Source organism: Diabrotica virgifera, chromosome 6, assembly GCF_917563875.1.
Source record: "Diabrotica virgifera virgifera chromosome 6, PGI_DIABVI_V3a".
In the NCBI taxonomy this organism is placed as follows: domain Eukaryota; kingdom Metazoa; phylum Arthropoda; class Insecta; order Coleoptera; family Chrysomelidae; genus Diabrotica; species Diabrotica virgifera.
In genome coordinates, this window is record NC_065448.1 from 126,732,753 (window position 1) to 127,883,765 (window position 1,151,013).

General features: G+C 32.5%; 2 protein-coding genes and 1 long non-coding RNA gene across 3 annotated transcripts; 2 read left to right on the plus strand and 1 right to left on the minus strand.

The window, feature by feature from the left end:
• The first annotated feature begins 331,873 nt into the window (after positions 1–331,873).
• Positions 331,874–946,580, plus strand: LOC114335767 (5-hydroxytryptamine receptor-like). Its single transcript, XM_050653048.1, has 6 exons — positions 331,874–331,880; positions 332,582–332,825; positions 515,836–516,212; positions 688,686–688,724; positions 866,651–867,212; positions 941,562–946,580. Exons 1-5 carry the CDS (start codon positions 331,874–331,876, stop codon positions 867,157–867,159), a joined length of 1,176 nt encoding a protein of 391 aa, XP_050509005.1. The 3' UTR covers positions 867,160–867,212; positions 941,562–946,580.
• Positions 471,295–474,036, plus strand: LOC126886003 (uncharacterized). Its single transcript, XR_007698537.1, has 2 exons — positions 471,295–472,558; positions 473,073–474,036. It is a non-coding gene; the product is annotated as an uncharacterized LOC126886003 (long non-coding RNA).
• Positions 946,581–976,627: 30,047 nt separating the features above from the next.
• Positions 976,628–1,105,973, minus strand: LOC114334969 (uncharacterized). Its single transcript, XM_050652838.1, has 9 exons — positions 1,105,788–1,105,973; positions 1,094,395–1,094,544; positions 1,070,839–1,071,003; positions 1,051,958–1,052,260; positions 1,030,942–1,031,361; positions 1,027,676–1,027,924; positions 1,020,997–1,021,041; positions 995,033–995,280; positions 976,628–976,717 (listed from the first exon to the last, which is right to left on the minus strand). Exons 1-8 carry the CDS (start codon positions 1,105,879–1,105,881, stop codon positions 995,033–995,035), a joined length of 1,674 nt encoding a protein of 557 aa, XP_050508795.1. The 5' UTR covers positions 1,105,882–1,105,973; the 3' UTR covers positions 976,628–976,717.
• Positions 1,105,974–1,151,013: the final 45,040 nt, after the last annotated feature.

Sequence of the window (1,151,013 nt, forward strand, 5' to 3'; positions counted from 1 at the left end):
GGTTTAATTTTGAATTTTATAGATGGTAATGAAGTAAACAGACTGAAATATTTTCGAGGGAAAATTAATGAATATAATTGAAAAAGAAGAAGAACAGCTAGAGCAAGAAATGCAAGGGGACCTGAAAGGGGACACTGGGATTTTCCCATTGATTTTGTTTTATCAAATTATTATAAGGGCTTATGTAACACAAGTGATAAATATATTGTTTGTAAAGCGTAACATGATTAACCATTTAAGATGATTATGGAAACGAATTAATATTTGATAACAACAATGTCAGCGTTGGAGAAAAAAGGAAAATGATTAACCATTTAAGATCTAATAATTTTAGAAGATAACAAACGTCAGATATACAAATCCCTAGTGATAGCAATCCTTATATGGATCAGAAGAAACGTGAATATTGTCAAAAAGTGAAGGAAAACTAATAGCTATATTTGAAAGCAAAATATACCCTCAGAGGAGGGAAAGAAAATAATGTAAGGCATATGCGCCATATTTATATAACCTGACACCGTAACATTTATAAAGATTGGTCATTTATCTTAGATGGGTGAAGTTGAACGGATGCAGGAGGATGAAATACCAAAGAAAATAATATGACAGACACCCGTGTCAAGAACTACAAAGGGTTGTCGAGCTAATGATGATAATGAACATATTGTTTGAGAAAGCTCATGTTCTGTATCCCTCCCGGGTTTTCGTGATTATGTTCCATGATTTAAATGGCCACCGTTGTGTAATAAAACTTTTGTAAAAAAAGTTGTACTATTCTAGTTTTAAGATTTTATAGAAAACGATCGAGTAGTCTGAGCCATTTTTAAAATTTCTAACTCTTGAAAAGTTTATAGACTGACTTCTGTCAAAATATAACATCACTATCGTTTTTCATAATACAGACCTCGATCCCACGTACCAAAAAAAGTTTATTAATAGCAAGCCGAAATTTTGTTAATAGCTTAACGGTATCTAGTCGGACAAACTTTGATGTATGGTAACACTGGAACAGGGGAAGTTTTAATTGTGGAACAGGTTAAAAATTTGGAACGTCAGACTACGAAAACGTTCTATGTATTTTGTCGAACAGAACTTCCAATTCATTTGTTACCATTTCATTATAATACTCTTATACAAAAATCAGACTGGTGTTTATCTCCAACAGGGCATATTGATGAGTGGAACACGAAGAACATGGCAAATGACAGGAATTATATTGGTAATTAATAGCAGTCTGATTTTTGCATGGCAGTTTTATGAAACGGTAACAAATCAATTGGGATTCTGTCCGACAAAATACATGGGGCGTTTTCGTAATCTGGCGTTTCAAATTTTTAAATTGTTCCACAATTAAAACTTTCCCTGTTCCAGTGTTCCTGTACATAATTATAATATAGAGTAAATGTTTTAATAAGTACATACATCTGTTATGGAAATCACTTAAACAGGTCCGTTTATTTATACAGTTTCTAATATTTTTATAGGCTACTTAAGAGGAAAATTAAGTTATGTGAGTTTTGCATTCATTTGTTCCAACACATTTTTTGATTTTTGAAATTTTCATGAATTTGATTTTTATAGTGGGGGCAATTTTTTTTATTGCTACAAGGTGAATGTCACTACTGCAAAATAGGATACGAGTCCGTGTTTAGTTCAAATTTTAAATAGCATTCAACGGTGTTCATAACTTCCAAGTTAGGGACTATATTTGAGAAAAAAATATTTTTGATGAGTATACGTACAGTTTTGTTTATCTACCGTCTTTTTAATAATTTTAAAATATAAGTTTGGTTTTTGTTTTGCTTTTAAAATCTACTTATTCTACTATACAGTGATGAGCACGCTAATAACCGGCAATATATCGGAAAAGATGGAAAACATAATAAACTGCGAAATAAAACGAGATGAAACTTGCAGAGGAGCGAAATTTAGCGGCAGAAACATATAAATTGACATTATATTGATAGTTTCTCACCTTTCGCCGTATCGGAGAAGTATGTCGACTGCCACTGTCACAGTGGTAGTTGACAAACTCGTCCGATACGTCTAAAGGTGGGAAACTATCAAATTAATGTCAGTTTATAGGTTTTTATTACAACATTTTCCACCTCTACTAGTTACATCCCGTTTTCATTCACAGTCTATTATATTTTCCATATTTTGCGTTATTTTGCCGGTTATTAGCACGCACATCACTGTATAAGTACTCTTCTATTGTTGTGTTATACAGTACGTAAATCGTTCTGCTGGACATAGGGAATATACATTGAGATCATTGTGGCAACTGCGCTATAACCTGTGTTAGTTGAAACTTCTGTTCGAGTACGAGTTTCTGGTGCAATAGAGCTGTTAGAATGAATAGAATGAGTGATTTTGAGTGCAAGGCAGTCCATAAATAAATCAAAAACAGAAATTATGACTGATGAATTAATAATTTTGGTTTAATTTTCAAAATATCTTTTATTTAAAAATTAATTTTCAAATTAAACAGACACAGTTTTCTCATTAGATCAAAAATACTTTACTACAATGTCATGTTTTGACGTTTATTTGTGTCACCCGAAATTAATTGTCAATTTTAAGGTTAATGCCCCTTAATGCTAACAACTATATTGTCTGTCTGCCCAGAGCAAGACAAGAGTATTTCCCTGGTGTAAGCTGGGCGAATTATCCCGAGGGATATAACCCAATAAAGGAAGAAGAAGAAGAAGAACTATATTGTCATTGAGAGAGCGAAGTTGCCACAATTATCTTAATATAATACAATGTATATATTTATGTATCTAAATATATAAAATGTATGTTCCCTATATCCAGCTGAACGATTTACACACTGTGTATGTAGTATTATATGACTAGAATATCTCTGTATAATCTGCTCCAAAATTAGTAGGTACTTTTCTATATTTCGGTATCTCCTTTTTTATACAGCGAATTTTCCTGCTGTTATTATTATATGGGTACTCTTCTTAAATTCTTTCCAGTTACTTGTATCGTTTATTTTTCATGTTTCCTGTGCACAATTCTTATGTTTTTTACAATATTTTTTTCAGAATGTACACACAATATGGCATTTTGTCCATTTTGAACTGCAGATTCTCGACCAAATATTCAAGCCTAGCTTTGATCGTGACTTTTTATACATACATTAATCATTCATAACTATTAAAGTCACATTCATTGACGATTTTATGTCCCTAACAATATTTTTTCTACGTGCAGATAACTTCATCATCACTCTTAACGATATTCTGAAAGTACACGCTGGCCGATATTTCTGGATTTAAACAAATGATCATATTTTCCTTATTATCTTCTTCTTCTTAAGGTTATATCTTCTATCGAAGGTTGGATATCAACATGGTAATTCTCATTTTACTTATACTAACTCTAAATACATACTTGGTAAGAGCTCAGACTAAACTATTCTTTTAGATTTCGGAACCAGTAGGTTCTTCTTCTTCCTGCATCTCTTTTATCTTTTATTTTGCCCTCTATAACCAAATGCAGAAGACTATAACGAGGACCTCTTACTGTATGACCGAAATTTTCTGTGTAATTTCTTCCCCCTTATAATACTAGCAAGGAGTTCAATATTGCCAATTTTGTCTATCATAGAAATTCGTTGCATTCTTAGATAACACCAACGGTCAAAAGCTTCTCCTTTCTTAATCTCTAATTACTTAAAGATCCAGGGCTCAAATCCGTACAGCAAAGTTGTAAAAACGAAGTAGCGCAAAACCTTATCCTTAGATCCATTAACCGTCTATACTAAATATAGATTTTTCATTTTCACAAATTTTGCCCTTGCTACGGTATGCGGCAAAATAAACAGTGGTTTCATCAGGATAAGATAAGCTGTCACCATTGATATAAAAATCCCCAGGATAGAACCTATGAGCAAAATTCTGGTGTAAAAAGTAGCTAATAAAAATTAGCTGATAACTTGACATACCAATGGCCGACTCTTGGTTTCCGGAATAATTTCTTGATTTACCAAGAGGAACGCATTAAATTATTGACTTAATACTCGCTTAATACATAATGTCAGCTGTCTTACAATGCATTTTACATTAAAATATGTCACTAAATAAAATATTTATTATTTATTAACCACATCCACATCTGTCAACGCCAACTTCACATCAGAAATTTTAAACAGTACAGCAAAGTTGTAAAAACGAAGTAGCGCAAAACCTTATCCTTAGATCCATTAACCGTCTATACTAAATATAGATTTTTCATTTTCACAAATTTTGCCCTTGCTACGGTATGCGGCAAAATAAACAGTGGTTTCATCAGGATAAGATAAGCTGTCACCATTGATATAAAAATCCCCAGGATAGAACCTATGAGCAAAATTCTGGTGTAAAAAGTAGCTAATAAAAATTAGCTGATAACTTGACATACCAATGGCCGACTCTTGGTTTCCGGAATAATTTCTTGATTTACCAAGAGGAACGCATTAAATTATTGACTTAATACTCGCTTAATACATAATGTCACCTGTCTTACAATGCATTTTACATTAAAATATGTCACTAAATAAAATATTTATTATTTATTAACCACATCCACATCTGTCAACGCCAACTTCACATCAGAAATTTTAAACAGTATGTGACGTCAGCCTCGTCCCAGATCAGATGTACGTAAAAGTATACACAGTTAGACCGCTTGGCTGTCACACTAACAGAGAGTCTCTTCGAATACTGTGTGATCATTTTTGGAGCTTCCACTCACCAGAACTAACGCCACCAGATGGGTACACATGGGGAATACTGAAGGAGCCACCTATGGTGGCTCCTGGCTTCTGAGCCACCTTAGATAATTAGGGGTTGGTTACCCCCGACCATAAGGGTTGATGTAGTAAATAACTCTCACAGTTAATACATTTATTTATACGTGGAGTATTTAACGGTAAGTAGCTGGTGGTATATTATGTGCTTAATGTGATGTTACTCGCTGGAATCTCAACTACTAAATGATTTATCTGCTCCCCGTGAAAGTATAATTAAAGGTCAATTGTTTTGTTTTATGTTTTGGTAAGCAAAAGTAAGAGTGATTCAAAACTGCTGACTGCTAACAAACACACATTGATTATTATTGCAACTTGACCTTGTATCAAATACTAGCATGTATCTATGTGGTAATCTAGGTTAATCGTATTTATTAAAAACAAACATATTTGTTTTTACCACGGGCATTTAATTATTAAAGAGTTTGTCTTAAGAAGATGTTTACTGAGATGCTATGTATCCCAACACATCTTCCTTTCCTTCCGAAAATTTTCTGACTACGGAAAAGGAAGAAAATTTTTCTATTAGTACCACCACCTGCTTACTGCGTTTTAATAAATACAATATATACATTTTTTATTTCCTATAAATAATAATTAAATACAAAAAATAAAAGTGAAAATGTTCGTTATCAACATTGTTCCCGTTCCACTTGTCACTCACTGTGTTTTTGGATTGTAAGCATATAATCTATTCTTATGTATTTCCCTGATTTTATTGTTTTCCAATCTGATCTTACAATTAACATTATTTAGAGTTGGTGCAAAACCTCGTGAACCTTAAAAATGCGTATGTATAACCGAAATAAAATGAAGCCTAAAAACATACGACTATTTTATTTGCTGCGAATTGCGCGACAGGGTCCCATCTACACCCTGATATTTTCAGTAATGTCGGATTCAATCGTTTCGTTCGTATATTGACGTCACCAAATGAATGAATTAGGTTCACGAGATTTTGTAACAGCAATACCTCTGTTATTGTGAAGGGGCCTACATAAAGACTATCAAACTTACCATTCTCTTCCTTTTTTACCAGGACTAGGTCTCCTATTTTAAAGTGTTGTGGTGTTGCTTTGCGCTTGTTATTTTCTTGTCGCTCTTTTTTGTGCTTTAGTAAGAAGGTTCTGGCTCTCTTATGTGCGCTTTGTAGTTTGTAGCCTAACTCATTGTAGTAAGCGTCTATATTGTAACATGGTTGAATCTCCTGTGTAAGGTCTTCTGGTAGGTTAACCTTCCTGCCATATAACAGTTCAAACGGTGTGTAACCATGATACGCGTTAGGGGTTGTATTGTAGCAGTATGTGAACATCCTGCAACACACATCCCAATTTTCCCTGTCTTCGTCTATGAATGCTCTTACGTACTCGTTTAATGTTCTGTGTAGTTTTTCGCAACTTCCAATAGACTGTGGATGGTATGCCGTTGAGAAGTTGTGCTCTATTTTTAGTAGCTTTGTTAGTTCGTGCATTACTTCATTTTTATATTCTGTGCCTTGGTCTGTTCTTATTTGCTTCATGAGTCCGTATGTTGGTATGAAATGATCAAAAATTCCTCGGGCTATTGTCTCTGCTTCTTTATTGCACACGGGTATACTGACCGCGTATTTCGTAAGCTCACATAACATTGTTATACAGTATCTATTACCTTCGTTACTTTTAGTGAATGGACCTATCGTATCTATGTATACTATGTCCCATGGTTTGGAAGAAGTGTCCGATATCACGAATTCCTCGACATGTGTTCTTTTTGGTTTGTTAATTTGACATTTATGACATTGTTTAACGTATTTTCTTACGTCTTTTTCCAAATTTTTCCATCTAAATCTTGCTTTTAGCTTCTTTATGAGTCTGTTATTTCCTACGTGTCCTCCAAACATCGGATGATTATGATATTCTTCTATTAACCTGTGTTTTTCTTTCTCATCTTCTATTGTTTCTGGTACTTCACATATGTATATTTCTACATTCTTCAATATTTCGTTTCCTTGTTTAATAAATTCCTCAATTGTGCACACTTTAAAAATAATATCGTTTACGTATATTTTTACTTTACGTACTGCATTCTCTACCCCCAGCTTATCAAGCTGTGCCAACATTTGGTTTAAATCAAAATGATTGAATCCTGTGGCTATGCTCTTGCTGCACTTTATTTTGTTTTTGACCCTAATGCTCAGTCTTGGTGAGATTAGTTCTGCTCCAAAAGACAAAATTGGTAGTCTATGCGCCTCTAAATTATTTAGTACCTTTCTTACTGACTGTTTGTGGGCTTCTGGCTGTAGTGCGAGTTCACTTTCTGCCTTCGTTTGCCTTGCTTCCTTCTTCTTTTCTCTTGCTTGAGCTCGTGTTATAGCTAATATATGGGTATTGTCTATGTATAGGTTCTTTAGTTGATGTAATGTTATTCTTGAAAGACAGCCTGCGTAGTTATTTTTCCCTGTTATATACTCTATTTCGAAATCGTATTCCTCTAAATCTAATCTGATTCTTGTAAGTTTCGAAGTTGGTTCTTTCATTGCGAATAAATGTGTTAGTGGTTTATGATCCGTTTTGACTAAAAATGTTGGTGCTCCATATAAATAACATTTGAAATGATTAATTCCCCAATGAATCGCTAGTAATTCCTTAACGATTATAGGTTTATTACATTCTCCTTTATTGAAACTTCTTGATGCGTATGCTATTGGTAGGTCTATTCCGTTATAATCTTGACTTAAAATTGCTGAACAACTCTCGTTGGATGCGTCTGTTGTTAGTATGAATTGTTTATTGAAATCCGGATATTTTAGGATCGGTGGCTTCATCAGAGATGATTTAAGCTTATTGAATGCTTTTTCACATTCTTCTGACCAAAAAAATTCTACTCCTTTTCTTGATAATCTGTTGAGTGGTCTGCATATTTCAGCAAAATTTTGAATAAAACGTCTATAATAGTTACAAAATGCTACGAATCCTTTTGTTTTTTCCGCTGTCTTAGGTGTCGGGTATTGTTCAATCGTTGCATATTTCGCTTTGTCTGGTGATACTCCTTCCTGAGAAAGATCATGTCCTAAATATGTTACTTCTCTTCTAAAAAATTGACATTTTCCTGGGTTAAGTTTCAAACTGAATTTTCGACATGTCTCGAATGTCTTTTTCAGGTTGTCTAGGTGATGTTTTTCGGATATTCCTATCACTACTATATCGTCCATGTAAAGAAATGCTTTGTCTGGTGTTAATCCCGAAAATGCTATTGACATCATCCTTGAAAAGCTATTTGGGCTTACATTTAATCCAAAAGGTAATCTGGTAAATTGAAATGCTCCATTTTCTGTGCTAAACTATGTGTATTTTCTCGATGATTTTTCTAATGGTATCTGGTGAAAACCTGACATTAATTCTATAACTGAAAACCATTTTGCTCTTCCTAGTCGATCTAGTATCGAGTCTATCCTTGGTAAAAGAAATTTGTCTGTGACTATTTTCTTGTTCAGTTGTCTAAAATCTATGCATAATCTCCATGCTTTATTTCCATCTATCGCCTTTTTCGGTACCAGCACTACTGGGCTGTTGTATTCTGATGTAGACGGTACTATTATTCCTTGGTCTCTCAGTTTTTGTACTTGTCGGTTTAATTCCTCTGTTTGTGCATGAGGTGTCCCATAGTTTTTAATGTATACCGGAGTTTGGTCTTTGGCTCTCAGTTTCTGCTCGTAGAAGTTATTACATGTTAGCATGTCATGCCTTAGGGCGAATATATCTGAATAATCTTCACATAAAGATACTAACTTATTGCGTGTGTATTCTGGAATGTCTAACTTCAATGATCCCCGTAATTCCTTTTTCCTATCCTTGCTGTCGTTGATCAGTCTATATATGTTGAATAATTTAATGTCTAATGTTTTGATTGCGTTTGTCTCTACTTTTACTGTTTCGTAGGTTGTGTTCAAAATTTTGATGTACGGATTATTACTTGAGATAATTGCTCCCGCTATGAATATTCCTGGTTGTATTTCCTGTTGTTCCACTATCCTGTCATTCTTCAGCGTTTGAAAAATTTTAACGACTCTGTAAATTTCACATCTAGGCGGTATTACTATCGTGACATTACCTATATTATCCAAAATGTTTGTACTAATGTAACAATCGTTGTCATCTTTAATGTGCATTTTAAGGTTAGCGTAGTCTAGTATGCATTGAAAGTTTGAAATAAAGTCTCTCCCAATGATTCCGTCGGTTGGATTAGGAAAGCTATGTTCCACTAACTGAAAGATATGCTCAAATCGAGATCCTTTTACTTCTAGCGTTGTTTCAACTTCCCCCATTGTTTGTAATTCTCCTTTAGTTACTCCTTTTATTTTCGCTTTTGTGTTTGGTTTCACATGTTCCTTCATAAAATCTTGTAAACATTTCATTATTGAAATATCAGCTCCTGTGTCTATGATAAAGGTATTTGTGTTTTCTAGGATTCCTGTTTTCATTCGTACAAAATTCTTTAGGTTTAAATCGAAGTTGTAAATATTATATTCCACTTCTGACTGTGTACTTTCCTTGTTTCGTTCATTGAAAACCCCAACTGCTGATTTTCTGGTTCCTCTTGGCTGTCTTCTAACTCAAGTAGCCTTACGTTTCTGTTACGTCCTCCTCTCTGGTTCCCTCTGTACGTTTGGTTGTTGAATTGTCTATATCCTCTGTTGGAATAATTCCGTTGGTTTCCTGTTTCTTCTCCTTCGTTCCGTTGTCCGAAGTTATTTCTTCTTCCTCTGTCGTATTTGTTATGGTATCCTCTTCGGTATTGCTGTTGTCCTCTCCTATTTTCTTAATTCGTCCTATAATTGAACACTCTTCCCTGTGTGTTCTCCTCTGTCGTATCAATCGAAAAAAATTTAGATACTACTTCCTGCGGTGTTGTGAAATTACCTGCCTCCAGTATTAACTTAGCTCTATCCGTATTAACATTTCGTTTCATTGTTGCTACTACTGTTTCCGTTGTGTATTTTTTCGCTAGCTCCAATGGCATTCCTTCCGCTATGTATGCTACCTTCAACTGTTCTGCTAGTTCCTCTACTTCGGATGCGTACACTGCTGCATCTTTGTTTCCTTGCCTTTTCTTTGCTAACTTGTCTATTATCGTTTTTGGATTGTCGCCTCTTAATTCCTTCTTCAGTGCCGCTGCTATAAGTGGGATCGTATCCTCTGTGGTTATCAGGTTTCTAGCCTTATTAGTCAATCTTTTTTTTATTAATGTTATCGCTGTTTCTTCATGCACTTCTGCTATTTTTCCAAGTAACTCTAATGCGTCTAAAAATGGTTGTAATTTCCCTGCGCTTCCATCAAACTCGTTGGGCAATACCTTGCTTGCAATATTCAAAAATTCATTGATTTTCAGAGCCATGTTTAATATTTTTATCTCTTGTTTTATGTCGCTTTTTCCCTCTCTTATTTCCTCGTCAATTTTTTCCTCTATCTCCTCGTCACTTTTTTCCTCTTCTACTTCTTCGTCGCTTTGTTCTTCCTCTATTTCCTTGTCGATTGGTTGGTGTATTGAACTTGGAACTACTCTCCTTAAGTTTACAGCTTGAAATGAGCGTATAACTTTGTCTCTTATTTTTCCGAAATATTTGTTGCACGCTTCTATTTGTTTGTCCGATAGCGCTTCCCAATTTTTCTTCGTTAAATGGGTGAATTTGTTATACAATTTAATTAGCTGTGTCGTTACTTCTTCTTGTATATCCTTAGATTTAGGTACTTTCTTCTTCAAGACCCTTCTACTTTGTCTTGTTACTTCATGCGTAATCTCCTTAACTATTTTGATTAAGTCTTCCCAAGTAACTTTGTTGCTACTCATTTATTCATAATTTTCCTTATTCCTGTACCCGTAACGAACGCATAAATTTGACAGTCTTACGAGGTATAGTAAATATATATGTATGTAAAATAATATGTCAAAAATAGTAAAGATATAGTAAATTTCCATAAAAATCATTATATCAATCAATATAAATCACCATTAAAAATCAGTAGACCAATAGAAATGTAATAAAAATCAGTAGGTAAAATAATAAATGGATAAAAAGTCAGTAAAGATAAAAATATATGCTAGTAAATATATAAAAATCAAATCAAAATCAATATCAAATAAAAATGTATCATTACGTCCTATAAATAACCATAATATTTGTAAAAAAAAATTCCCTATAATACCAATAAGGTAATTAAAATATAATAGGTCGATAAAAATAGGTAAACCTTAAAAGATTATGTGCATCTTAAATTACGATTATATTACTTTATTATATAATTATATTATACGAATCAGGACTAATATCGTGGAAATACCATAAGAATAAATAATAATAGACTTACTACTTTTAAACCGTCTGTGTTCGTATCACCCAAAAGTCCTCGCTGCATGTTCCATAGCATTGTCCATTGTCCCACGATGTTCCATCTACATACCAAGTTCCATTTTCCATACCATTCCATTTTCCATACCATACTCAGCTCCGTCTCGGGCCTGACGTCTCCATCCTTTTTCTATATACCACACTGTTCTAGGGTGGTCGAGGTGCCAGAACATTGACGTGTTTCTCCATACTCGTCCCGTTTACCAGTCCTGTGTTCTTCCCTGGTCTTGGATCGCCATATGGTGGCTCCTGGCTTCTGAGCCACCTTAGATAATTAGGGGTTGGTTACCCCCGACCATAAGGGTTGATGTAGTAAATAACTCTCACAGTTAATACATTTATTTATACGTGGAGTATTTAACGGTAAGTAGCTGGTGGTATATTATTTGCTTAATGTGATGTTACTCGCTGGAATCTCAACTACTAAATGATTTATCTGTTCCCCGTGAAAGTATAATTAAAGGTCGATTGTTTTATTTTATGTTTGGTAAGCAAAAGTGAGAGTGATTCAAAACTGCTGACTGCTAACAAACACACATTGATTATTATTGCAACTTGACCTTGTATCAAATACTAGCATGTATCTATGTGGTAATCTAGGTTAATCGTATTTATTAAAAACAAACATATTTGTTTTTACCACGGGCATTTAATTATTAAAGAGTTTGTCTTAAGAAGATGTTTACTGAGATGCTGTGTATCCCAACACACACCGTTTGCCATTTCGCAAATGAAGATTAAAGATTAAAGATTAAAACTAAAATTTTTATTTTGAAATGTCATGTCATGTTTAATTGTCATTTGGTCTTTTCTCGAAATTGTGCTGTATAAATTAATAAATAACTTTTGGATATTAAATCTTCTTTTATCGATACATCGGCTTCAAAATTATAAGAACATTTTTGCATCTCATTATAATGACATCATTTTGAAATATCCTCAATAAGTTGCAAGTATATATTATTTTACACGTGTTTTTCATATTGTCTTACATTTATATAATATTGTAGCACCCTGATGATGGTTTTAATCAAAACCGAAAGCTTGGAATAAAAACTTAAAAGAGTACACCTTTCAATTGCTGCAGAACCCAATATCCATAAAAGTCTGTCTATATACTGTCAGCAAAGACTCCTTGTCTTATATATATATATATATATATATATATATATATATATATATATACATAAATTTTTTTAGACTTTTCGGTTATATTGCTGTTTGTGATATTTTATATTGATTGAATAAAAAAATCTGATTTTTGATATCATGGCGAATATGATGAAGGATCGTATAAAAACTTTACAATAAAAAATAAAAAAATGGATTATTTAAAATATACGGAAATAATTAGCTTTTTATCGTGCCTTATTAAGTCGGCTTGATGTTCGCGATTAACACAAGACTCTCTCTCAGCCGTAAGCTATTATGAACAGTTGTTCGATGAAATTAATTATCAAAATTTATAAAATTAATAACAGTATCTTATGTTATGTACTTGAATCTCAAATAGACTTCATACTTATTTCAAGATAACTTATTTACTTTTTTATCAAAAATTGATAAACCTATATTCATTTCATTTTCTCTTTATATATTTCTTTTTTAAAGTTACTCATATTAATGATATAATATACCCAAAATCATTCTACCTGTTCTTTTTTACTTAAAAATACAAAAATATAAAAGTTTAATTCCTTCTGGCTATTATCTTCAACGTACTATTCAGTATGATGTGTTTACTTTTCATACGAAATTAGTTAAACTTTCCATCGTATTAAATGTTTAGTGTTACCTGTTTGGCTCCTATTATATAATTTTTTTTTATTTCGATTTTGTCGTTCCCGATTTCTGTTAAACTTTTTTTTGCTCCCTAAATTTTACCTAATTAACTTTTACTTTCGTTTATTTACTAAACTTTTCCTTTTTTATTTATTAAATAATTAATTTCTACTTAACTGCACCCCTAACTATTTACAATGACTACTTAACATAGCCCGCAGGAACACTATGTAATATTGGTGAATATACGATCGCTATGAGATTTTAGGCCTGGATCCCGCGTACCAAAGAAAGTTTATTAATAGCAAGTTGAAAATTTGTTAATAGCTTAACGGTATGTAATCGGATAAACTTTGAGCCTAACTAGACACCGTTAGGCTACTTTTTTTTGGTACGCGGGATCCAGGCCTATTTTACATGGTAGGTAAGATCGCCGTGTAAGGTTTACGGAGGCAAGTTCTTTTTAATATTTAAAGACAGTCATACATATATACGGTCAGGCCATGGACTTCGGGGGGTACGAGGTTTGCAGCGCAATATGTCGTGCCCCCAGTTGTACATGCTATGGCATGCTGGACGAGCCATACACAGTCTGTAGTCACTACCCCGATGTATGAGCGGGAACACAATATGCATAAATACTCATACGTTCATGAATCGCACCTGGCGAGTCATGAGGGCCTTCACATTTCACTCTTCTTCAACTGGTCTTAAGTGAAATGTTCTTTGATCTATCCTATCAGCCTCCCTTGGCTAACTCTTGTTTTCTTCCGACCCCGAATGGCTATTAGGTTTACGAGGGTAGACGGGTCACTATTTTATTCACACTATCTATTCTTTCCTCTTAAACTCGCCAACACGCATGGCAAGCGCGGCGTTTTAAATTGCCATTTTCCCTCGAAAAATGAAATGTCAGATAATAAAGGAAGATTACCCCAGGTGAGTAGGGTTCAAAACCCAGAGTCTCACACTGATCTATCAGTCTGTCCCACGGATTCTGCGGGAGACAAAGTTCTGACACAACCTGAGAAAAACACAAAGCGATTTACGATGAAAGTTGCAACGCTTAACGTTAGATCCCTGATGTCGGAACACAGATTACTGGAATTAGAAAACGAACTACAGAATATTAAATGGGACGTAGTCGGACTCAGTGAGGTAAGAAGACGAGGAAAGTCTCTCGAAACACTAAACTCTGGTCACCTATTTATTATATGGGAAGTGAACACATTTCTGTAGGAGGAGTAGGCATCATAATACACAAGAAACTCTCCAAAAATGTGGTGTTAGTAAAAGCAATATCTGAAAGAGTAATTTATATAAATATAGAGTTAAATAAAAAATGTACTGCTAAGTTCATACAAGTTTATGCACCAACATCAACCCATCGTGACGAAGAGATAGAACAATTTTACGAAGATATATTAGAGGCCATAAGAGAGAATAATGCCCACTACACTGTCATGGGTGGTGATTTCAACGCAAAAATGGGAACACAGTTAGATGCATCTGAACTATCTCTGGGAAATTTCGGAAGTCCGGGTAGAAATGAGAGAGGTGGAATGCTTTTGTCATTTCTACTAGAGAATAATATTTATCAAATGAATAGCTTTTTCTACAAAAAGCTACACAGACGCTGGACACGGAGGAGCCCAGACGGCAATACCCGCAACAAAATAGATAACTGTATTACAGATAAAAAATATATATTTAAAGATGTGGCCGTTCTTAATATATTCTCGACAAACACTGACCATAGGATGGTTAGAGCTACCATTGAGGTACCAACTCATTTAGATAGAAGCCATATATTAAAAAAGAAATACTTTCACTGGACACGCCCACAAGACGAAACAGCATTTGGAGACTACATTAATAACACTCTTGATCACACCATAATATCAAACGATGTCGATGAGTTGAACAAACAAATAGTTGATACACTTAAACTGGCACAAGCACGTTTTTGCCCAAAGACCAAACGAGATGAAAAGATCATTTTAGAAACACAACACAAAATAACAGAAAGAAGACAGTTAAAAAGTGAAAGGGACATTGATCCACAAACCATTAGGGCACTCAATAAAGACATATCGAAAGCTGTGGGAAGAGATATTAGGAAATTTAAACATGAAAAAAATAGTACAGACTATAGAGCAAAACCGGAGCATGAAGGTAATGAGACGAAAAATAACGACAAGTAGAAAAGAAATTTTCCAGCTTAGGGATAAAAATGGTGAGATAACAACAGACAGACAGAAAATACTAGGAATAGTCGAAGAGTTCTACACTATATTATACACAAACCAAGTTAACAATGTCATAAATCCAGAAAATAGACACAAGGTACAAAACCAGGGATCTGAAGATATTCCAGAAATTACTCAAGATGAGATACAATATGCACTCCAAAAAATGAAAAACAACAAGGCTCCGGGAGATCATGGAATAGTTACAGAAGCTATACAACTTGGCGGAACTTCTCTTCTGAAAAAAATACAAGACCTCTTCGATATCTGCTTGTATAGTCAAAAAATTCCTATAGCTTGGAATAACTCAATTACAATTCTTATGCATGAAAAGGGTGACAACATGAACCTAGAGAATTACAGCCCAATTTCTCTACTCAACCATTTATACAAACTGTACACCAGAATAATAACCAGTCGATTGGAAGCAAAATTTGAGCTATACCAACCAAAAGAACAGGCTGGTTTTCGCCCCACCTACGGTACAAATGACCACCTACAGTGCATCAAAGTCTTGATTGAAAAATCAATTGAATACAATAGACCTCTAGTTCTAACGTTTATAGACATCCATAAAGCGTTTGATACTATAGAATTACCCGCACTACTTAAGGCATTGGAAGAGTGTCTAATTGATCATAGGTACACCAATATTATAGAAAATATATACAGAAATGCTACAACAACTATAAATCTGCACGGTCCTACCAATAAGATATATATCAGGAGAGGTATTCGACAGGGAGATACTATGTCGCCTAAGTTGTTCATTACTGTACTTGAACATGATTTGAAATTACTGGAATGGGAAAATAAAGGAATAAATATCGATGGTGAGATGCTCAGTAATCTACGATTCGCAGATGATATTGTTCTGATTTCAGATGACCTAAAAACTGCCAATGATATGTTGAATGAACTCCGCGATGCAGCACGTAAAGTAGGTCTAAATATTAATTACCAAAAGACCAAAATGATGACGAATTTAGCTCTGAGCCATCCTTTAAAGGTAGAAGACGTCGAAATTGAAGTTGTTGACAGCTACATATACCTTGGACATACAGTAAAAATTAGCAGAGACAATCAAACTGCTGAGCTGCTAAGAAGAATAACTCTGGGATGGGCAGCATATGGAAGACTACGTGATATTTTTAAAGGTGATATACCTATTAGCTTAAAAAGAAGGCCTTTAATCAATGTGTCCTGCCTGTTCTTACATATGGCGCAGAGACACTTACCCTAACAAGGACATCTGCACGAAAACTACAAGTGACGCAACGTAGAATGGAAAGATCATTGTTGGGCATAACGTTAAGAGATAGGGTAAGAAACGAAGAAATTCGTAGAAGAAGTGGTGTAGAAGACATAATAAAACACATAGCCAAAATTAAATGGAAGTGGCAGGACACGTCGGTAGAATGAGAGATGATAGGTGGACCAAAAAAATCTTGAAATGGAGACCGAGAGCGGATAGACGAAACCCGGGAAGACCACCCACAAGATGGACTGACGACATAAAGAGGATTTGTACCAACTGGATTGCAGCAGCGCAGGATAGATCTGAATGGAAATTTTTCGAGGAGGCCTATGTTCAGCAGTGGACGACTATTGGCTGATGATGATGATACAATATGCATCATTTCGTAAACTTCGTAAAGACAATGAAGTCGACTTTACAAGTAATAAGACATTTATACTCAAGACACACACACGACACATTACTTCCTTGAGTTAGTGATAAGCTATAACCTGATTGTGACTGGCTGAATGATGAATGTCGACGCCATTAAAATAATATAAATCATAAATTAAGTAGTTTTTCATAAATATTTGAATGTGGGTACATACATTATATTCTTAGTCTACATCATAATTATTCTGCTAGGTTAACGTTAGGTAGATAATTGTTGGTATATAATATATGAAACACAACGCTTTCAAAAAATATGTAACTTTAAAAATTAGGTTGATTTTATTTACCAAACCTAGTAACAAAAATTATTTTATCGGCCAAAAATGTTAAAGTTTTTATGTATTTCAGAAAATAATTTTTATTATAATCTAATTTACTTATTTTTTACAGGTAAGTGATTCCATTTATACGTATTGAAATAATCTGGTAAGTAATAATATTTTTAAATAAGTAACCTTATAAAATTGTTACTCAGCTTTAAAATCGATTTATTCAACACCAACAATATTACAATAGTAGGGGAGCCTTGGATGCTAAAACCAATAAAAAGTTAAGTTTTACATTTTAGTGGGGGAGGGGGCACCCCACCTCCGTGGGAGTTCGCTGTCATTCGATAGATTTTTGAAAACTATTGAACTCGTATTTTTCAGATTTTCGATTTCGCGAAATGTTCGGTTTTTTTGTGAAACTTAGTGGCTTGACCTTTCCTTACACCCCGGTCAAATCGTCTTATTTTTGAAATATACACTATTCTATATAATGTAGTTAACTTTTCTTGTCTTAATCTGACGTTTTCGAGTTTTTCTAAAGATTCATTTTTTACGGCGCATAATTTTTGATCGCTCGAGCATCGCGCAAAGTCCCCGCTGAGGCTCCTCTACCACAATACTTATAACTTTTAACACACTGACAACTGTAATCTTTAAATACAACTTTTCCATGAATGTCGACTACCTATGTTAATGTAAATTTTGTAAAGTTCAAGATTTTACTCGATATTTCTGGATATCTTCATTTTTTTTCGTCAAGGGATTTTCCTTGTAAGATCAAGGAACTTTCAAATCTTACGGAACTGTCGTAACAATATTTTATTGAAGTGGCAATAGACTTTTAAAAAAATATACGAGGTGTACTTCCTTTTAGATAGTTTTCACAAAAAATAATTAGTACAACTTTCGTCTCTCAAATCTCGCTTTTAAATCTCCACACAATCTCAGGACACCCATATTTTCCACCCTCACTTATGCTGCAGAGTCACGAGCGGTAAAATCAGCAGACAGCAAACTAACCGATATTTTCGAAATGTTCACTTAAGAGGAAACAGTAGCGATCAACAGGTAGCGAAAGCGCGTTCCAAGATCGCGGCTGTAATTTTGAATATTTCTTAGAGATATTTGGCACACGTATTCGTAATATAATAAAGAATGGCGGTACAGAGCCCAATTTAAAAAATATATTAATATGTGAAAATTACTCTGTAATTAAATACAATATTAAAAAAACGAGCCTGTACCGCCATTAAGAAGAACAAAAAAATTCACTTTCTTCAAATAAACTTTTTTATCCGATGCCTAGATTTTGTGTCATTTTGGAACTACTAATGAAATAAAAAATTTTAGTAGTTCCGAAATGACACAAAATCTAGGCATCGGATAAAAAAGTTTATTTGAAGAAAGTGTATTGTTTTGTTCTTCTTAATGGCGGTACAGGCTCGTTTTTTTTAATATTGTATTTAATTACAGAGTAATTTCACACATTTTAATATATTTTTCAAATTGGGCTCTGTACCGCCATTCTCTATTATATTACGAATACGTGTGCGAAATATCTCAAAAAAATATTCAAAATTACAGCCGCAATCTTGGAACGTGTTTTTGCTACCTGTTGATCGCTATTGTATCACCTTAAAGGCATATACTAGGGAGACCTTGGTCCCAGAAACAAACCAACCTTTCAATCCTCGTTGAACTAAACATCACGTAAAATCTAAGCAAACCTATTAGTAGGGGAGCCCAAGCGAGGATTTTTTCAGTTACTCGAGCGCGTCAGATTAGCATATAGGGAGAAACCTGGTACCCTGTAGATGTGCCTCTACCATATATTGGCCCTTAATACAGGGGAGTTCGTTAAGGGGGGCCCGAAAAATAAATCATTCCTTAACCAACCTGAAATTATCAGATTAAGGTAAGGTAAGTTAAGTACTACATGCATAAGAGTGTAATATATTTCAAAAATCTGACCATTTGAGCCGGGCGTAAGAAAATGGGTGAGTCTCAAAATTTAACAAGAAAAAAGCGAATATTTCGCGAAATAAATGACAGATCGAAAAATATGTGCTCAATATTTTTTAAAAATCTATCGAATGATACCAAACACGACTTCCCACGGAGAGGGGTGGGGGTAAATTTAATATTTTAATTACGAATCCCGCGATATCTCGCGAAATGAACATCAGATCGAAAAACTGTAAAATACACTTATTCAATATTTTGAAAAATATATCGAATGGCACCAAACACGACTCCCACCGGAGGTGGGGTGGGGGGTTACTTTAAAATCATAAATAGTAGCCCCCATTTTTTATTGCGGATTTGGATTCCTTAAGTAAAAATAAGTAACTTTTATTCGAAACATTTTTTCTAATTATGGATAGATGGCGTTATAATCGGAAAAACGATTGTTGGAAATGGAAAATTAGATTAAAAAATGGCAAGCGCCCACTAAAATGGAAAACTTTACTTAACTTTTTTTGGTTTTAGGACCTACTCTTCACAACCCAATAGGTCCCCATAACGCTTGAGTGACTGCACATTTAGCATACTTTGCTCCCTACTATATTAAATAAACATTAAAAAATATTTTGGTAATAATGGGGAAATAATAGCAATTCGTGTGTACACTGTAGTAGGCGAAAAAATTTAAGGAAAACGACCCAGAGATCCAGGGAAAGATCACCCACACATTTAAATATTATAACTGGCAAGCACATCTACAGGGTGAGTTTTTAGTGTGGGATCGGTCGATAATTCCATTATGTTATAGAATATCTAAAAAAGCTATTTAGAAAAAATGTAGGCAATGATATTCTCCACGCTTGGAAAATATGTCCATTTCTACATGGTGATCAATAACAGCGTTGCATATCAAACATATCATTTTTTAAATGGGACACCCTATATATTTTTTCATATTTATATTCCCCTCATAATTCTTGTTCATATAATATAGGGTTTTGCATTACTATACAGAGTATTTAACAAGTTATGACCATTTTTATTTCGAAATCCCTATGAGATTAACACCCTGTATATAAAGAACTAATTCATAGACCACAATTTGTTTTATGTAGTAAGATAAACAATATACTGTAGTTTTTAAATTAAGTCCAATTGATATCGTCGACGAATGTTTGTATACAGGATGAACTACAAAACCCAATTACGATTTTCTCTATTTTTTTAAATGGATCACCCTATATTTTATTTTTCAGAAATATTGTATTTATTATACTCTTTCAACTTTATATAGCGTTCCCTATACCTAAACTTATTACTTTCGGAGATATTTTTAGTTTTCTTCGACTTTCGGGAATACATTCAATTTTTCTAGTAGAAATAAGTTGGTATTAAATGATAATTAAACAAAATTATTTTTATTCAATAAATAACTAACACAAAATAAAAACCACAGCAATATGCAATAAATGTATCAATAAATGTGACATTAACGAATTATCATATTTCCCTATATACAAGAATCATACAATCCCTACAAAAAAAAAATATAGGTATCTTGTGTATAATAAAATTACAAGATTATTTTTATTTAATAAACAACTCACACAAAACATAAATCAGAACAATATACAACTAATTTAATAGTTTTTAGATTATTATATCAACAGCATTCTAAGCCAAGAAGTTTTTAGTAACACATTCCTAATTGCAGATTGTGACCCGCAGTTATTAATAATATAATTTTCATATTAAATTTCATTAATATGCATAAAGAAATCCCTACTTTGATAATACTCAAACTACTTAGATGATCTATAAATGTTTAAGGTGATATAGTTAGAGATTATGTGATTGGTCCACATTTTTTGACGGTTGAGGTTTTTATACGACGGTGCTCCAGTTCTTCCAAAATTGATTTTTTTCAAGTGGGGCTGTATAAAAAACCTTGTATACCAGAAGCATCCAACAACGCTTGACGATATGAAAAATAGAATAAAAGAAGCTTTTAATAATATTGACTTACAAAGAAATGTGGCTCGGTCATTTGAATATCGGTTACAAAATTGCATAGACGTCGAAAGTGGTCATTTTCAACATTTACTTTAGACTTATATCCTTAACATCACATTAATTGATACATTCATTAAATTTTGTTATGGTTTATTATTTTTTTGTTAGTTATTTATTGAATGAAAATATTTGTTAAATTATTACATAATACTTATTTGTTAAGTTATTTATATTTATAAGAATTGAATGTATTCCCGGCAAATGAAGAAAACTAAAAATATCTCAGAAACTAATAAGTTTAGGTATAGGAGATGCTATATAAAAATGAAAGAGTATCATAAATACAATATTTAAAAAAAAAAATAAAATATAGGGTGATCTATTAAAAAAAATTGAGAAAATCTTAATTTTGTTTTGTAGTTTAAAAGTGCTTATAAAAATGAATGTTCTACTAAAAAATTCTTGGCTTAGAATGCTGTTGATATACCAATCTAAAAACTGTTACATCAGTTGTATATTGCTTTGATTTATGTTTCATGTAAGTTACTTATTGAAAAAAATTATCTTGTTATATTATTATATACAACAAAATTTTTTTTTTTTAGGAATTTTACGATTCTTGTATATTAGGGAAATATGATAATTTCTTAATATCACATTTATTGGTATATTTACTACATATTGCTATGGTTTATAGTTTGTGTTAGTTATTTATCTAATAAAAATAATTTTGTTTAATTATCACTCAATACTAACTTATTTCTACTAGAAAAATTGAATGTATTCCCGAAAGTTGAGGGAAACTAAAAATATCTCGGAAAGTAATCAGTTTAGATATAGGGAATGTTATATAAAAATAAAAGAGTATAGTAAATACAATAATTTTAAAAAATAAAACATAGGGTGACCCATTTAAAAAAGTACAGAAAATAGTAATTTGGTTTTGTAGTTCACCCTGTATACAAATATTCGTCAATGATGTGAATTGGACTTAATTTAAAAACTACAGTATATTTTTTATCTTATTACATAAAAGAAATTATTGTCTACGAATTACTTCTTTATATACAGGGTGTTAATCTCATAGTGATTTCGAAATAAAAATGGTCATAACTTGTTAAATACTCTGTATAGTAATGCAAAACCATATATTATATGAACAAGAATTATGAGGGGAATATAAATATGAAAAAATATATAGGGTGTCCCATTTAAAAAATTATATGTTTGATATACCACGCAGTTACTGATCACCCTGTAGAAATGGACATATTTTCCAAGCGTGGAAAATATCATTGTCTACATTTTTTTTAATAACTTTTCTCGATATTTTATACCATAATGGAGTTATCGACCGATCTCGCACTAAAAACTCACCCTGTATATACGATTGCATTCGCATGGCTGAAAGTAAAGGTTAATGGAGGCAAAGAATCGTTCACATATAAATAAATACCTACATCACATGCCACAATGTTCGTACGTGGGTAAACGACTAGGAAGAAGAAGGAGATGGATAAAGTCGATTTAAATTTGTAAAAATCAGGAAGTTGCTTTATTGTATTGTGAAATATTATGTGCTCTGTTCTAAAATTCTTATTTGTTTTTGTCGGTTAGGTATCACCATGATAAAACTAGTGGAATTGAATGTAATATTGTTTTTAACTTTGAATTAAACATTTTATAGTAGGATAAAAATCAAGTCTACATTCCACGGATGAGTTGGAAGATATTTCTCTGTAGTTAAGAAAGAATTGATTAGGTTAGATTAGAAAGACTGCTTAGTAGTTTTGAATTAAGGGAATTTAAGAACACTATATCAATTAACAACTCAAACTTATATATGTACTGGAAAATTTTTTGCAAAAATATAAACTATTATGACCACGAATATGTTACTATTATTACTAGAGGTAATTTGCAACAAATCTGTAAAGTAGCAGACAATTGGACTGCGTAAGTCCTAAATTTTCTCCCAACGTGACCGAAATTAGAACTGGAACTCAATATCTGAACTCTTCGTGTAAATATGCGTATATTGATATATATTTTCACCAATTTAAAGTCATGTTTGCCAAACTTCCGGTAATAACTTTTTGACCGGAAAAGATATCAAAACCCAAACAAAATATGTAGATTGAATTTTCAATACGCGTTGATTGATACCTATGTCATATGTACCTATAGTATGGTATAGTTAGACCCAAACCCAGACATCCAAAGTGAAAGTTATCCTCCAACACCAAATTGTTCTTTCTATATGGTTCACATAATGTTCAGAATAAAGTCACAATATTTTGAGCGTCGGGTTTGGGGGGGGGGAGAGGGGGGAGAAATATGTAAATTCGTAGTTTTTTAGGTTTCTCGTCAATATTTCTATAACTATGCGATTTAACATGAACAACCCTCTATATAAAATTGTTCTACATTAAATTTGAAATAAAAAAAGACCCTATGCATAATCCTACTAAAATGAATGGTTCCAAGGTTACGGAGGTAGTACAGTATAATTGGTCCAAAAAAAAGCCAAACAGCCATTTTACACGATGCAACTAATTGCGCAATTAATTGCCCAATTTCTTTCAGCAATAGAAATTGCATCGTGTCATACGAAAATTGCACATAAAAGCTGCAACTTTTTGCAGCAATTTCTTGCTGCAAGAAGTTGCAGCTAAATAGAACTTGTCCTATTTTTCATGAAATTTTTTCTGCAATTTGGTTATATTTTTAGGGCCTTTTAAGGCTACACTCTTTGTTTTTACTACATTGACATTCTGTCATCCTAAATTGCAAACTAAGCAATTTTTTAACAAAACTATAGGAACTTATTACCAATTTCACGCTGCACAGCTAACATTGTTCTGGTGGATAACTTTAATTATGCAACATAGGGATTAAAAAAACTATTTTCTATTTATATTTCTTTCAACTTGTTTCCTTTTGTTAATGAATAATTTATTATAGGTAAAGTTGCATTAGGTATTAATTGATTTTGTTATAATACATATTATTATAATTTTCTCAAACTATAATCTTACTTTTAATATATAAATCAACATAACCTAAAATTAATGCTATTTTGTCCGTCCGTAAGATTCTCTCTACTCTATTTCATGTCAGTTTATGCAACTGTTTGCACCGTGTAATCACTTTATTGCAGAAAGTTAGTTGCAACTTATTGCACAAGTTCTTGCGCAAGAAATCGTGCAATTAATTGCGCAATTACTTGCATCGTGTAACGTGGCTATAACCCAGACATCCAAAGTAAAAGTTTTCCTTCAACACCAAATTGTTCTATATGGTCCACATATTGTTCAGTAAAAATTTACACCATTTTGAGCGTCCGGTTTGGGGGGGAGATGGGGGAGAATTCGGTAAATTAGTAGTTTTTTTACGTTTTTCGTCAATATTTCTAAAACTATGCTTTAGCGTAAACAATGTTCTATACAAAAATTTTCTACATGAAATTTAAAATAAAAAAACATCCGATACATAATTGTTATAAAATCAACGGTTCCAGAGCTACGGGCGGTGAAAAGTGGAGGTTTTCGATACTTTTTATATTTTTTGGGCAATTGATGATGATTTTGGGTGGTAAGGTTGACGTTTATTCAAGGGCTTATCACTAACATACCATCGGCCACTGAAATAGCAATTTTTTTTACAAAACACAAGAAAAGAAAATTTCTTGTTAAAAAATTTTTTTTTTCATCAGTAATAATACTATAAATTGCCCAAAAAATATAAACAGTATCGAAAACCTCCACTTTCACCTTCCGTAACTCTGGAAACGTTGATTTTATAACAATTATGTATACGACTTTTTTTGTTTTAAATTTTATGTAGAACATTTTTTTATAGAACATTGTTTACACTAAAGCATAGAAATATTGACGAAAAACGTAAAAAACTACTAATTTACCGACTTCTCCACCATCACCCCCCCCCCCAAACCGGACGCTCAAAATGGTCTAACTTTTTACTGAATAATATGTGGACCATATTAGAATAATTTGGTGTTGGAGGAAAACTGTTACTTTGGATGTTTGGGTTAGCCCTTTTTTTGTACCAACTATACTATAATACCTCCATAACTTTGGAACCGTTCATTTTATAAGGAATATGAATAGGACCTTTTTTATTTCAAATTTACTGCTGAACATTTTTGTATAAAAGGTTGTTCATGCTAAACCGCATAGTTTTAGAAATATTGACGAAAAACCTAAAAACTACGAATATACCAATTTCTCCCCCTCTCCCCCCAAACCGGACGCTCAAAATGGTGTGACTTTTTTCTGAACATTATGTGGACCATATAGAACAATTTGGTGTTGGAGGATAACTTTCACTTTGGATGTCTGGGTTTTTGGTATAGTTATACCATACATTGCCCAAAAAATATAAAAAGTATCGAAAACCTCCACTTTTCACGCTCTGTAACTCTGGACCTATTGATTTTATAATTATGTATACAACATTTCTTGCTTTAAATTTCATGTAGAACATTTTTGTATACAACATTGTTTACGCTAAAGCATAGTTTTAGAAATATTGACGAAAAACGTAAAAAACTACTAATTTACCGACTCTCGTTAGACTTTTTTTAGACCAGTTATAATATACTACCTCCGTAACTTTGGAGCCATTCATTTTAGAAGGATTATGCGTAGGACCTTTTTTATTTCAAATTTAATGTAGAACAATTTTGTATAGAAGTTTGTTCATGCTAAACCGCATAGTTATAAAAATATTGACGAAAAACCTAAAAAACTACGAATTTACAGATTCCTCCACCCTCTCCCCCCAAACCCGACGTTCAAGATGGTGTGACTTTTTTCTGGACATTTTGTGGATCATATAGAACAATTTGGTGTTGAAGGATAACTTTCACTTTGGATGTCTGGGTTATGCCATCTTTTGGATCAATTGTACTATACTACTACTTTATTTTAACTATTTAGAATGGGAAATAAGCCACAATATTATTAAAAAATGATTTTTATTAACGTTTCGACGCCCAAATCGGGTGCCGTTGTCAAAATACAAAATACTATTAATATAAACAAAAATGTTGTTGCTTAGTAAAAAAATTCTTCTAATAATTTATTTAATTTGACTCATTTATATCGGCAATTCAGATACATATGATACATTTTAAAGTAGAAGACTTTAAAATGATATTGCCAATATTTATGAGTTGCGTTCCTGGGACGACTTTACTGAAAGATAGTTCATTAGATTACATGAAATCAACCCCAACTCAAGAATATCCGTCACAAAAAATCATAGCATGTGATCTGTCTTTAAAAAGACAACCACATGCAACGGTGACATTAAAATTCTCGCGTTAGAGATCTCATAGTAAATCACGAGGGAAAACCAGGAAAAACCTCGTGATACTATCCCGACATCGTAAGTATTTGGTCTTACATTTAATTTACTCTCAAAATTAATACCAAATTCTGACTTTACTATAATTTTGTTTAAATTATAAATAATATCAATAATACATGGGTATATAAGTAATACTAAAATATAAAATATGTACTAACTCGACTATTGACTTACTAATTGTGGTATTTTCTTTCTATTGACTTCCTCTTTCAGTATGGGTATCCACATCCTACTGCATTCCACCGAGGAATTTGCGACACAATTGGTTTCGTTTAGCATAATTAGAGCCGCTTCTTTGATTTTTCTCTTTTTACTGTCTGTTTCTTTCAGGACTATACTTGAATCTCTCCACTGAACTCTATGTTCATTATCCCATGCGTGTTGACATATTTGAGATCTATCAAATTCTGATATCACTTTTTTTTATATCATTTTATAATAATTTATATATATAATTATAATTATAATTTAATAATTTGATATCATTTCTGATATCAAATTCTGATATCAAATTCTGATATCAAATTCTGATATAAATGTCGGGATAGTATCACGAGGTTTTCCTGGTTTTCCCTCGTGATTTTCTATGAGATCTCTAACGCGAGAATTTTAATGTCACCGTTGCATGTGGTTGTCTTTTTAAAGACAGATCACATGCTATGATTTTTTGTGACGGATATTCTTGAGTTGGGGTTGATTTCATGTAATCGAATGAACTATCTTTCAGTAAAGTCGTCCCAGGAACGCAACTCATAAATATTGGCAATATCATTTTAAAGTCTTCTACTTTAAAATGTATCATATGTATCTGAATTGCCGATATAAATGAGTCAAATTAAATAAATTATTAGAAGAATTTTTTTACTAAGCAACAACATTTTTGTTTATATTAATAGTATTTTGTATTTTGACAACGGCACCCGATTTGGGCGTCGAAACGTTAATAAAAATCATTTTTTAATAATATTGTGGCTTATTTCCCATTCTAAATAGTTAAAATTGTAAAAATGCCACAAGAAAATAGCTTCAGAACAATACTACTACTATTTCTGCAACTATAATGTGACACATCCAGTTACACGTTTTTACACAAAAGTGATATAAAATCCGAAGGTATATAATAAATATTATTTATTCTTGCCTTGTTAACTCGCCAATGGTCGCTATATGAGATTTTCTCTTACGGTTTCAGAAAATTGAGCACAACTTTTTTTCTGGGAAATTATACGCTTTGTAGTTCCTTCTAGTCTCCTAACTATCATCCCTCGACAATCTAATAGACTCCTCATAGTATTGAGTCAGTGCGCTTCATGTGAGAGATTCTCTCATCAAGCGACCACCGGCTTCACCAACTGTGTATAGAAATTAATTTTATTGTTCGACTTAAAACCTAAAATAATATCCTGTTATGATGTAATAAAAGGCGCCATGGGTGTGGTCGATGATATGAAAATCCTATATTCTGTTTCACGGGTTAGTTGTATATGGTCACTTAATATATTTTTCAATGTTAAATATTGGCGGCATCAATAGTCACATTTTATATAAAGATAATAATAATAAAACAGAAAATCGTCGTGTCTTTTTAAATCAAATGGCTTTATCGTTGATGAAACTTCATCTTTTTTGTAATATTTTGTAAAGGATGGCAAAAGTTGGATATGTGAGAGAAAATCTCACGCGCGACCACTCGCGTAACAACCGACCTAGCGACCAATGCCGGGTTAAGGCGCGTCGAGTAATACATTACTTAAACTATATCGGGGACTTTAATACAGTAATTTAGTTGCAACTCTGGAACCGGAAGTCCGAGGTCAAATTTCTACCCTCTGATACCATTTTTGGTATTTTACAGTTAAATTTTAAACAGGTTAAAACCATAAAACCGGAAATCCAAGGTAAAAGGTCTCACATTTAATACCATTCTTGGGTTAAAAGATTTCATTCGACACCTCATTTATCGTTCTATCTGGTATAATGAAGCAAGAAGTGAGTTTAAAAACTCCTTGGTATCGAAGGACGTGGAAAAATCAACGTTATCACATGTTTTTAAGATGGGTGAAACAAAAAAAATTATATTTATAAATAACGCATTAAAGGAATAGGTCCAAATCTCGGACCAATGCCTTTTAAATGTATTTTTTTTTCTTGAATCCTGAGAAACTAATTAGTATTTTTGAAAAATGTATACGCAGAATGAAAGACTACATTATTGTCGAGAGCCTGAAGTCCCTGAAAACTTCTATATTGTTTATTTTAATAAGATACAGGGGTTAAAAAAGAAGAGAAAATTAAGTTTGATTTTTTAATCTTAAATATCTCATTCAAAAGAAACTTTTTCTTTATTCTAAGGGATATTCAACCCTCGGTAATAAAATCACACTAAGTGAACACATAGAATCACACCAACCAGAAATAAACAAACCAAGACACTTTAATGTTACGATGAGCACAGCCAAATCATGACTTACATTATATATACTTTGTAAATCATGATTTGGGACTTATACAATGTATATACATTGTAAATCATGATTTGGGACTGCTCCTTGTAACATGTGACGTCTTTTGGTTTGTTTATTTTTATTGCATCTTGATTGTGAATTTAGTATAATTTTCTCAGGATTAGAAAAAAAATTAATGCATTTAAAATGTATTTTACCGAGATTTTGTGACCAGGCTCTTAATAAAAAAATTACGCAACTATTTTATAATGCAACGATAACGAATGGGAGTTTTTGAATAGTAACTAACTAAAACTCAAACTTTTTATTATACGGATTCCAACCGTAATAAATCTTCCTTCATTCTTAATTTCTTTACTTATAATCTACAGTCGTAAAGTTTACCAGAAATTGGATATAGAGATTGAATTTTAATGAAAAATCTGCTTCTTTCCATTATATAAACCCTGATTGTCAGCGAAAAATTAGTTGTTTTCAAAGAATAAAGAAGCTAAATTTAATTTGAGTATAAATCGTAGTCGATTGAAAATTAGTAAAAAAATTTTAATCTAACTTTTTCTGCATTCTGTGTTTATTTTTTTTCACGTGCTTTGAAGAAATGTGAAATCGTTGAATTATCTCCGTTCGTCTGTCCGTCCGTAAACACCTCTCCGTTATTATAGAAGATACGAGTAGAATGACAATTTAGCTGTTAAATGAAAGCTAATAACCCATGGATCTTACTAAAGGTGCGAAATTTAGCCTCGGTGTTCCGGTTTCGGGGTTTTAACCGGAAGTACTGTTTTAAAGTCGCCGAGATAGTACAAGCGATATATTACTTGACGCACCTTAGCAAGACGAGAGTAAACATACACTTCCGGCTTTTCGTATCACTTCCAGTTAAAAAGGTGTTATTAGGAAGTGCTACGTTATAGTCGCACAAATACACATAGTTTGAAAAGTTATGCATCACCTAAAATTATGCACATTTCCATTGTTGAATTTTTCGTGAACGGATAAACGGATCCCGCTAAATTTTATTTATTATTTTAAAGTTTTCTTTGGTATGTACACAGTTAAGCAAAGGTTTGTTCAAACTACTTTGTTGAACATATACCGGGTGGAAGAGAAGAAATGTATTTCTCAATGTTAAGTTTAAGACACCCTGTAGGGAAGATACGGTGTAAGCTTGGGTGTACATCAAAATCGTATTGCAGTATTGTAGTCTTATGTTTTCTGAACATTTTGTTTTCTGAATGTCCCTGAGATCTTTATAAAAAAAGAAAATAGACAGTTTTATTCTTTAGCGTGGCTGTTTTATCTGAGTCAATTAACAGTAAAACATAACAGTTAACAAGCCTTTAAACAGCCCGTTAAACATAACGTTAATAATTCTTGCCGACACATTAAGAGAGCTATTTGTCGATTAAGTGAGCGGTATGCAAAGTGCAACAGATATGAGAAGAGATTGTTTAATAGAGGCATGTAATGATTGAGATGAATTGGGAGTAAGTACGGATTTGGTATTTTGCACAAATTAAATTTTTCATATTTAACTTGATACATTCTACACGTAAAAAAATGTAGCCTTTCAGTGGTAGTGGACTTGTTTCTTTTTGCACAGAGCTAGACATTGGTAAAACGATGAATATCACATGATAAAAAAATCCGAAAAAGACTTGTTAACTTTTGCACTGAGGCCGTCCAATTATGTTACTTACTTCTGCTTTATTGTATTGGAAATCCACTTTTCTCTTTGTATTAATTTGTGTTTAGAAGTTGGAAACAAATGGAACATAAATTGACAATTTGTTTTGTATTTTTACGCTTTAAAACACAGCATTTGCGAAATCCCATTTTCTTCAATGACAATAGGTATGGATTATATCAATATGACAATTTCAATTGACAATATGAATTGTTTAAGAAATATGCGAAGAAAGTTACAAGATTTCTCCGCTACTTGCGCACGATGATTTCTCTTATCCCCTCCAAGTACTTGACACAGCGAATTGCATATTGTCAGTTAAAACACACACTAAAGAGTAAAACCGTCTAGTTTGTACTAGATGTGAGACTACAACCTTTGTACCTTTTCCGCCCTACATGAGGTCGCAAAAGCAATAAAGAAAACTTAGCGGAGACTGTTAAACTGTTCGTGAAAATATCAACTATGAAAATGAGCATAATTTTAGGTGATTCATAATTTTTGAAACTATGTTTAGTACATGACATATTATATTATTGATCATCGCGTAGGTATTGAAAATTAGATGTATCCGAGATGAAAATAATAAAATACTAATTCACGAAAAAACTGTCAAAAAGAGATAGAGAAAGTATTTTGACAATTTATTAAATTAAGAATTTGACAGACAGCCTGTGGAGTTAACGGAGACCGAAACAGAAACGGTTACCAGAATAACAAACGCGGAAGTGGGTCAAGCGCTTCAAAAAATAAAGGAAGGAAAAGCAGTCAGACCAGATGACATTCCTGAGGAAGTATGGAGAGCATTGGGAGAGACCGGAATAAGTTGGCTAGCAGCTCTATTTAATAGAATTATGGAAGTTGGACAAATGCCAGACGAATGGAGAAGCAGTATATTAGTACCTTTCTACAAAAACAAGGGAGACATACAACAATGTACAAACTACAGGGCTATAAAACTACTTAGCCACACCATGAAAATATGGGAGATAGTAATTGATAGACGAATACGTGAAGAAACCGAACTACCCGATAATCAATTTGGCTTTATGCAGAGCAGATCAACAACAGATGCAATTTTCATCATAAGGCAACTGATGAAAAAATACAGAAATAAAGAGACCAACGCTCATATGGTATTCATTGATCTTGAGAAAGCATATGATACAGTTCTTCGAGAGATTCTGTGGTGGACATTCAATAAGAAAGGAGTCCCTGGCAAATATGTAAAGATTGTGAGAGATATGTATAAGGGAGTAACGACTAGTGTTAGGACAAGTATGGGAGAGACTGATAAATTTCAGGTGAAAGTAGGATTGTGCCAAGGATCGGTGCTTAGTCTTTATTTATTCTCATAATTTTGCAACAGATAACAGCAAAACTACAGGATAGCATTCCATGGTGCCTAATGAATGCAATGGTGCACTGTTAATAGGAAACAGTAAAAGAGATTTAGAACAAAAACTGGAACAGTATAGACAAGCTCTGGAGGAAAAATTTTAAAACTTTGTAGGACAAAAACAGAGAATTTGGAATGTTCATTTAAAGATGGAGTTACTACAAATAAAATGGTACCTTTGGATGGTGAAATGATTGTGAAAAGCAATAATTTTAAGTACTTAGGATCGGTATTACAGGGTAATGAAGAAATAGATGGATATGCATGCAGTAGAATTAGGGCTGGATGGATGAAGTGGAAAGAAGCGAGTGGTGTGTTGTGTGACAGAAAAATCCAATGAAGCTGAAGGGAAAATTCTATAAAACAGCCATAAGACCGGCTATGATGTACGGAACTGAATGTTGAGCAGTGAAAAAGAAAGATGAACAACGAATGCATGTGGTGGAAATGAGAATGCTTAGATGGATGAGTGGAGTGACAAAGAAGGATAAAATTAGAAATGAGTATATTAGGGGAAGTCTAGGTGTGGCACCAATTGATCCCAAAATGAAAGAGCATAGGTTAAGATGGTTTGGTCATGTTCAACTTCGAGACGTTAATCACCCAATACGAAGAATAGCTGAAGTGCAGATTCCTGGAAGGAGTAGGAGAGGAAGACCAAAGAAGACCTGGGGGGAAACGATAAGGCAGAACATGTTGGTAAAGAGGATTAACATTGATATTACCCAAGATAGAATTGTGTGGAGAAATGCAATTAGGGAAGCCGACCCCGCATAAAGATAAGGCAAAGAGACTAATGATGATAGGTATTGAAAATCGAGTTTGAATATTTGGTTCCGGTTTTGATATCATTTCCGGTTAAAAAGTTATGACTGGAAGTGTCACAAAATCATAAATCGACGCTAAGTTATACAAAACGATCAAATATCGCTTCTGGTATTACCTCCGGTCACGTTGGATGAAACCCTATGATTTACGAAGTCCAATTGCTGGTTTTAAATGATTAATTTTATAGAAACAAAAATTAATGAACAATACCTTCAAATATCATGACTCCATGCACCGAAGGTTATAGTAACTCATAACAAGTTACATTTGACTTACGTTCATGATATTATTATCTTTTTCGAACATTCTTTGATATAAAAATATGATAATATCGCCAGTCCGGAATAAGAATGGCATAACTGTAAAAAGCCAAATTTCTCGGGAGAGCAAAAAAACGATTTTTAAATATTCAAAATAGGGATTAAATGAGAAGTAATCGTTCAGGAGCATCGGTATGGAGTTTATACTTACAATGATGGCTTTTAACTTCATCCCTCTTATTTAAAATTTCAATATTTTAATTTCATCCCCCCATTTTTAATTATATCTACGGTTACGTCATTCTTGATCTTAAAACTTTCCTGTGCAAAAAAAACTATTTTTAAATATTTAGTAGGCCCTTTATTATCACAGCGATACCTTTTCTTTTCATCCCTATCGATCCGAATCTCATTATCTTAATTTAGCCCCCCAAATTTTTAAACCTATTTACAATTCCGTCATTATTCATCTGAAACAAGGTCTAAAATGGTGCGTATTTCAATAACGATGAAACTACCCTGTAGTGGCTCAGCACATAGTTACAGCTCTGTCTCTTTTGTATCATCTGTACACAGCATTTTAGAAGTTAATTACGCAATAAACAGGAATTAACAAAATCTGTAGTTACGTCATTCTTAACCCGGACCGGCAAGTATGGAATATGTACTTAGAGAAGAGGCTTCAACGTTGCAATATTGCATCAAGTGTTCTTAGAATACATAAAATAGAGAAATGTTGTAGATATAGATACCTGAAATCAGTAAAGGAATATTATTAAGAGGCAACAGTAGCAGGCGGAAAACGCGTTCCAAGATTGCGGTTTAATTTTGAATATTTGGTCAAGGTATTTGGCACACATATTAGTAATACAATAAAGAATGGCGGTGCAAAGCCTAATTTGAGAAATATGTTAGTATTGGGAAATTACTCTACAAACTAAATAAAATATTGCAAAAACGAGCCTGTACTGTCATTAAGAAGAATAAAAAAATAAACGTTCTTCAAATAAACTTTTTTATCCCATGCCTACATTTTGTGTCACATAAATCGATTTTTTATATCAAGAAATCGAACGTGACTGACTTGGCAACATTTAGCGTGACTATGAACTAGGACTATAATAATTATTGTTTTGGATAGTATAATTTCACTGTCTCACTCTTGAAAGTTCGCAGAACTTTTGCATTTTTCACACCAAACAAGGACCAATGCAGTCTCTGTGTATACCATCTATTAAAAAGTCCAGAAGATTAAATTAACATAAACTTTAGGTTTGGCACTTTTCCAATAAAAACGCAGCCACATTTTTAAACGATGCAGAAAAGGTGACATCTATCTTCAATGATAAGTTAGTTTATGCTGCTTATTTAGATTTATATAAAGTGCACTTTTACTCAAAGCTGATGTGAGCAACTTTCATTACAACAGCAATGAACTCGCTACATATTATAATTTCACAGTTACTGATATCGGAAATCCAAAGGCTACTGTTACGTGTGGCACAAAGTAATTGCAAAAAGGAGACCAAACAAAATATTGGGTATTGAAAAATTTTTTAGTTAAAGAAAATAATAATATATTTTGTTTAATTTTTTTTTATTAACTCCATTGAGTACAGCAAACTGCCCATTGGGCATTAAGCCTATGTTATGTTAAAAAAATACAGACATGTAGAGAGTTACTCCAGTGAGTAACCTCTTTACAACTCTAAAACTAAAATTTTATCAGTCTGAATACACTTGAATACATTCAGTTAGTCAAATCGGACGGCAGTTGCCGTTTTAGTCTACGCATTTCAAAGACGTCCCTCACATTTAGTTGTCTGGCAAACGCATTAGGATGCACTAGCACTCATTCACAGTTTTTAACACTAAAACCTTGTATGGCTTCTTTCACGGATTCTAGGGGGATGTTTAAATCACCTCGTTGGATACATAGTATGGCGCATTGACTATGGCAAGCAGCACCTTCTTTTGAAATCTCCGTAAGATGTTTGTATTGGAGACGCTAGCAGTGCCCAATAGCTGAACCCCATAAGTCCATATGGACGTGAGGATGGACTTGTAGAGTAAAATTTTGTTATCCAAAGATAGTTTGGAATTGCGTCCAATGAGCCAATACATATTTCTCAATTTAAGTCCAAGCTGTTTTCGTTTGGCAAAAATATGTTTTTTCCAAGTTAGACGGCGGTCCAAGTGCATGTCAAGATATTTAGCTTCCTCGGACTGAGGAATTAGACAATTATCAATATATACAGGGGGCATGTTTTTCTACGTAGCGTGAATGTTACATGTAGTGATTTAGTTCCATTAGATTTGATGCGCCATACTTTCATCCATTGCTGAATTCTATTTAGGTTTGATTGAAGATTCCTTGATGGTGTTGTTGGATATGTGTGGGATGCCAGGATAGCAGTGTCATTTGCATACGTTGCAACTGTAATTGTACTAGATGTTGGAATGTCCGCTCTGTATAAAAGATATAGAATTGGGCCGAGAACGCTGCCTTGTGGGATGCCTGAGTGAATAGGATATATCTTAGTGTGTCCGGTGTCGTGCTTCACAAGGGAGTGTCTATTTTCTATGTAGGATTTTAAGAGCTAGAAGTGAGGATAGGGTAGGAGCTTCTTTAATTTTATTTGTAGCCCTATGTGTCGTACCTTGTCAAACGCCTAAGATATGTCAAGGAAAGAAGCAGAACAGTATCTTCTGGCATTAAAATCTTTGTTTTCTCGGTTGACTAGCCTATGCACTTGTTTTATGGTTCCCTGTTTGTCTCGGAAACCGAATTGATGTTCTGGAATTATTTTGTGTTCGTCTATTATCGTTTTCAACCTTTTTACGTACATTTTTTTTAAGACTTTGCTACTCAAAGGCAAAAGGCTTATAGACCGGTATTAAGATGCATTTTACGGTCTTTTTCTGGGTTTAATGATCATTAGGATTTGTGCCACTTCCATGAACTAGGGAAGTAATTTAGGCGCAGAATTACATTAAATATAAAGGTGATTAATTTTATGCACTTATCCGAGACTTCTTTTAGAATCTTGCCAGAGATAAGGTCAAATCCAGGGGCTTTTTTGATGTTGATTTCATCTATAATTGTTTGTTTTACTTGGTTGACTCTAAATTTCGTGTGGGGCAGACTTATTTGAAACGATGCTGTTAGGAAACTGGTTAGTTCTGTTTCTTCCCCTGTAAATACTGTAGAAGGGTATGGCGTGAATACTTTTTGAAGGTGCTTGCCAAAAAGATCAGCTTTTTCTTTGTAGTTCCTAGCCCAGGTGTTTGCCTCATCTTTGATTGGTGGGTTATGCTGTTGGGGCCGTTTGAGTTTTTTCGTTGCTTTCCAGAGTGAATAATCTGTAGCTTCAGTTGGTGTTAAATCTAAATAGTCTTGTATTCCATGGTTTTCTTCTTCGTTGATTAATTCCTTTAATTCCTTTGTTGCTTTGTTGAGTTTTCTCTTATTTTGTGCCGTTCTTGACTGTTGCCAATTTTTACGTAAAAATAAATAATGAAATTAACCCGTTAAAAAAAGTCAAGTACTCTCCAAAAAACATATTTTTACTTAAAAAATTAGGAAAAACACCACTTCTGGTAAACCGATTCTTCCAGTTCAAGAATTAGATCTTATGCATTAAAAATAGAACCTATATACCAAATTTGGTGGAAATCGGACTTTTAGTTCAAAAGTTATCGTGCTATTCGTCACATCTGTATAGTCGGCATTTTGAATGCCCACCATTTTTTTTAAAGGCAAAATCTCAGATGGCCTCATATCTAAGTTTGAACCTTTGTATGTGTAGTATATGTGGTCCAAATTATATGCTGCCATCATTAAATGCACAATAATTCTTATAATATTTGCACGAATCTGCCGCACTAATTAAGATTTTTATAAGATTATAGAGTAGCAAACTTACACATTTTGTGTAGAAAATTCGGCCTTGTTTTTTAATTAATAACAATTAAGTGCGTATGTAAAAACCTTCAGAATGGCGTATGATAATCTTTTTAACCAATTCTCCACAGACCAGTTGCTCCACAATAGCTGATAACTTTTGTAAAAACTAAGTTACACGTTTCTTACTGCTCTCAAGAGGGGTCTTATAGTGCTTAACAAACCCTTAAAGTTTCAGCTGGATCCATAAGTTAGTTTCAAAATTATTTAAATTGTGTCGGAATTTACTAAAAGTAAACCTCTTCACCTTTAATATGGTACTAGTAAAATTAGCATATCCTCATAATCTTATGTCTTAGATATTACAAAGTTGTTCTATGAGCTATGGGATAAACCATTTAAATAACTTTCAAAAAATATTCATAGAGCAAGCTGCCGTGAGTTTATCACTATATCTATGTCAAAAAATATAGATTGATTTTACAAAAGTTAGAAACCATTTTAACGGTTCTGGTTTCTTGTGCTGATTTTGGAGCAACAAATTAATTTGAAAATTTTCTTAATTCTTGCTTAAAAAATAATATTGATGTTTACCTAACAATATATTATGTTTATAGGTAGTTTTAAACGATACGCGAAAATTCGAAATAAATCACAGCTTTCGTACTAAATTGTCAATAATTAATAAATCACACCGATAGTGTCTAGCCGGTTAAAATAGTGCAAAATTCCCCCAGCGATATACCAAAAATAAAAATACCATGCTGTTCTACATCAAATATATTTGACCAAAACCATTTTTAGAATCCTACCCTCGCCCATAACCCCCCAAAATTGAAAACTTATTTTTTGGTTTTTTGACGATATCCTTGTTTCTAATCATCTCAGAAACTTCATTTTCTTTTAGTTTGTAGGATATTTTATTAACTATAGCATATTATTTTTTCCAACATTTTTGGCGCGAAATTCAGTTTTTTTTTGCTTTTGAAATTTTGAAACATTGTTCCAAAAAAGTAGGCTGAATAAAAGTCGAAAAAAATATACTATTTAATGGGTATCAAATTATCTCCACGATTTTTTTCATCATGGCCAAAATGACTAAGAATCACTTTTCGGTATTTTTTAAACGTTTTGACTCCTGATTCAATTTTAAAATCATTCTCCGCCTTATTTTTCTTCAAGTGCATCCCAAAATAGATAAAACAAATTTTTAGAGCTCTGTACCTAACCATAATCTCAAAAAAAATCGAAACGTATCTCTTGGTTTTTTGATGATATCTTCGGTAATAATCGTCGCAGAAACTTCTTTTTTCTTTTAATTTGTAGCTTTTTTAATTACCTACAACATAACATTTTTGGAGCCAAACTCAATTTTTTTAATCCTTTGGAAATTTTAATACATTTTGGTGTTTCTAAATAAGTGTGAGAAACAAAGTCTAATTCTGCGTAACTAAGTTACGCAGATATACTGTATAAATATTTTTTTTAAATATCGATGTTTATTTATTTTCACAAATTAATAATTTGTGAAAATATCAAATATCATCGTATTCATGAGTTTTCAAAATAATATTTTATTTATTTGATTTCTTCTTCTTCTTATTGCGTTGTCTCCTTTTTGGAGACTTCCTTTTCGGCGATCCAAATGGCAACTGTAGCTTTGGAAATTGCTTCACGAAGTTCTGCGGATGAAGGGTCAAACCATCTTCTCAGGTCCTTAACCGACGAGTTCTGGCGTTTTCCTACTGATTTTTGCCCTGCACTTTACCTTCCAATTTAATTTGAAGTAATTCATATTTTTCCCCTCTCAACATATAACCCAAGTATGGTATTTTTTTTCTTGGATTATTGTTAGTAATTCTATTTGTTTGTTCATGCGCCGAAGTATCTCATTGTAGAGTAGAAACCTTTTGCACCCATGAAATTCTCAGCATCCTTCTGAATGCATACATCTCAAAGGCATCTCTTCTCTTTTCTGTTTCAGAGTCCATTGTCCAACTTTTACAGCCATATAGCTATAGAGAAAGCATAAGAAAGAGATAACATCTGATCATTCGAATTCTAATCTTCAGACTAAGGTCCATATCTTGTTGTATTTACCTATTTGTATTCAAAGAAGAAGAAAAATACAAAATTAGAGTATAACATAAAGATTACGTAGCCCTCTGAGTCGTCTAATTAGCCGTAAGCTTAGTCTTGGCGGTGATGCCGATGACATTGACTTTGAACAATTTTTTTTCTAATACATTTTAGTATTTAATATTTTAGAAAATCATTTGTTTATCTTTTTTTGCCCATGCTCCAGAAGACAAAACCAAATACAACAAAGTAACCCGTAAATTAAAAAAGGTCCTGCAGGAATACAGAAGAAGAAATAAACTTAGGAAATCTGTCAAGCTCTGAAGAAAAGATTTATTCAGTATAGAAATTGTCCAAAAAATTTAAAACACAACCACAAACCAAAACACCGATAAAAAAAATAATGGCACGTGTTCTCTAAGTGACGAAGAGAGAGCTAATATGTTTACTGAGCATCTTTAGACAGTTTTCCAATTGCACAAGAGAGAAGTTCCATAGAACGACGCGAAATTGATTACAGATATAGCAGATCAAGAAACAATAACGCTACTAATGTACATTATTAACATATAGTCGAGGAAATGAAGCTGACAATATGACAAAACCTCGAAATTTTTTCGTCCAGCATCGATTTGTACAAAAATTTGGAATTAGGCCCATTACACCCTCTAGTTCATTTTCTATATTGAGCCGTTGTACGCTTTTGGTTTTTTAAGAGTGAAAACTACCCCTAATTTTAAAAAATTATAAAATAACATTTTAAACTTTAATATTGTTAACATTTGTTTCTTATTAGTTACATAACGATTGTTTTATGCTTTAAGATATACAGTTAAACCTGTCAGTAACGGCCACTAAAAATGAAAGAACTATTGGCCGATATAGAAAGGTGGCCGTTATTGCCAGTTTATGTAGTCTACATATAATTGGTTTGCGAAATTTTTAAACTGGCCGTTAGGACAGGTGGCCGATGTTGGCAGGTGGCCGTTAACACAGGTTTTACTGTACTATCATAATATTTCAACCCTTAAAACCACCCTGGTTGGAGCTATATATAAAAATTTACTTATCCTAAAAGAATAATTTCGGCTTGCATCGATTTACATAAAAATTTGGGATTAGGATCATCTCACCCTGTACTTCATATTCTATATCATGCTTAAGGGAATTGATTATTTTTAGGGGTGTAAACTACCCCTTATTGTCAAAAATTATATAAAAATATTGTAAACTATAATATGGGTAAAATTTAGTTTTGATTGTTTAAATAATAATTGTTTTATACTTTAGGATATAATATTATAATATTTCAACACTTAAAAACCACGCTTAATAACATTACAGTTTTTATAAGTAGATATTTTAATAGATCTATACAGAAAAAAAAAAGTAGAATTAAAGAATTACAAAAACATTTATTTACACAAAAATACGAATTTGCAAATATGTACAAATACAAATACAAATAGTTTTTTAGTCATCTTCTAGTATACAAACCGGTTCTGTGGTACTATAAATACATTGAAAATTATCCATAAGCGTACTATTCGAAGTTTTAGAAAAAAAAAATTCGTTTTATAAGCATAGCTCCTTCATTTTTGGCGATAAAATTTTTTTTCAAAAATGACTTTATAGGATTTTTAAAGAGTTAACTAAAATCCGTAGTTAACTGTGTAAACTAAATTCCGTAAGATCCCTTAGTTTTTAATTAGGGTGGGTTTAAAAAGCTTGAATAAGGGGGTGTTTGCTCGTAAATAGAGGTTTTAAACAGCTATATCTCGCTAACTGTTCACTGTAATGAAAATCTATGCACAAGGGAATTTTAGTTATTAAAAAAGCTACAATTTAGCAGTCCATCATTTTTTTCCGTATCTCCAGTATTTTCGGATATATTTTTAAGTAAAGGTGAAAAATGGGACATTGCAAAAAAATATATTTTTCCTTAAACTCCAATTTTTCTAAAATTAGGCCTTTTAAATAGGTCAAACTTCTTGGGTGTATTGATAGTACAAATATAAAAGGAATTATAGAAAGCTGAAGACCAATTTTTAATTAGGAGGGTAGTTAGGGGTTGTTTTCACTGATTTTTTCATAGAGAAAAGCAGGTACCGACCTTTTTTTGATCATATGTCGCTTAATTTTCAGGCTAGAAACTTTTTGCTATGTTTTTTTGAAAGGACTAACTGTATACTTGAAGAAATATTATTTAAATTTTCCTCGAAAAATGCAAAGTTTTTCCGTTATTTGCCTTTGAATATTTCAAATTATGCATTTGACGAAAAAAGCTAACGTGTAAAATGCTGTATCTCGGTTTGTATTGGTCTTAAAAATATTACAGAAAAATAATTTGGTTTGTGTTACTAAAAGATACAATTTACATATCTACGAGGTATTCTCAAAAGACCCTCTAAAAAAGTCAATTTTTTCGTCAAAAAACTATTACTTTCGAGCGCGAATAACTCGAAAAGTATTAGTTTTATGAAGTAAATATAAAAAACATTTTTTTCTTAGAATTACATTTTACATCGATTTACATGGTTAAAATGTAATAAAAAGTCCCACCCCCGAGATGGGGTGGCAACCACCCTCAAGGTTTTAGCGTACAGCGGCATGATATAGAAAATGATCCTTGGACTATTCCCTACCTCCTGTGAAAATTTCAAGTAAATCCATGCTGGACGAAAAAATTGCGAGCCAAAATGCTTCATTGCCTCGACTAATAGTGCTACTTCCCTTTCCAATCGAAGGTAGCTAAAATCATCCTAATCCATAGATCCAACAAAATCTCCACCCAACTTTCATCATATAGCCCTATTAGTCTACTGTCTTTATCCACCAATATGTTTGAAAGAGTCTTAAGGTGTCTTAAAAAGAATAGACATTGTTATTACTGAAAAAATCTATACCACATTAACAATTCAGTTTTTTATAAAAACACGGCACACTAGAACAGGTTCATAGGGTAGTAAGAACAGCAAGGTGCTCTCGAGAACAATAAATATTGTATGAAAATACAGATGTTTTCCTTGGATGTCAAAAAAAAAACCTTTTTTTAAGAATATTATTCGATATTTTTGTATCGGATTAGAGCTTTTTGTTCCTTTCAAAAATCCGCAATTTAAATTTAAAATTTCGATATCTAATTCAGATTGACCAACCTCTTAAAAATAAAAATATAATATTTTTTTTAGAAAAAAAAAATTTTTTATGATGAAGTACAGCAGCTTTTAATGTTTAAATAATCAAGAAACAATTAGCGGCTAATTCCGTGAGTAGAATTTTTGACCTTAAAAATGTTTAGAAATTAAAAAACAGGTCCTAGAAATACAAAAGATTGTTTGTTTTTTCCGAAAGTATGCATGGTTTCTATCTACATTGACAGAACAAAACAGGTTTTTCAAAGTATTGAAAAACAAATGAAAGCTTTCCTAAATTATAAATATTTCGATATATTTTCAATAGCAGAAACAGCGTAGGTATTGTACAAATATTTCATTATTGTTCATAGTTCTAATTATTTCTGCAACACGCAAAAAAATATTATATGACTGTTACACAGAAATAACGAGGTAAAATGTACGTGTATTGAGTGTAATTAGAACAACAAAGCTAATCAACGCGAACAATTTTACCGCCAGCCAAATAATTGAATCCATGTTTGGATTTTAAATGCGTGCTTATAAGTAATATCACAAAACATGCCAAACATCAATATTGTTAAAAAATTAGAAATCAGTATTCTACAAAATATTTTATTATTATTATTATAAATTTGCTGCCTGAACAGTTATGGTAGTATCATGGAGCAGTAGACATACATTAATTATTTACTTTTTAAATTTTGCTATAAATTAATGTCTTTGAGAAATTAATATGTATATAATATTAATAATAACCATATTGAACCAAAAAGGTGTTATTTCAGATCTAAAAAACTATAGGTCTATTAGTTTGCTCTCCCATACATACACACTATTAATGAAGATAATAAAAATAACAAAACAACTTGTCAACAAACTGGATAGGTAGTTACCTACCTTGCGAAGAGGATGGGTTCCGGCTTCAGACAGGGAACAAATGATCATCTAAAAGTTATTAAAGCGCAATATAAAAGTGCACAGATACACACTGTACTACAAGCCTATCTTCGGGGACTATGAAAAGGCGTTTGATACCATCTTTTTCTTTGTGTGCCGTGCCTGTTTTCAAGCGTTAGCTATCGTCGTATTAACAAGCTGATATTTCTCGGCCGGAAGCTATATGAAACAATTCCTCGAAAATTAAATCTGTCCACTGTCTCCTGTTACGCAGCCAGGGCAGTTGTTTTGTTCCGACCCAGCTATTTCCTTCAATTTTGCCCTGAATGGTCAACCGGAGTACGCTGGTCAAGACACGTTAAATGCTACTAGGAGCACTCCCGAATCATAATTTACAATATACTTTGACAAAATGTACAAATATACAATGACTCAGACAAGGTGACTCATTAAGCCCACTGCTCTTTAATATAATAATGGACGAAATAATAGAAGCAGTACGTAAAGGTCATGGTTACAGAATGGGGAACAAAGAAATCCAAATATTATGTTATGCAGACGACGCCGACGCCACAATAGAGAGACGCCGCGCCGAGACAGAAGACGATCTCCAAAGATTAACACACATCTTCAATACAACAGCCAAGAAATAAAATATGATAATATCAGCAGAAAAAACAAATGTATTACTACATCTAAATACCCACTACGATGTAAAATCGAATGTGATGGGAAAATTATAAAGCAGGAAGCAAGCTTTAGATATCTTGGAATAGATATAACCAGTTACGCAGATGTTGAAGAGGAAGTACGACAATAAAGCTTAAAAGCAAGTAAAGCGGCAAGATCCCTTAATGACACAATCTGGAAAAACAAACACCCAAGGTAAGACACAAAAGCAAGAATCTATAAAGCAGCAATTAGACCTATATTGACATACACGGCGGAGACGTGACACATTTAAAACGAGACGACTACTAGAAACAACAGAGGTGAAAATACTCCGTCGAATATCAGGGAAAAGTCTGTTGGATGGGAAGAGAGTCGAGAACATAAGAAGATCATGCAATGTAGAAGACATAAATGGATGGGTGACAAAATTGAAACAGGAGTTGATTGAACACATTAGTAGAATGGCAGAGGATAGGATAGTACGAATAGCACGAAATAAGTCACCAAATGAACGAAGAAGTGTTGGCAGACCAAGAAGAGATGGTGCGATAACTTAAATAATTTAGGAGGCTAATATTAAAGAAGAAACAGGCTTTAAAGCCTACATACAAGAAGAAAGAAGAAGAAGACTTTGTAAGTCTCAAATCATGATTTTCAAAGTTTGTACATTGCAGATTATGATACGGTAATGCTCCTATTAGCATTTAACGTATCTTGGTTTGTTTACCTCTACTGCATCTTGAATGTATATTTAGTCTAGGTCCTCATAAAATATAGCATAGGTCCTCATAAAAAGTTTTGATACTATAGATCATCGTTCAATGCTTTGAGCATTGGCAGATTACCGCATTGACTACCGATATATTATTATCTTAAGAGTACTTACGAAACTGGTACAGATTGTGTAGGACTTCATGAAGATATCAAAATGTTCTGAATAGAACGTGGAATTAGACAGAATGATATTATCTCCCCGAAATTGTTTACATCTATACTTGAATATATGTACAAACGAATGGAACGAGAGACTAATGTGAAAAATTAATATATGGAAAGGTTCTGATCTATCTAAGATTTGCCAATGATATCATTGTAATATCTGATAGAGTTGATAAAGCTAAAAAAATTGGAAACGCTCTATGAAGAGTCAAAATCAATTGGTCTTAAAATTAACACGTCAAAGACAAAATATATAACCAACCTTGTAGTCAGCGATAAAAATCAGCCTGCAAGCCATAGCATCGACCAGCTTAAAAATTAATATATAAAGTATGAGATTCGCTTAGGCAGAGATAATCAGATCAGACAACTGAAATACAAAGACCGGAAGTTGCTTATAACGGCGATTCTTTAAATGCGACACCCTGTATGTTTTTAAATTTCTCGATTCTTCTCGATTTCTGCTTTCTTTAGAAGTTTTGAGGGTAGTTTAAAAGATAATTACGTTTTTTATTAATTTTGTAGAAATTTTCACACCCTGTAGAATTGTAGCAGTTTGACACCAAAAACTATGTTTATGTTCAAATGATTTTTAATTAGTCTACTATTGTTAAAAATTATTAGTATACCTAAATGTTTAATTTTAGTATACAAAGTTGGTCGAAACTCGGAATGAGTATTTTCTCAGTTTTCTTAAATGAAACACCCTGTATTTTAGTATTGTAACGAAATTATATTTTATGGTACTTTTTTGCTACTAACTGCATTAATTTATGCTTAATTGTTAATCGCATCAACAGTCTTAACTACGCAGGTATTTTGATAGATCAACCATTATTGGTAATTTTGAGGATTAGTCTAATAGGTCTGGATCCCGCGTAAGAAAAAAAAGTTGATTAATAGCAAGCTGAGAATTTGTTAATAGCTTAAGGATGTCTAGTTGGACAAACTTTGATATATGGGAACACTGGAACAGGAGAAGTTTTAATTGTGGAACAGGTTAAAAATTTGGAACGGTCAGACCACGAAAACGGCACATGTATTTTGTCCGACAGAACAGACTTAAACTCTCCGAACAGAGATTCTACTCTCATGCAAAAATCATACTCTTATTTATCACTAAATGGGCGTTTTAATGAGTGGAACATGTAGAATATGTCAAATGACAGGAATTATGACAGGTGATAAATAGCAGTCTGATTTTTGCATGAGAGTTTAATCTCTGTTCGGAGAGTTTAAGCCTATTCTGTCGGACAAAAAATAAATGTGCCGTTTTCGTGGTCTGATTGTTCCAAATTTTTAACCTGTTCCACAATTAAAACTGCCCCTGTTCCAGTGTTCCCATATATCAAAGTTTATCCGACTAGACACCCTTAAGCTATTAACAAATTTTTAGCTTGCTATTAATCAACTTTTTTTTCACACGCGGGATCCAGACCTATAAATTAATATGTATTTATTTCCGAAATTATTTGTGATTGAATGTTTTCCCAGCCACCCTAATAAAATTTCACGTATTTTTTGTTGGTTGCAATAATGCTTGGTTTGAATCACCAATAACTCATAAATTAAACCAGTTAGATATGGGGAATGGCTAAAAAATAAAAGGGTAGCATAAAATATCATTTCATTATAATACTAAAATACCATTCCATTAAAGAAAATTCAGAAAATAATAATTCCGAGTTTCGACCAACTCTGTATAGTAAAATAAAAAATTTATCTATACTAATCATTCTTAATAATGATAGATTATACTAAATTTGAAACATTTGAACTAAAATAGAGTTTTTGATGTGAAATTACTACAATTCTACAGGGTGTAAGTATTGCTGTGAAATTAATAAAAAAAAACGTAATTATCTTTTAACCTACCCTGTGTTACATGACAAAACCTCATATTTTAAGAAAGCAGACATCGAGGAGAATCCGAGAATGTAAAACTATACAGGGTATCATATCAAAAAAAATGAAGTTGTAAGCAACTTCCGGTGTAACTGGAATTAGCAAATATACGAAAATATTTTCAATAAATAAACCACTCTTCAAAACACCTTAATTTCAATTTTCATGATTCTGTTGCCTTTAGTTCTCGAGATATTTCTAATAGGCCGTTTATCTGCCTCACCCTGTTTATTGTGCAGAAATACTAACACTAACAAAAGGATCAATAAGTAAAATAAGAATTACACAACACTTTATGACAAGTTAAATGCTAGGTATTACCACCAGAAATAAAGTACCAAACCTAGAAATGAAGAGTAAACAACATTATAAATTTATTTCATTTTTATTTTTTGAGAATTTTTTCGGTTTCGTCCTGACAGGACTTCACCCGAAAATTTTACCCGTCTAATTTTATTTCGCCCGTCCGCTGGTGGGTTAATATATAAAAGTTACATCGACTATAATTATTTAGTCCAAGTAATGAAGCCTAAAATAGTAGAAAACCTCGCAATTTTTACAGAATGGATCGATTTGCTTGAAAATTTGAGAATAAGTAGTGGATAGTCCAAGGATGAAAATATATATGATGCCGAAAGGCGCTTTTACCATGGAGGTGGTTTTTTACCATTTTGACCACAACAGTTGGTAAAAAAAAATATTTTTTTTTATTAAAAAAACGTACCATACATTTTTTTTGAAAAAATTAATAGTTTTCGATTTATTCGCTATCGAAAGTGTTAGTTTTATATCGAAAAAATCAATCTTTTTAATAAATTTTCTGCTAGTAACTCCAAAAGTTTTAGTTTTATCAAATCAACTTTACTTAACAAAAATGTACCTTTTGAAAAAATAAACAAAACCGTTTATTAATTTTCTTCAAGACCAATAGTAATCGAACTATACTTTATTATATGTTAGCTCTTCTTCGTCAAATGCTAAATATTGTAGTTTCAAAGTCAAAAGACGGGAAAACTATGCATTTTTCGGGGATAACTTGTTGAAACTAATTTAAAGTATTTAAAAATATTTTTTTCCATAAACAAAAAAAAAGTATCTAGCTCAAAAATTAAGTGACTTATAATGAAAAGAATGTCAGTCCCTATTTTCTTCAGAGGAAAAGTGATGGGAAGCAACCCTCTAATCACCATCCTAATTAAAATTATTCATTGACCTTAGTTGGTCTTCTTTATTTACGTATTGTTAATACGTTCTAGAAGTTTAACCGGCTTAAAGTGATTAGTTTAAAAAAAATGTAGGTAAAGGCGAATACCGAATTTTTGTAGTTTGGAAAAAATGGCTTTTTCTTCAGAATAGAAAGATTAGCGTTAGCGATACGAAAAAATGTTTAAATATGAAATTGTAGCTTATTTAATTTCCAAGAACTTAGTTTGCAAAAAATTTCTCAACGGTAAGAATTGAGTGAGCTATTGACAATTAAATTTGTAATAACATGCAAAAACCACCTTTACCAACTCTTTCATAATCACCTCTTTTCGCGACTAAGGGTTTTAAAGAGAGTTAATATTAATAGACCAATAGACCTTGTAAAAACCTACAAAATTCTTTTTACCAAACTTTCTAAGATAAAAATAAAAGTTACGGTTCAAAAATCAATTTATTTTTTGTAAAAAAATAGAGCAATCCAATTGGAAGCATAATAATGTAAGTTAGCGGTGTTTTTAGTCATGGGCCTTATTCATTCTTCTTTATTTATGTATTAGTAATAGATTCTAGAAGTTTGACTGGCGTAGAATGATTAGTTTAAAAAAAAACCGGAGTTAAAAGCGAATAAGGAATTTTTGTAGTTTGGTAAAAAATGCCATTTTTTTTTCAGAATAGAAAGATTAGCATCAGAGATACAAAAAAAAAAGAATGTGTGTGTACTTTGTACGCACGTAAGAAGATATTCTTCTATTATATAATAGGTAATTTAAACGAAGTAAATATATTTAAAAGGGTTTTTGTACTTATTTTATTTAAAAATGAAACTAACTTTCTTATCTACCACTTTCAAAAAAGAAGAATATCTTCAAAAATTATATAATAATATACTTACAATCATACAATCTATAAAAAAAAAATAAAAAAATAATAACTTGCTTGGGGCTTGAACCCACTTCACGTCTACCGCGCCGTACGAAAGTTGACGCCATTTCAAACTGCACCAAACTCTCGTGTACGTCATGTGGGAATATACACAAACTAAACGTTTACACCATAAATTTATATGAATTTAATAAAATTATTAGTTTGATTTTTGTCGAAATAAAATACAACAAAATATAGAGTAAGAAAACGATATAATATGAGATGAAGATTTGTAGAAAGTTTTTTCGTAATCAGATTATGTAAATTAAAGCATTGCCTACTAATAGGTAACTACATTATTTTGTTTACATTTTCCAAATAGATAGGTATTGAAACTATGTATTAGGTATTTCCAACTGAAACATTCAGAATTACGTACCTGTGGCTTTTTAAAGTCACTATAAACTATTTAGAAAGTCACTATAATTATAAATTTGATTTTATTTCTGTCCACACATCAATAAAAACTAATATTATACAATATTTTTGTTTACTGATAACCTCCATATTGAACAATTATTGACAGATCATTTCAAAATTTCAACACCCAATCAGAGCCCGTATAACAACTAATACCGTACTGTCGGTGTGCGCATGCGCGCGGAACAATCAAATTTTACCCTCAATCGATTCGCCGCTAAAGAAGGATATCTTCAAAAATGTTTAAATATGAAATTGTAGGTTATTCCCAAGAAACTGGTTTGAAAAATTTTTTTCTACGGCAAAAACTGAGTGAATCGTAAATGAGTACCTGTCATATCGAAAAACATTGATTTTTTTATATAAAACTAACACTTTCGATAGCGAATAAATCGAGAGCTGTTAATTTTATCAAACAAATGTATAGAACATTTTTGCCTAGAATGAATGTTTTTATCAACTTTTGTGGTCAAAATATAACAAAAAATGTCCACCCCCGAGATGGGGTGGCAACCACCCCCATGGTAAAAGGGCCTTTCGGCATCATATAGATTTTGATCCTTGGAGTATCCACTACTCATTCACAATTTTTCAAGCAAATCGATCCATTCTGTAAAAATTGCGAGGTGAAAAAGATTCCTGGACTAATTTGGGTTTTCCCGTATTTTATAATACATATTATATTTCCTTACTTTTAGATTCAAAAATCTAGAAAAGTATTAAAAGACGACAATAATATGAACATGTAGAATAGTATCGTAACAATTCTTAACAACGATTTTAAAATAACTGTAACTTGACTGGCTTAATTTGTAACAAAACTCTAAACGTTTATCTTCATAAAGGGCACTAGTTTATATTTTCTTAAACGGATGCCAATATGAAGTTTCTTTTTTCTAAAATAAGACTATGTTAATTTCACTGAAACTTATCTTCCTAAACATTGTAGGATAAAACTTTTCAAATGCTATTAGCTATTTAAGTTACACTGTTTTCAACTTCTTAAACTAAGGAAAGCTTTTACGCTCAGTGACAAAGTGCTTTAGTTGACAAAAGCCTTGTTTCTTGGTTGAAAGTTCCAAGTTCCATGTAAATCAATAGATAGGAATACTTTGTTTAAATTAAATCTGATTGGAACAAGATGGTACTTAAATTTAGTTACGTTAATAAAAGGGACGCCATAGCAACAAACAAACTATTTATAATATTAAGATAACGTACTGATAGATCAATATAATGATATTTAAGACATTGATGATGAAAATAGAAATCCGCTATAGATATCTTTAGCGGGAAACAAAATTAAGTGACGCCTCTCCTATATAGTATGTATTTAAATATTTTAGTGCTTTGAACAGCCTTTTCTTATTTATTAATCCATTATGAACACTTTATTTATTAGGTTTTTATTTAAATTTAATTACCTTTATTTTCCTTTATCCTTTACACTAAAAATATAACAAAATAAAAAAGTATGAAAAAAATTTTTTTAAGAAACGCTTTTCTTTATTTGCGAGTGACTAAAATTAAAAATATTATAAAAAAAATCAACTAAAAAGCAAAAAATAAAAAAAAAATGAAAATATCTAACATTCGTCAAAGAAAAACGTGGCGCGTCTTCATCGAATAAACGGTTTTCGCCCCACGCTTTTCTTTAACGAATGTGTTAGATTTTTAAAACAATTAAACAGTAAATAAACATAAAATTTGCTTTTAATTTTTATAAATGTTGCTTAATTGTATATTTTTTGAAAATGGGCTTGCCCCGTTTATTAACAATAAATAAATAAATAAATAAATAAATAAAAAAAATTATTGTCTATTCGTGTATTATGTATTTCTGAGAATGCATATGTCTCCAAATTTTTAGTCATTTGCATTGAAGAAAAGGCTGTCCAATTAACGTAAAACGATTTGACCCAAACGATTGAACTAAAGAGAAGCATTTAAATAATACGCCAAAACGAATTCTAATGTTAATTTTAGCACAAAACGTCTCTACCGGTGGTTTTTATAAGACTGCGATAAAAACACGAATTTTTTATATTTCGAGTTTTGTTTTGTTTCGTATTGTTTCGAGTTTTGTTTTGTTTCGTATTGTATTGAAATTTGACACGAATAAGCGCCGATTTTTATATAAACAGATATTAGCTTTCAAAATTTGAAACTTCATTGTTTATATATGAAGCATAACGTAAACAATTAACGTAAAAAGTGAAATTATGTATAGTTCATACCACTAGCTACAATCCGTAAATGTTTCAAGTTTCTACATTGTAAAAAAACAAGATAATTTAAGCATTTTCCATTAAAATCGTTTTTTTTTATTTATAATTATGTGTGTGTAGTTTTATTTTATGACTAGGGACATAATCCATTAGCCTATTCTGTTTTGATAAATAATTCAAGTTTTTTTTTAACAACTGTTATAGAGAGAACCCGTAACAACAATATAGATCTAATCTTATCTTGACTTATACATATATTTTTTATCTAGTACATAGCTACATATATTTATTTTTTTTATTTATCATATTCTATTTATTATTTTTTTTATTTATTTTTTTTTATTTTTTTTATTTTTTTTTCTTTTTTTTCTATTTTTTTTAATTATCTTTTTTTTTCACGGGAAAGAAAAGGATAGCATAAGGTTGGGTTATTACATACGCCTAGGGGTCCATCAAGGCGACTTGCACAAAACAAAATTAGACCACGGATAGAAAGGGTAACAACTGGGTTAAAACAAAGGACTTATATCACTAACGTTTTACAATTTAAATAAGTTTTTCCATTTACAAACTCAATTTCATTTCACGTATGTGGCGAAAAATTATTTCATATATATGCAAGTTGTTGGATTTTATTAAATTTAATAAATTAAAAGGTAGCATAATAGGAATATTTTCACTATTGATATACTCATATATTTTTTTTACAAATTGGTTTATGCAACGTGTATTTAATGAGCAACTTAAGACTAAATGCTCAATTGAGCCTTCTTCGCCACATTCGCAAAGTGGAGTTTCAGCTAAATTAATTTTAAATTTATGTAACGAAGACAGAGCATGGTTGAATCTTATTCTAGATAGTATCCTAATCATGTCTTTATTGAAATTTGAGTTTTTAAACCACGTAGAGGACTTTATTCTTGGTTTCACGCCTTTATAGTATAATCCCTTGTTGGACAAATTGTACATTGTTTGCCATGAATTGATCATTTTTTTCCTTAAATGAGAAATTAGATCCTCAATTACACATTTATATTCTGATTCTTTAGATGGTTCATTATATTTGGCAATTTTGTCTACTATTTCATTGTTTATTAATCCACAATGAGCTTTTATCCAACAAAAAATTATATTAGATCCTCTTAATTTTAGTGTACCCACCAGATTTATAATTTCAGACAAAACATAGTTAAATCCAATATTATTACAGTAAGAGCTATTTTGAATTTTTTGTATTGAACTTTTACTATCAGAAAATATGACGTAATTAGCTTTAGTTCTTGTCAAATTACTAATATATTTAAGTGCTTCTAATATTGCTATTAATTCAGCGGTGTATATCGAGGTGTTAATATTTAGATCTACTACTGTACTAAATTTCCGATCTGGATCGTAAAAGGCCGAAGTAACCTTTAGATCCGATTTAGATGCATCCGAATAAATATATGAATAATTAGGAAACATAGATTTTATGTCAGCTTGGAACATGCTATTCCGGATATATTGTGGAAATTCTGAGTAGTCTCTAAGATAACCTACTTTTATGTTGTCTAAGAGTTCTAATTTTATTTTAAAACATGGTAATTCTCTCGAACTGCAAATGTCCTTACTATGTTGTATGCTTACGTATTTGTATGATTCGATAATAGGTATTGTAGGCTTTTTTTTCCAATATTCCTTAACTAGATCACAAATACTGAGGTCAAAGCATTTTTGTACTATAGGACTTTTTTTTGCAAACATTTTTAATAAAAACTTCTCAGTTAAGTATTCTCTTCTGAAATTTAGTGGAGGTTCATTACATTCTACATTTAAATTTGAAATGGGTGTACTCTTAAGTGCACCTATACTGATTCTTAACTTTATTCTTAACTGATTCTTAACTGATTCTGACTTTATTTACTAGCCTATCTAATTTATGCAGGTGAGTCTTCGCTGCTTGACTATAAAAAATTGACCCATAGTCTATTATTGATCGAATATAGGCTTTATAAAAGGTAAGCGTAACATTAGGATCAGCACCCCAACTTGTATGACACACTGATCTTATTGCATTTAGTCCTTTTTCTGTTTTTTTTAGTAAGCGGTCTATGTGTTCTTTCCATAATAACTTCATATCTATTACCATACCCAAATAATTAATGGATGATTGAACCTCAAAATTAACATTATTGAACACTATAAATTGTGGTAGTCTCTTTTTTGGAGAATATACATGCTTGAGTTTTCTTTGTAGAGATGTTTAGTCCTCTGTTAAAGTAATAATCTTCTATTGTCGAAAACATTTCACTCATTATATTGATACCTTGATCGATTTCAACTTTAGATACATACATACACACATCGTCAGCAAACTGTAGAACGTTTTCTCTTTTATTAAATTGTTTATGTAAGTCTGAGGTATAAATGAGATATAGTAGAGGACTAAGGATGCTTCCTTGCGGTAATCCAACATTAGAAACTCTTGGATCCAATAACTCATTGTTGATTTGAAATTGTAGATTCCTATTTGAGTATAATTGTATTATTTTTTTACCAAATTCACTGGGTATTCCTATTCTCTCCATTTGTTGGTAAAGGATATTTAATTTGATATTATCATATGCAGCTTCTACATCTATGAATACCGATGCCAGGGATTTACGTTCAGAAAAGGATATATTAATATCTAGAATAAGGTTAGCTATATTTTCTGATGTTGATCTTAGTTTGCGAAACCCGTATTGTGTATCACTAATTCTGTTATTTTTCTCTAACCAGAATTCGAGTCTTCTCTTTACCATCCGTTCGAATGTTTTTAAAATACACGATCCTAACGAAATTCCTCTATATGAATCCGCAGAGTCTATATCTCTATTTGGTTTTAAAATAGGTATAATTACATAATCTTTCCACGGATCCGGAAATTCAGATTTTATCCATATTAAATTAATTATATTTAACAATCTCATATTCTGACACCTTGGTAAATAGTACAACATAATATAATGAACATTGTCTAAGCCAGGAGCAGTATTCTTATGACACTTTAAACTATATTCTAATTCTTTTAGAGGAAATTATTTAACAAACTTGAATTATTATTGTTAACATTTTTAACAGGATTTACATTATTTATATTTTGTGGAACCCAGGGCGGAGCTAACTTGTTTAAAAATTCTTCAGTCCAATTATCTTTTTTTACTTGATTCTTTGGAAGATTATAAGTATTTTTTATTTTTTTAATTTCTTTCCAAATTTCTTGGACTGGAGTATTTTTATTTAATTTACTACAAAATTCTCGCCAAGAAGCTTTTTTACTTTTCAATATTGTTTTTTTCTTAATTGCCTCTGCTTTCTGATATTTTATATAATTTTCATATGTACTATTTCGTTTAAATTCTAAAAAAGCTTCTTGTTGAAGTTTTATAGCTTGTGCACATTCTGGGTTCCACCATTTTTTATTAAATTTACTATTGATCGTCATTTTTTTCTTAGGTACTGATAATTCACAAGCATCATTCATTATATTAATAAATGTGTTATATATGCAATTAATATTATCATCCGTATTTATATCTTTAATTTCAGTAGTTTCAAGAATAGAAGAAAATAACGACCAATCTGCTCTGTTCACGTTCCATCGGGTTCTCTCATTAACTATTGTTATATTATCAAGATCGCTTTCAATTATTATAGGAAAATGGTCAGAACCTAGAGATCCATTTTTTACGTTCCAATCAAAACAAGAAGAATATGCCGCTGGAACATATAGTTATGTCCACAACTGATTTATTTCTAGTTTGTAAACCAGATATTATAGTTTCGGCTCCATTATTTAAAAAACATAACTCACAGTCTTCTATTGCTGTTAAGAGATTGAGCCCAGCCCTATCATTCTGATCACAACCCCATGCATTATAATGACAATTAAAGTCTCCTGCCACCAAAAATGGTGCGCTTAAACTCTTAAAAAAATTTTCCATTCGCTCTCTGATACATTTAAATTGGGTTTTGCATACACTGAATAATATATTAATCACTTTATTTGATTTTAATTTGACTGTTATTGACATACTCATAACCTCATTGATTTTATGATGATTGGGATGACCTGTAAACTGAATATAATTTTTTGTCAAAATAGCTAAGCCTCCAAAACCGTCCCCGCGGTCTCTCCGAAATATATTATAACCACTGAAATTAATATTATTTTTTTCTTTTAACCACGTCTCACTAATTAACGCTATATCAATATTGTTATCAAAAATAAATTTCTCAAAATGACCTTTATTGTGTATAATGGACCTAGCGTTCCACTGTACAATTTTGAACTTATTTATTGTCTGCGAGAATACGACTTAAATTATTTTTAAAATCGTCAAACATTTTTATATTGTCCAAAATAATTGAGTTATTCCTTAAGAGAGTTTTAAAAGTGCTTATAATCATATCACAAACAGAGTTTATTTTAGAGTTATTTGAACTTAAGCTAATTGTTGGTTGGGAATAGTTGGGAATATTTCTATAATTTTGATATACCGGTTGACTACTAGTTGACGGAGATGAAAGAATTTCCTTATGCTCGTCAGAATATCCTGAACGGGGATAATTAGGATAACCTTCTAGATTTCGTCTACGTTTAACCGGTACTGAGTAATGAGTGCTTTTGTTTACATTCTTTGTCACCGTTGCGTAACTGTGATCAAATTTTTTATTAGCCTCACTATAGGATAAATTTTCTGTGGCCATATATGTTTTGATTTGTTTCTGACGATGAAATTCTTCACAATTTTTCCTATCCGTTGCTTCATGATTTCCTTTGCATAAAATGCATGATATCAGCTGCGAATTACAAGAATTTGTTTCGTGCTCATTGCCGCATTTCCCGCAGCGAATTTTACCCCAACAGTTAAAATTTACGTGGCCGTACCTCATGCACTGTCTGCATTGAATTACCCTTGGAACATATATGTCTACATCGTAAATAATTTTTTCTATTACTACCTGTTTAGGAATCATCTGTCCCTTAAAAGTAACAATAACTGCCGTTGTAGGTTGTAACTCGCCATTTATCTTCCGTTTTATTCTTCTTACTTCATACATTTTAAGGTTATTTCCATATTTAGGTTTAATTATGTTAAATAAATCATCGTCTTTGATATCTCTGTCAATACTTTTTATTACACCTTTTTTGTATGTAAATAAAATTGGTATATAAGCCTCGTAATTTTTTTCCTCAAATTATTTAGATTAGACTAATTTATTGGCACTACAATATGAATTTAATTCGACTTTAACCTTATTTTTACCAGTTACAGAAATATTTAGAATGTTATCCTTAATATCCGGTTCTGCCTGTAAAATCACCCTAGCTGTAGAAATTTTGTGATACTTACCAATGTTCATATCTCGACTTTGCACAAACACAAAATATGGACCTTGATCTGTTAAACTATATTTATTTTTTTGTTTTATTATTTTTTCAATACCACCTGTTTTGTCGCTTTTTCCATTTCCGCTACATTCCATATCCACTTCACTTATGACCATAGTTTTTCCCCTATCAGGGGGGTAACATTTCCCATCCGAATCACCATTCATCGCAATCGAAAAAACTATAAACAAAACTTAATTACCGTTCTCGCACTGATAAGACCTACACTCGATCGATGCTTAAAACGGACTGTGTATTTATAATTAATAAACATAAAAATAGTTATTTCCACCTACCTCTACCGAAAGTATACTTTTCCGGACCTGATTGTAGGGAGCAAAGTTGTACTTTTCCTCCCTAGGGAGGAAAATATTTTTCCTCCCTAGGGAGGAAAAGTAAAAGTGACGTCATGGTATTTCATTCAAGAAATGTAACTTATTGACGCCCTGTACAATATCTATTTTCTATTACGTAAGTTTCTATACATTTTAACGTTTATTTATAAAACACTCTGTATTGTGCAGAATGGTAAAAAACAGTAAATTGTTATTTTGATTTAACAATGTTTACATTATTAATTTGACTTATATTTGACAGTTGACAGTTATATTGTACGTACTTGTTAGTTTTAGTTCTAATAAATTTTGTTGGTTAGTTACATAAATAAATTAAGTAAAAATGAAAAAATGACTTGTTATTTGAGGAAGGTGGAAAAACCATATGTATAACATGGGAGTAAAGTGCCTTTTCCTCCCTTGAATGATTACTGCCCTCCGCTACGCGTCGGGCAGTAAACTTCATTCTCGGGAGGAAAAGTAGCACTTTCCTCCCTTGTTATACAAATAGCTATTTTCCTAACTAGTGCGGAAAGTGATACTTTCACGCACGAGACTGCCGTTGACCCGAACGACGTGATAGCGGAGTTCGAGCAAGCTGTCGAGTGCGGGGAAGACACTTTCCGCATGAGTTAGGAACAATTTTTTTTCTAGGGCCGTACGTTTGGAAAAAAGCCACAAAAAATAGAGTTATGTCAATTTTTATTTGTAAGTGAAAATACACAAATTAATTCTTTGACAAGCTCGTCAAAACCAAACTTTCAATATAATGGTTTACCACGACGACGATATTGGTTTCCATGACGACGATTCAAAACCATTGTAATTGTCTACTGATCTGACTTTTAAATATGATGTCAAAATAATTTTTTCTACAACCACTATTCAAAGTGCACTTTTCTGCACGGTTTTATGTTAGCAAACTTGATATTTTCTCACAGTATAAGATATTTGACATTAGTGTGCAGAAAAGTGACGTTTCTGTGCCGCAAAGTTCTTTTCTGCACAGTTGACTACCTCATTCTGAGTAACGTTATATTCTGTTTACATCCGTGGACTACCGCATTCTGAGTAACGTTATATTCTGTTTACATCCGTGGTTAAACTTTAGACAAATATATAACCTATAAGACAATTATTATATTTAACTATAGCATATAAACTAAATTATGGATGTGACAACTGTTTTATTTTACAATTTTATTCTTATTAAACATTTTATAATTATCAAATAACCAATAAGGATTTAGCAACCTGTGCAAGAGACGTCGAATGAAGTAGGTTTTGTGTAAATCCGTGACTGCATAAATATAATGTCAATAATGTGTAATAATTGTTTAAATTTAAACAAATTAAGGAAGTGCATTAATTTTGTAACTGATTTCTGTGCAATTTATTTAGGTATAAGGAATTTAAATTGATTAGTAGGTACTAATTAAGTACAGTTTAAAATTTATCACATAGGTACCTATTATAATTAATCGTCGTTTGGAAATTGTGATTTTTATTTTTAGGAAAAACTGTGCTTGTAGAAAAAGTATAGTGTGAAACACGTGCAGAAAGGTAATTTCTCACTCGTTTGAATTGCGGCACTCGCTTGCGCTCGTACCGCAACTTTTCAAAATCGTGAGAAATTAGTACCTTTCTGCACTTGTTGCACAATATACTATTATTTCATCGAATTATCGCGCTAATTTCATTAAAACATGAACACAATAAGATAAATTTGAAATAAATTAGTAAATAATATATAATTATTAGTTTATTGCATGAATTATAATATATTATAATGCCATATTACAAGGTATTTTACTTTCCCGCACGCCGTGCGGGAAAGTGCAACTTTCGGAAACGAAATGCGTGCGTAAAAGTGGCTCTTTTAGCACGGCCGTAGAAAAAAAAATTGACTATTCGTGTATTGTTCCCGCGAATGCATATATTATGTCTGAAAATTTTCATTCGTTTGCATTGAAGAAAAGGCACTCAAATTAACGTCTAAAGATTTGACGCGAACTATTGAACTACATAAAAGCGTTTAGTAAAAAGCGTTTAATAATAAAAAATCGAAATAATTGATTTACAAAGGAAATGAAAATATAGTATATCAAAGTGTGTAAATAATTTATTTCTTTAGCTGAGCGCTTTCCACATAAACGTCATCATCGGATCTAATGGTCAAATAGTAAAAAAGTACCGCTATATTGAGGTATAAGCATCAGCATTTGAAGAACATAAATATGAAATTTCATTAAAAATGTATAAGTACTTTGCCCTCCGTACAACGCCAAAAATGAAAAAACAGATAAAACGGCCACATACACGTTACACAAACACATAAAAAAATTTTTATCATGATATCAGCCATCCATTTTTGGCCTAGAAGAGACAGCGGACTGACAGTCTCTACTAGGCCAGAAATGGATGGGTGATACCTACACCTATACCATAATTAAAAAAGTTTTATGTGTTAGTGTAACGCGTATGTGGCCGTTTTTTTTTGTTTTCTGCTGTTTGGGGTTGTACAGAGGACAAAGTACTCAAGCAGTTTTTTTACTATTTGACCATTAGCTCCGATGATGACGTTTATGTCGAAAGCGCTCAGCTAAAGAAATAAATTATTTAGGTACACACTTTGACATACTTTAACTATATTTTCATTTCCTTTTATTCATTCAAATGTGTACAAACTTATCAGTCTTTCAACTAATGATTAATAGACAAATGGCTATACCGATATGCGATAGTACCAAAATACCGAACATCTCACATGTCTCAGTCCCAAAGTTGATCTTATTATCAATTTTTTTTGGTATACTTTCCACATTGTTAAATCCTAATAAGTTCATAGATAAATTAAGTAGATAAATATATAACTTGATATTTGTGAAAATTAATATTATATTAGAAAGGTCAAACCAAAAGTCAGTAGTTCAAAGATTTTCCGAAAAATCATTAATTTCTTATGGTTCTAAACCATGAATAATCGTTATTAATATAATTAAATATTTAATACTTATTAGTTATTAAATGTAATTATTGAAAATTTAAAAATATAAAAACCAACAGACAGTGACCGGTGTAAAGGTATTGGAATCTGGAGTAGACACTACTCATTATTATTTAAATATTTACGTAAAATTACTACAAATAACAAATTGATTGAATTATTTAATTTCCAATCGATGAACTGGTCTAAGATGGTAGAGTGTGAAACAGAACCGGTTTAAGTCTGATTTTAAACCTCTTTTTAACAACATCATGCCAGCTTCAAGTCAACCACCAAAAAATATTATTTCATATACAAAAGCAGTCCGTCAAAAATGGAATCTTGTAATTCCAAACAGAGACCAAACTATTTTATTTAATACTTTAGATTAGAACATTCTATATTTAATGATTACCTATATCGAATGATTGAGTCAACTACCTATAGATCCGAAAAATATGATCTTTGCATCCCATATAAAAAACTGTAGAATATGCATATTATCTATCGTCTAAAGATTTGGTAGGTAAAATCGTTGTGGAAACAAGAAATATAAATATAAGTTGAAATGATATATAAAAGCAAGAAGATTAATAAATCCGCCAGTCCTCGTAATTCTGGCTAATGTATATCCAATTATAACGTCCAACATAAATAAAGAGGAATTAATAAAATTAGGTCTAAAACCTGTTTTAAAAATATCCTACTTACGAGTAGGAGTCTCTTTATTTCAGTCACATACCCAGTTTCCGAAGACAAATTTTTATATCATTTTTGCCAAAAATTCTTCTAACACCGGAATTTTTTCCTATCGAGTTCGAGTAAACATCGTTCCGAATATTCATAGCCCAAAATGACATTATGTTTTAAATTAAAATTAACCGTACACCAGGCAGCTAATTATACAAATAGTGTTCATATTCTATCGCCCACAATACTTTAGCGTAAACATTGATAACACAAAATATACCTTTAGCTACAATTTCAAATACCATTTCTTCCACACCTACTACTTCTCCTCATATTACATCCCAAACAGCAGCAGTTCAATATTTACCAGCAAATCCAATTTGACAAATTTAACCACAAAATACACGTATACCAAGACCACCTCTTCAGTTAACACCACAACCATAACACCTAAGCCGTTTGACTCATACTCTATGACTCAAAAAACAAAATTCAACGTAACCTAAAACAAGTTAAACATTATTTTCAAATAAAAGTACAATCACTATGGATACTTCTTTAAACATCTTGACTGAAAGAACCGAAAATAGAACCTTAAAAGGTGTAATCACGCCACCTACAATTTTGACAAAACTAACCATCAGTCATTTGAACAAACAAGTTAATGTCAAAATATTAATAGAACCAGTAAGAACATATCTATGAAATCAAGCACAATAATTATTATTAAGCTTTGATAATTATTATTATTAGACGTAACAAAATTGTACTCAGAAGACTCTCTTGTACACTTCTGAAGCATTTAAAGAGACTAGGACCATATTACGCTAATAGTCCAGAGAAATAAGGATTTTCCCAGGACACTCAAATATCCAGGCAGCTGACTAATTTTTAGTTATTGTAGACCTGTAGGTAAAAAACCTACCTGCTTCGTGCCTTGAGTTCGCGTCCTTTTATTAATTATTAAAAATTTAGTGCAAAAAACGCGATTTTTTAGATTTGTTGCACCCCATTCAAAAGCTAAATAGTTTACATAAAATTAAAAAAAAATGATTTTTTAGATTATTGGAAAAGCTTCAAAATACCGACAAATTTCAAAATAAATGAAAATTGATATTCCTTAATAACTTTTAGTAGATTTAACGTAGAATTTTAGGGTTTTAACCAAAGTTGGGTATTTTGGTAATTAAAAAACCCTCAAAATTTGAGAGGGATCCATTGATTAATTTAAAACTGATTCTATTTTTTTTATCCCAGAGACCTTTATTTTGCAATAGTATAAGACAGAAAATATCGAATATTGGATGTTCAATGGATTTTGGTCTTTCTTTTTTTATTTGTGTGTAATTTTGACGTACATTACAAATTCATATGCAATTTGTTTATAAAGGACCCCGCAACACTCCCGGTCCCGGTCAAATTTAACGAAAGTTTGGTCAATGGTACTTCTCGATGTGTAGATTAAAAACTCCATGGGACCTGGGTCTGAATAATTACTATTTTCGAGCTACAGTCTTCTCAAATTTGAATTGGATTCGACTGCTCGGTTTACGTTAACTGAACTGGTTCACGGTCAAGTGAACGAAAATATTTATTATTGGAAGAAGAAAGACTTATTTTATTGATGCATACTTGCGTATTTTATATGAATTCGTAGTCAAAAATAGATGCGTCGTATTTTAGTCTTCAGAAAACCTCCGCAAAGTCCTCAAAAAACTAAATAATTGCGATATAAAATGTGCTACTAGAGCGATATAAGAATTATCAGGTTTTCATGAATGCTTCACAGTTATGCAATACCAGCAAAGCTGCAGTTCCGCCTTATCTTTGGAATACTACTGAACAGGGGCGGATCTAGGGGGAATGGGGTAATTCCACCCGTAATATATTCTTCAAGATTAAAGGAAAAATTATTCTTCATTTAACGAGAATGAAAGAGATGGAGCCGTTAAAACACATTTATAATCAAAGACCGGATGGTGTGAAGAAAATACGTAGGCCCAGAGTACGATTTAAAGACCAGGTGGAAGACGAGTTACGGGTATTAAGAGTACGAAATTGGAAAACCAAGCCGAAGGATAGGAAGGAATGAAACTGATTATTGAACAGGCCGAGGTCCACCAGGGGTTCTACAGCCAGTGATGATGAACTTTTTAATACAAAATATTGTACAATGGAAGGTGCTACAGCTGAAGATCCTCAACAATGATTACAGAGGTTATTAATTCCCAATGTTGTACAAGCTAGAGTTGAGACTGATAATATGATTAGAAAAAATGATCAATGGGAAAGACTTCATAATCATGATTTTTCGAATTTTCGACTTAGAATACCTAAAAAACCTTACGATTGAGATATATCAAACCAGGATTCATAAGAGTTCGAATATTTTCTACGTTTCGGCAAGATACAAACCACCATATAATTATTTCCTACACGGTTGATGAAGATGAGCCTGCAGAAGAACCGATTATCGGGTAGCACTGTACCTGTCAATTTGGTGCGAGAACTGTGGGTACATGTGCTCATAAAACCAGTGTGTTATGGTTTTTAGGCTTTGCAAAACATCAACCCAATATTAAATATCCTGATAGGTCGTTAGTTAATACGACATAATATGATGCATCTAATCGAAATCAGCAAAATCTTAACGTAAATATAGTCAAAGATGACTTAAGCCCGATTTTTCCATACACAATTGTAAATAATATTTAATGTTTACTACCTTGCGTAAACCCCCACCCTTCAAGCTACTTGCAAGCAGAAGGGGGGACATAGAGGTATGTCCGGCTAGCTGAACCTTGTCAGGCAGCGGAGTGGGTCGGAGTTCTTTATAGACCTAAATCTGATGTAATAATGGGCGCCAGTCCATTCCAACGGACTACCCCCGGCTATGAATGTTTTATTTTAGGAACAGACAAGAAATAAAACGAGCCTTAAAGTAAACCAAATATGTATTGACTCTTCTAATACGTAAAACAAATGAATGAATGTAAGGAATAACGGAATCGGTAAGTCCTAACAAACAAAATAATAAATAAATACCAATCGAACAAATGCACCTCTTTTTCAAAAAAAAAACAATAAAAAAAAAGAAACTTTAATAAAATTTATCAATAACATGTACCTAAGTTCCTCATTTTAAAAATATAAATTAAACAACCTGTAAACCATAACATATTTTCAGCATAATTAAAATATAAATAAAACAACCTGTAAAACATAAGTCAGTTTTGTAATAATAAATATTATATAACATTATTCTCCGCTGTAACAATAAAATTAAATAAGAGGTGTAGATGTACGCAATAGCAAGCCCTGCGTATCTGATCAGATATGGGACCGTCAAGATAAATATTTGATGTCATATGTAGGGTTAAATATACTATCAATTACACAAATTACAATTAATTAATTTAAAATAGTTGTCAATACCTGGCCTAATATTAAATAATAATAGTAGATATTGTTTGAAACCAGGTAAGTAAATAAAAAAGTTTTACAAGAACTTACCGTCCGACCATACAACTAAACTTATCTGAATTTAATAACATAACATTTCTTCCTCCGCCGTCGATATGGCCTTTACAGAAAGCCGGTAGGATTTCCCCATATCCACGTAGGATATGTTCAGTAGGAAATATCAACGTACACGAAATCAAAAGTCTATTTATAGAGAGGAAAAGTCCCTATACCATGAAAGACAATTCTGCTTACAAGTCCCTCTATGGTATTATAATATCACCCTGTACAAAAGATGTTTAAAACTCATTCAAAGTCATTAATCCATGTAGTATCTGTTCTTGGATTCAATAACCGCAAGTAACATTGAATTGTCATGTTTTGTTATTATTTTATTCATGATTATTCGTGAATAAACAACGGCCTCAAAGCAAGGGATTGAGGTTGTGATATTTTTAGAAGAATTTGAACCGCATAAAATACCTATTTCGTGTTTTGAGTTAACTATACCACCTCCATGGTGCGTACAGATCAGGGCGAAAATTCGGGTTAATATTGGCGGAGAACTAAGACATCCGAGTGAAACTTCTTTTATTAAGGTAAAACGAAGGTATCGGAGCTAGTATATGAAGTGATGATTATGATATATGAAATGATATATGAGATAAATGATATACACTGTAGAAGTGCTATTATATGAAGAAAAATTAATTATATGAGTTGTAGTACCAGACAAGAAGAAAAGAAAGAAAAAAGAGAATTTTTAGTAAAATATGTGAGAAAAATGAAAGAAGACATATAAAAATTGCAAGAAAAGAAGCAAAATTAAGAAGATACTAAGCAAATAAGTAGCTAATCATTGAAATATGTCTAAGAATTAAAGCTCTAAATTTTTTTTTCTCTAAAGTAACGTAAATTATAAATAACTTATTTTTAAATGTAGATAATGAATTCAGGTTAAATTTTCGCGGAAAATGGAAGTGTTTGAATTAAGGATAGACAATATCTTACAATAGTGTTAGTAGATAGTAAGCAAAGGGACACAGAAAGTGAAATTTTTAGACATTCAGCAACATAGATTAAATCTTAGGTATGATAGGTACAAGAGAGTTATTGGAAGTTTTATAGAGACATATTAGAAGTTTTAAAGAGATTACATTTTTATTATAGGTACATTATTTCAAAGTTAGTAAGACATATATAAATAAATCAAAAGAAGACTGAAATAGGAATTATTAATAGAGTAAAGGATACATTTTTTTACTTATTCGAGTAATATTAGCTTAGCTTAGGACTTTAAGTTAGATACGAGATTTTTAGTTAGGTAGATTAGATTATTCCCCTGCTTATAGGAGATGCATATAGGCACTAAAAGACTATATTAAAAATCCCGATAGGTTTAGTCACTGTTTTTATGTGGACACTGTTTTGTGAATGGAGAAAAGACTAAAAAGCAAGACGGAACAGAAAGTGAATTAGTGATAATAATAAACAATTTTTAGGATTAAAAAAAACGTACCATGTTACAGTTAGTTAGGATAGTTAGGAAATCTAATTTCTGAAAATAGTATTAGGTAACCATAAGCATTTTTGTAAAAGGGAAAGAGGAGCATCACATTTTAAAAATATGTAATTTTAACAAAACGGGGAGGTATGGTATTATAATATCACCCTGTACAAAAGATGTTTAAAACTCATTCAAAGTCATTAATCCATGTAGTATCTGTTCTTGGATTCAATAACCGCAAGTAACATTGAATTGTCATGTTTTGTTATTATTTAAATGTGTATATAAACATTAACTCGGTCAAGAAAGATTATTATGATTATTGATGTAGTTGGAAGGTATTCACGTATAGGATAGGTCAAGTTAATATTGTAAACAACTTATGTAGTGAATCATCGACTTCGAATTAAATATAATGTTATCGGAAAACCTGAGTTTTAATTAATTGGGACCAGAAGGCAGTAACCACACAATTATTTACGACACCTCTACCAGGAAAAATAGGTAGAAATGTTCTGCATACCAGGAAATAGAAATAATTCTTTATACCAGGAAATAAAAATGATTCTTCATACCCAACACAAAAATAATTCTTAAAACCCGGATAAAAAAAACCCTAAAACAACACGGAGAAATCAGGATCATGTTTATTATTTCATAAAATATAAGCTTCCCCCAATTAAACTTTTTACAAAATTGTAATAACTATGAATTCATTGAAACTAAAAAGTTTAGACCCAAAAACCATTATTTAATTTTCTATTATTTAAATAGCGTTCAAGAAGAAAGCTAAACCAAAAAAATGACAAAAAATAGAATGACGACAACCAAAAAAATTAATATAAAAAATATACATAACTTACCCAGCAAATTACACCAATGATTGAACTGGGGTTTTTAAACAATTCACAATAACTTCGAAAACTTCCAAATTCCCATACAGTCCAGGAGTCCAATATAGTCAACGGGACATCAGTCCGACAGGAGACGACAAATAAATTTATCCCTTAAGGATAGGCTGACCTAGGAACACTCAACACAATAGGTAGCCCTTATAGAGGGGTGTGCAATAATATCCCTCAGCACGAGGTAGGATTTATCCAGAATATTTGCTATCACGCCCTTTTCAAACTTTGCCTTCCACCATGTCTCACTAACACATTCCAAAATGTCCCCTCGGACCTTTTCTACGGAAGGAAATTCTTCGGCTTCCACAACAGTGCCGCCAATACTTCAATCAATTAGGCCCTAATATAAGCGGTTCATTTAAATATCTAATTAATAAATATATAAAACAATATATGTTGCCTACAGGTAGGGCCCAAATACACATAAATAATTAGTTACTAATTACTATTTAATACCACCAGAAATGTATTTGGCAATACTGACACAATTATACCTTTACGGCCAATCACACAAAAGATGATAGGCCAGTACAGTAAACATTTAATTTATATTTATGGCAAATTAGATTTGTGCTGTTGCACAAAATTCAAACGTAACAACTACCAGGTACATACTTTGTTTTTTCGTATTGAGATCAAGTCTATATTCTCTACTTTTCTTATATCTGATAGGTGGAAAAAGTTTCATGTCAGCTAATGTATTTTTTATGATTCTACAACTTTTTCTTTGGTCCTGGACAATGTTACGGAAGGAATTCCCCCATTCCGCCACTAAATACGCCACTGTTCAGTAGTATTCTAAAGATAAGGCGGAACTGCAGTTTTGCTGGTATTGAATATCTGTAAAGCATTCATGAAAACATGAAAATTCTTATATCGCTCTAGTACCACATTTTATGTCGCGCTTCTTTAGTTTTCTGGGGAATTTTCGGAGGATTTCTGAAGACTAAAATACAATGCATTTATTTTTGACCACGAATTCATATACAAGACGCAAGTATGCATGAAGAAAATGAGTCTTTCTTCTTCCAATAATAAACATTTTCGTTCACCTGACCGTGAATTAGTGCACTTAACGTAAACCGAGCACTAGAATCCAATAACTTCAGAAGGCTGTAGCTCGAGAATAGTATTTACTTAGACCCAGCTTCCATGGAGTTTTTTCTTCTAACACATCGAGAAGTATCATTGACCAAACTTTCGGTAAATTTGACCGGGGCCACTTTTCCATAAGGAGTGTTGCGGGGTCTTTTCTTAATTAATAAACAGTCCTTAGACTCCCATTAGATTTTATGTACCTGTAATTACTGAAACGTAGATTATAATAATTATATTATTAATTATAATAATTATGTTTAATGTGTGTTTTTAAACTATTGATGTTTTTTTTATAATACTACTACTATCGCTTTACAGCGTTCTCCGACGCCTTCCGACTCCTAACCGCCATTTTTCTCTGTTTAACCATAGACCTGAAGGGATTTCTCTCCTGGAGGGATGTTTTTTAAATATGTTCGTAAAATACGTTTTATCTACTCTATGTCGTATTATGTATCAGTTTTTAGTTTGTGAAAGTTTGTGAAAACTGTGATAGATAGCAGTGCGTGAAGGATTTAAACTGTGCGCGAAGTAACAATGTATGTATTTTAAATGCGATTTATTTTTTGCACTGTTTTCACCTTCGCGTTGTCATGGTGACAATCCTTAACTTTCGCGTTGTCATGGTGATGACTAGTGTTGCCCAAATGCAAGACCAAGACGAGACTTACACAGTCTTGGTCTTGGTCTTGCGCCAATACACCTGGTCTTGGTCTTGGTCTTGGTATTGCGCTCTCGGTCTTGGTCTTGGTCTTGCAGCAAAAGTCTTGCAAGTCTCGCAGTTGCACATTAGCCTATTGCTATTCTTTAAGCGTTACTTTAGATCTTAGAACAACGTAGGTACAGTGCACAGATTCTAAAGGTGCCGGTGGGGGACGCCGTCTATTCGCAGTATTATAGTCGGTCTATGAGAGAGAAAGTATTCAAAATCATGAAATAACAAATTTTATACTATTTGTTATTTCATTATTTCGAATACGTTCTCTCTTTACACCGACTATAATACTGCGCATAGACGCCATCACCCACCGGCACCTTTAGAATATGTAAACTGTAACAGAGTAGGTACATTTTAATCTCTTGAATTATCATAGCCATGGTAATGACCAACAAAATTAATAAATGTCTAAACTGACATTGGGTAAGTAACGAACTCACGATCTAAGCGATCCGTGCCTATACTCTAATTAACAACTATGGGCCATTCCACGAACATACGCCTGTTTTGGATTACTTCGACAACGAATATTTTACTGTACAATATAAGAAGTACGAAAGTAAATGGCGCTAATAATTATTCCAATAAACAACAATGTAATTTGCAATTTACTTTCGTTCTTCTTATTTTGCACAGTAAAATATTCGTTGTCGAAGTAATCCAAAACAGGCGTATGTTCGTGGAATAGGGTATATATACCATGGCCCACGGGAGACAGTCTGTTTCTTAATAAACGTTTGCATTTAATAAGCTTACATGTGCTAAAACATGGGTAAAATACAAAAAACCAAATTAATGACAATGACATAAAGTTGACTGTATTTCAAAGAACATTATCTGTCTAGAAAACGATTGATCGAACCTCACCTTATATGAAATGGAATAAAAGAGTTATACAATTTGCGATTTATTTAAATAAAAAGTAAAATTAAATACAAATTAAATTACAAAACAGTACGCAATTGCTTTGACTTTACTTTATCTTTATATTAATTTTTTTGGCCCAGAATTAATACAAAGATCCTTTTATACTCCTTAATATCCAATACCCTAAGTAGGATATTGTTGTGTGTGTAGAATGATGAGTTTAAATTTCTTTATGAAAGATATTTATACATACATATCGAAATGGTAACATAATAAGGTTAACAACGCGACATATTATGTGTCGGTGTCATAAACAATGTCAAAGAAACTTATTGTTCATTATGTTCAATATAATAGAAATATACTGTTATTAAAATTGATACTTAGCCGCGCTTTTTCAGCAAATTTTGGTTTGTTTAATAGGTCTGGATTCCGCGTATGAAAAAATAGTTGATTAATAGCAAGTGAAAATTTGTTAATAGTTTAAGGGTGTCTAGTCGGACAAACTTTGATATATAGGAACGCTGGGACAGGGGAAGTTTTAATTGTGGAACAGGTTAAAAATTTGGAACGGTCAGACCACGAAAACGTCACATGTATTTTGTCCGACAGAATTTCAATTGATTTTTTACCCTTTCAATAAACTCTCATACAAAAATCAGGCTGCTATTTATTACCAAATGGGAATTATAATGAGTCCCACATAACAATGTCATGTTCTTAGTAGATTCATAGAACATACTTTTCAGAAAAAGTATATGCTGAGAATATGCGTAATTACCATTACGAATGTGCAGAGCAGATGCTGAGTATATACTACATTACAGTACTTAAACGTTCTATGTATATACTTAGAATGTACTACTGCACTTTTTTTCAGTATATACCAAGAATATACTTTTTACAACATTCCAAGGGAGTGCTATAAACCTTCTATTTATATAGTTAGAACGTACTACCGCACCTATTTTTAGTTTATACCAGGAACGTACTTTTTAGAATATTCCAAAGAAGTGCTATAAACCTTCTATTTATATGTATACTTAGAATATACTACTGCACGTCTTTTTAGTATGTGGGAAGAATATACATGTAAGATTATTCCAAGCAAATGCTATATTGCTCAGAAGTATGTTTTCAGCATCACCTAATCTCATCCTAGGTTCTACCAACTATCATATTTACATATTCAAATTGCATACGAGAATGTAATTAGTACATTTTACAATATTACTTAAAAAGTAAGTAGGTACATATAAATTTTAGTTACTTACATCAATATTATATAGGTAAGTATATAATATATATTAATGCAGGGATGCAGTTCAATGAGGAACAAGAAATGGAGGAGCAGTAAAAAAATCAAACAAGGAATAAACAAAGCAGCAGAGAAAGTGGTTGGAAAAATGCAAAAAGAAAGAAGAAACAATTGGTTTGACGAAGAGTGCAAACTAGCAGTGAACGAAAAGAATAAAACAAGACTGAAATGGCTAAGCACAGGCAAAGAAGAGGAACGAGAAAAATACCAAGATCAAAGAAAAAAGACAAAGAAATTGTTTAAATCAAAATTGTTTAAATCAAAGAAAAATAAGAAAGTAGACGAAATTATGAACGAGATCGAAACAGAAAATAAGAGACACAATTCAAAACCACTGTACCAATACTTAAAGCTCGGTAGTAGAAAACGGACAGCTGATGTAGCCATAGAAGCAGAAACATGGCAGAAGTATTTGGCAGAAATGTATCAAGAAACGGATATTGAAGAAGAAAGAGAAACAATAATGAACCCGGAACAAGGCGAAGAAGAAAAATTGACCTATACAGAAGTAAAAGATAAAATATGCAAACTGAAAAACGGGAAAACAGCGGGAGACGACGGAATATGTGGAGAACTTATAAAATACGGGGGTGAGGCACTATACAGAAAGATTTATGAACTAATACAGAATATCTGGAATAAGGAAACAATGCCCGAAGAATGGAAGAAAGGAATTATTGTGACGATCCCAAAACAAGGAGACCACAAGATATGTAAAAACTACCGAGCAATTAATTTACTGAATGTAACATATAAGGTAATGACGGGTATAATTAGAGACAGACTAACAACATACACAGAACAGAGCATAGGAGACTACCAGTACGGTTTCAAAAAAGGAAGATCCACGATAGATGCTATCCATACACTAAAACAAGCGATAGAGGAAACATACGAGTACGATGGAGAAGCACATATACTTTTCCTAGACTTTAAACATGCTTTTGACAAACTAAGTAGAAGAAAAATAATCCACGACTTACAAGAGAGCAAAATACCAAAAAAAATAATAAGAATGATAGAAATGACAATGCGAGATTCCCAAGCAACAATAGACACCGGAAGAGAGAGAACAGAAATAATAATAATAAATCATTAGACAAGATAATAAAAAACTTGTCAAACGCAGCAACTATAAATAAAAATACAGTACAAGTAATTAGATATGCGGACGATATAACCATAGTAGCAACAGATAAAACGTTCCAAGTTCCGGGCATTAAAAAAAACGTTCCAAGAAATAGAAAACGAATCCAAACTGAGAGGACTGGAAATAAATGAAAATAAAACAAAATACATGAATGTAAGTAAAAAAAAAGAAGACGCAACTGACAGAAATGACCATAGACGCACACAGCTTCGAAGAGGTTGAAACGTTTAAATATTTCGGAGTATTAGTCAACAGAAGACATGAAAGTGTAGATATGAAAAGAAGAATTCAAGCAGGAAACAAAGCATTCTACAGAAATAAAAAAATTTTCAAAATCTACAAAACGACCATAAGACCAATAGTGCTATATGCTTTGGAGACATTCACATTAACAGCAAGAGAAGAAGAGCAGCTGAAAATTTTTGAGAGAAAAATTATGAGAAAAATTCTGGGACCAAAGAGGGAAAACGAAGAGGATACAAGGCTATGGATGAACCACGAAATACAAGAATGGATGGGTCAAGAGAACATAGTTAGAGCAATAAAAGCACAGAGAATTAGATGGTATGGACACATAATGAGAAGACAGCAGAACAATCCGTTAAGAGTTATAACCGAATGGATACCACCAGGTACAAGAACCAGAGGCAGGCCTAAACTCAGATGGAGACAACAAGTGGAAGAAGACTTAAGAAGTATGGAAATTAGAAATATAGGAAGGAAAATCAAAGAGAGAGAAGAATGGAGAAAGTTAGTGGAAACAGCAAAGTCACACCAGCAACTGTAAAACCAAGCTCAGAATGGGATGATCCCCCACAAAAATATCTTCAAGTGAAAACAGCTTCAGCTTCCTCGGGAGCGTATAGCTTGTATATATGTTACGGTTCAAGTTGATTCTCAGTTAGAGTTGACTCCAACTGAAACGAGCAGTAAAAGTTGATTTTAAAAATTTAAATCAACTTTTACTAGTTGGAGTTGACTCTTCCTGGATCGATTCAGTAAATGTTGATTATACGAGAATCTCAGTACATTTTTGATGAGTGTGCGTTTCTTTGTTTTGACCGTTTCAACTACTTATTAGTATAGTCTGTAACGTCGCCCCCGTTAGGTAAATTATTCTGATTCGATTTTTTGCACAAACTTACTCAAAGAAATACATCCGTATAACAATCCTTATAACAAATACACAGGGTGTCACGCGGTACCGCGGTCGAAAAATTGTTTAACCAATTTCAGTAAAGTCAGTCAGTAAAGTGACTCTTTATCGAATGAGTCTGATATTACGAGCAGAGGAACCGACGCGTTCGATAAAGAGTATTGAGGTGATGCGTACAAAATTTTATCGTTAATCATAAAAAACATTAACACTTACTTACAACTTTAAGGAAATTTTTTTAATTTTAGACGAAATAAAAAATTCGTATGACAGTAATGACAGTAATGAAAGATGACTTTTGCATGATGGCCGGTTTTGATGTTTAATCGATAGTTATCAATATTGTATACCTACCTAATTACTAAATCTGTAAAGTTTTGATTTATTTTGTATAAATATAATTGCGAAACACTACAGAATTTTACTTTTTGACATAAATTTTATTAATAATAAGATAAATTTTGTACAATATTTTTAATAATTAAAGTAAATAAATTTTAATTTCACTCAAATAAATAATCGATTGCTGCCATTGACCACTTACATTCAATCTCGGTTAATTTGATTAATTATCGCGGCAGGTAAAGTAACATTCTTCTTTCAATACAACAAAGTGTTACTTTACTGCCGAAAATGAGGGCAAATGAGTACAATAATGAATGATTTTAGTGAAGTTTGGCGATAAACAATGATTTTAAACACATTCGCAAAAATACATAGTTTTTTCAATTCGTACAATTTTTTTTAGATCCGTTGGGCCTTTTTTCTCTAAAATTGACTGTTGTCGAGTTATTAGCGACTTATAATTTAAAAAACGCCAAAATAACCATTTTCAAGGTTTAATAACTCGGTTAAAAATAATTATTGTGAAAGTCGAGCGAGCGGCCGTGGAGTAACGGCATAATCGCTGGCCTCATACGCCAGTGTACGTGGGTTCGAGCCCTGCTAAAGACAAACCATTTTCATTTTCAATAATGACACGAGCCGTCTCACCGTGCCTCGGAGAGCACGTTAAGCAGTCGGTCCCCCTGGGCTAGTGTACATCGACACTAGTTACTTGAAACAGGGTTAAAGATGTAATTGGCGCCGGAACTGTCCGAAAGGCAAAAACGCCATACGATATTATATATTATGAAAGTCAGAAACTAAAAAAATTAAAGATTAAAGTTACCTCTATAAGATCCTGAAGAAATTTTTGTCATTATTTCATTAATAAGATATTATTTTTAATTATCCACAATAAGCGCTAATCGTGTATTGAGGCGCCGTCAATGTGAGTGCGAGTGAGATTCACCATTGGATGGCTGGAACGGTGCATCTGTCTAGCACTCACCATTGACGGCCGCCTAATACGCACTTAGCGCCCATTGTTAATAATTAAAGATAAAGCTTAGTAATAAAATAGTGATAAAAATTTCTGCTGGATCTTGTAGAGGGGGCTATAAACTTTGATTTGGTCACTTTCTGACTTTCATAATAATGGATTTTAACCGAGTTATTAAGCCTTGAAAATGGCTATTTTCGCATTTTTCAAATTTTAAATCGCGTATAACTCGACAACAATAAATTTTAGAGAAAAATCACAAAATACCTTTTTTTGCTCAGAATAACCCAAATGATCTAAAAAAAATGTTCGAAGTGAAAAAATTATTTTTGTGAATTTGTCTAAAAAAATTGTTTAAAAAACAATTTATCGATCAAGGTACTGCCTGGCACCCAGTAGATTTGATATAAGGACCTCTTTTTGAGTAAGTTTGTGCAGAAAATTCGAATCGGAGTAATTTACCTAACGGGGGCGACGATAAAGCCTAGACTAATTTGAACATATTCAGTAACATTTAATTTCTAGAATCGGCTGTTTTTTACTAAATGGCATTGGGAAGAGTATACTTTTCCTAGTTGGAGTCTACTTTTACTAGTAAATATTGAATATAAATCTTCATTTTATATTTATAATCAACTTTTACTGAAACCAGCCGTTAGAGTTGACTCCAACTGGATAATCAACTTGAACTGTAACATATATATATATATATATATATATATATATATATATATATATATATATATATATATATATATATATATATATTTACTCCCAGCGTATGAAGTGAGCCACATATCAAAAGAAACTGCGGTTGAAGTGAGGTCCTGTACAAAGTGAGGTCCAGTATACGGACCTCACTTAGTCAATCAATGTAAGACTTTTTCGTAGACATGTACTGATAGCAAACACTGTTTTTTTACAAAAAAAAGTGGGACCTCACTTTGTATGGTCCACATCAATTTTTAGTTCAGAGATTTTCCGCATAGAGGCGCTGACTTTGGCGTATATTTTCTAACCATGTATATTCTATGCCCTGTTGAATAACTTACGATACACATAGTGAGGACCATACAACTGGCAACATCTGTTCAACCAATCTTTAAAACAGTGGATCGTCAATCGTCGCATAAATTCAAACAGTACAAAAATGTTTAATACTTTAATCCTTTTTGAGAGCGTAGGCGCAAAATTTCGGTCGAGTTCTTTTTAAACGCATTTATTTTTTTCGAATCCTGAGATAACTAATAGATATTTTTAAAATATTTAAACGCAAAATAGAAGACTACATTATTCCCGAGGGCAGAAAGTCCCTTATAATGAACAAAAAGTTTCTTTTGTAATATATATTTAAAATTAAAAATCAGACTATTTTTTTTCACCCCTGTGACTTATTAAAATAAATATTATAGAAGTTCTCAAGGACTTTCGACCATGGATAATACAGTAATATTTCTTTCTGCGTTTAAATTTTTTAAAAATACTTAAGGTTTTCTCAGTATTCGAAAAAAATGAACGCATTTAAAAATAATTCGAGCGAAATTTTTGCGCATATGCTCTCAGAAAGGCTTAAAATACTATAAATTTTTGTAATCAGTATTTCAATAGCTATTTATGATATAAGTGTTAAAAGTACACGTTTAAGGCACGTATGTGAAAGTTTGCAGAATGAGCGACAGCGAGTTCTGCAATTCACATGAGTGCCTTAAAAATGCACTTTTTAACACGCATATCATGCAATATTTTTTCTACAAACGTAATTACAGGACAATATCTACAAAAACTTTTACTTGAACTTGACTGACATTCCATTTTTATATTTTTTTGACATTACATCAAAATTGCCTATACGATCAATACGAATTGCAGTGCCATAAAAATTTTAAAGCACTAGTGCCTTAAAGCAGCGCCGGATAAAGGGGCGGGCGAGCCGGGCGACCGCCCGGGGCGCCAGAATTTGGGGGCGCCAAATTTTGAGAGACGCTGATATATAAATATAATATTTACCCCCCTCCGTGGCTCAGTGGTAAGAGCGCCTGCCTTTGGATCGAAAAAATCCGAAAGGTTGTGGGTTCGAATCTCACCAGGGTCGGAAATTTTTCATTTATTATAAATTAATAAATGAATATAGTTTCTGTCCTCGTGGGATCGGTTCTCACCGGAGGGACCGCAGACGTTCGGATACAATTAGCGTCTCTTTGCAAAGACAATGACGTCGACATTGCAAAGTAACAAGCCACTTACTCAACACCCACACTACTTACACATGACACTAGGTACCTAACTGTTCAAAATTACCGTACCTACCATGCCAATGGCCATTAGTTGTCGAGGCATTAGCTAAACAAAAAAAAAAATATAATATTTTTTACATTCACTATTTTTTTGGACTTTATAGATTATCTTTGGGCTAAGATTACTCCTAAGACAATTAATATTAAATAATTGTAACAATAAGAAAACTATTTCTAGCTCACAAAAATTCTCTAATAAAAATAATGCAACCTAAAAACTGTTATGGCTTTTAAAGGTCATTTTTGTCAGGTAATACCTATCACTTTTATGGTATTACAATGTTATACATACATACTTAAAATACACGAAGATCAGATTTACGAAGTATCAACAAATTTATGAATAGTCAGTGATATTATTATACTGCTACTTGTCATTATAGCCTCAATGGTTAGATAGTTTTGTCTTCCTGTTCTGTAAACTTTGCTTTATCAACATTGTCGTGTGTCCGTGGGTGTGTAATTTGAAATAAAAAAAAAACAAACCAGGTATATCTATATGAATTAGAATTGACAAGTTCTTTTTCATAATATGAATATATAGAAATTTATTTCGAATACTTTGTACGCGTTAAGATGTTTCACTTTTTGCATAAAAACGGCACGAACGACGTATGAAAAAAAGGAATAATAGATTTTTGTATATATCATAAATTGAACGAGTAATTCCAAAATGATTTGTTATTTGAAATATCTCAGTGGCGTACTATGTTTTTCTTTAAAAAAATTCATACCATTTCAACAGTAGATATAAAATTATTAATTTTATGTCAAAAAATGCGCAATAATTACCTCTTAAAACACATCAAATTTCATTTGCATATCTGAACCGGTTTTAGAACAATAAAGAAATCGTCAGTTTGTAAGAAAAATGTCAACACCCCATATCTCGGAAACGAAGTATTTGCTGACATACGCTTATAGAGCAAACTGTCATTATTTTTTCATATAGAATTACCCTTTAAAGTTTGTTGCATTTATTTAGAAACATCCTGTTTTTTCTTGACCACCCTGGATTTCCATAGTTTTTCCTGTATTATTTCACTTGACCGTTATTTTCAGTTCTTTCTGTTTTTCCAGTCCTGCAGGTTTCTTTTCTAATATTGCTTCGTCCATTTTATCTCTAAAAGATTTTCGGGGTCTGTCTCTCTTCCTTCTTCCTATCGGGCTCCAATCTGTTATTCTGTTTATCAACGATTTTGGTCTGCTCTTCTGCCATGTCCGTACCAGGTTAATCTCTTTTGTTCTATGTTGTCTATTATCCCTTGAATTCATTACCATTATTTTCTTAATCTCTATGTTATTTATTCTATCCCTTCTACAGCTTCTACTTAGGTATTCGATCTCTGTTGCTCTTATTTTGCATTTGGTTTTCGTATTTTTTATTCAATTTTCACACCCATTATTCAGAATACTTTTTGTCATGGTGTTATATTATATTCTTCTTTTTGTTTTTTATACTGATGTTCTTATCCCACAGTACCGGGTTTAATTTTAGTATGCAGCATATTGTTTGTCCTAGTAACTCGATACCTAAAACCATAGCTTGGTTCTATAGGTATCGAGTCATAGAGATAATAAAAAGCTCATGAGATAATAAAAAAAAATAATGAATGATTTTATTTGAATTTGCATAGATGATTGTAAGGCCAAGGATATCACTACGGCTCTAAAAGGAAGAGAAAAAATAAAGATGTGCAAGCTCGCGTTTGCAAAGAATATCCGCATGTTATTTTATGCTAAGTGGATGCCACTCTCTCAATTTAGTTATTGGGGATGCAGCTATATCTTGCGCACAATCAACATGTTTTTTGGTCTTGTAGAAGATTTATACACACTAAATGATATAAATGAGTCAGATTAAATAAATTATTAGACGAATTTTTTACTAAGCAACAACATTTTTGTTTAATTTAGTAGTATTTTGACAACGACACCCAATTTTGGGCGTCGAAACGATAATAAAATTATTTTTTTCAATTTAATTGTGGCTTATTTTCCATCTAAATAGTTATTTATACACATTTTTTACTGGTTGTTGATAATGTGCATTTATCTTTTACCTCGCTTCTTCGTCGCTTGAACTTAAAATGTGCTCGCTATGCTATGCCCTATGTTGGATAAGTTGTAAGTAATAACTATCCTACTATTTTTTAAATAAATATATTTTTACATAGTTCTTTATGGTAAAATTTTGATTTTTTCCTATTTTTTTTATATTTGCAGTAAATTTGTATATTCTTATATGAAGGGGCGCCAAATTTTATTTTGCCAGGGGCGCTCAGAACCCTAAAACCGGCCCTGCCTTAAAGTAGCATTTTTAACGCACGTATGGAGTTCTAAAAATTGCATTTTTAACACGGTTGTAGAAAAAAGCCTTTAAATGAGGTGTCACATGATGTACTTACTTTCCTATTTAAAAAAATCAAAGTTGTGCCTGTCACCTGAAGAAGAGGGATCGCGTAAAGTTCGAAACATTTACGCTATAATATACTATGATTATTTTAAAAATCGACCTATCCGAGCGTTTTTCTTATGTGCTAAAAATAAATAAGTTAATAAGGGGGGTAAAACTTATTCCAGCGAACTGTATTTGTAACAACCAAGGTAGGGATGGCGGTTGTTGAACAAAAAACCGGTTTTCGGTTATACCGGTTTTTTACTTACGGTTTAACCTGGCGGTTATAACTGGTCAAAAAAAGCGGTTGTTCCAAAAACCATTTTTCGGTTTTTTTAATCAGAAGCAAATACTCGATAGGTTATAATGTTAATATAATGTTATGTGTTACATAATATTGTGTTTTCAATTTTATCAATCAAAGGCAAAATAAAAATTAAATTAATTTTTTTTTAATAACGCGGGCACATAAATTTGATACACCCTGTATATTGATCTGTAAATATTTATTAGAATTTAGTTTGGATGTAAGTGGATTTCTTTTTTTAATGAGCTTTCCGATGAACCATTAAAGACTTTTGTGAATAATTAAAGTGAAAATAACGATGTATTTTGATTTAAAATGGAAAAAGATTGTTTAGGGTAGAGGTAATTATCAATTTCTAGAAAAGTGGTTTTAGGAGAAAGTTTGGAATTTTAGTATCTTTGTTTCAACACGAGTAAATGTTGTATAGTTCTCAGAAGGTAATTAGGATGGTCGGAATGGTTTTGAGGGTGACTGTTTTGTTTGTCGAATGGAAAAGTCGATGTTTCAGATTCTTGGCAACGTGGAAGGGGAAAAGTAGTTTGAATGATTAAGAGAGTTTGAAGGGGAAGTCATTATGTTTTTGGCATCGCTGAGGACCGGTTCGACGTTTTAGTGGATAGATAGTTAGCAGATACCAGTGGCTGTTTGATAGTGGAGAATAGTGTTGAAAAGTGGAACGAGAGACAGATCAAATTGAGACGAAATACCTCTTTGATTCTGTATTATTGTGAGAAGGAGAGCAGAGAATTTTTGGAGTTTTGTTTGAATCGAGTACGTGTCAAAAGAGGCCCGGCTTGTTGGAGAATTGGTGCTGGTATGCTGATAGTTTTGAAGCTGGAGAACGGAGAGGGCTTTGATGAGTAGCCTTTAACATAGTCAACGAGGGAGAACTGTTTTGGGTCACGAGAAGACATCAGAGTGAGTGAAGCAAAAGGTCAGTCAACTTATGTGAAAGATATTTTTATGTTCGGAAACTAAAATTTTGAGTAAAAGGCATATGAATTAAAATTCCAATATTTCTAAAAGTAAATAGGAAGTATAGCTAATCTTGCGAATACATAAATTTGTTTTGTTTAGTTTGTTTTACCAAAGTCATCGGGAACAAACCGATAAATTGTTTTTTTTAACTCTAATAAATTTAAGTGGTAAAAATTTCATTCGGACATCTGTGTCCACAGGTTTTTAGATTCGATAGATTTTAGAGTATTGATTTTGATAAATAAAAGACAATTTTGTATGTTTATTTTAATATTTTGCTTTATTTCTTTTCCCTATTTTATCCCGATTAGGATCAACTAAGAGATACTGAACCCACGAGAGAAGATAAGTATAACGTGAGATAATTTAGATTTTTTTTATAGTATACAAAGGCACCCTGAGATTTTTTATTCATTTTTATGTATGATTTGCGACAATTAAATAATTAATCAGATAAATAATAATTAATATATAATTAATAAAAAGCAGATCATAACAATACATTTATATTGCAATTCAGTTTGCTCAATTTTCCTCCCGAAAAATTCCCCAACCAATTCAACCTATAAAAATTTTCCCATGTGCTTTCAAATTACCCTAAAAATGGGCGAAAGTACCCCAATCTGGCATCTCTGATTCGTCGCTCGTTGTAGACGGCGTCGGTGTATATTGCGTTGTCAATTGGGATATTCCCAAAACTCCCAAAAGTGATGATCCTACCGATCTACCGACATGTCCCTAGGATCTATCGAGTTTAAAAAAATATCCAAATGACATATTTTACTTAAGAGGAAACAGTAGCGATCAACAGGTAGCGAAAACGCGTTCCAAGATTGCGGCTGTAATTTTGAATATTTTTTCGAGATATGTGGCACACGTATTCGTAATATAATAAAGAATGGCGGTACAGAGCCCAATTTAAAAAATATATTAATATGTGGAAATTACTCTGTAATTAAATACAATATTAAAAAAACGAGCCTGTACCGCCACTAAGAAGAACAAAAAAATACATTTTCTTCAAATAAACTTTTTTATCCGATGGAACTACTAAAATTTTTTATTTCATTAGTAATTCCAAAATGACACAAAATCTAGGCATCTGATAAAAAAGTTTATTTGAAGAAAGTGTATTTTTTTGTTCTTCTTAATGGCGGTACAGACTCGTTTTTTTAATATTGTATTTATTTACAGAGTAATTTCCACATATTAATATATTTTTCAAATTGGGCTCTGTACCGCCATTCTTTATTATATTACAAATACGTGTGCCAAATATCTCGAAAAAATATTCAAAATTACAGCCTCAATCTTGGAACGCGTTTTGGCTACCTGTTGATCGCTACTGTATCACCTTATTCGATAAACCAATTCATCATTTATTGCCATCAAAAAATTTCAGTAGGTAGTATTTTTTAACACATTTGTATAATACCTTTCATTTCCTAAGAATTATGTATTATTTAAAAATTACATAATGGAGATTCCTAATCGTATTTCGGTATTCACATTTCATACAAGAGTCTCAAAGTACTCAAGTATAAACAATTTTTAGATGATTTTGGGAATATCGATTTCAAGCAGATCACTTACCTTTTTATGTAAATATTCATGTGTTTCATAAAAGCTGATGTGACAATTTCGTCCAGTTCTTTATTAGTAAATAAAAGTTGAATTATGGTTGTTTGGATTAATAATTACTTCGCATATTATTTATAATACATATATAGTAGGGGAGCAAAGTATGCTAAATGTGCAGTCACTCGAGCGCTTTGGGGACCTATTGGGTTGTGATTATTAGGTTCTAAAACCAAAAAAGTTAAGTAAAATTTTCCATTTTAGTGGGGACTTTCCATATTTTAATTTAATTTTCCATTTCCAACACCCGTTTTCTCCGATTATAGCGCCACCTATCCGTAATTAGAAAAAACGTTTCGAATAAAAGTTGCTTATTTTTACGCAAAGAATCCAAATCTGAAATAAAAAAAAGGAGTTCCTATTTAAGATTTTAAAGTAACCCCCCCCCCCCACCTCCGTGGGGTCGTGTTTGGTACCATTCGATAGATTTCAGAAAAAATATTCAGAAATTGTAGTGTATTACCTATAAGAAGTTACCGTTAAGCCGGGTCCAGACTATGTAACAAAACATGTTAAATAACAAAGTTTTGTAACTTGTTACAAAATTTTAAATAAACAAGTTTTAAAACACAGTGTTGTATAACATTTTTCTGGTTATATAGCATGTTTTATGTTATCCAACAGATGTCGGTAAACATCAAAGAAAGTTATAAAACCGCACCGCGACTGATCTACACCTAAAAACATGTTATTGAAACATTTCTCTGGCATAGTACCTACGCGAGCAGCAACCGTTGGAGTCATATCGCCTTGTTCATTCTGGAGTGATTGTGCTAGATTTTTCTTTGCTCTGTTCACGTAGGGTTATTTACGCGATGAAATTGTCGAAAGAACTGACTACTCATTTAATTGAGCTATTTCGTAAGTAACGAGTATTATGGGATTGCTATGGGATGAGCTACATTTATTGATTTAAGAAACAAATAAAAAACACGATGAATAGACTGAAATAGAAGTGAAAATAGATACAGAAACTGTAGTTAAAACTAATGCAATGCACGTACGCCTATAACTCAAGCCAACAAAAGAAAAGCAGTACGCGGAACCTTAACAGCAAATCGGTGCAAATCAACTCTAAATTTGACATAAATACTATTCTCTACAGAGCAGAGTGTTCAGACATAAAACCTGTAGCATTCACTTCATTCGCTACACAGATGCAGACTGCTTCATCAGCTACTCAAACAGGCACTCAATCATACAATATATCTGAGCCTTTCTATTCCGTCCACTACACCTACATCCGCTACTTCTCCAGCTACACCAATTCAAACAGACAGTGACACTCAATCATGAACAGGTGAAGACGATAATACTGAGGAATTAAATTCTACAGAAATGTTATACTTCCTCTCTGAAACAATGAGTAAAAAGTTTAAAAAATATGAGGCGTTCTTTGCAAAAACCCCATATGTCACTTTTTACAACATCGGAGATATTTAAAAAAAAGTTATTTAATTGAACCCTATTAAGTTTACGGAAATTCTCAAATTAGTGATTTATTATTTTGATGATTACACACAGTTTACAATATAAATAACATTATTTTTTCCTTTTGTTTATTTATGAAGGACATTTATTCATTTGACATATGGGGTTTTTGCAGGAATTTTTCATTAATTTATAGGAAAAACGATATTTACAAACCAAAATAAAAAATGAACGAAAAATGGTGTTTACTTATAATATCACGCAACACAACTATTCGAAGGATATTTAACCTATAAAAACCTACTGACAGCCCACGGTTCTGACAGCCAAGCGATAAAGTTTCCCGCAAAAACACCAATAACAACTATGGTTTTGAAGGGAATTGCGCTTGACATATGGGGTTTAGGCGGAATCGCCTATATTTTTGTCGCTTATATTTTGAACTACTGTAATTTTAATGCAAGTTTCTTACGCAAGGAACGTAGGTAATTAGTCCTTCAATCCATAGAAGCCATAAGTCCATTTCCGAAAAAAAAGGACAACTGGGGTTTTTGCAAAGAACGCCTCATATACTTTGCTAATAATATAACTGTTAATCTTTCTCTTACTGAAATTGCATCTCGAAATGTCTTTCCTGCCTATTTTATGGCCGATTTCATTTATAAGAAATTCAAAATCAGAACTTTCTATTCTTAAGAAGTTTTTAAAACTGCCATCACATTTAATGTCTCCTGTCGATGGGTCTATGTTATCTCTTTCCAGATCAGCTAAAAGAGCTGTACCACTACCTATATTTTGCTCGAGCTGTTAATGAAGGACACATCCAAAATATTAATTTAACACGCCGGTGTCGCCTCCACAATATTACACAAGCTGCTGTTGCTATGAAGAGATCCTGCATACTTATATGACGCAATTTTATATACTACCTAACCCACCAGCTATCCATCTAAAATGCTGCAAACTTTATGCTCATGTTGTTGTTTTGTTTTTTGTTATATAGTCTGGATACTCATGCTATTAACAAGTTACATAACAAAGTTGTACAACAAATTTGTTGTACAACTTTGTTATTAGCATGTTTTGTTACATAGTCTAGACCCGGCTTTAAAAGTTCCCCGTTTCAGGAAAAAATATTGTCTAAGAGCGATAGCCTAGTGACCTAGTGGGTAGACCTCGGATCTCGGATTCGTAAAGCAGAGGTTTCGATTTCAAATCCGGGGTGTGGATCTCCGATTTTTTTATTTATTGTTACTGCATTCATGTCTGTAGACAATGTTGCAATCTATTATGAGCACAATAAAAAAATATAGTAATAAAATAATAAATAAATATTTCAAAAAAAAAAACAAGAAAAAAAATACAATCACTGGAAGCGAAACTAAACAATACGGAAGAAATATAACCACTGGATTCGGAACTGGATATGGAACTGGATAATATTAGAAAACTGATATTATAATATGTAAGCACTACGAGCCTAGTAGGCCCATGGCTTGATGTACTATTCTTTTCCACTCCCTTTTGTCAGTCGCTTTTGTTTCCCAGTTCCTTAAGTTAATTCTTCTCATATCTTCTCTAACTCCATTACTCCATCGTGACCTCGGTCTTCCTCTTCGTCTTTTCCCTGCCAATGCACTAGATAGTACCATTCTGGGAATTCTAGATGGAATCATCCTCTGCACATGGCCCAACCATCTAAGTTTTTGCGCCTTAATTACTGCTAGTATGTTAGGATCTTGATAGAGCTCAGTTAGTTCCTTATTTGTTCTTCTTACCCATTGTCCATTTAAGTTTTCCCACCGAAGATTTTGCGCAGCATTTTCCTCTCCCAAACTAATAACAACTCTTGATGTTTTTTGTTGTGACCCATGTTTCAGAAGCATACGTTACTATCGGCCTTATTACGGTCTTGTAAGTTCTTAGTTTTGCTCTTCGTGATATATGTTTACTTCTTAACAACCCATTAAAAGCAAATATAGCGCGGTTGTCCGACATAATTCTCTTTTGTATTTTTTCTTCACAGTTAGGATCTCTTGTGAAGACAGTTCTTAAGTACTCAAATCTCTCAACTTCTTCGAATTTATACTGTGTTCCCTTCGCTGTTGTCATTGTTATGTATTGCCCCCGAACGAATTGCTTATTTGTCCATTCCATATACTTTGTTTTTGCTTCATTTATATACAATCCTTTGGTTGCTGCCCTCTCCTCGAGTTTCATGAGTGTTTCTATAAGTTCTATTTTGCTCCTAGCCAAGATTACCAAATCGTCTGCGAATGCCAAGCACTGATGTTTTTTGTGGTAGATCAGACCTGTTCTATTAATGTTTGATTCCTGTATAACCTTTTCTAGTAATATGCTAAACATTATAGGCGATAATGGATCACCCTGTCGCAGTCCTTGTTTGACCTCAAAGCTTTCTGTTATAGTATTGTTTATCTTGACTTTATCATACTGATATATCATACTGATATTGTTTAAAAACACTAATAATATATATATAAAATGTTAATCAATTTTATTTATTGTTATAAGAATCAAAGGTAAATATGATTAGGCGAATGAAGCCTTAGGTTTCGCAGTCAATATCCCAACCACGCACACATGTTGCAATCTATTTCAATACGGTTTATAGTACAAAATATACATTTAATATCAAAATAGTGGGATATATTTTTTTAGTTGAGGACACTTGGTCACATTGCATTGTTTCAGGATAAGGTGAAATATCTTCAATAAATGGAAAAAAGCATGTATGTCATATATTATAATACTTTCTATACTCTTAATATGTAGTCTCGTATAAATTTGTAGTGACATGATTTTAAGTAGGTATAAGAACAAGAAGCTTGCAACAATTTTCAGAGAAAATAGAAAACTAAAACTATTTTAAAATGATTATTCGAAATAAAACATATGCAAATATTCACTGTATTTGCCATCTAGTGGAATAACTGTAAAATTAAGTCAGTAAAAAAGGTACATTAAGTTTAATTAAATTAAGTAAATCATCTTGTATACTAAAATTAAGGTTCTAAAATTTTCATTTCAAAATGAAAATCGACAGGGGCAACAGTACCTATACTAAAATACACTCTGTATAGATAATTATGTCAATGTTAATAATACTGGATAGAGAATTGAATATCCTTTCAAATGAGCTAGCACACGCCCCTCTTCCCTATTTAAAAATAAGGGGTGGGGGAAATGGAAGGGAGGGGGTTGACAAATGACAGATATGTATGTACCGTAAAAACTGTGTTTCCCTTGGATCAAAAGTCGGGCTTTTATATTTATATGTTAAGTTCAATATAAATTTCACATAACTGAACTATCACTGTGTCCTCCATTTTGATTATTATTGTTCTCAACTAACGCTATTTTCAAAATTCTTGCTTTCCTATCCATCTTTAACGTAAATTATTAAAAAATATAAAACTATTTCTTTATTAACGCTAGTCTCCGATAAGGCTACCGTGATTTAATGCTGAGGTACTAAAATGTTATAAAATTAACAAACAGTACGAGCAAGACCAAAGAGTCCACATCTTCTTATAACTACAAGTGACTGAAACATCGAAACAATAATAATTCTTACTGTGTTATACAGAAAAAGGCAGTAGAAACGATTAATCTCATATTTATCGACAACACTGTATGGTCCTCACTTGATGAGCTGTAAGGAAATATACACGTAAAGTTGTCCTCACTTTGTGCGCATAACGAAAAAGTATATACAGTCTCACTTTAATAGCTGCGTATAATGGCCTCACTTGGGTGGCAATATACTTGAACAATACGGGGCACATATACGTAATTTTTTTTGTGTATACTCGTCATTTTTTAATTGCTATTTACTTGTCAAGGTCACTATGAAGAGTTGAAACGATTATGTCTACGTTTTCTACCGGTCCTCACTAAGTGCGCGTAATGTCAGGACCTCACTTTGATATCTGTGCATAACATTTATGCACAGATATCAAAGTGAGGTCCTGACATTACGCGCACTTAGTGAGGACCGGCAGAAAACGTAGACATAATCGTTTCAACTCTTCATAGTGACCTTGACAAGTAAATAGCAATTAAAAAATGACCAGTATACACAAAAAAAATTTCGTATATATGTCCCGTATTGTTCAAGTATATTGCCACCCAAGTGAGGCCATTATACGTAGCTATTAAAGTGAGACTGTATATGCTTTTTCGTTATGCGCACAAAGTGAGGACAACTTTACGTGTATATTTTCTTACAGCTCATCAAGTGAGGACCATACAGTGTTGTCGATAAATATGAGATTAGTCGTTTCTACCGCCTTTTTCTGTATAACACAGTAAGAATTATTATTGTTTCTATGTTTCAGTCACTTGTAGTTATAAGAAGGATGTGGACTCTTTATTCTTGATCGTACTGTTTGTTAATTTTATAACATTTTAGTACCTAAGCATTAAATCACGGTAGCCTTATCGGAGACTAGCGTTAATAAAGAAATAGTTTTATATTTTTCAATAATTTACAATAAAGATGGATAGAAAATCAAGAATTTTGAAAATGGCGTTAGTTGAGAACAATAATAATTAAAATGGAGGGTACAGTGATAGTTCAGTTATGTGAAATTTATATTGAACTTAACATATAAATATAAAAGCCCGACTTTTGATCTAAGAGGAACACATTTTTAGGGTACATACATATCTGTCATTTGTCAACCCCTCCCTTCCATTTCCCGCACCCCTTATTTTTAAATAGGGAATAGGGGCGTGTGCTAGCTCATTTGAAAGGATATTCAATTCTCTATCCAGTAATATTAACATTGACATAATTATCTATACAGAGTGTATTTTAGTATAGGTACTGTTGCCCCTGTCGATTTTCATTTTGAAACGACAATTTTCCAACCTTAATTTTAGTATACAAGATGATTTACTTAATTTAATTAAACTTAATGCACCTTTTTTACTGACTTAATTTTACAGTTATTCCAATAGATGGCAAATACAGTGAATATGTGCATATGTTTTATTTCGAATAATCATTTTAAAATAGTTTTAGTTTTCTATTTTCTCTGAAAATTGTTGCAAGCTCCTTGTTCTTATACTTAAAATCATATCACTACAAATTTATACGAGACTACATATTAAGAGTATAGAAAGTATTATAATATAATATGAAATATGACTTACATGCTTTTTTCCATTTATTGAAGATATTTTCACCTTATCCTGAAACAATGCAACGTGACCAAGTGTCCTCAACTAAAAAAATATATCCCACTATTTTGATATTAAATGTATAGTTTGTACTATAAACCGTATTGAAATAGATTGCAACATGTGTGTGTGTGTGTGATTGGGATATTGACTGCGAAACCCTAGGCTTCATTCGCCTAATCATATTTATCTTTGATTCTTATAACAATAAATAAAATTTATTAACATTTTATATCAATATTATTAATGTTTTTAAACAATATCAGTATGATAAAAAAATTTCTACATTCTACAATTGGCACACTTGCAAATCACATAATATTATTAATGTTCGTGCACAGTTTTCTAATATTATTCAGTTCCATATCCAGTTCCGAATCCAGTGGTTATATTTCTCCCGTATTGTTGAGTTTCGCTTCCAGTGATTGTATTTTTTTTTCTTGTTTTTTTTAATATTTATTTATTATTTTATTACTGTATTTTTGTATTGTGCTAATAATAGATTGCAACATTGTCTATAGACATGAATGCAGTAACAATAAATAAAAAAAAATCGGAGATCCACACCCCGGATTTGAAATCGAAACCTGGGCTTTACGAATCCGAGGTCTACCCACTAGGTCACTAGGCTATCGCTCTTAGACAATATTTTTTCCTGAAACGGGGAACTTTTAAAGCCGGGTCTAGACTATTTAACAAAACATGCTAATAACAAAGTTGTACAACAAATTTGTTGGACAACTTTGTTATGTAACTTGTGATAATATAGCATGAGTATCCAGACTATATAACAAAAAACAAAACAACAACATACGCATAAATTTTGCAGCATTTTAGATGGATAGCTGGTAGGTTAGGTAGTATATAAAATTGCGTCATATAAGTATGGAGGATCTCTTCATAGCAGCAGCAGCTTGTGTAATATTGTGGAGGCGACACCGGCGTGTTAAATTAATATTTTGGGTGTGTCCTTTATTAGCAGCTCGAGCAAAATATAGGTAGTGGTACAGCTCTTTTAGCTGATCTGGAAAGAGATAACATATACCCATCGACAGGAGACATTAAATGTGATGGCAGTTTTAAACTTCTTAAGAATAGAAAGTTCTGATTTTGAATTTCTTATAAATGAAATCGGCCATAAAATAGTCAGGAAAGACATTTCGAGATGCAATTCCAGTAAGAGAAAGATTAGCAGTTATATTATTAGCAAAGTATATTTTTTAAACTTTTTACTCATTGTCTCAGAAAGGAAGTATAACATTTCTGTAAAATTTAATTCCTCACTATTATCTTCTGCACCTGTTCATGATTGAGTGTCACTGTCTGTTTGAATTGGTGTAGCTGGAGAAGTAGCGGATGTAGGTGTAGTGGACGGAATAGAAAGGCTCAGATGTATTGTATGATTGAGTGCCTGTTTGAGTACCTGATGAAGCAGTCTGCATCTGTGTAGCGAATGAAGTGAATGTTACAGGTTTTATGTCTGAACACTCTGCTCTGTAGAGATTATTATTTATGTCAAATTTGGAGTTGATTTGCACCGATTTGCTGTTAAGGTTCCGCGTACTACTTTTCTTCTGTTGGCTTGAGTTATAGACGCATGTGCATTAGTTTTAGCTACAGTTTATGTATCTATTTTCACTTCTACGGCTATTTCAGTCAATTCATCGTGTTTTTGATTTGTTTTTTAAATCAATAAATGTAGCTCATCCCATAGCAATCCCATAATACTCGTTACTTACGTAATAGCTCAATTAAATGAGTAGTTAGTTCTTTCGACAATTTCATCGCGTAAATAACCCTACGTGAACAGAGCAAAGAAAAATCTAGCAAAATCACTTAAGAATGAACAAGGTGATATGACTCCAACGGTTGCTGCTCGCGTACTATGCCAGAGAAATGCTTCAATAACATGTTTTTAGGTGTAGATCAGTCGTGGTGCGGTTTTACAAAAATGTTTTATAACTTTCTTTGATGTTTACCGACATTTGTTGGATAACATAAAACATGCTATATAACCAGAAAAATGTTATACAACACTGTGTTTGAAAACTTTTTTATTTAAAATTTTGTAACAAGTTACAACACTTTGTTATTTAACATGTTTTGTTACATAGTCTGGACCCGACTTACCGGTAACTTCTTATAGGTAATACACTAGTTTCTGAATATTTTTAATTTGCTTTACTTTACACCAATCTAGTATTTAGAACTCAAACTACAATAATATCATATTTAAAATATATTTTAGACAATACAATGTAGTTTACTGTAAACTTATGCAATATTAATTTTGACAATGTCAAGACGTAATTTACATTGGAGTCCACGAATCTTTACCCGTGCGTCATCATTTCAAGCATACGAAATAAGTCGATGATTAGTCGGAAATTTAAATTTACTAAACGCAACAGCAAGTGACAGTAAGTGACTTGCTGTTGCGTTTAATAAATTTCAATTTCCGACTTAACATCGACTTATTTCGTATGCTTTAAATGATGACGCACGGGTAAAGATTCCCGGACTCAACTGTAGGTAAGTAGGTACCTAATAAATGTCAAAATCATAGCTACGGTTGTAGAAAATCATAGCTACGGTACGCACGATTGTAGAAAATAGTATATTGTACAACAAGTGAGTAAAAAGACATATTTCTCACGAGCACAAAGTTTATTGTCACGAGCTGACGAACGAGGCGAGGGCCGCAAACCAAGCGAGGGAGAAATATGTCATTTTCTCATGTGTTGTACACTGTACTATTTCTATGGATGCGGTTTTGTCAAGAGTTCAAAATTAAATAATTTAGGTGCTTTTACGCATATTATATACATAAATACAATAAATAAAATACAATAATACCCCCCCCCTCCACTTCACTGAGAGGGGTGGGGGGTAAATTTAAAATTTTAAATACAAATCCCGTGATATTTCGCAAAATAAGTATCAGATCGATAAACTGCAAAATACACTTATTCAATATTTTCGAAAAATCTATCGAATGGTACCAAATACGACCCCCCACGGAGGTGGGGTGGGGGTTACTTTAAAATCTTAAATAGGAACACCTATTTTTTATTGCAGATTTGGAATCTTTGCGTAAAAATAAGCAACTTTTATTCGAAACATTTTTTCTAATTATGGATAGGTGGCGCTATAATCGGAGAAAAGGGGTGTTGGAAATGGAAAATTAAATTAAAAAATGGAAAGTCCCCACTAAAAAAGAAAATTTTACTTAAATTTTTTGGTTTTAGAACCTAATAATCACAACCCAATAGGTCCCCAAAGCGCTCGAGTGACTGCACATTTAGCATACTTTGCTGCTCTACTATATGTATTATAAATAATATGCGAAGTAATTAATAACCCAAACAACCATAATTCAACTTTTATTTACTAATAAAGAACTGGACGAAAGTGTCACATCAGCTTTTATGAAACAATAAAATTTATAAAACAAATTTTATTAGTTTGGGATGATATAAGATTTACATAAAAAGGTAAGTGATCTGCTTGAAATCGATATTCCAAAATCATCTAAAAATTGTTTATACTTGAGTACTTTGAGACTCTTGTTATGAAATGTGTATACCTACCGAAATACGATTAGGAATCTCCATTATGTAATTTTTAAATATGTAATACATAATTCTTAGGAAGTGAAAGGTATTATACAAACGTGTTAAAAAATACTACCTACTTAAATTTTTTGATGGCAATAAATGATGAATTGGTTTATCGAATTTATTTTTAAGTAAAATATGTCATTTGGATATTTTTTTAAACTCGATAGATCCTAGGGACATTTCTTTAGATCGGTAAGATCATCACTTTTGGGCAGTGGTGCTCAGACTTATACTACGTGGGATCTACCGCATAAACTACAAGCGTCCAGCGATCGACTGCGAGTGAAAAAAAAAAACAATTATGGAAATAAAACTTTATTGCACATTTCTATGTGAACAAAAGTTGTAACTATAGAGAGTTGGAATTAAAGTCATATTTTTCATGTTAATTTTATTTGGATGTTGATGCATGGCACTGCAATCATCCACAAATTTTTCATATGATGGTACGTAATTACCGAGGGCCATACGCAAGCATGATGAGAGATGTTCGTCAGTTAGACGATTACGATACTTTGATTTCACTACCTTCATTTGGGAAAATACAGACTCACACAAGTACGTTGATCCAAAGAATGCTGTGAGCTGCAGAGCTACGCGCCTCAAAGATGGATATTTCTCAGACGATATGAAAGACCAAAATTTCGTATCAGTCGCTCTGGATTTAAGGTGTATATCCGAAATTATTTTTAGTACCTCATTTTGGACGGAAACGATTTCCATATTGAAAGTAACGGATATTTCAGTTGCAATTTTTTCCACATCTTCGCAAGAAAATGGATTAGACATAAATGGTCCAATATCTGTCAGTTTTTTAAAATCAGCGAAGCGTCTTTCAAACTCACTATGAAGTGAGTACTCACTTGCAGCTCCGTCTCGTAATAGACATAATTCAAATGAGCGGTTACCCTTTTTCAGCAATGGCAAGTTGTTTAAATCCTTTCTGTTAATTTGTTTAATCAATAATTTCAATTTGTTGACAAAAAAATGCACTGCGCTCATCATATCGATAATTGTTTTATTTTTACCTTGTAGTTCCAAATTAAGGACGTTCAAATGATTTGTTAAATCTGATAAGAAAGCTAGGTCACTGAGCCATTTTTCGTTCTGAAGTAGATGAGTGTCGTCCCCTGGTTCCTCTAGAAAAGGAATTATTTCGGGAAGTAACTCCTGGAACCTATCTAAAAATTTTCCACGGCTCAACCACCTCACATCTGTATGCAGAAGTAAAGCAGTGTGTTCCGCAGAGTCGCTAGCTTCCAATTAAGCTTTAAAAAATCGTCGTTGCAAGCTTCGCGCTCTTATTGAATTCAAAATTTTTGTTGTAATCTTCATAATGTCGTCCATATTTAAAATTTTGGAACACAAAACTTGCTGGTGAATAATGCAATGAAATGAAAAAAAAAGTCCTCGTTAGCTCGACATAATGCAACAAATCCATTGTTAACGCCTGTCATGGATGGTGCACCATCTGTTATAATACACACTAGTTTGTAAATCAGTAACTCGTATTGCTCCACAAAATTTATAAAAAAGTTGAATATATCTTCTCCGCGAGTTTTCTCTTTCAGAGGCAGCATTGTTAACAAATCTTCTTTACATGACATATCAGAAAATACCATTCGAATGAAAATACACAACTGGGCAGTATCAGTAATATCGGTTGACTCGTCAAATTGCAAAGAAAAGTATACACACTTCATAATATCACTTTTCACTTGGCTTTCCAAATCTTTGCACATGATTTCGATACGTCTGGTGACCGTTGGGCGTGACAACTGGACTTCTTTGTTAGCAGACATTAATATCTGTTTTATTTTTGAAGTCTTCAAATTTCTTTGAATTGGTTAAAATCTTACTTAGATAATAGGAAACAACTGATTAGAGCAAATGATACTGATTCTAGTCTCAAAAACATTGTATATTGAGTACCACAAGGTTCAGTATTGGGTCCTCTACTTTTCCTTATCTTTATAAATGACATCACTAATTTAAAAATCGATGGAAAATTTTTTCTTTTTGCTGATGATACCAGTATCACTTGGAGCAACTCAACTATTGCAACTCTTCATGCAACTATAACTTCTGATCTTCTTACGATAAAAACCTGGTCTGACTCTAATTTACTCTCCTTTAACGTGGATAAAACGGTAGCATTATCATATAAAGGTGCTCTTCAACCCCTGCTTGTGAATAGCAGCCAGATCTCTACCGTTGATTCTGTAAAATTTCTTGGTGTTCTTGTAGACAGCAACCTCAAATGGTCCCTTCATATCGATTTGTTAAGTAAGAAACTCGCCTCAGCCTGCTATGCCATAAGATCTGTTTCGAAGGAACTCAATTTAACATCTTCTAAAATAACATATTTTTCTTTATTCGAGTCTCATCTTCGATATGGTCCTCCTTTTTGGGGGTCTAGTACAGCTGCCCAATTTTATGTTATTTTCAAATTACAAAAAAGAGCAATAAGATATCTGTTTGGCCTCAGAAGAACAACCCATTGCAGAAGTGACTTTAAAGATCACGAAATTTTAACCCTTTCATCTTTGTATATTTTAGAAACTGTTTGCTTAATTCGTAAACACATCATGACTTTCCAGCAAGGCCTCATCATGACTACTCCACCAGAAATTCAACTTTTGATGTCTATTTACCGATCCCGTCTTCTGAGTTAGTAAAGAAATCTATACTATATTCCGCAAAAAAACTACACAACCATCTCCCTTTGCAACTCAAATCTGCAACATCCTTTCTCAAGTTCCGTAAAATGACAAAATCTCATTTATCTAAAAGACCATATTATTCAGTAGAAGAGTTTCTTAATGACTAACTAAGAAGTCACAGTAATGTACAAGTAACTAAAGTGTATTTATCTATATTTGCGTGTCACATACAGCAGCTTAAACTTATTAGTTCCTTTGTTTGTGTTTTATTATATTATGTTGTATGTTCAATTTCGCAATTTATAGTAATTTTGCAATATATTGGTTTTTGTTTTTTTACTTCACTTTTTTAACTTGTTTATATTTTTTTTATTAACGATTTATCAAATTTTATAAAATTGTATTTGTTATTGTTATGTATATCTTTTTTGTGACTCTATGTTAAGCTTTGTCCATAAAATTGTATAATTTTCAGTGACAATAAAGCATATTTCTATTCTATTCTATTCTATTCAAATAATACACTCGCTGCTTCAATGAATGCTTCTTCCACTACCTCTCCATCTTCAAACGGTTTTTTATGTTGTGCCAGTCGCCAGTATATAAGAAATTTTGAATGACGGAATCGTTGCAGCTACTGATTGTTTAACAGGCCTAGTGAACATTGATTGTTCCGTCTTCAAACGACTTTTCAAGTCTTGCACTTTCCGTTTTCTAAACAAACTGTTTTGCGGAATAGTTATTTTCCTTTTCCCTAACAAGTGCAGAAAGTCATACTTTTCCGCACGCGATTGCAGTTTGCCGAACGAAGCGAAGCGGAGTTCGGCAAGCAGTCGAGTGCGGAAAAGAGACTTTCTGCAAGAGTTAGGAACAATATTTTTTCTACGAGCATTTAAAAAATGACCAAGTCATCAATTATATTAATTGAATTAATATAAAAATACATACACAAATTAAATCTTTGACAAGGTTGTCAAAATCACACTGTCTATATAATTGGTAGGCATGACGACGATCTAATAAAACCGAATTAAAGTCAATGCGGTGCCTAAATACCTGTTATGTACAGGTTTTAATATTTTAAAATCATAGCAACGATGTCAAACAAAGCAACTATTGTCAAAAAGCACGACACACACTTTAAAATGTATCTTTATTTACGAATTAAAAAATAATTCAGTGATTTAGATAGCATCAAGTGACGAAGAACTACCCCTATCTATTCTCGACGTTGTCAATAATCTTAATTTGTTACCGGAAAAATCAGCAAACAGGTACAAGAAAGAATACAATATTTTATGAGTTGATGTAAAGAAAAAAGTGTAAATAGCTTAAAAGAAGAAGTATTTTTGGCTTATTTTATTAGTCTATCCAAAATCTCCAAACCAAATACTTTGTGGTCACGTTATTCCATGCTCAAGTCATATTTGTTAACAGCATATTTGAAGAAAAAAAGCGTAGGATTCAGTTGTACGTTCAATATAAACATTGTAAATAATAAATAGATATAATTAATATTACATATTTTGTATTTGATAATAATAAAATTGTTAAAAAGTTTACTTAATTCTTTGACAAGGTTGTCAAAACCAAACTTTCAATATAATTAGTTAGCATGACGACGATCTTGGTCTCCATGACGCAGGGCCGGACTGGCTCCTAAAAAAGGCGCCAACCCAAATCCTAAAAAAGGCGCCAACCTAATCTCTAAACAAAGGCGCTAGACCCCCTTCCTTACATAAAACTTTTTTCAAATCCTAGCGCATGCAAAGTAAATAAGTAAATATTACTTGTGATTTTTTTTTAAATTTAATTTTAATTTAAATCCATAAAATCCTATTTTTGTTGGGAATAGTAAATTATATTAAGATACCCTAAAAATATAGCTTCAGTTTCCCAGTATCCCTTTAACTCCGTTGCATTTATTGGTGCTCTCTGGAGACTCCAAACAAATTTTTGAAAAGTTTGAGTAATTTTTCAACCGCTTCTACAGAGGAATTTACTGGTTCAAAAACATTTAACAAAAATCATGATTGGTGTTCAATAGAAGTCACTTTTTGAAATTTTTCAAATTTTTAGAGCGCTATGAAACTCTATATAATAGAAGAGTAAACCTCGATAAAAAATCTGCAACCACATGGTGTCAGACGATCCGTGCCTGAGTGGTGAATGACCTAGGTCAGACGGCAGCAAACGGAGCCCTCGGAGAACTGACGAAACCTTTTGAAATTCAAGCCTTAGCGTGGGCAAGGGCGCACTGCCTCGCCGGACAATATAATTCTCCCCTACTCGTGGGAACTATATGGATAAGTATTTAATCACGTAGGAAAAAATAAAACAAAACGAAGGGACAATTGAGCGAGTCTCCAGTGGTGATGCAGCTGGAACAAGCTATGAAGGAGATGATAATATGGTGTTCATAAGTAGTGAAGGGGACAAAGGGTAAGTACTCAGCGAAGAAGAAAAGAGGAAGGAGCAGACTTCGGAAAAAGGGGATATGTTGAAATAATTCCGGTCAGGGACCTGAAAAAGACGGATCATTCAGCGGAGGCAACCTTGCAAAGGAGCTGAAAGGATCATTAGTGAAACTAATGTTCGACCATACAAATGCGAAAGTCAAAATCAAGAATGAGGTAAAAACCTTAAAAGAGTCACCGAAGACATAGAGGGCACTTTCAGAGAAGTCGCCTCACACAGAGGAGAAGTCGCCTGTGTGTCCACACAGAAGAAGAGTTCTTCCCCCAATAACTTGTGAAAGAAAGAGACAAATGATCGCAACGGTCCTGAACTCAGGGGAAAGAGGCTTTGAAAAAATTAAAACACTATAAAGTCGAGTTGGAAGATGATCACTTTACTCTACGGCCGCCAAACCGGGAAGAGGAAATAAACCTGCAGGCGACTTAGTAGTGGTCTTGGAACCTGGACTTTTAGGTGAGGGGGAAAGTCCCACGACCTGATCAGGATAAACCGAAATTGGTTGTATGTACAGGAGATACATACAGACCAGGAGAGATACCTCCAACTTAATTATATGATCACAATTACAAGGTAGAGTCAGAAAAAAGAGAACCGCGGAAATCGTCAGAATATTTTTATGGTCCCTGTAGAGAAAGGGGTGACGGAAATGGAAAGGGGCAAGACACTACTGGCAATTATTTTAAATTGAAGGAAGACATGGAGACACTGGAGACTAGAGAGGCGTCCCTAAGAGTATAGAGGAGGCTACAGAGGTAGGAACCTCGGGAAGCTCCTGGAAGTCGTCTTTATGGGTATGGACCTTCACCTCACGCTGGAGGAGTATGAACGTAGTGACGCAGAAGGTGATATGAAGGGAAGTGGAAAATCCTGCGCAGAGTAATCGTCAAGCTAAACTAAAGTAGTGCAGACACAAGGAAGAGTCCAATTGGCGTCAAAAGCGCTAAGAAGACCAGGAACGGGACCTAAACCTCGAAGTGGCATGGAAAGAACAGGCCGAGCGTCTAAAGAAGACAATCGTGGCCCGCACGGAGGGAAACGTAATAGAGAACGTCCGAGACTGTCAGGACCAGGGGGACATATTTGATATAGACAGGGATATCACAAAGGAAGAAATCCTGTGACAGGTTCGAAGGTATACCGGCAGCAGAAAATCTCACACATCAAACCTAAGTTCGGAGAGAAGTAATAGTGAATCCTTTCTTTACATCTCGCTGGTTTCAACGTCACTTCTAAATACGGTCATAATGTGGACTGTTTTTGAAGAAGAATCGCTCAGTTTGCATAAGTATGTGAGTTTTGAACTAACGAACACAAGGAAGAAACGGGAAGATAGGGATATTGATCTAAAGAGGTTTTTAAATGAGGAAGTTTTTTAGAAGGATGCTTTCGGCTTAATTGGTCAGAGATGCGAGAATGTGAGTAACATAAACCGTGCTATTTTCGAGCTATGTGTGTTAAATTCTCTTGTATAGTCGGCTCTGAAATTCGCTAGAAAATTTAAACCGAATATAACAAAATTCAGTTTGGCAACATTGTGTGAATACCAAGTCCTCTGATATCAACAAAACCGTAATTTAGTCCAGACAAATTAATATATTTTTTTACCAACAAATATGAGATATTTTAACCAAGTAGCGTTTCAAAAATGATGTGTATAATAATTTTGAATTCGGTTTCGCTAATGAAATTGGGAAATGAAATTTTTGTCCTTATAGAAAAAAAGTTAAATTTCTCTTGCTTAATAATTTACTCTTTAATAATTTTAACTGTACTAATATGCAAGTTGACTACTAATGATTAATGTGATGTTACAATATCGGCAAGCTCTTATTTTTAAAGGCGGCGTATCGAATTTCTTAAACATTTATACCAAACATTGAAATGGCCACTTTTTGCACATTCTGACAAAGTTGCGTTTCTACTATGCCCACTGGCTTCATTGTGTAGGATTGTAGGGCGCACCAATCCTATATGTATAATGTAGTTTATGGAGCGTAGAAGACTGCACTCAGATTTTAGGCCAATTGTGAGATGTAACACTCTTATATTGTAATAGAATGAGCGGATATTGATACCTACGAAAGGCGCCTGAATCGTAAAATTGGTCTTCGAGGGCGCCGCGCGTCGCATCTAAGCTATTTGATTATGTATTATCTAATACCTGATACAAGGTTACAAGTTGTATTTTGTTGTACCCACTGGCTTCATTACTTAGGATTCTGGGGCACAACAATCCTATATGTATAATGTGCACATATCTATTATAGGCCAATTGTGGGATTAACACTGTTTGTATCAAGTATCAGATAATCAAATGGCTTAGATTCGACGCGCAGCTCCCTCGAAGATCATTTTTATAAGTAGGTAATATAAACAGCGGAAATTGATATCTACGAAAGGCGCCCATCACGTAAAAATTATCTTCGAGGGCGCTGCGCGTCGTATCTAAGTTATTTATTATAACAGAAACAGCGGAAATTACGAAAGACGTCCAAATCATAGGAATGGTCTTCGAGGGCGCCTATGTATTATAATAAAAACAGCGCATATTGATACATACGAAATGCGCCCGAATCGTTAAAATGGTCTTCGAGGGCGCCTCGCGTCGTATCTGTGCTATTTGATTATCTGATACCTGATACAAGTTATATTTTGTTGTACCCACTGGCTTTATTATATAGGTTTCTGTAGCAGTTTCTGTTTCTTCATTAAGTAAAAACAGTTTTTAGGGGAATTTTGCCGCCTAATCTTTGTGTAAAGATTAAAAAAAAATTTCAGCGTTTAATTTTTTTAATGGATAGATACTAAGGAGGCAAAAGGCGCACCGGCCCGCGGGCCGGTGGGCCGGCGGCCCAGTCCGGGCCTGCATGACGATGGATACGCGTGCTGAAAAGTAAAAACCGCGTGCGGAAAAGTAAAACGCGTGCGGAAAAGTAAGACGCGTGCGGAAAAGTAAAACTTTCTAAACTAAAATGCGTGCGCGAAAGTAAACATTTTTGCACGCTCGTAGAAAAAATCATTTTCTTAGTTTTTGTGCAAAGTTTTATAATGCCGTTCTAAATTTCCGCATTTGGGAAGAGCAACAAAAGACCGACAAACAGGACAAACACCTTTCACCATGGTAAACAGGAATTCTTCTTCCCAGGCATTATTAAAATGGGTCAAAACGGCAATAACGGCATAAAGTCATAACGGCATAACTTTCACTTTAGAAACAGAGTCTAACAATTCTATTAATTTTCTAGAATTAACATTGACTAGAATAGAGAACAAATTAAGTTTTTCAGTCTTTAGAAAACCAACTCAGACTGACCATACTATCCCTAGATCTTCGAATCATCCTTTTCAACAGAAGATGTCTTCTTTTTATTGCTATATCCATCGTTTACTTAGCTTACCATTATCAGATACAAATTTTACTTCTGAATTGGATATTATTAAACAACTTGCTCATAGTAACGGTTACTCCCCTACTTTGGTTGATAACATTCTCAACAAATTAAGGAATAAAAGAAACAGATCTCTAGCTTATATTGCAACCCCGGACAACTCCAACTCAGCAGTTATGTATAGATCTATATCATACATAGGTTATCCTTCAGACAATATAGCCAAAATCTTAAATAACATTCCTAACTTAAAACTTTCATTTAAATGCAAAGATAACATCAAGTCAATTTTTTCTTATACTAAAGACAGAATTAAAAAAACTTCAAAAAGTGGCATTTATAAATTGTCATGTGGTGAATGCCCTGTGACTTACGTGGGTAGAACGATGCGACCTTTGGATACTCGTATCAAAGAGCATCTGTCAAAGATCGATAAATCTAGCTTTGGTCATCATTTACATGTATCGAAACATAGCTTTAGTCCACAAAGAGATAGTAGGATCTTACACAGCATATCTAATTATAACTATACTAAAATGAAATGAAAGGTATTATACAAACGTGTTAAAAAATACTACCTACTGAAATTTTTTGATGGCAATAAATGATGAATTGGTTTATCGAATTTATTTTTAAGTAAAATATGTCATGTGGATATTTTTTTAAACTCGATAGATCCTAGGGACATTTCGGTAGATCGGTAAGATCATCAATTTTGGGCAGTGGTGCTCAGACTTAGCGAGGCCGCAGACTGCAGACTTTTTAGTCGGCCGATAGTTTAGTTGGGTTCTTCATCAGTACAGAGAGGTATGCAGGTGCGCACATTACACCGATTCAGTCTCGGCCGACAACTAACGCTAGGAGATAGGAACAGCCCAACCCGACTAAACTATCGGCCGACTAAAAAGTCTGCAGTCTGCGGCCTCGCTTATACTACGTGGAATCTACCGCATATAAACTACAAGCGTCCAGCGATCGACTGCTAGTGAAAAAAAAAACAATTATGGAAATAAAACTTTATTGCACATTTCTATGTGATAAAAAGTTGTAACTATAGAGAGTTGGAATTAAAGTCATATTTTTCATCTTACTTTTATTTGGATGTTGATGCGTGGCACTGCATATCATCCACAAATTTTTCATATGATGGTACGTAATTACCGAGGGCCATACGCAAGCATGATGAGAGATGTTCGTCAGTTAGACGATTACGATACTTTGATTTCACTACCTTCATTTGGGAAAATGCAGACTCACACAAGTACGTTGATCCAAAGAATGCTGTGGACTGCAGAGCTACGTGCCTCAAAGATGGATATTTCCCAGACGATATGAAAGACCAAAATTTCGTCTCAGTCGCTCTGGATTTAAGGTGTATATACGAAATCTTAAATAACATTCCTAACTTAAAACTTTAATTTAAATGCAAAGATAACATCAAGTCAATTTTTTCTTATAATAAAGACAGAATTAAAAAAACTTCAAAAAGTGGCATTTATAAATTGTCATGTGGTGAATGCCCTGTGACCTACGTGGGTAGAACGATGCGACCTTTGGATACTCGTATCAAAGAGCATCTGTCAAAGATCGATAAATCTAGCTTTGGTCATCATTTACATGAATCGAAACATAGCTTTAGTCCACAAAGAGATAGTAGGATCTTACACAGCATATCTAATAATAACTATACCAAAATGAATCTACTAGAAGATCTAGAAATAAGTAGGGAAATGAAAAGAAACCCTTAAAACTGTCTTAACACCCAGATTCAATTAAATTGTAAATTTGATCCTATTTTTAAGAAATTTCTTTAGTAATTTTGGTTTAGTATACAGTATACCCAACAATTTATGAAAGTTTTTGAACATTACTTTTAGGTATTCTTGTGTTTTCGTTCATTGTTTACATATTTGTAAACAAGTAAATATTTGTTATTTGTCTGAATTAATCAATAAGATTTTTAATTTTTAAATAACAGCTTTCGAACTCTGAGCTTGTCAAATGATATTTCTCCTAGGTATGATTTCATCTAACTTCTTCTACACTTGGTCAAACTATAACAGTTTTGTTTTTGGAAGAATTTTGATAACTTTTAATATACATGTTAACATTTCACTTCAATAGTAATAATAGTAATTTTTTGAAAATTTAATTTTAAAATTTAGTATCTTAACTTTAAGTTCATTTAACCTATACATGGCTTTTTAGTCATTTTCAATTTTTAATTAATATTTATGAACATAGAGGTCGCATAAGATTGTAGTTCCTTCTTTATCATTTTAATAAATGACAGTCTTCCTCAGTTGATCTGCTGTTCACGTGGGCTCAAAATGTTATTATACCCTATATCTGTGGCTTTTGTCCAGTATCCATGTTTTTTATTGTGTCGTTTAGCAATTGCTCTTCTATGAAGGTTTTATAAGAGGACGTAAGTTTTTCACTCATTTTTTATATAAAAAAATTTTATCTTAAATATGTCCTTTTAGATGGCCATCTCTGATGATGGCACGTTATGTGTTGAAATTACTTAGCTGATAATAAAATATTTTTTACACACTGTCAAAAGTTTTTTAACGTTGTTCTGAAGCTATTTTCTTGTGGCATTTTTACAATTTTAACTATTTATTATGGGAAATAAGCCACAAGTTATTAAAAAATGATTTTTATTAACGTTTCGACGACCAAATCGGGTGCCGTTGTCAAAATACAAAATACTACTTAGATAAACAAAAATGATGTTGCTTAGTAAAAAAAATCTTCTAATAATTTATTTAATCTGACTCATTTATATCGGAAATTCAGATACATATGATACATTTTAAAGTAGAAGACATTAAAATGATATTGCCAATATTTATGAGTTGCTTTCCTGGGACGACTTTACTGAAAGATAGTTCATTCGATTACATGAAATCAACCCCAACTCAAGAATATCCGTCACAAAAAAATTATAGCATGTGATCTGTCTTTAAAAAGACAACCACATTCAACGGTGACATTAAAATTCTCGCGTTAGAGATCTCATATTAAATCACGAGGGAAAACCAGGAAAAACCTCGTTTTGTAAGGCTAGTTTGGAGAGTAAATTAAATGTAAGACCAAATACTTACGATGTCGGGATAGTATCACGAGGTTTTTCCTGGTTTTCCCTCGTGATTTACTATGAGATCTCTAACACGAGAATTTTAATGTCACCGTTGCATGTGGTTGTCTTTTTAAAGACAGATCACATGCTATAATTTTTTCTGTGACGGATATTCTTGAGTTGGGGTTGATTTCATGTAATCGAATGAACTATCTTTCAGTAAAGTCGTCCCAGGAACGCAACTCATAAATATTGGCAATATCATTTTAAAGTCTTCTACTTTAAAATGTATCATATGTATCTGAATTGCCGATATAAATGAGTCAGATTAAATAAATTATTAGAAGAATTTTTTTACTAAGCAACAACATTTTTGTTCATCTAAGTAGTATTTTGTATTTTGACAACGGCACTCGATTTGGGCGTCGAAACGTTAATAAAAATCATTTTTTAATAAATTGTGGCTTATTTCCCATAATAAATAGTTAAAATCAAAAGTTTTTTGAAAACATACACCTGTTTGCCGTTTTGACCTATTTAGAAGTTTGTACAAGTCTTACAGTCTTTTCCAATTTCCAATTATTAAAATGATATGTCTTACTCTTTTTCGCCGCACTCATATTGAGTTTCAAATATTAACGTATAATAAAATCTTTGACTGGTTTTTAAAAATACTTTGGTAATGAATGACTAATGATTGACTTACAGCCATACAATGTCGATACAGCACACTACCAGTTTAAGTTATCTGTGAATGCTGATATGACGAATAGACGAATCGGCATTATCGCAACTTTTGGGTGAGGAGATCGCATATTTTATTTCGCTCTTACACGTGTGGTGAGTCAGCGCATTCCCCGTCTTTTCCATTTGTATTAAATGGAAAAATACATACAATAAAAATAAATTAAATTTTTTCCGTGAATCGCGATCGACTTCAAAAACTTTGGCAATCGACCAGTCGATCGCGATCGACTCTTTGAGCACCGCTGCTTTTGGGAATATCCCAATCGACAACGCAATATACATACTCCGACGCCATCTACAACGAGCGACGAATCAGAGATGCCAGATTGGGGTACTTTCGCCCATTTTTAGGGTAATTTGAAAGCGCCTGAGAAATTTTTATAGGTTTAATTAGTTGGGGCATTTTTCGGGAGGAAAATTGAGCAAACTAAATTGAAAGATAAATATATGTAACATTATAACCTATTGAGTACTTGCTTTTGATTAAAAAAACCGAAAACAGGTTAAACCGTAGGTAAAGAAACCGGTATAAACGAAAACCGGTTTTTTGTTCAACAACCGCCATCCTTACCTTGGTTGTTGCAAATACAGTGCGTTGGAATAAGTGTTACCCCCTTATTAACTTATTTATTTTTAGCACATAAGAAAAACGCTCGAACAGGTCGATTTTTAAAATAATCATAGTATATTATAGCGTCAATGTTTCAAACTTTACGCGATCCCTCTTCAGGTGACAGGCATAACTTTGATTTTTTTAAATAGGAAAGTAGGTACATCATGTAACTCTTCGTTTAAAAGCTTCTGAAGTACTGATTACAAAAATGTATATTATTTTAAGCCTTTCTGAGAGCATAGGCGCAAAATTTCGCTCGACTTATTTTTAAATGCGTTAATTTTTTTTGAATTTTGAGAAAACATTAATTATTTTTGAAAAATTTAAGCGCAGAAAGAAATATTACTGTATTATCCATGGTCGAAAGTCCCCGAGAACTTCTATAATATTTATTTTAATAAGTCACAGGGATGAAAAAAAAAGTTAGTCTAATTTTTAATTTTAAATATATCATTCAAAAGAAACTTTTTGTTTATTATAAGGGACTTTCTGCCCTCGGCAATAATGTATTCTTTTATTCTGCGTTTAAATGTTTTAAAAATGCCTATTAGTTATCTCAGGATTCGAAAAAAATAGATTCGTTTAAAAATAACTCCACCGAAATTTTGCGCCTACGCTCTCAAAAAGAATTAAAGTATTATACATTTTTGTACTGTTTGAATTTATGCGACGATCCAATGATTTAAAGATTGGTTGAACAGATGTTGCCAGTTGTATGGTCCTCACTATGTGTATCGTAAGTTATTCAACAGGGCATAGAATATACATGGTTAGAAAATATACGCCAAAGTCAGCGCCTCCATGCGGAAAATCTCTGAACTAAAAATTGATGTGGACCATACAAAATGAGGTCCCACTTTTTTTTGTAAAAAAACAGTGTTTGCTATTAGTACATGTCTACGAAAAAGTCTTACACTGATTGACTAAGTGAGGTCCGTATACTGGACCTCACTTTGTATAGGACCTCACTTCAACCGCAGTTTCTTTTGATATGTGGCTCACTTCATACGCTGGGAGTAAATATATATATATATATATATATATATATATATATATATATATATATATATATATATACTTACTTAAATTATATTTAGGTATTATGTGCATATCAAAATTAACATGCTGAATTCATAAATATAATACCTAAATATAAATATTATATAATATTTAGTGAGATTCACCAGTGTATTATATAATATTCATAAATATAATACCTAAATATAAATAATATATAATATTTAGTGAAACTAAACTATAACTAAAATTTATAATATATTTTGTACTTACCTACTATTTAAGTAATATTGAGTTACCAAAATGAATTTAATATTTTCAAGCACCACAAACAAAATAAAGAGATTATGTATGTTCCTAGTCCTAGTTCCTAATATACTTTGTCGTTCGTCTTCCTCCTTACAGCATCAAGCATAGATTGGTATTGGATACAAATATAAATAATGCCTGTGCCCTGTGCCTGTTTAATGTTTGTGTTTTCATTTTCATAAAACCTTTGTTAATTCCTACGCAGGTAAAATGAGAAGAGTCATTTCTGTTTGCATTATTCCGATTATTTACGATCTGGTTATGGTGTATTTTTTCGAAACCTTAAATTCCAACGATGTAAAAATACTCATAGTAAAATCAAAATGAAAACGAATTTTTTTTTCTTTAATACAAATTAATTTTTAAACTTTTTTACCATACCTACAATTAAACCAATTTTGAGAAATAAATTTGTCTGGGATACCTATGTACATACATAAATTTTATTAATTATTATAAAAATAATAAGTTGATAATCTATAAGGCTAACATTATTCTTCCTATACATACAAATTTTTTTAAGAAATTTTAAAAGTGCATACGTACAAGTATGTGTTAGGCACATACTTTTAAAGTATATTCGATGAAGATTCCAAGAACGTACTTTTACGAATATTCTGAGATACTACGTACACGAATGTGCTCAGTATATTCGGTACGAGAATATTCTTTAAAGTATATGCAAAGAACATTAAATTTAGAATGTTTTTTATGGTACATGCTACGCTTGTACTATGCATGTACTAAAAAGAATATACTCTATCGAATGTTGGTAGTATATGCTTTGAACATGATGCGAACATCTTTGTTATATGGGGTGGAACACGTAGACTATGTTAAATGACAGGAATTATGACAGGTGATAAATAGCAATCTGATTTTTGCATGAGAGTTTATTGAAAGGGTAACAATTCAATTGGAAGTTCTGTCGGACAAAATACATGTGACGTTTTCGTGGTCTGACAGTTCCAAATTTTTAACCTGTTCCACAATTAAAACTTACCCTGTTCCAGTGTTCCCATATATCAAAGTTTGTCCGACTAGATACCCTTAAACTATTAACAAATTTTCAGCTTGCTATTAATCAACTTTTTTTTCATATGCGGGATCCAGACCTATAACCGATATCGCACACTCAGCACAAACGATGTTAAGTCCTAATAATTTGGGCCGACAAGATTTATTATATTATTATATTTTTTAACAGCGTAGCTAAGATGACATATTTCTAAACCAATAGACGGCGGCTATTGTGGCGCCTATTATCAAAATCTGGACAATTAATTTCAGAGCGAAAAAAAATCGTCTGATTAGTCCAGAAAGCCACTGCGCATCCACTAGGAAAAATATTCGGAGTCGGATTGTTTGAACAATCTCACTCAAAAAGGACTCCTTTTAACAAATTATCATGTTGCCAGGACCAAAAGGTGGTCAAAAATTTTTTAAACGTTTTTTTTTTTTGTTTTTTCCTAAAATTATTTTTTTTTGCATGGAAAAAAGTTTTTGTTGATTTTTTTGATCATTCCAAACAGAAAAGGCCTTTAGTGACTTTTTTCTAAAAATGATAGTTTTTGACATATAAGCTATTAAAAATAAAAAATTGCGAAATCGGCCATTTTTAACCCTCCAAAACTATGTGACAAACTGAAAATTTGAATGTTGCCAAGGTAAGTAGATATTCTTTAAACATTGATTGATGAAATCCCGAAGAGTTTTTTGCAATGCAATATTCAAAACTCCTTTGTTTTTTAATCGCTACTCAAGCGTGCGCGACACTATTTTCCACCGACAGTATGGTGCAAATGAAAGGAATAAATTCGTTATTTCATAAACCGGCGACTTTAAAGAAAAATCCCGAAACAGGTCGATTTTTATTTTGAAGTTATGATATTGTGGCATATGTGTTATACTAGTGACGTCATCCGTCTGGGCGTGATGACGTAATCGATGATTTTTTTAAATGAGAATAGGGGTCGTGTGGTAGCTCATTTGAAATGTTCTTCAATTCTCTATTCAGTAATGTAAACATTTACATAATTATTTATACAGCGTGTCCTTCTACTTCATTTTTTTCAGATAATTTAATTTAATAAAAATTTTTTGGACACCCTGTATAAATAATTATGTAAATGTTTACAATACTGAATAGAGAATTTAAAGAACCTTTCAAATGAGCTAGCACACGACCCCTATTCTCATTTAAAAAAATCATCGATTACGTCATCATGCCCTGACGGATGACGTCACTAGTATACCATATATGCCACAATATCATAACTTAAAAATAAAAATCGACCTATTTCGGGATTTTTGTTTAAAGTCGCCGGTTTACGAAATAACGAATTTATTCCTTTCATTTGCACCATACAGTCGCCGACATGTCGGTGGAAAATAGTGTCGCGGACGCTTGAGGAACAATTAAAAAACAAAGGAGTTTTGAATATTGTATTGCAAAAAATTCTTCGGAATTTCATCAATGGATGTTTAAAGAATATCTACCTACCTTGGCAACATTCAAATTTTCAGTTTTTCACATAGTTTTTAAGGGGTTAAAAATGGCCAATTTCGCAATTTTTCAATTTTTAATCGCTTATAATAATATGTCAAAAATTATCATTTTTAGGGAAAAGTCACTGAAGACCTTTTCTGTTTGGAATGATCCAAAAAACCCAAAAAAAAACTTTTTTCCATACAAAAAAAATAATTTTAGGAAAAAAACAAAAAAAAAACGTTTAAAAATTTTTGACCACCTTTTGGTCCTGGCAACATGCAAATTTGTTAAAAGGAGTCCTTTTTGAGTAAGATGGTGCAAAATATCCGAATCAGAATATTTTTCCTAGCGGATGCGCAGTTGCTATCTGGACTAGATGGGAAAGGATGTTTAAAATATTTTATTTTTACATTGTAGTTTTATGACCTCTGAGTACGTATCAAATGTGCTAAGTTTTCTTTTAATGGATATTTTGATTGGCTATGTATGCTTATGGTATTGTTCGTAATGCGCGTAAGTCCAATTGTACAAATTTTTGTTACATATTTTTTTGCGTCTCATAGAGCCTCTATGCATCTAAGCATATACCCAAACTACTATACTCCCTAAAACGACATTCGGTCCTAACTGCAAGACGCAAGAGTCTCGCAGGATTAGTCTTGTTCTTGATCAAATCTTGCAGGGTCAGTCTTGGTCTTGCTAAAATTAGGCGCTGTTGGTCTTGGTCTTGCAAAAATGCAAGAACAAGACCAAGACTGCAAGACCAAGGCCGATTTTGGGCAACATTAGTGATGACAATATGAGCAATGAACTACAACAAAAGTTTTGACAGTTTTGTGGTTTGAAAGAAGTTAGAATTTTTAAATGCCAAAGTTCTAAAAATTGTAGAATAGAAATGAATTGCAATGACGAAGAGTTACAGCTGTTTTTATTTGTTTATCGTAGATAAAATATTGTATGAAACTGTACTTGAAGTACTTTTTGCGAACTTACGCGATTTATAGCACTCGCTCCGTTGTCGCTCGTGCTCTAAAAATCGCGTGCGTTCGCAAAAAGCATACTTCAGGAACTGTTTCATAAATAACTATTTGTAAATTGTTATTATTTATATCTCAGATAATTTTATCAGAAATGTATCGCAAAGGAATTTCATCACTGGATGGATTTCTCCTATGTTAATGTGATAAACCTATTGGTTATTGTTTTTAATTGTAGAAACAGATTGCAATAAATAAAGGAAGTTAAAAAAATAAACAGTCGAATTTGTTTAAACAATTTTTGAAAAAATAATTTTTTTCCAAAAATCTATTTTTTAAATCATAGTATCATTAACCCTGAAACTCCCAAGGGTGAGTAAAAAATGTCCACCTAATGCGTATTCCCTTGTACCATATTTATTACGTGTTTCAAAATGTTTCAAAAATTATTTATTGTTAAAAAGACAGCCCTTTATCGAATGTTTATTTGGTTTTACCGATATTTTTAAAAATAAAAGTAATGTCAATAAATTAAATATGGGTAAAATTTTCTATATAAATTTTAAACGGCAGGTATATAGTATAATCCATATAATTATCAAGGTATAATTACATAATCGACATAATTATCCGCCACACTAAGTAGGCTGAAAGGGAGAATGTGGAGAAAATCGACTAAATCTAAATTACTGGCTTTTACTAGTATTTTAATTTTGATGTACAGGGTTATTCACTATATTTTGAACCCCCTGTAAACTGCTTTATTTACAGAATTAGAAAAAAATGTAAAATACAACAGTTATTCGATTTTTAAATTATGATCTTCGACATATATGTCATACTAGTGACGTCATCCATCTGGGCGTGATGACGTAATCGATAATTTTTTTAAATGGGAATAGGGGTCATGTGATAGCTCATTTGAAAGGGTATTCAATTCTATATTCACTAATATGAACATTAACATATTTATTTATACAGGGTGTCCAAAAATAATCTTTTAATTAAATTAATTGACACAAAAAGAAGAATGTATGTAATTTATTTAATTCAAAATACATTATACTCCTGTCAGAAAACAGAAATAAATATTTATTGAACAAATAAACATTACTTTTCACTTAAATTCAATGTTCAAGCTGCCTTCCATCAGCTGAATTTAAGCAAAAATCAATGTTTATTTGTGCAATAAACTTTTATTTCTGTTTTCTAACAGCAGTAAAATGTATTTTAAATTAAATAAATTACATACATTCTTCTTTTTGTGTCAATTAATTTAATTAAAAACAATTATTTTTGGACACCCTGTATAAATATTTATCCTAATGTTTATATTATTGAATAGAGAATTGAATTACTTTTCAAATGAGCTAGCACGCGACCCCTATTCTAATTAAAAAAAAATATTCGATTACGTCATCACGCCCAGATGAATGACGTCACTAGTATGTTATATATGTCAAAAGATCATATTTTAAAAATCGAATAATTTTTGTATTTACCATTTTTTTTTCTAATTCTGTAAATAAAGCAGTTTACAGGGGGGTCAAAATATAGTGAATAACCCTGTACATCGTAATTTTGTTGTACGGTTTGTACATCGTTTATATTAATATATAGTTTAGAAGATGCTGTGTTTACTAAGCATAATATTCTTATGTCTAATCCATTTCTAACATTTGTAACAACTCTCAATAATGTACTTACCCCCCTTCATATGTACAGTTTGGGTCTCACAGAGTCACCTAACTGTGAGTGTGGAAAATAAGGTGATCTACTACATATTCTCCTCGAATGTTCACATCAATCAGTAAATATAAACAAATTTTATGATAATCTTAATATATTAAAAATTCCACTTCCCGTCTACCTGAACAATTTGATATTTTCTGAAGATATTAATATATTAAAAACAATTTACGAACAAATCAAAAAATGTAAATATAGATTGTAGCAATAAAATTTACCCTGTATTTAAGAAATTTTGTTAAAACAAAGCAGGCATGTTTGTTAAAACAAAACAGACATGTTTGTTTTGTTGTTATGTTGTTTTAAACCCTGTAGATTTAAGTAATTATTGTATATTATAATTGAAACAAGAAAAGAACAAAAAATAGAAAAGAAAAGAAAAAAAAAAAAGAAAAAATAAAAAAAGCAACAAAAAAAAAAAAGAAAAAAAAAACTAAGAAGATGCAAACCTCCGCGAGGCTGAATCGGGTTTACGTCTTAGCGTAGTAAAAAAAACAATTTATAAAAAATAACAATAAAAAAATAATAAAAAAAACAAATTAACAATATAAAAAAAATGCAACAAAAAATACAAAAAAAATAAAAATTTACAAAAAAAAATAAACAACCAAAACAGAGTATTATTTAGATAATAATTGTAGATAATAATGTTAGTTTGTTATGTATTTAGAGTTAGAAATACAGAAAAAATTCCTCTGATTAAAAAATCAAATTTGTTTGTTTTTAAAATAACAAAATGTCTGGCTAATTGGCTCGGCCAAGGCCATCAAATTCAATCAAAAAAAAAACTCTCAATAAATTATATTAGCCATTTTCAAGGTGGACATTTTTTACCCACTCTTGGGCATACGTGGAAGCTAGATAAGGTTGGGCGTTTAAGAGTTAATGATCATAGAAAAAGTTGAAGGACACTTCCATACATAAATTATTTTATCTACTCTACGTCATATTATGTATAAATTTTTAGTTTGTGAAAACTGTCATTATAGATAGCAGTGCGTGAAGTAACAATGTATTTTAAATGGGATTTACTTTTTCGCACTGTTTTTAACACACTTTCATATAATCAAATATCCTTAACTTTTGCGTTGTCATGGTGATGACATGTGAGCAATAAATTACTATCAAAAGTTTTGACAGTTTTGTGGTTTGAAAGACGTTAGAATTTTTAAATGTCAAAGTTCTAAAAATTGTAAAATAGAATGAATTCCAGTGACGAAGAGTTACAGTTTTTTATTTGTTTACCGTAAATAAAATGTTGTATGAAACTGTGCGTGAAGTACTTTTTGCGAACTTACGCGATATATAGCACTCGCTCCGCTGTCGCTCGTGCTCTAAACATCGCGTGCGTTCGCAAAAAGCATACTTCACGAACTGTTTCACAAATAACTATTTATTATATAATTATTTATTAAAGATAATTTATTTATTAAAGTATAGGTACCTGAACTTTTTCAATGATTATTAATCACAGTATAATTCAAAACACAGATTTTTGTGAAAAAATTATTTTTGATAATACCTACTGTTACAAATTGGACTGTTTATTAATTAATAAATGTCTACACAAATTGCATATTTGTAATGTCCACAAAAATTATATACAAATTAAAAAAATTAAAGATTAAAATGCATTGAGTAGATCCCTAGATATAGAAAATGATAGTAGTTTTAAGTTGCCTTTTTAGTTTTTGAACACATGCATTTGTCGGCTCACAGCTCCTCCTACACTTAGTACAACTAGTCACCATTTGATCTATATTTTTAAAAATTCGTGTAACGTACCAGCTTATCGAATATGTAAAATTATTTTTTGTACGGACAATATTTTTAAAGTTATTCTTAATGTTTATAAATTTAGCATTATGATTTTTGACTATATGTATTAGATAATTTTTTTTTAATATATTTTGATAGTACATATCACTTTTTTACTTCCATTTAGAATACGCAAAATTGTCCTATCTTTATTATTTTCTGCCTTATGTTATTGCAAAATAATGGTCTCTGCAATAAACAAATAGCATAAATTTTAAACTAATTAATGGATCGGTCTCAAATTTTGCGGGTTTGTTAATTATCCCAATACCCAACTTTGGATGAAACAATAAAGTTCCAAGTTAGTAGTTTTAGTAAAAGTTATTAACAAATAACGAGTTTCATTTCTTTTGTAGTTTGCGATGCAACAAATTAAAAATCGGCATTTTAAAGGTATTTCAATGATCTAAAAAATTACATTTTGTACTTTTACGTCAACTATTTAGCTTTTGAATGGGCTGCAAAAATCGAAACAATCGCGTTATTTGCACTAAATTGTTAATAATTAAAAATGGACAATAACTCTAGGCAGGAAACAGGTAGGTTTTCTTCCTATAGGTCTACAATAACTAAAAAAGTAGTCAGCTACCTGGATACCTCAGTGTTCCGAACATGTCTATTTCTAGCTTATTTTCCTGGAGTATAATAAAATTTTGAAAAACGAAAGCACCAAATAAATTAAAACCTGAAATTTCCAATAACTTATATACACACAGTAGCCAGAACTGCATGGTTAGAAGAAGATTCCAACTTTCCAACTTATCTGACAATTATTTTTTTAAATATTGGTCAGATAAGTCGAAATATTTAAAATAATAATTGGGTTCTAAACCCATTTTTAAAAACTAAAGCATATTATTGCTGAGACAAACCTACAGCAAAGCAAACAAATTTCACAAATTCAAGGCATGTACAATATGTACATAATATTATCATGTACATATTTCATAACTGCATATTATTCATGTAATACGAATAACCTCATATATCATGAAGACCTCTTTACGAAAACTGTGTAACCAATGTGCGAAAACAACCCTTTCCCTGAAACATAATATATTATCTTAGTGTTGAGGGTTTCATATGAATCTAGAGGGTTTATACATATAAAGTTATTGTAATATTAATCGTATTATTTATGTCGCTAAGAATCACTGTATTTGCAGTCAAAAAAAAAAAATATATATATACATTAGGCCGGGCCGAAAAAGGACAAAAAGTTTTATTTTGGGAAATATTAAACGGGCTAGTAAAAATAAGTTGTGTATGGTAGTCCTAATACTATGTACCAAACATAGGCCGAATTAAATTATTTTTGACCGGGCCCCCGGGCGCCTCAAAAATACTATTTTTTGTGCTTTATTTTTGGGGCGAGCTAGTGTCTAAAATATTAATATCGATGCTACTATCTCGTTAAAACATTTTCATTATGATATAAAAAATTTAACCGGCTCCCAGGACTAGAAATATAAAAGAGGGGTAAACAATGCATATTTATTTACTATTTTTGGCTTGTGAAATATATTTATTTACTTTAAAATATCGGCTAAATTTTTCTGGCATCAAGTTTAGATCGGATGTAGCCGTCTCTAGATTCTTCACCACACACTTTTATTAACGCATCAGTAATTACCTTCACACACCTCTCCACCGCTTGAGTATGGCAAGGAAAATTGTCAAATTTTGGAACTTGTTTCTCCATGTCCCACAATTCCTCGTCGGTAAAATTCTGCATTATAGGAGGACTTGTTACAGTACTATTCATCCAGTCTATGAGGTATATGTAATCTTCTGCATCGAAATTGATTTAGGAATTTGGGATACTATGAAAACGCAATTTTTATACCAACCTTCCTACATTTTAAAATTCTTCTGACAGCAACCTCTCTAATACGTTGACGTGAATCTGTTAATATACAAATTTGAATGATTTCCGGGCGCGCAAATTAAGCATTGTCTTGAATAACTTTATTGATAATTGATGAGACATTATTCAGAAAATATCTCGAAGCCTGCATTAATTTCCATAGATACCTGGCACCATATTCCAATCTTGGCTGTATTTATATCTCAAACCTCATACGAGAATATACTTGTATTACAAACTCAACTAAAATATTTAAGCTTTTACAAGGATCAGTTGTAGCTACATAAACTCTAAGAATGCGGTTAGCTGTCGTGAACTAACGTGTTTGTGCCATCTTCCCCGGACTTTGAGAAAATATTCTATCTTCAATTATTGCTTTTAACAAATACTGTTGATCTGAACTTAGATCATTTTCATTTGCAAGACACAGGACAGCTTGTATGGGTATAAATTTAATAACAGGCATTTTTTCGCAATTGGGAAGAAGGGATCAAATCGGCTCAGAATATGAATAGGGACCTTTTGCGTGGTCATCTAGTTTTGCAGAAAATTCATTAGCGTGCAATGGGCATACACTCCACTGTAATGGTTTATTTACTCTCCTTTCTATAATTCGAATCATTCCACATTCCAGCCCGTATTGATATTTGTACCATCACATCCCATAATACTTAATTTGCTTAGATCTCTATTATGGCTTTGTCAGTAGTCTAATATTCCTTCGACAATATCTATGACACGAGACTGGCTAAGATCTAAGTACCCAAAATATAAACTACCGGGTCCTACAATTAAAGCTATATGGTTTTCAGTTTTCATAATTCGTCTCGCGTTTTCGAAGACCATGTTAATCTTTTCTTTCATCAAAGTATAGCCCTTCAAATGACTCGAATAAATTTTTATTCTCATGCTGGAGTTGCCGTCTGTTTTCCTTAACTTCTCTCCGAATTTATTTTTGACGATGACCAGGGCTGTATTATCTTTAAAAATGTAGTTTAGATCTTTTAAAACTTCATTTAACAGCTTAAGCATTTTTTCCTGTCGACTGTATTATCTTTCTTTCGCTTAACAATAGAATATGACAACAAAACCTTTTTTAGTAGCCCCAAATATTTTTTCAACAAAATAAAAATTCTTTAAGTGCCGGGGGGTCCGGTTAATTACTTTTTAAAAGGCCCAAATTTGGTATAGGATTATATAAATACTAGTTCCAACTTTTAGCAACTAGCCTTGTACAAGAATTAAAAAAAAAATTGACCAAAAAAAAATTATAAGTGCCAGGGAGCCCGGTTAATTATTTTTTAAATCGGCCAAAATTTGGTATAGGATTATATAAATACTAGTTCCAACTTTTGGCAACTAGCCGTGTCGAAAAATTAAAAGAAAGTTTTTTCGGCCCGGCCTAATATACATATTGTATTATTTTAGCTTGACACTTTTTTGTTAATATACCAACAAACTAAGGGTACTTTGTGTAGCAATCTGATCAATGATGAGAAATGAGCAGTTCTTCTTCTTCTTTACGTGCCATCTCCGCGACTAAGGTTGGCAATCATCATTGCTATTATCACTTTTGACACTACAGCCCAAAAGTTTTCACTTGAGCTGCATCCAAACCATTCTCTGAGATTTCTCAGCCAGGATATTTTTCTCCTACTTTTGCTGCTCCTTACTTGAATCTTTCCCTGCATAATTAATTTTAGGAGTTCATATCTGTCACCACGTGTTATATGACCCAAGGATTGAAGTTTTCTTATTTTAATAGAATCTAGTATCTCGCTGCTGTTCTGTATTCTCCTTAGTACTTACCCATTGGTTATTCTTTCTGTCCAGGAGATTTTCAGCATTTCTCGATACGTCCACATCTCAAATGCTTCCAATCTATTGAGGCATTGTTTATTGAGAGTCCATGTCTCCACACCATACAAAAGAACAGAAAATACATAACATTTTAGTACTCGCTTTCTAAGATTTATGCTGAGGTCCTTACTACATAATATTTGTTTCATATTAGTGAATGCACTTCTAGCCTTTTCTATTCTAATTCGGATTTCTTTGGTATAATCGTTTGTTTCACTAATATTTGTCCCTAAACAGTTACAATTCTGAACTCGTTCTATCGTTTTATTATTTACGTGTGGATTGATATTTCCAATATTTTTCTTTGATATAACCATGAATTTTGTTTTCTGTATGTTTAGTGACAGACCAAATTCCTCACTCGTTGCAACAACCTTATCTAAAATTCTTTGTAGATCTGTAATAGTTTCTAGATCTGTAGCAGTTCTATTCTAGCCTAAATCGTTAAAGTTCACTTTAACCCGGCATTTGTCGCTAGGTAGATTATTACGCGAGTGGTCGCGCGTAAGATTTTCTCTCACATATCCAAATTTTTAAAACAGATTTTAAACTTTTTTTATTAACTAATAATAAAAATATATGAATATAACATAATATAGATAATAATATGATAAGATACAAAAAAATAATCGGAATTAAACCAATATTAATCAATCTCCGTATCTTCACAATTTACGGCACAGCACACAAGTATAACAAGAACCCTCTGGACAAATTGGTTAATGACAATAATTACAATTTTTTTACATTTATTCAGGTATTAAGTGAGAAAACAAAAATTTATTTTTATACAGAGTTGGTGGCGCCGGTGGTCGCTCGATGAGAGAATATCTCACATGAAGCGCATTGACTCAGCAACCTGGTGATACTACGTCAACTGAGTCACTATCTGAGCGGATGAGTCTATTAGATTGTCGAGAAAGGATAGATAGGAGACTAGAATGAACCTCAGCGGGTAGAATTTCCCAGAAAAAAAGTTGTGCGCAATTTTCTGAAACCGTGAGAGAAAATCTCATATAGCGACCACTGCTCGGATAAAACCTATAGTTCTTTTCAGTCATGTTTCTAAGTAGGTATTAACTTACTTATTTTACATAGGTAAATTAGACTTGCACACTCTGCTTCTGCACTAACTTGTTTCCTCTTTTCTCACTTTTTCACTTCACTAGCTCGAAGGGTTTTGTCCTCGTGATACTTCTTTCTATATTAGCGGTATCGAGAAGTTGGATGGCCTCGATATTCACATGTTGAAGTTTGAAGTAGACGTTGTTTATGTCTGCTGGCACATTTGGTTATTATTTCTCCTACTGTTTCCATCTTCAGATCTCCATCGACGCTGCTCATTAGGACCCCATTTTGAAAGTTTTGTATGACTTAAATGTCGTTTTTACTGGCGCATCCCCAGAGCGAGCTGTTCGCCATATGTCCATATTGGCGCTAATATTGGCTTCTCCCTCTCTCTCCTGTCGTTTCCCCATTACTGAGGATCGTGATATCGTGATTTCGTCCAATATTCCTAACAATGTTTTTCCATTGGTCTCTATCTTCAGCTGCTCTAAGAGCTTCGCAGAATGAGTTTCCAGCTGAATGATTTATTTGTCAGACCATCTAGTTGGTGAACGTCCTCTTGATCTTCTCCCCGGAACGTTTCCCGAAACAATTAATCTCTCCAAACTGTCGTCACCTCTGCGAACCATGTGACCAAAGAATTGCAGTATTCGTTGCAGACATATTGTGGACAGCCTTTTTGAAGTGAAAACTTCTTTAGGGACGTTGTGCGATTTTTGGATAGGGGAAAAAGCATTGAATTCACGACCGTCATCGCGACCGTCATTGCGACCGTCATCGCTTATGCTATATATTATGTGTATGTATATATAAATTGTATAGAGGCATTTAAATTTAAAATAAATGTAAAACCTATTTTAGGATGGGGAAAAAGGATTGATTTCGCGACCATCATCGCGACCGTCATCGCGTCGGCGAAATAAATTTTGTACATATATAGGTATATTATGTGTATATATATATATATAAATTGTATAGAAGTATTTAAATTTAAAATAAATGAAAAACCTATTTTAGGATGGGGAAAAATTATTTATTTCGCGACCGTCATCGCGACCGTCATCTCTTCGGCGAAATAAATTTTGTACGTATCTATATTATGAGTATGTATACATAAATTGTATAAAAGTATTTAAATTTAAAATAAATGTAAAATCTATGTTGGGATGCGGAAAAAGATTGATTTCACGACCGTCATCGCTTCGACGAAATAAATTTTGTACGTATATTATTATAATGTACGTACAATAATACTAATCTTATTCAAGTGAAAACTTCTTTAGGGACGTTGTGCACTTTTTAGATGGTGAAAAAGTATTGAATTAGCGACCGTCACCGCCTTGGCGAAATAAATTTTTGAAGTGAAAACTTTTTAGGGACGTTGTGCACTTTTTAGATGGGGAAAAACTGTTAGCGACCGCCATTGCTTCTGCGAAATAAATTTTTGAATTAAAAACTTCTTTAGCGACGTTGTGCACTTTTTAGATAGGCAAAATATTGAATTAGCGACCGTCATCGCGACCGTCATTGCTTCGATGAAATAATGTTGTGAAGTGAAAACTTCTTTAGGGACGGTTTGGTCTTTTTAGATGGGGAAAAGTATTGAATTAGCGACCGTCATTGCTTCGACGAAATACATTTTTGAAGTGAACACTTCTTTAACGACGTTGTGCACTTTTGAAATATGGAAAAAGTGTTGAATTAGCGACCGCCATCGCTTCGGCGAAATAAATGTTTGAAGTGAAAACTTCTTTAGGGACGTTTTGCACTTTTTCGATGGGAAAAAAGTAATAAATTAGCGACCGTCATTGCTTCGACGAAATAAATTTTTGAAGTGAAATCTTCTTTATGGACGTTGTGACCTTTTTAGATGGAGAAAAATATTGAATTATCGACCGCCATCGCGACCGTCATTGTTTCGATGAAATAAATTTTTGAAGCGAAACCTGTTTTAGGGACGTTATACACTTTTTACATGGAGAAAAAGTGTTGAATTAGCGACCGTCTTCGCTTCGGGGAAAAAATGTTTTCAAATGAAAACTTCCTAAGGGACGTTGTGCACTTTTTGGATGGGAAAGAGGTATTGAATTAGCGACCGTTATTGCTTCGACGAAATAAATTTTTGAAGTGAACACTTCTTTAACGACGTTGTGCACTTTTAAGGTGGGACGTTTTGCACTTTTTCGATGGGAAAAAGTATTAAATTAGCGACCGTCATTGCTTCGACGAAATAAATTTTTGAAGTGAAATCTTCTTTAGGTACGTTGTGCCCTTTTTAGATGGAGAAAAAGTATTGAATTATATCGACCGTCATTGCTTCGACGAAATAAATTTTTTAAGCAAAAACTTTTTTAGGGACGTTATACACTTTTTAGACGGGGAATAACTGTTGCATTAGCGACCGTCATCGCTTGGGTGAAATAAATTTTTCAAATGAAAACTTCTTAGGGACGTTGTGCACTTTTTAGATGGGGGAAACGTATTAAATTAGCGACCGTCATTGTTGGACGAAATAAATTTTTAAAGTGAAAACTTCTGTAGGGACTTTGTGCACTTTTTAAATAGGAAAAAAGTATAGAGTTTGCGACCGTCATCGCTTTGCCGAAATAAATTTCGTACGTACATAATATATATTATGTGTATGTATACATAAACAGCATAGAACGTACGCTTCGCTTATATAATATAGGTATAGCACTTCTTTTTGGATGTGAAAAAGCATTGAGGTTACAATTTATATACTATAAGAAGTTTTCACTTCTGTCGGCACTCCCATGAGTGCTTTAAATTTTTTTTTAAATATTGAGTTGGTTTAGAATGGAAACGTTTGTCCTATGAGCTGTCCAAAGTATGCGCAGCATTCTTCTCCAGCGCCACATCTCAAAGGCATCAATTTTTTGGCGCTCGCATGCGCGAAGAGTCCAAGTCTCTGCTCCAATATTGGCTTACAAATCAGTAGTTTGTTATCAATGGATAGTTTCTTCTATTCAATCAATTTCTTCTAAGCATCCAGTACATATTTCTAAATATTAAATTGAGTTCATCTCTCTTCTTTTGAATAAGGACTTTCCAACGTAGTCTCTTATCCAAATGTAACCCTAGGTATTTTGCAGAACGTGCAACAAGGAACTGGATGTTATCTATTCTAATGGTTGGTGTCGCTTTCTTTTATAGGTGAAATTGACATGCACTGATTCTTTATCATTCAGATAAATTCTCCATTTTTTGTCGAACAATTGATTTTATTCACTGTTATCTCGAGCTTCTCAGGTTTCTTGCAGTTTTTCATGATGTTCACTAACGGAAAGGATAGCCTGATCGTCGGCGAAGGTGCCTATCATATCTTCTTTTAGGCCTGAAATATCATTGGTGTGTAATAGGTGAGTACCTGCCGGTCCTAGTACACTGCCTTTCGGTACACCTGTTTAATTTTTTTTAGACCAGATTGGGCCTCCTTCTTCTTGACTCTAAATATCTCTTTAGGATATAAGATTTCAATAAGTGAGTGAATTGTTTTGGTAGAACTTTTTTTAGTTTGTGAATAATGCAGTTAGGCCATACTCTATCAAACGCTTGAGCAACATCCAGAAAAACGACTGAAAACTTTCTTTCGTTCCGGTGCTCTTTCTATTAAGTTAGTTGTTCTATGTATTTGATCCAGGGTCTCACAACTTTTCCTAAAGCCAAACTGATAAGGTGGTATGAGATTCCTTTCTTCTGTTAGTGGTTTGAATCTTTTTAGCAATATTTTTTACATAGTTTAGATAGTACAGGCAACAGAGATATAGATCTTTATGTCGAAACTTGATTTTGTTGTTTACCTGGCTTTGCCATCTTATTAATATCTTGCAATCTTATTCTAATTTGCTTGGCCATTTCTAACTTTAAGCATCCTGGCTGCGTTATTCGAGATTTTTTATTCTTGCATCCAGCACATTTAGTTTTTCCAGTATAAGATTAAGCATCCCTTCTGTAGATTTGTTGTAATTTTGATTAACAGTATTATTTTCATTAACCTTCCGATGACCAACATTTTTTTCTTACACGGATAACCAACAGGGGTAAAAAATGACCCCAGTCAAAAATGACAATTAACAAAAAAATTAAGTTGTTTGGAGGGACGCCGGTGTTCAACATTCCTCCATGGAGAGTTTGGAGTAGTTCCAATGTCTCTTTCCAGCGTTTTGTACTTGCAGTAAGTTCAATGTGCCGCTAAGCCTTCGATAGCTAAGTGGAGAACTTTTAATGAACCGTAAGATGCTGTAATTCTGGTCTGTTGAATTGGTTATGTAAATAAAACACTTTCTATTTTGCTATGACTGTAATGAAGTTGAAAAGGGCGAGAAATAGAATTTTATATGTGAACATTTGAGTTAACAACTATTTTTACCGTGAAAGCGCGCCGCAACACAAATTATTTACACTCTATCGGCTTTATGCAAAATTGCCAACAAGCATGCAATATTAAACCAAAAATTCAACCCTGAATAGTTCTTTAAATAGTGTTTAACTTTATTAGAGTATCATTTCGGAAGAGATCTTTAAAAATTAACTTTTTGAATTTACATATATAGAAAAGTTTATTTTGTACGTCACCCCTGGGCTCTTGGTACTTGAATGTGGGCTGCTTTTCCTGGAATCAGCTAGTCCTTGAACACCACTTCTTGAACTAAACTATTATCACTGTTTTTGTTCACAGAATGTTTATTTGTCCGTAGAATAAATAACGCAATCACTTTGTCTCTTGGAATTATTGTCTATTCGACGAGAATATCCGAAAAACGCGACACTTACAATGTCTTTTAGAAAGAGTTGGCATTAGCCAGAAATGTTTTTTAACAAAATAATAGAATCAGATAGAAACTTGAATTGAGTGTTTTTAGGCCAGGAAAGTTCGGTCGATGGATCAAATGTGGCTCTAAGGGCCAAATTTCGGCTCGTAGGAACAAAATCCGGGCTCGAAGGAACAAAATGGAGGGACGCCGGTGTTCAACATTCCTCCATGGAGAGTTTGGAGTAGTTCCAATGTCTCTTTCCAGCGTTTTGTATTTGCAGTAAGTTCAATGTGCCGCTAAGCCTTCGATAGCTAAGTGGAGAAGTTTTAATGAACCGTAAGATGCTGTAATTCTGGCCTGTTGAATTGGTTATGTAAATAAAACACTTTCTATTTTGCTATGACTGTAATGAAGTTGAAAAGGGCGAGAAATAGAATTTTATATGTGAACATTTGAGTTAACAACTATTTTTACCGTGAAAGCGCGCCGCAATACACCTTATTTACACTCTATTGGCTTTATGCAAAATTTCCATGTGAAGAATACTCTTCGAACAAGCGTAATGAACAAGAAAAATGTTTTTGCGTGCGTTCTTAAGGAATGTTGATAGTTGACTGCTGTTTTCCCTTGCATCCCGTTAACAAATTTTTCGTTGGGGTGCTTGGGTAAAAGGAGGCGGAGATTAACATTCTTGGAAGATTTCTTCAGGCATTGCGTAATAAAATTACTTATGACTTTTTCAGAGGCGTCGTGGTATGAATATTATTTATGAAATAGAATTTATTTGGGTGGAGAATACAGTTCTCCAACATTCCCCCCGGCGTTAGAGCCTTGTGGTCTAACCTACTCTTCTTTACCTTGATTAGGGAGAACTGAAATTTTAGAGATTGCCCTTGTGAATTGACCATCGATAGTCTTCAACTTGACCACTCTGACTTTGCCATCTTGCCCGGGCATTGTATCAACTACCCGTGCTAAAGGCCATTTTAGAGGAGGTACATTATCCTCTCTCAGAAGAACTAAGTCATTGACTTTTATGTTTTCCCTTGGTCGGGACCATTATGGAGAATTTTGTAACCGGTTCAAGTAATCAACAGACCACTTTTTCCAGAAACTTTGTTGTATTTTTGCAATTTGCTGAAACATGGATAGTTTATTTTCCGGAATTTTTTGTAAGTTTTGCTCAGGATGCGCTGACAGGCTGGAACCAATTATAAAATGCCCAGGACTGAGAAAGGTGTAATCTGAAGGGTCGCTGGACATGGAACAGATAGGCCTTGAATTCATTATAGCTTCAATTTGAACCATGACAGTGTAAAACTGTTCGAAAGTTAAAGAAGAACAGCCTATTAGCCTACGCATATGATATTTTGCGCTTTTTACTGAAGCTTCCCAGAGCCCAGCCCAATGAGGAGATCTAGGGGGGATAAACTTCCATCAGGTTTGATTTTCAGAAAGGTATTCCATAATGGTTTGAGAATTAGACTTATTTTGAAAAAAAATTTATAAGTCATAGAGTTTGTTTCTTGCACCAGAAAAACATGTGGCATTGTCACTGTAAATGACAGTTGGGTTACCACATCGGGAAATGAACCTCTTAAGTGTTAATAGAAAGGAAGAAGTTGTTAGATCAGAAACAACCTCAATGTGCACAGCTTTGGTCACCATGCACACGAAAATGGCTATGTATGCCTTGATTTTTGGCGCTTTTTGGAGTGAAGAAGATTTTAACAGAAATGGTCCACCATAATCTACACCCACTTTTTGAAAGGGTCTTGTTGTAATGGACAACCTATCTTCAGGTCAATTACCCATAAGCTGTTGTGCAGGAGTGCATGAAAATCGGAAACGTGTGGTGCAGTTGCGAATAATTCGTTTTTCTTCATTTAGACCATTGAGAGGCCAGAATTTCAAACGAAGGTTTGAGAGAACTGTTTCCGCACCAGCATGCCCCAATCTGAGATGTTCATTTTTGATGATAAGATTTACGATAGGATTATTGGATGGAAGCAGTATCGGATGTTTTTGCAAATAGTCTATGTCGAGACAGTTCGTAAGTCTGCCTCCAACTCTGAGAAAATTAGAAGAATCTAAAAATGGTTTTAGTGAAATGATGTTTTTATTTGAAATAAATTTGTTATATTCAAGCGCCGAAATTTCTTTTGAAAATGCATCACCCTGTATTTGCTTGATGATGAAATCCATTGCATAATTTAACTCCGCAACAGAAAGAGGTTCAGAAATTTTTTGTTTTTTACAATTACAAATAAAACGAAATACGTACGCTACTGTACGTTTTAAGCGTGAAATATTTGAGAAACGTGAGAAAATTTTTATCCAGAAATTTTCCACATTAGAATTTACCACAAGGCTTATTTTTCTTTCCTCGGGCAGGTTTTCGAGAACTTTGTCATTTACTAGATTGAAACATTGAAATTTTTATCTCGGAAGCATATGGGACCTTTCCACCAGAAGTCGCTATTGAGAATTTCAGAACCAGACATTCCTCGAGAAAGAAGGTCTGCGGCATTTTGCGCAGACTTTATGTGAAACAATGTAAAGTTTTGAGTCAACTCTTGGACAAGAGCTACCCGGTGAGCCACGAAAACCGACCACCGACTTGGATGACTTTTACACCACGACAGAGCTACTTGGGAGTCTGACCAGAGGCTGACTGAATGAAATTTTATAGGTTGATTTTCAAAGATAGAAATTATTTTTGCAACAAGTTTTGAAGGGAAGTGTTACCGTCTTTAACGGAGTTATCCTTGATTTGGAAGAAACTAATGCACAAGAGATGGTCTCATCTGAATAGAAAGTTCTTAGGTATACGCATACGCCATAAGCTGCCATGCTACTGTCTGCAAATCCATGAAGCTCAACCTTCAGAATTATTTTTTTAGAAAAATAGAAACGAGGAATTTTTAATTGTTTTAATTGTGACAAGTCCTGTAGAAAGTTGTTCCAATCGTTTAGAATAGTTTTTTCCGAAATTTCTGTGTCCCAGTGAATTTTTTGCAGATAAAGTTTCTGCATAAGCATTTTGCCTTTAACAATAAACGGATTTATGAGTCCCAGAGGGTCGAAACATCTGCTATCTGCTAATGCAGATAGGATTTTTCTTTTTGTTACTGGTGGGCAGAAATTATTTTCGGGGACGGAAATAGTTATTTGGTCTTCCGCAGGGTCCCATTTTAGGCCTAGAACCTTACTGGAAGTAGAATCGAAATTTAGGTCATATTCCTGAGTAGTATTTTTTGAATGTTCTGGGTTGATTTTTTGTAGGAATATGGATGTATTTGAGTGGAATTTATGTAAAGTAAACCCATGGCGGTTTAGAACAGAATTTAATTGCTGAAGTATTTCGAGCAATTCTTGAATATTATTTGACCCACATAAACCATCATCTACGTAGAATTGGTTTTCAAGAAAGTGTGAGGCCAATGGGAATTGAATTTTATTTTTATTTGTAATTTCTTGCATGAAATGGGGCACTATTGGTCCCGTATGTAATAGTATTTAATTGAATACATTTTATAGAATCGTGGGTATCGTCCCTCCACAGAATATTTTGTAGAAAGCGTTGATCTTTGTTGATCCACGTCTGTCGAAACATTTTTTGAATGTCACAGGAAAATATGAATTTGTATTGCCTGAAACGAACCAGGATGTCGAATAAATCGGGTTGAACCTGATACTCTTTTAATGAAATGTCGTTCAGACTTTTTCCTGTAGAGCTTTTACAACTAGCGTCCATGACGACACGCAAAGTTGTACTTTTATTTTGTTCGTTGATGACACATAAATGTGGAATAAAATATTTTTTGTCCGAATTTTCATTTACGAACGAAAGAGGTACGTATTCAGCATGCCCTAAAGAAATATATGTGTCAATGAAATTTTTGTACTCGAAAAATAATTTTTTATCTTTTTGGAATTTATTTTCGAGCGACAGAAAACGCCGTTTGGCTATAGAAAATGAATCACCCAGTAATTGGTGTTCTTGTGCACTTTTTAATGGAATATCCACTTCAAAGCGTCCATTTTCAAGGATCTTTGTTGTAGTTTGAAATATTTGTTCGGCCAGCTCGTCAGCTTCCGACAGAATAGGTTTTTGAGAAAGTTCTTCCATGTTCCAGAATTTCGTGAGCAGCTCGTCCGTGCTACAAGTAGAAAGTAGAGCAACATCTCCAGAAGCATTGTTTGCTGCTGTAGGTGCCGTCAAGTGAGGAGCAATCACGCCGGCAATTAGGTACCCCAGATGCGAAGCCTGCAAAATTGGAAGCCTAGGGCCCAGAGGAATTATGTCAGGAAGAATTAGGTCGTAGCACAAATCAGCCCCAACCAAGATGTCTACCTGACTAGGTTTGTGATAGGAATCGTCGGCGAGAAAAACGTCCCCTGGAATTGGTAATTTTTTTGTAAGAATGCGGAACTGTGGAAGATTGCAAGTAATAATTTTTAAGATGGCACATGAAATTTTGAAAGACTTGTTATTATAGTTAGAATAATGCATTTTTATGTTCACCATCTTCTTTGAAACCTAATTACTTTGGCCTATGCCAGAAATATTTAGAGATATGTCATATGGCTTGTAGCCCAGCCTATCAGCGAGACACTGGGTACAAAAGCTATTTTGACTTCCCGTATCGAGTAACAATCGGGCCGTTAAAGGTTTCCCGTTTTTTTCGAAAATTGTGACTTTGGCCGTAGCTAGAAATATGTTTAAATTTTTTACGGACAAAGCAGAAAAGGAATTTGTAAAAGGTTCTTGCCCTTGAAACGAAGGACCTTGAAAGTTTGAATTTGACGAATGTTCGCGTTCGTAATTGTTTGAATTTGTAGAAATAACGGACTTTCATTTTTATGGGTCGTAGAAAAAGTATTATGTTTACCCGAATTATTATTTGGTGCCAGAATGTGAAGAATTGTGTTATGGCGCCTTTTACAGACGGTACATGCATGTTTTGATGAACAATTTTTAGAATTATGCCTACCTAGGCAGTTTACGCAGAGACCTTTTGAATTCACGAATTTTATTTTGTCATCATGCTGAATGTTTTTGAAAAAGTGACATTTGTAAATTTTAGTAACTTGTTTTTTGCAGAAAATGCAATAAAAGTCAGAAACTAAATTATTTGACGTATTATTTTTATCTGAATCCTCTGATGTGTTATTACTGGATGCATGATGTGAAACTTTTACGTTTTTGGCTTGCCTAGGATTTGTATTTTCCAGGCTTTCCAGAACAATGCACCTTTTTTCAAGAAATTTAAGAAAAACATCTAATTTTGGTACATCTGAATGATTTCGCTCCGTTTCAAAAAGTCTCCTTGTTGAAAAATCTAATTTGCTTTCTAGCAGGAAAACTAAAATTATATCAATGAGCTCTGCACTTGAAAATTGTAAATTTTTTAACAATTGCATATTTTTGTTACGGTGGTTAGAAAATTTCTGAGGGCTTGCGGTGAGCTGTTTCTTAGTGTAGGAATGTCTATGATTTCTGTTAAATAAGAATTTATGATTGTGACCTTATTCTGATAGCGGTTCTTTAGAATATCTAAAGCAATCGAAAAATTTTCATTTGTGACTTTCAAAGAATCCACTAACTTAAGAGAATCATCCTGTAGGTAGCTTTTCAAATAAAGAAACCTTTGGATGTCAGAAAGGGACTGATTTTGTATTATCAGTGTGTCAAAGAGCTCATTAAAACTTTCGAAGTCGCCTATTTTCCCGGAAAATTTACAGATACTGATTTCGGGTAATTTTACGGCCACTTGCTTAGCGGCAGCGACGCTCCCTGTATTGGTAATATCCAATGATCTAATCGAATTTTGTATTTTTGACAGAACCGAAAAATAATTTTCTTCAAATATGGCACGATCACATTTTTGAGAATCGTCCAGGAATTCAATGTCATCCTGTACGTTATTGTAGTCAGAGAAAATTTCTTTTAATCTACCTTCTCTTGTTTTCAATGAGAAAACATCTTTTTCCGAGTCGTGGTTTGCTTCTAGCCACGTTTGAATTCTATTAACAGAATCTAGAATGAAATGCTTTTTGTTTAATAATTTATTTAAACCTTTTTTGCTCATTGTAATAACTTTAATTTGTTTATTTTTGAATGAAATTATTATTTATTTTTGAATTTTGACAAGCATGCAATATTAAACCAAAAATTCAACCCTGAATAGTTCTTTAAATAGTGTTTAACTTTATTAGAGTATCATTTCGGAAGAGATCTTTGAAAATTAACTTTTTGAATTTACATATATAGAAAAGTTTATTTTGTACGTCACCCCTGGGCTCTTGGTACTTGAATGTACCACTTCTTGAACTAAACTATTATCACTGTTTTTGTTCACAGAATGTTTATTTGTCCGTAGAATAAATAACGCAATCACTTTGTCTCTTGGAATTATTGTCTATTCGACGAGAATATCCGAAAAACGCGACACTTACAATGTCTTTTAGAAAGAGTTGGCATTAGCCAGAAATGTTTTTTAACAAAATAATAGAATCAGATAGAAACTTGAATTGAGTGTTTTTAGGCCAGGAAAGTTCGGTCGATGGATCAAATGTGGCTCTAAGGGCCAAATTTCGGCTCGTAGGAACAAAATCCGGGCTCGAAGGAACAAAATGGAGGGACGCCGGTGTTCAACATTCCTCCATGGAGAGTTTGGAGTAGTTCCAATGTCTCTTTCCAGCGTTTTGTACTTGCAGTAAGTTCAATGTGCCGCTAAGCCTTCGATAGCTAAGTGGAGAAGTTTTAATGAACCGTAAGATGCTGTAATTCTGGCCTGTTGAATTGGTTATGTAAATAAAACACTTTCTATTTTGCTATGACTGTAATGAAGTTGAAAAGGGCGAGAAATAGAATTTTATATGTGAACATTTGAGTTAACAACTATTTTTACCGTGAAAGCGCGCCGCAATACACATTATTTACACTCTATTGACTTTATGCAAAATTGCCACGTGAAGAATACTCTTCGAACAAGCGTAATGAACAAGAAAAATGTTTTTGCGTGCGTTCTTAAGGAATGTTGATAGTTGACTGCTGTTTGCCCTTGCATCCCGTTAACAAATTTTTCCGTTGGGGTGTTTGGGTAAAAGGAGGCGGAGATTAACATTCTTGGAAGATTTCTTCAGGCACTGCGTAATAAAATTACTTATGACTTTTTCAGAGGCGTCGTGGTATGAATATTATTTATGAAATAGAATTTATTTGGGTGGAGAATACAGTTCTCCAACATTGTTTTTAAGAAATAAAATAATATATTCGTAATTTTAATGTTAGTATTGTATCAATAAATGATTAATAAACATTATTAAAACATATTTTTAATTACAACTGAACAAAAACAGGAATCATCATTCTGAACTTAGAACTAAAGAAATTTTAAAGTGTACAGTAATTCACGTCGCGTCGCCACAGGTATATCAAAATTTTTTTTTTCAGTAGTGAAATGTTCCTTACAGACACAATGTTTACATTTATCGCATTTCGATGTGAATTTTCTGTCGGATGATCGACTGTAAATTTTACATCTGCCACGTTTCCTACGATTTTCTGTTGGCTCCGCATCTTCAGAATCTTCTGAGAATTTTGTTAGTACCATATCTGGGCTGTTTGAATGATGTAAACCTTCACGCGGTCGGGATTATATAAAGGGCGTAACTCAGCATTTCTCATCCTTTTACCCTTTGCGACCCAATCTTTCATAATTATTTTCACCGCGCCCCCCCTCGTTCAAAAATTTTGACAAAAAACAGTAAAATCTTACTTTTTAGTATTGAGTGCTATTTATGATTATAACTCCTATTCAGTGTTCATGTGTATTTTATTTTTTATTTTGTCAGAATTTTGTTTTGCTTTGATTTTAGTAAATTAGTTAATGATGGTGTATTTTTTATATACTCACGCCCCCCATTACTAAAAGCGCGCCCCCATAGGGGGCGCGCCCCACAGGTTAAGAATCGCTGGCGTAACTAGCTCAAGGGCCAAATCTTGAAGCAAGAGCCTCATTCGAAAAGATGTTCCATTTTCGTAGTCTTCATATTTATCTATGTACAGGGCAAATGCAACAGGCACAGTCTAAAATAGATTTTGATAATTCGCAGTGCAAAATTACTCGGAATTCCACACAATAGACGATTTTTACTTCATATAAAATTGAAATCCAAATTCAGAAAATATGTTTTATTCGTAAAATATAGGGAATTTTTTTTATTACAAAATATGAGGGTATCTAGAATGATATTAAAGTCAAATAAAAAAATAACTAGTTAAAAATTGAAAATATTTCTGAATTTATTAAAGAAAAACATATACTGGGGTCAAAATTTACCCCTCTTGGCCATCCGAAGGTTAATATAGGTACTGACTACTTCATTATAATATATGGTCTAGTTGCTTGTTTGTTGTTTACATTGGCTTTCTCTGCAGTTGGTTCTAGATTTGAAGTTCTCTGTTCTGCTATTTGGGACTGTTTCGGCTACTCGAGTTTTTCTTCATCATTTGTTTATTTTTTATTTATTGGAGTCCTTAGCCACCATACACCCACGATACTTAGCTGGATAGCTTTGTCCACAATATACACACTTAACCCAGGAGCAGTCGCGCCGTGCAAAAAAATCTCACATTTTATCCTTTTCCGTGATAACTTGATGAACAATTTTGTAACATTGCTTTCCACTCGTAAGTGCCTCGAGGAGGATCGTAGTAATGCGTGAATTTTTTTTTTATTTTTTTTTATTTTATTTTCTTTTTATTTTTTTTTGTGGAATTTATGGGTATGGTGAGAACCAATTAGGTTTAAAATTGTTAGAAATAGATATTTTTAACAAAACAAGTAAATAAAAATATTATAGAATAGAAATTTGTTTTAAATTCGTATTTAAATTTATATTGTGAGATTTTTTCTCTACGCGCGACTAACGACGTAACTGAAGAAAGCGCCACTGCTCCCGGGTTAAAAATATCGTTTATACTTCAGGTTGATTGGTTTAATTTTCTAACCTGTGTTTTTTGTTGAATTGCTTTCAATTGCATTTCTAGTTCAGCCATTCTTATTTTAATTTCTTTGATTTCATTTATTACTAGTTGCCACCGTGTATATAAAACCTGCTTATTGTGAGACCTTGCTTATTTTTTTTTTGAATAAAGCCATGAGCTTGATTTTTGACTCTTCGCTTCGTTATCGATCATTCGCTATCTGTACACTAAACTGATACGAAGCGAATACGTTCGATAACGAAGCGAAGGTTCAAAAATCGAGGTCTTGGAAAATTGTTATCGATCGTATTCGCTTCGTATCTGTTTAGTGTACAGATAGCGAATAATCGATAACGAAGCGAAGGGTCAAAAATCGAGGTCCTGGTTCGATTGCATAAGCATATTTTTTGTTGTGATCAGCTTGTGTCAGCGGATGATCCTGTTCTGATTGTACGCCATTTGTATAGCTTGACATTTGAAGCAGTGACTGTATCTTCTAGAATAATATATTAGAATCCAATATTAAACGACAAAAAAGTTGTAAAATATGTATTTCATTTCATAGGCGTCCCTTTTTAATCCATTAAACTACAGTGGAGTTGAGAAAGGGAAGGCTTGGAGACCCTTCGAAACAACTAGAAAAATCGAGAAAAAAATATTTTCGCTAGTTGGGTTTTATTGGCCACGCCCTGCTAACACATATTATAAATTTACTTTTTACTTTTATATTATTATTTGTTTTTTTACCTTGGATACGGTTACCATAAACACAGTTGTTATATCTTAGGGCATAATAAGCGGGCATTATGGGCTATAACGCCATGTTGTATAAGAAAAAAAGCAAATGTTATAGAACAAAGTTTGTTTTTGTTATTTTAAACAATTTTTAAAGGAGTAAATATTATAGAGCTAAAACTTTTTAACTTTCACAATCTTTGAAAAATATTGAAAATTAACTACTATCCTCTGAATCTACTGAGTCCAATAAACTATTCCTAAAAAGTAGTTCCAAACACACTAAGAATTATTTTCTTTAAATTCTACCTTGTCACGTATAATATCAAGTCTGATGGTCATTATTTATAGTCCAGAGAAATAAGGATATTCTCAGGACAGTCAAATATCCAGGTATCTGAATACTTTTTTAGTTATTGTAGACCTATAGGAAGAAAACCTACCTGTTTCCTGCCTAGAGTTCGCGCCTGTTTTCTTGTTATCAACAATTTAGTGCAAAAAAAGCGTTTTTGTCGATTTTTTGCACTCTATTAAAACGTATAAATAGTTGACATAAAATTACAAAATTTGATTTTTTAGAACATTGAGCAAGCTTCAAAGCGCCAATTTTTAAATGTTAAAAGTCAATTTGTTGCTTCGCAAATTGCAAAATAGATGAAAATATGTATTTGTTAATAGCTTGTACTAAATTAAACTTAGTTTTAAGTTGTTCTTTTAGTTTTTGAACTCGTGCATTTATCGGCTCCCAGCTCCCCCTTCACTTACCACGACTAGTCATAATTTGAAATACATTTTTAAAAATTCGTGTAAATTACCAGTTTTTCAAATATTAAAAAAGATTTTTTAAAGTTATTCTAAAGGTTTTTCAAAAATTTGGCATTAATATTTTATATTATATTAGATAATTTTTTATCTTTTTTTATACATTTTGATAGTAACACTTTTCTAATTTCATTTAGCGTAAGCAAAATTGCCGTATCTTCTTTATTTTCTGTCTTATGTTATTGTAAAATAATGGTCTTTGGGATAAACAAATAGCATAACTTTTAAACTAGTTAATGTATAGATATCAAATTGAGGGTTTGTTAAGTACTTCAATATCCAACTTTGGGTGAAACTCCAAAGTTAAATTTATTAAAAGTTATTAACAAATAACGATGTCAACTTATTTTGCAGTTTACGAAGGAACAAATTAACTTTTTAACTTTTAGAAATCGGCATTTCGAAGGTTTTGTCAATGTTCTAAAAAATTACATTTTGTGATTTTATGTCAACTAGGTACATATTCAGTTTTTTACTGGTGTGCAGAAATCGAAAAAATCGCGTTTTTTGCACCAAATTGTTAATAATTACAAAACGGGCGCGAACTCTAGGCAGCAAACAGGTATATTTTCTTCCTATAGGTCTACAATAACAAAAAAGTAGTCAGATACCTGGATATTTGAGTGTCCCGAACATGGTCTATTTCTTGCTTATTTCCCTGGATTATTATAGGTAAGTTAAATAAAATAAATTATGAGACGGAAAAATTTGTTTTGATTTTCAACGTAACAAAGCACAATGGTTAATTCAATATTCAAATTGTGGAATATTTTCAGATACACAGTCAACAATGAAAAATGTAAAAAACTAAAAATTCTATTAGCTTTACATAATAAACTGCATACAATGCTATTACCTTTTGATTAAAAAATGTTTTATTCAACATTATTTATATTTTTAGATAAAACTTTTGACGAATGTCGAAAATTGCGAATATTGACGTATTATGTGTTATAGCCAGGGAGGTAGTGTCAAATTTGACCGGAGCATTTTAGCATGGCTGGTTTCTTTTTATTTAGGTAGGTGTTCCAAAGCTTATTAACAAATGATGTGTCAGCTGGCCAAAAACCGGGGATTTTAGTCAAGAAAAGGTAAAACATGAAAGTTGATGGACCAACGCTACAGCTTAAATGTCAAATATTTATATATGTTACTCAGAACATTTAATGGACTTGCTTACTTGGCTCCTACGTTTCACTCAGGAGATCGGGGTTCAAATCCTGGCGCGGAAAATTCTTTTTGTTTTTTAAATTGACATTTTATTTTGAAAAATATTTATTTTTATAATACCACGTTTTTATTATTTATACGAGACAATGTAAAAGAATCTGTATGTCTTTTATAGAATCGCAAACTATGCATTTTTGGTCATAATATTATGATTGATCTTAATAAGCAAATTTGTTGTACATGAACCCCTGAAGGTTCCTTAGTGGGTAAGACCAACAATCTAAGTGAAAAGGGAGATATTATTTGTTATTTTTTTGGACAAACTGTTTTTTCTTAATTTTATATGTTGTAGAACCGAAAGATACAACCCTAAATTTTCACTTCTATCATTAACTCCCATGTTTTAATAGAAATCTAAATATTTCCCTATTCTCTATAATATATAAAAATGAATGTTTGTCTGTACCTATGTCCCTTATAGAATCGTAAACTATGCATTTGGGAGAAAAAAGTATAGGTACGCAATATTTTTTAGTATTTTTTGGCTTTCTGGTAATTTTAGGTATTAAACATTCAAACATTATTTAGTTTTAAGTCGGTACGGAGTTTGCCGGGTCAGCTAGTTAATAATAAAAAAGTATTAACTCTTTTAACTCTATTAATTATTAAGTATATTAAGTATATATATTATTAAGTATTAACTCCTTCCTGGGTTCATGTAAGTACAAAAACTTTGCTGAGGTCATCATATGATTAAATGCATAGTTTACGATTCTATAAGGGACATACAGACAAAAATTCATTTTTATATGTTATAGAGAACAGGGAAATAATTAGATTGCTATTGAAAAAATGGGGGTTGGTGATAGAAAAGTGAAAAATTAGGGTTGTATGTATCTTTTGGTTTTACATCACATAAAATTATGCAAAAAACAGTTTGTCTAAAAAGATAAAAAAAAATGTCGGGAGAGGGGTGGGGAGGCCAACCCCCTTTTTCACTTAGATTGGTCGTACTAACTCAGGAAGCTTCAGGGGTTCATGTACAACAATTTTGCTTATTAAGGTCAATCATAATATTTATGATCAAATGTATATATGCTATTTCATAAGTTCTATGCCTAATTCTATAAAAGACATATAGATTTTTTTATATTGTCTCGTATAAATAGTAAAAACGTGGTATTATAAAAATAAATATTTTTCAAAATAAAATGTCAATTTAAAAAAACAAAAAGAATTTTCCGCGCCAGGATTTGAACCCGGATCTCCTGAGTGAAAGGTAGGTGCCAAGTAAGCAAGTCCATTAAATGTTCTGAGTAACGTATATAAATATTTGACATTTAAGCTCTAGCGTTGGTCCATCAACTTTCATGTTTCACCTTTTCTTGACTAAAATCCCCGGTTTTGGACCAGCTGACACATCATTTGTTAATAAGCTTTGGAACACCTACCTAAATAAAAAGAAACCAGCCATGCTAAAATGCTCCGGTCAAATTTGACACTACCTCCCTGGCTATTATGTATTTTTCCTATAACCAGGATACTCGAACAATTGAATTATGGATATCAAAATTGAACAATGCGGTTAAACACGAATCTAACTAATATAAAAAGTCAATTTTGCAATAGATTCTTCTTCCATTTTCTATTTAAAATTATTTTGTATATTTTTCTCATTAACTTGTGCAAAATAAAGAACTTTTCTGTGGAAGTTGGTTTGCTCACGATAACTAAATAATGACGATATGTTAAGAGAATGGAACATACAGTTGAGTTCAGGATTATTTACCCGTGCGTTATTAATACCTGACGAGACAAAATACATACTTTTTATCTAGCATCATTCTCTTCCACAAATGAAACTAAAGACAAACCAGCTACCGCCTGTTATTAAATAAAGACACAATGTGTCATGTTATTTTTATAAACGCTCTAGACTCAGTACATCGAAACGAGATAGGTACAAAAAAACTTTTGGAACGTTTTCAGCTTTTAAGTACAATTTGTGTTTGTGACATTTCTGGTTTGTTTACTTGTCACTGTCAGTTTGTTGGATTTTTTGCTGTTTTACTTTATCGTACTATATACCTAGTATAGTATAATAGATAAAGTTATAGGATCGTGCAAAAAAAATGTTTCAGATTTCACTTTTTTTCGACGTTTTAAGTCCCCCTGAGTCTAAAAAGCAAATAAAAAACCTGTCGGAAGTATGTACGTACGTACGTACGTACACTTCGCGTCATATAAAACTGGTACACTTTTTTTCCCCAATGTAAACCTGATTTCAGATTGACAATTACTGTTCGTGAATCACTTCGTTGTTGCCATCACAGATAACGGAATTGCACTAAATCTAAATACAACAAAAAATAACGTTTAAAATGTATATTTCGAATTGTAATACATATATTTAAATTCCACACTTGTTATTGTAAAAATTATTTATTTTGTATTAATTTCAAATCAAATTTTTAATTTTTCCAGTGTGTTTTATTTATTCTACACAACGTAATGCAGATTTGTCCTACAATTTACGAGAAACCAATCACACCTCTCGATTTGACATTAAACACAATAATTTAAAGTCATGTCAAGATTTATTATCTATCATTATTTTTGAACTGAAATATTTTCATAAATTATACTAAAACACGAATCAATGTATGGATACTTAATTGAGATGACGGAAAATTACAATTGTTTTAGTTTTTAGTATATTAAAAAATGCGGTCTGTCGCACAGCCCGGTTTTTACCTAGTTTGATATAATATTTTCGTTGAACTGGCAACGTTGCCCTAGAAATTAGAATGACACTTGTGACAAGATCAACTTACACAACTTGAAAAACACGATTTTCGGTTATAAGAGTTGTACCAGTTTTTTTTTGACGCGAAGTGTACGTACGTATGTACGTATGTACGTACGTACGTATGTCGCCACCGCCCAGCAAAAACTACCGACCGATTTTAATGAAATTCGGTATGAGTAAGTTTAAGAGAATTTTGTCGAGAAACTAAGCTTTAAAAAAACCTCTCAAAGGGGGGCCGAAATAGGGGGGTTATTTAGGGCCCATTTTCGCAAATTTTGACCGAAATGAATGAAATTCAACTCAAAGTAAGCTCATCAATAGGTAAATAAAAATACGGAATTTGACATTTCCAAATTCAAAATGGCGGCAAGCATGGCCGACTGCCCACCCGACACATTTCCCTACTTATCTAAAAACTTGTTTAAGATAAGCTTAATTTGAAAAAGTCGTTGTATAGCCTAAAGATGGAGCTATAAGAAGGATGTTATCGTTTTTCAGAAAAAGTTACAGGTTGCCTATATTTAAGGGGTCAAAATTTGACATAAATTTGAACTAGATTTTCTCAAAAATGGCTTCAAGGATTTTTTTTATTTTCTGATATACTTTGATGTCTTATCAGCAAATTGAATGACATTAGTCAGATTTCTTAACTCCCCATAGGAGGGGAGTTACGAATTTTTTATAAAAAAATATTCGTGTGCCCGTAACTTCTTTCTTAATAGAAACTAAAATTTGAAATCTTGCAGACGTGTATGGTACTTAAGTATCTATTATTACAATAAATTTTCCCAAAAATAAGGCTTCCCGTTGAACCGGAAATGAATAAAAAATCTTAATTTTTTAGATATGCCCTATATATTTTTACACATTTTGAAAGAATGCAAAATTATCTTTCCAATGACATAAAATTCATTGCTGTATCTCAAAAACTCAAAAAGTTACGGTAAATAGAAATTTTGCTATAATCTCTCACGCGATCATAGCAGAGCATTATTGTAGGGCAGTCAATGAGGGTGTTTGGCTCCGAATTCCATCCTACTACACTAATGTAATTGATATTTTCACAGTAAGTAGGGAATAGCTCAAGAAATACAATCTACCCTATATACTATGGCGCGTTTATCTTGGGGCTTCTTCAAGGGGGTGGAAAATTTGTTGGTCAAAATAAGCACGAAAGTGGCTAAAGAACCTATTTCTAAGCAAAAACTGTTCCATACTTTTTTTTGAGAACTCAATACTTTTTTAGTTATGCGTAGTTAAAAATTGGCCATTTTCATTGAAAAATGACACCTTTTCGGACGGATTTTTGTGAATACCTTAAAAACGATGCATCGAACTAAAAACACTATATAAAACATTTTTTAGATTATAAATAATAAAGAGATCCGTTCCTTCGTAAATGTTCTATTTATAATACAAAAAGAGATATGGTAGGTGAAAATAGTTTGTTTTTTGGTGCATGCTCAAATTGGTGTATTTAACTCGAAATAACAGAGGAACGGTAGGTTTTAGGTGTATAATGCTACCAACACCTTTTGTAGTGTTTGAAAAGGCTTTTAAAACGAGCACCGTTAAATGCCGGTTACATACGAACTAAGCGAGATATGGTGCAAAAAAATATATGACTAATGTACTTTAAAAAATGAATAGTATATACATTTAACTCCCCATCCACCATAATTTAAATGCATTGTTTTTCTTTTGCAATACCTTTTAATATAGTGTTATTTCTACTTTCAAAAAGTTGAACGGGTTAAAATGAATGGTTTTTGTAAAACATGTGATCAAATTATAGAATGAATTTTTAAATTTCCTTAAAAATCTCCCTTTTTCTCCATGTAATTCGAAAATAAAAATATTTCACCCCTGAGAAGTGGTGGGAACCTCCCCCATGATAAAAGCGCCATAGTATATAGGATATACTTTGAATTAGGAGATTAGGGTACTCCCAAAATTTCATTAAAATCCATGCAGTAGGATAGAATTCAGAGAAAATATCTTGTTCTTAATCTCGCGCATTGACTGGCTAATCGAAATAGAATGAAATGCAAATATTGTAAACTATTAATTTCTCAGAAAAATGAAATAATTTGAAAAGAAAGTATGACTATAATATTCTGTTGATTTATGCAATAATCTATACATCTATAGTGTGTCCCCGAAATATGGCATCGAACATTTTCTCAAATGCAGGAATTAATGATGCGTAGAACCATAAAATACTTTCAAGTACAGAATGTGTTTCTAAAATATCAAAATAACGAGTAATTTTGTTATTTTTATAGAATGCCAGTATCTAGTACCATAACAATAATATATCGGTACGATAAAGTTCTCGGGCGGCCCTTCCGTCCAGCGTTTTTGTTCTGTTTTTGCATTTAGAAGTTATCTATATTACCTAAACAGTTGTTTTCACAAGTCAATTTATATTTGAGATTGAAATTTAATGGTAAGTGATTTGGTCTATTTTACCATTCATTTCATACAAAGTTAACCTCGTTCAAAGTGAAGGAATGGTTTTCTTTTAAATTTCCGTAAAAGTGAAATAAATAACAAAGGAAAATATTTAATTGTCAAATATTTATATCATAACAAATATTTAATTACAATAATTATATTAAAATAATTTATTAAGCTACATTAAATGTAGCTGTAATACTGCACCAAAATTTTAAAGCAAAACTAACATTTTACATTTTATTTATTTGATAACGTCAAATTTTGATTATAATTCGTGATCGGAGCAGCAGCCACTTTCTGTCACTTACTGTTGCGTGGAATAGATTTTCGACTTATTTCGTATGCTTTAAATGATGACGCACAGGTAAAGAATCACGGACTCAACTGTGTGTGTGTTTTCATTAATCAATATGCTTCTTTTCATGAGCATTTTTCAGTGCGTCACAAATGATTGAAAAAAAGGTCCGTGATAATATACATTTTAGTGACATGACATTTTAGTTAAATCTAACATTTGTCACATTTTATTTGCAATTTGGCATAAAATCAAATCAATTATGTTTATTGCATTTATAAAATGGTATTTTCTTTGATTTGTATAGTCTTATAAATTGTTCAAATTATATTCGTAGATATATTATATAATTCCCAAATTATTTTATTTTCGATTATGTCGCCATCTATTGACAACTAGAATAAATGTTATAAATGTCACCGACGAAATGTAATCACCGACGTGCGTTTTTTTCTGTCACATACAATTTAATGCGTTAGAAACAAATCGAAAAACTGTGACGCTCTGAAAGATCCTCATGAGAAAAAGCATACCTAGTATCCAGTGAAAGAGTTGTATTGTCAAAAGTCACAAAAGACATATTACATAAAAAACAACATATTGTAGCGTAATAACGGTTAAAATAATACTCTCGGTTCGTTTATACGAATTTATTTATAAAAGTTACAGACGAATTTATTTTTGCAGACTAACTACTCCTAAAAAAATCTGTCCTTATTTATATTGAATACAAAAATACAAGTGAGGTTCTGGAACGTTCCAGAAAAACGGAACCGCCCAACTTTAGTAATGCGTAGGCGATCATTCTCGAGAAATCTTTTCCTCGCTCGTCTGATGATTCATCCTTCCAGATGTCTGCCTACTTGACGCGCTGTCGAGACAGAACCTGTTATTTACGGTCGGTAATTCGTCACACTGCCCCCTTCTTAAGATCAAAGCGTCGCGGTCAGCAACTCCAGATGAAGGCCCAGGATGGCGGAGTCTAGAGAATTCTCTAGCTCTGCATACACCCCTCAAGAAGAAGTAACAGTCTACTGTCTGTGAAGGGTACGACATCTTTGGGTTAATGCAACACATACTAATTCGTACGCCGGTTTCTCTGAAGATCACTTCAAGCATGCTTCTCAAAATATTCCAATCCAGATCTTCTACTGCATGGCCTATTTTTGATAAAGCCAAATTTTTGATGTCATAATTACACACGACTCTCTTAAAATTAGTTAGAGCACGCCATATATTCTCGTAGCTTTCGTGTCCGTATAAGACTTCCTGGTCACCATATACAGCAAAGATCGAGGACCATTTTCCAATCGCAGTACTCTTCCAATTTAAGGCTGCTGATTTCTTAAATCCTCCAGGCGGCCGAACTTTCTATTGAATACGAACGAGATTCCTTTAGTCGTCTCAAGGTCTTGGGCAGCACAGTGGGCTGAGAGACGTCTTCTGGAACACTAAGCAGATCTTGCTGAACTTCTGTTGTCACGTCGAATCTAGCACTCTTTCTCTCTGCGTAATTTCACATAATTTCCTTAAAACTTGGCTGTGATGAATCTTTCATCTCCTGTTGAAGGACTCGGGCTTCTTCTGTTTCATTTGTGCCAGCATATGGTGCAAGAAGAATTATGTGAATAACTTTTGGCTTAACCTTTGGTAACTTCTTAATTCTGTATATTACGCCATTTATTTTCTTCTTAGCTTCATACGGACCTTTCCATTGTCTTTGCAGTTTAGAACACAAGCCTCGACGACGTTGTGGATTATAAAGCTAGACAAGATCACCTACTTCGAATTGCATCGAGAACCATATTGATTTTTCATTCTGTCACTGGCTATCTGGATATGTTGTCGGACAAGTTCATGAATGTTGTTCATTCGTAACGTCAGGCGGTCGACTTATTCTTCGCCTGCAAGATGTCCCTCGGAAAATCTGCAGCCAACCTCTAGGTCGCAGGGCAAACGAACTTTACAAACCAATATCAGGCAGGTTGGTGTCTGACCTGTAGTTTCATTCACGGCCAAGCAGTAGGCCATCAGGAATAAATGAATGTGCTGGTCCCAATCTCGCTGATGTTCAGATACAACTTTGGATAAGTGTTTACGCATCGTTCGGTTCATCCTCTCGACCATTCCATCTGATTAAGGATGCAGGGGTGTCGTTCTGGTCTTATTGACACCATTCAATTTACAAACGTTTTGGAAAAGGGCCGACTCAAAGTTTCGCCCTTGGTCGGAGTGGATCTCTAAGGTAACACCAAATCGTCTGAAGAATTCTTTAACAAGTACCTCTGCAACGGTAGCAGCTTCTTGATTTGGTAATGCATAGGCCTCAGTCCATTTCGCAAAATAATCCAAGGCTAATAGGATATATTTATTTCCAGCATCGGATTCTGGAAATAGAAATGCAATGTCGATTGCTACTCTTTTCAATGTCCATTGCTACCCTTGCCAACGTTGTACTGTCTCATGGGTTCTATTTTTTTACCGACTGGACCATTACTGGATGCATACAGTTAACATTTCCGGCACCATCTTCTTACATCATCTTTACAGTTCGCCCAATAGGACCGTTCTCGAACCTTTTGCAGAGTCTTCGTAATACCATAGTGTCCATCTGACGCACCGTCATGCAACTGATGCAATATTTCTGACGCTTTACTTTTAGGTACAATCAACTGAAGCTTAGATTCTGTACCATCATCGTTCTGAAAGGTTCTGTACAGAATATCTTTTAGTACCAGGACCATCTTTTAGAACCAATTTCATTGGTTCCAGTAGGCCTTGACTTCCGGACTACATGCACTTATGTCTTGCCATCTAGGTCTCCAGCCTTGTCGCATCCGATCCAATACTCTTTTTATACAAGGATCATCTTCTTGGGCGTCTTGTAACTGTTGGGGCTGCCATTATCATATTCTTGTAATCGTTCTAACCATCTTGCCATCTGGCCCTCTGGATTACGGAATTCTATAAGCCATTTTAGAGCAGCGTGATCTGTTCGAAGAAGGAGCTTTCTGCCATACAAGTATTTATGGAAATGTTCGCAAGCCTTCACTACACCCAGCTGTTTTCTTCTGGTAACGCAATAGTTTCTTTCTGGTTGCGACAGGACTTTACTGAAATAAGCGATGATATTTCCTGTCCATCCTGGATTTGTTAGAGAACAGCTCATATGGCACTTTTGCTAGTATCGGTATCCAAAACAAATTTTCCTGCCTATCCCGGGTAGCTTAATATCGGTGCCTGATCAGAGCGATTTGTAGTTGTTCGAAAGTTTTTTGGCACTCTTCACTCCATGTACATTCTTTGCCCTCCTCCATTAACTTTGTTAGGGGCTTGGAGATATTGGCAAATCCTTTGACAAATCGTCGGTAATATGTACATAGGCCAAGGAAACTTCTAATTTCATCTTTATCTTTTGGTACTGGCCAATCTTTAATTACTTCAATCTTTTCAGGATCATCTGTTACACCATTACCCGACACAATATGTCCCAAATACTTAACTTCTCGTCGAAACATGTGACATTTCTTTGGACTTAACTACAAGTTCGCTGCCCTCAATCGTTGAAAGACTTCTATTAGATTATTGGCATGTTCATTAAAGGACCTTCCAACCACAATTACATCATCCAAGTAAACCAGACATGTTTTCCATGTTAGATCTCTTAAAACTGCCTCCATTAACCTTTCAAATGTAGCAGAAGCATTACACAAACCAAACGACATAGCCGTAAACGGCCAAAGCCCTGATCCTACCGAAAATGCGGTTTTCTCCCGATCGGCTGGCTCCATGTCTACTTGCCAATATCCACTTTTTAAATCGAGTGTGCAGAACCAACGAGAACCAGAGAGAGTATACAATGTATCGTCTATTCTAGGCAAAGGATAACTATCTTTTTTTGTTACCGCATTGAGCTGGCGCACTGGGCTGGCGGTAGTCGATAAAAAACGAGTTGAACCATCTTTCTTCTTTACCAGAATTACTGGTGATGTCCATGGACTGTTCGATGGTTCAATTACCCCTTGTTTGTACATATCCTTGATAATCTCTTCGGCTTCATCTCTTTTCGCAAATGGATGTCGTCTAGGCCGTTGTCTGATTTGCTGAGCGTCTCCGGTATTTATTTTATGCGTTACTATGCTCGTTTTGTTCTTATCCTTCTTATCAATAATAAAAACATCTTGATACTCTATCAGCATAGACCTCATTTTTTCCGTTCCTTCATGATCAAGATCTTGGCATTTTTCACTGATTATCTCGAAAAGGTCCTTTGGATACTTCGACTTCAATGATTTCTTATTGGTATTCATAGAGCAAATTGAAGCAACGGGAACACACTGTCCAATCAAAGCCCTCTGCTCAACTTGATAGCAGTTTCCCTTAAATTCATAAGTCTTACAGGGATGACATCTTGAACTCTCACCAAAGTTTTCGCCTTTAGGAACTCGACATTGTCCACATCTTCGACCATCCTTAAACTTCCCTCTCGGCAGTGTCCATCAAGAATGGTCATCAGAATTGTCTCACTATTACCGGGTATGGTTAGATCGCATGTAGTCAGTAAGCGGACGACATTTTCTCTGTCGTCATGAAAGGGCAACTCTTCACCATTGATTTTGAGGACTCCATTTTGAACATCCAAGCTGCTCTAAGCTTGTTTAAACAATTTTTCGACCACGGCACTGCCCGGCACCCTGTGGATATGTTATAAGGACCTCGTTTTGAAGAAGTTTCTGCAAGAAAATGAAATCGGAATAAACTCACTAATGGGGGCGACGATACATCCGGGAATATAGCGCTAATTGTTAATAATTAAAAATAATAGCTGTGTAATAAAATAATTACAAAAATCTCTTCAGAACCTTGAAGAAGGGGTTTGAAACTTTATTTGGTCGCTTTTTTAGTCTTATAATAATAATGTTTAATCGATTTATTAAGCCTTGAATGGCCATTTTCGCATTTTTCAAATTTTTAATCGCATATAACTTGACAACAATCAATTTCAGAAAAAAATGACAAAGGACCTTTTTGCTCAGAATAAGCCAAATTATCTAAAAAAAAAATTTTTGAAATAAAAAAATTATATTTGTGAATTTGTTAAAAAATATATTTAAACAATGGTTCGACCACGGCACCGCCCGGCACCCTGTGTATATGTTATAAGGACTTCTTTTTGAGTAAGTTTGTGCAAAAAAATCGAATCGGAATAATTTTGCTAGCGGGGGCGGCGATACTTCCCAGTCTACATATTATTTAAGCGAAAGGCAATGTTAATTTGTTAAATAAACACTTTTTTTATTTCTGACAGTAGTAAAATGTATTTTGAATTATATGGATTACAAAAATTCGTCTTTTTTTTTCATATAAATTAATTTACAGAAAATTTTGGGCACCCTCCATAAGTAATACTGAATTATGTAAATGTTTATAATACTGAATAGAGATTTGAATCATCTTTCAAACGAGGTAGCACACAACCCCTATTCTCGTTTAAAAAATCGTACATTACGTCATTACGCCCAGATGGATAACGTCGCGAGTGCGATATATGCTAAAATATCATAATTTAAAAAAAATCGGCCTGTTTCGGCATTTTTCCTTAAAGTGGCCAGTTCACGAAATATGGAATTTATTCCTTTCATTTGGTATATCCTGCAAATCAAAGGAATAAATTCCATATTTCGTAAAACACTTTAACGAAAAATCCCGAAACAGGCCGATTGTTATTTTTAAATTTTGATATTTTAGCATAATAATATATCGTACTAACGACGTTATCCATCTGGGCGTGATGACGTAATATATGATTTTTTAAACGAGAATAGGGATTGTCTGCTAACTCGTTTGAAAGATGATTCAAATCTCTATTCAGTATTATAAACATTTACATAATTATTATTTATGGAGGGTGTCCAAAATTTTCTACAAATTAAATTATTTGACAGAAAACGAAGAATTTATGTAATCTATATAATTCAAAATAAATTTTACTACTGTCAGAAATAAAAAAGTGTTTATTTAATTAATAAACATATTTATTTCATAAATATACACTTTTTTCTGTTTTATTACAGCATTAAACCATTACATACATTCTTCTTTTTTGTCGAATAATCTAATTAAACAGTTTTTTGGACATGCTATAGAAACAGTTATGTAAAAAAAATATATTAAAGACGTATTAGATCATTCTCAAACCCTTCATGTATTTGAAGATAATGTTAATGTAAGTATTTAATATCTATTTTCTTCTTAATAATTTTTTTTATAAACAAAGGGAATTTTGAATGAAAATTAAATATATATTTTGGTATTGGTAGACGTTCATTACCGATTAAATGGTACCTATACAATATGTTTCTTAAACTGTTTTTACTATAAAATTAAAATAAACTCTTATAATAATAAAGATTTATGTTTATGAACATGTTCATCGGGTAAATTATCATACTGCCTAGAAAAACCCTCTTCGGTAATTTACAAAAAAATGTGTTAACAAAAAAACTCAAATATTACGAAATATACAGCTCACAGCAACTATCCAAAAATTTATAAAACTGAGATACACCATAAACTGACTACAATAAGTAAACGAATATCAAACGTTGCGTTGTGAATTAATGGCGAGGAACTTTAACATTTTTAACTTTATGATGTCACGATCAATGATGCCCGTGTTAGATTGCTGCTATAATTTGAATTTTCTCACGATTTTAAACGTTTTTAGGGGCCAAACTAAAGACAGAAACAACTTTTATTGCAATATGTATTTTGAATTACGTTCTGTTGTGATGTATAGCATTCTTTTTTTCGAATTTGTAACAAATCTTAATTAACCTAAATTTTTTATGTGCATAAGCTTTATGTATCGTATAAAATGTTGATGTTGAACAGTCGTTACCGGTTCCCATCGAATTAAGTGTTTCGAATGAGCAGGTTATAGATAAAACGGACAGCACAGAATATTGGCCATTGTTTGCACTCGGTGATATCCGTTAGAATTTTTAACTAAAATGTAAAGCAAATGAAATGGAACATTCGCGAATCAATAGCGGCTGGAATTCTATATAGTTTATTCCTATGTTACCACCCCATTTATAACAGGCATTTTATAAAATTTGGTTAGTCAACAAAATATTATTTTATCGGTCATAAAGGGGTAAATTTAATATAGTTCGAATTTTTTTTCTGAATTGGGTTTTAAAATTTGGCTGGAAACACATTACAAATTGTAAAATATTTTATTGTTGTGGTGTACACATATTCTAGTTTGTCAGTGTTTTAATGTCTTGCGATAGGAAATTTACTCCCACATATTATAACTAGCATATTATTAAAAATGAATAGTATATTATCATTATCACATAGTTGGTAACATAAGAAAGCCTCTTAAATAGAAAACAAATGTGATCTGAATGTTAGGTAGGTATCTTTCTCCTTTTCTTCTAACCGCACCAACATTAATGGCATTATTGCATTTTATATGTTTTAGCTCTATAATGTCTTATTTTATTTCTCTGTGAGATAGTGATTGCAATTTACAATGCACTGCATGGGCATCTCAAAAGAGCATCAGTATTTGGTAATACAAGGGTTAATACTATTCCAGCCCTGTGTTTGATCTCGGAATTATATTCCGGTAATAATTATAACGAATATTCCTTCTTAATTACGAAATAATATGAGCCATTTTAGAACAGCGTGAACCGTTCAAAGAAGGGACTTTCCGCCATAGATTTATTAATCGAAATATTCTCAATCTTGCACTATGCTTAGCTTTTCTATGCTGGTAACGAAGTAGTTTCTGTTCACTGAGACAAGAATTTGCTTAAATAAGCGATGACTTTTTCCTGTCCATCCTAAATTTAGCAGTAATGTATACATAGATCAAGGAAACTTCTAATTTCTTGTTTATCTTTTGATACCAGACAATCCTTATTTGTTGCAATTTGTCAGCTGTTACAACATTACTCGATACAATATGTCCCATATACTTAACTTCTCGTCAAAACATGTGAAACTTGCTGCCCTCAATCATTAAAAGATTTCAGTCAGAGCCTTATCATCAAGGAATCTTCTAAGCACAATTACACCATCCAAATAAACCAGACGTATTTTCCATATTAGATCTCTTAAAATTATCTCCATTAATCTTTCAAATGCATAGGACCATTACATAGACCAAAAGGTATAACTGTAACCTGTGGAAGCCCCAAATGCGGTGTTCTTTCGATCAGCTGTGTCATCAGTGTCCAATGTATCGTCTATTTTGAGCAAACGATAACAATATGTTTAAGTTACTGTATTGAGCTGGCGGTACTCAATAGAAAAACGCGTTTAACCATCATTATTCTTTCTTAGAGCTGATGATGATGCCCGTGGACTATTTGATGGTTCATATGCTCCCCTGTTTGTTCATATATTTGATAAACTTTTAGGCTTTATTATTTTTCCCAAAGAAAAGTAGTCTATGCGTTTTCTGACGGGCTGAGCGTCTCAGGTATTTAGTTTATCCATTACTATGTTTGGTTTGCCCTTCTACCTATCTTCTATTCGCCTTATAAGTATGAAAAATCTATTGAAATTCTATAAGCATATACTTCAGCATAGGCACAATTTTTCCATGTCACTATACATGTAGAAACATAAACTTAATCAATTTATACAGATATAGTGAATATTTCTGGTTTTTCAGGTGCTCTCTGCTAGCCAGGTTAATTCTTCAAATACATTTAACCGCAGTTAGCTCAGGCAAATTTTTATTTATCTTGGGCTTTTTTCATCGGTAATTGTAAGTCCAACCCAATCAGTTCTTTACTGTCTCTTAGTAACGTCATTTTTTGTCTACTAGAACCTCGCCTGATTTTCAATATTCACTTACATTATAAGTTGTAAGTCATGCCCAACATAACTTGTTTCACACTTTTTCACTATGTCTGGCAATTGTCAAACTGTATGTTTATCCATCTTAAAACTTGTTTCTTTCTCATATGATCTATCTAAGTAATCGTCACCGTGTGTCTAGTCTAGTATTTAAGTAGATATAAATAATACATTATATATTTAAAAACAGTATTCTGTTAGTTCAGCTAAATAAAGTATAGTCATTTGAAATGTGATATTACAGACGGATGTTTAGAATAGCATGGACATAAAAAAGAATGAACACTGAAGTATTGCGAGAAATGGGAAAAGAATACGAAATCATGAACACAATAATAATAAGCAAATTGCAATATCTGTAGGGGTCGCCAAGTTCTTGAAAATTTCAAGATCTTGTCTTGATCTTTCTTATCTTGATTTCAAGACAAGATCAAGACAAGAAGTAATTTTAGATTTCAAGACAAGACAATAATTTTTTTGTCAATACCAAGATTTCGTATCAAGAAATCAAGAAATCTTGAAATATCTTGACTAGGTATTAATTTGTGAAAAAGATAACATATTTTAACATAAAATAACGTATTTTAATGTATTGAACACTTTTTTGCTAAAACGATTTACAAAATCTAAATCATGTAAATGTAGCATAAATTTTTAAATCGGAATTAATAAGCCATGCATTCAGGTAGAATACTTCTTATGCTGGGGCCACAGTAACGGCATTAGACGTTACTGTGGCTCCAGCATTATGGAGTCAACGTCTAGCCGTTTTCTTTACTTTGTTATTGTTAAAGCCGCTATTGAAAATAGCCTTTCCGCAGGTAAATATGTTGCTGGCGTTCTGAGAAAATCCTTGGCCATTTTCGATAATAACGGGTAGACATTCTCGTGTCTTCCCTACCAATCAAGTAGATTCTCAGTATCTTCTGACCTGGGCTCATTTAAGAATTTTTTGACTTTGGTATTAGATTCTGTAGTTCATTCTGGCATTTAGTAGGCCGTGTCAGCACGCATCGCAATAAAAAGGTCGCCGGGGAATCACCGGACCAGGTAATCAAGAAATTTCAAGATCTTAAAATTTCTTGAGTCAAGACAAGATATAACATGTCAAGAAAACGTCAAGACAAGATTTTTTTAATTTTTTGATTTTTTCTCAAGACAAGACAAGAACTTGTTATCAACACAAGAATTTTTGTCTTGTCGACCCCTAAATATCTGTGGCAGTAATAAAAGGAGAGCGATATCAAATGCTAAAACTGATAATACAGAGAAAATGAAAGGAAGAAGGAGTATAGAAAGTAGGAGAGTGTATAATTAAACAATTTAAGGGACTGGCTTAAATGCAGTTCAATGTAACTCTTCAGAGCAGCGGTAGATAGAGCAAAAATAGTGATGATCATATGCAACCTCCGACTGGGAGACGGTACTCAAAGAAGGAGGAGTTCTGTTAGTAGGTAACTAAAAGGAAAAGAAAGTATTTTGTGGATATATCAAAGTGTCTAACATAAGCACATTATTTAAATATATTATTAAATATAATTTGCACTTTAGTGGGAGAATTCCAATAGAGAATGCTAAGAAATAAAATTTTCCCATTAAGACGACGTTCCGTATATTATAGCTACTCAAACAAGTACAAAAGCTCGAACCAAAAAACTGATATTTTTGTATTTTGGTATAAACAAAATTTTATCTAGTTAGTCTATAATTATTATTGAATACTCTGGGCTAATTAGCAAAATTTATGGAAAAGTTATTTACGAGCAATTTTATTGCTGGAATCGAATTATAATACCCTATATATTAATACTATCGGTATGCAAAGTCCGCCGATAGTGTGCTACTTTTTTATAAACAAAATGGCGCCGACAAATCGTATTTTTTTCAATTATTGCTCTATAACTCCGAAGATTTTAACTCTACAACAAAAACACCCAAATAAAAATTTACCGCAATTAAATTCTACATAGAGATATGTTTTTGCAGATTTGTTCCGACGAAAATTTTCCTCGGAAAATGCGGGTTTTCCCAACAAAATCTCTAATTTTCAAATAAAGTTATAGGTAAGTAATTATTAATCAATAATTAAATAACTTAATGACATCAAAGCTTTCTTGGTGTAGATTGTAATTCCAGAAGCCGGTGAAAATTAAACGAATATTTTAGCAACAATTCAATTGTTAATTAACAATTTACGATCGCAATAATAACCAAAATTATCATGATCCATTGATCAAACTTATAAAGATTATAAAGTTGATATGCTTATTTAATATTTTATCGACAAAATATAAATTTTTCGTTTTTTTGCATAATCTTTAAATTTTGAAAAAAAATAGTTATAATACGCAGATCTAATTAGTAAAGTACAAAGAAAGGTTATTTACCAGCAATTTAATTGCTGGAGTCGAATCTTATGATCCTATATATTAATAATATGGGTATGCAAAGTGCGTAGATAGTGTACTACTTTTTTTATTAACAAAATGGCGCCCCCACATCGTGTTTTTTTTATTATTGGTCTATAACTCCGAAGATTTTAACTTTACACCAAAAACACTCAACTAAAAATTCACTCCTATTTAATTCTACATAGAGGAATGTTTTTCCCGATTTCCTCCTACGAAAATTTTCCTCGGAAAATGTGTGTTTTCCCAACAAAATATCGAATTTTCAAATAAATTTTTTGGGCAAGTAATTATTTACCAATAATTAAATAACTTGACGAAATAAAAGTTTTTTGGTATAGATTATAACTGCAGAAGCCGGTGAAAATTAAACGAATATTTTAGCAACAATTCAATTGTTAATTAAAAATTTACAGTCGAAAAAACAACCAAAATAATCGTGAGACATTGATCAAACTTAGAAAGAATATAAAGATGTGATGCCTATATAATATTTTGTCGACAAAATAAAAATTTTTCATTTTTTTGCATAATCTTTAAATGTTTAAAAAATAGTTATAAACAAATTAACATTCCTCAGAAGTTGTTTATTATATTATAATTTTAGAAAATACTTAAAATTCGTATTTCAAAGTTCTTGAAAATGAATGCACTAAAATTTTTTTCCAACCATTTGCAAAAAAGTTATGAAGCAGCAAAATAAACATACGATTATTCCGTTGTTTATAATTTGTTTCAATTTTTTTAAGGCTTAAAAGTGAGTTTATGGTACACACTAATAACTCTCAAAAAATGTCAAACATTAGTTCAATGGTTATGTTTTAATCAAAGATTATCAATGTTTTTTTTTGTAATTTTTAGCGCGAAAGTAGGCTTGATACAGATCCGGAGACGGGTTATAATACATAATTTTATTTTTCTACAACCGTGTTAAAAATGCAATCTTTAGCACTCCACACGAGCGTTAAAAATGCTACTTTAAGGCACTAGTGCTTTAAAAAAAATTTAAGGCACTAGTGCTTTAAAAAAATTTTAAGGCACTAGTACTTTAAAAAATTTTTAAAGCACTGCAGTTTGTATTGACCGCATAGGCAATTTTGATGTAATGTCAAAAAAATATAAAAATGGAATGTCAGTCAAGTTCAAGTAAAAGTTTTTGTAGATATTGTCCTGTAATTACGTTTGTAGAAAAAATATTGTATGATATGCGTGTTAAAAAGTACATTTTTAAGGCACTCATGTGAATTGCAGAACTCGCTATCGCTCATTCTGCAAACTTTCACATGCATGCCTTAAACGTGTACTTTTAACACTTATATCATAAATAACTATTATTAACTACTGTACGTCAATTACAAAAAAAATATTTATAATCTTTAATTAAAATATAACCCTTAAACCAATAATCGATATTTTTGTAAGTAATTAGCTTGTACTTTAAACTCACTTTTACGCTTTGAAAGAATTAAAAAAATAGAAACAACGTTATAATCGTATGTTACCTTTGCTGTTTCATAACTTTTTTGCAAATGGTGGCAAAAAAGTTTTAAAACATTCATTCTCAAGATCATTGAAATACGCATTTTACCTTTTTTTTTAATTAGAATATAATAAAGACTTTCTGAGAAACTGTAATTTGTTTATAACTATTTTTTTTTAACATTTAAAGATTATTCAAAAAAATTAAAAATTTATATTTTGTCGAAATATATTAAAAAAAATATTAAATAGGCATCTCAGCTTTATAAGATTTTAAAGTTTGATCAGTGTATCATAATTATTTTGGTTATTATTGCGACCGTAAATTATTAATTAACAATTGAATTGTTGCTAAAATATTCGCTTAATTTTCACCGGCTTCTGGAACTATAATCTAATCCAAGAAAGCTTTTATGTCACTGAGTTATTTAAGTATTGGTAGATAATTACTTATCTAAAACTTTATTTAAAATTTAAAGACTTTGTTGAGAAAACCCGCATTTTCCGAGGAAAATTTTCGTCAGGGCAGATCGGGAAAAACATGTCTTTATGCAGAATTTAATTTCGGTGAATTTTTATTAGGGTGTTTTTGGTGTAAAGTTAAAATGTTTTGGGGGCGCCCCAAAACATGATTTGGGGGCGCCATTTTGTTAATAAAAAAGTAGCACACTATCTGCGGACTTTGCATATCTATATTATTAATACAGTATGTCCCTGTAAGTTGTATCCATATGGAAAACTTTTTTGTTATTAATTTTACGAAAAAAATTTATTCTTCATAAAAAGCTCTGCATGGTCCAAAACCTAAAATTCAACCATCAGATATAAAATTTTATGAATATTATACGAGGTATGCCAAAAAGTTTGAATTTCACTCAGGAGTAAAGTAGCTTTATTTTTCACAATATTGAAAATTGCTATTATGAAAAGTTGTTTGGAATTAAAAACTATATTCTAATATGCAATTACATCCTTCTAATTGAAATTTTTTTTTTTTTTGAAAAATTATGGATAACTAACCTTATTTTCAGTTATTTCAATTCTGATAACTCTTTTATTATTAATTTTACACAAAAAAGTTGTTCTTAATAAAAAGTTCTGCATGGTCTGAAACCTAAAATGCAACTATCTTATGTCAAATTTTATCAATTTTATACAAGGTATGTCAAAAAATATGAATATGGCTCTAGAGTAAAATACCTTTATTTTTCACAATATCGAAAATTGTTATTATGAAAAGTTATTAAACATTAAAAACCAAGTTTTAGTATGTAATTACATCCTTCTAATTGAAATATTTTGAACTATAAAGGTACTTTACTTGTGATCTAAATTTATCTTTTTTGACATACCTCTTATAAAATTGACATAAGATGGTTGTATTTTAGGTTTTCTGCAGTAGGAGTATTCTGGACAATGCAGAACTTTTTATCAGGAATCACTTTTTTTCGTAAAATTAATAATAAAAGAGATATTAGAATTAAAATTACTGAAAATAATGTTAATTATCCATAATTTTTCAAAAAAAAAAAAAGTATTTCAATTAGAAGGATGTAATTGCATATTAGAATATAGTTTCTAATTCCAAACAACTTTTCATAATAGCAATTTTCAATATTGTGAAAAATAAAGCTACTTTACTCTTGAGTGAAATTGAAGCTTTTTGACATACCTCGTATAATATTCATAAAATTTGATATCCGATGGTTGAATCTTAGGTTTTGGGACCATGCAGAGCTTTTTATGAAGAATACTTTTTTTCGTAAAATTAATAATAAAAAAGTTTTCCATATGGATACAACTTACAGGGACATACTGTATATATATAATGATAAGCTTCGATTCCAGCAATAAAATTGCTGGTAAATAACTTTTCCCAAAAATGGCCTATTCTCCGATATAATCACTAGAATAATTTAAACTACAGTCATAAATATTGTTGATATATTTTAGCTGTTTTTAATATATGTTCAATATTAGACATCGCCAATACGAAGAGTTTAATTGTTTCCTTGGTATAGTAGGAAACAAGAAATTGTTACAGGAAACTGTTTTGTTTACCAACGGAACTTTCCTAAACGGAGCTTTTAAGGAGAAAAAAATAATCGCATTACCACTTGAAGATAAATTGTATAAAATTATGGTTAATATTCGTTTGAACTTCTTTTTAAAAATATACTTTTATGACAGTTTTCCTTTACATTTATCAAATAATTTTTTTAGCTATATATCTCAGGTTTCGCTCTTAGAATGCGAACCTGTATAAACCATTATGAAAACCTAATTAAATTATTGTTTTAAGTACCTACTCTTCATAACAAACAATGAGGTCTTATGAAAAAGAATTTAATATCGCAAAATTCGGTTTTTAAACCTATTGTGATTCTGAAAAATCTGGTGTATTTTACAATTTGAAAACAACACAAAGACCCTCCAGTTGTAAGTACTATTATTTATGAGCAGCGTAATACGTTGAATACAGCTATTCTTTACTTTTAAATTGATTATCGTTTTAAAAATATAATTGCCTTCATTGATAAAATAAATACTTAAACATTCAAATAAATTTGGTAAAATACAAAGATTCATTAAAAATAATTTTAGAAAATATTGTAAATTATATACAGGTTGCGCCAAACTATGAAATACATATTATATACATATACATATATGTGCTACTATAGTATGCGATCTAGTTGTCCCTATCTATTATTATTATAGTGTGCAAAAATAAGTCAATTTTTTGGTTTATTTCCAATTTAAATAGTAAATTGATATGACAAATTATTTATTTGTAAAATTAAAATAATAATTATTCTGATTTATGTGTTTTATTTACTTTGTAAAGATTTTTTTGCTGGCACTGTTAACCTATTTGGACCTCGATTTTTGACCCTTCGCTTCGTTATCGATCATTCGCTATCTGTACACTAAACAGATACGAAGCGAATACGTTCGGTAACGAAGGGTGTGTGCACAATAAGGAGACTTATTACAAAATGAATAAAACGCATAAATCACAAGAATTACTATTTTAATTATACAAATTAATACTTTGACATATCAATTTATTATTTTAGTTGGGAATAAGCCACAAAATTGATTTATTCTCAACTAAACTAGTAAACAGAGATATAACAAAGGATTATTTGTAAAACTAAAAGAATAGTTCTTCTTATTTATCCGTATATAAACGCGACGGTAGACCGCATACTATAGTTGCAACCAAAAATATCTATAACAAAACTGATGCGTATCAAAGACCTCTGTAATTTAAAGTTATTTTTGATTGTATTTGTGACTGATTTTTTTTTGTGAAAATTAGCTTTAAAACTGTTAGAAATAGATAATTTTAACATAACAAGTAAATAAAATATGAAATAGTTTGCTTAAAATTCGTATTTAAATACGTATTGTGAGATTTTTTTTCTACGCGCGACTGCTTACGTAATACAAGAGAGCGCGACTGCTCCCGGGTTAATACGTGCCTATTGGTAGTATAAATCTTCAACATTCATGTAGCAACCGCAGAATTGCCATATCTTCATTATTTACAGTCTCATGGTAATGTAAAAGAGAAGAACTCTGTGATAAACAGACATAATCACTTTTAACCTGTAACTACACGCGCTGACGTATTTTGTACCACAGATATAAGAATTCTACTGCAAATATATTTAAAAATTTAATTTTTGACCTTGTTTATCTCTCTAACCTATCACTGGAATGTGCTTTACAATTTGGTTTTAGTTTCGTTATAATCGGCGTTCTGGGAAGATCGTAACTTACAGTTTATTATTTGTTGTTTCCGGTGGTGAACAATATACGCCACGATTATATTAATATAAGTCGTAATATAAGTACATATTTCAATTGTTTCTTAGTCGTAAGGGCACAAAAAACAGTACTTTTTCTCCTGTAAAAAATCACATTTCAAAAAATTTTTATTATTAATTTTATTTATCATGGAATCCAGTTATTCACTGATTCCAGTTATATCCAAGTATTCACTGAGACCGAATAAGGTTTATAACAAACAACTAAGTGTATTTTTTCAAAAAAAAAAATAAACAAATCCGCTGTTTTTAAGTGTATTTTCTTGTGGCGTATAAAGTACGCTACGCGTGTAGTTATGTTATAACTTAATGCGCGGGTAGTTAAAGGTTAAACTAATTAATGGATCGGCCTCAAATTTTAAGGGTTTGTTAGGTACCACAGTACCCAAGTTTGGTTGGGATACTGAAGTTCTAGCTTAATTTTAATAATAATTATTAACAAATACCAATTTTGCCTTATTTTTCAGTTTGCGAAGCAACAAATTGACTTTTTACCCTTTGCTATTATGAAGCTTTTTCAATATTCTAATAAATCAAATTTTTTAATTTTATGTCAATTATTTAGCTTTTTCTTCTTCTTCTTTACGTGCCATCTCCGCGACGAAGGTTGGCAATCATCATTGCTATTCTCACTTTCGACACTACAGCCCGAAAGAGTTCAGTTGAGCTGCATCCAAACCATTCTCTCAGATTTCTCAGCCAGGACATTTTTCTCCTACCTATGCTGCGCCTTCCTTGAATCTTTCCCTGCATAATTAATTTTAGGAATTCATATCTGTCACCACGTGTTATATGACCCAAGTATTGAAACTTTCTTATTTTGATGGAATCCAGTATCTCCCTGCTGTTCTGTATCCTCCTTAGTACTTCCTCATTGGTTATTCTGTCTGTCCAGGAGATTCTCAGCATTCTTCGATACGTCCACATCTCAAATGCTTCCAATCTATTGAGGTATTGTTTATTGAGAGTCCTTGTCTCCACACCCTACAAAAGAACAGAAAATACATAACATTTTATTACTCGCTTTCTAAGATCTAGGCTGAAGTCTCTACTACACAATATTTGTTTCATATTAGTGAATGCACTTCTAGCCTTTTCTATCATAATTCGGATTTCTTTGGTATAATCGTTTGTTTTACTAATGTTCGTCCCTAAATAGTTATAATTCTGAACTCGTTCTATCGTCTTATTATTTACGTGTAGATTGATGTTTCTAATATTTTTCTTTGATATAACCATGAATTTCGTTTTCTTTATATTTAGTGACAGACCAAATTCTTCACTTGTTGCAACAACCTTATTTAAAATTCTTTGTAGATCTGTAATAGTTTCTGCTATTAGTATTGTGTCATCGGCGTATCTAATTTTACATATGGGTAGGCCATTTATTTTTATGCCTGAAACTTCATCTTCTGATGCTTTTCTGAATATTTCTTCTGAGTATGCAATAAACAGTGACGGCGACAAGACACAGTCCTGTCTAACGCCTCTTTTAATTTTTATTTTATTGGTGTTTAAATTATTTATTCTTATGACAGCTTCCTGTTCATAATACAGATTATGTATTATTCTTATATCTCGTGTGTCGATGTTTTTTGTTCTCAGTAGTTTTATTAACGGATTATGTTTCACCGTATCTAATGCCTTGTTATAATCTAGGAAGCAGACATAGATGTCCTGGTTTACATCTAAACATCTCTGTATTAGCACATTTACTGCAAATAATGCTTCTCTGGTTCCTTGAGCATTTCTAAATCCGAACTGAGTTTGTCCAATGTATTGTTCTAACCTTTTGTATATTCTACGATGAATAATCTTTAGAAATACTTTGAGTATGTGGCACATTAATTAGACTGATGTTACGGTGTCCGCAACATTGTCTGGCGTTTCTCTTTTTCGGTATAGTCACGAATGTTGATAGAAGCCATTCTTTAGGTAATATACCTGTTTTGTATATGATATTAAATAATTCGACAATTACATGTATATCGCAGTCGACTATAAGTTGCAATATTTCTGTCGGTATTTCGTACAGGTTTCCCAGTTTTCAGTTCTTTAATGGTGTGTTTTACTTCACTTTCTGTTATTTCTGGTCCAGTTTCTTCAACGAAATATTCGTTATCTATTGCGCTTCGGTTGTCGTTAAACAGCTGTTCTATATAGTTTGTCCATACCAACAATTTGTTTTCTGTATCCATTACTATGTCTCCCTTTTTATCAACTAGTATATTTTGTTTGTATTCTGGATTTCTTGTTAATTCTTTTATTTTCCTGTGTACATTAAAGCTGTCATGTTTATGTTGTAGCGTTTCTATTTCGTCACATTTTTTTTAACCAATTTTCTTTTGCTATGCGAATTTCTCGCCGTATTTCGTTTTGTGTTTGTGGTATAACGATTTATTTTTGTCCTTATATGCTCTTTTTATTAATTAAATTTAGTATTTTGTCTGTCATCCAATCTTTTTTCTTTTCTTTGGGTTTTCGTAGATACTTTTTTGAAGGTTCTATTAAGTCAGCCTTTATTTTTCCCAGTTTTTGTTGATATTTTCTTCACTGTATTCCCCTCAATCTGTACGGTGTTTAGACGTTCGTTTATTCTTTCTTTGATATTTTCTCTGATTTCTGGATTTCTTAGTGCACTTATATCAGTTCTTTCTTCTTTTGCTGTTTCCTCTATTCTTTTCATTTTAATTTTCATGTGAGCTACTAAGAGATTATGATTAGATGATATATCTGCTCCAGGTTGTGTTTTGACTGCTGTAATACTATTCCGATATCTTTCTTTGATCATGATATAATCTATTTGATTTCTCATTATCTGATGTTCATTATCTCTTGGCGATTTCCACGTGTATAAACGTCTATTAGGTAATTCAAAGAACGTGTTTGTAACAATCATATTATTATCTTGGCAAAATGGTATCAACCTATCTCCTCTTTGATTTCTATCACCTAATCCAAAATTTCCCACTACGTTACTTGTGCTAGGTACCCTTTCCAATTTTGGCGTTTAGATCACCCATTATTACTGTGACGTCACATGCTTTGGTAGTCCTCAATGCCTCTTGAATTTGTTCATAGAACGATTCCACCTCTTCGTCATCTTTTTCGGCTGTTGGGGCATAGACTTGAATTAGGTTTATGTTTCTGTCTGTCGTTTTTAGTTGTAGTAGCATAACTCTTTCGGAAAAAGGTAGAAAATTCTGGACGTGTTGTGAGACTTCATTGTTCAGTATTATTGCTACGCCATGTCGATGTTGTTAGTCATTATTACCAGAATGGTATATCGTATGGTCTCTAACTTGACATTTTCCATTTCCTATCCATCGGGTTTCACTTATTCCTAAAATATTGATGTCAACTCTTTTCATTTCTTGGATTACATTGTGTGTTTTTCCGGATTCGAACATGCTGGTTACATTCCACGTTCCAATTTTAAATTTACGGTCTGCTTTTTTCTTTTTCTGGCAAGGATTTCGCTGGTTGACGACATGAAAAATTCCTTTGCTGCCGGATCTTGGTCTCCGATACCCATGTTCAGTACCCGTCTGCTTACTCTGTCTTCTCATTTCATGATGATTCGACTAGGGATATCTTACGACCTTTAATACAGTGGTCTTCCGTTGCCTTCTGTATTCTTATGCCGTTGGCTAATATCTTAGCTCATGCCGTTGGCTAATATATTTAGCTTTTTAACGGGATGCAATAGATCGAGAAAATAGCGTTTTTGCACTAGATTGTTAATACTTAAAAAACGGCTCCGAACTCTTCTTCTTCTTTGAGTGCCTCTCCTATCGGAGATTGGATATCATTAGGGCGATTCTAATTTTATTTACTGCTGTTTTGAACAATTCGTTAGTGGTACAGCCAAACCACTCTCTCAAATTTCTCATCCAGGACATTCTTCTACGGCCTGGATTTCTTCGTCCTTGGATTTTTCCTTGCATTATATTTTGTAGGAATGTGTACTTTTGTCCTCTCATCAGGTGGCCTAAGTATTCAAGTTTTATCTTTTTTATACTCCGTAGAACTTCTGGCTCGTTATTTATTCTGCGTATTACTTCTTCATTTGTAATTTTATCCACCCAACTTATTCGTAGTATACGGCGGTAGCACCACATCTCAAAGCTTTCAAGATTTTTAATATTCCTCTGTTTAAGAGTCCATGACTCCATACCGTAGAGCAAAGTACTGAATACATAGCATTTTAACATTCTAGTTCGTAGATGAATACTAATATCACGATTACAAAATAATTTTTTCATTTTTATAAAAGTAGACCTGGCAATTTCAATACGTCTTTTTATCTCGTGATTTTGGTCACCTGTTTCATTGATAAGGGTTCCCAAGTATTTGTATTCGTTTACTTTTTCAAGTTGGGTACCGTTTATTGTGATACTAGTGTCATTTATTGGATTCTTACTGAAGGTCATATATTTGGTTTTTTTGACGTTCATCCTTATGCCGTAGTTATTACATATCTCATTCATAGTTTCAACTAAATGTTGTAGATCTTCCGCTGTTCTTGCCATTATCACAGTATCGTCAGCATATCGAATGTTATTGATAACTTCTCCATTGACTATTATCCCTTCGTTTGCATATGAGAGAGCTTCTTGGCATATTTGTTCGCTGTAGATATTAAATAAGAGCGGTGACAATATACAACCCTGTCGTACTCCTCTACGTATTTCTATTTCGTCCGATGTTTGTTCTTCTATTTTTATATTAGCTCGCTGATTCCAGTACAGATTTAATATTATTTGTATGTCTCTGGTGTCAATGTTCTTACTCTCCAGGATTTCTTTGAGTTTACTGTGGCGTACTTTGTCAAAGGCCTTTTCAAAGTCTACAAAGCAGGCGTGTACCTCTTGGTTAACATCTAGGCATCTCTGTGTTAGAACGTTCAAGGCAAAGAGAGCATCCCTTGTACCTAATCCTTTTCTGAATCCCATCTGTGTATCGTTAATATCTATCCTCTCCGAACTCTAAGCAGGACACAAATATTTTTTTATTTATATAGGTCTACAATATGGATTATTCAAAGTTCTGAGAAAATTCTTACTTCCCAGGACTGATATGGTTTTCTTATGTTAGAGTAGTAGTAGTAATTTTTCTGAAATATAGAAGAAACGAATTTTAGGCCCATATCTTTTAATTCCCGGATTAGTACATCATGTGGGATTGTTGGATAGACGTTGGATAACACTAAGCTTCTGCTGGAGTTTAAAAGTCTTCTAGCTCGTAGGATTTTTTCTTGTACTTCAATAGAACCATGTATCTCCATAATTCGTCTGTGATGAGTTTACTGTTTAGATAAATTTATATTCTGTTATTGGATAAACGACAAGAAAATAAAATATATTTTGGATGTATAAAAGTGCCTGACGAGATCAAAAAATGATAATCCTGAAAAAATCCAGTAGGTACTGAAAATGATCGCTTGATCTTTAGTAGAAAACTTCTTCTGTGATGCTGCTAGGGAATAGGATCTGCTCTTTGAGGGGACATTCTGTAGTGGCATCGGACGTCATACCAATTAATTATTTTTACTGAGTAGCAGAAAAATACGATTTTAAGTTTAACTAATAACTAATATGCAAACTCACAGTTAAGGCGATGTTCCTTTTTCTTAAAGTACCCTCTCCCCAATGGAGGTTGGCTACTAAAATTGCAAATTCTTTGTCTATCTTCAGCGGTTTTTATTAGCTTTTTAAAATTTAGCCCTGTCCATTTTTGGATGTTTCTTAGCCACGATAGTCTTTTCCTTCATATTCCCCTCTTTCCCTCGATCTTTCTTTTCACTATTCGTGGAGCGTATTGGTACTTATTTTTTCTCAGTATGTAGTATGGGTATGATATTTTTTAACTTTCACTTTGTTGAAAAGTTCTCGTTATTTGCCTATTCTATGCAAACAAGGTTCATACGCTTTAACTGCAATTTATGGCCTTCAATATTCTCAACTAAACATCTTCTTCTTCTTTCTCGAAACTCCTTATGCCCCTCAGGGGCGTCGGAGATTTTATTCATCCTATATCCATATCTTCCATTTCTTGCGGTCCTTTGCTAACTCTTTCATTTGTTGAATTGTTTTTCCTTTTTCCTGTCCAATTTCTATAATCTGATCGATCCATCTCTTCATTGGCCTCCCTTTCCTTTTTTTACCATATCTTTTTGATTCCATCACCTGCTTTGCTAGTCTTCCTTGGTCCATTCTGTTAATGTGTCCATACCATTTTAATTTTCTTTTTTGGATCTTGGTTATTATCGATTCCTGTTTCAGTCTTTGTCTAATATCTTCATTTCTTATTCTGTCCAATTTCGTTTTTCCTGCTATTTTTCTCAGCTGCTTCATCTCCGCTGCGTTTATTGTACTGTCTATTTTTGCATTGTTTACCCATGTCTCACTTGCATATATTAAAGTTGGTACATATATTGCATTATATACCTTATGTTTTATTTCTTTATCTATTTTAGTACTTACGCTTACTATCTATTGCGGGATTTGCAGGTCTTCCATTACTGACCATATTACTTCTCTATTTATAGAATCAAAAGCAGCTTTAATATCAGATATTAGATTCTATAAATAGATTCTATAAACGTAATATATAAATCTTCTCCTATTTCGTTTTTCCTTCCGAGTATATTTCTCAGTATATATATATATATATATATATATATATATATATATATATATATTATCTGTTGTTCTTCTTTCCTTCCTAAAAACAGCTTGTTCTTCTTCTAATTATCCCTCTAGTTCTTTCCTGAGCTTCCGCTCTATTATTCCGGTGTAGACTTTATATGACACTGATGATAAGCATATAGTCCTATAGTTATCCCATTCCGCTTCATCTCCTTTCTTGTGTATTGGTATCAATAAATTTTCTTCCCAATCTTTCGGTATCTTTTCTGTTCCCCATGCTTCCCTCATTATTTCCAGTAGCCAAAAGTTGCCTCGTTCTCCCACGTACTTCATCATCTCCGGATCTATGTCGTCTGCACCTCTCGCTTTTCCAATCTTTATTCTTGCCAATCCTTCTTCAATATCTTTGATATGAATTTCGTCTACTCGATTGTCCCTATCCTCTTCTCTTTCCCGCTGTACTCTCTCCTCATTTTGTTGGTTGCTTGCCTCGAATATTTCTTTATAGTGCTTATTCCAAATGGTTAGTATGTCCTGTATGTTTGTTTTCAATTCATTTCGCTCATTTCTAATTCCTCTTATTTGTTTCCTTTTTTGTTCCTTTCATGCTTCTTATTTTAATCCCAAACAGCTTATTGTTTTTCCCAAAACCTTCGTTCAATTCTGCACCGAATTCCTTCCAGCTCTTCTTCTTCGCATCTTTTACTAGTTCTTTCACTATATTTCTCTGTCTTCTGTATTCGTCTCTGTCTTGATCTTCATTTGTGTTTATGTATCGCTTCCACATTTCTTTTTCTTTTTTACTGCTTGCTTTATTTCCTTATTCCACCATCCAGTTCTTTTATTATTCTTCTCATTCTTTCTTATTCCACATACTTGTTTTGCCGTGTTCCATAACGTGTCTCTCAATTTTTTCCATCTCTCTTCCATATTCCATATTTCTTCATTGTTTTCATGCTGTTCCAGTATTTTATCTGTCTGTCTTTGATAAAACGTCCTCACTTCCATATTTCAACTAAACATAAAATAGTAAAAGCCGAAACAAACGTCAATAAAGATTTCTATTTCAATTACTTTTGTAAATTATCTAACTTAATCTCCCTCAAGCGTCGTTATAAGATAACAAATGGCGTAAGAAATAAATGACCGTCGTATAGTAATTTTCTCTTCCGCCATCAGCATCAAGGAATTGGAGAACGCCTTTCTTGTTTAAGGTTTATATCTCATATATCAAGTAGATCATAAGTAATTAATCTCTAGTTGAAGCCAAGAGCGCTCGTGTCATCGCTCTGCCGGGGTTAACTCGATTATCTATTTACACATGCGAGATAAACTGGACGAAGGAACTGAACTCCCAAACTGGATTAATTAAGCTATCAATTTGGGAATTTATTGAATTTATCGAGAAGGACCAGCTGGTTCCTGGTAGTCGTAATATTATTTTTGATTTTTTCACTTCGCGACTTTTAATTATACTTAAAAGGAAACAGTAGCGATCAACAGGTAGCGAAAACGCGTTCCAAGATTGCGGCTGTAATTTTGAATATTTTTTCGGGATATTTTGCACAAGTATTCATAATATAATAAAGAATAGCGGTAGGGAGCCCAATTTGAAAAATATATTAATATGTGGAAATTACTCTGCAATCAAATACAATGTTAAAAAAACGAGCCTGTACCGCCATTAACAAGAACAAAAAATACACTTTCTTCAAATAAACTTTTTTATCCGATGCCTAGATTTTGTGTCATTTTGGAACTACTAAAATTTTTTATTTCATTAGTAGTTCCAAAATGTCACAAAATCTAGGCATCGGATAAAAAAGTTTATTTGAAGAAAGTGTATTTTTTTGTTCTTCTTAATGGCGGTACAGGCTCGTTTTTTTAATATTGTATTTAATTACAGAGTAATTTCCACATATTAATATATTTTTCAAATTGGGCTCTGTACCGCCATTCTTTGTTATATTACGAATATGTGTGCCAAATATCTCAAAAAAAATATTCAAAATTACAGCCGCAATCTTGGAACGCGTTTTGGCTACCTGTTGATCGCTACTGTATCACCTTAATAAATTATTATTGTTAAGCTTTAGCAAAAGCATTAAAAGCAAACGCGTTAATTTTTTTCGAAGCTTAAAAAAACTAATAAGTATCTTTTTTATTTAAACGAAGAATGAAAGGTCTCATTACTACCGAGGTCCAAATTTCACAGAAAACTTCCGTAATGTCTATTTTATTTATTAAGTTACAAGGGATAAAAAATAAAATTAAATGTGATTTTTAATTTCAAATATCTCGTTCAAAAGAAACTTTTTTTATTCTAAGGGACTTTCGCCCTTCGGTAATAATGTAATCTTTCATTCTGCGTTTTAATTTTTCAAAAATATTTATGAGTTTTTCGGTATTCGACAGAAATGAATGCATTTAAAAAGCATTGACCCGAAATTTTGCCCCTAGGCTCTTAACCAAACATTATTATATGTTAGTATAGCTATTATTTATTCATTATGAATAATTATTATTTGTGCCCTCCCTAACATTTACATATCGCACCTCCGCTCAAACAGTGTCATAAGTCAAAAAAGGAAAGTATCGGGAAAACGACGTTTAAAATTTGTACTATAGTCCAAGTAATGAAGCTTAAAATAGGACAAAACCTCGCAATTTTTACAGAATGGATCGATTTGCTTGAAAATTTGAGACTAAGTAGTGGATAGTCCAAAGATCAAAATCTATATGATGCCGAAAGGCGCTTTTACCATGGGGGTGGTTGCCACCCCATGGCGGGGGTGGAAATTTTTTATTATATTGTGACCACAAAAGTTGGTAAAAACATCTATTCTAAGCGAAAAACGTTCTATACATTTTTTTCATAAAATTAATAGTTTTCGATTTATTCGCTATCGAAAGTGTTAGTTTTATATCGAAAAAATCAATGTTTGTAATCAGTTTTCTGCAAATAACTCAAAAACTTTTCGTTTTATCAAAACAACCTTGCTTAACAAAAATGTAGCTTGTGAAAAAATCAACAAAACCGCTTTTTAGAATTTTCTTTCAAACCAATAGTAATAGAGCTATACTTTATTATATGTTAGCTCTTCTTCGTCAAATGCTAAATATTGTAGTATCAAAGTCAAAAGACGGGAAAACTATGCATTTTTCGAGGATAAAATGTTTTAAATAATTTGAAGGATTTAAAAATATCTATCTCTGGAAATAAAAACAAGTCTTTAGTTCAAAAATTAAGTGGTTAATAATGAAAAGAATGTCAGTCTCTCTTTTTTTTCAGCGAAAAAGTGATCGGAAGCAAACTCCTAATCACCACCCTAATTAAAATTAGTCATTGACCTTATTTTTTCTTCTTTATTTATGTATTATTAATAGGTTTTAGAAGTTTAACCGGCTTGGAATAATTCGTTTTTAAAAAAATGAAGTCAAAAGCAAATATCGAATTTTTGGAGTTTGGCATTTTTCTTCAGAATAGAAAGATTAGCATCGGAGATACGAAAAAATGTTTAAATATGAAGTTGTAGCTTATTTCATTTCCAAGAACCTGGTGTGCAAAAATTTTTTTACGGTGAAAATTGAGTGAGCTATTGACAATTAAATCTGGTAATAACATGCAAAAATCACCTTTACCAACCCATTCAAAGTCACCACATTTTACGACTGAGGATTTTAGAACGATTTAATATTAACAGCCTTATAGACCTTATAAAAACCTACAAAATTCTTTTTCATCAAACTTTCAAAGATAAAAATTTAAAAAAGGTTACGGGTAAAAAATCAATATATTTTTGAAAAAAAAAGGAGAAATCCAATTGGAAGCATAATAATGTAATTTAGCGGTGTTTTTAGTCATTGGCCTTGTTCATTCTTCTTTATTTATATATTCTTAATATATTCTAGAAGTTTGACTGGCTTAGAACAATTAGTTTAAAAAAAATTAGAGTTAAAAGCGAATAACCACTTCTTGTAGTTTGGTGAAAAATGCCATTTCCGTCAGAATAAAAAGATTAGCATCAGATATACGAAAAAATGTTTTAATATGATACTGTAGGTTATTTAGCTCCCAAGACTTAGTTTCAAAACAATTTTTCTATAGCAAAAATTGAGTGAATGGTAAATGAGTATATGTCGAAAAACATTGATTTTTTAGATATATAACTAACACTTTCGATAGCGAATAAATCGAAAAGTATTAATTTTATCAAAAAAATGTATAGAACATTTTTTGCTTAGAATGAATATTTTTATCAACTGTTGTAGTCAAAATATAATAAAAAATTTCCACCCCCGAGATGGGGTGGCAACCACCCCAATGGTAAAAGCGCCTTTCGGCATCATATAGATTTTGATCCTTGGACTATCCACTACGTATTCTCAAATTTTCAAGCAAATCGATCCATTCTGTAAAAATTGCGAGGTGAAAAGCTTCGGTTCCTGGACTACTAGAATTTTTCCGGGTATAATTCAAAATCTGTTAAGTTAGTATAATAACTATTTGAAGCTCTACAAAATAGTATATTAAACGGCTTATACTTTTTAATGATAAATGTAACTTTGAATACAATTAGCAATATTAAACAAAAAATACTGCAAAAAAAAGATAAATAAGTGAAAAATGGGTCACTATTCTTGAGCAAACACGCAGATTGTTTTGAATAAAATAATCACATACTGTCTTAACTCGACAAACGACGCTTTATAAACATCTTAGATGTACAAATGCCTTGCACAAGTCGATATGTGACACTGATTATGTTCGGGTGCACCGTTGATTTTGGTTAATCATATTATAATGACTCTAGTGTTATCTACCGACAAATACTTGAACTATAAACGTAACACTTTTTGAGATAAGATTTTTGTAGGTTTATTAAACTGTTGGTGCAATAAAACAGTTTTTATGTTTTTTTGAGTTGTGACACAATTTGAGCGAAGGTGCGATATATAGAGAGGTAAAAAATTATTAAACAAAAAATTTTTCGAGAATAAAGCACTTTGGAGAAAAATCCCGGACAGGTCTATTTTTTATTTTTAACACATTCACGGACACGACTGCATATGCAGACACTTATAAAGGGACATTACTGTGTGAAGATAAAGATATGTCCGTGAATGTATTTTAAATTATGATTTTTTGGCACATATTTCGTACAAGTGACGTTATCCATCTAAGCGTGATGACGTAATCGATTATTTTTTTAATTAGAATAGGAGTAGTGTGCTAGCTCATTTGAATTGTTTGTTACTTATTTGTTCAGTAATATAAACCTTAACCTAATTATTTATACAGGGCGTCCAAAATAATTTGTTTTAAATTAAATTAATTGATACAAAAGGGAGAATATAACTTATTTAATACAAAACAGATTTTATCGCTGTAAGAAAACAGAAAAAAATGTTTATTTTACAAATAAACATTAATTTTCGCTTATATTCCATCTTCATGCGGCCACCCCCTGCCTCTTGGCAGTTTAAACATTTAATTTAACCGAAAAGCAATGTTTATTTGTGAAATAAACATTTTTTTTGACATTAGTAAAATGTATTTTGAATTAGATAAATTAAATAAAATCTTTTTTGGTGTCAATTATTTTTTTGGTGTCAATTACTAAAATAGAGTATAGAGTATTGGACAGGGCCCCCGCAAGGCTGATTAACGTCCGCGTGCGGGACATATTTTGGCGCCCTTTAAATATACTGTACATGGTGAGTGGGGAGGAACACACCAAATTTTAAGACTGTATAATATACGTAAAAACAATCAAAAATAGCTCATATGTTGTTATTCGATTTTCGTTTGTTTCCGAGATACGGGGTGTTAAATTTTTTTTACAAACTGACGATTTACTTATTGCTCTAAAACCGGTTGAAGTGTGCAAATAAAATTTGGTGGATTTTAACACATAGTTGGTGCACATGTTTTGACACATAATTAAGAATTTTATATTCACCATTGGCGCGCGTACGGGTAATAGTCTAAAATTTTTGAAACAAAAAAAATAGTACGCCACTGAGATATTTCAAATTAAAAATTATTTTTGAATTCCCTGTTCAATTTCTGACAAACAATATAGCTTTATGTTTGTTCATATGACGCTTCGTTTTCTTAACATATTCTAAAAAATAAAATATCTTAACCCTTACAGAGTATTCGAAATAAGTTTCTACACATTCATATACAGGGTGTCCAGAAACTCTACCGACAAACGAAGACAGAAGATTCCTTAGCTAATTTTAAGACAATTTAATCCAGTTCACCTAGTCCGAAAGTGCTTCCTAAGGGAGCTAGAGCTCTTTGAAGATGGCGCCATGTAATTAGTTTTTCTTAAATACCTCCAGAACGCTTCTATTTAGAAAAACGAAAATTGGTATGCTTATTTACTTTCCAGAAATGAATCGATTCCATCCATTTCGAATTTCTAGTACCGGTCATAGGCGTCCGTTTTGGGTAGGGCAACGGTTATTTTATCGCATATCTTTTTTGTCTTCAACTTTTAATCATTTTTGATACTGGATTATTAAATTGTAAGGTATTCTAGTACTAAAAGGTACTCTTACTTTAAGTCGGTTGAACACACCGTTTTCTAGAAAAATTGATTTGAAAGTTTTTCGTTTTGAGAATTTGAAAAAAAAAATTGAAAAAAATTTAAAAAAAGCGATGTATTTTACCAACTTAAAGCAAGAGTAACCTTTAGTACTCGAATATCTCATAATTGAATAATCTAGTGTCAAAAATACTTAAAAATTAAAGACAATAAAGTTATGCTATAAAATAACTGTTGATCTACCCAAAACGGACGCCTATGACCGGTACTAGAAATTCGCCATTAATGAAATCGATTATTCTCTGGAATATAAATAAATGTACCAGTTTTCATATTTCTAAATAGTTTTTTTTTAATATTTTTTTTTTTTGAAATTCAAGGAACGAAAAATTTTCAAATCGATTTTTATAGAAAACGGTGTATCCTATCGACTTAAAGTAAGAGTACCTTTTAGTACTAGGATACATCACAATTTACTAATTCAGAGTCAAAAATGCTTAAAAATTAAAGACAAAAAGTTAGGAGATAAAATAACCGTTGCCCTACCCAAAACGGACGCCTATGACCGGTACTAGAAATTCGCAATGGACGGAATCGATTCAATTCTGGAAAGTAAATACGCATACCAATTTTCGTTTTTATAAATAGAAGCGTTCTGGAGGTATTTAAGAAAAACTAATTACATGACGCCATTTTCAAAGAGCTCTAGCTCCCTTAGGAAGCATTTTCAGACCAAGTGAGTTGGGTTAAATTGTCCTAAAATTATTTGAGGAATCTTCTGTCTTCGTTTGTCGGTAGAGTTTCTGGACACCCTGTATAGAAACTTCGTCGAAAACTTTGTAAGCTTTAAGATGTTTTATTTTTTGCATGAAAACGAAGCGTCGCATGAAAAAAAAGGGAAAAAAATTTTTTTGTTACAAATTGAACGAGGAATTTAAGAAAGATTTTTAATTTGAAATATTTCGGTGGCGTACCATTTTTATCTTTAAATTTCAGACTATTACCCGTACGCGCTCCAATGGTGAATATAAATTTCTTAATTGTATGTCAAAATATGCGCAATAACTATCACTTAAAACCCAGCAAAATTTCATTTGCACACCTCAACCGGTTTTAGAGCAATAAATAAATGGTCAGTTTGTAAGAAAAATTTTAACATCCCGTATCTCGGAAAAAAACGAAAATCGAATAACAACATTTTATGAGTTATTTTTGATTATTTTTACGTATATTATACAGTCTTAAAGTTTGGTGCGTTTCTCCCCACTCACCCTGTATAAAACTAATAAATATTTTTGAAAAATTTAAACCCAGAATGAAAGACTACACTATTACTGAGGCCAAAAGTCCCTGAACACTTCAATAAGGTTTATTTTAACAAGTTACAGGGGTGAAAATAAATAGAAAACTTAGTGTGATTTTTAATAATTGCATTATTTAATTCAAAAGAAAGTTTTTATTTATTTTAAGGGACTGTCGGCCCTCGGCAATAACGTTATCTTTCATTCTGCGTTTAAATTTTTAAAAAATACTTACTAGTTTTCTCAGGATTCGAAAAAAATTAATACATTTAACACACATTTAAAATTTTGACAGGCGACATTTTGTGCCTTTCCCCTTAAATTTTTTGCAATATTAGATAATGAAGCACGAAGCACCCTGCATATTAAATTAAAAATATACATTTAAGTAAATAAACAATAATATTTTGTAAGTTCAAAGTTTTCAAACAAATTTTACACAGGGTGTCTACATAACAAGGAACCATATGGGAGACTCTTTTATTATTAATTTTACGAGAAAAAGTTATTCTTTATAAAAAGTTCTGCATTGTCTGGAACTCGGAATGCAACCATCAAATATCAAATTTTATGAATCTTATACGAAGTATGTAAAAAAATATGAATTTCGGTCAAGAGCAAAATACGTTTAGTTTTCGCAATATTGAACAGTTATTATCAAAAGTTCTCAGCATTAAAAACTATGTTTCTATATAGTATGGTATAACTAGACCCAAACCCAGACATCCAAAGTGATAGTTATCCTCCAACACCAAGTTGTTCTATATGGTTCACATAATGTTCGGAAAAAAGTCACGCCATTTTGACCGTCGGGTTTGGGGGGGGGAGAGGTGGGAGAAGTCGGTAAATTCGTAGTTTTTTACGTTTTTCGTCAATATTTCTAAAACTATGCGGTTTATCATGAGCAACCTTTTATATAAAAATGTTCTACATTAAATTTGAAATAAAAAAGGCACTATGCATAATCCTTCTAAAATGAACGGTTTCAAATTTACGGAGATAGTATTGTATAATTGGTCCAAAAAAAGGCCTAACCTAAACATCCAAAGTAAAAGTTTTCCTTCAACACCAAATTGTTCTATATGGTCCACATATGATTCGGTATAAAGTTACACCATTTTGAACGTTCGGTTTGGGGGGAGGGGAGAGATGGGGGAGAAATCGGTAAATTAGTAGTTTTTTTTTTAATTTTCGTCAATATTTCTAAAACTATGCTTTAGCATAAACAATTTTGTATAAAAAAATGTTATACATAAAATTTAAAACAAAAAAGATCCTATACATAATTGTTATAAAATCAACGGTTCCAGAGTTACGTAGGGTGAAATGTGGAGGTTTTCGATACTTTTTATATTTTTTGGGCAATTTCCTACTGATTTTCTTTAACAGGATTGGGTTTTATAAATCAAATTTGCTATTTCAGTGGCCGATGGTATGTTAGTGATAAGCCGTTGAAAAAACGTCAACCTCACCACCCAAAATCATCATCAATTGCCCAAAAAATATAAAAAGTATCTAAAATCTCCACTTTTCACCCTCCGGAACTCCGGAACCGTTGATTTTATAACAATTATGTATAGGTCCTTTTTGGTTTTAAATTTTATGTAGAACATTTTTCTATAGAATTTTGTTTATGCTAGAACAAAGTTTTAGAAATATTGACGGAAAACGTAAAAAAACTACTAATTTACCGATTTCTCCCACATCTCCCCCCCAAACCGGACGCTCAAAATGGTGTAACTTTATACTGAACCATATGTGGAGTATATAGAACAATTTGGTGTTGTAGGAAAACTTTTATTTTTGATATCTGGGTTAGGCATTTTTTGGACCAATTATACTATATTACCTCTGTAACTTTGGAACCGTTCATTTCAGAAGGATTATGCAGTAGACCTTTTTTATTTCAAATTTAATGTAGAACATTTCTATATAGAAGGTTGTTCATGCTAAACCGCATAGTTTTAGAAATATTGACGAAAAACGTAAAAAACCACGAATTTACCGATTTCTCTCCCCTCTCCCCCCACCCAAACCCGATGCTCAAAACGGTGTGACTTTTTTCTGAACATTATGTGGACCATATAGAACAATTTGGTGTTGGAGGAAAACTTTCACTTTGGATGTCTGGGCTATGCCATCTTTTGGATCAATCTTATCATACTAATATGCAATATGCAATTACATCCTTCTAATCGAAATATAGGTATTGTGATCTAGAAAGGCACTTTACTTTTGCTCCAAACTCATTTTTTTACATATATCTCATATAAAATTGAAAAATTTTTATAGGATTGATGGTTGCATCTTAGATGTTACATCATGCAAAACTTTTTAGAAAGAACTTTTTATCGTAGGAACTTTAATTGTACTTTTCAATAACGCCCTTTTCATTTATTAGAATAATGTGATAAGTAAAGTCTTTTATCATTAATAATTAGCCCTTTTCAGTTATTACAAATAATGTGATAACTCTTTTATTATTAATTAATTAATTAATAATAGCAATAAAAGAGTTATCGCATTATTCGTGATAAATATAAAAGGGGTTGGGTATCTGTAATTTGAGAAAAAAAATTTCAATTAAAAGGATGTAATTGCATATTGAAACATAGTTTTCAATTAATTCCAAACAACTTTTCATAATAATAATTTTCGATATTGTGAAATATAAGGTAGTCTTGATCGAAATTCATATTTTTGATACTCATAAGATTGACACAATTTTTATATTTTGTTGCATTTTAGTTTTTAGACTATGCAAAGCACTTTATGAGGAATACGTTTTTTCCGCAAAACTAATAATAAAAAAGTTTCCCATATGGTTCCAAGTTAAGCAGATGTAATGTCTTAATTATTTTCTTTTTTTTTTCAAAATAAATTGTAAATTGTGGATTTTGTTAGAGGAAACCAGATTATAACTATTTAAAATGAATTACTATTATTCTATGCAATGATTATGATACTTACCATTTTCACAATTAATTTAATTTCCACTTCACTTAAAATAAAAACAAATAAAAAAGATTGTCCAATATTTTTTACTTGAAAACAAAAATGTTTAAAATCAGGGCAGAACAAACCCAACGGATATTGCAAAATAGTCGTAGGTAATTATTAACACCAATATACATTAAATAAAATTTTAAACCTTTCACTGCAGGAGACCACGCGTTCACCAGTAACAGTAAAAATAAGGTTTGTGCCTAATAAACGCATAGATGAGAAGGAAAAAGATACTCAAGCCAAATACATAATTATAATTATTCATAGAGTATTTGTTTACTTAAGGGTAATTATCATAAATTCGAGTAAAATAGTCACTTTATACGAGTAAAATTGCTTGATCCAGCAAGTTGTGTTTTTGTTTTAGTAAAACTGCTACATAAGTTGCGTTTTATGGATATTAATTTGTTTCTACTTGTCAAGGAGTGTGATTTGATGTTTATTCTACCTACTTCAATCTACTTCAAAGAAAAAAATTAGGAAGGAACAACAAAACGTAATATATTTTTGACCGAGTAAGTTCAACATTTCAGGACGGGAATAATTATTTTTTCAATAATAATATTCACAATATTTGATTTTTAAGATTACTCTAGCTGTTCATGAAATAATTAAAAATTGTGTATAAAAAAAATGATTATCTCAAAAGTAAATATTTCTTGTTTACCAAACCTTCGGTTTGGCGCCCTTTTGGGGTTACGCCCGCGTGCGCCGCACGCGTTACGGGGGCCCTGGTATTGGATAACCTTTCAACTAAGCTAGCACACTACCCCTATTATTATTTAAAAAAAGAATCGATTACGTCATCACGCCCAGATGGATGACGTCACTAGTATGTTATATATGCCAAAAAATCATAATTTAAAAATAAAAATCGACCTGCCTTAGGATTTTTCTCCCGAATCTTTTATAAAATGAATTTATTCCATAATTTTGAACCTCTCTGTATAAATGGACATTGTGATGGTTCGCATAATCTATTTGTGTCCTTAGAAATTTTCCATATTTTTAATCATTGAAGTCCACATAAATATTTCTCCTCATAATGGATCAGTTTAACTTGACATGGATATTACTAATGAATGAAATTACAACAAAATATATTATTTTCTTCTTCTTTGATTAGGCGTTAGGCATCATTTTTCTGATCTTTACGCTGTAGTCATACTTTTGATGTTGGCTGAGGATTACATTTATAATAATAATAAGAATAAATTGCCTTTATTTGGTTTGTAAAAATTTACAAACACGAGATACATGAGGCGAAGTCTAGCTAGAGCTAGGTCCTCTTAACCTGAAGTTTACAAAGTTAGTTTGAAATAATTTGAAATAAAGTGATTTATAATTTGACATAAATAATAGTATAATATTGAAAGGATAGAAATACTCATGTGGCTACTGGAAAAATAATATAAAGAGAATGATTTGTGATGCTATGTGATAAATGATATGAACGATAAAAGAAAACAAAAATAACGGTAACAATAACGACAACAATATATTATATAATAATAATAACGTTACTGCGATTGTAGTAAAAATTTCTTATAATGCCGCTTCATGAAATCAAGAGATATAGCTCTTAAATTTATTGTTAAATTATTAAACACTAAAACAGCATTGTAAGTAAACGATCGCTGGAAAATAGCTAGTCTATATCTTGGCAGCATAAGACTATGATGAGGATATATCAGATCCAGATTATGAGCATCTCCACGAAATACTAATTTGTTCCTTAAAAAAATAGGATTTGACGACAAAATAATTCGATATGTTAAAGAGGCGAGGTGATATTTGTATAAATTATCTATGGTTAATCATTGAAGTTCTTTTATTTTGCATGATACACGATCATATTTTTTCTTATGCCAAAGACAAATCTGTAACAATTATTTTGAATTTTTTGCAACCTTAGTTTCGTAACTTGATCTAATCAAGGATAAAATACCAAGGGCCTATAACGCAATTTAAAGTTTAAAATGCCTTTACTTCTATACAGTTTACGCATAATAGCACTAAAATGCCATTTCTAGTGTTTTGGTGACTATATCTCTTTCTATTCGGGCTAGACTCTCAGTACACAATAATTTAAAATTTTAGTTCTATTCCAGTCTTGTGTGTCTCTTCCATTGTAAAATATTCTATATTTTAACAAGATCTCTAATTTGGTTCGTTGGTACTCTCTCTGAAGATTTTACTAGCAATAATTAACATTCATGCTCTCATTTCTGACGCTCTAGTGATCTTTCTGACTCTCCTTCTGGTGCATCTGCTCCTATTTCTATGACATAATAATTCATTATTGGTCTTGCACATGATTTATATAGACAAACTTTCCCAACCAATATCATATCTTTATTCTTCCAGATAACATCCCTTACATATCTTGAATATATAAATTGCTTTATTTTCTTGTTTTAGTATTTTCTATTTATATTACGATTTTCATAGCAAGACATTTCTATATCCAGATATCGAGATTTATTTGATTGTTTCGTCATTAATCTCTATTTTTCATATTTTATATTCTCTTTCCAATACTGAATCTTCTTCTTTAAGCGCCATGACGGAGGTCTCCGAAAGACTGTACAACCGTACAGTGTACACTGTACACATCTAACATTACAACATCCTCCGTGTAAGAAATAATATATTTATTATCAACACTTTTTCAATGTCTAGACCCAAACTGTAATTGTAAAAATTATTATAAATTGCTTAAAATAACTTGAAATAGCAGAATACAATACTACAAAAACCTCTCATGACTTATATAGAGTATGGTGAAAATTAAAGAAACTAATTCGTTATTTCTTAAGCCCAGAAAGGAAGAATCCTGAAACAGGTCGATTTTTATTTTTAAATTATGATTTTTGGACATATATGTATATATTATACTAGTGACGTCATCCATCTGGGCAAGATGACGTAATGTATGATTATTTTAAATGAGAATAAGAGTCGTATTATAGTTTATTTGAAACATCACTGAATCCTCTATCTACTGATGTAAAGATTAATATAATTATTTATACGTGGTGTCCAAAAAACAGTTTTTTTAATTAAATTATTTGACACAAAAAGAAGAACGTATGTAATATACTTAATTCAAAATACATTTTACTGCTGTCACAAAACAGAAAAAACTTTATTTGACTAATAAACTTTTCGCTTAAATTCAATGTTCAAACAACTAAGAGGCAGGTTGGTGGCAGCTTGAACATTGAATTTAAGCCAAAAGCAATGATTATTTGTAAAAAAAACATGTTTTTCTGTTTACTGAGAGCAATAAAATGTATTCTGAACTAAATAAATTACTTCTTTTTGTGTGAATTAATTTAATTCAAAAACGATTTTTTTGAAAACCGTGTATAAATAATTGTTAATATTTATATTACTGCATCTTCTTCTTCATGTACCATGTCCTTTCAGAACGTTGGTTACCATCATAGCTATCCTAATTTTATTCACTGCCACCCTAAATAGCATGCTTGTATCAACACCATACCAATCTCGCAAGTTCTTCAACCATGAGGTTCTTCTTCGTCCTGGACCACGCTTGCCTGCTATTTTTCCTTGCATAATATTTTGTAGCAATCTATATTTGGGACCTCTCATTACATGTCCGAAGTACTCCAGCTTTCTCTGCTTGATGCTTAGATCATTAGATGCTTAGATGCTTAGATGATATTACTGCATAGAGAAATAAAAAGCCTTTGAAATATGCTATAACACGACCCCCATTCTCATTTAAAAAAATCATCGGTTACGTCATCATGCCCAGATAGATGACGTCACTAGTATATTATATAAATATATTAATATGCCAAAAAATCATACTTTAAAAATAAAAATAGACTTAGCATTTGAATAGCATTTGAATAATGCAAGACTATCAACATTTCAACTTTTAAAAATAGATTTGTTTGAGGACTGTTTTTAGGAAAATAATGAATTTATTCCTTTCATCTGCACCATACTGTATAACAAAGAATTATTGTTATTTACAATTATTATTATCGTCTTTAATTTATAAAATCCGATTGTTGGAACCCAAAGAATTGTAACTCGATGTATTTAGACTCATTCTATACAGGGTGAGGCAGATAAAAGTCCTATTAGAAATATCTCGAGAACTAAAGGAAACAGAATCATGAAAATTGGTATGAAGGGGTTTTGAAGAGTGATCTCTTTAATGAAAATATTTTCATCGATTTGCTACTTCCGGTTATACCGGAAGTGGCTTATAACTTCGTTTTTTTAAATGGAACATCCTATATATTTTTACATTTTTGGATTCTCCTGGATGTCTGCTTTCTTAAAATATGAGGTTTTGTAATGTTATACAGGGTAGTTTAAAAGATAATTACGTTTTTTTTCTTAATTTTCTAGCAAAATTCACACCCTGTAGAATTGTAGTAGGTTAACATCAAAAACTCTATTTATGTTCAAATGATTTCCAATATAGTCTACTATTGTTAAAAATTGTTAGTATAGCTAAATGTTGAATTGTACTATACAGGGTTGGTCGAAACTCGGAAAGAGTATTTTCTGAGTTTTTTTAAATGGAACACCCTATATTTTATTATTCTAATGAAATGATATTTTATGCTCCTTTTTTATTTCTTAAGCATTCCCTATAACTGCTTTAATTTGTGAGTTATTGGTGATTCAAACCAAACATTAATTTCAACAAAAAATACGTGAAATCTTATTAGGTTGGCCGTGAAAATATTCAATCACAAATAATTTTTCGGAAATAGATACATAATAATCTAGACTGATATTTAAAATTGATAATTATGGTTGAGCTATCAAAATACCTACGTAGTTAAAATTTTTGGCGCGATTAACAATTAAGCACAAATTAAAGCATTTAGGTATAGGGAATGCTTAAGAAATAAAAAAGTACCATAAAATGGCTTTTCATTGCAATAATAAAATACAGGGCGTTACATTTAAGAAAATTCAGAAAATCCTCATTCCGGATTTCGACCAACCCTGTATACTAAAATTGAACATTTAGCTATACTAATAATTTTTAATAATAGTAGACTATATTAAAAATCATTTTAACATAAACAGAGTTTTTGATGTCCAACTACTACAATTCTACAAGGTGTGAAAGTTGCTACGAAAATATTAAAAAAGCGTAATTAGCTTTTAAACTACCCTGTATAACATTACAAAACCGTATATTTTAAGCAAGAAGACATCGAGTAGAATCTAAAAATGTAAAAATATACAGGGTGTCCCATTTGAAAAAACGAAATTTTTAGCAACTTCCGGTATAACCGGAAGTGGCAAATTGATGAAAATATTTTCATTAAATAGATCACCCTTCAAAACCCCTTCACTCCAATTTTTATGATTCTGTTGCCTTTAGTTCTCTAAATATTTCTAATAGGCCAGTTATCTGCCTCACCCTATATACACATTGTTTTTGTATTCGCTAGTATACGAATAAAATATTCATGTTAATTTTTCTTGATTTGAAATTTCAGTTTTATTATTTTACGTTGAATTTTATTGCTACGCTTCATCTCTTTGCTGAATTCTATTTCGTCGGTGAAGTGAATAATAAATGAAATGAATTTTTTACGTCATAGGAATATATGGTTTTGTGCAAGCAGCGCTTCCATTCCAGAAAAATATAAAGTACCTAACCATTTCAGTAGTCAACTCATACATGCTACATTGAGTTAATGCATTTTATATATTCGAAATATTGCAAATATTCAAGTTCATCATTTATAAAAGAAAATGTACAAAATATAACTTTAAAAACAAAAGACGGGAAACAAGGAAGAGACACCAGTGGCGGCTCGTACCACTTTAAGAAGGTAGTGCCACAACTCGGGCAGCCGCCAAAATTTTTAGTGACGGATTCACGATATTGTCAAAAAAAGGTATACTGACAACAAAAACTAAAAAAAAATATGCGCGGATACTTTTACCTTATGTACATATCTTAAGTTTATTGATCTGAGGTGCCAAGCAATTGTCCAACATTGATCAAAACAGTTCCGTAAATTAATTAATAATAAAAACCTCTTAACCTACCACCAGCATTTACTGCTGATAGTGCTTGAAAATTGTTATTACGATTTAGTCTCTATTTATCAATTTATAAAAATAATACTATTTCATTATTCACACACATGCACAAATTTTTGTAATGTCACTTTTAAAGTTTACGATATATGAAGTTCATTCTTCTATCTTTTGGTTGCAAAGTTTTCAATGACTTTATAATTAAAATTATCAATACAGTTTACAAAATTCTTTTCTGCAGATAGCATACCTAAAGCACTAGGTTTCGATGTAAACATCGAAAAACAGCGTTCTGCTTCAGATGTTGATATAGGAATGGTAACTAAAATACTTAAAAGTTTAATAGTTTCTTCAAATGTGCTTTTTAAACCTTCCCTCTACAATAAAACCGATAGCGAACAGCCCCAGAGGTAGTACTTAATTCGTCTCGCTAATACAGTACCTACTTCTAATTCAGTTTTAAACCGAGTTTTGCTTAAAAATTTAAATTGTCTCCATGTTTCATTAAGAAATGATTCGGAGAACTGATGCTTATAAGCAGAAAACTTCTCCGACATAAATAAATTAGAAGCAACTAAATTTCCGGAGAAGGTAGACCTTTGAAAGATCTGGTACTTTGAATAATATGAACCTTTAAGTCGTTGTCTAATTCGGCGCTAAAATTGACCAGCTCCTTAAATATGCCTTTATTTTCTGAATTTTCTTTTTCGTCGTGACCTCCTAAAGCTAACTCGAAAGCTCCACAACACCTTATAACATTTGTAGTTTTTTTTTCTAGCGAAAAACCACCAAAAAATTTTTTAAAATACTAATCTTTATTGTCAAGTAATAAATTAAACTTAAGAAATAATAAAAATATTATCAAAATACCCACGATCATGATGCACTAAAAGTTTAATTATAAATACAAAAACTTTTTAACAGAAAATATACATAATAAAAGCGACAAACCAGCACGTAAAGAAACTCAAAATAAATTGACCTGGCTTCATACCCTCGTGCCTGGCACAGAGATTCTAATGTTAAGGTATACTAATAGTCCAATATAGCTCTTTCTCTGTCACTTACATAGAATGCTCGTAAAATCTTTCTCTCTTTACTCGTGCCAGTACTGACTTCGGCGCGAAGGAGATTCTCCTGTCGAATACTCTCCGCTGTCGGCACAGTCGGCAGGGATTGTATTGCGCCCATAGTTGCCATATTTTATATAATTTATGAAGATCAAAAGAAATACACACAAAAAAATTAACAAGAATTAAAAAGTTTTGAAGATAAAAAATATGTTTATGGATAGTTAGCAAGGTAGTGCCATGGCTCTATGGCACTACCTCACGGGCCGCCACTGAGAGACACTGAATCGGAAAATATACATTATGTATATTTTCAAACTGTACTACGCACTAGCTCCAGTTCTGAGGAAAAAAGAATTGTCCCACGAAACAAAAATTGAAATATATAATACGATTGTGATGCCGACGATACTGTATAGGAGCGAAAATTGGACTTTACAGAAAAAGCATAATAGTAGGATAAATGCAATTGAGATGAGATATCTACGAGCTATAGCCGGAAAGACCAAATGGGATAGAATAAGAAATGAGGCAATAAGAGGGATAACTAAACAGGAACCAATAATGAATAAAATAGAAAAGAGACAATTAAACTGGTATGGACATCTGATGAGAATGAAATCTAGTAGACTAACAAGGAAAATTCACGAAACAGGGAATATTGCAAGAAAAAAAAAGGCAGACCGAGGAAAAAATGGATACAGCAAATAGAGGAAGCAGGAAAGTTAAACGGAAAACGCTAGAAGAAATGAAACTAATAGCACAAGACAGAAAAGAATGGAAGAGATGGATAAATATGTAGCTAAACTAAACCCAAATCCTACACCTGAAATGGTATAAGGAAGGGGAGAAAGAAAAAAACACTATGTAATTGTGGAAAATTTAGGTATCTGTGATGTGGAACCATCTTTACTAATAAAACATAAATTGCTAAAATTAACACTTATAGTCTATATGTGGTAACAAAAATACAAAACGCGAAAACGATTTTTTTACAACGAAAAGTTGACGTTTACTGAGTACCGTCACTTTATCGCTCTAGCGCGTAAAGTTTGATTTTACGCGCGTTGTCCGTAGCAACTGTACAACCATAAAATACAAACACATTGAACATTCAAACTGAAAGATATAACAGTTAATGTTATGACATGACATTACAATGCCAGATATAAAATAGTTACAATAAAGTTAATAATTTAAAAATAGTTTCATTTTATTGAGTGATTGTAGAAAAAGTGTATGTATTACAAGCGCAAAGTGACATTATTGCTTTCTAGTAATTACCGCTCTTCGCTACGCGTCGCGCGGTAACTCTTACTCTCAAGCAATAATGTATCACTTTTCGCTCTTAATACATAAATAACTATTATATTGGACAAAAGTAAAAGTTTTTAAAAATCAACAGGAAATTCCGAGTGTTTGGCTGTTTACCATCGTTTAAACAAACTTCCAATGAAGTAAAAAACTTCTTATGTATAATGGCACATTTTTTATTAAGAAAATTTAAAAAAATCATTCAAATCATACAAGAGTAAAATTTTGACTATTAAGCTTAGCATTTGGTAAATACTTACATCTTGATATTAGTTTAATAGTAGCCACATTTTTGGTTCTAAAAACCTTTATTATATGAGGAATGTAATAACATACAAAATTATCTCATATAGAAGTAAAAACTTCAAGTTGTATACTGGTATAAAATCGTTTATCAAAAAAACTTCATAAAATGTCGTGCAAAACGTTTTCGTTCTAATTCAGAACATCTTCAGTGCCTAGAATGAAGTATTTCCACGTTAGATTAAGGCAAAAAAGGTTAAAATTATGACTGTTAATAAGAAAAACATGTGAAGAATACTTACATTCTTCTAAGTAATTGTAACTAGCACACTATTCAAAGTGGTAACTTCATAATATATGGTTTACATGTTAAATTTTATGAAAATATGGTGACTACCAGTCGATGTTATAAGATTAAATTAAGTACATGCTTAAAGGGCAACATGCTTCCCTGCTCAAAAAAACTAGGTACTTGCTAGTTCAATGGGCACAGACCAACTGATAAAATAGGAAACGGACTTTCAATATGACAAAGAGTGACATGACAAGACAAGAGAAAGTCAATTTATTTTTGGTTAAGAACTTCAAAAACTGTAGTTTTAATTTTGGATTTTAATTAAAATGTAATGGTGGTTAATAACTGTTTGAAAATGTGATTAAAATTGTTTAAAAATTAGAATCTATTGAAAACTCTAAATTAGCAACTCTCTATTCCAGAAAAAACTTTTGGATTGTTGGATTTAAGGTGGGTATATTTCATGGTTAAAAGTGTGACGTCATCGATTGTAAAATGATAAGATGAAAGTATAATTTAGTTTGATAAAATGAGATATATACTACATAGTAAACAGTTAATAACCTGACGTGGAAGGATTGGAAGCTAAATAAAGCAAAAATTCTAATTTTAAATGTTTTAAAGAAATGTACTGTTGGTTGCCTAACATTATGGGAAATGTTTAGATTTAGCTGCACACTATTGTAATGATTAATTCTGTCTGTTAAAAATGGGAGAGGAATTGAGGAAAATTATGACTACAATGATTATAAAATTAGGAGGATACGAGGTCGATGTTAAAGGACTTACTTTAGAGGAACATACATGTACGTGCTCGAAAACTGGGCAGTTCGTCCAATGATTACTACCAGACAACTGATTAGATCAGAAAGTGAAACTCATTGTCGTGTCACTTTTAATTAATTCCACTTCCTGATCTACTCAGCTGGTTGGTCGTATGAATTGTCCATTTTTCGAGAAAGTACATAATATCTTACATAAGATATATCAACATAACATAATAATATATTATATTTTCTTCCTTTTAAGTGAATCCTTTAAAATCGACCTCTTGTCATCATAATTTTATATTTCATTAAAATTATCACGTAATTTAAAGGTTTTTCCTTGGTTTTTTCCTAACCATGGTTTCATTGATGATGGTTTGATCTGATCGAAAACGGTTTGAAGATTTATAATCCATTTGTACCGTTTTTTGAATTCTTTTTTAAAAAATAATTTTTAAATAAATAAAATGATTAAAAATAAATTAAATAAAATATTTAAAAATAAATTAAATAAAATAATTAAAAAATAATTACTTTTATAAAACTTCCAATTGAACTTTCAAAAGTCATTTGCATTATTGGGTATTTATTTCATATTTTTAGGCAATTATTTCATGTCGTTTAAATTTTTCTAAAATTTAAATAGAATTCGTCTTTATATATATATATCTGCATTTTTAATGCTAAGTGCTTCATATTCGTTTGAGCTTAAGTTTCTGGCACAGCAGATAATTTCCCAAATTGAAATCTCTGCAGCTTTTTCTGAATTATGGTAATAATGTTTTGTTTTATTGTTCATTGTAGATTTACCTTTTGGTCACAGAACTTATCTTACTGTCAATGGTTACTGCCTTTGAACATTTGCTTCATTTTAATATTGCCATATCTGCTCTGAAATTAATTAAAATAATATTTTTTACTACAATCAGTTAACGCGGGCTACTCAGGTTCATTCTCTTGTTCATATACTAGGGTTATTTTTAAAATAGGGTTCCAAATGCCGATGAGAAAGAGTGCGACTTGCTGGGAGAAATCTGGCAACACTGTCTTATACATCAACTCTCCCTCTCCCTTCCACACCAGTTTCTTCTCACTGCATTGCTCAGTGTCGGCCTAGGAGCCTTCAAAGTTGGAGGTCCCGGTCGCTGTTACCGCCAATGTGAAAGTCATGCTGTGATCCTTTGTTTAAATGCAAAATGGATTTAACTTATTGGCATTCATCGTCAGTTAATCGCAATTTATGGGTTAAACTGTATTTCTGTTCCACGTATTCGAAGCTGATGCAGATAATTCAGCGAAAGTCGAACGGAAATTCACGATGAATTTGAAGACCTTCTGCTCCGATTTTCACTGAATTTTATACACCAGTTGCGGAAATTCACTATGAATCTGAAGGCCTTCCGCTCCGATTTTCACTGAATCCTATACACCAGTTGCGAACAAGTTGAACATATATGCACCTTTACCCATAAACATACAGAGTGATTGATTAGTGGGGTAAAGCTCAATAGATCCGCTATAGTAGTACATAGCAATAAAAGTTAATAACAAAAATTTTAGCCACCTTTGAGCTTCACATTACAAAATTATTTAGAATGTTACAGGTTGTCCGATAACACAGTGGCAGACCAAACTTATGTTTTTTTTTTTAAATGGGACTCCCTATATTTTATTTTATATTCGAAATCCTGTTAACCTCTCCATCACAAAAATATCAAGGTTTGTTATGTTATACAGGGTATTTACAAAGTTATAACCAATTTTGTATGAAAATCGTAACAAGTTCAACTCCCTGTATAAATAAAAATAAGTACAACAGCAATGGTTTATTAATGCCATATTTTTTTATTTATTGTCAAAATTTTCAAGAATGATTGACATTGATAAATTTCTTTATAACAAATACAGGGTGAGTCAAAACGCAAGTACATTATTTTCTCAGTAATGTTAAATGAAACACCCTGTATTTTATATCATTATTAAAAAGTAACATTACCGTACTTTAATTTCTATATAACATTCCCTATGTCAAAATTTATTAGTTTTCGAGATATTTCCATTTTTCCGAGCAAATTATTTTAGGTGTCTAAATTTATCTAAATTTTAAGTAAGCCATGACTGAATTGACAATTGACGATTAGTGATTATCAATCCGGTAATCAAAGTAACAATAAATTATGATAATGAATTAAAAATAATTTATTAGTAATACATTTTACAAAAAAAAAACACAACCAAAACATGCAACATTTTTGAAACGATTAACATCTACTTTTTTATGTAAATGTAACAAATAAAGACAGAAAATTAGTAATAAATTTTAGAAAAAAACACACAAACTTAAAACACAACATTTTGTGAAGACAATTAAATACTACTTTTATTCAAATACTACTTTTGTATGTAAATGTAACAATGTAACAAATAAAGAACGAAAAATAATTTATTAGTAATACATTTTGCAAAAAAAAACATGTTTGAAAAAATTAGAAGGTACTTTTAATAAAATATTTTTAATATTTAATTGCATAAGGTGTTTAAAATTACCTCCTAACACATTTATGCACGCCTAAAAACGATCATTAATAAGCTACTTATTCTACGAGGCATTTGTAAATTAACACATCAAAATACACTTTGTATTCTATTTTTCATCTCATCCCTTGTTGTTGAAGGTATTTTATAAACTTAATTATTAACCTAATCCCAAAAAAATCAGTCAGTCCAGTTTATTAAATTCTAGTGATTTGGGTGGCCACGCTACTTGTCAATTGAAAAATGAAAATATCTTGAAAACTAATAAATTTAGCCATAGGAAATGTTATGTAAAAATTAAAGTACGGTAATGGTGCTTTTCAATAGTAATATAAAATACAGGGTGTTCCGTTTAAAATTACTGAGAAAATAATGTACTTGCGTTTTGACTCACCCTGTATTTTATATAAAGAAAATTAGCAATATCAATCCTTCTTGAAAATTTTTACAATACGTGAAAAAATATGGCATTAATAAACCCTTGCTGTTTTGCTTATTTTTATTTATACAGGGAGTTGAACTTAATACGATTTTCATATAAAATTGGTTATAACTTTGTAAATACCCTGTATAACATAACAAACCTTTATATGTTTGTCATGGAGAAGTGAACAGGATTTCGAATTTAAAATGAAATATAGGGTGTTCCATTTAAAAAAACATAAATTTGGTCTGCCACTGTGTTATCGAACATCCTGTAACATTCTAACTAATTTTGTAATGTGAAGCTCAAAGGTGGCTAAAATTTTTGTTATCAACTTTTATTGCTATCTATTACTATAGCGGATCTATTGAGCTTTATTCTACTAATCAATCACCCTGTAGATTAACTGACGATAAATGTCAATAGGTGAAATCCATTTTGCATTTAAAAAAGGATCACAGCATGAATTTTGCATTGGGGCATTTCCCTAACAGCGACCGGTACCTCCATATTCAAAGGGTGCTAGTCCGACACCGAGCAAAGCAGCGATGCGAAACTGGTGGAGTAAGATAGAGGGAAAATTGCTGTGTAAGGCACTCTTTCTCAGCGGCATAGTGAATCTTATTTTACGTATGACTCTCGTGTATGCATACTATTCTTGCTTATTCTAGTAAAAGTAGCACCATCGAGAAACTGGGGTCTCTGTTTTATATCATCTCTATATCAGATATAAAATCGATTTGAAGTTATGTTTACAAATTCAACTTATTTCCATTGAAAATATAAATACAAAAGTTACATTGTCGATTAGAAAACGCGTTCATTTATTCTAGTTTATCATCTATAAAATTCAAATCTGTTTCTTTAATGCTCCTTGATAAAATAGTTTTTCTTCCTCAGTCATAATAAAAATGTTTCAAAATGCAATACGTTTAAAGTTTTATCAGCTTCTTCAGATCTAACAGTTAGATCTGAAGAAGCTGATAAAACTTCAAACGTATTGCATTTTGAAACATTTTTATTATGACTGTGGAAGAAAAACTGTTTTATCAGGGAGCATTAAACAAACAGATTTGCATTTTATAGATGATAAACTAGAATAAATGAACGCGTTTTCTAATCGACAATGTACTTTTTGTATTTATATTTTCAATGGAAATAAGTTATTCCATAATTTATAAATAAGAATCAGTTACTGATCTCATTGAGCGCCACTGAGGTTTTTAAGTTATTTAAATTACTTTTTAGGTTTACAGTGATAATTCTTTAAAACAGAATGTGAACGGTAGGCCGGTATACGTGTTTCGTACCGACATTTATTTTATCTCCTTCCGATAAATAAAAACTCCTGTAATATCTTAAATGGGAATCTTTAGTCGAAAAATCTTTTATATTTTACATGATTGTTGAATTCTAAGAAAATATCTCAGAATATTCTTGGAGCTTAGGAAACTTCTTTCAGATTGTCCAAATACGAGGTCCAGCGGAATACCGCTTTGGTATTATTGCAAAAATTAGATGTACTTCGTTTAATGTGTTATTATTGACATAGAAATAAAGCACTGCGTAATAGTATATTATTCAACGAGCATGTAATGATGGCTATTACTCACGATGATGAAGTTTGCGACACGAGCCGTAGGCGAGTGTCGTAATTCATCAGAGTGAGTAATAGCCATTACATGCGAGTAGAATACTATACTTTTTCTACGACCTTTTTTTATTTTAATTAGTAAAAAATTTAATTATCAACTACTCGAGATTTAAATTATAATAATTTACAAGAATACCTAAATGCTATTTACCCCTAGTACGTGGCTGAATAATTGGTTGCCTACTATTACCAAATTATTATTAATTTATTGTAAAAATACAACTAGAAATAGTCAATATAAGTTCTATTCGTTTCCGAAAAATTATAAGCTTAAATTTGTACCTACTATCAATTATTAATCTAATAAATAGGAAATTGCTCTTGTCGGTGGACGTATTTCAATAGTTATAATGTTTATTTACATTTAACTATATATAATATAATAATATAACTATACATAATATGTTATAACATATTTAACACAATATAACTTGAAAAATAAACACAATATTAGTTATAAATTCCAATTAACATAAACAAAATGCCCTCTTGTCACTGTCACTAAATTAAATGATAAACGTCAAAATTTTTAGTTAACAAAATATAAACGTAAAAAACAGTTAAAATTCCTTTAAAAATTTTTCGAAGTTAATTATTGGTATAAATTACAATAATTACTGTATTACATAAACAAGTTTAAGTAATTTTATTTGCAGTTTATATACGATTAATATTAAAAGTGGCATGCGCTACTTGAATCTAAGTTCAGCCCGTGAGTAATGACCCGTGAGTAACTTCAGCCCGTGAGTAATGAATTATTACTCACGGGTACAGTAATGGGTGTTATTATCTATGAAAAAATAGCGAATAATGAGCATGTTATTAAACGGTCGTAGAAAAATAGATTTTTTTTACCTGGCCAGGACTTGGAACATCGTTCTAAAATATGTCGCTCGTCCGGAAGAAAAGTGACATAACTCAAAAAATGCATAAATCGAGTTATCTTGTTAAATTGACTCCAAATATCCGATACTTTTATCAGGAAAAATGCCACATAGATATTTACTTCCAGCTTCGAAAGATGGCGGTAGTGTCATTATTCTTTTGATGGTAATTTTTTTTCTGATTCTGGCCTTGGTTTATAACCTTTAGCCACGTAAAAATGGTAAAATTAATACTTTTATTTCGGAACAATGACAATTTTTCAGTTAGGCTCTGACATTCGACGTGAATTTATCGTTATTTAACACAAAAACCGTTGTATTTCGAGAAATGTCCTAGGTATTTTTCGGTAATTTTAATAAAAGTGGCCAATATTTTAAAAGAAAAGTGAAATAACTCAAAATTCTGATCCTTTTTCTTTGTTAAATCAGATATCATAGTTTTTTTGGTCTTACCTCTTACACAATTAGAAACATTTACTTCTACACATTCTTCGTTTTTAATTTATAAATTTTAGCAGTTGCCATCTAAAATTTATAGATAAATTAAGATCTAAAAAATCTATTTTTGTCTACCCCTGAAATACGTGTTTTTTGAGTTGGGACACTGTTTTTCCGGATGAGCGATGTGGTCTTTTAGTCGGGTCATTGTACTGCTTGTTATTCATGTGCCTTGTCCACACCAAAGGTTGGCAATTAACATGGATATTCTGACTTTGTTTACGGAAGATAAGAATAATTCGGCATATGACAATCCGAACAATCCCACAGTGGTTCCAAATGCTGAAAACGTCGTTGGTCAGTTGGTCAGTGGTTCGTCATAAGGTAAAATAAAAGTCCCTGTTTAGGGATTTTCATGTTAACACGTGTTTTCTCATACTATCGTAGAGTCGTAGTACGCAGGTATAAGGATCAGACCGGATCTATTCTTATTCATAACACCGGGAAAAGTGAGCCATATACGACCTTATTTTGGCCGGCAGTGAAAGTCAAAAAGAACGCGTATATTAAAAACGCTGTAAAACGTTTTGTAGTTTATCAATTTTATTGTTGTAAAGGAGATTCTCATTGTTCAAGTATGTATTAATGTAAGATAAAAGTTGACCAACGATTTGCTGATAATAAATTCATAATATTTGTTAATAAATAAAGAGTAAAAATATTGTTGAAATAATCAAAATATCGTAAAAATACATTCAAAAAGTACATAACTCTACGATTAATGTTTATTAATCCCAAAACGTACAGTCAGAAGATACAGACTCAAATTTGTTTAGCTGCCTTTAACTGCCTATGCATTTCTGGCAGGTGTTTGAATACAAAAGGTTGAAATGACGCATATTACATCATGATTCTGGCGATAATTTCGTATGTATGGGCAGTTGTACCTAAATAATAGGTTCTAAATATTGTCTAACAATAAAACACTGAAAACGTTTGTTTTCTATACTTCCACAAAATTTATTATAACTTAGTGACTACAGCTGTTTCGGCAGAGTGCCTTTCTCAAGTGATATAGTTTACAATGTGTTTGCCTTTTTAAGTCTTCAACTGAAGAGGTTGAGGAGTGGGGAGTTGTTTGTCCCGAGTTGGTCATTCAGAATTATATTTGTATTTTTCAGTTTATTAATTTCCATAGATTCTAAAAAAGATAGCTTAAGGCCTTTATTTTGAATATGCAGAATTTGAAACTCTTCATTGAAAGAATGATTATGATCTAGAAGGTGAAGTGCGTATGTAGAAGTGTCTGTTTTTCTATTGATGAATGCCCTTTTGTGTTCTGCTATCCGTTTGTCAAAAGTTCTGCCAGTTTGACCGATGTACGTTTTGGGACAGCCACCACAAGTTAGTTTGTACACACCACTCTGTAGTTGCTTTCTCTTTCGGCTGTTATTGTTCTTAATATATTTGCTTAAGTTGTTGCTAGTTCTGAAAGCTGGTGTTATTCCTTTCTTTTTTATGTATCTGGCTATTTTTGTTGTTATCTTGCCAGTGTATGTGAGAGAGCAGAAGGTACTGAGTTCTTTCTGTGGCGGTGGATACACTAATTTCAGGGCTTTCTTATGGAGTTTTTGGTTTAACATTTTGTTAACTGTTTGTTCGTTATTCTTCTTCTTCTTATGGTGCCTATCGGTTACGGATGTTGGACACTAACATGGCTATTCTGACTTTGTTGACTGCTGCCCTGAAAAGTCCGGTAGTGGTTAAGTTAAACCATTTTCGCAGGTTATGCAGCCAGGATATTCTTCTTCGTCCTGGACCTCTTTTCCCATGCACTTTACCTTGAAGTATGGTCCGAAGTAGGTCATATCGTTCTTCATTGCGCATTACATGGCCCAGGTATTCCAGTTTGTGACGTTTTATGGTTACGACTAGTTCGCGCTCTTTACCCATTCTATGTAGAACTTCTTCGTTGGTAACTCTGTCTATCCAGGAAATCCTCAAAATGCGTCTATAGCACCACATCTCAAATGCTTCGAGTCTCTTCAGTGATGCTTCAGTTAAGGTCCATGACACCACGCCATATAAAAGAACGGAGAATACGTAGCACTTTAGTAAACGAATTTTTATTTCCAATTTTATATCGTGACTCTTAAAGATTTTTTTCATTTTGACGAAGGCTGACCTTGCTTTCTTGATCCTTATCTTAATTTCCGTCGATTGGTCCCACTGTTCATTTAAGTTTGCACCCAAATAACAAAAGTTGGTGATTTGTGTTATAGGTTGTTGGTTAACTAGTAATTGACCAGGTGGTATCCTATTTTTGCTTATAACCATGTATTTGGTTTTTTTGATGTTATAATCAAGCCCAAACCTGCTACTTACTTCTGCCACCCTGGAGACAAGTGTCTGCAGACCTTCAAGACTGTCTGCAAAAATGACAGTATCATCAGCGTATCTTATGTTGTTCAATCGTTCTCCGTTTATAAGTATTCCCTCGTCTATGTCCGTTAGCGCTAGGTTCATAATGTGTTCTGAATATGTATTGAACAATAATGGGGACAATATACATCCCTGTCGCACACCTCTTTTTATCTTTATGTCGTCTGTTAACTGATCCCCTACTCTAACAGCTGCAGTTTGTTCGTAATAGATATTGTTTATTATACGGCGATCTCTGCTGTCTAGACCAATTGAATTTAATATTTTTTTATCAGTTCGTCATGTTTTATTCTATCGAACGCTTTCTGGTAATCAACAAAACACACATATATATCACCGTTCGTTATTATATATATCGTTATAGTTGTTCGTTATAGCCGTTGTTTACTGCTATTTGTTTAATGATGTTTAGTTCTATCTCGAAGTTATTTTTTGTCATGGGAATTTCTGTCAGTCTATGTATCATGCTATGGTAGGCTGCTAATTTGTGTTGTGTAGGATGGGATGATGAATTGTGTATAGTTGTGTCAGTATGGGTAGGTTTATGATATACTATATGTTGTGTCAGTATGGGTAGGTTAGGTTTATGATAAACCTACCCATACTGACACAACTATACACAATTCATCATCCCATCCTACGCAACACAAATTAGCAGCCTACCATAGCATGATACATAGACTGACAGAAATTCCTATGACAAAAAGTAACTTCGAGACAGAACTAAATATCATTAGACAAATAGCAGTAAACAATGGCTATAACGAACAAACAGTTAACAACATTTTAAACCAAAAACTCTATAAGAAAGCCTTGAAATTAGTGTATCCACCACCACAGAAAGAACCCAGTACCTTCTGCTCTCTCACATATACTGGCAAAATAACAACAAAAATAGCCAGATACATAAAAAAGAAAGGAATAACACCAGCTTTCAGAACTAACAACAACTTAAGCAAATATATTAAGAACAATAACATCCGAAAGAGAAAGCAACTACAGACTGGTGTGTACAAACTAACTTGTGGTGACTGTCCGAAAACGTACATCGGTCAAACTGGCAGAACTTTTGACAAACGGATAGCAGAACACAAAAGGACATTCAACAATAGAAAAACAGACACTTCTACATACGCACTTCACCTCCTAGATCATAATCATTCTTTCAATGAAGAGTTTCAAATTCTGCATATTCAAATAAAGGCCTTAAGCTATCTTTTTTAGAATGTATGGAAATTAATAAACTGAAAAATACAGATATAATTCTGAATGACCAACTCGAGACAAACAGCTCCCCACTCCTCAACCTCTTCAGTTGAAGACTTAAAAAGGCAAACACATTGTAAACTATATCACTTGAGAAAGGCACTCTGCCGAAACAGCTGTAGTCACTTAGTTATAATAAATTTTGTGGAAGTATAGGAAACAAACGTTTTCAGTGTTTTATTGTTAGATAAAATGAACTTCCATGAAGTAACGGTCGAATCCATCAATTATGTAAATATTGTACTTCAAAAAGAAAATGTATTGGTAATAAGCAATTTCAAAAGTCACCTATTATATAAAATTATAAAAAAATATGCGTTTAACCCGGGGCACGGGTTTTACTTCTGTCACGTAAGTAGTCGCGCGTAGAGAAAAAACCTCACAATACGAATTTAAATACGAATTTAAAAACAATTTCTATTTTATAATATTTTTATTTATTTGTTATGTTAATAATATCTATTTCTAACAATTTTAAAGCTAATTGGTTCTCACCGAAGCCATACATTCGAAAAAAAAAATAAAAAAAAAGAAATTAAAAAAAGTTTAAAAAAATTTACACGTCTTACAACAATGTTCCTCGAGGCACTGACGAGTGGTAAGTGATGATAATAAATTCATAACATTTGTTAATGAATAAAGAGTAAAAATATTGTTGAAATAATCAAAATATCATAAAAATACATTCAAAAAGTACATAATTATACGATTAATGTTTATTAATCCCAAAACTTACAGTCAGAAGATACAGACTCAAATTTGTTTAGCTGCCTTTAACTGCATATGCATTTCTGGCAGGTGAAATGAATGCAAAAATGTGTGAATACAAAAGGGTGAAATGACGCATATTACATTATGATTCTGGCGATAATTTCGTATGTATGGGCAGTTCTACCTAAATAATAGATTCTAAATATTATACTTCAAAAAGAAAATGTATTGGTAATCAGCAATTTCAAAAGTCACCTAAAAATATGCGTTTACCCCGGGGCACGGGTTTTACTTCTGTCACGTAAGTAGTCGCGCGTAGAGAAAAAAATCTCACAATACGAATTTAAATACGAATTTAAAACAAATTTCTATTTTGTAATATTTTTATTTACTTGTTATGTTAAAAATATCTATTTCTAACAATTTTAAAGCTAATTGGTTCTCATCAAAGCCATATATTAAAAAAAAAAATTAAAAAAAATAAAAAAAAGAAATTAAAAAAAAAGGTTAAAAAAAAGTTTCACGTCTTACAACAATCTTCCTCGAGGCAGTTACGACTGGAAAGTTATGTTGCAAAATCATTTTTTATCGCGTTATCACGAAAAAGGAAAAAATGTGAGATTTTTTGTAACGGCGCGACTGCTCCTGGGTTAAAATAAAATTTTCGAATTTATTTCGGCCATATTGGATCTACCATTATGTTTAAAAAAAATACTGTTAGACTTGTAATCAGCGACCTTAGGCTACCAAATTTGACAAAAAATGTTGCGTTTTGATTGATATTTTCCATTTTTTTCCACCATGTTTGATCCTTCATTTTGTTAAAAAAAAAATGGTAGATTGGTAATCAGCAATGCCAAAAACCCTTGAATATGAAAGTAATTCCTTAGTGTATGACTAATATACGCTTTTAAAGGTTCATGACCACATTTTCGGCATTTGGAACCACAGTGCATCGCCGAAACTTTTGGAGCCACGATTGTCTCCTTCTTCCTGAGCCCTTTCTGCTGTCAATTTTCTCTTAGATATTTGGCTAAAGTACTTTATATTTATTGTGCCTTATAACGTTACCCAAGTATTTCCACTTTCTTTTCTTTATAATTATTCCTACCTCTCTCACCTTACCTATCCGGCGTAGTACCTCCGTTGGTAACGTGCTAGGTCCAGCCAGAGTATACGTATACTCTGGGCTAATTAGCAAAATACAAGGAAAAGTTATTTACCAGAAATTTTATTGCTGGAATCGAATCTTGTGATTGTACATATTAATAATATAGGTATGCAAAATCAGCATACACTGTGCTACTTTTTTTATAAAAAAATGGGGCTAGAAAATCGTGTTTTTTTCAATTTTTCCTCAATAACTCCAAAGATTTTAACTTTACACAAAAAACACTCAAATAAAAATTCACCGTATTTAAATTCTGCATAGAGACTTGTTTCTCCCGATTTACTTTGACGAAAATTTTCCCCGAAAAATGCGGGTTTTTCCAACTAAATCTTTAATTTTCAACTAAAATTTTAGATAAGTAATTGTTTATCAATAATTAAATAACTTCGTAGTGTATAAGCTGTTTTCGTATAGATTATAAATCCAGAAGTTGATGAAAATTGAATGAACAGTTTAGCAACAATTTAATTGTCAATTAAAAATTTACGGTCGGTATAATCACCACAATAATTATGACACTTAAGAATAGCTATGATTTTTGTATAAAAAGACACTGTACCTATCTAATGTACTTTACAGAATTGAAATTGAACTATTAAGGTGGCCTCAGGAATATTTTAAATTTATAAACAATTTTTTGTCTTATAAACAAATAGAATATCTCTGGAAATATTAAATTAAGTTAAATTATGAAAACGCTACTGGAAAAAAAGCGGCAGGAGGCTTCTTTTAAACGAAAAAACGTTTAACTGTGATGAGTGGTTCCTGAGATAAAACCAGTTAAATTTGACCTAGATTTACGGCAAAGATATAAACAATAGGATCATAATTTTGAAACCATCATCTTTTTATTTTTATTCTCTTTCTTGACATAAATTTTCATATCTTTAAAATAATCATGACATATACTATTATAATAAAAACTATTGATATTACGAGTGAAAATTGCCAAAAATAGCAAAATTCCAATCAAAAATCAGGTTGGAGAAAATGTAATCTTAATGTTCAAAATCGGTGTACGTTAAAAAAGTGCATTTTCTCGGCTTTCTATGGAGCAATTTTCTTCATTCTTTTTTTGTTTCCTAGTAACTCGAGTAGAGCCATCTAACTAACGCATTACTGAATGTCAAACTTGCTTTTGTTTTGTTATAATAGCTTAATTTATTTATAAGAAAAGAAAACACCATATTTTTTCCAGTTGTAGACTTTTTTTAGATAAACTTACTACAAGTGTACAATTTAACGTTAAAAACACAAATATTCTCATTTGAACGCTGTATAATTATTTAAACAATCTTTATTTAAACAAATTAAAAATTTGGTTATAATAATTAAATTAATTTATTATAACAAAACAAAAGCAACTTTTACATTTAATAATGCGTTAGTTAGATGGCTCTACTCGAGTTACTTGGGAACAAAAAAAGAATGAAGAAAATTGCTCCATGGGAAGCCGAGAAAATGCATTTTTTTAACGTATACCGATTTTGAACTTTGAGATTACTTTTTCTCCAACCTGATTTTTGATTGGAATTTTGCTATTTTTGGCAATTTTCACTCGTAATAGGGATAGTTTTTATTATAATAATATATGTTCTGATTATTTTAAAGATATGAAAATTGGTGTGAAGAAATAGGATAAAAATAAAAAGGTGATGGTTTGAAAATTATGATCGTATTGTTTATATCTTTGCCGTAAATACCGGTCAATTTTAACCGGTTGTATCTCAGGAACCACTCATCACAATTAAACTTTTTTTCTCTTAAAAGAAGCATCCTTCCCCTTTCTTTCCAATACCGTTTTCATGATTTAACTTAATTTAATTTTTCCTGAGATATTCTATTTGTTTATAAGCCAAAAAATTGTTCATAAGTTTAAAATATTTCTGAGGCCGCTTAAATAGCCCAATTTAAATTCTTTAAAGTACATTAGATAGGTACAGTATCTTTTTATAAAAAAATCATAGCTATTCCTAACTATCATAATTATTGTGGTTATAATAGCGACCGTAAATTTTTAATTAACAATTCAATTGTGGCTAAACTGCTCATTCAGTTTCCATTGGCTTCTGGAATTATAATCTACACGAAAAAAGCTTTTAGTCTGTTAAGTTATTTAATTATCGATGAACAATTACTTATCTAATATTTTGGTTGAAAATTAAAGATTTTGTTGGAAAAACCGGCATTTTCCAAGGAAAATTTTCGTCAAAGTAAATTGGGAAAAACAAGTCTCTATGCAGAATTTAAATACGGTGAATTTTTATTTGAGTATTTTTGGTGTCAAGTTAAAATCTTTGGAGTTATAGAACAAAAAATGAAAAAAACACGATTTTCGGGCTCCATTTTGTTTATAAAAAAAGTAGCACACTATCTGCGGACTTTGCATACATATATTATTAATTACACACATAAGATTCGATACCAGCAATAAAATTGCTGGTAAATAACTTTTCCCAAAAATGGCCTAATTTCCGATAGTCTGCCCAGACTAAGTAATAGTAATATAATATGTCGGTAAGCTCACATTTCGAAGGTCTCTACTTTCTTCATTAATGTTGCGGTCATTATCCACGCCTCCATTCCCTATAACAAAACCAAAAATACATAATATTTGAGAAGTCGGATTTTGAGAGGTAGGGTGAGGCTGTTAGAAGTGAAACTTTGCTTCACTCTACTGAACGAAGCTTTTGCTTTTTCTATTCCTTTATTTTGTTTTAATTATCTTTATAAATAAATGTAGTAGAACAAACTTTATTTGACTTCTTACCAATTTGATTGCTCGTCAAAGTTTTCTGTATTTTATTTGTTTCAATCAGTACGAAAGTTTGGTTTTTCAGACACACTTGCTACAAATATTGCCAGAAATACTCAATTTTGGTAGTCGTTGATTTTGTAGCATATAAAACATGTTTTTACGACTCTTTCTGGTTTATGTTGTATTAAAAATAATAAAACTTCTGTGCGGTTAACTTGTGCAATTTTCAGTGGCGTAACCATAGCATCAGAGACCCGTTGCAGATTCATTGGATAAGCCCCAAAAAAAATCGTAACATTCGAATTTTTTAACTTTAATGAATCACTGAGATACTTATAGTCCAAGTAATGAAGCTTAAAATAGGACAAAACCTCGCAATTTTTACAGAATGGATCGATTTGCTTGAAAATTTGAGAATGAGAATAAGTAGTGGATAGTCCAAGGATCAAAATCTATATCATATCGAAAGGCGCTTTTATCATGGGGGTGGTTAGCACCCCATCTCAGGCGTGGAAATTTTTTATTATATTTTAATCGCAAAAGTTGGTAAAAACGTTCATGCTAAGCAAAAACCTAAGCTAAGCTAGTTTTCGTTTTATTCGCTATCGAAAAAGATAGTTTTATATCGAAAAAATCAATGTTTTTATTTAACTCCAAAAGTTTTCGTTTTATCAAAACAACTTTACTTAACAAAAATGTGCCTTTTGAAAAAATAAACAAAAACTTTTTTTTAATTTTCTTTAACACCAATAATAATCGAGCTATAGTTTATTATATGTTGGCTCGTCTTCGTCAAATGCTAAATATTGTAGTTTCACAGTCAAATGACGGGAAAACTATGCATTTTTCGAGAACAACTTGTTTAAACTAATTTAAAGTACCGACTTAAAAATATCTATCTCCAGAAATAAGAAAAAAGTCTATAGCTCAAAAATTAAGTGACTTATAATGAAAAGAATGCCAGTCTCTATTTTTTTTCAGCGAAAAAGTGATCGCAGGCAACCCCTAATCACCACCCTAATTAAAATTATTCATTGACCTTATCTGGTCTTTTTTATTTATGTATTATTAATAGATTTTAGAAGTTTGACCGGATTAGAATGATTAGTTTTTAAAAAATGGAGTTAAAAGCGAATAACGAATTTTTGTAGTTTGGAAAAAATGGCTTTTTCTTCAGAATAGCAAGATTAGCATCAGAGATACGAAAAAATATTTAAATATGAAATTGAAGCTTATTTAATTCCCAAGAAAGTGGTTTATAAAAGTTTTTTCTACGTCAAAAACTGAGTGAGCTATTGACAATTAAAACTTGTAATAACATGCAAAAGTCAAAAATTGAGTGAGCTATTGACAATTAAAACTTGTAATAACATGTAAAAGCCATCTTTACCAACCCTTTCAAAGTCAACTCTTTTTGCGATTGAGGATTTTAAAACGATTTAGTATAGATGAGCCTATAGATCGTGTAAAAACCTACAAAATTGTTATTTACCAAACTTTCTAAGATAAAAATTAAAAAAGTGACGGTTAAAAAATCAAAATTTTTTTTTTTTTAAAAAGAACAAATCCAATTGAAAGCATAATAATATAAGTTAGCAGTGTTTTTAGTGATTGTCCTTATTCACTCTTATTTATTTACGTATTATTAATAGATCCTATAGAAGTTTGACTGGCTTATAATGATCAGTTTGTAAAAAAACTGGAGTTAAAAACGGATAACGAATTTTTGTAGTTTGGTAAAAAATGCCATTTTCTTCAGAATAGAAAGATTAGCATCAGAGATACGAAAACATGTTTTATTATAAAATTGTAGGTTATTTAATTCCAAAGAACCTGGTTTGAAAAAAGTTTTTCTACGGCAAAAATTGAGTAATCGTAAATGAGTATATCGAAAAACTTTGATTTTTTCTATACAAAACTAACACTTTCGATAGCGAGTAAATCGAAAACTATTAATTTTATCAAAAAAAATGTATAGAACATTTTTTGCTTAAAATGAATGTTTTTATTAACTTTTGCGGTCAAAATATAATAAAATATTTCCACCCCCAGGGTGGGGTGGTAACCACCCCTATGGTAAAAGCGCCTTTCAGAATCATATATATTTGGATCCTTAAACTATCCACTACTTATTAACAAATTTTCAAGCAAATCGATCCATTCTGTAAATTCTTCTAAAATTCTAAAGCTTCGGTTCCTGGCCTATTAACCAATAGTAATATTTTAGTTAAAATATGTAATTTTTAAAATCATAGGTATTACCGAGATATTTATTAATAAAATTTCATTTCTCTAAGCTCTCTCTTCCGCAAAAATATGAATAACGTTATCAAAGTTTAAAGAACTGGCCATAGAATTTTCAATAGACATAATAGTTAAGTTACGTAACCTGTGTTGAATTTTAGTTTACAAAATGATCTTTTAAATACCACCGGCTCTAGTCACAGTTATTATAACAAATATCATTAATGCAGAAGACACTTCAGAAAAGCTGCATGACATAAAATAATTCTTTATTATTGATAAATCAGCTTCTTTAATAGGTAAATGTTGACTTTTTTATTTTATCTGAAAGTGGACCGAAAACTCAGAATTTTTCTGACAAAAGATTCAGACATATCTTGCTTATATATTTCAACAAAGTCTGTTACTTTACTTAACGCTTGTCCAAGCAACACATTTTACTTACTTAACCGGGCAACTCGGGTCCGTTGGGCCCACCACTGTTCTTGAATATACTATTCATATTTACCCATATATTTCTAATATTCTTTTTTGATTTTTTTATTAAGGTTAAATTTAAATTGTCTAGATTAAGTATGCTACTATAGTATGCGGTTTACCTTGAGGGCGCGATCTACCTGACGGATTTGCAAAAAATAATGAAATGCAAGAAATCTTTTGTAGAAAAAATATTTATTCAGAAGTAATAAACATTTGGAAGGTTATGTTTTTTCCTGATTTATGAAATATTATTTCTGAAAGTTTTTGTTGACTGGATTCCACACATCGCGTATTGCTGCTAATTTGTCGTTCCTTCTTCGTTCAGACCTCGTGTCCTTATCATCAAATCGAACAAATCTTAGAAAATCCTTGAATCGTTTTAACCTCATGGTAGCTTTAAATATAGTAGGTCCATAAAATTTACTCCAAAGTATATCTACTTTATGGATGTTGGCACTCAGGTGCCCTGCACTTAGTAGTAGTCCAATAAAGGCATATAGTTCTGTAGAGTCGCAATATTTCTAGTTCTGTATCCCCAGGACTTTTTCGACTTCTTTATTTGTGCACTTTACTATTTCGTTCGTTTATTTCGTCAATTTTTTCGTCCACAAACAAACAAAAGGAATCAACAGGATCATCTACGCTTTGACCAGGGGCTAAACTTACTTTGTGCACTTTGCTTTTTATTATGTCGCAGGATTGCATACGTCCCGTCAGTTGTGGTTGACTATTCCAGTTAATTCCAACCTTAGTTTCAAAAAATACATACTCTGAAATCTGGGAACTTGTAGCTACACATTCTTCTTCATCATCACTCAATACTACTTGCTAATCATCCTCTTCACTTGCTTCCGAAAGATGATCTTCAATTTCAGAGTTACCTTCAATGCCACCTGCTTTAGGAGATCCTTCATCATCGGAATACCATACATTATTAGCAATATCTTGCAGTTCTACATTTTATTCGCACTATCTACTTTCACTGTAATTCAATATAATTTTAGGAGCTTAGTTCTCGACACTAACATCTATATCAAACTACTGATAGCAGATGCATTATTTATTTCAAAATATGTATAGACAGATACCTACCTAACAATATTATTGCATTCCAACAATGATTATTTAGTTTTTAAAATTCATTTAGAATAGATATAACACCTATTGTAAGCATCTCTTTGATGTTCACATCAAAGAGATTTTACATTGTTTGTGACATGTTTAGACTTTATTATTGGATTTCCGGAATCATAAAAGTCGTTTAGATAATCCACAAAAACATTACCTTACTGCCAGATTAAGTTCTGTAACAAAAATTTAGACTTTAGGTGTAAATAAAAATAGGGTCCGGCGGGCCCGTGGTGCCCCTTTACGTCACAAAATTCTTTCGACGCAATAATTTCAAAAATTATAATGAATATTTTGAATAGCTCATGACTACGTTGAACGAAGCATACTTCTAAACAAATTCAGTGATCCATAGAATTCAATAAAATTTTTTTTATCAGTTTATGATAAAAGAATTGGCGTCTCGGGCCCGTTGGGCCCACCTTGCCCGGATAAGCGTTAATAGATCTTCTTCTTCTTTAAGTGCCATCTCCGCGGCGGAGGTCGGCAATCATCATAGCTATTCGTATTTTAGAGATGGCTGCTCTGAAAAGTTCATTTGATGTACATCCGTACCACTCTCTCAGGTTGCGCAGCCACGATATTCTGCGTCGCCCTATGCTTCTCTTTCCTTGAATCTTTCCCTGCATAATCAATTGGAGCAAGCTGTATCTCTCTCCACGTGAAATATGTCCGAGATATTCCAATTTCCTTGTTTTGACGGTATTTAGGATTTCCATTTCTTTATTCATCCTTCTCAGAACCTCTTTGTTTTTAACGTGTTCTGTCCACGATGTTTTCAGAATTCTTCTGTACACCCACAGCTCGAATGATTCTAGTTTTTTCATTGATGCAGCATTCAAGGTCCAAGCTTCCATTCCATAAAACAGAGTCGAGAAAACGTAGCACCTAGCCAACCTAACTCTTAGCTCCAACTTCAAATCTCTTGTGCAGAGCACTTTCCTCATTTTGTTAAAATTTGCTCTAGCCTTTTCTATCCTGATTAATAGATCAGTATCATTTAAATTTTAGAAACTGGTAAGTTGCAAAACACTGTGATTGGACACACTTTCATTCTATGAAAGGAAACCCGATTTTATTTAAGGGGATAAGCGCAAACTTTTGATGTTTATAAATGTTTATTTTAATACACGGGTGTTTATTTTAATATAAGTTACACAAGTGAAAAAAAGAGAAAATTTAGTGTGATTTTTAATTTCAAATATCTCATTCAAAAGAAACTTTTTATTTATTCTAAGGAACTTTCAGCACGCGGTAAATAGTCTTTCATTTTGAGTTTAAATTTTTCAAAATATTTATTAGTTCTTTCAGGATTCAAAAAAATGAACACCATGTCCGTGGTGATATTTTCCAAATCGAACGTTTACTGTCTTTGTCATACAACGCACTCAGTCGAACAGAATGTACTAACAAGACAGTGACAATTTTAAATATTTGACACGGCTTAAGAAATATTTTGAGTTGTTTATTAAATAATATTGATAGTTTATTTGATAGGTAATTGATTTAAGATGTGAAATTAAGCAAAAGATATTTATTGTTTATTATTTATGGAAGATCTAAGCAGTAGTCCAAGTAATGAAGCTTAAAATATGACAAAACCTCGCAATTTTTACAGAATGGATCGATTTGTTAGAAAATTTGAGAATAAGTAGTGGATAGTCCAAGGATCAAAATATATATCATGTCGAAAAGCGCTTTTACCATGGGGGTGGTTGCCACCCCATCTCGGGGGTGCAAATTTTTTATTTTATTTTAATCGCAAAAGTTGGTAAAAACGTTCATTCTAAGCAAAAAACTGTCTATATATTTTTTTGATAAAATTGATAGTTTTCGATTTATTCGCTATCGAAAAAGTTAGTTTTATATCGAAAAAATCAATGTTTTTAATAGGTTTTCTGCTAATAACTCCAAAAGTTTTCGTTTTATCAAAACAACTCTACTTAATAAAAATGTACCTTTTGAAAAAATAAACAAAAACTTTTTTTTTAATTTTCTTTAAGACCAATAATAATCGAGCTATACTTTATTATATGTTGGCTCGTCTTCGTCAAATGCTAAATATTATAGTTTCAAAGTCACAAGACGGGAAAACTATGCATTTTTTGAGGAAAATTAGTTCAAACTAATTTAAAGTACTTAAAAATATCTATCTCCAGAAATAAGAAAAAAGTCTATAGCTCAAAAATTAAGTGACTTATAATGAAAAGAATGTCAGTCCCTATTATTTTTCAGCCAAAAAGTGATCGTAGGCAACCCCCTAATCACCACCCTAATTAAAATTAGTCATTGACCTTATTTGGTCTTTTTTATTTATGTATTATTAATAGGTTCTAGAAGTTTGACCGGCTTAGAATGATTAGTTTTTAAAAAAATGGAGTTAAAAGGGAACAGCGAATTTTTGTAGTTTGGAAAAAATTGCCTTTTCTTCAGAATAGCAAGATTAGCATCAGAGATACGAAAAAATGTTTAAATATGGAATTGTAGCTTATTTAATTCCCAAGGACCTGGTTTACAAAAATTTTTTCTACGCCAAAAATTGAGTGAGCTATTGACAATTAAAACTTGTAATAACATGCAAAAACCACCTTTACCAACCCTTTCAAAGTCACCTCTTTTTGCGATTGAGGATTTTAAAAAGATTTAATATAAACAAGCATATAGATCGTGTAAAAACCTACAAAATTATTTTTTAACAAACTTTCTAAGATAAAAAATAAAAAAGTGACGATTACAAAATCAATATATTTCTTTGAAAAAAAAAGGAGAAATCCAATTGTAAGCATAATAATGTAAGTTAGCAGTGTTTTTAGTGACTTACCTTATTCATTCTTATTTATTTATGTATTATTAATACATTCTGGAAGTTTGACTGGCTTAGAATGATCACTATTTAAAAAACTGGAGTTAAAAGCGAATAACGATTTTTTGTAGTTTGGTAAAAAATGCCATTTTCTTCAGAATAGAAAGATTAGCATCAGAGATACGACAAACATTTCAATTAAAAAAATCGTAGGTTATTTAATTCCCAAGAACCTGGTTTGAAAAAATTTTTCTACGGCAAAAATTGAGTGAATCGTAAATGAGTATATCGAAAAACATTGATTTTTTCTATACAAAACCAACACTTTCGATAGCGAATAAATCGAAAACTATTAATTTTACCAAAAAAATATATAGAACATTTTTTGTTTAGAATGAATGTTTTTATTAACCTTTCCGGTCAAAATATAATAAAACATTTCCACCCCCGGAATGGGGTGGCAACTACCCCCATGGTAAAAGCGCCTTTCAGAATCATATAGATTTTGATCCTTGGACTATCCACTACTTATTCTCAAATTTTCAAGCAAATCGATTCATTCTGTAAAAATTGCGAGGTGAAAAGCTTCGATTCCTGGCCTACAGAGAGTACAGCAGGATATATTCTGTGATTTAAGTATTATGTTGTTAGAGATGTTCACAATTTATCCAACCGTTCCATAGTAACAATATATTATAAAAAAATCACTGTATCGCTCTACTCTTTTCTCGATTAAGTATTAGTTTTTACTGTATAGTATACAGTGCGTCCATAAAGTAACGCATAAATTCAATACTAGTTAAATAAACAGCAGTATTAGCAATTCCTCAAACCGGTCGATTTTTATTTTTAAATTACGATTTTTTGGCATATTTATCTTACTAGTCACGTCATCCATCTGGGGGTGATGACGTATTAGATGATTTTTTAAATGAGACTAGGCGTTAAGTTATAGCTCATTTAAAAGGGTAATCAATTATCTATTCAGTAATATAAACAATAACATAATTATTTATATAGTGTGTCCAAAAAAATTTATATTACATTAATTGACACAAAAAGAAAAACGTATGAAATTTATTTATTTCTAAATACATTTTACTGCTGTGAGAAAAGAGAAAAAAATATTATTTGAAAAAGAGACACTGATTTTCGCTTAAATGAAATGTCTAAACTGCCATGAGGCAGGTGGGCGACAGCTGTAACATTAAATTTAAGTGAAATTTAAGTATTTGTCAAATAAACATTTTTTCCTGTTTTTTGGAAACATGAAAAAGGATTTTGAATTAAATAAATTACATAAATAAATTCTTCCTTTGTCTCAATTAATTTCATTTAAAATATATTTTTTGGACACCCTGTATCAATAATTATGCTAAAGTTTACATTGCTGAATAAAGAATTAAATAACCTCTTAAATAAACAACTATCACATGATCCCTATTCTTATTAAAAAAAAAACATCAATTACGCCACCACGCCCAGGTGGATGACGTCACTAGTATGATATATACGCCAAACAATTTTAATTTAAAAATAAAAATCGACATGTTCGGTAAATTTCTAATAATGTTATATATTTAGCTATTAATTAGTTTATGCGTTACTTTATGGACGCACGGTATATAAATTATTATAAACACTAAATACATAGTTTCTGATAATTTTAGTACACGTAATTTGCCGTGTTAAAGAAGAAAAAGTAGAAATAGCCGTAAATATTTGCTCCTATCCTCTTAATAATGATCTTCAATACTCGTTAAAATTTGTTCACTTGGAACAATTTTGCGGATATTAAAACGTTTATTTTTGCAAATCTGGTTATGGCGTATCAATCACTCTGACCAGTTTAAGAAAACTCAGAGTTAATGGACCACTTTTCTGCTATACTATTTGCCCCCTTCTTTTAAGTTTTCAGATCTATGTCGATACCTTTCCAATTCTTCCAAACAAATAGTGCAGCCGATATGTGAAGCAATTGTGCATTTAATGACAGAAGTATAATTTGGACCGCATATACTACACATATAAAGCTTCAAATTTAGATATGAGGCCATCTCTGATTTTGCCTTTTGCAAAAATGGCGGGCATTCAAAATGGCGACTATACATATGTGACTAATCGCACGATAACTTTTGAACGAGACGTCATATTTCAGCCAAATTTGGTATATAGGTTCTTTTTTGATGTATTAGATCGAGGTTTTAAACCGGAAGAATCAGTCTACCAGAAGTTGTGTTTTTCCTGGTTTTTATGTAAAAATATGTGGTTTTTTTTTTCAATTCTATCACCCGGTATGTATTAATTTTTCAAAAAGTTAATACCGCCATTGAAAAGAGCGTAAAAATATTTTTTAGGAAATATTTAGAACTTTTTAGTTATGTGAATTTCCATTTAATAAATGCATAACGTATCTTCACATGTACCTAGGTGAGGCAGATTCGTGCAAATATTATAAGAATTATTGTGCATTTAATGGTAGAACCATATAACTTGGGCCACATATACTACACATATAAAGGTTCACATTTAGATATGAGGTTATCTCAGTTTTTGTTCCTTTTACACAAATGGCGGGAATTCAAAATGGCGACGTACATATGTGACTAATAGCACGATAACTTTTGAACGAGACCTCAGATTTCAACGAAATTTGGTATATAGGTTCTTTTTTTCATGAGTAAAACCGAGGTCTTGAACCCGAAGAATCGGTTTACCAAAGTTGTGTTTTTACTGTTTTTTATATAAAAATATGTTGTTTCTTTTTCAATTCTTTCACCCTGTATATATAAATTTTTCAAAAAGGTAATACCGCATTGAAAAGGGTGTAAGATTTTTTTTAGGAAATATTTTGAACTTTTTAGTTATGTAAATTACCACTTAATAAATGTATAACCTATGTTCACATCTGGAACTCGGAGATAAACTACACTATGTCGACATGGCGTTGTTTTGTTTTTATTCTTTTAACTCACTCAGCTCTCCAAGAGCTTTCTAGAGGTATACAACACTTGGTACTAATGACCACGAAAACGAAATTACCAAAAAAATAGAACACTATGTTCAAATAATTTTAGAGATAAAAAGCGCCATGTAACCTTGCGTGTTTTTACCTCACAGTTACTAACTGAGTGTTGATCGCAAACAACATTATGTTGACTTAGTGCACTGAGCACTTAGCGGCAAACGGGTCATAGGTAACTATTCTTCTGAACAGAAGTAAATCTCTTTGCTTTCGTCTATTCTTTTTCTATAGCTACCTAGTTATTTTTATAAAAATCATGGTTATTAATACATTGTAATAAAGAAGCAACAAATATTGTGTACCTTCTCTTAAAAATTGGTGTTTCTATTTCGAATGGTATTATTCTAATTATACATATAGTTTCAAAAGTTATGCATCACTTAAAATTATGCTAAATTAAAAAAAAATATATAAAAGAAACAGAAATAACAACAGGTATTATTAAATATTATTATTTTCTTGAGCCACAATATGTCAGCAACAAATTGCCAACATTGTTGTTATTTCTGTTTTCTTTCAAGAGCCAATAAATACATATTGGTTCATTAATAATAATGTTCTATTTGTGAAAAAATATATAAAATTAAATGGACAACCAAACAATATACCTTGGGTGTGGTACATACATAAAACCTATTTAGCATTACAATGGTATTACCTCATAATAACCATTATTTTTAATCTTTTATTGTGCATCTAATAATTTGGCCAGAGGCTGTATACTACGTAAAAAAGAGAATCTGTTCAGACTGTTATCAAATGTTAGCGTTTAGTGAAGCGTTTTAAAGAATTCTTCAACTTACTTTTATTTTTTTATAATACAGCTTTATAATTTTAAAACACTATATTTTTCGGCAAACTTTTGTCAATTTAAACCAGACTTTTCACTTTCTCAGCTATTATAATATTTTTATTATGTTTCTTAGCGACAAAGGTTTCTTATTTTACGACATCCTTTTTTTGTGTTCGCCGACACCAACCCTTATGCAGGTTATTTTTAATCTCATTTTAGATAAATACGAAGTAATAAAATAGTATTGAATGGGTTGCATATTTGAGTCCATATTAAATGTAGTAATGGAACACAGACTTACTCACAATCATTTAATTATACTTTGACGACCGGTTTCGATCTCTACATTATACAGATCATCTTCAGGTCGGCGTTACAAGTAGTTAAATGCTACAATAAAAGAAAACCAGAATTAGAACATTATCTGGTTGCACAAATATTAATAGAAAGCCAAATTCGAAAAATTTTTTGAAATAAAGGTTTGCACCTGTTGACATTTCAGAATTCTGAATGTTGCAAACCTTTATTTCAAAAAATTTTTCGAATTTGGCTTTCTATTAATATTTGTGCAACCAGATAATGTTCTAATTCTGGTTTTCTTTTATTGTAGCATTTAACTACTTGTAACGCCGACCTGAAGATGATCTGTATAATGTAGAGATCGAAACCGGTCGTCAAAGTATAATTAAATGATTGTGAGTAAGTCTGTGTTTCATTACTACATTTAATAAAATAGTATTGGGTATTTCGCTATACTGGGTATTATCAACAAGTACCCATACAAAAATATTTTGGCCGATAGTAACTGGTAAATTTCTATAAAATGGGTTTTAAAAATAATGAGATTATTTGGCCGCGTCCGTATTATATAAATGGCCGTTAGTACAGGTTGCTGATTTTGACAGGTGGCCGTTAACACTGGTTTTAATATAATTACATTTAACTAAAATAAAAATTTGTTTCATGAGAAGTACCTAGCTATTTTTTTGCGCTTAAATACCTTTAAATTCAATAAATATTTTATAAGTTTAGATCAAACCTATTAGAGGTAAACTGCACTATGTCACTGTAAATTACCATTAATTACAGTAATTAGGGCAAATTTTAACGTTTCATTAGTTGGATTTTACAAACTAGTTATATGTTATGATTAAAACACGATCGCATTGCCTTTCAGAGCTAAAGATACCTAATTATGGGATATAAAAGATTTTTAAAACATTCAGAGGTAAACTGCACTATGTCACTGTAAATTACCATTAATTACAGTAATTAGGGCAAATTTTACCGTTTACTTAGTTGGATTGTATAAACTAGTTAAATGTTATAATTAAAACATGATTACATTGTCTTTCAGAGCGAAAGATACCTAATTATGGGAAATATAAGATTTTTAAAATATTCAAACGGCCCTACTGAAAAGTTGCTTAAAATGACATGGTGTAGTTTACCTCCGAGGTCCAGACATGTACCTATGGGCGGCAGATTAATTTTGAATGCTCGCCATTTTTGTAAAAGAAGAAATCTGAGATAGTCTCATATCTAAATTTAAATCTTTGTATGTGTAGTACGTGTGGTCCAAATTATATGCTTCTCCATTAAATGCACAATATTTCTTATATTAATATTTGCGCGAATCCGCCGCACATAGATACCTAAATGTGAAGATAGGTTATGCATTTATTAAAGGGTAATTAATATAACTAAAGGGTTCAAAATATTTCATAAAAAATATTTTTACGCTTTTTTCCACGCCGGTATTACCATTTTGAAAAATTAATAAATACAGGGTAGAAGAATTGAAAAAATAAACAACATATTTTTATATAAAAAAAGAAAAAACGCAACTTCAGAAAAATCTACTCTTTCGGTGTAAGAGCTTGATCTATATACCAAATTTGGTTGAAATCGGACTTTTCGTTCAAAAGTTATCGTGCTATTAGTCACACATGTGTAGACGCCATTTTGAATGCCCGCCTTTTTTGTAAAAGGAAAAATCTGAGATGGCCTCGTATCTAAATTTGAACCTTTGTATGTGTAGTATATGTGGTCCAAATTATATGCTTCTACCGTTAAATGCACAATAATTATTATAATATTTGCACGAATCTGCCGCATATAGGTACATGTGAAGATAAGTTATACATTTATTACATGGTAATGATGGTAATTAAAATAACTAAAGAGTTCAAAATATTTCCTAAAAAATATTTTTACACTCTTTTCAATGCCGGTATTGCCTTTTTGAAAAATTAATATATACAGGGTAAAAGAATTAAAAAAAAACAATATATTTTTACATAAAAAATCAGGAAAAACTCAACTTCTGGTAAACCGATTCTTCCGGTTCAGGAGCTCGATCTTATAAATCAAAAAGAGAACCCATATACCAAATTTGGTTGAAGTCGGACTTTTTGTTTAAAAGTTATCGTGCTATTAGTCACATATGTATCGTCGCCATTTTGAATGCCCGCCATTTTTGCAAAAGGTAAAATTGGAGATGGCCTCCTATCTAATTTTAAACCTTTATATGTGTAGTGTATGTGGCCCAAATTATATGCTTCTATCAATAAATGCACAATTCTTATAATATTTGCACGAATCTGCCGCACTAATGTTCACAAAATTTAAGGCATTCGAGAAATCGGTGGCTTTCGTCTGAAGTGCTATAGAGATTTAAGCCACACTTTGTAGAATTTTGCAGTGACAAACCAATAACATAACAAGCTGAAAATTCGAGCATTATCATAACGAAAACTTTGTTTATTTACGTATCTTAATTCATAATATGGAAAATTGCTATTATGAAAAGTAGTTCAGAATTAATAATTATGTTTTAATGTGCAATTTTATGAACTATAAAGGCAGTTTACTCTTGATCGAAATTCATATTTTTTATATACCTCGTATAAAATTAATAAAATTTTACATATGATGGTTGCATCATAAATCTTAGAACATGAAGATCTTTTTATGAAGAATACCTTTTCTTCGTCAAATTAAAAATAAAAGAGTTAAAAAATAAAAAATAAATGAAAATGTTGCTGGTATCCAGAATTTGAGAAAAATCTTCAAATATTTTTTTCATTAGTAAGATGTAATTGCACATATATCAGACCATAATTGTTTATACCAAATAATATTCTTTCATATACTGTCGGTTCGCTAAACTGAGACACAACTGGTTAGTGATTTTAGTCAATAATTTTGCCAATTTGCCAAAAAAAAAATACTAATTAGTTAATAAACCAATACAGAAGTAAAAACTACGAGATGTATTCTGGTATAAAATCGTTTATTTAAAACTATAAAATGTCATGGATTGCACAACGTTTTCGTTCTAAACAGAACATCTTCAGTGCATCCTGCCGACTATTTTGAAACTAGCACACTGTAAATAGTGTTAACATCATCGTATATGGTTTACATAATGTAATGTATTAAAATGTTATGACTACAAGTCGATGTTAATAGATAAAGTGGAACACATGCTAAAAGGGTGCCATGGTTCCCTGCTCGAAGATGCTAGGTACTTGCCAATTCAATGGGCACACACCAAAAAAAAAAAAAAATTTGCCCATTGAATTGGCAAGTACCTAGCATCTTCGAGCAGGGAACCATGGCACCCTTTTAGCATGTGTTCCACTTTATCTATTAACATCGACTTGTAGTCATAACATTTTAATATACTACATTATGTAAACCATATACGATGATGTTAACACTATTTACAGTGTGCTAGTTTCAAAATACTCGGCAGGATGCACTGAAGATGTTCTGTTTAGAACGAAAACGTTGTGCAATCCATGACATTTTATAGTTTTAAATAAACGATTTTATACCAGAATACATCTCGAAGTTTTTACTTCTGTATTGGTTTTTTAACCTATGGTAAGCCAACTATTGGGATTTTCCCATTGATTTTTTTTTAATTAGTTAATAATTACTAAATAATTAGTAATTTTGTCAATTTTGGCAAAATTCGCAAAAACAAAAAAATTACCTACTAAAATCACTAGCCAGTTGTGTCGAGTTTAGCGAACCGACTATACATATTTTAGTTTCATAGCAAATGGAACAGTCCATTTATCATAAAGGGGAGGCCGCATACTCGTATAAACCTTTTTGAAGCTGTTAATAAATTATTGCTTTTAAAATATACACAAATTGTATTTTTGAACATCTTATTTATTTTATATAATAATTAAATTCACTATCAAATGTCATTGATGTTTTATTAATACTTAATTTAAAATTTAGTTTGACATTCACGAAGTGTCAAACTCAAATGTATATAACCTATTATGCTTTGCTTAACAAATCGAGATTAAAAAACTAGCCTACTTAATAGCAACGATTTCAGCTGGACGTGTAGTGTGTCGGCATAAAATAACCCGCTTGTGACGTCACATTTTAGATTTTGGGGTCGATTATCTCGAAGACAGTTAGAGATATCTAAATGCCGTTTTCAGATTTAGATTCAGAAGAAAAAACTACATAAGAATCCATCGATAAATCTGATCTGAGCGTTGCAGGAGCGGCAACGCAATGACACACAGACTTTTGCGAATTTATAAACGAAATGTTTTCGTTGATAACATTGTTTGTAGTTCTCAATAATCTTAAAAACGTTTTTTAATGACGAGCACGTTTGGAATTCCGTTTTCATTTTTCTCGATTACACAATTACCTAATTATAGACTCACATTTGATGTTTTTGAAATATTTTGAGTCGTATCGAAAGTAAGATGAAAAGAGTATAAGAGAAATGAACTTATTCTGTATTTTATCTGGCTCTTTGGTTTACTTAACAATTCTTGTAAAATCGGATCGTATTTCTCGAATATCTCAACAGTACTCAAAATGTTTCCTCGAGAACTTGAATCATTGCTATAGTTGTTCCATTATATCTTTGCACAAACATCATTGTACACTTGCAATCAAGTTAAATCAAAACATTAAGTGAAACGTACGTCGATATGTAATATCATTGATATGTACTGTCAATATTATAATTAGAAAATAGCTATTATCGGTGGACGTATTTTATAAAATTATATTGTAAATTTTTAACTAATATAAAAATCTTATATACAAAAATCAATTGCTCTTCGTATGTCTCGCTAAAACTCGTGAATGGCTGCACCGATTTGGCTAATTTTGATGTTGAATTATTTGTAGAAGTTCAGGGAAAGTTTATACGGATTTATATAGTCATTTTAGTGGACAAATTTTTACATCTATATGTATAAAATGCTATTTTCACAGTATTTGTTGACATACTCCTCCGAAACGGTTTTGACCGATTTTTATGAAATTTTACACGTGTATTCGGCAGGTCTAAGAATAGGTTGTTATCTATTTTTCATACCCGTACGTCACAAAGGGGGTTGCTGATGACGCCATAACTCTCATAATAATGACGTAAAAAATACGATATTAAGTAGGTGGACTCCTTGCTATTCCGAGCAGAACCGTACTAAAATTTTTTCTCTAGCGCAATCGGTGTCCGAAATACAATATCTCAAGCCGTATAAATATTCTGAGGACAGAAGAAGAACAAGCGACAAATTTCATAGAAGAGAAGCTGAACAGTTTAACTTTGGGACTCAAATTGGGCAAAATATGAATTTTTTAACTTTGCGAAATTTTCAAAAAATATCTCTAAACGGTTCTGACGAACCGTAAGCAGGAGAAAAATTCTGAGCACACGAAATGAACAAGCAGCAAATTATAAAATTTTATTTAATTTTAAATAATTTTGTTTAATTTTATTTAATTTTATTTAATTTAAGTATTTTATTTATTTTAGTTTCTTTTATTTTATTTCATTTTTTAATTCCATTTATTTTTTTTTTATTTTATTTCATTTTATTTAATTTTATTATTATTTTTTTAATTTATTTATTATTTTTATTTAATTCTTTTTAGCTTTATTTAATTGTATTTAAATTAATATTATTGTATTTATTTGTATTTAATTTTATTTAATTTTATCCAGTTTTATTTATTTTTATTTACTTTTATTCAATTTAATTCAACTTGAATTTACCTCATTTACTTTTTTATTTAATTCTGTTAAGTTTTATTTAATTTTATGAAATTCTATTTAATTTTATTTAATTTTATTTCATTTTATTTAATGTTATTTAATTTTAATTTAATTTAATTTTATTTTATTTTATTTAATCAACAACTATAGAGTTGGAACCACCCCGAATTAAATCATAAATACAGGGTTGTTTTGAATGTAAATAAAATAAAGCTGTTATATTCATTATAATATAAACAAATTTTAGATTGTAACTATTGCACTTCAAAGTTTATTTTGTTACTTCTATCTAAACTTTATTACTATCTTATCTACTTTAAACATCATGTGTAATTAATTAAAAATAATAATAAAACCTCATTCACATCGAGCATTTTTTGTTTATTAATTACGAATTCCTTTTGTTTATTTTAGGTTTATTGTATACAAAAGTTGGTTTTTATCTATTGAGGCAGTACGAAGTCTGCCGGATCAGCTAGTATGATATAAAAACATGCCGCGCCTTATTGTTCATCCTTGTATAACTTATTGTGGTTTCTATGGACAAGCGGTATAATTTTGCGATACTAGTTTCTCTGAGTAAAAATGAGACTTAGTATAAAAAGAAATTCGTGAATAATTTCATGCATGTGCATAGTGGAAGAACTATGTCTGCCTATTGTGTGTGGCCATGAAAGGCTAAATTACACGTTGAAAGTGTTAGAGTGACATCAATGAGTCTAGAGTGTACTCTTGTTCTTCATCTAGTGTTCCAAGGCTCCAGGTGAATTTTCGATGTCTTATGTCCTTCTTTGGTATCTACAGTGTGCTTTCAGTCATCATAGCCTTCAATGTAAATATGTTGTATTTGTTTAGGTACCCGATTTACGAGGAACCCATATGCTTCACAATATAATACGCCTTCTGAAGTTTAAAGAATATGTAGGATAGTCATGTACGTTCTGGTTCCACATGCGACTCATATATAATCTAGTAATGTCTTTGTAGGAAATACCTATTATCACTGTCCTTTAAGAAAGGTTCCTTAAGTTTACAATATCCGGTTTCGATCACGAAACATTTCACTTGATCATTTAGTTCTTTAAAATTGCGTACTCAGTAATATATATGATGAAGACACAATATTGTTCAAACTAAAATATGGTTCACTTTGATTTTTAGTAGTACTTTTTGGTCCGTGTGTTTTGGTTATACACTGGCGTCACGCATCGGATGCTGCATCTAGCATACTGTTACGTTTTTCAAATGCCTTGAAAAGGTGGCACAAAAGAGAGACTGGTCTAAAACTCTTTGTATCCGCCGGATCCTTCCCTGGTTTTAAGAGGGCTACCACTCTAGCTTTCCTCCAGATTTTGGGGATTTGTAATGTAAAGATACAGCAATTCATTATTTTTACGAGCAACTCTACGGTTTTTAGTCCAAAGTTCTTTATTTGTTCTGTTCGTATATCGCCCAGGCCAGCCGCTTTTTTATCTTTCATTTGGTGGATCGCGCCTTTTATCTACTCTAGATAAAAAGAGGTACCCAGAACATATCTTTCTTTGTCGATATTCCGTTGAGCTCTCACCTTGTTCTTTCTTGATGTCATCTTACCGTTCATTAGAAGACGATGAGCTATCTGATCGGGTGTGACTTCTGTCATGTTGACTGTCGGAGCAGCGGGATCGTTGCCAAGATTCCGAATCAGCTTCCAGGCACATCTGCTGTTTTGTTTCATGTCCAGACTCGTGCACCAACTTTCCGTTCTGTTGTCGGATATCGCATGTAACACTTCCTCCCCAGCCTGTATTGTTGCTTCCGAGAAAGGGTCTTCTTCATATAGCTGTTCATATATTTTAAGTAGGGCTTTAGATTCTTCATTGAGCCCCGCTACGCACTCAGTTCGACAACCTCTAGGGATAAATTTCCGTGATACTTGCTTTACGATTTCTACAAATTTATTGTATGAATCGGGGCAAAGTTCTAGCTGGGAAACTTCTTGATCCAAAGCTTCAGAGAATTTTTCCCATTTTGCTTTAAGTAAAGTTGAACCTTCTCTTGAAAGGAACAATTTCGTATCTGATTTTCGCGCTGGAAAGACAAATTATTGGTCTATGCTCTATCTTTGGGAGGGCGCTTCCAACGATTTTTGTCACCTGGTCTCCAATTCTGTCGCTGACAAATATATTGTCTGGGTTGTAACCTCTGCGCCATCTTCCGCTGTTGAACGACGCAGGCTGATTTGGATCGTGAATAAGTTTTAGGTTCATGCTTTTAGCCCATTTTTCTAGTTCCTTGTCATTGGAATCTGTTTCTTTATAACCCCACGCGACACTGTGACAGTTGAAGTCACCCAGTACGAATTTGATCTGCTGTGATTGAAAGTTACTCGGTTCCTCAAAATCAAAGTCAGCGTTTGGTGGTTTGTAGATTGACGATAATGTACAGGAGTTTATCTCCACTGTGAGGATCTCGATGTCATTTTGATCTGGTAGAGATGTGGAAGCTACATCGATATCTGGTCTGACGAATACTGCGCTACCATATTGGTCGTGTGGTCTCTTCAGTATAAGCTTCATACCTCGAAACTTTGGTCTGCGGCTTGAAGTATTTCTATGGGTTTCTTGAACTAGTAGAACATCGACACCATGTTCTCTGCACATATTAGACAATAGGTCTTCTTTATCTGCTGATAATCCTTCAATATTAATTGAAGTCGTCATCAGAAATGGCCTTGATAAAGACCGTTTTGATTCTGATTGCATCTGTGTTGTTGGTGCATCGGTGTTGAAAAGACTTAGCCGACATTACTCGTTTCCAGGGGACGCCCGATTGTATTCACAATTAATGACAATCTACGTGGAGGCTCCTTTCATGTCCCCCTATTTCAGATTAAACACACCGAGAGAAAACAATTCTTGACATAAAGAAACTTTATTTATATTTAAGAAAGATCGACTTGGCATATTGCCTAAGAAATATATAATATTCTGAAATATTTCAAATAAATTTTAATATACCTAAAACAATATTCAAAATATAACTTATTCACAGTTTTTGACAATGAAATTTCTTAACCATTAAAATATTTCTTTTAGGCTATCTAATTCCTTCATTACAAATAAATGAACAGAAAACATCATCAGCATAGCACACGCCATGTTTAATATAGCGTTGAAATGTATATTGTATACAGAAGACGATACCTTCAAGGAACCTATTATAGTTTATAGATAAGTATATACCTTTTTATAAAGGTCCTTACGTGTATAAAGTTCTACCATTTATGGAAGCCCCCATTTGGTTAATAGTTTTTTTCAATATTGTTCTGAAGGTATTATATTATATTATTCTTTCCGAGGTGGAAGTCTAAACGTCAATAAAATCATTTTTTAATTTAAATTGTGACTTATTTCCCAGTTAGAATAAGATCCAGTTTTTCAGAGTTGTCCATCATTATAGATACCTAAAATGCATATAAAGATACTATTATGTTTCTTTTATAACTACTCGGATATGCAACAATATTATTATTACATCTTAAATTACTTTTATTTAATACCTATGTACACTTCGCGTCAAATAAAACTGGTACAATTGTTTTTCCAGTGTAAACCTGTGTTCTGACGTGACACAATAGTTCGTGAATCACTTAGTTGTTGCCATCACAGATAACGGAATTGTATTAAATCTAAATAAAACAAGCTGAAAATGCGAGCATTATCGTAACGAAAACATTGTTTATTTACGTATTTTAATTCATAACATGGAAAATTGTTATTATGAAAAGTTGTTTAGAATTAAAAATTATGTTTTAATATGCAATTATATCATTCTAATTTAAATGTTATGAATTATAAAGGTACTTTACTCTTGATCGAAATTCGTATTTTTTATATACCTCGTATAAAATTAATAAAATTTTATATATGATTGTTGCATCATAAATCTTAGACCATGAAGAGCTTTTTAGGAATAATAACTTTTCTTCGTCAAATTAGAAATAAAAGAGTTATAAATGAAAACGTTGTTGGTATCCATAATTTGAGAAAAATCTTCATATATTTTTTTCCATTAGAAGGATGTAATTGCACATATCAGACCATAATTTTTTATTCCAAACAATATTTCATATAGTCGGTTCGCTAAACTCAGACACAACTTGATAGTGATTTTAGCCAGTAATTTTGCCAATTTGGCGAAAAAATATAATTACTAAATAGTTAATAATTACTAAACATTTAGTAATTTTTAGTAACTAAAAAACAAAAAAAAATACCTACCTACTAAAATCACTAGCCAGTTGTATGTGAGTTTAGCGAACCGACTATAATAACAATTTTTATTTCATAACAAATGGAACAGTCTATTCATGATTAGGTACTCCCATTAAAGGGGAGGTCGTATACACGTATAAACCTTTTTAAAGTTAATAATAAATTATTGCTTTTAAAGTATACTCAAATTGTATTTTTGAAGATCTTATTTATTTTATATAATAAATAAATTCACTATCAAATATCATTGATATTTTATTAATACTTAATTTAAAATTTAGTTTGACATTCACGAAGTGTCAAACTCAAATTTAAATATGTTTTGCTTAACAAATTCAGATTAAAAAAGTAGCCCACTTACTAGGAACGATCTCTTCTGACGTTTAGTGTGTCGGCAGAAAATAAAAGGATTGTGACGTCACATTTTAGACTTTGAGGTCGATTATCTCGAAGACGGTTAGAGATATCGAAATTCTGTTTCAGATTTGGATGCAGAAGATAAAACTACATAACAATCCATCTGCTCTAAGTATTGCAGGAGCGGCAAAGCAATAACACACAGATTTTGAGAATTTATAAACGAAAAGATTTCGTTGAAAATAACGTTCAAAAAAGTTTTTAGATAGGTATTATTTTTATCATTAATTCATTAACAACAAAAAACCGTATCTAATAAATTTAAAAATAACCGAATCTAATAGGAAGGGGTTGAGTTAATATCCAAAGGTTTTGAAGCATTTTTAAATAAGTCAATACAGTTTTGTGCTACACTTTACGAGAAACTGATCACACCTCCCGATAAATTATAATAGAATACGAATCAATGTAACGGGTACTTAATTGAAATGATGGAAAATTACAAAATGAATAGCAGAATTTTTTAAGATGCATGTTTAAATAAATGTGACTGACTTACAATTAGCGTCTCTTTGCAAAGGTAATGACGTCGGCTTTGCAAAGTAACAAGACACTTACTCAACACACACACACTACACATGACACTAGGTAGCTAACTGAAAAAATTCACCGTACCTACCATGCCAATGACCATTAGTTGCCGTGGGATTAGCAAAAAAAAAATTTGACTGTCACTTGCGGTCTAGTCTCGCAGCCCTGTTTTTAATTGGTTTGATATAATATTTTTTCGTTGAATTTTCAACGCTGCCCTACAAATTAGAATAACACATTTGACAAGATCATCTTACACAACTTGAAAAACACGATTTTCGGTTATAAGAGTTGTACTAGTTTTTTATGACGCGAAGTGTACCTACCTTCGAAATATCCGTTAGATTTTAAAGAAAACCAACAAATCCAAAGTCCATCTACGAATGTGAAGTAATGCCATGCCATCTTGCCAAACACGATTGACGATTAAATCACAAATACTTAGTGAATAATGGTTACTGCGCAATTCTTTGTGGAAGAAAATCTCTTGCAAGTAACATTTCAGCGTTAATGATAAAGTTTTTATTTTTTAACCACAGTTATTGTAGAGGGTATTTCTGAAGAAATATTTCTTGCGGTTTAAAATATTTATTTGACTGCAAGAAAATTTCTTGTCCACAAAATATTAATATAGATTAACTGAACATATATATATTTCTTATCCCAGGCAACCAAGTGACGTCAGTAACGTCGAGGAAACGTTAGTTCTTGGTTGAATATATACAGGTGTTTGAACATTACGTCATAGAGACGTCTTTTGTAGGTGTATTAAATACGTAATATTAATGACGTTAACATACGTTCAAAAAACGTTTTCATTTCATGCTTTACCTTCTGACGACACAAAATTGGGAGGAGCTTAAAGCTTATATCACCTATATCGACTTTCGTTTATAACGTTTAATGACCATTAGAAAATTTTCATTTATTGTTTACGTGCTTTGTGAGGTAAAATAAGACTTTTTTCTACGGCCGTGCTAAAAGAGCCACTTTCACTCACGTATTTCGTTTCCGAAAGTTGCACTTTCCCGCACGGCGTGCGTAAAAGTTAATTTTCATTCATAGGAGATTCTGACCAATAGAAAGCTACAGAAATAAAAATTAAACTGATAATTTTTGATAATCTCCCGTTGTCAAGTATATTACGTCAGATGCCCTTCGTTGCTACGAAAAAATACATTCAGTGACATTAATGACAATTAATATTTTAAAAATTATAAAAGTGATTACTTTCAACCGTCAAATATTTATAACAACTGTGTGTTTAATTGTACTAATTTGTACTTACATAAATAAATTACAATAGAATTTTGGTTTTGAACAGTTTTATTCATGAAATAATCGCAACAAATTGCACTCGATCTCTAAAATTAATATAGATTTTTTGCCCTCGTGACACTTTGACATAATTACAACTGTCAAAGTGTCACTCGGGAAAAATTCAATAATTTTAGAGCTCTGGTGCAATTAGTACTGATAATTTGATGAAATAAAATTATTTTGACATAATATTTAAAAGTCAGATCAGTAGACAATTACAATGGTTTTGAATCATCGTCAGGGAAACCAATATCGTCGTCGTGGTAACCCATTATATTGAAAGTTTGGTTTTGACAACCTTGTCAAAGAATAATTAATTTGTGTATTTTCACTTCTAAATAAAAATTGATATAACTCCATTTTTGTTCCTTTTTTCCAAACATACGGCCATAGAAAAAACATTGATCCTAACTCATGCGAAAAGTGGCTTCCCCGCACTCGACTGCTTGACCGAAATCCGCTATCGCGTCGTTCGGGTCAACTGCAGTCTCGTGCGTGAAAGTATCACTTTCCGCACTAGTTAGGAAAATAACTATTCCAACTAGATATTTAGTTGAAGAAACGTTTAAGTTAAGAGTATTTTATTCGTTTTTGCTCGGGTGAATTAGTTTAATAATATAGTAATTCTTCTTGAAAACGTTTTAAGGTTATGTTTTTTTTTGTTATTAATTTTCTGTTAATGAACTAATTATGAGTTATCGAGTTTAATTAAATTAACTTTTAACTTTCTAAGATTGCTTCAGAGCAGTCTACAAGATTTAGCTATGCCAGCTGGTGAAGAAAAAGGAAACTCATATACTACTGTAGGTACCCATGCAGGCACTCCCGACAATGAGTTTTTCATAATTTTTTGATTTAATGGATAGCGATATACAGGGTGTTTCTTTGGGAAAGTAACCTACGTTAACTGTAGAAATAGGACACTTATGCGGTCTTAAAAATACCATACTTAATGGGTCTTACTTCATTAATAACAAAGATACTGGGTGTTTTATCTATTTTGCCATTTTTTTATTTGGTTCATAACTTTTTAACCACACTGTATATTTATTTTATATTTGGCCCGCAAATATTATTTAAGGTGTAGAATCAACTAATTTATTTAAAATTGTAAAAAATCCAGGTCCGGATTAAAAAATATTGGAAAAATATTCCGACCCAAAAACAACACCCTGTACATTGAACTTTTTAAAATAGATTTTGCATTTGAAAAGAGGATGAAAAACTAAATTTAGTGGTATACTTTGAATTTTCGGCAAAATGATTTTTCTGGTAAAATTTTGAATTTGAATTCTGAAATTATGTGAATTGCGAAAGCTCGAAGTAGAAAAAAAATTGAAATACGACTTACAACTTGCTAACCATACTTTATTTTGTTTTTATATTTATCACTGAATATTCCTTAAGGAGTCCAATCATTTAATTTATTTACAATTATAAAAAAAAAACAGGGCTGGATTAAAGAATATTGCAAAAATTTTCCAACCCAAAGACAACACCTTGAACATTGAATTTTTTTTAAATAGATTCTTCATTTGAAAAGAGGATGAAAACTAAATTTTAAAGTTAATTAAATATTTTTTATTTATAGAAATAAAAAATTAAAAAATTTAAATGTGAGTTAATTTTAATTAATACCATTATTTAATGTAAATTGTTAAAATGTTAATATTTTAGTATTTTTTTTATTACGGCGACAAATAATTCATAACAAATATTCACCTTTAATTAATGAATAAATAATACAGAGTCCACAAAAAATACATAATATTAATCAACGAACTATTTTAAACATTAAAAAAAAGAAAAATATTGCTGAAAAATAACTTTTGGATATCTAAAATCCAAAGTTTATAACGAGGAAATAAATAGTATAGAAGAACTTCTTGAGCGGATTCGAGACGCCTTCCAATAAATGAAGAATAACGCTGACGATATTAGGAAGTTAGTCAGACAAATAACAAAAAGGGCAAGGTTTTGTCTTCGACAAGGTGGTGGTCATTTTGAACAATTACTATAGTTTTGACAAGTTATTTGTTGGAAAAAATTTTGTTTTTTTTAATTTGTAAGATAGTTCGTTGATTGAAGTTATGTATTTTTTGTGGACTCTTTATTATTTATTCATTAATTAAAGGTGAATATTTGTTATGAATTATTTGTCGCCATAATAAAGAAAACACTAAAATGTTAACATTTAACCAATTTAGATTAAATAATGGTATTATGTAATTAAAATTAAGTCACAGTTTAATTTTTTTAATTCGAGCTCTCGCAATTCACGTAATTTCAGAGTTCAAATTCAAAATTTTACCAGAAAAATCATTTTGCGGAACATTCGAAGTATACCACTAAATTTAGTTTTTCGTCCTCTTTTTAAGTGCAAAATCCATTTAAAAAAAATTAATGTACAGGGTGTTTTTTTGGGTCGGAACATTTTTCCAATATTTTTTAATCCGGCCCTGGATTTTTTATTATTGTAAATAAATTAATTGATTGGGCACCTTAAATAATATTATGTCTTAAATATAAAATAAATATACAGTGTCTTTAACAAGTTTTAAGTCTTATTTCAATTTTTTTTCTACTTCGAGCTCTCGCAATTCGCATAATTTCAGAATTCAAATTAAAAATTTTACCAGAAAAATAATTTTGCCAAAAATTCAAAGTATACCAGTAAATTTAGTTTTTCATCCCCTTTTCAAATACAAAATTTATTTTAAAAAAATTTAATGTACAGGGTGTTGTTTTTGTGTCGGAAATTTTTCCAATATTTTTTAATCCGGACCTGGATTTTTTACAATTTTAAATAAATTAATTGATTGTACACCTTAAATAATAATTCCGTGCCAAATACAAAATGGATATACAGTGTGGTTAAAAAGTTATGAACCAAATAAGAAAATGGAAAAATAGATAAAACACCCAGTATTTTTGTTATTAATGAAGTAAGACCCATTAAGTATGGTATTTTTGAAATCGCCTAAGTGCCCTCTTTCTACAGTTAACGTATGTTACTTTCCCAATGAAACACCCTGTATTAAGATATTATGCTGGATAATTTGTTAATAATTTATTTATTAGTTTATATGTTGTTTCAGTTTTGATACAGTAAGTACATATCGTTGATTGGGAAGAATAGTATGATAAGTCAAAAATGGTTCATTTTTAGTTTATATCAACAAACTACTCAGAATGAATGGATCTATTATGGAGAAAAGTATTGTAAGTGCAGTTTAAACGAAAAGCACTAGAGAGCTCTGTGACCAAGTATGGCATCTCCCACTTCCACACAACCGGTGTGGAGAAGACTCGGGTAACTCAGTTGTCTACAGTTCGTGCTAAGCTTAGGTCATTTTTATTTAATCAATACTATTATAAGTCAAAATATTAACACTGCTTGCATCTTATTAGTGAATATTTTTGGAGCAAGAGAATTACATTTCAAAATATCATACTCTTCTTTAACAGGTAAGCATTTATTTTTATTATAATTTTGGTCAGTATGATGATTACAAATAATATGATACTCTTGAATAAAATAAGTACACCTGTGGGCATTTTATTTTTATTTCATTTTGAGTTAACATAGTTTTGAATATAATTTTGCGCTAAGTATAACGTGATATTTTTAGTTAACATTGTCTTCAACATAATTTCACTCAAATCCAAGAAATAATTTCGTTTTATCATTCTATTCCTTAAAATATTTTTTTCTTACTAGATACTTAATAACGCATTTTTTTTCACATACGGAGGAGAAAAAATTCGTGTTTGCAAATTCTTCTTTATGGCAACTCTTTGCATTAACTCTCAAGTAATTGAGACCATTTTACGCAAACAAAATAATGAAGTAAATGGAATAATACAGGCAGATAATCGAGGTAGACATGAAAAACATAGTGTTCCTGAGGAGTTGAAATAAGAAGTGCGTAGTCATATTCGATCTATTCCTTGAATGGGGAGCCACTACTGCCGATCTCAATCAAAGAAAGAATACATTGAAGGAGGAAAAACTATTGCCGACCTGCACAGAGATTATGAGCAGCGTTGTAAAGAACTCGGGAAACCTAACGTAAACTACTTATGTACTCCAATATATTCAAAGAAGAGTTTAATTTATCTTTTTTTATTCCAAAAAAAAAGATAAGTGTGATTTTCGCCAGGGTTTTATTAATGCCTCCGAGGTAGAAAAACAAGAACTTCAGGAATAGTACAATAACCATATTGAAGACCAAGAACTGGCAAGAAAAGAGAAGGACATGGATAAAAATTCTCCGGATAAAATTGACGCTGTTTATGATATGCAGGCAGCATTGCCATGTCCACAAGGGGACTCGTCTTCTTTTTATTATGATTATGTTTCAAAATTAAGTGTGTATAATTTAACATTGTACGAGCTTAAAAGTACGGACGAAATGTGCTTTATGTGGCACGAAGGTCTTGCTCACAGAGGTGCAAATGAAGTGGGTTCGTGCGTTTGGAATTATTTGAAGTCTGTGAACGACAAAAATAGTGAAATGATAGATGTTGTATTTTATACTGACAACTGCTTCGGACAAAATAAGAACCGCTTCGTATTTGCTTTATACATCTATGGAGTTTCTAATTAGGTCCATCACCCATAAATTTTTAATTAGTGGTCGTACTCAGAACGAGGGAGACCACGTTCATTCTGTTATTAGAACGTTCAATTTATAGAACATATAGTGTTATAGAACGTTTACGTACCAGATAAATATGTAACATTGGTTAGACAAGCAAAGAAGCATGGAAATCCATTCAACGTACATGAAATGGGTCATCAAATTTTTTTTTATCTAAAACAACTATCAAGTGATATGGGCATAAAGGATTCTTTTAAGACGGAAGAGGATGGGTCAGTCCCTCTCTCAGGAATATGCATTTTAAAAGTTACCAAAGAAAATCCTAGTCACATGCTATATAAAATGTCGTACAAAGAACAGGAATTTAAAACCATAAAGGTTCTTCAAAGCAAACGACGACTTCCATCAGCACGTGACGTTACTCTAAAACAAGCTTACAAGAAGAAAGTGAATAAGTGAAAAAAAGAAAGCTGGCCTGCTCTCTCTTTTTGAAAAGAAAAAAGAATGTAGCGGTTATGCCACAATGCTATAGGGATTTTTACGCTTGTAGAAACGGAAACTTGTAGAAACTTTCATTTTTTTTTAATGGGAGCCCAAATTTTTTGTTTTTTTATATTGGTATTGTACTATAACTGCGATTTTTTCATTAATTGTTGTTTAAACTCTAATAAAACATCTAAACTGTTCCGTTTTATTGTCCCTAATAACCTTATAATTGTGAAATAGTACAAAATTTTTATAAAGAAAAGTATTATAACTCAAAATGGGGATGAAAAATATGAGTTGGGGGTGGTATATGGATTGGATGTAAAACCCATATTGTCAGTTATTACTGTAAGTTTTAATTATTCTGATGAAAAGGATATTTAATATTGTATTGCTTAAGTAATCCGATCTCGTAACCCATCTCAATCTTTAATTGTCTTTTCTGTAAACTTAATGTTTTTGAAATATCATACTATTCTTCCCAATCAACGATATATATATATATATATGTATATATATATATATATATATATATATATATATATATATATATATATATAAAGTGAAAATTCTATATACAGGGTGCTTGATTAGTGGGGTAAAGTTCAATAGATCAGCTATAGAAATAGATAGCAATAAAAGCTAATAACAAAAATTGTAGCAACCTTTGAGCTTCAATTGAGCTTGAGCGAGCTTTGAGCTTTGAGCTTGAATTTAAAATTAGTTAGAATGTTACAGGGTGTTTTATAACACAGTGGCAGACCAAACTTAGGTTTTTTTAAATAGAACACTCTATATTTGATTTTATATTCGAAATCCTGTTAACTTTTTCATTACAAAAATATAAAACTTTGTTATGTTATACAAAGTATTTACAAAGTTATAACCAATTTTATATGAAAATCGTAACAAGTTCAAATGCCTGTATAAATCAAAAGAAGCACAATACTAATGGTTTAATAATGCCATATTTTTTTGGGTATTGTCAAAATTTTCAAAGATTATTGATATTGCTAGTTTTATTTATATCAAATACAGGGTGAGTCAAAACGCAAGTACAATATTTTCTCAGTTATTTTAAATAGTACCCTGTATTTTATATCACTATTAAAAAGTATTATTAAAGTACTTTAATTTTTAGATAACATTCCCTATGTCTAAATTTATTAGTTTTCGAAGTATTTTCATTTTTCAATGGACCAGTAGTGGCCACCCAGATCACCAGAATTTAGTAAACTGGACTGATTTTTTTGGGGTTGCGTTAATAATGAAGTTTATAAAACACCTCGAACAACATGGGATGAGATGAAAAATAGAATACAGAGTGTATTTCAATGTGTTAATTTACAAATGCTTCGTAGTGTAAGTAGCTCATTCAATGATCGTTTTAGACGTACATAAATGTGTTTGGAGATAATTTTTAACACCTCATGTAACGAAATATTAAAAATACTTTATTAGAAGTAGCCTTTTATTTTTCAGACATGTTTTTTTTTGCAAAATGTATTATTGCTAAATTATTGTTCCTTGTTTATTTAATACATTGTTACATTTACATACAAAATTAGTTAGGTCTGGATCCCGCGTATGAAAAAAAGTTGATTAATAGCAAGCTGAAAATTTGTTAATAGCTTAAGGGTGTCTAGTCGGAAAAACTTTGATATATGAGAACACTGGGACAGGGACAGTTTTAATTGTGGAACAGGTTAAAAATTTGGAACGGTCACACCACGAAAACGGCACATTTATTTTGTCCGACAGAATAGACTTAAACTCTCCGAACAGAGATTAAACTCTCATGCAAAAATCAGACTGCTCTTTATCACCTGTCACAATTCCTGTCATTTGACATATTCTACATGTTCCACTCATTAAAGCGCCCATTTGGTGATAAATAGCAGTCTGATTTTTGCATGAGAGTTTAATCTCTGCTCGGAGAGTTTAAGTCTATTCTGTCGGACAAAATAAATGTGCCGTTTCCGTGGTCTGACCGTTCCAAATTTTTAACCTGTTCCACAGTTAAAACTGCCCCTGTTCCAGTGTTCCCATATATCAAAATTTTTCCGACTAGACACCCTTAAGCTATTAACAAATTTTCAGCTTGCTATTAATCAACTTTTTTTTCATACGCGGGATCCAGACCTAAGTGTTTAATTGTCTTCACAAAATGTTATATTTTGTGTTTGTGTATTTTTTTTGTAAAATTTGTTACTAATACATTATTTTTCTTTCTTTATTTGTTACATTTACATACAAAAGTAGTTTTTAATGGTTTCAAAAATATAGCATGTTTTGTTGTGTTTTTTTTGTAAAATGTATTACTAACAAATTATTTTTCTTTCTTTATTTGCTACATTGTTATGTACATTGATTACTGGACTGATAATCAGTAATCGTCAATTAATTGTTAATTTAGTCATGGCTTACTTGAAATTTTAAAAAAGTTACACTAAAATAATTTCCTTTGCAAAATGCAAATATCTCGAAAACTAATAAATTTGGACATTGGAAATGTTATACAAAAATTAAAGTACGGTAATGGTACTTTTCAATAGTGATATAAAATACAGGATGTTCCATTTAAAATTACTGAGAAAATAATGTAGTTGCGTTTTGACTCACCCTGTATTTGATATAATGAAAATTAGCAATGGCAATTTTGAAAATTTTGACAATAAATAAAAAAATATGACATTAATAAACCATTGCTCTTGTGCTTATTTTAATTTATACAGGGAGTTGAACTTGTTATGATTTTCATATAAAATTGGTTATAGCTTTGTAACTTTGTAAAAACATTTATAGAAATTTTGACTTTGTTACTTTTATGTTTCAAAAAGGACAAACATTACTTAAGGGATTAACAAATCTTAGGTTACAAAGTATTTTATAAATATTTTATCTTATTTTCTAACCGATATCTTTTAAGCATTCATGTAATTTAAAATCTTACACCACACCCTATACAAGTATTGTTCGGAAAACTTATCTGGTAAATTATTTAACAGAAAATACATCTCTAACCTTGCTATTCTACGGTTCAGACTACGGTTTATGTAATGTATTACTGCTTATTTAGTCTCAGTGCTTTTAAGTACGTAATATTCTAGTGCCATGCCCTTTTGAGTCACGAAATCTCATAATTTTAAAAGTAAGGTGGTAGTATATCATTTATTTATTGACTGAAATGGAGCTGAACAAATACAAATTAGCTGTCCATTAGCTTTTCTTATAAATTAATGACTATAGTTAAGTAGTGTACTTTTATCTGAATTATTATTCCTAGAACAGTGACGTATAGAATTTTGTAAAGTTATTTATTACTATTACGAAGTTGTTTTGCTATTCTTCAGTTTTTATCATTTTGTTGCTGTAGTAATTAAACTTGCATGAGAAATAATCATCTACTTTGAATATTGACAAGTCTTTATAACGATGTAGGTACCTAATTGGAAAATATAGTTTCGGTGTTTTGTTTTTTTTTGACTATTTTGTGTTTATTTTTCCCCCTTCAGTTATTCTTTCGTCCAGGTTAAGTCTCTCAAAACAGGTATAATTTGGTGCCTTATAATCTTCTGACATTGTTACTGTTCACACTAAAATTTATGTTCTCCTTTTAACACTAATTAATGCTCTGAATGATAACAATGATTAAATATAAATTAATTTTATTTACATCAGGTCATTTATGCACCCAGTTAGCTTTGAAAAAAGCCAAATATCAACAAGATTATACGGGTTGGAAATAAACTCATTTGTTCTGAAACTGCTTTGTTAGTGGCAAGTCTAATTTAAGTATGTATTATGTTTATATGGGGTGCAATGAAAATTTTATTTTTAATTAACTAATGTTTGACGTTTTGAGTTTCCACTACGAAAATCGTTCTCAAAAAGATTATTCTAAATTTTGTGGGAAGATTATATTACGTAATTTCATTAGATTATGTATGCCTGTTTAAAAATTGAAATACTTGGCCTGAATTTTATAGACCACAGCAAGTTTGTGATTGAAAAAAAATACTTGAGGGTTATTAGCCTAGGAATATTAAATTCTTAAGTTTTTTAAGTTTTGTACATAGATATGTGTTCGTGTTTTATGTATTGCATATGTATTGCGCATGACTTTGTCGACGATTTGTTCTTAGACCTCCGCTACTGTTTGTATGTTACTGTTGTTAACTTGTGCTTTCATAGTCTAGGCACCAAATAGAGGTCACCGTGTCCTTTTCAATTCTGATGGACAAACACAACGGTTTCTTATAGATTTTTGGCTGATGATTACGAATTTCGAGGGTGGATTTCGATCCGAGTAGTCAAAATATTGTTATAAACAATTTAATTGTTTATAAATTGTTTATAAGGCTCTGGCTGATAAACTAAAAGAGGTAAAAAAAATGTTTGAAAGAAAATTTGTTCCTTAATAAAAAACAAAGAAAAAACGTTTACTAAACTTAAATCCAACAATTAGAACTTAAGATATTGTAAAATTAGTGCACAATGCAAATTGAAATTTACAAAATAAGTATTTTTCGAAGCTTTATCTGTAGGCATTCAAAATCTGATCTTGAAGGCATTAAAATTAAAACTTTTAGGGGTTTCAGAATGTCTTTATCTATATGATATCCATATACAAGTGGATGAAGTTCTTTTTCAGTATCTTCGGGACATGTTAATTGTGTGTACACCACATAAAATGCTCGTTTTATATGCAATTGGATTGGGTTTGGTGGCATATCTTGCAAACTTTTTTTGGAAGTCTATTAATTCAGCTTTTAAATGAGACAACGAAAAGCTCACTTCAATGCGTAGAAGCCGAGTTACGATCGATAAAGCGTCGAAAAATACTTACTTGACTGTGAGCCGATCTTGAGCCTCATAGCGCGCCATTAAACTATCGACATCTTAGCCAAAAATAAACTTACGAATTTTGAGTTCTTCTATCATTATTGTTAATTAAAGTATAAATGTTTATGGCTCAAATTTGCTTGAAATACTTATAAATAAATTAATGTACAATTTTTTTAAGAAAATTATAACTTCAAACGGGTATAACTTTAAAACAAATGAAGATAAAGTAATCTGATGAACTCTGTTTGAAAGCCTATTAATAAAGCTTTAAGATTAGATCTTCTAGGACTCATTTGCATGCGTAGTAGGCGAGTTTACGATCGATAAAGGTTTCGAAAAATACTTATTTTTCAATTTGCAATTTGCATTGTGCACCAATATCTTGAGTTCTAATGATTGGATTTAAGTTTAGTAAATGGTTTTTCTTCGTTTTTTATTAAGGAACAAATTTTATTTGAAACTTTTTTTATATCTTTTAGTTTATGAGCCAGAGCCTTATAAACAATATATAAACAATTAAATTGTTTATAACAATTTTTTGACCACTCGGATCGAAATCCACCCTGGAAGTTTGTAATCATCAGCCAAAAATCCATCAGAAACCGTTGAGTTTGTTCATCAGAATTGAAAAGGACACGATGACCCCTCTGGCGCCTAGACTATCAGTATTGGCAACCAAAGTCAGCATTCTGATAATGGGTTTGCTACACATTTTTCTTCGTAGCAGGATGAGGGCTGCTTCTTTGACTCTTCTCTGTTTTATGTCTGTTTTTATCATGTTTATTGATGCATCTTTCCATTGTACTCTGTGCTCGTTGTCCCGGCGCATGCTTGCATATCTGGAATTTCTTGCATCCTTTGTTCTTGATGTATGTTTCATGCTCAGTTACTCTGACATCTAGTGGTCATGCACTTTCTCTTATGTGGAAATTGTTACATTCACAGGTTATTTTATAGATGCAGATTTTGGATCTTTCTTGTGTGTGGCTGGGTTTCGTGTTGGACAGGATAGATCTCATTTCGCGAAATATAGCAGGGTTCGTATTTAAAATTTTTAATTTACCCCCCACCCCTCTCCGTGGGGTGTCACGAGCCTCCACGGAGGTGGGGTGGGGGATTTAATTTAAAATCTTAAATAGGAGCCCCCCATTTGTATTTCAGATTTGGATTCTTTACGTAAAAATAAGCAACTTTTATTCGACACATTTTTTCGAATTATGGATAGATAGCGCTATAGTCGGAGAAAAATGATTGTTTCTAATGTAAAATTAAATTAAAAAATGAGAAGTCCCCCACTTATGGAAAACTTCACTTAACTTTTTTCTGATTTTAGCACATACTCTTCACAATCCAATAGGTTCCAATAACGCTCGAGTTACTGCAAATTTAGTATACTTTCCTCCCCTACTATGAGGATTTATTGATGAAAAACTTGGATAGTTGTTAACGCACATAACTTTTTAATTCTCTCACATAAGTAAATCAATCAAAAAGAAAAATGTTAAGAAAGCCTCGGTCTACAACCGACTATTAATTTTGATATTCTGAATATGCTAAAATATTCCACAGGGTGTTCCAAACTTTAAGAAAAAAACACAGTATGATTGGTACACCCGGTGTAAAATGGTATTTACCTGTCTAGCAACAACTAGCATGCAGCAAGTAAATACACAGTAAACCTAAATATTTTAAATTGCATGAAAATAATCAGAAAACCAAGATATATACATTTTTAATTTAAAATGCTTTAAATAACCCACGATCTAAAAATTATTTAGTTTACTGGAGGATTTTTTGCAGATTCCATGCGAAAAAAAAATCCAAATAGTCCAGCATTGCAAAACTGCTTTACACACCGGTAAAAAAAATAAATTAGAATCGGGAGAGAAAAAGCAAGATTCGATATCTATGTGCTTAAAATCAACTAATCGGAAATCAAGTGAGCAAGTGACATTTAACCATGATTTGCTTGAAGCATTGTTAAGCTAAAATATATCTTTGTCCAAATTATCAAACGAAAATTTGCGAATATTTCTTGGAAAATACTGCAAATGGAATATTCCAAGTGAAAGAAGCTTAAGAAGAAACAAGGTCGATTATGTAGGTATATTCTGCGGTACTGAGTAAAATAAACTTAGAGAAAATAGGAGACAAATATTTTTATGTTTGTGTGGATGAAACAATTGATTCTTCTGGACGTTACTTCGCAAATTGATTAATGTGATCTCTTAAAAATGGGCAAGCTTGTAAATCGCATTTAATTGCTTCCAAGAAGTTAAATAAAACCAACGCACTAGGTAACAGTTTTAAGGTTTTTGCAAGACAGATTAGCAATTTATTTTCTTCCTTTAGCTGTTCCCAACAAAAAATTTTTATTTTTTTTTTCAGATGCTGCACCTTACATGGTTAAAGCAGGAAGCAATTTGAAAATGGTTTATCCTCGTTTATTACATACAACTTGCCTAGCACATGGTTTAAATAGGGGCGCAGAAGAAATTAGAAATCAATTTCCTCTTGTTAATAATTTTATTTCAAATATGCACAAAATATTTCTTAAGACACGTATAAGATATCAGATGTATAAAGAACATTTGCCGAATGTTCCTCTTCCATCAAAACCTATTGTTACTGGATGAGAACTTGATTAGAGGCTGCAATGTTTTATGTAGAAATTTTTGCTGAATAGACGGCCGAAGTGTGACGTCACAGCCAACTGCGGCTATATTCAGTGTTATAATCACTTTCTAAACAAAGATTGTAAAAAAGTTGAAAAGATAGGGTTTACCGAATCTCAAGGCCTTTTTAATTAGTATAAAGTTAAAATTTTGCTTCCTGTGCCATTTTTTATGTTTAATTATAGTGTTTTTTAATTTTACTATCTTTATTCGGTCTCCTAAACCTTACTTCACCCATACATATATTTTATTGCTATTTATATAAAACATCATGTTTTATTATTTACACAACCTTGTAAAATTGTTGTAGTAACTATAACAATACTTACATATTGCATATAACGGAAATATTCTCTGTAAAAACAATAAAAAATACAAATTTGCCACACTAAACAACGTTTGTTTAGAAAGGTTTGGAAAAATCTGACATATACGTCAATAAAAATTGACACTTCTACGTCATCACTCCGGCCGTATATTGAAGCCAGTAGATTCTTCCGAACCACTTACACTTTTCAAACAATTGGTGAAAAATAAAATAGTACCACAGCAACTTTCATACTTAAAATATTATGTACATACATGCATATTTGACACAAACAATACATGCATATACATGCATGTTTGACATAAATAAATGCATATACAATATACTTGCATATTTGACACAAATAATATGCATATATATGCGCATATAACTTCCTTTTCAGCCTGCATATTTGCCTGAGTTTGATCATAAATCAATCTATGTATCTCATTGCTATACCATACAATTGTTTAGTTAATCTATAACGATCTCATTTATTGTATTGTTTCCCGTAGGTATTTTACTTGTTTTCTATATTCCATTCTCTCTGAACCAATTTTATTTCTATTAATTAATGCAATGTTGAGTAATTTTTTTCATACACGAATAATTAAAGACCTAAGTGGAAGAAGGAGGTATGTAACATTTTCTAAAATTTTGAGTTTCTTAGTGAATTAAGGTGGTATGTAACTTCACTATCATAGGACACTTACACTGTGCCTCTAAAAATATTAATAAAAGATATTCTAGTGGATGAAGGAGGTATGTAACATGTAAACTACGATTCTTGAATGGAAGAAGGAGGTATGAAACATTTTTCGTTATTTTCATATTTAAATTATTTATAACTCGAAAACTATTAACTTTGGAGAAATGTTACAAAGGACCTTCTTGTTTCCAATGATCAAAAGAACCTAAAATAATATACCCGGGTTAAAAAATTGATTTTTTAAATTTGTTTAATTTTTTTTAAATAAATGTAGCCAAATAACTTCGAAATTATGGCACTTTCGAAAAATAATCAGCATTTCCTAAGGACTTTAAAACGCAAAAATGTTGAGGGTGTTCCATTTGAAATAAGAAAATTCATTAGATTTCCAGAAAACGGAAGTTCTGACAACAATGTAATTGCCACTATTATATCGGCCGTATTAGAAAACCCTTTGTCACCAAAATATATAAAAAATCGTTTCCGAGATAATTGAGGCTTTCCATACATTAAACTCACTCTGTATAATATACTCCATTTAATAATACAAGGCAAGGTAGACGGAAGAAGAAAGGCCAGGTCGAAGAAAAAGCCAGGCCGAAGAAGACCGTCATGACTTAGACACCTGTGAGAATGGTTTAACAGATCCTCTGCATACCTTTACCGAGATGCCATAAAAAAATAACTATAGTTAATTTGATAGCCAACGTTCAATAATCGAGCTCGGCACATGAAGAAGAAGATTATTTTTTGTTCAATTACATAAATTTCTGTAAAACTGATTATAGAGTATTATTTCATGCCACATACCCCCTTCATCCATTCAGATAAAGGATAGTTATACAAACTAAAATTAAGGAACAAGACGGTATATTGTAGGAAAAATACTAAAAATAAAATAGAGGTGCAAAAAAGACGCTTATATCAACATTATATTTAAAGGAATGCTTATAGCAATATAGATAAAACCAAATAACACACACAACATTTTCCTGATAAAAGTAGATAAATAAAAAGTTTAACTGCCCATATCTCAAAAGGTAGGCTTTGTAACATACCTTCTCCTTCCACTTAGGTCTTCAATTGGTTTCCACCTACAATGTTACTTATGGCTGTTGTTGTCTCTTCCTAGAATCTTACGTATGGTATTAGCGTTATGATTTATTACGTAAACTTTTATTCTAGCTACCAGTTAAAAATCTTCAATTTCTATGCTTATTCATATCCTTTGAAGTTGTTTATTTTTTATCAGATTGTGGTTTTACTTTTGTGAGTTTATAATTTAATGTTTTATATTTCTCATTCAGCTATTGTCTGGAATTATCAAGAACATTTTTTCTACAAAACTCCATGATTTTAGATTCAGTATAATATGTACCTACAAATTAGGAAAACTTTAAGGAAAGTTGTAAATTATTAAAACATTTATAAAACTTTATAATTTAATATCATTCTACAAATTTTATAATACCTATTTCTAACGAAACTTTATTTTTAAGGTCTAAAATATCTATTAAAAAGATCGTAAAATTTTAACAAAAGTTTAAAACTTTCGTCCCTTCTCCTGACGAAGTATAAAGCAGTGATCGATTCAACCACCCAACGAAACTTCCAAATAACATCCCTGAATAATTCATTATTTACGAATACTTACTCAAAAAAGTTTTAAAATACCACACGCAGTTTTGTAAAGTATAAAGTGTAGTGGAAAGGTTGTTTTCCAAACAGATGTGTTAATATTTACAAGTTAGATAGAGCCAACTTTCTCATTCGGTTTGGCAGTATAAATATTTTGTAGATAGTATGTAATAAAACGGATTCTAGAACAATATAGGAAACTTTGTGTGTTAGATCTGTTTTAGATTAAAAATAATTTAAGCAAACATTATAAAATACTTGTTTTGCAAATAAATATAAATTAAAACAAGCATAACTAACATCAGTTCACTAGAACTTTGGTTTTTGTTTTTTTTATGAATTCTAAACAGTAAGGACTATTTGGTTGGAAATTTGTATTTTGTTTTCTAGGACTTTGAAATGGATATATAGTTTAATACCGGTCTACTAGAGAGCGATAATTAATATGGATATGAATGAACCAAGTCAGTTAATTTTAATTTAACTGAAACAAAAAGTACTTGATATTTTTGTGTGTTGTTTAAATAACGTGAATAATAAATATTTGTTTAAGATAAATCCAAATCAACTAAATTAAATCCAAATTATAATTGGTGTGATGTATAAGTAACTCTCTTAAAGGATGGGAAAAAGGCATCTTAAAAAATGGCCTAAAAATAAACAACCTACTTTTTGCAAATAACACAGCTCCTCTTGCAAATAGTCAATTAGCGTTAACAGATCTCATACGACAGGTTGAAAATGAAACTCAAATATTTAGTCTGCAGGTAATGATATCAAAGAAAAAGATAATAATAGTAGTCCAGGGCGCATTTGTTTTGAGATAGACGTTGAGAGGTGACTCAAATTTTTTTGCAGAAATTGTTTGAAAATAACTCAAATAATAATATTTGAGCTATCCTCCCAATCAAAATGGTCCGGAACATTGTTTAAATAATCAAAATGTCAAAATATCAAGGAAAAATTCGATTTTTATATTGGTTTTTTGATTATAACTTTAAAACTATTCATTTTTGAGAAAAGTTGTGCCAACATAAAAGTTGCGTAATTAAATTTCCTATAATACAAATTTGGTTAAAAATTTTAAAAATAGTCACCCTTGTTGCAAATTAGCCATAATTGCGAAAAACACCATACAAAAACAAGTATTCGCATTTTACGTTTTTCAACCATTTATGCTAAACTTAGGACCTTCATATTTTACCCAGATAAACTTTATGATATAGTAAAATAACACTGTAAATTTCATTAAGATCGGTTTAATAAATTTTGCAAAATAAATTTTGCAATCCAGCTTTCGCAAGAAAAATTCATTTTTTTAAATGTTGCAGGACGGAAAATAAAGCAGATAGCAAGTTGAATTTTTTTGCTTATAGCAGTGTACTGTACCTTTCATTTGCAATTTGCAAAATTAAAATCGATTAATTACCACGGCGTCAGGAAATTTTTTAAACAAACATTAATTTTTGGTGCTACGTGCAGGACAGCGGTGTTCGATTAACACAAGTTGATTTCCACCAAAATTTCTTCCAATCTTTATCTAATATATTATTTTCTTACTCTATATTTTGTTGTATTTTAATATTTTAATTCCACAAAAATCAAACTCATTTTTTTATTGTTTGTGAAATATTGTTTAAACAATTGCGTATGTTTAAAAATAATAAACTTTTATTCTCAAGTTAAAATATATGAACAAAGAAAGTTTTTGCTAAAAAAGTGTTATTTCAAAGGATAGAGTATGTGTTTTTATTTTTCAAAAAACAAATTTATTTACTTATATCCAAATGTAATAAAAATTAAAATGTATCAATCATTATCAAAGGTCATTGTTTAAAGGTCAATAATTAATGTTTATTTAAAGAAATTCCTGACGCCGTGGTAGTTAATCGATTTTAGTTTTGCAATTTGAAAATGAAAGATGCAGTACACTTCTATATGCAAAAAAATCAACTTGCTATCTGCTTTATTTTCAGTCCTGTAACATTTTGAAAAAATGAATTTTTTTGCGAAAGCTGGATTGCAAAATTTATTTTGCAAAAACTATTAAACCGATTTTAATGAAATTTACAGTAGTGTTTTACTGTATCAGAAAGTTTTTCTGGGTGAAATATGAAGGTCCTACGTGTAGCATAAATGGTTGAAAAACATAAAATGCGAATACTTGTTTTTGTATGTTTTTTTCGCAATTATTGCTTTTTTGCAACAAGGGTGACTATTTTTGAAATTTGTAACCAATTTTATATTGTAGGAAACTTAATTTTGCAACTATGTCATTACAACATTTCTCACAAATGAATACTTTTAAAGTTATTATGCAACTATGTCAGAACAACATTTCTCGCAAATGAATACTTTTAAAGTTATAATCAAAAAACGAAGAAAAAAATCGAATTTTTCCTTTATTTTTTGACATTTTGATTATTTAAACAATGTTCCGGACCTTTTTGAGAGGGAGGATAACCCAAATATTATTATTTCAGTCATTTTCAAGCAATTTCTGCAAAAAAATTTGAGGCACCTCTCAACGTCCAAATGTACTAATATTTTTACAGATGCTCCCTGGTCTATAGTGAATATACTAAGAATTATCCACATATTAGCAAGTTTGATATTGCCAGCTCATATTTTTTATATCTATCACAAACACGGAGTCACGACAGGAACAAATAAAACATAAATGTAATCTGGCAAAAGTCATCGTAGGGAATATGGCCAAAATATGGAAGGAGAGTCAAATTTCACGAACTTTGAAGTTGATGAACTGCTTAGTACTTTTTGTACTGATATACGGATGTAAATCTTAGAGCATAAGATAAGCAAAAAGAAGAAAGATATATGCCAGTGAAATATTCTCTTCGAAAGAATGTTACTACTTTCGTGGACCGACCACAGAACAAATAATTAAATTTGATCCGGAGCTAAAGATCAACAAAAGGCTCTCCAGCAAAGTACATCTCCAAGAATAAAATACTTTAGACATGTTATGAGAGTGGACACAGAAAACATGAAAAGATTTATTATCCAAGTAAAGGTAGAGGGCTGAATATCATGAGAACTATCCCCAACAAGACGGATCGAACAAATTGTACAAATAAGCAAAAATCCTATGCATGAGTTGAAAGAAATGACTAGCGACAGATAGTCCATTCTTTCACGGTTTTTGCTCTAAATTTTAAAGAACCGCTTGGATTGACATGAAATTTGACACACGCATAGCTTACATGTCAAAGAAAAAAGCGATATTGTGCCGATGTGTGCTTTTGCCCTGGGGGTGACTTTCACCCCCTCTTGGGGTTGAAAAAATATAAGTCTAAAATAAGTCCGGAAATGGATAAACTGACTAATTTTAAGTAACTTTTGTTCTATAGAGCTTTTTCGCCAAGTCAACACTTTTCGAGTTATTTGCGAGTGAATATGTTTATTTTTCAACAAAATAACTACATTTTTAGACAGTTTTTCGCAAATAACTCAAAAAGTAAGTATTGTCGAAAAAAACTTTCTTAGCAAAAATATAGCCTGTAAAAAGTAAAAAAAATGGTGTACGCGTTAGGTCTCTGGACCTCGTAAAACCAGAGTTATAGCCAATAAAAAAATAGATTCATATTCACCAAATTTCAAATAGAATATTTCGAAGTGAAATATCCAAAAAATTAAGCACTTTTTGGGGAAAACTCATTATAACTTTTTTAAAATGTTTAAAAAAGCTTTATTTTTGTTTTTATCAAAAGTTTCTAGCATTAAATTTAAGCAAGTTATGCTAAAAATAAAGTTGGTCGCTTTTGTTTTGGCAAAAGAAATCGGGAAGACCACCCCCTAATTAGCAACTTAAATGAAATTAATCGTTACCGCTACACAAATTATTTTGCTTATGTTGTGTTTATATGATCTGTAAGTTTCATCGATTCAAAGTGCTTATTTTGGAAAAAATTTGGTTTTAAAATAAAATTTTTAAAAATTTTAATTTTGAAAAATATGTTTTTTTCAAAATAACTTAAAAATTGTTAGAGATACCAAAAACCTCGAAAAACAAAAAAAGTCAGCATTTATTTTCTGAATATCATGTATTTTTTTGCTTTTCTGTTAGACAAAAATTTATTGAGATTTGGTGTTTCTAAATTTGCATACATTCGTGATAAGTGACTCGTTGAACCCCTTTTAACTACAGCCCTTTCCATAATAAGGACTTTGAACCGATGAAACTTACAGATCATATAAACAGTACATACACGGGTCAAGAAAATTGTGAAGTCGTAACGATTAAGTTCATTTGAGATACTAATTAGGGGGTGATTTTCCCGATTTTTTTACCAAAAAAAAGGGACTAACTTGATTTTGAGCGTAACTTGTTTACTTTTAATGCTAGAAATTTTTTTTATAAAACAAAAATGAAGCTTTTTTTACACACTTTAAACAAGTTGTAATGAGTTTTCCCCGAAATGTGCTTCATTTTGGTTATTTCACGTTAAAGTATTCCATTTGGAATTTGACGAATATAAACCTATTTTTAATTAGCTATAACTCTGCTTCTACTAGGTATAGAAACGTGATATATACACCATTTTTTAAAATCTTTTACAGGCTATATTTTTGCTATGAATGTTTTATCGATAAAATACGTAGTATTTGAGTTATTTGCAAAAAACCGTCTAAAAGTGTGGTTATTTTCTTGAAAAAATGAACATATTCACTGGCAAATATCTCGAAAAGTATTGACTTAGTGAAAAAACTGTATAGAACAAAAGTTATTTAAAATTAGTCAGTTTATCAATTACCGGACTTACTTTGGACGAATACTTTTTCACCCCCAAGATGGGGTGAGAAGCACCCCCGGAGCAAAAGCACATATCGGCACAATATCACTTTTTTTCTTTGACTTGTTAGCCATGTGTATGTCAAATTTCATGTCAATCCAAGCGGTTCTTTAAAATTTAGAGCAAAAACCGTGAAAGAATGGACTATCTGTCGCTAGTCATTTCTTTCAACTCATGCATAGGATTTTTGCTTATTTGTACAATTTGTTCGATCCGTCTTGTTGGGGATAGTCCTCATGATATTCAGCCTTCTACCTTTACTTGGATAATAAATCTTTTCATGTTTTCTGTGTCCACTCTCATAACATGTCTAAAGTATTTTATTCTTGGAGATGTACTTTGCTGGAGAGCCTTTTGTTGATCTTTAGCTCCGGATCAAATTTAATTATTTGTTCTGTGGTCGGTCCACGAAAGTAGTAACATTCTTCCGAAGAGAATATTTCACTGGCATATATCTTTCTTCTTTTTGCTTATCTTATGGTCTAAGATTTACATCCGTATATCAGTACAAAAAGTATTAAGCAGTTCATCAACTTCAAAGTTCGTGAAATTTGACTCTCCTTCCATATTTTGGCCATATTCCCTACGATGACGTTTGCCAGATTACATTTATGTTTTATTTGTTTCTGTCGTGACCCCGTGTTTGTGATAGATATAAGAAATATGAGCTGGCAATATCAAACTTGCTAATATGTGGATAATTCTTAGTATATTCACTATAGACCAGGGAGTATCTGTAAAAATATTAGTACATTTGGACGTTGAGAGGTGCCTCAAATTTTTTTGCAGAAATTGCTTGAAAATAACTGTAATAATAATATTTGGGGTATCCTTTAACCTTTTGGTTAAAATTTAGAGGTTTGCAATATTTTACCCTTAAAGAACGGACTAAGAGGTTTCTGTGGACCGACAATAAACGACATCACAATGACCACTATACACGCTCCGGGGGGTCAAACCTTAAAATAGAGTTAGTAAACCTAAAAGTAGCAATGTAATTATCAAAAATGACAAAAGTAAGGGTGTCATATTTGGCACAACAATTTCAAATGGGCTCTTCGCCAAGTGATATTTAATCTAAAAACTTAAATGATGTCCTTCTTAACGTTAACTACATGATAATTTTTTTTTGAAGTTTTAGGTTTCAAACCCGCAATCGTATTCTTGTCATGCTTCTTCCTATAGCACCATCTCTATTAAAGCTTGGCAAAAATCTGAAGCATGCTGTCTATTTTTTGCAGCATTACGATTACTGCCTGTGTATGACAGGGAAAACACTGAAAATCCACACACTGCACCTGACAACTAGGGTCTATTGCTTCACTTATATACTTTAAGTCCTCGTCATTTATATGTTTAATCATAGGAGGTTCAGTAATTTCTTCTTCCGTCCAGTTAATTATATCAATGTAGTCATTGGCATTAATGTTAAGCTTCGGGACAACAAAGTTCCTTAAACACTTTGACTTTTATATACGTCAATTACAGTCATATAAAAAACAGCTCCCGAAAATTACTATTTAAATAGTGAAATAATATATTTTGGGCTTGTAAAACTCGATCTATTACATCCTTAATAGTTTTTTATTCCCCGTGACCAAGAAAAACCTAGAAGTTAATTGTATTTGAATTTATTTTACTCCATTTGGGGTTTCCGTTTGGAGACGTCAATAATTGGAAGTGACAAAGTGTTCAGTTATTAAAAACTTTAAAATTTAATATGGACTATGCAGGGAGACCTCCAGATAAACCTCCAGATATTAACAGGATGGATCAATATGATAATATAGAGAAAAGTAACATCAATACAAATAACACATGGGACGGTAAATCAAAAAATAAAGGAGAAACTGTAAGTAATGAATCTGATATTTCTACAGACAATATAAGAGAACATTTCCTATATCAGAGCAGTGACGTAGGTCGTTTCCGTTTATATATAGAAAACAATACTCCGAACTTTAAAGGTCACCTTAATGCTATCAAAATTGGCGACATTATACTCTCTAATTTTTCGAATTTAGATAACAAAATTACTAGTATTGATTCAATAGGCAAGAATAGAATTAGAATTAAATTTAAAGATTATCAATCAGCCAATTTTTTAATCAATCAAAAAACTTGCATATTGTTTACAAACAACAATTTAGATGTTTACGTTCCGAAGTTTATACTCCATAGACAGAGTATAATTAGGGACATAGATATAGAATTTTCAGAAGAATATATCAAAAATAAAATTAAACAATACGATATGCACTGTAAGTTCGAAGTAGTTTCGGTTAGAAGAATAAATAGAAAGGTAGAGAAACATATCGAAGATAAAACAATAATAGACAAAGTTCCAACAAAATCATGTATTGTTAATTTTAAAGCACAAACTCTTCCTAAATATATCACAATTAATACAGTGATCAAAGACGTTGAACCCTATGTTCACAAAAGTTCTATTATGTTTCTCTTGTCTACGTTTTGGACACCTTGGATTTAATTGTGAAGCACGTCCCAGGTGCAACAAATGTCATGATTTCCATAATACAAAAGATTGTACAGTAAATGAATGTACTCCAACTTGTTTCAGCTGTCAAGGTAATCATTTGACTACACACCTAAGTTTATGTCCTGAATTTTCTAGACAGAAACAAATTAAGAATACGATGTCATCATTAAATCTAAATTTCTTTGATGCATGTAAACAAATTCCGAAAGTTTCATATGCCAATATTGCTGCCAGAAATAGTAGTTCTTCCTTGCCAACCAATTCTAATCAGAATGAGCAATCTTATCCAGTAATTCCAAATCAATCAACTTCATCCGCAAAGAAATTCTCCTCACAAATGTTCTTCAGCAGTAATAACCCAGAAAAAATAAATTTTAAGCGACACCGGCCAAGTTCTCCCAATACTTTGGAATCAGTTAGAAAAGAAATACTTTCTCAAAAAAATATTCCTAGACAAAAAGGTGGTATTTATAATACGTCTAAATATACAGAGCATACACATACAACAAACTTGAAAACACAAGGAGTACCATCACAATTAAATAATGTAATTTTAGAATTGGTTCTTAATATAATTAGTTCATTACAACTCACTAAAAATTTAGACAACCCAAAAACAGAGATTATACAACAAATTAATAGATACTTAAGTACGGCAGCGATCTCAAAAGAAGACTTACTATCTCAAACATCATGTCAGACACAACTAACCCTTTAAACTTTTTACAATGGAACTGTCGCTCAGCTGTTTCTAATAAATCAAATTTAGAAGCCTTACATTAAAAAAAATGTATATGAGGCCATGTTATCAGAAACATGGTTTAAACCAGAAAAATTTTATAACTTCTCATATAATTGCTTTAGATCTGATCGCCCTGATGGGTACGGAGGCACAGCAATTTTAATTAAAAATAAAATAATTACAGAAGAGATAAATTTATTGGATAATTATAATTTTACTTATACTTGCATGGCTGTTAAAATTTCGTGTATCAAGAAACCAATACATATAATATCCGTATATAAAGAACCAGGCATTGGAGTAACGGTTGAAGAATGGGTAAATTTTTTTCAAAACATTTCTTCTCCATTCATCATTGGAGGGGACTTCAACGCTCACAACATGGCATGGGGTTGCGAAAATAATGATACTCACGGTAAAGTTTTATTAGAGGCGATAAACAATGTAATCTATTATACTTAAATGATGGTTCTCCAACTCTTGCACTAACTTCCAGCCCATCAGCAATCGATATAACAATATGTACCCAGGACATTGTATCTAAATTGACTTGGTCTGTTATTCAAGATCCACATGGTTCTGATCATCTTCCATTGATCATAGCCTTGGAAAACTCGGAACAAGCAATACGCCCTGGTGGAAATACACAGAAAAGATGGAATTTACATAAAGCAGATTGGAATTTGTATTCATCGAACTTTTATTCGGGAAAACAACCACAAACGTATGAATAATTAGTTACCGAAATAAACCGATGCGCAACCATTTCAATTCCAAAATCATACAACAATAACAAATATCCTACAAACAAGATACCAAAACCATGGTGGGATAATAACTGCGAATCAGCTGCAAATAACCGCAAAACAGCATATAGACATTATAAAACAAATCCTAATCTTCACAATCTAATTGAATACAAAAAATTAGATGCCTTAGCAAAGAAAACTTTTAAAATTAGAAAAAAACAAACTTGGGTAAATTACTGCGAAAGCTTAAACTCCAACACTCCAATCAGCGACGTCTGGAAGAAATTAAATCGCTACAAAAACCGAAAGCAGTCCAATCAACTTCCGATAAACACCGAAGCTGCATGGATAGAAGAGTTCCATTTCAAGATTTCACCTCCTTGGGTTCCAAGTCAGATAAATGAAACTACAGTTACCGTACCGAGAGAAAACTTCAATCTAGAGAAACCATTTGAATTATGGGAATTAAATCATGGACTCAAGCAAAATAATAGTTCATCTCCAGGGATGGATTGTATATCATATTCTATGCTATATTTTCTACCTACAGAATATAAACTATTATTACTACAAATTTTTAACACTATATGGCAAAACAAAAATTTAATTCCCAAAGCATGGAAGGACTATATTGTATTACCTATAAAAAAGCCAGGAAAGCCTGATAACAAAGTTGAATCTTACAGACCTATATCTTTAAGTTCCTGTATACTAAAAACTCTAGAGAGATTAATCAAAAATCGGCTTGAATACTGGCTTGAGTCCGAAGATATCCTTCCCAAATCTCAGTACGGCTTCCGAAAATCCAGGTCTACACAAGATGCTCTCACTTCCCTAGTCTCTTCTTTACAGGTCAATTTTATAATAAATTTAGATATTCTTTATAAAAAATTAGTAGATCTTGGAATGCCACTTAAAATTTCAAATTTCATTGTATCCTTGTAAAAGAATAGATGGACTTACTTAAAAATAAACGAGAACCTTTTACCACAAAGGTTAACGAGTATAGGTATACCACAGGGTAGTATTTTAAGTCCACTTCTCTTTTCATTGTACAATATAGATTTAGAACATATAGTACCTCCACACTCTAATATTTTACAATTTGCAGATGATGTTGTGTTGTACACCTCCCATTCTTCCCTAGACATTTGTAGACGTCAAATTGAATTTACATTAGATTGTGTAAAAAATGATTACCATTCTCTAGGCTTATCCATATCAACCACAAAGACAGAAATTTGTTTTTTTTTTCAAAAAACGCCAAATTCCTCAAGGCACCTTCAAATTAGGTAGAATAGAATTTCCGATAAAAAATTGTGTTAAATATCTTGGGACGTATTTGGATCGTAAACTGTTATGGAAGGATCAAATTCATTCTATTATAAAGAAATCAGAAAATTCTATGAATATCCTTAGAGCTTTTTGTAGAACCGGTTGGGGAGCTGACCCGAATATTGCATTGCTATTCTATCGCTCAATGATTCGACCAATTTTCGACTATAGTTGCCATTTATATGAGTCTGCGTCAACAGAATATCTTAATAAAGTTGAAATCGGTTACTGTCTCGGTTACTTAAAATCTACTTCTATTACTATTATTGAGATTGAAGCTAAGGAACCACCACTTACTCTACGTAGACAGTTTTGTACAGATAAGTTTGTAGCTAGAGCTATCTCAAAAAACGTCAGCTACTTAAGGACTATTCGTAACTTGAATATATTAGATTTAAGCCATAAATATTGGTGTACTAAAAAAACCCCCATATACGTTGAAAGCTACAGGAAGTTGACAATGAATGAAAACCAAATGTACAAAAATAAAATACCTTTAATTTACACTAAACCTCTTGAAACTCTCTTTTCCAAGGTAATACAAACAAACTACATGGATTCAAACCTTCCAGGCAATATTATCAACAAAATAATTAAAAAAAGGTGGCCTATGTTTCAATATATTTTTACTGACGGCTCCAAAATTCAAAATAAAACCGGATGTGCAATATATCACTGGAATTCTGAATACAAATAATCATGCCGATTGCCTAATGAAGCTTCAATATATACTGCCGAATTATCAGCTTTATTACTTGCGTAAAAATATATAGCCTCTGTTGGTATGGACAATTATATCATTTTCACCGATTGTAGAAGTATTGTGGACAAACTCACTTCTATCCAATCGACAAAAAATCTAAACCACATTGAGATAGAAATTAAGAGTCTATATTATGATTTTACTTCCTCGGGCAGTTCAATTACTATTTGTTGGGTGAAAGGACATTCTGGAATATTAGGAAATGAAGAAGTCGACAAATTAGCTAAATCTGCAGCTTTAACCAAACAAAACATAAGCAACATACTTCTACCAGTAACCGATATAGATAATATCAGTAAAAACCATTGCAAACAAAATTGGCAACTTGTATATAACCAAAGTACAACGGGAATAAATTTTAGAAATTGCCAGCCACTAATTCCCAATGAGAGATGGTTTAAACAAGAATCAAATAGGTTATTTATAAAAACAATAAACAGAATGAGGTCAAATCACGCATTAACCCCAGCATACAAACACAGCATAGGTATCAGTGATAACCCATATTGCGCCTGTGGTGGAATGGGAGATCTACAGCACCTCATATTGGAGTGTGGACTGTACAGACAAAATATTCAAGTAATGTGTGAAAAGTTAATTGATCTAAATTGTCCTTTACCTGTCAATTTAAACGAAATTCTTTTTCCAAAAAATAAGCAGACGTTACAATGTCTTTACGAATATGTAACGTCCTGTAAATTTAAATTTTAAATAGGCTGAGATAATAAAATTGTAAAAATATCACACAAAATTGAAAAATGTATCCATTGATATAGTATAACACTCTGTAAATTTAGATAATAAGTAGGCTTAGGTATTAACTTAAAATTGTTATTGTAATACCATACAAAAAACACAAGTAGTCTGGCTAATTGGCTCTGTCAAAGCCATTAATAAAAAAAAAAGTTCCTTAAACCATTTACGAGTTCCGATCTTGCCTTCAAAAGTCGCCTTAGACCTAGCTCCCTAATGTGTTTTCTCTTATCACATAACATGGAGAGAAGCATATTTTCTAGGTGAGAGAATTAATTATTCCTTTGAATTACTGGATCAGTTATTTAGAGATGTTCCTCGCAAAGATAAAGTGAAGATTTGATGAGTAGATATACCATAGATGTTTTGATCCATTTACACAAGATTGTTTTAGTTTGATATGAGACAAGACTGGGGCATACACCTTCATCACAAACACAGTTAAAGCTTTCAAATTATCTTAAGGATTCTGTGTAGCAACATATAACCGAAGAATGTGATTGGCCAACGTATGCCATCGTGAATAAGCTGCTTTCCCAGGGGTTTTTAAAGAAACATCAGAAAGACATACTCCACTGGAGATTGCTTTGCACATTTCAAGTAAATATTTTTGATCTGTGCTTAGATCATCCTTAATCTCTAGAATAGGGAAGTTGTTTTGGATTAAAACCAAAATAACCACAGGAAGCTGCTAACAGATTTCAAGTTCTTTGCTAAAAATCCTCTTCAAATTCATTAAGGTTTTTAGTTTTTCCATCCAATGTACAAAGCAAATGACGCAAAGGTAGTTCATTGGTATGGAATAAACAAATCAGCCACTGCAGCGGCTTATTTAGGTTTTTTTCTTTTAAAGCAATTAGACCATTGTTAACACCGGTGATAGTGGCAGTTCCATCACATCCGACAGCTGTTATATTGAAAATGTTGCTACTAAATGTTGTCCACTATGCTATCTTCTATAGCTTCACCTGTTTCGGAAGCAGGAGCTATATGCCCTAGGAAGGTTGATCCAGATTCCTCTACTATTGAAATGTGCTCTTCTAGTATAGTCTTTTTGTAAAATTTGTGTCCTCGTTTTTCTTGATTAATTTTTTTGTTTTTTCTTCCATCAAAGAATAACCCCGCGTTTTTTCCAATTTGAGTGAAGCTAATTTCTGTGGCTTTTGTACGATTTTCCAACCGTGGTCGACGTATTTTCATCCTCTCAATTACATTACTATTATTTTCTTCCATAATAATGCCAACATCCTGTACAGCACTGGTGATTGCTGCTGCTATTCTGTCTAAGACACTAATCCTGTCACAGATAGAAGCTACTGTTGGCAGTTCTACTCGCATTTGTTTAGTTATACGTAAAGAACTTGAGGGCTTTTTGGAATTATAAATAAATTCTTGCTGGTAACTTTGATCAGCATGTAACACATGTAATATTTACAGCTATGTTACCATCAGCTACTGATTATTGTCTGTAATTTAAATGCTGCTGTACTAGTTTTGCCCCCTTTCCTCCCTCGTTGTCAGAACCTTTGATACTATCTTGTCAACTCTAACAATACACATTTTCCTCACGTCTTGGCTTTCATCTGCCATCTGCCACTAAGAATGTTAAATTATATTAAGGAATGTAATGAATATTTACTAATAAATATTCCTTGTACACCGTAGGCCCAGATCTAGCAGACTGCCCTGCTATAATCCCAAAGCCGCGTCAGCGGTGTAAAACGAGAGACTATTATTATTAGAAGTGAACGAAATGAAAGCATAAAATTATCTTGACTAACTAGTTACACAATACTAACTATTAATTTAATTTTAGAGAAAATTTATTTGTTTGAAAGGTAGATAATAATCTGAAGAATTGAAGAAAAAATGCCCTAAGCACTTCGAAATTTACTTTTATTATAATTTTTGTTCGATTTCTTAAAAACAAAAAATGTGGCGTTTACAACGTTATTCGGCGTACCTACTCAATTAATAAACTTACTATTCAAATGACAATAAGAATTATTCATATAGGAATACCTAGCAACAATAATCTGTGTGTTAAATACAATCGAAAAGGTTGTCAAGTGTAGAGATCTTGAGATAAAAACAAGGAGGCAATACAAAATACAAAGTACATAAACTAGTAACTATATTGCAAGTTTTAAAATTCCCTCTAGTCTTCTTCGCTTCATCATCCATCTGGCTTGCAATTTTTGCCGGTTATTAGCGCGCTCATCACTGTATAATAATAAGTGTTATATCTCATAAGTAATTTTTAGGGAGAATGTGACTTACACCGTTTGAATCTGAGGCATCCATATGTTAAAAACGAAATAAGTCGTTTGCATTTCATTGAATGTGTATCATTTCACCGTACGGTTTCATTATGACTTTTTTTTTGTTTCTTTGGAGGATGTGGAGATGTTATAGTCTGTTTAGCATGTAGGTTTTAACTTTATGTAACATATCAGAAATTATTCAATACCTAACACGATGTTATTATTTACTGAACCCCTCACAAAATAATTTGCTGGGGACCGAATTTTCATATGCAGTGTCAGGTAGAAACAAAGCTTGGGATCCAATTTACTCGTTATTTTGGGCGTAACCTTGGGACCGAATTTACGTATTCCCCCTAACTGGGTATCGAAAACTAATATTTGTTGGAGTTTTACCGTGCTGGGCAGGCGGGAAGTGAGATGCAACTTAATAGATATCCTTCTTAGCTCCGACAATTCGTTGGCTTGCAAATTTTAGAAGCCACGAATGGTGTAACCAGAAGATTAGTTCTAATAAAGTTTCGCTTCTAATATTGTTAATATTAAAAGTGGAACTTTCGTTCGTCTTTAGCAGATGCCGCTACGGCATCCTGTTATTTCGTTTGTAAGCCAAGGCCGGCGACCTGAATTTTGGGGGTTCAGAGAGAATCAAATATGCGCTCTCTGAAGAAACCCTAAGAAGGGTTGAAACTAGTTAGAGTACTTTTGGCTCTCTCTGAAATAACCAAAATAAAACGGCTCCTGTTTCGTTTCACAACGACATGATTATTTATTATTTTTTAGTTCTACTCCTAACTGAGTATTAGGAACTAATATTTGTTGGAATTTTACCGTGCTGGATAGGCGGGAAATGCGATGCAACTTGATAGATCTGCCTCGGCCTTCTTAGCTCCGGCAATTTGCTGGATTGCAAATTTTAGAAGCCACGAATGTTTTGACCAGAATATGAGTTCTAACAAAGTTTTGCTTTTAATATTGTTAATATTACAAGTTGAAATTTCGTTCGTCTTTAGCAGATGCCGCTACGGCATCCATGCCATCATGTTATTTCGTCTGTGAGCCGAGGCCGGCGGCCCAGATATTAGTGGTTCAGACAGAGTCACATATGCGCTCTTTGAAGAAACCCTAAGAAGAGTTGAAACTAGTTAGAGTGCTTTTGGAGCTCTCTGAACTAACTAAAATAAGACGGCTCTTGTTTCGTTTCACAACTATTGTCCTTTTCATGATCATTTTTCAGTGCGTAACAAATGATAGGAAAAAGGGTAAGTCCGTGATAATACATATTTATGACATTTATTCTAACATGACATTTTAGTTAAATCTGACAGTTGTCACATTTTATTTTCAATTTGGAATAAAAACAAATCAAATGTGTTTCTTGCATTTATAAAATGGTATTTTCTTTGATTTGTATAGTCTTATAAATTATACAGATTATATTTGTAATATTATTATCTAATTAAAAAAAAATTATTTTTTTATTATGGCCCCATCTATCGACAACTAGAATAACTAGAATAAATGTTATAAAAATGTCGCCGACGAAATGTAATCACCGACGTGCCTTTTTTTCTGTCACATACAATTTAATGCGTTAGAAAGAAATCGAAAAACTGTGACGCACTGAAAGGTGATCATGAGAAATACTGTACATGATTTATTTTTGTTTGAATTTGATGGCCTTGGTCGAGCCAATTAGCCAGACATTTTGTTATTTTAAAAACAAACAAATTTGTTTTTTCAATCAGAGGAATTTTTTCTGTATTTCTAACTTTAAATACATAACAAACTAACATAACACAATTATTACTATCTAAGTAATACACTGTTTTGGTTGTAAATATTTTTTTTGTGCATATTTATTTTTTTTGTAGTTTTTTATATCTTTAATTTGTTTTTTTTATTATTTTTTATTATTCGTTTTTATTAATTGTTTTTTTACTACTCTAAGACATAAACCCGATTCAACATCTCAGAGGTTTACATCTTCTTAGTTTTTTGTTTGTTTTTTTTGCTTTTTTTTGCTTTTTCTCTCTTATTTTTGCTTTTTCTTTTCTCTTTTTTTTTTTCTTGTTCTTTTCTTTTTTCAATTATATATACAATAATTACTTAAATCTACAGGGTTTAAAACAACAAAACAAACATACTCTGGGCTAATTAGCAAAATACAAGTAAAAGTTATTTACCAGCAATTTTATTGCTGGAATCGAATCTTATTATTGTATGTATTAATAATATGGGTATGCAAAGTCCGCAGATAGTGTACTACTTTTTTTATAAACAAAATGGCACCCGAAGATCGTGTTTTTTTCAATTTTTGCTCTATAACTCCAAAGATTTTAACTTTACACCAAAAACACCCAAATAAAAATTCACCGCAATTAAATTCTGCATAGAGACGTGTTTTTCCCGATTCACTTCGACGAAAACTTTCGCCGGAAAAAGCGGGTTTTTCCAACAAAATCTTTAATTTTCAACTAAAATTTTAGATAAGTAATTGTTAATCAATAATTAAATAACTTGTAAAAGCCCTTTTCGTATGTAGTTATTATAATTCCAGAAGCCGATGGAAATTGAATGAACAGTTTAGCAACAATTAAATTGTTAATTAAAAATTTACGATCGCTGTAATAACGACAATAATTACGATGCATAAGAATAACTATGATTTTTTCATAAAAAGACATTATACCTATCTAATGTACTTTACAGAATTGAAATTGGACTATTTAAGCGACCTCAGGAATATTTTAAAATTATAAACAATTTTTTGGCTTATAAACAAATAGAGTATCTCGAAAAATATTAAACTAATTTAAATCGTGAAAACGGTATTCCAAAAAAAGCGGCAGGATGCTTCTTATAAAAGAAAAAACGAAAGTTGGCCGGAATTTGCGGCAAAGATATTAAAAATAGGATCATAATTTTTAAACCATCACCTTTTTATTTTTGTCCTCTTTCGCCACACCAATTTCCGTATCTTTAAAATACTCATAACATATATTATTATAATAAAAACTCTCGATAATACGTGTGAAAATTGCCAAAAATAGCAAAATTCCAATCAAAAATTAGGTTGGAGAAAATGTAACCCTCAAAGTACAAAATCGGTATACGTTAAAGAAATGCATTTTCTCGGCTTCCCATGGAGCAATTTCCTTCATTCTTTTTTTGTTCCCTAATAACTCGAGTAGAGCCATGGAACTAATGAATTATTAAATGTCAAACTTGTTTTTGTTTTGTTATAATATAATACATTCATTTATCTATAAGAACAGAAAACTACATAGTTTTTCCAGTTGTAGGCTTTTTTTAGATAAACTTACTACATGTGTACCTTTTCAAGTCAAAAACATAAATATTCTCATTTGAAAGCTGTATAATTATTTAACAACATTAATTAACAACATTAACAACATTATCAACAACATTAATTAACAAAATCATAAAACACGGTAAAATACCGGAAGAATGGAGAACGAGCGAACTAATCCTACTATTCAAAAAAGGAGATAAAAAGCAGCCAGAGAACTACAGAGGTATGAACTTGTTAAATACTACCCTAAAACTTACAACTAAAATCTTACAAGACGTAATGAATCAGAGGATAAGTTTAGCAGATGAACAACAGAGTTTTCGTACTGGAAGATCGTGTACAGATGCAATATTCGTCATAAAGCAAATTACTGAGAAATCACTAGAGTATAATAGACCAGCATTTCTATGTCTGATTGACTTAAAGAAAGCATTTGACAGAGTAAGACTCAGGGATGTAATCCACCTTCTGTATAATAGAGAAATCTCTCTAGATATCATAAAAACTATTGAGAACATCTACCAAAATAACAAGATGGAAGTCAGAATAGATGGACAACTTACAGAACCTGTAGATATAGGCAGCGGAATAAGACAGGGAGACTCATTGAGTCCTCTGCTTTTCAATTTAATCATGGATGAAATCATCAAAAACGTCAACAAAGGAAGAGGATATAGAATGGGAAACAAAGAAGTAAAAATACTCTGCTACGCAGACGACGCAATATTGATAGCCCAAGATGAAGATAGTCTGCAAAGATTAGTCCACAGATTTAACATAAGAGCAAAAGAATTCAATATGACAATTTCATCTCAAAAAACTAAAACTTTAGTAATCAGTAAAGAACCAATCAGATGCAAAATAGAAATTGATGGTATCAGTATTGAACAAGTAATGGAAGTAAAATACCTTGGAATTACATTGTCAAGTTACGGAGACCTAGACAAAGAAGTGAGAAATCAAGTACAAAAAGCAAATAGATTGGCAGGATGCCTTAATAACACTATATGGCGAAACCGACATATTAACACTGAGATGAATCAAGAATTTATAAAGCCAGTGTAAGACCAATAATGACATATGCATCAGAAACAAGACCCGATACAGCCACAACACAAAGACTACTGGAAACGGCAGAGATGAGAGTACTGAGAAGAATTACAGGAAATACACTGAGAGATCGAAAGAGGAACGAAGATATTAGAAGACAATGTAACGTACAGTGTATAAACGAATGGACACTAAATAGAAAAAAAGAATGGAACAACCATATAACCAGAATGGGGGAGACACGTGTGGTCAAAATAGCACGAGATAAATCACCAATCGGCAGAAGAAGTATCGGCCGACCGCGCAAAAGATGGAGCGACAACCTTCCATAGAGGTATCAATCCGCCAATGAACAAGCAGAATTGCTTATAAAGAGGAAGAAGAAGAAGAAGAAGATAATTATTTAAAAAAATTTTATTTAAACAAATTAAAATTTTGTGTTATAATAAATAAATTAATTTATTATAACAAAACAAAAGCATGTCTGACAATAATGCTTTAGTTCGATGTCTCTACTCGAGTTACTTGGGAACAAAAAAAGAAGGAAGGAAATTGCTCCACGGGAAGCCGAGAAAATGCATTTTTTTAACGTATACCGATTTTGAACTTTGAGGGTTACATTTTCTCCAACCTAATTTTTGATTGGAATTTTGCTATTTTTGTAAATTTTCACACGTATTATCGATAGTTTTTATTATAATAATATATGTTATGAGTATTTTAAGAATATGAAAATTGGTGTACAGAAAGAGGACAAAAATAAAAAGGTGATGGCTTGAAAATTATGATCCCATTGTTTATATGTTTGCCCTAAATTCCGATCAATTTTGACCGGTTGTATCTCAGGAAATACTTATCCTAGTTAAACGTTTTTTCTTTTAGAAGCTGCAGCTGCTTTTAGAATACCGTTTTTAAAATTTAATTTAGTTTAATATTTCCTGAGATATTCTATTTGTTTATAAGCCAAAAAATTCTTTATAATTTTAAAATATTTCTGAGGCCGCTTAAACAGTCCAATTTCAATTCTGTACAGTACATTAGATAGGTATAGTATCTCTTTATGAAAAAATCATAGTTATTCTTATGCATCGTAATTATTGTCGTTATTATAGTGACCGTAAATTTTTAACTAATAATTCAATTGTTGATAAACTGTTCATTCAATTTCCATCGGCTTCTGGAACTATAATATACACGAGAAGGGCTTTTATATTACCCAGTTATTTAATTATTGATTAACAATTACTTATCTAAAACTTTAGTTGAAAATTAAAGATTTTGTTAGAAAAACCCGCTTTTTCCGGGGAAACTTTTCGTCGAAGTGAATCGGGAAAGACAAGTTTCTATGCAGAATTTAATTGCGGTGAATTTTTGTGTTTTTGGTGTAAAGTTAAAATCTTTGGAGTTATAGAGCAAAAATTGGAAAAAACACGATTTTCTGGCGCCATTTTGTTTATAAAAAAAGTAGCACACTATCTGCGGACTTTGCATACCTATATTGTTAATATATACAATCATAAGATTCGATTCCAGCAATAAAATTGCTGGTAAATAACTTTTCCCAAAAATGGCCTATTCTCCGATAATTAGCCCAGACTAACATGTTTGTTTTGTTTTAACAAACATGCCTGCTTTGTTTTAACAAAATTACTTAAATAAAGGGTAAATTTTATTGCTACAATATATATTTAGAGTTTTTGATATGTTCGTAAATTGTTTTTAATGTATTAATATCTTCAGAATATATCAAATTGTTCAGATAAACGGGAAGTGGAATTGTGAATATATTAAGATTATCATAAAATGTGTCTATATTTACTGATTGAGATGAACATTCGAGGAGAATATATGTAGAACGACATGATTATTTATTATTTTTATAGTTCTACTCCTAACTGAGTATTGAGAACTAATATTTGTTGGAATTTTACCGTGCTCGACAGGCGGGAAGTGAAATGCAACTGGATAGATCTGCCTCGACCTTCTTAGCTCCGGCAATTTTCTGGCTTGCAAATTTTAGAAGCCACGAATGGTGTAACCAGAATATTAGTTCAAATAAAGTTTTGCTTTTCTTTTTCTTAAAGTGCCGTCTCCTCAATGGAGGTTGGCTACTACAATTGCAAACTCTTCTCTGTCTTCAGCTGTTCTTATTAGCTGTTCAAAATTTAGCCCTGCCCATTGTCGGATATTTCTGAGCCACGATAGTCTTTTCCTTCCTAGTCCGCTCCTTCCCTCGATCTTTCCTTTCACTATAAGTTGAGCATATTGGTACTTATTATTTCTCAGTATGTGGCCCAGGTATGATGTTTTTCTAACTTTCACTGCGTTGAAAAGTTCTCTTGCCTTGCCTATTCTATGCAGCACTTCTTCGTTTGAGGTATGCTAAGTCCACGAAATTTTGAGAATTCAAAAATTTTGAGTTTTGCTTTTAATATTGTTAATAATACAATTGGAAATTTCGTACGCATTTAGCAGATGTCGCTTCAACATCCATGCCGTCATGTTATTTCGTTTGTGAGCCGAGGCCGGCGGCCCGAATTTTAATGGTTCCGAGACAATCAAATATACGCTATCTGAAGAAATCCTAAGAAGAGTTGAAACTAGTTACTAGTTAGAGTGCTTTTGGAGCTCTCTGAACTAATTAAAATAAAACGTCTCTTGTCTCGGTTCACAACGAAATTATTATGTATTATTTTGCGGTTAAGTTTATATTTTGCTAGATGACGTAGTAGAATATCGGTATTCTGTTATATTAACTCTGAGCTGTATTAAAAAATAAACCAAATTAAGTAAAGTACATAATTATACTTTGGTTTGGGGAATGTCGGTTCCCTGAAACTCATTTTAGACACATTTATAGTTACGACTATTTTTTCATTTCGATACAATTTTTAACTAATAAAACGTCATAGCAACGCCACGTTTCCTACTGATAAAACTCCTTCCTACTCGTGATTTCTCAGCGACAAAATTATGACAGATCCGTCACGAAGGTATCTGGTAATTTTATTGTTGTCAGTTTGACAAACGTCATTGAGACGTAATCAATCCCTGCCGAAAAATCAAGATTTGGATGCTAGTCAGGTGAAGAGATCAAAAAATTGGTTTCGGAAAATGTCCCATTGAACACGCAGAGGTTTAGAAGCTCTATTTGGACCCAATTTTCTGAGTTCTTACGGGTGAGAAATTTTACATTTGAAAGATGTACTACCATAACGGAACTAGTAAAAATTCTCGGGGGTTATGCCTTTAAGGTCATGGGTACATAATTAGCAAATATTTTACGGCTATCCCTACCTTTTCTGTCTTTACATGGCAAATTACGTGTAGTAAAATTCACACTGGTATGGATATGTAAATATTACTAGAATGTCATTCTACTTGACAATGTCATAATTAACTTAAAGAGATGGCTTTTGAATGTTCTTGGATAATTGTTATTTAGTGATTCTGTCTTATAACTATATATTTAGTGATTGTAATAATTTATATGTACAAAAAAAACTAATACTCAATCGAGAAAATAGGAAAAGTGTTTAAGTGATTTTCAATCATATATTGTTACTATGGAACGCTTACAATTTTGAACATCTTTAACAACAAAATACTTAGATAACAGAATACTTATATTATCATCCTGATGTATTCTTTGCTTGGATCTTCCCCACAAATAATACACAATAAATAACTTTTTATTCAGTTCACATCTTAAATCAATTATTTATCAAATACACTATATATCAATGTTATTTAATCAACAACTCAAAATATTTCCGATTCATGTCAAATATTTAAAATTGTCACTGATTGTCACAGTCTGACTGACAATATGCTGACAATATTCTATTCGACTGAGTGCGTTGTATGACAAAGATAGATTTGGAAAATATTACCACGGACATTGGATTAATTTTTTTCGAATCCTGAAAAAACGAATAAATATTTTTGAAAAATTTAAACGCAGAATGAAAGACTTTATTATTACCGAGGGCCGAAAGTCCCTTTCCCGAAAGAATAAATAAAAAGTATATTTTGTATGAGATATTTGAAATTAAAAATCACACTAAATTTTCTCTTAGCTTTTCACTCCTGTAACATATTAAAATAAACATTATAGAAGTTCTCAGGGACTTTCGGCCCTCGCTAATAACGTAATCTTTCATTCTGCGTTTAAATTTTAAAAAAATACTTATTAGTTTTCTCAGGATTCGAAAAAAATTAATCCCCATTTGAATAGCATTGCAGCCGAAAATACGTACCCATCCTCTTAACATAATAGCATATAAGCTGGACCTTTGACTTCCCAAATGCCACAGGCCAATAATACACAAAATCATGCTTTCGTAGAAAGGAATAAGCAAACTACTATTTATAGCTTATAATAATTGTACATTTAATATTGTCAATAAATGTAGAAAGGAATAAGCAAACTACTATTTATAGCTTATAATAATTGTACATTTAATATTGTCAATAAATAAATAAAGATTATGTTTCGTTGATATGGTGCATTAATTGCCCCGTGAAATAATCTTCTCGAATATCATTCGAGAGAAAATTATTTATCGGCAAAATTTTATTCTGGTTTTATTCAAGTTTGTTACCTTTTGGCAATTTTCGCTTATGAAATTTTGACAAAATCACTCGACTGTCGACATTAACTGTCAAAGTTTAATTCGCGAAAATCGCCAGGCAACAAACTTTAATACCAGTCGAAAATATTGCCGGCAAAATTTTCTCTCTCATAATATTATAAATATATGAAAAAACTAATTATTTTAACTTATGTATTTTTTTTTTCGTGAAATTGTAATAATAACCGACAATGCATTTATTAATAAATAAGAACAGCTAGGCAGTAAAATTACTAATTAAATTGGATTAATCTATCCAAACTCTGCAGTTTACTGTCAATTAATTCTGAAAGCCGCAATGAATATCCGATTTCATGTAGGGAAAATATCAGCGATAATAATTATTTGCTAACAATAACAATGAAATACAATTTGTGTTGTTTGAACAGTTTTGCAGAACTGTTTGTTTCTAATTTCAAATATACCACTGAAATTAGTAATACATTATGATAAAATAAAATCAAAACAAAAGTTTATCGTCAGCTATTGTTACTAGAAAAATATCCTTTCAACATCATTTCTGTTTACTTTTTACCAACTAGTTGTCAAATCATTAAAGACAAATAATTATTTGATGTATCCTATTATTTTGATAATTACCACGCCTGTTCTTTTTTATGGGAAGGAGGTGGTGAATCTTAAGACCGTACCAGACCGTGTCCCGTTAAGAATGACCTCGCGTGTGTTGAATTCAGAGTGGAAGTGTCCATCCGCATCCGCACGCAGTCCTTCCAGAGGACTGGCCCATGGCTCCGTGTCTGCCAACCAAAGTACACCCCTTGTCCAAACTATTTTGTGGTAGGGCCTCTCTATCCCTCTATCTCTATATCTCTCTCCCTCTCTCTCTCTCTCTCTCTCTCTCTCTCTCTCTCTCTCTCTTTCTCTTTCTCTGTCGTTTACCCACTCTTACCTCAGATCTATACAGATTCCTCTCTAATATTTCCTACTTTCTGACAATTTGAGTTTCTGCTTCTAGTATTGCCTTGTATTTCGTCTTGCCCCTCATTGTACGAGAGGATGAGGAGTACGTATGAGAACGACATATTCGACAATTCCACGCAATGTCTCCGATGAGCTGCGTCTAATAAAGGAGCTGTAGCAGGTATAAAGATGATAAATTTTGTTCTCTTAATGTTCAACATACGGTGTCAGCTACAATGAACATTTGCCAGTCTCCTAGTTAAAGCTGTAGCAGGAACTGTTAGTTCTCGAAGCACTTGCGGTCTTGGACTTCCTTGTAAGGGTCTTCTTGAGTAAGAACCAATTTCTCGAAATCTTTTTAAAACATCGGATATTGTACTTCTCGGAATGCGCAACATATCTTTGATATATTGAATGGAACGCCCATCATTACGTCGAAACACAGCTTGGCTCTGGCCTCAATGCAAATTACTCGTTGTTATTAAAAACAAAGCTTTTCGTGTTATTAATAACACAGTTTTTCGTTCCCGAAAAAGCAGCCTCTATAAGTCAAAAAGAAACAATCAATTTGACAAGCATTATTTTAGGTAAATATTCTATTTATCGAAGGCACTTTAATAAAAACTTGCTTCTCAGTCACAGAAAATGACATTTTAATCTGTTTATAGGGTGCGAAACCTCTTTTTCCCTTTCCTACCCTTGATTGTTTGATTGGATTCGTAATGGTCTTGGTGTGTGGTAGGTTAGGTTAGTCGTTGATTTTAAGAAGTGTTGCTGGATAGATGGGCGCAGTTCCCAAAGGCCATAAAAGAAGACAAAAATCTGTTTAAAATAACAAACGAATGAATAAAAACCAGTAATATTATGATACCTAGGTATTTTTAATTACTATACGGGGCAATTCAACAAAATTAAAAAGAGAAAACTGTGAAATTTCACGTGCCCGGTACTTTTGCGGGTCAGTGTATACATAATGCTGAAAGTTTATCTTTCTACTAACATTTGGTTTCATACAATTAGTTTATACAGTGCGTCCATAAAGTAACGCATAAATTCATTATTTCGTAAACCGGCGACTTTAAAGAAAAATCCCGAAACAGGTCGATTTTTATTTTTAATTTCCGATTTTTTGGCATATACACCATACTAGTGACGTCATCCATCTGGGCGTGATGACGTAATAGTTGATTTTTTTAAATGAGAATAGGGGTAATGTGATAGCTCATTTGAAAGGGTATTCAATTCTCTATTCCCTAATATAAACATTAACATAATTATTTATACAAGGTGTTCAAAAAAACATTTTTTTAATTAAAATAATTGAGAAAAAAGAAGAATGTATGTAATTTATCTAATTAAAAATACGTTTTAATGTTGTCAGAAAACAGGAAAAAATGTTTATTTGACAAATAAATATTGTTTTTCGCTTAAATGCAATGTTAAAGCTGCCACCCACCTGCCTCTTGCCCGTTTGAACATTTCGTTCAAGCGAAAATCAGTGTTTATTTGTCAAATAATTTTTTTTCCTGTTTACTGACAGTAGGAAAAAGCATTTTGAATTAAATAAATTACATACATTCTTCTTTTTGTCTCAATTATTTTAATTAAAAAAATATTTTTTGAACACCCTGTATAAATAATTATGTTATTGTTTACATTACTGAATAGAGAATTGAATACCCTATCAAATGAGCTATCACATGACCCCTATTCTTATTTAAAAAAATCATCGATTACGTCATCACGGCCAGATGGATGACGTCACTACTATAATATATATGCCAAAAAATCGGAAATTAAAAATAAAAATCGACCTGTTTTGGGATTTTTCTTTAAAGTCACCGGTTTACGAAATAATGAATTTATGCGTTACTTTATAGACGCACTGCACTGTATACATAAAGGCGGAAATACATATCCGCGCCGCGAACTCCGCGCCGTGTGTGCGCCGCGCGTTCGTGGCGCGGTTATTGTTCGTTAAAATTTTTCATTTTGACGATCCAGAGGAAACTTACGAACGTTTAGTAATTGTAGATAATCATGTCTCTGTCCTGTACTTCTACTACATCTTATTTTGGTATTGTTCTGAAACTATTTTCGTGTGTCATCTTATGCAATTTACTACTTTATGTGGAATAAGCCACAGTTTGGGAACATTTCGGGAACTACCTTTTTCGCTTCCTGGTAACACAAATATAATGGTAGGGGAGCCCAAGCGGGGATTTTTGCAGTTACTCGAGCGCGTCAGATTATCATATGGGGAGAAACGTGGTACCCTGCAGATGTACCTCCACCATATATTGGCTCTTAACACAGGGGAGTTCGTTCAGGGGGGCCCGAAAAAAAATCTATCCTTAAAATATTCGAAATTGTCCGATTAAGATAAGGTAAGTTAAGTACATGCAAAAGAGTCTATATTTCAAAAATATGACGATTTGAGCGGGGCGTACGGAAATGGGTGAGTCAAAAAGTTTCACAAAAAAAAGCGAATATTTCGCGAAATGAACGTCAGATTGAAAAACTAAAAACTACGTGTTCAATATTTTTCAAAAATCTATCGAAAAATACCAAACTTGATCCCCCACGGATAGGGGTGGGGGGTAAATTTAAAATTTTAAATACAAATCCCGCGATCTTTCGCAAAATAAACATCATATCGAAAAACTGCAAAATACACTTTATCAATGTTTTTGAAAAATCTATCGAATGGTTCCAAGCACGACCCCCCACGGAGGTGAGGTGGGGGGTTACTTTAAAATCTTAAATGGTAGACCCCGTTTCTTATTGCAGATTTGGATTGTTTGTATAAAAATAAACAACTTTTATTCGAAACATTTTTTTGAATTATGGATAGATGGCGCTATAATCGGAAAAAAGATTGTTGGAAATGGAAAATTAAATTAAAAAATGGGAAGTCCCCACTAAAATGGAAAATTTTATTTAACTTTTTTGGTTTTAGTACCTAATAATCACAACCCAATAGGTCCCCAAAGCGCTCGAGTGACTGAACATTTAGCATACTTTGCTCCCCTACCATAATATATCTGCTTGTTCCTACAACCAGAAACAAAATTAGAGAACTATAGGTACTTCCAAGTCATGCGATACCTTTTTCGTTTTCCGGTGACACAATTGTAATGTATCTGCTTGTTTCAACTGCGTAGCTTCACTAGAAACGAAATTAGAGAACTATAGGTTCTTCCAAGCCCTGTGTTAACTTTTTCGCTTTCCGGTGACCCAATTATAATATATCTGCTTGTTCCAACTCAGTTGCTTCACCAGAAGCGAAGTTAGGAAACTATAGGCTCTTCCAAGATGTGCGTTACCTTTTTCGCTTTCCGACGACACAATTATAACATATCTACTTGTTCCAACTCCGTTGCTTCACCAGAAGCGAAGTTAGGAAACTATAGGCTCTTCCAAGTTGTGCGTTACCTTTTTCGTTTTCCGGTGACCCAATTATAATATATATGCTTGTTCCCACTACGTTGCTTCACCAGAAGCGAAGTTAGAAAACTATTGGGTCTTCCAAGTTGTGCGTTACCTTTTTGGCTTTCCGGTGACCCAATTATAATATATCTGCTTGTTCCAACTCCGTTGCTTCACCAGAAGCGAAGTTAGAAAACTACTGGGTCTTCCAAGTTGTGCGTTACCGTTTTGGCTTTCCGGTGACCCAATTATAATATATCTGCTTGTTCCAACTCCGTTGCTTCACCAGAAGCGAAGTTAGAAAACTATTGGGTCTTCCAAGTTGTGCGTTACCTTTTTGGCTTTCCGGTGACCCAATTATAATATATCTGCTTGTTCCAACTCCGTTGCTTCACCAGAAGCGAAGTTAGAAAACTACTGGGTCTTCCAAGTTGTGCGTTACCGTTTTGGCTTTCCGGTGACCCAATTATAATATATCTGCTTGTTCCAACTCCGTTGCTTCACCAGAAGCGAAGTTAGAAAACTATTGGGTCTTCCAAGTTGTGCGTTACCTTTTTGGCTTTCCGGTGACCCAATTATAATATATCTGCTTGTTCCAACTCTGTTGCTTCACCAGAAGCGAAGTTAGAAAACTATTGGGTCTTCCAAGTTGTGCCTTACCTTTTTCGCTTTCCGGTGACACAATTATAATATATCCGCTTGTTTCAACTGCGTTGCTTCACCAGACACGAAGTTAGAAAACTATAGGTTCTCCAAGTCGTGCGTTACCTATTTCGCTTTCCGGTGACACATAATATATATCTGCTTATGAATGTTTTTTTGATATTGATAACTATTTCCTAAATGAACTATTTCCAGCCAGAGGCTGCCCACAGGGGGGAGTCTTATCTCCTCTATTGTGGAATCTGGTCATGGATGGCCTGATAGCTAGACTCGACAACGATAAGCATCACGTCCTGGGCTATGCGGATGACCTAGTCATCTTAGCCCACGGAAAATTTAATGGTACAGTCAGAGATCGAATGCAACAGGCTCTGACAGTAGTTACAGAATGGACTTCAAATGTAGGGCTTAACATCAGTCCTCTAAAGTCCAAAATCATGAAATTTACTAAGAGAAGGAATTCAGAGGAATTGGGTCCTCTAAGTCTAAATGGTATACATTTAAATCTGGTGAGTGAAGTAAAGTATCTCGGGATAATATTAGACTCAAGACTTACTTGGAATCAGCAGATAGAAAGAATAACGAAGAGAGCGGTATCTACGTTAATGGTAGCCAGACGTACTCATGGAAAAATGTGGGGTTTGAGACCAGACATGGTCTATTGGACTTATAACATGGTAGTAAAACCCACAATTACATATGCATCAGTGGTATGGTGGCCAAAAGTGCAGCAAAAAAGTGCCATCATCAAATTAAGCAAGGTGCAAAGACTTGCTTGTCTCGGGATCACGGGGGCTATGAGGGGCACACCTACGGCAGCTATGGAGGCACTACTGGATCTCCCTCCTCTACATATAACAATAAGAGGTGAGGCGAGAATGGGCTATTATAGACTGCGAGAAAACCTGAGCAACGTACCAGTTAAATCAGGACATAGTAAAATAACGAATGAAATTAACGATGCCGAATGGATGATGATTTCTGACCATATGACATCAAGACATATGCCTGAAGTACCTTTTCAAGTGGACATTTGCCCACGAGACGAATGGGACAGAGGAAACTCTCGACCCAGACTGCAGGGTTGCACCTGGTATACGGACGGGTCTAAAACTGCAGACGGTTCGGGCGCAGGAATATTCTATAGTGGTGGAAATTTCAACATTTCTATTCCACTGGGAGAATGTACCTCCGTATTTCAGACAGAGATTTTTGCAATCTTGCAGTGTGCAAGAGAAAACAACCTGAGGGCATTCGAACTGCAGCGGGTTAACATATGCACAGATAGCCAAGCAGCCATTGGGGCTCTTATAAGCCCTAAGGTGAACTCTAGGCTGGTGTGGGAATGTCGACAAGAACTTGATAGACTGGCACAACATAACAGTGTTATATTGGTATGGGTTCCAGGTCATCGGGGCATATACGGCAATGAAAGAGCTGATGCACTTGCCAAGAGAGCATCAGCTACAAAATACCTGGGTCCAGAGCCGGCCGTGGGAGTGCCAAAAAGCACCGTCCGCGAACGAAAAAAAGCCTGGATCCGAAGCCAACACAACTCACACTGGGAGAGTGTACCCGGTCAAACACATGGCAAGATGTATATCGGACGGACATGTGCTAGTAGAGCTGAGTTACTGCTGAAAAGAAGCAGGAATCAGCTCAGAGTCATAACAGGTTTCATCACTGGACATGCGCCAGTTAAGGGTCACCTGCATACAATGGGGCTGTTTCATGGAGACTTGAGCTGCAGACTCTGTAACAGAGAACCTGAAACAGTCAACCATATTTTGCATGACTGTGAGGCATTGGATCGGAGGCGGCAAACACTTTTCGGAGACATCGAAATGACTCCAAAATTATATGGCACCCACCCACTAGACCTGTACAAGCTGGTACAGGGTTCCAGAATTCTGGAATGGGTTTCATAAACAATGGAAGATGTACAATAAGCCAAGTGGCTGCAGTACAACCGGTTCACAACAGACGGCTTCCAGGAAAAAAAAAAAATTTCCGAAGTGAAAGTCGAAAGGTCAAGTAAACTTGATTTCAAACTCGAATTGTGGCTTATGCCCAAATAAAATAATAAATCTTATTTTTAATACATGTTATTTTTAGTACAACAATGAACTAACATTTTTTAAAAAGGTCCGCATGTACATTTTTTTATTTCAGCTTCTATTTCCGTTCAGATCGGATTTAAGTTGTTTCTTTAAATTAAATGGTTCTTTATTGAGAATTCCACAATAATGATTTTCCACGGTAAGCATCAATTTCCTTCCGACAGTTCCGACCATTCCATTACTAACAAATATGCAACTCATGCGCGCCAAAACCAACAAACCACTCGCAAACCCGTCCAAATACGTATTGCGAACCATCAAAGCGTTTGTTGAAAAACCGACAGAATTTAGATCGTGGTGCGCCGTGTGCGTGCCGTTTGTGCGTCACTTGAAAACACGTACTAATCTGAAGAATACGCTGCGCGCGAGCGGCTCGCACACCGAGCAGAGCGCATATGTATCTCCGCCTTAATAGATAATGCCTGACGACTAACGATTGTGTTTGATTTTAGTTTATCGTTTATTAATGCTAACTTCAAATATTATATAATATTTGCAACTAGAATGCCGTTGTGCAAAACCGTTTAAACACAAATTATATTCCATTTTTATTGTTTTACCAAATGTTTATTTGCGATTATTGTCGCAGATAACTGGCGTTACGTGTATTCAGATATTCATTACGGCTTTCAGAATTAATTGACAGTAAACTGCATAGATTATCGAGATATGCTCCAATTTAATTAGTAATTTAACTGCATGATTGTTATTACTTATTGATACATACTTTGTATATTAAAATAATGATGATAACTGATGTAATCTGCATTATAAATAACAAATATTTTCAAAATAAAATTAGTTTTCTTCTTCTTCTTCTTTCTACTTTATAAATAGGCTTAATGCCTGTTTTACTTCGGTTTTTAACCTCAATTGACATTGTCTGACCATCTTTTCCTCGGTCGTCCCAATGATCTTCTTCCATTTGGCGTTTTGTCTCTTGCTACCCATATAATTCTATTTTCTATCGTTCTTTCTATTTGTTGATTCCATTCTATTTTTCTTCTTTTGGTCCACATGTTTATTTCTTCTATACCACATCTCGCTCGTATTTCCTCACTTCTTACTTTTTCTCTTAGAGTTTGTTATTTTTCGTAAAACTTTTATTTCTTCTATTTCCAGCAGTCTTTGTGTTTTCGCCGTATCTGCTCTTGTTTCCGCTGTGTACGCAATTATCGGTCTTGTTGTTGATTTATATGTCCTGGTTTTCTTTTCCATAGTGCTATGTAAATTTAAAAATAATTTTGGTATTACAAAAATATTAGTTTTTTATGCCAGTTCAAGAATATACGATTTCAATAAAAATATCTAAATGTATTTATAGTCTTTATAGTGTTTAACCGAAATATGTAATGTAGGTATGACTAGATTGCAATGGAAAACTCATTCTATAGTACACCCACCGGCACAAAATTCCGCCACCCAAAATTTTTGATTAAGTTTAACAATCTATATCTTTATTACAGTATGCGGTAAAATAAGCAATACTGAAATGAATATTTAAAACCACGAGGAAAAATTTCCTGTAGTTGGCTGTATACCATTACAAAAACATAAAATACTTTATAAAAGGTATATTTGTTAAAATCCCTATACAGGGCTACATCAAAGACAGAACTAGTTTTCGATCGGTTGACCGATCATCATCAGTGCAATCTTAGAATCTACATGCAAGCCACCAAAGTAAAAATAACAGGGTAAAAACCCTTTACAATTGATCCGTCATCGGAACATATGACAAAGATGTGAATTATAACATGGATGATTAAGATATCCAATGTTTTTCGCCCGAGGTACCAATGAGCTCTATCTGACAAGTTCACATCATGACTGTACGGAAGCAAGTGATTTTGATAACCAGTGCGGCAAATTCATTTTGAATGCCCGCCATTTTTGTAAAAGAAAAAATCTGAGATGGCCTCATATCTAAATTTGAATCTTTGTATGTGTAGTGTGTGTGGTCCATATTATATGCTTTTACCATTAAGTGCACAATAATTCTTATATTATTTGCACGAATCTGCCGCACATAGGTTCATAGGTACATATGAAGATACGTTATGCATTTATTAATTGGTAATTAACATAACTAAAGAGTTCAAAATATTTCCTAAAAAATACTTTTACACTCTTTTCAACGCCGGTATTAACTTTTTGAAAAATTGAAGAGTTAATTGGAAGAAGGCAAATATGTAACTTGAACCCTTCTTCGGTAAATCATTCCAATATGTACAGTTTTTTATATAGTTGCATTGTATCTGACTTTCATTGCTCTACGACTAAAATTAAGGAAAATATCAAGTGCAAGAAGGACACAAGTTGCTAGGTTTACACGTTTTCAGTTGTAAAACAGGGTCTTTAATTTTTGAATCTTCTAAAAGTCAAGTTTAAGGAGGTTATTTTTCAACTATCTGGTGGAAAAAGAATTCATGTCAGTTTGAAATCTTCATACACAAATAAAGAAAAAAATATTAATGAAATAATTTAAACATAAAAGAACTCAAACATGTTAGTAGCCTTCTTCACTTTAAAAATGCCTAAAAGCTGGTCATTGTTTTTCATGGATGAAGGATTCAATATGTTTTATGCCCATTTTTCTGCATTGTTAATATAATTTTTATTTATAGAATGTCGTTTGATGAAAGACACTTACGATATTAACCCATTCCTACAACAAATTTGTTACCCTAAAAGAAATGACCTTCATTCAAAAGGAGTCTTTTTGATTTTTAAACGCAGGTAGTCACAATTTCTCTCTCACTCTGTTCGTGCATTCTGGCGTAAAACGTTGTAGATTTGTGGTTATGTTTTGATGCTAATCGTGTTGTTGATACAAAAGGTGCAGTTTTTGTATTAGAAAGTGGTTTTTTTTCATTCTTCAGCGAAAATGAGTAAAACTAGAGCAAAAAAAATTCTTGAATTAGTGACTAGAGCAGAATCCAACAGGAATAATGACACTGAATTATTTGAGCAAAAAATTACTAGTTCTGCAGCCAATGATGAATATGGTTAGTATTTTTTTGTTTGTTATTGTAAAAGGTACGGTAATAATACAATACAATGATAGTATATATGTTTAAAGTTAATCTCTCATAAAAATAATCTTTTTCATGTCATGTAAAAAGCTGCTTTTGCTTTTGCAATAATATTCTTCAAAACAAAGTTACCTATCATTGTTATAATATTCGGAATGTACAGGGTGTTACTAAGTTTTTCGTTGGCAAAGTTTTATTTTTTAAATGTAATACCTATCCATAGTAATATCCATAGTAAAATATCTTTATATTTCTCTCAAAAAAAAATAGTTTTTATATTGCGACTTACATACTTCTCAATAAGTTCAAACAAAATTTGATCTACTGTATCAAGTACCGATTTATCTAGTTCTCAATCTCACATAAATACAGACAAACATAAATTTGATGATACTTAACGTAGGGTCAAAGTCATACTTATGTAGAACCACATTTTGTAAAGCTATGAGAACAGGAACCATGTACCAAATATTTTCCTTTCCTATTCAGATAGTACTTCTTCATCGACAAGTGAACCATTTTCTGCAGGTTCGTCAGATAATTACATCCCAGACAGTAGTGATGACAGTGATAAAAGTTTAATGAATGAAGGAAATGAGCTGCAGACTTTGAGCTCTGTTCAGAACAAAGACTATCCATCAGAAGAAGTATATGCTACTGCTAGTAATATTAATCAACAATTATTATTTAATTCCGATCTGGTTCAAGAATTGGCAATACCAGGTAACATGACAAGTTTGGACCATATTAGCGATGAAAATAATATTAAATATGAATCCGAAATACCTACCAATATCAATCAACAGTCAACTCAACCAACATTAATAGAACCACTGGATACAACACGAAAACGTAAACACGACTATCCTGCTAAAGAAAAATTAACAAGAAAACGACAGTGCCATCCAGAAACGTGGAAACGAAAGATCAATTACATAAATAGAGAAAAAGGTCTTGAGTATAAAAATTACAAAGGACAGTTAGTTCCCGCAAAAAAAAATGTGCGAAACTCCTATATGTTCCTGTAAAAAGAAATGTAACGAAAATTTCACAATAGAAGACAAGATACGTATTATGAATACTTACTACACACTTGATGTAAATAAAAAAAATATATACTTGTTTCAAAGTATAAAACGCCAACCATGCAAGTTTGGTAAGAGAAACCCGAAAATAAAGAGAGATTACACATATACCTATTTCATCCAATCAGAATCTGGTACTGTACAAATTTGTAAGAAGGCATTTATGAACCTTCATCAAATTAGTGCCAAGAAACTAAATGTAATTCAAAAAAAATTGTGCGAAGGATTCAGTGCCCCTACTCCTGATAGAGGAAACTCCTGATACTCCAGAGGAAAACATAGCAATAGGCCTCATAGAACTAAAGAAGAAGTACTTGAATATATACGTCAAGATATAGGATCCATTCCAGCAGAGGAATCTCATTATTCGAGAACAAAAAATCCCCACAAAAAGTTTCTATCACCGACTTTATCCCTTCGTAAGATGTATGAGTTGTATAAAAAAACATGTAAAGAGGAATCTAAAGACAACTCATTTTTAATAAAAGAAACTCAATATAGAAAAATATTCTGTACAGAATTCAATTTTTCTTTTGGTCTTCCAAGGAGCGACACTTGTTCAAAATGTGATTTAGTCAATGAAGATACTGAGTTAATAACTCACAAAGAGAACGCTGCTCTCGGTTACAGCCTTATCAAGTCTGATCGGCAAAAATGTGAAGAGAATGAACAAATGTGCTTTCTTACCATGGATCTTCAACAGCTAATGCCCCTGCCAAAACTTTCAGTTTCTCTATCATTCTATCTCAGACAAATTTGGTTTTTTAATTTTGGTATACATTTTGTAACAAAGAATGGAGATGAAGTTAATCACAGCACAGTTATGCTTAACTGGACTGAAGACTTTGGTACTAAAGGGAGTAACGAGATTATGAGTTGTCTTTATTATTTTACAATTATGTGTGAAAATATGATTGCAGGTAAAGATCACCTCATAGTATGGTCTGATTCATGCGGAGGGCAGAATAAAAACAGTAACCTTATACTGCTGTATCAGTACCTTATACTAAAATCAAAGTTTAAAATAATAGATCATAAATTCCCAGAAGTGGGTCACACTTATTTGGATTCAGATCGTGACTTTGGTAGAGTGGAAAAGGTCTTAAGAAAGCACCAAAATATTTATAGTCCTGATGAATATAGGAAAATAATACAAGGAAGCATTAAAAAATCCCAAATAATAGATATGCAGCAACATTTCTACGATTTCGATCAATTGAAAACTGACATGAATTTGGTAATAAGGACTGAAAATACATTGAAACAAAAGGTAAACTACAGGGATGAAGTAAGGTGGATAAGGACTGTTGAATTCGGTAGTTATCTATACAAGTCTTCTTTTGACTGCTATACACCTTTTCTAATGGTTGACCTCAAAAGAAAAACTGGTTGGTCTCCACAAGAAAATATTTTCATTAAGAGAAGAAACCAGGAAAATAAAATTTCAGTAGAAAAGATTGCTGATTTGCGGAAGCAAATAGAGTATATTCCCGAGCAACACAAGTGGTTTTACGAAAATATTCTCCAGAAAACTAACGTCTAAAGATTGGGTTGTAAGGCCATTTTTTGTAATGTGCATTTTGTAATGATAAGCTGTTTTATTTTGATTTGTATTTTGAATAATTTTTAACAAATTACGAATTTTTTTACTACTTGTATCTAAAATTGAAATTTTTCTAATACAATGAAACAAGTGATTCAAGAATTTCATTTCAAATGCCTTACGAATATCCCTAGGTATATTTTTTTCAATGGAAAATAAAAAAAAGTAATTAATTTGGCAGGCAAGAAGGGTACATGTACTCTTTAACGCCATTTAATATACAGAAAGTAACACTAACAAATGTACTTGGTGTATGGAAGAAGGGCACAAATATAATTTTTTAATAAAAAACTGTATTTGATATCATCAAAAATCCGAATAGTTATATTTCATATATAATGACTTTAATGCCTACTACTTACCACCAAAATACATTTAAGAAGTAATGTAACTCAAAAGTTATATGCCACCTCAATTGTGAAACTTTAACTGCGATTATCTCAAAACTAAGATTTTTAACTTGTACCCTTCTTCCAATTAACTCTTCAATTAATACATACAGGGTGAAAGAATTAGTAAAAAAACAACATGTTTTTACATAAAAATCAGGAAAAACACAACTTCTTGTAAATCGATTCTTCTGGTTCAAGGTTTTGGTCTTACACATCAAAAAAGAACCTATTTACCAAATTTGGTTGACGTTGGACTTTTCGTTCAAAAGTTATCGTGCTATTAGTCACATATGTACAGTCGCCATTTTGACTGCCCACCATTTTTGTAAAAGGTAAAATCTAAATTTGAACCTTGATGGGTGTAGTATACGTGGTCCAAATTATGTGCTTCTACCATTAAATGCACAATAATTCTTATAATATTTGCACGAATCTGCCACACATAGGTACATGTGAAGATACGTTATGCATTTATTAAATGGTAATTAACATAACTAAAAAGTTCAAAATATTTTTTACAAAATATTTTTACGCTCTTTTCAATTGCAGTATTACCATTTTGAAAAAGTAATATACACAGAGGGAAAAAATTGAAAAAAAAACATATCAACGCATGAAAGGCAATCCTTCCTAACCGACATCTATACAAATGTGCAGGAGAGCTGATCAAAAATTTTTTTTATTGAAAAATTCTTATAAAATATTTACTTTCCATTATAGATAAATACTTGTTAGAGTTTATGCATTATAATATTGTGGGCTTTTATCTAAGAAGTAATATTTTTACTTAACACTTCAAGTTTACCATTTAGAGTTGGTTAGTAAAAGATTACCCCAAAAAAATAACAGGTACAACTATCTATGCGCCTGAGCCTACAAAAAAACTTTCAAGTATATTCAGTTACATACTTAAGCTATTGTATATGCAAATAGGTAAAAATGTATTAATAACGAAAAAATATCTTTGAAAAATAGGAAAAAAAAACTAAATAATTAAATTTTAGTCAGGTCTTTCAAGAAAAATAATCTAATTACTTATTATAAAGTAATATTTGCAACTCTATCCGACATTTTTGAAGGGAGTGAGTTTAACAAATAAAACGATTTTTGTTTTTAATCAATATTTTTATTGTATTGCAGTATTTTTTTGAATTAAAAATGAAGAACTTAAACAAAATTTGGTTTTTATAATAAACACAGGGTACGAATAAAAAAAATCTTCTAAATAATTGTTAAATAACATAAGTAAGTAACATCAACAATTTGCTTAAACAAGAAAGAGATCTCAACATATTATTATTAATTACTGTTACTCCAAATAAGGCACAGTGCACAGTTTAACATCACAAGACTCGTCAGAGTTAAAAAAGTTTCTTTAAAATCTCATACATAATATTATGTTCGTGTGTACTCTTTCATTAACACTTAACTATGGTTAAGATCCAAAACTCTAACTATTGGAAAAATAATTGGTAAAAAACACATTAAATGCAAAATTAACCAAGTGTACTTAGAGTAATATCCTATGTAAGACAATTTGTAAGGAATTCTATAATTCAATCTCAAACATATAACAAATGATAGCAAACAAACAAAACAAATAATAGTTAAAAAATCAACTTTAAATCGTATTTGGTCAAGACTGTAATACTGGAACCTCAAATAATTAAACTTATAAAAAAATATGCTATTTAGGGGGGCTTGCGTAACGCTTCCTAAATCAATTTATGCCTAAACGCATTTAATAATGTCATTGCATCTTTTTATAATCCAAACAGATGACGGAGAAACAATAATTGCATTTTAATGCATTTACCCATAAATTTATTTAGGAAATGTTACACAAGCCGACCGTATACTTGTTGTTAACCAGCCTTATTAACACTTTGACTTCTTATACCTTATAACATCAAAATGAAAGCAACCACAAATTATAATATACTCGTAATACTAATATTAATAACATAATATCAAAACAAAACTGCAGCAAAAATAAATGAAAAATCGTAATCAGGATCTTCTACGTTTGATTCTGGTAACACACCTTTCATATTCGCATCCCGTGGAATGTTCAAATATTCATGATGAAAACAAGCTGGAATGACTTGGTGAGCACAAAATTTCTGAAGATCGTGATATTTCTTTTTGGAAATGGGCAGTAGTGATCTATAGCAGGACATAAGTGGGACCCTAGTCTTAGGCTGGACTTCAACATCGAATAATTTGACAACAGAATTCATAGATGTTTTTATAGAAACAATAAGTGCGTTCGCGGGTGCCAATTAGCAGCAAAACGCATGCGCACTTTAAAATGATATAAATAAAATCGTTAATAGATAAATATACAAGGTATATTTACCTAGTATAATTTTATAATTAGTTATTAATATTAATTAAATGTAAGTATACCTCGTATATTTACCTATTAACGGTATTATTTATATTACGTGAGGTTTGTCACCTAATGTGTTTGTCTTTCTTAAAAGTTGCAATCCGAACTTTACTTATTTTGCCAGTAAGATTTCCTTTGAAATATTTGTCTCCAATGTTATCCCATTTTTTAAATTGATCATAAGATATTCGGCCAACATTAAATGGCGATGGATTCTTTCTAGCAGTTGAGAAAATGGTGAACCATTGGGAAGGTGCATAAACAGTTGTATGTTTAAGGTTATTTTCAATGATGGCGTGAGACGTATCTACTGGCATATAAGTGTGCCCAGTTAGTAGGAAATTCAACTGAATTGTTTGAAGATTATTACATTCCTGCAAAGTTTGGTGAATCATACCCATAACAGTGCGGTTCCGGTTTTGCCCTGGACAACAATCGAAGTATAACAGCAATCGTTTAACATTTCCGCTGGCATCAACAGATTTAATGTATTTATGCAAAATTGTTGCTACTTCATTTGCACCTCGTTTACCATTAGATTCGTCCCAATAATAACAGAATACTTTACGAGTCCCGTTCTCGTAGAAACATAGGTTATAAACAGCCAGTTTTCTACTATAGTATAATAGAATTAAAGGTGAATATGGCGTATTCAAGACCTTTTGAAGATCAAAGCTGACGCATAATGTAAAAGAATCATCTTTGTGGATCTTTTTGTGACTTTTGAAACGGGCGTAACTTTCTTCTTTTTCTTTCTCATGCTGTTCTTTTTCTTTCAGTTTGTCAGGATCAGTGGTTTTTTCAAACACAAGGCATTTCTTGCACTTATCTTTCTTTGGTACATGAAAGCCGACGTTAAACTGCTCATGAAATATTTTGCGAAAAATTCTCTCACTCACAATATCCATACCTTGATTAATGACATTATTTTTATAAATTCCGTAAAGAGTTAATATGGTCTTGAATTCTTCTGGTAAATAAACTTTACTGGAATCTTGGCGGCCATAGTGCGATGGTAAAGCAGGCAAACTTTTTATAAAGTTTATAACGGCATCCAGAGTAGTTTGTTTGGTTTTATTTGACGGCTCCATCTTTCCTCTCATGTTTTCCTTGGCACATCCCCACTCTGCATTTTTAACAATACTATAAATAGTTTTATCTGAAACATTCATAGTGGCTGCTAAGAACTGTAAGCATACATTTCTCTTACCTTCTCCTTCATTTATAAAATATTTTATAGTACAGTTGCGTTTTTCAGACTCACTGCGCTTGCGCTTCACACCTACTCTTTGCGCCAATGATACCAACCAATTTCGTCGTCGAGTTGTATCCAGTTTCCAGAAATGGTTAAATATGCTTTCTCTTCTTTCTTCTGGGATAGATCCACAGTTATTGCCACATTTTTTTCCTTTACATGGATTCGGGAGAAATTTCTTGGCTGGTACTGTCACTCCCTTCTTAATTGTATATTCTTCCCCAGCTCTCTTCTTCTTAGATCTTTCTTTTCTTTCATTATTTTTTCTTTCCGTGAATCCAGCGTCACCTATAGTTTCTTCTTCTATGCCCGATCCATTCGTTGTTGGTTTTATTCTTCTGAAATTCTTTTTCTTTTTTCTTGTTTTACCCGTTGACTCTGCATCATTTGTTTCCTCGTCGCTTGCACTTTGTACTGGCAACCAGTCGTATGAATCCTCATTGTCGCCGTAAAAAGTTGAAAAATCTTCTTGATCAGACATGTAATCGATGTATTTCATGTCTCTTTTGCATTTACGAGCAGTTTTTTTTCTTTTCAACAATATTTGTATTATTTGATTGTTCTTTATTCATCTCTGTTACTTTTAGGACTATATCAATGTGTGGTGTATTTAAATCCATGCTATTTGAGGGCTGTGCCAAATTTTCACCTTCATCAGGACTGTTTCTCGATATAAGTTTATGATTGTAAGTTAGTCCTCTTACTAGTATAATACGAAAGCAGTATGCAGTATGTTATGATTAACCGACATTCAAAACATGGTTGCGCCTCCTAAGCGCTTATTATTCGTTTTGAAATTCAAATAAAATTATCTAAGCGACACGTTTGGCACAACATTAAGGCAAGTAAAACTATTTAAGCGACATTCGGTTCCAAACTAATTAGTCAGGTAAAATTATCTAAGCGACATCAAGTCGGTATCGTTTTTTTATGTAAAATTATCTAAGCTCTTTTTTATACCTATTTCGCAACAAGCAAAAATGTCTAAGCACAAATGATGTCAAATACATTTTTAGGAACAAATGTATAAGGACACGTTTGGATGATATTTCTGTTTGTATAAAAATCGGTAAGCGACTATGATAGCAAAATCTAGAACAGGAAAAAATACCGTACTGCTTGGTGCATATGATTTTACTTTCAATAAATTTATCTAAGTTAACGGTTAATATAATTTTAAGACAGGAACAAATTACTATTCGTTTTTTCTTATAACTCAAACTGTCCAACCAACCGATATATAGAAAATTAGGACTTTTTTGTTGCTTAGTCAGTTGAAAACGTGAGAATACTTAAGATTCACGTACTTCCTAAGCGACAACAAATCTCAACGCAGCACTACGAGACCCAGACCAATCGACGCGGATTTTTATGGCGAGTCGAATGATATATATATATGTCGTTTTACCAAATCTTGTCGGTTAGGAATGATTGCCTTTCATGCGTTGATATTTTTACATAAACAACCAGTAAAAACACAACTTGTGGTAAGTTAGTCGGACTTTTCGTTCAAAAGTTATGGTACTATTAAACACATATGTATAGGGGCCATTTTGAATGCCCACCATTTTGGTAAAAGGCAAAATCTGAGATGGCCTCATATCTTAATTTGAACCTTTATATGTGTAGTATATGTGGTCCAAATTATATGCTTGTATCATTAAATGTGCAATTGTTTGACATATCGGCCGCACTAATAACCCATAATATACAAATATGTGGTGGATTCGACAAATATTCAAAATATCACGATAAACACTGACTTATCGAACAAGTATTAAGAGGCAAAAAAGTTTTAGAAACATTGTGTTTAACTAATGGTGGCACAATAAAAATTCAATTGGAACCTACCCAAAAGTTTGGGGGGGGGGGGTTAAGGGAACAAAACCCCATAAAATTTGTATGTGGTGCACAAATTTCACTTTAATTTTTTTTAAGATGTTGCTGCCATAAAAATGCCACATGTCTATTTTCAATAAAAAATCTCTGATAGTTTTCGATATAAGAAAAAAATCGATTTTCATCTGGTAATTTCAAAGGGCTGTAACTTTTTTGTGTGCACTATTGTATATAGGTAAGTGAGGTTCAATCAATCTATTTTTGACCCCAGAATCTGTGGTATAATTTATGACCAATCTTTTCGGGACACCCTGTATATCTAGTATACATGATACAGCCTTGCAAACATTATTCACGACGACGCACGTTCCCGACAAAACAGATATTAAAGATGCCCTCTGGCCAGTGGCGGATCTATAGGGAGGGAAAATTAGGAAATTTCTCTCCCTAACAAGGCCCAAAATTTAAAAAAAAATGTTCAAACATAAAAATATATTAGCTGACATGAAACCGAAATCTCAGAAAAACAAATTCCGTTACGCTCAGTTACGTTAAACAAATACGCTAGTTAGGAAAATTAAGAAAACTTAATCTTATGGTTTATATAATTAATAATATAAAACGCACTAAAATAAAACAAAACAAAATTAACAACAAAACAAAACAATTCAATAGCGGGTGTGTCCACCTCTTGCATCAACGACTGCTTGCAATCTGTTTGGCATCGAATACCGATGTGTTATCCTTGCCTGGAGAATAGCCCGATATTCCTCTACCAGGGCCATAACTGTACCAAGTTTTCTGGAGGCCAAGGATGACGGCGAATAGCTTATTCTAATTCATACCATAAATGCTTAAAAGGATTGAAATCTGGGCTGCATGCGGGCCATTCTAATCTTATAAATCCAACCTCTATTTTATGAGTCAATCAGTGTTTTTATTTACAAAAAATGGTACAGCTCTTACAAGAAAAGAGATATTCGGATAATTCAAAAAGTAAAATTTTAGTGATGCCTCCAGAATAATCTGACAGGACTATAAAACAAAATCTGCTCTTTCATTTTCCACACAATTGTTTAAAGTTAGGAGAAAATACCACGCTTCCATTCACTCCTGTATAATGCTATGGAACTAAAATTTTTGTGTTAACGGAATAATACCAAACGATTCCATACATGTACCTACAAATTGGTGCAAGAATCTTAAAAATCTGAGCACAAATAATAAAGTTACAATTTGTCAAAATTAATCAAAAATTTTGGTTGGCGGAATTTTGTACCGGTGAGTGTATATGTGTACTCAAACTCAAACTCAAACTCAAACTCAAACTCAACGCAAGAAAAACAAAGTTTATGGTTATTAGTAAACAGGCAGCCGTAAATAATAATAACTATAACGTAACAATCGGTAATAACTCAATTGAACGAGTAAGTAATCTTGTATATCTGGGTTCTCATATTAATGAAAGCTGGAACCCTAGTACAGAAATAAAAAGTAGAATTGCCAAAGCAAGAACAAGTTTTATGAAATTTAAGAAAATCCTGTGCAGTCATGATCTAAATTTGGAACTTCGCATAAGAATGGTCCGATGTTATATATTCCCAGTACTACTTTACGGGGTTGAAGCATGGACACTGACAGAATCGCTTTTAAAAAACCTAGAAGCATTTGAAATGTGGGTCTACCGCCGTATTCTGAAGATCAGTTGGGTAGAAAGAGTCACAAACGAAAGGGTTTTGCAACGTTTGAATAAAAGTTGCGAAGTAGTGAACACGGTTAAAAGGCGCAAATTGGAATACTTTGGTCATATAATGCGTCACCCAGAAAAATATGACATACTTCACCTTGTCATGCAAGGTAAAATAATGGGAAAAAGAAGTGTGGGTCGCCGTACAACTTCTTGGCTTAAAAACCTACGCCAATGGTTTGGGAAAACTAGCACTGAACTATTTCGTGCGGCTGTAAATAAGACAATGATTGTTAATATGCTGCACAACATGAGAGCCAACGATCGACAAGCGGTCTCGGCACCTTAAGAAGAAGAAGAGTGTATATAAAAAGAGCAGGCAAAACTGCGTAGTGAATTATTTTATTTATCTAAATTTAAAAAAATTTAGAATAGACGAAAATAATTATTATAATAAATTTTGTGGAGGTATAGAAAACAAACGTTTTCAGTGTTTTATTATTAGATAAAATGAACTTCCATCAAGTAACGGTCGAATCCATCAAATAATTATTAGTTGATTATTTTTATTGGTTGTAATGTTAATAATGGGTAAAATAGAGTGAAAAATATTCAAACAAACTACTTTAAACTTTAATATTTTGGGTTTAAAACACTTTTCACTTTGAACAAAATCTCTAACTTTTAGTTTTGTCCGTATATAAAGATTTATTGCCAGCAGTTAAATTTAAATTATCTGACAATGTTTTACAATATATATGTACAAGCTGAAAGTTCAGAGGTTGCAAACTTCGGGAGAAGAGCTTAGCTAGATGTGCCATTACGGTGGTATCTGTCTAGACCAACTTTATGGTTTATATTTAGCATAGGGATAAAGTGGATTTAGAGCAGTGGACATTTATACGCAATTCGGTGTACGTGGCTGTGAAGCACCACAAACTTGATATTGTGTCAATTATACAAATTACATATTATCCTGGATATTACATGAATGCATTTACGTATTTACATGAATGTATCGACAAGTATTGTTATTTATTTATTTATTTATATAAAGTACCTCGAAAACTATAGTCCTTGGTATAACACTAACGCCGGCGCGGAAAAAAATGACGTAACTGCAAAATCTAAATTCCTTAGGATGGCAAAAAAACCTATTTTTATAAATATATTTAAAATTGGGATTCTAAAATCAGTAGTAATCATCTAGGATCATCGGTATGGCGTTTATTGTTACATAGTCCAGGATAATAAGGTTTTTTCCATGACACTTGAACAGCCAGGGTACTGAAGCATTTTTTCGACAGGTAATACCTATAAGAGCAAATTGTAACTATTTCCTGCGTAGGATCTGGCGGCCATTTTTATTTATAAACAATTAAGTGTCAAGAAATGGCATTTTTTACTTTTTTTTTCAAATAAATGGAAAACAGGAAACTTATGGTTTTTTTAGTACAATATCTTCGATAATATGGTAAAAGCTTTAAATGACGTATTACAAAGTTTGTTATACTTATTTATTGTTAATATAATTGCAAAAAAGTCGGAAATGCAAAAAAAATATATTTTTGCAATAACTGTTGTAAAATTGGTATACAGCTTTAAAATTTTTGTCAAATAAGGGTTCTTTGGTGCTTAATATATGGTAAAAATTTCAAAGAGATTCATTCAATTGTTTAAATTTTATTCAAATTATTTATCCCAGAGAGCATTTTTTTGCAATAACATAGAAGAAAATGACGTTAGTACCATTCCACAGGTGTTAAATGAAAGAGCATGAGCTATATTTTTAACATGGTTTAAAAAATGTGAATAAAAAATACATTTATTAGTAATAAATAATTATGCAAAAGTATCGTAAATCTTTCCTTAAACTTTTTATTTTGTTATATAAGAAAGTATACATATTTATTACAAATTTTTATCAATTATGATATAGATAACATTACTTGGCAGTTGTGCACTTAAAACAGGGTAAAAAAGTTAACTTTTTTGGAAAAGTTATTCAAAAAGTTTATAAAGAAAAATTGATGATACTTTTGCATAATTCTTTATTAATAATAAATGCATTTTTTTATTCACTCTTTTAAACCATGTCGAAAACCTAGCTCATGCTCTTTCATTGGGTCTAGGACGTTTCATCGCCGCCAGTTCATCGCCGCCATTTTGATGCCGCCAGTTCATCGCCGCCATTTTGATGCCGCCAGTTCATCGCCGGCCGATTCATCGCCGGCCGTTTCGATGCCGCCGGTTCATCGCCAGTCAGTTAATCGCTAACTGATATATTTCCGAATTTTCGACCAATTTTCGACAGTTACATTTATTATTTATTTTTGGTATTAATTAGGAATTCTAGGAAATGCGAGATATGACCACTTCCGTTGCCATACTTAATCTTTTAATAGACTTTTAAACTTTTATAATATAAAATATAATTTAACACTACAAAAATACTGTTTAGTATCAAATTTAGGGGAAGTAGAAATAGAACAGTAAATTAATATAATAATATTTTTTATCTATTTATTTGTCATAAGTTTTGAACTGAATTTAACGTCGTGTGTGTCATCTCCCATAATACAAGATCAACTGACTAACTGGCGATGAAACGGCCGGCGATGAAACGGCCGGCGATGAAACGACCGGCGATGAAATGGACTGGCGATGAACCGGCGGCGATGAAACGTCCCATTCCGCTTTCATTTGACACCTGTGGAATGGTTCTAAGGTAATTTTTTTCTGACTTATGTTATTGCAAAAAAAATGCTCTCTGGGATAAACAATTTGTATAAAATTTAAACAATTATTAAATAAATATCTTTGAATTTTTTATCACATATTAAGCACCAAAGAACCCTCATTTGACAAAAATTTCAAAGCTGTACACTACTTTTTACAACAGTTATTGAGAAAATATATTTTTTTCGCAATTCCGACCTTTTTTCGCAATTATATTAACAATAAATGAGTATATCAAACTTTGTAATACGTCATTTTAAAGCTTTTCCATAATCTAGACGATATTTGTACTAAAAAAATCATAAGTTTCACTGTTTTCCGTTGCTTTGAAAAAATTTGAAAATGCCATTTTTTGACAGTTAATTGTGTATAAATAAAAATGGCCGCCAGATCCTACGCAGGAAATAAACACACTGGCATAATTAGCCGAATACCTTAAAAATGGGACATGTTTAATGTCTCGAATTTCCTAAACCATTGGTCCGATTTTAGTGATTCTTTTCGTATGTTAGAGCCTTACTATTTAAGAATATCGTTGTGATAATATTGTTGCTAGACAGGTAAATATCATTTTATAACGGGTGTACCAATCATACTGCGTTTTTTTTTTCTTAAAGTTTGGAACAACCTGTGGAATATTCTAGCATATGTAAAATATTAAAATTAAAACTTTATTGTAGAGTTAGAATTTCTTAACATTTTTCTTTTAGATTCATTTACTTATGTGGGATAATAAAAAAGTTATGTGCGTTAACATCTATCCACGTTTTTCATCAATAAATCCTCATAGTAGGGGAGGAAAGTATGCTAAATTTTCAGTTACTCGAGCGTTCTGGGGACCTATTGTATTGTGAAGAGTACATGCTAAAAACATAAAAATGTTAAGTTAAGTTTTTTGCGATTATAGCCCGATCTATCCATAATTCGAAAAAATGTGTCAAATAAAAGTTGCTTATTTTAACGTAAAAAAATCCAAATCTACCATAAAAATGGGGCTCCTTTTTAAGATTTTAAATTAAATCCCCCACCCCCAGTTTCGTGGAAGGTCGTGTTTGGTGCCGTTCGATAGATATTTCAAAAATATTGAATACGTGTATTTTGCAGTTTTTTGATCTGATGTTCATTTTTCGTCGATGTTGTGTATAAAATGTGTAAAAAAACCTGCAAAAATAAATAATGAATATTAAAATGCATGTGCGCTCAGCGTTTGATATTAAAACCCCCTCGAAGCTAGTTCAGCTGAAATCCACGGGAGGTCGTCATTTTGACATCGCTTACATCGCCTATTAATTTATTTATTTAATACATCTATTGAATCATTTTAGGCTTGTTTATTAAACTAAGCAGATAATGATGGTATTGGAGCCCAAGCGGGCATTTCTGCAGTTACTCGAGCGCGTCAGATTATCACATGGGGAGAAACCTTGTACCCTGTAAATGTACCTATACCATATATTGGTTCTTAACACCGGGGAATTCATTAAGGGGGGACCGAAAAAAATCTTTTCTTACAAAAGCTCGAAATCGTCAGATTACGATAAGGTAAGTTAAACAGTGTCACAACTAAAAAGAATATTAAAATCCATTTTATTGCACCAACAGTTTAAGTAGATGCAAAACAGTGTACCTATATTTTAAAAATCTGACGATTTGAGCGGGGCAGTTACAAAGTTTCACAAAAAAGCGAATATTTCGCGAAATAAACGTCATATCGAAAAACTAGAAAATACGTGGGGGTTTCAAAATTTTTCAAAAATCTATCGAATAATACTAAACACGTCACTCCACGGAGAGGGGTGGGGGGTAAATTAAAAATTTTAAATACGATATTTCGCGAAATGAACATCAGATCGTAAAACAGCAAAATACACGTATTCAATATTTTTCAAAAATCTATCGAATGGCACCAAACATGTCCCCTCACGGAGGTGGGGTGGGGGGGTTACTTTAAAATCTTAAATAGGAGCCCCCAATTTTTATTGCAGATTTGGATTCTTGACGTAAAGATAAGCAACTTTTATTTGCAACATATTTTCCAATTATGGATAGATGGCGCTATAATCAGAAAAAATGATTGATGGAAATGGAAAATTAAATTAAAAAATGGAGTCCCACACTTTATGGAAAACTTAACTCAACTTTTTTTGGTTTTAGCATCCACTCTTCACAATCCAGTAGGTCCCCATAACGATCGAGTAACAGCAAGTTTAGCATACTTTCCTCCCCTACTATGAGGATTTATTGATGAAAAACTTGGATAGTTGTTAACGCACATAATTTTTTTATTATCCCACATAAGTAAATAGATCAAAAAAGAAAGTGCTAAGAAAGCCTAAGGCTATAATCGAGTTTTAATTTCAATATTTTATATATACTAGAATATTCCACAGGGTGTTCCAAACTTTACGAAACAAACACAGCATGATAATTACACCCGGTATAAGATGATATTTACCTGTATAGCAACAATATTATTACACCGATATTACTAAAGAATAAGGCTATAACATACTAAAAGAATCACTCAAATCGGACAACAGGTTTAGGAAATTCGAGACATCAAACATGTCCCATTTTTAAAAGGTGTTCGGCTAATTTTGCCAGTGTGTGTAGTTATAGGAATTTGTTCCTATAGGTATTACCTATCGAAAAAACGCTTTAGTACCCTGGCTGCTGAAGTGTCACAGTGAACAGGGTATATTTTTGTCTTATTACCCTGGTCTAACATTATTGCTTTTATTTTTATCCCAATTGGTTCAAATTACATGATCTTAATTTAGTCAACCCTTAGTTTACCTTAAGGTAAACCCTAGTCAACCCTTAATTTAGTAATTTTCAACCCTATCTACAGTTGCGTCATTCTTCATCTTAAAATTTTTCTGTACAAAACAACGATTTTTAAATATTTACTATGCCGTTTATTTTTACAGCGATAGCTTTTATTTTCATCCCTATTGGTCCGAATTTTTTGTTATCCTAATTATTTTAATCCCCCATTTTCAACCCTATTTACAGTTGCGTCATTATTCATCTGAAACAATGACTAAAATGGTGCGTATTTCAATAAGGACGCAACTACCATGTAGTGGCTCAGCACATAGTTACAGTTCTGTCGCTTTTGTATCATCTGTACACATTATTTTAGAAGTTAATTAAGCAATATACAGGAATTAAAAAAATTTCAGTTACGTAATTCTTCTTCCTGACCGGTGACTAACATTACGAATAGATATACAGATAGGTTCTAAATTATGCAATAAATTAATTTTTTTCAAGAACGGGCCAATTAGGAGAAAAATCCCGAGACAGGTTGAATTGTATTTTTAAATTCTGATTTTTTGACAAAATATATGCCATAATAGTAACGTCATCCATTTGGGCGGGATGTCGTAATCGATGGTTTTTTTAAATAGGAATAGGGGTCGTGTGATAACTCATTTGAAAGGTTATTTAATTGTCTACTCCGTAATATAAACATTGACATCATTATTTTTACAGGGTAGCCAAAAAAATAATTTTTGAATTAAACTAATTGCCGCAAAAAGAAGAATGTATGTAATTTATTTAACTTAAAATATATTTTACTGCTGTCAGAAACCAAAAAAAATGTTTATTTGACAAATAAACATTATTTTTCGCTTAAAAAAAATGTTCAGACTGATAAGAGGCAGGTGGGTGGCAGTTTTTTAATATTGAATTTAAGAGAAAAACAATATTTATCTATCAAATAAACATGTTTTCCTGTTTTCGGAAAAGAGTAAAATGTATTTCGAATTAAATAAATTATATATATACTTACATTTTTATTTTTGTCTCAATTAATTTAATTCACAATTTTTTTTGGGCACCCTGTATAAATAATTATGTTAATGCCTATATTAGTAAATAGAGCATTGGATAACCTTTCGAATGAGCTATCACAGGACCGCTATTCTTACTTAAAAAATCATCGATTACTTCATCACGCCCAGATGGACGACTTCATTAAACTTACTAGACATAACAGTAATTCACTACCTACTGAAACCATCACTTCACCAGTACCACAAAACTCTACTGACACAATCACGATTAATGAAATCCCGAAGAGTTTTTTGCAATACAATATCGAAAATACCTTTGTTTTTTAGTTGTTAATCAAGCAGGCGCGACAATGTAGTATAAGTGAGGACGGTTGAGTTTGCATAAATTTATTATCTCGAGAATTGGCAAATTTAAAGAGAAATCCTCAGACAGGTTGATTTTTATTTTTAAATTAGAACTTTTTGGCATGTACATATATAATACTAGTGACGTCATCCATCTGGGCGTGATGACGTAATCGATGATTTTTTTAAATGAGAGTAGGGGTTGTGTGATAGCCCATTTGAGAGGTTATTTAATTCTCTAACAGTAATATACATACTAAAATAATTATTTATACAGGTTGTACAAAAAAATTTTTTTTATTGAATTAATTTACACAAAAAGAAGAAACAGTTTTTGCACACCCTGTATAAATAATTATGTTAACGTTTATATTCCTGAATAGAGAATTAAATAGCCTTTCAAATGAGCTATAAAATCATTGATTACGTCATTACGGCCAGATGGATGACGTCACTAGTATATATATATATATATATATATATATATATATATATATATATATATATATATATATATATATATATGCCAAAAAGTCCTAATTTAAAAATAAAAATCTACCTGTCTATGCAAACTCAAACGTCCTCAGTTATACTACAGTATCGCGCCCGCTTGATTAGCAATTAAAAAACAAAGGGGTTTTCGATATTGTATTGAAAAAAAATTCTTCATTCATCTTTGATGTTCAAAGAATATCTAGCTACCTTGGCAACATTGTAATTTCCAGCTAAATGTCCGATTCAGGGATAAAAATGGCCGATTTCGTAATTTTTAAATTTTCAACCGCTTATATGTCAAAAACTATTAACCTAAGAGAATTAGCTATTTTTTTCTGTTTGGATCAGATAACAAAAGAAAATAATTTTAGGAAAAACCAGTAATCTTTCCCCTCGTCTGGCAAGCCGCCTTTCATTGTACACATTTCTTCTAAATGACTTACTCAAACACATACTTAAATTTAAAATTTACAGGAGAAAGTTTATTTTGCCCCCTAAGCTATGCACTCCTCGATTCATCTCGTAGATACAAGTGCAGAGCTGATGCCTACCAGGTCATAGTTTTTAGCCTTGGTGTGCTACGAATTATCACTATACAAATTTCTAGCCTTACATAAAGACCGTTACTCGGAGTGTTCACTAGCCCTTAGACTATAATAGATTTATTTGAAAACTTTCATGGACATTCAGATCCGCTTAGTATTGCTAAAATATACACAGAAGATATCGAAGGGTTAATAGATCTCTTAAAAAGCCTTCATTCAGTGGTATCACATAGATACTTGCAATCACGATGAACAAGACTAAGGAAGAAGCTTAGCCAACTACAGGATGACTATTCTTCTACAGATTGTAGCGACGCGCCCACTAATTAAAACATTCAACTCCATAGTTCAGTGGAATCTGAACGGGTTTTATATCCATCTAGACGAATTGAAATTACCAAGGTCCAAATTAGTAATTTGGGAATAAAGTGCCCTTTCCTCCCTTGAATGATTACGCCGCTACGCGTCGGGCAGTAAACTTCATTCTCCGGAGGAAAAGTAGCACTTTCCTCCCTTGTTCTACAAATAGCTAATCCCAAGGATATAGTAAAGTTTTCTTATATAGGGGAATGCAATTAGAACGAAAACGTGCATTGTTTCGGAAAAATTCAAACAAGCTTATATTTTTCTCAAACTTTTTTTGTTAGTCTATATACATGTTAAAGTAAAAAGTTCTACTCGCGGATTTGGCCGCTAATTGTTTATTAATTGTTTAAACAATAACAAATATTTGGTATTATTAATTTTAAAAATATCGTTAAATTCATCATTTTACTTTGATCAAATATGTTTCTATTTTGTTTTGATTATACTGAATCCGAATATGGCATTACAATTTGAAAATTCTTATACAGAAGCTCTTATACAGTATGGCTGCGTAACTAAGAACCACATAGAAAATTTTTATCAATTTTACGAAAAAAAGCTGTTCTTCATAAAATGCTCTGGATAGTCAAAAATCTAAAACTCAACTATTAGATATCAAATTTTATCAATTTTCTATGAGTTATGTCAAAAATATGAATTTCGTTAAAGAGTAAAGTACCTTTATATTTCATACTATCAAAAAACGCTATTATGAAAAGTTGTTTGTTTAAATGTTTAAATATACAATTACATTATTCTAATCGAAAAAAGTTTTTTAATTTTTTATCAAATTACTGATACTCATCATCATTTCATTACAATTAAGATTATATTATCACTTTTACGAAAAATTCTCCCTGGTCTAAAATCTAAGATACAACCATTAGATATTAAACTTTTTTAATTTTATACGAGGTATGTAAAAAATATGATTTTTTCTTAAGAGTTAAGTGCCTTTATTATTCATAATATTTGAATTAGAAGGATGTAATTGAACACTAAAACAAATTTTTTAATTCCAAACAACTTTTCTTAATAACAATTTTCGATATTGTGAAATTTAACGATACTTTACTCTTGAGTGAAATTCATATTTTTTGACATGCCTCGTATAAAATTTATTAAATTTGATATTTGATGACTGCATCTTAGATTATATACGATGCAGATTATTCTATAAAGAATAACTTTTTTTCGTAAAACTGATAATAAAAAAGTTATCAATAGGTTCCAAGTTACGCAGACATACTGTATGAGCTTAAAAAAATTTTTTTGCTGAACATTTGTTATTGTTGAAGTTAATTATTAAATGTATTTTAGGTAAGTTTTACAGAAAAAAGGTTTGATCACTTGATATAAACATTTTTTTAGCTGGTAATTTTCGGATTTTGTATTACATTTTTGTTATCTTTCGTAATTTTCTCAAAAAGAAATAGTCTATTTCATCTCTAAAGAAAAATAACTTAGTACATATTAAAGATTACATCCTATCCTTTACAAAAGCACTTATAAAACTGTAATAGATCTGTTTAGACTTGAGTAATACCGTCTTAAACTAGTGGTAATTCTATATAACTACGTAGATTTCAAAAATTACATTTTTTAAGACGTCATGTCAGTTGAATTAAATTTTTGAGACTTTTTTTTGAATGAAACATCATTTAGTACGATGATTGAAAGTTAAGTTGTTAAAAATTAAGGGTTTTATAAGAATAATAATTGTATTAGTTACCCATTTTTAAATAATTTTTAAACAAGATTCATGTAAGGCTCATTTTCCGCCCCCACCGTACTTATGCCCATACATTTTATTTATTTTTATTATAACCATAGGATAGCTTAATTATTCTTCTTTTAGGATCAATTTGTAAAAACTCATTTAATCCATTAGTTAAAGAATTACATTAAAATAACTCAACCGTGCACTTCGCCGTACGCTAGTTTACAGTGCGCCAGTGTTTGTGAGAAGGGTGACTTTAGCGTTTTAAATAAAAAATTATAGAAGATACAGATTTAATTTTAGAAAATTCTTTATATAAGGTTTTTTTTGTAAAATTTTCTGAATTTTACAATGGTTAAGTCAGTTTTGTTTTAAAATTTATATTTTCGGAGTTATTTAAAAACATCAAACTTCGTAGTTCATTTGTTTAATAAAAAATGAAGCACCCACTTCTCGAGTAGAAGTTTTTGATAATAATATGTTGTTTATTAAACATTTCTTAATAAAATTACAAAAAGTTCTATCTTGTTTGATTTTTTCCTAAGTGAAAATCTATATCACTGCCCTAATATACAATTTATGTTATTAAACTTGTATTATTAATTTATTTTTGCCTAAAATCAATACTAAACGCTTAGATAGAGCGCTTTGGTGGAGGCGCAATGGTAAGAGCGTCAACTTACTGAGCGTAAAAAGAATACTTACAATTATTCGTATATAGCAGGGACGAGAATATAATAAAAATTGAGGATATAAGGCTGTGGTCTCCAATAAATGCTGTAAGTTACGTACAGCGTCAAGTCAGACGTTGTATACAGCCTTTTTCAGTCACCGGGAACTTCACGTAGTCAATAAAAAAACATAGGCCATAATTATCAGTAAACACCGTAGGTCGCGTCTAGAGTCGGCTGTGGTCACCAACAAATTAATGCTGTAAGTTAGGTACAGCGTTTGTCGATTGCCAGCAACAACATTCTGATAGTTATCAGTCAAATGCGATATTTCAACTTGTTGATAAGTAACTCGTCGTGTTTCTTTTTACTACTCATTTTACTCATTTCGATAGGTTAAAACCGGTACCAGCCGTACGTTGAAATGCTTAAAAATGACTAAAGATGCTGCTTCCAACATTTGAAACCGCTCATAGCAGATAGATACTGCGTTCGACATCCAATAGACACCGTATTCATTATTTATTGTGCAAAACATACATACGCAGCTTACTGCGTGACAGTTGTGACAGTCTACAGCCCTGTCTAGGGTAAAAACAGAACAAGTGGGTCGCTGTGGAGGTGGAGGTGGAGGTCGCGAAATAATTAGATCCTCCTTCATATTTTAAAAATTTACTGAATTTAATAATTTTAGAAATTCAAAAATAAACTGAATACCAAAAAGGGATTATATAAAAAGTATCAACTCAGATAGCGCAGGTAATGACAACTTGTCTTCGAACGGACCAATCACAGGGAAGCATCCTTGTAGGCCGCGCAGTAGACATCCATGTAAAACAAACTCATTTTATTTTCAAAATCATCTATATAGACCGGGCAGTATCGTCGCCCCCGCTAGCGCAATTATTCCGATTCGATTTTTTTGCACAAACTTACTCAAAAAGAGGTCCTTATAACATATCCACAGGGTGCCGGGTCATTTCTCTGTCACATTTCTCTTGTCATTTTTCCCGAAAATTGACTGTTGTCGAGTTATACGTGATTAAAAATTTGAAAAATGCGAAAATGGCCATTTTCAAGGCTTCATAACTCGATCAAAAATGATTATTATGAAATTCAAAAAGTGACAAAATCAAGATTCAAATACCTTCTTCATCGTTCTGAAGAGATTTTTGTCATTAAGTTATTACAAAGCTGTTATTTTTAGTTATTAACAATTAGCGCTATAGTATAACTGTATCGTCGCCCCCGTTAGCGGAACAATTTCGATCAGATTTTTTTGCACAAACTTACTCAAAAAGGGGTCCTCATAACACATCCAAAGGGTGCCTTGTGGTGCCGTGGTCGAAAAAATTTTTAAACATTTTTTTTTAAACAAATTCACAAAAAAAATTTTTTCATTTCCAACATTTTTTTTAGATAACTTGGGTCATTCTGAGCAAAAAAGGTCTCTTGTAATTTTTCTCTAAAATTGATTGTTGTCGAGTTATATGCGATTAAAAATTTGAAAAATGCGAAAATGGCCATTTTAAGGCTTCATAACTCCATTAAAAATGATTATTATGCAATTCAAAAAGTGACAAAATCAAGATTGAAATACCTTCTTCAGCATCCTGAAGAGATTTTTGTCATTATTTTATTACAAAGCTGTTATTTTTAGTTATTAACAATTAGCGGTATAGTCCAACTGTATCGTCGCCCCCGTTAGCGGAACTATTTCGATTAGATTTTTTTGCATAAACTTACTCAAAAATAGGTCCTTATAACATATCCACAGAGTGCCGGCCGGTGGTCGAAAAATTGTTTAAACAATTTTTAGACCACGGCACCGGCCGGCACCCTGTGGATATGTTATAAGGACCTCTTTTTGAGTAAGTTTGTGCAAAAAAATCTAATCGAAATAGTTCCGCTAACGGGGGTGACGGTACAGTTGGATTATAGCGCTAATTGTTAATAACTAAAAGTAACAGCTTTGTAATAAAATAATGCCAAAAATCTCTTCAAGACGTTGAAGAAGATATTTGTATCTTGATTTTGTCACTTTTTGAATTTCATAATAATAATTTTTAATCGAGTTATGAAGCCTTGAAATTAGCCATTTTCGCATTTTTCAAATTTTTAATCGCGTATAACTCGACAACAGTCAAGTTTGCAGAAAAATGAACAAATACCTTTTTTACTCACAATGACCCAAATTATCTAAAAAAAAATTGTCGGAAATGAAAAAATTATTTTTGTGAATTTGTTTAAAAAAAATTGTTTAAAACATTTTTCGACCACGGCACCGCCCGGCACCCTGTGGATATGTTATAAAGACCTCTTTTTGAGTAAGTTTGTGCAAAAAAATCGAATCGAAATAGTTCCGCTAACGGGGACGACGATACAGTTGGACTATATCGCTAATTGTTAATAACTAAAAATAACAGCTTTGTAATAAAATAGTGACAAAAATCTCTTCAGGACGTTGAAGAAGGTATTTGAGTCTTGATTTTGTCACTTTTTGAATTTCATAATAATCATTTTTAATCGGGTTATGAAGCCTTAAAAATGGCCATTTTCGCATGTTTCAAATTTTTAATCGCATATAATTCGACAACAGTCAATTTTAGAGAAAAATGACAGGAAACCTTTTTTAGTCAAAATGACCCAAATTATCTAAAAAAAATTGTTGGAAATAAAAAAATTATTTTTGTGAATTTGTTTAAAAAAAATTGTTTAAAAAATTTTTCGACCACGGCACCGCCCGGCACCCTGTGGATATGTTATAAGGACTTCTTTTTGAGTAAGTTTGTGTAAAAAAATCGAATCGGAATAATATCGCTAGCGGGGGCGACGATACTGCTCGGTCTAATATAAACCTCCTGGATGGCATCGCGCTAAACCTCCACCGCGACTTACCTGTTCTGTTCTCTTCCATTCACTACAATATGTTTGTTTTACATGGATACCGACATCGACCGCGACCTCCACCTCCACCTCCACAGCGACCCACTTGTTCTGTTCTTACCCTAGACAGGGCTGTAGACTGTCACAACTGCTATTTAATATATACAGCGAAGCCGTCTTCCAAGAATATTTGGGAGAATGTAAGGATAGGATGATCATAAATGGTGAAATCCTTAGTAATATAAGATATTCCGATGATACTGTCATATTCTTTTCATCTCTACAAAGTCTAACACATATACTGGAACGGCAAAATCAACATTATATATATATATTATGCTATTAAAATGAACTTAAAAAAACAAATGCCATGGTCATCACAAAACATCCAAAATACAACGAAATATTCCATATTATTAATATTCAGATAGAAAGAGTAGATACATATTAATATCTAAGAAATTGGTTAGGCAAAACACAGTACAAATACAGGAGATTAATAGCCGTTTACGAGTAGAGATAGAAAGTGCAAAATTTGTAAAAATGAATCATCATCTATTATGTAGTCTAGACCTAAGAACGGATCTAAGAATAAGGTTCACTGTTACATTTTTACAACTTTGCTCTACGAATCTGAGGCTTGAACAGTGAAACAATTAAAAATTCAGATATTGGACGTTTTTTGAGCGTTACTGTTATCGAAGAATGCTACGAATATCATGGGTGACAAAATTAACAATATTGAAGAGTTTGATAGGGTAAATCACCTAATAAGTTGTAATATAATATAATTATTAGTGATAGTCGTTTTAAATATTTGATTTAATAAAATATCTTTCCTATATAATTTCTATTTGGTGTATAGGGCGTTCCTTTAAAAAAAAGTCGATGATGCATAACTTCGACAAAAACTAGATGCAAATAATGGCTTTTGTTAAGGCTAGTGGTCGAGAATTTTATAATTTGCAAATTTAGTGATCATTTTTGTAGTCAAAACCTTTAATTGCACTAGTGTCAGAATTCTAGATGGTAATAGTAATGGTATATTCGAATTGTGCTCTTTTACTTACTGAAACTTCCAACTATTCATAAATAATAATGAACTGCTCGTATATAAGTCCAAGTAATGAAGCTTGGAATAGGACAAAACCTCGCAATTTTTACAGAACGGATAGATTTCCTTGAAAATTTGAGAATAAAACCCCCCTCCCATCTGGGGGGTGGACCTTTTTTATTATATTTTGACCGCAAAAGTTGGTAAAAATATTCATTCTAAGCAAAAACGTTCAATACATTTTTTTGATAAAATTAATAGTTTTAGATTTATTCGCTATCGAAAATGTTAGTTTTATATCGAAAATATCTATGTTTCTAATCAGTTTTCTGCTATTAACTCAAAAAGTTTTCGTTTTATCAAAATAAGTTTGCTTAACAAAAATGTACATTTTGAAAAATAAACAAAACCGTTTTTTCTAATTTTCTTTAAGCCCCATAGTAATCGAGCTATACTTTATTATATGGTAGCCCTTCTTCGTCAAATTCTAAATATTGTAGTATCAAAGCCAAAAAACGGGAAAACTATGCATTTTCCAGGATAACTTGTTCAAACTAATTTAAAGTATTTAAAAATATATATTTCCAGTAAAAAAAGTCTCTAGCTTAAAAATTAATAAATAACCTATAATGAAAAGAATGTCAGTCTCTATTTTTTCAGCGAAAAAGTGATCCGACACAACTCCCTATCTTCTTCTTCTTCTTCCTTCTTTTATGTAGGCTTTAAAGCCTGTTTATTCTTCAATATTAGCCTCCTAAATTATTTAAGTTATCGCACCATCTTTTTCTTGGTCTGCCGATACTTCTTCGTCTATTTGATGACTTATCTCGTGCTATTCGTACTGTCATATCCTCTGCCATTCTACTAATGTGTTCGTTCCACTCCTGTTTCCGTTTTTTCACCCATCCATTTATGTCTTCTACATTGCATGATCTTCTTATATTTTCGCTTCTCTCCCTATCCAACTGACTTTTCCCTGACATTCGTCGGAGTAATTTCATCTCTGACCCTCTAACCACCACACTAATTTAAAATAGTCATTAACCTTATTTGGTCTTCTTTATTTCTTTAATAGGTTTTAGAAGTTTGACTGGCTTATAATAGTAATTAGTTTTAAAGAAATGTATTTAAAAGCGAATAACGAATCTTTGTAGTTTGGTAAAAAATGCCTTTTTCTTCAGAATAAAAAGATTAGCATGAGAGATACAAAAAAAGTTTACAAAAAAATTGTACATTATTTAACTCACAAGAAGTTGGTTTGCAAAAATTTTTTCTACGGTAAAAATTGAGTGAGCTATTGACAATTAAAACTTGTAATAACATGCAAAAACCACCTTTACCAACCCTTTCACAGTCACCTATTTTTGCGACTAAGGATTCTAAAACGATTTAACCCAGCCTTGGTCGCTAGGTAGGTTGTTACGCGAGTGGTCGCGCGTGAGATTTTCTCTCACATATCCAACTTTTGTCTTTCTTTACAAAAGTTTACAAAAAAGATGAGGTTTCATCAACGATAAAGTCATTTGCTTTATAAAGACACGACGTTTTTCTGTTTTATTATTATTCTCTTTATATAAAATGTGACTATTGATGCTGCCAATATTTAACATTAAAAAATATAGGGTAAGTGACCATCTACAACTAACCCGTGAAACGTAATATAGGATTTTCATATCATCGACCACTTCCACGGCGCCTTTTAATACCTTATAAAAGGATATTATTTTAGGTTTTAAGGGGAAAAATAAAATTAATTTTTATACACAGTTGGTGACGCCGGTGGTCGCTTGATGAGAGAATCTCTTATATGAAGCGCACTGACTCAACAATATGGTGATACTACGTAAACTGAGTCACTACCTGAGCGGACGAGTATATTAGATTGTCGAAGTAGGATAGTTAGGAGACTAGAAGAAGATACAGCGCGTATAATTTCCCAGAAAAAAAGTTGTGCGCAATTTTCTGAAACCGCGAGAGAAAATCTCATATAGCGACCACTGGCGGGTTATATAAATTTCCTTATAGATCTTGTAAAATACTACACAGTTATATTTTACCAAACTTTTTAGGATCAAAAATAAAAAACATACGGTTAAAAAATCAATATATTTTTTTGAAAAAAAAAACGGAGAAATCCAATTGGAAGTATAATAATGTAAGTTAGCGGTATTTTTAGTCATTAGACTTATTCATTGTTCTTTATTTATGTATTAGTTTTTAAAAAACTGGACTTAAAAGCAAATACGGAATTTTTGTTGTTTGATAAAAAATGCCATTTCCTTCAGACTAGAAAGATTAGCATGAGATATACGAAAAAATGTTTCAATATGAAATTTTAGGTTATTTAATTCCCAAGAAATTGGTTTGAAAAATTTTTTTCTACGGCAAAAATTGAGTGAATCGTAAATGAATATAATATCAAAAAGCATTGATTTTTTCGATATAAAACTAACACTTTCGATAGCGAATAAATCGAAAACTGTTAATTTTATCAAAAAAACGTATCGAACATTTTTTTCTTAGAATTAATGTTTTTATCAACTTTTGTGGTCAAAATATAATAAAAAATTTCCACCTTCGAGATGGGGTGGTAACCACCCCCATGGTAAAAGCGCCTTTCGGCATCATATAGATTTTGATCCTTGGACTAGCCACTACTTATTCTCAAATTTTCAAGCAAATAGATCCATTCTTTAAAAATTGCGAGGTGAAAAGCTTCGGTTCCTGTACAATATTATCTAAAATTAGAGAATAACAGTTATTTTGTTGGAATTAATGATCTACCGCCGGACTGATGATGTGCTGGGTAGTAAATAGTGGGAGTGGAGATTTATAACAATTTATTACTATGGCGAGTAAAGGTGACACCATACGAAGCATCAATGTGTCCTTTGTGGGATTATCTGGACTTGCAGGATAAGAAGGGTACAGGACATACAGGCCTCAGCAAATCCTGTCATGCGACCCCAAGCCATATAATCTGTTCGCTGACGGTATAATATTGACATGAAATTTGGGATAAACATAGGTAACATGTCAAAGAAGAAAAGTGATATTATGCCGATGTGTGTTTTTACCATGGGGATGAGTGTCACTCCTTCTCGGGAGGGTTATACGATTCGATTAGTCCGGAAATGGATAAACTGACTAATTCTTAAAAACTTTTGTTCTACAGCATTTTTAGACTCAGTTAATACGTTTGGAGTAATTTGCGAGTAAATATGTTTAGTTTAAAACAAAAATAAAACACATTTTTAGGTGGTTCTTGGCAAATAACTTATAAAGTAAGTATTTTATCGAAAAAAATATTCTTAGCAAAAATATAGCCCATAAAAATGAAAAAATTATATATGTAAGAGATCCTTAGACCTAGTAAAAGAAAAGTTGTAACTAATGAAAAATGCGGTCATACTCGCCAAATTCCAAATAGAATATGTCAACGTGAAATAACCAAAAAAATATTTTAAGAACTTACACATATTTATTAGAAGCACTTTTTGGAGAAAACTTTTAATTAGAGTAAAGAGAGCTTAATTTTTTTGTTTAAAAAAATTTGTAGTATTTAAAGTAAGAAATTTGCGCTGAAAATAAAGTTGGTGCCTCTTTTTTTGATAAAAAAATTTGTGAGAATCACCACCTAATTAGCATCCCAAATGAAAGTAATCGTTGCTTTTCTTGTGTATGTATTATTCATATGATATGTAAGTTTCACCGGTTCAAAGTGCTTATTTCTGAAGGGACTGTAGTTGAAGGGGTTTGAACTAGTTACTAATAAATAGAAAATAATTAGAAAGTATTCAAAAAGGCAAGACTTACATTTTTTTACTCTTTGTGATTTTTGGTATCACTAATAAATTTTAAGGTATTTTGAAGAAAAAAGCATTTTTGAATATTACGAATTAAATTTTATTTTAAAATAATTTTTTTTCAAAAATAAGCCCTTTGAACCAGTGAAACTTACAGATCATATAAATAATATTTACATATTATGTAAGTAAAGTAACTTGTGAAGGGGTAACAATTAATTTTATTTAAGATGCTAATTGGGGGGTGATTTTGCTGAGTTTTTTTGACAAAAATTAAGGACCACTTTTATTTTAGAGTACCTTGCTTACTTTTGATGTTAAAAGCTTTTTTAAAAAACAAAAATCAAGATGATTTTTAATCACTTTTAAACACTAAAGCTATAATGAGTTTTCCCCAAAAATTGCCTCATTTTTTGGTTGTTTCACGTTGAAATATTAGCTTTGAAACTTGACGAATATCAACCTCTTTTTCATTAGCTACAAATTTTCTTCTACTGGGTCTAGAGAGTTCGTGAACACTACACCGTGTTTTCACTTATTTATCAGTTATACATATTTTTGCTAAGAACATTGTTTTCAATAAAAGACTTACTCGTTATTTGCAAAAAAAACCGTCTAAAGCGTATTTGTTTTATTGAAGAATGAATATATTTAATCGCTAATAACTCGAAAACTATTAACTTCGTAAAAAATTCTATAGAACAAAAGTTGCTTAGAATTAGTCAGTTTATCCATTTCCGGACTTATTTTGAACGTATATTTTTTTACCTGCGAGAAGGGGTGAAACTCACTCCCAGGACAAAGATACACGTCGGCACAATATTACTTTTCTTCTTTGACATGTTACGTATGTGTATGCCAAATGTCAATCCAACCAGTTCTTTAAAATTTGGAGCAAAAACGTGATTCAATGGACTAATTGACTACAACGTCGATCACACTTCTTAACAAAAAGAAATTAAAAGATAAAGTTTTTCAATCCTAATAGCAACATTAATAATATTGAAAAATATTAAAAATATTACTAACAGATTTTTAAATTGAAAACTTATTGGTACAGTTCCCTGGTGACACATCCAAGGCTTCTACAATTTGCAAACCAATTGGATGCTGCAGTGAAGACAAAATTCTACACTTTGCAATTCACAATCCCCGTCTGCAGCTTGGTAAAGTTCCAACGGTAAATGCACCTAGCTACTCCACGGATTAATACTACTATAAAATAAAAATGTATACCATTTTTATTCAGTTGCAATGCGAGGCCAAATATGTCTTAATTTTTACTTAGATTAGAGAGCGCAACCAGCACTCTTATCGACGATTTCACCTCATGTTTGAGGCTCTTCAGAGAATGCATAGGTTGCTTTTCTCTAATCCAGTAAATTTTTCGACATATCGCACACCTAGTTCAATAGCGCCACAAGTGCAAAACACAATATTCTCGAGAAATGAACAAAACGTTCTGTAGTAAACGCGTTTTGCCCTGTAAATAATTTATTTTGAGGATGACTGGCTTCAAAATTACAATTTAGGTAGCAAATTATACACTTATTGGCTGAATCTTATTACAATTTATTAAAAATAAAACGTTATTACTATTTTGATAGTTATGACGATATTGCATTGTGAAGAAAGTCATTTATAAAACGATACCTAGGAGATACGGTGGCAATATAATGAAAAAATCAATTGATTTTTGTAGTTGTGGCCGTATTGAATTATATCGGTTGTATTGTGGCAGTGTATATTACCGCCACATCTCTCTTGATTTTTGCAGTTGTGGCCATATTGAACGTATTGAATTACATCGGTTGTATTGTGGCAGTGTATATTATCGCCACATCTCCCAGTTGTGGCCATATTGCATTTTAAAAACCTCCAAAAACCCTACAGTGAAATACCGAAGTAATTTACTTTATACTTATCCAAAACAATATTTTAGTTCAGGCTGTATTGCATTAGATGGGCCATTATATAAGCAATATTTTACAGCCTTAACCCAAAATTCGAATTTTTTTGCAGTTGTGGCACAATTGAACTAGGTGTGCGATATATTAGTCCACACTGCAACTGAGGTGAATGGATTAGGTGACTAGCGTCATTTGGCAATTGAAAGATAAAGTTTTTCAATCCTAATAGCAGCATTAATAATATTGAAAAATATTAAAAATATTACTATAATATTTTTAAAATGAAAACTTATTGGTACATTTCCATGGTGACACCTCCAAGGCTTCTACAATTTGCAAGCCAAATGGATGCTGCAGTGAAGACAAAAGGGAAGGAATTCTACACTATGCAATTCACAACCCCCGTCTGCAGCTTGGTAAAGTTCCAACGAAAAATACACCTAGTTACTCCACGGAGTAATACTACTATAAAATAAAAATGTGTACCATTTTTATTCAGTTGCAATGCGAGGCTAAAAATGTCTTAATTTTTACTTAGATTAGAGAGCGCAACCAGCACTCTTATCGACGATTTCACCTCTGGTTAGAGGCTCTTCAGAGAATGCATAGGTTGCTTTTCTCTAATCCAGTAAATTTCTCGACATATATTAGTCCCACACTGCAACTCAGGCGAATGGATTAGGTGATTAGCGCCATCTGGCAATTGAAAGATAAAGTTTTTCAATCCTAATAGCAACATTAATAATATTGAAAAATATTAAAAATATTACAAAAGATTTTTAAATTGTAAACTTATTGGTACATTTCCCTGGTGACACCTCTAAGGCTTCTACAATTTGCAAGCCAAATGGATGCTGCTGTGAAGACAAAAGGGAAGGAATTCTACACTATGCAATTCACAACCCCCGTCTGCAGCTTGGTAAAGTTCCAACGGAAAATGCACCTAGTTACTTCACGGAGTAATACTACTATAAAATCAAATAAAATAAAATAAAAATGGTATACATTTTTATTTTATAGTAGTATTACTCCGTGGAGTAACTAGGTGAATTTTCCGTTGGAACTTTACCAAGCTGCAGAAGGGGGTTGTGAATTGCATAGTGTAGAATTCCTTCCCTTTTGTCTTCACTGCAGAATCCATTTGGCTTGCAAATTGTAGAAGCCTTGGAGGTGTCACCAGGGAAATATACCAATAAGTTTTCAATTTAAAAATATTTTAGTAATATTTTTAATATTTTTCAATATTATTAATGTTGCTATTAGGATTGCAAAAAATTTATCTTTCAATTGCCAGATGACGCTAGCCACCTAATCCATTCACCTCAGTTGCAGTGTGGGACTAATATATGTCGAAAAATTTACTGGATTAGAGAAAAGCAACCTATGCATTCTCTGAATAGCCTCTAAAAAGAGTGAAATCGTCGATAAGAGTGCTGGTTGCGCTATCTAATCTAAGTGAAAATTAAGACATTTTTGGCCTCGCATTGCAACTGAATAAAAATGGTATACATTTTTATTTTATAGTAGTATTACTCCGTCGAGTAACTAGGTGCATTTTCTGTTGGAACTTTACCAAGCTGCAGACGGGGCTTGTGAATTGCATAGTGTAGAATTCCTTCCCTTTTGTCTTCACTGCAGCATCCATTTGGCTTGCAAATTGTAGAAGCCTTTGAGTTGTCACCAGGGAAATGTGCCAATAAGTTTTTCATTTAAAAATCTTTTAGTAATATTTTTAATATTTTTAAATGATATTAATGTTGCTATTAGGATTGAAAAACTTTATCTTTCTAAGTGAAAATTAAGACATTTTTGGCCTCGCATTGCAACTAAATAAAAATGGTATACATTTTTACTTAAAAAAAGAAAATTACTTAAAAATAAAAATCAGTCTTTCCTGTCTTACCCAAACTCTATTACAAACACAATTTATGAATTTTTGGGAGTTAGTTTTGGGACGCACTGTATACAGGGTGATCAACTTCTGTGACAAAGTCCAATATATCTGTTATTATACAATATATGAAAAAAAGTTGTTAATAAAAGCTATAGACACCTTTAATGTACACATTTTAAAATTAGTGAGAAATATACAGGGTCCTCCATAACATTGTGCCAAACCAAAGTTATGTTTTTTTAAATGGAACACCCTGTATTTTATTCAAAATCTGGTTTCTCTACATTTTTTTGATTCTAGAGATATAACACTTGTCTAGGGTTATACTGAGTGTTTCAAAGTTACGAGCACTTTTATTAAAAAATCATACTGATTTGATGGCCCTGTATGTTTCTAACGGTGTAATATAAACTTATTTTTTTAATACTTTTGACTGTCAATATTAAAGTAGTTTTGCAACAATGTACAATTTTTTATAACTAGACAAATTGCATACAGGGTAAGTCAAAATGTAAATACAAGATTTTCTTCATAATTTTAAATAGAACACCCTGTATTTTATATTATTATCGAAAAGTTCTATCACTATACTTACATATCTTTTAAATATTCCCTATACCTAAAGTTATTAGTTTTCGAGATATTTTAGTTTTATTGTTGATAACAACATGTATTACTTAGTTATTAATAACAATACTTTAATTTATTAAAATGTATTAAAAAAAACTAAATGAAATAAAAAAATGTTCAAGGTACTTCTTATGTCATAAAAGGTGTTCAAGATGAACTTCCATAACGTCTACACAAGACTGGAAACGAGTTTCGAAAGACCTACTGATGTTTGTAAGCATTTTTTGTTGTGTGACACTTTGAAAGGCGTTTTGAATCCCTGTTTTCATATCGTCAACTATTGTTGGAGGTGTCCTATACACTACGTCTTTAATATAACCCTAAAAAAAGAAGTCAACTTCGTTTAATTCTGGTGATCTGGGTGGCCAGTGAACTGATCCATCTCTTCCTGTCCATCTTTCAGAAAATAGTTCATCGAGTTCACCGTTGACAAGTGCGTTGTGGTGAGCAGGGGCTCCATCGTGAAGGTACCACATATGTTGGCGGATGTTTAATGGTACATTTTCAAATAGAATAGGTAAATGATTCACTAGAAAATTTAAATAAACCTCACCATTTACCGATTCCTCAAAGAAAAAAGGACCTATAACGTAATTGCCTATGATTGCACCCCATTGCACCCCAAACATTGAAGGACCATCTCGTTTGACTATGTGTCTGAGCACAGTACGGATTGGTTGTGGAATAATAATGAAAATTGTGTGCTTACACTATAATTTTTGTGTAATGTTGCCTCGTCTCAAAAAATAAAAGAACAAACTCAAAAAAATCTCTCTGTATAACTATTTGTTGTTGTGACCATTGACAAAATTGTAATCTTCGTTCGCAATCATCCAAAACAAGTTTCTGATGTAATTGTGTATGATATGGATGCATGTTGTTTTTCTTGAGTATGTTTTGGATAGATCCATAACTTATATCTTGCTCTCTTGTAATATTTTGAATACTTGTATGAGGATTTTCTGTAACAGGCAGTAAAACATTTAATTTATTTTAATCCGTAATAATGATTTTTGTTTTTCCTTTGCTTCACAAACAGAACAAGTACGATTAAACCTGTCTAATAAGTTGTCAAATGCTCTCTTTATTTGGTTGTTGACGCTATGGACAGCGTTCATTATAAATTCTTGTGGTAACTAATGAGTTTTTGAAACATTCTCCTAAAATCCATATCATGTCTGTCATTTCCTCACGACTAAAATTCATTGTTAGGTAACAATTATAACAATATGGCAAACAATTATAATCAATAACAAAAAATAAAAACGTACAGATAATTAAAATCTTACACCTGACAGTTCTTGTGTCAATTATTTGAAAGCCGCCTTAAACAAGAACTTGCATTCCCATTTCTTCGCGGAAACTTAATATCATTTTGTTAGTAAATATAAAATTGTCGTTATTGTATAGAATTTACCATAAACTTAGAGAAAAAAAGAAATGCAGTATAATTTTAATTATCATTAACAAACTCATTGGAGGTTTCTAATATTAAGGGTAATTAATTTACTGTAATAAACGTATCTGTGAGTTATCAAAAATAAAACTAAAATATCTCGAAAACTAATAACTTTAGGTATAGAGAATATATAAAAGATATGCAAGTATAATGAAAGAACTTTTCGATGGCAATATAAAATACAGGGTGTTCCATTTAAAAATATGAAGAAAATCTTTAATTTGCATTTTGACTTACCCTGTATACAATTTGTGAAGTGATAAAAAATTGTACGTTGCTGCAAAACTACTTTAATATTGACAGTCAACAGCAGTAAAAAAATAAGTTTATATTATACTGATAGACTCATACAGGGCGATCAAATCAGTATGATTTTTTGATAAAAGTGCTCATAACTTTGAAACACTCAGTATAACCCTAGACAAGTGTTATATCTTTTTAATCAGAAAAATGTAGAGAAACCAGATTTTGAATAAAATACAGGGTCTTCCATTTAAAAAAACATAACTTTGGTTTGGCACCGTGTTATGGAGGACCCTGTATATTAGGGTGGTGCGAAAAAACTCAAGTTGATAATTCCGTATCGCTATAGTGAGGAAAAGTTTTGATTGGTAATTACAAGAAAAACAAAAAAAGAGTTATTCAAATCGGACTTTATCTTCCGATCCCGCAACGGACCTAAAGATTAAGAAAAAAATGAAATTTACCTTTTTTTCAAAAATTTTTATTTATCCTTCGAGTACGTTTTATTTATCGCTATAGTAAAATTTATTTACACTTTGCATGGTTGAGTACTAAAAAAATTGTTTTACGCATTTAACGGATATTTTCCGATCCTGCAAGGTCAATCAAAATCTATAAAAAATTGAAATTTTTGATGATTTTGAAAAATTAAAAAACATTATCTCAAAACATTGTGAAGCTCTTCGCTTGTTTAGATATTGTATGACAATATTTAAACAACCCAGATCTCAAAACGAGGGGGTGGTTGCACTTCTAGCTCCACACGCACCCTTATCTCCAACCAACCAATGAGTGTGTATTTTTTACATTTTTTACATATGTACATTTTTTTTTCATCTGTTTGTGTCCAGCTCTTAAACACCAACTTAGCATTGTGATTTCTTGATAAAATCTGGCAGCATGGACCTTGATTTAAGTGTTGTCCTGATGCATCCATCTCATGATTGAGGCCCACATACATTAGCATTAGACGATGCTTCTGTGGCCAACTTTAGACACCGCTCATCAGCTGGCTTGTGACAGGGATAATTTTGTACATACATTCCAGTCTTACATGTCGCCCGATATAATACAGGGAGTTATATCTTCCTTTGAGACTCTTCGAGGAAGTGGTGGAGAAGATGGTTTTGGATCATTCCAGTCTATTATTTAGCTTAGTCCTGTGCTTCAAAATTTCAAGTAGTAGGGAGAAAGGAAACACATTATAAGGCCAAGAAGAGTGTTAAAAGCCGGACAGACTAGAGCCAAGGACAAAAGTATTAGAAATTTTATCCCCCCTACTTTAAATTTTCAAGCACAGGACTTCACTGAAACAATAGACTGGAATGTTACAAAACTGTCTTCTCCACCAGTTCTTCGAAGAATTTTAAATGAAGATATAACTTCTTGCATTACATCGCGCGACATGCCAGACTGGAATGTACAAAACTATCCCTGCCACATGCAAGCTGGCGAGCGCTGTCTAAAGTTGCCCACGGAAGCATCGTCTAATGCTAATGTATGTGGGCCCCAATCAACAGATGGATTCATTAGGAAAACATTTAAATCAAGGTTCATGCTACCAGATTTTACCAAGAAATCACAATACAAAGTTGATGTTTAAGAACTCGACACAAACAGATAAAAAAGAAATGTACTTATGTAAATAATGTAAAAAACACACACTCATTGGTTGGTTGGATAGAGGATGCGTGTGGAGCTAGAACTGCAATCACCCCCTCGTTTTGAGTCCTGGGTTGTTTATATATTGTCATACAATATCTAAACAAGCGAAGAGCTTTACAATGTAACAGAAAAATGAGATAACTAAATGTTTTTAATTTATCAAAATCATCAAAAATTTCATTTTTTATAGATGTTTATTGAGCTTTTGCGTGATCGGAAAATATTCGTTAAATGCGTAAATCAATTTTTTCTACTACTCTACCATGCAAACTGAAAATAAATTTTACTATAGCGATAAACAAAACGTACACGAAGAATAAATAAAAATTTTTGGAAAAAAGGTAAAATTTCATTTTTTTTTCATAATCTTTAGGCCTGTTGCGGGATCGGAAGATAAAGTCCGATTTGAATAATTCTTTTTTTGTTTTTCTTGTAATAACCAATCGCAACTTTTCCGCACTATAGCGACACGGAATTATCAACTTGAGTTGTTTCGCACCACCCTACTCTATATTTCGCACTAATTTTAAAATGTGTACATTAAAGATATCTATAGCTTTTATTAACAACTTCTTTACATATACTTTATAATAACAGATATATTGGACTTTGTCACAGAAGTTGATTGAGAAGTATTGGTATTTTCAATAATTTTTTAAATTAAAATTTCATGATTAAGAACACCGAAAACGATTCTGAATTATGTCGACTAAAATCCTCGTCGCTTCCAATTTTGTATACGGAAATGAAACACTACAAGTATCAGTATTTCTATGGTTCCTACAAACAAAGGTCTGACATTTGTTCTGATCTGTCGTTATACGAAAATGTGAAAGGGACGAAACAAAGGGAACAAAATTTAAAATTTATGTCAACAGTGTACCGTTCAGTCCGTTTTATTGAAAGTGGATATTTTAATAACTTATTTGACTGTATCTTTTTTTTTGTAATATATCAAAACGAACAAAACAAAAATAAAAATGGCGTAAAGTGTTCCGGAAATATTAGACTTGTTATGTATAAAACCCAATTATTATCTCACAAATCTGATTTATGAAGAAATAGTTGTACGCCAGGGAAATAAGGCAAAAATATACCATGTTCGGGATACTTGAGCAGCCAGGTTGCAAATGGGTTTTTGTGATAGGTACTAAATACCTACTACTATTAAAAACAATACAAAAATTCTCGTCACAGTTAAGACGAGAATTTTAGTTATTAACAAATAAGGGTCAAAAATGGCAGTTTTTTCGTTTAAATCGCTTCAGGTAAAAAAAGGGTAATTATTAAATATCTTATTTATAGTATTCTTCTTTAAACACAGGAGCAAAGGTTTAAAATGACCTTTTTAATTTTGGTCCGATCATTTGTTGCTTCGGAAATTGCAAAATAAAACTAAAATATCGAAAATACAAAAATTTGCTATAACTTTTGCGAAAATGACCTTAAGACTACTTTCATGTTGTTCTGAAGCTATTTTCTTGTGGCATTTTTACAATTTTAACTATTTAGAATGGGAAATAAGCCACAATATTATTAAAAAATGATTTTTATTAACGTTTCGACGCCCAAATCGGGTGCCGTTGTCAAAATACAAAATACTATTAATATAAACAAAAATGTTGTTGCTTAGTAAAAAAATTCTTCTAATAATTTATATTTGACTCATTTATATCGGCAATTCAGATACATATGATACATTTTAAAGTAGAAGACTTTAAAATGATATTGCCAATATTTATGAGTTGCGTTCCTGGGACGACTTTACTGAAAGATAGTTCATTCGATTACATGAAATCAACCCCAACTCAAGAATATCCGTCACAAAAAAATCATAGCATGTGATCTGTCTTTAAAAAGACAATCACATGCAACGGTGACATTAAAATTCTCGCGTTAGAGATCTCATAGTAAATCACGAGGGAAAACCAGGAAAAACCTCGTGATACTATCCCGACATCGTAAGTATTTGGTCTTACATTTAATTTACTCTCAAAATTAATATCAAAATAAACGAAACCAATTGTGTCGCAAATTCCTCGGTGGAATGCAGTAGGATGTGGATACCCATACTGAAAGAGGAAGTCAATAGAAAGAAAATACCACAATTAGTAAGTCAATAGTCGAGTTAGTACATATTTTATATTTTAGTATTACTTATGTACCCATGTATTATTGATATTATTTATAATTTAAACAAAATTATAGTAAAGTCAGAATTTGGTATTAATTTTGAGAGTAAATTAAATGTAAGACCAAATACTTACGATGTCGGGATAGTATCACGAGGTTTTTCCTGGTTTTCCCTCGTGATTTACTATGAGATCTCTAACGCGAGAATTTTAATGTCACCGTTGCATGTGGTTGTCTTTTTAAAGACAGATCACATGCTATGATTTTTTTGTGACGGATATTCTTGAGTTGGGGTTGATTTCATGTAATCGAATGAACTATCTTTCAGTAAAGTCGTCCCAGGAACGCAACTCATAAATATTGGCAATATCATTTTAAAGTCTTCTACTTTAAAATGTATCATCTGTATCTGAATTGCCGATATAAATGAGTCAAATATAAATTATTAGAAGAATTTTTTTACTAAGCAACAACATTTTTGTTTATATTAATAGTATTTTGTATTTTGACAACGGCACCCGATTTGGGCGTCGAAACGTTAATAAAAATCATTTTTTAATAATATTGTGGCTTATTTCCCATTCTAAATAGTTAAGACTACTTTCATATTGCATGAAAATCTGAATCAAATAGTCTATATAATCACAAAAAATTTTAAGACGATTGGTTAATTAGTTTAAATTTTATTCAATTTGTTTTTCCCAAACAGCTTTTTTGCAATGTCATTGTTCAGAAAATGATAACGATATATCAATTCTGTGGAAACTGCATGAAATAAGAATAGTTAAATGTTCAATGTGTTGAAAAAAAATCATCAAAAGTTATTTTAATCATACCGAAAACATTTTAATATTGTAGTCATTTTTAGCTTATAAACAATTTGAATAACTTTGTTAATATTGACTTTGGACTAAAACTATTTTAAGATCTGAAAAGCTGGTATTTTAACACGAATTTTCAAATGAAAACTTTTCGCCTAGATTAATTGTTGACAAAGTTAGCCACTTTTCTTTATTTAATTCACAGCTACTTTGTTTATAACAATTAAGCAACCGTTAAGACGTAATTTTGAAGTTCGAGGTATGTAGTATATGTGTAACAGTTTGCGTAAACTTTGAACTTCAACAAAGTGGTTAATAAAGCTTTAAACATGACGTCCTAACGAAATCGATTCGTGGTCTGTGGAGGAGAAATATTAAAGTCTGTGCACTCAAAAAATGAAATTTATTCTTCAAACATATGCTGCGATTAATATCTCCATATCTTGTTGATGGATTTTGATCATTACTTTTAAATTTGTATGTACTCGCAGTCTTGTAGAGTACGTTATGTATACATATCCCCACCTAACATTACAAAATGTTAGAAGGAACCCCCCTTATCACTCAGGGATATGAAAAATAGAATACGACCGATTCTAAGACCTAACAAATATGCATATTATATAAATTCATTAAAATCGGCCAAGCAGTCTCGGAGGAGTATGGCAACTAACACTGTGACAGGAGAATTTTATAGATGTAAATAGTAATATATAGATGGCTATTAAAATTAGGGGTTGGGGATAGAATTGTGAAAATTAAGAGTTGTATGTATTTTTTGATCCTACATCATATAAAATTAAGGTAGAAATTGTTGTCCAAAAAAATAAAAACAATGTCAGGGGGCAACCCCCTTACAACTTATGGGTATGAAAAATAAGTTCAGACCTATTCTCTTTCCTACAGGATATACGTGTAAAATCTCATAAAAATCAGTCAAGCCGTTTCGGAGGAGTATGGTCACTAACACTGTTACAGGAGAATTTTATAATATATATAGAAGTAACTGTGAATTAAATATTAAAAGTGGCTAACTTTGTCCGTAATTAACCTAGGCGAAAAGATTTTTATTTGAAAATTCGTGTAAAAATACTAGCTTTTGAAGTCTTAAAGTAGATCTACTCTACAGTCAATATTAACAGAGCTATTCAAATTGTGCATAAGCAAAAATGACTCTACTTTGGTAAAATGTTTTCGGAATGATAAAAATAACCTTTTATCGATGTTTTTAAACATTTTGAAAACATATGTATTTTTCTTTCATGTGGTTTTCACAGATTTGCTGTATCATTATTATTTTCTGAACAATAACATTGCAAAAAAAAGCTCTTTGTACTCTACTGTAAAATTTATACTTACTGAAATGGACGGTTGTAGGTGACTTGATAATATCTTCTATATTATGAAAGTAAACTTGAATTAAGGATTTGATTATAAATTGAACTATACAGGGTGACTGGTAAAGAATGGGCCATAGCTTAACCTTAGATTCCTTAAGTTAAAATAGATAGATTTAAGCTAACTTGCCTTAGTAAAAAAGTTGATAATAACCGAAATACAGGGTGTCAATGTTAAACTTTTATTTTATTTATTTTTGAATATTTCCTGACATGGATCAAGAACGTTAGTTACATGACGATAATTCGTAGACAAATTTTAAAAAGTGTAATAAAATATTATTAAGACCGATCTGATATAAATCTTTCTACCCCAATATGCGATATTGCGCACTAGGTAGCTCAGTGTTCTTCTTTGATGTTGAATAATTTTAGTTCTGTTTTACTACAACATTAAAAAGTGTTACCGAGATCGACTCTTTGACGTCCCTGACAAACCACGAACTCGTAACCTATTTAGTACAACTCGTTTACATTTAATCATTTTGAGTCGACGTTTAACTAGTTTCCGTGTATCTGCATACAAAACACAGATATAATTAGTCCAGGTTAATAAGGATTTTCTCGGGACACTCAAAGATCCAGGTAGCTGACTACTTTTTTAGTTATTGTAGACCTATAGGAAGAAAACCTACCTGTTTCCTGCCTAGAGTTCGCGTCCGTTTTTAATTATTAACAATTTAGTGCAAAAACTGAAATTTTTTCGATTTTTTGCACTCTATTCAAAAACTAAATAGTTGACATAAAATTACAAAATTCAGTTTTTTAGAACATTGAAGAACCTTAAAAATGCCGATTTTTGAAAGTTAAAAAGTTAATTTGTTGCTACGCAAACTGCAAAATAAGTGAAAATCGTTATTTGTTAATAACTTTTACAAAAACTACCTTAGAACTTTAGTGTTTCACCCAAAGTTGGATATTGGGGTACTTAACAAACCCTCAAAATTTGAGACTGATCCATTAATTAGTTTAAGAGTTATTCTATTACCTGTCTTATCTAATAAGATAAGACAGAAAATAATGAAGATAGAACAATTCTGAGTATGCCAAATGAAAGTAGAAGAGTGATAGTATCAAAATGTATTAAAAAAAGATAAAAATGATTAACATAGTCAAACATCCTGATGCCAAATTTTTAAAATTTTGTAGTTTATAAACATTTAGGATAACTTTAAAAATGTTGTCCGTAGAAACAATATTTTTTATATATTCGAAAAGATAGTATTTTAACACGAATTTTCAAATAAAAAAGTTTGTTTAAACAATTCTTGAAAAAATATTTTTTTTACAAAAATCTATTTTTTTAATCATAGTATCATTAATGATCACAGAAAAAGTTAAAGTACAGTTTAATAAATAAATGATTTTTATTAGATAATTATTTATTGAAGATAATTTATTTATTAAGGTATACCTTAACTTTTTCTATGATTAATAGGGAGTGTATGATTAAAATCATGGATTTTTGGGAAAAAATTATTTTTTCAAAAATTGTTTAAACAAATTAGACTGTTTATTAATTAATAAATGTCTAGAAAAATTACATATTTGTAATGTACAGAAAAATTACATACAAAGTAAAAAAAGAACGATCAAAATATATTCAGTAGATCCCGAGATATAGAAAATGATAGTGGTTTTAAGTTGCTTTTTTTAGTTTTTGAACTCGTGCATTTGTCGGCTCCCAGCTCCCCTTTCACTTACCACGACTAGTCACCAGTTAAACAACATTTTTTTAAATTCGTGTAAAATACCAGCTTTTGTAATATGTAAAATGACTTTTTCTACAGACAATATTTTTAAAGTTATTCTAAATGTCTTAAACTACAAAATTTCACAAATTTGGCATTAGGATTTTTGACTATATTAGATAATATTTTTATCGTTTCTTAGTACATTTTGATAGTATTAGTTTTCTACTTTCATTTGGCATGCTCAGAATTGCCCTATCTTCATTATTTTCTGTCTTATGTTATTGCAAATTAAAGGTCTCTGGGATAAACAATTAGAATAACTCTTAAACTAAGTATTGGATCGGTCTCAAATATTGAGGGTTTGTTAAGTACCCCAATACCCAACTTTGGGTGAAACACTAAAGTTCTAAGGTAGTTTTAGTAAAAGTTATTAACAAGTCTCTGGGATAAACAATTAGAATAACTCTTAAACTAATTAATGGATCGGTCTCAAATTTTGAGGGTTTGTTAAGTACCCCAATGCCCAAGTTTGGGTGAAACACTAAAGTTCTAAGGTAGTTTTAGTAAAAGTTATTAACAAATAACGATTTTCACTTATTTTGCGGTTTGCGTAGCAACAAATTAACTTTTTAACTTTCAACAATCGGCAGTTTTAACATTTTTTAATGTTCTAAAAAATTAAATTTTGTAATTTTATGTCAACTATTTAGCTCTTGAAAGGGGTGCAAAAAATCGAAAAAATCGCGATTTTTGCACTAACTTTTTAATAATTAAAAACGGACGCGAACTCTAGGCAGGAAACAGGTAGGTTTTCTTCCTATAGGTCTATAATAACTAAAAAAGTAGTCAGCTACCTGGATCTTTGAGTGTGCCGAACATGGTCTATTTCTAGCTTATTACCCTGGTCTAAATAGCAGAGGATCTGCCAACGCTCAAAATTGGTTGTGGTGCATTAAGAAGAAGAAACAGTCATGCAATATTAAACAGAAAATGTTTTTTTCCCATTTTCAAATTATTTAAAACGGTATTTTAGGCTCGGCAAATATCGTTAAAAATAATTATTAAAATTCACTGGACCAAGAGATAAATTTTTTGATTATACTAAGTGAGAATAATGTGGGTATCTTTTTACGAATTTCCTACTCACTTTATATTCATTCCAACAGACTGTTTGCCATCCTTTGTATAAACAAGTCTGAAAAGTTGAATTTATTATTCTAATTTAAAAGCAGCGTACAACACGAAGTAGATATATATCCGCGTTTTGTTGAATTTTTATAAATTGTCCACAGCACCTTAATAAACTAGAAACCTTTTAATATTGCTATACTATATTTAGCAATTGAAGCTCTATTATATGAGGAAAGACATAGTATGATTAATTTAATGAAACTAACTAAAATAATATAATGTAAACTATGACCACCTAGGTCTAACAGAAAGCGATAAAACACCGTAACGTAACAAACTTAACAAAATAGAAAATCAGTAAAATAATTTGGGGATTGTCACTTGTAATTACACAAGAACTCTAAAGTTTCCTAATTAATAAAAATTACATAATTAAAAATAATTAGATTAAGTAAAATAACTTAATCTAATTAAGATTATTTTTTAATACTTATCTACATAAAAAAATTCAAGTCTATGTACCTAAATAAACATTCAGTGACATTTTAACTTGCCAAAGTGAACAGCACAGTTTAGCAAATATTCAGACGAAGATATCAATAAAATATTAGTTAAAATTATTTATAAAAATACAGCTTTATTCATGAAACAATCTTACCGAAATAAACTCGAGCGCATAAAATTGCCGATACGTATTGTCCTCGTGATAATCTGACGTTAGATGCAGAACTAAATAGTTATTTATGTATTAAGAGCGAAAAGTGATACATTATTACTTGATGGTAAGATTTACCGCTCGACGCGTAGCTGAGAATGCAATAATGTCACTCTGTTAGGTAATTACTTAAAAGCAATAATGTCACTTTACGCTTGTAATACATGCAACATTTTTTCTACAATCACATAATAAAATGAAACTATTTTTAAAGCATTAACTTTAATGTAACTATTTTATATCTGTCATTATAAGGTCATAACATTACCTTTTATATCTTTCAGTTTGAATGTTCAATGTGTTTGTATTGTATGATTGTACGGTTGCTACGGACGACGAGCGTAAAATCAAACTTTACGCGCTAAAGCGATAAAGTGACGGTACTCAGTAAACGTCAACTTTTCGTTGCCATTGAAAAGCCAAAAAGTCTTCTTTATCAAGTGATTGTAGAAAAAGTACAGTTGAGTCCGGGAGTCTCTACCCGTGCGTCATAATTTAAAGCATACGAAATAAGTCGATGATAAGTTGGAAATTGAAATTTACTAAACGCAACTGCAAGTGACAGTAAATGACTTGCTGTTGCGTTTAGTTAATTTCAATTTCCGACTTATAATCGACTTATTTCTTATACTTTAAATGATGACGCACGGGTAAAGATTCCCGGACTCAACTGTATATTATGGTTCCTTTTCTTAAATGTGACAGTTGTCAAAACTATAAAACTCGTAATTAAACAGTAACAAAATACCTTAAAATTATTCCCATTATAATAATATAGGTAGAATATTCCAGGTGTACTAATAATCTGACTGGACAGAATTTAACACGTGATGAAAAATCTTACTACGCGATTGGGCATTAAAGTCATTAAAAAATAATCGTTGAAATTTTTATTTTTATAGGTTTCTATTAGTCAAAATATCTAAGAATGAAATAATTATTATTATTACTAGCGAGTTATCGATCACAATACGCAATGTGTCTAGGTACACGCTAACGTGTATGCAAATAAAAAAGTTAGGTACACGCGAATTAAACTTCATCAAGCCAGTGACGTCATTATTTAGCGTGCGCAGTGACTGTATATTTTGGTACAAGCTATTTTGATATGTTTAGTGTTTGTTTGATAGAAAAATATTTTTGAAGGGAAGGGAACTTAATTGTAATAAATCAATGTATATATAAAAGTATATATTTAGGTTAGCAAAATAAATATATGTATTTAGTTGACATGGCACGTATAAAATATTGTTAAAATAATTTTTATACGTAAGTTAATTATTATAATCAACTATTCTAAATGGGAAATAAGCCACAATTTAACTAAAAAAAATTATTTTATTAACGTTTCGACGTCCAAATCGCATGTCATTGTCAAAACACAAAAATTAGTCAGATTAAATAAATTATTAGAAAAATTTTTTACTAAGCAACAACATTTTTGTTTAATTTAATAATATTTTGTATTTTGACAACGACGTCCGATTTAGACGTCGAAACGTTAATAAAATCATTTTTTTAGTTAAATTGTGGCTTAGTTCTCATTTAGAATAGTTGATTACAAAAATGCCACAAGGAAATAGCTTCAGAACAAGTTAGTTATTATTGTGAAAGCTTTAGGTCTTCCTTTTATTTTAATTTTGGACGGTAATACTATTTCACTTATAACTAAAAAAATATATATTAATTTATAGTCTCTTAACTTTTTCATACTGTTTTAAAATGTTGTTAAACTCATTAAAACAACTAAATAATTTTCCACACTGCATAGTTAACTTAAAAACAAACACTAAACAAATAAAAAATAAGAAATCTCTTTACCAATCAATATTAAAATTAAAGTGTAAACACAACGCGATTAAACAAATTCCATCACTCTGACACTCTAACTTTTTTATTTGCGTACACGTTAGCGTGTACCTAGACACAGCGTTATATTTAGGTATATTCTTCTTATCCTTCTTTAGTTTATTGGCCTCCACCTACTTGGGTATTTGGCCAGCTCGTCGTCGGGGAAGAAAGGAAAAATATTTATATTCTAAAGACATTTATCGTATGTCGTTGTAATAATATATATTAGTTTGTTGAGATTGGAGTTTGATACAGTTTTTGAAGAAAAGGAAAGAAGGTTTACTATTGAAAATATAACCATTTTGTAAAAGTACAAATTTTCTATGAATATTTCAAACGATGAAAACACTTTTAACGTCACCTAACTGTATTTTTTACTGACGTTTATAATGTATAATTTAAAATTATATATACAATTGGTGTAGAATGTAAACATACAACGGCGTGACGTCATGACGTGTTTTGCGGTGTCTGGTATAAGTTGAATTTTTAGTCGTTTTTAGGGGCCAAACGAAAGACAAACAACACTTTTTTATCTTTAATACAGGTTCTAAATTATGTTCTGCTGTGATTTATGAAATTTTTTTCTAATTTAAAATTTTATGCAAGTTCCCTATTGTATTTCGGCGAATGAGAAAACAAAAAAAAAATAAGACTAACTAAAGAGAGGAAAATACAATACTTATGTCGTGTGGTGAGTGGTGAATGATTTGAATTACTTCAAATCATACTGCAAGGTAAAGTGCAGGACAAAATATCATTAGGAAGACGCCAGAACTCTAGGCTCAAAGACCTGAGAAAATAGTTTGACCGCTCATCCGCAGAAATATTTTATGCAGCTGTTTACAAAGCTACAATAATTTACATTTGGATCGACAATCTTCGAAAGGAGATTGCGCAATAAGAAGAACAAGAACTTTTAGGAACAAAAATAACTGCAATATGGTAGGGGAGCAAAGGTATGCTAAATGTGCAGTCACTCGAGCGATTTGGTGACCTATTGGGTTGCGAAGAGTAGGTCCTAAAACCAAAAAAAATTAAGTAAAGTTTTCCATTTTAGTGGGGACTTGTCCACTTTTAATTTATTTTCCATTTCCAACAATCGTCTTTTAAATTATAGCGCCATCTATATATAATTCGAAAAAATGTCTCAAATAAAAGTTACTTATTTTTACGTAAGGAATCAAAATCTGCAATAAAAAAATGGGGGCTACCATTTAGGGTTTTAAAGTAACACCCCACCCCACCTCCGTGGGGTGTCGGGTTTGGTGCTATTCGATAGATTTTTCAAAAATATTGAGAATAAGAGTATTTTTCAGTTTTTCGATATTACATTTACCCCCACCCCTCTCCATCCGAAGTAGTGTTTCGTATCATTCGATAGATTTTTGAAAAATATTGAGTACGTATTTTTTTGTTTTTCCTTACGCTCCGCTCAAATCGCCAGATTTTTGAAATATACACTCTTTTACATGTACCTAACTTAACTTACCTTATCTTAATCTGACGATTTCGAGTTTTTCTAAGGATAGATTTTCTTTCGGCCCCCCTTAACGAACTCCCCTGCATTAAGAGCCAATATATGGTAGCGGTACATTTTCAGGGTACAAGATTTCTCCCCATGTAATAATCTGACGCGCTCGAGTAACTGAAAAAATCCCCGCTTGGGCTTCCCTACCATTAATATTTACGCAATTATGTATTGAAAATTAAAAACTTAACGTAATAAAATTAATATATTCTATTATTGTTAGAGTCTATACAAGTTAGCTGCTCATGATTTGGCACATTCATAAATGTTCAAAATTCCAATGATTTAGTGACATTTTTTATTAACAGAAAAAAATTCGTTTTATAAACCATTTATGATAGATTGAAATCAAAAATCTCGGATGTTTGTTTTAACGAGGTTTCATATAATATGCTAACAACACTGAAATCACTATTTTTAATTAATATTGTCATTAACAAATAATACGAAAAGGTTTATGTAAAATGAATAACTGAAAAAAGAATGACGAAAAAATGACCATAACGGCTTTGTGTGGTGATGAAATAAATGTACAAAGTTTCCAAATTTAAAGAAAAAATTCATTACTGATGGCCACGGTCTGCGCTATTTTGAATAATAATTTTTTCGTTATTCTCTAATATTCTAGTACTACTTATACTAGTAATAATATATTTTACTCATTTGGTGATACTTCAACTTTTTTAATATATCTTTTTATACATATAACCATATAACATCTTTATATATTAAAAAAATCTAAATATCATTGGACACTTTATTTCTGGATCTAGATTCTAGAATGTTACAACCAATGAATTCACACTAGTTTCTTTGCATGATTTCTCAAATGAATATATTAACCCAGTTATTCAAGTATAAACACAATTTAGTTTTTCTTTAATTTCATTATTATAATCAATATTTTTAAATATAATAAAGTAATAATTTTTATAAGAGGTTAAGGGATATATGTTGGACAATTCGATTGTAATATAAGTTTCGAATTGTTTTAATTGTTTTCTAATGCCCTGTGTCCATTTCTTCTCGATAGACGATGATAATGATAGATAAACGTTGAAATCGTGGAGTAAAAATAGTACATTGTTTACCGGGTAGGAAAAGCTTAACATTCCTGGACGACTGTGAAGATTGCTAAGTCGAGGCGCAAGCCGAGACTTAGCAACACAGAGTCCAGGAATGTGGCTTTTCCTACGAGGTAAACATACTATTTTTCCGCAAATCGTTTAAAATTCGACAGATATTGATTGATTTAAAAAAAACGCGATAATTTTATTCCCAAATAAATGGTGCTTTGAAATTCCTAATAAAATTACTTGGGTTACTATGGAAACGTATTGAGGTTGAATTGTCAAACTTGACGCTTATAAATTTAATTGCTGGTGTTCTCGAAAGTAAAATGATAAGTGATGATGAAATTTCCATTCCTGGGACTCCTCCAGAGCTGGTTGAGGCAGTGAATACTGCTTCATTAGAATTATTGCCAAAGAAATCAAGAGAAAAGTACGAAAATGCATACAGACGTTTTATGGATTATTAATAATTTTCTATCATTTATGTAGAACACTAACAACTGTACGGAAATATCATTTCCTTACAGTAAGGAAATGACATTTCCTTACAGTAAGGAAGTCCTGACTTTTTCTTCAAGAAATTTTGACAGGAATGTCAAAATTTCCTGGCGATTTGCGGAAAAATGGTTTTATTGACAACTACTACTGAATTATTACACTACAGTTGTTGGTTAAGTAAAATTTTATAATAGACTTCTCTAAATTTACAGCTACTGCTAATTACTTCTTTCTGTCGACGTAACTTCAAACAATGACTTACGCACTATAGTTGTTAATGCGGTAACGATTCTAACTAGACTGCGACTCAAAATAGTCCGGACTGGTAATTTATAACCTCACAAAAAAAATACAAATCATCAAATCATCAATAAGTTTATTGCCTGTTTTTGCATAGTAATACAACCCTTTGAACTATATGAATACTTTGAAAGCTTACAACTACAATTCAATCGAGGAAGCGATTGCAACACTAGTGGTAGGGGAGCCCAAGCGGGGATTTTTGCAGTCACCCGAGCGCGTCAGCTTATCATATGGGGAGAAACCTGGTACCCTGCAGATGTACCTCTACCATATATTAGCTCTTAACACAGGGGAGTTCGTTAAGGGGGCCCGAAAAAACAAATCTCTCCTTAAAAATACTCGAAATTGTCAAATTAAGATAAGGTAAGTTAAGGTCATGCAAAACAGTGTATATTTCAAAAGTCTGGCGATTTGAGCGGGGCGTAAAGAAATGGGTGAGTTAAGAAGTTTCACAAAAAAACGAATAATTCACGAAATGAGCGTTTGATCGAAAAACCAAAAAAATAGGTCTTCAATATTTTTCAAAAATCTATCGAATGATACCAAACATGACCCCCCAAGGAGAGGGGTGGAGGTAAATTTAAAATTTTAAATACAAATCCCGCGATATTTCGCAAAATAAACATTAGATCGAAAAACTGCAAAATATACTTAATCAATACTTTTGAAAAATCTATCCAATGGTACCAAAACACGACCCCTCACGGAGGTGGGTGGAGGTTACTTTAAAATCGTAAATGGGGGCCCCAAATTTTTATTCCACATTTGGATTCCTTACGTAAAAATAAGCAACATTTATTCGAAACATTTTTTTGAATTATGGATAGATGGCGCTAAAATCTAAAAAAACGATTGTTGGAAATGGAAAATTACATTAAAAATGGAAAGTCCCACTAAAATGGAAAACTTTACTTAACTTTTTTTTTGGTTTAAAAACCTGCTCTTTACAACCCAATAGGTCCCCAAAGCGCTCGAGTGACTGCACATTTAGCATACTTCGCTCCCCTACTATAGGAAGTACAATTAGAAATAACACTATTTGGCAATTTATCCAGTTTGCAGGAAGTTGAATAAAATCTAATTAAACTATTAATCGATATGTTTCGCAATTATTATACACGATGAAAATATAACAATTTTAATAAGTTAAGATTAATGTGAGATTACAAATTAATGGACTAATTTAGTGATTGAACAATGTATATTTAAAAATACTTTAAATATTATTAACAATCAATCGTTTAAGCTTTATTATCAAATCTTATTTCCCCTTTTATTACCCTGACGTGGTAACAGAACCTTATCAACTTTACCCATTTTTTTAAATACATGTATGTAGATTAACAGTTTTGAACAATTCTGATACGACTGTCTTATCCAATACGCCAAACTCGATCGCTCAGTTTCAATTACTGCACCATGTTTAAGCTTTTTAGACGAGGCAACGAAGCATTAAACCTAAGAATTTTGTGCAGTAAGATGAATCGTCATGCAACTTTTTGCATTCGATTCGTGAGAGCGTCAGGCAATTTTGTGAACTAAACTGATCTCCGGCAAAAAATTTTGTGCATGAGAAAATGCATCTTTAAAGTGCATCTCGAAGAGATTAAAAAAAACTATGACTCAGGAAATATTGACGGAAATAAGTTCAATTTTTATACTTGGGGGTTTTGGGAGGTCACTTAACACGAATTTCATGACAGCGATGGTCCCCGAGGTGCCTGGTGCCCAGGGTGGAACTTGTTGCCTGGGACGATCGAATAATTCGCAAAATGAAGATTGAAGATATTTTTGAAAAATATATCGAATGACACTAAACACGACCCCCAGTCCCCCCTGGAGGTGAAGGGGTAACTTTAAAATCTTAAATAGAAACCCCATTTGTTATTGCAGATTTGGATTGCTTACGTAAACGTAAGCAACTCTTATTCGAGACATTTTTTAGAATTGTGGATAGATGGCGCTATAATCGGAAAAAACGATTTTTTCGTTATGCCATTGGCACATTATAGAATCGGTCTAAAATCTCGAGAAATACACTTCCAAATAAAAAAACCAAAAAATACATGATGTTTAATATTTTTCAAGAACCTATCGAATAACATAAAACACGACCCTCCACTCCACCCCCTGGAGGTGGGGTGGGGGTAACTTTAAAATCTTAAATAAGAGCCCCCATTTTTATTGCAGATTTGGATTCATTACGTAAAAATAAGTAACTTTTATTCGAGACATTTTTTCGAATAATGGATAGATGACGCTATAATCGTAAAAACACTATTTGTTAGCGTCATCTATCAACAATTCCAAAAAAATGTTTCGAATAAATGTTACTTATTTTTTCATGAGGAATCCAATTCTGCAATAAAATATGAGGATTCCTATTTAATCTTTTAAAGATTACTTTACTTGGAAAAAACAGCATAATAAAATCTGTCTATTTAGCTAAGATTACTATATCTAAGGCATTTCAAAACAAGCTCAATGTAATTTACGGCAAAGTTCTGTCAATAGTCCATCTAGAAATTTAATTCTAAAAAAATTAAGCAAACTAAGAATCGTTTTTAATAGGTTTTTCTTTATTAAGCATCTCCTTTACAATATAAATTTTAGAATATCTACCAACGCCCTTATAATATATTTTAACCGATTTTCCAAGATTCTCGTTTAAGTTCATTTTTATGCAGAATAGTCCTGCTTGAATATAATATTATGTATTAATTATTATCGTCTAATGCAAAACTAAACGATTTTGGGAATATCTTGTCTCTCTTTGTAACTTCTACGTGTATTTGGATAGTTTCAGTGTCGATTGTAAATTCTAAGAGTATTCTATATCTGAAATCAATCATTGCGTTAATCATTATTTCCAGTACGGCTTAGAGTTCTACGGAATTGAATGTCTTATTGAAAATAAATGCCAAACGAAGAGATTGTATTACTGTTTGTAATTATTTTGGTAAACAGTTTATACGTATATGGCAACGGGCTTATTGGTCTGTAATTTTCGAGTTCAGTCATGTTCGGTCTCTTATAAAAATTTGCAGGTTAAGATCATTCATAATTTTCAATTCACAGTTTTTTTAATTTCTCGGTTTTTTGGAAATCGTAACGTCAAACAAATGTAACATGTAAGGGAAAGTGGGGGAATGGTGCGCACTTAAGCAGCAATCGCTGCTGCTGTAAATTCTTTAAATCTATCATAACGGCCAGGACGTTTAAGTAAGCTCTAATTATTCTACTTTGAAAACGTAAAATTAGTTTTAGAGAAATACAAAGTGCAAAAGCATAATATTATTAAAAAGAAAAGAAATGCCCTTGCGCACGATTGCCCGTCCATGATGGTAATTATGCGCACGGATTGGGAAATGGTGCGCACTAAATTAATATTGGAAAAACCTTTCTTGTTGCTTTCTGTTCCTCCTTTCTCTTGAGGTTCTCGTCCCTTAACCGTCCTTTTTCCTGAGCTTCCTCAAATTTTGTCTTCAATGGTGTGCTTGTAGGGATTTCCGATTGTTACTTGTTACGAGATTTTCTTTTAATTTCTGGTTTAACTGTTTTTGTTATTATTGGAGCAAAAGCGAAAAATGAATTTTCCTTAGAACTAGGTTCCTAAGGCTGAACATTTGTAATATCTAACATTAACTCATTAGTAAATGCATTCTGTTTAGACGTTGTAGAAGCCCCTGGTAGAAAAGCTGGATTGGCAGGAGCAAAATCATCCTCATTAAATTTATCGGGATCTAACGGACATATTCTAGATGCACTAAATCCTGACACTGTCTTCTCCATAATGGCTACTTTCATAAATGCTTTATTTAACAGCTCAGCGACGTCATTTTCGGTCATTTTTTGACGGCCTGTTAAACTGATAAAGATCATATTCTCTATAATGGATATTTTTTAAAGGACTAAAGAAAGTTATGTCCGAAGATGATGATCCTGAAGATGATCTGAGGTGTGTGGTGAAAGTGATATCGTATGAATGTTTTTTAGCAAAAATTATATGCATCAATAGACATATGGCTGGAGTGGTTATCCAGCACTAAAATGATGGGATCATTTGCTTTGCAAGTCTTACAAAATAACACAGTCACTCATAAAAAAGTTCTGTATGCATCCATCCATTTTGGGGATATTTGTATAAAGCATCAAGAAATCCATATTTCACAAGTGTTAGAGACATTTTTTACGAGGATAGATAATAATAGATAATTTCCTGCAGCACTCCTGCAGAAAACGGCTAAATGTCTAAAAATGATAATGTTAATATTTACCATTTCGTTGTTTGTGGTGGAATCGTGCGCACTCCTGCGCACTATTACCCTTTATGACTGAAACAGCAAACATCACCACAAACAGAAAACTGATGAACCATATAAACCAACAGATGCATAAAAATGTACTGAAAACAACATGATTTAAATCAATAATAAGTTCGAACCGACTGAATAAAGCATACGAACTTAACGTCTTAATTTTTGAAACAGAAAAATTAAAATAATTCTTGCAATTTTCAATAATTAGATCTCGCTTAGTCCACGTGCATCGATCGACTGAAGATAATGGTGTCAACTGTTCAACAGATCGGCCGAAAGGTGTAGGAATGGTTGGATCCATAAAATCTTCCACGGAATTTGAAATATAATGCAGCGCACGATTACCCGCCGTGCACCATTCCCCCTCTTTCCCTTAGTTCTAATAATTAAAGTTCGTTTTCTTTTCATCACCAATAAATAACTATTTATTATATAAGGCTCAAAAATAACAGATTTTAGCGCGATATATGAAAGTTACGTCTAATCACGAGAGCGCTAAAATCTGCGTTTTGCCCGTGTACAATATTTTTTGCTATAACTTGCCAGAAGCACCAGAAGTTTCAACATTTTTGCCATAAAAAATAAAAATAAGCATAATATCAAGAAACAATCAGAAAATTAGGATACGTTGCCTAGGTAACTACTAAAATAAAAAAAATTTGGTCAAAGTTTAACAAAATCTAGCAAAATCTGAGCGAAATGGACAGTGATTACTCATTTTTATGCAAGCTGCCAGAATTAGTAGAGGCTGAAAAAAGGCTTCGTTAAAAATATTGCTCGCAATATCTAAGAGGTTATATGAGAGAGCTTATACAAAACTCATTGATTGGCACTCCACGAAGAAATGTAATTCGATCTCAGAAAATGTTTGCATGGCGTATTTTCCGGAAGTATCGCACGAAATAATAATAATTTTCCATATCAGGAAAGTAATAAACAAACTGACTGTTATTAATTTGTTAATTGTTCATTCAACAATAATTGTAATTCTTGTTCAATTAAAAAAAATATAAATAATTTATATTTATATAAAATATATATCATCAACTATTTTCAATGGGAAATAAGCCACAATTTTACCAAAATAATGATTTTATTAACGTATTTTATTGAGTATTATTTTTTATTTTGACGACACCCGACTTGGGCGTCGAAACGTTAATAAAATCATTTTTTTTAGTAAAATTGTGGCTTATTTCCCATTGGAAATTACAATTTCCCATTGATTATAAAATTGCCACACGGAAATGGCTTCAGAACAACATTAAAATATATATTATTAAATAAAAAATATTAGGGTAAAACGAGTAACTGATTATAATAAAAAATATAATAATTATAATTATAATAATTTATAAAAATTTGACATCTGCTAGCCAGATTTTTTGTAATAGAAAAAATAATACCTATTGTAGATATATCACTTTAAAACAAGTTAATAACTTCGGATCGTGTCGCAAACTTCATCATCGTGAATAATAGCCATCATTATAATATGCTCGTTAAATAATATACTATTTTCTTGAAGTTCTGTCGGAAGTTGTGGAAATAAGAGTTTTCTATTTTTACATAATATTTTGAGATTCAGCTCCATCGTGAAAATTCGAATATCTTAAATCTTTGCTGACGTAAAACCCTTAATTTTGATGTGATGCAGTATTTTCAAATAAAAAAGTAATAACCCATTAATAATTCTATATTACGAGTTTTGTACGGTTAAGAGAAATACTAAAAAAAAAACAGTAAATCCTGTATAAAAGGTATATTTAAAAAACCCTCAAAAGGGTCACATCAAATTCACGTAACTAGTTTTCGACTGGTTTACCATTCATCATCAATGCTTACCTAAAATGAATATAACTTGATAAAAAAGGCAAAGATGTTGAAATTTTGACTAGGGTTAAAAAATATTAGGTTATACTCACGTGCAATGTACATGCTAACCACCAAGATATTATTATACAAAAATATGTGGGTCAAAGCCCAGTAAAAGTAGTCCGTCAAGAAACATAGGTATAAAATGCTACCTTAAGCCTGGATGTTTAACATATTATCTAATTGGCCCTAGGTAACATCTGAGACCTAGATATGACTTATTCACATGTTGGAAGTGAGACGGCAATTAAAAATGAAATGGTTGGGAACCTCGGAACGATGACAAGACAAACGACAGTTCCACAGGTAGTAAAAAATAACCTGTCGTATTTAAGAGCAAGGTATGCAGATTGTTAAAATAAGAAATGATGTAACAACACACCCAATGTGAAAATTATCATTTAAAATTCATTAAACTAGTTGTTATAGTAAAATGTATTTACGTAAACTGTAAGTGGAACTAGTTAGGCAAACCACATTACACAGGAGTTTAGTGTTCGACAACTAAATTACGTAATAAAATCTTACTATCAAGAGATCGAAGATTTAAGTAAGCAATTTTGTGATGATTTGAAGTTATCGAATTTATTTAACTTATTAGTAGCTGTTGGAATTTGTGTAAGTATGTAAGAAATCACAATGGGGGTGTCTGAGGTGTAAAAATGTCTTAAATAATGTAGGGGATGTATCATTAAGAAAGCACAGACTCAGACTGAGGCGACTATTTCTTAAAGGCCGTAATATGATGATGACAGTGGGGGGGGGGGGTATGAGGTGTCTGTGAAGAAATTAGTGAAAGGAACAAGAACGAGACCCAGAAAGAAAAAATTAAACTGTTAATTTGGTTTTGCTAGAGATGAGTATTATATTATGTTGGTGATGACAGATGGAGTAGGTATGGTGAAAATAGTCATATGTAGAAATATAGTAGTGGGTTGTATGCAGATAAAAATTTGTTTAAAATGGATGTTTGCAGATGATGATATCAGTAATTTATATGTATATTATGAATAGATAACATTGGTGAGATGGTTGAAGATGACAAAAGGATTATTGTGACTAGTAACAGATGAAATATTAAAAGTGTGGCTGAGAATGAAGCAGTTGAAGTGAGGTGAAAAGAAATATTGTAAATGTATTAAGAAAAAAGTTGTCGATGGAGTGGTTGGAAGTCCCGATTGAACGAAACATGGCGGTTGACACAATTCGGACTTTTTTGTTTTTCTTTGATTATTTCTAGGTTCTCGTACAAGTCTAATTTTAAGAAGTCTTTCTGTGGGATGTTGTGAAGTAGAGCAACATCATCTGGGATATTCAACGTATGGTTTTTTTGTTTAAGATGTTGTGAAAAGGTAGAGGTGTTCTCTTTTTTGGTGTGTTCAAGACAGCGAGGAGCAAGTGATTTTCAAGTTCTTCCTATGTAAGTAGCATCACAGTCAGAACATTGTAGTCTATAAACACCACTATGATTCATGTAATTGATGCTATCTTTGGAATTAGATAGAGATTGTCCTAAGTTGTTGGATATTTTAAAGAAATCTTCGATGTTGTCTACTGATCTTTTGATAATGTTCGAAATATCCCAGGTAGCCTATCTTGGTGAAAGGGTATGGAAGCATAAGTAGGTTTGGTTATCGAATCCCTAGGGAACGCAGCATGTCGTAAGATTTTAAGCTGTCTTTTATGAATGAGTTTGTCTATGATGTGTGGATCGTAACCGTTATTAGAAGCTATTTGACGAAGTATGTTTAATTCTTTATTGTAATTAGATTGTAACACGGGAATGGTTTCAAGGCGGTGTATGTAACTGTAAAAGGCGGCAAGTTTGTGTGACATAGGGTGGTTAGAAAATAGAGGTATGACATGGTCAGTCTGTGTCGGCTTCCTAAAGATACTGAAATCGAAGTGGTCATTTAATCTAGTAATAGTGAGGTCAAGAAAGTTAATTGATTGGGATGACTCAAATTCAATGGTGAATTTAATATTGGGATGGATTTGATTAATTTTAGAAACTAATAAGTCAGCTGTATTTGAGTTACCTGAGATGATCAATAAACAATCATCAAATAACGATACCAATGTAGAATTTCAGGATTTTTCATGATATGTATGGATTCTAAATTATCCATAAAAATATCAGCTAAAAGAGGAGATAGGCAACTACCCTTGTCTAAACCATCAGGTTGTCTGTCTCCTCTTTTAGCTGATATTTTTATGGATCATTTAGAATCCATACATATCATGAAAAATCCTGAAATTCTACATTGGTATCGTTATTTTTAAACATTTAGATTCGTACTAAGAGGATTATACCATGGCTCGGACCATAATGATTTAAAAGCAAATCTGTTAGAACTCGGCCATGAAGTCGTAAATATTCACAACATACAATATCGAACTACAAAATTACCATTGCCGATGTTCTATATAGACATTACATCCAAAGAAAATAACAAACAAATATATAATATAGAAAAACTTGGCAACACCATCATAAAATGTGAACCCCCATATACCAAAAGGATAATAACGCAATGCACAAGATGCCAGGCATTTGGACATACTAAAGCCTACTGCCGAAAATCGTTTAGATGCGTAAAATGTGAAGATTTCCATGCCACGAAGGAATGCACTCGCAAGGTACGTGATGGAAATGTTAAATGTGTTAATTGCGGAGGTGATCATCCGGCAAATTATAGAGGATGTCTAGTGCACAAGCAACTACAACAAAAGCTATATCCAGCACTAAGAGAAAGAAGCAACCCACAAACGAAAGTACATCCAACAGCAACACAGCAAATACAAGCAGGCGTGTCCTTTGCTCAAATAGTAAGTAATACCCAGGCTCCAAGTAGTAGTACACATAATAATAATAATGTGACCGAAACGTTAACAGCTAATAATCAAGCAGAAATAAATATGACCAAACTCGAAGACATGCTTCGTAAACTTATGGAGCAGATGAGCACAATATTGAACCTCCTCACCACTGTCATCAACAAAATAGCTTAATGGCGGAATATCAAAAATTTAAAATAGCAATTTGGAATGCCAACGGGCTGCAACAACATACCCGAGAGCTTAAAATATTCCTACAAGATCAAAATATTGACATCATGCTGATCTCCGAAATGCATTTTACTGACAAAAATTATCTTCGAATCCCAAAATACAAACTGTACTACACTAAACATCCAGATGAAAAAGCATATGGAGGTACTGCAATAATCGTACGAGACAGCATAAAACACTACGAACGAGAAAAATTCTCCAAAGATTATCTACAAGCAACAAGCGTGACCATTGAGGAAAATAATAGAACACTAACGATATCTGCCATTTATTGTCCTCCAAAACACAATAATAAGAAGGAAGATTACGACAGGTTTTTCTACACACTCGGAAACAGATTTCTGGCTGGTGGCGATTATAATGCCAAACATCCAGAATGGGGTTCCAGACTAACAACTACAAAAGGGCGAGCATTGATCTCAGCAATGAAGGCGAATAATCTACAGCAAATATCTACTGGAGAACCAACATACTGGCCATCTGACAGGAACAAGATTCCCGATGCTATTGACTTTTGCGTCACAAAAGGTGTTGATACTAAAAAATGCATAGCGAAATCCTGCCATGAGTTATCATCGGATCATTCTCCAGTGATAATATCAATATATTCAAAAATATTGGATCAGTCAAAACGACCATCCCTATATAATAATAAAACCGATTGGGGAGTATTCAGGGAAAAATTAGATCATTTAATCACCTTAAATCAGCCATTAAAAAATGAAATTTACATAGAAGTAGAGGCAGAAAAGTTGACCAATATTATACAGGAGGCGGTCTGGCTTGCTACCCCACAATATGAAACGCGTCAAGGAAAATATGAAATATCTCCTTCAGTCAGAGAAAAAATTGCCGCAAAAAGACACTTGAGGAAACAATGGCAACAAGCTAGGACCACAGAAAACAAGAAAAAATTGAACAAAGCCACCAAAGAATTGAAAGAGCTAATCATAGCAGAACAAAATCAGGGAATCCAGTGTTACCTGGAAAGCCTTACACCTACAGAAGCCACAGATTATTCGCTGTGGAAAGCATCGAAAAGACTAAAAAGGTCTTACTTGCCTAATCCACCAATCAGAAATGATAACACCTGGGCCAGAAATGATAAAGAAAAAGCTGAAGCTTTTAGCAAATATCTGAAAAAAGTCTTCATGCCCTTTCCTTCAGAATTATCTGCTGAAGAAGAACACGAAATCACCGACTATTTAAATGTACCCTTCCAAATGGACCTGCCTCATAACAAGTTCACTATTAGAGAAGTCAAACAAACAATTCTGGGAGAAATTAACATAACAAAAGGTCCTGGTTTCGATTTGGTATCTGGAAAAATTCTTCAAGAACTATCCGAAAAGTGCTGTAGACTTATTACTTACATTTTTAATTCTATACTACGACTAAATTATTTTCCTAGCATCTGGAAAGTTGCCCAGATCGTTATGATAGCCAAGCCCGGAAAGAAAACAGAGGAGTTGTCTTCCTACAGACCGATAAGTCTACTGCCAATTCTTTCCAAGGTTTTTGAGAAGCTATATGTTAAAAGGCTAAAAACGATAATAGACGAAAAGAAGATAATTCCGGATCACCAATTCGGATTCCGCAATAAACACGGGACAGTAGAACAAGTTCATAGAGTCGTAAATCAAATCAATAAGGATCTGAATAGTAAAAGATATTGTTCAGCAGCTTTCCTCGATATATTTTAGGCTTTCGACAAGGTGTGGCATGAAGGATTGCAGGTTAAACTAAAGAAGCTACTTCCCCATCCCCACTTTCAACTTCTAAAATCATACCTGACAGATAGGCACTTCCAAATAAAACATGGAAGTGAATATACAGAGCTGCATCCAATAAATTCAGGAGTTCCACAAGGTAGCGTACTTGTACCGATTCTGTAACTATTGTATACTGCAGACGTGCCATCAACACGACTTACCACTGTTGCGAGATTTGCCGATGATACAGCCATTTTGGCGTCCCACACTGACTCAACATCAGCCTCTAGGAACCTGCAAACTAGTCTAAACAAGATCCAAAACTGGCTAAAAAGATGGCGTATTAAAGCAAATGGATTGAAATCAACACATGTGACGTTTACCCTTCGCAGAGAAACGTGCCCACTTGTTCAATTTATTGATTGTCAACATCCACAATCTGATAGCGCCAAATACCTCGGAATGCACCTGGATCGACGACTGACTTGGACAAAACACATATTCACTAAGCGCAAGCAACTTGGCCTCAAATTAAGAAACATGTATTGGCTCATCGGTCGCAGATCAAAACTCTCCATAGACAATAAAATATTATTATATAAGACAATCTAAACCTCTGTGGACCTACGGCATCCAGCTGTGGGGAACTGCTAGCAACTCCAACATATCCATCTTGCAGAGGTTCCAAAATAAAGTACTACGAAATATTGATGATGCTCCCTACTACGTCAGTAACGAAATCATTCAGCATAATATCCCTTTAGAATCCATCAAAGATGCCATACATCGTTTTAGTGTCAACTATAGTGAAAAAGTGTCAGTGCACCCGAATCGGTTAGTGGCCCAACTAAACGTGCGCGATGCCAATGAAATCCGTAGGCTGAAACGTCTAATGCCATCCGATCTATCTATATCACACAGACTTTAGTTTGGTTTTTTTTTTAGGCAAATTATTGTAAATTCATACTAACAATGTTTAACTTAGGTTTAGATGTATTTAAAAGAGATTATTCATTGGAATAATACTCTACATGTCATCAGCTTCATTGTCAGAAAAAACGCTTATTGCCTAATGGGCAGATTGCAGATCTCTCAAGGAGTTAATAAAAAAAAACAACGAGTTTAATGAATTTTAAATGATAATTTTCACATTGGGTGTGTTGTTATATCATTTCTAATTTTAAAAATCTGCATACCTTACTCTTAAACATGACAGGTAATTTTTAACTACCTGTGGAACTGTCGTTTGTCTTGTCATCATTCCGAGGTTCCCAACCATTTCATTTTCACTTGCCGTCTCACTTCCAACATGTGAACAAGTCATATCTAGGTCTCAGATGTTACCTAGGGCAAATTAGATAATATTTTAAACATCCAGGCTTAAGGTAGCATTTTATACCTATGTTTCTTGACGGACTACTTTTACTGGGCTTTGACTCACATATTTTTGTATAATAATATCTTGGGGGTTAGCATGTACATTGCACGTGAGTATAACCTAATATATTTTTTTTAACCCTAGTCAAAATTTCAACATCTTTGCCTTTTTTATCAGGTTGTATTCATTTTAGGCAAGCACTGATGATGACTGGTAAACCAGTCGAAAACTAGTTATGTGAATTTGATGTGGCCCTTTTGAGGGTTTTTTAAATATACCTTTTATACAGGATTTACTGTTTTTTGTATCACATGGTATACAGCCAACTACAGGAAAACTTTTTCCTTGTGGATTTTTAAATACTAAAAACTTTCGCAAACATTTACATTTTACCTTTTCCATTTAACGTATATACTACTTACTATTAAATCTCTGTTGGTACAACATCGGAAGAAAATTCCCTAGGTTCGGATATATGTTCTTGTAAACAAGCTCTTTTTACTATTTTATTTTGTTTCAAACTTTCTTTTTATTTTCAGGAAACGTATTTGTAATAGCGGCCATCCTGTTGGAACGGAATCTACAAAACGTCGCAAACTATCTAATCCTTTCCTTGGCCGTCGCCGATCTTCTAGTGGCCTGTCTTGTTATGCCGTTGGGAGCTGTCTACGAGGTCAGTCAGGAATGGACATTGGGACCAGAATTGTGTGATATGTGGACCTCTAGTGATGTCTTATGTTGTACGGCATCGATCTTACATCTAGTAGCCATTGCATTGGACAGGTAAGATTTACTGTAGATTTGTAGGAATAAAGAATTTTATATACGTCATGTTTTTTAACTTTACAAATATTTTAAAAACATCTCTTAAAAATATGTACACACAGATAGAAAGTATTGATTTTTAGACATTTTCATAGCATTTCAATTAATTTATGGAGGGTATTACAAGTATACATTTTTTTTTTAATTTTCACCCAATAGTTACTCAATAACTTTAAATAAACTATAAATAAATTATCAAACTATAGTACGACCCCCATTATCCGGGGCTCTATTAACCGGGGTTCCAATTAACCGGGGTGACAAAAAGCAAAGTTTTTATGGTATTTTTTATTTATGTATTTATTTTTTTAAGTGTTTTATACAATATACATACATATCATAATTTAACAAGAATAAAAAAACCGCTAAACGACGTAAAATGAGTGGCGCATACAATATTCCAGCTACAAATGATCTGATATGAATATTACGTGGCGCGAAAATGTATTTTCATTTTGATGCAAAACAAAATTCTAGTTTTATTTTAAAAGATTTTTCCATAATATTTGTTTAATTGAAGTAAAACGCGCCACAAAAGAGTAACTTTGGTGCAGTTTGAATTTTGAAACTCTTTTGTGGCGCGTTTACTTCAAATTTAGCAAATATTATGAAAAAATCTTTTAAAATAAAACTAGAATTTTGTTTTGCATCAAAATTAAAATACAATGTCGCGCCAGTTAATATTCATATCAGATCTTTTGTAGCTAGAATATTGTATGCGCCACTCATTTTTACGACGTTTAGCGGTTTTTATTCTTGTATCAGGAGTTTTTCAGAGTTATTTATAAACTAAATGTATAAAGTTGAATGCAATGTTTCCCGATTACACGTTAAGCTTTATAAATGGTCGCCTTTGTCGCATTACCTCCCAAATGATCTAGTGTCCATCGAATGTACACTAGATTTTTTTTTCTATTCGAAATAGATTGAAAAAAAAATATTGGGATGTCCGGTAAATAAACTCGGATTGATGGTTGCCAGATCAAATTTAGCATCGTAACATATTTTCGTTTAACACCGTTTAACTTATTTTTCTTTGTTCGAGTCACATCTTCGTTATGGTCTTCCTTTTTGGGGTTCTGGTACAGCTGCCCAATTCGATGTTATTTTCAAATTACAAAAAAGAGCAATAAGATATCTGTTTGGCCTTAGAAGAACAACACATTGCAGAAGTTATTTCAAAGATCACGGAATTTTAACCCTTCCATCTTTATATATTTTAGAAACTGTTTGCTTAATTCGTAAACATCTACATGTCTTTCCACCAAGACCTAATCATGACTACTTCACGAGAAATTCTACGTTTGACGTCTATTTGCCGACCCCGTCCTCGGAGTTAGTAAAGAAATCGATATTATATTCCGCAAAAAAAATGTACAATCATCTCCCCCTACAACTAAAATCGGCACTATCTTTCCACAAATTCCGTAAACTGACAAAAGCCTACCTGTCTGAAAGACCATATTATTCAGTAGAAGATTTTTTTAATCAATAACTAAGAAATTACAGTACCCTTAGCACAAGTATTATTTTTATTATTTTTTTATCTATATTTGGGTGTCATATGTAGCAGCTTAACTTTTTAACTTTTAAACCTTTTTTATTAATTATTAGGTACACTATGAATTTGCAATTTATTTAAATTTTTGCAATTGATTATTTCTGTTTTAACTTCATTATTATTATTATTATTTTAATATATTGACGATTTTTGTAATTTTAGTAAATTGGATTGTTACTGTTTTGTTTTTTTGACTATTTATAAGCTTTGTCGATAAAATTGTAAAATTTTTCATGGCAATAAAGCATATTTCTATTCTATTCTATTCTATAACCACTACAAATACATAAACCATTTCGGGAATAATCGTTAATTGAATTATACTATTCCGGCTTAATAACTTACACACGGCTTAACCGATTTTGATCACTAAACATGAGTTTGAAACGTATTGACAAGTAGTATCCGATGCATCTAACGTCAAGTATGATAACTAAAGCTACTACAGGAATTATTCAGCTTGAAAAACCGTTTTTTACATAGATAATAGATTTGATCATATTTATGAAGCATATAACTTAAAAATTCGAATTTTCCCGAATATGAGGTATACACCGTTAAATTTATCTAGAGTCCTTGTACAAACGTTCAGTTATTGGCGCAATTCGTAGGTTGAGATTTTGAGTAATTCTCGAAAAACCAAAATTTTCAAAGTTTAGTTTTTTAGTTTTTCGGCTATACTGAGCCGTGTGTATGTATGATCTTGACGGATTACACACCATTTGAAAGCCTAACTCAACACTATTGGTTTGGTTTATTTGCGGTTCTTCTCTCTCTTTTTCATCCGAAGATATATACTCCCAAAAAATATGCCGCTTTGTACCTACCAAGTCCTATAGCTGGCTTATGGGCGGTCAAAAGTCACAAATTACACCGGTTCTGAATCGGCCCCGACCCCCTCTTCAAACACAGAAAAAAAGATTCAGATCGATTTAACTTTTTCGCACACATGGTACATACATACATACCATAATATCCACAAACATTTTCCCTTTTTTAAATAGAAATTTTAGTCATACTTCTGAGCTCGGTAACTTTTGAATGGTATAACCGATTTTCAAAACTAGACATGCGTTGGAAAGGTAATGATCAGTACTATTAGACGCCGTAAGGTTCGGACTTAAACTTTCGAAGCTTTTGGGAGTTTTGGGGACGAGAACGAAAAACAGACCCTAAATAGGAAGGGCCGTAAAATCCATACCCTTAGACCAAAATGGATGTTTGATATATGAATGGGTGAATTTTTTCCTGAACTTTAGGATGGGAGTGGGCCCAATTTTCAATTCAGTCAGATTTAGAAAATCAAAAATTTCGTGTATATATAGTGTCGCGTGTAGGGGGGTGTGGGTGTGCGCCACTGGCGAGAACTGCCGTTCTCTGGTAATATACACATGTAGGTACCGGGTGTCCCAATAAGAATGGCTCTCGGCCATATCTCAGGGACCGTTTATAGTACAGCTTTGAGAAAAACATATTTATAACAAAAGTTGCTTCGGGAAAAGCCTGGAAATTATTTTCATCATTGTGGGTCCGCTAGAGAGCGTAATTGAATATGAAAAATTAAAAAATCTAAATTTTACAAAATTTACCTATTGAAAGGGCACTGGAAATTCAATCATCGTATTCTTCATAAAATTCTGCGCTTATGATTTCACAAGTTTAAGTCTACCTTTGCAAATAAGAGGTGGGGGTGAATGGGAAACTTCTTATGCAAAAATGGCTGTAAGTCCGCTTCTGCTAAATCGCATTTTGCATGCTTGGTCTTGTTTAAAACAGCTCTTTTTCGTCAATGTAAGTGTCTTATTTTCGAAATAGCCTAATAAGTAATGCAAGATAGGAGGCGTTATTTAATTATTTTCATAAATCAAGTTTTCTTTGAAGAATATTAAATACAATTATGCATTTTTAATCATGTATTACAAAATTAGACCAAATTGGCAACATAATACCGAAAACCCATGTCGATACCTTTTTCTGTCTCGAGATATCTTAAGAAACGTGTAAATTTTAAACAACTGCTAATGTCACCGGTAAACAAAGTTAAGGACAAGTAGTTTGCGATGGAAAAAACAAAGAAATATAAACGTATATAAATGTAAACGTATATAATTAATTAAAACAACAATAAGACAAACAATACTAGAAAATATAACACAGAAATAAAAGCAACTCTATAAGTTTTGCCTTTCTTTACAAAATTTTACAAAAAAGATGAGGTTTCATCAACGGCGACAAAGCAATATGCTTTGAAAAGACACGACGTTTTTCTATTTTATTATTAACATCTTTATATAAAATGTGACTATTGACGCCGCCAATATTTATCATTGAAAAATATATGATAAGTGACCATCTACAACTAACCCGTGAAACAGAATATGGGATTTTCATATAATCGACCACATCCACTGCGCCTTTTATTATATCATAAAAGGATATTTATTATTTTAGGTTTTAAGGGGAAAAATAAAATTAATTTTTATACACAGTTGGTGACGCCGGTGGTCGCTTGATGAGAGAATCTCTCACATGAAGCGCACTGACTCAACAATATGGTGATACTAAGTAAACTGAGCCACTATCTGAGTGGACGAGTCTATTAGATTGTCGAGGGAGGATAGTTAGGAGACTAGAAGGAACTACAGCGCGTATAATTTCCCAGAAAAAAAGTTGTGCGCAATTTTCTGAAACCGTGAGAGAAAATCTCATATAGCGACCACTGGCGGGTTTACGTTGAGTGTTTTTCTTCTTTACGTACCATATCAGAATTCTCCTACGTTTGCGATCAACATTGCGAAGGCTTCTCGATCTTCCGCAACATGGAATAATTGTCTTGCAGTTGATAACTTATTCCATTCACAAATGTTGTTTAAGCCAGAAACTAGTTTTCTTTCTCCACTTTAAGAGCCTACTATTTTTCATTTACGGATCAGTTGAAGTATTCTATATCGATTTTCCCTCACTATTATATCCCAGATAAGACATTTGCAGGTGTGTAACAGTCTTAACCGTTCTCTATCTTTGTTGACACTCCTTAGTACTTTCCCATTAATTTTTCTGGCTATTCAAGGTATATTGCTGTCTGTAAATCCGTATGGTCAATGCTTCAATTCCGTTCGTGATCGATACTTATTGTATCCATAAAAGGTCGTAGAAGTGTGCGACATTTATACGCCATACAAAGTACAGACCTAACATAGCACTTTCCATTCTTTATCTTAGTTCTAAACTGAGATGATTAGTGCAAAGGAATGACTTCACGTTCATAAAATAGGGGAGTGCAAATAGATTTTCACTTTGGAAAAATCAAACAAGACAGAACTTTTTATAATTTTATTAAGAAATGTTTAATAAACAACATATCAAAAAGTTCTACTCGAGAAGTGGGTGCTTCATTTTTTATTAAACAATTGTACTACGAAATAAGAAGTTTTTTAAATAACTCCGAAAATGTAAATTTTAGAAAAAAACTAACTTGACCATTCAAAAATTCAGAAAATTTTACAAAAAAAACCTTATATATAGAATTTTCTAAAATTAAATCTGTATCTTCTATAATTGTTTATTTACAACGCTAAAGTCACCCTTCTCACAAACATTGGCGCACTGTAAACTAGCGTACGGCAAAGTGCATGGTTGAGTTATTTTAATGTAATTCTTTAACTTATAGATCAAATGAAATTTTAGAAATTGAACATGAAAGAAGAATAATTAAGCTATCATATGGTTATAATAGAAAGAAATAAAATGTATGATCACAAATACGGTGTGGGCGGAAAATGAGCCTTACATGAATTTTGTTTAAAAATGATTTAAAAATGTGTAACTAATACAATTTTTCTTAAAAAACTCTCAATTTTGCACAACTTACCTTTCAAGCACCTGGCTAAATGATGTTTTATTCAAAAACAATCTCAAAAATTTAATTCAAATGATATGACGTCTTAAAAATGTAATTTTTGAAATCTTCGTAGTTTTATAGACTAACCACCACTTTAAGACGGTAATACTCAAGTATGAACAGATCTATTACAGTTTTATAAGTACCTTTTAAAGCTTAGGATGTAATCTTTAAAATGCACTAAATTATTTTACTTTAGATATGAAATAAACTATTTCTTTTTGAGAAAATTAAGAAAGATAACAAAAATGTAATACAAAAACCGAAAATTACCAGCTAAAAAAATGTTTATTCAAAGTGATCAAAACTTTTTTTTGTAAAACTTACCTAAAATACATTTAATAATAATAAGCTTCAAAAATAAATAAATGTTCAGTAAAAAAATTTTTTTAGCTCTTATGCAGTATGTCTGCGTAACTTGGAACCTATTGATAACTTTTTTATTATCAGTTTACGAAAAAAAGTTATTCTTTATAAAATACTCTGCATCGTATATGATCTAAGGTGCAATAATCAAATATCAAATTTAATTAATGTTATACAAGTTATGTCAAAAAATATGAATTTCACTCAAGAGTAAAGTACCTTTACATTTCACAATATCGAAAAGTGTTTTAAGAAAATTTGTTTGGAATTAAAAAATTTATTTTAGTGTGCAATTACATCCTTCTAATTAAAATATTGTGAATAATAAAGGCACTTAACTCTAAAAAAAAATTCATATTTTTTACATACCTCGTATAAAATTAAAAAAGTTTGATATCTGATGGTTTTATCATAGATTTTAGACCAGGGTGAGCATTTTATGAAGAATAACTTTTTCGTAAAGTCATAATAAAATAGTTATCATAATTGTAATAAAATGATGATAAGTATCCGTAATTTGAGAAAAAATTTAATTTTTTTTTCAATTAGAATGATGTAATAATTGTATATTTAAACATAGTGTTTAATTTCAAACTATATAATAATTTCAAACTACTATAATAAAGGTACTTTACTCTTTAACGTAATTCATATATTTGACATAACTCATATAAAATTGGTAAAATTTGATATCTGATGGTTTTGACTTATAAATGTTTTAGATTTTTGACTATCCAGAGCATTTTATGAAGAATAATTTTTTTCGTAAAATCAATAATAAAAAAGTTTTCCATGTGGTCCCTAGCTACGCATACATGCTGTATAAGAGCTTCTGTATAAGAATTTTCAAATTGCAATTTCATATTCGGATTCAGCATATTCAAAAACAAAATAGAAACATATTTGATCAAAGTAAAATGATAAATTTAACGATATTTTTAAAATTATTTATACAAAACAATTGTTATTGTTTAAACAATTAATAAACAATTAGCGGCCAAATCTGCGAGTTGAACTTTTTACTTTAACAAGTATATAAACAAGTATACAGAGAGAGTTTGTAATTTGGAATAAATTGAATATCTCAAATACTAATGGTTTTTTTGAACAATGCGCGTCGATTAGTATTTCCAATTGTCCTTTTTGACATACAATAATAATGTATACAGGGTGTCCCAATTTAGAGATATGACGTCATCGTTGATTTTCTTAAATAGCAACACTGTCATTTTAATAGCTATTTTGATAGGGTGTATAAAGTTATACATAACTGCAAAATATCAACTTTTTATTATCTACCATTTACAAGATAATAAAAAATAACAAAGTTATGTCTGTAATTTGGAATAAATTAAATAATTCAAATACTAATTGAATTTTTGAAAAATGCTCAGACCCGTCGATTAGTATTTCAAATTGTCATTTTTGACATACGATAATAATGTATACAGGCAGTCCCAATTTAGATATTTGACGTCATCGATGATTTTCTTAAATGGCAACACTGTCATTTTGATAGCTATTTTAATAGGGTGTGTAAAGTTATACATAACTGTAAAATTTCAAATTTTTATTCCCTACCATCTACAAGATAATAGAAAATAACAAAGTTATCAAAAACAAGTAGTCGAATAATAATTGAATTTAATTATTTCAATTAAGCAAATGCTCATAATGTTGCCCATTGACTATTTGACAATAATTAAGGGCAACATTATGAGCATTTGCTTAATTGAAATGATTAAATATTTCAATTATTATTTTATTACTTGTTTTTATAACTGTTATTTTGTATTATCTTGTAAATGGTAGGGAATAAAAATTTGAAATTTTGCAGTTATGTAAACTTTACACACCCTATCAAAATAGCTATCAAAATGAGAGTGTTGCCATTTAAGAAAATCAATAATGACGTCATATCTCTAAATTGGGACACCCTGTATACATTATTATTGTATGTCAAAAATGACAATTTAAAATACTAATCGGCGGGTCTGAGCATTTTTCAAAAAAACAATTATTATTTTAATTATTGAATTTCTTCCAAATTACAGACATAACTTTGTTATTTTTTATTATCTTGTAAATGGTACAAAATAAAAATTGTATATTTAGTAATTATGTATAACTTTACATACCCTATCAAAATAGCTATCAAAATGACATTGTTGCCATTTAAGAAAATCAACGATGACGTCATATCTCTATATTGGGACACCCTGTATACATTATTATTGTACGTTGAAGAGGACAATTTGAAATACTAATCGACGGGTCTGAGCATTTTTTTAAAAAATAATTAGTATTTGAGATATTGAATTTATTCCAAATTACAGACTCTCACTGTATAAACTAGTTTTAGAAAAATGTAAGCTTGTTTGAATTTTTCGGAAACAATGCATGTTTTCGTTCTAATTGCACTCCCCTAAAAGTAATTATAGTCATTGCTAATTCTGCATTTTATTTCTATTTATGGATCTAGTTGGTGCGTTATGACAGTTTCCAAATAAGTAATTTTGTGAACTTTTTCTACCTCTTTTTTACTTTTCCGAATTGAAGATTAAACAGGATTCATGCATCTGGATGAGGGTTACGACTATAAACTAAAACTTTAGTTTTGTTTGAGTTTATTTTAATCTACAATAACTTAGAATAGAATAGAATAGAAATATGCTTTATTGCCATGAAAAATTGTACAATTTTATCGACAAAGCTTACAAAAAGTCAAGAAAACAAAACGATAACAATTCAATTTAATAACATTACATAAATCGTCAGTCGAAATTAAAAAAATAATATTAATAATGAAGTTAAACACTTAATCAATTGCAAAATTTAAATAAATTGCAAAGTGCATAGTCTACCTAGTAATTAAGTTTAAAAGTTAAGCTGCTGCATATGACACCCAAATATAGATGAAAAATAATACATAATAAAAATACTACTTGTGCAAAGGGTACTGTAATTTCTTAGTAATTAATTAAGAAAATCTTCTTCTGCATAATATGGTCTTTCGGATAGGTAGGCTTTTGCCAGTTTACGGAATTTGGGGAAAGATGCTGCAGATTTAAGTTGTAGAGGGAGATGGTTTTAAAGTTTTTTTGCGGAGTATAATATAGATTTATTTACTAACTCAGATGACGGGGTCGGTAAATAGACGTCAAAGGTAGAATTTCTCGTGAAGTAGTCATGATTAGGTCTTGGTGGAAAGACATGTAGATGTTTACGAATTAAGCAAACAGTCTCTAAAATATATAAAGATGGAAGGGTTAAAATTCTGTGATCCTTGAAGTAACTTCTACAATGTGTTGTTCAGTTGTTCTTCTGATGCCAAACAGATATCTTATTGCTCTTTTTTGTAATTTAAAAATAACATCGAATTGGGCAGCTGTACCAGAACCACAAAAAGGAAGACCATAACGAAGATGTGACTCGAACAAAGAAAAATATGTTATTTTGGAAGATGCTAAATTCAGTTCATTCGAAACAGATCTTATAGCATAGCAAGCTGAAGATAGTTTCTTCCGTAACAAATCGATATGGAGGGACCATTTAAGATTGCTGTCTAAAAAAATACCAAGAAATTTTACAGAATCAACGGTACTGATCTGGCTGTTATTAAGAGGTAAGGGTTGAAGAGCTCCTTTATAAGATAATGCTACTGTTTTATCTACGTTAAACTAGAGTAAATTAGAGTCAGACCAGGTTTTTATTGTAAGTAGATGAGAAGTTATAGTAGCATGAAGAGTTGCAATAATAATAATAATAATAATAATAATAATATTTATTCATCCTTTAAGACATATAATGTATAGGACATGTCATTAGTTTTACAAACAAACAAACAATAAAATTAATATATTTATAAATTTTATAAACATTTCAAGGTTTTGATAACATTTAATAACATTTAGGTAATATTTCTCTCCGAAACAAACTCTTCCACAGTATAATAACATTTGGTAAGCAATAAGCTTTTAATGGATTTCTTAAAGAAATATTTATTCACTGTTCTATATTTTTTTGGTAAAACGTTAAACAATCTAATGCTCATATACTTTACTGACATTTCAAATTTACTCGATCTATGACCAGGTACACTCAGCTCAGCAGGTCGCCACCTCGCGTCGAATAATTGTGGAAACTAGAATTTCTGTCATACCTATGAATATTATCAAGAGCATATAGTAACATTCTGAAAATATAAATACATGGAAAACTTAAAATATTATTCTTAATAAATATGGGCTTACAGCTCTCAAGAGGTCTAATTCCAAACATTTTTCGTATTATACGTTTTTGTGTTATAAATATTCTGTCACTGTTGACTGCATTCCCCCATTAAACTATGTTGTAACAAAGTCTACTATAAACAAGGCTATAGTATACATTTAACAGCGCAGAGATGGGCATAATATTTTTAATACGGGATAATGCGTATGGGCCATTCCACGAACATACGCCTGTTTTGGATTACTTCGACAACGAATATTTTACTGTGCAACATAAGAAGTACGAAAATAAATGGCGCTAATAATTATTCCAATAAACAACAATGTAATTTGCAATTTACTTTCGTTCATCTTATTTTGCACAGTAAAATATTCGTTGTCGAAGTAATCCAAAACAGGCGTATGTTCGTGGAATAGGGTATAGTACGACTTATTAAGGGACTTACTGAGCATGTCTATGTGAACTGACAATTTTAATTTTGAGTCGAGGTGGATACCTAAAAATTTTGTATGATTTGAGGAATCCAGCAGTACATTGTTAAAACTTAGGGTAGTACAGGATTTACAGAATTTAAGTTATTAAAATATATTACTTTTGTTTTGTCTACATTTAAAATTAGGTTATTAAATCGACACCAGTCATTAAATCGAGGTAAAAAGCTATTGCAAGTAGATGCCAATTTCTCATAGGTCTGTGCTGAGACCACAAGAGAAGTACCATCTGCAAATAACGTAAGGTCCAAAACATCAAACTGGTTAGATGCATCGTTAATAAACAGCAAAAAAATCAGGGGTCCTAATACAGAGCCCTGTGGAACTCCCAGATTAATAACACGTTCCTCCGAAACAGCTTCATTGATTTTAACACAAATTATCCTATCTGATAGATAATTAACCAATCTAAAAATATGCCTGTACAACTAATATTATACAGTTTATTGGTAACAAAATGGCTATCAAGACAATCAAAGGCACGGGTTAGATCAAAAAAGAGACCTGCCACATATTCACCTGCATCCAAAGATCTGTAGACCCTTTTACAAAATCTGCAGGCAGCAGACTGAGTGGATCTACCTGTACGGAATCCATGTTGACAATCGCTTACAATTCTAAATCTACCCAAAAACTCAGACATACGGTTATACACAATTTTCTCAAATAATTTAGAAAGTACACAAAATAAGGAAATAGGTCTATAATTTGAAATATCTTCCGGATCGTCTTTTTTGTAAATAGGAATAACGATTGCTTTTTTTAGAATACTTGGAAAGACTCCTTTACCTATTGATAAATTTATCAAATATGCAATGTGGTTTATTATGCAAGATGACATAGCCTTTATACTCTTATCGAGATAGAATCAAGTCCAGTGTTTTTTTTATTTTTTAAATTATTGATCACATTCATTACCTCATTACCAACAACAGGTCTAAAGAAAAAACTGTTTTTAAGAATAGCAGAAGATGTGCATCTATTAGATCGAGAAATTCCAAAATGATTTGACAGTTTCTCTTCGGTTACTGTAGCAAAATAATTACAAAAAACTTCAGACAACTGCTTAGAATCAGTACAACTTTCACCATCTATATTTAATGCTATGTTTTTTGGATAGACTCCCTGCCAGTTTCCTTGTTAACAAGATTCCATACAGTTTTATTTTTGTTACTTGAATTATTTATCAATTGATCATGAAATTTTAATTTAAATTTTTGTAATATTTCCGCGTGGTCTTTCTTAATTTTGTTATAATTCGCAAGAGAATTGGCATCTTTTAGTTCCTTATTAAGCCAGTAAGCATTTTTTAAATGAACACAAGACTGCTTAACTTCCGGAGTAATCCATTTTTTATTGCAAGTCTGCTTACTAATATTATACCGTTTTACTGGGCAGCAATAATCTAACACATATAATAAACTACTTATAAAATTTTCAAACATTTATCAACATTATCGATTAAATAAATGTCGTCAAAGTCAGTTACAGATAGCACAGAAGAAATTTGTTTAAGGTTGTTGTCAGACAAGTCTCTAAAATATTTATAATTAGGCTGGTCATTGGATTTAGTACAGCTACTATTAATGTCTACTACATATTCCGAACTAATTGCTCTATGGTCACTTAAATGCGCTTCAAAAACATTAGAATTGCATTGAAGTATATTAGCTGTATTGGTCGTAATATATTCAATCTTACTGATAGAAGTTTGGTTCAAACAATTTGTCGCTACCTTTGTGGGAACCATAGAGGTTATGCTAAGATTGTAGCTCATTAGAACATCGTTAAAAAGAATTTTAAATAAACTATTTTCCAAATAATCAATGCTTAAGTCACCACAAATAAAAATATCGTCAACATACCTATTACAGAGTTCAATCGTATAGGAAAACTGCTTCAAAAACAAATAAAAGTCTCCACTGGGAGGCCTGTAGATATTGATGACTGCAACTTTTCTTTCACAAAACATTATTTTCACCGCACTGCACTCATAATGCATTTCCACTGCGAACTGGCACACGTTGATGATCTGAGATTCATACCCACATTTCACATACAGAACCAATCCGCCATGCTCATGGATAGGTCGACAATAAGAGATTACAAGATCGTAACCCGGAGTTACCATTAGAGATATTTCATCCTGCTTACACCAGTGCTCCGTAATACTGACGACAATGGGATTTTCTTGGTCAAGCAGAATGCCAACCTTTCAAGTTTGTTTCTAATGGACGCTGTATTCAACTGTATAATTTTAAAAATTGCCGTATGTTTTGTTTCATTGTCAATAGATACTTCTACTCGATTTGCTCTTTCTTTTTCCTCAATTGAAAAAAATTTCGTATACAGGCTTTGTTTGGCCAAATCGAGGCATCCAACGCCCTATTGTAGTTTGCTTTCGAGATTTCCACTTTGAAAGAAGAATATAATATATCAGGACGACGAGATGGAAGAGCTGAGCAGCTGGCTTCTGGCAGGTTTTTTGATAAAAATGATTGAAGGTCTTCTGCAGATGTTTGCGGTTTCAGATTAAATACGTGTAGGGCAACTGTTTGATCCACTCCTTCTACATTAGAATTTCCAGAATAGTTACCCACTAATAAGTTTTTTTTTGGGTGTTATTTTTTTGTAAGTCACTTTCTGCTAATCCGTAGGAATGTTACTGCTTATTTGCATGTTGGCTGTTGGCATCTCCAGTCTTTTCGGTTCGACTAGATGCAGGTATTATATTTTGTGCTCGATTTATGGCTTCGCTGACATATTTAGCAGTAATTGAATTGCTTTCCTTACATTTCTCCTGGCCTGTTGTTGACTCTGGTGAATTGAAGACTTGTTTATTGTTATCAGCTATGTGCTTAGATTTTTTAAATAAAGAATAGTCAGTTTTTTCCGGAATTTGTTTTATTTCTAATTGTTTCAATGAGTCAATTTGTGTATTTAATAGGAATATTTTTTCCTTTAGTTCTGATATTAAGAGATCTTTTTGTTTGATAGTATATTTAAAGATGTGTATATCTACCTTATTTTCTGTCGACGCAGCTAAGTTTTCGATGGCATCGAAGAATTTGTCATCACAGTCGCCGTTTGCTTTATCTTCGGTTTTTCACAACATTTAGTAAAAACTTTGTCAAAAATTTGTAGCTCCAGATTTTGGCACAACTGGGATGATAACAGCTGTCACATATTATACACTTTACCGGTGAAACAACTTTAGATTTACATTTTCTACAAACTATATTACTACTGATATCGGCAGTGTTATTTGAACGTGCTTCTCCTGCCATGGCTACTGACTGACTGAATATTTGAGTTGCTCCAAATGATACTGGTATCATGAGCAAAAAGAAAGATTTTTCCATCGATTTTTAAACTAGTGATGTCAATAATAAAGATAAGGAAAAGTAGAGGACCCAATACTGATCCTTGAGGTACCCCACATACAATGTTTTTGAGACTAGAGTCTGTATCATTTGCTCCAACCAGTTGTTTCCTATCATCCAAGTAAGATTGGAACCAATTCAAAGAAATATCTTGAGTTCTGTAGAAATTTAGCTTTTTTATCAAAATGTTGTGATTTACACAATCAAAAGCTTTGGCGTCGTCACAAAAAACGGTGGCAGTGTGAAGATTATTGTTCAGTGCTTGATAAATATCATGTAGTACAGGAAACATGGCATCAGTGGTGCATTTATTATTTAAATAGCTGAATTGATTTTGTGATAAAATGTTGTTTTCAACGAGAAATGACATAAGTCGGGCTTTTATGAGTCTGTCAATAATTTTGGAGAATACCGGTAGTAGTGCAATAGGTCTATAATTGCAGGTATTAGATATTTCACCACCCTTATGAAGAGTAATAATGATGGCAGTTTTTAGGCACTCTGGAAATTTGCCTTTCTCAAAAGAATCATAAATCAGTGAGATGAGGACTTCCAACACATTTTCTGGGAGATTAGAAAAAAATTTTGTCGATAGACCATCAGTACTACAGGAAGATTTGCTTTTGATACTATTGATTGTTTGGATCAGTTCAGATTTATCGACTGGTTTTATAAAGAATGAATTCGAGACCTTTCTTAAACTAGGGAGATAGGAAATGGTTTTTTTTTGTGGCAAAATAGTTGGTGTAATATTTTTACTCACATAAACAAAGTATTCATTTAGAGTTGCAGGGTCTGGAAGGGAAAATGTTTGAGTTGAGCAGTGTGGGATTTATTTCGAAGATCGTTTATTATGGACCAAGTTTCTTTGCAACACTTTTAGAGCTTCCCAGACGGTTTTGGTAGTAGACTCTTTTAGCTGATTTTATAAGTTTAAGATAGGTTGTCCTGAACTTGGTGATATATTCAGTGATAGAGACGTTGGTAGTAAATTTCTTGATGTAGAGTAGAGAACGCATATTCTTGGAAGATATTCGGATACCTTTAGTAGTCCAGGCTTTGCGATGTTTTGGCTTAATTGGAATTAAAGGAAATACTTTAGGAATTAAATGAAAGATACAGACAAGCTTATCTAAAAAATCACTGAAATTATTATCCACGTCCATAGCAGGAAAGCGCCACTCAGGGGTTAAGCATAAATTTTGGAAATTACGAAAGTTCCGGGTAGAAAAAATCCTGCCTAAACGTCGGGTTTTCGAGCAGGGTTTGCTTAAGATATTAAACTTCATATAAACTGCTTCATGGTCAGATAGTCCAGCATTAATAATTGTAGAGTGGACATCAAGGGGTGAAAAATCTGCGACAGTATAATCAATTATGGTAGATGAAATTTTTGTAATCCTTGTAGGAGAATCAACGTGCATTGTTAGACGATACGATTCAAATATGTTGATCAAGGATATTTCTGTAGCACAAGTAGCAGCATAATCAATGTTAAAGTCCCCGCATAAAATTTTTCTACTTTTATGGGGTAGGTCATCTAACAAATTTAGCAGGTTCTGAAAAAATAGTTCCACGGAAGGGTCAGGTGATCTATAAATGCAAATAATATAAAGATTGAGATTCTTATTGTAAACTAAGGAAAACTCAGAGAAGGCTTCACTTAACAGAAAGTCATATTTTGTTACCAAAGAAAAATCATTGCTCGTAGAAAGAATCAGGGTGCCTCCATGAGCTGAGCTTGGACGATCATACCTAGCAATTGTGGTGTATTTTTCTACAAAAAAAGGCTCGTTGACTTCAAGCCTGTGTTCGGTAACCGCAATTACCGGGGGAAATCCTAATTCCTCTAGGAACAAAAGCAATTCATCAGTTTTGTATCTTATAGAACGAATATTAATCAGAACCATGCTAAAGCTGCTATTACTAAAACAATTTGAGAATTCTAGTCCCTGAGAACACGTCGTGATATTTAAAAATTTTGTTTTGGAGAGACAGCGGAATAGTAATTTCGGTTAATTCCCTGACTTCGTGAATACGATCAAGCAGAATTTGGAGACCTTCAATATCTGACACAATTGTTGTATCGTACGCGTATCTAATTACATTTAATAGTTCCCCGTTGATTCTTATTATATATGGCTGTCTCTCAAATGACTTTCTAAATAACTGACGTTGATGGTTAGGTTCATTTATTTTTAAAATTATTATAAACCAAGGTTGCCATGAGAAAAACCATTAATTTGCAAACTTTTCAACGTTCATTGCCGTTAGCCTTTTTATTTATATTATCCTTTACTTATTTGGGTCAGGATCAATGCTTTATTAATTGTTTTATTCATCCCAAGATAAACAGCATTGGTTACAACAAAAATACCGCGCTATTAGTTGAATAGGATAAATTTGTTACATCCTTATACAACTAACACATTTTCCAAGTAATTCAGATATTTTGTCGATAACAATATTTAAATGAAACAGGAATTCCAAAATGAAGGTATCTTTCTTGTTCTTGTAATAAAACAAAAATATGGCATTTCTGTCATCTACCTTCTTGTCACGTTGATGTTCAGCTATCATACCAAAGTTATAGGGTCCTACCAACTGAAGGTGTTTCTGCTTTTTGTGTTTTGATCTATTTTGAAATTGAACCTGGATCCATCTCTCTTCCAACTCATCGTAAACGTCCTTCACTTCCAGTTCTCTTATAGTGCCCTCGCTATGTGTCCTATGATTTAATGTGGATATCTCTATTGTTCTTAAAATTATCATCTCTATGCTTATTCCTTTTGGTTTCAAATGTTTTGACTCTATACTCAGCAGCGTAAGTCAGTATAGGCTAGACGAAAATATCAGGGTATTCCGTAAGTACCTTGATATTTTTGCGGGTTTTTTATCTAATTTTCCTCTCAATTTATTATATTCCTGCAACTCGGTAGTACTACCACTAAGTAATTGAAATTTATAACTTGATTTATAAAGTAGGTCTCTAATTAGCCTTCTTCGGTCCATCTTTGGACATAGGCCTCCCCAATCCTTTTCCATTCTTCTCTGTATGTCGCTACAGTTATCCACCTAGAGCTCACGTGCTTCTTGACATCATCTGCCCATCTCATTTGTGGTCTTCCTCTGCTTCGTTTATATTGCCACGGTCTCCAATTTATGAGAATTTTGTTCCATCGGTCTTCCTTTTGTCTTATAGTGTGTCCGGCAAATCTCCATTTCAACTTTGCAACTTCTTGTCTAACATCCCTAACTTTGGTTTTCTCTCTTATCCACTCGTTTCTCTTTTTATCCAATAGTTTTATGTGCAACATTTGCCTTTCCATTACTCTTTGCGTCTTTATGATCTTGTCCATGTTTGCTTTTGTAAACGTCCACGTTTGGGAACCGTAAGTGAGAACAGGGAGTACGCATTGATTGTATACCTTGGTCTTAAGATGTTGTGGATATCTTTTGTTTTTAAGGATGTAGCTTAGTTTTCCAAATGCCGCCCATGCCAGTCTAACTCGTCTTTTGATCTCTGCTGTTTGGTTTTCCTTGTTAAGTTTTATAATTTGACCCCGATATATATAATCATGAACTTGTTCTATTTCATCTTGTCCGATCCTCATTGTGATGTCCTCATCTGTATTTGTTATGATTTTGGTCTTGCTGTAATTCATATTAAGGCCTATCTTTCCGGCTTCTATGTCCAGTTCTTTCATCATTTCAAACAATTCTTCTTTTTTATCGGTTATCAATACGATGTCATCGGCGTACCTTAGATGGTTCAAGCGTTGTCCACAAATTTTTATACCTTTTTCTTCCCATTCTAATCTTTTAAAGATATCTTTCAGAACCTGATTGAAAACTTTCGGTGATATTGTGTACCCTGTCTTACGCCTCTATTTATTTGAATTGATTGTGTTCCTTCGTATACTTTAATTGTTGTTGTGGCATCTTTATATATATTGGCTATTAGGTCTGTATATCTGTGGTCAATTCTGCTGTTAATCAAAGAACTTTTCACTGCCCAATGTTCGACACTGTCAAAAGCCTTTTCGAAATCTATGAACGCTACATATAGAGGGATGTTGTATTCATTTGTTCGTTCTATAAGGATTTTCATACTTAATAAATGATCACTTGTGCTAAATCCCTTTCTAAAACCAGCTTGTTCTTTCGATTGGTATCCGTCGAATTTTGTCGTCAATCTGTTGGTTAAAATTTTTGTTAGGAGTTTATACATTACATTGAGGAGTGTTATAGGACGGTAGTTTTTTATATCTGCTTTGTCCCCTTTCTTGTGTAAGATAATGGTTACGGATTCCTTCCAGTTGTTTGGGATTCTTTTTTCTTTTAATATTTTGTTAAAAAGGGAATAGAGAGTATTAATTACCACTTTTCCACCATATTTCAGCATCTCTGTAGTTATTCCATCTTTTCCAGGCGATTTGTTGTTTTTCATTTCTTTCAATGCCTTCTTTATTTCTGATTTGCTTATTTCTGGCTGTAATTCTGAATTGACATTTTTTATTTTCGAGTTAAGTTGGGTTTTTATTTCTTCTGATGGTTCCTTTTTTGTTTTATATAACTCTGAGTAGAAATGTTGGATTATATTTATGATGTCGTCTTTAATGTTTGTTTCTACTCCGTTTACGTCTTTTATTTTGTTTATTTCAAATCTGCCGAGTTTCGGTCTTAAGCATTTCATATTCTTGTTGTTCTGTATTACTTCTTCTATTTTTATTTCTTGTTCTTTTCTCTTAGTTTCTTTTATCATTTTGCTTATTGTCTTATTGATTTCTACATATTCTATAGATTTCCTTTTGCTTCTTCGACAAGCTTTCTTCTTTTATCCATAAGCTTCTTTGTTTCTTCTGATACATAGTTGTCCTTGTTAACATCCTTTTTTGCTATTTCTTTTCCTGATGTAACCATCGTTGCTGTAAGTATGTTGTTTATTTCGTCTATATCTTTATCATCACTGTCTAATTTTTCGGTGAATTGTTCTTTTAACAGGTCTTTGTATTTCTCTTTATATTGCCCTAGTTTGTTTCTATCTACTATATCCGAGTTTCTTATTATTTTTCTTTTCATCTCATAGTTAGTAGGTACTATTTGAGTACTATTAAACTGAGTTAGTAGGTAGTATAGTATAGTTAGTAGGTATAGTATATAGTATAGTATAGTTAGTAGGTATTATTTGATTACTATATAAAGTAGGTACTATTTGGATATTACCATTGATGGTGTTTTTTGTACTTCCATATTTAGTCTGTGTGCCGCTAGACTAAAGCCTAGATATGTATTGAGGTGGCTTTGTAGATCTTTTTTAGTTTTAGCCATCAGTGTAGTATCATTTGCATAGCCGAGTATTCTTGGGCAACGATTATTTATCTTAAATCCTGCATTACCTTGGATTGCACTTTCAATTATTTGGTCTAATATTATGTTATGTTAAACACAACATTACAATTAACAACCAAAGGGAAAACAAACAAATTGAATGAAATTATACCATTAGCAGAACAACAACAAAGTTTTAGGTCGGGAACGTCATGCACTGACGCTATATTTTTAATGAGGCCAGTTGAAGAGAAAATCATTGGAATACAACAAGCCGGCATATTTAGGTTTTGTGGACCTTAAGAAAGCATTTGACAGGGTAAAATTAAACGACGTTATCCATTTGTTATACTCGAGAGAGGTACCTCTAGGAATAATTAAAACGATCGAAAACATCTACAAGAACAACACAATAAAACTAAAAGTGGAAGATGAACTAACTGACCTAATTGAAGCCGGCAATGGGATAATACAGGGGGATTCCTTGAGTCCTTTATTGTTCAACCTAATCATTGATGAAATAATAAAAAAAAGTAAGAACTAAAAAAGGATACCAAATGGGAGAAAAACAACTGCTATGAAGACGATGCAATATTAATCTCTCCAAATGAAGATGATTTACAACGTACGCTGCAACAATTTAACATAACCGCTAGAAAATTTAACATGTTAATTTCACCAAAAAAGACAAAATGCATGGTTATATTAGCAGATCCTATAAGATGTAAATTGGAGCTGGAAGGTCAGATAATAGAAAAAGTGATGGAGTTTAAATACCTAGGCACCACACTATCTAGCTATGAAAAACTCGAAACAGAAGTGGATGATCAAGTGAATAAAGCAAGCAGAGCCGCAGGTTGCCTGAATTACACAATACGGAGAAATAAAAATATCGGAAAACCGACACAGAGAGGACAAAAAATTGCTCGAAACAGCGGAGATGAAAACCCTTCGAAAAATCCATGGTAGGACTCTATGGGAGAGAGCTAGAAGTACAGATATATCATGGAGATGCAAGGTGGACAACATTAATAACTGGGTAAGAAACAGAAGAACAGAATGGAATGACCACATAAGCCGAGTGATAACAAATAGAGTAGTGAGGACAGCGAGAGACGGTTCCCCAATAAGAAGACGATCAGTGAGAAGACCACTTGAAGAAATAAGAATCATCATGGAATACATCACATCAAACAGAGCGGCATCAGCACAAACAAAAATCCGTTTCAAAGAACTAAATACCGAATTCACGGAATACTTATACAGAAGATACTTGTACTAGAGGTGACTGCACCAAAATATTTGATCTGGCTCTGTTAACATAAAACGTTTGTGAAGTACGAGAAGCAACACGTGGTACGTGGAGATTAAGAAGTTGCAATAACTCAGGAGTATTTACTTGATTATTAATAATTTTAAATAAAGAGCATAAAGATTGAGTTATTCTACGACGCTGAAGACTTTGCATCTTAAATTTATCGAGAAGTAGCTCTTCAGAAAATCCCCTAGCAGGATAAATGCCAGAGGATTTAAAGTGCATACTTTTTAAAAACCGCCTCTGTACTGATTCCAAAACAGTTGTGTGATTTTGATAAATTGGAGACCAAACTATCGATGCATAATCGAGTTTGGGGAGAACAAGAGATGAATATAAAAATTTGCAAGTGTCAATATCGGTAAGTTCTTTCGCATTTCGTAAAATGAAACCTAGAGTACTAAACGCACCCGCAACGATATTAGTGATGTGTGGAACAAATGATAGTCTGCAGTCAAATATGACCCCCAGGTCCTTAACAGAGCTGGGGCGACAAATGGAAGTATTATGTATATGATAATCGTAGTGTGTTGGAGAAGGGCTTCTAGAAAAAGACATAACATTACATTTAGACGCATTTAACTGCAAACAATTAGTGTCACACCATATACTGATTTTATTTAAATTTTCTTGAAGTCTAATGCAATCGGAGGGTGACTTAATTTCAAAAAATAATTTTAAATCGTCCGCATAAATTAGTGAATGAACATCTAGGTCATCAACAATATCATTAACGAATATCACAAACAGTAGCAGCCCTACAATTGAACCTTGAGGTACTCCGGATAACTGAGGAAAAGGGGTTGATTTAAAACCTCTAATTTGTGTATATTGCCATCGATCTGTAAAATAAGAGTTAAATAATTGTAACAGCGTAGGTGTGATTGAAATAGAACTGAGCTTATTCAGTAGAATTTTATGACTTAAGCGGTCAAAAGCTTTGGAAAAGTCAGTGTATATGACGTCGACTTGAGCATTTCTGTCTAATGCTTCACACAGGAATTGAGTGATATTAACAAGATTTGTTAAAGTAGATTTACCACTGATAAATCCGTGCTGTTGGGGAACTATGAATGGTGAAATGTGGGTGTAAAGGTGTTTATTTATACATATCTCGAAAATTTTACTAAAGTTGGATATGATAGCAATAGGCCTATAGTTTTGGATAGAAGTTCGATTTTCTTTCTTAAACACAGGGACAATTTTAGAAACTTTCCATTGTGTGGGAAAGACCGAACTGGATAATATGCAGTTAAATAAAGTACACAGAGGAGTTGAAAATACGTGGGCACAATCTTTTATGAGAAATGCAGGAATATTATCTGGTCCCATCGTCATGTTCGGCTTAATCTTCCTTATGGCCTGTTTAATTTCAGATTTTGTAAAAGCGGGAATGTGCAATTGTTCGGCAATATATGTATTTAATTTGGGAGTGATATGGTCGGGAGGAGAAATATCGGTGTATGACTTTGAGAAGAAATCGGCAAATGATGAGGCAATATCCTGTGAAGTATTTAGCTTTATATTATTATACGACATAGTTTCAGGAATAGAACAATTTGTTTTCTTGGAGTTTATGAACGACCAATAGCTACGAGGATCTTGTTTAAGATTGAGTTCTAGTTGAGACACATAACGCTTGTATATTATTTGATTAAAGTATTTGAATTCTGAACGAATTCTCTTGAATTCAGTGTAATTTTGAATATTACGAGATTTTTTGTACGCGTTCCAAGCTCTATTTTTAGTATTCAGAAGATTAATCAGATCACCATTGAACCAAAACGGATAACGTTTAGTTTGCTTCTTTTTAAGAGGAATATGTTTAGAGAAGATGCTGTGAATATACTGATAAAAGGCATTTAGGTTGCTGTTGATATCAAGATCAGTGGAAAGAAAAGACCAGTCAAATAAATAGAGTTCATTATAAAGTTCTATAAAGTTGGCTCTCTTAAAGTTAAAATTCTGCTTACTGTCGATTTTGATTTCATTAAATTCTTTTTTAATACTAAAATCAATGATGAGCGGTGAATGATGGTTATCCATTGGAACAACATAGTCAATTGCCTGATATACGTTACAAAATATATTAGAAAATACCAAATCTAGGATTCGTTCATTATGATTAACTACATGATTATATTGCGATAGATTAAACAAATTTGCAACATTCCATTGCCATAATTATATGGATTATCTTCCTACCAACGAGAAATTATATAGAAACCTTTAGTACCAAGTTTTGCCAAGGGTGTACTTTTTATGCCCATCCATATTTAACTCAAGATGCTGCTTTTATTTTCAAAAATATTGGTAGAACCAAATTAACATTCGATAATGGGCTGTCTTTTTAACAATAAATAATTTAAAAAAAAATTAAACACGTAATAAATATGTTACAAGAGAATACGCATTAGGTGGACATTTTTTACCCACTCTTGGGCGTTTAAGGGTAAATTAATCTTATTTGAAAACCAAAAGAGAGAAAAACACATAATATTGATCTTTTTTAATCTTTTAAAAAATACAAGTGTCCCACTAGATACATGAATTATATTTTTAACCCGCAAAAAAACACTAATACTTTTTTTAATCAAATTTATATAACTTTAAATCACACAGTTAAACCCTACTAACGCCCCTGATACTGTAATATTTTATCACCGTGCTACTTTATACGAAATTCGTTTTACAAAATCTATATTTAGAACGGATAAAATTGCCAACCGCTAGGCTTTCGTTGATAATAGTATTTAGAGGTTACCTGTCATTTATGTGTTAAGCTAAATTATAAACTTTTAATAATGGTTTATTTCTTTCGTTTCACAGCATTTACAATTTAAATTATCTTCCTTATATTCAACCAGTGTACCAAATGTGTATCTACCTTTTCAACAGACCGGCATTAAGACCGGAAAAATTTAATTAACGTGGATACAAAGGGAAGTAGATAACGTAAAATTTTAAAAGAAAGCAACAGGGATGGATCGTTCTTAATTTGGTTTCTGTTTAATACAAATATGGATTGATATTACTTTTTTTTATTTAGAAAATACACGCATTAACCACGAAGGTCATTAGCGGGGCAACGAAAATACAATAGATAGGTGTACAAAGTATGAAATTAGGTAGGTACCTACATAATATATTATTTGCTAGGTTGTTACATTTGTTAAGTAATTGGAAAATAGGTTAACAGTCGGTCTGAACGTTATAGTTATTAAGGTACCAAGGGTATTATAAGGATAATATTGGTTGAGGTTAATGGTGTATATACCGACAGCCTTTGGCCCGAGGTATATACTTTGACCGAAAGCGTTATCTATAATACTCGTGGTGCCTTCAACGTTTAATGTCCGACTAAATATTCTTTATATGCAAAAAATTTGAATGAATTTTGAATTAATTAGTTTTCAAATAAGTACATTTACCAGCAATAGTCATAACGTAATTGTGGTAACCATAGCTTTACTTAGGTTGTTATTTGTCAACTTGACAGTATTTAACTAGTTATTTCAATTTAATGTCCTAGGTCGTTATTTTTCAAAATACCGCCTTAGGGTATTAAATCATACTTAACTGAATTCGAAATCATGTCATTATTATTTGTCAAATAATATACCAGTCGTACAACTAGTTAAATGGAGACCAAGAGCCGATAAACGTAGCAGAGGAAGACCACCAATACGATGGCAAGACGGCTTACGAAAGACAACAAAAAACTGGATACAGAAAGCACAAGATAGAACACTTTGGAGACAAACAGGGGAGGCCTATGTCCAGCAGTGGATTGAGAGAGGCTGATGATGATACCAGTCGTACATTATATAGGCGAGCGGCAGGCAACCCGAAAATGACCAGGTACAGACCACGGAGAGGTGAATGGCCAATTTTAGTCATACCGTATATTTTTGATCGTGATGAAAACAAAAACGAGGTTTAATTTGAATTTTATGTGGGAGAACATTGTCAAAATCGCAATTTTACCCTAAAAATAAAAAAATGGAATCACGTTTTTTTGCGTTTACCTAGCTACAATTCTGTTCCATTTTAATATTCGGTTTTAAAATTTTTACAGTATATAGCTCTATCATTTCTAAAGACAACAGTTTCGCTTCAGGCTTTCACTCTTATTATGGTAAAGGTTATGAATTTTTTAAAGTAAAAGGTGCAGATTTGTGCATTACAAAGTTTAATCGCAAAAGTTGAGTAACGAAATTTAAAATTTAGCTTTTTAATCAAGTTTATGTTAAAATTTAAGGTACAAAGAAGTTTTCTGGAAAGTTGCAAAAAATAGTGCAACTTTATATATCGATATTCAAAATCTCCAAATAACGCTTATTTTTCGAGATACTGACCATGGGTCATGGGTTATATAGTGTACTATATGTTACATTATTCCTATGTCAGTGCATATAATACTAACTATAAACATTAAAAAGGTATAAACATTTTCAATTTGGTAACTTAATCTTTTAAATTAACTATAAGATTTTGCTATGTCGTTTTTTATAAACACAACCAAACTTACATGGAATCATCTGATATTTCTTATTATTTCGTGCGAATTTAAAAAAAAAAGAACACACGAAGTCAAACAATATTTATTTTAAAGCAATTTAATAACAAATACATAACAATTAACTGAAACAATAAATTATTTAAAAAACAAATTGAAACTAATCGTTTTAAAGTCAATAGAATAAAAAATTACAATGTAAAATCAAGAATGTTTAAATTGATTTTATTACTTTTTTTTGGTAGTCAGTGTTATTACCTTTAGTCCTTATGCAAGCTTAAGTTTGCATGGGCAGGCTTCCAATGAAATTATCAACATTGTGTTGCGGTAGGTTGCTCCATTCTCCAAGAGCAGCTTGTACTAGCCGTGCGATGTTCTGTGGATTATCCCGGCCAGCTCTAATTTTTCTTTTAAGCATATCCCACAAATACTCTATAGCGTTAAGCTCGAGTGAGCAAGCAGGCCACTCCAAACAAGGAATACGTTCTGCTTCAATGATGTCTCTAGTCACTCTAATGGTATGTGGAGGTCCATTATCATGCATGGAAATTAAATTTTATCCTGTTGCAACTCTCCAGAGCCTAACTACAGGTTATCAACATACCTGTGAGCAGTTAAAGTTGAATGGATGAAAATTAAAGGAGTTTTCCGCATATCGCCAGGAAATTTTGACATTATACCTATATAAACAAATAAAACCTATGACCCGTAAAAGGTAGAACTGGTTGTCTACACTCGAGGGGAATGTCTAAAAATTCCTAGCGAAAATATTATACCGTTACATAAACTTGTTTTTATCTACAAATGTGTTAAAAATGCAATAATATAGTTTTCCGCAAATCGCCAGGAAATTTTGACATTCCTGTCAAAATTTCTTGAAGAAAAAGTCAGGATTTCCTTACTGTAAGGAAATGTCATTTCCTTACTGTAAGGAAATGATATTTCCGTACAGTTGTTAGTGTTAAATTTATAAGCGTCAAGTTTGACAATTCAACCTCAATACGTTTCCATAGTAACCCAAGCAATTTTATTAGGAATTTCAAAGCACCATTTATTTGGGAATAAAATTATCGCGTTTTTTTTAAATCAATCAATATCTGTCGAATTTTAAACGATTTGCGGAAAAATAGTATGTTTACCTCGTAGGAAAAGCCACATTCCTGGACTCTGTGTTGCTAAGTCTCGGCTTGCGCCTCGACTTAGCAATCTTCACAGTCGTCCAGGAATGTTAAGCTTTTCCTACCCGGTAAACAATGTACTATTTGTTACGGATTATAATTCCTCTCCAGAACATTACACTTCCCCTTTTATATTCGTGAACAGATCTGAGAGTTTTCGTTCTTATTGGTCTTTCTCGACCTCTAAGTACACGAATTCGTGGGTCATCTAATTTTACAAAAATCCCGACTTTTTCTGAAAATAGCGCATTTGGTCAATTCTCAATGTTCCAGTTTTGGTGGTGAAGACACCAATTTATGCGATCAATATTGTGCTGCCTGGATAACTCTCCAACACATAACGGTCTCCTGCTGTATAATTCTTAGCACGAACTCTTCTTCTTATCGTTTCCACAGTTACACCTGTAGGTTCCAAAAGCTGCCTTTGGAGCTGCATGTGAGAAATGGTTGGGTGTCTTCCAGCTGATTGGACAATTAAACGATAGTGGCGAACCTTTATTACTTTTTGGCGACTTTCCCTTGCTTTATTTTTGAGCTTTCCTATTCCTATTACCTAGCATAGGTTTTGTTAATGTTGTTCTGAAGCTATTTCCTTGTGGCATTTTTATAACTTGTAACTTTGCAACTTGTAACTTTTATAACTTTCGAAAACTAAAGTTTCGAAGCCCAAATCGGGTTTCTTTGTCAAAATACAAAATATTACTAAAATAAACAAAAATGTTGTTGCTAAGTAAAAAAATTCTTCTAATAATTTATTTAATCTGACTCATTTATATTGGCAATTCAGACGTATATTATACATTTTAAAGTAGAAGACTTTAAAATTATATCGCCAATATTTATGAGTTGCGCTCCTGGGACAACTTTACTAAAAGATAGTTCATTCGATTACATGAAATCAATCCCAACTCAAGATATTCGTCACAAAAAAATCATAGCATGTGATCTGTCTTTAAAAAAAACCAAATGCAACGATGGCAGTAAAATTCTCGCGTTAGAGATTCCATAGAAAATCACGAGGGAAAACCAGGAAAAAATTTTGATCGAATTATTTTTAGTGTACAAATAATTTATCAAAATTCATATCAAAAACAAAGAAATATACATTTAAATTAATTTAGTATTCTTTTAGAACAAAATAGTATATAAGCTTTTGATAACCTAAATAGAAATAATGCATACTAACGACAGTTGTCAACCTATCAAATAGAAATTTAAATGCAACGGAAAATTTAATATTGTCAAAAGGTTTAAACTATGCTGTTACTCATCCATCTATTCCAAAATTAGACATAATTAGCTCAGTGGAAAAAATATCCCAGTGTTTACCAAATCATGAAAAAAACAATATAGGGTACTGTGTAAACTTGAATTGGAAAAATCTAATAAAATTGAACAGAACATTAGCAAAGAGGAAATGAAAGCTTTAAAAACTTTAAAAAATGATGACTCCATAACAATCCTACCAGCAGATAAAGGAAATGCAACTGTAATAATGGATAAAATACAATATGCGGACAAAATTACAGATCTAATTACAAATGGACCTTATACCAAGTTAACGAAGGATCCAGCGAAGACACTGGAAAACAAAATTTATAGAACTTTATTCAAATTTAAAAATGATCTAACGTACTATCAAAGAAAATTAATGACACCTCATTACAGTAAGACACCACATTTTTATGAAGTACCGAAAATTCAAAAAGCGAATATTCCACTTAGACCCATTTGTAGTACCATCAATTCTCCTTGTAGTGAACTATCAAAATTTTTATTAAATATTATAAAACCATTTGCTAATAAAAATGACACATTTATAAAAAATACACAACATTTCTAAACAAATTATCAAATATTAAATTTAATCCAAATAATATTTTAGTAAGTTTTGACATAAACAGTTTATTTACAAATGTGCAATTAGATAAAACTTTAAACATAATTAAAACGAAATTAGAAAATGATAATATATTGACAACTAGGACAAGACTAAATGTCTCAGCTATTATAATGGAGTTATGGATATTATGTACTAATAATACCTATTTTCAACTAAATAATGAATTCTCTCAACAAAATTTTTGTCTGGCAATGGGCTCTTCTTTATCTCCATTATTGGCTAATATATTTACGGAGGATTTCGAAACTAATATCATTTCTAAACAAAATTTAAAACCCACAGAATGGTGTAGATATGTAGATGATGTGTTTTCAATATGGCCTCATAGATCAGAATTGTTGGATACATTCCTGAATATTATAAACGATCAAGAAGAGACAATAAAATTTACAATGGAAAAGGAATACAATAACACTTTGCCTTTCTTCGATGTTTTAGTCTCAAAAAGGATACTGGATATCAGACTCAAGTGTATAGAAAACCAACAAACCCCAACAGATATATCTCAATTACAAATCAAATCACAACATCAACGTTAAAAAGGGAATCATTAAATCCTTATATGATAGAGCCAAAATTACTTGTTCTAACGAAAATTCATTTTTAGAAGAAAAACAATTGTTAACATCTGTTTTATTAAATAATTGGATCGAATGGAACAGAACAACTTAGAACGGGATCCTACAACATTCACAAGAAATAATACGAGCAAAATATCAATACCACATATAAAAGGACTATCCGACAAACTTAAAAAAATAGGAAATAAATTCAACATTTCAACAACATTCAAAACAACAAACACATTGAGATATATTCTATCTAAAACTAAACCTAACAATGAACAAGAAAGAACAAAGAATTGCATTTATAAAAACCTTGTGAATGCGAACAATTTTATTTAGGTGAAACATCAAGACCATTGAACATTATAATAAGTGAACATCAGTCTTATATTAAAAATAGAGAATTTGATAGATCTCAAATATGTCAACATGCATGTGATAATAAACATAGAGTTCAGTGGAGAGATTCAAGTATAGTCCTGAAAGAATCAGATAGTAAAAAGAGAAAAATCAAAGAAGCGGCTCTAATTATGCTAAATGAAACCAATTGTGTCGCAAATTCCTCGCTAGAATGCAGTAGGATGTGGTTACCCATACTGAAAGAGGAAGTCAATAGAAAGAAAATACCACGATTAGTAAGTCAATAACATATCGAGTTAGTACAAATTTTATATTTTAGTATTACTTATTGTATATCTATATGTTATAGTCAAAGCCCGAATTTCAGGCACCCCTAGGTTTGACTAGGCAATCCTCAGGTCTGACTGACGGTCTTAGTCAAAGCCCGAAATAAATTACAGTTTCGGCCTTTGACTAGTCAAACCTAGGAGAGACTAAGTTGGTCAGGCAAAGGTCGAAATTTAATTTTATGAAATCGGGGTTTGACTAGTCAAACCCCGATCAGCTAATAAAATGTCGTAATTTGTTAGATTAGGTTTAATAAAAAATTTCAATTTTAATGTTTATTATTTTTAGATTGTCGTAATTAAAATAAAAAAAATTAGTGTGTATTCTCACATGTTGAGGCATCATGGCATTTTGAGTTGCACAGTACGTTAGACCTTTTACACTTATATAATTTTGAAGAGCATTTCTTACTACTGTAGCATTGTATAAAGCCTTGTCCTCCAAATTTAGAATCTTTTGTACTAATTTCTCTTAGAGACAGCTTAACGTCTGGAACATCTTCGAAACTAAAAAAATTCTCTTTGCATTCTCTTATTTGATTTCTTGAAAAAAGTGTGTTTATTGTTTCGTATTTCATACGAACTCTATATAAATCGTCAATTGTTTTATCTTGTGTGATACCCAAAATATTTCGATCATCTCCTTTGGCTCTATCAAAGCATTCAAAGCTGGGGATAGGTATTGTTACACAGACAGAAAAGATTAAAATAAATAAAGGAAATGCGCTTAAGGACTTCATGCCCAGGCTAATGTTATGAAACAATTAAGTGAAAAAAAATTTCCTCCAATTTCGATCGGAAAAACTGTAACAATACCTATACCCAGCTTTGATAGAGCCAAAGCGGTTGCTCGAAATATTTTGGGTAGCATACAAGATAAAACAATTGACGGTTTTTACAGAGTTGGTACAAAATAAGGAACAATAAACATACTTTTTTCAGAATAAAAGAATCCTAACAGAATTTTCTTGATTTCGAAGATTTTCCAGGCGTTAAGCTGTCTCTAAGAGAAATTAGTACAAAAGATTCTATATTTGGAGGAAAAGGCTTTATAAAATGCTACTGCAATAAGAAATTCTCTTCAAAATTATGTACGTGTAAAAGATCTACCGTATTGTGCAACTCTAAATGCCATAATGCCTCAACATGCGAGAATAAACAATATTTTTTAAATTTAATTACGGCAATATAATAGTTATTTATGATATAAGTGTTAAAATTACAATTTTAATGCACGCATGTGAAAGTTTGCAGAATGAGCGAAGCAAATTCTGCAATTCTCATGAGTGCCTTAAAAATGTACTTTCTATCACGTATATCATACAATATATCATATATCAATATCAATATATTATTATAAAATACAATATTTTTGTTAATTGCTGAAACAATAAAACCTATGACCCGTAAAAGGTAAAACTGGTTGTTTACACTCGAGGGGAATGTCTAAAAATTCCTAGCGAAAATATTATACCGTTACATAAACTTGTTTTTTTCTACAAATGTGTTAAAAATGCAATAATATAGTTTAAATTAAATTTTAAAAAACCTTTTATACCACCTTTTTCAAATTGCGCAAGTTGTACTATTAATATTAATGTTATTAAATGAAATATAAATATTTTGACGTTTCACATTTTGACAATTCACTTTTAACTGCAGTGCCTTAAAATTTTTAAATCACTAGTGCCTTAAAGTAGCATTTTTAACGCTGCTATGGAGTGCTAAAAATTGCATTATTAACACGGTTGTAGAAAAAAATAATTAACATTAAAATTAAAAAATGTTGTTAAACCTAATCTAACAAACTACGATATTTTAATAGCTGATCGGGGTTTGACTGGTCAAACCCCGATTTCATAAAATTAAATTTCGACCTTTGCCTGACCAACTTAGTCTATCCTAGGTTTGACTAGTCAAAGACCGAAACTGTAATTGATTTCGGGCTTTGACTAAGACCGTCAGTCAGACCTGAGGATTGCCTAGTCAAACCTAGGAGTGCCCGAAAATCGGGCTTTGACTATAACATATATATTATTAATATTATTTATAATTTAAACATATTTAAGTCAGAATTTGGTATTAGTTTTTTTCTTAAGTAAATTGAATGTAAGACCAAATACTTACGATGTCGGGATAGTATCACGAGGTTTATTTCCTGGTTTTCCCTCGTGATTTACTATAGAATCTCTAACGCGAGAATTTTACTGTCATCGTTGCATTTTTTTGTCTTTTGAAAGACAGATCATATACTATGATTTTTTCGTGACGGATATTCTTGAGTTGGGATTGATTTCATGTAATCGAATGAACTATCTTTTAGTAAAGTCGTCCCAGGAACGCAACTCATAAATATTGACGATATCATTTTAAAGTCTTCTAATTTAAAATATATAATATACGTCTGACTTGCCAATATAAATGAGTCAGATTAAATAAATTATTAGAAGAATTTTTTTACTTAGCAACAACAATTTTGTTTATTTTAGTAGTATTTTGTATTTTGACAACGAAACCCGATTTGGGCTCCGAAACGTTAATAAAATAATTTTTTGGTAAAATTGTGGCTTATTTCCCATTAAAAATAGTTTAGCATAGATTTTGAACAGAACTCCCGGTGTTACGCCTAGCTCTGCAACTATGTCCCTCTGAGAAAATTACTTGCTACACAAGACCAATAATATTTCCCCGTTGTAAGTTCTACAACCCTACATGACGCATATTTTCGTTTTTGTATGCAAAAGTTAGTTTATTTTGGTTCAATTTCAAACTCAAGCAAATAACCTATACCTTACCGGGCTGTACTATCTGATTATCTTATCGATTTATTTATTTTCAATAAAAACCTTAATTTTTCGCCACAATAACAAGTTCTTTCAAAAGAAATAAGTATTGCTTTGAAATACATGGTGATTCCCTATAAGTTTGGTTGTGTGTATTTTTAATATGAAATGCAATGTTAATAGCCCATTTGTTTTAAAAATGGCAATTGCTCTGAGCTTTACCTTATCTTGACTGTGTTATTCTTGTCTCTTTTACGAATTTTTCTAGAATCTGTCTAACTACTCCTCCATAAGTAAGAAAAAAATAAAACAAAATAAATAAAAATAAATAAATAAATAAATAAAATAAATAAAAATAAAAAAAATAATAAAAAATAAAGAACTAAAACGAACCTAACAAAATAAGTAACGAAAAAATAAATTAAAATGAACGTAAAAAAAAACTTAAATTTTTCTAAAAGCATCTTATCTTTATTAACATTAATGTCGGGATCTTTTTAAAATATAAAGTATACAAATTGTTATTTAAAAGAGGTGTGATCTTAACGGTTTATCTCTCGGTTTAGCCCTGTTCTGCTTAAATTCCAAGAAAAGGGTTTCTTTTTAATTGGAATGAACAGAAACTTAAAGGTAATGACTTTTGTAAATATTTGATAATGACGCGACGGTTGGAAAAATCCCTCGGGTGTAATGAACGCTGCCTCAGAATGTTTCTTAGTAATCTAAATATAAATAGACACCCCAAAGCATGTTCCTTAGGTTTGTTAGCTTTAAGGACAACAATAATTTTAGTTTAGTGAAATTTAAATAAAAATTCAATTTGCTGTGTTTTATACTAAAGACAAGAATAAAAAACCGCTAAACGCCGTAAAAAATGAGTGGCGCATACAATATTCCAGCTACAAAAGATCTGATATGAATATTACGTGCCGCGAAAATGTATTTTCATGTTGATGCAAAACAAAATTCTAGTTTTATTTTAAAAGATTTTTCCATAACATTTGCTAAATTTGAAGTAAACGCGCCACAAAAGAGTTTCAAAATTCAAACTGTATCAAAGTTACTCTTTTGTGGCGCGTTTACTTCAAAAGCATATATTATGGAAAAATATTTCAGAATAAAATTAGAATTTTGTTTGCATCAACATGAATATATATTTTCGCGCAACGTAATATTCATATCGGATCTTTTGTAGCTGGAATATTGTATGCGCCACTCATTTTTACGGCGTCTAGCGGTTTTTTATTCTTGTATCAGGAGTTATTCAAAGTTATTTATAGATTAAATGTATGAAGTTAAAGAATGCAATGTTTCTCTATACACGTTACGATTTATAAATGGTAGCCTTTGTCGCATTATCTCCCAAACGATCTAGTGTCCATCGAATGTACACTAGATTTTTTTTTCATTCGAAATAGATTGAAAAAAAAATATTGGGCCGGTAAATGAACTCGGATTGCCCGTTGCCAGATCAAAATTTGCGTCGTAACCACTACACCTACATAAACCATTTCGGGAATAACCGTTAATTTAATTTTATACTTTTGCAGCTTAATTACTTCTAAACGGCTTAACCGATTTTGATCACTAAACATGAGTTGGAAACGTATTGACACTCTAATGGCATATAAAACAACATAATGCTATTCTACATCCCACCAGACTGAAAACAATGGGAACCTTCTCTGGTTACACCTCCAAGGCTTCTACAATTTGCAAGCTATACGGATGGTGAGACTAAGGAAGATGAAGGAATTTTACAATTTATAATTTACATCCCATCTGCTCAGCGCGGTAAAGTTCCAACGAGAATGGTTCCCTTGGTACTCCAATCAGAGTAAACATATAAATAAAAAATGAATAACCATTTTAAATTTCCTTTCAAAACGAAAATACAGCCGCAACATAGTCTAGTCCAATCAGAGTTTGCAGCAAGCAAGGAATTATTGAGCTTGAAAAACCGTTTTTCCCATAGGAAATAGATTTGATCATACTTATGAATCCTATAACTTAAGAATTCGAATTTTCCCGGATATGGGGTATACACCGTTAGATTTATCTAGAGTCCTTCTACAAGCGCTCAGTTATTGGCGCAATTCTTAGGTTGACATTTTGAGTAATTGTCGAAAAACCAAAACTTTCAAAGTTTAGTTTTTCAGTTTTTTGGCTATACTGAGCCGTGTGTATGTTTGATCCTGACGGCTGAGACAACATTTGAAAGCTTATCTCAACACTATTGATTTGGTGTATTTGTGTGTCTCCTGTCTCTTCTTGAACCGAAGATACATACCCAAAAAAATATGCCGTTTTGTACCTACTAAGTCCTATAGCTGGCTTATGGGTGGTCAGAAGTCACAAACTACACCGGTTCTGAATCGGCCCTGACCCCCTCTTCAAACACAGAAAAAAAAATTCAGATCGGTTTAACTTTTCCACACACATACATACATACATAAATAGGTACATATCCACAAACATTTTCCCTTTTTTCAGAAATTGAGTCATATTTCTGAGCTCGCTAACTTTTGAATGGTATCACCGATTTTCAAAATTAGACATGCGTTGGAATGTAACGATCAGTACTATTCGAAGCCAGAAAGGTCGGTCTTAGATTTCCGAAGTTTTTGGGAGTTTGGGGACGAGAAATAAAAACAGATCATAAATAGGAAGGGCGCAAAATCCATACTCTTGGACCAAAATTGATGGTTGATATATGAATGGGTAAGTCTTGTCCTGAACTTTAAGATGGAAGTTGACCCAATTTTCAATTCAGTCAGATTTAGAAAATCGAAAATAGTGTCCCATGTAGAGGGGTTGTGCGCCACTGGCGAAAACTGCCATTCTCTGGGGTCGCCTTTGTCGCATTCTCTCCGAAATGATCTAGTTCTTACCACAGTTGTGATAAGACAATCCGAGTTCATATCCCAGCCGTCCTAATAATTATGACCGGCAAATGAACTCGGATTGTCCAATCAAACTTACCGTCGCGTCGTAACCACTACAACTACATAAACCATTTCGGCGATAATGGCTAAATGGATTATACATTTGGAGCTCAATAAGTTCTGAATGGCTTAACCGATTTTGATCATTAAACATGAGTTTGAAACATATTGAAAAGTAGTATTTGATGCATCCAAGGTCAAGTATGATAACTGAACGTATTACAGGAATTCTTGAGCTTGAAAAACCGTTTTTCCCATAAGAAATAGATTTGATCATAATTTTAAAGCTTATAACTTAAAAATTAGAATTTTTCCGGATATAAGGTATACACCGTTAGATTTGTCTAAAGTCCTCCTACAAACGCTCAGCTATGGGCACAATTCGTAGGTTGAAATTTTGAGTAGTTGTCGAAAAACCAAAATTTTCAAAGTTTATTTTTCCGTTTTTCGGCTATACTGAGCGGTGTGTATGTCTGATCCTGACGGCCTAGACACCAATTGAAAGCTTGACTCAACACTATTGAATTGGTGTATTTATGGTTCTCCTTTCTCTTCTTGAACCGAAGATATACTTATGCCTCCAAAAAATATGCCGTTTTGTACCTACCAAGTCCTATAGCTGGCTTATGGGTAGTCAAACGTCACAAACTACACCGGTTCGGAATCGGTCCTGACCCCCTCTTCAAACACAGAAAAAAAATTCAGATCGGTTTAACTTTTCCACACATATACATACACACAAACATTTTCCCCTTTTAAAATAAAAATTGAGTCATAATTCCGAGCTCGGTAACTTTTGAATGGTCTAACCGATTTTCAAAATTAGACATGAGTTGGAAAGGTACTGATTAGTACTATTAGAAGATGTAAAGATCGGAGCTAAATTTTTGAAATTTTTGGGAGTTTTGGGGACGATAACGAAAAACAGACCCTAAATGGGAAGGGCCATAAAATCCACACCGTTGGACCAAAATGGCCAGTTGACATATGGATAGGTGAGTCTTGTCTTACATTTTAAGATGGGATTTGGTGAAATTTTCAATTCACTCAGGTTTAGAAAATCGAAAATTTCGTGTATAAATAGTGTCGCATGTAGGGGTATGTAGGGGTATGTATGTGCGCCACTGGCGAGAACTGCCGTTCTCTGGTAATATCAAAACAGTGCATGCAGTGCATGCTTTTATTTACTAACCGTATCAACCACTGAGTGTTATTAGCGGGGGGAACAAATACAATAATTAAAATATGTATAAAATTACAAAGTATAGTGGTTCCCAAAGCCTTTCTTCAGTGGGTCTTTAATTTTTGCGTCATATAGAATTTTAAGAATGTCGCAAATTATTACATGTGGCATTTTAGTAAAATCTGACAGTTGTCAGAATATTTATATTTAGGTATATAAACATAAATATTTATACAAATATTTCTCAGAACATTATTATGTAAATTATTTTAATGTAAAAAAAATAAATAATATACCAATGACATAAAATATTTATAAGTACATATTTGCGCCCCTGAACAATACTAACCTAGAAATTACAATTACAATTACAATTACAATTACAATTACAATTGTCATTTCACCATATCGTCCCAGCCATTTCCAACTATCGAATGTGAAAAGTGGTACTTTTCAGGAGAGCAAAATAAATCTTTTTTAGAGACTCCTAAATCAGCGCATTGACAAATTGCAATTTTTTTATAATTTTTGTATGTAACGTTTAATCCTTGTTAGATTGATAACAAATTGACTGCTTATCATTTTTTTCTTTCCAAAAAATTACATTCGTTACTTTGCTTTTTGTATTAATCAAAGGTTTATTGCGATCCGATGATTCAAAGTAGAGAATGTATATGGGCCATTCCACGAACATACGCCTGTTTTGGATTACTTCGACAACGAATATTTTACTGTGCAACATAAGAAGTACGAAAGTAAATGGCGCTAATAATTATTCCAATAAACAACAATGTAATTTGCAATTTACTTTCGTTCTTCTTATTTTGCACGGTAAAATATTCGTTGTGGAAGTAATCCAAAACAGGCGTATGTTCGTGGAATAGGGTATAACAGCGAATAACTGTATAATCAAATAATGAAAATCCGTTAAAATTAAATCATAAACTGCCTCACAAGAATTTCTTGGAAGCGATACTGAAACAAAATTCACACAAATTGTAAACACGTGCATTTTATTCTGGTCAGTAGTTAGCATTTTCGACAGTTTACAAATTATAATTTTGAATAACTGTTATAAATCACACCACAAACTAACGAATGTAACTTATTCAACATTTAGCGTTGTACAAATATACATTTAATTATATTTATACAAAACAAAAGTATCGAATATAACCATTTTCTTAAGTTTGCAGGCAACCAAATGAAAAAATCGTCGGTATACTACGAAATCCAGGTAAATGTCGAAATACTGAAATCGAGAAAAAACGTTTTTAAAGTTTAATGCTTTATTTTGAATTAAGCGGACCAGTTGTGTTTGATATTCGATATGCTAGTGAAAGATGCATATATCAGAAATAATATTCTATCATTAGTTTGAAAAAGTTTAGAAACCTAGCTGATTAAACCTAAATTTAAGATCCAGGTGGAATCACTTACCTGGTTTTACCTGTAAATCAAAATAAATCACACTGTATTAAAGACACTTATCACCTTTTTCCTGAATATGGTAGATATGCAGCAGTAGAAATATATTGTTGTCCGGCAAATATAAATGTGCGCTTAGTTGGTTTTACATGCAACAGAACTTTGATTTTTTGGAAGTAAGTAGCGATATATTGTTTTATTTGAAAATGAAAAGTTGGTTAGGTGTAACTTATTTGTTTATTACACAAATTATCTGCTAAATGGTAAGTCGTATCATTTATTGAGTTTTACCTGTATGTAGAGCGTAAAAAGCTGAGAATTTTGGTATACTTAAATCAATATTTTAAAATTTGACATTTATCTAGTTTTCGCAGTATACCGACGAAATGTTCATATTCGATGGTTTAAACAGCATATTTCCCGTGCTCCTAATTCCTAAAGAGAATTTGCCACTAGATGTATCACGTATAATGCGAGGGCAAGGTAACGAATCTGAGAAACCCGATTTTTCACATTCGATAGTTGGAAATGGTAGGGACGAATATGATCGATTATTTTTGTGTCAAATTATCTTTACTCGCCTCATTGATTGGTTATCTATTTAAAGTATTGTAATCGACGACCAATTATAAATCTATAAGTATAAATCCGTTTTAATATGCAAATACTGTCAAGGAATACATAATTTTCTAAGTTCTATGTATAATAATCACAGAGGTACGTTTTTTTTCTGACACTTCCAACTGTAATGCGTTAGAGATAATTCGATAAGCTGTGATGCACTGAAAAAAAAAAGGGTTTGGGACGATCTATAACTACAATTTCAGTTGATATGTTTATTAAAATTTAAAGTTTTATAAAATTATGATATTATATGAAACATCAAAATACTTTTTAATTTGTTATCGATATTAATATCTTTAGATAGCTACATACGTTTTTAAGACTACAATTAGGTCCTAAAACTTTGTGATCAGTCGCGGATTAAAAATCTTGAGGCACCTAGACAACCCAAGATATGACTTATAAGACGACACCTAAGAAACTTCTGCCTTCTCCCTCCAAAACCTCGGATAACCTCACCATCTTCGAGTGGAATTCCTATACAGTGCGTCCATAAAGTACTGCATAAATTCGTTATTTCGTAAACCGGCGACTTTAAGGAAAAATCCCGAAACAGGTCGATTTTTATTTTTAAATTACGATTTTTTGGCATATATATCATGCTAGTGACGTCATTCATCTGGGCGTGATGACGTAATTGATGATTTTTTTAAATAGGAACCGGGGTCATGTGATAGCTCATTTGAAAGGGTATTCAATTCTCTATCCAATAATATAAACAATAACATAATTATTTATACACGGTGTTCAAAAAACATTTTTTAAATTAAAATAAGTGAGACAAAAAGAAGAATATATGTAATTTATTTTAATTCAAAATGCATTTTGCTACTGTCAGTAAAGAGAAAAAATTTTATTTGACAAATAAACATTGATTTTCGTTTAAACGAAATGTTCAAACTGCCAAGAGACGGGTGGGTGGTAGCTTTAACATTGAATTTAAGCGAAAAACAATATTTATTTGTCAAATAAACATTTATTTCCTGTTTTCTGACAACAGTAAAACCTATTTTGAATTAAATAAATTACATGCATTCTTCTTTTTGTCTCAATTATTTTAATTAAAAAAATGTTTTTTTGAACACCTTGTATAAATAAATATGTTATTGTTTATATTAGTGAATAGAGAATTGAATACCCTTTCAAATGAGCTATCACATGACTCCTATTCTCATTGAATAAAAAACATCGATTACGTCATCATGCCCAGATGGATGACGTCACTAGTATGATATATATGCCAAAAAATCGGAATTTAAAAATAAAAATCGACCTGTTTCGGGATTTTTCCTTAATATTGCCAGTTTACGAAATAATGAATTTATGCGTTACTTTATGGACGCACTGTATATTGTGGACTTTTTGTAGATCTAAACTTAAATTTTTGTTTCATTTTGTAGAACGCGTTGCTTGAAGAAATAAAACGAAGCAATACTCAAAAAACTGTTTGATTGATATATTACACTGTGCGTCAGAGAAAACGGGCACCATAAGGAATGGGTTCTTTTTGATGTCTCCTATCTCCTAAACCTCTTGTCCGATTTAAGCAATTTTTTTAATATGTTATAGCCTTATTCTTTAAACATATCGTTGTAGTATTGTTGCTAAACAGGTAAATTTCCTTTGTATACCGGGTGTACGAATCAAACTGTGTTTTTTTCTCAAAGTTCTCAACACTCTCTGGAATATTATAGCATTTATAAAATACTGAAATTAAAACCCAACTCAAGCCTCAGGTTTTCTTAACATTCTGTTTATTGATTGATTCGCTTATGTGGGATAATACAAAAGGTAGGTACAGGGTTATTCACTATATTTTGACCCCCTGTAAACTGCTTTATTTACAGAATTAGAAAAAAATGTAAAATGTAAAAGTTATTCAATTTTTAAATTATGATTTTTTGACATATATATGGTACTAGTGACGTCATCCATTTGGGCGTGATGACGTAATCGACTATTTTTTTTAAACAGGAATATGGGTCGAGTGCTAGCTCATTTGAAGGGTTATTCAATTACCTATTCGGTAATATAAATATTAACATGATTAATTATACAGGGTGTTCAAAAAAAATTTTTAAATTAAAATGATTGACACAAAAAGAAGAATGTATGTAATTTATTTAATTTAAAATACATTTTACTGCTGTTACAAAACATAAATAAAAGTTTATTGCACAAATAGACATTGATTTTTGCTTAAATGCAATGTTCAAACTGCCAAGAGGCAGATGGGTGGCAGCTTGAACATTGAATTTAAGTGAAAAGTAATGTTTATTTGTTCAATAAACATTTATTTTTGTTTTCTGACAGCAGCAGAATGTATTTTGAATTAAATAAATTATATACATTCTTCTTTTTGTGTCAATTAATTAAATAAAACCAAAATTTTTTAGGACACACTGTATAATAAATCATATTAATGTTTATATTACTGAATAGGTAATTAAATAACCTTTCAAATGAGCTAGCACTCGAACCCTATTCCCATTTAAAAAAAATAGTCAATTACGTCATCAGGCCCAAATGGATGATGTCACTAGTACGATATATATATATATATATATATATATATATATATATATATATCAGAAAATCATAATTTAAAAATCAAATAACTTTTGTATTTTACATTTTTTCTAATTCTGTAAATAAAGCAGTTGTTTACAGGGGGGTCAAAATCTAGTGAATAACCCTGTACTTTAACAACTAGCCATGTTCTTCATCAGTACAGGGTGTTTCTAAATAAGTGCGACAAATTTTAAGGTGTAATTCTGCATGGAAAAATAATGATCGTTTGCTTTATAAACATATTATGTCCGCCAATTCTTCGTTTCCGAGATACGGGATGTTGAATTTTTTTCTTACAAACTGACGATTTACTTATTGCCTTAAAACCGTTTAAGATATGCAAATGAGATTTGATAGGTTTTAAGGGATAGTTATTGCGCATTTTTTTACATGAAATTAAAAATTCTATATTCCCCATTGGCGCGTATACGGGTAATATGACCGATTATATTACCCGTATGCACGCCAATGGTGAATATAAAATTCTTAATTGTATGTCAAAAAATTTGCAATAAATACTTGTTAAAACCCACCAAATTTCATTTGCATATCTCAACCGGTTTTAAAGCAGTAAATAAATCATATAAAACTGTAATTATTTTTAATGCAGAATTACGCCTTAAAGTTTGTCGCACTTATTTATAAACACCCTGTACTAATAAACAACTTGGCTAGTTGTTAAAGTACCTAACTTTTGTATTATCCGACATAAGCCAATAAATCAAAAACCAGAATGTTAAGAAAACCTGATGCTATAGTTGGGTTTTAATTCATGTATTTTATAAATGCTAGAATATTCCACAGGGTGTTGCGAACTTTGAGAAAAAAACACAGTTGTACAACCGATATACAAAGGAAGTTTACCTGTTTAGCAACAATATCATTACAGCGATATTGCTAAAGCACGGGGCTATAACATACGAGAAAAATCACTTAAATCGGACAATATGTTTAGGAGATAGGATACATAAAATATGACCCATTTTTTGTGCATAAGTGTATTTTATATTGCTTAAATTAAAACAGAAAATATTCCAAGATATTTTAAATTAAGTACAACTGAATTTAGAGTCAAATAAATAAAATAAAGTCTAGAAAACTTAAAAATGCATTGTGTGAATTTTAAACTTTGATTTTAATTAGAAAATATAAAAGCTAATTATGGTAGGGGAGCCCAAGCGGGGATTTTTGCAGTTACTCGAGCGCGTCAGACTATCATATGGGAGAAACCTGGTACCCTGCAGATGTACCTCTACCATATATTGGCTCTTAACACAGGGAGGTTCGTTAAGGGGGGCCCGAAAAAAAATATCTATGGTTAAAATACTCGAAACTGTCAGATTAAGATAAGGTAAGTTAAGTACATGCAAGAGAGTGTATATTTCAAAAATCTGACGATTTGAGCGGGGCGTAAGGAAATGGGTGAGTCAAAAAGTTTCACAAAAGAAAAGCGAATATTTCGCGAAATGAACGTCAGATCGAAAAAGTAAAAAATACGTCTTCAATATTTTTCAAAAATGTATCGAGTGGTACTAAACATGACCCCCCATGGAGAGGGGCGGGGGGTAAATTTAAAATTTTAAATACAAACCCCGCGATATTTCGCAAAATAACTTCAGATCGAAAATCTGCAAAATACACTTTCAAAATATTTTTGAAAAATCTATCGAATGGTACCAAACACGACCCCCCACGGGGACGGGGTGGGGAATTACTTTAAAATCTTAAATGGGAACCCCAAATTTTTATTGCAGATTTGGATTCTTTACGTAAAAATAAGCAACTTTTATTCAAGACATTTTTTCGAATTATGGATAGATGGCGCTATAATCGGAAAAAACGATTGTTGGAAATGGAAAATTAAATTAAAAAATGACAAGCGCCCGCTAAAATGGAAAATTTTACTTAACTTTTTTTGATTTTAGGACCTAATAATCCCAACCCAATTGGCCCCCATAACGCTCGAGAGACTGCAAATTTAGCATACTTTACTCCCCTACTATTATGACAAAAATGTTAGGGCAAAATAAAATATTTAACATTACTTATTAGATAATAATTATCATCATCATCATCATCATCATCATTGGCTCGACAGCCCTTTCTGGGTCTTGGCCTGTTCCAGGATTCTTCTCCACTCTGATCTGTTTCGTGCTTTTTTTCTCCAGTTTTTTATTTTTAAGGTTTTCTCGCACAGTCGTCGTCGTTTGATCAGTCCGGCTTTTCTTCCTTTCACATTCATAACTCGTAGTTTTTCTAGGAGGAGGTAGTTAACCTTCAGCCCAACCCCCTATTCATCGGAGGACCAGGACTCCCTTCTTCGTCAGCCTTGACCCCACCTTCCACTGGGGTTGGTTACCCAATCTCCAGTGGGGTTGCTCAGGTTACCGGTGTGTACCAGCTTGGAGGTGAAGATAGGAATTGAGTAGGAGAGGCTAAGTGATGCCAACAGGATACGACATCATGTATTGCGCTTCACTACCCCTTTACACACCAGATAATAATTATGTAAAGTGCAAATTGCAGTAAATTGAATTTGAGTTATCGAAGACACAGCACAGACCAATAATTTGTCTTTCCAACGCGGCAATCAGACACGAAATTGTTCCTTTCAAGAGGAGGTTCAACTTTACTAAAGCAAAATGGGAAACATTCTCTGAAACATTGGATCAAGAATTTTCCCAGCTAGAAGCTTGCCCTGATTCACACGATAAATTTGTAGAAATCGTAAAGCAAGTATCATGGTAATTTATCCCTAGAGGTTGTCGAACTGAGTACATAGCGGGGCTCAATGAAGAATCTAAACCCCTACTTAAAAGATACGAACAGCTATATGAAGAAGACCCTTTCTTGGAAGCGACAATACAGGCTGGGGAGGAAATGTTACATGCGATATCCGCCAACAGAACGGAAAGATGGTGCAAGCTGGTCACAAGTCTGGACATGAAACAAAATAGCAGACGTACCTGGAAGCTGATTCGGAATCTTGGCAACGATCCCGCTGCTCCGGCAGTCAACGGAGTCACACCCGATCAGATAGCCCATCATCTTCTAATTAACGGTAAAAGACGACATCAAGAAAGAACAAGGTGAGAGCTCAACGGAATATCGACGAAGAAAGAGATGTTCTAGGTACCTGTTTTTGTCTAGAGGAGATGAGAGGCGCGATCCACCAAATGAAAGATAATAAAGCGGCTGGCCTGGACGACATACGAAAAGACCAAATAAAGAACTTTGGACTAAAAACCATAGAGTGGCTCGTAAAAATGATGAATTGCTGCATCCGTACATTACAAATCCCCAAAATCTGGAGGAAAGCTAGAGTGGTAGCCCTATTAAAACCAGGGAAGGATCCGGCAGATACAAAGAGTTTTAGACCTGTATCTCTCTTGTGCCACCTTTTCAAGGCCTTTGAAAGAATGATACTGAACCGGATCGCAGAATATTTGGAGACTAAAATTATTCCAGAACAAGCAGCATTCAGGCCCGGAAAGTGCTGCTGCAGTCAAATTCTTAATCTCACCCAACATATTGAATATGGTTTTGAACGGAAGGAAATAACAGGAGTAGCGTTCATAGACCTAACTGCCGCCTATGATACAGTTAACCATCAACGGCTACTCGCAAAACTCTACGAAACTAAAAAGGATTTCCGACTAACAAGGTTAGTGAAATGTCTCCTCCAGAATAGGCGCTTCTACGTAACGCTCCAGTAAAAAGAACAGTCGGTGGAGGGACCAAAAAAATGGGCTACCACAGGGAAGTGTCCTCGCGCCGATTTTATACAACATATACACCAACGACCAACCCATAAACCAACAAACAAGGCAATTTATTTACGCTGATGATACAGCTGTGGCAGCTCAGGGAAGAACCTTCAATGAAGTCGAAGTGAAACTGACAGATACCCTGGGAGATTTTGATCTATACTACGATAAAACCATATGAAACCCAATCCCACAAAAACCCAGGTATGTGATTTCCACCTGAGAAACAAGCATTCCCGAAGGCCGCTGGAGGTGGAATGGCGCGGTCAGATGCTGGAACACAACAAGACGCCAAAATACCTTAACGTCCGTCTGGATAGAACTCTGTCTTACCGATACCACTGTCAAGATGTCAAGAAGAAAGTAAGTGCCAGAAATAATATCATCCGCAAGCTAACTAATACAAAATGGGGAGCACAACCACACACTCTCCGCACTTCTGCCTTGGCATTATGTTTTTCGGCCGCGGAGTTATAATATCGGGTTGCCTGAAACCGACACCTATCGAAGAGGTATACCCCATAGCTGGAATTGCTCCACGACCTATCAGGAGGAAGCTCACGTCAGAGGTAGAACGAAAAAAGCAGGAGACGGACCGAAGACACCTTTTATATGACCACCAAACTCAGCCAAGCAGACTAAGATCTCGGAAAAGCTTCCTGAAAACATCAAGATCCATCCCCGAAACGCCAGAGACGCGCCGAATACACCTGTGGCAAGCGTCAGCTACCTCAGAGGAAATTTACCTTTCCCTCAGAGGAAATGGCTGCTGGACACAATTTACCGTATCCGACTTGGAAAGCGCTAAACAGACTAAGAACCGCCGTTTCACGTTGTGATAATAACCTTAAAAAAATGGGGTTACCAGGAGGACGATACCTGCGACTGTGGCGCGGTTCAGACCAGCCGGCATCTACTATCATGCACAGAGATGAGAGTGACCTGCACAGAAGACGACTTAATTATAGCAAATGACAGGGCCATCTATGTGGCCAACCAATGGAAATACAGAATTTAAAGTTGTTGATGTTCCGGACACGGAAAGTAAGTAAGTATCGAAGCCTTATAATTATAAAGCAACTTTTCATAGACACAAAACTACTAAAAATTTCCTTAAATTCCAAATTTTTTAGAACACCGTTCTCAATAGCTATAATTGAGAGAAATGCTAGTCTATTTTGTGCCATAGACGAAAAGATAAGAAAATACAAACGTATTCTGTGATAGATAAGAATGTACAAACACATTTTGAAATAAAAATTTACCACAGCTATTTCTCAGTCGGAATTATTATTTTTAATTAGTTGGTTAGATTTAGAGAGCATGAGACATGACAGTTCAAATAAAACACTAGATAACTATAGAGAATATAATGTCAACATAAATTTAAATCCCTTCTTTACATTCAAATATTAATTTTGATTTCAACAGTTTATAAGAACAAAATTAGGTAATTAATTTAACAAAAAAATAAACCAGAACCAGCTGTTTCCTTCACATAAATATAAAATCTTTTTATTTTAGTCCCCTTTTTAAACCCATTTAATCCAACCTAAATTGTCCCTTGTTTATTCTTGTCTTCTCCCATAAAATAAAATAAAATCTGTTACCGTCCTTTTTTCCTTCAATAACAAATCATTTGCCTGGATAAACACACTGCAATCTTCCTTAAATTTTGTCACAATGTCAAACGGTTAATCTACTAAATAAATGTACTTCTATCGCCACTTCTTCAAAGCCCCAGGATCGAAAAACACATACATTTACTGTACTACCGGAACATCCTAGCAAAAGAAAAAAACAATAAAAATAACTGAACTAACTTCTTAAAACTGAGAACCAATAAACTGAGCAAAAATGACTTCAGCTTACCTTTAACATGCAAAAGGGTACATTAAACAACTCTCAGCCTGATGTCTATTAAGCCAGATCATCCATTTCATAAGTCCATATTTGGAATAGTTTCATATTTTTTTGCTAATTTTTTGCTAATTTATTACCACAAAAACAAATTTTTTGCTCCACCCCTAACCGAGAAACAATGGTTGATGTAGCTTAATATTATGTCACATCATCGATAGCCATATCTCGCGAACCTAAAGAGCTAGAAAATCGTACGACGCGGCATATTTTTTTGCTAATTTATTTCTGTCGATCTGCATATTCAACATACCCCAAAACCACCCCTGCTTCCCTTACAGTTAAACAACACCCCCAAAAAACAACGAAAAATCTTGAAAAATGATTTTTGTGATATAGTTGACGGTTGATATTTAATTGCGAATTTTTTGCTGTCATTAGCCGTAAAAAACAATTTTTTTGCTCCACCCCTAACCGAGAAACAATGGTTGATGTAGCTTAATATTATGTCACATCATCGATAGCCATATCTCGCGAACCTAAAGAGCTAGAAAATCGTACGACGCGGCATATTTTTTTGCTAATTTATTGCTGTCGATCTGCATATTCAACATACCCCAAAACCACCCCTGCTTCCCTTACAGCTAAACAACACCCCCAAAAAACAACGAAAAATCTTGAAAAATGATTTTTGTGATATAGTTGACGGTTGATATTTAATTGCTAATTTTTTGCTGTCATTAGCCGTAAAAAACAAATTTTTTGCTCCGCCCCTAACCGAGAAACAATGGTTGATGTAGCTTAATATTATGTCACATCATCGATAGCCATATCTCGCGAACCTAAAGAGCTAGAAAATCGTACGACGCGGCATATTTTTTTGCTAATTTATTGCTGTCGATCTGCATATGCAACATATCCCAAAACCACCCCTGCTTCCCTTACAGCTAAACAACACCCCCAAAAAACAACGAAAAATCTTGAAAAATGATTTTTGTGATATAGTTGACGGTTGATATTTAATTGCTAATTTTTTGCTGTCATTAGCCGTAAAAAACAAATTTTTTGCTCCACCCCTAACCGAGAAACAATGGTTGATGTAGCTTAATATTATGTCACATCATCGATAGCCATATCTCGCGAACCTAAAGAGCTAGAAAATCGTACGATGCGGCATATTTTTTTGCTAATTTATTGCGGTCGATCTGCATATGCAACATACCCCAAAACCACCCCTGCTTCCCTTACAGCTAAACAACACCCCCAAAAACAACGAAAAATCCTAAAAAATGATTCTCATGATATGGTTGACAGTTGATGTTCAATAACAAATTTTTTTCTATGATAAGTTCTATCGATCCAAAGCTTATTTTAAATGTTTTTTAATGATACTTATGCACGTATTATAAAAATTGAGTTATCCATCGCATTTTTTCGGTATGTCAAAAAAAAAGTGTTTCATTTTTTGTTTATTACATTTTATGTTATATCTCGAAAACTGCTCGATGGATTTTAATGATCCTCATCTCTTTTTATTTTGTTAAACGTGCAAAAATATGAATTTTTCATTTTACCATATCAATGTATATCGAACCATATCTCCGAGATTTATCGATCGATTTTTGACTATTATTAAATATAAGTCACTTCGATACCGCTCCGGCTACACTCATAAAAAAAGTAGTTACCGATCTTAGAAAAAGCGTTCTTGAACGAAGAAAGGCTGTTTTCTACAGCAAAGAGTAAAATAAACTATAGCCAAGAACTTATTCTTCATAAGAATGTATTGAAAAAAAATTCTTGGTTGTAATTTATTTTACTCTTGGCTCTAGAAAACAGCCTTTCTTCGTTCAAGAACGCTTTTTCTAAGATCGGTAACTACTTTTTTTATGAGTGTAGCCGGAGTGGTATCGAAGTGACTTATATTTAATAATAGTCAAAAATCGATCGATAAATCTCGGAGATATGGTTCGATATACATTGATATGGTAAAATGAAAAATTCATATTTTTGCACGTTTAACAAAATAAAAAGAGATGAGGATCATTAAAATCTATCGAGCAGTTTTCGAGATACATATAACAGAAAATGTAATAGACAAAAAATGAAATACTTTTTTTTTAACATACCGAAAAAATGCGATGGATAACTCAATTTTTATAATACGTGCATAAGTATCATTAAAAAACATTTAAAATAAGCTTTGGATCGATAGAACTTATCATAGAAAAAAATTTGTTATTGAACATCAACTGTCAACCATATTATGAGAATCATTTTTTAGGATTTTTCGTTGTTTTTTGGGGATGTTGTTTAGCTGTAAGGGAAGCAGGGGTGGTTTTAGGGTATGTTGCATATGCAGATCGACAGCAATAAATTAGCAAAAAAATATGCCGCGTCGTACGATTTTCTAGCTCTTTAGGTTCGCGAGATATTTCTATCGATGATGTGACATAATATTAAGCTACATCAACCATTGTTTCTCGGTTAGGGGTGGAGCAAAAAATTTGTTTTTTACGGCTAATGACAGCAAAAAATTAGAAATTAAATATCAACCGTCAACTATACCACAAAAATCATTTTTCAAGATTTTTCGTTGTTTTTTGGGGGTGCTGTTTAGCTGTAAGGGAAGCAGGGGTGGTTTTGGGGTATGTTGCATATGCAGATCGACAGCAATAAATTAGCAAAAAAATATGCCGCGTCGTACGATTTTCTAGCTCTTTAGATTCGCGAGATATGGCTATCGATGATGTGACATAATATTAAGCTACATCAACCATTGTTTCTCGGTTAGGGGTGGAGCAAAAAATTTGTTTTTTACGGCTAATGACAGCAAAAAATTAGCAATTAAATATCAACCGTCAACTATATCACAAACATCATTTTTCAAGATTTTTCGTTGTTTTTTGGGGGTGTTGTTTAGCTGTAAGGGAAGCAGGGGTGGTTTTGGGGTATGTTACATATGCAGATCGACAGCAATAAATTAGCAAAAAAATATGCCGCGTCGTACGATTTTCTAGCTCTTTAGGTTCGCGAGATATGGCTATCGATGATGTGACATAATATTAAGCTACATCAACCATTGTTTCTCGGTTAGGGTGGAGCAAAAAATTTGTTTTTTACGGCTAATGACAGCAAAAAATTAGCAATTAAATATCAACCGTCAACTATATCACAAAAATCATTTTTCAAGATTTTTCGTTGTTTTTTGGGGGTGTTGTTTAGCTGTAAGGGAAGCAGGGGTGGTTTTTGGGGTATGTTGCATATGCAGATCGACAGCAATAAATTAGCAAAAAAATATGCCGCGTCGTACGATTTTCTAGCTCTTTAGGTTCGCGAGATATGTCTATCGATGATGTGACATAATATTAAGCTACATCAACCATTGTTTCTCGGTTAGGGGTGGAGCAAAAAATTTGTTTTTGTGGTAATAAATTAGCAAAAAATTAGCAAAAAAATATGAAACTATTCCAAATATGGACTTATGAAATGGATGATCTGGCTTAATAGACATCTCAGCCTGGCCATCAATACATTAAATTAATATTTGACGGTTTTCCCAAAAATTCTTATCGTGCCCCAAATTTCCAGCACACAAACGGAAACCTCAACAGAAAATTCTCAGCACATCCCATCAAAGGATCGAAAAACTACCATTTTCGATTAAAAACTGAGAAATCTAATCGCCGGCCAGGCTTCAGGTCCTTTCTCAAAATTTCTTTATTGAAAAAGAAAGAACGTTGTTGATTTGCTAACAAGGCGTTCAAAAAGAAAAAACTCTACAACAAAAATCTTCTCTCACTGACTCACACAAAAAGCATATATGTACATCCAAACATATAAATTATACATCCTATAAGGACAAAATAATCGGTTATAAACAACCAAAACTCAACAAACATTACTACTAAATTTTCAACCGTAATAGATGTATTTCAGTTAAATAATAATAATTATTAATTCCTGGTTGCACCAACAAATATTAAGTTCCAGCTTAACACAGCTCAGCTTATAGATAGCCCCGCTTTAAGTCTCGCTTACGTTGCACCATAATTTTCGATTCTTATCTCACGTTGACACGTGGCAATGCATCGTGGAAAGCTGAAAATTGATCTAAGTCTTAATGGTGCAACGCATGATTTTAGTAAATTGAAAGTCAATGAATAGCCATTTTTGATTTACATGTTTATTCTGATAGGAGTACGAATAGAACCATTCTCGTTGGAACTTTACCGCGCTGAGCAGATGTGACGTGAATTATAAATTGTACAATTCCCTCATCTTCTTTAGTCTCAGCATCCGTTATGACTTGCAAATTTTAGAATCCTCGGAGGTGTAACCAGAGAAGATTCCCATTGTTTTCAATCTTGTGGGATGTGGAGTAATATTTTTAGTATTATTTTATGTGCTATTGGATTGAAAACTTGGTCTTTTGTTATTGTTTTATTTTCATGACTTTTCATAAATTTTGTCGATAAAATTGTATAATTTTCCATGAAAATAAAGCATATTTCTATTCTATTCTAACGTGAACGTTTCGTAAGCTGATGGCACGTCTTAAGCTTAGGATATTTTGGTATAACCAGGCATAAATCTTCTTCAAGCAAGTACGAAAAGTGAGTATATTTTTGACTAAACCTAGCACAAAAATTTAAATTGGCCTATAGTATATTAAAATGTTACATTTAGGTTGCATTTCTTAGAGGAGTCAATTTTATTTTTTTAATGTGTAGGGGGGTTCAGTAGAAGCTTACGTTTAAGTTTTTGGGGTCGCCACCCTTGTCCCCCGACCGCCATATTGGAAAAAATGTGCAAAGGGTTTTCGCGCTGTATCTTCTAAACGAGCAATCCTACAGAAAATTTAATAACACATAAAATGTAGCAAATTAAATTTTCTAAAATTTTAAGTCTATTACTTTTTATCGTCAAGTGACCAACAAAAAAGTTATAAATAAAAATATGAGAAAATTTTGTTAGAAGTTTCTTTTTGGAGGTTATAGCTTTTTTCCGTTCATTTCACAATAAAATAACATCATAGCGATTTTGTAGAGGATTTTTCAATGAACAATTTTCGCTATAAAGTTGTTTAATTTTATTTATTATCTAGGTTTTACAGCGCTCCAATCTTGACCAGATTCTCGAATTCTCATAGGAATACAATAAAAAAAATACTTTTCTATATTAGTCGAGCGGCAGCAATCTTTATGCCGACCACGAAAATCAAATTTAAGGTGAATGACCAATTTTGATCTATTTTTATGTTTTCGAGGTCGGTGAATCCGAATATGAAGTTTATTTTTATCTAGATTTGGTGGAACATGTTCAAAAATAAAATTTTATACAAAAATGCCGAAAATCAATTTTGATGATTTTTCAAATTTACCTCGCTGTATCTTTGGTCGTTGTAAATATTTCCTTTTGAAAATTTTACTGTTTAATCTCTGAAGCATGTAGATAACAATGGGATTTGTCCTAAATATTTAGACACATTAAAAAAGAGTTGTTAGTTTTTAAACATTTTGTCATCATATTTCGTTAGTTTCATGTTTACTTAAAAAAGTTGAGTGACAAACTTTTTAGTTTATAATTTTAACAAACACAACAATAAAATATAATTCATGAAGAAGATTTCTATAAAATTTTAAGTCAAAATATACAATAGGAAAAAGTCATGTTACTTCATAAACAAGCGGCACACCCCAAAAAACGCTTATATCTCGAGATCCTCACCACTGTGTGGTGAATGGCTAATTTTGATCATACTATATGATTTTGATAACACAAATTAATTTTTTGCTCTTCTTAAGAATTTTGCAATATGCGGTTGCGTCATTCTTCTTCTGAACCGGCGAATTTTTCCTCAAACATCTTCTTGGGCCGTTTCTATATATGCTTCGGGTTATAAGTTTTATAGTGGAGAGAAAGGTCAAAAACAGATTAATAATAGCATACTAATGTTAAAATCATAATAAATTGTGTGATTAAAAAATATGTATAGATAGAAAAGTAAGCCTAACTTTTGTTTTTATTTTATCCCTATGAGCATTCGAGAATCTGGTCAAGTTTGGAGCGCTGTAACACCAATATAAATAAATAGAATTAAACAAATTTATAGTGGAAATTGTTCGCTGAAAAACCCTCTACAAAATTGCTAAAATGTTATTTTATTTTAAAATGAACTGAAAAAAAGTTATAACCTCCAAAAGGAATCTTGTTAAAAATTTTTTACATATTTTTGTTTATATCTTTTTTGTTGGTCACTTGACGATAAAAATTAATAGAAATAAAATTGTAGATAATTTAATTTGCTACATTATCTGTTTAATTAGATTTCCATAGGGTTAATAGTTTAAGAGATATAGCGCGAAATCACTTTGCGCACCATTTCGAAGATGGAGGCCGGGGGAAAAGGGTGGCGACCCCAAAAACTTAAACTTAAGCTTCTACTGATCCCCCTACATATTAAAGAAATAAAATTGACTCCTCTAACAAATGCAAGGTACGGCTTAAAAATGTAAAATTTTAATGGAGTACTAAAACTTCAGAGATTTTATGAATAATTTGCACTATCGTAGTTGTGCCAAGACAGCGTTGATAGAACAACCAACAGCGCTTTCATTTGAAGTATATAAATGGATTATTTTACCATTTGGAACTGTAGAACAATAAAAATACAATTAATATTTCTCGACTTTGGTTGCGACCTTATTCAGAACAAACGAAGTTTTTCCTTATTTCCTGTTATACAAAAATCGAGATTTAACTTTGGAAAGGAACTTTAAATCAAATTTATGTCGCAACTGCCAATGCTACCATAAAATAAATTACGTTTTATATGTTAGAAAATATATAAATCAACAATATTTTATACAGGGTGATCAACGATTTTGACTAGTGACAGACCATTATACAGTGCTAGTCAAAAGTCCGTACCCACCTCGTAACTTTTGAACGGTTACACTTATAATAGTGAAATTTGTAGGGAGGAAATAAACAGACGTAGGCTTCTTAACTAGTCATGAGAGGTGACGTAATAGTGACAGGTGACGTAACAGAGCCACTGTGACCAATAATTTTAAATGAGACCTTATGGCAACTGATAACTCGTTTGAAAGATATTCAAAATACCTATTCAGTCATACTAATTTTATTTGAGTTTAAGCTTATTTTGATGAATAAATGAAATAAATATGATTGTCGTTTCGCATTAAATTGATAACTAATTACACTTTTATAAAAAAGAACTTTTTATAATAAAACGTTTTTATTATTTATAGGACCCAATATAAAATTATTTTGTTGTTTCAACTTCTATGTCATAAAAGACATTTGTAATCGACTTTAAACTCATATAAATCAAAGAAAACCTTATAAAATTAAAGCTCAAAGCACCCATATTTAACGCTCTGTTCAAATACATTTCTGCTGGTGATTTTCATCTGGGAGGTTCTTGAGATTGCAGTTGATCAATAATTACTTCTGGTTCGTTTACAAAGGTTACGTTCTTTTAGGTACCATGGTTTTACGAATTTGGTCAATGTGACGTTTTAGACAATATCCATCGTCAAGTTGGACTTGGTAATGTAACAATCCAAACTTTTTAACAATTGTGCCAAAGTTACTGGTTTCCTTGGTAAATCCTTACTTGTACTCTCTCCCCCACATTTAACTGTCTTGCACCAGGAGGTTGATTTTCTGATCTGGTAAGTTTTGGTGGACGTAGTGCGTCGAGTTTGATTCTTAGTCCAGACCAGCGGTTCTCAACCTTTTTTACTCAGCGACGCACGAACGTACTCCTTACAGATTCGCGACACCCTTATATGTACAAATTTTTGCTAGTGGTAGGTAAGTACAGATGAATATATTAGAAAGCATTTACAGATTGGCATTTTATTGATTGATATAACGTGGTATATACCTAATAGTTAAAAAAAATGGTTGAATGCATGATTAGTATATTATAACAAGTAAAAAAATATAAATAAAAATATCGTATTTGTAAATCTCGCGACACACCTGATAGGTTCTTCCGGCACACCAGTGTGTCGCGACACGGTGGTTGAGAACCGCTGGTCCAGACTATAATACTAAAAATTACACTAGTATAAAAAAGTACTTTTTATAATACCACGGTTGTTTAAAATAGCATATAATATAATAATTAACTTATAAAATATGAATTTTAAGTATATCAATTTTTAATTATGACAATCATTGTAATACATTGTATTAAAAAAATTAAAAAAAAGGTAAGCGACACATGTTTCCAACTCAGACCTCTCGATCTCCGGTCTGACGCTCTACCACTGAGCTACCATCTATCGATGTCTTAACTTACGTTAAAATGGAATTTAAATGCCACAGCATTAGTTACATTTTTAAAATATTTTTAAATTTAAAATAAATGGCATATTATATAATAATTAACTTATAAAATATTAATTTTAAGTATATTAACTTTTAATTATGTATTACAAAAATTAAAAATGGTAAGCAACACAGGTTTCGAAATCCGAACCTCTCGATCTCCGGTCTAACGCTCTACCACTGAGCTACCATCTATCGATATCTTAACTTACGTTAAAATGGAATTCAAATGTCATACCATTAGTCACGTTTTTAAAATAGTTTGAAATTAAAAAAAATCGATTTATCCATATAATAGCAGCTAAATATTGCATTGTTAGCCATCTCTGAGCTATGCTGAAAATTTCAGGTACCTAGGTAGCCTAGAACTATTTTTAAAATGAATTACAAAATTTGCGGAGTCCGTGACCCCAACCAAGCCAAAATAAACATCAACTTAAACCCAAAAACAATAGTATGACTGGATAGGTATTTTGAATACCTTTCAAATAAGGTATCCCTTGCCATATGGTCCCATTTAAAATTATTGATCACAGTGGCTCTGTAACGTCATCTACTACTCTCACGTCACCTGTCATGACTAGTTAAGAAGCCTACGTCCGTTTATTTCCTCCCTCCAAAATTCAATATTATAAGTGTAACCGTTCAAAAGTTACTTGGGGGGTACGGACTTTTGAGTAGCACTGTATAAGATGTGGTATTATATGATAGACCGAAAATAGTTCTTTACAAAAATAAGACGTATCTGTAAGCTTCATATTTTAAAATTAGTTACAAACATACATTGTCTTATAATCCCACTGTACCGCACCAGAGATATTATGTTTTCTTAAATGAAATACACTGTATTTTAAATTTAAGATCCTCTTTCACTCCCTCGTTACAAGAATTTAAATTTGTTTTGTGTTATACGTTTTTAATTAAAAAGTTATGAACAAATTTCAATTAAAATTGTAACAAGTTTAACTCCTTATATAATGAAAAGGGGTACAAAAGCAACGACTTGTTGAAGCCATAACTTCAAAATGATTGTCAAAATTCATAAAAATTATTTACTTATTTTGCTAATACTCTTCAAATTCACTAAAGAATAAGTCAAAACACAAACTCATTTTCTTCTCAATATTTTTAAATACATCACTTTCTATTTTATATTACCATTATAGTAGGGGAGGAAAGTATGCTTTTGCAGTTCTCGAGCGTTATGGGGACCTATTGGGTTGTAAAGAGTAGGTCCTAACACCAAAAAAATTTGAGTTAAGTTTTTCATAAAGTGGAGGACTTTCCATTTTTTAATTCAATTTTCCATTTCCAACAATCGTTTTTTCCGATTATAGCGCCATCTATTCATGATTCGAAAAAATGTCTCGAATAAAAGTAACTTATTTTTACGTAAAGAATCTAAATCTGCAATAAAAATTTAAAAAATGGGGCTCCTATTTAAGGTTTTAAGGTAACCCCCACCCCACCTCCGTGGGGGTGGTGTTTGGCGCCATATGTAGATTTTTCAAAAATATTGAATACGTGTATTTTGCAGTATTTCGATCTGATGTTCATTTCGCGAAATATCGCGGGGTTCGTATGTAAAATTTTAAATTTACCCCCACCCCTCTCCGTGTGGGATCGTGTTTGGTATAATTCGGTAGATTTTTGAAAAATATTGAAAACGTATTTTTTAGGTTTTCGATCTGACGTTCATTTCGCGAAATATTCGCTTTTTTTTTGTGAAACTTTGTGACTCTCCCATTTCCATACGACCCGCTCAAATCGTCAGATTTTTTAAATATACACTCTTGCATGTATTCAACTTACCTTATCTTAATCTGACGATTTCTAGTTGTTCTAAGGATAGATTTTTTTTCGGGTCCCCCTTAACAGACCCCTCTGTATTAAGAGGCAATATATGATAGAGGTACATTTAAAGGGTACAGAGTTTTCCATAAAGTGGAGGACTTTCCATTTTTTAATTTAATGTTCCATTTTCAACAATCGTTTTCTGCGATTATAGTGCCATCTATCCATGATTCGAAAAAATGTCTCGAATAAAAATAACTTATTTTTACGTAAGGAATCTAAATCAGCACTAAAAATTTAAAAATTTGGGGCTCTTATTTAAGGTTTTAAGGAAACCCCCACCCCACCTCCGTGGGGGTTTTGTTTGGCGCCATACGATACATTTTTCAAAAATATTGAATATGTGTATTTTGCAGTTTTTCGATCTGATGTTCATTTCGCGAAATATTCGCTTTTTTTTTGTGAAACTTTGTGACACCCATTTCCATACGCCCTGCTCAAATCGTCAGATTTTTGAAATATACACTGTTTTGCATATACTTAACTTACCTTATCTTAATTTGACGTTTTAGAGTTTTTCTAAGGATAGATTTTTTCGGAGCTCCCTTAACGAAGTCCACTGTATTCAGCGCCAATATATGGTAGAGGTATATTTACAGGGTACAAGGTTTCCACCCATGCGATAAATCTGACGTACCCGAGTAACTGCAAAATTCCCCGCTTGGGCTCCCCTACCATTACGGATTTCTCATGAAGATAAAATAATTTTCCGTGCTAACTTTTTACTTATACTTTGAATAAATGAGGCGCTCGTCGGATAAAAATTGTTTTAACTTTTTGATCATTTAATTTGGAAATCTGAAACTTTTTACAAAACTTCTTTAAATGTTAAATTTTAATGTAGAATTGGTTGAAAAGGGAGATTCACCAATTTGTAATAGAAATAAGAAGAAAGACATATTTTGTATGATAATTGTTTGAATTGTTAATTATTATTAGAGCAATATATTTTTATTTTGTTATTTCAGTTTGACTTTTACAAATTCTTAAAATAGAAAAACCCTTGTATAATAAAGTTGTTTTTGAATATTAATTGAATTATTTTGCATAATGCGGTTATAGCGACACGCTTCATTTATTATTTTGTTAATTGCTAATTTTAAATATTAACTTTCTTTTCTAAACGAAAATAATACGGGTGATTTAAAATTCACAATTCTTTCTATACGAAACCAGATGGTAATGGCCTGTTCAGTCTCAGTTTGAAAATTCCCCATTAAATACATAGTTACCTTATCAGACCTTTTGTCAATGAATCACTTTTTGAATGCATTCGAGGACGCTTCAAGGACCAGCCTCTTTATGACGATAAATTAGTCTTCAACGTAAAACCACAGACATGTGTTTTTTCAGTATAGTCACAACAGGCACCCGGCACGGACACACCACCACACTCGCCAAGAATAACAAACGAATAACAAACCCTCTTTCGAGAAATATCCACGCTATTTTACCGACACAAATAAATATATTATTGACAAGTTGTTGTTTTTACACTTATTTTAATTTAAGTTAATTGATTCCGTTAACCACCAACGAAACACGGTATACGGCAAAACAGTATGCGGTAACAGTAAACAGTATGCGGCAGTACTGAAATGAGTATGTCTCAAATTTGCATGTGTCATGAGCTGAAATGATTAATTATTTATATGGGAAATAAGCCACAATTAAAATGATTTACTATGAAGTCTCTAACGCGAGAATTTTACTGTCGTTGCATTTGGTTGTCTTTTTAAAGACATATCACATGCTATAATTTTTTATGACGGATATTCTTGAGTTGGGGTTAATTTCATGTAATCGAATGAACTATCTTTCAGTAAGTCATCCCAGGAACGCAACTCATAAATATTGGCAATATCATTTTAAAGTCTTCTACTTTAAAATGTATAATATATGTCTGAATTGCCAATATAAATGAGTGAGATTAAATAAATTATTAGAATAATTTTTTTTGCTTAGCAACAACACTTTAGTTTATTTTAGTAATATTTTGTATTTTGACAACGGCACCCGATTTGGGCGTCGAAACGTTAATAAAAATTATTTTTTTCATTTTAATTGTGGCTTATTTCCCATATAAATAATTAATCATAAAAATGCCACAAGGAAATAGCTTCAGAACAACATGAGCTGAAATGTACTGAGCGGTTTCCGAACGTTGTTTTAACTTATGTGAATGTCATGTTAATGTTAGGTGTTTCAGGATGATTCTCAGTTTCGCAGAAAAAAAATTATCGTAGAGCCGTACAGAAAAGATGGCGAAGACGTTTCAAACTTAAAATCAACAATGGTTTCAGTAGGATGAGGCAACCTGTCACAAGGCCAGGGAGTCTCAGAATACTGCGTTTCCATACCTGTAGCACTCACCAGATGCGCCACCTGATGCGTATATATGGGGAATACTGAAGGAGTCAGCCCGATCCACCTCCTGACATTCCGGAATTGCAGACTAGAATTAAAGATTTTTTCGTGCCAGAGGATATATTTCTGTGATATATGGCATCTGTTCTATCGTGAATAATGTTTGCAAGGCCATATCACGTATACTAAATAAAGAGTACAGGGGAAAACAAGGAATGGACCTTTTTATACATATTGAGATAAACACAAATAAAGGATTAATTCTTTTGATATCTTAAAACTACTTAGGAGATTCTTAACATAATTTTAGCAATTCTTATTCTATAATGTTAATGTAATATTAATGTAATATTAATTTATTAATTTAATTGTGCAACAAAAACACTGCTTATTTTTGTTCAGTGGCGTGCGGACAATCCTGGTTCTTCGCCTGGATACAAATTCTTAAAATATTTATATAGACTGATCTTTCTGGTTATTGTCCTGAATCGATAGGCTGGTCGATAGTACTCAGTTTTTGCTACCACATGGCGAGAAAAACCAAAATTCATGAAAAAGTGGCAGTCCTTGTTTTTCCCCCGTACTCTTCAAATACATATATAAATAATCATAAACATTTCAATATTTATTTCAGTACTGTCTATTTTGCCGCATACTGTAGGTATACAAAGACCTCTCAATTTTGTAATTAATGTTTCTATCTATCTCGAAACGTGTGCAATGGCTTAGGTAATTGAAATTACTGACTTGTTTTAGTGGATGATCGTTAAACCTTTTTTTTTTTTGTCTTATGGGATATTTACTTTCAAACGCCAAAACGGTAGTTTAGTTGTCGCTTTTTTATGGTGAATTACTTATACACTAGATATAGTTTGTAGAAAATACTTCTTTGTAGCTCAGTTTCAGAATGTTGCTTCTCAGTTGATCACCGCCAAAAATATTGTTATTATTTGTGAAGGTGATTTATTTCCATACCTTTTTTTTATTGACATCCCAATTTATTACAATCTGCCGTTTTTTACAAAGTAATAAGCATTAAGTAATATTTATGTCGGCTAAACTATTGACATGTGGCGAACATACCCATTAATAAGCCGCTCTTAATGTTAGTCTACTAAACTATTATTGGTTCTGGGAAAACATAAATAAACACTACACTTGTTTTTAGCTCACACTAAATCACTAGTCACTTTACGTTTTAACCTGCGCACTGCACACATCTGCATCGAGTTCCTTGCTAGGTGGTTTTGGAGTTCCCGCAATCGGTCCTTCTATTTTTTTATTCGATATGTAATTTCTTCCTTCACATAAGTTACCTCTGCATCTCGATGTACAGCGTTGTTGGTGATATACCACGGTATATTTAAAATCATCCTTAGTATTTTGGATTGGAACCTTTGTATAATTTCTATATTAGAATTTGCGGCTCTTCCCCACAGTTCTATCCCATAGGTCCAAATTGGCTTCAACACCGCTTTGTATAGGAGTAATTTATTTTGTGTTGATAACTGGGATTGTTTTCCTATTAGCCAGTATATGTCTCTCACTTTATGGCCCAATTGTTTTCGCTTGGAAAATATGTGTTTTTCCAGGTGAGTTTTCTATCCAGGTGAATCAAAAGGTACTTTACATCATCTTTATGTGGTATTTGTTTGCGGTTAATACATACAGGTGGACAGATTCCTCTACGGGTTGTAAATGTTACATGGATCGACTTTTGCTCATTTGGTTTAATTCTCCATTTTTGTAACCATTTTTCGACTTCAGTTATGTTATTTTGTAGTAGTTCTGATGCAATGTTTGGATTCTTGTTGGAGCATAAGATCGCAGTATTATCTGCAAATGTAGCTGTTGTTGTGGCAGGTGATGTTGGAAGGTCGGCAGTATAGAGTAGGTACAGGACAGGACAGGACCCAGTACACTTCCCTGGGGACACCCGCTGTTATGGGTTGGAGTTCTGATCATTGTCGTATTTGACTCTAAAGCGTCTATTTGTAAGGTATGACTTTAATAGTGTGTAATAATTTAGAGGCAAACAACTCCTCAGCTTATAGAGCAACCCCTGCGCTTGCCCTATGTCTATGAGCAGGGCGGAGCAGTATCTGGATGCTTCGAGGTCTTTATGGATTCTGTTTACTATTCGATGTACTTGTTGAATGGTAGAATGTTTCTGCCTGAATCCAAATTGGCGAGTTGGAATCATTCCCTTGTCTTCTAGGAGAGGCGTTAGTCTTGTTAATAAAAGTTTTTCGAACACTTTGAAAAGCACTGGTAGTAGACTGATGGGCCAGTATGATTCTACCCTTTCACGTGGTTTGCCTCGTTTTAAAATGGGTGTTATTTCGGCTACTTTCCATTGTGGCGGGAAATAGCTGATTTTCATTATTGAATTGAATAATTGTGTTAGATATGTATATCCTATTTCCGGCAGTTCTTGTAATATTTGTCCTGTGATTTGGTCGTACCCTGGAGCTTTTTAGGGTTGGTATTGAATCTTATTGTGGCCTTAATTTCACTTTTTTTGAATCTTTTTTATGGTAATTATAGCTGGTATGGTTCTTCAAGTGCTTGGTTTATTGTTTCCTCTTGGTTGGGGTCAGTTGTTTCATTGGGAATGAACACAGTTCCTAGGTGGTTTACAAATGTCTCTGCTTTTCCTTTGGTGCTTTTAACCATCCGCCCTGCTCTTTTTTTAATGGTGGTATATTGTATTGGGGTCTTTTTAATTTTCTAGTAGCCTTCCATAGAGAGTAGTTTGTTTGTTCAGTTGTATCTAGTTGTTTTAGGTGTTCACTGAATTGTAGATTCTTTTCTGTTGCTATCATTTCTTTTAGCTCCTTAACAGCATTGTTTAACTGCGTTTTTGTTTGTGGCGCTCTAGTTGCTTGCCACTGTTTTTTGAGTTTTCTTTTCTGGGCTATTTTCTGTCTTATTGATATTGAAGTGTATTCACTATTAATTTCATTGTTTCTGGGTGTTGTTGAGTCCCAGGCAGCTTGTTGTATAACTAAGTTTAGGTGTTCTACTGCATATTCGATCTCCTTATTGGTCTTTAGGGAAATGTTTAGTTGAAGTTGCTCCTCGACCATTTGCTTAAAGATGTTCCAGTTTGTTTTTCTGTTGTGCAATACACATGGTTTTTCCCTGTGGAGAATTTTTTTATTTAGTGTTATAACAACTGGCGAACGATCGGAAGAAAGTTCATAACATGACTCCGCATGCATATAGTTCCTGTTAATTTGTTTAGTTATGCTCAAGTCCAGAAGATCGGGTGTTTTATTTAAGTCGGTTGGCCAGTACGTTGGTTCCCGTGTTGTTACTACTTCTAGATTATTGTTGTTTATTGCTTTGTATAGCTCTCTTCCTCGGGTCTAGAACCCCAACTCTGATGCTTGGCATTATAGTCACCGCCACAAATGAATCAGTTGCCTAGTTCGTTGAAGAACTCTTTAAAGTCTTCTTTTGTTATTTTGTGTTTTGGAGGGCAATAAACCGCAGAGAAAGTAATGGGGCCTGTCCAGTCTTCTACAAGTATGTTTGTGGCTTGTATGTATTCTTTTGCAAGACAAGTTGCGAGATGATGTTTGATTGTGCTTTTAATAATGATTGCAGTGCCACCGTGGGCGGTTCTATCAGGATGCATGGTATGGTAAACTGTATAGTATGGAATTTTTAAGACATTCTTTTTTGTGAAGTGCGTTTCTGATATTAATATTAGATCAATTTTATGACTTGTCCAGTATAAACTAAGTTCATGTTTGTGTTGGGCTAATCCATTCGCATTCCAGATCACAAATTTCAGTTTGTCTGCCATCACTTCATCTTTGCTACGACGGTGGTAAGAAGGTTGAGCATGGTGCTCATGAGACCCTTCATCATTTGTTTTAGCTCTTGTACATCAGATGGTTGTGTAGTAATTTGATTCAGTTGTTGATTATTATTTGCGACTTGGCTGTATGTAACACCTGGTACTATGTAATTTTGGTATGCTCTTCTTGCACTTTCTATTATTTGCGACTTGCCTGTATGTAACACCTGGTACTATGTAATTTTGGTATGCTCTTCTTGCACTTTCTTCGGACTCCTTCTTCCTCAGCGGGGGGTATCTTTCTTTCTGCAATTGCTTGTATACAGTGCACCCTCTGTAGTTGGCAGGGTGGTTACCATTACATAAGACACATATGACATTTTCTGTTCGATGTTTCTGTGTGCATTCTTTTGTTGGGTGGTTTAACGCACCTTTTACACATCTGGATTGCCTGACACAGAAGTTCTTCGTATGCCCATATCTTTGACATCTTTGGCATTGTGCTAGATCCCTTACAGGCCTTGGTGGTTCAAATTTTACTTGTATTTTGTAGTGAGTCTATATCATATATATCTTTGTTGTTAGAGCTTGATTTAAGATTTACAAAAAATAACGGAAGTGGGTTTTTTGATATTCTATGTCGTATGTTAGTGATTTGGTTCACAATATGCCTTTGGCTCTCCAGTTCCGCCTTTACCTCTTCTAGGTTGGTTGTTGGATGTAGATGTCTTAGAACGACTCTGAATGATCTATCTCCTTTTTTTGTATGTGTGGTATTCAGTTTTCTTTTCATCTAATGCTTTTATAATATTATATATTTCAATTGTTTTGGCTTGAACTTTTACTTGGTCATCGTTTAGAACCTTGATTGTGTGGTTTTCTTTTGCTATGCTATTTAGTAGGAGGTTTAGTGGTTTTATATCTTTGACACCTGCAATAAATATTGGAGAAGGTTTTGGTATTGTAACATTTTCTTGTGTCTCTTCATCTTAGGTAATTGAAATTACTGACTTGTTTTAGTGGATGATCGTTAAACCTTTTTTTTTTGTCTTATGGGATATTTACTTTCAAACGCCAAAACGGTAGTTTAGTTGTCGCTTTTTGATGGTGAATTTCTTATACACTAGATATAGTTTGTAGAAGATACTTCTTTGTAGCTCAGTTTCAGAATGTTGTTTCTCAGTTAATCACCGCCAAAAATTTTTTTTATTATTTTTGAAAGTGATTTATTTCCATACCTGCTCGCCTGTTACCGAGAACGATTTTTCAAGTACAAATCCGCACGTCAAATATAACGATTTCCAATAAAAATTACGATATTCAATTTGTAAATATCGACGCTTATCTAACAACACCGCCCAAGTTGATATTTGGCGGTTTTTAATTTAGCATGTTGTTGGGTAAGTTTTACCATTCTCGCGTAAAACTGCATTACAATTTTTGTGTTTCTCCACCATATTTATAAAATATTAATTTTTAAGTTTCATTGTTAAATTTTGAAATTATAGAATTAGGTACAATTATGTAATTAATTCCATGTTATTGTTCTGAAACTATTTCTTTGTGGTATTTGTGTAATTTACTATTCTAATTCGGAAATAAGCACAATTTAACTTCAATAAAGATTTTATTAGCGTTTCGACTTTCACTTCGGAGGTCGTTATCTAAATAAAAAAAATTAATGAACTAAACAAATTTTGCTGCTTTATACAAAATTCTTCTAATAATTTAATTTAATCTGGCTCATTCATATACAGTGTGAGTCAAAGAAAACAGTCCACCTCGATGTTTGCCAGAAGTTATTAGATTTTAAGGAAATACCGAATCAGGTCGATTTTTATTTCTATCTTGCAATTTTTTGGCATATATTTCATACTAGTTATATCATCTATCTGAGCGTGATGACGTAATCGATTATTTTTTTAAATGAAAGTAGGGGTCGTATAGTAGCTCATTTGAAAGGGTGTTCGTGTTCAGTTCTATATTCAGTAATATAAACATTAATATTATTAAAAGACAATAGACTAAGTTTTTCAACCTAATAAAAATATTTGTAAATTAAATATTTTTAAAAGATTTTTAATTGAAAAACTTTATTGGCCCATTTCCTGGTGACAACCTCCAAGGCTTCTACAATATGCAAGCCAAATGGATGCTGCAGTGAAGACTAAAGGGAAGGAATTCTACACTATGCAATTCACAACCCCCGTCTGCAGCGTGGTAAAGCTCCAACGGAAAATGGACCTAGTTACTCTATAGGAGTAATACTAATATAAAAATAAAAATAAAAATGTATAATATATATGATAAAAATGTAAAATGGTATACATTTTTATTTTTTTTATTATTAATATTATTATTTATACAGGGTGACCAAAAAATAATTTTTGACTTAAATTAATTGACGCAAAAAGTCAAACTTCTATAATGTTTATTTTAATAAGTTACAGGGGTGAAAAACTAAGAGAAAATTTAGTGTGATTTTTAATTTCAAATATATTATTCAAAATAAACTTTTTATTTATTCTAAGGGACTTTCGGCCCTCGGTAATAATTTAGTCTTTTATTCTGCGTTTAAATTTTTCAAAAATATTTATTGGTTTTTTCAGGATTCGAAAAAAATAAACACAATGCCGTGGTAATCTTTTCCAAATCTATCTTTGTCTTACAACTGACAATCAGTGACAATTTTAAATATTTGACATTGCCTCGGGAATATGTTGAGTTATTGATTAAATATTATTGAAATATAGTGTATTTGATAAATAATTGATTTAAGACGTGAACCTAATAAAAAGTTATTTATTGTGTATTATTTGTGGAAAATCCAAGCAGAGAACACATCAGGATAATAATTATATTCTGTGACCCAAGTATTTTATTGTTAAAGATGTTCAAAATTGTAATCGTTCCATAACAATATATTATTAAAAAATCACTTTAACACTTTTCTTCTTTTCTCGATTGAGTATTAGTATTTGTTGTACAAATAAATTATTACAATCACTGAATACATAGTTATTGAAAAAATTATCACATTTATTAACTGAATTAATAATTTCCAATTATAAAAATAACAGTTATCCAAGAACATTCAAAACCCATCTCTTTAAATTAATGATGACATTTTCAAGTAGAATGACATTCTAGTAATGTTTACATATCAATACCAGTGTGAATTTTACTACACGTAATTTGCCGTGTAAAGACAGAAAAAGTAGGGATACACGTAAAATATTTGCGAGTTATGTACCCATAGCCTTAACTCAAAATACATTGCACTGTTGTCAGAAAATATAAAAAATAATTTATTTCACAAATAAACGTTTCTTTTCACTTAAATCATTCCCAAACAGCCTCCCACCTACCTCTGGACAAATTGAACATTTAATTTAAGCGAAAACAATGTTTATTTGCTATTTTTTCTATTATTTGCTAAACAAACATTTTTTTTTCTATTTTCTGGCAGCAATAGAATGTATTTTGAGTTAAATAAATTTCACACATTCTTCTTTTTGCGTCAATTAATTTAATTCAGAAATTATTTTTTTGGCCACCCTTTATAAATACTGACATTAATGTTTATATTACTGAATAGAGAATTGAACCACCTTTCAAATGAGCTATCACACGACCCCTATTCTCATTTAAATTCTCAATCAAAAAATTGTAATTTAAACATAAAAATCGACCTCTTCCGGCATTTCGTTAAAATCTAATAACTGCTGCCAAATATCGAGTTGAACTGTTTTCTTTGGCCCACCCTGCATATTTTTTAGTAGTACATGTTAATTAATTTTTTTAATCAACAAGTATGAATATTACCATTGATTATTACTTTTAATCTATTAAACCCATCTTTAAATAAAACTAATTTAGGCTATTAATTATGTATTTTAGAAAGGAACTACAACGTTAACAGGGTTTTATTGTTTCGTATAGTCAACGGACCTTTAAATTTGAAAACACCGCGGAGTGCTACCATTTAAATGGGTGCGTTTTTGGATTATTTTCTATTTATTGTACTTATTTGAACCGTGAAAGAGTATACCAACAAATAAAAGAATAAAACCAGTGTTATACGTACGTTATTTATACGTACGTTTTATGTTATTTTATTGGTTGTCTTTTTTATAGTGCCCCTATACTGCGTTGGGGAAATAACTTAAGACCGGACGTATATCCTTTGTGGCATTACAGAGCTCACCAGTGTTATTTTGCAATTCGAGTTGTTTATAATCCGCAGCAACATTTTTTGCTACCTACTCCCATGTTGCCTCTGTTGAGGAATTACATATCTTTTCGCTCTAAGGATTTGGTCCAGTTACTGATCCAGTTTTTCGTATCTTGTTCAAGTTTATTGCCTGTGTTAAAATATAGGTTCAAATAAATATGTCCATAAAGGTTCCTTTTCATTTAACTACAGGTTTTTTTAAGAAATGTAATTGTGAATACTATAGTAAAACAACTACTTATAATAAATTTTCCCGACAGCTATTAAACCAGTAATAATTATAAAGGAGGCTTTTAATGAAAATCCATTCTTATATTCTGGATAGATTAATTTCTATTAGTCTATTTGGCATTTTTATTAAACCCTGCGTAATATAAAACATCTAATAAAATAGCCAGGTTGTAAATACCACTAGATCTAGGTGTTATAGTGATATACGAGGGTTTTCCACTGTCCCTTTTCAAATGAATTTACTATTTAACGGCAGATCCCGTCTAATTAAAAATAAATGATTACAGTAGGTTATTTTAGACAGATCTTTGTATTCAACCAAAAGTATTTTAATGAGAATTTCATTCATGTGAAATAAATCTATTAGAAATATTTTTCTCAAAATACGTGTATATTATATAAATTGCACACCTAGTTCAATAGTGCCACAAGTGCAAAACACAATATTCTCGAGAATTGAGCAAAACGTTATGTAGTAAACGCGTTTTGCACTGTAAATAATTTATTTTGAGAATGACTGGCTTCAAAATTACAATTTAGGTAGCAAATTATACACTTATTGGCTGGATCTTATTACAATTTATTAAAAATAAAACGTTATTATTATTTTGATAGTTATGGCGATATTGCATTGTGAAGAAAGTCATTTATAAAACGATACCTAGGAGATACGGCGGCAATATAATGAAAAAATCAATTGATTTTTGCAGTTATGGCCGTATTGAATTATACCGGTTGTATTGTGGCAGTGTATATTATCGCCACATCTCCTAGTTATGGCCATATTGCATTTTCAAAACCTCCAAAAACCCTACAGTGAAATACCGAAGTAACTTACTTTATACTTATCCAAAACAATATTTTAGTTCAGGCTGTATTGCATTAGATGGGCCATTATATAGGCAATATTTTACAGCCTTAACCCAAAATTCGAATTTTTTGCAGTTGTGGCACAATTGAACTAGGTGTGCGAAATATAGAGAAGTTTAAAATTATGATATAATTTTTTCGAGATTAGCCCATTTTGGATAAAAATCCCGAGACAGGGATATTTTTAATTTTAAATTATGATTTTTTTTCATATATATCATACTAGTGACGTCATCCATCTAGGCGTAATGACTTAGGTACTCGATAATTTTTTAAATGAGAATATGGTAATGAGAATGCCCAAGGGTTGGTAAAAAATTTTCACCTCGAAAATAGCTAATATATTTATTGAGAGTTGTTACAAATGTTAGGACTGGATTAAACTTTAGAATCTTATGCTTACTAAACACAGCATTTTCTAAAATATTAATATAAACAATTTACAGGCCTTCAAAAAAATTACGATGTACATCAAAGTTTACCAGTAAAAGTCAGTAATTGAAATTTGTCGATTTTCTCCACATCCTTCCTTTCAGCCTCCTCATTAGTGTGGCGGATATTTATGTCGATTATGTAATTATACGTCAATAATTATGTGGATTATATTTCTGGCGACGAGAAATTATATAAAAACCTTTGGTAACAAGTTTTACCAAGGGTAGAAATTTTGTACCCATCCATATTACACTCAAAATATTACTTTTATTTTCAAAAATATCGGTAGAACCAAATTAACATTCGATAAAGGCCGTCTTTTTTCCAATGAATGATTTTTTAAAAATTTTGGAAGACCTAATAAATATGGTACAGGGGAATACGCATCAGGTGGACATTTTCTACCCGCCCTTGGGCGTTTAAGGGTTAAATGTTATTTAACTCTCTATTAAGCATTAACTTAATTATTTATACAGGGTGTCCAAAACAATTTGTCTTGAATTAAATTATTCACACAAATTGACACAAAAAGAGGAATGTATCTGATTTATTTAATTCAAAATATATTTTACAGCTGTCAGAAATCAGAAAAAATGTTTATTTGGCAAAAATAAACATTACTTTTCGCTTAAATTCAATATTTAAGCTGCCACCCACCTGCCCCTTGGCAGGTTGAATATTTAATTTAAGCAAAAAGCCAAAACTATTTGTCAAAGTTTTTTTTGTTTCTGATAACAATAAAATATATTTTGAACCAAATAAATTAAATAGATTCTTCTTTTTGTGACAATTATTTTAATTTAAAAATATTCTTTGGACACCCTGTATAGATAATGATATTAATAAACCATACAGAAGTAAAAACTTCTTTTGTATATTGGTATAAAAAGTTTTATTAAAAAACATAAAAGTCCTCCAAAAGGATTTGCAAAACGTTTTCAATCTGAATCAGATCATCCTCAGTGCGTTCTGCTTCGTAAAAGAAACTAGCAACTTTTTGAAAAAGGTTACATCGATATTAATGGTTTACATAATAATTAAGTGATATTTGTAGCGACTCCAAGTCGATGTTACAAGATGAAATGTGCTAGGAGTGCTCAAAGGGCAACATGGTTCCCTGCTCGTTAAGAACTTGTGGTTCTTGCCAGTTCAATGGACACAGACCAACCATTGAACTTGCAAGAACCACAAGTTCTTAACAAGCAAGGAACCATGTTGCCCTTTGAGCACTCCTAGCACATTTCATCTTGTAACATCCACTTGGAGTCGCTACAAATATCACTTAATTATTATGTAAACCATTAATATCGATGTAACCTTTTTCAAAAAGTTGCTAGTTTCTTTTACGAAGCAGAACGCACTGAGGATGATCTGATTATAAACTATAAACTAAACAAGGAGCTACACCAGAACATGTATGACTACATCTCATAAAGGCAGGCATTCCTCAAGGCAGCGTTCTTGGGCAGATCCTTTACCTACTATTTACCTCCGATTTGCCAACTGACAATAAAGTACATACAGCCACGTTTTCAGAGATACCGCAATAATGGCCGTACATTCAGATCCCGTTTTTGAAGGGAACAACTCCTCCAAGAAAATTTAAATTAAGTCCAGAAATGAACTTAAAATTGGAAGATAAAACTTAGAATCTAAATGAAGCCACATAGTATTCACTAAATGTCATAGTGATTCACCTCAAATATTGCTCAACAATGCTCCCCTTCCAACAATAATAGATACCTACTGTAAATTACGTAGGCTTATATATGAACAAGAAACTCACCTGAAAAACACCTGGAAAAAAGAAAATATATTGGTACGACATATAGAAAATATAATTGGTTACTCGGAATAAAGTCCCAGTTGTCGTTGACAAGTAAACTACTAGCGTACAATGCCATACTCAAGCTAATTCGGACGTACGGAATACAGTTGTGGGGCACTGCTTAAAAATTCAAACTAACAATGATGGACCGATTTTAAAATAAGGTGGTACGAGCAATTCTTCTTCTTCTTCTTCAGCCTGTGTTCGTCCACTGCTGGACATAGGCCTCTTCCATTTGCTTCCATCGATTTCTACTCTTGGCATTTCTCATCCACTGTTTGCCCGCGACTTGTTTGATATCATCTGCCCACCTCTTCTGTGGTCTACCTACTCCTCGCCTGTTCTCTCTTGGTCTCCAGTTTGTTAGTCTCTGTGTCCATTTTTCGGGATTATCTCGGGCAACATGTCCGACCCATTGCCACTTGAGCCTTGCTATACGTTCTGCGACGTCAGTAATCTTTGTTCTTTCACGAATGTCGATATTTCGAATTTTGTCTCTCAAACTAATCCATCCTCTGGGCCTCTACATCGATCTTTGAGTTGTACTGAGCTGCTCTAAGGTTTTCTTTGTAAAGACCATGGTCTCCAGTCCATATGTAGTTACAGGCAAAATACATTTTTCATAAACTCTACGTTTTAGACACATTGGTATATCTCTATTCTTCAAGATAAAGCTTAACTTGCCGAAAGCTACCTAAGACAATTGTATGCGCCTTTTTATTTCGGCTATTTAGTTTTCTTTGCCGATTTTAAGGGTATGTCCAAGATATATATTGTGGTCTACATTTTCAAGACTGACGTTGTCAATAACAAGATTAGTTTGTACATTACTCATTATTTTTGTTTTCTGAAGATTCATTTTGAGACCTATTTTATTTGACTACTGGTTTAGTTCCTTCATCATTTGCTCCAGTTCCTTGATCTCTGTACTGAATAATACTATGTCGTCCGCAAACCTCAAATGACTCAAACGTACACCATCAATGTTGAGACCTTTTTCCTCCCAGTCGAGCTGTTTGAATACATTTTCCATTGCTAAGGTAAAAAGTTTTGGTGAAATAGCATCACATTGTCTAATACCTTTACCAAGGCGTATTTTTTCGGTTTTTTGGTCTTCATTGATTTTGATGTGGAATGTGGCCCGCTCGTAAATGTTTTTAATGGGTGTAGTGTACCGTGAATCTATTCGAGCATCCCTTAGGGCTGACAAAAACGACCAGGTTTCAATACTATCGAAAGCCTTGTGAAAGTCAATAAATGCCATATGTATGGGTACATTATATTCTGTGGCTTTTTCTACCAGTGTTCTGATGGTTTGTAAGTGATCGTAAGTACCAAACCCTTTTCGAAATCCCGCCTGTTCAACCGGTTGGTATAAATCAAGTTCTTGTGTTATGCGGTTAGTTATTATTCTTGTTAGCAATTTGTATAAAAATGTGACAACAAACTTATAGGCCTGTAGTTTTCAATATTAGTAGTGTAAAAGTATTATTTCTGCGTTTTCCCACACATTGGGTATTCTTTTCTCTATTAGACACCTATTCAGCAAGACTTCAACAACCTCTACAACGGTGTTGCCACCCATTTTTAACATTTCAGACGTTATATGATCCTCGCCAGGAGCTTTTTTATTCTTCATTTTCTGTAAGGCATGTCTAATTTCCGAAGAAGTTATTTTAGGGAGAGTTTCCAAGCCGACGTTTAGAATTGTTCTATGGTCTGTTCCGGGGTTCTGTATAGTGGATGTATAAAGATTCTTGTAGAACGTTTGTATTTCCTTGATTATTTGAGTTTTTTTCCGTCACCGTATTCCCCTGTTGGTTTTTGATTTTAGTTATCTTCGATTTTCCTTTAGTAAAATTTGATTTCAATACTCTCATATTTCTATTGTTTTCGATGGTTTGCAATATTTGTTTTGTTTTATAAGCCCGCAAGTCTGACCTTATGCTCTTTTTAACTTTATTGTTGATAGCGTTATATTCTGGTAATTCTTTAGATGTTCTTCTTCTTTCTTCCATTAAACCCAGTGTTGTTTAAGTTCCGTTTTTCTCGGATTTTTATTTTTACCACAGATCTTTTTTGTAGTTGATGTTATGTCATTCGTTAATTTTTGTGTTAATTCATTTATATCTTTCATGATGAATACTGGTAAAGGTCCTAGTTTCTTTTTTAATTCACTTTGATATTCCTCTTGATTGATTTCGAGTGCTTCTATGTTTGGTAATTTATCCTGTGTTAATAATTTTCTTCTATCGAATTTCGTATTTACTTCTATTAGCACCATAACTAATCGATGGTCACTACCAGTGTCGACAGAATTTAGTACAGTAACATCTTTAGCAATGTTTTTGAAGTTAAAGAGTATAAAGTCAATTTAATTTTTTACTTTGTCATCTGGGCTGTGCTACGTCCATTTTCTCTGCATCTTTTTATTTTAAAATGTGTTTATGCAGAATAGGTTTTCTTTGCTGAGGAAATTTGCGAGCATATCTCCCCTGTGATTTCTACTTCCCAGTCCAAAATTTCCAATATATTCGTTGTCGTTGTTATTTTCGTTCGTTCCTATTTTAGCGTTGAAATCTCCCGTAATTATTACGTAATATGTTTTCTCTAGGTTTCTGGCTCTTGTAATGTCTTCATAAAGTTGTTCTACCTCTTCATCATCTGCAGAAGAAGTTGGCGCATAACAATGGATTATTTGAATGATGTATCTACAATTTAGTTTTATTACCAGATAGATAACTCTATTAGAAATCGCTTGGGATTTAGTTACCAAGTTTTCAATTCTTTTAAGAAACGCTGATTGTCATCGTAATTGTAATATTCATGTAGAGTAAATATTTATTGAAATATTTCTCTTCGCGCAAATAACGTAAAGTCAACAAATGTGTTTATATTTCTATTTTGACTGATTGCAGTAAACGAACAATAAAAAAAAATGAGCTAGCACACGATCCCTATTCTCATTTAAAAAAATCATCGATTAAGTCACCACGCCCAGATGGATGACGTCAATAGTATGATATCTATGTCAAAAAATCATAATTTAAAAATCGACCTGTCTCGGGATTTTTCTCCAAAGTGACCTATTTCCATAATTTCTAATTAAAGTCCAAGAATCAATGGAAATATGGTACTTCTACTCTAACTTTTCCCATGCATGAAATTATTTACGAATTACTTATTATACTAGGTCCCTTTTTTACTCACAGAAACTAGAATCGCAAAGTTAAGCCGCTTTTTCATAGAAATCATATTAAGTTTAACCAAGGATAAACAATAGGGCTTTTCATTGATTGCCTTTTTGTTTCGAGCTTCTGTCATATGTTGTATAATCTGTGTATAATATTAATATACACGGATTATACGACATTTGATAGAAGCTCGAAACAAATGACTGTGAATGAAAAGCCCTATACAGAATGTCTGATAGCTTATGTTTTTTGACGTTTATAATTTTCAATGACAGTGACAGTTTATTGGTTTATTTGCATTTATTGTTTATTTGGTTCTTTAAATCCATAAAGTTTTATTTATTTATCAGTAAAGTTTATTTGGTTTTATATTTGTAAAAATTAAATATAATAGTTCAGTTAAAGGAAGAGTTGCAATACGGACTTTTGGGTCTCCAGACAAAGACGGGTATTAATAATATAGTATGTAGTGTTGATAACTCAATTTGTGAAAAATTTGCACTTGTATCACTGTTTCCCCAAAAGGTACGATATATTAAAAATATTAATAATTTATTTATGTAATTCACTCGAAAATTTTGTATTTCTCAACTTTAGCTAAAACAATATTAACTTTTTTGTTGTCACTGTTTTTTAATTTATTTACTACCGTTTTATATTTAGCTTTATACGTCTTATCTTTATGTTTAATGTTGAGTTCATCAATATCATCAAGAGCGGAAAAAGATTAAACACTTCAACAAAATATCTTTATAAAATACGTTCACGGGATAATAGCCATTTCCTAATTATTACCAGTTATCATCACATCAATGTATAAATATTAGTATAACCACATTTCGCATCCTCAGTGCAAGACTGCAGTAAGTCAAAATAAGTAAGTTTCGAGATAAAGACGATTTTTATCATAAATAGAAATTTAAATCAAATAATATTAATGCAAAAAAAAATTAGGAATTTCAAAGTTACAACACTTTTGCACGGAAAAAATTTTTAATCACTACACATTTAGTATTAGAATTTCAAAGTTACAACAGTTTTGCACGGAGAAAATTGTAAAAAGTGTAGACACATTTACTTTTACAGTAAAACCTGTGTTACCGGCCACCTGCCAACATCGGCCACCTGTACTAACAGCCAGTTAAAAAATTCCCCAAACCAATTATGTATATCTAGGCTACAAAAATTTGGCAATACCGGCCACCTTTCTATATCGGCCAATAGTTCTTTCATTTTTAGTGGCCGTGCTGACAGGTTTTACTGTAGTTGTTGTCCTCTTCTCGTACATCATCTTGTGCCAAAATATTTTTATAAAAACTATGGTGGGCTTCTGGTATCATACCCGAATGGCATAAGTATACCAAATCTTTCTTTTTGGCCATTTGAATTTTTGGCTGTTCTTTGGCAAGTTTTCTGAGAATAGATATTTTTGGCCTCTCAGTATTGTCAATACACAAGTTTTAAGGTAACCGTTTTTCCTTTCATGAGAAAAAATACATTTTGGTCGTAAATAATTAGTCTTAATTTATGTGGTTTTAATCCAATCTAACAAATAAATGGTCAAACAATATCGCACATATCTTATGGAAAATAAATATAATATCACACAAAGGACATAAAATTTACATGAATAGATTGGTCTCGAAAATCTTTGTTTATTGTCTCGGCCGTTAATGGATTACGTAGACGCGCTGTATATTAAAATTAAACACCACAGATATAGATATTAAAATAACAAATATCTTACTTTTTTCGTTGCTTGTTATTGAATCCGTTGCAATGTTCCGTGTAAAACTGTTGTAACTCTGTTACATTAGAGTTACAACAGTTTTGCACGGAACTTATGTTCAAAAACGCAAAATAGTTAAACTGTTGTTGTTGTAATATTTAGCCCATTAAGCATTTGAAAGTTACTAAACTTTTACAGGGGATAGATATGCATGTTTACAATCAAATTCCATGATTACTTCATTTTCATAAAATTTTGAGTTACTGCAGTCTTGCACTGAGGGTGCTATTTAATAAATACAATATAGGAAAAGTCAAATAATAAGGAATGCACGTAGTTTTCCCTTGGTTGCCATATTGCCTGGGTTCCCAAATATTCTAAATTTGAAAAAATATATAGGAAATAATCAGTTTTTTAATGCCTGACATACCACGAGCCACACCAATACAATACAAGCATGCATACGGGTCATATTACCCGCATGCACACCAATGGTGAATAAAATTTCATAATTATATGTCAAAATGTGCGCAATAACTTCCTCTTAAAACCTATCAAATCCCATTTGCCTGTCTCTACCGATTTTGGAGTAGGTAATAAATAAATCGTAAGTTGGTAAGAAAAAATTCAACATCCCGTATCTCGAAACGGAGCATTTGAGAACATGTCTTTATAAAGCAAACTAAACCAGGGCGGATCTGTTTTGAGGTGGATGTGAGAGGTGGCATTCTAGTGCAGTCACTGAAGGTGGATATGAGCTATTACCTCCGATTTCGTTGAACCTCTATCGATTTGCATGAAAATTGGTGAGTAGTTAGAGGATATCTCAAGGAACAAAGGTGACATGGTGCCAACTTGCGCTTTTACTCTGGGGGTGGATGCCACCCCTCCTTGTGGGTGAAAATTATTTTATTAAAAATAACCCCACAATTCGATAGAAGGACAAATTATAAGCAAAATTTGTTATATAAAGTTATTATAATAAATCAAAACTTTTTGAGTTATTAAAGATCAAAGATTTTAATTTTTCGTGAGAAAAAATGCATGTTTTTAACCGATTTTTCATAAATAACTCCAAAACTATAAGTTTTTACAAAAAAGTTACTATTATCAAAATTGAGGCTAATAAAAAATGAAATAAATTCCTTACTAGAAGTACCTTTCAGTGTTAACTAAAAGTGAATTATAGGTAATTGAATGTATATTTCTTTCGTCGAGTACCCAAATCTAAGTGTTCAAGCTTAAATACCGGGGAAATGATGCATTTTATAACATAAACTTATTAAACACTTGTCAAAGCTCATAGAAATATCTATCAAATAAGCGCTCGAACAAGTTGATAGCATTAATCTTTATGCACCAAAAATGTTTCAAAATGTATTTTTTTAAATATTTTCTAAAAAATGTTATGGTTTTTTGTAAACACCTCCGTTAATTTTTAAGATAGCAGGTTCATCTAAAAACTAATTAAAAGTTGATTCAAAGAGCTATTAAAAACCGTCAAAATAGTCTTTTAAACCTCTTACTTTTTTAAAAATAAAAGGATAAATATCCCCGGTTACATGGTTCTCGCAGCAAAATTTAAATTTTAAACGTTTCTATCTCGGTTATTTTTTACTCTACGGAATTACTAAAAGAAAATTAAAAGTACGATAAGTTTAAAAATTCTGCCTTTTTTTTTAAATATGCAATCTAAACCGGTCAAAATTGTTGAAATCATGTTAACCTAAAGAAATTCTTGTGAGGATTACTACAAATTTTAATTTTTGTGGAAATGGCGTATGTTTTATTTTTCACTTTTTCCTAAAAAAATCGAAAGGGTTCTCTTATTTTCATCATAACTTGCTTAACTTTGATGCTATAACTTCTACTGGAGCTCATTTGATAGGTATTCCGAAGTACTTTGACAAGTGCTTAACAAGTATATTCTATAAAATGCATCGTTTTCCCGTTATGTAAGCTTGAATACTTAGATTTGAGTACTCGTCGAAAAAAATATACATTCAATTACCCATAACTCACTTTGAAATAACATTAGTTTAGCTCTTGAAGTGGGGAGTGTATTAAATTTTTTATTATCTTTAATTTTGGTAATAATAGCTTTTTTACAAAAGCTTATAGTTTTTGAGTAATACGTGAAAAATAGCTTTAAACATGCATTATTTTAAGAAAAAATTAAATCTTTGATATTTAATAATTCAAAAAGTATTGATTTATGTTAATAACTTTATATAACAAATTTAGTTGCCCCTACATCGTTTCTGGTATTATTTTTAATAAAAAAAATTTCACCCACGAGAAGGGGTGGCATCCACCCCCAGGGTAAAAGAGCAAGTTGGCATCATATCACCTTTGTCCCTTGAAGTAACTTCTAACTACTCACCAATTTTCATGAAAATCTATGAAGGTTCAACGAAATCGGAGGTGAAAACCTTCAGTGACTCCACTATTCGGATTTTTGCAGATAAAGTTAGCTGACAACTTCAATAATTATAATTGATTTATGCTCCTTCTCAAATATGCCCGGAACATTAATCAAAAAATTTAAATATTTAAAAATCTCGAAAAATATCGATTTTGTTCTACTTTCATTGTTTATAACATTAAAACGATTCCTTTTGGAACAAAGTCGTAGGGAAAGAAAATAAAGCTAATTGAATTTTGAGTAATATACAGCTGGTTTAAAATGCCTTAAATTATTGACCTTTCTGCAAAATAGCAATAAATAGAAAATAAGGGGGCAAAAAAGACTGTTTTTATTCAATGTTTTTCAACCACTTTGGTTGCATTTAGAATCTTCATAATTCGGTTAGAAAATTCTTACAATATACTTAAACCGTTCACCACATTTTATTAAAATCGACCTAATAAATTTCGCATAATAATTTTGCAATCTAAATTTTTTTAAAAAAGTTCAAATTTTTTAAAAGCTTTCTGAAGAAAAAGTAGACCATTTAGAAGTTTGCTAATTTTTATACATATATAGAGCTTCTCTACCTATCAAATACACTTTACAGAATTAAAATCGGATTATCTAAGTGGCCTCAGCACTGTTTTAAAGTTATAAACAATGTTTTGGCTTAAAAACAAATACAGTGAGGACGTTTGAGTTGGAATAAATTCATTTTCTTGAGAACACGAGACTCTAGAGATAAATCCCGAAACAGATCGGTTTTTATTTTTAAATTATATTTTTGGCATAAATATCATACTAGTGACGTCATCCATCTGGGTGTGATGACGTAAATATTGGAATATTATAATTAATTTAATTCAATTTTTTTTTAATTCAAACTTTTATAAATAATTATGTTAATATTTATATTAGCGAATACAAAATTGAATAGCCTTTAGATTGAGCTCTCACACGGCACCTACTTTGATTTAAAAAAATCATTGATTAGGTCGTCAGGCCCAAATGGATGAAGTCACAGTGGTATGATATACATACCAAAAAATTAGAACTTAATATTAAAAATCGACCTGTTTCGGGATTTACCTCCAGAGACGTCTATTCTCGAGAAAATGAATTTATGTCAACTCAAACGTTCTCACTGTATTTGTTTGTAAGCCAAAAAATTGTTTATAACTTTAAAACAGTGCTGAGGCCGCTTAAATAATCCGATTTTAATTCTGTAAAGTGTGTTAGACAGGCAGACAACCTTTTTATATGAAACAAAGTTAGCAAACTTCTAAATTGTCTACTTTTTCTTCAGAAAGATTTTAAAAAATTTGAACTTTTTTAAAAAAATTTAGATTGCCAAATTATTCTGCAAAATCTATTAGGTCGATTTTAATGAAATTTTATGAATGATTTAAGTATGCTGTAAGAATTTTTTAAGCGAATTACGAAAGTCCTAAGTTCAACCAAAGTGGTTGAAAAACATTGAATAAAAACAGGCTTATTTTGCCCCCTTATTTTGTATTTACTGCTATTTTGCAGAAAGGGTAATAATTTAAAACATTTTGAGCCAGTCGTTTGTCACACAAAATTCAATTTTCTTTATTTTATTTTTGTACGACTTTGATCCAAAATTAATCGTTTTAAAGTTCTAAGCAAAGAAAGTAGAAAAAAATCGATGTTTTTCGAAAGTTTTAAATATTTTAATTTTTTTTGTTAATGTTTCGGTCATATTTGAGAAGGAGCATAAATCAATTATTATTGTTGAAGTTGTCCCCTAACTTTATCTGCAACAATCCAAATGCCACCTCGCACCTCCAAAAATATACGTTTTTTCACAGATCCGCCATAGTCTAAACGGTAATTATTTGTTCATCCAGAATTATCCCTTGGAGTCTGTGGCACTTAGAAACACCCTGTATTGATGAAGAACATGGCCAGTTGTGAAAGTATTATCACAGCGATATTGCTAAAGAATAAGGCTATAAAATAATAACAAAAATCACTTAAATCCAACAACTCGTTTAGGAAATTTGATACATCAAAAATGACCCATTTTGTGGGTGCCCGTTTTCTTTGATGCGCAGTGTATATTGAATAATAAAATCAAATTTTATCAAAAAAAATGTCTTAGCCTACTTTTCAGCCCAACGATTATCGTGTCGTGTTTTGTTTGTTATATTTCGATCTCTCTGAATTGGTTTTTAGAATATTATTTAAGTGTCCTCATAAAAGGTTGATAACCTTTATTACACGATCTTTATTTTGTCTACCGCTGCTAGGGATAGGAATCTGGTACTAAATCCGTACCATTGACGCAGTTCCTTTGAGTCTCTGATTTGTATCTTATTTTTCTGGTAAATTTCCATTATAGTTAATATTTCCAATAAGACAGATAGATAGATAGATAGATAGATAGATAGATAGATATGTTTATTGTTTCTAATGGAAAATCATATAACAAGAGGTTGAGTACAAATTATTACACATAAATAGTCGACGCTTAATGGAGATTTAGTTACAATTATTCATTTAATATAAATGAACGCAATCTGAGTGCATTAATAAAAAATGTACACAGTTCCTTAATCTCAGTGGGAGAATGGGTTGTATTTAAAAACAGAAAAAAGCTCTCGGTATTCTCTACAAATGATCGAATAAGGGGTGATCTAAAACACGAGTATAATGGACATTCCAACAAAATGTGGGAAAGAGTCTCTAATTTGTGTAAATTACATATTGAACAATTTTCAGTTTGGTCGATGTGATACGAAATCCCTTTATAATAAAATTTTATGTAAAGTTTAGAGCAAAGTCTGATTTGTGAATAAAGTCTTGTAATATATATGGGAGTTTTTATTTGTAAATAGCTTTGCGGTTGCCTATTGTGTGAGAAATGTTTATAGTACAAAGAATAGCGAGAACTTGTTAATGCTGATAAGTCATCTTGGAAGAGTTTTTCTTTCATTTTTAATAACAAACCGTTTCTTTGATGCCTCAGTAACCCCCATGATAAATTTTCCCAAGTTTCTTTTGCATCAATTTCAGAAAAATAATTTTTTAGCTGAACTACCCAGTTATAATCCTCATTATTGTCATTATTGTTACATAGCTGACGAAGACGGTTATAACAAATTCTTGGATACCTAGAGGAGTCCATAAGTAAGATTCTCTCAAGCCAATTAAGTGATATTTTAAAAATTAAGTATTTTAAGTGAACTTGGCCAAGTTCTAGCCTAACATAAGTATTGGGGGTATTTTTTGGTAGATGCGGCAGTCTCTTAAAGAAATTAGTTTGAATTTGTTCTAGAGTATTTGAGTAGCGCAGACCCCAGACAGATATACACTGAGAAAGACAGTTTAAAATAATGGAATTATATAATGAAATTCTCGTCTCCCATGAATTTACTATTGCATTAGACAAGAGGTTCATTACTGCTCCTATAGACTGCTTGGCTCTAGCAATCGTAGTAACGGCCATCTCTCGAAATAACGAGGAACCACTAAACGTTACACCCAGATAATTAAATTTATTAACGCTTTCAAGTTTTTGACCGTTTAGTAGGAATCCTCGCTCTTTGGAGAAATGGCCACCCCTCGAGAAGACTAAGATTTTGCTTTTGGAAGTGTTTATAGTCAGTTTATTCTGTGAGGTGTAGGTTTCCAATATTCGTAATTTGCGGGTCATGTCAACTTCTGATTCTCCTAATATTATCAAATCGTCGGCATAGAGTAATAGAAGGATATCAGTATTACCATTAATATTAATTCCCTTTGCCCCTGCCTCCCTAAAAAAGGCCTCCACATCTGAAAGAAAAATTGAGAACAAAGTCGGGCTTAAGCATTCTCCTTGAAGGACACCTTCCGTTATTTTATATTGTCGTGACAATTGTGAATTTGAGCGAACCTGGAAGGTAGCCGATGCGTACAGGAATCTAATTAATCTAATAAATTTAGCGCTAATGCCACACTGAAAAAGTTTGTTCCATAACAAGATATGTTCGACTGAGTCAAATGCTCTTTGGAGGTCTATAAAAGCAGCGAAGACTTTTCTTTTCTTAAGTCGCAGTTGTAGCTGAACAGCTGAAGTGAGGGTAAATATATTATCTAGACATCCCCTGCCTTGACGAAACCCATTTTGACATTCTGGAATAACGGAAGTATTGTCCAGCCATATCGTTAATCGATTAGATAATATCTGCGTGAATAGTTTAGTTAAACAGTTTACTAGAGCAATTCTTCTGTAATTCTCTGGATCTTCACGGGAACCTTTCTTGTGCAACATTGTTAATATAATATTAGACCAGGCTGAAGGCATAGTTTCGGTATCTAGAATACGATAGTACAAGCAATTTAAATATAACAGCCAATTATTTGGGAGGTGTTTCAAGAACTCAAATGTAATATTATCTAGTCCGGGGGCTTTGCCATTTTTGCATTGTTTTAGAGTATTGCTATTTCCTTTAAGAGATATAGGGGCGTCCAAAATAGGACAACGAACGTCAAAAAAAAGAGTATTATCGACAATTTTCTCTTGCGAAATATTATTTAAAAATAATTCCCACGTGTGAATATCTAGATTAATTTTAACTGTATTTCCCTTAAAATACTGGATCGTTTTCCAAAAGTTTTTTTGATCGCGAACGTTACTTAAAGCCTGCGTAAAATTGTTTGTATAAGATTTTTTCTTGTTATCAATCATTGTCTTATACTGCTTTTTACTAACCAAATAAGCATTTTTATAATTTGGTAGAAAGTTGTTGATTTTTGCTATTTTCAAATTTTGCTGAACAAATTTTTTTGAGTTGTAACATTCCTGATCAAACCAAGGTTTATTATTTTTTCTGGAGTTTTTTGGAGTATTAAATAATTTTTTCGATAAGCCAAGAAGCAAAGAGGTGTTAGTAATTGTTTCAACAAGCTTTTGGTATGAGTTTTCCAAGTCTGGCTCAAGCATACAGTTTAGTGAGTTTTTTAAAGTATGATAAAATGCTAATGCGTAGTTTTCATTCCAAGATGGAATTAATGTGTATTCTGGATTGTTGGACTGCTGTGTACATTTTTTTATTTATAGCTGACGGTAAATTTAATATCAGCCTTAAAGGGAAGTGACTTCCAGAGGAGGCAAAATATTCCAAAACCTGGAGACTTTCTACTGAAGAAATTTGAATATTTTGCATCCATAGCAAGTCGACAACACTATTACCTGCAGAAGCACAGTAAGTAAATTGACCCGGTATGTCACCTTTAGTTCTCCCATTCAAGAGAGTGAATGAATTTTCGTCCATAAAGTTGAGAAGAATTTCACCTTTGCGATTAAAAATACCGTCACTACTTATTCTATTAGCGAAAATATTACTGTAAGAAATTAGTTCTAGTGGTACTTCACGTTTGGATACGCATTGTCTACTTCTTGCAAAGAAAAATTGAAAAGTTCTAAAATGCTATCAATGTCTAAGTTAGGCTTAAAGTAAACATTGCTTATAATTATCTCCCAACTGTTACAGGATATTAAACAAGTTAACCAGTACAGTGACTTGTCTAAAACACACACATTTAAAGGTTTTTTCACAAAAGTTGTTAAACCTCCACTGGCTGTGCCGCGAGATTTATCACGAACGGCGTTAGAAAAACAAACATTGTAATTGTCCAAAAATATGGATGATGGCTGATACAACAACCATGTTTCAGATATGCAAAATACCGAGATGTCCCTAGAAAAATTAGAATTCACGAAATCTTCAATATGGGAAAAGCCAGTAGAATTCCAAAGAGCAATTTGTAATGATTGCTATTTTTCCTGTGAAGTTGTGGTATTTTTTTATGATTTTGATCCTCGGTCTCTTGGTGGTGATATTTCTTCATCCCTGCTTCTTTTGGAGCTGTTAACGTTTTCATTGGCTGCGACAATTTTTGGAACATTGTTGATGTAGCGTATGGTAACAGATTTTCCATCTCGCTTGAGAGAATCCAGTTCTTTTCTTAAATTGTTCAGTTCCTGCATTTGTAAAGGTGTTTGGTCTGCTTTAATAGATATATTTGGGTATGTTTTACGACAGAGGTTATTTTTATTGCGTAGTATGTCCCTAACAATATATTTTTTACTCATTTCGGCTCGAATTGGTCGATTTTTACCATGCACTGGTTTTCCAATTCTACTAACTGATGAAATTTGCACTTCTTTGCCGATATTTAACAAATTTAAAATTTCTAGAGTGTTAGCCATATCTGAATGTAAAGTTGAATTAAGCTCTGGTAGTCCGAAAACTATTATGTTGTTTTCTCGCTTAATCCTTTCACAAGTTTCAGCATAAATTTCAGGCAGAGAAAACCCCTCGGGAGAACCACTATTGGCTATTTTTTCAACTTTTGTAGCTAGATGATCGTGTTCGATTTTTAATTCAGATATATTATTGATACATAAAGCAATTTGGCTGGCATGTGTTACAATTTGTTCATTTAGATTCATTTAGAATACTTCCAATAAGCATTTTAAATAGAAAACTCACGGATAAAATAAATATCTGGAACTCAAATAAATTGGGTAGGTACCTATATGTTCATAGTTTCAACAATTAGATGAGAATTTGGTAATCAAATAATTGCTAAAGACATATAAAGTCCCTAGACGGAAGTTTAGAAAGCCCAATTGGTCACATAATATTTCAATGCAGGCACTTAGAAAAAAATAACTAATGTCAGAAGGTATCGAAGAACTAAGTACGTAAGGTCAAAAAGAACCTAAAATGTAATTTTTATTGAAACCAACTGTGGTTTAATTCAATCTAAATATAATATCTAACAATAAAACACTGAAAATGTTTGTTTTCTATACTTCCACAAAATTTGTTATAACTATGTGACTACAGCTGTTTCGGCAGAGTTCCTTTCTCAAGTGATTAAGTTTACTATGTGTTTGCCTTTTTAAAGTCTAACTGAAAAAGTTGAGGAGTGGGGAGCTGTTTGTCTCGAGTTGGTCATTCAGAATTATATCTGTATTTTTTATTTTCTAATTTTGTACAGGAACAAACAGGCAACTTGACCAATTTCTATCATATATTATTAATTTCACTTCATAGTAATATTGAGTTTACAATAGAAACAAAACAGAATAAGTCCGTAGACATTCTAGATGTAAAAATTACCAGACTACACAGCAAACATGAGATCTCCGTATATCATAAACCTACCCATACTGACACAACTATGCACAATTCATCATCTCATCCTACACAACACAAATTAGCAGCTTACCATAGCATGATACATAGACTGACAGAAATTCCCATGTCAAAAAATTACTTCGAAATATAACTAAACATCATTAAACAAATAACAGTAAACAATGGCTATAACGAACAAACAATTAATACAATTTTAAACCAAAAACTCCAAAAGAAAGCACTGAAATTAGTCTATCCACCACCACAGAAAGAACCCAATACCTTCTACTCTATCACATATATTGGCAAGATAACAACAAAAATAGCCAGATACATAAAAAAGAAAGGAATAACACCAGCTTTCAGAACTAACAACAACTTAAGCACATATGTTAAGAACAATAAGAGCCGAAAGAGAAAACAACTACAGAGAGGTGTCTACAAACTAACTTGTGGTGACTGTCCGAAAACTTATATCGGTTAAACTGGCACAACCTTTAACAAACGGATAGCAGAATACCAAAGGGCTTTCAACAATAGAAAAACAGACACTTCTACATACGCACTTCACCTTCTAGATTATAATCATTCTTTTAATGAAGAGTTTCAAATTCTGCATATTCAAAATAAGGGCCTTAAGTTATTTTTATTAGAATCTATGGAAATTAATTAAATAAAAAATACAGATATAATTTATTCTGAATGACCAACTCGCGACAAACAGCTCCCCGCTCCTCAACCTCTTCAGTTAAAGACTTTGAAAAGGCAAACACATAGTAAACTAAATCACTTGAGAAAGGCACTCTGCTGAAACAGCTGTAGTCACAAAGTTATAATAAATTTTGTAGAAGTATTAAAAACAAACGTTTTCAGTGTTTTATTGTTAGATAAAATGAACTTTCATCAAGTAACAGTCGAATCCATCAATTATCTATACTAAATATAATAGTTACTTAAAAATGGTACAAGACAACAGTTTCAGAGTCTCTTTGTCACATTTAAATTTTGTATGTACTCAAATACTACTGTATTATAATGTATTACGTACACATTATAGTCAAGAAAATATGGCCCGAAAAGAAGATATTAAAATTCTGATAATGAAAAAGTAATTAAGTTAGTAAGTGACTAAATTGCAAAAAGCACAAGAAAATCTTGTTAACTAGTTAAAGTACCTAGCTCTTAGAATTTGTCGGTGGTGAGATACTGCTCGTCTTATATAGATCTTTAGTTATTGTTCCAAGATGGATTACGGATGTGCAGCACATGCATATGTCATGCAAAACAACGTTAAAGCCTTTGTATACGTTACATATCACCTACCTAATAATTATACTTGGAGCGTACAAAACAACTCCGAAAAAAAGGATACAAGCTAAAACCCACGCTAAAGCTTCGTAGCAGCTGTTAAGTCTTAATTACGCTTCTAATATAATTGCAAATTTCAGTCTTCTAAAATTTAAGCTTCTTACATAGGTAATTAAAGTTCAATCATTATATTCCCGCAGAATACATCATGCAATGAAACTACTTAACTGGAAGCAATTTCCATCCTTATTATACATATTACAAATTAAAGAAATAGCACCAAACCTAAGCTTATCTTACAACAACTAACAATGGAGGCAGATTAGCAATAACTAATAATGCAGAGATTCTCAAACGTATAATTCTAGATACTGCAACTATGTATATTAACAGGAGAACTTTCTCTAATATACCAAGCGATTCTGCACACAAATGCAAATAAGACGAACAAAATATTAATCGTAAGAGAATCTATGTCATCACTACCCATAATCGGGGAAATTTACACGCAGCATCCATTAACATAACTAATAAAGGAAGAACTAGATAGATGAGATACTAAAGATATAAGCATCATGTTTCTCTAAGTCTCATCACATGTCTGAATAGCAGGTAATGAAGCAGCAGAGGGAAATAATACAGAAGGTATAAATTATAACAGTATCCCCATGTCACCCCAATCTGTACGTTATGAAGAGATGCTTCATAAATCACCTGTTCAAGAACTAGAATAATGAACACTACATGGAAATGAACATCGCCAGAGCTTTAGTACAAGTACCTATGTACATGTAATACATGTCATCAGCGGCGAGCATTATAACTTATTGCAATTAATAATACAAGGAAGAATACAGGGTAGAAGGAGTCGTGGAAGAAGACGCATCTCGTGGTTAAACAATTTGAAAGATTTGTTCAACTGCACTTCTGCTGATCTCTTTAGAGCAGCGGTATCGAAACTGCGAATTGCCATGATGGTTGCCGACATTCCTAGAGGAGATGGCACATGAAGAAGAAAAAAGAAGAAGAAGAAGAAGAAGAAGAAGAAGAAGAGCTTAAGTAGATATAAAATAAGTTTGAACAGTGGCAACCACTTGAGGTATCCAGAAGAAGGCAAATAATTATTCCCGTTTACAACTTGGGCATACCCAGATTTCTCATAAACATTTAAACGGTCATGATTATGGTCGTTAACGGTCGTTAAAGTTATGGTTAATGGACCTCTAAATATGAAAAAACCGAAGAGTGCTACCATTTAAAGGGGTGCATTTATGAGAAAGGGGTGAATTAGGGTGAGTTCTATGCACTTTTGGTATTACAAATACGTCTAAAGAAAAATTGTTCCAGGTTAAATTTATTATCTAAATATCACCCTTTAACCTTTAACTACACGCGCAGGCGTACTTTGTACGCCAGATATAAGAATTCTACTGGAAATATATTTAAAAATTTAATTTTTGACCTTGCTTATTTTTTCTAACCTATCACTGGAATCTGCTTTACAATTTGGTTTTAGTTTCGTTATAATCGGCGTTCTGGAAAGATCGTAATTTACATTTTATTATTTGTTGTTTCCGGTGGTGGACAATATACCCCAGGATTATATTACTATAAGTCGTAATATAAGTACATATTTTAATTGTTTTTTAGTCATTATGGTAAAAAATATATTTTTCTTTGTAAACAATACTTTTTCTCCTGTAAAAAATCACATTTAAAAAAAAATTTTATTAGTAATTTTATTTATCATGGAATCCAGTTATTCCATGATTCCAGTTATAAATCCCAATTGGCTTACTGAAAAGGAAATCGAGGTATTCACTGATGCCGAATAAGGTTTATAACAAACAACTAAGTGTATTTTTTCAAAAAAAAAATTAAACAAATCCGCTGTTATTAAGTGTATTTTCGAATAAGGTTTATAACAAACAACTAAGTGTATTTTTTCAAAAAAAAAAAATTAAACAAATCCGCTGTTATTAAGTGTATTTTCTTGTGGCGTACAAAGTACGCCACGCGTGTAGTTATGTTATAACTTGATGCGCGGGTAGTTAAAGGTTAAAGTAAAAAATATTTTTTTTACAAAAATATATTCAAAAAAAGGAAAAAAACGAAAGAACGCAATGTTGTTTTTTGCCCCAAAACATTTTTCCACTGGGATATAGGTATAGAAAAAACTTCTATTCTTCCTCTTTAAAATGATGTTTGGTAGAAGTGTTTAGGAAATAATTTTTGAAATATGATTTTTCAAAGTTTGCCACTCACAGCATTTTTGGGTCATTTTCCCTTTTATTTCGCAAACATTGTTCTCTAACTTTTTTCTACGCAGTTTTAGGTATATGCAATGGTACATGGTACATTTAGTAGGAACAGAAGTCAATTGCCTTTAAAATGGTATAGTATAAAAGGTTGTATGATTATTTTTATTCAAAATATGGTTTTTAAAATAATTTATACTTTTGACGATTTTTGATATGAGTTACGATTATTTGTATACTTCTCATTATAAATTTGTTTCTTCTACATTTAGGTATATACATTGCTGAACACAAAAAAGCTTATTTACTTTATTTTAAAATGGTGTATTGTAAAAAATATATGTCTATTTTTAAACAAGATAAATGCTTTTTCAAAGTGTGACATATTATACACAATACACATGCAATATATCCCACTAAGTTGGAATCACATGGAAAACTTTTTTAATATTAATTTTATGAAAAAAATATTCTTCATTAAATCCTCTGCATACCCTAATATCTAAGATGCAATAATCAGATATCAAATTTTACCAATAATATACGAGGTATGTTAAAAATATGAATTTCGCTCAAGAGTAAAGTACCTTTATATTTCACAATGTGGAAAAGTGTTATTAAGAAAAATTATTTTTTATTAAAAATTATGTTCCAATATGCAACTATATTCTTCTAATTAAAAAAAAAATCAAAATTATTCTCAAATTACCGATACCCTTGGATATCCTACGCATATCTTGTTTAAAAATAGTGCTAGAATTTTTTACAATATCTACACCATTTTAAAGTAAAGAAAATAAGCTTTCTTTTTTACTCCACAATGTATATACCTAAGTGTACAAGAAAAAATTATAATGAGAAATTTAAAAATTAATCGTAAAAAAAATCTATATCTCTTATGGATATCTCTAATATTTTGAAGTTATGTTAGAACCCCGCAAATGCGAACGTTCGGCAAATCCGAACCAATGAAAAGTGAAAAAAATTAAAAAATTCAAGACAAAACCTAAGAACATATGTTTAGTATACAGGGTAAAATCAGAAAATTAAACAATCTAGGAGTAATCTAGGATGAATCGGCGCCAATTCGGCGCCGATGTTTATATAAACAAATATATGAACTTTCAAAATTTGAAATTTTATTGTTTATTTATTGAGCATGACGTAAGCAATTAACGTAAACAGTGAAATTATGTATAGTTCATATCATTAGCTACAATCTGTAAAAGTTTCAAGTTTCTACATTGTAACAAACGACAGAATTTAAGTATTTTCCAATAAAATCGTTTTTTTGTATTTAAACAATTAATAAAAATAAAAAAAATTATTGGCTATTCGTGTATTGATCCCGCGAATGCAAATGTCTGCACATTTTCATTCATTTGCATTGAAGAAAAGGCAGCCAAATTAACGTTTAAAGATTTGGGACAAACTATTGAACTAAAGAAAAGCGTTGAAAAAGTATTAGAATGGCTGGGATATGAACTTGCATTGTCCTATCACAAGTTTAGTGTCGTAACCATTAGGTGGGTGACCAAAAGGCGACCATTTATAACGCGTAAGGTGCAATCAAGAAACATTACATTCAACTTCATACATTTAATCTATAAAAACTTTGAAAAGCTCCTGATAGAATAATAAAAAACCGCTAATAGTCCAAGTAATGAAGCTTAAAATAGGACAAAACCTCGAAATTTTTACAGAATGGATAGATTTGCTTGAAAATTTGGGTATAAGTAGTGGATAGTCTAAGAATCAAAATCTATATGATGCCGAAGGGCGCTTTTACCATGGGGGTGGTTGCCACCCCACTTCGTGGGTGGAAATTTTTTATTATATTTTGACAACAAAAGTTGGTAAAAAGATTCATTCTAAACAAAAAACGTTTTATACATTTTTTTTGATAAAATTAATAATTTCCGACTTATTCGCTATCGAAAGTGTTAATTTTAAATCGAAAAAATCAATGTTTTTAATCAGTTTTCTGCTAATAACTCAAAAAGTTTTCGTTTTATCAAAACAACTTTGCTTGATAAAAATGTACCTTTTCAAAAACTAAACAAAACCGTTTTTTTAATTTTCTTTAAGACCAATAGTAATCGAGCTATACTTTATTTTATGTTAGCTCTTCTTCGTCAAATGCTAAAAATTGTAGTTTCAAATTCAAAAGACGGGAAAACTATGCATTTTAGAAGGATATCTTGTTGAATCTAATTTAAAGTATTTACAAATATCTATCTCCAGAAATAAAAAAAGTCTCTAGCTCAAAAATTAAGTGACTTATAATGAAAAGAATGTCAGTCTCTATTTTTGTCAGTGAAAAAGTGATTGGAAGCATCCCCCTAATCACCACCCTAATTAATATTAGTCATTGAGCTTATTTGGTCTTCTTTATTTATGTATTATTAATAGGTTTTAGACGTTTGACCGGCTTATAATGATTAGTTTTTAAAAAATGGAGTTAAAAGCGAATAACGAATTTTTGTAGTTTGGTAGAAAATGCTCATTTCTTCAGAATAGAAAGATTAGTATCAGAGATACGAAAAAATGTTTAAATATGAAATTGTAGCTTATTTAATTTCTAAGAACTTGGTTTGCAACCATTTTTTCTACGGCAAAAATTGAGTGAGCTATTGCAATTAAAACTTGTAATAACATGCAAAAACTACCTTTACCAACCCTTTCAAAGTCACCAATTTTTGCGACTGAGAATTTAAAAAGGATTTAATATTAATAGCGTTATAGACCTTGTAAGCGCCTATAAAATTCCTTTTTAATAAACTTTCTAAGATAAAAAATAAAAAAAGTTACGGTTAAAAAATCAATATATTTTTTGAAAAAAAAAAAGGAGAAATCAAATTAGAAGCATAATAATGTAAGTTAGCGGTGTTTTTAGTCATTGGCCTGATTCAGTCTTCTTTATTTGTGTATTAGTAATAGATTCTAGAAGTTTGACTGGCTTAGAATGATCAGTTTTTAAAAAACTGGAGTCAAAAGCGAATAACGAATTTTTGTAGTTTGGTAAAAGATGCTATTTTCTTCAGAATAGAAAGATTAGGATCAGATATACTAAAAAATATTTAAATAAGAAATTCTAGGTTATTTAATTCCCAAGAACTTCGCGTTAAAAAAATTTTTCTATGGTAAAAATTGAGTGACTAGTAAATGAGGATATATCGAAAAACGTTGATTTTTTCGATATAAAACTAACACATTCGATAGCGATTAAATCTAAAACTATTAATTTTATCAAAAAAATGTATAGAAGATTTTCTGCTTGGAATGAATGCTTTTATCAAGTTTTGCGGTCAAAGTATAATAAAAAATTTCCACCCCGAGATGGGGTGACAACCACCCCCATGGTAAAAGCGCCTTTCAGCATCATATAGATTTGGATCCTTGGACTACCCACTACTCATTCTCAAATTTTCAAGCAAATCGATCCATTCTGTAAAAATTGCGAGGTGAAAAGCTTCGGTTCCTGGACTATAAACGACGACGTACAAATGAGTGGCGCGTACAATATTCCAGCTACATGATATGAATATTACGTGGCGCGAAAATGTATGTTCATTTTGATGAAAAATAAAATTCTAGTTTTATTTTGAAAGATTTTTCCAAATTATTTGCTAAATTTAAAGTAAAACTCTCCACCAAAGGGCTTCAAGATGCAAACTGTATCAAAGTTATTCTTTTGTGGCGCGTTTTACTTCAAATTTAGGAAATATTATGAAAATCTTTAAAAAAAATAGAATTTTATTTTTCATTAAAATGAAAATACATTTTCGCGCCACGTAATATTCATATCATATCTTTTGTAGCTGGAATATCGTATGCGCCACTCATTTTTACGGCATTTAGCGGTTTTTTATTCTTGCACATATTTCGCTGTATGCCTGTTTTATATTTTGAAGTTGTGTAAAAATGGCTTTAAGGTACAAAATATTCAAAACATGATCCCAAGAAATATGACCTTAATGTTTGTGACCTCAAATAAAAATTTATCGTGCTAATTGATGATATATTTAAAATACTAGGAATGTTTAATATATACGGTGTAAATCCTATATGAGTATTAATTCCATAACTATAATTCTAGTTTCATCAATTTTTCATTTTGTTTCTTACTTGAGTTATTGTTTAACAAACTTTGGAAAAAAATAGCACTAAAATTCGACTATTAACGGTGATGTTTGCCCGTTTGGATTTAGCAAGCGTTTATACATAATAGACTAATTTCTCCCCTTGTTACAGCGATATAAATCGACATTATCACTCATTCTGGGGCGTTATACGACCAATATAAACGAAATGTAAACGTGGGATACAAATAATTAAATCTAAGAATATAATATTTATACAGGGTGTTTGGTAAAGAATGGGCCGTAGCTTAACCTTAGATTACTGAGCATAAAATAGGTCGATTTAAGCTGACTTACCTTAGTACGAAAGTTGATAACCGAAATACAGGGTGTCAATAAACTTTTATTTTATTTATTCTTTAATGTTTCCTGACAGGCGTGGGATAACAACACGAAATTTGGTAAGCGGGGATTTTTTGGGATGTGAAATCTGAATTCGCCACCAAAACTGATGTATTACCCAGAGGGCGCCACATACGTCTTTCAGCGCTCATTTAATACGTTCAATTTTTTTATCCCCAGTCTACATACTTTTTGAATCAAAACTTTATTCTCTTAATATTTTTACTTACAAAAGGTATACTAAAGCATCTCGCTAGACTCAACTGTTTTCGAGATAAAGGAATTTTAAATCTCCGATACAACATAATTTTTTGTATATCAATTTACCCGAAAAATCAACTTGAAGCCGTAATAATCATATTTATGTCATTGCATCGCAAATTCCATTTGAAGAAATTTGCTATGCATTTTGGAAAATTTTTATGGTTTTAAGATATTTTTTGGGTGTAACTACAATGATATAAGGCAAAAAATTATGTTGTCTCGTAGATTTAAAATGCGTTTATCTCGAAAAAGATTGAGTTAGCGAGACGAATGTAGTATACATTTTTTAAGTAAAAATATTAAGAGAATAAACGTTTTAATTTTAAAAGTACGTAGAGTGGGTAATAAAAAAAATTAAACCTATTAAATGAGCGCTGAAAGGCGTATGTGGCGCCCTCTGTGTAATACATCATTTTTGATGACGAATTTAGATTTCTGGTCCCAAAAAACCTTGCTTACAAATTTCATGTTACTGTCCCATGCCTGTTAGGAAATATTTAAGAATAAATAAAATAAAAGCTTAACTTGGACACCCTGTATTTCGGTTATTACCAACTTTCGTACTAAGATAAGTTAGCTTAAATCGACCTATTTTAACCTCATGAATCTAAGGTTAAGCTATGGCCCATTCTTTATCAAACAACCTGTATAGTGACTGACTTTACAATAAGATCCACTGTATACAAAAGGTCAAATTTTGCAAAAAGGGTTTTACAGTATAACTGTAATAGGTAGTAACAGTAAAAATTAAATAAATCTTCATCATATTATCTTCTTCTTCTTAAGTTCCATCTTCTATCGAAGGTTCGAAATCATAATGGCAATGCGGACCCTGTTGACTGTCGCTCTAAATAGCTCTGACTACTGCATTCAAACCATTCCCTTAAGTTCTTCAGCCAGGATGTTTTTCGTCTTCTTACATTCCGCTTTCCTCGGATTTTGCCTGGCATAATAAGTTGTAATTATGAGTATTTTTGCCCTCTCATCACATGTCCCAAGTATTCAAGTTTTCGTTTTTTGATAGTCATCATATCATATCTACTCATAATACGGTAAAGAGCCGTAGCGCAGCGACATGATACTGGCCTCATAAACCAGAGCTCACGGGTTCGAGCCCCGGCATAATCTAATAATAATAGACAATGCATAATACATATTATATCTACTCATACTATATCTCATAATACGGTGAACATCCGTAGAGCAGCGGCATGATACTGGCCTCATAAGCCAGAGCGCATGGGTTCGAGCCCCGGCACATTTCTAAAAATGATACGATTCTGATACGAACTTTTAACATGCCGTATCTCGATTTGTATTGGTGCTAAAGATATTATTGGAAAAGAATTTGGTTTGTGTTAGTAAAAGATACAATTTTGATATCTACAGTTTCTTTGATTAAATGCATATTTTTCGAGGTATTATCAAAAAACCCTGTAAAAAAGTCGATTTTTTCGTCGAAATACTGTTATTTTCAAGCGGGAATAACTCGAAAAATATTAGTTTTACAAAGAAAATGTAATTAACATTTTTTTCTTAGAATTACTTTTTTCATCGAATTGCATGGTTAAAATGTAATACAAAATGCCCACCCTTGAGATGGGGTGGAAACCACCCCCAAAGTTTTAGCGTATGATAGCGGCATGATATAGAAAATGATCCTTGGACTATTGCCTACCTTCTGTAAAAATTTAAAGTAAATCCATGCTGAAGGGAAACATTGCGTGCCAAAATTCTTCATTTCCTGAATCGACTATTGGGGCCGCCCGACCGGCTCTGTCCCGTTATACAGCTGACCGACTATATTAACTTTTATTTATATTTAATTTAGAATGTGTGTACTGATTTTCAGCCTTAGTACATACATAATCGGTTGCCTCTTTTACCATATTAGGTGTCGAGGATTCCTCCTTTATATAATACTCTCTGCAAATTTACGCCACTTCTTCCTATCTGCTGCTAAAACTTTTGCTTCTTGCCACGATGTTCCTCTTTTCTTGAGTATTTCGTTTACACTAGTGTTCCAGCTTTTCCTTGGTCTGCCCCTCCTGCTTTTACCCACTGCTTTGGCCTCCCATGTCATTTTCACTTGTCTCTCACCACTCATTCTTATCATATGTCCAGCCCATTTTAACTTCTTTTCTTCAACTTTTTCGTTGAGCGATTTTACCTGTAATTCATGTCTTATATCTTCGTTTCTTCTTTTGTCTAATCTTCTTGCTCCCACCACTTTTCTTAAGTATCTCATTTCTGTAGCTTGTAATCTTTTTCTTTGTCTGTCATTAAGAACCCAGTTTTCTGCCCCATATATTGTAATTGGCATATATACAGTTTTATATACCGTCATTTTGGTTTTCCTCGATATTTCTTTTTTGTTTAGGAAATTTTTATACAGTGAATAATAAGTTCTCGTAGCCAATTTTATTCTGTTTCCAATTTCATCTTCTTGTATACCTTTGTTGTTTAACATTATTCCCAAATACTTAAAGAGGTCTACTTGCTCGATTTTTTGCCCTTCGATTTCAATATTTACAGTTGCTTCTTTGTTGGCTATTGTCATTACTTTAGTTTTCTCCATATTTATTATTAAGTTGTAGTTTTTTAGTTCTTCAGCCCAGATTCTAATGTTATCTGCGAGAGCCTTTTCAGTTCTTGCAACTAATACAATGTCATCAGCAAATGCACAGGCTTCAATTTTTATTTGTTGCAAATTTCTATACCCTATAGCGCATTTTTTAGTTTTTTTCCAACACTTTTTAATAACTTCATCCATAACGGAAATAAATAACAGTGGGCTCAACACTCCACCTTGTCTAACCCCGTCGTTATTAGAAAATTAGCCGGAGATTAAGTTACTTGTCCTGACCTGGTTTTTTGTGTTGACATACAAACTCTTTATTACACTTACAAGTTCTTCATCTACTTCCTTGTTTTTCAGGCTTTGCCATATTCCTTCTCTATTGACCATGTCAAACGCCTTTTTCATATCTAAAAACGCCAGGTACAGTGTATCGTTTTTTAACAGTGTTTTTTCAGTAATTTGCTGTAGTGTGAATATATGATCTTGTACGCTGTGTGATGGTCTAAATCCACTTTGTATATCCGCCAGTCGAGGCTCAACTATTTCTCGTAGTTTCTTTTCTAGGATAATTTCGTAGATTTTCAACGCTGAGCAGAGAAGTGATATACCCCTATAATTACTGCACTCTTTCGTGTCTCCCTTTTTGTGTATAGGCAGTATTATTGAAATGTTCCAATCCTCTGGGATTTTTTTGTTTGTCCATGCTAAATTTAGTAGGTCATGTAATTCTTGTTTACCCTGTTGTCCAAGATATTTCAATAATTCAGCATCTATTCCGTCGATCCCTGCTGCTTTACCAACTTTTAGTTTTTCTAGTGCATCTTCAACTTCTTCCATCTTTATTTTAGTTTCATAAACGTCTTCTTGCCCTCCTTCAGGTGTTTCGTCTGTTATCTCTGTGCGATTCTCTGCTGTTGTATTTTCATTGTTTAAAAGTTCCTTGAAATATTCTCTCCACCTTTCTATAATGGGCTCATCCTCAGTTATTATATTTCCGTTTCTATCTTTTATCTGCTGTAGTTTAATTTCCGTTTTACTTCTCATATTCTTTAATACTCTATAAAATAATTTTGTATTTTGGGTACTATTTTCTTCCATAGTTCTTCCAAATTCTTCCCAGGCGTTCTGCTTTTCTTGTTTTATCCTTACTTTAACTTTGTTGCGCTGTTCCTTGTATTTATCGTATGCCTCTTGATTTCTTTTTTGTATGTACATTTTCCATAGCCTTTTCTTTTCTCTGACTTCTTTTTTAATATCGTTGTTCCACCAGCTTGTCTGCTTTTTATGATTATTTCTACTGGTATACCCGCAAACTTGTCCTGCTGTTTCTAATAGTATTGCCTTAAATCTAATCCACTTTTCTTCCACATTTCTACTTTGTCTTCTCTTTTCAATCCTTGCAAACTGTTTTTCTGTTTTTTCTATATACTCATTTCTTGTTTGCAAGTTTCTCAGCTTATAGGTTCTTATTCGTCCGCTATAGTTTTTGTTTTGTATCTGTTTTCGGTCCTCGACTTTGTTGTTATTCTTGAATACTCCTTCTAGTAGATAATGGTCACTACCTATATCATAGCTTCTTTTCACTCTGACATCTTTAACTTTACTCCTTTTTTCTCGAGGAACAATTATGAAGTCTATTATTGATTTTTCATTTCGCTGGGGCATTGCTCTTGTTATCTTGTGTATTTCCTTGTGTTCAAAGAAAGTGTTGGCTATAACTAAATCATTATCTATACAAAACTCTAGCAATCTTTTCCCGTTTTTATTAATTGTGTGTTCTCCGTGCCTACCTATAGCTCCTTGCCATTTCATGTTTTCGTTTCCCACTCTAGCGTTGAAGTCTCCCAATATTATGAGTGTTCCCTCATAATCTTCTACTGTCTGCTGTAGTTGTTCCCAAAATTGATTTTTGTCGTTTGCTTTGTCACTTTCTCCAGGTGCGTATATTACAATCAAAGTTATAATATCGCTTTTACTACAATTCATTGATACTTTCAATAGTCTGTCATTGATGAACTCCCAATTTCTTATACTTTTTACTTTATCTTTGGGTATCAAACAGGCTACTCCTGCTCTGGCCCATTCAGTTTCCTTTACACCACTGTATATTAATAGATTTCCATCTCCTATTATTTGTGTCCCAGCTCCCTTTTTTTTTGTCTCAGTGATGGCTATTGCAGCATAGTTTGTGTTGCTAAGGGTCTCTACTAATTCTAACTCTTTTCCACTTATTCCTCTAACATTCCATGTCGCTGTTCTTCATACCTCTCCTTTCTTATCTATAACTTTCAGTTCCATTTCTTTTTCCGTTTTCATTGCCGAATTTGTCATCGTTTTGTCCGCCTCTGCTTTTATTAGTTTTTTGGATTAGCTCTGTTGCTCTCTTTTTCAATTGTGCCAGTTTCCATATTCCATTTTCATATTTCATCATTTATAATGATCTTCTGGTATTTAACTTTTACAACATTACCTTTTTGCCTCTGTTCATTTGCATATTCTCTTAGTTGTTTTTGAATCTTTCTTTCTTGGATCGTATAGTCATCATTAATAAAAAGTTTTCTTCCTTTAATATGTCTTAACTTGTTCTTATTTTTCATTATGTCTGCTTTATCACCATATGTACTCAATTCTAACTTGCACATTCTCTTATTCAGTTTCGTTATCTCTTTTATCTCACACTTTGTTCCAAGCAAAGTTTGCAACTGATTCTCTATATCTTCTTTTAGCTCTATAGTATCTCCTGCAGTTTCAAATCCGGTGATAATAATGTTATTTCGACGTTCTTTCTTTTCCATAGCTTCAAGTTTATATTCTAGCACCCTGATTTTAGTTTTCATTACTTCATTTTCTCTTCTAATCTCTTTTACTTCTTCCAAACTCTGCTTCCATTCACTTGTTAAATCTTTGACAATTTTTATTAATTCTTTACGCTCAGTTCTCATTTCTTTCATTTCATTTGCTATCTCTCTCATTCCGTTTGTTACTTCTTTAACCATCCCGCTCATTTCATCCATTCCGTATTCCTCTGATACGCCTATGGAATGTGTAATCTGTGTTGCCTATCTGCTAGCGCCAACGATCATCTAGAATTCAACCTTGCGGATAGATAAATCGCTACCAACAGATAAGACGCCACGTTATTTTGATTTCAGCCTACCTCGAATATTATTAGTCCTATTGTGTCACTAACACTCTCAGCACTTTGTTGTAGTATATTATTTGCTCACAGTTCACTCTTACAATTTCTAATTCTCGATATTTCCGAAATTCGGATGAAATATCAGAGCACTCAAAATTGCGTTGTTTATCAACACAGTGGCGTACCTCCATCTCCAGCCTTAGTAAATGGATTTAATTACCTTCGTAGGAAAGAAACTTTGATACCCTCTCAGTAACCCCTGTTCTACGTTCCGCTTGACCGACCGCAGTATGTTTCTCTACACACTCACAGTAATCAACTGTGAAAAATCTAGCTTTAGTCAATTCAAAGAAATTTTTCAGCGCTGCCTCTTGGTCTATTACCAAAAATCTGTTAAAAAACTGGAAACAACGCAAGGTGCAAGGCAACGAAATATCGCTGAGTGACAAGATTAGAACCACTAGACTAGGGCGTTTAGCACAAACTAAATCGATTTTTAAATACATATCGCTGGTCCAGAATAAGAATGATGTAACTGCAAATTTTGTCAATTACGTTTAATTGCGTAATTAACTTCTAAAATACTGTATACAAATGATACAAAAGCGACAGAACTGTAACTATGTGCTAAGCCACTATAGGGTAGTTGCATCGTTATTGGAATAAGCACCATTTTAAAACCTCTTTCAGATGAATAATGACGCAACTCTAAATAGGATTGAAAATGGGGGGACTAAATTAAGATAATGCAATTTAGACCAATAGGGATGAAAATAAAAGCCATCGCTGAAATAATACACGGCATACTAAACATTTAAAAATAGTTTTTTTGTACAGAAAAATTTTCAGATCAAGAATGACGCAACTATAGATAGGGTTGGAAATGGGTGGATTAAATTAAGATAATGAAATTCGAACCAATAGGGATGAAACTAAAAACTATCATTGTAAGAATAAAATGCTCCGGACGGTTACTCTTTATTTAATCACTATTTTAAATATTTAAAAAATTTTAGATGGAGAATGACGCAACTGTAAAAATGATTGAAAATGGGGTGGTTAAATTAAGTTATTGAAATTCTAACCAACAGGAATAAATCAAATCCACCACTGTAAGAAATTACGCCATACAGATGCTCCTGGACGATTACTTCTCATTTAATCCATATTTTAAATAAAACATTTAAAAATCGTCTCCTTTTTGCAGGCACGTCATTTTTATTCCGGACTGGAGATATATAAACTTAAAACTTTTTGCATTATGTTCAGGATGATGTCAAGAAAAAGGTCTGCCACAGAAAAGTGGGTGGAAATGGAAAGTTACATTTTAAAGTGCATAAAATGCATCCAAAAGTAGGTACATAACCATGTTAAAATATGTATTAAGGGCCAGATTTCGTTACCCGCGGGTTTTTGGAGTCGCTGAAGACGAATACGCTCTCAGAACCGACCACCAGAGCAGATGGTGCACAGGTTTACTGCGAAGGCACGTCAAGAGATAGGCAGATAACATACCAGCAATGGTAGGCAAACAGTGAATTAGATGGGCGCAAGATAGAGAAAGATGAAAGTAATTGGGAGAGACCTACATTCAGGAGTGAACGTAGAATGGTTTATGATAAAGCAGAAGTTAGACAGGAAACGTGTTAGTAAACTTTAGACCTTGTCTACGGTAGAAGATGATAAAAACCTCGTTACAAACAAATGCCACGTTAAAAAGGATCTTTTGATTCTGCTGCTTTAATGCTTCTGCTTTAATTTTGAAACGATCAATCGACTGGTAGTTAAGTATACCTCTATATCGACATGAAATTGCAGATAAATGCAAAAAAATAGTTCAAAAAGTTCTAAAAATTATAAAATAATAGAAGACCAAAAATTGTGTACATTAGAGAACAAAGAGCTGCTAGTTCAGAGCTTAAACAAACTACTCTTGAAAGCAGCAATAGATTCATAACAAAATTGCATTAGAATTAAACACAGGTTAGCATAAAATAGTCATGACATGACATAACACATTGTGTTAAGAGGCTACAGTAGCGATCAACAGGTAGCAACAAACGCTTTCCAAGGTTGCGGCTGTAATTTTGAATATTTTTTCGAAATATTTGGCACACATATTCGTAATATAATAAAAAATAGCGCTACAGACCCAAATTGAGAAATATATTAGTATGTGGAAATTACTCTGTAATTAAATACAATATTAAAAAAACGAGCCTGTACCGCCATTAAGAACAAAAAAATAAACTTTCTTTAAATAAATTTTTTTATCCCATGGCTAGATTTTGTATAATCTTGGAACTACTAATATTTTTTATTTCTAACAAGAAATCGAACATATTATAACTAATAACTAATTAGGCAACATAGAGAAATTATCACTGTCATTTTGACAAACCTCCTCCAGATTTTCAGGTTCAGTGCAGTAGTGTGTTAATTTAAGAATTCGTTATTGTTGTTTCATAGGAAAGTAGTGTTTATTGATAGTTAATTTATTATATTTTTGTTGTTGTTGTTGTATAAGTTGTTGGCCTCTTTGAAAGAATAGATTTTTTTTAATTGTGAGTTTTAGTTGTATGTAGGTAGGTAAGTATATCTTACGTAAAAATATTCGGGATTCTAATGCGAGTATATAAAGTTAGAGTGGCTTTGGCGCTCTATGAACTAAATAAAATAAGACGGCTCTTGTTTCGTTTCATAACGAAATGATTATTTATTATTATTTCGGGCAAATACCTATGAACATAAAATTTTCACCCATTTTGGTTTATTTTTATAAATATTTTATTTACTAATAACAAAATTGTTTTCTATTACTTTCATTTAGCGCGCCTATGAGTAAATTGTCAAAATATTAATCTTAGATAATGTCAAAGGTTACCACTGTTGCCGAAGTTTCGCAGACCTTACGAAAAAAGGTATGATATTATCTCCCGAAGTTGCTACCTGTTGATCGCTACTGTTTGCTCTTAACACAAGGTAACAAGATAGTTTTACGAACTATTATATTTTTTCTTTTAATGGAGAGTCAGAAATATTAAATGAAAACAGTTATTTTGACCTGCCGGTCGTTTGAAAAATGCTGTCGGAAAATGTATGCTGACGCTTACATGTGGTTTATAGACAAGGACGGTTCTGTTTTGAGGTGGATGTGAGAGGTGGCATTCGGATTTTTGCAGATAAAGTTAGGTGACAACTTCAATAATTATAATTGACTTCTGCTCTTTCTCAAATATGACCGGAACATTAATAAAAAAAATTTAAATATTTAAAAATTTCGAAAAACATCGATTTTTTCCTACTTTCATTGCTTATAACTTTAAAATGATTCATTTTGGGACAAAGTAGTCGTAGGGAAATAAAATAAAGATAATTGAATGTTGTATGAGGCACGACTGGTTTAAAATGTCTTAAATTATTATCCTTTCTGTAAAATAGCAATAAATACAAAATAAGGGGTCAAAAAGCCTGTTTTTATTCAATATTTTTCAACCACGTTGGTTGCACTTAGAACCTTTGTTTTTCGTTTAGAAAATTCTTTCTTCATACTTAAATCGTTCACGAAATTTCATTAAAATCGACATAATTGATTTTGAATAATAATTTTGCAATCTAAATTGTTTTAAAAAAGTTCAAATATTTTAAAAAACTTTCTGAACAAGAAGTGGACCCTTTAGAAGTTTGCTAATTTTTTAGCTCATAAAGAGGCGCTCTACCGATCTAATACACTTTACATAATTAAAATTGGATTATTTAAGCGGCCTCCGCACTGTTTTAAAGTTATAAGCAATTTTTTGGACTATAGACAAATGCAGTGAGGACGTTTGAGTTGGCATAAATTCATTTTCTCAAGAATGGACGATTTTGGAGATAAATCCCGAAACAGGTCGATTTTTATTTTTAAATTATAATTTTTGGCATATGTATCATACTAATGACGTCATCCATCTGGATTCGATGACGTAATCGATGATTTTTTTAAACGAGAATAGGGGTCGTGTGATAGCTCATTCAAAAAGTTATTCAATTCTCTATTCACTAATATAAACACTAACATAATTATTTATACAGTTGATATACAGTTATACAGTAAAATACATTTTACTGTTGTCCTAAAACAGAAAGGTAAAAAGTAGCTTGGGTAAGTAAAAAGAACCTTGGGTAAGTCCATCTAAATAGAGGAGGTCGTTGTACCCCCCTGGCAACAGGACTAATTTGTTTATAAGCCAAAAAATTGTTTATAATTTTAGAACAGTGCTGAGGCCGCTTAAATAATCCGATTTTAATTCTGTAAAGTTTATTAGATACGTAGAGAGCCTCTTTATATGTAAAAAGGTTACCAAATTTCTAAATTGTCTGCTTTTTGTTCAGAAAGTTTTTAAAAAATTTGAACTTTTCTAAAAAATTTCGATTGTAAAATTATTATGCAAAATCTATCAGGTCGATTTTAATGAAATTTGGTGGACGATTTATGTATGTTATAATAATTTTCTAAGCCAATTACGAAGGTTCGAACTACAACCAAAGTGGTTAAAAACATTGAATAAAAACAGGCTTATTTTGCCCCCCTATTTTTTACTTATTGCTATTTTGCAGAAAGGGTAATAATTTAAGCCATTTTTAACCAGTCGTGTATCGTACAAAATTAAATTATCTTTATTTTATTTGTCTACGACTTTTTTCCAAAGTGAATCGTTTTAAAGTTGTAAGCAAAGAAAATAAAAAAAAATTGATTCTTTTCGAAATTTTTAAGTATTTTAATTTTTTTATTAATGTTTCGGGCATATTTGAGAAGGAGCATAAGTCAATTCTTATAATTGAAGTTGTCACCTAACTTTATCTGCAAAAATCCGAATGTCACCTAGCACATCCAAAAATAGACGTTTTTTCACAAATCCGCCCTGGTGTTTTGGTCTATTATTACTTATTTGGAAATGAGCAACAATGTTGCCTCCTTTAGAATTGAGTTTATTCAACGTTTCGATTTCCACTTCAGAAACGTTCCAAAATACATGTCGATTGCCGCAGTGGAAATCGAAAAGTCAAATAAACTTAATTTTAAACTATAGTAATTCTGACTTACTTACAACAAAAATTATAAATTTCATTAAAATTCAAAACGAAAATAACTTCTGAACAATATACTTGTGGTTCGATCCATTTTGGAACGGAAGAACTGTGTTAATTTAAAGAAGCTGTGCTTGTTACCACCATAGGCTATGCCACCATCCACAAATTAATAAGTAATATTACTTTAATAAGTTGACAAAACTTAACACGCTGACAAAGCGGACAATTTATTTTGACATAATTATAGTCTCTGACGAAACATGAAAACAAAAATCCTAAAAAATAATTGTGTAAATAGAAAATAAAAGAAAATAGAGGAGTTGGACAAATTTACATATTATCTGGCATCAACTATAGAAATATATTGAATGCAAGAAGGATAAACAGACGAGAATAGCAAAGCTCAACATGCTTATAACGCATTAGGTGTAGGTTTTGATTCAAAAAATGGCGCCCAACAAAAATTTCAGTACATGGACAAAGATATCCAATAATAATTTTCTGCTCAATACTAATTAATTTTTTTTTAATTTAAAAATATACACTTATACTCTGGGGTAATTAGCAAAATACAAGGAAAAGTTATTTACCAGTAATTTTGTTGCTGGAATCGAATCTTATGATTGTATATATTAATAATATATGTTTTTTCTCATGAGGAATTTTCAGTGCGTCACAGTTTTTCGATTTCTTTCTAACGCATTAAATTGTATGTGACAGAAAAAAACGCACGTCGATGATTACATTTCGTCGGTGACATTTATAACATTTATTCTAGTTGTCAATAGATGGCGCCATAATCGAAAATAAAATAATTTGCGAATTATAAAATAATTTGCGAATTATATAATATATCTACGAATATAATCTGAACAATTTATATATAAGACTATACAAATCAAAGAAAATACCATTTTATAAATGCAATAAACACAATTGATTTGATTTTATGCCAAATTGCAAATAAAATGTGACAACTGTCAGATTTAACTAAAATGTCATGTCACTAAAATGTATATTATCACGGACTTACCTTTCTTCTATCATTTGTGACGCACTGAAAAATGCTCATGAAAAGAAGCATAGGTATGCAAAGTTCGCAGATAATGTCCTACTTTCTTTATAAACAAAATGGCGCTCGACCATCGTGTTTTTTTCAATTTTTGCTCTATAACTTCCAAGATTTTAACTTTACACCAAATAAAAATTCACCGTAATTAAATTCTGCATAGAGACGTGTTTTTCCAGATTTACTTCGACGAAATTTTTCACCGGAAAATGCGGGTTTTTCCAACAAAATCTTTGTTTTGAACTAAAATTTTACATAAGTAATTGTTTATCAATAATTAAATAACTTGTTGGTAAAAAAATCTTTTTGCATATATTATAATTCCGGAAGCCGATGGAAATTTAATGGACATTTTAGCAACAATTCAATTGTTAATTAAACATTTACGGTCGCTATAATAACCACAGTAATTACGATACATAAGAATAACTATGATTTTTGTATAAAAAGGTACTATACCTATCTAATGTATTTTACAGAATTAAAATTGGGGTATTTAAGCGGCCTCAGGAATATTTTAAAATTATAAACAATTTTTTGGCTTAAAAACAAATCGAATATCTCGAAAAATATTAAATTAAATTAAATCGTGAAAAAGGTATTGGAAAAAAGTGATTAGATGCTTCGTTTATTTAGAAGAAAAAACGTTTAATTATGATGAGTGGTTCCTGAGATACAACCGGTCAAAGTTGACCTGCATTTACGGCAAAGATATCAACAAGCAGATCATAGTTTTTGAACCGTCACCCTTTTATTTTTGTCCTCTTTCTCCACACCAATTTTCCTATCTTTAAAATACTCATAACATATATTATTACAATAAAAACTATCGATATTATGAGTGAAAATTGCCAAAAATAGCAAAATTCCAATAAAAAATTAGGTTGAGGAAAATGTAACATCAACGTTCAAAATCTATATAGGTTAAAAAAATGCATTTTCTCGGCTTCCCATGGAGCAATTTTCTTCATTATTTTTTTTGTTGGGTTGAGTGCCGACCGCAGACGTGAACACATGTATGTTGTTAAGTATAGTGCGTAAAGTCAAGAAATTTAACAGTTCTGTATTTAAAAGTGAAAAAAGGCCACTCAGTGTGCTGCACTACAAACTGTAAGTTACACTTTTCTTACTACAAGTGAAAACCATTCGAATACCAAAAAGGAAACCTGGATTTAATTTAGCTAAATCAAAATTGTTGACATTTTATACTGATATCAATCATTCATTGCCATTATTCTCAATTCACGGTCAACCACAATGCCTCCCACTTGTTCTGTTTGCTCGAACTCGATTCTAACAGGCCCCGATGAAGTCTCATGTTCAGTATGTAAAAGCGTCGCCCACAGAAAGTGTACATCGCTTAGCGAAAATCCGTCAAATAAACTCGTACAGGAGCATATTTGCAATCATTGTAAAGTTGATTGTACACAATCACTCAATATATCCCATTTTAATGCACTTATGGGGAGACTTGATGATCTAAAAAATGGAATTTCGGAATGTAAACAAAATATTAGTGCTTGCCAACAATCTATCTCGAATCTAAATGAACAAATTGCAACACATGCCAGCCAAATTGCTTTATGTATCAATAATATATCTGAATTAAAAATCGAACACGATTATCTAGCTACAAAAGTTGAAAAAATAGCCAATAGTGGTTCTCCCGAGGGGTTTTCTCTGCCTGAAATGTATGCTGAAACTTGTGAAAGGATTAAGCGAGAAAACAACATAATAGTTTTCGGACTACCAGAGCTTAATGCAACTTCACATTCAGATATGGCTAACACTCTAGAAATTTTAAATTTGTTAAATATCGGCAAAGAAGTACAAATTTCATCAGTTAGTAGAATTGGAAAACCAGTGCATGGTAAAAATCGACCAATTCGAGCCGAAATGAGTAAAAAATATATTGTTAGGGACATACTACGCAATAAAAATAACCTCTGTCGTAAAACATACCCAAATATATCTATTAAAGCAGACCAAACACCTTTACAAATGCAGGAACTGAACAATTTAAGAAAAGAACTGGATTCTCTCAAGCGAGATAGAAAATCTGTTACCATACGCTACATTAACAATGTTCCAAAAATTGTCGCAGCCAATGAAAACGTTAACAGCTCCAAAAGAAGCAGGGATGAAGAAATATCACCACCAAGAGACCGAGGATCAAAATCATCAAAAAATACCACAACTTCACAGGAAAAATAGCAATCATTACAAATTGCTTTTTGGAATTCTACTGGCTTTTCCCATATTGAAGATTTCGTGAATTCTAATTTTTCTAGGGACATCTCGGTTTTTTGCATATCTGAAACATGGTTGTTGTATCAGCTATCATCCATATTTTTGGACAATTACAATGTTTGTTTTTCTAACGCCGTTCGTGATAAATCTCGCGGCAGGGCCAGTGGAGGTTTAATAACTTTTGTGAAAATACCTTTAAATGTGTGTGTTTTAGATAAGTCACTGTACTGGTTAACTTGTTTAATATCCTGTACCAGTTGGGAGATAATTATAAGCAATGTTTACTTTAAGCCTAACTTAGACATTGATAGCATTTTAGAACTTTTCAATTTTTCTTTGCAAGAAGTAAACAATGCGTATCCAAACACTCCTGTTTTGGTAGGTGGAGACTTTAATTGACGAATGGGGTCTTCTGGTGAAGTACCACTAGAACTAATTTCTTACAGTAATATTTTCGCTAATAGAATAAGTAGTGACGGTATTTTTAATCGCAAAAGTGAAATTCTTCTCAACTTTATGGACGAAAATTCATTCACTCTCTTGAATGGGAGAACTAAAGGTGACATACCGGGTCAATTTACTTACTGTGCTTCTGCAGGTAATAGTGTTGTCGACTTGCTATGGATGCAAAATATTCAAATTTCTTCAGTAGAAAGTCTCCAGGTTTTGGAATATTTTGCCTCCTCTGGAAGTCACTTCCCTTTAAGGCTGATATTAAATTTACCGTCAGCTATAAATAAAAAATGTGTAGAAGCAGTCCAACAATTCAGAATACACATTAATTACATCTTGGAATGAAAACTACTTATCATACTTTAAAAAACTCACTAAACTGTATACTTGAGCCAGACTTGGGAAACTCATACCAAAAGCTTGTTGAAACAATTACTAACACCTCTTTGCTTCTTGGCTTATCGCAAAAATTATTTAATACTCCAAAAAACTCCAGAAAAAATAATAAACCTTGGTTTGATCAGGAATGTTACAACTCAAAAAAATTTGTTCAGCAAAATTTGAAAATAGCAAAAATCAACAACTTTCTACCAAATTATAAAAATGCTTATTTGGTTAGTAAAAAGCAGTATAAGACAATGATTGATTACAAGAAAAAATCTTATACAAACAATTTTACGCAGGCTTTAAGTAACGTTCGCGATCAAAAAAAACTTTTGGAAAACGATCCAGTATTTTAAGGGAAATACAGTTAAAACTAATCTAGATATTCACACGTGGGAATTATTTTTAAATAATATTTCGCAAGAGAAAATTGTCGATAATACTCTTTTTTTTGACGTTCGTTGTCCTATTTTGGACGCCCCTATATCTCTTAAAGAAATTAGCAATACTCTAAAACAATGCAAAAATGGCAAAGCCCCCGGACTAGATAATATTACATTTGAGTTCTTGAAAAACCTCCCAAATAATTGGCTATTATATTTAAATTGCTTGTAGTACAATCGTATTCTAGATACCGAAACTATGCCTTCAGCCTGGTCTAATATTATATTAACAATGTTGCACAAGAAAGGTTCCCGTGAAGATCCAGAGAATTACAGAAGAATTGCTCTAGTAAACTGTTTAACTAAACTATTCACGCAGATATTATCTAATCGATTAACGATATGGCTGGACAATACTTCCGTTATTCCAGAATGTCAAAATGGGTTTCGTCAAGGCAGGGGATGTCTAGATAATATATTTACCCTCACTTCAGCTGTTCAGCTACAACTGCGACTTAAGAAAAGAAAAGTCTTCGCTGCTTTTATAGACCTCCAAAGAGCATTTGACTCAGTCGAACATATCTTGTTATGGAACAAACTTTTTCAGTGTGGCATTAGCGCTAAATTTATTAGATTAATTAGATTCCTGTACGCATCGGCTACCTTCCAGGTTCGCTCAAATTCACAATTGTCACGACAATATAAAATAACGGTAGGTGTTCTTCAAGGAGAATGCTTAAGCCCGACTTTGTTCTCAATTTTTCTTTCAGATGTGGAGGCCTTTTTTAGGGAGGCAGGGGCAAAGGGAATTAATATTAATGGTAATACTGATATCCTTCTATTACTCTATGCCGACGATTTGATAATATTAGGAGAATCAGAAGTTGACATGACCTGCAAATTACGAATATTGGAGACCTACACCTCACAGAATAAACTGACTATAAACACTTCCAAAAGCAAAATCTTAGTCTTCTCGAGGGGTGGCCATTTCTCCAAAGAGCGAGGATTCCTACTAAATGGTCAAAAACTTGAAAGCGTTAATAAATTTAATTATCTGGGTGTAACGTTTAGTAGTTCCTCGTTATTTCGAGAGATGGCCGTTACTACGATTGCTAGAGCCAAGGAGTCTATAGGAGCAGTAATGAACCTCTTGTCTAATGCAATAGTAAATTCATGGGAGACGAGAATTACATTATATAATTCCATTATTTTAAACTGTCTTTCTCAGTGTATATCTGTCTGGGGTCTGCGCTACTCAAATACTCTAGAACAAATTCAAACTAATTTCTTTAAGAGACTGCTGCATCTACCAAAAAATACCCCCAATACTTATGTTAGGCTAGAAGTTGGCCAAGTTCACTTAAAATACTTAATTTTTAAAATATCACTTAATTGGCTTGAGAGAATTTTACTTATGGACTCCTCTAGGTATCCAAGAATTTGTTATAACCGTCTTCGTCAGCTATGTAACAATAATGACAATAATGATAATTATAACTGGGTAGTTCAGCTAAAAAATTATTTTTCTGAAATTGATACAAAAGAAACTTGGGAAAATTTATCATGGGGGTTACTGAGGCATCAAAGAAAGGGTTTGTTATTAAAAATGAAAGAAAAACTCTTCCAAGATGACTTATCAGCATTAACAAGTTCTCGCTATTCTTTGTACTATAAACATTTCTCACACAATAGGTAACCGCAAAGCTATTTACAAATAAAAACTCCCATATATATTACAAGACTTTATTCACAAATCAGACTTTGCTCTAAACTTTACATAAAATTTTATTATAAAGGGATTTCGTATCACATCGACCAAACTGAAAATTGTTCAATATGTAATTTACACAAATTAGAGACTCTTTCCCACATTTTGTTGGAATGTCCATTATACTCGTGTTTTAGATCACCCCTTATTCGATCATTTGCAGAGAATACCGAGAGCTTTTTTCTGTTTTTAAATACAACCCATTCTCCCACTGAGATTAAGGAACTGTGTACATTTTTTATTAATGCACTCAGATTGCGTTCATTTATATTAAATGAATAATTGTAACTAAATCTCCATTAAGCGTCGACTATTTATGTGTAATAATTTGTACTCAACCTCTTGTTATATGATTTTTCATTAGAAACAATAAACATATCTATCTATCTATCTATCTATCTATCTATCTATCTATCTATCTATCTATCATTATTTTTTTTGTTCCCAAGTAACTCGAGTAGTGCCATCTAACTAACGCATTATTTAATGTCAAACTGGCCTTTGTTTTGTAAGCCAAAACATTATTTATAATTTTAAAATATTCCTGAGGTCGCTTAAATAGTCCAACAGTCCTAAATTCGATAAAGTACATTAGATAGGTACAGTGTCTTTTTATACAAAAATCATAGTTATTCCTATTATCACAATTATTGTGGTTATTTTAGCGACCGTAAAGTTTTAGTTAACAATTAAGTTGTTGCTACAATGTCCATTAAATTTCCATAGGCTTCTGGAATTATAATATATAAAAGAAGAGCTTTTATATTACCAAGTTATTTAATTATCGATAAACAATTACTTATCTAAAATTTTAGTTGAAAATTAAAGATTTTGTTGGAAAACCCCGCATTTTCCGGGGAAAATTTTCGTCGAACTAAATCGGGAAAAAACACGTCTCTATGCAGAATTTAATTGCGGTGAATTTTTATTTGTTTGTTTTGGGTGTAAAGTTAAAATCTTTGGAGTTATAGAGCAAAAATTGAAAAAAACACGATTTTCGTTGGTAAATAACTTTTCCCAAAAATTGCCTATTCTCCGATAATCTTCCAGACTATTAACCCCAAAATTTTTCATCACCAAAAATTATGCTCATATTGATAGTTTATTGTCTCGTGATCGGACTGTAATTATAAGTGAATATTATTGTAAAGACAGAAAGGCCGAATTTGGTTGGTAACAAGGCACATACTTAATACACATACCACACAGTCACAATTTACGATACGCCAACTGGATGTAGTACGATAAAACAACAGAGCCTTTGGGTATACCTTTGGCGCATGCCTTTTGTGTATTAAGAATCAAAACTTTGATGATAATAATAAGCCTTAGCTGTGATATAGCAGCTCTTCGCCATGGCAGTCTTTCAGACACCATTGGACAGAGACCAAATATATGTCCCAAAGAAAAGAGCATACAAACACTTGAAGGTCAAATACTCAATTAATTCAGAATAATTCATACTCAATTAATATAGAGTATCACACGGATACAGTATTTCTCATGATCATCTTTCAGTGCGTCACAGTTTTTCGATTTCTTTCTAACGCATTAAATTGTATGTGACAGAAAAAAAGGCACGTCGGTGATTATATTTCGTCGGTGACATTTTTATAACATTTATTCTAGTTATTCTAGTTGTCGATAGATGGCGCCATAATAAAATAATAATTTTTTTTAATTAGATAATAATATTACAAATATAATCTGTATAATTTATAAGACTATACAAATCAAAGAAAATACCATTTTTTAAATGCAAAAAACACATTTGATTTGTTTTTATTCCAAATTGAAAATAAAATGTGACAACTGTCAGATTTAACTAAAATGTCATGTTAGAATAAATGTCATAAATGTGTATTATCACGGACTTACCCTTTTTCCTATCATTTGTTACGCACTGAAAAATGATCATGAAAAAGACAATACCTACGTGTTCTTTTTATTTTCCTTAAAGTATAATATTTTTTTAAGTAAAACTGGTCTTACTTATTTAATTTCTTTGTGTACAAATGTTTTCATCCTTTTTGTACTTTTATACGTTTCAAACAGTAGAAACTAACAAATGCGCAACAAAGTATAAGGACCATATTACAAGAACTACACCGCTTTTATTAAGAAATAAATTAGGTCTTAAGGTAAATATGGTTTCAATTACCAAGTTAATGTACATTCCCTTGTACCCTGCTGTTTATATTTCCAAGTGAATTTGAGATCCATGCACGACTGCAACAGCACACTCCGCGTTATTATATAAAAGCAGAGTTATACGGAAGTAAAAGTAAAAGGTAGGTACGCGAACTAATGACGTTACTCGAATGTAGTCGTTAGTTTCAAACTTGAAAATAAAAGTACATATTAAAATAGTTCTAAAAGGTAGGTATATTACATAAGGATGTTTTGAACAATTTTAAAAAAGCTTTTGAAAAAAAAGAACTTAAAATATACTAAATTAAAAAGTTACTTCAAGTTTATCACATTATATATTAGACAAGGGCGGAAACGTTTTGAGGTGGATGTGAAAGGTGGCATTCTAATTTTTACGGAGAAAGTTATGCGATTACTTCAGTAATCATACTGGACTTATCCTTCCTCTCAAATAAGTCGGGAATATAAAAAAGTTAAAATATTTAAAATAATTTTAAAAACATAGTTTTTTAATGGCCTTGCTTATAATTTTAAAATGTGTCATTTTGGACCAAAGTCGCAAAAAATAAAATTATTACACTTCATTTTTCTATAACATACTACTGGTTAATTTTTCTTAGATTTATTACCATTGCTGCTCTACAGGGTGATTAATTAGTGGAATAAAGCTCAATAAATCGGCTATAGTAATAGATAACAAAACAAAAATCGTAGACAACTTTGAGATTCATATTACAAAATTAGTTAGAAAGTTACAGGGTGTTCGATAATCTAGTGGCAGAACAAACTTGTTTTTTTTTAATGGAACACCCTGTATTTAATTTTATATTCGAAATATTCTTAACTTCTCAATTACTTACTTACTTTCGGTGTCCGGAACACCAACAACTTTAAATTCTGTATTTCCCATGGTTGGCCACATAGATCGCCCTGTCAATTGCTATAATTAAGTCTTCTTCTGTGCAGGTCTCTCATCACTGTGCATGATAGTAGATGCCGGCTGCTCTGAACCGCGCCACAGTCACAGGTATCGTTCTCCTGGTATCCCCATTTTTTCAGGTTACTAGCACAACGTGAAACGCCAGTTCTTAGTCTGTTTAGCACTTTCCAAGTCTGATGCGGTAAATTGTGTCCAGCAGCCATTTCCTCTGAGGGAGTAAAATGTGTGGCGGTAGCTGACGCTTGCCATAGGTGTATTCGGCGCATCTCTGGCGCTTCGGGGATGGATCTTAATGTTTTCAGGAAGCTTTTCCGAGATCTTAGTCTGCTTGCCTGAGTTTGGTGGTCATATAAGGGGTGTTTTCGGTCCGTCTCCTGCTTTTTTTGTTCTACCTCTGACGTGACCTTCCTCCTGATAGGTGGTGGAGCAATCCCAGCTATGGGGTATACCTCTTCGATAGGTGTCGGGTTCAGGCAACCCGATATTATACGAACCGTTTCATTTAGAGCCACGTCGACGTTCTTTTCGTGAGCAGAGTTTGCCCATACTGGTGCTCCAAACTCCGCTGCCGAAAAACATAATGCTAAGGCAGAAGTGCGGAGAGTGTGTGGTTGTGCTCCCCATTTTGTATTAGTTAGCTTGCGGATGATATTATTTCTGGCACTTACTTTTTCTTGACATCTTGACAGTGGTATCGGTATGACAGAGTTCTATCCAAAAGGACGCCAAGGTATTTTGGCGCTCGTTGTGTTCCAGCATCTGATTACGCCATTCCACCTCCAGCGGCGTTCGGGCATGCTTGTTTCTAAGGTGTAAAGCACATACCTGGGTTTTTGTGGGATTGGGTTTCAGATCGTTTTTATCGTAGTATAAAGCTAAGTCTCCCAGGGCATCTGTCAGTTTCACTTCGACTTCATTGAAGGTTCTTCCCTGAGTTGCAACAGCTGTATCATCAGCGTAAATAAATTGCTTGTTTGTTGGTGTATGGGTTGGTCGTTGGTGTAAATGTTGTATAGAATGGGCGCGAGGACATTTCCCTGTGGTAGTCCATTTTTTTGGTCCCTCTATCGACTGTTTTTGGACTAAAACGTTACGTAGAAACATCTATTCTGGAGGAGACATTTCATTAACCTTGTTAGTCGAAAATCCTTTGTAGTTTCGTAGAGTTTTGCGAGTAGCCGTTGATGGTTAACTGTGTCATAGCCGGCAGTTAGGTCTATGAACACTACTCGTGTTATTTCTTTCCGTTCAAAACCATCTTCAATATGTTGGGTGAGATTAAGAGTTTGACTGCAGCAGCACTTTCCGGGTCTGAATCCTGCTTGATCTGGAATAATTTCAGTCTCCACATATTCAGCGATCCGGTTCAGTATCATTATTTCAAATGCCTTGAAAAGGTGGCACAAAAGAGAGACAGGTCTAAAATTCTTTGTATCCGCCGGATCCTTCCCTGGTTTTAAAAGGGCTACCTCTAGCTTTCCTCCAGATTTTGGGGATTTGTAATGTACGGATGCAGCGATTCATCATTTTTACGAGCCACTCTACGGTTCTTAGTCCAAAGTTCTTTATTGGTTCTGTTCGTATGCCGTCTAGGCCAGCCGCTTTATTATCTTTCATTTGGTGGATCGCGCCTCTCATCTCCTCTACACAAAAAGAGGTACCTAGAACATCTCTTTCTTCGTCGATATTTCATTGAGCTCTCACCTTGTTCTTTCTTGATGTCATCTTACCGCTCATTAGAAGACAATGGGCTATCTGATCGCGTGTGACTTGTGTCATTGTGACCAGCTTGCACCACCTTTCCGTTCTGTTGGCGGATATCGCATGTAGCATTTCCTCCCCAGCCTGTATTGTTGCTTCCGAGAAAGGGTCTTCTTCATATAGCTCTTCATATCTTTTAAGCAGGAGTTTAGATTCTTCATTGAGCCCTGCTATGTACTCGGTTCGACAATCTCTAGGGATAAATTTCCGTGATACTTGCTTCACGATTTCTAAAAATTTATCGTATGAATTAGGGCAAGGTTCTAGCTGGGAAACTTGTTGATCCAATGCTTCAGAGAATTTTTCCCATTTTGCTTTAGTAAAGTTGAACCTTCTCTTGAAAGGAATAATTTCATATCTGATTGCTGCGCTGGAAAGAGAAATTATTGGTCTGTGCTGTGTCTTTGGGAGGGCGCTTCCAACGATTTTTGTCACCTTGTCTCCAATTCTGTCGCTGACAAATATATTGTCTGGGTTGTAACCTCTGCGCCATCTTCCGCTGTTGAACGAAGCAGGCTGCTTTCGATCGTGACTAAGTTTTAGGTTCATGCTTTCAGCCCATTTTTACAGTTCTTCGCCATTGGAATGTTTCGTTATAACCCCACGCGACACTGTGACAGTTGAAGTCACCCAGTACGAATTTGATTTGCTGTGATTGAAAGTTACTAGGTTCCTCAAAAGCAAAGTCAGCGTTTGGTGGTTTGTAGATTGACGTTACTGTACAGGAGTTTATCTCCACTTTGAGGATCTCGATGTCATTTTGATCTGTTAGAGATGTGGAAGCTACGTCGATATCTGGTCTAACGAAGACTGCGCTACCATATTGGTCGTGTGGTCTCTCCAGTATAATAAGCTTCATACCCCGAATCCTTGATCTGCTGCTTGCAGTACCTCTATGGGTTTATCGAAGCAGTAGAACATCGACACCATATTCTCTGCACATATTAGACAATAGGTCTTCTTTATCTGCTGATAATCCTTCAATATTAATTGAGGTCGTCATCAAAAATGGCCTTGATAAAGACCGATTTGATTCTGATTGCATCTGTGTTGTTGGTGCACCGGTGTTGAAAGGATTAGCCGACATTAGTCGTTTCCAGGGGACGCCCCATTGTATTCACAAGTGGCCACAATCTACGTGGAGGCTCCTTTCATGTCCCCCAACTTGTCAATTACAAAATTATAAAGGTTTGTTATGTTATACAGAGTACTTACAAAATTATAACCAATTTTATATGAAAATCGTAACAAGTTCAACTTACTGTATAAATAAAAATGAACACAACAGCAATGGATAATTGATGCCATATTTTTTATTTATTGTCAAAATTTTCAAAAATGATTGATATTGCTAATTTTCTTTATATCGAATACAGGGTGAGTCAAAACGCAAGTACATTATTTTCTCAGTAATTTTAAGTGGAACACACTATATTTTATATCACCGTCAAAAAGTACCAGTAACGTACTTTAATTCTAATATAACATTCCCTATGTCTAAATTTATTAGTTTTCGAGATATTTTAATTTTTCAGAGCAAATTATTAATTAGGTGTTTGAACTGTCTAAAATGAAAAATTACGATTACTGATTATCAATCTGGTAATTAATGTGTACAATGTAGCAAATAAATAAAAGAAAAATAATTTTTTAGTAATAAATTTTACAAAAAAAAACACAACCACAACATACAGCATGTTTGAAACAATTAAAAACTACTTTTGTATGTAAATGTCACAAATAAAGAAAGAAAAATAACTTATTAGCCATAAATTTTACAAAAAAAAACACAAACACAAAATACAACATTTTGTGAAAACAATAAAAACTGCTTTTGTATGTAAATGTAACAATGTAACAAATAAAGTACGAAAAATAATTTATCAGTTAAACATTTTACAAAAAAAAAAACGTTAACACAAAATACAACATTTTTGAAAAAATTGAAAGCTACTTTTAATAAAATAGTTTTAATATTTAATTACATAAGCTGTTCAAAATGACCTCCTAACATACTTATGCATGTCTAAAAACGGTTATTAAATGAGTTAGTTACACTACGAAGCATTTGTAAATTAACACTTCGAAATACACTTTGTATTCTATTTTTCATCTCATCACTTGTTGTTAGAGGTATTTTGTAATGTTCATTCTTAACGTAACCCCAAAAAAATCTGTCCAGTTTATTAAAATCTTCTGATCTGGGTGGCCTTGCTACTGGTTTATTGAAAAATGAAAATATCTCGAAAACTAAATTTAGACATAGGGAATGTTGTAAACAAATTAAAGTACGGTAATGGTACTTTTTGATAGTGATATACAGGGTGTCCCGAAAAGATTGGTCATAAATTATACCACAGATTCTAGGGTCAAAAATAGATTGACTGAACCTCACTTACCCATATACCATAGTGCACACAAAAAAGTTACAGCTGTTTGAAATTACAAAATGAAAATCGATTTTTTTTCATATATCCAAAACTCTTAGAGAGTGTTTATTGAAAATGGACACGTGGCATTATTATGGGAGCAACATCTTAAAAAAAAATTAAAGTGAAATTTGTGCACCCCATAAAAATTTTACGGGGGTTTTGTTCCCTTCAACCCTCCCAAACTTCTGTGTAGGTTCCAATTAAATTATTATTGTGGCACCATTAGTTAAACACAGTGTTTTTAAAACTTTTTTGTCTCCTAGTACTTTTTCGATAAGCCAGTGTTTATTGAAATATTTTGAATATTTGTCGAATACTGAAATGTTTTGAATATTGAACACAGTGTTTTTAAAACTTTTTTGTCTCCTAGTACTTTTTCGATAAGCCAGTGTTTATTGAAATATTTTGAATATTTGTCGAATCCATCACATATTTTGTATATGGTTAAGTACGATTATAGACCTGTTAATAATCTGAAAATTTATTTATAATTTACATTTTTAGGCATATTTTGAAAAAGAAGCCGCCTCTCGATAAAAGGTGATTTAAAAAAAATGCTAAGAGGCAAAAAAGTTTCAAAAACACTGTGTTTAACTAACGGTACCACAATAATAGTTTAATTGGAACGTACAAAAAAATTTGGGGGGTTTAAAGAACAAAATCCCCGTAAAATTTCTATGTAAATATATTAAAAAAGAAGCCGCATCTCGATAAAAAGTGACTTATCGAAAAAATACTAAGAGACAAGAAAGGTGTAAAAACATTGTGTTTAACTAATGGTACCACAATAATGAATTAATTGGAACGTACACAAAAGTTTGGGGGGGTTTAAAGGAACAAACCCCCCATAAAATCTTTATGTGGTGGACAAATTTCACTATAATTATTTTTAAGATGTTCCTGCCTTAGGAATGATACATGTCCATTTCCAATAAAAAATATCTAATAGTTTTCGATATATTGAAAAAAATCGATTTTCATTTTGTAATTTCAAAGGGCTGTAACTCTTTTTATGAGCACATTTGTACTAAGGTAAGTTAGGTTGAATCGGACTATTTTTGACCCTAGAGTGTGTGGTATAATTTATGACCAATATTTTCGGGACACCCTGTATAGTGTGTTCCATTCAAAATTACTGAGGAAATGATGTACTTGCGTTTTGACTCACCGTGTATTTGATATAAAGAAAATTAGCAATATCAATCATTTTTAAAAATTCTAACAATAAATAAAAAAATATGGCAACAATAAACCATTTCTGTTGTGCTTATTTTTATGTATACAGGAAGTTGAACTTATTACGATTTTCATATAAAATTTATTACAACTTTGTAAATAATAACATACAAAACCTTTATATTTTTGTGATGGAGAAGTTAACAGGATTTCGAATGTAAAATAAAATACAGGGTGTTCCATTTAAAAAAAACATAAGTTTGGTCTGCCACTATGTTATGGGGCACCCTGTAACATTCTAACTAATTTTGTAATATGAATCTCAAAGTTGTCCACAATTTTTGTTAGTAACTTGTATTGCTATCTATTACTATAACGGATCTATTATTGAGCTTTACCCCACTAATCAATCACCCTGTATATGAAATTATTAATACAATTTTAGAGTTGTGTGGACTGAATGTTTTTAGATTGCTGGTTTAAGGTAGATTAGAACGGATATACAAACAATATCTAATTAAATGTATAAAAACTCTTACCCAAAGACACCATTTACTCGCTATAACGTCACATGTTGTTCTGAAGCTATTTTCTTGTGGCATTTTTACAATTTTAACTATTTAGAATGGGAAATAAATTAACTATTTAGAATCAATAGTATTTTGTATTTTGACAACGGCACCCGATTTGGGCGTCGAAACGTTAATAAAAATCATTTTTTAATAATATTGTGGCTTATTTCCCATTCTAAATAGTTAAAATAACGTCACATATACCGGTTTCACACGCGGTTGCTTTTTGTACGAGGCTTAATGATGGTTTTTACGGGTTTGCGGTTTTTATATATTGTTTTATCGTCTTGTACTATTGCAGAGAGAGAGAAAGTGTTTGTTCAGCGATAATGGAACCCAGAGAAAGGTTCGCGTACTTGGAGACATGTGTTGCCAATTAAAGCTAACACAAGAGAGGTGTTTACCCGTTCGGCGGGTAGCAAAAGAGAGTTATATGCACTTTTGTTGCCTTTGCAGGTCAACAGAGAAGATAGTGTCGTTTGCAGTTCACAAAATGTCTTAGCAAATTGTCTGTGTTGGGCAGGGATGAATCTAGGTAGGAATGAATCTAGGTAGGGATGAAAACTAGGTACTATGTGTTAATCAGGGTTGGCTTGAGAATTATTTAAAACTAAGGATTGTAATTATGGGTCAGGTAAAAAATTAAAAAATTAAAAAAGTTTAATTATTTTATTATTATTTATAATTATTTTATAATTATTTAATTAAAAATTAAAAAAAATTAAAAAAGTAAAAAATTAAAAAAAAATTAAGGTAAAAAATATAACAATATTGTAAAAAATTTAATATACTGGAAACAGAGAAAGGTTATGCCACTAAGGCAGGTAAAGAATCACTAAAATAAAAGTTAAATGATATAAATTAGAGACATTGTCGTAACAACAAAATATCTTGAATTGAATGAATTCTTAAAATCTAGGGAAACTAAAACCTAAACAAGTTGCACATTTGGCAGAAAGCGCCACTATTGGTTAAAAAGTAACCTAGCTATTTTCTTTATTGAACTAATATGATATGTCTTGCAGATATTCCTGAATAGCATAGATATCATGAAAAGCACCAGAGAAACAACTCAGTGTAATTATTGTAAATGATTAAAATGTATTCAGTATTGATTTCAAATCATAGATAATTGATTATAAATCATCCAGCATCTTACTGTCTCAATATAATGGCAATGGCCAGAGAAGTAAGAAATGTTTGGAGTTTTCTTTAATAGATGGCAGTGAAACTAAGGGATCATACATGCTGCATGACCAAATTTGAGTACCAATATATTATCTGCATATAATTTTTGTTAAACATTGTTTTTTTTTTAATTATTATAATGTTATTTTTTCTTTAAAATGAAATATTTACTTTTGGCTTACCCTTTCTTATTTTGTTCTAAACTAAAAATTAAAGCAAAATGCGAAAACTGTTGAGAATTTTCATATGCTTTCATATTTCTAACAAAACTTGAATATTGCAATTATATTGAAACATTAAACGCTGCTATTATAGAAATTTATAATGGAGAAAAATGGTTTATCAAAATTTATTTCATTTTTATCTTTTTTTTCTAAATTTGCCATTTTGGTCCTCACATGCCTCAACCGTGTGTCCTTGTAATTTTATTTCGCCCGTGCGCTGGAGGGTTAAAATCACTACATACCTATATATTTTGTTTGCTGGTCCCTGTTACCAGTTTCCAAATACAAATTGGAAATTACTTGAAAAGGGATACATTTTTAAATCACTTATCGTTTAATTGTTATATTGTTTGGAAATAAAAGAATGTGGACAGTCGAGATATACGGGTTATTGTCAATCTATACTGGAATCAAAAATCAAAGGTTAATTGAAAATGTCGAAGCAGAAACTATAGAAATCAAAGAGGTGTTAGATAGGGTTGCGTGTTTTTCCCATTATTATTCAATTTGTACAGCGAAACTATGTTTAAGGAATATTAGAGGAAGAACCTGTCTCATAATATCTAGAAGCACTGCAAAGATTAGTAAATCTTCTTCTTCTTTATGTGCCGTGCCCAAATTTTAGGCGTGGGTAGCTTCCATGACAATTTGTCGATATCGTTCTCGATCTTGCGCGGCATGTAATAATTCATCTGCTGATAAACTTGTCCATTGACGAAGGTTTCGGAGCAATGAATATTTCTTCCGACCAATTTCTCTTTTTCCATCGGTCTTTCCGTTGAGTATTAACTGCAGTATCCTGTATCTGCTACATCTCATTATATGCCCCAGATATTCAAGTTTTTTTATCATCTTCATTAAGTCACCTTCGCCTTGACCTACTCTGTCTAAGGTTAGGATTAGTAAATAGATTACATCAAGTTAGTATAAAGTATAGACTACAAATGAACGTTAAGAAAATGAATTTCACGATTAAGCAATGATAAAACAATGGGTAAATGAAAACTGGAATTGAAGATAAGAGCCTTGATATGCTACTTGTACTCGAATTTGTTGTATGGAATAGAAAGCTGGACACTAAACGTAGATAATATGTATAAGGTATACCGTGGATCCAATTAGTTACAAATGCAGAAGTATTAACCCAGCATCCGACAGGTGAACTTTTTTGCCACTAACAGACAGGTGGGGTGTGACAAACCCCAGCAATTGAAAGAGTTAAAGATTCTCAAAAATATCTTTTCGTTTAGTTGCCTATAATGCCTGGAACGTCAACATCTTACAGCTGGTCAGGATAGTAACTATTTACACTAACATTGTCTATTTCTATTTCTTCACTTACTTCTGAATTACTCTTGTCATACATTCGTCACTGTCTGATTCATCCCATAAGACTTAAAGACGTGTTTATTCTCGATAGTAATTCATTTTAGATTAGACTAATAAAAAAAGATGTTAATATCTGTAATAAGTATTATTCACTTATCTATACTTACTTATTTATAGGAGTAAAACAAAATAAAAACAATTCTGCAGAAAGTACAAAATCAGAAACGTGGGGCGTGACCACTTTCAATCCAAATATAGTTGCTGAAACTAGATAGATGACTAAAAACTATGTGTCATCGCATAGATGAATATACAACAGAAAGCTATCTAGCCGCTGTGGTCATTACATGCAAAAAATTTCCTTATGTTTTAGGCGCTTCAGCATTGTTGGGGCGTACCACACCCCACCTGTCGGATGCCGGGTTAAGAAGACTACAAAAGGCTTGCGAGTTCATAAAGAATATCCAAACAAGCAAGCTGGAATATTTAGGTCACATTACCAGAGTTACGAAGTATTAGATATTATGGCTTATAATGCAAAGTAAAATTAAGGGTAAAAGATCTATTACAGGGTGTCCCAGACTAATTTAGCTACGCTATATCTCTTAGGGCCAATTTCTCATATCGAGTTCAACTCCAGTTTAACCTGAACTTCTAGTAAACGTCAGTTTAAAGTCAAAATCGTCTTTCTCAATTCGCACGTTCAACCGATGGCAGTTTAAACTTCAACGATGCTTGAACGGTGGAATTCGGCCGTTCAAAGATTTCAGAACTCAGTTCAGATGATTTCATGGACTACGCATGCGTTGTATTTACACGAAACGCTGTCATAATATAAATATATCCTATTTTATTATATTAAGCCTAACGATAAACGATAACATTATTTTTGTTTTTATAATATTTATTTATAATTATTAAAATGACTATTTGACTATAAGTACTTAAATTTAACTTTATTCAAAAACAGCATAAAAAAGGTAGTTCAAAATGGCGACAGTTTTTTACCTTTTGCGATCTATTGGCATTTCTCGAAAGCTGTAGAACGAGCGCTGACATGAACGTGCAATGAGAAATGCATTCCCAACAAAACCGTAGATCACCGGTGAACCTGGTTCAACTGAACCATAGATTACCGCAGGTATGAGAAATCGACCCTTAAACGAATAGAGATTTTCGAATGGGACAAAAAGTGCTAGATCCTACTTCTAATACACTTTAATATGGCGTACAAAAAAATCATCCACTAAATATTCATCCCTTAGTTACAACCCTTAACTTTAATTTTTTTAATAGCACCCTGTTTTTTTATAGTTTTGGATGTGGTATTTTATTGTCTATTCAACACCTTTTTTGAAAATAAAATCTGTCAGTAAATAACCAAGAAACTATCAATGTATTTTTGTTAATTGTTTGTACAAGACTAATTTATCCAGGCTATATTTCTTAAACGAATGGAGATTTTCGAATGGGACAAAAACTGATCTATTCCATTTGTAATACACTTTCATATGGCGTAGAAAAAATATTCATCCCTAACTTACAGGGTGCTATTTAAAAAAAAAATAAAGTTAGGGGTTGTAACTAAGGGATGAATATTTAGGGGATAATTTTTTTCTACGCCATGGTAAAGTGTATTACAAATATAATAGATCAGTTTTTGTCCTATTCGAAAATCTCTATTCTTTTAAGAAATATAGCCTGGATAATTTAGTCTGAGACACATAATTAACAAAACTACACTGATACTTTCTTGGTTATTTACAAATCGATTTTATTTTCAAAAAATGTGTTGAATAGATGATAGAAGACCGCATCCAAAACTATAAAAAATATACAGGGTGCTATTAAAAAAATTAAGTTTCGTGGTTGTAACTAAGGGATGAATATTTAGGGGATGATTTTTTTACGCCATATTAAAGTGTACTGCAAGTAGAAGAGACCACTTTTTGTCCCATTCGAAAATCTTTATTCGTTTAAGAGATATAGCGTGGCTAAATTAGTCTCTGGGACATCCTTTTTTTTTATTGAGGTGGAACGCTCTTAGCAGACTAGGGAAGGAGTCCCTAGTACTGTTGGACTCGGACAGGAGAGGAGAACACGCTAGGGCCCACAGACCAGAGTATGATCCATGCGTCCTGCATGATCCCCATAACCAGCCGCCTACCAACTAAAACCACCCCCTCTTCCGACCCGGAATATCCCTGGACGTGTTCTTTAGAGAACGATACATGGGGACATTCCGCGCTGTCTAGGATATAAGTTAGAGACATGTGTGTCCTATTTATCTGCCTAATAACGGCAGGAATAGGCGGATATTATTTTCCTGAAGTGGAAAGTGGGCTAAGCACCAATTGGGAAGTGATAGGACTTAGATGTATTAAGGATCAAGATTAGGTCTCTACATATGATCGAAAGTGCTTTTGTTATTATTATTAACATTATTATTATTTTTTTATTTTATTTTTTACTTATTATTTTTTTTATTTATTTATTTATTTTTTTATTTATATGAGGATGGTGAGGAAACCCCCTTATCCGTTTTGCTCTGCGCGCTCGAGTATCACCCTTTCTTTAATTATATTAGTTACGACGTCAATTATATATTCGTAGCTGTTTCTATTTTCTAACGCGAGGTTTAATATGTTGTCCGGACCTATATCCCCGAATCGGTTTCTGAGCCTGGCCTGCCCGCGAGCGTAGACGCTGCACCGAAAAACGCAGTGCTCCGCGTCCTCCCTCACGCGGCAGGTCAGGCAGAGGTCATCGTTAGCCTTCCCGATGCGGTGTGTAAACGCTCGGAACGAACCATGTCCCGTTAGAAATTGTGTAAAATAAAAGTTGGTCCTCTTGAACTTGCAAGCGGACCACGACTTCACATTCGGGATTAATCTCTTCGTCCACTGGGCCTTATTGTGTTCCGCCTCCCATTCCGCCTGCCAGTCCGCCAGAAGCCGTTCTCTGACGACCGCTCTTGCTTCCGGCAATTGACCGTCCGGTGTTTTGTAGAGAGACGTACGTTCCCTGGCTAGCAGGTGGATAGGAGGGGCGCCCGCGATTACTTGCAGGGCCGTGGTTGATACCGTCCGGTATGCACTGCATACGTTCAGCAGAGGCTTCCTCTGCGCCTTGTTTAACATATCTTTATATTTTTGGTACCTTAGAGCCTCGATCCAGACCGGTGCTCCGTAGAGAAGGGTCGACTTTACAATATTGAGGTACAGTCTCCTCTTGGCACTACCAGGCCCTCCGATGTTTGGTGTTATTCTCCGGAGGGCTGCAGTTTGTGCCTCGGCCTTCCCTACCACCCTTGTGAGGTGCTTGGAGAACCTAAGTCCTCGCTCGAGGTCTATTCCCAGATATTTGGCGCAAGAGGAAGGTTTGACCCCGTTGTTTCCGAAGCGAAACAACAGGTCGGGTCCGCCTCTCGGTGACTTATGGACCACCACCTCTGTCTTAGCGCTTGCAAGCTCAAGATCGTTTTCAGTCATCCAAGCGCTCACACGACCGAAACATCGCCCCGCTACCTCTACTAACTCCCGATAATCGTCGTGAGTTATAAGGATTGCCAAGTCGTCCGCGTACGCGACCGCCTCGCAAGACCGCCCGTAACGCAACCTAAGAACTCCGTCGTAAAGAATATTCCAGAGTGTCGGTCCGAGGACCGACCCCTGGGGGACGCCGGCCGAAAGCTTAATGTTATCGTTGTTATCGATTTTTAGGAGCCTGTTGGACATATAGCTCTTTATTATATTAATAAGATAGGTGGGCAGATTGAGGGCTTCCATCTTGCTGATGATATGCCCCCAGTTCGCCGAGTTGAACGCGTTTTTTACGTCGAACATTATTAGTACGGCCCATCTCCTCTTAGTATTTCTCACGTTTTCCGTGATGTGCCTGACAGCGTCTACCGCCGATCTCGCCTTCCTAAAGCCATATTGCCTATTTGAGATGCCATTCGTGGCATCTAACTCCGCTTGTAGGCGGTTCTTGACTATTCTCATATAGTTTACCTAGGCAGTCTAGGAGACAGATCGGTGGATAGGCGCTGGCCTCTTGCGGATCTTTACCGGGTTTCGGTATAAGGGTGAGGCGCGCCCGTTTCAGTTCATCAGGAAAAACCTGAGACACGAGGAGCTGGGACAGTGACGATCTAACTAGCTCAGGCTACGCCGCTACCGCAGTCTTGATGGCCTCCGGCGGCACACGATCAGGTCCCGGCGACCTCCCCGCCTTTATAGCTTCTACCGCCCTGGAGAGTTCCAGAGAGGTGACGGCTTCCGGGCTCTCACATATGACAGGCACGAACAACAGCTCAGGCTTCCTGGGGAAGAGAATGTTGGCAATGTCTCGCTTCGTTACCTCAGTAATTCTATAACGGGCTTCGACTCTCAAGGTTCTGGTGACTATCTTATACGCCCCACCCCATACGTCTTCCTCAAGCGCATCGCACAGATTCGTCCAAGAAGTGCGCTTGGACCTCCTAATGACTTTATTGAGGTCCTTTTTGGCACTCTTGTACACTTCTCTAGCTATCGGTGTTCTATCCCTCTGTGCGATTCGCCTCAGTCTGAAACATTGCGTGCGTAGGTTTTGAACATCCTCGTTCCACCAATACGGTACCGTATACGATACCTGGCTGCTGCTCGTGCTCGCCTTATGCGCGCGTATTATAGCACTTCTCAGGCTGGAGAAGTCGGTAACCCTCTCTCGAAAGTCACCGATCCTCTCGTTAAAAGTTGCCCTGTCGAAGGCCATGACCTTTCTGCCGCCACCGGTGCTCCCCTTGGTGCCGACCTCGTAGGAGATGTATTTGTGAAATGTGAAGAGACTGTCATCCAACACATCCCACTTTGAGACCTTACTGGCATACTTGTCTGACACCAGCGTGACGTCGATATGGGTGCGTGAGTCCCCCCTCTCGAAGGTGTGTTTGCCGTTATTCACGACCATCACGTCAACAGAGGAGATCCACTCATTCCATATCTCCCCTCTACTATTGTTCCTAGGGGAGCCCCATCGGACGGATTTAGCGTTAATGTCTCCGGCGATAATGAAATTTTTCTCTACCAAGGCCATTCCCGTGACGCCATCCATCTTATCAAGGTAGGTTGCCATGTTAACATTTGGAGATCCTGTCTATGGAGGATGTCCTGTGGAGAGTCTGGGATATCCTGTATAGGAAGATGAATAATTTCCTGGCTGAGAAACTTAAGAGAGTGGTATAGTTGCAGATCAGTAGATCTTTTCAGAGCGGACAATAAGGTACAGATAGCTGTGATGATAGCCAAAATGGAACCACAATGATAGGAGACGGAACCACAATAATAAGAAGAAGATGTTAGTTTTTTCATTCCTGCATACCATTTCAAAGTATGTTTCTGAAATAATGCTTAGACCACGAGTTTCGCCTTAGCTTTAAGTGCTTTAAATATGATTTTATTTGCAGGTGTGTTATGTCTCTTATTATTAACTGTTCATAAATGCACTTTTACGTGCTCGAGTAGTAGAATAACATTCTATCTTTTTTGTTTTCCCAACAAATCCTTTATAACTTCTCTTAATAATTTTATTTGAGTTATTTTAAAGATTCATCGATGTTTTCAGTCATTTTAGAATTCAGCATTCAGTTGTCGCTACAACGAAAATTTACAGATTTAAACCGATCTGTAAATTATATAATTTGAAAACCATGGGATTGACGGAGAAGCCTTGTATAACAAGAGAGTTATGTTTACAAGTGGTACTTCCAATTAACATCCTTAATCGAAACGGGTTGATTGTATAACACCGATCCGGTCTTCCCTTAATTGGATATTTTAATTAATGTGGTCAAAAGTAAATGCAGTTATTTAGAACGGAAACCAAAATGAAAATGCCAACTAATTAATAGTAAATAACGGAACAGCGGCAATATTTAACTTTAATCTTCGGAACACTATTTATTGTAATTTAAGTTGTAGCTGATATTATGTATTATGTATTTTTAAATGATTCAAATTTCATCTTGATTTGTTAATGATACTTTAGATTGAATGTAATGTATACATTACCATAAATAATAAATTTAAACTTAGATTCAACGATAACCTCGGCAGCTAAATCTTCTTCTTCTTTGTGTATAGACATGTCTCTTTCTGTTTTTTCCATGTGCCTTCAGTAAGTTGTCGTTCCATCGTTTTCTTGATCTTCCCACTATTGTCTGCTCATTCGGGAAGTGTTTTCCGCCGCGTTTACTTCTCTATTTATTGTTATTCGACTTATACGTTCCATTGTACTATAATCTTCTTCTATGGATGCTATACAATGTGCAATTTCTCTCACTACTTACATTCAAAACGAACAATTTCTCACGCGGTCAGAAAAGTCGGCCATTGCAGAGAGAAATATTTTTTTCATGGGTTCTCCATACATATGATCGCCATTTCCATGGTAACATTGGTAACATTGCACAATACATACACAATTATTTTTGTCAAACAAGATGTGTTGAAGCAAAACTTACCAGGAATTACCTTTCAAAACTGTTCATATATAACTGTTCATTATAATTTTAAATAAATAGAGCATCTATATAAATTTTAACCCTTATCCGGGCAAGGTGGGTCCAACGGGCCTGAGACGCCAATTCTTTTATCACAAACTGATAAAAAATTTTTATTGAATTTTATGCATCACTGAATTTGTTTAGAAGTATGTTTCCTTCAACATAGTCATGAGCAATTCAAAATATTAATTATATCATTAAAATTAATGCGTCGAAATGATTTTGTCACGTAAAGGGGCAACACGGACCCGTCGGACCCTATTTGTTTTTATACCTAAAATCTAAATATTTGTTACAGAAGTTAATCTGGCAGTAAGGTAATGTTTTTGTGGATTATCTGAACGACTTTTATGATTCCGGAAATCCCATAATAGAGTCTAAACGTGTAACAAACAATGTAAACATCTCTTTGATGTGAACATCAAAGAGATGTTTACAATCAGTGTTATGTCTATTCTAAATGAATTTTATAATCATTGTTGGAATGCAATAATACTGTTAGGTAGCTACCTGTACATATTTTTAAATCAATAATGCATCTGCTATCAGTCGTTTGATATCAACTAATATATGACTAATAAAATATATGAGTAATAGAAAAATAAATGGCTAATCTATGTTTTTTTTTGTTTTTATTGTTTTTTTTACCCTAATACTTAATAATAATTTAATTTGTCATATCAATTTGCCATTCTAGTTAAGAATAAGCTAATCTTGTGGCTTAGTCCCAACTAAAATAGTAAATTGATATGACAAAGTATTAATTTATAAAAGAGAAATAATATTATTCTTCTGACTTTGCGTTTTATTCATTTTGTAAAGATTGTTTTTGTCGGTACTTTATACATGAGTTGCTAAGTACCATAATCTCGTCTCAGAAGGGTTTTCACACAATATTGAAAGCCAACAACACCGTAATCTTTTTCCAGGTTATGCGTAAACATCAACCCCTCTTTTCAAATAAAATGGCATGGTAGATTTACAGAAGTTTTTATTTATTTATTAATTAAGTCTTTATTTGGCTCCAAATGTTTATTACTTTTGAATAAATATTTTTTCTACAAAAGTTTTCTTGCATTTCATTATTTTGTGCAAATCCTTCAGGTAGATCGCACCCTCGAGGTAGACCGCATACTATAGTAGCACCTTTTTTTTTAATCTCGACAATTTAAATTTAACTTAAATAAAAAATCAAAAAGGAATATTACAAATATATGAGTAAATATGAATAGTACATTCAAGAACAGTGGTGGGCGTAACGGGCTCGAGTTGCCCATTACGTAAGTAAACTGTGTTGCCCGGATAAGGGTTAAGAATATTAAATATCTGCATGTACCTATATATATTTTATTTCAATTTATGCATATAATATACCTAAAACACCTAAATTATTTAATTTTGAAGTTTGAACTCTTGACAAAACCACACCCATAGAAAAAGTATAGTGTACAACACTTGAGAAAGTGACATATTTCTTCCTCGCTTGATTTGCGGCACTCGCCTCGTGCCAAAAAAATTCTGCGCTAGTGAGAAATATGTATTTTTTCTCACTTGTACAATATACTATTCTTACCCAGCCGTTGGTGTTCTCTACTTTGCATATCCATCGTATATTTGTTTTTATAGCTCTATACTCTATACCATAGTGTCTTTCAAAAGATTTTTCATCTCCACTTTTCTAGCATTTTGTTATTGGTTCTCTCTGTGATGGGTCGTGTTCCTGCAGCATTTTGGCATTAGGGTTCTAGTGACATTTTTTTAATTCTGCCTTTCATTATTTTACCGATAGTGGTTTGTTCTTCGTATTTCTCGCATTTCTCCATATTGTTTCATTCACATCTTGCGGCTTTGTTTGCTGAATATTTTTATCTTTCACTTCTGTTTCGATCTTTCCATAGCTAGATAGTGTAATGCCTAGATATTTAAACACACAATCGTTCTATTGACGCTCCAGTTTCAATTTACATCTTAGTACCTACATGTGCTCTTATAACTCTGCATTTTGACTTCTTTAAGGTACTAGTACACATCATAGACCAAAAATAATCATTTTATTCAAGAATTTTTTTCTCAGAACCTTTATTAAAAATGAACATAAAACTATTTACATATTAATATCTAACTCTTTGAGAGTACAAAAATTATACCTTTTTTCTTTTATGCATGTACACTAATATTATAGAGGACGCAAAAGTCGAGGCCTCGAAAACTGATGTCAAACAGTTTATCTCAGGATTGGGATCTCTGAAACAAAAAAATTGCATGGCATTTGAAAAAGGAAAGTTTCTTACGTGACAATTTACCACAATTTGACCAAAAAATAAAAAATAAATAAACTGACAAAATGAAAGAAAACAGGCGACTTTTTCACAAATTTTTTTTCAAATTTCCGTAAAATCTTTGTTTTTTGAAATTTTTTACCAACGGTAGTAAACTGTCACGTAAGAAACTTTCCTTTTTCAAATGCCGTAAAATTCTTTTGTTTCAGAGATCCCAATCCTGAGATTAACGAAAATATAGCCGAAAAATAGTAGCTCCGATGGCGGGCAGTTACTGTCTGCTATAAAGTCACTTTATAGTCAAAGTTGGCCTAAGATGGTTGATTGAGGTTTTGGTAGGGTTTCACCATGTTCCCATAGGCAATATCCTGTAACATCGGCGTTTAGCCTGTTGAATATTATTTTTAAATAATGTAAATCGAATTTTAAATTCAACCATTGTTTGGTTCTGGGGCTATTTAGCAAGTATGCACATTCACTGATGATGGACCGATAGGTCTGAAAACGTTCTGAATTGGACATATTTTATTCAATCCATTGGGATTTTTAAGTTTTAATAAATATACCAATTTACATAGAAGTGGTTTTACTTCTTGTTAGAGTTTATTAAAAATATGTTTTACTAATGTTTATTTATAATTTATTGATACAATAGTAAAATTAAAATTAGGAACACATTATTACATTTCTTAAAACAACTTCCTTTTTTTGACAATTGTCTTTTTTGACTTGGGGTCATTTTTTTACCCCCGTTGGTCATCCGTGTAACAAAAAAAAGGTTGGTCATCGGAAGGTTAAGGAAATTAAGGTACGTTAAGGCATGTCCAATTTTTTGGTGGTTAAGGTACTCCGTGCGTTCTTGGCGCCGACAGAAGTTGGATCGTGTGCGCACCGTTTGTGTGCCATTTGAAAACACGTACTAACGCGTACTAATCTAACGAACCCGCCACGAACGCATACCGCACACACGGCGCTAAGTGTTCGGCGCGCATATCTATAGATACCTTTATATTAAATTGGAGCAGCATACGTTGCAAATTATATTCCCTTTTATAGATTAAAAAACTTTAATATGAAATAAAAACCACTTCTATGTAATAGGTATATTTACTAAACATTTTAAAAATCCCTATGGATTGAATCAAATATGTCCAATTCAGAACGTTTTCGGACCCATTAGTCCATCATCAGTGAATTCAAATACCTGCTAAATAGCCCCAGAACCAAACAATGGTTGTAATTATAATTCAATCTACATTATTTTGAAGTAAAATTGAAAAGGCTAAACGCCGATGTTGAAAGATAAAACCTCCGGGAATATGGTGAAACCCTATCATGAAACTGAAATCAGTTTCCTGATACCTGAAAACAGGGTGAAACCCTATCAGTTTCGTGATAGGGTTTCACCATGTTCCCGGAGGTTTTATCTTTCAACATCGGCGTTTAGCCTTTTCAATTTTACTTCAAAATAATGTAGGTTAAACTATAATTACAACCATTGTTTGGTTCTGGGGCTATTTAGCAAGTATTTGAATTCACTGATGATGGACTGATAGGTCCGAAAACAATCTGAATTGGACATATTTTATTCAATCCATTAGAATTCTTAAAATTTTTAGTAAATATACCTATTACAGAGAAGTGGTTTTTATTCATGTTAGAGTTGTTAACTATATGGTATACAGCCAACCTAGAGAACTACCCCCTTTTTAGTTTTTATAGATTAGTTTGGCGACGTCTGCATAGCAAATTATTTTAGGTTATTTTTCTCTCATTTGGTCTCCGGCTTTCATTTTTACTCTGTTTATTATTTTATCTATAATTAAATTGAATAATAAAGGGCTCAGGGAATCTTCCTATATTATTTCATTGTCAGTTTCAATTAGGTTCGTTACTTTTTCTTCTACTTTTAGTTTTATTATGTTGTTCTGGTAAAGACTGTAGATTGTATTGACTATTAGCAGTATTTATCTTGCACAATAAGTGGATAACGTCCTTTAATTTGACCCTGTCCAATGCCTTCTATAAAGTTCCATGAAAACGAACTACGCCGGTTTTTTGTATGATAGCGATTTATTTTGTACTTGCCTCAATATTAATATAACGTCAGTGTATGATCTTCTCTACCTAAAATCTTGTTGTTTTTTCACTAGTCTAAAGCCGGACTCAAACGACTCGTGTACTTGTCGAATAATCGTCACCTGCGTATACTTGCCATGTCGTTTGAGTGGGTCACTCGTACAATTATTTGTCCTTCGTTACCGCTCGTTGGTGTTCCAATTTTTGTCGATAAAAATGACCCGAGTCAAAAGGATTACTATGATTTGTACACTTCCCACGTACATGCTTGTCTGTTCTTGCAAAGTCGCTTAAACTAAATGTATAAATAACATAACAAGAATAAAAAAACCGCTAAACGCCGTAAAAATGAGTGGCGCATACAATATTCTAGCTACAAAAGAGCTGATATGAATATTACGTGGCGCGAAAATGTATTTTCATTTTAAGAGCAACTTTGATGCAGTTTGCATTTTGAAGCTCTTTTGTGGCGCGATTTACTTCAAATTAAGCAAATATTATGGAAAATATTTTAAAATAAAATTAGAAATTTATTTTTCATCAAAATGAAAATATATTTTCGCGCCACGTAATATTCGTATCAGCTCTTTTGTAGCTTGATTGTATGCGCCACTCATTCTTACGGCGTTTTGCGGTTTTTTATTCTTGTATTAGGAGTTTTTCAAAGTTATTTATTAACTAAATGTATGAAGTTCAATGCAATGTTTCTTCATTATTCTACACGATAAGCGTTATATATAGTCGCCTTTCTTGCATTATCTCCCAAATGATCTGGTGTCCATCGAAAAGTACTTTCTATTCGAAATAGATTGAAAAAAAAATATTGGGACGGCCGGTAAATGAACTAGGATTACCCGATCAAATTTAGCGGCTTAACCACTACAGAACTACATAAACCATTTCGGCGATAATGGATAAATGGATTATACTTCTGGAGCTCGATAATTTCAAAATTTCTTAACGGATTTTGAACACTAAACATGAGTTTGAAACGTATTGACAAGTAGTATCTGATGCAACCAAGCTCAAGTATGATAACTGAAGGTATTACATGAATGATTGAGCTTGAAAAACCGTTTTTCCCTTATGATATAGATTTGATCACATTTATGAAGCCCATAACTTAAAAATTCGTATTTTTCTAGATATAAGGTATACACCGTTAGATGCATTCAGAGTCCTCCTACAAACGCTCAGTTATTGGCGCAATTCGTAGGTTGAAATTTTGAGTAATTGTCGAGAAACCAAAAATTTTCAATGCTTAGTTTTTCCGTTTTTCAGCTATACTGAACCTGACCGTTTAGGCACGACTTGAAAGCTTAACTAAATGTTATTGATTTGGTGTATTTGCGGTTTTCCTGTCTCTCCTGGTACCTAAGATACGTTCCCCCAAAAAATATGCCGTTTTGTACCTACCCAGTCCCATAGCTGGCTTCTGGGTGGCCGAAAGTCACAATCTACATTGGTTCTGAATAGGCCCTGACCTCCTCTTAAAACACAGAGAAAAATTCAGATCGGTGTAACCTGTCCACACACATACACAAATACATACCTACATACTTACAAACATATTCCCCCTTTTAAATAGAAGTTGAGTCATATTTCTGAGCTCGGTAACTTTTGAAAGGTATAACCGATTTTCAAAACTAAAAATACGTTGGAAAGATAATAATCGGTACTATCAGAAGCCGCAAAGGTAGAACTTAAATTTTCGAAATCTTTAGGAGTTTTGGGGACTAGCACGAAAAACGGACCCTAAATGGGAAGGGCCGTAAAATGCACACCCTTGGACCAAAATGAATGGTTGACATATGGATAGGCGAGGTTTTTCCTAAACTTTAAGATGGGGTTCGGCCCAATTTTCAATTCAGTCAGATTTAGAAAATCGAAAATTTCGTGTACCTATATAAATATGTATAGTGTCGCATGTACGGGGGTTGTGCACCACTGTCGAGAACTGCCTTTCTCTGGGATTTGCATTTACTGCGATTATTCATTTATCTTCATCTTCTTCACGTGCCATCTCCGCGACGGAGGTTGGCAATCATTATGGCTATTCTGATCTTAGATGCTGCTGCTCTGAATAGTTCGGTTGATGTGCATCCGTACCATTCCCTCAAGTTACGCAACCACGAGATACGTCTCCTTCCTACACTTCACTTGCCCTGGATTTTCCCCTGTATAATCAACTGAAGTATGTTGTATCTCTCATTACGCATAACATGCCCCAGGTACTGCAACTTTCGTGTCTTGATTCATTTATACTTGGGCATTTAGCACTAAAATCACCGGAATAAATTGATTTTCAAATACAACACCTAGTGACTTGCTAGTTTCTGCATTGTGTTTAGGATGATGTCAGACAAAAAGTGTACAATAGAAAAATGGGTGGAAATGTATAATTAATAATTGCATCTTTTTTTTTATTAATGGCTTTGACAGAGCCAATTAGCCAGACTATTTGTATTTTTTTGTATGGTATTACAATAACAATTTTAAGTTAATATCTATGCCTACTTATTATCTAAATTTACAGAGTGTTATAATATATTAATGGATACATTTTTCAATTTTGTGTGATATTTTTACAATTTTATAATTCAGGTAAAGGACAATTTAGATCAATTAACTTTTCAAACATTACTTTAATATTTTGTCTGTACAGTCCACACTCCAATATGAGGTGCTGTAGATCTCCCATTCCACCACAGGCGCAATATGGGTTATCACTGATACCTATGCTGTGTTTGTATGCTGGGGTTAGTGCGTGATTTGACCTCATTCTGTTTATTGTTTTTATAGATTATTGATATATGTTTGATAGATGTGATATGTTTGAGAGATAGAGATGTGATATGTTTGATATGATTGATAGATGTTTATTGTTTTTATAAATAGCCTATTTGATTCTTGTTTAAACCATCTCTCATTGGGAATTAGTGGCTGGCAATTTCTAAAATTTATTCCCGTTGTACTTTGGTTATATACACGTTGCCAATTTTGTTTGCAATGGTTTTTACTGATATTATCTATATCGGTTACTGGTAGAAGTATGTTGCTGATGTTTAGTTTGGTTAAAGTTGCAGATTTAGCTAATTTGTCGACTTCTTCATTTCCTAATATTCCAGAATGTCCTTTCACCCAACAAATAATAATTGAACTGCCCAAGGATGTAATATCATAATATAGACTCTTAATTTCTATCTCAATGTGGTTTAGATTTTTTGTCGATTGGATAGAAGTGAGTTTGTCCACAATACTTCTACAATCGATGAAAATGATATAATTGCATCTTAAAGCGCATAACACTCATACAAAATTACATAAATATGACAAAATAAGCAACAAATTATTACGGGCCAAATTATATTACTTGGGGGGTTTTTGGGGTCGATGAACATGACTATGCCGTCAGAGCCTACCTATCACCGGAGCATCTGGTGTCCATGGTCACACATCTGGTGTCCATGCTAAGGCACATCATCTGAAGGTTCGAGAGCTATCGGCGCTAAATAGTAGTTTGTACAGTCGCTAAACATGAATACGCCATCAGAACCGACCCCCGGAGCACCTGGTGCCCAGAGTCAGTTTCATACCACGTCATCTTCTAAAATTTCAAGGATTTTCGACCTTAAATCGATGCAAACAGATTATTCAGGACTTTTTGAGGTTGCTGAAAACAAATATGCCACCAGAACCAACATCCGGAACATCTGATCTCTAGGCTCACATCATCTTCTGAAGTTTCGAGAGCTTTTGGCACTAAATTAATGCAAACACATTACACGGAAGTTTTTGGTATTGCTGAATACAAATACTACATCAGAACCGACCCCCAGAGCACTTTGCGCCCGCGGTAATTTATAAGGCACATCATCTTCTGGAGTTTCGAAGGTTTTCGGCACTGAATACATGCAAATAAATTCCTAGGCGGTTTTTGGGTCGCTGAATATGAATACGCCATCAGAACGAGCCCTTCGAGCACCTGGTACACTTTTATACCAGAGTTTTCAGGGTTTTTGGTCACCAGGTGCACCGGAGGGTTGGTTTTTATGGCGTATTCATATGCTACGACCCCAAAAACCCCCGAGTAATCTGTTTTCATCAATTTGGTGCCGAAATCCCTCGAAACACGTGTCTTAGCAGTGAACCTGGACACTAGGTGCTCCGAGACACCAGGTGTTCTGATGGCGTATTCGTCCTCAGTGACCCCAAAACGCCCGAGTAATGAAATCTGGCCTTAATACACTTATTTTGACATGTTTAGTTTATGCACTTTAGGATGCATATTATGCATTTTAAAATACAACTATGCATTTCCACCCATTTTTCCATTGTAGACATTTTTCCTGGCATCATCCTGAACACAATGAAATAAGTTGTAATTTTCTAGGTGCTGTATTTAAAAATCGAATTATTTTTTCCTAAATGTCCTTTCTATTTATTAATAATTACACCACTGTTCATTTGTCAAGGTCGATAAGCCAAATTAATGTTTACGCTTGCATGCTTGCAAATTGTACACGTAGTGTGAGCGCCCTGCTTCCCATCGCAAACCCAAACTCGTATACTTTCCATAGGTGAATAATGCTGTACTTGCAAAGTACATGAGTCCTTTGATACCGGCTTTATAACAATATGACTACCCATCAGAAAGTTAAGCGCCAAAGTGTAACCATAAAACTCCTACTAACGTTGAGTTTCGGCTTCGACTAGATCTAGTCTTCTTCGAAAAAATGAATGTATTTAAAAAGTATTGGTCCGAAATTTTGTGCATACGCACTTAATTTCAACAAATCAAATCCTGCCTAAAGCTTTAAAATGCAAATGATACCTATGGCTTAATGTAATTGACTGGATAATAAGTCGATGCTGCTGCTGGTTCTATGGATTGTAGCTGAATGAGTAGATTGTAAGTTGGTGAAGATGCCGAGGAACGAACCAGTTGAGATTTAAGGCAGCTATTGAGTTTTTGCATAGTAGTTGCTATGCTGCTGCAGTCTTTGTCCCATAATTGGTGCAACACGAAGCTCAAGGAAGTCACGCGCAACGAAGGGAACAAGAAAAATATAATAAGGCCAAAAAACTAATACGAAAAACGTTGTATTCGCCAGAGTACAATTTTTAAACATTTTTCCTTGTGATGTTTTACTACTAAACTATTTTTAATGGGAAATAAGCTACATAGTCCAGAGAAATAAGGTTTTTTGAGCAGCCAGGTTGCAAATGGATTTTTTGGGTACTGGGTCAATACCTGTTGTGCATACCCTCTACCACGAGTAGATGCGGGCTTGCCAGTATCTTTACCTTTTAGCATACCCTATACCATGAGTATAGTGGGCTTGCTAGTATCTTTACCTATATTGTGTCTTCCTATCACTGCCCAAGAGAGTAGAGGTTAAGGATTATCTTTTACCTTGCTTTTTAGTTGTTGTTGATATCCGGAACCATATCATATAGGTTTAGCTTTGTAGCAATGTAGTTTCAACTAGTCCTGATGAATTAGTCCCTCATTGAACTCTCGGGTGATTAATAGAATTTGTTCGCTCTAGTGTCAATGTTGGGTAGAGTTAATAGGATTTGTTTTAGTTTGATTGTTGTGAATGGTTCTGGTAATATTGTGTTAGGGGTTGTTAATAAACGCCTGTAATTTAGTTTTAATGATGGTTTATTAACACATGAGAATGTAGATAGTAAGTAGTGTTAAGAGTTAACTTACTCTATAAGGTTGTATAATTATATTTAGAATGTAAGCGATTAACACGTGATTGTTTGTTTTTTTTTTTTTTCAATCTTTGGTTTTACTAAATTAAAATTATCGCGTTGAATAACTTATGTCGGTCAGTTACCTATGTCGGTTAGTTACACATCTTTTCTATGTTTTATACTTTCTGCAAATATGATTAAATATGTCTCGCGTGGCCTTTATACTGTCTGTATGACTTCGTTCCTGATTTTTGTTCCGCCTCCTCAGCAAATAGTATGGCTGTTGAGGCTACCATAATTATGGTTTTATACCACCACGTTTCTCCTTTACTGTGTCCATCCTCGGGTTCGCCCTAGCGTTAGTTCGCTCAGGAAAACTTAAAAAAAAAAAGGAATCCTTTGGGAGTTTTCCTTTTTTTTTGCTGGAGATGAGGGAGAATGTAGCAGTTACGCTACTAACTAAATAAATCCAAATAAAATTTCATCAAATACCCCTAAATAAATCCCGTGTGCGACGCCGTCGATCGACTTAAGAACGATATCTCTCTGCTCACGCGCGAAAACCTCGGCGTTCGATTTTGTCGATCCGAATCGGAACGGCAGTTTTGGTCAGGCTCAGAGCGAACACGCTGTGTTTTTTTTTCCTAAGTGGCGGATTTGGACGAGATTTTGGATAAAATGGAGCAGATATATCACTAAAATGAAGGAACATTAAGACCATCTTTTTTGGAATAGCGATAATATCAAAACTCAATTTATCTTTGGTTTTTTTTTACATAAAAGAAGTTTAAGGCCAGCGTGTTTCGTCTGTCCAAGTAAGTAAACTGTTGATATATTTCTCATTATTTTTCGTGGTAATGCATCATTGTAGTTAAGTTCATATATAATCCATATTATAATAATGATATTCATTTCCATTTACAAAGGAACAATCAATCAAGGCCACAGGGTTTTAGTGTTAAATTTAAATTCCAAATTGTAGATCATATTATCCTTTAAATATTTGAAAAGAACATTAAAGGTCAAGTTTTTCTAGTGTCCAAACCTAAATTCTAATATCTTTTATACCTTATCGTGACGTTTTTACTTAAGTTTTTTATCTGTGATTTATAAAAAGTTTTAACGAGTATCTATACAGTCTATCTGTCACGCCCATCTAATGCGCACGTCCCTGTCATGTCTGAATTGAAGTAAACTTCAGAAATTTTGACATGACATATGGATACCTAACCTACCTAATATTTGATGTTTTTGTTTGGGCCTGTTCAATATGTACTGCTACTGTTATTGTAATACATAAATAACTAAATTTAATAAACTTTATTGTAGATTCCGCCACTTAGACACTTAGTGACTTAGTCACTTAGTTACGTCGTAACTTAGTCACTTTGCATTCCTTTGCATAATTTATGTCACTTGAAGTATGTACCAGTAACTGTTAGCAACTTTGCCATGGTTTACCCATAGAGCTCGCTGTTTCGTTGGAGAAAACCAGTACCTGACTTCACAACATTTAGGATTTTTCAGTAGGACTTGCCCACCACAGCATCCAACCAGTTTATCGTGCCAAAAGGACTCTCCTATGGACTTCATCTTGAATTCTTAAATAGGAACTGTGGTGAAAGATAAGTTTGTTTACTTTTATTATTTATATATTTTGGGTACTCTATAGTTGCTTGCACTGTAAACTGTTTGTATGCATACAATCGAGTGGAACTAGGTACATATTTTCGTGACAGATAGGGTTTTCAGGTCTTTGTTTTGTTCCATATTATAAATAGTAGTTTTTTCTAATTAAGTAAGTCTTGTTTAATAATAATCATAAATAATTGTAGCTTAAAATTTGATAGGGAATCGGGGGTAAAATTTTGTCGAGCTTTTAAAATAGGGAATATGTCTAGTGGGTTTTTACATTGTATATTAAGAGTCTGACCAGCTCATTTATATAAGTCAATTGTATAATAATTAGTATTTTTGCTAGATGAGATACTTAATTTTTGGTAACCGTAGCGTTCTTGTCGTGTACGTATCTCATTAGACGAGTTCAATTTAGGAAATATTACTAACTTTTAGTTGTAAGAACTTTGTGCTATTCACACGGACTTTTGCTTTTGGATTTTCTACTAATACATTTACTTAGCGCAGTGTGTAGTGGTTAATTGTAAGTTAGTGGCTGTTTGGTCCTGTTTGACCGTTTCACCACCCACTACCACTGTTATTGTGTTTTGATTTATATATTACATTGTCAATATATGTATAATAGAGTTATTGTTAATATATTTGTTATTAGAAAGGTTGATGTTTTATTTCAGTCTGTATTACCAGTATATAATATAGCAAGACACGGTTAGTATTTAGTATTTTGTATTTCAGGTGGTTGTAACCAGTGTCATAGAGTTCCTGTTGTTCGTTACTTCAAAAATCTCGAACCTGTCCAACTTCTTGGTTCTGAGAGCTGAGTTGTTCGTTCGAGTTGGCGCCCTTTGTTCTTCTTCTTTCTTTGTTGTATCTCGATATTATTTTATCTCTAGCATTCTGATCTATTTTTCTTCCATTTTTGTGTTTGCAGGTCTCATTTTCTTTCTAGTTACTATCATTTCATTATCAATTTTTTTTTTCTCATATCTCCAAAGCCAATATTCGGTGTATAGAAGCTAGCCCAAATACCCACTTGAGATTTAGTGTCTCTCTGCCCATTTAATTTGTCCTTCTGAGCTAAGCCCCTCTTCTTGTCGTCTTAAATCTCTTATCATTTCTTTTACCCATCTTTATTCAGTTCTTCTTCTCTTCAAAAATCTCTATACCCAGAGTATAGAGGTTTCAATATATCTAATACATTATAAATACAAAATTATCCGTCACAGTTCGGACGAGAAACTTAGTTATTAACAAATAAGATTCAAAAATTGCAGTTCTTTAATTTAAATCGCTACAGGTAAAAATAGGGTAATTAAATATCTTATCTATAATATTATTCTTTTTATAGAGGAGCCAAGGTTTAACATGGCACTTTTTGAATTTTAGTCCGATCCTCTTGTGTTTCGGAAAGTGCAAAAGAAGACTAAAATTTCAAAAATAAAAAATGTGCTATAACTTTTGCGAAAATGGCCTAAGACTTTCATAGTGCAGGAATAGTTAAGTCAAACATTCTGTATAATGCACACAAAATTTTAAGACGATTCGTCAATTAGTTTAAATTTTATTCAATTTGTTTATCGCAAAGAGCTTTTTTTCGCAATGTTATTGTTCAGAAAATAATAACGACATAGCAATTCTGTGGAAACCACATGCAAGAATAATAGTTATGTTTTTATAGTGTTGAAAAAAATCATTAAAAAGCCTTTTTTATCGCTCCGAAAAAAGTTTAGTAAAATAGAGTCATTTTTGGCTTCTAAACAATTTGAATAACTTTGGTAATATTGATTATAGAGTAAATATACTTTAGGATTTCCAAAGAAGGTATTTTTATACGAATTTTCAAAAAAAAATTTGCCTAGGTTAATTAGGTTCAAAGTTAGCCACTTTTTTTATTTAATTCGCAGTTACTTCTATATACATCAAATTCTCCTGCAACAGTGTTAGTTACCATACTACTCCAAAACGGCTTGGCCGATTTTCATAAAAAATTTACACGTTTATCCTGTAGGACGTTGAAGAGGTTTTAATCTATTTTTTATACCCATAAGTTATAAGGGGGTTTTCCCCCTGAAATATTTTTTATTTTTTTGGACAAAATTATCTACCTTAATTTTATATGATGTAGAATTAAAAAATACATACAACCCTTAATTTTCACTCTTATATCACCAACCCCTATTTGTTAATAACCATCTATATATTTACATCTATAAAATTCTCCTGTCACAGTGTTAGTTTCCATACTCCTCCGAGACCGCTTGACCGATTTTTACGAAATTATATATCTATATTCGGTAGGTCTTAGAATCGGTCGTAATCTACTTTTCATATCCCTGAGTGATAAGGGGAGTTCCCCCTAACATTTTGTAATGTTAGGTGGGGTTGTGTGTACATAACGTACTCTATAAGACTACGAGTACATACAAATTAAAATAATTATGATCAAAATCCATCAACAAGTTCCAGCGATATTAATCGCAGCATATGTTTCAGCAATCAATGATTCGTGGGACAATACTCAAGAGATTAAATCGCATCGGAAAAGCAAAGAGTGCATTCTTGACTATGAGCTCTGTGTTCAAGAGCCATGACATCACTCTAAAAACAAAAATAAGGCTCCTTAAATGTTACGTGTACTCAGTGCTTCTATACGGAGTAGAAACGTGGACATTGAAGGCGGAAACTCTATCGAAACTTCAAGCTTTTGAGCTATGGTTGTACAGAAGGGTCCTGAAGATACCATGGACAGACAAAGTCACCAATGAAGAAGTACTACGGAGGATGAACATAACCGCAGATTTAGTCAACATCGTGAAGGGCCGTAAGCTGCAGTACTTGGGGCATATAATGAGAAATCAAGGCAGAAATCAAGGGCTGCTCCAGTGCATTTTAAAAGGTAAAATTGAAGAAAAAAGGGCTCCAGGACGAAGAAGAGTATCCTGGCTTGCTAACCTGAGAGCATGGTACAGAGAGACCTCAACACAACTATTCCGTATAGCATCTAACAGAGTCATCATAGCCAGAATGATCGCCAACGTTCGGAGCGGACAGGCACCCTAAGAAGAAGAAGATGTTTGCAGAATCAGTTTCATTTTTTGAGTGCACGTATTTTAGAAATTCCCCTCCACCGACCACGAATTAATTTCGTTCGGACGCCATTTTTAAAGATTTATTAACCACTTTGTTGAGGTTCAAAGTTTACTCAAACTTTGACACATAACCTATATATCTTTAACTTCAAAATGGCTCTAGTTAGGTTGCTTAATTGTTATAAACAAGTAGCCGTCAATTAAATAAAAAAAGTGGCTAACTTTGACCGTAATTAACCTAGGCGAAAAGTTATTCTTCGAAAATTTGTATAAAAATACCAGTTTTTCAAATACAATTGTAGTCTTAGCCTACAGTAAATATTAACAAAGTTATTCAAATTGTTTATAAGCCAAAAATGACTCTATGTTTGTAAAGTGTTTTCTGAGTGATTAAAATGACTTTTTAATGATTTTTTTAAACGCTTTGAAAACATGACTATTCTTCTTTCAAATTGTTTTCACAGAATTGCTGTATCATTATTATTTTCTGATCAATAATATTGCGAAAAAAAGCTCTTTGAAATAAACAAATTGAATACAATTTAAACTAATTGATACATCGTCTTAAAAATTTTTGTGCGTTGTGTGGACTGTGTGACACAACTTTTTGTGCAATATGAAATTCCTAAATTCATTTTCGCAAAAGTTATAGCAAATTTGTTATTTTCAAAATTTTAGTTTTATTTTGCAATATCCGAAGCAACAAATAATACTAAAATTGAAAAAACGCTCTTTTAAACCTTGGCTCATCGACTAAAAGAAAAATATTATAAATAAGACATTTAATTACCCTATTTTTATCTGTAGCCATTTAAACGAAAAAATTCTCATTTTTAACCCTTATTTGTTAATAACTAAATTTCTCGTCCAAACTGTGACGGGCATTTTTGTATTTATGTTATAGTCAAAGCCCGAATTTCAGGCACTCCTAGGTTTGACTAGGCAATCCTCAGGTCTGACTGATGGTCTTAGTCAAAGCCCGAAATAAATTACAATTTCGGCCTTTGACTAGTCAAACCTAGGATAGACTAAGTTGTTCAGGCAAAGGTCGAAATTTAATTTTATGAAATCGGGGTTTGGCTAGTCAAACCCCGATTAGCTATTAAAATGTCGTAATTTGTTAGATTAGGTTTAATAAAACGTCATTTTTTAATTTCAATGTTTATTATTTTTATATTATTATTAAAATAAAAAAAAAGTGTTGATTCTCACATGTTGAGGTATTATGGCATTTAAAGTTGCACGATACGTTAGACCTTTTACACTTACTTACATAATTTTGAAGAGCATTATTTCTTATTGCAGTAGCATTTTGCTTGGTCTTCCAAATTTAGAATCTTTTGTACTAATTTCTCTTAGAGACAACTGAACATCTGGAACATCCTCTAAATTAAAAAAATTCTCTTCTGTACTAATTTCTCTTAGAGACAACTGAACATCTGGAACATCCTCTAAATTAAAAAAATTCTCTTTGCATTCTCGTATTTGATTTCTTGAAAAAAATGTGGTTTTATCTTGTATGGTACCCAAAATATTTCGAGCATCTCCTTTGGCTCTATCAAAGCTAGGGATATATAGGTATTGTTACAGTTTTTCCGATCGAAATTGCAGGAAATTTTTTTCACTTAATTGTTTCATAGCATTAGCCTGGGCATGAAGACCTTCAATCGCCTTTCCTTTATTTATTTTAATCTTTTCTATCTGTGCACAACGCATGCATGTAACTTTTCTTTGGTTTGGGTTTGACCATATACTTGGTCAAACCAAATTGTCCAAATTACGTGTAAATAATAATCAAACTCCGTTCGCTCAACTCAGACACATTTTGACAGATTCAGAGTAGGAAACGTACAACACAAAATTTCCTACCTCACAATATTAACAGCTCAAATAGAGTTGGTTTCATTAAAAGAAGAAGGATTATTGGAAATGTTGGGAGTGTATACTAAACTCATACAATTCTGTGGAATCTATTTCCTCAAAATAATTTATTCTTTGTAAAAAATTTAATAATTTTAAATATTTAATGTTAAATAATTTTCTCATTTTTTATGGTGTAAATAAATTCTAATTATTTAAAAACTTATAACAATACCTATCCCCAGCTTTGATAGAGCCAAAGGAGATGCTCGAAATATTTTGGGTAACATACAAGGTAAAACAACAGACGGTTTACATAGAGTTGGTACGAAATACGGAACAATAAACACACTTTTTTCAAGAAATCAAATAAGAGAATGCAAAGAGAATTTCCTTAATTTCGAAGATGTCCCAGACGTTAAGCTGTCTCTAAGAGAAGTTGCTACAAAATATTCTAAATTTGGAGGAAAAGGCTTTATAAAATGCTCTATAAAGTGAAATGAGAAATGCTGTTCAAAATTATGTAAGTGTAAAACGTCTAACGCATTGTGCAACTCTAAATGCCATAATGCCTCGATATGTGAGAATACACACAATTTTTTTATTTTCATTCCGACAATATAAAAATAATAAACATTAAAATTAAAAAATGACGTTTTATTAAACCTAATCTAACAAATTACGACATTTTAATAGCTGATCGGGGTTTGACTAGTCAATCCCCGATTTCATATAATTAAATTTCGACCTTTGCCTGAACAACTTAGCCTCTCCTAGGTTTGACTAGTCAAAGGCCGAAACTCTAATTTATTTCGGGCTTTGACTAAGACCGTCAGTCAGACCTGAGGATTGCCTAGTCAAACCTAGGAGTGCCTGGAATTCGGGCTTTGACTATAACATTTATAATGTATTAGGTATATAGTACCCAAAAAACCCATTTGCAACGTGGCTGCTCAAGTGTCCCGAACATGGTATATTTTTGTCTTATTTCCCTGGTGTAACAATTTTACCAAAAAATGATTTTATTAACGTTTCGAAGCCCAAATCGGGTTTCGTTGTCAAAATACAAACTACTAAAATTTTTATATTTTAGTAGTATTTTGTATTTTGACAACGAAACACGATTTGGCCTTCGAAACGTTAATAAAATCATTTTTTGGTAAAATTTTGGCTTATTTCCCATTAAAAATAGTTTATTATAAAAATGCCACAAGGAAATATCTTCAGAACAACTTGTTTTCCTAAAATTACAACAAATTACAATTTTAAGAAAATACTAAATAGGAAATAACTAGAGCTCGGGAAATATGCAAAATGCATATTAAGTGCATATTTGCATATTTTGGATAAATTGTGCATATGCATTTATAAAAATTGCAAATTTTCAGACTTTTTTTACCTTAAACGATCCCCAACAAAAAAATTAAAGAGAAATGAAAAGCCTCAGATCTAAACAATAAATTTGAATTTCTCATAGAACCATTTTCTGGTAATATTCAATCTCTGCCTTTCAACAATTTATAAGGCAAGGAGAAAAACAATAAAGGAAACGAAGGGAACTCTACGATATGCAGTCACATTTTGTTAGTGAAAATATTTTATTATTGTTAAGTGATGCTGCGCTGTATGACCAAAGGTGGACAACATTTAAAAGTATTTTTTTCTACGGCCGTGCTAAAAGAGCCACTTTCACGCACGCATTTCGTTTAAGAAAATTGCACTTTCCCGCACGGCGTACGTGAAAATAAATTTTTCCGCACGGCGTGCGGGAAAATAAAATACCTTGTAATGTGGCATTATAATATATTTTCTCTACGACCGTTTAATAATATACTTATTATTCGATATTTTTGAATACATAATAACACCCATTACTTTGCCCGTGAGTAATAATTCATTACTCACGGGCTGAAGTTACTCGCGGGTCATTACTCACGGGTTGAAGTTAGACTCAAGTGGTGCATGGCACTTTTAATATACCTATTAGCAAACAAAATTACTTAAACTTGTTTATTTAATAAAATATTAATTGTAATTTATATGAACAATTAAATTTGAAAAATGTTTAATAGTATATTATGCAACGAGCATTTAATGATCGTCATTATGAAGCGAGTATGAGGGTTACGAAACGAGCCGTATGCGGCGTGTTTCGTACAGAGTACGAGCTTCATAATGATAATTAAATGCAAGTTGTATACACTATTTTTTCTATTATCATTCACAACAAAAAATATATTCAAATTTATTAATTTTGTAACACAAACAAATTAAGTAGTTTGTCAGTTTGACAGTTTGTTTACATATTGAGAACTGTCAAAGCGTATGTATTTGACTCGCCATTGGTCACTGCGCGTTTACCACCTTTATCGCGAATGCCATATCGCGATTCTATTGGTTAAAAATCTGTATCTTAATTAAAATCTGTATCATAATGAAGTTAACTATGATACAGGTAGTGACATCATAATTGATATATTATAGTATGAGAATAGAAAAACTAATATTTAGATATTATTTACCAATTTATTTCAAATTTATCTTGTTGTGTTCATGTTTTAATGAAATTAGCGCGATAATTCGATGAAATAAAATTATTTTGACATAATATTTAAAAGTCAGATCAGTAAACAATTACAATGGTTTTGAATCGTCGTCATGGAAACCAATATCGTCGTCGTGGGAACCCATTATATTGAAAGTTTGGTTTTAACAACCTTGTCAAATAATTAATTTGTGTATTTTCACTTCTAAATAAAAATTGATTTAACTCTATTTTTTGTGGCTTTTTTCCAACCGTACGGCCCCAGAAAAAATATTGTTCCTAACTCATGCGGAAAGTGTCTTTCCGCACTAGTTAGGCCCCTATTAGGAGGCTATTTTCAAATTTGTAACTTGTTTAGCGCACGCTTTAAATAGAGTAGCAGAAACTAGAGACAAAATTTCCAATGGTCAATACCCTTATATCAAATATAAAAAATATTTTTAAAAGCCCTTCTGCCGGTATAGATGTATAAAGATCGTTTACCAAATGTGCGTTTATCACCTGAACCTGTGATAACTAGATGGAGAACATGGCTAAATTTTGTTAATTTCATAACCGATAATTTTGAGGGAATTAGAGACGTCATTTTGTAGTTTCGACATAAATAACTCAGGTGCTATAAAAAAATGTGTGGATGTTTTAAAAACAGTTATTAAAAAGTAATTTGACACACATACAAACCAATTTTATAAATATTGCTGAACCTATTACTAAATTATAAAAGCGAAAAATTTCATTAGACCCTAGTATTGAAATTACACAGCCCAACAAAAAAATTTTTTTGTCTTGCTGCCGAAAAATAATCAACTGACTTTAGTTAATTCATCTGTGCTTATTCCAAAAATACAAAACTTTTCTTTGTATCAGCTCTAGTTCTCGAGATATATACTCATCAAATACTTAAATATTCTTACATTTCTGTATATTCCACCACTATAATTGCAGTATGTTTATAAACAACCTTAACAATTTCTAAGACAAATGGGCAAATGGACAAAAGGGCATATCAAGCCTATTTTGGTGTTCATTTAGGAGATCAAGATAAATCCTGGGCTCCACATGTAGTGTGCAAAACTTGTCTTGAAAACTTGCGACAGTGGACGAAAGGACAACGAAAATGTTTAAAGTTTGGTGTTCCAATGGTTTGGAGAGAACCAAAAAATTTAATGATTCAGCAAAGACCATCCTAACCTGGATTCAGCAATAAGACCAATTCCATGTCAGCTTGAGCAGATACCCATTCCAATATTTAGCAGTCTACTTACGTTACCAGAGGATAATGTCGAAATGTTATCTGACGAACTACAGACTAATAGATTTGGGAAGACGACAGTGATTTTGAAGGGGATTCAACACTTTTTGAGCGCTTTATTCAGGAAGAGCTAAGCGATCTTATCAGAGCTTTGAACCTTCCAAAGGATTCTTCTGAGTTGCTTGCCTCCAGACTAAAACAAAGGAATGTTCTTCACCCAGACACCAAAATTACATACTACCGTAATAGAGAAAAAGATATTTTGCCTTTTTTTCTCAGCAAGATGATATGGTTTTTTGTAACAATATTAAAGGACTGTTAGAAGACCTTTGAGCATGGGATCGTACATGTTCATTAACTCGGCCCATGGAGAGTTAGAGCCATCTTCTCTAACACTCACATGGGTAATTCCTACCTGACGCGTCCATGTCGCGGGGGTGGGCACCTCTCACTTCAGTAGGCCGGAGTGAACAGGTGGCGAAGTTCAGGTAGGGACCCAGTTCTGTGGGGTATAACGCGGACCCCTGCCCAGGGATACGGGTGAAGACCACAACGGCGGAGACGGCGTAGAAGAGGATCTTCGGTTCGGCGTCAATGGCAGAAGTGGCAGGCCTGTTTTTTCGGCATACCACTGCAGAATCGGATCTAAAATGGGCGGTTGTGGATTCTGGTTGACGAAGAAACATCGACGGCGAAAGAAAAGGAGCAGATTGGGCTCTTTAGTCCTGTAAGACAACCAATCTAAAGGAAGAAAACCTTGATTACAAATTACCCGGTCCTCCAGGTAGGGGGTTAAGACGTCAGGCCGGTTCCCTGTCACTTGTAAAAATTAGAAAAATACCAAAAAGCCTAAAGATTGCCTCGGAATCTCAGACGGATTAAATAATAAACGACTTCGGCGACGGAAAAGGATTATGAACGTTGGCACCTGGAATGTGCAGAGTATCAGCGGAAAGATGGAAGAAATAACTGAAGAAATTAAAAAACTAGATATGGATATAGTTGTCTTAACCGAAACAAAGAAGAAAGGAATAGGTATAGAAAAAGTAAACAATTATGTACATATATTCAGCGGAGTTTCAAAACACGAGAGAGCGAGAAGAGGAGTATCCGTTCTAATACACAAAAAACATAAACATAAAATCACTGACTTTGAAGCAATAGACGAAAATATAATAAGAGTAAACATAACGATAAAAGAAACACCTATTACAATACTTGGGATTTATGCAATCAGTGATGATGAACCTTACACAAACAAAGATGAGTTCTTTGCTAAAGTTAACGACGAAATTACGAAAATTGGAAATAGAAGAGAATTGATAGTTATGGGAGACCTGAACAGTAGAGTAGGTCGTAAAGTAGATAATAAGGTGGTAGGTCCCTACGGAGAAATAAACCAGAATGATAATGGTGAGAGGCTAATTGAAATATGTGAAAACCATCAATTAAAAATAACCAATGGATTTTTTAAACATAGAGATGTACACAAGTACACCTGGACCCAAACTACAAGAAATTTAAAATCAATTATAGACTATGTCATCATAAAACAAAATACTAATATGCAAGTACAGGACACAAGAGCATACAGAGGAATAACATGTGGTTCAGATCATTATGTCGTAAAATCAAAAGTAACCTGTCCATTTAGATATAAAATAACACATAATCAAACAAATTGTCAACCCCAACAAGAAGAAACTTTGGAAAAAAGAAGTTATAATTTGGATAGTTTGACCCAAGAGAGTACAAGAATACTATATCAACAAAGACTGGATGGCAAACTAATGAATATAACAGAAACATCAACAGTAGAGGAGGTATATAGAAACGTAGTCGTTAGCGTTAAAAAAGCTGCAGAAGAAGCACTCGGCTTTAACACTCAAAGACAAAGTGAAAAACTATGGTGGAACAAAGAAATAGAAGCACTCGTAGAAGAGAAAAAGCAAGCGTATATCAGATGGCTGAGCAGTAAACAACAAAAAGATAGAGATGAATACCTGGAACTCAAAAGAATAACAAGAGGAACAACAGTAAAAGCAAAAAGAGAAATGTGGGATAAGAAGTGCCAGGAAATTAATACCTACCTGGGAGGCAGAAAATGTACAGAAACATGGAAGTTCCTCAATAAAATAAGAACTAACGAAAGGAAGAGCACAAACATTCAATTAATATCCACACAAAAATGGGAAAAGTACTATGGGGAACTACTGACAGAAAATAGGGACGAATACTTAACTCAATCACCAACAGAGGTTAACATTGAAGGAGAAGATATAACAATACAAGTGACAGAAATTAGAAAAGCTATAAAAGAAATGAAAAACGGTAGGTCTCCAGGACCAGGGGATATCCCAGCCGAACTAATAAAATGTGGATCACAAAAATTGTTTGAAACCGTCACTTGGTGCATAAATCAATTTATAAATGGTTCTCCCTTACCCGACGAGTGGAAAATTGCTTATATTTCGTCGATCCATAAGAAAGGAGATAAGCTTAAATGTGAAAACTATAGAGGGATATCAGTGACTAGTACATTCAGCCGTTTGTATGGACGAATAATTAGAGACCGCATTGAGAAGGAGTACAAAGACCAAGAGGAAGAAGAACAATCCGGTTTTCGAACAGGAAGAAGCTGTACTGATAATATCTTCTGCCTCAAACAACTAATAGAAAAAAAATTAAGCACAAATCAAGAAACCCACCTCATGTTTATTGACTTGCAGAAGGCGTACGATACAGTTCCTGTAAACAAACTCTGGAACGTGTTACGACAGACGAATATTAGTGTCACCTTAATAAAAGCCTTAAGAAATTTGTATGAAGGGTCAACATCACAAATAAAAACTGGAAACAGATTATCGCAAAGCTTCCTGGTTAATAAAGGTCTACGTCAGGGGTGTTGTGTATCACCGACCTTATTTAAAATATATGTTGCAAAAGCATTGAAAGAGTGGAAACGAAAATGCAGAGGCATGGGCGTAGACCTTGGAGAGATTTGCTTATATACATTGCAGTTTGCTGATGACCAGGTTGTTATAGCAAACGATAAAGATGATTTAGAGTACATGGCAAGGAAATTACAAGAAGAATATAGAAAGTGGGGACTAGAAATTAATACAGAAAAAACAAAATACCTGCCAATAGGTACCGAACTATCGAACATCACATTAGAAAATAATGAAATCATCATGCCCCGCGACCATTACACATATCTAGGAATCGTTTTTGACACAACGGGGAAAGATGATGAAGAAATAAAGAGAAGAATAACACAATCCAGAAAAACAATAGGTTGTCTAAACAGCGTACTGTGGAATCATGAAATAGGAAAAAGAAGAAAACACAATATCTACGAATCTCTTATTAAAAGCAGTCTATTGTACGGAGCAGAAACTTGGAGGATAACCGAAAACAACAGAAGAAAACTGGAGGCAGTAGAAATGGACGCTTTTAGAAGATCAGTAGGAGTGTCACGCAGAGAGAGAATACGTAATGATGACATAAGACAGCGAATGGGGGTTGACGGCTCTCTAACAACAGACATAGAAAGAAAACAGCTGATATGGTACGGACACGTCCAGAGGATGGATAACTCAAGACTCCCTAAAATAATTATGCAATGGGTACCACCAAACCGCAGAAAGAGAGGAAGACCCAAGAAATCTTGGAGATAGGGAGTAACGAAGGCGATGAGCGCAAGAGATCTTAGAGAGGGCCAATGGGATGATAGAGTGTCATGGAAATTAGGCATCGGACAACGTCGCAAGACGTTTTAAAACCGATTGATATATATATATATATATATATATATATATATATATATATATATATATATATATATATATATATATATATATATAGAAGAAATGGGTGTATCGGAGTATACACCAGATCACTGATATCTTTTTATCGACAATTCCAAACGAAGTTTAAAGTGTGTCCTTCTACATAATGGCAACAAATATTGAAGTATACCAATTGGGTATTAGAGTGGAAGAAATGCTCAACAACTTTAACAAACACGGTTGTCATATGAGAATTAAAATACCTCTACAGCCATTTAGACCGTTTCCCAGAAAATCTTGGTGACCTTAGTGAGGAACAAGGGGAACGCTTCCACCAAGATATCAAAACGATGGAAGAGAGGTATCAGGGGAGATGGAACAATCACATGATGGCAGATTACTGCTGGCGTCTTTAAAGGGAGCGTCCTTTTAAAGCCTTTGCAAGAAAATCACATAAAAGGAAGTTTTTAGGTGATGCCGAATAATGGCATTTTTTGCTGCGACGCTGGTAAAGTTAGATGGAAAGTTAAGTTTTTTTGGCAGATATGTGTCATGATTTTTGTAAGTATATTGTTGTACAAAAAATATCTTACTTTTATCCGTGTTTTGTTTATTTCATGGGTAGCATCACTACATATATGTAGGTAGTGCTGCGTTAAATTACCCTATATGTTAGAAATGTAATCTGTTGTCGTATTTTCTGAAAGCGATCTGATGGAGCAAATCTGGTGGCATTTTTGGATTCAGCAGACCCAAATTACCTAGAAACAGTAAAAAAATTTCCGGCAGCAAACTGTGTGTTTACCAGTGTTATCAATTCATTAAATGAAAAAATTAAACACCTTGGGGAAACCAACAAAGTGCATCAAAATTTATGCACGGTGTTAAAGAAAAATGAGGGACATCAAAAAATATCTCAAGTAAATAATAATATTATTAATATGGGGAAGTGTGAAGATAAGTTAATTTTATAGGTAGAATCCTCAATTATACAATATTTTAAGTTTGTTCCTTTAACTTTATGTGAAGTGGAAGGAAATTTTTCCGTATATAAACAATTATTATTATCAGATAGACGGCTGTTTTTCTGTAAAAAAATTTAGAAAAACATTGAATAATGTATAATTTTAATTGTAATAATAAATAATAAAGAATGATGATGATAAACATAACGAATAAATGAATATAATGATGTATTGTAGGTAATAGAAATTTCTATAAATATTTTTTGTGACAATAAAAACATAAAATAAATATTTGCTTATTTAGCTTAAATGCCTCGACAGCTAAGGCCATTTTCATAAAATAAATAATTAGATACTTTCAAAACAAGGAATACGTTTTTTATTTATATAAAAGCATATTTTAGTGGATATTTGAACTGTTTTTTGTGCATATTTGCATGCATATTTTAGGGTTTTTTAAGGGCATATTTCCGAAGCTCTAGAAATAACAAATGCATGAATAAAATTAATATTAAAATTAATTACCTACAATAATTTAAATAAAGATTCTACATATTATACAGTAATGAGCACGTTAATAACTGGCAAAATAACGCAAAAGATGTATAACATAATGCGTTGTGAATCAAAAAGAGCTAAAAATAGTAGAAGTGGTAAATTATCAGGATTAACCTATAAAAAATTACCACTTACAATAGTCTCCCACCTTTAGACATTAGCTAAAAGCTAGTTGATTTTAGTCATACTTATGACGTTAACATGATATTAAAATTTTTTAATTTTAAATAATTTTGACGGAGCTGTTTTTTTTTCTTCTTTTAGGGCCTTTGGGAACTGCGCCTATTTAGCCAGCAACATTTCTTAAAATCAACGCCTAACCAAACCTACCATACACCAAGGCCATTACGAATTCAATCGAACAATCAACGGTAGGGAACAGACTAGAGGGGCAGACTAAGTAGGGATACGGAGTATTATTACCTGGGAGATAAGGCAAAGGTAGCAAAGCTAGACCTAATCTAAAGTTTTAATTTACACGACTTAACACAATCTAGAAGAATTCTAAAAATTGTCTGATTTTTCACTAGTAAGTTCATCAGATTATATGGTGGATAAACGCGTTCTTGCAATAGCTGCATATTCAATAGATTTCTTTGTGTCACATATTTGTCACATGCAAAAATATATGATCTAAGTCACTTATTTTATTGCAATTTTCACACAAATCCGACTGTATTCAATTGATTTTATATAGATTATGCGGGATAACAGGCATGGCCAAATTTTAGTCGAGAGAGACGGAGCTGTTAGAACGAATAAAATGAATGAGTTTGGAAGCAAGGCTGTCCATAAATAAATCAAAAACAAATACCCGTTATGCTTATTGAGTTAATAATTTTATTTTAGTTTTTAAAATATTTTTATTTAAAAACTAATTTAAAAATTAAACAGACACAGTTGTCCTATTCCATCAGGCAAAATTATTCAGGTGCTACCTTGTCATATTTTGAAGATTATTTGTGTCGGTAAAAACGAAAAAACGCCAATGTCATACATATGACTAAAGTCAGCTAGCTCTTAGTTAACGTCTAAAGGTGGGAAACTATATATTTTAAGTGGTCATGTTTTATACCAATAATTTCCCACCTCTAAGTACTATTTTCATCTCTTTTTATTTCGCAACGCTTATGTTGTCCATCATTTGCGTTGTTTTGCCTTTAATTAGCGCGCTCATCGCTGTATACATATTTAACAGTTAGAAAAGAATATGACTTGATAAGGTGATGAGATTATATGTCAAAAAAAAAAGAATATAAGAAATTATGTTATCAAAAAGGACACTGAAGAAGAGTTAATCTCTTTATATAATTATGTTATCTAGAAGAGTTTAAAAATTTATTTAACCAGCTAATGCAACAAAACAGTATGGTGCTCAACATGATTTCCATGCTAGTAAATAAAGTAAATAACAATGTCTAAGTTCATAAGAATTGCACAATGGAATGTCAATGGTCTTCCTAATCATAAAGAAGATATAAAACTATTTCTGGAACAAAATTTCATAGACATACTACTAGTAAGTGAAACCCATTTTAGAGACAGAACCTACTTCAAGATTCCTAAGTATAAATTATATTACACAAATCACCCAGAAGGTACAGCCCACGGAGGTGCAGCCATATTGATAAGAGAAACTATAAAACATTATGAAATGCTAAAATACGAAACAAATCACATTCAAGCAACATCGATAAAAATACAAACTCTTCCATATGATATAACTGTCACAGGAATTTATTGTCCGCCCAGGCATAGACTTACAAAAGAATATCTTCTACCTTTTTTTGAAACTCCAGGGCCAAAATTTATAGCAGGTGGAGATTACAACTGTAAACATACGCTATGGGGTTCACGCCTAACAACCACTAAAGGCAGAGAGCTAGCAAAAGTTATCCAGGATAAAAGCTACTCATTCCTATCGACGGGATCACCGACATATTGACCAACCGATCCAAATAAAACACCAGACCTATTGGATTTCTTTATTACAAACGGAATATCTCAATCATATACAGATGTAGTACCAAGTTTTGATTTATCATCAGATCATAGTCCCATAATTGCCAAAATTAGCACAACGGTGATAATCAAAAAACCAACACCTCGACTGCATAGCTTCAAAACAAACTGGGACACATACCGGCTAATCATAGAACAGGAAGTAAATCTACTAGTGAGATTGCAAACTCCCGAACAAATAAAACAGAAACTAGTAATCTAATCAACTTACTTCAAAATGCTGTCAAACAGTCTACCCCTCAACCTGGAAAAAAAATTTCAACCAACATTCCTCTTGAAATAAAAAGACTAGTAGCAGAATAACGAAAAGCCAGATCAATTTGGCAAAGAATTCACAGACCAGACGACAGGACAATTTATAATAACAAAACTAGAAACTTAAAAACAGTTCTAGAACAGATGAGAAACAACTCATTTGAAAACTATATATCAAACCTTTCGCGTCAAGATAACTCTATATGGAAACCAATCAAAAACAAAAATAAACCAATAAATACTTCACCTCCAATTCGGCAAAACTCAATACCACCAGGACCATGAGCAAAAAGCAACAAAGAAAAAGCTGATTTATTTGCTGAACATCTAACTGAAGTCTTCAAGCCACACGACAATGGCCAAGTACAAGAAGTAGAGCAGGAACTAGCCTTACCAATTAATCAACGAGAGCGACTAACTTTAATTACACCGAAGGAGATCAAAGCTGAAATTAATCATTTGAATGAAAAGAAGGCACCAGTCACTGATCTCATAACAGCAACAATGCTAAAACAACTTCCTAAAAAAGGTATAATGAAGTTATTGTACATGTACATATTAAATGCAATCTTAAGACTTAATTATTGGCCTATATCACTAAAAATTGCCCAAGTAATTATGATACCGAAACCTGGTAAAGCTTTAACGGATGTTTCATCATACCGCCCAATAAGTCTCCTGCCAATAATGTCAAAACTTCTTGAAAAGTTGTTCCTTAAAAGAATTATGAGCGACCTAGAATTCCAAAACTGGATCCCAGAACACCAATTTGGATTCCGGCAAGGTCATTCTACAGTGCAACAATGCCATCGTATATCAAATGTAATTAATAGAGCTTTGGACAATAAACAGTATTACACAGCAGCCTTTCTGGACATCAGCCAAGCATTTGATAAGGTATGGCACCCAGGATTACTTTATAAAATCAAAAAATCCCTACTCAACAAACACTTTGACTTATTAAAATCATATCTAAATCACAGAGAATTTGAATCTAAAGTGGAGGATGAACTATCAAACCGTAACAAAATTCAATCAGGAGTCCCACAAGGTAGTATATTGGGTCCACTTCTTTATGTACTGTACACATCCGATTTACCAACCTCTCCACAAACCACCATTGGAACTTTCGCTGATGACACAGCAATATTTGCAACTGAAGAGGATCCAAGAGCTGCAGTATTAAAACTTCAAGAACACCTAGACCAAATTGGACAGTGGTTAAAGAAATGGAAGATAAAAGCTAATGAAACTAAGTCAACACATATAACTTTCACACTAAGGAAAGATCAATGCCCAAATATTAGCTTTAATCAAGTCAACATACCACAACAGAATATCGTCAAATACCTGGGGCTTCATCTTGATTCTAAATTAAACTGGAAACAACACATTTTAAATAAGAAGAAACAAACTGAGTTGAGAGTGAAAGAAATTAATTGGCTTATAGGTAGAAAATCTCGACTCTCAATTGAGAACAATTTGCTGATTTATAAAACGTCATCAAACCTATATGGACGTACGGTATAGAACTATGGAGTTGTGCCAGCAAATCAAACACAAAAATTATCCGAAGAACTTAATCAAAAATTCTACGCACCATCGCAAATGCCCCGTGGTACATTTCCAACCAAACCCTTCATACAGACCTAAACATCCCGTTAGTCATCACAGTAATTCAAGAAAGAGCCAACAGACACCACGAGAAATTGGAAGGCCACCCCAACCAATTAATATTACCATTACTGAAGCCACTAAACAACAGAAGATTGCGAAGATTATGGCCCATAGATCTTCGCTGAAACTGAGGTGAAACCGCTGGATGATGTACCTCATAACGCCATTTTAGTGTACAATACTACATTGATATAAGTTATTGTACTTGTTATCAAATTAACTCATAGAATATGTAATTCTGATTGTTAATAAATGCTTACAAAAAAAAAGGACACTGAATATTGGTGGAATATTAAATATAAAGAAATCAACTTACACCAATGGAAAACAAAATAAAATATAAATTATTAATTTACGAACAGAAACTCCACTCCTAAATTCAGGAGAGACACATAAAAAATGATTCCCCTTGCATTCTGAAGATAGCTGACATGACAGAAGTCAAGAGTTGCCAAGTGACATGTTAATGGAATAGATACGTGCAATCTAATTTGCCGTTATAGTAACATAACATGCCTGAATATGCTAACAGCTACCTTTATTCGAAGCAACAAGAAGTGTGGAGACTTCTCCTTAATACCGAATTAGATGCACCGCAAATCCACGCTGTTAGCATACTCAGCTATGTTATGTTACTATTAACGGCAAAATAGATTGAGTTTCATTTGGGTTTGCGCTACCAAAACTGTTCCTGATGGGAGTTGAATATCTCGAAACACGTGTAAAATAATGGTGGAGCTCGATTTGCACAGAAATTTAAATTGTAAATGTAAATTGTAGGGGAGTGCATTTAGATTTTCACTTCGGAAAAAATCAAACAAGATAAAACTTTCTGTAATTTCATTAAGAAATGTTTAATAAACAACATATCAAAAAGTTCTACTCGAGAAGTGGGTGCTTCATTTTTTATTAAACAAATGAACAGCGAAGTTAGATATTTTTTTAAATAACTCCGAAAATATAATTTTTAGAAAAAAACTGACATGACCATTGAAAAATTCAGAAAATTTTACAAAAAAAACCTTATATGAAGATTTTTCTAAAATTAAATCTCTAGCTTCTGTAATTTTTTATTTATAACGCTAAAGTCACCCTTCTCACACACATTGGCGCACTATAAACTAGCGTTGGAAGAAGTGCACGGTTGAGTTTTTTTAATGTAATTCTTTAACTAATGGATCAAAAGAAAATTTACAAATTGGACATGAAAGAAGATCAAATAAGCTATCTTATGGTTGTAATAAAAAGAAATAAAATGTATGGACATAAGTACGGTGTGGGCGGAAAGTGAGCCTTACATGAACTTTGTTTAAAAATGCTTTAAAAATGTGTAACTAATAAAATTTTACTTATAAAACTCTCAAATTTGCACAACTTACCTCTCAATAATCTTACTAAACGATGTTTTGTTCAAAAAAAATCTCAAAAATTTAATTCAAATGATACAATATCTCAAAAAATGTAATTTTTGAAAACTTCGTAGTTTTACAGAATTCCCACCACTTTAAGACGGTATTACTCAAGTTTGAATAAAGCTAATACAATTTTTTTGATATTTTTTTAAAGCTTAGGATATAATCTTAAAAAACACTGAATTATTTTAGTTTAAAAATGAAATAAACAATTTCTTTTTGAGAAAACTAAGAAAGATAACAAAAATGTAATACAAAAACCGAAAATTACCAGATGAAAAAATGTATATACAGAGCGATCAAAACTTTTTTGTGTAAAACTTACTTAAAATACATTTAATAATAAGCTTCAACAATAATAAATGTTTATCAAAAAAATTTTTTTTTAGCTCTTATACAGTATGTCTGCGTAACTTGGAACCTATTGATAACTTTTTTAATATCAGTTTTACGAAAAAAAGTTATTCTTTATAAAATACTCTGCATGCAACCATCAAATATCAAATTTTGTTAATTTTGTACGAGGTATGTCAAAAAATATGAATTTCACTCAAGAGTAAAGTACCTTTATATTTCACAATATCAAAAATTTTTATAATGAAAAGTTGTTTGGAATTAAAAATTATGTTCCAAGATGTAATTATATCCTTCTAATCGAAAATTTGTTTTTTTTAATATTGTTTCAAATTAATTATACCCAACATCATTAAATTTTCACTTATTATTTATGATAACTGTTTTATTATTAATTTTATGAAGAAAGTTATTCGTCATAAATAGCTGTGCATGGTCTAACACTTAATATGCAAATATAAAATATTATATTTTATCAATAATATACGAGGTATGTAAAAAAATTATATTTCGCGCAATAAATATGTACCTTTATAGTTCACAATATTTCGATTAGAAGAGTGTAATTGCATATTGACACATCGTTTTTAATTCTGAACAACTTTCCATAATAACAATTTTCAGTATTATGAAAAATATAGGTATTTTACTCATAACTGAAATTTGTTTGATTGGATTCTACTTCTTTTTCATTTGAATATCCGCCATTTTGGATCCGCCTTTTTGAAATTTAAATTTTTAATCTTTAATTCAGATTCAACAACCTGTTAAAAATAAAGACAATAAATGTTTTAGAAAAATGTTCTTTTTTATGTTCTTTTTAGAAAATCCGCATTTTGGATCCGCCATTTTATAGTTTATAATGTTAACATTTAAGTTAGGTTTATCAAAGCTCTCAAAAATAAATATACATATGTAGAAATAAATACATTTTGTAAAGAAATTATTATTTTACAACTATTTTTTAAGTTATCCGCCATTTTGGATCTGCCATTTTATAATTTTAATTATCAAAATTTGATTCAGGTTCAGCAACCTCTCAAAAATATCCACATATATGTAAATAAACACGTTTTATAAAAAAAATTCGGATTTTACAACTACTTTTTAAGGATTTTTAGGAAAAAATCCGCCATTTTGAATCCGCCATTTTGAATTTGCAAATTGTAATGTCAGATTCGGGTTCAGCATAATGAAAACTAAAATAAAAACATTTTTTATCAAAATAAAATGTTGATTTCACCCATATTCTTAACATTATTTATAAAAAACAATTGTTATTGTTTAAACAATTAATAAACACTTAGCGGCGAAATTTGTGAGTAGAACTTTTTACTTTAACATATTTATAAACTAACAAAAAAAGTTTTAGAAAAATATAACCTTGTTTGATTTTTTCCGAAACATTGTATCTTTTCATTCTAATTGCACTCCCCTATTGAACAAAAATGTAAATTCCAATTTAAAATTTAATTTTGATATTATTGGTTTGTATTTTTAAATGTACTTTTAAATCGATCAGGAAATGCATTATGTTATACTGGATTCATCATCATCAGCCCGCATAGTAGTCCAATGCTGAATATAGGCCTTCTCGAAAAACGTATATTCACATCTATCTTGCGCTGCTCCAATCCAGTTGGTACAAATCCTCTTTATGTCGTTAGTCCATTTTGTGGATGGTCTTCCCTGGTTTCGTCTATCCGCTCTCGGTCTCCACTCCAAGATTTTTTGGTCCACCTATCATCTTTCATTCTAGCGACGTGCCCTGCCCACATCCCTTTAATTGAATTATACCGGATTGCTTTGGTTTAATTAGACTGCTGTTGTATAGGCGATACTTCTTCTTCTTCTGGCTGTTTGCATCCATTCCAGGACAAAGGCCTCCCCACGAGTTTTGTGCTATTTGGTGCCAGTTTCTCCAAATTTTTGCTTTTATGTCGTCTAGCCATCCCTTATGTGGTTTTCCTCTACTACAACTGTGCTCGCGTGGTCCCCAATGTACAATGTTTCTCGTCCACCTTTCAATGTTTTGCCGTGCCACGTGTCCTATCCAGTTCCATTTCATTTGCCCGGTTCTTACAATTACATCTTCCACCTTCGTCCTGCTTCTCACGTCCTCATTTCATATATGTTTCCTCAGAGATACTCGTAACATAGCTCGTTGGATTGTTCTCTGTGTCATTATCAATCTATTGGCTGACACCTCTGTAAGTGTCATGGTCTCCATTCCATGGGTCATAACTGGTAGAATACAACTATTGAATAACCTTTTCTTTATAGTTATTGGTATATTTTTGTTCTTCAGCACATCACTAAGTCTTCTTACTACTGCCCAAGTCATTCGGATTCTTCTAGTTATCTCTGCCTTCCAATTCTGTTTGTCTAGTTCGATCGTGTGACCTAGGTATATATACTATTCGACCCTTTCGATCTCACTTCCATCTAAGTCGATTTTGATATTTTGATTTGTCATCACTTTTGTTTTATTTAAATTAATTTTTGAACCGATTTTCTCAGATTTTTGTTTAAGCCCCTTTAGCATGCAGATTAGTTCATCTGTATTGCTGCTTATTAATACTACGTCATCGGCAAATCTTAGATGACTTAAAAATTTGCCATCAATTTTAATTCCACGTTATTCCCAATTTAACTTCTTGACCATATCTTCTAATGCAAAAGTAAATAAGGTTGGATAGATAGTGTTTTCCTCTCTAACTACTCTCTCCGTCCTTATATTTTGTTTGCTGTTAGACCTTCTGATACATTTATTTGCATAGTTGCATTGTCATATTTTAGGAGCATTGTCATTTATTATTCTATATATCTGGAATCAATCCTTGTGGTAGGGGAGCCCAAGCGGGGATTTTTACAGTTACTCGAGCGCGTCATATTATCATATGGGGAGAAACCTGGTACCCTGCAGATGTGCGTCTACCATATATTGGCTCTTAACACAGGGGAGTTCGTTAAGGGGGGCCCGAAAAAAAATATATATCCTTAAAAAAACTCCAAATTGTCAGATTAAGATAAGGTAAGTTAAATACATGCAAAAGAGTGTATATTTCAAAAATCTGACAATTTGAGCCGGGCGTAAGGAAATGGGCGAGTCCCAAAGTTTCACAAGAAAAAAGCGAATATTTCGCGAAATAAATGACAGATCGAAAAACTAAAAAATTTGTACTCAATATTTTTTAAAAATCTATCGAATGATACTATACACGACTTCCCACGGAGAGAAGTGGGGGGTAAATTAAATATTTGAAATACGAATCCCGCGATATTTCGCGAAATGAACATCAGATCGAAAAACTTTAAAATACACTTATTCAATATTTTTAAAAAATCTATAGAATGGCACCACACACGACCTCCCATGAAGGTGGGGTGGGGGGTTACTTTAAAATCCTAAATAGGAGCCCCCATTTTTTATTGCAGATTTGGATTCCTTACGTAAAAATAAGTAACTTTTATGCGAAACATGTTTTCGAATTATGAATAGATGACGTTATATTCGGAAAAAACGATTGTTGGAAATGGAAAATTAAATTAAAAAATGGCAAGCGCCCACTAAAATGGAAAACTTTACTTAACTTTTTTTGGTTTTGGGACCTACTCTTCACAACCCCATAGGTCCCCAAAGCGCTCGAGTGACTGCACATTTAGCATACTTTGCTCCCCTACCATTGCGTTATTCATTCTTTCTAATATGACCCAGAGTTATAGGAATCGAATGCCTTATTGTAATCCACAAATGCCAAATGAAAAGGCTTTTCGATAAGTGTCCTTATTGTGTGTATGTCTTCTATGGTACTATAGTCTTTGTGGAATTCCGCTTGCTCATTAGGCTGATAACTGTCTAATGTATTTGAGGGTCTGCTGGTAATTATTTTGGTAAGCAGTTTGTACAGGTGTGGTAAAAGGTAAAAGGCTTATTGGTCTGCAATTTTCGTGTTTGTGTTTGTTTCCTTTCTTGTGTAGTAAAAGTACCTGCGCATTTTGCCGAGAGGTTGGAATAGCACACCCAAAGGGACACTTATTCATTAAGATTTTAACTGCCCCCAAAATAGTTTGACCTCCAGCCGTAATCATCTCCTTTGACATTCCGTCGTCTGTCTCCAGGAGTTTTTCCATTTTTCATCTGTTTTAAGGCAGTTATAACTTCCTTGTTAGTAATTTATGGTACGGTTTCAGAACCTACATTTAGTAGTCTCCAGGAGTTTTTCCATTTTTCATCTGTTAAAAGGCAGAACTTCCTCGTTAGTAATTTATGGTAGAGTTTCAGATACTACATTTATTATTTTTCGTTACATATCGTGGGTTTTGGGTTGTGCTCCACAGGACGAGTATAATTCTGTATAGTAATTTTCAACAATGCTTACTATCTGGTTTTTGTCCTTTATAATGATTCCATTTTTATCTTTTATCTGATTTACTTGTTGTCGGCCTTTGCTAAAGTTTTTATTACTATTATACTCTTGTTTTTCTCTATAATATTTTAAATTTTTTCGTTATTGTTATCTCTGATGTCATCTTATTCTTGTTCTTATTTCCTTAGTTCCATATTTATATTCTAGTGAATTTCGATCCAGGCGAGACTAAGATGTTCTCTTCTGTATAATAATAAGAGTTTCCCAGTTTAGTTTTGCAGTAGAGGCTTTTCATCTGATGAAGAATTTGTAAATGAGTATTAGACTTGATTAATCAGCAACCCAGTTTCTAAAAGCATTGTGACCGTAGTATATTTATTCCAGGTCGACAAGACCTCTTGAAAATTGAAATACTGAATGTGTTTTCCATTTTATCTTTTTTTAAAAAATTATACCGAGTAATCTAATTTTATCTGCTTAGTCAATTTTTGTTTGTTTTTTTGTATATGTTTTTAGTTTCCAGCTGGCTTCATTTGGAGAAACATATTTCATTTGCTCTTGAAGCGTTCCAATTTTTCAAAATTATTTAATTTAGATATAATATGATGTTTTGACACCAATAAATTGCAAATCCACATATTCTATCATCAAGATATATTACTAAATTTACTGGTAGTAAATATTAATGATAGAGATGCAATGTGTGATTATTACCATATTAATTCACCCTTAAGAGGAAACAGTAGCGATCAACAGGTAGCAAAAACGCGTTTCAAGATTGCGGCTGTAATTTTGAATATTTTTTCGAGATATTTGGCACACGTATTCGTAATATAATAAAGAATGGCGGTACTGAGCCCAATTTGAAAAATATATTAATATGTGGAAATTACTCTGTAATTAAATATAATATTAAAAAACGCTGGACGGAAGGGCCGCCCGAGAACTTTATCGTACCGATCTATTATCGTTATCGTACTAGATACTGGCATTCTATAAAAATAACAAAGTTACTCGTTATTTTGATATTTTAGAAACACCTTGTATACTTGAAAATATTTTATGGTTCTACGCATCATTAATTCCCGCATTTGAGAAAATGTTCGGGGACACACTATAGATTATTGCATAAATGAATAGAATATTAGTCATACTTTAATTTCAAATTAGTCCATTTTTCTGAGAAATTAATAGTTTACAATATTTGCATTTTACTGCATGGATTGTAATGAAATTTTGGGAGTAGCCCAAAGCCCAATCTCCTAATTCAAAGTCTATCCTATATACTATGGCGCTTTTATCATGGGGGCGGTTCTCACCACTTCTCGGGGATAGAACATTTTTATTTTCGAATTGCATGGAGCAAAAGGAAGAATTTTAAGAAAATTTACAAATGCGCTCTATAATTTGATCTTATTTTTTTCACCCGTCGAATTTTTTGAAAGTAGAAAGAGCACTATATTAAGAGGTATTGCAAAAGAAAAACAATGCATTTAAATTCTGGTGAATGAGGGGTTAAATGTATGTACTTCTCATTTTTCCTTTTCCTTAAAGTACATTAGTCATATATTTTTTTGCACCATATCTCGCTTAGTTTGAATGTAACCGACATTTAACGGTGCTCGTTTTAAAGGCCTTTTCAAACACTACAAAAGCATGAGCACTTTGAGCATGCACCAAAAAACAAACTCTTTTTACCTACCATATCTCTTTTTGTATTATAAATAGAAAATGTACGAAGGAACGAATCTCTTTGTTATTTATAATTAAAAAAGATTTTATATAGTGTTTTTAGTTTGATGCATAGTTTTTAAGGTATTCACAAAAAACCGTCCGAAAACGTGTCATTTTTAAATGAAAATGGCCAATTTTCAACTACGCATAACTCAAAAAGTATTGAGTTCTCAACAAAAGTATAGATCAGTTTTTGCTTAAAAATAGGTTCTCTAGCCACTTCCATGCTTATTTTGACCAATAAATTTTCCACCCCCTTGAAGGGGTGGGAATTGCCCCAAGATAAAAGCGCCATAGTATATAGGGTAGATTTTGTTTCTTGAGCTATTCCCTACTTACTGTGAAAATATCAAGTACATCGATGTTGTAGGATGGAATTCGGAGCCAAATACCCTCATTGACTGCCCTATAATAATGCTCTGCTTTGATCGCGTGATAGGGGACACACACAAGATTCTAGCAAAATTTCAATTTTCTGTAACTTTTCGACTTTTTGAGTTGCAGCAACGAGTTTTATGTCATTGGAAAGATAATTTTACATTCTTTCAAAATATGTAAAAATATACAGGGCGTATGTAAAAAATTAAGATTTTTTTTCATTTCCGGTTAAACCAGAAGCCATATTGTAGGTAAAATTTATTGTGCTAGTAGATAACAAAGTACTATATACGCCTGCCAAATTTCAAATTTTAGTGTCTATTACAGAGGTAGTTACGGGCATTCGAATATTTTTTTATAAACAATTCATAACTCCCCTCCTATGAGGAGTTAAGAAATCTGACCAATGTTATTCAATTTATCGATAGGACATCAAGAATATATCAAAAAATAAACAAATTCCTTGGAGTCATTTTTGAGAAAATTTAGTTCAAATTTATGTCAAATTTTGACCCCTTAAATATAGGCAACCCATAACTTTTTCTGAAAAACTATAATATTTTTAAAAATGAATAACCACTTTCAATTTCGTTGCAAAACGAAAATACAGCCGAACCATATTCCAGTCCAATCAGAGAGTGCTGCAAGCACCTCTACCGGTTTCGAAACTTATTAGTCTCTCATCAGGAGGCACATATGCTGCTCTCCCGATCCAACTAAAACAAACCCCAGCGTGCAGTCTCGAATTGCAACGAACGAAATGGCATAGATGCCCTAGCGGCAACTGCTAGCAAAAGACTAAGTTTTCACTCTAATGGCATATAGCATATCCCACCAGAATGAAAACAATGGGAACCTTCTCTGGTTACACCTCCGAGGCTTCTACAATTTGCAAGCCATACGGATGCTGAGACTAAGAAAGATGAGGGAATTCTACAATTTACAATTCACGTCCCATCTGCTCAGCGCGGTAAAGTTCCAACGAGACTGGTTCCCTTCATACTCCACACAGAGTAAATGTAAATCAAAAATGAATAACCACTTTCAATTTCGTTGCAAAACGAAAATACAGCCGAACCATATTCCTGTCCAATCAGAGAGTGCTGCAAGCACCTCTACCGGTTTCGAAACTTATTAGTCTCTCATCAGGAGGCACATATGCTGCTCTCCCCGATCCAACCAAAACAAACCCCAGCGTGCAGTCCCGAATTGCAACGAACGAAATGGCATAGATGCCCTAGCGGCAACTGCTAGCAAAAGACTAAGTTTTCACTCTAATGGCACATAGCATATCCTACCAGAATGAAAACAATGGGAACCTTCTCTGGTTACACCTCCGAGGCTTCTACAATTTGCAAGCCATACGGATGCTGAGACTAAGAAAGATGAGGGAATTCTAAAATTTACAATTCACGTCCCATCTGCTCAGCGCGGTAAAGTTCCAACGAGACTGGTTCCGCGCTGAGCAGATGGGACGTGAATTGTAAATTGTAGAATTCCCTCATCTTCCTTAGTCTCAGCATCCGTATGGCTTGCAAATTGTAGAAGCCTCGGAGGTGTAACCAGAGAAGGTTCCCATTGTTTTCATTCTGGTGGGATTTGCTATATGCCATTAGAGTGAAAACTTAGTCTTTTTTATAATATTTTTGTTATAGCCCCATCTTTAGGCTATATAAATGTTTTTTCAAATTAAATTTATCTTAAACAAGTTTTTAGATTGGTAGGGAAATGTATCGGGTGGGCGGTCGGCCATGCTGGCCGCCATTTTGGATTTGAAAATGTCAAATTCCGTATTTCTATTTATCTATCGATGAGCTAACTTTAAGTTACATTTCATTCGTTTCGGTCAAAATTTGCAAAAATGGGTCCCAAATAACCCCCTATTTCGGCCCCCCTTTGAGAGGTTTTTTTCAAAAGCTTAGTTTCTCGACAAAATTCTCTTAAACTGACTCATACCGAATTTCATCGAAATCGGTTCAGTAGTTTTTGCTGGGCGGTGGCGACATACGTACGTACATACGTACATACTTCCGACTTGTTTTTTTTTATTTGCTTTTTAGACTCAGGGCGACTCAAAACGTCGAAAAAAAGTGAAATCTGAAAAAAAAAATTTTTGCAGGATCCTATAACTTTATCTATTATACTCATACTGCGTATGTAGTACGATAAAGTAATATCTATTATACTCATACTGCGTATGTAGTACGATAAAGTAAAAACGAACCTGTCCGCCATTAAGAAGAACAAAAAAATACACTTTCTTCAAATAAATTTTTTATCCGATGCCTAGATTTTGTGTCATTTTGGAACTACTAAAATTTTTTATTTCATTAGTAGTTCCAAAATGACACAACATCTAGGCATCGGATTAAAAAGTTTATTTGAAGAAAGTGTATTTTTTTGTTCTTCTTAATGGCGCTACAGGTTCATTTTTTTAATATTGTATTTAATTACAGAGTAATTTCCACATATTAATATATTTTTCAAATTGGGCTCTGTACCGCCATTCTTTATTATATTACGAATACGTGTGCCAAATATCTCGAAAAAATATTCAAAATTACAGCCGCAATCTTGGAACGCGTTTTCGCTACCTGTTGATCGCTACTGTTTCCTCTTAACCCATTTTTGCGATTCTAACATTGTAAGAAAATAATACTTATTACTTATTTTTACTTTACTGTAATATTATAACTTCACAATGTAAATGAACGTCCATCTCTGAGTAACTACACGGTAAATGTTTTCAAAAACAGCAGCAGCACTTCATTTGATCTAGACAACATTGTTCTTTTTACAATTTTCGATTACATGTCGATGACATTGATAAAAATCCGATTTGATGGTTGGATGTAAAACTTTATGAGTGGTATCCACGGTCACGCCAAACTTTGTGCAGTTGATATCTAATAAATTTTGACGTTCATCCTACTACAAAGTAACCATTACCAGTCCGGCGGCCGCATGTGATGAGGGTAAATATTCATCAACTTTTTGGTTATCCCAAATAGGGACAAATATTGAACAAAAGGGAATATTACTGCCGTGAAAATTTATTAGCGGTCTGGCTTGACGTTTGAAATATTCGTAGATGGTTTTTGCGAGGCAAATATTTCTTGTAATTTTACGTGATATGGAGTCGTAAAAAAAATTATTGCATTAACTTTGCAGCTTTAATTTTAGCACCGAGACGAAAAATGCGATATAGGGATAAAATTATTTTGAAATACTGGTTATTATTTTTATAAAGTTTAATAGTACACATGCTGTACTGATATTTATAGAGAAAGCAAATGAAAAGTTAGGAGGGAATGAAATACACCCATAGCTCGCTATAACATTCGGCCGCTTTCGATATGGAATTTCGCAGAACGGTCCTTTTCAATAATTAAGGCCTAATATTTAATATGTTTCGCAATAACGGCAAAAATTCGGTTTTTTTTTCGAAGTCTATATATCTAAATTATGCAAAATTATTTTAATTCGACTCTGAAAAAATGGAAAAAAACTATTGATTTTATGGTTTGAACCCAATAGCAATAGATTAGAGAGAATTCGATTGACTCAAATAATGGCTATCCAGGAAAAAGCTTTTGGGTATTTTCAAAAATTTGGAGAATAGTGATTTCAATGAATCTGCTGAATCTGTCACATTTTAAGTAAGCCGAGGATGTTTTTAAGAATAATTTAAAAGTAGATTTAATTTTTTTTTTATTTTATAAGAGAATGATGAACATACAGTCCATATAATTTACTTACCGTTGCACGTCAGTATCTACGCCAGAGATCTTAGTTGACATATTTGCCAAGGTATAAAAAAAATCAGAATCCATTTTAAATCAAATATATCACATAATTATTGTAAACGTGGATTATACAACAAAACAAATTAATATTCACTGTAAGTAAGTAAAAACTTAAGAAATAGAGAACAAGAATTAAGTTACAATCTTTTAAGATTTGCAGTGCAATCGTTATTGCACTGCATTGTTAATAATTAAAAAACGCTGGACGGAAGGGTCGCCCGAGAACTTTATCGTACCGATCTATTATCGTTATGGTTAGTGTGACCAACTAGCCCGAAAAATCCGGGACATGGCCCGAATTAGGAAGTTGTGTCCCAGCGTCCCGGACAAGGCTTCCGGGCCATCCGAATTTTCAACGTTTTGGTAAAATTCTATTTTGAAATTTTGAATACCCTATTCTTCTAAGAATTCACATGAAACTGAATTGGTGGGACGAAAAAATTCATGGTGGGTCACCGTCATTGTTATAAAGCAAATTTCATTGCAAGACAAATTGTATATTTTAAGAAACAAGCAATGTAAACAATGAATATATTTTCTTCGTTGGGGTCAATTTAAAATACTAATGGATTGATTTTTAAAGGTTTTCTTCTCATTTTTAAGTAAATTCAATAATTCAACAAATATGATAGTAATATGATAGCATAATGATGTTCTGAAGCTGTTTTCTTGTGGCATGTTTGACAGTTATATTTTTGATGGGATTAAGCCACAATTGGTTGTAATGATAATTACATTTCTATATTCACCTAAATTTATATTTACATAGAAATCCAACATCAGCTGATTTTCTAATTTTCTTTTTTTGAGAACGATTTCCCGATTGGAAATTTAAACATCAAAAACTAACAAAAATATAATAATGATCATTACAACCAATTGTGGCTTAATCCCATAAAAACATCATTGTCAACATAAAAATGTTAAATAATCAATAAAACGATTATATAAAGTTTCTACATACATATTAAAAAATGGCCCGATTTTCATTGAAAAGTCCCGGATTTCAGGTATTTTTTTAAGCCTTGTCCCGGATTGGACTGAATTGGAGTTGGTCACACTAGTTATGGTACTAGATACTGGCATTCTATAAAAATAACAAAGTTACTCGTTATTTTGATATTTTAGAATTTAAAATTAGTTCATTTTTCTGAGAAATTAATAGCTTATATTATTTACATTTCATTCTATTTCGATTATGCCAGTCAAGATATTATCTCCGAATTCTATCCTACTGCATGGATTTTAAGGAAATTTTGGGAGTAGTCCAATCTCCTAATTCAAAGTCAATCCTATATACTATGGCGCTTTTATCATGGGGGCGGTTCCCACCAATTCTCAGGGGTGAAATATTTTTATTTTCGAATTACATGTAGAAAAAGGTAGATTTTTAAGAAAATTTAAAAATTCATTCTATAATTTGATCACATTTTCTACAAAAACCATTCATTTTAAACTCGTTCAACTTTTTGAAAGTAGAAGTAACACTATATTAAAAGGTATTGCAAAAGAAAAACAATACATTTAAATTATGTTGGATGGGGAGTTAAATGTATATACTTTTCATTTTTCCTTAAAGTACATTAGTCATATATTTTTTTACACCATATCTCGCTTAATTTGTATGTAACCGACATTTAACGGTGCTCTTTTTAAAGGCCTTTTCAAACACTACAAAAGGTGTTGGTAGCATTATACACCTAAAACCTACCGTTCCAGTTGAAGGTTGAAGTTGAATACACCAATTTGAGCATGCACCGAAAAACAAACTATTTTCACCTACCATATCTATTTTTGTATTATAAGTACAACATTTACGAATGAACGAATCTCTTTATTATTTATAATCTAAATAATGTTTTATATAGTGTTTTTAGTTCGATGCATAGTTTTTAAGGTATTCACAAAAAATCAGTCCGAAAAGGTGTCATTTTTCAATGAAAATGGCCAATTTTCAACTCCGCATAACTCAAAAAGTATTGAGTTCTCAAAAAAAAGTATAGACCAGTTTTTGCTTAGACATAGGTTCTTTAGCCACTTCCGTGCTTATTTTGACCAACAAATTTTCCACCCCCTTGAAGAAGTGGGAACCGCCCAAATAGATTTTGTTTCTTGAGCTATTCCCTACTTACTGTGAAAATATCAAGTACATCAATGTAATAGGATAGAATTCGGAGCCAAATACTCTCATTGAGTGCCCTACAATAATGCTCTGCTATGATCGCGTGAGAGAGGACACACTTAAGATTATAGCAAAATTTCTATTTACCGTAACTTTTCGAGTTTTTGAGGTACACCAACGAATTTTATGTCATTGGAAAGCTAATTTTGCATTCTTTCAAAATATGTAAAAATATACAGGGCGCATCTAAAAAGATTAAGATTTTTTATTCATTTCCGGTTCAAACGGAAGCCATATTTTTGGTAAAATTTATTGTGATAATAGATAATAAAGTACCATATATCTCTGCAAAATTTAAAATTTAAGTTTCTATTATGAAGGAAGTTACGGGCACTCAAACATTTTTTTATAAAAAATACATAACTCGCCTCCTATAGGGAGTTAAGAAATCTGACTAATGTCATTCAATTTAGCGATAGAATATCAAAAACATATCAAAAAATAAAAAAATTCCTTGGAGCCATTTTTGAGAAAATCTAGTTCAAATTTATGTCAAATTTTGACCCCTTAAATATAGGCAACCCGTAACTTTCTCTGAAAAACGATAATATTCTTCTTATAGCCCCATCTTTAAGATATATAACGACGTTTTCAAATTAAACTTATCTTAAATAAGTTTTTAGATAGATAGCGAAATGTGTCGGGTGGGCGGTCGGCCATGTTGGCCGCCATTTTGAATTTGGAAATGTCAAATTCCGTATTTTTATTTACCTATAGATGAGCTTACTTTGAGTTGAATTTCATTCATTTCGGTAAAAATTTGCAAAAATGGGCCCTAAATAACCCCCCTATTTCGGCCCCCCTTTGAGAGGTTTTTTTTAAAAGCTTAGTTTCTCGACAAAATTCTCTTAAACTTACTCATACCGAATTTCATCAAAATCGGTCCGGTAGTTTTTGCTAGGCGGTTGCGACATACGTACGTACGTACATACTTCCGACATGTTTTTTTTTATTTGCTTTTTAGACTCAGCGGGACTCAAAACGTCGAAAAAAAGTGAAATCTGAAAAAAATTTTTTTGCACGATCCTATAACTTTATCTATTATACTATACTACGTATATAGTACGATAAAGTAAAACGGCTCCAAACTCTTGGCATGAAGCCGGTAGGTTTCTTTGTATATTATGTCTACAATAAAAACTAAAATAGTTGTCTCGATTATTCCAAGTCGTGATAAAATTAGTTGAAATTTATATTTTTATAGTAGAGGATCTTTATATAGTAAAGTTAATAATAAAAACAGTAAATATAATAAAACAGATATCTACTTATAGTACTTATATTAAAGAATATAAACAAATATGAAGTGTCATCACTGCAACTGTCAAATAAATGTTACCAATTTATTCTAAAATGTCACCTTCGTTCGATTACAGTTACAGTGTGTTCCCAACAAATCTGCTTCATAAAAACGTTTTATAATCCATTTATACAAATTAAATGAAACATATGTATTATTATGTATTTCTTGGCTGTAATGCCAGTGTACTAGGTAAAATGATTCTAAAAAAGAACACATCTACTGCCTAAATATTTCGTGTTGGTACGATGTGACGTCACAGGCTATGACGCGGATGACGTGCAACGGTTAGTAAATTAGACGAAGTATAGATAAACAAAACTAAAGTAGGAGTACCTATATAACAGCATAGTTAATCCGATAATGACATATGGGGCGGAAACTTAGATTGTGCAAAATAAACATTAATCAGTGATAAACGCGACCGAGATGAAATACATAAGAAGAATAGCTGGAGTTACGAAATTTGAAAGATTTAGGAATGAAGATATAAGGAGAGAGCTGGATCAAGAACCGATAATGAGGAAGATCAAAAACAAACAATTGAACTGGTTTGGCCATATAGAGCGAATGGAACAAACAAGACTAACAAAGAAGTACATAAAGTCAAAATGGGAAACGAAAGAGGAATGGAAGACCGAGGAAGACATATATGAACCAAGTCCATGATGTAGGTGAAAAGAGAGACATGACTATAAGAGACATGAAGAATCTGGCCACACCGACAGAAGTGCATGGAAAAAATGGATAAGAGGCGGAACCCTACATCCGATGTCCTGAAGGGCACTAAGGATTATCAGAAATAAGAAGAAGAAGAAGTAATATGTATTTTAAAAAATTTGAAATGAGGTGTCAAATAATGTACTTTCCCATTTAAAAAAAATCAAAGTTATGACTGTCGCCTGAAGAGGAATCGTATAATGTTCGAAACATTGATGCTGATGATTAATTTTAAAGTCGACCTGCCGAGCGTTTTGCTTAGAAGCTAAAAATAAATAAGTGAATAGGGGGGGGGATAACACTTATTCCAGCGCACTGTATGTATATAACTTACTTCAAGTGATTATGCATGGAAAATTTTAAGGAAAGAGAAGCATAGGAAGAAGTAAAATGTCATGGCTGTTCAAACTGAGAGAATGGTATGAATTTACACATCAAATAAATTTTTCAGGGTAGAAGCTTTAAATTCCGAAAAGCTACGATGATTGCCGACCTCCGTCACTGAGATGGCGCTTGAAAAAAAGAAAAAGACTTAAACGATGTAATTAAAATTCATAGAAATGAGTATTTTTCGTGTGAATTAATTTTATATTTTTTTTTATTGAGGAATCCTTTATTGAAGACGTTTAGTACTTATAGAAATCCGTAAAAATCCTCTAAAATAGAAAAAAAAACACTATCTCTCATCTGATCAATCTCTTTTTTATTCTGTTATTTGAAATTAAATTTATTTCCTAGTATCTACTGAAAAAACAATTCTTTATTGTGAAAAACATTTCTGAGTTGAAAGTCCAAACGACGAAAATAAAATATTATTTCTAAATATTGTAGTTAATTCTCAACTAATAAATGAGACATACGGACACATTCATGTATGTACATTATGTACTTTGTAAGGCAAGATAAATAACCTAGATAAAACATTAGCTTTTGGTGAGTAATATAGTAAGCTTATGGATACGAATGAAAGGCCATCATTTATTAAAGTATTATCAGAGTGCGAGTATATATCATTTATAATGCTAATTTCAGTAAACTATGTACATATGTGTCGTGCGAAAGTTATGAGCTAGGTCCTAAAATGAATTTAATGTTTGCCAATTGGATTGATGAATTTAAATGTATTCGACAGTTTATGTCTAAAGGGCGTCATTTGTAAGAAAACCAATATTGAATATGTCGTGACGGATTACTTTGTGTTTTCTATACAGTGTGTCAAAGCCAAATGGAACAAATTAATTATTTTTTTGTGAATGAGCGTTTACGTAAATCCCGAAACAGGTCGATTTTTATTTTTATTAAAATTTTTTGGCATATATATCATACTAGTGACCTCATCGGTCTGGGCGTGATGACGTAATAGCTGATTTTTTCAAATGAGAATAGGGGTCCTGTGCTTGCTCATTTGAAAGATAATTCAAGTCTCTATTCAGTAATATAAACGTTGACATCATTATTTTCTAGGGTGTCCAAAAAAAGTTTATTTTTTTTTATTTGAGACAAAAAGAAGAATGTGCTTAATTTATTTAATTCAAAATACATTGTGCGGCTGTCAGAAAACAAAAATAAAATGTATATTTGATAAATAAACAGTGCTTTTCGCTTAACTTAAACGTTCATAATGCCAAGAGGCAGGTGGGTGGCAGCTTGAACATTGATTTGAAGTGAAAAGTATTGTTTATTTGTTAAATAAATATTTTATTTTGTCTAGTATGATATTGAATAGGGCCGTTGACAGACTATATGCTTGACTTACTACGCCAGGTTTTATATTAATGTTGTTTGTATCCCCGGTTTTATTAACGCTTACTCTGATGAGTCTTTCATTTTCATTCTAGTCAGTCTTATTCATTTGCTGGTATTTCAATCCTTATTATTTCTTTTAAAAGTTCTTATGTGTATGTATATGCTCTCGAAGTCGATGAACAATATGAGTAGCCCCGAAGTACTCCGCAGTGAAGGTCAGCAGTAAGCGATGCACGGGACAAAGAGAAGCAACGATAGAGCTGATCCTTAATGGACACTAACGGTAATGGGGAATAGTGGATGTAGCTTTTCCTGAGCTACAAGCTTTTCCAATCATTTGACAAATTTTGTGACGTTGGTGTAAATATGTTTCACCCAGGACACTTAGGCTCCAGGAACGCTGTGTGGTCTGACCATGAGCATGCCAGATAAGGTTATGCGGCACGTGCTAGAAGACCTTTTCTAGATCGAGAAAAAACTAGGTGCACTGTTTTGTTTCTTCCCTCGTTGCCTCTCCAAGAGCTACTTAGATGCATTACATACATCGTGCATCTTCCATTTAATAAATCCACACTGATTGGAATCGACGCGAATGATTTTTTTAAGTCGAGCTTTTATAACCCTTTCGAATATTTTTATTACGTGATATAAAAGGTGGATTGAGCGGTAGTTGGAGAATTCTGCAACGCCTTCTTTAACCTTTCAACCTCTAGTATATATTTGGGAGCTTCGTCTTAGGTGATTATATTGTTAAAGAGTTCGACGGGGATAATAGCACTATAGTAGCCAGTAACTTCCAGACTTCTGCTGGAATGTCGCCGGATACCATTGACCTACCGTTCTTTATCTTCTTTATAGCGGCACTCATCTCGACTTCACTACTATGATGGTGGTCATTTTGAAGATCTGTTATAATAATTTACTTACTTATTTACTTCGTGGCGCTACAACCCTTCGTAGGTTTTAGCCGACTCGACAGCATGCCTCCACTGTTCTCTGTGTTGAGCAACCTCTACTCAAATCTCCCCGCCCATAGTTTTCCAGGTCTCCTGCTATATTATCTCGCCTCTGGAGTCGAGGGCGTCCACGTGGTCTTCTTACAGTTGGGACTTGCTCCCACTCCGGCCTTACTGTTCTTTGGTCAAAATGTCTTCTGAGGTGTCTCTCCCATTGTAGTCTTCTGGACTTTATTTCTTTTATAATGTTGGCGTCTGGGTACAGTTCTTCTAGCTCTTTGTTATTTCTTATCCTATATTGTCCTGATTCTTCATCCAGCACAGGCCCAAAGATCTTCCTTGGGATTTTTCTTTCCCAAACACGTAGCCTCTCTTCGTTTGCCTTTATTATTGTCCAAGTTTCGCTTCAATACATCACAACGGGTCGTACGATTGTTTTATACACTTGTATCTTCGTACGTTTTGTTAGTCTTTTCGATTACATAAAATTTTGGAGGGCAAAAACATCTGTTGCCGGTCTGTATCTTATTGTTTATTTCTTGTAATCCGTTGTTGTCTTCAGTTCTGGTTGTTCCAAAATACTTAAATTCTCTAACACCCTCAAAGTTGAAGTCATCAATGGTGATGTTCTGACCGATTCTGTCTCTGCTTTCGCTATTGCGGCACGTATACATATATTTCGTCTAATTTTGCTGATTAGGAGCCCCATCTTCTCTGCTTCCTTCTCTAACCTCACGAAAGCCTCCTTCATCTTTAATCGGGTGTTCCCTATTAAATCGATATCGTCTGCAAATGCCAGTAGTAAGTATGGTCGTTCTCTATGAAATACTGTCGTCGGTTTTTCGATTCTTGCACTTCTAATTATGTGTTCCAGAGCTAAGTTGAAGAGTTGTAGTGAAAGTGCATCTCCCTGTTTTAGTCAATTGTTTATTTCGAATTTCTCTAAGTAGTGTTGTCCAACTCTCACCTTACATCGTAACCATTCCATACACATCCGTATCAACCTGACTAGCTTTTTTGGAAAGCCAAATTCCTGCATCGCTGTCCACAGTCTAGCCGTGCATACTCTATAAAATGCTTGTTTAAAATCTATGAACATCTGATGAAGTTCACGATCGAATTCCAAACATGTTTCCGTTATCTGTTTTATTATGAGATCTGGTCAATAGTAGAGCGGCCCGGTCTAAATCTGCATTGATATTCCCCAACTGTTTCTTCTTTGTATGTTTTGATTATTTCCAGCAGGATGTTTTCAAGGATTTTGTAGGTGGTGTTTAGGAGTGTTATTACCTGGTAGTTAGTACAGTGCTTTTTGTTTATTTTTTGTAGACTGCAATAATAATTCCTTCTTTTCATCCATCTGGCATTGATTCTTCTCGCCAAATATCTTAAATTAGCTTGTACGCCTCTCCTCCATATTTTAAGCACTTGGAGGGGATACCATCGCTACCTGGTGCCTCATTATTTTTTAAGTTTTTTAATTGCGTGTGTTACTTCTTAGTATGTCGGGTATTGGTCTTCTATTTCAGCTTTATATACTCCTATGTTTAATGTATTTCTGTTAGATGGGCCGTTTAATAGTGGATAGAAGCATTCCTTGCAGGTTTTTAGGACTTTCTTGTCAAAATATATTTTGTTGGTATAACACTGTCTTGTCTGTAATATCTTTTGCCGTTTTTCTCTTAGCTTTTGTAAAATATTTCCTCAAGGATTTCATAACGTAATTACAGATTGGTAGCTAAACTTTATACCATTAAGTTTTTCCCTTAACGTACTGTTTATTTCTTTAATTAAATGTTCTATTACAAAAAGAGTTGATTACATCACGGAAAAATCGTAATTTTTGCGTTGTCCTACGTATTTCATCCTGTACACAAAAATTTGTCAAGGATTTTTGCTAAACTTAATTTGAAAACTAGAACATAACTATTAACCTAATGTACAACGAATACTTATTTATTTTTTATAGTGTGTTTATTTAACCTTCCGATGACCAAGCGGGGAAATTTTGACCCCAGGGTATGTTTTTCTTTAATAAATTCAAAAGTATTTTCAATTTTAGACGTTTAGTAAAATACTGTCTATTATGTGTAATTCCAAGTAGTTTTACGCTAATGACGTCGACTTTGCAAAGTAACAAGACACTTACTCAACATACAGACTACACATGACACTAATACTCATGTTGTGAGTGGCTGAATGACATAAAGTCCATGCAAAAAAAAAGAAAACTTCATTTTTTTTTGTTAATTGTCATTTTTAACATTTTTGACCTAGGGTCATTTTTCCCCCCTTGGTCATCCGTGTAACAAAAAAAGGTTGGTCATCGGAAGGTTAAGGCCACTTACAAACGAACCACTTTTTCGTCTTTCACTTCGACTTAAAAAAGTGGTTCGTTTGTAACCGGCCTAATAGTTATCTCGAAATAAAAATAAGCATAACTTGTTAAATACTTTGTAGAATTCGGCATTTTATCCAATTCTGGAGGTTGAATATACATATGGTCTATATATTTTCTGAATAACTTTGTTGAACATACCTACTGTACCATAATGGAATTGAGGCGCTCAGAGCAACAGTGGCCTAACCCCAAAAACGAAGTTTCGAGATAAATGCAATCATTGCATTCGTATTTCCGTTGTGCTTATAGGATGGCGCTACAAATTATGTAGCGCCATTTAGCCAAATATAGTGGTGGGTTGTATAATGTGTAGGCCCTTGTTAATCCGAAGAATTAATGTTGCTGCTTTTATTGATATATAAACCTAAAAATTCTCAATTTGTGGCTTAGGCCATTGTTGCTCTGAGCGCTTGAATCATCGACTAATTTCGTACTAAAAACTCACCCTGTATATATTGATGTGATCTTGATTATTGATATGAGATAATATTCTTATATGTCATTTAATTTAATCAATGCATTAATCATAATATAATTAATTTACCAGATCACATATCAATATGTTTTCAATCTCAGGGCGAATTATAAAATTAATTACTTACTCTCGTGGCTTCTAAGTATTTCTCAATGGTTCCTAATCGGGATAGGAAAGAAAAGAGTAAAGTAATACACACATATGGGTTACAATTATAATCAAAATATTGTTTATTTTATTTAAATGGCAATCACTGCTTAATATTTGCTAGATCTTATTATTCTTAAACATAACATTTACAAATGGGAATCTTATTTCCTTTTGGTTTCCAATTTAAAGTTTTATTAACATTTAACTATTAGGATTTATTAGCAACAATTCTATTTAAGTTTGATGAAGCTTTTCTGATATTATTTATTATGTTCTTCAATTTATAATGTGGTATTTAATACGAAAAACCCATACATTCATGTCCAAACAAATGAGACTGACCTTTTTCTGGTGAACTGAGAATGTCTTCACACAAGACCCGTTTCCTGCTATCCTTGGCTGCGATCAAAACCTCGTCCTGGCTTTCAGTAATGTTCTCCTTTGAAAACTAGCTCGTATAGCTCTCGTTCCTGCTTCTGTCGTGATGCTGTATTCTACCTTTTTCGAAACTGCAATCAGCTACCGGGACACTCTTGGCTCAAGGAGGTTCTTTTACTCTCAACCTGGCCTACCTCTCGTTCCACGATAGATACTCCACACTCACGGAACTACACCGGCTTTCTCACTCTCCGTACACTACCGTCTACTACTGGACTTCACTTCTCGACAGCTCAAAACATTCTGATCTATCTTTTCCATTCATTCCCCTACTTTCTAAATATCCCTTCCAGATTCACAAATCAACCTTCCACCACCAACTCTCATTCGCAGTATTCCTCAAAACCAATTTTTAATCTTTCTAAATATGCTTAATGGATTTCCAAAAAAAATAGTTAATTCCCATTCTAAAATTACTTTCTACTATTTACAAAATTTAATGACCTATTATCTACTTCAAATGAGTCTTATTTAGCATAGGCTAATGATCGAACCTTCCACGAACAACGATAATGACCTATTATCGATTTCACTTGAGTTTTATTTAGCATAGGCTAATGATCGAACCTTCCGCGAACAACGATAATGGTACGCGCCATTCACTTTGTTTATTCTAAGCGCATTGCCACGAGTTTCGTTTAATCACTTCTTAAAATTAAATATAACAATTTGTTGTATACAGGTTGTTCTAAATTTATATGCCCGTGGTTGAGAAAATTGAAAATATTTTATATTAAATTGAATTCTGCTTATAATTATCAAAATTTAATTTTCAGATCAAATAGAAATATAACAATATATTCACCCTACATAGATACTTCGATAATATTATAAATATTATAATATTATAAATATTGTAAATATTATATATAGTGTCCCAAAAGTAGTGGAACGGTCGAATATATCACAAAACAAACATCGGATCGAAAAATCTGAAAAATACGTTTTCAGTAATTTTCAAAAATCTATTGAATGACAGCAAACACTACCCCCCAGGTGGGGGGTAACTTTAAAATCTTAAATGAAAACCCCCAGTTTTTGTTATAGATTTGCATTCCCTATGCAAAAGTAAGCAACTTTTATTCGAGATATTTTTTCGAATTGTGAACAGATGGCGCTATAATCGGAAAAAACGATGTGTCGTGATACCATTGGTAAATTATAGAAACGGTCCAATATCTCGAGTAATACATTTCGAAATGAAAAACCAAAAAATACGTGTTTAATATTTGTCAAAAAACTATCGAATAACATTAAACATGATCCTCCACCCCATCCCCTGGAGGTGGGGTAGGGGGTAACTTTAAAATATTAAATGGGTGCCCCCATTTTTTATTGCAGGTTTGAATTCCCCATGAAAAAATAAGTAACATCTGTTCGAAACATTTTTTATAATTGTTGATAGATGGCGCTATAATCGGAAAAGTACGATTTATTAGCGCCATCTATCAACAATTCTAAAAAATGTTTCGAATAAATGTTACTTAATCTTTCATGTGGAATCCAAAACTGCAATAAAAATGCCGGTTTCTATTTACGATTTTAGAGTTACCCCCACCCCACCTCCAGGGCGGGGAGTGGGTAATCTTGTTTGGTGTCGTTCGATAAGATTTTGAAAAATATTAAACACGTGTTTTTTGGTTTTTCATTTCGAAGTGCATTTCTCAAGATATTAGACCGTTTCTATAATTTACCTATGTTATCATGTTAAATCTGTTTTTCCGATTATAGTGCCATCTATCCACAATTCGAAAAAATATTTTAAATAAAAGTTGCTTACTTTTATGTTAGCAATCCAAATCTGCAATAAAGCTGGGCATTCCCATTTAAGATTTTAAAGTTACTCCCACCCCACATTTAGGGGTTGGAGTGGAGGGTCGTGTTTGCTGTCATTTGATAGATTCTTGAAATTTATTGAAAACATATTTTTCAGTTTTTCGATACGGTGTTTATTTCGTGAAATATTCGACCGTTCTGCTACTTTTGGGACACCCTATATATGTTTGTCATTGTTTCAGATACTGGGCAGTCACAAACATCGACTATATTCATCAAAGAACATCAAAACGTATTGGCATCATGATCTTCATTATTTGGCTAGTGTCGTTCTTCGTTTGCATAGCACCTTTATTGGGTTGGAAAGATCCCAACTGGGAGGTTCGCCTTAGGGATAAGAAATGTATAGTCAGCCAAGATATTTATTACCAGATATTTGCTACTGCTTCATCTTTCTATCTTCCTTTGATGGTCATCCTAATATTATACTGGAGGATATTTCAAACAGCAAGAAAACGGATCAGGAGAAGACAAGTTCTAAGTAAAAATAATGAAGAAGGAGCTAAGAATCCAGCCGCTGGAGGGATTGCTGGTGGACTTGCTGCGGCTAGTGGTACAGGTATTTTCCTTAATTTTTTATGTAGTGTTATTTTTAATACATAATATTATCAAAACTGAATAAAATTTTACGTTCTGAAGCCGTAGAGAAATCTAGGCGAGTGATTTACTCCTAAAAGGAGAGCTGAAAACGGATTATACCGATTTTTTTTTGCCACACCAAACCATTTTTATTTGATTTTATAATATTTTTAAAAGTTCAAATGTGTTGTCTGCTTTCAATTTGCCCAAAGAGGCCGACAATTGTAATTAAGAGCGTATGCGCAAAATTTCAGACTAATGCTTTTTAAATGCATTAATTTTTTTCAAACCCTGAGAAAACTAATAAATAGTTCTGGAAAATTTTAACGCAGAATGAAAAATTACATTATTACCGAGGGCCGAAAGTCCCTTAAAATAAACAAAAAGTTTCTTTTGAATGAGATATTCGAAATTAAAAATCACACTAAATTTTCTCTTATTTTTCACCCCTGTAACTTATTAAAATAAACATTATAGAAGTTTGCAGGGACGTTTCGCCCTCGGTAATACTGTATGCTTTCATTCTGCGTTTATATTTTTTAAAAATGCTTATTAGTTTTCTCGTGATTCGAAAAACATGAATGTATTTAAAAATCTTTGGCCAGAAATTTTGCGCTTACGCTCCTAAGAGTAGATACATAGTAGAGTAGTAGAGTTTTGTCACAGTAAATTATCAGCCACAAAAGTTTTAGTTATCTTTATATTTACTAAAATTTGACGACTCTTACTTTTACCAATATTTACTTGTATTTAATTGAAAAATGCATCGAGTACAACATACCACTGGTTCTTGCATTTGTAAATTACGAGAAGGCTTTTGATTCTGTAGAGTTTGAAACAGTACTGGAAGCCCTTAATCAAAGCCGAATGGCCTACAGGTACACGTCACCAATCAAAAACCTCTATGAGAACGCTACATCAGTTATACGACTACATGAAGACATAGAAAAGTTCAGCTTAGGTCGAGGAGTAAGACAAGGAGACAATATTTCACCTAAACTGTTCACGGCACCTCGAGAATGAATATTTAAGAACACTCAATGGCAAGATATAAGAGAGATTAAATCATCTGAGGTTTGCGGATGATGTATTAATCGCAAATAGCTTACAGGATAGAGTTTCTATGATACATTCGCTTAAAACTCTGTCTGAGAGAGTAAGATTAAAAATAAACTTTGAGGATACCAAACTTATAACAAATCTCGTAATCATTCATCATCATTCTCTTTGCCTTATCCCTATGCGGGGTCGGCTTCCCTAATTGCATTTCTCCACACAGTTCTATCTTGGGTCATATCAATATTAATCCCATTTACCAACATGTCCTGCCTAATCGTCTCCCTCCAGGTCTTCTTTGGTCTTCCTCTCCTCTCCTTCCAGGAATCTGCACTTCAGCTATTCTTCGTATTGGGTGATTAACGTCTCGACGTTGAACATGACCAAACCATCTTAACATATGCTCTCTCATTTTGGCATCAATTGTTGCCACACCTAGACTTCCCCTAATATACTTATTTCTAATTTTATCCTTCTTTGTCACTCCACTCATCCATCTAAGCTTTCTCATTTCCGCCACATGCATTCCTTGTTCCTCTTCTTTCTTTTTCACTGCCCAACATTCAGTTCCGTACATCATAGCCGGTTTTATGGCTTTTTTATAGAATTTTCCCTTCAACTTCATTGGAATTTTCCTGCCACACAGCACACCACTCACTTCTTTCCACTTCATCCATCCAGCCCTAATTCTACTGCATGCATCTTCATCTATTTCTCCATTACTCCGTAATACCGAACGCACAGTGGTTCCAAATGCCGAAAAGGTGGTCATGAGGTAAAATAAAAAGTCCCTATTTAGGGATTTTCATGTTTCCAGTTGATTTCTCATACTATCGTAGATTCGTAATAAGCAGGTATAAGAATCAGACTGGATATATTTTGGTTCATAGCTTAGGAACAAGTGAACCATGTCCGAGGTTATTTTGGCCGGCAGAGAATGTGAAAAAGAACGCGTAAATTGAAAATGCTGTAAAACGTTTTGTGGTTTATCAATTTTATCGCTGTAAAGCACATTCTTCTTTTTTAAGTATGTAGTAATGTCAGATGTAAGATAACTTAAGATTTAGTAACAATAAATGCTTTAAATTTGTTAATGCATAAATAGTGAAAATATACTTGAAATAATTAAAATTTTGTAAAGATACATTCAAAAAGTACAAAATTCTGCATAATTCTGCGACTAATGTTTATTAATCTTAAAATATATAGTAAGAAGATATAGACTCACTTTGGTTTAGCTGCCTATAACTGCCTATGCATTGCTTGCAGTTGTTTGAATACAAAAGTGGGAAATGACGCATACTACATGATTCAGGCGATTGTTGAGTATGTATGGGTGATTGTACATAAGTATTAAGTTTTGAATATTGTACTTCATAAAGAAAATGTATTGGTAATAAGCAATTTCAAAGGTCCCTTATAAAATAAAATTTTAAACAAATATGCGTTTAAAATAAAACTTTGGAATTTCTTTTGGGCATAATGGATTCGCCATTTGGTTTAAAAAAAATAATATTAGATTTGTAATCAGCGACCTGAAACTACGAAATTTGACAAAAACATTTGCGTTTTGATTGATATTTTCAATTTGTTTCCGCCATTTTGGAGCCGCCATTTTGTTTTTCAGAAAAAATAATGTCAGATTGGTAATCAGCGATGCGAAAAACCCTTAAGTACGAAAGTAATTCCGAAGTGTATAAACAATATGTATATGCTTTTAAAGGTTCAATCATGACCACCTTTTCAGCATTTGGAACCACTGTGCGAACCTATGTACTTAAAACTATTGCTTTTCACAATCATTTCACCATTCAAAGATACCATTTTATTTGTAGTAACTCATATGTAAATGAACATTCCAAATACTCTGTTTTTGTTCAACAAGTTTTAAACCTTTTACCTCCAGAGCTTGTCTCCACTGTTCCAGTTTTTGTTATAAGTCTCTTTCACTATTTCCTATTAACACTACATCATCAGCATACATTAGGCACCATGAAATACTACCCTGCAGTTTCGCTTTTATCTGGTCCAAAACTAATGAGAATAAATAAGGACTAAGCACCGAGCCTTGGTGAAATCCTACTTTAACCCTTAACTGGTCCGGCGTCGTCTGACAGACGATTCAATAATTTTGATTATTTTTTATTGGAAATTGGCACCGCCCACAGGCAAGTCGTTCTATCTAATCCTTAAACTATTGGAGCTTGACAAGTGGGTGTATTTGAGACAAGTTTCTCTCAGTTCCTAAAAAGTTATCGCAACAGTTAGGTTGAGAGTAGTTTCTCAGACGACGCCGGACCGTTGGTGTCACTTTTTTGTGTTCATACTTGGAGTTCAAGAAGAACAAGAGGATGTTCTTATTTTAGAAAAACGCAAGATTTGTAGTTTATGTCCTTGTAGAAAGCGCAGGATGACAAAATACCTGTGCTTGCGTTGCAAAAAGCCTGTTTGTTTGGGATGTACAAAACCACTACCTATGTAAAAATTGCATATAAAATAGGTAAACTTTGACTGATGCTGGAAACAAACATTTTTGATCGATTTTTATTTTACCTAGTTTTTTGTTTAGTGTGCAGTTTGAGCATCTATCCCAGCAATACATTTTGTTTTTCATGTTGTTTTTTATATTATTTTTATTTACTTTACAAAACTATGTACTTTTTCACAAATATTTGTGCGAATTTCAGTTTTATTTTAATATTTTTTTCTTAACCCAAATAACGCCCAAATTTAATACGTTCACTTTTATATAAACATATCAAGGTATGTTTGTAACATTTATTTATATAAAAAAATTATTTTTGAGTGTTGTTTGGCTTTCTTAAAGACAGTAGTTTCGCAGACGACGCCGGACCAGTTACGCTACTGCTACAGTACCGGACCAGTTAAGGGTTAACCTGAAATGTATCAGTCTCTCCCACACCTGTCTTAACACTAGTCGTTACTCTATAAAATTAAAAAAGACAAATTTCGTAATGAGTGGAAATATAACTATTGACAATATACCATACAACAAACAGAAACTTACAAATATCTGGGAAACGAGATCAAAATAAGCAGAGACAATCACACACATGAAATACAGAGGCAAGTAGGCCTTACATGGACAGCATTTGGCAAACTAAGCCATATTCTAAAAAGTTCAATTCCCATGAGTCTCAAGCGAAAGGTTTATAACCAATGTATTTTGCCTGTACAAACTTATGGAACAGAGACTTTAACACTGATGCAAAAATCCGCAAATATACTCAGAGTTACACAACGAGTCATGGAACGTGCAATGCTGAACGTGAGCCTTCGACACCACATAACAGTCCAACAAATCAGACAAAGATAAGGAGTTCAAGACGTTATCGAAAGAGGTAAAACGCTTAAGTTGAACTGGGCAGGGAACTTAGCTAGAACACAAGATGGACGGTGGATACGACGAATCATGGAATTGGGGCCCAGAAACTATAAAAGAAGACGAGGACGACCACCGACTACAGGGACCGACGACATAAAAAAAAAGCGGGAAACTGGTTACAAGCGGCCCAATGTAGAGAACACTGGAAAGAACTGAGGAAGGCATATGTCCAGCAGTGGACGCGATTGGCTGAATTATGATGATGTTGACTTTTATTTAATAATTAACGTTATGCATATCTACGACATTTTAAATCGTCTTCTTCTTTTTCCTTCTTCTTAGCTTTCTATCGTCCACGTTTGGACATAGGCCTCTCCCAACTCCTTCCATCACTCTATCTCGAGCAACATATTTCCAATTTGTTCCGGCTACTCTTTTAATATCATCAACTCACCTCATCTGTGATCTTCCTCTCGGTCGTTTACTTTTAGCCCGATCAAAGAACAATCTGACCCCAAAAAAAATAAAGGAAGGATGAAAATTTTAGAATAGGTAGTTGAAATTGTCTATTATTATATAAGAAAAAGTTTACAATTCTACATGCTCTCCATTTTACAAAAATGGAGGGGACTACCCCGTCTCGAAAACGAAAAAAATACATTCAAAATAAGACCGAAATTGGATAAAATGACTAATTCTAAACAACTTTTCTTCTATAGAGTTTTTTCGCTAAGTCAAAACTTTTGGAGTCATTTGCGAGTGCATTATGTTCATGTTTAATAAAATAAAACATGTTTTTGGACGGTTTTTCGGAGATAACTCAAAAAGTAAATATTTGAGCGAAAAAATATTCTTAGCAAAAATATAGCCCATAAAAAATTGAAAAAAAAATGGTGTATACATGAGGTCTGTAGACCCAATAGAAGCAGAGTTGCAGCTAATGAAAAGTAGGTTCTTCTTCGTCAAATTCCAAATCGAGTATTTCAATGTGAAATAACCCAAAAACGGAGCACTTTTAGGGGGAAATTGATTTTAACTTTTTTAAAGTGTTTAGAAAAAGGTTCATTTTTGTTTTTTAAAAAAACTTGTAATATTAAAAGTAAGTGAATTACGCTCAAAATATTGTTGGTCCCTTTTATTTTTTGGTAAAAAAATCGCGAAAATCACCCCCTAATTAGCATCACATATAAATTTTAACATTACCACTTCACAAGTTATTTTGTCTGTGTATTATTTATATGATATGTAAGTTTCATCGGTTCAAAGTGCTTCGTTTTGAAAAATCTGTAGTTAAAATGGCTTGAACGAGTAACTAATCACGAGTTTAGGCAAACTTTAAATAGCCATAGCATAACCAATTTTTGTCTAACAAGAAAACAAAAAATCAAATATATTCAGAAAAGCAAAACGTACATTATATTACTCTTTGAGATTTTTGCTATTTCTAATTGTTCTTAAGTTAATTCCATAAAAAAATATGATTTTTTTTCAAAATTAAAAAAAAAAGTTTTATTTTAAACCCAATTTTTCTCAAAACTGTGCACTTTGAACCAATGAAACTTATAGATAATATAAACAATACATAAGTAAAGTAACTTGTAATGCGGTAACGATTAATTTTATTTGGGAAGCTAATTAAGGGGTGATTTTCGCCATTTTTTACCAAAAAATAAAAGGGAACAACAATATTTTGAGCATAACTCACTTACTTTTAATGTTAGAAGTTTTTTTAAAAAATAAAAAAACCTTTTTTTAAATACTTTAAAAAAGTTGTAATGAATTTTCCCCGAAAAGTGCTCCGTTTTTTGGTTATTTCACATTGAAATATTCGATTTGGAATTTGACGAAGAAGAACCTGCATTTCATTGGCTGCAACTCTGCTTTTACTGGGTCTGCAGACCTCACGCATACACCATTTTTTTTTAATTTGTTATAAGCTATATTTTTACTAAGAATATTTTTTTCGCTAAAATACTTACTTTTTGAGTTATCTCCTAAAAACCGTCCAAAAACATTTTTTTTGGTTAAAAATTAACACATGTTCACTCGCAAATAACACGAAAAGTATTGACTTAGTAAAAAACTCTATAGAACAAAAGTTACTTAGAATGAGTCATTTGATCCAATTATTTTGAACGTATATTTTTTCACCCCCGAGAAAAAATTTTTCACCCCGTATTTTCCAATTTTTGTAAAATGGAGGGGATGTAGAATTGTAAACTTTTTCTTATATAATAATAGACAATTTCAACTGCCAATTCCCAAATTTTCTTCCTTCCTTTATTTTTTGGAGGTTTTCGTAAAATTTTGCGTTCCCTGATCGGGCTATTTGGTAAGGTCTCCAATGTTGTATTGCTGCATTCCAACGTTGGTCTTTTTGTCTAGCAGTGTGGATTGCGAAGCTCCATTTAAGTTTGGCAACTTTTGTTGTTATGTCCTCGACTTTTGTTTTTGATCTTAGCCAGTCGTTCCTCTTTTATCTGGCAGTCGTGTACCTAACATTACTCTTTCTGTTGTGGCTAGTTTATTCAGGTTTTGCTTGGTTAGGGTCCAGGTTTGACATCCGTATGTCGTGATGCACTGGTTGAACAATTTGCTCCTCAAGTATTGGGGTATTTTGCGGTTCTTAAGTATCCAACTAAGTTTTACAAATCCTGCCCATGCTAGTCTTGCTCTCCTAGTAATTTCTCCACTTTGGTTCTCTTTGTCAAGTTTCGGGATTTGTCCTAGGTAGATATATTCCTTGCATCGTGTTATAATATAAAAATCTTAATTACAATTATGTTAAAAATTATTGAAATGCAGTTGTCGCTTTGCTAATTTGTTTAGCATTGTGATTTTTAACGTCCATGCATCACATCCATACAATAGGACAAAGCACACATATCATTCCAGGGCCTTCTTGCGAATATGCATCGACAGGTTTCTATTATATAAAACTATTTCCAGGTCATAAAATCCTTACGTTATATTTAGAATCTGGTTATTATCTCTTCATCACAGTTATAACTTATATTCGTCCAGCTGCCAAGGTGTTTAAAATTGATTACACGTACTATCTCCCCTCCGATAAGAGAAAGCAGACCTTGATCTATATTTATTTTCGAACTGCCATCCCCTTTGTCTTTGAAATGTTGATTTTAAGGCCTCTCCAAAAATTTGCTTTACTGACTTGATTTACTATTGTCTCGAGATCTTTTAAATTGTCTGCAAGATCGGCTGTATCCTCAGCGTACCTGATACTGTTGATTATTTCTCCCTTTTGTCGTGTCATCCAAAGCAACCCTAAAGATTTCTTTAGCGTGTAGATTAAAAAGAGAGGGGCTACTTGATTATACCTAATATAAGTATTTTAGCAGTCTCATATCGTATTGGTCAAGTTCTGCTGCCTGAGGGCAATAGAAAAGTGTGTGGTGTTGTATTCGATATAAATAAATTATAATCTTATATCTTAAACAAATCGCCCTATATATGAATAAACAACTATGGTGTATCTGTAGCGCACATTGTGATATATGGTCCTAATATACCGTGATAGTCGTGACGTCAAATCAATGTTGGTTACTCTGGAAAGGTTTCCAAACAAAGCAAAAATTCACACGTGGTGTTTGTTTTCGTTTCTATAATTGAAGTATATTGCTTGTAGGATATTTAATTTTTACAAAATGGTAATGTGTTGGGTACCCGTGATTGTAATCAATGCTCATAGTATATTTCACACCATATTACCAAATAGGACTGGTTAAGAACCTGAAGAAACGCAGTAAGTATAATGTAGTGTGTAAATCCTTGATTTTGTGTAAGGACATTTATAAAATTAAAAGCAATATGATTGAGATGACTAAGAAGCACACAATGTCTTTAGAAATAATGTACAGATGATTGTTAAAACAAAATAAAATTAAAAATGATTACAAATCACGTGTATAATCAATTGACAGAAGTCAAACTTTTGCTTTGTTTGGAAACCTTTTTGACGTTTTGAGGTCACACTATCACGGTACATTACAATAGCGAAAGACACAATATCTTTCTTGGCTTTTCAATACCTTAGTTTTAGGACACCATTGCAATTTTTAAAACTTACGTAACTATCTAAAGGACATAAACACTCCTAACAAATTATAAATAAATTTTAAGTTTCATAGATCTTATTATAAATTTTTATTTTTCATTAAAATGCCAACTGAAATTGTAATTTACTATTGAACGTAATTTTATATTGAAATCATTGTCTTTTGTCCTCTGTCTAATAACTCTCAATAGTGGATACGGTTAATAAGTAAAAAATCAATTGTAATATATGTAGTACATGGAAACTAATGACATTAAATATTGAGAGAATTGATTATTTGTAACTCTCCCAGAATGTATCGTTTTACTATTTAAAATGTCTAAAGTTATAGAAAAAAATCAATCTAAATGAAGGATATATTGAACTGTTACAATAGCTTTAGTGAAAATAGTGGTAAGTAATTACTAGATAAAGCAACTAGATATAGCAAATATATCGATCTTTTTGGGACAATGTGGGTTTGCGTAAAAGCATTTTAATTAAAAGCATTGGCAAATTAAAACATAGAAATCCAGTTTACACCTAATCGATACAGAAAATATATTAACAAAAACCAACCACTACAATGCCATAGCCATAAGCCGCTTTAGATCCAAAATACCACCTTCAATATTTTTGTATTTGTTATATTCTAATGATGTACTAACTTATTTATATAAATACATGGATGATTAAACCTGGATATTCGGTAATTAGCGTATCTTAATAATAAAATAATAAATCAGATATTAAACAAATACCAAATGTGTACTGATTTTAACACAGATGCATCAAAAGATTCTTGTGGCATAGGTGCGGCTTATATTGTTCCTCTGCAAGTACAACGCATATTTAAATTGAGTAAAAAACATATTATTACAGCAGGAACTTTGCCATTACAAAAGCAATAGAATTTACAATAGAGAGTAATACTACATACTCCATAATTTTTTCTGATTCCCGTTCAGTTTTAAGAATAATCTAAAATCACATTTGTAAACAATTCCGCATAGCTTACATAGCCAAAATATAAACGTTGCTCTCTCAAATACAAGAAAGTAGAAAACTAATTTTTGTTTGGGTAAAAGCTCACTCAGGCATCAAATACCCGGTTGGGAGAACATGTTACGCCCTTATTAGTATGATAGAATTGATTCAAAAAATGACATAACCCAGACATCCAAAGTGAAAGTTATCCTTCGACACCAAATTGTTCTATATGGTCCTTATAATGTTCAGAAGAAAGTCACACCTTTTTGAGCGTCGGGTTTGGGGGGGGGGAGAGGGGGGAGAAGTCGGTAAATTCGTAGTTTCTTACGTTTTTCATCAATATTTCTAAAACTATAAGGTTTAGCATGAACAACCTTCTATACAAAAATGTTCTACATTAAATTTGAAATAAAAAAGGTCCTATACATAATCCTTCTAAAATGAACGGTTCCAAAGTTACGGAGGTAGTATAGTATAATTGGTCCAAAAATAGACCTTACCCAGACATCCAAAGTAAAAGTTTTCCTCCAACACCAAATTGTTCTATATGGTCCACATATTGTTCAGTAAAAAGTTACACCATTTTGAGCGCCCGGTTTTGGGGGGAGATGGGGGAGAAGTCGGTAAATTAGTAGTTTTTTAAGTTTTTCGTCAATATTTCTAAAACTATGTTTAACCGTAAACAATGTTCTATAAAAAAATGTTCTACATAAAATTTAAAACAAAAATGGTCCTATCCATAATTGTTATAAAATCAACGGTTCCAGAGTTACGGAGGGTGAAATGGGGAGGTTTTCGATACTTTTCATATTTTTTGGGCAATTGATGATGATTTTGGGTAGTGAGGTTGACGTTTCTTCAAGGGCTTATCACTAATATATACCATCGGCCACTGAAATAGCAAATCCTGTTAAAGAAAATTTCTTTCAATCAGTAAAATTATTATAAATTGCCGAAAAAATATAAAAAGTATCTAAAACCTCCACGATTCACCCTCCGTAACTCTGGAATCGTTGACTTAACAATTATGTATAGGACCTTTTTTGTTTTAAATTTTATGTATAACATTTTTGTATAGAACATTGTTTACGCTAAAGCATATTTTAGAAATATTGACGAAAAACATAAAAAAAACTACTAATTTACCGATTTCTCCCCCATCTCCCCCCAAACCGGACGCTCAAACTGGTGTAACTTTTTACTGAACAATAGCTAGACCATATAGAACAATTTGGTGTTGGAGGAAAACTTTTACTTTTAATGTCTGGGTTAGGCCTTTTTTGGACCAATTATACTATACTACCTCCGTAACTTTGGAACCGTTCATTTTAGAAGGGTTATGCATAGGACCTTTTTTGTTTCAAATTTAATGTAGAACATTTTTGTATAGAAGGTTGTTCATGCAAAACCGCATGGTTTTAGAAATATTGACGAAAAACTTGAAAAACTATAAATTTACCGATTTCTCCCCCATTCCCCCCAAACCCGACGCTTAAAATGGTGTGACTTTTTTCTGAACATTATGTGGACCATATAGAACAATTTGGTGTTGGAGGATAACTTTCACTTTGGATGTCTGGGTTTGGATCTAGTTATACCATACTATATTAACATTGGACGAGATAACAAATATAGCCAAGGATAATTTATATCAAGAATGCTCTAAAAAATAGATACAGGTATTTCTATTTGACAAAATGCACAAGATAAGCATTGTTAGAACCCGACATATCCAGAACAACGATATACCAGATGAAGTTTGGACACGCTTGCCATCCGGCCTTTTTATACTAAATAAATATAGTTGATAACAATATTTGCAAAAATAGTGTAGATGTGGATAAAATATTTTTTAATTATAGCAAGTATACACAATTACGGTCCCTACAATGCTATGAACCTTTTAGCACTGAAACTTTTTTTTTATCTTTCAGTCTAAAGTTATGTTGTAGAATAACTACTAGATTAGGCTTGTAAAATTAAATGTCTCTTCGTTTGTTTATATACCTACCTTACCGTTGTCTACGCAGTGTTTGTTTTAAAATAATGGTTAGAACTATCCTTGGGCGAGAAAAGTGTGTCCCTTGCCTAATCCAATAATTCTTAGTATGAAAAATCCTCAAAAGGAAAAAATTACTTTAAAAAAATTGTTTGTTATAATCACAACAAATTGGTCGGTCAGCCTAAGATAACCTTACACTACTTGGACAAAAAATTTATGCGATAAAATCGACACCCCCATCGAACAAGATTGTAACTCAAGTTAAATCTTTTTTCAGATTTCAACACAGGCGAATTCAGCAAAAAATTGCGCACATGTCAATATAAAAGACATAGTTTAATTATCAATAGTTTGGCTAACAAAAAGTTGTATTTTAAGTTACGTATGCCATTTTAATACATTTTAGCGTGAAGAATGCAGTATCACAGGATACTCCCTATGTAAAATATTTACTTTCTTGATACTTGACCGTTAACAAGGTTTTTAAATGATTTTCAACTTTGTTGCACGTATGTTTAATTTATAATGTATTCAAACATATGGTGCATTTCATAAGTCAAGTTATCGAAATAAAAGTAAAAACGAATTTACGGAGTTTTTTTCCTTTTTGGTAGTTGCTGTGGACAAAATAAGTTTCGAATAGTGTTTGCTAAGTACTTATGTGTAGTGAAAAAGTTTAATATTAACATTACACATGTATTTTTTAGAAATAGAACATTCACAAAACGAGGGTGATTCAATGCATGCCCTTATAGAAAAACGGAAAAAACATTCAGTCGTATATGCTTCACACCAATGGATAACCATGATACGATATGCCAAATCATCAGGCAAGCCTAAATCCGTAAATTAATGAAATAAATCAGAAGCAACTTATAAATTTTAACCCATTTAAGGACACACATGTTAATTTTGAAGTAGATATTATTAGTAAAAGAGTAAAGTAATAAAGTAAAATAGTTTAAAATTAAATATTTACAGATACGCAATAAAAACGCGAAAAATTTGAGATATTTTATAGCATGGTTTTTCCATAGTGATAGAATATTATTGTTATTGTAAAATTTAATATTTCAAATTAAAATTGTGTAAACTGTGAGTTAATATTTTGTTTAAATATACCATAAAAACTCATTTCCTCCTAGCTATATTGCAAATAACCCAAAACATACAACCTTTTAATAGTTAAACGGGAAAAATAATTAACACTGAGAGTGTAAAATGGTTGTTAGTCGAGTTACAACCTTTTTCTACGAACACTCATGTTTAATCTCAAGGTTGTATCTCAATCAATCTCAAGATTCTCAATAGCTAATAAAATTAAAAAGCATACATCTCACAGTAATCCCTTATTATGTTATAAATATCATATCACATTAGTGTAAAAGGGTCTAATCTTGTCGCTACAAATTTTTAAAAATTCTTGTTTTAGTTTTTTGCCTCTCCTGTAAAATCGCTAAAAATGAGTTACAACCTTGTTCGATGGGAGTGTCGTAATAACCGTTGACCTACCCAAAACAGGACGCATATGGCCGGTACTAGAAATTCGCAATTGATGAAATCGATTAATCTCTGGAAGGTAAATAAACATCAACTTAAATTACAAAACGTCATCTTTAAATAGCTCTAGAACTCTTAGGAATCTCCGGTCTTTGTTTGTCGGAGAATTTCTAGACAACCTGTATAGTCGTAAAAATAGAGAACGAAATAATAATACTAGATCAGTTTTTTATTGGATTGTTTGTAGTTAACTGAAATATTAGGCGTTTTCTTTTGGCAATTTTTTTTAGCCGATATTAAAATTGGCAATTTATATTGCAGGCATTATCTTTCTTAGTCAACTATTTCCAACACATCGATTTTCTATACTAAAAGTAAAAAAACTGTCTTCCTGCTTTTTTTACGACACACCTACAGCAAAAAACATTTATTATCTTGAATTTGTACAACCACTTTTAAAGATGAGTGACAATCGTGTGATTGGAGAGAATAAAAGCAATTAAAATTTGCACTTCCATTGCACCTTAATTTTCAGGGAATCAGTGTAAATTAAATTGTGACTATTGCGTCAAAGCTTAAGCTTTATAGGGACATCGAAGAAACAAATGAGGCCACGGAATTGTTTATTTCTACGTGTTGGTAGTAATATAGTCACTGTGTTGGGTAAGGTGACATTTTAAGTTTAACGTGTTAATGTAAAGTTTAGTTACGATATTCTTTTAAACAAGTATTTTTAACAAAATTATGTGAGAAATGCTGTTTAGTACGTTCCTTGACGGTAAAATATTGCAAAACCTATATGTTTTAAAGAACCGCTCATATTGACATGAAATTTGGCATACACTTAGGTAGCATGTCAAAGAAGGAAAGTGATATTGTATTGATGTTTTCTTTTGCCATGGGGAGGAGTTTAACGCCTTCTCGGGGGTGAAGAAATATACGTTCAAAATAAGTCCATAAACTAACTAATTCTAAGCAACTTTTGTTCTCTAGCATTTTTTCACTTAGTCATTTTCGAGCTAACATATTCATTTTTCAACAAACAATCACATTTTTAAAAGCTTTTTGCAAATAACTCAAAAAGTTAGCATTTTATTGAAAAAAGCAAACATTAGCAAAAATAAAGCCCCTAAAAAGTTTTAAAAATGGTGTATGTATAAGATTCCTAGACCCAGTCAAATAAGGGTTGTAAATAATAAAAAATAGGTTTATATTTGCAAAATATTCCAAATCGAATATTTCAACGTGAAATAACCAAAAAATTAAGCACTTTTTGGCGAAAACTCATTCAAACTTTATTTTTGTTTCTAATATAGGTTTCGCTAAGGAGTTTCGAGAAAGAAGAAGAAAAAAGTTTCTAGCAAAGATTTCTTTTCTTTGCTAAAAAAATCGTGAAAATCACCCTCGAATTAGCATCACTAATGAAATTATTCATTACCACTTCATAAGTTGCTTTACTCGTGTATAGTATTTTTACTACAAATGCGATATTACGTAGCTCAAAATTTTTGACATAAGAGTATAAACATGGCAATAATGAAAAGTCACATTCTAATGTTTTGACAATTCTCTTACGTCAAGAATTTTGACCTACGTAATATCGCTTTTGTAGTAAAATACTATATATGCATTGTTTATATGATCTATTTGCATGATAAGTTTCATCGGTTCAAAGTGCTTATTTTTGAAGGGGCTGTAGTTGAAACGACTTGAACTAGTCAATAATCACGAGTGTATGCAAGTTTTAAACAGCCATGTCTTAACCAATTTTTGTCTTAGAGAAAAACAAAAAATCCGAAATATTAAGAAAAGCAATGTTTTAACATCTTCATTTGTGGTAATTTCTGGTGGCTCCGGTTCTAGCGCCATTTGTTCTGCCTCTGCATAGAGCTTTTTTAGGTAGTCAATCTATGTATCCTTTTTATGTGTTTTGGTTCTATTAGCTCCTTTATCTCCGTTTTTTGACCTCATATAAAACGCCATAAATTCCTTTTGCAGACCATAAAACTCATGTTCCAGTTCTTCCGAAAACGGTCCCTGTGATAATTTTTTATTCTTCTCACGAATGAATGTGTAAATAACTCAAAAAGTTAGCATTTTATTGAAAAAACAAACATTAGCAAAAATAAAGCCCATAAAAAGTTTTAAAAATGGTGTATGTATGAGATTCCTAGACCTAGTCAAATAAGGGTTGTAAATAATAAAAAATAGGTTCATATTTGTAAAATATTCCAAATCGAATATTTAAACGTGAAATAACCAAAAAATTAAGCACTTTTTGGCGAAAACTCATTCAAACTTTATTTTTGTTTTTTAATATAGGTTTCGCTAAGGAGTTTCGAGAAAGAAGAAGAAGAAGAAGAAAAAAGTTTCTAGCAAAGATATTTCTTTTTTTTGCTAAAAAATCGTGAAAATCAACCTCGAATTAGCATTACTAATGAAATTATTCATTACCACTTCATAAGTTGCTTTACTCGTGTACAGTATTTTTATTACAAAAGCGATATTACGTAGGTCAAAATTAACTAAAATTAAATTAAGTCAAAATAAGTAGGTTAAAATAATAAACATGGCAATAATGAAAAGTCACATTCTAATGTTTTGACAGTTCTCTTACGTCAAAAATTTTGACCTACGTAATATCGCTTTTGTAGTAAAATACTATATATGCATTGTTTATATGATCTGTTTGCATGATAAGTTTCGTCGGTTCAAAGTGCTTATTTTTGAAGGGGCTGTAGTTGAAACGACTTGAAATAGTCAACAATCACGAGTGTATGCAAGTTTTGAACAGCCATGTCTTAACCAATTTTTGTCTTAGAGAAAAACAAAAAATCCGAAATATTAAGAAAAGCAATGTTTTAACATCTTCATTTGTGGTAATTTCTGGTGTCTCCGGTTCTAGCGCCATTTGTTCTGCCTCTGCATAGAGCTTTTTTAGGTAGTCAATCTATGTATCCTTTTTATGTGTTTTGGTTCTATTAGCTCCTTTATCTCCGTTTTTTGACCTCATATAAAACGCCATAAATTCCTTTTGCAGACCATAAAACTCATGTTCCAGTTCTTCCGAAAACGTTCCCTGTGATAACTTTTTATTCTTCTCACGAATGAATGTGTATCATTTCCTATTCTCTTATTAACTTATTTATTTTTAGCACGTAAGCAAAACGCTCGGACAGGTCGATTTTTAAAATAATCATAGTATATTATAGCATCAATATTTCGAACTTTACGCGATCCCTTTTCAGGCGACAGGCATAAATTTGATTTTTTTAAATGAGAAAGTACATCATCTGATAACTCATTTAAAAGTTTTGAAATACTGATTACAAAAATGTATAATACTTTAATCCTGTTTGAGGGCGTAGGTGAAAAATTTTGGTCGAACTCTTTTTGAACGCATTAATTTTTCTCGAATCCTGAAAACGAAAGAGTATTTTTGAAAAATTTAAACGTAGAATGAAATACTACGTTATTATGGAAGGCCGAAAGTCCCTTAGAATAAATAAAAAATTTCTTTGAATGAGATACTTATTTGAAATTAAAAATTACACTCAATGTTCTCTTTTATTTTCACCCCAGTAACTTAATAAAATAAACACAGAAGTTTTCAGGAACTTTCGACCCTTAGTAATAATATAATCTTTCATTCTGCGTTTAAATTTTCCAAAAATACTAATTAGTTTTCTCACGATTCGAAAAAATTAATTCATTTGAAACATTGAATATTTTGATAGGCGTCATTTTGCGCCTGTGCCCTTAATAATTTTAATTTATTTTTTGGTTTTCTTTGCCAATCACTTCATTTTGAACAACCAGCACTTATTTAACATTTTCTACATATTTTTAATTTCCTGACATATTACTTTTATTTTGTAGCATCGTACCTGTAATGGATCCATCATTTGCTGCACTTAATGTTTCATTATTATCCTTTGTCTCTACTTATTTGCCAGTATTGATCTGGCTTGTTTATATCCTTTCGTAGGATATGAGTACCGCGATAAAACAGCTAACCCCAACTCCTCGGGGGTAAGACTCCCCAGTGTACATAAACACCGAGATTTATGACTTAACCTAAAATTACGTAAAGTTATACTATATTTATAGTATGGAGCTCTTTTCATATATTAAATTGATACTGATCTGTAATAAAACAAGGTCGGAAAAACAAGAATTTTAAAAAAGGTGTTTCTGTTATATATGTATATTAATTTATGATGACAAAAAGAAGTAGCTTTAAAACTATATAATAAAAAACTCAAGAACAATAGACGATACCATTAAAAATGTTTTCCCATAAACGGCTGCCGGATGATGAAAGCTCTAAGTTTTGAAAGTTCTTCAACATTGCGATTGATAATAAGACACCGTGAAAGAATGTAGAGGACTAGAACTTGAACTTTGGTATCTAAGCTGAATGTTTTAAGATGTATGATAAAAGCCCCTCGATTATTTTCAAATATTTGTGAATGAAGGTACATTTAATTTACTACATTATGCAAGAAACCAATCTATACCTCCATCAGAAGTTGAATATAGGTGGTCACGACTCAAAATCTAGAATTCATAAATGAGTGGTTACAAATACCGAAAAAATAAAGACTTTTTGGCCGTTCGTGTGTCGATGGGATTACAAAGATTGCCAAAGTTGTGTTTGTATTAGTAAAAAAATTCATTATACAAAACCAAAGTAAAGTGTCTTATGCTGCGTAATGGTCTTGAATTATTACTTGCCCATTTACATTGTATTGATAATAAAAAAGTGACAAAGTAATTGTCACGCATAGCAGTATAAGACGTTATCCCTGTTAGAGAAGCTGGTATCAAATTTTTAAAAAAGAAATGGTAGTGGTCGAGGAAGAACTATGCATTGATAAATCCGTAGTTATGTTTAGGGACAAACTTTCGTTTAGGTTTCTTCTTCCTGTTAGGTAGCTTGTTCGTTCTGAACCTTTGCGATCATTCTGGCTAGGATTAGGGGAGTGCATATAGATTTTCACTTCGGAAAAAATCAAACAAGATAGAACTTTTTATAATTTCATTAAGAAATGTTTAATAAACAACATAAAAAAAGTTCTACTCGAGAAGTCGGTGCTTCATTTTTTATTAAACAAATGAACTGCGAAAACAGATGTTTTTTAAATAACTCCGAAGATATAAATTTTTGAACAAAAATAACTTGGCCATTGAAAAATTCAGAAAATTTTACAAAAAAACCTTATATAAAGATTTTTCTAAAATTAAATCTGTAGCTTCTATAATTTTTTATTTATATCGCTAAAGTCACCCTTCTCACAAACATTGGCGCACTGTAAACTAGCGTACGGCGAAGTGCACGGTTGAGTTATTTTAATGTAATTCTTTAACTAATCAATCAAATGAAATTTTACAAGTTGAACATGAAAGAAAGTAGATGTATATTGTACTAGCAAATCCTCCGATTTGATCGGTGGAGCGTTTCAATAAACGAGGGTGAATATTAATTAGGTGACGCCAACACTACTTGACTGGAATATTAATTAGGTGAACATCCGCTAGCGAGGGTGCATATTAATTAGGTAAGAGGGTGAATATTAATTAGTTTAATTAACGCCATTTGAGTAAAGTAAAAAAAGGGGAGGGGAATATATGATATTGTACTAGCAAAATGAGCAGGGTCAACGACCTGGTCATCTGGTAGTCTACTGGCATCCTAAAAATAGGGAGGGGGAATATATGAGATTTTTGTATGCAAAATGAGCAGGTCATCAACCTGGCGCATCTGGTGTGTCTAGACAACATCGAGAAGTAGAGGTAGTGGAAAGAGTAGGGGAGGGTTATTGTGTATAAGAACCCGAGACGTGCAGACATGGATCATAATTCCAAAATGAGTGCTACATATCGAAACGTATTCCTGGGTGAACGCCGGTTTTACCTGAACCCATCGAACTCAAAATTTGTTTCTGTTTGCCTAGCACATGAATTAAATTTTGAACCGGTAGTTGTTATCAGTGGTAACAAACAAGATCGCGTTTTGTTTAGTGAACCCGAGTGGTTAAACTTTTTATCACATAAAAGTGTAATTGACAGTTTTATGGCAGGGAATCCACAACAATCGATTAATGATGGTAAAGTACAACTAGAGTTCATGCATCTGCCCCACATGTCAGTTGTGAAAGTTACCAATGGTGAGTCACAGATAATTTTGGGTGCCAATTCCATTGTATCGCTGTGGACAACACTTCCAATAGTTAACTACCTTTTGGAAACTTTGAAAAAGGAAAACTTTATCAGCTCGTTAAAAATACTAAAGACGGGAGTTAATTCAAATAATCCTATTGAATCTGGGATGCAAATAATGGAACCAATAAAGAATATAAATAAAACAACTTATGGTATGGCGCTAGAGTTAATTCATAGATACCCAGAGCTACTCTATGATCAAATTTAATGAAAATGTTCGTATTCACTACATTGAATCAACTTGTTCCTGCAGAACAAGGTACTGGGAGTTTGTGGCTGCTGACAGAGTAAGATTTCAAAGTAGAATAAAAGAACTTGCTAAAATTATTAATCCTGTATTAGATGTAAGCCATAGAAATAAATATTTATATAAAAATTGAATATATTAATTTACCACACCCCTTCCACTACAGAAATAAATTATTTTATATGTAGGAGCACATCTTTTAAAAACTAATAGTCACCATGTGTCTAGAAGACGAGTCAGACAAACTGAATAGTTTTTATGGAAGGTTATCCACATTTAAAAACTGGAGGGGGTTGGTTCCTTCGATTGAGTTAGCAGCATATGGATTTTACTATCTACAAAAAGAAGATATTGTAAGGTGCTTTTGGTGTCATGTAGAAATTTATCATTGGTTGTCTACTGATGATGTGTATAAAGAACACATCAAATTTAGTCCAAACTGTAGTTTTGCACAAATAATTCACTCCAAATTTCCGAAATACCAGATCACTAAAGAAATCCAAACCGAAAACAATCAACCAAATGGAAAAATTAATTTATATGTAAATGTGCTTTTTATTGTGGTACATTTTGTGTTTTTGCTATTAAGTATCTACGTAAGTAGAAAAATATGATCCAATATGTAGATATAAACAAAAACTGTGTGTATGTTGAATTATTTACGCAAGTGAAATAAAAATATTTTTTTTGTAAAAAAGTTTTTTATTTTAATATTATAATACATTATTTTTATTAATCCATGAATTATGAGTAGAATCCATCCCTAACCATTTCACAAACACCTTGTTACCCTTTCTTTTCAATTCCTTCTCGACTAAGTAGACATCAGGATGCTGGGTTTTCATTAATTCTTCGCTGTAAAACGCCCCTTGAATTTCTTCTTTGCGTGAATCTTCTAGTAAGTAAGTCACTGGATTTGTCTGCTTGACTTTTCTTATTTTAAAAATCTCATTTGTCCAGTTGGGTAAATAACCCTTAGTAAACAAATTTCTATATCTCGAAATTCGGACGTAATCACCAACTTTGTATTTATTTTTTCGAGGGTCAATGATTTTAAGGTAAGTATATGCTGTTATATTCCTGGCATTCTTTTCATTAACTTTGCTAGGAATGGCACCTGTGGTTGAATGTTTAGTATTATTGTACTTTTTAACTATATCAGGAAGATTATTCACCCATTTGTAATTACCTTGCAAGCTAAACTGCCTCCACAACATTGATTTTATTGTTCTGATGACTCTCTCAGCAATAAAGGCTTTTAAAGTCGAGAATGTGCTGTAGTGGTTAATACCACGTGACTTCAAGAGCTCATGAAACTGAGAATTGTAAAACTCTTTACCCAAATCTGTTTGAAGGTTTTTTGGTGTCTTCTTCATTTGATTTAAAATTTTTTCCATGGCTTTAGTAATTTCAGTCCCTGTTTTTCTTTTAACCGGTTCCGCCCATACAAATTTACTAAACGCATTAATTACAACGAGAATATATTGGTATCCACTATTTACTTTGGCATAAGGAATCATTATAGCTAAATCTGCTTGAATCAGATCGTTTAATCCTGTGATGATTACATGTCTCCGTCTAAAATTTTTTTTTGCCGGTTTATGCAGTTCGTGTACGACTTGTGATTTAATGTTTGACATCTTTTTCTAAAGGACAACGAAGAGTAATATAAACTACAAAAGTAGAATCTTTATCTAGTTTAAAAGAAATTGTATCACCTTTAAAAATTTTTACTCCTGGTAATTGCTCATATTTATACTCTGTATTAACTGATTTAGAGGTTATCATTACATTTCCACTTGAAACATTAATTTGCACTTGATCAACAATGCCACTTAGTGTAAATTGGTATGAAAATAAACCACTTTCCAACATATAATATTGTTTGTTCAAATTTGTTTCTTTCGTTCCTTTAAAAGTTAACACACATTTACTATAGAAAGAAGAAGGATCACACACAAAATATAATGGTGATGGAGATAAATCAGGAGTTTGACAACTTTTTAAAAAATGACTTCCAAATCTATTCATAGGCATTACTGTATTATACCACCTTCCCGAAGTTCCTCAATTATAGATATAATTTCATTCACCACTCCGTCGTTTCCTGCAGCCAGTGATGCTAGGAGCAGTTGTAATCTTTCTATTAGTTCATTAAAATCATCAAAGTATTTATACTCTAATTGTTTGCCACTATATTTTTTGTAAAGTGCACCGCCTTTTTTATTCAATAATTCTTTAGCTAGGTTTCGTGTTATTATTGCTGATATATTTCCAGGAAGCGAATTTAAACGAGTTCTAGGTGGTTGAGGTCTAGTCTCCAAAGCTGGTTTAATAATAAAATTATATTTATCCTTTATTTTTGATGGAATACTTTTTGTAGGTAATGCAGGATTATTGTTTCTATGTATCGCATTTGTTCTACGTAATATATCAATATACTCATTAACATCTTCTTTTTTAAACGATACGGGATTAGCTTTAAATAAAAGCTCGTATAAACCAGGTGTTCCGCGATATGTAACGTCGTTGATAGTTAAGTCAGGTCCTTCAAAAGTAATTTGAGAATCTCCAATAGAAAATTTTTCAGTTTCAAGGTCGTGGTAAATTCCCAGGTCGTGGTCGAAATTACCTTCAGTGTCTTCAATGTTAGCTTTAATATAATTCTTTGGCAAGGGGGAAGTATAATTATCATAAAGATCTTTCATTACAACTGGATTATTGATCATCTCATTAAATTCTCTAAGTGTATCCTCAAAATACCGATTAATATCCTCATCCGTGGTATTTGCTTGTCCTTCCGACACAAAAGTTTCTTCTGGTTGTATTGTTACTTCCCTCGGAATAATAGATTCATTTCCAAAATTAGTAGGTGTTTTCGATTGTTCATAAGTTACACTCTTATTTGGAGATGAATTTTCAAAAAATACACTCTTATTTGGAGATGAAAATGCTAAACGATAATTAGATTTTCGTATTTTATAGTCCTTTGGTGTGAGTGGTTCGTATTTAATATTTGGTTCTTGTTTAATAGATGGAACAGTATCGAGTTTGTGTAAAAGTTCATTAAGTGGTTGAGTAATTGGCTTATAGTTTTTTTCTAATGTAGACTGAGTTTGAGCTATATCCCTTTTTAAACTGCGATACTTTTTCTTTAATGCTTGTCGCGATAACAGCAGTTTTCGTGCAACTTTGGGATCCATTATGTATTCTAAACCACTTCTTTACAGCCTTATATACTTATCGAACCCACACCGATATCGCCCATTAGATTTGGGGGAGTCTTTATCAATGACAAGAAATCCATGTTTATCTTTCCAGCAGAATGAGCACAAATCCTTAAATTGTTGAAAAGTCATATCAATATTTACATGATCATCAAAGATATGTTTTAAATTCGTAAAGTCTTGGTGAAAAACTACAAGTAAATTAGAATTATCTCTAATTAATTGTTTTGGAATTGCACTGTAAGTTTGACACAGATAAAAACAATCCAAGTGTTTATGTCTTCCGTAACAATAATAATTTTGTATAATTTTTTGATCACATGATGGAATATCGTCAAAAATAACTACTGAATTTTCTTTAATATCATCAGGAGGTGGTACATTAATGGAATCATTATATTCTTTATACCCAATTTCGTGTATAGGCTCAATCAAGTTTCGCAAGTATATATACTTTGGTTGGTACAAAGATTTGGAATATAAATAAATATTTTCAAATCTAAGACCATTTGGATGTTCAATTAAAGACAATAATACGTTAGTCTTGCCACACCCACTTGGTCCAACAATTAGAACCCTTTTGAGCCCATTGAACAGATAACTATGTTCTAGTTGAAGCTCTTTGGTAATATCATCGTGGTTTGTAATGGGAAGAGAGAGTTGTTGTGGTTCAATCTTCATTGCGAAAATGAGTTTAAAACTTTGGGTATATATAGCCCAACACCTATATATATAAGAGGCAGACCATGAAAAAAAAGTTTCAACGAACTACTAAAGAAAAGGACGTGGGTTATTAAACTCACTCATTAACAAGCTCCCTCTAGAACTACATCTTCCCGGATATTCATATTGTGGACCAGGAACTCGTTTACAACAGAGATTAGAACGGGGGGATAAGGGAATCAATAAACTAGACGAGGCTTGTAAACAACACGATGTTGAATACTCTAAACATAGTGATTTATCAACCAGACACGAAGCGGATAAAATCTTAGAAAACAAAGCGTGGAATATTGTGAAATCAAAAGACACCCCGTTTGGACAAAAAGCAGCCGCCTGGTTTATAACAACAGCTATGAAAGGAAAACGTAAGTTGGGAATGGGTCTTAAACGCAAAAAAGGCGGTTCTCTTCGGAAAAGGATAAATAAAAAAAAAACGAATAATTAAAGCACCTAAAAAGGGAGGATTTCTACCATTACTTTTACCTTTATTAAGCGCACTCGGAGCCGTTGGAGGAATGGGTGCAGGAATTTACAAGGCCATCGGTGATGCGAAAGCTAATCGAATGAATCTTGAAGAACAAAAACGCCATAATTTAGCCATGGAACAAAAAGGCAAAGGATTGTATTTAAGACCGTATAAAGGGTATGGATTACACTTAAAACCGTATTCAAAAAACTAAACCTTCCTCATCACGCTTTAACAAATACAGATATAATGAAGTATGGTAAAACATTGCCATATTTTAGAGGTGTATTTATGAGAGACATGCTACCTAAAAATATTCATAAAAACGAGTGTGGTGTTATAAATTTAGATTCAAAACGTGGTGAGGGTACACACTGGGTAGCCTATGCAAAATCGAAATCCCATATAATTTACTTTGATTCGTATGGGGATTTGCCTCCACCACAAAATGTAATCAAATATTTTTTAAGTAATGGTGATGTACAAATATATTACAACTATGATAAAATCCAAAACGATTTATACAAGTGCGGTCATTACTCATTAGATTTTCTATTCAACTACTATAAATAGCAAATAATGTTAATTGCCTGCGTAAAATGTCTTTAAACTTTACGCTTACTGGAAGCTCTTCAAATCTGAGCTATAATTTTAATCCTCCAATTTACCTCGACGATGAGTTTGATTATGAAATTGGTCTAACCAGTTTCTATAGTTTTAATACTATTCCAAATGTTGATGAAAGCAATAACCTTTTTCTCTGGCATTTTAAAAATTTTACCCATAGCTACAAGTTACCTGAGGGGGCCTATGAGTTGGATGATATTACGAAGCTTATTCAAGAAAACATGAAAAAGATTGATAATGATGCGACTTTAGAAATTACTCCACAATTATCAACTTCAGAAGTTGTTATTAAGAGTAACCGAGAAATTTCTTTTCTCCCCGTAAATTCCATTGGACTATTATTTGGTTTTAAATCACGACAACTAGCTCCAAACCAAACACATGTTTCAGATAAACCCGTAGAAATATGGGGGGCAAACACCCTGTGTGTTGATTGTAACATTGCTTCGGGATGCTATTTAAATGGGAATCCAGTTCACATCATCCATCAGTTCTTTCCGACAGTACCGATTGGGTATAAAATAGTGGATTCTCCTCAAAATATTTTGTATTATCCAGTTGGTATCAAGACAATCACCAACCTTACAGTAAAGATTATTAACCAAGCAGGTAAACTTATTAACTTTGGGGGAGAAGAGGTAACAGTAAATTTACATCTTAGAAAACGTATATAAATAATGGTTTTAGTTTTTTCCCACATACCAAAAACATATATAAAGAAATCACCTTCTAAAATAGTAACACCATCTATAAAAAAAAACATATAAACGGAGATCACCTTCTAAAAAACCATCTATACCAAAAACATATAAAAGGAGATTACCTTCCAAAACAATAACATCATCAAATCGCCACTTTCTGCAATCGTTGGGACTTAAAGTCTTAATATAATGGAAATTCTACATGTTACTGGTCAACCTTTCAATGACAACACTATTGAAGAGTATCAATTTCACACATATCAACCATACATCCCTGGAAAGTTAGGTTATAATGATGAAATACGTATTCCAATTCAAGATTTAGATGCATACACATATCCGGCAAATAGTTATCTCTATATCGAAGGTCAACTTCTTACCCACGATAATAAAGTCCCAACAAAACTAAAATTTATTAATAATGCTATAGCTTACTTGTTTCGTGAAATACGTTTTGAATTAAATGGGGTAGTAATTGATTCAGTACGTGATGTAGGCTTAGTATCAAGTATTAAAAACTACCTTAGTCTTAACGAAAACCAAAGCCTGCAATTGGAAAACTCGGGATGGTTTCCAAAAAGAGGTAGACTGGAAACTAATAATGAAGTCCCCAAAGACAGTGTGTTGGTGGATTCAAATGGAAACTTTAACGTATGTATACCTCTACGACTGCTATCAGGTTTCTTCGAAGATTTTACGAGAATCATAATGAATTTAAAAATGGAATTAATACTTATTAGATCAAATGATGATATTGATGCTGTAGTAAGCGAAGATGAAAGCGAACGACCGAAGATTGATATTAATAAATTATATTGGGAGGTTCCACATGTAACACCAAGTATACAAGAACAGTTACGGCTTAATAAGATTTCACATACAAATCAAGAACTTCCTATTAAATTTCGCTCATGGCAAATGATTGAATATCCTGCTCTAAACAACTCTACCCGCCATACGTGGTCTGTGCGCACTAGTACGAAAATAGAAACACCTCGTCACATCATTGTTGCTTTCCAAAATAACAGAAAATCGAAATTAACAAAAGATATGAGCAAATTTGATCATTGCAATTTAAAAAATATTAAAGTGTTTTTAAATTCTGAAAGATATCCTTATAATGACTTACAAATAGATTTCAAAACAAATAGATTTGCGAAACTTTATGAAATGTTTGCTAATTTTCAAGAAAGTTATTATCACATGGTGCTGAATCAACCTATATTTAATCCACATGACTTTAAAATGATTGCCCCGCTTATACATATTGACTGCTCTCGTCAAAAAGAAATCATTCAATCGGGGTCTGTTGTGTTACGTATAGAATTTGAGACAGATGACCCAACAACCTCTGATATCTCTGCTTATTGTCTGATATTACACGAAAAAGAATTTACGTATAATCCCTTAACTAAAATAGTAAAACAATTATAAAACTAAATATTTATATTATGCTGGACAAGTTAAGGTATATGTACATAATGAAGTCATGAGGCTATGACATTATATGGGGAACCCTCTCATGCGCATGAGTCAAATTAGGTTTATAAATATAGGTTAGACACCATACAAAGACAGACTTTAACATGCACCTAATAATAGATGTACAAGGTTTTAATACCGAGAAAAATAAATTTATCGCAAAAGAGTTGGCCACTTATGATGGTCAAAAAATTAGTCATCATTTCTTCAAACCACCATATCCAATGAGGTTGCTGAATCCAGAGTTTCATAAACAAGCTGTATGGTTAATGAATAATTATCATGGTCTTAACTGGGATCATGGATTTACCCCTGTACATCAAGTTCATAATATTATCCAATGCTTGACAAGTAATGTCGATATCGTCTATGTTAAAGGAAGAGAAAAGTCTCAGTATATAAAAAAGTATAGTTTAGCTCCAGTTGTGGAATTTGATGAACAACCAGGTTTGGAAAAAATGGAGTCTAAATGTCCTTACCATTTAAATAATAATAGTGTATGTGCGTTATCTCACGTATTTTATTTGTATGATACTTTTATGATGCAATAAAGATTTTTTTTTTTACATTTTTGTTTTATTAATAAAAAAACCTTAATAAAAAATAGTACTTTATTTAACCGATATAATTGTTATATAAATTTTCCAGTGCAAATCTGCATAAACGACAACTGGATTGAGCAGGAGCAGTACCTTCCTCTGTTCTCCATTCGGGACGATTGAAATGAACAAAACACGGAAGTCGAGTTCGAATTTCAAAATCTTGCACAAATTTCTGGGGTAGGAGATGCCAAGACTGAAGTAGTTCATATGGATCTACAGATTTTCTAATGTATGGTATGGTAAAGTTTTGTAGTTCTGCTTCTGTAAACAGGTATAAAGGTTTTTGCGGGTGTTGATTCATCACAATTCTTTTCTGGCAACATTCCATTATTGTTAAAACGATTAATGTTTTTAAACACTAAATCTATCCACTTTTGCTCCTCGATTGCAGAAACAAAAAATAGTCTATTTTCTTCTTCAGGAGGATAAACTCTTCCATTACGCAAACGCATCACTTATACTAAGTCGTGAAAAGTTTTTAAACATATATTCCTTATCTTTATATTTTCTAATTAACTGGTTAATACTCTTCTCTAACTGTTTAATATTTCTTGTTTTTTCATAAACTAAAATATCACGTTTTATTCCGTTAATACCTTTACTAAATTGTTCAACACGTTCACGAAGCCTTCTTGAGCACATACTGTTTACATTATCGATGTTTCTGTACTCTTATATCCTCCCTTCTCTCATTGACACCAGTTGCAAATGTGTGGGTCACTATCCCCCACTCCTAGATTTTACCAGACACGCGAGACGTGATCAGCTTGCGTGACTCATTTCCTTTGAAACTTGTTAAGCTACATCATAAACCAGATCGTTGTAAGCCACGTGAAACCACGCGTTGTGTTCAAATATGTCACACAAATATGCGGATAATTTTGACGATCTATTTAACTATAATGGTGACGAGTGGGAAACGAGACTCCCCTTTTATTGTGTACGACAAAAGCTTTGTCTTATTTGTCGTAAAATGTGTGGAACTAAACTTATTCCAAGAAGCTTAATATTTAAAGGGTGGAAATTGGTGTTTGAATTTTGTGTATTCTGTAGTGAGACTAGACCTATGGGGTTTTTAATACCGAGAAAAATAAATTTATCGCAAAAGAGTTGGCCACTTATGATGGTCAAAAAATTAGTCATCATTTCTTCAAACCACCATATCCAATGAGGTTGCTGAATCCAGAGTTTCATAAACAAGCTGTATGGTTAATGAATAATTATCATGGTCTTAACTGGGATCATGGATTTACCCCGGTACATCAAGTTCATAATATTATCCAATGATTGACAAGTAATGTCGATATCGTCTATGTTAAAGGAAGAGAAAAGTCTCAGTATATAAAAAAGTATAGTTTAGCTCCAGTTGTGGAATTTGATGAACAACCAGGTTTGGAAAAAATGGAGCCTAAATGTCCTTACCATATCAATAATAATAGTGTATGTGCGTTATCTAACGTATTTTATTTGTATGATACTTTTATGATGCAATAAAGATTTTTTTTTACATTTTTGTTTTATTAATAAAAAAACCTTAATAAAAAATAGTACTTTATTTAACCGATATAATTGTTATATAAATTTTCAAGTGCAAATCTGCATAAACGGCAACTGGATTGAGCAGGAGCAGTACCTTCCTCTGTTCTCCATTCGGGACGATTGAAATGAACAAAACACGGAAGTCGAGTTCGAATTTCAAAATCTTGCACAAATTTCTGGGGTAGGAGATGCCAAGACTGAAGTAGTTCATATGGATCTACAGATTTTCTAATGTATGGTATGGTAAAGTTTTGTAGTTCTGCTTCTGTAAACAGGTATAAAGGTTTTTGCGGGTGTTGATTCATCACAATTCTTTTCTGGCAACATTCCATTATTGTTAAAACGATTAATGTTTTTAAAAACCAAATCTATCCACTTTTGCTCCTCGATTGCAGAAACAAAAAATAGTCTATTTTCTTCTTCAGGAGGATAAACTCTTCCACTACGCAAACGCATCACTTATACTAAGTCGTGAAAAGTTTTTAAACATATATTCCTTATCTTTATATTTTCTTATTAACTGGTTAATACTCTTCTCTAACTGTTTAATATTTCTTGTTTTTTCATAAACTAAAATATCACGTTTTATTCTGTTAATACCTTTACTAAATTGTTTAACACGTTCACGAAGCCTTCTTGAGCACATACTGTTTATATTATCGATGTTTCTGTACTCTTATATCCTCCCTTCTCTCATTGACACCAGTTGCAAATGTGTGGGTCACTATCCCCCACTCCTAGATTTTACCAGACACGCGAGACGTGATCAGCTTGCGTGACTCATTCCCTTTGAAACCTGTTAAGCTACATCATAAACCAGATCGTTGTAAGCCACGTGAAACCACGCGTTGTGTTCAAATATGTCACACAAATATGCGGATAATTTTGACGATCTATTTAACTATAATGGTGACGAGTGGGAAACGAGACTCCCCTTTTATTGTGTACGACAAAAGCTTTGTCTTATTTGTCGTAAAATGTGTGGAACTAAACTTATTCCAAGAAGCTTAATATTTAAAGGGTGGAAATTGGTGTTTGAATTTTGTGTATTCTGTAGTGAGACTAGGCCTATGGGGTTATCTCATCGAAACGTAGGTTATCGTGATGGGTTAATGGAATCTCCACCATATACATGTGACTCCCCACGCCCAAAGTTAGATTTACTATAAATAGATGCTAAAATCTTGGTAGAGATTATTAAGATGGTATCATTAGACTTTATTGTTTTACAAGCAATTCTGCGAAATCTGCTTTTAATTCAGCAACCCATCAATGTTAGAGAAGTTTTTGTGTGCTTTGACAGTAATGGTACTCTAAATGAAACATGGCCTGAGACATGGTCAAGAATGAAATCATATCCGGGAAACAATTTTTTACCAACTTTACAAGCTGAAATACCATTAAATAGCACTAAATATAAATTGCGTTTTAGACATATGAGTGGTAGAAGCAGTGACTCCAAATGGCTAGAACTTTATAATGAAAGACCTAGAAAGGATACAGTCATATCTCCAATATTTTATTATATAGCTTTATGTTCGACTTTTTCAATAATTATGGTAATAATAGAATTGTGTAAGGTTTTAAATAAAAAAATATGTTGATATACATGTGTTTTATTAATACATAAAAATATACAATTTACAAATTTTACAAGTATGAATCATATTGAAAAGAATCGACTTGAAACAATTCTTCAAGAGGAATCTTTTCTAAATCTACCAATTCCGGGGTGTGTAGCAGCTCACTCCCAAACCTAATCAGATCATCTATAGTACCATTATGTGGACTAATTAAAAAATGCCCCCACGCAAGAGTTTTTACGTCACCGTTTATTACACAGCGTTTGTCATCCTTAGAAGATAATGCCACTTTATTCCTAAGTTCAGTATATATGGTATGTAAATTAGACACGAATACATACATTTTTCTAAAGATTACACCACCTTTTTTCACTAATAGTACATAATCACTCTTTTGCAACTGTGTTTTGGTTACGTGTTTTGAAATTCCTTTTGCTTTTTTTATTATTGTATTTGCTTCTATACAATAAGCTTTAGCACCTGTACCATAGAAACATTTAATGGGTACAGATGCAAATTCATCTTTCATTTTTCCTAGTATTGATGGTGTTTTCGGTATCCTGTGAATATTATCAGTTGGATAGTTGGAGGTGTCGAAATGTTCTAAATTTCTCTTCATATCCTCATAGAAATTGGGGGTAAATATCTCCATAATCAGGGAGTCTGTGTCTGTGTATAACAAGTTTGCGGCTTCACCATATTTCTTTTTGATATGTCCATAATAAAAATCATATATCACTGTTTTTGATAAATCTAAAATTGTGAAACCAACATAGAGAGGCTTGTCATAAACTATTTTGGTTTTACCCAAATGTATTGCCACCAAATTCTCATTAAACACGGAACAAGACTTGAATTCTGGTTTAGAGATAAGTACCCTGGCTCCCAACGAATTTGTTTTTGTTTCCCAGCGGGTGCACAGGCGGATATCTCTTCTTTTTTCAACGTTCTCTAGGGTTTTACCGAATATCGCATTAACCAGAAGCTTAAAAAGATCCCGTTCAAACTCGTTTTTGGCCTTGTTTCTAAGTGATGTGTTTAGGTCAATATATTTTTTTAACCATGGTGATTGCGAAAACTCTAGTATACGATGAATCCTTTTTAGTACCAGACCATACCTAAGACACTGCTTAAGATTGCGATAATGGATAATGTATTTAGTTTTACTGTTGAAATTTGGGATAAGTTTAGGATATTTGCTTCCTGGAGGTACCATGCTCTCGGGACAGAATGGTAAATCATTATGTAAAGAATGTAAATGAGCTGGATATTCCAAATCCACTTTCAACACATACCCTTTATCCGCATCATCCTCCACCGAAAAACAGTTGAAATTTTCAACATCGGTTACCCATTTAAAATTTCCATATGGAAGATATTGACACATGGCTGCACCATATAAATTTGTGACATCTAGATACATTATGTAAGACTCGGGTTGTTGTGGATCATAGTTGGACACATATTGATTATTTGCCACGGCTTCTCGTTTGCTACATTGTGCCACACCTCCTCTTACTCCTTTCTTTAAAAAGTGTACCATGTCCACATCTGTAAGAAGCTCCAGTTCAATTTCGGTGTATCTTAACATAGCATCCCAACTTAATGCAGGAGCAGTTATGTAGTGACAAGGATCCAAATTGTATTCTTTGTAACATATTTTTCTAAAATTTTCAAACACATCAGCCAATAATAAGACATCTGATACTAAGTACACCATGGCATAGTCACTCATAGATTTACAATCAAATGTGTTCCATACATCAATTGCTCTTGCATAATCTTCATCAGAAATGTGTCTGTTAGTTAGATTATTGTAGAAATTTTCTTTAGGTGGTAGTGTTTTTTCTTTAAGTCTATCAAATCCATCCATATATGAATAAGGAAACACACCCTTACGCCTCACAAGTTCAAAGTGTTTAGTATCTGGGAAATACTTTCTAATTTCTGTACACTGCTCCGAATTTAAGGTTGTGCTCAGAATATCCAAAGATTTTGCCAAAAATCTGTATGAATCAACAAATGTCACAGTTATGTATTTATTTAGACCATTTTCCGACTCTTCCACCAGAATTCTTTTAGAAATTGCGATATATTTTTCTTTCGTCTGTGCAATTACTGAAACTTTTTCACCAGTTGTTGAAAGCTCTTTAATAAAAAGATGACAATCATAATTACTCATGTTGTGAAAGAACACGGGTATTGTATTTGAGAGTTTGTTATTTATATTACAGGAGTTATGGCTTGGTCCAAGATATAATGAATTGAGATGGTGATGATCTTTCACCTTACGATTGAAAGGATTAAATGGCTTTCCACACAAGTAACACTCGGTAGAATTCTCATGTTTTTCAATTTCTTCTTTTGTTAACGGTGTCATTGGTTTAATATGTTTAAGGTGATTGTTATATAGTTCATGAACTAATTCATCCAATTTCTGTATAAACACTTTGGGAGCATCCTGTCCTTCATATTTTATTAGTTTTGAAAGTGAATCATCATAGTTGCATTTAAGGTAAAATGCAAACGAATATGCTTGGTGTTCAGCAGTTTTAACGGAATATGAATTTCCATTACAAGGTTCAGCATGGTCTATGGGTTTTAGCAGACTTTCAAAATCAGCATAGATCACAAATGGCACAGGTAACATTTTTTGGATATTTATAAATTTTAATATATTTTCTGGCACCATTTCACCAAACTTATTGATTTTAGGTTTCGTTGTGGGAAGTTCTGTGTAAATGTGAGAACAGTCGTTATTTTGGTGATTATGGAGCTTTTCTTCGCAAACAAAGAATTGTAGACATCCATCACATCAGTATTCTTTGCGATGGTTATTTGTTTTTTGACTTTTTACAAGTCTCAGCATGTCTAGAATCAGACAATAATGACTTTGTTTATCATTTGTTATAAGCAAAAGGTTCACGTGAGTGGCATGGCGATTACTTGTAAAATGCAATGGTCCAACTATTTCATATTGCCTTTTATTATTTACGAAGTTGGATTCTAGCCCATAAACATTTACTGAAATATTATTGAGGGTCTCAAACTTTTTAATGTCTTTTAGTTTCATCGGAAAGTCAATTCCTTCAAAATTCAACAAAGTATCGTATGGTGAATATGATTCTGGTTTGGTTGGGTTGCCACTAGCAGGAAAAATAGCTGCAATAATACTCCATGCAAAACACTTATTATCTTTGTTTTCGATATTTAAAATGGCGTGTTTTCGTACTATGGGTATTGGGAGACGAATATATGTTGATGCAGAAATACTACTATATTTGTTTATGTTAACATCTAAAAACATTATTTCCTGCAGTACCCAATTTGAATCTTTCTCTTGAAATTCAGATGCTTGTGTCATCAGTTCTTCCTTAAAATGATCAAATACTTCATCCAATTCAGTGCTGATAGTTATAATTTTATTGCATGTGTTCATGGACTTGATATCTGATAAGTTAGTGTCAGGTTTTAGATAAATACCAAATATTTCAAAATTTACCTTTATAATATTGTGCTGATGTAAATATTCACTCAAAATGTTCAAAACTTTGGGTTTAACATCGTTTAAAAATCCGTGATAATCCAGTTTTTTACCACTATTAAAACGATAAGATGCGATTCTGTTTTTAAACGCGTGTGACAATTTCGAAACAGTTCCATCAATCACTTCCACTCCAAGTGGTCTTAATCTTTTTTTGGGAATATAATAATCCCCATTCTTATCACTATCCACATTTCCGTATTTGCATTTTTTTAAATGTCGCGATAGGTTATCCGAACGCGAATACGATTTGTCACACCTGCTGCACGTATTCATGATTCGCGATAAACTACTGAGGAGCTCCACTAATTTGCCTTAAATAGGATGTTACAAGACCACTGCCCTCACACCATGTTACTTTTAGAGCCCCTCCTCTTCATTATACCGGATATTCTCCAGACAAACCGGATACTCTGTTTGTTGACGCGTGAACTACGGGTACCCTGATTGTTGATGCTTGAAGACCACTGCCCTCACACCATGTTACTTTTAGAGCCCAAGTTCATTATTATACCGGATATTCTCCAGACAAACCGGATACCCTGCTTGTTGATGCGTGAACTACGGGCGCTCTGATTGTTGATGTTTGAACTATTTTTAGATGTGAAAAGCAGATGGTTATAACCCCATCCACTGATACATGTCAGACCCCCTCTATCCCTTCTACTTGAAAATACTATGCCAGACCCCCTCTATCTATACTACTTGATAAATATAAATTAATTTTTGTTTGCATTTATTTAGTTATAATTTTTGTAGTAACAGCAACAAAACCTTGAAATTCCAATGGACGACGTGTTAGTAAATCCCTTAGATATCATAGCACCGAGTAACGATGAAAACCTCGAAATTCCCATGGGTGAAGAAAGTGATAGTGACACTAACGACAGTTTTGTTTTTTCGCTATCTACCGAAACTGTATCAGACCTCGAAGACTGTGAAATCCTAGATATGGATTCTCAAGAAGTCGATACCAAAATATTACAAATGAATGATGTCAACAACAGGCGATTTTTGTCTTACGAATGCAGACAGACAGTATGTATGACCCAATGTTATTATGCTGTAGACAATCACACTTTGTGCCCATCGTGCTTTTTTGAGACTCTTCGTGGAATACCACCATACGTTCCTTCTGTCCATGTTACTGAACATTCAACTGGGAATTTGAGTGACATTAGTGCACATATTTGTGCGTGTTGTAATAATAATTTGTTCATTTATTGTTTAACTACATATTGTATTGTTTGCAATAATAAAAATCTACAATAATAAATAGGTTTTTATTTTACCCCTCCTTTTCAATATATATAGCATATGCTTTTTAATGATCAATTTAGAAATAATTTTTATAATAAACCAAGATTTTAAGAAATCTTTTCATAAATGACGTGGAAAATTAATTTTATTCATGTGTTAGTAAAAAACTACCCCTTTGTATTGATATATAACAATATTATATTGTTTTATGATAAAATTCTTTGTAAGGTAGCCCTGTTTCCAATAGTCAAATAATAAAAATAATAATAGTTTTAGAAAGGTATTTCTTTTTAAAACTTTAAGACAAAAAATCTTTTCTTAATTTTCATAAATGACTTGGAAAATTAATTTTATTCATGTGTTAGTAAGAAACTACCCCTTTGTATTAAAATTAAAAATGAGCTATATATATTTTTGAATTGTTCATTTTTTTCCCTTTTCATTGATATATAACAATATTATATTGTTTTATGATAAAATTCTTTGTAAGGTAGCCCTGTTTCCAATAGTCAAATAATAAAAATAATATTAGTTTTAGAAAGATATTTCTTTTTAAAACTTTAAGACAAAAAATCTTTTCTTAATTTTCATAAATGACTTGGAAAATTAATTTTATTCATGTGTTAGTAAAAAAACTACCCCTTTGTATTGAAATTAAAAATGAGCTATATATATTTTTGAATTGTTCATTTTTTTCCCTTTTCATTGATATATAACAATATTATATTGTTTTATGATAAAATTCCCTGTAAGGGTGACCTACCCTGTTTCCAATAGTCAAATAATAAAAATAATATTAGTTTTAGAAAGATATTTCTTTTTAAAACTTTAAGACAAAAAATCTTTTCTTAATTTTCATAAATGACTTGGAAAATTAATTTTATTCATGTGTTAGTAAAAAAACTACCCCTTTGTATTGAATTTAAAAATGAGCTATATATATTTTTGAATTGTTCATTTTTTTCCCTTTTCATTGATATATAACAATATTATATTGTTTTATGATAAAATTCCCTGTAAGGTAGCCCTGTTTCCAATAGTCAAATAATAAAAATAATATTAGTTTTAGAAAGATATTTCTTTTTAAAACTTTAAGACAAAAAATCTTTTCTTAATTTTCATAAATGACTTGGAAAATTAATTTTATTCATGTGTTAGTAAAAAAACTACCCCTTTGTATTGAATTTAAAAATGAGCTATATATATTTTTGAATTGTTCATTTTTTTCCCTTTTCATTGATATATAATAATATTATATTGTTTTATGATAAAATTCCCTGTAAGGTAGCCCTGTTTCCAATAGTCAAATAATAAAAATAATATTAGTTTTAGAAAGATATTTCTTTTTAAAACATTAATTCAAAAAATCTTTTCTTAATTTTCATAAATGACTTGGAAAATTAATATTTAAATCATAAGATACTTTGACTAAAAATTTTATTAAGTACGCTCATGGCATTTATATTCACTATCGAGAATCGGTTTTCGCTCAACTATGCTGGGTTTTTACGTTAGCGGGTCGAATGTATCTTCTCCGCATAATGCAAAAAATTTACAGCTGTGGTGAGTAAAAGCCGATCGGTATATGGTAGCTACATTTTTACGTTTAATTGTGGTCATGAATATTTATTCAGAGGTATATGATTAATATTTTATCAAGAGGTTATTATTTTGCAAAAAGTCACTCTTTGCTTTAAAGAAATCTTTGGTCTACTCATTTTTGGGTTAAAAAATACCTGAAAAATTATTTCCTTTCGGGAAATTTTTGGTTTTGAAAGTCAGGTGTGAGTTAGTTTTCCTAAATGCAAGTAAAATTGTTTATATATGTTTGTAATATATGTATATTGTAATATATGTTTGTTTAAATATTTAAATTAATAATAAAATTTTATTAATTCAAATAGTTAAAAAACAACACAGAAAGCTCGGGTGTGGGTTAAGAAAATAACTGAAATATTATCTACACTTTTTATTTTGTTAAGATTACCATATAGTTTTTGGACATATATCCCAAAGGAAAAATTTTCATTTTAGAATATATGTGTGTTTACCTATTTAAACCAATAACACAATGTTATTAATTTAGATAGTTCCAACAAAGAAAAGTCAGGTGTGGGTTAAGAAAAGAACTGAAATATTATTTAAACTTTTTATTTTATTAAGATTACCTTGTTGATTTTTGCATATTTCAAAATGAATGTTAGACTTTTTCACTTGAGTTTTTTTTCATTTTCGTATCCAAGCCGACGGCGCATTTTGTTGTCACGTTTTGATGTTTACATCCACTTGTTAGGCACCCCGTACACATATTCTTTTTCACTTGATTTTTTTCATTTTCGTATCCAAGCCGACGGCGCATTTTGTTGTCACGTTTTGATGTTTACATCCACTTGTTAGGCACCCCGTACACATATATTTCTTTTTCACTTGAGTTTTTTTTCATTTTCGTATCCAAGCCGACGACGAACACTCCACAACTACGGTTTAAGCTGTTTTCTATGTCCACTAGTCCACATCAGGTGACATTTTTTGAAGATGATATTAGTAAAACTACTTGGATAGTACCTACGGTTTTATAGCTTAATGGAATGGGTATGGAATTTTAAAATCCCTGCTTTGATCATGAGCAGGTGGCCAGCCAATGAAATGTATGCCGCACCCCACCTAGTGTGTTTTAAAGTACCAATCTTTACAAATGCATGTGATATCCAACTAAATCTTAAATCATGGTTGGGTACTTTTAATTTATACAATTATACAATACATTGTAGTGAAACACGCGTATTTTTTAATTATTACTGTTCGAATGCATGAAGTTTTATTCAGTAGAGTGGAAACCAAAACTTGCATCCCCTTCAAGACATTCACTTCTCACTAAGTATCTGCATATGTAACTATGTCGATTAAGAAGGAAATATTTCTTAATTTATTCACCCACGTCTTTTACCAACCGTTCAGCGGGCATTAACAAGGCACAATACTTTATGGAATTCCGGTAGCTGCTTTTTGCATGTTACAAAAATCATGGTTACTAATAAAGAAGCATTCACCTGTTACTTCAGATCTTGAGATATGTACACAGTCAAGAATATAAGACACACATTACTTTGTATACAGGAGAAGATTAAGAGCGTCATGGTCACTGATTTTCGTTAATGCGAATTCCTTTGCTAATCATATAGTGTTGGCGTTACCTAATTAGTATTCACCCTCGTTTATTGACACGCTCCACCGATCAAATCGGAGGATTTGCTAGTACAATATACATCTACTAAAGAAGAATAATAATTAAGCTATTTTAGAGTTATAATAAAAAGAAACAAAATGTATGGGCATAAGTACGGTGTGGGCTGAAAGTGAGACTTATATGAATTTTGTTTAAAAATGATTTAAAAATGTGTACTTAACTAATACAATTTTTCTTATAAAACTCTCAATTTTGCACAACTTTCCTTTGAATCATCTAACTATAGTGCGGCAGATCCGTGCAAATATTATAAGAATTGTGCAGTTAATGATAGAAGCATATAATTTGGACCACGTATACTACACATTTAAAGGTTCAAATTTAGATCGGAGGCCATCTCAGATTTTGCCTTTTACAAAAATGGCGGGGATTCAAAATGCCGACTATACATATGTGACTAATAGCACGATAACTTTTGAACGAGACTTCAGATTTCAACCAAATTTGGTATATAGGTTTATAGGTTCTTTTTTTTTATGTATAAGATCGAGGTCTTGAACCGGAAGAATCGATTTACCAGACGTTGTGTTTTTCCTGGTATTTATGTAGAAATATGTTGTTCTTTTTTCAATTATTTCATTTTGTATGTATTAATTTTTCAAATAGTTAATACGGCCATTAAAAAGAGCGTAAAAATATTTTTTTAGGAATTATTTTTAACGTTTTAGTTATGTTAATTACCATTTATTAAGTGCAAAACGTATCTTCACATGTACCTATATTCGTGCAAATATTATAAGAATTATTGTGCATTTAATGGTAGAAGCATATAGTCTCAGTTTTCGTTCCTTTTACAAAAATGGCGGGCATTCAAAATGGCGACTACACATATGTGACTAATAGCACGATAACTTTTGAACGAGATGTCAGATTACAACCAAAAATTGGTATATAGGTTCTTTTTTGATGAATAATATCGAGACCTTGAACCGGAAGAATCGTTTTACCAGAATTTGTGTTTTTACTGTTTTTTTTTATGTAAAAATATGTTGTTTTTTTTTCAATTCTTTCACCCCGTATACTCTAAGTTTTTAAAAAGGTGATACCGGCGTTGAAAAGGGCGTAAAAATATTTTTTAGGAAATATTTTGAACTATTTAATTATATTAACTCCCATTTTATTACATGCATAACGTATCTTCACATATGCTAGGTACCTATATGCGACAGATTCGTGCAAATAATAATATATGAATTATTGTGCATTTAATGGTAGAAGTATATAATTTGGACCAGACAAACTACACATAAAAAGATTCAAATTTAGATATGAGGTCATCTCAGATTTAGTCGTTTACAAAAATGGCGGGCATTCAAAATGAATCTGTCGCCCATAGGTACATGTGAACATACTTTATGTATTTATTCAGGGTAATTAAAACAACTGAAAAGATAAAAATATTTTCTAAATAATGTATTTACACTCTTCTCAATGGCGTTATTACCTTTTTGAAAAATTTATATATACAGGGTGAAAGAATTGAAAAAGAAACAACATATTATTACATAAAAAAAAACAGTAGAAACACAAATTCTGGAAAACCGATCCTTCCGGTTCAAGATCTCAAAAAAAATTCATCAAAAAAACCTAAATACCAAATTTGGTTGAAATCTGATGTTTCGTTCAAAAGTTTTCGTGTTATTAGTCGCATATGTATGAGGAGGCCTGAGATGGCCTCGTATCTACATTTGAACCTTTATATGTGTAGTATATGTGGTCCAAGTTATATGCTTCTACCATTAAATGCACAATAATTCTTATAATATTTGCACGAAGCTGCCGCATATAGGTACATGTGAAGATACGTTTTGCACTTAATAAATGGTAATTAATATAACTAAAAAGTTAAAAATATTTCCTAACAAATATTTTTACGCTCTTTTCAATGGCGGTATTATCTTTTTGAAAAATTAATACATACAGAGTGAAAGAATTGAAAAAAAAAACAGCATATTTTTACATAAAAACCAGGAAAACGGAACTTATGGTAAACCGATTGTTTTGGTTCAAGACCTCGATCGTACACATCAGAAAAAAACCTATATACCAAATTTGGTTGAAATCTGAAGTCTCGTTCAAAAGTTATCTTCCTATTAGTCACAATGTATAGTCGCCATGTTGAATCCCAGCCATTTTTGTAAAAGGCAAAATCTGAGATGGCCTCATATCTAAATTTGAACCTTTATGTGTGCTGTATATGTGGTCCAGATTATATACTTATATCATTAAATGCACAATTGTTTCACATGTCGGCTGCACAACTAAACAATGTCTCATTCAAAAAAAATCTAAAAAATTTAATTCAAATGATACGACACGTCTCAAAATATATAATTTTTGAAAACTTTATAGTTTTATAGAATTAACACCACTTTAAGACGGTATTACTCAATTTTCAACAGATCTATTATTAAAGTTTTATAGGTGCTTTTTTAAAGCTCAGGATGTAGTCTTTAAAATGTACTAAATTATTTTACTTTAGTAATGAAATAAACTATTTATTTTTGAGAAAATTAAGAAAGATAACAAACATGTAATACAAAAACCGAAAATTACCAGCTAAAAAAATGTTTATACAAAGTGATCAAAACTTTTTTCTGTAAAACTTATACATTTAATAATAAGTGTCAACAATAATAAATGTAAAAAAAAAATTTTTTTTAGCTCTTAAACAGTATGTCTGCGTAACTTGGAACCTATTGATAACTTTTTTTTATTATCAGTCTTACGAAAAAAGTTATTCTATATAAAATACTTTGCATCGTATACAATCTAAGATGCAAATATCAAATATAAAATTTTATTAATTTTATACGAGGTACCTATGTCAAAAAATATGAATTTCACTCAAGAGTAATGTACCTTTATATTTCACAATGTCGAAAATTGTTATAAAGAAAAGTTACTTGGAATTAAAAAATATGTTTCAGTGTTCAACTACATCTTTCTAATTAAAATATTGTGAATAATAAAGGCACTTGACCCTTAAGAAAAATTAATATTTTTTACATACCTCGTATAAAACTAAAAAAGTTTGATATCTGATACTTGTATCATAGATTTTAGACCAGGTAGAGTATTTTATGAAGAATAACTTTTTTTCGTAAAATTGATAATAAAATAGTTTCAATAATTGCATTAAAATGATGATGGGTATCCGTAATTTGAGAAAAAATTGAAATTTTTTTTCGATTAGAATAATATTATTGTATATTAAAACATAGTTTTTAATTTCAAACAACTTTTCGTATCATCATTTTTTGATATTCTGGAATAAAAAGGTAGTTTACTCTTTAAAGAAATTCATATTTTTGACATAACTCGTACAAAATTGATAAAATTTGATATCTGGTGGTTGAGTATTAGACTTTTGACTATGCAAAGTATTTTATGAAGAATAACTTTTTTTGGTAAAATTGATAATAAAAAAGTTTTCCATGTGGTTCCTAGCTACGCAAATATACTGTATAAAAGCTTATGTATAAGAATTTTCAAATTGTAATGCCATATGAGGATTCAGCATAATCAAAACAAAATAGAATCATATTTGATCAAAGTAAAATGATGAATTCAACGATATTTTAAAAATTATTTATACAAAACAATTGTTATTGTTTAAACAATTAATAAACAATTAGCGGCCAAATCTGCGAGCAGAACTGTTTACTTTAACATGTATATAAATTAACAAAAAAGTTTTAGAAAAATATAAGCTTGTTTGAATTATTCTGAAACAATGCATGTTTTCGTTCTAATTGCACTCCCCTAGATGATTTTGTTGGTTGCTATACGGAGTAGTTGTGTTGAGGTCTTTCTATACCATTCTCTCAGATTAGCAAGCCAGGATATTCTTCGGTGTACTAGGGCCCTAGTTCACTTTCAATTTTACCTTGCAAAAGGCATTGGAGTAGCTCGTATCTGCCTTGATTTCTCATTATATGTCCCAAGTACTGCAGCTTACGGCCCTTCACGATATTGACCAAATCTGCGGTTGTGTTCATCTTCCTAGTAGTTTTTCATTGGTGATTTTTTCTATCCATGGTATCTGCAGGATCCTTCTGTATAACCATAGCTCAAAAGCCTGAAGTTTCGATAGAGTTTCCTGCTTCAATGTCCACGTTTCTGCTCCGTATAGAAGCACTGAGTACACGTAACGTTTAAGAGGCCTTATTTTATTTCATGGGTGAGGTCATGGCTCTTGAGCACAGAGCTTATAGTCGAGAATACACTTTTTGCCTTTCCGATGCGACATATAATCTCTTGGGCATTGCCTCACGACTCATTGATTATAGGATAGGTCCCAAGTAGTTTGCTCCAGTTATGTTTTCCTTGCTGATGATCATTAGCTTAGTTTTTCTGGTGTTTAACAGTCCATACTTGTTTCCGTTATTTTGTATAAGTTTTGCAGTCCTTCTATGATATTGGAAAACACTATTGTATTTTCTGCATACCGTAGGTAGGTTATTAATCTTGACACCATTTGTTGAGATGCCTTCATCTATGTATATCAGTGCCGGTTTAAGCTTACTTCGGGCCCTGGGCGCTGAAGGTTTAGGGGCCCCATTCATTGCTATTCGTTGTCAGTTTTTTAACAAGAAAACACATGCATTAACTATAAAGGTTTATTGTAAAATACATCAAATAATTTTAAACTTTAAACAAGCAAGAATAATAGTAAACGTAAAAAATAATCCCGAGCCGGCGTAGCTCAGGCGGTAGTATGCTTGACTCGCGTGCTGGTAGGCCAGGGTTCAAATCCCAGCGTGGGCAAGAACAACTAGACATTTTTAAAATGTCTATAGGTCCCAGGTCGACTCAACCAGAATAAAATTAGTACCTTGGGTAAAACCAGGGGTAATAATAGGCAGTTGAAGTGTAGCACTGGCCCTGTTACCCTCCTTGTATACCGTAGGCCCTAGATATAGCAGACTACCCTGCTATAATCCCAAAGCCGCGTCAGCGGTATATAACGGGAGACTAGTATTATAAAAAATAATCAAAAAAATTGATTTAACCCTTTCAGTACCTCTTTTTTTTCAGCGAACGAAAAAATATTTTTTGGTTAAAATGTACTTAAAACAGTTCATATAACACTTTTTGGGCATTAATAAAAATATGTCACCCCCACGCTTCAAGTTACTTACAAGTAGAAGGGGGGACATAGGGGTATGTCCGGCTAGCTGAACCCTGTCAGGCAGCGGAGTGGGTCGGAGTTCTTTATAGACCTAAATCTGATGTAATAATGGGCGCCAGTCCGTGCCAACGGACTACCCCCCCCCCCGTCTATGTTTTATTTTAGGAACAGACAAGAAATAAAACTAGCCTTAAAGTAAACCAAACATGTATTGACTCTTCTAATACGTAAAACAAATGAATGAATGAAAGGAATAACGGAATCGGTAAGACCTAACAAACAAAATAAGAAATAAATACCAATCGAACAAATGCACCTCTTTTAAAAAAAAAAATAATAAAAAAGAAACTTTAATAAAATTTAACAATAACATGTACCTAAGTCCTTCATTTTAAAAATATAAATTAAACAACCTGTAAAACATAACATATTTTCAGCATAATTAAAATATAAATTAAACAACCTGTAAGCGTAAGTCAGTTTTGCAATAATAAATATTATATAACATTATTCTCCGCTGTAACAATAAAATTAAGAAGAGGTGTAGATGTACGCAATACCAAGCCCTGCGTATCTGATCAGCTATGGGACCGTCAAGATAAATATTTGATGTCATATATGTAGGGTTAAATATGCTATCAATTACACAAATTACAATTAATTAATTTAAATTAGTTGTCAATACCTGGCCTAATATTAAATAATAATAGTAGATATGGTTTGAAACCAGGCAAGTAAATAAAAAGTTTTACAAGAACTTACCGTCCGACCATACAACTAAACTTATCTGAATTTAATAACATAGCATTTCTTCGTACGCCGTCGATATGGCCTTTACAGGAAGCCGGTAGGAGAAATATCAACGTACACGAAATCAAAAGTCCATTTATAGAGAGGAAAAGTCCCTATACCATGAAAGACAGTTCTGCTTACAGATCCCTCTACCAGGAAAAATAGGTAGAAATATTCTGCATACCAGGAAATAGAAATAAATCCTTATACCAGAAAATAGAAATGATTCTTCATACCTAACACAAAAATAATTCTTCAAACCCGGATCAAAAAAAAACCCTAAAACAACACGGAGAAATCAGGATCATATCTTTTTTATTTCATAAAGTATAAGCTTCCTCCAATTAAACTTTTTTCCAGGAGTCCAATATAGTCAACGGGACATCAGACCGACAGGAGATGACAAATAACTTTATCCCTTGAGGATAGGCTGACCTAGGAACACTCAACACAATAGGTAGCACTTATAGAGGGGTGTGCAATAATATCCCTCAGCACGAGGTAGGATTCATCCAGAATATTGGCTATCACGCCCTTTTCAAACTTTGCGTTCCACCATGTCTCACTAACACATTCCAAAAATGTCCCCTCGGACCTCCTCTACGGAAGGAAATTCTTCGGCTTCCACAACAGTGTCGCCAATGCTTAGATCAATTAGCCCTAATGTATAAGCGGCTCATTTAAAAATCTAATAAATAAATATATAAAACAATGTGTGTTGCCTACAGGTAGGGCCCAAATACACATAACTCATTAGTTACTAATTACTATTTAATACCACCAGAAACGTATTTGGCAATACTGATACAATTATACCTTTACGACCAATAACACAAAAGATGTTAGGCCAGTACAGTAAATATTTCATTTATATTTATGACAAATTATATTTGTGCTTTTGCACAAAATTTAAACGTAACAATTCCCCCTTAACTTCGGAGAAATTTTCGTAGAAAATTTCTTGCCAGCCTAGTACTTCCTCAATTCGCTCAAAATTAGTCTTACCCCTCTCAGCTAGGCCTCAGCGCGAAAGTATCCCAGATCACCTCTCTTGCTGCCTCTGTGCTTCTAGGGTCAATGCACCTCAAGGAATCCATGGCTAACAAGAAGAACCACCATTTTATAATTACTCTAATTCCGGACCTGGTTTCAGGTCTTTTACATGCCAAACCCCCTTATAGAGACCACGTTCATCACACAACTCATATGTCCAAGGAGACAACTTCTTCTTTATAGAAAACGGACCTAGAAACTTAGGTGCCAGCTTGTGTGAGAAATTCCTAGTGGCATCCGAGAGGGCATAATTTTTCCGCCACACCAGTTGGTGGGAAAAAAATTCTACATGACGACGTCGCAAATTATACCTATCACAAGCCTTCTTTCCTGCAATTTCCAGACGAGATCGAACATCAGTGAACATCTGTTTAAAAGACGAATTACGACTAGCATTAACTGTTTGAGTACCATCTTCAGGAACCGAAACATTAGAATAGTATTGTCCAGATAACTTCATATCTCTTCCGAAATTAATGAAATATGGAGTCAATTTAGTGGTTTCGTGCACAGAAGTCCTAAGGGCACAAGCAATTTTGTGAAGATTTACATCCCACGTTTGATGATTATCAGAGACATACATGGCCAACATTGTCTTCATAGTGCGGTTCATCCTCTCAGTGGGGTTAGCCCTAGGATGATAATTTGCACTAAACTTGATCTTACAACCATAAGCATCGGCAAGCTTTTTAAATTGTGTACAACGGAATTGTGGCCCGTTGTCGCTTATTATTACCTTAGGAACACCAAACAACAAAAATACGTCATTCTCCAATTTCTTAACAACTGCATCACCAGTGGCTTTTCGAAGAGGGAACAAAAGAACAAATTTACTCAAATAATCGGTTACATTCAAAATGAAAGTATGACCTTGCTTTGACCTCGGTAAAGGTCCTACTAAATCTATAGAGATTAACTCCCACGGACGATCTACCTTGGGATGAGAAACCATTTTGTCCGTAGGGCGTTCTTGAGAAACTTTATACTCAGCACAAATATTACAACGACGAACGAAATTAGCGACGTCACTACTCATCTTTGGCCAATAAAAACGTTCTGCAATCTTCGAGTATGTTTTGAACACTCCAACGTGTCCTGCAGTGGGTGGATCATGAAAATTTGAAATAATACGAGGCCTATCCTTTTTAGGTACGACCAGCTTCCAACAATCCGAAGATAGAGACAAAGAAGGATATGGCGAAGCTACATATTTCCAGAGCTTGCCATCTGACTCCCTCCAACTACAAAAATGTAAGGGCTTATCTCGAACCCTCAACAACATTTTCTGATACCACTTATCAGAATCCAAACCGACAAAATCCGAAACATCTTCAGCTTCCAAAGCATCAACAACAGGAACAGACCTAGATAACATGTCAGGAACGACATTGTCCTTACCCTTACGATGGATAATCTTAAAATTAAACTGTTGAAGACGAACAGCCCAACGTGCCAAACGACCATTTAAATCCTTCAAATTCTGAAGCCACAATAAATTGTAATGATCAGTTATGACACTAAATGCCACACCTTCAAGATAAGGGCGAAGTTTTTCAACGGCCCCTAAAACTGCGAGACATTCACGCTCAGTTGTAGAATAATTACGTTCCTGACGAGTTAAAGAACGACTCAAGTAAGCTATCACACAATCACCCTCTTCATGTGCCTGAGTAAGAACAGCACCAATTCCGTATCCAGAAGCATCTGTTTGAACTACAAACGACTTTGTGTAATCGGGACATCGCAAAACAGGGGCAGCAATCAGACATTCTTTCAAACGTTTAAAGGATCTATCACACTCATCTGTCCATTCAAATTTAACTTTTTTCTTATGTAAAGCAGTAATCGGAGCAATAATAGAAGAGAAATCATGCACAAATCTTCTGTACCAAGAAAAGGTTCCAACAACACGTCTAACTTCAGTCACGTTAGTAGGAGCAGAAATCTCTAACATTGCCTTTACCTTATCAGGATCAACATGTAAACCATTACGATCTACAACATAACCTAAATATTTCAATTCGGGACGACAAAATTGACATTTATCCATGCTAACAGTAATGTTAGCATCCCTAAGGCGTCGAAAAACTTCTTCTAAGGTAGCTAAATGCTGTTCAAAACTCTGACTTACAATGACGATATCATCCAAATATACAAAAACGTAAGGTTCCAAATCATGACCTATAACATTGTCGATTAGCCTTTGCCAGGTTGCAGGAGCATTATGAAGTCCAAAGGGCATCCGCTTGAACTGAAAGAGTCCACGGTTGGGAACGGTGAAAGCTGTATACTGTCTGGAAGATTCGGCCACCGGTACTTGCCAATAAGCAGATTTAACATCAAGACTAGACAAAAACCTTGCATCACGAAGCTTATCGAGAGTGTCGGACACCTGGGGTAAAGGATAGCTATCTCTAACAGTGACAGAATTCAACCTCCTAAAATCCACACAAAATCTATAAGTCCCATCTTTCTTTTTAACAAGCAGGATTGGGGAAGCCCAAGCACTATTAGAAGACTCTATCACACCTAGACTAAGCATCTCATCAAGTTCCTTATCAATTTGAGCTTGGACTACTGGATTAACCCTATAATATCGTTGTTTAATCGGTGGGCTATTTGTAACAATAACATGTTCTGTTTAGTCCGTACAACCCAAGGTAGTACCCATTAATTTCACATTACGATCAATAACAGCTTGTAACCTATCTTTCTCTAAAGATGTCAACTTAGTTCTACCGAGCATCTGTTCAACAGTATTTATTAATACTGGTTCATCAGAAAAATGCCACTCATTTCTTCGAAGATCGGGCACAACACCCATACTACGCCAAAAATCGGTACCTAAAATTAATAAATGTGGTAATTCTGGGATCACCAATACGTCAATTAACCGAAAGTTACCCCTCAATACTACAGGTAACTCAACGGTTCCAACACTGCTTACTCGTTGTCCATTGGCAACTGTACAAGTGACAGTACGGCTTGCATTCATATGGAGTCCTACCTCCTGAATAAAGGCTAGTCCCTTCGTACCCATAATAGTTCTGGAAGCACCAGAATCCATCAATCCTAGTATCTTCTTACCCAAAACTTCAATACTTACATAGGGTCTTTCATCCCCTACTACATTTTCTAATACATAATCCAATATCACCTTAAATTTATCGATCGAATTACTCACATCATCACGCCCTATCCGATCATTCAGGTGTGATGGTTCTAGTTTTCCTTCTTATTGCAGACAGGACAGGTTTTCACTGTAAACCCTTCCTTTTTACATCTACAACAAAACATTTTACCCTTCGGTTCAGAACAACCAGCAGCCCTATGGCCAGGTTGATTACATCTAAAACAAATAATGGGTTTTGGAGTAGACAGAATATTCGAACGTCTACTACTAGATGTTGTGTGACTAGTATCCCCGCTACTTGTTGAGCATACTTCAACATAGGCGAGGTCGGGCTCCATAAAATTCATAGAGGCGTTTCTTCTTCCAACAGGAGAACTGAAACTTTCCATTGCCTCTTTTTTAACCTCTAACTTTCTACCATACTCCCGCAGTTCAGCTAAGGAGTTTATTTCCACCAAGGCCAGCGGGTCTTGATAGAAAGGGGCTATGTTTCTTAAAATGATCTTTAATTTCGTATCCTCAGAGACTGGGCAAGTAAGCCTATTAAAAAACCCAGACATCACTGCCAAATAAATTCCCATTGATTCGTCAGGACCCTGGGTCCTTCGGCGAATCTCATCAAACAAATACTCATTATAGTTAGGGGAGAGAAATTCTTCCCTTAACAACACCAGAAAATCATCCCAACTGTTCACTAGACTCCTATATGCTAAATAAAACTGGTAAGCTCGTCCACTAAACAAATCAATACCACATTCCAGTAAGGTTTCTTTCGAAACATGCCTAGCCACTCTCAGCTCTTCAACTCGAGAGATAAAAGCACTCAACGACATACCCTTCTTATCGCCAGAAAACTTAAGATTCCATTTACTAGGAGGAACAGGCTTAATAAAAGAAGAAGTAGCAGAAGTTTGAGGAGCAGTGGGGGTAACAGGACTCGAAGTTTGAGCTATAGCTGTCGCAAACTGTTGCGTTTGATTAGGACCCAGGAAGTCAACTTGGGTAGGCACTGAAGCCAACCTTTCGTCTCCTTCTGCTTGACGATGCAAAGAGTCCAGCAGGCGAAAAGCCGTAGCCAAAAATTCAGGCCTTTCTTCTTGAGTCTCAGGAATGTTCTCGATTCTACTCAAGGTATGAGACAATTTTGACTGATATTTCAAATAATCGTTGCTAGTTTTAGAGCCACGAAACACTTCTACCAAAGGTCCCAAAACTTGTAACTTATCACGAACAGCCTTAACATCTTCTTCAGGTTTAAAAGGATAAGCAGGATATTTTATACTATCACCACTACTTTCAAGTCGAAGGGCAGTGGATAGCTCACTACGCATACTATCCACCATACCAGTGGCAATTCCACGAATTTTGAGTTCATAAGTCAGCTCACCCTGACTCAATCGCTTAACTTGGAGCTTTCTTGACATTACTAAGAAAATGGGCTACAAGAAATCAATAAGAAAACTTGGACAAACAAGTAAAAATGTATGTCTATAAGATCTAACAAATCATTTAGCACTTAAATCTATCCACAACACACAAATCACACAAAAATATTGGCACAATGGATTACTCAAGTGAAGTATCAAAACTACATTCGAGTACTGTAATGAATATTATAATTATACATAGAAGAGTCAAGATAACTAACAACGACATGCGACAAGCTGTATGGCCCCACGTTGGGCGCCAAAAATGTCACCCCCACCCTTCAAGTTACTTACAAGTAGAAGGGGGGACATAGGGGTATGAACTGCTGAACCCAGTCAGGCAGCGGAGTGGGTCGGAGTTCTTTATAGACCTAAATCTGATGTAATAATGGGCGCCAGTCCGTTCCAACGGACTACCCCCCAGCTATGAATGTTTTATTTTAGGAACAGACAAGAAATAAAACGAGCCTTAAAGTAAACCAAACATGTATTGACTCTTCTAATACGTAAAACAAATGAATGAATGAAAGGAATAACGGAATCGGTAAGTCCTAACAAACAAAATAATAAATAAATTCCAATCGAACAAATGCACCTCTTTTTCAAAAAAAAAAAAATAATAAAAAAGAAACTTTAATAAAATTTAACAATAACATGTACCTAAGTCCTTCATTTTAAAAATATAAATTAAACAACCTGTAAAACATAACATATTTTCAGCATAATTAAAATATAAATTAAACAACCTGTAAGCATAAGTCAGTTTTGCAATAATAAATATTATATAACATTATTCTCCGCTGTAACAATAAAATTAAGAAGAGGTGTAGATGTACGCAATACCAAGCCCTGCGTATCTGATCAGATATGGGACCGTCAAGATAAATATTTGATGTCATATATGTAGGGTTAAATATACTATCAATTACACAAATTACAATTAATTAATTTAAATTAGTTGTCAATACCTGGCCTAATATTAAATAATAATAGTAGATATGGTTTGAAACCAGGTAAGTAAATAAAAAGTTTTACAAGAACTTACGGTCCGACCATACAACTAAACTTATCTGAATTTAATAACATAGCATTTCTTCCTACGCCGTCGATATGGCCTTTACAGGAAGCCGGTAGGAGAAATATCAACGTACACGAAATCAAAAGTCCATTTATAGTGAGGAAAAGTACCTATACCATGAAAGACAGTTCTGCTTACAGGTCCCTCTACCAGGAAAAATAGGTAGAAATGTTTTGCATACCAGGAAATAGAAATAAATCCTTATACCAGAAAATAGAAATGATTCTTCATACCCAACACAAAAATAATTCTTCAAACCCGGATCAAAAAAAAACCCTAAAACAACACGGAGAAATCAGGATCATATCTTTTTTATTTCATAAAGTATAAGCTTCCTCCAATTAAACTTTTTTTTACAAAATTGTAGTAACTAAGAATTCATTGAAACTGGAAAGTTTAGATCCAAAAACCATTCTTTAATTATCCATTATTTAAATAACGTTCAAGAAGAAAGCTAAACCAAAAAAATGACATAAAAATAGAATGATGACAACCAAAAAAATTAATACAAAAAATATACATAACTTACCCAGAAAATTACACCAATGATTGAACTGGGGTTTTTATACAATTCACAATATCTTCGAAAACTTCCAAATTCCCATATAGTCCAGGAGTCCAATATAGTCAACGGGACATCAGACCGACAGGAGATGACAAATAACTTTATCCCTTGAGGATAGGCTGACCTAGGAACACTCAACACAATAGGTAGCACTTATAGAGGGGTGTGCAATAATATCCCTCAGCACGAGGTAGGATTCATCCAGAATATTGGCTATCACGCCCTTTTCAAACTTTGCGTTCCACCATGTCTCACTAACACATTCCAAAAATGTCCCCTCGGACCTCCTCTACGGAAGGAAATTCTTCGGCTTCCACAACAGTGTCGCCAATGCTTAGATCAATTAGCCCTAATGTATAAGCGGCTCATTTAAAAATCTAATAAATAAATATATAAAACAATGTGTGTTGCCTACAGGTAGGGCCCAAATACACATAACTTATTAGTTACTAATTACTATTTTATACCACCAGAAACGTATTTGGCAATACTGATACAATTATACCTTTACGACCAATAACACAAAAGATGTTAGGCCAGTACAGTAAATATTTAATTTATATTTATGACAAATTATATTTGTGCTTTTGCACAAAATTTAAACGTAACAAATATAGCATGTATATATAAAAAAATTATTATGGGTTCATTTGTACCCAAAAGTACTTAACAAATCTAAAAAACTAGCGCATATAAAACATAAAAAAGCAATTTCTTTCCTTTTGAAGGCACAAGTGGACATTGCACTTCTGACATTTCCATCTTGATTTTCCTATACAACCAGGGTTTTACATCTTAAAGGTAAAGGTAGCTGTGGGTGCTCTGGAAAATGTCCAATATTATCTAATTAATTACCTCGGTAAGAGGTCTAATTTCAATGTTTTTTGGCGTTTTGCAGCTACTACTGGACTAGATGTACCGCTTGAAGGTCTTCCCCGTTTTCGGTTATTGAAAGAGTTGACTTTTATGAGGGCTTCACCAACTTTCATCCTAAAGTGTAGAAGGTCCATGATACCTTTTTGTGGAATTCCTAAAGTATTCATATCTCGTTTATATTATAATCATGAATTTATTAGGGCCATGTCAACTGTATGGAAGATTAGTCAAACAGTCCACTTTCTGCAACGGTTTTTTATTCTGTAAAACACAATAAGAGCATCTGTTTTATCTATGCCACCCATGGACTCATTATACTTTTGTATAACTTCGGGTCGACTTACGTCAATGAAACATTTTGTTTGTTTATTGCAACGTTTTACAACATCTTCTGTACCAACCCCAACGAAGTTGGATACCATTATCACTGGCTTGTTATCTAACAATTTGGTTACTACAATTCCATCAGAAGAGATCATTTGTTCCGTTGATCCTCTCTGGTTTTTTGAAAAATCTTTTACTATATCAGTTAAAGGTTGTTTATAAAATCTATTGATCCTCGAACTGCCAGCAACAAGCATTGATTTTTCGTTGAGAATTTGTAAAAGATTATGGCTCGTAAAATAATTGTCATAGTACAATGCATGCTTATTAGGTTCAAGTCCTTTTGATAATTGCAATACGATAGCTGCACCTTGTCCATATTTCAAATTGGAAGGTTCTATTTCTGTGATTATCACTACCGTGATAGATTAGAAAATTGTAAATTAATCTAATTTCACCACCTAATAAATACAGTTTCACTCCCCATGGATTAGGCTTATTTTTGATGAATTGTTTTATAGACAATCTCCCTTTGAAAGGCATGATTTGTCCGTCTATGCGTATCTGCAGTTCTCTACATCTCTTTAGGACTGATTCAAAAACTGGTCGAACTTTCCACAGTTTGTCGTAGCTCTGTCTGGGTTCCAGATTGTCCACACAATGTATGTGGGTGCGAAGTTTGAAATAACGATTCAATGTCATTGTGTCTGTAAAAATATCAATTTTTAAAGATTTGTCCCAATACATTCGCAGTCTTGGAAATTTTAGACACCCTGTTAGAATACTAAGGCCAAAAAATGATTTTATTTCTTGTAGATTACACGGTACAAATTTCTCGATTCCAATTTGCAAAGCATACATGTTCGTATATTTAACGAAATTTTCGAAATAACTTTCGGGAAAATATAAATATAAATTTAAATATAAATATAAATATAAATATAAATATAAATATAAATATAAATATAAATATAAATATAAATATAAATATAAATATAAATATAAATATAAATATAAATATAAATATAAATATAAATATAAATATAAATATAAATATAAATATAAATATAAATATAAATATAAATATAAATATAAATATAAATATAAATATAAATATAAATATAAATATAAATATAAATATAAATATAAATATAAATATAAATATAAATATAAATATAAATATAAATATAAATATAAATATAAATATCAACGCATGAAAGGCAAAGCTCCCTAACCGACAAGATTTGGTAAAACGACATATATATATATATATATATATATATATATATATATATATATATATATATATATATATATATATATATATATATATATATATATATATATATATATATATATATATATATATATATATATATATCATTCGACTCGCCATAAAAATCCGCGTCGATTGGTCTGGGTCTCGTAGCGCTGCGTTGAGATTTGTTGTCGCTTAGGAAGTACGTGAATCTTAAGTATTCTCACGTTTTCAACTGACTAAGCAACAAAAAAGTCCTAATTTTCTATATATCGGTTGGTTGGACAGTTTGAGTTATAAAAAAAAACGAATAGTAATTTGTTCCTGTCTTAAAATTATATTAACCGTTAACTTAGATAAATTTACTGAAAGTAAAATCATATGCACCAAGCAGTACGGTATTTTTTCCTGTTCTAGATTTTGCTATCATAGTCGCTTACCGATTTTTATACAAACAGAAATATCATCCAAACGTGTCCTTATACATTTGTTCCTAAAAATGTATTTGACATCATTTGTGCTTAGACATTTTTGCTTGTTGCGAAATAGGTATAAAAAAGAGCTTAGATAATTTTACATAAAAAAACGATACCGACTTGATGTCGCTTAGATAATTTTACCTGACTAATTAGTTTGGAACCGAATGTCGCTTAAATAGTTTTACTTGCCTTAATGTTGTGCCAAACGTGTCGCTTAGATAATTTTATTTGAATTTCAAAACGAATAATAGGCGCTTAGGAGGCGCAACCATGTTTTGAATGTCGGTTATGCATAACATACTGCATACTGCTTTCGTATTATACTAGTAAGAGGACTAACTCACAATCATAAACTTATATCGAGAAACAATCCTGATGAAGGTGAAAATTTGGCACAGCCCTCAAATAGCATGGATTTAAATACACCACACATTGATATAGTCCTAAAAGTAACTGAGATGAATAAAGAACAATCAAATAATACAAATATTGTTGAAAAGAAAAAAAAATGTTCGTAAATGCAAAAGAGACATGAAATACATCGATTACATGTCTGATCAAGAAGATTTTTCAACTTTTTGCGGCGATAATGAGGATTCATACGACTGGTTGCCAGTACAAAATGCAAGCGACGAGGAAACAAATGATGCAGAGTCAACGGGTAAAACAAGAAAAAAGAAAAAGAATTTCAGAAGAATAAAACCAACAACGAATAGATCGGGCATAGAAGAAGAAACTGTAGGTGACGCTGGATTCACGGAAAGAAAAAATAATGAAAGAAAAGAAAGATCTAAGAAGAAGAGAGCTGGGGAAGAATATACAATTAAGAAGGGAGTGACAGTACCAGCCAAGAAATTTCTCCCGAATCCATGTCAAGGAAAAAAATGTGGCAATAACTGTGGATCTATCCCAGAAGAAAGAAGAGAAAGCATACTTAACCATTTCTGGAAACTGGATACAACTCGACGACGAAATTGGTTGGTATCATTGGCGCAAAGAGTAGGTGTGAAGCGCAAGCGCAGTGAGTCTGAAAAACGCAACTGTACTATAAAATATTTTATAAATGAAGGAGAAGGTAAGAGAAATGTATGCTTACAGTTCTTAGCAGCCACTATGAATGTTTCAGATAAAACTATTTATAGTATTGTTAAAAATGCAGAGTGGGGATGTGCCAAGGAAAACATGAGAGGAAAGATGGAGCCGTCAAATAGAACCAAACAAACTACTCTGGTTGCCGTTATAAACTTTATAAAAAGTTTGCCTGCTTTACCATCGCACTATGGCCGCCAAGATTCCAGTAAAGTTTATTTACCAGAAGAATTCAAGACCATACCAACTCTTTACGGAATTTATAAAAATAATGTCATCAATCTAGGTATGGATATTGTGAGTGAGAGAATTTTTCGCAAAATATTTCATGAGCAGTTTAACGTCGGCTTTCATGTACCAAAGAAAGATAAGTGCAAGAAATGCCTTGTGTTTGAAAAAACCACTGATCCTGACAAACTGAAAGAAAAAGAACAGCATGAGAAAGAAAAAGAAGAAGGTTACGCCCGTTTCAAAAGTCACAAAAAGATCCACAAAGATGATTCTTTTACATTATGCGTCAGCTTTGATCTTCAAAAGGTCTTGAATACGCCATATTCACCTTTAATTCTATTATACTATAGTAGAAAACTGGCTGTTTATAACCTGTTTCTACGAGAATGGCACTCGTAAAGTATTCTGTTATTATTGGGACGAATCTAATGGTAAACGAGGTGCAAATGAAGTAGCAACAATTTTGCATAAATACATTAAATCTGTTGATGCCAGAGGAAATGTTAAACGATTGCTGTTATACTGCGATTGTTGTCCAGGGCAAAACCGGAACCGCACTGTTATGGGTATGATTCACCAAACTTTGCAGGAATGTAATAATCTTGAAACAATTCAGTTGAATTTCCTACTAACTGGGCACACTTATATGCCAGTAGATACGTCTCACGCATCATTGAAAATAACCTTAAACATACAACTATTTATGCACCTTCCCAATGGTTTACCATTTTCTCAACTGCTAGAAAGAATCCATCGCCATTTAATGTTGACGGAATATCTTATGATCAATTTAAAAAATGGGATAACATTGGAGACAAATATTTCAAAGGAAATCTTACTGGCAAAATAAGTAAAGTTCGGATTGCAACTTTTAAGAAAGACAAACACATTAGGTGACAAACCTCACGTAATATAAATAATACCGTTAATAGGTAAATATACAAGGTATACTTACATTTAGTTAATATTAATAACTAATTATAAAATTATACTAGGTAAATATACCTTGTATATTTATCTATTAACGATTTTATTTATATCATTTTAAAGTGCGCATGCGTTTGCTGCTAATTGGCACCCGCGAACGCACTTATTGTTTCTATAAAAACATCTATGAATTCTGTTGTCAAATTATTCGATGTTGAAGTCCAGCCTAAGACTAGGGTCCCACTTATGTCCTGCTATAGATCACTACTGCCCATTTCCAAAAAGAAATATCACGATCTTCAGAAACTTTGTACTCACCAAGTCATTCCAGCTTGTTTTCATCATGAATATTTGAACATTCCACGGAATGCGAATATGAAAGATGTGTTACCAGAATCAGACGTAGAAGATCCTGATTACGATTTTTCATTTATTTTTGCTGCAGTTTTGGTTTGATATTATGTTATTAATATTAGTATTACGAGTATATTATAATTTGTGGTTGCTTTCATTTTGATGTTATAAGGTATAAGAAGTCAAAGTGTTAATAAGGCTGGTTAATAACAAGTATACGGTCGGCTTGTGTAACATTTCCTAAATAAATTTATGGGTAAATGCATTAAAATGCAATTATTGTTTCTCCGTCATCTGTTTGGATTAGAAAAAGATGCAATGACATTATTCAATGCGTTTAGGCATAAATTGATTTAGGAAGCGTTACACAAGCCCCCCTAAGTAGCATATTTTTTTATAAGTTTAATTATTTGAGGTTCCAGTATTACAGTCTTGACCAAATACGATTTAAAGTTGATTTTTTAACTATTATTTGTTTTGTTTGTTTGCTATCATTTGTTATATGTTTGAGATTGAATTATAGAATTCCTTACAAATTGTCTTACATAGGATATTACTTTAAGTACACTTGGTTAATTTTTCATTTAATGTGTTCTTTACCAATTATTTTTCCAATAGTTAGAGTTTTGGATCTTAACCATAGTTAAGTGTTAATGAAACAATACACACGAACATAATATTATGTATGAGTTTTTAAAGAAACTTTTTTAACTCTGATGAGTCTTGTGATGTTAAACTATGCACTGTGCCTTATTTGGAGTAATAATAATTAATAATAATATGTTGAGATCTCTTTCTTGTTTAAGCAAATTCTTGATGTTACTTACTTATGTAATTTAACAATTATTTAGAAGATTTTTTTTATTCGTACCCAGTGTTTATTATAAAAACCAAATTTGTTTAAGTTCTTCATTTTTAATTCAAAAAAATACTGCAATACAATAAAAATATTGAATAAAAACAAAAATCGTTTTATTTGTTAAACTCACTCCCTTAAAAAATGTCGGATAGAGTTGCAAATATTACTTTATAATAAGTAATTAGATTATTTTTCTTGAAAGACCTGACTAAAACTTAATTATTTAGTTTTTTTTTCCTATTTTTCAAAGATATTTTTTCGTTATTAATACATTTTTACCTATTTGCATATACAATAGCTTAAGTATGTAACTGAATATACTTGAAAGTTTTTTTGTAGGCTCAGGCGCATAGATAGTTGTACCTGTTATTTTTTTAGGTTAATCTTTTACTAACCAACTCTAAATGGTAAACTTGAAGTGTTAAGTAAAAATATTACTTCTTAGATAAAAGCCCACAATATTATAATGCATAAACTGTAACAAGTATTTATCTATGATGAAAAGTAAATATTTTATAAGAATTTTTCAATAAAAAAATTTTTTGATCAGCTCTCCTGCACATTTTTATAGATGTCGGTTAGGAAGGATTGCCTTTCATGCGTTGATATAAATATAAATATAAATATAAATATAAATATAAATATAAATATAAATATAAATATAAATATAAATATAAATATAAATATAAATATAAATATAAATATAAATATAAATATAAATATAAATATAAATATAAATATAAATATAAATATAAATATAAATATAAATATAAATATAAATATAAATATAAATATAAATATAAATATAAATATAAATATAAATATAAATATAAATATAAATATAAATATAAATATAAATATAAATATAAATATAAATATAAATATAAATATAAATATAAATATAAATATAAATTTAAATAAATCCGTGTTATTTTATCAGGTAATTGTCGTGTTACATATTGAACATGTGGGATCGGTACTCACCGGAGGAACCGCAGACGTTCGGATACAATTAACGTCTCTTTGCAAAGAAAATGACGTCGACTTTGCAAAGTAACAAGACACTTACTCAACACACGCACTACACATTACACCTGACTTAGTGATAAGTTATACAATTACGTGGCTAAAGGTTCTAGTTAACCAAGGCCAGAATCAGAGAAAAAAAAACATATTGAACATTTTGTAACCATTTTACATTTTTTTCAGAGTAATGAAGTTATTATAGTTACCATCGTTTTCGCCCTGTTCATCACCATCCTCATTTTCTTCCTCATTATCCTCTGCCTTGTCCTCCCCTTCGTTTTGATTTTCTCAGATATCATCTGTCCAATTATCTGTCTTACTTGTATTTCTTCTTCGCAGTCACTGTCATCACTAACACATCCTTCTATGTCGGACAGTTTTTACAGCTCTTCCAGGAGTTCCTTCTCAGTTAAATACTTTTTTGGAGGCATTTTACTCTAGCACAAAAAATAACACTTAGTCATTTTGGCTACAATTGTGCCCATCGAATTTGAGGTAAATTTATATACAGTAAAACCTGTGTTAACGGCCACCTGCCAACATCGGCCACGTGTCCTAATGGCCAGTTTAAAAATTTCCCAAACCAATTATATGTAGACTACAAAAACTAGCAATAGCGGCCACCTTTCTATATCGGCCAATAGTTCTTTCATTTTTAGTGGCCTTTATTGACAGGTTTTACTGTATTTGAAAAAAATCTAATTTCAATAAAATATATTCACAACTAGTAAGAAGTAACACTACTTTCAACATTACACTGAAATATAAAATGAGATTGACTTTTATTCAAACTGATATTTGAAGAAACAAGTACACTTGCCTCTTATGAACAATGCAATTGCCGCCATATTGCTTTTGACATTAATTTTCTTTTAGAATAAAACCATCCATGCGCCATGTAGGTACAAAACGCAGAAGTAGAGTACTTATAGAATATAAATTTCGTTAAACTTGCTTAAGTTACAGATTCCTGTAGAATTATATATGCATTCAAATTAATGGGTACAATTATACCCAGCATGACTGAAAGGGTTAAAAACATAAATCAAAAATAGAAAGTTTCACAAAAAACACATGACAAACAAAAAACATATTCTAACAAATATATAAAGACAAAAATTAGATCAATTTTTTTCTTGACTTGGCATTCGAAAACTGCCATATAATATTAAAACAATTCAGTTTCTCCAGTTCTTCATTCTCTATATACAATTGTAATAATGCGTCTAGGTTTTCTTGACCCAAATTTGACCTTAAATATGTTTTTATTCTTTTTAAAGCCGAAAAAGACCGCTCGCCTGACGCATTAGAAATTAGTATCGTCAAATAAATTTGCAGTTAAAATATTGGGAAAAGTTGCCTTTACATCCTGGATGACATTAAATTTTTCATAAAATAGGTATGTTTATTTAAATTTTGGAATAACGTTACAAAATGGGTAATTTCATTATGCAAGTTCTCTTTGGTTTCAGCAACATCTTTTTTATATTTCTCGCATAAAGTATTAATTATTGACGTCTTGACTTCTTTATCTAACGCAAAAGAACATCTAAAAGCTGATGTTACATCCTTGTAGCATTCAATTATCTTTAAAAGATCTTGAGTAATATTGTCGCATATAACATTAAATACTTCAATTCTGAAAATTTCTTGCCCCTTTAAAATGATTTGACTTTTACCTGCTTCTTCGGAAAATGTTTTTATTTTCTTTATTTTTTGAAGGTCAGTTGTATAGTAGATGTTTGAGATATCCTCGCCTCCGCAAAGGAAAGTGTTCGCTTCTTGTTCAATTTCGCTAAACGTATTTCTTACGTCTCCAACAAAGCTCAAAAGAGATGCCATTAATTTTACCCCAATTGACACGTTCTACATTTAAATCCACAGTTTCTAACGTTTTGCTTGTTGCATTCATTCGTTCCAAAATTCTTACCCAAATCAGTGTCAATAGAGCTGTCTCAAAGGTATCCATTTTATTGTACAGTGCCTTGGCTTCACTTATATCTGCTGATTTTTCATTTCTATTATTGCTTAACTGGAAAAAATATGTTTGATGGATCAGTAGTTTTTAAATAATGCATTTACAGCGTCAAATCGGGCGGACCATCTAGTTTCAACTAATCTTTTTACACAACATTTGCCGCTTTCTTTCAGTAAATTCCACCTTTCAGGAGAAGCTGAAATAAACGTGTAGATACTTTGAACAGTTCTGAAATAACTAGTTGCTTCCATGCTGGATTCACATGCAAAATTCACTACAATTGGAGACATCTTTCTGACAACTTTCTGTAGTTTTTGGAACAGAGCCCCGCCACAAACAGTGACACGGGGCACCTGTGGGGCTAGGCTACACCACTGTGTATAGGCGTGAAGAGATGTAACAATAGAACATAGGCGTTTGCAGCGTATTGGCGTATCTGCGTATGAGATTATTTTTGGAAAATATAAATATTATTTAGCGACTTTACTTTTTTTATAATTAAAAGGAACGGGCAATCTCGGGCCCCTCCGGGGCCCGGCCCCTGGGCGTCCGCCCCATGCGCCCAGTGGATAAACCGGCACTGATCTATATCTTTTAGAGCCTCTTCAAAAATGTCCTCTGAGTTCAGATTGAATATCAGCGGTGAAATTATGCACCGCTGTCTCACTCCCCTTAAGATTTTGACCTGATCTGGATATTCTCCATATATTCGGAGCACTGCTGATTGATTTCAATACAGGTTAGCTATTATTTGTAACTTTTTTCCGTCAATCCCTGTCCTATTCAGCACTTCCATCAATTATACGTCAATCAGCCATGCAAAAACATCACATCTGACATCTCTATATCTCTGAAACAACACCTGCACGCTAAATAAAGCCTCCCTCGTACCAACGGCGTTCACAAATCCAAACTGACTGGGAACAATTTTTTCTTCGCATTTTCGGTAAATTCTTTTGTGGATGACTTTTAAAAACAGATTCAATATGGCTCATTAGGCTTATGGTCCTATAGTCTTCACAAACTTTTGCTCCTGGTGTTTTCGGCAATGGTACGAACTCATATTTGAGCCACTCTGCTGGTATTTTTCTGCCTCGTATAATATGTCATTAACTATTTTAGTTATTATTTTTATTTATTCTGCATCTAATAGCTTCAGCAGTTCTGCAGAAATTTGGTCAAGTCCCGGTTCCTTTCCATCATTTATTTGTCTGATGGCTGCCGTTACTCCTTCTGGTTAGGGTTTCGGGACCTGAATTCTCTTCAGTGGTAGGTTCTTGTCCTGTTCTAAGGTCCTGGAAAAGTTTCCCCAAGTATTCTTCCCATACTTTCTTTTTATCTTCTTCTTCTTCGGTTATGGCAAGATTACCTTAAACACTTATTTAACACCCTGTATTGATGAAAGGCAAGGCTAGTTGTTAAAGTAGTTAACTTTTTTATTATCCAACATAAGCGAATAAATCAAAAAACAGAATGGTAAAAAAATAGATGAGGCTATAGTTGGGATTTAAGTTAACTATTTTATAGATGCTAAAATATTCCATAGGGCCACGCTAACTTTGAGAAAATCCTAGTTCGATTGGTACACCCGGTATGCAATTACAATTTACCTGTATAGCAACAATATTATTACAGCAATATTGTTAAACAATAAGGCTATACCGTTTTAAAAAATATCACTTAAATCGGTCAACAGGCTTAGGAAATTCGCGACATCAAAAATGACCCATTTCTGAGATGGTACGCCAAGTTATTGGAGAATTGTATGTAGATTCGATAGCAATATCAGCTTAAATAAATTCAATGCATGTGTTCAAAGCAGATCGTAGCATCTATATACTTAAGGCTATACTACTATTAATATTCAACATGATCAACGTGTAGGTACGATTCAAAACACAACCGTATGTCTTTTCGTATGCACGGTCCTATATTTTAATTAACTTGCGCTCTATATATACTCATGGTCAAAAATATTGCATATTTTGAAATTAACGTGTAAAACAAAATTTTGTGGGCTGCCCCGGGTGTCCTAGGAATAGCATTGGTTTTCGGAATGTGATGTTTTAAAGTATCATATACACACACCCAGGAAGTATCTAATATCTCTTACTATCTCGTGCGAATTTAAAAAAACGAACACATGAAGTCAAACAATATTTATTTTAAAGAAATTTAGTAACAAATACATAACAGTTAAATAAAACAATAAGATATTTAACAAACAAATTGAAAGTAGTTGTTAGTGGTTTTAAAGTCAATAGCATACAAAATTTCAATGTAAAACGAATAATGTTTAAATTGTTTTTATTTTTTTTTTTGTATTTTGTGATAGTCAGCATAATCACCAGTCCTTATGCAAGATTCAGTTTGCGTGGGCATGCTCCTAATCAAATTATCAACGTTTTGCTGTGGATTATCCCGTCGAGCTCTAATTTTTCTTTTAAGCATATCCCACAAATACTCTATAGGATTAAGGTCGGTGAGAAAGCAGGCCACTCCAAACAAGGGATAACTTCTGCTTCAATGATCTCTGTAGTCACTCTAATGGTATGTAGAGGTCCATTATCGTACAATAAAATAAAATTTTCTCCTGTTGCACCTCTCCAGAGCCTAACTACAGGTTATCAACATACCTGTGAGCAGTTAAAGTTGATTGGATGTAAATTAAAGGAGTTTCATTACGGATCATAATTTGTCTCCAGAGCATTACACTATACCCCATTCCACGAATATTCGACCCTCTTGGATTAACGCGACCAATATGAAGAACGAAAGTAAATTGCAAATTATATTGTTATTTATTAGAGTAATTATTAGAGCAAAATACTTTCGTACTTCTTATGTTGCACACTAAAATATTCGTTGCGCGATAATCCAAACAGTCATATATATTCGTGGAATACACCATACCCCTTGTATATTTGTGAACAGATCTGACAGTTTTCGTTCTTGCTTGTCTTCCTCGACCTCTAAGTACATTATTTCGTGGGTCATCTGATTTTACACAAATCCTGACTCTTTCTGAAAATAGCATATTTTGTTAATTCTCAATGTTCCAGTTTTGGTGGTGAAGACACCAGCTTAGGCGATCAATCTTGTGCTGCCTGAATAACTCGGGAACGCGTAACTGTCTCCTGCTGTTTACTTCTTGGTACTAACTCTTCTTCTTATCATTTCAACTGAAAGAGTTACAACTGTAGCTTCCAAAAGCTGCCTTTGGAGCTGCAGGTGAGAAATGGTTGGGTGTCTTCCAGCTGATTGGACAATTAGACGATCGTCCAGAGCCGTTATTACTTTTGACGACTTTTCTTTGCTTTATTTTTGAGCTTTCCTAATTCCTGTTACCTAGCATAGGTTTTGGACAGAACGCCCTGTATTACGCCTAGCTCTACAGCTATTTCCCTCTGAGAACATTACTTTCTCCACAGGGCCAATAATATTTCCTCGTTATATGTTCTATAACCCCACATGAGGCATATTCTCGTTTTTGGACGAAAAAGTTAGTGTATTTATTTTCGTTCAATTTCCAACTGAAGCAAATAACCTATACCGTACCGAGCTGTACTATCTGATTATCTTATATATTTGTTAATTTTTAATAAAAACCTTTATTCTGCGCAACAATAATAAGTTTTTTCAAAAGAAATAAATAATATTACTTTGAAATATATGGTGATTCCATATAAGTTTGGGTGTGTTTAAATGGTATAATCGGATTTAAATTTAATAATTGTGCTATGTGATGGCCAATAATATTTTTAGGTTGAATCTCATCAAGGTAAGTATTCACTATTCAACCGAGATGAAGACCTCCGTCATGGTGCATTAACACGAATTTGTTATCCAATAATGCTGGCAAATGGCAAAATATGATCTTCTAAAATGTTTGTAATGTATATTGTTATGATCTACTTTTTATTACTTTTATATCAATTAGTCTTTATTTGATTACTCCAATTAATTATTTAATCAATTATCCAATTGTCGCAAATCATGCAAAAAAAATTAAGAAAAACCTCAGGGTGCCTTTTTATAAAAAAAAAATATCTAAATTATCTTATGTTATACTTACCTTCTCTCGTGGTTTCAGTATCTCTTAGTTGGTTCTTATCGGGAGAAAAATAGGAAAGGGAAATAAATAGAAATATAAAATAAGCATACAGAAATATCTTTTATTATCAAATCAATACTCTAAAAATCGATCAATTAAAAACTGTGGACATAGCTGTCCGAATGAAATTTTTACCACTTAAATTTATTCTAGTTCAAATAAAAATTTATCGGTTTGTTCCCGATGACTTTGATAAAACAAGCTAAACAAACAAATTTAGGTATTCGCAAAATTACTTATACTTCCTATTTAATTTTTGAAATATTGGAATCTTAATTCATATGCTTTTACTCAAAATTTTAGTTTTCGAACATAAAAATACCTTTCACATAAATTGACTGACCTTTTGCTTCACTCACAATGATATCTCCTCTTGACCCAAACAGCTTCCCTTGTTAACTATGTTAGGCTACCCATCAAAGCCCTCTCCGTTCTCAAGCTTCAATCCAGCAGCATACCAGCACTAATTCTCCAAAAAACAAAATTCTCTCCTCTCCTTCTCACAATAATAAAGAATCAAAGAGGTATTTCTTCTCAATTTGACCTGTCTCTAGTTCCACTTTTCAGCTCCACTCTCCACTATCAAACAACCACTGGTACTTGCTTTTTAACTATCCACGAAAACGTTGACTACTCTTCCGGGTTGCCGCTCACATAATCATTTCTCTTTCCAAAACTATCTGAAAATTCAACCTTCTCTCCTTCCCATTCCAAATTGCCAAACCAATCAGAGACATTTCTTCTTCCCCATTCTTTTTTCAGTCGAAAAAACCCACGCATTCTTTCAAAAATATTCCTACCATCATAATAATTACTTTCGGGAAATTCTACAGAATTTACTCGGGGTTAAACAAAAAGAGATTAAAATTCCAAATTTTCATTTACATTATTTTCTAAAGATATCATTACCTGTGGCTTTTGGCCTCGTGCATAACAAAGCACCGTTATAATCTCCAAATACCCTGAACAATTATTGTCTATTCATATCACTTTCTTTCCTAATGTTTTTTTATTTTTCAGGGAAAAAAACTCATTAACGATAACCCACTTCTTAAAAACTACTTATAATAAATAGTTACAAATTAATATACAGGGTGTATCAAATTTATGTGCCCGCGTTATATTAAAATTAATAAAGTTTTTATTCTATCTTTGATTGATAAATTGATACACAATGATATATTATTCAACCAATCAACTTCACAAGTTCGGTAAAACTAGAAATACATCTCCATAGCACTCTGCCGCCACCACCAAAATTAACACTCTGTATGAGGTTACTTCTGCATAGCGTTCATCAAACGGAAGCAAGATTTACAAAACTTCGTCTACAGAAGAGTTGGCGAACAGTATGTCAGTTGTAACCTCATACAGAGTGTTAATTTTAGTGATGGCGACATAGTACTACGGAGCGGTATTGCTTTGAAAGGACGCACCGAACACATGGAGGTGATTAGGCGAATGCTAACTGATATGTATGTACATTAAAAATATTTAAGGAGAACATGATTTGCCATTTGGATATTCATGTCGCTAGCATAGCGAAGATTTACTTTACATATTCATGTCGCACTGTGGTTCCAAATGCCGAAAACGTGGTCATGAATTTTGAAATGCGTATTTATATTGTTTATAAACTTATACGAACGAAATTACTTCCGTTCTTAACCCTCTCAGGACCAACCTTTTAGTAGAAACAGCGAAGACCAAGGAGGGTCAATAAATGTCCACACAAAAATTAATCAAAAAGGTGCTTCTTTATTTAAACTAATTTGAAACTAACACTTTTATATATTATTCCTAGACGTTAATGGAACAGTTAAAAGATACGAATTTATAATTTACCCGGAGTCTTCGGCTTCAGTGGAATTGGAATCATCGTAGGATACAGAAACATTTTTGACTTCTTGCTGTGCTTCCTGCTTACATACTTGCATTTTAAACAAACTATGGTTGTTTTTGCCCACTTATTAGCCTTTTTCCTTTTAGATTTTGCTAATTTGACACATGAATGATATCGTCCCATTCCATTTTGGGATAATGTTGGAGGTATTCAAGAGGATTATTTATAGTCCAGTGTTAAGTACACAGGGCTGTGTCTTGTCGCCATCACTGTTTAATGCATACTCAAAACAAATATTCAAAAAAGCATTAGAAGATGAAGTAGCAGGCATAAAAATAAATGGCCTACCCATATGTGAAATTAGATACGCCGATGACACAATACTAATAGCAGAAACTATTACAGATCTACAAAGAATTTTAGATAAGGTTGTTGCAACGAGTGAAGAATTTGGTCTGTCACTAAATATAAAGACAACGAAATTCATGGTTATATCAAAGAAAAATATTAGAAACATCAATCTACACGTAAATAATAGGACGATAGAACGAATTCAGAATTATAACTATTTAGGGACGAACATTAGTGAAACAAACGATTATACCAAAGAAATCCTAGTTAGAATATAAAAGGCTAGAAGTGCATTCACTAATATGAAGCAAATATTATGTAGTAGAGACCTCAGCCTAAATCTGAGAAAGCTAGTACTAAAATGTTATGTATTTTCTGTTATTTTTTATGGTGTGAAGACATGGACTCTCAATAAACAATGCCTTAATAGATTGGAAGCATTTGGGATGTGGACGTATCGAAGAATGCTGAGAATCTCCTGGACAGACATAATAACCAATGAGGAAGTACTAAGGAGAATACAGAACAGCAGGGAGATACTGGATTCCATCAAAATAAAAAAACTTCAATACTTGGGTCATATAACACGTAGTGACAGATATGAATGAACTCCTAAAATTAATTATGCAGGGAAAGATTCAAGGAAGGCGCAGCATAGGTAGGAGAAAAATGTCCTGGCTGAGAAATCTCAGAGAATGGTTTGGATGCAGCTCAACTGAACTCTTTCGGGCTGTAGTGTCGAAAGTGAGAATAGCAATGATGATTGCCAATCTTCGTCGTGGAGATGGCACGTAAAGAAGAAGAAGAAGTTAAGTTTTTATAAAAGTATGAAGAAACTAATTAAATTGTAGAAATGCTAATTATGCCATCTAATATGGCAGTAGTACGCCCACAACTACTAATTATTTGAGATGTTTAGGACCAAAGGTATTTAGAAAATCGGATGTAATGCAATGTTGTGAATACTTTTTAACCCTCCTTGGTCCTTCTAGCGTTAAGGGTTTTTGGAATTGCTGATTACGAATCTGATATTATTTTTTCTGAATAACAAAATGGCGGATCAAACATGGCGGAAAGAAATTGAAAATATCATTCAAAAGGCAAATCTTTTTGTCAAATTTGGTAGTTTAGGTCGCTGATTACAAATCTAACATTATTTATTTTTAAAACAAAAAGGCGGATCCAATATGACCGAAAAAAATTCGAAAAATTTTTTTAAACCCATATTTGTTTAGAATTTTATATTATAAGAGATCTTTGAAATTTCTGATTACCAATAAATTTTCTTCATGAAGTACAATATTCAGAACCTACTACTTATGTACAACCGCCCATAAATATTCAACAATCGCCAGAATCATGCATTATGCGACAGTTCCCACTTTTGTATTCAAACAACTGCCAGCAATGCATAGGCAGTTGTAGACAGCTAAACCAAAGTGATTATGTGTCTTCTCACAATATGTTTTAAGATTAGTAAACATCAGCCGCAGAATTATGCAGAATTTTGTACTTTTTGAATGAATCTTTACAAAATTTTCATTTTTTCAAAAATATTTTCACTATTTATGCATTACCAAATTTAAGGCACTTATTGTTACCTAGTCCTAAATTAACTTACATTTTACATTACTACATAATGCTTAAAAAAGAATAATATGCTTTACACCGATAAATTTGATATACTACAAAACGTTTTACAGCGTTTTCAATATACGCGTTCTATTTCACTTTCTCTGACAGCTAAAATAAACTTGGACATGGCTCACTTGTTCCAGAGTTATGAACCAGAATATATCCAATCTGATCCTTATACCTGCGTAGTACGACTCTACGATAGTATAAGGAAACAACTGTATACATGAAAATCCCTAGATAGGGACTCTTTTTTTCGCCTCAGGCTCAGGACCACGTTTTCAGCATTTGGAACCACCATGTGTCGCCAGCATAAAGCTCAGATCAGATTTAAATCCGATTATAGCATTTATAAGATACTGTAAAACGTCGCATTCTGAAAAGAAATCCTATTCGTATGGTACAAGGGCGCTAAGGATAACAGCACAAAAAATTTCATTCCACATGCATATGCAATATTTTTTCCGTGAATATATTAAAAACCGTAATTTTATTCCAAGTAAAAAAAATGTGAAACAGGAAGCTGTCATTATTAAAAGGTAAAATGTAAAAAAAGCGGGTAATTTTACGTACAATTTCATGATTAAAAACGTAAATATTTACAATTTATACGTTTGGGAAGTTTATGCTAACTTTAATTACTGCCTGCCTAATTTCAATTCCAGGAGTTCCCGAAGTAGAACAGTGTCGGAATAAAATTTTAATGAAAATAGTCATTTGAACTCAAAGTTTTACAGCAAACATAATTTAGTATTATAGTTGTGAAAATTTTATTATTCTCTCGTTAGCTCCAGATAAAGGTCCAAGGTGTTAATTGTATGCACTTTATTTTATTAACATCAGAAAAATTATTCTATTTTAAAGAAAAATAAAAGTAGAACTTGTGTAAATTAATATACATTTTAAAATAAATAGAATTATTTCGGTAAATATACATACACGCATAATCGTTCTTTTTCTACCGTTAGGTGTGGAGGGTTCACCTCCAGGAAAGAGAAGAGTTTTATATTCAGTTATACAAGAAATGAATTTAAGCCATCTCTCTACATTCTACATGTCAACTCACATACTGGTCAAGTGATCCAAATAGGGTACCAGATCTACTCGACTTTTTCATTGTTAAAGGTGTATCAGACGAGCACTTAAATATAGTATCCAGCGATGATTTAAATTCTGACCACACTCCAATTACTGCATTCATATCAACCATACCTCAAGAAAAAAAGGTGACACCGCATTTGATCTCCAAAAAAACTGACTGGGAATATTTTAAATCAATACTAGATAAAAAATATAAATATATAAATATCACTGAAAACACCAACAATTTGGTTCAACAAGCAGCATGGGAAGCTACGCCCCATGAGACTAAAAACAAAAGACACCAAATACAATGACCACAAATCATTAGAACTGAAATACTAGAAAAGCGGAGGCTTAGAAAAATGTGGCAAATAACGAGACACCCATATGACAAAACTAACTATAATCGAAAACGGAGACAACTAAAAGAAATAATAAAAAATTTTAAAAATGAATATTTTTAAAGTTATGCCGATATATTATATCCTTAATATGCAGAATTTAAAACCAACTGCGGATTCCGACTATTCTCTCTGGAATACCACAAAAAATTTGAAAAATCCAAAACAACAAATCTCGCCTATCAGACATGAACAGATGGTTACGAACAAACCAGGAAAAGGCAAATGAATTTGCAAACTATTTCGAAAAAGTATTTCAGCGTGAACCTGCAAATGAGAATAATATCGATTAAAGAATACATGAATTTTTAGGTAGTATATATCAAATGTCTCCACTTCCGAAACTAACAACACCTAAAGAAATAGGAATTATTAAATACGAAATTCGGACAAAAAACCACCTGGACACGATCTCTTTACTGGTGAGATAATCAAACAACTACCAAAAAAGGGATTACAATGGTAACACAACTAATAAGTGCGACTATAAAGCTAGGATATCTTCCAGCACAATGGAAGATATCAGACCTTATTCTAATACAAAAACCAGGAAAACCTGCTAAAGAGATAAAATCATACAGACCAACAAGCTTATTACCAGCTATGTCTAAAATTGCAGAGAAAATTATAAAAGAACGATTATTAATAGAAATAGATTAGAAATAGATAACATAAACTAGTTCCATCGCATCAATTTGGATTTTGCCTTAAACACTCGACCATTGAACAAGTGCACAGAGTCGTTGATATGATACAAACTACATTTAAGGAAAAGAGCTACTGGAATGCTGTATTCCTGGATATAAGTCAAGCTTTCGACAAGGTTTGGCACCCCGGATTGCTTTATAAACTAAAAAAAGCTATCTCATCCACTCTACATCCTCCTCAAATCTTATCTTGAATAAAGGCACTTCCAAATAAGATATGATGCCTTTATAACAGACATTCATCCTACAAAAGCTGGTGTAGCCTAAGGAAGTATACTTGGTCCCATACTTTATACTTTGTTTACAATTGACTTCCCAACCGATGACCATCACCTAACAGCTACACTTTCAGATGACACTGCAATTATGGTGAAAGACAAAAATCCCGAAATTGCAACCTGCAGATTACAACATACAAACAAGATTAAACAAAACATATAAATGGGCTTGTAGATGGATAATAAAAATAAACGACAGAAAATAAGCCAATGTAACTTTCACAAAATGTCAAGATGCAATATATTACAACAACCACCTAATACCAACAAAAATTTGGTGCCAAGTACTTGGGATTGCATCTAGACAGAAGACTAACTTGGAAAACACATATCTGGAATAAACGTAAACAACTAGGAATTGTACTTAAGAGGAAACAGTAGCGATCAACAGGTAGAGAAAACGCGTTCCAAGATTGCGGCTGTAATTTTTAATATTTTTTCGAGATATTTGGCACAAGTATTCGTAATATAATAAAGAATTGCGGTACAGAGCCCAATTATAAAAATATATTAATATGTGGAAATTATTCTGTAATTAAATACAATATTAAAAAAAAACGAGCCTGTACCGCCATTAAGAAGAACAAAAAATACACTTTCTTCAAATAAACTTTTTATCCGATGCCTAGATTTTGTGTCATTTTGGAACTACTAATGAAATAAAAATTTTAGTAGTTCCAAAATGACACAAAATCTAGGCATCGGATAAAAAAGTTTATTTGAGGAAAGTGTATTTTTTTGTTCTTTTTAATGGCGGTAAAGCTCGTTCTTTTTAATATTTTATTTAATTACAGAGTAATTTCCACATATTAATATATTTTTCAAATTGGGCTCTGTACCGCCATTTTTTATTATATTACGAATACGTGTGCCAAATATCTCGAAAAAATATTCAAAATTACAGCTGCAATCTTGGAACGCGTTTTTGCCACCTGTTGATCGCTACTGTTTCCTCTTAAAAAACCCTACTGGCTACTTGGAAGTAACTCACCACTATCGCTAAAAATAAACTCCTGGTCTACAGTTCCATCATAAAGCCTATTTGGACATATATTCCAGAAAGCCACTGCGCATCCGCTAGGAAAAATATTCTGATTCGGATTTTTTGCACAATCTTACTCAAAAAGGACTCCTTTTAACAAATTTGCATGTTGCCAGGACCAAAAGGTGGTCAAAAATTTTTTAAAACGTTTTTTTTTTTGTTTTTTTCCTAAAATTATTTTTTTGCATGGAAAAAAGCTTTTTTAGGTTTTTTGGATCATGCCAAGCAGAAAAAGTCTTTAGTGACTTTTGTCTAAAAATGATAGTTTTTGACAAATAAGCGATTAAAAATTCAAAAATTGCGAAATCAGCCATTTTTAACCCTCAAAAACTATGTGAAAAACTGAAAATTGAATATTGCCAAGGTAGGTAGATATTCTTTAAACATCAACTGATGAAATTTTGAAGAGTTTTTTGCAATACAATATTCAAAACTCCTTTGTTTTTTAATTGCTAATCAAGCGTGCGCGACACTATTTTCCACCGACGTTATGGTGCAAGTGAAAGGAATAAATTCGTTATTTCGTAAACCGGCGAATTTAAGGAAAAATCCCGAAACAGGTTAATTTTTATTTTTAAGTTATGGTATTGTGGCATATATGGTATACTAGTGACGTCATCCGTCTGGGCGTGATGACGTAATCGATGATTTTTTTAATGAGAATAGGGGTCGTGTAGTAGCTGATTTGAAAGGTTCTTCAATTCTCTATTCAGTAATGTAAACATTTACATAATTATTTATACAGGGTGTCCTTCTACTTCTTTTTTTGTCAAATAATTTAATTTAATAAAAATTTATTAGACACCCTGTATAAATAATTATGTAAATGTTTATATTACTGAATAGAGAATTGAAGAACCTTTCAAATGAGCTAGCACACGACCCCTATTCTCATTTAAAAAAATCATCGATTGCGTCATCACGTCCAGATGGATGACGTCACTAGTATACCATATATGCCACAATATCATAACTTAAAAAATTCGTCTAAAAACGTGATTTTTATTGTTTAAAAATGAACACATATTTACTTGCAAATGACTCTAAAAGTATTGACAGTGAAAATATCCTATTGGACCGTGCAAGTTCGGAAAAGCGACACCTGATTTCTTCGCTCTGCCCTTTTATTCGCACTTTTAATTATATTGGCCAATCATATGGTCCTGGTTGCTAGATAATTGTCAAGGCCATAGTCCAAAAAAAAAATAATAAGAAGAAAAATTAAGATTTAGGTTATGTTATTTAAACGTAAACAATTGTATGTAGTAAATAAAATTAGTTATTAAAATGCAGTACTGCAAGCAAAATACAATTAATTAAATTTACCTTTATATAATAATTGCATATCATATCAATATTGTGAAGCAATATATAATTTTTCTTCTTAAATGACAATAGGTATGAAATGTACGTCAATTTGAAAATTTTAATTGACAATATATGAATTATTTAAGAAAGTTGCAATATTTCTCCGCTATTCGCGCACGATCGTTTCGCGTATCCCTTCCGAGTACTTGCACACCGCGAATAGAACAAAAGTTTCTTGGAATTAGTCAGTTTATCCACTTCCTGACTTATTTTGAAGGTACCTTTTATCACCTTGACAAGGGGTGGTACTCAAACGGTTTATTAAAATTTGGAGGATTTTCAATATTTTACTGTGAGTGAATGGACTATCTCCGATATACAAAAATTCACAGAGCATAAGTATATAGAAATAGTTTTCTAGGTCTGGATCCCGCGTATGAAAAAAAAGTTGATTAATAGCAAGCTGAAAATTTGTTAATAGCTTAAGGGTGTCTAGTCGAATAAACTTTGATATATGGAAACACTGGAACAGGGGCAGTTTTAATTGTGGAACAGGTTAAAAATTTGGAACGGTCATACCACGAAAACGGCACATTTATTTTGTCCGACAGAAATGACTTATACTCTCCGAACAGAGATTAAACTCTCATGCAAAAATCAGACTGCTATTTATCACCTGTCATAATTCCTGTTATTTGATATATTCTACATGTTCCACTCATTAAAACGCCCATTTGGTGATAAATAGCAGTCTGATTTTTGCATGAGAGTTTAATCTCTGCTCGGAGAGTTTATGTCTGTTCTGTCGGACAAAATACATGTGCCGTTTTCGTGGTCTGACCGTTCCAAATTTTTAACCTGTTCCACAATTAAAACTTCCCCTGTTCCAGTGTTCCCATATATCAAAGTTTGTCCAACTAGACACCCTTAAGCTATTAACAAATTTTCAGCTTGCTAATAATCAACTTTTTTTTCATACGCGGGATCCAGACCTATTCGTAATTCACTTAAAATATTTAGTTAGATACGCATCAGTTAAATAAATTTAAAATCAAACCGCAAAGATTCAGTTAAAATAATAGCTGACTATAAGAGGAATGGAATTCAGCTATACAAGACTAGTTTTCTAGTTTTGTTAGAAAGACGATAATTACTTTTTTAAATTACTTATTTGAATTTAAAAAGCTTCGGGAAAGCTCTTTTTCCGAATTTGTGTATTGTGGTCAATATTTATACAGGGTGGGCCAATGAAAACACTCCACCTCGATATTTTTCAGTATTTATTAGATTTTAAGGAAATGAATAAACAGGTCGTTTTTAGATCTAAGTGGGACACATTTTTACGGAACATACATCAGTCATCAAAAATGGCTGCAAACAAATGACCCAGATGATAGACGAACGTATGCAAGATCAAACAGAGAAGTAAAAAATCTAGTAACGAAAGCAAAAATATTTCCTGGGAAAGTAAATGCGAAGAGCTCAACAAATATACAGGGTCAACAAGATCAAGAGAAGCATAGAAAACGATAAAAAATCTGAGAACAAACAGAAAAGAAACTAGTAGAATAGATTTAATAGAAGATAGATCTTGGATCGAACATTACTCGCAACTTTTGACTGAAACAAGACCGCAATTCACGAACATCAGTACAACAACATATGAAGTAGAATACGATGAAGACGATGAAATAACAGTACAGGAAGTCGAGAATGCAATACGAACTCTAAAAAATCGAAAGTCATGCGGACCACAAGGAATACCGAACATAGCCCTATTCTATAAAGGTCATTATTTACCACCTGAGTGGACAAAAGCACATATTAACAATATATACAAAAAAGGAGATAGAAAAAATTGTTCAAACTACAGGGGGCTTAGTATCATAAACTCACTCTCAAGACCCTATGGAAAAATAATAAAAAATAAAATTGAAAAAGAGATGACAGATGTAGAAGAACAAAATGGCTTTCCTGCAGGCAGATCCTGTATGGACAGTATATTTACTCTAAAGCAGGTTATTGAGAAAAGATTAGCCCACAACCTTTCCACCCATATAGTTTTTATTGATCTGACAAGGGCATACGATAGTGTACCACTTTCAATGTTCTGGATAGCAATGGAAAAGCAAGGAATAAGCAAAAAATATATATAAGCAGTACAACAGCTTTACAAAAATATGACGGTAAACATTATAACTGGAAACAAATTAACGAGAGAAATTCCTATTAGTAAGGGCCTAAAGCAAGGCTGCTGAATAGCATTCTACACTCTTTAAAATATATTTAAATGAGGCACTCTCACTGTGGAGAAGAAAGTGCTGCAATATGGGCATCCCCATCGATGACGATAGATTGTACACAATACACTTCGCTGACGACCAAGCCATTCTAGCTGAAGACGAGAGTGATATAGACTATATGCTCAAAAAACTGGTAGAGGAGTACACTAAGTGGGTCCTTACAATTAATATACAAAAAACCGAGTACTTAGTTGTAGGAGAAACACCAGAACGCCTACAAATTGAAATGGGAACTATAAACCCAACAGAAGTCTTCAAATACTTAGGAGTCCAAATAACTTCAAAAGCAGGGAGTAACGACGAAATACATTCCAGGATTGGCCAAGCAAGATCAGCCACCAGACAGCTACACGGACTATTGTGGAGTAATAAAATAACAAAAGAAAATAAAAGAAGAATGTATAAAACAATAATAGAAAGTATTGGGTTATACGGCGCTGAACTCTGGGAAATCAACCAAAGAAACAAGTCAAAAATTCAGGCGATGGAAATGAACTATTGGTGACGATGTTGCCGACTCACTAGACTTGATAGAGTGAGAAACGAAGATATTAGGAGACAAATGGAAATTGATCTAGATATAATAGACACAATCGAAGCCAAAAGACTTCACTGGTACGGACACCTTCAGAGAATGCCTGAAAATAGATGGCCGAAAAAAATAGAAAAATGGGCTCCAGTCACTAGAAGAAAACAAGGTAGACCAAGACGATCCTGGAGAGAAGATGTCGAAGATGCAATGACCGCCATAGACCTAAAAACTGAAGATTGCTTCGACAGAAAACGCTGGAAATTAGGATGAGAGAAGCGGCGACAGCTGTAGAAGACTCGCTTATAATATATTATATATACATCAGTCATTTGTCAACCAACTTCGTTCCACTTCGCTCACCCTTATTTTTATTTTTAAATAGGGAATAGGGGTTGTGTGCTAGCTCATTTGAAAGGTTATTCAGCAATATTAACATTTGACATAACTATTTATGCAGGGTGTCCAAGAAAAATTATTTTGAATTAAATTAATTATTTTGAATCAAATTAATTGACACAAAAAGAAGAGTGTATGTAATTTATTTAACTCAAAATACATTCTACTGTTGACAGAAAACAGAAAAAAATGTTTTCTTTGATAAATAAACATTTTTGCTTAAATTAAATATTCAACCTACTAAGAGGCAGATGGGTGGCAGCTTGAACATTGAGATTAAGCGAAAATCAATGTTTATTTATCAAAAAACATTTTTTTCTGTTTTGTGACAGCAGTAGAATGTATTATGAATTAAATACATTACATACATTATTCTTGTTGCGTCAATTAATTTAATTATTTTTTTTTTTGGACACCTTGTATAAATTATTATGTTAATGTTTATGTTGCTAGAAAATTAAATTAAATATTAATAATTATATTACAGACAATTGAATAACCTTTTAAGTGAGCTAGTACACGACCCCTATGCCCTATTTAAAACTAAGGAGTGGGGAAAGTGGAAAAGAGGGGGTTGGCAAATGACAGATACATGAACCGTAAAAATGTGTCCCGCTTAGATCAAAAATCGACCTGTTTCGCTATTTCCTTAAAATTTAATAAATACTGCCAAATATCGAGCTAGACTATTTTCATTGGCCCACCCTGTATTGTGCTCTAGTTTGAAAGTTTTATTAAGTTTAATTTCAGCAAACAAATATTTTATTAATTTGTTCTTTAATCACAGTAGCGTAAGGTTTACAAAAAGGTAATAAAAATTCCTACCGTAGCATCTTTTCCTAATCGTCTACTTTCCGCTCAGTTAAATTTGTCGGCAAACTGACGACAATGGTTTAAAATGGAACAGGCAGTGTAAGCAATTTGAAACAATTCAACCTGTTAGTGGTCGTAAATAACCCGGGAGCATGCTACATTTCCACAAATTAAATGCCACAAGGAAATAACATGGGAGAAATTAAAAGAAGAACAACAAAAATACTAAGTATTTTTAAGCATCCCAAATTGTAAGATATTAAGAAAAAGAAAACCATAATATATTAAGGTATTTAGAGGTCTGCTTAATGAAAACTCTTAATAATCATTACCACAATAAACCAAAAGTCGAAGACGAAACGAGAGATCATAATAACAAATTAATAAAAAATGGAATATACAGTGATTAGCGCGATAATAACCGGCAAAATAGCTCAAAAGATGGAAAACAATACATTGCGAAATAAAAAGAGATGAAACTAATGGAGGTGGAAATTATCGGTACAAACGTCTAAAATAACATTACATTACATAGTTTCCCACCTTTAGACGGATCAGAAGATTATGCTAACTGCCACTCTGACTGTAGAATTTAAAAAAATACTCCTGTCACAGACGTCTAAAGGTGGGAAACTATGTAATGTAATGTTAATTAATACGTTTATAACGATAATTTCCACCTCCACTAGTTTCATCTCTTTTTGTTTCGTAATGTATTATGTTTTCCATCTTTCGATTTATTTTGCCGGTTATTAGCGTGCTCATCACTGTATAAACCAAATTTCATTATTAAAAAAGGACTTAAAAAGAACAGTCTTATTAAAAACCCCCCAAGAAAAGGGATCGTGCTAGTAACAAGAATATTCAATGCAGTGGTACGACTGGGATACTTACCGGTCCATTGAAAAGTTGCCGAGCTTATACTTACTCCGAAAACTGGAAAACCTTGAAATGAAGTGACTTCATACAGATCCATCAGCCTGCTGCCAGTCCTTGATAAACTCGTAGAAAAGCGACTCATAACCAGACTGATCCCGTAATAGAAGACATCATCATCATCATCAAATAGCGCTACAACTTTTCGTGAGTCTTTGCCGCGTTTACTATTGCCTTCCATGTTTGTCGGTCCTGTACCACTAATTCCCATTGTCGCACTCCCATTTTCTCTAGCTCTTCTTTGACTGCATCTTTCCACCTTTTTCTAGGCCGCCCTACAGACCTTCTTCCATCTGGACTTTCTTAGAACACATTGTTTATAAGGCGATTGTCGTTACTGCGTATCACATGCCCTGCCCATCTGAGTCTATTAGTCTTTATATATCTGACTAGATTTTCTTTTCCGCATAGAGATTCTAGCTTGTTATTGTATCTGCGAATCCAATCGTTTGTAACGCTGTCTCTGCAAGGGCCATATATCATTCGAAGGATTTTACGTTCCCACACCAGCAATTTATTTACTTCTCTTTTTGTTAGCGTCCATGTTTCGCTTCCATACGCGACTGCTGGTCGTATTATGGTCTTATATATCTGGATTTTTGCACCTCGTGAAAGAAGTTTTGAATTCATTAGATGTTTCATTGCAAAGAATTTTGCAATGTTTGCTGCCATTATTCGCGTTTCAACTTCTCGCTCTAATTTGTTGTCATTTGTGATTGTGGCTCCTAGATATTTAAATTCTTTAACCACTTCGAAGTTATGATCGTTTATAGTAATATTTTGCCTTATTCGCCGTCGTTCTTGTTTTGAGACGACCATGTATTTTGTTTTGTCTTCATTTATTTTTAGACCGATGTTTAATGCAGCTTTTTCAAAGCTCGAGAAAATATCCTTAATTCCTAACGTTGATTGTGCTACTGCGTCTACGTCATGGGCAAAGGCGAGTATGATTTTTGCTCCCCTAGGAGTTATGTCTGGTTTGAGTTTTGGATACATTTTTCGCATGACATATTCTAAGGCCAGGTTAAACAACAATTAGGACAACGGATCTCCCTGTCTTAGTCCAGAATTTACGCAGAAAGCATTTGATATTTTCCCCTCGATTCTAACTTGTGCAAAGGAGTTACTTACACACATTTGTATTACCGCAGCTAGTTTCTTTGCTACGCCGAGCTCGATCATTGCCTTCCATAATGTTGCACGATTAATTGAAACATAAGCCTGTTTGAAGTCTATACAGATCTGATGAACGTCCTGATTATATTCCCAATACTTCTCAAGCATGTGTCTTATTGTAAATATTTGATAAAACTAAAGCTGTAAACAAAGTCAGGGTAGCCTTGATGATTTCCAATCTCCGATAGGAGTGGCACAAGAAGAAGAAGAAATATTTTATCAACAGTCGATCTGCCCGGCCTGAAACCACACTGGTAGTCACCAACTATTTCTTCGGCGTATGGTACTAATCTTTTTAATAATATCGAAGCCAATATTTTATACGTAGTGTTGATTAGTGAGATTCCTCTGTAATTCATGCATGATTCCTTTTTTCCATTCTTGTGTATTGGTACAATAATACTACCACACCATTCTTTTGGCATAATTTCTTGTTGCCAGGCTTTTTCTATTAATTGATGGATTTTACTTATGAGTTCATGACCGCCTGTTTTGATTAGCTCGGCATCAATATTGTCCAGACCAGGAGATTTATCGTTTTTAAGCGTTTTTATGGCATGCGTAATTTCTTCCATGCTTGGTGGGGTATTTCTAATTCGGCCGTTTGATACTCATGTTCTCCGTTGTTTCCACCATTTTCATTATTTTCATCAGTGAACATTTGGATATTCAGGAGCTCTTCAAAATATTCAGCCCATCTTTCTATTATTTTGTTTTCGGCAGCCAGCATTTCTCCATTTTTATCTCTCATGAAGTTGGTTGTCTTTATATACGAGCCTCTCTTATGTTGTCTTACCTCTCTGTAGAAATTTTTACTTTGGTTGCGTCTGTGTTCTCCTTATACTTTTTTAATTTGTTTTTGTAGATATTGTCTCTTTTTTGCCTAAGTGTTCTTCTAGCTACGGCTCTCTCTCTCTCTCTCTCTCTCTCTCTCTCTCTCTCTCTCTCTCTCTCTCTCTCTCTCTCTCTCTCTCTCTGTGGAATCGTGTACGTTTTTCTTCTGATGGGTTCGACAGATAATCAATTCTTCTTTTGTTTGTTTCTGTTAGTGCTCTTTCCCATTCCTCGTCGAACCATTTTTTCTTTTTTGTTTTTTTCGTTCTTCCGATAGATTTCTCTGCTGCTTCTGTAATAGTTGTTTTTATGGAGTTCCATCGCTGATCTACATCTTCCGTTTCATTTTCACTTATTTCCAAAACCTGAAACCTATTTCTTAATTCTACTTGGTACTGTCTTTGGTTATTTTCTTCTTTCAACTTCGCCACATTACATCTTTCGATCTTTGTGTGTTTATATTTTGTAATAGAAGACAAACCACCTGATTCCTGAACACCAATTCGGATTCAGAAAGGACCATAGCACAATTGAACAGATACACTGAGTAGTGGGGGAAATAAATGAAACATTTAAGCAAAAAAGTTACTGCACGACTGCTTCCACTGCTTTCTAGATGTAGGTCAAGCCTTTGATAAGGTTTGGCTCTGCTGTTTAAATTATAAAAATCACTCCACCACACACTGTAAATTATTATAGAATCCTACCTAAAAGAAAGATATTTTACTGTGCTGTACGGACATACAACATCAGAAATCATATTGATAAAGACAGGGGTTCAGGGCGGCGTTCTTGGTCCACTTCTCTATTTTATGTACACACCTGACCTTCCAGTAAGCGACCAAATAATAATAGATTCGTTTGCAGATAATAAAGCGGTACTGGTCAAACACAAAAATCCAGTCATAGCTGCAAGGATTTTCCGACAATATCTAGTGAAAATTCTGGATTTGACAAGAAACTGTAAAGTCAACTAAGTAAAATCAGTGCAGGTTACATTTACCAAATGCAGAGATACAGTGCCATTTGTTACACTAAATGGACAAAATCTGCCTCAATCTGACAGCGTAAAGTATTTAGGGATGCACTTGGACAAAGGACTGATCTGGAGAAAACACATTTTCAACAAAAGAAAACAACTTGACTTTGACATTGGCTGTTGGGAAGACGGTCAAAACGTAACTTACCTTTTTCAGTCAAAACCTTTTTCTTGATTTAAGTCGCCTGGTTCCTAGCGGTTCCTCAAACCCGTACAATTGGTGCCTTTTATATAAAGTTTTGCTGAGCTTCTCCACAGATTGTGAGGTCATCTGTTGATGCGAATCCAGCTGCTCTGTACATTAGTGTTAGAAGGGTAGGCTTCATATTATAACCGGTAATTATTCTACATGTTTCATTTAACGCGGTGGTGACTTGTTGGGCGTGTCTAGATCTAACCCAGGCGGGACAAGCATATTCCCCTTTTGAGAAACATAAGGCCTCAGTTGTTGACATTAAGACCTGGGGGTTTGCACCCCAATTGCTCCCTACAAGTTTCGGGAGAAGGTTTTTTCTCGCAGAAACATTTTTGTTTTTGCTCTGACAGTGTAATTTATACGTTAGTGGCCTGTCTAGCATCACAAGATATTTCGGCCTATCAGTATGTTCCAAGCGTTGTCTATCGCAAGAAAGATTCAGTTTTACAGGAGCCAGATGGATGTTGAGATGGAATGTATATACTTGGGTTTTAGTAAGATTTGGCTTTAATTAGTCTTGTTTGTAGTAAGTTGTCATCATGTTTAAAGCATCTTTCATTGGCGACTCTACTTGAGTGAGTGTTTTCCCCTTTACGGCAATACCAAAGTCATCGTGCCAATTGCATGTAGTGCATAAACTTCAATAAAAAAAAATAACTTCAATAAAACTTCAATTTAAAAAATACTGATTTCGGGTCTAGAAATATTGACAATATTACAGGTAAGAGTATGTATGTATGACTTTGATGAAGGCGCTTAACCTTCGGATGACCAAGCGGGGGAAATTGTGACCCCAGCGTATGTCTTTCTTTAATAAATTCAAAAGTATTTTTAATTTTTAACTCATTATTTTTTTATTTGACTTTAATATCATTCTAGATATCCTCATATTTTGAAATAAAAAAAATTCCCTATATTTTACGAATAAAAAATATATTCTGAAGTTGATGTTTAGTAAAATAGCCTCTATTATGTGTAATTCCAAATAGTTTTACGCTAATGATGTCGACTTTGCAAAGTAACAAGACATTTACTCAACATACACACTACACATGACACTAATACTCATGTTGTCACTGGCTGAATGACATAGAGTACATGCCAAAAAAAAATTAAAAATTAAAAAAAAAAAAACTTTATTTTTTTGTTAATTGTCATTTTTGACATTTTTGACCTGGGGTCATTTTCCCCCCTTGGTCATCCGTGTAACAAAAAAAGGTTGGTCATCGGAAGGTTAAAGGAATCAGCTTACAAATTGTTTGTAAAATACAAAACATGATGTAGAAAGGCCAAAAGGATAAATATCTAGGAAGGATACAAATTATAGTATGAAAGTATAACTAGAAATGGAGTTGGTAATTAAAGACCTAAGTGGAAGATGGGGATTGTTAATAAAGAAATGAAAATACCGTAGTAGAAGGAAGCTGTAAGAACAAGTGATAATAATTTTATTGAAATTTTTACTTGATAAAGAATTGTTGAAAGTTTTGTCTTTTTGATTTTAAAGTTGATCTGGGTAAGAACGAAAGAAAATAATTTTACGATCAATAATTAATACGTAAAAATATTGTATCAGAGGAGAGAGTCATAATATAAGGTTATTTTAATGAACATATTGGTCCATCCAAAAAGGATTGATAATGTAATAATAAAGGACTAAGGATTTAAACTAGAAATAATACCAGGGGCGGCTCGTGATAGTATAAGGTGGTGAGGCACACTACACCTGAGGAATTTTATTATTATGGTTAGCTTCTCTTTAATGGCCAGAAGGTGGATTTTGTGACGTCATAAAGCTAGGACGAATCTAGAAACAATAATCCCGGACAAAAAACCCTCACAAATTATCCCTGGACAAGAAATTCCCAGACAAATAATCCCCGAACAAAAAATTCCCACAAAAATTCCCGGACAAATAATCTCCGGACAAAAAGACTCGACAAAAAATCCCGGACAAATAATCTACAAACATTTTTTATTCAAAATATCCCCACAAAGAATTCCGGACAAACAATCCTATTTGCTGTCGATTAGTTCTCTAAAACTTTTCCAGTGAATGCGATCGACTCAATTGCTTTCAGCCTCAGTGCATAGAGTTATTTTGAATTCCAATTCCATATTGAAAATTTCAAATTTTACATAACAAAAGAGTGTGCGTTTTTTCAAAAATCGTGGAAGATATGGGGAATGAGCTAAGGCTGTGGGAATCATGTTGCAATATTATTCGCTTAAATCTTTTGCTCACTCTGATTTAAATAAGTATGTCCAAAAAAATTTTACAAAAAAAAGCACAACCACAACATACAACATTTTTGAAACATTTAAAAACTACTTTTGTATGTAATTGTAACAAACAAATAAAGAAAAATAATTTATTATATAGTTATATGTATATTTTACAAAAAAAAAACACAAACACAAAATACAACATTTTTGAAACACTTAAAAACTACTTTTGTATGTAAACGTCCGATGTGGAAGTGGAAACGTTAATAAAATCATTTTCTAAGTTAAATTGTATAATCTTATTTCTCATTTAGAATAATAAATTACATAAATGCCACAAAGAAACAGCTTCAGAAAAATATATTAGGTGATGATGAACAATGATTTAAAATGAACAATGTTTTAAACATATAAACTTCTAAAATATAATAACTAATCCATTCGTATATACCGCGTGTACATAGAAAGCTATGATCTGCAATCGACTGGTGCTTGTAGTCGGTTCAGTTCGGTTATTCCCATCCCGTTCCGCGGAACCTGAGGCCATTCTGCTATTTTTATTCCGTTCCGCGGAGCGTGAGGCTGGCTTCTAGGATGTTGCATTTTGTTCCTATAATTGGTGGCACATTTTTAAAATTTTGCCGGTTTGTGGTCTTTGTTCTCTGATTTTACTGTTGGCCTTGTCCCATACTGTTGCAGATGGTGTGCGGCTTGCTTCAACTGTAATGATTTGAGAAAGTTATAATGGCACGTGAAAGACGGTATATAAGAAGATAAAGAGTCAGGGCCGTACGGATTTTAATTTTTTTCATAAAAATAAAGGTATTTGGGAAATTTCAAAAAGCTAAATTATATTTAAAAAATTGATTATAAAACAACGAAATAACGTAAATAGTCGATTGATATACTGGTGAGGCAATGCCTCACCTGCCTCATAGGACAAGCCGCCACTGAATAATACTGGAAATTGAATTAGCAATATTAGAAGTAGTGATTTTTAACACATATTTTAAAAGAGAGAAAGTCAACTTATCACCTACAATAGTTAATACAGGGTGTCCAGAAACTCTACCGACAAACGAAGACAGGAGATTCCTCAGACATTTTCAAGACAATTTAACCCAATTCACCTAGTCCGAAAATGCTTCCTAGAGCTCTTTGAAGATGGCGCCATGTAATTAGTTTTTCTTAAATACCTCCAGAACGCTTCTATTTAGAAAAACAAAAATTTGTATACATATTTACTTTCCTGAAATGAATCAATTCCATCTATTGCGAATTTCTAGTACCGGTCATAGGTGTCCGTTTTGGGTAGGGCAACGGTTATTTTATCGCATAACTTTTTTGTCTTCAACTTTTAAGCATTTTTGATACTAGATTATTAAATTGTAGTCGGAGAGATAGAAGCGGATTTTGTGCGTGATAAGTAATATGGAAAAACTAAACGGGGATATGTTGAATTAGTCGTGTACATGACTTTCACCAACAGCCGGAAACCAGAGTGGGGGCCGAGGGTAGTTATATGGGGTCAAATTCGCGGTTTTTTTATTTTTTTTTGTGACGCTCATGATCGAGATAGTGCACCAAAATTTGGGAATAAGTAGGTCATGACGTAACTAAGTAAAATTTCTAGGGGCCGAACGCTGCGTGACCGACAAAGGGGTGGGGGTAGGGGTGAATATAAAAAATATAAAGGGTTTTTTTGCGACGTTCGTGATTGAGATAGTGGACCAAAATTTGGGAATAAGTAGACCATGACATTACTAAGTAAAATCCCTAGAGCTGAAAACCAGAGTGGGGGACGAGGGTAGTTATAACAGGTCAAAGTCGCCGTTTTTATTATTTTTTTTGTGACGCTCATGATCGAGATAGTGCACCAAAATTTGGGAATAATTAGCTCATGAGGTAACTAAGTATAATCTCCAGGGGTGGAACGCTGCGTGGCCGATAAAGGGGTGGGGGTAGGTGTGAATATAAAAAATGTAAGGGGTTTTCTGCGACGTTCTAGATTGAGATAGTGCACCAAAATTTGGGAATAAGTAGACCATGACTTAGCTAAGTAAAATCCCCAGAGCTGGAAACCAGAGTTGGGAATGAGGGAAGTTTTAAGGGGTCAAAGTCGCAGTGTATATTATTTTTTGTGACCTGGCACAACATTTGTTCCCCACGCAGCGTTCCGCTCCTAGAGATTTTACTTAGTAACGTCATGATCTACTTATTCCCAAATTTTGGTGCACTATCTCGATCACGAACAGCAAAAAATCTCCCATATATATTTATACTCACCCCTGCCTACCACCCCTTTTTACGCCAAGCAGCGTTCCGCCTCTGGAGATTTTAGTTAGTTACGTCATGACCTACTTACTTCCAAATTTTGGTGCAGCAAACCGCGAATATTACCCCTTATAACTACCCTCGTCCGCCACTCTGGTTTCAGCCTCTGGGGATATTACTTAGTTATGCCATGTCTACTTATTTCCAAATTTTGGTGCACTATCTCAATCACGAACGTCGCAAAAACCCCTTATATTTTTTTATGTTCACCCCTTCCTCACCCCTTTGTCGGCCACGCAGCGTTCCACTCCTGGAGATTTTACTTAGTTACGTCATGACCTACTTATTCCCAAATTTTGGTGCACTATCTCGATCATGACCGTCACAAAAAAATAATAAAAAACGGGATTTTGACCCCTTATAACTACCTTACTCCCCCACTCTGGTTTCCGGCTCTGGGGATTTTACTTACTTATGTCATGGTCTACTTATACCCAAATTTTGGTGCACTATCTCTATCACGAACGTCGCAAAAAGCGCCTTATATTTTTTATATTCACCCCTACCCCCACCCCTTTGTCGGCCTAGCAGTGTTGCGCCCCTAAAAATTTTACTTACGTACGCCATGACCTACTTATTCCCAAATTTTGGTGCACTATCTCGATCATGAGCTTCATAAAAAAATAATAATAACCGCGACTTTGGCCGCTTATAACTACCCTCGGCCCCCACTCTGGTTTCCGGCCGTTGGTGAAAGTCATGTACACAACTAATTCAACATATCCACGTATAGTTTTTCCATATTACTTATCACGCACAAAATCCGCTCCCAGCTCTTAGACTATTGTGAAGTGTTCTAGTACTAAAAGATACTCTTACTTTAAGTCGGTAGGATACACCGTTTTCTAGAAAAATCGATTTGAAAGTTTTTAGTTTTGCGAATTTAAAAAAAAGTTAAAATTTAAAAAAACGATGTATTTTACCAACTTAAAGCAAGAGTAACTTTTAGTACTCGAATATCTCAAAATTCAATAATCTAGTGTCAAAAATACTTAAAAATTAAAGACAATAAAGTTATGCTATAAAATAACTGTTGACCTTTTTTTTTGGAGGTCGTCTGACATATGTCTCCGATGGCACTGCAGCCTTATGGGCTTATTGTGCCAACCATCCTACCTTTTATGTCACCCAATCCACAAGCTTGGTTCCACGTACCAAAATGTACATCCCCAGCATGGGTTGGGTGGCATATTCTGCTGGACTTAATTTTGGTTGTCCATAAATAGCCTGCCTCTTGTGATCCAAAGCCTCACACTCGTACAGTACATGATATGCTGTTTAAGTTTCCCTATTGCACAGTCTGCAGTTAAGGTTCCCTTCGTACAGCCCAATTCTATTCAGGTGTCCTTTCAGGTCACAGTGACCCGTGAGAAGACCTGTCATTATGCGGAGCTGACTCCTATGTAATTTTATTAGTTTCTCAGCTCTCCGTTTTGAGGGTTCCCTTATTAAGGGCCTCCCGTGTCGCTGACCAGGTACGTTCCCCCAGTATTCTTTGTGTTTGTTTTTGACCCATTTCCTGGCGTGTCCCCTAATTATTGTTTTAGGTACTCCTAGAGCAGGTTCTGGGCCAAAATATAAAGTTGATGATCCGTTCCTTGCCAGCTCATCTGCTTTCTCATTACCGTCTATCCCGGTGTGTCCTGGCACCCAGAATAGAGTTACACTATTTCTTTCAGCCAGTTCTTCCAGTTCTTGCCGGCATTCCCATACCAGCCTTGACGTCACTTTCGGGCTCATTAGTGCCTTCAGTGATGCTTGGCTGTCTGTGAGTATATTGATCCGTCTATTTTTATAGGCCCTCAAGTTGTTCATTGTGACACACTGCAGAATTGCGTTCATTTCCGCTTGAAACACAGTTGTGTATGTTCCTAGTGAGAAACTGAGTCCTACATTCTCTGTTTCACTAAAAATACCAGCTCCAGTGCCTTCATCGGTTTTTGATCTGTCCGTATACCAGATCGTTCCCCTGATTTTGCTACTGATGCTGTTCCACTCCCTTCGGCCATTGATTTGTATTCTGAAGTTCCTATTAAATATGTATTTTGGTACCATGTGTTCAGTGTATGTATCAGATATACTTACCCCACCTTGGTTCCAAATCTGATTATGCCCAAGGTTCTCGTATTTATCCCTTGGTTTTCCTTGCAGCCTGTATGCTCCCATCCTCGCTTCCCCTTTGATGAATATATCAAGAGGGGGTAGGTCTAACAGGGTTTCCAGTGCCGCCGTCGGTGTTGTTTTTATTGCTCCCGTTATTCCCAAGCATGCAAGTTTTTGTATCCTGCTTATCTTGTTTATAGCGGTTATTTGCTGCATCTTTGTCTACCATACCAAGGATGCATATGTTATCATGGGTCTCACTATCGTTGTATATTTCCAGTACGCCATTTTCGGACAGAGTCCCCATGTTTTTCCAAGTGTGCGTCTGGTCAGCATTAATGTCGCCCCCGCTCTTTTAATTACTCTTTCCAGCTGTCGGTTCCAGGTAAGTTCTGGGTCCAGTATAACCCCTAGATACTTTACCTCTTTAGACAGCTCCAATTGTTCACTATTAAGGATCAGAGGCCTTAAGTCCTCCAGCTTCCTTCTTCTGGTGAACGCAATTGTGACTGTTTTGGAAGGACTGACTCTCAGCCTTTCTTCCTCAGTCCATTTGGTGACAATATTAAGGGCCTGCTGCATGCGTTCCCTTACTATGTTTTGGAATTTTCCCTGAACAAGGACTACCAAGTCGTCTGCATAGCCCAGGGTTTCATGGCCGTTCAATTCCAGGGACTCAAGCAAATCGTCCATGACAAGGTTCCATATTAGCGGGGACAGAACACCTCCCTGCGGACACCCTCGTCGGACCTGGGCGATAATGCTCTCCCCTAGAATGGACGTATATACGAGTCTCTGTTGTAGCATGTGGTCTATCCACTTGCAACAAATTTCATCGATCCCTTTTCTCCTCGATGCTCTTGAGATTGTTTCTAAGGATATGTTATTGAACGCTCCTTCTATGTCCAAAAAGGTCGCTAATAGTACCTCTTTGTGCTTAAGAGCATATTCAGCTTTTTCTACAAGCTGATGTAATGCTGCCTCTGTTGACATTCCTGCCTATATGCATACTGGTTCTTATGTATCGGTCTGTTTTCCAATACGCCATCCCGTATATGCCTATCTAGCAGTTTTTCTATCGTCTTAAGCAGAACAGACATAAGACTTATTAGTCTCAAAGACTTTGCCCCATCCTGTCCAGTTTTTCCAGGTTTTGGTATAAAAGTTACTCTGATCATTCTCCATGCCTTGGAATATATCCTAGGGCCAAACTGCTCCGAAGCACTGTACATATTCTATTTGCCAGAAGGTCGGATCCCTTCTGCAATAGTACTGGATAAATCCCATCTAATCCTGGCGATTTATAAGGTTCGAATGAGTGTAATGCACATTTTACTTTTTCCCCAGTTACTACTTTCTTTGCTGCCTGCCATTTCTCCTTGGATGCCCACAAAGGGGTATCTAGTTCTGATTTCTGGCAGTTCTCCAAAGTTAAGTCTGTAACTTGGGAACCGGGGAAGTGGACTTTCAGCAGTTCTCTGATAGTTCCTTCCCCTGTTTCTGTGTACTCTCCGTTTTCTGTTTGGAGAGTATATATCGAACTCTGAGGTCCTTTTGAGAGAATCTTATGCAGTCTGGCGTATTCTGGAGTTCTTTCTATATCCTCACAGTACCTTCTCCATGATTCTCTTTTCTGCCTCCTCAGAGTTTTATTGTACTCAGTTATGGCCTTTCTGTATTCATCCCAACTGATATTTTTGTTCATTGCGTTGTTGAATTTTTTACGAACTTTCCTTCTTAATTCTTTAAGTTCCTCATTCCACCAGGGCACTTTCCTGTTGGATTCCTTATTGATTGAAGAACAGTTGTCATTATACGCCGAGATGATTGTGTTTTGCAGCTGCTCCACAACCATTTCGAGGTCTGTTGTATTTCTTATCGTATCCTTAGTCTGTTTTAAACTATATTCCAGGTCTGCTTTATACGCCTCCCAGTTAGTTTTCCTAGGGTTACGATTGGTTTCTAGGGTACATGTTTTTCCCCTACTTCAAATTGTATGTGTCTGTGATCCGAGCAACTCGCATCATCAGACACACGCCAATTTGTTAATTTTATTGCTAACGTAGTTGGTGGCTATCGTTATGTCTATGACCTCCTTTCGAGCACTAGTCACAAAAGTCGGTTTATTACCTGAATTTATTATGTTCAGCTCGTTTTCCATAACAAATTCGAGTATAAATTCACCTCTTACATTCGTGCTCGTACTTCCCCACGTTGTATGATGTGCATTAGCATCACAGCTGATGATCAGCTGGGTTCTGGATCCCCTGCAGTCTCTTACCAGCTGCTCCACTTCCTTAGTTGGAGGAGAACCAGGTGCATCATATGGAAGGTACGCCGATGCGAGCGTAATCGCTCTTGACACCCTTCCCTTCCCTGCCCTTATCTTGACTGCCGTCAAGTATCTAAAACAAAAATTTGTTAACGGCAGTATGTTAAATTTCTTTTTGATAATAATGCAGGTTCGAGGTACCTCGGAGGTTCTGTCATATATGAGTTCCCCTCCAACTCTCCCTAACCCCATAATATTTCCTCTGTTCACCCAGGGTTCCTGAATAAGGGCCACATCGAATTCCCTTTTTGCAGCCCTAAGGGCAGCCGAAGCAGCCTTACTGTGTTGCAAAGCTTAACTGTTGACCTACCCAAAACGGACGCTTATGACCGGTACTAGAAATTCGCCATTAATGAAATCGGTTAATCTCTGGAATATAAATAAATGTACCCGTTTTCATCTTTCTAAATAGTTTTTTTAATCTTTTTTTTTTAATTCAAAGAACGAAAAATTTTCAAATCGATTTTTCTAGAAAACGGTGTATCCTATCGACTTAAACTAGGAGTACCTTTTAGTACTAGAATAACTCACAATTTAATAATTCAGAGTCAAAAATGCTTAAAAAGCAAAGACAAAAAAGTTAGACGATAAAATAACCGTTACCCTACCCAAAACGGACGCCTATGACCTGTACTAGAAATTAGAAATGGATGGAATCGATTCATTTCTGGAAAGTAAATATGTATACCAATTTTCGTTTTTCTAAATAGAAGCGTTCTGGAGGTATTTAAAAAAAAAACTAATTACATGACGCCATCTTCAAAGAGCTCTAGCTCCCTTAGGAAGCATTTTCGGACTAGGTGAATTGGGTTGAATTGTCTTAAAATTATCTGAGGAATCTCCTGTCTTCGTTTAGCGGTAGAGTTTCTGGACACCCTGACCGATTAGGTATAGGTATGTCATTTATTTTCTAGTGTAGGAAACAAAGGTTGAACTTTGCAAAATGGACACAAGTCCGGTTTTATTTTTTCTGGTATATCAAGGGGTGCTTATTATAAAACTAACTTTTTCTGAAAAAATTTCGCCCCGGAACCCCCCTTTTCACCCCTTTAAAGGGGTAATTTGTGGTTTTTGCGGAACGTAGCCCTTCCTGTACCTTTTACAAAAAATTTCTTTTATAGAAATATGAAGACGACAATATTTTCTACGATTTATTTCCCGACAGCATCTGTCTATCATTCACCGCTTAGCGGGGGTGGCGCCCCAAAGTTGGCAAGTTTTTAAAAAAGATGTTTTAAAAAAAATGTATTTTTTCCTAACTGTAACGGAAATTAAGAAGAAACCCTACGGCAATTATTCACAAATAATTGATTGATTTTTTGGTATAGGTTTCACTTAAGGATAATTGTCCTTTTTTTAATTACAGGGTGTTACATTTTAAAAAACCCCTTTTTATACCATCTGAACTGTTTATGCTAGAGTAAAAAGACTTTCATCGATTACCCATGTATTGGTGCTATTTACAAATTTGTATAATGCACCCCCATTTTTTCCCCGGAACTACCCCAAAAAAGGAAGAATTAATAAAAAAAGTGATTTTCTTGGAATCCTTCACATACAATGCCCTTTATTAATATGCTTCATATAAAATTTTGTGCACGTTATTATTAGCCATGCATGGACACCAAAAGCGATTTCCTAGTGCAACTCCTGTAGCCAAAAAAAATAAAATGGAGGGTTGAAATTTTTTTTTGTTTTTTGCTTTTTGGTCCATATGGGGCATATGCTTCATCAATAATGCCTTTCAAAAATATATATGGTTATTGCAACATCCCTGCGGAAACCACCCCTATCTTTGAAAATATACTGCAGAAACTACCCCTATCCCTTGGCGAGGATGTTTTTACGATTTTCTCATTACCTATGCATTCTTTTTAAACAAAACTTATACAAGTTTAAAGACCACTCGTTACTCTAAAAATTAGGTCCTATTCATTTATTTCGTATAAGCAACCGTTACGGCACAGTGGCGCCGTAAACCTCATATATGCTTTGGCGGGCTCCAGTTTTTGTTTTTTTTTTCGTCATCTGTTTGTTTTATTGATAAAGTAGTTATGTAAAATAAAACAACACAGTGTAACCTACAAATTATGACTTATGCACATTTTAGAATAATTGCGCCCCAAAGCCACAGTGGTGGCCCAAAATCAATTTTTGCATATTTTCGCCACCTACACGCATTTTATTGCATTAATGCTACCTTAATAGCACAATATTAACCTTAAGTGGTCGCTAAGCAGTGGCGGATCCAGGAAGGGGTGATGGGGTGATCACCTCCCCCCTCTCAAACCAAGTGATATTGTATTCAAAGATTATAAAGGTATTCTTTTATTTTTATAGAAATTTAGCCAACTGGCACCCCCCTCTTAACGATGCTGGATCCTCCACTATCGCTAAAGCATAAAAAGTACGCCATTCTTATAAAAATAATAATATAAGTATTTCTATAAAAATAAATAAATATTTTTATAATCTTTGAATATAATATCACTTGGTTTGAGAGGGGGGGAGGTGATCACCCCCATCACCCCTCCCTGGATCCGACACTGCTTAGCGACCACTTAAGGGTAAATATTGTGCTATTAAGGTAGCATTATTGCAATAAAATGCGTGTAGGTGGCGAAAATATGCAAAAATTGATTGTGGGCCACCACCGTGGCTTTGGGGCGCAAAGATTGTAAAATGTCCATAGGTCATAATTTGTAGGTTACACTGTGTTGTTTTATTTTGCATAAGTACTTTATCAATAAAACGAACAAATGACGAAAAAAAAAACAAAAACTGGAGCCTGCCAAAGCATATATGAGGTTTACGGCGCCACTGTGCCGTAACGGTTGCTTATACGAAAAAAATGAATAGGACCTAATTTTTAGAGTAAATAGTAAATAATAGAGCTTGTGTAAGTTTTGTTTAAAAAGAATGCATAGGTAATGAGAAAATCGTAAAAACATCCTCGCCAAGGGATAGGGGTAGTCTCTGCAGTATATTTTCAAGGATAGGGGTGGTTTCCGCAGGGATGGTGCAATAAGCATATATATTATTGAAAAGCACTTTTGATGAAGCATATGCCCATATGAATCAAAAAGCAAAAAACTAAAAAAAAATTCAACCCCCCATTTTATTTATTTTTTTTTTTTTTTGGCTACAGTGGTTGCACTAGGAAATCGCTTTTGGTGTCCATACATGGATAATAATAACGTGCACAAAATGATATATAAAGCATATTAATAAAGGGCATTGTGTGTCAAGGATTCCAAGAAAATCCCTTTATTTATTAATTCTTCTTTTTTGGGGTGGTTCCGGGGAAAAAATGGGAGTGCATTATACAAATTTGTAAATAGCACCAGTACGTGGGTAATAGCTGAAAGTCCTTTTGCTCTAGCATTAAACGGTTCAGATGGTATAAAAAGGGGTTTTTTAAAATGTAACACCCTGTAATTAAAAATAGGTAATTACCCTTAAGTGAAACTTATACCAAAAAATCAGTCACTTACTTGTGAATAATCGCCGCAGGATTTCTTCTTAATTTCCGTTACAGTTAGGGAAAAATATATTTTTTTAAAACATCTTTTTTAAAAACTTGTCAACTTTGGGGCGCCACCCTTGCTAAACGGTGGATGATAGACATATGCTGTCGGGAAATAAATCGTAGAAAATATAGTCCTCTTCATATTTCTAAATAAAAATTTTTTTGTAAAAGGTACAGGAAGGGCTACGTTCCGCAAAAACCACAAATTACCCCCTTTAAAGGGGTGAAAAGGGGGATCCAGGTCGAAATTTTTTCAGAAAAAGTTAGTCTTATAATAAGCACCCCTTGATATAACAGAAAAAAAAATAAAACCGTCCATTTTGCATTGTTCAACCTCTGTTTCCTACACTATTCATATTTTCATATATTATTTCATTTCACAAAGAAAAATATATAGACGTTAGTTTAACGGTTTAAGTTAAGTGAAATGAAAAATAGATAAAGTATGTATAAATAAAAGACAAAAAAAGTGTAGTTTCATGCATAATTAATTAACCTTAGTACATGACATATCTCTGAAGCGTTGAGTTGGGTTTGCCTCTGGCGCCATTAGTTGGAAATTCTCGCATATGGATTGTATGTTTTTAATAAATTAATATATGCATAAAATAAAAAGTCATAAGAATTCATATATTATTAGATAATGACTTAAAAATATTCATTTTAATAAATAGGTAATATTTAATAAGTAGGTAGTATCAAAATATCAATAAAATCCATAAAAAGGATATTAAGGAAAACAGCTACATACTAGCAAAGGCCAACAGCTTTGTTTTTATGAAGGTAGAAACAAACTACAGGGTCAGAGTAAGTAATAATTTCCACGACTAGGAATTTAATTATAAATTAAATAGATACGTTTTAACACAAATTATGACGGGTAGCTCTATAATAAATAGACACCAGACTTACTAAGACGCAAGTTTATTGTAGGTAAATAAAAATATATATTATTGGTAAAAATATATATATATATATAATATTGGTGGAACTCTGAGATTAAAGAACTGGTTAGAGAAAAGAAGGAGCTATATCTAAAATGGCTAAACACAAAACAAGATGAAGATCTCAGAAAATACAAAGAAAAGAAAAAGACACAAGGCGAAAGATCATGCAAGGAAAAAGAGAAATATGGGATATAAAGTACAAAGAAATTTATACTTATATCGGAGGTAGACAATGCAGTGAAGCATGGAAATTCATTAACAATGTAAAAGTCGATAAAAAATCCTACAACCCAATACAGCTAATACCAACAAAAAAATGGATAGATCATTATAAGAATCTACTTACCGAAGAAATAACAGAATACAAAGATCAAGCTCAAAATGAAATAAATATAGAAGGCTAACAAGTACTAATTGATGTATCAGTAGTGACTAAAGCAGTAAAACAGCTTAAAAATGGAAAATCCCCCGGTCCCGGCAGAATATCAGCAGAATTGATAAAAAACGGAACGCAGAAATTGTTTAGATCTCTTGCATACATATTCACAAAGTACGTCAATGGAGAAAGCATCCCAGAAGAATGGAAAACAGCTTTCATAACAAGGATATATAAAAAAAGGTAACAAATTAGACTGAAATAACTGCCGAGGGCTATCAGTAACGAGTACGGTAAGTAGGATCTATGGAGGAATAATCAGAGATATGATCGAAGACGAATACAAAAACCTAGAGGAAGAGGAGCAGAGCGGGTTTGGAGCTGGTAGATCTTGCACAGACAACATGTTCTGCTTGAAACAAATTATAGAGAAGAAACTAGCACGGAATAGATCAACACACCTTACATTCATAGATTTAGAAAAAGCATATGATAACATACCTATCTCGAAACTATGGCAGGTACTCCAGGAAACTTCAATCAATCATACACTCATAAAGGCTCTTCAGAATATATAACAACATTGAAGCCCAGATAAAATTAGGCAACAGAATATCGGAACCATTCAGAGTCAATAAAGGCCTACGACAGGGGTGCTGCATATCACTGACACTTTTTAAAATCTACATTGGTAAAGCTCTCCACCAGTGGAAATCGAAATACAAAGGAATGGGCATACAGGTGGACGATGATACTTGTTTGTATACCCTCCAATTTGCCGATGATCAAGTAATATGTGCAAATGACAAAGAGGATCTCGAGTACATGACACGAAAATTGAATGAGGAATTTGAAAAATGGGGTTTGATAATGAACATGGAAAAGACCGTGTACCTGTGCGTAGGAGAGGAAACTACTGACCTACAACTGGAAAACAATAAAACAATAAAACGATGTGCAGACTGTAAATACCTGGGAATAAATTTTAACAAAGAAGGAACGGATGATGCAGAGATAAACAGTAGAATAAATAAAGCTAGAAAATTAATTAAATCTCTTAATGGAATATTATGGAGTACTGAAATAGGAAAACAAAAAAAATTGAGAATATATGACACAATGATATAAAGTACACTGCTGTACGGATCTGAAACGTGGCGTCTGAAAGAACATCACATAAGGAAAATAGAAGCCACAGAAATGGATGCACTAAGAAGAGCAGCTAGAAAAACGAAACTTGATAGAGTTCGAAACAATACAATTAAGGAAGAAATGGGTCTAAAAGAAACTGTGACCGACTGCATAGATAGAAAACAGCTTATATGGTATGGGCATGTTCAAAGAATGCCAGAAGAAAGACTACCAAAGAAAGTAGCAAAATGGATACCACCGGAAAACAGGAAATGAGGACGACCAAAGAAATCGTGGATGGAAGGAGTGCGGAGATCAATGAGCGAACGAGGATTGACAGATGACGGTTGTAATGATAGGACGCGATGGCAACTGGGCATCGGACAACGTCGCAGGACGTTATAACCCTAATCTATATATAAATAAAAATAAATAAGCAAAATCATTGGCTAATACTCGTAAAGTGAATGTGAATTTAGTTGGAAATATATAAAATGATGAAGGGTCATCATTCCATACATTTCTGTGCAACTATATACACCGGTGTTTCGGCCTATTTGGGCTTCGTCAGTATAGTGTAGCAAGTTAAAAAAGTTGTTTGTTAACTTGTAAAAGGATTACTACAGGAGCAAGGTTACCATTTTTGTCAGATTGTTAGAAGACCCGCAGTCGCAAGGCTACAACTAAGATTGCCAAGGAGGTAAGGCTACCCAAATAGGCCGAAACACCGGTGTATATAGTAGAAATGTATGGAATGATGACCCTTCATCATTTTATATATTTCCAACTAAATTCACATTCACTTTACGAGTATTAGCTAATGATTTTGCTTATTTATTTTTATGATTAATTATTTATATGGGAAATAAGCCACAATTAAAATGAAAAAAATAATTTTATTAACGTTTCGACGCCCAAATCGGGTGCCGTTGTCAAAATACAAAATATTTATTTTATTTTTTTCATTTTAATTGTGGCTTATTTCCCATATAAATAATTAGTCATAAAATGCCACAAGGAAATAGCTTCAGAACAACATTTATTTTTATATTTGTACTCGATTATCCAACATCATTTTATTTAATAATGTTATGGCTTTTCATTTCCTCAGGTAGCCTTACCTCCTTGGCAATGTTAGTTGTAGCCTTGCGACTGCGGGTCTTCTAACAATCTGACCAAAAATGGTAACCTTGCTCCTGTAGTAATCCTTTTACAAGTTAACAAACAACTTTTTTAACTTGCTACACTATACTGACGAAGCCCAAATAGGCCGAAACACCGGTGTATATAGTTGGACAGAAATGTATGGAATGATGACCCTTCATCATTTTATATATTTCCAACTAAATTCACATTCACTTTACGAGTATTAGCCAATGATTTTGCTTATTTATTTTTATATTTGTACTCGATTATCCAACATCATTTTATATAAATAAAAATATATTTAAATAAATTATACAATCAAATTAACTTCTATGTACAATAAAATCCAAATACGAATTATAGAATATAAATAAAACCGCACTTAAGTGTGCTGTTGATACCTGTGAAAAATAAATGTTGACAATATTAGAATGGATGAGGCAAATGACGGTATTTTGGTCAATAGCCAAAAAAAACTGGGAAGACTAATCAATACTTAGTCTAGGTAGAGGTGGCTGATCAATCACTTCTGATCAATGAATACTCAATTGCAGACGAAAATAACGATTGTTTTTGGTCATTTCTCAACGACACAGGGTGGAAGCTCTTACCAGATCAGTATTCCAAGATGAACTTCACTCGTTGTCGGTATAAAACGGCGTTTAATATCTCTGTCGGTGTTATATCTTCAGAGCGCATCTATGGTAGTGGTATGCGTTGGTGGAAGTGTGAGAATACAGGGAGGAAAATGGGAAAGGTGAGGAAAATACGGTCTTCACAAAAAGGAAAAAGATATACAGACACCAACGAAAAAAAAACGACGAAAATATGGACCTAATATTAGACAAGGCTAAAACGGCGGGTTCGTTGGGAAAAATATTCCAATGAGATTTTTTTGCATAATTATATTCGTGAGACATCCCAGAATAAGGTTCAAGAAGTCGCCCACGTGAAAAGTGAGCCAAAATTTTTTTTTTTTAATTTTTTAATCAAATAATCAAATTGCAAAAAATCAATATTTTTGGCCCGGACAGTTTTTTTGTAGGTTTTTTGGACCATTCTGGATAAAAAAGGTCTCTCATAATTTTTCTCTAAAGATCAACTTTAGAGAAAAATTGTAGGCCCGACCGCACATCAAAGAAACATGAAACGTAAATTACGTTTCATGGAAATAAACCACTGCTAAACAAATATACGTCCGGTCATTTATGAAACTCTCCGAAAATAAAAATGTGTCATGAGCATGAATCACACTGGTTTCATTGGTAGGCGGACTTTGAGATTTGTTTAGCAGTGTTTTAGTTTCATGAAACATGTTTTTCGTTTCATGTTTCATGTTTTTCGTTTCATGTTTCTTTGGTGTGCGGCTTGGCTATGAGACCTTTTTTATCCATAATGGTCCAAAAAACCTACAAAAAAATTGTCCGGGCCAAAAATATTGATTTTTGCAATTTGAATAAAAAAATTTTTTTTTTTTAAATTTGGCCCACTTTTCACGTGGGCGACTTCTTGAATCTTATTCTGGGATGTCTCACGAATGTAATTATGCAAAAAAATCTCATGGGAATATTTTTTCCAAACAAACCCGCCGTTATCGCCTTGTCTATATGAGAATTATTAAAAGAAAAATGAAAACTAAAATGTATGAGATGAGATTCGAGATAAACGGGATGCAAGAAGAATAGGAAGAATAGAATATTCTTAAGTTAAAATTGATTTCATGTCATTAAAATATCATCCCATAATAAATTCGTCCCAGAAACTCATCGATATTGGCAATATAATTAAGTCATATACTGTAAAATGTACAGAGTGTTTCAAAAAAAGGTTACACCGTCTTTAGCATAAATAAAAAACTGAAAAATAATTGGACTATGTTTAGTAAAAGATTTTTGTAACGCCATCCGTTTTCAGGATACAGGGCGTTAAAGGAAAAAAAATCACATACTTTTTACGATTTTGTCGAATTTACTGGCGACATAATAATGCAATTTGGTGGATTTTAAGAATTAGTTATTGTGTATTTTTTGACATAAAATTCAGAATTTTATATTCATCATTGGCGCGCATACTCGTAACGGTCTAAATTTTTTGAAAAAAAAAATGGAAATCATTTTGAATTCCTCGTTCAATTTTTGACAAAAAAAACTATGCTCCCTTTTTTCATACGACGCGCCGTTTTCATGCAAAAGATAAAAGAATTTTATCGCTTTCAAAGTATCCTAATTAAATTTCTATATGAATGTATATTCGTAAAATCGTAAAAAATTAGTAATTTTTTTCTTCAACTCCCTCTATATTGGACACGGTTGCCGTTATAAATTTTTTCTACAAATCAAACCTCAATTACTACTTCAATTACCTTTTTTGAAACACCCCGTGTAATATAGGTACATCTAAATTATCAATATGAAAAAGTCATCTAAAATTAAATAATAGAAGAAATTTTGATCAAGCAACACAAAAAAAGTTGTTTAATTTATTAATCTTTTATACAGGGTGTCCAGAAACTCTACCGGCAAACGAAGATAGGAGATTCCTCAGATAATTTTAAGACGATTTAACCCAATTCACCTAGTCCGAAAATGCTTTCTAAGGGAGCTAGAGCTCTTTGAAGATGGCGCCATGTAATTAGTTTTTCTTAAATACCCCCAGAACGCTTCTATCTAGAATCACGAAAATTTGTATACATATTTATTTTCCAGAAATGAATCGATTCCATCCATTGCGAATTTCTAGTACCGGTCATAGGCGTCCGTTTTGTGTAGGGCAACGGTTATTTTATCGCATACCTTTTTTGTCTTCAAGTTTTAAGCATTTTTGATACTGGATTATTAAATTGTGAGGTATTCTAGTACTAAAAGGTACTCTTACTTTAAGTCGGTAGGACACACCGTTTTCTAGAAAAATTGATTTGAAAGTTTTTTAGTTTTGGCAATTTGAAAAAAAAATTGAAAAAATAAAAAAAAAAACGATGTATTTTACCAACTTACCTACTAAAGCAAGAGCAACTTTTATTACTCGAATATCTCATAATTGAATAATCTAGTGTCAAAAATACTTAAAAATTAAAGACAATATAGTTATGCTATAAAATAACTGTTGACCTAACCAAAACGGACGCCTATGACCGTTACTAGAAATTAGCCATTAATGAAATCGATTAATCTCTGGAATATAAATAAATATACCAGTTTTTATCTTTCTAAATAGTTTTTTTTAATCTTTTTTTTTTGAAATTCAAAGAACGAAAAATTTTCAAATCGATTTTTCTAGAAAACGGTGTATCCTATCGACTTGAAGTAAGAGTACCTTTTAGTACTAGAATACCTCACAATTTAATAATTCAGAGTCAAAAATGCTTAAAAATTAAATACAAAATAGTTAGGCGATAAAATAACCATTGCCCTACCCAAAACGGACGCCTATGACCGGTACTAGAAATTTGCAATGGATTGAATCGATTTATTTCTGGAATGTAAAGACACATACCAATTTTAATTTTTCTAAATAGAAGCGTTCTGGAGGTATTTAAGAAAAACTAATTACATGACGCCATCTTCAAAGAGCTCTAGCTCCCTTAGGAAGCATTTTCGGACTAGGTGAATTGGGTTTAGTTGTCTTAAAATTATCTGAGGAATCTCCTGTCTTCGTTTGTTGGTAGAGTTTCTGGACACCCTGTATTTTGAAACCGATTTCCGAAGTGGAAATCGAAACGTTAAATAAACTTAATTTTAAGTCAAATTATGGTTTATTCCAAAAATATTTAATTGCATTTAGCAAAAAACATCGAAATATTTTTATACTAACATAAAGCAACTTCTTAAAGGCCACTGAAACAAATCGTTCTTCCTTCCAAATAAGAGTGCAAACCATTGTTTTCTTAATTATTTCAAATATATTATTTACTTGTGACACTATGTTTCAGTTGTTTCGACCTCAAGATACCCTTATCAAATGAAGTATTTCAACTTGGATATAGTCCAAGTAATGAAGCTTAAAATAGGGCAAAACCTCGCAATTTTTACAGAATGGATCGATTTGCTTGAAAAGTTGAGAATAAATAGTGGATAGTCTAAGGATCAAAATTTATATCATGCCGACAGGCGCTTTTACCATGGGGGTAGTTGCCACCCCATCTCGGGGGTGGACATTTTTCAATATATTTTACTCGCAAAAGTTGGTAAAAACGTTCATTCTAAGCAAAAAACGTTTTATACATTTTTTTGATAAAATTGATAGTTTTCGATTTATTCGCTATGAAACGTGTTAGTTTTATATCGAAAAAATCAATGTTTTTAATACGTTTTCTGCTAATAACTCCAAAAGTTTTCGTTTTAATAAAACAACTTTACTTAACAAAAATGTACCTAAATTTTCTTTAAGACTAATAGTAATCGAGTTATACTTTATGGTAACTCTTCTTCGTCAAATGCTAAATATTGTAGTTTCAAAGTCAAAATACAGTAAAACTATGCATTTTTCGAGGACAACTTGTTCAAACTAATTTAACGTACTTAAAAAGTCTCTAGCTCAAAAATTATGTGGCTTACAATGAAAAGAATGTCAGTCCCTATTTTTTTTCAGCGAAAAAGTGATCGCAAGCAACTCCCTAATCACCACCCTAATTAAAATTAGTCATTGGCCTTATTTGGTTTTTTTTATTTATGTATTATTAATAGGTTCTAGAAGTTTTATCGGCTTAGAATGATTAGTTTTTGAAAAAATGGAGTTAAAAGTGAATAACGAATTTTTGTAGTTTGGAAAAAAATGGCCTTTTCTTCAGAATAGCAAGATTAGCATCAGAGATGCGAAAAAATGTTTAGGTATGAAATTGTAGCATATTTAATTCTCAAGAACACGATTTGCAAACATTTTTTCTACAGCAGAAATTGAGTGAGCTATTGACAATTAAAACTTGTAATAATATGCTACAACCACCTTTACCAACCCTTTCAAAGTCACCTGTTTTTGCGACTGAGGATTTTAAAAATATTTAATATTAATTTGCTTATAGATCTTATCAAATTCTACAAAATTATTTTTTACAAAACTTTCAAAGATAAAAAATAAAAAAGTTACGGTTAAAAAATCAATAAATTTTTTTTGAAAAAAAAAGGAGAAATCCAAATGAAAACATAATAATGTAAGTTAGCCGTGTTTTTAGTCAATGAGCTTATTCATTTCTATTTATTTGTGTATTATTAATAGATTGTAGAAGTTTGACACATAGTAGAATGATTAGTTTTAAAAAAACTGGAGTTAAAAGCGAATAACGAACTTTGGTATATATATAGTGGCTAAACACCCCTTTAGGGGTTACGCCGCTTACGCTCTCTAGATCTATGGTTTGAGGTAGATCAGTCCTCATGTTCGTTATTTAATTTTCTCGGTTATTTTTCTCCACTCTTTCCTGTCTCTGGTTTTTTCTTTCCAATGTCGTATGCCCGCCTTGTTGAGATCACTTACTACTTCTTGTAACCATGTAGATCTTGGTCTTCCACGTCTCCTCTTGCCAGCTGGTGGCCATTCTAATATTGAGAATATCGTCGTAGTTGATCCGGATCTCCATATGTGTCCTAGCCATTTTGCTCTTTGCTGTTTTATTTTACACACTATATCTTCCTTAATTTCATCCAGTAGCTCAAGGTTCGTTCTTTGTCTAAATTCATTGTCACTTATTTTTATTGGTCCTAGTATTGCTCTTAGTATTTTTCTTTCTTGTATTCTAAGGTTTTCCTCTTGTTTTTTTGTCATGCTAAGAGTTTCTGCTGCATACATCATCGTCGGTCGAATTATTGTTTTGTATACTTTCATTTTTGATTTCTTACTCAATAACTTATTTTTAAGTAATTTTTTATTTGCATGGAAGCTCTTATTTGCTGTAATAATCCTTTCTTTGATTTCGGTTTCTCTTTCTCCATTGTTTGTTATTAATATTCCTAAGTATTTAAAATTTTCGACTTCTTCAAAAGTGTATTCTCCTACTCTAACCTTTCTCTTTTCAAAGTTTTTGTCAAATCTCATTATTTTAGTTTTTTCTTGGTTTATTTTTAATCCTATTACTTTTCCTTCTGTTACCAATTCGTTTAACATTCGTTCCATTGTTTTCCTATTTTTTGTTATTAGAACAATATCATCAGCGTATGCTATTATTTGTCCTTCTCTCGTTCGGAGGGTGCCTTTGTTGATCTTCCTGACGATGTATTCTAGGGCAAGATTAAACAGAGTTGCTGATAATGAATCTCCTTATCTCACTCCTTTATTGATGACAAATTCTTCTGTGTCGCCTACTTGAGTTTTTATGCTAACTACAGTTCTACTCATTGTCATTTGTATTAATCTTCTTAATTTATTTTGTATTCCCGTTTCTTTCAGAGCTACCATTAATTTTGATCTTTTTATTGTATCAAATGCTTGCTGAAAATCTATAAAAAGCAGTTCAATTTCTATTTTATATCCATGTGCTTTTTCCATAATTTGTTTAATCGTATGTATGGCATCTGTTGTAGACTTTCCCTTAACAAATCCGCATTGATAGTGTCCTATGATATTCGTGGTAGCTTCGGTCAGTCTTCGTTGTATTAAAGCGGACATGATTTTATATGCTGTGTTTAATAGCGTCAGTCCTCTGTAGTTATTGCACATCTGTTGATCTCCTTTTTTATGAATCGTGATAATTTGTTCTTTGTACCATTCTTCCGGCATTTTTTCTTCGTTCCATATGTCTTTTATTAAATTGTATAATTTATCTTTTAATTCTTCACCACCATATTTTATAAGCTCCATATTGATACAGTCCGATCCTAAGGCTTTACCATTACGGCTACTATTAATAATTTCCTCAACTTCCTCTTTTGTTGGTATTTCTAGCTGGTTTCCTAACATCATCATCTCTTCTTCTATGTTTTCATTTAGGTCTTGATCTTCTTGTTCTGTTAATAATTCTTTAAAATAGTTAGTCCAAATTTCTTTATACTCTTCATCGTTTTCTGATACTTTTCCATTTTTATCTTTTATGCCTTTTATCTTTCCTTTAAAAGTTTTGTTCTGCTCACTAATTTTCTTATAGAATTCTTTTGTGTTTCTGTTCTTACTTTCTTTTTCTATTTCTCTTATCTTATCATCCAACCAGTCATGTCTAATTTTCCTTATTTTTTTTGCATTCATGTCTTATTCTATTGTATTCTTCCCTATAATCCTGTCTATTTGTTCTTATCCATATTTGTCTCATTTCTACCTTCTTTTTTAGCATGTTATGGCATTCTTCGTTATACCATTCTTGTCTTTTTTTGTTACTTTTTATCCCGATGTGTACATCCGCTGTTTCATTTATACATTTTTTTATATTTCTCCAATCTGTTTATATATCCTTTGTAGGTTTAGATTGTTCCTTCAGTTTTTTGTTCATGTCGTCAGCATACTTAATTCTTATGTCTGGAGCATTCAGTTTTTCTACGTGCCATTTATTTTTTGTTGTCGTGTTTTTTAGAGTTCTTTTGACTTTTTGTCTTACCTTTGCAGTCACCATAAAGTGGTCTGTGTCTGCATGTGCACCTCTGTAGGTTCTCACGTCTGTTACCGATGTTTGCTTCCTTCTTGTAATCAGTATATGGTCTATTTGTGACAATGTTTTTTGGTCTGGGGAAATCCACGTTACTTTATGATATTTAGGATGTTCGAATTTTGTACTAACGATAATCATATGGGTACTAGCTGCTAGGTTACATAATCGTTGCCCATTGTCATTAGTTTTTTCGTGTATTGTGTGCTTAGCTGCTACTTTGTTAATGTAGTCATCCTTACCTATTTGGGAGTTAAAATCTCCCATTACCAGTATTGTGTCTTCTCTGGGTAAATTCTCTATTTCTTGTTCGAGTTCCTCATACAATTTCTCTTTTTCCTCCGCAGCACTACTTTCAGTTGGGGCATATACGTTTATGATTGATATATTAAATGGTTTGGCGTTAATTCTCAGGTGAGCCATGCGTTCATTTATTGGTTTAAATTGCATAATGTTATTTTTTATTTTTCCCATAATTATGAAAGCAACTCCATATTGACCTTGTTTTTCATGTCCCGAGTACTGTAGTGTGTAGTTTTTTTTATTTATTTCTCCTTGACCTGCCCATCTAATTTCTTGAATCACTGCAATATCAATTTGGTATCTTTCTAGTTCTGAGACGATCTCCTGCATTTTTCCTGGTTCAAGCATTGTTCTTATGTTCCACGTACTTATTTTTATTTGATCACATTTTTTCGTTTTTTTATTATATTTTTTTCTGTTCGTGTGTTTTATTTCATCTAATCTGTTCAGATCCTTTACCTTTGCCATTTTCGTGTCCGTTTTTTGTGTTGTATCCGATATTTGTTGTTTTATCAGTTTTTTGGCGTGTCTTGGTTTGCCTTTTCCAGTTCATTCTTCTCTTTGTTCCATTTTCATATAGTCCCGTCAATACTTAGTTTTTGATAACCTACTCTAGTGTTCTTACCGTTTTCTTTTTGAAATTTTGCAATTTTCCGTATTTCTTGTTGTATTTTTATCTCTTCTTGCGTTAGATCGTTATTGATGTATATTTCCGGCTTTGATTTCCTTAGTTTGTTTTTATTCTTCATAATTTTTATTTTTTCATTTTTGTTTTTTAGTTTTACAAGATATGTTTTGTCCCCTATTTTATAAGCTTCTTCTATTTCTACTTTAATACCTAATTCTCTTTCCACGAAATTTGCCATAACCTCGTTGACTACATTTGGGTTATTTGTATCCATCAGTAGAACCTGGACAATAACATTGTTAGCTTTTCTCTCCTTCTCAAACTGTTCTACCTTCATTTTCACTATCTTTAGTTCCTGTTTCATTTCATCATTTTCTTTTTTTAGTTGTTGGTTACTTTGTTTAAATTCATTTATTTCTTTTTTTAAATTCTTTTAGGTCATTTATATATTCTCGTTGTTCTTCTTTTATTCCTTTTACCTCCGTTGTTAGTTGTTGTGTTTCATCTGTTAAATATTGCATCATTTTTAAAAGCTGATCTATTTTGTTTTCATCGCTGTTCACGATTTTTATTTCATTTTATGTATTTTTACTCTCTATTATAGCAAGCTGTAAGCTCTAGTTCCCCAGTCGACCCGGCGGAGGCTCTAGAACTTCTCAAGCAATAATTGAGTATGATTTTAAATATATTAAAATTCTGTTTTCTTCGAAATTTTGTTTATTTAGTTTATTATTAATTGATTGATTTCCTTTCTTTGATTTTTAAAACTTTTTGGAAAACCGGCAACGTCGCTTTTAACGAACTTTGGTAGTTTGGTAAAAAATGTCATTTTCTTCAGAATAGAAAGATTAGCATCAAAAATACAAAAAAATGTTTCAATATAAAATTGTAGGTTATGTAATTGCCAAGAACTTGGTTTGAAAAAAATTTTTCTATGGCAAAAATTGAGTGAATTGTAAATGAGTATATCGAAAAACATTAATTTTTTCTATGCAAAACTAACACTTTCGACAGCGAATAAATTAAAAACTATTAATTTTATCAAAAAAATGTATAGAATATTTTTTGCTTAGAATGAATGTTTTTATCAACTTTTGCAGTCAAAATATAATAAAAATTTCCACCCCCGAGATGGGGTGGCAACCACCCCCATGGCAAAAGCGCCTTTCGGAATCATATAGATTTTGATCCTTTGACTATCCACTACTTATTCTGAAATTTTGAAGCCAATCGATCCATTCTGTAAAAATTGCGAGCAAAGCTTTGGTTCCTGGCCTAATACAATTATTATTTATAGAAAAGGTGGCGAATGTAATCTAACCTAAATCAAACAATGCAGAATGGTTTGTTTTTAGTTGGTTATTAAAAAATAATCTCTTTGTTTTTTAGGTCATCGATTTTTATTGGTTTTATCAAAATTAGTAGCCTGAAGCTTTTATTTTAAATATTAATAATTGTAAAGCCAGATTTATCTTACGACGGGGCGTGCACGACACGAGCTGTGGAATAGACGGCGCACGTCCCTCCACTCTCCGTCCCGTTGTATTATAATCTAGCCAATGTCTTTCATATCACACGATCCTTCAACGGGCCCCGCCAGGCAGCCATGCCGTCCATGTCCCGTGAACGTCCCGTCCTAATTCAGCCTTAATAGACCAGGAGCTAGTGCACTCTCTGAGTAACGATACGTATGTAAGGCTAAAAATTTTAATACTGGTGAGTCATACCATGCTAAGTACGGTAACCATTTCCTGACACGCCTTAGCCCTGCACATCATCATCCCCAATATATTTTTGAAAGTGTTGGAAAATTTTGAAAAGAAAAAACTTGTTGCTTGAAGCTTTAAACTTTGATCCAATTTTTTCAATCATTGTGAAATTAAAAAAAAATAAATGTGTTTTCGATGAGCACAAGTACCCAACAAGTGAACCGAAAGATATACCGTATACAGATTGTCAATAAATATGTCCAACAAATTTTAGGTGGTGATTCCGTATAGAAAGTAATGACAGTTTACTATATAAATTAATGTATGCCTGCAAATTCTTCGTTTTCGGTATGCGGGCTTTATTATACAAACTGACGATTTATTTATTGCTCTGACATCTGTTCATAAATGAAAATAAAACTTGATGGGTTTTAAGAGGTAGTTATTGGCACATACGGGTATTGGTCTGAATGTTTTTAAGATAAAGTAGTATGCCACTGAGATATTTCAAATAAAAAATTTATTTTTGAATGCATCGAAAGAAAACCTGAAAAAATATCTGAAAAGATCTGAAAATGAAAAAAATCGCCTTTTGCTTATTTCTTATATGCAACGCCATTTTTATGCAAAAAAAACATCTTAACGTTTATTTTTCATTTGTTTAATATACTATCAATAACTATCTAATACGGAGTACGGTGGTACTGACAGTGGTAATATATATCACGTTGTAAACCGCTGCGAAATTTATCAGTTTTTAAATGATAAAAACACAGTTTAAAATTATTTTGTTATTCCATCCACATAGTTATAGTGGACACACCATGTAAACCTTGCAAACCTGACGTGAGTACCAAAAACCACATTATGTTATAATTATATTAATAATAATGTAACCTATAAAATATCCAAGAAATATAAATACGACCAGTTTTGGGCCAAAATCCACACCGGTTTTTGAACCGGCGACAGGGCCGGCCTTGCAACGTCTCCGAAATTAATCAATCATGACTTCGAATGACACCATGAACACTACCCACACTTCATCTCACATCTCATATTCCAGTATTGTTAACACGTTTAAACAACCAACAAAAAACGAAGCCATAGTTCTTTCTAGTATTGAAGGAACCAAAGTTCAAGAGTACATCATAGCCGTAGGTTCAATAGTGGGTCCACGTAACGTATCTTTCGCTTCCAGAATCGCAAACAATAGAATATGTATATATCTTTCTTCTAAAAATATGGTTGATTTATTGCTGCACTCCCATAAATATGTCAATATAAAAGAAACTCAAGTAGAAATAACAAGACTTATCACTCCAGCTCAAAGACTGATAATATCAAACGCTGGTCCTACTGTTCCACCCACATTAATTGAAGAAGAACTACGTAAAATGGGTATAAATGCCGTCTCTAAAATGACTTTTCTTGGGGTAGGAATGCCTGAAAGCGAATACAGTCCTATCTTGAGTTTTAGAAGGCAAACTGTTATCACACCTTTAGAAAATATGTCCATTCCCGATTCTTTCATGATCTCTTATGATAATACCACTTGCAGTTTATACCTATCTATAGAAGGATTCAACTGTTCAAAATTCAAGACTATTGGTCACCAGGAAACAGAATGCTCTGAAAATGCTAATACAACCACTTCTAATCCAACCACTTCTAATAAAACCAATACTGACCCAACCAATTCTAATCCAACCACTTCTAATACAACCAATCCTGACCCACCCAATTCTAATCCAACCACTTCTAATGCACTTGCAGAAACCTCTCAAAACACACAATCTACAACAAATATATCTTATAACCAAACAGAACAAAAATATTCTGACAAAGCCTTAGTATCCACCTCTAACGAACACCCAGCAACTTCCCAAAACATATTAACTACAGTACAGGTCTCTAATAACCAATTAGAACCTACCATGGAAACTGACGACATGTCAAGATCTATACGTAATACAAATGAAACAAACACTTTAAAAATCCCAACATCATTAACTTCTAACAATATCAGTAATCCTGCTCCATTAGAAATGACACAACCTCCAATTATTCCAAACGTCACCAAACAACTAAAAAAGCTCATCTCATCTTCTCCAGAAATTAACGAAAGTACCACACAGACCGATTCACGGATCTTCACTTCTCCTGTAGCAAGGAAGTCAAAGAAAAAGACAAAAACGTCAAAAAGAAATTCTCGCGAAGAACTTTTGCTTTCTCTAGAGACAATTAAAGACAAAATTGCAAATAGATCACCACCATTTATCCTTAACTACGACGAAATATGGGACTTTCTGGAAAACACACTAAACGCGAAACATCCTGAAATAACTTCAAAAGATTATTCGAACGAACCAGCCAAACTCATTCAGATCCTTAATTTTGTTCACGCTTATACCCACAATTCAAAGTTAAAAAATAATATAACTCGATTAAGAAATAAACTGAGCCCCAATAATTTCTCTTCCACAGAAGAGACCGATGAAGCACATTCTCAGGCAGAACTCGAAAATGTCTAAGCCCTTTATATTACAGTGGAATATTAATGGGTTCTATACCCATTTAGAACAATTAAAACTTCTAATAAATGAAACATGCCCTAAGATCTTATGTCTTCAAGAAACTCATTTTAAGCAATCCAATATTAATCTTCGAAACTACCAATGTTTTCCAAAAAACAGAATAGCACAACAGCAAGTGGCGGAGTAGCCATCTTTGTAAGAACAGACCTAGAAGCTAAGCCAATCACATTAAGTACTAATCTCGAAGCTGTAGCAGTTACTATTACATACCTAAAACATATTAACATATGCAACATTTATTTACCACACCCTAGTGAATTAGATCTACAAGAATTAAATAACTTTCTTAAACAAATTCCACATCCAAAAATAATTCTAGGGGATATGAACTGTCATCATCCTGCAAGGGGAAGCTCTAAAATAGACAAATACGGTAATTTAATGAAACATCTCATCGACTCTTCTGATCTGCTATTACTTAATACAGGAAACTCTACAAGATTTAACTCTTATAACGGCTCATTTTCCGCCATAGATTTATCACTATGCAGTCAATCCTTATCAACGTTTCTCATCTGGAATACTTTAAAATCTTTATATGACAGTGATCACTTTCCTATCTGTATCTCATCAAATGAAATTCAATCGCCTAATTTTCAAATCTATCAATCCTGGAAATTAAAGACTGCAAATTGGTCGTCTTATCAAGTTGACATTCAAAAGAAAATTAAAAACTACCATATAAGTAATGACATAAACTCTAATATTTCGTCCTTATACCACATAATTACAGAAGCAGCTCTAAAAAATATAGGTAAAACGAAGCTCTGCAAAAGACCACCTGTACCTTGGTGGAACAATGAAGTAGCACAAGCTCTACCTTCTAGTAAACATGCTTTTAATACATTTAGAAAACACAAAACTAATGAAAATTTACTCAATTTCCAAAATCTCAGAGCAAGAGCAAAATATCTTATAAAAAAAAGCAAAAGAGATACCTGGAGCGAATACGTACGTTCCATCAATCCTTCAACGCCCTCCGAAGTTATTTGGGCAACATTCGCAAACTAAAAGGCTCAAATTCTTTTAGACATATAAACACATTACACACAATAATAAATTAATTAGCTGCAAAAATACAATTGCAGAAGTTTTAGCTGATGTCTATCAACAAAATTCTAGCGATAAAATTATTTCTTACGAATCTCTAACATACAAAAAAAAACATAGAAGCTTCTACAATCCCTATAAATAACTCCTCCGACAGCCCCTTAAATGCCCCTATAACTCTTCAAGAGTTAGAATTTGCCCTATTAAATCTAAAAAGCACATCTGCAGGACCAGATATTATTCTACCAGTCTTTATAGAAAACTTACCCCTCGAAGCCAAATTAATTCTGTTAGATTTATTTAATACCTCTTTCGTAAAGCACGAATTCCCAAATCTCTGGTCTCAAGCAATAACCATTCCTATTATTAAGCCTGACAAACCAAAAGACAACCCTACCTCTTACCGACCTATCTCTCTTACATGTTGCATGTGCAAGATCCTTGAAAAAATATTAAACCTCCGCCTCATTTGGTACTTAGAAAAGAACAATGTCCTTACTCCTTTCCAAAGCAGTTTTCGAAGTGATAGATCCACAACAGACAACCACGTTGCATTACAGACTTCAATCAATGAAGCTTTTGCAAACAGTCAAAAACTAATAGCAAAATTTTTCGATATAACCCAAGCTTTCGATAGAGCATGGAGACACTATATTCTACAAACATTGAAAGAGAATGGAATTGATGGACTCTATTCTTAATCGCTTTCAATAGTATTATGAATGTAATTAAAGCACCCGTTAAAGCCAGTATTTATGCAGATGACAGTGTTCTTTACACCAAATCAAATAACGTAATGACAGCCACAAAAATTATACAAAGTTTCCTAAACCGGCTTCAAAACTGGACGATGAAAACGGGATTTACTTTCTCTAGTGAAAAAACACGGTACATTATTTTTAATAAAAATAAAACCCATCTAACGACTAATCTAATATTAAATAATTCACTTTTAGGTCAGTCAAAAGAAACAAACTTTCTAGGTCTAACTTTCGAGAGAACTTTAAATTGGAATTCGCATATAAATAAACTACAGCTTTCCTGTCAAAAGAGATTAAATATCCTCAAAATATTATCCAATAAAATTTGGGGAGCTGATTATAAAATATTAATTAGTTTTTACAAATCTCTCATCAGAAGTAAAATCGATTATGGTTGTATATGTTATGATGCTGCATGCAAAACCACCTTAAAAAACTAAACACTATTCAAACTACAGCTTTGAGATTGGGACTAGGTGCAATTAAAACCAGTCCGGGTAGTAGTATGCAAGCTCTAACGGGAGAACCACCATTACATATAAGACGACAGCAACTATCCTTGAACTGCATTGCAAAAATATCATCCCAGAAACAGCATCCTGTTTTCTCTCACATATGCAACCCTGGTCTTCCTCCTAACACAAAAACAAAAAACTATACACCCCTCATAGACAGAATCAAGTTTACAAATTTCGATAGGAGTCAACTCAATGTATCGCTAAATATAAATGCAAACTTTCCCCCATGGACAAACCACCCACTAACTATTGACTTAACACTAACAAAGTATCCCAAATTAACTACAAATCCCACAATAATTAAAAATCTATTTATGGAAATTCTAGACCACTATCCTAAGTATTTGCAAATCTTTACCGACGCCTCTAAAACTCCAAATGGTCACGCTGCTGCCTACTACTCTAATGAAAATTTTTACAGCATATCAATACCTACAAACTGTAGTATTCTTACAGGCGAGACTACAGCTATTTTGGAAGCCCTAATCTTTTTCAAGAAGAGTAAAACGATGCAATGCATTATCATAACAGACTCATTAAATGCATTATTAGGGCTGAAACAAATGTATACCAAAAACCCTATTTTACAAAGAATAAAAAATGAACCAGAAACACATCGAGCATTAGGAAAAGAAGTGGTTTTTATCTGGGTACCTTCACATGCAGGTATATATAGAAATGAAAAAGCAGATGAATTGGCAAACAAAAGTCGAATGAGCGCAAATCATACAGCAAAGTTGAAAACATATCCTTATACCGACCTGAAGAACCTGGTTAAAGTCCACTGTACTAATACATGGCCAAATCATTGGGAAAAAATATGTAGCAAATTAACTGAAATCTACCCAAAATAGACGTTGTCCTGGATAATCTCTTCAACAGAAGAAACCAAGTTATTATTAACCGTCTAAGAATTGGCCATACTGCCTTAACACACAAATACTTAATAACAAAAGAACCACCACCAATCTGCTCCAACTGCTTCGATCCGCTGACTGTCAAACATATCCTGCTTGAGTGTCCGCAATTCCAGGAAGAAACAAGATCCCACAGAATCACAGATGATGACCTCAAGACAATCCTCACCAAAAAAATTTCATGTGTTAACATATTTAAAAGACATCAAATTGTATAACTCTATTTAATGTAATATTTTTGTATTGTTATATCCACTAATAACCCTGCGCGGTTGATGTGGTTTTGTGTTAAAAAAATATCTAATATAATAACATTAAGTCAGACTAATAACAAAAAGTAAAACTAATAAAAGATTTTCAATTTTTATCTACACTTTCAAAAAACTATAGGGGCTGATGACGTGCAGGGCTGATGCGTGTCGGGTGATAGTTATGTGTATAGTCGGATCAACTTATATTTTGGAACAGCTTTAAAGGCCGCGAAATTTGATCCCATTTTTGTCTATTCTTGTCTACAATTGACCGATATCGTTTTATCAAAACATAATTTTTACAAAACGGTGACTCAGTGTCACTGGTCATTCGATATTGGTCAATAAAGTGTACCAAGTGCAGTTTATGTGGTTTACAAGACCTAAAAACCGACTTAAACCGCTTGAGAATCTTCTGAGTGCTCCTCTTCATCCTTTTCTTATTAACCGCGCCATTGAGTACAGTTAGCCAACTGTAGTGTCAACTACGGAACGCGTGTTACTTTTTAGTAATTATTTTTTTGCATGTCAGATAACAGAAATATAATTTATAGGTAACCGGCTTTAAAATCTAGATGGACTGATTTATAGTAAGACAACCGTATTAGTTGGGAAGTGGGTCGTTAATAGAGTGTAGATTAGAGTATTATTTTGCATTCAGATTATAACATTTTGTTCAACATGATGTCATGAAAATAGAAGAATTCCTGGGCATCATTAAGTTCTGGGGCTCGAGAAGTTAGCTACAGATAATATAAGGAAATGAAGACATGACAGTGTTGCTATGTGTTCTTAGAATAAATCGGGAAAGAGCATGTGATATATTTTTATTAATTTATTTATTAACATGGAAAACATTAACTATGTAGATAAAATAACGCGAAAAATGTTTAATGTTCTCTAACTATGTCGAAATGCAAAGATTTTAGTATCAATAATAAAGTTAAAAACAGTAAAATAAGTAAAATTATAAAAGTAAAATCCTAAAGTAAATCACTCTTCCCGCTTTTGCGCTACGTTCAAAAGTCTTTCACGTGGTACAATAGTTGTAGGCACTGTAATATTTTAAAAAGGCACACAATAAACACAAAAATAACGTACTGACGAAGTGAACACTTTTCAGTAACTATATAGCAGCATATCAGTATTCAGGTACATTCATTTCAAATAATAAAAAGAAATAGTCGAAAAATTTATATCTGCGGAACATCTGTGCAATCTCTCAAACGCAAATTTAAACGTTCTGACTCTATTGCCAAATCTATCCAGTAATCGATCAGGGCAATTGCCAAAAAAATGTCTAATAATTAACTGCAATTAATACCAAAACAAACAACAAATATTTATTCAAAAATGAAGTAGCATGGGCATTGGTATGCTATTTCGCTACTTTTATGTATGTTATTCAACATTGGCTTGATCATATGGATCTTTAGCATCTTTTACAACCAGACAATGTCCTAATTCTGGTTTTTATTTGTAGCATTTTGTAACTTGTTACCTTTGACCTGAAGATGCTCTACAAATTTTAAAGAGCGAAACCGGTCGTCGGAAGTTATAATAAAGATTGAGAGTAAGTCTGACTTTTACTTCATTTAAAATGAACTCTCACATGCAACCCATTCAAGATTTAAATATTTATTCGTTCGTGTTTTACATAAATTAAAAAATAGGAAAATCCATAAAATAATGTAAAAGGGTAGTTTTCAAAGCTTTCTCTGTATATTTGAAGCGTACAACATATTATACATTATATACATTATAATCATTATCACATGCCAACACCGTCAAACTTAAATTTAACGTTCTGTGAAAATCTAATGCGGCTAACTTCTCAGACACTGCAACTTAATGTTGAAAATGTAAATAAAAATGGTCAACATTAATTTAGCACACAGGATATGTCCTGCGTTAACGGTAGATATATACCTAAGTAAAAAATAAATATTTTTAATTACATAATATATTTAATTACCATTTCAATTTCCAAAATATCCTTAAGTAAATACCTACGTCTTTATAAAGAATGAAATTAGATAATGTATTATGAAATCTTATGTTGAAAAATTAAAAATATTCGTTTTATGTATAAGAACGAAGTACCTATATGCACTAAAACATGATTTTATGCAAAACATGCAATTTACATAAAATTGCATAAAATCACAACTTTAACGATACACCTTTACGGTAAAAATATATCAAGATTTAATAATTTAGAGAACATTGCCATAAAGATAGTAGGTATATTTACTGTTTTCTCTTGTATTTTTACTGTATCAAGAATGAGCAAATTTAACATACATAAAGGTTCTAAAAGCAAACACATTCAACATAACAGCTTGTTAGATGAAAGTCGTTAGAATTAATTACGGTTATAAAGATTGTTGGCAGACACAGTAGATTAATCGTTAGAATTAGATTTTTATACCACAACTTGTCATGATAGGAACGTATTTCACGGTGTTCCAGTTTTCATCTTTTAATTCTTCTTCTTCTTCACGTGCCATCTCCGCGACGGAGGTTGGCAATCATCATGGCTATTCTGATCTTAGATGCTGCTGCTGCTCTGAATAGTTCTGTTGATGTGCATCCGTACCATTCCCTCAAGTTACGCAACCACGAGATTCGTCTCCTTCCTACACTTCTCTTGCCCTGGATTTTCCCCTCTATAATCAACTGAAGTATGTTGTATCTCTCATTACGCATAACATGCCCCAGGTACTGCAGCTTTCGTGTCTTGATGGTTTCCAATATTTCCAGTCTTTTGTTGACTCTTCTCATGACTTCGTTGTTTGTTATATGCTCGGTCCATGATATCTTCAGGATTCTTCTATACACCCACAGTTCAAATGCTTAGAACTTTTTAGTAGTCGATGCGTTAAGTGTCCATGCTTCTATCTCGTAAAGCAGAGTCGAGAAAATATAACACCTTGCCAGCCAAACTCTCAAGTCTAATTTCAGTTCTCTTGCACAAAGTACCTTTCTCATTTTATTGAAGTTTGTTCTTGCTTTCTCTATTCGAAGTTTGATTTCTTTGGAGTAATCGTTTGTGTGATTAATTATTATGCAAAGATAGTTGTAGTTTTCTACGTGTTCTAAAGTTTTACCTTTAGAAAGAAATCCTTTGTAAAAGGTATAAAAATTTTTTTATTAAAAATCCCTTAAAAGGGCTACATCACAACAAAACGGTTTCGATTTTTTAAAAAATCATCATCAGTGTTCGATCTAAAAATAAGTATAACCGATTTAATGGATATAAAGTTATTATTTAAATTTTGACAAAGGTTAGAGCAAGTTGGTTATACTTACAAACTGGATGCTAGCTGAGCCACAAAAGAAAAATATCTGGGTAAAAACCCTTTACATATAATATAGATGCCTTAAAAGTGCATACTTCGATAAAAAGGCCTGTGATGGTCACATGGCAAACAGGATAATGCCCTAAGGTAAGGTATACAGGTTTCCCAACACGTAGGATCAAAATTGAGTTGATCACATTTCAATGACTTAATGGCAACTGATTGCAAAATGAGTGATGTTTCTGAAAGGTGTCAAAAGACAGATAGACAACGTGACGTGGAATTTACCCTGTATTACGACAGCCAACTAATTGTTAGTAAAATATTTAATGAAAATTTACATAGCAATAACAAACATCAACAAAGTTATGGCTATAATTACATTTAAGTAAGTACCTTGCATATGTAAGATGAACGTGAAGTATGAAATGATTGTTATAATGAGAAATAGCCAGAATCTATGCAGCCATCTATACATGTTCCTATTCTAATTGAAGTAAGTAATTAGAGAGTCTGTAGTAAATGGAAGTCTGATATTAAAGTAGTGTTGAAATTAAGATAAGTTGTATGAGTCACAGGAGGAAACTGATATGATATAATGATATGTGAATTAATTGGTTAAGGTACCTGAGTGTTGATATTGGAAGTGAAGAAGAATATCAATTGAACTAATAACCTGGCAAAAGTATGAGGTCCTTTTATGTAACATAAGCATCTAGGACTAAACATGTTTATGAAATAGGGATTTTTTTTTCCTATTTTTTTTTATTTTTTATACCAAGTTATCGAGTTGAATTGAAAAGGTTTTAAACTGGATGGATGTATGAAGGTGTATTGGAAAACAAGCAATATGTGTAAAATTAGATGGTAGTGAATAATTTGTGATTTGATATCAGAATTGTTTGCTGTAATGAGGTGTGATGAAAAAGGCTGGGCGCCCCAGAAACCAGACCCCACATCTATGGATAAGAGAGTGAAAGAATTAGTATAAAAACCTTTTATAAATATTTTTCTGAAGTTTAGTTGGACCTATAACGAAAACCTGATCAAATGGCGATAAGTTATGAAATTGGGTGGAAAAGAACAAATAGTGTTAGAGTTGTGACTGGTCGATTTAATAAAAACTGTGGAAAAAGTTAAAGTAGATTATTTTGGAAGAAACTACCAAATTTCACTACCATCTAATTTTACACATATTGCTTGTTTTCCAATAAACCTTCATACATCCATCCAGTTTTAAACCTTTTCAATTCAACTCGATAACTTGGTATAAAAAATAAAAAAAAATAGGAAAAAAAAATCCCTATTTCATAAACATGTTTAGTCCTAGATGCTTATGTTACATAAAAGGACCTCATACTTTTGCCAGGTTATTAGTTCAATTGATATTCTTCTTCACTTCCAATATCAACACTCAGGTACCTTAACCAATTAATTCACATATCATTATATCATATCAGTTTCCTCCTGTGACTCATACAACTTATCTTAATTTCAACACTACTTTAATATCAGACTTCCATTTACTACAGACTCTCTAATTACTTACTTCAATTAGAATAGGAACATGTATAGATGGCTGCATAGATTCTGGCTATTTCTCATTATAACAATCATTTCATACTTCACGTTCATCTTACATATTCAAGGTACTTACTTAAATGTAATTATAGCCATAACTTTGTTGATGTTTGTTATTGCTATGTAAATTTTCATTAAATATTTTACTAACAATTAGTTGGCTGTCGTAATACAGGGTAAATTCCACGTCACGTTGTCTATCTGTCTTTTGACACCTTTCAGAAACATCACTCATTTTGCAATCAGTTGCCATTAAGTAATTGAAATGTGATCAACTCAATTTTGATCCCACGTGTTGGGAAACCTGTATACCTTACCTTAGGGCATTATCCTGTTTGCCATGTGACCATCACAGGCCTTTTTATCGAAGTATGCACTTTTAAGGCATCTATATTATATGTAAAGGGTTTTTACCCAGATATTTTTCTTTTGTGGCTCAGCTAGCATCCAGCTTGTAAGTATAACCAACTTGCTCTAACCTTTGTCAAAATTTAAATAATAACTTTATATTCATTAAATCGGTTATACTTATTTTTAGATCGAACACTGATGATGATTTTTTTAAAAAATCGAAAACGTTTTGTTGTGATGTAGCCCTTTTAAGGGATTTTTAATAAAAAAAAATTTTATACCTTTTACAAAGGATTTCTTTCCAATTTTGTGATTGATGGTATACAGCCAACTACAGGAAAACCTTTTCTTTTCCTTGTGGATTTTTTACCTTTAATTGTCAGACTTTCATCATTATTTTGGGTCTTTGATATCCTCATAAATTTGGTTTTCTTGAGGTTTATTGATAATCCATATTCTTCTCCATACTCAACTATCTTGTTCATTAGCTTTTGAAGGTCTTTAAGGTTGTCTGCTATTATGATAGTATCGTCCGCATATCTTATGTTGTTAATTGGCGTTCCATTTACCTTTATTCCTGCTGTTTCTCCCTCAAGAGCTCTTTTCATAATTTCTTCAGAGTATGCATTGAATAGTAGTGGTGATAATACTACCCTGTCTCACTCCTCTTTTAATTTCGAACTCTTCTGATGAGTGTTCGTTAATGCGTATGTGTGCTTGCTGTTTATAATATAGATTTGTTATAATTCGAAGGTCATTGTATTGTAATTGTTTTCTTTGAGGACGTCCATTAGCTGTTTGTGGCGGACTTTACCGAAAGCCTTGTTGTAATCTATGAAACAGACGTACATATCCTGGTTCACATCCAAGCATCTCTGGATTAGTACGTTGAATGTAAAGAGAGCTTCAAGGGTACCTACGCCTCTACGGAATCCAAATTAGGTTTCTTCAATATCCTTATCAAGTGTTTGGTATATGCGTTTATGAATGATCTTTAAAAACATTTTAAGTGTGTGAGACATCAGGCTTATGGTGCGATGGTCTGTGCATTCTCTAGCATTTTTCTTTTTTGGGAGACAAATAAATGTTGAGGTCAACCATTCATTGGGTATGTCACCCGACTGATAAATTTCATTAAAGAGCTTTACGAGGACATCTATGTACTCATTTTCTATTATTTTAAAGATATCAATAGGCAGTTGATCTTTTAATTAAGCCCGCTAATTTAATCAACTATTCGTTGATTAAAAATAAGAAAAGACACAAAGGTGTCATACCTTGGATGGTGGTCTGTTAAAGTATGAACACTAGGTTGAAAAAGAGTTCTTGTTGGTCTAATTAGCCAATAACACCATACGTTTTAGAACTCCAGGTTAGATGGACGTTGACGGGATGGTTTCATTAACCTTTCAGCTCACTTACTGACGGTTTTTGCTGTAAGTTTTAAAGAACCGCTAGATTGTTATGAAATTTGGCATACACATAGCTAACATGTCAAAGAAAAAAGTGATACTGTGCAGATGTCTCACCTGGGGATGAGTTTCACCGCTTCTCGTTGGTGAAAAACGATACGTTCAAAATAAGTCCGAAATTGGATAAACTGACTGGTTCTAAGCAACTTTTTTCTATAGATTTTTTCAGTAAGTTAATACTTTTCGAGTTATTTGTGAGTGAATATGTTCATTTTTCAACAAAAATACCACGTTTTTAGATGGTTTTTCGAAAATAACTCAAATAGTAAGTATTTTATCAAAAACATTCTTATCAAAAATATAGCTTAAAAAAAATTAAAAATATGGTGTATAATATAAAGTCTGTAGACCTAGAAAACGCACCGTCTGTAGACCTAGAAAACGCAACGTTGCCGTTGTGGCTAGTGAAAAGTAGGGTCTGATTCATCAAGTTCCAAATAGGATATTTCAACGTAAAATAACCAAAAAATGAAACACTTTTGGGGAAAATTCATCACAAGTTTTTTAAAGTCTTTAAAAAAACTTTATTAATGCATTTCAAAATAGTTTCTAGCATCAAATGTTACCTAAGTTACGCTCAAAATAAAGTTGATCCCTTTTTTATAAAAAAAAAAATTGTAAAAATTACCCCCTAATTAGCATCCCAAATGAAATTAATCGTTATCGCTTCACAAGTTACTTTACTTATACAGTGTGTCAATTTTAAAACTTACAATGGCTATATCTCACGAACAAAAGCTGAAAACGAAAAATGCTTGAAACCGTTTCTAGGATAGTAAGGGGGAACTAAAATGACATGAAAGAGAACTCACCCCCATCAACCCCCTAGGCCCCACCCACCACAACCAAAAAAGTTTAAATTGCAAACCCCTACTTGTGATACATCATTGAAAAGGCTATATAAAATGCTATCCAATGGTATAAACAATAATTATACAGGGTGAAGCAATAATTGTGAAACTTTGGCTTAAATGAAAAATTTAATGAGGTTTTGTTGAATTGCAAAGATAAAAATGCCAATTAAGTAAATGTGCAAAATGGGTTCCGTTGTTTTGTAAACAATAATACAGTCTAATTTCAAATTCTGCACGAAATTTGGCCAATGTTTTTCTAGTAATAGGGCGACATGCTTGAGTAATTATTTCTCGCAATTTCCCAAGTGACGCAAGTTAAGTTTTATAAACAACTGATTTAAGGCAAAAATAGCAAATTAAGTTTTAATTCAACAAAAAAAAGTTCGAGCGTACATTTAACATTTAAAATAATAGTCCGGGAGATAGCATTACAAATACAAAAGTCATAATAAGCCAGCTAATATTAACACCCTGTATAATTATTATTTATACCATTGGATGGTACTTTTTATAGTAGGATAGTATATTACTTTTTTCTATGGGGTTACCTTAAATCAGTTGTTTATAAAACTCAACTTGCATCACTTGAGGAATTGCGAGAAAGAATTACTCAAGCATGCCGCCCTTTTACTAGAACATTTGCCAAATTTCGTGCAGAATTTGAAAATAGGCTGTATTATTGTTTACCAAACAACGGGATTCACATTAAATATTTACTTAATTGACATTTTTAATCAATTTGTAATTCAACAAAACCTTAGTAAATTTTTCATTCAAGCCAAAGTTTCACAATTATTACTTCACCCTGTATAATTATTATTTATACCATTGGATAGCATTTTTTATAGCCTTTTAAATGATGTATCACAAGTAGGGGTTTGCAATTTAAACTTTTTTGGTTGTGATGGGTGGGGCCTAGGGGGTTGATGGGGATGAGTTCTCTTTCATATCATTTTAGTTCCCCCTTACTATCCTAGAAACGGTTTCAAGATTTTTTTGATATCAGCTTTTGTTCGTGAGATATAGCCATTGTAAGTTTTTAAATTGACACACTGTATATTATTTATATGATTTGTATTTGAATTTTATTCATGGGTTCGAAGTGCCTATTTTTGAAAACAATTCGTTAAATAAAATAATTTTTTTCTTAGTCATCATTTTTTCTTCAAAATAAAAATTATTTGTGACACCAAAAATCTTAAGCAGTAAATAAATGAAGGTGTTGCTTTATTAAGTAGGTTGGATTTTTTGTTTTACTGTGAGAGAAAAATTAATTAAGATATGGCTGTTCAAAATTTGAACACACTTGGGATTAGGTAGTGACTTGTTCAAGCCCTTTTAACTACAACCTTTACAAAAATAAGCACTTTAAACCGATAAAACTTACAGGTCATATAAACAATACATAAGTAAAGTAACTCGTGAAGCGATAACGGTTAATTTCATTTGGGATGCTTATTAGGGAGTAATTTTCACGATATTTTTTTACCAAATAAAAAGGAACCAACTTTATTTTGAGCCTAACTTACTTTTGATGCTAGAACCATGAAAAATTTGAAAAAAAAACATGAATAAAATTTTTTAACACTTTAAAAAGTTGGAATAAGTTTTTATTCAAAAAGTGCTTGATTTTTTGGTTATTTCACGGTGAAATATTCGATTTGGAATTTGACGAATAATAACCTAATTTTCATTAGATACAACTTTGCTTTTGCTAGGTCTGCAGACTTCGTAATATATATATATATATATATATATATATATATATATATATATATATATATATATATATATATATATATATATATATATATATAATATATGCACCATTTTATTTTACTTTTCTATAGGCTATATTTTTACTAAGAATGGTTTTTTCAATAGAATACTTACTTTTTGAGTTATTTGCGAAATACCTTGTGAAGACTTGATTTTTTTTGTTGAAAAATGAACATATTTATTCGCAAATAACTCGGGAAGTATCAACATGGTGAAAAAACTCTACAACAAAAGTTGCTTAGAAGTTTATCAATTTCCGGACATACTTTGAACATATATTTTTACCCCCGAAAAGGGGTGAAACTCACCCCTAGGGTGAATGCACTCATCGGCAGACAATAACTTTTTCTCTTTGACATATTAGCTATATATATGCAAAATTTTATGTCAAGCCACGTGGTTTTTTTATCAAAATTTTATTGAAACACAATAATGACATTATAATCTACTAATAAATTTGCATGGGCTCTCGTCATGGCTCGCAACAAGGATAAAAAAAGACAAAATATGCATAAGATGGAATTCCACTATAGACACGTGTTTCTGACTTATTATTCGTCATCAGTATGGTATAGGTAAGTTAGAATAGGTGTATGTTAACTTAGGAAAGGATCATTACAGGAGCAATGAAATCAATTTGTGGCTGTACTGTTAGAAGACCCTCAGGATTCGAGAGCAGCAACTAACACATCCACGAGCAGAATATAAGGAAAGGAATGCCAAACGTTTAGAACGTTTCAAACAATCAAATAACAAGAATAGGTTAATGCGAGTTAATAGTAGGATCAAGGTAATAAGTACATACCGGCATGGCTCGCAACAATAATGAAAAAAAAAAACAAAATATGCATAAGATGGAATGCAACACGTGTTTCTGACTTATTAGTTGTCATCAGTATAGTATAGGCAAGTTAGAATAGGTGTATGTTAACTTGAGAAAGGATCACTACAGGAGCAATTCAACCAATTTGTGGCTGTAATGTTAGATAATTAGGGGATCGCCTAATACAATTTTGCCAGGAGCATAATGTTATAGCCCCAAATACATTCTTTAAATTATCTAAGCGACGCCGGTATACATGGAAATCACCAGCTGACAAAGAGCACAAAATTGTCAGAAATCAAATTGACTACATCCTAATAAAGCACAGATATCGAAACTCAATTCAGGCAGTAAAGGCATATTCAGGAGCAGACATATCTTCTGATCACAGTCTTCTTATTGCTAGGTTTCAACTTCAACTAAAAAAGACGCAAAAAGCCGCAACAACAATAAACTTAACATACAGAAACTAAAGTCAGAAGAAACAAAAGAAAATCTGAAACACGAAATCAACATAAATCTAGACAGAAACCCAGGAAATAATTGCAACGTAGAACAGCAATGGCAATTCTTCAAAACCTCTATATTAGAACCAAGTAAGAAAGTACTTACTGCAACCAAATGTAAGAAAGAAGAATGGATGCCGGAGGAAATTCTAGAGTTGATGAATGAAAGAAGAAAAAACAAAACCAATAATAAGACTCGCTACAAACAGCTTCAAAACCAAATAAGAAGAAAAATTAGGGCGGCTAAAGAAACCTACTTCTCTGAAAAATGTAAAGAAATAGAAGAACTGCAAAACACATATGACAACTTCAACCTACATAAAAAAGTCAAAGAACTAGCCGGAATAGGAAATAGAAGAACCTCAAATATATTGCTCGACAAAAATGGAAATATTATAATGGAGACAAAACGAAAACTACGACTATGGAAAGAGTATATCGAGGAACTATTTCATGACCAGAGAGAAGCTAGTACATACGTAGATAGCCAAACGGGAGATGTAGGCCCAGAGATAACCAAATCAGAGTTTAGTCAAGCAATAAACTCTATGAAAACCAATAAATCTGCTGGTCCAGATGAATTGCCTAGCGAGCTGATAAAGTTGGTCAACGAGAAAAACCTGGACATAATAGTAGAACTGTTCAACGCTATCTATACTACAGGAATCATCCCTAGAGAAATGTTGACATCAGGCTTTGTGTGTTTGCCAAAGAAGGTAAATGCAAAAGAATGCAGTGACTACCGAACCATAAGCTTAATGTCACATACCTTGAAAATTCTATTGAAAATTATCCACGCCAGAATACACTCTAAACTGGAGCTGGATATTAGTGACACTCAATATGGGTACCAGAGAGGCATTATTCTCCTTCAACGTGCTGACACAGAGATGTTTGGATGTTAACCATCCTCTTTACGTCTGTTTTTTAGACTACAATAAAGCGTTTGATAAAGTAAAATATGATCGACTCATGGAAATCCTAAAAAATAAAAACCTAGATTAAAGAGATTTAAGACTAATTACACACCTCTATAACAATCAGCGAACAATAGTAAGAATTGAAAAAGAAACATCTGAAGAAATGGAAATAAAGAGTGGAGTCAGTCAAGGCTGCATACTATCACCTCTATTATTTAACGCTTATTCTGAAGAGGTAATGCGAGAAACTCTCTAATAAGATGAAACAGTCGGCATAAGAGTAAATGGAGTCTTAGTTAACAACATCAGATATGCAGATGATACAGTAATAATAGCCGATAGTTTACAAGACCTGCAAAGACTCATGAGTAAAATAGTAAGGTATAGTAGGAAGTACGGAGTCTCTCTCTCTCGATATCAAAAAGACGAAGTTTATGAAAATTAGTAAGAACAACCATAATACTAACGAAATCTTGATAGTAGAGGGCCAGCAGATCGAAAGAGTAAAAAGTACACTTACCTAGGAACACTTATAACAGAAAATAATGACTACACTGCAGAAATAAAAGTCAGAATCGAAAAAGCACGTTCTAATTTTATAAAATAGGAAAAAGGTCCTATGTAGCAAAGATTTAACATTAGCTCTTAAAGTACGTCTAACAAAATGTTACGTCTACAGTGTTCTATACTATGGAGTGGAATCATGGACGTTAAATGTAGAGACAATGGGACGACTTAGCGCCTTTGAAATGTGGACCTATAGAAGAATTATGAGGGTTTCCTGGGTAGATAGAGTTACAAACAATGAAGTACTGAGAAGAATAGGTAAAGAGAAGAAAGTTGAACTTACAATTAAAGAAAAGAAGCTACAGTATCTCGGACATGTGATGCGGGGCGAGAAGTATGGCATCCTACGACTGATAATGCAGGGAAAGATAGATGGCAGAAGAAGCATCGGAAGAAGACGAATTTCATGGTTGAAGAACCTGAGAGAATGGTTAGGATGCAGCTCAAAACAACTATTTAGAACTACTGCCTCAAAAATTAAAATAGCTATGATGATTGCCAACCTCCGTAGCGGAGATGGCACCTGAAGAAGAAGAATGTTAGATATTGGTTGCATTGCTTCTGTAGTGATTATTTCCCAAGTTAACATACACCTATTCTAAGATGCTTATACCATAGTGATGACGACTAATAAGTCAGAAACACGTGTCTATGGTTGCATTCTATTTTATGCATGTTTTGTTTTTTTCCATCCTTGTTGCGAGCCATGCCGATATGTACTTCCTACTGAAATATGAAGAATTTTTTACTAAGCAACAACATTTTTGTTTAATTTATTAAAATTTGGATTTTTTAGTTAAATTGTGGCTTATTTTCCATTGATAATAGTTAATTAAAAAATGCCACAAGGAAATAGCTTCAGAACAACATTGAGAAAAATAAAGGTACTTTACTGTTGAGCGAAATTCATATTTTTTACTTACCTTGTATAATATTGGTAAATTTTGATATCTGATGGTTGAATCCTAAGTTTTAGACCATACAGAACTTTTTATGAAGAATAACGTTTTTCGTAAAATTAATAATAAAAAAGTTTCCCATATATTTCCAACTTAAGTAGACACGCTGTACTTCTACATGACTATTTGTAATTTAATTTTATTTCTCATATGTAAATCTGGCCGCGTTTTGACTAATTATTACAGGCATGGAGTCAACTTAAATTTAAAATTTTCTTTCTAGTACTAAATGGGTCTAAACTAATTCGTATTAAAAAGCAACCTTTTCCAAGCTTAAATTCTTCAGATTTTAGTTTACTGTGTATGTTGTTTTTTCGTGATAAATTTGGTGAATCCGCAAAAACTTTCAACCGTGGTAAATTACAAGGATTCCGTAACAGTAGGTTAAATGTACTATAAAATGATCTAATTAGTTGTTTTTGTGCCTACATTTCTGGTTCAATAGGTTGAAAATTGTTTCGATACTCGTGTACAGGCAGAGGTAAGTTTCGTCAGCTCGTTTTGTTTGAATTTGCCCTTGGCCTTTCGCCATAAACAAACGCAGACGAATGTATTTTATTGGTTTCACTTTTTATTTGTCTTTCGCGCTTAAATTAAATATATTATGTTCAACTAATTTTAAGCATACAACCGTTCTGAAATTCTGGCTCTTTGATGGTAATTATGCTGTATAAAAGTTAGCAACACTGACGAAAAATTGTGTAATTAGGAATAAAACTGCTGAGCATACGTTTATTTATATAGTAATAAGTATATCGTTAAAAATACTAATAAAGTAATTTAAGGAATAAAAGCAATTTTAGTATTGTAGTTTAGGCCAAATTCAATATTTAGATTCAATATTAATACTATTGAAGTCTTATAGTATAGTTATTAAGGTATCAAGAGTATAAGGATTATAAAGTTTGATTTAAATGGTGTGTATTCCGAGGGCCTTTGGCCCGAGGAACATACGTTGAACCAAAGCGCTTTTATCCATAATACCCGTGGTGCTTTCAACGTTTAAATATTCCCGACTAAATATTCTCTATATGAAAACAATTTGAATGAATGTTGAATTAATTAGTTTTCAAATAAGAACATTTACCAGCAATAGTCGTAACGTAATTGTGGTAACCATAGTTTTACTTAGGTTGTTATTTGTCAACTTGACAGTATTTAATTAGTTATTTAAATTTAATACTTTAGGGCAGCGGTTCTCAATCATTGGTACATGTACCACTGGTGGTACATATCATTATTTGCGGTGGTACACAAAACGCAAAACTGTCAAAATCACCACTATTACAGTTAATTAGATTACCTATCTAGATAGGTAGTTATTTCAGTTAGGTGGTACCAAAAATATTAAAAAGTATTTTGTGGTACATGACTCAAAAAGATTGAGAACCACTGCTTTAGGGTGTTATTTTAAAAAACGACGCACTAGGTAAATATATCATATTTAACTTACTTTGAACAAGAACCACCTACAGAATCACCAACAGAAAAAAAACTGGAGATACACTTACTTCAGGACGACTCCATAAGAAACTTGTACCAAAGAAGATTAGATCAGAAGCTAGTGGAATTTTAGTTTTATGCCCGCGCGGGCATAAAGTACATACAGTTGAGTCCGCGAGTCTTTACCCGTGCTTCATCATTTAAACCATATAGCCCAGTAAATGAACGGGAAATTCGGCGATACCGTGTAATTTTCAGGGGCAAATCCGAATTGCATGAAAATTTGGATTTAGGTTCTACTTACCCTCCACTTCAAAGTTGAAATTATGCCGTTAGTTGCTTTTACTTGGGGGGTAAGTACCCCTTCTCAGGGGTGAAAAAACGTACGTCCAAGATAAGACTAATGGATAAATTGACTAATTTTAAGCAACTTTTGTTCTATAGAGTTTTTTACGTAAGTCAATACTTTTTGAGTTATTTGCCATTGAAAATGTTGATTTTTCGACAAAATAACTATGTTTTCAGACGGTTTTTCGCAAATAACTCAAAAAGTAAATATTTTATCGAAAAAAATATCCTTATCAAAAGTGTATCTTATAAAAAACCCAAAAAAAATGGTGTATGTAAAGTCTATCAATCAAATAAAAACAAAGTTTTAGCTCATGAAAATACGTTCTTATTCGTCTAATTCCAAATCGAATATTTCAAGGTGAAATCACCGAAAAATTAAGCACTTTTCGGGAAAAACCCATTTAAACTTTTTTAAAGTGTTTATAAAAAGCTTTGTTTTAATTGTTAACAAAAGTTTTAGCATTAAAAATAAGCGAATTACGCTCAAAATAAAATTGGCCCTCTTTTATTTTGTAAAAATCATGAAAATCTCGCCGTGTTTAGCTCCCCAAATGAAATTAATCGCTACCGCTTTACAAACAATTTACTTACCTATTTTTTATATGATCTGTCAGTCTCACCGGTTTAAAGTGTTTATTTTTGAAAGGGTTTTAATTGAGAAACTTGAATGGGTCACTAATCATGAGTGTATGCAAATTTTGAACAACCATATCTTAACCAATTTTTGTCTTACGGAGAAACAAAATGAAACTAGCATACTTATAATAGCAATACCTACATTTTTTTACTCCTTAAGATTTTTCTAATCACTAATACTTTTTAAGTTATCTTGAAAAAATGAAATTTTTCAGAAATTTTTAGAAATTTTTTTTTGCTATAAAACCAAATGTTTTTTAAAATAAGCACTTCAAACCAATCAAATTTACAGATCATATAAATAATACACATACAGTTAAAATAGATGGTAAAGCCAAACGATTAATTTCATTTAGGGTGCTAAATAGAGGGAGGTTTTTACGATTTTTTTGCCAAAAAAAAGGGGCCAACTTTTTTCTTCAGTGTACCTCGTTTATTTTTGATGCTGTAGACTTTTTTTGTAAAAAACAAATAAAAAGCTTTTTTCGATACTTTAAAAATGTTAATAAGAACGTATTTTCCATGAGCTACAACTTTGCTTCTAATCAATCTGTAGATGTAGGGGTAAATGTCACCTCCATATTAAAAGCAACCAACGACACAAATTCAACTTTGAAGTGGAAGGTAAGTAGAACCTAAATTTAAATTTTCATGCCATTCGGAATTGCCCCTGGAAATTACACTCAAAAACGGTCATTTATTTGGCTAATGCGAAGTAAGTTGGAAATTTACTAAACGCAACGATAAGTGGATATTATTCCGATCACGGGATATAGTATAAAATTTGACGTTATCAAATAAATAGAATGTCATATTTAAGTTTTGCTTTAAAATTTTGGTGCATAATTACATCTACATTTGAAGTAGCTTAATAAATTATTTTATTATCATTGATTAATAAATAAATAAACAATTTATGAAAAAAATCGATAACATATTTTCTTTTGGTTATTTTATTCACTTTGGCGGAACCTTAAACACAAGCATTCAACTGTGTCAACAATGTGGTTAACTTTGTACGTTGTCAAAATTTATCGTAAAATAACATAAATTGATTACAAAATTTCTAACTCCAATATAAAATTAGTTGTGAAAACAACTATTTGTATAATATAAAAAAATTCCAAATGCAAAAATTCGACAAAATAACAACAAAAAATTTGACAAACTGACAGCCACAAAAGTAAACAAACCAAAACGTCAGAAATTGTACTTAAAATATGTGAAGACATCCCCTATCGTCTTTCTTTGTACCTATCTCTTTTCAATGCACTGAGTCTATATCGTTCATAAAAATAACATGTGTCTTTACTTAATAACAGGCGGCAGCTGGTTTGCCATTAATTTCATGCGTGGAAGAGAATGATGCTAAATAAAAAGTATGTGTTTTATCTCGCCAGGTATTAGCGACGCACGGGTAAAGACTCGCGGACTCAACTGTATATAACATTATGCCCGCGCGGGCATAAAGTTTACCATTATGTCGTTTGTAACTAATTTACAAATAGGTTATAGTTAAAATACTATAGTTACTAGTTATAGTTACAATAAATACTATTTTTGATCAGAGGATAGGATAGGTACAGTTTTTGATATGAATATAGTGTTTCTTCGAATAATCTTGTATAGTCGATTCGCTAATCTGAGACACAACTGTCTACACTACAATCACAATAAAAATGCACTATATTCGCTACGTGCATGACTGATGCGACACCTATTAGTAAAGCTCGGATTATAGGCAACATGCCTTTTTTGCCTATTTTGCCTATTATAATTGTTTTTTGCCCTTTTTGCCTTTTTTCGTAAATTCCGCCTATTTGTGCCTTTTTTAAAATTTCATGGTACTACCCATGATATTATTCTATTACTAAACCATTCTATAATAAAATTTTGGCTCAATAATAAAATATCAATGGTTTGTTTATATAACAGATTTCTAGGAAAATTTACCTGATCGAGACTTGAGGGTTAACTATTTGGAAATCCCTAAGCTGTATTAGTTTATTATCAGTTGTACAGTCGGTTACTGTATCAGAGTTTAGTCACAAATTGCTATATCCTAGTTGCGTATACCGAAAATCAAAGAACACGTTTTAAAACGTTTTAGACATTTATGTGAAAAGATGACATCTAAATTAAGGTTATGTATTCGGAACTTTCTCTAGAAGGAGATGGAGCATTTTGTAAACCATGCGGCAAATCGGTAAGTTTTATTTTTTCTCTTTTTTCTCGTCCCACAACATAACTAAATTCTTAAGCGGTTTTAGAACTCTAATTATTTTTTTTTTTAATTCTCACATTTCAAGTAGAAAAAAGTACTTTATTGACCAGCATTGTGGAACCCCACTTCATAAACGTAATTTGGAAAAATTAAATTCCTCTAAGTTAGCCCAAATATCTCTGCGGGATAGTTTAAGCAGTTCAAAAAAAAGGAGGAAGACGCATTTAAATTTGATTTATGCCAGATGATGATTGTATCCAACATTCCTCTATATAAAGTTAATAACCCTAGTTTTAAATTCTTATTCGAAAAATATCTTAATAAATCCTTACCGGACGAGAGTACATTGAGAAAACATACTGTGGAAAAATGTTATGTGGAATGTATTTCAGAAATTAAGCGGGAGTTAGAGGGCAATTTTTTGTATATTATCGTGGACGAAACGACAGATGTATGCGGCAGGTATATAGCTAATTTAATGATTGGAATTTTGAACGAAAACTTTGCGAGAAAACCTTATTTAGTTGCCGTTAAAGAATTGGAAAAACATACAATTTAACAATAAGTCGATTTATACAAGATAGTTTAACAAACCTCTTTTTACCCAACCCTATACCAGTGAATAAAATAGTTTTAATGCTTTCAGATGCTGCGGCATATATGTTAAAAGCTGCTGTTAATTTAAAAAAATTTTATCCTAATTTAATTCATTGCACTTGTGTAGCCCACGGGGTATATAGAATTGCTGAAGAAATAAGAAATCTGTTTCCGTTGGTAAATAATTTTATAAATTTTATGAAAAAAGTTTTTGTAAAGGCTCCATTGAGGGTGCAAATATATAAAGAAAGACTTCCCGGTGTCCCTTTGCCACCTAACCAGTAATTACAAGGTGGGGAACCTGGCTCGAAGCAGTTTTTTTTTACTTTGAACACTGCAATGAAATAGAATTAGTTATGTCAGAATTTGATGATGATATTTCCGAAGCCATTCAAGAAGCAAAAAAAAATATTAAAAAATCCCAAATTGAAACAGGAACTCGCTTATATCAGTGACAATTATAAATTAATAGTTACCACAATTACCTTATTAGAAAAACAAGAGATAAATTTATGTGAGTCAGTAAAATTAATAGATAATTTAAAGACGAAAATTAAATCGGTACCTGGAAGTAACGGTCAATTAATTTAAAAAAAAAATGAAATATGGTTTAGACAAGAATGAAAGTTTTTCGTTTTTATCTAATGCTGCTAAAGATAGGGATGGGAAAAACCTACCGGTTTAAACTTAAAACCGGTTTTTTTACTTCGCAATAACCGGTTTTACCGGTGGTTTTTTTTTGTCCCGGTTATAACCGGTTTTTTGTTTTTAAAGTAAAAACCGGTTATTAGGTTTTTACGGTGATTAGGATTAGGTTAGGTATTATTTTGGATCCCAATCATAATTATTATTCTCAAGTAATTATTCCAAACAGAACCATAATTCAAATTTTATTTTATTTTATAAAATACAGAAGCAAACTGAAAGTGCAATCTCACATCAGCCAGAAACAATTATTAAGTTTTATTATAATATTTCCTTGAAAAGGTATTTGTAATCATAATATTTACATAAGAAGTGATCTGGTTGAATTAGACGCAAACATCATCTATTTTTCACACTTAACTCTTGACATTGAAAGTGGGTGAATGACTTTTTCTGATTACCAAAAATAATGCTCTGAATATGAATATCGAATTACTGCTTAAGAATACGCATCTCCAAGAATTTCGCTACGTTTTCAAAACGATACACTCATACAGGAATTATTAAATGAGTTAAAATGTACCTATTCTATAAATATATAAACGTGTTAAAAGTAAAAAGTAATACATGTTCTTTCGATAGTACTAATTTTGATCATATTGATATCGAGTCGAATGGAGTATCGCAAACTAAAGTGTATTGTAAATGTAACTTTGTAACCTGTTGGATTAAAAAAACTGAAAACCGGTTTTTCCAAAAACCGGTTGTTTTGGCCGGTTATAACCGCCAGGTTAAACCGTAAGCAAAAATAACCGGTATAACCGAAAACCGGTGTTTTGTCAAAAACCGCCATCCCTAGCTTAAGCTTTGAATGGGACATTTTCCGAGGAATTACAAATTATGCCAGATTTATTATCCGCTCTGAAATATGCTCCAATTACATCTGTCGATGTCGTTCGTTTTCAATGTACAAATTAATTTTAAGTGATCGAAATCGAAGTCATAGTTTTAAGACCGAAAATATTGAAAAACATTTAGTTGTTTCTATTAATGATAAAATTTTAAGTGGTTATAAATAATAAGTTATATTCCTTTATTGCCTATATTTTGCCTAAATGTTAATACTACTGCCTTTGTTAATAAAAATCTTTGCCTATATAGGCGCCTTTTTCTTCAATTTTTGTTGCCTATAAATCCGAGCTTTACCTATTAGTGTAGTCGCCTGAAATTTTTGGCGAAAACAATTTTACGTTAAACATATTATGATACACATAATATGACATGTTTGACGTTAATGTAATATTTTATTTATCATTTTTACCAGAATTTATTATACAAGCAATAAGTTCGAGTGTCAAACAAACGTCAAATTAAAAAGCGCATATTTGGAAGTTCTCTGAAGAAAATATGAATTTTAAGGGTTTTCTTCACATTTTCGTCATAGCTTAGTTGTCGGTATTAACATTAATTAAGTGTATATCGAAAGCAATTGGGCAGTGTGAATTATTATTACCAGATTTTAACATTAGCTTGTTCTATTGAGCTATTAATTTTATGGCATATTCGAAGCAAAAAAGCACTGAACCTCCGAAAAAAAAATGACAAAACGGATCTTAATACATAGTTCTTTTTGCATTTGATTCATGAATGCGCCAGGAAACTTTGTGTCCCCGAGCCATGATATAATATTAAAAAACTGCATACAAAATATGCATTCTTAAAGTGGATCTCAAACAGACAATAAAAAAAAATTCAGAATTCGTCAATTATCGGTGGAAATAAGTTCAATTTTATTATTATGGGGGTTTTTGCGGTCGCTGAAAACGAATATGATGTCGAAAATGACCTCCGGAGTACCTGGTGCCTAGGGTACCTACTGTCTATCTCGTCTTTTGGAGTTTTCGGCAAATTCATTAAAAAATTAGTCAAAAATCATTACTCGGGGGGATTTTGGGGTCGCTAACGACGGATATGCCATCGGAAGTGTTCCGGAGTACCTGGTGTTCAGGGTACCTACTGCTTACATCGTCTGGTGGAGTTTTCGAATTTTTCGAATTTCGAAGAATTTTTTAAAAAGTTAGTCAAAAATAATTACTCGGTGGTTTTTGGGGTTGCTAACGACGAATATGACATCGTAAGTGTTCTATGGAAACCTGTTGCCCAGGGTATCTACTTCTTCGGGAGTTTTCGTCAAATTCATTAAAAAATTTGTCAAAATTCATTACTTGGAGGTTTTTGGGGTCTCTGACGACGAATATGATATCGGAAGTGATCTCCGGAGTACCTGATGCACAGGTACCTACTTATTATCTCGTGACTAACGATTTTTGACAAATTTTTTAACTAATTTGTCAAGAACTCCAGAAGACGAGGTAAACAGAAGACTCTGGGCACCAGGTAATCCGGAGATCATTTCCGATGTCATATTCGTCGTTAGCGACCCCAAAAACCCCAGAGTTTATTTTTGACTAATTTTTAATAAATTCTTTTCCGAAAATTCCACAAGACGAGGTAAACAGTAGGCACCCTAAGTACCAGGTACTCCGAAGATCACTTCCAATGTCATATTCGTCGTTAGCGACCCCAAAAACTCCTGAGTTTATTTTTGACTAATTTTTTAATAAATTTTTTGCCGAAAACTCCACAAAACGAGGTAAACAGTAGGCACGCTGGTAAACAGTAGGAGTAACAAAATTAAACTCATTTCCGCCGATAATTGACGAGTCCTGATTTTTTTTTATTGTCTGTTTGAGATGCACTATAAGAATGCATTTTTTGTATGCAGGTTTTTAATATTATATCATGGCTCTGGGTCACAAAGTTTCCTGGCGCATTTACGAATCGAATGTAAAAAGAATTATTAAAATCCGTCTTGTCTTTTTTTTTCGGAACTAAGCCCGATTTTAGTGCTTTATTGCTTGGCCTAGTATGTTTGTAACACAAAATGGAAATAGATTACGATAGAAATATACCACCAGATTGGGGAAGGAAAGAAAGTCAGTATGAAAATATTAATCATCATCATCATCATCAACCCGTACGCGTCCACTGCTGGACATAGGTCTCCCTCAGCTCTTTCCATCTTTCTCTGTTTTGTGCGGCTTGCATCCAGTTGCCGACAATACGCTTCAGATCGTCAGCCCATCTGGTTGGTGGTCGTCCTCTGCTGCGTAGTGTTTCTTCTCGTGGCGTCCATTCGACAATACGTTTTGTCCATCGGTTGTCTGACAATCTGGCGACGTGTCCTGCCCAATTCCACTTGAGCGACGCGATTCTTTTGACGGCGTCCGCTGTTTTTGTTCTACGACGTATTTCTTCGTTTGGGATTCGGTCCCTCAGGGAGACACCCAACATCTGGTGCTCCATAGCCCTCTGAGTTATGCGAATCTTGTTCACTATATTTTTTGTGAGTGTTAATGTTTCCGCTCCATAAGTGAGTATAGGCAATACACACTGGTCAAAGATTTTCCTTTTCAAGCATATGGGTAAGTCCGATTTAAATACATAGCTCGGTTTACCAAACGCTGCCCATTCTAATCCTATGCGACGTGGGAGCTCGCAAGTCTGGTTATCTCTTCCCAACCGAATTTCATGTCCCAAGTACTTATAAGATGCAGTCTGCTCAATATCCGTTCCATCAACAACAATATTACGATTTAGCACCAGATTAGTCATTATTTGCGTCTTGTTGATGTGAATCTTTAGTCCGACCTCTAAGGAAGCGTGATATAACTTGTTCAACATCATTATTGCATCATCCATACGATCGGCTGTAAGGACGATGTCATCTACGAATCTCAAATGACTGAGCTTCTCTCCATTTCTGTTGATACCATATTCGTTCAGATCTGCCGTCTTAAAACTGTGTTCTAAAAGGGTTTTGAACAGCTTTGGTGAGATGGTGTCTCCTTGCCGCACTCCTCGCTTATACAGAATTTATTTGTTTGTTGATCAGATAGTCTTACGCTAGCCGTTGCGTTGTGGTAGATATATTTTATCATGTTAGGGTAGAGATGGTCTATTCGGCATTCTGTCCATGCTTTTAACATTGTCTGCTAATTTATGGTATCGAACGCTTTCTCGTAGTCCACGAATATCAGTGCCAATGGTTTGTTGTATTCCGCGGACTTCTCGATCAAGTTTTTTATTACCAGTAAGTGGTCGTTAGTGCTATATCCGGATCTGAAGCCAGCTTTTTCTCTAGGCTGATAGAAGTCTAACTTAGCCTCCAGTCTTGTTTTGATAATTTTTGTGAAAAGTTTATATATGTGTGATAGCAGACTGATAGGACGGTAGCTTTTTAGATCTGTTATGTCACTTTTCTTGTGCAATAAAACAATGACTGCATTGTTCCATTGAGAAGGCGTTTTGCCTTGGTAAATGCATTCGGTGAAAAGTTTGGCCAAAACCTGGATAATTTTATTTCCACCTTGTTTGATTGCCTCAATCACTACTCCGTCATCGCCAGGGGATTTATTATATTTCATTTCTGAAAGTGTCTTTTTAACTTCGTATGGTGTTACTTCTGGCATTAATTCTGATCCCTGGTTTGTGATTTTGGGCAGGAGCTGATCTTGCCTTGCGTTGGTGCTCTCATACATTTCGCGATAAAATGATTCGACAACCTTAAGGATTTCAGCTCTATCCATAGCAATGCTGTTGTCTTTGTTTCTTATTTTGTACATATTTTTGTTACCAATGTTATTCGTATTTCTCCGCAAAACTTTTAAACTTTCGTTTTCTTAGTTATTTCTCTTGTATTGTTTTCTCTTATGTCTTTTCGGATTGACCGGTGGATATCTTTATTTAATTTCTTCAGTGTTGTGTAGTTGGAGTCGTATTTTTCCGTCAATTGTCTTCTTTTACTTGTTAAATATTAATATAAATAATAAAATTCAAAACGGCAATAATAAATTAAGCGAAGTATCTACTTAAAAAAATTATTATTCAATCTTTATTCGCCAAAGTTGTCATATTTCGCCGCTACGGGCGCTGGCATAGTTTCGTGTATCCCCACCATGGTGACGCACGGAGCAAATAGAAATAAAGAAACCAAAACACGTTGAATGTTCGACGAGCACTCCCAAATCGTGATTTGGGAGTGATCCTTGTGATTGTTTATTTCTAAAGCATCTTTATTTTGATTGTAGTGTAGAAAGTTGTGTCTCAGGTTAGTGAACCGACATTACTTGTCCTTAGGATGTTCTTATCGGAAAGTTTAAGATGTATTTCAAATAACTGCTCGTTGCAGGTTAACTAATTAAGAGCATACAGTAGCGCGTCATCAATATAACTTCGGGAGATAGTATTATATCTTTTTTCGTAAGGTCAGCGAAACTTTGGCAACAGTGCTTCGGAATTGTTTGACATAACTTGAATGTGACATTAACTACTAGACGCGCTAAATGGAAGTAATAGAAAACAATTTTGTAATTAGTAAATAAATATTTATAAAAAATAAACCAAAATGGGTGAAAATTGTATGTTTACGTATAGTAGGTATTTGCACGAAATATTAATAATAAATATAATCATTTCGTTGTGAAGCGAAACAAGGGCCGTCTTATTTTATTTAGTTCTTACAGCGCCAAAGGCACTTTAACTTTATATACTCGCATTAGAATTCGAAATATTTTTACGTAAAATATACTTATACAATATAACTAAAACTCACAATTAACAATAATCTATTTTTTTAAATAGGCCAGCAACTTAGTTCTATTACACAAAAATATAATAAATTAACTATAAATAAACACTACTTTCCTATGAAACAACAATAATGAACTCTTAAAATGAATGAAAACTACTGTACTGAACAGATGTCGATAAAGATAACAGAACAGATGTAAGAACATATAAGAGAAAATCTGACGCAGGTTTGTCAAAATGACAGTGACAATTTCTCTATGTTGCCTAATTAGTTATTAGTTATAATATGTTCGAATTCTTGTTAGAAATTAAAAATTTTAGTAGGTCCAAAATGACACACAATCTAGGCATGGGATTAAAAAGTTTATTTGAAGAAAGTGTATTTTTTTGTTTGTCTTAATGGCGGTACAGGCTCGTTTGTTTAATATTGTATTTAATTACAGAGAAATTGCCACATAATAATCTATTTCTTAAATTGGGCTCTGTACCGCAATTCTTTAATATATTACGATTATGTGTGCAAAATATCTCAACAAAATATTCAAAATTACAGCCGCAATCCTGTAGCCTTTTAATGACAAACTATACTAAAATCACAATAAAGATGCACTAGAAATAAACAAACCAAGAAACGTTGAATGTTACAAGGACTACTTACGAGGAGGTTACCGAATCATGATTTACAATATACATAATATAAACTTTGTAAATCATGATTTGGGAGTGGTCCTCGTATCTTTCAATGTGTCTTGGTTTGTTTATTGCTAGTTGGTCTTTATTGTGATTTTAGTATAAATAGAAATTATAATTGAAGTTAAAAACTAACATATTTAATTTACTTCTTTATACCTAAACTTTGGAAATCATTATTTTTTGCTTTGTTTATCCCTAGATGCGATTATTATGCTAGATCTAGCTGCTTTATCTAAACCAGAAATGTTTTTACTAGGAGTTGCCAAATTTTTTCTTTTCTAGAAATAGGTTTCTTTAGAAAAATGAAACTTAAATTATTTATCGGATCGAAACTTTATTGAATATTCACTGCGCCGCAAGGATTTATTTCAGACCTGTTTCACCTTGTTCAAACAATTTCTTCTTTAACCATTTGGAAAAGTTTTCATAAGTTTTTTAAAAGCCAGTATATTCTCTTAAGTAATCCAGTTACTAAATACGGTTTATCTGTCGTTTTTTCACTTCTTAATAAGCTTATCCATTTTTCGGAAATAGAACTTGTTTGGCTCTTTTTACGTCGCTCTATTAAGATGTGTCTGGAATCTCCCTTTTGTTGGGGATAACCCACTCCAAAATAATTGTGCATTTTTTTGTAGAATATGCTTAAACTTCAAATGGATACATCGTAAAAATCTCTATTATGCCCTCCACAATTATCAAAGGTAATACCACGAGTCATCTAAATTTTATCGATAAATTTTTTTGTTTTCACGAAAACTTCTTTATTTGGTAAAATTACGAAAACAAACCGAATGATAAAATCACGAGTCCGAAGATTTTACCCTAAATAAAGAAGTTTAAGTATGAAAACGAAAAAATTTATCAAGCAAAATTTAGAGGACGAGTAGTATTTGAAAAGATTATTTTGTGAACCAATATGTATTATTAGTAAATACGGGCATCTGTTAAATATTTTTAAGACAACTAGGATCAATGTCTTAAGTAGGTTATACATAAATTATTTTATGATTTAAAAATGAACCAATTTATTTATTATATTGTTAATACATAAAAAACTGTTTAAATCGAAAATGAACAATTATTAAAAACACATTTTTTATAACTAATATGAGATTTTCCAATGTCGTTCCTAACGTCTAATCTGTCGTCACTTTCAGTATCATTAATTACAGTCGCAGTTGATGTACTCTCAATGCACTCAGTTGTAGTAGTTGTTCTAAGTTTATTAATAATTTTTTTATGAGTTCTTCATTAACTTGTAAATAAGGTTTTAACTAAGAAGCTGTGGCATGTCCAGTTATTTTTATTGCCTCCTGTTCTTGAATTCCTGCCTTAACAAGATGAGATACTACACTGGATCGGCTTGAATGATTTGTTATTTTTCGGTTTTGTGTGTCCAATCCGCATCTTTTTGCAGAGTTCTTCAACCATTTAGCCATTTCGTTTGGTCCAATGGGAGTATTTTTATACCATATTCCATTACCTGTTTGCCAGTATGGATTTGGGGTAAGGAAAAATCTATCGCTGGTAATATTTTTACCACGCTTCTCCATGATTTTTTTATATAGTCTTATTGGGCAGCTTTATGGATCTTTAATGTTTGGTGTCAGCCATTTTGAATCCGAACACTTCTTTTGACCGCCTTGGCATGTTTTGGTAAAAATTGGATTATATTGAATCCTTCCTGTTTCTTTGCCGGCATTATTTATTTCATATTTGAAATAATCAATTCTACAATGAACACCCTCACCACCGCGCCATGCTAACTCGTAAGAGACAACATGAAAAAATTTCATCTCTAATCCTAACGGATTATTTTCATCGCACGAGTCTATAATACTCAAATACTCTTTTTCATCCAGCGCTGTAGCACTTTGTTTTCTTTTTTCGGGACGAATTTGTAACTCTTTCCTTTTTGCATTTCTCACGTCTCTTGCCTTCTTAAATTCAATGTCGATAAACGGGTTAAAACTTATATTAAACTCTGAAAAATATTTTTTTGGATCATTTTGGCTGTTACATTCCAAATAGTTTTAACAGAGTATTCCTTGTAATCTTCACCATTCATTTTCTTCATATTCATTCCCCAATCTTCAAGAACTTTTGCAATTTTTTGAATACTTGTATTATCATTCAACTGATAGTTCCTTACTATGCAATATTGCTCAAATTGTGTCCAAACAGACCTTTTTGTCTTAATTGTATTTCGAGGCGTATTATTTTTTAACAAATCTTTAATTTGTTCATGATTATTGTCACCAAATCTAACGCTAACGTCCATTTTGTTTAAATTAAATTATGACGATGTTAAATTGCGAAAATTTAAATCGGTCAAAATTGAGCGGCCTACTTGCTTCGTGATCTTACCCAGCTACGCTGGGTGAGTTCACCACAGTGCAGTGGTGTAATTGGTTTTGCCTAACCCCCAGGTGAATGTATTTTATTTAATTATTATTCACCCGTGTTTTTGTAATAATAAAATAGGAGAATGTAATTTTAGAACTATTTTACTAATTCTACTAATATAATGTGTATTTTAAAAGTAACTATTGCTCGAAAATATTACGTTGTAAATATTCGAATCCTTTTATGTGATAACACTGGTTTGTTGAAATCGGCAACAAAATAGAAGAATTAGTTCTGTGTTCTGTGTACGGTTTACATCGGTTCTGTTTGACGTTTAAGAAAAGTTTAGAAATATTTATTTTGAAATTAAAAACTGTAGAAAATCTGAGTATATCGTGGTTAGTGTTTTTAAAATATCTATGTACCAGGGCTGTTCATAAATTAAGTTAGTAAACACAGGTATGTACTGTTATATTTCTATTTGATATGAAAATTAAATTTTGATAATTATAAACAAAATTCAATTTAATATAAAATATTTTCAATTTTCTCAACCACGGGCATATAAATTTAGAACAACCTGTATACAACAAATTGTTATATTTAATTTTAAGAAGTGATTAGAAAAAGCTTACGGAACTCGGGACAATGCGCTTAGAAAAAACAAAGTGAATGGCGCGTACCATTATCGTTGTTCGCGGAAGGTTCGATCATTAGCCTATGCTAAATAAAACTCAAGTGAAATCGATAATAGGTCATTATCGTTGTTCGCGGAAGGTTCGATCATTAGCCGATACTAAATAAGACTTAGTGGAAATAGAGAATAGGTCATTAAATTTTGTAAATAGTAGAAAGTAATTTTAGAATGGGAATTAACTATTTTCTTTGAAATCCATTAAGCATATTTAGAAAGATTAAAAATTGGTTTTGAGGAAGACTGCGAATGAGAGTTGGTGGTGGAAGGTTGATTTGTGAATCTGGAAGGGATATTTAGAAAGTAGGGGAATGAATGACAAATAGAGATCAGAATGTTTTGAGCTGTCGAGAAGTGAAGTCCAGTAGTAGACGGTAGTGTACGGAGAGTGAGAAAGCCGGTGTAGTTCCGTGAGTGTGGAGTATCTATCGTGGAACGAGAGGTAGGCCAGGTTGAGAGTAAAAGAACCTCCTTGAGCCAAGAGTGTCCCGGTAGCTGATTGCAGTTTCGAAAAAGGTAGAATACAGCATCACGACAGAAGCAGGTACGAGAGCTATACAAGCTAGTTTTCAAAGGAGAACATTACTGAAAGCCAGGACGAGGTTTTGATCGCAGCCAAGGATAGCAGGAAACGGGTCTTGTGTGAAGACATTCTCAGTTCACCAGAAAAAGGTCAGTCTCATTTGTTTGGACATGAATGTATGGGTTTTTCGTATTAAATACCACATTATAAATTGAAGAACATAATAAATAATATCAGAAAAGCTTCATCAAACTTAAATAGAATTGTTGCTAATAAATCCTAATAGTTAAATGTTAATAAAAACTTTTAATTGGAAACCAAAAGGAAATAAGATTCCCATTTGTAAATGTTATGTTTAAGAAAAATAAGATCTAGCAAATATTAAGCAGTGATTGCCATTTAAATAAAATAAACAATATTTTGATTATAGTTGTAACCCATATGTGTGTATTATTTTACTCTTTTCTTTCCTATCCCGATTAGGAACCATTGAGAAATACTTAGAAGCCACGAGAGTAAGTAATTAATTTTATAATTCGCCCTGAGATTGAAAACATATTGATATGTGATCTGGTAAATTAATTAGATTATGATTAATGCATTGATTAAATTAAATGACATATAAGAATATTATCTCATATCAATAATCAAGATCACATCAACTGTCGTCCAACGTGGAAAGCATTGATAAGTATTTCTAGTGGCAAATTTGAAGGATAGAAAGAGTAAAGCCGGTATTTGAAAATTTATATGCCTGTGGTAAAAAGTGAGATACTTACATTTGATAACATAAAATTTTAGATCTCTTTAGGTACAAATTTTACATAACTGATTTAATATTTTAATTTTACGATATTTACATTTGATATATTTATTGACAATTTATAATATTTGGGTGAGAAAAAGTCGTCTTGGTAACATACTAGTAAAATCTCATATTTGGCGGGGACAGTACTTCTTGAAAACAAATGTCTGTGACAAGAAGCCAAAGCAAAGACAACAAAAACTGGATGACAATCAAAGAGAAACAAATCAAAAAATGGATGAATCACAACAAAAAATGGAACAGAAAATGGATAAAGTGGAGCAAAAAATGGATGACAATCAACAGGAAACAAAACAAGCGATAGAAGAGAACAATAAGAAAATAGAGGAACGCATAGAAAAGTATGAAATGAAAATTAAAGATCACATGCAAAAACAAGAAATGAGAATGAAGGACCACATGAAAGAACAAGAAATGAAAATTCAAAATAAAATGAAGGAGTTAACGAATTGCCAGAAAAAAGAAATGGAAAGTTTGGAAAACAAGTTGCAAAACGCTATTCAAGCAGACATAGAAGAAGTGGAAAGAAAGATTGCGGAAATCAATACTCAACAGAATGTCGGAGAAAGAAGAGAAATGGTTATACATAGCACAGATGACGTGAAGATAAGGTTTGGCGGGGATGTAAGAAGATTACACCCAGTGCCGTTCATAAATAGCCTAAAAAAGAAAATACAGCACATCGGAAATTTCGAAACAGCAAAAGAAACTATCAGAAACCATCTCAAATATGAAGCAAGCCTATGGTTCGATAGTAAAGAAGAAGAATTCGGTAATTGGCAACAATTTGAACAAAAATTTTTGAATTATTTCTGGGGAAAGGTCCAACAATTGGAAATTAACAAGGAATTGCAAAATGGGAAATACAATGATAGGATGGGTGTATCAGAAAGGACATATGCTTTGCAAATTTACAATAATGCAAAACATTTACAATATAATGACTCATCGGAACAATTAGTCGAACTGATTGCAAGACATTTCGAGGAAACGCTGGAAGACCATATCACATTGCAAAATTACAAAGAGATAGATAGTTTATGCCAATTCCTACAAATAAGAGAATCACGTCTAAGAGAAAGAAAATCAAGAAGATCGCGAGAAGATTACAGGCCCCGAGAAACACAAGATTACAGAGATAGAAATCAAAATAGGAGGGACTATACAAGACGAGATTTTAATCCCAGAAGGGAAAACGAAAATAGAGGCAACGGAAGAGGAAATTATGAACAAAGAAATAGGCAATGGAATGAGGACAGAAATCGAGAATACCAGAATAGAAACACCACACGCTCAAATCAAGAAAACAGAAATAATGGTAGACAAAATGAACAGGGATATCGAGAAAACCGAAACAGATCCGACAGACCAAGAGAAAATAGAAGAGAAGTAAATAATACCCAGACAGATGAAAATGACGGAGAGAGACATTATGACGAAAATATAAACAACGATGAGCAACCGGCGTCTTTTCACGACGGCGCTCACTAAAAACCAAAAATCAAACAGGAATCTTTTGTCACCCCAAGGAGTTTATTAAATTGGCAGGAAACAACGAAAAGAAAAATGGAGTTAATTTAAAATTTGTGGATGGATTTATCAACGAGAAACCAATTAAAATTATGATAGACACTGGATCTGAAATAACATTGGTCAACAGAAAACTAATAGAAGAAGTTAACTTAACAAAGTTAATTTACAAAATACCTAGGGTAAATTTAGTGGGCGCAAACAAACGGACATTGGCAACCATAAATGAAAGCATACGAGTAATGGTACGACTGGGTAAGAATATGTATGCACTACAATGTGTAATAATGCCAAACATGTCACATGACATGATAGTAGGAGTTGACGAATTGGCAGAAAAACATGTAGTGATAGATTTTAAAAATAATACGATGAAACTAACAGAAGAAAAAGAAAAAGAACAGGACAAGGAACATGAGAAACAAAATACGGACGAATCAGGTAAAGAACAAACAGTGGAAATGAATTTGGCAGCGAAGCAAGGACAAAGAAAAAAAGGAGAAAAGGTCAGAAAAAGATAAAAGAAAATGAAACCTGTGGCTCCTCAAAAGAAGAGTTGAGCCCAGAAGAAGAAAATTTGAGAGTATCAGAAACAAAGGAAACCTGGGATTCCTCAAAAGAAGAGACGAGCTCAGGAGAAGAAGAAATAAAGCTAAAAAATGAAAGTGAAAAGAATATTATTGAAACAGTGGTATTTGAAGAGGAGGTATATGCAAACGAGGATGCAGAATGCACGGTAAACATGTGTGAAGAATCTGAGAAAGAAGACAGAAAATTAATATGTGGAGAAGGGAAAGAAAAAGAATTGCGGTTGATGTTAAGAAACTACGAAAATTTGATCAATGAGGAAAACAGAGTGGCTAAAAAGTACGAACATTCATTTGAGGTGAAAAACTTGGGAAATTTTCGATCAAAGACGTACCCGATTCCATACAAGTATCGACAAGAGGTGAAAGAAGAAATAAATAAAATGTTGGAAGATCAAATCATCGAAAGATGTGATTCACCGTATGTTAACCCGATTGTGATAGTAAATAGAAGCAATGGAGAATTGAGATTATGTTTAGATGCAAGGAATATCAACCAGCACACTGTATCACAATATGAATCACCTCTAAACATCGAGGCCATTTTTGGAAGAATCACCGGATCACACATATTTTCGAAAATTGACTTAAAACACAGTTTTTGGTTGATACCGTTAGCTGAAAAGTGTAGAAACTACACCGCTTTTTCTATTGATGGTATTGTCTACCGGTTTAAGGTAGTGCCATTTGGATTGCAGAGTGCTTGTGCTGCACTCGTCCGAGCTCTACATACCATTTTGAATCGCCATGAAGATTTCATAGTTCATTATATCGATGATTTATTAATTTTTTCACAAGATACTCAGAGTCATCTGGAACACATAGAAATAATTCTGGAAGAATTGGACACAGCGGGATTGAAATTAAACATTGAAAAATGTCAATTTTTTCAAAAAGAAGTCATTTATTTGGGTTTTCAATTGGACACCAAAACAGTAAGATTAGCCGAAGACAGAGTCAAGCTCATAGATGAATACCCAAGACCAACGAATTTGAAAACATTGAGAGGTTTTCTTGGCACGATTAATTATTTTAAAAAGCTGATTCCCGATTTGAGCCAAAAGGAAATCCCTCTGATAAAATTGCTTAAAAAAGGAATAAAATGAAATTGGAAAGAAGAACAGGAGGAAGCTTTCGAAACATTAAAACGAGAATTCGCAAAAGGAACGAAAATATACCACCCCATTTACAATTTACCTTTTATACTCCGAACTGATGCGTCCATACAAAAATTTGCAGGAGTTCTGTCTCAAATACAAAACGACCAAGAAGTGCCGAGATGTTTTATATCTCGAGTGACTAAAACACATGAGAGAAAATATAGTGTTACAGAATTGGAGTTTGCCAGTGTACTATATTGCGTAAACAAATTGAGGTTTTACTTATTGGGAGCAAAATTCACAATCGAAACAGACCATGCAGCTTTAGTACATATCATGAAGAACAGATTAGTAAATAATAGAATACATAGAGGCATTCTATTATTACAGGAGTATGATTTTGAGTTCCGATATATAAAAGGAAAAGACAACATAATAGCCGACGCTCTAACACGGGATGAGGACACCGGAAAAAAGGAAACAATTACTCTACAGGTGGGACTAAATAGATTAATACAAGAAGAAGGGATATATTCGTTAAATGAGATAAGGACAAACCAGGAAGACCTAGAGGAAAGAGAGAAAAGAAGAGCGGAAGTAGAAAATAACATATATTTTAAGAGAATAGACGGAAAGGAACTATATTTTGTGACACAGACATTGGCCGAAAAGATAATAAAGAAATTACATGAGGACAATGGGCATATCGGTAGCAGAAAAGTTTGGCTCGTTTTTAGGGAAAATTACATCAGCCGACAGGATTACCGCATTGCAAAGGAAATTACCCAGAAGTGCGATGTATGTCAAAAATATAAGAGTCGGAATTTCAAAAACGAAAATGTTGCCAAAAATATTGAAGCCCGAAACAAACTAGACATTGTAGCAATAGATATGTTAAGCGATCTAATTATGACCACTAAAAGGAACAAACATATTCTGGTAATGGTGGATGTGTTTTCAAAATACGTAAAATTATATAGTTGCCGCACCACAAAGGGGGAAGAAATATTAAGAAAAATCGACAATTTTATAGCCATAGTAGGAACACCAAAAAAGATTCTACTGGACAATGCAACGTATTTCCGAAATGATCGTTTCAAGGGACAACTTCGAGAACGAGGAATAGAGACAAATTTTGTCAGCATCAGGCATCCACAGAGTAATCCTTCGGAACGATTCATACAGGAACTGACGAAATTTCTTCGCATTGCAACAGATGGTCAACATCGCCACTGGGACAGGAAAATGGCGGAAATAGAAAGGTATCTAAATACAATTCCGAGCACAGTAACAAAAGAGACCCCAGAATACATCATGAAGGGTGTACTGCCGATAAGGCCATGGGAAGACCAAGAGCCAAAAGAATATCAACAGGTGATTGAAACCGTACAGAGAAGATTACGGCGAAGCAACGAAAAATATATCCAAAGACAGGAACAAAATAGAAAAAGAAGACCAGTGACTTTCCAAAAGGGTGAAAAAGTACTCGTGAGGGCATTACGAGTATCAAATCTTCCTGGGGGCATTTGCGCAAAGTTGATGCCTGTTTTCGAAGGCCCGTACATCGTGAATAATGAAAATGGGATAAATAGTTATGAGATGAGGCACAGGAACTCGGAAAAGATCCGAGGAATTTATAATATTCACGATGTATACAAATATCACGAATAAAAGACAGATACATGAAGTAGATAGTAAGTTAGGATATAAGACGTAGATTAAAAAGGAAATATACAGGGAGTTGGTTTTGCCTCGAGAAAATTTATTTAAAAATGCAGATAAATTTTATCGAATACAAGGCGGGGATTTGTTATATTTCTATTTGATATGAAAATTAAATTTTGATAATTATAAACAAAATTCAATTTAATATAAAATATTTTCAATTTTCTCAACCACGGGCATATAAATTTAGAACAACCTGTATAAAACAAATTGTTATATTTAATTTTAAGAAGTGATTAGAAAAAGCTTACGGAACTCGGAACAATGCGCTTAGAAAAAAAAAGTGAATGGCGCGTACCATTATCGTTGTTCGCGGAAGGTTCGATCATTAGCCTATGCTAAATAAAACTCAAGTGAAATCGATAATAGGTCATTATCGTTGTTCGCGGAAGGTTCGATCATTAGCCGATGCTAAATAAGACTTAGTGGAAATAGAGAATAGGTCATTAAATTTTGCAAATAGTAGAAAGTAATTTTAGAATGGGAATTAACTATTTTCTTTGAAATCCATTAAGCATATTTAGAAAGATTAAAAATTGGTTTTGAGGAAGACTGCGAATGAGAGTTGGTGGTGGAAGGTTGATTTGTGAATCTGGAAGGGATATTTATAAAGTAGGGAAATGAATGACAAATAGAGATCAGAATGTTTTGAGCTGTCGAGAAGTGAAGTCCAGTAGTAGACGGTAGTGTACGGAGAGTGAGAAAGCCGGTGTAGTTCCGTGAGTGTGGAGTATCTATCGTGGAACGAGAGGTAGGCCAGGTTGAGAGTAAAAGAACCTCCTTGAGCCAAGAGTGTCCCGGTAGCTGATTGCAGTTTCGAAAAAGGTAGAATACAGCATCACGACAGAAGCAGGTACGAGAGCTATACGAGCTAGTTTTCAAAGGAGAACATTACTGAAAGCCAGGACGAGGTTTTGATCGCAGCCAAGGATAGCAGGAAACGGGTCTTGTGTGAAGACATTCTCAGTTCACCAGAAAAAGGTCAGTCTCATTTGTTTGGACATGAATGTATGGGTTTTTCGTATTAAATACCACATTATAAATTGAAGAACATAATAAATAATATCAGAAAAGCTTCATCAAACTTAAATAGAATTGTTGCTAATAAATCCTAATAGTTAAATGTTAATAAAAACTTTTAATTGAAAACCAAAAGGAAATAAGATTCCCATTTGTAAATGTTATGTTTAAGAAAAATAAGATCTAGCAAATATTAAGCAGTGATTGCCATTTAAATAAAATAAACAATATTTTGATTATAATTGTAACCCATATGTGTGTATTATTTTACTCTTTTCTTTCCTATCCCGATTAGGAACCATTGAGAAATACTTAGAAGCCACGAGAGTAAGTAATTAATTTTATAATTCGCCCTGAGATTGAAAACATATTGATATGTGATCTGGTAAATTAATTAGATTATGATTAATGCATTGATTAAATTAAATGACATATAAGAATATTATCTCATATCAATAATCAAGATCACATCAGTACGTATTATGTGAAATTTAGGGTACCTTAAGTTTTATCAGGGAAGAGACTGTTTTATCAAGGAAGAGGCTGTTTTATCCGTATTACACTCAATGATTGGCTAGAACGACGCGTGGTGATTGGCTGAAAAAGCAAGAACATCAGAATTTGACAGGTGAAAAAAATAATAACTATAAAATATAATATATTTATAATATTTATGTTTTAAACTTTAGTTACAATTAAATGATAAACACTGCTACTTACTTCGTTAAATCCCTTCTCATTTCTTCCCATTTTTCTATTTGTTTTGCACCAGTCTTTTTACAAATCTATTTCTTTGTCTCCACGTGGATTTCGGTAAACTGCATAAGAGCCAGTGGTCTTTTTGGTTTAAATAAGTCTATGTTAAATACTAGTGTAGCGGTAGACGAGATGTGATGTCCTTTTTGCATCCACTTAGTATACAAGAAATATTTAGAGTCACTTCAAATTTTCACTTTTTTGTTTTTTTTTTTCTTCTAACGTAATGTGATTCTACTGCTGGAATAAATAATATATTATAATATGTATGTTCCAATGGTCTTTTATTTTGTCTGCTACTCGTTGTTGCCAAGTGGTATGTGTTCCACGCATATCTTCAACAATTATACCCAACTATTCGCTATGTCAAATGTAGCAAGAAATAATTTTTAAATATCCCAATATGGCTATCATGTATGTATAGACATTTATATTGAAATGACCACTTTGTTCTAGATTTAATGGTTATATTTAAAATACCTATTCGAGAACTACGTTGATCTCTATTGTGTTCTGGTTTATTTACCCCTACCATATTGAAAATAATGTCACGAAATATTGATACACATGCATTATCTACCTGTAGCACTATCAGAACTTCGAAGCCAATACGAATAAAATTTAACAGTAAGAAAAAGTCACACGGGCGATAATTTACGGCCCTGTAAGAGCAGTAAACCCATTGGTTGACTAACTCCTCCACCAATTGTAGATGAAATAGGAGTTAGTCAACCAATGCCTCGTCAGGTTTACTGCTCTTACGGAGCCGTAAATTATCGCCCGTGTGGCCTTAGCCTAACGGTATAGTTTTTATATTTTGTAATAATCGCTTTAATATGTTTATGTATCTGATCTGAAAATGTTACACACTCTATTATAATATATGTATATGTTACAGTTCAAGTTGATTATCCAGTTGGAGTTGACTCCAACTAGTTGGAGTCAACTCTAACGGCTGGTTTCAGTAAAAGTTGATTTTAAATATAAAATGAAGATTTATATTCAACATTTACTAGTAAAAGTAGACTCCAACTAGGAAAAGTATACTCTTCCCAATGCTATTTAGTAAAAGTTGATTCTGATTCATACAAACAGCCGATTCTAGAAATTAAATGTTACTGAAAATGTTCAAATTAGTCTAGGCTGTATCGTCGCCCCCGTTAGGTAAATTACTCCGATTCGAATTTTTTGCACAAACTTACTCAAAAAGAAGTCCTTATAACAAATCTACTGGGTGCCAGGCAGTACCTTGATCGATAAATTGTTTAAATAATTTTTTTAGACAAATTCACAAAAATAATTTTTTCGCTTCGAACAATATTTTTTTAGATCATTTGGGTTATTCTGAGCAAAAAAAGGTATTTTGTGATTTTTCTCTAAAATTGATTGTTGTCGAGTTATACGCGATTTAAAATTTGAAAAATGCGAAAATAGCCATTTTCAAGGCTTAATAACCCGGTCAACATCCATTAATATGAAAGTCAGAAAAAGACCAAACCAAAGTTTATAGCCCCCTCCACAAGATCCAGCAGAAATTTTTGTCACTATTTTATTACTAAGCTTTATCTTTAATTATTAACAATGAGCGCTAAGTGCGTATTAGGCGGCCGTCAATGGTGAGTGCTAAAGAGATGCACCATTCCGGCCGTCCAATGGTGAATCTCACTTGCACTCACATTGACGGCCGCCTCAATACACGCTTAGCGCTCATTGTTGATAATTAAAAATAATATCTTATTAATGAAATAATGACAAAAATTTCTTCGGGATCTTATAGAGGTAGCTTTAATCTTTGATTTTTTTTAGTTTCTGACTTTCATAATATATAATATCGTATGGCATTTTTGCCTTTCGGACAGTTCCGGCGCCAATTACGTCTTTAACCCTGTTTCAAGTAACTAGTGTCGATGTACACTAGCCCAGGGGGACCGACGGCTTAACGTGCTCTCCGAGGCACGGTGAGACGGCTCGTGTCATTATTGGAAATGAAAATGGTTTGTCTTTGGCAGGGCTCGAACCCACGTACACTGGCGTATGAGGCCAGCAATTATGCCGTTACTCCACGGCCGCTCGCTCGACTTTCACAATAATTATCTTTAAGCCACTTTACACGATGCAAGTAATTGCGAAATTTATTGCACAAGTTCTTGCAGCAAGAACTTCTGCAATAAGTTGCAACTAGCTTTCTGCAATAAAGTGATTACACGGTGCAAGTAATTGCATAAACTGACATGAAATGAACAGAAACTTTGACATACCATAAATTTTAGGTTATGTTGTTTTTATAAATTAAAAATGTAATTTTTTGAGTAGAGTTATCGATATATGTATTAGATTATAATTTGAGAAAATTATAATATGTATTATGTATAACAAAATCAAATAATACCTAATGCAAGTATACCTATAATACATTATTCATTTACAAAAGGAAATAAGTTGTTAAACATTGTTAAATACAAAAGAAATAAAAATAGAATATAGTTTCTTTAATCCCTATGTTGCATAATTAAAGTTATCCACCAGAATAATGTTATCTGTGAAGCGTGAAATTGGTAAAAAGTTCCTCTAGTTTTGTCAAAAATTGTTTAATTTGAAATTTCGGATGACAGAATATCAAAACACACAGTGTAGCTTTAAAAGTTACTAAAAATATACCCAAATTGCTGAAAAAATTGCTTGAAAAATAGGACATGTTCTATTTAGCTGCAACTTCTTGCAGCAAGAAATTGCTGCAAGAAGTTGCAGCTTTTCTGTGCAATTTGCGTATGACACGATGCAATTTCTATTGCTGCAAGAAATTGTGCAATTAATTGCGCAATTAGTTGCATCGTGTAAAGTGGCTATAACCGAGTTATCAAACCTTAAAAATGGTTATTTTGGCGTTTTTCAAAATTTAAGTCGCTAATAACTCGACAACAGTCAATTTTAGAGAAAAAAGTCCCAAAGGATCTAAAAAAAATTGTACGAAGTGAAAAAATTATTTTAGCGAATTTGTTTAAAATCATTGTTTATCGCCAAACGTCACTAAAATCATCCATTATTGTACTCATTTGCCTTCATTTTCGGCAGTAAAGTAACACTTTGTTGTATTGAAAGAAGAATGTTACTTTACCTGCCGCGATTATTAATCAAATTAACCGAGATTGAATGTAAGTGGTCAATGGCAGCAATCGATTATTTATTTGAGTGAAATTAAAATTTAATTACTTTAATTATTAAAAATATTGTACAAAATTTATCTTTTTTTTTTGAGTGAATTTGATGGCCTTGGCCGAGCCAATTAGCCAGACATTTTGTTATTTTAAAAACAAACAAATTTGATTTTTCAATCAGAGGAATTTTTTCTGTATTTCTAACTCTAAATACATAACAAACTAACATTATTATCTACAATTATTATCTAAATAATACTCTGTTTTGGTTGTTCATTTTTTTTTGTAAATTTTTATTTTTTTTTTTTGTATTTTTTTTGCATTTTTTTATATTGTTAATTTGTTTTTTTTTATTAATTTTTTTATTGTTATTTTTTATAAATTGTTTTTTTTACTACGCTAAGACGTAAACCCGATTCACCCTCGCGGAGGTTTACATCTTCTTAGTTTTTTTTTTGCATTTTTTATTTTTTTTTGTTTTTTTTTGCATTTTTTATTTTTTTTTGTTTTTTTTTTTTCTTTTCTTTTTCTCTTTTTTTTTTGTTCTTTTCTTTTTTCAATTATAATATACAATAATTACATAAATCTACAGGATTTAAAACAAAATAACAACAAAACAAACATGTTTGTTTTGTTTTAACAAACATGCCTGCTTTGTTTTAACAAAATTTCTTAAATACAGGGTAAATTTTATTGCTACAATCTATATTTACAATTTTTGATATGTTCGTAAATTGTTTTTAATATATTAATCTCTTCAGAAAAAATCAAATTGTTCAGGTAGACGGGAATTGGAATTTTTAATATATTAAGATTATCATAAAATTTGTTTATATTTACTGATTGATGTGAACATTCGAGGAGAATATGTAGTAGATTACCTTCTTTTCCACACTCACAGTTAGGTGACTCTGTGAGACCCAGACTGTACATATGAAGGGGGGTAAGAGCATGATTACATCTCAATCTATTTATAACTCTTATGAAATGGCGATTTGATACAGAATGAAACCATCTTTTAATGGGAATTTCAGGTCGCATTTGTTTGTAATTACTACCAGTTCTCGTGTTTCGATAATACCTTTGCCAATTTTCTTTTTGGTGTCGTCTACTAATAATATCAATATCCGAAATGGGTAGTAAGTTCATCGGAAGTTCTTCGCCTATTTCTAGGGCGGATTTGGCTAGCCTGTCTACTATTTCGTTACCCCTAATGCCTGCGTGTCCCTTTATCCATGATATAATGATGTTTTTTCCTATATTTGCAATTTTATTATAAAGAGTCATAATTTCCAGTTCTATATGATTGAGTTGTTGGTACTTATGTACGTTAGTTAGTCTATCAACGACACTCTTACTGTCTGTAAATATTATGCAGCTATAGGGTTCGTTACTAAATATGTGTCTTAAAGCAAAAAGTATCGCTATCATTTCAGCGGTGTATATCGATGATTCACAAGGCAATTTGAATAATTTTTTAAATCCACTTTGAATATTGATTATTGCACATCCTACTTTGTTTTGTACTTTGGATCCATCTGTATAGTAAAACTGATAATGTGGCCATTTATGAAGTATAAATGATTGAAAAACGGCTGGATTTAAATTAATATCCATAAAAAAGTATTAATTTGTTTTGAGAAAATTTCTTCTAATACATGGGAATACATAGGTGAAACTTGATTTTCATAAGTATAGAAAGTACTTCGGTATTGAGATATTTTCAAGTAACTATCTACAAGAAGGGGACATTTTTTCTTTGTCCAATATTTATGAGTTAGATCTAAAATTGATAACTTATGTATATCCTGCAGATAGTTTGTATTTTTTTCTATAGCTCTAGTAATAAATTTATCACTTAAAAACTGTCGTCGAAATTCCAGGGGTGGTTCTATCGCCTCAACTTCCATTATATTAACGGGTGTAGACTTCTAATATCCAAGACAAAGTCGAAGACATTTATTTTTTTGTATTTCTAATTTATTCAAATGTGTGTTTGCAGCAGTTCCATACAGATGACAACTGTAATCGAAAATAGGACGAATCATAGTACGGTAAAATAAAAGTGCTATATTTGGATCGGCACCCCAATTAGTTCTACAAATCGCTCGTAGAATATTCATTGCATTTTCAGACTTTTTTATGATATGATGCATGTGATCCTTCCATAGAAGTTTTCTATCCAAATAAGTACCGAGATATTTTATACAATTTTTAATAGGATATTGAATTTGACCTACTGCCAAATGACCTTGTGGAATTTGACGATTTCTGGAGAAAATGCAAATTTCTGTTTTAGATTCTGATATTGCTAAACCAATATTTTGATAGTGATTAAGAACAGCCTTAATTGAGACATTAAAATTATTTTTACATATATCCAATGATTTGTGGGATGTGTAAACTACTACATCATCAGCATATTGAATAATCTTTGTTGTGCTATTAATACAATTTTCTAAATCAATATTATATAAAATATATAACATTGGACTTAATATGCTACCCTTTGGTAGTCCTATATTTGTAAGACGTGGAGTGGAGATGGAATTGTTGATTTTTAAAACCGTCCATCTATTAGTGTACAGTGTCCTCAGAAATCTAGCTAAGTTGATGGGAAAACCAATGTCTACTAGTTTTTTATACATAATGTCCAAATTAACGGTATCGAATGCAGAAGAGACATCTAGAAAAGCAGCCATAGTATACGCATTATCAGTAAAGTTTATTAGTATAGATGAGACTAAGGAAGTTATCGCATCTTGAGTTGATTTTGATTTTCGAAATCCATATTGAGATTTTGGGAAAATATCTTCTTGCTCTAACCAGTGTTCAATTCTATTTTTTATTAATCTTTCTAACGTCTTTAGGAAGCAAGAAGCTAGGGATATTGGTCTATATGAACTATAAGAATTTTCTGGTTTTCCAGGTTTTTTAATAGGTATTAGAATATATTCCTTCCAACTCTCTGGAATTTGTGACGTGTCATTCCAAATTTCATTAAAAATATGTAATAATGATATTTTATATTGAAGTGGTATATGGTATATCATGGAATATGAAATATTGTCTTTACCTGGAGCACTGCTATTTTGTTGACTAAGTACTCGATCTAACTCCCACAATTTAAATGGTTGTTCTAAGCCAAACTTATCCCTTGAAACTGTTTCGCTGTATTCTGGAAAATATTGGGAAGGTACCCACTGAGGAGATATTTTATTATGAAATTCATCTAGCCAGCTTGAATTTGGATTTATTGGAAACTTGTTGGACTGTTTGCGGTTTTTACTTTCTTCCATACTTCACTGATTTTTGTTTTGGAGTTAAGGCTTTCGCAGTACTCTATCCAATTCTGTTTTTTCTTTTGCTTGAAGAGTTTTTTTGCGACAGCATCAAGTCTCTTAAATTCAAATAAATTATTCCTTGTAGGGTTTTGTTTATATTTTCCGTATGCAATTTTACGGTTATCAGCAGCAGTTTTACAACTTTCGCACCACCATTGGTTTGAGATTTGTCTCTTATGTATGACGTTAGATGAAAACTTCGGTATTGCTAAATTGGCTGCTTTATTGATGTTTGCTATTAACTGTTGATAATTACCGGGAGAATTTTCAGCTTCTAGTACAGAGGTGTATAACTCCCAATCGGCCTTGTTAAGATTCCAGATCTTATGAAAGTTTTCAGTTGGAGATGAAGTTGTATTATCTGTTTCCATGTTTATGATAATCGGAAGATGATTGGATCCATGAGGATCTTGTAAGACACTCCACGTTAAAAAATTTGAAAGATCTTGAGTACAAAATGTTAAGTCAATAGCAGATGGACTGTTACTAGTTGCTAATGTGGGCGACCCATCATTCAGACATATCAAATTGCAATGATCAATACTTTCTAAAAGTTTTTTACCATAATTGTCTTCAATTTCACAGCCCCATGCGATACTGTGGGCATTAAAATCGCCACCAATAATAAAAGGCTTAGGAATATCTGTAAAGAATTCCAACCATTGTCTTTCAGATATCTGGGTTTTTGGTTCAATGTATACTGAGACAATAGTAATAGGATTTTTGTTTCGAAAAATTTGAACTGAAATACATTTATGAGTGAAAAGATGTCTATTTTTAAGATTTATTTCTTCACATCTTATGTTTGATTTTAATAAAATGGCAGTTCCACCATACCCGTCTGCACGATCTGATCTAAAGCAATTATAACCTTTAAAATTATAATAGTATTTTGATTTAAACCAGGTTTCTGAGAGTAATGCTATGGAAATTTGATTTTGATATAGCAGATATTCTAAATTTACTTTATTAGCTACTGCTGAACGACAATTCCATTGCAGCATATTCATATTTGTGATGTCTGCGAATTTGAAGACAAGGGTTGGTTTACATGATTACTAATTAATTGAACTATTTCTGACTCTGATACATTAAAATTGTTTGTTTGTTTTATATTATTTATAATATTGAGAACTACTTCTAAAACTAAACTTATTGTTGAATTTAATTCCTCTGATTGTGATTTTACTCCAACTGAGTTTTTTAAATAATGTTGACTATTAAAAATTCCTCCCGAGACAAAAGATGAGTTTGGTTGAGAAAGAATTTCTTGTCTTGAAATTTCAATGGGATTAGGGCTAATTGGCCTGTGCCTTTTGTTTGGGCTTGAAGATGTAGGAGAAGAAAACATGTAATTAGTAAAATTATTTTTATACGATTTGGGTTGTAAATTCTGTGTCTGCGAGAATTGTGGTTGAGAAGAATGAGACTGTATTATGCTAGATGGGGTAAGTCCAGATTGAATCCGTTGGGGATAATTTGTCGAGGAAATTACACTATTTTCCATGGCAGAGGTATTAAGAGCGACTATGTTGGCGTATGTATTTTTTGGGACCTGTTTATTTGCATCAAAGAAATTAACATTGGAAGTGCTCATGGTTTCCTTCACAATTTTTTGCCTTTTAAATTCTGGACAAGAAGATAAATTAGTTGTAAGGTGATTTCCTTGACAGCTAAAACAACGTGGTAGGTAGTCAGTACTAGTACAATCTTTTGTGGTGTGGGATTCCTGACATTTACTACATCTCGGTCTACTTCTACACTGACTACCTTGGTGGCCGAAACGGAGGCAGTTATAACATAATAGTACCTTTTGTTTGTAGGGTTCTACTTCCTTAATAACCTTATTAATAGAAATATATTTTGGCAAAATTTGGGATTTAAAAGTAACAATGCAAGACTTAGTAGCAACATATTCTATTGACTTACCTTCATCTGTAATTTTTTCTACTTTACGGTTTATTCTTTTGACGTTAGAAACTTCAAAATTGCAATGTTGGTCAAATGGTTTTATTTTACCTTTTATATACTCATCCGAAAAGTCTTGTTCAATATCTCTAATGACGCCCTGTCTATGGAGAATAAATTTTGGAATGTACAATACAAAGTTATTTTTAACAAAAATGTTATCGTTTTTATGAGTTATTAGAAAATTCGCTGATTTATAATCTTTTAACTTGATTCTAATCCTATTCCGACCTATAGAATCAATACTAATAATTTTGTTATCTATTTGCGGGAAGTTAGAGAGAATTATATCTCCAATTTTGAGAGCATTTAATTTGCCTTTGAATTCAGCTGTATTATTTTCAACATAAATATGGTATGGCCCTAAATCAGTACTTGCATACACAAATTCCTCTCTTTCTTTTGACATAATATTGTCGATTTTAGCATTTGTTGACGAATTTTGATTATTTAATAAATTATTATCAGTACTTACCGGATTATTTTTATTACAAATGTTATTTTTATTAAAGGTTGTCACCTGTCCGACTGGATAAATATCCATACTTACATCTTTAATTAAACTTATCTTTTTTGAGGTATATCTGGGGGTACAGGGTCAGGGGGTTTCCCCCCGACTTGCAGGTCCATTTATTTGGTTTTGAACACTCTACCCAAACTTCCTTATATACCACCAAATTTGAACAACTATTTTAAGACACAATTTTAATCGGATATTGTTTAATTTGGTTTTACTCTTGCCAATAAACACGTCTGAATCGTAGGTGAACTACAGTAGAACTTTAATGAAAAAAAAAACGCTAAAAACTAATATTTTCTTCGGAGAAATTTAAAATATTGGTTTTCACTTTTGACGTTTTTTTGACATTTTTTTTTCAAAATTTATCTTATTATTAATAAAATTTATGTCAAAAAGTAAAATTCTGTAGTGTTTCGCAATTATATTCATACAAAATAAATCAAAACTTTACAGATTTAGTAGGGAGTTTTTGTTGCTACGTAACGTACGCATCTCCGTATACGTAAAGCAACTAACGTGTCGTAGAGGATGAATGTTAAAATAGGAGTCATTTTTAAATTCCGTTGACATTTAAAAAAATAAAACATTGTTCACACAATATACAGTTAATATACAAATGTAAAAAAAGATAATTGAATGATGAAATTGTATGGTTTTAATTGCTTCTATTTAAATATAAAAATATTATTTTTCCTTAGGTTAAAATTTTTTTATTTTTGTTTATTATTACCTACTTTTTAGTTGTAAATTATTGTATACCTACATCAGAATTCCAGCTAGGTATAATGTAAATAGTGTGGTAATATTTATTTGAAAATTTTACTGAACTAGGGTCATTTGTTTATCTAGTTATTAATTGTGGTGATCACTGTATTTCTTAAATTAATACAAGATTTGTTTGTTTTGCTTTATTAATAGACAACTTAAAAACAATAAAATTTTAAATCTATTATGAAGTTCCAATTTCCAATTACAAACACAGAATAATTTTACTCAAATAGACTAAACCAATAACCAATATAACCTTAAAATGTTTATAAACGGGTAGTACGCTGATGAAATGTTCATTTGGTAGGTAATCGGCATAGATAAATAATATATAGTATGGGTAATCGGGCAAGATCCTCGTGTACATTCGGTGACTTTCGGCTCGATAGGGATGCGTATGAACCTAACGTACCAGCCCGTAACCTTAGGTAATACCTATCGCGATACGGGAGTTCAACCATTAATGCGCAAGCGTATATGTCAAAAAGATGCGTTACGTTTACGTATTTGTTTGCACAAAAACTCCCTATTAATAGGGATTTTTTGTTGCTACGTAACGTACGCATCTCCGTATACGTAAAAGCAACTAACGTGTCGTAGAGGATGAATGTTAAAATAGGTAGTTTTTGTAACTGCCTTAACGTAACGTAAAGCAAATCGTAAAGTCACTTTTAAATTCCGTTGACATTCAAAAAAATAAAACAATGTTCACACAATATACAATTAATATACAAATGTAAAAAAAGATAAATGAATGATGAAATTGTATAGTTTTAATTGCTTCTATTTAAATATAAAAATATTATTTTTCCTTAGGTTAAAATTTTTTTATTTTTGTTTCTACCTACTTTTTAGTTGTAAATTATTGTATACCTACATCAGAATTCCAGTAGGTATAATGTAAATAGTGTGGTAATATTTATTTGAAAATTTTACTGAAACTAGGTCATTTGTTTATCTAGTTATTAATTGTGGTGATCACTGTATTTCTTAAATTAATACAAGATTTGTTTGTTTTGCTTTATTAATAGACAACTTAAAAACAATAAAATTTTAAATCTATTATGAAGTTCCAATTTCCAATTACAAACAGAATAATTTTATTCAAATAGACTAAACCAATAACAAATGTTTATAAACGGGTAGTACGGTAGTACGCTGATGAAATGTTCATTTGGTAGGTAATCGGGCAAGATCCTCGTGTGCATTCGGTGACTTTCGGCTCGATAGGGATGCGTATGAACCTAACGTAGCAGCCCGTAACCTTAGGTAATACGTATCGCGATACGGGAGTTCAATCATTAATGCGCAAGCGTATATGTCAAAAAGATGCGTTACGTTTACGTATTTGTGTGCACAAAAACTCCCTAATGGACAGCCTAAGTCTGACGTCACAAATGTCACAAAATTGGGAGGAGCTTATATTGGCTCCAAACAATTTTGTTTGTAACCTTAAATGGTCATAAGGAATTTTTCATTTATGTGCTTTGTGTGGCAAAATAAGACTTCATTTAGGTATTTCGTTAAAGAAACCTGTTAATTAAGAGATTTTTATTCGTTTTTGCTCAGGTGGTTTTTATTCCTTAGTGATTGAAAATAAACATAACCTCAAAACTGTTTACATTCTAATCATTGCATTAAATTAACTCACCTGGGCAAAAACGAATAAAAATCTCTTTTTTGGCACGTTTCTTTAACTAAATACCTAAATGAAAAGTCTTATTTTGTCACACAAACCACGTAAACAATAAATTAAAAATTCCTTATGAGTGTTTAACATTATAAACAGAATTGTTTGGAGCCAAATATAAGCTCCTCCCAATTTTGTGACGTCAAGACTTAGGCTGTCCATTAGGTAGGTATACAATATGCAAAAGTCATCTGTCATTACTGTCATACGAATTTTAACGACCCCCCTACAAGATACTGAAGAAATTTTTGTTATTATTTTATTACTAAGCGGTTATTTTTAATTATTAACAATGAGTGCTAGGCGCGTATTGACGCAGCTATCAATGTGAGTGCGAGTGAGATGCACCATTGCACCATTTTGGCATTTAAAAATTCAAACTTCTGTCAAACCACAAAACTGTCAAAACTTTTTTTGTAATTTATTGCATAGAAAAAAAGTGTTGTGTGATTTGGTAGAATGCGATCTTACCCTTCAAAAAATATGTCACGTATTTCAGCGCCATCTCAGCACCTGGTTAAATGGAAGGATACTACAAATATGTCCTCCACATAAGTGGTCTGTAGCTTCGACATGATAGGTGTGAAATTTTAAACGTTCTTGCTGTTGATTGGATAGGAAGAGTGGCATAATCTAGCCTCCATGCTAGGTACATCATAGCCTCTATACGGTACTTCCAATATTTAATATTTTATTTATTCAAGTGGACAATAAAGGTAAAACACAACGCTGTGTCTAAGTACACGCTAACTTGTACGCAAATAAAAAAAAGTTAGGTACACGCGAATTAAACTTCATTAAGCCAGTGACGTCATTATTTAGCGTACGCAGTGACTATATTTTGGTACACGCTATTTTGATATATGTTTCATGCCCCGCTAACTCTAATAAAAAGCATGTAATCGTATTTATTTTCCTTCCGTTTAGTCAGAGGCGCTGATGTCGGCATTGTGATTGGTGGAACATGACTTTTGACAAATCCTGCGCTATCTGTGAATCTGTGTTCGTGTTCGTTCGTTCGTTGTCGTTCACTTATTTTATATGGTCGGTTATGTGATGTGTTTGGTGTTTGTGTCACCATAAAAAGCTGATATTCAGTCGTGTTTTTTGATATTTTTGTTATTTCATAATCGAGTACCTTTTTAAAGGTAAGTTTTTCTGATTGTAGGTACTGTTTATCCAACAGTTTTAAAATACACATTTTATTTCGCGTTTTGTTATTGGGTCTAATGGCCGATCAGCTGTTGTGTGCAGCCGATAAATTCAACAAGTAAACATATATTTAATCGAAATTAAATACTCATATTTCTATGTAAAATGCCACATTATTGTATAAATAAATAATTAAGAAACAAAAGTTGTTTGTGTTTTACCTTTATTGTCCACTTGAATAAAATAATATTAAATATTGGAAGTACCGTATGGAGGCTATGGTGTACCTAGCGTGGAGGCTAGATAACGCTACCCTTCCTATCCAATCAACAGCAAGAACGTTTAAAATTTCACACCTATCATGTCGAAGCTACAGACCACTTATGTGGAGGCCAGATTTGTAGTATCCTTCCAATTTTCCAGGTGCTGAAATACGTGACATATTTTTTGAAGGGTAAGATCGCATTCTACCAAATCACACAACACTTTTTTCTATGATATGTTTATTGTTTGTTTGATAGAAAAATATTTGATATTATAAGGAGAGGGGAAGGGAAGCAGAACTATTCAAATGTTTCAAACTTTATAATGTAATAAATCAATTTGTATATAAAAGTATTATATTCACGTTAGCGAAATAAATTTTAGTTGACATGAAATGTACAAAATATTGTTAAAGATTTGTTTACTACGTAAGTTAATTATACCAGTTTATAAACTATAAACCAATGTTGTTGTGTTTATTTCTATTTATACAGGGAATTGAAGTTGTTACCATTTTCATAGAAAATATGTTAATATTGGTAAATATCCTATATAACATAATAAACCTTTATATTTTTGTGATGGGGAAGTTAAGAAGATTTCGAATATAAAATAAAATATAGGGTGTTCCATTTAAAAAAACAAAAGTTTGGTCTGCCACTATGTTATCGAACGCCCTGTAACATTTTAACTAATTTTGTAATATGAAGCTCAAAGTTTCCTACAATTTTTGTTATTAACTTTTATTGCTATCTATTACTATAGCCGGTCTACTGAGCTTTATCACACTAATCAATCGCCCTGTATCTTTTATCTTAATACTTCTGCTACCGTTAATCATGAATTTTCGTCTCTTATCTTTTTCATACTGTTTTAAAATAATGTTAAACTCATTAAAAGAATTAAATAATTGCCCACATTCCATAGTTAATTTAAAAAAACACTAAACAAATAAAAAGAAAGAAACTCTTTACTAATCAATATTAAAATGTGAACACAACGCGATTAGACAAATTCCAACACTCAACACTCGCGGTATATACTTACCACAGCATACACGTGGCTCAAGTTAGCGTGTATGCAAAAAACCAGTATCAGTGCACGCTAAATAGTGACGTCACTGAATTGAATTTATGACGTTTCGCGTGTACCTAACTTTTTTTATTTGCGTACACGTTAGCGTGTACCTAGACACAGCGAAAACACAAACAACTTTTGTTTCTTACTTATTTATTTATACAGTAATGTGACATTTTACATAGAAATATGAGTAATTTGGATTAAATAAATGTTTACTTGTCGAATTTTTTCACCGTCTGCACACAACAGCTGAACGGAGCCATTAGACCTAACAACAAAACGCGAAATAAAATGTGTATTTTAAAACTGTTGGATAAACAGTACCTACAATCAGAAAAACTTACCTTTAAAAAGGTACTCGATTATGAAATAACAAAAATATCAAAAAACACGACTGAATATCAGCTTTTTATGGTGACACAAACACATCACATAACCGACCATATAAGTGAACGACAACGAACGAACGAACACGAACACAGATTACAGATTCACAGATTACGCAGGATTTGTTAAAAGTCACGTTCCACCAATCACAATGCCGACATCAGCGCCTCTGACTAAATGGAAGGAAAATAAATACGATTACATGTTTTTTATTAGAGTGAGCGGGGCATGATTTATTGCTCACATGTCATCACCATGACAAGGCGAAAGTTCTTCTTCTTGTGGTGCTTTCTCCTTTAGTGGAGGTTAGCGACTACACTGGCAAATCTGTCTCTCCCCAATGAGGCTCTAAACAAAGATGTTGAATCAAGGCCGGTCCAGTCTCTGATATTTGTAAGCCATGAAATCTGGAGCCTACCGGGACCTTGTTTTCCTTCAATCTTACCCTGGATGATCAGTTTTTGTTTCTCATTATGTATCCCAGGTAGCTAACTTTTCTGTCTTTAATGATTTTTAGCAGTTCCCTATCTGTACCTATTCTCCTCAGAACATATTCGTTGGTGGTGTGGCTTGTCCAAGGTATTTTCAAGTCTCTTCTATAAAGCCAGAGTTCAAAGGCGTCCAACTTGTTCATCAGTGTTGTGTTGTGTCCAGGCCTCCGTTCCATACAAAAGTATTGACCACACATAGCAATGCAGAAAACGACATCTAAGGCTGATATTAATGCTACTGTTACAAAATAAGCTTTTCATTTTGATAAACCCCTGTCGGGCTACCTCTATTCTCGCTCTTGACTTCTTGTTTATAATCAAGTTGATTGTTGAACCAGCAACCAAGATATTTGTACTGGCTTACGTATTCAAGCTGTTGGTGTTTCACATATTTATTGGAAGAGGTAAATTTTTGTTCCTTGATATTCTTATAACTTTGGTTTTCACAGTATTGATCTTCATCCCCATTTTTTCACAACTCTCAGTAACCCTATCCAACAGTATCTGCAGACTATGGTCCGAATCAGTCATTAATACTGTGTCATCTGCATACCGGATGTTATTTACTCTCTGCCCGTTTATCCTGATTCCTTCTGAAGAGTGCGATAAAGAGTTCGCAAATATTACCTCAGAGTAGACGTTAAAAGTATGAGTGATAGCACACAACCCTGTCTAACACCTCGTTGTATTTCAATTGGCCTTGACCTATTACCATTGGTCTTAATGATTGCTGTCTGATTCCAATAAATAGCCTCTATAATTTTAGAATCTCTTTTGTCGACTCCGATGTGGTTCAATCTTTCTATCAAGGTCTTGTGCTTCACCCTATCGAACGCTTTCTCAAAATCTATGAAACAGATAAAAAGGTCTGCTTGATGATCTTTGTATCTTTGTGCCAGAATTTGAAGACAGAATATTGCTTCTCGTGCATAAAAATACCTTTCCTGAAGCCAAATTTTTCTTGACCGGTAACCTCATCACATTTTTTATAATATATTCTGTTCTGTATGATACGCAAGAAAAGCTTCAGAATGTTATTTAATAGACTTATAAGGCGGACGTCCTGGCATAATTTGGCATTCTTCATTTTAGGCAGTGGTATGAAGACCGATTCAAGCCATATTTTAGGGATAGTCCCTGTATTGTAAACATTATTAAATAGTCCAAGAAGAAGGTCGAAGTTTTCCTCGTTGATTAACTTCAATAGCTCAGCTGGTATTTCATCTTTTCCTACAGATTTGTTGTTTTTTAGTTGACGTCCATTAAATCCAATATTTCCTCTGTCATCCATCTTTGCTTCCGTGGTCGCTGTTTTGTGAGCATTTCAGTTGCCGTTGCAAGGGCGTGTCTGATTTCCTCCCAAAGGCGAAAGTTAAGGATGTTTAATTATATGAAAGTGTGCTAAAAAACAGTGCGAAAAAGTAAAACCGATTTAAAATACATTGTTACTTCAGACACACTTTAAACCCTTCATGTACTGCAATCTAAATTTACAATTTTCACACAATAAAACCTTTACATTTTACATAATATGAGATAGAGTAGATAAAAATTATTTTTGTGAATTTGGTTAACAAAAATTTGTTAAACAATTTTTCGACCGCGGTACCGCGTGACACCCTGTGTATTTGTTATAAGGATTGTTATACGGATGTATTTCTTTGAGTAAGTTTGTGCAAAAAATCGAATCAGAATAATTTACCTAACGGGGGCGACGTTACAGACTATACTAATAAGTAGTTGAAACGGTCAAAACAAAGAAATGCACACTCATCAAAAATGCACTTGAGATTCTCGTATAATCAACATTTACTGAATCGATCCAGGAAGAGTCAACTCCAACTAGTAAAAGTTGATTTAAATTTTTAAAATCAACTTTTACTGCTCGTTTCAGTTGGAGTTGACTCCAACTACTTGGAGTCAACTTGAACTGTAACATATATATTATATACAGTGAGGACGTCTGAGTTGGAATAAATTTATTTTCTCGAGAATGGGCAATTTTGAAGAGAAATCCCAAAACATTATGATTTTTTGGCGTATCTATCATACTAGTGACGTCATCCATCTAGACGTGATGACGTAATCGATGATTTTTTTAATGAGCATAGGGGTCGTGTGATAGCTCATTTGAAAGGTTATTTAATTCTTCATTCAGTAATGTAATCATTACCATAATTATTTATACAGGGTGGCCAAAAAATCATTTTTGATTTAAATAAATTGATGCAAAAAGAAGAATATATTGTAATCTATTTAATTTAAAATACATTTTACTGCTGTCAGAAAACAGGAAGAAATGTTTATTTGACAAATAAATATTGTTTTTCGACCAAATTCAATGTTAAAGCTGCCACCCACCTGCCTCTTACCAGTTTGATCATTTGATTTAAGCGGTAAGCATTGTTTATTTGTCAAATAGACATTTGTTTCTGTTTTCTGACAGCAGTAAATTAAATAAATTACAATGTGTTCTTCTTTTGCATCAATTTATTTAACTCAAAAATATTTTTTTTGGCCACCCTGCATAAATAATTATGTTAATAATTATATTACTGAATAGAGAATAAAAAACCTTTGAAATGAGCTATCAGACGACCACTACTCTCATTTTAAGAAATCATCGGCGAGCCGAGTAAGTCCGCGATCTTTAAACCCGCGTACTTAAAGTTTGCGTGTGTATCACGCGCTTAAGAAATGTTTAATAAAATAACATATCAAAAAGTTCTACTCGAGAAGTGAGTGCTCCATTTTTTATTAAATAAATGAACTACGAAATTAGATATTTTTTTAAATAACTCCGAAAATATAAATTTTAGAAAAAACTGACTTGGCCATTGAAAAATTCAGAAAATTTTACAGAAAACCTTGTATAAAGAATTTTCTAAAATTAAATCTGTATCTTCTATAATTTTTTATTTATAACGCTAAAGTCACCCTTCTCACAAACATTGGCGCACTGTAAACTAACGTAACTAATTCTTTAACTAATGGATCAAATGAAATTTTACAAATTGCATATAAGAAAAGAATAATTATGCTATCTTATGGTTATAATAGAAAGAAATAAAATGTATGGGCATAAGTACGGTGTGGGCGGAAAGTGAGCCTTACATGAATTTTGTTTAAAAATGATTTAGAAATGTGTAACTAATACAATTTTTCTTATAAATCTCTAAATTTTGCCCAACTTACCTTCCAAGCATCTTACTAAATGTTGTTTCATTAAAAAATCTCAAAAATTTATTTCAAATGCTATGACGTCTCAAAAAATCTATTTTTTTAAATCTTCATAGTTTAATAGAATTGCCACCATTTTAAAACGGTAGTACTCAAGTTTGAACAGATCTATTACAGTTTCATAAGTGCTTTTTTAAAGCTTAGGATGTAATCTTTAAAATGCGTTAAAATATTTTACTTTAGAAATGAAAGAAACTATATCTTTTTAAGAAAATTAAGAAAGATAACAAAAATGTAATACAAAAACCGAAAATTACCAGCTAAAAACATGTTTATACAAAGTGATCAAAACTTTTTTCTGTAAAACTTACCTAAAATACATTTAATAATAAGCTTCGACAATAATAACTGTTCAGCAAAAAAATTTTTTTAGCTGTTATACAGTATGTTTGCGTAACTTGGAACCTATTGATAACTTTTTTATTATCAGTTTTACGAAAAAAATTTATTCTTTTTAAATTACTCTGCATCATATATAATCTAAGATGCAATCATCAAATATCGAATTTAATTAATGTTACACGGGGAATGTCAAAAAATATGAATTTAACTCAGGAGTAAAGTACCTTTACATTTCACAATATCGAAAATTGTTATTAAGAAAAGTTGTTTGGAATTAAAAAAATTGTTTTAGGGCTCATTAAAATATTGTGAAAAATAAAGGCACTTAACTCTTAAGAAAAATTAATATTTTTTACATACCTCGTATAAAATTAAAAAGTTTGATATCTGTTGGTTTTATCTTAGATTTTAGATCAGGGAGAGCATTTTATGAAGAATAACTTTTTTTCGTAAAAGTGATGATAAAATAGTTATCATAATTGTAATAAAATTATGAATATCCGTAATTTGAGAAAAAATTGATTTTTTTTATTAGAATGATGTAATTTTAAATTTGGACAAAGTTTTTAATTTCAAACAACTTTCCGTAATAGCATTTTTTGATATTCTGGAATATAAAGGTATTTTACTCTTTAACGAAATTCATATTTTTGGCATAACTCGTATAAAATTGATAAAATTTGATATCTGATGGTTCTTTATGTTAAAACAAATTTTAGAAAAATATAAGCTTGTTTGAATTTTTCCGAAACAATGCATATTTTCGTTCTAATTGCACTCCCCTATTATACTAAATGCAGTAACAACTAGATATATGGATGATATGGACGGATAGAGCATAAAAGCTGGTACGAACAGAAGACAATTCGATACAATTTTTTTAAATCCCACCCCTGAATAGATACCTCATAGGCCAGATTAATGACATTTTTATCGAATTACGTTTTAATTATTTTATTGGGACTACGATAGATACTGATCAATTTTACGTCTCTTTGTTCAAGTTCTTGCTGTTTTTTAATAACAATTACTTTAGTTATCTAAAACTTTTTTGACTTAAATTAATTTTAAAAATAACGGCTTACTATGTGTTTAGAATCCAACCATCCTTGTCATCCGGCCTACACCCAATTAATTTTCTTTCAGAATTTTAAATAAATTACTAATTTTAATTATTTTAAGTAATATTAAACGACACTTAAATTTAAGTTAAAATTTTTTAAGTCATTTTACGCTAGTTTCGGTAGCATTTAGGCATTTTTGACTTTTTGACTTTTACTGTAAAGCTTCAAGGTTTTCTCTATTTTGCCATAATATGACATAATATGCCTTTTCTTGAATAACCATTTTCTTAGAAAACTCCCCAATAGAGCATAGTCACTGGTAATAAATGAGGAATTGGTAGTTGGTAATATTTTACAGTACAAAACAATTACAAAGCATTTAGATTAAACCGAATTACAAAGCACGAAACCGCAAAATTACTTATCCGAGAGTAGAGGGTAAAAATATCGCGTTTTACCAAAAGTCATCAACATTGATTCGTTATTCATGAAATGGAAATGGGCTGAGCAGGAGTCAGGTCCTACATGAAATTTGTTCCTGCTTCTGTATAAGGGCATCTTGTTTTGTTTATATCTTATTTTCTTAACGCGAAAACACAAAGTAATATATGTAAATTAAAATATAAGAAATAATCTGGGAGGTATAAGTTAGGGATATAGCTAAAATTATGCTCATTTTCAGAATTGATTTTTTCATGAAGAGATTAACGGATTCCGCTAATTTTTTTTTATTATTTTATATTTTTCTTTGATATTTGCACTGTTTGGAAAAATTATTACTCAAACTTCTTTTTATAACTTACACTGAGTGGAAAATAAGAAGTGCTTTTCTTATGTTAACTTATCTTAGAGACACCCCTGTAGGGAGGAGACAAGGTAAAATTGTGGGTATACATCGAAACCGTATTGTATGTAGTCTTATATTTTGCGAACATTTCGTTTTTTGAATGTGTGAATGTCCTGATTTCTTTAGAAACAAAGAAAAATATATTATTATGACATGTGTCTTAACTGAAAAAAACTATTAACAATAAAAAACAAAAGTTAACAAAACTTTAAAAACAGAATGACACAAAACGTTAATACCCATGTAAACAGTTCTGGTCGACACCTGAGTTATTTCTCGACCAGGTAATATGTATGCACAGCGCAATATAAAAGAGACGAGATTGTTTAATGGAGGTTCTGTGATGAAAAATTTAAAATAATAAAAAAGTGTAAACCGTTATCTGTTCAATAAAAAATTTACTATGAAAATGAGCATTACTTTGGTGAAATTAGTGCACCCCATAAAAATGGGTGTTTTGTTCCCTTAAACCTCCCCAAACATTTGTGTACGTTTCATTAAATTATTATTGTGGTACCATTACGTAAACACAATATTTTTAAAAGTTTTTTGCCTCTTAGTACTTTTTGATAAGCCAGTTTTTATCGGATGTTTTAAACATTTGTAAAATCCACCACATATATTTGTAAATGACTTAAGATTAATAAGACCTAGTAATAATATTATGAAAATAATATTTTACATTCTTACTTGTCCATTTATAAATTTTAATATATAGTGGATTTTAAAAATGTTCAAAATATGATATGAATATGAATAAAAACTGGCTTCTTGAAAAAGTACTAAGAGGCAAAAAGTTTTAAAAACATTGTGTTTAACTAATGGTACCACAACAATAATTTAATTTGAACGTACACAAAAATTTGCGGGGTTTAAGGAAAAAAACCCCCATACAATTTTTATGAGTTGACAAACAGTGTTATTTTTTTTAAGATGTTCCTGTCACAAGAATGCCACCTGTTCATTTTCAATAAAAAATATCTAATGGTTTTCGATATATTGGAACAAATCGAATTCACTTTGTGAATTCAAAGGGTTGTAACTTTTTTTATGTGTATATTTTGTACTGAGGTAGGTTAGGTTCCATCGAACTATTATTGGTCCCAGAATATGGGATATAATGTATGACCTGCCTTTTTGTTACACCCTGTATAAACATATGCATTTTTATATTTATTTAACCACATACAAATTCTAAGTATTTTTAGTGGTATTTATATTAAAAATTGCTTTTTTGAGCTACAACAGTTTGCTTCTTATTTTCAGAAGGCAACGCATCTCAAACAGTAGAAGAAAATGAAAACAGTATGTTATTTTTTAGTACCCGCATTAACTAACCAAATAATAGAATAATTTTAAAGCTTAATAATACAAATTAAAGCTTACTAATACAATTTTAAAGCTTATTTTGTGCTTATTATTAATACTTCTGCTTTAATCGATTCTTGCCGTAAGCTAATTACATGGATAATGGGAATTAAGTTTGGTTTTCTTCTTTGTCTGCATAGATCGATAAGTTTGGTTATTGACTTATTACCGATAAATGATTGAAGCACAATTAAAAGTACTGTTGCCAATAGATTTGGTAAACTAAAATGAATGTAGTCTATATTAAGAGGACCCGTTGGAGAAAAACTAGGAAAGATAAGAAGATATTGTATACAAGAAATGTACATATTTCGTACCAAAATATTAACACTTTTTCCTCTAAACAACAGCCGATCATGAACATGAAGTTAATATACGAATATTTTAACAAATATGAAAACTTTACCATATCACATGATTTTATCACTCTAATCATCATCATCAACCCGTACGCGTCCACTGCTGGACGTAGGTCTGCCTCAGTTCTTTCCATCTGTCCCTATTTTGTGCGGCTTGCATCCAGTTACCGATAACATGCTTCACATCATCGGTCCATCTGGTTGGTGGCGTCCTCTGCTCCGTAGTGCTTCTTCTCGTGGCATCGTGGCTTCTCGTTGTCTGACAATCTGTCGACGTGTCCTGCCCAGTTCCACTGTAGCGACGCGATTTTTTCGATAGCTACTGTTGTTTTTGTTCTACGGCGTACTACTTCATTTGGGATTTGATCTGTCAAGGAGATACCCAACATCTGGCGCTCCATAGCGCTCTGAGTTACGCGAATCTTGTTCACTACCTTTTTTGTTAGTGTTAATGTTTCGGCTCCATAAGTGAGTACAGGCAACACACACTGGTCAAAGGTTTTCCTTTTAAGGCATATGGGCAAGTCCGATTTAAGTACATAGCTCAGTCTACCAAACGCTGCCCAGGCTAATCTTATGCGACGTGGGAGCTTACACGTCTGTTTATCTCTTCCCAACCGAATTTCATGTCCCAAGTACTTATAAGATGCAGTCTGCTCAATATTAGTCATTATTTGCGACTTGTTGATGTTAATCTTTAATCCGACCTCTAAGGAAGCGTGATATAATTTGTTCAACATTTTTATTGCATCATCCAAACGATCGGTTATGAGAACGAGGTCATCTGCGAATCTCAAATGACTGATCTTCTCTCCATTTATGTTGATACCATATTCGTTTAGATCTGCCTTCTTAAAAGTGTGTTCTAAAATGGTTGTGAATAGCTTTGGTGAGTTTTTCATGCAGTCTTTCGCCAGCCGTTGTCTTTCGGTAGATATATTTGATCATGTTAGTGTAGCGATGGTCTATTCGGCATTCTCTGTCAATGCTTTTAACATTTTCTGCTGGTATCGAATGCTTTCTTCGCGATATTGCGATATTCGCTTTCCACGAATATCAGTGCAAATGGATTGTTGTATTCCGCAGACTTCTCTATAGGTTTTTTATTACCAGTAATTGGTCGTTAGTGCTATATCCAGATCTAAATCCAGTTTATTCTCTAGGCTGATAGAAGTCTAACTTAGCCTCCTGCCTTTTTTTTGATAATTTTTGTGAAAATTTTATATATGTGTGATAGCAAACTGATAGGACGGTAGTTTTTTAGATCTGTTATGCCACCCTTCTTGTGTAATAAAACAATGAGTGCAGTGTTCCATTGATAAGCGGTTTTTCCTTGGTAAATGCATTCGGTGGAAAGTTTGGCCAAACCTGGATAGTTTTATTTTCACCTTGTTTTATTGCCTCGATCACTATTCCGTCATCGCCGGGGGATTTATTAATTTATTATTTTTCTGAAAGTGCCTTTTTAACTTCAATATGATGGTACTTCTGGTATTAATTCTGAATCCTGGTTTGTGATTTTGGGCAGGAGCTTATCTTGCCTTTTGTTGGTGCTCTCATACATTTCGCGATAAAACGATTCGACAACCTTGAGAATTTCGGCTCTGTCCGTAGCAATCTTTGTTTCTAATTCTGTACATAATTCCTATTATTATGTTATTCCTATTACCTAGATATTTAATCTCGTATGTATGTGGAATTTCCTTTTTTGCATCAATTTTTAATGAGCCAAGATGTGGGAGGTTATTGACATAATATGATGTAAATGGCATATTATACTTTGTTTTTGCTACACTTAAGGTAAGCTTGTTAAACTGAAACCACTTTTGAATTGTAACAAAATCTGTTTCAGTTTTTTGTTTTAAATTATTCCACGTCTTTGCATCATAGAAAATAGCTGTGTCATCTGCAAAACTTATTGTCTTACCTGTGATATTCAGTCTGAACAGGTAGTTGATATAGATATTAAAGAAAATTGGTCTTAAGACCGTTCCCCGTGGGACTCCGTAAGATATTACTCTTCCTTTACTGATTTCTTTATCTATAAAAATATGTTTTTTTCTATTTAGCAGATAACTTTCTAGGATGTTATATGCAAGTCCTCTTATACCATATTTTTTAAGTTTATCTAGCAATATTTTATGTGAAATAATAGTGAACTTCAGCTACTACTTAGATCAGCCAGTTATCCCGCAGTACAAAAAATTCGACTATTTTCAGAGATAAATCTAATGTCTACGTTCCTTTATACTCCATTAGAGAATTAATTTATTATGAATTATTAAGGAGATTTGGTTGCGGTGTTTAATAATGAGACTTAATACTTCGAATCTACAGAGGAACGTAACTCGTTTCTACTGTATGTATATAGTGCTTATTTATGTCTTTAATTAGGCTTTTGTATAATTTTAAAAGGATAATGTTATTTAAATTTTATTTGAGATATATTTAGATTATTCGAATTAAAAATTACCTTTCAGTATTTTATAAAGGAGGTCTAAATGTGTCTAAAAGCTCAGTTTACTTCAAAGAGATTACTTCAAAAGTTCCATATGACTGCGTTCTCTAACACATCAAAGTAATAAAGTAATTTATTGTATGTATATGTGTATAGGATATACAGTTTGTCGCATTTAAGATGAATATACTTCGGCTATTAAAATAAATACAGATTTGAAGTTTTGCGCAGTCTTACAGGGTTCACATGAAGGTTCACTTTTTTTAAAATACTCACGTGAAATTTAAATTTTAAACGCGACCTACTGCTAATCCAAAAAGAGGGCACATTTTTGATATTTTGCTTCGCGTTACCGATACTTATTGGAAAAAGTTATTTGAAAAAGTTGTTCCAAATATTATTCTAACTCCACATACCAAATTTCATGACGAAATTCGCACTATTCATCATCAATGGTGCTACTGCCCTATGAAAAAGCCTCGACTTATTTGCTGCGCCTATTTTTTCCCATCCTCATCTACACCATCCTTCAATCTAAGTTTTGGCCTAGCCCTATTTCTACTTCCCACAGGTTGTGACATAAGGATTCTTCTAGGAGCGTTGTTATGGTGTGATCTTGCTAGATGTCCTGCCTATCTTAGTCTTCCTATTCTTATAAGAGATACTACGTCTTTACCACCAAATATATGTTTATATCTGTGGTATACCTCGTAGTTGTACCTCCTCCTCCAAACACCATTTTCAAAAATGTCACCGAATATTCCTCGCAGAGAAATTCGCACTATGAGTCTCTTGATTATTTAATAGTCAGGACCATAAATTGACTGACCAGTGGCTGATGCAAGCATCTCAGGACTTTTTCTCCGGAAAATTTTTGGCAAGTTTTATTCTAATACATTATTCTTTAATTGCAAATAAAGCACTTTTAATTAAAGATAAGCCCAAAAACTTATCGGGAACAGATACACAAGACAAAGCAGGACATATTAGAGCGTACTAGAGCGACCTTTCTCTATGATTGTCGAAACGATACTGATTATAATAAGTATATTCCTTATTTCATTGTGTTGCTGTTCAGTAATTAACTATATATATATATATATATATATATATATATATATATATATATATATATATATATATATATATATATATATAAGATATATATATATATATATATATATATATATATATATATATATATATATAATTTAATATAATCAAAATTTAACCCTCACGCACAAGTTGTAGTCAAAGTGACAAACAACTTCAGTGAGGAACTGGGTTTATTTATAATGTTATTATTTGCTACAAATAAACTCTATTGTTATTGTTATTATATATATATATATATATATATATATAATTAAATATATATATATATATATATATATATATATATATATATATATATATGTATATATAGGTATATATGTTACACTTGAAGTTTCCGCGGGAGCTATATATGCTTTCTGTTGTTTTCCGGGTTTGACTCCGCGTTGAATAATTTTTGTTTTGAGAAAAACCATTATTTTGACGACGTTTCGGCAAGATCTCACTTGCCATTGTCAAGTCAGGTGGTTCCGCTTCTCGCTGCTGCTTGAAGTAAACTGAATTCTTACTCACGATACCGTCACTTATGTAGTTGATCCTGATGCTGCTGCTTGCCCTGCGCGAACTCGGGCTCTTGTTATTGGTCCGGTGTAGGTTGCAGTCGTCGGAGGGATGTTACGCGTGAATGTTGCGGCCTGATTTATTTTGGTCTTTTTCTTCAGTACCGTTTTCCATGTTGTAGGAAGCCGTTGCGCATCATCTCTTTGGTTTAAGCCGTTGGGATTTCTTTCAATTTCTATCGATTCTCTGATTTTCCGTTTTCTTTTTACTTCGATGTTAGCTAACATCGTTGTTTGGTTTAGGTTTATTGTGTGTCCTGTATTTGCGACGTGTTGAGCCAGGGATGACGTGGTTTCTCCCCGTTCGATAGCATTTCGGTGTTCTTCTCGTCTTACCTGGATTCTTCGGTTGGTCTGTCCAATGTACGACTTTCCACAATCCCCACACGGAATTTCGTATACACCTTCACTTTCTAACGATATTTTGGTTTTTGGTGTTGGTAAAATAGTTGAGATCTTTCTGTCCGTATTAAATATCGTTTCTATGTTGTGTTTTCTCAGCACTCTCCCTATTTTCTCTGTAGTACCCTTCACATATGGCAGAATGGTTTTGCCGATCGGTTTATCGTCTTCTGTAGGGTCCTTATCTCTTCTTCGAGCATTTTGAGCTTTTACGATGTTGTATGTTGAGAAGCCGTTTTTTCTTAACGCTGTTTTCACGTTATGCATTTCTTCATTTTGATGTTCTTGGTCTGTCAGTCTTTCGGATCTTGTAATCAAGGTTTTGATGACTGAATGCAATTGTGCAGGATGGTGGTGTGAAGCAGCATTTAGATATCTGTCGGTATGTGTCGGTTTGTTTCCGATACACTGTATGGCCTATGTGTCCGTCTTGTTTCTTTATTTTTAACACATCTAAGAATGGAATTTGATCGTTTTCTTCCAGTTCCATGGTAAACTGAATTTTATGGTGGATATCTACGTATCTAAGCCACAGTTTGGGTTTGTATTCAGCTGTTTCTATTGCCCGCTGTTCTATTTCCTTCATAAACAAGTTCGCTATTACTGGTGACAGTGGGGAACCCATCGGTGCTCCCTCAACTTGTTTATATCTTTGTTCCTTATAGATGAAATAAGTGTTATTTAAACAGTGTTTGGTTAGGTTTAGTGTATCCGGTGATATTGGATACTTTTTGCTTATGATGTCCAGTGATTCATCTATAGGAACATTCGTGAAAAGTGAGACTACATCGAAGCTGATTAGCAAATGTCCCGGCTCAAGAGTCACACCTTTTATACGCTCGATGAAGTGGCTCGCGTTCTTGACGTAAGAATCCGCTGCTTCCGCGTATGGTTGCAGCTGTTGGGCCAGAAATTTCGCCAACGGTTGTAAGGGAGATCCGATGGAGCTCACAATTGGTCGCAGTGGTAATCCTGCCTTGTGTACCTTGGGTAGGCCGTAAAATTTTGGGCATCTTGATGACTTCTCTCTAGGTATGAGATGGACCTGTTGTTCTTTATTGATATTTGAGGCTTTGATCTTGGCTTTTGTTATTTTCTCTAGATAGGTTGTCGGGTCTGACGAGATGCTTTGATATGTTGTATCATTTAAGATGTCGTTTATTTTTGTTTCGTAGTCTTGAATATTCATCACTACCGTAGCATTGCCTTTGTCAGCTGGAAGCACGATGATTTCTTTGTTGTTCTTCAAATGATGTAAGGCTTCTTTCTCTTCCCGTGTTAAATTTCTTTTTGGTGGTTTAGCTGTTCTTAATATTTTTGATACTTCTTGGCGTATGATCTCGGCTGTTTCTGCTGGGAGATTAGTAATTGTAGTCTCTACCTCAGTAATGATGTTTTCTACGGGAATGTATGTAGGTGCAACAGCAAAATTGAAACCTTTTGCAAGAACATTATTCGTGGCTTTATCCAGTGTCAGATTTGAAAAGTTATATACTAAATTGTTAGTTTCTATTTGTGGATTTTCTTTCTTTTTTGGCCGCTGTTGTAGTAACAAATTTTCAAACGTTTTAATTTGTTTGGTCTTAGTGAGATCATCATCTGTTTCTGCTCGAAAGTTTGTCAGTTGTTCAAAGAAATTCCATAATGTTGGATGGATTGTGTTACTTAGTTTAAGATGCAGATGTAATGATTCTGCATTCATTTTGTCGATGTCTACTCTGGTATCATGGATTGCCTCTCTAATAAGCGCCAGGCTTGCTCTTCTTAAGATGTTTTTAGTTTTATAGTTGTTTTTGTGAAAAGTAAGCTTCATACAAGTCTTTCGTAGTTTTTCTTATCTTCTGATGTCTGGTAGAATTTCCTCCCCGTAGAGGTTAATTATGTTACACTTGAAGTTTCCGCGGGAGATATATGTGCTTTCTGTTGTTTTCCGGGTTTGACTCCGCGTCGAATAATTTTGGTTTTGAGAAAAACCATTATTTTGACGACGTTTCGGCAAGATCTCACTTGCCATTGTCAAGTCAGGTGGTTCCGCTTCTCGCTGCTGCTTGAAGTAAACTGAATTCTTACTCACGATACCGTCACTTATGTAGTTGATCCTGATGCTGCTGCTTACCCTGCGCGAACTCGGGCTCTTGTTATTGGTCCGGTGTAGGTTGCAGTCGTCGGAGGGATGTTACGCGTGGATGTTGCGGCCTGATTTATTTTGGTCTTTTTCTTCAGTACCGTTTTCCATGTTGTAGGAAGCCGTTGCGCATCATCTCTTTGGTTTAAGCCGCTGGGATTTCTTTCAATTTCTATCGATTCTCTGATTTCCCGTTTTCTTTTTACTTCGATGTTAGCTAACATCGTTGTTTGGTTCAGGTTTATTGTGTGTCCTGTATTTGCCATTTTAGTACCATCCTTGGATTGTAAGCTTTCGATTGACACCTAATTTGTCTGTTTGTCTGGTATAATGATGGAGGAGTTATATTCGCGATCGGACGGACAGACGGACAGACAGCCTAGGTCAAATTTCTCACCTTTAATACCATCCTTGGATTATAAGCTTTCATTTGACACCTCATTTGTCATTCTACCTAGTATACTGAAGGAGTTGTGATCACAGACGGACAGACGGAAGTGGATAATTCTATGTTTTTACATTTTTTCAAAATGGGTGAAAACAATATCTCATTCAAAAGAAACTTTTTATTTATTCTAAGGGACTCTCATCCCTCGGTAATAATTTCTTCTTCTTCTTTAAGTTCCATCTTCTATCGAAGGTTGGAAATCATCATGGCAATGCGGACCCTGTTGACTGCCGCTCTAAATAGCTCTGCACTACTGCATTCGAATCATTCCCGTAAGTTCTTAAGCCAGGATGTTCTTCGTCTTCCCACATTTCGCTTTCCTCGGATTTTGCCTTGCATAATAAGCTGTAATAATGAGTATTTTTGCCCTCTCATCACGTGTCCCAAGTACTCAAGTTTTCGTCTTTTAATAGTTAGTATTATTTCCGGTTGATTTTCTATCCTTCTAGTTACTTCCACGTTCGACATTCTTTGAATCCATGATATTCGTAGGATTCTTCTGTAACACCAAAATTCAAAGGCGGCCAACTTATTCAAATGGACTTGTTTCAACGTCCACGCTTCAAATCCATAAAGAAGAGTAGAGAACACGTAACATCGAAGCATCCTTAGGCGTAGTTCTAACCTTATATCCCGACAACAAAGAAACTTTTTAAGTTTAATGAATGATGCACGTGCTATTTCAATACTTATTTTAATTTTTTGGTTTGGTCTACATTTGATGTTATCCATGTTCCTAAGTATTTGTAGTTATCCACACTCACAATCACAGTATCTTCAATAGTTAATTGGATGTTTACGTGTGCTGTTTAGTTATGATCATGCATTTAGTTTTCTTTAAATTCATCTTCAGCCCGTACTCATGACAGCGTTCATTAAGGCGTTGCATTACGTTCTGTAAATCATTGTTGTTATCTGTTATTATTACTGTATCGTCTGCAAAACGTAAGTTGTTCAAAACTTCTCCATTGATAGATATACCTTCTATTGAATTTGAGAGCGTTTCTTGAAATACCGCTTCACTGTTTGTAGACATTGAAAAGTAGTGGAGACAGCACGCAACCCTGACGGACTCCTCTCTGTATTTTGATATCTTGGGTGTCCTGGTTGTCAACTCTTTCCTTGGCAGTTTGATTCCAATATATATTAGATATAATTTTCATGTCACGACTGTCAATATTTTTGCTTTTTAGTATATCTACAAGCTTTTTATGTTGAACTTTATCAAATGACTTTTCGAAGTCTACAAAACATAAGTACATATCCTGATTCATGTCCATGCATCTCTGGGCCAGCACATTCAAGCCGAACAAAGCATCTCGTGTGCTCATACCATTTCTAAAGCCAAATTGTGTGTCACTGATTTCATATTCGAGAGTTTTAACAATTCTACTGTGTATTATTTTCAAAAATGTTGTAAGTGAGTGACTCATTAAAGACATTGTTCTGTGATCCGAGCAGGTTGTTGCACTTGACTTTTTGGGAATTGCTACAAAGGTCGATTGCAGCCATTGTTTGGGGGTTGTGGCAGTCTGATATATTAGATTAAAGAGTTCAACCATTACATCAATACCATCTTCATCAATAAGTTTTAATAATTCGATGGGCACATCATCTGGTCCAGTAGCTTTACCCTCTTTCGGTAATAATTTAGTATTTCATTATTCGTTTAAATTTTTAAAAAATATTTAGTTTTTTCAAGATTCGAAAAAAATGAACACCATGTCCGTGGAAATATTTTTCAAATCTAACATTCGCTGTCTTTGACCGACAACGCACTCAGTCGAACATAATGTTCTGACAAGACAGTGATAATTTTTTAGATATTTGACACGGCTTCAGAAATATTTTGAGTTGTTTATTAAATAATATTAATAGTGTATTTGATTAATAATCGATTTAAGACGTGAAATTAATAAGAAGTTATTTATGGTGTATTAACTATGGAAGATCCCAAGCAGAGAATACACCAGGATATATTCTGCGATCCAAGTATTTTGTTGTTAAAGATTTTCAACATTTAATCTAAGCGTTTCTTTGTAACAATATATTATTAAAAAAAATCACTTTTCCTCTTTTCTCAATTAAGTATTAATTTTGATTGCATAGTTTTTAAAGTAATATACAGTCGGAAAAACGAAGGAATACCCATGAACGATCACATCAAACACTTATTTTGTATTTGCTATTTTGCTCTATAACTAACGTGTGTTATTTATAGAAAAAGACAACAAATACAAAATAAGTGATTAATGTGATCGTTCACCTCGACACCTAATGGTAAAAGAGGCAATCGATTATGTATGTATGTATGTGATCGTTCATGGGTATTCTTTCATTTTTCCGACTGTAATCATTTAATACATAGTTAGTGAAAAAAATATCATATTAATTAACCGAATTAATAATTTAACTATTATTTTCCTGTTTCCAAGAACATTCAAAAGTCACCTTCAGTGGTTTCTACTACTAAAGTTACTGAAGACAATGTCATTGTCAAGTAATGTTTATATACATATCTATACCAGTGAGAATTTTACTATACGTAATTTGCAGTGTAACGAAAAAAAAAGTAGAGATATACGTAAAATATTTTCGCCTGTATTATTTGCAATCTTCGTTTAAATTATAAGTTAATTTTAAATGACTTCATTCCGAACACTTTTTATAATCTATACAAAATATTTGACTAAAGTTTTTAATAAATGCTAATGTAAGATGAGTTGTATGTTATATTAAAACTCGCTGGTCGATTTAAATGATTAATTCTACATAGATTTAACTTTAATTGGAAATTCTTGGAGAACTGTAAAGTACATTAAAAATGAGACCATCATTTTTATTTCACTTCGTTATAACTTCGCTCATTATTCTTCTACAGCGAATTTTGAAGATTGTTAAGTATTTCTGCGACTAAAATAAAACCTTAATTTTAATTCTCATACTCATAAAATAAAATTAAAATTCTAGTCTATGCTGAATTAGGTCAACACAGTTCGAGAAGTTAATTATAAATATCGTTCATGAAGAAATTGATTTTCTTTTCAACAAATTTCATGAGGAAATTTATTTTCCTTTTATGTTTTGGGTGGAAACTACGTAAAAGCTAAATAATTAATTGAAAATTAAGATACACTAATCGTATTTAAACTAATAATTGGCCTGATAATATAAAGTACTAAAAACTTACTATTATAAAGGCCCCTTACTTAGGGAGCAAGATTGGGAGGTACTTGCTTACTTTGTAATATAACTTTGAACGGGCTTTTTACGAAATTGCTGCAAGAATATTCCAATCAATGGAACTGACAAACCTAAATTATTAATAATAAAACATAATCTTCCATCAACGAATCAGACACACATACTACAGGGTGTAACAAAAATACAGGTCATAAATTAAATCGCATATTCTGGGACCAAAAATAGTTCGAATGAACCTAACTTACCTTAGTACAAATATGCACATAAAAAAAGTTACAGCCCTTTGAAGTTACAAAATGAAAATCGATTTTTTCGAATATATCGAAAACTATTGGAGATTTTTTTATTGAAAATGGACACGTGGCATTCTTATGGCAGAAACATCTTAAAGAAAAAATATAGTGAAATTTGTGCACCTCATAAAAATTTAATGGGGATTTTTTCCCTTAAACCCCCCCAAACTTTTGTGTACGTCTCAATTAAATTATTATTGTGGTACCGTTAGTTAAATTCAATATTACTTAAACTTTTTTGCCTCCTAGTATTTTTTCGATAAGGCAGTTTTTATCGAGTTGAGGCTTATTTTTCAATATGTTTATATAAAAATTTTATGGAGGTTTTGTTCTTTTAAACCCCCCAAATGATTGTGTACGTTCCAATTAAAATATTACTGCGGTACCATTAGTTAAACACAGTGTTTCTAAAACTTTTTTGCCTCTTTGTATTTTTACGAAAAGGCACCTTTTATCGAGATGTGGCTTCTTTTTTAATATGGTTCAAAATATCCCTAAAAATGTAAATCATACATACATTTTCATATTATTACTAAGTCTCCATAATCGTACTTAACCATATACAAATATGTGGTGGATATGACAAATATTCGAAATATCTTGATAAAAACTGACTATTCGAAAAAGTACTAAGAGAAAAAAGTCTTGAAAACATTGTGTTTAACTAATGGTACTACAAAAATAATTTAATTGGAACGTACACAAAAGTTTGGGGGGGTTTAAAGGAACAAAACCCCCATAAAATTTTTATGGGGTGTCCAAATTTCACTATAATTTTTTCTTAAGATGCTACTACCATAAGAATGCCACATGTCTATTTTCAATAAAAAATATCTAATAGTTTTCGATATATTGGAAAAAATCAATTTGCATTTTGTAACTTCAAAGGCTGTAAGCTACTAAACTAAGTTAGGTTCAATCGAATTATTTTTGGTCCCAGAATATGTCATTAAATTTATGACCTGTACTTTTGTTACACCCTGTATATACATACACATATTATCTACTATACAAGGTATAACGAGTTATAGTCCAGGGTAATAAGGATTTTCTTCGGATTTTCTTCAGGACACTCAAAGATCCAGGTAGCTGACTACTTTTTTAGTTATTGTAGACCTATAGGAAGAAAACCTACCTGTTTCCTGCCTAGAGTTCGCGTCCGTTTTTTAGTTATTAACAATTTATTGCAAAAATCGCGATTTTTTTCGATTTTTTGCACCCTATTCAAAATCTAAACAATTTAAATAAAACTACAAAATTTAATTTTTTAGAACATTGAAAAACCTTCAAAATACCGATTTTTGAAAGTTAAAAAGTTAATTTGTTGCTTCACAAATTGCAAAATCAATGAAAATCGATATTTGTTAATAACTTTTACTAAATTTAACTTAGAATTTTAGGGTTTCACCCAAAGTTGGTTATTTTGGTGCTTAACAAACCCTCAAAATTTGAGACCGACCCATTAATTAGTTTAAAAGTTATTCCGTTTGTTTATTCCAGAGACATTTATTTGCCATAACATAAGACAGAAAATAATAAACATTGGGCAATTCTGAGTACGCCAAACGAAAGTAGAAGACTGATAGTATCAAAATGTATTAAAAAAGATAAAAAAATTAATCAATATAATCAAAAATACTAATGCCAAATTTTTGAAATTTTGTAGTTTATAAACATTTAGAATAATTTGACAAATATTGTCCGTAGGAACAATCTTTTTATATATTCGGAAAGCTAGTATTTTAGCACGAATTTTCATATAAAAAAATTTAGCCTGGTTGATTAGGGACAAAGTTAGCCATTTGTTTTTTTTTATTTCACAGCTAATTTGTTTATAATAATTAAGTAATTTCATTGATGCCATTTTAAATAATGAGATTTGTATTTTTTGTTAAAAAATTTGCATAAACATTGTATCTTCCGAGTATCACCGAGTTAAAATACCGGAAAAGCAATTTCAAACTAATACAATTTTCTGTATCTCCGGATAAACTCAATGGATTTTCATCTTTCTTTTTTTAATTTGTATGTAATTTCTAAGTACATTACAAATATGTAATTTGTTTATAAATTTATTAATTAATAATCAGTCCAATTTGTTTATACAATTCTTGAAAAAATATTTTTTTACAAAAATCTATTTTTTTAATCATAGTATTCATGATCATACAAAACGTTAAAGTTCACTTTAATAAATAAATTATTTTTATTAGATAATTATTTATTGAAGATAATTTATTTATTAAAATATAACTTAACTTTTTCTATGGTTAATAATGATAGTCTGGTTAAAAACATGGATTTTTGGGGAAAGGTTATTTATTCAAAAATTGTTTAAACGAATTAGATTGTTTATTAATTAATAAATGTCAAATTGCAAATAGACAAATTACATATTTGTAATATAGAGAAAAATTACATACAAATTAAAAAAAGAAAGATCAAAATATATTCAGTAGATCCCGAGATATAGAAAATGATAGAAGTTTTAAGTTGCCTTTTTTTTGGTTTTAAACTCATGCATTTGTCGGCTCCCAGTTCCCCCTTCACTTACCACGACTAGTCACTAACTGAACAACATTTTTAAAAATTCGTGTAGAATACCAACTTTTCGAATATGTAAAATGATTTTTTCCAAGGAAAATATAATAATTTTAAACTAATTAATGGATCGGTCTCAAATTTTAAGGGTTTGTTAAGTACCCCAATACATAACTTTGGGTGAAACCCTAAAGTTGTAAAGTAGTTTTAGTAAAAGTTATTAACAAATAACGATTTTCACTTATTTTGCAGTTTGCGTAGCAACAAATTAACTTTTTAATTTTCAAAAATCGACATTTTGAAGGTTTTTCAATGTTCTAAAACATTTAATTTTGTAGTTTTATGTCAACTGTTTAGCTTTTGAATGGGGTGCAAAAAATCGAAAAAATGGCGATTTTTGCACTAAATTGTTAATAGTTAAAAAACGGACGCAAACTTTAGGCAGGAAACAGGTAGGTTTTGTTCCTATAGGTCTACAATAACTAAAAAAATTGTCAGCTACCTGGACCTTTGAGTGTCCCGAACATGGTCTATTTCCAGCTTATTACGCTAGTCTATTAAGACCATGTTTATTTCGAACTCGCTCTGAAGTAAACGCACTGTAGATAAAGACGCAATAAAGAAATAAGTATTTAATTTACACTTTAACGATAAACTACCACAGAAAATTGAAATAGTATTGTAAAATAATATTTTAGTCAACTATGATAGTTATCGTTTCTGCTAGGCTAGCCCAGTCTCTCAAGTTGTGATTACGTCTTGCCCTAATCAAAAATATAAACTTTGAAGATTTAGATTGGTAGCAAATAAAACAATACGTTAACTAATCCTGTGTATTTTTCAATAAAGACATAATAATAATATTATATGATGTATTTACAAATCAAAGATATATACAAAACCTTGCGGAAAGCTAACAGTTCAAGATTATACTTACGGCACTTTGTATCTGTCGGTAGCTTCTTGGTGTCTTGGCTGCTGACTCCTGGTGTGGCCTCAGGTCCCTGCAGCTGTAGTTTGTTGGTTGTTGTTCAGTTTACATTGGATGCATCATAGTCATCGCCGGCGATTTAGGAGGCGCAGGATTCCTCACGAAAGGATAAGGGTTGCTCAGTTAATTATTCCAAGAACTAGAATACATAATGTATATTAGAGACATCAAGAAGCAGTGAAAGGTTTCCTTCTCATTCTTTAAGAAATAACCAAAACTATTGCAAGTGGCAAGGAATAAAAAAGAATTATTGGTAATATTCAATAATTAATCTTTTGTATGATTTCTACATGCATATATATATTTTTAGCTCAACAAGCCTTAAAGACCCATGGCTTGGAAATTCTTCACGGTTTTTCTCTATTTTCACCTATCCATGGCCCCAGTTCTCCAATTTGTTATCCCTATTGGTTCCAGATCTTCCTTACCTGCTTCTAGCCACTTTTTTCTTGGTCGTCCTTTGCTCCTATTTCCTTCCCCTTTTATCAGAGCGTCCTGTACCCACATTTCGTCAGCCATTCTCGCAAGATGACCTAACCAACTAAGTCTCTTTGTTTGACGCTCTGGCTTGTTTCTGGTTTCCTATACAGCTCTCTGATCTCTTCATTTGTTCGTCTCCCCCAAACGTTTTCATCGTCCTTTACTCCCCCGAATATCTTCCTTAGGACACTCCTCTCCCAGATATTTAGCATATTTATTGATTTTTATTTATGACCTACGTTTCGCTTCCTTAAAGGACTGTGGGCTGGATTACTGTTCAGTATGGTCTCAATTTTGCCAAAAATTGCAGAGCAAAAATATCATTGTCTCAGAGCAAAAATATTTTTTGCTCTGAGTAGTTTGTGCAGTACTCCGAAAATCTCAATTTCTTGACTTTCTTCCCCTTTACTTGTTAAAGTTACTGCTATGTACTCTAACTCCATCAACATTTTGAAGCAATAATCTTTGCTCACCAGTAAAGGCTAAGCAGTCTATACTGCTGAGCCTTTACTTCAAAGAGTTTTAAAATCCTCATCAGTTCCCTTTCAGTTCTTGCCATTAGCACTACGTCGTCCGCAAAGATCAGAACTTTAGTTGCGAGTCGCTTCTGTTGTCGTAGATCATACCTTTCGTTTGTATTCCACTCTCTCTTAATATTGTCTCAAACAAGAAATTGAAGAGTTCTGTGGACAGCGGGTCTCCCTGCTTTAATCCCCTTTTAACTTCAAATTTTCCTATTAGGATTTTTTCTATCCTCACTCTATTATCGGTCTTCATTAAAGTCAGTTTTACTAGTCGGATCATTTTTTTCAGAATTCCAAGTACTCTTAGGGCCTGTACAAACGCCTTCTATCTCATAATCGTAGGCTTGTTTGAAATCTATAAAAAGGAGGTTTAGCTTTAACTGTTGCTCGTACGTACTGCTCTGAATCATTTTGAACACCAATATTTTATCTATGGCGGATCTGCCCTTTTTGAATCCTCCCTGGTATTCACCAACCTACTCGTTTAAGTTCCTTTTTAGTCTGCTTCTTATGACTTTGGCGAGTACCTTATATGTTACGTCTAGGAGTGTGATACCCTTGTAGTTTTCGCACACTACCCTGCCTCCCTTCTTATGAATGGGACATACTGTTACCGCTCTCCATACTTCCGGCATTTCCTCTCGCTTCCAGATTTTTATCAGCAGGCTACATATTTGCTTGATAAGTGGTTCTACTGCTCCCATACCATTGCTGCGTGCTCTTTTATTGTTTTTCATGGTCTTTTCACGGTTGGAGTCTTCGTTGTTTCATCCAGGCGTTAACTTCCTCTATCATTTCCATTTGCTCCTCATCACTTTATTCCAATTCCTTATTAAGTAGCTCTCTAAACTGCTCCTGCCATATATCTAGATTCCCTGATTATCTCCTATTACTTGCCCTTCGTTACTCTTGTAGTAATTCTGTTTTCTTGCACATTGGTCACTGCTCCTTTTCGCCTCCTGGTACAAGTTCCTTATATTTTTATTAATATAATGCTCTTTAATATCTTGAATCTTTTTATCCATATGCTCACTTGCACACTTGCATATTATCCGATCACATATATTTCAGTGACAGTTTTATTCTCTCGTTTATTGAGGTTCATCAAATGGTTCGAGAGTTTTTATCAATAGTGTTGGTTATTTTTTTAGTCTGGATTTGCCACTGAGTAGCTCTCCATTTCTTTTGATGATTCCTTATCAGCCATTTGAGAACCTTGTTTTTCGTAGCATCTTTAGTTATGCTACAGAAAGGTTCTGTGCATCAAAAGTTTCTCTCGAGCCTTCTTTTGCCAACATATCTGCTCGTTCATTCCCATGCACCCCTTCATGACTCGGCGTCCATATTATAGACATTGTATTGTCTTTTGCTACGTTTTTGAGGACATCTTTGCAGTTTCTCGCCAGTTTTGATTTCGTGAGTGGGTACTTTATTGCCAGAATTGCGGCTTGGATTTGCGGCAGAATTGCGGCTGTTTAAATTTTGATTCTCATTGATTTTCTTAGCTTTAGGGTTTCTACCTATGATTCCATCAATGCAGGCCACCAAAGGAAAAACTTCAGCATGAAATACAGTTCTATGTTGACCTACACTGTAAGATTTATTGTAGTTACATGTTTGTCCAAAGAATCCTGATCCAGTACCATGAGCAGTTTTAGATCCATCATTGAACCAAATTAAGTCCCCGTTAATATTAGGGACTTTTGTTATCTAGATTCTAGATGGTATAATTGTGTTAATTTTCTCAATAAATATTAGTTCTAGTGTCATCATATCTCAGTTCATAAAGATGGATTCCTTAAGTAGAATCCCAGTAGTGTTTGTGGTCTAGTAAATACATAATTCGACTTCCAAGTATTGTTTGCTTTTTAATGATAGAAGTATATAATTTGGACCACATATACTGCACATATAAAGGTTTAAACTTAGATATGAGACAATCTCAGATTTTGCCTTTTACAAAAATGGCGGGGATTTAAAATGGCGACTATACATATATGACTAATAGCACGATAACTTTTGAACGAGACTTCAGATTTCAACCAAATTTGGTATATAGGTTCTTTTTTTGATGTATAAGATCGAGGTCTTGAACCAGAAAAATCGGTTTACCAGAAGTTGTGTTTTTCTTGGTTTTTATGTAAAAATATTCTGTTTCTTTTAATTTTTTTACCCTGTATGTACTAATTTTTCAAAAAGTTATTACCGTTATTGAAAAGAGTGTAAAAATATTTTTTCGGAAATATTTTTAACTTTATAGTTATGATAATTACCATTTCGCACCCTCAGTGCAAGACTGCAGTAACTCAAAATTTTATGAAAATGAAGTAGTCATGGAATTCGATTGTAAACATGCATATTTATCCCCTGTAAAACTTTAGTAACTTTCAAATGCTTAATGGGCTAAATATTACAACAACAACAGTTTAACTATTTTTGCGTTTTTGCACGGAACATTGCAACGGATTCGATAACAAGCAATGAAAAAAGTAAGATATTTGTTATTTTAATATCTACATCTGTGGTGTTTAATTTTAATATACAGAGCGTCTACGTAATCCATTAACGGCTGAGACAATAAACAAAGATTTTCGAGACCAATCTATTCATGTAAATTTTATGTCCTTTGTGTAATATTATATTTATTTTCCATAAGATTTTAAAAGGAAAAACAGTTATCTTAAAACTTGTGTATTGACAATACTGAGAGGTCAAAAATATCTATTCTCAGAAAACTTGCCAAAGGACAGCCAAAAATTCAAATGGCCAAAAAAAAAAGATTTGGTATACTTATGCCATTCGGGTATGATACCAGAAGCCCACCATAGTTTTTATAAAAATATTTTGGCACAAGATGATGTACGAGAAGAGGACAACAACTACGGTAAAACCTGTCAGCAACGGCCACTAAAAATGAAAGAACTATTGGCCGATATAGAAAGGTGGCCGGTAATGCCAGTTTTTGTAGTCTAGATATACAGTAAAACCTGTCAATGACGGTCACTAAAAATGACATAACTATTTGCCGTTATAAAAAGGTGGCCGCTAATACCAGGTTTTGTAGTCCAAAAATTTTGGTTTGGGGAACTTTGAAGCTGGCCGGCTAGTTCAGGTGGCCGGTTTTGACAGGTGGCTGTTAACACAGGTTTTACTGTACATAATTGGTTTGGGTAATTTTTAAACTGGCCGTTAGTACAGGTGGCCGTTGTTGACAGGTGGCCGGTAACACAGGTTTTACTGTAAAAGTAAATGTGTCTACGCTTTTTACAATTTTCTCCGTGCAAAACTGTTGTAACTTTGAAATTCTAATACTAAATGTGTAGTGATTAACAATTTCTTCCGTGCAAAAGTGTTGTAACTTTGAAATTCCAAATTTTTTTGCGTTAGTATTATTTTATTTAAATTTCTATTTTTGGTTAATGTAATATAGGCTGAAAAGCATGCAAAATCATAATAAAATGTTAATTTTTCTTAAAATGTGTGTCTTATTTCACCGATATTAGCACGAAAATAAACAAAATCGTCTTTATCTCGAAACTTACTTATTTTGACTTACTGCAGTCTTGCACTGAGACATGTACCTATATGCGGCAGATTCGTGTAAATATTATAAGATTTATTGTGAAGTTAATGGTAGAAGCATATAATTTGGACCACATATACTACACATATAAAGGTTCAAATTTAGATACGAGGCCATCTCAGTTTTTGTTCCTTTTACAAAAATGGCGGGCATTCAAAACGGCGACTATACATATGTGACTAACAGCACGATAACTTTTGAACGAAACGTCAAATTTCAAACAAATTTGGTATATAGGTTATTTTCTTGATGAATAATATCGAGGTCTTGAACCGGAAGAATCGGTTTACAAGAATTTGTGTTTTACTGTTTTTTATTTATGTAATAATATGTTGTTCTTTTCAATTCTTTCACCCTGTATATATAAATTTTTCAAATAGGTAATAACGCCATGGAAAAGAGTGTAAATATATTTTTTAGGAAATACTTTGAACTTTTCAATTGTGTTAATTACCATTTAATAAATGCATAACGTATGTTCGCATGTACCTATGGGCGGCAGATTCATTTTGAATGCCCGCCATTTGTGTAAAAGACTAAATCTAAGATGGCCTCATATCTAAATTTGGATCCTTGTATGTGTAGTATGTGTGGTCCAAATTATATGATTCTACCATTAAATGCACAATAATTCTTATGTTATTATTTGCACGAATCTGCCGCACATAGGTACCTACATGTGAAGATACGTTATGCATGTATTAAATGGTACTTAATATAACTAAAGAGTTAAAAATATTTCCTATAAAATATTTTTATGCTCTTTTCAACGCCGGTATCACCTTTTTGAAAAATTAATGTGTCCAATTAAGTCGGCATCATATGGGAAACTTTTTTATTCTTAGTTTTATGAAAAAAAGTAATTCTTTATAAAAAGTTGTGCATGGTCTAAAACTCAAAATACAACCATCAGTTATAAATTTTTTTAAGCCGTGTACGAGGTATGTCAAAAAATATGAATTTTACTCAAGAGTAAAGTAGCTTTATTTTTCACAATATTGAAAATTGTTATAATGAAAAGTTATTTGGAATTAACAACTCTATTTTAATATGCAATTTCATCCTTCTAATTGATAAAAAAAAATTTTGAATTTGTTTTTTAATTATGGATAACTAACATTGTTTTCAGTTATTTCAGTTATGATAACCCTTTTATTAATAAATTTACGAAAAACAGTTATTCTGTATAAAATGTTCTGCATGGGCTAAAACCTAAAATGCAACCATGTTATATCAAATTTGAACCTCTAAAGTTGTATAGAACTAAAAATCATGTTCCAATATGTAATTACAGTGGAACCCCGATAAGTCGGCCCCCGATAACCCGGAAATCCGGCTAATCCGGACCGATTTTCATCAGATAAACATTTTGATTTTCAATATTTTGTATTTTTCAATTTAATTGTGGCTTATTTCCCATCAAAATAGTTAATTATCAGACAAACCTTTCAAAAATAAAAATGTATGTAATATAATATTTGAGAGATAATGTGTATGTGGGTAATTTGAACTATACGATATTAAAAATGACTCATAAATAGCACACGTCGCAGAAACAACAGCCACCTGGCTGTAGTATATATTCCTTTTTATTTCAAACTGTCACCATTGTTTAGGAAAGACTATTTAAAAAATTCTTTTAAAAACAATGGTCTTTAGTTTTCACTGCTCTAATAATAACATTATATCGTTGTAACTGCATCGTGTGTCTTGTATTGTTCGCTTCCATTTGCTTACGTTTGTGTTTGGTGTTTTTTTAGTAATTTTAATGAGTAGGTACTGTGCATATTTATAAATATATTTCATGTTATTTCAATTCTAACGGAGTTTATCTGTAAGTATACCGTATTTTATTAATTTTTACCATATTCTCCGGCTATCTCGGATTTTCGATAACCCGGATCGGTCGCGGTCCCGATTAATCCGAGTTATCGAGGTTCCACTGTACATCATTCTTATTGAAATATTCTGAAATATAAAAGTACTTTATTCTTGATCGAAATTCATCTTATTTGACATACCTCGTATAAAATTGATCAAATTTGATATTAGATGGTTATATTCAAGATTTTTTACCATGCGGAACTTTTTACAAAGTATACATTTTTTTCGTAAAATTAATAGTAAAAGAGTTATCATAACATAACTGAAAATAATGTTGGTTATACATAAAAAAAATTCAAATTTATTTTTCAATTTCAATGATGTAATTGCATATTAAAATATAGTTCTTAATTCCCAACAACTTTTCATTATAACAATTTTCAATATTATGAAAAATAAAGCTACTTTACTCTTGAGTAAAATTCATATTTTTTGACATACCTCGTATACGGCTTAAAAAATTGATAAGTGATGGTTGTATTTTAAGTTTTAGACCATGCACAACTTTTTATAAGGAATAACTTTTTTTCATAAAACTAAGAATAAAAAAGTTTCCCATATGATGCCGAATTAATTGGACATCTGTATATACAGGGTGAAAGAATTGAAAAAAAAAACAACATATTTTTACATAAAAAACAGTAAAAACACAAATTCTGTTACACCGATTCTTCCGGTTCAAGACCTCGATATTATTCATCAAGAAAAGAACCTATATACCAAATTTGGTTGAAATCTGACATCTCGTTCAAAAGTTATCGTGCTATTAGTCACATATGTATAGTCGCCATTTTGAATGCCCGCCATTTTTGTAAAAGGAACAAAAACTGAGATGGCCTCGTATCTAAATTTGAACCTCTATATGTGTTGTATATGTAGTCCAAAGTATATGCTTCTACCGTTAAATGCACAATAATTCTTATAATATTTGCACGAATCTGCCTCATACAGGTACATGTGAAGATAGGTTTTGCACTTAATAAATGGTAATTAATATAACTAAAAAGGTAAAAATATTTCCTAAAAAATATTTTTACGCTCTTTTTAATGGCCGTATTAACTATTTGAAAAATTAATACATACAGGGTGATATAATTGAAAGAAAAACAACATATTTTTACATAAAAACCAGGAAAAACACAACTTCTGGTAAAACGATTCTTCCCGTTCAAGACCTCGATCTTATACATCAAAAAAAGAACCTATATACCAAATTTGGTTGAAATCTGACATCTCGTTCAAAAGTTATCGTGCTATTAGTCACATATGTATAGTAGCCATTTTGAATCCCCGCCATTTTTGTAAAAGGCAAAATCTAAGATGGCCTCCTATCTAAATTTGAACCTTTATATGTGTGGAATATGTGGTCCAAATTATATGCTTCTGTCGATTAATGCAGAATTCTTATAATATTTTCACGAATCTGTCGCACTATTTAGTCTCTGGGTGGTTATAAAGGCTACCGCCGAAATATACAGTTCCAGCAGAGGGAGACCTATGACAGCCTCTAATGAAGCCGTTGCTATACTAAGATTTATTATTCCCTGTAGAAAACGTCCCTTGACGAAAAAGAAATATTAAAAATTTAGAATTTTCTAGATGTTATCGATTTCAATGCTATTCATAGTGATAATAATATTGCGTTTTCCATTTTTGCCCCTATTATTTTCGAATGTATATTACAGTGGAACCTCGATAACTCGGATTAATCGGGACCGCGGCCGATCCGGGTTATCGAAAATCCGGATTATACGGAGAATATGGTAAAAATTAATAAAATACGGTATACTTACAGATAAACTCCATTATAATTACAAAAACATGAACCACATATGTACAGTACACATCTAAATTACGTATAGAGTGTAGAGTATTGTTCATTTCTTGGTAAAAAACTCAGTCATAATGTAGATGTACCGACACCATATGATGCTGCAATAAATTGGTTTTAAAGTATCGTCTTTATTAATCCTACCTAATGCTTCTAGTTTCTTTTCCACTGTCACTACAACATTTTTACGTTTTGTTGCCATTACGTAGACAAAAAACACGAAAACACTATCTAAAGCACGAGTACAGAACGGAAGTGAACAATACGTCTGTACTACACACAATACGGTCACAAGGAACAATGTTATGTTATTTAAGAACAGACTAAGACCATTGTTTTAAAATAGAATTTTTTAAATAGTCTTTTAGTCTATTTTAAACAATGCTAAGACAGTTTGAAATAAATAAAGGAATACAGGCATGTGCCTGTTGTTTCCGATAAGCCGAGACGGTCGCTCTGCCGCCGAGTGCCATGAATCATTTTTACTATCGTATAGTTCAAATTACACAAATACACGTACACTACATATATTTTTATTGTTAAAATGTTTATCTGATGAAAATCGGCCCGGGTTAGCCGGACTTCCGGGTTATCGGGGGCCGACTCATCGGGGTTCCACTGTATTTATATTCTGATTTAGGGTTGAAAAAACTTTATGGAGGAAGAACGTTTTAAGTAGTATTTAGTTTTTTATAATTAGGTCTGTTTAATTATTGTTGGTAATATGGTAAATAAAATATTTGTATTAGGATAAGGTAGTCTAGCTTAGTCAAATAAATATGAGAATTTCTTTTAATATTTAGTTGAGAAAGAAATAATTCTAATAATTTACCGGAAACCTGCAAGACCCTGTACTTACTAAAACCACCTTAACTAAAGTGGACGTCAATATTTAATATCAAGATTCTCCGCAAATATCCAGAGTATTATTACGGTCATTGAATCACTGGACATATCCGAACTTATCTACGGTCAGACCAAGAACTTGAGTTTGACTTCTAACTTGGAGATTCGTACTTTTGACAGCATTATATAAGACGCAATAAGGGTATTCAATGGATTTCGAGATGTGTATACATATTTTAGTGTATATAGTGCTGATTTATTACAATAGATTGCTGGGAAGTTTGGAATATTTTGGAAGGTTATGGTTATCAAAGTTGACCCATGTCACCTGTCACTCTAATATTAAGTTTGATTAATACCTACTTAGATGAACTTAGACCTTAGTAAAAAATAAATCGTAGTAGCAGAATTTTAAAACGTTGCAGAATATTGTGTGAGAATTGTAATTACTTAGTCTAAAAAAAATGTAACTTGCCTGATTAAGTCTTAATAACTAACAACTGGAACTATTAAATTACATTTTACGCCAACAGAAATGTTTATTACAAAATGATATTTTTAAAACATTGAAATTATATTTCTCAATTTTCTGGTAAAATATTGGATTTAAAAAATTTCTCAATGAAAAATAATGATACTTTTAAAACATTAAAGAAAGTAAAAAATGAAAAAAAAAATGAATTTAGATGAGTTATACTCATTATTATCGTTGTTAATTACATTTACCGAATTTTACATAACTTACGAGACAAAAATACTTCATTGACCACTCAACTGAGAAAATTTCGGCAATTGCAATATCCACTTTTTTGTAATTTTTGTTAGGCAAAAATACAAGAAGAAAAATAAAACTTGTGGAAAACTGTGAATTTTGGGTGTTTTTACTATACCCTTTGACTACAATCTATGCAGACCACTATGTGCTTAGTTTGGGCATGCAGTACATAAATGGTCCACTGATCCACTGGTTTTGGACCAAAGTAGGAATCCATAGAATTGTCGTCAGACAATAATTGTTCTATAGCAGAAAATTCTTCTTACTTCGGACAGAAGCCTAGTTCACTGCTTGTCCCAGTTTATTGATTATCAGGTATGTTTGAGCCCCTATATAGTTGAGTGTCAGGAGTCAGGATGGTGTCTGTGTAGCACCGGCGTCCTGAATACTTTTATGTTTGTTGTGGGTTTCAGCAACTTGTTGTTGGGTGGGGTAACGTTATTCGACCGAGGTCTCTTTTTGCTCTCGGGGTTTGCTGGTGCACTGATACTGGCTTTATGTGGATTTGCTGTAGGCCATATCCCTGCAGCTATTTTTCCCTATCTTCAAGTGGAGCCAGGTTTTTTTTATATACCTGACTCAGTTACAGACTTATTTCATTTAGACGATATCAATTTTTCCCGTAAGCATAAATTAAATGGTTCGTGTAATTTGAGGTTCCTCGCTCTCGTTTTTGGGAGATTCTATAATTAGTCCACAATCTCCTAGTCCTAATCACCAAATGAGAAACACTAAGCTGCTGCATCATAAAAATAATTTGGTAGTGCATTATGGAGTGACTGAGTTTCTGAACTACACACAACCAAACTTATATGGAATCACCATGTATTTCAAAGTAATATTTATTTAAATGAAGTAAAAGTCAGACTTACTCTCAATCTTTATTATAACTTCCGACGACCGGTTTCGCTCTTTAAACTTTGTAGAGCATCTTCAGGTCAAAGGTAACAAGTTACAAAATGATTCGGATACAAGGTGCCATCAACTCAGTTTTCATTATCATGATGTTTCTTTTAAAGTTATGTTAACGGGATATGGTGGAATACACGGGCGATGCAGCAAAGGTAAACAAATCTATGGGAATTAGGAGTTCTTGAGGGTGATGAGATAGTTGGTGCAAGTTAACCAGCAAATCTATGTCTGTTGTTATGTTTGTGTAAATCAAATTAGTGAATGACTTTTTTACAATTTTAATGTGTGTTGATTTTAAAGATTTTATTTTATTTTAATTTTATATATATTTATATGTATATTAAAGAATTCTATTTATTATTAATGTAAGATTGACAACGTTTGGATCGTAAATATTTATTTCTTTTGAAAAAACTTGTTATTGTTGCGAAGCATAAAGATTTTTATTGAAAATAAACAAATGGATAAGACAATCAGATAGTACAGCTCGGTACGGTATAGGTTATTTGTCTGAGTTGCAAATTGAACGAAAATATATAAACTAACTTTTGTGTCCAAAAACGAAAATATGCCTCATGTGGGGTTATAGAACTTACAACGGGGAAATATTGTTGGTCTTGTGGAACAGGTAATGTTCTCAGAGGGATATAGCTGCAGAACTAGGCGTAACATAGGGCGTTCTGTCCAAAACCTATGCTAGGTAACAGGAACTAGGAAAGCTCAAAAATAAAGCAATGGAAAGTCGCCAAAAAGTAATAACGGCTTACTACGATCATTTATTTGTCCAATTAGCTGAAAGACACCCAACCATTTCTCGCCTGCAGCTCCAAAGGTAGCTTTTCGAAGCTACAGGTGTAACTTTTTCAGTTGAAACGATAAGAAGAAGAGTTCGTGCCAAGAAGTATACATCAGGAGACAGTTATGGGTTCCCGAGAGCACAAGAATAATCGCCTAAATTGGTGGCTTCACCACCAAAATTGGAATATCGGGAATTGATCAAATATGCTATTTTCAGAAAAAGTCAGGATTTGTGTAAAATCAGATGACCCACGAAATCGTGTACTTAGAGGTCGAGGAAGACAAGAAAGAATGAAAACTGTCAGATCTGTTCACAAATATAAAAGGGGAGGTGTAATTTTCTGGAGAGGAATTGTGATCCTTAAAAAAAACTACTTTAATTTTCCTCCAATCAACTTTAACTGCTCACAGGTATGCTGATAACCTGTAGTTAGGCTCTGGAGAGGTACAAGAGGAGAAAATTTAATTTTCATGCATGATAATGGACCTTCACATGCCATTAGAGTGACTAGAGGCATCATTGAAGCAAAAATGTTTGGACTCCCTTGTTTGGAGTGCATGCTTGCTCACGCGATCATAACCCTATAGAGTATTTTTGTGGGATATGCTTAAAAGAAAAATTAGAGCTCGCCGGGATAATCCACAAAACACCGCACGGCTAGTACCTACAAGCTGCTCTTGAAGAATGGAGCAACCTACCACAACAAAATGTTGATAATTTGATTAGGAGCGTGCCTACGCAAACAAGCTTGCATATGGACTAGAGGTGATAACAGTGGATACTACAAAAAATAAATAAAAACAATTTAAACATTATTCATAAACATTATTTTAAACATTATAAAACTATTGACTTAAAACAACTAGTTTCAATTTGATTTTTAAATACTTTTTAAATACTTTATTGTTTTATTTAGTTGTTATATAGGTACCTATTTGTTATTTAAGAGGATCGGTACGTATTTTCGACTGCAATGCTATTCAAATGGGGATTAATTTTTTTCGAATCCTGAGAAAACTAATAAGTATTTTTGAAAAATTTAAACGCAGAATGAAAGATTACGTTATTAGCGAGGGCCGAAAGTCCCTGAGAACTTATATAATGTTTATTTTAATAAGTTACAGGGGTGAAAAGCTAAGAGAAAATTTAGTGTGATTTTTAATTTCAAATATATCATTCAAAATAAACTTTTTATTTATTCTAAGGGACTTTAGGCCCTCGGTAACAATTTAGTCTGTCATTCTGCGTTTAAACTGTTTAAAAATATTTATTGGTTTTTTCAGGAATCGAAAAAAATGAACACAATGCCGTGGTAATATTTTCCAAATCTATCTTTGTCTTACAACGCACTCAGCCGAATATTAATATTGTCAGCATATATTGTCAGTCAGACACTGACAATCGGTGACAATTTTAAATATTTGACATTGCATCGGGAATATGTTGAGTTATTGATTAAATATTATTGATATATAGTGTATTTGATAAATAATTGATTTAAGACGTGAACTTAATAAAAAGTTATTTATTGTGTATTATTTGTGGAAGATCCAAGCAGAGAATACATCAGAATAATATAATCTGTGAAACAAGTATTTTGTTGTTAAAGATGTTCAAAATTGTAAGCGTTCCATAACAATATATTATTAAAAAATCACTTAAACACTTTTCCTCTTTCCTCGATTGAGTATTAGTCTTTGTTGTACAAATAAATTATTACAATCACTGAATACATAGTTAGTGAAAAAATTATCACATTTATTAACTGAATTAATAATTTGCAATTATAAAAATAACAGTTATCCAAGAACATTCAAAACCCATCTCTTTAAATTAATGATGACATTTTCAAGTAGAATGACATTCTAATAATGTTTACATATCCATACCAGTGTGAATTTTACTACACGTAATTTGCCGTGTAAAGACAGAAAAAGTAGGGATACACGTAAAATATTTGCGAATTATGTACCCATAGCCTTAATTGCTTTAAAATAAATATTGTTTGACTTCCTGTGTTCGCTTTTTTTTTAATTCGCACGAAATAATAAGAAATATCAAATGATTCCATATAAGTTTGGTTGTGTGTACTTCGTCTGGTGCTAATTCTGGTGATTGCCGTTCTTGATGTACATGATAGTTGCCACTGAGATGATAATCCCTCAGTGGCCCGTCCTCAATGTGCCCAAGAATTTTTTCTATTGCCCTCAACAGAAATTATGTCAGATTGTTCAGCCTGTAGGATTTAAGTAGGGCGTTGTCTCGTCGTGCTTTTTTGTGTATGTATAATTTTGTCAAAATTTCATAAGCAAAAATTTCCAAAATGCAACAAACTTGAATAAAACCAGAAGAAAATTTTGCCGATAAATAATTTTCTCTAGAATGATATCCGAAAAGATTATTTCACGAGACAATTAATGCACCATATCAACGAAACATAATCTTTATTTATTTATTCTTCTTTATGTGCCGTCTTCTACCGAAGGTTGGCGACCATCAAACGATAGGTTTCTCTGTTTTGTGCCGTATGTATTATGTTCGCAGCCTCTGGTATTTGAAACCATTCTCTCAAGTTTCTCAGCCAGGATTTCTTCTTTCTGCCCAAACCTCTTCTACCTTCAATCTTGCCTTCCACGATAAGCTGTAGCAGACTGTACTTATCATTACGGAACACATGGCCCAGGTATGATGCTTTCCTCCTTTTAACAGTTGTTAACAATTCCACCTCTTTACCCATTCGTCTCAATACCTCTGTGTTGATCACTCTGTCTGTCCAAGGTATTCTCAGTATGCGTCGATACAGCCACATTTCTAGAGCCTCTAACTTCTTTATAGTTGCTGCTGTTAACGTCCACCCTTCTACTCCGTAAAGTAGCGTAGAGAGTACGTAGAATTTCGTGGCGCGCCATCGGATGTTAAAGCTTAGGTTGCGGTTGCTTAAGAGCTTTCTCATTTTTATGAATTTGGATCTTGCTATTTCAATTCGGATCCTAATTTCTACGACTGGGTCCTACTTATCATTTACTGTATATCCCAGATATTTAAATCGGTGTACTCTTTCAATACGTTCGGCTTCAATATTCAGGTCGATATGTTAAATGTTATTTTTACTGATTACCATAAATTTACTTTTCTTTCTATTGATCTTCAGTCCAAATCAGTTGCCAGTTGTATTTACTCTATTTAGCATCATCTGTAAATCTTCGATGTTATCGGCCAGTATGACAGTATCATCTGCATATCGAAAATTACTTATTGGTACGCCATTAATCTTGATGCCCTCATTGTACTTTTCCAGTGCCTCTAGAAATATTTGTTCCGTGTACAGGTTGAAAAGCAGTGGCGAAAGAATACAGCCCTGTCTAAGCCCTCTAGAAATGGTTATGTTTTCACTCACCATATGTCCATTCTTTATGTGGGCTGTTTGATTCCAATATAGATTTTTTATAATCTGGATGTCCTTAGTGTCAAGTCCTGAAAGATGTAATAGTTCTATGAGTTTGTCATGTTTGATAGTATCGAATGCTTTCTCATAGTCGATAAAACAGGCGTAAACATCTTTCTGTTGATCCAGGCATTTAAATTTATTTATTAATAATAATAAATGTACAATTATTAAAAACTATAGCAGTTTGCCCATTCTTTTCTACCAAAGCATGATTTTGTGTATTATTGTCCTGTAGCATTTGGGAACTCGAAGGTCCACCTTCATTTGTTGTTCTGAGATTTTCGATCAACTTCTGGTGGTGACTGAAATCCAGCTGCAGATATGGTTTTAGAGAACTTGCATTTGAGTGACCCGTTAATTTAATTAACTCCTGTTCTGTTGCTTGAACAAGGCTGACACAGCTGAAGATCGATGAGGATGGTTTGTTAATTTATGTTTTTTTTGTCTATTCAAATTTTTTCAGCTGACATTTTTATCCACTTAGATACGGTGTTGATTTCAAGTGGACAGTTTTTTAACCAAGATTTATCCTTCCAGTTGGTGTGAGCGGTAGGAAAGAGTCTGTCTGATAAAACCTTTGTTCCATTTTTTTCCATCGATTTCCAAAATCATCTAACTGGGCATAAATTTTCGTTTGATGAATTTCGTACTAGCTATCTGCTGCTTGCCACACTTTTCGAACCACCCTGATTTATTTTGGAAAAAATGCTGTTGTATTCAATTCGGCCCGTAAACTCTCCCATAACATCAAATTTCTTCTGGAAAAAGCAAATCTTGCAGTTTACGGCCTCATTGCCTCTGCAAGCAAGTTTAAATGAGCAAAGGTGAAAAAACTTTTTTTGTGCTCCATCGTGGGTTTCCTCGCCGTAGCTTTGGATGATTTTTAATAGTTCTTCGGTGGATAATGCTTTTGAACTGAGTTTTCTTTTTTCTTGAACAATTTGAAGCTGCCTCCGCTTGGTATCTCTGGCCAATCTTGCACATTTGAAATATATATCTGTGAAAGGGTCGATTTTTATGCCGTACTCCGTAAAATAATTTTATTGTACCATTTTTGCTGTAATATTTCACATTCACTTTACAAACAACCCTTTAGAGTCTTCGCTATTGCCTTTTTTCATGTTAAAGGCATAATCCTCGAAAATTTTTGCTAGTTCCGTTATGGTAGTACATCTTTCAAGTATAAAATTTCTCACACATAGGCACTCCGAAAATTGGGTCCAAATAGAACTTCTGGACTTCTGAGCGTTCAATGGGACTTTTCCGGCACCAATTTTTTTATTTCTTCACCTGACTGGCATATCCTGTCCAAAATTGATTACGCCTCAATGACATTGCTCAAACTGACAACAATAGAATTACCAGGCACCTTCGTGACGGATCTGTCATAATTTTGTCGCTGAGAAAATCACGGACAGGAAGGAGTTTTGTCAGTAGGAAACGTGGCGTTGCTATGATATTTTATCACTTAAAAATAGTCTATTATAGTGAAATAGTCTTCTCAAAAACATAATAATTTATTTCACGTTCGCATTTGCCATTTTATAATTCTCTCATTTGTGCACTTCCAGAATTGCCTCATTTGTAATAATCCTAAATTTTAATGAACGTAGTGCAAAATTTTCTTGAAAAAGCAATTGTATATTTTAATGGGTTTTACCGATTACTAGCAATTTAATTTGGTTTCTTCTATAAACGTATTGCAATTCTAATTACATTCTGCGGAAATTCCCTATTGCACATTAAGTCGATATCATCATCCAGCTGAATTCTCTCAAATGTTTCCGCAAGTCTATGAAATATAGAAATGTAAATCTACTCTATCCCATAGATTCTTTTATCATTTGTCGTATAATATAAACTGCTCGTCAATAGTTAGGGATATAGAAAATTATGCTCATTTTCATAGTTGATATTTTCGTGAACAAATTAACGGATTCCGCTATTTTTTTTTTTTATTATTTTAGATTTTTCTTTGGTATTTACACAATTGTGCAAAGGTTTACTCAAACTTCTTTTTGTATTTATACCGGGTGGAAGAAAAGAAATGTTTTTCTTGTGTTAAGTTTGTGACACCCTGTAGGGATGACCAGGTACAAATGTTAGTCTGTAAATCAGAATCTTATGGTAGTCTTATGTTTTGTAAATATTTTGTTTTTGGATGTCCCTGAAATCTTCCGAAACATAGAAGATAGATGGCTTTACTCTTTAACATGTGTTTTAACTACAACAAAACTACATTAACAATAAAATTAACAGCTAACAAAACTTTAAAAACAGAAATGCACATAAGGTAAATAATTCTTATCAAGAGAGACGAGATTATTTAAGGGGGCTCTGTGATGTTTTGGGGTGAAATTTCCTTGAGAATAAGTACGGATTTGGTGTCTACGTGGAGGCTCTTTAAATAGTGAGAGGTAGGTACATTACACAAATTTGTTTCTTTAAACACTCTGTTCCTTTCACACTATATGTAGCACTATATATAGGAAATAATTTCATCTTAGTGGTATGATAAGACATGACCTCCTGACGTATCGCATGTCGTCAGTTGAAATACATATTAAAGAGTAAGATCGTCTAGTTTCTTTGTTATTAAGGATAATCAGAGAAACTAAAAAAACAAGATTTTCACAAAATACGATACTACAATATAATCTCGATGTATACCCACCTTTGTGCCTTTTCCTCCCTACACGGTGACTCAAACTTTTGTTTCGGTTAAAACACATGTTAAACTACAAACTTGTAAATTTTATTTGTTTCTAAAGATATCAGGAACATTCAAAAAACAATATGTTCACAAAATATAAGACTACAATAATACCATTCTGATGTGTACTCACATTTGTACCTTGTCCTCCTTAGAGGGTGTGTCAAACTTAACATAAAAAAACATTTCTTTTCTTCTACCCAGCATAAGTACAAAAAAAAATTAGTAAACCTTTGCACAATCATGTAAATACTAAAGGAGAATCTAAACTAATAATAAAAAGTTAGCGCGAGATCTGTTAGGGTAAGAACAGAACAAGTAGGTCGATGTGGAGGTGTAGGTCGCGGTGGATGCTACTAGTTAAGTCGCGGTCGATGTCGACAGCATATAGCAAGGAGGTCACTTGCGCTGTCAGTCGAGCTAGAACCACTATCAATTGAAGTAGTTTAATGAAATTTGAATGACAAAAAACTGTGTTTTTGCGATGTTGTGTCATTCAAGTGATGATAGTGATGATATGTCAGCTGTAAATAATCAGATCCTCCTTCATATTTCAAAAATTGTCTGAATTTAATTAGGTACTTTAGAGATTCAAAAATAAACTGAATACAAAAAGGGATTGTATAAAAAGTATCAACTCAGATAGCGCAGGTAATGACAACTTGGCTTCGAACGGACCAATCACAGGGAAGCATCCTTGTAGGCCGCGCAGTAGACATCCATGTAAAACAAACTCATTTTATTTTTAAAAGCATCGATGTAAACCTCCTGGATGGCATCGCGCTAAACCTCCACCGCGACTTACCTGCTCTGTTCTCTTCCATTCACTACAATGTGTTTGTTTTACATTAATATCGACATCGACCGCGACCTCCACCTCCACCTCCACCGCGACTTACTTGTTCTATTTTTGCCCTTAATATGTTCACGAAAAAATAAATTATGAAAATGAGCATAATTTTCTATATCCCTAACTTTTGACGAGCAGTTTATTAATCGTCTGTAAATAAATTTTCAGATTTAAGTCCTTATTCTTCTTCGGCTAATAATGTGAAAATATTTATTTTGTTTACAAGAAAATATGTTTACATGATTTATGTTTCTATAACTATAAAAATTGCTTATCCTTTCTTATCGACATAGCTATAGTCTCCACCTATTTTAAATCATTTAAGTTCAATTTTATATTGCAAAAATTTTTGCAAAAGTTTTGTGATTTCCTCTACCACTACTAGATCTCCATGTCACACCTTCGCTCAAACAGTGTTATCAGTCAACAAAGAAAAGTATCGAGAAAAGTATCGTAATTTGTGCTAGAACTTTTCCGGGTTTAAAAAAAAACTGTTAAAATTAGTAGAACTATTTTAGTCAGTTGCAAAGGTTTTTGAAGCCCTACAAAATAGTAGGTATATTAATTCTGCTAAAAATATTTAAAAACTTATTTTTTTTTTTTTAGTTAACACCATACAGATAAAATAACGAAAAATTTACGAAATGTTATTTATAAAAGGTTGCTCTGGCAGTACAGAGTATAATATCAATATTATTATCTGGTTAACAGATTTTCTAATGATGTAACTTTAAACACAAGTAACAACATTAAACAAAAAGTACTGCGAAATGAAAGATAAATAAGTGATAGATGTGTCACTTTTCTTGAGCGCCTACGCATATTGTTTTGAATAAACTAATCAGATATACTGTAGTAACTCGACAAACGACGGTTTATACGCATCTTAGATAGGCAAATGTCTTGCACAAGTCGATATGTGACATTGTTTATGTTCGGTGCACCGTTGATTTTGGTTAATCATATAATAACTCTAGTGTCACCTAACGACAAATATTTGTACTATATACGTAACACTTTTTGAGATATGATTTTGTAATTTTATTAAACTGTTGGTGCAACAAAACCGTTTTATTTTTTTTTGAGTTGTGACACTATTTGAGCGGAGGTGCGATATATTAATAGATCATTAATAAAAAAATTAGAACCCGCCTAAACTTTATGAATTCACACACCGCAGACATTCGAACTCTCAATTCTCAATCTCATTTCGAAACTTTCCTAGAACAATAATGTGTCTCTTTCTTACCCCTGTAAAATATTGAATAATTAACCAAAGTTTACATACACGTCATTTATAATAATAATTGTTGGTAAACTCAATGGCTGTTTCTGCTCTTTTGCTGTCTCGTCAAGTGGTGTAAACTTTAACTCACTAATCAATTAAAGTTTTAAGGTTATGTAAAGTTACATCATGTATAGGGGACCAATCCTAAATTTTGGAACACTATGAGAAGATTGTATACACACAACTAAACTTATATGGAATCATCTGATATTATTTCGTGCTAATTTAAAAAAACGAACACACGAAGTCAAACATAATTTACTTTAAAGCAATTTAATTACAAATACGTAACAATTAAATAAAACAATAAAGTATTTAACCCACAAATTGAAAATACATAGTTGTTTTAAAGTAAATAGAATAAAAAATTTCAATGTAAAACTGATATTGCTTAAACTGTTTTATTTCTCTTTTTTTATTTTTGTTCTGTAGTCAGTGTTATCAGCTCCAGTCCTATGCAAGCTTCAGTTTGCGTGGGCACGTTCCTAATCAAATTTCGACATTTTGTTGTGGTAGGTTGCTCCATTTTTCAAGAGCCGCTTATACTAGCCGTGCGGTATTTTGTGAATTATCCCGAAGGGTTCTAATTTTTCTTTTAAGTATATCCCACAAATACTCTATGGGGTTAAGCTCAGGCGAGCAAGCAGTCCACTCCAAACAAGGGATACCTTCTGCTTCAATGATGTCTCTAGTCACTCTATCGGTATGTCCGGAGGTCCATTAGCATGCATGAAAATAAAATTTTCTCCTGTTGCACCTCTTCAGAGCCTAACTAGAGGTTATCAACATACCTGTGAGCAGTTAAAGTTAATTGGATGAAAATTAAAGGAGTTTTTTTACGGATCAGAATTCCTCTCCAGAACATTATACTTCCCCTTGTATATTTGTGAACAGATCTGACAGTTTTCGTTTTTGCTTCTCTTCTTCGATCTGATTTTACAGCAATCCTGACTATTTCTGAAAATAGCACATTTTGTCAATTCAGGACGTTCCAGTTTTGGTGGTGAAGACACCAATTTAGGCGATCAATTTTGTGCTGCCTGGATAACTCGGAAACTCATAACTATCTCTCGTGACCCGTCAAAATAGCCCCGTCAAAATAGCCCGGACACAAAATAGCCTCGACAAAATAGCCCGCAAACAAAATAGCCCCGACAAAATAGATCGCACACAAAATAGCTCCGGTCAAAACAGCCCCGGCTAAAACAGCCTCTTAGAAAACACCTCCAATAAAAAGTTTTACCTTTTAACGGAGTACCATTTATTTTAAATTACTACTCTGATTGGGAAATAAGCCACAATTTACTTAAAAACAATTATTTTATTAACGTTTCGACTTCCACTTCGGATGTCGTTGTCAAAATACAAAATATTAATAAAATAAACAAAAATGTTGTTTCTCGGTAAAAAAATTCTTCTAATAATTTAATTTAATCTGACTCATTCATATCGGCAATTCAGACGTACAGTATGGTGCAAATGGAAGGAATAAATTCGTTATTTCGTAAACCCGCGACGTTAAGGAAAAATCCTGAAATAGATCGATTTTTATTTTTAAATTACGATATTCTGTTTTATATGTTATACTAGTGACGTCATCCATCTGGGCGTGATGACGTAATCGATGATTTTTTTAAATAATAATAGGGGTCGTGTGCTAGCTCATTTGAAAGGTTATTTAATTCTCTATTTAGTAATATAAACAATTACATAATTATTTATACAAGGTGTCCAGAAACTTTTTTTTGATCTAAATTATTTGACAAAAAAAGAAGAATGCATGTAATTTATTTAATTTAAAATATATTTTACTGTTGCCTAAAAACAGAAAAACATGTTTATATCACAAATAAACATAAACATTGATTTCGCTTAAATTAAATATTCAAACTTTCAAGAGGCAGAAAAGACAGGCCTCGAGTTCTCTGAATCTTAAATGGCCATTTTTATTTATTGTGGTTAAGATAAGCATCTGCATAGAGGATAATTACCATTTCCGAAAAAATGTATTTTTAAGGGATTATTTCATGATTAATTCTGAAGGGAACTTTTTTGTCGAGGCTATTTTGTCGGCCGGCTATTATTCTGCGGCTATTTTGTCTGCAGGCTAGTAGTTTGTCGGAGCTATTTTGTGTGCAAGATATTATGTCGGGGATATTTTGTCGGAACTTTTTCGACGGGGCTATTTTGACGGGGTACCCTATCTCCTGCTGTATACTTCTTGGCATGAACTATTCTTCTTATCGTTTCAACTTAAAAAGTTACACCTGTAGCTTCCAAAAGCTGCCTTTGGAGCTGAAGGTGAGAAATAGTTGGGTGTTTTCCAGCTGATTGGACAAATAAACGATTGTGGCGAGCCGTTATTACATTGTGGCGACTTTCCCTTGCTTAATTTTTAAGCTTTCCTAGTTCGTGTTACCTAGCATAGGTTTTGGACAGAATGCCCTGTGTTACGCATAGCTCTACAGCTAACAAAAATGTGTAACAAAAATACCGGTCATAAATTAAATCACTTTTTCTGGGACCAAAAATAGTTCGATTAAACCTAACTTACCTTAGTAAAAATAATGTGCATCGAAAAAGATATAGCCTTGAAGTTACAAAATTAAAATCGTTTTTTTCCAATATTTTAAAACTATTAGAGATTTTTTATTGGAAATGGAAAATGGACATCTGGCATTCATATGGTAAGAACATCTTAAAAAAAATAAAAGTGAAATTTTAGCACCCCATTAAAATTTTATGAGGGTTTTGTTCCCTTAAACCCCCCAAATATTTGTGTACGTTCCAATTAAATTATTATTGTGGTACCATTAGTTAAACAGAATATTTTCAAAACTTTTTTGTCTCTTTGTAAGTTTTCGATAAGTCAGTTTTTATAGAGATATTTTGAACATTTTTAAAATCCAACAGAAATTTTTACATGGTAAGTAAGATTATAGAGACCTGGTAGGTAATAATATGAAAATTTGTGAATTTACATTTTTTACGTATAGTTTGAAACATATTAATATCTCGATAAAAAATCGTTTATCAAAAAAATACTGAGAGGCATAAAATTTTATAAACATTGTGTTTAACTAATGGTACCACAATAATAATTTTATTGTAACGTACAAAAACATTTTGGGCGTTTAAGCTAACAAAACGTTTTAAGAACATTGGATCAAGCAATCCAAAGCCGATAAGAAAGGGAAAAAAATATTAAATATTTTTGAAAAATTTAAACGCAGAATGAAAGACTACATTAGTACCGAGCGCCGAAAGTCCCTGAAAACTTCTATAGTCGGTTCGCTAAACTCAGACACAATTGGCTAGTGATTTAGTCCTGTCGCCAGGGGGGGTACAATGGCCTCCTTAATTCAGATGGACTTACCCAAGTTTTTTTTATATATTTTGACCCGTAGAATACGAATTTTTTGGGTAACAGTTGATCCGGATGTCGATAAGATTGTTATAGACAAAGAACTTGAGGAATTACATAACAGTGATTTCTCGCAAAACAAAACATATTTTTGTATTTTTTGGGTCATTATAAGCAAAAAATATTCCTACAAGTTTTTTCGTAGAATGCATAGTTTTCGAGATAACCGCGGTTGAACTTTCAAAAAATCGAAAAATTGCAATTTTTGAACCCGAATAACTTTTGATTAAACAATAAAGTAGCAATTCTGCTTACCGCATTTGAAAGTTTAAGTCAAATTATATCGGTTTTGATTATTTGCATTGCTACAAATTAATTTTTTTATTGTTAAACTAATCTATAAACACATAGGTTTCCCGTGCCTAATACATGCGTTTTAACGCATGCTACGTAGAAATTGCCTCGCTTGCACTTGTAGCTACTCTACCTACTCGTTCGATTTTAAATGAGAAATCATAGAAAACATCACTCACATACTAGGTGTTTACTACAGTTTACAGCTTTCTTTAACAATAAAATAATAAATTTTTAGCAATGCAAATAATCAAAACCGATATAATTTGACTTCAACTTTCAAATGCGGTAAGCAGAATTGCTACTTTATTTTTTAATCAAAAGTTATTCGGGTTTAAAATTTACAATTTTTCGATTTTTTGAAAGTTCAACCGCGGTTATCTCGAAAACTATGCATTCTACGAAAAAACTTGTAGTAATATTTTTTGCTTAAAATGACCCAAAAAATACAAAAAGATGTTTTGTTTTGCGAGAAATCGCTGTTATGTAATTCCTCAAGTTCTTTGTCTATAACAATCTTATCGACATCCGGATCAACTGTTCCCCAAAAAATTCGTATTCTGCGGGTCAAAATATATAAAAAAAACTTGAGTAAGTCCATCTGAATTAAGGAGGCCGTTGTACCCCCCCTGGCGACAGGACTAATTTTAGTAAGTAATTGTGCTAATTTGGTTAAATTTGCAAAAAAAAATAATTACTAAATATTTAATAATTACTAAATAGTTAGTAATTATGCCAATTTTGGCAAAATTGACCAAAAACAAAAAAATGACCTAATAAAATCTCTAGCCAGTTGTATCTAAGTTTAGCGAACCGACTATACAGTGAGCACGTAAAGGTTGGAATAAATTCATTTTCTCGAGCACGGACGATTTTGGAAAAAAATGCCGGAACAGGTCAATTTTTATTTTTAAATTACGAGTTTTTGGCATATATATCATACTAGTGACGTCATCCATCTGGGCGTGATGACGTCATCGATGATTTTTTTAAATGAGAATAGGGGTCTTGTGATAGCTCATTTGAAAGGTAATTCAATTCTCTATTCAGTAGTGTAAACATTAGTATATTTATTCATACAGGGTGTCCAAAAAAATTTTTTTGAATTAAATTTATTGACATAAAAAGAAGAATGTATGTAATTTATTTAATTCAAAATACATTTTACTGCTCTCAGAAAACAGAAGAAAATGTTTATTTAACAAATAAATATTGTGTTTTGCTTAAATTAAATATTAATGCAGCCACCCACCTGCCTCTCGACAGTTTGAACATTTAATTTAAGCGAAACGCAATGATTATTTTTCAAATAAATATTTTTTTTTTGTTTTCTGAGAACAGTAAAATGTATTTTGAATTAAATAAATTACATGCATTCTTCTTTTTATATCAATAAATTTAATTCAAAAAAAACTTTTTTGGACACCCTGTATAAATAAATAGGTTAATGTTTACACTACTGAATAGAGAATTGAATTACCTTTCAAATGAGCTATCACACGACCCCTATTCTCATTTAAAAAAATCATCGATGACGTCATAACGCCTAGATAGATGACGTCACTAGTATGATATATATGCCAAAAAGTCGTAATTTAAAAATAAAAATTTACCTGTTTCAAGATTTTTTTCCAAAATTGTCCGTTCTCGAGAAAATGAATTTATTCCAACCTTTACGTGCTCACTGTATAATGTTTATTTTAATATGTTACAGAGGTGAAAATAAAAGATAAAATTTAGTGTGGTTTTTAATTGCAAATATTTCATTTAAAAGAAACTTTTGAATGCAATGAAACTACAAATGCTGTACGCGGCATGGAAACAGACGGAAATGGAGAAGAATTGCGCTACGGATAGAGTAAATCAGCTCCAGTTCCAGTTAGATAATTTACAAAAATTAAATGAAGGCTTGCAATTAAAATTTGCAGATCTAGAGAAAAACTTAACCAAAGAGAGAAAACCTAAGAATGATGAATATCAAACTGATGAGGAAGAATTAGCTAAGGAGACAGAGTGGATACGTGTCAATTACAAGAAACGTAAAATTGATACATCATTGACCCCACCACAAAAAGAGTCATCTGCCCAACAAAAAGAAGAAAAAACTAGAAAAACCCAACTCCCACCTCCAATAATTGTGGAGAGTATTGTCGAATTTAGCCAATTCCATGAATTAGTCAGGCTACATACTACTAAATACCAGATGAAAGTACTTGGAGACAAGAGCGCTAAAATTAATGTCGATAGTGAAGAAGACTTCAGGAAATTAACCAAAAGGTTGAGTGAAGTAAATTATCCATGACATACGTACGAAAATAAGCAAAACCGACCAATTAAAGTTATAGTCAATAAGTTACATCATTCAGCCAATAAAGATTCGATCATGAAAGATTTAAATGATAAAGGATTCAAGATAATGGATGTCATACCGAAATTAAAATACAAAACAAAGCAACCACTAAATATGTTTATGCTGGTATTCAGAAATGACGAAAATATCAATAGAATTTATGAGATTTCCGATATCATAAGCGTAAAAGTACAAATACTTCCGCTAAGAAAAACAAAATTGGTACAATTTATACCTCAATGTAAGAGATGTCAGGCATATGGACACACACAAGGTTACTGTGCGAAAGAACCAAGATGTGCCCGCTGCACGGGAAAACAACTAACAGCCAAATGTGAGAAACCCAAGGACACACAACCTAAATGTGTCCATTGTGGAGAAGGGTATCCGGCTAACTATAGAGGATGTATCGTGGCAAAGGAAATACAAAAAATAAAAGATAAATATAACAAGAAACAGACCTTACCCAGACAACCACAAAGAATGCATCCAAAACCTGTAGAAAATCCAAAACAAGAGAAACACAAAACAAGAACTTATAGCATGGTAGCAGCTGGTAAAAGTAACGAAGAAAACTATAGTAATCAAAAAGATCTGAAAATAAAACAAACACTACAGAAAATACTGGAGAGATTAACTATCCTGGACGACCGTATAACCAGAATATAATATAGCACCAAAGGAGCTATACCCAAAAGAATTGGTAATGCCGGGTAGTTTACGAATAGTAGAATGGAATGCAAATGGCATCTTGAAACATCAGCAAGAACTACAAGCCATACTAGATATAGAGGAAATAGACATATGCCTCATTTCTGAAACCCATTTTACGAATGAGTCGTATATTAGATTTAGGGGTTATAAAACTTATCATACTACTCACCCTGATAATGCAGCCAAAGGAGGTAGTGCATTAATAATCAAAGAAAATATTATGCACTATCAGGAAATGGGATACAGTACTCAAGAATTTCAGTCCACATCAGTAAAAATTAAATGTAAAAACTATGAGGTAATTGTCACAGCGGTTTACTGTCCGCCAAGACAAGCCATCAAGAAAAATCAATATGTAGATTTCCTGACCAGTCAAGGACATAGATTTATCCTTGGAGAAGACTTCAATGCAAATCATACGCATTGGGGGTGGTCACGACTGACTACCACCAAAGGGAAATAATTTTTGGAAGCAATGAAATATATAAAATGCGACGCAATATCAACGGGAAAGCCAACATACTGGTCTACTGACACAAATAAAATCCCAGACCCTATCGACTTCTTTGAAGTCAGAAATATTTCAACAAGTTACATAGAGATAGAAGAGGCATTGGATATGAACTCGGACCATTCTCCAATTATTCTCACAGTCAGTGACACTGTTATCAAAAAAGAAAGACCTCCTAGACTTATTAACAAAAATACTGACTGGAAAAGTTTCCAGATAGACCTTGAAGAGAAGATTAACCTCTCAGTTCCATTAAGAACCGTTGATCAACTAGAGACAGAAGTAGAACTACTCAATAAAAATGTACAAAAAGCTTCTTGGAACAACAGCAAGAACAGTGTCGAAAGGATAGAAGGAAATAACTACCCGAAAGAAATCAGAGAAATGATAACCGAAAAAAGAAAACTGAGACGCAAGTGGCATCAGTCTAGAGCACCAGTTGATAAAACTAGATTAAATAATGCCACACAAAAATTAAAAAGAGAAATTCAAAAAATTAAAAACAAATCGGTTAGCATCTACCTAAGTGAACTATCAAATGATAGCGCTACTGATTACTCATTGTGGAAGGCTACCAAACGATTAAAAAGGCCAATCTTACAGAATCCACCAATTAGAAATACTAATGGTAGCTGGGCAAGAAGCAATATACAAAAGGCCAACAGGTTTGCTGATCACCTAAAAAATACTCTTCAACCAAATGAAGAACAAGAACTAATTAACTGGGAGCTCCCTAATCAAGATGAAACGGGAGATTAGCCCTGTAACTCCAAAAGAAGTATATTTGGAAATAAAAGAAAATATAAATCCAAAGAAAGCTCCTGGATTTGATCTGATTACTGGGGAAGTGTTAAAGCAACTTCCAAGGAAAGCTATAATAAAATTAACACATCTTATAAATGCTTCCTTTAGACTGAGGTACGTACCAAAGATATGGAAGGTGGCAGAAATTATAGTGACACTAAAACCAGGAAAACCTCCACAAGAAGCTTCTTCATATAGGCCTATTTCACTGTTAACTGTCACGGCTAAATTATATGAAAAACTACTCTTGAAGAGACTAAAACCGATTATAGAGGAAAAAAATCTAATTCCTAATCATCAGTTTGGGTTTAGAGAAAACCACTCAACGATAGATCAGGTGCATAGAATAACAGATATAGTAGAAAAAGCTTTAGAAGAAGGAAAAGTCTGTTCTGAAATTTTCCTCGATGTAGCGCAGTCTTTTGACAAAGTGTGGCATGACGGATTATATCATAAAATGAGATGCTACTTACCAAAACAATATGCTGAACTACTAGAATCATATATATTCGACAGATACTTTCGAGTTAAAAATGAGGAAGCATATTCAGAATTAAGAGAAATTAAAGCTGCAGTTCCACAAGGAAGTGTCCTGGGACCAGTGCTATACCTGCTCTATACCAGTGATATTCCATCATTAGAAACTAACACAATTGCGACATTTGCAGACGACACATGCATTCTAGCAGTCGGAAGAAAACCACGAGGAAGCAGCAAACATGCTACAGAATTCTGTTGAACAAATTAACATCTGGACCAGGCGATGGTGTATCAAATTAAATGAAACAAAATCTGTGCATGTCAATTTTAATAACAAAAGAGAACAACATATCCCAGTTAGTATATATAGAAACCAAATACCTTATGCAAATACGGCAAAATATTTGGGTATGCCATTAGATTCCAAGCTACGTTGGAAAGCGCATATTAAAAAAAAGGAAGAATTAGAAATTAAGTTCAGAAAGATGTACTGGTTGATGGGAAAAAATCCACTCTGTCTACTTATAACAAATTGTTATTGTATAAGCTATTCCTTAAACCGATATGGACATATGGGATACAGCTATGGGGCTGTACAAAAGAAAGTAACATCCAAATTATACAACGATATCAGAATAAAGTATTAAGGAACATCGTCAAAGCTAAATGGTACTTGAGAAACTGTGATCTTCATCGAGACCTCCAGATGGATACGATTATCCAGACAATAAGTAAGTTTGCCGAGAGTCATGAACAAAGGCTCTCCAACCATGTGAATTTCGAGGCCATCAATCTCCTAGACAACTCCAACCAGATAAGAAGACCTAAGAGAACGAAGCCGTTCGAGTTAGTGCAATAAGTTCAAGTGCGTGAAAGTGAAAAAGCAGAGCAAAGTGCGGCTAAAGTGTACACGTTAGCTAGTACTACTGTAATGTATTAGAGCCTAAGGAATATTGTTGAATATGACCTTAGATAAGTTTTTATAATATTTTTTATATTTTTTATATAGAACTAACTTGCCTATTGATCGTAGCAATGATCAGATAGCAATAATCTTAAGTTCCTGTTGGAGTTTTATTAAATAAAAAAAAAGAAACTTTTTATTTATTCTAAGGGACTTTCTGCCCTCGGTAATAAAACTGTCTTTCATTCTGCATTTAAATTTTTCAAAAATACTTATTCGTTTTCTCAGGAATCGAAAACAATTAATACATTTAAAACACATTGAAAATTTTGACATGCGTCAAAATTTTGCATTTTGCTCCATTCCCCTTAAAGGAAAATGAAAACAATTCACTGAAGAATTTGAATTGCTAGTGTTTGAAGTGGTAGGTAAAATGTGGCTCTAGTTTATGAAGTTTACAAAAATATTTTAGAAGTTGATCTATGAATTGGGTACCGAAATCAGTTTTTATTTTTAATAGTAATGTTATTTGTTAGTTATTTATTATTTTCAAATAAGCCATCTACCGTTGAAATTCCAGAAAGACTAGGAATTTGATAAACCTGCATAGAGTCAAAATGTCTTCTCGCGAACGTGCTCCGAGGAGGGCACAAAGACTATCAAATCGGCCGGAAAGGTGATCACCACCATTTTCTGGGATTCATAAGGTGCGATATATATTTACTTCCTAGAAAAGCCCAAAACTACTACAGGGCTTCAGGGATTCAACGCTAAATTTCGGAAAAAATAGCCCCAATTGAGGAAGAAAAATATTCTTCCCCCATGACAACACCCAGCTCACATCTCTGCCATCGTCATGGCCAAATTGGTCGAATTGGGCTACAAACTTCTGTTCCATCCAACGTATTCTCCAGATTTGGACCTGTGCGATTTCTTTTTGTTTCCAAACTTGAAAAATTCACTGACCTGCAGAAATTTAAGTCGAACAAAGAGTTCATCACCGCCACGGAAGCCCACTTTGCAGACCTCAAGAAAAGGTATTTTTCAGACTGGTTAGAGAAGTCGGAGCATCGCTAGGTAAAGTGGACTATCTTCAGAAATAAATCGCCACTTTTCCAAAATTTTCGTTTTTCCTTTTTTCTGGCCCAAAAATGTGTTTCAGTTAAACGAGCTTTGAACATTAAGGGCTTTATAATAATAATTCTGATGAATGAATACAAGTTTTGTAGAATCGTGTCTGATCAAATCAACAAGATCCCTAATTTGCTGCAGAATATTAATTTGTTTTAATGATGATATTTTTTAATGATAAAACAAATAACAAATTTTTGCTATTGCAGTGACGAAAACTCACATTTAAGAAACAGCTTAAACAACCTCCCATAAAAGTTAATGAAGTGGATGGTATTTTCGATAGTACAACTATTAGCCTTTATTTATTGAAGAAAACTTGACAGGCAATTCGTGTTTACTATGTTTACCGAGACTATTGATCCTTTTATAAATGTCGAGATAGAAATTCAAATTGATGCAAAAGGTAATTTAGTCTTACAGGAAGATCTTATACATTTCTGTCAGGACGGTGCTCCGACTACGTAGTCCCATCTGTGGACCACTCAGTGAGATTCTCATTCAGTGTTATTACCCCGTCTGACAATGTTTAAACCAGATATTTCCGAATAGATGGATTGAGAACGGGGGTAATTGAATCAATCTCTTTTTTTAAAGACAACTTAAATATGTTGTTTATAAAACACAACAAAATGATTTTGATGAACTTAAACAACAAATTACGGTAGCATGTCGTTTAATTCCATTTCAAGCTTTTCAAAATATTCTAATGAGCTCGAAAACAAACCTTGTGAATGCATAGATCAAAAGGACTAAAACTACTTATTTTATTGCTTTTGCCAATAAAAATAAAATCCAAGGTGTGACAAATATATGCAATTCTTTTCTCTATAATTAGTAGGTTACCAACTTTCCAACTAAAATTATACTAAAATCAGAGTAAAGATGCACTAGAAATAAACAGATCATGACACGTTGAATGCTACAAGGAGCACTCCCAAATCATGATTTACAATGTATACAGGATGTTTCTTTAAGAATTGTCCAATATAGTAACTGGAGAAACCTTAGCACAAAGTAGGTACGAAGATTTAACCTAAAACACTTAAATAAAATATTCCTCCTTACCGGGATACAGAGTGTTTTGTTATAAATATTCTAAAATGATTTTAGCCCATTGTTTTAACACCTTCCAATATTTTTTGTTCAAACTTGACAAACAGTTTACACATGTTAGGATATTCTAACTATTCTTAAAAGATAGTTTTTCGCTGTTACCAAAGGCGTGCTGTAGGGATATACTCTTCATTTTCACCCCTTTTCCCCTTACGAACTACGCAACTGTCGTAATAATCATTTTAGCATGTTTTTTTGATTTTTTGTTACTTTTTACATAAATATCATCCTTGTGTTTCATTGCGATCAAGTAAGTAGTTTTCAAGTTATTTGCGATTAAAATAATAGATTCCGTAAGAATATGTATTTCAAACTACACTGAGCGGCACAAAAAATGGCCACCCCGCAAAATGGGTAATTTTTGATGTCGTGAATTCTCTGAATCTGATTTTTTTAACATTTTATAGCCTTATTCTTTAACAATATGTCTGTAATAAAATTATTGCTAGACAGGTAAATGATCATTGTATACCGGGTGTACCAATCAAACTGTGTCTTATTCTCAAAGTTCACCACACCCTCTGTAATATTCTAGCATTTATAAAATATTGAAATTAAAACCCAACTATAGCCGCAGGTTTTCTTACCATTCTGTTTTTTGATTCATTCGCTTATATTGGATAATAAAAAAGTTAGGTACTTTAACAACTAGCCATGTTCTTCATTAATACAGGGTGTTTCTAAATAAGTGCGACAAACTTTAAGGGGCAAATCTGCATAAAAAAATAATGGCCGTTTACTTTATAAACACATGTCGGCAAATGCTTCGTTTCCGAGATACTGGATGTTGAATTATTTTCTTACAAACTGACGATTTATTTATTGCTCTAAAACCGGTTGAGATATGAAAATGAAATTTGGTAGGTTTTAAGATACAGTTATTGCACATTTTTTGACATGCAATTAAGGATTTTATATTCTCCATTGGCGCGCTTACGGGTAATATGACGGGTAATATTACCCGCATGCACGCCAATGGTGAATATAAAATTCTTAGTTGTATGTCAAAAAATGTGCAATAACTGTATCTTAAAACCTACCAAATTTCATTTTCATATCTCAACCGGTTTTAGAGCAATAAATAAATCGTCAGTTTGTAAGAAAAGAATTCAACATCCAGTATCTCGGAAACGAAGCATTTGCCGACATGTGTTTATAAAGCAAACTGCCATTATCTTTTATGCAGATTTGCCCCTTAAAGTTTGTCGCACTTATTTAGAAACACCCTGTAATATTGAAGAACATGGCTAGTTGTTAAAGTACCTAACTTTTTTATTGTCCAACATAAGCGAATGAGTAAAAAAACAGAATGGTAAGAAAACCTGCGGCTATAGTTGGGTTTTAATTTAAATATTTTATAAATGCTAGAATATTACACAGGGTGTGGTGAACTTTGAGAATAAGACACAGTTTTATTGGTACACCTGGTATACAATGATCATTTACCTGTCTAGCAATAATTTTATTACAGCGATATTGCTAAAAAATAAGGCTATAAAATGTTAAAAAAATCACTTAAATCGGACAACAGATTTAGAAAATTCACGACATCAAAAATTACCCATTTTGTGGGGTGGCCATTTTTTGTGCCGCTCAGTGTACAAACATTCGATAAGATTATGTGTTTAAAATACATAATCTTATTGAATCCATTACATTACAATGCAAATAAATTGAAAACTACTTACTCTATCTCATTGAGACAAAAGGATGGTATTTACGTAAAAATAATGAAGAATCAAAAAACATGCTAAATTGAAAACTACTTACTCTATCTCATTGAGACAAAAGGATGGTATTTACCTAAAAAGTAATGAATAATCAAAAAACATGCTAAAATAATTATTAGGACAGTGTATTACGACAGTATTTATCACTAGTTAAAGTATCCTAACATGATGTTTAAACTGTGTGTCAAGTTTGAACAAAAAATATTAAAAAGTGCTTTAGCAATGGGCTAAAATCATTTTAGAACATTTGTAATAAAACACTCTGTATCTTGGTAAGGAAGAATTTTTTATTTTAGAAGTGTTTATATTAGAAGTGTTTCAGGTTAAATCTTCGTATTTTTTGCTAAGGTTTCTCCAGTTACTCTATAGACAATCCTTAATGAAACACCCTGTATACATTGTAAATAATGATTTGTGAGTGCTCCTTGTAGCATTCAAGTGTCTTGGTTTGTTTACTTCTTGTGCATCTTGATTGTGATTTTAGTATAACAATTTCAACGATAGGCAGCCTCCAAAACATAATATTTATTTGCATAAAAACATTGCATTATTTAATTAAAACTTATCAATATAATATGTTTAAAGATTTATTATAATCTTTCAAAGCTGGCGGTATGTTTATACCCTAGCTTAGCTTAAAAACATTGTCCAACGCGACGCTTGATACACACGTATTTTTTTATTGCTCTGCGAAAGCATAACTCCAGGTATTAATTTGCAATCGAAAGTACACAAAAAAGTCTAGTTATAAATCCTAATTATTGTATTACTAACAAATAACTTTAAATTAGACTATAGGGAAAAAATTAAACGCCCTTTAGAATAGTGTCTTATTTGACCATCCTTTTTATTTAAAACTGTAATGATATGAATCACCCTTTCTAGGGATATAAACTTTGAGGGCTGCAAGTATGTACCAAAAGTCTCTCCATTCAAAACAAAATTCTCTCTCTCTCCGATTGTTCATATTATTTAAGGACAAAAAGATATAGGGGAAGTTTTCAGATTGCTTGTTTGTATAAATAATTTATTTATTATGTATATCCGATCTGTTATGTTGGTTTCGCTCTAGAAACATCACTTGTGATCCCTATATGCCTACAATCTCTCTGAAAGTAATGTTATGAGCAATTTTCATGTCCTGTAACAATATAACCATCATTTCTCAGCCTGATATTGAGTTCAATACTGGACATAATTATCCATTCAACTGGTTCACTGGACTCTATACTGAGCTACGCTAATCCAGTTTTTTTATCGTCACTCAAACATGTTGATAGTTAATCTCGACTTCTGTTGTCTGCGCAGGGTCTTCAATTTATTATTTTTAGTGAATACCTGTCGTCTTTGAATTATATTTTATATATTAAATTATCCGTTTCCGCTGAACCATGCCGACTTGTCAATGTCATATAACTACAGTATCACCAACCAACTTTCTCTTGGATTCTCTTTAATTCAATCTGTCTCTGTTATTATATTATGCAAAATACTTTGAATTTAAAATAGACTAGATTTATCAAAGCAATTAACTTATTTACTGCATTCATGAAACAGTTGATATACTTGTCCGTTAGATTATGCTTTCGTAATACTTATCGAGATTTCACTCTACATTTTCTTCTCTTTTTTGAAAAATATATTTATTGTTAATTGACAAAATCTGTACATTGGTATTGTTACAATAATCATTTTATATCAGTTGTTACACATTATTTTTGGATGTTGCTATTTAATATTAAAATTTAACAATATTTAACAATATTCATTTTGTAAAATTTGTGAACTTCTTGTCAATAATAGATTTACTTAAAGTAGGCAACCATTAATAAAAATTTGAGAAGAAGTGTCTGACATTTTAGCTAACCTCCATATGTCTAAATACTGTCAAAATTCCCAGTTTTAGAAAATTAAAAATCAGTTATTTAGTGAATTTTGGAAATGTAGTGCTACTTCCCATCCAAATTTATACCACTTGTTATTTTGTCTGTGTAGTTATAAAAATCATATGTGTTCTGTGTTAATTTATTTATTTATTTTAATATTTTCACAAGTAAGTGCCTACACCCTGTAATTATTTATTCAACATTTCATTTTGAACATACACTATCATACAATAGCTCAAACAAACCCCTTCCTTTTTCAGATCACCTTTAATTTTTTACAGTTTTTCAACCAATTTTATTTTGACAATCTTCTTTTTATCTATCTTTTTTATCTAATTACTTTTCTTATAATCCTCTACATTTCATAGATTTCCAAGTGTTAGGCACCTACAATGATACTAAATAAATGACATCCCGTAGTCCTGTGACTGGGAACAATATAAACTTGAATATTTATTCCTATTTGTCATTTTCCTTACTTTGACCTCTGCCCATAGCTCAAAACATCTTAGAGCAAAGACCTTCACAATAGTACAAGTGTTTACAATAAGTCTATTTAGAACTCAGCTGCATTAATAACATTCCCACTCGAACGTTGTCTTTCTCATTACTAATACATCTTTCTCTGTTTTACAACACACACCTGCCTTCAGGATCCATTCCAATTCACTGTGTTTTGACCTACGAAGCATGTCCGCTTGCCCAGTCCCTTACCTAGCTATCCTATTAGCATAAGTTGGACGTTTAAACATGTTATCGATGAACTTACAAAGCATCCCTTGTAACATGTCAGTGGATCAAAATTATATAGTTTTAAGTTTTGGAAAACAGTTTTGAATAATTTTTTAATGATTTTTAAAAATTTAACTTATTCAACAAATGTAGTCATAAACCGCATGCATCTATGTGCGTATGCATGCTTATGAGTATCTGTTTCTCATATGTGTGCATATGTATGTATCAGTTTGTTGTTCTGAAATGTCAACAGTTGCATCACTTTTCAAAATTTTGGCTTTCTATTTGCATTTAATACAACCAGATAATGTTATAACTCTGGCTTTCTTTTAATTGTAGCATTTAACTACTTGTAACGCCGACCTGAAGATGATCTGAATAGTGTAGAGATCGAAACCGGTCGTCAAAGTATTATTAAATGATTGTGAGTAAATCTTTGTGTCTTTACTTCATTTACTTCATTTTATATTTTACACGTTTTTTAATCGTTCTTTGCCGTATGTGTGTATTTCTTACGTGATATTTGGTTCTAATTCAAGGATAAGTCCTCTCCATTTTTCTTTGAGTGACTTTTTTTATCAGTTTAAGCGTTTTGGCACCATAAGTTATTACTGGTTATGTTTGCTTTTAAAAGTATCTTCTTTGTATTTCCTATGTTTGTTTGTCCCTATTTATTTTAATTTAGTATTCTAAGATACTTTTATTTGTTGAATTCTTCAGTGATTTTGTTCTGTAGCAATCTTCAAGTTCCAAATTAGTCATGAGTTTTGTTTTTTGATGACATACACACAGGTAACTTTTTTGAATTGAACAAATCTGACTGAATTTTAAGCTCATGACTGTACACTAAACGTCGGTTTTTATAAAAGAATGATTACTTTTAGAGTGCGTATCCGAGCAATCAAAAGCCAGTTAAGATTTTTAAAGTTTAATTTTTGAAATTTGTAGTATCATTTTTTACTTTTTCCGGTCATCATGTAAACTTATAAAACAATTAAAGTAAGAGTAAGTTTTTGGTATTAACCGGTTTAAAAATATTAATCTGATTCTTACCGAACAAATAACTCGACTTAAAAGAAAAAAATTATCAAAAAAAAATTAAACTTAAGGGTGTAGGCACAAAATTTCGCGCCAATATATTTTTAAACGCATTCATATTTGATTTCGAATCCTGAGAAATATATCAATATTTTTGAAAAAGTTTAACGCCGAATGAAGGATTACATTATTACCGAGGTCCGAAAGTTCCTTAGAATAACCAAAAAGTTTCTTTTGAATAGGATATTTGAAATTAAAAATGATACTAAATTTTCTTCGCCACTGTAACTTATTAAATGAAATAAACATTATGAAGTTTTTAGGGACTTTCGGCCCTCTGTAAGAATGCAATCTCTTTTCTGCGTTTAAATTTTTGAAAAATTTAAACCCTAGGTTTCTCAGTATTCGAAAACAACGAATGCATTTAAAACACATTGGCGCGAAATTTTGCGTCTACGCTCTTAACGTCGTAATTTAGAACACCTTTTATAAATCTGGAAACCAGAATGTCAATACATTCACCGAATATTAAGCATACTTGTTTAGTATGTGCTTTTAGTTTTCATTTTATGAATTCTCCTACAGATTTGAGCTCGACAATAATGATTACATCCAGGCGTCCTTGTCTCCCTTTTCTCTCTCTCTTTCTCTCTCCCTCTGTCTCATTCAGGTCGTGCAATATGTATTTAATGAAAATCTAAAATCATTAATTTTATTAGTAACCAAATAAATAAGCATTTTAGTACATGTAATAGTTATTTATGTATTAAGAGCGAAAATTGATACATTATTGCTCGAGAGTAATAGTTCCCAAGCAGTAATGCAATAATGTCACTTTATGCTTGTAATACATACATTTTTTCTATAATCACTTAATAAAATGAAACTATATTTAAACTAATTAATTTTATTGTAACTACTTAAATAGTATATTAAGTATGGAGAACTGTAAGGGTTTTATACCGATCGAAGACAATTGTTTGGAGGAGGAGCGGAGCGACGACTGCAATTATTGTCTGAGATCGGTTAACCTTAACGTTCGACATGCTTATAACGTTTTTTGCACGATTGATACCATTATAAATTATAAAATTAAACATTTTCGTCATATTGACTAGTCTCATTCATTTTATCAAGATAGATACTTTGGTTGTTAGGTAGTAACTAGGGTGCATAACAACAATGGAGAATTGAGTTTTTATGTAGTTGTCAATAATTTTAAGTACAATTTTGATTATTACAAATTAAAATATGAGCGAAAGTGAATTTGAAGAAATTGAACGGGCTTGGGAAGAAGGGTGTTCCGCAATTATTCCCGAAAAATCCAAAATCCGTTATCAAAATACCTACCAAAGTTTTAAAAAATGGTGCGAAGGCAAGAATTTAAGAATCGAAGAAAAGACTCTATGGGCATATTTCGTTCAAAGACATATGCAGTTGAAAGCTCCTAGAAGCCTCTGGGCAGAATATTCAATGATTAAATCCACCGTTTTCCTTTATGATGGCATTGATATTTCCAAGTTTTCAACTTTGATCGCGTATTTGAAGAGAAAAAATGGTGGCTATAGGCCTAAGAAAGCGAGCATTTTTACACGGGAGCAATTTGAAAAATTTCTGATGGAAGCACCGGTTGAAGAATTTCTAGTTCACAAGGTAATATAAGCTAGTTTAGGTAAAAGAACTACTCTAATGAAGATTTTTTCATAATTTGTAGTTCTCAATGATATTGAGAATAGCTGGTGCCTGTAGAAGAGAAGAATTATATAATATTACTATGAATGACATCCAACAAACCGATGGTTTAATGATTGTAAAAGTACCCAATACAAAAACGAACATCCAGCGTACTTTTACAGTCGTTAATAAACCAGACGATAAAATTCCATATTTAGAAATTCTGCAAAAGTATATAAAACTTCGTCCATTACAAGTAAAATCAAATCATTTGTTCTTAAGATACGTCAAAGGAAAATGTTGTGCTCAAGTAATAGGGAAAGGGATAATCGGGGCTGGCCTTCTCAAATTGCCAAATTCTTAAATTTGCCTAATCCCGAGAACTATACTGGCCATTCGTTTAGGAGGACATCAGCAACGCTTTTGGCTAATAAAGGTGTTGATGTCAAGTGTGACAGTGGCAGAAAGCTATGTAGAAGATTCTCTTCAAAATAAAATAGATTTTGCCTAAAAAATATTGTGCAATACTAGTAATACTACTAATGTATGCGATTCTGCAGGAGTTTCTGTTAGAAGTGAAACCACAGCCCAAACAAGTGGGATTTCATTAAATAATTTAACAAATTGTACCATAAGTTTCAATATTAATAAATAATTCGTTAGTTTTCTTTAAGGCTCCCCCAAACCAACGCGGAAAATTCGCATTACCTGCGGAATTCCGTACCGCATACGATTCGCATTGAATTGTTTCCACTGTGGTAAGTATACAAGTTCAGACAAGTACGATTTTCGTCGTTCGGGCATGCGTTTTGTCTACGTATTTATTCGTCCGGAATCTTAGTTCGCACTCGACAGCGTTTTTATCAGTTTCGCAGTGGTTTCGCATGTGAAAAAATTGAAAATGGAGAGAATTATTGAGTTGGTTCGAAAGTATCCTATTCTCTATGACCTTTCTCATGAAGATTATAAAAATGTAAGGAAAAAGGACAAGATTTGGACTAGAATAGGAGAAGAAATAGGCGAAAATGGTGAGTAGTTTTACGATTTGTATTGGTTTATTTTTCTACATCTAAGACTAAAGAAAAGCAGAGGCCTAAACAATACTATATTTACTGCAAGAAGAGTCCATTATTTTCATCGTGAACAATTTATTCATAGTCCTGAATTAAAATACGTGGCAAATTTTTCTCGAACAGAAAATGCCAGTCTTGCAGCTCTCCTTGGGTCATTGTCCAAATTTTGAAATGCTCCAAGTTCAGGCTCTGGTGGATCTAAAAGTTCTATGAATCTATCATCACATTTTTTTGTCCTTAGAAAATTATGCAAAATACATGCAGTTTTCACAATGAGAATACTAGTATCAATTTTTGTTTCCATTGGTTTGTAGAATATACGCCATTTTTGTGCCAATATTCCGAAAGCGTTTTCTACTACTCTTCTCGCTTTACAGAGCCTCACATTATAATTTTCCTTGAAAATATCTGTTCTGCTTTGACTGTATGGAAAGGGCCTCAACAAGTATGGTTTTAGTGCAAAGGCTTCGTCTCCAATTAAGACATGGGGGAAAAGTTCATTCTGGCCTGGGAGATTTTTCGGCTCAGGTACACCCATCTGATTTGTTTCAAATCTTCTTCCCATGTTGGAAGCTTCGAATATTCCACCGTCGCTGTTTTTACCAAAACCGCCAATATCAACTGAAATGAATCTATAATCTGGGCCAACAATAGCCATTAATACTGTAGAAAACTTATTCAAATAACACCAATAATTAGATCCTGTTTTGTCTGGACACTTGATAGTAACATGCTTGCCATCGATGCTACCAATACAATTTGGGAATCGCCAGGTATTTCTAAAACCTTCTTCAGATTTTTTCCATATTTCTGTAGTTGGTTCGGGCAAGTAAATATGTTGCAAATTTCTACATAAAGCTTCACAAACTTCTACAACTATGGCACTTACAGTCGAAAACCCGACTCAAAACTATGGCCTATTGTATAAAATGTATCTCCGGTAGCCAGATACCTAAAACAGATTATTTTGTTTCAGGGGATGAGATTAAAAAAAATGGAGGAATCTGCGCGATACGTACGCTAAGTACATAAGAACTAATAAAACTAGAACTGGACAAGCGGCAAGCGATAAAAAAAAATGGATATGGGCAGATCATATGGAATCGTTCAAACCGTTCCTAAATTTTGCTAAGACTGCATCCAATGTCACAGATGTTGATACACAAGAATCTGAAGCATTCCCAAATATAGAATCACCCGAAAATATATTAACGGATGAAAATTCCGCAGTACAGAAACCAACGTGTAGTAAAAATCTACTAACAACTCAGACAGATGATTCCCAGAATAAGATTCAACCCTCCTCATCGAAACCTACTCGAAATGAAGCTCCTAGGGTTACTCTTTCAAATGAAACTCCTTCTACAGGCAGAACAAACAGAAAACGCAATGCTGAGCCATCCACATCTGTGAAAGATATGATCAGTTATTTTGAGAGCAAAAAGAGAGTAGTGCATGATGCTACCGATCAACTGTTTTTGGCTCATGCTTCTACGGTAAAATCTTTCTCTCCTAGAAGGCAAATTGAAACAAAAATGAAGATTGCGCAAGTTATCATGGAGCAGGAGTTGCTTCAATTGGAGGAAAGTTCTTTGAATAGCCATCAATCTAGAGCTGAAAGTACAGACACCTATCAAAACCCCTCTTCCGTCGGAAGTATTTCGGTTGTATCCCTACCTTCACCAAATGACACTGCATTACCTAAACAATCGAATACTTCTGGGTTCTATGAAGTGAATTGTGAAAATAATTATATTACACTACACAACTTGGCGCAGAGTTGCAACCAAGCAGCTTCTCATAATCCATCAGTTTCCAACTATGTCAATTCCTTTGACCCTTACAATACATAAAGTATATTTTAGAGTTATTTTGATCCTTATTCTCTTTTACTGTAGTAAATTAATGATATAAATAATGCCTGCAGTTTTTTTTTCATTTTCTTACCTTAATGTTATGGCCAACCGTTCTTCGGAGGAAATAGCTTCTCGGTAATTCGTGTCTGATTTTCTAATATCATTTTCTAAAAGGTGCAACAGTTCATCGAAACAATCTATTGTCATTCTAAAATAAATGTAGCATCTTTTATCGTCTTTTCGTAATTGAGGCATCAGCGTGTGATATTCCCCACATTTCAGTCTTTCTAGATTGATATCATGAACCCATTTTCTTCTTTTCCTTAGATTAAATTCATAATATAGTCCATATTGTTGTTTTAGGATAACTATAGATAATAATTTTACCTTGAATTGTCGTCCTCCATTGCTAACATTACAAGAGCTTCTTCTTCATCTGATGATGTATACATTTTTGTGAAGAATTGAGATCACTGAGTAGTATTCTTTGTTTTTCGTTGTCACCAACTCTTCTCAATACTAGACACATACGAGTATGACGCGAATATATTCGCTTCAATATGAAGTTCTTTACGAATTCCGTCAGGAATTCGACTGCGAACTTTCCGTCACGAATCCGCTGCGAATAATTCGCGTTGGTTTGGGGGAGCCTTTATTCTTTCAAAAAATAAATTAAAATTAAGAGATTTTTTAACTCGACGGTAAGTGAATTACTTACCGTCGAGTTGGAGTACTTACCGTCGAGTTGGATTACTTATTGTCGAGTTGCTAGTAAATGTCACCTACTGCTACTAATCGTGCAAAAAATGATCAATCGTGCAAAAAAATCATTAACTTTATTATAACTATTTGAACTAATATTATTAGAAATTCACTTTGTAATTTGAAAATTGAAAGAGCAATCAATATAGTCCTTAATTATTATTCCAAATCCCAAAGGAATATTAGGTCTATATTCTGGATTATTATGATTGACATTATCCCCTATCTGTCCATTGATGACCCAGGCAAAATTTTCTTTGCTGCTTCAATTTTTTCATTTATTATCATCTATATAGCCTTCGGCAACCGTCGAACTCTTCCAATCCCCGTGTCGCTTTAATTGTGTGATATTACCGCCACCGTTTACCAGTAAAGTAGCCGATGATCGGCGGAAGCAGTGTCCTGTGTATAAATGGTAGTCTTGTAGATTAAGATATTTAGCAATTTCGCTCGGTATTTTGGCAATAGTGTTCATTCCCACAACTTGATTTAAACACTTTCCCTTGGTATATTTTAAGAAAAAACGTGGCGGTGTATTTCCATTCCTAGGTCTTAAGGCAACGTATTAGTTTTATGCACCATTGTCCAGATATCTCGTATGAGTGCAGCCTTATCGGCGGTTTTGCGTTATTGGCGGGTAATTTCGGTGTCAAATCTTATAAATTTTAGCATGGTCTTGAAACGATCACGAGACATTGCTTCAGTATTAGTGGCAGAGACTCCATATTCCACATCGCATACAAGTTTTCTTTGTTGATTCTATGTATACCTCTTTTGTCGGCAAACTAAATGTAGAATCATTATAACTCATGATAATTTTCAGGTATACACGTATTGGCAGGCACCAAAAACTTAATGTGAATGAAATCTTCCAATTTAAATACAATACAATGCTACTCTTCCTAGAAATTGTTTACGACCACTATTTCCGGATTTATTGTTACAGTAATTTAAATAATTTACTACAGATAAGAAGGGTCACTTAAAAGCTGCTTCTAATCTTTGTAAATCCGTACAAGAACAAATTACCGAATATTATTTTTGATTTATTGCAATAGTAAAAAAATTTTTAAACGGTTATATTAGTATTAAATAATATTATCTTAAAACGAACAAATATTTCCCTTCTATTAAGGATATTTTAAGAAAATGTATAACAGGTACAATTGTACCTATGCCGTCTGTTACCGATGTAAAATTATACCGCTCGACAAAGGTTAAAATACGTTTATTTTGACGTTTTATTTTTGACTTAAGAAATCAGCCGGGTTTTATAATTTATTTAATATAATTTAAGTAACGCCTATTTCATAGAATTTGTAAATGCCTTTAATATCATTAAGCCAGTAAAACTCCATACATACTCGAGTATTAGTACATTGCCTGATGTAGTTTACTAAATAGCTCTAAAGAACAAGTAAAACTTCTGATAATTTTGATGCTTAGCATATATCGTGGGATTTTTTTCTTGACGTATAACATCATAATATAACTTTTTCTGTTCTCTTTGTGTATGGTCCTAAATACCACTTATGAAGTTTTTCAGACAAATACTATTGACAATTCTTTCTTAATAGTCTGATGATGCTGTAGATCATAATATTACATACAAAGTTCTGGGAGAAATAAAGGCAACACTGTTTCGTCAGAGTGTAAGAAAATGGTGAGTTTCCAGAGAAATTATTTTATTTTTTTCAGATTAGAAAGGACCCGCAACACTCCTTATGGAAAAGTGGTCCCGGTCAAATATAACGAAACTTGGCCAATGATAGTTCTCAGTAAGTAGATTAAAAAAGTCACCTGGGTCTGAAAAACTGTTATTCTCGAGCTACAGCCTTCTGAAGTTCTTAAATTCAGATACTTGGTTTACGTTAAGTGCACTAATTCAACGTCAAGTGAATGAAGATATCTATTGTTAAAAGCAGAGAGACTCATTTTCTTCCCCTCTCCCCCAGTAATTCCCCCGTAACGCGCCCCACAATTAAAGAAAAAATTGTTGAAACATAAAAAATATATTAGCTGACATGAAACTTACTACAGAGAGACAAATTTAACCCAATTAACTCAACAATTACGAAAATTAAGGGAACTTATTTCATATGTTATTATCTATGTCTTTTAGTTTGGGTTTATCTATTTTATGTATTTAGCGGTTGGTGTTTTATTGGAAGTCGACCCCTCTCCTAAGGCAAATGTACCGCCACTGCTGCTGAAGCGCCTTCAGAAAATTGAGGAACAATCACAATAAGTGCTGCTAGAGCAAAACAAGACATCTCACGTTTTCACGCACGAAGAACAGAGTGCCTCTCAAAATCATTACATACGGCGACGAAACAGTAGTTTTTACAAAAAATAATCTCCAGCATATTAGATATGAGTAGAGAAAATGGACTTGATGACTTGATCTCAATACGAAAAGAAAAAACAAAGTACATACATGATAGTAGGTAAACGCGAAATATTAGTTCTATTGAAATATCAATTCTCTATCTGAAATTCAATCATCTATTGAAAAATAGGGTTTATGTCATCTTCGACTATCTGTACGTTAACATTTTGCTGATTTCAGTTAGATACATCATATGTCGTGTTAACTAACGACCTATCAGGATACTTTAGTGGCAATGGCGAAACATTTGCCTTTGGGGAGGGGGCGACTTCCAATAAAACACCAACCCCAAAATATATAAAATAGATAAACCCAAACTACATAAATCGTGTAAATTGAAACTTTAGATTATAAAATTATTCGTGTAAATTCCTAAATATCCCGTATCCCTACTTAGCATGTGGTTAGTCACCCTGAACGATCTGGGTGCGAAAAGTTTTTTTTCCCTTACCTACCCTGGATTGTTTTTGTAATGGATTCGGAGATGGATTCGTAATGGTCTTGGTGTATGGTGAGACGTCGATTTCAAGAAGTGTTGCTGGCTAAATGGGCGCAGTTCCCAAAGGCCATAAAAGAAAAAAAACATACGAAATAACATGTGCAATAAGTTCCCTTTATTTTCCTACTGTCGAGTTAATTGGGTTGAATTTGCCTGCTTGCAGCAAATAGCACTTAAGCTAACATATTTCAACGTGTAATAATCATGTTTCAACAATTTTTTCTTTCATTCTGGACCGTTTTATGGGGGAATTCCCCTATCCCCCTAAATCCGCCACTGTTCAGTAGTTTTCTAAAAATAAGGTGAAACTGCAGCTATGCTGGTATTGGATAAGTGTGAAACATTCATGAAAACATGATAATTATTATTACGTCACTCTAGCAGCACATTTTTTATCGCACTTCTTCAGTTTTCTGAGGACCCTTCGGAGATTTCCTGAAGACTAAAATAGGATGCATCTGTTTTTGACCACGAGTTCCTATGCAACACGCAGATATGCATGAAGAAAATGAGTCTGTCTTCTTTCAGTAATAGATTTTTTCATTCATTTGACCATGAATTAATGCACTTAACGTAAACCACGTACCTGAATTTAAGAACTTCAGCAGTCTGTAGCTCGAGAATAATAGTTTCTTAGACCTAGGTGCCATGGACTTTTTTAATCTACTTACTGACGACTATCATTGACCAAAGTTTCGTTTTTGACCGGGCCACTTTTCCATAAGGAGTGTTTTTTTTTTTACCAAAATAACTGGAATAAAAGAATAAATTCTGATATTAAATACATTATCTTGTTCTTTATTATATTCGATTGATTTAAACATATTCCCATTATTTAAACATTGCCAGGTTTTAAGCAATAGCAAAGAAGTACGCTAGGAAAAGTAATAAAAAATTATTGCTCTTTGATATTTACCAGTCTGTAAGTTCATATTTTAATTTTCAATTTATTTTTAGAACCCATTTTGCATTTACATTTACCAAATCAAAAACGCTGCATCAGTAACTTTTAAATTCAATAAATCAGAGCCAATGCTAATTCGGCTAAGGTCTGCTGCATTTTCTCATTCTCCCTTTTTATTTTTTAGGGACGCTTTATTTTATAAAATCCATCAGAGCATGATTTGATATTATTGATTTTTATCACAATTGTAATCGAATGTTCCTAGGAAACGATTTTATTTTAATTGCTTAAGGATATAACAGTAAAATTCAATAAAGAAAAACCGCAAAACGTCAAATAATAATCGTATAAAGCCATATTCAAAACGTACTTGTTTCGCAAACACTTACACAGTGAGGACGTTTGAGTTGGAATAAATTCATTATCTTGAGAATGGGCGAATTTGGAAAGAAATTCCGAGATAGGTCGATTTTTATTTTTAAATTATGACTTCTTTTCATATTTTATATCATACTAGTGACGTCATCCATCTGGGCGTGATGACGTAATCGATGATTTTTTAAATGAGAGTAGGAGTTGTGTGATAGCTCGTTTGAAAGGTTATTTAATTCTCTATTCAGTAATATAAACGTTAATATAATTATTTATACAAGGTGTCCAAAAATATTAATTTTGAATTAACTTATTTGCAACAAGAAGAAAAATGTATGTAATTCATTTAATTCAAAATACATTTTAGTGCTGTCAGAAAACAGAAAGAAATGCTTATTTGACAAATAAATCTTGTTTTCGCTTAAATTTAATGTTAAAGCTGCCAAATCTGTCTCTTATCAGTTTGAACATTTAATTTAATCGAAAAGCAATGTTAATTTCTGAAATAAACATTTTTACCTGTCTTCTGGCAGCAGTAAAATTTATTTTGAATTAAATAAATTGGCTACATTCTTCTGTTTGTGCCAATTAATTTAATTAAAAAATTATTTTTGGCCACCCTGTATAAATAATTGGGTTATTGTTTATATTACTGAATAGAGAATTGAATGGACTTTCAAATGAGCTATCACACAGTGCCTACTCTGATTTAAAAAAATCATCCATTACCCCATCACGCCCCGATGGATGACGTCACTAGTATGATATATATTCCAGCATGTCGTAATTTAAAATTAAAAATCGACCTGTCTTGGGATTTTTTTCTAAATTTACTCATTCTCGAGATAATGAATTTATTCCAACTCAAACGTCCTCACTGTATGTAGATATTATCTACACTACAGTCCAGTAGAACCACTCTCCGAAAAATTGGAAGTAAAATCTGTAGTCGCGCATGGCGACCGCGCAATGTTCTTAGTCGCTTTTGCCCCACTCTCGCATTGCTAGTCGCCTAGAAACGTACGGATTTTAACAGGGAAAACCCGCATCCACCACTGGTGAATTACCAATTGCGTACTGCCGGTATTACTTCTTGAGATCAAAGCGCCAATAGAGGAGTGGTTTTACTGTGGAACCTCTATATACTGTGCTACAGTGCTAGCGAAATATCTCCTGTCCCTCCCTAGTATCTTGTGAATGGTTATACCTATAATAGTAAAATTTGGTGGAAGGAAATAAACGGATTAAGGCTTCTCAACTATTCATCATAACTCAGTAATATTTATAGATGAAGTTACAGAGCCACTGTGATTGATAATTTTAAATGGAACCATATGGCAAGTGATATCTTGTTTGACTGGTATTGACCGTACCTATTCAATTATACTAATTTTTGTTTTAGGTTTAAGCTGATTTTTATTTACAGTGTGGTGCAAATGAAAGGAATAAATTCGTTATTTCGTAAACCGCAGATTTTAAGGAAAAATCTTAAAACAGGTCGATCTTTATTTTTAAATTATGATATTTTGGCATAATACATTTTAAACTAGTGACGTCATCCATCTGGGCGTGATGGCGTAATCGATGATTTTTTTTAAATGAGAAAGCTCGTTTGAATGGCTACTTAATTCTCTTTCCAGTAAGATAAACATTTACATAATTATTTATACAGGCTGTCCAAAAAAATGTTTAATTAAATTATTTGACAAAAAAGAAGAATGTGTGCAATTTATTTAATCCAAAATACATTTTGCTGCTGTCAAAAATGAGAAAAAGATGTTTATTTTACAAATAAACATTACTTTTCGCTTAAATTAAATGTTCAAACTTCCAAGAGGCACTGACGATGGCGGTAGCTGACTTGAACATTTAAGTTAATCGAAAAGCAATGTTTATTTGTGAAATAAACATTTTTTTCTGTTTTTTGGGCAACAGTAAAATGTATTTTGAATTAAAGAAATTACATACATTCTTCTTTTTTTGGGCAAATAATCTAATTAAAAAAAATTTTTGGACACCCTGTACACATAATTATGTAAATGTTTATATTAGGGAATTGAGAATTAAATGACCTTTCAAATGAGCTAGCACACGACCCCTATTCCGATTTAAAAAATCATCGATTACGTCATCACGTCCAGATGGATAACGTAACTAGTATGACATATATGCCAAAATATCATAATTTAAAAATAAAAATCAACACATTTTGGGATTTTTCCTTAAAGTTGCCGGTTTACGAGATAACGAATTTATTCCTTTCATTTGCACCATACTGTATATTAAATAAATACCAAAATAATTGTAGTTTTGCTTTTAATTAATAAATATTTAAGAACCACTTCTTATATCAGGTGCTCAAAGTATGCCCATCTACTTCATGACAATAATGTATCCTATTGCTAAACTCTTGTCGTACTCGTTCAAATATGTCCTACATTCTTCAAGAATTCGTTGTTTCAGTCAAGACTGTCGTATGCTATAGCGTAAACCTTATATGTACCCCCACAGAAAAGAAATCGTATTGTGTGAGGTCTGGTGACCTAGCTAGCAATTCTATCGAACCTACCACGATATTCCTCATCTAGGTAATGGCTTATAGCATCATAATAGTGTGCAGTGCACCATCTTGTAGAAACGTTATTTCGAAGTTATCCAATTCATCTGGATTATCTTCCAGAATTTCACCAGTTAAGTTAGCATTAAGAAAACAGGTCCACCTATTTGGTTTCCCAAAATATCAGCCCAAACAGTTACTTTTTCTCAAAATTGAGTATGGTTTTCCCAAAAGACTTAAGGATTTGTATTACTCCAATACCTCACATTGTGTGTGTTCGCGTTTCCATTTATGGAAAAATACTTTTGACACTAAAACAAATTTTTTTTATGTAATCTGGGTGTTAATTTATATGATTATAGATATTTTAACGGCATCCTAGTCTTCGGTCGGCTTATCATCTGAAAGTTGGTGCACAATTTTTAATAGACTTCACTACTATTTCTGCAATTATGTTAATTATTTTGTCATCACTAATTGTTTGTCGACCACATCGTATGGCATCGCGAACACTACCTCAATATAAGACGATCGGAGTACCTCTCATTAAAAACACGTCCCGCTGTATGGAAATTGTTTCTACATTCACCAATTACTATAAGGCAGCTACTACCTTGTGGCTGCAGTATGTACGATGTACGTTACCGATGGAAACTCATTCCCAGTACCAATGGAAACTCATATAAATACTCAAGATAATAAACACTTTTGCAAAACCTTGGCAAAATAAAGCAACAAAATAATTAAAAAACGTACATTTTTGACAAATAATCAGAGGCGGACGTTAAAATCTTTTAGGGGAGCCCAATTGTACCATGTAAATGTACCTCTACCATATATTGGCTCTTAATACAGGGGAAGTCTTAATACAGGTTCTTCGTTAACGGGGGTCCGAAAAAAAATCTATCCTTAGAAAAACTCGAAATCGTCGGATTAAAATAAGGTAAATTAGATACATGCAAAAGAGTGCATATTAAAAAAATCTGACGATTTGAGCGGGGCGTAAGTAGTCTAAGAGCTAGTGAATAGAAAAGTGCATAGTTTAGGGGGAAAATAAACTTTCTCCTGTCAGGTTTAAATTTAGGTATGTGTTTGAGTACGTCATTTAGAAGAAATGTGTACAATGCCAGACGATTCTGAACAGCATAAGAGGAGGCATCAGGCGAGGAGAAAGATTAGGGGTTTTTCCTAAAATTATTTTTTCTTGCATCGAACAAAGTTTTTTTCGGTTTTTTGAATCATTCCAAACAGAAAAGGACTTTAGTGATTTTTCTCTTAGGTTAGTAGTTTTTGTTATATATATAAGCGATTAAAAATTTTAAAAATTGCAAAATCGGCCATTTTTAACCTTCAGTCGTACATTTTACTAAAAATTTCAATGTTGTCAAGGTAGGTAGATATTCTTTCAATATTAGTTGATCAAATCCCGAAGAGTTTTTTGCAATACAATATCGAAAACCCCTTTGTTTTTTAATTGCTAATCAAGCGGGCGCGACACTGTAGTATAAGTGAGGACGTTTGAGTTTGCATAAATGCATTATCTCGAGAATGGGCAAATTTGAAGAGAAATCCTCAGACAGGTCGATTTTTATTCTTAAATTAGGACTTTTTGGCATATATATAATACTGACGTCATCCATCTGGGCGTGATGACGTAATCGATGATTTTTTTAAATAAGAGTAGGGGTTGTGTTATAGCTCATTTGAAAGTTTATTTAATTCTCTATTTAGTAATATAAACATTAATAAAATTTATACAGGGTGTACAAAAAAAATTTTTTTTATTAAACTAATTTAGAAAAAAAAAAAATTTTTGTACACCCTGTATAAATAATTATGTTCATGTTCGTATTACTGAATAGAGAATTAAATACCCTTTCAAATGAGCTATCACACTACCCCTACTCTCATTTAAAAAAATCATCGATTACGTCATCACGCCCAGATGGATGACGTCACTAATATGATAATATGCCAAAAAGTCCTAATTTAAGAATAAAAATCGACCTATCTGAGGATTTCTCTTCAAATTTGCCCATTCTCGAGATAATGAATTTATGCAAACTCAAAGTCTTCACTTATACTAACAGTGTCGCGCCCGCTTGATTACGAATTAAAAAACAAAGGGGTTTTCGATATTGTGTTGCAAAAAACTCTTCGGTATTTCATCAATCAATATTTAAAGAAGATCTTCCTACCTTGGCAACATTGAAATTTTTAGTTATATATTCGATTTAGGGTTAAAAATGGCCGATTTCGCAATTTTCAAAATTGTTAATCGCTTATATAACAAAAACTGTTAACCTAAGAGAAAATCACAAAAGACCTTTTCTGTTTGGAATGATTCAAAAAACCTAAAAAAACTTTGTTCGATGCAAAAAAAATTTAATTTTAGGAAAAACCCTTAATCTTTCCCCTCGCCTGGCAAGGACTTATGCTGTTCAAAATCTCCTGGTATTATGCACATTTCTTCTAAATGACTTACTCAAACACATACTTAAATTTAAACCTTACAGGAGAAAGTTTATTTTTTACCTAAACTATACACTTTTCGACTCACCTAGTAGATACACGTGCAGGGCTGATGCCTGCCAGGCCATGGTTTTTAGCCTTGGTGTGCTATGAATTATCACTATACAAATTTCTAGCCTTACAGGAAGACCGTTAGTCGGAGGGTTCACTAGCTCTTAGACTAAAGGAAATGGGCGATTCAGAAAGTTTCACAAAAAAAATGCGAAATGTTTTAAAATATTTCGCGGAATGAACGTCATATCGAAAAATTAAAAAATATGTGTTCAATATTTTTAAAAAATCTATCGAATGATACTAAACACGACACCCCACGGAGAGGGTGAGGAATAAATTTTATTACGAACCTCGCGATTTTGCAAACCTCGCGAAAAACTGCAAAAAACACGTATTAAATATTTTTGACAAATCTATCGAATAGCACCAAACACGACCCCCACGGAGGTGGGTGAGGGGATAAAGTAGTAATAGTGGGGTTATAATATTAAAAAGGAGCCCCCAAGTTTTTTTGCAGATTTGGATTCTTTATATAAAAATAAGCAACTTTTAATCGAGACATTTTTTCGAATTATGGATCGATGGCACGGAATCGAAAAAAACGATTGTTGGAAATGGAAAATGAAATTGAAAAATGGAGAGTCCCCCACTTTATGGAAAACTTAAGTTTTTTGGTATTAGGACCTACTCTTCACAACCCAATAGGTCCCAATAACGCTCGAGTAAGTGCAAATTTAGTATAATTTCCTCCCCTACTATAGTCCACATACGAACCGGCTTATGCGTTCCAATTATATTCCCAAATCCAGAAATCATTAAAATTTCGATCTCATTATATCTACTCACGGTTTGCCTTTTCTGAATCGTAAACAATAATATACTAAATCTAACTGTTGTTAACTGTTTTATAAAGGCAATCTACAATTTTCGGATTCAGATGCGTAATAACTATAGTATACCAAATAAACTTAAATGCATATGAATCCTTAAATTTTAGATTTATTGCTTTTCTAAAACAGTTATAATTTAATCTCTCTAGTGTTCGATTACAAATTATTTTTGATAAAATCGGCATCACCGCGCTAAAAACTCTCATAAAGACTGCATTGCCTATGTTCCTTATACTGTAAAGCAGTGATTCCCAAAGTGGTCCAGGTGGACCCCCAGGGGTCCACGAGGGACTCAACGGGGGTCTACGTTGGCGTGAATTAAAAATGGGGGTTCACAAGTTGCAAGTGGGGGTCCACGAAAATTTTATAGTAATTTGGTATTTATTTAAAAATTTTCATTTTTTTATTGTAAAATATCAATGGAAAAAATAATATTTTAATATTAGTGACTCAAAAATGTTATTATAATCCATCATAACAAGTTATTTTGATTAAAAGCAAGTTTTTGATCAAATTTTAGTGTAGAAAACATTAAAATACCGTTTTTTACATTTTCCTCCATTCCCAAAACACATGTTCTTCGATTTGACTGAAAATTTTCCCACAGATAGCCAAAACACAGGACTTTAAGTGGTTAAAAGAATTTGTATCGTTTACAATACAAAAAAAATACGTGGAATAATATCAGAGTCAAAAATATAGGCGTCTACTGTAAGTACAATTAATTCGGAAAATATCGACCATACGAAAAAAATGGTTAAGAAAATTATAATAATTATTGTAAACACAATTTATTTGGATCAATTTCAGTTCCTACCATTTTTGTCGAAAAGTTGAGAATTGCGGAGATATTGAACAAAAACCACTGCTATCAAATCAATCACTGCTTATGCTCACGCTTTTACCGCGTACGTACTACCTGAAATATTGATTTTAGCAAAAACATGAAAGAGATCAAAATTGTATAAAATTTAGTTTTCTTCATTTTTATATAAGTACATTTTTGTTATAAAACTAATAATGAACGAGATAATTCAATAATTATGCTGTAACTGTCACTCTTTCCCCCATAACTCGGAAAATATCGACGGCACAAAAAAATTTATAATAGAATAAATTATACGAAATCATATTTTCCACAACTTCAGTCCTTACACTTGTCGAAAAATTAAATATGGCGGAGATATTGATCAAAAACGGTTCTCCTTTATTCGCGATTTTAAATTTACACTATTGACCCCCTTAAGATTAGAAAAATAGAATCTTGCTTGGGTAGCTCGGCATGCAAGATCAAATGCTAACCCGACTGTACTGTATAATTTTGACTCTTTATTGCATGTAACTTTTCTTGTATTGTAAAACTATACAAATTCTTTTTCTTTTAACCATTAAAGTCCTGTGTTTTGGCTATCTGTGGGCAAATTTTCAGCCAAATAGAAGAACATGTATTTTGGGAATGGGGGAAAATGGAAAAAACAATATTTTAAAGTTATCTAGGCTAAAGTTTGATCACCAACTTGTTTTAAAACAAAAAACTTGTTATAATGCCAATAATCACATGTTGGACAACCCTTCTATTAAAACATTATTTTTTCAATTGATAATTTACGATAAAAAATGCAAATTTGTTTAAATAGATTCCAAATCACTGTAAAATCGCTTAAAATGATATATTGTGAAAAGAAAAGAAGACGAAAAAGACCTTCAATATCTTATTTTTACCCCCCTCCCCCAATGTTTTTCATTGGAAGTATGGTAAAAATGTAGCAGCAGGGGGTCCACCGAAACCAATATATTTTTTAAAGTGGTCTACGAGAAAAAATAGTTTGGGAACCTCTGCTGTAAAGTCAAGGTGTGATGGACGGTAAATCACTCCTGGCTAAAGCAATAAATATATTCCAATTGTTTTTGTAGTTAAGTGACTGATTTAGTAATATAACACTTTTTACAATCATCGATCACCCTTTAGTGATTAAATCTCTGCTCCATAAGTTGGTACGAGCCAAACACATTGGTTGTAAACCCTTCGCTAAGGCAACATGGAAATTGATGTTCTCAAAATAATGGCGTAATTTTCAAAATGCTTCTCATATCAGCCCTATTCGTTATTGTATTGCATGAGTTTGATTGTCTGTTTATTTTGATCTTGGCTCCGAGATATTTGTATATCTGTTTGTGTGGTACTGTTTTCAATTAGACAAGGCGAAAACGGCCGGTTCGTTGGGAAAAATATTTCCATGAGATTTTTTGCATAATTACATTCGTGAGACATCCCAGAATAAGGTTCAAGAAGTCGCCCACGTGAAAAGTGGGCCAATTTTTTTTTAACAATTTTTTTTAAACAAATTTCAAAAATCAATATTTTTGACCTGGACAATTTTTTTGTAGGTTTTTTGGACCATTCTGGATAAAAAAGTTCTCATTAGTTCTTATTTTTAAGTAATAATATTGAGCGCCATGCACGTGATAGCCGACCGTAAATGCTGAGTGCGAGAGAGATGCCACTCCGGCAGTCCAATTATTGTGCATCTTACTTGCACTCACATTTACGGCCGCCTACCACGTGCATGGCACTCAATAATATTACTTAAAAATAACAGCTTAATAATAAAGTAATGACAAAAATTTCTTCGGGATCTTGTAGGGGGGGCATTAACCTTTGATTTAGTCACTTTCTGACTTTCATAATAATAACTTTTAACCGAGTTATTAAGCCTTGAAAATCGCCATTTTAGGTTTTTTCAATTTTAAATTGCTTATAACTCGAAAACGATCAACTTTATAGAAAAATTATAAGAGAGCTTTTTTATCCAAAATGGTCCAAAAAACTTATAAAAATATTGGCCGGGCTAAGAAAATTGATTTTTGCAATTTGATTAAAAAGAAATTGTTAAAAAAAATTTGGCCCACTTTTCACGTGGGCGACTTCTTGAACCTTATTCTGGGATGTCTCACGAATGTAATTATGAAAAAAAAATCTCATGGGAATATTTTTCCCAACGAACCCGCCGTTTTTGCCTTATCTAAATAGTTATATTTCCGCTTATTAATATATTGTCATAAGTATAGTTTTCTTAAAGTTTATATTTAATATTGCCCTTTCAGGCAGATTTCTAAAACAATGACTCGTAGACGTTGAGTCTTGTAAGGTTTCTGCGACTACCGTAGTGTTAGCAGGAAACGTCATAATATAGGTAATTTAATCCTTCACCATCTATATTGATGCTCATATCTTACCATTGAGTGTTCTTAAAGATTGACTCCAGAGCTGTCATGAACAATTTTGGTGATATAGTGTTTCCTTATCTTAATTCTTCACCTAAGCTAAATTTTTCTGTTTTCGTGTAGTCGTCTAATATGTGATATGTGTAGCGTTTCCATACATGATTTTGATTAGTGACATGTACTTGTAATCTATTCGGCTTTGTTTTAGATCTTCCAGTACTATTTCAGACTCTGCAGCATCAAAAGCTTTCTCGTAATCGATAAATGCAAAGACCAGTGGCAGGCTGTATTTTTCTACTCAATGCATTTTTCTATGAAGATCTTTATGGTATGCAAATGGTCATTTACGCCATAGTACTATGAAGCCTGCCTGTTCTTTGGGATGATAGAACTCAAATTTAGAAATTAGTCCCTTCGTTGTGATGTTCAGTAGTAATTGCACAAGAGCTCTAAAATTATCGAATTTTTCCCTAGTGACACTTTGACAGTTTTAATTTCACGACCCGAAGGGGAGTGAAATGGGTCGTGAAATTATGTCAAAGTGTCACGAGGGCAAAAATTCTATAATAATTTTAGAGATCGAGTGCAATTTGCTTCGATTAGTTCATGAATAAAACTGTTCAAAACCAACATTTTATTGTAATTTATTTATGTAAGTGCACATTAGTATAATTAAACACACAGTTGTTATAAATATTTGACGGTCATATCTTGTATAATATTTTTGAAAGTCATCACTTTTATAACTTTTAAAACATTAATTGTCATTAATGTCACTGAATGTATTTTTTCGGGTCCCGGTGAATTCGTAACTATTTTAATCCCCCATCCTAATTACAGGCCAATTGGTAACTCTGGCCCTCAGGTAATTTTTCGGTAACCAATCAACTACTGGTGAATTCGAAACTAAATAAAGGTATAATCTTTTAGACTTGAAATAAACATAAATATGGAAAATATGTTTGCTTTTAAAATATCAGAGGGATTTAAATAATTTATCATTGCTAAACATCTAAATATTGAATTTACAATTACTTGATAAAAACCAAGCTCGTGTAGAGCTATACTTCTATACTTGATGGAAATAATATTTATAACACGTTTTAATGAAACACTATAATATAATGGATACTTCTCTTCATGTTTTTCACTATAATATTGTTTTAATTATTTTATTAAGATATTTCAATTTTTGCTATTTTTTATAGGTACATATAATACAAATATAATGTTTTTAAGCAAACCAAGAAACATTCGGTTTAGATTTAAGGTATTAGATTTAATCAATGGTTTCGAATTCACCTGAAGAAACTTTCGAGTTTGCAGGTCAGGTAATAGAAAAGTTACGAATTGGCCGGTGTACATTTTGATTTGAAAATTTTTGTCATTAAAAGTTACGAGTAGGCGCGTGTCCATTTTTTCGTAGCAACCAAGGGCATCTGACGTAATATACTTGACGACGGGATATTATCAAAAATTATTGGGTATATTATCACAAGAGAGTGAGAATAAATTGAAAATAATGCGACAGTTTTTCGAAAATTTGTTGTCTGGCAATAGACACGAGAGCCCGCAGGGCTCGAATGGCTATTGCCCAATGACAAAAATTTGAGTAAAAATGAAGCATTATTTTCTTATTTATTCTTACTGTCGTGTGATATTCGTAAGATTATTTTTTAATACGTATATTATGGATATTTTCTTAAATGTGACATTTGTCAAAACTTGGAAACTGCTTGCTATTAAACAGAAACAATCTACTTAAAAAATTCTATCGGTAATTTTCTACAGTAGATAATTCTCAGTGTAATTTTAATCTGATTGGACAGAATTAAACACGTGATCAAATATTTTACTATACGATTGGAAGCTAAAATCATTAAAAAATAATTAGTTTAATTTTGATTTCTGTAGCTTTCTATTGGTCAGAATCTCCTATGAATGAAATAATCATAAACAATTTGTACATGTGTGCTAATATGCTGATGTATCTATAATTTTCTAGTTTTATAATGTCACCTTTCTGTGTAATTGGATTATCACGGCATTGTTTCAGTCATTTGGAATCGTATTCTCGTGTAAGCATTTAGTAAACACTTCGCTTACTAATTAAAATTTCTCCTATTGCTTTTATTGCCTCGACAACCCGACAACCGATGAGTCTTAATTTCCTTAAAAGCTACCTACTCTCACTTTTGACATTGTTATAGGTAAAACTACTTCAGGCACACACTTAATTAAAAACAATGTATTAAATCCATTCATTATTTATTTGTTCATTTAATCTTTTGTTGTATTTAGGATAAAAAGTGCCGATAACTTCAAAGATATTTTCTACTTGATTTTTACAATTTAATGATATTGCTTCTAGCCACCTAGAGTGGAAGGGATGGGTTTCACTAGATTGAAGAACTAGAAAGGTTAATAAAACTGGTTCTAAAACTTTTTGTACACCCAGCATACATGGAGGTTATATATAATAAATACAGTATTGTTTGTGTTCAGAAAAATGGGATGACACACACACATCGTACAACCCTAGCCTCGGGGGACATATGTGCCCCAATGGAACAGTGGGACCAATGTGTCCGAATATCAAATCGGTCACACTCCGTAATGGAGTCATACCTATCTGGCCACCAAACTATACCACCAGCCCTCACCATCGAAAGACATAACGCAAGAGGCGGCTTTATTGCCTAAATTGCCCGTATTTATTGCCTAAATGGCAACGTATGTGTTTGCGGTTAAAGTATTTGCTTGTTGCTTGATCTAAGTGATCGTGGTGATGATGTCAGACTACTGTAACCTGTAACAGAAGGTTATTACGTTCGACTATCCCGTGGCTATCTAATTCCTTCATTGTTTTGGGTTTTCTCTATTGGGTGATTGATTAGTGTGATAAAACTCAGTAGATCCGCTATAGTAATAGATAGCAATAAAAGTTAATCACAAACATTGTAGCCAACTTTGAGTTTCACATTACAAAATTAGTTAGAATGTTACTGAATGTTTGATAGCATAGTGGCAGCACAAACTTATGCTTTTTAAATGGAACACCCTGTATTTTATTTTATATTCGAAAACTCCTTAACTTCCTTATTACAAAAATATAAAGGTTTGTTATGTTATACAGGGTATTTCCAAAGTTTTAACCAATTTTATATGAAAATTGTAACAAGTTAAACTCACTATATCAATAAAAATAAGCACAACAGCAATGGATTATTGATACCATTTTGTTATTGCCAAATTTTCAAAAATTATTGATATTGCTAATTATCGTTATATCAAATACAGGGCGAGTCCAAACGCAACTACATTATTTTCTCAGTAATTTTAACTTGAACACCCTGTATTTTATATCACTATTGAAAATTACCACTGTTACCACTGTACCACTTTCTTAAATAGTAACACTGTTACTATTTAAGAAAGGAGATAAAAAGGATCTAAATAATTATGACCCATAACTTTACCAAATGTGGTGTACAAACTATTAAGCAAGATATTAACAAACAGATTAACATATAAATTAGATGGATACCAGGCAAGAGCACAAGCCGGATTTAGAAAAAACTTCAGTACAAGTGACCACCTTTTAACGATGTTCAAATATCATATCCCGCTATACATGGCATTTATTGACTTCGAAAAAGCATTTGATAGTGTGGAACACTGGGCAGTAAAGAATTCCCTACAAAACAGCAGAATAGACTACAGATAAACCGACTTAATTAAAAATATATATATATATATATATATATATATATATATATATATATATATATATATATATATATATATATATATATATATATATATATATATATATATATATATAGCATCGAGAAAAGGAGTACGACCGTTAATCCAATATAAATTAAGGATCACTCGAAGAGTGGTGGGTTTTTCGGTCAATAGGTGGAGAAATAAGATAAAGAAGGTGGCTACTTCATCTATTTATTCGAAGACGTTTCGCTCTCTAATCAAAGAGCATCATCGGTTCATCTAAAAAGAATAATATGAAAAACCAAACATCCAAAGAGAAGTTAATACAACAGTGTTACCTCAAAAAGACATGTAGCAGTCAAAGGTATAAAATTGTAAAAAAAGCTTGAAACAATGAACCATTGAATCGTTAGGTTGTAGAAACAATCAATAACAAGTACAGTTTACAGTTTAACAAAGACTTTGAACAGCAAAAGCAGCATGTGGTTATCATACATGTGATTAAAAAAAATTATGTAAAAAACTTGTATTGGCCGAGAAACTAAGTAAGATCACAAGATCAACCTTCCAACAAAAGCATATTAATTTAGTTTGATTTTGACTTTAGGTAACATTATTAAAATGATTACAAAAGTTAATAGTAGCAAAATTTATAAAACAGGTATTAAAACATCGCAAACCCTGGACTACTAAAGGTATCCGAATATCTTCCAAGAATATGCGTTCTCTTCTCTATATCAGGAAATTTACTATCAACGTTTCTATCACTGAATATATCACCAAGTACAGGGCAACCTATCTTAAACTTATAAAATCAGCTAAAAAAGACTACTACCATAACCGTTTGGGAAGCTCAAAAAGTGTTGCAAAAGAAACTTGGTCCATAATAAACGATCTTCGAAATAAAACCCACACTGCTAAAACAATTTCCCTTCCAGACCCTGAAAATCTAAATGAATACTTTGTTAATGTGAGTAAAAATATTACATCAACTATTTTGCCACAACAAGATCCCATTGCTTATCTCCCTAATTCAAGAAAGGTCTCGAATTCATTCTTTATAAAACCAGTCGATAAATCTGAACTGATCCAAACAATCAATAGTATCAAAAGCAAATCCTCCTGTAGTACTGATGGTCTATCGATAAAAATTTTTTCTAATCTCCCAGAAAATGTGTTAGAAGTCCTCATCTCATTAATTAATGATTCCTTTGAGAAAGGTAAATTTCCAGAGTGCCTGAAGACAGCCATCATTATTCCTCTTCATAAGGGTGGTGAAATATCTAATACCTGCAATTATAGACCTATTGCACTACTACCGGTACTCTCCAAAATTATTGAGAGACTCATAAAAGCCCGACTTATGTCCTTTCTAGTTGAAAACAACATTTTATCACAAAATCAGTTCGGCTTTTTAAATAATAAATGCACCACTGATGCCATTTTTTCTGTACTACATGAGGTTTATCAAGCACTGAACAATAATCTTCACACTGCCACCGTTTTTTGTGACTACGCCAAAGCTTTTGATTGTGTAAATCATAACATTTTGATAAGAAAACTAAATTTCTACGGAATTCGAGGTATTTCTTTAGATTGGTTCCAATCTTACTTGGATGATAGGAAACAACTGGTTAGAGCAAATGATACAGACTCTAGTCTCAAAAACATTGTATGTGGGGTACCTCAAGGTTCAGTATTGGGTCCTCTACTTTTCCTTATCTTTATTAATGACATCACTAGTTTAAAAATCGATGGAAAAATCTTTCTTTTTGCTGATGATACCAGTATCACTTGGAGCAACTCAAATATTGCAACTCTTCATGCTACTATAACTTCTGATCTACTTACAATAAAAACCTGGTCTGACTCTAATTTACTCTCGTTTAACGTAGATAAAACAGTAGCATTGTCTTATAAAGGAGTCCTTCAACCCTTACCTCTTAATAACAGCCAGATCAGTACCGTTGATTCTGTGAAATTTCTTGGTATTTTTTTAGACAGCAACCTTAAATGGTCCCACCATATCGATTTGTTAAGGAAGAAACTATCCTCAGCTTGCTATGCTATAAGATCTGTTTCGAATGAACTCAATTTAGCATCTTCCAAAATAACATATTTTTCTTTGTTCGAGTCACATCTTCGTTATGGTCTTCCTTTTTGGGGTTCTGGTACAGCTGCCCAATTCGATGTTATTTTCAAATTACAAAAAAGAGCAATTAGATATCTGTTTGGCCTCAGAAGAACAACACATTGCAGAAGTTACTTCAAAGATCACAGAATTTTAACCCTTCCATCTTTGTATATTTTAGAAACTGTTTGCTTAATTCGTAAACATCTACATGTCTTTCCACCAAGACCTAATCATGACTACTTCACGAGAAATTCTACGTTTGACGTCTATATGCCGACCCCGTCCTCTGAGTTAGTAAAGAAATCTATATTATATTCCGCAAAAAAAAAAAAAAGAAAAAAAAAAAAAAACTTTACAATCATCTCCCTCTACAACTTAAATCTGCAGCATCTTTCCCCAAATTCCGTAAACTGACAAAAGCCTACCTATCTGAAAGACCATATTATTCAGTAGAAGATTTTCTTAATCAATAACTAAGAAATTACAGTACCCTTTGCACAAGTAGTATTTTTATTATCATTTTTTTTTGTGTATATTTGGGTGTCATATGCAGCAGCTTAACTTTTAAACTTATTAATTACTAGGTAGACTATGCATTTGCAATTTACTTAAATTTTGCAATTGACTACTTCTGTTTAACTTCATTATTATTGTTATTATTGTAAATATATTGACGATTTATGTAATTTTAGTAAATTGGATTGTTATTGTTTTGTTGTCTTGACTTTTTATAAGCTTTGTCGATAAAATTGTACAATTTTTCATGACAATAAAGCATATTTCTATTCTATTCTATTCTAAGTTACCACAAAAGCTTCTACACTATTCAAATCCACTCGGCAAAATGGGCATTTCTAAAGACAACGAACCATCCCGTAAAAGACAGTGACCTTGAAGTCAAAACTGACACAACAAGGCGAAATACCAACCGCTAATGCATTTGAGCGGTAAATTTACGGCACCGAAATGGTGGATGTGTGAATTATTCGTAGGGGGATTTTTCCACATTATCTATTTCATTTGTTTGATATATATATATATATATATATATATATATATATATATATATATATATATATATATATATATATATATATATATATATATATATATAATAAGGCAACAATATATATTAAGCTAATGAAACAAACGGAGCCTATTAAAATAAACCGAGGAATAAGGCAAGGAGATACCATCTCGCCCAAGCTATTCAACCAAGCGCTAGAAGATGTGTTCAAACAACTACACTGGGATGGCTTGCGTATAAACATAAACGGGCCATATCTGAATCACTTACGATATGCTGCTGATATTATATTAATAACAGAAAGAAGTGAAGAACTACAAAGAATGATGGAAGAACTAGATAGAGAATCGACAAAGATAAGACTGAAGATAAACTACAGTAAAACAAAAACCATGACCAATCAACAAGAAGAACTAATAATTACAGTAGCACAAACAAGAATAGAATAGAACAAGTAAAATAGTATATATATCTAGGACAAATCACTAGATTACATAAAGAAAATCAGACCGAAGAAATAAAGAGGGAATAAGATTGGCCTAAGCACCATTCGGAAAACTGTCTTATATTCTAAAGAACAGAAAGTACCCGCAATATCTAAAATCGAGAGTCTTCAATCAATGTATACTCCCTGTTCTAATATATGGTGCTCAGATATGGACGTTTACAAAAGAAAATATGGAAAAAATAGCAAAAACAGAAAGATCCATTAAAAGACAAATGTCGAACATTAAACTGTCAGACAGGAAAAAAACGAATGGATCCGTAACAAAACAAAAGTGAAAGATGTCTCAACCCAAGTAGCAAAGCTTAAATGGAAGTTCGCCGGACACACCCTACGGCAGAAGGAGAAAGATGGACTAAGACGACTATACATTGGAGACCGTGGAACCACAAACGAAAAAGGGGAAGGCCACAAATTCGATGGTCAGATGACCTGAAGAAGCACACTGGGTCAAAATGGATGCAAATTGCCCAAGATAGAGAGGCATGGAAGAAGGAAGAGGAGGCCTATATCCAAGGATGGATGTTTGGGGCTGATTAGATAGATAGATAGATAGATAGATTGAAAAGCACCATTACCGTACTTTAATTTTAATATATCATTCCCTATGTCTGAATTTATTAGTTTTGGAAATATATGCATTTTTCAGAGTAAATTATAATAGCCAACTAAATTTTTCCAAATTTTAAGTAAGCCATGACTGAACCGTTTTTATTAAACGTAGCTTCATCTACAAATAGTACTCAAATAGTATTATCAAAGAAATCTATCTGTTGATTGATTTTATCTAAGGCCTATTCACAAAATAATATTCTCTTTTCAAAATCTTCCTTAATTAATTCTTGGTGCATTTAAATGATAATGTTTCTTGCAAGAATTTTTTGTACAGAGTAGTAAGTTTGTTCTTTTTATTTGGAAATATTTCGTATACTTGTATGTGGATTTTCAGTAACTGCCAGCAATACATTCACTTCGTTTTCCTCTGTTACAGTACTTTTTGTTCGTTCGGGTTTTTTATACAAAGCTTGCCGTTTTAATCTTTCAAAGCTTGCTGTTGTAGGTTGTCGTCTTCCAGGGAACCGTTCATGATAAATTGTTACTGATAATACCGCATTTTATTGCACTCCCCCAATATCCAGATAATATCTACAATTTCCTCAACAGTAAAATTCATCTCAACTATTTAATAACACAACAGTTGAACAGAATGGGGATTTCATTTTCCCTCTCTACCTGTTGCTCGCCGCCTGGTGGGGCGGCTCCTTCGGTCTGGTTCGGTTGTAAGAAGAAAAACTTGTGCTGATGTATAAATTTAATGAAATAATCTACCTTTATCTGGCGATCATACACTCACAACTACACTTAAAACTACTTACAATACTTTTAATTTTAATTTTACACATTAAAAGTCGCATATAGCGAGATATTTTTAAACAAAGATGCTTGTTCCTTTTAGAGAAGTCGAGACATGAATGCTAGACAAAAACCACGGAAGAACAACACATTTACGTGCATGTAGAAAAAATTCGTTTTAAAATTACTTTGCTTGTAGGAAAGAAAGGGCGAGCGCCTGTGGCACCATAATTCTAAAAATTGCGTTCACAACAACAGTTTTATAGGGCTTTTCATCGATTGTCATTTGGTTCTAGCTTCTGTCATATATTGTATAATCTGTGTATAATATTAGTATGTACAAATATGTATAATATTAATATGACAGAAGCTCGAAACAAATGACTGAATTAAAAGCCCTATTATGATGAACTGTCAGTTTTCGACAATTCAGTCATGGGTTACTTAAAATTTGGAAAAATTTAGCCACTTATTAAAAAAATTTGCTTGGAAAAATGAATATACCTATCTCTAAAACTAATAAATTTAGACATAGGATATGTCATATAAAAATTAAAGTACGGTAATGGTACTTGTCAATAGTGATAAACAATACAGGGTGTTCTATTTAAAATTACAAAGAAAATAATGTACTTGCGTTTTGACTCCTCCTGTATTTGATATAAAGAAAATTAGCAATATCAATCATTTTTGAATGACTTTCAAATATCTGGGAATTAATCTATCAGCCGACAACAATATCGAAAAAGAGGTAAAAGACCAAATAATTAAAGCCAATAGAACGGCCGGATGCCTAAACGACACAATTTGGAAAAGCAAACACCTAAGATTGGAAACAAAGGCCAGAATATATGTCAGTTATTAGGCCAGTTATGACTTACACGGCCGAAACAAGACCAGATACAAGCAAAACACGAAGACATCTGAAAACCAACGAAATGAAGATCTTAAGAAGGATTGCTGGAAAAGGACTACAGGATAGGGTAAGAAGTGAGGAAATCAGACGCATATGTGGGGTTGACAATATAAATACCTGGGTAAAGAACAGAAAAGAAAAGTGGAATGAGCACATAAGCAGGATGTCTGAATCAAGGATAGTAAGAATAGCAAGGGACAAGTCACCGTTAGGCAGGAGAAGTATAGGACGCCCAAGGAAAAGATGGAATGACAACTTAGGGGCAGAATGAAAGGCACCGTTGAAGAAAAACAGGCAGTACTGCCTATACAGGGTGTTTCATTAATAATTGTCCATACAATAGCTGGAGAATCATTAGCACAAAATACGAAGATTTAACCTAAAACACTTAAATAAAATGTGGTTCCTTACTGAGTTACAGGGTGTTTTATCTAAAAATTTAAAAAGTATTTTTGCTAACCATTTTAAAACTATTCGACGTATCCTTTTCATACTTGGCAGGAAGTATAGATATTGTACAGACTACTAAATTTTGTTAAACAAACGTTTCTGGCTATTACCAGAGGCGTACGGCGGGGGAAAGTTAATAGTTGATCCTTTCCAAATTCTACGCCACTGGCGGAATTGATATTTTAGTTCAATTTTTGGATTCTCCATTACTTTCTATGAGAATAATATACTCTTAATTCGTAACGATAAAGTCATTAGTTTTCGAGATCTTTAAAGTTGAAAATGAAACGACACGGTTATTTTGATTAATGTATTGTGTCGCTTCATTTTTAATTTCAAATATCTCGAAAACTAATCATTTTATCGTTACCAATGAAACGTATATAATTTACATAAAAAGTATTGGAAAATCAGAAAATTACACTAAAATAGCAATTTCGTCAGTGGCGTAGAATTTGGGAAGGGTCAACCAGCCACTATCCTCTGTCGTACGCTTCTGGTAGTAGCTAGAAACGTTTATTTATCTTAATTTAGTAGAGTGTACAGTACCTATACTTTCTGTTAAATACAATAAGGATACGCCAAATAGTTTTAAAGGACTGGGTACAAATAATTTTTAAATTTTAATCATATGAATCATATCACAAATTAATCAAAATAACTGTGCCGTTTCATATTTAACTTCAAATATCTCTAAAACTAATGACTTTATCGTTACCAATAAAGAGTACATTACTTACGTAGAAAGTATTGGAGAATCTAAAAATGGCACTAAAATAGTAGTTCCTCCAGTGGCGTAGAATTTGAGAAGGGTCAACCATACACTATCCCCTGTCGTACGCCTCTGGTAGTAGATAGAAACGTTGGTTTATTATAATTTAGTAGGGTGTATAGTAGTCGCACTCTTTGCCAAGTATGAAAAGGATACCTCGAATAGTTTTAAACTATACTTCCTGCCAAATACGAAAAGGATACGTCGAATAGTTTTAAAATGCTGAGCAAAAATTTTTTTTAAATTTTTAGATAAAACACCCTGTAACTCAGTAAGGAACCACATTTTAATTAAGTGTTTTAGGTTAAATCTTCGTATTTTGTGGTAAGGTTTTTCCAGTTACTATATGGACAATTATTAATGAAACACCCTGTATAAAAGATGAAGAAGAAGAAGAAGAAGAATCATTTTTAAAGATTTTGGCAATAAATAAAATAAAAATATATGAAAAACTTTTTTAAGAAACGCTTTTCTTTAGTTACGAGTGACTAAAATTAAAAACATAAAAAAATCAGTTAAAAAGCAAAAAAGAAAAAAAATTCAAACTCGAAGATTTAATCGAACAAAACTGTTAGACAGATTTATATACAAAAATCTCACACATTCGTTAAAAAAATTAAAAATTTTCTTTTCGAATAAACAGTTTTCGTCCCACGCTTTTCTTTAACGAATGTGTTTTTTTTTCAATTTTTTTCAATTTTTTAACGAATGTGTGAGATTTTTGTATATTTAATCTGTCTAACAGTTTGGTTCGAATAATCCTTCGAGTTTAATTTTTTTTTTTTATTTTTTGCTTTTTAGTTGTTTTTTTACACTTTTAATTTTAGTCACTCGTAACTAAAGAAAAGCGTGTCTTAAAATTGTTTTCATATTTTTTTATTTTTTACTTTTTAGTCTTACACTTTTCAAACATTAAAATATATCGTCATGTTTATTAAAATATATGTATGATGTACAAACATGAAAAGTAGTCGGAATCGCCAGAACATTTTAAACTTTATTGTTTATTTATTAAACATAACGTAAACAATTGACGTAAAAAGTGAAATTATGTATATTTGATATAATTAGCTACAATCTGTAAAAGTTTCAAGTTTCTTCATTCTAAAAAACAAGAGAATTTAAGTATTTTCCATCAAAATCGTTTTTTTTTTATGAAACATTAATTTAATAAACATACAAACAAATTATTTACTATTCGTGTATTGTTCCCGCGAATGCATATGTCTGCAAATTTTCATTCATTTGCATTGAAATAAAAGCAGTCAAATTAAGGTCTTAAGATTTGACCCAAACGATTGAACTAAAGAAAAACGTTTAAAAAATGTGACATCCATAAACCATTGCTGTTGTGTATTTTTATTTATACAGGGAGTTGGACTTGTTGCGATTTTCATATATTATAAAATTGGTTATAACTTTGTTAATGCCCTGTATAACATAACAAATCTTTATATTTTTGTGATGTAGAAGTTAACAGAATTTCAAATATAAAATAAAATAGAGGGTGTTCCGTTAAAAAAAACCCTATGTTATCGAACACATACTAACATTCTAACTAATTTTGCAATGTGAAGCTCAAAGTTGGCTACAATTTTTCTTTTTATCTTTTATTACCATCTATTAATATAACGACTCTACGGAGCTTTATCACACTCATCAATCACCCTGTATCCAGCTGCTGGGTCGCCTGGGCGGCTCTTTGGTGTTCGTCATAGTAAGTCAATTCTCTTAATAATCTGCTTGGATGGTTGAATATTGCTTGCGCTTTTTCGTCTATCATTCTCAGAACTCTCTTTTGTCGCGAATGTCCAAATACGTATCTTAGTGGGACATATCCAGGTATATTCAGAGCTTCCCTGATCATGTGGTTTTGGATGGTCTGTAATTTTTTTGTTGGTTTTACACGTGTGCCCTCATGCGGTTAAGATGTATGTTAATGTTAATAAAATAATAGAATTTGCCATCCTAATCTTTGTTTTAAATCTCAGTTTACTCTTTCGACATATTGGCGATAAGAGTTGGTTCCCAAGTGCTTTAGCTTTGTTGATCATTTGTTTCACGTGTTCTGTAAATGTCAGCCTTTTTCCCAACATTAGGTCTAGGTATTGGACTTGATTTGATCATTTAATTTGGGTATCGACTAATGATAGCGCCTCATTTGATTTGCCTCTTCTTTTTTTGGTACATGACGGTCTGTGTCTTGTTAGGGTTAACAGCTATTTTCCACTGCAAACACCATTCGTATAGTTCGTTCAGGGCTCTTTGTAGGTGTCTTGTTGCTAAATCTGGTTAGGTATTGCTAGAAGCTATCGCTGTGTCATCTGCGTATAGAGTTAGCAACGATCTGCCAGATATATCGTGTACAGATATGGCTATAATCCGCTCCCTGTGGCACACCAGCCTCCATGGTTCCAACTTCGGATATGGTTTGTCCTATTTGAACTTTGAATCTAAAGGGATGGCATACTTCTTCTTCAGCCTGTTTGCATCCATTCCTGGACACAGGTATCCCCATGAGTTCTCGCCTCTTCTCTATTTTGTGTTATCTGGTACCAGTTCCTTCCCAATTTTGTTTGATGTGGTATAGCCATCGTTTTTGTGGTTTTTCTCTACTACGACTGTGCTCGCGTGGTTTCCAATGTATATAGTCCATGTGGTGAGACCGCTCCCGTCTGAAAAACATTTCTATTCGGTTTCTCTGCGGATTCATATTCAAAAATGTCCCATTTAAACAAATCTGAAGGGTGCCGGACGCAATTTTTAGGCTGAAATTGTTTAAACAATTTCTTTAAGCAAATACATAAGATCACCTTTTATTGCTCCAAAAAATATATATTTTAGGTTTTTTGGGTCATTCTAAACAAGAAAGGTATCTTGTGATTTTTCTTAAAAATTGACAGTTTTCGAGTTATAGGCGATTTAAAATCTAAAAAATACGAAAATACGCATTTTCGAGGCTTAAAAACTCATATTTAAATTAGTATTTTTAAGGGTGCCAATAACTTGAATTAAAGTTTAAACATTCCTTTTCAAGATTCCGAAGAGCGATCGGGTCTAACTTCAATTTAGGCCGTAGTTTTTTAATTGTTAATTATGCGTGTCCATCCGGTTTTTCTGCCGGTGCGGCGCGCACTATTTTCAAAAATCTCCTGTTTTTCTCCGAAAAATATTTCTTCTAGACTCTTTGGGACATTCTAAATAAAATAAGTTTCTTGACATTTTTCTCAAAAGTTACTAGTTTTAAAGTGATAAGCGATTTAAAATGCAAAAATATGTTTTTTGTCATTTTTCGGATTTTAAATCGCTTATAACTTCAAAACTATTAACTTTTGAGAAAAATGTCAAGAAACTTATTTTATTAAGTATGTCCCAAAGAATCTAGAGAAAACATTTTTCGGAGGTAAATAGGAGATTTTTGAAAATAGTGCGCGGCGCACCGGCAAAAAACAGGATGGACACGCATAATTAATAATTAAAAAACTACGGTCCAATTGAAGTTAGGCCCGATCACTCTTCAGAATCTTGAAAAGGAATGTTTAAACTTTAATTCAAGTTATTGTCACCCTTAAAAATACTAATTTAAATATGAGTTTTTAAGCCTCGAAAATGCGTATTTTCGCATTATTTAGATTTTAAATCGCCTATAACTCGAAAACTGTCAATTTTGAGAAAAATCACAAGATACCTTTCTTGTTTAGAAGGACCCAAAAAAATCTAAAAATATATTTTTTAGAGCAATAAAATGTGATCTTATGTATTTGTTTAAAAAAATTGTTTAAACAATTTCTGCCCAAAAATTCCGTCCGGCACCCTCCAGATTTGTTTAAAGGGGACATTTTTGAATATGAATCCTCAGAGAAACCGAATTAGAAATGTTTTTCAGACGAGAGCGGTCTTACTACATGGACTAACAATGTTTCTCGTCCATCTATCTTTTTTGCCGTACCACCCAGTGTCCTACCCAGTTCCATTTCATTTGCGCCATTCTTCCAATTACATCTTTCACTTTCGTCCTGCTTCGCGCGTCCTCATTTAGAATATGTTCTCTCAGAGATACTCCTAACATAGTTCGTTCGATGGCCCCCTGTATCGTTCTCAATCTAGTGGCTGATAGCTCTGTAAGTGTCATGGTATCCATTCCATACCTGGTATAATACAACTGTCGAATACCCTTTTCTTTAGGTTTATTGGTACCCTTTTGTTTTTCAACACATCACAATTATTCCTATTGATGCTTAAATCATTCGGATTGTTTTCCTGTTATCTCTGCTGTTTGATTCTGTTCGCCTAGTTTGATCGTGTGACCTAGGTATACAGTGATGAGCGCACTAATAACCGGCAAAATAACGTAAAAGATGGAATAGTTATTTATGATATAAATGTTAAAAGTACACGCTTAAGGCACGCATGTGAAAGTTTGCAGAATGAGCGATAGCGAGCTCTACAATTCACATGAGTGCCTTAAAAATGTACTTTTTAACACGCATATCATACAATATTTTTTCTACAAACGTAACTACAGGACAATATCTACAAAAACTTTTACTTGAACTTGACTGACATTCCATTCTTATATTTTTTTGACATTACATCAAAATTACCTATACGGTCAATACGAACTGCAGTGCCTTAAAAATATTTTAAAGCACTAGTGCCTTTAAATAACATTTTTAACCCTCGTATGGAGTGCTAAAAATTGCATTTTTGACACGGTTGTAGAAAACATATTAAGAGCAAACAGTAGCGATCAACAGGTAGCAACAAACGCGTTCCAAGATTGCGGCGCTAATTTTGAATATTTTGTCGAGGTATTTGGCACACATATTCGTAATATAATAGACTCTTTGGGACATTCTAAATAAAATAAGTTTCTTGACATTTTTCTCAAAAGTTACTAGTTTTAAAGTGATAAGCGATTTAAAATGCAAAAATATGTTTTTTGTCATTTTTCGGATTTTAAATCGCTTATAACTTCAAAACTATTAACTTTTGAGAAAAATGTCAAGAAACTTATTTTATTAAGTATGTCCCAAAGAATCTAGAGAAAACATTTTTCGGAGGTAAATAGGAGATTTTTGAAAATAGTGCGCGGCGCACCGGCAAAAAACAGGATGGACACGCATAATTAATAATTAAAAAACTACGGTCCAATTGAAGTTAGGCCCGATCACTCTTCAGAATCTTGAAAAGGAATGTTTAAACTTTAATTCAAGTTATTGTCACCCTTAAAAATACTAATTTAAATATGAGTTTTTAAGCCTCGAAAATGCGTATTTTCGCATTATTTAGATTTTAAATCGCCTATAACTCGAAAACTGTCAATTTTGAGAAAAATCACAAGATACCTTTCTTGTTTAGAAGGACCCAAAAAAATCTAAAAATATATTTTTTAGAGCAATAAAATGTGATCTTATGTATTTGTTTAAAAAAATTGTTTAAACAATTTCTGCCCAAAAATTCCGTCCGGCACCCTCCAGATTTGTTTAAAGGGGACATTTTTGAATATGAATCCTCAGAGAAACCGAATTAGAAATGTTTTTCAGACGAGAGCGGTCTTACTACATGGACTAACAATGTTTCTCGTCCATCTATCTTTTTTGCCGTACCACCCAGTGTCCTACCCAGTTCCATTTCATTTGCGCCATTCTTCCAATTGAAATCTGTCAATTGGATTAGATTGGAATAGAATTGGTTAGATTTCTACCAACCCCGAGAACAAGCTGGATTCCGCTCAAAATTCGGAACGAACGATCACCTACAAACAGTAAAAACCTTAATAGAAAAGTCGATAGAATATAACAAACCACTGGTACTTATCTTCGTAGACTTTCACAAAGCCTTCGACACTGTGGACTTAGACAGCATTATAACTGCTCTGAACAATAGTAGAATAGATTACCGGTTTACAAAGTTAGTGCAAACATTATACCAAAACGCCACAATGCGTGTAAAACTACATGATACTACCAGAGAAATTCATATCAAGCGAGGTGTGAGACAGGGCGACACTCTCTCACCTAAATTATTTATAGCGGTCCTCGAATACGCCTTTAAAATGCTAAAGTGGGAAAATAGAGGAATAAAGATAGATGGAGAAATGCTCAATCATCTGCGTTTTGCCGACGATATAGTACTTATTACCGAAGATCTGGGTGAAGCACAACAAATGCTACTAGAATTAGAAAACGTGTCTTCAACAATAGGTCTAAAAATGAACATCAGTAAGACCAAATTTATGACAAATTTAGTTCCCAGCGAACACCTAACCATCCAAAATCAAGTGGTAGAATTGACAGAAAAGTACATATATCTCGGTCATGAAGTCAGAATAGGCAAGGACAATCAGACCTGCGAATTTCAACGACGAATAACACTTGCTTGGGCGGCGTATGGATCACTAAGAGACATCTTTAAGAGCAACATCCCGACAGCTATGAAACGGAAGACATTTGACCAATGCGTTCTTCCTATTATGACATACGGAGCAGAAACTCTCACGCTCACAAAAACAACAGCACTAAAAATGCGAGTGGCACAAAGGCGCATGGAAAGATCGATTCTCGGCGTGACAAAAAAAGACAAAATAAGGAACCAAGACTTAAGGAAAAGAACAGGTATCACTGATGTCGTTGAACGTATAGCCAAGCTGAAATGGAATTGGGCAGGTCACATAGCGCGACTGAAAGACTCACGATGGACCAGAAAACTAATTGACTGGCGCCCAAGAGAAGACAAACGCAGCAGAGGACGACCACCAACACGCTGGATGGACGACATTAAACGAATATCCAAGAAATGGCAACAAGAAGCACAGAACCGTGAAGAGTGGCGAAGAATGGGAGAGACCTATGTCCAGCAGTGGACAGAAGAGGTTGTATGATGATGATGATGATTCTTCCAATTACATCTTTCACTTTCGTCCTGCTTCGCGCGTCCTCATTTAGAATATGTTCTCTCAGAGATACTCCTAACATAGTTCGTTCGATGGCCCCCTGTATCGTTCTCAATCTAGTGGCTGATAGCTCTGTAAGTGTCATGGTATCCATTCCATACCTGGTATAATACAACTGTCGAATACCCTTTTCTTTAGGTTTATTGGTACCCTTTTGTTTTTCAACACATCACAATTATTCCTATTGATGCTTAAATCATTCGGATTGTTTTCCTGTTATCTCTGCTGTTTGATTCTGTTCGCCTAGTTTGATCGTGTGACCTAGGTATACAGTGATGAGCGCACTAATAACCGGCAAAATAACGTAAAAGATGGAATAGTTATTTATGATATAAATGTTAAAAGTACACGCTTAAGGCACGCATGTGAAAGTTTGCAGAATGAGCGATAGCGAGCTCTACAATTCACATGAGTGCCTTAAAAATGTACTTTTTAACACGCATATCATACAATATTTTTTCTACAAACGTAACTACAGGACAATATCTACAAAAACTTTTACTTGAACTTGACTGACATTCCATTCTTATATTTTTTTGACATTACATCAAAATTACCTATACGGTCAATACGAACTGCAGTGCCTTAAAAATATTTTAAAGCACTAGTGCCTTTAAATAACATTTTTAACCCTCGTATGGAGTGCTAAAAATTGCATTTTTGACACGGTTGTAGAAAACATATTAAGAGCAAACAGTAGCGATCAACAGGTAGCAACAAACGCGTTCCAAGATTGCGGCGCTAATTTTGAATATTTTGTCGAGGTATTTGGCACACATATTCGTAATATAATAGACTCTTTGGGACATTCTAAATAAAATAAGTTTCTTGACATTTTTCTCAAAAGTTACTAGTTTTAAAGTGATAAGCGATTTAAAATGCAAAAATATGTTTTTTGTCATTTTTCGGATTTTAAATCGCTTATAACTTCAAAACTATTAACTTTTGAGAAAAATGTCAAGAAACTTATTTTATTAAGTATGTCCCAAAGAATCTAGAGAAAACATTTTTCGGAGGTAAATAGGAGATTTTTGAAAATAGTGCGCGGCGCACCGGCAAAAAACAGGATGGACACGCATAATTAATAATTAAAAAACTACGGTCCAATTGAAGTTAGGCCCGATCACTCTTCAGAATCTTGAAAAGGAATGTTTAAACTTTAATTCAAGTTATTGTCACCCTTAAAAATACTAATTTAAATATGAGTTTTTAAGCCTCGAAAATGCGTATTTTCGCATTATTTAGATTTTAAATCGCCTATAACTCGAAAACTGTCAATTTTGAGAAAAATCACAAGATACCTTTCTTGTTTAGAAGGACCCAAAAAAATCTAAAAATATATTTTTTAGAGCAATAAAATGTGATCTTATGTATTTGTTTAAAAAAATTGTTTAAACAATTTCTGCCCAAAAATTCCGTCCGGCACCCTCCAGATTTGTTTAAAGGGGACATTTTTGAATATGAATCCTCAGAGAAACCGAATTAGAAATGTTTTTCAGACGAGAGCGGTCTTACTACATGGACTAACAATGTTTCTCGTCCATCTATCTTTTTTGCCGTACCACCCAGTGTCCTACCCAGTTCCATTTCATTTGCGCCATTCTTCCAATTACATCTTTCACTTTCGTCCTGCTTCGCGCGTCCTCATTTAGAATATGTTCTCTCAGAGATACTCCTAACATAGTTCGTTCGATGGCCCCCTGTATCGTTCTCAATCTAGTGGCTGATAGCTCTGTAAGTGTCATGGTATCCATTCCATACCTGGTATAATACAACTGTCGAATACCCTTTTCTTTAGGTTTATTGGTACCCTTTTGTTTTTCAACACATCACAATTATTCCTATTGATGCTTAAATCATTCGGATTGTTTTCCTGTTATCTCTGCTGTTTGATTCTGTTCGCCTAGTTTGATCGTGTGACCTAGGTATACAGTGATGAGCGCACTAATAACCGGCAAAATAACGTAAAAGATGGAATAGTTATTTATGATATAAATGTTAAAAGTACACGCTTAAGGCACGCATGTGAAAGTTTGCAGAATGAGCGATAGCGAGCTCTACAATTCACATGAGTGCCTTAAAAATGTACTTTTTAACACGCATATCATACAATATTTTTTCTACAAACGTAACTACAGGACAATATCTACAAAAACTTTTACTTGAACTTGACTGACATTCCATTCTTATATTTTTTTGACATTACATCAAAATTACCTATACGGTCAATACGAACTGCAGTGCCTTAAAAATATTTTAAAGCACTAGTGCCTTTAAATAACATTTTTAACCCTCGTATGGAGTGCTAAAAATTGCATTTTTGACACGGTTGTAGAAAACATATTAAGAGCAAACAGTAGCGATCAACAGGTAGCAACAAACGCGTTCCAAGATTGCGGCGCTAATTTTGAATATTTTGTCGAGGTATTTGGCACACATATTCGTAATATAATAAAGAATGGCGGTACAGAGCCCAATTTCAGAAATATGTTAGTATGTGGAAATTACTCTATAACTAAATAAAACATTGAAAAAAGGAGCCTGTACCGCCATTATTAATAAGACAAAAAAATACACTTTCTTCAAATAAACTTTTTTATCCTGTGCCTAGATTTTGTGTCACATTGGAATTACTAAAAATCGCTTTTTTATAACAAGAAATCGAACATCACTGACTTGGCCACATTTTACGCCTATGTGTATAAAAAATTTTGTTTTTGATAGTATGAACGTCACTGTCAGTGTCGAATTACCGATGCACTGTTGCCTCAATTTTGAAAGTTCGTAATCTTGGACCGCGTTTGTTGCTACCTGTTGATCGCTACTGTGTGCTCTTAAGTTGTGAGATAAAAAGAGGTGAACCTAGAGGAGGTGTTAAATTTAGCAATAGTAACTTTATACTGACATTGTATTGATTGTTTCCTACCTTTAGACATATCGGACGAGTTTGAGAAATGCCACTGTTATAGTGACAGTTTTAGTTGACATACTACTCTGATACGTCCAAAGTTGGGAAACAATCAATATAATGTCAACTGATATGTTACTATCGCTAAATTTAACACCTCTACTAGTTTTATTCCTTTCCATCGCACAATTTAATATGTTTTCCATCTTCTGCGCTATTTTGGCGGTTATTAGCACGCTCATCACTGTATAGACTCATCGACGATCTTACATCTCACTTCCATCTAAGTCGATTCTGATATTATGATTTACTATGTGCTCTTGTCACGTATGGTTTATTTAAATTATTTTTATACCGATTTTCTCAGATTAGATTAGTGTTCCTCTGTATTGTTGCTTATGAGTACAATGTCATCGGCAAATCTTAGATGACTTAAAAAATGGGATGTCATTAGGTAAGAAGAAATTATTTTAAATTTAAAAAATGCTAATGGCTCAAAACTTTTACGCAATAATATATTTTTATACAATATACCTACTTTGTAAGTTCTGAGACTATTTTCTTGTCTTGTGTTTTTTACAATAATTTTTCTTAAAAAGCTTTTTTCCCAAAAGGATTAATAAAAGCCGTAAAACGATATCAAAGAAAAAGATACTCGGAGAAAACTACTATTCTTAATTGCGTGCTTCATTTGAATTTTTGAATTTAAATAAAGTTGCATTAAATTCGGTTTATTTTATGAAAACTCATTGCACTATGCCTGGAAAACCAACTTTACCAACTGCAAAGGATAAACTACCGCTCAATCCTGATTAAAAGTTTACTTTACCACCCAATCATATGTAACGACTGGGTCAACAGTTTTAACCTATATTTCAAATGGAAGCTCTGTTGGTAGTTAAGTTGAGATTTTAGTAACAAATATTTGCTTTCATATTCATAATTAATATCTTTCATCCTGCTTCATACACTGTATCAGAACTTGTTTGAACAAATAGAACACTATTTTGTAAAGGTTGTTAAATGTTTTATTCGAAAGTATCCAGAAATTCAGCTAACCTACAAACAGTACAATTCAATAAATAAAAAGTAAAAATTACTGGTTAAATGAGAAGCTAGAGGATATTGAAAAATACAGAAAACTTATCAAATAAAATAATTCTACAAAAAATTCAAAGCAACTAAGTAAGCAATCATCATCATTGTCAATGGCGTAACAACTCTTCGTGAGTCGTTGCCGTGTTTACTATTGCCTTCCATGTTTGTCGGTTCTTTGCCACTAATTCTCATTGTCTCACTCCGATTTTCTCCAGATCTTCTTTGACTACATCTTTCTACCTTTTTCTAGGCCGTCCTACAGACCTTCTTCCATCTGGCCTTTCCCAGAACACATTGTTTATAAGATGTTTGTCGTTACTGCATATCATATGCCCTAACCATCTGAATCTTTTGGCCTCCATTCGTTTGTCACGCTATCTCTGCAAGAGCCATATATCTTTGGACGGATTTTACGTTCACACACCAGCAATTTATTTAATTCTATTTTTGTTAGCGTCCATGTTTCCCTTTTATAACCGACTGCAGGTGATATTATGGTCATATATCTGGATTTTCGCACCTCGTTAAGAAAATTTTGACTTCATTAGATGTTGCATTGCAAAGAAAGATCTTTTTCCTCTCGTTATTTGCATTTAAACTTCTCGCTCTATTATGTTGTCATTTGTGATTGTTGCTCTTAGATATTTAATTTCTGTAACAACTTCGAAGTTATGATCGTTTATGGCAATGTTTTGTCTTATTCGCTGTCGTTCGTGTTTTGAGACGACCATGTATTTTGTTTTGTCTTTATTTATTTTTAGACCGATGTTTAATGCAGCTTCTTCAAAGCTCGAGAAACTTAACTTCTAATGTTGATTTGTGCTACAGCTACAGCTAAAAGCAATCCTAGTTTCAAAATAAGAAAACTAAAGGAACAAAAAGGAGAAACCGAATTTGAGAACAAACAGATCTGTCTGTTTATATTCTATAATATGTTTAAGTTCTATACCTATAGTATAAACGCGTTGCGTGCGTCCTATACTATTTATATATACATACATCTAATATGTAGGTACCACAAACACGAAAATTACTAACAGGCTATCAAATAAATCAAATAAATTCGATAGTTACCAGCCTGTTGACATAGTACCATTAGTACCATAGAACACCTACAGACAATAACGACACTTATCGAAAAGTTCAACGAATACAATGAACCTCTTCGTTTGGTATTTGTGGATTACAATAAGGCATTCGATTCTATAAAACTCTAGGCCGTATTAGAAGGAATGATTAAACGCAAATATTGATTCTAGATAGAGAATACTACTCAAATACATATACGACAATGCAACTATGCAAATAAATGTATCAGAAGGTCTAACAACAAGCAAATAAGCAAATAAGAACGGAGAGAGAAGTTAGACATAGGACAAAAACAAATAAAACAAAAGTGATGACAAATCAATATATCACAATCGACTTAGATGGAAGTGATATCGAAAGTGTCGAAAAGTATACCTAGGTCACACGATCAAACTAGGCAAACAGAATCAAACGGCAGAAATAACTAAAAGGATCCGAATGACTTGGGTAGCAGTAGCAAAACTCAGTGATGTGTTGAAGAACAAAGAGATACCAATGAATCTAAAGAAAAGGGTATTTAACAGTTGTATTCTACCAATTATGACGTATAGAATGGAGATGGTGACACTTACAGAGGTATCAGCCAATAGATTGAGAACGACACAGATCTCTGAGGGAACATATTTATACAAAATGAGGACATGCGAAGCAGGACGAAAGAGGAATATGTAATTGGAAGAATTGGAATGCAAATGAAACGGACCTGGGTAGGACAAGTGGCACGATGAAACATCGAAACATGAACGAGAAACATTGTACATTGGACACCACGCGAGCACAGTCGTAGTAGAGGAAGACAAATCCAGACGACATCAAAGCAAAAATGGGGAGAAACTGGCACCAAATTGCACAAAACAGAGAAGAATGGAGAACTCATGGGTAGGCCTTTCTCCCGGTGTGGATGCAAACAAGCTGAAGAAAAAGATAATATATATATATATATATATATATATATATATATATATATATATATATATATATATATATATATATATATATATATATTTTGTTAATATGTAATGACTGTTGGAATTGTAATAAAAATTTTTTTTTTTTTGGGGAATGCAGTCAATAAATTTTTGGGCTATTCAGTGAAACACTTTGAACTTATTAGTCGAGCTTTCGAAAATTTTATTTTCTTTATCAAGACTATCTACAAATAAAAATGTTTAAATTTAGATAAAACTCAAAATATAAAACTTAACTTACTGCTCGTGGTTACAAATTAATAATTATACAACTTATATAAAAACATGAAAATTTCTTAAAAGTAATATGTAAACGTAAAAGTTTTGATAGTATGTCAATTCGACATCACTCAAAAAAATGTCGTTGGACTACTATAATAATTCGATGGGTTGGGAAAGAAATTAATGACATAATTTGTTGTAATTTATGATAGAAGAAATAAAAAAAATACATTTTAGGTAGAATTATTAGTAATATTTCAACAAATTTTAATAAGACAAAATGTTATTATAAATGATACTTAATTTATCAATGTCATATCTCTTATTAATGCAATTTGATTTTTTTATTTTTTTTTTCATTCCCCAAAAAAAAAAAAAAAAAAATTTATATATATATATAAAAAACAAAATATGCAACAGATGGAATGCAACCATAGACACGTGTTTCTGACTTATTAGTCGTCATCAGTATGATATAGCTAAATGATGACGACTAATAAGTCAGAAACACGTGTTTATGGTTGCATTCCATCTGTTGCATATTTTGTTTTTCATACTTATTGCGAGCCATGCCGATATTTATTAACTCGCGCTAACCTCTCCTTGTTTATATATATATATATATATATATATATATATATATATATATATATATATATATATAATATATATATATATATACATACAAAATTTATTTCGACTAAACGATAACGGTCGCGAAATCAATTCTTTATCCCCATCCAAAAATTGGTGTTATACCAATATTATATACGCCTTGCGTGCCTCCTACACTATTTATATATATATACACATAAGAGTATATATATACGTACAAAATTTATTTCGCCGAAACGATGACGGTCGCAATGACGGTGGCGATTTCAATGCTTTTTTCCCATCTTAAAAGTGAACAACGTCCTTAAAGAAGTTGTCACTTCAATAATATTACTATTATTATACGTATACTTCAATACGTCATTTCAATAATATTACTATTATTATACGTACGTATATACGTATAATAATATACGTACAAAATTTATTTCGTCGAAGCGATGACGGTCGCGATGACAGTCGCGAAATCAATCCTTTCTCTCCATCCTAAAATAGATTTTACATTACAAAGGCGATTGAAGGTCTACATGTCCAGGCTAATGCTATGAAACAATTAGGTGAAAAAAAAATTCCTCCAATTTCGATCGGAAAAACTGTAACAATAACTCTCCTTTGATGTAGGCAAAGGGGATGCTCGAAATATTCAAAATAAAAAAATTGATGGTTTATAAATATAGAGTTGGTACGAAATACGGAACAATAAACACACTTTTTTCAAGAAATCAAATAAGAGAATGAAAAGAGAATTTTCTTAAGGTCGAAGAAGATGTTCCAGATGTTAAGCTGTCTCTAAGAGAAATTAGTACAAAAATTATAAATTTGGAGAAGGCTTTATAAAATGTTACTGCAATAATAAAAATGCTCTTCAAAATTATGCAAGTGTAAAAGGTATATCTTATTGTGCAACTCTAAATGCCATAATGCCTCAACATGCGAGAATAGTCACTATTTTTTTAATTTCAATTACAATAAAAAAATAATAAACGTTAAAATTAAAAAAATATCGTTTTATTAAACTTAGGGCCGGTTGTTCGAACGCTAATCAAGAAGTTGATTATAATGAAGTCCCCTTAACAACCATCAAATAACAACACCCCTCATCCGTACGTCAATCAGTTAATTGTAATCAATTATGTTAATTATCATTATGATAATTAACATAATTGATTGAATAATTAACTATTAATTATTAATTAATATAACAATTATTAATATAATTGACTAATAAATCTCATAATTGTAATCAATTATGTTTTCAGCACCCAAACAAAGTTGACGGTGACAGTAATTAAATATTTGATAATGATCAGTTGATTCCATTTTTGATTATCGTTCGAACAACCGGCCCTTAATCTAACGAATTACATTTTAATAGCTGATCGGAGTTTGACTAGTCAAACCCCGGTTTCATAAAATTAAATTTCGAGCTTTGTCTGACCAACTTAGTCTCTCCTAGGTTTGACTAGTCAAAGGCCGAAACATTAATTTATATCCGGCTTTAACTAAGACCATCAGGCAGACCTGAGGATTGCCTAGTCAACCTAGGAGTGCCTGAAATTCAGGCTTTGACTATAACATATACATACACATAATATACATACGTACAAAATTTATTTCGCCGAAAAGATGACGGTCGCGATGACGGTCGCCAAATAAATCCTTTTTCCCCATCCAAAAAGATTTTACATTTATTTTAAATTTATAAACTTCTATAGAATTTATATATACATACACATAATGTATATAGGGTGAGGCAGATAACTGGCCTATTAGAAATATATCGAGAACTAAAGGCACCAGAATCATGAAAATTGGAATAAAGAGGTCCTGAAGGATGATCTATTAAATGAAAATATTTTCATCTCTTTGCAACTTCCGATTATACCGGAAGTTGCTTATAACTTCGTTTTTTTTAATGGGACACCCTGTATATTTTTACATTTTTGGATTCTCTTCGATGTCTTCTTTCTTAAAATATAAGGTTTTGTAATATTATACAGGGTATTTTAAAAGATAATTACGTTTTTTTATTAAGTTCGTAGCAATATTCACACCATGTAGAATTGTAGTAGTTTGACATCTAAAACTCTACTTAAGTTCAAATGATTTTTAATATACTCTACTATTGTTAAGAATCATTAGTATGTCTAAATTTTTAATTTTAGTATACAGGGTTGGTCGAAACCCGGAATGAGTATTTTCTGAGTTTTCTTAAATGGAACACCCTGTATTTTAGTATTGTAATGAAATGTTATTTTATGGTACTTTTTAATTTCTTAAGCATTCCCTATACCTAACTGCTTTAATTTGTGAGTTATTGGTGATTCAAGCTAAACATTAATGGCAAAAAAAATACGTAAAATTTTATTAAGTTGGCCGTGAAAATACTCAATCCCAAATAATTTTTCAGAAATAAATACATATTAATCCAGACTGGTCCTTAAAATTACCAATAATGGTTTAGCTATCGAAATACCTACTTAGTTAAGATTGTTGGTGCGATTAACAATTAAGCACAAATTAAAGCAGTTAGGTATAGGGACTGCTTAAGAAATAAAAAAGTACCATAAAATATCATTTCATTACAATACTAAAATACAGGGTGTTCCATTTAAGAAAACTCAGAAAATACTCATTCCGAGTTTCGACCAACCCTGTATACTAAAATTAAAAATTTAGCTATATTAATGATTCTTAACAATAGTAGAGTATATTAAAAATCATTTGAACGTGAGTAGAGTTTTAGATGTCAAACTACTACAATTCTACATGGTGTTAATTTTGCTACGAAATTAATAAAAAAAACGTAATTATCTTTTAAAATACCCTGTATAATATTACAAAACCTCATATTTTAAGAAAGAAGACATCGAAGAGAATCCAAAAATGTAAAAATGTACAGGGTGTCCCATTTAAAAAAACGAAGTTATAAGCAACTTCCGGTGAACCGGAAGTTGCAAAGAGATGAAAATATTTTCATTTAATAGATCATCCTTCAAAACCGCTTTATTCCAATTTTCATTATTCTGGTGCCTTTAGTTCTCGAGATATTTCTAATAGGCCAGTTATCTGCCTCGCCCTGTATACGTACAAAATTTATTTAACCGAAGAGATGACGGTCGCGAAATAAGTCCTTTTCCCCATCTTAAAATATATTTTACATTTATTTTAAATTTAAATACCTTTACACAATTTATATATAGGGTGAGGCAGATAACTGGCCTATTAGAAATATCTCGAGAACTAAAGGCAACAGAATCATGAAAATTGGAATAAAGGGGTTTTGAAGGATGATCTATTAAACGAAAATATTTTCATCTCTTTGCAACTTCCGGTTATACCGGAAGTTGCTTATAACTTCGTTTTTTTAAATGGGACACCCTATATATTTTTACGTTTTTGGATTCTCCTTAATATCTTCTTTCTTAAAATATGAGGTTTTGTAATATTATACAGGGTATTTTAAGAGATATTTACGTTTTTTTATTAATTTCGTAGCAACATTCACACCCTGTAGAATTGTAATAGTTTGACATTAAGAACTCTGCTTACGTTCAAATGATTTTTAATATAGTCTATTATTGTTAAGAATCATTAGTATAGCTAATTTTGAAATTGTAATTTACAGGGTTGGTCGAAACTCGGAATGAATATTTTCTGAGTTTTCTTAAATGGAACACCCTGTATTTTGGTATTGAAATGAAATAATATTTCATAGTACTTTTTTATTTTATAAGTATTCCCTATACCTAACTGCTTTGATTTGTGAGTTATTGGTGATTCAAGCTAAACATTAATTGCAACAAAAAATACGTAAAATTTTATTAGGTTGGCCGTGAAAATATTCAATCACAAATAATTTTTCAGAAATAAATACATAGTAATCCAGACTGATCCTTAACATTACCAATAATGGTTTAGTTATCAAAATACCTACGTAGTTAAGATTGTAGGTGCGATTAACAATTAAGCAAAAATTAAAGCAGTTAGGTATAGGGAATGCTTAAGAAATAAAAAAGTACCCTAAAATTTTATTATAATACTAAAATACAGGGTGTTCCATTTAAGAAAACTCAGGAAAAACTCATTCCGAGTTTCGACCAACCCTGTATACTAAAATTGAAAATTTAGCTATACTAATGACTCTTAACAATAGTAGACTATATTAAAAATCATTGGAACGTAAGTAGAGTTGTAGATGTCAAACTATTACAATTCTACAGAGTGTGAATATTGCTACGAAATTAATAAAAAACGTAATTATCTTTTTAAATACCCTGTATAACATTACAAAACCTCATATTTAAGAAAGAAGACATCGAAGAGAATAAAAAAATATAAAAATATACAGGGTGTCTCATTTAAAAAAACGAAGTTATAAGCAACTTCCAGTATAACCGGAAGTAGCAAATAGATGAAAATATTTTCATTAAACAGATGACTCTTCAAAACCCCTTAAATCAAATTTTCATGATTCTGTTGCCTTTAGTTCTCGAGAAATTTATAATAGGCCCTTTATTTGCCTCACCCTGTATATTTAGCAAACGAAAAGCTAGTTGAGGATTTTATAAACAAAAATGAAAAAATTAAAATAAACCAACAACTCTTACAGGCTCGCAGACTTAGCCCAAGTCAGCGATTAGTATGGTCCAATGTCTGTCCCTCAATCCCACAATCGGTCCTAATATATCTGCATTAGAGTCATATGGATTAAATCTTCAGTCACCTTTAACATTCCTAAGAATAGGTACATCTACACCGCAATTCCAGCTTATTTTGAGTTTCAGACGCCAAACCTACATATCTCCACTAATTAACCAGGCTAAAAAATATTGGTAAACATACATAGGTTATGAAACTATATTTTCTTGTGGAATGTTAAATATTATGTTTACAATGTTGCATATAATTTATAATAATGTTGTTTATAATGGTGTCAGGATATGCAACAAAAGTTTATAGAAAACCAACCCACGTCAAAAGATATTTAAATTGCCTCTCAAACCAAAACATAAATATCGAAAAGGGACAATTCATCAGTCATTTATAAACAAATAATTTCACAAGATTAAAGAAAGAAAACTACAAAATACCATCAGAAATCCAGTTAATCTCATTAGGGATATAAAGATGACAACAGTATCACATGTAAACAAACGGCTTTTTAGAAATATTTAAACGGATAGAAAATAAGTACCTACAACATCACAACAATAAAAACAACCAATAGGTACTCTGAGGTCTGTTCTGTCCAAAACTAAACCTAACAATACACAAGATAGTTCAGAGAACAGCATCTGTAAAATACCCTATGTAGGCAACAATGAATGGATTGGAGAGACTGCTAGACCACTAAGTGTTGCGCGAGCATGAAATATACAGGGTGGGACAAATACAGGTCATAAATTAAATCACATATTCAGGGACCAAAAATAGTTCGATTGAACCTAACTTACTTAGTACAAATATGAACACAAAAAAAAGTTACAGCCCTTTGAAGTTACAACATGAAAATCGATTTTTTCCGATATATCGAAAACTATTAGAAATTTTTTAATGAAAATGAACATGTGACATTCTTACGGCAGGAACATCCTAAAAGGAAATTATAGTGAAATTTGTGCAGTTCATAAAAAATTTGGGGGTTTTGTTCCCTTAAACCCCCCAAACTTGTATGTACGTTCCAATTAAATTATTATTGTGGTACCATTAGTTAAACACAATGTTTTTAAAACTTTTTTGCCCTTTAGTATTTTTTGGATAAACCAGTTTTAATCGAGATGCGGCCTCTTTTTTATTATGTTTACATAAAAATTTTATGGGGGCTTTGTGCCTTTAAACCTCCCAAATGTTTGTGTACGTTCCAATGAAACTATTATTGCTGTACTATTAGTTAAAGACAGTGTTTTTAAAACTTTTTTGCCTCTTCGTATATTTCAGATATGGCACCTTTTATCGACATTTGGCTTCTTGTGTAATATGGTTAAAAATATACCTTAAACTGTATTTTTGATAAATAAATTTTCATATTATTAGCAGGTCTCTATTCACAAATATCTGGTGGATTTGAAAAAATATTCAAAATATCTAAAAAAAAACCAAATTTTCGAAATAGTACTAATAGGCAAAAAAGTTTTAAAAACAGTGTGTTTAACTAATTGTGCCAAAATGATAATTTAATTGGAACGATCACAAAAGTTTGGGCGGGTTTAAGGGAACAAAACCCCCATCAAATTTTTATGCGGTGCACAAATTTCACTATATTTTTTTTAAGATGTTTCTATCATAAGAATGTCACATGTCTGTTTTCAATAAGAAACCTCAAACACTTTTCGATATATTGGAAAAAATCGATTTTTCTTTTGTAAAGTCAAAGGGCTGTAACTTTTTTCATGTGCACATTTCTACTAAGGTAAGTTAGGTTCAATAGGACTATTTTTGGTCCCAGAATATGCGATTTAATTTATGACCTGCATTTTTGTTACACCCTGTATATAAAAACAGAGACTACGACAAATCACAGATATGCAAAAATGCGTAAGACACCATTGTACTTAATGAAAAAAAAAATTTACCTAACCCATCTCTAGAATGTAGTAGCATCTGGTTTCCTCCTACACTACTAAAAGAAAAAGTCAGCGACAAAAACATACTAACATTGTCAGGTTAATTGAAAATCATATATACAGTATCTATCTAAAATATACGTAATACATATACAACACCAAATACATAAACAGATAATGTATAAATGGAATACATAAACACAAAACAATGAGATGTTGATACCAAAATGAAAGTATAAACACCGTCCTCACAATTTTCTACTAAAATCATGGCTATTGGCCTACAAGATTAAGGTCATCTAAGTCACCAGTCAGTTTGGATTCCAAACTGACTCCAAACTGACCAAAAAATAACCGCCAAACAATAGCTCACTATTTTAAAATGATCTTTTTTGAAAAGGATTTTGGGAGTGCGTATCGAAACGTCTAATAACAATATTTATAAAATGTAGTTTTCATCAGAATAACTTGTGGCTTAATCATAAATATAAACCTAATGTAAATGACTTACGTATTTACAGGTTGACATATTTTCTTAAATTAGGTAAGTATATATTGTTTTAAATAAATGTCAAAAACAAATGTAAGAGGTACAACCCTGACCATAATAGCTAAAACGTCTTTAAAATCTAACTCTGAAAATTAATTCAAAAAACCAGTGTAATACTAACAAATATTTCATTAAGTAGTGATTAAATAGTGTAATATCAAACAATAAACACACCAGGGACAGTAAGTCACTTTAATGTTAACAGTTTACCTAAGCAGATAACCTACAAAAGCTAGAACAAGTAGTAAAATTGTTTTACTGTGGACTACGGAAGTTATTTGCCAGGACCGTATTCTGATTAAACAAAAATGGTGACTAAAAATGAGTAGTTTTATCCAATCTGAAATTTTTACTACTACCAATACTCCAAATAGCTCCTCTACAAATCAGTTAAATGTTAAATGGATCACCTACATATTCTTCCGTAACCAACCAAACACCACACACCAACATATTTCCATCAAGAAAACAAGGAATTATATTTGATGCAATTGAAAATACCAAACTAAAAGATTACCTGTCTGCTCTAAGTCTTTTGCTACAACCAACCGACATTATTTTCTGTTCAAGGTTATCAAATAACAGAGTATGTATATAGGGTGAGGCAGATAACTGGGCTATTAGAAATATCTCGAGAATTAAAGCCAACAGAATCATGAAAATTGGAATGTAGGGGTTTTGAAGAATGATCTATTTAATGAAAACATTTTCATCTCTTTGTAACTTCCGGTTATACCGGAAGTTGCTTATAACTTCGTTTTTTTAAATGGAACATCCTGTATATTTTTTCATTTTTGGATTCCACTCAATATATTCTTTCTTAAAATATGAGGTTTTGTAATATTATACAGGGTATTTTAAGAGATATTTACGTTTTTTTATTAATTTCGTAGCAACATTCACACCCTGTAGAATTGTAATAGTTTGACATTAAAAACTCTGCTTACGTTCAAGTGATTTTTAATATAGTCTACTATTGTTAAGAATAATTAGTATAGGTCATTTTAAAATTTTAGTATACAGGGTTGGTCGAAACTCGGAATGAATATTTTCTGAGTTTTCTTAAATAGAACACCCTGTATTTTAGTACTGTAATAAAATGATATTTTATGGTACTTTTTTATTTTATAAGTATTCCCTATACCTAATTGCTTTAATTTGTGAGTTATTGGTGATTCAATCTAAACATTAATTGCAACAAATAATACGTAAAATTTTATTAGGTTGGCCGTGAAAAAAATCAATCACAAATAATTTTTCAGAAATAAATACATATTAATCCAGACTAATCCTTAAAATTACCAATAATGGTTTAGCTATCAAAATACCTACGTAGTTAAGATTGTTGGTGCGATTAACAATTAAGCACAAATTAAAGCAGTTAGGTATAGGGAATGCTTAAGAAATAAAAAAGTGCCATAAAATATCATTTCATTACAATACTAAAATACAGGGTGTTCCATTTAAGAAAACTCAGAAAATACTCATTCCGGGTTTCGACAAACCCTGTATACTAAAAATAAAAATTTAGCTATACTAATGATTCTTAGCAATAGTAGACTGTATTAAAAATCATTGGAAGGTAAGTAGAGTTTTATGTGTCAAACTACTACATTTCTACAGGGTGTGAATATTGCTACGAAATTAATACAAAAACGTAATTATCTTTTAAAATACCCTGTATAACATTACAAAACCTCATATTTTAAAAAAGAAGACATCGAAGATAATCCAAAAATGTAAAAATATACAGGGTGTTCCATTTAAAAAAACGAAGTTATAAGCAACTTCCAGTATAACCGGAAGTAGCAAATAGATGAAAATATTTTCATTAAATAGATGACTCCTCAAAACCCCTTAATTCAAATTTTCATGATTCTGTTGCCTTTAGTTCTCGAGATATTTCTAATAGGCCCTTTATTTGCCTCACCCTGTATATTTAGCAAACGAAAAACTAGTTGAGGATTTTATAAACAAAAATGAAAAAATTAAAATAAACCAACAACTCTTACAGGCTCGCAGACTTAGCCCAAGTCAGCGATTAGTATTGTCCAATGTCTGTCCCTCAATCCCACAATCGGTCCTAATATATCTGCATTAGAGTCATGTGGATTAAATCTTCAGTCACCTTTAACATTCCTAAGAATAGGTACATCTACACCGCAATTCCAGCTTATTTTGAGTTTCAGACGCCAAACCTACATATCTCTACTAATTAACCAGACACTACCAAATTCATTCCTTATCACACATGAGGAAACATCATACAGGATTTACCTATCATTAGATAACCAAGCTTGATGAACATGTAAGCAAACCAACCACTTAACAAAAAACTGCCCAATGTTTACTTCGATTGCAGCAGATAATTCATCATCAAATAACCTTTTTCCAAACCATTTACCAATTCAGAGAACCCAAAAACAAAAACAATTACTAACAAAAATCAAAAGAAGAAAGTACTATACAACAAAAAATCCAACCACTAACTACACAAAAAGAACCACACATACACCCAACCAAAGAATAGTCACAAGCAACAAACGACCTAAAAATTGATCCAGAAAATGAGGCAATGCATAGAAACACAGGCAAAAAACAAACCAGACGCACAATATCCCAACCTGTCCATCGGCTACTACACCTACAGAGGAACATACTTTCATAACACCAAAAAATAAAGAGAAGAAAGTCAAATCAGATCAAAATATCAAAACAAAAGAACAATAAAAGAAATGCTAAGTTACAATAAAAGATTAGATGATAACCCAAATTCGAACTACCCTCTAACTTACGAACAGGTCGTAGATTTTATTGAAAGCTGTGATGGCTCACCAGATCCATTGAGTATCGCCAAAACGTATGCAGAAGGAACAGCAGAGATCGCAGAACTGTTAAATAAAATATACCCTTACTTGAAGGACCGAAAAGTTAATCTCAAATGCGCTCGAATAAAAAATAAAATATTAAAACAGAGCAACCTAGAAACTGACTTAGATAGCGACGCATCTACCGAAACTGATTAACATATCAACAAACACGGCAATACCTACAACATATGCACCGATACGTCAAAAATTAGGACAGAGAAATAAAAGACAGAAGAAAGCAACGCAAAAACAGACCAGTGTGTGAAGTGTGCAACAGTGTTCTAACGGTACAACAGTTAACAGTAAACAGTGAACAGTGAACAGAGTGAACGACGGAAATATAATGTACCCAACTCCCTAAAAAATGATGTCCTAGAAGAAAACATAGATACCTACTCAAAATATTCTCTTAACTTAAAAACTACCAACTACTTCAATTGATCAAACACACATTGTAATGCACATATTGTAAACTTATGTACATTATCTATATCAACTGTAACAGTAATTTAAATACGCTAATGACCCTGCGTGGTAGATGCGTTAATAAAATGAAAAAAAAAACGAATGTAAGCTACAAAAACATAACTTTAATTGCAAAAACCCAGATGAAAGCGAATCATACAGACCCATTTCTTTGCTACCATGTATATTAAAAATGTTTGAAAGGATTGTCCAAAACAGATTGGAATGGTGGTTCAAGAACACAAATGCTTTTCCTCAAAGTCAGTACGGTTTTAAAATAAATTATGGCACTGGTGATGCTGTTGGTCAACTGGTTACAGATATACAGCTGTGTCTTTCTCGAAATGACTACCAAGCTTCATTATTTCTTGATATAAAAGGAGCTTATGATAGTGTTGACTGGACTATACTACGAAATAAAATGAACAACTTACAAATTCCAGAAGAAGTAGCAAACAACATACTTAAACTCTACATAAATAGATCAGTAGCGATCAGAAAAGATAACGGCATCATTTCTGAATATCGTTTGGTAACAAAGGGTTTACTTCAAGGATCGGTTTTATCACCATTACTTTTCAATATATACACCTATGATTTACACAGTATTTCACCTAATGCAAATATTATTCAGTACGCTGATGATTTCGTCTTTTACACACATGCAAGAAGTTATGATAAAAGTTTACAAAGTTTGAATACAGCAGTTACACCTTTCATCCAGAATATAAGTAATCTAGGTTTTGATTTATCTCCGCATAAATCAAAAGTGGTCATTTTTACCCGACATAATATTCCAAATTGTACGACCATACTAGTCCTGTCGCCAGGGGGGGTACAACGGCCTCCTGTATTCAGATGGACTTACCCAAGTTTTTATTATGTATTTTGGCCCGTAGAACACGAATTTTTTGGGTAACAGTTGATCCGGATGTCGATAAGATTGTTATAAACAAAGAAGTTGAGGAATTACATAACAGCAATTTCTCGCAAAACAAAACATGTTTTTGTATTTTTTTGGCCATTCTAACCAAAAAATGTTCCTACAAGTTTTTTCGTAGGATGCATAGTTTTCGAGATAAACGCGGTTGAACTTTCAAAAAATCGAAAAATTGTAATTTTTTAACCCGAATAACTTTTGATTAAAAAATAAAATAGCAATTCTGCTTACCGCATTTGAAAGTTCAAGTCAAATTCTATCGGTTTCGAATATATACATTGCTAAAAATTTATGTGTTTATTGCTAAAAAAAGCTATAAACACATAGTGTTTCCCGTGCCTAATACATGCGTTTACATGCATGCTACGTAGAAATAGCCTCGCTTGCACTTGTACCTACTCTACCTACTCGTTCGATTTTAAATGAGAAATCATTGAAAACATCACTCCAGCACTAGGTGTTTATACTTTTGTTTAACAATAAAATAATAAATTTTTAGCAATGCAAATAACTAAAACCGATATAGTTTGACTTGAACTTTCAAATGCGGTAAGCAGAATTGCTATTTTATTTTTTAATCAAAAGTTATTCGGGTACAAAAATTGCAATTTCTCGATTTTTTTAAAGTTCCACCGCGTTTATCTCGAAAACTATGCATCCTACGAAAAAATTTGTAGGAACACTTTTTGGTTAGAATGGCCCAAAAAAATACAAAAACATGTTTTGTTTTGCGAGAAATCGCTGTTATGTAATTCCTCAACTTCTTTGTTTATATCAATCTTATCGACATCCGGATCAACTGTTACCCAAAAAATTCGTGTTCTACGGGTCAAAATACATAAAAAAAACTTGGGTAAGTCCATCTGTATACAGGAGGCCGTTGTACCCCCCCTGGCGACAGGACTATACAGCTGAATGATATTAATTTTTCTTTAACCAACCAAATAAAATATCTCGGAATCACTCTAGATAAAAAATTAACCTTTAGAGCACACATTGAAGAAATTTTACAAAAATGTAGTAAGGGATTAAACTTCTTGAAATGTATTATGAGGACATGGTGGGGGGCGGAACCCCAAACAGCCTTGACTTTTTATAAATCATATATAAGGTCCATTATAGATTATGGCAGCTTCTTATATGGCAGTGCTAATAATAACTTATTAAAAAAATTAGAAACTTTACAAAACAAAGCTTTGCGACTCTGCATTGGTGCAATGAAATCAACTCCAATTGAACCGTTAAAAGTAGAAACTGTGGAACCTCCATTAGAGCTGAGAAGGCAATTATTGGCAGAAAAAATGATAATCAAGTGCAAAGTCAAAAATTCATCACTTACTCAAACGATCTCAACCCTAAATATTCAGGACCTTACAGGATCATACTGGTCTAATAGAAACTCACCTCTTTTATGTGAAGGATTTAGAGACTCAATAGACTTCTCCCCTACAACAGTTAAGGTCAACTTAGATGTTTTATTGTTGTATATATTCTGAATTAAGATATCTCAATAATGAAATAATCAATCAGCTATTAAACAAATATCAAATGTATACTGTGTTTACACAGATGCATCAAAAGATCCTTATGGCACAGGTGCGGCGTTTATTTTCCCACTGCAAGTACAACGCAGATTTAAATTGAGTAGAAAAACATGCATTTTTACAGCAGAAGCGTTTGCTATTTTGAAAGCTATAGAATTTATAATGGAAAATAACATTTCATATTCCATAATTTTTTCTGATTCACTTTCGGTTTTAAATAGTTTACAATCACATTTACAAATCAACTCCGCATATAGTCATCCTTACATAGCCAAAATAAAAACTTTGCTCTCTCAAATGCAAAAAACTAGAAAATTTATTTTTGTGTGGGTGAAAGCACACTGAGGTATCACATTCAATGAACAAGTTGATAAAGCGGCTAAAGAAAGCATACAGTTGGGAGAAGATGTTACACCTTTATTAACATTAGATGAGAGAATAAATATTGCTAAGGATAATTTATATAAAAAATGGTCTAAGCAATATAAACATTTTATTTTGACAAAAGGCACAAGATATACATTGCTAGAACCCGATATTCGAAAAAATTACTGGTTTAAAAATTACGATTATCCGAGAAGTTCCGTAACAACCATATCTCGGATGAAATTTGGACATGCTTGCTATCCGGCACATTTATACAAAATAAAAATAACTGATAACAATGTTTGTGATATTTTTTAATTGTAAGCAGTACACACATCAGCCGGACATTCTTACAAAAAATTTAAGAAGTTTAAACGTTTACGGTCCCTATAATGTTATATGTATCTTTTGGCACTGAGTGATAAACGTATTTTTGATTTTATTTTGTTTTTCCTATATGACTGTAAAATTAAGTTATAGAATGACTAGATTAGGCTTGTAACCTTAAATGTCTTTCCTTTTGATTGCCTATATGCCTGCCTTACCGTGTGGGGTGGGTATATAGGTAATCAGTAATTATTAAGAAAAAAGAAAAACCCTTGAATGAGAAAAGTGTGACCCTTGTCCTTATCCCATAATTTTTATTAAGATTAATTTAGCAAAAATTCACTTCGAAAATAAAATTTTTATTATATCTATTCTTAACAAAATGTCGGTCAGATTTAGATAACCTTAACTTAGATTAGTAATTAGATAGTTTAGATAAGATATGTATTATGTTTGTGTATGTGTTACAGTTCAAGTTGATTATCCAGTTGGAGTTGACTCCAACTAGTTGGAGTCAACTCTAACGGCTGGTTTCAGTAAAAGTTGATTATAAATATAAAATGAAGAATGAAGTAAAAGTCAGACTTACTCTCAATCTTTATTATAACTTCCGACGACCGGTTTCGCTCTTTAAACTTTGTAGAGCATCTTCAGGTCAAAGGTAACAAGTTACAAAATGCTACAAATAAAAACCAGAATTAGAACATTGTCTGGTTGTAAAAGATGCTAAAGATCCATATGATCAAGCCAATGTTGAATAACATACATAAAAGTAGCGAAATAGCATACCAATGCACATGAAAGCATTCTTGGGGGTGGTGATACAAAACTTCCCTCAAACGCAACAACATGCGCAGAAGTATGCTATACATAATCATGCAATCATAACGTGTCGTACTTATATTCGGATACAAGGAGCCATCAACTCAGTTTTCATTATCATGATGTTTCTTTTAAAGTTATGTTAACGGGATGTGGTGGAATAGACGGGCGATGCAGCATAGGTAAACAAATCTATAGGAATTAGGAGTTCTTGAGGGTGATGAGATAATTGGTGGAAGTTAACCAGCAAATCTGTGTCTGTTGTTATGTTTGTGTAAATCAAATTAGTGAATGACTTTTTACAATTTTAATGTGTGCTGATTTTAAAGGTTTTATTTTATTTTATTTTAATTTTATCTATATTTATATGTATATTAAGGAATTCTATTTATTATTAATGTAAGATTGACAACGTTTGGATCTTAAATGTATTGAGTAATTATTGTGTATTTTAGAATTTGATTGTGCAGTTGTAAAAATATTATTTTAAGGTCAAAACCAGATCTGTGACGTGTACTGCTTGTGTGGGACTATTGTTCTAATAAGAGGAGTAGGGAGATCGAAAGTTTATTAATTGTAGTTAAAATGCCATATTGGTAGTCAAATAATAAATTAATAAATAGCAATACAAAAGGTGGAATTTTATTGTATTGTATTCAATGTAGGTATACCAAGAAAGTATAATTTACTACCAATTTCCATTCTCTGGTTCAATAGTTTATTAATATCTATCCATAGCTTATATCACTTATAACATAGTTGCTGTTCACAAACAATTACTTCCTATTACAATTATATTTCAATTTAATTTCTATTCCAATTCTCCACCATTAAATTGTAATGTTTTGTTTGCCTGCATTGCTGTTTTAATTTTTAATTTAATTTAAATCCACCTTTTGTATTGCTATTTATTAATTTATTATTTGACTACCAATATGGCATTTTAACTACAATTAATAAACTTTCGATCTCCCTACTCCTCTTATTAGAACAATAGTCCCACACAAGCAGTACACGTCACAGATCTGGTTTTGACCTTAAAATAATATTTTTACAACTGCACAATCAAATTCTAAAATACACAATAATTACTCAATACATTTAAGATCCAAACGTTGTCAATCTTACATTAATAATAAATAGAATTCCTTAATATACATATAAATATAGATAAAATTAAAATAAAATAAAATAAAACCTTTAAAATCAGCACACATTAAAATTGTAAAAAGTCATTCACTAATTTGATTTACACAAACATAACAACAGACACAGATTTGCTGGTTAACTTCCACCAATTATCTCATCACCCTCAAGAACTCCTAATTCCTATAGATTTGTTTACCTATGCTGCATCGCCCGTCTATTCCACCACATCCCGTTAACATAACTTTAAAAGAAACATCATGATAATGAAAACTGAGTTGATGGCTCCTTGTATCCGAATGTAAGTACGACACGTTATGATTGCATGATTATGTATAGCATACTTCTGCGCATGTTGTTGCGTTTGAGGGAAGTTTTGTATCACCACCCCCAAGAATGCTTTCATGTGCATTGGTATGCTATTTCGCTACTTTTATGTATGTTATTCAACATTGGCTTGATCATATGGATCTTTAGCATCTTTTACAACCAGACAATGTTCTAATTCTGGTTTTTATTTGTAGCATTTTGTAACTTGTTACCTTTGACCTGAAGATGCTCTACAAAGTTTAAAGAGCGAAACCGGTCGTCGGAAGTTATAATAAAGATTGAGAGTAAGTCTGACTTTTACTTCATTTAAAATGAACTCTCACATGCAACCCATTCAAGATTTTATAAAATGAAGATTTATATTCAACATTTACTAGTAAAAGTAGACTCCAACTAGGAAAAGTATACTCTTCCCAATTCCATTTAGTAAAAGTTGATTCTGATTCACACAAACAGCCGATTCTAGAAATTAAATGTTACTAAATATGTTCAAATTAGTCTAGGCTCTATCGTCGCCCCCGTTAGGTAAATAATTACTCGATTCGAATTTTTGCACAAACTTAGTCAAAAAGAGGTCCTTATAACAAATCTACTGGGTGCCAGGCAGTACCTTGATCGATAAATTGTTTAAACAATTTTTTTAGACAAATTCACAAAAATAATTTTTTCACTTCGAATAATTTTTTTTAGATCATTTGGGTTATTCTGAACAAAAAAAGGTATTTTGTGATTTTTCTCTGAAATTGATTGTTGTCGAGTTATACGCGATTTAAAATTTGAAAAATGCGAAAATAGCCATTTTCAAGGATTAATAACTCCGTTAAAATCCATTATTATGAAAGTCAGAAAGTGACCAAATCAAAGTTTATAGCCCCCTCTACAAGATCCAGCAGAAATTTTTGTCACTATTTTATTACTAAGCTGTTATCTTTAATTATTAACAATGAGCGCTAAGTGCGTATTAGGCGGCCGTAAATGGTGAGTGCTAAAGAGATGCACCATTCCGGCCGTCCAATGGTGAATCTCACTCGCACTCACATTGACGGCCGCCTCAATACACGCTTAGCGCTCATTGTTGATAATTAAAAATAATATCTTATTAATGAAATAATGACAGTTAATGACAGAAAATTTCTTCAGGATCTTATAGAGGTAGCTTTAATTTTGATTTTTTTTAGTTTCTGACTTTCATAATATATAATATCGTATGGCATTTTTGTCTTTCGGACAGTTCCGGCGCCAATTACATCTTTAACCCTGTTTCAAGTAACTAGTGCCGATTTACACTAGCCCAGGGGGACCGACGGCTTAACGTGCTCTCCCAGGCACGGTGAGACAGCTCGTGTCATTATTGGAAGTGAAAATGGTTTGTCTTTGGCAGGGCTCGAACCCACGTGCACTGGCGTATGAAGCCAGCGATTATGCCGATACTCCACGGCCGCTCGCTCGACTTTCAGAATAATTATTATCTTTAACCGAGTTATTAAATTTATTTTGGCGTTTTTCAAATTTTAAGTCGTTAATAACTCGACAGCAGTCAATTTTAGAGAAAAAGAGGCCCAAAGGATCTAAAAAAAATTTGTACGAAGTGAAAAAATTATTTTTGCGAATTTGTTTAAAATCATTGTTTATCGCCAAACGTCACTAAAATCATTCATTATTGTACTCATTTGCCCTCATTTTCGGCAGTAAAGTAACACTTTGTTGTATTGAAAGAAGAATGTTACTTTACCTGCCGCGATTATTAATCAAATTAACCGATATTGAATGTAAGTGGTCAATGGCAGCAATCGATTATTTATTGTAGTGAAGTTAAAAAAAAAGTCAAAAAGTAAAATTCTGTAGTGTTTTGCAATTATATTCATACAAAATAAATCAAAACTTTACAGACTTAGTAATTAGGTAGGTATACAATATTGATACCTATCGATTAAACATCAAAACCGGCCATCATGCAAAAGTCATCTGTCATTACTGTCATACGAATTTTTTATTTCGTCTAAAACTAAAAAAATTTCCTCAAAGTTGTAAGTAAGTGTTAATGTTTTTTATGATTGACGATACAATTTTGTACGCACCACCTCAATACTCTTTATCGAACGCGTCTGTTGCTCGCTTCGCTTCCTCCGCTCGTAATGTCAGACTCGTTCGATAAAGAGCCACTTTACTGACTTGGTACATAAATAACTATTAAACAATTTTTCGACCATGGTACTGCCTGGTACCATCTGTCCGACAGCGAGTATAACTCCTCGTTAATTATAACAGGTAGAATGACAAATGAGGTGTCAAATGAAAGAATATCCAAGGATGGTACTAAAGGTGACAAATTTAGCCTAGCCTCTCAATCTTTTTGAGTCATGTACCATCTAAAGTTTCTTTTATTATATTTCTATATTTTTAGATTGTATAATCAAGACTTACTGTGTACTACTATTTTAAGTTTTTGTGTGTTTTGTGTACCACCGCAAATAATATGTACCACCAGTGGTACTGTGGTACATGTACCACAGATTGAGAACCGCTGCTTTACATAATATGAGATAGAGTAGATAAAAATTATTTTTGTGAATCTGGTTAACAAAAATTGGTTCAACAATTTTTCGACCGCGGTACCGCGTGACACCCTGTGTATTTGTTATAAGGATTGTTATACGGATGTATTTCTTTGAGTAAGTTTGTGCAAAAAATCGAATCAGAATAATTTACCTGACGGGGGCGACGTTACAGACTATACTAATAAGTAGTTGAAACGGTCAAAACAAAGAAACGCACACTCATCAAAAATGCACTTGAGATTCTCGTATAATCAACATTTACTGAATCGATCCAGGAAGAGTCAACTCCAACTAGTAAAAGTTGATTTAATTTTTTAAAATCAACTTTTACTGCTCGTTTCAGTTGGAGTCGACTCCAACTAGTTGGAGTCAACTCTAACTGAGAATCAACTTGAACTGTAACATATGTACTATTTACTTTGTTTCTGGCCGCATGGTCTAATCCAAAAGCTAATAAAAAAAAACTTTAATTGCATTTAACTTCAGGTTATTCCCATTTAAAAACAATATTTAAATTAAACATGAAACTAAAATCATATTATGCTGAACGAATATTAGAGGAATACCAGAGCGGTTACAGACTGGGTAGATTGATATAATTAATTAATTTCGTAGTATAATTAATATAATTAATTTCGTACATATTAATTTTAAAATTGCATCTGATCTAATCAATTCAATGAAAATGATGGAAGAATTATATAGTCGGTTCGCTAAACTCAGACGCAACTGGCTAGATATTTTTGTCGATAATTTTTTTGTTTTTTGCCCATTTTGCAAAAATTGGCAAAATTACTAACTATTTAGTGATTATTAACTATTTAGTAACTATTTTTTGCCAATTTTACTAAAATTGGCAAAATTACCGACTAAAATATCTAGAAAGTTGCGTCTGAGTTTAACAAACAGACTATATCATCGCAGCATTCCAGCAAAATTGATAAATATGCTAACAGTAAATTTAATAATTTTAATAACCATATTAATGAACATAACAGCAAATAAAATCTAAGTTAAAATATGCAACGGCTTGAAAGACTATTTAATCTGATTCTAGGAACAATAGCAAAGAATATTATATTATATCTCGTGAACAAAAATATCATCACAGATCACCTTCAAATAATAACGTTACAGATGATTTGTAATGAACTATTCTAAATGCGAAATAAGCCACAATTTAACTAAAAAAAATGATTTTATTAACCTTTCGACTTCCAAATCGGATGTCGTTGTCAAAATACAAAATATTAATAGATTAAACAAAAATGTTGTTGCTTAGTAAAAAATTCTTCTAATATTTCATTTAATCTGACTCATTTAAATCATTTTTAAAAATAATTATAACATAAAATAGAAGATATTATATATACATTTAAAATTAGAAGACTTTAAAATGATATTGCCAATATTTATGAGTTGCATTTCTGGGACAACTTTACGGAAAGATAGTTCATTCGATTACATGAAATCAACCCCAACTCAAGAATATCCGTCACAAAAAAATCGGAGCATGTGGTCGGTCTTTAAAAAGATAACCGCATGCAACGGTGACAGTAAAATTCCCGTGTTAGAGATTTCATAGTAAATCACGACGGAAAAATATATAAATGAGTCAGATTAAATAAATTATTAGAAGAATTTTTTACTAAGCAACAACATTTTTGTTTAATTTAATAATATTTTAATTTTGAAAACAACATCCGATTTGGACGTCGAAACGTTAATAAAATGATTTTTTTAGTTAAATGGTGGCTTATTTCCCATTTAGAATAGTTAATTACAAAAATGCCACAAGGAAATAGCTTCAGGACAACATACAGATGACTTGATTGAATTATCATAGCCAAGAAAAAGGTGAGACTTATAAAAGTAACTGAATATTTAGATAGATAAGTAAACAGAATAGGACCACAAATAAACTAACACAAAAGATAATACATGTCGATAAGAAAAGATGCACAGAAATATCGAATAATACAGAAATGATACTTTAAAGCAGTATCCGCTTTGAACTTCCTGCCAGTGATTAAACGAAATACAAAGAGAGAATATACGAAATAATTTTGAAAAGAAATAGAGCATAGGAAAGGAATAGTAATCTCCTGAGAAGCAAGACTGCAAATACGAAAAGAATAATTAATCTTATATTTTAGTAACACCTGTTGATAATAGTTACATAACAGGAAGATATCGTTCTGAAATTAGAAAGAAACTTAATGAGAATAATAATAAGATCGAAGAAAAAGTACCGAAAAGAAATTTAAGGAAAATTAAAGGTGAAAAACAAAATCCGGAATATACATTTTTTGGGTATATCGAGACACACAAAAATATTGACAAATAAAACTGGATATCACTACGACCCAGTTGCAGAGGCAGGTCGAGAAGAAGATGGCTGGATGGCGAAATAGTTATTTTCCTAACTAGTGCGGAAAGTGATACTTTCACGCACGAAACTGCCGTTGACCCGAACGACGCGATAGCGGAGTTCGGGCAAGCAGTCGAGTACGGGGAAAATACTTTCCGCGTGAGTTAGGAACAATATTTTTTCTAGGGCCGCGGCCGTACGTTTGAAAAAAATCCACAAAAAATAGAGTTATATTAAGTTTTATTTAGAAGTGAAAATACACAAATTAATTCTTTGACAAGGTTGTCAAACCCAAACTTTTAATATAATGGGTTACCACGACGACGATATTGGTTTTCATGAAAACCATTGTAATTTTCTACTGATCTGACTTTTAAATATTATGTCAAAATAATTTTATTTCATCGAATTATCAGTAGTAATTGCACAAGAGCTGTAAAATTATCGAATTTTTCCCGAGTGATACTTTGACAGTTTTAATTTCACGACCCGAAGGGGAGTGAAATTATGCCAAAGTGTCACGAGGGCAAAAATTTGATAATAATTTTAGAGATCGAGTGCAATTTGCTGCTATTATTTCATGAATAAAACTGTTCAAAACCAAAATTTCATTGTAATTTATTTATTTAAGTACAAATTAGTACAATTAAACACAGTTGTTATAAATATTTGACGGTTGAAAGTCATCACTTTTATAATTTTTAAAACATTAATTGTCATTAATGTCACTGAATGTATTTTTTCGTAGCAACGAAGGGCATCTGACGTAATATACTTGACGACGGGATATTATCAAAAATTATGGGGTATAATATCACAAGAGAGTGAGAATAAATTGAAAATAATGCGACAGTTTTTCGAAAATTTGTTGTCTGGCAATAGACACGAGAGTCCGCAGGGCTCGAGTGGCTATTGCCCAATGATAACAAATTTGAGTAAAAATGAAGCATTATTTTCTTATTTATTCTTACTGTCGTGTGATATTCGTAAGATTATTCTTTAATACGTATATTATGGATATTTTCTTAAATGTGATAGTTGTCAAAACTAGGAAACTGGTTGCCATTAAACAGAAACAATCTACTTAAAAAAATTATATCGGTAATTTTCTACAGTAGATAATTCTCAGTATAATTTTAATCTGATTGGACAGAATTAAACACGTGATCAAATATCTTACTATACGATTGGAAGTTAAAAACATTAAAAAATAATCAGTTTAATTTTTATTCCTCTAGCTTTCTATTGGTCAGAATCTCGTATGAATGAAATAATCGCGCTAATTTCATTAAAACATGAACACAATAAGATAAATTTGAAATAAATTAGTAAATAATATCTAAATATTAGTTTACTGCATGTATTATAATATAATATAATGCCATATTACAAGGTATTTTACTTTCACGCACGCCGTGCGGGAAAGTGCAACTTTTGGAAACGAAATGCGTGCGTGAAAGTGGCTCTTTTAGCACGGCCGTAGAAAAACTATCTCTATAGTCTTGTTACTATTAGTTGTTGATGAATCATTACGCGTCCTCGTACATTCCTAAACTATCATTTAATTTTTATGCAATTTTTAAATTTTTAGTTTGTAGCATGAAATATGTTTTATTTAAAAGTACGTGTTTAAAGAAATTCCCCCCTTTTTCACGCCTTCCGAACTCAGCAATTCATAGTTTTTAGGATGTTGTGTAACCTAATTATTAGTGAAACAATTGCCGTAAGTTATATTCTGAACAATCAAACGAAAACTAATAATTTTATGTACAACTGAACAAAAGCAGCTGTTCATAGTTTCTGATGAGATTCAGTCACGCTATCATTAGAAATGGCTGAACGGTTCCATATTCTAACATTATTTTAAATGGGATTATATTAAAGTTATATAAAGTACACTTGAAATATCACTTGAAAGCTCTTTCATATTTTAACTACATCCACACAATTAAAAAAATTTAATAGTATTTAAAATTTTGTTACAATGTTGTGAAGAACTACTTTTCTAATGAGGACCGTACTAATCACTACATCCCATCAGACATTTTAGTCTTCTTTCTAAAAAATTTTAATTTATCATTATAGGAGGGGAGCCTTGAGTACTAAATTTGCAGTTACTAAAGCGTCATGGGGACCTATTGGGTTGTGAAGACTAGGTCCTAAAACCAAAAAAAAAAATTTCCATTTTAGGGGGTGGGGTACAAATTTGAAAAAATCGTTTTTTTCCGATTATAGCGCCATTTATCCATAATTTGAAAAAATATCTCGAATAAAAATTGCTTATTTTCACGTAAGCAATCCAAATCAGTAGTAAAAAATTAGGGATTCCTATTTAAGATTTTAAAAAACCCTCCACCCCACCTCCATATGAGGTCTTCTTTGGTATGATTCAATATATTTTGGAAAATATTGAACGTATTTTTTAGTTTTTCGCTCTGATGTTCATTTCGCGAAATACTCACTTTATTGTGAAACTTTGTGAAACGCCCATTTCCTTACGCCCGCTCAAATATCCGGATTTTTGTAATATATGTACACTGTTCTTCATGTACTTAACTTACCTTGTCTTAATTTGGCGCGCGCGAGTTTTTCTGAGGATAATTTTTTTACGGACTGTCCCGAACGCACGCCCCTGTATGAAGAGGCCATATTATATGGTAGTGGTACTTATATATGGTAGTATTATGTGGTAGTGGTAGCTTTCGTGGTTTGGTCACTTCGAGCAGAGAGCAGCAGGCCTACGCCTCTCCGATGATGACTCCAAAAAGAGTTGAAAATCGTCGATTCAGAGTGCTGGTTTGCGCTCCCTGTTCTAAGTGAAAAATCAGACAGTTTTGCCTTCGCATTGCAACTGAATAAAAATGGAATTTTCATTTTATTTTTATCTTGGTCTTTACCCCTTTGAGTAACTAGGTTCATTTTCCGTTGGAATTAACAGACGGGGTCGTGAATTGTAAGTTTTTGAATTCCCTCTTGTCTTCTTCGCTTCAGCAATTTTTAGAAGCCATGGAGGTGTTACCAGGAAAATGGATCAATAATTTTTCAATTAACAATCTTTTAGTAATATTTTTAATATTTTTCAATATTATTAATGTTTATATTAGGTTAGAAACTTTGCCTTTCAGTGGCCAGATGACGATAGTCACCTACTCCATTAACGTCAGTTGCAATGCGGGGATAAGCTTTCGTAGTTTTGTCACTTCGAGCAGAGAGCAGCAAGCCTACACCTCTCCGAAGATGACTCCAAAAAGAGTCGAGAATCGTTGATTCAGAGTTGCTGGTTTGCGCTCCCTGTTCTAAGTGATAAATAAGACAGGTTTGCTTTAGCATTTCAACTGAATAAAAATGGAATTTTTATTTTATTTTTGATATTTTATTTGTTTATAAGCAAAAAAATTATTGTTTATTTAAAAAAATTCCTGACACTGCGCCGTGCTAATTAACCAATTTTAATTTTGTAAATTGCAAATGAACGGTACGGTCTTCTTCTATATTTAAAAAAATTCAACTTGCTATCTGCTTTATTTCCAGTCCTGCAACATTTTGAAAAAATGCATTTTTTACGAAATAGTCCATTCTTTCACGGTTTTTGCTTTAAATTTTAAAGAACCGTTTGGATTGACATGAAATTTGGCATACTTATAGCTTACATGTCAAAGAAAAAAAGTGATATTGTGCCGATGTGTGCTTTTGCCCTGGGGGTGACTTTCACCCCCTCTTGGGGGTGAAAAAATATATGTCCAAAATAAATCCGGAAATGGGTAAACTGACTAATTTTAAGTAACTTTTGTTCTATAGAGCTTTTTCGCCAAGTCAACACGTTTCTAGTTATTTGCGAGTGAATATGTTCGTTTTTCAACAAAATAACCACATTTTTAGACGGTTTTTCGCAAATAACTCAAAAAGTAAGTATTTAGTCGAAAAAAACGTTTTTAACAAAAATATATCATATAAAAAAGTAAAAAAAAAATGGTGTACGCGTTAGGTCTCTGGATCTCGTAGAACCAGAGTTATAGCCAATGAAAAATAGATTCATATTCACCAAATTTCAAATAGAATATTTCGACGTAAAACATCCAAAAAATTAAGCACTTTTTGGGGAAAACCCATTATAATTTTTTTAAAGTGTTTAAAAAAAGCTTTATTTCTGTTTTTACAAAAAGTTTCTGGCATTAAATTTAAGCAAGTTACGCTCAAAATAAAGTTGCTCCTTTTTGTTTTTGCAAAAAAAAAATGGGGAAGACCACCCCCTAATTAGCAACTTAAATGAAATTAATCGTTACCGCTCCACAAATTATTTTACTTATGTTAGTTTATATGATCTGTAAGTTTCATCGATTCAAAGTGCTTATTTTTCAAAAAATTTGGTTTCAAAGTAAAATTTTTATTTTATTTTATTTATTTAATCAGTTAAGCCCATTCGTGCCTTTCGGTGTTGGGCTGTTTACAACTAGTTTCAATACATTTTAATAATTATACAAAACTTTTATTTTAACAATACAATTTTAATAAATATAAATTACTTATTTGACCCCTTTTTCTGTCCATATGTTTTAATCTTGTGGTGCTTCTTTGATACTTCTTTTCCATGCTGTTCTATTTTGAGCCAATTGTTTTGCCATACTCCATTGCAGTCCTCTCTTCTCTGCTTCTTGTCTAACTTGTTCTTCCCATCTCATTCTTGGGCGACCTACTTTATTTTTCCCTTGTACTCTGACTTCATATACTTTTTTCGTTATTCTTGTGTCGTTTAGTCTGTGGATGTGGCCCAACCATCCTAACTGTCTTTCCCCTATAATTGTCTCTATGGGTTTTATCTTTAGAGCTTGAGTTATTGTGTCGTTTCTTATTTTGTCTCTTCGTGTGACCCCTTCTATTTTTCTCAAGAATCTCATCTCTGTAGCTTTGATTTTTCTTTTGTTGTTCTTTGTTAGCGTCCACGACTCACTCCCATAGACGATTGATGGTCGAACCACTTTTTGGTACACTTGTGTTTTGACTTCTTTGGGTACCTCTTTCTTTCCAAAGAACGTATTTCTTAATGTATTATAAATTGTCCCTGCTTTTCCTATTTTATTGTTTATTTCTTTGTCTATTTTACCATCTTCTTCAATAATTGTACCTAAGTAGTTGTAGCTGTTTACTTGTTCCAAAACTTGTCCTTCTACCTTAATTTTTATCACTTTTTTTGTAGTTGCCATAACCATTATTTTACTTTTATCTGTGTTTATTTCCATGTTCATTTTTCTTAGTTCTTTTATATAAGTGTTTATTATTTGTTGCAGTTTCTCTTCCGTGTCAGCTAACAATACCATATCATCTGCAAATAGTAATTCTTGTATTTGTACATTGTTCATTTTCCATTTTCCCAATATCATGTCTTTAGATTTCTCCTTGCATTGCTTTATTGCGTCATCTAGTACCATTGAGAAAAGTAATGGACTTAGTACACAGCCTTGTTTTAGTCCTATCTTTGCCTGGAATTCATCAGATTCTTGATTGTGAGTCCTTATTTTTATTTTATTATTTTTATATAAGGCTTTAATTATTTCTATCATATCCTTTTCTATTCCATTTTTCTTTAAACATTTCCATATATCTTCCCTTCTTATTCTATCAAAAGCTTTTTTCAGATCAATAAAGCATATGTGTATCTCTTTACCTTTCATCAATAGTTTTTCTCCTATTTGTCTCAATATGAATATCAGATCTTGGGTACTCCTTCCTTTTCTGAAGCCATGCTGGGATTCTTCTAGTTTTATTTCTAGTTTTTCCCTTAGCCTTTTTTCAATTATTCTATTGAATATTTTGGCAGGAACGCTTGTCAATGTAATACCCCTATAATTTTCGCAATTTCTTGCGTCTCCTTTCTTAAGCAGTGGTACTATTATATCTGTTTTCCAATCAGATGGTATTTCTTTTGCTGTGATTATTTCATTTAGTAGTTCTCGGAATTTTTCTTTTGAATTTTCACTCATGTACTTTAACATTTCAGCTGTGATTTCATCTTGGCCTGGAGATTTTCCCAATTTTAATTTGTCAATGGCTTCTGCAATTTCCTCTTTTGTTATTTGCTACATTTCCTCTGTATTTTCGATCATGTCTTCCTCTCTTTCATGTTTATATTGTTTCCATTCTGTTAGTTCTTCAAAGTACTGCTTCCATCTTTGCATTATTTCTCTTTCTGTAGTTAATATATTTCCTTCTTTATCTCTTATGTTTCTTAATCTATGTGTTTTCTTTTGTCTTAGCTGTTTCAATGTACCATAGAACAATTTTTGGTTATTAAAATAGTTTTCATTCATTTTGTGTCCAAAATCTTCCCAAGACTTCTTTTTTGCCGTTTTAATTTCTTGTTTAATGTCGTTTCTGGCCATTTTATATTTTTCGAAATCGTCCTCCGATTTGGTTTTTAGATACATTTTCCATACTTTTTTCTTTTCTTTCACTTTACTTTGTATTTCCGCTGTCCACCATTTACTTTTCTTCGAATATATGTTTGTGATTTTAGTTGTTCCGCATACTTCTTTTGCTGTTTTCAATATGATTTCCTTAAATTGCTTCCATTTATTTTCTATTCCTGTGTTAATTGCCTTGATAGTCTCGAACTGTTTGGTTAACTTCTTCTGGTATTCCTCTTTACTATTTATTTCTCTAAATTTGTAGCTTTTTATTTTTTCTTTAGTTATCTTCTTTCTTTTTTCTGTTGTGTTATGTGTGTACACCCTTAGTTCCATTATAAGCAAGTAATGGTCACTGCTTATTTCAGCCTCTCTTTTTACCTTTACGACTTTTATCATCTTTAGGTCTTTTCTTTTTATTAGGAAATAGTCTATTATGGATTTTTCTTTTCTCGATGAGATTTCTCTAGTATATTTGTGTATGTCTTTGTGCATAAATTTTGAATTCGTTATAATCATATCATTTGCTATACATAGATCTATGATTCTGTTTCCGTTATCATTTTTCATTTCTTCTCCATGTTGCCCTAAGTATCGTTCAATCCCTTTATTGTCTCTTCCCACCCTACCATTTAGGTATCCCATTAATATAATGTTTTCTCCTTCGTTGTCCATCTCTGCTTGTAATATTTCAAAGAATTCATCTTTTTCCACTTTTTTGGCATTATCATTTGGCCCATATGCTACGATTATGCTGGTTATATTTGTATTATCTAGTTTTACTTCCACTACCAATAATCTTTCGTTTATATATCTTTCACCTATTATGTTATTTGTCTTTTCTGTTTTTACTATTAGGCCTACACCTCCCGCGCCCCATTCTTTTAAGTCAACTCCTGACCAATATAAGCGGTAATCATCATTTAGATCTACTATTCCTCTACCTTTCTTTTTTATTTCAGTTACTCCCAAGTAGTCTATATTTTGTAGTTTCATCTCTTCAATTATTTCCTCTTCTTTACCGTTAATACCTCGCACGTTCCATGTAGCCATTTTTATGATTTCCTTTTCATTTTCCTTATGTTCCGTAAAAATAAAAAAGTAAAATTTTTAAAAACTTAAATTTTGAAAAATATGCTTTTTTTTAAAATAACTTAAAAATTGTTAGAGATACCAAAAATCTCGAAAAACAAAAAAAGTCAGATTTGCTTTTCTGAATATCATGTATTTTTTTGTTTTTGTATTAGACAAAATTTGATTAAGATTTGGTGTTTCTAAATTTGCATACATTCGTGATCAGTGACTCGTTCAACCCCTTTTAACTACAGTCCTTTCAATAATAAGGACTTTGAACCGATGAAACTTACAGATCATATAAACAAAATATACACGAGTCAAGAAACTTGTGAAGTCGTAACGATTAAGTTCATTTAAGATACTAATTAGGGGGTGATTTTCTCGATTTTTTACCAAAACCAAAAGGGAATAACTTTATTTTGAGAGTAACTTTTTTAATTTTGATGTTAGAAATTTTTTTATAAAGCAAAAATGAAGCTTTTTTTAAACACTTTAAACAATTTGTAATGAATTTTCCCCGAAATGTGCTTAATTTTTGGTTATTTCACGTTAAAGTATTCCATTTGGAATTTGGTGAATATGAACCTATTTTTCATTAGCTATAACTCTCCTTCTACTAGGTGTAGAGACGTGATATATACACCATTGTTTAAAATTTTTTACAGGCTATATATTTTTACAGGTTATTTACGAAAAATCGTCTAAAAGCGTGGTTATTTTGTTGAAAAAATGAACATATTCACTGCCAAATAACTCGAAAAGTATTGAATAAGTGAAAAAACTATATAGAAGAAAAGTTACTTAAAATTAGCCAGTTTATATTGTTGTGATCTTGATTATTGATATGAGATAATATTTTTATATGTCATTTAATTTAATCAATGCTTTAATAATAATCTAATTAATTTACCAGATCACATATCAATATGTTTTCAATCTCAGGGCTATTTTATAAAATTAATTACTTACATACGTGGCTTCTAAGTATTTCTTAATGGTTCCTAATCGGGATAGGAAAGAAAAAAGTAAAATAATAACACATATGGGTTACAATTGTAATCAAAATATTGTTTATTTTATTTAAATGGCAATCACTGCTTAATATTTGCTATATCTTATTATTCTTAAACATAACATTTATACATGGGAATCTTATTTTCTTTTGATTTCCAATTGAAAGTTTTTATTAACATTTAACTATTATGATTTATCAGCAACAATTCTATTTAAGTTTGATGAAGCTTTTCTGATATTATTGATTATGTTTTTTCAATTTTAAATGTGGTATTTACTACGAAAAACCCATACATTCATGTCCAAACAAATGAGACTGACCTTTTTCTGGTGCACTGAGAATGTCTTCACACAAGACCCGTTTCCTGCTATCCTTGGCTGCAATCAAAACCTCGTCCTGGCTTCCAGTAATGTTCTCCTCCAAAACTAGCTCGTATAGCTCTCGTTTCCTGCTTCTGTCGTGATGCTGTATTCTACCTTTTTCGAAACTGCAATCAGCTACCGGGAACTCTTGGCTCAAAGAGGTTCTTTTACTCTCAACTTGGCCTACCTCTCGTTCTACGATAGATACTCCACACTCACGGAACTACACCTGCTTTCTCACTCTCCGTACACTACCGTCTACGACTCGACTTCACTTCTCGACAGCTCAAAACATTCTGATCTCTATTTGTCATTCATTCCCCTCCTTTCTAAATATCCCTTCCAGATTCACAAATCAAAATTCCACCACCAACTCTCATTCGCAGTATTCCTCAAAACCAATTTTTAAACTTTCTAAATATGCTTAATGGATTTCAAAGAAAATAGTTAATTCCCATTCTAAAATTACTTTCTACTAATTACAAAATTTAATGATCTATTATCTACTTTCACTAAGTCTTCTTTAGCATCGGCTAATGATTGAACCTTCCGCGAACAACGATAATGACCTATTTTCGATTTCACTTTAGTTTTATTTTAAGCGCATTGTTCCGAGTATCGTTTTAATCACTTCTTAAAATTAAATATAACAATTTGTTGTATACAGGTTGTTCTAAATTTGTATGCCCGTGGTTGAGAAAATTGAAAATATTTTATATTAAATTGAAATTTGTTTATAATTATCAAATTTTAATTTTCATATCAAATAGAAATATAACAAATCCCCGCCTTGTATTCGATAAAATTTATCTGCATTTTTAAATAAATTTTCTCGAGGCAAAACCAAACTCCCTGTATATTTCCTTACTTTAATCTACGTCTTATATCCTAACTTACTATCTACTTCATGTAATTCTGTCTTTTATTCGTGATATTTGTATACATCGTGAATATTATAAATTCCTCGGATCTTTTCCGAGTTCCTGTGCCTCAACTCATAACTATTTATCCCATTTTCATTATTCACGATGTACGGGCCTTCGAAAACAGGCATCAACTTTGCGCAAATGCCCCCAGGAAGATTTGATACTCGTAATGCCCTCACGAGTACTTTTTCACCCTTTTGGAAAGTCACTGGTCTTCTTTTTCTATTTTGTTCCTGTCTTTGGATATATTTTTCGTTGCTTCGCCGTAATCTTCTCTGTACGGTTTCAATCACCTGTTGATATTCTTTTGGCTCTTGGTCTTCCCATGGCCTTATCGGCAGTACACCCTTCATGATGTATTCTGGGGTCTCTTTTGTTACTGTGCTCGGAATTGTATTTAGATACCTTTCTATTTCCGCCATTTTCCTGTCCCAGTGGCGATGTTGACCATCTGTTGCAATGCGAAGAAATTTCGTCACTTCCTGTATGAATCGTTCCGAAGGATTACTCTGTGGATGCCTGATGCTGACAAAATTTGTCTCTATTCCTCGTTCTCGAAGTTGTCCCTTGAAACGATCATTTCGGAAATACGTTGCATTGTCCAGTAGAATCTTTTTTGGTGTTCCTACTATGGCTATAAAATTGTCGATTTTTCTTAATATTTCCTCCCCCTTTGTGGTGCGGCAACTATATAATTTTACGTATTTTGAAAACACATCCACCATTACCAGAATATGTTTGTTCCTTTTAGTGGTCATAATTAGATCGCTTAACATATCTATTGCTACAATGTCTAGTTTGTTTCGGGCTTCAATATTTTTGGCAACATTTTCGTTTTTGAAATTCCGACTCTTATATTTTTGACATACATCGCACTTCTGGGTAATTTCCTTTGCAATGCGGTAATCCTGTCGGCTGATGTAATTTTCCCTAAAAACGAGCCAAACTTTTCTGCTACCGATATGCCCATTGTCCTCATGTAATTTCTTTATTATCTTTTCGGCCAATGTCTGTGTCACTAAATATAGTTCCTTTCCGTCTATTCTCTTAAAATATATGTCATTTTCTATTTCCGCTCTTCTTTTCTCTCTTTCCTCTAGGTCTTCTTGGTTTGTCCTTATCTCATTTAACGAATATATCCCTTCTTCTTGTATTAATCTATTTAGTCCCACCTGTAGAGTAATTGTTTCCTTTTTTCCGGTGTCCTCATCCCGTGTTAGAGCGTCGGCTATTATGTTGTCTTTTCCTTTTATATATCGGAACTCAAAATCATACTCCTGTAATAATAGAATGCCTCTATGTATTCTATTATTTACTAATCTATTCTTCATGATATGTACTAAAGCTGCATGGTCTGTTTCGATTGTGAATTTTGCTCCCAATAAGTAAAACCTCAATTTGTTTACGCAATATAGTACACTGGCAAACTCCAATTCTGTAACACTATATTTTCTCTCATGTGTTTTAGTCACTCGCGATATAAAACATATCGGCACTTCTTGGTCGTTTTGTATTTGAGACAGAACTCCTGCAAATTTTTGTATGGACGCATCAGTTCGGAGTATAAAAGGTAAATTGTAAATGGGGTGGTATATTTTCGTTCCTTTTGCGAATTCTCGTTTTAATGTTTCGAAAGCTTCCTCCTGTTCTTCTTTCCAATTCCATTTTATTCCTTTTTTAAGCAACTTTATCAGAGGGATTTCCTTTTGGCTCAAATCGGGAATCAGTTTTTTAAAATAATTAATCGTGCCAAGAAAACCTCTCAATGTTTTCAAATTCGTTGGTCTTGGGTATTCATCTATGAGCTTGACTCTGTCTTCGGATAATCTTACTGTTTTGGTGTCCAATTGAAAACCCAAATAAATGACTTCTTTTTGAAAAAATTGACATTTTTCAATGTTTAATTTCAATCCCGCTGTGTCCAATTCTTCCAGAATTATTTCTATGTGTTTCAGATGACTCTGAGTATCTTGTGAAAAAATTAATAAATCATCGATATAATGAACTATGAAATCTTCGTGGCGATTCAAAATGGTATGTAGAGCTCGGACGAGTGCAGCACAAGCACTCTGCAATCCAAACGGCACTACCTTAAACCGGTAGACAATACCATCAATAGAAAAAGCGGTGTAGTTTCTACACTTTTCAGCTAACGGTATCAACCAAAAACTGTGTTTTAAGTCAATTTTCGAAAATATGTGTGACCCGGTGATTCTTCCAAAAATGGCCTCGATGTTTAGAGGTGATTCATATTGTGATACAGTGTGCTGGTTGATATTCCTGGCATCTAAACATAATCTCAATTCTCCACTGCTTTTCTTTACTATCACAATTGGGTTAACATACGGTGAATCACATCTTTCGATGATTTGATCTTCCAACATTTTATTTATTTCTTCTTTCACCTCTTGTCGATACTTGTATGGAATCGGGTAAGTCTTTGATCGAAAATTTCCCAAGTTTTTCACCTCAAATGAATGTTCGTACTTTTTAGCCACTCTGTTTTCCTCATTGATCAAATTTTCGTAGTTTCTTAATATCAACCGCAATTCTTTTTCTTTCCCTTCTCCACATATCAATTTTCTGTCTTTTTTCTCAGATTCTTCACACATGTTTACCGTGCATTCTGCATCCTCGTTTGCATATACCTCCTCTTCAAATACCACTGTTTCAATCATATTCTTTTCACTTTCATTTTTTAGCTTTATTTCTTCTTCTCCTGAGCCCGTCTCTTCTTTTGAGGAATCCCAGGTTTCCTTTGTTTCTGATACTCTCAAATTTTCTTCTTCTGGGCTCAACTCTTCTTTTGAGGAGCCACAGGTTTCATTTTCTTTTATCTTTTTCTGACCTTTTCTCCTTTTTCTTCTTTGTCCTTGCTTCGCTGCCAAATTCATTTCCACTGTTTGTTCTTTACCTGATTCGTCCGTATTTTGTTTCTCATGTTCCTTGTCCTGTTCTTTTTCTTTTTCTTCTGTTAGTTTCATCGTATTCTTTTTAAAATCTATCACTACATGTTTTTCTGCCAATTCGTCCACTCCTACTATCATGTCATGTGACATGTTTGGCATTATTACACATTGTAGTGCATACATATTCTTGCCCAGTCGTACCATTACTCGTATGCCTTCATTTATAGTTGCCAATGTCCGTTTGTTTGCGCCCACTAAATTTACCCTAGGTATTTTATAAATTAAATTTGTTAAGTTAACTTCTTCTATTAGTTTTCTGTTGACCAATGTTATTTCAGATCCAGTGTCTATCATAATTTTAATTGGTTTCTCGTTGATAAATCCATCCACAAATTTTAAATTAACTCCATTTTTCTTTTCGTTGTTTCCTGCCAATTTAATAAACTCCTTGGGGTGACAAAAGATTCCTGTTTGATTTTTGGTTTTTAGTGAGCGCCGTCGTGAAAAGACGCCGGTTGCTCATCGTTGTTTATATTTTCGTCATAATGTCTCTCTCCGTCATATTCATCTGTCTGGGTATTATTTACTTCTCTTCTATTTTCTCTTGGTCTGTCGGATCTGTTTCGGTTTTCTCGATATCCCTGTTCATTTTGTCTACCATTATTTCTGTTTTCTTGATTTGAGCGTGTGGTGTTTCTATTCTGGTATTCTCGATTTCTGTCCTCATTCCATTGCCTATTTCTTTGTTCATAATTTCCTCTTCCGTTGTCTCTATTTTCGTTTTCCCTTCTGGGATTAAAATCTCGTCTTGTATAGTCCCTCCTATTTTGATTTCTACCTCTGTAATCTTGTGTTTCTCGGGGCCTGTAATCTTCTCGCGACCTTCTTGATTTTCTTTCTCTTAGACGTGATTCTCTTATTTGTAGGAATTGGCATAAACTATCTATGTCTTTGTAATTTTGCAATGTGATATGGTCTTCCAGCGTTTCCTCGAAATGTCTTGCAATCAGTTCGACTAATTGTTCCGATGAGTAATTATATTGTAAATGTTTTGCATTATTGTAAATTTGCAAAGCATATGTCCTTTCTGATACACCCATCCTATCATTGTATTTCCCATTTTGCAATTCCTTGTTAATTTCCAATTGTTGGACCTTTCCCCAGAAATAATTCAAAAATTTTTGTTCAAATTGTTGCCAATTGCCGAATTCTTCTTCTTTACTATCGAACCATAGGCTTGCTTCATATTTGAGATGGTTTCTGATAGTTTCTTTTGCTGTATCGAAATTTCCGATGTGTTGTATTTTCTTTTTCAGGCTATTTATGAACGGCACTGGGTGTAATCTTCTTACATCCCCGCCAAACCTTATCTTCACGTCATCTGTGCTATGTATAACCATTTCTCTTCTTTCTCCGACATTTTGTTGCGTCCGGTTTTCGGTGACTTGTTTTTCTATTTCTGTGATTCTTTTTTCCACTTCTTCTCTGTCTACTTGAATAGCATTTTCCAACTTATTTTCCAAATTTTCTAGTTCCTTTTTCTGGCCATTCGTTAACTCCTTTATTTTATCTTGAATTTTCATTTCATACTTTTCTATGCGTTCCTCCATTTTCTTGTTGTTCTCTTCTATGGCTTGTTTTGTTTCCTTCTGATTTTCTTGCATTATTCTTTTTGTTTCATCCATTTTTTGATCCAATTTTTGTTGTGTTTCATCCATTTTTCGTTGTGTTTCCTCCATTTTTTGATCCACTTTATCCATTTTCTTTGATGTTTCTTCCTGATTTTTATCCATTGTCCTTTTTGCTTCATCCATTGCTTGTTTTGTTTCTCTTTGATTTTCATCCAGTTTTTGTTCCATTCTTTGTGACTGGAGTTGCATCATTTGTAATATTTTATCTATTCCTGATAATTCTTGCTGTTCTGATGCCATGATTGTCGTGTCTAAAATGTCTTCTTGGTCTGAATTATTCTCTTGATTTGAATGTTCTTTTTGTTTTTTGTTGTCTTTGCTTTGGCTTCTTGTCACAGACATTTGTTTTCAAGAAGTACTGTCCCCGCCAAATATGAAATTTTACTAGTATGTTACCAAGACGACTTTTTCTCACCCAAATATTATAAATTGTCAATAAATATATCAAATGTAATATCGTAAAAATAAAATATTAAATCAGTTATGTAAAATTTGTACCTAAAGAGATCTAAAATTTTATGTTATCAAATGTAAGTATCTCACTTTTTACCACAGGCATATAAATTTTCAAATACCGGCTTTACTCTTTCTATCCTTCAAATTTGCCACTAGAAATACTTTTCAAATGCCCTCCACGTTGGACGACAGTTGTTGTGATCTTGATTATTGATATGAGATAATATTTTTATATGTCATTTAATTTAATCAATGCTTTAATAATAATCTAATTAATTTACCAGATCACATATCAATATGTTTTCAATCTCAGGGCTATTTTATAAAATTAATTACTTACATACGTGGCTTCTAAGTATTTCTTAATGGTTCCTAATCGGGATAGGAAAGAAAAAAGTAAAATAATAACACATATGGGTTACAATTGTAATCAAAATATTGTTTATTTTATTTAAATGGCAATCACTGCTTAATATTTGCTATATCTTATTATTCTTAAACATAACATTTATACATGGGAATCTTATTTTCTTTTGATTTCCAATTGAAAGTTTTTATTAACATTTAACTATTATGATTTATCAGCAACAATTCTATTTAAGTTTGATGAAGCTTTTCTGATATTATTGATTATGTTTTTTCAATTTTAAATGTGGTATTTACTACGAAAAACCCATACATTCATGTCCAAACAAATGAGACTGACCTTTTTCTGGTGCACTGAGAATGTCTTCACACAAGACCCGTTTCCTGCTATCCTTGGCTGCAATCAAAACCTCGTCCTGGCTTCCAGTAATGTTCTCCTCCAAAACTAGCTCGTATAGCTCTCGTTTCCTGCTTCTGTCGTGATGCTGTGTTCTACCTTTTTCGAAACTGCAATCAGCTACCGGGAACTCTTGGCTCAAAGAGGTTCTTTTACTCTCAACTTGGCCTACCTCTCGTTCTACGATAGATACTCCACACTCACGGAACTACACCTGCTTTCTCACTCTCCGTACACTACCGTCTACGACTCGACTTCACTTCTCGACAGCTCAAAACATTCTGATCTCTATTTGTCATTCATTCCCCTCCTTTCTAAATATCCCTTCCAGATTCACAAATCAAAATTCCACCACCAACTCTCATTCGCAGTATTCCTCAAAACCAATTTTTAAACTTTCTAAATATGCTTAATGGATTTCAAAGAAAATAGTTAATTCCCATTCTAAAATTACTTTCTACTAATTACAAAATTTAATGATCTATTATCTACTTTCACTAAGTCTTCTTTAGCATCGGCTAATGATTGAACCTTCCGCGAACAACGATAATGACCTATTTTCGATTTCACTTTAGTTTTATTTTAAGCGCATTGTTCCGAGTATCGTTTTAATCACTTCTTAAAATTAAATATAACAATTTGTTGTATACAGGTTGTTCTAAATTTGTATGCCCGTGGTTGAGAAAATTGAAAATATTTTATATTAAATTGAAATTTGTTTATAATTATCAAATTTTAATTTTCATATCAAATAGAAATATAACAATATATTTCCTGACTTTCTTTGGACGAGTATTTTTTCACCTCCAAGAGGGGGTGAAAACCACCCCCAGGGCAAAAGCACATATCGGCACATTATCACTTTTTTCTTTGACTTGTTAGCTATGTGCATGCTAAATTTCATGTCAATCCAAGCGGTTCTTTAAAATTTGGAGGTTTTGCAATATTTTACCGTTAAAGAACGGACTAAAAGCTGGATTGCAAAATCTGTTGAACCGATTTTAGTGAAATTTACAGTATTATTTTAATAGATTTAAGAAGTGTGACAATTTTTAAAATTTTTAACTAATCCTATCTCGTAGGAAATTTAATTATGCACCTTTTATGTCAGGGCAATTTTTCTCGGAAATGAATATATATACTTTTAAAGTTATGATCAGAAAACGAAGAAAAAAATTTAATTTTTCCGTAATTTTCTGACATTTTCAATATTTAAACAATGTTTTGGACCTTTTTGAATGGGAGGATAACTCAAATATTATTATGTGAGTTATTTTCAAGCAATTTCGCAAAAAAATATAAGTCACCTCTCAAAGTCCACATGTACTAATATTTTTGAAGATGCGCCCTGGTCTAACAGTATGTACTATTAGTACGTACCTAATTCTTCTGATTGATTTATGTGCGCAGATAATATATTATGTGAAGGCATCCACATATTCAATAGTATAGTTGTCTCTTACGATATTATTTTCATTGTCGGGTGTTATTTTGATGGTCATGTACTTAGTTTTTGTTTTATTTATTTTAAGCACTCTTTTTTGTGCTTCAGGAACAATTTCCTTGAATGTTTTCATTAGTCCTGTCACGTGTTTTGCTTCCACTGATAATAGCGACATCGTCTGCATATGCAGTAATTTGTACTGTTTTGGTATTTATATGGCCGGTTACATTGGTTTTTCTAATTACCTACTGCCTCAAAAACTAGGTTGAAGAGCATGGTTAAAAGTGCGTCTCCCTGTCTAACCTCCATGTTGATGTCAAACAGGGGAGACAGTTCTCCATCTACTCTTACTGCGGATTTTGAACCCTACAACGTCATTTTTACGAAGTTTATATATTTCTTTGGTATACCTAGGTTACGAAGGTCTTCCAACATTTGGTTTCTTTTCACACTATCATAATACTTACCTACTAGATTATATACATACTACTTACATATAAAACATATACATACTACTTACATACTTAAATATAAAATTCAACTCTTTGACACATAAACGTGACACATTTTTCAACTTGTCAAAGTGAACAACACAGTTTAACAAATATTCATACAATGATATCAATAAAATATTAGTTAAAATTATTTATAAATAAAGAGTTTTTTATGAAATAATCTTACCGAAGTACACTCGAGCGCTTAAAATTGCCGAATTTTCTTGTCCTCGTAATAATTTAACATTAGATACAGAACTAAAAGTTTATTAAGGTTCATTTTCTTAAATACAAACTTTCCTAGGTTGTCAAAACTAGGAAACTCGTTGTAAATAAACAGAAACAATCTACTTAAAAATAGTTTCAGTATAATAATCTAGGTAGAACATTCCCGGTATGTATAATAAAAATCTGATTGAACAGATTTTCACACGATTAAATACGTGATGAAAATTCTCTATTTAGGAGTGAAATATGAGTATAGTAATTTGTAAATGACACACGTTTGCTTAAAGAACACAATATTATTTGACATAAATCCCCAACTAACAATAATGTGCCATTAGCTTATGCCCTAAATATTTCAGGAAGCAAATTGCGTCTCACAAAGCAGTGACATGTTATTTATCCATTTCAACCAGTCTACATCAACATTGCGCATCGGCTTCAGTGTTATGTGGCGAAGCTTTTACCAAATTGATTTCAGTTTTTACCTTCTAGCATTCTCTATTTTTATTTTTTGCTGTTATCAACATGAGCCGGATCCGTCTATTTAAACGTTGTATTTACTTTAAACTAGGAAATTTTTTAATAGCAATCCATAATTTTTAATATTTCTAAGCTGTACGCTAAAACTAAAAGGAAAAACTAAAGAAAAAAACTAAAAAAATTATAGTTTAGCCTTGCTAACTATTATCAATTGTGATATTGTTCCTTGATTAAAATACAATTACCACTATCATTTCATGATTTCTAGATGTTTCAAGTTTCAAGGAAGATACTATGGAATGCTAAATTAAAGTATACCAAAAACACTGTTATATACTTTTCTATGTATTTCATATACACACATACACACCACAAAGTAAATCCCAGCTTCAGGAACATGACGTTACTGTCTTACTCCCTACCTACCCAATTATCCCAATTGATCCCAATTCCAGACATAACGTCGGAGAGACTTGAAAAGCATTTCTGCAGTGATGCCGCTTTCATAGGGATGGCGTTATGCACATTTATTCTTCCTTATTTATCTTTCATTTTGTAAATTCTCTAGAATTACCTCTTCTCCAAGTGTGTGACCGTCCAGCAAGCCAGTGACCTTGCAACCTGGCAAACCGTGTTTGCTGAGCTCGCCAGCCGAACACCCTGAGGGTCTAACCATCAAGTCCCTGCCTAACGGCACACCGCCCCAATGCTCATAAATAGCGATTGTTTCAAGTGTGGTACCCTGGGGGAGATGGCTATCCCCTTTTAGATGACCTAAAACTCAGAAATTTATTAACCCGGGATCAGTCGTGCCGTTAGAAAAAATCTAACATTTTATCTTTTTCTGTAATATCTTGATGAGAAATTTCGCAACATAGATTTTTACTCGCAAGTTCCTTGAGGAAGAATGTAGCACATGTCCAAGGGTACCGGATAGCATAACTAAATAGGTATGAGTCGAATTGACTTTTGCTAGACAAAATCTAACTACGCGACTGATAACATAGGTCAAAATTTTCAAGTATAATTTTCTAGTATAATTTTTTAGTACCTTGTTTAAAATTAACTATTTAGATGGGATATAAGCCACAATTAAATTAAAAAAAATAATTTTATTAACGTTTCGACCCCCAGACGGGTGTTGTTGTCAAAATACAAAATAGGTACCTACTACTAAATTAAACAAAAATGATCTTGCTTAATAAAAAATTCTTCTAATAATTTATTTAATCTGACTCATTTATATCGGCAATTCAGACATATTATATTTTAAAGTAGAAGACTTTATAATGATATTGCCAATATTTATGAGTTGCGTTCCTGGGACGACTTTACTGAAAGATAGTTCATTCGACTACATGAAATCAACCCCAACATAAGAATATCCGTCACAAAAAAAATCATAGGATGTGATATGTCTTTAAAAAGACAACGAAATGCAACGGTTACCAGGAAAAAACCTCGTGATACTATCCCGACATCGTAAGTATTCGGTCTTACATTTAATTTACTCTCAAAACTAATACCAAATTCTGACTTTAATATTATTTTTAAATTATAAATAATGTTAATAATACATAAATATATATGTAATAGTAAAATATAAAATATGTACTGACTCGATATATTATTGACTTACTAATCATAACTTTGACTTTGTTTTGGAGTGTAATTTCCAGGGGCAACTCCGAATTGCATGAAAATTTTGATTTAGGTTCTACTTACCCTCCACTTCAAAGTTGAATTTGTGCCGTTGCACAACTTGCTTTTACTTAACCCGGCACCTGCCACGTGGGGTGCTACCAGCACCCCATAACACATTTTCGTCAAATATTTGGTATTTCAAATTTGTTAACCGTCCTGTGCGTCATAGTAGCTTTCAATAATATTATATAGCATAGATCTGTTTGTGTTTGAAGTGGTTATTTAGTGTTATTCTGAAATTGTAGCTCTAAATTCGAATTGGGGTGTCATCATCTGGCAGTAAAATTTTTTTATGTTTTTGATAAACAGGTCAGATTTACATTTTTTTATTGTAATAACTGATCTAAATTATTAATATATTCTCTATACTCAATAAATTTTAATTTTCTTAGATATTTTACATCACTTCATTTATTATGGGTTGGTACTTGCTAATTTGCTTATAACACCTTTTTAATTTTATTTTTTAACTTTTATAATATCGCACCTTGAAAACCATATGGAAATATCTGCAATTTTTTCATGAAATGACCTTTGAATTCAGTCTAATAGGAAAAAAAATCTATTTTTTAATGCTGTATAGCAGCGTTTGCAAAAAATTTTAAGTTCGGCACCAGAAAGATACATCTCTATCGCTTTTGTGAAAAATCGATTCTTCTTTTTATACCATCAGGAATTATCTGCAGTAGTTGATGCTCTACGGTCCTAAAATTGGAACAAAACCCCAGATCTATATGGCAATATGTGCAAAATGTGACTCACGCTCGTAAAATGAAAGCAAGATCTACTAAGGAAACATCCTTTGAATGCAACAAAACATAGAGTGCTGCATAGAGATTTGATTGCAACACTGGAAATAAGCGACAAGACTATAACAAATTGATATACAACGTCGTACTGCAGATGGGTTTATCTCAAAAGAAAAGCGAATTATAACCGACAGACAATATATAAGCGACAGATTATAATATGCAAGACTTTGATTAAGTGTTAACACTAAAAATTTGTAATAAATAAGTACAATCAATAAAAAAACTGTTATTTTATATGAATTTTTACTGTCTCATATGCGAAAATTGATATATTTTTTAAAACCATATGGCCGTATGTGCTAAAATACCTATTTCCTGGGAGAAACTTTACGTACTTTTTAATTCATATAAAAATATGTAAAATTAAAGACAATTCTGCCAAATACCAGGTTTGCAGCTTAATTTTTGGAATTACAGTAAATAAAATTAACTTTACAAAAGCTTAAAATGCTCATAACTCAATATTATGATTTTTGCAGTTACTGCCCTATGGTTTTCAAGGTGCGATATATTAGTATCTAATAAGTTAATAAAACATGTTTTTTTTATATTCTTGTGTAACTCAACACATTATTTTGTTTATAAACAAGTAGATCACAGAAAATTTTTAAGGGGTGCTGTGAGCACCCCACGTGGCAGTTGATGCCTTGCAAAGCCACGTGGCAGGTGCCGGGTTAAGGGGTGACATTTACCCCTTCTCGGGGGGTGAAAAACCTGTGTTTAAAATAAGGCCGGAAATGGATAAATTGACTTATTTTAAGCACTTTTTGTTCTATAAAGTTTTTTACGTAAGTCAATACTTTTCGAGTTATTCGCGATTTAAAATGTTGATTTTTCGACAAAAAAACTAAGTTTTCAGACATTTTTTCCAAAATAACTCAAAAAGTAAATTTTTGGCAAAAGTATAGCCTATAAAAAAAAGGAAAAATGGTGTACTTACTAGTAAAGTCTACAAATTGAGTAGAAGCAAAGTTGCAGCTAATGAAAAATACGTTCTTATTCGTCTAATTCCAAATTGAATAATTCAACCCGAAATCCCGAAACCGGAAAAACCTTATTAACATTTTTAAAGTATCGAAAAAAAGCTTATTATTTGTTTTACAAAAGTTTACAGCATCAAAAATAAAAGAGTTACACTGAAAAAAAAGTTGGCCCCCTTTTTTGGTAAAAAAAATCGTGAAAACTTCCCTCTATTTAGCACCCTAAATGAAATTAATCGTTTGACTTTACCATCTATTTTAACTGTATGTGTATTGTTTATATGATCTGTAAGTTTGATTGGTTTGAAGTACTTATTTTTGAAAACATTTGGTTTTAAAATAAAAAAAAATTATAAAAAATTTTGAAAATTTAATTTTTTCAAAATAACTTAAAAATTTTTAGTGATAAGAAAAATCTTAAAGTGTAAAAAAATGTATAGCCCAGTCGGGATAGCATTTGACCTTGCATTTGGAGCTGCCCCAAATTTTATTTTTCTAATCTTTAGGGAGGGTCAATATTAGTGTAAATTTAAAATCTCGACTGAATTCCACCGTTGCGTTAGCCGCCATCTTGATTTTAAACGAGAACCGTTTTTGCTCAATATCTCCGCCATTTTCAATTTTTTGACAAAAAGTGTAGAAACTGAAATTGTTGAAAATGCGATTTTCTATCATTTAATTTATTATAATTTTTTTCGTGCGGTCGATATTTTCCGAGTTACTATTTTCCGAGGGGAAAATAGTGACAGTTGTAGCATAATTATTGAATTATTAAATTATCTCGTTTATTACTAGTTTTACAACAAATATATACCTATACAAAAATGAAGAGAATTAAATTTTGTACAATTTTGATGCCGTTCATTTTTTTGATAAAATCAATATTTAAGGTAGTACTATTGTAGTACTATTGTACGTATGTGGTAAATGTGCGAGCGTAAGACCTGATTGATTTTGTAGCAATTGTTTTTGTTCAATATCTCCGCCATTTTCAACTTTTCGACAAAAAGTGTAAGAACTGAAATTGTTGCAATTACGATTTACTACAATTTTTCGAGAGAACCAGTGGCGGGTCTACAAGGGGGAAATAGGAAAATTCCCCCCAACAGGATCCAAAATGAAAAAAAAAATGTTGAAACATCACGATATTTTAGCTGACATAAAACTTAAAATATCGACAGACAAATTCAACCAATAAAACCCGCTAGTTAATAAAATTAAGTGAACTTAATGCGTATAATGTCTTTTTATGCCTTTTATATACTTAGTTTGGTTGATATTTCATTGGAAGTTTCAAAAATTGTATAAAATATAATTCTCTTTATTTTTGTTTATGTACAATTATGTCGTAAAGTTAATAATAAATGAGACAATTCAATAATTATACTTCCCCTCCGCTTCCATTATTGTCCCCCTTAACTAGGAGAATATTGATCGTATAAAAAAATTGTGACAAAAAAATTGTAGGTAATTGCATTTCCAACAATTTTCTTTCCCACTATTTATGTAGAAAAGTTGAAAATGGCGGAGATATTAAGCAACAACAGTTCTCATTTAAAATCAATATGGCGGCTAATGCAACCGCGGAATTCAGTCGAGATTTTAAATTTACACTACTATTGATCTCTCCTAAAGGATAGAATTATAAAATTTAGGGCAGCTCGCAAACAAAATTCAATTCAATAATTATGCTCCCCCCTCCACTTTTTACTATTTTCCCATGTAACGCGGAAAATATCAACCGAATAAAAAAAATTATTAAAAAGAAATTGTATGAAATTATATTTTGAACAATTTCAGTTGAAAATGGCGTAGATATTGAACAAAAACATTTGCTATAAAATCAATCCGGTCTTACGCTCGCGCCATTAACGCATACGTACTACCTTAAATATTAATTTTAGCAAAAAAATGATAGAAATCAAAATTATGTAGAATTTAATTCTCTTCATTTTTGTATAGGTAGATCTTTGTTGTAAAACTAACAATAAACGAGATAATTCAATAATACAATAATTATGCTCCAACTGTCACTATTTTCCCCTCATAACTCGGAAAATATCGACCACACGAAAAAAATTATAATAAATAAACTTATAGAAAATCGCATTTCCAACAATTTTAGTTTCTGCACTTTTTGTCAAAAAATAGAAAATGGCGGAGATATTGAGCAAAAACGGTTCTCGTCTAAAATCAAGATGGCGGCTGATGCAACGGTGGAAGTCAGTCGAGATTTTAAATTTGGACTAATATTGACCCTCCCTAAAGATTAGAAAAATAAAATTTGGGGCAGCTCCTAATGCAAGGTTAGGCCTGTTATTCGTCTAACCCGACTGGACTAGTAGGTTTTTCTATTATAAATATCCTAGTTTATTTTGTTTCTCCATGAGACAAAAATTCGTTAAGATATTGCTGTTCAAAATTTGCATACACTCGTGATTAGTGACCCATTCAAGTTTTCTCAATTATATCCCTTTCAAAAATAAACACTTTAAACCGGTGAGACTGACAGATCATATTATAAAAAATAGATAGGTAAGTAAATTGTTTGTAAATCGGTACCGATTAATTTCTTTTGGGGAGCTAAACACGGCGAGATTTTCATGATTTTTTACAAAAAAAAAGAGAGCCAACTTTATTTTGAGCGTAACTCGCTTATTTTAATGCTAAAACTTTTATTAACAATTAAAACAAAGCTTTTTATAAACACTTTAAAAAAGTTTAAATGGGTTTTTCCCGAAAAGTGCTTAATTTTTCGGTGATTTCACCTTGAAATATTCGATTTGGAATTAGACGAATAAGAACGTATTTTTCATAAGCTACAACTTTGTTTTTATTTTATTGATAGATTTTACTGATACACCATTTTTTGGGGTTTTTTATAAGCTAAACTTTTGCTAAGGATATTTTTTTCGATAAAATATTTACTTTTTGAGTTATTTGCGAAAAACCGTCTGAAAACGTAGTTTTTTTGTCGAAAAATCAACATTTTCAATGGCAAATAACTCGAAAAGTATTGACAAGTAAAAAACTCTATGGAACAAAAGTTGCTTAAAATCAGTCAATTTATCCATTTCCGGTCTTATCTTGAACGTATTTTTTTTCACCCCCGAGAAGGGGTAACTGTCACCCCCAAGTAAAAGCAACCAACGGCACAATTTCAACTTTGAAGTGGAGGGTAAGTAGAACCTAAATCCAAATTTTCATGCAATTCGGAGTTGCCCCTGAAAATTCCACGGTATCGCCGAATTTCCCGTTCATTTACTGGGCTAATAATAATAATATGAAAATTTATTGTGAATTTACATTGTTTAGGTATATTTATATACATATTAATATCTTGATAAAAAATCGTTTATCGAAAAAGGCAAAAAAGTTTTAAAAATATTGTATTTAACTAATGGTACCACAATAACAATTTATTAATTGGAACGTACATAAACATCGGGGGCGTTTAAGGGAACAAAACCCCCATAAAGTGTTTATGTAAACATATTAAAAAAGAAGCCGCACCTCGATAAAAACTGCCCTATCGAAAAAGTACCAAGAAGCAATAAAGTTTTAAGAACATTCTGTTTAACTAGTGGTACCGCAATAAAAATTTAATTGGAACGTACACAAAAGTTTGGGGGGGTTTAAGCGAACAAAACCCCCATAAAATTTTTACGGAGTGTACAAATTTCGCTATTATTATTTTTTTGAGATAACTCTGCCATAATAATAGCAACTGCCCATTTTCAATACATACTCTAATAGTTTTCGATATGTTATAAAAAAATAATTTTCATTTTGTAACTTCAAGGGGCTGTAATTTTTTTTTGGAAACCTTTGTACTAAGGTAAGTTAGGTTCAATCGATCTATTTTTATACCCAGAATCTGTGGTTTAATTTATGTCCTGCATTTTTGTTACACCCTTTATAATGTAAAAGCTAAATATATGTACATTTTAAGTATTTACATTCTGATGAGATTTCATTTTGATTGGCAAAATTAATACCTAGTGTGACAAAAGCATTAAGTTGATTAATACTACAATCAGATACGTAAGCAACAAATAAATAGTATTGGTAGGGCACGCTCTAAAGCATTATACTCTCGGGTAAATTTTCGAATGTAATTATGCTCCCAGATAGGCCAAAATTGTTCGCTAATTGCATCTATTATATGTTTGTGTCGGAGGTGTTTCCTTTGATTAATAATGCAAGTTTGCGTTAGACGACGGAATATTGATGTGTCGAGTGCTATAGTGAATGGTAAAATGTCAGCTCAAAATAAAAATTAAGTTAGGCGATACTAAATTAGTTAAATGTCTTAAGAGTTACTCGACGATTTATGTTAGAAGAGAGATACTAATTTCTGAATAAATGTTTTTAAACTCATACAGAATTAAAACAATTCGATTTGTATAATCGTATAAAAAGTTTATTAAAAACTATTAAAATGTCATCCAAATGGATTGCAAAACGTTTTCGATCTAGATCAGATCATCTTCAGTTCGTTCTGCTTAACCCTCGTAAGGCGGTGCGGGGTGCAACTGCACCCCAGACCTCGTTTTTCTCACCTATCTTTTTTAATATATTTTTTTTATTTTTGTTCATTTTTTATTCGCATTAAATTCAGTTCTAAACGCATTCCACCCATTACAGCATTTAAAACTCTTTGCGGTTACGTGTCTTTTTTTTTGTAAAAATGACTGAAGGTGCGAATGATGAAAATTTCATCCTGAATTAGACGTTTCTGCTGTTCCACCTGGAACTAACAAAGCAATTAGACAATGTTGGTGTTATTTACGTCAGAGAAAAAAGTCCGAAAGTCCCGGCATAACTGAATTGTGCGTAAAAACTCACGAACTCAAAACTCACAACTCAAAAAAGTGTTGCTCACACTGTGAGAAATTTCATTTTTTTGTCTTGCAGTGATAATATTGCTTTTAAGAAAGGCGTATTTTGTTTGTAAAATTTTGTTTCATAATATAAAAAACAAGTCCTAATTATCTTTTAAATCAATTTCCCCAACGTTCACATATAAAAAAGTGGATATACGGATGGGGTACAAATGCACCCCGCACCGTTGTTTACGTAAGAATCTAAGCACCGCCTCACGAGGGTTAATAGATGAAACTAGCACACTATTAAAAGTGGTAATATCGAGATATACGATTTACATAATAGGATTATAAGAAATATAGCGACTCCAAGTCGATGTTAAGGGGATGGGTACGTATTTTCGGCTGCAATAGTATTTAAATGGGGATTCATTTTTTTTTGAATCCTGAGAAAACTAATAAGTATTTTTGAAAATTTTAAACGCAGAATGAAAGATTACGTTCTTACCGAGGGCCGAAAGTCCCTGAAAACTTCTATAATGTTTATTTTAATAAGTTACAGTGGTGAAAAACTAAGAGCAAATGTAGTGTGATTTTTAATTTCAAATATCTCATTCAAAAGAAACTTTTTATTCGTTCTAAGGGACTTTCGACCCTCGGTAATAAAGTAATCTTTCATTCTGCGTTTAAATTTTTCAAAAATATTTACTAGTTTTCCCAGGATTCGAAAAAAATGATTACATTTAAAATACATTGAAAACTTTGACAGGCGTCAAAATGTTCCTTTCCTCTTAATAGATTGTATACTATTATGCTCAAAGAGCAGGTTCCCTGCTCAAATAGAACGCGCGGTTCTTGTCAGTTCAATGGACACAGACCAACCATTGTGTCAATTTTTAAATACATTCATTTTTTTCGAATTCTGAGAAAACTAATAAGTAAGTATTTTCGAAAAGTTTAAACGCAGACTGAAAGTTTACATTATTACCGAGGGCTAAAAATCCCTGAAAACTACTTTGTTTATTTTAAAAAGTACTCTGGGCTAATTAGCAAAATACAAGGAAAAGTTATTTACCAGCAATTTTATTACTAAAATCGAACCTTATGATCCTCTATATTAATAATATAGGTATGCAAAGTCCGCAGATGTTGTGCTACTTTTTTTATAAACAAAATGGCGCCCGAAAATCGTGTTTTTTCAATTTTTGCTCTATAACTCGAAATATTTTAACTTTACACCAAAAATACCCAAATAAATATTCACCGTAATTAAAGCCTGCATAGAACTGTGATTTTCCCGATTTACTTCGACGAAAATTTTCCCCGGAAAATGTGGGTTTTTCCAACAAAATCTTTAATTTTCAACTAAAATTCTAAATACGTAATTGTTTATAAATAATAAAATAACTTGGTAATATAAAAGCTCTTCTCACATAGATTATAATTCCAGATGCCGATGGAAACTGACTGAACAGTTTAGCAACAATTGAATTGTTAATTAAAAATTTGCGGTCGATATAATAACCACAACAATTACGATACATAATAATGACTATGCTTTTTGTATAAAAAGACACGGTACCTATCCAATATAGTTTACAGAATTGAAATTAAGCTATTTAAACGGCCTCAGGAATATTTTAAAATGATAAACAATTTTTTGGCTTATTAACAAATAGAATATCTCGGGAAATATTAAATTAAATTAAATCATAAAAACGGTATTGGAAAAAAGCGGAAGGATGCTTCTATTGAAATAAAAACGTTTAATTGCGATAAGTGGTTCCTGAGATACAACCGGTCAAAGTTGACCGGCATTTACGGCAAAGATATAAACAATAGGATCACAATTTTCAAACCATCACCTTTGTATTTTTATCCTCTTTCTCTAAATTAATTTTTATATCTTTAAAATGCCCATAACATATATAATTATATTAAAAACTATCGACATTACGAGTGAAAACTGCCAAGAATAGCAACATTAAAATCAAAAATTAGGTTGGAGAAAATGAAATCTCAAAGTTCAAAATCGGTATACATTAAAAAAATGCATTTTCTCGGCTTCCCATGGAGCAATTTTCGTTATTCTTTTTTTGTTCCCAAGTAACTCGAGTAGAGCCATCTAACTAACGCATTATTAAATGTCAAACTTGTTTTTGTTTTGTTATAATAGATTAAATTATTTATAAGAAAAGAAAACTACATATTTTTCCAGTTGCAGACTTTTTTTAAATAAACTTACTACAAGTGTACCTTTTAACGTTAAAAACACAAATATTATCATTTGAAAGTTGTATAATTATTTCAACAATCCTTATTTAAACAAATTAAAAAATTTTGTTATAATAAATAAATTAATTTATTATAACAAAACAAAAGCAATTTTGACATTTAATAATGCGTTAGTTAGATGGCTCTACTCGAGTTACCTGGGAACAAAAAATAATGAAAAAAACTGCTCCATGGGAAGCCTAGAAAATGCATTTTTTTTAACGTATACCGATTTTGAACTTTGAGATTACATTTTCTCCAACCTAATTTTTAATTGGAATTTTGCTATTTTTGGCAATTTTCACTCGTAATGTCGATAGTTTTTATTATAATAATATATGTTATGAGTATTTTAAAGATATAAAAATTGGTGTAGAGAAAGAGGACAATAATAAAAAGGTGATGGTTTGAAATTTATGATCCTGTTGTTTATATCTTTGCCGTAAATGCCGGTCAACTTTGACCGATTGTATCTCAGGAACCACTTATCACAATTAAAGGTTTTTCTTTAAAAGAAGCGTCCTTCCGCTTTATTTCTAATACCGTTTTCATGATTTAATTTAATTTAACATTTTCCCTTGATATTCTATTTGTGTATAAGTCAAAAAATTGTTTATAAGTTTAAAATATTCCTGAGGCCGTGTAAATAGACCAATTTCAATTCTGTTAACTATATTAGATATGTACAGTGTCTTTTTATACAAAAATCATAGTTATTCATATGTATCATAATTATTGAGGTTATTATAGCGACCGTAAATTTTTAATTAACAATTCAATTGTTGCTAAATTTTTTATTCAATTTCCATCGGCTTCTGGAATTATGATCTATGCGAAAAGTGATTTTATATTACCATGTTATTTAATTATTGATAAACAATTACTTAAATTACAATTTTCGTCAAAGTAAATCGGGAGAAACACATTTCTATGCAAAATTTAATGATGGTGAATTTTTATTTGGGTGTTTTTGGTGTTAAAGTTAAAATCTTTCGAGTTATAGAGAAAATATTGAAAAAACACGATTTTCGGGCGCCATTTTGTTTATAAAAAGTAGCACACCATCTGCGGACTTTGCATACCTATATTATTAATATATAGGATCATAAGATTCGATTCCAGCAATAAAATTGCTGGCAAATAACTTTTCCCAAAAATGGCCTATTCACAGATAATCTGCCCAGACTAAGGTTACAGGACTAAAAAAAGAGAAAATTAAGTGTCATTTTTAATTTTAAATATCTCATTCGAAAAAAACTTTTTGTTTCTTCTAACGGACTCTCCACCCTCGGTAATAATATAATATTTGATTCTATGTTTAAATTTTTCAAAAATATTTATTATTTTTTTTTTAATTCGAAAAAAAATGAATGCATTTAAAAAGCATTGGCCAGAAAGTTTGCCCCTACGTTCAAGGACATGAATCAGAAATGTTAAAATGAGTAGTTGTTGAAAATAATATATATATATAATATATTGTGCAACAAGCAGAAAGGTACGAAATTCTCACTAGGTAGTTTAAAAAATTGCGCAATTTAAACGAGTAAGTAATAATCTTTCTGCACTTCATAAACATTATAATATAAGTCTTCTACAATCATCATTTTTACTAAAAACAAAAATCTTACGAAATAACTATTTTACAAAATAATGTTGTTCTGAAGCTATTTTCTTGTGGCATTTTTATAATAAATTACTTTTAATGGGAAATTAGCCACAATTTTACCAAAAAAATGATTTTATTAACGTTTCGAAGCCCAAATCGGGTTTCGTTGTCAAAATACAAAATACTACTAAAATAAAAAAAATGTTGTTGCTAAGTAAAAAAAATTCTTCTAATAATTTATTTAATCTGACTCATTTATATTGGCAATTCAGACGTATATTATACATACAATATAAAGTCTTCTACTTTAAAATGATATCGCCAATATTTATGAGTTGCGTTCCTGGGACGACTTTACTAAAAGATAGTTCATTCGATTACATGAAATCAATCCCAACTCAAGAATATCCGTCACAAAAAAATCATAGCATGTGATCTGTCTTTAAAAAGACAACCAAATGCAACGATGACAGTAAAATTCTCGGAAAATTAAAATTAAACCTAACATTGAACAAGAAAGAACAAAGAATTGTATTTATCAAATACCTTGTGAATTCGAACAATTTTATTTAGGTGAAACATCAAGACCATTAAACATTAGAATAAGTGAACATCAGTCTTATATTAAAAATAGAGAATTTTATAGGTCTCAAATATGTCAACATGCATGGGAAATGAAACCAATTGTGTCGCAAATTCCTCGGTAGAATGCAGTAAGATATGGTTACCCACACTGAAAGAGGAAGAAAGAAAATACCACGATTAGTAAGTCAATAACATATCAAGTTATTGTAAATTTTATATTTTAGTATTACTTATTGTATATCTATGTATTATTATTATTATTTATAATTTAAACATATTAAAGTCAGAATTTGGTATTAGTTTTATGAAAAGTAAATTACATGTAAGACCAACTATTTACGATGTCGGATAGTATCGCGAGGTTTTTTCCTGGTTTTCCCTCGTGATTTACTATGGAATCTCGAACGCGAGAATTTTACTGTCATAGTTGCATTTGGTTGTCTTTTTAGAGACAGATCACATGCTATGTTTTTTTTGTGACGGATATTCTTGAGTTGGGATTGATTTCATGTAATCGAATGAACTATCTTTTAGTAAAGTCGTCCCAATAACGCAACGCATAAATATTGGCGATATCATTTTAAAGTATTCTACTTTAAAATGTTTAATATACGTCTGAATTGCCAATATAAATGAGTCAGATTAAATAAATTATTAGAAGATTTTTTTTTACTTAGCAACAACATTTTTGTTTATTTTAGTAGTATTGTGTATTTTGACAACGAAACCCGATTTGGGCTTCGAAACGTTAATAAAATCATTTTTTTTTTTGGTCAAATTGTGGCTTATTTCCCATTAAAAGTAATTTATTACAAAATAATGTTTTATATTTAACTTTTGTGCGTAAAACTAGTATTCATACAAATAAATAAAATTTAACAACTTTATAGTGGAAATGGTTCCTTGAAAAATCCTCTTTAAAATCTTTATGATGTTATTTTATTGTAAAATGAACGAAAAAAAAGTTATAACCCCCAAATTAAAAATTCTTACAAAATTTTCTCTTATTTTTGTTTATAACTTTTTTGTTGGTCATTTGATGATAAAAAGTAATAGATATAAAATTGTATAAAATTTAACTTGCTACATTTTATGTGTAATTAAATTTTCTGTATGGTTGCTAGTTTAGGATATACAGCGCGAAAGCCCTGTGTACCCCTTTTTCCAAAATGGCGGCCGGGGGACAAGTGCGGTGACACCAAAAACTTGAACTTAAGCTTCCACTGAACCCCCCTACACATTAAACCAATAAAATTGACTCCTCTAAGAAATTCAACCCTAAATGTAACATTTCAATATACTATAAATGAAAATAGTTGCTATCCTTGTGGATCGGTACTCACCAGAGGGACCGCAGACGTTCGAATACAATTAGCGTCTCTTTGAAAATACAATGACTTCAACTTTGCATAGTAACAAGACACTTGCTCAACACTCACTGTTGTCGCTGATGTCGCTGATTTGCGTCTCTAAAGGGAAATTATTGCGTTCGCGGTAATTTTCCTTAAATACGGCAGTTCGTTAATATAATATTTGGTTCAGAGTTGTGACTACATAGCTCCATTAATAACGCCTGAGGAGGCAAAATCTGGAGATGGTGGTCCAACTCTGAATTGAAAGAAAACAAAAACTGCCTCTCCCCCCTTTTTATATATATATTGAAATTTAACACAAATAATATTATTATTAATTAAAATAGAAACGGGATAATTCCCGGGAGTTGGCCCATATAGGAAAAAACGCTGGACGGAAGGGCCGCCCGAGAACTTTATCGTACCGATCTATTATCGTTATCGTACTAGATACTGGCATTCAATAAAAATAACAAAGTTACTCGTTATTTTAATATTTTAGAAACACCTTGTATACTTGAAAATATTTTATGGTTCTACGCATCATTAATTCCTGCATTTGAGAGAATGTTCGATGCCATGTTTCGGGGATACACTATAGATGTATAGATTATTGCATAAATCAATAGAATATTATAGTCATACTTTCATTTCAAATTAGTTCATTTTTCTGAGAAATTAATAGTTTACAATATCGCATTTCCTTCTATTTCTATTACGCCAGTAAATGCGCGAGATTAAGAACAAGATATTACATCCGAATTCTATCCTACTGCATGGATTTTAGTGAAATTTTGGGAGTAGCCCAATCTCTAAATTCAAAGTCTATCCTATATACTTTGGCGCGGGGGTGGAACATGTTTATTTTAGAATTACATGGAGAAAAAGAAAGATTTTTAAAAAAATTTAAAAATGCATTCTATAATTTGATCACATTTTTTACAAAAACCATTCATTTTAAACCCGTTCAACTTTTTGAAAGTAGAAATAACATTTTATTAAAAGGTATTGGAGAATAAAAACAATGCATTTAAATTCTGGTGGATGAGGGGTTAAATGTATGTACTTCTCATGTTTCCCTAAAGTACATTAGTCATATATTTTTTTGCACCATATCTCGCTTAGTTTGAATGTAACCGACATTTAACGGTGCTCGTTTTAAAGGCCTTTTCAAACACTACAAAAGGCGTTGGTAGCATTATACACCTAAAACCTACCGTTCCTCTGTTATTTTAAGTTGAATACCCCAATTTGAGCATGCACCAAAAAACAAACTCTTTTCACCTACCATATCTCTGTTTGTATTATAAATAGAACATTTACGAGGGAACGAATCTCTTTGTTATTTATAATCTAAAAAAACCTTTTTTTATAGTGTTTTTAGTTCGATGCATAGTTTTTAAGGTATTCACAAAAAACCGTCCGAAAAGTACGTATCACGTATCATTTTTCAATGAAAATGGCCAATTTTCAACTACGCATAACTCAAAAAGTATTGAGTTCTCAAAAAAAAGTATAGACCAGTTTTTGCCTAGAAATAGGTTCTCTAGCCACTTCCGTGCTTATTTTGAGCAACAAATTTTCCACCCCCTTGAAGGGTTGTGAACCGCCCCAAGATAAAAGCGCCATAGTATATAGGGTAGATTTTGTTTCTTGAGCTATTCCCTACTTACTGTGAAAATATCAAGTACATCGATGTAGTAGGATGGAATTCGGAGCCAAATAGCCTCATTGACTGCCCTATAATATAATTAAATGCTCTGCTATGATCGCCTGAGAGAGGACACACACAAGATTATAGCAAAATTTCTATTTACTGTAACTTTTCGAGTTTTTGAGCTACGGCAACGAATTTTATGTCATTGGAAAGGTAATTTTGCATTCTTTTAAAATGTGTAAAAATATACAGGGTATATCTAAAAAAATTAAGATATTTTTTTCATTTCCGGTTCAACCTGAAGCCATATTTCGGGTAAAATTTTTTGTGATAATAGATAATAAAGTACCATATATGTCTGCAAAATTTAAAATTTTAGTTTCTATTACAAAGGAAGTTACGTGCACTCGAATATTTTTTTATAAAAAATTCATAACTCCCCTCCTATCGGGAGTTAAGAAATCTGACTAATGTCATTAAATTTACCGATAGTTCGGTATGTTCGGTAAAATCTAGTTCAAAGTTATGTCAAATTTTGACCCCTTAGGTATAGGCAACCCATAACTTTTTCTGAAAAACGATAATATTCTTCTTATAGCCTCATCTTTAGGCTATAAAACGACTTCTTCAAATTAAACTTATCTTAAACAAGTTTTTAGACAGGTAGGGAAATGTGTCGGGTGGGCGGTCGGCCATGTTGGCCGCCATTTTGAATTTGGAAATGTCAAATTCCGTATTTCTATTTACCTGTCGATGAGCTAACTTTGAGTTAAATTTCATTCGTTTCGGTCAAAATTTGCAAAAATTGGCCCTAAATAACCCCCCTATGTCGGCCCCCCTTTGAGAGTTTTTTTAAAGCTTAGTTTCTCGACAAAATTCTCTTAAACTTACTCATACCGAATTTCATCGAAATCGGTCTGGTAGTTTTTGCTGGGCGGTGGCGACATACGTACGTACGTACATACGTACGTACGTACGTACGTACATACTTCCGACATGTTTTTTTATTTGCTTTTTAGACTGAGGGGGACTCAAAAAGTCGGAAAAAAGTGAAATCTGAAAAAAAAATTTTTGCACGATCCTATAACTTTATCTATTATACTATTATTTATTATTATTTAATATGCTTAATCAAAATTTAACCCTCACGCACAAGTTGTAGTCTATTTGACTAACAACTTCAGTGAGAAACTGGGTTTATTTATTATGTATTAGTTGCTACAAATAAACTCTATTACTACTACTACTACTACTATTAACCCGGTCTATATAGACATTTGAAATAACAAAAATTGCCGGAGAGCCAAATTTTTGTGGAGAGCTAGAGTATACCATAACAAATAAAGTTTTAAAAGTCCCCATCGATCCCATGTGTGCAACAAAAGTTATTCGGGGTCAAAGGTCAAAATTTGAGATTTTTTGGATTTTTTTAGAAAACGTTAAGTTTTATCAAAAAGAACCTTAAACCAAAGTTGTAGATCTTAAAATTCTCTACAAAAATAGTCCTTACTATTTTTTTCCTAAGAGTTACTATTCCTGAGATATCGCGATTCTAAGAGTCAGAGTATACATGATATGCACACTTTTCCACACCACCTGTGAGGTAGTGTACTCGGCGCGTTTTTTTACCGTGGTTTCCCCTATAGGCCTACTCCACTAACTGTTTTGACAATTTTAGGATAATTTAAAAAAACAATACCGGTCAAGTTCTAGATATAACCTTATTATTGATATTGATTATTGATATTGCTATTGATTATTAGGTTAACCATTGTTTTGATTTCTTCAGATATTTTAATCAGATTAATATTCTTGAAAGCCTACTTCAAAAGTCTTCTTCGATTTCATCTTCTTCCTCTTCCTCTTAATATTCAAAAATTGTTCAAATGGGACTGAGTCATTGGTCTCTTCATTAAAATCGCAGGAGTGTTCCTCTGTTATACTAAATTGGACATTTGAGCAAGACTGACGTTGGCAGTTGCTACACGCTAGAGAACACAGCAACCCGACTTTTTTACATCCACATTTGGCACTGCAACCTTTTTTGCATTTGCAAAAAATAGTGTTAAGGCGTTTTTCTGGAGCAGGTGGGAGTAAGGTTTTAATCGGTTCCAGAGTATTATCTATTAATTTCCAACCCCAGTCTCCTGGATTCAGTTCATTACCTAGCCATGTTTGAACTTGATAATATGCTCGATACAAATGTTGAAAAGCAGTTGCTGATGTTGGAGGAAGACATGATAGTTGTACTTGTTTCGCGTATTTTTTACAAAAGTTAAGTATCGGTATTTATCAAGACAACTAATTTTTTTTTGGAGCTCCATAAACCGCAAGAAGAAAGCGAATTCCTTCGTAATTATTGTTTGCGGTGTGGAATGAAGTTCTGTAAAAACTTTACAGCAATCAGTCCAATCTTTTTTTTTTCGAATAATTTAAGTACTGACGTTTTGCCCCTTCTGTACATTGCTGACGTAGTATCGCAGCCGGTTATCGCATGTAAAATAAAATATACATACTTTTGGCATTTGGGATAAGCCGATATAGTCGCGGAAATGAAGCTGAAAAAATAGCAAAACCTCGCAATTTTTTCGTCCAGCATCGATTTGTACAAAAATTTGGAATTAGGCTCATTTAACCCTCTAGTTCATTTTCTATATTGAGCCGTTGTACGCTTTTGGTTCTTTAAGGGTGAAAACTAACCCTAATTGTAAAAAATTATAAAATAACATTTTAAACTTTAATATTGTCAACATTTGGTTCTTATTAGTTACATAAGGATTGTTTTATGCTTTAAAATATACTACCATAATATTTCAACCCTTAAAACCACCCTTGTTGGAGCTATATATAAAAAATGACTTATCCTAAAAGATTAATTTCGGCTTACATCGATTTACCTAAAAATTTAGGATTAGGATTATCTCACTCTGTACTTTATATTCTATATCATGCTCAAGGGCGTTGATTATTTTTAGGGGTGTAAACTACCCCTTATTGTCAAAAATTATATAAAAATATTGTAAACTTAATATGGGTAAAATTTGGTGTTGAATGGTTAAATAATGACAGTTTTATACTTCAGGATATATCATAATATTTAAACCCTTAAAAACCACCCTTAATAACATTACAATTTTTATACGTAGATAATTTAATTGATCTATATAGAAAAAAAAGTATAATTAAAGAATTACAAAAACATTTCATCATCATCAACCCGTACGCGTCCACTGCTGGACATAGGTCTCCCTCAGCTCTTTCCATTCATCTCTATTTTGTGCGGCTTGCATCCAGTTACCGACAACATGTTTCAAATCATCGGCCCATCTGGTTAGTGGGCGTCCTCTGCTCCGTAGTGCTTCTTCTCGCGGCCTCCACTCGACAATACGTTTTGTCCATCGGTTGTCTGGCAATCTGGCGACGTGTCCTGCCCAATTCCACTTAAGCGACGCGATTTTTTCGACAGCGTCTGTTGTTTTTGTTCTACGGCGTATTTCTTCGTTTGGGATTCGGTCTCTCAGGGAGACACCCAACATCTGGCGCTCCATAGCCCTCTGAGTTACGCGAATCTTGTTCACTACCTTTTTTGTTAGTGTTAATGTTTCGGCTCCATAAGTGAGTACAGGCAACACACATTGGTCAAAGATTTTCCTTTTGAGGCATATGGGCAAGTCCGATTTAAATACATAGTTAAGTTTACCAAACGCTGCCCAGGCTAATCCTATGCGACGTGGGAGTTCGCACGTCTGGTTATCTCGTCCCAACCGAATTTCATGTCCTAAGTACTTATAAGATGCAGTCTGCTCAATATCCATTCCATCAACAACAATATTACGATTTAGCACCAGATTAGTCATTATTTGCGTCTTGTTGATATTAATCTTTAGTCCGACCTCTAAGGAATTTTTAAACATTTATTTATTTACAGAAACATTACAGGAACATTTATTTACAGAAAAATACGAATTTACAAATGTGCACAAATACAAATACAAATAGTTTTTTAGTCATCTTCCAGTATACGAACCGGTTCTGTAGTATTATATGTATGTACATATATTGAAAATGCTCCATAAGCGGACTATTCGAATTTTTCGAAAAAAAAAGATGTTTTTATAAACATAGCTCCTTCATTTTTGTCGATAAAAAGTTTTTTCAAAAACGATTTTGTAGGATTTTTAAAGAGCTATAAGAATGTGTAAATTAAATTCCACAAGATCCCTTAGTTTTTAATTGGGATGGGTTAAAAGAGCTCGAATAAGTGGGTATTTGCGCGTAAATAGAGGATTTAAACAGCTATATCTCGCTAACTGTTCAATGTAATGAAAATATATGTACAACTAAATTTTAGTTATTAAAAAACATACAATTTAGTAGTCAATCATTTTTTTGGTAACTCCAGTATTTTCGGAGATATTTTGAAGTAAAAGGTGTAAAATACGAAATTGCAAAAAATTAATTTTCCTTTAAACTCCCATTTTTCTAAAATTAGACCTTTTAAATAGGTTAAACTTCTTGGCTGTGTTGGTAATACAAATATACAAGGAATTGCAGAAAGGTTAAGATTAATTTTTAATTAGGAGGGTAGTTAGGGAATTGTTTTCACTGATTTTTTCGTAGAGAAAAGCAGGTACCGATATTTTTTTGATCATAAGTCGCTAAATTTTCATGATAGAAACTTTTTATTAATATTTTTGGAAAGACCTAATTGTATACTTAAAAAAAGATTATTTAAAGTTTCCTCAAAAAATGCAAAGTTTTCCCGGTATTTGGCTTTGAATATTTCAAATTATACATTTGACGAAAAAAGCTAACCTTTAACGTACCGTATCTCGGTTTGTATTGGTCTTAAATATATTATAGAAAAAGAATTTAATTTGTGTTACTATAAGATACAATTTTGATATCTACAGTTTTTTGATTATATGCATATTTTTCAAGGTATTTTCAAAAAACCCTCTAAAGGATTCGATTTTTTCGTCGAAAAACTGTTACTTTCAAGCGCGAATAACTCGAAAAATATTAGTTCTACGAAGAAAATGTAAAAAATATTTTTTTCTTAGAATTACTGTTTACATCGATTTACATGGTTAAAATTTTATAAAAAATTCAAACTCCCGAGATGGGGTGGCAACCTCCCCCAAATTTTAGCGTACAGCGGTATGATATAGAAAATTATCCTTGGACTATTCCCTACCTTCTGTGAAAATTTCAAGTAAATCCATGCTGTACGAAAAAATTGCGAGCCAAAATACTTCATTTCCTAGACTTATAAACTTTTCGAAGAATATATCTCTGTTCGCTGTTGAGCCCTTCCAGGTTTTAGAAACTAAATAATTTTATCTAATGGAGTCCTTGCAGTAAGCAGTACTAACAAATCAACATCTTCACCAACTACAATTGTTGTGTTTGTTGCCTTAAATTTTTCGATTGCTGTCTCAATTATAAGGACATCTGCGTCATTTTTAGCTTGTTTCACTTCAATATTCGCAGCTGTTAATTTGTCAGTTAACATGGAAATGGAACGAGATTAATTATTAATGTTGGCGAAAAATTGTTGTTGATTCGCTGGAACTGTTATATTTCCATCAAAGATAATCTCGGAACCCGATGATGTTTTTGTAGTTCGACGACGTTGTTATGCAGCTTTAATATTCTTTGTCATGTCACTTCAGCCGTCAAATACCACTATCAGTGTAAGCCCGTAATGTCTGCGAAATGGTAGACGCTTGTAATAAGTACTTATATTCACTTGAACTGAACGACTGAACCTTTAGCACTAAAAGAAACAGATAATAGGGAGTTTTTGTTACTACGTAACGTAACGCATCTCCGTATACGTAAAGCAACTAACGTGTCGTAGAGGATGAATGTTAAAATAGGAAGTTTTTGTAACTGCCTTAACGTAACGTAAAGCAAATCGTAAAGTCATTTTTAAATTCCGTTGACATTAAAAAAATAAAACAATGTTTACACAATATACAATTAATATACAAATGTAAAAAAAAAGATAAATGAATGATGAAATTGTATGGTTTTAATTGCTTCTATTTAAATATAAAAATATTATTTTTCCTTAGGTTAAATTTTTTTTATTTTTTTTATACCTACTTTTTACTTGTAAATTATTGTACCTACATCAGAATTCCAGTATAATGTAAATAGTTTGGTAATATTTATTTGAAAATTCCACACCTGTAATTTTGAACCAATCAAATTACGTTATTTTGACAGATCACCATGGCAACGGAGGTATTTTATCGGAAATTTTTTGCTCGTGGGGTACCCAACAGCGAATTATAGTGGAAATTTTTTGACGTTTACAATAACAGAACATTTTTGACAGACTGGTTTTTATTTGTTTACATAATTTAGTTTTGATTCATTTTCTATCACTTGTAGTTACTCAAAACTTATGTAAAATTGAAGAATATACTATTTTCTATCTTGGAATGGTATTCTCATGCAACTACAATGAGTAGAAATTACGAATTTGAAAGCCTAAATAATTGCTGACAAAGCTATGGCGCGCTATTAATCTGTTCATGCAGCTTTGGATTTTCAAATGCAAATTTGGTGTGGAATTTTCTTACCGAATACCACGCGAAGTCAAATTAATATCCGGAAATTTTTTTTTTGATCATGAATATTTTTAGAAAATTTCCCTCGTCTGCGACTCGGAAAATTTTCAAAATATTCATGATCTCAAAAAAATTTCCGGAAATAATTTGACCTCTAGTGGTATTACTAGTGAAAATTTTACTGAAACTAGGTCATTTGTTTATCTAGTTATTAATTGTGGTGATCACTGTATTTCTTAAATTAATACAAGATTTATTTGTTTTGCTTTATTAATAGACAACTTAAAAACAATAAAATTTTAAATCTATTATGAAGTTCCAATTTCCAGTTACAAACACAGAATAATTTTACTCAAATAGACTAAACCAATAACCAATATAACCTTAAAATGTTTATAAACGGGTAGTACGCTGATGAAATGTTCATTTGGTAGGTAATCGGGCAAGATCCTCGTGTGCATTCGGTGACTTTCGTCTCGATAGGGATGCGTTCTCACGTACGTATCAGAGCGTTACTTTAGGTAATACGGAGTTCAACCATGAATGCGCAAGCGTATATGTCAAAAAGATGCGTTACGTTTACGTATTTGTGTGCACAAAAACACCCTAATGTAAACAAGACCTACGTACAATACTGTAGCCATTGTTTACAATAGACAATCTGTTCTTTTTTAAACAATGGTATAGTCAAATGTTTTTCAAGGCCACGTGGATAGAGGAAATTCAGTTTGGGACTGATTATCTTTTGAAGAAATATTTTCAGAATAGTATAATATATTATATAAAAGAGACAAAAATAGGCATTTATACTTGTCTTAAGTGCCACATTATGTATATAGGTACGTGGCTTATATGTGCATATAATGTATAAAGTAATTTTTAAAATCGCGATATCTCAGGAATGTTAACTCTTAAGAAAAAAATTTTAACAACTATTTTTGTAGAGAATGTTAAGATCTACAACTTTGGTTTAATGTTTTTTTTTTATAAAACTTACAGTTTTCGAGAAAAATCCAAAAAATCTCAAATGTTAACTTTTAACCCCGAATAACTTTTGTTGCACACATGGGATCGATGGGGACTTTTAAAACTTTATTTGTTATGGTAAACTCTAGCTCTCCACCAAAATTTGGCTCTCCGGCAATTTTTGTTATTTGCCAACTATTTTGATGTCTAAGTTGACCGAATTATATACTACGTATGTAGTACGATAAAGTAAAAACATTAACGTCGAAATAAAAACTCCTCTTGTAATTGGTCGACTTTGCAGGCTCACGCAGACGAAGGTGTACATATAACCTCCATTTTCGAGTAGGGACCCTGTGTTCCCGAAAAGTTATCCGCTTTTATCGGCTTTAAGTCGTTTATTTTTTACAATTTCATAATGTAACCAATAATTTAAATCCAAACACTGTTTGGTTCTGGGGCTATTTAGCAAGTACCTCAAAGTTCACTGAAGATGGACTTATAAGTCCGAAATCGTCCTGAACATTAATTTAATTCATTTATTTTTTTAAATTTTAATTGTAATAATTAAAATATGCCAATACAACATGAATTTTTACTTTGATTATTATTATTGTTTGACATATCAAGATACTCATTTTTTTATAATTAGGTATATACAAAAGATATATTTAAACAAAAAGAATGTATACTCTCATTTACGATTTTTACATTAAACTATTCATACAATAGCTATTCATAGACATTCGTTTTAAAGCTCCTCTGAAGGACTAACGATTTCACCTATTAAAATGCGAGTCCTACCCTGAATCGCTTGGTTTACAAAGCCGGAAAAAAGGATATTGTTTCTTGTGCTTCACAAATTTCAACTGTTTTTTGTAGTACTTGTGGCTGAATAAAAGAATACTTTATTGATGCTTTGACATATAATTGGCCTGAGACTTCAAAATATAGCGAATTTTTTCTACGGCCTTTCATATATCAACCAGATGTTTTTGAAATATTGGAAAAACGTCGTGAAAACAATAAAGGTTTTTGTTGTGGGATAAAAATGGATTTTGTCTACGTTTACTATCGCACGAACACTTGTAGCGTTGACACGGGTTATAAATAAATTTGAATTTGATATCTGAATAACACACAATCTGTGTCTTATAACTATATAGCAAATCGAAATTTAATGTTTAAGCAATATATAGGTACTGATTGCCAAAAACAGATTAACATCTACATAAATATACATAATATACATTATTATATTCTTATTATTTGATAACATTATAAACAAATTTACTGCGTGATTTTCTTCAACAATTAATAATGATTGGCTCCTCCTTGATTTTCTATAGACTCAGTTGTTACAACTGGGACATTGATCAAATTAAGTGGTCTATACAGCAACGCTGAGTACTCATCCATATTGTTCTTATGGCATGCCACAGGTCTTCTAAGTTTCCTGGAGGACGTGGTAATCATTTTAGGGTTCTACCTACCATATTCCACTCAATTTCGATGGGTGACAAATCAGCTGACCTTGATGGCTACTCCAAAATTCTCTATACAACATTCTTTTATGAACTCCATATTTTCACCTCTAACATGAGGCCTTGCGTTATCCTGTTGAAAGAAGGCATTTTTAATGATTTGTGAGTAGGGAGGTAAAACCGGATGCAGTACTTTGCCAATATCTTGACGAGCTGTTAGAGTGTCGTCAATGAGAACTAGAGGTGATTTGCTTCCCAAAAATGTAGCATTCCATACCATAACGCTTGCCTGTCTTGAAGTATGACGTTTAATAGCCAAATCTATATGTCATCTCTCGCCTCTAACACATCTTACCCTTATGCACCCATCATAGCCACCCAAACAAAACCTAGGTTCAGCACTGAGGCAGATAAAATTCCATTGACCATTCCAGTTTTGCCGAACTCTGAACCGTTTTAAACGTCAAGTCTTATTCTCTGGTATCAAAGGTAACACCAAAAGCAGACGGTAATCTCTCAGCCTCAGTCCAAGTAATCTTTAAATAAATGTTCGTGAGACTATCCTTCCTCTAGCTGCAAATAAATCATCTCCTATTTGATGTACACTGTCCCGTTTATTTCTGAGAGCAACAAATCTAAGATGGCAGAAACCACGACCTTGCAATATTCTAGGACGTCCAGATCCACCGCTACTCCGATAAGTCATCATTGGACCCTCTTCTCTTCTTACCTGTTACAAAACTGACTTTTCTATGATCTTTTAGGCACTAATGCTTAGTTTTAGTTGACTTTATTTATTTTTAATAACTTACTTCTAAACAAATAAAAAAACACTGAATTTATATCATTTATTTTACAAACTCCGATAACTAATTTATTTATTACAGCCAAATCTACTAATTTATCTAATTTCAATATAACGCACCTGTTATATATCAAAGTACACCGACGGTTTCAAATTTACAACTAAACTCTAATTCCAAAAATGTCCATTTATATAGTAGATTATTCCCAGTATAATAATAATCTGATTTGACAGAATTAAACACGTGATCAAAAATCTTACTATACGTTTGGAAGGTATAATCATTATAAAATAATCGCTGTAATTTTTATTCTTGTAGGCTTCTATTGGTCAGAAGGAGTATAGAGGAATGAAACAATCGCTGTAGTTTTTATTTCTGTAGCTTTTTATTGGACACAATCTCTATGAATGAAATAGTCATCACAGCTCAAAATCTCAAGCGCGACCGATCTAATCGAAAGATTTACTCGTCTTGTTAAATAAGATTTTAAATTTTAATCGGCTAAATCAAGGGGATTAGTTTTAAACAAATAACTTTAATATAATATCCTAAGAATTAATCTAATATGATAAGATTATGGGATCCTGCTGTCCATGTAATCGATGTTCACCTCCCTATTCACCGATTTGGAAATATTCGATTCTGGTACTACCGGATATGTTTTTAGTACAACATTTGAGCAGAGAATCCAATACTTACTCTTTAATTTTATTGGCTTTCTAAGCATTTTTTTGCTTAACTCTCCATTGTCTCTGCTGATACGACCAACCGATATGTATGTTTCTACACCATGGTACCGCCAAAAAAATCAACTTTCAATATACTTGCAAGTCGCTACCTAGTATTAATTGAATTTATTTCAAAGGACCCCGCAGAAACTTTGGGTTTTGGTAGTCCTTGATGTGTAGAACAAAAGACTCAATGGGCCCCTAGCTTAAAAAAATCATGGTTTTAAGATATAAGCCTCTGAGGTTATACAGTGAGGACGTTTGAGTTTGAAGAATAAATTGATTTTCTCGAAAATGGGCGACTCTGAAGATAAATCCCGAATTATGTCTCTTTTTATTTTTAAATTATAATAAGTTGGCATATTATATATCATACTAGTGACGCCATCCATCTGGGCGTGATGACTTAATCGATAATTTTTTTAAACAAAAATAGGGGTCGTGTGATAGCTCATTGGAAAGTTATTCAATTCTCTATTTACTAATATAAACAACAACATAATTATTTATACAGGGTGCCCAAAAAAAATTTTTAAGTTAAATTAATTGAGACAAAAAGAAGAGTGTACCTATATAATTTATTTAATTCTAAATATATTTTACTGTTGTCCGAAAACAGGAAAAAATGTTTATATGATAAATAAATATTGTTTTTCGCTTAAATTCAATATTAAAACGGATTAAAACAGACAACCACCTGCCTCTTGGTAGTTTGAACATTTAATTTAAGTGAAAAGCCATGTTTATTTTCAAAAAAAAAAGAATGTGTGTGTACTTTGTACGCACGTAAGAAGTTATACTTCTATTATATGATTTAAACGAAATTAATATACTTTTTATTTATATTTTGTTTAAATATTAAACTAATTTATACTTACTACTTCTCAAACATTTTTATTAGAACAGTGCCAAAAATTAAAATAATAAAAGAATAAAACACACACAAACACATTAAACAAGCCACAAATGATGTCTGAAAATTAATTGTCGAAAATTGTTTTAACTAAATACGTATTTTCTGAAAATACAATTATATAATAAATATACTTACAATCATAAAATGTATTAAAAAAAAAACAAAAAAGAAAGTTTCTAGTGGGACTCGAACCAGCGCTGATAAGAGCGGTTGGTATTGGAATTCACTCGCCTTCTCCGCTTAGCCACGGACACTATGTGTCACTATTTACGAAGATCGACTAACTAAACGGATTAAACTTGTGATATTTTGATATATTTTAATTTTGAATTGAAATGATTTAGAATTGAAAAAATACAACAAAACATAAAGCAAAAAACCAATATATTAGGTGAATATTGATAGAAATTTTGATGGTAATCAAATTATATAAATAAAAGTATTACATACTATGTATTTTGGCAGATCAAATAGGTAGGTTTATACCCATGATACATTAACAATTATTACGTACCTGTTGCTTTTAAAAACTATTTAAAAGTCACTACAATATTATAAACTTTTTTGTTTCTGTCCTCACAACAATAAAACTAATATATTATACATTTGTTTACCTTTACCTCCAAACCACAGCTGCCATATCGGATAATTTTTGACATGTCATTTGAACATCCAATCAGAACAAAGTTATAATGCGCATGCGCCGGGCTGATAGGTTTTAACATAGAAAAAAATCACCCTCTATCGCCGGTAAAGAAGTATAACTTCAAAAAGGGCCCTCTATATAAATAATTATGTTAATGAAGATGATAAAGGAAGTTTTTGTTTTCTTTGATTCTGAATTGGACCACCATCTCCATATAGCTATTTCAGCATCTATGCATCCTCAGTGAAGCTATGCAGTCACAACTCTAAAACAAATCAACAAATCCTACCTATTTAGGGAAAAAATCGCGATGCAATGAATTCTCCTTTGGAGACGCAAAACAGCGACATCTCTCGTAATACGAGGAAGACGAAAAGCCCCAGATGCAAAGGTTACTACTTTTGTACAATTAGATTAATTGAAATAAAAATAATGAACAATAATTTAAATCTTTTCGTTAAGAAACTGCTTTCTGGTTGGATTCCGTATCTCCGGCTTTTACGATATATAAGCACAAGAGACGACGAATATAGAAGAAAGCAAATAAAGGACACTTAGGCCACGTATTTACCTTCTTTTCGTCTAGGAAAAGGACCGAAAGACAGTTTCAGGTACTCAAATCTGAGTAAAGATGAAAAAGATAAAGGCAGTTTTTGTTTTCTTTAATTCAGAGTTGGACCACCATCTCCATATAGCTATTTCAGCATCTATGCATCCTTAGTGAAGCTATGCAGTCACAACTCTAAAACAAATCAACAAATCCTGCCTATTTAAGGGAAAACATCGCGATGCAATGAATTCACCTTTTGAGACGCAAAACAGTGACATCTCTAGTAATACGAGGAATTATGTTAATTTTCCTCGTTAATTTATATTAGTCAATAGAGAATTGAATAACCTTTCGAATGAGCTATCACACGACCCATATTCTCATTTAAAAAAAATCATCGATTGCCTCATCACATCCAAATGGATGACGTCACTAGAATTATATAATATGCCAAAAATTTTAATTTAAAAATAAAAATCGACCTGATTTGAGATTTATGTCCAAAGTCGCCCATTATCGAGAAAATGAATTTATTCTTCAAACTCAAACGTCCTCACTGTATAACCTCAGAGGCTTATATCTCAAAACCATGATTTTTTGAGCTAGGGACCCATTAAGTCTTTTGTTCTACACATCAAGGACTGTCAGAACCCAAAGTTTTAGAGCATTTGACAGAGAGCCATTTCCCATAAGGTTTCTGCGGGGTCCTTTGGCTATGTCATACTGTTTTTTTTTTCTTTTAATGAACCGTAAATCCAATTAAGGTCTCTGAAAGCTTTTTTAATGACGAATTGGATTTACTTGTAAGGTTAGCTACTGACCTTACAATTTCGTATTTACAAACATACACTCTGTTTTTGGTCCTATTTCACCAAAGCAACTTCAGTTATATCACTTCACCAAGGTTCTTCAGTTATATTACTTTCTAGATACTTTTCTTTAGCAATATTTTTGACTTAGCTACGAATTGAAAATTTGTGATAATACACTGGGGTGCAAAATTAACCGGACACCTTAAAAATGGGCCATTTTTTATGTCTGGCATTTCCTAAACCCGTTGTCCGATTTAAGTGATTTTTTTAAATATATTATAGCCTTATTCTTTAAAAATATCGCTGTAATAGTATTGTTGCTAAACAGTTAAATTTTCATTGTATACCGGGTGCACCAATCAAACGGTGTTTTTTTCTCATAGTTCGCATCACGCTGTGGAACATTCTAGCATTTATAGAATACTGAAATTAAATTTCAACTATATCCTCATGTTTTCTCAACATTTTGGTTTTTGATTCATTCGCGTACATTGGACCAGAAAAAAGTTAGGTACTTTAACAACTATCCATGTTTTCATCAATACAGGGTGTTTTAAATAAGTCTGGCCAACTTTAAGGGGAAATTCTGCATAAAAAATAATGAGAGTTTGCTTTATCAACGGTATATCCGCAAATGCTTCGTTTCCGTGATAGGGGGAGTTGAAATTTTTATTACAAAATGACGATTTATTTATTGCTTTAAAACCGGTTGAGATATGCAACTGAAATTTGGTCGGTTTTAAGACGTAGTGATTGCACATTTTTTGACATACAATTAAGCATTTAATATTCACCATTGGCGCGGATACGGGCAATATAACCGCTCATATTACCCGTATGCCCGCCAATGGTGAATTTTAAATTCTTACTTGTATGTCAAAAAATGTACAATAACTGTGTCTTAAAACCCACCAAATTTAATTTGCACAATATCTCAAGCGGTTTTAAAGCAATAAATAAATCGTCAGTTTGTAAGAAAAATTTTAACACCCTCTATCTCAGAAACGAAGCATTTGCGGACATAGGTTTATAAAGCAAATGGTCATTATTTTTTAATGTAGAATTGCCCCTTGAAGTTTGCCACACTTATTTAAAAACACCCTGTATTCATGAAAAACATGGGTAATTGTTACAGTACCTAACTTTTTTATGGTCTAACATAAGCGAAAAAAAATTAGGGCACTCGTGGGAGTGCCGACAGAAGTGAAAACTTACGTAGCAAGCCCCTTCGGGTACACACTCTATCCCTCCTCCAACCATTATAACTTCGGTCGAACTTATACGCAATTCAACCTATAGTATATAAATTACTAATATCTGCCGTGTCGATAACAATCGCGAGTTCAATGCTTTTTCCCTTCCAAAGAAAAGTGATATACCCACATTATATACCCATTGGGTGCATCCTAGACTCTTTATATATACATAAACATAATACATAAACGTACAGAATTTATTTTGGCGAAGGGATGACGGTCACGAATTCAATGCTTTTTCCACATCCAGAAAGTGCACAAAATTGCTACAGAAGTTTTCACTTCAAAAATACTTTAAACACTAATCGCTTATAATGATTGGAGTAGGGACCGTGTGGCCCCTTACGCGCTTCAAGCTCCTTCAGGTACACCCTCTATCTCTACTCCAACCATTATAACTTCGTTCGAACTTATACATACTCAATTCAACCTATAGTATATAAATTACTAATATCTCGCCGTAGCGATAACGGTTGCGAATTCAATGCTTTTTCTCAATCCAAAAAGAAATTCTATACCTATATTTTACACGCGTTGCGTGCGTCCTATACGATTTATATATAATATACATACACCTAATATGTAGGTACCACAAAAGCGAAAATTTTAAACCAATAAGCCTGTTGCCACATCCGTACAGAATGCTTACCAAAATAATTACTAACAGGCTATCAAATAAATTCGATAGTTACCAGCCTGTTGACATAGTACAATAGAACACCTACAGACAATAACAACACTTATCGAAAGGTGCAACGAATACATTGAACCTCTTCATTTGGCATTTGTGGATTACAATAAGGCATTCGATTCCATAGAACTCTGGGCCGTATTAGAAGGAATGAATAACGCAAGGAATGATTCTAGATATAGAATACTCCTCAAATACATATAAGACAATGCAACTATGCAAATACATAAATGTATAAGAAGGTCCAACAACAAGCAAAATAAGAACGGAGAGAGAAGTTAGACAGAGGACAAAAACTCAAAAACTATCAAACTATCACAAATGATGGCAAATCAATATATCACAATCGACTTAGATGGAAGTGATATCGAAAGTGTCGAAAATTATATATACCTAGGTCACACGATCAAACTAGGCAAACAGAATCAAACGGCAGAAATAACTAGAATAATCCGAATGATTTGGGCAGCAGTAGCAAGACTCAGTGAATGGTTGAAGAACAAAAAGGTACCAATAAATCTAAAGAAAGGGGTATTCAACAGTTGTATTCTACCAATTATGACCTATAGAATGGAGACGATGACACTTACAGAGGTATCAGCCAATAGATTGAGAACGACACAGAGGGCGATCAAAACGAGCTATGTTATGGGTATCTCTGAGGGAACATATAGAAAATAAGGACGTGCGAAGTAGGACGAGAGTAGAATATGTAATTGGAAGAAATGAAATGCAAATGAAACGGACCTGAGTAGGACACGTGGCACGACACGACATCGAAACGTGGACGAAAAACATTATACATTGGAGACCACGCGAGCACAGTCGTAGTAGAGGAAGACCACAAAAACGATGGCTAGACGACATCAAAGCAAAAATGGGGAGAAACTGGCACCAAATAGCACAAAACAGAGAAGAATGGAGAACTCATGGGGAGGCCTTTGTTCGGGAATGGATACAAACAGACTGCAGAAGAAGATAATATATATACATACAAAATTTATTTCGCCGAAAAGATGACGGTCGCAATGACGGTCGTCAAAAAACTCCTTTTTCCCCATCCAAAAATAGGTTTTACATTTATTTTAAATTTAAATACTTCTATACAATTTATATACAGTATAAATTAAAGAAATATGGAACATAGCTTTTTAAGACACAGTGTTTGAACTGCATTTGAGATAGTGGACCAAGATAAAAGTTCCAGACATTAAAACCAGAAATCATAGCAACATTAACATTGGCATGTAGAAAATATCTTTGAACTAGAACCTCCTACTTCTATCTCTCTTTTTGGGAGTTTACTAAAATAGCGAGCCCAGCCGAAAGTACATAATCGGACTTAAGGGTCCGCACCGCGCCAAGGAATAGAACCGAACCGAACCCACTACCTACATGCACAGACAAGGCGATTGCAGATACGCGGTACGAATGGGTTATTATTTTTATAAGTTTTTGGATATTTATTTAAAACATATAATTTAACCTAAAATATTTATTTTAATATTTATAGTGCTAATTATTTCATGTGTATCTATTTACGGATAGTGATGATTGGCATTATACATAATATTATGTGTATTGTTCTAAAGCTACTTTTTGTGGCGTTTGTGTAATTTATTTTTATAAATGGGAAATAAGCCACAATTTAACTTAAAAAATGATTTTGTTAACGTTTCGACCTCCACTTCGGACGTCGTTGTCAAAATACACAGTATTAATAAATTAAACAAAAATGTTGTTGCTTAGTAAAAAAAATTTCTTCTAATAATATAATTCATTCATATTGGCAATTATTAGAAGATTTTTTTTACTAAGCTACAATATTTTTGTTTAAATTATTAATATTTTGTATTTTGACAACGACGTTCGAAATAAAAGTTAACGAAATAATTTTTTAAGTTAAATTGTGGCTTATTTCGTATTTAGAATAATAAATTACATAAATGCCACAAAGAAATAGCTTCAGACAATATTTTAGGTGAACAAATATGTTTTAAATAGGTACGTATCCATAAACTTAAACTTATAAAAATAAAATAATCTATTCGTACCGCGTATGCACAAAAAGCTAGAAGGATCTGCAAATTCTGCAATCGCCTTCTGCATGTAGTCAGGTCGCCGGTCGGTTCGGTTTTATTCCTTGGCGCGATCGCGAGGCGGACCCATAGGAACCGGTCGTATAATAATTCTTATACCTGATTCTGACCTAGAGGTGGGCTAGAAGTATTTGCAATCATGTAACCGTAACCCATCGTAATTTTTATCTGTGATTGTGATTTAACAGAGCAATAAATAGTTATTATTTTGTCTAGAGTCTAGGTCATGATTATAAAATTAGGTCTGTTAGAATGAGAAACAATTTTATTCAAAAAGAGTTTTTGTAATGAAAATAATATTGCATTAATAAATAACTTCATGTTTTTTTCATTGTCTTAATTGTTATTAGAAAATCTAACAAGAGCATAGGCGCCAAATTTCGGGCTAATGCTTTCTCAATGCATTCATTTTTTTCGAATTTTAAGAAAATAATAAGTATTTTTGAAAAATATAAACGCGGAATGAAAGATTACATTATTATCTAGGGCCGAAAGTCCATTAGAATAAAAAGACTGTCATTTGAATGAGATATTTGAAATTAAAAATCACATTCAATTTTCTCTTCTTTTTACCGCTGTAACTTATATTAGAAGTTATAGAACACATTATAGAAGTTTTCAGGGACTTTTAGCACTCGGTAATTATGTAATTTTTTATTCTGCTTTTAAATTTTTAAAAAATACTTACTAGTTTTCTTAGGATTCGAAAGAAATAAATGCATTTAAATAGCATTGTCCCGAAATTTTGCGCCTACCCTCTTAAAAACGAAATACAAAGTAAACTTTAAATACCAGTATGTGCTACAAATACTTATTAGTTACTATTTGGTATCCGGATCTGCAGATGTTTTCTCATGTTCTAATAAAATTTGAGTCGTATATCCTTTACCTTTTTGTTCCATTCCAAGTTTTTCTGCAATAAGAGCGATTCTATTTTCTGTGCTATTTCCGCATTTGTTGGATCCTTAAAAGTAATTAGTCGAAACCTTATTCTGCCAAGAAAAGTTGAAACAGTTTATCGACAGTTTAATAAAATACACATGCATTGTTGAACTAGTGTTTACGTACATATTTGTTATGCTTATAATAGCCTTAACAATTTCTTCTAGCTGAATAAATCTTTCCAACATATAAAATGTCGAATTACAACATGTGGAAACATCTTGCAGTAATTTGAGAGGATTCCCGTTTCCTGGATTTTTTCAAAATCTAAAAGCTTAGCAGTTGCTTGTAGAACTCTTTTTAAAGTGGCTAATGGTATTTTTTATTTTGGTTAAATTTTTAATGATTTTCTTATATCACTTTTGATAACAACATCTGAGGTAGAAGTTGAAACGTCAATAAAATCATTTTTTTTAAGTTAAATTGTGGCTGATTTCCTCATCCTTTAAGCCATCGTTCACAATAAAGTTTATTTATTGTGTGTGCAAAGCATCCAAAATGTTTCATTTTCACATCATTTTGTACCACCTTTAACATTTTGTGCATTATAGGAAACAATAATGTATTAAAATTTTGTTTTCTAAGTTCTCTAAGTTTGATAAGACAGCTTTATTTACAAATATTGCATGATACATAATTATCATCCACTTATATAAAAACGTTCCATAAACTACTAAATTTTTCTATTTTTGTTTGGCACTAATGGCATGGTATGCGTTCTAATAGCAAACCCAATTTTGTAATAGTGACCTAAACAAAATAATAACACGTGTAAAATTTTACGATGGTCCACAGTGGTAATACTTTTTATTAGGAGTTTAATATACGAATATTTCGTTGCTCTGTTAAATCACAATTTAATCGGTCATTGCGAAAACAATCTAAGACCATATTTTGGGTAAAATGACGACGCTTGTCAACGCCATTAAATTTACAATTACATTATACATAAACATTTAAACTTGTTTGCCTTTCAGAAAGATTCATTTATAACCCATAATACTTATACAGAGAGCACGTAAAGGTTGGAATAAATTAATTTTCTCGAGAATGGACAATTTTAAAAAAAATCCCGAAAGAGGTCAATTTTTATTTTTAAATTACGACTTTTTGTCATATATATATCATACTAGTGACGTCACCCATCTGGGCGTGATGACGTCATCGATTATTTTTTTAAATGGGAATAGGGGTCGTGTGATAGCTCATTTGAAAGGTAATTTAATTCTCTATGCAGTAATATAAACATTTACATAATTATTTATATAGGGTGTCCAAAAGAAATTGTTTTGAATTAAATTTATTGACATAAAAAGAAGGATGAATGTAATTTATTTAGTTCAAAATACATTCTGCTGTTCTCAGAAAACAGAAAAAATGTTTATTTGGAAAATAATCATTCTTTTTCGCTTAAATCAAATGTTCAAACTGTTAAGAGGAAGGTGGGTGGCGGCTTTAATATTGAGTTTATGCAAAAAACAATATTTATTTGTCAAATAAACATTATTTCCTGTTTTTTCTGACAGCAGTAAAATGTATTTTAAATTAAATATATTACACAAATTCTTCTTTTTGTCAATGAATTTAATTCAAAAAAAAATTTTTTTGGACACCCTGTATAAATAATTAGTTAATGTTTATACTACTGTATAGAGAATTGAATTACCTTGCAAATAAGCTATCACACGACCCCTATTCTCATTTAAAAAAATTATAGATGACGTCATCACGTACAGATGGGTGACGTCACTAGTATGATACATATGTCAAAAAGTCGAAATTTGAAAATAAAAATTGACCTGTTTTGGGATTTTTTACCAAAATCGTCCATTCTCGAGAAAATGAATTTATTCCAACCTTTACGTGCTCACTGTATAAAATATTGTATTATCTCGGAATATCCAACTATTAATGAAAATATTTTTACGTTTCCTTAAAAGTTTACACATTGTAACATGAATTGTTTTCACAATGACTGATTCAGTTACAGACAAAAATCACAATGAATAAAATATCACTATCGTAAATTAGCCCACCTCTAGACTCGTTCGGTTGATTTAAAACAGAATGAAATGGTAAATGTAGGCGGGCTTTTGCATTTACGTAGCTTAGTTCAGAATCCAGTAGTCGACTGAGGTATTGTACTTGTATAATATAATAATTATTTGAAAATATTTTGTTGGCCAACCGCCTAGAGCCGAAATACATGTATTGGCTATGATCCGTTTAAATATCGCTGGACCTGTATACATACACATAATATGTACAAAATTTATTTCGCCGAAGAGATGACGGTCGCGATGACGGTCGCCAAATAAATCCTTTTTCCCCATCTTAAAATTGGTTTTACATTTATTTTAAATTTAAATACCTCTACACAATTTATATATGCATACACATAATATAATATAGCATAAGCGATGACGGTCGTAATGACGGTCGCGATGACGGTCGCGAATTCATTGCTTTTTCCCCTATCCAAAAAGTGCACAACGTCCCTAAAGAAGTTTTCACTTCAAAAAGAATGTTGAAAAATAATGAATCTATAGTTGGGTTTCAATTTCAGTATTTTATAAATGCTAGAATATTCCACAGGGTGATGCTAAATTTGAGAAAAAACAGTTTCATTGGTACACCCGGTACACAATGAAAATTTACCCGTTTAGTAACAATATTATTACAGCGATATTGTTAACGAATAAGGCTATAACATATTAAAAAATCACTTTACATATCGGAGAATAAGTTTAGGAAATTGGAGACATCAAAAATGACCCATTTTTAAGGTGTCCGGTTAATTTTGCACCCCAGTGTAAATTGCCAAAAATTATTAACCAATTAATTTTTTTTTAAATGCGAGTCGGGTTCTACTCAGTAGGTAATAATATAAACATTAACATAATTATTTATACAGGGTGGCCAAAAAAATCGAATTAAGTTAATTGATACAACAAGAAGTATGTTTGTTTAAAATACATTTCACTGTTGTCAAAAAACAGAAAAAAAAAATTATTTAATAAATAAACGTTGGTATTCGCGTAAATCAAATGTGCAAACTCCATCCACTTTCTTTTGGCCGTAATTGAAACGATGACGATTTTTTTTTGAATATTGTCTATGATTTCAGGAGTTATATTACGAAATTCTAGTATAATTTCGTTTTTTAAATCTTGTAAACTTTGTTGTCGATCGGCGATCCATAGGAAGTAAATTAGTGCCTAAGTTTTTGTATTATTAAAACACCTGGTAAACACTATGGTAGGGGAGCAAAGTATGCTAAATGTGCAGTCACTCGAGCGCTTTGGGGACCTACTGGGTTGTGAAGTGTAGGTCCTAAAACCAAAAAAAGTTAAGTAAAGTTTTCCATTTTAGTGGGCGCTTGCCATTTTTTATTTAATTTTCCGTTTCCAACAATCGTTTTTTCCGATTATAACGCCATCTATCCATAATTCGAAAAAAGGTTTCGAATAAAAGTTACTTATTTTTACGTAAGGAATCCAAATCTATAATAAAAAATGAGGGCTCCTATTTAAGATTTTAAAGTAACCCCCCACCCCACATCCATGAGGGGTAGTGTTTGGTGCCATTCGATATATTTTTCAAAAATATTGAATAAGTGTATTTTACAGTTTTTCGATCTGATGTTCATTTCGCGAAATATCGCGGGATTCTTATTTAAAATATTAAATTTACCCCCCACCCCTCTCCGTGGGAAGTCGTGTTTGGTATCATTCGATAGATTTTTAAAAAATATTTGGCACGTATTTTTTAGTTTTTCGATCTGTCATTTATTTCGCGAAATATTCGCTTTTTTCTTGTGAAATTTTGGGACTCGACCATTTCTTTACGCCCGGCTCAAATCGTCAGATTTTTGAAATATACACTCTTTTGCATGTACTTAACTTACCTTATCTTAATCTGACAATTTCGAGTTTATTTGATTTTTTTTGTCGGGCCCCCCTCAACGAACTCCCCTGTGTTAAGAGCCAATATATGGTAGAGGTACATCTGCAGGGTACCAGGTTTCTCCCCATATGCTAATCTGACGCGCTCGATTAACTGCAAAAATCCCCGCTTGGGCTCCCCTACCACTATTAAGTTTATTAATAAATATTTAGTACTGATGTTCTTTTTCTACTAGTATAAGAGGACAAAAATAAATTTTAGAAATACAAAAAAAACAAAGAATTCGTTATAGTTGGATACGGGAATAGAACCAGAACAAAACAAGAAGTATGAAATATTATTAAATTGCAATAGTATTCCATTGTTAGTAACATTTATAAGAAATTTAAGAAAACTGTACACTTGAAACATGTTGCAAATTCTCGTCGTTTACCAATAAAAATGGTAAAACAAACTAGTATTATTCAGTGTAGCAGAGTCATCAAATTAATTTAAGGCAAATTGCAGCTGATATAATCTCTAAAAGGCATCTTTTACGTGAATAAGAAAGAGAGAAATATCATCCGTATGAAATTTATACTGTCTATGACATCAATAAGGAATATCCAGATCGCCTAATACAGTTCTGCGAAATAAACCAAGATTATTGTAATCAAAATCCAAACTTCACTCGCCAAATCCTTTCTTCTGAAGAAGCACCCTTTTCTGTTTACATGGACGGTAAATCATCAAAGCTAGAGATATTGGATCCTTTTCTCAAGATCTCCACTCTTGCACCACTCGATTTGTTTCTATAGGGTTATTTAAAATCAAAATTTTACATCGATCAACCACAAAATTTACAAGATTTTAAAAATATAATTAGCTTGGAAATTCGTAATATTCAAGAAGATTGTCGTCCTCCGTTTAAGTGCTAAGAGGTAGGTGGAAGGCAATTTGAACATTTAATTCAAGCCAAAAATAAATTTTTTCTATTCTCATACAGCAATTATAATTTCACTACCTGTATCATAATGAACTTCATTATGATACAGATTTTCTTTTTAACCAATATAATCGCGATATGACATTCGCGATGAATAAACCAGGGCATTTAGCACTAAAAACACCCGAATAAATAAATTTTTAAATACAGCACCTAGAACTTGCATTAAAACTTGCAGTTTTTTGCATTATGTTCAGCATTACATCAGGAAAAAGTCTACTATTCAAAAATGGGTGGAAATGCATAATTGCACTGTAAAGTGCATAAAATGCATCCAAAATTGCATACATATAAAAATAAAGTATACTAAGGAACAAAATTTATTATTTGGGGGGTTTTTGGGGTCACTGAATAGGATTACGCCATCAGAACTGATCCCTGGATCACCTGGTGCCCAAGGTCACGGCAAGAGACGTCATCTTCTGGAGTTTCGATGGTTTTCGGCAATAAATCGATGCAAACGGATTACTCAACGGTTTTAATGGTCGCTAAATACGAATATGATATCAGAATTGACCTCCGGAATACCTGGTGCCCAGGGTCGCTACTAAGGCACGTCGTCTTCTGGAGTTTAGAGGGATTTCAGCACTAAATTGATGTAACCGAACTACTCGGGGGGTTTTTTGAGGTGGTTAAACACGAAGATGCCATCAGGATAGACCTTAGGATCACCTGGTGCCCAAGGCCACTGTAAGGGACGTCTTCTTCTGGAGTTTCGAGGGATTTCGGTATCAAATTGATGCAAACGGATTACTTACGGGTTTTTGAGGTCGCTAAACACGAATATGCCATCAACACCGACTCCCTGTGCACCTGCTCAAGGTGAGCCCAAGCTCACTGCAAAGGGAAGCTCTTCTGGAGTTTGGGAGATTTCGGCATTAAATTGATAAAAAAGGATTACTCCGGGGTTTTTGAGTCGTTAAACACGAATATGCCATCAGAACAGACCTCTCGATCACCTGGTGCCCAAGTTCACTGCAAGGGACGTCATCTTCTGGAGTTTCGAGGGCCTTCGGTATTAAATTCATGCAAACGGATTACTTACGTGTTTTTGGGACTGCTAAACACGAATATGATATCAGAATTGAACTCCGGAGTATCTGGTGACCAAGTTCGCTACTAGGGCACGTCATCTTCTGGAATTTCGAGGGTTTTCGGCATAAAATGGATGCAAATGGATTACTCGGGGAGCTTTTGAGGTCGCTAAACACGAATATGCCATTATAACAGACTGACCGAGAACCTGGTGCCCAGGGTCACTGCAAGGGACGTCATCTTCTGGAGTTTCGAGAAATTTCGGCATTAAATTGATGCAAATGGATTACTAAGGGGTTATTGAGGTCGCTAAATACGAATATGCCATCAGAACCGAATCCCAGAGAACCTGGTGCCCAAGGTTATTGCTAGGGGCGTCATCTTCTGGAGCTTCGAGAGTCTTCGGTACTAAATTGATGCTAACGGATTACTCGTAGGTTTTTGGGTTTGCTGATCGCGAATACACCATCAGATCTCACCCTCAGAGCACCTGGTGCCTAATGGAGGTCATCTTTTGTAGTTCCGAGGATTTTCGACATTCAATTATTGCAAACGGATTACTTACTAATCGGATTTTGGCGTTGTTCAACACGATTGCGTTATCAGAACAGACACCAGGGTACTTGGTACCTAGGGCACGTCATCTTCTGGAGTTTCGAGGGTTTTCAGTACTTAATTGATGCAAATGGATTACTCATGGGTTTTTGGGGTTTCTGAACATAAATACGCCATCAAAACAAACACCGGAGCACCTGGTGCCTAAGGCACGTTATCTTCTGCAGTTTCGATAATTTCGGTACTAGATTAGTGCAAATGGATTACTCTTGAGTTTTTGGGGTTGCTGAATATGAATATGCCATCAGACCCAACCCACGCAGCAGCTGGTGTTTAAGGCAGGTCATCTTCTGGAGTTTCGAGTTTTTTCGGTACTAAATTGATGAAAACGAATTACTGATGGGTTTCTCAGGTACATGAGCACGAAAACGCCATCAGAACAGACACCGAAGCACCAGGTGATCCGGGTGTCAGTTCTGATTGCGTAATCGTATTCAGTGACCCCAAAAACCCCCCAAATAATAAATTTTGTTTCTTAGTATACTGATTTTGACTTTATTTTTATATTTATGCAATTTTGGATGCATTTTATGCACTTTACAGTGCAATTATGCATTTCCACCCATTTTTGAATAGTATACTTTTTTCCTGACGTCATTCTGAACATAATGCCAGAAAATGCAAGTCTCTATGTGCTGTATTTAAAAATTGATTTATTTTGTGCTAAATGCCCTCGTCTAGAAGGTGGCACACGCTCAGTGACCAATGGCGAGTCAAATACATACGCTTTGACAGTTCTCACTCAATATGTAAACAAACTGACAGATTACTTAATATGTTTGCGTTACAAAATTAATAAATTTGAATATATTTTTTGTTGTGAATGATCATAGAAAAAATCGTGTGTACAGCTTGCATTTAATTATCATTATGAAGCTCGTACTCTATACAAAACTCGCCGCTGGCGGCTCGTTTCGTATTTCTCATACTCGCTTCATAATGACCATCATTAAAGGCTCGTTGCATTATATTTTATACTATTAATTAGTCAAATAAACATTTTATTTTCTAGTAGGTCTGATTACATTATCATGCTCAGATGGAGAACGTCAGTAGTAACCATACTTTAAAAATAAAAATCAACCTGTTTCGGTATTTTTCTCCAAAATCAGCAAATCTCGAAAATATTAATTTATTCCATAATTTTGCCCCTATGTATGTATGTATTATTTAGAGAAGTATATGAATCACATACAGAGAGGTTCAAAGTTATGGAATAAATTCATTTTTTCCACTTTGGAAGAATATTCCCAGAGAGATCGAGTTTTATTTTTAAATTTTGATTTTTTGTCATATTATATGCCATGATAATGACGTCATTAATTTAAGCCTGATGACGTAATCTTTGATTTTTTTTTAATGGGAATGGAGGTTGTGTAGTAGTTCATTTGAAAGGTTATTCAATTCTCTATTCAGTAATATACACACTAATATCATTATTTATACAGGGTGGCTAAAAAATAACTTCTGAAATAAATTAATTGACGCAAAAAAAATGTATCTAATTTATTTAAATCCAAATACATATTACTGCTCTCATAAAAGAGAAAAAAATGTTTACTTGTCAAATAAACCTTGCTTTTCGCTTAACTTAAATGTTCAAACTGCCAAGAGGCAGGTGGGTGGATGTTTGACATTATACGAAAAGCAATGTTTATTTGTGAAATAAATTTTTTTTTAATTATCTGACAGCAGTAATATGTATTTTGAGTTAAATAAATCACATACATTCTTACATTCTTCTACTATTTTTACATACATTCTAATTTTTATTATTTTTTTGCCTCCCTATATAAATAATGAGATTATTGTTTATATTATTGGATAGGGAATTAAATAACCTTTCAAATGAGATGGTACACGACCCCTATTTCCATTACCAAACTCATCGATTACGCCAAAACTGATGACGTCGCTATTATGGCATACATGTCAAAAAATCATAATATAAAAATAAAAATCGAGCTGGCTTGGAATTTTTCTTCAAAGTGATCTATTTTTGGAAAAACGAATTTATTCATTACCTCATTACCTCAAGGAGGGGCCAATTTGGAGAGAAATCCTGAGACAGGTCGATTTTTATTTTTAAATTATGACTTTTTGGCATATATGTCATATATGCCATTTTACTTGCAAATTATGACTTTTGGCATATATGTCATACTAGTAACGTCATCCATCTAGGCGTGATGACGTAATTGATGATTTTTTTAAATAAGAGTAGGGGTCGTGTGACAGCTTATTTGAAAGGTTAGCTAATTCTCTATTCAGCAGTATAAACGTTAACATAATTATTGATACAGGGTGTCAAAAAAAAATTTTGAAATAAATTAATTGAGACAAAAAGAAGAATGTATGTAAATTATTCATTTCAAAATACATTTGAGTGGTGTCAAAAAACAGAAAGGGATGTTTATTTAACAAATAAACATTGTTTTTCGCTGAAATTCAATGTTAAAACTGCCACCCACCTGTCTCTTTGAACTGCCACCCACCTGAAATAAACATTATTACCTGTTCTTCTGACATCATTAAAATGTATTATGAATTAAATAAATTGCTTACATTCTTCTTTTTGTGTAAATTAATTTATTCAAAAACATTTTTTTTTGTACACTCTGTATAAATAATTATATTAATGTTTATATTACTGAATAGAGAATTAAATAACCTTTCAAATGAGCTATCACACGACCCCTACTCTCATTTAAAAAAATCATAGTTTACGTCATCACGCTCAGATGGATGACGTCACTAATTAAGTCATAATTTAAAGATAAAAATCGACTTATCTCAGGATTTTTCTCTAAATTTGTCCGTTCTTGAGATAATGAATGTATTAAAAATCAAACGTCCTCACTGTATATTCACCAAATTATTTTACGTATTTAAATTACGATTTCCAAAAGAGTAACTTTTTTTCTCTCTTTCAGGTGGCATAGCAGCTGCTGTAGTAACTGTAATCGGTCGTCCTTTGCCGACAATATCTGAAACAACCACAGCATTTACGAACATATCTTCGAACAACAGCAGCCCTGAGAAAACCTCATTCGCTAACGGTCTCGAAGCTGATCTTCCAACTACAACGGAATGTAGTGTAACTTACCAACCCCATCATTACCCTATAAAAAGGAAAACAAGAGATGGGATGGACTCCAAGAGAGAAAGAAAAGCAGCCAAAACATTAGCAATTATAACAGGGGCGTTTGTGCTCTGTTGGCTACCGTTCTTTATAATGGCTGTTTTATTGCCCATAAATCCTAACGTATTTGATAAATATTTGGTGTCTATATGTCTATGGTTAGGATATTTTAATTCGACGCTTAATCCTATTATATACACTATTTTTAGTCCAGAATTTAGGCACGCTTTTAAGAAAATTCTTTGCGGAAGGAATTACGCTAGAAGAAATAGGCACTTTGGTGTTAGAAACTTTCAATGATGGAGGCAAAGTGGTCGCTTACCTTCGGATACGGATCCGCCAGTGGCGGCGAGGTGAGTTTAATTATAATTATCTATAGATTAATTTACTATTCCGGATTTTTTATTTTGAGTCTATCAAAGGTGTGTTTAGACATAGTGCGGCAGATTCGTGCAAATATTATAAGAATTCTGCATTTAATGATAGAAGCATATAATTTGGAACACATACACTACAAATATAAGGGTTCAAAATTAGATAGGAGGCCATCTTAGCTTTTGTCTTTTACAAAAATGGTGGGGATTCAAAATGGCGACTATACATGTGTGACTTATAACACGATAACTTTTGAACGAGACTTCAGATTTCAACCAAATTTGGTATATAGGTTGTTTTTTTTATGTATAAGATCGAGGTCTTGAACAGAAAGAATCGGTTTACCAGAAGTTGTGTTTTTCCTGGTTTTTACGTAAAAATATGTTGTTTTTTTTTTCAATGATGTCACCGTGTATGAATTAATGTTTCGAATAGTTAATACGACCATTAAAAAGAGCGTAAAAATATCTTTTAGGAAATATTTTGAACTTTTTAGTTATGTTAATTACCATTTACTAAGTGCAAAACGTATCTTCGCATGTACCTATATGCGGCAGATTCGTGCAAATATTATAAGAATTATTGTGCATTTAATGGTAGAAGCATATAATTTGGACCACATATACTACACATATAGAGGTTCAAATTTAGATAAGAGGCCATCTCAGTTTTTGTTCCTTTTACAAAAATGGCGGGCATTCAAAATGGCGACTATACATATGTGACTAATAGCACCATAACTTTTGAACGAGATGTCAGATTTCAACCAAATTTGGAACGTGTGCTCTTTTTTTGATGAGTAATACCGAGGTCTTGAACCGGAAGAATCGGTTTACCAGAATTTGTGTTTTTACTGTTTTTTTTTATGTAAAAATATGTTGTTTCTTTTTCAATTCTTTAACCCTGTATATATTAATTTTTCAAAAAGGTGATACCGGCGTTGAAAAGAGCGTAAAAACAATTTTTAGGAAATATTTTGAACTCGTTGGTTATATTAATTGCCATTTAATACATGCATAACCTATCTTCACATGTAGGTACCTATGTGCGGCAGATTCGTGCAAATAATAATATAAGAATTATTGTGCATTTAATGGTAGAAGCATATAATTTGGACCACACATACTACACATGCAAAGATTTAAATTTATATATGAGGCCATCTCAGATTTAATCTTTTACAAAAATGGCGGGCATTCAAAATGAATCTGCCGCCCGTAGGTACATGTGAACATACGTTATGCATTTCTTAAATTTTAATTAACACAACTAAAAAGTTCAAAATATTTCCTAAAAAATATATTTACACTCTTTTTAATGCCGATATTACCTTTTTGAAATATATATATATATATATATATATATATATATATATATATATATATACAGGGTGAAAGAATTAAAAAAGAAACAACATATTATTACATAAAAAAAACAGTAAAACCACAAATTCTGGTAAACCGATTTTTCCGGTTCAAGACCTCGATATTATTAATCAAAAAAAGAACATATATACCACATTTGGTTGAAATTTGACCTTTCGTTCAAAAGTTATCGTGCTATTAGTAACATATGTATAGTCGCCATTTTGAATGCCCGCCATTTTTGTAAAAGGAACAAAAACTGAAATGGCCTCGTATCTAAATTTGAACCTTTATATTTGTAGTATATGGATGTTGTAAAAATTATATGCTTCTACCATTAAATTCACAATAATTCTTATAATATTTGCACGAATCTGCCGCATATAGGTACATGTGAAGATACGTTTTGCATTTATTAAATGGTAATTAACACAACTAAAAAGATAAAAATATTTCCTAATAGCTATTTATACACTCTTTTCAATGGCGGTATTATCTTGTTGAAAAATTTATATATACAGGGTGAAAGAATTGAAAAAAATAAGCATATTTTTACATAAAAACCAGAAAAAACACAACTTCTGCTGAACCGATTCTTCCGGTTTAAGACCTTGATCTTATAGACCAAAAAAAGAAATTATATACCAAATTTGGTTAAAATCTGAAGTCTCGTTCAAAAGTTATTGTGCTATTAGTCACAATGTATAGTCGCCATTGTGAATCCCCGCCATTTTTGTAAAAGGCAAAATTTTAGATGGCCTTATAGCTAAATGTGAACCTTTGTATGTGCAGTATATGTGGTCCAAATTATATACTTCTATCATTAAATGCACAGTTGTTTCACATATTGGTTGCACTAACAGTAAATTAAATTATTGTGTGAAAAGCTATAGTTTTTAAAATCAGTATTTAGGTAGACGGTACTTAATTATCATTAATCAGCCAATCGCGTCCATTATTGGACATAGGCTCCCTTAGTTCTTTGCAGAGTTCTCTACACTGGGCCGTTTGTAGCTAGTTTCCCGATAATTTTTTATGTCGTCGGTCCATCTAGTCGGTGGTCGTCCTCGGCTTATTTTATAGCTTCTGGACCTCTATTTCATGATTCGTTGTGTCCACCATCAATCTTGTGTTCTAGCTAAGTGCACTGCCCAGTTCCACTTAAGCGTCGTAGCTCTTTCGATGACGTTTTGAACTCCTCATCTTTGCCTCATTTTTTTTGTTATGCGTTCTCGAAGGCTCACGTTCAGCATTGCACGTTCCATGGCTCGTTATGTAACTTTGAGTTTATTTGAGGATTTTTGCTTCAGTGTTAAAGTCTCTGCTCCATAAGTTTGTACAGGCAAAACACATTGGTTATAAACCTTTCGCTTGAGACACATGGGAATTGAACTTTTTGGAATATGGCTTAATTTTCCAAATTCTCTCTATTCGCTTATGTATTTCGGTACCCAGTCAAAATAGCCCCGTCGAAAAAGCTCCGACAAAAAGCCCCGACGTAATATCACGCAGACAAAATAGCTCGGACAAAATAGCCTGCAGACAAAATAGCCTCGGAATAATAGCTGGCCAACAAAATAGCCCCGACAAAGTAGTCCCGACAAAAAAGCTCCCTTGAGAATTCATCATGAAATAATCCCTTAAATATACATTTTTTCGGAAATGGTAATTATCCTCTATTCAGATGTTTATCTTAACCACATTAAATAAAAATGGTCTTTTCAGAGGACTCGAACCCTGAGCCAGCTCCCGCCAGCCATCTGCCTCTTGGAAGTTTGAACATTTAATTTAAGCGAAAATGAATGTTGATCTGTAATATAAACAATTTTGCCTGATTTCTGACAGCAGTAAAATGTATTTTTAATTAAATAGATTACATACATTCTTCTTTTTTCTGTAAAATAATAAAATAAAAAAAAGTTTTTGGACACCTTGTATAATTAAATATGTAAATGTTTATTACTGAATAGAGAATTAAATAACCTTTCAAATAAGCGAGCGCCCTATTCTCATTTAAAAAATCATCGATTGCGTCATCACGCCCAGATGGATGACGTCACTAGAATGACATATATACCTTTTTCTTCTTTTTAAGGTGCCGAGACAAACGAGGACAAACTTTTTGACGGGGCTTTTTTGACGGGGCTGTTTTGACCGGGCTATTTTGACGGGTCGCGCTGTATTTCATGTGTTTGATTTTCTCTGCTTATTTTGATCTCGTGTCCCAGATATTTGTTACTGCCTGTTGTATGGTATTATTGTCAATATTTATATTTCCACTCATCACGAGATTTGTCATAATTTTAGTTTGCTCAAAGTTTATTTTTAATCCTGCTCTCTCAGACTGAGTTTTAAACGAATGTATCATAGAAAATATAACCTGTAAGTTATCTGCGATTAATACATCATCCACAAACCTCAGATAATTTAATCCCTCTCCATTTATATTCATGCCCATATCTTGCCATTGAGTGTTCTTAAATATTGACGCTAGAGCTGCCGTGAACAATTTAGGTGAAATATTGTCTCCTTGTCTTACTCCTCGACCTAAACTGAACTTTTCTGTCTTCGTGTAGTCGTGTACTTGATATAGCGTTCTCATAGATGTTTTTGATTAGTAACGTGTATATTAGGGTGGAACGAAAAAGCAGGAAAAAAAATTTTCAAAGAACTTTCTAATAACACTAGAAAAGTTCCTTATTGTGTCTACAATAATACTACAAAATAGATTTGCTCGAGGTTTATATCTTAAGGTGCCGCAAGAGCTTTAAATAGATAGGTTTTTAACAAAAAATACAGAAACTTTCAAATATTTTATGTATTTAACCTGGTACCGTAGCTAACATTTCTTAGTCAAATATTTAACAGTTAACATTGCTATCATTGCTATTTGTACACATTGCTATAAGATTTCTTTAGTTGCAATATTCCTCTTGATACTTAAATAAATTGTTTTTTATCTCAAACTTGGACATAATATTTTGGGAAGCAATATTTGTTCTAACAAAGCCATTTTTGCTTCAAGACCACCGACACTAAGAGATGACTCAGTCACGAGCTTTATGACTCTTTTCACTGCCTGTGTATGACAGAGAAAACACGGAAAATCCACACACGGCACATGTCAACAAGGGTATCTAGCTGTACTTATATACTTTTTCAAGTCCTCGTCAGGTATATGTTTTGTCATAGGAGGCTCACTAACTTCTTCTTCCGTCCAGTTAATTATATCAATATAGTAATTGGCATTGAAGTTAAGCTTCGGGACAACAAACTTCCTTACACCATTTATGAGTTCCGATCTTGCCTTCAAATGTCTCTATAAAATTATCTTGAAAGAGTGGTTTTAGAGTGTGTATTTATCATTTAAAATAGGAATTAAGACATTACAATAGCTATTATTTACCAAACCAAAATCATCAAAATTCGCAAAATTTAACTAAAAATTCTAACTTTCAAACCTTTTGAGGCACCTCTAAAAATATTTTGTTTGGAGACATATTTTATTTGTGGCTTAACAGTGACCATAGGCAACTTTCTATCACTATTACACATTGAAATTAAATTTTTTTTTTTTTTTTGTTCCACCCTAGTGTATACAGGGTGTTTGATAAAGAATGGGCCATAGCTTAATCTCAGATTCCTGATGTTAAAATAGGTCGATTTAAGCTAACTTACCTTATTACAAAAGTTGATAATAACCGAAATACAGGGTGTCAAAATTAAACTTTTATTTTATTTATTTTTGAATATTTCCTGACAGGAATGGGACAATAACACGAAATTTGGTAAGTGGTGCTGGTACACCCCACTAAATTATGTTAAACAAACCTGGTTAACCCTTCCCAAATTCTACACCACTGGCGGAATTGCTATTTTAGTGCAATTTTTTGATTATCCAATACATTTTATGTAAATAACATACTCTTCATTCGTAACGATAAAGCCATTAGTTTTCGAGATATTTGAAGCTAAAAAGAAATAGCATAATACATTAATCAAAATAAGTGTGCCTTTTCATTTTTAACTTCAAATATCTCGAAAACTAATGACTTTATCGTTACGAATAAAGAGTACTTATATTATTTACATAAAAAGCATTGGAGAATCTAAAAATTATGCTAAAATAGCAGTTTTATCACTTTCGTAGAATCTGGGAAGGGTCAACCATTCGCTTTCCCCTGCCGTACGCCTCTGGTATTAACCACAAACGATTGTTTAACATAATTTAGTAGGGTGTACAGTGCCTACACTTTCTGACAAGTACCATAAGGATATATCAAATAGTTTTATATTACCGGGTACACATATTTCTTAAAGTTTTAAATAAAGGATAAATTATTAAAAAAAAAGAATACTTTAAAATAATTTGACATATCCGTTTGATACTTGGCAGAAAGTGTAGGCACTGTTCACTGTACACCCTACTAAATTATGTTAAATAATCGTTTCTAGCTACTACCAGGGGCGTACGACAGGGGAAAGTGAATGGTTGACCCTTCCCAAATTCTACGTCACTGACGAAACGGCTATTTTAGCATAATTTTTAGATTCTCCAATACTTTATACTTTCTATGTAAATAATATACTCTTTATTCGTAATGATAAAGTCATTATTTTTCGAGATATTTGAAGTTAAAAATGAAAAGACCCACTTATTTTAATTAATGTATTATGCTCCTTCGTTTTTAGCTTCAAATATCTCGAAAAGTAATGGCTTAATCGTTACGAATAAACAGTATGTTATTGACAAATAAGTATTTTAGAATCAAAAAATTGCACTAAAATAGCAATTCCGCCAGTGGTGTAGAATTTGGGAAGGGTTAACCATTCACGTTCCCCCGTCATACGCCTCTGGTAGTAGCCAGAAACGTTTGTTTAACATAATTTAGTAGGGTGTACAGTACCAGTACCACTTACCAAATTTCGTGTTGTTGTCCCATTCCTGTCAGGAAATATTCAAAAATAAATAAAATCAAAGTTTAACTTTGAAAGTATTTCGGTTATTATCAACTTTTGTACCAAGGCAAGTTAGCTTAAATCGACCTATTTTAACCTCAGGAATCTAAGGTTAAGCTATGGCCCATTCTTTACCAAACACCCTGTATGTAGTCTATTCGGCTTTGCTTTAGGACTGCCAGTACTGTTTCAAACTCTACAGAATCAAAAGCCTTCTCGTAATCCACAAATGCAAAAACCAGTGATATGTTGTACTCGATGCATTTTTCAATTAATATCTTTATGTTATGCAAATGGTTATTAGTGCCATATCCTGCCCTGAAGCTTGCCTGTTCTTTAGGCTGATAGAAATCAAGTTTAGGTGTTAGTCTCTTCGTTAAGATTAGGATAAAGAGTTTGTATATAGTGTGTCAATTTGAAAAGTTGCCACCCCATATAATTTGATCCCTATAAAAATCTAAAAATATGCAAAAACACGTCAAATTTATTAGTGAGGGGGACATTTTTAAACGATATTACATCAACCCTCTAGCGGGGGCGGACACACCCCCCAAAATCTTTAATAGAAAGTGGGTTTGAGTGATACCTCATTTTGAAGGTGATTCAATTACCTTTTCAAAAATACCACATAACTTATATTTCTTTTTAGTACTTTTGGAAAAATCTTGAACTCAATGATCTAAAAAATTTTGGAGTTCTGAACTCGATACTTAATATCTTCACGGTTTTAATTGATTTTTCTAAAAATACTTCAAAAAAGTACTCTAAATACTCCAATACCCAAAAGAAATTCAATTTGAAGTTCAATACTCCAAAAAAAGTCTTGGAGTTCTGAACTCGATACTTAATATCTGTACGGTTTCACTTGATTTTTCCAAAAGTACTGAAAAGAAATATAATTTATGTGTTATTTTTGAAAAGGTAATCGAACGATCTTTAAAATGAGGTATCACTCAACCCTCCTTTTCATTAAAGATTTTTGGGGTTGTGTCCGCCCCTGCTAGAGGGTTAATATAATTTAGTTGTTGTACTAAATTTTTTTGTTTTTGTGTAATTTTAGACGTGTTTTTGTATAATTTAAATTTTCTATAGGGACCAAATTATAGGGGGTGGCAACTTTTCAAATTGGCACCCTATATATGTGTCAAGTGGCTAATGGTTCTATAATTGTCTAATTTATTAATATCACCTTTTTTGTGTAACAAGACTATCACTGCATTGTTCCAGTCTTTTGGAATAGTACCCACATGTAAGCATTTATTTAACCGTTCGCTTACCGATTTTAATAGAATTTTTTCTTCTGCTTTTATTGCCTTAATAACGAGTCCATCATCACCAGGCGATCGATGGTTCTTCATTTCCTTTAAAGCTGATCTTACTTCTGATACTGCAATGGGTAAAAGTACTTCAGATCCCTGATTTATGAGAGTCCCTACTGGTAACCGGTGAATTTTTCGAACGCAATTACTCGAGATCAACTGCTCGAAATCAATTATTATGTTGCTCGAAAATTAATTGCTTGACATGAAAATTGCTCTAAATACAAATTTCTCGAATAAAACTAATTACATATCCAAAATATTTATTCACAATACAACAAAATATAGACATAATAGGCCAGGGTAATAAGACAAAAATATACCCTGTTCGTGACACTTCAACAGCCAGGGTACTGAAGCGTTTTTTCGACAAGTAATACCTATAGGAACAAATTGTAACTATTTCCTGCGTAGGATCTGGCGGCCATTTATAATTATGAACAATTAACTGTCAAAAACTGGCATTTTTCCCTTGTTTTCAAATCAATGGAAAACAGTGAAACTTATGATTTTTTTTAGTACAAATATCTTTGAGATTATGGAAAAAGCTTTAAAATGACATATTACAAAGATTGATATACTCATTTATTGTTAATATAATTGCGAAAAAAGTTCGGAATTGCAAAAAAAAAATTATTTTTGCAATACCCGTTGTAAAAATTAGTGTACACGTCTGAAATTTTTGTCTATTGAGGGTTCTTTGGTGCTTAATATGTGATAAAAATTTCAAAGCGATTCATTCAATTGATTAAATTTTATTCGAATTGTTTATCTCAGAGAGCATTTTTTTTGCAATAACATAAGTCAGAAAAAAATGACATTAAAACCATTCCACAGATGTCAAATGGAAGAGCATTAGCTATATTTTCAACTTGGTTTAAAAAAAGCGAATAAAAAATGCATTTATTAATAATAAATAATTATGCAAAAGTATCGTAAATCTTTCCTTATACACTTTTTGAATAACTTTTTCCAAAAAAAATAACTTTTTTACCCTGTTTTAAGTGCACAACTACCAAGTTATGTTATTTATATCATAATTGATAAAAAATTTTAATAAATATAAATAATTTCTTATATAACAAAATAAAAAGTTTATAAGGAAAGATTTACGATACTTTTGCATAATTATTTATTACTAATAAATGCATTTTTTATTCGCTTTTTTTAAAGTAAGTTGAAAACATAGCTCAAGCTCTTTCATTTGAAACCTGTGGAATGGTTCTAACGTCATTTTTTTCTGACTTACGTTATTGCAAAAAAATGCTCTCTGGGATAAACAATTTGAATAAAATTTAAACAATTAAATGAATCGCTTTGAAATTTTTATCACATATTAAGCACCAAAGAACCCTTATATCGTCGGTGTACTGCGAAAACCAGGTAAATGAAAAATTTTAAAATATTGAGTTAAATATACCAAAATTCTCAGCCTTTTACGCTCTACGTACAGGTAAAACCCAGTAAATGATACGACTTACCAGTCAGCAGATAATTTGTGTGATAAACAAATAAGTTACACATAACCAACTTTTCATTTTCAAGTAAAACAGTATATCGCTACTTACTTCCACAAAATTAAAGTTCTGTTGCATGTAAAACCAAGTAAGCGCACATATATTATTTTGCCGGACAACAATATATTTCTACTGCTGTATACCATATTCAGTAAAAAGGTAGTAAGTGCCTTTAATACATTTTACATGTATATTTTATTAAACTTTCTCATTCATATCGACTGGTAAAATCGATAGTATCGACTATGTTTCTTTGAATGGTCAAGAGATACAGGTATGTGAGAAGTTTTTTTGCAAGACACTTTGTATATCAGCGTCGTTAATGCAAGATGTTGTTAGAAAAATTGATATTCTATGTTGTTATGCAGGTACGGACAAAAGAGGCAAGCATATACTGCCAAACAAAACAAGCAATGAAAACCTAAAAATTGTGAAGGCTCATATTGAGTCTTTTCCAACCATGATCCCACATTATATTTGCCAAAGTTCAAAGCGTAGATATTTGGACAAACATTTGAGTATAAGGAAAATGTATCAACTTTATATAAATGATTGTCAGTTGAAGAAACCAGAAGGTATTAGCGAAATTACATACCGAAGAATATTTTCTAACGACTATAATTTAAGCTTAACTGTCCTAAATAAGATCAATGTTTAGTTTGTAATAAATAATATTTATAAGCCCTATCATATTATGATACCGCTAATCCAACTAAGAAACCGGATTTAGGAAACAGTTACAGACAACATCAGAAAAAAAAGAAGTATGGAATCTCGAAAAACGAAATGATAAGAAAAGCTCTAATCAACAACGGAATTTTGTTTCAATCACTTTCGATCTACAGGCTATAATACTACAGATTCCAGATTAACTGGACAATTCATTATATTCTTCCCGAAAATTATGGGTCAACAATTTGTGTGTAAATGAAGCCGCATTACCAAATGTAGCTTACCGTTTTGCCTGGTCAGAAATTAACGGTTCTAAAATAAGAAATAAGTCAAGTTCTAAAATAGAAAGCATTATATTCAACTACTTATCAAAATGTGTCCCAGAATACGTAAGCAAGTGAAATAAGTGTATTTTCTTATACCTGTGGAGGACAGTATCGTAACATAAATTTTTAGAGTCGGGACATTCTTGTACGGAAGTTGACTCTATCTATACATAGCAGCATCTAAACCGCTAGAAATCAGCAGTGGGATTACGAACACTCGATACGAATCTTATCTGCCATATTTTACTGAAGCTACTACGGTAAAATATGGCGGATACGATTCGTATCGGGTGTTCGGGTGTCCCACTCCAGGTCTCTCTATGGTATGCCAGATTACTTGTCTGTTTTTTCAAAATGCAAGGGAAACTAAAAGTGTCAAGGTCAGTGATAAAAAGTATGTATAGAACCATACAAGTGTAAAGATTTTAAATAAGTACTACGACTTTTATGATTTAAAAAAATTGTCACACACTCTAATTAAAAACCGAACAAAAAACCAAAACGCCGAAAAAATAATGTGTTAAAGATAAAAAGATGAGATCCGTGAAAGAAGAGACAAACAGAATCCATTTCAATTATGACGCCTCACCAAGTTTCATTTCTTTATTGATACTGCACGGCAGTCAACAAGAAAAAAGCAAGCTGAGTTTTCAACTAATATAAGCATGCTTATGTTAGTCGATAAAAACTTAAGCAACTTTATGATATAACTTCGCCAACTAGCATAGCAAAAAACAGAGATTTGTTACTGTTACAGCTATTTGATAAGTGGGTGATACCGTAGGAATATAACAGGTGGTATCGTATTTTACGATGCCGATGGCATCTTGTCAGATCCTGCTTTCAGTGACTAATCTGACGAGTAATACGCATAGTAATAGTATTTTCTTGTATCTATAACACGTTCAAAATAAATTTGTTTTTTCTATAAAACTGCCTATCACTTATGTAAATAATATCCATATAGCTACAAACAGCTCTAAATAAAATGTTCAGGGAAAACCAGTTAAATGTTATAATTATCGAGTAATCCCTTAAAAACATTGCTATTAACTAGTTAAAGCCTCACATTCCGATCACAAAACTACAAAATATTATATTTGGTTTATTATATTTGTTATAAATGTGTTATTTTAAGGGTAACTGATTAATTTAGATTTACAGGTAAAACCAGGTAAGTGACCGCATCTCCATCTTAAATTTAGGTTTAATCAGCTAGGTGTCTTAACTTTTTAAAACTAATGATAGAATATCATTTCTGATATATGCATATTTCACTAGAATACCGAATATCAAACACAAGTTGTCCTCTTAATTCAAAATAAAACACTAAACTTTAAAAACGTTTTTTCTCGGTTTGGGTATTTCGGCATTTACCTGGTTTTCGCAGTTATCCGACGATATGACAAAAATTTCAAAACTATACACTAATTTTTACAATAGATATTGCGAAATTATTTTTTTTGCAATTCTGACTTTTTTGGCAATTATATTAACAATAAATGAGTGTATCAAACTTTGTAATACGTCATTTTAAAGCTTTTTCCATAATCTCAAAGATATTTGTACTAAAAAAACCATAAGTTTCACTGTTTGCCATTGATTTGAAAAAAAAAGGGAAAAATGTCATTTTTTGACACTTAATTGTTTATAAATAAATATGGCCGCCAGGTCCTATGCAGGAAATAGTTACAATTTGCTCTTATAGGTATTACCTGTCGAAAAAACGCTTCAGTGCTCTGGCTGCTCAAGTGTCATGGATAAAACCTTATTACCCTGGACTATAAGGAAGATACTTCAAATAGGACAAATTATGTGATATTCCACGTATATAATCGTTTATTAATTTATGATGAAAATATATTTATTACAAATCGAAAATATCTTTGAACTTTGGAAATAATAAGAAAAATAATAGTGCGGCAGATTCGTGCAAATATTATAAGAATTGTGCATTTAATGATGGAAGCATATAATTTGGACAACATAATATACTACACATATAAAGGTTTAAAATTAGATATGAGGCCATCTCAGATTTTGCCTTTTACAAAAATGGCGGACATTCAAAATGGCGACGATACGTATGTGAGTAATAGCTCGATAACTTTTAAACGAAAAGACCGACTTCAACCAAATTTGGTATGTGGGTTCTTTTTTGATGTATAAGATGAAGCTCCTGAACCGGAAGAATCTGTTTACCTGAAGTTGTGTTTTTCCTGATTTTTTATGAAAAAGTATGTTGTTTAATTTTCAATTCTTTCACCCTGTATATATTAATTTCTCAAAAAGGTAATACCGGCGTTGAAAAGAGCATATTTTTCGAATACAAGGGTTCAAATTTAGATATGAGATTATCTCAGATTTTGCTTTTACAAAAAAGGCGGGCATTCAAAATGGCGATTATATATATGTGACTAATAGCACGATAACTTTTAAACGAAAAGAACGATTTTAACCAAATTTGATATTTAGGTTTTTTATTTATAAGATCGAGATCTTAAACCGGAAGAATCGGTTTACCAAAAGTTGTGTTTTTCCTGATTCTTTTGTAAAAATATGTTGTTTATTTTTACAATTCTTTCACCCTGTATATATTAATTTTTCAAAAAGGTAATACCGGCGGTAAAAAGAGCGTAAAAATAATTTTCAGGAAATATTTTGAACTCTTTAGTTATATTAATTACCATTTAATAAATGCACAACGTATCTTCACATGTAGGTACTTATGTGTGGCAAATTCGAGCAAATAATAATATAATAATTATTTTGGATTTAATGGTCGAAGCATATAATTTGGTCCGCACATACTACACATAGAAAGATTCAAATTTAGATATGAGGCCATCTCAGATTTTGTCTTTTACAAAAATGGCCGGCGGGCATTCGAAATGAATCTGCCGCCCATATGTACATGTGAACATACGTTATGCATTTTTTAAATGGTAATTAACACAACTAAAAAGATAAAAATATTTCCTTATTTATATTTATACACTCTTTTCAATGGCGGCATAATCTTTTTGAAAAATTTATATATACAGGGTGAAAGAATTGAAAAAGAAACAACATATTTTTACGTAAAGAAACAGTAAAAATACAACTTCTGGTAAACCGATTCTTTCGGTTCAAAACCTCAATCTTATTCATCAAAAAGATGTTCTTATTTACCAAACTTCGTTGAAATCTGACGTTTATTTCAAAAGTTATCGTGCTATTAGTCACATATTATTGGAGTCACTGAAGGTCGATATGAGCTATTAACTCCGATTTCGTTGAACCTCCATCGATTTGCATGAAAATTGGTGAGTGGTTAGAGGATATCTCAAAGAACAAAGGTGACATGGTGCCAACTTGCGCTTTTACCCTGGGGGTGGATGCCACCCTTTCTCCGGGGTGAAAATTATTTTATTAAAAATAACCTCATAATTTGATAGGGGGACAAATTTCAAGCAAAATTTGTTATGTAAAGTTATTAAAATAAATCAAAACTTTTTAAGTTATCAAAGATCAAAGATTTTAATTTTTCTTGAGAAAAATGCATGTTTTTAACCAATTTTTCATCAATAATTCAAAAAGTGTAAGTTTTTACAAAAAAGTTATTATTATCAAAATTGAAGCCAATAAAAATTAAATAAACCCCTTACTAGAAAAACCTTTTAATGTTAACTAAAAGTAAGTTATAGGTAATTGAATGTACATTTTTTTTTGGGCGAGTAAAAAACTCTAAGTATTCAAGATGAAATAACGGGAAATTGATGCATTTTATAACATAAACTTATTAAACATTTGTCAAAGTACTTAAAAATATCTATAAAATAAGCCCCCGAATATGTTGATAGCATTAAAATTTATGCTCCAAAATTTTTTCAAAATTTATCTTTTAAAATTTTTTCCAAAAAATGTTTGCAATTGTTTTTTTTTATAACTTCGTTCTTCTTTACGCTATCAGGTTTATCTGAAAACTGCTTGAAAGTTAATTCCAAGTGCTATTTAAGGACGTTAAACACAATCTTTTAAACACCTTACTTAAAAAAAAAGGTTAAATGACCCCGGTTGCATGGTTCCCACAGCAAAATTTAAGATTTAAACGTTTCTATCTCGATTATTTTTTACCCCATAGAAATAGTAAAACAGGTAAAATATTTGGCACAGGAAAAACTAAAATGTGGTTATATATAATTTTTTTACGTGTATTGAGTATTTTTGGGGTTATTATCAAAAGTATATGAGAATTAACATAATTTTAAAAATTATTATTTGTTTAAATTATATCTTTTTTTTCAAAAATATGCATTCTAAACTGGTCAAAATTATCAAAAACATTACTTATGATAATATGAAGAAATTTTTGTAAGGATTACTATAAATTTTCATTTTTGTGAAAATGGCGTATGTTTTATTTTTCACTTTTTCCTAAAAAATTCAAAACGGTTCTTTTATTTTCATTATAACTTGCTTAATTTTGACGCTATTACCTTGTTCTGAAGCTCATTTGATAGGTATTCCGAAGTACTTTGACAAATTTTTAGCAGAAATATTTTATACAGTCGTAAAAATGAAAGAATACCCATGAACGAACATATAAAACACGCTGTATTTTCCTGTCACCGTGTCACACAAGAAATTGGCCAGCGCAAGTACATGTATTAATTATTATTACATGTACTTGCGCTGAGCAATTTTCTTTGTGGCACAATGACAGGAAAATACAGCGTGTTTTATATGTTCGTTCATGGGTATTCTTTCATTTTTCCGACTGTACATTGCATTGTTTACCCGTTATTTAAGCTTGAATAATTAGATTTGAGTACTCGTCGAAACAAATACACATTCAGTTGCCAATAACTCACTTTGAACTAACATAAGTTTAGTTCTTTATGTGAAGAATGTATTCAATTTTTTATTTTCTTCAATTTCAGTAATTATAACTTTTTTGTAAAAGGCTTACAGTTTTTGATTTACACGTGAAAAACCAATTTAAAACATGCATTGTTTTACGAAAAAATAAAATTTTTGGTCTTTAATAACACAAAAAGTGTTGATTTATTTTAATAACTTTATATAACAAATTTTGCTTATATTTTTGTCCCTCTATCGACTTATGATATTATTTTTAATAAAATAATTTTCACCCCCAAGAAAGGGTGGCATCCACCCCCAGGGTAAAAGCGCAAGTTGGAATCACGTCACCTTTGTTCATTGAGGTATCCTCTAATTATTAACCAATTTTCATGAAAATCGATGAAGGTTCAACGAAATCGGAGGTGAAAACCTTTAGTGACTGCACTAATATGTATAGTCGCCATTTTGAGTGCACGGCATTGTAAAAGGAACAAAAACTGAGATGGTCTCATATCTAAATTTGAATCTTTATATGTGTAGTATATTTTATGTGTTCCAAATTATATGCTTCTACCATTAAATGCACAATAATTCTTATATTATTTGCACGGATCTGCCGCACATAGGTACATGTGAAGATACGTTATGCATTTATTAAATGGTAATTAACACGACTAAAAAGTTCAAAATATTTTCTAAAAAATATTTTTACGCTCTTTTTAATGGCGGTATTAGCTTTTTAAAAAATTAATACATACAGGGTGAAAGAATTGAAAAAAAAATCAACATATTTTTACATAAAAACCAGGAAGAACACAACTTCTGGTAAACCGATTCTTCCGGTTCAAGTCCTCCATCTTATACGTTAAAAAAAGAACATACGTACCAAATTTGGTTGAAATCTGACGTCTCGTTCCAAAGTTAGCGTGCTATTAGTCACATTTACACACTTTATATGTGTAGTATTTGTGGTCCAAAATATATACATCTATCATTAAATGCACAATTGTTTCATATATCGACTGCACTATAACCGTTTTGATTTATAAACTCTCATTATGATACTGTAATTATAATTAGGGATTATAATTAAATAAATACTAATAGTTAGATATTATAATAAGTTTCAGGTATTAGGGAAATATTACAATCATTACATACCCATTTACATGTTAAATTGTTAATTTCCAATTATTCTTTATTGGATATAATTGAATTTTTTATTTTGATTGTATTTATTGTATTTTGTGTGCCATTATGGTAATTAGGATAATTAGTTGGTTTGACAGGTATTACGAAAAGAATTTAAATCATTATCTGCCCATTAACATGTTAATCAGTCAATGTTTCCTTATTGGGTATATGTATATTTAAATAGAAAAAGACTGTATGACTTGTACACACTTCTATATTATAAATCAAAACGACAACTGGTGTATGTTTTCAAAAAACTGATAGTGTTTAAAAACTTTATTAAAATTCAACTAGGTAGTTTCAGCGTGTCAAAATGTCATCATCAGAGCTATCGTCTCATAGGTATAAATACCTCAAATGAAGAGTAAACATTAAACAACACATTACAAAATTTAATATTGACCCAGGGATTAACCACTGGTCATGGGTAAAAACCTGGGGGTTACTTGAGTACTAAAGTAACAGCCGTTAGATGTAAAATGGTAGCCATTATTTAAAACTCACATTAAATATGATAATAATTATATATTATTATTTTAAGGGTTTTTTATCAGTTTTTTGAAAACCTACACCAGTTGCCGTTTTGATTTATATGTATATTTGATTTTTCGTTTTGATTTTATTCATTGTATTTTGTGTGCCATTGGTGATGAGTTGTTGGCATTTTTAAATATACTTTGTGAAGTAGATATGGAGTACGGGTTAAGTGTGATAGGTAAGTGTCGACACAAAAGTATATTGGAAGTGCGATCTCTGTCGAAAATATATTCCGCACTCGTGTAATAACCGTGGATGGGCCGACCATCTTCATCTAACAACGACCACAATTATAATGCCGACCCTGCAAAATTAGAAGCAACAAAAGTCGTGCACATAATAGTAGATGCATAAAACACGAGATATTCTCCGCAATACATTCTGTCCCAAGCTTTTACTAATATAGGATAAGCTATTGCAGCCAAATTACCTTCCCTTGGAAACATGAAGCAAACCATTAGGAAAGTAAGAGAAAAAAAAGAAGTTGCACCAGCCAATTCAAGCAGCAGAGGGGATCTCAATTTACCAAATGAATTTAAAACGAGTGAGCTGGAGAAGCTTTTCTTTTGTTTGACTAAGGACCTATAAATACCTAATAGAATCCTAATTTTTTCCACTCGGCGCAACATTACTCTATTGGCACAGTACCAACATTCGTATGCTAACGGCACTCTCAAAGTTCATAGTTCGACTGTAGACCGAACAGACTTATATTAAATTATTACAAGAAATAAAAAAAATTTTGCCTGCTGATGCAACACAAAGTATTATCATGGCTGATTTTGAATTGGCGATGATAAATGCTGTATAACAAAAGTTACCAGATACTGCACATAGGTGATGCTTTTTTCATTTTTGCTAATGCATCTTTTGCCATATCCAGTCCAACGGTTTACAAAGGGAATACGAGTAGAATCCACAGACAACTTTAACTTTAAAAATGCTTCCGGCCTTGGCATTTTAGCCGTTTACTGACCTTTATCTCGTTTAAAATCGAATTACTTGTTCTGCGGTCAATTCACGAAATTTGTAAAATGCTTCTAGAACAGAAGATTTTAGTGGTATATACATTTATTTTTCTATCGCCTTAGAGTCTATCCGCCTAGGCAATTGACAAAGATCCTTGTTAGAATTCGTGAAAGTGGAGAGTCCTTGGCAGTTAAAGTGTTTGTTTCAGAAAAGGATGTAAGAATTGTCCATAATCATTTAAGTATTAGGGGAAGATATTATGACAAGAGTGCTTTTGGGATAGGCAAAGGACATCTTAATAAATATATCACAGGGAAAGATTCCTGTACCTGCTCTATAGCATAAATCACAAAAAATAAAAACCTTATCTTGTAAAAGGTATAAGTATTTAAAATCCCTAAAAAGGGCTGTATCACAACAAAACGTTTTCGGAATCAATATTCCATCATCAGTTTTATCACAGGTTTACATGCTTTAAGCCACCAAAATGTACGGGTAAAAACCTTTAAATTGATTTTAAACAGTTGGGGATACATTATATTATCCGATTTTAAAGGATGTTAAAAATATTTCCAGATTAACCCCTGGCATCACATGACATCAACCATATTGGTTGGAAAATTTTAGGTAGAACCTTACATGGCAGGGTTGTCACCTAAACTAAAGATAAGGTTTTTATTTTTTTATTATCTTAATAAATGGCCGAAAAATATACAACCTACGTGTTGCAGATGACAACCCTTCTTGGAAATAGTCACGAAGAGTTAATTGATCTCACACGACTGGTTGAAAACAAAAGTTAAATATTTGGTCTGAGTGTATTATATTATTCTTAGATGTGTGTAGTATTTTCGTTTAGGTACTTTGTGGACTCAGCTATGATATCGATGTCATCTGCATATCCGAAATATTTGGATTTGTATATAAACATATTTGAAATTGTTAAAGATATTGTTGTTTGTGGTAATCTGAGATATCTAATTACTTTTTTAAGGGCAAGCTTAAATAAACGACACAATAGCCCATCACCCTATCGTAGTTCAGTTTTGCAATGGAAGAGCATTAATAGATTCATTATGGATTCTAACTATGCACGCGGCTCCTATAAGCATATTTTCAGTTAGTTAAATAGTATAGCGGTATTTGGAATTCCACTGTATCTAGGAGAAGTTTATATGTATTACCGAAGACGTATGCGGCTTTTAAATCCACGAGTATGTGGTGAGTGCCGACTCCGAACTCTAGGGATTTTTCAAGAGTATGCCTCACTGTAAAGATTTGGTGCACTGTTGGAGTATTGCGTCGGAAGCCGCACTGGTAGCATCTCACTACTCATTCAATGTAGGAGAGCATCCTTTTTTACAATACCTTGGACAGTACTTTAATATGCTGTACTGAGTTGAGTGATGCCACTATAATTATCACACACCATCATGTCTCCGTTTTTCGTGAAGTGGACACTGCTTCTTCTTTAAATGCCGTCTCCCAATCGGATGTTGGATATTATCATCAATATTTTTATTCTATCTACCGTTAGAGTTTACTGAACTGCATTTAAACCAGTTCCTTGCATTTTTTTAGCATTAAAATATCCTTCTTCCTATACCCTTTTCTGCTCTTATCTTTTCCTGTAATTTTAATATTAGTATTTCACATCGCAATCCACTCATTACGTGTCTCACATATTGTAACTTTATTTTTATTGTGTTTATTATTTCATATTCTTTACTCATTTCTTGCAATGGTTTGGTTCGTTTTTTTGTCTCCATGCTAATTTAAGCATTCTTCTCTAACACATTTCAAATAAAAGTATAAAAATAAACAACAGATTACCTGATAAAATGACAATTTTCACAGCTCAATTATGTTATATTTACAGACTGCCAAAGCATTTTAAAGAAATTGAAATATAATGTACATAATTTTGCAGAAAATTATATCATGAGTGACATCATAGCAATGAACAGTGAAGCTTTGAAATAGGGCAAAAATATAATATTGTGCTGGATAAAAGCACACATTGGTATAAAAAACAACGAAATAGTAGATGATCTGGCTAAAAAAGCAACAACGAAGGAATCCGCTCTACAAATTTACCAACTTCCTATGGGAGACATAATTTCTATTATGAGATCTATCAAACGCACGAAATGGCAGGAACAATACAATAATTCAGACAAAGGAAATTATTACAAAAAAATCCAGCCTACACTTCCCATCAAGACATGGTTTAATGAAGTTTCCAACAGAGGCTTTATCAAAACTATTTGTCGAATAAGAAGTAATCACTGTCTGACTCCAGTCTCCAAAAGAGAAATAGGACTTGTAGATAATGATGAATGTTTATGTGGAGAGCTAGCTGATCTACAACATATGCTGTTAGAATGTCCTTTACATTTTATTGAAATATCAAATTTTTTTACCAATCTAGTTCAAGTTAATGTACAATTTCCTTTTAATCTTATATACCTTTTACAATCAAACAATCTAGACGTTTATAAAATTTTATACAACCATGTTAATTGTTTAAAATTAATGCTCTGAAAAAAAAGGAATAAAAAAAATTATAAAAAAATAATAATAATTAAATAAAATAAAAAGTTACTAAGAAGATCTAAACCTCCGCGAGGTTGAATCGGGTTTAGGTCTTAGCGTAGTAAAAAAAATATACAAAAAAATACATAAAAACAAAAGAAAAAAAAACTAAATAAAAAAAATAAAAAATATAATAAAAAGAATGTTAAAAATATATTAAAAAAAATAATAAAAATAAAAATAAAAAAACAAATTAAAAAAAACTTAGTAGTAGTAATAGATTTAAATTTAGATACTAAGCATATATTTTGTAAAAGAGAGAATTCAAAACACATTGACTGGCCAGTTGGTTGCTTAAACCAGTGCCAGTAAAACATAAACACACACACACACACACACTCTCACACACACACACACACACACACACACACACACACACACACACACACACACACACACACACACACACACACACACACACACACACACACACACACACACACACACACACACACACACACACACACACACACACACACACACACACACACACACACACACACACACACACACACACACACACACACACACACACACACACACACACACACACACACACACACACACACACACACACACACACACACACACACACACACACACACACACACACACACACACACACACACACACACACACACACACACACACACACACACACACACACACACACACACACACACACACACACACACACACACACACACACACACACACACACACACACACACACACACACACACACACACACACACACACACACACACACACACACACACACACACACACACACACACACACACACACACACACACACACACACACACACACACACACACACACACACACACACACACACACACACACACACACACACACACACACACACACACACACACACACACACACACACACACACACACACACACACACACACACACACACACACACACACACACACACACACACACACACACACACACACACACACACACACACACACACACACACACACACACACACACACACACACACACACACACACACACACACACACACACACACACACACACACACACACACACACACACACACACACACACACACACACACACACACACACACACACACACACACACACACACACACACACACACACACACACACACACACACACACACACACACACACACACACACACACACACACACACACACACACACACACACACACACACACACACACACACACACACACACACACACACACACACACACACACACACACACACACACACACACACACACACACACACACACACACACACACACACACACACACACACACACACACACACACACACACACACACACACACACACACACACACACACACACACACACACACACACACACACACACACACACACACACACACACACACACACACACACACACACACACACACACACACACACACACACACACACACACACACACACACACACACACACACACACACACACACACACACACACACACACACACACACACACACACACACACACACACACACACACACACACACACACACACACACACACACACACACACACACACATATTTCAAATGACTCTAGTTTATTTATGTATTATTGCTTTAGTATCTAGCTGTCAAGTCTGTATTGTAGTATCGAAACATCTGATAACTCCTATTCTCAGTTCTAATTTAAAGTTTTTATAGCAGAGATTTGTTTTCATTTTACAAATCTGTTTCTTGTTATTTATATCCTGGCTATTATTTCTATTGTTTGGTCATTATTTTATGAAATCCAGTGTCTCAGGTATTTATACAACAACCCTTTTGCTATTTTCTTTTTTAAAATCATGTATTGATACTTTTTTATTCATTTTTGGTCCATATTTTCACAAAAACTGCTTGTTTTGTTTAGTAGTAGCGTTGATTAAAATATTACATCAATACATCAATACAAATACATCAATCAACGGTAGTAGTTGGAGTTATTCAGCAGAGTTTGCCATAATAGCGGTAACATCTGCGTTTATGTTATCTATAGTTCTTTCGTTAATTATTTTTCTTTTACTTTCAGATAGTAATTCTTCTTCAAAAATTGCACTATAAATTTTTGTTTTGCTGATACTTATTTTGTTTTTAGAGAACATCAAAATATTGCTCTATTTTGAGTTACTATTAAATTACTTACTTCTTTGTAATGGTAGGGGTGTCCAAGCGGAGATTTTTGCAGTTACTTGAGCGGGTCAGATTATAACATGGGGAGAAACTTATACCCTAAAATTGTACATCTACCATATATTGGCTCTTAATGCAGGGGAGGTAAGTTAAGTACATATAAGTTACCATAAATACCATTTAAGGTAAGTTAAGTACATGCAAAACAGTGTATGTCTATTTAAAAAATCTGACGATTTGAGCGGGGCGTAAGGAAATGGTCCCAACGTTTCACAAGAAAGAAGCAAATATTTCGCGAAATGAATGACAGATCAAAAAACTAAAAAATAGGTGCTCAATATTTTTTAAAAATCTATCGAATGATACCAAATATGACTTCGCAAGGAGAGGAGTGGGGAGTAAATTTAATATTTTAAATACGAATCCCGCGATATTTCGCGAAATGAACATCAGATCGAAAAACTGAAAAATACACTTATTCAATATTTTTGAAAAACCTATCGAATGGCACCAAACACGACCCCCTACGGAGGTGGGGGGTGGGTTACTTAAAAATCTTAACTGGGAGCCCCATTTTCTATCGCAGATTTGGATTACTTACGTAAAAATAAGTATCTTTTATTCGAAACATTTTTTCGACTTATGGAGAGATGGCGCTATAATCTAAAAAAACCATTGTTATAAATGGAAAATTAAATTAAAAATGGAAAGTCCCCACTAAAACTAAAAACTTTACTTAACTTTTTTTGGTTTTAGGACCTACTCTTCACAACCCAATAGGTCCCCATAACGCTCGAGTTATTGCACATCTGGCATACTTTGGTCCCCTGTCATAAAGGATAACGACATAGTCTAGCACAAATAGATAGATAGTTTTGTTTTCTTGTTTGAATTTCCGGTTAGAATTTACAACGCAAATAATTCATAATTAAGAGAAATATTCAGATATATATGTGCGTTTTCCGTAAAATATTTGTATCAAATCCTTCTACTAACAATCATTCAGAGAATACTTGCAAGAGGAATTTTGTTGGTGAGTTGAGTTGTTCGAAATTGTTCTAATTGCAATACCATTGTGAGCTTTGTTGAATCTCGCATTCTTGTATTTTCTGATCCGGAATTATTATTTGCACGTTTTTTATTAAAAACTCTACCTGAAGTATCTTTTCTGAACATGATTATATAGACAATTGATTATGTACTATAGAAAGGAACTACAACGTTAACGGGGTTGTATTATATCATATGGTCAATGAATCTCTATATATGAAAAAACCGCGGAGTGCTACCATTTAAAGGGGTGCGTTTTTGAGAATTGGGTGAATTAGTCCCTGGGCACAGGTTACATTAGGGTGAGTTCTATGCACTTTTGGTACAAATACGTCTACATAAAAATGGTTCCTGGTTAAATTTCCTATCTTAATATAACTTTTTAAAGTCAAAGATACCTTTTTTTACAAAAATATATTCAAAAGAAAAAGCACAAAGAAACCCAAAAGAAAGAAATTTTGTTTTTTGTCCCATAACTTTTGTCCACGGGGATATAGGTATAGACATTGCTTTACAGAAAAAGAATTACATATTTTCTCTTTAAAATGATGTTTGGTACAGGTCATTAGGATTTACAGTTTTCGAAATATGATTTTTCAAAATTCGCCACTCACAGCAATTTTGGGCAATTTTCCTTGTTATTTCCCAAATATTGTTCTGTAAATTCTTTCTACGTAACTTTAGGCATATGCAATGGTACATGTAAAAGGAATAGAAATCAATTACCTTTAAAATGTTCTACTGTATAATGTTGTACGACTTCTTTTAAAGAGGTTATCATTTTCAAGATTTTATACTTTTAACGAGTATTTATATTTTTTACGATTATTTTTTTAATTTCCCGTTATAACTTTTTTTTCTATATTTAGGTATATATTATATAATAAAAAAGAAAGTTTATTCTGTTTACTTTAAAATGGTGTATTATAAAAAAATCTAGGATTATTTTTGAATAAGATATGCTTTTTCAAAATATAATAAGTACCTACTTGCAACGATTTTTGATTTTAGGATTATTTTTTAAATTTCTCATTATAACTTTTTTATGTGATTGTGTGTTATGATTGAATCTTATTTTTTATAGGTAATACTTTGGATCCACTTGACTCGGCCGGGCAAACTTCAAAATACGGATTAATTCCAATATTTACTGTCAAAGCTCCTGCACCACAAGTTTTGCTTGAAAAAATAGCATGTAAATGTACCAAAGGATGTACAAAAAACTGCGGTTGTAGGAAGATAGGAATTAGTTGTTCAATATTCTGCAAAGTGTGCATGTGCATGGGACTAATTGTGGGAACTCTAAGATAACTGAAGTGTCAGAGGAAGATATTGAAGCTAATGCTAACGAAGAGGTGGACTTTGATTTTGAAAATTTTTTAAATGTCAACGTTTAAATAATTTTAACTAAAGTGATGTTTTCTAAAACTAATGTTTATGTAATTTTTGTAAAAGAAATAATTTTAAATAATACACGTAAAAACATATCAAAGAATCGCTCGGTTTTCCTTATTTAAATATATATGAGACACCATTTTAAAGAACAGAAAGTAAGCCCTCTTTATTGAGCAATATATAGTATATTCATGTACAAGAAATAAAGTTATAATGAGAAATTTAAAAAATAATCCTAAAATCAAAAATCGTTGCAAGTACTTATTACATTTTGAAAAATAATATCTTATTCAAAAATAATCCTAGAATTTTTTGTAATACACCATTTTAAAGTAAACAAAATAAGCTTTTTTTATTATATAATATAATATATACCTAAATGTAGAAGAAAAAAAATTATAATGAGAAATTTCAAAAATAATGGTAAAAAATGTAAAAAATAATATTTTTTTATATTACGTATTATATAATATATAATATAATATTATATTATATATACTATATAATATAATAATATATAATATATTATATAATATTATTATTTTATTTTTATATTAAATCGTTAAAAGTATAAAACCTTGAAAAACCATAACCTCTTTAAAAAAAAGTCGTACAACGTTATACAGTAGACCATTTTAAAGGTAATTGATTTGTATTCCTATTATGTGTACCATTGCGTATACCTAAAGTTACGTTGAAAAAAGTTACAGAACAATATTTGCAAAATAACAAAGAAAATTGCCCAAAATTGCTGTGAGTGGCAAGCTTTGAAAAATCATATTTCGAAAATTGTAAATTATAATTACCTCTACTAAACAAAATTTTAAAGAAGAAATGTGTAGATTTTTTTGTGTAAAGCATTGTCTATACCTATATCCTCGTGGACAAAAGTTATGGGACAAGAAACAAAATTTCTTTCTTTTGGGTTTATTTGTGCTTTTTCTTTTGAATATATATTTGTAAAAAAAAGTATCATTGACTTTAAAAAGTGATATTTAGATAGGAAATTTAACCAAGAATAATTTTTATGTAGATATATTTGTACCAAAAGTGCATATAACTCACCCTAATGTAACTTGTGCCCAGGGACTAATTCACACATTTCTCAAAAACGCACCCCTTTAAATGGTAGCACTCCATGGTTTTTCATATACAGGGTGCGGCAAATAAAGGGCCTATTAGAAATATCTCGATAACTAAAGGCAACAGAATCATGAAAATTGGAATAAAAGGGTTTTGAAGGATGATCTATTAAATGAAAATATTTTCATCTCTTTGCAACTTCCGGTTATACCGGAAGTTGCTTATAACTTCGTTTTTTTAAATGGGACACCCTGTATATTTTTACATTTTTGGATTCTCTTTGATGTCTTCTTTCTTAAAATATGAGGTTTTGTAATATTATACAGGGTATTTTAAAAGATAATTACGTTTTTTTATTAATTTCGTAGCAAAATTAACACCCTGTAGAATGGTAGTAGTTTGACATCTAAAACTCTACTTACGTTCAAATGATTTTTAATATACTCTACTATTGTTAAGAATCATTAGTATAGCTAAATTTTTAATTTTAGTATACAGGGTTGGTCGAAACTCGGAATGAGTATTTTCTGAGTTTTCTTAAATGGAACACCCTGTATTTTAGTATTGTAATGAAATGATATTTTATGGTACTTTTTTATTTCTTAAGCATTCCCTATACCTAACTGCTTTAATTTGTGCTTAATTGTTAATCGCACCAACAATCTTAACTAAGTAGGTATTTCGATAACTAAACCATTATAAAATAATTAAAAAAAAACAAAATAAAAAAAAGCTACACAATGTACCAATGTATCTATAAGAATAATATTGTAGAATGTACTTATGTTTATAAGAAATTTATGACTATGAATCTGCAATCAATCACAAACAAGTCTGGCTAATTGGCTCTGCCAAAGCCATTTTTCAAAAAAAAAAAAAAAAAAAAAAAAAAAAAAACCATTATTGGTAATTTTAAGGACCAGTCTGGATTAATATGTATTTATTTCTGAAAAATTATTTGGGATTGAGTATTTTCACGGCCAACCTAATAAAATTTTACGTATTTTTTTTGCAATTAATGTTTAGCTTGAATCACCAATAACTCACAAATTAAAGCAGTTAGGTATAGGGAATGCTTAAGAAATAAAAAAGTACTATAAAATATTATTTCACTACAATACAAAAATACAGGGTGTTCTATTTAAGAAAACTCAGAAAATACTCATTCCGAGTTTCGACCAACCCTGTATACTAAAATTAAAAATTTAGCTATACTAATGATTCTTAACAATAGTAGAGTATATTAAAAATCATTTGAACGTAAGTAGAATTTTAGATGTCAAACTACTACAATTCTACAGGGTGTGAATATTGCTACGAAATTAATAAAAAAAACGTAATTATCTTTTAAAATACCCTGTATAATATTACAAAACCTTATATTTAAGAAAAAAGATATCGAAGAGAATCCAAAAATTTAAAAATATACAGGGTGTCCCATTTAAAAAAACAAAGTTATAAGCAACTTCCGGTATAACCGGAAGTTGCAAAGAGATGAAAATATTTTCATTTAATAGATCATCCTTCAAAACCCCTTTATTCCAATTTTCATGATTCTGTTGCCTTTAGTTCTCGAGATATTTCTAATAGGCCAGTTATCTGCCTCACCCTATATAGATGTCCATTGACCCTATGAAACAATAAAACCCCGTTAACGTTGAAGTTCCTTTCAACTAAATTATTTTGAATATAATCAATAGCCTAATAGTTTAATAATATGAATTGTATTCGTATTGTTTATTTTTTGAAATTAAACCTCTTTATCTGTCAATAATATAATATTTATAATAATATAATAAGATACTAAATAATATAATAAGATACTAAATAATATAATAAGAAAGTTACAATATCTGGGACACGTAATGAGGGGACCGCGATATGTAATGCTAAGACTGATAATACAGGGAAAGATAAGAGGCGGAAGGAGTATAGGAAGAAGGAGAGTGTCATGGTTAAATAATTTAAGGGACTGGTTTAGATGCAGTTCTATAGAACTCCTTAGAGCAGCGGTGGATAGAGTAAAGATAGTGATGATGATATCCAACCTGCGATTAGGAGACGGCACTTGAAGAAGAAGAAGAATATAATATTTAAAGAAAAATTTCTTTCACGTACAAACTTGTTGTTGTGGTGTGATTTTTCAAATTCTATAAAACCAATACAGCTAGTCACATTTAGTAAATAAAATAAAAGTAGTTTATACTAAAATAATGAAATAATTATATTATAAAGAAATGTGGTTTGGGATTACTGGGATAATCAGTAGAATTGTAATCCCGTGGTAACTTTAGGATCAATAAGTATTATTATTTATGATGCAATCTTAATAGCCGAAAACGAAGATGACTTACAACGCCACTACAAAAATTTAAAATAACCGCCGAAAAGTATAACCTGATACTATCCACAGAGAAAACTCTATCGATGGTAATATCGAAGAACCCAATTAGATGTAAATTAGTCGTGGACTACCATATAATCGAACAAGTAATGGATTGTAGATACTTGGATGTGGAAGTATCTAGCGACAGGCATCTGTGGTAAGAAACAAAACAGCAGGCAACGAAGCAGCGAGAATATCTGGTTTCCTGAGGGATATAATCTGTCGGAATAAATATATGAGCACCGAAAGCAAAGTCCGCATTTATAAGACATGTGTTAGACCCGTACTGACATACGCAGCTGAGACAAGGGCCGAGACAACAAAGACCAAACAAATAATGAGAACAACAAAGATGAAAACCCTAAGATCCATAAGAGATACTACACTCAGAGATAGAATGCGAAACGAAGTCACATTGAGAGAGCTAGGCGTTCAAGATGTAGTGAGATGGACAAGAGCACGATGACGCCTGTGGAGAGATCACGTAGGTCGGATCACGATTGGATGGACCCTGAACGTATGGCGCAATGGGCGAAGACACAGAAGCCTAACACCAAGCGACCCATAGGAAGACCCAAAAACGAAGGTACGAGAGCTGGAGCTCCGGATCGCAGCAGAGACTGTAACAGAAGAAACAGGACATAGTCCTATTACAAGAAGAATAAGAAGAAGTTTTATTACCGACGCGAATATAAAATTGTGTTGGCACTTTGCTCTGCTAGATTGTTGAAGGTATTATTTCTATAAACAGTTCTTGGGGGGTTTTATTTTTCTTTCGTGTAGTATCTTGTAGAAGTCAGTAGTGGTGCCAGTCTTAGGATTTTTCTATTTGAGTGTGTTTTAAACAGATAGCCAATTGATGAATCTTCTTCTAGTTGCATGACCGTTATCTATCGTTGGATATGTTGGCTTCTATATTTACTACAGTGACTTTATTGACACCAGCCCTAGATATAGAATATTGTTATAATGTAGTCGATTTTTCGTACCATTGCCTTTGATTTTTCATCAATAATGTTCTGCCAGGACCACGTTTACCTAGGATCTATCCCTGAATGATCAGATGTAATAGATCATCTTTTTCAGGGTGTTTCATAATATGATCAAAGTATTCCAGTTTGTTTTTTTTTTATTATATTGACTAGTGTTGTTTGGTTCAGCCGTCTAAGGACCTCTTCATTGCAAACTCTACCGACCCAGCTTATTTGTAGTACTCGTCTGTATACCCACTACCCACATCTTAAAAGATTCCAAGCTCTTTAATCATAGCGTCACTTAGAGTCCACGCTTCCACTCCATACAGTAGGACTAGAAAGATATAGCAATATGTCATTCAAACGCGTAGGTAAATACCAAGATTGTATCTGCAAAGTACGTTTCTCATTTTGACAAAGGTAGGTTCGGTTTGTTCTATTCACCTTTTAATGTATGAGGTTGGATCCCAGTTCTCATATATACACAGGGTGTCCAGAAACTCTCCCGACAAACGAAGACCGGAGATTATTCAGATAATTTTAAGACAATTTAACCAAATTTACCTAATCCGAAAATGCTTCCTGAAGGACCTATTTACCTAATCCTCCTTTAAAGATGGAGTCTTGGAATTAGTTTTTCTTAAATATCTTCAGAACACTGTTGTTAGGAAAATGAAAACTGGTACGTTTATTTATATTCCAGAGATAAATCGATTACATCAGTTGCACATTTCTAGTACAGGTCGTCGGCGCCCGTTTTGGGTAGGGCAACTGGTATTCTGTCGCATAATTTTCTGTATTTAACTTCTAAGCATTTTTGACAATGGATTATTAAATTATGAGGTATTCTTGTACTAAAAGGTACTCTTGCTTTAAGGGGGTAGGATGCAGTATTTTCTAAAAAAATCGATTTGAAAATTTTTCGTTTATTAAATTTGAAAAAAAACTGAAAATTTTTTCAAAAAGGTGGTGAATTTTACCGACCTAAAGCAAGAATAATACCCCTTAATTTAATCATTAAGTGTCAAAAATACTTAAAAATTTAAGACAAAATAGTTATGCGATAAAATAACCGTTGACCTACCCAAAACGGACGCACATGACCGGTACGAGAATTTCGCAACTAAGGAAACCGATTTTAGTCCAGGGTAATAAGCTAGAAATAGTCCATGTTCGGGACACTCAAAGATCCAGGTAGCTGACAACTTTTTTAGTTATTATAGACCTATAGGAAGAAAACCTACCCGTTTCCTGTCTAGAGTTTGCGTCTGTTTTTTAATTATTAACAAATTAGTGCAAAAATCGCGATTTTATCGATTTTTTGCACCCCATTCAAAAGCTAACAGTTGACATAAAACTACAAAATTTAATTTTTTAGAACATCGAAAAACCTTGAAAATTCCGATTTTTGAAAATTAAAAAGTTAATTTGTTGCTACGCAAACTGCAAAATAAGTGAAAATTGTTATTTTTTAATAAGTTTTACTAAAACTACTTTAGAATTTTAGTGTTTCACCCAAAGTTGTGTATTCCAATGGTTACTTAACAAACCCTCAAAATTTGAGACCGATCCACTAATTAGTTTAAAAGTTATTCTATTTGTTTATCCCTTTATTTACCTTTACTTTGCAATAACATAAGACAGAAAATAATGAAGATAAGGCAATTCTGCGTATATTAAATGAAAGTAGAACAGTGATACTATCAAAATGTACTAAAAAAAGATAAAAAAATTATCTCATATAGTCAAAAATACTAATGCCAAATTTTTGAAATTTTGTAGTTTATAAACATTTAGAACAACTTTAAAAATATTGTCCGTAGAAAAATCATTTTACATATTCGAAAAGTTGGTATTTTACACGAATTTTTAAAAATGTTGTTCAGTTCAACACTTCAGGAGCCGACAAATGCACGAGTTCAAAAACTAAACAAGGCAACTTAAAACTACTATCATTTTCTATATCTCGAGATCTGCTGAATATGTTTTGACCTTTCTTTTTTTAATTTGTATGTAACTTTTCTGTACATTAAAAATATGTAATGCGTCTATTTGCAATTTGACATTTATTAACTAATAAAAAGTTTGATTTGTTTAAACAATTTTTGAAAAAATATTTTTTCCCAAAAATCCATGTTTTTATTCAGACTATCATTATTAATCATACAAAAAGTTAAGGTATACTTTAATAAATAAATTATCTTCAATAAATAATTATCTAAAAAAATATTTTATTTATTAAAGTGAACTTTAACTTTTTGTATGATCATTAATGATACTATAATTAAAAAGATAGATTTTTGTAAAAAATATTATTTCAAGTATTGTTTAAAGAAATTAGACTGATTAATAATTAATAAATTTATAAACAAATTGCATATTTGTAATGTAGGTAGAAATTACATACAAATTAAAAAAAAAAAGATGAAATCCATTAAGTTGATCCGGAGATACAGAAAATTGTATTACAGTCGAACCCGCTTAATAGAATACCTGGCATAGGAATATTCCGCTTTAAGGAATAGAAATTAGAGATCCCGAAACGTTTCTACTAGCCACTAATAATCGGTTATTAGAATATCGCGGTTATAGGAATACTTTTCTTGACACGAAGTCTATTCTAATAACCGGGTTCGACTGTAGTTTGAAATTGCTTTTTCTACGTAGGTTCCCCCTAGTAACCGTTTGAACTACAATTTTGAAAAATCATAGAGGGTGCTGTGAAGATATAATGTTTATACAAATTTTTTAACAAAAAATACAAATCCTATTATTTAAAATGACATCAATGAAATTCCTTAATTATTATAAACAAATTAGCTGTGAATTAAAAAAAGACATGGCTAACTTTGTCCCTAATGAACCCAGGCTAATTTTTTTTATTTAAAAATTCGTGTTAAAATACTAGATTTTCGAATATATAAAAAGATTGTTGCTACGGACAATTTGTAAAGTTATTCTAAATATTTATAAACCACAAAATTTCAAAAATTTGGCATTAGGATTTTTAATTTTATTGATTAATTTTTTATCTTTTTTAATACATTTTGATACTATCACTCTTCTACTTTCATTTGGCATACTCAGAATTGCCCTATTTTCATTATTTTCTGTCTTATGTTATTGCAAAATAAAGGTCTCTGGGATAAACAAATATAATAACTCTTAAACTAATTAATGGATCGGTCTCAAATTTTAAAGATTTGTTAAGTACCCCAATACCCAACTTTGGGTGAAACACTAAAGTTTTAAGATAGTTTTGGTAAATGTTTGCAGTTTGCGTAGCAACAAATTAAGTTTTTAACTTTCAAAAATCGGCATTTTAAAGGTTTTTCAAAGTTCTAAAAATTTAATTTTGTAATTTTATGTCAACTATTTAGCTTTTAAATGGGGTACAAAAAATCGAAAAAATCGCGGTTTTTGCACTAAAGTGTTAATAGTTAAAAAACGGACGCGAACTCAAGGCAGAAAACAAGTAGGTTTTCTTCCTATATGTCTACAATAACTAAAAAAGTAGTCAGCTACCTGGATCTTTGAGTATCTCGAGAAAATCCTTATTACCCTGGACTATTTATTTCTGGAAGATAAATAAACGTACCAGTTTTCGTTTTTCTAAAAATTTTTTGTGAAATTTTTTTTAAATTAAACAAACGAAAAATTTTCAAATCAATTTTTCTAGAAAATGGTGCAACCCACCGACCTATAAAGATAAAAATTATACGATAAAATAACCGTTACCCTACCCAGAACGGGCGCCTATGACCCGTACTAGAAATTCATAATTGATGTAGTTGATTTATCTCTGGTTCTGGTGATATTTAAGAAAAACTAATTCCAAGACGCCATCTTCAAAGAGCTCTATCTCCCTTAGGAAGCATTTTCGGACTAGGTGAATTGGGTTAAACTATCTTATAAGTATCTGAAGAATCACAAGTCTTCGTTTATCGGGAGAGTTTCTGAATACCCTATATTACTGCCGAGATACACGAGTTTCTCTATTCTGTCCAGTGTGTATCCCCGACTTTGATAATATCATCATGTCGTTTATAAATTTATTTCCTAACTATCATAATATTAAAGTCGGTTCGCTAAAGACAAAACTAAAAAAAGTAAAGACATAGTATAGAACCTTGTCTAAATCCTCTTTTCAATTTTCCACTTTTTCAATTATTCAAATCCTTGTCCTCCAATCCAGCTATTTTCTATATTTCTAGCATTCTTTTTGCCGGATGCCTTTTCAAAATGAATTGCACATAATATGTATATACTTTTATTTATATCTCTGCATATTTGTATGTTATTGGAAATGATTAAAAAATGAAGAACTGAAAATTAAGTATTTGAAGTTTAGGACTTCATTTAGGTCAGAACCTGGTTTTATGAATATTGAAAAGACAATAGTTTCACAACGTGAATAAATAATGATTTTTTTGATAATATAAAATATTTTTAAATTTGTTATTTATTGGAGATTTCACCAGGGAAATGGACCAATAAGTTTTCAATTTAAAAATCTTTTAGTAATATTTTTAATATTTTTCAATATTATTAATGTCGCTATTAGGATTGAAAACTTTACCTTTACGTTGCCAGATGACGCTAGTCACCTAATCCATTCACGTCAGTTGCGGTGTGGGGGATGAACTCTCGTGTTGGTCACTTAGCGTATGGAGCAGCAGGCCTACGTTTTTGCGATGAGACTCCAATAAGAGTCGAAAATCGTCGATTCAGAGTGCTGGACTGCGCTCCCTGTTCTAAGTGAAAAATAAGATTGTTTTTCCTTCGCATTGCAGCGGAATAAAAGTGGTACACATTTTTATTTTTTCTTATTTATTCTTGGATTTTCCGATTTGTACAAAGAAATATAAATTTGTGTTTCAATTCCAAATGTATTTCAATATTCAGGTTTAGTAATTTTCTTCGTCATGGTTTCGTCATGAGGCAAAAAAATAAATTTATAATTTTTTCTTGCGAAAAATTTCATTTTAGTTAGGTATTGTTTTTTAATTTTTTTTTATGTCAAACATGACATCTGCACTGCATAAAAGTCCCTAAGAATAATCAAAACCACATTAAGAAAACCAAAAGACCAAATGTCTATATAAATTAAAGGAATAATCTATGGAATAAATTAGAAGAACGCAGACTCAGTATATAGCGCTGCCCAGTGCTATTTCAACAATAACACAACACAAGGCGTAAAATTGATCTAAAATCATATCAAGAAATAGCACTCATTCAGCATTATATTAACAAGAATAACTATAGACCAGGGCATTTAGCACTAAAAACACTGCAATAAATCGACTTTTCAATACATCTCCTAGAGACTTGCAACGTTTTACATAGTGTCCAGGAAAAATTCTACTAGAGAAAAGTGGGTGAAAATTTATGTTGCAGTTTTAAGTACATAAAATGCATCCAAATGTGCCTAAACATGTCAAAATCAGCATATTAAAGTCCAGATTTTGTTACTCGCGGTTTTTGTGGCTGAATACGACTGCGCCATAAGAACCGACCTCCGGAGCACCTGGTGCCCAGGGTCACTACTGAGACACGTATTCTAAGTTACATTAAGGTCATTGCTAAGGTACCTTCTAGTGTTTTGAAGGTATTCGGCGTACAAATAGGTTACTAGGCGGTTTTTAGGGTCGCCGAATAAGAATACGCTATCAGAACCAATCACCGGACCACCTGGTGCCCAAGTTTACTGCTAAGTCCTGTTATCGTCTGTGGTTTGGATGGTTTTTGGTGCACTGGGGGGTCGGTTCTGATGGCGTATTCTTGTTTAGCGACCGCGAAAACCCCCTAATCTCTTTGCATCAATTTATGAAAAAACCCGAGTAAACCCTCGAAACTTCATATGATATGTCTTAGCAGTGAACCTGGGTACCAGGTGCTCCAGTGATCGGTTTTGATGGCGTGTTTGTCTTCAGCGACCCACAAACCCCGAGTAACAAAATCTGGCCCTTAATACACTTATTTTGACATGTTTATGCACTTTTGGGTGTATTTTATGCACTTTAAAATGCAACTATACAGGGTGTTTGGTAAAGAATGGGCCATAGCTTAACCTTAGGTTCCTGAGGTTAAAATAGGTCGATTTAAGCTTACTTAAGTTAATACAAAAATTGTTAATAACCGAAATACAGGGTGTCAAAGTTAAACTTTTATTTTATTTATTTTTGAATATTTCCTGACAGGCATGGGACAACAACACGAAATTTGGTAAGTGGTGCTGTTACTGTACACCCTACTAAATTATGTTAAACAAACATTTCTGGCTACTACCAGAGGCGTACGACGGAGGAACGTGAATGGTTCACCCTTCCTAAATTCTACGCCACTGGCGGAATTGCTATTTTAGTGCAATTTTTTGATTTTCCAATACTTTGTATGTAAATAACACACTATTTATTCGTAACGGTTGAGCCATTGGTTTTCGAGATATTTGAAGCTAAAAACGAAGGAGCATAATACATTAATCAAAATAAGTGTGTCTTTTCATTTTTAACTTCAAATATCTCTAAAACTAATGACTTTATCCTTACGAATGAAAAGTATATTATTTGCATAGAAAGTATTGGAGAATCTAAATACTATGCTAAAATAGCACTTTCGTCAGTGACGTAGAATTTGGGAAGGGTCAACCATTCACTTTGCCCTTTCGTACGCCTCTGGTATTAGCCAGAAACAATTATTCTTCATTCGTGACTATAAAGTCATTAGTTTTCGAGATATTTGAAGTTAAAAATGAAAAGGTACACCTATTTTGATTAATGTATATTATGCTCCTTCGTTTTTAGCTTCAAATATCTCGAAAACTACCGGCTTAATCGTTACCAATGAAGAGTATGTTATTTACATAGAGAGTATTGGAGAATCAAAAAATGGCACTAAAATAGAAATTCCGCCAGTGGCGTAGAATTTGTGTAGGCTCAACCATTCACATTCCCCCGTCGTACGCCTCTGGTAGTAGCCAGAAACGTTTATTTAACATTATTTAGTAGGGGGTACAGTACTAGCACCACTTACCAAATTTTGTGTTGTTGTCCCATTCCTGTCAGGATTTTTATTTTTATTTAGCGTATGGCTTAAGTATATCACAGAATATATTTAGATTTATGCATTATACAATGCATCACAAACAGATGTCCAATTTTTTTATATATTCGATTGACCCTTCGGTTGCCATTACAAAGTCTATAGGGTCGCCTGTGTATGCTCTGCGTGGGCAGTCCTGAACAATGTGACTGATCGTCTGTCTTGCAGCGCCGCAGTCACAAGAAGGCGAGGGGAGTTTACCCCATCTGTGGAGGGAGTCGGCGCATCTTCCACAGTTTGTTCGAATTCGATTAAGGGCTGCCCAAATCTTACGGGGACGTTCAAATTCGCCAGGTTTCCCTATGATGTCCGGTAGACTATGGTAATGCGGATCTGTCCTACTTTCCCAATCTTCTCTCCATCGGGTATTTAAGTCAAAGTTGGATTGCTGCAGCGCTTGAGCAGATTGTAGAGGGGGTAACCTGGATCGGAGACGGTTTCCAAGAATATCGGGGGTGTCGTTGTGGACTAGAAGCTGGCGACTGTCCATTATTTTGTTATATTCTTTAACCAATGCATGTTCGCGGCGTAGGTTGGGTGGTGCTATATTACTAAGGGTAGGTAGCCACATTGTAGGGGTGGGCTTAATTGTGCCTGTTATCATACGCATAGTAAGGTTTAGTTGGGTGTCGACCAGGTGGGTATGCCTGCTATTTAGCCACACTCGAGCACAGTATTCTGCCACCGGATATATCAGGCCAAGAGCAGAGGATCTTAATGTTGATGCTGTGGACCCCCATGTAGTGCCGGTTTCTGTACTATATTGTTGCGTGTTTTCAATTTTGCTGCTGTTTTCGTCAGGTGTTCTCTGAATGTGAGCGTTCTGTCTAGAGTAACCCCAAGGTATTTCGGGTATTTATTGTGTTTTAACAGCTTGTTATTAAAATACACTCGCAATTCTCTGTTTGCCAACTTGTTGTTTAGATGAAAAGCTGATACTTCAGTTTTTGTAGTACTTGGCTGTAGTCTCCATTTCTTAAGGTATTCGCTGAGGATGGATAAGTCATTCGTGAGAGGAATGTCCCTGTCAGGAAATATTCAATAATAAATAAATTAAAAGTTTAATTTCGACACCCTGTATTTCGGTTATTATCAACTTTTTTACTAAGGTAAGTTAGCTTAAATCGACCTATTTTAACCTCGGGAATCTAATGTTAAGCTATGGCCCATTCTTTACCAAACACCCTCTACATTTTGACCCATTTTTCTAGAATAGAATTTTTTTCTGACGAATATCTAGACGCTGTATTTAAAAATCGATTTATTTTGTGCTAAAGGCTTCCGGTCTATTAGGAAGAAATCGAAGCCCAAGGCGACATCCAACGTGGAAATCTCCAAACAGAAATAAAAAATTAAGTCTCCAAACAGAGCAAATTCCTACGCAAGAAAAATACTGATATATCCCAGGAGGGTCGGAGCTTACAGCTCTTCCAATGTATATACCTGTACCAGCATCTAAGAGACTCATTAATATTCAGCTGAGCGGGGTGCTATTGTTGGACGTGTGAAATTTCATAAACAAGGCATAATTTCATAAAATAGATAGATCCCTTGATTAGAGTTGCACAAGTTGGACTTAATTTCAAGTCAAACTCAAATCAATCCTTCTGACAAATAATCAAATCAAACTGAACAATAGTTACACGTTTGAGAATTCAAACTGTACTGGTACGTATTCTGAGCCGGAAAAGGTTCAGGTTCAGACATCATCCCACAAAGCACACACTTCAAATCGAACGGAAGAAGCCAAGCGTATACTTCTAAATTTATGAACTATACCTAATTTGCGAAGCAGCAGAGTACAGGTTCAGATATGTCCAAATAAGTCCAAACAAAAGGCGGTACGCTCTCAATTATAATTGGAAATAAACACGTTGCGCAAGATGATATTCAAATTTTAAACTGTTTGAAGAAGTTTAATTTCAAGTCAAAAATAAAGATACTTAGATAACTTTTATAAACAAAATGTTTGGTTTTCAAGCCAAGTCAAGTTTCTTAAGTACAATCAAACTAGTTTGACTTGATGCATCTCTACCCTCAATTATGGAATTTCACACCTCCAACAATAGCATCCCACTGCTCTAACCTGAATATTAATGAGTCTGTTATATAGCTGGTACTACTTCACTCGCATATTTTATCTGTCAATGTCTGACATTTTAGATTCAATTTTGGCAATATGATTCGCCAGGTCCTAATTAAATTTACCATTTCTTCGAAATTTCGTATCAATTGTCAAAAAATTTTCGGTTTTGTGTTTCAATAAAATATACATAGGAAATATGTCAAAAACTAAAATATTTCAGGATAGTAATATCTACAAATCTCAATAAAACGTTTACTTTTACCAAAAATATATTTCTTCAATTTTTACTCAAATGTTATTTTTAAACATTCCAGAATGTTCATCTACAACATATGCTGTTAGATGTCCTTTACATTTTATTGAAATATCAAATATCTATACCAATCTATTTCAAGTTAAAATTTTCTTTTAATCTTGTATACCTTTTACAATCAAACAATTTAGATGTTTATAAAATTTTATACAACCATGTTAATTGTTTAAAATTAAAGCTCTGATAAAAAAAATTATAAAAAAATAATAATAAAATAAAATTAAAAGTTACTAAAAAGATCTAAACCTCCGGGGTGTTGAATCGGGTTAAGGTCTTAGCGTAGTAAAAAAATATTCAAAAAACATACATAAAAAAACAAAAGATAAAAACAAAAAAAAACTAATAAACAAAAAAAACTAAAAAAAATATATAATAAAAAATATAATAAAAAAAAAGTTAAAAAATATAATAAAAAATAATAAAAATCAGAATAAAGAACTAGTAGTAGTAATAGTTTTAAAAGATACTAAGTATATATTTTGTAAAAGAGAGAACTCAAAACACATTGACTGGCCAGTTGGTTGCTAAAACCAGTGCCAATAAAACACAAACATACACACACACAAGAGTTATTTATGAAACAGTTCGTGAAGTATGCTTTTTGCGAACGCACGCGATTTTTAGATTTTTACATCGCGTAAGTTCGCAAAAAGTACTTCACGCACAGTTTCATACAATATTTTATCTATGATAAACAAATAAAAAAACTGTAACTCTTCGTCACTGGAATTCATTTCTATTCTACAATTTTTAGAACTTTGACATTGATAAAAATCCTAACTACTTTTAAACCACAAAACTGTCAAAAATTTTATTTTAAGTCATTGCTCATATTGTCATCTCCATGACAACGCGAAAGTTAAGGTTATTTGATTATATGAGTGTGCCAAAAAACCCATTGAAAATGTGCGAAAAAGTAAATCGCATTTAAAATACATTGTTACTTAACGCACACTTTAAACCCTTCACGCACTGCTATCTATAATGACAGTTTTCACAAACTAAAAACGTATACATAATATGACATAGAGTAGATAAAATTAATTTTACTTGATTTATGCTTTTACAAAACCCTAGACCAATTTTCCAATTAGAGTTAATTGGTTTGTTAACTAAATTACACACGAATATTGACACAAAATATTTTACAACGGAAGCAGTAACTATGGTCATAAATTTATGAATAAATTAATCAGTTACGTTGAACTTTTTACCGTATGTGAGAATTTTCAAATAATTGAAATATGAAATAAGTGAACCTATGGCCAGTTTCACCAACGACAAATATGTAGTAGTTTATTGGATGAATAAAGTTATTCGACCAATAAAACTGACTACGTTTCACTAACTTTAAATGAGACTTATTTTGTTTATTTATTAAATAAATATTTACTCATCGAATAAACTGACAAGTTCTTGCTTTAGATATCTATCTATAACAAAGAAAACTCATCAGTTTAACTGTAAATTATCAAAACTGTAGTGAAACACAATAAAAATATAATCGACTAATAACTTTTATTTGACGAATAACTATTCACTGCTTTAATTGTTTTTGGTGAAAGCGGCCCTTAGTTAATTAATATACAGTGATGAGCGTGCTAATATCCGGCAAAATAGCTCAAAAGATGGAAAACATAATACATTGCGAAACAAAATTTAATTATAAACTTTATAAACGTATTAATTAACATTATATTACATAGTTTCCCACCTTTAGACCTATCAGAGTAGTATGACAACTGCCACTGTGGCAATAGAATTTTATAAAATACTCCTGTCACAGACGTCTACAGGTGGGAAACTATGAATTGTAATGTTAATTAATACGTTTATAGCGATAATTTCTACCTCCACAAGTTTCATCACTTTTTGTTACGCAATGTATTACTTTTTCCATCTTTTGAGCAGTTTGAGGTTATTAGCGAGCTCATCACTTTATTTATTAAAACTTTTGCCCAACTTATTCTTTGGAAATTTCAAATCCTTTAATTATAACTGTCCTTTTTTATAATAAAAATACGAAACTTATCTGAGATGAAAGAAGGACAAGTGGCGGAATCATCAGTAATTTCGACTTCTATCTCCATCAGAAGTTTTCAGTAGCAGCGCTTGTTAATGATTATGGTGGATGCGTCACTATGTTCCTTCGGTAGGTTTTGAAGTTGGTTACAAGAGGCAATCCCTTTATGAGTTACAATAGCCCAGTCGGGATAGCATTTGACCTTGCATTACGAGCTGTCCCTAATTTTATTTTTCTAATCTTTAGGGGGGGTTAATAGTAGTATAAATTTAAAATCTCGACTGAATTTGACCGATGCGTTAGCCGCCATCTTGATTTTAAAAGAGAACCGTTTTTGCTCAATATCTCCGCCATTTTCAACCTTTCGACAAAAAGTGAAGAAACTAAAATTGTTGAGAATTCGATTTTCTATAATTTCGTTTATTCTAATTTTTTTTGTGCGGTCGATATTTTCTGAGTTATGAGGAAAAAATAGTGACAGTTAGAGCATAATTATTGATTTATAGAATTATCTCGTTTATTATTAGTTTTACAACAAATTTGGTCCTATGCAAAAATGAAGAGAAGTAAATTTTCTACAATTTTGATCTCTTTAATTTTTTTGATATAATCAATATTTAAGGTAGTGCGTATGCGGTAAAGGCGCGAGCGTAAGACCCGATTGATTTTATAGCAATTGTTTTTGTTCAATATCTCCGCCATTTTCAAATTTTCGGCAAAAATTGTAAGGACTGAAATTGTTGCAATTATCATTTACTACAAGTTTTCGAGAGAACCAGTGGCGGGTCTACGAGGGAGGGGGGAATGGAAAAATTCCCCCAACGGGGTCCAAAATTAAAAAAAAATTGTTGAAATATTAAAATGTGTTATCTGATATGAAACTTAATTATCGACGGACAAATTCAACCAATAAAAGCCGCTAGTTAATAAAATTAAGTGAACTTAATGCACATAAGTTATTATTTATGTCTTTTTATGTAAGTACTTAGTTTGGTTGGTGTTTCATTGAAGTTTCAAAAATTGTATAAAATATAGTTCTCTTTATTTTTTTTGTACAATTATGTCGTAAAGTTAATAATAATTGAGACAATTCCATAATTATGCTTCCCCTCCGCTTCCACTATTTTCCCCCTTAACTCGGAGAATATTGATCGCACAAAAAAAATTGTGAAAAATAAATTGTACGAAATTGCGTTTCCAACAATTTTAGTTCCAACTGTTTTTGTCGAAAAGTTGAAAATGGCGGAGATATTAAGCAACAACGGTTCTCATTTAAAATCAATATGGCGGCTAATGCAACCATGGAATTCAGTCGAGATTTTAAATTTACACTACTATTGATCTCCCCTAAAAAAAATGACATACGCGCTTAACTATACTATTTATTTATTTATTTATTTAAATACATATTTTCCTATTTAAAAAAAAATAATGTCTACAAGATAATTACACACAAATTTTATTATTCTCCATTAAAAATAATTATTTATAAAACATTTCGTGAAGTATACCTTTTGCGAACGCACGCGAGATGTTTAGAGCACGAACGATAGCGGGGCGAGTGCTATACATCGCGTAAGTTCGCAAAAAGTACTTTACGCACACTTTCATACAATATTAGGTATATCTACGATAAACAAATAAAAAAACTGTAACTCTTCGTCACTGGAATTCATTTCTATTCTACAATTTTTAGAACATTGACATTTAAAAATTCTAACTTCTTTCAAACCACAAAACTGTTAAAACTTTTGTTTTAATTTATTGCTCACATGTCATCATCATGACAACGCGAAAGTTAAGGATATTTGATTATATGAAAGTGTGACAAAAACAGTGCGAAAAAGTATATCACATTTAAAATACATTGTTACTTCACGAACAGTTTAAATCCTTCACGTACTGCTATTGCTATCTATAATGACAGTTTTCACAAACTAAAACTTATACATAATATGAGATAGAGTAGATAAAAATATTTATTATTTATAAGTTTTTAGTTTGTGAAAACTGTATGATTTGAAATACATTTTGTGAAAATATTCACGTTGTCATGGTGATGAGATGTGAGCAATAAATTACAACAAAAGTTTTGACAGTGTTGTGGTTTGAAAGAAGTTAGAATTTTTAAATGTCAAAGTTCTAAAAATTGTAGAATAGAAATAAATTCCAGTGACGAAAAGTAACAGTTTTTCATTTATTTATCGTAGATAAAATATTGTATGAAACTGTTCGTGAAGTACTTTTTGCGAACTTACACGATGTATGTATAGCACTCGCTCCGCTGTCTTTCGTGCTCTAAACATCACGTGCGTTCGCAAAAAGCATATTTCACGAACTGTTTCATAAATATGTATTATTTACATAGCTTGCAAATAAATACAATGATTTTTTTGAAACGTCAGCACAAACAGTGTAAGTCCAATGAGAAAAATTATTGCACTGCACCCAATCTTCTCCTGCCCTGGAGTGAGAATAAAAGTCGTTGCAATATACATGGAGTGTCTTACATATCATCATCTTCAGTGTTGTTAAACAATTTTTCTTCTTCACTGTCGTCTTTAATTAATCTTTTATTGACGTGTCGTTTTCTCTTTGCTGGTGGATCTTTAGGCTGGTTTTTCAATTTAATTTCCTATAAACAAGGAGTAGAGATTAGAACTAATGATGTTTGATGATTCTTTGGTTTACGTTTTCCCTGTCCACTAATAAATTTACCTTTTTTAGCCGAAGGAAATTCCTCTATAGACATAGAAAGAGTGGGGAACGAGGCATGTTCTTTTTTGTCGGTGGCTAAACATTTCTTTCTCTTGTCGTTTCCGTATTATTACTGAGGATCGTGATTTCTTCCGATATTCCTAACAAGAATTTTTCTCCATTGGTGTCTATCTTCAACTACTCTAAGAGCTTCGTAGAATGAATTTCCAGCTGAATTCTTAATTTGTTCGGACCATCTAGTTGGTGATCGTCCTCTTGATCTTCTCACCGGAACGTTTCTATAAACAATCTCTTCAAACTATCATCACCTCTGCGAACCATATGACCAAAGAATTGCAGACATATTGTGGATAGCCTTTTTTATTCTCGAGTTAGTTTAGAATGGAAATATTTGCCCTGTGAGCTGTCCAAGGTATGCGCAGCATTCTTCTCCAGCACCACATCTCAAAGGCATCAATTGGCGCTCGCATGTACGAAGAGTCCAAGTCTCTGCTCCGTATAGAAATATTGAGAATACAAGAGCATTCACCAGTCTCATCTTAATATTTTAATAGATCGATCTGTCTTTTAAAACTTTAGTTAGGCCAACATACCAATACATCTCCGAACTTCTACTTCAAAGCTTACAAACACTTATCATGTGCAAATACGTTTTGTAATAGTGTTTTTTAAAATATTAGATACTAGAATGTAATATGAATTTTATCTGCTTGTTGTATGGATGTATGCAGCTTGCACTGAGATTATATAGTCGAGGTAACTTGTAGAATATTTGTTGCAGGAAGCAAAAAGGTATCATCCTGTGGTTGTTAAGATAGAGCAGCATTTTAAAAATCACCTGAAGACGAAACCGATACAGCGATAAAATTACCGTTGACCTACCCAACGCCTATCACCGTTACTAGAAATTCGCAATTGATAAAATCAATTTATGTCTGATAATAGTTAATAGATAAAGATAATATACATTTTAGGAGACATGAACGAAAGGGTCGGTAACATAATTATACCAGGAATTAAGCAACTATTCAATGAATATATCAAAAATGAAAATGGAGAATTGCTTATTAACTTTTGCTATCAGAACGACTTTCGAATAAACAATACGTTCTTCAGCCACAAAGATCAACAAAAATATACATTCTAAAATACAGGAGGACACAGATCTGTTATTGATTAATATATATTGACAAACAGAAACATCCACCACTCTCAAGTACTAGATATACAATGTTTAAGTGCAGCTAATATTGGAAGAGATCACAACATACTACTTGGAAAAATACAGCTACAAAGAAACAGGAAAGAAGACCCTATTGAATGTGAGACAAGAATAAAGGTAGAACAACTACGAGACTTGTCAACACGAGATATATACCAGAGAAGACTGCAAAAAGTACTGAATGAAAACTACATAACACCGGATGAACACATAGAAGAAAGTTTAAGGAAGATCAGAGATAATATCAAAATTGCAGCAACGGAAGCACTTGAAGAACGTAAGATAAGTAAACATGTAAGAAAAAAAAGGAGAATACCGTGGTTCTGTAAAGAAATAAAAATAAAATGCAAGAAAAAAAAGAAAATCTACCTAGATTACAAGTCCAAAAGATCAAGACAAATATGTGAGGAATATAAAAGAGTATGAAATGAATTAAACTTAATAGTAAAAAGGAAGAAAACAGAACATTGGAAAGCATTTATATGGGATGCACGACTTCTATGGGATGCAAAAGGAAATATGGAAAATGATAAGAGGTCGTCAAAGAGCAGAAATGAAGGAATTGATAGAAATAAAACATGTTGATACAAATACATGGACAACTTACCTAAAAAACCTCTATCAAACGGCTAATCACGAAGAACTGGAAACACCAGATTAGAATTGGATGAGCAAATAATAAATTAAAGAGGAAGATATAAAGAACGCTTAAAAAAATGAAAAATCGAAAAGCTCCTGGCAAAGATGGAACAGCTAATGAACTTTTAAAATATGGAGGAGATAGAATTCACAAAGAACTGAATATCCTTATGAGTAAAATAATAAATACAGGAGGAATTCCAAAAGAATCGAGAACTACTCAAATGATAGCGTTATTTAAGAAAGGTGATATGGCAGACCTCAGTAACTACAGAGGGATAAATTTACTGAGGACTATACTGAAACTGACAAAAAAATATTGATGGAGAAAATAATCCATCCATCCATCCAATGGCACCACAGCCCAAATCGAGCCTTGGCCTCCTTCAACAAGCTTCTCCAATCATTTCGAGAAATAATGGAGAAAATAATGGCGTACATAAATATATCGGATGAACAATAAAGGATTTGGAAGTGGAAGATCATGTAACGATGCAGTTTTTATGATAATAAGGCAAATAGCGGAGAAATCATTAGAATATAACAAACCAGCCTTTTCTGTTTCATTGACCTAGAGAAAGCGTTTGATAGAATCCAATTAAAAGATGTGATACACCTACTATATGACAAAAATTTACCACTCGATATCATAAAGCTGATAGAAAACATATATGTAAGAAATAAAATAAAAATGAAAGTCAATGGAATAATAACAGAACCCATAAAAACAAACACAGGAATCAGGAAAGGGGTTAACTAGTCCCTCTACTGTTTAACATAAGGTTTTATGCAATAATAAAACAAGTGAAGAAAAAAAGAGGGTACAAAATTGGCGATAGAGAGATAAAAATACTCTGTTACGCTGATGACACCGTGTTAGTAGCAGAGTTCGAAGACGACCTAAAAAGATTACTGCACGAATTTAACATTAACGCAAACGAAATAAATATGAAAATATCAGCTCAAAAAACAAAAAGCTTAGTTATAGCCTAAGAACTAATAAGATGCAAATTGGAGTTAAACAATTAAATTATACAACAAGTAAGGACTTTCAAATACCTGGGAATTAACCTATCAGCCGACAACAATATCTAACAAGAGGTAACAGACCAAATAATTAAAGCCAGTAGAATGGCCGGATGCCTAAACAACACAATTTGAAAAAACAAACACCTTAGATTGGAAACAAAAGCCCGAATATATAAGTCAGTTATTAGGCCAGTTATGCCTTACACGGCCGAAACAAGACCAGATACAAGCAAAACACGAAGGCATCTGGAGACCAACGAAATGAAGATCGTAAGAACAATAGCTGGAAAAGGACTACTGGATAGGGTAAGAAGTGAGGAAATAAGACGCATATGTGTGGTAGACAATATAAATACCTGGGTAAGTAAAGAACAAAAAAGAAGAGTGGAATGAACACATAAGCAGGATGTCTGAATCAAGGATAGTAAGAATAGCCAGGGACAAGTCACCGTTAGGCAGAAGAAGTATAGAACTCCCAAGGAAAAGATGGAATGGCCACTTAGGGGCAAAATGAAAGGCACCGTTGAAGAAAAAGAGGCAGTACAGCCTATATAAAAGAAAAAGAAGATTTATCTCTGGTCGTAACAGTTTTCGTTTTCCTAAATAGTTTTTTTAATTTTTTTTTTTTCAAATTCTTTTTCTTTTTGTCTTTTTCCTATTACGGCGTCGAAGTATGGTCGGTTGTTTCTTTCAAATTCAAAAAACGAAAAATTTTCAAATCGATTTTTCTAGAAAACGGTAAATTATACCGACTTAAAGCAAGAGTAAGTATTAGTATTAGAATACCTCAGAGTTTAATAACCCAGTATCAAAAATACTTAAAAGTTAAAGACAAAAAACTTATGGAATAAAATAACCTTTGCCCTACCCAAAACGGACGTCTATGACCGGTACTAGAAATTCGCAATTGATGGAGTCGATTTATTTCTGAAAGATAAATAGGTGTAACAATTTTCGTTTTTCTAAATAGAACTGTTCTAGAGCTATTTTAAAAAATCTAATTACAAGACGACATCTGAGGAGCGCGCATGCAAAAACAAACAAATGCACAAACCAAAAAAATTCAAGTAAGCAGTGATTTCCATTAAGCGGCCTTAACAGAATATATTTCAAACGTTTAATTCGATCAAAAACAAATATTTCTTACTGATTTTGTGTTTAGAAAATCATAGACCTAAGCAACAGCAAACATGTGTTCCTCTTGAACTCAAGCAGAAACAAATATGTGACTTGAACCAATCAGGAACGTCTATTTAAGTCACGTGACACAAACAGTCTGACTGCAGAAAGCTTTAGTAAGGTTAATAGTGGTTGTTACTTTGCCGTAGAAATTTGTTTTATATTAATTTTAACGAAAGGTTTAGTTTAGTTATAATAAAAAGTTCAGCTAAATAAAATGGAAGTTGATGCTGAAAGTCTTATTACTGTTAATCAGGGTTCGAAAGGAAGTAGGAAAAAGGACACAATATTTTAGATAGGCCTAAACATATTTTGAACAATACGAATTTTTGACTATTTTTAATTTTTTTAATAGATCTAATGCAAGTGAATTTTTACAATTAACAAGTTAGTTTCAATGTTATTTTAAAAGATGTGATTCAATAAAATCAATTTTTTTTCTCTATAATTTTATTTCAACACTTTCTTTAACCAAAACCAAATATTTCTATGCAACCAAAAGCAAACATGTCAGGTTTACACTCAACTAAAAACAAACATGTCTCCTGAATTTAGTCAAAACCAAACATGTCAAATATTAAATATTTAATAACTAATCAATATAACATTTTCGATTTGAACTGCTATGTTATTCTTGTATATAAGAATAATTTGTCACAAGTAACATTTTTTGTCATTGGAAACAGTTGACTAATATTATAAAATACGTTTTTCTCATTTCCTGAAAATCTGTATTTGACTGACTTGTTTGTTTTTGCTTGTGCGCTCCTCATTAAAGAGCTCTAGCTCCCTTAGGAAGTATTTTCGGAGTAGATGAACTGGGTTAAATTATCTTCAAATTATCTCCGGTCTTCGTTTGTCGGAAGAGTTTCTGGACACCCTGTATAATGGGTAAAATTAGCTGATTTTAGATCCATGAAAGTTACATCTCGACGCACAGCGATCTTGAGAGTACCAAAATTAGCATTTTTCCCGTTTATAATAAAATGTTTCTTTTTATAACTCGCCGGAAAGACCAGAAGTTTCAACAATTTTGTCGTAAAAAAAAAAGTAAATAGAATATCAAGAAACAATCAGGAAAGTAGGGGATATTGCTTAGGTAACATGCTCAAGCTCACAGGCCATTTCAAAAGTTGTTCTGAAACCAGTGTTACCATGTCGACAGAAATTGAACAGGATAATAATTTTCCATGTTCGAAAAGCAGGAAACAAACTGATTGTTATAAAGTTAAGTGTATTCAATAATTAGGCCAGTAAATGACCGGTTTGGAGTGTAATTTTTCCCGTCACTTGAAAACATGGCATTAGGTTCCTCTTACCCTCTACTTTACTTTTGGACTCAAGCCCAGGCATGCTTTTACTTGGAGGTGAAAGGCACCCCTTCTTGAGTGGATAAACTGACTCATTCTACGCAACCTTTGTTCCGTAAAGTTCCTTCTCTAAATTAATACTTTTAGAGTTATTTTCGAGTGAAACATTCATTTTTCAACCAAAAAAAAAACGATTTTAGACGGTTTTTTGCAAATAACGCAAACAGTATGCATTTTATCAAGAAAATGATCTTTTCAAAAATATAACTCTTGAAAAAACGAAAAATGGTTATGTATAAAATCTGTAGACTCAGTAGAACTAGAAGTAACGCTCATGAAAAGTAGTTTCTTATCCGTCAAATTCCAAATCGAATAATTCAACATGATATAACCAAAAAATGAATAGATAATAACTTTTAGGAGAATACCATCAAAACTTTTTAAAATTAAATTTAATGAAAAAATTCCTCTTAATAAAAGGTATCTTCTTCTTAACGTGCCCTATCAAGTCCCCTTGATGTTGTCGATTAACATTGCGAAACTGTCTCTGTCTCGAGCTATTCTAAATAGTTGTTCTGTTTTCTTTATTCCTGTCCACTCCCTGATATTCTTCAACCAAGAGGCCTTCTTTTTACCAATTCCTCTGCGTCCTTCGATTTTACCCATGATTATAAGTTGAAGAATATTATATCGGTCTCCCCTTACTACGTGTCCAAAATAAGCCAACTTTCTATATTTGATATTGTCAAGCAGTTCGCGGGCAGTATTTGCTCTATTAAGGACTGCCACATGTGTCAGCATAGTGGCCCATGGTATTTTCATTGTACGTCTGCGCAGCCACATTTCAGAAGCTTCCAAATTAATGGTGGATATTTTTAATGTCGATGCTTCGACACCATACAAGAGGATATAGAGTAAAATGTATATTAATTTAAAAACCCCTTAAGGGGCCAAAAATGTCACAGAACATCGCTCCCTAAAAAGAGCATCATCAATGTTATAGGCTTGGCATGCTAAGCCACCCATAAATACAGAGGTTGAAACCTTTTAATGTTGACTAAATGTCGAAGACAAAAAGAAAATCACATGGGGAGAAACCCTGTAAATGTACCCTTATCAGACATTATTGGATCTTAATTCAGGGGAGTTCGTTGAGGGGGTCCGAAAAAACATCTATCCTTAAGAAAATTCGAAATTGTCAGATTAAGATAAGGTAAATTAAGTACATGTAGAACAGAGTAAATTTCAAAAATTTTACAGTTCAGTTTTGAGCGGGGCGTAAGGAAATGGCTGAGTCACAATATTTCACAAGAAATCAGCTAATATTTCGAGAAATAAACGTCAAATCGAAAAACCAAAAAATACGTGTTTAATATTTCGCTCAGATCAGTGCCGTTTTATCCATTGGGCGCTTGGGGCGGGCGCCCAGAGGCCCGGGCCCCGGAGGGGCCCGTATGGACCCTTCCTCGTATTAATAACAAATTAAAGTCCGGTAAATAATCGAAGACTATTTATTTAAATAGAGAAAAAGACTACGAAATACCTGCGATTTCGATATGGTCTGATTTTAAGGCTGATAAATAAGAACTGTGACAACTTTTAAACCAAAGAGTCCTTAGAAAATTGTAAAAAAATGTATGTAGCTGGAGACAAAGCTTATTATAGAATATTAAATGAAAGCAACTCTTATAGAGTAAAACCCAATGGAGGCAAAGAGAAGTGTTAAAGCTGTTTATTGTTACCCGTGCAAATTATTTTCAATTGAAAAAAAATAGTTTAACTGATTTTGGATATATTTTACCCACTGGAAATATTTGAATAGTTTGCTCAAATCTCACGAAGAAAGTAAATTTCATCTTAACTCTATGGTTACATTAATAACAAGATCATCAGTTGGAGTTAGATGGATCATCAGTTAAATTGTAGTTATAGACGCTGGCTTGACAGAGCAAGTAGAACGCGAAGCTGACTATTGAGTAAAGGTCCTAAGAAGAGTTGTTGTCACCATTAAATTACTTGCTTCTTTAAGGACTAGCTTTTCGTTGATCTCATGAGAATTTAACGAGTCGTCATAAGGGAAATTACTTAGGTAAGTTGTCTTGTATACTTTGCTTTTGACAACTTCTTAGCTCAGCATTTACAGCGGAATGCGAATAAAGAAAAAGGTTCGGTTAGCTATCTGTCTGACCAAACTTGCAATGAATTCCTGGAAGCGATGAAAACAAAACATGTAGAATCTTTTGATGCTGTAAATGCTTTACTTAAAAACTACGGATCCATCAAACATATTTTTCCAGTTAAGCAATAATAGGGATTTTCATCGATTGTCATTTGTTTCGAGCTTATGTCGTATGTTGTATAATCTCTGTATAATATTAATATATACGGATTGTACGAGATATGACAGAAGCTCGAAACAAATGACTGTGAATGAAAAGCCCTATAGAGACAAAAAATCAGCAGTTAGAAGTGAAGCCAAGGCACTGCATAATAAAATGGATACCTTTGAGACAGGTTAACTTGGATTCTCTATTGACACTGATTTGGGCAAGGATTTTAAAACGAGTGAATGCAACAAGCAAAACGTTAGAAACGTTAGAAATTGAACTAAAAGCCAAAAATATTTTTTTGTGAAGGCAATAATCTCAAACATATTCTATAAGAATTGGCCTTCATAAAACAAAGAAAAAAACAGTTTTCGATGAAGCAGTTGAAAGTGAAATAATTTTAAAGGGGCAGGAGATATTCGAATTGAAGTACCTATTTAATGTTATATCCGCAACATTTCTCAAGATCTTTTAAAGAGAATATAATGCTACAAATATGTAATATCAGCTGTTAGATTTTTTTTGCGCTAAATAAAGAAGAAGTCAAAAAGTGAATTAATATTTTATGCGAGGAATATAAAAAAGATGTTGATGAAACCAAAGAGTACTTGCATAATGAAATTATTCATTTTATAACGTTATGCCAAAATTTGAATAAACATTTGAAAACTTGGTGTCATCCAGGATGTAAAGGCAACTTTTGCCAATTTTTAACTTTACTGCAAGTTTATTTGACGATACCAATTTCTAATGCGTCAGACGAGCGGTCTTTATTGGCTTTAAAAAGAATAAAGATACATACATATATTAAAGATCAAAGAGTCGAGAAAACCTAGACGCATTATCACTATCGTATTATAAAAAATGAAGAAGTGGAGCAACTGAATTTTGATAGTATTAATATGACAGTTTGCTAATGCCTAGTCAAGAAAAAAAGTGAGCTAATTTTTGTCTTATATATTTTTTAGAATATGTTTTTTTGTTTGTCGTGTGTTGTTCTGTAGAAATTTCTGTTTTTTCATATTTTTAAATGTATCTTTTGAAATATTTTTACGTTTGCTATTTTTCTCGTTTGTTTTAAAAATATTTTTTTCAATTTTTAAAAATGTATGGGTTTTACAATAAACGTTTTTAGTTAATGCATATGTTTTTTTGTTAAAAAAATTGACAACGAATAGCAATCAAGGGGGCCCCTAATTCTCTAGTGCCCAGGGCCCGAAGTTAGGTTAAACCGGCACTGGCTCAGATAGTGACTTAGTTGAATTATACTCTGGGCTAATTAGCAAAATACAAGAAATAGTTATTTATGATATAAGTGTTAAAAGTACACGTTTAAGGCACGCATGTGAAAGTTTGCAGAATGAGCGATAGCGAGTTCTGCAATTCACATGAGTGCCTTAAAAATGTACTTTTTAACACGCATATCATTTACACAATTTAATTTAATAATTTAATCACAATTTTTTCTACAAACGTAATTACATGGCAATAACTACAAAAACTTTTACTTGAACTTGACTGACATTCCATTTTTATATTTTTTGACATTACATTAAAATTGCCTATACGGTCAATACGAACTGCAGTGCCTTAAAAATATTTTATAGCACTAGTGCCTTAAATTAGCATTTTTAACGCTCGTATGGAGTGCTAAAAATTGGATTTATTTACTCGATGTCATATTATGTATAAGTTTTTAGTTTTTGAAAACTGTCATTATAGATAGCAGTGCGTGAAGGATTTAAAATGTGCGTGAAGTAACAATGTATTTTAAATGGGATTTACTTTTTCGCACTGTTTTAACCTTCGCGTTGTCATGGTGACAATCCTTAACTTTCGCGTTGTCATGGTGATGACAATATGAGCAATGAATTAGAACAAAAGTTTTGTGGTCTGAAACTAGTTAGAATTTTTAAATATCAAAGTTCTAAGAATTGTAGAATAGAAATGAATTCCAGTGACGAAGAGTTACAGCTTTTTTTATTTGTTTATCGTAGATAAAATATTGTATGAAACTGTGCGTGAAGTACTTTTTGCGAACTTACGCGATTTATACTACAAAAAGCATACTTCACGAACTGTTTCAAAAATAACTATTTTAACACGGTTGTAGAAAAAAGTTATTTACCAGCAATTTTATTGCTGGAATCGAATTTTATGATTCTTCTTCTTCTTCTTCATGTGCCGTGCTCGATTATCGAACGTTGGCTATCAAATTGGCTATAGTAATTTTGTTAACGGCAGCTCGGAAAAGGGATGCAGAGGATCTGTTATACCATTCTCTCAGGTTTTTAAGCCATGACGTTCTTCTTCGACCTGGCCCTCTTCTTCCGTCTACCTTGCCTTGTATTATTAAATGGAGTATATTATATCTCTCTGGGTGTCGCATAACATGGCCAAAATATTCAAGTTTTCGATTTTTAACTGTTCTGACGACTTCTGTGACTTTTCCCATCCGGTGCAAAACAACTTCGTTACGAACTCTATCCACCCAACTTATTCGTAGGATTCTTCGGTATACCCAAATTTCAAAGGCTTCCAATTTCTTGAGAAGAGTATCTGTTAAAGTCCAACCTTCGACACCGTACAAAAGACTAGAGAACACATAACATCTCACTAATCTAATTTTAAGATTCAAAGTAATGTTGTTTCCACATAAAAGTTTCTTTATCTTAAAGAATGCAGCTCTGGCCTTCTCAATACGTATTCTAATTTCTTTGCTCATGTCCCAGTTCTCATTTAGATTACAACCAAGGTAGGTGATACTGTTAGTTCTTTCTAATTGTTCACCATAAGCTGTTACTACTTCCGGTTGTATTGGCGTCTTACTGACAACCATCACCTTGGTCTTTGCGGTGTTTAGCTTGAGTCCATATTCATCACACGTTGTGGTAATCCTATTAATCAGATGTTGAAGTTCTTCATAATTGGTCGCAATTAACACCGTGTCATCCGCATATCTCCAATTATTAATATTGACGCCATTCATTTTGATACCACATTGAGCATTATCCACTGCTTTATTGAAAACAAACTCAGAATAGATGTTAAATATTAGTGGGGACAAAATGCAGCCCTGCCTTACTCCTCTTCGTATTTGAAGTTCTTCAGACGTGTCCCAGCCAATCCTGATGTTTGCACGTTGATGCCAGTAAAGATTTTTGATAATGCGTAGGTCTTTATCATCAATACCCACTTTCTGAAGAATAGCAATCATTTCCGTATGTTTTACCCGATCAAAGGCCTTCTCAAAGTCAATGAAACACATATAAACCGGATGTCCGACATCTCTGCATCTCTGTACCATAACCTGAATACTAAACAGTGCTTCTCTGGTCCCAAGGTTATTGCGGAATCCAAACTGTGTATCACCAAGCTGTTCTTCTATTTTTTGGTACATCCTAGAGTGCAAAATTCGTAGAAATATCTTTAAAACATGACTCATCAAGCTAATGGTTCGGTAGTCACTACATCTTTTCGCGTTTGCTTTTTTAGGTATCGTCACAAAAGTCGACAGCAGCCAATCCGTTGGTATATAGCCAGTTTGATAAACTTTATTAAAAAGATGAAGGAGAGATCTTTTACCTGAATTTTCGAAGAGCTTTATTATTTCATTCGGTATTTCGTCTGGTCCCGTCGCTTTTCTGGTCTTTGCTAATCTTATTGCTTGTTCAATTTCGTCCATAGTTATGTCAGGTCCTGTAACTACTTCGTTAATTTCAAGCTCGGGCCTTTCATCATTAAACAGTTCCTCAATGTATTCTTTCCATCTGTCTATTTTATCCAAATCAGTGATAATCAGTTTTCCGTCTCTATGAACGATGTTATTCGCATGTTTTTTGTTCTGACCGGTGAGTTCTTTTATTTTTTTATACATATTAAATGAATCATGTTTTCTCTGCAACTCTTCAATTTCTAAACATTTTTTTTCAAAGTATGTTTCTTTTGCCGCTCGTATTTTAGTCCTTATCTCTTTATTAATGCGTTTATACATTTCGATGTTTTGATTCTTAAATTTGCGTCTTTTTTCCATCAAATTCAAAATCTCATCGTTCATCCACTGTTGCTTCTTTTGATTTTTCTCTTTGAAATTTGGAGTTAAGTTGCTTATAATCGTTTTGATTTGGTTCCAATGATCCTCGATGGATTCTTGTTGTTCGCTATTCTCAAAATTGCTCTCTAAATTGTTTGAAATCCCCTGACTGTTGTTTCTAATAAAATCGGTATCCAGTTTGTTAGAGGATCGTGGTTGTTTTATCCGTTTAAGTTTTAATTTTATTTCGGCTAACAATAGATTGTGATCAGATGGCACATCGGCGCCAGGATAGGTTTTTACAGACTTTACTGCATTTCTGTAACGCTCACTGATGGTTATATAGTCAATTTGGTTTCTTACGATATTATTGGGAGTATCTGCTGGAGATTTCCACGTATATAATCTCCTTTTAGGTAATTTGAAAAAGGTATTCATTATACATAGATTATGTTCTTTGCAAAAATCTGCGAAATAGTCTCCCCTTTCATTTCTATCGCCCAGTCCATAACAGCCAATAATATTACTTTGTCTGCCTTTTCCTATCTTATCATTAAGGTCACCCATCAGAATGGTGAGATCTCTAGTCTTGAGTTGGTCGGTAACAGTTTTTACATCGGCGTAGAACTTGTCAAGTTCTTCCAGTTCACTTTCCGCTGTCGGTGCATACACTTGTATTAAATTTATGTTTCTGGGTTTCGCGTTCAACTGAATCATTATGACTCGTTCAGATACCTGGCATACCGCTCTAACACATTTGCTAACCTCGTTTGAGACTATGAATCCTACACCATGACGATGGTAATTACTCTCTTCTCCTGCATAATATACTTCATGATCATCCACATGGCATTGGCCAGATCCGGGCCATCGCATTTCACTGATACCCAGAATTGATATTTGCAGCCTTTTCATCTCATTTATGGCATTGTGTGTTTTTCCTGGTTCATATAAACTCCGCACATTCCATGTGCCTATTCTACAACTTCTCTGTATATCAAATTTGGCCAAGCGGGAGATTCTTCGCACCCCTGCCCCATTTAAGAAGCGCCCGTACTCGGGGCCATCGTTTATTTCCTCAGCCATATTGCTATATTAATAATACCTATATTAATAATATAGGTATGCAAAGTCCGCAGATGGTGTGCTACTTTTTTTATAAAGAAAATGGCGCCCGAAAATCGTGTTTTTCTCAATTTTTGCTCTATAACTCCAAAGATTTTAACTTTACACCAAAAACAACCAAATAAAAATTCACAGTAATTAAATTCTGCATAGAAACTTCTTTTTGCCGATTTACTTCGACGAAAATTTTCCCCGAAAAATGCGGGTTTTTCAAACAAAATCTTTAATTATCAACTAAAATTTTAGATAAGTAATTGTTTATCAATAATTAAATAACTTGGTAATATAAAAGTTCTTTTTACATAGATTATAATTTCAAAAGCCGATGGAAGTTGAATGAACAGTTTAGCAACAATTGAATTGTTAATTAAAAATTTACAGTCGCTATAAAACCACAATAAATATGATACATAAGAATAACTATGATTTTTGTACCGGGTGTCCACTTATATTTTCCCTCATTTTAACTGCCTATAACTTCTAAACGGCTCAAGATAGAAATATGCGGTTTTCGCTTGAATGTTTTATCTATGTAAAAGTTTTGTCTGAATGGATTGAATTTTTTATATCGCTTTCAAATACGAAAACAAAAATGGCGGATTTTTGAGAAAAACGTTGTTGACTTTTTTTAATGGAACACCCAGTATATTTTTTTGTAAATTGAAAGAAAGGTCATTAACCTGTCCAGCGATATAAAGTTTTTCAAAATCACTGAGTAATTAATTTTTAAAATGAGAGGTGCAACGCTGATATCACATACATAAATAACATAATAAGCAAATTGATATTATGTTATGTGATTTCCCCATTGCATCTCTCATTTTAAAACTTAATTTCTCACTCATTTGACAACCGATTTTAAAAATTTTTATATCGCTGGATAGGTAAATGACCATTTTTTCAAGTAACAAAAAAATATATTGGGTATTTTATAATATTTTATAAAACGGCAAAACGGTATTGGAAAAAAATGGGCAGGACGCTTCTTTTAAAAGCAAAAACGTTTAATTGTGATAAGTGGTTCCTGAGATACAACTGGTCAAAGTTGACCGGCATTTACGGCAAATATATAAAAAATAGGTTCATAATTTTCGAACCATCACCTTTTTATTTTTGTCCTCTTTCTCCACGCCAATTTTCATACCTATAAAATACTCATAACATATATTATTATAATAAGAACTATCGATATTACTAGTGAAAATTGCCAAAAATAGCAAAATTCCAATCAAAAATTAGGTTAGAGAAAATGTAATCTCAAAGTTCAAAATCGGTATACGTTAAAAAATGCGTTTTCTCGGCTTCCCAGGGAGCAATTTTCTTCATTTTTTTTTGTTCCCAAGTAACTCGAGTAGAGCCATCTAACTAACGCATTATTAAATGTCAAACTTGCTTTTGTTTTGTTATAATAGATTAATTTATTTATAAGAAAAGAAAACTACATGTTTTTGCCAGTTGCAGACTTTTTTTAGATAAACTTACAAGGTAAACTTAAAAGGTACAAGTGTACCTTTTAACGTTAAAAACACAAATATTCTCATTTGAAATTTGTATAATTATTTAAACAATCTTTATTTAAACAAATTAAAAATTTTTGTTATAATACATAAATTAATTTATTATAACAAAACCAAAGCAATTTTGGCATTAAATAATGCGTTAGTTAGATGGCTCTACTCGAGTTACTTGGGAACAAAAAAAGAATGAAGAAAAGGACCAGGCAACACTCCTTATGGAAAAGTGGTCCCGGTCAAATTTGATGAAAGTTTGGCCAATGATACTTCTTGATGTGTAGATTAAAAAAGTCCATGGCACCTGGGTCTGAATAACTACTATTCTCGAGTTAAAGCCTTCTGAAGTTATTGGCTTCGGGTGCTCGGTTTACGTTAAGTGCACTAATTTACGGTCAAGTGAACAAAAATATTTATTATTAGAAGAAGAGAAACTCATGTTCTTCATACATACTTGCGTGTTGTATATGAATTTGTGGTCAAAAATAGTTGGATCGTATTTTAGTCTTCAGAAAACCTCCGAAAAGTCTTCAGAAAACTAAAGAAGTACGGTATAAAATGTGCTGCTAGATCGATAAAAGCATTATCATGATTTCATGAATGCTTCTCAGTTATGCAATACCAGCAAAACTGCAGTTCGGCTTTATCTTTAGAAAACTACTGAACAGTGGCGGATCTAGGAGGGATAGGGGTAATTCCACCGGTAACATGTTCCAGAATTAATGAAATAACTTTATTTAACGAAAATGAACGAGATGGAGCCATAAAAACACATTTATAACCAAAGAGCGGATAGTGTGACGAAACGACGTAAGCCCAGAGCACGGGCACCCATATAAAAATTTTTAGGGGGCGGCAAACGTGAAGATGATGCACATTATATTTTGCATACTTTGAATAACCAATATAATTCAAAGCACCCGAAAATCCAGGGGGGTCACGGCCCCCCTGCCCATAGGCATGGGCGCCCATGGCCCAGAGTACGATTTAAGGACCAGAGAAGATGAGTTACGGGTGTTAAGAGTACGAAATTGGAAAACCAAGGCGGAGGATAGAATGGAATGGAAGCTGATTCTCGAACAGACCGAGGTCCACCAGGGGTTCTACAGCCAATGATAATGAGCTTTTTAATACAAAATATTATGGAGAATAATTTTGTAAGGTTATTTTTATAACAACTATAATATTCATACTTAGGTATAATCATATAGAAGAAATGGTCAATGGAGAAGGCTTCATAATCATGATTTTGCTAACTTTCCTGTTTTCGACTTAGACTACCTAAAAGACCTTACGATTGGGATATATCAAATTAAACTGGCACCATCTTACATACAAGATAAAATAATAAGAGAAAATGACGAAGAGTTTCAAATTGATGAGAATATGGATAAACCGGGATTCATAAGAGTTCGAATATTTTCTAGATTTCGGCAAGCTACAAAACACCAAGTATTCATTTCCTATACGGTTGATGAAGATAATGATGAAGATGAGCTTGTAGAAGAACCGATTAACGGGTACTACTGTACCTGTCAATCTGGTGCGAGAACTGTAGGTACTTGTGCTCATATCACCAGTGTCTTATATGGTTTTTAGGCTTTGCAAGACATCAACCCAATGTTAAGTATCCTGATAAGTCGTTAGTTAACACGACGTATGATGCATCTAACCGAAATCAGCAAAATGTTAACATACGAATAGTCGAAGATGATTTAAACCCGTTTTTTCCATAGACAATTTTAATTAATATTTAGCATTTACAAACTACCATTTACTTTGTTTTTTTTTGTATTGAAATCAAATCCATGTTCTTTATTTGTCTTATATCTGATATGCGGGACAAGTTTCATGTCAACTAAGTAATGTATTTTTTATGTTTCAACAATTTTTTCTTTAATTATTCTGGAACATGTTACGAGTGGAATTACCCCCATCCCCCCTAGAACCGCCACTTTTCAGTAGTTTTCTAAAGATAAGGCGGAACTCTAGTTTTGCTGGTATTCCATAACTGAGAAGCATTCATGAAAACATGATAATGCTTAGATCGATCTAGCAGCACCTTTTATACCGCACTTCTTTAGTTTTCTGAAGACTTTTCGGAGGTTTTTTGAAGACTAAAATACGATCCAACTATTTTTGACCACAAATTCATATACAACACGCAAGTATGTATGAAGAGCATGAGTTTCTCTTCTTCTAATAATAAATATTTTCGTTCACTTGACCGTAAATTAGTGCAATTAACGTAAACCGAGCACCCGAATCCAATAACTTCAGAAAGCTGTAACTCGAGAATAGTAGTTATTCAGACCCAGGTGCCATGGACTTTTTTAATCTACACATCAAGAAGTATCATTGACCAAATTTTCATCAAATTTGACCGGGACCACTTTTCCATAAGGAGTGTTGCCTGGTCCTTTCTCCATGTGAAGCCGAGAAAATGCATTTTTTTAACGTTTACCGATTTTTCTCCAACCTAATTTTTGATTGGAATTTTGCTATTTTTTGCAATTTTCACTCATAATATCGATAGTTTTTATTATGGTAATATATGTTATGAGTATTTTAAAGATATGAAAATTGGTGCAGAGAAAGAGGATAAAAATAAAAAGGTGACGGTTTAAAAATTATGATCCTATTGTTTATATCTTTACCGTAATTGCCGGTCAACTGTGACCGGTTTTATCTCGGGAACCACTTATCACAATTAAACGTTTTTTCTTTTGCAAGAAGCGTCCTGCCGCTTTTTTTGCAACACCGTTTTCATGATTTAATTTAATTTAATATTTCCCGAGATATTCTATTTGTTTATAAGCCAAAAAATTTATTATAATTTTAAAATACTCCTGAGGCCTTTTAAATGGTCCAATTTCAATTTTGTAAACTATATTCGGCTTCTGGAATTATAATCTGTGCGAAAAGAGCTTTTATATTACCAAGTTATTTAATTATTGATAAACAATTACTCGTCTAAAATTTTAGTTAAAAATTAAAGATTTTGTTGGAAAAACCCGCATTTTCCGAGGAAAATTTTTGTCGAAGTAAATAGAGACAAACAGGTTTCTATGCAGAATTTAATTACAGTGAATTTTTATTTGAGTATTTTTGGTATAAAGTTAAAATATTTGGGGTTATAGTGCAAAAATTGAAAAAAACACGATTTTCGTGAGCCATTTTGTTTATAAAAAAAAGTAGAACACCATCTGTGAACTTTGCATACCTATATTATATAGAATCATAAGATTCGATTCCAGCAATAAAATTGCTGGTAAATAATTTTTCCCAAAAATGGCCTATTCACCGATAATTCTCCCAGACTATTAGTTGAATAGTATCACCACATTGCTTAGTCAGTGCGCTTCATGTGAGAGATTCTCTCATCGCGCAACCACCGGTGCCGCCAACTGTGTATAAAAAATTAATTTTTTCTTCAAACGTCAAATAATAATGACATTACTTATCTAACTTGATCCTGTCAAAGTTTGATGTCTCCGCCGGCAGCAGTTTTTTTTTTTCATTTCTTTACGGCGGAGGGAAAAATGTTGTCATGGCAACAATATGAAACATGTCACAAAGCAACAATACAAATGTCATTAACAACAATTAAACATCATTTTTATTTATAGTAATATTAAAACTACAATTAGTTAATGAGGCATTTTCAAAATTGAAACCGTGCAAAAATATTCCCGATTCTTGATACGCATTGGTAATTGTTGATGATACTAATGGTCGAGCACAACTTTCAGCAATCATTCCCGATGTTGGCGAATCATGAGGGTTTAAAATTTTTTAGCATGAATTGTACTATTTATGGTTGAAAATTGCTACGTTTGAAGAAAAAATAGTATACTTTATTCGGCAAAGAAGCGACTTTTCTTGACTTGCCCTCTATTACGCGCCTCACTTCGTTCGGCGCGTAATATCGGGCGCGTCAAGAAAAGTCATACTTCTCCGCCTCATAAAGTAATATACTATTATGTTGGCACTTAAAACCTGAAATAATAGATATCCTTTATAGTCTGGGCTGATTATCGAAGAATATGCCATTTTTGGGAAAAGTTATTTACCAGCAATTTTATTGTTGGCATCGAATCTTATGATTGTATATATTAATAATATAGGTATGCAAAGTCCGCAGATGGTGTGCTACTTTTTTTATAAACAAAATGGCGCCCAAAAATCGTGTTTTTTTCAATTTTTGCTCTATAACTCCAAAGATTTTAACTTTACACCAAAATCATACAAATAAAAATTCATCACAATTAAATTCTGCATAGGGACGTGTTTTTTCCGATTTACTTTGACGAAAGCTTTCCCCGGAAAAAGCGGGTTTTTCCAACAAAATCTTTAATTTTCATCTAAACTTTTAGATGAGTAATTGTTAATCAATAATTAAATGACTTGGTGACGTAAAAGCCCTTTTCGTAAAGATTATAATTCCAGAAGCCGACGGAAATTGAATAAACAGTTTAGCAACAATTGAATTGTTAATTAAAAATTTGCGGTCGCTATAATAACCACAATAATTATGATACATAATAATAACTATGATTTTTTTATAAAAAGACACTATACCTATCTAATTTACTTTACAGAATTGAAATTGGACTATTTAAGCGGCCTCAGGAATATTTTAAAATTATAAAGAATTTTTTGGCTTATAAACAAATAGAATATATCGGGAAATATTAAACCAAATTAAATTATAAAAACAGTATTTGAAAAGCAGCGACAGGGCGCTTCTTATAAAAGAAAAAACGTTTAATTATGATGAGTAGTTCCTGAGATACAACCGGTCAAAGTTGACCAGAATTTAGGGCAAAGATATAAACAATACGATCATAATTTTCAAACCATCACCTTTTTGTTTCTGTCCTCTTTCTCCACACTAATTTTCATATCCTTAAAATACTCATAACATATATTATTATAATAAAAACTATCGACAATACGTGTGACAATTGCCAAAAATAGCAAAATTCCAATCAAAAATTAGGTTGGAGAAAATGTAACCCTCAAAGTTAAAAATCGGTATACGTTAAAAAAATGCATTTGCTAGGCTTCCCATGGAGCAATTTCCTTCATTCTTTTTTTGTTCCCAATTTACTCGAGGAGAGCCATCGAACTAACGCATTATTAAATGTCAGACTTGCTTTTGTTTTGTTACAATAAATTAATTTATTTATTATAGCACAAAATTTTAATTTGTTTAAATAAAAATTGTATAAATAATTATACAGCTTTAAAATGAGAATATTTATGTTTTTAACTTTAAAAGGTACACTTGTAGTAAGTTTATCTAAAAAAAAGCCTACAACTGGAAAAAATATGTAGTTTTCTGTTCTTATAAATAAATTAATATATTATAACAAAACAAAAGCAAGTTTGACATTTAATAATGCGTTAGTTCGATGGCTCTACTCGAGTTATTAGGGAACAAAAAAAGAATGAAGGAAATTGCTCCATGGGAAGCCGAGAAAATGTCCTGGAGCTTTATCATTTTTTTTTTAATTTCTTTTAAAGCTCTTTCTATTTCGATCCCTTTATATTTGGTAGTACTTCTGATCCCATGTTTTTTATTTTTGTTTTGACATTCTCTTTTGTTGATTCATTAGGCTTGCTTTACGAGCTGTATAAGGTTTTGTAGATATTTTTAACGTATACCGATTTTGAACTTTGAGGGTTACATTTTCTCCCACCTAATTTTTGATTGGAATTTTGCTATTTTTGGCAATTTTCACACGTTATTATAATATATGTTATGAGTATTTTAAAGATATGAAAATTGTTGTGGAGAAAGAGGAGAAAAATAAAAAGGTGATGGTTTAAAAATTATGATCCTATTGTTTATATCTTTACCGTAAATTCCGGTCAACTTTCACCGGTTGTATCTCAGGAACCACTCGTCATAATTAATTGTTTTTTCTTTTAAAAGAAGCGTCCTGCCGCTGTTTTTCGAATACCGATTTCACAATTTAATTTAGTTTAATATTTCCCGAGATATTCTATTTGTTTATAAGCCAAAAAATTGTTTATAATTTTAAAATATTCCTGAGGCCGCTTGAATAGTCCAATTTTAATTCTGTAAAGTACATTAGATAGGTATAGTATCTTTTTACGAAAAAATCATAGTTATTCTTATGCATCGTAATTATTATCGTTATTATAGCAACCGTAAATTTTTAATTAACAATTCAATTGTTGCTAAACTGTTCATTCAATTTCCATCTGCTTCTAGAATTATAATCTACACGAAAAGGTCTTTTACATTACCAAGTTAATTAATTATTGATAAACAATTACTTATCTAAAATTTTAGTTGAAACTTAAAGATTTTGTTGGAAAAACCCGCTTTTTCCGGGGAAAGTTTTCGTCGAAGTGAATCGGGAAAAACACGTCTCTATGCAGAATTTAATTGCGAGGAATTTCTATTTGGGTGGTTTTGGTGTAAAGTTAAAATCTTTGGAGTTATAGAGCCAAAATTGAAAAAACACGATTTTCGGGCGCCATTTTGTTTATAAAAAAAGTAGCACACTATCTGCGGACTTTGCATACCTATATTATTAATACATACAATAATAAGATTCGATTCCAGCAATAAAATTGCTGGTAAATAACGTTTCCTTGTATTTTGCTAATTAGCCCAGAGTATTAATAATGTAACAAAAGGCGCCATGGATGTGGTCGATGAAATGAAAACCTTATATTCTATTTCACGGGTGAGTAGTAGATGGCCATTTACCATATATTTTTCAATATTAAATGCTGACGGCATCAATAGTCACATTTTATATAAAGATAATAATAATAAAAAAGAAGAACGTTGTGTCTTTCTAAAGGAATTGGCTTGATCGTTGATGAAACTTCATCTTATAAATCGTTCGACAATTCCTTAAGCTTTCGGAATTCTATTGCAAGAATAGCGAAAATAACATTACCGAACTCATCACAACCTGAACCATGGGATCTTCAGTTTTGTTTATTTTGCTCTCGCTGCAAAAATAGAAAAGTATAAAAAATTGTAATTCTTGTCATCGATCAATTTGTCCAGAGCATTCTTATATACTTGTGTAAAGTGCGGTGCCGTAAATTATGAAGATACGGAGATTGATCAATATTGATTTAATTTTTTTTTGTATCGTATCATATTATTACATATCTACATTATGTTATATTAGTATATTTTCATGATTACTTAATAAAAAAAAGTTTAAAATCTGCTTTAAAAATTTTATTTTATAAAAAAAGGCAAAAGTTGGATATGTGAGAGAAAATCTCACGCGCGACCACTGGCGTTATAACCCGACCTAGCGACCAGTACCGGGTTAAGTGAACTGCTTAATTAACTTTATAATCCCTACTTGTATATTTTACGCTTTTAAGATTATGTAAATATTCCTATGAACGTTTATTTATTATGAAGATAATATCGATCTTACAACCTTTGCTGCAGATTAATTATTCTCGGTTTAATAAATAACTAACGCTCCACATCGTGTTCCAATTAGAATTATATAGATAGCGTATATTAATTTACATAGCCTTTAGCATATTTATTATGCACAAAAACTTTATATTATAAATGTTATTATAATAGAGATGAATGGAAGTTAATCGAAATGTGTTGCATTATTGCGAAATATTAGCATAACAAAATCGGAAACGATTCATATTTTCCCCGGGTGAAATTAGATGGTAGAATAAATCTCTTGTAGAATTATCTTCGCCAAAACCCAAACATCAAACAGCTGAAAGAATATAGGCTAAGTGTATTCTGTATTTTTTATTCTAATATTTCGTTGGTAATCAAAAACATCGTCAAGGAAATGAATCTGAGAATATCACCCTAGAACCTGGTCAAGCTTTTAAAATTGTTTATAAGTTGTGTAAAAAAACATATTATACATCGACAGAAACTGGTACAAAAACAATAATACTATGTGTTATATGAATGCATCGGATTGGAGTCTTCTCTAAATATCTTACATCTTTTTTTACCATAAAGTAAAAATTCTTAATTTAATTTATTAAATTAATTAATTATTAATTAAAAAAACACTTAAGAGCACACAGTAGCGATCAACCGGTAGCAAGAAACGCGGTCCATGATTGCGAAAGTTCTGGGAACTTTTAAAAGTGAGGCAACAGTGCGTCGGTAATTCGACACTGACAGTGACGTTTATACTATCAAAAACAATAATTTTTATACACATAGGCGCAAAATGTTGCCAAGTCAGTGACGTTCGATTTCTTGTTATAAGAAAAACGATTTTTAGTAATTCCAAAGTGACACAAAATCTAGGCACGAAATAAAAAATTTTATTTGAAGAGAGTGTATTTTTTTTCTTAATGGCGGTACAGGCTCCTTTTCTGAATATTTTATTTAGTTATAGACTACTAACATATTTCTACTAACATATTTCTGAAATTGGGCTCTGTACCGCCATTCTTTATTATATTACCAATTTGTGTGCCAAATATCACGACAAAATATTTAAAATTAGAGTCGCAATCTTGGAACGCGCTTGTTGCTACCTGTTGATCGCTACTGTTTGCTCTTAAAGCAAAAATATGTGCGGAGGGATGGAACAATATTACCGTAAAAAATTATAATTACTAACACGCTAGTTAGGAAAATTATGGGAACTTAATGCCTATAAGTTATTATTATTTTTTTTATTTATATTTTTTATGTAATCTGAGTTTATCTTTTTTATGTCTTTTGGTTGGTTTTTCATTGGAAGTTCCCCCCTAAAGCAAATTTCCCCTCCCAAGACAAATATCTAGATCCGCCACTGCCTCTGGCACGAAAAAAATCTTTAATTCTAATCCTCAATTCCGAAATGGCAGACGGTGACCCCTTCAGCATTCCCCATATGTACGCATCTGGTGGCGTTATTTCGCATCTGGTGGCGTTATTTCTGGTGAGTCGCAGCTCCAAAAATGATCGCACAGTATCCTAAGATACTTCCTGGCAGTGTGACAGGTTATCCCGTCCTGCTGAAACCATTGTTGATTTTAAGCTTAGACCATTTTGGTGACCTTTTCCGTATGGCCTAAAATAGAACTCCACTATAAAAAATTTTCCCGCAAAACTGAGAAACATGCTGAAGTATCTAACATTAACATGATATTGACAAACGTTACAACAACGTTCAGAAACCACTCGATACGTTTCGGCACATGACATATACAAATTTGAGGCATACGAATTTCAGTCAGTACTGTTTGTTTTGCGCATACCGTATATGAATATATGAATCGTATACATACGTATCAAAATGTGTTGCATTAGTGCGAGATATTAGCATAGCAAAATCGGATTCGCATGGTGAAATTGGATGCTAGAATAAGTCCCTCATATATTAAGTCCCGCATTTAAGTCCCTCATCATCTTCGTCAAGACCCAAATATATAGCCTAATTGTACTCTTATTTTTGAAGTTATACTTCTTTACCGGCGATAGAGGGTGATTTTTTTATATGTTAAAACCTATCAGCCCGGCGCATGCGCATTATAACTTTGTTCTGATTGGATGTTCAAATGGCATGTCAAAAATTATCCGATATGGCAGCTGTGGTTTGGAGGTAAAGGTAAAGGTAAACAAATGTATAATATATTAGTTTTATTGTTGTGAGGACAGAAACAAAAAAGTTTATAATATTGTAGTGACTTTTAAATAGTTTTTAAAAACAACAGGTACGTAATAATTGTTAATGTATCATGGGTATAAACCTACCTATTTGATCTGCCAAAATGCATAGTATGTAATAATTTTATTTATATAATTTGATTACCATCAAAATTTCTATCAATATTCACCTAATATATTGTTTTTTTACTCTATGTTTTGTTGTATTTTTTCAATTCTAAATCATTTCAATTCAAAATTAAAATAATTTGATCAATTTTCAAAATATCAAAATATCACAAGTTTAATCCGTTTAGTTAGTCGATCTTCGTAAATAATGACACATAGTGTCCGTGGCTAAGCGGAGAAGGCAAATGAATTCCAATACCAACCGCTCTATCAGCGCTGGTTCGACTCCCAATAGAAACTTTCTTTTTTGTTTTTTTAATACATTTTATGATTGTAACTATATTTATTATATAATTGTATTTTCAGAAAATACGTATTTAGTTAAAAAAAATTTCGACAATTAATGTTCAGACATCATTTGTGGCTTGTTTAATATGTTTGTGTGTGTTTTATTCTTTTATTATTTTAATTTTTGGCACTGTTCTAATAAAAATGTTTGAGACATAGTAAGTATAAATTAGTTTAATATTTAAACAAAATATAAATAAAAAGTATATTAATTTCGTTTAAATCATATAATAGAAGTATAACTTCTTACGTGCGTACAAAGTACACACACATTCTTTTTTTTATTCAGTCCAGGCTGGTGATCCAGGTGGTCGAAAAATTGTTCAAACAATTTTTTTATACAAATTCACAAAAACAATTTTTTCACTTCAAACAAATTTTTTTAGTTGGATCATTTTTCGGAACAAAAATGTATCTTGTGATTTTTCTCTAAAATTGATTGTTGTCGAGTTAAAATGCGAAAATTACCGTTTTTAAGGCTTAATAACTCGGTTAAAAATTATAATTATGAAAGTCAGAAAGTGACCAAATCAAAGTTTAAAGCCCCCCACCCGTACAAGATGCTGAAGAAATTTGTGTCCTTATCGTATCAATAAGCGATTTTTTAATTGTTAACAATGAGCGCTAAACGTGTATTAGACGGCCGTCAATGGTGAGTGCGAAAGAGGTGCACCATTCCCGCAATCCAATGGCGCATCTCACTTGCACTCATATTGACGGCCGCCTCAATACGCGGTTAGCACTCATTGTTAACCATTAAAAATAACCGCCTAGTAACACAATAATGACACAAACTTCAGGATCTTATAGGGGGACTTTAAGCTTTTAATGGGTCAATTTCTGATTTTTATAATAATAATTTTAAACCAGTTATTAAGCCTAGAAAATGGTCATTTTCGCATTTTCCAAATTTTAAATCACGTATAACTCGACAACAATCAATTTTAGAGAAAAATTACAAGAGACCTTTTTTGCTCCGAATCCGGTTTTATGAATTTGTTTAAAAAAAATTGCTTAAACAATTTTTCGACCACGGTACCGCCTGGCACCCTGTGGATTTATTATAAGGACCCCTTTTTGAGTAAGTTTGTGCAAAAAAATCGAATCGGAATAATTTACCTAACGGGGCCGACGCCGACGGTACAGGCTGGACTAATTCCAATAGCGCCCTAGTGAAACCTGGTCAAGATTTTAAAATCGTTCACAATTTGTGTAAAAAAGATATTATTATACATCGACAAAAACTGGTACAAAAACAACAATAATATGTGTTATATGAATACATCGGACTGGAGTCTTCTCTAAATATATTACATCTTTTTTTACCATAAAGTAAAAATTCTTAATTTAATTTATTAAATTAATTAATTATTAATTAAAAAAAACACTTAAAGCAAAAATATGTGCGGAGGGACGGAACAATATTACGGTAAAAAATTATAATTGCTCGTAACATTATATCACTAGATTAGATTTATAGGCTATTGATTAATGTTCAAAATAAGAGAACTAAAAGAAACTACAACGTTAACGGGATTTTATTGTCTTATATGGTCAAAGGACCTCTAAGTTTGAAAAAACCGCGGAGAAAGGGGTGAATTAGTCCCTAGGCACAGGGTGAATTAGGGTGAGATCTATTCACTTTTGGTGCAAACACTTCTACAAGAAAGTTGTTTCAGGTTAAATTTACTATCGAAATATCATATTTTAAAGCCAAAGTATTTTTTTTACAAAAATACATTCAAAATAAAAGCAAGAAAAAAAAACACGAAAGAAAGCAATTTTGTTTTTTGCCTCATAACTTTTTTCCACAGGGATATAGGTATAGGCATTGCTTTAGCGAAAAATAATCTCCATTATTCCTCTTTAAAATGACTTCAGTAGAGGCCTCTATTATGTATAGTTTCTGAAATAGGATTTTTCAAAGTTTGTCGCTCACAGAATTTTTGAGCTATTTTCCCCATTATTTTGCAAGCATTGTTCTGTAACTTTTTTCTACGCATTTCTAGGTATATCTAATAGTACATTTAGTAGAAATAGAAGTCAACTACCTTTAAAATGGTCTACTGTATAAGGTCGTACGATTATTTTTAAACAAGTTATGCTTTTTCAAGGTTTTATACTTTTAATGATTTATGATATTTCTTATGATTTTTTTTTAATTTCTCATTATAACATTTTTCTTGTATATTTAGGTATATACATTCAGGAATAAAAAATCTTATTTTCATTACTTTAAAATGGTGTATTGGAATTACCTCTAGGACTATTTTTAAACAAGATATCCGTAGGATATCCAAGGGTATCCGTAATTTGAGAAACATTTTTAATTTTTTTCAATTGGAAGAATATAATTGCATATTGTAACATAATTTTTAATTCCAAATAACTTTTCTTAATAACACTTTTCGATATTGTGAAATATAAAAGTACTTTACTTTTGAGCGAAATTCATATTTTTTAACATACTTCGTACACTAGTGATAAAATTTTATATCTGATGATTACATCTTAGGTTTTAGACTATGTAGAGCATTTTATAAAGCATAATTTTTTTCACAAAGTTAATAATAAAAAGTTTTCCATATGGTTCCAACTTAGTGGGACCTATTGCATGTGTATATGTCAAACTTTGAAAAAGCATATCTTGTTTAAAAATAGACCGAGAATTTTTTGCAATGCACCATTTTAAAGCAAAGAAAATAAACTTTCCTTTTTATTGCACAATGTATATACCAAAATATAAAATAAAAAAGTTATAATGAGAAATTTAAAAATAATCGTAAAATATATCAAAAACCATTAAAAGTATAAAATTTTTAAAAACCATATCTTGCTTAAAAATAGTTACACAGCCTTCTGCAATAGACCATTTTAAAGGTAATTGACTTTTCTTCCTACTAAATGTAACATTGCATATTAAAGCTGCGTAAAAAAAGTTACAGAGCAATGTTTGCTAAGTAACAAGCTAAATGGCCCAAAATTGTTGTGAGTGGCGAGATTTGAAAAATCATATTTTGGAAACTATAACTCATAAATGCTTACACCAAACGTCATTTGAAAGAGGAAGGATGGAAATTTTTTTTCTGTGAAGCAGTGCCTATACCTATATCCCCGTGGAAAAAAGGTAAAGGGCAAGAAACAAAAATGCTACCTTCCGTGCCTTTTCTTGCTTTTCTTGTGAATATATTTTTGTAAAAAAAAATATTTTTGACTTTAAAATGTGATATTTCGATAGTAAATTTAACCTGGAAAATTTTTCCTGTAGACGTGTTTGTACCAAACGTACATAGAACTCACCCTAATTCGACCTGTGCCTAGGGACTAATTCACCCCTTTCTCAAAAACGTACCCCTTTAAATGGTAGTACTCCGCGGTTTTTTCATATTTAGAGGTTCATTGACTATGTGAAACAATAAAACCCCGTTAACATTGTAGTTCCTTTCTAAAATACATAATCAATAACCTATTAGTGATATAATTCTTAAGTTTTGGATTTTTACCATGCTCTCTGCTCCTGTGAGTGTAAGTTCAGTTAATTGGACAATATGCGGCTTGGTATGCGGCTTTGAAGTCCACGAATATCGTGTTATACAATCATATTGTATGTATTTTATAAATATACATAAAGTTCCCAATACTCAGTATAGGAGTAGAACTAATAAAAATAATAGATAATCATTTCGTTGTAAAACGAAACAAAAGCCGTCTTATTTTTCAGTTCTTTCAGAGAGCACTAAACTCCTAACTGTGTATGCGGGACCATTTTTCGTTGGAATTTTACAGCGTTGGACAGGCGAGAAGTTAGATGCAACTTTTAGATCTCCCTCAGCTTTCTTTGCTGCAGCAATTCGTTGGTTTGCACATTTTAGGAACCACGAAGGTGTTACCATAAAACTGGGTCCCAATAAAGTTTTATTTTTGATATTATTTTAATTTTATTAAAGATAAAACTTTCGCTTGACATAAAAATATATAGTGATGAGCGCGCTTATAACCGGCAAAATAGCTCAAAAGATGGAAAACATAATACATTGCGAAACAAAAAGGGATGAAACTAGTGGAGGTGGAAATTATCATTATAAACGTCTAAAATAACATTAAATTACATAGTTTCCCACCTTTAGACGTATCAGAGGAGTATGACAACTGTCACTGTGACAGTAGAATTTTATAAAATACTCCTCTCACAAACGTCTAAAGGTGGGAAACTATGTAATGTAATATTATTTTAGACGTTTATAACGATAATTTGCACCTCCACTAGTTTCATCTCTTTTTGTTTTGCAATGTATTATGCTTTCCATCTTTTGAGCTGTTTTGCCTGTTATTGGCGTGCTCATCACTGTATACATACATATACAATATACAAATTTTATCCATGTTGTGATTACTAACGCATTATAAATAAAAATTAAATAGAGGCAAATCTAATACTATGTTATACGATACGAGATGTGATATACTCTACATTTCTACATTTTTTTGACATAATTGTGTACTTTTTATACCAAACGCCATCTAGTGATATTCAAAGAAAGAGACAGAAAATGTTATAGTAAATATTAAATTTGCTGCTAGTGACTTGATTTTATGTTGCAGTTCTACAAATTTAGGTCTAAGATCCGAAACTAGGTCGACCTTCACCCATTTCTTTGTCGGATGGAATATTTTTTTTATTAAATTTCATACATAGAAAAATACGACTTGCATGGGCTGCCTATATGGTCATAGCTATTCTTAAGGGGAGGCGGCGTAGGGTTTGAAATAATTATTTCAAGCACATTTTTGTGAATTTTTGTTTGAACGTATGGTGGAAATTAAATAAGCATATTAAGTACAACTCAAAGAATACTCAAAAATAAGATTAAGGAAAAATATTGAAAAATAAGCCACGTTTGGAAAATTTTTAATGACGCCTGAAAAAATGGATTATGCGGCGGACACAAGCATTTATCATTGGATCAAATAAAATAAAATATTTTATAGACATGAGTTTCTCTTTCGACTGTTTTGGTTTTAACAATTTTTGAATTTTTAGTATTACTTAGAAGTCAAAACAACGAATTTTTTTTTGCAAAAAATGGTGAAAATCAATGTATTTATTATTGTTAAACAAAAAATAAACATAAAACAAAAAATTCTCGACAGCGTTAACTCACGAAATATCTAAAGAAAATATTTGCAAACCAATAGTTTTTGATTTACAATATCAACCGTCCTTGAAAAAAAGCAGTTTTGAGATAAACGCGTTTAAAGTATTGTCAACTTTTATTTTCAATTTCCTTTTTGTCTATCAAATCGTAAAGTAATGCCCACCGGAATATGTTTTTGAGTCGCGGAGTAATTTACAAAAGACAATGGGAACAGCTGTTGACCGATTCTCACTACGCTCAAGCACTCTGGAACATACCTGCTGCAAAGCAACTGGAAGGTGTTTATTCAACATGCTGTTTTCCGTTAATTTTGCTTCAATCAAATTGAAAATAAAAGTTGACAAAACCTCAAACGCGTTTTTCTCAAAGCTGCTTTTTTCAAAGGCGGTGGACATTGTAACTTAAAAACTGCTTGACCTATCCACCTGAAATTTAGTATATATATTTTCTTTAGACATTTCGTGAGGTAACGCTGTCGAGATATTATTTGCGTTGTACTTATTTTTCGTTTAACAATAATAACTATGTTGTGATACACTTTTGAGTGAAACAAAAACTCAAAAACCGTTAAAACTAAAAAAACTCGACAGGGTTATTTCGAGTAACACATAAGTTAATAAAATATTTTTGAATTTTTTGTTTCACATGATCCAATGATGAGTTCTGATGTCCACCGCAAAATCCATTGTTTTTTGAAGTTTCTATAAATTTGCCACCGTTCCTTGAATGTTTGTTTGGGTATTCTATAAATTGTACTGAATATGCTTATTTAATTTAAAAATAAAACAATTATTCCACTATAATTTCAAAGAAAAATACAAAAATATCCTTGAAATATTGATTTCAAACCCTACACCCCCTTTAAGGATAGCTATGAACATTATGTATTTTGATAGGCTACCCATGCATGTCGTATATGTCTATGTATGAAACTTTATAAAAAAATGGTTCTTTCGGTAAACAGATGGGTGAAGGTCGAGCTAGATTCGGGTACCGTACTGTTTATTTGATAAAGAAAACTAATATTTGTATATTGTTTTTAGGCTAGCTGCAATAGTTGCAGCGCCCGCTGTAGCTAGCGGATCCAGAAATGTCACTTTTAAATGTGATTGATCCGAAGGTAGGAGATCACTTAATGCGATCTCGCCGTGTGTAGAAGTGGAAAACAGCAGTACAAGTAGTGAAAACAGAAGAGTTGTGCTTGAGATGCAAACATTTTAAATAAATACGTAGTTAAAACCATTGTAATATACTTTAGATATCAACACAACACAGGAAAAGCGGGTACCAATATAACTATTCTATTATTATATTTTATATAAATGTAATATTACAGTATGGTAGCAGTGCTCATTTTTTATATATTAAGAATTAAGGCCCTAAACTCTATTGTAAAATCATATCTATTTCCTGAAACAGTCTACACTTACTTGGTTTCAAAATTTTGTTTGCTCATGTTATAGGTTAATCAATCTGCTTACTACTACAAACATTTTAATTTCGTTTAATAATATATATTTTAAATCGAGATTACTAGGCCAAATCATTTTAATATACATTCCTAACTTCTGAATTCAAATTTAGTATGTTTAATAATATGTTTACTTAATATATTTAATGTTTATTTTTATATGGGTCATCCTATATTGGTAATTACCCCTTAAAATGCTAATAATTGAGTTTGACATAATATTTTCAAGAATAATTTTTTTCTCTGTCCCTTAGTTATTGTGATTGACAGTTGACAAATTAAAGCTTGCAAAAAATTGCAATATAAATCTAAAAATCGGCTGTTTCGGCATTTCCTTAAAATCTAATAACTACAGCCAAATATGAGGCCTTTTCTTTGGCCCACCCTGTATATAAAATATAAATATACACACATAATTAAAGTAAAGAAATTTTAATAACCAGACCCTACCTGATTCATTCCTTATCACACATGAAGAAACGACATACAGGATTTTCCTATCGTTAGATAACCAAGCTTGCCAAACATGCAAGCAAACCAACCACTTAACAAAAAACTGCCCAATGTCTACTGCAATTACAACGGATAATCCAACATCAAATAATACATTTCCAAACACAGACCCGATTGAAAAAACAACTAATCCACCAATCCAAAAAACTCAGACAAACACTCATCAACAACAGTCGAAAGAAGAAAACGTACAACAAAAAACCCAATCTCTAAATACCCAACAGCAAGAACCACACCTACACCCTACCAAAGAAGATTCTTAAACAACAAACGACCAAAAAATTGATCTAGAAAATAAGGCAATGCATATAAACACAGATAAAGCACAAAACAAACGCACAATATCCCAAATCTCTCCAACAACTACCACTTCTACAGAGGAACCTATTTTCATTACACCAAAAAATAAAAAAAATAAAATCATATCAAAATATCACACCAAAAAAAACACTGGAGGAAATGCTAAGTTACACTAAAATATTATTTGATAATTCAAACTCCAACTACCCTATAAATTACGAACAGTAATTAGACTTTTTTGAAAACTGCGAGAACTCACCAGACCCCTTGAGTATCGCAAAAATGTATACAGAAGAGACAGCAGAAGTCACAATACTATTATCTGATATATACCCTTACCTGAAGGATCGAAAAATTAAAGGCAAATGCACTAGAATAAGAAATAAAATATTAAAGCAAGACATTCACACTGACACAGACAGTGACGCATCTACAGATACTTATTAATACATAATCTTCAACTCTCTAATTCAATGGAATATAAATGGGTATTATACCCATTTAGAAATGTTAAAATTATTAATTTCAAAACATAAACCTAGTTTAATATGTTTACAAGTCAAGAAACCAATTTCAAAAATAACAAAACTCACAACTTAAAGAACTTCAATTGTTTCTTTAGAAACCGAGACCCCATCAAGGCTATACGAAGTCAACAAACACCCACATCTTTGGAAACCAAAAATAAAAGACAGAAGAGAACAAGTGATACTTACCCGTCTCCGTATTCGGCCATACAAAACTTACTCATGACTATTTACTACAACGCAAAAATAAACCAGTGTGTGAAGTGTGCAACAGTGAACTAACGGTAAAACATTTTTAATACAGTGTCCCAAATATAACAGTGAACGACGGAAGTATAACATACCCGTCTCCCTAAAAGATGCCCTAGAAGAAAATACACATACTAAAATATATTTTCGTACCTTAAAGACTGTCAAATACCTCAAAAGATCTAAAACCCATATTGTAACACACATATCATTATTAACTTATGTATATACATTGTTTATATAAATTATTGTTACATTAACCTAAATGCGCTAATGATCTTGCGTGGTCGTTGCGTTATTATAATAAAAAAAAAAGAAATTTTCATGATTTTCTTCAAATTTTGTTCATAAAATCGATATTATCCTGTCATTCTATGGAAATGGCAGGATTCCGAAATTCATTCATTCATTTTTTTTTCCTATGGAAAATCTAATTTTAACCAGAAAATTTGACAGGAAACCCGTGGATTTTTCCACAAATTGTAAGTACCTCCTCTAACCTTCGAGTATTGCAAAAGGTAGGGCAAGGGAAAATCGTGGGTGAACTTGTATCTAATATCTCCCGGTCTATATTATAATGTAGGTTTTATTTTTATTTTATATCCGAATAATATTCTCACGTCTATCAAATTTCGAATGTGGGTTAACTATACTGATGATTCTGCACATTAAAATCTAGAGGTGACCATGCGGGCTATTAGTGTTGAGTGCCCATATACAATTTTCAAAATGTGAAAAGCTCCATCATGCATGAACAGTATACGTCTTCTAATTAGGAGAGATTTTACTTTTAAAATAGCCTGAAATTTCAAAAGCGGCAGGTTTTTTCAGATAATCATAATATTGACTTCCTTAGCAAACAATATAACAAAATTTAAATTGCTACTTGCCTTTTGTTCTAAACATTTTTGACTATACTGCATACGGAGAGGATAATTATGAAGTAGTAAGACTTCAACACTTTGGGTATAATGTAGATACAATAAATTCTACACATAGTTTCAAAAATTTTGCATCAGCCAAAATTTTCGCTATTATTAAATATTTTCAGAAATAAACTACTGATTAAAACTACTGATAGAGATCATTTATAAAAATAAATATCAATACCTTGACAGATACTTTTTTTTAAATAGATACTGTTTTTTTTAATAAATAAAAAATTAAAAACTAAAAATTTTTTTCTAATTAAAATATATTTAACAATTTCAGGTACTTGTAACTTCATGATTGGTTCTATGAGGAGCCCTTCGGGCATGAAGAGCTTTGGAGAGCACATCCCATGTATGTTGTCTTAATATAGTCATTAATAGTAGGGGAGTAAAGTATGCTAAATTTGCAGTCACTCGAGCGTTATGGGGACCAATTCGGTTGTGATTATTAGGACCTAAAATAAAAAAAAATTAAGTAAAATTTTCAATTTTAGCGGTCGCTTGCCATTTTTTAATTTAATTTTCCTACAATGGTTTTTTCCGATTATAGCTCCATCTATCCATAATTTGAAAAAATGTTTCGAATAAAAGTTGTTTATTTTTACGTAAAGAATCCAAATCTGTAATAAAAATTTGGGGGTCCCATTTAAGATTTTAAAGTAACCCCCCACCCCGCCCCCGTGGTGGATCTCGTGATTGATATCATTCGATAGATTTTTCAAAACAATTTTGAAAGTGTATTTTGCTGTTTTTCTATCTGATGTTTATTTTTCGAAATATTGCGGGGTTTGTATTTTAAATTTTAAATTTACTCCCCACCCCTCTCCGTGGGGTGTCATGTTTAGTACCATCCGATAGATTTTTGAAAAATATTGAAGCCGTATTTTTTTTGTTTTTCGATCTTACGTTCATTTCGCGAAATATTCGCTTTTCTTTTGTGAAATTTTTGACTCACCCATTTCCTTGCGCCCCGCTCAAATCGTCAGATTTTTTAAATATACACTCTCTTGCATGTACTTAACTTACCTTATCTTAATCTGAGAATTTCGAGTATTTTAACCATAGATTTTTTTTGGGCCCCCTTAACGAACCTATCTGTGTTAAGAGCCAGTATATGGTAAAGGTACACCTGCAGGGTACCAGGCTTCTCCCATATGATAATCTGACGCGCTCGAGTAACTGCAAAAATCCCCGCTTGGGCTCCCCTACCATAAGTGCTTTATTCCTATTTTGGGCGGGCGTTATTATCCATAAATACACATTTTTTACGCACAGCTCCTCACCATATTGTCGCATGATCTATATGTGTTTTTGATCCAACTGGAGGCGAGACCTGTTATACCCTGTTCTTCCTCTGATATTGCTTCCATAAAAATAGCTTCGCTGTACAGATTTAATAACAATGGAGACAACACGCGTCAACAGGTATCTAACACCTTTTTTGATTTCTATAGTTTCCGTTTCGAAATTTTCGATTTTAACCCTTGCTTTTTGATTCCAGTACAGATTGACAATAACCCGTATATCTCGACTGTCTACATTCTTTTCTTTTAAAAAATCTACGAGTTTCTGATGTCGTACTCTATCAAAATCCTTTTGATAATCTATAAAGCAAACATAGAGATCCTGATTCTTATCTCGTCATCCTTGCGCGAGAACGTTATAAGCGAACCGAGCCTCTCTCGTTCCTAGTCCTCCTCCTCTAAATCCAAACTGGTTGTCATCTATATCTTCTTCTATTTTTTGTATATAATTTATATATTTGAATAAAAGTATATAACATAACTCGTGAATACGAGGGGTGATGCATAACTTTTAAAACTATATGTCTTTTAAAATCTGCCAAACTGTTTTTTAACTAATATTTATTTGTTATGGTACACCTGAAATATACAGTGAGCACGTAAAGGTTGGAATAAATTCATTTTCTCGAGAATGGACGATTTTGGAAAAAAATCCCAGAACAGGTCAATTTTTATTTTTAAATTACAACTTTTTGGCATATATATCATACTAGTGATGTCACCCATCTGGGCGTGATGACGTCATCGATGATTTTTTTAAATGGTAATAGGGGTCGTGTGATAGCTCATTGGAAAGGTAATTTAATTCTCTATTCAGTAATATAAAGATTAACATAATTCTTTATACAGGGTGCCCAAAAATTTTTTTTTTAAATTAAATTTATTGACAAAAAGAAGAATAAATGTAATTTATTTAATTCAAAATACATTTTACTGCTCTCAGAAAACAGAAAACAATGTTTATTTGAAAAATATTCATTGCTTTTCGCTTAAATTCAATGTTCAAACTGTCAAGAGGAAGGCGAGTGGCTGCTTTAATATTGAATTTAAGCAAAAAACAATATTTATTTGTCAAATAAACATTATTTCCTGTTTTCGGATAGCAGTAAAATGTATTTTTGAGTTAAATAAATTACACAGATTCTTCTTTTTATGCCAATTAATTTAATTAAAAAAATTTTTTTGGACGCCCTGTATAAATAATTATGTTAATGTTTATACTACTAAATAGAGAATTCAATTACCTTTCAAATGAGCTATTACACAACCCCTATTCTCATTTAAAAAAAATCATAGATGACGTCATCACGCCCAGATGGGTGACGTCATTAGTATAATATATATGCCAAAATGTCGCAAATTAAAAATAAAAATTGACCTGTTCCGGGATTTTTTCCAAAATCGTCCATTCTCGAGAAAATGAATTTATTCCAACCTTTACGTGCTCACTGTATATGTTACTGGCATCTAAATTTCCGAATTATTCGATAAACCTTATCTTTAAACGTTAGAAATATGGCAATACTAGGTTATCCAATAATATGTGAAAAAGAAATATTGAACAAAATACTGTTATGTTCTTAAATTACGGAAATATTAAATTTGCTGTATTCTTCTTCCTTTTAAGTATCCGGATAAGCAGAATCAGGTATTGCAGCCTGGAATAGCCAGTCCCTTTTACGTTTATGTTTAACACGGTAATTATACGAGTATACTAGCATGCAATATACCCGTGTTTTGATGAAAATCTGTGACAGAATTCATAACCCTAGGGCCACACAGGCGATAATTTACTGCGCCGTAAGAGCAGTAAACTTGACGAGGCATTGGTTGACTAACTCCTATTCATCTACAATATTGGTAAGTCGACCAATGCCTCGTCAGGTTTACTGCTCTTACAGCGTCGTAAATTATCGCCCGTGTGGCCTTTCGCTTTATGATAGGGGAGCAAAGTATGCTAAATGTGCAGTCACTCGAGCGTTATGGGGACCTATTGGGTTGTGAAGAGTAGGTACTAAAACCAAAAAAAGTTAAGTAAAGTTTTCCATTTTAGTGGGCGCTTGGCATTTTTTAATTTAATTTTCCATTTCCAACAATCGTTTTTTCCGATTATAAAGCCATCTATCCATAATTCGAAAAAATGTTTCGAATAAAAGTTACTTATTTTTACGTAAGGAATCAAAATCTGCAATAAAAAATGGGGCTCCTATTTAAGATTTTAAAGTATCCCCCCACCCCACCACAGTGGGGGGTCGTGTTTGGTGCCATTCGATAGATTTTTCAAAAATATTGAATAAGTGTATTTTACAGTTTTTCGATCTGATGTTCATTTCGCAAAATACCGCGGGATTCGTATTTAAAATATTAAATTTACCCCCCACCCCTGTCCGTGGAAAGTCGTGTTTGGTATCATTCGATAGATTTTTAAAAAATATTTAGCACATATTTTTTAGTTTTTCGATCTGTCATTCATTTCGCGAAATATTCGCTTTTTTCTTGTGAAATTTTGGGACCCACCCATTTCCTTACGCCCGGCTCAAATCGTCAGATTTTTTAAATATTAACTCTTTTGCATGTACTTAACTTACCTTATCTTAATCTGACAAGTTCGAGTATTTTTAAGGATAGTTTTTTTTCGGGCCCTCCTTAACGAACTCCCCTGTGTTAAGAGCCAATTTATGGTAGAGGTACATCTGCAGGGTACCAGGTTTCTCCCCATACGCTAATCTGACGCGCTCGAGTAAATGCAAAAATCCCCGCTTGGGCTCCCCTACCATTAGAAGGTAGGGCGTGTTTAAAATACGGCAAATAATGTAAATTTATCGCGTGAGCGAAATGAATTATCATCATCATCATCAGTAGCTCGACAACCCTTTTTGGGTCCTGGCTTGTTCTAGGATTTTCCGCCATTCTGTTCTGTTCATTGCTGTGTTTTTCCAGTTGGTAATCTTAAGTGTTTTCAGATTTTGTTCCACTTGTTACATGTATCTAAGTTTGGGTCTTCCCTTTGACCTTCTCCCTACTGATGTCTGCCTCATTATATGTTTTGGCGTTTCAGTCTCCAACATCCGTTCAACATGGCCCATCCAGCGCAGACGTCCGATCTTTATGGATGTAATGATGTCGGGTTCGTTGTATGCTGCGTATAGTTTAAAATTATATCTTCTGCGCCATACGTCATTTTCTTTCACCCCCTTATATATGTGTCTAAGGATTTTTCGTTCAAACGTACCTAATAGGTTGTCATCGCTTTTCGACAGTGTCCATGTCTCTGATTCATATATAAGAACCGGTTTTATCAGGGTTTTGTATATTTTGCATTTGGATTTTCTTGTGGTGTTGTTAGATTTTAGATGTTTAATAATTAGTCCATTATATATTTTATTATTAATATGTATTCTTCTTTTAACTTCTTCACTGACATTGTTATCTGCAATAATTAGTAAACCTAGATATGTAAAATATTTCACGCAGATTCTGTAGGTTTCTTTGACCTGTCGATTTGCTAACCTTCATGTATTTGGTTTTTATTTCATTATTGTTTAGGGTACTGTTTTGTGCAGCTCTTCTATCGAAATAAATGCTTGTATCATCTTTCTTTCGCTTCTAGCTATGATATCCACATCATCTGCAAATGCCAATATTTGTACACTTTTTGTTATTATTGTTTCTCTGGTGTTGACTTTTGACTCTCTAATTATTTTCTCTAATGTGGTGTTGAACAGAATACAGGATAGGACATCTCCCTGTCGTAGGCCTGTTCTAACATGGATTGTATCTGTTAGTGCGTTTTGAATTCGAATTTTGTGTTAGTACTTTAAGGGCCGGTTGTTCGAACGCTAATCAAGAAGTTGATTATAATCAATCAGTTTATTTTATAATTAATTTTCTTGATGGAAATCAAATCGAGACATCAAAAATACATGTAAAACACTAATCATTCATTGATTGTAGGTAAAGCAGTAATTAAAATATAGCCGCAGCTCTAAATTATTAAAAATTGCTTATTATTATTATTGATTTGTAAGTAGAAACAAGAAATTAACATCAGAAAGTGTTTAATTATGGTTTATTTTAAATTAAAACCAAAATAATAAAATAAATCAGTCAACATGTGACATCTGTCAGAAATACGCTTAATCAAATATAATTGTAATTAAATATTTGATAATGATCAGTGGATTCCATTTTTGATTATCAACGTGTTCGAACGCTAATCAAAAATGGAATCAACTGATCATTATCAAATATTTAATTACTGTCACCAACTGTCAATATCAACTTTGTTTGGGTTGCTGAAAACATAATTGATTACACTTATGAGATTTATTAATCAATTATGTTAATAATTGTTATGTTAATTAATAATTAACAAATAATTGATCAATAAATTATGTTAAGAATCATAATGATAATTAACATAATTGATTACAATCAACTGATTGACGTACGAATGAGGGGTGTTGTTATTTGATGGTTGTTAAGGGGCTTAATTATAATCAACTTCTTGATTAGCGTTCGAACAACCGGCCCTTAGTGTTTCTTTACCTATATCAATGATTTGAGTTGGAATATTAAACTCTTTCAGTACGTGGATCAGAAATTCTCGATGGATGCTATCATAGACACTCTCAAAATTAATGAAGAAATGATGTGTGTCTATATTACATTCACTAGTCTTTTCCAAGATTTGCCTCAAGACGAAGATCTGTTCTGTTGTGGGCTTCTGCTTGCATAAACCACATTGATATCCCCCAACGATTTGTTCCGCATATGGTCTCAATCGCTCATACACAATATTTTACAGTATTTTATATCCCACAGTCAGTAGCATTATTGCCCGGTAGTTTTTACATTAAAGCTGATCTCCCATTTTTGGGATTTACTTGATATGGTATAACTGAAATATATTTGTTACTTTCATTTAAATTTTCGTTAATTGTTCGATGAACCTTATATTTGAATTTTAAAAATCTGGCAAATATTCTAGGTTATCCAATAATATTCCTTGATTTCGCAGAAAATCCCGTATATGTATGTGTAGGTATGTGAAAAAGAAATATTGACTAAAATGCTCTTAATATTCGTAAATCACGGATTTTGCCGTCCTATTCTTGTTCCTTTTAAGTATCCGGATAAGCAGAATCAGATATTGCAGCCTGATGGAATAGCAAGCCAGTCCGTTTTATTGTTTATTTTTAACACGGTAATTAAACGAGTATACTAGCGTGCAATACACCCGTGTTTTGTTTTGATGAAAAATCTCTGACAGAATTCATAAAAGTTAGGGCGTGTTCAAAATACGGCAAATAATGTAAATTTATCGCGTGAGCGAAATGAATAGGTACACGTCGTAAAAAGAATTAAGAGAGCATTTACCCCTAACGACTGATGTTAAACAAAATTACCTCGTCTAAATTAAAATAGATAGGCCCGAGAATAATAATGTTATCAACTTACTTGAGAAAGTAATTAATGTAAGAAATAATAGAGGTGTTCACTGGACACGAGTTTTGATTAAGATATCGGTGACTTCGCTGCCATAACATAAGAATTTATTTAAAACGGCTTTTGTTTTTAAATAACATAGGTACTAAGAAAAAAAAGAAAAGTGAACCGAACACCAGACATGTAGAAACCATCAACGAATGAAACAAGCAGTCAGAATAAATCAAGCAGTAAAAAAGAAGAAATAAATGTGGAAGCGATACATAAACACAAATGAAGAGCAAGACAGAGGCGAATAGAGAAGGCAGAGAAATATGGTGAAAGAACTAGTTAAAGATTCAAAGAAGAAGTGCTGGAAGGAATTCGGTAAAGGATTGAACGAAGGTTTTGGGAATAACAATAAACAGTTTTGGAATAAAATAAGAAGCATGAAAGGAACAAAAAGGAAACAAATAAAAGGAATTACAAATAAGCGAAATGAATTGAAAACAAACATACAAGACATACCAACCAAATGGAGTAAGCACTACCACGAAAAATTCGAGGCAAGTAACCAACAAAATGAGGACAGAGGACAGCAAGAAAGAGAAGAGGATAGGGAAAATGGAATAGATGAAATTAATATTAAAGATATTGAAGAAGTACTGGCAAGAATAACGATTGAAAAAGCGGGAGATGCCGATGACATAGATCCGGAGATGATGAAGTGCGTGGGAGAAAAACAAACTTTGTCTACTGTTGAGAGGATAATATACCTGTTGAGAGCATGTCTTCTACTTTCACTTGGCATCCGCAGAATTGCCCTATCTCCATTATTTTCTGTATTATGTTATTGCAAAAGGTATGTCTCTGAGATAAACAAATATTTACTTTTTACTTAATTATAAAATAACTTTTAAACTAATTAACGAATCGGTCTCAAATTTTAAAATTTTGTTAAGTACCCCAATACACAACTTTGAGTGAATCACCTAACTTTTACGTTAGTTTTAATAAAAATTTTTAACAAATGACAATTTTCACTTATTTTTCTGTTTAAAAAGCAACAAATTTACTTGTATACTTTCAAAAATCGGCAGTTTGAAGCCTTTTCAATGCACTAAAGCAGGGGTCACCAATTAGCGGACCGCGGTCCGCATCCGGACCGTGAGCTACTTTTGTGCGGACTGTCATTAAATTCAGAATACAGCGTTTGGAAATTTTAAAAATGTTTGGCCATGAAATTGTATATTATGTTTGACTCAACTTATGTGTGCGAAGCCGCTTTATCAAGAATGAACTTTATTAAAAATCGGTACAGATCTCAGCTAACAGATTAATATCTCAACTTCCCAATGAGAATCAGTTGCACCAAACTCACTCCAAACTGCAGACAGGCTGTACATAATAAAAAATGTCATTTTTCTCATTGATAATTTTATTTTGTAAAGAATGACAAATTTTCTGATTCGGTTTTTTTTTCTGGATTCCTGTTCAAAGATGTCCCCTTAAACAAATCAGAAGGGGCCCGGGATGCCGGGCAAAAAAATCTTTTTATACAAATTCAAAATTACCTTTTAGCCCCGAAAACTGTATTTAAAAAAAGGTCTCTTATCATTTTTTTCAAGAGTTGATGGTTTTTGAGTTATAAGCGATTTAAAATCTAAAAAATGTGAAAATACCTACGCATTTTCGAGGTTTGAAAACGCATATGTAAATTATTAGTTTTCAGGTTGAAAAGTGCCTAAATTGAAGTTTATAAATTCCATTTCAAGATTCTAACGAGTAATCGGGACTTACTTCAATATAGACCGTTGTTTTTTAATTGTTAATTATGCGAGTCCTCTCGACTTTTAAGTCTCCACACATCTCAATTTATTGTGCGTCTCTGTCGCACTTATTACACATATTATACGTATTTATGCAAAAAATACCCAACAAATACTTCACATTTATTAAAATTTTATAATTTACTATTAACATATTTTTTCTTAATCATTTATTTTTCTACTCAATTAAATAGTACCTATGTGCTAATTAAATGCGCCAATAAAAACAAACGGTCGAAATTGAAATAAACCCCGATAACTCATCAGAATATTGAAATTAAATGTTTAAACTTCAATTTAGGCACTTGACAACTGCAAAAATAATAATATACACATGAATTTTCAAGCTTCGAGAATACCTATTTTCGCATTTTTCAGTTTATAAATCGCTTAAAACTTGAAATCTATCAAGCTTTGAGAAAAATTACAGAAAATCTGTTTTGTTTGAGATGACCCAAAAATGCTAACATAGTTTCGAGAGCAAAAAAGGTGATGTTTTGGATTTATTAAAAAACTGTTAAAAACAATTTCTGCCTAAGAATTTCGCAATGCACCTTTCTGATTTGTTTACCGAATTGGAACAACCAGACAGGTAGTGTTACTTCCGGACCCCGGAAGTGTCTAGGGTTTTCGAAACGGACCCTCAGGAAATATAATTGGTGACCCCTGCACTAAAGAATCAAATTTTGTAATTTTATTTCAACTATTGACCTTTTTGGCCAAACTTTTCACCGAATGCATTTACCAAGGAAAAAGCCTTCTCAATGGAACAATGCAGTCATTGTTTTATTGCACAAGAAAGGTGACATAACAGATCTAAAAAACTACCGTCCGATCAGTCTGCTATCACACATATATAAACTTTTCACAAATATTATCAAAAAGAGACTGGAGGCTAAGTTAGACTTCTATCAGCCTAGAGAACAAGCTGGCTTCAGATCCGGATACAGCACTAACGACCGCTTACTGGTAATAAAAAACTTGATCGAGAAGTCTGCGGAATACAACAAACCATTGGCACTGATATTCGTGGACTACGAGAAAGCGTTCGATACCATAAACCAGCAGAAAATGTTAAAAGCATTGACAGAATGCCGAATAGATTATCGCTATACTAACATGATAAAATATATCTACCACAACGCAACGGCTAGCGTAAGACTATCTGATCAACAAACAAATAAATTCTGTATACAGCGAGGAGTACGGCAAGGAGACACCATCTCACCAAAGCTGTTCACAACCCCTTTAGAACACAGTTTTAAGAAGGCAGATCTGAACGAATATGGTATCAACATAAATGGAGAGAAGCTCAGTCATTTGAGATTCGCAGATGACATCGTCCTTATAGCCGATCGTATGGATGATGCAATAATAATGTTGAACAAGTTATATCACGCTTCCTTAGAGGTCGGACTAAAGATTAACATCAACAAGACGCAAATAATGACTAATCTGGTGTTAAATCGTAATATTGTTCTTGATGGAATGAATATTGAGCAGACTGCATCTTATAAGTCCTTGGGACATGAAATTCGATTGGGAAGAGATAACCAGACGTGCGAGCTCCCACGTCGCATAGGATTAGCCTGGGCAGCGTTTGGTAAACTGAGCTATGTATTTAAATCGGACTTACCCATATACCTGAAAAGGAAAATCTTTGACCAGTGTGTATTGCCTGTACTCACTTATGGAGCGGAAACATTAACACTCACAAAAAAGGTAGTGAACAAGATTCGCATAACTCAAAGGGCTATGGAGCGCCAGATGTTGGGTGTCTCCCTGAAGGACCGAATCCCAAACGAAGAAATACGTCGTAGAACAAAAACAGCGGACGCTGTCGAAAGAATCGCGTCGCTCAAGTGGAATTGGGCAGGACACGTCGCAGGTTGTCAGACAACCGATGGACAAAACGTATTGTCGAGTGGAGGCCACGAGAAGAAGCACTACGGAGCAGAGGACGACCACCAACCAGATGGGCTCACGATCTGAAACGTTTTGTCGGCAACTGGATGCAAGCTGAGGGAGACCTATGTCCAGCAGTGGACGCGTACGGGTTGATGATGATGATGATGATTAACCTTTTTAATAGAGTGCAAAAAATCGAAAAATTGCGTTTTTGTACTACCTAAATTCTTAATATTAAAAAACGGCTCCCAACTCTGGGCAAGAAACAGGTAGGTTTTCTTTCTATAGGTCTACAATAACTAAAAAAGTTATCAGCTACTTGGATACTTAAGTGTCATGAGAAAAACCTTATTTCTCTTGACTATACGTGTCTTATATGGGCCTTATATTATGGGCCCGATAAGAATGGACAACGGAGGAATGAGAAGAAGAATGAATCATGAACTAAGAGACATAATGAAGGGAGAAGATAGTGAGATCTATTAAAGCACAGAGGCTGAGATAGCTGGGACACATAGAGAGAAGTAAAAACGATCTACTGATTAAGAAGATCATTAGATGGAAACCAGAAGCTGAAAGACCAAGGGGAAGACCTAGAGAGAGATGGGAGGACCAGGTCATGAGAGATATCAAATTTCTGGAAGTAAGAAACTGGAGGGAACTATGCACATATGTCGAAATGAGTGGAAGAAAATTGTCGAAAGCCAAGTCATACAACAAACTTTGACAACATGCAAATGGAATGCGGAGTGATTCGCCGCAATAGGCGAATCAGAGAGCTCTAAGTAGGAGCGGCAAACATTCCACCCGGAATTAAAAGCCCTGATGATAATGATGATACGTGTCTTATATTGTTTGATTTTTAGCAGCTACTTCATATTATCCCACTATTCAGTTATTATTAGTTCTTATATGGCGTTACATTATTTTGGCGATTTTTATGGCATTCGTTATAGTCACGTATCACATATTTTTTTTTTAAGAGTACTTAATAATTTGTTTTGTCCTAACAATTTTAAATTGTTCCAAGATATAGTTGCTATGGATCGTATTAAAACTTAAGTAATAATTTGATGAGGAATGTTTGTAGTTTCAGGGTTGATTAATTCATTGGCCTCCCATTATATCTAATATACCTAATGTTTTATTTGCTATCGTTTTTCTTTTTTTGTAACGCTATTTACTAAGGCTTGGGCTATTTTATTCGTTATGATATTAATTTGAATGCTTATTAGGTTTGTATACATGTATTTCTGTAATTGGGACAACTTTTAGTTCTGGATTCGTGGCATAGTAATTAAGAATATTTTGTATATTTTAGTAATGCATTATGCTTTATGAGTTATGATTTAGAAAATAATATAACAATTGTTACAATTGTTTAAATTTTTTAAATATTTTTAAGATGTATTCATATAAAGTTGATTTTAATCATTTTTATGTATTATTGATAATTTTTTATATATTTTTTATATTTTCAAATAGATATTTTTATACTATAATAGAAATACTAACCAATTAGTGTAAATAAATATCAAAGTGACTGTATATGTATTAATGGATTTAAATCAAATTATTGTATATTTATGTATATATTTGCTAATATGTAATATCTGCAATAATTAATACTGTAAAATATGAAAAGTTACCTATCTACTGCTCGTTAAGAAAAATATATGGTGTTAGGATAACATCTAGTAAACTATTGTGATGTACAATCATATAGGGAAAACATAAATCCAATGTATATTTATCTAAAAAATACCTAATTCGTTTTGAATTATATTTGCTTTTGTTCTTGTCAAATATACATTTTAATTACAACATTTATATTTAGTCCAGAAAGCCACTACGTATCAGCTAGGAAAAATATTCCGATTCGGATTTTTTGCACAATCTTAGACAAAAAGGACCCCATTTAACAAATTTGCATGTTGCCAATTCCAAAAGTCGGTCAAAAAATTTTTAATCGTTTTTTTTTTTTTTGTTTTTTCCTAAAATTATTTTTTGTGGATCGAACAAAAGTTTTTTAAAATTTTTTGGATCATTTAAAACATAAAAGGTATTTTGTGACTTTTTTCTAAAGTTGATAGTTTTTGACATATAAGCGTTTAAAAATTAAAAAATTGCGAAATCGGCGATTTTTAACTCTCAAAAACTATGTTAAAAAGTGAAAATTTTACTATCGCCAAAGGTTTTTTCAATATCGAAAGCCCCTTTGTTTTTTAATTGCTGATCAAGCGGTCACGACACTATTTTCAACAGTTGCATGTATATTATGTAATATGCGTAATATATGCGGAAAAATATTATGATTTAATTTCTTTTTACCATCTTGCTTGAAAATGTCCCATTTAACAAATTTGCATGTTGCCAGGATCAAAAAGCAGTCAAAAATTGTTTGAACGTTTTTTTGGTTTTTCCTAAAACTAATTTTTTTGCATTGGACATTTTAGGTTTTCTTGATTATTCCACTAGTTTGGCCTAAGCCAAACTAGTTTGTCCTGAAATCGGGTTTGGCCGGTAACATATAAAGTCCAGGAACCGAAGCTTTTCACCTCGCAATTTTTACAGAATGGATCGATTTGCTTGAAAATTTGAGAATAAGTAGTGGATAGTCCAAGGATCAAAATCTATATGATGCCGAAAGGCTCTTTTACCATGGAGGTGGTTGCCACCTCATCTCGGGGGTGGAAATTTTTTTATTATATTTTGACCGCAAAAGTTGTTAAAATATTCATTCTAAGCAAAAAATTTTCCACGCCTTTTTTTAATAAAATTAATACTTTTTGAATTATTCGCTATCGAAAATGTTAGTTTTATATCGAAAAAATCAATGTTTTTCAATATATACTAATTTACTTTTCACTTCATTTTTACCATAGAAAAAATTGTTTCAACCCAAGTTCTTGGCAATTACATAATCTACAATTTCATATTTAAAATTTTTTCGTATGCCTGATGCTAATCTTTATATTCTGAATAAAATGCCATTTTTTGCCAAACTACAAAAATTCGTTATTCGCTTTTAACTCCAGTTTATTAAAAAGTAATTATTTGAAGTCAGTCAAACTTCTAGAATTTATTAATAATACATAAAAAAAGAAGAATGAATAAGGCCAATGACTAAAAACACCGCTAACTTACGTTATTATGCTTCCAATTGGATTCCTCTTTTTTTTCAGAAAAATATATTGATTTTTTAACCGTAACTTTTTATTGTTTAACTAAGAAAGTTTTTTAAAAAAAGAGTTTGTAGGTTTTTACAAGGTCTATAAGGCAATTAATATTAAATCCTTTTAAAATCCTCAGTCGCAAAAAGTGGTGACTTTGAAAGGGTTGGTAAAGGTGGTTTTTGCATGTTATTACAAGTTTTAACTGTCAATAGCCCACTCAATTTTTGCAGTAGAAGAAAATGTTGAAAACCACGTTCTTGGAAATAAAACAAGCTACAATTTCATATTTCAATATTGTTTCGTATCGCTGATGCTAATCTTTCTATTCTGAAGAAAAAGGCATTTTTTACCAAACTCCAAAAATTTGTTACTGGCTTTTAAATCCATTTTTTAAATAATCGTTCTAAGCCGTTCAAACTTCTAGAACCAATTAATAATACATAAATAAAAAAGACCAAATAAGGTCAATGACTAATTTTAATTAGGCTGGTGATTATGGGGTTGCTTCCGATCACTTTTTCATTAAAACATAGGGACTGACATTCTTTTCATTATAAGTCACTTAATTTTTGAGTTAGAGACTTTTTTATTGCTGGAGATAAATATCTTTAATAACTTAAATTAGTTTGAACAAGTTATCCTTTAAAAATGCATAATTTTTCCATTTTTTGACTTTGAAATTACAATATTTAGCATTTGACGAAGAAGAGCTAACATATAATAAAGTATAGCTCGATTACTATTGGTCTTAAAGGAAATTAAAAAAAACGGTTTTGTTTATTTTTTCAAGAGGTACATTTTTGTTAAGCAAAGTTGTTTTGATTAAACGGAAACTTTTTGAGTTATTAGCAGAAAACTGATTAAAAATATTGATTTTTTCGATATAAAACTAACACTTTCGATAGCGAAGAAATCGAAAACTATTAATTTTATCAAAAAATGTATAGAACATTTTTTGCTTAGAATGAACGTTTTTACCAACTTTTGCGGTCAAAATATAATAAAAAATTTCCACCCCCGAGGTGGGGTGGCAACCACCCCCATGGTAAAAGCGCCTTTCGGCATCATATAGATTTTGATTCTTGGACTATCCACTACTTATTCTCAAATTTTCAAGCAAATCGATCCATTGTGTAAAAATTGCGAGGTTTTGTCCTATTTTAAGCTTCATTACTTATACTAATAAAATATATTGTTCATTATTGGCTTGATCTTATGGATTTTTTAGCAGCTTTTTACAACCAGACATTGTTCTAACTCTGGTTTTTATTTACAGTATTTAGTTACTTGTAACCGTTGACCTGAAGATGCTCTGCATATTATAGAGAACAAAACCGGTCGTCGGGAGTTAACAATAATTGATTGCGAGTACGTTTGTCTTTTACTTCATTTAAAAAAATGGTGTAAAAAATTTTTTGACTCATTTTTGACCCTGGCAACAGGCAAATTTGTTAATAGGCGAACCTTTTCAAGCAAGATGGTGAAAAAAAAATTGAATCAGATTATTTTTGCGCACATACATTTACGCATATTACATACAATGTATGCATGCAACGGTTGAAAATAGTGTAGCCGCTTGATTAGCAATTAAAAAACAAAGGTGTTTTCGATATTATATTGAAAAAAATCTTCAAGATTTCATCAGTCGATGTTTTAATAATATCTATCTACCTTGGCAATATTAAAATTTTCAACTTTTCACATAGTTTTTGAGGATTAGAAATTGCCGATTTCGTAATTTTTAAATTTTTAAGCGCTTATATGTCAAAAACTGTCAGCTTTAGAGAAAAGTCATAAAGACCTTTTCTGTTTGGAATGATTCAAAAAAGCTAAAAAAAATTGTTCGTTGCAAAAAAATAGTTACTTTCCTAACTAGTGCGGAAAGTGATACTCTCACGCACGAGACTGCCGTTGACCCGAACGACGCGATAGCGGAGTTCGGGCAAGCAGTCGAGTGCGGGGAAGACACTTTCCGCATGATTTAGGAACAATATTTTTTCTAGGGCCGTACGTTTGGAAAAAAGCCACAAAAAATAGAGTTATATCAATTTTTATTTAAAAGTGAAAATATACAAATTAATTCTTTGACAAGGTTGTCAAAACCAAACTTTCAATATAATGGGTTACCACGACGACGATATTGGTTTTCATGACGATGATTCAAAACCATTGTAATTGTCTACTGATCTGACTTTTAAATATTATGTCAAAATAATTTTATTTCATCGAATTATCAGTAGTAATGGCACAAGAGCTCTATATTATCGAATTTTTCCCGAGTGACACTTTGGCAGTTTTAATTTCACGACCCGAAGGGGAGTGAAATTATGTCAAAGTGTCACGAGGGCAAAAATTCGACAATAATTTTAGAGATCGAGTGCAATTTGTTGCGATTATTTTATGAATAAAACTGTTCAAAACCAAAATTTTATTGTAATTTATTTATGTAAGTACAAATTGGTACAATTAAATACACAGTTGTTATAAATATTTGACGTTTGAAAGTCACCACTTTTATAATTTTTAAAACATTAATTGTCATTAATGTAATATACTTGACGACGGAATATTATCAAAAATTTTCAGTTTAATTTTTATTTCTGTAGCTTTCTATTGGTCAGAATCTCCTATGAATGAAATAATTGCGCTAATTTCATTAAAACATGAACACAATAAGGTAAATTTTAAATAAATTAGTAAATAATATCTAAATATTAGTTTTTTGCATGTAATATAAAATATTATAATGCCATATTACAAGGTATTTTAGTGCAACTTTCGGAAACGAATTGCGTGCGTGAAAGTGGCTCTTTTAGCACGGCCTTAGAAAAATAATTTTATGGTTTAAAAAACGTTTAAAAAATTTTTGACCCACTTTTGGACCTAGCAACATGCAAATTTGATAAAAGGGGTCCTTTTTGAGTAAGATTATGCAAAAAATCCGAGTAAGAATATTTGAGGCACTCAGTGCAACAGTGACCTAACCCAAAAATTAAGCATTTTTAGATTAATATGTCAATAAAGCAGCAACATTAAATTTTCCTATTAACAAGGGTCTCCACAACCTACCTCTATATTTGGCTAAATGGCGCAATATAGTTTGTAGCGCCATCCCATAAGCACAATGTAAATACGAATGCAAGGATTACTGTTGATCTGAGCTCCTCATTTTTCCTAGCGAATGCGAAGGGTTTTTCTGGACTTATTACAAATGTTTATTTATAAAGACAGCAATAGCGTTAGCAAATAAAAAATACAGTTATAATAAAGTTATCACACACAAAAAACATTCGTCAAAAAAGATTTTTCAATGAGAATAAATTGATATAACATACACAATTTAATAAAGTGTATCTGTCATCTTACTTACTTTAACGTACCTAATTTATTTTGTGTATCCCAAGTTATCCAGATTTCCAACATATTTTGAAGCATGAAAATGCTATGCTGCAAATCACATTTTATTGGCAAATTAAAAAAAACACTTTATAATTGATTATGTTGAGAAAAAAATTTATGAGAGTAATATGATAGACGATAGGCTGCATAACATTAATATCAACAAAAATAACCTTATGTTATACAAATCAAGCATTTATGAACTTATATATTATATGCTATATTTTAATAAAACAACGTGTTAAATCCCCGTCGGTTAAAACTTTGGTGTGTGGAAGTAAGGCGTTTAAAACATTGTTTTAGAAATAAAAAATGAAGTACACGTGAAATTAAGAAACGTTTTTTCCCTCTATTAACTTGAGTAATCACTGAATTGGTTATACTAACATCCATTTTAGCTCGAAATGACAAATTACACGATTGGAAACGTTGATTTACAAAACACATGCAGAAAATTTGACGCGAAAGATGACCCATTTTAACACATACAACGTTGTTACACCGAAAGTTAAAGATTGACTAATTTTTCAAACTACCAAAACAGGCAAGTTAAGTCTCGTAATATTCCCCACAGTCAGCAGTAGGTACATTATTTTGCACATGTAGAACGTTGTTCCATGGAAAACCCATATATGAAAGTATTGGCGGTTACAACGTTGTTCCAGCATAGTATTCAAATGTCTACTGCTGCAGTGAGAATCTGTGAATTCTTAAAATTAAGTGATAGATTGGACCGTTACTTGATCGAAGTTCATTTTATCTTTTTTTTAATTTTTTAATGCTCCAGTCAGAGTAACATTACAATTTGTTCACTATTGGAACAATGAGTAACTTAATTCTAACCTAACCTAACTACATTTTTCTAAGCTAAAGTCTTACTCATCAGTATTTCTTTAAGTTATATTAGCATATCGCCTATTTATACTGCAATTAACGTGTACACTACTGCACTATGCGCACTACTCTAGCTCATATGGTTTAATACCGCACTAGGCGCATTACACTAGCTCATATGGTTTGGTTCTTTTGAGTCCTCTTGTCTGTTTCGTGTTGTCAAGTAGCTGGAGGGACTCAACATCCACGTGATGATGGAGCCTATCTTCGTGGTTCTGGGCCAGTTTAGATATAGTCTGTCTAACGGTGTCGATCCCCAGATCATTGTGGATGATACTGTTTCTAATGTACCAGGGGACATCTACGATGTTCCTTAGTACCTACCTTGTTTTGGTAGCGTTGAATGATTTGTATATTACTTTCGCTGGCACACCCCCATAGTTGTATGCCGTAACTCCAGACAGGCTTGAGGATTTGATTGTAGAGTAGCAACCAAAAGCTTCCTTTTTGGATAGTATATAAATTTTAATTAAAATAGATCCAGATTGAACAAAAAGTACATCACAAATGTTTTCGGTCTTATCAGACCATCATCAGGTTAAACTCCAGATCTAAATATCTTCGTTCCATATTATTGATGCTTATATGATTAAAAGATGGTAGTTATACTTTATTACTACAAAATGGAATAACAAACGTTTTTTCGAAGTTAATTGTCAACCCTTTATAACTGAACCATTGAATTATTTTAAACATATCTACTTCAATTTTATTTTTTAAATATTTCCAAGTGTCTGCACTATACAAAATAGCAGTATCATCAGCAAAACTGATTCTTTTTCCTTCGGTGTTTATGTTGTATAAGTCATTGACATGAACGTTGAATAGTAATGGACCTAAAACTGTACCTTGAAGTACACCAGATTTTAGAATGAGTTGATCACTATAAGTGTTATTTACCTTCACTATTTGTTGTCTTTTATTTAAATAACTTTGAATTAACTTATGTGTAATTCCTCGCACTCCGCATGCTTCCAATGCTTCCAGCAGTTGTGGATGGCTTACCGTATCAAACGCTTTCGCTAAATCCAGACATACACAAGCTGTGGGTTTATTTTTGTCAACTCTATCATATATGTCATTAACAAGTTCTGTAATTGCGTCACTTGTAGAAATACCTTCTCGAAAACCAAATTGTGAAGTTGATATAATGTTATGCTTATTGAAAAAAGTTGTTAGTCGAGTTTTAAGTGACTTCTCAAATATTTTTGTTAAGGTTGTTATTAGTGAAATTGGTCTATAGTTTGAAGGATTACGTTTATCACCCTTCTTAAGAATAGGAGTTATAACAGTTTGCTTAAACTTGTCCGGGCACACTCCAGTTTGAAATATTAGATTTATTAATTCAACTAATGGTTTTTTAATTTTTCTATTTATATTTATTACTGTTTCAGCGGTTATTTTGTCAATTCCCGGAGATTTTTTTTCTTTAGGTTTTTTATAATGTTTTCTATTTCACTTTCTGAGACCGGTGTCAAATATATGGAATGCTTTGAAGATTTATATATAGGCGTATATGATTGAGGTGGTATTATTTTTCTAGCATATGTTTCACCAATTTCTGTGAAATAACGAAAAAAACAATTGGAGGTTGTAGTATTATCTTTGGTGATAATTCCATTTTCTGTGAGTATTTCGGGAATATTTCCTTCTTCTTTTGTACTTCTTAAATTTTTTATAATTTTCCATAAATTCTTAGATACATTTTTATTTTTAAAGATCTGATTTCGGAAGTAATCTCTTTTGGCGCTTTTTATTAATTTATTGAAATATGTTATGTAATTAAGATAATTGTTTTTTTTTAGTTATATTTTCTGGATCTTTGATGTATTTGTGATAGAGCGAATTTTTTGTATTTGTGGATTTCACCAGTCCGGCAGTTATCCAAGATTGGCGCTTTAATTCATGTTTTTTGCATTTTTTAACATAACTGTTCCTTTCTATTAGTTCATTAAGAATTTTGCAGAGTAAGTTACATTTAGTGTTACTTTGAAATATAACATCCATATCAGGATCCAAGTTCGATATTTTCTAGGAATACAGGTATTTAAACTTTAAGAAAAATTGAGGTGCTTAAAATATTAACGCGTTAGATCCACTTTTTGTCGAAAATTAGATATTAAGCTTGACCAATTCCTCAGAGTCCATTATATTCATACACATACGCGTAGCTACCGCCGTATCAGCCGTATCATTTATACGGGTCCCCAACATTCAGGGGCCCCAACGAGGCATGTCGAAACAAAATTCCATTTAAAAAAAAATTGAACAAAATATTCTACAATTATATCACTATTAAAACGCTTTCAAACAGTGTATATTTGTTTGGATATCGACACTTTCGTGTAATGGATTCTTTATACAGGTACCTATCTATTTTTTGCCGCTCAACAGAGCTTTTTTGTTTTCAAAGCTACTTTTTATTTTCTATTCACCGTTAGATCTGTGTGAGACATTGTATAATTTATAATGAGAAATTGCAATATTTGTAATCGCTTTACCTTTGAATATTTGAAACACTGTGTATTGTTTGCGTATATTTTTCGTGTAATCTGTTCTTTATCTATAAAATTATTGTGTTTAGGTACATATATCTTATTGCCGGTCGCTCGCCGTTAAAAAACAGCTTCTTTGTTTACACTTATTTTGAATGTCGATTCATCCTTAGCTTGAAAAAACTGAATCTGTTTTTAAACAATGAGTCTCAAAAATTCAGATCTATTTTTCGACTTTGGTTTATTATGTGTTTTTTTAACCCATTTATGCCCACAACTATTTGTGTCAAATATAATAATGATTTTCTCAAGAATGTAATAAAATACCCTAAAAAGCATTGAAAAATTACTAAAAAAATTTTTCAAGAACTGATTTTAGAAAAACATGCTGGGTCGTTACCGACCCGTTGGGCACATATGGGTACAAAATAAAAATAATTACTTTTATGCAATAACATATCATTTTACTTTATTTTTAAAACAATGAAGCAGGCATAGATTAATTATATTACTTAAAGCTTAAAATAGTTTGTGTGATAACCTTTGAAGAATTTATCGTGGAGTGGAATTTCACATTATCGCATGCTATTGTAGTTTTATTTGAACATACACGAAATCTCCTTCTTTGAGCACCATTAATAATTAGATGCTGTGTTGGTGGGGATGGAGCAGAAATTTTTGCTATATTTTGAGGTCCAGTAGAACGGATAGAACGACTTTCTATAGTTAGATAATAATGTACGAACTATGTATCTTCTAAATTCTAAGTTGTCATTTTTATATCCAAACTGTCGTGCTAGTGTCCAAGCATCCAGCACCCATATCCATATTGGAAAGTACCATTTTTTCCACGCATTTTTATACTGTAGTTCGAAATGTTTTTGTCCATAAGTCGACTCCGCCCATAAATTTGTTGTATTGCGAAATTACGAATGGTTGATCTATTTGAATTTTTAATTTTTCTTTTGATGAATATCCGCTTGCTTTTTGGATTGGGTCCGTTCCATGCTCATTAGGTAACATGTCTGTAAAACAATTGCAGACTTAAACCGTATGTACCAATAAAAATAGTCGATTTTTTTGGTCCAGAAGGCATGAAAACATGATTGTTGTGAAATTCTGATTTAAGCCATTTATTCCAAACATCAGAGATTTATCATCCGATCTAGTCCCACTATTTTCAAACTATTTCCTCCAGACTTTTTGCAGTAGAAAATGGTTTCTTATTAAAAAAACATTTTCTCATTATGATATGTCATGTGCCCAACGGGTCGTTAGCGACCCATCAAAATATAATATTATATTTATGACATATATCAAATTATTTTCATAATAGTAATCTTATAATGTGTTAATACAACTTATGTTTATCTATATTAAATGAATTTAAATAATAAAACGATTTATTTAACAGTACTTACACACGTTTGAATGAAGCCATGCTGCGAACCTAATTCAAGTTCTATTTTGATGCACACTCTACGAACACTACGAGCGAAATAAACGGTTTTGCTCTAAATAAATTGCTTACTTGCATAGTCAGGAATGAATTTGTAAACCAACAGCGACTGTTAAATTTGACATATTTGCTTGGAACATATTTTGGTCAGTTGGGTCTTTAACGAGCCGTTGGGCATAAATGGGTTAATTTGAGAAAAATTTTCAAAAAAACACTATGAAAAAAAAAACGAAAACTGGTAAGTTTATTCCAGAGATGAATCGATTTCATCAATTGCGATTTTATAGTACCGGTCATATGCGTACGTTTTGGGTAGGTCAACGGTTATTTTATCGCAATATTTTTGTGTCTTTAATTTTGAAGGATTTTCGACACTAGATTATTAAATTATGAGGTATTCTAGTACTGAAAGTTACTCTTGCTTTTAAGTCTGTAAAACACACCGTTTTTTTTTGAAATTTTTTTTCAAATTTTGTTCAAATTCAAAAAAAGAAATTTTCAAATCGATTTCTCTAGAAAACGGTGTATTCTACCGTCTTACAGTAAGAGTAACTTTTAATACTAGAATACCTCACAATTTAATAATCCGGTGTCAAAAATGCTTTAAAATTAAAGACAAAAAGTTATGCGATAAAATAACCGTTGCCCTACCCAAAGGGCACGCATATGACCCGTACTAGAAATTCGCAAGCTATGAAATCGATTTGTCTCTGGAAGATAAATAGACGTACCAGTTTTCGGTTTTTCTAAATAGAAGTAGAAATATTTAAAAAAAAAACTAATTAAAAGACACCATCTTCAAAGAACTCCAGATTTCTTAGAAAGCATTTTCGGAGTAGGTGATTTGGGTTAAATCTTAATAATTTGAGCCCAGGTGTCTACAGTTAAAATATTTCCAATAATTAATGAAACACCCTGTATTGTTTTGTTTTATTTCATTATCTTTTATTTTGTAATAATATTAACGTTTTATGTAATTTCAGTAAAATGTATTTGTTGGTAGTTTTTTCCTACTCCTTGTAAGCTTTGTCCATAAAATTATAAAATTTTCAGTGACAATAAAGCATATTTATATTCTATACTGCGAGGCATAAGTTAGGGATATAGAAAATTATGCTCATTTTCATAGTTGTTTTTTTCGTGAACATATTAACGGATTCCGCTATTTTTTTTAAATTATTTTAGATTTTTCTTTAGTATTTAGACAGTTGTGCAAAGGTTTACTCAAACTTCTTTTTTGTACTTATACTGGGTGAAAGAAAAGAAGTGTTTTTCTTATGTTAAGTTTGAGACCCCCTGCCTACGGTCGTGTATTTCCTCTCTCCAAATTTCACTAGTATAAGTACCTATAACCATCCAAAAAATACGAGGGGGAGGAGAATTTTGGCTAGCACTGTATTATATGTTCAATTGGGATATGTAATTTTACAATAATCAAATTGGCGAATGTTTTTTTTTTAATTGTAGATATCTATTAGAAAGGAAAAGTTGGTTTTCCCTTGTTCTTTTTACGTATTTTATTGGGTAAATTTATTTGCCATAGGTGCTTCCTACTGTTAAGTTTAAAGCATTGTTAACATTCTTTTTGAGCCCAAAGTATGTTAATAATGCAAGGTCATTGAATTATTTTACTGTAAGTCTAAATTCATAAAAATAATGTTTCAAGTTTTATTATTAATAAGTAATATTTTTCTTTATTTAAAATTTTAATGAATTTAGACTAAAGTTAGAGAATATCATATGTAATAAAAAAATAATAAAACTTATAAAAGCAAATTATTTTTTATTTATTGGTGTCCAGCTGAATAATCCTGGATGAATAATTAGATCTTCTTCTTATACTTGCTGTAGATCTGTCGATCTAGTAATTCCGACGTTGAAGTATTTATTGAGAGGAAGACTGCCAGCTATCTCTCCATCTTATTGGTGGCCCCCCGATGGACGATTGACATCTGGTTTTCCTTCTAGCGCAATTCTTGGTGGTATGTGCTCCTCCATTCTTTTTACATGAGTGAACCATTCCCTTCGTCTTTGCCTACCCCATCTTACTACATCTTGCACGCCATATTGTTCCCTAATGGTCTTGTTTTGTATTCTATCCCTTCTTGTCTTCCCTGCTATTACTCTTAGTGTCTTCATTTCTGCTGTTCTTAACATGCTTTTGGTTTTATTGTTGTCTTCTCTTGATTCAATGCCATAAGTCATAACAGGTCTGATGCAAGTTTTATAAATTCTAACTTTGCTGTCCATTCTCATATATGGGTTATTCCAAACCACATCTCTCAAACATCTGGATATGACTGCCGGCCTTATTTATTTGGCCTCTTAGGTCTCTGGCTGGGTCATGATAGCTTGATTAGTCTACACCTAGATATTTGAACTAGTTTAGCTGTTCTATGAGTTTCCCCTCAACCACGAGCTTGCATCTAATTGGATCTTTCGCGATGGTAACGCATTTTGTTTTCTGCGTGGATATGTTCCTGTTAAGTCGTCGACATGCTTGGTAGAATCGATAAAGTTGCCTTTGTTGGTCATCCTCGTCCTCTGCAATTAGGGCTGCATCATTCGCATAGCACACTATACTGATTCTACGGTGACCTATTGATCTTATATTATTTCATCCATTAGCATATTGAATAGAAATGGACTGAGGCTGTCTCCCTGTCTAATTCATCCTGGTGTTGATATATTGGCCGAAGTGGTGTCGTTTGTTTTAATTTTTGTCGTGTTGTTATTGTTCATTTGTCTTATGACTTCGACAATGTTTGCCGTTATACTTTTTTGCTTCATTTTCTGTAATATATCGCTAAGTCTGGCTCTGTCAAATGCTCTCATTAGGTCTACGAAGCGAAAATATGCGGGTTTGTTATATTCTATCGACTTCTCTTTCACTTGTTTCATGACAAATATTGCGTCAGTCGTCGACTTGTCTTTACTGAATCCTTGCGGTTCTTCTCTGTTTTTTGTCTGTGATTCCAATTTATCCTGGAGTATGCCTGTGAATAGCTTCATTGTCCTATTTAAAAGAGTTATTCGTCTGTAGTTGTCCGGACAAGATCTTTGTCCTTTCTTAAAAATCGGTATTGTGATACTGGTGTGCCAATCTTTGGTATATCTGCTCTGTCTAAGATCACATTATGTTAAACAATGTTGTGAGACAATTAATGAGTTTCTGACCACCGTATTTCAGCAGTTCGTTCGGTATTCCGTCAGTACCTGGAAATCGTCTATTATTTAGGATCTTCATTCTCGTTTCTACTTCAGTTTCTTTAGTGATATACCTGTCTTTTGTTGTGTAATCGTGTTCGTCATTGGCTTCGATCTTTGTAGAGTTCTCTGAAATATTTTCCTATGTCTCAGTTCTTCTTCTTCTACAGCACTACAGCCTAAATTGAGCCTTGGCGTCCTTTATTTTTTGCCTCCACCCTTGCTTTTCTGTGGCTGCTCTTCTTCATACACGGACTCCTAAAAGGGCTTGTGCGTCGCTGTTTACTGTGTCTTCTCAGCGCTTTCTTGGCTTTCCAACTAGTCTCTTCCCTGCATTCTAGCATTCAGTGCTCTTTTTGGTAGCCTATCCTCTCCCATTCTTATCACTTACGTCTCAGTTGGTATCCTCTTTTTCTGTACAAATTCATTTACTAGTTTTTTTTTGTTTTTTACCATATTTAGATAACTTCCTGAATTCAATAACGCAATCTGAAGATATTTGAAATTTCCGTAACAAATAGACCAGGGCATTTAGCACAAAATAAATAGATTTTTAAATAGAGCACCTAGAAACTTGCAACTTTTTGCATTATATTCAAGATGATGTCAAGAAAAAGTCTACTGTAGAAAATAGTTGTATAGTTGCATTAAAGTTTAAAGTAAAGATACAATGCATCCAAAATTGCATAAACACGCCAAAAGAGCCATATTTTGTTATTGTGGAATTTTTGGGGTTGCAGAAGACGAATACGCTATCAGAACCGACCACCGCAGCACCTGGTGGCCATGTTCACTGCTAAGGTACGTTATCTGGAGTTTCAAGGGATTTTGGCACTAAATTGATGCAAACAGATTACTCGAGGGTTTTCGGGATTGCTGAACAAGAATACCCCATCAAAACTGACCCTCGGTGTATCTGGTGCCCAAAAACCGTCCAAACTACCGTCATAACATAACATACCTTAGCAGTGAGCTTGGGCACTGGGTGATCGAATGACCAGTTCTGATGCCGTATTCGTATTCAGCGACCCCAAAAACTATTAATCTATTTGCGACAGCCTATTAATCTATTTGTATGCCTTTAGTCCCGAAAACCATCGAAATTCCAAAAGATGAAGTCCTTAGTAATGATCGTGGACACCAGGTGTTTCAGTAGTCTGTTATGATGGCATATTCGTGTTCAGAAATCCCAAAACCTCAGCTGTAATCTGTTTTAAGTAATTTAGTGATTAAATAACTCTAATCTCCAGAATCAGACAAAAACTCTCCAAATACATTGAAACTAAAATAGGAGACTACCAGCACGGATTTAGAGAGGGAAGGTCAACAATAAACGCAGTTCACATAATCACACAGTCAATTGAGAAATTTTACTAACGTGATATCGACTTACACATCCTTTTCATAGACTTCAAGCAAGCCTTTGACAGTTTAACAAGACCCGTCCTAATAGAAGACATGAAAACCCTAGATATACCAATGAAACTTACAAAGCTTACGAGAATGACAATGAAAGGATCGACTGCAGCAATAATTACAGATAACGGAATCACCAAAAATATTGAAATAGCAAGTGGAGTACGACAAGGCGACTCTCGACTTGTCTCTCTCGTATGCTGACGACATAGCATTAATTAGCAGAAACCTAAACAGTTTAAAAAAAGAATTTACGAAGTTATGCAAAGAAGCATCCAAAAGGGGTTTAGAAATCAATCAGAGCAAAACAAAATACCTAACATGCTCAAGAAAAAACCCAGTTAATGTGATAAGCTTAAATATTGGTGAATATGAATTTGAAAAGGCAGAACATTTTAAATATCTTGGAGTCTCAGTTAATGGAACTAATGATACAAGTATCGAAATTAATGAAAAAATCCAGGCAGGAAACAGAACCTACTGGAAATACAGTAACTTCCTCAAAGATAAGAAGCTTACTCAGAATACAAAACTGAACATTTACAAAGCAGCAATTAGACCAGTAATCACATATGGTGCTGAAGTAATGTGTCTGACACAGAAAGAGGAAGAAAGATTGAGGATCCTAGAAAGGAAAGTAATTCGGAGGATAGCAGGACCACTAAACTTAGGTAATAATGAATTTAGAAAACTCATGAACCACGAAGTAAGAGAACTTCTGAAAGGAGAAGACATCGTCAGATTTATCAAGGCACAGAGACTCAGATGGATGGGACATATAGAAAGGAGGAATCCAGAAGCCGTTATCAAGAAAATTTCCAAATGGAGACCTGTATCAGGCAGACCACGAGGAAGTCCCAAAACTAGATGGGAGAACCAGATAGTAGAGGACCTTAAGAAGATGGGAGTCAGAGAATGGGTAACCAGAAGCAAAAACAGGAACGAATGGAGGAAAATTGTAGAAGATGCCAAGTCACACAACGAATTGTAAAACCAAAATGTTAATGTGGATTGATTTACCGCGACAAACGAATCGGAAGAAGGCGGCAATCACTCCGCTATGAGTGTAAATGCTATGATAATTATGATGAATCTCCAGAAGATGACGTGCTCCGGGTGTCGTTCTGATAACATATTTGTTTTCAGCAACCCAAAAACGCCCCAAAAAATCTGTTTGCATCAATTTAATGCCGAAAATTCTTGAAACTCCAGAAGATAATATGCTTCAGCAGGAACACTGGGCACCAGTGCTATAGGGGTAGGTTCTGATGGCGTATTCGTGTTAAGCGACTCCAAAAATACCGAGTAGCAAAATCTGGCTCTTGATATGCTTATTTTGAAATGTCTACGCACTTTTGGATACACAGGAGGTATTTTATGCACTTTAAAATGCAATTATGCATTTCTACCCACTTTTATATAAGTAGTCGATAATTTTCCTGGTATTGAACCAAACATCTGCGTTTATTTGCATCTACACGTTCGATAAAGCTGCTCCAACGAATAGACCAAGAGGCGGCGCTAAAAAATATCTTTGAATTTACTAAAGCTAGATTTTTCACAGTTGATTACTGTGAGTGTGTAGAGAAACATACTGCGGTCGGTCAAGCGAAACGTAGAACAGGGGTTGCTGATAGAGTATCAAAGTTGCTTTCCTACGAAGGTTATTAAATGCATTTACTAAGGCTGAAAATCATTACACACATTCTAAATTAAATATAAATAAAAGTTATTATAGTCGGTCAGCTGTATGACGGGACAGAACCGGTCGGTCGGCCCCAATAATCGATTGAGGAAATGAAGCATTTTGGCTCGCAATTTTTTCGTCCAGCATGGATTTACTTGAAATTTCCACAGAAGGTAGGGAATAGTCCAAGGATCATTTTCTACATCATGTTGCTATCAGACGCTAAAACCTTGGGGTGGTTGCTGCCCCATATCGTGGGCGGGAATTTTTTATTACATTTTAACCATGTAATTCGATGGAAAAAGTGATTATAAGCAAAAAATGTTTTTTATATTTTCTTCGTAAAACTAATATTTTTCGAGTTATTCGCGCTTGAAAATAACAGTTTTTCGACGAAAAAATTGACTTTTTTAGAGGGTTTTTTGAGAATACCTCAAAAAATATGCATTTAATCAAAAAAACTGTGGATACCAAAATTATATCTTTTAGTAACATAAATCAAATTATTTTCGAATAATATCTTTATGACCAATACAAACCGAGATACGGCATGTTAAAGGTTAACTTCTTTCGTCAAATGCATAATTTGAAATATTCAAAGCCAAATAATGGGAAAAGTTTGCATTTTACGAGGAAACCTTAAATAACCTTTTTCCAAGTATGCATATAGAGCTTTCAAAAAAAATAATAAAAAATTTCTACCATGAAAATTAAGCAACTTATAATCAAAAAAATGTCGGTACCTGCTTTTATCTACGAAAAAATCAGTGAAAACAACCCCCTAACTATCTTCCTAATTCAAAATTGGTCTTCATTTGGTTCCTTTTATATTTATATTATCAATACACTTAAGGAGTTTGGTCTATTTAGAATGTCTAATTTTGGAAAAATTTGAGTTTAAAAAAATTGATCTTGCAATTTGGTATTTTTCACCTTTTACTTCATTATATCTCCGAAAATACTGAAGATACGAAAAAAATTTTAACCTACTAAATTGTAGCTTTTTTTATTGACTAAAATTATCCTGTGCAAATATTTTCATTGCAGTGAATAGTTAGTCAGATATAGCTGTTTAAAACCTCTGTTTACCAGCAAACACCCCCTTATTCGAGCCCTTTAAACCCGTCCCAATTAAAAACTAAGGGATCTTACGGAATTTAATTTACACAGTGTCCAATAACAAATTTTCAGAATTCATATCCGATTTTGAACAGTATAATTATATCACCCAATAGATCGCACGAATTTATTTGTTGTTATATTCACACATGTGGATTATTAGTTTAGATACAAATTGGTCAATTATCAACAATATAATTTGGAAATGATACGAAAGTGCTGACGAAAGTAGAACTATTTACCTTAATTAGATATACAAATCACGCGGGCATCGTGTCAACGATGACCCAATTTAAACTTCTATAAAACTACGATATATCAGCTAGAGAAAGAGTCTTCAACTTAAACGTGTACAAGTAACAAGTCAGTTCTCCCGGGGTAATTACCCTAGTGTCAGTTTTATAAATTAATTTTCTTATCGCTATTAGTGTTTCCCTTATCTGAAGAACAGCCTCCACTGAGCCCTAGGATTACACATACAGTCTTATAACACTTTCAAAATCCTACAAAATTATTTTTAAAGAAACTTTTTACCAACAAAAAGATATAGAATATTTTTCGAGGTATTCTCAAAAAACCCTCTAAAAAAGTCGATTTTTTCGTCGAGAAACTGTTATTTTCAAGCGCGAATAACTCGAGAAATATTAGTTTTACGAAGAAAATGTAAAATACATTTTTTGCTAATAATCACTTTTTCCATCGAATTACATGGTTAAAATGTAATACAAAATTCCCGCCCACGAGATGGGGCAGCAACCACCCCAAGGTTTTAGCGTATGATAGCACCATGATGTAGAAAATGATCCTTGGACTATTCCCTACCTTCTTTGAAAACTTCAAGTAAATCCATGATGGAAGAAAAAATTGCGAGCCAAAATGCTTCATTTCCTCAATCGACTATTGGGGCTGACCGACCGGCTCTGTCCCGTCATACAGCTGACCGACTATAATAACTTTTATTTATATTTAATTTAGAATATGTGTACTGATTTTCAGCCTTAGTAAATGGATTTAATTATACCATTTTTATTCAGTTGCAATACGAAGGCAAAACAATGTTACTTTTCAATTAAAATACGGAGTGCAGTCCAGTCCCTTGAATCGCGGTTTTCGGCTCTTATTGGAGCCTCATCGGAAAGAACGTAGGCACTGTTCTCCATATTTTAACTGATTCGCATCGAGAGCTTTTCCCACCCATTGCAACCGAAGTGATGATAGTAGGTGGCTAGCGCCATCTGGCATTGAAAGACGAAGTAGTTTTCAATCCTAATAGTAAATTATTAATATTGAAAATATTAGAAATATTAAAAATATTACTAAAAGATTTTTAAATTGAAAACTTATTGGTACACTTTCCTGGTGACACCTCCAAGACTTCTACAATTTGCAAGTCAAGTGGATGTATAAAATAAAAATGTATACCATTTTTACTCAGTTGCAATGCGAAGGCAAGACAACCTTACTTTTCAAATTCGCATTGCAACTGAATAAAAATGGTATACATTTTTATTTTATAGTCGTATTACTCCGTAGAGTAACTAGGTGCATTTTTCCGTTGGAACTTTACCAGCTGCAGACGGGGGATGTGAATTGCATAGTGTAGAATTCCTTCCCTCTCGTCTTCACTGCAGCATCCATTTGACTTGCAAATTGTAGAAGTCTTGGAGGTGTCACCAGGAAAGTGTACCAATAAGATTTCAATTTAAAAATCTTTTAGTAATATTTTTAATATTTTCAATATTAATAATTTACTATTAGGATTGAAAACTACTTCGTCTTTCAATGTCAGATGGCGCTAGCCACCTACTATTATCACTTCGGTTGCAATGGGTGGGAAAAGCTCTCGAAGCGAATCAGTTAAAATATGGAGAACAGTGCCTACGTTCTTTCCGATGAGGTTCCAGTAAGAGCCGAAAATCGCGATTCAAGGGACTGGACTGCACTCCGTATTCTAGAAGTAAGATTGTTTGGCCTTCGCATTGCAACTGAATAAAAATGGTATACATTTTTATTTTATAGTCGTATTACTCCGTAGAGTAACTAGGTGCATTTTTCCGTTGGAACTTTACCAGCTGCAGACGGGGGATGTGAATTGCATAGTGTAGAATTCCTTCCCTCTCGTCTTCACTGCAGCATCCATTTGACTTGCAAATTGTAGAAGTCTTGGAGGTGTTACCAGGAAAGTGTACCAATAAGTTTTCAATTTAAAAATCTTTTAGTAATATTTTTAATATTTTCAATATTAATAATTTACTATTAGGATTGAAAACTACTTCGTCGGATTTAATTACCTTCGTAGGAAAGCAACTTTGATACCCTCTCGGTAACCCCGGTTCTACGTTTCACTTGACCGACCGCAGTATGTTTCTCTACACGTTCACAGTAATCAACTGTGAAAAATCTAGCTTTAGTAAATTCAAAGAGATTTTTCAGTGCTGTCTCTCCGTCTAGAGCTGCACAGTCACATCGCTAAGATAAATCGTTGTCGTGTATACCGGCCATTAGATGGACTTATCAACTATTGCCAAAACACTTCATATTTGGTGGCACTCCACTCCAGGTCTATCGTAGTTCTATGTTGTTCGCTAACGTTTACTTTCGCGCAATATTGTACCGTTCTTTGTACGATTTTATATTAAACTGCAATATATGAGAGTTATAATGTTAATTTGTTAATAATAACAATCTCAATTTGTTTTTCAAATAAACCATTTATTAATATTTATTATTTCTTTCTTATTGATATACATCTTTTCTATTTCTTTAACTTTTGTGTATGAATAAAAACAATAATAGGTACCGATAATTCCAATTTATTGATATAATATACAATAAAATAAGTTTTCTTTACTGCATACTCTTAGGAACTACCTTTCGACGAGGAGCTCTGAAAAATAGAAAAGTTTTTTTAGATTTCTTACAGAAGTTTTACAAATAAGTTTTTTGGTACATACCCTCATACCACATTATTTTGACTTATTGTTTACCAATAATTGCCACAATTTAAAAAAAAGGGCTTACATGATAGTATTTGGCTGGACAATGTTTGTATCTATTTTTTTCTTTTATTTCAGCTTGTTTCAAATTTTTATGGCCTGATCATGATGTAAAACTCATAAACATGGAAACAGGTTGCATTGTACTATATCGCTCATCCGGGTGAGAAGAATCACAACCCAAAAAACAACTTTTTACAGGAAAGACAAAAATAGATTTTTAAGATTTTAAATAAGGGGGTAGGCGCCAAATCTTGGTCCAATGCTATTTAAATTCATTCATTTTTTCGAATCCTGAGAAAACTAATAAATTTTACTAATAATAACGCCGAATGAAAGATTACATTATTACCGAGGGCCTAAAGTCTTTGAAAACTTCTATATTTTAATAAGTTACAGGGTTGAAAGAAAAATAAAAAATATATAGTGTGATTTTAATATCAAATGTTTTATTTAAAAGAAACTTTTTGTTAATTTTAAGGGACTTCCGGCCCTCGGCAATAATGTAATCTTTCATTCTGCGTTTAAATTTTTCAAAATGTTTATTAGTTTTTTCAGGATTCGAAAAACATGAATGCATTTAAATGGTATTGGACCAAGATTTTGCGGCTAAACAGTAAGTTTTAAGTGGTAAATGCTAAAATTTATAAATTAAAACGAAGAATAAGGATGAATAAATGTTGATAATTGTGTAATACCCAAAACCAAAAAAAATTGATATCTGATTTAACAAAGAAAAAAAAACATTTTGATTTATGTCACTGTTATTTTAAAATATTGGTCACTTTTTTAAAAATTAACGAAAAATACCTTCACTTCTAGAAATACAACGGTTTTCGTAAAAAATAACGATACGTTATTTTATTTTACCGCCAAATAATAATAATAATGACACTACCGCCATCTTACTAAGTTGGAAGTAAACATATATGTGACACTTTTCCTGGTAAAGGTATAGGATTTTTGGAGCCTATCTACCAAGATAGCGGAAAGCCAAGAAAGCGCTGGGAAGACACAGTAAACAGCGACGCACAAGCACTTTTAGGAGTCCGTGTATGGAGAAGAGCATTCACAGACAAGCAAGGGTGGAGGCAAAAATAAAGGAGGCCCAGGCTCAATTTGGGCTGTAGTGCCGTAGAAGAAGAAGAAGAAGAAGAAGATTTACCAAGATAACTGGAATTTTGCATTTTTGACTTATGTCACTTTTATATTCAAGTAAATGATCGTGCTTCGGAGCGCACGTAAAGCCGTCTGTTCCGTTTATAAAAGCGGTCATTAAGTCATCCTAGCGGTGCTTGCGTGATATTAAATTTCTAACACTACTTAGACCTCAGCCTGAAGGTCACAGAAACTTTACTTTTATTATCCAAAAATGCCGAAACTTCTTGAGATACCGACAGTTCACTTTAATCAAACTACTGTCTGGATTTTACGCTCGTAGCAAATTTAAAGAGAAGTTGATGATGAAAAAATTAATAAAACTGTTTCTTCTAATCTATTTTAGAAATCTGTTTTAATAGCACTAAACGGATTAACGGTAAACACATTTAATATATAAATCTGCTTATCCTGGTATAGAAAATTTCTTCCCATATTTTTCGCATTGCGAAAGCCGCCATTTCAAAAAATTTTTCGAAAAACCTTTTTAATGGAACCATTTAATGAAACCATGTAATGGTTCCGTATGGTGCCCATACGGAAATAACACATATTCAAGCGCACGCTATAAATATCCATATATTTTTTTATAATAATCTTGTCTTGGATAAGAGCTTATGTAGATCAGAATGGATTAAAGCTCAACGTTAAGAAAACTAAAATGATAGTTAGCAAACGAAATTATATAAAGGATGGCGTATAAAAGTCGGAGATGCCACACTAGACAGAGTAGGTGTGTCTCGGCAGTAATATCAATGAGAGCTGGAATCCAAACGCACAAATTAAAATCCGAATAGTACAAGCCCGTCAGGGGCGTCATTTGGGCGTCCAGGGGGTGCATTTGCCCCCCCCCCCCCGGCCCTGAAAATAACTGAAATTTACAGAAAATACATCAATATTCATCGTAACATCATATATAATGTATTGTATATATGGTCCTTGCCCCCCCCCCCAAACAAAATTTCAAATGACGCTCCTGAAGCCCGTACTATCTTTAACAAATAAGAAACGTACTTTGCAGCCACGATCTTAGGCTACGGCTCCACGGGCGGGAAATTGACGCTAGCAGTAGCAGTAAAATGAATTTAAGGTTCCGCGGAACGGAATAGGGATAGCCGAACTGTACCGACTACAGGACTTGTGCGTAGTCGGTTCAGTTCGGCTATTCCCATTCCGTTCCGCGGAACCTTAAGTTCATTTTACTGCTACTGCTAGCGTCAATTTCCCGCCCGTGGAGCCGTAGCCGTAGTATTGATCTTCCTGTTTAAGTGACTTTTTTCAAGTCTATAAGTGAAAGTGTAGAGTATAATAGCCGGGCTACACACACCGTCTTGCCTGAGAGCATGCCTGCAGAGACTCATTTGTGCAGGTAAGAGCGTGTGTATGGACGGCAAGACTGTATCGCGCGCAGGCCTCCAGGCGCGGACTGTACTCTCGTCGACATGCTGAAGATTTTACCTGTGCAGTTTTAGGTTCTACAGTTTTACTTGAACGTGTGGCCGGCAGTTCAGTCCGTTCTTTAGTTCCGCAAAAGTTTTCGAGGTAGATAGACCAAGAGCAGACGAAATGAGCGGCATAAGAAGTGTTTCAAAACAATCTTAAAGAATTTATAGACTTATACAAATCTTTGCCGCCTTTATGGAAGGTGAAGAGTAGAGAATATTCCACGAGGAATAAGAAAAATGAAGCATACGCTTCTATTTAATACGTAATATTTTATTTTTAATTGATTCTAAAATAGGCAGTTCTTTAAAATCATATAATTTTTTTAACGTTTTTTAAAGATTAACTATTATTTTTTCCAATATTGGTATACCACCATAGAAAAAAGTTTATATACTTATATAATATACTGAAACTCTTTTCTTGTGGCATGTTCAATATAGTATTATCATTGTTTAACTGTCTAGTTATACAATTGTATTATGTTTGTATGGGATTGAGCCATAATAATTGTAGGTGTAATGAAAATTACATTTCCTAATTAACTACTGTTTCACGTTTCAATTTCCACTCTGGAAATCGGCCCCAGAAAAAATTGAAAGAAAATTTAATATGAGAAATTTTCCTAGAATTTTCAAACCTATTTTTTTTTCTGCGGACGATTTCCATAGTGCAAATCTACACGTCACACAGTAGTTAATTAAGAAATTATCCGCAGGAGCCACTTTTCACTCCACTTAGTTATACAGCGTCGTTGCTTGTTTGTTTGTTGTTTTTTATTAATAAACAATACAATAACGCTTTTATTAAAAAAACCTCTTCCGTGCTGCTCATCGTGTCGAGTTCTCGAAAGTCTGAAGTTTGTGTAGTCCAATTTTTTACGTAGACTGCACGTGTGCGTGTGGACAGCCGTATTTTTGTTCCGTCATGCCGGCACAGTTTTGGACTGCATAGGCACAGTATAAAAAGAGACAGTAGAACCACTTTCCGAAAAATTGGAAGTAAAATCTGTAGTCGCGCATGGCGACCGCGCAATGTTCTTAGTCGCTTTTGCCCCACTCTCGCATTGCTAGTCGCATAGAAACGTACGGATTTTAACAGGAAAAACCCGCATCCACCACTGGTGAATTACCAATTGCGTACTGAAGCACGACAAATTAGCTAAACATAATAATATACATAAACTTGACAAAATTCGTGCTACATAATTTATTAACGCTCCGGTAGTTCTAGTCTCAGAAAATTTAGGGTGTGGGTTCTTACAACAATATTTAAGCTAAAGAAAAGAAATTATTAATTTTTTTGGGCGCCATTAATAGATCAGAATCTATTGTTATATATCTATATAAAAATTACAAAAATGTTACGTAAAATGGTATCCCTTTGAATAGTAATGGTACTTACCCTTGGTGTCTGTGGTAGTCTGCATTTCCTAATACAATAAGGATCATAGATGGATTGTGCGAACAGAAAAAGACGACATAAGTTTAAAACATAGTTATCATTTATTCAGATAGAAAATTGTTAAAAAACTGAGTTGGTTAGAAAAGTAAAAAAAATAAGTCTTTCGCGTTTCATTTTAAAAGTTCGAAAAAAGAAAAAAGGAACGAAACAGTTTATTGCAAAATACCTGGTGATGATCTGTTGTTGCTGAGCTGCTGGAATCTGGTTAGCTCGCAAGAGCTGTGGTGGATGCGGCGAACTCACTTTCACTTTACAATTTTAGATTTAAAGTACTGTTACATAATTGTTATATTATATTATACGAAAAATAAAAATTCCATAGTTTTTTGTTTTATGAAAAGAAAATAACTGCTTCCATGATTATTAGTGATACATCTCACTGACTTGATAATAAAACATACTTTATTTAGACCATTGTCTTTAAAAAAACGGAACCACGTTCCACGAAGATTGAATTAAGTTCTGTCTGCACGAGACATATTAAACGGAAACCTTGTCCGCGAAAGTTAAATTAAGTTCTGTTTGCTCGAAACATATTACACGCCGTACTAGGAAAAACTATTCCTTTATTGTACCAGACACACTTGGTAAAACCAAGTCGATGAGAATAAATGCAAGGAACAACACGCTATTTAATATCGACAACAAGCAGATTGAAAATGTGGAGAACTTCACGCACCTTGGAAGTGTCATAGCAGAAAGCGGAGGTACAGAAGACGATATTCGTATGAGGATACGAAAAGCTCAACAAGCTTTCAGCATGCTTAACCCTGTTTGGAGGTCTGGAGAATATACTACAAGGACAAAGATCCGAATATTCCAGTCAAATGTTATGTCTGTTCTACTCTATGGATGTGAAACCTGGAAAGTGACAAAATACCTTACAGACAAATAGCAGGTCTTTGTTAACAAATGTCTACGAAGTATTGTTCGTATTTTCTGGCCAAACACCATCAGAAACGAAGATCTGCTACACCTGACCCAACAAAAGAGGGTAGAAAATGAAATAAAATACAGAAAGTGGGGGTGGATAGGTCACACACTCCGAAAAGATAGTTCCAGTATTGCAAAAAATGCCCTAGAGTGGAATCCCCAAGGAAAGAGAAAAAGAGGTCGCCCAGCACAAACTTGGAGAAGATCCATCATGGACGAGATAAGAAGTCAAGGAAAGTCTTGGAATGAGGTGAAGGCCCTAGCGCAAAATATAACCCGATGGCGCGTTTTCACTGAAGCTCTATGCTCCACTTAGGAGTTCAAGAACATTATATATATACATAATTGTTATATTATATTATACGAAAAATAAAAATTCCATAGTTTTTTGTTTTATGAAAAGAAAATAACTGCGTTCATAATTATTAGTGATACATCTCACTGACTTGATAATAAAACATACTTTATTTAGACCATTGTCTTTAAAAAAAAACGGAACCACGTTCCACGAAGATTGAATTAAGTTCTGTCTGCACGAGACATATTAAACGGAAACCTTGTCCGCGAAAGTTGAATTAAGTTCTGTTTGCACGAAACATATTACACGCCGTACTAGGAAAAACTATTCCTTTATTGTACCGGACACAACACAAAGAATATACCGGTATGGTATTTAAGACAACATATCGCACTTGCGATTTTCACGACAGAATCTTTAAGATCCCATTCTGCCTATTTAGGCACAGACAAAAAAAAATGCACGTCTTCACTGCAGGGCCGCTAGAACTTAATTAAATTCTTCTTGTCCTAAAATAGGACAAGATTTCTTTCTCCTCTAAATTCACCTCCCTTTCTCACAGCTATCACCTACTTTGACCAATAGTCATCATTCCGAACATTTCCCTACCAATCGCATAGTTGGAAAATAATACTTAGGCCATCCTATTATGGTCATACGTTTCTTTTTCGGCCAATCACCATCGCTGTCCTTTTTTGTAACCATTTAAGGATTTCCACGAAAGTTACTGCGTTGCAATTTCTGTGGAGTTTCTAGATTTCTATAATTCAAACACTTAGCAATATCTCCTATTCTTATTTTTATGAGACATATCCTGTTGCAAAGTAAATGTACTGTCTCCGAGCCCTAAAATCTCTTTGTATTTTTACTGACTGCAATAGCTAAATTACCCACTTAGGCGTCTAGCATTTCTTAGAATATTAATCTTCCCGCTTTCACGGGTGGTCTATGAGAAACGCCTTGGGTGTTACTTTACGTCGAATTTTCTATCGATAACGACAGAGTCGGACTTTGCGATATTTAGGCTGTGGTTTTTCAGCATGTTTCAGTACTGCCGGTATTAGTTCTTGAGATCAAAGCGCCGACAGAGGAGTGGTTTTACTGTGGAACCTCTATATACTGTGGCACAGGTAAGACGGTGTGTGTAGCCGAGCTATAAGGCTCGATGCACGCTTGCGTGGTATCAAGCTGCGTGCAATCCATAGACTTAAATAATGATAGACGGAGTGTTATTCAGAGCGCAGTGACGACCCCATCTTTTTTCTTTGGATAAGTGCTGTTTCACTCTTAGGTATAGTAAAGCTGCGACAGTACCCTTCCGTGGCTATATTCTCACTTAATGTCATCTTAGTTCCTCGATGCAATGTGCTAGAAAGAGATACCGCAAACCAGTCGAAGAGATCTTGTCGTCAGGAAGCGCGGAGTATAGGCTCACTCTATGTTAATATATACCTCTATGGTGCAATCGCTGGCGGTTCAGTAGTAAATCAGTTGTAATTAGGAGCTGCCCACGCCGCGTGGACCGAGAGCATGCCAGTTTCTGCTACGCTACCACGTCCACGCGGCTTGCAAACAAGTCAGCGGCTTGGCAGTCTGTGTTAGGTAATCAGTGAGTACACGTTGACCGAGCGATGAATTTCGAGGTAGACACAAATCTGTCTATTTCTGGCGTGTATTGACGTCAAGAAATTGCTCAAATGTATATTGAGTGTAAGGGATAGTGATGCGCAATACATAGCCTCTCCTATTCAAATGTCAACCTCACCTGCCCGTGAGATGATCTCGATCATGATCATCCGGTACATCCTGCTAGATAACAAACGAGGCTCTGGCGTCCGAGTGATTGCCGGTATAAGCAATCCTCCACTTACTGACCAACAGCTTCGGGTGGAAGAGGAAGGGCACCTTCTTGTCCTAGAAATGAGAAATCATTTCTAAAGGCGGACTAACCAGGTATGGTCAACGGCGTGAAGATGCATAAGGCAACGGGAAACCAATGTATTAACGGCTCACAGAGCATCCCTAGTTAATCATCATGACTAACAACATAACCAAACACTCTACTGATCATGAAACTCGGAAAACAAGAACCGGCAGAGGAGGAAACTCACAAGACTGCAAGGCCTCCCCGGTCGTCAACATGCGAAAACCTTGCAAAGTAGCGACTTGAAATGTTAAAAGTCTACATCAAGCTGGAAAAGTACATAATGCCGTTAAAGAAATGGAAAGGCTGAATATAGACATTTTAGGAATCAACGATGTCCAATGGCCCGACTCAGGAAAGAGGAAAATCAACAATAAAACAATATACTATTCAGAAAGTAAATACGGTTCACACAGATATGGTGTCGGGATAATACTAAACAAACACATTGATAAAGCTGTAGTAAATTTCATTCCATACTCCAACAGAATTATCCTCTTAAAATTAAATCAAAATAAACCCAAATTAAACGTAATACAAGTTTATGCTCCGACTGCGGACAAACCAGAGAGCGATATTGAAACTTTCTACGAAGACCTAGACAATATTTTAAAATCCATTAAAACGCAGGATGTTACAATTATAATGGGAGATATTAACGCAAAGGTTGGTGGCGAAAAAGTAGAAGAATGTACAGAAGGATATGGTCTGGGCAACAGAAACGAAAGAGGTGACAGGCTTATCGAATTTTGCCAAAACAATAATTTTGTCATAACCTATGCATTGTTTAAAATACCAAAGAGAAGGCCATATACCTGGAAGTCACCAGCAGATCAAGAAGGGAGAATTGTAAGAAACCAAATAGATTATATATTAATTTGACAAAGATACAAAAACGCAATTATATATTCAAAAACCTATCGAGGTGCCGACATAGGATCAGATCACAACCCAGTAGTGACCAAAATTAGGCTCAAATGAAAATAATAAAATGCAGAACAACAGATGTAAAAATCGATACAAGTAAACCAAGAAACCCACTCATAAAACAACGCCTGACAGATGAAATTAATAACCGCTTAATGAATGTTAAAGAACAAATCCAGCAAAATACTGAAACAGAGACAAAATGGTTATAAATAAAGACATAAATAGATAAATGTCAAAAAGATATTCTTACACCAACCAGATACAAAAAGAAACAATGGATGACGGAGGAAATTTTAGCTTTAATGGAAGAAAGACGTCAGCATAAAAACAAAGATATGTACAAAAATGTGGATAAATAAATAAAATCCAAACTTAAGCAGGCTAAAAAACAATGGTTAAAAGAACAATGCGCAGAAATAGAAGAACACCAGAAAAGACATGATAATTTTAACACACATAAATAAATTAAGGAATTAACTCAGAACAACAGAAAAAGAAAACCGGGACTACTAAAAGATACAGATGGGAAACTTGTGTTGAGTACTAACGAAAAATTAAAAAAAATGGACAGAATACATAAATGAATTGTTCAAAGACAATAGAACAGTCCAAGTGGAAGTCGAAGTAGAAGATAATACGGTTTTAAAGATATTAAAAGAAGAAATTAAATCGGCATTAAAAAACAGCAAAAATGGTAAAGCAGTAGGTCCAGACCAAATCCCAGTAGAAAGCTTAAAGTGTATAAATGATGAAACCTTAGACATTATCGTAGACTTGTTTAACACAGTGTACAAAACAGGAAACATACCAAAACAATGGTAACTCTCAACCTTTTGTGCTATCCCTAAAAATACAAACGCTAAAGATTGCAGTGAAAACAGAACAATATCATTAATAAGTCACATTCTCAAATTATTCTTGAAAATAATACATGGTCTTATAAATAAAAAACTAGAAGAAGGAATAGATGATAGTCAGTTTGGGTTCAGAAACGGACTAGGAACCAGAGAGGCGTTATTTGCTTTTAATGTGTTAGCTCAAAGATGCATGGACATGAATGTGGATGTGCATGTTTGCTATGTTGATTTTGAGAAAGCTTTTGACAAGGTAAAACATGAAAAATTAGTCCAAATTCTAAAGACAAAAACAGACAAAAGGGACATACGAATAATAACAAACCTTTACTGAAATCAAAGAGCACAAATTGTAATAAATAGATAACGAACCCAGTCCAGAAATTGAAATCAGGAGAGGAGTTAGACAGGGATGTATTATGTCTTCATTACTCTTTAATGCATATAGTGAAGCCATTTTTGAAGAAGCATTGCTACCTCAAAGTGAAGGAATAATAATTAACGGAAGATCTGCTAACAACATAAGATATGCAGGTGACACCGTTATTAAGGCAAGCTCTGCTGAACAACTCCAACTAATAATAAACAAAACAAACAATTTCTGTGAAGAATATGGACTAAAAATGAATATAAAAAAGATCATATACATGATAATTTAATAAGAAAACAAACATACAAACAAACATACATTTGGGAAATGTACCGATAGAGAGGATTGATAAATACGAATACCTAGGAACCTGCATTTCGGACAACAATGATCAAACAACAGACATAAGGACCAGGATAGAAATAGCAAGAAATGCGTTTGTAAAAATTAAAACAATACACTGCAACAAGGACTTTAGATTAGAACTGAGAGTAAGAGCTTTGAGATGCTACGTGTTCTCGTTACTACAATATGGACTTGAAAGCTGGACATTACAGCAAGAACACATAAATAAGCTACAATCATTAAATTGAAATGTGGTGTTGCAGAAGGGTGCTTAGAATAGTATGGACACAGAAGAAAATGAACACGGAAATATTGCGAGAAATGGGTAAAGAATGCGAAATAATAAACACAATAAAAATAAGAAAGTTACAATATCTGGGACACGTAATGAGGGAACCGCGATAGGAAATGCTAAGACTGATAATATAGGGAAAGGTAAGAGGCGGAAGGAGTATAGGAAGAAGGAGAGTGTCATGGTTGAAGAATTTAATGGACTGGTTTAAATGCAGTTCTATAGAACTCTTTAGGGCAGCGGTAGATACATTAAAGATAGTGATCATGATATCCAACATCCGATTAGGAGACGGCACTTGAAGAAGAAGAAGAATATTCACGGTAAACTTGGCTTGAAAACATGCCAAGAGACCGCAGTGTGCACCGTGCACGCAACTTGAAAACACGCAAGTGTGCATCGAGCCTAAGTGAAGTTGTGCTTAAACGCTTGGAAGCTTTTGAGATGTGGGTATACAAACGAATACTAAAAATAAGATGGGTCTACAGAGCTAGAAATGATGAAGTCCTTAGACAGCTAAACCAAGCAGCACAACTGGTCAATATTGTAACGGTCTCAAATATATCGTCTTATAAATATATCAGGTCCGGTCCTGTAGTGACGAATCAATTAGATACAAGTGTATAACACGAAACCTTTCTTCATATATCCCACAAGCTGTGACGATATAATGTTTTTCGTTTGCCGTTCGGATACTCAGAATTAATACATTGTGTGCGTTTCGGCTTGCTATCAAAGGAATTTAATAGCCTTTTGAGTCAAAAAGTCTGGGAAGTGTTTATATTAAGATATGGATGTCGCCATAAACAACGTCTTTAGTGTTGATAAAATGCTTAAGTAGTTGGATTCTCAGAGTTGACCGTTGCAGCTGAGCCAGCAGTTCCTTGGCGAGATCCGAAAGACTTGTTTACGGAAAGTAAGTATTCCTGATTGGTTTACAACTCCTAGTGGAATGGTCTTAGAAAGATGCCCCGTTTTTTTATTGGATAAAACTATCTGATGTTTGTTAGAATGGGGGGTGAATTCTTTTTTTGAGGAAGGAACTGGCTCAGACATTGGCACGAAAAGGAAGTCAACATCTAGCAATGAAGTGTACAGTCACAGACCGATTTGGTCTAGGAGACGGTTTTTGGTTTTGTGAGTCATGAGATGTAGGGATTCTCGATTCAGTATGTTTTCTTAGTTAGAAAACTATCGTTGGTTATAGTGAATACCACGAGAGTATGTTTTGTGTCTAGTTGTCTAGTGTATTAGAAAGAATAATTTCGTTATGTTGTTCTTAAGAAGAAATAAATACAAGTTCGCGGAACGAGTTTCGCCAACTTCATAATAAGATAAAAAAATCTAATTTTTTTAACAAAATTTTTACTATGTTCAAATGAATAGTGCCTACATCGTTCCAACGTGGAATGTTTTATAATAATCAACCATTAGCAGTTACCTTTTTTTGCTAATAAAACAAAAACTTTGGAATTCTATTCTCATACTATAAAATGTTGTGAAATAGTACTTTAATTCAAACAATTGTAAAGTGTTAAGATAAAAGTGTTGAGCAACAACAGTTCCGGTTGAGCTAAACCAAACCCATGTAGCTCTAATCATCAATGCAGTCCAGGTCACCAGGTACTAATAATAAACTGTTTATTTTTTTCTTCGAACAATCTCGCGAAAGACTTAACTTTATCAAAATCATTTCAATTAATTTTTAATTTTTTATTTTTTTAATAAACGTCTACTATGTTATAACTTTTATTGGTATTTTCTTTTGCACACTTTATCTCTTTTCCTTCTTGTTGGAGAGAAGTACAGACAAATTTAGGACTGCAATGGTAAGTACCAACCTACATTAAATGGATCGACATTGCAAGTAACTTTCTTAAATTTTGGATTATTGCAGTATTATTTTGATTTATTAATGGCGCCCAATATTATCTTTTAATTATTAATGTTATTTTAAAACCCACCCCTTAAATCTCTGAACAATGTAGCTTACCGGAGCATCCCCAAAAGTAGAAGAATAGAACATCACGCCTATGACCTACATAATTACACTGTTTTAATATATTTTTTTATTTTATTTAACGCTATTTAATATTTTACACGAATGGCGTTATGTCAAATATTTTTTTGTTTATTTCATTTAACCGCCTAGGCAGGCTACAATATAATACAGAGACGCCAGCTGGAATACTTTGGTCACAGAGTAAGACACTGAAAAATATAAAATTTAGATCTGATCATTCAGAGAAAGATTCAAGGTAAACGTGGTCCTGGTAGAAGAACGCCTACAATATGAGAACATTCTCATTGCCAACAACCTATAGTAGGGTTTAAAAGAGCATCTGAATTTCTTAAGCCGTTTGAAAGACCTAATAAATTTTATAGGCCACTAGATCTTTTTTTTTTTTTTGGCCTTTGGGCTAAGTGCCCATTCAGCCAGTAACAAATGTGTAACCTATTCTAACTAACTAATCTAACTACACTATTATTCTGGAAATTTAAATGAAGAACTACGATGGGGAGAGGAACTAGGATTACTTTTCGCACCTAGGGGTCATTCAAGGTGACTCACAGACAGAAAGGGTAGACCTCGGAAAATATAGGTAAATAGGTAAAATATTTGGCTATATAACAGAGGTAACGAGCTTAATACCTACACTCTAAAGTTTTAAGTTACACATCTTAATAAACTTAAGAATAATTTTGTATACCTGATACATATTTAATGATAGTAAATGAAGTAGATTGAAAGGGGGGTATAAGTTTTGCAATAATAAACTATTAATAAATTCCTGTCTTTGTATTTCAAATTTACTACAAGCATAAAAAATGTGATCCAAGTCGCTCACCACATTGCAGGTTTCACAAAGTTCGGTATTGACTACACCGATTCTATATAAATGTTGAGGAAAGCTTGCATGTCCGAATTTAAGCCTACAAATGGTCACAATATCATTCCTTGTAAAATCATACTCTTGGTGCCACAACACTGTCGGAATACTTGAATGTAACAGTGTGTATCGTGTGGGGCAATTACCGCAATATTTTTTCCAGTGCAATTCCCATTTTTCCTTAAAATTACGTTTAGATATCGTTAAATATTCTTGAGCTCCTAAATTGTTCTCCATATACTGTCCAGTTGTGACGCTTTCTTTGGCTAAGGAATCTACTACTTCATTTCCACGAAGTCCTATATGAGCTTTTACCCAAGTGAATTTTAATTCGTAGTGACTTTTTCTTAATTTATGAATTTTTAATTTTAGTTTTTTAATAAAAGGATTTATATCAGTAGCCACCACATTAATTGGGTTAGCGATGCATTTAAGAACCGATAAGGAGTCACTCAAAAGATGTATTTTTTTTTACTTGCTTTTTTCGATATACTCACAGGCTTTAATAATACCAATAGCTTCTGCAGAAAAAATGGAAGTACTGCTATTTAGTTTGAATTTTTCTTGAATGTTTGCTGATGGTATATAGAATGCACACCCCGTACCGTCATTTTGTTTTGATGCGTCAGTATATATTTCCAGAAAATCTGGCAGATTTGCTATGCAAGCGCTTAAAGTATTTTTACTTATCAACAAATTTTCATGGTATACGGGAATATTAATTTCTAGTGGTTCCAACATATCAAAAAATTCAGATTTATCGACCGAAATAGGTCTTTTTAAAGCACTATTATGAGGACTGGTATTTCTAAAAGCCATACATAATGGAGGAGAAGGTTTTTTTGACCAATATTTGTTTGTCAAATCGTGGTTATTTAATAAAGCTATTTTATGTAACAGAGTAGGATTTTTAAAAGAAGACTTAATAATAAATTTTTCTGACAACCATTCCCTCCGCAAAAATAATGGTGGCTCTAGTGCTTCAATCCGATGTGGTTCCACAGGCGTTGAACACATTGCACCCAAACAGAGTCTTAGAGAAGTATTTTGAATTATTTCCAATCGTTTTAGAGTGTAAGGACTGGCTGATCCATACAACGTACATCCGTAATCCAGGATGGACCTAATAAAGGCTTTGTAGAAAGTTAAACACGATTGTGGATCTGCTCCCCACCAAGTTCTTCTTATGAATTTTAAAAAATTTATACCTTTTAAACATTTTGATTCTATATTTTGTATAAATGGTTTCCAGCTAAGCTTCTTGTCGAGAATAATTCCAAGATAAGTTACCTGATTTGATACCGGGTATAGTGTACCATTTACATTAATATGATCGATATTGGGCAGATTATGTCTTGTAAAGATGGTAACATTAGATTTTTGAGGGGTTAAAGAAAAACCTAACGATTCAAATTTCAAAGTACTTAGCTGTATATGTGACGTAAGCTCAGTGATGCCTGCTTCTAATTTTTTATTCGTGTTATAAATGACAAAATCATCAGCGTACTGTATAATATTACAATTATTATTTCCATCGTGTATTTCTTTTGTAAAAATATTAAACAAAAGGGGAGAGATAACAGAACCCTGTGGTAAACCTGTGGATGATCGTCTAGGACCTATTGTAGAATTGTTATTCGACCTTACATAAACTTTTCTTTGTGTGAGAAGATTACACAAGACATTGCACACTCTTGGAGGAAGATCTGCCTGAAGCAATTTTTCTCTTAACATAATGATATTAATTGCATCGTAGGCACCTTTTATGTCAAGAAAAGCAGCACCTAAGTAGTAGTTATTTGAAAAACATAACTGAATGTCTGTTGTTAAATAAGATACTGCGTCAATAGTACTAAACCCTTTTTTAAAACCAAATTGTTCCAAAGGGAAAAAAGCAGTGCTAGTCAAATGAAATTCTAACCGGTGCTTAATAATCCGTTCAAAAGTTTTCATGACACAGGATAATAAGGAAATGGGTCGATAAGATTCTGCAAGGTTGGGATTTTTCTGCGGTTTTGGGATTGGTACAACTACAACATTTTTCCATTCTTCAATGACTGCGTTGTATAACCAAATTTCATTAAAAATTTCTAAAAGAAATAATTTACCGACAGTTGGTAAATTCCATATCATATCGTATGTAACTTGATCCATACCTGGAGCTGTATTCTTGGTATTTTTTAATGCAAATTGTAGTTCCGTAAATTTTAAAGGATAATTAAGTATATCATTCTTCACATCTGCATTATCTACTAAATCCTTTATTTCCTGATCTGCCGAACATGGGGTGATATTTTGCAAAAAAGTGTCTATCCATTCATAGTTGGTACATTTAGGGGAAGGTGAAGGAATTCTTTGCATCTTTTTTGCCTGTTGCCATATTTCCTTAGACGGAGTATTTTTGTTAAGTTTAGCGCAGTAGTTAACCCAGTACTCCTTAGCCTTGTTCTTTAAAAAATTTTTTGCTACTGCCATTTTTTCTTTAACATGTATATAATTTTCCATATTACTATTGTTGATATATTTTTTTAATGCTTCTTTTCTATAAAAAACGACTTTATCACAGTCACTACCCCACCAGGGCGGGGGTGGCAGTTTAGCTTTTTTGAAAGGCTTATTGATTGGGATTGAACATGCAGCGGCATATTCAATGCCTTCCATAAAATATTTATATTTATCATTTACATTTAGTAGTTGGGGTTTATTACTGAAATATATAATGCAAGTTCGTTCGTATTCCATCCAGTTAGCTTTTTTAGTGTTCCATTTAGTTTTTGGTTGTATTGTATTACTAAACTGTTCCCTCAATATGTTGATTTTCATAAGAATGAGAAAATGATCCGATCCAAGAGTATCTGTTACCACGCTCCAGTTAATTTTATCAGCGATGTCCGGAGATACTAGTGATAAGTCGACAGAAGAGTTTTGACCCGACCGAGATATTTTTGTAGGTGACCCATCATTTAAAATTACCAAATTATTTTGATTTAATGCATTTACCATATTTTTTCCAGATTGATTGATTTTATATGAGCCCCACAGATCGTGGTGCGCATTAAAATCTCCTCCAATTATTAATGTACCATTTATGTTATTAAAAAGATTGGAAAAATTGTGCACAGTAACTGCGATATTTGGAGGACAATACACAGAAACACAAGTAATGGATAGATTTTTAGAAACAAAAATTTCTGCCGCACAGACTTGCATACCATCTGCTACATTATTAATAGATACTTCTTTGAATTTGATATTATTTTACCTATCTATCCTATCTTTACGCACAATAGAATATCCATAAAATGTATAAGTGACTTTTGGTTTAAACCATGTCTCTGATACCAGAGCAATATCAACATCATAATCTGATAATATTTTTACTAAGCTATGTTTATTGGATACAGCGGAACGTGCGTTCCACTGACAAATTTTCAATTGATTGAGGTTAGTATTCGTCATCGTCACATATACTTTCATTACAATTATACGCAATATTTTTAATATAATCTGCATCAATGGCTGTAAGTTCTTCAAAAGATTTTACTTCACTTAGTACTTTCTGTAAAACCGCGAAGAATCCTTTAATAAATTCATCTGACATATCAGATTCAAAATTTTCTCTTGGTGGTATATTAATAGGTTTTTCGGGTCCAAATTTAAATGGGAACATTGGAGGGGAATTTGATATTTGAATGGGAGAATTGGGTTTTCGCTTCTTGTTAACTGTTTCGATCTGAGTTGAAGCATTGCGATTTCGAGCTGTTTGTAAGGTAACAGAATTAGTTGACTGAGATGACACTGGTTGTCTAGGATATTTGATATTATGTCTTCGTGAAGGCAAAGGGGGAAACTCTTCCTTTGATAAATAAGATAGAGCTTGAAATTTATTGTTAACTTTTAATGTAGAAGCATATGATGTTTTATTTAAATTTTTTGCTTCCGTAAAAGTTAAATTCTCTTCAGCCATTTTTTTCTTTATTTCACTTTGTTTTATATGTGTTGGACATGACTTAGAGATTGATTTATGTGAATTAGTTTTACAGTAAATGCAACAATTATCCTGTGGATCCCGACATGAATGAGTTTCATCTTTTGTTTTACCACAGTTTATGCAAAGAGCCACTGTACTACGACACTGCTTCGCTACATGACCATATTTAAGACACCGGTAGCATTGGGTAACACTGTGAATATAAGGTTCAACAGGGCAAGATACCGAATTAATGAAGATGTTTGAGGGTAACATGTTACCCTCGAAGGTGACTATGACTGTTTGTCGAGGAACAAATATTGCTTCTCCATCAGAAATGACCTTTCGCTTGATTCTACGAATTTCGGTAATAGTTACGGCAGATAGAAAATTTGTAAAAAGATATTGCTCATCAAAAGAAGTATCAACATTTTTAACAATTCCCTTCCTCGATAATAAATTATTTGGTATATAAGCAATTAGATTTTCGTTTTTTAACTGTTCATTAGCTACTAGTTTATTAGCATCTTTAATTGTTTTTAATTGAACCCTTATTCTGTTTCTGCCTACTCTATCAATTCGTACAATATTCTGAACATTCAATTTCTTATGGAGCACATGGCCAACTGCCATAGGATGTAATTTTCCTATTGCAAGCTCATTATTGGTGCTTTCAATAAAAACATAGACAAAATCTGAATACAGGTTCGGTTTTTGTAGATTGAAAACCTTACTTTTTTGCTTAGTATCTGAAAGTGTCAACTTATCTGTATCTGCTGCGGTTTTACCATCTTGATTTCTGGTTGTCGTAGTGTTGTCTATGACCATATCTACATTTTCTCCTCCATTATCCACTGTTCCCCCTTTATCAAGGGGTGGTTCATCGGCCATTTTTACACCTTATTCACCGCACTATTTGCTTATTTATTAAACGTAAATATTATTATTTTATGCTTTATAAAGTTTAAAAAGTTTTAAAGTAATTTAACCAAAATATGACCTTATTCACCGCACTATTTATTTATTTATTAAACGTAAATATTACTATTTTATGTTTTATAAAAGTTTAAAAAGTTTCAAAATAATTTAACAAAAATATCACATTTTTATTCGTATCACCTAAAATACTTATTAAGTGATAATTAGTTTCTAATGTGTATTTGATAACGGTAGGTAATTATTATTTAGCGAAAGAAATATTTTAAACACATCCGCTCACCACAGAAGTTTAAATGGTACTGCCACTAGATCTTATTTTAGAGACTAATACTTGACTTTGTAAATACTTGGCAAATATAATAATTGGCAAGTGAAGAAATCTTATTTTAACTTACTTAGCCTGAAATAGATATTCCACCACCAAAATTAAAGCCGCCCCCAGCGCCCCCAGCGCCACCAGCGCCACCAGCGCCACCAGATGACGTACTTGCACCACCACCACCTGGAGAATAACCAGCAGGTTCCATACTTATACCACCATCAGCCGGAGGCGCGTCGCTATTTAGACCTCCTTGAGATGAGGTCGATCCAGATTCTGATCCTGGTGATTGTGATTCTTCTCCATTTCCATCGCACTCACTATCTGTTTAACGAAATTTAAAAAAATGTAAAAATAGTTAAATACAATTCAATACCATACTAATACTGACCTTTACTTATAAAAAAACTTTATTTAAGTATATTTCAAAATATTGGCCATATAGTACCTAATTTGTAGACCAAGAAGATACGAAATGAGTACTTGAAATAATTTTGCAATCTCTTAGAAAATCGTGAGAAGAATTTTGTTTAGAAATGAAAGATTGTTTACAAAGAAGCAAGAATTTAAATTTATGGATACAAGTTCAATGTATGCCTATACAGGGTGTTTGATAAAGAATAGACCATAGTCTAACCTTAGATTCGTGAGCTTAAAATAGGTCGATTTAAGCTAACTTACCTTAGTTCGAAAGTTGATAATAACCGAAATACAGGGTGTCAACATTAAACTTTTATTTTATTTACTCTTGAATATTTCCTGACGGGCAGCATATTTACAGATGCTAGCGTGTGTAGACACCAGGGTGCTGAAACCAGTTAGGGTTTGGAAAAACAGTACATTTACAGATGCTAGCGCGTGTTAACACCACGGTGTTGAAATCGGTTAGGGTTTGGAAAAACAGTACGATTACAGATGCTAGCGTGTGTTGACACTAGGGTGTTGAACTCAGTTAGGGTTTGGAAAAACAGTACATTTACAAATACTAACAGAATTGGACACCAGAGTGTTGAAAGCAGCTAGCTTTTTTAGTGGTTATACATGCATATTCTAACGCCTATTGACATTGATTTTATATACCTACTGCTGTGGAAAATTATTTAAGTGATTTAGATATTAATAAATAATTAAACGTTGTTGGGATATAAACAAAAATATATTAACACAAAAGAACAACATAAAAAATAATGTTGTTCTGAAGCTATTTCCTTGTGGCATTTTTATAATTAACTATTTAGATGGGAAATAAGCCATAATTAAATTGAAAAAAAAAATTATTAACGTTTCGACGCTTACCTCGGGTGTCTTTGTCAAAATAAAAAATACTACTAAATTAAACAAAAATGTTGTTGATTAGTAAAAAATTCTTCTGATAATTGAAGACCTAAGTGAAAGAAAGAGGTATGTTACAAAGCCTACCTTTTTAGATATGGGCAGTTCAAGTTATTATTCCTCTACTTTTATCATGAAAATATTGTTTGTGTTATTTGGTTTTATTTATATTGCTATAAGCATTCCTTTACATATAATGTTAATAATTTGTTTTGATTTTTAATATTTTTTCTAAAAATAAATAAAAACTGTACATACCGCCTTCTTCCATTAATTTTAGTTTGTATAACTATCCTTTATCTGAATGGATGAAGGGGGTATGTGGCATGAAATAATGCTCTATATTCAGTTTTACAGAAATTTATGTAATTGAACACAAAATAATTTTCTTCTTCATGTTGCTATGTTTATGTTGGCTATCAAACTGGCTATAGTAATTTTGTTAATGGCAGCTCGGTAAAGGGATGCAGAGGATCTGTTAAACCATTCTTACAGGTGTCTAAGCCATGACGGTCTTCTGCGACCTGGCCTTTCTTCTTCGACCTGGCGTTTCTTCTTCCGTCTACCTTGCCTTTTTTATTAATAGCTACCCTAGCCTTAGCTACATTTATAAAAAAAAATTAAACAAATTAAAAAAATCAATTGTTTCAGCCTGTGTACATTATTTTAGGTTCTTTTGATCATTGGAAACAAAAAAGGTCTTTTGTAATTTTTCTTTAAAGTTAATAGTTTTCGAGTTTTAAACCTAAAAACAATTTAAACCTGAAAAAGACGAAAAATGTTTCATACCTCCCTCTTTCATTCAAGAATTGTATTCTACATGTTACATACCTCCTTCATCGACTAGAATATCTCTTATTAAACTTTTTAGAGGTACAGTAAAAGTGGCATAATATGATAGTTAAGTTACATACCACCTTCATTTACTAAGAAACTCAAAATTTTAGAAAATGTTACATACCTCTTTCTTCCACTTAAGTCTTCAATTTATTTAATCTGACTCATTTATATTGGCAATTCAGACATATATTATACATTTGAAAGTATTTTTTACTAAGCAACAACATTTTTGTTTAATTTAGTAGTATTTTGTATTTTAACAACGACACCCGATTTGGGCGTCGAATCGTTAATAAAATTATTTTTTTCAATTTAAGTGTGGCTTATTTCCCATCTAAATAGTTAATTATAAAAATGCCACAAGGAAATAGCTTCAGAACAACATTATTTTTTATGTTGTTCTTTTATGTTATTTGTAAATGTACTGTTTTTCCAAACCCTAATTAATTTCAACACCCTAGTGTGAACACACGGTAGCATCTGTATACGTACTGTTTTTCCAAACCCTAACCGATTTCAACACCGTAGTGTCAACACGCGCTAGCATTTGTAAATGTACTGTTTTTCCAAACCCTAACTGATTTCAACACCCTGGTGTCTACACACGCTAGCATCTGTAAATATACTGACGGGGCATGGTATAACAAAACGAAAATTGGTAGAATGGGATTTTTTGGGTCGGGAAATATAAATTCGCCACCAAAATGATTTATTATCCAGAGGGCACCAAATATGTCTTTCAGCGCTCATTTAATATATTCAATTTATCATCCACTCTACATACTTTTTGAATAAAAATTTTTGTTCCTTTAGTGTTTTTACTATAATATATATCTTAATATTTAATATAAAAAAGATATACTACATTCAGCTCGCTAAACTTAACAGTTTTCGAAATTTACGCATTTAAATCTGCGATGCAACATATTTTTTTGCATAATCTCATTGCAGTTACAGCCGAAAAATAAACTTAAAACCATAATAAGTACTTAATTGAGCAAGTTCTCATATTTTTATGTTATTGCCAAGAAGATTATTGTCCATTATATGTTATTGTCCATTAGAAGAAATTTGCGATACATTTTTGAAAATTATTATGGTTTTAAGTTTATTTTTCGGGTGTGACTACAATGACAACAATGACTACAGTGACTACTATGTACAAACAATTATATTGCATCGCAGATTTAAAATGCGTTTATTTCGAAAACGGTTTAGCGAAATGAATGTAGTGTATCTTTTTTAAGCCAAAATATTAAAAGAATAAAAATTTTGATTCAAAATGGATGAAGAGTGGGGGATAAAAAAAATTGAACGTATTAAATGAGCGCTGAAAGACTTGTGTGGTGCCCTCTGTGTAATACATAATTTTTGGTAGAGAATTTAGATTTCTCGTCCCAAAAAACACCCGCTTACCAAATTTCCTCTTGTTAGCTCATGCCTGTCAGAAAATATTCAAGAATAAATAAAACAAAATTTTAATGTTGACACCCTGTATTTCGGTTATTATCAACTTTCGTACTAAGGTAAGTTAGCTTAAATCGGCCTATTTTCAGCTCAGGTTTTAGCTTTAAAACCATTCATAAAGTTCAAACATGACAGTAAAATGATTTTGATCTTTATTGTAATTTCAGTAAAGTACCTCACTACAAATCATAAGTAAAAAAATTATTATTATGAAAATAATTATCATAAAAGCTAGATTCATCAATAGTGTTCAACAAAATGTATGAATAAACTGAAATTTGAGCGAAGCCTTCCTCCTTTTACTAAACTAATGAAATTATACAGTAATGAGTGCACTAAGACCCGGAAAAATAACTCAAAGGCTGAAAACATAATACGTTGTGAAATAAAAAGAGATGAAACTAGTAGAGGTGAGAAATTATCAATAGAAACCTATAAATTTACATGTTGAATGGGTTGCATGTGAGAGTTCATTTTAAGTGAAGTAAAAGACAGACGTACTCTCAATCATTTAATTGTGTACTTCCGACGACCGGTATCGCTCTCTATAGGTTGCAGAGCATCATCAGGTCAACGGTTACAAGTCACTAAATGATTCGGATACAAGGAGCTATAACCTCATTATTCCATAACATGATGTTTCTGCGTAAGTTATGCTAACGGGATATGGTGGAATAGACGGAGAATGTTACAAAGGTAAACAAGTTTATGGTATTTGGGATTTCTTGAGGGTGAAGGTGTATCCGAATCATTTAGTGACTTGTAACCGTTGACCTGATGATGCTCTGCAACCTATAGAGAGCGAAACCGGTCGTCGGAAGTACACAATTAAATGATTGAGAGTACGTCTGTCTTTTACTTCATCTTTAAATTTACATTATATTTATAGTTTCCCACCCTTAGACGTATCGGAGGAGTTTGGCAACGGCCATTATGCCGGAAGAATTTTATAAAATCCTCCGGTGGCAGTATAACCTAAAGGTGGGAAACTATCAATATAATGTAAATTTATAGGTTTCTATTGATCATTTCCCATCTCTACTAGTTTCATCTCTTTTTATTTCACAACATATTATATTTTCCGTCTTTTCCGTTATTTTTCCGGTTATTAGCTCACTCATACCAAATTCCTCAGTCATCATCATTCTCTTTACCTTATCCCTATGCGGGGTTGGCTTCCCTAATTGCATTTCTCCACACAATTCTATCTTAAGTCATATCAATGTTAATCTCCTTTACCAACATGTCCTGCCTTATCGTCTCCCCCAGATCTTCTTTGGTCTTCCTCTCCTACTCCTTCCAGGAATCTGCACTTCAGCTATTCTTCGTATTGGGTGATTCACGTCTCGACGTTGAACATGACCAAACCATCTTAACCTATGCTCTCTCATTTTGGCATCAATTGGTGCCACACCTAGACTTCCCCTAATATACTCATTTCTAATCCTATTCTACACTCTTCCATCTAAGCATTCTCATTTTCGCCACATGCATTCGTTGTTCCTCTTTCTTTTTCACTGCCCAACATTCAGCTCCTTAGATCATAGCCGGTCTTATGGCTGTTTTATAGAATTTTCCCTTCAGCTTCATTGGAATTTTTCTGTCACACAACACACCACTCGCTTCCTTCCACTTCATCCATCCAGCCCTAATTCTACTACACGCATCTTCATCTATTTCTCCATTACTCTGTAATACTGATCCCAGGTACTTAAAACTATTGCTTTTCAAAATCACTTCACCATCCAAAGATACCATTTTCTTTGTAGTAACTCCATCTTTGAATGAACATTCCAAATACTCTGTTTTTGTCCTACTGAGTTTTAAACCTTTTTCCTCCAGAGCTTGTCTCCACTTTTATAGTTTTTGTTCTTAGTCTCGTTCGCTATTTCCTATTAACACTACATCATCAGCATACATTAGGCATCATGGAATGCTACCCTGTCGTTTCGCTGTTATCTGGTCCAAAACTAATAAGAATAAATAAGGACAAAGCACCGAGCCTTGGTGCAATCCTACTTTCACCTGAAATTTATCAGTCTCTCCCACACCTCATACTAAATTCCTCAGTAAAATATTCAATAATACAGGGTGTCCAGAAACTCTACCGACAAACGAAGACAGGAGATTCCTCAGATAATTTTAAGACAATTTAACAAAATTCACCTAGTCCAAAAATGCTTCCTAAGGGAGCTAGAGCTCTTTGAAGATGGATTCGTGTAATTAGTTTTTCTTAAATACCTCCAGAACGCTTCTATTTAGAAAAACGCAAATTGGTATGCCTATTTACTTTCCAGAAATGAATCGATTCCATCCATTGCGAATTTCTAGTGCCGGTCATAGGCGTCCGTTTTGGGTAGGGCAACGGTTATTTTATCGCCTAACTTTTTTGTCTTTAATTTTTAAGCATTTTTGACTGTGAATTATTAAATTGTGAGGTATTCGAGTACTAATAGGTACTCTTATTTTAAGTCGATAGAATACACCGTTTGCTAGAAAAATCGATTTGAAAATTTTTTGTTCTTTGAATTTCAAAAAAAAAAGATTAAAAAAAACTATTTGGAGAAAGATGAAAACTGGTACATTTATTTATATTCCAGAGATTAATCGATTTCATTAATGGCGAATTTCTAGTATCGGTCATAGGCGTCCGTTTTGGGTAGGTCAACAGTTATTTTATAGCATAACTTTATTGTTTTTAATTTTTAAGTATTTTTGACACTAGATTATTCAATTATGAGATATTCGAGTACTAAAAGTTACGCTTGCTTTAAGTTGGTAAAATACACCGTTTTTGTTTTAGTTTTTTTCAATATTTTTTTTTCAAATTCCCAAAACTAAAAACTTTCAAATCGATTTTTCTAGAAAACGGTGTGTCCTACCGACTTAAAGTAAGAGTACCTTTTAGTACTAGAATACCTCAAAATTTAATAATCCAGTATCAGAAATGCTTAAAAGCAGAAGACAAAAAAGTTATGCGATAAAATAACCATTGCCCTACCCAAAACGGACGCCTATGACCGGTACTAGAAATTCGCAATAGATGGAATCAATTCATTTCTGGAAAGTAAATATACATACAAATTTTCGTTTTTCTAAATAGAAGCGTTCTGGAGGTATTTAAGAAAAACTAATTACATGGCGCCATCTTCAAAGAGCTCTAGCTCCCTTAGGAAGCATTTTTGGACTAGGTGAATTGGGTTAAATTGTCTTAAAATTATCTGAGGAATCTCCTGTCTTCATTTGTCGGTAGAGTTTCTGGACACCCTGTATAATTACCGATTCAAAAAATAAGATTGCTAAAAAGAAAGTAGAATTTTTTTTTAAATTTATGTCTAATTGAGGATTCATCGTCAATAGGAATATCCTCCTATACGGTATAGAGGCAGTACTCTGACTAAATCTATGATGAAAAAAGTTATTTTCAAGATGTGGCTTTATAGAAGAATCCCTAAAATATCTTAGAGAGATAGAGTCACAAGTGAAGAAGTCTTGTGAAGACTTTCAAAATAAACGTAACTAAATAATGAAATAAAGATACGAAAACCATAATATCTTGGCCAGGTGATGAGAGGAAAAAAATACCAGCTACTGTAGAATATCATGCATAGAAAGATTTTAGGAAAGCGCATTGGAATGCGCGGAATGTCATGGCTGCGCAATCTGAGGGAGTGGTTTAATAATAAAAAGAAGAAGATTATACTTCGTTTAGAGTTTAAACTAATCATACATAATATATTCATAAAGAGAATAGGATTTGTCAAAAACGAATAAACAATTTGTTTAATTTGTCTTTGGGGTATGCATTTCTTACTGGATAGTATAACTGTGGTTCATTGCTAAAACTATATTTATACTGATAATATAACAGAAATATACAGGGTGTTTGGTAAAGAATGGGCCATAGCTTAACCTCAGATTCCTGAGCTTAAAATAGGTCGATTTAAGCTAACTTGCCTTAGTACGAAAGTTGATAATAACCGAAATACAGGGTTTCAAAGTTAAACTTTTATTTTATTTATTCTTGAATATTTCCCGACAAACATAGGATAAAAACACGAAATTTGGTAAGTGGTTCTGGTACTGTACACCCTACTAAATTATGTTAGGCAAACGTTTCTGGCTACTACCAGAGGCGTACGACGGGGGAACGTGAATGGTTGACCCTTCCCAAATTCTACGCCACTGGCGTAATTTCTATGTTAGTGCAATTTTTTGGTTCTCCAATACTTTTTATGTAAATAACATACTCTTCATTCGTAACGATAAAGGCATTAGTTTTCGAGATATTTGAAGCTAAAAACGAAGGAGCATAATACATTAATCAAAATAACTGCTAAAACAGCAGTTTCATCAATGGCGTAGAATTTGGGAAGGGTCAACCATTCGCTTTCTCCTGTCGTACGCCTCTGGTATTAACCAGAAACGATTATTTAACATAATTTAGTAGGGTGTACAGTGCCTAAACTCTCTGCCAAGTATCATAAGGATATGCCAAATAGTTTTATAGTATCGGGCACACATATTTCTTAAAGTTTTAAATAAAAAATAAATTATTAAAAAAAAGAATACTTTAAAATAACTTGACATATCCGTGTTATACTTGACGGAAAGTGTAGGCACTGTACATCCTACTAAATTATGTTAAATAATCGTTTCTGGTTAATACCAGAGGCGTACGACAGGGGACAGTGAAAGGTTGGTCCTTCCCAAATTCTACGCCACTGATGAAACTGCTATTTTAGCATGATTTTTGAATGATTGATGAACTGCTATTTTGGTTTAGTTTATTAATTTTTTCTTTTGTCTTATATTAAATATTACTTCTCATTTGGGTCTTTTCGCAAAGGTCTACCTTTGTGGTGGACTTTTTGTAATCGGTTTTATAATCGTGAGAAGATCCTTTTTTGTCTAAAAACGTTTTGTATATTCTCTGTTGTATATTGTAATATTCTGTTTTTTTTTTTTGGCAAAATAAACTTTTTGTAATTGTAATTGTAATTGTAATGATTTTTAGATTCTCCAATACTTTATATGCAAATAATATACTCTTTATTCGTAACGATAAAGTCATTAGTTTTCGAGATATTTGAAGTTAAAAATGAAAAGGCACACTTATTTTGATTAATGTATTATAGACCAGGGCGCATCTGTAAAAATATTAGTACATTTGGACGTTGAGAGGTGACCCAAATTTTTTTGCAGAAATTGCTTGAAAATAACTCAAATAATAATATTCGAGTTATCCTCCCTCTCAAAAAGGTCCGGAACATTGTTTAAATAAATAAAATGTCAAAAAATGAAGGAAAATTGGATTTTTTTTTCGTTTTTTGATTATAACTTTAAGAGTATTCATTTCCGAGAAAAGTTGTATTGACATAAAAGTTGTGTAAGTAAATTTCCTACAATATAGAGTGAGTTGAAAATTTAAAAAATAGTCACCCTTGTTGCAAAATAGCAATAATTGGGAAAAAACTATACAAAAACAAGTATTCGCATTTTACATTTTTCAACCATTTATGCTAAACTTAGGACCTTCAAATTTCACCCACAAAAACTATATGATACAGTTAAACAATACTGTGAATTTTATTAAGATCGGTTTAATAGATTTTGCAAAATAAATTTTGCAATCCAGCTTTCGCAAAAAAAATTCATTTTTTCAAACTGTTACAGGACTGAAAATAAAGCAGATAGCAAGTTGAAATTTGCTTATAGAAGTGTACTGTACCTTTCGTTTGCAATTTGCAAAACTAAAATCAATCGACCACCACGGCGTCAGGAATTTTTTTAAATAAACATTAATTATTGGTGTTGCGCGCAGGACACCGGATAGTTTGCTCTGATTGGGCATTCCAATGACCTTTGATAATTATTGATACATTTTAATTTTTATTACATTTCGATATAAATAAATAAATTTGTTTATTGCAAAATAAAAACACATACTCTATCCTTTGAAATAACACCTTTTTTAGCAAAAACTTTCTTTGTTCATATATTTTAACTTGAGAATAAAAGTTTATTATTTTTAAACATATACAATTGTTTAAACAATATTTCGCAAACAATAATAAAATTAGTTTGATTTTTGTGGAATTAAAATATTAAAATACAACAAAATATAGAGTAATAAAATAATACATTAGATGAAAATTGGAAGAAATTTTGGTGGAAATCAACTTCATGTGAATCGAACACCGCTGTCCTGCGCGTAGCACTAATAATTAATATTTATTTAAAAAAATTCCTGACGCCGTGGTAGTTAATCGATTTTAATTTTTCCAAATTGCAAGTGAAAGGTACAGTACACTTCTATACGCAAAAAAAATTTCAACTTGCTATCTGCTTTATTTTCAGTCCTGTAACATTTTGAAAAAATGAATTGTTTTTGCGAAAGCTGGATTGCAAAATTTATTTTGCAAAATCTATTAAACCGATCTTAATGAAATTTACAGTGTTGTTTTATTGTATGATAAAGTTTCTCTGGGTGAAATATGAAGGTCATAAGTGTAGCATAAATGGTTGAAAAACGTAAAATGCGAATACTTGATTTTGTATGGTTTTTTTCGCAACTATTGCTATTTGGCAACAAGGGTGACTATTTTTTCAACTTTTTACTAATTCTATATTGTAGAAAATTTAATGACGCAACTTTTATGTCAGTACATCTTTTCTGGAAAATGAATACTTTTAAAGTTATAATCAAGAAATCAAGAAAAAAATCGAATTTTCCTTCATTTTTTGACATTTTAATTATTTAAACAATGTTCGGGACCTTTTTGAGAGGGAGGATAACTCAAATATTATTATTTGAGTTATTTTCAAGTAATTTCTGCAAAAAAATTTGAGTCACCTCTCAACGTCCATCTCAAAACAGATGGGCCCTGGACTATTATGCTCCTTCGTTTTAGCTTCAAATATCTCGAAAACTAATGGCTTTATCGTTACGAATGTAGAGTATGTTATTTACATAGAAAGTATTGGAGAATCAAAAAATTTCACGAAAATAGAAATTCCGCTAGTGGCGTAGAATTTGGGAAGGGTCAACCATTCACATTCCCTCGTCGTACGCCTCTGGTCCTAGCCAGAAACGTTTGTTTAAGGGGGAAGTCTACTGTGACAAAGGAATAAACAGGCCGATTTTCCGGATTTTTTTTCTAACAAAATGTGACTCGTACATTAAATTAAATTAAATCGTCATCTTTATTATATATTTAGTTATTTGTAAAACATTTTTTAAGTCGATTTATTCTAAATGCCGTACAACTTTCATATGACAATTTTTACAGAACTATTGTAGAATGTTGTGAAAGTTTAGATTTAATTAAACATGTAACTATAAAAACCAATGAGAGTAGAAGAAGTTTAAATAAACCCTGGTTTGATCTAGATTGTATTAATGGAAAAACAAATTTAAAATTACTATTTACCGAATGTAGGAAACAAAACTTTACCGCAAATGTTAGAGCCAACTATATTGAACGGAAAATAGAGTATAAAAAATTAATTAAGTACAAAAAAAGAACATACGAAACCAACATAATTACCAAATTATCTAACGTAAACGATTCAAAGGAATTTTGGCTAACGGTAAAGCAGGCGCGTGGCTATAACAAACGTTTTTCACTAAGCATTGAAATTTGGGAAAACTTTTACAATCAGTTGTACGCCAACCGCCTAACTGACAGCTCTGTCTTTATAGATGTCCGTCATCCTTACTTAGATGCAACAATTACAACTTCTGAAATGTACGCAGCACTTAACAAGTGCAAAAATAAAAAATCTCCCGGCTTGGACATTATTCCTTATGAAGTATATAAAAGTCTTCCTCATAATTGGGTGCTTTATATGTCATCTCTGTTTAATAAGATTTTTGAAACCGGAACCATTCCTAAAAGTTGGTGTGAAATTCTTCTTTCGATGCTTCATAAAAGTGGACCTCCTGATGAACCCATAAATTATAGAGATCTGGCACTATTAAATTGCTCACTTAAAATTTTTACCAACATACTTCAGTCTAGACTTTCATCTTGGTGCGAGGAATACCATATTCTACCTGAATCTCAAGCGGGTTTCAGACCAGGCCGCGGTTGTATTGACAATGTTTACACCTTGAGCTCTATTATTCAGTTTCACATAAGACATAAAAAACGTAAGCTATTCTCCATCTTTGTTGACTTTAAAAGAGCATTTGACTCGGTAAATCACGCATTACTCTGTCAAAAATTATACCGTTCTGGTGTGACATCTAGGATCCTACAAATCGGTAAAAATTTATACCAAACTGCTTATTTTAAAGTAAATGCTTCAAATGGTCTGTCTAGGTCATTTGATGTTACGGCTGGTGTACTACAGGGTGAAACTTTAAGCCCATTACTTTTTTCCTTATTTATTGCGGATATTGAAACATTCTTCTACGGAAATGGTGCTCGAGGTGTAAGCATTGATTCAAAAAATGAAATTCTGCTGCTCCTGTATGCTGATGACCTAGTTATATTAGCTGACTCTGAAGCGGATGTTGGAAGAAAACTAAAATTACTTGAATCCTACACTAAATCCAACGATCTCACTGTTAATACCACAAAAACAAAAATACTCATATTTTCAAAAGGTGGCCATACCACAAACAAGATTAATTTTTTTTGCAACAATAATCCAGTGATCTCAACCAATGCATACAACTATTTGGGAGTGACATTTACTAAATCATCACTTTTTCGCGAAATGTCGTATACAACCATCGATAAATCCAAGCAAGCAGTTGGATCAATTCTTCCAATTTTAACATCTAGTAAAATAGACTCGTGGTCACCAAGAATCAAACTCTTTGAGTCACTGGCATTGAGTGTGATGTCAAACTGCGCTCCCGTTTGGGCACTTAGATACACTGAAGCTCTCGAAAAAGTACAAACTACTTATTTAAAACGAATTCTGTTACTCCCAAAAAACACCCCTGACTATGCAACGCGGTTAGAAACGGGATGTGTAAAATATTCGTATAATCTTTTTAAAATGACTTTGAGTTGGTTACAAAAAATTCTGCTTATGGACGATAAACGTTATCCCAAACTTTGTTACAATCAACAACTACGATTAGTAGGTTTAGCAGATGAAGCATATAATTGGGCAGCACAGGTTAAAGGTATGTTTGATTTCATTGATTGTACAGATATATGGATTAATCTCAGTCTTACTTCGCTTAATAAAAATAAGAAAATGCTACTGCTAAAATTTTATAACAAATTGCATGAAATGGACATAACTTTATCTCAGATGTCTTCTTTTCTGTCTTTCTACCCTACATTTAAAGTATATAGAACCCCAAACCCTTACCTATTACTTAAACTGCCAATACAGGTCACCCGGTCTATAACCCTACTGAGACTGTGTAATAAATTTCGAATTTCATTCACCTATAAGGGATGTTACTATTCTATCGATCCAGATAATATTTGCAGTGCCTGTAACACAAGACAAGTCGAAACTATTGATCACCTTCTATTTAACTGTCCTATCTATAGCACTATGAAACCAGTAGTTATTTGTTTTCAAAGCATGGATTCACTATTAAATGCTCTTGATAATCTCACTCCCAACAACGCTAAAATCATTGCGGGGTACATATGGAACATTTTAAAACTCAGAGCGTTTATCTTGAATGAATAATTTTTCTCATATAAGTTCCATTGTGCAATTCTATATTTACCGTTTATTTATATATATATATATATATATATATATATATATATATATATATATATATATATTTACATTTTTTTTGTTTGTAATTTTTGTATCACTATTATTCGTCTCTTTGTAATGTAATTTTGTCATGTGTGTATTACTCATTTAATACCTATTTATTTTGTTATACTATCTCTGCATGTCACTATACGTATTTGTTCAAAAAATTTTATTATTGTATTGTCGAACAAACCTCTTGCTATGGACTTATTGTGTTCCAAGAAGCAATAAATATTATTATTATTATTATTATACGCAAAAAAATTTCAACTTGCTATCTGCTTTATTTTCAGTCCTGTAACATTTTGAAAAAATGAATTGTTTTTGCGAAAGCTGGATTGCAAAATTTATTTTGCAAAATCTATTGAACCGATCTTAATGAAATTTACAGTATTGTTTTTGCTGTATGATAAAGTTTTTCTGGGTGAAATATGAAGGTCATAAGTGTAGCATAAATGGTTGAAAAACATAAAATGCGAATACTTGATTTTGTATGGTTTTTTTCGCAACTATTGCTATTTTGCAACAAGGGTGACTATTTTTTCAACTTTTTACTAATTTTATGTTGTAGAAAATTTAATTACGCAACTTTTATGTCAGTACATCTTTTCTGGAAAATGAATACTTTTAAAGTTATAATCAAGAAACCAAGAAAAAAATCGAATTTTCCTTCATTTTTTGACATTTTAATTATTTAAACAATGTTCGGGACCTTTTTGAGAGGGGGGATAACTTAAATATTATTATTTGAGTTATTTTCAAGCAATTTCTGCAAAAAAATTTGAGTCACCTCTCAACGTCCATCTCAAAACAGATGGGCCCTGGACTATTATGCTCCTTCCTTTTTAGCTTCAAATATCTCGAAAACTAATGGCTTTATCGTTACGAATATAGAGTATGTTATTTACATAGAAAGTATTGGAGAATCAAAAAATTTCACGAAAATAGAAATTCCGCTAGTGGCGTAGAATTTGGGAAGGGTCAACCATTCACATTCCCTCGTCGTACGCCTCTGGTCCTAGCCAGAAACGTTTGTTTAAGGGGGAAGTCTACTGTGACAAAGGAATAAACAGGCCGATTTTCCGGATTTTTTTTCTAACAAAATGTGACTCGTACATTAAATTAAATTAAATCGTCATCTTTATTATATATTTAGTTATTTGTAAAACATTTTTCAAGTCGAAATATTCAAAATGGCCGTCGTGGCACTCCTTCAAGCGCAGGTCTGTTTTTTATTTAGGTTCCCAAACGGTGTACATGAAATCTCACGTCTGGGTGATCTGAAACAAAAATCAAAATATGGTTATCATCTACATCTACATAGTATTGACTCTCGTCTGACGGAGGATTTTTTTGATATCGTTTTTTGTTTAATTATTATAAACAATAAGTAATAACATCAAATTTGGGCAAAAAAATAGAAAAAAATTTCAAGAATTTTTTTTTCAGCGCCAAAATTTTTTATCGACAAAATCCTCCGTCAGACGATAGTCAATACTATGTAGATGATAACCATATTTTGTTTTTTGTTTCAGATCACCCAGACGTGTGATTTCATGTACACCGTTTGGTCACCTAAAAAAAACGGACCTGCGCTTGAAGGAGTGCCACGACGGCCATTTTGAATATTTCGACTTGAAAATTTTTTTACAAATACTTGAATATATAATAAAGATAACGGTTTAATTTAATTTAATGTACGAGTCATATTTTGTTAGAAAAAAAATCCGGAAAATCAGCCTGTTTTTACCCTTGTCACAGTAGACTTCCCCATTAACATAATTTAGTAGGGTGTACAGTACCAGCACCACTTACCAAATTTCGTGTTGTTGTCCCATGCCTGTCAGGAAGTATTCAAAAATAAATAAAATAGAATTTAACTTTGACACCCTGTATTCCGGTTATTATCAACTTTTGTACTAAGGTAAGTTAGCTTAAATCGAACCTTAGCAATCTAAGGTTAAGCTATGGCCCATTCTTTACCAAACACCCTGTACATTTGCGAGCAAAAAATCGACTCAAAAGTAAAATTAGGTATACCTTTTTCTATGCTGTTTGGTGTCTCTTCATAAATAGGTAAAATTGGAACTAAAATATTCTAAAGGGAAGTAATTTTTTATTGCAATGACACCAATATTTATTTAGTAACCAAAGAACATCACCAAGATAACTTAATATTGTATGTCGGAAAACATGTGTTATGAATGAAAGTCAATGGGTAAAATGCATAAAACGTAGTATCTGCTAATGCTTCAGGTAATTCTACATTTTTGTAGTACTTGCTACACTTACAAAGCATTTTGTTTTCCTCCGTAGTATTTGCTACTATTTACCAGATACATAGAAGGATGTACTACGCTTTTGAATTATTGGCTAGTTTAGTAGAATTTGCTTCAGTTTAGGTGAAGTTGGTGGATAAACGACTTCGGCGTAGGTGTTTTTGTTAAAAAATGGCAGCATTTATGAATGTTCGTCGTAGAAAAATCTACAAACCAGGAAGAATATACTTACTTACTTACTTAGTCCTAAGCCTTTCTACCTTTAGGTGTAAGGCTGGTGGAGTTGAGTTTGGCATTGTAGTCTCCATGCTTTCCGATCTTGCGCTAGGTTTCTTGCACTTTCCAATGTCAATCCCTTCTTCTCGACTTCTTTCCTGATTTCATCTACCCACATAACTCTTGGTCTCCCTCTTTTGTTTTTCCCCTGCACTCTCGTTTCGAACACTCGTTTTGTTAGCCTCTCGTTCGACATTCTACACACGTGCCCGAACCATCTAAGTTGTCCTTCTACTATTTTTTCATTGATTGGTTCTAGTTTTAGGTTTTGTCTAATTGTTTCGTTTCGTATTTTGTCTGTCCTTTTTCTGTTTGCTATTTTCCTCAGGAACCTCATTTCCATAGCATTGACTCTGGATTTTTGTCTCCCCGTCAATGTCCATGTCTCGCTGCTATACATGATTGTTGGTCTAACTACTGATTTAACGACTGCCGTTTTTACTTTTTCCGGTATCCCTTTTTTCCCAAAAAATGTTGTTTTTATAGTGTTAAATAAGCTTCCTGTTCGTCCCATTCTCTCGTTTATTTCCATGTCTTGTTTACCATTTGATTCGATTATTACTCCTAGGTATTTAAAATATTCCACTTGCTCTAGTTGTTTCCCGTCTAATTCTATTGCGTGTGTCTTCCTCGTATTTGAAATTATCATTGTTTTTGTTTTCTCTGTATTAATTTTCATATTTATGTTTGATAGTTCTTCTTCTAGGATTTCAAGATTGTTCTGTAAGTCTTCTCTGTTTTCTGCTATCAATACCATGTCGTCTGCAAATAGTAGCTCCGATAGTTGAGTCTGTTTCATTTGCCAGTATCCTAATGTTAGTTTTCTCATTCTTCTCTTGGCTTTCTTTATCGCTTCATCCAGTACCACTGAGAATAGCAGTGGACTCAGCACGCATCCCTGTTTGACGCCTTGACTTGTAGAAAATTCTCTGGATTCCTCGTTATTGCTTCTTACTGTATTTGTATTATTTTTGTACATATCCTTTATTACTTCTATTATGTGTCTGTCGACTCCCCTTTCTGTTAGTGTCTTCCAAACGTCCTTTCTTCGGATTCTGTCAAACGCCTTTTCCAGGTCAATGAAGCACATATGTATCTCTCTATTTTTCTTGATTACCTTCTCACTTACTTGTCTTAATGTGAATATTAGGTCTTGCGTGCTTCTGTCCTTCCTGAATCCACACTGTGTGTCTTCCATAGTTGTTTCTATTTGTGTTTTTATTCTTGTCTCTAGTATTCTTGCTAATACCTTCCCAGGGATACTTGATATGGTGATACCTCGGTAATTATTACAGTTTCTCTTGTCTCCCTTTTTGTGTATTGGTAATATAATGTCTTTCTTCCAGTCCTTTGGTAATTCTGCTCTATTTATGATATCATTCATTAGTTCTTTCATGCTATCCATTCCCTCTGTCCCCATGAATTTTATCATTTCCGGGGTGATATGATCCTTGCCTGGTGCTTTGCCCAGTTTTACTCTTTCTATTGCTTTCTCTAATTCCTCTCTTGTTATGGATTCCACTTGTTGTTCTTCATTCCTTTCTTGTATCTCCCCTATGTTGTCCTTGTCTACATGAGTTAGCTCTTTGAAATGTTCTCTCCATCTTTCCATTATTTGTTTTTCTTCTGTTAGTACGTTTCCATTCTTGTCTTTTATATTCGGCATCGTGTGCTCTTTCTTTTGTCTGAGTTGTTTTAATGCGCCGTAGAAGAGTTTTTGGTTTTCCCTATAATTTTTTGTCATTTTTTGTCCAAATATCTCCCATGACCTTTCCTTTCCTGCTTTCACCGCTATTTTAACCTCTTTCCTTTTTTCTTTATATGCTTCGTAATCTTCCGGGTGTTTTGTGCTTAGGTATCTTTTCCATTTGTCTTTTTTGTTCTTTATTTTCTCTCGTATTTCTTCCGTCCACCATTCTGTTCTCCTCATGTTAGTGTTTGCTATTTTTGCTTTCCCGCAAGTTTCCTCAGCTGCTTTGATTATGCTGGTTTTTAGATATTCCCATTTTTTTTCTATATTTGTATTTTTTGCCCTACCTTTCAAAGTATTATCTAATTTTTCTTGGAATTTCTTCTTATATATTTCCTCTTTTAATTTGTAACTTTTTATTTTTTCATTTACTACCTTTCTTCTCTTTTCTTCTTTTTCCTCTGTTGTTCTCATTCTCATTATTACTAGATGGTGGTCACTGCCAATCTCCGAGCCTCTTTTCACTTTCGTATCCTGTACTCTTTTCCATTTGTTGCTGCTTACCAAAAAGTAATCTATGATTGATTTTTCGTTTCTGCTGTCTTGTACTCTCGTGTATTTGTGTACTTCTTTATGTTTAAATTTTGTATTTGTTATAACTAGTTTATTCTCCATACATATTTCTATTATTCTTTCACCATTTCTGTTTAGCATTTCTTCTCCTTCTTTTCCCATGCACTCCTCAATTCCGCTGTTGTTGTTTCCGACTCTACCATTTAGATCTCCCATTACAATTATGTTTTCTTCCCCATTATCAATTTGCATTTGGAGCTCCTCGAAAAATTTATCTTTCTCTTCCTTTCTTGCATCTTCATTTACTCCGTAGGCTGTTATTATTGTCCATATTTCTTCGTCCATCAGTTTAATTTTCACCGATAATATTCTCTGGTTAACATATGTTTCTTCTATAACGTGTTGTAGTCTATTCGGTGCAATTATTATCCCGACTCCTTCTTTTGCTCTCTCTTTTGTATCCGCTCCTACCCAAAGTAACCAATATCCTTTGTGTATTTTCTTAAGACCTTTTCCTTTCATCTTCGTTTCTGTTATTCCTAGTATTTCTATTTTTTGTCTTATCATATCTTCTACCAGTTCTTCCTCTTTTCCATTGATGCTTCTCACATTCCATGTTCCCATTTTTATCTCTCCTTTTTTCTGCAATCTAGCTTTCCCCTTTTTCCTATTTTCATCCTTGTTTACCTTTGCATCATCTTTTTCCCTATCGCTTTTCCCATTCATTGCCTTGGTTGTCATTGTTGTGGGTCCGGTCTCATTATTTTCTTTTAGTTTTTTGAAGTCCCTTCCCCGATATTTCTGTGAGTTAGTATAAGTTTCTCTTTATTATGGTCCCATTTCCACTCCTTTCCATTAATCTCGAGTTTCATATATCCTATCTTCGTAGTATTACCTTTGTCTTTTTCTTCTTTTGCCATTTTCCTAATTTTTGCTTGTATTTCCCTTTCCTTTCTTGTTAAATCTGATTCTATATACACCTTTTGTCCCTGTAGATTTTTCAGTTTTCCTTTGTTTTTTAGTACACTCATCTTATCCGTTAGGTTTTCCATTTCTGCTACAAAGATTTGGTCGCCGATCTTCACCGCTCCTCTCAGTCTGACCTCTAATTTCAGATTTCTTCCTATGAAGTGTTCTACTGACTCCTTTACAGGCTTTCCGTCGGTAGCATCTAGTGTTAGGCCTTTTAATACTATATTATTTCTCCGTCTATCTTTTTCCAATTGTTCTATTCTATTGTTTGCCATTTTTAAACCTTCTTCCAATTTTTCGTTTTTTTCTTTCAGCTCCTTAATATATTCCATCGTTTCTTTTTGGTCTTTCCGTATGGTTCTTATTTCTGCCATCATTTCATCATTTTTCCACATAACTTCCCGCATCATTTTTATCATCTCTTCATAAAACGTAGTATCTGCTAATGCTTCAGGTAATTCTACATTTTTGTAGTACTTGCTACACTTACAAAGCATTTTGTTTTCCTCCGTAGTATTTGCTACTATTTACCAGATACATAGAAGGATGTACTACGCTTTTGAATTATTGGCTAGTTTAGTAGAATTTGCTTCAGTTTAGGTGAAGTTGGTGGATAAACGACTTCGGCGTAGGTGTTTTTGTTAAAAAATGGCAGCATTTATGAATGTTCGTCGTAGAAAAATCTACAAACCAGGAAGAATATACAATGACGATATTTATCGTAAAATATTCAGGTAATTATCATGAATCGTGTAGTTTTATTCATACAGTGCGCTGGAATAAGTGTTACCCCGCATAATAACTCATTTATTTTTAGTATACAAGCAAAACGCTCTGAGAGGTCGATTTTTAAAATAATCATAGTACATTATAGCATCAATATTTCGAACTTTAAGCCATCCTTCTTCAGGTGACAGTCATAACTTTGATTTTTTAAATGGGAAAGTAGGAAAGTAGGGGGGGTAAGACTTATTTCAGCGCACTGCATATGTAGGTATATATATTTAGGTATTAATATAAAATCTTTATATAAAGTTACTTTCATATTTTTTGTTTTAGATTCAACAGAGAAAATGTAGAGTGGCTTGCTAATCATTTTCGTGACGATGACGATTCCGTAGAAACAAGAGGTGGAGCCTTGTCACCCACTCGGAAAATGGAGATATTTTTGAGAAGTTTAGGTTAGTTTTGGAAATAAGTTGTAAACTTTGAAAAATATAAATATTACCTTTTTAGGAGATCCTGGATATCAGCAGGGAGTTGCTGTTGATTTAAATGTTAACCAAAGTACTGTATCCAGAGCCTTGATCAGTGTTTCAGAAGCAATTTACTTAAAGAGAAATAACTGGATGACATTTCCTAATACTAACCAGTTATTTGAAGTTGCTATCAATCAGTGGGCAAATACGAATAAGCAAATGCCCAATGTTATAGGTGCTATGGATTGTACCCACGTTAAAATAACAAAGCCACGTATCCATGGTGAAGAATAAGTGAATAGAAAAGGAGTATATTCCATAAATGTACCAGCTACTTGTAACGCCCAAGAAATGTTTACCAGTGTCGATGCGAGTTGGCCAGGCTCCGTGCACGATAGACTAATTTGGCGAAACTCAGTAGTGCATCGAATTATGTATAATAATGTGCAAGGACCAGCCTTGATAGGTAATGAAGGATATGGTATTGCATCGTGGTTGTTGACACCTTTTAAAAATCCAACCACACCTATTCAACAAAATTATAATACAATTCATGCGAAGGAACGTTGTGTCATCGAGCGCTGTTTTGGTCAGTTGAAAAGGCGTTTTCGAATGTTACAGTATACGTTTCGCCTAAAAACTGAAAACATTCCAAAACATATTGTAAGTGCATTTGTACTTCACAACATATCTGAACATCTGCACGTTTTCATCATTATTTTTTTGTGATAATACCCCAATCTCCTCTGTTACACCGGCCTGACAAGCACCTGATACCCTGTGCAAGACTGGATTTTCTCCAATGTTCCACAACTCATAGTACGATTAGTTAGTACGATTTTTTTGTTACCAGTTTTTTTACGTCAACAATTTTTTTAACCTTTGTTTTCATGTTGTTGAATTTCTTCATAATTTGTTTTGAATCCAGGTTTTTTTCGATAATTTCATTAAAGGCAGCAGTTAATTTATTCAATGTAGCTTCCTTTTCATTTTTAATTTTGTGGGATCATTCTTTTATCAAATAAAATTTGATAATTTTCAACAAGATTAACAAACAATACTTGTTCATTTTTGCCCTCGCCTAACTCTTTTGTCGCTTCGGAATCTGAACCACTCATTTTTACTCACTACTCACTTATTCTAAAAATAATTAGGTACGCAAAAATGTGAATTCACAAAACATAAGCATATGAAACACCACCTGAAAAACTAGTTCTAATACGATTGGTGTGATGCGCACAAGGGCACTACGGCTAGTAGATCCTTCAGGTCAGTAGCAAGTACTTCGGTTGTGTAGTACGGTCTGTTCAACAAAGCACCTCCTTTTATGTAAAAGAAAATGCTACAAACTAGATACTACTTTCTGAAGCAATAGCATCTACTACGTTTTATGCATTCCACCCATTATGTAATGAGCATAAAATAAATTAACATAAAGAATAAAAATTAATACAGAGTTTTCCTCCTCTGTGTTTTGTTACACTTTCCATACGAGATCTTCAGGACCTTATTAAGTTTCTTGATTGCTGAAGAATCGATTCCTTCTCTTTATCTTATGCAGTGTTTAGCTCCGCCACTGTCGCTGGTGCTGGATTGCGGACCCGAACCTTGCGTTGGAGCTTATCCACTATGTAGGCGATGGTATTCATGTCTGGACTTAATGGAGGTCAGTCCATTGTTTTTATATTGGTGTTGGCCAGGTAATCGTTCGTAATCCGCGCTGTTTGACATCGAGCGTTATCATGCATCAGCATAAAGCCGTCGCTTGTGTAGCCTGTGTAAGGGACAATATGGCCTTGGAGAATACGCGTAATATAAAGATCCGCTGTCAAACCCACTCCGCTATCACCACCGAGTACGAATACAAGTTATTTTTTCCTTATAAAAATACAGTGGAACTTAGATATTACGGCCTCGGTAGTTACGTCATCTCGGTTGTAACGTCAATTTTTAATAGGTCCGGCCAAAACCTATTCAATAACATTATTAAAAACCCGGTTTTATCGGCTAAAAATAAGGTAACCTTCGTTTATAACGTCATAAATTTTTAAAGACGGTTGTCATTTTTTTTATTTTATGAAGGGTAAAGTGCAATGGGTTTCAGGTTTGCAAACTTTATTTTTCGGAAAGGGTTGTACAGAAGAAATTAATTGACTTTTTTCAGCATTAGAGAACTTTTTCATAAAATGTAAGTTTTATATACATAATAGATTTTATTTCTTATTTTTTTATCCTAAATGCAGCAATAATGCTGTAATAAAATTTTGCCTCGTTAAAATCTCATTTTTTTCTACCTCTTGTATAGCGTCACTCTGATATAGCGTCATTTTTTTACTGGACCCTTCAATGACGCTATAAGCAAGTTCCACTGTATATAACCCCAAACCATACACGAACCACCTCCAGAGCTCACTATTTTGCCACTGCAGCACTAGGCAAATTAATGGTTCTCCGGGTCTTCGATAGACGCATCGTCTTCTGTCGTTTCTTTACAAGTAGGGGATACCGGGGCAAAACGAGGCTCGGGGGTTGAATTCGGACGAACGTGGGTTGACTCATTTCAGTCATTAAAAAGAAAGTTCTAGTCACGTAGTGTGTTTCTATACAGACAAAAAATCCGTTTTCTTAAGTTTTGTTAAAATATTTGGTGATATTTATAGAAGCGCTATAAGGTGAGTAAGCAAGTTTGATCACGTTTTTCATTCAAATATGATAGATATGTTACTGAATTTTAATATTGCGTGCTGTGAACCGTTTTATATATTTTACGTTAGAAATTACTGATTTTATTTGAAATGATGTCTGTTGGGGCAAAACGGTCGGGGCAAGGCGGAATATTATCCCATCTTGCCCCGCTCTCCTATATTGCCACTACTTTACAGCATTTAAACTTTGTAAGAAAAATCTGACTAAAACTGAAACTAATAAAAAAAATCAGAGAATTTTGAAGAAAATTTTGCCCCGTAACCGGGGCAAAATGGGAATTTTGAATGGATAAGTTAAGTTCTTTATAACCAAATAACTAAGCAATTTGGATTATAAATAAAATAAGTTATATGAAGTTTAATAACAAGTGTTCCTGTCTGACTTTGTTATTTTTTAATACACAGTTTAGTTTTCTTTCTATGATGTTTTCTTTCTTAAGTATCCCGTTCTGCCCCGGTCTCCCCTACATTCGACCCTCATCAGAGAATAAAACTCTGCTTGATTGGCCAAGGTCCCAATTGTTCTCGGGCAAACTGAAGTCGAGCTTATTTCTGACGTGCTGTTATTTTGCTATTGTTACGTTGGTAGATTGCCATGATAATCTTGCGGGGTTGAAATGTCGAGTTGAAACACTGACTCTAACTTTATAACTTTATTTACGATTTACAACATCAATCAACATAAGGTTACTAAGATGTTGTTTCGCGGGGTGGTCCTTTAGGACACCCTTCTCGCAGGACGGCTCACTAGCATAGTAACGATCTGAATAATAACAATACTATAATTTATAATCCCTCTGTGGGCTATTTATATCTCTTTATAATTTGGACTTTGAAAAGTAAAACTATACGTGCTTCTCTACGAGGTTACACAAACAAAACTGCATTAATCAACCTTCGTTTTGTTTGCATATTTAGAAACAATATCTTTTGTATCAACTGAAATTATTTAAAATTATATACATCTTTTGATACATATTATATTATACAGTAAGGAGGTTTTTTTTCCTTACTGTACAGTGCATTCAATTTCGGCCCTCTGTTAGCTTGTCTGGGAGTCAAAGTGGCAGCCTTAAGTCTTTTCCTAACTATTCACTGAGCTACGGTGACACATCAAACATTCCTCAAGGATTGTTAAAGCTCAACTCCAGTCGCGTACCGATTCAGCAAGGCATTCAGGACAATGTATCGATCATCCCTCAAAGAATGCCATAAACACCCTTATAGGGTTCAAGCTCGATAGCTTTCATCAAAGAGTGTATATATGACTATCTCTGAACGGACTGAAATGAATCCGACTGCTATTACCGAATTACAACAAAATAATACGACATGGATGCCGTGGCGGCATCTGCACAAAACAATTAAAAGTTTTAATTTAATAAAATTATAAATACAGTCGAACCCGCTTATTGGAATAGCCTTCGTGCCAAGCAAAAATATTCTTTTAACCGGGATATTCTAATAACCGATCATTGGTGGTTAGCCATAATAAGTGTACCGAATAGTACATACTATGTTAATATGTATATTTATATTGTTTTAGGTATTTATGTCAATAATATAATAGCGTAACGTATTTATTAAAAAACCAAATTATATTATATTATGTGGATGCATACAGTAATTATTAATATGAAATGTATGCAATATATAGATTATGTAAAAATTTTCGTATTAAAATAGGTACATAATATACTTAATAAGAAAATTATTTATTTAGTCTTGAAAAATAATCGGTAATTGTAGCTTGTTTTTTTGTTACATAAAAATACTAGTCACTTTTGTTGCTCTGAATTATAAAAATTAGAAAAATTTACAATAGTTCATCCCGAAAACGTTTTATAACTTTACAAGCAATTAGGATGAACAAACTGTTTCTTAAAAATTTTAACAGGCAACTGGGTGGCAATATGTATAGTTTGTAGACAAAGGAAATTATTTTACGACTGAATTTGTCGGTAAAGGATTGAATTGGTACTCTTAACAACGCAATAAAATATTTATTACCTATCTGGCAAACCCAAACAATATAAATAAAACAGCACTACTTACAGGCCTTCGAAGCCCTTGGCTAGAAACCATAGTACACGACATAATTTAAATTTTTAGGAAATTTGAAATTGTAGCTAAAAATTTATTCGTTGACCTGAAAAATAATATTCTTATAAGCGGTATTGCTTTATTAATACGTTTTCCAATAAACGGATAAATTTATTCAGGAGTAAATGGAAACGTTTTGGGACCTCGAATTTATATTCCATAAACCGGGATATTCTTATAACCGGTACTCTAATAAGCGGGTTCGACTGTAGTATTAAAAATAAAATTTTTATTGAGACCAAGTTTCTGGTAAAACCTTCGTGGTTTCTACAATTTACAAACTAACCGAATTCTGAAAAAGGAAGGCCAGGGTAGATCTATAAATTGCATATCACTTCCTGTCTGTTCATCGTAGCAAAATTCCAACCAAGACTTGGTCCGCTTCGGAATAAAACTGCATAATAGAAAATAATAATTTCCTTGTAAAACGAAAACAAGAGACGTCTTAAATCTCAGTTCGTTCAGAGAGGGTCACAAACACCCTTACCAATTGTTTATGTTAAATATTACTTTGAAACCGGTAAGGGTGTTTATGCTCTTATGTTTATGTCTCTTGTTTTCGTTTTACAACGAAATTATTATTTTCCGTTAATTTTACTCCTAGCTGAGTATGCTGGACCAAGTTTTCGTTGGAATTTTGCCACACTGAACAGGCAGGAAGTGCTATGCAATTTATAGATCTCACCTGGTCTTCCGTTTTCAGCATTCGGTTGCTTTGTAAATTGTAGAAACTTGGTCTCAATAAAAGTTTTATTTTTAATATTATTTTTTATTTTATTAAAGTAAAACTTTCAATTATTCATTTATGTTATTTTAGTTAACTGAATAATTTATATAAAATATCAAAGTTTACATACCATTTGGAGAACCCGATTCACCAGTTCCGTCTTCACACTCATCATCTATTTTAAAATAAAAACAATCAATGAAACAACGAAGTAAGTTTACATTTATGTCATATTTTTAGATGATAGTTAACGCCACTAGATAAATTTAAAAAACAATTTATTTGAATCAACTTAAAAGAGTTTAAATATACAGAGAGGTTCAAAATTATGAAATAAATTCATTTTTTCGACAATAAGCCACCTTGGAGAAAAATCCCTAGACAGATCGATTTTTATTTTTAAATTTTAATTTTTGTCATACTAGTGACGTCATCCATCTGGGCGTGATAACGATACCGATGATTTTTTTAAATGAGAATAGGGGTCCAGTGCTTTCTCATTTGAAATGTGATTAAATTTTCTATTCAGTAATAAAAACATTAACCTAATTATTTATACAGGGTGTCCAAAAAATACATTTTTTTTAAAATAATGAACACAAACAAAAAATTATTTGACAATGCTATTTAAATGCATTAATTGTTTCAAATGCTTTAAAAATAATAAAAATTTTTGAAAAATTTAAACGCATAATGAAAAATTATATGATTACCGAGGGCCGGAAGTCCCTGAAAACTTCTATAATGTTTATTTTAATAAGTTACAGGGGTAAAAAAAAAACAAAATTTAGTGTGATTTTTAATTTCAAATATTTCATTCAAAAGAAACTTTTTGTTTATTCTAAGGGACTTTCAGCCCTCGGTAATAATGTGGTCTTTCATTCTGCGTTTATATATCATGCTAGTGATGCCATCCATGTGGGCGTAATGACGTAATATATGATTTTTTTAAAACGAGAATAGTGGTCGCGTGCTAGCTCATTTGAAAGGTGATTCAATTATCTATTCAGTAATATAAACATTAACATAATTATTTATACAGGGTGTCCAAAAAAATATATTTTTTAAAAAATAATTAACATAAACAGAAGAATGTATTTCAATTTATTTAATTCAAAATACATTTTACTTTTGTCACAAAACAGAAAAAAAATTATTTGACAATGCTATTTAAATGCATTAATTTTTTCGAATCCTTTGAAAATAATAAAAAATTTTAAAAAATTTAAACGCATGATGAAAGATTATCTTATTACCGAGGGCCTGAAGTCCCTGAAAACTTCTATAATGTTTACTTTAATAAGTTACAGGGGTAAAAAACAATATTTGATTTGTATGATTTTAATTTCAAATATTTCATTCAAAAGAAACTCTTTGCTTATTCTAATAGGTCTGGATACCGCATATGAAGAAAAAGTTGATTAATAGCAAGCTGAAAATTTGTTAATAGCTTAAGGGTGTCTAGTCCGACAAACTTTGATATATGGGAACACTGGAACAGGGGAAGTTTTAATTGTGGAACAGGTTAAAAATTTGGAACGGTCAGACCACGAAAACGGCACATGTATTTTGTCCGACAGAACAGACTTAAACTCTCCGAACAGAGATTAAACTCTCATGCAAAAATCAGACTGCTATTTATCACCAAATGGGCGTTCTAATGAGTGGAACATGTAGAATATGTCAAATGATAGGAATTATGACAGGTGATAAATAGCAGTCTGATTTTTGCATGAGAGTTTAATCTCTGTTCGAAGAGTTTAAGTCTGTTCTGTCGGACAAAATAAATGTGCCGTTTTCGTGGTCTGACCGTTCCAAAATTTTAACCTGTTCCACAATTAAAACTGCCGCTGCCCTTGTTACAGTGCTCCCATATATCAAAGTTTATCCGACTAGACACCCTTAAGCTATTAACAAATTTTCAGCTTGCTATTAATCAACTTTTTTTCATACGCGGGATCCAGACCTATAAAGGACTTTTGGCCCTCGGTAATAATGTGGTATTTTATTCTGCGTTTAAATTTTTCAAAAATATTTATTACTTTTCTCAGGATTCGAAAAAATGAATTCACTCTAATAGCATTTTACCAAGATTTTGCGCCTATCCTCGTAAATTAAATGTAAAATTAAACTGCCCAGAGGCAGGTGGGTGACAGCTTAAATATTGAATTTAAGCGAAAAGCAATGTTTATTTGCTAAATAAACATTTTTTCGGTTTTCTGTCAGCAGTAAAATGTATTTTGATATAAATAAATTACATTAGGTATATTCTTCTTTTTGGTGGCTAATCATTTAATTCAAATTATTTTGGACGTCCTTTATAAATAATTAGTTTAGTGTTGATATTACTGACTATAGAATTGAATTGCCTTTCAAATGAGCTAGCACACGACGTTTATTAATTCTCGTTTAAAAAAATCATAGATTACGTTATTACGCCCACATGGATGACGCCACTAGCATGATATATATGCCAAAAAATCATAACTTGTAAATAAAAATCGATCTGTCTCGGGATTTTTCTCCAAAGTCGCCTATTCTTGAAAAAAAAAATGAATTTATTCCATAATTTTGAACCTCTATTATACATATCGTGTTAAATCTATAAACCACAATTGAGGCGCTCAGAGCAACAGTGGCCTAATCCACAATCCACAATTTTATTAAAATTAGAAATAAACTAAAGTTAAATAACACACAAATGCATTTTCTCTTCTTTTTCGTTTTTACGAAAAGTAAAAGAATAAACAGATAAAGAATAGATAGCGAGGTAAAAACTTTATCACATAATATTTTTAGATAACATACAAAGAAATAATTTTGAACCAAATAAATAACCGTACACAAAGTGTTGCATTTTTTGGTCATTAGTAGACTTAGGCAAATATGCAAATTGCAGTATTTTGCATATAATGCATAAAAAATGCAAAAATTTTCAATTTTGCCTATTTTTGTATAAGTGTGCATAAAGTGCATATAATTTTAAATTTTGGTTGTAACTATACATATATTTTTATATTACTGTAACGAGTAGCTTGGAAATCTCAATATTAATTTTGTTTTATAGTCTCTTGGTGCATATTCAAATTTTGGGAATCTGAATGTAGTAACTAATAAAAGAGCGGCTTATTATATGTACACAGTTTTGTCACGTTTTGGTTATAAAAGTTCCAAAATCAGCCAGTTTATATTTCTAGGTAAAAATTTTTATTTTGACGGCCCATTTTGCTTTTATTGTAAAATAAGCCGTGAACACGTGTCTTCAGGGCCGCGTTTAGGTCAATTGACGCCCTAGGCAATTCTCTAGTAGCCGCCCTTCAAACATGTACCATTTTTGCGAAAAAAATTGAAGAAATCTTTATTTCAATAAGAATACACTAAAAATGGATTTAAACTACGATGTTTATATACCTATAACATTAAAAATTGTCATTCCAGTTCGATCACATCAAAGACTTCTTTTCAAAAAAAAGACTTTTCAAAGAAACATTTTTTTCTTGACAAAATCGACAAATTTTTAACACGTGCTTGCGTCATACTTGATGGGAAATTATTTTTAATTCTTGACATTTTCGAAAATGACCTTTCAGCGGACACGTTGGCAATTGGGATGCACAAATAATAAATGTGCAAAGCAATGCCAAAATTAGAGAAAATATCTTTCAATCCACTTAGTGCAGTCGCTGAAGGTTTTCACCTCCGATTTCGTTGAACCTCCATCGATTTTCATGAAAATTGGTGAGTAGTTAGAGAATAGCTCAAGGAACAAAGGTGACATGATGCCAACTTGCCCTTTTACCGTGGTGGTGGATGCAGCCCGTTCTCGGGGGTGAATTTTTTTTATATAATACCATATATCGATAAAGAGAATCTAAGCAAAATTTGTTTTATGAAGTTATTAATATAAATCAATACTTTTTGAGTTATTAAAGATCAAAGATTTTATTTTTTCGTAAAAAAATGCATGTTTTAAAGCTGTTTTTCACGTAAAACGCAAAAACTATAAGCTTTTACAAAAAAATTATTATTACCAAAATTGAAGATCATAAAAAGCTGAATACACTCCTCACTTAAAGAACTAAACTAATGTTAAGTCAAAGTGAGTTATAGGTAATAATTGAATGTATATTTTTTTCGACGAGTACTCAAATCTAAGTATTCAAGCTTGAATAACCGGAAAACGATGCATTTTATAAAATATACCTAATATAATCACTTATCAAAGAACATCGGAGTACCTATCAAATGAGCTCCAGTAGAAGTTAATATCATCACAAATAAGCAAGTTATGATGAAAATAATAGAACCCTTTAGAACTTTTTAGGAAAAAGTGAAAAATAAAACACACGCCATTTCCACAAAAATTAAAATTTATAGTACCTAATCCTTAGAAAAATTTCTTTATATTAGAATAAGTAATGATTTTAACAATTTTGACCGGTTTAAAATGCATCTTTTGGAAAAAAGATATGATTTTAAAAAATCAGAATTTTTAAAATCATCGTAATTTTCATTTTCTTATGATAATAACTTCAGAAATACTCAATATACGTTTAAAGTGATATATGTATAACCAAATTTTAGTTTTTTCTGTATCAAATATTTTACCTTTTTACCATTTCTGTAGGGTAAAAAACGAACGAGATAGAAACTTTCTAAATTTAAATTTTGCTGCAAAAATTATGTAACCGGGGCCATTTAACCTTTTATTTTAAAAAAAGTAACGGATGGTAACGGGTTTAAATGATTAATTTCAACGTGGTTTAATAGCCATTATAATTAGCTTTCAAATGGATTTTGGGCGAACCTGATATAGTAAAAATTAACGGAATTATTAAAAAAAAAACAATAACTTATTTGGAAAAAATTTTTAAAAATAAATTTGGAAAAATATTTTTTGCATATTTCGTGCATAAATTTTAATGCTATAAACTTGTTCGGGGGCTCATTTGATAGATATTTCTAAGTACTTTGACAAAAATGTTTAATGTTATAATTTGGCAATTATAACTTTTTTGTAAAATCTTATAGTTTTGAGTTATTTATGAAAAATCTGTTAAAAAAATGCATTTTTCTCACGAAAAATAAAAATTTTTGATCTTTAATAACTCAAAAAGTTTTGATTTATTTTAATAACTTTATGTAACAAATTTTGCTTAGAATTTGTACCTTTATTGAATTTTGGGGATATTATAATTAAAATAATTTTCACCCACGAGAAGGGGTGGTATCCACCCCCAGGGTAAAAGCGCAAGTTCACAATATGTCACCTTTGTTACTTGAGGTATCCTCTAACCACTCACCAATTTTCATGCAAATCGATGGAGGTTCAACGAAATCGGAGGTAATAGCTCATATCCACCTTCAGTGACTGCACTAACTCTTCTTTAATAATATTAAGATGTCAATTAATTGGTGATTTTATTGTGGTATCCAAATAACCCTTTAAGTGAATGCATTCATGTATGAATAATGTATCTCGGTCGTCTTTATTTTGTATTAGATTTCAGCTTCTTTAATGGTTTTTTCATTGCTTAATTTTGGCAAATCTATTAATAACACGAAAACGTTGATAAATAAGTCGATAAGATTCCAGACGTCTATTCAGGTCTCTTATCAGAGTGTCGATTATAATATAATATGTGTGGATTTCCATCTGATTACTAGCTGAAAAGTTTAGTTCATCATCGGCCCCCTCGTCAAATTGATTTTTTCTTTTTGTCTGTCTTATTTCTTTTTATGTTCTATTTGGGCACAATTTTTTGGCTTCCTTGTAGTAAAGTAATTTGAAAGAGCTTCATACTCTTTATCTAATGACAGAACCCAGAGCCATAATTTTTATATACAAATATTTTTTGTACAGACAGTTCAGTGTCGTGGTGTCATTCATCAAACTATAGTTTTGTTTAGAAAACTATTACTCAATTGGAATCCTCCAAATAATTATCATTGTTAGACAGTACATTTTAAATAAAATAATTTGAATAGTTATTTCAAAACGTTAAAATTAATACATATTGGATGGGAAATTTTTTAAAAATTTAAAGCAACCATGGAATAAAACAGTGGTTATTACCAGGGCCTAGATTTCGTGCACTGTAGATATCTACATGTCGCTTTCTATCTATATTTGAATATCAAAATATTTGAATTTTTAGCTTTAATTGAATTATTTTCTAGTTTTGCTAGGTTATACTCTAATTGATAAACTAGAGCAAAACAAGAAAATAATTCAATTAAAGGTAAAAATTCATATATTTTGATATTCAAATATCGATAGAAAGGGACATGTAGATATCTACAGTGCACGGAATCTAGGCCCAGATTCTTTCTCAAGTGGTTCAAGTACTAGCTGGGGCATTTTTCGAAGCACTTAATTTAGAACCAACTATTATCGTAAATTTGAACAATGCCCCAATTACATCAGTTAATATCGAAAGAGGTTTTTCTATGTAATCAGATAGAAGCCATAAGTATTTGTTAGAAAATTTTGAACAGCATTTGATAATTATTTATTGTTACCACAATTCGAAATAATATCAATTATTTATTTGTTAAAATACTTAAATATTTAATTAATTAGCTTAGTTAGTAAAATATATACATGTTAATTAATACACCATGTTGAGATATTGTAAATATGTTTGTAAATAAAAAAATACTGTAAATATTTTTTTTAATTACATGCATATTTTCTAGATAAACGTGCATATTTTTGGGTAAAATACTGCATATTTATGCGCATATTTCATACCTTTTTATTTGCATATTTGCCTAAGTCTATTCATTAGTATTATTATTTTTCTTGCCTGAATCTGGTTCCGACGATGGCGGCGGCATAAATGTCGGTAATTGTTTCGGCGGTGGTGACATTCCAGGTGGCATTTGAGGTTGCATTTCAGTTGCCGAATCTCCAGAGTTCTGATTATTTGTTGAACAAAATTCAGAGATTAGTTTGGCACCCTCTGGTGAGTTGTCAGCAAATATTCCATAACGTGTCCATGATGTTTCACCATTAGCGCCTTTGGTAAGAATCAAACTACCCATTTGGTCTCCAGCTATTAAAAAATGTTAAAATTGAATATTAATCAATATTCGCGTATTACAGACTCAAAACTTAAAAATATGAATGAATGAACGTACCAAATTTTTGCGGTTGGATGCATCTCAATGAAACTTGTTGCATTCGATTCGTAAGAAGCTTGGTAAACTTTGTGAACTAAAGTGATAATGACAAAATGAAAATTTCATTATTGAACAAGGAAAATGCATTTTTCAAAATGTTATGACGGAGATGGTCTACGAGGCACCTTGTGCTCATAACGGGTCTGGAGTTTTATGGAAATTGGATACAAATTCAGTACAAACTCGTTAATCGTTTATGATTGCTGAATATTAATATAATGTCGGCGATGGTTTCCAAGGCACCTTTTATCCAAGAAAATATATGTAAACTCTTGGAGTTGTATGTATATTTTTTTGAGTAGAAATATGCTTTATTGTAGTTGAAAATTGTACAATTTTATAGACAAAGCTTTCAAACAGTCGAAAATGAAAACAATAACGAATACAATTTACAAAAATTACATAAATCGTCAAAAAAAAATAAGTAAAACAAAAACAACCTCTTACAAAATTTAAATAAATTGCAAATAATCAACCTTAAGAAAGAATAATTTTTTATTTATATTTTATTATAAAATTACATTTATGTGTGATAAAAATAACTATTATCTACTCATATTATGTATAAGTTTTTAGTTTGTGAAAACTGTCATTATAGGTAGCAGTTCGTGAAGGATTTAAGGTGTGCGTGAAGTAACACTGTATTTTAAATGGAATTTATTTTTCGCACTGTTTTTTGGCACACTTTCATGTAAACAAATATCCTTAACTTTCGCGTTGTCATGGTGATGGCATGTGAGCAATAAATTACAACAAAAGTTTTGACAGTTTTGTGGTTTGAAAGTGGTGAAAATTTGTAAATGTCAAAGTTCTAAACATTGTAGGATAGAAATGAATTCCAGTGACGAAGAGTTACAATTTTTTTTATTTGATTATCGTAGATAAAATATTGTATGAAACTGTGCGTGAAGTACTTTTTGCGAACTTACGCGATGTATAGCACTCGATCCGCTGTCGCTCGTGCTCTAAACTTCGCGTGCGGTCGCAAAAAGTTCGCACTACACCAACTGTTTCATAAATAACTATTTTGAGCAAATGTTTTATAATGCAATGTTCATTATTTTCTTGATCCGCCCTCTTATCATCTTCGTCTATCGACTCAATTTCGCATTTTTCGCGACTTGCGCAATTAACTCTTGTACAATTTTTGCACGCGAGACTACAATGCAATCCGTGTTATCAGCATCCACATGAATTTCCACAATTGGTCTTGCACCCGTAAAATGTCAACTCATGAACCTTGGTGGACCAGGTACTTGTATCCTTTTGATGGGAACTTAAGTTTGTTCTTTAAGTTCCCATTTCTCAGTGTATACAGTTTAACCTTCCGATGACCAACCTTTTTTTGTTACACGGATGACCAACGAGGGTCAAAAATGACCCCAGTCAAAAATGACAATTGACAAAAAAATTAAGTTGTTTTAAGAAATAAAATAATATATTCGTAATTTTAATATTACTATTGTATCAATAAATGGTAAATAAACATTAGTAAAACATATTTTTAATTACAACTGAACAAAAGCAGAAATCATTGTTCTGAAATTAGAATTAAATAAATTTTAAAATATACTAATTTACGTCGCGACAGGTTTAACAAACAATTTTTTTTCAATATTGGACTGTTTCTTACATACAATTCCACATAATAGACGGTATTTACTTAATATAAAATTGGAACATGGAAGGCCAAGGGAGTTCGTCTTTGACTCCAAATTCAGAAAAAAAAAATTTTTCGTAAAATATAGGGAATTTTTTTTATTACAAAATATGAGGGTGTCTAGAATGATATTAAAGTCAAATAAAAAAATAATGAGTTTAAAATTGAAAATATTTCTAAATTTATTAAATAAAAACCTGCATTGGGGTCAAAATTTACCCCCTTGGTCATCCGAAGTTTAAGCCATTTTGCTCTCCGTAGAGCCAGTTTTGTACCTGAAGATATACTCTACGTGCTGGGTAACCGCATCAACTGTCGCATCTATATCTCTCTGCCAACTGAGTCGTACTCTGATAGCGAGGCCCATCATAGGTACCAGATGTCATTGGAGACCATCTCCGAAATGTTATTAGTGTTCAGCGACTCCAAAAACCTCTGAGTAAAGAGTTTGCTCCGATTTTGTATCGAATTTCCATAAAATTCCTGGAGAGGAGACCTATCTCCCTGGATCCCAAAAGGATAAAAATCAAATTTAAAAATTTAAATTTCTATGTTTAACTCATTTTGAAAAATAAGTTTTTGAAATTTTTGAAATTTGAAAAAAAAATTAATTTGGGCATTAATATGTTAGGACCGCTGCTGACAAATGGTAAATGTAAGTTTATATTATTTTTTCTACAAACGTTAGTTTAATGTGTTAAAAGTGAAAAAATGTGTGTTAAATGAGTGTTAAAAATGAAATTTTTAGCACTCCATGGGAACCCTAAAAATGTCACTTTAAATTACTGGGTGCTTTAAAATGTTTTAGGCACTGCAGTTAAAATTGAAATGTCAAATTTTGAAAGCAAACGTCAAAATATTTATATTTAATTTATCAACATTAATATTAATATTTCTTATATAATATTAAATTTCTTGCACTGAAATTTTAATTTAAATTTTCAATGTATTAAAGGTTTTTTAAAAGGTTTTTTAAAATTTAATTTAAACTTTATTATTGCATTTTTAACACGTTTATAGAAAACATATTGTATGATATACCTACGTGTTAAAAGTACATGTTTAAGGCACTCATGTGAATTGCAGAATTCGCTTCGCTCATTCTACAAACCTTCACATGCGTTCCTTAAAATTGTACTTTTAACACTTATATCACAAATAACTATTATCTACTAACACCCTACTATACCCTTTTAACATGATGAAATAAATACTTAAAATTTTACTTACTAGATAATATTTGTATACCAACTAAATTTTGGATAATTAAGGAAATTGAAGCGATGATCTTGTAAAAGCTTTCTATTTTTGGACCGAAGAATTCTTTATGCTCGTTTATTATACTGGTTATGTAGTTACGGAAGTCAATAATCTGCATATACGCGAAAGATAAAGTCCCATTCTTGGCACCCTGAATTAAAGAAACGATATCGCTGATTAGTGGTAAACTGAGGAAATAATCGACAGCAAATATTCCTTTTGCTTCTTTAAGTACTTTTTCTAATCCTTCAAGGATAGATAATACCAGGGTAAATATGGTTTTTATAACAGCAAAAACGCGATCTCTTCCAAAACCAACTAAAGATATACCACCACTTGCTATAGTCACTTGGATGCCTGCTACTTTACGTACTATATTTCCCAGTATTCCTGTAAAAAATAATGTGGTAAAACAATAATAACAATATATTTTGAAGTCTATCCTAGAAATTCTAACCTAAACCCTTTGTAAGGATATAAACAGTAGATCATATGATCAGTATGATTTTAAGAGTTGATAAAAAGGTTTAAATCCGGCCACTCACGATACTGCGGAGTCGATAAATTTTGTCGAATTCGACTAATTGACAAAATTTTGATCATGTGTGACAGTCATCCAACAAAATCGTTACAATTTTACCAAAGAGAAACTGGTTTCTATACTGCAGTACTGCAGAATTGATATCATCGACGATTTCGTCGAACGATACCGCAGTATCGTGAGTGGCCAGCTTCATAGAGCTGATGCAGTAAAAGATTTTAAATCAGAAGGCAAAAAAACTGCATAAACTGAAGACAAATATTACGATGTTTGTATGATATTAGGAGATGATCCACTTTTGACTACTAGACAAATATCCAGTAAGCTTAAAATAAAATTTCGTATTTCGCAAAAATTCATAATGAGAATTAATATTCGTACACAGACCAATAGTAGGGGAGGAAAGTATGCTAAATGTGCAGTCACTCGAGCGTTTTGGGGACCTATTGGGTTGTGAAGAGTAGGTTCTAAAACCAAAAAATTTTAAGTAAAGTTTTCCATTTTAGTGAGGACTTTCCATTTTTAATTTAATTTTCCATTTCCAACAATCGTTTTTTCCGATTATAGCGCCATTTATCCATAATTCGAAAAAATGTTTCAACTAAAAGTTACTTATTTTTACGAAAGGAATCCGAATCAGCAATGAAAAATGGGGACTTCTATTTAAAATCTCAAATAACCTCCCACCCCACATCCGTGGAGGGTCGTGTTTGGTGCCATTCGATAGATTTTTCAAATATAAAGTGTATTTTTCAGTTTTTCGATCTGATGTTCATTTCGCGAAATATCGCGGGATTCGTATTTAAAATCTTAAATTGACCCCCACTCTCACCGTTGGGAGTCGTGTTTGTTATCATTAGGTAGATTTTTGACAAATATTGAGCACGTATTTTTTTAATTGTTAGATCTATCGTTCATTTCGCGAAATATTCGCTTTTTTCTTTGTTCAATTTTGTGACTCGCCCATTTCCTCACGATCTGCCCAAATCGTCAGATTTTTTAAATATACACTGTTTTGCATGTATTTAACTTACCTTATCTTAATCTGACGATTTCGAGTTTTTCTAAGGATAGATTTTTTTCTGCCCCTCCCCCTTAACGAACTCCCCTGTATTAAGAGTCACATCTACAGAGGTAGAGGTACATCTACAGGGTACCAGGTTTCTCCCCATATGATAATCTGACGCTCTCGAGTTCCTGCAAAAATCCCCGCTTAGACTCCCCTACCACAAATAAAACAAAAAATATGGTAATCTCAGGTAATCCCAGTAAGTATAGGTGCAAGCGAGAAGTGGACAGCAAAGTAATTCAGCAAGAAAGAAGTATCAGCTAGCTGTGAATACCAATTAGTTATGGAGTTACAAAACCGAAAGATGCCCAACATATAAACAATACCAACAGAATAGCAGGATGTCTTAAACACACTATTTGGCGCAACACACATCTACGGACAGAAACAAACAAACAAACATTACTTGAAACTGTCTTTCGGTCCTTTTCCTAGACGAAAATAAAGTAGATACGTGACCGTCTCCTTCCTGCTTTCTTCTATATTAGTCGTCTCCGTGCTTATAAATTGCAAAAGCCGGAGGTTTAGGATGCAGCCAGAAAGCAGTTTCTTTTAACGAAAAGTTTAGATTTAAAATATTGTTTATTATTTTTATTTTGGTTATTTTTAATTGTTTAATTATAGTAAACTTTGTATCTGGGCCTTTTCATCTTCCTCGTTTGATGAGAGATGTCGCTGATTTGCGTCTCAAAAGTGAAATTATTGCGTTCGCGATAATTTCTCTTAAGTAAGGGGGCGCCACCCGGGGCGCCGAATTTTGAGGGGCGCCAAATTTTGAGGGATGCTGATACAAAAATAAAATATTTTTTACATTATTTTTTTATAACTTTGAGCAATATTCCTAAGACATGATTGAATAGTAATTTTAATAATATGAAAACTATTGCTAGCTATAATCAGAATCAATCACTCAAAAAAAGAGTAATAGACAAAAACAAAAATTTTCTAATCAATGTAATGCAACCTAAGAATTTTTATCGCCCATACAATATTAATGCCGACTAAAAATGTTTTTCACTATCTAAAAAGTTTGTTCAGTTTTTAAAAGGACATTTTTGTCAAGTACCTATCACTTATGGTAACAATGTAATACATACATTATACATACTTAAAAAAATTGACAAAGATCAAATTTATGAATAGTCAGGGATATTATAATAATGGCGCTTGTATATTATGACCGAGATGTTACATACGCCTCCGTGGTTAAGGTTAAATAATTTTTCCACCTACCTCTACCGAAAGTATACTTTTCCGGACCTGATTGTAGGGAGCAAAGTTGTACTTTTCCTCCCTAGGGAGGAAAATATTTTTCCTCCCTAGGGCGGAAAAGTAAAAGTGACGTCATGGTATTTCATTTATGAAATATAACTTATTGACGCCCTGTACAATATCTATTTTCTATTACGTAAGTATCTATAGATTTTAACGTTTATTTAAAAACACTCTGTATTTTGCAGAATGGTAAAAAACAGTAAATTGTTATTCTGATTAAACAATGTTTACATTAATAATTTGACTTATATTTGACAGTTGACAGTTATAATGTACCTACTTGTTGGTTTTAGTTCTAATAAATTTTGTTGGTTAGTTACATAAATATATTAAGTAAAAATAAAAAAATGACTTGTGAGGAAGGTGGAAAACCCATATGTATAACATGGGAGTAAAGTGCCTTTTCCTCCCTTGAATGATTACTGCCCTCCGCTACGCGTCGGGCAGTAAACTTCATTCTCGGGAGGAAAAGTAGCACTTTCCTCCCTTGTTATACAAATAGCTATTGTCTTTCTGTTCTGTAAACTTCCATTAACAAGACTGGCGTGTGCCCGTGGGTCTGTAATAATTAAAGTGAAATAAAACAAAGATTTGTTAGATATGTATTGAGAATTTGTGGTATTGTGGTATTAATTAGATATTTTTTTTATTTTTACGTTATATAAATTTCGGTAAGTAGGTATCGACGTAAAAAAATATATAAAATTTATGGTAGGAAACATAATATTAAATTGCACATTGTCAGGAGGTAAACAGAATTTTGAACATTTGAAATTATTTTTTAAAATTATTATTCTCATCCGTGTTAGTAAATAAATTTACCTATTCTTTCATTTAAAAGTGATTTATTTCTTCTTTTGACAATTTTTTCTGGGTGTGGACGAATTAGAGATGACAAGTTCTTTTTCATATGAATATGTTATAGAAACTATTTTGAATACTTTGTAAGGTTAAGATGTTTTAATTTTGCATAAAAACGGCGCGTTGCATGAAAACAGGAAATATCAATTTTTGTATCACAAATTGAACGAAGAATTCCAAAATGATATTTTATTTGAAATATGTCAGTGGCGTACTTTTTTTCCTTTAAAAATGTCAGACCATTACTCGTATTCGCGCCAAACGGTAGATATAAAATTCTTAATTTTATGTCAAAAAATGCGCAATAATTATCTCTTAAAACCCATTAAATTTCATTTGCATATTCCAACTGGTTTTAGAGCACTAAATAAATCGTCAGTCTGTAAAAAAATTTCAACAGCCTCTATCTCGGAAACGAAGCATTTGCGGACATACTTTTATGGAAACTGTCATTATTTTTTCATGTAGTCCTTAAACTTTGTCGCACTTATTTAGAAGTACCCTGCATATTACTAAAGATTTAAGCAGTTTTCACTGTATTGGATTAAATGGACTGCATATTCTATTATCTATTTTGATAGCTACTTTTTTATTCTTGTAGACTACTCTTATTAATATTCGTGGAATTTCGATGTCTTCCATTGCTTTCCATAGTTTGGTTGTGAGTATAGAAGCATAGTCCTACTCATTATATGAGATAAATAAAAAAATAATTGAACGATTTTAATTGCATTTAGATTTAGATGATTGTAAGACCAAGGATAAGACAGTGCCTCTAACATGAATGGATAAAATAAAAGTGTACAAGCTCGTGTTTGCAAAGACTATCGTTCTGCTTTTTTATGCCATATGGATGCCACTCCCTCAATTTAGTCATTGGGGATGCAGCTATATCTTGCGCAAAATCAACATCTTTTTTGGTATTGTACAACATTATTAACAGTTTTTTCTGCTTGTTGAAAATGTGCATTTATCTTTATCTTTTATCTAGCTCCTTCGTCGTTTGAACTTTCTTATGCTTATAATATGCTTACAATATGTTGGATCAGTTATACATAATAACTATTGTACTATTTTTTTTAATTAATAATACAGGCTGTAACAAAAATACAGGTCATAAATTAAACCACATATTCTGGGACCAAAAGTAGTTCGAATGAACCTAACTTACCTTTGTACAAATATGCACACAAAAGAAGTTACAGCCCTTTGAAGTTACAAAATGAAAATCGATTTTTTGAATATATCGAAAACTATTAGAGATTTTTTGTTGAAAATGGACAAGTGGCATTCTTATGGAAAGAACATCTTAAAGAAAAATTTTAGTGAAGTTTGTGCACCCCATAAAAATTTTATGGGGGTTTTGTTCCCTTAAACCCTCCCAAACTTTTGTGTACGTTCTAAATATATTATTATTGTAGTGCCATTAGTTAAATTCAATATTTTTAAAACTTTTTTGCCTCTTAGTATTTTTTCGATAAGGCAGTTTTTATCGAGTTTTTCTTTTTTAATATGTTTACATAAAAATTGTATGAGGGTTTTGTTCCTTTAAACTCCCCAAATGTTTGTGTACGTTCCAATTAAACTATTACTGCGGTACCATTAGTTAAACACAGTGTTTTTAAAACTTTTTTGCCTCTTTGTATTTTTTTGATAAAGCATCTTTTATTGAGATGTGGCTTCTTTTTTAATATGGTTCAAAATATACTTAAAAATGTGAATCATAAATAAATTTTCATATTATTACCAAGTCTCCATAATCGTACTTTACCATATACAAATATGTGGTGGATTTGACAAATATTGAACTATCTCGATAAAAACTGACTTTTGGAAAAAGTACTAAGAAACAAAAAAGTTTTTAAAAACTCGTGTTTAACTAATGGTGCTACAATAATATTTAAATTGGAACGTACACAAAAGTTTGGGGGGGTTTAAAGGAACCAAACCCCCATAAAATTTTTTATGGGGTGTTCAAATTTTATTATAATTTTTTCTTAAAATACTACTGCCATAAGAATACCACATGTCCATTTTCAATAAAAAATCTCTAAACGTTTTCGATATATTGGAAAAATTCGATTTTCATTTTGTAACTTCAAAGGGCTGTAACTTTTTTTCCGTGCACATTTGTACTGAGGTAAGTTAGGTTCAATCGAACTATTTTTGGTCCCAGAATATGCCATTAAATGTATGACCTGTATTTTTGTTACACCCTGTATATTTTCACATAGTTAATTATAGTGAAATTTTTATTTTCTTGTCATTTCTTCTATTTTTTTATATTTGCCGTAAATTTGTAGGTATATTCTTGTATGAAAGGGAGCCAAATTTTATTTTGCCCGGGGCGCTCAAAACCCTAGGACCGGCCCTGTCTTTACTCAGATTTTTCAGTAAGTACTTGAAACTGTCTTTAAGAAAGTAGAGACATGACCGTGTCCTTTCTGCTCTCTTCTATATTAGCCGTCGCCGTGCTTATAAATTGTAAAAGCCGGAGATTTAGTATGCAGCCATAGAGCAGTTTCTTTTAACGAAAAGTCTTAGATTTAAAATATTTCTTATTATGTTTATTTCAGTTATTTTTAATTGTTTAATTATAGTAAACTTTTATCTGGGGCTTTTCGTCTTCCTCGTTTTACGAGAGATATGGCTGATAAACCAGTAAGGATCTGTGAAAAAACGTCTATTTTTGGATGTGAAAGGTGGCATTCGGATTTTTGCAGATAAAGTTAGGTGACACCTTCAGTAATAATAATTCACTTATGCTCCTTCTCAAATATGCCCAGAACATCAATAAAAAAATTAAAATATTTAAAAATTTCGAAAAGCGTCGTTTTTTTTTCTGCTTTCTTTGCTTATAACTTTAAAACGATTCGTTTTGGAACAAAGTCGTAGAGAAATAAAATAAAGATAATTAAATTTTGTATGATATACGACTGGTCAAAAATGTCTTAACGTATAACCTTTTCTGCAATATAGCAATAAATACAAAATAAGAGGGCAACATACGCCTGTTGTTATTTAATGTTTTTTGACCACTTTGGTGGCACTTAGAACCTTAGTAATTCGCTTAGGAAATTCTTTGTAACATACTTAAATCGTGTACCAAATTTAATTAAAATCGACGTAATAGATTTTGCATCATAAATTTGCAATCTAAATGTTTTTAAAAAAGTTAAAATTTTTTAAAACCTTTCTGAACAAAAAGTAGACCATTTAGAAGTTGTCTATTTTTTTACATATAAAGAGATTCTCTATCTATCTAATACACCTTACATAATTAAAATCGGATTATTTAAGGGGCCTCAGCAATGTTCTAAACTTATAAACAATTTTTTGGCTTACAAAAAAATAACTTTGTTTAATAATAAAAAAATTAATTTTATAATTAAAACCGGTATAATTTGACTTAAACTTTCAAATGCTGTCAGCAAAATTGCTATTTTATTTTTTAATCAAAAGTTATTCGCGTTCAAAAATTGTAATTTTTCGAATTTTTGAAAGTTCCACTGCGTTTATCTCGAAAACTATGCATCCTACGAAAAAACTTGTAAGAGCATGTTTTGCTTAGAATTACCCAAGAAGTACAAAAAATGTTTTATTTTGCGAAAAATCGATGTTATGTAATTCCTCAAGTTCTTTGCTTATAACAATCTTATCGACATCCGGATCAACTGTTACCCAAAAAAATCGTGTTCTACGGGTCAAAAAATACATAAAAATCTTGGGTACGTCCATCTAAATAAAGGAGCCCGTAGCACCACCTCCTGGCCACAGGACTAATTTGTTTATAAGCCAAAAAATTGTTTATAAATTTAAAACATTGCTGAGGCTGCTTAAACAATCCGATTCCAATTCTGTAAAGTGCGTTAGATAGGTGGAGTGCTTTTTTATATGTAAAAAAATTGACAAATCTTTGTATGTTCTAGTTTTTGTTGTGCAAGATTTTAAAAAATTTTAATTTTTTAAAAAAAGTTTAGATTGCAAAATTTTTATTCAAAATCTAGTAAGTCAATTTTAATGAAATTTGGTGTACAGTTTTAGCACATTACAGAAATTTTCTAAGCGAATTAGTAAGGTTCCAAGTTTAACTTAAGTGATGGAAAATCATTGAATAATGACAGGCTTGTTTTGCCCCCTTATTTTATATTTATTGCTATTTTGCAAATTAAGACATTTTTAACCGATCGCATCTGATAGAAAATTTAATTATCTTTGTTTTATTCCTATACGACTTTGTTCCAAAATAAATTGTTTTAAAGTTATAAGCAAAAAAATAGAAAAAAAAACGAAATTTTTTTTAAATTATTAAATATTTTATTTTTTTTATTAATGTTCCGGGCATATTTGAGAAGGAGCATAAATCAATTATTATTAACGAATTTATCACCTAACTTATCCGCAAAAATCTGAATACCACCTCTCACATCCACCTAAAAACAGATCCTTACTGGTCTATGAATTGCGTCTCAAAATTGGAATTATTCCGCTCGCGGTAGTTTCCCATAAATAAGGCAGTTCGTTAGTATTTGGTTCAGAGTTGTGACTACATAGCTCCATTGATAAAGCCTAGGAGGCAGAAATAGATATCTGGAGATGGTGGTCCAACTCTGAATAAAATAAAAAAAAAACTGTCTTCCCTCCCTCTTTATTATTTTATAGGACAGTAGTTAGACCAGTTATGACTTACACTGCGGAAATAAGACCTGACACCACAAGGACAAAAAGACTGATGGAAACGTGTGAAATGAAAATAGTCCGAGATATCACAGGAAAACCATTATGTGACAGACAACGTAGCATAAAGCTGTAATAGCACAGGCAAGCTCAGGTAAAGCTGTAATATAGAGAACATAAATGACTGGACACTGAAAAGAAAAAAAATGTTATATCCATAGAAGCAGAATGGAAGACTGGTAAAGATATCACGGGACAGGTCACCAAACGGCCGAAGGAGTATAAGAAGGCCAAGGAAGAGATGGAGTAACAACCTGGATGATGGAGTAACAACCTGGATATCTGGTGAGGAGGCATCCGAAGATGGAACAGGAGTGAGCCTATTAAGGAAGCAGGAAGAAGAATTGTTTTAAAATCCGTATTAGTGCAGTCACTGAAGGTGAATATGATCTATTGCCTCAGATTTCGGCGAACCTCCATTCATTTTCGTGAAAATTGGTAAGTGCGTAGAGAATACCTCAAGGAACGCAAGTGACATGGTGCTAACTTGCGCTTTTACCCTGGTGTGGGTGCCTCCCTTCTCGGAGGTGAAAATTATTTTGTTAAAAATACAGAAATCAATACACCGAAAAATTATAAGCTGACATTGTTACATATAAATTGATTAAAATAAATGAATACTTTTTCAGTTATTAGAAATTGAAAAGTTTAGTTTTTCGTGAAAAAAATTATAGTTTTAAAGCGGTTTTTCATAGATAATTCAAATAATATAAGTTTTTACATAAAACTATCATTACCAAAATTGAAGCTAATAAAAAAACGAATAAATTTTGTACTTGAAAAACCTTCTAGTATTAACTCAAAGTGAGTTATAGGTAATTGAATTCTAATCATTATGATTAAAAACGGAAAAAAAATACCAAATACGTGTTAAAGAAAACGTATACTTATAACATATATATACCAAATACTTATTAAAGTACTCAGAAATACCTATCAAATAAGCTTCAGGAAAAGTTGATCATCAAAATTTATGAGCATCAAAATTTATGCTCAAAAAGTTTTTAAAAATGTATGCTCCAAAAATGTTTCTAAAAAAATGTTATTGTTTTTTTAGAATAACTCCGGTATTTTTTATTTGCAGTATTATAAAATCATCCTTAATCTTTTAAAACTGTTCATTTTTAAATATAAAAGGTTAAAGGGCCCCAGTTACATGGTTCTCAAGTAAAATTTAGTCTTTAAACGTTTCCAGCTGGGTAATTTTTTATCCTACAAAAATAATAGGAAAACGGAAACCTTTGTTAAAAAACTTAAATTTTTTCCTAAAAGAGAGATTATTATAAATTTTAATTTTTGTAGAAATGGCGTTTTATTTTTCATAATATCTTCTTAAAAAATCGTAAAGTGTTCTCGTATTTTCATCATAAATTTAAACGCAGAATGAAAGACTACGTTATTACTGAGGGCCGAAAGTCCCTTAGAATAAATAAAGTTTTTTTTAATAAAATATTAAAAGTCCCACTAAATTTTCTCATTTATTTTCACACCTGTACTTATTAAAATAAACATTATACAAGTTTTCAGGGACTTTCTGCCCTCAGTAATAATGTAGTATTCCACTCTGCGTTTAAATTTTTAAAAAATATTTATTTTTTTTAATTCGACAAAAATGAATCAATTTAAAACACATTGAAAATTTTGACAGGCGACATTTTGCGCATTTCCCCTTAATATTAAAATATTTTTCAGTAAGAAATTTATTCAATTGTGTATTAGCTTCAATTTTGGTAATAGTAACTTTTTGTAAAAACTTTTTACAAAAGTTTTTTTAGGTTTTTAATTATTTATGAAAATCCGCTTAAAATCAAGCATTTTTTTTTTGACGAAAAATTAAAATTTCTTCCAACTACACACCTATTTTTATGAAAATCGATGGGGGTTCAACGAAATCGGAGGTGAAAACCTTTTAGTCCAGAGAACTAAGGTTTTTCTAGTGACACAAACCCCTCCAGGCCAAAAATATATTTTTGAGTAGTGTGGACCCCTATAATAAAAACCTATATGTTTCCTGCAGACAATTTTGTTGATATACATAGTTATTAACAAAATTTGTTAATTTGTAAATGTACAGTTTTTTTATCTTTATTTATAGTCGAGGAAATGAAGCATTTTTTCTCGCAATTTTTTCGTCCAGCATGGATTTACTTGAAATTTTCACAGAAGGTAGGGAATAGTCCAAGGATCATTTTTTATATCATGCTGCTGTACGCTAAAACTTTGGGGGTAGTTGCCACCCCATCTCGGGGGTGGGAATTTTTTATTACATTTTAACCATGTAAATCGATGTAAAAAGTGATTTTAAGAAAAAAATATTTTTTACATTTTCTTCGTAAAACTAATATTTTAGAGTTATTCGTGGTTGAAAGTAACAGTTTTTCGACGGAAAAATCGACTTTTTTATGATATGATATGAAAAATATGCAGTTAATCAAAAAAACTGTGGATATCAAAATTGTATCTTTTAGTAACACAAACGTAATTGTTTTTCTATAATATTTTTACGACCAATACAAACCGAGATACGGCATGTTAAAGGTTAGCTTTTTTCGTCAATTGCATAATTCGAAATAACCATAGCCAGATAACGAGAAAACTTTGCATTTTTCTAGGAAAACTTACATGATGTTTTTTCAAGCATACAATAAGATCTTTCAAAAAAAATAATCAAAAGTTTCTAGCATAAAAATGGAACAATTTATGATAAAAAAAAGTCGGTACCTATTTTTCCCTACGTAAAAAAAACAGTTAAAACAACCCCCTACCTACCCTTGTAACTAAAAATTGGTCTTTGCCTTTCTTTAATTCCTTTTATATTTATATTATCAATACACCCAAGAAGTTTGACCTATTTAAAAGGCCTAATTTTAGAAAAATTGGAGTTTAAAGAAAAATTTATTTTTTGCAATTTTGCATTTTTTATCTTTTTCTTCAAAATAACTCCAAAAATACTGGAGATACGAAAAAAATGATATACTACTAATGTAGCTTTTTTTAATAGCTAAAATTTCCTTATGCATAGATTTTCATTACAGTGAACAGTTAGCGAGATATAGCTGTTCCAAACATCTATTTACGAGCAAACATCCCCTTATTCGAGCCATTTAAACTCACCTCAATTAAAAATTAAGGGATCTTACGGAATTTAATTTACACAGTCTTATTACTCTTCAAAAATCCTACAAAACTGTTATTGAAAAAACTTTTTATCGCCAAAAATGAAGAAGCTATGTTTATAAAACTAATCTTTTTTTTTTTCGAAAAATTCGAATAGTCCCCTCATAGAGCATTTTCAATGTACCTATATAATACCACAGAGCCGGTTCGTACACTGGACGACTAAAAACTATTTGTATGTGTAATTTTATATATTTGTAAATTCGTATTTTTGTGTAAATAAATGTTTTTTTAATTCTTTAATTCTACTTTTTTTCTGTATAAATCTATTAAATTGTCTACTTATAAAAATTGCAATGTTATTAAGGGTGGTTTTTAAGGGTTGAAATATTATGATATATCCTAAAGCATAAAACAATCATTATTTAACCAGTCAAAACCAAATTTTACCTATATTAAAGTTTACAATGTTTTTATATAATTTTTGACAATAAGGGTAGTTTACACCCCTAAAAATAATCAACGCCCTTGAGCATGATATAGAATATGAAGTACAGGGTAAGATGATCCTAACCCCAAATTTTTATGTAAATTGATGCAAGCTGAAATTATTCTTTTAGGATAAGTAAACTTTTCATATATAGCTCCAACAAGGGTGGCTTTAAGGGTTGAAGTTTTGTGATATTATATCTTAAAGCACAAAACAATCATTATGTAACTAATAAGAAGCAAATGTTGACAATATTAAAGTTTAAAATGTTATTTTATAATTTTTTACAATTAGGGGTAGTTTTCACCTTTAAAAAACCAAAAGCGTACAACAGGTCAATGTAGAAAATGAACTAGAGGGTGAAATGAGCATAATCCCAAATTTTTGTACAAATCGATGCTGGACGAAAGAATTGCGAGGTTTTGCCATTTTTCCAGCTTCATTTCCTCGACTATTAATAAAAATCAAAAAACTGTAAATTTTCGCTTTTTTAGTCTATCGCCAAAAAATGAAGCATTTGATACAAGTTTGAGAGTAAAAAGCTTATAAATCATATAAAAATCTTCAATATGGCGATCGTTGAGTATGTCTATCCTTATTTGTTGCTTAGAAAATTGCAAAATAAGTCATAAATTTTGTTTTTTTTTTTTTAGAAATATTCGTAACTTCTTTAAAAAATGCAGTTAGAACCTTCTTATTACAAGGAATGCTGAGACTTGTAGTGCTTAAATTATACTCAGAATTTCAAAGTGGTCGGTTAAATAGTTTAAAAGTTATTTAAATTGTTTATCACAAATTATTTTTTTTTTTTGCAACAATATAAGTCAGAAAATGATGAAGTTACAGTAATAGGCCAGCGGCACACAAATATTGGTTATTCTTAATGTTTTCGAGGTCGCTGAATCCGAATATGAAGTTCACTTTTATCTAGAATTCGCAGAACATGTTCAAAAATCAAATTTTTCATATTTACCTCGCTGTATCTTTGGTCGCTGTAAATATTTCCTTTTGAAAAATTCTACTTTGTCATCTTTGAAGAATTTAGACAATACTGAGATTTTTCCTTGATGTTTAAACAAATTTAAAAAGAAATTGTTAATTTTTAAACAATTTGTCGTCAGATTTCGTTAGTTTCATGTTTACTTAAAAAAGTTGGGTGACAAACTTTTTAGTGTATTATTTTAATCAACACAGCATTTAAACATGTCATGAAGAAGTTTTCAGCAAAATTTCAAGTCAAAGTATGCAATAGGAAAAAAGTTATGTGAATTTATAGACGAGTGGCACTCCCCAAAAAAACGCTTATTTTTCGAGATACTGACTACGGTGTGGTGAATGGCTAATTTTAATCATACTTTAAGTTTTTGATTGTGCTTAAAATGAAAATGAGGTTTATTTTGAATTTTAGATTGGGAAACATTGTCAAAATCGCAATTTTACCTTAAAAATAAATCACGTTTTTCTTAAAATTAAAAAGTGCATTTAAAGTTTTTTCTATAAAACATTTTGTTCTTTGTACACTATATTTTAACATAAAATTCATTAAAAAGCTAAATTTCTAATTTTCAAACTTGCAATTCAGGAATCTGCACCTTTTACTTTAAACAATTCATAACTTTTATTATAATAAGACACTATAATAATAGTGTTTATTTATAATTTATAAAATAAAGTTTCAAATTTTCAAACTTGTAATTCAGGAATCTGCACCTTTTACTTTAAACAATTCATAACTTTTATTATAATAATACACTATAAAAATTTCAGAAAAAATATTAAAATGGAACAGAATTGTAGCGAGTTAAACACAAAAAAAACACGTGATTTCATTTTTTTTTATTTTTAGGGTAAAATTGCGATTTTTACAATGTTCCCCCAAGTAAAATTCAAAAAGAACCTAATTTTCGTTTTCAGCAACACAAAAACATAAAGTATAATAAAAATTAGCCATTCACCACACCGTGGTCAGTATCTCGAGAAATAAGCTTTTTTTGGAGTGTACCGCTCGTTTATAAAGTCACATAACTTTTTTCCTATTGAAGATTTTGACTTAAAACTTTCGAGAAAACTCTTCATGAATTATATTTTATCTATGTGGTGACAAACTAAGAAGTTTGTCACTCAACTTTTTTTAAGAAAACATGAAACTAACAAAATCTGACTACAAATGTTTAAAAATTAGCAACTCCTCTTTTAATGTGTTTAAAGATTTTGGACAAATATCATTGCTATCTAATTACTTTAAAGATGACACATACTCCGGTCAACTTACACATCTGAGGTTACAAAAATTACCATCAAGCTGAAAATTCGCAGGATTGTTCAAAATACCATCATAAATGAAATCTAAAAAGTCGTCATAAATCCGACCCGAGCTAAAAAATTTACGCGGAGTCAGAGGTCACCAAATATAGTTTTTCGCGATTTTCAGCGAAACGGTAAGTTTTATCATCAAATTAGTTCTGACAAAAAATGTAGAATGGGTAATTATATTAAAAAAATGTGTTATTACTTTTTTCCTAAGAGCCACCGTTTTTGAGATACAACGATTCAAACAGTTGTAATCGTCATAATATGCGCACACGTTTCCATACCACCTTTGGGGTAGTGTACTTAGCGCGTTTTTTAAAGTGGTTTCCCCAGTAGGCCTATTCCACGGATCTGTGATTCTGTTTAATTTGAAGCTATTGAATAATTAATATTGGCAATGGTTAAAAATGATAAAAGTTATAAAAAGGGAAATTTATCCAACTGATTCATAATTTTCTAATACTTCTGCTTCCTCTTCTCCTTGTTCTTCTTCTTCTTCACCTGCTAGTTCTTCTTCTTGTTCTTCTTCTTTTTGTTCTTCTTCTTCTTGTTCATCCTGGGTAACAGTAACAGTAAAATTTTAAAATGGAAACATCTGCAGCGACCAAAGATACAGCGTGGTAAAGTTGAAAAATCATCAAAATTTATTTTTCGCATTTTTGCATAAAATTTTATTTTTAAACATGTTCCACCAACTCTAGATAAATAATAAATTTCATATTCAGATTCAATACAGAATAACCAAAATTGGTCATTCACCTTAAAGTTGATTTTCGTGGTCGGTATAACCAGTATAACGTAATTTTAGGGGTTGCTGCCGCTCGCATATAACACTACAAATAGTTTATGAAAGAAGAAGATTCATGTTACCAATTTTATTTACAAAAATGACAAAAAATTTTTAATATTGCACAATAATTACTATTTAGCGAAAACATGTCAATTTTTTGCTTATAAACAATTGGAATAACTTTTTAACCATTTCCCGTAGAAAAATCATTTTTTCATATTTAGAAAGATTTAATTTTTTACATTTAAACAGAGAGAAAATTGTCCTAGCACAATTAGAGACGAAGTTGGTCCCTTCTTTTTCTTTAATTCACAGCAACTTTGTTTATAACAATTAAGAAATTAAATTAGTCACATTTGAAAGAACATACTTCAAAGTTTTAATGTGCCAAATATAAAAAATATTTCCTTTCAAGGGAATATGCCGACGAAATGGAAGAATATATAGACGAAGAAACGTCGAAATATATAAACCAGAGATAGAGTTAACAGCTCCCATCCCTTCCCATCGCTCTACGGAGTTTCAAGGCCGGCCGATTTTAAGGACCATATTTTGAAGTTATGTAGACGATTCCGTTGAAAGGAAATCTAATTTATATTTGGTACGTTAAAACTTTGAAGTATGCATTTTCAAATGTGGCTAATTTGATTTCTTAATTGTTATAAACAAAGCTGCTGTGAATTGAAAAAAGTTTGCATGACATTTTTTTCTCCTTTTAAATTTGTAAAACAATTAAATATTTCTAAATATGAAAGAATAATTTTTCTACGGGTAATCGTTAAAAAGTTATTCTAATTGTTTATAAGCAAAAAATCGACATGTCCTTGCAAAATAATTTTGCAATATTTTAAATTATTTTTAGTAATTTTTTAAAATAAAATTAGTAACATAAATCTTCTTCTTTCATAAATTATTCTTAGTATTACTGTAACTTTATCATTTACTGACATATTCATTTAGATTGTTTATGATTCAAGTTCAAGTTTATGATTATTTTATAACGTTTATGATTTATTTTGCAATTTTCTAAGCAAAAAATCGCCATGTTGAAGTTTTTTATATAATTTATAAGTTTATTACTCTCAAATTTGTTTCAAATGCTTCATTTTTTTGATAATAGACAAAAAAAGCGAAAATTTACCATTATTTGATCTTCATTTGTTAATAACCAAATGTTCATTTGTTAATTTGTATATCAACAAAATCGGCTACAGGAAACATATAGGTTCTCATTATAGGGGTCCATACTAGTCAATTAATTTGTTTTTAGCCTGGAGGCGGTTGTGTCACCAACAGGTTATTTTTTCCTTATTTCTCTTAACTATTAACTGACTGCATTTAAGGCTGATCTATGTTAGGACGTGGCGTGCACGATACGTGCCGTAGAACACGTAGATACGTGCAGTCGCCCCGTTCCGTTGTATGATAAACTAGCCAATGCTTTTCACATCAGACGATTCTTCAACGGACCCCGTAAGACAGCCGTGTCGTTCACGTCCCCGTCCTAACATAAATCACTCTTTATACGTCAAATAATAAATATGATACTATCTTATTAGTCCATGTGGTGAGACCGCTCCCGTCTGAAAAAATTTCTGATTCGGTTTCTTTGTGGATTCCTATTCAAAAATGTCCCCTTTAAACAAATCTGAAGGGTGCCGGGCGGAATTTTTGGGCAGAAATTGTTTAAACAAATACAAAAGATCACGTTTTTTTCCTCTGGAATATATATTTTTAGGTTTTTTGGGCCATTCTAAATCAAAAATATATCTTTTAATTTTTTTTAAATTGATAGTTTTCGAGTTATAGGTGATTTAAAATCTAAAAAATGCGAAAATACGCATTTTCAAGGCTTAAAATCTCATATTTAAATTAGTATTTTTGAGGTTGTCAGATACTTATATTGAAGATTAAACATTCAGCTTCAAGATTCTGGAGAGTGATCGCGTCTAGCCTTTATATATACCGTTGTTTTTTAATTGTTAAATATGCGTGTTTATCCGATTTTTTACCGGTGCGGCGCGCTCTAATTCAAAAATCTCCTATTTTCCCCCAAAAAATATTTTTTCTAGATTCTTTGGGATATTTTAAATAAAATAAGTATCCTAACATTTTTCTTAAAAGTTAATAGTTTTAAAGTTATAAGCGATTTAAAATCCGAAAAATGCCAAAAAACGCATTTTTGGATTTTCAATCGCTTATAACTTTAAAACTGTTAACTTTTGAGAAAAATGTTAAAAAACTTATTTCATTTAGAGAAATTAGGTTTCATTAGGTCCCAAAAAATCTAGGAAAAATATTTTTCGGAGAAAAATTGGAGATTTTTGAAATGGAACGCGCCGCACCGGCAAAAAAAATCGGATGAACGTGCATATTTAACGATTAAAAAACAGCGATTTAAATTAAGGTTAGACGCAATCACTCTTCAGAATGTTGAAGCTGAATGTATAAACTTCAACATAATTATCTGGCAACCTTAAAAATGCTAATTTAAATATGAGTTTTTAGGCTTCAAAAATGCGTATTTTCGCATTTTTCAGATTTTAAATCGCCCTTAACTCGAAAACTATCAATTTTTGAGAAAATTTAGAAGATACCTTTCTTGTTTAGAATGACCCACAAAACTTAAAAATATATGTTCCGAAAAAAAAAACGTAATCTTTTGTATTTGTTTAAAAAAATTGTTTAAACAATTTCTGCCCAAAAATTCCGCCCGGTACCCTTCAGATTTGTTCAAAGGGGACATTTTTGAATAGAAATCCACAAAGAAATTGAATCAGAAATTTTTCCAGACGGGAGCGATCCCACCACATGGACTATATACATGTACTGCAATACATACATCTTTTTAATAAATATTTTTTAATTACACTGCGCGTCATAGAAAACAGGCATCCCAAAAAATGGGACATTTTGATGTCTCGTATCTCCTAAACCTATTTTCCGATTTAAGTAATTTTTTTAACATTTTATAGCTTTATTCTTGAGCAATATCGCCATAATAATATTGTTGCTAAACAGGTAAACTTTCATTATACAGGGTGTTAGTAAATAAGTATGAAAATTTTTAAGGGCTAATTCTACATGAAAAATTAATGCCAGTTTGCTCTATAAACATATGTCCGCAAATGCTTAGTTTCGGAGATACGGGGTGTTGAAATTTTTATTTCAAACTGCCAATTTATTTATTGCTCTAAGACCAGTTGAGCTATGAAAATGAAATTTGGTGAGTTTTAGGAGGTAGTTATTACGAATTTCTTGACATAGGTACAATTTAGAATTTTGTATTCATCATTGGCGCGCCTACGGACAATGGTCTGAATTTTTTTAAAGAAAAAGATAGTACGCCACTGAGATATTTCGAATTAAAAATTATTTCTAAATTCCACGTCTAATTTATGATAAAAAACCTTTCTTTCAATTTTTTTCATATGATGCACCGTTTTTATGCAGAAAAATAAAACATCTTGGCGCATATTTTTCATTTCTTAATACATCATCAAGAACTATCCAATATAATAATACTAAACTAGAACAATAACAGAAAATAATACTAATACCATTTTAGCTAGGTGCAAAGCTGCAAGAAATGTTTAAAATGATCTCCTTTACAGGTAACAGAAGAATTTTATATTCATCATTAGCGCGCGTACGGGTAATGGTCTGAATTTTTTTAAGAAAAAAATAGTACGCCACTGAGATATGTCAAACTAAAAATCATTTTTGAATTCCTCGTTTAATTTACGACAAAAAATCTTTCTTGCCTTTTTTTCATATGCGGCGCCGTTTTTATGCAAAAAAATTAAACATCTTAACGTTTACAAAGTATTTGAACTAAGTTTCTACGCATATTTATGGAAACTACCTCAAATGCTTGGTAAGTGTTAAGATGTTTTATTTTTTTGTATAAAAACGGCGCCTCATATGAAAAAAAGGAAAGAAAGATTTTTTGTCGTAAATTGAACGGGGAATTCAAAAATGATTTTTAGTTTGACATATCTCAGTGGCGTACTATTTTTTTCTTCAAAAACTTCAGACCATTACCCGTACGCGCGCCAATGATGAATATAAAATTCTTCTGTTATGTGTAAAGGAGATCATTTTAAACATTTCTTGCAGCTTTGCACCTAGTTGAAATCTTATTAGTAATATTTTCTGTTATTGTTCTAGTTTAGTATTATTATATTGGATAATTCTTGATGATGTATTAAGAAACAAAAATACGCGCCAAGATGTTTTATTTTTCTGCATAAAAACAGTGCATCATATGAAAAAAAGGCAAGAAAGCTTTTTTATCATAAATTAGACGTGAAATTTAAAAATAATTTTTAATTCGAAATATCTCAGTGGCGTACTATTTTTTTCTTTAAAAAAATTCAGACCATTGCCCGTAGGCGCGCCAATGATGAATACAAAATTCTAAATTGTATGTCAAAAAATTTGTAATAACTACCTCCTAAAATTTACCAAATTTCATTTTCATAGCTCAACTGGTCTTAGAGCAATAAATAAATTGGCAGTTTGAAATAAAAATTTCAACACCCCGTATCTCCGAAACTAAGCATTTGCGGACATATGTTTATAGAGCAAACTGGTATTAGTTTTTCATGTAGAATTAACCCTTAAAATTTTTCATACTTATTTACTAACACCCTGTATACCAGGTGTACGAATCAAACATGTGTTTTTTTCTCAAAATTCGCAACACCGCGTGGAATATTCTAGCATCTATAAAATACTGAAATTAAAACCCAACTATAGTCTCAGGTTTTCTTAATATTCTATTATTTTATTCATTAGCTTGGATAATACAAAAGTTAGGTGCTTTAACAACTAGCCATGTTCTTCATCAGTACAGGGTGTTTCTAAATAAGTGCGACAAATTTTAAGGGGTAATTCTACATGAAAAAATAGTGATTGTTTGCTTTATAAACATGTGTCCGCAAATTATTCGTTTCCGAGATACAGGATGTTGAATTTTTTCTTACAAACTGACGATTTATTTATTGCCCTAAAACCGGTTGAGATATGCAAATGAAATTTGATAGGTTTTAAGAGATAGTTATTGTGCATTTTTTGACATGCAATTAAGAATTTTATATACACCACTGTCGCTCATACGAGTAATGACCAGTCATATTACCCATATGCACGCAAAAGGTAAATATGACATTCTTAATTGTATGTCAAAAATGGAGAATAACAACGTCTTCAAACCCACAAAATTTTATTTGCATATCGCAACCGGTTTTAAGGCAATAAATAAATCGTCAGTTTGTTATAAAAAATTCAGCCCGTATCTCGGAAACGAAGCATTTGCGGACATACAATTATCAAGCAAACTGTAATTATTTTTTAATGCAGAATTACCTCTAAAATTTGTCGCACTTATTTAAAAAACCCTGTACTGATGAAGAACATGGCTAGTTGTTAAAGTACCTAACTTTTGTATTATTCAACTTAAGCGAATAAATCAAAAAACAGAATGTTAACAAAACCTGAGGCTACAGTTGGGTTTTCATTTCAGTATTTTACAAATGCTATAATATTCCACAGGGTGTTGCGAACTTTGAGAAAAAACACAGTTTGATTCTTACACCCGGCATACAATAAAAATTTAACTGTTTAGCAACAATATTATCAAAGAATGAGGCTATAACATGCTAAAAAATTACGTAAATCGGACGATAGATTTAGGAGATACGAGACATAAAAAAATGACCCATTTTTTGAGGTGCCCGTTTTCTCTGACGCGCAGTGTAATATAAACTAACAGAAACATAAGAAAATACATACCTTTAATTTTATCGATTATGGTAACGAGCAGCTCAGCATTAGCTTTGCCCACATTTCCAAATATCTGTATAATAATTGGACCGAGCTTTGTTACAAAAGTCTGAATTAGGCTCAAAATATTCATAACAATAGTAATCGGTGTTCCTATGATTCTAAAAGGCACTGCGATTCCGTTTGTCATGGAGCTGAGGATAAGTTTTCCGACGTTTCCAGATATTGTGACTGGCAATTTGAGAATATCTGGCAGAATGTTACCCACCTTAATTGAAACAGAAGATTTTATTGTGCCATCTGCTTCCTTAGCTGAAAAAGAAATAATTTTCTTATCTAGATTATATACTTATCGAAAAACTACTACCTAATGACCAAACTTTAACAAACTATTGGTTCTAAGCTATTTTACCAAGCTTGTTATATAAAACACTATCGACTTCGTTTTTTATTCTTCGTCTGTAGGTGCTGATACGTGACACATTTGACCACAAACCATACATTCTCTAGCTAGAGGTTCTACGACCATGTTGAACTTTCGGATCGAATTAACGCCATCTCTTAATTGGAAAGGCAATTAAATTGACAAATTATGGTTACGCAGGAATTTCAAACTATAAATTTTGCGGGATTTTTGAATAGAAGTTACAGATAACCTACCCTGGTGAATATGCCAATATGGAATTTAGCAGGAAATTAAAACAACAGAAAGAGAATTCAATGTTTTATTAAATAATTATACTATAAATTAAAATTATCTTAAAAGTACTATCTACATAAATAGAGGATGTGGTACAGCGATGTAAGACGAATGGATAAAAATAGACTCCCAAAAATTGCCCTAGAAAACAACCCGCCCTGTTCAAGACCTACTGGAACACTACCTAAAAGATGGAGGAATAGTTGGCAATCTAAGTAAAAGAAGACGAAGACTATCTGCATCTTCTTCTTTAAGTACCGTGTCCAAATTTTTAGGCGTGGGTAGCTTGCATAACAATTTGTCGATATCGTTCTCGAACTTGTGCGGCATGTAACAATTGATCTGCTGATAAGCCAGTCCATTGACGAAGGTTTTTTCTCTTTTTCCGTCGATCTTTCCATTGAGTATTAACTGCAGCATCCTGTATCTGCTACCTCTCATTATATGCCCCAGATATTCAAGTTTTCTCTTTTTTATCATCTTGGTTAAATCACCTTCGCCTTGACCTACTCTGTTTAAGACTTGTCTGTTTGAAATGCGTTGAACCCAAGATATTCTGAGCATTCTCCGATACGACCGCATCTCAAAGGCTTCTAATTTGTTCATCATGTTAACCTTCATGATCCAGGTTTCACATCCATATCGATCTATCTGCATAAACAATATTAAAAGTCTAAAGTTCGTTAAAAAATTGCGCTACTGAATAATATGGCTGAAATAACAATAAAACAAAAATCATAGTTTTACCATGTTTTGCTGAAAACTTTAGCTGAAATAGAGTTTTTGATTACGGAAAAAATCAAACAAGATAGAACTTTTTGTAACTTCATTAAGAAATGCTTAATAAATAACATATCAAAAAGTTCTACTCCAGAAGTAGATGCTTCATTTTCTATTAAACAAATAATGAACTGCGAAATTAGTTGTTTTTTAAATACCTACTAAAATATAAAGCTCAGAAAAAAACTGACTTGACCATTGAAAAAATCAGAAAACTTTACATAAAAAACTTATGGTAGGAGAGCCCAAGCGGAGATTTTTGCAGTTACTCGAGCGCGTCAGATTATCACATGAAGAGAAACCTTGTACCTTGTAAATGTACCTCTACCATACAGAGTGAGTTTTAGGTATGGAAACCCTCAAATATCTCGGAAACGGCTTGCACGATTTTTATAGATTTTAGTGGGTAAGAGTTTTCTAATGCGACCAATATTATAGTGGTAATTACGTTAATTTCAGATCTATCGTTTTTCCGGAAATCTAATGAACTTTCTTATTCCAAATAGAACACCCTGTATATTCTTTGCGTTTTGAAGTTCTTGAGAACTACTGATTTTTTTTATGTTATAATCCCTATACCTAAATGCCATAACTTCGGAGTTATTGCTACATTTATTAAAAAAAATTAAACAAATTATAAACATAAATTTTTTCGGCCCGGCCAGACATTATTTTACATCTCTTGGGTCATTGGGAACAAAAAGGTTTTTTGTAATTTTCCTCCAGAGTTAATCATTTTCGAGTTATAAACAAATTAAAACTGGAAATTAAACTTGAACGATTTTCAAGGTTCAAACACACAAGTAAAAAATATAATATTTAAAATTATGAAGTATACAAATTGAAGCTCAAACTTTCTTCTATCAACTACCCATAAGAAGTTTTGGCACGTTTGATTCTAAAACATTTTTTTAATTGTTAATGAAGCCCATATGAGTGGACGGGCGATTGGGCTGCATTAACAACTAAAAAACAATATTTTAAAATAAAACAAGCCCAAATTACTTATCAGTAGCTGACAAAATAAGGTTTGCGCTTGAATTTAGGCACTTTTTGGTCACGATTTGTTAAAGTTAAAAAGTTAATTTTTTGCTAAGCAAACTGCAAAATAAGTGAAAATCGATATTTGTTAATAGAACTACCTTAGAACTTTAGCGTTTCACGGAAATTTGGGTATTGGGGTACTTGACAAACCCTCAAAATTTGAAACCGATCCATTAATTATGTACTAAAAAAAGATAAAAAAATTATCTAATATAGTCAAAAATCCTAATGCCAAATTTGTGAAATTTTGTAGTTTATAAACATTTAGAATAACTTTTAAAATATTGTGAGTTAGACAAGGCGAAAACGGCGAGTTCTTTGGAGAAAATATTCCCATGAGATTTTTTTGCATAATCGCATTCGTGAGACATTCCAGAGTAAGATTCAAGAAGTCGCCCACGCGAAAAGTGGTCCAAATTTTTTTAACAATTTTTTTTATCAAATTGCAAAAAATCAATATTTTCGTCCCGGACAATTTTTTAATTTTTTTTTTTTTTGACCATTCTGGATAAAAAAGGTCTCTTGTAATTTTTCTCTAAAGTTGATCGTTTTCGAAGTAAAAGCATTTTCAAATTGAAAAAAAAAACGAAAAATGGCGATTTTTATGGCTTAATAACTCGGTTAAAAGTTATTACTATGAAAGTCAGAAAGTGACTAAATCAAAGTTTAAAGCCCCCTTACAAGATCCTGAAAACATTTTTGTCATTATTTGATTACTAAGCTGTTCTTCTTCTTCTTGTAGTGCCTATCCGTTTCGGACGTTGGCGACCATCATGGCAATCTGCACTTTGCACACTGCTGCTCTGAAAAGATTTGTAGTGGTTGTGTTGAACCACGTTCGTAGATTTCTCAGCCAGGAAATCCTTCGCCTTCCTGGTCCTCGCTTTCCCTCTACTTTTCCCTGCAAGACCAGTTGCAACAGTCCATATATCTCACTGTTCCTCATGATGTGACCGAGGTATTCGATTTTGGCTGTTTTTATTTTGATTAACAGCTCTTTTTCTTTTTTCATTCTCAGCAAAACACCCTCATTAGTAATGTGGTCGGTATAAGATATCTTCAGGATTCGACGATAAAGCCACATCTCAAAAGCCTCAATTTTCTTGCAGGTGGCGTCTGTGAGAGTCCACGACTCAACTCCGTACAACAGTATAGGAAATATATAACATCGTAGTAATCTGACTTTTATGGGCATCGACAAATCATGACATTTGAACAACTTTGCCATTTTTTGAAATGCATATCTTGCTTTCTCTATCCTACATTTGATTTCTATAGAATGGTCCCAATTTTCATTGACGTTCGTACCAAGGTAGGTGTATGTTTTTACTCTTTCTATTTGTTGACCATTCACACTGATTCGTCCAAATTGCTGTTCATTCTTAGAGATCATCATACATTTGGTTTTCTTAGTGTTTAGTGAAAGTCCGTATCTCTGACTGACTTCTGCGATTCTGCTCATTAACTCCTGTAGGGCTTCAGAACTGTCAGCGAATACCACAGTGTCGTCTGCGTATCTTATGTTATTGATACATTCTCCGTTAATTCTAATTCCGGCTTTAACATCATCCAATGCTTCTTGAAAGATTTCCTCAGAGTAGATGTTAAACAGCAGTGGGGATAGTATACATCCCTGACGGACCCCACGTTTGATTTTGATATCGTCGGATTCTCCTGCCTCTGTCCGGATAGATGATGTTTGATTCCAGTACAGATTGCTGATAATCCTTAAATCACAGGTGTTTATTCCAATATTGGTTAATATCTCCATCAGCATGTTATTTTTAAATAATAATAATGAGCACCATGCACGTATTAGGCGGCCGTCCATGATGAGTGCGAAAGAGATGCCATTCAGGCAGTCCAATGGCGCATTTCACTCGCACTCACTTTTACAGCTGCGTCAATACGATGTTACCGCTCATTATTAATAATTAAAAATAATAGCTTAGTAATAAATTAATGACACAAATTTCTTCAGGATCATGTAGGGGGGCTTTAAATTTGATTTAGTCACTTTCTGACTTTCATAATGATAATTTTTAACCGAGTTAAACCGAATTTTTTTTTTCAAAGAACCGGCCGTTGTTGCCTTGTCTACGTGGAAAAAATCCTTTTACATATTAGAAAATCTGGTATTCTACACGAATTTTTAAAAATGTAGTTCAATTGGTGACTAGTCGTTAAAGTGAAGGGGGAGCTGGGAGCCGACTAATGCACGAGTTCAAAATCTAAAAAGGTAACTTAAAACTACTATCATTTTCTATATCTCGGGATCTGCTGAATATATTTTGATCGTTCTTTTTTTAATTCATATGTAATTTTTCTGTACATTACAAATATGCAATTTGTCTAGACATTAATTAATTAATAAACAGTCTAATTTGTTTAAATAATTTTTGAAAAAATAATTTTTTTCCAAAAATCCATGATTTTAATCATACTATCGTTATTAGTCATAGAAAAAGTTAAGGTATACTTTAATAAATAAATTATCTTCAATAAATAATTATCTAATTAAAATTATTTTATTTATTTAAGTGTGCTTTTTTTATGATCATTAGTGATACTATAATTAAAAAAATAGGTTTTTTTAAAAAAATATTTTTTCAAGAATTGTTTAAACAAATTAGACTGTTTATTAATTAATAAATTTATAAACAAATTGCATATTTGTAATGTACATAGAAATTACATACAAATTAAAAAAGAAAGATCAAAATCCATTGAGTTGATCCGGAGATACAGAAAATTATATTCGTTTGAAATTGCTTTTTCGGTATTTTAACTCGGTGAATTTGTAGGTATCCCCTAGTAATCGTTTGAACTACATTTTTGAAAAATCGTAGAGGGTGCTGTGAAGGTACAATGTTTTTGAAAATTTTTTAAGAAAAAATACAAATCCCTTTCTTTAAAATGACATTAATGAGATTCCTTAATTATTATAAACAAATTAGCTGTGAATTAAAAAAAACGTATGCCTAACTTTGTCCCAAATGAACCCAGGCTAAATTTTTTTATTTGAAAATTCGTGTTAAAATAATATCTTCTCGAATATATAAAAGTATTGTTTCTACGGACAACATTTTTAAAGTTATTCTAAATGTTTATAAACTACAAAATTTCAAAAAATTAGCATTAAGATTTTTGACTATTTTTATCTTTTTTTAATACATTTTGATACTATCGCTGTTCTGCTTTCATTTGGCATACTCAGAATTGCCCTATCTTCATTATTTTCTGTCTTATCTTAATGCAAAATAAAGGTCTCTGGGATAAACAAATAGAATGACTCTTAAACTAATTAATGGATCGGTCTCAAATTTTGGAGATTTGTTAATTACGCCAATACCCAACCTTGGGTTTTTAGGGTAGTTTTTTGGGCAAAGTTCTAAGGTAGTTTTAGTAAAAGTTATTAACAAATAGCGATTTTTACTTATTTTGCAGTCACAAATTAACTTTTTAACTTTCAAAAATCGACATTTTGAAGGTTTTTCAATGTTCTAAAAAACTGAATTTTGTAATTTTATGTCAACTGTTTAGCTTTTGAATGGAGTGCAAAAAATCAAAAAAATCGCGATTTTTGCACTAAATTGTTAATAATTAAAAAACGGACGCGAACTCTAGGCAGGAAACAGGTAGGTTTTCTTCCTATAGGTTTACAATAACTAAAAAAGTAGTCAGCTACCTGGATCTTTGAGTGTCCCGAGAAAATCCTTATTACTCTGGACTATTATACATTATCTGCCAAAATAAACAGTACCGAATATAAAAAAAATATTTTTTGCACGATTGATCATTTTTGACTCTTTACCGTGACAGATTTTACGTCAGTAGGTGACATTTACTAGCAACTCGACGGTAAGTAATCCAACTCGACGGTAAGTAATTCACTTACCGTCGAGTTAAAAAATCTCTTAATTTTAATTTATTTTTTGAAAGAATAAAGAAAACTAACGAATTATTTATTAATATTGAAACTTATGGTACAATTTGTTAAATTATTTAATGAAATCCCACTTGTTTGGGCTGTGGTTTCACTTCTAACAGAAACTCCTGCAGAATCGCATACATTAGTAGTATTACCTACTAGTATTGCACAATATTTTTTCGGCAAAATCTATTTTATTTTGAAGAGAATCTTCTACATAGCTTTCTGCCACTGTCGATGAACGCCAACCTCCATGACGCTTTAATCCGAGGACATCAGCATTCCCAAGCCCGTTCAATTTCTTCAAATTCACTTTCGCTCATATTTTAATTTATAATAATCAAAATTGTACTTAAAATTATTGACAACTAAATAAAAACTCAATTCTCCATTTTTGTTATGCACCCTAGTTACTACCTAACAACCAAAGTATCTATCTTGATAAAATGAATGAAACTAGTCAATATGACGAAAATGTTTAATTTTATAATTTATAATGGTATCAATCGTGCAAAAAACGTTATAAGCATGTCGAACGTTAAGGGTAACCGATCTCAGACAACAATTGTCTTCGATCGGTATAAAACCCTTACCGTTCTACATACTTAATATACTATTATGAATTAATTTGTATAATAATATGTTCAAAATATGCACCATGGCGTTACAAACAAGCTTCATAACGTTTCTGAATATCATTAAACATATTTAAGAAAAGTGCTCCACATGTTGAGAATAAGGTATTATACTTTGCCGTTATTCTCTAACAGTTGCTGGCGAATTTTCCGAGCTAAATATAGAATTCTTCATCATACCACAAATATACGCATCAGGTGGTATTAAATCCGGTGAACGAGGTGGATACTGGAAATGTGTGCGACGAGAAATTATTCTGTTACCAAAATGTTCACGGAGCAAATTTATGGAGCGTTCGGCTTTATGGCTTGTTGCGCCATCCTGTTGAAACCATTGCTTACGGATTCTTAAATTACGCGCACGATAAACGGTCTTTAAATCCCTGACAAAAGGTGTCACAAACTTATGTATGTATGTACCGCTCTTGATTGACAGTAACTGGCGGCTCATTCTCGTCTTCAACCAAATAAAGCCCAATTATGCTATGATGAGACACAGCTACCCAAATGGTTACTCAAGCACTGTGGAGATGCTGTTCTGCAATGGCATCAAACCCAAGGAATTGATTTGTTTGTCGGTTGATGTAACTGTTGAGGTGAATGTGACTTTCTTCATACATTAAGCTCAGTACGCGTCCCCAGTAAATAGCTCTTTCACTTTTATCCGCAACATTTACTTGTCCCATTTGAATTCAGTATGGAAAGCTACCAATATCATTCGACGTGTAAATGTTTCACTTATATTCAGTTTACGTGCTGTTCGTACAAGAATTCTTTGCGGAGAGTGGATGATCTGTTTAAACACGCGCTCTTCATTAGTATTGGTACAAACTGTTCTTCGATGACCTGAAGAGCCTTTACGTTGATATAATACACTACCAGTGAGACAAAATTTCGGAAGAACCGCTAGCAATACAGCTTTACTACGGGATGCCTTGTTAAAATGTTGATATCTTTCTGACACTTGTTTTAAGCATGGGCCATTTATTCCGTCCAACTCCCTATGAGCGGGAATAATGTTCAACTAAAAAGCTTTTTCTTCGCTAGAAAGAACCTTAGTAACAAAAATGTTAACCGTAACGTAATATCAAGTTGACAACTAGTGACAAGTTTAACAAATATGATAAAGTCAACTTACGTGCCCAATTTCACAGCCCTCTTAATTTCGGTACTGATTATTTTGGCGGATACTGTATTCATTTATTCTTTATAGTTATCATCATCATTCTTTATTATATTATTATTACAATTAAAACTATACATTATTAAATGTTTTTCCTAAATTTTCTACAGAAAAACTGAGCCGTCTAGCTGATAATAATTGTATATACACGGAAAAATTCACATTTTTCAAAAAAAATCACTTTTTTCTACTTCACATGAAATTACAGGAGAAAACTTAAAATATTGTACAATTGAGGGTTCCATCTATAAGATTAAATTATCTTCACATTTTGCTTTCTTCAAAATATTATTTATTTGAATTATTTCTTGATATCCCTCATTTCTCTTAACACCGTGCAGAATTGTTGAAGTTATACCTCTTTAGGCTCGGGGTGAATTTTTACATTCCCTGGCGCATGCGCATACCGACAGTATTTTAGTCAATTATCGTTATATATGACATAGACCGGGCAGTATCGTCGCCCCCGCTAGCGAAATTATTCCGATTCGATTTTTTTGCACAAAACTACTTAAAAAGAGGTCCTTATAACATATCCACAGGGTGCCGGGCGGTGCCGTGGTCAAAAAAATTTTAAACAATTTTTTTTAAACAAATTCACAAAAATATTTTTTTTATTTCCAACAATTTTTTTAGATAATTTGGGTCATTCTGAGCAAAAAAGGTCTCCTGTCATTTTTCTCTAAAATTGGCTGTTGTCGAGTTATACGCGATTAAAAGTTTGAAAAATGCGAAAATGGCCATTTTCAAGGCTTCATAACTCGATTAAAAATGATTATTATGAAATTCAAAAAGTGACAAAATCAAGATTCAAATACCTTCTTCAACGTCCTGGAGAGATTTTTGTCACTGTTTTATTACAAAGCTGTTATTTTTAGTTATTAACAATTAGCGGTATAGTCCAACTGTATCGTCGCCCCCGTTAGCGGAACTATTTCGATTCGATTTTTTTGCACAAACTTACTCAAAAAGAGGTCTTTATAACATATCCACAGGGTGCCGGGCGGTGCCGTCTTCGAAAAAATTTTTAAACAATTTTTTTAAACAAATTCACAAAAATAATTTTTTCACTTCCCACAATTTTTTTAGATAATTTGGATCATTGTGAGTAAAAAAGGTCTTTGGTCATTTTTCTCTAAACTTGACTGTTGTCAAGTTATACGCGATTAAAAATTTGAAAAATGCGAAAATGGCCATTTTCACGGCTTCATAACTCGATTAAAAATTATTATTATGAAATTCAAAAAGTGACAAAATTAAGATTCAAATATCTTCTTCAACGTCTTGAAGAGATTTTTGGCATTATTACTAACCCTTGAAAATGGCAATTTTCGCATTTTTATTTTAAATCGCGTATAACTCGACAACAATCAATTTGAGATGAAAACCACAAGTGACCTTTTTTGCTTAGAATGACCCAAATTATCTAAAAAAAATTGTTGGAAATGAAAAAATTATTTTTGTGAATTTGTTTAAAAAAATTGTTTAAACAATTTTTCGACCACCGGCCGGCACTCTGTGGATATGTTGTAAGGACCTATTTTTGAGTAAGTTTGTGCAAAAAAATCTAATCGAAATAGTTCAGCTAACGGGGGCGACGATACAGTTGGACTATACCGCTAATTGTTAATAATTAAAAACAACAGCTTTGTAATAAAATAATGTCAAAAATCTCTTCAGGACGCTGAAGAATGTATTTCAATCTTGATTTTGTCACTTTTTGAATTTCATAATAATCATTTTTAATCGAGTTATGAAGCCTTAAAATGGCCATTTTCGCATTTTTCAAATTTTTAATCGCATATACTCGACAACAATCAATTTTAGAGAAAAATTACAAGAGATCTTTTTTGCTCAGAATGACCCAAGTTATCTAAAAAAAATTGTTGGAAATGAAAAAATTATTTTTGTGAATTTGTTTAAAAAAATTTTTCGACCACGGCACCGCAAGGCACCCTGTGGATATGTTATGAGGACCCCTTTTTGAGTAAGTTTGTGCAAAAAAATCTGATCGAAATTGTTCCGCTAAGGGGGGCTACGATACAGTTAGACTATAGCGCTAATTGTTAATAACTAAAAATAACAGCTTTGTAATAAAACAGTGACAAAAATCTCTTCAGAACGCTGAAGAAGGTATTTGAATCTTGATTTTGTCACTTTTTGAATTTCATAATAATCATTTTTGATCGAGTTATGAAGCCTTGGAAATTGCTATTTTCGCATTTTTCAAATTTTTAATCCCGTATAATTCGACAACAGTCAAGTTTAGAGAAAAATGACCAACGACCTTTTTTACTCACAATGATCCAAATTATCAAAAAAAATTGTGGGAAATGAAAAAATTATTTTTGTGAATTTGTTTAAAAAAAATTCTTTAAAAAATTTTTCGACCACGGCACCGCCCGGCACCCTGTGGATATGTTATAAAGACCTCTTTTTGAGTAAGTTTGTGCAAAAAAATCGAATCGAAATATTTCCGCTAACGGGGGCGACGATACAGTTGGACTATACCGCTAATTGTTAATAACTAAAAATGACAGCTTTGTAATAAAATAGTGACAAAAATCTCTTCAGTACGTTGAAGAAGGTATTTGAATCTTGATTTTATCACTTTCATTTTTAATCGAGTTATGAAGCCTTGAAAATGGCCATTTTCGCATTTTTCAAAGTTTTAATCGCGTATGACTCGACAACAGTCAATTTTAGAGAAAAATGACAGGAGACATTTTTTGCACAGAATGATCCAAATTATCTAAAAAAAATTGTTGGAAGTAAAAAAATTATTTTTGTAAATCTGTTTAAAAAAAATTGTTTAAAAGATTTTTCGACCACGGCACCGCCCGGCACCCTGTGGATATGTTATAAGGACCTCTTTTTGAGTAAGTTTGTGCAAAAAAATCGAATCGAAATAATTGCGCTAGCGGGGGCGACGATACTGCCCGGTCTATCACTATATTTAGTCGCTCAAACGTTATACGGGATCGTATTGGGTGTTAAAATCATCTGTCAATAATTGTTGGAGATTATGGATCAACAAATGTCGTGTACTTATATTAGTTTTTATTGTTGTGATGGCAGAGAAAAAAAGCAAGTTTATAATGGTAGTGACTTTTTAAATGGTTTTTAAAAGCGACAGGTACGTAATAATTGTAAATGTTTCAGTATCCTAATAAAAATTATATAGGTATCTACCTATTTGGAAAATTTAAAATGAACATATCAAAATAGCATGTAATGCTTTGATTTACATAATTTGATTACCATCAAAATTTCTGTCAATATTCACCTAATATATTGTTTTCTTACTCTATGTTTTGTTGTATTTTAATATTTCAATATTCTACAAAAATCAAAATAATTTGGTTAAATTCAGAACTGTCAAAAGTTTAAACCGTTTAGTTCGTCGATCTTCCCACATGACGCAGGTGTCTCCGTGGGTAGAAGTGTAAGATGAATGAATTCCAATACTAACTGCGCAAAAATAAGCGGGTTCGAACCCCAATAGAAACTTTTATTTTTTTGTTTTTTTTTATACATTTTAGGATTGTAAGTATATTTATTATATATTTTTTTTTCAGAAAATACGTATTTAGTTAAAAATTTTTCCGAAAATTATTGTTCAGAAATCATTTGTGGCATTTTTCTATGTGTTTTTGTGTGTTTTATTCTTTTATTTTTTTTTAATGTTTGGTACTATTTTAATAAAAAATTTTGAAAAATAGTAAGTATTAAAATTAGTTTAATATTTAAATAAAATATAAATAAACTGTTTCAAGTATATTAATTTCGTTGAAATCATATAATAGAAGTATAAAATAGAAGTATAACTTCTTACGTGCGTACAAAGTACACAGATATTCTTTTTTGATACACTTTGTTGGTTTCCCCAAGGTGTTTAATTCTTTTATTTATGAATTGATAATTTCAATACTTTGGTCTGATGAAATGTTTTGCTTTTCGAATTTAATAATTGGTTTAGCAATATTTACAAAATTGGTTTGGAAATGTGTCAAATTACTTTTTAATAACGGTTTTTTTAAAACATCCACACATTTGTTATATCACCTTAGAGTTATCTACATCTAAGCTACAAATAATGACGTCTCTAATTCCCTCAAAATTATCGGTTATAAAATTTACTGAATTAAACCATGTTCCCAATCTAGTTATCACAGGTTCAGGTGGTAAAGTCATATTAGGTAAACGATCTTTATACCTATACCTGTACTCGCATAAGGGCTTTTAAAAATATTTTTTTTATATTTGATACAAGGGTATTGGTCATTTGAAAAGTCTGTCCTTACAGTTTCTGCTACTCTATTTAAAGCGTGTGCTAAACAAGTAAAAATTAAAAAAAAAATTAAATGGTGTCCAACTTTGGTCATATAAATATGGCGCAGCATCACTTAACAATAACAAATTTTTATCACTAACAAAATGTGACTGCCTATTGCAGAGTTACCTTCGTCTCCTTTATTCGTCGTCTCCTTGTCTTAAAAAATGATAAAAGGCAGAGATTAAGGATGTTACCAGAAAGTGGTTCATTTCTCTTTAAACAATTTTCTGTTTGAGGTAAAAAAAAGTCTGAAAATATGCAATTTTGATAAATGCATATGCACAAAATTTAATCAAAATATGCAAATATGCACTTAATATGCATTTTGCATATTTCCCGAGCTCTACTTATTATATTGTGGAAACCATATTAAAAGAGAAAATCAATAGTAAAGAAATACCACGATTAGTAAACCAATACAATATCGAGGATATATCATTTATATTTTATTATTATTTATATATTTATGTATTATTAATATTATTTATATTTTAAAACAACATACATGTAAAATCAGAGTTTGGTTTGAGTTTTGAGAGTAAACTGAATATAACTCAAAATACTTAGTAGCATGTCGGGATAGTATCTTGAAATTTTTTCTCCTGTAACACGAGATTTTGACTGTCATCATTGCATGCGGTTGTCTTTTTAAAGACAAATCAGATGCAATGATTCCTATGACGGATATTCTTAAGGTAAAGTGGATTTCATGTAATGGAATGAACTATCTTCCAATGAAAGTTGTCCCAAGAACGTAACTCATAAATATTGACAATGTCATTTTAAAGTCTTCTACTTAAAAATGTACTTACTTACTTACTTACTTAAGCCGTTCTCTTGTACCTTACGTTGTCGAGGTTAGTCGATAAATCAGACGTCTCCATGCCTTTCGGTCAATAGCTAGTCTTTCTGCTTCTCTCCACCCAATATTTCTGTTTACGCAAGCCTTTCCAATATTTGCGTTCCACGTTCTTGCTGGCCTGCCTCTTCGTCGTTTGTTGTCATATGCCGCTTTTCATACCCTCTTTACAGTTCTGCCTTTACTCATTCTCGCCATATGTCCGAACCACGTTAACTGTTTCGTTTCAAGTCTGTCTAAGGTCTTTCCAACACCGCACCTTTCACGTATGTCTTCATTTCTTATACGATCACGTCTGGTCACCCCGGATACCGCACGTAAATATCGCATTTGGCATGCTTGAATTTTACTACGGATGTTGTCGTTCACTGTCCACGTTTCACTACCGTAGAGTAGCACCGGCTCATATACAGTTTGAAATGCTTTCATTTTTGTTTTCAGGCTTACTTCTTTCTTCCTAATAAAACTTTTATTTAGTGCATAGTATAATTTTGTTGCACTCATTACCCTACTGTTTATTTCTGGTTCTATATTTCCTTGCCCATTCATTATTGATCCTACATATTTGAAGTCCTCTACTTGTGTAATGGACTCATTATTCAGCTTTACATTTATATTTTCTTGAGTTTTCGATATTACTTAAGCTTCTGTTTTTTCAATATTTATTTTCATCCCAAATTTCTTAAAGGCTTCATTCCAAACATTCATATTCACTTGCAAGTTTTTTTCTGATTTTGCCACAATTACCAGGTCATCGGCATATATCAACTCTGACACGTAAACTTGTTGAAGTTTATACACCCCAACCCCAGTTCTTTTTACCTTACCCCTGCATTCGTTTGCAATTTCGTCCACAAGAGTGATGAATAACAAAGGACTCATAACACCACCTTGTCTTACACCTGTCCTTGTGTAGAATTCTAGAGATGAGCGATTGTTCGTTCTTACATTATTACGTGTACATTTATATATACTCTCTATTACTTGGATTAACTTCGGTTTCACATTTCTACGGTTTAATATTTCCCAGATCTTGTTACGTGGCGCCCGATCAAATGCTTTTTCCATGTCCACAAAACAGAGAAACAACTTACTGTTATGCTCTAGGGCTTTTTTAATAACTGTCTCACCGTGAATATGAGATCGGTTGTACCTCGCCCTGGTCTAAAGCCGCATTGGCTGTCATCCAGTGTGGCATCGATATTTTCTCGCAGCTTTTTCTCTAGTATTATTTCGTAGATCTTACTAGCAACTACCAACAATGATATTCCCCTGTAGTTAGAACACTTATGTTTATCACCTTTTTTGTGTAATGGTAGAATAGTCCTTCTCCTTCCGTATATTTAATTAGCTCAGCCTTAATATTATCGTGTCCTGCAGACTTGCCATTTTTTAATTTTAAAATTGCTTCCCTGTATTCTTCGTATGTTATGTCATCCTCATCTTGTTGTTCATTTAAATTGTACTCCTCCCTGTCATTCTGTATTTCGTTGTTGTTTCCCATTAATAATTCCATAAAATGTTCCCGCCATCTTTTGGTAATCTCTTCATTTTTAATAATATGTTACCATATTTGTCCTCTAAACCTGTTACTCCGTTTGATTTCTTTTGTCTTAGATTTTTTAGGGTCCTGTAGAGCAACTTCGCATTACTCTTACTATCACTTTCCATTTTATTTCCAAATTCTTCCCATTGACGATTCTTAACTTCTTTAATTTTATTTTTAACCAGCATTCTCTGTTCCTTATATTCTTGATAATTACTTTCACTTTTATTGCTTGTATACGTTTTCCACAATTTTTTTCTTCTTCGAAACTTTCAATTTTATGTCATTATTCCACCAAGCTGTACCTTTCAGATATCTTACTTTCGTTACACCACATACTTTACTCCCAGTTGCATACACCAGCTCCTTAAAAATATTCCATAATATTTCTATATCCTCCTCATTTTTCCAATTTGTTTTTCGTATTTCTTCATTTAATTTACGACAGTATTCTTTCCTAATATTTTCAGACTGAAGTTTGTATACTTGAATACTTGATTGTTCGTAGCGATTTTCTTCATTTTTAATATTAAGTGTCTGTTCTGTCCTTGTCTTTATTTTAGCTTCAACGAGAAAATGATCCGAGCTGATCTCATAACCTCTTTTAACACGAACATCCGCTATTTCATTTTTATATCTGTTCTGTACTAATACTAGGTCAATAACGGATTTTTCGTTCCGCGAATCCATCACTCGTGTGTATTTATGAATCTCCTTGTGTTAAAAAAATGTGTTACTAACTTTCATATCATTCATGATGCAAAACTCGATGACTTTTTGTCCATTATTATTCCTGACTATTTCTCCATATGGTCCTATAGGGTAGTCATATTCATTGCTTGACCCTACTCGCTCATTAAAATCGCCTACTATTATGACCTTACGATTTATTTGGTCCATTTCGTATTGTAATTGTTCCCAGAAACTATCTTTGAGTTTCTTGGCTTCATTTTCCGATGGTCCATACCCAACAATAATTGTTATCTTCTCGTTTTTACTGATATCTATTCTAAGGAGTCTTTCAGAAATATTTTTCCATCTGGGGATATTGTTATGCTCATTTCTGTGAACCATTAGGGCAACTCCTGCCCTCGCACTTTCTGACTCATTAACACTTCCAAAAAGCATGTAATAGTACTCATTTCTCAGTTTAATACATCCACTTCCTTTTCTCTTTGTTTCAGTCAATGCTAAAAAATCCATTTTTGTGTTTTCAAACTCATCAATAAGTTCCTCTTCTTTACCATTTAGACTTTATATATTCCACAAACCAATTTTCAAATACTTATTTTGTTTTTCATTTTTTGCATTTATAGTTCTGTCATTGTTTGTATGTTTACGGTTTAGTTTTTTCATATTTTTGTCAAGACTCGTATCGATTTTGTTATATTCTCTCATGTCCATAATCTGTACCACGTTCGTATCCATATCCATCCTCGAATTTGCATCAACTAGTAGTTTTTTAACCAGTTGCTGCTACATTATCTCTGACTATTTCTATATCATTCGTACTATGGTTCCATCTCCATTTGGTGTCTTCAATAACGATAAAACCATAAGCCATTTTTATTATTTTGCCATTGGCCTTTTCTTTTGCTGCTATAATATGTCTAAGATTTTTCTGAAAATCAATATCTTTAAGTGTTAAGTCGCATTCAATGTATACTCGGTGTTGTTTATAACTTCTAAGATTACTTTTTGCTTTTAGTACTCTTAGTTTGTCTTCAAACTTACTAAACTCAATAATGCACATATTGTCGTTGATCTTTTGTACCTTATTTAACTCTGCCATTATTCGTAGCTCTTTATTTAAAAAGTTTCCTATTTCATTCTTAAGCTGTTCCATATCAGACGTACTTATTGGCAAACCCTTCATTATTAAATTATTTTTCTTTCTTTCTTTCTGACAGATTTCTAAAATTAGCTCTAATTTATCCATTTTTGTTTCTTACTTTCTCATTTCGTTTTTTAAATTTTCATTTTCTTGAATTATTTGTTTACGCTTTTCTTTGTACTCGCTATTCTCTTTTATGAGTTCTTTCATTTCTCCTACCAACTCACCTACCATGTTTTTTTATATCCTATTAAGTTCCTTATCTTTCTTTTTATTATCAGTTATTAACGTTTTCATCATTTCTGTAATTTTATTCTCTCTAACTCTAGCATTCTTTTATCGGGAGATCGATACACTTTTCTGCTTTTACTAAAGATTTCGTCAAATTCATTACCTTTCCTTTTACCATCCTCTGATACATAAGCATCGCTGCCGCTGTCCGTCATCTTAATTTTAATTCCTTTACTATTACAAATTACTATTATAATTAATTGTTTGACTGTATTATACTCGCATTCTTATTTCTATCTGAATGTTGTTTATTTTTATTTATAAAATAAATAAATGTTTTGCAATCCAACTACTTTTTACAGTAAGTTTTAATTCAAATTGTTAATGCACGAAGAATTTGACACCGATTGCAACAAGGACAAATTTATAAAACACCAATAATTAAAAATCACTTACCGATCGCAAAATGTTAAATCAAAATACTTCTGTGTCCTTTGTACACAAACAACATTCACAACACTAAATGGACCGCGTTATGTAATAGCGGATTAAGCGCCAAAATGTAGTTTTGAGATAAATCGGTTTAAAGATTTTAAATTTGTTTTTGGTACTATTTCTAAAATATAGTACTGACATATTTCATATTTAATATATTAATGCAAATGTAAATAGACTTTTACATGTGTTTAAAATTTTTTAAAAATAATTTATATTTTAAAAGTTATTTGATCAAATGTCGCTTAATTCGTTAATGATTTTTTAAGATATGCATGAGTTAAGATCCGAATACCGGATTAAGAGACATATTTGGCGCTTAATCTGATGTTACCTGACAAATGATGTCTTTTAATTCGATATCTTAAACGTTAGTAAATCTGTTATGTTTTGTAATAAAGAATTAACCGACTATTCGTGGCGCTTGATTCGTCATTACACTTACACAGATGCCGATTTTTGTTTATGACAATGGATTATGTACCATTATTGGCGTTTAGTTCGATATTACAAATCCTAGTGTGAGATTTTTTTAATAAAATAAAAAATGTCGCTTAATACAGGCATTTAAAAACAGCTTTTTTTTAAATTTTTTTACAAAAAACATAATTTTATAGATAGATTTGCACCCTAGCTGCAAGATGGCACTAATATCTCGATCTTCGACTTTTGGCGGTTAATACGTTATTACATAACGCGGTCCAAATAATCCTAAATCAATTTACATCAAATATCTAAATGGTTTTCGTGATAAAGCCCGCTGTCGAGTTGTTTATCGACGACACCAAATAAACACGACCGTCCTCCACGCTTGCAACTACTCAACTCCATTTTAAAATGTATAATGTCTGAATTGTCAATTTGAATGAGGCAGATTAAATGAAAATATTAGAAGATTTTTTTTACCAAACAAAATTTGTTTAATTTATTAGATAATATTTTGTATTTCGCTAACGATTTCCGAAGTGGAAGAAATAAATTTAATTTCCAACTTAAATTGTGGCTTATTTCCCAAGTAAAGTAGTAAACTAGAACATAGAGCAGAAGTGACCAAAATTTGAAATACCTAAAATGTGGGTACCCCCAACTTACAAAAGAACGATACACAAACTAGATGATACACCATAAAATAAAGAATTTATAAAATTAATTAAAGACTTGTGGAAATAATACATAAAACACAAAGCGATCCATTATTAAATAACTCTTTTTCCATGTTTTTAAAAATTAAAGTCATCTTACGTCTCGCCTGAGACGTTTTCTATGAAAGATTTTAGCAGTCGCACTGTTAGTTAAAAATTAGCATCGGTACTTACTTGTTTTCCAACTGAGGCCAGGAATGCTCGTCACCACACCGTCTTTAAATGTCCTCGCAATTTCAATTAAAGGTCTAATTGGATTTAAAATTATGTTTAAAAGAGATGAGATAAATTGAGATATTAACTTTTGCACTACATCCACAAATTTCATTAGTACACTTCCTGTAAAAAAGAAATAATAATAGTTATTTATGATATAAGTGTTAAAAGTACAATTTTAAGGCACGCATGTGAAGGTTTGCAGAATGAGCGAAGCGAATTCTTCAATTCACATGAGTGCCTTAAAATGTACTTTTAACACGTATATCATACAATATTTTTTCTACAAACGTGTTAAAAATGCAATAATACAGTTTAAATTAAATTTTAAAAAACCTTTAATACATTGAAAGGAGATAGTTTTAAATTGCGTCGTATATTACGGACTTTAGCAACCATTGTTGACTTAATTGTATACGGAAGTTTTGAAGCATCTGTCAGACGTCTGTTAGTTTTTTAAAACGCGGTTGTGAATTTTTTGTTAAAATGCAAGAAAATATCGTAGAAAAAGATCAATTTCAAGATATAGAGGTAGTGGCCAGTCGAGCTATCCTGGATTTGTTGCCGAGGAAATCCAGAATACAATATGATCTCGCTTATAATAAGTTTGAAAAATGTTGTGAAGTGAAAGGTGTTTTTGGGAAATATACTGAATATGTATTTCTGGCGTATTTTGAGAAGAAAGCAAAATTTGATTACAATTAAGCGTCAGGAGATCTTCTACCGTTGCTGAGGGGTACATCGAGGATTCTTTGGAAAATAAGAATTTGATTGTCCGAAAACTGCTGCCCGTGCAGCGAACATCACCAACAACATTTTAAGATATTGTGGCCTTAACTTCGACTGGAAATTCAATTATTTCTACTCATTCCACCTTAACCATGGAAAATTGTAAAACTGCAGTGCAAGAAATTCATTTTTCAAATTGCGCAAATTTTACTAATAATATTACTGTTATTAAATGAAATATAAATATTTTGACGTTTGCTTTCAAAATATGACATTTCACTTTTAATTTTAGTGCCTTAAAAATTTTAAAGCACCCATGCTTTAAAGTGACATTTTTAAGGCTCCTACGGAGTGCCAAAAATTGCATTTTTAACACGTTTGTAGAAAAAATTATTTAAATTATACTATATAGGTACTCCCAAATTTACAAAAAATATGATAATAACCCCTTTTCCCTTGCAACATATTTGACTGATATGGGTTACAATGCTAATGTGTTTTGACAAGTGTATGTGGCGGCTAAGGTTAGAAGAACGTGCAGAAAAATTTATCTTTATTTCATCCATGTATGTTTTATGTCTCAGACGTTCAAAATGGGGAGTTCAATTGAATCACTGGGAAATAATTTGTTTTTTAGTTTAATTTTAGTTTCGACAATACAGGGTGTAACAAAAATACAGGTCATAAATTTAATCACATATTCTGGGACCAAAAATAGTTCGATTAAACCTAACTTACCTTAGTACAAAATGTGCACATAAAAACAGTTACAGCCCTTTGAAATTACAAAATGAAAATCGATTTTTTCCAATATATCGAAAACTACTGGGGATTTTTGATTTAAAATAAATATGTGGTATTCTTATGGCAGTAGTATCTTAAGAAAAAATTATAGTGAAAGGACATCGCAACATCTTATGGAAAATATAATGTCACTCAAATTCAATAAAATTTATACGATTAGATTCGTTTTAATATAACGATCAGTTCTTATCATTGCGCCAACTCTTAATTATGATTAATTACGGCGCAAATTGCAATTAAAGTTTATCGAAATCACATTTTTGGAGTCCATAAAATGTTAGGTTACAATCATTATTGCTCTGAGTGCTATTCATAACAGCTTAAATCCCGCTGGGCCTAAGCGGATTAGTGAAACTAATCCGCTGATTTATGGAGTACCGAAAATCTGGGTATTTTAAAATATTTTTTCTCTCTCTAACTTATGTACCTACCCATTTGATTTCAGATTTATTTATATCAATTTCTGCTCTTATTTTTGAAAATAGAGAGTTGGCGCAATGATACGATTTGATCGTTAATTTAAAACGAATCTATTGGTATAAATTTTATTGAATTTGAGTGACATTATATTTTCCATAAGATGTGTGCGATGTCCTTTAGACACCCCATAAAAAATTTATGGGTGTTTGGTTCCTTTAAACCCCCCCAAACTTTTGTGTACGTTTCAATTTGATTATTATGGTAGTACCATTAGTTAAACACAATGCTTTAAAAACTTCTTTGCCTCTTGGTACTTTTTCGAAAAGTCAGTATTTGTCGAGATATTTTGCATATTATTTGTCAAATCCACCACATTTTGTATATGGCTAAGTACGATTATGAAGACTTAAAAATAGGAAAATTTATTTATGATTTACATTTTTAGGTATATTTTGAACCATATTAAAAAAGAAGTCACATCTCGATAAAATGTGCCTTATCGAAAAAATACAAAGAAGCAAAAAAGTTTTAAAAACACTGTGTTTAACTAATGGTATCGCAGTAATAGTTGAATTGGAACGTACACAAACATTTGGGAGGTTTAAAGGAACAAAACCCCCATAAAATATATACGTAAACATATTAGAAAAGAAGCCACAACTCGATAAAAACTGCCTTTTCGAAAAAATACTAAGAACCAAAAAAGTTTTAAAAATATTAAATTTAAATAATAGTATCACAATAATAATTTAATTGGAACGTACACAAAAGTTTGGGCGGGTTTAAGGGAACAAAACCCCCATAACATTTTTATGGGATCGACAAATTTCACTATATTTTTTCTTTAAGATATTCCTGCCATAAAAATGCCACATGTCCATTTTCAATAAAAAATCTCTAATAGTTTTCGATATATAGGAAAAAATCGATTTTCATTTTGTAACTTCAAAGGGCTGTAACTTTTTTATGTGCATATTTGTACTAAGGTAAGTTAGGTTCATTCGAACTATTTTTGGTCCTAGAATAGGTGATTTAATTTATGACTTGTATTTTTGTTACACCCTGTATATTAATAAAATATTGCAAATAAAAAAGTTAGGCTACAGAGTGAGTCGATATACTCGTATATACCGGGTGTCCCAATAAGAATGGCTCTCGGCCATATCTCAGGAACGGTTTATACTAGAGCTTTGAAATAAAAAATTTGCCCCAAATTAAACAAAAGTTGCCTCATGAAAAGCCTGGAAATTATTTTCATAATTGTGGGTCCACCGTTAGAGGGCGTAATTAAATATCAAAAATAAAAAAATCTAAATTTTACAAAATTTTCCTAATGAAGGGGCACTGGAAATCCGATTGATTATTGTATTCTTTATCAAATTCTGCGCATATTTGATTTAACAAGTTTAACTCTACCTTTGCAAATAAGAGGTGGGGGTGAGTGGGAACCTTGTTATGAAAAAATGGCTGTAAGTCCGGTTCTGCTAAATCAAATTTTGAAAACTGGGTCTTGTTGAAGACATATCTTTTTCTTCAATGTAAGCGTGATAATTTTGAACTATCCTAATAAGTAATAAGCCAGCTGGGAGGCGTTATTTAATTTTTTTCAGAAATCTAGTTTTCTTTGGAAAATATTAAATACAAGTATGCATTTTTAATCATACTTTATAAAATTAGATTAAATTAGCAATAGAATAGCGAAAACCGCATGTCAATACCTTTTGTCTATCTCAAGATATCTCGAGAAACGTGTAAATTTTATACATAACTGTTACTATCACCGGTAAACTAAGTTAATGAAAAGTAGTGTGCTGTGGAAAAAAACAAAATAACATTTTCCAGATGTCAACGTATAAAAATATAATTAATTAAAACAACAATATAAAGAGAAACAATACTATTAAAATTAAATATAACACAGAACAAAAAGAACTACTTAGTGACGACCTAAATATTCAAATTGTTGCCCATCATACACTACTCTAGAATACATTATCCAGAGAATACTAAACGCCATTCAAAGCATATCGAGAGCAGAAATTGAGACTGCTGTTCAATCTACTCTTGAAAGAGTAAATGTTTGCAACGAAAATGATGGGCAAAAATTTGAACGTTTATGTCATCACTAAATAGTTGTTTTTTTTATTTCTTTGTAATAGGGCTTTTCAACGCTTCTCATTTGTTTCGAGCCTCTGTCATATGCCGTATAATCCGTGTATAATATTAATATACGAGATATGAACGAGGCTCAAAACAAATGAGAAGCGTTGAAAAGACCTAATATACGTTGACAGCTGGAAAATGTTTCTTTGTTGTTTCCATAGCACACTACTTTTAATGAATTATTTCGTTTACCGGTGACAGTAACAGTTATGTTTTTAAATTTACACGTTTTGTAAGATATCTCGAGATAGAAAAAAGGTATTAACATGTAGTTTTCGCTATTCTGTTCCTAATTTTGTCCAATTTTGTAATATGTTATTAAAAATGCATGTTTGTATTTAATATTTTCCAAGGAACACTAGATGTCTGAAAAAAATTAAATAACGCCTTCTAGCTGGCATATTACTCAGTAAGTTGGTTCGAAATCATAACTTTTACATTGACGAAAAAGATCTGTCTTCAACAAAACCAAGTTTGCAAAATTTGATTAAGCAGAACCGGACTCACAGCCAGTTTTTCATAACAAGGTTCCCACTCACCCCCACCTCTTATTTCCAAAGGTAGACCTAAACTTGTCAAATCAAATATGCGTAGAATTTTATGAAGAATACGACGATCGGATTTCCAGTGCCCCTTCACTAGGAAAATTTTGTAAAATTTAGATTTTTTAATTTTTGATATTCAATTACGCCCTCTAGCGGTGGTCCCACAATTATGAAAATAATTTCCAGGCTTTTCCTGAGGCAACTTTTGTTATAAAATTTTTTATTTCAAAGCTCTACTATAAACGGTTCCTGAGATATGGCCGAGAGCCATTCTTATTGGGACACCCGGTACAATAGAAAAAAATACAAGTAATGAACTTAACTTAAGTTTATATGGACCGTGATAGTCGTGACGTCAAATCAATGTTGGCTACTCTGAAAAGGTTTCCAAATAAAGCAAAAATTTACACGTGGTGTTTGTTTTCGTTTTTATAATTGGAATATATTGCTTGTATGATGTTTAATTTTTACAAAATGGTAATGTGTTGGGTACCCGTGATTGTAATCAATGCTCATAGTATATTACCCACTGTAGTAATAGGCCATGATAAAGAAGAAGAGGCGTGACTTGGCGCAATGAAGTTAGATATAGGTTAGAAGGTTAGAATATTAACATGTAATTTAATAAATTTTAGACGGTTTTACCCAAGTTTTGAAATGTATCTTATTGCAACTGAGAAAGATGACAAAGCCTATAGAGTAAAAATTGCTTTGTTTTTAAATATGATTGGACCGGAAGGAGTTGATATATATATATATATATATATATATATATATATAGCATTCTCAAAATACCATAACCTAATAAATTTGATAGTGTCGTATCAGAATTTAACAAGAATTGTGCTCTCAGAAGAAATAAAACATATGAACGATTTGTATTTAATAAAAGAATTCAAGCTGCAGATGCACCTTTTGAAAAGTTATCTTAGTGATCTAAAAAAACTGATACACAGCTGTGAATATGACACCCAGGAAGACAGCATATTGACAGATAGGTTAGTTTTAGGAACAAATAATCCATCACTTCAAGAAAAATAATTATTAAATGCTCAAAAGTTAACGCTTGAAACAGCAATAGAGATATGCAGAAACTCTGAAATAACAAAAAGGCAGTTAGAATCTGTAAGAAACAATGAAAGTTTGGAAGTAAATGCAGTAAAAAATAGACAAGAAAGTGCAAATACACAAAGTGAGTTAAAATTTTTGTGTAAAAATTGCAAACTTAATCATGTAAAATGATTCTAAAGGGGAACACACCTACCGCCTAGATATTTCGTGTTGGTATCGTGTCACAGTACGGACGTTTCGCCCCCGCCGTTTCGCCCCTTGACCGTTTCGCCCCTGCCGTTTCGTCCCCAGCCGTTTTGCCCCCGAACCGTTTCGCCCCCGACCGTTACGTCCCTGCCGTTTCGCCGCCGCCGGTTCGCCCCCGCCGTGTCGCCTCCAGCTGTTTCGCCCCCGACCGTTTCGCCCCCGACCGTTTCGCCCCCGGGATTTTACCCAACATTTTTAACTAGTTGCATTGAATTATAAATACAATCAGGGCCGTCTCAACCCGGGGTGCAAGGGGTGCGAGGAACCCGGGCGAAAAAGTTCAAGGGACGCAAGCCGAACTTTTGCTAAGATCAAACTTACGCTTTTTGTCCTTTTAAAATTTTCAAAATTCTTTAAAAAAAAAACTACAAATAACAAAAATATACAAGTGCGTTTTCGGTATTTTTTACAAAGGCTATTAATGCTTACTACACCTACGATATGCAAATGAAATAAGAAAATCATTTGGATTATTCCAAAAATAATTTCAAAAAGGTGACTCGTAATTTTGACCAATATTGAATGTCGAATTTCACACAACAGGAACAACTTACTATTGTTGTTACGTTCGTTTATCTCAATTCGTCAACCAAGCTTGCCGAAGTTAGAGAGAATTTTCTCTCTAACTGGTTTTTTACCGGTTACTGATACTACCGGACAAGGATTATCTAATTATTAATTAGAATTTTTGAAATTAATGAATATTGATGTTGATGATTTACGAGGCCAAGGGTATGATAATGGGGCAAGTATGAGAAGCAAAAATATTGGCATTCAAAAAATTTTTTAGACATGAATCCTCGTGCGTTTTATGTTCCTTGTGCGGCTCATAGTCTTAATTTAGTGCTAGATGATGCTGCTAAATGCTCATTGGAAATAACAAATTTTTTTCAATTGTTCAAGAAATTTATGTTTTTTTTTTTTCGCATCAACATTACGGTGAAATGTCATAATGAATGAGATACCCACCTTTACATTAAAACCGCTTTCAAATATGCGATGGGAGAGTAGAATTGACTCATTAAAAATATACTTCGTTTTAATATGGGTAAAATTTACGATGCATTATACTGAATTTTTGACAACAAGTACGACAATGACACAAGAAACATCGCAAGCTCATTGATGACAAAATTAAAGAACTAAGTTTATCTGCTCTGTCGTGACTGGTAAAATATTTTAGCAAAGGACAATATTGTCAGTAAACTTTGCAAATTACTTTTGCGGGATATTATTATTTTGGCGGCTGTTAAGATGCTTGATCAAGTTAGTAAATATTTAACCAACAACCGCACCGACACTGCGTTTGAGCAGATATGAATGGACTCAGTACCAATTGCTAAAGAACTCGATTGCTAAACTAAATTTTCTGAAACTGTTCGTCCACTTCCCCGAAAAAGACATTTGAATTACAAACGAGGCTGCAGTAAGCCTCTGTTAGATCTAAAAGAAAATTTTAAAGATAACTTCTATTATTATTTATTGGACATTGCAATTGCAAAATTAACTGAAATATTTGAAATGTTGCGGGAACATAATCATAATTATCGTTCTTGGAAAATATATTGAGTTGGAGAAACTCCGAAGAAAATTTAAAAAAGACGCAATGTTTAATTTACAAAAAAAGGATGTGTGTGTACTTTGTAAGCACGTAAATATACTTAACAGTTACAATACAAAAAATTAACAATAATTACCAAAAATTAACCAAAACTTAACAATGCCAAATATTAAAAAAAAAAGAAAAAAGTATGAATCGTCCGGGATTTGAACCCGCAATCTCGCAATTTATTGATCTCTGGTCCAATGCTCTACCAACCAGGTCATCAAGGCGCATGTTACTAATGTTTCAGATATACATAATTACACATCACGGTGACAAGTGAAATATAAAAATATATGTTTTATTATTTTACGCCTAAGGAAAACAAATCCAAAGACACAAAATTATAATAAATAATACATTTACTAAAAAAAACTAATATATTATTTTAATGGCTTATTTGCGCTGATACATAATTTGAAAGATTAGCAACTAAACGTCATACAGTCCGTGTGCGCATGCGCGCAGATTTATGAAAAATTTTACTTTCAGTCGCGCCTAAACAAGTATAACTTAAAAAAAATTAGCGCATGGAATAGAATTGTTACCAATATTTTTTATAAATAAAGACACAACTCCACTCGACATTTTAAGTTATATAATCTAATAATTTACTCTCCGTTTTCCCAAATATTTTGAAGGATATATTTAACACTTCCAGTAACAGTAGCTGAAGGAGAAAGGTCTTTTTCTAAACTTAAATTAATCAAAAATTATCTGCTCTCAACAAGACAAACAGACAGATGCACAAAACATAAATAAAGAAAGCAAACATAATTATTTTTAATTTTTGCGTACCTATAACCTATAGATAGAATGATGTCAGTGAAATTAGTAATTGATAAAGAGGTGTTGAATGTTGTGTGTGTATGCTCCTCAAACAGGTCTGGGTAAGAATGAAAGAAGAGCTTTCTATGACCAATTAGGAGACGTACTGAGTGATATTCCAGCAGAGAAGAAAGTTATAATAAGAGGTGATTTCAATGCACATGTGGGCCAAGCCAAGACAGGATATGAAACAATACATGGGGGATTAGGCTTTGGAACTAGAAATGAAGCTGGAGATGAGATACTTGAATTAGCAACAGCATTGGATATGGCGATTGTTAACACATTCTTTAAAAAGAGAGAAACTCAACTTATTACCTACAAAAGTGGACAACATCAATTTCAAATAGACTACTTCATGATAAGGAAAAAAGACCTACGTGCATGCAAGGACTGCAAGGTAATAGTGAGACAGTAAGCCAACAACATAAGCTGCTAGTTCTGGATATCGAAGTAAAAAGCGAAACTAAACAAAAATATCGGAGAGGACCACAAAAAATCAAGTGGAGGATGCTAAAAGATGAGAAAGAAGGTCTATTTCAGGGAAAGAATAGTAGAAAAAATATGTTGGAACATGAAAGGAAGTCCTAACACAATTTGGAGAAAAATGGCCAATCTTATTAGAGAGACGGCTATTGAAATACTTGGGAAAATGCCAGGAAAGAAGTTTGAGGATAAAGAGACTTGGTGGTGGTCAAATTAAGTACAAGGAAAAATAAAAGAGAAGGGAAAATTATATAAAAAGTGGCAATAAACCAGATCGGACATAGATCTTCAAAACTATATGGTCGCCAAAAAGGAAGCGAAAGTAGCAGTAGCAAAAGCTAAAGCAGAAGCGTATTCAAACCTATAGGATCAACTTGATACCAGGGAAGGCGAAGCAAAGATATATAAAATAGCCAAACAGAGAGCAAAGAAAGCAAGAGATTTTAATCAGATTAGATGTATCCGAGATGAAAATACCAAAATACTAATTCACGAAAAGGATGTCAAAAAGATATGGAGAAAGTATTTTGACAGTTTATTAAATGAAGAATTTGACAGACAGCCTGTGGAGTTAACGGAGACAGTAACAGCAATGGTTACCAGAATAACAAACGAGGAAGTGGCTCAAGCGCTTCAAAAAATAAAGAAAGGAAAAGCAGTCGGACCAGATGATATTCCTGGGTAAGTATGGAGAGCATGATAGGTTGCGATAGTTTTCATTTACATCTTACGATCGCTATGTTATCTTCATATAGGGTGTCCCAAAAGTAGTGGAACGGTCGAATATTTCGCGAACTAAACATCGGATCGAAAAACTGAAAAATATGTGTTCAATCATTTTCAAAAATCTATCCAATGACACCAAACACCAACCCCCACTACACCCCCTGGAGGTGGGGTGGGGGGTAACTTTAAAATCTCAAATGGAAACCCCTAGTTTTTCTTGCAGATTTGGATTCGTTACGTAAAAGTAAGCAACTTTTATTCAAGACATTTTCTCGAACTGTGCATAGATGGCGCTACACTTGGAATAAACGATTTATCCAGATACCATAGGTAAATTATAGAAACGGTCTAATATCTCGAGAAATACACTTCCAAATGAGAAACCAAAAAACAGGTTTTTAATATTTTTCGAAAACCTATCGACAAACACCAAACATGACCCTCTAACCCACCCCCTGGAGATGGGGTAGGGGGTAAATTTAAAATCTTAAATAGCAACCCCCACTTTTTATTGCAGATTCGAATTCGTCATGAAAAATTAAACAACATTTATTCGAAACATATTTTAAAATTGCTGATAGATGGCGCTAATAAATCGTATTTTTCCAATTAAAGCGCCATCTATCAACAATTCTAAAAAATGTTTCGAATAAATGTTGCTTCATTTTTTATGACAAATCCGAATCTGTAATAAAAAGTGGGAGTTGCTATTTAAGATTTTAAAGTTACCCCCCAATCCACCTCCAGAGGGTGGGTTGGTGGGTCATGTTTAGTGTTATTCGATAGGTTTTCGAAAAGTATTAAAAGCCTTTTTTTGATTTCTCATTTGGAAGTGCATTTCTCGAGATATTAGACCGTTTCTCTAATTTACCTATGGTATCAGGATAAATCGTTTTTCCCAATTATAGCGCCATTTATCCACAGTTCGAAAAAATGCCTTGAATAAAAGTTGCTTATTTTTAAGTAACGAATCCAAATCTGCAAGAAAAACTAGGGGTTTCCATTTGAGATTTTAAAGTTACCCCCACCCCACCTTTAGAGGGTGTAGTGGGGGTTGGTGTTTGGTGTCATTGGATAGATTTTTGAAAATGATTGAATACGTATTTTTCAATTTTTCGATCCGATGTTTAGTTCGCGAAATATGCGACCGTTCCACTACTTTTGGGACACTCTGTATATTTTATTTTCAATGGTTTTTACTAAATCCAGTAATATTCCCTTTTCATATAATAAATGTGTCGCGTTCCGAATTCTCGCTCTATCAAACGCTTTCTCCAAATCTATCAGTCACATATATGCTGATTTATTATATTCCAGCGACTTTTCTTTGATTTGTCATTACAAAAACTGCATCCTAGCATCATGATCTTCCTGTCCGAATTCCTTGCTGTTCCTCTTGCAGAGTCATTCGTTCGTTTATCTTTGTCGCTATAATTCTTGTTGTCAATTTGAGTGTTGTATTTAAAAGATTTATTGCTCGATAATTATTGTGGTCTTTCTTATTTCCTTTCTTGAAGAACCTCAGCATGATCGTTCTTCTCCATTCTTCTGGTATTCTGTTCGTGGTGATTATTTTATGAATAAGAAGTTGCAGTTGTTGTACACCACCATATTTTAAGAGTTAATTTGGTATTTGATTATATTTGGCGTTTCTGGTAAAGATTTTTCGTTTTCTTTTATAAACATTTCTGTCAGGAAGGCCACCCATGTATCCTCTTTTATATGTTCTATTTCAACTAGTTCTTTCATTTCGCTTGTTTGTTGTCTTATAAAGAGCCTTACTTGTTTCTGTGGTCCAGAGAAATCCATCCTCTAGTCTTTTTGTGAATCTTTCCCAGTAATCTTTTATTGTTTTTCTTACCAATTGATGAGTTTCAGTTCTTACCCTATAGTCTTCATATGATTCATTCGTTTTTTCTGACCTGTATTTTAGGAAAGTTTTCTTTTTTTTTGGTGACATTTCTTTTAACCTCAAGTGTAAACCATGGTGTTTTCGTAGACCACTTTTGGTTCTTGTTTATTTTTTCGTTCCAGGGGCATATCCGGTAGCGTCCAGAATATTTACAGAATTGACAGGACGGAATTTTGACAGAATTATTATAATAATTAGTAATAAAATATGTCGCCAAGATTGGCCCTGTACCCTTTTTCCTTGCCAAGATATAGCTTTTACCGTAAAGTTAGCAGCACCCACTGTTTCTTGGAAACGGCTACAGCAATAAATTTTTTTCTTTCGGTAATAAATTAGCAATAAATTATAGTCTTAGTCCGAATTCGGTCTTTGAAATGGTGCTGCTAACTTTACCGACATGTAAAATGAAGTACAAATAAATATCGCATATAAATCGAACCGTTAGTTTTATTTAACTATAAGTTAAAGGTAGTTACAGTAAAACAAACAAAAAAAAATGATCAATAGGTATATGTATTACTAACATTGTATTTATAACTCAATGCAACTAGTTAAAAATGTAAGGTAAAATCCCGGGGGCGAAACGGTTCGGGGGCGAAACGGCTGGGGACGAAACGGCGGGGGCGAAACGGTCGGGGGCGAAACGGTCGGAAGCGAAACGGCGGGGGCGAAACGGTCGGGGGCGAAACGGTTCGGGGGCGAAACGGCTGGGGACGAAACGGCGGGGGCGAAACGGTCGGGGGCGAAACGGCGGGGGCGAAACGTCCGTATCCCAAGTAGGTTGGACGAGGTGTAGCTGCTCAGTGCCCAGCGTTTGGAAAAAATTGCTTTAAATGTGGTGGAGCAAATCACTTTAGTAATGCCTGCTTTGCTGAAATGTCCAATCAGCAAAGATATAAAAGGCAAAATGTTAAAAAAAAGAAATTAGAAGACATGACGAGAACATTGATGGCTATTCAACAGATCATGACATATATGTGCATACAGGGCTGCTTTATCCATTAGGTAATATATACAGTTGCCTAGGGTGGCACATTATGAGAGGGCGGTAAAAATACTGTACAAAAAATATTTGTATATAAAAATTATGAATCTAGGTTCTGTCATTAAAGAGTATCTCTTTCAAAATACTTTACCGCAAGGAAGCCAAAAAATTGTGCCCAAATAAAACATAAAGAAATAAGAAATAGAAATTCAATTTGACGAGGGGGCCGATGATGAACTAAACTTTTCAGCTAGTGATGAGATGAAAATCCACACATTCTATGTTATAATCGACACTCTGATAAGAGACCTGAATAGACGTCTGCAATTATATCGACTTATTTATCAACGTTTTCGTGTTATTAATAGATTTGCCAAAATTAAGCAATGAAGAAATTAATAAACAAGCTGAAAATCTGATACAAAATAAAGACTACCAAGATACATCGTTTATACATGAATGCATTCACTTAAAGGGTCATTTGGATACCATAATAAAATCACCAATTGACATATCTTAATATTTAAAGAAGAGTTAGTGCAGTCACTTAAGGTGGATATGAGCTATTACCTCCGATTTCGTTGAACCTTCATCGATTTGTATGAAAATTGGTGAGTGATTAGAGGATATTTCAAGGAACAAAGGTGACATGGTGTCAAATTGCGCTTTCACCATGGAGGTGGATGCCACCCCTTCTCGGGACTGAAAACTATTTTATTAGAAATATCCCCTGAAAATTGGAAATTTTATTAGAAATTCGATAGAGGGACAAATTTTAAGCAAAATTTGTTACATAAAGTTATTAAAATAAATCAATACTTTTTGAGTTATTAAAGATCAAAGATTTTAATTTTTCGTAAGAAAAATGCATGTTTTTTAACGATTTTTCATAAATAACTCAAAAACTATAAGATTTTCCAAAAAAGTTATTATTACCAAAATTAAAGCTAATAGAAAACGAAATAAACTCCTTACTGGAAAAGCCTTTTAATGTTAACTAAAAGTGAGTTATAGATAACTAAATGTACCTATATTTTTTCAACGAGTACCCAAATCTAAGTATTCAAGCTTAAATAACGGGAAAATGATGCATTTTATAACAAAACCCTATTAAACATTTTTGTCAAAGTACTTATTAGAAATATTTATCAAATGAGCCCCCGAACAAGTTGATAGCATTAAAATTTATGCACCAAATATTTTTCAAAATTTATTTTTTAAAAATTTTTCCAAAAAAGTTATTGTTTTTTTTTAATTTAATTTTAACTCCGTTAATTTTTACGATATCAGGTTTGCCTAAAAACCATTTGAGAGTTAATTTTAATGGCTATTAAACCACGTTAAATTTAATCTTTTAAGCCCCTTACTTTTTTAAAAATAAAAGGTTAAATTTTTACCCTGCAGAAATGGTAAAAAGGTAAAATATGGGATTCAGAAAAAACTATATTTGGTTATACCTATATCACTTTTTACGTATATTGAGTATTTTTGGAGTTAAGTATTATCAAGGGAAAATGAAAATTACGATAATTTTAAAAATTCTGATTTTTTTAAATTACATCTTTTTTTAAATATGCATTCTAAACCGGTCAACATTGTTGAAATCATTACTTATGCTAATATAAAGAAATTCTTCTAAGGATTACTATAAATTTTGATTTTTGTGGAAATGGCGATGTTTTATTTTTCACTTTTTCCTAAAAAGTTCTAAAGGATGCTCTTATTTTCATCATAAATTGCTTAATTGTGATGCTATTAACTTCTACTGGAGCTCATTTGATAGGTACTCCGAAGTACTTTGACAAGTGTTTGGCAGGTATATTTTATAAAATGCATCGTTTTCCCGTTATTTAAGCTTGAATACTTAGATTTGAGTACTCGTCGAAAAAATATACATTCAATTACTTATAACTCACTTTGAATTAACATTAGTTTAGTTCTTTAAGCGAGGACTGTTTTCAGCTTTTTATTATCTTCAATTTTTGGTAATAATAACTTTTTTGTAAAAGCTTACAGTTTTCGAGTTATACGTGAAAAACAGCTTTAAAATATGCATTTTTTACGAAAAAATAAAATCTTTGATCTTTAATAACTCAAAAAGTATTGATTTATATTAATAACTTTATATAATAAATTTGGCTTAGAATTTGTCTCTCTATCGATTTATTGTATTATTTCTTTCACCCCCACTTAAAGTGGTAGTTCTAACCACCACGGTAAAAGCGCAAGTTGGAATCATGTCACCTTTGTTCCTTGAGGTATCCTCTTACTATTCACCAATTTTCATGAAAATCGATGGAAGTTCAGCGAAATCGGAGGTGAAAACCTTCAGTGACTGCACTAAGTGGATTGAAAGATATTTTCCCTAATTTTTACATTGCTTTGCACATTTATTTGTGCTTCCCAGTTGTGTCAGCTGAAAGGTCATTTTCGAAAATGTCAAAAATTAAAAATATTTTCCCATTAAGTATGACGCACGAACGTGTTAACATTGTGTCGATTTTGTCAAGAACAAAATTTTTTTTGAAAAGAAGTTTTTTCAATGAAGAATGACAACTTTTTATATTATAGGTATTTATAAACATCGTAGTTTGAATCCATTTTTAGTGTACTCTTATTTAAAAAAAAATTTCTGCAATTTTTTTTCCCAAAAATGGTACATGTCTGCCGGGCGGCTACTAGAGAATTGCCTAGGGCGTCAATTGACCTAAACGCGGCCCTGTGTGCATACCGTGAAAGGAGTTGGAACAATCAATAATAGAAATCGTAATCAATGGATCGAAGTAGTCAACATAAACAACCAAGACATTGAGTTCAAGAAGGACACTGGATCAAAAGTAAATATATTACCTAGGGATATCTTAAATGTCTTATTCAGAAACAGTAAGTACAAAATTGAAAAGTGTAATACTATGTTAGAAGCTTATGGAGGTATACTTTTGAAAACTTTAGGGAAAATTACTCTAAATTGTAAGAGGTTAGATAGGAATTATGATTTAGAATTTGTAGTTATAGATTTAAAAGTCCAGCCAATTTTGAGTTTAAAAACATGTTAATCTTTTGACTTAATTAAAGAAACACAGAGTGTGAATGTTGACGAGGAACATACTAATAAGGAACAATTATTACTAGAATATAAAGATGTATTTGAGGGAATTGACACATTCACATGTTTTTGTAAAATATAATTAAAAAATGATAGTGTTCCAGTAGCTAGATTAGCTGGAAGAGTACCATTTATCATAAAAAACAAGCTAAAAGAGAAATTAAGTAAATTAGAAAGTAGAAATGTTATATCCAAAGTAACAGAAGCATTTGAATGGGTTAATAACATAGTAGTCCAGGACGCATATGTTTTGAGATGGACGTTGAGAGGTGACTTAAATTTTTTTGCAGAAATTGCTTGAAAATAACTCAAATAATATTATTTGAGTTATCCTCCCGCTCAAAATGGTCCGGAACATTGTTTAAATAATCAAAATGTCAAAATATGAAGGAAAAATTCGATCTTTTTATTGGTTTTTTGATTATAACTTTAAAACTTTTCATTTCTGAGAAAAATTGTACCGACAGAAAAGTTGCGTAATTAAATTCCTACAATATAAAATTGGTTAAAAATTTAAAAAATAGTCACACTTGTTGCAAAATAGCCATAATTGCGAAAAAAACATATAAAAACAAGTATTCGCATTTTACGTTTTTCAACCATTTACGCTACACTTAGGACCTTCATATTTTACCCAGAAAAGATTTATGATACACTAAAACAATACTGTAAATTTCATTAAGACCGGTTTAATAGATTTTGCAAAATAAATTTTGCAATCCAGCTTTCGCAAAAAAAATTCATTTTTTCAAAATGTCACAGAACTGAAAATAAAGCAGAGAGCAAGTTGATTCTTTTTTTTCCTTATAGAGGTGTACTGTACCTTTCATTTGCAATTTACAAAATTAAAATCGATGAATTACCACGGCGTCAGGAAATTTTTTAAATAAACATTAATTTTTGGTGCTACGCGCAGGACAGCGGTCTTCGATTCACACAAGTTGATTTCCATCAAAATTTCTTCCAACCTTTATCTAATATATTATTTTCTTACTCTATATTTTGTTGTATTTTAATATTGTAATTCCACAAAAATCAAACTAATTTTATTATTGTTTGTGAAATATTGTTTAAACAATTGCATATGTCTAAAAATAATAAACTTTTATTCTCTAAGTTATAATATATGAACAAAGAAAGTTTTTGCTACAAAAAGTGTTATTTCAAAAGATAGAGAATGTGTTTTTATTTTGTAATAAACAAATTTATTTATTTACGTCGAAATGTAATAAAAATTAAAATGTATCAATATTTATCAAAGGTCATTAGAATGCCCAATCAGAGCAAACTATCAGTTGTCCTGCGCGTAGCACCAATAATTAATGTTTATTTAAAAAAATTCCTGACGCCGTGGTGGTTAATCGATTTTAATTTTGCAAATTGCAAATGAAAGTTACAGTACACTTCTATATCGAAAAAAAACTTCAACCTGGTATCTGTCTTATTTTCATTCCTGTGACATTTTGAAAAAATGAATTTTTTTTGCGAAAGCTGGATTGCAAAATTTATTTTGCAAAATCTATTAAACCGATTTACAGTATTCTTTTACTGTATCATAAAGTTTTTCTGGGTGAAATATGAACGTCCTAAGTGTAGTATAAATCGTTGAAGAACGTAAAGTTCGAATACTTGTTTTTGTATGGTTATTTTCGCAATCATTGCTATTTTGCAACAATGGCGACTATTTTTTAAATTTTTAACCAATTCTATGTTGTAGGAAATTTAATTATGCAACTTTTATGTTAGTAAAACTTTTCTCAGAAATGAATACTTTTAAAGTTATAATCAAAAAACCAAGAAAAAAATCGAATTTTTCCTTCATTTTTTGACATTTTGATTATTTAAACAATGTTCCGGACCTTTTTGAGAGGGAGGATAACTCAAATATTATTATTTGAGTTATTTTCAAGCAATTACTGCAAAAAAATTTGAGTCACCTCTCAACGTCCAAATGTACTAATATTTTTACAGATGCGCCCTGGTCTATAGTTAAAGTTGAGAAGCCAGATGGTTCACTACGTCTGTGTCTAGACCCTCAAGAGCTTAATAAATATATTGTTAGAGAATATTTTGAAATTCCTAGTTTAGAGGAAATAAGTTCGAAACTGTCAGGAAAAAAATATTTTTCAGTATTAGACTTTAAAGATGGCTTTTATCAAGTTAAATTAGATGAAAAATCTAGTTCCTTAACAACATTTGCAACTCCATTTGGGTGTTACAAATTTCTTAGATTACCATTCGGTCTAAATCTCGCCCCAGATAATTTTCAAAAATTAAATTGCAAAAATGTTGGTGACATTGAAAATATTATTACCTATATATTTTGATGATCTATTAATTGAATCTGATTCCATGGAGGAGCATGACAAAACACTTAAAAAAGTGTTTGATAGAGCTAGGGAAAAGGGTGTAAAGTTTAAGAAATCAAAATTTCAGTTTAGACAACTGACAGTGAAATATATGGGACACATTTTTAGTGAAGATGGTATGAAAATAGATAATGAAAGATTGAGGGCTATAAATGAGCTAAAAAATCCGTCAAACAAAAAAGAGCTTCAAAAACTGCTGGGTGTGGTAAATTATGTACGATGTTATTTTTCAGTGGCTTGGAGTTCACAGTAAAGCACTGGAAGTGATAAAACAGGAACTTGCTAAAAATATATCTCTAAAGAACTTTGATTCTAGTGGAGATATGGTAATTCAAACAGATGCGTCTTAGTTTGGTTTGGGATGTTGTCTAATGCAAGATGGAAGAACTGTTGCTTATGCTTCTAGAGGTTTATCATGTACTGAGGAAAATTATGGTGTTATAGAGAAAGAGTTATTAGCTGTAGTGTTTGCATGTCAAAAATTGCACAATTATATTTATGGTCGCTCTGTAAAATTCATAACAGATCACAAACCTAATGTAAGTATCATGAGTAAGCAAATAAGTCAAATTAGTTCTCCTAGGTTGCAACGGCTAAAACTGAAGCTACTGAAATATAATATACAAATTCAGTATGTACCTGGTAAATATATACATATTGCTGATTATTTGTCTAGAAACGTAAGTGACGAAAGTGCGGAGAATGATGCTGATTTGAATGAAATGGTGCACTCATTAGAAAAGCATTTAAGAAAGAGTGCTACTAGAAAGAAAGATAATGTACTGAGTAAAGTCATTGAGTGTTGTATGAGAGGGTGGAAGAATACAAAGTATGAGGAGAGATGAAAGTTTTTCACCAGTTAAGAACTGAGTTGTTTGTTAATGATAATCTTTTATTTTTCAATTATAGAATTGTTGTACCTAAAGTTTTGCGAAAAGAGATGCTTCAAATTGTAGATGAAGGTCATTTTGGTATAAATCTTTCAAGAGATCGAGCAAAAGATGTCTTATTTTGGCCAGGGATGAGTGTGGATATTGCGAATGAGAGACAGAGTTGCAAAATTTGTGAAAAGTATAGACATACAAATAGTAAAGAGCCATTAATATCTCATGATGTCCCGGAATTGCCATTTCAAAAATTGGGTGCTGATATTATGGAACATGGTGGCAAAGCTTATTTGGTTGTTGCTGATTATTTAACGAAGTGGCTAGAAATAATCCCTATAAGAGGTAAACAATCGTCTGATGTTATAAATGCACTCAAGCTGATATTTGCAACACATGGTATACCAGATGTAATTATAGCTGATAATATGCCTTTTGGATCGTATGAATGCAAAAAGTTTGCAGATAAATTTGAGTTTAAATTTCAAACTAGTAGCCCCCATTACCCTCGATCGAATGGTTTATCTGAGAGGTTTGTATAGATATCTAAAAATATTATTAAAAAATCAGATGACATGTGGGTTGCTCTAATGAGCTATCGTAATACTCCTGTTACTGATCTCAAGAGGTCACCAGCTGAACTTTTATTTGGACGAAAACTTAAAACTAAATTACCATTTGTTGAAAAGCAAAATGATAATGTCAAAGAAGTTAGGTCAAAATTAGAACAAAGAAATAATACTTATGAGGAATATTATGATAGGCAGACAAGAAATAGGCCCGAATATAAGCAAGGTGAAAATATGTTACACAAGGACAATAATCAATGGAGTCCGGCTGTTATTGTCAATAAACATGAGGCTTCAAGGTCTTATTTAATTGATAGTGGTAAAAAGATCTTACGAAGAAACAGCTATCACTTGCGTAAGTCAAAAATTGATCATGATATTAGGCAAACTCAGAATTTAAGTGATGACAATGATGACACACCTAGTTGTAGTAAACCTCAGAGTTCTAGCAGTTCAGTAGAGTGTGATACTGACATGAGCTTGAGACCATCACGTACTATCATACAGCCTGTGTGATTATATTTTATATTAGTATAGTTTACTCTGATTGTATTTTGTATTAGCATAGTTTTGTTTGATTAAAGTTCACTGTTTGTAGAGACGTAGAGATGTAGTAATAGGCCATGATAAAGAAGAAGAGGCGTGACTTGGCACAATGAAGTTAGATATAGGTTTGAAAGTTAGAATATAATCATGTAACGTGGAGATTGTAAATCTAATACTTTTATTAAATATAATATTTAATAAATACCTGAATATTATTATTACACCCACCATATTCCCAAATAGGACTGGTTAAGAAGCTGAAGTAACGTAGTAAGTACTATGTAGTGTGTAAATCCTTGATTTTGTGTAAGGACATTTATAAAATTAAAAGCAATATGATTGATATGACCAACAAGGATTGTGTCTTTAAAAAAAATGTACAGATGATTGTTAAAATTAAATTAAATTAAAAATGATTACACATATTACGTGTATAATCAATTGCCAGACGTCAAACTTTTGCTTTGTTTGGAAACCTTTTTGACGTTTTGACGTCACAAATACATCCAAGTCCCACAGAAATCTGGAAGCACGTTGCCACTAGCGCCTCTGCCGGCTTGACTTGCACTACGTTTTGACAAGGTAAAATGTGACGTAAACATTCAAATTTAATTTGATTAATTTTTGGATAACGAGTTAATAGGGCCTTTCATTCACAGTCATTTGTTTCGAGCTTCTGTCATGTGTCACATAATATTAATATATCTACGTCATACGTTATTGGTATTTTACAATTATACAAACCAAAGACGTATGACGTAGATATATTAATATTATGTGACACATGACAGAAGCTCGAAACAAATAACAATCGATGAAAAGCCCTATTTTTCTAAATTGTGTTTGTACTTTTACAAAAAATGTTTTATTTATTTGACTCATCAAGTCTAAAATAAATTATAATTTTTTTTTTCAGTAAATACAATGATATTAACAGGAAAAAGCATTGTATAAAAGAAGCATAAAAACTTACAATTTGAGGTTAATCCATTAAATTTTTAACAGTATCACAAAACATAAAATATATAAAATTACTAATCTTTTGGTAGTAACAATGTTTTAGTTTTATCTCACAGTAATAATTTTTGACACTGAAATTTTTTATAAAAACCGGGTTGTCTATTTCAAATGGATTTTTGGTGTCTCGTAACTAGAGTCGCTCTAGATTTAAATCATATGTCTTTCTGTCTCATTCTGCCACATCATTAAGTTTATTTAGTAATAGCAGATTATTTACAAAATCCTTTTTTTTTCAAAATACATATACAGTATGGTGCAAATGAAAGGAATAAATTCGTTATTTCGTAAACCGGCGACTTTAAGAAAAATTCCCAAAACAGGTCGATTTTTATTTTTAAATTATGGTATTTTGGCATATATGTCATACTAATGACGTCATCCATCTGGGCGTGATGACGTAATCGATGATTTTTTTAAATGAGAATAGGGGTCGTTTGCTAACTCATTTGAAAGGTTATTCAATTCTCTATACAGTAATGTAATTATTAACAAATATATTTATACAGGGTGTCCAAAAAAAGTTTAAATTAAATTATTTGACAAAAAAAAGAAGAATGTATGTAATTAATTTAATTAAAAATACATTTTACTGCTGTCAGAACTCAGACAATAATGTTTATATCACAAATAAACATTGCTTTTTGCTTAAATTAAATGTTCAAACTTCCAAGATGTAGGTGACTGGCGGGAGCTGGCTTGAATATTGAAGTTAATCGAAAAGCAATATTTATTTCTGAAATAAACTTTTTTTTTCTGTTTTCGGGCAATAGTACAAAGTATTTTGAGTTAAATAAATGACATACATTCTTCTTCTTTTTGTAAATAATTTAATTTAAAAAAGACACGAATAATTATGTAAATATTTATATTACTGAATGGAGAATTGAATTACCTTTTAAATGAGCTAGTTCACGACCCCTATTCCTATTTAAAAAAATCGTCGATTAGGTCATTACGCCCAGATGAATGACGTCACTAGTATGACATAGGTATACGTAAAAAGATTATAATTTTTCTTAAAGTCGTCGGTTTACGAAATAACGAATTTATTCATTTCATTTGCACCATACTGTATAATAAACATTAATAAACACAAAGCAAAAAGTTAGATTAATAATATTAATGTGGATCAGCTGACAGACTTCAGTTATTTATAATTTGTGGTTAACAACGCAGACCACTAGGTGGCGCTATATCGTTTGCTTCATCAAAATTAATGGGAAATGTCAAGAGTTTTATGCATTAAAGTCTAATGTATTTGGTCACACTATCAAGGTCCATTTGCCTGTGATCTTCTTCTTCATGTGCCTTGTCCGTTGCAGACCTTGGCTAAGATCATAGCAATTTTAATTTTGTTTGCGGCGTTTCTGAATATTATCAGTTGCAGTACTTACATATACGATATTATTTATCATGTCTTATAATATGACCGAGCTATTCAAGCTCCGTTTCTTAGATAATAATTGTAAAAGAACACCCATGGAACGTTGAAACGACAGGCCAAGTGAAATAGAAAAGTGTATCAGAAAAGATAAAAACTGAAGACGGGATCCAACCCAACTTAAAATAGATTCAAAGCAACGTGAAATAGCGAAATTTCTCTCAAAATTGGTTATTTATGATCCTTAAGCTAATAACCAACCCTAATTTATTGCCTCTTTCCTTTATTTTTATTCTCCCGAAGAGCGTGGATCATTTTTCAAAGGAGTTGCGGTAAACTTACACAGTTCAAAGGAATTTAACATGCAAGTGCGAAAACGTCCCCCTTTCAATTGAGCTATGTATTGAGCAATTGAATGACTGTACGTTGGTGCTCTGGGTCGTCCAGGATATTTTGAGGATACGTCGGTACATTTTGAATGCCTCTAGCTTTTTCATTAATGTTTCAGTTATTGTCCAGACCTCTGCTCCATACAGGAAGACTGGAAATACATATTTTAGTATTTACATAGTATTCCAATATGTAAATACATATTAAAAATACATATTTAGCCGTATTTTAGTGGGAGAAATATGTCGCAGTGGGTGAATATATTTCTTATGTTGTTAAATTTGCTCTCGCCTCTTCAACTATAGATCGTATTTCGGTGATTTGAGTTTGTTTCGGTTCCAATGTATACATATGAGTCTACGTGTTGAATTGATTAGTTTTTGAACAAATAAAGTTTTGATAATAATGAATGGCACAAATCAAGTAAAATTTAGCAGAAATAAAGGTGGTGTTTTACTAGGTTTTGCAAAAACTTAACAAAGTAAAAACAAATAGAGAATTGAAAAACTTCAAATTTTTTGACAAATAACCAGAGGACGACGTTAGAATCTTTATTAATTAAATGGGAAACTACAATTTTAGTCTTTATTTAATGTGTACCTTAAACCGTATTATAAATATAACTGTTCAAAAGACGCAAGCGGAGGGGGCTTTTGGTTTGCACCGTAGATACTCTGTATGTATCTGTGTTTGTGAAAATTTTAAACATATGTTATAAACCAGGAACTTACCTTCACCAGAAATTGATACACTAGTAGAGCCTGAAAATCCTACAGACGACGACCCTTCTGCTGATCCAGATGCTGACACATCGCCTGATCCTGATGAACCGTTACTATCGTCTGCAGATCGTTTAGTTCTGTCCTTGTATGGTACTGCCCCTGTAAGATATAACAAAGATTATGTGAAAATGTGAACATATCCTTAGAATGTAGTAAAAACAAAGATATCATGACATAAATATGGCAGATAGGATATACAGGTTGTCCCAAAAGTAGCGGGACGGTCAAGTGTAGCAGGGCCACCCGCATTGAAAGGGTGAAACAAAGTTATCTTTTTTTAATGGAGCACCTTGTATATTTTTTCATTTTTGGAGTCTCCTCGATGTTCTTTTTCTTAAAATGTAAGGTTTTGCAATGTTATACAAAGTCGTATAAAAGATAATTACGCGTTTTTTTAATTTCATAGCAATATTCACACCCTGTATAATTGTAACGAATTGACATAAAAATAGTTATTTATGAAACAGTTCGTGAAGTATGCTTTTTGCGAACGCACGCGATGTTTGGAGCACGAGCGACAGCGGCGAGAGTGCTATACATCGCGTAAGTTCGCAAAAAGTACTTCACGCACAGTTTCATTCAATATTTTATCTAGGATAAACAAATAAAAAAACTGTAACTTTTCGTCACTGGAATTCATTTCTATTCTACAATTTTTAGAGCTTTGACATTTAAAAATTCTAACTTCTTTCAAACCACAAAACTATCAAAACTTTTGTTGTAATTTATTGCTTATTATGTCATCACCATGACAACGCGAAAGTTAAGGATATTTAATTATATGAAAGTGTGCGGAAAAGTAAATCCCATTTAAAATACATTGCTACTTCACGCACACTTTAAACCCTTCACGCACTGCTATAGTTTGTTCGCTAAACTCAGACGCAACTTTCTATATATTTTAGTCGGTAATTTTGCCAATTTTAGTAAAATTGGCAAAAAATTACTAAATAGTTAATAATCACTAAATAGTTAGTAATTTGGCCAATTTTTGCAAAATTGGCAAAAAACAAAATGATTATCGACTAAAATATCTAGCCAGTTGCGTCTGAGTTTAGCAAACCGACTATATATACAGTGATGAGCACGCTAATAACCGGCAAAATAGCTCAAAAGATGGAAAAGATCATACATTGCGAAATAAAAAGAGATGAAACTAGTGGAGTTGGAAATGATCGTTATAAACTTATAGGGCTTTTCATTCACAGTAATTTGTTTCGAGCTTCTGTCATGTGTCACATAATATTAATATATCTACGTCATACGTTATTGGTATTTTACAATTATACAAACCAAGACGTATGACGTAGATATATTAATATTATGTGACACATGACAGAAGCTCGAAACAAATAACAATCGATGAAAAACCCTATTATTTAACATTACATTACATATACTTCGTCCAATTTACTTACCGTTGCACGTCATCCGCGTCATAGCTTGTAACATGATACCAACACGAAATATTTAGGCAACACGAAATATATATGGCGCAGATGACGTGCAACGGTAAGTAAATTGGACGAAGTATAGTTTCCCACCATTAGACGTCTGTGACAGGAGTATTTTATAAAATTGTACTGTCACAGTGACAGTTGTCATACTCCTCTGATATGTCTAAAGGTAGGAAAAATGTTATGTTATTTTATACGTTTATAATGATAATTTTCACCTCCACTAGTTTCATCTCTTTTTGTTCCACAATGTATTATGTTTTTCATCTTTTGAGCTATTTTGCCGGTTATTAGCGCGCTCATCACTGTATAATGACAGTTTTCGCAAACTAAAAACTTATACGTAATATGACATAGAGTAGATAAAATCTATTTATGTTTATATGATTTTTAATATAACTAAAATACTATTGTTAAAAATTATTAATATAGCTAAATGTTTAATTTTAGTATACAGGATTGGTGGAAACTGAATGACTATTTCTGGAGTTTTCTCAAATGGAGCACCCTGTATTTTACCAATGTAATGAAATGCTATTTTATGGTACTTTATTATTTCCAAAGCATTCCACATACCTAACTGTTTTCATTTGTGAGCTATTGGTGATTCTTGCCCAACATTAATTATTGTAACAACAATTATGTGAAATTTTATTAGTTTGGCCGCTAAATATTTAATCAAAAATATTTTTTTATGATTTCTGATTTAAGCGGAGGTTACTAAAAGGGTTTAAAAATTAAATAAGAGTTAATATAAATTATGCATAGAAATGTTAAAAAACGTTTATTTTATTTGATTAAACTAGATTACGAACGCCAGAATGCTAAAATCTGAATTTATAATATTTAAAAAAGGGTTAATTTCACCCCTAAAATGCAAAAATCTCAAGTTCGCACCATATCACTTTTATTTCTTGAAGTATCCTCTCACTACACACCAATTTTCATGGGAATCAATGAAGGTTCAATGAAATCTGTGGTGAATATCTGCGGTAACTGCACTTTCAGAAATATAAAAAATGGTTTTAAAACCGGGGTAGATTTCAACCCTAAAATACAAAAAGCGCTAATTGACACTAGGTGACCTGTATTTCTTGAAGAATCCTCTAACTACTCACTAATTTTCATAAAAATCAATGAAGGTTCAACGAAATCGGAGGTGACACCTTCGATAGCTGCACTTTCAGAAATATCAAAAATAATTTTAAAGCAGGGGTGGATTTCACCTTTGAAATGCAAAAAGCACAAAATGGCACTATGTGACCTTTGTTACTTAAGGTATCTTTTAACTACTCACCAATTTTCATCAAAATCGATGATGGTTCAACGAAATCGGAGCTAACAGTTAAAATCCATTTTCAGTCACTGCACTATCAAGACAAGTTGACAAAGAGTAAAATGTGAAGGCCCTTATGATCCGCCTGGTGCGTTTCATAAGCGTATGAGTATTCATGCACTTTTTATTCACGCTTATACCTCGTGGTGTTGACCACAGTTAAGTCAGAGAGAGCAGCAGGGTCAGTGTTTGTCCTAGTTGGGTCAGAGAGAGCAGCATATGTGCCTTCTGATGAGAGACTAATAAGTTTCTAAACCGGTAGAGGTGCTTGCTGCACTCTCTGATTGAACTGGAATAATGATACGGCTGTAGTTTTGTGTTGCAACGAAATTGAAAATGGTTGTTCATTTTTGATTTACATGTTTACATGAGAAAATTAGAGTTACAGAGAATTTTCCCATTGTTTTCAGTCTGGTGGGATGTAAAGTAGCATTGTTTGATGTTGTTTTATGTGCTATTAGATTGAAAACTTAGTCATTTGCTAGCAGTTGCCGCTAGGGCATCCCTGTCATTTCGTTCGTTGCAGTCCGTGGCTGCACGCCTGGATTTCTCCTACTTGGGTCAGAAAGAGCAGCATATGTGCCTCCTGATGAGAGACTAATAAGTTTAGAAACCGGTAAAAGTGCTTGCTGCACTCTCTGATTAAACTGGAATAATGACGCGGCTGTAGTTTCGTGTTGCAACGAAATTGAAAATGGTTATTCATTTTTGACTTTTTTCTTCTCTTTGCATTTTTCCTTCACTTGTGTATGAGACCATTAGTTCTAGATATCTTTTAAATTGTATAATTTTCTCACGCCAGGCATAACATAATGTCTTGTAATCTATTATGGTCCGTCAAACTTTAAACGTACGGGGTCGAGTTCGCTCCTAATGGTAAGAATTTTACCTGAACTAAAAAAGGTAGAGTCCGAATTGGCTCCCATAGACAAAATTTATTTTAACTAAACATGTCGAAAATATCACCCAGCGTTGTCACTTCTTTCAAATTTTCTTTTTGTTAGAAACAGGTACCTTCCTAGAAATATCTATGGGAAAGGAGGAAGACCTAACCCTTCGGTCCTAACTTAACTTTCGGGTATTAGAGTGTAGAGCGCAAACCGGCCGATTTCAGGTAAGAGCGCAAAACGGTCGAGCGCATACCGGCCGACACCGATAATTTGTGTTAAAATTGCCACATATGTCAATGTTGAACTAAAACAAACTTTAAAAGTATAATTTTCCTATAAAAGTCTATATCACTATGTAAATTTCCTAAGCAGTATAAATATTACACGATTTGGCAACAATGTCTAATGTTTCCGCGATTATATGAGAGCCTACCCGCATTCATGCGGGAGCCAATTCGTACCCTTTTAAAATATACCTGAACGAAGCGGAGCGAACTCGACTTCACCCCTTTAAACAGCTAATAGCAGCCATACATGGATTGGCGTTACATTCAAGAATGGATCTAATGTACAACAACATTGTGCAAATGAGAATATTGTTGTATCGTGTGCAATATGGGTCCAATTTCTCGTTATCTTTCGCAAATCATCTTGAAATCGTGTAAGTGATCTTCTTCTGTTTCGTCCGTCTATTCTTGGTCTCCATTCGGTTGACTTGCATGCAACCTTCCAACCTTCTAGGTATTTTTTCCTTGTGATATTTCCATCCTTCATCCTTGCCACGTAGTCAGCCCATCTCCTTTTCAATCTGCAATTTCTCTCTTTCGCTGTAAATTAATCGATGTGTTCACATCTTTAAATATATTTTTAAGAGCTCCATATTATGCTGACAATCCATGGGCTATTCTTCTTGATACCTTTCCCATCTCGTTATCATTGCCTCTATTCTAATTAGATTCTAATTTCGTGTCTAAGGTATACAGTATGATGCAAAAGTATCAAAAAAATTCATTATTTCAGAAACACTCGACTTTAAAAAAATCTTAAAACATGTAAATTTTAATTTTTGAATGCCAATTAATATGTGTTGTGTATTAGGTCATCAATTTGGCGTAACGATGTAATATACATTTTTTAATTAATTTTAATTAAGCTATTTCCTTGTGGCATTTTTGTAATCATCTATTCTAAATGGAAAATAAGCCACAATTTAACTAAAAAAATCACTTTATTAACGTTTCAACATCCAAATCGGATGTCGTTGTCAAAATACAAAATATTTATAAATTAAACAAAAATGTTGTTGCTTAGTAAAAAATTCTTCTAATACTTTATTTAATCTGACTCATTTATATCGGCAACTCAGACATATATTATACATTTTAAAGTAGAAGACTTTAAAATGATATTGCTAATATTTATGAGTTGCAATATAAAATTGCCGATATAAATGAGTCAAATTAAATAAATTATTAGAAGAATTTTTTACTAAGCAACAACATTTTTGTTTAATTTATTATTATTTTGTATTTTGAGAACGACATCCGATTTGGACGTCGAAACGTTAATAAAATTATTTTTGTGGCTTATTTGCCATTTAGAATAGTTAAATAGATTTTTTTAATACAAACCAGGGTCACGGGAAACCTCAAAAAAGTAAAAGGGACTCAAAAGACTATATTTATATTATTACGAGTTTTATTATCTAAGAGCCCGGATAGGTAAAATTTGCTAATCATTTTAGACACCGTAAGAGTATATAACTTAAATAGTAGAACCAAAGAGAAAATGCATGGGCACTATACCGTCAATTTTCAGTGGGGCATGCGTCGACAGTGGAGAATCAAACTTTCCAGAGTTAAAATTGCGCTCACTCTTATTTTTTAATCACATAGAATTTAAAAAAATGGAATTCTGAGAATGAGGGCATATGGCATATGTTTACGGGGGGGCCCTTTAATTTTATTATCCCGTCCATAAGTGGATAGATTGATTTTCCACTGTCCACGTATGTGCCATTGAAAATTGACAGCGTAGTACTCATAAGTTTTCTTTCTCTCTCTATCTATAAGCGAGGTTCCTACAGTCTTTGCCGCTTCTCGCATTTCGACCGCCATCTTTTTCTATCCATCCATTCGTCTTCTTTGATGGCTCTATCTCTCATGATGTGCCGTACATTTTTCTTCCCAGGCAACTAAAGGCCTTCCCCTTCTCTTTCTTTGTTGTGGTATGTAATTTAAAGCTTTCCTTGGCCATCTATCTTCATTCATTCGTTTCACGTTACCATACCACACTAGTTGTCTCGTTTCAATTCTATCTACACTGGAATATACAGTATTTGTCCTCCTTCCAATATGTTCATTCCTGATGTGATCTTTTTTGGATATACCACACGCTCGCCTTAGATAACCCATTTCTACTACTTCTATCCTTTTTCTATCTTTTTTTCGTGATCTGCCACACTTCTGCCCTATAAGTCATAATAGGCTCTACCAAGGCACGATAGATTGTCAATTTCGTTTTTTGTTTTATATGTTTAGACCATAGTAGAGAGCTTAGAATGTTTACCGCTTTTTTGCCCTGCTGCGTTATGTTTTCGATATCTCTTTTGGTAGTGCCTTCTGTAGATATTGTAGATCCGAGATATTTATATTCTTTACATGTATTTGTGGTTCTAATTTCTAAATCTGGATCTTCTTCATCATCCCCTATTTTAAGATACTCTGTGACATATTCGTATTGAAGCCCCCATAGTTTTCTAAACATGTAGTCCATATCTTCCTCATCATTCGCTACGACTACCTGATCATCTGCGAAAAACAAATTTGTTAGACATTTACCACCGCTTATGTCTATTCCCATTTCGGATACTTGTTTTCTCCACTGCTCTAGCGATGATTGAATATCATCATCATCAACCCGTATCGTCCACTGCTGGACATAGGTCTCCCTCAGCTCTTTCCATCTTTCTCTGTTTTGTGCGACTTGCATCCAGTTGCCGACAATACGCTTTAGATCGTCAGCCTATCTGGTTGGTGGTCGTCCTCAGCTCCGTAGTGCTTCTTCTCGTGGCCTCCATTCGACAATACGTTGTGTCCATCGGTTGTCTGACAATCTGGCGACGTGTCCTGCCCAATTCCACTTGAGCGACGCGATTCTTTCGACGGCGTCCGTTGTTTTTGTTCTACGACGTATTTCTTCGTTTGGGATTCGATCCCTCAGGGAGACACCCAACATCTGGCGCCCCATAGCCCTCTGAGTTATGAGAATCTTGTTCACCACCTTTTTTGTGAGTGTTAATGTTCCCGCTCCATAAGTGAGTACAGGCAATACACACTAGTCAAAGATTTTCCTTTTCAGGCATATGGGTAAGTCCGATTTAAATACATAGCTCAGTTTACCAAACGCTGCCAGGCTAATCATATGCGACGTGGGAGCTCGCACGTCTGGTTATCTCTTCCCAACCGAATTTCATGTCCCAACTACTTATAAGTTACAGTCTGCTCAATATCCATTCCATCAACAACAATATTACGATTTACCAACAGATTAGTCATTATTTGCGTCTGGTTGATATTAGTCTTTAGTCCGACCTCTAAGGAAGCCTGATATAACTTGTTCAACATTATTATTGAATCATCCATACGATCGGCTATAAGGACAATGTCATCTGCGAATCTCAAATGACTGAGCATCTCTCCATTTATATTGGTACCATATTCGTTCAGATCTGCCTTCTTAAAAGTGTGTTCTACAAGGGTTGTGAACAGCTTTGGTGAGATGGTGTCTTCTTGCCGTGCTCCTCGCTGCATACAGAATTTATTAGTTTGTTGATCAGAGAGTCTTACGCTAGCCATTGCATTGTGGTAGATATGTTTTAATGTTAGTGTAGCGATAGTCTATTCGGCATTCTGTCCATGATTTTAACATTTTCTGCTGGTTTATGGTATCGAACGCTTTCTCGTAGTCCACGAATATCAGTGCCAATGGTTTGTTGTATTCCGCCGACTTCTCTATCAAGTTTTTTATTACCAGTAAATGGTCGTTAGTGCTATATCCGGATCTAAACCCAGCTTGTTCTCTAGGCTGATAGAAGTCTAACTTAGCCTCCAGTCTTTTTTTGATAATTTTTGTGAAAAGTTTATATATGTGTGATAGCAGACTGATAGGATGGTAGCTTTTAGATCTGTTATGTCACCTTTCTTGTGCAATAAAACAATAACTGCATTGATCCATTGGGAAGGGGTTTTTCCTTGTTAAATGCATTCGGTGAAAAGTTTGGCTAAAACCTCGATAATTTTATTTCCACCTTGTTTGATTGACTCTATCACTACTCCGTCATCGCCAGGGGATTTATTATTTTTCATTTCTGAAAGTGTCTTTTTAACTTTGTATGGTGTTACTTCTGGCATTAATGCTGATCCCTGGTTTGTGATTTTGGGCATAGGCTGATCTTGCCTTGCGTTGGTGCTCTTATACATTTCGCGATAAAACGATTCGACAACCTTAAGGATTTCGGCTCTATCCGTAGCAATGTTGTTGTCTTTGTTTCTTATTCTGTACATATTTTTGTTGCCAATATTATTCGTATTTCGTATTGAATATAATATATTTTAAATAAAATCGGAGACAGACAATATCCTTTTTTAAGCCCCTAAGTTTTCTTTTTGATTCTATTATTTAAGTTATAGTCTCTTATATTGCCTACAATGATTAGCAAATTTTACCTATCCTGGCACATTCGCTAATATACATAAGTAGTATATTATTTTAATACTCGTTTTAAATACATAGTAGCATTCTTCTTCGTGTGTCTCGCCCTTTAAAAACATTGGCGATAATGACGGCCTATTTTACTCTGTCTGTAGCAGTCCTGAAGAGTTCTATTGTTGTTTTTCCACTCCACAGTTTTTCCCCGGTCCTCTTTTTTCTTTCATTTTCCCTTGTATAACCAATCGCATCAACTTGTATTTTTCATTTCTTAATATGTGACCAAAATAGCTCATTATTCTTTCTTCCATAGTGTTTAGTATTTTTTTTCTTTTTTCGTATTTCTTTATATCCGTGTTTGTTGCGTGTTGTGTCCATGATATTTTCCTCATTTTTAGATAACACTATATCTCAAAGCGGGTACGTCTTTTTTTTTAGTTACGTTCGTAATTGTCCAGGCTTCAACACCATATAAAATGACAGAGAATACATAACATCTCAATACTCTAGTTCTAATAACTATTCCCAGTTTTCCATTTCATAATATGTACTGATTTTATCTTATTGAAACCACTTCTGGTCATATCAATACCTCATTTTATTTAAAGACTGCGGTCCCATTGTTCATTTAGCTCACATTCCAAGTAATTGTATCTGGGTACTTTCACTTAAGCTTTTAATTTAGCATTATATTGTTTAGTCTTTAATCTTGTTCTTCTTCAGAACCATTCCATACCTCTCGCAGTAAATACTGCGTAGTGCAATCAAACTAAATTTTTAGCACATCTCTGCTGTCTGCATGGAGTATTGTATCATCTGCGGTTCCATGACATCTAGTGACGCGAGGGTTCGTAACGCCCTCAATTCGTAACGGCGACACTTCGTAACATCGTAACATTGACAATTTGTAACGGTACGTATTCGTATCAGTTTAATTCGTAACGCCAGCATTTAGTTATTTTATCAGATTTAGCATTACTGTATAAAAATATAGTGAATATATTTTTCATACTGTCCTACACTGGAAGTAGTAGTGGTTTTTTAAGAACACATCTTTTTAAATATATTTCACACATATTTTTGCTTATGGTTTTGTAACTATGACAACTAAAGAGTATATTTTTAATTTTTTTATCCTGAATTATTACTTCAAAATAGTAAAACTACTGTTACATGTAGATTATATTTATTGCAGAATTTTTAAAATATATTTCTCCGCGAAATATGAAATCTGTAAAAATACGATAAACGTAATCCAGTTGGTTTTAAGGTTACCGAGAATAAACAGAATAATTCAATTTTAACGTAACGAGTTCTTACCGTTACCAATAGTTGTAGTTACGAACTGTCGATATTACGAACTGTCGCCGTTACGAATTGACGGTGCTTACGAATTTTCCATTACCATTTATGGGGTTACGAACTGTCACGTTACGAGATGTCTTGTCAAAATCGTGACAAAATATTATATTTGAAATTATTCACTCCTGAGAAAGAGCAATATCTCTTAAATTCAAGCATATATATTTAATTAATAAACTGCCAAGAAAGCAGCTTATCAATTGAAAATAAGAGAGGTTTACTTATGTAAACTTAAGTATAATGTTGATATATTTGGACGAGGGTGCTCTTTAGAAGAAGTATCAGCTAAGGGGAACGGAGCAAAATGCAAAATTTTGATGTATGTCAAAATTTTCAATATGTTTTAAATTAATTAATTTTTTTAAAATCCTAAGAAAACTAATAAATATTTTTTAAAAATTTAAACGCAGAATAAAAGATTACATTATTACCGAGAGCCGAAAGTCCCTGAAAATTTTTGTAATGTATATTTTAAAAGTTACAGGGGTGAAGATAAAATAGAAAATTTAGTGTGATTTTTATTGAAAATATTTCATTCAAAAGAAACTTTGTATTTATTCTAAGGGACTTTTGGCCCTCAGTAATAAAGTATTCTTTCATTCTGCGTTTAAATTTTTCAAAAATACCTATAACTTTTCTTAGGATTCGAAAAAAATTAATACATTTAGAACACATTAAAAATTTTGACCTGCGTCAAAATTTTGCATTTACCGAATCAGTCAAAAAGTTCATATATCTAGGGACATCGGTTAACCCCAATAATAACACATCAGGGGAAATAAAAAGACGAATAATAATTGCAAACAGGTGTTATCATATTCTATCAAAGTACTTAGCTAACAAACGTCTGCCTCAAAAAACTCGTATAAGGCTGTATAGAACATTGATAGTCCCCGTTCTCACATATGGATCAGAGGCATGGACGCTAACTGAAACAAATGAATCAGCTTTATCGATTTTTTAAAGAAAGGTGCTACGCAAGATATTCGGAGCGGTCTGTGAGAACGGAATATGGAGGCGTAGATATAAGTTTGAACTGCAGAATATCTACAAGCATACGTTTGGTGGAAAAGCTGAATCGAACATGATAAAAAAGATTCTAACAGCGCAACCCGTGGGAATGAGAAGACGGGGTAGACCAAAGCTGAGGTGGATGGACGGGGTAACACAATATGCCGAGAAGATCGGAGTCGGCAACTGGAAAATGCAAGCAAGGGACAGAACAGAATGGCGTAGAAAGCTTGAGAAGGTCGAGGCCCTCTAAGGGCTGTAGCACCAAGATGATGATGATGAAAATTTTGCATTTTCCTCCGTTCCCTTAAAACAGTTTTGTGTAAATAATATTTATTATAACAAGAATCGCATGCTAAATTTTAAAAATCAAAAAATATAGATATAAATAGAATAAAAAAATTTATATCATACCTAATTTTTTATAAAATAAATCAACAAATATATCAAAATAATTACAAAAAGAAATTAAAAAATAAAAAATGCAATAATTTTTCAATTAATTATAATAATTTCAAATGCTAAAAAAATGTATAAATGATATAAAATATTGTCCAAATAAATAAAACAAATTACCTGATATATTAATAATACAGAGAACTATAAGCAGGAATGCAAATCGTTTCATGTTGAAGTCCTCTGCTACTATGATGTTATACCTAGAACTCATTTTTCAGAAACAAACGTATTAGAATATATAGCCTTTAAGTTATTGGTTATAGATATGTTGATAATATTGAAGCCAATTAAATTCATTAACAACGCAGGTGACGATTGTTTTTTTAAATGTTTATTAACATTATTTGTTTATAACAAAATAAGACTTAGTAAACTCTATTTTCGCAATAGCTTACGTTAATAAGCAAGATAACAGCCCTTGTCAAGGTTTTCGTAAAGTACCTTCAAATTAAATATTTTTCTAGTTGTTAACTGCTAGTTTAAAATAAAATGATCAAAATCGTTCACAAATTGCACAATGTTCACATATTGTTGCCATGAAAGTTTTCTTGTGGCATTTTACTTTTATAATTACTGTAGAATGGGAGTTAACTATGATTGTAAAATTCATAATCATCATCACTCGCGTTACGACCCTTCTTGAGTCTTTGCTTCGTTTACCATTGCCTTCCCTGTTTGTCCGTCCCGCGCCATTATTTCCTATTGCCTCACTCTCATTTTCTCCAGATCTTTGCTGACTGCATCTTTCCACCTTTTTCTATGCCGTCCTATAGACCTTCTCCCATCTGGTCTTTCCCAAAACACATTGTTTATAAGATAATCGTCGTTACTGAGAATCACGTGTCTTGCCCATCTTAGTCACGTGGAGTTTATACAGTGTGTCTGCGTAACTTGGAACCATATGGGTTCTTTTGGGGAACTTTTTTAATATCAATTTTACGAAAAAAAGTTCATCATCATTCTCTTTGCCTTATCCCTATGCGGGGTAGGCTTCCCTAATTGCATTTCTCCACACAATTGTATCTCGGGTCATATCAATGTTAATCCCCTTTACCAACATGTCCTGCCTTATCGTCTCCCCCCAGGTCTTCTTTGGTCTTCCTCTCCTACTCCTTCCAGGAATCTGCACTTCAGCTATTCTTCGTATTGGGTGATTAACGTCTCGACGTTGAACATGACCAAATCATCTTAACCTATGCTCTCTCATTTTGGAATTAGTTGGTGCCACACCTAGACTTCCCTAATATACTCATTTCTAATTTTATCCTTCTTTGTCACCCCACTCATCCAGTTAAGCATTCTCCACATCATCATCATGCATTCGTTGTTCCTCTTTCTTTTTCACTACCCAACATTCAGTTCCGTGCATCATAGCCGGTCTTATGGCTGTTTTATAGAATTTTTCCTTCAGCTTCATTGGAATTTTCATGTCACACAACACACCACTCGCTTTTTTCCACTTCATCCATCCAGCCCTAATTCTACTGCATGCATCTCCATCTATTTCTCCATTACTCTGTAATACCGATCCTAGGTACTTAAAACTATTGCTTTTCACAATCATTTCACCATCCAAAGGTACCATTTTATTTGTAGTAACTCCATCTTTAAATGAACATTCCAAATACTCTGTTTTTGTCCTACTAAGTTTTAACCTTTTATCTCCAGAGCTTGTCTCCACTGTTCCAGTTTTTGTTCTAAGTCTCTTTCATTATTTCCTATTAACACTACATCATCAGCATACATTAGGCACCATGGAATACTACCCTGTAGTTTCGCTGTTATCTGGTCCAAAACTAATGAAAATAAATAAGGACTAAGCACCGAGCCTTGGTGCAATCCTACTTTCACCTGAAATTTATCAGTCTCTCCCACACCTGCTCTAACACCAGTCGTTACTCCCTCGTACATATCTCTCACAATCTTTACTGATTCGCCAGGGACTCCTTTCTTATTGAGTGCCCACCACAGAATCCCTCGAGGAACTCTATCATATGCTTTCTCAAGATCAATGAATACCATATGAGCGTTGGTCTCTTTATTCCTGTATTTTTCCATCAGTTGTCTTACAATGAAAATTGCATCTGTTGTTGATCTGCCCTGCATAAAGCCAAATTGATTATCGGATATTTCGGTTTCTTCACGTATCCGTCTATCAATAATTACTCTCTCCCATATTTTCATGGTGTGGCTAAGTAGTTTTATAGCCCTGTAGTTTGGGCATTGTTGTATGTCTCCCTTGTTTTTGTAGACAGGTACTAATATACTGCTTCTCCATTCGTCTCGCATTTGTCCAACTTCCATAATTCTATTAAATAGACCTGCTAGCCAAGTTATTCCTGTTTCTCCCAATGCTCTCCATACTTCCCCAGGAATATGATCTGGTCCGACTGCTTTTCCTTTCTTTATTTTTTGAAGCGCTTGAGCCACTTCCTGGTTTGTTATTCTGGTAACCATTGCTGTTACTGTCTCCGTTAACTCCAAAGGCTGTCTGTCAAATTCTTCATTTAATAAACTGTCAAAATACTTTCTCCATCTCTTTTTGACATCCTTTTCGTGAATTAGTGTTTTATTATTTTCATCTCGGATACATCTAATTTGATTAAAATCTCTTGCTTTCTTTGCTCTCTGTCTGTCTATTTTATATATATTTTCTTCGCCTTCCCTGGTATCAAGTTGATCGTATAGGTTTGAATACGCTTCTGCTTTAGCTTTTGCTACTGCTACTTTCGCTTCCTTTTTGGCGACCATATAGTTTTGGAGGTCTATGTCCGATCTGGTTTCTTGCCACTTTTTATATAATTTTCCCTTCTCTTTTATTTTTCCTTGTACTTCATTTGACCACCACCAAGTCTCTTTATCCTCAAACTTCTTTCCTGACATTTTCCCAAGTATTTCAATACCCGTCTCTCTAATAATATTGGCAATTTTTCTCCAAATTGTGTTAGGGCTTCCTTTCATGTTCCAACATATTTTTTCTACTATTCTTTCCCTGAATAGACCTTCCTTTTCATCTTTTAGCATCCACCACTTGATTTTTTGTGGTCCTCTCCGATATTTTGTTTAGTTTCGCTTTTTACTTCGATGTCCAGAAAAAGCAGCTTAGGTTGTTGGCTTACTGTCTCACTAGCTATTACCTTGCAGTCCTTGCATTCACGTATGTCTTCTTTCCTTATCATGAAGTAGTCTATTTGGGATTTATGTTATCCACTTTTGTAGGTAATAAGTTGAGTTTCTCCCTTTTTAAAGAATGTGTTAACAATCGCCATATCCAATGCTGTTGCTAATTCAAGCATGTCATATCCAGCTTCATTTCTAATTCCAAAGCCTAATCCCTCATGTATTAGGTTTGTTCCAACACGACCAAGAACCGTCCGATTTCCGTTTCGTTAGTAGATAGTTAACGTTCTATGGGTTCCAGGGGAACGAAGTAATACGTTCCATGGTACTGCGCAGGACGGTGATCGTCGTGGACCGTCCAAAAGTTCATATTGGAACAAAGCTATGGTTTCATATCCTGTCTTAGCTTGGCCCACATGTGCATTGAAATCACCTCCTATTATAACTTTCTCCTCTGCTAGAATATCACTCAGTACGTCTCCTAATTGGTCATAGAAAGCTCTTCTTTCATTCTCACCCAGACCTGTTTGAGGAGCACACACACACAACATTCAATATCTCTTTATCAATTACAAATTTCACTGACATCATTCTATCGCTCGTTCTTACAACTTCTACTACGTTGTCTTTAATTTCACTATCAGCATTTATACCAACTCCATTTCTAGTGTTACTACTCCCTACATACCACAATTTTTATCCATCACCTAGTTCTTTCGCCCTTTGCCCTTTCCACCTAGATTCTTGAATACAAGCAATTTGAACTCTTCTTCTTTTGAGCGCATCCACTAACTCCAGACTCTTACCTGTAAGACTACCAAGATTCCAAGACCCTATCCTGATTTTTCTAACCTGTAATGATGTTCCCCCTAAGATAGTCCTCACCCGGAGATCCGAACGTAGGCTCATTTTACTTCCGGAACATTTTACCTCAGGAGATGCCATCATTTCAGTATTAGTTTTTATTGCGTTTGGAAAAGGTCTTTTCATTATTATGGCCTGAAAAGATTTTTGGATATTTGATACCTGAATGCCTTTTCTATCAACACTATACCCTGCCCTGCACGTTTAGCTAATACACCACCAATGCAACCAAAGTGCAGTATTACCCCACACCCGCCTGCATTTTTCTGTATAGGCCAGGATCCCTACTGTAAGGACTGCCCTATAAGCCAATGTATTGTTGCCCGTATCCCGCCACTAGGAGGCACGTACTTTATTCGGAATACTTTACGAAAAAAAGTTGCTCTGCATAGTCTAAAACCTAAGATGCAATCATCAGATATCAAATTTTATCAATAATAATACGAGGTATGTCCAAAAATATGAATTTCGCTCAAGAGTAAAGTTCTTTTACATTTCACAATATCGAAAATTGTCATTAAGAAAAGTTGTGTGTAATTAAAAATTATGTTATAATCTGGATCTACACTCTTCTAATAAAAAAAAAAATATTTTGAAAATTTTCTTCAAATTAAGGATACCCAACATCATTGTTATTTAGGGATGGCGGTTGTCGACAAAAACACCGGTTTTCGGTTAAACCGGTTTCTTATTTGGAAGTGTATTTCTCGAGATATTAGACCGTTTCTATAATTTACCTATGGTATCATGATAAATAGTTTTTCCCAATTATAGCGCCATCTATCCACAGTTCGAAAAAATGTCTTGCATAAAAGTTGCTTACTTTTACGTAACGAATGCAAATCTGCAAGAAAAACTAGGGGTTTCCATTTAAGATTTTAAAGTTACCCCCACCCCACCTCCAGGGGGTGTAGTGGAGGTTGGTGTTTGGTGTCATTGGATAGATTTTTGAAAATGGTTGAACACGTATTTTTCAGTTTTTCGATCCGATGTTCAGTTATTACAGAAAGGTGAAGACCAATTTTTAATTAAGAGGGTAGTTATTATAGGGGGGTTATTTTCAGTGATTTTTTCGTAGAGAAAAGCAGGTACCGACATTTTTTTGATCATAAGTCGCTCTATTTTCATGCTAGAAATTTATTGGTATTATTTTTTGAAAGGTTTAATTGTATGCTTGAAAAAAGGTTATTTAAGTTTTCCTCTAAAAATGCAAAGTTTTCCCGTTATTTAGCTTTGAATATTTCAAATTATGCATTTGACGAGAAAAGCTAATCTTTAACATGCCGTATCTCGGTTTGTATTGGTCTTAAAGATATTATAGAAAAATAATTTGGTTTGTGTTACTAAAAGATACAATTTGGTTATCTACAGTTTTTTTTTGAATAAATGCATATTTTTCGAGATATTCTCAAAAAACCCTCTACAAAAGTCGATTTTTTCCTCGAAAAACTTTTGCTTTCAAGCGCGCATAACTCGAAAAGTATTAGTTTTACAAAGAAAATGTAGAAAACATTTTTTTCTTGGAATTAATTATTACATCAATTTGCATGGTTAAAATGGAATAAAAAATTCCCACCCTCGAGATGGGGTGGCAACCACCCCCAAGGTATTAGCGTACAGCGGCGTGATATAGAAAATGATCTTTGGACATTTCCCTACCTTCTGTGAAAATTCCAAGTAAATCCATGCTGGATGAAAAAATTGCGAGCCAAAATGCTTCATTTCCTCGACTACAAGTTACGCAGACACACTGTACAATCTCACTAAATTTTTCTTTCCGAAGGCAACTCTAACTCGTTATTGTGTCTGCGTCTCCATTAATTTGTCACGCTAACGCTGCAATTATGTCGCAGAAAAATGTATACTCTTCTCACGACTGCTTCTCGTATTATGGGCATATTCTGGATTTTTGCACCTCGTAAGAAAAGTTTTGGCTTGATTATATTATGTTGCGTTGCAAAGAAAGATCTGATTCCCGCTATTATTCGTGTTTCAACTTGTCCTTCTACTTTATTGTCATTGGTGATTGTTGCTACTTGCTACTAAATATTTAAATTCTTTAACCACTTCGAAGCTTGACCGCTTATAGTAATCTTGGATATTAAAGCACCCTAATATGTCTGTGTAGATATTGGCATTGAATCCGATCCGATCCGACCGTCACATGTAACACCGTTGCCGTATCCTCTATTTTTTCATACTATCACGTTACAATTTTTTGTGATATTATATTTGTGTGTGAAATGTATCATTTTTGTGTATTTTAGGTATGTTCTAATATGTTATGTATATATAGGTTTTTACTTGATTATTTTAAATCATTGTGACTTTTAACTTGCTAGAAACCTTGTAATATTGGTACCTAATGTGTTAAAAGTAAGTAGTTTTGAAACACCAATTAAGTAAAGTTTATTATGTTGTTGTTTTCACCAATTTTGAAAAAATGTGAAAACATTGAATTGTCCACGTCCGTTTGTCCGTCCGTCCGTCTTGTCTGTCTGTTTGCAAACTCAACTCCTCCGTCATTATACCAGGTAGAATGACAAATGAGGTGTCAAATGAAAGCTTATCCAAGGATGGTACTTAAGGTGAGAAATTTAACCTAGGCTGTATGTCCGACCGCGTATATGATTCCTTCGTCACTGTACCAGGTAGAATGACAAATGAGGTGTCAAATGAAAGCTTATAATCCAAGGATGGTACTAAAGATGAGAAGTTTGACACAGGCTGTCTGTCCGCCTGTCCGTCCGACCTGGTATAGTGACGGAGGAGTTATATTCGCGGACACACAGACAGACGGACAGACAGACAGACGGACAGACAACCTAGGTCTAATTTCTCACCTTTACTACTATCCTGGGATTATAAACTTTCAGTTGACACCTCATTTGTCATTCTACCTGGTATAGTGACGGATGAGTTATACTCGCAGTCGGACGGACAGACGGACAGACAGCCTATGTCAAATTTCTCACCTTTAGTACGATCCTTGTATTATAAGCTTTCATTTGACACCTCATTTGTTATTCTACCTGCTATAGTGACGGATGAGTTATACTCGCAGTCGGACGGACAAACGGACAGACAGCCTATGTCAAATTTCTCACCTTTAGTACGATCCTTGTATTATAAGCTTTCATTTGACACCTCATTTTTCATTCTACCTGGTATAGTGACGAAGGAGTTATATTCGCGGTCGGACGGACAGGCGGACAGACAGCCTATGTTAAATTTCTCACCTTTAGTACGATCCTTGTATTATAAGCTTTAATTTGACACCTCATTTGTCATTATATCTAGTATAATGACGGAGAAATAAATGTTATTATTCTATTATTCTTGTAGGTACATTTAACATTGATTGAAATTATGAAAGAAATATATAGAAAACAGCATGGCAACACTGTGATGCACAAACATAAAAATTCAACCACATTCAGCTGTGCCGGCTGTGCGTTACATAGGGTGCTTTACTATCCAAGATGTCCAATATTTTACCTTATTCACCATCGCTCTTGTTTTGAAACAATTATGTATTTTGTAATTTTGTTTTGTCTTTATCTAGTTTTAGACAGCTGTTTAATGCAGTTCCTTTAAAGCTCGAGAGAATATCCTTAAGGCCGCTTACAGACACAACCACTTTTTGAAGTCGAAGCCAACCGCAAAAAGTCGCTGGTTTGTCGCTAGTATCGGCGTTTTCTGTGGTTCTGATCGACTTTTTTGTAGTTAACAGCGGCGACAAAATGTAGTATGTATGTACCTGCAGATTATGAATTCGAGAGATAAAACATTTTTTTGTTGCTCCTTCGAAAGCGCAGACAGTTTGAAACGGTTTCGTGCGAAAAAAGAATCGCTACAATTATTGAAAAGTCAGCCGTCGCGTCGGGATCGGCAACAACCGACGACAGAAGTTGTAGTGTGAAAAGGAAATGCGTTTTGCATTGTTTTTAAATGACTACTTTAAGTAGCGACAGACAACCAGAAACGCTCGACTTTTTGCTGTCGACTTCGACATCAAAAAACTTCGACATTAAAGGCGAATGCTGAATGTCAAATAAACGTCAAATTGAAAGACAGTTTATTTAGAAGTTCTCCTAAAAATTATTAATTTTTAAGGTTTTTTCTTAACTTTTTGAGTATTACGAGTAGTATAAAGAAGTACTAAACCAGTGATCTGTAAGAAAGTGTGAAATTTAGCGCCTAGAAGTTAAATTTCAGAAAACAAATAATATGGAAGGTATACCACCCGAACCTCCAGATAAAGGTAAATTTTATGTAGAAATGGAAGGAGATGGGATGATGGAATATGAGGAATTAAATAAAAATAACAATAGAGTAAATAATAAGGTAACAAACAAACAAAACCAAACAAGTAGTACTATTGAGGTAAGTAACAAATTTAGTTGCAATAACGATGAAAATTTGACAAATTTAAATCAAACAGATAAGTCAGGTAAGCAAAATTTAAATAAAGTAATAAATTTAAGATTAAAACATAGATATCAATTTGGAGATAGTGCACCTTATATAGTACACATAGAAAATAAAAACGGTAACATTGGTCGATTACACAGGATCGGCACGGCCCGTTTGATTTTAAGTGCAGTACCTGAAATTGAAAATAATATCACACAAATTACAGTAGTTGGTAGAAATAAAATCAAGGTAGAACTAAATAATTTTGCTAGTGCTAATAAATTAATTGATTCTCAAATTCTTAAAAGCAAAGAGTATGAGGCATATATTCCAACGTTTTTTACTCAAAAGAAAGGTGTTATAAAATTGGTAGATAAAGAGATAGAAGATAATGATTTATTATCATTAATTAAACCTAGATTTGGAATTAAATTCGAAGTATTACATGTAAAAAGAATTATGCGGAAAGTGATTCAAGATAATGGTAATACTAATTATGTAAAAACAGGAACCGTAATTGTCACTTTTAAAGGTCAGTCTATACCAAAAAATGTAATAATAGAAAAAATGATATACGAGGTGGAAAATTATACACCCAGAATAATCCAATGTTTAAAGTGTTTGAGATTTGGGCATATAAGTGCCCAATGTAGAGGAAAAGATAGGTGTGAAAGATGTGGCGAAGAACACAACAAATCTAATTGTTCCAATCCGAATAATTTACTTTGTGTATTGTGCAAAGGAAAACACAGCGCTACTGACAAGGGAGCAGATTGTACAGAAAGACAAAAACAGGAATATATTAAAAAAATTATGAATAATGAAAATATAACATATTATGAAGCTAATAATAAATATAAAAAATGTTATTCAACAGTAAGTAAAGACCAAGAAAATACTTCAAATAAATATACAATATCTAAACGAAAAAGATCAAGTAGTATTGATTCTAGTAGTGTAGATAAAGAAACAATTGAAGCACGCAGAAAAATTTTGCAAACACCAAGAATACAAAGTCAGCCTTGTTATAATTTTAATAATCCCATTTATTCTAACACAACACAAACACAAAACGATAATCAAAATAATATAGGAGAAATAATAGTAAACTTTATTTCAGCAACATTAAATCAAATTAATCACAATTTAGATAAAAAAACGTTGGAATTATTAAAAAACAATATTTCACAATTATTATTACCTCGTGATGGCTAACGTTTCATTTCTTCAATGGAATGCGAGATCAATTAAAACAAATAAGGGTTATTTAGAAAAATTCTTGTATGACAATAAAATAGATATAGGATTAATATCAGAAACTTGGTTAAAAAAAAGTAATTTTATTAACTTTACTGGTTATAATGTCTTTAGGAATGATAGAGATGATGGATATGGTGGAGTAGCCATCCTTTTGAAAAAATTAATAAAATTTTACGACAGTCCTACTTTTCACCAAATTAATGACATAATGTGCAATAGCATATCAATTAAAATTCAACCCGGAAAAAAGTTAAACATTTATTCAATATACGTAAAACCAAATCTTAAAATCACTCTAAATGAATGGAAAAAGTTTTTTAATAGTCTAGAGAAGCCTTTTATAATTGGTGGTGATTTTAATAGCCACAATTATGTTTGGGGTTGTAGTACTGTAGATACTATAGGAAAAAATCTGTTAGAAGCTATTGAGGACTGTAATCTTGTAATTTTAAATAATGGTAAAGAAACTTTGATGCGTAGACCGAATAGCAATAATAAATCTGCAATAGATCTTACAATATGCTCAGCAAATATTAGTCATTTTTTCGATTGGGATGTTGTGGACGAGACATTAGGATCAAATCATTTTGCTATTATTATTAAGTCAAATATTAATGTTAATAAAGCGGAATGTGTAAATACAAAATTCCAATGGAACATAAATAAAGCGGATTGGTCTCTTTTCTCTTCTATCACTGATAATTTCATGGAAATAGATAATAATTTAAATTACCAACAATTTTTAAATAAATTAAACGAATATTGTAAGATATGTATACCGGAGAAGAGAACAGGGACTAATCCACGATTTAGAAAAACTTGGTGGAATGACAATTGTAAAAAGGTAATAGAAGAACAAAAACTAGCTTTACGCAAGTTTAAACTACAGTCTAATATACAAAATTATATAAATTATAATAAATGTGTAGCGAAAACCAAAAAAGTTGTATTAGAGAGTAAGCGTAATGCATGGAGAAATTTTTGTAAAACTTTAAACAAAAATACACCAATTAAAGATATGTGGAATCAAGCCAAACGATTACAAAACATTTTTAAACCACAAGTAAATCCAGTGACTGAAGGAGAATGGGTTGAGGAGTTTTTAAGAAAATTATGTCCAGATAATATATTTTCAAAAATTAATGTAATGGAAAGAAAAAACTCTATGCATCCACTTTCAATTCCATTTAGTTTCTGTGAATTAGAAATAAGCCTTAAGAATAAGAAAAATACTTCTCCAGGTATAGATAATGTACATTATATTATGTTGGCCAATTTACATCAAAAAGGGAAAGAAACACTATTAAATTTTTTTAATCAAATATGGTTATCAGAAGATATTCCAGATAACTGGAGAGAGTACCGGGTGATTCCTATTCTCAAAATAAATCGGAATCCTGATTCAGCAGAATCTTATAGAGGTATTTCATTGAGCTCCTGCATAACAAAAACACTGGAAAGAATGATAAAACTTAGGCTCGAAAGTTGGCTAGAAAAAAACAATAAATTATCACAAACACAATTTGGATTTCGAAAAAATCATTCTACTGTGGAAGCTGTGAGTCATTTGGTAACAGATATAAATTTAGCGTTTACGAAAAATTCTTCAGTAATCGCTCTTTTATTAGATGTTGAAGCAGCATACGACAACGTTAATTTAAATATACTATATAACAAAATGATACAAATAGGTCTGCCAGAATGCTTCTGTCAAAAAATAATAAAATTGTATGACTGTAGAAAAATTTATATATCGGTAAATAATAACACATTTGGTCCAAGAGTAGCGATGGGTGGTTTACCTCAAGGAGGAATATTAAGCCCTTTGTTATATTTAATTTACACTTCTGATATAGAAAAAAATTTAAACTCAACAAAAATTTTACAATTTGCAGATGATATAGTTATTTATCAAGAAAACATTAAAATAGAAAATGCAGTCAAATCCATTGAAGAAGGAGACAAACATATTAAAATATGGAGTGAATTACATGGACTAAATATATCTGATTCCAAAACCAAATTATGTATTTTTACAAGAAAACGAAAAGAAATACCCAATCACATCTTAATAAACAATATATCCTATCCTGTACAAAGTTATGTTAAATATTTGGGTATTACTCTGGATAGACAGCTTCTCTGGAAAGAACATATAGACAATATAGTTAAAAAAACAGAAAAAGGAATAAACCTTCTTCGATTCGTATCACACTTACGTTGGGGAGCAGATCCAAATATTTCTTTGTTGTTATTTAAAAATAATATAAGAGCTATATTCGACTACGGATCAATATTATACAGTGACGCATCACAGTGTCATTTAAATAAAATAGACAAAATCATTAATAAATCCCTTAGATTGTGTATAGGAGCCCTAAGAAGTACACCGATAAATAATCTACAAGTTGAATGCTGTGAAATGCCGATGGATATAAGACGAAAAAAACTTGGCATCAACCTTTTAGTTAGATTGTATGAAAAAAAGGCAAGTTTAATTTCCAAAATACATCAACTGTTTTTAGCAGACTTGACAGAAAAATATTGGATAAAAAAGAAAACTCTAAATATGGTAGATTTATATTCAAAAATGACAATATATGATAAACAACTTTATAAATATGACCTAAACCCAAATTATAATATTGACTTTAATAGTATGGAACAAGTTCAGGTATACTTTTTAAGGGACTATAGCAAGTTGCCTATATCTTTAAGAAAATTAGTGTTTATCTCCGACAGTTCACAAATGTTCAAAGATTATTGTATGCTATATACAGATGCATCAAAAAATATTGAAGGTGTGGGATGTGCCTATTGGGATAGCAGTAATAAAATTAGTAAAATGTTTAAACTAAATTCTATTATGAGTATATACACAGCTGAATTAATAGCGATAATGGAAGCACTAAAATATTTATCTAATATAAATCATTCAAAGTTTATAATTTTTAGTGACAGTAAAAGTTCTCTTAGTAAAATTAGTGCTATAAATCCTAAATCAAAAGTGAACTACATTGAATTATATATCATAAATAAAATTAAAGAACTTCAGCAACAAGGAAAGTCTGTTAAGTTGGCATGGGTTAAAAGCCACTGTGGAATAACTGGAAATGAAATGGTAGATGAATTGGCTAAAAACGCGGTGACACAAGGAGTATTAACCCATTATCTTTGTACGCCAAAAGATATTGAATCAAATTTATTCAAAGAGATTAAGAAAGAATGGAAAGAAAGGTATATTGATGAAAACGTAAATACAGGAAACCACTACAGATCAATCAGAAACTATATAACAGATAAACCTTGGTTTTCTAAAATGGAGTCGACAAAAGATATGATAAGAACCATATGCAGAATGAGATTTGACCACTGTCTTACTCCATCATATTTATTTAAAATTAATATAGCTGATAGTCCACAATGTATTTGTGGACAGTTGGGCAATCTACAACACAAAATTTTGACCTGTTCTCTTATCTCTAATAAAGTTAATATATTTTTAAATTCACTGTATTCTTTGACTGATGTCCACCATCCCATTAATTTAAATTATTTATTAACATTAGAAAATAATGAGTTGGTATACCGACTATTGTATAAACATATTTTAGATATTAAGCTTAAATTGTAATTGTAAAATATAGAGTAAGTATTTCTTGTAAATTGTTATATGTTAAAAGAAAAAGAAAAGAAAAGAAAAGAAAAAAAAAAGAAAAGAAATATAAAAAAAAATAATAAAATAAAAATAAAAAAAAAATAAAAAAATAAAAAAAAAATAATAATAAAAAAAAAGAAAGAAAAAATATAAAAAAGATATATAAAAAAAAATAGAAAAAAAAATATAATAATTAAAAAAAATATAAAAAAAAAAATATGTAGATAAAAATGAATGACGAACTTGGACAGTCCATAGTAAAATAGCTTTCGAATGAAGTAGAGGGCTAAAGAAGAATGTTGCAGTTTTTGCTGTGGAACTCTGAGAACATCATTTGGAAAAAAATTAATAAAAATATATATATATATATATAAAAATTATTAAAAAAAAATACAAAAATAATTATTTATTAGTAGAATTGTTTGTTATATTAGTATTAGTTTTAGGATAAGATACGAAAAAATGACTAATAAAATAAAAAATAGTAAAATTGGCGAATGGATTTAGTGTCCGCAGTCATATAAACCCAAACAAACAACAAGGCGAATGCTATCTTTGCTCACCAAGCAGCTATGTATGCAGTGGCGGCTAGTCAGGGCCGGCAGGGTCGGCAGTGCCGACTCACACATTTATGGACACATTATAGATGTTTTTAAATATTTAAGTTAATCAGAGTTGATGATATTCGTTTCTGTGAAATAAAAAAAATATATGTGAGATAATACAGACTAAATTTTATTCATTCTTTTTAAAAGAATTCAATAGATCCGATACGTTAAGTGATCCCTGTGCGCTGTGCCTAAGAGACTTTTCAAATTAATGATCCTAGCCATGCACCCGATTGCGATTGTGTGAATTCTTATAAGACCCGCTTCGGCAAGCCGTCCTCAGATTGACCATTTGCTTGTAATAATAAGCTATGGAATATTAGCCAATAGGCAACCAATTATACATTTCCCGTATTTATTTGAATGGCAAGTACGGCAGATAAACAATCTGCCGAGCGGTGATCTGCAAACGGCAACAAGACACGTACCTAGACCAGGGCGCATCTGTAAAAATATTAGTATGTACATTAATTTCGACGTTGAGAGGTGACTCATATTTGTTTGCAGAAATTGCTTGAAAATAACTCATATAATAATATTTGAGTTATCCTCCCACTCAAAAAGGTCCGGAACATTGTTTAGATAATCAAAATGTCAAAAAATAAAGGAAAAATTCGATTTTTTTCTTCATTTTTTGATTAAATTTAAAAGTATTCTTTTTCGAGAAAAGTTGCACTGACATAAAAGTTTCGTAATTAAATTTCCTATAATAAAGGATTAGTTAAAAATTTTAAAAATTGTCACCCTTGTTGCAAAATAGCAATAATTGCGAAAAAATCATAAAAAGACAAGTATTCGCATTTTACGTTTTTCAACAATTTATGGTACACTTAGGACCTTCATAATTTTACCCAGAAAAACTATATCATATAATAAAACAATACTGTGAATTTCATTAAGATCGGTTCAATAGATTTTGCAAAATAAATTTTGCAATCCAGCTTTCGCAAAATGTTGTTACCTTTCTTCTATATGTAAAAAAAATTCAACTTGCTATTTGCTTTATTGTCAGTACTGCAACATTTTGAAAAAATAAATTTTTTTGCAAAAGCTGGATTGCAAAATTTATTTTGAAAAATCTATTGAATCGATCATAATAAAATTTACGGTATTGTTTTATTACATCATAAACGTTTTCTGGTTAAGATATGAAGATCGTAAGTGTAGCATAAATGGTTGAAAAATGTAAAATGCGAATATGTACTTGTTTTTTATGTTTTTTTCGCAATTATTGCTGTTTTGCAACAAGGATGACAATTTCTAAAATTTTTAACCAATTCTATATTGTAGGAAATTTAATTACGCAATTCTTATGTCAGTATAACTTTTCTTAGAAGTGAATACTTTGAAAGTTAAAATCAAAAAACGAAGAAAAAAATCGAATTTTTTCTTCATTTTTTGACATTTTGATTATTTAAACAATGTTCCGGACCTTTTTGAGTGGAAGGATAACTCAATTATTATTTCCAAAGAATTTTCAAAATATCTATTAGACAAGTTCATTAAAAATTTTCCATCATTCTTTAATCAAATAAAATAAGGAAATGGATTAACAGTTTTATATGCTGATCTAAATATTTTCGGAAGGTGGGATAAGTTACAAAATATGTTTAATTTTATATACTGCAATTCATTAGGTATAACAAACTGTTTCCGAAATTAATAAATTATTGTGCTTAAATGTGGGCAAATTCTGCCTCAAATGAACGGGATTTCTCTTGTCTAAAAAGAGTCAAAACGTATTGTCGAAACACCATGAAACAAGAGAGAATGTCAAACTTGTCTCAAATGTCAATAGAAAAAAACTTTTAAAACCTCTCCAAAACAATAATAAATTTTACAATGACGTTATAACCCATTTTGCTACTTCGAAACAACATAGAGTAGAGTTATTTTATAAACAAGTTTAGGTTCTAAATTTATAGGAAAAACCAAAAAAAACAAAAAAAAAATTAAAAAAAAAAAACAAAAACCAAAAATGTTCTATGAAATTGATGCCTTTTAATTAGATGGCATACCTATCTGAGGAGACAAAACCTTGCCGACCCTGTCCCTAAAGCCACGAGCCGCCACTGTATGTATGGTTTGATTTTTCGCCTGATTTATTCTAAAGCCGAATTAAACAACAATGAGGAAAACGGATCTCTCTCTCTCTCTCTCTCTCTCTCTCTCTCTCTCTCTCTCTCTCTCTCTCTCAGTCCAGAATTTACAAAGAAAGTATTTGACGTTTTCAACCAATTCTAACTTGTGCAAAGGAGTAGTTACTTGCACACATAGATTTTTACCAAGAGGGCCAAAGTCAGATATAAAAATGCTTATAGAAAATAGCACTTTAATACTATACTTTGAATAATAAAATCATCCAACAATGAGAGAAAGTAATAGGTTGGCAAAAAATAACAAAGCTAAATTCAAATTTTTTTCAAAGTACACTTGAAAATCGCAAAATTAACTCAAACGTGTATAAAAGGCTCTTAAATTTTTGGAAAACTGCCGTTCATAACTTAATGGTCATTAACCGTAAATGACAACAAAACCGGAACTAAATATTCGAGCTCGACTTTTTTTCAATGCGCGATGATTGATATATCAAATGTACTATTTCTGCGATTATAATGTGGTACTTCCGATGATACCTTCTTAACCAGAAGTGATATAAAAACCGGAATTGTATATTTATTTTTGTCTTGCTAAAGCGCGCCTGGTAATATATCGCTTATACTATTTCATCGACTTTAAAAAACAGAAATTCCAGTTGCAACTCTGGAACTGGGTGTCTGAGGTTAAATTTCTCACCTTTAATATTATGCTTGAGTTATAAGCTCTCACTCTATCAATTTTTTATTCCGTCAGTTCTAATAACATAGGAATTATATTTGTGGACAGATAGACGGACAGACAGAGAGGTATGAAACCGGAGGTATATGTTGGTTCTTGTCTTGCTAAGGGGTGTCGAATAATATATCACTTGAACTATTTTGGTGACTTTAAAATAGTACTGCCGCGCCGGTTGAAACTTTAAAACCGGAAGTCCTAGGTCAAATTTCTCATCTTTAATAACAACCTTGGCTTAAAAGTTTTGATTTGATATAGTCGGTTCGCTAAACTCAGACGCAACTGGCTAGTGATTTTAGTAAGTAATTTTGGCAATTTAGTAAAATTGGCAAAAAAATAATTACTAAATTTTAATAATTATTAAATAGTTAGTAATTTTGTCAATTTTGTCAAAATTGGCCAAAAACAAAAAAATTACCTACTAAAAGCACTAGCCAGTTGTGTCTGAGTTTAGCGAACCGACTATACCTCATTTCTTATCAGATGGAGATGTGAGCTATCTGCTGGAGATGTAATTTATCTTCTTTTTGATTAATTTTAATGCATATTTTAGATTGCACTTATCATTCTTTTGGCATGCATTTGTCGGCGTGAAGAACTTTGTAAAATGAGTTCAAATGATATAGAAGATAACCATGTTAGTAATTAAAATTCCCACTTCTAAATATAATATGCGAAGAACCTTTGTCGTCATTGGAGAACATAATATTTCTTTATATAGGCGAGGCAACGAAGCATTCAACCTAGGAATTTTGTGTATTAATCGTCATGCAACTTTTGCATTCGATTCGGGAGAGTATCAGCAAATTTTCTGAACTAAATCAATCACCGGGAGATGAAAATTGCATTTTGGGCATAAGAAAAATGCATTTTCAATGTGAATCTCGAAGAGATGAAAAATGAAAAATTTTGAACTCGGGAAATATTGAAATAAGGTCAAATTTTTGTACTCGGGGGATCGCTGAATACGAATTTCATGACGGCGATGGTCTTGGAGGTACCTGGTGCCCAGTATGCACCACTCGCCTGGAGTTCTATGTTATAATCATAACTCGGGTGTTTTGAGGGTCGCTGAGCACGAATTTCATTACGGCGATGGTTTCCGAATTACCTGGTACCCAGGGTGGAACTCGTCGCCTAGAGTTTTATATTATACTCATTCAAAATAAGCCAATAACCATAACTCAGGGGTTTTGAGACCCGTGTTAAGCTGCCCCTACTTCCAAAAATTAAAAAACAAATAGCGCTGATTTATGAGCTTTCATATTCTGTATATTAAAAATTTTAAGCTCGTTGCACCGAGCAGGAATTCGATATTTTAGTTCAGCTCCCCCCCACTACTTGAAAATAGGGATTTTGAATGGGGCAGAATTACGAGCTATTTATGAGCTCTCGAAGTAATACAATTTAAATTTTTGAGCTCATCCCCTTCACCCACAAATAACACTTTAATTAATTTAACTTAAGAGAAAAATGCTGAGAAAAATTAAAATATATCGTATAGCTTATATACTCTAAGAATAAACTCTTAAAATCACGCTCATTTTGATTTGAGCTACAACCCCTTCCCAAGAAAACCACCCCATATTCCCGGCTTAAGGGAGAGTTGTAGATACTTAAAATGAATTAAATTAATTATTTGGCTACTACATATCGTTTAATAATCTATGAGCTCGAAAAATACGCGCATTTCAATTATTTAATTGCAATTTCCTTTCTATAATGCAGTCACTGAAGGTAAAAATCAACCATGATCTTCGATTTCGGTGAACCTTCATCGATTTTCACAAAAATTGGTGAGTGGATAGAGGATACCTCAAGAAACAAAAGTAACATGGTGCCAACTTGTGCTTTTAGCCTGGGATAGATGTCACCCCTTCTCCGTGGTGAAAATTACTTTATTAAAAATAACCCAACAAATCGATAGAAGGACAAATTCTAAAAATTCTAAGCACAATTTGTTATATAAATTTATAAAAATAAATCAATACTTTTTGAGTTATTAAAGATCCAATATTTTAAGTTTCGTGAAAAAAATGCATGTTATAGCGATTTTTCATAAATAACTCAAAAACTGTAAGTTTTTACAAAAAAGTTTTCATTACCAAAATTGAATGAAGCTATAAAAAATATAATAAATTCCTTACTTGAAAAACCTTTAAATATTAATTTAAAGTAAGTTATAGGTAATTGAATGTATATTTTTTTTCTGTGAGTACTCAGATCTAAGGATCCAAGCTTAAATAACGGGAAAACATTGCATTTGATAACATATACTTACTAAATGCTTATCAAAGTACTTAGAAATGCCTATCAAATGAGCTCCAGAAGAAGTTTATAGCATCAAAATTTATACTCCAAAAATTTTTCCAAAAAATGTTTATTGTTTTTTTTTGCATAACTAATTTTTATAATATCAGGCAAATCCAACTATTTGAAAGTTAATTTTAAGAGCTATAAGGTGAGTGACTTTCAAATACTTTCAATTACTTTTTAGTATAATGGGTTAAAGGGCCTCCAGTTACATTGTTATCGCAGTAAAATTTAGGCTGAAACGTTTCTATCTTGGTTATTTTGATTCATACAGAAATAAAAAGGCAAGTTGACTCAAAGTTCGTTCTCTATCATTTTTTACGTGTATTGCGTATTGTTGGAGTTATTATTACCAAAAGAAAATAATTTACGAAAATTTGAAAAATTTATATATTTTTTAAAAATATGCATTCTAAATCGGTCAAAATGTTTAAGGTTATTTATGCTACATCTTGTATGCATTACTAAAAATTTTTAATTTTTTTGGAAATGATGATTTATTTTTCACTATTTCCTAAAAAATTCTAAAGGGTCGTCTTATTTTCATTGTAACTTGCTTAAATTTGATGATAATATCGACTTCGTCCGCAGCTCACTTGTTAAGTATTGCTGAGAACTTTGACAAGCGTATATTTAATATATTTTATAAAATGTGTCTTGTTAATTAGGCTTGAATAATTAGATTTGAGTACTCGCCGAAAAAAAATACATTCAATTACCATAACTCACTTTGAATTAATAATAAAAGGTTTTTCAGAGCTTCACTTTTGGTAATGATAATTTTTTGTAAAAACTTAGTTTTTGAGTGATTTACGAAAAACCGCTTTAAACATGCATTTTTTTTCACGAAAAATTAAAATCTTTGATTTTTAATAACTCAGACAGTATTGATTTATTTTAATAACTTTATATAACAAATTTTGCTTGTAATTTGTTGTTCTATCGATTTGTGGAGTTATTTTTATTAAAATAATTTTCACCTACGAGAATTTTCGTGAAAATCGATGAAAATTCGCCGAAATTGAAGGTAATAGCTTATTTTTAGCTTCAGTGACTGCACTGTACAAAAGAAATGGTAATTTAATGATCTAAATACGCGTATTTTGGGAGCTCAATTATTAAGCGATGCTAAGGGGTTGTAGCTCAATAATCGAAATTCGCGTGATTTAAGAGTTTATTCTTAGAATATATAAGCTATACGAATTATATCCGCGAATCGATATATTTTAATTTTTTCTCTTAAGTTAAACCGATTAAATGTTTGTTTGGGGGTGAAGGGGATAAGCTCAAAAATCGGAACTATATCACTTCAAGAGCTCATAAATAGCTCGTAATTCTGCAGTAAAGGTCGATTCAAAATCCCTATTTTTAAGTAGTGGGGGTGGCTCAGCCCCCTTTAAATATTAAATTACTGCTCAGTGTAACGAGCTCAAAATTTTTTACTTGCGAAACATGAAAGCTCATAAACAGCTCATAAATCAGCGCTATTTGTTTTTTAATTCTTGCAAGTGGGGGGTAGCTCAACACGGGTGATTTTGAGGGTCATCGAGTACAAATTTCATGCCGGCGATGGTCCCCAAGGTACCTGGTTGCCTGTTTCAGTTTGCATTTTTATTGGAAAATATAACTACCTCAATAAAAGGGAAGGAAATAACTCTCAGATAATGCAGCGGAAAATAGCATTTTTGGAAGTCAGGGAGTCAAGGTTACAAGCGTAGCCAATGCAAAGGTGGTTGTAAAAATAATAAGTGTGCATGTCGTGTAAACAATAAAATTTGTAATTCAAAATGCCATGGTTTTCTATCTTGGCAAAATAAAAATGATTAGTCTTCAAAAGTTGTTTTAAATAAAAAAATCATGGATAATTTTATTTATTTATCAACATTGGTCGTTTGCTTCTGGCCACCGTCGTCATTGACGGCGGGTGTAATTTCCTCACCAAAATAATTTTTTTCCTGCGTTTGGAAGGGTATGTCATAATCCTACAGGTATTTTCCTCACCAAAACTGAAATGGTTGTTTCAGGTAGATTTTACTAAAAGGCATTCAGGGGAATTATTTTTCTACTATAAAATTACAGTACCTATAATAATTAATTAATTAATTATAGTATTTTATTTTTAGCATAATTGGAATTTTGACAAAAATGTCATGTTTAATAGAAAGTAATCGCGGTAAACCTTTACTGGTATTTGAAAATTTTATTTTTTATAAGGTGAAAGTTTTAAAAAGTAAATAAGTTTTCTGGAGGTAATAAAGCAACTTGTAGTGCGAAGTTGTTTACTATTGTGGCAAATTTTACAATGACTAGAAGTAGCCTATAACATAAAACATAATCATGAACCAGATCGTCAGAAGATAGATCAAAAAATTGTTTCTAACTCTTATAAACGTAAAGCCGAAGAGAATATACTGAAAAACCAGCAAAAATTATTCGCCAAGAGCTTACAGCTAATTTTCCTGAAACAATTACTACGATTAATGTCAGTTACATAAGAAAGAATATATATACATAATTATCGACGAAAAATGATGCCTGGTCGACTTCCTTCCAATATTGATGAGGTTCAAGAATTTGTGAAGAGCTGTGCTCAAAAAACAACCAAGGGGGAAAATTGTCTCTTTATAAACTGTGACAAAACTAAGATAACTGTATTTAGTTGTGAAACAAATATAAGACTTTTAGCCACATTGAATTTTATACAGAGAGGGGCAAAATTGTGGAATATATTCATTTTCTCTAAAATGGACAATTTTGGAAAATATTCCCGAAACAGGTCGATTTTTATTTTTAAATTACAATTTTTTGGCATATCTATAAGTATTTCATAATAGTGACATCATCCATCTGAGCGTGATGACGTAGGTACCAAATCGATGATTTTTTTAAATGCGAATAGGGGACGTTTAGTAACTCATTTAAAATTATGTTTAATTTTCTATTCAATAATATAAACATTAAAATAAATATTTATACTAATACAAAAAATAATTTTTGAATTAAATTAATTGACGAAAAAGAAGAATGTAGGTATGTAGTTTATTTAACTCAAAATACATTGTACTACTGTCAGAAAGTAAAACAAATGTTTATTTTACAAATAAGCATTTCTTTTCACTTAAATTAAATCTCAAACAGCCTCCGCTCCTGTCTCTTGGCAGTTTGAACATTTAATGTAAGCGAAAAGCAATGTTTATTTACGAAATAAACATTTTTTTATATTTTATGGCAGCAATAGAATGTATTTGGAGTTAAATAAATTAAATACATTCTTCTTTTTTCGTCAATTAATTTAATCCAAAAATTATTTTTTTGGCCACCCTGTATAAATAATTATGTTAATGTTTATATTACTGAATAGAGCATTTAACACTCTTTCAAATAAGCTACCACGCGACCCCTATTCTCATTTAAAAAAATCATTGATTACGTGATCACGCCCAGATAGATGACGTCAGTAGTATGAAATATAGGCCAAAAAATTGTAATTTCAAAATAAAAATTAACCTGTTTCGGGATTTTTCTCCAAAATCGTCCATTTTAGAGAAAATTAATTTATTCCATAATTTTGCCCCTCTCATATATTATGTATGGCACAATTACCCACTATTCATGGGCTAATTCATGGGCTAATTAATTAATTTCTTTAATATACCTACTGTTTACTGCCAAAAAAAACGGAAACTTACAACAATCTTTTTTATTTGTTAAAATCAGAAATTTTTAAAGCTCTCGAAATTGAGTTTAATCCTAGTAAAGTTTTTGTAGATTTTGAAAAGGCTTTATATACATAATGCAATCATTCAAATGTGTCCGAACACTGAAATACATACATGATTGTAGATTTCACCTGCACCAAACTTGGTGTAAAAAAATTCAGTCTCTTGATTTACATCAGAATATACAAATGATTCTGAAGGCTCAAACATACTTTAGGCAATACATTATATAAAATAAGAAGACGCATCAGATTGTTTTGTGTTTGATTTAATGTCATGCAAACCAGAAAATGAAATTGTTTGATTACTGCAGTTTGCAAGTTTGCATATTGCAAAACCTATCAAAGATAAAGATGTTAAGCTGAGAAAAATGTAGAAAATTTATTAATAAGTTATCAGTCTAATCAAATGACTATAATGTATTTTGTAAAGTGTGTCTCTTATTATAGTAAATATTAAATAATTTATACGTTTTGCACATTATCTATATTATAAACTATTATCATAATGTAACGAAATACATATCTCTTTTATTCAGATTTCGGATGCTTTCAAAATAAGCATTCTTAAATTACATCTATATTTTTATTTTATTACCTGAGTGAGTTGGTGAGGAAAATACCTACCGGATTGATACAAACCCTTAAGTTTGGTGAGGAAAATACCTGTCGGAATAATATGGTTTTACTGGTTGGTGAGGAATTTACCTCCGCCCGTCATTGACCGGTTATTGATGAAAACTCTAATTTTAAGTTATGGTTTTACAACATTGGCCATTAGCTTATGTTATTGTTATTAAAGGCCGGGCATTGTCGTTAATAACCAGGTCTTTAACGTCAATGCCCAATTTACATCATTTTCCGTAATATGTATACCTCCTGACATTTCATCCATGCTAAGAACTTCTTTAAAAGTGCCAAAATTTAAAAATATTTTAGGATTTCCATCTCTAGTTGGGGAAAGCAACACGTGAAAAATCGAACTCTCTAAAAAATTCAATTTTTCGGCTAATAAGAGACAGTTTCCAAAGTGATTTTATTCGCAGTGTGTGAAACAAGAACAGTTTAAAGTGGAGTTATAGAAAAAAAACTACTGAAGTAAACTGTAAGTACAATAATATTAAATTCAACATAAACTTGGAACAACAAATAAAATGTTATTCAACATCACGACTAAAAAAGCAAGTCATTAAAATGTTGATTACAAGCTCAAGAAACTGAAATTTTGAAAGTTACAGGTAGGAACAGCTGAATCAAACTGCTCCAAAATAAGGAAAAAATAATTTAACTTAATTCAATTTAATTTAAAGGTAACACATTCGAACGAGAAAAATGTTGCTTGAGAAAATCATCCTCCTTCGACGCGTTGAGTGGGGAGGGCGATTTTAACGCGAGCAATTGCGGTAAGAAAATGAACCCGACGATTACAAATCCGACGACAAACGGAAAAGATATAGAGAAAATGAGGAGCGATGTTTTTCGAAAAGTAAAAAACTATCTAGAAACCCAGATAAAAAGAACAAAGATGAAGACAAAATAGACCAAATATTACAAATGATGACAAACTTAACGAAAGAGACACAAGATCTGAAAATTCACGTAAAAGGAATAAAGGATGAGCAAAGGCAATACAGAGAAGCAATGAGGGAACTTAGAATTGAATAAGAAGAATTAAGACAAGAGAATTGTGATGTGCGAAGAGAAAATGAACATATGAAAAAGGAACTGGAAGATGTAAACGTGCGCCTTAAAAGACGCGATAGAGCAAGAAAAGAAAATAATGTTATAATACAGGGAATAGCAATAGATACGGGAGATAGAAGATTACTAAAAAAAAAGCAATGGAGAACTTTATGAAAAAAGAACTACATATTAATATAAAGATAGAAGAAGCTGTGAAAGTAGGAAACAAAACATGTTTAGTCAGATTGCCAAACAAAGAGGAAAATTAAAAGTAATGGAAAATAAAAGGATACAAGACATTGCTTATTTGACAACGGACGAGGCAAATAAAAAGGAAATGATTGCAGATATATTTATTTATCACAAAAAAGAAATAAATAAGAGCAGACAAGGAAACAAAAATAAAAAACGGAAGCAAAAAAATAAAAAACAACGAACTGAAAATAAGCACATGGAATATAAGAACGATGTTGGCACCAGGCAAAATGCTGGAAATATGCAAAGAACTAGCAAAGTATAAAATATATATTGCAGCGGTATAGATGTATAATTCGTTCCGAAGTGAGAAAGGACATAAAAGCGGCAAGATCAGCTTCCAGTTTAGCTGGACCAATTCCATAGGCATCGTTAAATTCTGGAAGAATTTTTCGTTGTTCTTCAGTCTTAATAGGTAGTCATTCGGAAGCCAAAAAGAGTTTAACGCTGGTGTTGGTATATCCATCATAAAATACTGAAGCAGACTGGCCGTGTAGAAAATCAAAATGTAGTTTAATTGCTTTTAAGATATCCGGTTCCCTTAATCTTGCAAAAGATATCGACTGTTCGAGTTATTGATTAGTTTAACTCTTGGTGGGGTTAAAGGATCCAAATTTATGGATGGTTCCAAAGCATCTTTCTTAATAAAATTAATATGATATGTGATAACTAAATACATAGTTAGTAAAATAATAATCATATCTATTAATTAACTGAATTAATAATTTAAGCAATTCTACAAGTAACGGTTATCCAAGAACATTTAAAAGCCATCTCTAAATTAATAATGGCAATGTTATTGTCAAATAATGTTTAGATCTCCATACCATTGATAATTTTACTACACGTAATTTGCCGTGTAAAGAAAGAAAAAGTAGGGATAGGCGTAAAACTTTTGCGTCTACGCTCTTAAAAAATTAAAACCAAGGAAAGTGTATAATATCTGAAAACGAATTCTTTGAACAGGATGATAAAAAAAATAAACTATGTCACGAAGCGCATGAATAAGGGATACATAAAACGAAGGTAACATTAATACCTATTAAATACTACGTAAATAACTTAAGTGGGATAGTTTCCAGTGGTTGACTGTATACAATAGTTAATAATATTTTACAATTAATTTAACAAACTTCTACTGTAATTGGTATATTTGTTATATTTTAACAAATAAAGCAATTACACCAGAAATTATTTAACCTAATTGTAAAAACTACGTAAATACTTTAAAATGGTTCAAATTGATCAAAAATAGAAAATACGTGTAAGGAAATTATTAAGAAAGTGATGAGTTCAACAATGAGTTGAACAATAAATAAGAATCTAGAAGGTTTTTATGTGTATAAATTATACAAAAGAACACCAAATTTAAAGCTTCCAAAAAAAACTTGTAACCGGCTCAATAGGAAAAAGCAAAGAGAGCTTCGACCGTGGATAAGGTGAAAAGCTTACACCGGAGAATGGTAACGGGATTAGGTATATAAAAACGAAAAGGAAGGCAATAAATCAGAACCAGTGCCGGATTAACCATTAGGCAAAGTAGGCAGTTGCCTAGGGGCCTCGGCCCCAAAGGGGGCTTCGCGGGGACCAAAGCGAAAAAATGTTGAATGATTCAAATATCGCGCAAGACCATAAAAGTTATGGCGGGCGTATAAAGCTACATTACAATGCATACTTTTGTTCACATATAAAGTATATGCTGTGGGAATACATCGCTAATGAATGCTCTTTGGTAGAATAACCAGTACTACAGATGGAAACAAGAATCTAAAGTGAGCAAAAAACACAAGAAAAATCAGGAGAAAGAAAAGATCCTTAATCAAAGTCCAAAACAGAAGCAAAACTTATTTAAACTCAGTTTTACACGGAAATCCATAGCTAGTGAAGCAGCCACCAATGAAAATACCCGTGATAGAATAGAAATAACTAAGGGAAACATAGCTTCCCTAACTGAAGAAGATGAAAAATCATGTAACGACAGTTCTATTCCAGTTCAACAAGTTAAAGAACCAGAAACCGAAACTAAGTTAAAAATTGAAGTTAAAGATAAATTGGATCCTAAATTCGGAAAACGGCATAGCATTACGGAATACAGTAACTAATGAAGTAAGGACATTTTGGATTGGGAAAGGTGGTCAGAATGTAAAAAACCTTGATGGAAGTGTTTCAGCGTCAAAAAGAAATTTTGAAGGCATTACAAGATTTTTACACAATCTATGGTTTTTCGAAAACAAATCAGTGGAACAAAAATTAAAAGAGATTGGTTGACGTATTTTCCCTCAAATAGAATATTATCGTATTTTGGATTTGTTCAGTCTGTGTACAACTTTTTTTCATCCTCTACCCACCGTTGGGAAGTTATGATAAAATGCTTAAATGAAACTCCACTAAGCGATCTCATTCACCACGATCTAGTCCTTATAATAACAAGCAGCACATGCCATAAGACCTTTGCCTAAAGGTTAAAACGCTTTCAAATCTGTTTTTCATACTCTTGCTGAAGACACTAATCAGCAAGCTCAAACAGTACATGAGGCTAAGTATTTGTTGAAAGAAATGTCAAAAAAAGAAACATTCATAATGAATGAGTTTTGGGTAACAATTTTAGAACGCATCAACGCTGTCAGTAAAGCATTGCAGAGAAAAGATATTGAATTTCAAACTGCAGTTTAACTTCTAAATTCACTTTTGGAGTTCTTAAAATTCCAAAAAGATAATTTTGCTTATTACGTGCAGAGGGCCTGCGACCTACAATACTCTGAATATTCTCTACTATACTCTAATTACTGAGCTGAGTCGTCGGTTGACAATGTATCGGTCAATGAACTCAGTATTTGGTCTTCTGTGTTTTTCCAAAATTGAGTGATACTCAAATAAAGGAGTGTGCTTCAAAACTACATGAAACTATCCTGATGATATTGAATCTGAACTTGAAAATGAACTAAAACAGTTGAAATATTTTATAGCCCACCTTCAAACTTGTAGGGAAAACAATTTATTCCTGCTTTACAGTCATTTTGGGTTATTTCGCAACAGGCGAACGGACATTTTCAAAAATAAAAATTATTAAAACGGAGAAACCTAGGTTTCTTAAGGGGTCTCATAGCTTAGGTTGCCTAGGGGCCTCAGAATTCTTAATCCGGCACTGATCAGAACGAATGGATGGAAGTAGATAATTAGATATACAATAAAAATAATAAAGTCACAAAATATCTACCAGCATCCAGCTTGAACTATGTTTGGGATACAGAGATAAAATACTACGTTATTAACAAAATAGAGTTCCAAAAAAACTATATAACTCCAAGGACTTCAGCTTCTATATATCAACATCAAGACATATTCTTCTTCTACTTTTTTTGTATAGAAATGACTGTCTGTTCTTTCAATTTACCTCCAGTAAGTCGTCGTTCCATCGTTTTCGTGGTCTTTTTACTGATTGTCTTCTAATTGGAGAACCATCTCTCGCCGTCCTTACTACTCTATTTGTTGTTATTCGGCGTATGTGGTCATTCCATTCTACTCTTATGTTTCTTACACAGTTATCCTCCAATTGCATATTCGTTGTATATCTGTACTTCTTGCTCTGTACCATAGGATATTACCATCGATTTTTCGAATCGTTTTCATCTCCGATGTTTCAAGCAATATTTTTGTCCTCTCTATGTCAGGCACAAAGAGGACAAATCATCAATACATGAGCATATATAACTTGTAGTTAGGGTTTCACTGAGAACAGCGGTATGCTGGACAGGCTCTTGCTCCGTCCCGTGTCCCGCACTTTTCCATCTATCCCGCCCCACAGCTATTTTAGCAGTTTCGTCCCGCGTCCCGCCCCGTGTCCTGCCGGGCGGCCCGCTGTTCCGTTGTCCCGCAAATATAGCTTTAATTATATTTTCAAGATAAGTAAATATATTTTTAAAATTATGGTATAAATTACTTGAAACCAAAGAACTAAGTTTAATAAAAAAAAGCGTTGAAATGAATAATTCATGAAATGAGAGACGAAGAAAAGTAGAAAGGCTTTAAGCCATCAACGAAACAACATTACTTGCTTACTTACTTACTTACTTATCCTCTTCGTTCCCACTGGAACATAGGACATCTACTGTCACTCTCCATGTTTGCCAATCTTGTGCTTTTTCTCTGACTTCTTTCCAGGATAGGCCGACGTTTTCTACTTCTTTAATAATTGTTTTCTTCCATGTATTTATCGGTCTCCCCTGTTTTCGTTTTCATGGAGGTTGGAATTCCAATGCTTGTTCTGTTATGTCTGAGTCTGGTTTCCGCAGAGTATGGCCCACCCATTTCCATCTTCTCTTTCTTATTTCTATATGTATTGGTTCTTGCTTCGTTTTTTTCCATAAGTCTGAGTTTGTGTTCCGGTTGGGCCAAAATATTGTTAGAATTTTTCGTAAGCATTTATTGATGAATGATTTAATCTTTCGAGTGTTGTGTTTTTTTATTCTCCAAGTTTGTGATCCGTATAATAGTACTGCCTTTACATTACTATTGAAGATTTTTACTTTGATGTCCAGTTTTATCTCATTAGATTTTCATATATTATTTAACGTATACTCTCTCTGTGCTATGCCAATTCGTGTTTGAATATCCTCCGTTGTTCCTCCTGTCATGTTCAGTATGCTTCCTAGATAACTGACCCTTTCCACTGATTTCAGCTCTTGGTTTTCTATTTGTATGCCCATTTCTCTCGGTGCGTTAATCTTCATTAGTTCAGTTTTATTCATGTTTATCTCCATACCCACTGTTTTACCTTCTTTGGCTAATTTCTCAATTCTATTCTGCGTGCTCTGCCTCTTTGCTGAAAGTAGGTATACATCATCTGCGTATTCAAGATCTAATTGTTCAAAGGTATTCCAGTGTATTCCAGTTTTACCGTTGCTGCTTTTTCTCATAAGCCATTCCATGACAATAATAAACAGAGTGGGAAACAGTATACGACCCTGATTTACACGGCTGTTAATGTCGATTGGTTCTGTTAAATTCCCGTCCTGTAATACTTTTGCTGTGGTGTTTTCATAAAACAACTTCATTATTCTTAAGAATTTGCCCGGTATCTTATAACTTTCTACTATTTTCCACAATTTTTCTCTATGTAGGATATCGAACGCCTTTCTAAAGTCAATGAAGTTTAGATATAGTTTGCTTTGCCATTCTGTATGAAAATATATTCATATGAAAAATTATTTTTCCGCAAATCGCCAGGAAATTTTGACATTCCTGTCAAAATTTCTTGAAGAAAAAGTCAGGACTTCCTTACTGTAAGGAAATGTCATTTCCTTACTGTAAGGAAATGATATTTCCGTACAGTTGTTAGTGTTAAATTTATAAGCGTCAAGTTTGACAATTCAACCTCAATACGTTTCCATAGTAACCCAAGTAATTTTATTAGGAATTTCAAAGCACCATTTATTTGGGAATAAAATTATCGCGTTTTTTTTAAATCAATCAATATCTGTCGAATTTTAAACGATTTGCGGAAAAATAGTATGTTTACCTCGTAGGAAAAGCCACATTCCTGGACTCTGTGTTGCTAAGTCTCGGCTTGCGCCTCGACTTAGCAATCTTCACAGTCGTCCAGGAATGTTAAGCTTTTCCTACCCGGTAAACAATGTACTATTGTAACCCAAAAATGTAATAAGTATAATTTTTAAATAAGCGATATTCTAATAGATTCTTATATTATTATGTAGGGTTCGGATAATTATCCATTTAAAATTGGTAAAATTTCCATGCAACTACTAAAATAATTAAAAGTAAACTAAACTCTAAAAAACGTGGTCAGTAGTTTTCGGTTACATTTAATCACCATATACATATTGCTTTAACTGTCCAAATTTCAATTTCTTCCTCTGATCCGAAAGTGTACATTATATTGAGAGAATATTCTTCTAACATCACAAGATATAATTGGCGCATATTAACAGGCTATCTAAGAGACTCATTAATATTCAGCTGAGCGGGATGCTATCCTTTAAGGCGTAAATTACATAAACAAGGGATCTGCCCGTTTTATGAAATGGTTCCTTTGTTATATAATTTCACATCTCGTGCAGTAGCATCCCGCTCAGCTTAATTTTAAAGAGTCTGTAAGATAGATTGTTATACTATAACATATTATTATTTTTTGTGCACTGTTCACTATATAAAACGAAACTTTCATTTTTAGAAGTTTCCTAAGCTAAATTTTTTTACCATCGTTCAGAGTTTTTATTTAATACCGTTGTTTTGTTGTTTCACTCTAACTTCATCGAAGAGACGCGCGAAGAGGGCTGGAAAAGATCGTTCAAATACAGATGCTCCCTCGAGACGACAATGCGGTGAAAGTTGAACTCACTGCTTAAAGTAGAGGAACGACTTGGCCCTGTGAGACGAACCACCGTCATTAATGAGCAATGGCAGCCCCAACAGTTACAAGACGCCCAAGCAGATGATCCACATTGGATCTCAGGCTCTCAAAGAGCCTCAGATTGGATGTGTCGAGGTGAGAGACGTTCTTGGCAGGACATTAGTGTATGTAGTTCAGAAGTCAAGGCCTACGGAGCAAATGCAATTCTCTCTCTCTCTCTCTCTCTCTCTCTCTCTCTCTCTCTCTCTCTCTCTTGTCGTTTCCCATTACTGAGGATCGTGATTTCTTCCAATATTCCTAACAATGTTTCTCCATTGATCTCTATCTTCAGCTGCTCTAAGGGCTTCGCAGAATGAGTTTCCAGCTGAATTCTTTATTTGGTCGGACCATCTAGTTGATGATCGTCCTCTTGATCTTTTTCCCGGAACGTTTCCAGAAACAATTAATCTCTCCAAACTGTCGTCAGCTCTGCAAACCACGTGACCAAAGAATTGCAGAATTCGTTGCAGACATATTGTGTACAGCCTTTTTTTAATATTGAGTTGGTTTAGAATGGAAACGTTTGTCCTATGAGCTGTCCGAGGTATGCGCAGCATTCTTCTCCAGCACCACATCTCAAAAGCATCAATTTTTTGGCGCTCCTATGCGCGAAGAGTCAAAGTCTCTGCTCCGTATAGAAATATTGAGAATAGAGCAAATGGAATTGCCTGGTAGTAAAAGATAATCTTCTGTACAGAACCTTTGAGAACGATGATGGTACAGAATCTAAGCTTCAGTTGATTGTACCTAAAAGTAAAGTGTCAGAGTATTGCGTCATTTTCATGTCGGTGTATCAGGTGGACATTTTGGTATTACGAAGATTCTGCAAAACGTTCGAGAACAGTTATATTGGGTGAACTGTAAAGATGATGTAAGATGTAATGATGTAAGTGCCGGAAACGTGAACTGTGTGCTACCAGTAATGGTTCAGTTGATAAATAGAGAGCACCAGTGAAAAAATACAATGTTGGTAGTCCTAAGGAAAAATAGCAATCGACATTGCAGGTCCATTTCCAGAAACAGATACTGGAAATAAATATATCCTGGTAGCATGGATTATTTTACGAAATGGACCGAGGCCTATGTGTTACCAAATCAAGAGGCTGCTACCGTTGCAGAGGTATTTGTTAAAGAATTATTCAGCCGATGTGGTTTTCCCTTAAGATACACTCCGCCAACGGCGAAACTTTAACTCAGCCCTCTTCCAATACGTTAGTAAATTGGATCCTCATCCAGATGGAATAGTGCAGTGGATGAAACGAACGATGGGTAAACACTTTTCCAAAGTTATATCTGAACATTAGAGAGATTGGGACTAGGACATTAATTTATTTCGCTCGGCCGTGAATGAAACTACAGGTCAGACCCCAAACTGCTTGATGTTGGGTCGTGAAGTTCGTTTTCCCTGCGACCTAGAGTTTGGCTGCAGACCTTCCGAGGATAATGTTGCAGGTGAAGATTATGTCGACCGCCTAAAGTTATGAATGAGCAATATACATAAGCTTGCCCGACAACACATCCAGATGGCCAGTGACAGAATGAAAGATAAATATGATTCTCGATGCAAGAATGAAAGCTTTGAAGTAGGTGATCTTGTCTGGATTTATAATCCACAACTTCGTCGAGGCTTGTCTCCTAAATTAAAAAGACAATGGGAATGTCCGTATGAAGTCAAAAAGAAAATAAATGACGTAATACGCCAAATTGCGGGAGTTGCCAAACGGTAAACCAAAAATTGTTCATATAAGTAAATCGTCTTGCATCTCATGCTGGCTCAAATGAAACGGAAGAAGCAGGAGAGGCTTGAGATGAAAGATGCCAGACAGCTAGGTTTTAAGGAATTTATGTCAAACTCCACAGAAAGAAAGTGTGCTAGATTCGGCGTGACCACAGAAGTTCAACAAGATCTGTTTAGTATTTCGGAAAACGTCTCCTTAGCCCATGATACAAAGACGCCAGGTACGATAGCCGGAATATCCGATATTCGGATGGGTTCGCGCATGACGTCACAATGAGAGTGATTTTAAATATTCCCCATTTAAAACATTATCGCTCGGAGCACAATTAGTTTTAAATTGGTCATAAAGAGTCATTTTAATAGATTAATATAATTTATGTTTAACTATTTCGGATTTATTGAAATGTAGGTGTTTTATTATTTTGATTTTAAAAATTCATTAACAATACAATGAACAAAAATAAATTTCTAAAACAAATTTGCGAGTTATATTTAAAAATTTTTTTTTGTATTCGTCGCTTTTTAAATAAATTTTACGAGCTTGTTTTTAATTGGCTTGTCTTATTTGGCTCCAGCGTTAAGGAGGGGATCGAGCCATGGGCGTACATATAAAAATTTGTAGGGGGCTAGACGTGAAGATGTTGCTCATTACATTTTGTATACTTTGGATGACAATATATAGTTTAAAGCACCCGAAAGACCATGGGGGCCATGCCCCCCTACCCATATGTATGGGCGCCTATGAATCGAGCCTTCAGTTATTTGCAAGTAAGCAGATGAAAATAATTGATGTCTGAAACAAAATCACAAAACAAATAAAACAAGACTTTAAGTTACAATTTTCTTTAATTTTCTCTTATTTTTCATATTTTCATTAAGTGTTAAGTTTAATTTCTTAATCCTAAAATACATGCGCAACCGAAAGAACAGGTGTTTGGCTTTGTAATCACATTCAATCTTTTCAGACAAATCAATCAGTCTTTGCAAATATTTTTTCCCTGATTTTAACTGAAGTCCAGACCCATTGAAATTATTAAATATAGTATCCAGTTGATGCATTTTTACCACCAATTCTTCTGAAGGTTTCTTTAGGCCCCCTTCGGAGACTTGGTCAATCCACGTGTAAGTGGAAGTATCCGTACTTTCAGGCAAATCAAACTTCTTGCAGATATACCCACTGACATATTCCAATGCATCATATTGTAATTGGTTAAATTCTTCGACGTCTGCATCCACTTCTTCTTTTTCTGCATCGTCAGATAAATCTGAGAAAATATTCTTATTAATCCTAAAAATTTTCAAGCACTTGCGAAGAAGGTCTAGAAACGTATAATATAAATACCTAAATGGCAGTAAATTATACATGTGGCAGTATCTAAATAGGTACCTTTTTTTATTGCCCAATGCCCAGCCGGGGTTGGGTCACTGTTAGATGATATTAATTTTTTTCTAATAACGTTCAGTCGGAACTATTGATAACTGATACAAATTTATGTCAGAATTTTGTTTTGCGATCGGGCAAAATTTGATGAGTAGGTAATTAGGTATTACTTTGGTCTTCAATATAAAATACTATACACAGCAATTTTGACATTTGAACTACATATTTAGCATAGGAAAAATATTGAGTAGGTATATACCGACATATATAGCGTAAATTGTAATTAAGAACATTGGATATAATTTATATAATATTTCAAACCATCAAATCACCAATGTGATAAGTATATAATTAGTTATCCATCTTTAAATTTCAATCATTTCTGTAAAATTGAATAATTTGTTGACCGAATGAAATTTCAAAAAATTAATTTGTACATTATTTATTTATTAACGGTATCCATTTACAGAAGTTTTAAGAAAGCTATACTTTATAAACAATAAATTTTAAACTATCAAACATTTTAGAATAATAAACTACAACAAACTTATTTTAAGATACCCTTTAGTTGATTTTTAAATAAACTAATTTTGGAGACAATACAATAAGGGGTAAATAATAATTTTTTTACACTAACAAGCCTATTGATCAACTTAAATCTCACAAAAATCTCCCCAAAAGCTAAAAAGTCGGTAAAACTCCCATATAAACGTATGTATTCCAGCAGCGGCTACTCTCATTGTGACGTCGACAGAACGCGGTCAGCTGGTAGCCGCATGCGCAATATCGTACCTGGCGTCTTTGTACCATATCCTTAGCCCATTGTGTTGCCCAAGACCTCGAGATGGCCAAAGGAATCTCGTCCGTATTCAAAGAAAGTTTGGACTGTTGGACGAGTTAAGAAATCAGCAGCCTAAAATTAGAAGAGTACTGCGATTAGAATATGGTCCTCGATCTTTGCTGTATATGGTCACCAGGAAGTCTTATACAGAAACGCCAATCTACGAGAACATATTTCGTGCTCTAACTAATTTGAAGAAAATCGTGTGTAATTATGGCATCAAAAATTTGGCTTTACCAAAAATACGCCATGCACAACAAATTCTGGATGGGAAAATTGTGAGAAGCATGCTTGAAGTGATCTACAGTGAAAATGGCGTACGAATTTCTGTGTGTTACATTAACCCGAAGATCTCGTACCCTTTCTTCTTGATGAGTGTAGGCAGAACTGGAGGGTCCTGTAGATTCCGCCATCCTGAGACTTCATCTGGAGTTGCTGATCGGGACACTCAGACCCTAAGAGGGGAGCAGTGTAACAAAAGAGTTCATTCCGATCGAACTCACATAACGGTTGCACCTCAGAGATTTGTTCGATCTCGACGAGAACTTTCTCGGCGTTGACAGTTATACTAGAACCAAAGAATATAGGTGTTAATTATATATGATTTGGAGTCTAGGTTGAACCGTGATAGTGTGTACATGTGTGTGTGATCGCTCCGTATCAAAGTTCATACATTGGGCCGGTACGAGTTTAGTCATCCACACTACATTCACTGAGACAATTACAGGTAACATTAGATTGTAATTAGCATAAAATAAATAGATAATTCTTTATACGTATTTGTGTGAAACAATGTTATAAAGAAAGATAAACAAACAACAGAAAAAGCTGACAGGGATAAGCTTCTTGACCTTCGCAAGGTTGAATTGGGTTGGGTAGCTTTGCGCTCTGTCAGCGTTCGATTATTTACAACAACAATACATTGTTATACACACACAGATATATTTATACAGAGTGATACAAAGCACATAAGGATGAGCGACTGGGACGAAATCAAAAATTTAATAACAAATTTGACGTCGGAAATGCGCAAAGACCTGAAAGAAATTAAAAATGATTTTCAAGAATATAAAAAAAACACTGAAAATTTTCAGAGAAGAAAATATAGAATTAAAGAAAGAAATTAACGAACTGAAGATGAAAGTTGAAAATTTGGAAAAATTGGAAGAAAAAGTCGAAAACATCGAAAAATACAAGAAGAAAAATAACATAATTATAAGTGGATTTAAAATACGGGACAATGAAGAAGAAGCGAAAGAAGAAATAGAAAAATTTGTCGAAAACAAGCTACAAGTTGTTATTAAAGCGAAAAAATTGACAAAAATAAACGAAACAATGTGCGTACTAAAACTGAACAATCGAGAAAAAGCAGATGTAATGAAAAATAAACACAAACTAAGACACGTCAAAGGCCAAAAAATATTTATACGCCATGATTTAACAGAACAAGAGAACAAAATCCAGAAAAGCCTACAAGAAATAGCAAAAGATAAAAGAAACCAGAACAAAAAGGTAATAATTGGGTACCAGAAATTAATTATAAATGGCGAAAAATTTATATGGAATAAAAAGAAAAATACGATTGAAAGTACGAATACTCTTCATGATAATTCAAAAAACTAGTGGAACATATACAGGATGGAAACATGGAGACGACCAGCATAAGAAAAGGAAAACGAAATATGATAAAAGGAAGAGCGAGCACATGGAAAATTGGAACATGGAATATTCGAAGTATTTACGGAAAAGAACAGGATTTAATAGAGGAATTTGAACAAGCACAACTAGATATACTAACAGTATCGGAAACAAAGAAAAAAGGCAAAGGCGAAATTAAACTTAATAAAGGTCATTTGATGATATACAGCGGAGTGGACAATAAACAAAGAGCTGCAGCCGGAATAGGATGCATAATACATGAAAAGCTAATAAATAGTGTAAACACGTGGGAGGCAATTAACGAAAGAATATTAAAAGTAGAACTAACAGGCATAAACGGAGAAAACTGGATAATATTAGCCGTATACGGACCAAGCGAAGACGAGAATTCAGCAATAAAAGATAAATTTTGGGATGAACTGACGAGAATTACAGAAGAATGCAAAGGAAGAATATTAATTGCTGGAGACTTCAACAGCAGAGTTGGTAAACAAGATCACAAATATAACACAGTAATAGGTACACATGGGGAAGATACGAGGAACAATAACGGCAAGAGATTGCTTGAATACTGTCAACTACATAATCTAATAATAACAAACACATTCTTCGAACATAAAAATATCCACAAATACACACGGGAAGTTATAAGCAGAGGAGAAAAATCAATAATCGATTATGTAATAGTGGAAAAAGACTATAGGGCAAACATTACCGACACCAAAGTACGAAGAGGTGCAGAAATCAATAGTGATCACTATCTGGTGGTAACAAAAATTAAACACCAAATTATGAAGAACGAGGAGCAGAAAATAAATAAAGAAAGAAAAGTAGAATTTGAATCAATAAGATCTTACAAGTTGACAGAAGAAAATGTGAGAACTAAATATGAAGAAATAATAAATCGAGAAATTGAAAAAAGGCTATTAATAATGAGAGATGAAGATGTGGATCAGTTATGGAATAGTATAAAAGAAATTATTATTGAGGCATCCAAGGAGGCATGCGGCGTAAGTAGAACAACTAGCAGCAGGAAACAGACATCGTGGTGGAATGAACAAATTAAATCAGAAACAAAGGAAAAGAAAAGACGATGGAAAATATACCTATCAAACAAAACAACTGAAACGTATGAAAAATATAAAGAACAACGAAAAATAGTAAAAAATATGATAAAAGATGCAAAAGAAGAAAGTTGGAAACAATTCGGGGATAAACTAGAATCAGATAGTAAAAGTAACCAAAAGCTGTTTTATAAGACCATGAAAACATTAAGAAGGGGAAAAAATACAGTTCAATTGACAATTAGAGACGAAACAGGAAACATTTTGACACAGGAAGAAGAAATAATGGAAAGATGGAAAAGGTATTTTCAAGAACTATTATCAACTGAAAATGAAGCATCACATTATACCATTAACGTGACAAATACCGGAGAAACCATAGAAGAAACGCAAGACACTGCAATAACATGGGAAGAATTTACACAAGGATTGGCAAAAATGAAAAATGGAAAGTCACCAGGGCATGATAAAATAACAACTGAGATGCTCAAATATATGGGAGTACAAGGACAACACATATTATTAAAATTAATAAACAAGATATGGAAAGCTGAAAGAATACCAGAAGAATGGAAGATCTCGTTGATACTACCCATATTTAAATCTGGAGATAAAAAAGAATGCAAAAACTATAGAGGCATAATGCTCTTATGCTCGGCGATGAAACTGTACGAACAAATATTACAAGAAAAGCTGACAAAGATAATCGATACAACATTAGCAGAAACTCAAAGTGGCTTTAGAAAAGGAAGAAGTGTGCAAGATCACATCTTCACTATTAAACAGATCATTGAGAAAACGAAACTCAGAAGAGGAAAAGCATATTTTGCGTTTATCGACTTACAAAAAGCGTTTGATCTTGTTCCTCGGCAAAAAGTATGGTCGCTCCTAGAACAAAGAGGAATAGCAACCAAACTAAGGAAAAATATTGAATGTCTATATAAAAATACGACGAATTTTGTTATAACTAGAAACCTGAAGTCAGAAAATTTTATAACAAAAGATGGTCTAAGACAGGGAGGAGGACTAAGTCTAACATTGTTTACGTTGTTTATGGACGAAATAATTAAAAAATGTAGTCAGAGAACAAAACACCTATTTGTAGGATACAAGAACTTACAACCGATCGAAATATCAGAGTGTGCTTTTGCAGATGACATCGTTATAATGGCAACAAAAGAAAAGGACCTACAAGAAAACTTACAAACGTGGAGTGAAATATTAGAAGAAAGTGGCATGAAACTAAACCTAACAAAAACAAAAGTGATGGTAGTAGCAGAAACTAAAGAAAACGTGAGTATACAGATCAATGGTATACATATACAACAAGTTGAATGCTTCGAATACCTGGGTGTAAAAATTGAAGATTCAGGTCAACAAGGTTTAGAAATCGATAAACGTATAGAGAAAGCAATAAATTCATATTATGCAATGAACACAACTTTTATAGGAAAAAAGGAAATAGCGCAAAGTACAAAAATGAAAGTTTTTAAGGCAATATATAGACCCATACTCACCTTCGGTTGTGAATCGTGGACATTAACAGAGAGGCAGAAGAGCAGAGTACAAGCGACGGAAATGAAGTACCTAAGAAGAGCGAGAGGAGTTACAAGACTTGACAGGGTAAGAAATGAGCAGATAAGGGAGGATCTGGAGGTGGAATCAATCTTAGAATTCATAGAAAAAAGACAAATCAGCTGGTGGGGACATTTACAAAGACTAGACGATAGAAGACCGGTAAAAATGATTTGGGAAGCGAAAGTAAATATCAAGAGGAAGAGAGGAAGACCAAGAGAAACATGGGACCAAGCCTAGCGATGTGAAATTACGTGTAATTTCAGAAATTGTAAGTTACACGTGTAAAATTACCCAAAAATTACAAACCAGATGTAATTTATGTAACTTATGTAATTTATGTTCATTGTATTAAAAAATCAATTGTTTGCATTCATATTGAATATAATAAACACAAAGTAACTACATACTTATGAAATAAAGAAAAGTGGATAAGAAATACATACAAATAATAAAGAAATGAAAACATAGGTTCTTTAGTTTTGTTTTAAGCGGCTTTTATAAATCACAACTTCCTTTTTCGCAGACAACTGGAGACCTTCTTGTTATAAAACGTCGAAGTTTCAATTGTTTGCTCTTCCAATGAGCCTTGTGTAATTTTTTTTATCTCCGGCAAATCCAGAACTGCATCCTGAAATTAAATAGGAAAGTGTAAACATAGAGAGTAAAAATAATGGGTTTATAATATAATATATACAGATCTAACTACCTTGTTTTCGGCATCTGAAGTATCCTTCTCGACTTCCGTTTTTTTTTGGGGTTGTTCTGTGCCTTTACCCTGAAATTGATAATTTTGGAATATAAACAATAAATATGTATGTGTTTACACTAATTTACCGATTTCATTAAGACGTTTTCTAAAATGTTCACTTTGCTTTGTCTCAAAATGCGTGCTGGTCTCTGTTCCCTAGTTTCCATTCTTTGATCAATTTCATCATCGGTCATTGCAAAGTCAGCAAAATTAAAATCATCGTCGGAATTTCCATTTCCTGTTGTATTTGAATGCCATGATGATATTGTCTGAAAACATAAGATTTATAATTTTTTATTCGAAAACGGTGGAATGCATTGGAAAATCGGAAAAGAAGCAAACTGCATATATCACATGCACATATCACATATCTAAAAAATGCCTAAATTTAAAATTACCTCGTCTAATTCTTCCTCTTCGGAAATATGGTTTTCAATTACTTCTATCTCCTTCTGTAAGTTTCTACCTTCTATCGAAACGTTGTTCTGTACAGTCTCTTCTATAGGATATTGACTTTGTATGTGATGTTGTCGTGAACGTTTCAGCAATTTTGAATTATATTGTATATAATTTAAATTTGCTGCCCTTTGAGTTGTTAGGCGATTTCTTCTCTTCGTATGAATGCTGCTCTGGGAGCTAAAGCTTCTCTCTGTTGCCGCAGAAGTGCACGGCATTGTCAATATCCTGACTGCAACTTTGGAGAGGCATGAATGTCCACAAAATCCTTTCCACCATGTAACCAAAGAGACATTATCGAGTATGTTCCATAAAAATGTTTCGCCAAAAAAGTCTGTTTTAGCTAAATAGTTTCCTAAATCCTCAGTAATCTTTGACACTCCTTCATCACCAATCTCTATCGTGGTCGTGGTTGACATAGTAGTAATGTATTTCATCGCTTCAATCCTTTCGGCTGATGATAAATTTGCACCAACAGACCGAGGGTTTAGTAAGTCTGCGGCAAAATGGATCGGTTGAAGGGCGTATTCCTTCCTTGATATAAATTTATCCATCGCTTCTGTTTTTTCGCAATCCGTTAGTTTCACGCATTCTAAATGAGTAGATATGTTACTACCGATTTTCGCGAAAGTTTCACAAACCAAATGAATTGACGAAGAATCTCCTTCAAGACGTGTTATTGCTTCAGTAATTGGCTTAAGCAATTCAACAAGAGCGCTAGAATTTATCCAGAATCCTTCATCAAGTAAATTTGCTTTTGCGCTGCGTATTCTATCTTGAATTGTTTTATCTGGAGATATTGCTAGACGTTGTAGGACGGACTTGCATTTAGTCAGATCTTGAAGACATTTTACATGTGAACCCCATCTTGTTTTTACAGGTAGGCTAAGAGACACTCCACACTTCATCTCATTTCTTATTTCTGTGAATTGAGCTCTCAGTACTTGACACTGGTTAATAGTTTTAACGATATGTATAATATGTGACAAATGTGTCTCTATTGAAGATAATTTCAAAATATCGCTGCACAATAAATGTAATGTGTGCGCTAAACAGCCGTATGATACAAGATGGGGATACATCTCTTCACATTGTCTCACAGCCTTCCTCATATTCTTTGCGTTATCAGTCACAATAGCGAAAAATTTTTTAGGTCCATACTCCTCCAGAACTTCAACCATTAATTTTGTTATATATTCTGCGGTATGCTTCTCTGCTTTTGTTAGTACTGATTTGACAAATAACGGTTCGGGTGTTGTAACAATGAAATTAATTACACTTTCATTTCGCAAGTTGGACCAACCATCGCATTGCAATGATAAATTGTCAGCTTGCTTAATTTTATCATTAACTTGAACTTCAACTCGCTCGTACTCTTCGGTCAGGAGACGATTTGATAACATATATCTCGATGGTAAGGTGTATGAAGGTCTAATTTTTTTAAAAAACAATTTCCAATCTTCATTCTCGGTAATTGAATGTGGTGCTGAACTGGTGTAAATAGCTCTAGCAAGCAAAATATTCAATTCGTTATTTTGTTCGTGTGTCATTCGATCACAAAATGATTGTATTCTGTTGATTTTTGTGCAAACAGGTGTTTCCACATGAATGTTATCAGAAGCAGATGTTGATGCTGTGGAAACCGTTGATGATGTACAAGCAGCATCAGTGTTATCGTTATCCAATTTTGCCGATGTGATCTTTTTCATGGATGTTTCAAATGGAAATTTAGAGTGATTCCCCTTTGACTTTGGAGTTAAAATATTGAATTTAAGTTTTATCATATGCGGCACATAAGTGCATTGTTGAAGATGAGATTTCATTCTTGTAGCATTTTTTGCATGTACACTCTTGCAAAATTTACACCTCACATTTATGGTCTTTTGATTAGAAGAACCCGCAGGTAACACTTCAAAATAAAGCCAGATATCTGTCTTACGTTTCACCATGTTTTATGACCTAAAAAAAATATTCAGGTAGACTTAAACATTAAGAAGGGAAAAAACATTATTTTTCAAAGTATTTGATGGGCACGAGGGCATAAAAAATTGTTAGGCATCCTTAAATAGAAGAAAGATTAAAATTGAATCTGTGTAACAATTTAATGAAATTCGAATAAGCAGAATACTGGATCGGACAACTACATTATTTTGCCCTCAACGTTATCAAAATTTTTTATTTAGTAAGTTATGTCAGTGTAATTCAATTACACATGCTACATGCACAAGTACCCCGTTGCTCCTATCATTCTTATAGTTATTGTACAGTAAACTAATCTAAAAAATCGAATAAAACTTGGTAAACCGAATTCAGAATTAAGTACTGTAGCCACATATAAAATGACGCGCGTTAGATTTAACGTACAGTCGATATGCGATAGGCCCGCCCCTGTGTTTCCCAATCTAAGGTTGCTATGGACATCACCGGCACGTGTTTTGCTGTTTGTAGAAATAATATATTTCTTACCTTATAGTTTCTGTGCTTCCTTATAAATAAATGTAAAGTAACCAACGCTGCGTGAATGAATAGAGAAAGAACAGTCGAAAACTAACTTATACATACACATTACACATACAATAACAGAAATGTAAACATAACCTGCCTGACTCAGACTAAGGAACGACTAACGAGCGACGAGCGTAATAGCACCCACTGGTTCGCGCGCGCCGGCACCGGCGCACCGCACTTACGACAATTGCGCGCGCATAAGTTGCCATAATATATGTAATTTTACCAGTAATTACATAAATTACGGTAATTTATGTAAATTTATCATAAGTTACGTTAAATTTCATAAATTACGTAAATTCCAAAAATTACATAAATTACATTAAGTTACGGGTATCATGTAATATTACCGTAAGTTACGTGTAATTTATGTAACGTAAGTTATGTAATTTTACAACTCACATCACTAGACCAAGCTATTGGAAAAGTTCTACAAAAGAGAGGCAAATCCTGGAAAGAAGCAAAAGTATTGGCACAAAATAGAAGACAGTGGAGTAAATTTGTACACAATATCTAAGTTATTATTGTAATCCCGACACCAATAGGTAGAAGGGAATTTGATTATATATATATATATATATATATATATATATATATATATATATATATATATATATATATATGATTTGCTAGAACCGGATAGACGCCAAAGTCACGCGATTATAGAGATGGACAGAATATTTCAGATGGAACGTATTTAACATACAGGGAGGCGAGGGCCAAAGAAAATAGTCCACCTCGATATTTGGCAGTAGTTATTAGATTTTAAGGAAATGCCGAAACAGGTCGATTTTTGTTCTAAGGGGGACACATTTTTACGATATATACATCTGTCATTTGTTACCCCCTCCCTTATTTTTTCCACGTTCCCAACACTTAATTTTTAAATAGGAAATAGGGGTCGTGTGGTAGCTCATTTGAAAGGGTATTCAATTCTCTATTCAATAATATAAACAATATCATAATTGTTTATACAGGGCGTCCAAAAAAAATTTTTAATTAAATTAATTGACAAAAAAAGAAGAATTTATGTATTGTATTTTATTTAAAATACATTTTACTGTTGCGAGAAAACAGAAATAAATGTTTATTTCACAAATAAACTTTGCTTTTCGCTTAAATTCAATGTTCAAGCCAGCTCCCGCCATCCACCTGCCTCTTGGAAGTTTGAACATTGAATTTAAGTGAACAGCAATGTTTATTTGTGAAATAAACATTTATTTCTGTTTTCTGACAACAGTAAAATGTATTCTAAATAAAATAAATTACATACATTCTTCTTTTTTGTCAATTAATTTAATTTAAAAAAATGGTATAAATATTTATGATAATGTTCATATTACTGAATACAGAATTGAATACCCTTTCCAATGAGCAACCATACCACCCCTATTCCCTATTTAAAAATAAGGTGTTGCGGACGTTGAAGGGAGGGGGTTGACAAATAATGACAGATGTATGTATCGTAAAAATATGTCCCCCTTAGAACAAAAATCGACATGTTTCGGCATTTCCTTAAAATCTAAAACTACTGCCAAATATCGAGGTGGACTCTTTTCTTTGGCATACCCTATATTATATAAGCACGCTAATTTTTAGAAGTAAGTTAGTGATAGATAGAAATCCGAACTGTAAATAAATATAGTCGTATATATAGTCCAAGTAATGAAGCTTAAAATAGGACAAAACCTCGCAATTTTTACAGAATGGATCGATTTGTCTGAAAATTTGGGAATAAGTAGTGAATAGTCCAAGGATCAAAATCTATATGATGCCGAAGGGAGCTTTTACCATGGAGGTGGTTGCCACCCCACTTCGGGGGTGGAAATTTTTTATTAAATTTGGACAACAAAAGTTGATAAAAACATTCATTCTAAGCAAAAAACGTTTGATACATTTTTTTGATAAAATTAATAATTTCCAACTTATTCGCTATCGAAAGTGTTAATTTTAAATCGAAAAAATCAATGTTTTTAATCAGTTTTCTGCTAATAACTCAAAAAGTTTTCGTTTTATCAAAACAACTTTGCATAACAAAACTGTACCTTTTCAAAAAATAAACAAAACCGCTTTTTTAATTTTCTTTAAGACCAATAGTAATCGAGCTATACTTTATGTTATGTTAGCTCTTCTTCCTCAAATGCTAAAAATTGTAGTTTCAAAGTCAAAAGACGGGAAAGCTATGCATTTTTCGAGGATACCTTGTTCAATCTAATTTAAATTATTTACAA

Bases quoted from the DNA above. Each gene is read 5' to 3' on its own strand.
- LOC114335767 (XM_050653048.1), top strand. The intron at 516,213-688,685 runs GTATTTTCCTTA...TCTTATTTTCAG, and splicing joins TGCTGCGGCTAGTGGTACAG to AAGGCAACGCATCTCAAACA. The intron at 688,725-866,650 runs GTATGTTATTTT...TCTCTCTTTCAG, and splicing joins AGTAGAAGAAAATGAAAACA to GTGGCATAGCAGCTGCTGTA.
- LOC114334969 (XM_050652838.1), bottom strand. From the start codon at position 1,105,881: ATGAGTTCTAGGTATAACATCATAGTAGCAGAGGACTTCAACATGAAA. The intron at 1,071,004-1,094,394 runs GTAAGTTCCTGG...TCTTTTTTACAG, and splicing joins TGTATCAATTTCTGGTGAAG to GAAGTGTACTAATGAAATTT. The intron at 1,031,362-1,051,957 runs GTATGTATTTTC...TATTTTTTACAG, and splicing joins CATAATCGATAAAATTAAAG to GAATACTGGGAAATATAGTA.